The sequence below is a fragment of the Camponotus floridanus genome, unplaced genomic scaffold, assembly GCF_003227725.1.
Source record: "Camponotus floridanus strain SB8 unplaced genomic scaffold, Cflo_v7.5 scaffold14, whole genome shotgun sequence".
NCBI classification, from domain to species: Eukaryota; Metazoa; Arthropoda; class Insecta; order Hymenoptera; family Formicidae; genus Camponotus; species Camponotus floridanus.
In genome coordinates this window covers 1513870-2632724 of record NW_020229259.1, presented here as the reverse complement: position 1 = coordinate 2632724, position 1118855 = coordinate 1513870, and the positions used below count along the sequence as shown (strand labels likewise).

At 35.6% G+C, this 1118855-nt stretch overlaps 41 protein-coding genes across 83 annotated transcripts; 21 read left to right on the top strand and 20 right to left on the bottom strand.

Annotated features, from left to right (window-relative positions):
* Positions 1–39945: 39945 nt before the first annotated feature.
* Positions 39946–55106, bottom strand: LOC105253723. Of its 2 annotated transcripts, XM_011261938.3 has the most exons (4): positions 54049–55106; positions 52727–52801; positions 45641–46791; positions 39946–42577 (listed from the first exon to the last, which is right to left on the bottom strand). In XM_011261938.3, the coding sequence occupies exons 1-3, from the start codon at positions 54154–54156 to the stop codon at positions 46498–46500; spliced, it is 477 nt and encodes a 158-aa protein (XP_011260240.1). In that variant the 5' UTR covers positions 54157–55106; the 3' UTR covers positions 39946–42577; positions 45641–46497. The 2 variants fall into 2 exon arrangements, with proteins under 2 accessions (XP_011260240.1, XP_011260241.1); XM_011261939.3 differs by lacking the exon at positions 52727–52801 and having other exon boundaries at positions 54049–55085.
* Positions 55107–65916: 10810 nt separating this feature from the next.
* On the bottom strand, positions 65917–76979 carry LOC105253725 (mini-chromosome maintenance complex-binding protein). Of its 4 annotated transcripts, none has more exons than XM_011261942.3 (9): positions 76769–76979; positions 76297–76571; positions 75634–75999; positions 75234–75553; positions 74972–75151; positions 74655–74898; positions 74415–74585; positions 74037–74258; positions 65917–66681 (listed from the first exon to the last, which is right to left on the bottom strand). In XM_011261942.3, exons 1-8 carry the CDS (start codon positions 76773–76775, stop codon positions 74064–74066), a joined length of 1758 nt encoding a protein of 585 aa, XP_011260244.1. In that variant the 5' UTR covers positions 76776–76979; the 3' UTR covers positions 65917–66681; positions 74037–74063. The 4 variants fall into 4 exon arrangements, with proteins under 4 accessions (XP_011260244.1, XP_011260242.1, XP_025262104.1 ...); XM_011261940.3 differs by lacking the exon at positions 65917–66681 and adding an exon at positions 73306–73514; XM_025406319.1 differs by lacking the exon at positions 65917–66681 and adding an exon at positions 73306–73514 and having other exon boundaries at positions 74041–74258.
* LOC105253726 (UPF0605 protein GA14893) lies at positions 66901–73013 on the top strand. Its single transcript, XM_011261946.3, has 5 exons — positions 66901–66974; positions 70648–70723; positions 70894–71050; positions 72087–72311; positions 72489–73013. The coding sequence occupies exons 1-5, from the start codon at positions 66901–66903 to the stop codon at positions 72716–72718; spliced, it is 762 nt and encodes a 253-aa protein (XP_011260248.1). The 3' UTR covers positions 72719–73013.
* A 13113-nt stretch (positions 76980–90092) lies between the features above and the next one.
* Positions 90093–92424, top strand: LOC105259407 (2-(3-amino-3-carboxypropyl)histidine synthase subunit 2). The gene is made up of 5 exons (XM_025406350.1): positions 90093–90225; positions 90673–91006; positions 91136–91611; positions 91710–92001; positions 92226–92424. The coding sequence occupies exons 1-5, from the start codon at positions 90106–90108 to the stop codon at positions 92405–92407; spliced, it is 1404 nt and encodes a 467-aa protein (XP_025262135.1). The 5' UTR covers positions 90093–90105; the 3' UTR covers positions 92408–92424.
* Positions 92425–92647: 223 nt separating this feature from the next.
* Positions 92648–96271, top strand: LOC105259404 (sodium/hydrogen exchanger 8). Its single transcript, XM_011271307.3, has 5 exons — positions 92648–94076; positions 94163–94332; positions 94437–94808; positions 94891–95222; positions 96069–96271. Exons 1-5 carry the CDS (start codon positions 92777–92779, stop codon positions 96091–96093), a joined length of 2199 nt encoding a protein of 732 aa, XP_011269609.1. The 5' UTR covers positions 92648–92776; the 3' UTR covers positions 96094–96271.
* A 6966-nt stretch (positions 96272–103237) lies between these two features.
* Positions 103238–107606, bottom strand: LOC105259402 (SRSF protein kinase 3). The gene is made up of 6 exons (XM_011271306.3): positions 106645–107606; positions 105796–106021; positions 105400–105715; positions 104694–105272; positions 104311–104608; positions 103238–104200 (listed from the first exon to the last, which is right to left on the bottom strand). The coding sequence occupies exons 1-6, from the start codon at positions 106863–106865 to the stop codon at positions 103909–103911; spliced, it is 1932 nt and encodes a 643-aa protein (XP_011269608.1). The 5' UTR covers positions 106866–107606; the 3' UTR covers positions 103238–103908.
* A 766-nt stretch (positions 107607–108372) lies between these two features.
* On the top strand, positions 108373–112052 carry LOC105259401 (NIF3-like protein 1). Its single transcript, XM_011271305.3, has 5 exons — positions 108373–108667; positions 110790–111178; positions 111251–111359; positions 111436–111600; positions 111694–112052. The coding sequence occupies exons 2-5, from the start codon at positions 110798–110800 to the stop codon at positions 111960–111962; spliced, it is 924 nt and encodes a 307-aa protein (XP_011269607.1). The 5' UTR covers positions 108373–108667; positions 110790–110797; the 3' UTR covers positions 111963–112052.
* Positions 108839–110368, top strand: LOC105259406 (probable cytosolic iron-sulfur protein assembly protein Ciao1). Its single transcript, XM_011271309.3, has 3 exons — positions 108839–108857; positions 109184–109648; positions 109814–110368. The coding sequence occupies exons 2-3, from the start codon at positions 109190–109192 to the stop codon at positions 110366–110368; spliced, it is 1014 nt and encodes a 337-aa protein (XP_011269611.1). The 5' UTR covers positions 108839–108857; positions 109184–109189.
* A 2376-nt stretch (positions 112053–114428) lies between the features above and the next one.
* Positions 114429–160607, bottom strand: LOC105259397 (neurotrimin). 2 transcript variants are annotated; one of them, XM_011271298.2, is made up of 6 exons: positions 160357–160607; positions 125230–125399; positions 121504–121714; positions 119559–119686; positions 114906–115074; positions 114429–114694 (listed from the first exon to the last, which is right to left on the bottom strand). In XM_011271298.2, coding segments are annotated over exons 1-6 (786 nt in total). In that variant the 5' UTR covers positions 160358–160607; the 3' UTR covers positions 114429–114587. The 2 variants fall into 2 exon arrangements, with proteins under 2 accessions (XP_011269600.1, XP_011269599.1); XM_011271297.3 differs by lacking the exon at positions 160357–160607 and adding an exon at positions 129848–130833.
* On the top strand, positions 133292–134841 carry LOC105259398 (CDK-activating kinase assembly factor MAT1). Its single transcript, XM_011271300.3, has 3 exons — positions 133292–133538; positions 133621–133744; positions 133834–134841. Exons 2-3 carry the CDS (start codon positions 133621–133623, stop codon positions 134661–134663), a joined length of 954 nt encoding a protein of 317 aa, XP_011269602.1. The 5' UTR covers positions 133292–133538; the 3' UTR covers positions 134664–134841.
* LOC105259399 (protein Wnt-1) lies at positions 137604–178483 on the top strand. Its single transcript, XM_011271301.3, has 7 exons — positions 137604–138403; positions 169800–169980; positions 172629–172752; positions 172910–173067; positions 176642–176819; positions 177016–177247; positions 177764–178483. The coding sequence occupies exons 1-7, from the start codon at positions 138333–138335 to the stop codon at positions 177963–177965; spliced, it is 1146 nt and encodes a 381-aa protein (XP_011269603.1). The 5' UTR covers positions 137604–138332; the 3' UTR covers positions 177966–178483.
* Positions 176717–183533, bottom strand: LOC105259400 (UDP-glucuronosyltransferase 2B14). 4 transcript variants are annotated; one of them, XR_003122454.1, is made up of 6 exons: positions 182720–183533; positions 182179–182524; positions 181802–182057; positions 180847–181386; positions 176952–177176; positions 176717–176876 (listed from the first exon to the last, which is right to left on the bottom strand). XR_003122454.1 is itself a non-coding variant. In XM_025406351.1 (5 exons), exons 1-5 carry the CDS (start codon positions 183197–183199, stop codon positions 180878–180880), a joined length of 1467 nt encoding a protein of 488 aa, XP_025262136.1. In that variant the 5' UTR covers positions 183200–183532; the 3' UTR covers positions 180395–180877. The 4 variants fall into 4 exon arrangements, 3 of the variants coding, with proteins under 3 accessions (XP_025262136.1, XP_025262137.1, XP_011269604.1); XM_025406351.1 differs by lacking the exons at positions 176717–176876; positions 176952–177176 and having other exon boundaries at positions 180395–181386; positions 182720–183031; positions 183156–183532; XM_025406352.1 differs by lacking the exons at positions 176717–176876; positions 176952–177176 and having other exon boundaries at positions 180395–181386; positions 182720–183031; positions 183268–183531.
* A 698-nt stretch (positions 183534–184231) lies between these two features.
* On the top strand, positions 184232–188344 carry LOC105259405. Its single transcript, XM_025406322.1, has 6 exons — positions 184232–184478; positions 184588–184720; positions 184787–184907; positions 184985–185102; positions 185283–185389; positions 188080–188344. The coding sequence occupies exons 1-5, from the start codon at positions 184349–184351 to the stop codon at positions 185336–185338; spliced, it is 558 nt and encodes a 185-aa protein (XP_025262107.1). The 5' UTR covers positions 184232–184348; the 3' UTR covers positions 185339–185389; positions 188080–188344.
* On the bottom strand, positions 185389–189276 carry LOC105256044 (trichohyalin). 2 transcript variants are annotated; one of them, XM_025406321.1, is made up of 12 exons: positions 188665–189276; positions 188078–188571; positions 187683–187982; positions 187402–187595; positions 187160–187322; positions 186758–187049; positions 186440–186672; positions 186207–186350; positions 185978–186142; positions 185783–185904; positions 185597–185720; positions 185389–185511 (listed from the first exon to the last, which is right to left on the bottom strand). In XM_025406321.1, exons 1-12 carry the CDS (start codon positions 188771–188773, stop codon positions 185437–185439), a joined length of 2415 nt encoding a protein of 804 aa, XP_025262106.1. In that variant the 5' UTR covers positions 188774–189276; the 3' UTR covers positions 185389–185436. The 2 variants fall into 2 exon arrangements, 1 of the variants encoding a protein (XP_025262106.1); XR_003122452.1 differs by lacking the exon at positions 185389–185511 and having other exon boundaries at positions 185673–185720; positions 185783–185900.
* A 4119-nt stretch (positions 189277–193395) lies between these two features.
* LOC105256018 (band 4.1-like protein 5) lies at positions 193396–200120 on the top strand. 3 transcript variants are annotated; one of them, XM_025406314.1, is made up of 7 exons: positions 193396–193435; positions 195408–195621; positions 195995–196319; positions 196431–197135; positions 197493–197929; positions 198248–198682; positions 199121–200116. In XM_025406314.1, the coding sequence occupies exons 2-7, from the start codon at positions 195469–195471 to the stop codon at positions 199250–199252; spliced, it is 2187 nt and encodes a 728-aa protein (XP_025262099.1). In that variant the 5' UTR covers positions 193396–193435; positions 195408–195468; the 3' UTR covers positions 199253–200116. The 3 variants fall into 3 exon arrangements, with proteins under 3 accessions (XP_025262099.1, XP_011263932.1, XP_011263931.1); XM_011265629.3 differs by lacking the exon at positions 193396–193435 and having other exon boundaries at positions 195154–195621; XM_011265630.3 differs by lacking the exons at positions 193396–193435; positions 198248–198682 and having other exon boundaries at positions 195152–195621; positions 199121–200120.
* Positions 200121–201227: 1107 nt separating this feature from the next.
* On the bottom strand, positions 201228–237184 carry LOC105256024 (kinase D-interacting substrate of 220 kDa). Of its 11 annotated transcripts, XM_011265645.3 has the most exons (23): positions 237010–237184; positions 235615–235685; positions 211915–212052; positions 211459–211557; positions 211287–211385; positions 210714–210911; positions 210534–210632; positions 209947–210243; positions 209207–209582; positions 208844–209008; positions 208335–208542; positions 207832–208254; positions 207541–207763; positions 207284–207463; positions 206737–207196; positions 206489–206654; positions 205969–206416; positions 205703–205876; positions 205480–205624; positions 205281–205405; positions 205082–205087; positions 204827–204947; positions 201228–203150 (listed from the first exon to the last, which is right to left on the bottom strand). In XM_011265645.3, the coding sequence occupies exons 3-23, from the start codon at positions 212023–212025 to the stop codon at positions 202396–202398; spliced, it is 4878 nt and encodes a 1625-aa protein (XP_011263947.1). In that variant the 5' UTR covers positions 212026–212052; positions 235615–235685; positions 237010–237184; the 3' UTR covers positions 201228–202395. The 11 variants fall into 11 exon arrangements, with proteins under 11 accessions (XP_011263947.1, XP_011263944.1, XP_011263942.1 ...); XM_011265642.3 differs by lacking the exons at positions 235615–235685; positions 237010–237184 and adding an exon at positions 234215–234373; XM_011265640.3 differs by lacking the exons at positions 235615–235685; positions 237010–237184 and adding an exon at positions 228569–228880.
* A 340-nt stretch (positions 237185–237524) lies between these two features.
* LOC105256023 (tRNA (guanine-N(7)-)-methyltransferase) lies at positions 237525–238978 on the top strand. The gene is made up of 6 exons (XM_011265635.3): positions 237525–237814; positions 237895–238019; positions 238094–238278; positions 238362–238475; positions 238543–238644; positions 238719–238978. The coding sequence occupies exons 1-6, from the start codon at positions 237729–237731 to the stop codon at positions 238848–238850; spliced, it is 744 nt and encodes a 247-aa protein (XP_011263937.1). The 5' UTR covers positions 237525–237728; the 3' UTR covers positions 238851–238978.
* On the bottom strand, positions 238658–246702 carry LOC105256022. Its single transcript, XM_011265634.3, has 18 exons — positions 246575–246702; positions 245838–245952; positions 245499–245718; positions 243342–244248; positions 243056–243260; positions 242556–242801; positions 242203–242431; positions 241533–241609; positions 241176–241446; positions 240887–241102; positions 240635–240823; positions 240282–240535; positions 239938–240190; positions 239575–239801; positions 239253–239421; positions 239055–239184; positions 238833–238969; positions 238658–238728 (listed from the first exon to the last, which is right to left on the bottom strand). Exons 4-17 carry the CDS (start codon positions 243613–243615, stop codon positions 238893–238895), a joined length of 2817 nt encoding a protein of 938 aa, XP_011263936.2. The 5' UTR covers positions 243616–244248; positions 245499–245718; positions 245838–245952; positions 246575–246702; the 3' UTR covers positions 238658–238728; positions 238833–238892.
* On the top strand, positions 246123–249201 carry LOC105256019. Its single transcript, XM_011265631.3, has 4 exons — positions 246123–246491; positions 246603–246835; positions 247651–247921; positions 247994–249201. Exons 1-4 carry the CDS (start codon positions 246398–246400, stop codon positions 248455–248457), a joined length of 1062 nt encoding a protein of 353 aa, XP_011263933.1. The 5' UTR covers positions 246123–246397; the 3' UTR covers positions 248458–249201.
* A 130-nt stretch (positions 249202–249331) lies between these two features.
* LOC105256026 (acylamino-acid-releasing enzyme) lies at positions 249332–253880 on the bottom strand. Of its 2 annotated transcripts, XM_025406323.1 has the most exons (14): positions 253615–253880; positions 253247–253461; positions 252971–253134; positions 252751–252899; positions 252357–252618; positions 252123–252274; positions 251857–252025; positions 251500–251754; positions 251281–251418; positions 250603–250823; positions 250415–250494; positions 250292–250339; positions 249884–250099; positions 249332–249809 (listed from the first exon to the last, which is right to left on the bottom strand). In XM_025406323.1, exons 1-14 carry the CDS (start codon positions 253627–253629, stop codon positions 249683–249685), a joined length of 2211 nt encoding a protein of 736 aa, XP_025262108.1. In that variant the 5' UTR covers positions 253630–253880; the 3' UTR covers positions 249332–249682. The 2 variants fall into 2 exon arrangements, with proteins under 2 accessions (XP_025262108.1, XP_025262109.1); XM_025406324.1 differs by lacking the exon at positions 250292–250339 and having other exon boundaries at positions 249623–249809; positions 253615–253876.
* Positions 253881–254991: 1111 nt separating this feature from the next.
* Positions 254992–286654, bottom strand: LOC105256027. Of its 2 annotated transcripts, none has more exons than XM_011265653.3 (6): positions 286158–286654; positions 263638–264024; positions 262916–263214; positions 262305–262704; positions 259979–260094; positions 254992–259723 (listed from the first exon to the last, which is right to left on the bottom strand). In XM_011265653.3, exons 1-6 carry the CDS (start codon positions 286210–286212, stop codon positions 257141–257143), a joined length of 3840 nt encoding a protein of 1279 aa, XP_011263955.2. In that variant the 5' UTR covers positions 286213–286654; the 3' UTR covers positions 254992–257140. The 2 variants fall into 2 exon arrangements, with proteins under 2 accessions (XP_011263955.2, XP_011263953.2); XM_011265651.3 differs by lacking the exon at positions 286158–286654 and adding an exon at positions 265473–265987.
* Positions 286655–286791: 137 nt separating this feature from the next.
* LOC105256028 (aladin) lies at positions 286792–290112 on the top strand. Of its 2 annotated transcripts, XM_011265655.3 has the most exons (7): positions 286792–287276; positions 287844–288251; positions 288338–288455; positions 288537–288836; positions 288923–289092; positions 289198–289525; positions 289762–290112. In XM_011265655.3, the coding sequence occupies exons 2-7, from the start codon at positions 287893–287895 to the stop codon at positions 290059–290061; spliced, it is 1575 nt and encodes a 524-aa protein (XP_011263957.1). In that variant the 5' UTR covers positions 286792–287276; positions 287844–287892; the 3' UTR covers positions 290062–290112. The 2 variants fall into 2 exon arrangements, with proteins under 2 accessions (XP_011263957.1, XP_011263956.1); XM_011265654.3 differs by lacking the exon at positions 286792–287276 and having other exon boundaries at positions 287608–288251.
* A 3001-nt stretch (positions 290113–293113) lies between these two features.
* On the top strand, positions 293114–298870 carry LOC105256029 (zinc finger protein with KRAB and SCAN domains 7). Of its 2 annotated transcripts, XM_011265657.3 has the most exons (6): positions 293114–293374; positions 294586–295558; positions 295832–296199; positions 296364–296525; positions 296853–297243; positions 298614–298869. In XM_011265657.3, exons 2-6 carry the CDS (start codon positions 294643–294645, stop codon positions 298724–298726), a joined length of 1950 nt encoding a protein of 649 aa, XP_011263959.1. In that variant the 5' UTR covers positions 293114–293374; positions 294586–294642; the 3' UTR covers positions 298727–298869. The 2 variants fall into 2 exon arrangements, with proteins under 2 accessions (XP_011263959.1, XP_011263958.1); XM_011265656.3 differs by lacking the exon at positions 293114–293374 and having other exon boundaries at positions 294267–295558; positions 298614–298870.
* Positions 298871–299206: 336 nt separating this feature from the next.
* On the bottom strand, positions 299207–305363 carry LOC105256046 (GILT-like protein 1). The gene is given in 11 exon segments (XM_020029019.2): positions 299207–299493; positions 300098–300253; positions 301110–301307; positions 301929–302102; positions 302593–302695; positions 302697–302712; positions 304370–304421; positions 304424–304467; positions 304470–304589; positions 304979–305113; positions 305182–305363. Coding segments are annotated over 11 exon segments (1206 nt in total). The 5' UTR covers positions 305282–305363; the 3' UTR covers positions 299207–299385.
* Positions 305364–307617: 2254 nt separating this feature from the next.
* LOC105256033 (nuclear pore glycoprotein p62) lies at positions 307618–309779 on the top strand. Of its 2 annotated transcripts, none has more exons than XM_011265661.3 (5): positions 307618–307830; positions 307952–308185; positions 308305–308659; positions 308914–309154; positions 309310–309779. In XM_011265661.3, the coding sequence occupies exons 1-5, from the start codon at positions 307776–307778 to the stop codon at positions 309670–309672; spliced, it is 1248 nt and encodes a 415-aa protein (XP_011263963.1). In that variant the 5' UTR covers positions 307618–307775; the 3' UTR covers positions 309673–309779. The 2 variants fall into 2 exon arrangements, with proteins under 2 accessions (XP_011263963.1, XP_011263962.1); XM_011265660.3 differs by having other exon boundaries at positions 307621–307830; positions 307952–308227; positions 309310–309778.
* A 49-nt stretch (positions 309780–309828) lies between these two features.
* LOC105256032 (checkpoint protein HUS1) lies at positions 309829–311044 on the bottom strand. Its single transcript, XM_011265659.3, has 3 exons — positions 310857–311044; positions 310310–310716; positions 309829–310218 (listed from the first exon to the last, which is right to left on the bottom strand). The coding sequence occupies exons 1-3, from the start codon at positions 310906–310908 to the stop codon at positions 309853–309855; spliced, it is 825 nt and encodes a 274-aa protein (XP_011263961.1). The 5' UTR covers positions 310909–311044; the 3' UTR covers positions 309829–309852.
* Positions 311045–311699: 655 nt separating this feature from the next.
* LOC105256035 (myb protein) lies at positions 311700–339616 on the top strand. Of its 4 annotated transcripts, none has more exons than XM_025406308.1 (11): positions 311700–312135; positions 312308–312358; positions 332212–332392; positions 332930–333094; positions 334358–334673; positions 334878–335199; positions 335289–335692; positions 335868–336175; positions 336293–336382; positions 338303–338428; positions 338936–339616. In XM_025406308.1, the coding sequence occupies exons 1-11, from the start codon at positions 312023–312025 to the stop codon at positions 339068–339070; spliced, it is 2211 nt and encodes a 736-aa protein (XP_025262093.1). In that variant the 5' UTR covers positions 311700–312022; the 3' UTR covers positions 339071–339616. The 4 variants fall into 4 exon arrangements, with proteins under 4 accessions (XP_025262093.1, XP_011263966.1, XP_019884581.1 ...); XM_020029022.2 differs by lacking the exons at positions 311700–312135; positions 312308–312358 and adding exons at positions 318311–318669; positions 318902–319164; XM_020029021.2 differs by lacking the exons at positions 311700–312135; positions 312308–312358 and adding exons at positions 318311–318773; positions 318902–319164.
* Positions 339617–342749: 3133 nt separating this feature from the next.
* LOC105256036 (RING finger and CHY zinc finger domain-containing protein 1) lies at positions 342750–345564 on the bottom strand. Of its 2 annotated transcripts, none has more exons than XM_011265667.3 (5): positions 344589–345564; positions 343834–344151; positions 343384–343662; positions 343216–343306; positions 342750–343144 (listed from the first exon to the last, which is right to left on the bottom strand). In XM_011265667.3, exons 1-5 carry the CDS (start codon positions 344931–344933, stop codon positions 343074–343076), a joined length of 1104 nt encoding a protein of 367 aa, XP_011263969.1. In that variant the 5' UTR covers positions 344934–345564; the 3' UTR covers positions 342750–343073. The 2 variants fall into 2 exon arrangements, with proteins under 2 accessions (XP_011263969.1, XP_011263968.1); XM_011265666.3 differs by having other exon boundaries at positions 342751–343153; positions 344589–345563.
* Positions 345565–345836: 272 nt separating this feature from the next.
* Positions 345837–347689, top strand: LOC105256038 (protoporphyrinogen oxidase). Its single transcript, XM_011265669.3, has 2 exons — positions 345837–347054; positions 347241–347689. Exons 1-2 carry the CDS (start codon positions 345942–345944, stop codon positions 347559–347561), a joined length of 1434 nt encoding a protein of 477 aa, XP_011263971.1. The 5' UTR covers positions 345837–345941; the 3' UTR covers positions 347562–347689.
* On the bottom strand, positions 347360–349610 carry LOC105256037 (transcription initiation factor TFIID subunit 13). Of its 2 annotated transcripts, XM_011265668.3 has the most exons (4): positions 349404–349430; positions 348943–349180; positions 348582–348683; positions 347360–347525 (listed from the first exon to the last, which is right to left on the bottom strand). In XM_011265668.3, the coding sequence occupies exons 1-4, from the start codon at positions 349428–349430 to the stop codon at positions 347521–347523; spliced, it is 372 nt and encodes a 123-aa protein (XP_011263970.1). In that variant the 3' UTR covers positions 347360–347520. The 2 variants fall into 2 exon arrangements, with proteins under 2 accessions (XP_011263970.1, XP_019884582.1); XM_020029023.2 differs by lacking the exon at positions 347360–347525 and having other exon boundaries at positions 348565–348683; positions 349404–349610.
* A 3041-nt stretch (positions 349611–352651) lies between these two features.
* On the bottom strand, positions 352652–365832 carry LOC105256039 (mucin-17). 7 transcript variants are annotated; one of them, XM_011265675.3, is made up of 17 exons: positions 365563–365831; positions 364283–364929; positions 363806–363981; positions 363436–363516; positions 362191–363366; positions 361795–361950; positions 360469–360720; positions 360074–360175; positions 359751–359855; positions 359018–359162; positions 356342–358797; positions 355648–356055; positions 355310–355516; positions 354659–355227; positions 354306–354549; positions 353980–354082; positions 352652–353664 (listed from the first exon to the last, which is right to left on the bottom strand). In XM_011265675.3, the coding sequence occupies exons 3-17, from the start codon at positions 363911–363913 to the stop codon at positions 352904–352906; spliced, it is 6873 nt and encodes a 2290-aa protein (XP_011263977.1). In that variant the 5' UTR covers positions 363914–363981; positions 364283–364929; positions 365563–365831; the 3' UTR covers positions 352652–352903. The 7 variants fall into 7 exon arrangements, with proteins under 7 accessions (XP_011263977.1, XP_011263972.1, XP_011263979.1 ...); XM_011265670.3 differs by having other exon boundaries at positions 361795–363366; positions 365563–365832; XM_011265677.3 differs by lacking the exon at positions 361795–361950 and having other exon boundaries at positions 365563–365830.
* Positions 365833–366704: 872 nt separating this feature from the next.
* On the bottom strand, positions 366705–370329 carry LOC105256042 (PP2C-like domain-containing protein CG9801). Of its 2 annotated transcripts, none has more exons than XM_011265681.3 (8): positions 369905–370329; positions 369151–369188; positions 368896–369062; positions 368575–368801; positions 368295–368495; positions 367653–367950; positions 367075–367564; positions 366705–367012 (listed from the first exon to the last, which is right to left on the bottom strand). In XM_011265681.3, exons 2-8 carry the CDS (start codon positions 369151–369153, stop codon positions 366818–366820), a joined length of 1581 nt encoding a protein of 526 aa, XP_011263983.1. In that variant the 5' UTR covers positions 369154–369188; positions 369905–370329; the 3' UTR covers positions 366705–366817. The 2 variants fall into 2 exon arrangements, with proteins under 2 accessions (XP_011263983.1, XP_011263984.1); XM_011265682.3 differs by having other exon boundaries at positions 369952–370329.
* Positions 370330–370460: 131 nt separating this feature from the next.
* LOC105256041 (protein zyg-11 homolog B) lies at positions 370461–375745 on the top strand. Its single transcript, XM_020029017.2, has 10 exons — positions 370461–371019; positions 371110–371332; positions 371399–371636; positions 371698–371892; positions 372000–372391; positions 372517–372662; positions 372785–373173; positions 373941–374310; positions 374381–374720; positions 375583–375745. The coding sequence occupies exons 2-10, from the start codon at positions 371197–371199 to the stop codon at positions 375738–375740; spliced, it is 2364 nt and encodes a 787-aa protein (XP_019884576.1). The 5' UTR covers positions 370461–371019; positions 371110–371196; the 3' UTR covers positions 375741–375745.
* Positions 375746–380460: 4715 nt separating this feature from the next.
* On the bottom strand, positions 380461–383749 carry LOC105256043 (polyadenylate-binding protein 2-B). The gene is made up of 7 exons (XM_011265683.1): positions 383679–383749; positions 382046–382182; positions 381790–381904; positions 381334–381401; positions 380991–381232; positions 380682–380774; positions 380461–380540 (listed from the first exon to the last, which is right to left on the bottom strand). The coding sequence occupies exons 2-7, from the start codon at positions 382178–382180 to the stop codon at positions 380507–380509; spliced, it is 687 nt and encodes a 228-aa protein (XP_011263985.1). The 5' UTR covers positions 382181–382182; positions 383679–383749; the 3' UTR covers positions 380461–380506.
* Positions 383750–385183: 1434 nt separating this feature from the next.
* Positions 385184–386086, top strand: LOC105255633 (magnesium-dependent phosphatase 1). Its single transcript, XM_011265039.3, has 4 exons — positions 385184–385338; positions 385441–385498; positions 385592–385813; positions 385891–386086. Exons 1-4 carry the CDS (start codon positions 385302–385304, stop codon positions 386054–386056), a joined length of 483 nt encoding a protein of 160 aa, XP_011263341.1. The 5' UTR covers positions 385184–385301; the 3' UTR covers positions 386057–386086.
* Positions 386087–386256: 170 nt separating this feature from the next.
* Positions 386257–388050, bottom strand: LOC105255634 (probable DNA primase large subunit). The gene is made up of 4 exons (XM_011265041.3): positions 387767–388050; positions 387287–387549; positions 386653–387218; positions 386257–386499 (listed from the first exon to the last, which is right to left on the bottom strand). Exons 1-4 carry the CDS (start codon positions 387964–387966, stop codon positions 386257–386259), a joined length of 1272 nt encoding a protein of 423 aa, XP_011263343.1. The 5' UTR covers positions 387967–388050.
* Positions 388051–391038: 2988 nt separating this feature from the next.
* On the bottom strand, positions 391039–528127 carry LOC105255635 (epithelial discoidin domain-containing receptor 1). Of its 2 annotated transcripts, none has more exons than XM_011265043.3 (16): positions 527792–528127; positions 461240–461421; positions 455961–456066; positions 447909–448140; positions 435824–435971; positions 434809–435113; positions 427607–427814; positions 415582–415921; positions 414163–414353; positions 413769–413950; positions 409559–409681; positions 407877–407986; positions 403357–403557; positions 401768–401860; positions 394332–394473; positions 391039–394254 (listed from the first exon to the last, which is right to left on the bottom strand). In XM_011265043.3, the coding sequence occupies exons 2-16, from the start codon at positions 461340–461342 to the stop codon at positions 393907–393909; spliced, it is 2832 nt and encodes a 943-aa protein (XP_011263345.2). In that variant the 5' UTR covers positions 461343–461421; positions 527792–528127; the 3' UTR covers positions 391039–393906. The 2 variants fall into 2 exon arrangements, with proteins under 2 accessions (XP_011263345.2, XP_011263344.2); XM_011265042.3 differs by lacking the exon at positions 527792–528127 and adding an exon at positions 484566–484815.
* LOC105255637 (discoidin domain-containing receptor 2) lies at positions 487694–991146 on the top strand. 3 transcript variants are annotated; one of them, XM_025406310.1, is made up of 21 exons: positions 487694–487717; positions 529454–529628; positions 563471–563504; positions 804040–804081; positions 918784–919029; positions 924259–924361; positions 939311–939542; positions 953118–953265; positions 955213–955392; positions 959595–959734; positions 960171–960378; positions 962503–962658; positions 965439–965614; positions 973770–973893; positions 975006–975157; positions 976169–976482; positions 979307–979498; positions 982586–982678; positions 985069–985210; positions 988938–989087; positions 989794–991146. In XM_025406310.1, the coding sequence occupies exons 5-21, from the start codon at positions 918849–918851 to the stop codon at positions 989953–989955; spliced, it is 2853 nt and encodes a 950-aa protein (XP_025262095.1). In that variant the 5' UTR covers positions 487694–487717; positions 529454–529628; positions 563471–563504; positions 804040–804081; positions 918784–918848; the 3' UTR covers positions 989956–991146. The 3 variants fall into 3 exon arrangements, with proteins under 3 accessions (XP_025262095.1, XP_025262094.1, XP_019884469.1); XM_025406309.1 differs by lacking the exon at positions 487694–487717 and adding an exon at positions 528314–528383; XM_020028910.2 differs by lacking the exons at positions 487694–487717; positions 529454–529628; positions 563471–563504; positions 804040–804081 and adding an exon at positions 822331–823304.
* LOC105255636 (discoidin domain-containing receptor 2) lies at positions 633843–722666 on the bottom strand. The gene is made up of 9 exons (XM_011265045.3): positions 722200–722666; positions 658568–658695; positions 649421–649526; positions 645963–646194; positions 640848–641306; positions 637873–638080; positions 636688–637236; positions 636309–636406; positions 633843–636024 (listed from the first exon to the last, which is right to left on the bottom strand). Exons 2-9 carry the CDS (start codon positions 658674–658676, stop codon positions 635857–635859), a joined length of 1929 nt encoding a protein of 642 aa, XP_011263347.1. The 5' UTR covers positions 658677–658695; positions 722200–722666; the 3' UTR covers positions 633843–635856.
* A 44654-nt stretch (positions 991147–1035800) lies between the features above and the next one.
* On the top strand, positions 1035801–1113756 carry LOC105255638 (discoidin domain-containing receptor 2). Of its 2 annotated transcripts, none has more exons than XM_011265049.3 (17): positions 1035801–1036175; positions 1072789–1072922; positions 1090679–1090781; positions 1093316–1093547; positions 1097102–1097249; positions 1101985–1102149; positions 1102589–1102722; positions 1103799–1104006; positions 1104851–1104946; positions 1109267–1109436; positions 1109503–1109677; positions 1109803–1110065; positions 1110338–1110475; positions 1111012–1111316; positions 1111463–1111697; positions 1111979–1112128; positions 1112391–1113756. In XM_011265049.3, exons 2-17 carry the CDS (start codon positions 1072832–1072834, stop codon positions 1112538–1112540), a joined length of 2763 nt encoding a protein of 920 aa, XP_011263351.1. In that variant the 5' UTR covers positions 1035801–1036175; positions 1072789–1072831; the 3' UTR covers positions 1112541–1113756. The 2 variants fall into 2 exon arrangements, with proteins under 2 accessions (XP_011263351.1, XP_011263350.1); XM_011265048.3 differs by having other exon boundaries at positions 1109261–1109436.
* Positions 1113757–1115300: 1544 nt separating this feature from the next.
* LOC105255640 lies at positions 1115301–1117254 on the top strand. The gene is made up of 3 exons (XM_011265050.3): positions 1115301–1115434; positions 1116217–1116342; positions 1117065–1117254. Exons 1-3 carry the CDS (start codon positions 1115380–1115382, stop codon positions 1117187–1117189), a joined length of 306 nt encoding a protein of 101 aa, XP_011263352.1. The 5' UTR covers positions 1115301–1115379; the 3' UTR covers positions 1117190–1117254.
* The last annotated feature ends 1601 nt before the right edge of the window (positions 1117255–1118855 follow it).

The following is a 1118855-nucleotide window of genomic DNA, read 5'->3' as shown; positions in this document are numbered from 1 at the left end:
CGTTGATTCTACATAGTTGTTACTAATATTGACGATATAATTAATTTACAATCTAGAATTGCCCTGTTATAAATATCGCGTATAAGATGACAAAGATTATACATAATTTTTTAAATTTTAAAAATATAAAATTATTAAAAATTTATTATAAAAAGTATATAGTTATATTTAAAAATTACACAATTGAAATTACGTCCATAAATAAACAGCCAGTTGATGGCTCAAATTAATCATCGATAGAAATAAAACTCTTATCAGCACAATTTATACTGCTAAAAAAAATTGATTACTTTATTATAATATCTTTATATTTGTTATATTTTATACAAGTATATCTATAATTGTGTATTATCAACTCAGATTACCTTATTTTGTTACATGCGCTGATGGATTATACAATAGCAAAATTATGAAGTATTATAATTACGTGAAATCTTATAATTCTTTCTTGGCAACTTAAAATAATGTTCTCAATTATAAAGATGCAATAATTCGATTTACCTGTCGTATATTTCTGATCTCATAAAAATTCAGAAAAATAGTTATTATAATAATTATTATAAATGGTTATTATTATTTTACTAATATAAGAAAGACTATACACAATGATAAATATACACTGTATAAAATGTGAAGTATTATACTCACAATTCTTTTCTGACAACTTAAAATAATATTACAAACAATAAAAATGCAATAATTCGAGTTTATAGTAACAACGATTTATCTATCGTATAATATTTCTAATAAAAATTCAGAAAATTTAAATAATTATTATTAATATAAGAAAAACTAATCTGATAATGAAATTGTGAGTACACACACACGTATTAACTTTTTCTAAGTAAATATTTTAGGAATATATTGTTGTATATGCGAATAAGAAAAGATTTAAAATAAGACTTTATAATAATGTTGTATATTATATGTTAATTTCATAATCTTACAATTACAAGAATATGAAATGAATTATTAAAAACTTATGAGAGAGATAAATTATCAGATTAATAGTTGTCTAAGAAATATTATATAAATATAATTAAAATTTAATATAGCCATAAGACTAATCCTTATATTGATACTGATGATTATATATATATTATGTATGTTCGTAATAACACATTTCATAAAAACATTTTCAATAACACTTTACCGAATTTGTATATATTAAATTAAAATATACATTTATTTAATTAAAATGTATAATTTAATAAAATATACTTATCTTAAATTATAAAAATTACTACTTTTAATACTCACGATTTTACGATTGTGCTAAAACTCTATATATATATATATATATATATATATATATATATATATATATATATATAGGTAAGATCAATTATTAAAAATCATTAAAAAATTATCGATCAATATGAAAATAGTAGCATTGCAAGAATAAATGAAATTATTTTAAATTTATGAAATGTGACAAATTAATTAACTTGAAACACACACATATAGAAGAATAGTGGGGTATTTTTTTTAATATTTTAAAATAGTGAACACATATTTTTAAAGTGTAATTTTTTATATTCACGTTTGTATAAAAGATTTCATTAAAATGTCATAAATCATATTATTTTGTAGCAATTGAATAAAAATAAAAATATACATAAAATTAATATTATAGTAAGTTAAAAAATTGATTAAGAAAATATATTGATAATATTTCAAAAAAAGGAGTAAGTAAAAAGTAATAACTAATAAGCATATTAATTAAAATTAATTATTTAAGAAATATAATTTGCATAGAAAAGGGAAAAAAGGAAGAAAAAAACTTTGTTTTCTCCGTTCCAAAGCTATTTAAACAATGGCATAGTAATTTCCGAGAAAATGGCAATCACTTAAACAATCTAACGCTCAAACAAAGTAATTCAACTTAAAATGCCTCGAATGTAATTTATCGGTAAATTCCGAGATTCCGAGCGGCTACAAGTGAAAGCAAATTCAGGACTGTGATGATTGAAAGGAAAACTTCAAGCGGTTTTCTCATTTGTCAAATCGTAGTTGTTCGCATGAATTCGAACATTGCAACGAAATTATCTTAACAAAGAGAAAACATTAGATTGTATTGAGAAATGATAATGCTTCATTCGCATACATTTTATACAATTGCAGAAATATGATAAAGAGATAAGTTTTTTATGCTAAGGAATTATTATTCAATGATAAATTAATTATAATATATTTTCTATCTGTTTGCATATAAATTGTTAAAAATTTTAATTGTTAGATATTATATTATAATTAATTGTTGTGTGATGTATTTTAGATATATGTCATATACAGAACGACCGATAAATTTTAATTACTCGTTAACTTATAATTATATATTATAACACGCAATTACATTGCTAAAGAGTCGTTGGATTCAGATTTATTTGATTCGTGCCAGAGTTTCCAGTTAATTTCGCTAATTAAGGATATATTACGCGTCCATGAAGCGTTAGCGTAATTACAGTCACATGACAATTACATTTTCGACTTAAGCTGCTTCCGTGGTTTCATCAACGCGAGAGGCGCTAAATATGTCAAAGTGTCATGACTGTTTTAATACCACGATATAATATCGCTTTATCTCTATAAAGTCTGTTTGACGAATTTACGAGATAAATCATCGCATGTCATAGTGGTACAAACCGAGGCATCTCGTGAAGCGGAATAATAATCCTCTTCGATTGATGTATAATGAAGCCATTCACAGGATTGAACACGCTCTATCACAGTACACAAAGTGTTTAATAATTGTCGATCAACACCACAAGATGTGATTCATACACAACGTTAATAGTTTCGGACATACTCAATTGAAAACACAAGAATTCATGAGTGTTTACATTATAATTTCAACATTTGCAAATTATTTGCGACACTTGATCCTCTTCTGATTCCGCTGAAGATCAATTACTAAAAACCGAATTTTGATCATATAACATTATATTAATTACCAATTGCGAAAAATCTTAAATTTTAATAATCACATGAAGCTGCAACGATACATTTACTTAACATAAAACCAAATTTTTATTTACAAATAACTGTCAACTTGAATTGCGCGTATTTTAATAATGTTAAATTATTTTATAAATCATAATTATAGATTGTTCACAATTCTTATTTCTTCTTGCCAAATTAATTCGCCTTTGCAACATTCATATTTGATAGCAGCTAATATACACATAATAGCTAATATGTAATAGCTGAGAAATGAGGGTTAAGAATAAATTGATATATGCAATTCTATCGATCCATTAATTAATCTGTTAAATCTATTTATAATTTTTTTCATGGCAAATATAAATGAGCAATTGGTAATTAATGTTATTAATGATTTGCCTGATAAATACATGTCAAAAGAATGACACGTAAAATTACCTTATTTTTTGCGTAATTAATTCGCGAAGAATATAATTTTCAACGGTTCGGCGAAAAGCCATTGTTGCAGAAAATATTAATCGTCGACTCAGTCATCCAATAAGTCTCAGTCGTACTGTGTTCAAATTGTCGAGAGATTTCAGAAAATTAAATTCTCGTTTAAACGCATCCCCAAAGCGACTGACTCGAGAATAGTTTGTCTTTTAGATCTTGTTGATAGCAGTTTTCTCTTGTACTATATATACGCGACTATTTTCTTATTTAAATTAACGACTTTAATTACGTAGCGTCCAATCGCAAGATAACACTATTGTATGTATAAAAGACTTGCAATTGATTTCTATCTCTAACTGTGCTCTATCTTTCTCTCTTTTTCTTCTCTTTTTTCTTTTCTTTTCTTTTCTTTTCTTTTCATACACGTGATATGAATTTATATATTAGTCAACAAAAAAATAATCTGTTGTTTTATAGAACAAACAAAAATTTGAAATTGGAATATGTCGTAGTTATTTTATATAACTACGAAGATGCTACTACGAAAAATTGTTTCTTAAGAATTTCTCATATTATTTTATAACGAAATTTTTATGTTAGTGATTATATATAAATATAATAGAAATATAAATAATAAATCTCTCCTTCTTTGAAAAATGCATAGAAAATGTAAAATAATTAACGAACGATACATACATGCTGCAAAAGAATTCTTTAAAACTTCTATTCTTCTTTCAATATTTTGCGTTATATATATTAAATATATTTTATTTTTTATATGAAAAAGCGCATCTCTCTCTATGCAAAGATACAAGTAAATAATATAAAATATTATTATAACATTAGCATATTAAAAGAGAAATCAAGAGAAGAAATATATCAATTAAATACACACACACATAAATATATTCAAATGAAATATATTCTTACAGAAAATATTTATCTTTTAAATTTCTACCAACAAAAGCACTTACTTTGCTACATTGAAAATAAGGATAATGAATAAAAACGCTTTTCATATACAGCGCCCCATTTTCCAAGTTACGAAACATGCGAAGCAGGTATCTCTATCCTTTTCAATTACACGATAATAATCCCGACTGATCTTTTCAATGTTCCCCTTATTTAAAAACACGGTAAACAAAACGTTTCTTTCATCTATTTACTTAGCCCTATTAAATATTAAACTCAAAATAAGCACTATTTTTATTATAAAAATGAATAATATTTTAATGAAAATAAATTTACAACTTACAAATAATAAATTATTGGTCAATTATCAATAATAAATTTTAGTGTAAGCCAATTCTTATACCACGAAATATTAATACGTGTTTAATATTAAAGCAAAATAAAAATACCAATATCAATAATATTGGCATAAACATTATATTAATCACATCAAATTTAAAAAAACAATTTTATATTGTTAGTGAATATATCGGAATTATAATTGATAAAATATTACAAAAAATTCGTATAAAATTCTTCGTGAAATGACGCAAATATTTTTCTTTCGATCTTAAAAATAATATATATGCAATTATTTTGCATATATACTTTCTATTTACTTTCAATTAACTTTTTATATAATAACTCTTATATACTTTCTAAAAAATACCAAGCAATTTGATAAAACGTTTATTATTGCGAAGGATAAAATCGATGTTAAGTAATAATATAACTTTAAAATGCTTTCTTTAATCTTTTAATTTCATAAAGAATCTGTTAAAATTATTTTAAATCGCTTAGCTAACACTATTAGCCATAGACAGACATTCCGATAAATACGGATAGTCACAATTTGACGGAACAGTGCGAATCACTATTGTCCGATAATAATAGAATCTCAGGTGATTAAATAAATGTCACTTACTTTCATTTCGAGATTTCTCTTTCAGAGCTCCTCCATGACCAAGATTTTCCCTTATCGTAAATTCGCCTATTGCTGGACTCTTTCATCATGCGAGTGATTCACTGAAAAATAAAAATCACAGTCAAATACATTAATTTGATAAATTAAAAAAAATGAGATTTGTAAAAAGAAAGCAAAATTATATATTTTCTAAAAAGAAATAAAAATCTCTTTTAAATTTTAAATTTGACTACTTGTGTTCATTTATTAATTAACAATCTGACGAAAATAAAATTAAATCGCGGAATCTTACAATGTGTTTACATTAACTTATTCTATTATACTTATATTATACTTATATTCATGTAAGATTTTCTTATGTAATTTAAAATCAAAATTTATCTAATTTCTCGAATCATTAACTTTTGAAAATTTAAACATCATTTTCCTCATTTCAAAGATACTTGTTGTTAGACACTTATTTCTTCTAATTAAATTAATTTCTTCGAAATTAAATTTTACTATGCATTTCATCTCCAAAATTAGCTTCAGCAATTGAATCTATTTACTATTAAAAATGGAATATTTTGAATTTTCATAAAATATTGTATATATTTTTTGCGTAAAGGATGCAAGACACACTGAAATATACACAATCTTAAACAATGATAAGTTCAGCAAACAAAGTAATATATCTCGTCGACGAAAGTGGACATAAAAAAACCTTTTTTATTTTTTACTTTTTACGCAAAAGCCTGAAGATACTAAATTGTTGGGCTCTATTAGTACGATGTACAAGTGCGTGCGCGTTTAATTGAAACAGGCTTTAGTACAATGGTGTCTGCGCGCTTGACTTAATTGAAAAGCTATGCGACCCGAGAAGTAGTTTGTGCATTCGAGAGTAATAAACGAATACGTAGATGTGCAACCGTTCGAGTTCTCGCTCTCGATATGAATACACTTATGGTAAAAACTGCTTTGTGTGTGCCCATAAAACAACCCCTTGTCGACGAGTTTAATCCCCCTTCTAGCTCGTTCATTCTAACTGTCCTTTCACACAAGCACGAAATACAATGCATTTGAAAAAGAAAAGTCTTTTCATTTTACAATAAAAATCTTGTATTTTCATCAAAGATAATTCTGATAAAATAATAGGTCATGTTATATTTAAAAATTAAATAAAATTAAATATATTATATTTTTTATATGATTCTATCTCATCGAATCATATAAAAAAACGTTACAAAATTTTAATTAAAAGATATAAATCATATAATTCTCCGAAAAAAATTTTCACGATAGCATAGATTGGATTACTCATAAAGTAACACAAATTATTCTGAAAAATCGAAATAGCTCGAGGGGAAAGCATGAAAGTAGTGTCGTTGGCGAAAGCGAATGTCTGCGCGTGCGAAAGAGTAGTAATGAGCAAAGGTTTTGTGGTGGCAAAGAGCAGCAAACGAGGGATGCAGGAAGAGGAAGCTTGTTAACGCTCGAACCGAAAACCACAGCCGGCGTAACCCGGTACGATATTAACAAGCGTTTCAGCTAATTATCGCGAAGTTACAGAGTAAAATGCGGCCGCATCGAGGGTCGCGATGCGCTTCAATCGATAGTCGCCAATCTCGGAAATGGATTTCATCCGGTTGTTCGAGATGGTTATATCCAATGGATATCGACACTCGTGCATCCTCTCTTTCTCTCTCTCTCGTGCATCTCTCTTTTTCTCTCTCTCGTGCATCTCTCTCTTTCTCTCTCTCGTGCATCTCTCTCTATCCCTCTCTCTTGCATTCTCTCTCTTTCTTTTTTTCTCTCTGTCGCATCTCTATGTGTAATCTCTCCTTTCTCCTTCCTGCCTCTCTTTTGCCAAGTTTTTTATTCTTTTCTATTTGTCCGAAGCCGACGAGCACAAGCCATCTCTCGCCTCTCTGAATGTTCGCCGCTTGGCTGATTATTGGTTTTACATTACGTCGATAATATCTGACTGGCATCGCTACATCTCACCTTTCTCTCTGGGATCTTTCTTCACAGTGTGTTTTTATTCAAGCCTTTTCCTCGGAGTATTCTAATGAGAAAAATTTCCTCTCGGAAATATATGCGTGTGTACCCTTCTCTCATACAATATGTAAGCCAAGTGATCGATCACTTCGTTTTCATTTAGCGTTCTTTAAATAACATCTTTTAGCTTTTCATGTTTCAAAAAATATTTACTTCGCTAAAAAAATTATATAATCTAAAAATTTATTTTCCGCAAAATAATTTTATTTTCAAAAGTTTCGATGTCGATCTTGTTATCAAGTTTATCTCGTAAAGTATTTTACATAAATACATTTAAAAAGAAAAAATATGTTAAAAAAAATATACAATCTCTCTCTCTTTCTTTTTGTCTCATATACATATAAAATTTATCAATCAGTTGAGAGCGAAACGACAACTTGTCTATCTCTCTGGCTACTCTCATGTTTTCCTTATCCTTAAATCTTGACTGTCCAATTTGAATTTTTCGCCAAAAATCAGGCTTTTACTATAATCAAAATTTGTGAAAGACTTATCTCAAAGATTTACGGTCATGCCAATCTCTCGGCGACATAACGAGCATAAAACACGACCGTGCTCATTAGTTTTGATGCGCCGCCCGGTACCTGCCAGCTACGTCGTCCTTCGTCCTTCATTTCCCCAGCGCCGTTCGTCGTTCCTCTTCGTTCTGCTCTGTCTCCATCAGCGACGACACGCCGAAGTGCTTTATTTCCCGTGGGCCGTCCAGAGAATGGAAGCCCAGCCGAGCCCGACAGGAAAGGCAACACAACACGCAGCTATTGTTTCTACAGTACGTATACATGTGTGGGCACGAAATGACAGAGGACATGTGATTCAAGATATCGATTTCGAGTTTCATGTTAGTACGCTAATAGAGAAATAATCAGTTACGTAATTTATTGACAAATTTATTCTAAAAATTTTCTAATCAAATTTTGCAAAATATTTATTTATGCAATTATTTATTTATGCAAATATTTATTAATATTACGTAATTGAAAAAATGATTTTTTATAACATTTTTGTATATACTAAAATAATAAGTAACAGTTTAAATTGGATTATGTATATTTAACATTTAATTGCAAATTTAATATCGTAGAGATACTGAATAAATAATTATAAAAATAAAATATCATATAACTTGTATAAATCATATAGAAAGAAAATTCTAAAAAATTTATGCATATTTATTATATGAAAAAGGTAAACATTTTATAATTAATAATAAATATTTATACTGTACTTCTCACGAACAAAATCAATTTAAATAATATTGTTAGAAATGACTTTAGTAATTATTATTACTAAAAGATTCGAATATCATATTAAAATGTTTTGCGAAATTTCTATTCAATCATGTTTTCTATGAAATTTTATGCTCGCTTGGGAAAGCGGAAAATAAATAAAACGCACAATCGATGAAAGAAACCAATGACCTTATAACGGATAACTAGAATCGTATTTAAAAAACTACTGTATTAAAACTACGCGTTAATATACGAATAAGAAAAATTAAAAATAATTAGACAAAATTTGAAATATATTCTAATAAAAATGTTTTTTTAAGTAAAAAATATAATCATAAAATAGTTAAAAGTAGTAATAATTTTTTATTAATAATCTTATAAAATTATTACAAGAGGATTAATGATTTATAGATTAATAATTTAATTAGACATTGGGCTAATTAGACTTCAATTTTTCAATAAAATATATCGTTAAAAGCTTTTTATTCTAATTTATAATACAACATTTTATTTACAATTCGATAATGCACTTCATAGATTCCCGATTGATGGATTGTCAGACTATAAGCATGAACACGTAGTAATACATAATTTGATGTATACATATGTATAGGTCCGCAATGAGTACTCGATAATCGATATGGATATTTCGACTATAGTATATTTATAAGGCTATTAGTTTCTTTCGAGTACATTAACTCTTCGATTATCTTCGATTATAATTATACTAAAATGTAACTAAAATGTATATTTTGGTTATATTTTAGTATAATTATTTAAAATAATCGAAGAGTTATATTTAATCTCTCATTATTTTTCATTCAGTAATTTTCATTCTTTGACTCATGTTTTCTAAGATTTTCAATTTATAGCAGAAAATAGATATAATATCTATAATTGAAAGATATAACATTCTGGAAGGACATAATAAATAATTAATTATAATAACTGATTAATCTCTCCTAATCTGTCTCTCTTTTTTAATTTCATTCCTAATATTGTTTCTAAATTGTTCCATTCCTAAATTGTTCCATTCATGATATTTGACAAGTTTCATCACGATACGCATCACGTCGAGCTTAGAAGCCATTATCGATGATTTATTCAACCTCAAAGCGCCTGACCGTGCATTAGTCGCTTAATCGTCCATTAATTCATCTGTATGTGAGTCAACCAATCTATAATGAAATTTCTAAACATCCTGCGGTAAACTATATTTTGATCTTAAATAAATTCAGACATAAGCAGATAGTATCCGGTGATCCAATAGGAAAAGGAAGTAGAACGTAGAACGAATATGTACGTGTCCGCGTTTCAAACAGGCGCAGCAAGTCGAAGACGAAAAGGTTTAGGATGAAGTGGCAAGGACACGAGGATGAAGAGTCATGAATATCGGTTTCCAATATAGCTCCCAAGATACCAACGGGCGTTAATTTCAAATATTTTCGATACTCTGTTTCGCTTCGACTTTCTGCTTCCTCTTCAACGAGATTAAAAATTCCGATACGTTTGTGTACTTTAGAGTCGCATCATATAATTAGATAATTTAAATTAAATAATTTCAATTTTCAGTAAATACATATGTATATAGACATCATTCATAGTAATCATACTAATAATTGACAGCTAACAGAGTTAAAGATTATAATACGCTTTGATATTATGGCGACTTCTTTCAAAATCGCATAGTTAATATAATTTTGATAAGATGAAGATATTGCAATCGATATGTAAAGCAAAACAAATCACACAATATATATATGTAAACTAGAACAAATTAAAAAAATATGTATTTAAATTCTAGATTATCATCAGACTTACTCTGTTATTCTTTCTCACCAACTTCAAATTTTGCGTTCTTTCTTAAGAAAAATCTAAATCGAGTCAACGCATTGTAATCAATTCATTCGAAAGACGCTGATATATACATAATAATACTCTTTTATTATATTATTATTATTATATTATTTAGTGATAAATATATCACAATTTCATATTTCTATCTCTATTTAGTAATCTTTAAACAAGGTTGCAACATTAAATTTTCCTAAGAGCGGAAAAACTCTTAAGAAAATATAATAAAGCCATTAATGTTTTCTTGCTTAGGATTTTAAATATTTTATAATTTAAAGCAGCTATTTTTATGTGATTTTATTAAGTATTTAGATATCATATGAAAAAGAAAGAGAGATCAGTATAATACAAAAATTTCTATAATGTATTATAAAAAAAAAAAAAAAAAAATATATATATATATATATATATATATATATATTTATTTATTTATTTAGTTTCTAATATTTTTTATATACACTACTAGTTCTCATATTCCGTCACCAAATCGTACGAAATAAAATCAATTGATTATATAAGCTTTAATATTAAAAGAACAAAACATAAGCTACAAATTTTTTATCTATTGATCTATCTTTTGATCGATATATTAATATTAATTTCGTTCTATTGAACTAATCCAGAATGTCGAAAACATTTATTGTAAGAAACGGTACAAAAATTCTACTATTGACTTATCTTTTTCGCTTATATTCTTTTTTAGAAACATAAATTCACTCGCATTACAACATTTGCAATTGTAAATGTAACATAATTTAGTATATTTATATTTATATCTCATTTTTTCATATTTATTTGTAAAATTGCATTTTAAGAGTGCATTTTCTCACTCCTCGTTATCTACATTCATTTGATCAATCATTTTCTCGAATATTCTTTTTTAACCGAATATTTCTATCATATTGTTCCATGCTCAAAATAAATAATAATATCATTTTTAATAATAAGCATATATATTTATAAAAAAATGAAGCCACTTTTGTATATGTTGAAAATGTATATAAAGTTCACCGTATAAAAATATCATTCTACAGAAGCTCTTATGTAAATCAAAATGGTTGAAGCAAATTTTTTACGTGGCTTAAATTCTTGTAGATTCTCTAACGCCATAATTTTAATTCTTGACATACATATATGAAAATTTTGCAGCAAGGATGCCTGCCATAAAGAGAGTTAGATTATCGCATAATAGAATAAAAAAGATGTAAGTCAAAAGTAAAATATTATTAACAAAAAATCTTTCTATTCTTCTAATTAATATTAATAAAAAATAAATGTACAATTAATAAATTACAATATACATTGAATTGGCCAAGCACTGACAATAAGTAATTTAATTTATCTCTGAATAGTTGCATACGAGTAAAAGAAAGAACTAGATGATTTAAATTGTTTCTATAATCAATATTTGATAAATAAATAAATATATAGAGCAATACAATTAATTCAAGAATAAGTCCATATATAAAAGAGTTTAAAGAATAAATATCTTAACTTATATATAGAGATTCGAAATTTTTAACTAGATCTATACAACATAAAAAATGAACCATTTAAAGAAATAAGATAAATTTTGATAGATAATCAATTTTATAAATAATGTTATAATTTTACAAATAATGTTGATTTTTCACTTAATTGTTTTGCTTTTTCACAAGATACAATTCCACTTGATATCTGTTCATTCCTCAATGTAGCTTTCACTCTTGTATTGCAATCGTGTTTAATTGCATCGTGCGCAACCAGTTTATTCAATGCAGGAGATGTTACTCTTGGAACCCCAAACAAGTCAGAGCAGACAAAGTAATTAGTTAAAGATGGTAATTTGATGGAGAATATTCAGTTCACTGAATTGTTTGGATTATCGACTGATTGTAAATGAATTGCATCTAAAGCCCTGACATATAGACAGGCTTCATGCATGATGCGTAAAGCGTAGTTGAAATATCAGTCGTATTAACCTAATTTACCAATAACGCTAAGTAAACGGTAATCAGTGATGTCAGCATCCAATGTTAATTTTCACGATATCGATGAATTGCAAGACTCAGTTATTTTATAGGTATGTGAAGTACGGTCATGTTATTACAATTTTTGTTAATCAAATAAAAAAAATTTTCAATTTAATAATTACGATTATCAGTCAATATTTTTTTAATCAGTGAATGTCAATAAGTCACTGAAAGTAATTATCTTTCCTATAATTTTCTATTTTCAATAATAAATAATTTAATATACATATTTTAAGATATTAAGATTTTCTTTATTAAAATTTAATCAAACACATAGTAAATTTTATTTGCTAATGCCATTTGCAAAATCATAAATAAAAAAAATTACCAATTGCAAAGCAATTAATTTAATTATTTAAAAAACATTAATCCCAAGATGATTAAAATATCTAAAATAAGAACATAATATAAGTTCTAACATTAACAATTCTATAAAACAATCTATATAATTCATATAATTTAGTCTCTATCTCCTTTTCATTCATGAAACAATAAATTTTATTTCTTATATTTCTTGATTAAACAATAATGAAGATAATATCCTGACTGGAATGGGAATAATTTCAGAGAGGTCACGTGCTCATAGTTGAGATTAATTTCCCATGAGGTTGTATATCCTGCTCCCATGGTAATAGATTAGCTCCCATCTCCAATAAGATGACACTGATCGGATATACAATCACATCACCATAATTTTCGTTAATGATAACTATATTAACGGATTACGCCAATACAATGGGATTCGGCCTATGTAACTGGACATGCTATATACATCTATTTAGATGATCCATTCTATGCGATATGCTACATTGTATACGAGATATAAAATATGAAAAATATGTACAACAAATACGCGATCCACTTGATATTTTTTTCTGTGGCTTAGAACATTTTATCTCTTTTTTATTTTTTTTTTGTATACTGCATTTTTTTAAGATTATTATTTGATATCATGCAATTGTTTTTAATGCAGCATTATATTTTAGAAATTATATTTCATGCAATTCTGCTTTTATGATAGATATTTTTTATGTAACAATAAATATAAAAAAATATTGCACATGTAATATAAATAAAACTGTTCTCTATCTTTTAAATAAAAATGTTTATGAATATGTGCATATAATATTTCATATACACCCACACATACACATATACATTAATAATAACTGCTATCACATAAAATAAAAACTAATTTTTTTAAATGAATTTTTTTACTTTTGAATGAATGAATTATTTTTTTAAATGAAACTATTTTCTTTTCTTATAGGATTCTAATAGTGTATAGAATATATAGAATTATTTTTAATTTTCTATTTTTTCCAATTCTTTTCTCTCTTTCTCACTAATTGTAACAAATGCATGTTATAATTTACGATTTGCGTAAAAATGTTATGCTATATTAGTACATAATGAAATAAAGAGCAAATAATTTTAAAATAATTTACATAAATATATTTTCTGATTTATTTAGACTAATCACTATTGTTGGATTTTATCGAGAATGCCAGTCTGATTTCTATTATCTTTCTTTTGAGGAAAATATTCCGTTCTTGAAATGAAACTTTTATCTTTGTATATCTACAATCTAGAAATTTCAGTGAAGTGTTTGAAATCAATTCACGATTTTCATAACTTTTAGCAAAGCAGAGAAGACGCGCGAGATATCTGCAAACTAAAGCTGAAGAATAAGGCAGTTGAAGGAAGTAAAGAGGTTGAGCGAAAAGAAGGGAATGCGTTCGGGGAGAGCGATATACAATGTGCCTTCAAATCGGAGTTAAGATATGCAAAGGAGAAGTTTTAAAGATGTGCATACGGAAGCAGTCGATAAATAATGTGGTAAAGAAGGTGAATCTCTGCCAACAAGCCAGCACTTACTAAAAATCCAAACGATGAAAAAACTTTCGACGATTTTTTGCAACATAAAAAAACTTTCCCATAGTTGACAAAAAGAATACGAAAAAATATCAGCATATTACAAATTAAATAAAATGTAAAAAAGAGTCTTAACATTTGAAATTCGACATATATATAATGATATTATACTAATCATTTTATTTTTTAAATATAATAAAATGAAATATATACATGAAAATTCCCAATTTCCTAATATTTTTATATTAAAATATTTGTGCATTCTTTTTTAATAATTTCTCCAATTTTAAAAGTTTAAAAAGAATAAGTGATATTATATATATCATTCTATATATTTAAATTCTGAAAAAATTATCCTTTGAAAGAATTAACATGTAAGATCTATGTATAATATATATAGCATTTTATATACGTGTGTGTGATATGTATGTGATTTTTAGAAAATGCACACATAAAAAATAAAAAAAAACACTCTCTTTCTTTTTAAATAAATATTTCTGTTTGTACAATGATCTCCTATATTTCTATTTATATAATGATCTTTTATATGATTATTTATTTTTAAATAAATATTCTTATTTGTACAATGATCTTTTATATTTCTATTTATATAATGATCTTTTATATGATTATTTATTTAAATCTTTTATATGATTTATTTATTTAAATTTCCTTGCACAAATTGTAAAAAATGATTTCTCTTTACACAAATTGCGAATTGTAAAAAAAAAATATGTAACATAGCATTTAATCTTCTTTTAAAGTTTTACACAAATAATCTCTCAAGCTGCACAACTAATTATTTTAAAGCACAATACTGAAGAATTTTCTTCAAGTAATCCAGTAGTTATGGAAGAATAAATTATATTAAATTGATTTGTTTTGCCAACAAACAGAGTTTTATGAAAATATTACATTTTTATCATTTATCAAAAGACAGAATAACAAGGCAACAAGAACGAATAATTGATAGTATCAGTAGAAAGAAAAATTGATTGATATTAATTAATATCAGTACATCTATAAATAGTAATAATTATCATATTTAGTATTTCTTTGCATTATATGTAATTATAATAATGTTTTGTTTTCTTTTTAATATAAAAAAAAATATGTATATATAATTATTTATATTAATTATTTATATAATATAAATATTGAGAGAGAAAAATAATAATAAATGATACATAATTATCAACGAGAGAAGCCGAGTAACCCAAATTTTAAAAGTTTCATTTTAAGCAATTAGATAACAATTGATAATAAAATATCTTTCAACAAAAAATTATTTAGATTTTTCTACCATCTTAAAAAGATAGGCTTTTAGACAAGATGGCTATATTCAATTGACATTGATATTTTGTCTATTCATTTCAATGTTTCGAATGAATATATCGATATATGTATCGATTATTATTACGTTGTTATAAATTGATAGCAAAGAATGCTTGATATTTAATATTCTTACCTTATACTTATTATTATTAGGCCCACACACGGATCACTTTTACTCACTCACTTATCATTGTTCACTTTCACGATCTTTACTATCAAGTTTTCACTTCTTTTTGGTAATAACATTTTATTAAACATATCACCAACAAAAGATACTAGATTCAAAGAATATTCCTATAAAATTCCTTGCAGGATATGAAAAATTCGATTAGTCCCGCAAACGGTAATACAGATTTTCCTCTTATCTATCACCGAGCCCTCCATTTTTATCGACCGGCACGTGCTCAGTTACCAACCACCTCGCGATAGATGACAGATCCAGCGCAAAATCGGCAACGATGGATTCTTCCCGTGTCTACGGAAATGGCGGTCGCAAATTGGCAAGGTGTGATCCATCGCCAAAAACGGCGCGATGGAACCCTTCATCGGCGCATATCGTCGCATATTAACATCAGCATCAAGGTATGCAACGATAATCGATAGCAGAGAGCAACGTGGCAGGAACACGCCTACGATGATCCGATTAGATCGCGACGCGCAGTATATTATGCTCTTTACGTTGTTACGTAAAAGCGAAGGACGGCGCCGGGCTAAAAATAGACAAGGTAAGAGTCGACGAGGCCCGGGGCTACTCGCTCGCTGTCGCGAGCGTGTCCCCTTCGCGTTCTCTCCGTCTGCCACTTGCCATTTACCGCCATCGCGGCCGAAAAAGAAAGCCGCGGGGACAGCCAGGCGCGTATATATATTGCATTCCATCGGTTTTCCTCTCAAGGTCAGATAGCCCGCCGTTCAGATTCAATTCGTGCCGCCTCGTCTTTAATACCTTCTCGGGTACGCGGGGCTCTCGCATACCTGCCAGTGGTTCTCATGGCTCGCAAAGCGACTGCGTCGCTCGAGCGAACAATAAAGAGCCTTGACGACGCGCAAAGGTTCGATCGTTTCGTCATCTTGGACGATGTCTCGATCGTGTTTCAATCGATCGATGATTTATCGCGGAAACGAACATGATGATTTCAATAAATAAGCCAATATGTAATTTGTTCTCATTCATTTTAATGATTCTAATATAATCTTATAAATCTGCTAACGACTGCTAACGTAAATTCTACAATCACTATGTCTTAAGAGTCTCTTTAAATATCTCCAATATATTTTTTAATCTATATAATAATGTGTAAATTAAACGATTTTTGGGACGGCAATTTTTTTATTCAATATCGTCAACAAAGGAAAGACGAGAAATTAATTTGAAACGTTAAAAAAAGAAAAATCAATAATAACGAATGTAATCAAAGCGACGCGATAGCATTATCGGTTTCGTAGCCAGCTGGAATTTCCTATCGGACATTTGTGTATTTCAGAACATTCCAAGAATTCCCTATCGCTGGGCTGACACCCAATGAAACGATGCAGCCGGATCGATAGACTGGGATCATCGAGTTGACTCGTCGAAACGGAATTTTCAAAGACTGCCAACCGCTGCCTAACGGACGCATAAAAAGATCGTCGCCTCAGAGACAGCCTTTACATTCGTCGGCAGACGTTAGGGCGCAGCCATACGCACACATACAGATCATACAAGTCGGAAAGTGTGTGTAGATTGCGGTTACCGTGAGTCTTGGGGTAGGGCAGTGGAAATTTCCACTGTGCCCGCTGGGACGGTCAATACTCTCTCCGTGCTATAACGCGCGCCGCACGACGGTTATCCGGATTACAGGGTGTTTCAGCTACGACCGACAATGCGCACCATTATGGCTTCTTGCCTCCAGAGAATCCCCGCTAAAAGATTTAAATTTTCGATTAGACTGCGGTTCTCTGTAGGGCCTCGTGTCGGAAAGAAAGATAAAACAATAGCTACGATTTATTCGATTACATTGAAATGGCTCGTGAAGCTTTATTCGTTGCAATTGTAAAAGCTGTATCTTTTAAGATACCTCTCAAATTCTACTTGCACCGCTTGGAAATATTTATATTTGAATTGCCAAAATTTTCACATTACAAATGGAATCAAAATGTATCAATGTAAATTTCTTATACAATAATTATTGATTGATTATCCATATAAATGTGTATAAAGAGTAAATTAGAATTTAATGTAAAAGTAACATTATATTATGTAGCGAATAGTCTACTCGTCGATCGATGAAACAACAAACGGGTGTCTTGCATAACAATATTATACAAGTTTAGCGATAATCTCGACTTTACTCAAATATATCGAATCGATTTCAGCACCATCTCGACGTCACCGCCAGGAATCGGTCTCTGGTCGAGATCGGTAAATTTGACGAGCCACCCGCGGTTTTTCATGCTAGGAAGAGACAGATCGAGCACTCACACGAGGCGTGACCGACGAGCACATTATTTTGACGTGATGCAACGTTACCGTACACGGCGAGATCGGCGATGTATTTTTTGGCAGCCGATATGTTAAACCGTCGATCGATGTGCCAAATACTTGCTTTATCGTCCCTCCCCGTGCCGCATAGACCGGCTAGAGAACGTGGAAATAGCTCACAGGGCCTTTCGCGTCTAGCAGCCGAAGGCTGTCCTGAGTAATCTCCGATGAATCTTCTCCTATGATGATTTTCAGATAAGGTTGCGTTGGTGGGCTGTCAGTGCCAACGCGAATTCAATTAAGTCCAGGTTATAGTTGAACAAGAATTTATAAATAATTACTTTTCAAAGGCCTCTGCTTTCCAGGAAGGAAATGAAAAACATATTTCTTGTTTATGATTGAATTAGCTTCTTTCGAGTTGTTCCCAAATAATCGATCATCGTTTTGCTTTCCAAATTACTTATTTTTCAAAAATTATTAGCCAGTTATTCATTTTAGAAAATATTAATTTATATTATATACATTACTAAAAGCTGTAAGAGAAAATTTAATTGTATATTAGACAGAAGCTACAGTATAATTAAAACTAGAAGTATAATTAACCGAAATATATAATTATATTTTTCCTCTCCAATGAATGAGAACGATTGAAATTGGAGCATAACAATTTAGTAGAAATTCCACCAAGTATTAGAGTAAAAGTCAATTAACTTTTTTAAATGTACATAACTTTTGAGAATGTATCATAATGTTACAAATTTAATTTCTATCTATGTACGTGTAATTATATTATCTTTCTACGTAAAAATCAAGCTAGAAAAGTTTGAAAGAGTTTTTTCAGTGTTTGAAATGAATAGTTTTCAAAACGTTCGGTAACATGAGAAACGCTCCTTAGGGTTTCGTTTAACATCATGTCGCATGTTCCAAGATTCACGTGGAAGCGTCGAATTAATTTTAGAATACACCTCGCTATATATTTGCAAACGAATCTCGTCTCTCGTTTCAAGTTGCAGAAGGTGTATATCTACGGATCCATCTATTGATCCTAATACCGTCTTATGCGCATAACTTTTCAAAACGACAGCTAGTAGCTTGTTATTAATTGCAGTATAAAGGTCGAAGGTTAACAAATCGCCTGACAGGCGCCAACGCTATTTACTGTTTATACTAATCAGCAATTGTCGCGCGATACGTATCTACGTCGGTTAAGACGTCAAATAGAGGACCATAGTTTCGTGAACATTTAGGTGAACGAAATGTAGAAAGATCAATAGTGAGAGAGAAATTAGGCTTCGTTCTTTTTAAACTCGCGAAATACTTGGCAGCCGTTGCCGCGGCTGTTTTAGATAGCGCGCAAATACAAGCCGGTGTAATAGAAACGGAGAGAATGACGGTGTCATGTTGCATGCATATCCGCGAATCCGTGAAGTTGAGTGAACATTAAAAATCAATTTATTTATTCATTCATCTGACGAAGAAAATAAAAATCGATTCAAATATAGATCAGTAAGAATTATTTTACACAACTCATTACGTCAAAAAAATCCTTTTACAAATGTAATATAATATAATATATTTTTCATAAAGCTTGGAAGCACATCAATGATATTCATTAACGCGAAATTTATTTTTGCAATCTGAATATCTCGTTATTCTAAAATATGAACAAAAGTTTCTTAAAAAAAAAAGAAGCGAGACAAAAATTCAGACATAGACATCTTTAATTATTGTAAACCTGTAAAGAATTGAGAGGTGAATCGTAAAATGGCAAGAAAAAGATAACGTCATGTTAATGACGGAAATCCATTTGAATGATTCATGCGGCTACTGTAAGAATGCGACGATGTAAAGCTGAGCCATGAGAACATTCTATTCGTACAAGTGAACTTAAGAGGCAAGATTTCTCCGCTTCGATGCGGCACAGCCTTCTGTGTAGGAATACTCATACGATCAGCAAAGGAACGATGACTAACCAACAGAATAAGCAGTCATATGGGACAATCTGCAGAGAGAATCTTTAAATAACTGCTTTTGAAGACATCTCTTCTTTCACTCCATTCCTCGTATTCCTGTAAAATGAGGTGGATATAATCCTATCTAATATCGAGATACATTAAATATTAAGAAATTGACTTATAATAGAGAGATATATATGTAGCATAAATAATTTTTTTAAACAATTTATTCTATAAAATATATTCGCTTATTTACATATCAAAATTTATTCGTATGTAAAAATTATGCAATTGAGTCTGCTTTGAGGAAAAAAAATTTAATTATTATTCCTATGCCATATTATACAAGATATTATATATGCCCGTCAACCTTCAATTATACAAATATGGGACAATTAAAACATAAGTGAGTGGATTGTCTCCACAAAGACGTCATTCTAATATCGCCTTCGTCATTCTCGCAATTATGTACAAAGCATTTAACTTAAAGTGTCCATTACTTATCACAATTATGAACACATACAAAAGACTGATATATACATAGAATTTCTACACATATTAAAAATTATAAATACAAAAGAAAAGTTTAGATGAGAAATAAAAATATAAAATAAAAGTTTATATAAAACAAATCGATACGATACTATTTAACTAATTAAATAAAATGATACGGATACTATTTAACTAATGGAGAGATATATTTGCATAATTATTTCAAACAATTATAATTTTGTTTAAAAAAGATAATGTTCATTTAATATTTTAAAAGAAGATAAAAATTGCGTGAGAAAAGAAGGAGAGAATTTTTAGCTATTTACATTTGATGTGTTTCGTTAATAGAATTTCCGTAACCGCACAATATTGCGAGATGGAAGATGCCATAACACAACATGAATGATATAACATCCGTATAATTTTAAACGGAGATAGCAATTATATCGAGTTTTGCTTGTTACCTAACAAATGTGGCGCCGTTTACAAGTATCATAAGGACATGACGAATGAATTATCAAACACGCAATGAACTTTTTGCGTATGATAAATATTTAATTTTTATTTTAATTTTACATTAAATAGGCAAATTATTAATTCTTATAAATGTGTAAAAGAATTTTACATTTTAAAAATATAATCACGTTAGATATTTCAAAAATCGCATAACTACAAAATTGCGTAATAAGATGTAAAAGTTAAGATGCATCTTTAAGATGCAAAATTATTTTTATAACACACATATAGTAAAATAATTGCAAGTTTAATAAAATAAGTTCTCTATAAAATTACAATTACACAATATTTTTATGATTAAAAAATGAAATTTTAAAATTAAATATCTCGATGTAATTAAATGAAGAATCAAATTATATACGCCTAATCAATATATATCATAAAAAAATAAAACATGAATAGGTTTTCTCTGATAAAAAACTTTGAGATAAAATATCAGAAAAATCGTGACCATATTGCGACAGGAAATATCGCGATATGCAGCAGTCTGGCGCCAATATTCTTATAGCCGCTGGCACACTATTGCATGCGCATGCATATGCATACAAATACATGTGCAAAACGTATATCGGTAACGCAATGCTTATCGACGTTTCCGCGTAAAGACACGTGATATGGCGATCGAATATAAACTTTGTACACCAACAGTTCGATTCACACATCTTAGAAACAGAATTGTTGGGCCATCAGAAAGGGGCTCATCGAACGATTAAAATCCCGCTATTTTTAAGCAGCGACTTTATATCGCGAATTCCTGTGTCGCGAAAAAATGTGATTTTACGCGCTTTTCATATGCGTTGGCACAAAAAACGGCGACTCGACGTTCGTCATGCCTTATTATTCGCGCATTTCTGCAATACTTGACCTCCGTTGGCAAACAAAAAATGGTAATTCATGGACGTGAAATTCTTGAATTTTTTGCGAATCTTTATAGTCTTAATAAATTATACAATCACTAGATCATCTAAAATATATTTCTATATTTCGAGATCGTAATGAGTTTTGTTTGCTATATTTATAGAAAAATTTTATTATTTATTAAAGATAATATTTCATTTATATGATATATTATCAATTATAGGTTTTTTTTTTTCATTTACAGATCATAAAAATTCGGAACATGGGTGTGTTTAAGTTTTCTAAAAAATTCATTAAAAAAATTGGGGAGAGAACTAAATTTGGCGATAAATATTTTGTTGTAAATAATTTATATTAGAGAGAGAGAGAGAGAAATATCATCATATATAATTTAAATTTTTTTGAATAGAGTATTTTAAAAAGTATACAAAAACGCGTCTCACACACACACACATTAAATTATTTTTAATATCTAAATTCAGGGAGATTTTTATTCTTGAATTTGCGTACTTAAAAAGTAAAACAAAATATGTACAAAAGATTATCGATTTTGAAAGCAAATTGTATAAGATACAGAAATAGATTTAATTTCCAACAAAAACGTGATAATTATTTAAATTACTGATATAAAACACGCAGCAGTTTCCCAACATAACGTACATGATATAAAATACATTGAAACAATGTTTTAATTTATACAAATATGCAGCAATATATTTTACGAAGTATAGGTTTTTTAAATGTCAAAATTTATATATCACTGTATGTACATACAAATTTCAATCTCTGTTTGAATATCTTCATATTCATTTAATGGCTCTCCTCATATTATTAAATTATTGGTTCAGTTATAAATGTCATCAGTTTTTTATTGTAAACCTAAACAAATAAACCTTGGGAAATGATTTTCTTTAGGGGCATGTATGTACGTTCGCATATACATAGAAATATATTTCTTTGTTTTCCTTTTAAGATTATGTATGTATAAAAAGAACGAATAACAAGGCATTTTTTATATTTTTTTCTGATACGATACAGGATGCTTTTAAATGAGTCACGTGGTATTTGTTTACATGCGTTCAGGCCCACATGGGCATAGGCGACTACGTCTCTCGTATACGAGCGCAGGCAGAACTCGAAAGCACGGGTCTATACGATAAAACACGGCCCGCGAAAGGGTGTCTTTCCAGAGAGCGAAAGGCGCCGGCCGTTTTATCGTACGAGCTGGCATATTCGTTGGCGTCGGTAACACAGGCCGCCTTTGAAATTGTGTGGAAGAGCTTGAAATCATTCACAGATGTCATCAAGCTAATTGGTATATGCCGGTCGTCATCACCGGACAACCACGTGGCCGATCGGCACCCACGTGGATCTGCGCGAATCAGCTGTAGCCGGTTCTCCAAGCGCGGCGATAATCACGAGATCGGGGTGGATCCTGATGCACTGTGTCCCGTAGCGATTACGTTGTCTACCAGAGCACATTCTGATGCTAGACACATTATTTGCGTGTAATTTATGCGAAATATCTAAAACCAAAAGCAGTAGAATGAAAACTGTTCACTCTTTCTCGAATTTTAACTGTTTTGCATAGAGAAGTTTTATAAATATAAAATCAAACGTTAAACACGAAAAACTTACACTATTAAGTCATTCCATCAACAGAAGAGTTGTTTGAACTATGATGAATAAAATATTTCTTTTGATTTCATAGAGATTATTATTAACTATAATTTAAAAATAATAATTTAATTTTTTCAAGGAAAGAGTTATTACGCTAAAGGTTATTTAAAAAGAATGACTGTTACATTTAAACTTGCTTCAAGCTTTTAACATTTCAATTTGCTGGTTATAAAGCAATTTTGATTCATTTCCATACATAATTTAATTCTTCTTCTGATGTAAAATGATTCTTCTGATGTAATTATTAATTTAAGTATCTTAATTTAAATATAATTTAAATATACTTATATATTTATACTTATTAATTATTAATTAAAATAACGGAGAGATTTATAGTTCCATTAAATTATATAGATTTATTTAAATATATAGTGAAATTTTATTAATATACATAAAAATATATATTTTGAAGTATTATTATGATGTATAAAATATATAAAAAGTATAGAAATGTCATAGTCTTATATCGAAAATTTTACACGGAAAATTTTCTGGAGCGAGAAATAACACTACGATGTGAACACATTAAACTTTCATTGTTAATTGCATAAGATAATTGACTAATAACAAGCCAGTGACATATAGCATCATCGCATAAATTGCTTTGGCATTAACATCGACTAAAATCGCTAAATGCCAAAACCGCTGAAATATAAAAAGTAAATATAAACGCGCTAAAAATATAAAAACATGCGCACATGACAGTTTTGCTTTAATTTAAATATGTAGACTCGACGTTTTATGACACTGTTTATTATTACAATTGCTTACCATCGTATTTAAAGAACGCTTTAAAGTTTATTAATAATTTTTGCTGATGCATACACACGATTTACAATGAAACCTCGGAAATGATTTTTAATAAATTTTTCAGATCAGTTACCGCAGCGAAAATTATATATTAATGTTTAAAAATGCTTATTATAAAAAAAAATATTTAACTTTTTAATTTCTCTTTTTGATTTTTTTATGTTATGACAGTTATTGATTAAACGTGTAGTGCACGGTACAATCGATTAGAATTAAGTGACGCCGCATAAAATGCATCTTTCTGCCAAACCTGCACGAAAATATCGTGCCGGTCGACCTACTTCTCAAAGATATACGAGCTATAATACATAACGAGCATAAGTGTGAAACTTATCCTCTCTCGACTTGCATAAGATAATACTCCAGCTAATCGTATAACATTGCAACGAAATGTTACAAACACTTGGACGATATATTTTCGATGCAATTACCGTGAAGAAATATATTTTTCAGGTCATCGTCGAAAAGGGAGATATTTTTAGCAAGACCTTTACTAGACAATAATTAAACAGTGCGGATGGATAAAGTTGCAATTCCCAGGACACATTGTCACACGAAGAACCTGGCAAGACATGACTCGTTAATCTTGGAAACGTAAAGGAAGTTGACGTTACCTATCACAACCTGGGCGCCGAGACGTCGCGTCGACGTTCCTGCAATTGCGTCGTTTGCGCGCGAACCAACTATTTGAGCGAGATCGATAACGCGGCAAAGGATAATAACCGTTGCATATATACATATATACAATCCTGATATGCGCGCATCATGCGGTCTTCCTTATATCCATTTCCAAGCAGGTAAATACGTACTAAGAACGAGACAATCCGTCGTAAGAAATTGGAATATCGATCTGATGCAGCAAATATGCGCATTATTTTTCTAGTGCAGATTCTTCAGTGTACTAAAAATAACAGAACATTGTATGTATGTATTTGCAAATTTAAAATATATATATTATTTTACGTCAAAAAATATTAAAATGAAATATCCTGGCAATTAATTTTAAAACTTCTGGTCACTTGTCTCCGAAAAAATTATATTTTTTTACAAAAACGAATTTTAAATCCGTCATATTTTTTAAATCAATTATTTCAGGTATACAATGCTAGTTAATAATTAACTCTAAAGATCTATATTTCTTTAAAAATATAGGACGTGTGCATGTGTTGAAACGTTTGCACTTGGCACTCGGTACAATTACGTTCTTTCTTATTGCGCTTTTAATATTTAAATAAGTTCGATACTAATAGAATCACATACACAGCGACGTTCGCATTAGACATGGCACGGCGGCAAAAGGATTTAACTGTAAAGAAGGCCACGGCGTAGTAGGCCAGCGTGGTATTGATTTCGGTTCGCCAGAGTTGCTCTCTGCATCCGCGCTTTCAGTGTCACTCGAGTACGGCGTAGATGCGATAGGAAGAGAAGGACAAGGGTGACGGCGCGGCGCGCGGAAAGGAGACCTGGCTACCGCTCTCATTCACAATAGGTTCATATTTCACGCAGCGCAATTCTACGACGAAAATGATGACGGAAGCTGGCGCCGAGGAGCGCGAATCTCTCGTTACGCATCCGCGGCCCTTCCTTCGCGATTTCCGCCGAGCCACATCCCAGGCTCCTCGAAGTAATTCGCATGGATGGGAAAGATATATCGCGCGAGACCGTAAATGGACAAGCTGCTTTAAACTAGATTTTTGGATTTTCTCCAACATCAAGTAACAGCCTTCCGAAAACGGTTACCATTGCATGTCTTATTCGAATTGCGACTTTTCAGTAAAATTACGCGAATGCTGATGTATTAAAACATCCTTGTCATCGTATAAAATTTTATCTTATCGGGGAAAGACTACTGAAAAAACTTTAAAGAATTCGTTTTTTAAAATAGCGAATTATCTTATACATAGTAGAATTGCAAACGATAAGGAAACGTACAATATCGTTATTTTAGATAGCTTATCTCTTAAGAGATTTTAATTTAAAACACTACATACATTTAATATTGGCATCTTGGATTTATCGATAAGATTTGATTCTAAAACAATTTATTATCGAATAATTGCCGTCTACGCAATAGCAAGCTACTAATGAACATTTCCACCTCGTGATCGGCAACAATCTCAAACATGTGAGGCAACGTAAAGCTTGTCGATAACCGATTATCGCCGAGTATTGGTGCGCACGTGCGAGAGCAGTTTGGAGAACCGGTGCATCGGATCGCAGCTAATACTGGTTTCCCTTGAGCATGCGAATCCACCGCATAGGTGCATCGAATGAGAGCAAAACGAGCCTGTGAAGGAGCTGTGTCGTCCTTGCTGAGAATCTCAGACCTCGTTTACAAGGCCGATTATGCTGCTTCACTGAGCCGCCTCATCTAATCATTATCAGCGAAGTTTACTTCTAGTCGCGACAAAAGCGTCTGATGATAGGATTATTCGCATTTTACGGTTACATGATTAACATGGCGATATGAATTTAATCGACAAAGATGTCAATTGCAGTATTATAATAATAGTGAGATGTGACAGCTGTCAAACTCGGTCTGTCAAGCAACAATAACACAAAGATTAGATATTGATTTTTTATGATCGTATGACTAATTAAATAATTTACCAACACAGTATATTTTGATCATATGATTTTGACAATTACATCTCAAATATTTCCAGCTCTGATTTGAGGCATAGTATATATTATATAAAAGATTCGAAAATAATATAAATGCTGAAGATAATTAAAAAAGAGAATATAAAATAACAGGAAATAATTAACATAAATAGAGATATTTGCATAATTAAATACTCTTTCCGCTTATTCTTAGAAAAATTTATTACTACATTAAAATATTTTTGAATAATTAATATATTCCAGAATAACTTTCATCTATAATTTATTTCATCTATAATTTTCATCTATAATTTGCATCGAAATTAAATTTAAATGATCTGATTACGCTGAAATGCGCTTGTATATATATGCATCTTTAATATGTATTACAATTGAAATTCTTATATCGTGATATTTAAGATATTTGAATTTCAAGTCAGTTTTTTTTATATACAATCTAATACGGACGTGATACGTATTGCTGAGGTAATGCCAGCGTAGCAAAATTTATCTTTATATCAGTGCTGGGAATTAGTAATATAATATTTAATCAATCGCGCTTATACTATGAAGAACCGAAGCTGATTACAACTTATCACAAATAGATTAGTTTGGATAATAATTTCTTCAAGCAATAATTTTTATATTTATATTACATATTTTATGCGATTATATGTATTATAAATATTCATATAACTTTCTCTCTTTTGAATAAAAGTCGTAAAAGTGCAAGCAATCTTTCTTGCAGCAAGTTAAAAGTAGTAAGTAGAAGTTTAAAATGAGATTTCACAGTTAAAATAAGATTTCGGTTTATATATGCCGACATTAAACGAAATGATAGATTTTCCTGGTAGACAGATCTGCTTAGTGCGTCATAATCGGACGAATTGACGATGTTAATTTCTACGTCAGCACATGTGCTAAACTATGATGACGAATTGTTACATATGTATTTCAATTAGCTGCATGTTCGAAACGCATTGGAATGAATAGATATATATAATACTTGATGATTCCGCGTAATAATAATAGCTTCACAAAATCGCAAATTTCTTTCTAATGTAAAGTTTCTTCTTGGTAAGTGACGTACGAAGTAGTAGAAATTACTGGCAAAACGGAATACGCGGTAGATAAATTAATTATTTGATTTAATTAAATATTTAACTGCTAAATTGAATCAGGAGAGCTTCATAAAAATATCTAGATAGAAATTTTTAAAATGATAATTTTAAAATTACAATGATACTGTAATACATAATAAATAAAAAATATATATATGTATATGTATAAATTTAAGTAAGCTCCTTTCTTTGCTTTATGCAGTATTTTAGCTATTTCAGCAAATATGTAATAAATAATATAAATTTTTTATCATATTAATAACATATTTAAAAATATTTTATTTTTTATGATAAATATATATAATTATTCATTCAATGCATCAGATATCCCATCTGTTGAAGATTAAGAATTAAATATATAAGGCAAGATAAAAGTCAGTCTTAATCATGATATATGAAGTAGATTTGCTAGATTTGTCGACAAATCCGAAGGAAACGATTATTTAAGAAACTTATTCCCCTGATAGTCACTATATACACACATCGTTGTCAATGAAATATGACATATTAAACGGTGTGCTCCGATTTATTGTTAGTTGCCGAAGCATATATTCAGGATCACACCAATGGCATTCAGTGACGCACGTAATATGTGAAGACACTCACGTATGTATTGAATGGCCCAGATTTATCGCTTTTTCCTGTGGTCGTTCTCTAACGCGAAAATTCTTTTTTTAACTTTCGAAATTTTATTTCAAATATCGAAATTCTTTTCAATATCAAATATCTTTGTAAATCTCAAATTACATGTCGAAAGTTTACTTGAATTTGATTGAAAGATGACCTTGTTTTTTAACTGTGTATAATAGTTTGAATAAATTTAATTTGTTTATTGCAAAATGTATATGTTGACATTAAGAATATATTGTATAGTAAAAATTTACTGTGCAGTATGCTTTTAATTTTAACAATTAATATCTCAAAAATACGAGTATTTCAAATAATTATTTTATAGTTATAAAATATAAAATTACAAACATATTTCATAATATATATACATATAATAAGAGAAATTTCTCATCATGATAACACGATGCAAGTATAATCTTTTGTTACAAAATTTTATTGTAGTTAGAATATCTTAAACGAAAATGTATTATCTCCTTGTTTTAATAAAAACGCCATATATGTATATAGTCAAATTTTTCTATTTCTACAGTCCTGTCAAATATAAAATAATTGCATTATTTTCACAAGAGAAAATAAAAAGAATTTCATGCAACGAACGTTCATTATTCACATGTAATGTAATTACATATCGCGCTTATAACGTTCTATTTTATGCTTCGTTAATTCGCCGAATATATAATCATATCTAATCATTACGTGACACTTGATCCGAATACACCCCAGTTAATGTGATATTGACATAACAAGGACAATATATGCGTTTTTGATAAATCGCGCGTTGCAATCTCTCCTGTCTTTTAAATTTCATCAAAAATCTCTCTTGAATTAAAATAATAAAAAACCAATACAAAAAATATACACACATACTGTATGTATTATGTACGACATAAATCAGTGCACTATAAAATAAAACAAGATATATATATATATATATATATATATATATATATATTTGTTATATAATTTAATATTGTAAAAATATCTTCTAAAAAATCTTACTTGATAAGCAAATTTCTATATGTTTAACAACTACATTCACACTTAGAAATAAATTATGTCAAGTTAACTTTGAAAAGTGATTTTTATTACGCATAAAAAGACTTAAAAACTCTCCTCTTAGTTTATACATTTTATTTCTATCGCTTATTTGCAACTGCTGTGATAAGATATTAATAGTTGCATTGCGTGAATGAAAACAGCGCAATATCGTGCTACAAAATTACGCATCATATTACAAAACAACTGGTTCACGAAATCTCTTATTTCCATTTATAAAATATCCGAAGGCTATCAAAAGCTCGCAATGAAGGGATAATTCTGGCTGGTTTGTTATGGGTAAAACACAAAGGCGCTCTTGTATTATCTAACAACTTGTCAAAGTCCAGCCACGATGCTCGCCCTTGCAGCTCCAACAATTGCTCCATCCACGCGAACGCATCCGTTATTTCTCGACGAGCGACTCGCCGTGTCGTGCATGTATATCTTCGTAATTTGGCAGCGATCGTGCGTTGCGATACGTTGACGAAAACGCTCGTGAGATTGTCAGCAGAACCGAGACACGGCGTCACGGCGTTAGGCGCCGTTCATCGCAACGCCATCACGCCAAAAATAACGAAGTGGATCTCTGATGGCTTTATTCAGATATGCACGGATATGTCAATCGGACACGTGTTCATGTTGACAGCGTGTTCGTGCGTCGCGACATCGGGCGATTGTCCAAATTGTACGCTATAGCTAGAGAAAAGGAATTTTTGTAACATTACGAATCATATCTTCTGATAATCTTCGTCTACGCAATTTTAACATTTACATTTCGCAGAAATTAGTTTACCTTCTTCAAATATTCACTTGCTCACCATTGCACACTCGTCAAAGTCGCGATAAGCGCATTAAAATCATATGTCATATCAATGCCCTGAAACGACATTCTACATAAAGTTTGTATATGTGTGCGATAATTTTATATCGATCCATTGAAATGCCTTTAAAATATATATACTTATATTGAGATATTTATATGAGATGCATTATTTGATTTTAAATGAAGGAAAATACGTGATCAAGTTTCAAATGATTACATAATTTAAGAAATGATTAAATAATTTAAGAAGTAATGTATTTGATTGAGAAATGAGAATATTAAATAAAAAATAAAAATGAATATTAAATAAAAAAATACTAATTATTAAAATTCTTATTTAAATCTATGTTTAGAAGATTTTACTGCACATGCCATATAAACATATGTTATTTTAAATGCGTGACTTAGGGATAGAATTTATAAGTAATGTAGTTGGGCATGAAATATAATTTCCGACAATACGAATGTATGCACAAATATATATGTATGATACACACATTGTCATTTACACACGACAAGATCTCTCTGCCAAATTGACTTAACGCGCGTGCTAACCCGCAAGTAAATTTTATCTAAAATGGTACATTTAACGTTTCTTAAAATGCGTCATCGAGTATGTTAACAATCTAAAATAAAACTGCTAAAAAGAATCATTAGGTCTTAACATTGCAGTAAAAGGACCATGAATTTTGTTCAGATTTTGATAAAGAATTTATACAAAAGACAATAATACTTTCACCTGTTTTATTTTTTATTATGTAACATTTTATTTTATATTTTATTATTAATTACAGCAATGTTTTTATGAAATCTAAACGGTTTTGACGCTGATAGTTAAATAAATTTGTGATGCATGATACGAATCAAGTTTACTTATTGTTGAAATCACGTAGTAGCACGATGTACGCAAAGCTAAACTCAAGCTTAGTCTTATTGGCTAAATCACTTTTATGGTTAGTCTGTACCAAATGTAATTAGTGACGGAGGCTTCGTGGCGTCTTGTAGACGCGACAGCGAATAGATTAACGCAAACTATTTTTGCATCCATGTTGCGAATTCGCGCAAAACACATTTTGTTTACATTGAATCTTCGTATCCTTGGCACACGATAGTCTCAACCAGTTTTAATCCGGCTTATGTATTGTTAGATCGAGCCTATTCGATAGCGTAGTAATACATTAAAAGAGTATTCTAATAATAGCAAATTAAACGTTAATAAATCAAGCAGTCCTGAAAATTAAAACTTCGTGGAAATATTTTTGAAAAATAGGTCATAAGCAGTTTTTTTCAACAATTTTTCAATATTACTAAAGGAAATTCATCGTCTCTGTAATAATTTAATATTAAAATAAAATTAAAATATATATAATAATGGGAGTAATACAATTTTTTCAAATATAATTATATAAAATATTGTAGTAAAAAAATAATTACATTTTGAATTGAATAATAAAAGAAATTAATTTTGCAATGTTATAATTCAAATGTTAATTAATAATTCTTCCATAAAAAAAGTTGTAGATCAACAGAGAAGAATATTTCTTAATTTTATAACCGTTTTAAATGCATTACAACTTTTTAGCTTTACATCTATTTATTATATTCATGGAAATTAATTCTCGATTGACTGAGGAATAAATTCACAATAAAGATTGTGCCATTTTTTATTTAAGAAATTGTAAAAAAATGATTTGTCATGTTATATATATATAAATTTTGCAAATATATAGAAAATAACAATGACGTAAAATAGCATAGAAATAGCAACAGGAGCATTGCTATGAATCAGAATCTGAACATGGTACATAACATTTCATTTCCTACAACACCAATATCTCTAGCCAACAAGCTAAGCGAGCCCGGGAAAACAGATAGGCGCGATACGATGCAATGCATCGCGTGAGCATTAAGTGCGTACGACCTGAGGAAAAACGTGACGTTTAGCATGGACACAACAGGAAAAGCGATTATTTTCGTAGCAAAGAGAGGAGCTATAAATATATGCAGCGGTAACGCACGCGTTTAGACACATGCTTACCTCAGAGATACCAAAGTATTCCGTACATTGTAAGCGTGCTGTTGAATTTGCAATCTACCTTTCGCATCAGCTAATATGCACCAGTCGTTGCATCGGCATTTATTAAGTACAACAGATACATTGGATGCAATAATACAAATTGATTTGATTTATTAGTTAATAATATAAAGATTAACTACTATAGAGCACAAGATGTACTGAAAAAAGTATTAAAAAATAAAAGTATTAATAATAGCATAATCCTTATTTTAATAACAAATTGTAAAATGTAAGAAATATAGTAATAACATAAAAAATTCTCAAAATGTCCACAAACGAATGGTACTTGTTGCGAACGTGATATTTTGCATTTTAATAGCAGAAGAAAATTAATATGTATTAACAGTAAATAATTTGATTGAACAACTTATATTCACTTATATTCATAATAAAATTTCGACGAATATACTTAGCGAACTTAGCGGACGAATATACGTATCTATCAATATTTGCAGACTTATATTAAGGAACGCATTGACCGAGACTTTAAAAGTTTGGCAACCTTCAAATTCCAAAAGATTCGAAATTTTATATATATTTAAAATCATCGTGTGATAATAAATCTTATACCAATTGAAAAATAGTTTTAAAAAGTAAAAAACAATTCTTTTTAAAAATAAGACAACTTTTAAGAAATTAAGATAGATATTTTCGAAACTATTATATAAATAAGCTATTATGAACTATTATAAATTTAGGCAAAAATTGAAATAAATATGTAAAATGTATCATAACAAATTGTGTTACAATAAAATAGCGATTTTATAATATAATATTATAAATTTTCACATAAATTTTTTGATGCTATCTCCATTTATGTTGCTAATCTATGTTCTCAATAACTCGGCATTTTACATAATAGAAATGGAAGCTGCGTATAGCAGGTACCAGTTTGAATATAACTGACATTTGCAAAGCAGGATGTTATCCTTGTGAAAACAAAACTAACTTCGATATTTCCCAGAAAGATGTATCTGCGATAAATTTAATTTCAAAACTTTCTGGGCGCAAATAGGGAGACACAAAGGGAATATTTATTACGAATATTTATTACGAATATAAATATATTAGTGGGTGTATTATTAAAGCGCAAACTAATGTTTACGTATTAAATTAATCAACAGCTGCAGAAAGCATCATTACAAAACTCGTTTATACCTTCCCACGCAGAATGAAATCACCCTATTGTGTGCAGTCATCTCGATATACATGCATACTGCCCATCCTCTTCGCGCGAGTTAATCAATTTAATGCGCGAATAAACGGTAGTCACTATGAATAACTCTGTAACGAATCAGAAATAGTAACCACGTACAAATGTATTGATCGACGCCCCTATTTCATACCACTCAGAAAGTCCACCGACCTGAGTATCTTTTTTAAATACTGTTGCAGTGAGTGCATCTGATGCATAATTTTAATGTTGGACTACGCGAATGAGGAAATTAAAAACGCGAGTATAAATAAAACTAGAAAACTTTTATTCTTTTCCTTCATCGGAAATGATTTCCGTTGGCAAACTCTATTAATCGAAATAGAGATTCTAAAATTTAATTGAGACTAAATAGTAAAATATAAAATAAAATAAATAATATAAACAATAATATAAAAATAGTATAAATATCAGAATATAAAAATAAAGAAAAAAATCTCATTCTTATTTTATAAAATTTATTAAAACTTTAAGCGCATAATCTTCCAATCATTTCTCTCCTTCAATTTGATAGCATTTAAAACCTGATGTGATCGAGTCACTATTAAATTCTAGTTCTATAAATTATTAATATCATGAATCTAATTTTTTCTATAATTTTAAAAATCTACTTACACTTAATTAGGAAGTTATTTATTTCTTAATAAAAGAATCGTGTCAAAAAATTTGTGATATATTAAAGATAGATAATTATAATTTTGTAAATTAGTTGTGTTTTTTAACTAGTGAACTTTGTTATGTTAACAGTGATTATAAGATAGTTAATTTTAACACTTTCAGGTATATCTATAAAAAGATATACCGCACGAATAAATTTTAATAGTCATGAATCATATAATACCTGTTTTTTAATAATAACTAAAATTATTGATATTTTTGAAAACATATTTATCTGCTATTAAAATTTTAATTGCTACTTTTCGCAGTTCTAAAAGCTTTAAAATTAAATATCTTAGAGTTATGGTTAACGTTTAAAATTAGCTTGAAAATAAAATTTACAATTACAATTATCTATTTTTAATCTATCACGAACAATTTCTCGCGTTATGATATTTTTATTAACAACTAAATAATTTCAATTTTTATAATAAAGAAAATATTATACACACATATAAATACAAATATATATAAATTAATATTAATAATGTATTTTACATAATAAATGAAATGAATTAAACTATGTATATTTGTGATAAAAAATGCAGAGTTCCCAGAGTAATCAGATAATTTTATATTCTCTTCTATCTTTTTTTCACGTCAAATTTAAGAAAAATCTATCATCATATCGTCTGTAATGATTATTCATGATGACAGTCATATAACTGAATATAATCTGCAGTGGCACTCTTTCACCACGACTGATCTTGTTTATTCGGAGACACGCAGTTAAAAACTTAAATCAAAATTATGACAATTATGTTCGACCAAGATTGTTCCCACCATATGTCGTGGTACCATGATTTTCACTAAATATATTATAAAATTGTGCACATAATGTAATTAAAATTATAAAAATTTATAATAATTATAAGGTAAAAATGTTTCTTATTTCTACAAATAAAGTGTAGGAGAAAGTGCTTTTAGAAAATATAGTGAATTAGATAAGACATTTATAATGTGTTTAGTATGCTATGTGTGCAGGAAGGATGCAGAGGATACTCGTGTGATAGGGTATACATCGAGGAATGAGCGGGGCAAGGAGGACGCTACGCAAGTGCAATGAAACTTAATTGTGTAGGTATTAGTTCGCGATATGATATATGTTAGATGTGGGAGCTGTACGCACTGAATGAACCCGCTCGAGAATGAGATTTGATAAACAGATGTAGGCGTCAGCACCTTGATGAATTTCCTGTGAGCTACTCAACGGATGCAGTCTCGGGCAAAAGGCTTACCCGCTCGAGATTACTGAGTAATCAGCGTAGCCATAATAACGATTTCGCAATCATTAATTTTTTCTAAAATAAAAATTTAGATTAACTTTTTTTCTTAACTTAAGTTTTGTTAGCTTTTTTTGTTAAATTAATTATTTTTAATTAAGCAGACAATTAATACACAATTAATTTGTCATTTTTCTATTCAAATGATTACTGATTTTTTTTATACTATTACTATTTTTTTAAATGATATGAAAAAATATTTTCTGAATAAACGTAAGCAACGAATAATAATTCATTAATTAATGTTGTTTCTACTCATTTCATTTACAATTTTATTTGATTAATTTTAAGAACTAGATTTAAGAATTGAATTATTATTAGTAATAGAATACAATATGGTATTGAAAAGTAATGTTTCCATATTTATATAAACATATTAAATAATATAATATAATATAAAATATATATAATACAAAATATATAATTCTTAAACTTAATTGCACACAAAATTTTTTATCAAAAGCTTTATTAAACATAATTTTCTATGCATAACGTTTAATGCATTTATAATTAATAATCTAATTTTATATATTTTATTATTTATTGATTTAAAAATGCAGTCACAAATAATTTAAAAAAATTAGATTTCTATTAATTGGTTTACTATTTTATTCTAAAAAATAATTATCAAATGATGCAATTGATGTTGTAAAGACATAATACGCAAGTGTTAATTCCACCTTTTGTCTTTTCCTTACTCATCGAGAATATATATATATATACGTACAATATCTTTGCAGACGCAGATTTTCCGCTAATAACTCATACAAAACATATTGTAGGCATTAGTCCTCGTGCGATGGAAATTTCCATTCGAAAAAATCTCTAGCACAGAAACCAATTCTATGCATGCAATAACAATGCAATACGTGCATTAACTGTAATAAGTTATAAAACGTGCACTGGCATATTATTATTGTTATTATATGCGCTGATAATTAGATTTTTTCTTCCAATTTTACAAGAAGCAGAATCTACTGAAAAAATATAAGCAAAAATATTCATGAAATTATGTTAATGGTAATGTATGATTGAATATTTTTATTTATACTATAACATAAAATACTATAAAAATATATATTAATAATTATCATTCTAAAAAAACATTTTTTTATAAAAATAAATTTCTGTATACATATGATACATGTCTATAAAATTTCATGAAAAATTTGTGAACTTTTAATGAAAGTTAAAAGTTTCTATTTAACAAAAATAATTCAACATTTTTATAAGATTTCAATTTTTAATGTCAAATATCCTACCATTAATATTAATAATTAAATAATCTTTTTTATACAACTTTAAATAAAAATAAAAATTCAATATTTGGAAATTTTATTACAACACGACATTGCTCGTATAAATTATTCTTATTCTTATTATTATATTATTATAATATAATATTAAATTTAAATTATTGTTAATATATTTAAGTAATTGTTAATTTTTATAATATATAATATTTTATATGATATTAAATTTAAATTACTGTTAATATTTTATATATATATATATATATATATATATATATATAAAAGTAAAATATATATGTGTGTATGTGTATGTATATGTGTCTAAAGTACATGTGTAGAAATGTGATGTAAGTTATTTTTTCGCAATGTGATGTATGTGCACAAGCAATCATGCAATAGTCAATATCTTGCAGCGCGTCGCAAATTAATATTAAATGGTTCCTAGCACTTCTACAAGAAGTTGATGCAAAATAACAATAAATTGCATCATCATTGATAATCAAGCAATCTCGATAAGATATCCACAGATATTTCGATTGCATTGCGCTATATGCTTCATCACCGTAATGCGAAGTTACGAGCTTGGCTACGATAACAGAAACGTTCACGTGTTCGCGCATTGTGTGGTGAAGAATGTGTTGTTTATAATGATAAGAAATTATCGTTACTTGTTCTTGTTTCGCAACATAAAAGCGACGGAAGTTACCTGACGTTTTGCAACGCGACATCTGACGTGTCATTCGTTGCATCGCGCGTATGATGACGGTAGTATTATACATTTTTTACCTTTTTTGTAATCCGACCTGCGCAATGACTTTCTGCTATCTCAAATAGATTTAAGACAATGCAATCATAAATCATGAAAAATCGATGATTACAAAACCAGAACACAATCTAAATCAGATATCTTTTTAATCGCTTTTATTTAAAGAGAATTTTTTAAAATATCAAAAAGATTATAATTTATCGTACTCATTCAATTTTCAATTTTCATTAAATACTTTTTTAGAAATTAAATTAATATTTTATTATAGTTCATTTGGAATTAATTAAAAGATATGATAATCTTCTTTATTAGAATTAAATAGCTGTAGAATTTAATATTCTAGAAATTCTGTATTTTCAGTTCTTAATATTCGAAATTAATATTTGGAAACTGAATAATTATTTTAATTATTTATTTTCTCAGAAAAATCATTTCTAATTTGATTGAAAAATCTCTAATGAGAAGAGCACAATTAATCTGGAAAAAACTTCGCTCTTATTATAATTGTATCATAAAATTATATTATTTTATAATTGCAATTTTATTTCTAAATAATATTTGAAAAAAATGGAATATTTATCTTTTATATTATTGAATAATGCAAAATAGAATGCAACATAAAAATCTAAAAAAAATAATATTTATTAATACATTCAGATATTACATTTATACACGCTTTTACGTTTTTATATATTTATATTTAAATAACATTTATTTTAATATTTTTTTTTATATTGATATTAAAGATTCTTATTTTATATTTTGATAATAAGAATAGATATTCGATCTTTTTCTAATGTAAAATTTTGATTTCATGTTAAAAATTTGCATTTGATGATGCAATCTTTCCATATCTTATATTATATTGTAAAGGAAATGTAAACAACTTGTACTCTCTTTGATCTAGAAACTATAAACGAAAATTGATAACTACCTAGACCGTGAATAATATGTGCACACATGTGCAGACATAGTTTAAAAGCTATATTTTAAAGTAGTCAAAGTAAATGCTAAGTTACTTTTTTAATACCAATAAATTTGTCAGTAATTCCCATTCGTATAATATTTCGCATATCGCAATAATGAAATCTGAGCTTAGATACATGGCGCGAACTTGTTGTTGAAAATCACGCAAGCGAAACTATTAATAAGATATTGTATGCATAATGCAGACTTCGTAGTCGTAAAGTAAATCCATAATTATTTTCATACATTTTAGTTATTTTAGTTATTATTATTACGTTTAGTTTACATATGCATAGTTTATCTGACACAATAAGTTCAAAGCATATATTTTAATTTAATTTTAAGCATATAAGAAAGTATTTAATCTAACTAAAGAAAGTTGTTAAATATCTCAAAAAAAACAAAAAAAATAAATATTTATTTTCTAAGAAAATGCATCGATAATTTTATTTGATATCAATATGTAAAGTACAATTGATATCATAGAAAAGCTATTACACTTCATTTGAACTTTGTTACTTCTGATGTAAAAAATTTTGTTTTAACGATACCATCAAAATGATGATTCATGCCCAATTCAATTATCTCTCGAATGAATTAGTCACGATTAATATCAAGATTAATATACTTCATCGTTATTCAATACTGTTTTACATGCATAGAACGTGCGTCATAATTCATATTCTTTAATATTTAAAAAAATGAATTCAAAACGTTCATTATTACTAAAAATGAATTTTTATACAGAATAAGATCATTTATTTATTACTCGAAGAGGCTCTGACTAACCCTATTCCTTTCTGATTTTCTATATTAAAATTAAAATTTTTTATTAATTTTAAGCTTTTATTTTATATATAAAATTCATATCTTATTTAAAACATATCATTTTATTGTTTCAGAATTAAATTCAGAATTAAAAAATATGTACTATAATATATAAATTTTAATTAAAAATTTTGAAATTTGCTGTCACATTGTAGTTTCGATTTTTATAAGAACATTTCAAAATATCTTGCTTATTTCTTTATTTTCAGCATGATATCATAAATATATTTATGTACATACCTACATATTTCAGTATCTGTATATAATGTACTTAATTGTATTTTATCGCCGCAAATAATTTTAGGAATGAAGGATAGATAAATATAAGCAGTTTAAAACTCATTTATTGAACATGACATAAAAATCACGATACATAATAATGATAAACCGAAGTCTATTATGTAAGCTTCGAAAACTTCATATATATTATTCATTTATCATCTTCCAGTATAATATTTCGCATGCCCGTGTGTACGTGTGTGTTTGTATGAATTTCCTATCAAACTCTAACAGATGATTACTTTATACACGTATGTATAATCGTTACACATGGAATGTGCGCCCACACCGTTTCGCTTTCGCTCGCATCTCTCTTCGACTACGAAATTCTCGGATAATTAGCGATCTCGACGACGATACGATAACTTGCTTTCGTCTTTGCGAAAGTGAGACTAAATCTCAATTTTATGCCGATACTTCCTCTACTGAAGATGAATCATCGCATTAAAAATACAAGTCGTATACATAATTATATTGTTTATTGCGTATGACAAACAGGATAATTATGAGCATCAGCATAATAACACATATAAATACAGGAATAAGTATTCTATAAAATAACTTTCTTGAAATGTTGAAGCGTTAATAATAGAAAAAGAATCAATAAAATAGGATTTATATCAATAGGAAATAATCAAGTTTTGATTTACAATCGGTTTTTGCATAAATATATTTATAAAAGTATATAAGTCAAGCATTACAATGTATCCATCGCTATAAAATTCTGCATTCTATAAGCATTTATAAAATACTTATTGCACGAAGATTCTTTCCTACATTTTTATTTCCTGAAAGAGAAATGTTAGAGCTATGGCTTCCTAAATGTTAATTCATATTTCAAACATTTCGTCTTTGTACTGTTTACCTTATTTTACAATCTTTTTTTATATATCGCAGAGAAAATATAAGTTTTATAAGAGTTTTATAATTAATCACTGGCTAGAATTGGTATCGTCATCGGCGCTAAATTAATGTGAAAAAAAGCGAACGGATTTTTTCAACAACATAAGTGGCTATTCGTCGAAAAATAAATATATTCATATAAACTGGAGAGACAATGTATGCGTGAATAAAGGACAGAACAGATGAGACGGCGCGATCGAGAGCGACCGAAATGCGGGGTCCGATCGAGCTACGCTATTTTTTTTTTTGTTTTATTTTATTATAATCTTGGGCTTTTGGCAGTGATATTCAATCGTCGTGAGTGAGGAGAAAGTACTTGAGCAATCGACGATGATATTGGGTTTCGTCCAACAAGTACAACTTTTGCAAGATAATTTTTTTCACGGAGCCTAGATTAATCTTTTAGTGATGAAATATTTTAGAAATAAAGAAAAATCTGTAACTATCTAAATTTTACTTACATTAACAATGAAATTGATGAAATTAATTGTCTTCTTCTATAGTCATATATATGTTGCACATTATCAAGAATAAGATTTAATTCCATATGTGATTTATGACAATTTGTAACGTTCAATGTCTATCCTGAAAAGATTGACGCACATACTAATTGCTATAAAAAAAGAGACGCAGAAAAATCATTCGCGCTGTGTAAATTCGCAAAAGTCTTGGCGCTTCTCCTCAAACACGCGCTAAAAACCCGCTCAAAATGTCCCGAGTGAGGTATAACAAATAACCGTAAAATTTTAGTAGTAATAGAAAAAATAGTCGAGTCGTCGCGTAATAAATAATATGTACATATTACGCGTATATATGCATACATATATAATTTTACTATATACGTATACATATATATCTGCACGTGTATAGCTTTGCAATCGCGTTGCGACCGTAGAATGAAAGTGGATCGAGAGACTGCGCAATGTTAAAATACTTCTCTTTATCTACGTATTTATATACCTAGAAAAAAGGTAAAGATTAATGCGATAGACATTTAATATGAAATTCGATAATTTTATTGAAGAAAGATCCCAATCCACGTTTACTCCGCGGTCCGAGGCCGCCGTAATAAATAGATTGTATTATATATATCTCGTCAATCTCTAAAATCTAATAACATCATTTTTCTAATCAGTACGAATCAACCGGCGAAATCTTGGGACACACGTATGAATTGGATCGTGAAACCCAGTTCGCGCTAATGGCAGTAAATTCGTGAGAGGAACAAAGTATATGTGAATAAAGAAAAATTAAAAATCCATATCCATTACTTGTATATCGAAAAGATATGCAAGCAATTAATTATCCAATTTAAGACAATAAATCCACATATTAAAAACTTTCAATCTGAAAATATCTTTTAATTTGTGTTATGCGAAAATTTGCATACTATTGAAAGTCCTAGAGAGAGATATTTTATACAAAAAATTATTATGTGTGTATAATATAATATACAATATTATACTGTTGATTTTAAATTTAATATAAGCCCATCGAACATCGTGTGTCCCAATATTCCGTCCAGCACCACGGCGTCCTAAAATCGTCTTATATCGATATTTATACTTTTAGTTTCTGTTTTTTTTTGTTTCACTAAAGCAGTCTTACATAAAGCGGCAACTTTTGGAAATTATCCGGTATGCATCTCAATATACAAAATGATTTCTGTTTTATCACACTAGCCGATGTTCGCAAACACACAATCCCGTCTTTCTTTCTTGCGGTTTATCCATCTCATTCTTTTTCTCCCTTCCTCATCTTCTGCCCCTGCTATCTGCATTCGAAGAGAGAAATGCAGATTGAGCTACGTAAATTTTCAAAATTTTCCGCGCGATACCTATCAACTAAGCTTTCTTTTAAATCTGATGTAAATCCGAAAGCGCAAATCGACGTATATTAAATTACCCTTGAATTGAAAATTTTACTTCTTGTAATAGATATTAAATCGGATATTAGATCGGCTTCTATACCGTATAAGTTACATTTCCAGAAACTATTTCCCATTTTAATCGAAAATAAATAACTTTCGTTGTACTGTTTCTTCCCGAAATAATAATCGATAAACGCTTTCAGAATGTTTTCTTTTTCATACTCTTAATATTATGTATACGTTAAGACGGACGTAAACGACTTCAAATGCTCGTGCGCCAGAATTTCATGATCTGTCTCGAAAATTTCCGAAAGCAGCGTTGTTCTCTTTTAAGAAAAAATAATTGCAGGAGCTCTTTCATACTGAAACTCCCTCGTGTTATTCAGCCCAATCAAGAAGAAATTTGTTATTTCGGTTTCCAAATACGCGGGTTTGCGATTGACGAAGAATCGAAGCGTTCGAATCTCGTCCTAACTATAATATCTCACCATAATCGCCTCTCCTCTAATCCATTAATCGTTGCAGAGTAATTCTACCTTATAGTTTATACGGTATCACAGAATTACATGCGGCATCACTTAATTGCTCCCAGTTCGTAATCTTCGATATACGCAACCGATAGAAAGAAAGCGCGCTAAATATATATTTTAATTCGTAAACTAGAACCAGGACGCGCAGAGTCGAGTGTTAAAGAATGAACAGTTTTTCATCTAATAATTAAAAAAATTGTTACGCGCTTCAATTAAAATTTAATCTAATTAATTTTTACTTATCTGAAAATTATTATTATTCATAATTATTACTAAATATGATCCACTTTAATAATTTTACTCCAGAAAAAATATTATGCGCTCATCACTAACATGCACGTCAATTAACATTTCTCTCCTTTTCATATCATAACGAGTTATATGATTTAGAAAGCACCATCTAATTATTTCTGCAAATTAGAAACTTGGACTGTATATTTAATAAAATGAAATTTATCTATTTAATTAATCCATACAGAAGAGAGAAAATTTTCATGACAGCGTAGCGTTATTTTCTCTTAACATTCGACATCCTTTGCACATGTGCAATCCTCCAAGGGCACGACACGTCCTGCTCCCGCATCTTTTTCTGGCCAACCGACTCAATATTTGTGTAACGAAATAATACACTATATGTATATATATTACATGAAAAAATTAACAAGCGCTTAAGAGCGAAACAACAAATACAAATAACTCGTGCGCGAGGTAAACCTCAGGGGAAACGTTGTTACATCTTCGATGATGTATGACAAAAATGCGATTCATTTAAGAAAATATCTATGCCCGGTTCCGAGTGATCCGAGAAAATCTCCGGAATAATATCGCGCATCTCGCATGCAACGCAACGCGTGTACGTCGCAGAATACTTTAATGATACCGGATGTATCTATCATGCTTCCCTATATAGATTCTGCCACGTACATTAGCATTACTCTTATCGTACTGTAAAGCGAAGAGCACTTAGAAATATTATTTAATAAGACGATACATCAATAATTGCAAATTGTTTAAGTATTTCTTTTCTTATTTCCTCGAAAAAAAATAATTAATGTTATTCTTAAAAAAAATTTATAAAAACTTTATTTTAAGATATCGCTGAATCATTCGATATATAAAGTTATTTTTAGTTTTCACATTTCTAGATTTTCAAATTTTTGCATGCAATAAAAAATTTATATCAAACTAAATAGATTTTTTTTATTAAATAGAAATTAATTCATATGTTATTTGCATTAATTACTCTATACAAAATACGCTGTGCATTGCGTTTCTTGTAATTTCGGCGCGATTTCTGGAGATTTCCTGGTATAGAAGGCGAGCACGAGAAAAATAATGCAAGGCGAATATACTTATGTGAATACTAATTGTAAGTACAACTAATTTTGCGATGAATAGCGCGGGATATACATGCGAAAATAAGCGCTTCTCTTAGGCTTCGTTCGTACGTGATCTGAATCAAAGAATACGCGTATGCATGTTTATTCGCGTCTTTAAACCATCTCGCAGCACACGGCGCTTTTTCCTGCACAGCTCGATATCCTAAAGGTAAAGAAACTGCAGTTTCCGACACGTAAATTCGATCCCAATTCGACAAATTTCACGTAAATTCGATCCCAATTCGAACAACAGGCGAGCCTTACTATTGTTCTCAGTTTGATATATCCGATAAAAACGAGAATATATTCGCGATTCTTTTCACGCTATTTACTCTCTCTCTCTCTCTCTTTCTTTACATTTTAATCCATATTCTCATCGCGTATCTAACACATCGATTATGCCATGAGAAAACATTCCTCATATTAAGCAAATACATAACTCATAATTGGGCAGAGTCATATATTTAACGCGCTGAGAATACGAACTTCTATTCTTAAACTGTTTTACACGACGTACTGATTAGAGAACGTTTTTCAGTCTAGATTGCGAAAAAGTTAATTGGATATTAAGAATAGAGATTTACGTTTTGCTTCCACGAACATGAACTAATTTGGCAAAGAAATAAAAAACGTATCGATTGTTTTCAATAAATATCTAAAAGATACTTGAAAGATATAAAACCGTTTAAAAGAATGTTGAAAAAAAAAACTATTTTTTACAACAGTCTTTATAACATCTCTTAGATATTATTTGCACAAGATAAATGTAATCCCATGACATCGATCAATCTTTTCACGGAAACCGGAAATTCCTTGCGCCCGCTAAATGTCTTTCTTCGATTTCGTTTTAATTAATGTTATATGTTAAGAAGAGAACAACATATATATAGAACGCTATACGCACGATCTCGTGCGCAATCAAGGAACTTAGCTATTAGGTCTGACAACGCAAGTGACTATTTTAATTAACCGACTGACCACGAGCTTGCAACGTTCAATAAAATGTTCGCGACGCGCAATCACGATACATAATCTCGATAGACATGTTTGCTATATACCTTATTTTTTGCGCTGTTGCTGCTCCAACGATTATCCCTTAATTGCTGATGCTCTCCAGTCATCTTCGAAATCTCTGCTACGAGAGATTCGATCGAATAGTTCGATCTGATGTAAACTGCGAATTTTTCAGGATTCCCATCTTATTACTATTTCCTTTTTCTCATCATCTTCTAATCAGATCCTTAGATTTATCTAGGAGATCCGTAGAATGGAATATTCTTCTGTTTATCGATGTTCTTCACTCCTTATATATCGAAATTGTCGCGCTGTTATTCTAAAAGCGTTGCAATCAACATCTCTTTTCATCATCTCAAGTGTTCATTGAGGCTCCTCCTATCGTTCGATCGCTCGATCGAGGTATCTCTTGACCCCTGAGGATCCTTGATCGATTATCCATGATCGACTATCGACATCCAATGGTTCGAAAATAACGACTCCAGGATCATGCCACCCTTCTTTCTTCTTGCTTGTGCTGGGTTAACAATCTTGTACGCGCTCGCTTTCGAACATACTCAAGCTAAACGTGCGACGAGCGAAAGTTGATTTCTTCGCTTCTTCTTCTTCCTTCTTTTCCCTCATTGATTTTCTCATTCTTGTACACACATTCTTCTTCTCTCACTCGATCTCTTCCTTCTAATACACGTATTTTTTGTTGCTGTCGCTATCATCTTTCTCTCACTTTCTCTCTTTCCTTTCTTATGTTCTCTCTTCTCTACCAAGCTGAAGATGGATCCGGACACGAGCGTGCCGCCGCGTTGCTACTCGACTCGGATGTGGTAGCGGGTGCCGAAGTGCGTCGGATCTCGATTGGTTTCGAACCGGATACGGGTGGCCGGCCCAAAACCACTTGACTGTTTCACGATAAGTTTCGCTGATCTTCAGCGCAGTCCTCTGCCTTCTTCAGCGAGCGCTTCAACTTGTCGACCAATCGGTTATGGAACTTGTTGAGGGAGTTCGAACTGCCAGTCTTCGGCGGCGACGTGCTCGTGCTTTTACTTGGACTTTGCAGGGAACTCTGAGATGCCCTCGAGGATGTCCTTGAGAAGTGACGCGAGGTCAACGGTACGGACCGATGCGCCGGCGAGGTCAGGAAATCGGAGCCGGGGGAGGTCGACAACGACGGACCCTCCGACTTGGAACATTCGGACACCTAGGAATAGAAAAAAAATTCCAGGTTAAAAAACACGAAGGAAAATTTCCTTAAATAGAATTTTCCGAGAATTTTCCCATAAAAATACGATCACTAATTGGATCATTTTTACTAATCAGTACAATATGTAACTTAAAAAAGAATAATATAATTGTGTTATTAAAATATTAAATGTAGATATGATATATTCGCTAAATCCCAGAATTATTATATTATTTTACTAATTATATTATTGTTAATTTTCAAGAGGCATTATTTATCAACGTGCAATAGTGAACCACAGTTAACAAATATTTGTTAGAAAAATTTCTATCATTATCGTTCCTTTACTCTTCAATTGCATGATCTGCCTTTCGAATCTGTTAGCTTTCATCCAAATTCCGTTTAATATTCATCACAGAATCGATGGAACGCAATCATTCTTACTATAACGACTTTGCAAAATCGTAGCGTTTTTTTCATTGCTCGATACATGAAAGGCGAAAGTTGCAATGATTCTAATATGGATTACATTTGTAAAATTATTTTAACATGTACGAGTCATAATGCAAAAACGAAATATTTCTAATCTAGCCTTCTATCTTTCGTTTTTTTCTTTTCTCTCGATCAGGATCGTGTAGTAAGCATTTTAAATGTTATACGTTGCAATAATATCTCTTGATCAAAATGTGGCGATTAACTTTACCAGTTTGCCTTTCGTAAACCGGATCTTGAAAGACTGTATTTTGATCTTTCCATATCTTTTCCTATGAATTATTTGCAATTAATTTAATGAAGAATTCATGAAGAATTTAATTATATATTTGTGTAATAATTGTTTTTGCAATTATTTTAAATCGTTTATTAAAATAATAAATTATTGCTGTATTTATTATATCAAATATTCAGAAACTAAAATTAAACGAAAGAATCCCGATCGTAGATCTATAACGGTATTCTAACGACTGCGCAATTAATTTGTGAAAGAACACGTGTACCTCATTTCGTACAGGCCTCCTCAAATTCAATATCCTGATTAATTGATTAATAAATTGCATGCATATGTTCGCATGCATATGTTTTCAACGCGAATTGATTCATTCTGTATTCAGCATCGAATAGAATAAAAATAAAAAAATGTCATCACGTGAATGATGCACGTATTTTTCCTCGCAAGAATACACTGAAACTACAATCACATGCTTGTCAGCACAATAGAAAACGATAGATGACTGATTAGGTTAAATTTGTTTTTATTTGTAACCAATGCTTCTTTCCTTTTATCAATCGTACGATCATCTTACGACATGACACGATGGTTATATAATGGTTCTCAAATCTCAATCAAAATCTATCGTTATTGATTTATTAAATAATTTATATTAAGCGATTTAAAATTTTAATTATAATATATTATAAAAATTACTTAATTTAACCACAATTTTTATTTATTTTATGCATAACTTGTTATATACAAAATATGAGAAAATATCTATTTATATCTTTACATATAAAACTAATTATGTGTTCTAACAAATTCTTCATTTAACTTTATAGTTTAAAATTTTATAACTATACAAAAATTAACTAATTATATGTTATTAATTTTGTGATTTTTTCAAATATTAATAAAATTATATAAATTTTAATTTTTAATTTTAAAATATTTTAAAGTTTTAATAAAGATAAAATATAAACATTATTTAATTAAAATATATATTATATAAATTATCTGAATAAATTATCTAAATAAATTATCTGAAATTTTTAATAAATATATAGCTTTTCTATCTAAATACAATGGACTTTATTTGCCTAATTTGCTTGTATTTCCAACATCAAATAAATTTAATCTCAACTTCGCCATCATATAGTTGTATGATATCTACATATCTCAAATGAATATATGATATGAATTGATATTTGCACAAACAATGTTTATTGCCTATGAATGTTTCTCATTTAATTTCATTTGTCTTCAATAGAAAAGCGTGTTATTATAATTATAAACAGCCTTTTATTGAAGCGTTACACGAGATAATAATAGAAGATTGAAAATAGGAACATCCTCCACGATCGATTATTGATAGTGCTATCGTCGTGCAAGTTCAGGACCAAGTATTCAAAACCTATTTGCTTGTTTATTTATTCAAAGTTCATTGATATATTCAGTTTTGTCATTTGTAATAAATAAATATTCTAATTTTATTTTTATTATTGATAATATTTTGCATCCATAATTCTTTTTAAAAAATAATTAACAATAGATTTTTCAAAATATGTAGAATGCATCGCAAAGTCAATAGTAATTAAGTATAATGCATCGCAAAGTCAAGAGTAATTAAGTATAATTAAATATATTTTAATATATTGTAATTATTAGCTATTATTATTTCGTCACTAATATTATTAGTTTCTGAAATTAATTTGAATGTAATTTTTGAAAAAATATATTGTAGAATTTAAGATACTTTTATCAATATTTACAATAAATAAAATAAATTTATAATAAATTAAAGATATTTTTATCAATTTATTATGATATGTAAAAACGCAGCATTATTAAAACATTTTATTTTTATAAAATATTTTATAAAAATTTCTCTATTACATTTTATAATACTAAAGAAAGCACTTTACAAATATGCACGATATAATTATGTCGTAACAAAGCAAGTGTTGTACAGATTAAAAAGTGCGCACAATACAAGAACTAAGTATTTTATCGTTAAAATTAACATCAAAGAAGATATAAAGAGTTAAAAATATCGCATCCAAATAACAGAAAATAATTATATATTGTAAAATGTACATCACATATATAAAACATGTGCTTTATATATTAATCTACATTCTTTTATATTCATAACGTTAAAAATTCTCTATTATTTTTTTAGATAGTAATATATTTATATAATAAAATTAACTTTTTTATATTCTCTTTTCAGATTAATCAATTTAAATTACAAGTAATTATTTAATATATGATAATAAAGTGCTTTCGAAATCAATTTATTTCTTATCTCACATATTCGTTCATTCATAGGCGTAAACGCGCGCTCATACATATATACACAATGACGGACTTTAATCAAAAATTATCTCAAAATATTTCTAATAACTTATTTGATAATCATAAAGCCAAAAAAGATCAGATTTTTCTCTTGATAAAAATAGGTAAGAAAATAACACCAAAAAATTGAGTATCCTGTCTAAATTGAGTATCATGTCACGAAGAGTATCCGATGATATATGTATGTATGTATGTATGTATATATATATATATATATATATATATATATATAATAGTTTCTTTAAAAAATGATTTATTATATCAAGATAATCAATCATCTAAAAAATTAAATCGTTAGCAAGATTAGAATAATATTTGACATCTAAATTCTAATTGGATTAAGTGTGATTATAGAATGAAATGAAACAACAGATAACGAAGTTTTTACGAAGAAGAATCCATACGAGAGTTCAGCGGACGACATATGTATACATTGTGAAACCGACACTAAGCTTGCGCAATATTACGTCACAGATTTAAAGTACCTTGCGTGCAGAGTGTCCTAGACCTTCAGCGATATCTTTTTTGTTAGAAATAATTTGAAGAAATCTTTTTCCTTTCTGCATAAGAAAACAACTATTGTAATCGTATCATTTTTACAACATTACAAATATATTCCACATTAAATTTATAAGATCAGTTTAAAATTAAAGTATTCATAATAAAATTTCATAAAGTCACAGACTCTCATTATTATATCTTTTCAATTTCTTGTTATATTCAATGAATTTTATTTTATATCTTATGACATTTTTATTTCACAATAAATATATTCGTTAAATGAAATATTCGAATAAAAGTAATAATAAATAACATTTGCATAAAAATTTTTTATATGGAAATATAATGTGAAATAATGTAGTAATATTATTATAACATGCGCCATCATTATTTAGGCCTGAACATGTTATGTATCAATTAGCATATTATGAATATTATAAATATAATAAATATAATTATTTTATTAATTAATATTATAATTGCTGCTTTCTATCATCATTTTATTCCTTTTTTAGTGCAAATGATAAACATGAAACTTGACAATCGTAATGTCATCAATAATATAGATTTACAATAACATTTATGAGTGCGATAAGTACCGCGTATCATTTGCAATTGAACATTATGCGCATAACTGCTTACGTCGCGATAAAAATAAACTCGTGACCAGAGTATATTTATCCGTAAGACACGTGGTTCTCCGATCGTCATCCGTTATTAAATATGCTTATTTAGTCTACAAACACAATTTTATCGAGTATTTAGCGACGTCTAAAGAAAACCGGTTTATGAATATGTCGAAATGATCTTTTACAATAATGATTTCGCGAGAATTTCTTTTAAATTATTTTTCATTTGCGAAAATGAACAACAAATATCGAATTTAAAAAAAATTATCAAATTATTCTGTTACATGTATTAAAAATATCACCAGTTACTTGCCTCCAGTACAAATTCTATATTAACTTTGAAGTTAATTTAATGCAAAATTATCCTTAATGAAAAATTGATAATAATTTAATTTAATATGTGTATATTAAAGCGTATACTCAAGCGCCTATTGCAAGTTAAACTTTACAAGAATATAGATAGGTAACAAAATCTTATTTTTCATTCAAATTTGTATGAATGGTACAAATACAAATTTTAAATAGAATTTCAAATAAATAAAATTTTAATTTAAGATGTTATGCACAATTAGAAATTAATTATTTACATGTTAAATTATACTTTTGTCAGTAATATTATTATGGAAAAGGAATTTTGTTGACATATAAAAAACGGAATTATAAAACAGAGTTATAAGAATTGTTATTAAAAATTCGCGCGAAACATCAACAAAACAATCAAAAATCGCAAAAAAGTAGCAAAAAATATTCAAACAAATTTGAATCCATATTGTAAGAGAAAACTCCATAGATATATAAGGCGTCTATGGAACAAGAGATTCCATAATGTATGTATGTATGTATACACGTACGTATGTATGCCATTAACGATCAATTTCATTTCTTAGTTCACAAAAATTTAAATATACAATAAAATTTCAGTATCGCAAAATTTAAATTTACTTTAATAACAATAAATTTAAATATAATTATAAATTAAAATATAGTTAATATTTTGAAAACTAATCCTTAACTTTGTGAAAAAGAATTCGTATTTAAATAAAATTGTTATCATCGTGTTGATTTTCTTATTTTTATAAGATCGACTTGTATATTCATCAATATATTTAAACGTATATATTGAAATCGTAAAAAAAATTGTCTCTTTGTTATTGTAATAAAGAATTATGTGTGTACACAATTGTATTGGGAAATATACACAACATGACAAAAAAATATTTTCAAAAAGAAGCAGAGTATTCTTATTAGAACAATAAAAAAAGAATAGTAAATTTTAAACCTTTAATCACAGAGAAGTTATATAACTCTCACAACTCCAAAGAAGTTGACTCGTATAAACAGAACAATAACAAGTTTTCACATTTTTTAAGTTATTATTTGTCTTTCTCTCTTTTGCTTTAATATATAAAATATATTTTATAATATATTTTATAATATATATTTAATATATAAAATATATTTTATATTTTTCAAAATTAATAATGTTAATTTTAAAAATTAATAACATGTATATTACAACACGCGTATAATTATAAAAACATTTTAGAAATAATGTAAGCATAGATTTTTTGGAGTTATGAAAGTGATGAGGCATTTATTTCGAAGGAACGAGAAATTTTTTGAAATTCTTATTAAAGTAATTTTCTCGCACATGTCAATTAATAAATTTATTTCCCTAATAATTAATGTGACAAGATTCCGTTTTCAAAATAAACACCTCAAGTTGGAAAATCGCGCAAAGCTGATCGATTACCATAAGAATCGAGACAGAAGGGTGATCAGATGTGTCGCACTTTGCAAGACGGTTGTGCCTGCTAGTTCGCCAGACCTGCGAAAAAATTGCGTATGCAATGCGGCACTTTTCACCTTTATTATCTTTTTGTCAGTTTCACGATTTTGAGCAATGTAATGATTTCGATCGATGATCATTAATCACAAATTTCGCGCACAACACATGTATTCTTTCGCGATTCTTTCAACTCCTCGAACCGTAATTTCGAAACGATACGTAAAATAATGCGTGTTTAGATGCGCAAATACTGATTTTAAATACATAAAAAGTTAGAACGTTATTTTTCACATGCTCGCATAAATTTCAATGTTTTCATGCTAGTAATATGCGCGATACAATGCACGAATGACGCATCAAGACTGACCGACGCCAATATTGTTAAAAGTTACCCATCCTAACAATCGTATTTTAAGACTGACGTAAGACTGACAATCGAAATTTTTAAAGAGAAAAGATTTCTATTATATACTTTGTAAACCGAAAATTTATTTATTATTCTTATTTCTAGCTTGGCAAATACTAGCTTAGTAAATAAGGAAGTATTTACAATAGAGAGAGAAGCGCGAGTAATTACGTCATTGGGAATTTGTCAATATAGCATAGTTTCTATATTTATTCATTCGAATTCATTACGCATATACTATATATATATAATAATTTTTAAATTAAAATTGTTCGAGAAAAGTGTGTTTAAATTGTATCAAAATAATCTCGCGCAAGAATTAATGTATATAAACATTCGATTTTTGATCACTTAATATCGCTATGCAACGGTTCGTGTGATATAAACTCAACTCCTGCAAACGTGACTATCATTATAAAAAAATCGTGCATAGCATGTATAAATTTAGTTCAACCTCTTTCTTTTCCTCTCCCTTCCACCTTATCTTCTTCTTCCTATTAATATAATTCTCGTTTCATTTTCATTATATTATATATCAAAGTTCATATTATCTCATTTTTCTCTCTCGTGTCCTTTTTCAAATTTATTCTCTTCAATATCTATATCATTTATAACACACCGCTAGATTATATATGCGTTCATTTAAAGTTTACAACTTACATGTTCTTTTAAAATAACGTTTTTTTATATTTTTACTTTGTTCCGGACAGAAAAGAAGAATTATTTTAAGAATGTAAAGTAAATAAATATAATACACGTGTTTTTGAACTAGTCCATCGCAACTTGATACCAATCAAGAGAGCATTGTTACTCAGGTTGTAAAAACACTGTTCTAGCGTGCGCGTAATAAACATCATTTTTTTCTGTATCAAGTACTCACCTTTCTGCTACGGCAGGCCTGCGGATTGGAACACTCGGAGGAGCGCCGGCTGCGATTAGTCTTGTAAATATCCCATTCGTTTTTCACCACGGGCATCATAAACGCCATGTCGTCTGCCGGTGTGCGTGCACTCTAACTCTGTCTTTCCTTTCGTCGATTCTTCACGCTCACTATCCCTGTCTCTGTCTCGGTCGTCGCACGTCGTCGGCCCGAGTTGTCCTCTTATCTCTCTTCCTTCGCTTGCTCTCTCTGTCGCTCTCGTAGCAGTTCTAGAAAGTTCAACAGCTCGTTCGACACCTCGTCGCGTTAAAGAGAGTGGATCCTGACTATCTCAACGTCCGTCGATGACTTCGGCCGATAATTTTTTCCGCTGATCTCGTTACGACTCTACCTCGCAAGTTTTAACTCGCAGTCACGTGGCTCCGCCGAAAAAAATCAATATCGTCGATATCGTTTTGCGCGCTGGCGCCTTGATAACGTATCGATCTGTCGATCTTCGTTATCGATTACAATCGCTCGATGACAATTGCTGCGTCCTATCCGCCTGGCTAATGTCGGCTGGAAAACTGCATACACGCTTTCACAAGTGCGTTCCTGCCACCCTGTATATCGCTCGATATATATGTTTCTTTAATTACGTCTTGTCGTCCCTTTGACAGCTACTCGAAATTCACGTCCGTTCGATACGGCAGCTCGCTGCAGAATGAGCACGCCGGTCTGCGCGTGAATAAGCAACGTTCTCGCAAGCGGGTGGAGGGGGTAGGCGCGCGCACTCATTGGCCGTCATTGAGGCGGGACACCTACGTCACGGGTTACCATTGATTTTTCAATGTTGATACACACAGCAGCGTGACGTGTCGATTGAATTTTTGGCGGCGCGCACTATCTCGCGTAGGCGTAATGATGCTGGAGTGCACAGCGCAGGTAGATCCATTAAATATCCGGGATCTGAATCCCTGGAGCCGATATGTGCGAAGTGATGACGATTACCGACCCCCTTCCCCAATACACGCTGATCAGTCATTAATAACGTATTTCTCTTAATTCGAATTCCATTTCGAAATTCAAATTCTTCGATAAAAGAGCTTGTATATCGCATAATATTTATTTCTCGATTTTAAAAAAATTTATTAAGTAGAAAGAGAGAGTTTTTTTTGCGAGAATGCATATCAATTGTCTATTCTAGTTCAAAATTGAATTAAAAACAGTAAATTCGTTTTGCATTACTTTTATATTTTACTTGATAGGAATGATAAAGAAATAAAAATACGATTATGAAAATTATAATTATATAACTATAATTAAAATGTATTATTCGATACTTTTTTATATTAAACGTGACTATAAATTTTTTATGAAGACTTAAAATTTTACTTATTAAAAGAAGAGTTCTAAATGTGTTAGTATCACTCGCATACATGCACAATACACATATGTACAAAATCCTGTATTAGTCATTATTGTAATAGAAAATAGAAAAGCAAAGATAGACAGGTAATAATAATTCGAGAAAAGTAAATAGATAAAGTAAAGTAAATAAATAAAGAAAAAAGAAAATGTTTGTTAAAAATATTTTAAAGTAAATTAGTTAATTATCTACGAAGATAATAAAATAGAAATCAGGGAAAGTGCGCAAGAAATAATAGTAACAATAGCAATTAACATTCTTAAAAATTGGAACTAAAATGACGTAAATTAGTTACAAAGTATATATAAAACCATCAGCATGATTAGCAAAATTATGATATGACGTGTAACATTTTAAAACAAAATGTATATTACACATCAATATTTAAATCAATAATGCAGAAAAGCGATATATTTATTTATAAGACGTGATGAATAAACATGTAAGAATTCGATTAAAACAATACACGAATTACAATTTAATTCTAGTTAACAATTATATAACAAAACACACAAACTTTTTTAAACTTTGTATACATATACATTTGAAATTAGGTTTAAAATTAATAAAATAGCTTACAATATTAAATTTTTAATTAAATCTTCCAGATATAAATATATAGTAGAAATAAAATGCAGAGGAAGCAAATATTGAGATAAATTACAAGTAACTTTTTGCTTATATATAAACAGGAAGAGGATTAATTTTTCTTTTTTGCTGAATACAGCACTAACGAAATAACGTATACAATTTATGTAATAGTATACGTCAATACTATTATTTGGCATAGCCTGTAAAATATCTGGATGTAATCTATCAAGACAAAAAACGTTTAAAAAAATGATTGAAAGAGATTAAATAAACTCTTTTGAAAGGAAATCATTATCAATCATCATAATATGTTCCCGGTCCGATGCTATATACAATAAAAATGTAATTTAGTTAAAGTTAACTCTGGAAAGTAAATTAAAAAAATCAGAAAAATTTTATTATGCTGTAAATATATAACATACTTTATATAACATGAGCGCGCGCACACGTACACACACGAAATAACAATAATTGTTATACCTACACTATTATACATACATTAATTAATGACTTGCAGCTCATTACAAGCCACTGATAAGATTAATTTTTTTCAATTAATCATTGTAAAAACATTCATTCTAAAATATTTATTTCATATGCTGATGATTAATAATAAATCTTTTTATTATAAATTAATATAAATCTAATAATCAAAAATTATTATAAAAAGCATATTTATTGAAATAGCTTTACGAGCTTTACGAGCAATTTACTTCAATATAAAAATAAAAATAAATAACTGTAAAAATGAGTAATTATAAAAGACTAAAAATGTCATTCGAATTTTGCAGTTTTGCACTCATATATATATCTTGTGAAAAAATTATTAAAATTACATCATGATGTATAATGATTCAACATATCTCTATGTATATATATATATATATATATTTTTTTTTTGCTACATATCACAAATGGTTTCAGTCTTTTGAAACTATATAATCTTTTAATATTATATGTATAACAAGAATCGGAAATCAATATTCCATTTTCTTTAATGTTATAGCTAATTTATCGTGTGTATCTACTACACAAACACAATTATATATATGCATATATTGTATGCATTCTTGTAGAAACGAAATAAAGCGACATAATAAATAAAATAATGAATTTCTTTTACTTTCTTTCTCACAATGCTAATATTTACAAAAAAATAAAGATATATATTTTATAACAATATATCTTGATTCATTGATAAAAATAGATAAATTAATAAATAAAATTATATATATATATATATATATATATATATATATATGTCAAAGCATGTGTAAGATTACTATATATAACATATATAGTATAACAATAATATAACAAGTATAGCTATAAGTATAATATAACAATAATATAAATAATAATATAAATCAGTGGAAGAATGGTTATCCACAAAGTATTATCATATAACGAATGCGACTTTATCAATCGTCAATACGATTCACGCTATCAATCGTTGATAAGAACAAATAAGATGCATTAATATATTAATTAATAATATTTTCAATAATTTGCAATCTTTCAAAATATGGTAGAGAAAATTAATTAAATAAGAGCATTTAGTCTTTTATATTAAATATTGGAATTTAAATTATATAGAGTGATTCAAAACAATCCGATACCTTTGTAATATTTCTAAACGAATTTTGGAATGATTTTTCCTTTCACAAAAGTTTGTCCAGAATTAATTTTTAAGTTATAATGGAAAATATAATAGTTATACTATTCACGAATCCGATACAATGGGCAAACCAGAACAACGCATCATAAGTCTATGATTACATGGTCAATATTATTATATAATTTTGTTATATTATAAATAAGTGCAGAAATAATATTAAAGAACCAGAACAAATAAAACCAAAGTATAATAGGAAAATGATAGCAAAGAATGACCTTAATAAATTTAACGCCTTCTCCTAAATAATTAAAATATTTAGGAAAATAAGAGAGATTTTCAAAATGACAATCCACAGCATAATTTAACGCCTTCTCCTAAGTAATTAAAATACTTAGGAAAATAAGAGAGATTTTCAAAATGACAATTCACAGCATAATTTAACGCCTTCTCTTAAGTAATTAAAATACTTAGAAAAATAAGAGAGATTTTCAAAATGACAATCCACAGCAGAAAATTGAGTGCAATTATTATTGTCATAAAAAAGTTTTAGCATGGATTTAATAAAGAAATAAAACCCTTAACTCACTAAAAAGGCATGAATCATACATCGGATCATCAATATACAGATTTCTCGCAAGAAAATAGCCAATAATATTATGTTAATTAGGACAATAACGAACCAACCATGACTTATGACAAAATATTGCGGTAAAAAAATGGGTGTCCCCACGAAAAAAATTACATATTACATACTCTTACAAAAGAGTATTGAAACAGTGAAAGAAAGACTATCAAAGAGAATATCAAAATAAAACTCTTAAAATTAGGAAACAAAGCCCTTGAAATTTAAAATTAAAATCTCGTAACAAGATCACATTCCAGATTATCAGCAATATATAGAACAAGAAAATACTCAACAATATTATGTCAATAAGAACAACGAACCAATCACGACATATAATAAAATATTGCGGTAAAAAAATAAGTGTCTTCACGAAAAAATTACGTGATAAAAAAAGTATTGAAACAGCGAAAGCAAAGCTGCTGCAGTTCATGTTAAGGGGATATCAGAATTCATTTGACAAGGATCAGCATGAAAAAATAAAGTAACAATGAAAAAATAAAGTAACAATGAACAAAAAATTCCAAAAACTTTGCATTTTAAAATCATGCTTTATCAAGAACTCATAGAAAAAAGTTGAACCTAAAAATCTTAAACAAGGATGTTAACCATTAGAAAGTATTCAAAGACTCGGAACCGACAACCAATAAACAACAATCAACCAGCGGGAGGTAAAAAACCCTGGATCATAAATAAACATGAATATTCTAAACATGAAGAATCCTGTCCCATAAATAACTTTGACCAAAAACGACAATTGTATAAATCACATAGAAAACTTTAAAAAAACGTAAAAAATTTATAGAATAGAATAATGAGTCTATAATTTTAATTGCATCAGTAATCACATACCAGATGAAATCCGAGGATTCAAACTGCTGACAGCGACGAAACTTTATCACATTACTCGTTTTAGCGAAGAAGAATTCATGTTTGAAAGCTTCAAATATTCGTTCTCTCAAGTTTTCATATTATCAGGAAACACTAATCAATTTTTTTTCAATAGAGAATAGTTAAGAATGTTCGATCCAGAGTCCATCGCTAAATTTCTCTCGTGTTTCATCGCTGACAATGACGTAAAATCAAATCAAACTGCCTGCGTGATAAAAACTTATAATGGAATCAAGTAGATATCATCTGAAAATAAAAATTATTAATATATACATTTTTATTGAGTCATTCTGACAGAGAATTATAATCACATTAATTTCGGAGTATTATAATTACATGAATTTCATTATTAAAAGTATTTAAAAATAATAAAAGTCAGTGGCGGCGATTAAGCCTTGTAACTAAATTTAAATAAATTAATGATTCAAATAATTTAAAATCTGATTAGTTACCGCTGCTAATAATGTGGCAACAACTTTAATTATCGCTGACATTGGTGTGTGGCTACAGTTAAATACATAGTCAAATTTTAAATTTATAACTTAATTTTAAATTAAATGCCTAAAAAAGGCGTCAAGTCCAAATTAAAAGGACTAATTTCCAAATCAAACAAGCTTAATCGACCAACGTTTCTTTTCTCTCTTCTTAAAATGACCTTACTTAATAAATAAAACTAAAGTCCAAATCATAAACCAGAAATAATAAATAAACCTGAAATAACTTTTGGTAAATTAAAATTAATTGACTTTGAAATTAAATATTCAAATTATAAATTAATAAATAAAACCAATTCTCTTCGGAAAATCTATAAAATTCGTTATTTATTCGGGCCGGAATAATCAAATTTTTATAGGTATAAACGAAGTTTATACTTATTAATCCTGGATATCCTGGATAAATTTCTTAAATATGTAAGTGATTTGACTTAAAAACGAATCAAATTTTTATTCAAAATAATGCTGATATCCAAACTTTTATCTAAAACTACCGCAGAAAAAAACCAATTAAAAAAACTAGTTCGTATAAAAACTTGACAACCCATGACGTTAACAGACAACGTCCTTACTAGATACTCAATCGTATATCAAGCAATATATACGCAATATTACTTATAAAAAAATATGATTTCAATGAATAACCTAAAACATTTGAAGAAATGAAATATTATTAATGTTAAAATACAACATTTTATTTGTAAATGTGGAAAAATATTTGAAACTTTCTAAATAAACTTTGAGAAACAAAGACCCTTTTTGAAAAAGATTCTTGTAAAACTTTAATTGATTAGAGAAGATTTAATTATTTATTAGAAAAGATTTAATTATAATAATATTCAAATGTACGAATACATCGATTTGAATATCAATTGTCGAAATTTATAAGACTGATCTACAATGTACTGTTTGCTTCCTGTTTCTTGCTTTTTATTTATTACTTTCTTCTCTGACAGACGTGTCAAAATCATTTTTTTTTGTCACGTGTTTCTTATCTCTTTCGAAGTTCCTCAATTTTAACCTCGAGCGCTAGGAAACAAAGAAACGTAAAATAGGACACGGAGAGACAAAAAGTAGGCAAATTGCCAGTGAGTCAATCGCTCTTACCTGCAACTTGTATATATATTCGGACCATAATAAATTAAGTATTTTAAAACTAAATTTCAAAGAAAATTTTTCAAGGGAAACACTTGTCTTAACATTGAACCAAGAATCATATATCACTTTAAGGACAATAGATTCTAAATCATCTTATATAGTCCTATATAATTTTATATATCCTATATAGTCAGAAATAACTCGATAGAATCAACAGAATTATAATGAGTTCCGTTTAAATTACTCCAATAACAACATTTAGAAAGTTTCCAGAAAAATCATTTTCAAAAGGTATTGTCAATAATATGTTTTCTACAAAAGACTTAACAGAATTTATAAAGAAGACAGCAGATAATTTTTGAGGATGTTTAGTAAAATTCAAATTTTTATAATTTATAATTTTTAAAATTCAAATATTTTCTCATTTATTATAGAAAAGATATGAATTAAGAACGATCAAATTCATATCGAACGATGATTTGTATCTTTCTCTCACGGTAAACTATTAAATAATAAGAATTACAAATTAATCAGATGTTCAAAATGCAATTACAATGATGATCTGATAATTCGATATATTAAGTTGATTAAAAAAAAAATAACTCAATCACGTTGAGAGATGAATAAAAAATATATTTTATTCGCGTGAATAAAATTGTTTAATAATCAAATTTCTGTCTCTCTCTTCATAAGAATATTACATCTAAGTACACAAATTAATTATTTAATTGTTTTAATTGTTAAACAAAGCAAAATGATATAAAAATATTTATATTTATTGATATATACATTAACTACTTATATATATGTGTGTGTGTGTGTGTGTGTGTGTGTGTGTGTGTGTGTGTGCGCGCGCGCGCGCGTGTGTTTGTGTGTGTGTGTGTGAGAGTGTGTGTGTAATTTTATATATTACATATATATATATATATATATATATATATAATATATTATATATATAATGCTGAATCGATTTTTGTTTTTATAAAATTAAGATAGTGTTTTTTTATAATTATTGCTATGTAAAATAAATCCTTTTTACTTTTCTTTCAGACAAGAGGTAATGTGTGTGACATAATAAAAAATAAAACATAAAACAAGATAAATCAAGATAACAGAATCATTAAACCAATAAAAATAATATAATAATAATATATAATAATCTTAATATATAATATATAATATATAATAATAATATATAATAATCTTAAGATAAGAAAAAATTTCTCTGCTAAGAAAAAACAAATAAAAAAACAATAGAAAAATAAAAATATAAAAATTACAACAGAAAAATAAAAATATAAAAATTACAACAGAGAAATCTGCTAGACTTACCCATTAGAAAAAGTAAAAGTGGTGATATGAGAAACATAGTCTTATATATTTTTTAAAAAGAAGAAAAGCTATCATTGTCTTCAAATCGTCTAGTATTGCGCCGTCACGGTAGGATGTAGATTATCCAATCGAAATCGAACGATCCTTCAGAAAGTGATCTAATAGAACTCCGAAATGTAATAAAATACATTATAGCACTTTATAATAATGAATATTTTCACTGAGTTGGAGCTGTAGTATCACAGAGAAATAATAACTTCAGATTGCTCAACGTTAATATAGCACATTAATATCCGCCATTGTCTAAAGTTCCCTAGGTCAGGTCTGTCCTATTAATCATATATGTAAGAAATTTTTCAATTTAAAAATTTTTAACTATAATATTTCTTATAATTTCTTTCGCAATGTTAAAATTTATAATATATAAAAATATATACATATTAATTATAACAACATAAATATATATTAACTTATATAAGACTTATACATAATCTATCCATTACAAGTCGATCTTTGCACACAGAATATTATTCAAATCATACGTCCCTGTTTTAGTTATTTTGCATGAAGAACCCGGTTCGTCCGACATATGTCAGACCAGTGTGAAAGCCGGATAGCTTACATTGCCAATTGGCCAGTTAAATACTAGAATCCTCTGATTGGTGATCAAATGGAAAGTTTCTAAACACTAGTCAATATATGTGGATGCGTGATAAAGAGATTCTTCTATATGAAAATATTGTAAAATAAATCTCAATGGAATTTTTATGCGCATGTATAAATAATACATTATTTCCATATGAGTGATATCTGCAGACTTATGTTTAGATGCATTATATACAATGCTTCTTATCTATCTAAATATATATAAATTTTCTAAATAATTAAAAAATTACTTAAAAATACATAAACATTAAAAGAAATATTAATTAATTTTTATTTAATTAAAAGTTAAATATAAACTCTGTATTTTTGTATTAATAATCTAGAAAAATTGATAAGTATCTAAAAAAACAATATTAAAATAAATATTTATAAACATTTTTAAACATATTTATAAATATTTCACAATCTCTGTGATTATAAATAAATATTTTATTAAACACCTAAAAGTTTTTAAAATAAAATCCCGAATATATATTTTGTCTACGCATTATAGATATTAAGACTTCATGAAAAAATTTAAGATAAAGAAGTCTATTTATAATTATATCCATTATTAATAATATAAAATTTTATTTAATACACATGTTTTAATGTATTTGTTTCACCTATCTTGATATATATACATATTTTATAATTGTGCGAATTTTTATCACAGAACGATATGTTTAAAATATAATGCAAAATTGATCTGCGTCCATGTCAGTAAACCTGAATTCTTAAATATTATTGAATTAAATATTATTTTCGAGAAGAGATCAGATTCTTCGAGGTCTCGAAAATCTATTATTAACGGCTGTTATCTGTTTCAAACAGAATGTGACAAATATTTTGAGACCGTTATTTATTGTCGTGTTTGTTCAAGATCTTTGAATGTGACTGCTTTTTATAACAGAAATGATAAAGAGCTGATTTGATAAAGATTGAAATTGAATGATAAATTATCAAAATTCATTTTATATTGTTATTAATTGCAAGTGCAAATATTTGTTTTATAAATCATCTCAAGAATTCTTCACAATAATGTCAAGTGTGTATTACTATCGTGAAAATAAAAAACAGGTATTTAATTTTTTTATTAAATAAGTAATACATTGAATCAGTTATAAAAATTGCTCACGTAAAGTTGCTATCGTCGTTATCTAATTTTCCTTATCCAAATCTTTTTCTCTGCTCTTATTCATCTATCATTACTTCTCTTTATTATACTCATGCGATACTTACTCGCGAAAACATTAATTATAATCAGTTATACAAAGCTTTGATATGTTTACGAATCATTAATATCTAATTATAATAAAAGTAGAATATGTGATATTGCGTTATTCCAAGATACTTAAAATTAATCTCAACGATACAAGCACACAATTTTGCCGTTCTAGACTTGCAGCGAACGATAACAGAATAATTGCGTGTGTTCAAGAAAAACATATTATACACCGAAAATATGAAAGTTAAAATTTATCATACTGAATATATCTTATTTCTCTCAAATTAATTTTGATAAGTGATCGCATGCAAAAAAATAAAACATCGCACACACAATCGTTGCATATAAAAAATAAAATTTAATAGAATTATTTATATTCAATAAATTATTTATGTAAATTAATTCAATATTATTTCTTTACATTAAATTTTTATTTTTATTTTGAGAAGAACAGAATTATGTAATATGTTAATGTAAATCTCACAAACTTTTTTTATGTCAATGTGATAAAATTAAATCATTGTGAAAAATTATTCATATATAATTTCAAACATATATTTTATTTTATATAAAATAATAATTTTATCGCATAAAAATTATCCAGCTAAAAATCATTATACGTCGATAATTTCATATAATGACGTCGTATAATGCACAACTCACACTATCAATTATTAAAAATCTAATAAAATTAATTTAATTTATCTAACTAATATATATATTATTTATATATATATATATATATATATATATATATATATATAAATCGATTTATGTATTAAGTATTACATTACATTTATAGCGAATATATTGAATCTATGATATATAAATATGTGAATAACTGAAAAATGATATTTTCAGTTTTAAATGTTGCTCTTTAGATATTATTATTCTTATTATTATTTTAAGATAAACATAATTTAAAGAACATAGAGTAAGAAATTAAATATTTATATACGTCTTAATAAAAATATAAACATATTAGATATTAAGTACATATATATATATATATATATATATATATATATATATTGATTATTAAGAATAGTGTAAGGAATGATAAATCCCAGCACATTTTATTATTTTATTAAAATTAATTATAGTATACAATGTAAAACAATTTACATTGTCCACTATAACAAATTTTGATGAGGAAGAGAAAATCATACACATTATTTATTTCCCATTGTAAAATGTTTCTAAAATTTCAATAAACATATCTCATCTTTATTTTTTAAAAATATATACCTGTAAAAGAAAACTAATGAGATAATTACAGAATCCATCAGTGTACAAATAATTTATTTCTTAATTAATAAAGATTTTTTGTTTCATCATTGAATATAATTTATCATGTCATTAAATTGTGAATCATAAAAATATTATAAAAATTATAAACATTGTATAGTCTATGATACTTATACTCACTGAGAGACGGCTTCCGTGAGAAATGAGTGATGAATTCAACCCCTCTATATCGATTTTTCCCCAAGGCAGAGTTACTCCGGAGACCGTCGCTTGCTACTTAAGTGTTTCCTAGTTACCGATGCAACGCGAAAGAAACGAGAAAGCGTACGCGCCTTTTTAGTAAACTAAACAATAATCATGATTCTGAATTGAGGATATTAAAAGTAGAATAATAAATACTAAAAAGAAGATACAAGATCCACGCGATAGATCTCGATGATCTCAATGAGACTTTCGCTACTTTCATTTTCTTAGTAAGTAAAATTCAGTAATTATTATTTATAAAGTATTGCACATTCAATATCATATATATATATATATATATATATATATATATATATATATATATATTACTGTTTATATATATTTTATATTTATAATCACAAAAATCCTTTCAATCATTCTCTTATCAATTTTTTAGCAGAAGTATACATATAATATGTATATATAATTATTATAAAAATTGCTACCAAAGAGAAATGAATATACAGTCATAAACACAATACATTATGACCATGAACTGACTACATCGATAATGAAGGCTTGACAATTAATGCCAATCAATGTTAATTTGTTTACTACATTTAGTGTTCAAAAACATATTCATTGCATTCAAATTACAATATTGAATGTACAAAAATTCTAAATATAACGCAGCATACTATTCTAAATTACTATATCGTGTTCACACAGAAGACAACAAAGGACTAATGACTGGTAACATGCTTTAAGAGTGAATGTAACTCGCGGGTATCGAAGCCTGAACTATTCCGCACGATTAACCAGTACGGATGCGCTAACACGTCCCCATGTCGAATCCCTTAAGAGAGACTCGCGCGAATGTCGAGCTGGAGGGGATCCTCTACCTTTAGTAGGACAGCTCGGATTATGTATCTTCGGGCCGACTATGTGCAGTCTTGTTTCACTGACGGCAGCCGCGTGCAGTGCACGTTGCACGATCACCGTCGAAATTGACACATCGGATTGTCGATCGATCTTTCTAACTTCTAATGACTCAAACGATAGTCGATCGCTTCCAATCAGCTGATCATCTTTGGCACAATATTCGACAGAGTCTATAATCTTCAGAAGTAAGCCATATGATTGCAATCTTGACGATCTCTTAGAGCTCTTGGAGAGGTAACAATTCTATAGAAGAAAGTGTTATCCGATCGGGATACTAATGACGGAGAGATCTGGTAAGATCGATTTCGTTCAATAGTGATTAATCGTTGCAAACTGCAATATAGAAGATAAAAAATGGATTTTCACTGGATGAATACGACATAAATAAGATATTGTGGACGATAAAAAAATTCTTTTGTAATACTATATTCCGATAAAAATGTATATTTATTAACGGAAAAAAGAAAAGAAGAAGGAAAATATGGAGAAAAGTTCAGAAATGAATATCATCGGATTGTAACTTGTTTATAATAAATATTTATAACGAAGAAAATGGTGTTCGACCCGGTCTGTGAGGAGCAGAGAAAGCAATTCTTTCGACAAAGTTATGGAGCTCATTTACCTGGGTAAGTGCATGTTTTTCATACATACTTTCAGAACAGCATTAATGTTTCTTCTCCTGATTAAATCATATATTTCGTTTACATTGTTTATGGAACTATTAACATTTTGTTGACAATATGCATGTATATCTCGTAAATTTATTTTACACACACACACACACACACACACACACACACACACACATTGAAAATATAAAATTAAAAATATTTTTGAAATATAAAATATAAATATAAAATACTAAAAATTTAATCAACACAACGTAAAATGAAAATAAAATTTAAAAAACATTAAAAGGTTGCGTGCTTATACCATATATATATATATAAAACAAGAAGTTAATAATACAATATTATTCTCTGCTAGAACTGCTATTCTTTGCTAGAACTTTATAAATTCACTGCTAGAATTAGTTCAATGATTATAAGAATTTAATTGAATTTACGGTTTTGTCATCTTAGTATTAAATGTTTCGTCAGCTTATTCAGTGTGTTGCGTAATGCAAATCCATAGCGTTTCAACAAAAAAAACTTGCAATTGCAAATATTATATACGATATAAGTAATAATCTTTAATCGATTATATCTAAAGATTTGTTTATATGAGTAAATATTAACTTCTTTTTATTTTCTTTATTTTTTACTCATTTTGTATATTAGACACTTATAACAAATAAATGTATTATGTATAATGAATGGATAGAGAATATTTAAAAGCTGTATATAGTTATAATACACATTATATTCTAGCATGTATTAATTATAATTATTCATTATAGCTAGATTCTATACTTAATTATATATTTAATTACACTATCTTATAATGCACTCATCTAAGCCAATAAAATTCATAGTCCGAATTTTATTAAATCATAAAGAAAAACAAATTCCTATTTTTATTTATTCTAAGTTCCTATTTTAGTTTATTATGGCAAGAAATAATTAACTGATAAATATTCATAAAAAAACTACAAATTAATATTAAAAAAAACTATAAGTTAATATTGAAACATTTGAAATATGAAATACTGCCAATATTAGAATAACTTGAAAAATTAAAGTAAAAAAATTTTAATTTATATGTTTTTGTTTATGAGAGAGTAAAAGTAATTTAAAAGTATTTTAAAAGTTTATCACAATTTTTTTAAATTGTTTCTAATATTCCTTGAGTGCTTTCAATTTTTTTAATCCTGAAATCCTTCTTTATGTATTAGTATTAAACTAAATTATTTTTAAATAATTAAATTTTTACTAATCTAAATTTCTAAATAAATGATAAAACGTATTTAAATTTTATGAACTTGATAAAAATATGGAAAGCGTGAAATTGATTCTGCAATAAAATTATTATTATTGAAAGTTTTTTAAGGATGCTTGTTCTGCACGAGATTTAATTCGAATTTTTCTTTTCGCAAGCAACGATTTCAAGCGATCTCCGATCTTGAACTGAATAGAAGCTGCAAAAACGGTATCTAAACCACTAATGAATTTCGAAAGTCGTCGGACCGTGACATCAATATATCATGATGTTGTACAATATCAAACAATTATCAAATTTAAATCTTAAAGCAAAAGTTTAAATAAAAATAAATCTCAAAGCAATATATAATGTTTTGCCAAAGTATCTATTAATTAAAATTATTCAAACGAGATACACATACGATCTTTGATATCCTATGTAACAATTAAGATTTTGGGTATATCAACATACTAAAAAGAGTCGCTTTAATACATAATGTATGTGCGCCAAATGCATTATGCATATTTGCAATATTTACCAATTGCACCGACATCGGGCGAGAAAATCGAAGCAGCCGGCATGTTTCGTTTCAGAGATTAGATCGGATTTAAATTAGCCGGACGGAACTCCCGGAAACATGCATTCCCACAATATTGACCTCGAAATCGCACATGGACGAAAGCGTTAGAGCACCGTGCTTGGTACCGTGCCAATTTACACCCTCACATACACGCAAATAATATCACATGTAAAACTACCCTCGTTTATAGTAGATCACTTCTGACTATTTATCGTGATTTATTGTAATTTCAACATATTGATCCGAATGAAAAAATGCACATTAAAGTCGATAAACAGCTCGAAAAAAAATATCTAAAAAAAAAATTTTTAAGTTAAATTTCTACTAGCTTTTTTCTCATGATAAAAATAGATAGAAAGATAATAATTAATAATACGTCAATGAGTTTTGGTTCTCTTTTCCTTTTCGTGAAAAAATTATAATTCTTATATATTTGTATTTCATTAAATATTTAAAAAGTATCAATTTTGATTTATAAATGGATTTTAAACCAATCTTAATTTCTATTTAATTAAAATAACACATACTACTAGCAAATTTTAAATTATAAAAAAGATGAAGATATATTTTTTGTAAATAAAGTATTTTTGTGCGGAGTTGCAATAACAAATAAACTTAGTCACTCTTAAATTCAGAGAAATCTATTACACGATCTCTTTTTCCTGACACTGATCTTGTGATATGCTAAGATGGTGCAACGACCTAGATACGATTTATGTATATCTCATAGCAGAATCGAGACACACATGACAACCGAGTAGGAGTGACTTCGATGATGTATGTCGCTGGTTATTCCACCGTGACCGCTACAAAATGAAGACTCGATTTACTGGGTCACCGGTAGTCCGCTTTTATGGTTCTGCGATTACTTTATTTAGGATTGGCCGCGATGCACCATTTTTTCAGACACATTTAAAGTGATGCTTATAATTAATGAGAGTAAATCAATTAGATAAATGTGGAAAATGCAAATTATTAGATCAATATTAAAATTATCCCGAATTTCGAAGTAATCTATAAATTAATGTATATAATGCATATAATTAATGCATAAATATCAGAAATTTTGTAATATAATAAATAAAATATTAATTGTTTTAATAAATGATGTGTAAATCATTATTTTAATCGTAGATTTACTATTTATTTACTTATTATAATAAAAAAAAATTTCATGCATGCATATATATATGTATACACACAATATTTTAGAAACTGGACATGCTTTATTAGACAGAAAAGCGCCTGTGCATATTAGTAATAGATCAGCAATTGTTAAATAGTGATAGTAATTTTGCATGCTACATTATATTCAATCATGGAAAAGTAGACTAGAAACTGATCAAAAAAATCTTCTAGTATATTAGTTGACCTTTTTTTATAAACGCGAAAATTAAATAATGTGCTGATACATATATCTGTAACACATATATTAATATAATCGCATATTTAAAGAATTATGTAGAAATACACGTTTTATGTGAAAAACAAGAAAACAAGTTTGCATAATGAATTATGTACTATTATCTCAGCATATTTTTGTATATCTTTTTATCATGAAAAATTAAAAACTGCAAATATAAGAAAAAAAATAATCTATCAATTAATCTATTATGCTTTATGTTAGTGTGAAGATTATATTGAATAAAATAATGAAGTAATAAAGAAGAAAGAGAGAATAGTAAATCATAATATAAAACTACTAGATATACATAAATATCATTATTTTAAAAATTGAAGTTGTGTTTTTTATTTTTATTGAAAAAAATGCTTCAACATAAAATATTATTATTTACTAAATTTATGTTTTAAAATTATGCATTCTATATTTATCATAAACTGTATATATGTACTTTTAGGTACACAGGTCATTGTCCTACGCTTAAATTTCGTGTTGGAAAAAGATTTGGAGCGAATACGGAAGAAATAATGAAGGTAAAAATATTTTTAAAGGCATCGAAAAAAATTATAATGGAAACTGTATAATTTCTAACAAATTACATAAACAATAAAAACGTATATGTAAAAAACATAAATAATTACAAAATACCTTGTATAACTAAATGATGCGTTTAAAAATTTAACTTTAATATGCTGTTGCATAGGAATTATTAGAAAAGAAAATCCTCAAGACTGGACCATATAAGCCAAATTCTGGTGGAGAAAATGAATTATCGAGTCCTCAGGTTAAAGAAATTAAAAGAGACTGGAACAACGAAGCTAAATTATATAAGGCACCTCCATACATCCTAGGATACACTGGTAATATAAAAAAATAATAAATATATGTACAGTCCGCAAAAATTATTTTTAAAAATGAATGTTAAAATATTGTATATATCCTCATAATTTTATTTAGTATTAATAAAAGATTCTAAACTAAAAAGATAAAAGAACCAAAAAGATTTTTTAAAATTATTTCCTCTTTCATTTTACATTTTTACTTAACACAAAAATTAATATAAAAATATTGAATTATTAAAATATTGAATTTATAAATTTGCTACATATATTGGTCATTACGAAAAGCCAATGTCAAGTTAATAAAAAAATATGATTGAAAAAAAATAAAGTAGCACACACACATCTATAAATTTTCTTTCATCGCTTCAGAATACCAATGTAGAACGAAATCACTTTGACCTTCAATGAACGCGATTAGTGAGCATTAACCGATCAACTTAAATTGTTTGTAATTAACAGTTTGCAAATTACAACTCATGCATGGCGAGCAAAATTTTAACTATATCATCGACCCACTAAGAGAGACAATACGTAGAATAACATTTTCAATCCTGAATACTTCAATGATATAAAATAACCATTTGATAATTTTTTTTATTAATTAATATTAAACTACCAAATTGCGTAATATATTATTTACTTTACACTATATGTTATTTATCAAGATTTATAAAATTTAATATATAAAAGCAATAGAAACTAAAATAAATTTTGTTTTATAATTATCATTTGACATACTCAATATAATTCATTCAACATATAAATCATGTAAGGAAAAAATCGTAAGCGTAATCACGTAATAAATAAAATAAAAAACATCATAAGCAATTTATTTTCTACTTAAATTTAAAAAATCTATTTAAATTATACATTTTATTTATTATATCTGATTTATTATAATTATCTTAAAAATTTATAACATATTTTTTTGTTTACATGTATAAAAAAATCTAATTTTCTTTATTTATAAATTTTAAAAAGATTTCATACGTATTCTCTCTTTCTTTCTTTCTTGTTTAATGCGAATTATGTTTGATATTGATTTATCACACAGGATATATTCCTGGCTTCAACAACAGATATGGTTTACCCTTTATGAAAGCTGTAGAAGTCGGTGCCAAAGAATGGCATGAGGCACAAATGAAACTGAGAGCACGACGTGATGCAATGAGGGCTCATGCCGAGCGAACAGATCCAAGAAATCTTCTATCTCGAGCAAGAACAGATAACGTGGACATCGAGATCGACCACGGTTATGATAGAGACAGAAAAAGTTTTGGTATTTATGCTTCAGTAGCTTATCGATCATTTCCAACCCAATGCGTAGTGTCAATATATTATTTTTAATTTATTTCATTTTCAAACAATCAAAATAAATAAGTTATAAGTTTGAAGCGAAACATTAATGCCAAAAAACTATTGTCATTATTATTCTTATTGTTACGTCTTATTGTAGATTATCATGTCTCTCCGGAAAGACCGCCAATTGTCGGTTATACCGGTCACATTCCAGGAGCGAAAGGGGAAGTTGCACTTTCTAAGAGATACGCTCAAGCCGCTAAGAAAGGATTGGAACGTGTTCAAAGGGAACGTGAAGAAAGGCTCAACAGGGCTAAAGAAATGCTTGCTGTGCAAAGAGTCCTCGATAATGCATACCTCGACGAAACGGGACATACACGTGCATAAAATAATACAGAAACTTTTTAACTAAAGTATATAAAAAGGAAAAAATATATTTAAAAGAGGAGAGAAAAACAATTGAAAAAAGACAGAGTTTACATTTTTAACATCTATATAAAAATTACGAAATTTTGCAATGCAGACTAAAGTTATGACATTCGAATCTCACGTTTCGATTAATGAACATTTTGTGCCTTCGACAAGATCGCGAGTCAAAATATATAAATGCAAGAAAATAATAATGTCATATTTTATATATTATATTAGCAAATCTCTCTCTAATTGCGAAATTATACCTAAATAAAATTTATACCTTAATAAAACAATTTTTTAAAAATTGTAAGGGTAATTTTTAGTGTTTCAATGTCTCGAGTGAACAGTAATGAAAGATTTTGTTACATTTTCTACTTTTCGGATAAATATTTTTGCAACTAGATTAGATTTGTATAACAAAAATGATAGAATTATCATCAAAATAAATAAAAAATATATCTGTGGGAGATAATAGATTTACCATATTCAAAAACTGTTGCTAATTTTTGGTATATTTTTGACAAAATAGATTATAAAAGTATTTTTTTTACTATATATCTATTATACATATTAAAATGTCCTTACTATAAGACATTAAAGATTTAGGTCGAAAAATCGAATATGTAAGATAAATCTTTAAACCATATAAGAGAAGTTTTCCCTTTGATTACTTTTCAAAGAGAAGTATGACAATCGAGAAAAACCATTCCTTAAATTTATTTATATGGCAACTACATAGATTGTGTACCATTCACTCTAATATATTCGTCTGTAATCGAAGAAATAAATTTATTAATGTATGTATTATACAATACTATATTTCAAATGTTTTGAATTTTTAATATTAAGCTTCTGCATCCCTTGCACATATATACATATACGTGCATTTGAATATATTAATATAAATATATCTACTATAGAAAAAAATAAAATTTTTGGAAATATTTCTACTAGAAATATCTTCAAAGAAGCCAATAAAGATCACTGATATGCTAGTTCCATTTCGGATAAATGTAACTTGACATATATCTAAATTTTAAAATTTGCGAAATGGATTATAGCCAGTATATAAATAATATTCATATAAATCACATAAGAGAGAGATTAGTACAGTTTTATTTACTGAATATGTAATATGTGATTTGCATGTAAATAGCATAAAAGTTAAGTTCTAAACTTCTTCCCTTTTATAGAGTAATTAACAGTAGAAAAGTGTAAAATGTAAAAATATAGCTTTTTCATCAGTATTATATAAAATAATTTCGAAAAACATATGAAACAAAATAAATACTTGCGTTGCTTCTTCTCCTAGAATTTATTATCTTCCACGCTGCGGTAACCTGCTCATTCTTTCCATTTCCAATTGTACAGTTTTCTTCCAGCATTCTATATCTAGTGTTGTCTGTCCATAGGATAAGGACATTAATCTAGCAAAAACCATTAATGAATGCAGATTATCCATACTTATATTCTTATTCACGCTTCGCATCTCGACAAAATCATCTTGGATAATCTAAAATATTAAAAAAAAGTAATATAAAACACATAATAGTACACATCAAGTATAAAAAATAATATCTAAAAGAAAAATCAAATATACGATAAAATTTAGAAAACAAAATAAACATAGATGTTAATGTTAAAAATCAATGAAAATATGATCACATACTTTTGTGATTTCTTCATTGAAAACAAAATCTGTATGTCTAAAGATTTCCAAATATTGGCGAATATTCGTTAATCGAGTTTCATCGTTTAAGTACTGATATGCAGCTTCAATTACTTGACTATATATATTTTCTGATTCTGTATCAATATTTAACTTAACTTGAATAGGGCACTATAAATAAACGTTTCGTAGATTAATTTTTGAATAAGATGCAATTTCTTTTGTGAAACAAATACTTACAGGAATAAATGACTTTACATCAGAAAAAATTAAAATTGGGATATCTGTTTCATATTCCATTGAATAATATTTGAAATCATATGTCAGTTTTTGAAACATAAGCAGATCTGAAAGAGCTTTATAGTTTTCCTTGCCAGTGACATTTAGTTCACCAGTGCTTAAACCAGTCTCATCTAACACAAGATGTGTATTATCGCTTAATTGAAGAATACCACTTGTCAATCTATTGCATTCATAATCCTTTCTAAGAGAAATAATACAAAATTATTCGATAATATGTACAAGTATGTAACACAAGTATAATAAGATAAACTTACTTTGGAATTAAAGCTAATTCATTCAAATTTTCTAAAGTCACTTCCAAAAAGTGACTTTTCTTTACAAGTAATGTTAAAAAGTTATAAAATTCTTTTGGAAATGTCTTGAGTCTACTAGCTGGAAAATTTGTTATATTTAGTGGAAATGCACCAAGACAAAAGAAATCTCTTCTCATATATCTAAAAATATTATGAAAAATAAAATGACACGGAAATTTAATATTAAAAAAAATACTAAATAATAAGAGAATAAAATACATACATCATAGAGAGCAAGTGACATATTAAATAATCTGCTGCTAAATGATCTCCAAATAATAACTGACTCAACATTATATGTAAATCACTTCTGATGAGTTGCGCTTTTGATATGATTTCTGGAGCATTTACAATTTCAGATTTTGTCAGTGCAATCAGCTTTATTGCATGTAACCGAGGTACCAAAGAAGCTGGAGGGTTATGAGTATTGACTTCATTCATCTCATCCTCTGAACAATTAATTGTATTTAACATTGGATCCAATGATATAAAACCTATTATATCAATAACCTGATTCAATTTTAAAATTGTTCCGTCATAAATCTATAAAATAAAAATTTTAAAAATTTAAAGTTTAAAAATATATAAAATATGCAAAACACTGCATAATTTAGATAATTTACCTTCACTATGCAAACTTTTCCTCCATCAATCGGAATAGGAAAGTTTAATATGTGGTCTTCTGATAGTATACTCTGAACTTTTGAACGAGCATTACTTATATTCATATCGCTATCATTTGTCAAAATCTTTTCTTTCTTTGCAACAGACTCTGAACAATCCATTTTCTCAATATCAGTATCATCTAGACTTCTTTTATTCTTCATATTATCATTGTGTGTCATTGAATTAAATTTCTGTACATTTGTTTCTATACATTTACTTTGTTCTTTTGCCCATTTGTTTAAGCCAGGTATAGACATTACAACGTAAGTTTGTCTTTCCGAATGTTCGTTCTTGTTAGACTCAAAAAATACTTCTTCATCCGACTAAATAAAAGTTAATAAATGTTATTGTACAAAAATGTTTTATAAAGTTTAACTTCCTATATATGTGTACAATATTATACATGTATAAAGATAAATGTATGCAATATTATACATGAGATAAGCTATTCTTGTAGCATCCCATACCTGAATTGCATATTACTTTTAATCTAGACTCTAAATTATATCCATTACTCCTCATATAAGAATAAGGACAACACAATGCTATATCTACAGAGTCATATAAAGAAATTCTAATATTCTAAATATATTTAGAGATAAAACGAGAAAATGGATTACCAAACATCGAGCTGCATCTGTGTACATTCCACATCTAATATCACTCTCCCCAGTTTTTGTATTCTTCACTTCATATTGTTTAAAAAAATATTCAGGATCATACATGTCCTGGACCATCCCTCGAAATCTAACCAATTGTTTATCTGTGATATCATGTAATTGAACATTGTTTAATAAAGGTATTTCCTTCAATATATCTGAATTTTCTAACATTTGTTGACAGGATAATTGATTTTTGACATAATATTCTGTTGTCCAATTTCTTACTTCAATTGCTATAAGTTAAAAAAAGTTAGTCACATATAACTTTATATGATATAAAATTACATCCTAGATGCACCCTATATATTCTTCTTTCTTTTATGCCCATAATCTAATATACTTGTTTCAATTAAAATATTAAAGGTGCAAAAAGGATTATTTATTGAAAAAGCATGTTCATTGAATAAATATAAAATGCAAATATACGTACATGTCATTTTAAGAACACGTATTATTCTGATTAATAATTAAACTTAATTGAATATAAATGAAGATTAAAAACCTTAAGACAAAATATAATTTCCACGTATTTTCGATCCTTCGACCGAAATTATGTAGTAAGATTTGGCGGCAAAATATTGACATAAATTATAACATATACTATGAGAGGTAATCTTATGCCTTTTGTCATCAACGACACGAACAAAACTGATGTGAGAGGTGAGAGGTCTAGCGACCTTTTCATTGACGCTACTTTTTAGCAGAGAGAAGACTGAGAGGTGTCATGGTCCGCTTTTAGGTGATCCCTGAAAGCGATACGCCCTCTGTCTAAAAAACGTGGACATGAACTACAAAGCCAAAGTCCACGAAAGTTCTCAGAGAGTAACATATATGTGCACAATTTCTGATTCTGTTCCGTGCTATGTAAAAAATGCCTGTAGTACACGAAATGCCTATGTACACCAAATGCCATCAGTGCTGTATAGCAAAACGCATATGTATATAAATATAAATAAAATTTAATTTTAATTTTTTAAATAAATTTTGTGGTCCTCTCTCCCTCCCTTTCTCTCTCTCTCTACACATACACAAATAAACACACACACATATAATATATATATGTATATATAGTATAACGCTACAACTTTATTCTGAAATATCTGCGTTATGTTTAGAAATATATATATATATATATATTCAATTTAAAACATTACATGAAATACACGCGCTGGAATTACATATATATATTCTATGTGTACATAAATGCAGATATATTATCTCTTTTCGAAAGATGTTAACATTGAAAAATTTAAATATAATATATATTTAATTAATTGATTCATATCTATTTATGTCGTATCATAAAGTAAGAAGTTAAAATTTGACTTCAATCCCGAAAAATACTGTGATCTTCCAGTGTAATGTTCAAAGATAAAATAAATATTTTTCTATACATTTAATGTCATATTTATATATTTTAATTTACAAAAAAACAAAATGTCTGTTGTGGAATAAAAACCTTTTTAACCGTATTTCCATAAATTTTTTTAATTAGCAGTAAAATGATCTTTGATATTTATCAATCATTTTTTTAAATTATTTAAAAATGTAATTATTAATACATGTATAGAATTTGTTAAAGTAATCACTGATTCTTCTGAAGCTTTTATAATTAAGATTCGAAAAATATAGATGTTGCAAAATATTTTAAATATCTCTTCCTTTATATAAAATATAAAGAATTCATATGTTCTATTCGAAAAATATAGATGTTGCAAAATATTTTAAATATCTCTTCCTTTATATAAAATATAAAGAATTCATATGTTCTATTCTAATATAGTCAACATTATTTGTATACTTTTATTATAATTTTCTTACCAGCATAATATTTTTATGCTTAATATTTTATATAATATAATGTACTAAATTATAAAATTTAATATAATTACAAAATAGTATTATTATTAATAAATAGATTGCACATTGTCTTTTAGTTTCTAATTATTTTCAATCATTATGCATTTCTATCCAATATATTCTCTTCTTCGAGTTCTTGGATTATTATGGTTTATTGTATTCCTTTGTATTAAAATTATAAAAATTATCATCATTTGTCATTCCTTCCTATGGAATCCAACGAAATACTTTCTATGGACATTTGTTCTCAGGTATAGATATTCAAATCACTGTAGTTGCCTTTTTCTCGATTATTGTCCCTTTTTCTTTCATTTTATTTAAAAATATTAATATAATTACTATAACAAATATAACAAATATATAATAATTAATATAACAAATATTTATATAATTTTGATATTTCTCTTAGTCTGACACTTCCCCTTCGATTTGTCCGGCATAGATAACTCTATCAATAACTACGATATAGGTATTCATAACTCACTTTTATATTTAAGATCATACTTAAAATTATCTTAAATATAAGAAAAGTCTATACGAATATCGGTGTATGTTACCGCCGGCATAGCTCTCAGACTCATTAAAATACTCAAACCTCCTCAGCCGGCAAATGCCTTCCTTAAGATGGAGATATCATCGAGAAGGCAAAATTTTTCATTTTATTTCAATACAGAATTTAATACAAAAAGTTAATGTAAAATATAATATTATATAATTTGAAATGTAATAAATTAACAATCCTTTTTTTTACGTGGGGAAAACAAACTCTCTTAAAAAACACTCAAAAAATATTGATCCATAAAAAATTCTTAATATTAATAATATAATTATTGAAATATTTATTAATTTGTTTTCCCTAATATTATTTAAACCTACATTTCCTGATTCCTTAAAAGATACATAATATAAAATCAGCTAAATTAATCACATAATAGCCCTAACAATCCTCTACTTTTTGAATGGAAAATTAAAAAATCTTAATGCTCACCTAATAGCCCTAACAAACCTATTTCTCAATTAAGTGAAATTATTCGAGGAAAGCCTATCTCTAATCACGTATATTTTAATTACGTGCCCTAATTACATTCTCTAACCGCATGCCCTAACCGCGTGAATAAATGTCCGACACAGCTTACGTACTATTGTACGTAAAGCTTTTCTTCAGGCCAGTTGAACTTACTTTTCGTTGAGCCTGGCCACTTTCTCGCTCGATCTCTAATCAGAGATCGAAAAAGGAGATAAACACTCCTTCTTTTGCCGATTAATTACCGGCAAATGAGCGTAAATATTTCACGCTCATCGTAACGATCGCTCGATTTTACGATCGTTTGTTAAATATTTGAATATAACTTTATTTTAACTCAAATAAAGCCAAATTACTACAAATTTCTATATACTATATTTTCTAATAAAATATAAAATTCATGTGTGTGTATAACTTTTATGATATTACAAATTATTTAATTAATTAATCGTTTGGCTTTATTTTAAGTTAAAGTAAAATTTAAAAACAATATCTACAAACAAATTCTACAATGGATGAGCTATGATATAAGAAATTAGAATAAAATAAGTGCGCGTTATAAGAATAAAGTAGTATCAAAAATTGATATAATTGTTAAAATTATTAATGCGTGCTCTTGATTTAATAAACTAGTCAAGTCTTTACAAAAAAAATTTTCTTTTCTTGATTCTCTTTTTTAAATTAATACTTCAATATATTTTCGCAATAGATGCAAAGCATTTCGAAAGAATTTATTAAAAGTTACTTAATTTAATCTATCCTAGCTCATCCATTTTAAGGCAACGGACTTACTCTACAATTCACAATCTACAATCTACAATCTACAATCTACAATCTACATCTACAATCTCTACGAATCCGTTACCTTAAAGTTAAATAAAAGTTTTTCTTACTCACCGACACAGATGCGCAACAGCGGAGTTGTTGTTATCGAAGCTAGTTGTCTGTAACATACAAATATAAAATTCATTTATAATAATGTTCACAAAATGCAATCAATATTTCAAAAAATTTTTATCGCGCGGAATTTTATATCCGATGTGTAAAATAATAAGCAGAGATAAACACGTGTGGAAAAATTTTATAAAATTTTAAAACTGTTTTTCAAGAAAGTTTTTTAAAAAGTTTTATATAACTTTTATAAAAATCTTTCTCTCTAATTTTCTCTTTAATTCATTTAAATAATAACATCGAATTATTATGCGTACGATTTATAACAATTGATATACAAATAATAAATATTCACCATCAGGTTGCTCCGCCGATGCAAGATGCCTCTCCCAGGCCTCCTCCTCCTCTCATGTTGTTGACGCGCGATACTTTCAACGGCACTCCCGCACTCACGAGCGATATTTTTATATCGCTATTTTCGTTATTTTACGCGCGATACTAAACGGCACTCCCGCACTACTTCGGTATTCGGATTAAAAATTTGGTCGCGCGATGTATATATTTAATATATATATACTTTCAACGACACTCCCGGTTTCGGTACGAGCGAAAATCTCATTTCATTTACGAGACTTAACTTTGAGCCAACAGGTCGGGAGTGCAACGATACAACGAGCAAAGATTAGGCCCGAACCGGAAAGAAGACGAAACGATTGAGGAATAGAGGAAAATAAAGTTCACCAGCTCTTTTTCGCGCATAATTATCCTATCTCGTATCGAACCTGGACCCGCTAAGCATGATTTCAGGTGCTTCGCCCGGAACACGAAGTTTCCCGCAATGCAGGATATGGCTACACATGGCTGGTAGACGGCAAAAGAAGAGGATACCCACATTTTTTAAATGCTAACATTCAGCAATTTAAAAAATGGGGAGGCAACCCCTTTTACCGAGCGAAAATCATGCTTAGGGGAATCCACTCGACTCCTCGACAGGGTTAACACACGCAGTGCGTGTGGCTGTAGGGTAGACGAGCAAAGAGAAGGGACCCATTGACGACCATTCCGAACAATCGATCGAGTTCTAACTAATTCGGGCCGAATCATTTGACGAAGTACGAAGCACGAAGCGCGAGTGTACGTTGCATAACAACGTGTGCAAACTCGAAACATCCCAGTTAGTTGGCATCGGAAGTAGAGACTCGTGACAATAAATGAAATTGGGATTTTATATGAAAAAATCCAAAATTTCCGCGAAAACGCGACGACGCGAGAATACTACAACGCGAAAACGCGGTGACGAAACGCTTGCCGTCCGCGGCACGTTGACGGCACCGACGACGCGAAAGGGTACTTAGCTTCCCTTTCAAGCACCTTAAGATTTATCATAAATAGAAAAATTTAAGATAAATCTCAAGACACCATCCAAGTACTAAGCCCTCCCACCGCGACAAGGTGTACCCCATGGGAGGGTTATATTATATATAACTTCTTTTATATATAATATAATATATATAATTTAATATATATTTTGTGATATGGTATATAAATTTAAATTTGCATAATAAGACCATAAAACAAAATCATTAAGGCGGTACTGTTTATATCGGATACTATATTGTTGTTAATTCAATGTTGAAATATTTTAACATATTAATGTATTTCATATATCAAACGTATTAATGTATCGTAAGATTAAAATATTAAAATAATTACATGTTGTGATACATAACTTGTTTAATTAATAAGGATTTAATTAACAAGGAGAATTTTTAAAGTATTGGTCGAAATATAGTTAATTTTAATATTGTTAAAGAAATATTATAAGCATCAGTGATGGATATCATAACATAATTAATTCTTTTATCCTGTTTTATGTATTCCCTGTTTCAATTCTTAATCGCAATAATGAATGATTACGATTCGATGAAGATTTATTGTTGCGATACAGTTTTATGTCGTTAATTAATTTTTATTTAATTAATTTTGTTAATATTTATAGCAAAGTATGTTCCGATACTAATTGTAATCGTATTTAGTAAAAAAATTAAAGTATGCGAAACGTTTCTCACCACTACTTTATTACTCCAGAGTCACCGTGCGAATGATGACAAAGCGGTAACGTATAGAGCGCTACTATTTATAATTTATATTGCCAAAGTCGAAAGCCGTGTTTTCGATAATTCGCTGCTGAAATATTTTATATATTATAAAATATACATTAACGTGGAATATTAAATTATACAAATATTTTAATTTATTCATTAAAATTCGTTATTGATTAAACAATTTATCACGGAGCTTTTCGTTATGCTAATTATTTGCATCTATAATTCGATTGTTTCACTTCGTGTTCTCTCAACAATCCAAATTATATTTAGATTGTCAAGAACGATAAAGTGACACGGATGAAATATATTTATGACTCTAAATATTAAAATAATAATTATTGTCTGTAAAGATCGCAATTATCGAAGTGATTATTTAATATCTTGGATTCCTATCATTTAATCCATTCTCGATTAAATTGTATAATGTTTAATTAATAAGGATTGAGAAAATTTAAAGCATTGGTCGAAATATAGTTAATTCTAGTATTGTTAAAGAAATATTATAAGCATCAGTAATGGATATCATAACATAATTAATTCTTTTATCCTGTTTTATGTATTCCCTGTTTCAATTCTTAATCGCAATAATGAATGATTACGATTCGATGAAGATTTATTGTTGCGATACAGTTTTATGTCGTTAATTAATTTTTATTTAATTAATTTTGTTAATATTTATAGCAAAGTATGTTCCGATACTAATCGTAATCGTGTTTAGTAAAAAAATTAAAGTATGCGAAACGTTTCTCACCACTACTTTATTACTCGAGAGTCACCGTGCGAATGATGACAAAGCGGTAACATGTAGAGCGCTACTGTTTATATTTTATATTGTCAAAGTAGAATGTCATATTATCGATAATTCGTTGCTAAAATATTTTATATATTATAAAATATACATTAACGTGGAATATTAAGTTAATGAAGTATTTTAATTGACTGATTAAAATTGATTATATATTAAACAATTTATCACGGAACCTTTCGTTATGCTAATTATTTGCATCTATAATTCGATTGTTTCACTTCGCGTTCTCTCACATCCTAAATTATATTTAGATTATCAAATAGAATGAACAAGTAACACGGATGAAATATATTTGTGATTCTAAATATTAAAATAATAATTATTGTCCGTAAAAATCGCAATTATCGAAGTGATTATTTAATATTTTGGATTCTTATAATTTAATCGATTTTCGATTAAATTGTGTATTTAATTAACAAAGATTGAGAAAATTTAAAGCATTGGTCGAAATATATTTAATTCTAACATTATATTCTAATATTATAAAGAAATATTTTAATAAGTATCGATGATCGAAATATCGCCACATAATCTCTTATCCTCTTTTATGTATAACATGTTTTAATTTTTAATCGCGGTAATGAATGATTGCGATACGATAAAGATTTATCGTTGCAATACAGTTTCATGTCGTTAATTAATTTTTAATTAATTAGTTTTGTTAATATTTATAACAAATTATATTCCGATACTAATCGTAATCGTGTTTAGTAAAAAAATTAAAGAATACGAAACGTTTCTCACCACTACTTTATTACTCGAGAGTCACTGTACGAATGATGACAAAGCGGTAACGTATAGAGCTCTACTGTTTATATTTTATATTGCCAAAGTCGAACGCCGCGTTATCGATAATTTATTTTTGAAATATTTTTATATTTTATATATTATAAAATATACATTAACGCGGAATATTAAATTATGGAAGTATTTTAATTTATTGATTAAAATTCATTATTTATTAAACAATTTATCACGAATCTTTTCGTTATGTTAATTATTTGCATCTATAATTCGATTGTTTTACTTTGTGTTCTCTCACAATCCAAATTCTATTTAGATTGTCAAGATAAAGTGAACGGATGAAATATATTTGTGACTCTAATTATTAAAGTAATAATTATTGTCCGTGAAGATCGCAATCATCAAAGTGATTATTTAATATCTTGGATTCCTATCTTGGAATCATTTAATCGATTCTCGATTAAATTGTATATTATTTAATTAATAAGGATTGAGAAAATTTAAAGCATTGATCAAAATATATTTAATTCTAATATTGTTAAAGAAATATTATAATAAGCATCGATGATCGGAAGATTATATTTAATTCTCTTATCCTCTTTTATATATCCCCTGTTTCAATTTTTAATCGCGGTAGTGAATGATTACGTTTCGATAAATATTTATCGTTGTGATACAGTTTCATGTCGTTAATTAATTTTTAATTAATTAATTTTTGTTAATGTTTATAGCAAATTATTTCGATACTAATCGTAATCATGTTTAGAAAAGAAAATAACAGTATACGAAGCGTTTCTTATCACTACTTTATTACTCGGTAGCCACCGTGCGAATGATGACAAAGCGGTAACGTATAGCGCGCTACTGTTTATATTTTATATTGCCGAAGTCGAACGCCGCGTTATCGATAATTTGTTGTCGAAATATTTTTATATTTTATATATTATAAAATATACATTAACGCGAAATATTAAATTATGGAATTATTTTAATTTCTTGATTAAAATTCGTTATTTATTAAACAATTTATCACGGATCTTTTCGTTATGTTTCGTTATTTGCATCTATAATTCGATTGTTTTACTTCGTGTTTTCTCACTATCCAAATTATATTTAAATTGTCAAGAACGATAAAGTTGACACAGATGAAATATATTTGTGACTCTAAGTATTAAAATAATTATTATATCGTAATCCTATAATGCTATAATTTAATCGAGAATCGATTAAATGATAGGAATTCAAGATATTATTAAATAATCACTTCGATGATTGCGATCTTCACGAACAATAATTATTATTGTAATACTTAGAGTCACAAATATATTTCATCCGTACCACTTTATCGTTCTTGACAATCTAAATATAATTTGGATTGTGAGAGAACACGAAATAAAACAATCGAATTATAGATGCAAATAATTAACATAACGAAAAGATCCATGATAAATTGTTTAATAAATAATGCGCGCTACTGTTTATATTTTATATTGCCAAAGTCGAACGCCGCGTTATCGATAATTACGTGACATTTATTATTAATAATAGATATGCAACAATAAAATTTAATAAGTTTTATATAACTTAAATAATCGTGAAAGAAGAAAAAGAATCATTAATAAAATTATTGATCGTTTGTTCGACTGTAAAAGAAAGTATTTGGATTACTGGCGCATTTTGTGTAAATTATCAAAGGAAATATTCAAAATGAATAGAATATACTTCGAAATCAACAATTAAATTACTAAATAAATTGCGATTTAAAATTCGCGAGAAAACGCGACGAATAAATAAATCGACAATAATCGGAATATTCGATTGCAGATGCGCGAGTTAATAATAAATTTATAAAAAATTAATATGTGTATAACACTTATCATATTACAAGTTATTTCATTATAATAATTAATCATTTGGCTTTACATTAAGTTTGAAAACAATATCTACAATAAATTCTATAATGGACGAGCTATAAGAAATTAGAATAAGATAAGTGAATAAGATAAATACGTGTTATAAGAATAAATTAGCATCAGATATAGTTGATACAATTTTTAATGTTCTTTTAAATAAATTAGATAAAATTACAAGAATGATTTTTTCTCGATCTTCTTTCTTTATGGTTAATATACTGTAATATTTTCGCGATGGCTGCAATACATTTTAAACGAATTTATTAAAAGTTATTTAATCTATCCTAGCTCATCCATTTTAAGGCAACAGATATTGTATATCTACAATCTCTACCGTTACCTTAAAATTAAATAAAAGTTTTTATCACTCACCATGGCATTGATGTGCAGCAGCGGAGTTATCGTTATCCGTTATTATGTTGTCATTAAAACTACGTCTGAAACATACAAATATAAAATTCATTTATAACAAGGCTGTGGAATTTCATGTCCGGTGTGTAAAATAATAAGCAGATATAAACACATATGGGAAGATTTTATAAATTTTAAAATTATTTTTTAAATAGAAATTTTCATATTTATAAAAATCTTTCTCTCTAATTTCCTCTTTAATTCCTTTAAATTATAAGAACGAATTATTATGCGTACGACTTATAACAATTGATATACAAATAATAAATATTCACCATCAGGTTGCTTCGCCGATGCAAGATGCCTCTACCAGGCTTTTTCCTCCTCTTATGTTGTTGGCGCGCGATACTTTGACGACACTCCCGCACTCGCGAGCGATATTTTTATATCTCTATTTTCGTTATTTTACGCGCGATACTGAACGGCACTCCCGCACTATTTCGATGCGATTAAAAATTTTATATTTGATCGCGCGATGTATATACTTAATATGTATATACTTTTAACGGCACTCTCTAATATGTATATACCTAACGCGACGCGTTGACGAAGCGCTTGCCGTCCGCGGCACGTTGACGGCACCGACGACGCGAAAGGGTACTTGGCTTCCCATTCAAGCACCTTAAGATTTATCATAAATTGGAAAATTTAAGATAAACCTCAAGACACCGTCCAGGTACTAAGCCCTCCCACCGCGACAAGGTGTACCCCATGGGAGGGTTATATTATATTATATATAATTTTATATATAATATAATATATAATTAATTTTGTAATATACTATATAAATTTTAATTCGCAAATATAAACAATAAATAAAAATATAAGAGATAAGAGAAAATCTATTATATAAAGCAATGTTCAAAATAATTGTTAGAGAAAGAATTTGATAATATATGGAACGTCTTACATCACTACCTCACTGTTCGAAGGCCACTGAGGAAATGATCGTAGATCAGAAACATTACTGCGGTACTGTATATCACCAAGGTTGACTATGTAGAGAGAGAATTTGATAATATATGAAATGTCACTACTTTATTGTTCAAGGTTACTGTGCGAATGATCGTAAGTCATAAAACGTCGTTGAAATATTCCATGAATGATTATCGATTAAGAAAATTTAAAGCATTGGTCGAAATTTATTTAATTTTAATAAGTATCGTTAGAGAAATTATTATAATAAGCATCAACAATCGAAAGATCATAATCAAATTAATTTCTTTATCCCCTTTTATGTTCCCTTTTTCAATTTTTATTCGCAGTAATTAATGATTACGATTCGAAAAGATATATATCGTTGCGATACATTTTCATGATCTTTATCATAAGTTAATTTATTTTTAATATGTTCGTCATCGAAATATTTTACTTTAACATATATATATATATATATATATATAATATATATAAATATATATATATATATATATATATAATAAGCAATATAGCTATTTTGAAATACATATATAAATACTAATATTACTAGTATAGATAATACATATATAAATAATAATAATAAATAAATAATTTTTATAAGTTACTCACTAATAATAATAATAATAATAAATAATTTTTAGAAATTACTTACCGCATATCTCTCTGACTGCTTCAAGCTTTTTCACTGCTCTCTGAGTGTCCGATACTTTTCCAGATGTCCTTCTTTTTTCTTCTTCATGCTTTGCTGTTTCCTCATAGCACTCATATTCACTCGCGAACAAACAATTTATTATATTTATTCATATACTATAGAAACGATCGCGAGACTTTTGCACGGCACTCCCGATCGCGGAATAATTACGAGAAATGCACATTAATATATCGTATAAGGGATAAAGAAGTACGATTCGCTCTACAATAGTCGTAGCGAATTATATTTCAATACTAATCGCGATCGCGTTTAAGAAAAGAATTCAATAATATGAAGCGTTTTGTATCACTACTTTGCCGTTGGAATGTCGTGTGAATAATACAAGGTCGTCTATGTATTTATAATTTTTGTCTCTTTTGTTTCAATTTTTATTTGAAATAATGAAGGATCGCGTTTCGATGGATGTATCATCGCCATATAGTTTTATGTTATTTATTAAGAGTTAATTAATTGTTACTTGTAATAATCGTAGTGAATTATATTTCGATATTAATCGCGATCACACTGTTAGAAAAAGAATTCAACAATACGATGTGTTCCGTATCACTACTTTACTACTGGAATGTCGCCGTGCGAATGGTACAAGGTCTTCGCATATGAAAACAATACAGCGCTACGTCAAAGTCGAACGTCGTGTTATTGACCTCGCTGCCGAAATATTTTACGCGTACTATGACGTACATATACGAAAATTGAATTTATACATAAGTATATTTTTAAAGTCTTACACACACATGTACACACAGATTAATTATTTATTAAACGATTAATATACATCATGCCTTTCCATTACGATAATTATTCGATTTTGCCATTCGATCGTTTTACTGCGCGTTCTCAGACGAATTATATATATTTAAATCATCACATAATTATATGATAAAGCATTGGACGAAATATTCTTAATTATAAATATTAAAAAAAGAATAATTATTGTTCCTAAGGATTGCGACAAAATGATAATTTATAATTTTGATTCCGGTCACACACATCGATTCTTAATTGCATTCGATTCTTTTATACGTTTAACGTTTTGACGTTACTTATCACCCTTTCTTGAGAGATAAATTTGCGCTGCGGGTGTTTGGTCAATTTCACACATTTTCAAATTTTAACTTGGAGGGGGGTTCATTTGCGGATCCATGTTCATAAGAAAAAAAAGTCTTATTTTGACATCTAGAATACGCTCTTAAAGTTTAGTGCATTTCAGATACATCTTGTATATGTTATATTAATTATATTAATATTTTTGAATAAAAAATGAAAGAAAAAGAAACAGTAATTAAGAAAATAGAAAAAAGGCAACTACAATGATTTGAATATCTGAAACCCTCTCTCCTCCTCCTCCTCCTCCTCCTCCTCTCTCTCTCTCTCTCTCTCTCTCTCCTCTCTCTTTGAGTGATTTGAATATCTATACCCGAGAGAACAAATGTCCATAGAAAATATTTCGATGGACTTCATAGGAAGGAATAAGCATGATAAATAATGATAATCTTTATGATTTTAACACAAAGGAATACAATAAACCATAATAATCCAAGAACTCGAAGAAGAGAATATATTGGATAGAAATGCATAGTGATTGATGATTAGAAACTAAAAGATAGTATGCATACAATCTATTTATTAATAGTAATACTATTTTGTAATTGTATTAAATTTTATAATTTAGCACATTGTATTATATAAAGTATTAAGTATAAAAATATTATGCTGATATAAAAATTATAATAAAAATATATAAATAATGTTGACTATATTAAAATGGAACATATGAATTCTTTATATTTTGTATAAAGGAAGAGACATTTAAAATATTTTACAATATCTACATTTTTCGAATCTTAATTATAAAAATTAATATCAAAGAGAATTAAAAAATTGATAAATCAAAGATCAGTTTACTGCTAATTAAGATTGATAGAAATAAAGTTAAAAATGTTTTTATTCCACAGCAGGCATTTTGTGAATAAAAATATATAAATATGGCAATGAATAGAGAAAAATATTTATTTCTTCTTTGAATATTACATTGGAAGAAGATTACAGTATCTTTCGCGATTGAATAATTTATTTACTATCAATTTATATACATGAGTGTCTTGTTATACTCTGATGTTACCGACATTTCGTGCACATAGCACAGAACGAAACCAGAAATTGTGCACATGATACCCTCTGAGAACATTTATGTATATTGGCTTTGTAGTTCATGTCCACGTTTTTAATGTCCATAGAGGGAATATCGCTTTCAGGGATCACCTAAAAGCAGGCCATGACATCTCTCAGTTTTCTCTCTGCCTGAAGTCTTTTTTCTGAAACTAGACATCTCTGGTGACAGATTTTAATACACTCGTATGGGAAGTGGGAAGACAACTGCACTGAAATTGATCTCACGTTTCAAGATGGATTTTGTTTATTCTGCATATGATGTAGAAAAGTGTATTCAATGGATCCAGACAAATGCATTAAAGCAGGTTTGAAGCACATAGATATTTTTTTAAATAATAAAAACACAGTTAAAGATTTTCCTTAGAAGATTTAGTTTTATATATATATAAAAATCGTCTTTTCCTGAATATAAAAATTGAGGTTATACGTAATGTCATTTGCTAAATAATTTTCCTTTTTTTTTAATAAATATCTAGTTGCTTAATTTATTACAAACATAACACTTATTTTTAGTAGACAATTATATTTGATACGACAATTAATCTTAAAGACAATATATATATTTTGAGATTGCTTATAAGATGACAGATAAGTGACAGATGAAATTAAGTTAGTTCAACTGTTCATTTATACGAGCAGTTATAATTATTAAAAATAGTAAAAGAGTAAACATAAATTACTCTATTATTAAATTATAAATTACTCTATTATTAAATAAATTGTTTATACGAAATTATAATTTGTTTTGACAGGTATGTCTACAATTCCCAGACAGTTTATTACCAGATTCTGTAGAAGTTGCGCTGCATTTAGAAAAAAGTATAGAGCAGAAAGTATACATCTTGGGAGATACAACTTGTGGTAGTTGTTGCGTTGATGAAATAGCAGCTCAACACATTAATGCAGATGGTATAATACATTTTGGACATGCCTGCCTTAATCCTACCATTCGCTTGCCAGTTTTATACATTTTGCCAAAAAAGGAATTTGATACCACGAAACTTAGCAATGAATTTAAACGAGTCTTTTCAGATTGCTCAAAGAAAATTTTATTCTTCTATGATGTGACATACGCACATAAAATTGGTAAATGTTCAAAATATTATAAAAGAAAAAAAGAAAATAACTCTCAAAGTTAATAGAAATATAATATATATTGTATATTGATTTTAGATAATATAATATTAATTTTGCCATTGTATATTAATTTTACAGAGCATGTATATGATATATTAAAACCAATATACAAGCATTTAATCTTGTCTAAATTAAATTGTACATCAAACGTGAAATATACTGATACAAACAGTGCCTCAATTGTCTTAGGCAGAAATTATACACTAGAAAATGGATATAATATAGAGGATTATGAAGGATTTTTTTTGGGAGAAGAAGGAAAAACATTCTCGGTATTAGCAATGAGTATACCTGTCAAAAGATGGTATTCTTTTGCAAATAGTGAAATTCATGAATTTGAAGCATTGAACACACCTTGGTTAAAACGAAGAAGATTTTTGATAGAAAAGTTGAAGGATGCTAAAGTTGTAGGAATTTTGGTGGCTACATTAGGCATTAAAGAATATTTGACAGCTATAAGCACAGTGAAGAGGATTCTCAAACAAAAAAATAAGAAATCTTATATTCTTAGTGTAGGAAAAATTAATCCTGCTAAACTTGCAAATTTCCCAGAGGTATGTATGTATCAAACTGTATAATGCAATAAAAAAAAGATGTTTAATTAGTTTTTTTATATACAATTATATTAATTTAGTTTAAATTTTTATTACAGATTGATGTTTTTGTTGTAATTACTTGTCCAGAGAACGAAGTATTTGATTCGAGAGATTTTTTAAAACCTATGCTTACACCATATGAAGTTGAATTGGCATTTAATAGTGCAAGGGAATTTTGCCTACAATATTTTATGGACTTTCGGCAGATATTACCTGGCGGTTCTCACTATGTCAATTTTAAGCCATCAATTGACTCAGATATTTCCCTTATTAATAGCAGTGTCAGAAACTGTGAGGATGATATTTCATGTACAGATCAAATGAATGCTTTGACAATTCGTTCATCAGGTAGCTATATGTATCCGGTTTATTGAAAAAAATATATTCAAAAGCTGAAAGTACTCTAAGAAAAAATACGATTCTCTAAAATCATCTTGTTTTTTTTACAATTGATTCTTTTTATGCAAATTTAATAGTTTGGACAAAAAATCAATTGTATTTTAATAGTTTAAAAGCTTTAAATAATTTTATAGCTACGTTACAATGATTAGCATAACAATTCTTTTTATCAGGTACTATTGCAATTGGTAAAGCAGGAGCTCAATATCTACAAGAGAGATCCTGGAAGGGTGTTGAACAAAGATTAGGTGAAGATTCTGTGCAACCAGCAGAAATCGGTCGCACGGGACTAGCATGGGAGTATACGAATGAATCTTTAAAAATAGATGAACAGAATATAAATAAAATAGAATAAATATAATATTTCTAAAAATGCGCTAAAAAGAAGTATTTTTATTCAGAGTTTAAAATGATCAATTCTGGGGAATTTTCTTTCGTTCATGTTAGTGCACATGAATCGATGCACTTTTGGGTGCGTTTAGTTCGCCCAATCAAGATGAAGAAACGAAAATTTCTTTATCTTGATTGGTCGAACAAGCATTTTTCGATGTCAAATAAGTGCACTTTCTTGAGAACTGTCAGACATCCTAATCCACTAGTGTTCCATAGTCAAATGTCAAACTCACGACGTCACGCGACCAACTCTAGAATATTCATAAGACGACGAGGAAAAATTGCAAGTTCGACTTCTGCTACCTGCGAAATAATGTTTCGTCGTTGAAAGATGTTGCGAACGTTTCAAACACATTTCTTATTGTTGCACAAGTGGAGCTTTATCGTCGGGATCTTATTACTGTATGATGTATCACGACATGTGTCGCACGGGATCGAGACGATTAACCTCAAAAATGAGAATATTACCGATAACAAGGTCACGTTTGCGGTGACGGACAGTCCAAGTACTTTACATACCACGACAAATGTCAGTATTTCAGCAGAATTGTCTAGCACAGCGCGATTCGCTAACAGTACAAACATTATCGATAGTCACAACGCTAGTTCAACCTCCACTGTAAAACCTGTTACATCTCTAAATACACCTGTACAGACTGATAATATTGTCAACGACCGGACGACAGAGAAAATCGATACGGTATCGCCGAGTTTTATCAACGTTAAGAATGCAACGATCATCTCTATATCATCGCAGAGTCCAGATGTTGTCAACTCAACAAACACCAGCACAACCACCGTTGCTCCAGCGGAACCAGTCCTTCCCGACAAAGGTTCCGCTGAGGAAGAGCATAACAGCTCCATGTCCATATTCTTTGTATTGTGTGTCTTAGCACTAGGCATATTATTAATACATCTGATGCTGCAAACCAATTTCCAGTACCTTCCTGAATCAGTAGTGATTGTCTTCTTGGGAGCTGCGATTGGCATGATTATAAATCTTATGTCGCATCAGAATATAGCCAACTGGAGAAAAGAGGAGGCTTTCTCGCCGACCGCATTTTTCCTGGTTCTGCTTCCGCCCATTATATTCGAATCGGGATATAATTTGCATAAGGGAAATTTCTTCCAAAACATCGGCAGTATTTTGGTATTTGCTATTTTTGGAACAGCTATCTCTGCATTTGTCATCGGCGCCGGGATATATCTGCTAGGTTTGGCGCAAGTAGCGTACAAGCTCAGTTTCGTCGAGAGTTTTGCATTTGGATCATTAATATCAGCAGTAGATCCTGTTGCCACAGTTGCAATTTTTCATGCTCTTGATGTCGATCCAGTCTTGAATATGTTAGTTTTTGGAGAATCAATTTTGAATGATGCTATTTCCATTGTATTGACAACTTCTGTCTTGGAATCCAACAATGCGACAACAACCAGTGAGGCTATAATACTTGGCTTGAATCGATTTTGCCTCATGTTCTTTGCGTCAGCCGGAATTGGCGTTGTTTTTGCTTTAATAAGTGCATTACTGTTAAAGCATGTAGATCTGAGGAAGAATCCATCTTTAGAGTTTGGCATAATGTTAGTGTTCACATATGCCCCATATGTTTTAGCAGAAGGCATACAATTGTCAGGTAAACATTTATTTTAAATATGTAATAAATTTCTTTATTATATAATTATTATTGCTCATTTGTTGTATAATATATTATTATTACAGGAATTATGGCAATTTTATTTAATGGAATAGTCATGTCACACTATACACATTTCAATTTATCAACTGTTACACAGATTACAATGCAGCAAACAATGCGAACTCTAGCCTTTATAGCTGAGACTTGTGTTTTTGCATACTTGGGATTAGCGTTATTTAGTTTTAGACATAGGGTAAATATGTCATACATATATGCTTATAATGAAATTTTTAAATTTGTTGTTTAAATCTCTTGCTGTTGTTTCTGTTGTTTAATCTCTTTCTTGCTTTTTGACAGTTTGAGCCAGCGTTAGTCGTTTGGTCCTTAATCTTGTGTCTGATTGGAAGAGCTGCCAACATCTTTCCACTGGCCTTACTCGTTAATCGTTTCCGCGAGCATCAAATCACGAAGAAAATGATGTTTATCATGTGGTTTAGCGGCTTGCGCGGTGCTATATCATATGCACTATCACTTCATTTAGATTTCAGTGATGAAACACGTCATGTTATTATAACAACGACGCTCATAATCGTATTGTTTACGACGTTAATATTTGGAGGTTCTACTATGCCTCTGTTAAAATTCTTGAGAGCCGAAAAGAAACAGAAGAGTAATAGCAGAAGAAAGAAGAAGGATAAGGAAGTTTCATTGAGTAAAACTAGAGAATGGGTAATTAAAAAAAATTGTACAAATTTAAGCACATTATTTTTTTATATAAATAAACTAACAATAATATTTTTTTCTTTTTTAGGGACAAACTATAGATTCTGAACACTTGTCGGAACTCACAGAGGAGGAAATGGAAGTATCTTTTCTACAATCGCGAATTCGTGGTTTTGCAAGATGGGATCTGAAATTTTTCATTCCGTTCTTTACAAGGCGATTCACACAACAGGAGTTAAAAGACTGTAAATCACAGATGACAGATTTAACGAATCAATGGTACCAAGCTATCAGAATCAGTCCAATAGAATCGGATGAAGAGGCAACCACGGCATCGACCGCCCAATTAAACCTGAACATTAGTAAAACAGCCAAGGAACAATCACATGGAAAAGAGAAGAATGGGCGTCCTAGACACGGGTCTATATTAAGTATTTAATTTATTTTATGTGTGTGATGTGTGTCTTTAAATGTGCTGAATTACAGGATTTTTGCTTTTAAGTAAATTATTTGTAAATGGTGTAGATATATATGTATTTAGAATATCTTTTTTATTTAATTTGCTATTTGTGCCTAAATCCTACTTTAGATGATCTATAATTGATTTACAATATTAAATATTGGCAAATTTTATAATTTTTTGTATTGTGTTACACAGCCACTATTTGAAGAGATACACAAAATACATATCAGGATACACACACACATTTAAATATGTGACACTCAAAACTATAAGTAGATTTCTTGTCTTAATTCTACCACAAATCGTAGATCATCTAAAATAGATTTAATATTAACTTATTCATGTTTTACTAATCTGCTTCATTGATATGTTTCTATATCATGAAATTTTACAATGTAAAATCTCATATATATGTTTTATGTAATTTGCATCATTATTTCTATAATTTGAGGGAAGAGATTAAATGAATAATTGTGGAAAGAGAAAACAGATAAAAGAATTATAGGATATTGTCATTTGCACAACAATTTCTATGCAATTATATTCTTTGCTATGATATTTGAGTGAAATTCTTCTAAAATGTTACTAACTCTCCTTTATTTTTGTGATTTATTTTTTTTACTTCTTCTCTTTGTATACATTTATAATAATAATAATAATCATTATATTGTTGCTTATTATAGCAAACAACAATTTGCAGTATTGTCCAATATGTTTGCTTTATTCAAAGCAGCTTGGTGATGGTGATATGCAAATTGATATCAAGATTTTAAAATATTAACAGAAAAACTATTAATTTGCAGAATTGAGGAGGATTGGTCTGATTAATGTCCAACTTATTCCCACTAATGTTGCGAATTATATTTACTTGCCTGTATTAAATTTTTCATATAATTTTTTATATAATTTTTCATATAATTATATATTTGTTATGAATATATGAATAGAAGAGAATATATTATTTACACAATCTGATATTTTTATCGGTATTAGAGATACATGCAAATAACAGATTACTCTATTTGTTAATCTTGTTATTTATTTGTTAATCTTGTTATGTGAAATATTCAAAATTATTTTTAATCACAATAAAAAAAATTATAATATGAAGTAAAAACACAACGAAAAAAAATCTGTTACAAGAATATTTAACGATAATCTAATGTATTATATATAGTATTATTTGATTTAATAATTTGTAACAATTGTAATTGTGATTTTAATAACTCATAAGTTATTTAAATAACTTTGATAAAAAAATTAAGAATAGTATTTAGCAAATTGATTTAAATAACTGATAACACTTAATTATAATTAGTCTCACAGAATTGTCGAATTGTATATTTGAGTTATAAAGAAAAATATTTTTATTTGTGTATTATTACTATAATTGGGGAAAATTAATTATTTATGTGGCTATATGTAGCCTTGCCAAATACATTTAGATACGAATGGCGTTAAAAATAATTTAAAATTATGGCAATTGGACGAATATATGTATATATATACCTATACATATATATATATATATATATATATATATATATACATATATATATATATATATATATATATATATATATATTATATATATATATGAATAGAATGAATATAATATAAATTTAAATTTTAAAAAATCTGTTTTTCTAGTATGTATAATTTTCTGTTATCTGCGATGGTATTATTGTAAAATAATAAATATTTGTTGTAAACACTTGCGAGCATGATTTGTTATCATATTCGTAGGTGGATATACGGTAAATATCTTATCTTTCTTTCTCGAGGCCGAACATTAACCCAGTGTACAAGTTTCAGTAGTCTGAAAATCAGCTGACGAAAGATATAAACACAAGTACTGCATAGTGTACATTACTCTACTATAAAATGGAATACAATTTATGACTGTACATTCGGCAGATAATACATTTTAATGACAAACGGAGAAATATTGACAACTATGCGCGACGAATTCTATCAAGTATTCTCACTCTTTTTTTTTCTCGTTCGAAACGTGAACACATTATATTCTATAATCTTTATAATATCTTTATAATATGATTGTAATTTTATTCAGGGACAATAAAGTGATATAATTTTGTGATATACGTAATAGCAAAAAAATCTGTAATTCTCCTGATTGATTCCTGTTACTTTTTCTCTTCCTCGGATAATGGATGATGAGTGAAAAGAGAACAATTTCTTTTGTTGCGAATTTATTTCTCATATTATATATATATCAATCTCTCTCGGGACGTGGGTGTACATGGTTGTCTGTGTTAATTTATTTTTTGCGGCAGGGCACATAACGGAGGCAGCGTCTAAACATCAAATCCACTTATTCGTTCAATTCGTTATCGCTATTTTATTATGTTCTAGAGTTCTTAACGCCTCTTATATGATCGTACATCGAGCGACTGGAGCACGAGACAATAGATTAGCGTTCGATGTCCTCTTAACTTCCTTTTCTGTAGTATTTTAATTCGTATAGATATCTCGGGAAATGAGCTTTAAATATTTTTTACAATTAAAAAGAAGGAAAGAGAAATTTTAATTAAATATCTATAATAAGAGAGATATCAAAAAGAATTTGTTGTACATAATTATAAATAGATTAATTTAAAATAGAGACACGGTCTCTTATCACAAAAGTAAATCGAAAGTAGTAAGACTATCTTTTTATTTAATTTTTCAATTTTCAAAATAGAATAATTGATGCAATTAAATACCGAATAATTAAAAAGTCGTTTTAACATGTTTTAATTTCTCTCATTCTGTCAAATCGAATATAATTAAATCGTATAATTAATTCGCCTATTAATTCTAGGAAATTAAGGACACGTGCACGAATGCTTCCTATTCCTTCGTATCTTGCAGACATATATGCAACTCGTGCGACGCAATCAGGCGAATTAATCGATCAATCAAGCGAACTTTTATCTCTCCGGTCCTCGTCTCGCGATTCGATCGCCCAGCCAGCAGTGACAAAGGGCATATTTTTATCGCGCTAATCTGGGATATTATCTAGGAGAGGACTGTGCACACAACAGAACGCCCTGCTTTCTTTGCTTTCCTTGTCCCGATGCTCCAGTCGTTTTTCTCATAACAGCCAGGTGTTTAGTCCGTTATTAACTTGCATGTCCCGTTTCGGCTCGATGGACTTCTAAAGATGATCGTCACATATCACAGGCGCCTACACGCGCCTCTATCGATAGTATTTTACACCCTTATTAAAGTGTCCGTTGTGGGGGAGGGTCCTCGGACTTACCGGCGAGCACAAAATTGGTTAAGCATGCAGAGTTAAATGGCTCTCTATAAACGCTACAGACCAGTATGACTATGTACCAATCAGTGAGATAATAATAATATTATCGTATGCGACTTACAGCGCGTCTCTTTTTCTCTCAACTCACAATACGTCTTTCCGTGATCAATTATATTCCAATGTATATATATGTATATATATATATATATATATATATATATATATATATATATATAATCGCTGTACAGTTTATGTTGTGAGAGATCTACTCGGAAGGGTCTCTGGCATCCCCCCAGCGATCCGATCATCGTAGAATTCTAATTCACGCGAACGCTCTTCTAAAAATGTGCAAAACCCCGCGCCAGGTTTATCTCGCAATATTTACAGTATCTCGCGCGCGCGCTGCGACTTACATATAATAAAACTTGGTGTTTAATAGCAAAGCTTCTCTTTTTTTCTTTTTTTTCTCTCATTGAATATCGAATTTCCGCTCTTGCCTCTCTCTCATTCTCATTCTCTCTCTCACTGCATCCCCAAAACCATTTTCTTAAGATTAAAAGAGGAGATCGCACAATATCCATTTTTCGACAAAGCGTATGTAACTTTTACGTCGACGTAATTTTTGCTCCTCGATCAAGGCCACATTCCTCGCATACTCGATTCGCACTTTAACGTTGTGTGGTACCGAGACTCGTCCACGAATATTGGAACAGAGACGGATTTCCACAACGGTTCAATAATGATTATTAATTAGGAACGACTCACGCAATGGAGTTTCGCTGTGCGTTTAGCGTCATAATATATTTTATCAATCGTTTTTTAAAACAGCAATCGATATCGCATCGAAGCTTGCGATTGCAAAAGAAAATGTTGAGAAATTTATTTTACAAATTTGCACGTATTTGAGTTACTCGACTCTTACGATCCTCGTGCAGGATCTGTGCATTTCTCAGCCAAATAAGAATATTAATCGCTCTAATTCCAAAGTATTATAATTTATCAATATTGGTGTATTGATACTCTCGAAATTTTCACACTGCGATTAATATATCCGATTAAACGGATCTGTTTCGCTCGAAATAATATTTAGAATCTACCGAGGAACACGGAGTCCTTGGTAAATATCAATTTTTTTATTGGGTCCCTATATATTATGTACCATTTCCCCTTTCATCCGATCATCCCTTCATCATCCAAATTCGTGAATTTTACATTTATATATATATAAATATATAAATATATATATATATATATATATATATATATATATTTCTATATATATTTGTATATATTATGCGCGAGAAATCTGTTTATCGCAAAAAAAAAAGAAACGGAGCGCTTCGAGGGGGCTATTTGTCTTTCATTTCTCTCTATCTAATTCGCACAAATAAAATTATGTACTCGAAAAGTCGGAAGAGGAATTAAAGGGAGGGGATCTTGTACATCAAGAACTATACACAGTTTACTTGTTGTTAATTTCCTCCTAACTATATATATCCTAACGCCAAGCAGCGAGTCACACCTACCTACGTAAGTTATCGTTTTTTAATAGATTCATGTTTTTATGTATATATCTATATTTATATATTTATAGAGCACTAGAAATATTAATATATATATGTATGATACATATGATATATTAATATGCGAAACTGTTATCTATGATCAGTGTGAACGATCTTCAAATGCGATGATGCACGGACAACATAGTATTTATTGAGCTTCCATTGATCCTAACGATGGTCGACGCGATTTCGATTCCTAATTCGTCTAATAAAGTCATTAATTCTAGGCAATGAGTTCTGCGTTAATAATTTTTTTGTAGAATATCGACTCACGAAAGAGTGTATTCCTATTAACGTGCTTTACGATCGATTCTTTTCTCTGTAATCTTTTAATCCGATATATATATATATATATATATATATATATATATATATATAAATTTTGCCAAAAAAGTCAATGTTATAAATATGTGAAATATGTGAAAATTAATCCCAATTTTTATTTTTATTTATGTAAAATTTTCTTTTTGATTCTTGATAACAATTTCGTCCGTCTTTTTGAAAAATAATAGTGAAATAATTAAGCAGAATTGAATCTTTTCATGGATGTCTCGATATAAAATATTAGTTTATATAACTGTTCCATTTATATAGTTCTTAATCTTCTTTGTGTAGCATCCAAAATTTAAGTTCGTCAAAATTATATATGAATTTCAGAGACTACCCTCAACGACTATTCGAACGAATCTTTAAATTTTGACAGATTTCTATAGCTTTTTTGGAGGACTAACGTGAAATTTGATGAATGATATTATGAGCTAATGAATGAAGTGGGATCGAGCAAGAGCTCAATATATTGATTTGATTAAAAGCGTTTCTCTATTATGTAACGAGTAATATTAACGAAAAAATTCACTATTACTCGTGATCGCTGCCTTCCTCTTTGTTCCTTCCTTAAAACAACAAATTTCACTGGCCGTATATTTCGAAATATTATCCGCTTAAAATTTTAACTATATACAAATTCGTCACGATTGCCGTCGTTGAAGACCACATGAGATTGACGAACGAATCATGCAATTGCACGAAAACTGCGGGAGGATAATAATAAATAATGTGTTACAAACTAAAATGCAATCAGATTTACATTGCTGGGATAAAATTGCAATATAAACGCACCGTTCTATATTCGATATTAATTGTAACGCGGGTAGAAGAGGCACTTTCTGATATAAAATCTCTCGCGAAATCTCTCGCTACGAATGTACCGTACATTCGTAGATGTACATTGTAAACTTTAAAGTATTGTGGATGCCTGCTTTTTAATTTTTCCCAAAATCGCAAGAAATAATCTTAATAAATTAAGTAATGTTCGAACGGAGAATCTGAGATAATAGAAATCAGTAAACAAAAATTTCATATGTCAATTTTTAATAAATTAAAATTAAAACGCTGCTTCTTTTCTACAAAATTTCATATATCTGCGTAATAAAATAAAGAGACATTGTGTGCTAATAAAAAATAATAAAAAATAAATAAAAAATGCATGTTAAAAATAGATTATGTATTTTCACGGGAGTATTTTCCTCTTTTACCCGGGAAGAGATATATAACTGCATTTAGAGACAAAATATTTATACATCGTGACGATTTCCACATACGCACGCATTTCCATACACAGTTCGAGATTGTTTTTTTTTTTCCTATGATGAAACGATCTTAGACTGGCAGGCGAAGCGAAACAGAACATTCTGCGGGAAGCATGAATTGAATTCGTCGACATAAGAAAGTATGCATAATGTCAAGAGGATCCGGTGGAACGTACTGCTTCGCTTTCTCGTTTATAAAATAGAAGACAATTATTATCGGCAGAGAGCTTCAATAGTCAGTCAGTGTTCACGAAGTAAGGGGGTTCGCACGAAAATCAACGTTACTTACTTTCATTCGTTCATTATGTGTTCACCAAGACCTTATCCGCGATATAGATACTCTCTTTTCGTAGTTGTACATTATGTATATGGTGTTCACATTGGAGTGACATAAACAAATTTATAACAGAAATGTTTATTAGAAATGTGTACGTTTTTGCAGGGCACAATGGAACAAGACAAAATGCATATTTTTTCATGTTTAAATCATACACATAATATATATGTATGTATGATGTGTATGTGTGTATATATACATATACATACACCTATATATATGTATGTGTGTGTATACATACATACATGTATACATATACGTACATCTGTATACATGTATATACATCTGTATATATTATGTACATATATATACATATACATACATGCATACATACATACATATATATCATTTTATTGCCACACATATGTAATCCAAGCTTACAGTATGTTTTTCACATAATTTTTAATCTGTATAATTTCAGAAGCATATATATATATACACATATATATACACATATGTGTATGTGTGTGTGTGATACATTCTCTCCCTCTCTATCGATGCTTATTATTAATAAAATTTAGTTTTTTTTATTCTCACAATGTCGATAAATAAAAGTAATAAGTTGTTCGATATATTAAATTTTAAATACGAATTCTACAAATTAAACGGTTTGAAAATGTGTCATTGAATATGAATGGATTGCATATTGTCTTATTCCAATTAATACCCAAGTTATTTATAATATCCCAAGAATTTAGCGATCAACTCTTAATTATCTATAATATACAAACCAATTTATACATGCATCCAATTCTTCATTGCATGCATATCTATGTGTATGAATATTTCTAATCGGATCACGTATATTTTGAGGTAGATGTAAAATATTAATTAAACAGCCATTTCTATCTTGTTGTGATTTCTCGACAAGTTTTTTGGCAAGAATTTACAACAACCAATGTATACAATATATAAAAGTATATACAGATAACTGAGTCAAGGTAATGAATCCTAATTTTAAACTAAACACGTTACCGAGTCCGCCAATAGCTCACAGTGCATTACGAGTAGATCCCACAACTCTTGGAATATTCAATAGATAAATTAAATGGCGAGTATAAAGAATGCGACACAAGAATACGAAAAGTAATACATACATATATATACATACATATTTATATATGTATACATACATACACATACATACATACATACATACATACATACATACATATATATACATGCATACATATACATACATACATATACATATATAAAGTACTATGAAATTTTTTTAATTTCAGTTTTCTCCTCATTAATTAAAACACGATTTAACAGGTGTACAATTACACATGATCAGCCGATGATGTTGAGAGTGTTGTATTAGGAAGCACGCGCGCGGCCGTTTATATATGGAAATCAGCGGAATGTTGCAAGATCTTCAACGATTTCCGGATTTTGCGACACTTCGCTCGTTACATTCGAAAGGTTTCCTTGAGGCGACTTTCGCGATATTGTCAAATCACCATTTTGTAAAGGATATATAACAATCTTCTTGAAACATTTTCGGTTTCATTCATTTTCGGTAGCATTCCCTACGCGGAGACACACTCGTATGATTAATATAACAACATATGATACAATTCGTTCCCGTAATTCGTATATCAAATAGTTTTTTCTAATGTGTGTATGTATGTATATGTGTGTATGTGTGTGTATGTGCGCTCTTGAAACGATGCACTTCGTACGCAAATTGGCTCGTGGAATTATAATTTTCAGTACGTGAAATAGCACATCCAACGTTGCAGATATTTTCGGCTTCCTAAACACTCTCGATTTATAATCGCGATAATTGGGCGGTAAAACTGGGGTGAAAATTGGAGGGGAGGGGAAAGAGGAAAGTGGGGGCAGGCGAGAAGGATATTACAGGTAAAATAATAAAAAACGCGATCACTTTTTGATTTGCAGCCATGGATGCTTCAGACACTCGGCTGCAGTAGCTCGCATGCTCGGATTGAATTCGAGCATCGGTGTTAGGAACTCTGCGAACTCACGCGCTTCGCTCGGCGTCCAGTCATATTTCTCCGTCAACACTTCATACAGGCCCCACGGTTTTAACCCGGTAATATGCTTCAATTCACCTTTTTTGTTAAAGTATATCTTTGAGTTCTTTCCCGAAAGAGCGATACGTCTCGGTATTTCTCCTAGCAATTCAATTATATGGGCCAAATGATCTTCATCTCTGGAATGTTAACAATCGATTCGATTTAAATAATGTGTGAAAGAATGATTTTTAAAAAGTTTATATATAACTGCATTAATTCTGCTACATATGAATCTTGCAATTGTTACCTGCAGTAATCTTTCCCACTGTGCGGTTCAAAAAGATAATCACCAGTCGCCAATTCGAACGCCATACAAGCGGTAGACCATATATCAGCAGAGGTATCGTATCCGGAGCCTAATAAAACCTCGAGCGACCTATATTGACGAGTTTGAATGTCATCTGTGAATTTCTTATGAACCCAGCACGCGTTTCCGAGATCCGCTATCTTCACATCGACCTCGCACTCCATTATGGCGGGATCCAAGGGCGATACGAATGCCCGTTTCAATTGTTTACTTTCCGGTGGATTAAATGACCTACGACCTACAAAATAAAATGAAGGAAAACAAATGAAATTGTGCAGTAAGAAACAAAGATAAAATATGTCTTCGTTCGACGTAACATCTACCTTCGCTACATTCGTCGGTATCTTCAGCATCGGGTGGTAATACACCTTCGCCGCAATTTTTTTCCACATCGCATAGAGTCATGTTGTCTATTTTCTCGGATTGTTCGGGCGATGTATTCTGTATCTTTTCGCCGCCCGCTAAATCATCTACTCCATTCATATGTAAGGAAGGTGCAGACGGTTCCGAAATGTCGGGTGAACCTTTGCTCTCTGTATTGTCTTCTATACTTTCTGTATTAAGATCCTGATCTAGGCTATTCGTCTCAAGCTCCCCGTTCTCTCTTGTGCTATTCGCAAGTTTACTTTGTTCCTCTAATTCCTCGATCTGCTCCATCTGTTTCTTCAAGAGCTCATTTTGGCGCTTGGCTTTCTTCTTTAATTTTTTCTTCTTATTTTTAGACATTTTGGAATTTGGTATGGGTTCTTGAAACTCCTTTGGCGCAGTGGAAATCAGAGACACTGGCAATTTCGCTCCCATAGAATGCAGTTCTGTCGCTTCACAAGCTAATTTTCGTATATAAGTCTCATCAACGCATACAAGAACATTTTCGGGTTTAATATCTGTATGAATAATCTTACCTGAAAATAAAATTCAACATATTATATATAATGATAAATTTAGCTTATAAATTGTAGCTGCAGCATATTCTTTTCATTTGAGAAAATTAGAAATACATATTTCAATATAATTTAAACATCATCTTACATTTATTATGAAGATAGTCAAGACCTTCGAGAACTTGTCTGATGATGCGTTTTACGTTATTTCTTGGAATTCCTCTGTAGTTTGACTTGATAATCAATTTAAGAAGATTATGTCCAAGCACTTCAAATACCATGCAAACATGCAGACCATTTATGCCGCTAATCTTGAAGTCATTGAGCAACTGGACGGTCTTATTGCGTTTAGGATCAATGGGATCTGTATCGCGCACATCTTTTAACAATTTAATTTCATCCAATGCAGTCTCAGTAAAATGGGATGCAGATTTTACAATTTTAAGCGCAACAAAACGCTTATCCTATAGAATCAATTTTAAGATATCTTATATATTTTATATAAGTGTATAAAAGAAGCTCATTATCAAATTCATTAGTATACCTGTAAATCCCAGCAAAGCCACACAGTGGAGAAGTGACCCCATCCGAGCTTACGAGTGACATGATATCGATTTAAAAAGAGATCTCCTATCTTCACAGGGTGGTATCCGCCTTTACAATAGTCACTGCTGTCCTCTTGTTCCTCATCTTCGCTACTGAACACTTCGTCATCATCTTCTATCGTTTCATTGCTAGAACTATGACACGGTTCAAGTCCACGGTCCAGTCTATGACAAATATATCGATACATCATGAAAGCAAAATGATACGTAACCAATACCAATGTGTTCGTAACAATTAACTCATAACCCGACAAAATTGAGAAGCCAATGAGATAAAGCGAGAAGACTGTTATACGATATATAGTAAAATTTTAATTGATTTGAAAATTAAACTCTTTATATAATCGTCGCAGATTATAATCATTTATATTACCATCAATAATCACTGGAGAAATAATGGTAAAGATAATTTTACATTATATATTACATTAATTATTATTGTTCATAATCTCCACAGCGATTATGAATACATACATAGAAAGTACGAAACATTTACTTATTAAAATCCCTGTAACACATATTTGACGCACTCGACAGCGAGGGGATAAATCGAGACAAAAGTTTGAACGCGACTGTTAGCGAGGCGAGTCAACGACGAACTGTCATCCGCGCGTCCGGATGTGCGACACGTTATATCGCGAACGCCGTAATCGCAACTATAATAAAAAGCGCGTGTGCGTGCGTAGTCGTATCGGCGTACGTTATATCGGCGAACGCGTAACGTAACGCAAGTCCGGGCGCATCCTCGATGCCGGCTGTTCGACGAATCGGATCGCAATCCGGGTTACCTGGTCACGTTGTCACTGACGAAGACGCGCTGCTGCATGCGGGTGTCGGTGCACGGGAAGGCAGCGGCGGCCGCCTCTTGCCCGCTACGCGGTCCCTTGGAGCTCTGCGCGTCCTGATCACTCTGGGAATTGGCCTTGCCCTTGCGCTTGCTGGGCTTGTGCCGCTTCTTCTTCGCCTGGATCGCCAAGACCCGCCTGTTCACGTCCGTCTTGGCGCTCATCTCGCCGACTAACTGGATCCCCGTTCGGGTCTCCCGCTCTGCTACCCCCTTTCCCGACGCTTCTTCGCACGCAGGCAGGCAGGCACGCACGGCCCGCACTTCCGCCCGTTCCGGCCGCTCCTTCGTGCTCTTCTCGCTGCTGTTACTGCTGCTGGCCCGCTGGCTCTCGCCTCTCGCTGCTCTCGCACACCGATATATCGCGGCTCCTACACTCGCGCCGACTCGATTCGACCAAGCTCCTCGGCTCGTGATCTCTCTCTCGTCTCGCCTCGTTCTCCCTCGTAGCTTCGCGCGCGAATAATCTCGCAGAGATCTCCCTTTACTCTCTCGGATTCGACTCTATTATCACTTCATCTCTCGCGCCGCGCACTCCGTTCGGCTGTTGTTTGAGTATGGCCGTCGACGAGTACGTCCATCCGCGTATGTACCCCCGCATATGTATTCCTACGTAGGTGCGTATCCACCGCACCGTCTCCCGTGTCACAGAGGCGAGCAGGTGTCGTCGTGTCCCCCGGGACGAGCGGATCGTCCCCGTCGCCGTCGCCTCCTCGCCACCGACTGCCACTCGCCGCGGACGGTTCGCTCGCCCTTGCGCCGTTACGCCGTATACGCGAATGCGACGACTGACGATCGCTCTCCTCTCCACGCCGCTCGCAGTTGCCCACTTCACCTGCGATTTTTACTTAACAGCCGCCGGCTGCGTCCCGCGTCGATCGCGATTACGCTCGTCTCCGCACCGCGGCAGCAGACGGGCCTCCGAAATTCGAAAGACACGCGATTTATTTATTTTTCTTGTTTATTTTTTTCTGACTCCGGGTGGGTTTATCTTTCGATGTGTGCGGGGGGGAGAAAAAAATATTGTCGCGTATATCCTTTATCCCCGAGTTCTCGTTCCTCTTTTTGGTAAGACGCGATGACGTACGTTGCTCCGCGCCGTCACGGCGATTGCGCGCTTCGATGATTCGAACAGCGCCTTTGAGAGTAATTATTGGATTAATGACATGTATATACAGTTGATACCTGGCGCAGGAAAATTACGAGACGCGTATATCGATATTTTGTAATCGCTAAAAATAATGATATTAAATCGGGATATTTTACGAATAATCGCAAGTTGTTGAATTCATCGCATCCAACTTTAGTTTGTATACATTTGTAGAAAACCGATGTGTGAAAATAGAGTTCGTTCGTTTTACACTCTTCTTTATTTTCTAAATTGATTACCTGCTTTATCTCGATATAAACGGGAAATGAGAAACTAAATATGTATTGTTATCGATCTCAAAACTTTCGAATGTCCTTTTAATAAGATTTTGAATAGATTTCCGGTCCATTTGACGAGATGATATCGAGGCGTCAAAATAGCTTCAAGTGATAAAAAAGAAGATACGTGATCAAGAAAATTGAAAATAATAATCTCTCTCTATTGAGAGAACTCCGATCGATCCAAGAAATTTGCTATTAAAAGAACATTCATAGAATGATATAGATTTTGGAACATCCTATATAAACTTACCTATAGGCAAGTAACTTTCCTGATTTTGTGAAGCGCGGAATCTCAATGATCGTGCATGAATTGACAGACGACAACGCCCTCTCTGACAATCTCTGGTTTTACTTGATAAATTACACATCTATCGATAAGCGGAATCAACACGACAGGAGATTGCGATCGTTATCGTTTCAACGAATTTTTACAAAATATCCTGTATACTTAGGCGACAAGCAATTAAAATTTATGTGCATACAAATATTAATAATTAGTCTATTAAAATATCTTCATTAAAAAATTGCATAAAACGGTGAGTTTACAACGCTTTTCGAATCTACTGTTATATATAATAATATAATTAATATTGCATAGAAAAATATAGTCAATCGATATTGTTAATTAATTTCTATGCATTATGTAACGAACTAATTCTATACTCATATTATTATATATGCTTATATGAATATTACATCAGCAAATTTTACATACTATATGAAGAGGTTAGTTCTCCACAAATAGAAAAACATAAATACATAAATAATTGATGTATTATTCTTGCGATGTGAAAATTATACACTATGTTGTTTAGTTCCAATGTATCCTAACGAGTCAGTTTGTTTCACATTGAATATTATATGTTTAAAACTTATATGTTTAAAACTTTTATTTCAAGTCTCTATATTTTATTTTTGAGTTATAATTTGTATTTGTTAATGCACTAAAATGTATTTTTATTATAAATATTTTTCTATTAATGAAATACACTTAACAATCTATCTTAACAAATATCGTTTTCCATGCGATAATAAATTATTACCTGTTACAGGTAGCGATGGATACATTGGAACTAAAGCAAAGTCTGACTGGACATAGAGGCAGAGTATGGAGTGTTTGCTGGCATCCTAAGAATGCTTATTTAGCATCTTGCGGCGAGGATAAAAAAATTATAATCTGGGGATTAGAAGGGCTTAAATGGGTTACAAAGATGATTCTTACCGAAGGACATTCTAGAACTATTAGAGAATTAGCTTGGTCCCTCTGTGGTCGTTACATTGCATCAGCGAGTTTTGATGCAACTACTGCAATATGGGATAAAAATGAAGGACAATTCGAATGTAATGCAACATTAGAAGGACATGAAAACGAAGTGAAAAGCGTTAGTTGGTCATCCTCTGGTGACCTACTTGCTACATGTAGTCGCGACAAATCAGTGTGGGTATGGGAAGTGAATGGCGTAGATGAATTTGAATGTGCTGCAGTTATTAATGCTCATACTCAAGATGTAAAAAAGGTATGTTTATGTAAATTGATCTATTAAAAAAGAAAAAATATGTTAAAAATGTAGATCTATCATCCATGATTTATCTAGAAAAATATAAATTTTAATCTATTTCACTAATATATAAATGGACTTTATACATTTCTTATATATAACAAGAGTGTACTTTTATTGTAGGTGAGATGGCATCCTAATGAAGAGATTCTGGCTTCTGCGAGTTATGATAATACAGTGAAGATTTTTAAAGAAGATCCGGCCGATAGTGACTGGATGTGTGTCGCAACTTTATCATCTCATACTTCTACAGTGTGGAGTCTTTCATGGGATAAGATTGGTAATCGAATAGCAACCTGCAGTGATGATAAAACGGTAAAGATATGGCGAGAATACAAATGTGGAAATGAAACAGGCATTCCTACACCAAATAATGAGCCTGTCTGGAAATGTATTTGCACACTGTCAGGCTATCATACCAGAACTATTTATGACATTGACTGGTGCAAAACTACAGGTTTATTAGTGACTGCATGTGGCGATGACATTATTAGGATATTTAAGGAAGATAGTGATTGTGATCCACATCAACCAAGTTTTACAATGATCTGTTCAATGGACAATGCACATGCTCAAGATGTTAACTGTGTTCAATGGAATCCTACAGTTCCTGGACAATTTGCCTCTGCAAGTGATGATAGCTTAGTGAAAATATGGTTTTACAATCATAAAGAATAAAATTATATAAATATAGTTTTGTTTTATTTAATATAATATAATTTTATCTTTCTTTATCTTTCTAATTTTATCTTTCTTTATCTTTCTTTGTTTTTAAATTTAAGAAATCTTTATTAAAGAAATTTAAGAAATCTTTATTTTAAAAATCTAAGGCTAATGAATAATAAATTATAAAAATAGGAAATCAATTTTTATTAAAAAGATAAGAAAGATTTTCATTTCCTTCAAAACTCAATATCTTTACATTTTTGTAAAGATTTGTATTCTTTAATATAAGTAATATTAAGTAACAAATATTTTGTAACAAATTCTATAAATAAATAATGAATTAAAATATCTATTATATTTTATTCCTTAACATTCCTTAACATTTTTAAATGTAATAAATCACATATTATTTGTAATCACATCTTCATTTTAGGGCTCCACATGTTAAAGCACTCATACAACATAGGATTATTTTGTAATTTCTATTTACAATATAAATATATTAATAAGTTTAAATATATCAAACGGTATAATACGATACGTACGATGAGTAACATCGCAGAAAATAAAATTGGCATGCCTTTGAAGGAGATTCTGAGTGCAATATGTAAATTTGCGGACACCTCACTCGCAGCTTCCTGGGATAATGTCGGATTACTGATTGAACCTACAGAACCCAAAAATGTATCGTGCATCTTATTGACAAATGATTTAACTGAAGATGTTATGGATGAAGCTATTCAATTACAAACTGATTTAATCATCACATATCATCCATTAATATTTGCTCCATTGAAGTCTATTACAACTCAATCTTGGAAGGTACCGTCAAATATACCGTAAAATTGTTGAAAAAAATTATTGCGATTTTTAATTGTTATTTATATATAATAGGAGCGAATAGTGGCGAGATGTCTAGAAAATAAAATTGCTGTCTTTTCTCCACATACTAGTTTTGATTCCGTAAAAGGCGGTGTAAACGACTGGTTAGCGGAAGCTTTCGGTAAAAAGAAATTATTACAGCATCTATAAATCAATTATTAATACATTAATATTTTATTTTATGAAAATATTTTAAGAGCTTGAAAGCAGCAAACCAATTCAACCGGATACGAATAATCCGACTTACGGATTGGGAAGACTGTGCACCTTAAAGAATCGGGTATCTATTGAAGAAGCAGTGAATTTAATAAAGCAACGTACAAATCTGAAATACGTTAAATTAGCACGTGCACGCACTGCAGGTAAGTGTTGACAAAAATAATTTTTATTGCTCAAAAATAAAATAAATGACGAAAATATACGATCACACTACTTTTATTATTGTTATATTTTAGATGATTATATTAATACCGTTGCACTATGTGCTGGATCAGGTGCCTCGGTATTGAAAGAAGTACCTGCAGATTTATATCTTACGGGTGAAATGTTGCATCATGATATATTAGATGCCGTACATCGCGGGATCCATGTTATATTAACAAATCACTCTGATTCGGAACGTGGTTTTTTGAAAATATTTGCTTCGATACTAGATAGTGCTTTGCAACAATCTGTCAAAGTGTGTCTGTCTAAAGCTGACAGGGATCCATTACAAACTGTTTGAGCCGTTATTAAAAAATGCTCGCCATATATATAATATTCGATATTTAATGTAAAAGTTGATACGAATAAATTACAAATAGTATCACTCATGAAAGGAATTTTTCATTGTTAATATAAATTATTTTGATTTTTGTTTAAATTCAATGAAACATATACTACAACTAAAAGGCACATCTGAAAGTAACATATTGACATTATAAAATGCAGTTAAAAAACAGGATTTTTTTTTACATAAAAATATTTTATAGAATGTTTCAGTTAATGTGCATTTTCGGTTATATATAAAATGAAATAAAAATGATTATCTTTCTTTTTAGTTCTGTTATATTAATGTTGAATAAAAACACTTTAATATTACTTTTATATATATTATATATAAAAGAGAATTTTCATTGGGAAAAATCTTACGTTTAGGCATTATACTTTATCTTGATGAGGAACTTTAATTTTATAACACCATAATTTTTAAAACATTATGCACAAATACAAATAAAATTTTAGCTAAGAAAATATTTTCTCTTGAATTTGTTAACAAGTCTGTAATTTTTATAAAGTGCGTAACTTAAATACTTTGTTATATATATATATATATATATATATATATATATATATATATATATATATATATTTATTTTAGTTCAGAATCTTACTTTTTACATAATCTATTTATTAATTATTTTAAGTTTTAAATTTTAATATCATTAAATCTAGAGAGTCTCTTCTTCCAACCTTTGACTATAATGTTTTATACACTAAAATGAAAAGAAACGGCTATATATACTTTAAATGACACACCATTACGTATGGTTTAATCACAATAGATTTATTTGCACGAAATAACAATTAGTTATTATCTAAACTCGGTCAAATTAAGAAGTAGACAAGACTGTCTCAAATTGTTCGTGTAAATTCCAATAGTTCCGCAGTGAAATGCACGATACACACACAATGATATTCTAATCTTAATTTACATGGCAGCAATGATATACAGGCATATCTTGAGGACAAGATGCTGTAAATCTCAAACCGTTTATTTAATTCGTTATACAAACAATTAAAGTTTTCAAGATAATGTAACATTATATAAAAATCAAGCATGAAAGGGTTTGTATTTTTCTTTAAATGATTATCCAAACTTTATGATTTGTTTTCGCACACACATATTTATATATTCATACATAACGTATTACATAAAGTGTGTGAAGATATATTACATGCTCGTATAATATACGATATCGTACAGCAAACAGGGTCAAACTTTTTTTAATAATTAATAGTTTCAAATATTATAATATTATAATCATGAAATTTAAAAAAATTATATAAAACATATTATAAAAAATTATGATCTCCTATATTACTTATCGCCTTTGCACTAAAGTTTTACAATAATCGTTTGAAGCGACGCAATTGTTGTCAAATTGTTTAATATGAAGTATTATAAGACTGAATAAATACATTGAACGATATTATATCGAATTCAATAGAATTCTGATATGATCGTAGAACAATAATTAAATTTGATAGTCATCATCAAAACGTATTTGTTATAATTTCGCTACAAAATATAACAGAGATTCATCAAAATCTTCTTTTTTATATCGAAGATAATCGTCAAGAAATAATAGTCTTTTAAAAACTTGTATTCAAGCGAATGACCCTATTATTTTAACATGACATGCTCAATCATGCGTTATTTAACGTGTTCTTATTTTAGCGCAGCTTTACATCGTACCTTATATATATTCTCGTACGTGTCCTCGCAACATAATAAATTTTAACATATTTCTATGTTAAAATGTCTAATATGTTTATTAACAGTAACATGTACACGTTCTTTTGGCAAATACAACGTATTGTCTTGTAAACCGTGGTAAAGCAAATTTAATATTACTTGCTGCTCAAAGAGCCTTTCGAATTAAATAATTATTTTTACAAATATATCCGATTTTCGTTACCCTGTCTTCACCCATTCGCATTCAGATCATACACGATGTTTTACTAACAACGAAAATCTATTCCCTTATTTTTACATCTTTTTGTTACGAGATCGTTCTGTTACATTTTTTAACTTATTGTTATCTCCGTTTCATCCTTGTATTTCTTTTAATGGATCCATCTTAAAACTTCTTTTTCCGTCTATATTTATCTATAAACGTTTGCGAGGTACTCTCTTATTGACGTAGATAGTACAGATGACGTTCATAAGTCTCTCTATAAAGAATATATTTAATGTAAAAAACAAAAAAAATTTAATTGAAAAATATATTAGTTACGAAAACTATTTAATTTAAACATATATAATAACAATAAACGAATAAAGAATAATTTAATAATATTTTTAATGTATATATATATATATATATATATATATATATATATATATGTATGTATATATGTATACAAATAATATATTAAGTATGAAAAACATAAGTAATTCATTTTATTGTAAAAAAAATAACTTGCAGTTTATTTTATCGATCAATTATTCATACGAAGTTTAATCCATGGAATATTCAATAGACACTCGTGCTCTTTTCTTGAGAATCAAGTAATAAAGAAGTGAAAAAAGAGAAATTTGAAAGGAATATCTCTAATTAACATTTATAATGGTCCATTTCTACGTCTAGTAAGGATGATTCAAAAAGGTCAGAAGCGTCGTTGAGATCATTACAAAAGGTAAATTGGCTAATCTTAGCTGCCCGCCGTGTTGCATCGCAGCCGGATGTTCCCCTGCAAGAATCGGAAAAAGATTAATATCGTCTTTCCTTTCTTTTTTTTTCAAACAGCAATTTTGCAGGGAAGTGTTTATTTTTTCGCAATATATTCTGAATAATCAGAGCTGAATAACGCATGGAGATAACTATTAGGTATATTAAGCCGTTGTACAAACGTTATAACAATGTAATAGCAGGTGCGTTATAAGATTAAGAAGTATACATACCATTAAGTACATGAACTAAGATTGTTTTTGTGTTGGCGTTACTGGGATGGCAGGTGTATTGTCCGTTATCCGCCGGTTGAGCACGTTGAATTAAAAGGTACGACGTCGTTACTTCGCCCTTCTCCGTGATAACCGATACCCCCCCTCTCGGACTGTCGTAATTGATCGCCTGTCACATGCAGATCCCGGAAAAATGTTATTCTAATTAAATTTCTTCCTACAACGCTTATACACAATAGCGTTCATCGAACCGACGAGGAAATCTATTAATTAAATGATTGATTAATTTTCAGTTGAAAAAGTCGAAAGCGACACTGATTGGCAACATTTACTAAGAAAAACTATTGTAATAGAGTAATTAGCTCGTTCTCATTCTACATATGAATGGAATAGATGCGAAATCAATGTTTAACTAGTTTTATTATTATCGTAAATCATATAATAATAATTACAATTATACTACAATAATTTTTTACATGCGATAAAAATTAGAGAAACCCTCTCGTATATATAATATGAATTTCTTTAATTAAATATACTTTTGCGTGAGGACGTATGCTACTATATTTATATTTCGCGGATATATTTCCTCTGCGAGTTAAAAACTGCGTAAAACTCTCCTTTATTCCGACTCGATCGCATTTCCTGGTTTGTAAACTGGTGGAAATCCAGTCTCGGAAACTTTGGTAAAATCGATAATAGCAGGAATCAGTTTATGTCTGTATTTCGCTGAAACTCATAATGTTTCAGAGCTGAACTTACAACACTTTCAAAATAAACGATTTATATGTCACTGTTGCAAAATGGATTTTGAGAAAACTTTCAAAGCCTTCAAGAAGGTAATAAATTCCAAAGTATAACTACAACTAAATGTTTTATCTTTTTTATACTTAATATGTTTTTTTATATTAAATATCTTTTTTATACATATTATTTTCTTCTTAATACAATTTATATTACGTATCAGTTTCATATTTCGATATCTGATAATATCTTGCAAATTCGTATCTGCTTTTAATTTAGTATTTCTCCATTAATCTCGTTTATTTTCATTTTATTACTTTTCCTCGTTAAATTTTAGCAGTCGTTATATTTTGCAGGCCAGACATTATATTTTATTTCTCTATGTTATCTGTTTAGTAAGACAAGAATAAATTTTTGATCAAATCATCCTGGTTATTATATTTTTGTGCTGATTTGCAATATCTAATTATTATCTCGATATCATATATCTATATATTGCATACTGCATATCTCACATTAATTTATCAAAAATTTTCGTCCGTAGTAACAGCTTGTATCTCTTTAATATCATAACATAGATTGGATTGATTTATATATTTCGAATTCGCGCGGAAAATATGACATGAAGAATATTTCTGAAATATCAAAATCTGAGATATCAAACATTTTGCCTAGTTTTATGTGTACGTGTTTTATGCAAAAATTTGAAAAAATCTGAGTGTGTTCTCTGTATTAAAAAATAATAAATATTTCATACATTTACTTCTAATCAATATGAAAACTAAATATTCATTCACTTTTGTTACAATCAGATATAATTCATTCAAATTTTTTCCAATTGAAACGAAAATCCAATTAAATAGGCTTTTTGCATTTAATTGAATTTTAATAAGCTATATGTAGAGATAATTTTATATAATTCACTGATAATCTATATGAATATATATATGTACATATTTTTTAGTATTAGATGGATGATATCGTTACATTTATATGTACGTTTCGTTTTTCCTTCTTTAATCAGACTGATATTTTTTCTAATAGCGTTCTTTATTTTTACATATCTCAAAAGGACTGACGTTTAATGCTACAAAGCTTTAATGTTTATTAAGGAGTGATTGCAATAGGCTGCGGTTCTTTATTCATTTTCTGTGGAAAACCACAAGTCTGTGAACTGAAACGTCAATGAATAAATCTGTTCCTTTAAAGGGATTTACTGACATTCCATATCATAAATCCATGTCATAAATCTTTAATATTTATTAAAGAATAATTGCAATAGGTTGCGGTTCTTTATTCATTTTCTGAAGACGGCCACAGGTTCGTGAGTCGAAATTTCAATAAATAAATTTGTTTTCTGGCCGAGAGATATGTACTAATTAATTACATAAATACAAAAATATTTCAAAAATAAGAGATAGTTGCATTTAATTTCTATTAAATTTTGGTTTAATTTAAAATGTAATTTTAATAATATAATTTAAAAAAAATTGTAGCTCTCTTGATGGATAATGTTAATATATTCTCATTTTGTGTAAGAGCCGGCGCGAATCATTGTCTACATGTCATTACTACAACTACATACCGTTAGTAAATTCCAATGTAACAATACCGACGACTGAGTGCTGTCGGCGGACCACAAAATGTCAAAAATTTTGAAATTTTGGAAAATTCAAAATATCAAGTCCACAACACGCAGTATAAATATTTGTATCTTCGTATTTGTTGCAATTTTCAAATACTATGTCGCACAAATATTATTTATATGCGAAATTCTCTAAATAAAATGTCATCTTCCTACTTTATTTTATATCATTATTTTATGACATTATTTTCAATTAATATAGGAAATATTTCTAACATATATGTGAAAAATATTGCAAGGATTCAATCCAAACAATATTTGTTTTCAAATTACACAGTCTGTGTTTTATTTTATCCGAGGAAGATTATTTCGGACAAGAGATCATTTCGGGACACGCACTTTGTCTGGATTTTTAAAGTCCGATAAATTTCAATATGATTCTTTCGAGTTAAAATGTTTGTCTAAAGATATTCAGAAGTCAAATAATATAATCTGAAACGAAGTTTTTTTCTCTGCGGTGTAACTTTCTTGAATTAGGTCGATCTTACGTAAGTCTCTTTAATGAGGATATATAAAGCGGATTACACCATGGATAATACTGATTGTTCAGTTGGTGGAAGTGCTGCAAGCACTGGAAATTTACTCGAATACCTCGAATACTGGAATTGTTATTTGTTTTTTTGCCAGAGATAATTTTATTCGCTATTTATTTGTTAAGATCTTAACGCGCGTGATGATACTTTTACATTTTAATTATATATAGTTTATAATTATGATGTATGATGATGATATATTTATGTAATTAGGCACAAAAGAGAAAGTTAATGGAGATTGATGTTTGTGCGAAATCAATTATACCAACAAGACAGTAACGTGATTGCACGTTTACCGATTATTTATGTTACATATGCTGCATATCTCAACAGGCATAATTCTCCGTACAAACGCAGGATTAACTAGGTCATAGGGATGGAAGGAACACGTGTGACAAGACAGACGGAAAATACGGGACTAGCAGAAATACTATGCGTCGAATTTTTCACTCCAAGTTCGAGCGAACGCGCGAGATCAAGATGGGATTGGTTAGTACAGATGCAATAGCATCGGAACGGGATAAAAAGCGAATGATGAGACGGAGCAAGTACGCGAAAGAAAATCTCTGCGTACGCGACACGAAAGCTTACAAGATACGAGAGTTACAGAATAGATAGGGGTTTGGAGAAAGAAAGTTAAATTCTTGAGGAAATAGAGTAAGAAATAACGTGACAGACGGAGGAGAGCAAGATTTGAACCCGCAGGTGAGGATTGCGATAATCGGATTGCAAAAAAAGTCTTCAAATAAGAGAAAGGGAAACGAAAGAGATAAATAACCAGTGAAAAAAAAAGAAAATGAATTTGCTCGTAAAAGAAACGAAAGAAATGGCAAGAAAAAGAAAAAGGAAGAAAAAGATGAATAAAATTCAAAATGATATTAAATTTGTAGACTTGAATAAATCACATAGATTCTTGTGCTATATAATAATAATAATAGATAACAAATGATAAATAAAAAAAAGTTGCACTAGAAAATAATATGTCAGAAACAAAATAAGAGAATTGGTCAACAAATCATGAATAATTAAATTAGATTTTCTAAACACATATCTAGCTTAGAACTCTACAATTTTAAATTGTGTAAGCATTGATGAAATAATAATAAAATGTATAATAAGGAAGAATGAAGATAAGAGCGTAATATTCGCGAAGAAATAGAAGACACCGCGAAAACGGCGAGAGAGTTAATGCGATGAACTGTCGGTGGAGCTCGAAAGTAGGAATATAAGATCTAAGTAGAAGCCCACAAGATACAAAGACAGACACGGTTGGAGAAATAGGTGTTGTATAATGCGACCAGGGTTAGTAAAGCACACACTGGAGAAACTTTACGCGGTAAAGAGAAAGAGAAAGAGAAAGAGAAGGATAAAAGATAGATTTTGAAGTTGAGAAATGAGATGGAGTTACCGCGATGTTCGTACATTTAAAAATTGAACAAGAAGAAACGCTCTCTAGACAGGTAATATTAAAATTAAAAGTTTTCTCTCCTGCAAACTCGGAATCTTAAAAACTTAAAAACTTGTTTAAAACGCGTCACACACCGAACGGATAGAGTGCAATTCGAATAAGACATCGAATAAGAAATTACGGCAAAGTGGAAAGATGCGGATTTAAAAGTTAGTCTTTTATATGACATCTTAGAGATAATGATTGAAAATGTCAGCGTTTCTTTCTCTTCTTAAAATCACTCTCAATTTAGTCAAACAAAATTACACTTAATGGCAACATACCTCATTATTGTGAGTCCATTTAATGGTAAATGGTGGTTCAGGACTATGTCGTACAATGCAGGTCAAATTCATAGTGCTATCCTTGTCTATATACATTTCTGGTTCCCCGATAATTATCGTCACAGGCTCTGCGAATAAAGATAAAAATATACATTAAAGCAAATAAGTATTGTTGCATAATCATTTGTAAGAAGAAATAATTCGATCGATATCTCACGTAAGAATTGTATTAATTCACAGAGTATCATATTATACCGATAAATGGAAATTTTTCCTTTTAAATTCTTGAAATGCGGCGGAAATTTTATCAGCTTCTCAAACTTAGTTTCATTTGAACTTTTCTCTCTTAATTTTAATTACCATAGAATTAAGGAATATCGTATTTAAAACATACTATCAAAATATTCATATAGTGGTAAGAGGTATTAATTTAATGCTCTTTTTTCGATTTTAATATTGTTTGTAAAAGAAACCCTATCTGCCAATTTTGTTTACAAATTTTAATGAACATTTTAAACTTTAAATTTTAAAATTTTACTATATTAGTGGACGTTATAATTTATTTCTGATGAAAATACAAGTTTAATGCAAGCCAGGAAAAAATGAAGCGAATATCCTAGACTCATAAAGAATTTATATTTTCCAATTACATTTATTATTTTATGCAAGTTATTGTTTTCTTTGTAATTCACTCAAATATAAAATTAAACTCCATTGGCATAATAATAAAAAAACAAATAAAAATTAAATAGTATATGAAAAACATAATAAAATTGTACATACCTCCGCGCATTAATTAATTTTCCTCTTTTTAATTAAGATTTTACTCCTTTTCTTGTGTACAATATTTTACAATTTTATATTATTTCGTTTAAAAAATACTCAATTTAGTGAAAGAAATATTATTTTAACAAATATAAATTTATAAATATTAAGACAAATTAGTAAGTCATCATTAATGGATAAATCATAATCGTGTTAAATTATTCGTTACTGGTTTGCTTATGCTCGTCGTTATTTATAATTAAAAACATTAACGATACATATAAACGACATATAATATCAGACATTTTTAATAATACACATGGATATTGATATTAATATATCACTATGATGTAAAAAATGATACTTTATCTCTCTCTCTCTCTCTCACTCTCTCTCTATTTCTATCTATCTATCTATCTATCTATCTATCTATCTATCTATCTATCTATCTATCTATCTATCTATCTATCTATCTATTTATCTATCTATCTTTTTATATACATATAATAATTGCTGTTATGTCAAAATGTTAAAAAGAAATTTATCGCAAAACATTTTTGATAATCAATTTTTATATGATATTGAATATTGGATTAATTTCTATTATAAATCTGTATTTTAGCAGATTGATATTAAATGGTTAATATATCAAGTTAATACTAAGTTCAAAATTATAGAAGCTGATTAAAGTTACTATCCGCAGAACGAGCGAGCATGCATAATGATAGAAATTTATAATTCGCGAAGTTCCCGGAAACTGTGCAATCTGTCTGACGAGCTTCGTACAAACTTCAACGAGCTTCATAAAAATCTTGGGGAAAGGAAGAAGTCCATTTCATAAACCGTATCTCTTCGTGATAATTTAATTCTTCCAATTGAATTCATCGATGCGATATGAAAGATAAGATTGTAAAGACAAGGTAATAGTAAAATATCTAGGAGTCGCATGTCCCATTGAGAAACACTTTCCGCAAATGATTAAGTCATACAATGAATCAACCCCTGCGGTACAGCAAATTCCGTGAGTATCGCGATGCACGTACGGTGCACATTAAGCTACCAACAAACAAACAGATATAGTGTGAATTTCCGCGTTGCGGTGAAATCAGCACGACACTGACGGTCTCGCGCGGTGAAAAACAAGATGAAAAGAGAGAGACAAGAGAGAGGTACAACTCACCGACGACAGAAAGGAGCATGGAATGACCTATGGGCGGCGTTGTGGATACTTGACACTCGTATGTGCCAGAATCTCGTCGTTGAGGGTATTTTACTTGTAGCGCCCAGTCCTCCGTGTGCGGAAAATGTAACGCGACGAATCTCTGGTCCGATGTATATGTCTCGACGCCCACGGTGAGAAGATGGATATCCCTGTGTCTCACCCATGACACCTGGAAAAAGAATAGCCGCGCATCCTTTTCATCAGATCCTTTCGTGTCTTGCTCGTCTGTAATTCGCACAGCTGAGCTCCCAGGATGAAATCCACAAATATCCACAAATCAGTCGATTAAGGGATTGCGATCGGTGTAAATGGATTCGAATTTCAATACGGACGGATAAGAATAATCTTCTGACAATGAAACAAGCGAAAGATCTATTTATCCTCGCATGAAGCGCATAAAGAATCAAATTCGCCAAAAAAATTTACACCAACTACAATGTCTCTGATTTCGTATATTTCATATTTTGTCGATGGCGTTCGACGGATCGTATTCGTCACCGCATAGAGAGAAAGATACACGTGATTGATTTACATAAACGCAGCGTGCGTTCGAGCGTATTATATTAGCGAGAACGCGGTCGATATTGAAATACTGAACACGTAGAATGAAAATGCGTATTCCCCCATAAAAACGGCTTCATTGAGTTTTGCACGCGTGTCTGGCGTACTGAAGTTGAGATGAAAAGGGGCAAAGGTGCAGGCACAAGAACCGCGACGCGGCTTTTGTTCATATGACGTGTAGTTACGTTCGATCCAACTAATGAAAAGCGTATATTCGATTTTAAATTAAAAAAAAAATAACAGCTGTACGATTGTAACTTTGCTTTTGACTCGCAAAAGACTTCCGCGCCGACAAAGTTAATCGTTAAAATAATTTTCAAGATTTAATAATTTTGTTTCGATGCTTATTAAAAAGTAATACGATTTAAAAAATATATTATTAAACGTTATTAAACGAACCAATTAACAGCTTTTAATTAAGAAATATAATTAGCTAGAAAAGTTGTTGCAAAATTTATCAAAATTAAATACAGTAATATTAGATTTAATTTATGAAATAATTTGTAGTTTAGTTTTTTAAAGTAAATAGTTTTTTAAAGTATTTTTTTTAAGTTAAGAAAGATAGTATTTAAAATATTTTATAAAAAATATATATATTAAAAACGAAAAAAGAAAAAAGAGTTCAAAATAAATTTACACTTTTAAATATAGCTATAGAATAAAATCATCAATTTATATTGAGATTGCGATTAAAATATGTAATTTAGCGCTCTTTGTTCATTTCATTTCAGTATTCATGAAGATTTGCTTGCGTGGGTATCGACCTATATTCCCCATATATTCTACAAATGCACTTTCAATATGAAGCACGAAAGAATATTTGTATATATATGTGATTCCCAAGCGGGATATACTAAAGTGAAAAGATCGATTTATCAACTTACGTCAAATTTCTACATTTTCGAATACTTTTGCTAGCCATCATAACATCAGTACTCTTTTCCAGCTTTTTCTTTTCTTTTTCTTTTCGTGATTATGGCATACTACCATCCGTGAAAACGTCACACAAGCAAATAATCTTAAGCTTTCAAAAATCCATTTTGAAAATGTCAATATGTACATTCATTCAAATATGACAGTGTCTGTAAGTGTACAATTCCTTGAAAGCGATGTACTTTTCTGATCAATGTATGATGTATAATAATAATAAGAATCACGCGTATTAATCACATGTATAAAAGCTAATATTGCGTGATATTCATTATTAATAAAATTATATACGATTGCATTTCAATGAATAATAATCAAATGTTGTATTGAATATTGTAATCCAGTGAGAATAATAAAATATATTTTTTTATTTCTAATAATTTCCAAATCATTTTAAATATAAAAACTTTTACATCATATATATTAACTCGATGTAATAAATTTCAAAATTAATGCAATTTTATATATGTATAATAAAACATGGAAACTGTGGAAAATCATTTTATAAAAGGACATTTTAATTATCTACGTATTACTGCAGATTATACCGTTGGAATTAAATATGCATTTTCTTTTCTCATAAATAATTTTATACCAGAATTTTAGTTATGATTTTCGTATTAATTCGTCATTCAAGATAATAAGTTTTCCCTAAAAATTAACGCCGGTGTACATAAGGTTGGGACGTGCAAAATTTACATTGCTCTGTGAAAACGTAATTCAACTACCTACGCATGGACGCAGCAAAGAGACAGATTGTGCCGGTGAAATATAAAAAACGGTGCTAACGAAATAGGGACGAGCAGCGCGAGCAAAAACTCAGACGCGAAAGATGCGAAAGAGTGTGCTTTTTTACTAAAATTTCTCTCAAGCGTACTGGCGCATGCTGGATGTAAAAAAAAATGAAAAAAAGAGATATACAACGCTCTTTTATACAACTCTCTTGACTATCCTCGTCTGCGATGTTCCACTTCTTCATATAAGTGTCTCATGATGAGTTAACTTTATTATACATGTGGTGACACAACACACACACATACACACACACACACACACACACACGCACAAAAATAAACACCGTATATGACAAAGATATAAAACTGCGTGTCGACTTTAAAACTAATCGAGTTTTATAGCTACAAGTTTTACGACATTGATAGTCACACTTTCTTCGTTCTCTTTCTATTATAATCTATTCATAAACTTCTATAAATAACGATATTATGATGTAAATAATGTATTTTCATATTTATCTTTCATGTTCATTCTCATATTTATCTCTTCATATTTATCCTCCTATTTATCACATATAACATTGATATTGTTATTTGTTTTATTTATTCCAAAAGTATAAATATAGTATAAAACGTGTACGTAAGAAAAAAGTTACAAATATTTAATGAACAACATTTTCACTTTAAATAGATTTTTAATAACTAAAATTGAACTACCTATGCTTTGAATTTATTTTTGGCACAAGTTCTTAGCTTATTTCAAAAATATTATTGCTGAGAAATATTTTAGTACTGACAGTCAATTTCGATATATCGGAGATGAAAATGGTACTCACAAACCGCAATGCATATTATGGGACTAAAATTGAACATTTCTCTGATATTACAAGGATTTGAGTGTGCTAAAGAAATATCTCGTTTAAACTTCATCACTCTCTCTCTCTCTCGCAAATTCTTAAAGAAGTTAAAGTAAACTTTAGGAAACGGAGAGAGAGCTCTCTTTATCGATACTTATCTATATGTTCTGTGCGCCAAACTTATAATATTACTAAAATCGTATTATAAAACTTTATTAGTTTTAATATAACGCGTAATATAATGCGTGCGAAAATAATATTATTAGGTTATAAAACTACACTGAATATACGAAACGGTATGAATGAATCGTTATTACGATATTAGCGAGTACTGTTACATGTTACTGCTCTCATCGCTTAATTTTTTTACCGATTTTATCCTGAAAAGGATAATATTAATATTGAGAGATAAATGAGCTGTATTCAAATTTAAATAAATTTCCTCTCAATTATCGCAGTGATACAGAACACACGCGTACCTTATATCAAGAGAAAACACGAGTTACATACATACATACGTACATATACATGCTCTCTATCTCTCTTTCTTTACAGAAATATAAATTACTTTTTATGAAATAAAAAGAGAATATCTTACATACCGTTCGATCGCCTAGATTTCGTACTCGACACTTTAGCATTGCCGTCTGGCCGACGAGGGCTGTCACGTTGCGAGAGACAGAGACATCAAAATACGGTCCTCGATCGAGCGGCTCTGATGCGCGATCCTCGTGTATCCTGCGATCGGCGGTGCAACGGGTAGGTCCTTGCACTTTAAGCAAACACAGTACTATATCTTAGCGAGGCTAACTGTGTCTTTTAATATAGGACGAAACGTAATTTACACCGTTCAAAGAAATATATTATCATCATTCCGTTCTTTCTCGAATGCATTGAAAGTCGCTTTCCAGTCAATTAAACGAATTACTTTTAAATCGAAGTATTGAATTTCTTCTTAATACGATCAAAAAGGAAAGTAATTATCTAAATAAATGCTTAAAGGAAATTCCAATTTTTAAACGTTCTTCATATTTTTTAAACATTTTCTAACCGTTGTGCTGCTTCATATGTATTGTGTGATAAGCAAAAGCGATTTATTAATGCGGTATATAGTATATTTCATGCAGTAGTTTACGTCATAAAAAGCCGTATTATTCTCGGGTTAACGACGTGTCCTTTAATTCTTATTGCTCGCTCCCTGTTGCATGATAACATAAAATTAAACGTGTTTTGTACCCATATATAAACAAATTATTCGTATATTTTATGCAACGCAGGTTTCGCATAATTGAATAATTTTTCATAAATATTTTAGTAGTTACAGACGAATCTAAATCGCCGCAGAATGTAATTAACCTTTAAGATCTCTCAGTTACTTAGAAAGTGTTTTAAGATAAGACAAAACCATAAAATAAGATGGAACATGTTTTATCGAGTATCTCTTCTGCAATTTTTTAGCATTATTATCAGAGTATAACTCTTTGTAAAAACACCTCTTACAACCAAAGAAAAGCTATTAGAATCTGCAAGACGATGGCAATTAAAAAATGAAGACACCTTGCTTAAAAAGGAAACATCTTGCTTGCTAAAAAAAGAATAATATCAGAGATAGAGAATACCTAAAATATCTACTTCTCAGAACCAATATTATTGGAAAATGATACAATAGAATCATACAGCTATTATTTTTATTTTTTTAATTTTACAGTATCTTCCCTAATTAATTAGAAAAAAAGAAATGGATATACACAGAATTATATTTCTTGTGAAATTTACAATCTCTTTTTTAAATGTCAAGCCAAATTATTAGATTTCTCTGTTACATTTTTTAAAACATTAATATTTAGTATTTTTCATTAAAAAATATCAAAAAATTATAATTCTCTTTAGATTAAAGTTTACTTTAAATTGAACGGTTAATGTTTCATTTATCTGGCTAAAGCTTAATTCGTGTAAAATTTCTTTTATTACGTCTCAAGAAGTCTTTATTTCTTTATGATTCTTTTTGTAATATTTTATAATCATTTGTTTTTCATTCATTTTTTTTCCTTGATTTATTTCGGATTTGAAGTTCCAGTAGCTTTTTATCAAACAAAATGTTTTCTCTACCACATGTTTTATATTTCAAAGTTTCTTTTACCTTTCTCCCTTAAAAGTTTCCTTCTTAAATTTCTCTCTTCTACAATTTTAGAAAGTTTAAAAAAGTTCATAAAAGCAACTCATGTATATCTTGAATATTAATAAATGCATATTTGTGTCTCTTTGCTTTTGAAAGTACTCTTGTGCTTTGCACGGAACATCGAATGTTTAACATTTGACTGTAAACACGATTGTATATTCTGATTCAATATACCAAGTAGCATAACATGCTTGTAACCATAAATAGCCGTGAAATAGCAAAATCATAAATTGACAATGTGAACCCTCCATTATTCGTTTATCAAGTTCTCTAATATTGTGAATTGTCCATCGTTTACAGGGAAGTTTGTAACTTTAGTTGAACGTACATACTTCGTATATTATATATATAGACATTTCTATATAAGCGGCAACTTGACGTTGAATATACTCTTTGTAACATTAAAGCGAAAATGTGTAACAACGTGAAAGAGCTTCTTATATACAACAAATGAGATGCATGGGATGTAGAATATATGCTTTTTTCCGAAAGAAAAATTCCGTTCCCGATATCGGTCACACAGTTTTCGAATCCGATAAAACCGTCGTCAGAGAGCCGTGCGTTAAAAATAAATGTAGCTCCAAAAGGGTAACCTTAAAGGGATGCAGGTAGTTTTGCGAGTAAATATTTACCTCACCGCGCTTCCGTGGGATTTGCGCTGTCCCGCATAACCCACGTTAAAATACATATCAGGATTTCCATCCTGCCGACTGTATTTTCTTCGTGTTTTACAGTTACTCTTACAGCAGTGTACAATGAATTTTCTTCGCGTGCTTCTTATGTATTAAATTTGATTCATTTTGCAACTAACTATGAATGCAGTCAGCTTTGCAGTCTTAAGCTTGATCTTAATTTAATTTTGTGCCAAGACTAAAGCCCTTATTAAACATGTCGTAAGAGTACGCTCGTTTATATCATCTCAAGAAATATTCTCGAAATAATTCAAAATTTCATGATTCTGTACCTCAAAAACTTTGAAAAAAATATCCTATCTTTCAATTTTACCTTTGCTTTTTGAAATAATGATGTATGAAAAATATCAATTTACAATTATATTCTAAAAATTCCGTATTTTTTCACATGAAAAAATCTTACATTATCTCAAAAGTTTTATTTATTTGATAACTTTTTTATATATATTTTTTTATATATATTTTTATTCTATAATTCTTCTTTCTATAAATTTTATCTCTTTTGGTCCTCTAAATGGTCCCTTCATCAAACTTGTTAATAAATGCAATAAACATTGATCTATTTGTTAACAGACAGAGTAATTCTATTTGATAACAGAATTTTCATGTAAATTCTCATTTTTAAAACTACAATTCATTTTTTTACAATATTGATCACAATATCAGAAAGTATTATATTTTTGAAGATGCTCGTCAAATTAACGTTTACAGGTCAAAGAAATTTCTAGGCAAAGTACAAAAATTCAATCTAGAGCTTTATAGCATTTTATTGTCGAATGAACAGTAAGGTCAAACTAATTGTAAGTTAAGAGCAAAAATTATTAAAGTTTGAACTAAAAATAATTAAAATTATACAATGTTTTAAACATACATATAATCTTTCTGTGTAAAAAGTATAGATTAGATAAGAATATTCAGAAAACAAGTTAATAAAAGTAACAAGGTTTTTAATTAGTATATAATTAGTTTTTAAATATGTAGTACGCGTATGCATATGAAATGATACAGAACAATATTTTGCGAAAGAGTTGTAATATTGAAAATAAAAGCGGTTAATATTGAAAATAAAATCAAAGAGGAAAACAGGAAAATATAAATATTAATTACATGTAATCATATTATTTTATGTATAATTATTTATTATATGTAAAAATGCACATGCATTATATATTCTTTACACGATATGTTGTATAAAAAAAGCTAAAATTTTACTTGCATTTTGAATTGTATTTTTGTACTTTGTACTAATATCATGCACAATATTAGATCTTGTCTCTTTACGTCATAGCTACATGTGGGAGTTTCGGGTTAATTGCTGTATAAACTCTATATTTTGGACAGAGCTAATGTTAAGACTAAGTTATTACAAAGTTAAGACTAAGTTTGGAAGCTAACTAAATCCATTATAATATACTGTCAGTATTCTCTATTTTGCCGGATATAGAATATTATGTCGCGTGATTTCTCGCGAAAAGGGCAAACATTCAATGCGTATCGCGAAATAAAAAAGTAGTTTACGCGCCGCTCGATCTGTACGTGCTTCGCGTAAAGTCATTAACCTGTTTTGAAAAGAAAAGCACGTTTACGTTGTACGTTCGTTTGTTGGAATCGTAAAACTAATTTTACCGTTGATATTTCGTGTTTTAATCGAGCTAGAAACTTCTCTCGAAACAATTACAAACAATCAAGAATTACTTACCATTTATTAGATTGAATGATTATCAAGAATTACTTACCATTTATTAGATTGAATGATTATCAATATTCATTTTTGCGATTGTACAAAATAATATATTTTTTGAAAGTAGATATTTATACGATTACATTTATCTGATTATTATAAATTTTTTATTACGTAAATTGAAATAATTTTTTAAATAAATTGTTTGCAAACTTATTTAACTTATCAAACTTAACTTTATCAAGTTTGATATTTTTTCTCTGATTTTTAGCAGCACATTTTTGAAATAAAATTAATAATATTTAAGGTTTTAAAAATTTTTTGATATTACTTTTCAGCTTTTTGATTTTTTACGTAAAAAAAATCTAAAACCACTCTACATAAAAGAGAGAAAAATCTCGAAAGAATATTTCGAACTAAAAGAGATATGTAAATATTGTATCAATATATTTGATTGATACTCGAGAGATAACTATCGAATGAAAAATTTTCATTTACCAATAAAATTGAGTCACCCAACATTTATTAGTTCATTCTACGTATAGTTTAGAGATCAGCTGGATATTTACGATCTGGATATTTTTCTAACTCTATTTCTTTCGCTGCAATTGTACGTTAGGGAGAGATTTGGCGTGTTGTTGGTGTCAAGTGCGATTTATTTGACTTACCCGAAACCAGCAGACCGAGGGTTAAGATTAGGCACCTCATTTTTTATCTCTCATAGTCGTTTCGGGATGCTGGTCGATTTCTTCCTCGTGTGTGCCGTTGTGTCCGATCTCGATCCTGAAGAACGTCTTCTGCAGGTCGTAGAAAAAAATCGCCCGCGCGAATTTCGCGTACTTTGCACACGGGAATTGCCGGAAAACGAAATCAAGACGAGTTTATCGGATAAATCGACGATTCCCGGTTTTTCTTGCCTCTACGCTCCATGGCATCGTTACGTCCCTATTTTGTAATTGCGAATTTATAGCAAGACGATTGCTCATCGCGACGGCCGTGCCGGTCGTTATTTCCCTCTTTCTACATCGCGTTCAGCCCGCATAGTCCGTTCTCGAGCCCGCTTAATTTGCTAACAGCCTCGCGATCTAGATTCGCGTAATTGAAAAGCACCGGCGGGGCGTGATATACGTGCATCCTTCCGGATCTTTGTCTCTCCCTCATCCCTTTGCGGCCCTCATCTTATCGAATCCCCGATGAAATCGCCCGTTTGATCGTCGCGCTCATCGTGTCATTCGAAATACGAAATCATATCTTCGGATTTCTCTCCCTCTCTCTCGCGATATAAATACAAGACTCGAATCTCAAAATTCACTGTCTCTTACACGCTCTATTTAATTCTGCTGCAATTTTATTCTCGATGCGAAAATCGACATTAGGGAGACAGAAATCAATCCCGAGGAAAAACGAACGTATCGTAAAAGAAGCACGCATCCTTTTTTCCCATCGGGACGACAGGCGTGTCTCCGGCCGGTCTCGACACGCGGCCGATCCCCTCGATAAGGGAACGATCTCGGACGATTATCGGCAGACGCTCCGACGTCGGATCAGCACGAAGGTCACTCGTTGCACGGATATCCGAGCGAAACTGAAGAGAACTGACAGTGCGTGCAACGCGGCTTTTGCGCGGCCCTGCGCTGCCCGGGAGAGACGCCCTGCCATCTATTCTCGCATACGCCCCGCTCTCTCGTCCCCTCGCGAGGGTGCAACGTGCGAGGAGATGAGGGTGATATGCCTGGCGCAAGCGTGTACTCCTCTCCGTTTTACCGTCGTCGTTGCGCACGCTGCCTCTCCCTCTCCCTCCCTCTCTCTCTCTCTCTCTCTCTCTCTCTCTCTCTCTCGCTCTCCTCCCCCGCGTACAGCATCCCTAGCCGAGAATCCGGGAATCGAATACCGTCCCGAGATACCACGGCGTCGATTAAACTTGGCAGTGGATTCTATATAAGATTCATCTCTGTTTTTTTCCCGCCCATGTACCCGCTGCTTCTTGTCGGATTTAAGATGTTGTTTTTCCGCCAAATTAAAATTTCTTAACAGTTATGAAAGTCGCATGTATTTGCATGCATTTCGTTGATTTGTCGTCGAAAATGTATTTTATTTTTTAAATAGCGAAGAAGCGACTGAATAGGTGCAAGCTTGAACAATATAAATATTATGTGTTACACGATAAAATTTTTTGTAGCTTTTTATATTGATCGGCACAGTGGTGTTTTTATATTTCTAGAACGCATAGTGTTGAAAAATTTTTATCGTATTTTGAAGCTCTATATACGCGCGCTTTTTTCTCTTTTTCTTTGGGTATATTCATTGTGTCAATTAATCTTAAATTTATTTTGTTAACTGATAACTTGTCATTTTTGGCTTTGTAATAAATAACCAAAATAAATATCCATTGTTGCAATTTATAGAAAATGTACAAATATTTCTTCGACTTTAAAGAGATAATAATAATTTCACATACGTCGTATATCGTATACTTGATATACGATATTCGTATTTTCCCTATTCTATATGAAATGTTAACAATATGTCAATAATTTGCTATCATATAGATGTAAGAACATATGAATTAAAACAAAGAGGTATTTATATTTGTTATATTTTCCTTAAATCATACATGAATAAAAAAACGAATGACTGACTGACTTTACTACTTTCGTGACGACAAAAAAAATTCGATGCACTACTTGGCCATACGTTCGTTTTACTTTCATTTTTGTCAAATGGCTTATATTTTTGCTCATTCAAATTTCTCATATTGTTTACGACGCATTTCTTTTACTTCAATCATCATATAATAATATTCCATCCTGATCAATATGTAATTAATATGTAAATATCTGTTTAATTCTTTTCTCGCTGACAATTGATTACATTTATATTATATTTATGATTTTCGCTGCTTTTGTATTGTTGTAAAATTTGAAAATAAACAATAATAAATAATTATTGCACGATAATAAATAACAAATAATTAATATTAATTAATAATTTATAATAATTTATAATTAATAATATTAAACTAATAAATTTAAAAAATTTGTCACAGTTACTTTTAACACATACAAGTTTAATGAAAAAGTTAATAAATCGTGAAAAGTTAATAAATTTAATTGCACTAGAAGTTTATGTGAAATTGTAAGAAAAGAAGAAGCGTAAGAATTTTTTTCGCGTCAGAGAAACTGTGATTGATTGACTAATAATGCATTTACTGCTTTTTTCGCCATTATGCATTTTTTTATAACAGATATAAAGCAACGATGTTTAAGAATTGGAGTGCAGAATGTACAATGAATTTAAAGTAGAGAACAAAGGAATAGATTATAGTTTTACAATTTTTGTTCTAAAACAAACGTGAATGTAAAACGAAGAACAAAGGAATAGATTAGTTATAGTTCTGAAACTTTTGTTCTAAAATAAACGTACACATTTTTTTTTAATTAAAAAACGTGAAACGCGGTGAATTTATATGACTATTTGAAAATGTATACTTTTTTAACTTTTTTTTGTTTATCGGTAACACATTAATATATTACTATAATCGAATCCATGAGTTAAAAAAATTTGTTACAAATCAATCTTTGACATAATTTTTCCAATTGATTGTATATAAAAGATTGGATATTTATAGAATGAGCATAATAAATAGAGTATAACTAATTAATTATATTATTGAAATTTCATCAGTTAATGATAAACTGAAAATTATACATATTACGTATTTCTAAATAATATATAGAAAATTGGGATTATACTAATCTAACATTTAAAATATATTAGCGTCAAATTTTTCTTTAACACAACTTTAAATGTCTTGTAACGTTTGTTATACGAGTTTGACTGAGAACAATCAATAATGTATATTTTTTTTCGTGACAAATAATTATATATACATTGTTCATTAAATTCACACATTTAGTCATTATCAATATTTTACCTGCCATAAATGTTTGAAGAGTAAGGAATGCTTGAACAAGCAACACAAACAAACATATAGAGGAAAATAGAATTCTTCAATAAGAATGAAAATGGATCTCCATGCACTGATTCGTTCGTTTAAACTGAAGCACGCCACTCGAACATATCATCGATACATTATCGATAGGCGGTTTAATAGTATTCGAGATCGATTATTCACTGAAGGCAATAACAGTTTGGAGCTCATAGAGGTTAGGTGTAACTAAAATTCTCTCTCTCTCTTTCTGTAAAGTTTGTTCTAATTATAATGGAATCTAATTATAATGGATATCTAATTATATTGGAACAGAATATCAAGTCGTTTGTGAATAACAGTTAAACATATCAATTAGTTACTTATAGAAGAATTACTTGGGAACAGGAGATAACATCAATCATAACAATGTAAGTTAAGATCTATTTTGAATCAGAAAAATTGGAAAAAAAATACTTTGCTAAATTATATTAGCTTTTGTGTTTTTCGAAGATGGATGATCAAGCGTGTCCACGATGCAAAACCACCAAATATCGAAATCCATCATTAAAAATGATGGTGAATGTTTGTGGTCATACATTATGTGAGAGTTGTGTGGATCTACTCTTTTTAAAAGGTTCTGATTTACTACTTTTATTATTCCCAATGTAATACAAAAAAATATTGCACATTTTTTTCAATAATATTTATAATTATATTATTTAGGTTCCGGAGCTTGTCCAGAATGTAAAATTCCATTGAGAAGAACAAACTTCCGAGTTCAAATGTTTGAAGATTCAATGGTTGAAAAGGAGGTGAATATAAGGAAACGTATTCTGCGAGATTTTAACAAAAGAGAAGAAGACTTTTCTTCATTGAGGGAATATAATGATTACTTAGAGGAAATTGAAACTATAATATACAATTTGGCAAATAATATTGATGTAGCCGAAACAAATAAAAAGATAGAGCTGTATAAAAAGGATAACAAGGAACAAATAGCAAAGAGTAAGTCTAAAATTGCCAGAAGCGAGTATGAATTAGACGAGATGATAGAATTAGAAAAGCAAAAGGAAGAAGAAAAGAGGAAAGAACTTGTGAAAGAAGAGATAGAAGCAAAGAAGAGAAAGATTCGTGACAAAGCAGCTCTGATAGATGAACTATCGTTCTCTGATTCAAATGCTACAAGTATCATTGAGTCTTTCACTTCGGTGATACAAAAGAAAGAGGCAAAAGTTCCCGTTAAAGCTACTCAATTTAGTACAGGAATTAAATTTGGTAATCAAGGAAATCAAAGCTATTTATCAGTGCCAAAGATAGAAGAGGGTCCTCTCTATTCTTATACACCCATTCGACAACAAATAGAAGGTCCATCACCACCTGGTTGGCGAGAAATTCAAGCTCGTGGATATGTTTCACACGTACGTAATGAATGCGATCGAGACAGAGCAGGAGGGTTTAAGGCACATGTTGCATGTCTACGAGCATTGCAGGAAGCAATGGCTGGCTTATACCATAATCCTTCACAACGACAGGCAGAGTTTGCAACTGTATGACTACATAAATTATTTTCAAACATTGAATATGATAATATTTTTGGTTCTGTTTTGATTATTTGATAAACACTAATTTAATAAGACATTAATTTAAGAATTATTTCTGTATGTGACGTGTAATATCAATTCAGAAGTGACTATGTGTGCCTTGAACATAAATTGTTTTGTGCATATGTGTGTGTATATATATATATATATATATATATATATATATATATATATATATATACATATATATAGACGATTATGTAGATTACCAAAGCATTTTTACAATCAGAGGTAAATTTCCATTTATTAAACGTATATCTAAAATAATATTAATTTTACTAGAACATTAAGTTAGAAATGTCACCAAGTATATATTATTAAACTTAAAATAATGTCGGTTCCTTTGTATAACTAAAAGGAGAATGGAAATGTTTCTTAATAACAATGTATTATATTGTTTAGTAGTAATAATATAAGACATAAAATTAACAATAATAATCTCAAAAGATTAGATGAACGTGTATTTATTGAATAAACAAAATAAGGAGATGATTCATGTGCATATGTATGTATGTGTGGGTTGTGTATGTGTATATATATATATATATATATATATATATATATATATATATATATATATATATCTTTAAGTATATATTAAGACAATTTATTTACGATTATTTATTTATCTTTGTTACGATTACTTATATATAAATATAAAATTTATATAAATGTAAAATATACCTTTTTCATTGAATCTAGTGTATTATACATTTTCTTAATTTTTACCAACCGTTGCTTATATAAAAATTGCTCTAGTAGATTTGCAGATGGCAGCGTTGCCTTATTTGTAGTGATTAATGTGTCAAATATCAAATGTAAAGTATTTTTTGTAATAGTCGATTTATACCGAAAAATTTAGCATAATCAATAAATACCGCCTCCACTAAAAAAATAAAATATATAACTGCCATTAATTAACATTACAATTTATATATTATATTATAATTATATACAATTTATATATGTATAATTTATATAATCGATAATACAATACACAAGTGTGCATATTTACATACATGTACAAAATGAAATTTACACGATTAGCATATACACGATTAGCGTAGATGTCCTTTTTTAGATATATAAAGCAAGTTTTAAATTGCATAAAACTTTACGAAATATGATCTTTATTTGCACCGTTTTTAATACTCAAAATATATGCATCTATATATATGTATTTTATTTTTTAATTTATATTCCCTTTTTGCGAAAATGGATTAAATTGCAAACTAGCTGAAGAATCGTTTAGAAGATTATTTGTAGTTTTTTATTAGATAATATTAATTAATAATTAATATGAGATATTTCTATTCTACTGTTCTATTCTACTGTGTAAAATAGAAAATCTTAATGTTTTTAATGTCCTTTGGGAATTTGTGTTCCAGACAAATTAAGAAATGTGTAATTATTGATTAAAAGTAGCTTTTACTGCGTTTCGTAAAAAAATATTGCAGTACAATATTTACAATTTTACCGAAGTAATAAATGTGCTTCAACTACTATTATTTGGTAATATAACATGTACACATGCATATCAAGTTATAAATTGTATTTGATTAAAATTAAATCAACTTAAAAACATTTTTGAAAAATTTGATAAAATTGCAATTCGACGTGATGATTTGATTGTGTTTAATATAATTTTTTAACTGCTTGGACACGAGAAATGTTACTATGTTTACATATTTATATAAAAAAAGCGAAATGCATTGAAAGAAAAACTAGTTTTGGATAAACACACATATCGGTATCGATTAAACAAACTCTTCGTGACTGACAGAACAAAGTAACGAAATAATTGCTCTCTTTCAAAGGAACATGTATTTTCTATTTCCATTATCTTAATGAAAAAATGTAATTTAAATTCTTTAGTGTATTTTTCGGGTACTATTCGAATAACAAAATACACGCAATATATGTTTTCAACGCAATTTTGGATAAAAACTATAATATTAAAAATTAAAAAGAATTACAATATGAAAACTTATATTTTTTTAGTTTTTATGTTTTCAGAAATACTAATTACTTTCTATATTGTTTTATTTAACTTATATGTTTATATATGGAAATTTTTTTAAATCAAATTTTCATTTATAAAGAATTTTTATGGACGATATAGAGAGTTAAATATTTGAGATTATTCGAGCCTTTTCCATCGTTTCAACATATTTACACGGTATATTTGATTTTGATAAATAAATGAAAACTGTAATTGCTATAATATTTTTTTGCCAAGAAATTATATTTTTCCACAGACAAATCAAAAAATAATTAGCTCATGACTAAAATCTCTTTAAATAATTATGACAGGAATTCCTTCAAAAAAAATTACGAATTATTCAACTGTTTGTTATCTCGAAATAAACGTTAATCGCTTAAATTATAAATCTTCATTTGTCAATTATGCAGGAATAAGAATTTCAAAGATATTGACATTATTTCTAATTTTTGCCGATAAATATAATTTCCACGACTACCTCAATAATACCTCATTTTATTAAGATCGACAGTTTTCATTATATTAATATAAATATTTAAAAAAAATACGAGTATGTTCTCTCTCAATGTCTCGTACTTTGAAATCATCTCGGTCCAGCGACAAAGGGTACGTCACGGTGCGGCACGATGGAAAACCGCGACCCCTTACTTTGCGTACAAGTCGCGGAGAGAGACAAGTACGGAGTCGGGGGAACGAATCGCGAGCGAGCGAACGTACGCGCTCGGGACCGGCTACGGGATGCTGCGCCGAGATGCTTAATTAGCGCGAGTGGAGCCTCGGAGGCTCTTGGGCGACGCGACCAATCGGCGAGCCGGGTACGAGCGACGACTCCGCCCATTGCGAGAGCCCCGTTGCCCTTTTCCTCGTGACTGCCGACCACACAGTCCGTACGCGAACGTTCACGGAGCGTCATCTCGTCCGTGCGATCACCGATCTCCGTCATCTCGCGCGAATTTTCCGCGACGCCAAGTTTCGCCCGGGTATCAGATTCCCTGTATCTGCCTCTCATCTCGCTCGAGAGATCGGCCGCGTTCGCGAATCGAAGGAAAAAAGAGAACCCGAGACGAGCGTGAGAACCGGCGAGCGATTTACCGTTGACAGGCCCGTCCGCGTGTCGATTGACTTACGTCCGGGCGCTTCGCATCGCGTGGTTACTGGAAACATGTAAGACGAGACGAAGGGAGAACGGAGTTCGGGAGAACGAATCTTTCGACCGAACGCGGCGAGGACATCGCGAGACGAGGAACCCGAGAAAGGGAGAACGTGAGTCCGCGCTCCGGGCGCGCGCGTTTCAGAGAGATCGCTCGATCCCGCGTCAATCTTGTCATCATCGTTGATCGTCGGCCGACGGCCCGCATCTTGGATTCGGACGCACACCCAAGTCCGATACCCGTCGATTCCGTTCGCGTTCGCGAAGAACGAGATGCGAGACGCGGACCATCGTCGGCGGCGCGTGTAAGAATGCGAGGCTAAAAGGACCGGTACGACCAGAACGACGAGCGCCACGTAGCCTCCTCTCCTTCGCGCTTCCACAAGGAAGATCTCGACCTCGGGGATTCGGCGGTAGTCGGTTATAAGAGAGTCCGCACCGGATTTGCCGCACGCAACGCACGCTCGTCATGTCAACGAGCTACCTGCTCGTGTCTTTGCTGATCGTCGCGTGGCAAAGCGGCGCGCAAGCCAACTGGTGGTGAGTGTTTTTATTTTGTACATCACTTATAATCAATGTCAAACGTTCAAATGTGACTTTGTTATAAAGATATCGAACAATTTCACCTCGCGATGATAACGGCCGTTAAATATATTAATCGTAAAGCACGAAAACTTTCTTAATTATTCTTTAGATCTTTTGTTAGATTTTTAGTGGTTTTTTGGGGATATTTTAAATTGTTATTGATGATGCAATATTTTCATTGTATTAGAATCTAACTAAATTTGCTACCGCCTACTTTCTGTTAAACGTACATTACACATAAATGATAACGGCCGTTAAATATATTAATCGTAAAGCACGAAAACTTTCTTAATTATTCCAGATTTCTTTAGATCTTTTGTTAGATTTTTAGTAGTTTTTTGGGGATATTTTAAATTGTTATTGATGCAATATTTTCATTGTATTAGAATCTATAACTAAATTTGCTACCGCCTACTTTCTATTAAACGTACATTACACATAAATTCCTATATATTCTTACATCTTCAATCCTTTCACTGCCGGAGCGTCTACCGAGGCCTTCGGTTTCTGGGAAAAAGTCGAGGGCACCGATAGAACGCTTTACTCGCGTAGCCACAGTCTTTATAAGCTTGTCTTTATAAGCTTCAAATAATAATATCCAGACACATATTTATTACTCTAAACATGCATTACAATGGAAATAAAAAAAAGTACAATTTTAAAACTTTAATTACTCAGCAGTGCAAGATTTAACACATGTGCGTGAGAAAAAATAATAAAAGCTAAAATTATATTATCAAAAAATCAGCAATTTTAATCATAATCTCCAAAATTTGTCCTGCAATCGTTTCATCTTATATCGATCTGAAAACTGAATTAAGGATAATTAAGGATAAAAATTATCTGTCGCGGTACCGAGCAAAAGCACTATATATAATTAGAAAGACAAGTAAAAAAATTAATACACGTTTTCCACGAGCTCTAAAAGATATCCTTGCCTTCTTGAAATTAAAAAGGAAAGTTTAGTCAGAGAATTATAATATCATTAGCGTGCGCATTCAGGGAATATATTCTCTTACAAGTATCGTCTCTATCTACGGTAATTTCCTCCGGGAGACGAAGGTACTCGTATATATAAACTTGTCTAATTCTCTCTCTTTCTCTCTTTTATACACACGTATACACACATTACCCGAGCACTTTGCTGTTCGCAAGAACTGGCCAAACAAATGCGCGCTTCCCGCTACAGACAAATATCCTACGCGAGCTCTCGACAGTCGATTATTTTTATTGACGCGATGGTCGCTTTGCAGCGCTCGCATAACGGCGTTCGCGTTGCGATACATCGCGGATGCATCTCACGCGAGGAGAGAAACCGTCCACGGGGAATACGATGCTGGCTTTCTTCGCGATTATTCGAGCGAAAGCATCCCTCGAGATACCCGCGCGGAGGATCCAAAGTGGTACATAAGTAGCGAGTTATTACGCGAGTTATGTTAAACGCTCAAACACCGGGTTCAAGGACACGTATCGGACGCTGCAATCGTCTTGTAATCTCGGAATATTTACTTTTACCCCTCAATTGAGGTTCTTTCACGAGGAAAATGAGACGGCGGTTTTGTTCTCTTCTGTTTGGAGAAACAGTTTCAATGAGAAACACAATGTGTAATTATTACACTGATCTCTAGGATCAATATTCATTTAATAGTAAATTAAAATGGATCGCGTAAAATCAATAATAATTTTTTACCTTTCCACAGACACTTGAATCACTTGAGTTCACTCGGACCTCATCGTTTCGCGCCGATAAAAAATTACGTGATCGCAATTTGATTAAAAGTTTTTTTGTCACATCAAGTGTAAGATTTACCTAAACACGTTATTCAATATATCAACGTGAGGTGAGAATTCATTTTTCTACAATAATTGCATCTCTTCGATTTCAATTTCACTCGAGCTGCCACAATAATATCGCCTATTATCGCCCTCGAGAAATCATTCTCGCCGTTCTTTAATAATAAAAAAAATTGAAACGATCAAACATTAATTATCAAGCATTAATTATACGCATTAATTAAGATGACACGGTCGAGATAAGATCGCGGTGAAAAACGGTTACGGTTTCGGCGTAAATTTGAAGAATGTCCATCGACGCGCCGACCGGCTCGTCGATAGTCACGAATCCATAATAGGCGAATAATCCCCTTCGATCGGACGAGCCGCCGCGAGCGAGATCGGAGAGAAGCCCTGGCGTACGTAATGGCTAGGTGAGCGTATATCTCGTCACGATACAGGTAGCGACAATGTTCCCTCGACGATCTTAAACGAGAGGAAGGAGAGCGTCGATCTCTTTTGCGGTCGAGCGTGATGTTTCTCTGTCCCCAGATATTTCATTTCCGACAAACCGAGCCTTCCTCCTCTCCCCCCTCCCCGCCTGGGGGCGATTAATCGACGCGCGTAGCGAATCTTCCGATTAGGTTCGCCGATATTAGAAAGTATCGATTTTTTATTTTCGTCTTCGACATCGAGAAGACTATAGTGATATATTCAAATTTAAAGGGAACAAACGAATATATTATATATATCGATATTTCCTTATTTTGTTTTTACCTTCTTTTATTTTTACATTTATATATATTTTTTATTCCACTCTCTAAAAGTGAATCAGTGTATAATCACCGAAAACTAGTAAATAGTCACTGATTACAGCAGTTATAAGTATAACACTGTAAATCAGTGATATTTTATTGAAAGAATATTTCTTTCGTTATTGTCAGTAATATTAAACTATAATTCATCTCTCTATCTATTTCATATAAAATTAAAAATTTTATTTATATTTACTAAATATTTATTATATTAAAAATTTTATTTTATTTATATTACACACATATTGAACTTATTATTTTAAATAGATAACGAACAAATAATTTTTATTAAGTCGCCAGACATTTATTTTTCCGACTTATAAAGATCGATTTAATATCTGAAGCCTCTCTATTGAGATTGTATCAGAAATTAAATCGAAGTAATACTTTTAATTTTAAATGTCGCTCTTTGCGAACTTCATATAATTCTTATAACTAAAATTAAATACGAGAGAGATAGCGATTGTAAATAAACGAACTAGCGATTACTGATTTTACAGTGAATTTTATTTTAACTGACGATATAATCAGTGAGATATAAGATAAAATAACAAAAAAATAAGCGTTTCCACTGAAGATCAGTAAAATACTCACTGATTCTCAGTGAAATCTTATTTTACTGTTTAAATTAATGATATTTTCACTGATTCACTTTTAAAGAGCATATTTTATTTTCTCTTTTTTATTTTTTATCCCATTCTTTTTTTTTTCAATAAAAAACACGCCACTCTCTTGGCGTGATTGCATGATTAGTTAGCTATCGATGAGCGTTATATGATCTTATCCACCCAAAGAATATCGGGTAACGTCTTATCTATCGACTATCATTAAAGAGTAGCCTATCGACTAAATTGAAGAATACCTCTAGAGAGCCGGTTAATCTTTATCCGATCGTGAGAGCTAATGGCGCGTATGGATATGCCGCGGGATGTACATCGATGAGTTTAATCAATTCAAATTATCGTTATTGATGGCTCAGGCGTCGCGATTACAGTGCTATTATCTATCCATCGCGCAAAATATTATACCGTGGAATGAATAGTATAATATCGGCTGCTTCTTCCCGCGTATTTGCGTTATCGTTTTTTTTTATCGGCGTTTGTCTTCTTTGCTTTCCTCCAAACAGTTATCAAAGCGTACGCTAACGCGGTTGATTTCACGTCATCATTATGAATGTCCATTGTGGACGTGTCTCGAAGCGAGTCATGAATTTTCGAAGCTTTCGATTCTCGCTACGGGAATGCGAGCCCCTCGTCGTACGCCGCATTAATTCAGGGGTGCCTCGAGCACAACTATCCCCGGTTTTAATGAGGTTTAACGAGGGCTTCTTTTCTTATTTTCAGCTTTTGTTTACCATCTGGAGCGACTCTCGATTTATCGATCTCTCGCGCATTTTTGCCTCCGCGTCCATAGAATCTAACGTGCTTCGGAATTAGACGCGCACCCTCGAGTTGCTCACCAAGTTTATCCGAAGGGAGAAATGGGACAATTTATTGGTCCCCCCCCCTCTCTCTCTCTCTTTTTTTCCATGCAAATCTTTTGATAAAAATCTAGGTATGTATTGTTTATGACATTTTGAATCCGAGTGTAATATCTTCCGCTTAAATTTCATGTGATAAATTCTACGTATCGAGTAATTATGCTCAACAAGTTCAATCATAATACAACGTACGCAGTAGAATATAAGAAAATTAAATTTCACGACATCTACAGAAAATGATGCAAAAGTTAAAATATTCAAAAAGTATAAAAATTAATTATAAATATCAGATTATAAATATATTGAAATTTTAATGAGCCGTTTAGTAATTAGCAAAATAATGCTATAAAACTATTAAAGTACTGTACACATATATAATAAAATTGTAAGAGACATACAAAGTCTTGATAAATTACACAGTTAATCGAATAGTACATTTTGCCAAAAGCTAATTGGCAAATGAAGAGATAAAAATTTCCTCGGGCGATATAACTCTAGATGCCGTGACGGTACCTGTCATTAGGTAGTAATTTGATAAAAACGACCTCCTGCCGTTCCTCGACGACGACCGGTCTACGACCTGTTCGGTTCTCGATGCAGCTCGACAAAGACGACGTCGCTGTCTTTTGAGACGTCACGATCTCCATAAAGAAACAGAAAGGACGCAGCCATAAACCAACACGCGGAGAGATACGGAGAGAGAGAGGGTGAAAGAGCCCCGGCTTTCGTCGAGAGAGGCGAGAGACGAAAAAGGGGAGAGGACCGCGCACAGCCGCCGGGGCAGATTTAATAAAAGCATCTTTATTGCCAAACGCGAATCTCCGGTCGATGGTGGTTGTATAGTTGCACACGCGCGCATCGCCTTTACGACGAGCGATTAAAATTGGTATTAACACTCGAACGTTATTCCGCAATAATCCCGATCCCGTCGCTGTCGGCAGGACGCTGCCGGCCATTACCGCTTCTCCTAAAACCACCCGGAATGACAATTTTGTGCTTTATTTCGCGGCACTCTCCCAATACTTTTATCGGACGACGCATATCCGACGAGGATGATGACCAGCTAGGTCATCGTCGCAAGTTATATAAGTTTCCCTTATGTTACAGACAAGTTTCTGCGCTTCGAGGGACGATCGTAACACGATAAGATACGCGGTAATATTTCTGCACGATCGATATCAACGAGATGATTAGGTGAAATGGTAGACTAAATAATGATGATTATTTAAAAAATGATTTTCATATAAATGTGTAAGTCAAGTAAAAATATATAAATACTACTATACGACGATATATAAATATATAAATACTCCGACGTAAAATTAACGCATCATTTTTTTTTCTTTAAAATTTAAATATCAGCGTTTAAAGAAAAAGTGAAAAAAAATTATGCGTTAGTTTTGTCTAGAAGTATATAATTAATTTTCAAGGAGATATTTACATCGAGATAAAAAGAAAAGTTGAAAATGACAAGCAACGAGACTCATTCGACGAATGAAAAACGTGTTTCCGATCAACGAATTTTATTCCGTAATAAAATAATGATTTTTTCCCGCGAGTGTAAATCCCGTGGATATGTATATGATTCAATCTATTCCACATGCGTGTCGAGGGAACGTGCAGCTTTACAAGGTTCACGCCGGCTCGTCCATCGACGTCGTGGGACGCGACGCTATTCGAATCCCGAATCGCGTATCTTGCGAGATTCGATGACGGGATAAAGGCGCGCGATCTCGTCGTTATGTGTTTGCGCGCGACGTGGAAGCGCTTTATAGGGTCGACGGATGCGTCGCGTCGTACTTGGGTTACTACCCCGAGTGCTCGTATCTTCCTTTTTTTATAAGACCCGGTATAAAAAGTACCGTGTAATATATGACCTAGCCGTCTCGTAAAAATAAACGGCATCGCCGCCGATAACATGGTCCCCTTCGGCGCGACGTGTCATCCCCTCGCGAAAACCACCCCGAAGCTCCGGTGGCGCTACGCTGCCACAGTCGAAGGGATAAATTAGGATTACATATCGCGCGTTTTTTTTTCTTTTTCCTTTAATTTGATTGTACAATTCGAATATGGATCGTAACATCGCAAAATCTATTTCGCTAAAATGAATTTCCCGAGGGCGATATGTGTCGCGCAGGATTAATTCCTCCCGCGGAATCCTAGAAATCGGGATATGCTCGGTACGTTAATAATAATTTCGCGGTGGATTGGAAGTCTGGCAAATCATCGGACAGACACGGCAAGGCACACGGAGGCTTCAATGGCGCGCGGCAAAAACCTAATAGCATCCTGTTTTGTTTAGTATTTCTCGTTTTACGTCGAGAACATGTAAGCGAAAGAGAGAAAGAGAGAGAGAGAGAACGAACGAACGGAAGGAAGAAAGAGAGAAGCCACACCTTCTCTGATCCTTTCTCTCGCCGGCGCATCTTCCTCTCGCTCGAAGAATCTCCGACAAAGGAGGCCGCCGCGCGAGCTTTGGTAGCATGCCTTCGGGACTCCTTCGCCAATGTTTCCCTGGAGCCTGAGATATATTGTCATAACGAAGCGAGGACGGGTTAGGGCTACAGGAAACTTCTCTTTTAGTCGTCCGCTTCTCTTTTCCGATTTTTTTTCTCTCTTCCTCTCTTCCTTTATTTCTCCTCCTTTGCCGTCATTTACTTTTCGATCTTCCAAAATCGTTTCGTTCATTATGTGCGAATTTTTTTTCTCAGAAATTGATACCGATCAACGTGGATATTTGACTAATACTGCCTATTATATTCGAATATTACTCGTGAAACTAGATTGTTGAGATTGGTATAGAAAGTGATTTGAAAAGAAATGAAAGTCGAGAGAAGTTAAATATAATTTTTTAGAAAGTATGAAAAGCTTGAAGAAAAAAATGCATGAAAATTACGAGAGTGTGATTAACTCATCGTCAAAAATACTCGCTAGTTAATTTTTTTCTTTCAAAACGAGCATACAGGAGTCGAGCGTATTCGGCGGTTCCTTTGTTTTTATATAATAACGATCTTTTTTTTTCCTGGTTAGTGAATTTTTTTCCTTGAGTTATGTATAAACATGGCTGCTTCGTTATTTGCACTCGCTTTTGCGATCGCGCGTTCATTGTTCCTGTATGCCAGTAGCACTTTTTCACGGTGCGTAATTAACTGCGCAAATGTTCATATTCATCAAGGAACAATAAGCTTGTTAGCTCATGGTCGACTCGCAACTCTATAGAATGTACAATATCCCGAGGGCACGAGTGCGATTGATGTATTGGATTGATAAATATCGGAAACATTGTACGTTTCAATGTACGCAATATGTAATCAATGCAATATGTTTCAATGTCGCAATGTGCAACCTTGCATGCAACCTTGCGTGCGACTATATATTGGCAATTGTTCGATCAAATATACCATAGATTGTCTCATGTCATTTTTAAGACTATGGCATAACCGAAATAATTAAAATCGCGCACCTGACTTATCAAAATATGGAAAAAATGTCAAACGCTCTGTACGCGTATATATCTCGTGCCATGCCCGTAGACTATAGATAGACTATCGGCAACGCACACTTGTTGAACGCGTGGTTTATCTTGGCCTATAGATCATTCAGAGTCTAACGAGTCTTCCCCAGTGACTCTTCCCTCGTTCACCTTATTCGTCTTCCTGCCTATTCCTCGCGAAGATGCAGCTGAGATTAACGCGATGTTATATTACATCCAAACCGTGCAATATGCCACATAACTATTTATGTCACTTAAATTTTGCTAAGAGTTGTTACTCATCGAAAATAATTTCTATTTTTGTGTTTTTACATGATAATATTCACAGTTTAAAATTAATTGACAACACTATCATACCTCCTCTGGATTTCGATGATTAAAAAATTTTGAAAATTGGCAGATCAACGAATTTGTACGTGGAAAATGTAGGAAATTTTGTGAAAAATCTTTATAAACTTATAAAATATTGAAATTATTGTTGTAAGTAAAATATACCTAATTCAATTATTAGTATGAAATTATTTTTGTAAGTAAAATATACCTAATTCAATTATTTTCTATATATAATTTTATCTGTCTTTATTTACTGTGAAAAAAAATACAAAAAAATGATTACGTAAAATCTATAATTTTGGATAGACAATAAATTATTTAAAAGTCTTGTATATTATTATTTAAATATCTATGTTTTTTTTTCTTTTTTTACGTCTTTTCTAAAAATAAATAAACGTTTCTTTTAAACGTATTACACGATGCATCATTTACAATTGCTTCTCCGAATATTCAGATGGAAACTTTGTGAAATATTCGCCAATTATCAGATCGTCATTTCGCAAAACTTCCCGATATCATCGTGGTACAAACTTTCAAAATCCGACGCATCCCCGCATCCCCCGCACAAGCGAGATAACTAGGGTGAATCCCGAATCTTTGATCCATTTTCGGTCTCTATAATTCGGTGGAAAGCGCATCGCGATAATGTGCGTACGAAATTTCGCACAAATAGAAGGAACATGGCGGCGACAATGATTTGACTCCGCAGGCAGCCGTCCCGGCGGACACGGAGCTACTTCTCTCTCGCTCTGTTCCTGTATTATTCAAGTCGCCATTATTGGACCCCTTGGTCCGACTGTGCGACACGCTCTCTCGCCCCCGCGGGACGACGCAATTGCATCTGCTCGGAATGAGAGTGGGCGAGAGGGGTAGGTCCACTACTCGCCGCGTATCGCAATCGTGCCCAAGGAGGAAACCGTGGGCGTTTAACCCCTCGATGTGAACTTCGGATCTAGTTACTTAAGTTTGGTGCTCGTGCAAATAAAAGGAGGAGCGTAATTTATGGCCGGCGAGATATCGGTAGGGCCGCAGAAGGGGTGGAAAAGTAAAAGGAGAAGGGAGAGAAAGAGGACGATGGGGGAGGAAGAGGATTGCCAGAGAACGGAATAAAAATGAAATGCGCACCGAGTCATTGATCCGGATAGGATAGTATAGAAGAGACGGAAGCGAACGAAGACATAGAAAAATGGGACCGAGTATTCTATTTATTCTTTTAAGCATCAAATATTCTATATAATACATACATACGTGTATATTATATATATATATATATATATATATATATATATATATTCATGTTTATAGAAATATAAAAATATTTAAACAAACTTCTCTTTTTGTTTCATCCGAGAAAGAAAGAAAGATGCACGTAAAAAATTGATATTTCTAAAAAAATATGCAGAGTACACAATTTTAAAATAAATAAGAGTGAGTAAATTTAAAGAGCTAGGTAGAAACGTGTACTCTATAACATATAAAATACATATTGAATTCATTTTAACAACCTTTATTCAAAAAATGGTGCATTTAAAAATATACAGTGGATGTATGTACAGATTTTCTATTGTAGTATAAAAAAACTCATTGTTTTATTAATAATTTTTCACAATTATATTCAAGCTTCAATTAATTCTTATAATGATATAAAATGTTAAATTAAAAATAAACGTTATTAATAATAAATATAATACACTAACGTGTTTAATTTCACATTGATTAATTATTATCTAAATTTATTATTGATAATAATTATTAATAATAAATTTAGATAATAATTAATCAATGTGTGAAATTAAACACGTTAGTAAATTATAAAAAGAAAAAAGTGATCTTTCTTTTTTTATAAAATATGGCCACGACGATCGATCAACACGATCTTATCGGAAAACTTTGAAAACTTTATTGAGGATACGAAACTCTTTAAAAATATGACGCAAACTTTACTTCACGCGATTTCTCGGTCAGTACTTCAAGTATGCTCTGTATCGCGTTTTGAGAATTAACATTTATCCGGTGCATTTTGTCTTAACGAGACATGCAAATCACGACAGTTACAATCGAGATAGTGGGAGGGAGGGAAGGAGGGAGAGAAAATCGTTAAGAATCGCAATCCCGTGGCCTGACATAAATTAGTCGTGGCTTAAATCCCGGTCTAATCCATCATAAATAACTCCGTGCAGATGCGTGTACATGCGTGCGCATGGGGATTCCGTCCCCTAAATTATTTCGAAAAGATCGCGGCCCACGTGCTGCATCGTCCGACGCGCATATATACATATATATACGCGTGAATGTATATTCGGATAGTGCTTAACCACCTGCCAAATACACGAGACGTTTTTTAATCTGCACTGACGATTTATTTGCGCGGATCAGGCGCTTGATAAAGTTGAATATTTTGCGAAAAATTGTTTCTCTTATATACTTTTATATTCTTCTTTAATCTAAATATTCCCTCAAAATAAACGAAACAACCGCTTACCGAGTTTTATTTGAATGATAGCAAAATACAAAATAATCGATAATTATATCATATAATTATATCAGCTATAACTAAATAATTAATCGATTTACGTAATTAATATCTTGTAACGCGATACACGAAAAATGAAATATTTATATGAATAATTAAATTCTGTAAATTAAATTCTTTTTGCTGAATATCTAGAATGATGTTGAGAATTAATCTGGAAAATATAATATGAAAAAAATGCATCCAACAATAAGTAAGCGATATACTTGATCGCAAATTCTAATAAATATTAAATGGCCTTATCTGAATTCCGTCTCTCCGAGTCATAGTTGCGTTACATAATACCGCTGCCATCGCGAGAGTCCTGGGATCTTTAATATTAATGGGCAAGTTAGTAGACACCCTCTTTCCCGAGGTATAATGACGTCGATGATGGGCGCCGGTGCCGCCTACGAATACTGCACACGCGCCCCACGTTCGTATATATGTACGTATCGAATCAGCAGGTGAACAGAGACGAATATGTCTCTCTAGGGTCACCCTATAATCCGCCTTGCGTTTTAATGCATTCTTGTTTCAAGTCTGCTCGGAGCCGACAAATCTCGAGATCCTGTTCGGAAGCTAAACGAAGATATTATGCAAAAAATATCTATTCCGAATGAAACTTTCAAGTACCAATTAGTTGACATTCACGAACGACACGGAAAAATTAATGGATAAATATACTACACGAAAGGGGGCATCCGTGCAAAACAAGAGCGCGAGTTTCCGTCATTAACTTTATTAATCTACAAGTGGATTAACTGTTGAAAGATTTCCGTTCCCTTCGCATCCCGTGCTGTTTCATTGCCCTGGCAATTGCTTATCGGACACGCGTAATAATCAGATCGGTAATTACGTGTTACTTAATTACTCGTTTCTGCTGGAGCATTAAGTCGCGGGCTACGAGGACGCGAGATCAATTAATAATACTTGACTCGCGCGTACAGCCGTAGCATTTCTCCGTTCGGTAATAACATCCCGTAACGCCCGTAGCTATTAAAACAAGCGAGGAGGCAATCGCGCAAACTCCATTACCGCGGTCCACCGTGCGTTCTCTCGCTATACATCACTAACACGCAAGCTTTAATCGGCCACAAAATTTATATTAAAACATCCGTCCAATGACCATTCTGTGCCGTAAAAGCTCGTAAACTCCGCTCGCAAAAAGACACGATTACCGAACAAAGTTTTTGCGTCTGCCGGGGCCAATATGTGTTAAATAACTGAAAAGACTCTCACCGCGCAGAATTCTATCTCTATAACGTTAATGAAAAGCAACTTGCTGTTTTAACGTTTAATGGAAAATATTTTACGAGATTGAAGGGAGATTGGCAAGCTTTTGATTAAAGTACACAGTAAAAAATAAAATGTTAATTATAACATTTTCCACATGTTCCAGGAAGTCTACTTTGAATTTTTAATTAAAATAACTCACTCGTCATGTTACTTATTGACAAATTAAAAATGTTCAATAATTGGCACAATGCTTTACATTTATTTTTGTTATTGTGACTTTAAGTGTATTGTAAAAATGACAAATTAATTAAAAATTAAAAAAATAGTTACAATAAGAAGAATAGAAGTTATTGAGTAAGAAATGTTGAAAACTTTAACATATAATAGTAATTATTTTAACTTAAATTATTTGTAATAGAAACATTTTTTATTTTAATAAATTTAATTATTTTTGTATATCAAAGTCCAAGATTATTCAAAGATTCACTTTAACTTTTTTTAGAATGTAAAACTATCTTTGAGACGAGTTGATTGTTTAAAATATTTATGTTAAAAATACTCAAAATAATATTCCTAAGAGACATATACAAAGTATTAAATTATGAAATTGACATAAATGAAAACGTTATAAAAATAATAACATATAGGCATATTAATTTTACATTGAAGTACTAATTAAAACATGATAACACAAAAAAATTTTAACATATGGACGCCCAATTTTTTACTGTGTACTTTTTTAACGATATTTTCTTTTATATATAAGAGTAGATTTAAATACTAAAAAGTATAATTTTTTTCAGATTCGGTTAAGAAATTGCTACTTTTATTGATATTGTTGACGAACGATTATATGCATACGATTATATTCGATACGATATATGAGAATGGAGATTGATCTTTCAGAATTTCAATAATGATATTCCAATAATATCGTTATTGGAATTCCGAAAGATCAATCTCCACATTCTTTTAGGTAAGAAATCGTAATCTATTCCGCGCTCAGAGAATCGTAATCTAATCTGCTAGAGTAATCACAATTTCAAGCTTCGGACGATGGAAAAAACATACAGAGGTGAAGAGAAAAAAGCGGAAACAAAAATAAACAACTCTCGTCCGGTTTTTCTACTTCTCATCCTTCGTGATTCTTTCTGTTCGTCGACAATATTTTTCATAGTATCGATAAAGAAGAGGAAAAATAAGGCAAGGGAACGAATCGCGATAACTAGGGCGTAATGCGCACGAAAAGCTGTGGATAGAGGGGACCGGAATGAAGAGAGCTCTCGATTTGCCGGTAGCTCGATCTTCCCGGTCGACCTTTTGTCAAGAGTAAGTTTCTGGTAAAGGGGCACCACGATGGAGGCGGCGTATATAAGAGGCGGGAGGTACACGAAACGTAAAGAGAAGAGAAGAGCGGTAGCAGCGGCAGTAGGGTAGCCAGCGGGGGTGAGAAAAATGGCGAATCTCGCTAACAAGCTTTCGAGAAAAACTTGTGGGAAACAAGCTCGAGGCTCGGTATCGTAACTCGAGTGTACTTGAGCGGAGAAAGCCGAGCGTGCACACGCGTGTTTTTATTTCTCTCTCTCGCTTTTGTTATTTCTCTCTCTCTCTTTCCACTCCTCTTCCGGAATCGTCCCTTGCCCCCTTTTCAAGCTCTTTGCATTCTTTATCTCTCCTTCTCTTTCTCTCTCTCTCTCTCTCTCTTGCGTAACACGCACGCTACATCGACGCTCGAGCATCCTCGAGTGCTCCACCCTTTACACGGCGATGTTCACTCGAAAATCCAACCCTTTTTTAGCCCGACCGACCAATGGCAGTTCGCTTTCGTTGATCCGTCAACGTGTACAACATCATCTTTTTATGTTCGTTCGTCCAGCTCAAAATTTCATCATTTCCCTTTCTACGTGTGGTCTCGCGAATAATCTCTACGTACCACTTCCGGTACAATCGCGCAGATGTTCTCCAAGATCCGTTCTCTGTTTCGTTCTCTTGGCTTCCTAGCTGCTGTTGCTTTTATGTTCTTCCTTGTCTGGTTTCAGTATTTTTGCTGCTATCACAGCTTTTTCAATTCCGACCGGATGCCAGAGTGCTGCCAGTTCTCGAGCACAATATTACGTTTGTTTCGCTTCTTAGTAATTCATGAATTTATTTTCTATATGCAATATATTTATATTTGAAATTCAAATTTAATTTCTTTCAATTTTTTCACTCATATATGGTCGCCATTTTTTACGCGTAAGCGTGCGATACGATACGATTTAATCAAAAAATAAAAATATGAAAATTTGAACAGAGTAATAATTATCCAAAAAAGATGTGCGTATTATCCAAATGATTAATTCAATAGAAAATATTTCCGTTATAGAGAAATATGTAAACACGCTTAAGCATAACGCAATGTTTTCCATTTTTCAGTCTTTTATTTTCCCCGCTTTCTTCATCGGGCATTTTCAGTTTCCATTTCCAGTGTTGTCTCGCGGATCCCCGTACGCTTTATTACTTATTTGGTCAGATAGAGCCGCACGCACGCGAATGCGAAGACGAGTTTTTCGCCGAGCGAAAAAGCAGCGCGCGCGAATGCGCTCGGTCGGTTTTTGCACGTGTACGTGCGCGATGATGCACGTGCATATAAATGAGAACAGAACTAGGCGTGTAAACAAACGGACAAACAAGCCGCATTCAGCATCCCGCGGATTGTTCCGTGAATTTTGCAGCAGCCATATTCATTTCTGAGATTGGCTTCTTCGCCAACTTAGCATGCGCTCGCTCGATCCCAGAGCTCTCTTTATCGCCGCTGCCAGAAGGAGGGAAACGATTTCATCTATCGGAGATGATGCGGAAGGGTACCGAAATGAAACTTGGAGCGAGAAACGCGGCTCTATCACTGCGGAAAGGACGGCAAAACAACGAGAACCACCGAAAAAGAGAGGAAAAAAAAATGAAAGCGAGTGTCCGCGAATGGATCGATTCATTCTTGGCAAAAAAAAAACAGATAAATCTCGCTATCGATATTTACAATTTCATAAAAGAGTCGTTCCCTGAGAGAATCGATCATGCCAGTGTCTGCGAAATTATTAATGTCTATTTATCGAAAATTGATCGATTCTCATCCGATATTTGAATAGGATTTTATTAAAAAATTTTTTTGAAAGTTTTTTCAAAAAACTTCTCTCGCGCAATTTTTTTCAGTGCGTTTTATTTAACATTTCACAGAAGCTATTCGACAGAAAAAATTTACAATCCCTTACGAGAAATTTTTCTGAGAATTTTAAACGATAATATCATCGAAGCCATGAAAAAAACGAACAAAGTATGTATATTATTACATAAAAACTCACCGCGAGAAAAATTTAGATAAACGTTTTACGACTTTTCTTGGAATCCCGCTCGCCCATTTATCTCCGATATCTTTTGCTGTCTCGAACACTTTTAATGGAGTTTTTAAGATATCTTTATGTAATCTTAATAATTCATCTCTCTTTGCTTGAATTTGTCTGGATTTCTTTGAATATTTTCTTTAATTAGTTAGGCAATATCTCCTACATGTTATTACAGACAAGCTAACGTAATAGACGGCAGTATAAATGCATCAGTTGAATAACCGATTAGGATATATTATTTAGATAATTTAATTTTTATTATGAGAGATGATAACAAAGTTTGCGCTACATTTAATAAGCTTGCTTTATTCAATCAAGACAGTTTCATCGCTAAAAAACTGCTTATACGAATGCAAATTCTAAGAATCTGCCACTCGCATTTGCTCTTACGTTCCTAAACATCCCCAACGCATATCATAATTCAAGATATGACTGATACATTCAAGATGCATGTATCGAATCTCTTAAGAAAATTTATAACTGAAAAGGATTATTATATCAATTGTATTGTATACATATCTCGATTCGGTAACACAGTAACTCTCTAACAGCAGCACAGCACGGTATACATTAAAGGCAATCTTAAATCGCGGTTATTTTCGGAAGATGCGCCCCTTCTCTTTCTTTCTCTCGCCTCTTCGCGAAGAGATGCGCTCTTGGAACTCCGCGACGTTTCAACGCCGAAAGGGATCGCGTAGAAAGGTATCCGCGACATTTCATAAACACGAAATTAATTTTAATTCCCCGACACGCACGGCTATTCGCGCACGTAAATTGTGCTTATTTATAAACTCGATCCGTTTCCTGTACGAAGGTCGAGATGTCGCATCTTGCCCTTTATTCCTTGATATGACGAATTTACTCTTTACTTTGTGAGAAGATGGAAAATCAGAATTATACATATTCCTCTGCGACACATGTATCCTCTCTCTATCTACATTTAAGGGGGGAACCTACTTTAGAAGCCAGAAAAAAGGATGATTTTTAAGAAATTTTTTTCTAAAGGAAAAATAAGAGTTACGTTTTTGAAACTTTTAGTACGTTTTATACAATATTTGAACATTATATACAAATTTTTTCAATAAAAAAAAGTTAAGTTTTCGTTAAATAATTTAATGTTAATTTTCGTGTTTCGTCATCGGAGTTTGCGCCACTGTGTACAGCATAGTGTCTTCAATTCTTGTCTAAAACAAAAAAACCAAGTATATTTTTAATTTTTATACAATTTTATCCTAAATAAACCAAAAAAAATTTTAAATAAGTATAAAAATGACACAGAAATTTAATTTTTAAACTTATTTAAAATTTTTTTTGGTTCATTTAGGATAAAATTGTATAAAAATTAAAAATATACTTGGTTTTTTTGTTTTAGACAAGAATTGAAGACACTATGCTGTACACAGTGACGCAAACTCCGATGACGAAACACGAAAATTAACATTAAATTATTTAACGAAAACTTAACTTTTTTTTATTGAAAAAATTTGTATATAATGTTCAAATATTGTATAAAACGTACTAAAAGTTTCAAAAACGTAACTCTTATTTTTCCTTTAGAAAAAAATTTCTTAAAAATCATCCTTTTTTCTGGCTTCTAAAGTAGATTCCCCCTTAAGAAAATAAATATAAAATTGAATATTCTCTCTTCTCTTATAAATCGAGGGAAGATATAAAGCATATACTTTCCACGCTTTTCCAAGAGTTACCACAAATCTATTTCTTTCCGAAGCCAGTCACTTGCGAGAGCTCCGATCACCTTGGAAAATTTAATTGAACTCACGCGCGCGATTGTAAATTATCGCGCTATCGACAGGGATGTCAGGTAGGAAGCACGCGGGGAGGGACAGACCCGAGGAGTGATGGGTGCGAACGGGCGAGGTAAAGGGAGCGGCAGGGATCGCGCCGGTGGTATAGTAATACATTTCGTGTTGTGGTCGCTGTTAGCACCGTTAAACTAGCCTTTACTGTTCCGCCTCGGCCTTTGAACGTCGCCGACTACTCGGTCGCGGCAGCAGCCGTGAGCAATAAAACGCGTTCACCATAAAATGCCGCGTCTCCACTGAGACCTGGGGCTGCGTGACCTCGGGGACTCGGCACTGTATGCCTACGACACACGTTCGGAGCTCTTACCGAGCCACGCTTAGAAGCGTGCTCCGAGTTTCGTGCGACACGTTTAGTCGCGCGCGTGCAAAACCTACTGATAAAATTATAGCTACGTATACCGTGTTTAGAGAGGACTGCGGCTCAGTCCGATTCCGAGTTTTGTCGGTACGAAACTCGCATGGAATATTCTGTTCAGAAAGAAAACGAGAAAACTTGATATTAAATATTACGTGTACATTCTTAATAAGTTAAATATCGAATTTTTCTGCATTCTATAACATTTTTGTGTATATTAAAACGGTAGATTTTTATAGATATATGTGTATAATTAACATTGAGAGACAAGTGACGTTTTATCGATAATAAAAATATAAGTATAAAATGAATATATATAAATATTATAATAAATATTATATAATCTTAATTCATTTGATTTCGTAGAATAGGCTTGAAAAAGTAAGAAAATTGTTTAACAAAGCCACGTAATTGTTGTCATTACATGATAAACGATTTAGATCTCTTTGTCTGAAAATAAGATGATTAATTTGGATTACATTTCTGAATAGTTCAAATGATAATTTTATACAAGATTTTTTTTGTTTAATAACACTACAACCGAGTTAATATTACACAGGTGAGTATTTTATTGTATTTGATATTTTTTAAAAATAGTTATACATAATAGTTAAAAATAATTATACATAATAGCTATGTATACAAATTGGTACGCGTATATGAGCACATAATTCAAATAGTGATTTTCCGTTACGATATTGAGTCTTGAGAGAGAGCGCGATCGAGCATGACGTTGGGTGATCGACCGATATGATAACTCGTTGAATAGGGTAAAGGGCGATTAAAAAAATATCGATGGACTTTCGAAAGTCTTTCTTTCTATTGTCATTTTAAATATATTCATTTCAAGCCTATTCTACGAAATCAAATGAATTAAGATTATATATAATATTTATTATAATAATATTTATTATGTATTATTTGTATATATTCATTTTATACTTATATTTTTATTATCGATAAAACGTCACTTGTCTCTCAATGTTAATTATACATATATATCTATAAAAATCTACCGTTTTAATATACATAAAAATGTTATAGAATGCAGAAAAAGAATCGATGGTCTGAATTTATTGTATTAAAAGAGTAACTTATTTATAAAGTAGGCCGTTCACCGATGTGATCACAAATTACGATATAAAAATTGCGGATTATAATGTTCGCACACGAAACACAGTGTGGTTAAATAATCTTTTGTAATAAAAATAAGTCGATCCCTTATCTCGCCCTAATTACCGCTGCGTGAAATTAAATAATATTGAATTTTTTGCAAGAGTACTATTTAACGAAACCTTGATGTTATATAATTTTTCTATTTTTCGTTTATCACAAGTCAATGATAAATGATTTAAATTTTTCTGTCTGTAATGAGATAATGAAATAATTTTTCCAATTACCACTGGGCGAACGCGTGAAATTAATGTTGCAAAAAAAAGTTGTAAATAAATGAGCATAAACGTACCGTAATTTAATCCATCGCAATGATAAAGTTTGTACGGAACGAGTAACGTATATTTTTCAGATATGTGAGAATAAAAAAACGAACTCGCGCTGCAAAAAAAACCCCCGTATACATCCGGTCGTTCTCTGCGAAGCTGACCGTCAAAGATAAAGTACGCTTCCGAAAAATCTTGTCTTTGAAGTGACGCCAAAAGCGAGGGCGTTCGTTTAGAAACGTGCACGATGCTGCTGTACATTTACGCATCTTAAGACGGATTTTTATTTCGAGAAACCTATCTCTTTATTGTGTCTTGCGTAGAATACAAGCGACGACATGCACAGAATCATATATACATAAAATATTCTCGTCCCTTAGGTTGTAGTCATCGGTAGATTTAAAGGTTTTTTTTCTGAATAGGAACTTTGTTAAAGAAACTATGAAAAAATGAAGAAAATTTTTATGATCGTATATTTTGACAGTTAATAAAACTTTCTAATCCAGAAGAATTTTTATTTCTTTTATTATAGCCCTTTTTAGTGTAAATATTTTAGTGTATATTTGTTTTCTTAAAAATATTTTAAGAAAACAAATATATAAAAAGATGAATTTAATTATAAATTTAGTAAATAATAAACAAGTTGCTCTTTTTTGTTATTATATTGAACATGATATGATCGAAGTTTCTAATTTTCCTTTCATTCGCTCGCAAAATGGCAAGAAATTACAATGTCACGATTTCTCGATTCCGCGGACTTAGATTGGCCAGATTCTCGGATCAGGGAGACAATGGCTTAATAAGCGGAAAATCCATACGTAAGGAAAGGGCGAACGGCGGTCGGGCGGGCGAGGAGAGAGATCCGGTTTAGAGGGTAAACACTGGGGTAATTGGGAGAAAGCATAAAGAATTTTCTGCTAAATTGAGCCGCTTCCGTTGAGATGGAATTTCTCCCGGTAGCTCCTGCCTCCCCGACGCGACGACGTAGCCGCAATGAAAGTTTTCCAATAAGAAACGAAAGAGCTAATCAGACTTTCTCATGTTGTACCAACTCGGGGAGGCTCAATAGCCCATGTACCTATGTTTACGTCTTTTAGCCGAAGGTCCCTTTCTTCCTTTCTCTCTCGTGCTTTCTTCCATTCAGTGCGCGAGCCGAGCTCTTATTCTCTCTGCTTTTTAGCCTCGGATTCCTTGGTTCGATTTTTGCGCGCGCTCCTTTTGCTATCTTTTTATTACCATATTTCTATCAGTATGAAAACATATCGGAAATGCGCCGATTTCAATCATTCGCTTATAATTTAGTAAGGATCGATGCGAATAATATTCATATAAAATGTTTTTCTTTAATTTTAGGAACAAGTAAATCTCGATCGCATAGAAATAATATTTTATTTTTGACTATCATACATTATTCACGCTAAATATGACTAAATAAAATAAGGAATTAGAAATATGATGATAGATATAGAAAATTGTCCCAACTAACGAGAGCTGTCGCAAAATGTTTATTTTAGAAATCGATTTCGAATTTGTCGCAGGAGTTTAAAATATCCGATAGATTTGGGAATTGTTATAAATGATACTTGCACATACTTGCTTTTATGCGCGATAATCTAATATCAATGACACTTTATGGTTAAATGTACGATAAATTTTGTATGTATCTGATTTTATTAAATGTTATTCGTAGGATCATTCAAAATCGTAAAGTTCTGTCTGCTTGAAATCTCTTTGAACCTCAAGTTGACACAGATTTATGTGATTTGTGATATTATATAATTTTATTTTACGTTTACATTTTATTCGGGTTATATACCGGAGATTTATCGAGCACGGCTGTATGCGCAAAAGTTATTTTCCTATTTGTCGACGATTATTCTCAGCGTTACTTGCATCGCTTTGATCCCTCCCGGCAAGCAAACAAAAAACTGCACATCGAAGATACAGCGTGACTGTGGTTTTGTGCTCGCAAACGCATTGAAATTACCGTAGTAGTATTTAAACAATTCGAATAATTTCGGCCTAATAATGTGAAATTAATTTTTTATGCAATTTGGAATGCACTCTCTGTTAATAACAATAAATTTTTCCATAAAAATCTAGGTTCTAAAAATATTAAGCATTATTTACGAAAATTTATTTCATATTATTTATAAATTTATCAGTAACATTTATATAAAAGAAACCTTTTTATTATTATTTTTTTTGTAAACTAAATAAGACATTTGTAATTAAAATATTTATTAATGCATAATATTTTCAGAATTTAAATGATTAAAATATGAGTGGTAATGTCGATGCGTTTTCGCATAAATTTCCCACGCGAAAAATATACGCCCGAGCTGGGTTTTAGACTATCTTATATGCGGCCCGTGTAAATCCCCACAAGCCAATAATGGGTCCGTATTAACGAAATGGTTTCGAAGATTTGAGGAAGGCGGCGAAAGATCACAAAGCGCACCGCCACTTGCCGAGCTTTGCCTGCGAGATAATTGTCTTCTTAGCCAAGGTATATACATACGTGTATATACGGCGAGAGCAAAGAGAACGGAAAGAAGGTATGAATGGTACTTTCACATACGGCGACACATACGAGACAGAATAAATACTGTGTCAGCGATTGTATACGTTGTGTCTCACATCGGAGTCATATATACACGGCGGTTGAGAGTGCCAAAGCCCTCCACTCTAGTCAATCTTTCACTTTTCATTTCAACAGAGCGGTTGCTATTCAATAAGTAACTTATTTGTGCAAAAAACGACATCTTATTTGCAAGAAAAAAGCGCATGTGCAATAATTTTACATTTTTTTTTATATTGATATCATATCTGAATAATAATAAATGAGATGTAACGTTATTGGGGCTTATTTATAAGATGTATGCACAATAAGTCATAATTTTAACGAAACATTTTTTCATTAATTTATATGCATTGTTTCTTAATTATGATACAAAGCACAAATACTTTTCAAAAATCAAAAATAAATTTACACTCAATTATGCCGGATATGTTTGACTTTTCCTAACAGAAACCAGTCTTAAAAGATTTCGAGGTACGCTATCATTAAACTATTAATATTATTATACAATCATATGATATGCAATTTACGAATAAGTATAATTTATTACGAATGAATTTATTACCGTTTAAATATAATTTGTGATTGATGAGCTCTAAAGTTTTATATTCGTAGAGTGCTTTTACAAGTAAGAAACAATACAATAAATTAATAAATTACTCAATAAAAGTTATCAATTACTCACTTCATGATTGCTCTGATGCCTCCTCCGATGTCTTTTCTATTCTTTTGCGTGTTTATCCTTTGCTGCTTTCACTCGACAGTCACTCGAAAAACATGATTAGTTACAATCACACGCGCACTAATGAATGTGACGATAATATACACTTCACAATACGACGTTAATCGCACGCTATACGAGAAAGTGTGAAAATCACGCACTTCGGAAAGATAATACGACGACACACTGTGAGAAATTTCGTGCTACTACCTCGGGCGTCGCTACGCGAATGATAACAAGGTGACCGCTTGTAAACAGTATAGGTACGCCGCGCGATACTACGAACGCAACAAAAAAACACTATCATTCACGCGGCAAAAGTGACAACACAGCGGTAAGATTCCTCAATGTAAAATTATGTGTCATATTATTTTTCAAAGTACGCGTACACGTAATACATGATTTTCGCATTCTTCCGTGCGTATGTATTTAGGCCGGAATTCATAGTCCGATCTTATATTTAAGATTGTCTTAAGCTCTCATTCCACCAATCAATGACTGCATTGTAGTTATTTGATTGGTTGAATGAATTCTTAAGATGATCTTAAATGTAAGACCGGACTATGAATACCGGCCTTAGTGTTGTATAATAAATGTAATATAAAGTGAGATTCATTGTATTTCCTGTAATTAGTGCGTGCGATCATAATTAACCGTATTTTGGTGAATGAATGACGTGCTACGAAAGAGGCAAGAGAAGATAAACAAGAGAAAGAAGCCCCGGAAAAAACATCAGACAATTAGAGTGAATAATTTATAATTTAATATAATTTAATATAATTTTGTTAATTTATTATTTCTTATCTCTAAAATTACTTATTCTTTTATCATTTTAATGACTTACTTATATCATTATGTTATATAATATGATATATATATAGAATTAATACCGAAATAATCCAAAAATAATGCAAAAAAGATGCTTTATTGCTACTTGAATAAATTATGCAAAATTTTTTTTCCATACAAACAACAAATTTTATTAAAATTTAAATTAGACGTTTCATTACCATACACAGAAAAAAAAGAAGTGTCAAATCAAAACTTATATACTTAAACTAACACGTTCATTGTTTCGTATATACACAACAATTTCTAATCTTCTTAAAAGAATTTAATAATTTTAAATTTCAACAATATTATCGTCTTATTTTAATATTGTAATTGTCACCTCAAGAATATATAATTATTTAATTCTACTTTAAGAAAATTATAATCTTTGATTTAAAAATGTTATTTTCTATTCTAACATTGCTTCTTTTCCATTCAAGAAAATCTTAAATCATAAGAATATATTTTTCTCGATTGAACTATATAAAATGGCTTCATTCATGTAAGCAATTATTCAAGCAATTATATTTTGTTTAAATTAACGCGACATAATCTTATTTCAAGATTTCCATGTTAAAACTAAATATATTTTCAAAACAAGAATGTCCTTTTTTTCTGTGTATTTATCAATCGTACAATATGTATAGATATGTATAGATATATACATATAACACTGAATATTAAATATTAATTTAAAAGAAAATATATTTAAAATAAAATGTTTTTAAATTGCAATAACTAATCTATTCTTCGATAATTGAACATTTAATATTATCGATATTTTTCCTCGTTAGTCTCTCTGTCATTATTTCCTTCTCATTTCGTTTTGCCGATTTTTCTTCTCTCTCTCTCTCTCTCTCTCTTTCTCTCTCTCTCTCTCTCCCATCATGATTTTTTTCTCGTCATTTTTTTCGCGGTGAGTGGGCGGCGAGTGACAATTAGCATACTCGCGTGATCAAAGCGGTAGGACGCGCGCGACAAGAATTAACGATCACCAACAAGACGACGTCTCTTTCCTCCCGCGTACGCGATGAATCGCGCGCTCTCGCTGATACTTGGCCGACACCCACACTTGTACTCAATAATTCGCGCGTGGATGCGGCGAATACCGGATCTATGACCGCTTCTGACGCAACCGGGGAATCGACGTGCCGACGTCGTCGCGTGTGTCAGAAATAGCCGGCGTACGCGCGAGATGAGTGGCAAAATCATACATACGGGCGGAAACGCTCCCGCTGTTCACGATCGTCGCGAGCAACGCAAAATTAAATTTTTCGGAAAGAGAAAAAATCAAGATTTAGAGATAGATAGGGGAGAGAGAGAGAGAGAGAGAGAGAGAGAGAGAGAAAGAGTTAATGATTACTGTTGGAAAAAATTCTCATGAACATGTATGCATGTGTGGCAAGTGAGAAAACACTTAAAATTGTTTTGAAAATCTTATAATTTCAAAAATGCATTTAACTTTTTTATTTATTTAACATTGAATATGTTATCTTCCAGCATAATCAAATATATAATTAATGTGTGCAACATAATTGATATTAATACATAATTAATGTAGAACAAAAATCGGTAAAGAATAATAGCCTAAATTAATTGAATATAATAAATAATTAATAATTAATAAATAATATATGCAGTAAATAGTTTTGCATAAATAGATATGATAAATATGATGCAGAGGAATATAAGTAATTGAGCAATTTTTAATAATATTAATTATATATGGAACCATATGATAAATACATAGTTTTCATCAAATTAATGTTCAAAATAGATACTTATAGAGTTATGAGGGAACTCTCTCGACTATTTTCGGACATAGCTAGAGAGGAGAGGTACGTAGAGGTGGGATATTTATGGAGGATTGCCGACATTTTCTTCCTTTTTGCTTTGAAAATGAAGGCCTCTATGTAAAGCGCTTTAGGAAAATGCCTTGATTTATTTTCAGTCGCCTGCAATGTCTGTCATATAGACACTGCAGATCAGCGTGGCGCCTCATCACGCGTGTTGGTACTCTGATCTCTCAGCGTTAATTACTCTCTTACCGTGCTCGTTACAACGTTTTCCTCGTGTCGTGACTTTTTTTTCCTTTTGAAGCAGCGCAAATTTTGCAAAGTCGTTATTCTTTTTCAGAAAAGAGATCCGCTAGTTGATTTTTCATAAATCATAAAAAATTGCACGCATACAAAAAGAGAAAGAAAAGATCTAAAATTATCCTTTCGCGTTTTTAAATTATGATACTTTTCGAATTATATGAATATCTCTCTGAATGAAAAAGTATTATTGCTGTCTGAAATGACGAATATTTTTGCTATTTTTCATAGATTTTTAATTGTTAAAAATATTGACGTTATGCCATAATTTTCTTTTCATTAATGAATGCGAATTTAACGTTCACCTAAATCGAAATTATATTGCCGTGTGACGTATTTATTTTTGGCAACGTAATTAGAAAATGCAAGTATATCTTACTTCTCCTCCGCCCCCTTCTCCCCTCCAATTTCATGAGCATTCTGAAATGCAAATCGCACGGTGCGCAATATGCTAATGCAACTATCGTGGTATCCGACAACATTTGTCTAACCGAGCGTTAAGATCCTGCCAGGGTACTCACCGGCTCCTTGTTTCACGCGTGAACGACCCTTAACCCGGCGCAACGAAAGCCTGAACCAACATGGGGGAGAGCTGTTTTCGCACTACGGCTATGAAGATATCCGTATTGAGTCGGAGAACGTAAGCCAGATTGATGTATCGCGTGCGAGAGAGATTTATCGAAACGATATTTATCGGCGACGACATTCGACGGATTTTTTAGTAGACGCTGATGTAAAGTGTACTTTATTTTCTTTATTAGATATAAATATTCGCGCATTTCTTGTTCTCCTACATTTTGATTTTCTGAAAAGATTAAGTCCCTCGTATACAAATTTTACGAAAGGCTCAAATTCCGATACGTGTGATCAAAGTCATTAAAATATACGCGAAACATAAAATTTCAGAGATATCTTCTTATGCGTTTTATTTATATGTACAAGGGATTATATATGAAAATATTAGAATCACATGTATCAGAGAGTTAATTCCAAGGATTTCTCTAATCCGTTAAAAGCTCAAATCCTTGATAAGGTACATCTGAAAAAATATGCGTCTCATATTTTAAGCTTCTCTACATGTCCGAAGCTCATCATGAGCAGGGACCGTTGCCAACGTTTCCTTGTCACGAACTTGGAGGCAGTTTGCCTGGCGGAAGCAATCTCTTACTGACACACTGCACGCTCGCACATTTGTTTACGCGATTCAAGACGCGAGAGAAAAGCGGATAAATAACGAGCACTTTTGCAGGATGAATGTTTCGCGTTGCTATACATCTCGTGCTACGCTGATTAATCCGAAAGGATTAGCTGACGTAAAAATTTTAAGTTCCATCACACACGAGCAATCTCGATAAAGAATTAATAATCTTTCTATAATAATACGTGAAATTAAAATACCTACAAAGAAAATAACACATAATCGGAAATGTAAAATTCTTCGTCTTAAACTTAATTTATTCAAAATTAACATATTAATAAATATATGGCTCTAAAAATTTAAACATAAATACAAAGGAACAACGGCAGTAAGAGCCAAATAATATTCAAAATTTACTCAAAATTATTCCATTTAAATATAATTAAAATTTCCGTAGAAAACAAGGTTTAATTTCATTCTAATTTAAATTTGTGTGAACGTGTGAGATAATTTTAAAATGAATTCATAAAAAGCAATTCATAATTCTATATTTCTTCTAAGAAAGAATATTAAAAATACATGTCCAAATTCACTACCAAATGTTCTTTGCTATAAAAAAAAATCTTTGTAGACACACGCACCACGGCATTCCTATCTTAACCGCTCTAATTAGTGCTCTCTTAGCCCGAGGGAGCGATAGGTTTCCTTTCGTTATCCCTTGTACCCCCTCGCATTAGCTGTACCGCAGTCTGCGGAGGTCAAGTCAATCCGTTGACGCGGTCGAAAAATTACCGCGGGCAAATATCCTCGAGCGAATATACACACGTATGCCGCCTGTTCCCCTCGCTCGTTGCTGTTACACAGCGAGGGTGAGATCGAGGAGTGCGTGTACGCACGAGGGACTCTCCTTTCGGTAATCGATACTAATTAGAATGAGGCAAAGTTTCGGATCGTGTACCGGCGCTCGCTTCAATGATTCGCGCTCGCGTTCACCCTGACGCATATCCCTCCGTTCCCGTCGTTCTTCCGCGAGGGGGAAGGGGAGGAAGGGGGTTAATATGACGACGAGACGTACCTACGACGTATTGTAGGCTTTCGTAGAATTTATCCGGCCATTATATCGGCGGCTGTGAGTGAGTGTTCTCGACATAAATGGGCCCTATCACTGTCACACGAACAAAGGACGGCCCCGACGTGGTTATGACGGCAACGCGATACCGCGCTTTCGAGTAATAATATAATAATCGCAGTTGTTTCGTCGTTGTTGAACCGCGGGATCGCCTCGTCCCCCCTTCCGTCTCTAAGCTCGCCTTTCGTTTCGGGCACATGAATAGAGGAGAGGAGAAGACCGCTCGATGGTTCTCTCCTTCGCGGGTGTACCGGATACATCCTGTGCCTGCGAACCTGAATATGGATTTTATTTCTTTCATATCGGCGCTTTGTGCAATTATTTTGCCTCTGCTTGCCCTTTTATCATTCTTGCCTCCCCCTCTCCTTTCAATGCGGGCTTGTCTCTTTTACGATGAGCGCGTTATCCCTTTTCACTCGGAATAGGTTTTTTTTAAATATATTTTATGATGAAAATATTGGCTTTTAAAAACAAGTTTTTTGACAAAATCAAGTGATGAACAAATTATTCGACACGCGTATTTTCAGGAATGATATTCTCTCGATATAATTTTGCAATGAAATATAATATGTTCAAAGTTATACAAGAATTTCTTAAAGCTTGTAAAAATTTTGGATATTTATACAACGAGAGATTATAATATAAAAATTTTAGAATTTATTAGGATAAAAAGGATTTGACAAATAAAGAATATAAATATATTTTTTTGCTGGGTGTATTTTAAAAAATTTGTAAAATGTTGGCTGTATCGAACAAAATTTCCATCTTTTTCAATCAGTGTGTGTGAGTCAATTCTTGTAGGGACAAAAGATTATAAGCAGAAAGCGATGGTCCCTCCCCATCGTTCGTTTCCCGGCTGTTACGTCCTTGACCGCTTTAACCGATCAGCCGATATCGATTTTGTGAGTGCTCGCCGCAAAACTATATCGGTTATCTGAACAATCAGTCGCTTCCGCTTACAATGCTGTCGATTACCATCGTCGATATAGATTGTTTTAAAGCGGGACTTTCTGAGAATTGAAGAATCTAGCGCCTTGAAAGCATCAAAATTTTAAAGCGGTCGCTACAAAACCGAAGATAAGCCTAAAGTATTTGAAGCAAGCCAAGTGGTTAAAAATTGACGACGATAATATATCGCTCCATGATATATTTAAGGCGTTTTAAGAGACACGATATCTATCGTATATAACAATAAACTCTCTGAAAGATACTTTTATTTTTATATTTTTATATTTAACTTTTATATATTTATAACTATTTATAACTTATATTTAATATTTATTATTTTTATATTTAACTTTGATTTTTATATTTTTATATTTAATATTTCGTTTTAAATATAAGTCAGATATGTTCGAGATGGAGATTTGTACCCGGCATTTTTACCAGAACAAGAGTATCGTCGAGTGTCGGATGTCGAGCGCTTCGCGAGCATTATGGGAAATAGCGTCCGCTTCTCTTTATCTTGACGGCAATATCTCGGACGAGACTGTTTCGATCGGAGAGATCGACTGTTTGACGAGAGGCTCATCCTTATCGTAAACACCGTTTCTCGCGATGCAGCCGCAGAAACGCCGCGCGTTCGGGTTACTTCATCGACTCGTCGTGAAGATCGAACGCGTCTGTTAGGAATGTTTCGATCTCTCGCGGAGAGTAATCCCGGTTACGAGGAGTGCCACGACATCTCCGAGTACACAAGATAACATACCGAAACGAAAAGGGGGACGAGGGGAGGCGGAGGAGGATCTCTCGCCGCTGAGTATCCGTAAAACGCGCTCTCGGAAGGGTCGTAAACCGTATCCAAACAAACCTGAAATAGCGGGTCGACTCCGGAGTCTTGACGAGTCTCGCTGACTGCTGATGCCGGCATCAGCCGGCACCGCGTCTGTATTCTCGGCCGCAAATAAATAATAAACGTTACATCGCTAGCGTCGTGGTCCCTAGTCAAAAGCTGCGACTTGGACCAAAACTATCATCGACTCCTTTACGACTGACGGGTGCTTTGGAAAACGGACGCGAACAAAAGTATCCGGTTCGCGAATAAGTGCTTACATGTTTCTTCTAAACACTCGTGCCTTTATCGAAGATATAATTTGGAATTTATGATTGCTATTTTTTTTCTTTAAAATGTCACTTTGAATAATAATAATTTATATCATTTTAAAAAAAATAATAATATTTTAAATAATAATAATTTATATCGTTTTAAATAATAATAATTTACATTTCTTTTTTTAACGTCGAATCTGATTCGAAACACTTTTGAGATAAAAAATTTAATATGTATTTTTCATTCAATTATTATATAATGATAAAAAATATTGAATGATAAATAAATTTGATACATATTTTTCAGTCAATTTCCTGCAGAGATATTCGTAATTAAAGAAAGAAATGATATGATTTTATACTATAATGTCTCGCGAAAAAGTAAAAAAGATTATGATTGGACATGATTAGATTTATAGTTATTGCGAGTATCATTAATGTTAATTATTCAAATAGCGAATGCATTTTAGCCACTTTTCGAACGACCCTCGCTCTCTCATATCGATACACCATGACCACCGTCTGTTTCCCGTTAGTATCCTAAGGGCAGCTGGGAGCGCTTCCGAGCCCTAAAACCACACCCTCGATTCTCATTAAGATTTACCATGTAAACGAGCGTTGTCCGTGTCTGTACGGTGCTACTAATCGAACCCCTCGAGCCGAAAGAATTGAAAACATTGTGAAGCCGACGCTTCGAGGCTTTTAAGAGAACGAGATCGCCTAGCGTTTAAGGGTACCAAGCAAGTCGAGACAGTTGTCGATTTGCATTTCATGAAATTGCTATTAGGTACCGACACAATTATCGGTAAATTAATTTGAGCTCGGGTTAACGATTACGCATTAAACTCACACGTTAAAAATTAAAAGAATCGAATAAATTGTTAAATTATAGAGTCTCAGTCGACAAAATGATTTACATATAAAATAATTCTGGATACAGAGTTAAAATCCTATCAAAATAAAATTCTGCTGAAATTATTAAAGAATACAGTCTTATTATCTTCTCATCTTGTCAAAGTTTACATAATTCACAGAAAATTCTACCATAAGTTTAGAGTAAAAAACTACTCGATTTTAAAAATCAATTTTATATTATATATTTTTATATTTTATTCGTGACATTTCATTAATAAAAATAATATAATTTAATAGATAAATATCTTCTTCTCTTATTTATATTAAAATTGAAAAGCATTATTTATATTAAATATTTATAGGTTTATTTATATTAAATATTTATAGGTAAATATGTGAATTGGGATCTGTCGATTAATCAAAGAAATAAAAATAAAGGATCTTTAAAAGCAGATTAAAATAAAATTACCAATAGTTTGAGAGAGTTTGGTTGAAGAGTCTGACTCACTTGCTTGGCTTTCCTTCCGACTTTGTTCACGACGAGGCTACGGCTTCTCTCGTCCTCCCCGTATCCCGCGTTCCCTCCCGTCCCCTCCTGGCCGCATTTCACCCCCCGTGTCTCATCCTCTCGGACCCTCTCCCCCTCTATAATTTTCACCCGAATACCTGCTCTAATTATAGGTGGTTCGTCACGGAGGAGAGTATCTTCTCGTAGTGTCGGTAGCTCGCGCGCGCGGTTCTCCATTCCGGCGTGTATATATCGTTGTAAGATATTTTATCGTGTCCCGTAAGATGATCCACGGCGCGTCGGCCACCGAGTTCTCTCGATAACGGACGGCGCCGGCTTACCTTGGATCCGGACGGTTGGTCTGGCATCAAAATCAGAGGTGGTAAGCGCCAAAGCGTTCGCGACGAAAGACGCCGTCGTCGTAGATCGCGCGTTTCAACGCACCACGCGCTAAAATTGCCGCGCGTAAATTCCCAGCGAATATAATTGATCGAGTATGACTATCGATTTCTGCTTCTCGATCAATAATTATATAGGTACAGTCATGATTAATAGTTAATAATTATATAACCATGACTAATTGAAAAACTAATAGTATCCGTTTCGAACGAAATATCGTTGGAAAGAGGTACGCATAGCTTCGATACGCCATCCATTCGCGATGACCCACTATTTAGCGGCGCACCTAGCTCGTGTGCGATGAAGCGAAAATTAATTAAATTAATCATTCGATATAGTATATATATATGTATAGTCGAGTCATTATATCATTTCAAGATGCGCGTGTTTTGGCTTTTATAGGTACTTGGGGCTGGAGCCGAGGCTGACATCCGGCTCGAACCAAGGGAGCGGCGTCGACCCGCAGACGCAGATCGCCGGCGCGGGTGTGATCGGTCCAGCGAGTGCCGAAAAGAACTGTAAGAACGCGCACCTGACCGCCAAGCAGCAGGCAATATGCTCCCGCTCGCCACCCGTCCTGCAGGTATTTACCTCGTCGCGGGCCGAAGGGTCTCGCTGCCTTTTTTTTTCTTTCTTTCTTTCTCTCTTTCTCTCTCTCTCTCTCTCTCTTTCTCGGATTAATGCCCGGGGAAGCACGCGGCTAATTCGATTCGCGGGACCTACGACCGACCGCGTGCCGAACGAATGTATCGCCGGCCTTCGTCGACCGATCGAAATTTTTCGAATCGCTTCCGAGAAAGCTTTTGGTAGATAGTTTCACTTCTTCGTAATAAATAGATTAATGTGTGTCATGATTAGCGGGCATTAGTAGGCATTTCTAAGAGAAATCATGAGAAAATTATAGGTTTCCTGCCGCGTGCAGCGATAATTTCCTTTCCGATAATTTATCAAGCTTGAATTTAACTCCTGTGTGTGTAAATTACCGAGTCGCTACTAGGGATTCCGGATTTTCCTGTTAATGATTATTTTTAATTATCACTATTGTAAATGAATTAAGACAGTTGTAAAGATCTGACGAATCGAAAAACAAGATATTTTTTAACATTGTGTACAATTTTTATTTAAACGAATAGGCACGTGTCTTTTTATTGACGAAAAAGATTTTTAAAAGTTTTATTTTTTGCAAAAGTACACAAATCTGAATTTGGGGAAAAAGCTGTGAAAAGAAGTATAAAGATATAAACACATTTTTTATTTTAGATAATGCATTAAGATTAAATCTTGATCATCGTGCACGATTATTTACAGAAATCCGTTATTGTTCTTTTATTTCAATATCTTTTGCAATTTTCTATCTCGTTTTACAATTAAAATAAACGTATCTTATAAAAAAATAGTTGAGATAAAATTTAATATAATGTTAAAAAATATTTTAGTTTTTGACTAGGCTGTTATAAATTTTTTGTTGAAATAACAAAGAACAAAAGAAAACGAAAAGAATTAAACAACGATTAGTAGTGTACTTTCACAAATATATTTTTGTCTACTCAAACAATGCGTTTTTCGAGATTGAATTTCGACCATCGTGCATGGTTATTTAGAAAGCCATTGTTGTTTTTCTATTTCAATATCTTTTGCAATTTTCCATCTCGATTTTACAGTTAAAATAAACATATTTTATAAAAAAATTTTCAATAAAATTTAAGACAATGTACAAAAATAATAAAACTATTTTTTCATTGACTAGACTGTTATAAACTCTTTGTTGAAATTATAAAGAAAAGACTTAAGCAATTAATAAACGATTAGTGTATCTCAAATGTTTTTGCCTACTCAAACAATGCGTTTTTCGAGATTCAACCTCGACCATCGTGCACGGTTATTTAGAAAGCCATTGTTGTTTTTCTATTTCAATATCTTTTGCAATTTTCTCGATTTTACAGTTAAAATAAACATATTTTATAAAATTTGTTTAGATACACTTTAACATGATATTGAAAATACTTTATTTTTTCATTGACGAGGGTTAATATTGTTATACAGATTTCTAAAACCCTTTGTTGAGAAATTACAAAGAACGAAGATAATTAAATAACGATTAGTGTACTTTTAAACATATTTCTGCCTACTTAAACAATGCATTTTGTAAATTTAATTGATTCCGCATAATGCGGATGGAGAGAAAACTACTGGGTCTCGCAACGGGATATATATTATGCGGTTTCCAAGAATACAAAGCATTACCATTTTATTCACGACAGGGATAGCTAGGTACAAACTTCTTAAGCGGAACAAATTTGTCTTTCGATCGGTGGTAATAGTGCGGTTTAGTTTCGGCACTGATCGTGACAAAACGAGCGGACCGAACGAACGTTCACGTAGCCCCGAAATCGCATTTACCTTTCCCTAATGCACAAAACATGTCGGGGGTGAAGGAAGAGAAAAGAGGGGAAGCGGGTCGTCCAGAAATCTATCTAGGTGTACCTAGGTAAACCTGAAGCACGATATATTTCTTTGAACGCTGCCGACAGCGCGGTCCTTTCCGAGTCTAGCTTTGCCGACGAAAGGGCCGAACATGAATATTCATATGTCAATTCGACTGTCGAAGTTTAATTTTTTAACGAGCGATCAAACCCGTTAAGAGGCGGTCAAACTTTACATCGATGTACTTTACGGAATGTTCGTTGATATCGTTAATTATTGTTAGATGATACTGGCCGCGATTTATATGGACATTAAAATCATGTCACGTGTGTTTTTGCAGGTTCTTTAACTAAAACTGCAAGCCAGCAAAGTGTATATTAATTTCATGATATACAGTCAATCATTAAATAGCAATTTTCAGTAATAATATACTTTTTATACTATTAATTATTCTCGCTGTAAAATAAAAAAAAGTATTCAGCTGATAAAAGTTTTATTAATAAAAAGCCAACGGATATATTTCTTTAATGGAGAAATTTAATTAAATAATAAATTAATTTTTTCATATCAATAATTAACTAATTTTTTCATGTACCACTATATTTCTCAATTTTGATGTTGATTTTTAATAAATTTTTTATTTATAAAATTATATGATCGATCAATTTTTTATAGAATTACAGACGTAAGATTGAAAAAAGTTGTTTAAAAATTGGCTTGTTTGATATGGTAAAGTAAACGTTTCTTTTTTAAATATCCGAAAGCGGCGTTTCTTTTGATATTCTTATAGCTTTCACCGTCTTACAGGCAGTCAGTGCGGGCGCTAGGCTCGCTATAGAGGAGTGTCAGCACCAGTTTAGATCAGCGAGATGGAACTGTTCCGTCAGCCCGGAAAATCCCGAGAACGTGTTTGGCGGCGTCACGTTAGTCAGTAAGTACTCACGATGTGGTTCGATGCTTGACGGGCCACCGCGTGTCGAATGTTCGCTTCTTAGAGTTACTTGCGCCAATGCTCGCAACATCAAGTGCCTCCACGAGTGCCTTGGCTTATGTAGCGTGTGATACAAAAAGATGCGTACGTTTCGCAGATAGTCGAGAGGCCGCATTCATATATGCCATATCAGCAGCCGGGGTCGCTTACAGTGTCACGAGAGCTTGTTCCAGAGGCGAGCTCACCGATTGCTCCTGCGACAATCGAGTGCGATCACGACGTCCGAGTAATTGGCAATGGGGAGGATGCAGCGAGGTGAGAGTGCTATATTTTTTCACACATTTATCATGTTTCTTTATCCATGGCTTGTCTAATCATTGATGGATCTTTTTTTTTTCTTCGCCGTATATAATAATAATTGAACTCTTTCGAAGAAAATCTATCGAATTTTATGAGACCGTTTTGCATATTTTGGATTATATTAGAGATCTAATTATTTATTATATTTGTTTATTAGATATATATTTCACTCACATTATTACTTCAAAATTTAGACCCTCTTTTATATAAGAAATTTTGACTTATTTTTTAATATTAAAAATTTATTATTTAAAATTAATATTAAAAAAATTTAATATTAAGTCTTTATCCATGGCTTGTCTAATCATTCATGAATCTTTTTTTTTCTTCACCGTATATAATAATAATTGAACTCTTTTGAAGAAAATCTATTGAATTTTATGAGACTGTTTTGCATATTTTGGATTTATATTAGAGATCTAATTATCTATTATATTTGTTTATTAGATATATATTTCACTCACATTATTACTTCAAAATTTAGACCCTCTTTTATATAAGAAATTTTGACTTATTATTTAATATTATGTACTTATTATTTAATATTATGTTTAATATTATGAATTTAATATTAAGTACTATCATTTTTTACATATTTTGATTTATGATTAATATGGTATATTCGTGTCAAGATTGCGCTACAAATGATTAAGACCGCGCGCATCGATGATTTTCCGACGTTCTCTCTCTCTTTCTTTGTCGTCTTTCACCGGCGTTTCTTTCGACGCGAATTTTAATGCTATTAGCTTGAAGACAAAGCTCGGGCACAGTAAACGGATGCGTTTCATGCGAACGGCTGACCCCTTGTAGACATTGCCGGCTTACAAGGGGATTAAGGGAGCTAAGCTTGTTAAGTTGCAACAACCCACACCGCTCTTTCCCCTTACGATCCGGACACGTAACTTACTTGAGGACGAGTCGCGTACACATACACGTGTGCGACACGTGCAGAGATAATTACATGTATACGTGTATACTATCACATAATCAGAGCACTCACGAATTGGAATATCTTTAAATTGTGTGCATTTTACGTTTCGAATATATAAAAATGAGTCACAGTTATTTTAATTGCGAATTTATAATACTAGTCGCATAAGAAATGTTAGAAGCGTCATTATTAAACTTTATCATTTTTGATTTTGCAAATTAATAATAGTGTTTCCATAAGAAATGTTAGCATAACTTTATGACGCATCAAACTTGAGTGACATGCATTTATATATGAATTTAATATGCGATAATTAACACTTTTTTTATATCTTTATGCCAGTCGTGGAAGTTTTAATTTAATTAATTCGAATTTCGTGTTGCAAGAGAAAAATAATTTCGCGAAAAATAATTATTTTCAACAATTACTTTTTCCATTTTAATTGTCATGTTGCTTCTCCTATTTTAACATCTATTTCAAGGAAACATCACATGATGAGAAGCTTACGTTAAAAAAGTTATCTAATCACGCGCGCGAAAATTAAGGTGTAAGAAAAGGTGAAAGAATTGCGGGGAAATCGGATATATCTTAACAAGGCTAAGTTCGGTGAACAAATGCCAAGGATAACTAATGACAGATTCTCAGAGATAATGATGTTTACACTCTCGCTATACTTGACACAATCAACAGTCATGGTTTCCTTTAACTGGCCTATCGACCGAGATCGGCGAAATTTTTATAATTATCTATTGAGCTCGAGGATAAAAATTTTTTATAATCGATTGTCGGTAACACCGCGAAAATTATTTCAAATATAACGGTTTAGATTTAACGGAGTATGACAAAGATACAAAATACATTTATTAATCGTTAGGATATATCCGATTTCTCTACAATTTCTTTATCTTACACTTTAATTTTCACGCGTGATTAGATAACAATTTTTTTAAATACATTATATTTTAATTTCGAATAATCCTGAGAAATATATAATATCCGACAGTGACGTAAGACATAAAGATTCATATTCTGCTATTTATCAAATCTATAAAATTATTACTGGTACTTCAACAGTATTATTTTTAATCATAAATGATATCGCAATTAATTGGAAAATAAATGCATGTTTTTTAATTAATTAGAAAACGAAATATGTGCATACTTGATACTGTTGCCCTACGACGAGGAAATAACGGCTAAGCAGGCTCATCTTTGGCACCCAGAAGTGGATTGTCGATGTTGAAATTACACAAAATGTCTTGTAACAGCAATCACAAAACTTAATTCCGTCACGACAAAATGTCCTCCGGCATTTGACGAGGCACTCGCGAGAATCTTTCGCACGGAAAATTCATTTAAACACAATTAACAATCGCGATAAATACGGAGCGTGATCGAGTTGGTCGCCGCGCGTTATTACTACTGGTGGTGATTCGAGAATCGCAATTGCTTCTCTCGAGATATCGAAGCAGCAAGCCAATCGTATCGCCTTTATCGCGTGACGTATGCATGAACGACTTGAAGTTTCGACGCCGCGATTTTTAAATCATCAAAACCGTCGCGTAAATTATTTGATATAGAAATACAATTCAGAATATTGTTTTAATAAATATTAGAAATGATTCAGATAATATATAAGCAATAGTTCCTTTCACGTAATTCAAAATTTTTCGATATATACAATAATAAAATATTGAAATATTTTTTGTGCAATCTCGAAATAAAACGCGAATTTAAACGTAGTATTTATTTATAAAAATAAGTATCAGTTAAATCGCTCTTACTCAGTGACTTGACTATAGAAGGCTGTCATCGGTAAGTCGACGTGTGTGGTGCCGTTTGAAAGAGGGAGAGTGACGTTGCTCACGGAAGGGATTACGTTTAGACAGCATCTGACAGCGAAAGTAAAGAGGGCACAGTATAATCTCAGCTTGTTGACATTTATCGGAAAACATCCGAAAGAAACATATAAAGTACACATATACTCGAAATATTAATATATTTAATATGAAATATTAATATATTTAAGATAATATATTTAAGAGTAGTAGTATCTCTTTTTAAAAGAGGACCATATAATTTAAGGATATAATTTAACTAAAATACTATAAAATTTTATATCGTGTAATATAAAGTTTTGAATGATGGTGTACATTTATTTAACTCAATGTTACGAAACTTTTATCACGTATTACACATTTGTTACCATGAATATCATGCTATAAAGCTGTTCCTGAAGTTATAAAGCTGAAGGTCTTTAACTAGTATATTCTATGTGAAATCCTCGCAAGTTTAGACTCTACTCTCTTAATCTCCATGGCTATTGTTGGCTCATTACTAAAGTCGTACAATGAAGGAAACTCAGATAATAGAGACATTTTGGAAGGACGTTTTTAAGAAACGTTTTTCTTTTTCAGCTGTTTGTTAAATGACTTTGACCATATGTTTTGTCAGTATGTTTGTACCGTTAAAGAAATTTTGGAAGGACGTTTTTAAGAAACGTTTTTCCTTTTTAGATATTTGTTAAATAATTTTGTCAATATGTTTTACCGTTAAATTTGTAAATAAAAATTGTTTAGGAAAATATATTATTCGTAGGATATACACTTTGGTGAAAAGTTTTCGCGAGACTGGTCCGATAGTGGAGAAGAACCGGTGAAGGAAGGTGTTCTGCATGGACCGAAGGGGCTGGCTGGTCAGTTGATGAGGAAACACGATAGCGAGGCTGGTAGACGTGCAATTCGCTCTAGGATGCAACGTGTATGCAAATGTCACGGTAGGTAACGAGACATTAATAAGAATGTCTTCTGTGTATATCCTTGGATGATTGTACCTTAACAAACATAATGTATCATAATTTTTTTACATAACAGATATAATTTCAGTGCGCTCCGCGACTTTTTTATACCTTTCTTTCTTCATCTATCGATTAGCTCCATTAATTTTTTTTCCTTTTCTCCTTTTTGTGACAGGTATGTCCGGTTCGTGTAGCGTGCGTGTGTGCTGGAGAAGACTTCCGGCATTCAGGATGGCCGGAGTCGCTCTGGCAGCCTTACACGAGGGTGCCGCTCTGGTACGATTGGCTCAACGCGGTGGAAGAAGAGCACCCAGACTCAGACCAGCGCGTCCTGATCTTAAACGACCAAACAAAACGGATTTAGTTTATCTCGAGGACAGTCCTGATTACTGTGAAAGAAATATTACGTGAGTTGAATTCGTGCTGTGTAAAAACACATTGCCAGTTACAGTTATGTTGAAATTTCTAGTAATATTATTTGCATCAGTAATTATTACATGATTAACTATTATATATTATACGAATTTTACAATTTCAAAAAAACGCAAAAGTTAAATGTATATTTTAGCTGGAAGAAATCGTACAGAGCATATTGTATTAAGCATTTTTTATTAATATATTAGTATATTTATAAACCACAAAAAATATACAATAAAATTTTAGAAGAAAATATATAAAGTAATATATAAGTAGAAAATATAATCATATATTTAAATCTCATTCTATTATATTATTTCATCATATAAAATAATTTAATTATTTCATCAAATGAAATAATTTTGAAAAATGCAAGAGTTCTTTTTGTCTAAGGAATTAATTGAAATTAATTGAAGATTCTTGCTAGAATGGCTACCGCTTTATATTGTTCTTCTATCTTTACAAATTATTATTATGCGATTTATGTCATTTTATTCTCTCTTCAGACTCAGCATTCCCGGTACACGAGGAAGAGTATGCAATCGGACGTCTCTTGGTCTTGACGGATGCCGACTGTTATGCTGCGGCCGAGGCTACCAGACGCGAGTGCGAGATGTCACCGAGAAATGCAAGTGTCGATTCGTCTGGTGCTGTCAAGTGAAGTGCGAGTTGTGTCGACATACACGAGAAGAGCATGTGTGTAACTAGACGATAAATGCATTCCGGAGTTCGTTCGGCCTATTTATAGGAACGCGCTCATGTTTCATTCTTTAAGTTTGACTTAATTAATCGTTGTCACGTTGCTTTACGTTGTATATCCTCGTTAAATAACGCCGAAAGAGGCTAAACAACGATATGTTATGTCGATGCTGTTTCCACCTGATATAATCAAGTAGTAAGTTCGATTCCTTCAGCTATTGATCGCATAAGCAAAGCACAGTGTACGCTCTTATTGAGGCAAATACTTCGAAAGTGAATTCGCTTAAACTTAACGTTAAAGTATTTGCTTCTGTAAGAAACTATAAAAAATATATTTGACAAATTATACGAGTTGTATATTATAATTCGATACATGCGCATCCTTTTATAAAATAGATTTTGATTATACTTTCTACTGAAAATATTTGCTTCATTGTTACCCATATATGTATATGTATGATCTATCGATTTAAAGATCATTTTCAACAGCTACGATACGTTTTTATCTATAAAGAAGTTATAAAGAAGTTCGAGTGAAAGTCCCCCAATGATCAAGATATTCTCAGTATTATTATTATCGTGCGGCTAATGTAACGATATGCTTGCGAAGTTGCTGTTGCGTGGCTTATCATGATGGTTTGACTGTCAGGTGCCACATTACTTACGCGAACGTTAATGCATTGAAAGTCAATGTGTTACTTTAATTTACATTTAATCGCGTAATATTATCTCGACTCGGACGTACCGCAAAGGAGAGATTTATATATTCCAGGAACACATTAACACGCATGTCACGCATGCTCGCTTTGCATCATCGGAGTCGCGTGATCTGACAATTCGAGTTTTGAAATAACAATGCGAACGTATTGTGTGACATCACAAGTTTTTATCATCCCTCTTTTTCAATTACTATAAATATATATACATATATATATATATATATATATATATATATATATACGTATAAATATATATAATAAATAAATAAATAAATATATATGTATGTATGTATAAATATATATATTATATATACATATATATATATTTATACATATAGATATATATTTATTTATTTTACACATCTATATATATATCTCTCTCTCTGTAATTAATATACACGTATTCTTTTTAGCAAGAAACGAATGATAAATGATTTCATCGAAATTTTATCTAGATTTCTCTCCGTGTGACATGTTTACGCATCTCGCAATGCTCCATATCGCACCTTGATGTGCCAATTTTATTGTTTCCGTACACAACGAGGGGAAAGAGAGCGAGAAAAGAAAGAAAAAGAGTAGAAGCATATAAGCAAAAACTATGATTGCGCGAAAACTACTTCTCTCGCGCTCTTGCACATATTAGCGTACGCGATGACGCATAGGATTACGCGAGTGTCCTATTTATATCGAGATACAGATCTTAACGATATGTTTCACAGATATATCCCACATAGCATGCATATCCAAAAGATGTCCAGAAATTATCCAGAAGACATCTTTGGGCGATTGGACATCTTCAGGATGTCCTGTGAATGGCTTTTGAACATAGATGCTATATAGGATATATCAATGCTCTCTAGTGCATAGAATTTTCATTTTGCTCAAATACAGAGCAAGAATCGCTATGCCAGGCACGAGAATGAACGATGCGAATCACGAGGGATACGGAAGCGTCTCCTCGACTTCTTCGAGCGAAGCAAAAATTATCCCCAATTTTTCGCGCCTTGACTCGCACGAATCGGGAACAATTTTGCCAATGAATGTAAATAATGTCTCACCGTTTTTTCTAGACTCTACGAATATAATCATCGTTGTATATATATATATGTAAGCATTATCGGCTTCGTTTAGAAAAATTATTGCGTCTTGCGTTCTTCGCGATTCACATGAAATATATAAGTCATCTTCTTTTGTCTTCTTCCGTTACTGTTTTTATATATTTAATATACATATACATTTATATATAAATGACCGTTTTATCGTATGCCGTGTTAATTTATGTCGGCAGTCTAGTCATTTTACAAATTCTCTAACTCATATTAGTCGACATTGTCACGACATGTTCACAGCAAATTTTCATACATTTTTCTCGGCCAAACAAATCATAATAGCATAACGCATCGCGCAATTATTATTTTAGAAAATATAGATATAAATTATTATATTATTATTTTATATTTATAGCTATTAAAGATTATGCAATAATACACTTACGAATCTACAACGTCTCTAACAATTTGCTGAAATAAGTTTATTATATTATTATAAAAGAATGATATATTCAAATACGGTATCCTTACACGCGACATTGGTGTATTATTTAGTTATGGACAAATACATTTAGAATGTATTAGTAAATTTCTACACATATACATGTAAAATTGCTTAAAAAATCTAATTAATTAATAGATGAAACTTCGATAATAAAAAAATCGCGTAGTGAATATTACATCATGTGAATATGAGCCACTAATATATTATTTATTTCGCGAAGTTACATATATCTGTTATGATTTATTTGTTTAGGATACGACCTTAAGCAATGTGTAGCAGACATCGCGATTCGTCCGTAATATTATAAGAATTTAGCGATAAACGTGAACACGAAGGAACGCTCATGTCAACGACATACAGAAATCAGTATTGAAACTGTGTAATTTATTTTCTTCACGATAATACATCACATCATTATATTCGTAGTTTTCTCAATTGTATTATGAGAAAGTATATTCTCGTAAAAATAATAGTAATAATAAAACAACATCTCTTCGCGCTCTAACTAGTTCGTAAACTAGTTAGGTAAATCCTAGTTCGTAAAATATTTGTATTCGTATGTACCTGTATTCTACGTGCATTTATATAAATATACATATACAGAAATGTCCACAAACCACAACTGTATGCCAAATCTCGACGTCACGTTCATCGTGTATATCGCCCCTTTGATTTTTGCACTTTGTTGGCCGTAATTAGATATCGCATGACCACCGCGCTGCCCGTGGAGACGATCCCGAAGATCACGCCTACCAAAAGACCGACGAAGAACTGGATATCCTCTGTAAGTGTCTTCGCATGGCTCTTTGGTCTGTGAAATTTTCTGCTGTCGTCTTTCGTTCTCGCTATGTAACCCAGCCAATAAACAAGCCTGTCGGAGGCAGGATTGAGTCTATCGCGTATAGCCAAGGAGACTTTTCGCGCGTTCTCGCGATAAGCGGCTGTCTCGTGTATCTCGTGCACCATGTTTGCTATCTCCTCGGCGGAGACATAAGCGTCCTCCGTGGAACGTGCAAAGCCCAACTCGACTGCGCGGGCACTATTGAGAGACTCGTGCGTGTCCCTCGGCAGACATATCACGGGTGTCCCGTGAAAGGCAGCTTCCAAGAATTCCGTATCGGTACAATGACTCAATACTATTCGGGTTCGGCTGTAACCTGGAAACAATGGAGTCAGTATTAAAGGAAGGTGAATGTGCTCGCATGCTATTATCCTCGTGCGATTGTCCAATTCAATGGTGCTTTAGGGAGACCGCGCATTTCGCCAGACACGTATTCTATTAAAGTAAACGTTTGGATTCATTGTTTCCTTTTGCTGTTAAATATGTTGCTGTGGGAGAGAAATAAAGACCGTTTCTGTAAGAGGATTTATTTCATTAAAAAGTATTATAGCATTATGTACATACTATTTCATAACTTGTAATCAAATTTTAATATTAAAATGTTTTATGTCACATAAAGTTAATGTTTCTCTCAAATATAATATATTTTATATATTATCAAATATAATATATAATATATTTTATAAAACAGGATATTTTTCGATTAATATAATTAATTAATTATATTTTACCTATGAGGTCTTGTCGGTCGATATCTCTGTGAATAAAAAGATTCTCTGGCACAGCGACATTTGTATCATCCTTGTCAATTTTCCATACAACAGCTTGACCTTCCCTGCCTTTGGGCAATTTCTTTGCCAATTCTTGTATCAAAGTCTCGTAATTCTCATCTAATAGAGCAACAATAGTGCCCATTCTATGTTCAACCATTGATTTTTGTAAATCCTTTGATAAAGGATGTGCACCTCTACAATGATGACAGCCAACCTGTTTAAAACAATTTTAAACAGATTAAATTAAATCATTATAGTTTCAAAATAGTTTGGAAATATGAGTTGAAATATTTCAAGTAAGATAATAGAAAAAAAACAATGTGCAATTTACAAACCTCTACGAGTAATTGTGTCAAAAATGCAAAATTGGAACGCAACACTGTATCAGCTCCCCAGAGTACTAGACGGACATCAGAATAAAGATGATCCAAGTCGAAATTAACATCTGGTAGGCGTATGGTTGTTAATTTTAAAGCAGGAGTTAGGTAGCCATTTTTAACAGTAGAGAATATGGATCTTCCTGCAAAACTTGTTGAGAGTCTCGACCAGAATCCACCACTATGTATCGGCAGAGCAACTCTGGTACATTCAAAGGCATATAGTTCTTCATCTGGATTTTTTATCCAAATTACTGGAATGGATTCGATATGTTTAGCAAATGGAAGTAAGCAGCCGTCGTGTCTAAAAATAATGAAAAAATAGATATAATCTATGCACAGGCATAAAGATCTATTATAATACAATGTTACATATTAAAATATTAATATTCTATTGATTTAATAATGTTTTTTACACATACATATGCATATATATAGAATAGTGGAGTTATAAAATAAAAATAAAAATTAAATTTGAATATTCTTAAAATCAATATACCTTAATGCTGGAAATATGGTAAACGTAGATTGAAATTCCTGTATCTTTTTTAATATTTCTTCATCTTTGAAGAGACTACTGCAGGCTTCTAACGCACGAGTATCAACAGACATCGATTTATCAAAGTTAACATTCAGTTGCAATACTTCAACATCAATTAGATTATTATAAAGATCATTAGCAGCATAGGACGGTATTATTAACGTCGTGTCGATTCCTTGATCCGACAAAGTATTAGCAAGTAACGATAAATCGTGCACGCTCTCAAACGCAATTATTAGAGCTGACAGAGGAGGTGCTGTCAATGTCGAGCTACTTGCAAATCGAAATAAGTAAAGACATATGCACAAATTAATTAAAGCGAACATAATGATTGTGTACGAATTATACTTATACAAACGACATATATACAACGTTTTTAAATACAATTATTTACACAGCTGACGCAAACTTTGGTTTAAAATTTATCACAATCTTCATAGAATAATTTTCCAAAAAAACTCGTTACATTTCTGATAAAAACGGAGTAAATTTCAGAAATTCAATACTAGAGTCAAAACGCTGGTCCTCGTTATTTCGTTACAATGATAATTTAGCACGAGACGGCGTAAGAATAATTCTCATCTGAACGCAGAACGCCCGGGAAGCGTGCGATGACAGGGCAAGGTTTCATCTCTCTCTCGTGAATGTAGGAGTCTGGCACGCGTGCCGGCTCCCCTGCCGGGAAGCGGGAAGATCTACATTATCATAAACAAACGTCGATTTCGATACATGTATTATATTGATTATTATACATTATACCACGTGATAATCTAGTCAAATATAAATACGTAGACTAGGCAAGTTATAATAGAGAGAAGACTGATAGGTGTCATAAGTTACGCGTAGTAAGGTGAATAAAGCGATAGCGGAATAGAGACAAACCATGGTTCAATTCTCAACGTATCTTTTTTTCCAATTTTTTTTTATTAACTCATTATTTCAAATATTTTAAAATGAATAGAAGTAAGCAAATATTACATGTGACAAAATTGAATTTTAAATTATTTATTATATAAGTAATAAAATATAAAGGAGCCGTGCATTTTATGCCCAAGAAAAGGGATACTATAAGGGATATTATAAAAAGAAAAAAAACAGAGAAAATAATAAATAATTTAAGATTCAATTTTATGTGTCACATGTAATTTTTGCCTGTTAATAAATATATATTTATTATAATAAATATATATTTTGCCGTCTTAGCCACACGCCGCCCCTTCTGTTGGTCAATTTCAACTGCAACCCGTAGAGGCGCGTTCAGAAATCCTACCCGCGTGGTAAAGTAACTTCAAATTGACCAATCACGACAAAAGGAGCAAACATTTCTCGATCCCGATTGGTAGGTTAAATATCACTCTACCTTACGAGTAGGATTTCTGAACGCAGCCTAGTGTGATTGCGGCTTAAAAGCGGGCCATGACCGCCATGACACCTGTCAGTCTTCTCTCTGTTAGTATAATATATAAAATCCCTATGATTTTGACTTTATTTATTCCGCGAAAAACTGGTTGTTATTCAGGCTCCTGTTTGTGATGCATAAGTTTATTTAACAAATTTGTATTTTTTGCTTTCATGTAAATTTGTGAAATGGAAGACATAGAACGTTTTATAAAGATTATGCAGCAAAAAAGACTCGTCAACCAACGCGAATTGGAACGTCTTGATGAACCATCTGACGAACATAAGAAATTAATGAAAGAGTTACAAGACTTGAAAAGTACATACCTTATTATTTTTTATTTTTTATTAGAAGTAATTGTTTCTCTATAAGTATATATACAGAAGTTTGTCACGTCATTACATTGTAAATATTAAATTGTTCACAGGGGAAAGACAACTATCCAAGGAGAATATTATAAAACATCTTGGTATAATTACTGGGCACAAACATTCTATATACAAACTTGTACAATCTTCAAAGAATATTTCAGGCCTACCTGTTCCACATGATTATGCACAGTATGTATGAATCTTCCTTTCTTAAGTATTTTTACATATTGTAAAAACTTGGATACTTTCTTACAGAGACCTGACAGTAATGTTCACCGATGCAATAGAATTCTTGAATAACATAGGAGATACTTATAAAGCATTCACTAATGTTAAGGAAAATAATATGGATATTTTGCAGCTTACTCACAATGTGGTAAATGTCAAACATTATTCATATATAAAATATATAGGAAATATATCTAGACTAATCTTGCATTTTGTATTTTTTAGGAAACATGTGTCAAAAGTGTAGAAGATGAATTATATCAAATAAAACATAATATTGCACAATTAGAAACATTGAAAGAAAATATAGCAGAACTTCAACAATGCATCATAGACACTAACGGTAATATAGTGTCTAATTTTTCAGTACTTTTACACTTAAGTACCATTAAAGTTTTAATGTATATTTCAGTATATAATAATGTATATAGTTTTGTGTTCACATAATAGAAAAAATAATATATTATATTTTAAAAATATTAATAATTCTTGAGATATAGTAACCAAAAATTATTATTTTCAGACAAAAGCATGACTTTAATTAGTGATGAATCAACAGATAGTGGAACAACTATATAATAATATATTAATATTTATTGTCCATTAGAGAACACAAAATATCAAACAAAGGTATGCGATACATATTTATTAAATGTTATATTAAAATTCCATGGCAGTCATATATATTGAATATCATCTAGTTGATCATCTAGATTTAATTTTAACATTACCAATTGAGGATCTACAACCTCCTGAAAAAAATATATATATACTTATAAAATTTATATTATTAAACTATTAATAATTTATTTAAGAGCGTGATTATTTTTCTCTTACTGTAAAATGAGTAGAAACTTGAAATGCATGTTGTTGATTAGACAATGTTCGCCTGTTTGTACTATATGGAATATTATTTTTTTTTAATTTCTGTAATTGAGCAGTTGTCAAAGCCAACTTTTCACTAAAAAATGTAAATATTGAATTATGTATCCTATATTATTATAATTATTTCATTGTCATTACCTTGTTAAATCGAGTTTTTCAAATATACCAGAATTAGAATCAAATTTAGTTTTATATTCATTTTCAATGTTATGAGCTTCTTTTAAGGCTTTGACAGCTTCTTCATTTTTCGTAAATGCTACCTTAAGAAATAATTAATGTTTAACTATAATATGTTATAATTATATATTGTAATTTTTTAGACTATCCATGTACCTGTGTAAACTTTTCAATATCTTTCGCACGTGCTAACAGCCGGTATTCTTTCTCTTGTAATGTTTGCTGCTGCATTTCAAGATATTTGATTTTTTCTTGCCATTTCAATCGTTCTTGATTCGCAAGTATAGTAGCGTCTTGAGCTGTTTTTATAGCAGCAGCTGCCTGAAAAATATTTTATTTACTTAATATAATTGCTTTCTACATATCTGCAACTATATTTCTTTACCTCTATCTTTGTAATATTATCCGAATCAGTTTTTATTGTCTTTAAAACTTCATATTGCCTCTTTTTAGCTGCAATTACTTCTTTTTCCTTTGTTAACAGCTTCAATTGTTTTTCTTGTTCATTAAACCAAGATTCTTTTAAAGCCTTGTAACATTATATACATATATAAAGATAAAATTTTTTTAATAATACAATTTCTATAATTTTATTCTTAAGAATACTAGAGATAATACCTGTAGATGATTATATTCCCATTGTACTTTTTCTTCAAATAATTCTCTTTCATGTGACAGAGATTGTTCTCTTTTTTTTAGAGTTTCCAATGCCTCATTAAGCATAGTACTTTTCTTCTCTAATTCAAGCACCAATTGAGCAACATGCGAATCTAATCTATCTGCTACTTTCATTATTTTGTCACGTTCTTCCATCAATAACTCCTGTTGCTTCTTTATTTCTACATTTTGTACTACAACAATATCATGCAAAATGAATAAAAATTATACTATTTACAACTTAGCTAAATCTTGAACATCTTAAACATTTTAACATACTTTGCATATCTTCTTCCTGACTTTTTAAATAATATTCTCTTAACTTTACACTTTGGTCGTCTCTATGATCAGTCTTTTCTTGTACAGTTTTTATATTTTCTATAATAAAGTTAGCTTTTTGTAATAAATTCTGCATATCAGTCTTGTGAGTTGCTATGGTCGTCATAGCCAAATTCTCTATCTCTCTCATTTTTAATATATTCTCTATTGTATCAAAGTGTTCTTTTTGCAACAATCTTGTATTTTGAGAATGTCGTTCGTAAATTTCTTCTATAAATTGCGCATGCTCCTTCTAAATAAAATAATAATTGAAATTATATTAATATTAACAGCAGTAGATCTTCGATTATAATTCATCAAATAATTTAAAAAAAAAAATAATTTTGTTAAAAAAAATTGTACCTTTAAATTCTGAATTTCTTCCTTATAAAATGTTTCAATTTGCATCTTTTCATTTTTTAATTTTTCAATTTTTGCTTCATAATCCGTCTCTAAACATTCAAGCTCCTGTTGCATTCTCTTTTCCAATGTATCTGTTCTTTCTTGTAGAAATCCTATTTGCCGTCTGAAGAAAAATTATATGAATAAGTTTTTAAAGAAAAGTTTTTTTTTGTATTATTAATTGTTAAGTAAGTTTAACTTACTTGTATGATTCGTCTAGAATCATTATTTCATTTTCATATTTTTCATTTAAACTACGTATTGTTACAGTTAAATGAGACTTTTCTAACTCTAATTTATAAATCATGTTTTCATAATCTGCACCTTTATGAATTAAATTATCAAATATATTCTCCGAATTTTTATCACCATCAGGAGCATTATCTATTGCATTAGACTGCATCAAGTATAAAATTATATATATATATAAATATTATTTAATAAAAATTAACAATCTTTTTTATAAAAAAGGATTTTCTCTTACTTTATGATAATCTTCAGTTTTTCGTTTTTCATATTCATTCATTTCAATTTTTTTATTATCTGATGATGTCAATTCTTTTTTCTCATGTGGCAGTGATTCAGCTACTCTTGTCTCATCTTCTTGAACAATCTTATCAGAACTTCTATGTCTGCTAAATAATTCTTCAGGCATTATTTTATCTTGAATATAATCGCTATTTTTATCTTCTGTTGTCTTTTTAGGTTCCAACCAATCTGGTAAATATTGTTTAGTTTCAATTTTTTGTTTACTTGAGTCTGCAGACACTGTATGTCTTTCTTCCTGTAAAATAAAAAATTAAATATATAGAAAAAGAATTAAACTATATATATACATCATTTTAAACAAACATGTATATATATTAAGCTTATATTTACAGGTTTTTCAATTTGACTTGACATTGTGTTCAAAGAAAATAATCCTAAAGGGTCATTAATAATTTCTGAGGTTCTTTTGCCTCGACGTGGCTCTCTTGTTCCAAAGGCTGTTGGTGCATAAGTTGAGTGCTGTGATTGTATCCTAGGTCCTTCAGTTGCATGCTGTGTAATTCCTTGTTCAATCTGTACAGATTTTTTACTAACATTTGATTCTTTTGATGGTGACATGTGCAATGTATTTCCAAATAAATCTTGCATCAATGACAGTTTTTTAGCTTTTTCATCTATTGCTTTTGACTTATCCATTCCAGTAGTACTTAATACAGATGTCAAGTTATTCTCTTTTTCACTTGGCTTTAAACTTAATGACTCATTGGAAACCTTTTTATTAAACAAATCATCTATTATACTCTTATCTTTTACTGCTACTAGATTCTTTCGGTCTGATGAAAAATCTTTATCAGCTAACAAATCAGCTAATGGATCGTCCTCATCTATAAAATATATTTTATTAAATGTATGCAAATTAAAGATTTTTCTTTTTTATTAGATTTAAATAATATATATTAATTAATATTGAATTAAACCTGCAAATGTAATCCTTTTTTTGGCATCTTCCATAGATGGATTTCTCTTAAATATATTACTAAGTAGTTTATCATCCAAATTATCCATGTCTTCCATCATTTCTATCATATTCACGCAACTGGTTCAGTGAATCATAAAATGTATGGCAACTCACAATTTGTACAACTTTTAAATCATGTAAATTTTAATCGCTTATCGCTTGTATATCGATTTCGTATAACACGCAGCATTACATCGTAGTATTTGAGGAAAAATTAAAAAGATGTAACTATTTATATACATTTAATTAAAATCGATGCTATGTTTATTCATTTATCCTCGCGTAATTAAGTAAGTAAATTACAATTATTGATTTGTATGCTACTGTTTACGTTCATGCCATTGTCTGGGATACACGTTTGTTTATGGATTTATGTAAAATTCATGAATAAACGACAAAGTCTTTCCGAGAGACTAGGCGAGTAAGATATATAAGATATATAAGATTTTTTTATTAAGGGAAATGATAATTTTATTGATTTCGATATAGAATAATGTTTATATTATAGTTTATCAATGAAAGTTGCCAACTTTTTGATTCGTTCTCTTACGTCTAAATTCTAGACCTCCCCTTCCGTCTTTTCCCACCTCATGTTCACTCTAGATATTTATACGTCTATGGTTCTGGTAAAGTCACTAGATTAACAAAGTACCGCAATTTTGATCTCAATAAGATAAGCTGGAGCAAAAATGGCGTCCGATCTAGTGACTTTACCCGCGAGAATGTCAAGGTTCGTTCAAATGTGTGATGCGCGTAAACATAATACACGCATGTATGTGCGCCAACAGCTCTTTTAAGAACATACTCAGGACTGAAACAGTTTCACCAACTGGTCAATTGACGAATTTTTTGTCATCAGTGATTGGTAGAACTGTCTCATATATGAAATAGTTGAATTGAACTTTTTTGAAAAGTTTATTCGTCGTTGTCGCGATATTAACGTCCGGAATAAGTGGAATATATTCGTAAGTTATATACAATTTTATTATTAATAAATAGTTGATTGCTCTCGAAATACGATACTCGATTATACGATAGGAATCAAAATTATAAATTATTACTTTGTTGCAGTCTTTACGAGCAATGATTATTCTTCTATTTCTATTTCGTTTCTATCCTAATATATATGTGTACACACACACACACACATTTAGAATTCTAATATAATAAATAAATATTCTCTCTGATATCATTTGATCTAAATATAATTTGATTCAGAACGCGCAATAAAACGATCGAATAAAAATCGGATAATTAACATAACGGAAATATATATTTTTAAAGTTATATACAAGTGTATTTATATACAAGTATATCTTTAAAGTCACACACACACATACACACACGTACACGTACACACGGATTAATTATTTATTAAACACACATCTTTAAAGTCACACACACACGTACACGTACACACGGATTAATAATTTATTAAACACACATCTTTAAAGTCACACACACACTCACACACACACGTACACGTACACACGGATTAATTATTTATTAAACGATTAATATATTTCGTGAAGTTATTTCCATTTTTATTTGCAATTATGATCTTTAATAAAGATTTCTCATCATAATAAAAAAATTTTATATCGTTTATCAAAAGTTTAAATTAGATTTAAAAGTATATTATTGCCTCTTTTCAATAATAATTGATTATGTCACTGTACCTATTTCGTGAATAGCTATCATTACAGAGATCGCGTAGAGTTTGACAATGCAATAAAATTAATAATAAAATTCCAATAAAATTAAATACAAATTAATTATAATAATTAAATATAAATTTGTTTATAATTAACTTTTTCTACGTTGAGAAAAGTTCTTCGTTTCTTTTGGAATATCTTAAAGATTCTTTTAATTAAATTTTACAAAATATGTAACTATTAAATTTATAGTATTTAATATTTAGAAATAAATAGATAATATTTCATTTTTATATCGATTAAGTATACGATATTATTTATTAAAAGAACTAATATATCTTTTATGGATCTTTTTGTTAAGTTAATTATTTAGATCTACGATTCGATTGTTTTACTGCATTTCAATCCGAATTATATATTTAAATGATCGAAAAATAAAACGATAATAAAATAATAAGCAATATATCTATTTTAAAAATAGTGTATATAAATAATAAATAATAAATAATTTTTATAAATTACTCACCGCATGTCTCTGGCTGCTTCAGGCTCTCTCCCTGCTTTCTGACTGTCCGATACTTTTCCAGATGTCCTTCTCTTTTGTTGTTTCATCCTTTGTTGTTTCCTCGTAGCAGTCACGTATTCACTCGCGAACAAATAATTATATTTCAGTTAATTATATTTCAGTCATATACAGAAACGATCGCGAAACACTTTGCACGGCACTCCTGATCGCAAAATAATCATACGAGATACGTATTTTTATAATATTATTATTATTTTATTATTATTGCAAGAGAGGAACACAAAAATTACAATAATTCGCTCGATTTTTAAACGAAGCCAAAATCATGCACCACTCGATTCTTACACTAATTAACTATTTCTATTTGTTGATGCACAATAACGCGAATCATAAGATTAAAATATTAAAGTAATGTAAATTGATCATACAGCAATCGTTTAATTAATATGATATATATGCATGCAGTTTAGGAAAGTTTAAAACATCGGGCGAAATCGAATTTCATTCTAAGCAATGTTAAAGAAATAATTATTATTCGTAAAGTTCGATAATCGGAGAATATTGCAAGAAAATTTGTAATTTTTGTCCCTTTCGTTTCAATTTTTATTTGCAATAATGAAAGATCGCGTTTCGATGAATTTATCGTCGCCACAATTGCATTTATTATAAGAGTTAATTATTTGTCATTTGTAATAGTCGAATTATTATATTTCGATTTAATCGCGATCGTACCTTTAAGAAAAGAATTCGATAATACGGAGCGGTCCGTATCGCTACTTTCTCCGTTGGAATGTCGCCGTGCGAATGAGGGGAGGTCGCGCGTATGTAAACAATAGCGCGCTACGTCACAAGGCCAAATGACGTCACAAGATCGAATGACGTGTTAGCTCGCTGCCGAAATATTTAACGCGTACTGTGACGTATGTGAGAATTGTATTTATATACAAGTATATTTTTAAAGTCTCACACACACACACACACACACTCACGTACATTGAGAAAAAAAGTTGTTAACTCGACTAAACCGTTTAACTAAATTATTTTTTTTTTAATTGAAATATCGAAATATTTAAGTTAAATAAATGTCATGTTAGATTTATAATAGTTAAATATTCCAATTAAAAAGATAATAATTTAGTTAAATGGTTTAGTTAAGTTAACAACTTAACAGTGTACACAGTTTAATTATTTATTAAACCTCACGAGATGTATTAATCGTTTAATAATATAAGTATATTTATATCCAAGTATATTATTAAAGTCTCACACACACACGTACATTGAGAAAAAAAAGTTGTTAACTCAACTAAACCGTTTAACTAAATTATTATTTTTTTAATTAAAATATTGAAATATTTAAGTTAAATAAATGTCATGTTAGATTTATAATAGTTAAATATTCCAGTTAAAAAGATAATAATTTAGTTAAATGGTTTAGTTAAGTTAACAACTTTTTTTCTTTTACAATTAGTCTTTTCTCTGTCTACTATTTGATTGTTTTATTACGCTTTTAGAAAGTCAAGTTCTATAATGTAACTTTTAATTTTGTATTTCATATGAAATTATTATTTTAAACATAATAATTTTCTTTCTTTGCATTTCTATCATGAATAGACATTTCCAACCTTTACTAAAAAAACTAAAAATATCCCTCAATTTTTTCTCTCTTCGGACAATTTATTTACATTTATATATAATTCTCTTTATTTCTTTAAAAATGAACATCGAGAACAAGGTACACGAGTATTGTAAATGTCAAAAAATGATCGCGCGAATATTATAGTTGTGAATATATAAAAATAAATGCAATATACTATGAATTTTCTACGTTATATATTGAATCGAAATTGCACAAAAGAGGAAAAGAAGAACAAGCCTATGAATAGATATTTCCATTTTTTACTAAAAAAAAAAAAATTAAAAATATCTCTCAATTTTTTCTCTCTTTCTTCAGGCAAGTCTACATATATGACCAATATGATTAATTGATTCCATCTTTATATATTTATCATTATGTGCTATTAATTAAAGCCGTAAACAATATTTCAGAAATCAAAGTTGTGCGAACGTTGCGCGCAGAAACGAATGCGCAGTGGTTCGGCCGCCATGTTAGCGCGTGACTGCTACGTCATACGCGTCATTGCTACGTCATACGCGTCATACGTGACTCGGAGTCATACGCAGTTACACGGATCGTCGAACGTCCGCATTTTTCGCGTCTTTTAACCGTTTTTAAACGAATATCGCGAGTGAAAGAGCGTCGAAAGTGTCCAAGGATGATCGCGCGACTTTCATAATATGTCAGTGAAAGTGCGCGACAGCCGTTTTCGACAATTCAGTGATAGCGCGATCGCGAAGATGGAGCGAAGTCGCGTCGCATTATTTGCGCCCTTGATGATGATTATCGAATGCGAGCGAATATCGGGAGTGCCGAATAAAGTGTCGCGCGTTCGCGTTGATGATATCGTATGAGTTTGTGTGCATCAAGATCGGAATGGGACGTCCTGAGGCGAGCGAGTGGAGCGGCCTGTGGAACAGCCGGTGAACGAGTGAGTAGATTTGATTTATCATATTTGCGTGACAATTCGTACTCAGTCGACGCTTATACAGCATCGCGATGTCTCGAATTACGTTCGAACAAATCGGCGCCGCATCATAATTCGATGCGATGCCGTGCAATTCAAATAAAGTCGATCGCGTGAAGATGATTAGGCTAGAAGCGATTTCAAATTTATTTCGTAGGGCAGCCTATCTCGTAGGGCTGCCAACTGTTAAACGATAAATTTTTTCGATCTAACCTAACCTGTCAGTGCTTTGGATGTCGAATGTAAACATAAGCGTATGCTGTCTGGATTTTATCATGGTTTCAAAAATAATATTTAATTATTTCATTAGTGTATTACATTTTATTACGTAGTATATTAATCGTATTAAATGTGCGACGTACAGTTTTACACATTTTAATGAGAAGCATATAATATAATTGGTTAGATTAAATTAAAACAAGCTGCTGTGATTCATTTAACGTAATAGGATTAATTTGACGAATTTGCAGCTACTGAAGTTACATGATATTTGTGGACACATTTTTAAAGTAATCATAAGTGTCTTATCTCATCTTGATTATATGAAATTAAAATATAAAATATTTATGTATTCCACATTAACGTTATTCATTACAAGTACTATATTACTTTTCTTATATCTCAATCATATTTCATCGATGAAGCTTTTCATATATTGCAGACAATATGATACTGTGTGTGGAATTTTACACAGGTAATACATGGCACAAAAATAATTTGTTCTCAAGTATTGTGCATATTTCTCAAAAATAAATCAAATTTTTGCTTTCTTTCAAGATTTACAAGCAGTTTTTGCTGTTGAATTAATTCTTTTCCTCTAAACACAGGAGTGTTTAGACCAGGAAATTGTATCGGAATTTTTCCCATGCCAATAATTTGCTCCTTATTTAGGAGCTCTCTCTTTTCACTACTCTTCTTGCTCTACCTCTGCGTCTTCCTGTATTACTGATACTTGTCACACCCTTTCATAATTCATCTTCAGGTCCTATAGAACAAAAGCACAGTGAAATACAAATTATTTTCTACTGTAAATATAAACTATTATCAAAATGCTATATCCATAAAAGTTCTACTTATTACTCGCAAAAAATATAGAGTTTCTCACATTATTTAATAAAGTGACTATTTTTAATAAATGTGAATGACTGACAAGCAATAAATTAAACAATATTAAACAATAATATACCTGAAAAAAATTTCATAATTTTATTAGAGTTAAATTGACAAATTAATTTTAAATACACATTATATGTTAATTACATATAATGATTTAGAGACAATGATATATTTCATTTGCGTTACCATTGTTTACAGATTGAACTTTTTTATCAAATTATTTACAAATCTCTAAATATGTAGCATACGACAAGCCATTTTTAAAATCTATAAAACAACAAAGTTGTTCATAGTTTTCACTCTTTTTTGTCATAGTCTGCTTTTAGGCGATCTTAAAGTCACAAAGTGTGCACTATCTACACTATCGGACGCCATTTTTGCTCCATCTTATCTTATTGAGATCAAAATTGCGGTACTTTGTTAATCTAGTGACTTTATTACGTCTAAATTCTAGACCTCCTCTTCCGTCTTTTTCCACCTCATGTTCACTCTAGATATTTATACGTCTATGGTTCTGGATTTTCGGCTCGCCACCTGGCGATTCAGGTGCGAAAACACCCATTATTTCGATTTAAGTGCGATTTGCTCCGATTCATGGCCGATGTATGAACGGATCCCTCTGTTGAAATCACGCAATTCTCGGCTGTCCTGTACATGTCCTGTATAGTCCTGAAGGAGCGGAGAATGTAGCGGACCGCCGCTGCGATCCTACGAGATTGGGACGACAAGCTTTTAGCAATTGCGTTGCGTTTTCGTGCCGTTGTGTTATCACGATATAGCTGAGTGGGTGGATCACGACGTACGCGCGTCTTATTGGCAGGTCGATGGTATTCAACGATCGTGCGTCCCGCTCCCGCGAACTCGAAGGGTGAAGGGCCGCGATGTTGAGATTCCTGTCGCGACGGAGGGCCCGCGGCGTCAGCGGCCAGACCGCCTCGTCGCAGATCAAAAATCAGAGATTGCCCAGTAACAAGAATGTCGTGCAATGTAGGGTGGTGCTACTGGATGGCACAGATTTACCTATAGAGTTATCAGTAAGTTTGTTTTTTTTCTTTCTTCATTAAGAAAAAAATGAAAAAGAAGCAGATAATGATGCAATTATTCATATTACATTTGTAGATGTGATTGATTCGATAAATCTTTTTTAGCAATCTTTTGTAATGCGAAGGAATATATAAAATTTATTTGTCATGATTAGCACTGAGAATATTAATACATGAAGATTATGTTATCTTTTTTATTTTTCTCTTATATTTGATATTAATTATTTTTAACTTGATATTTTTGCATTTATTTTCATTTGAAATAAACTTATTTATTCCAATATTTATGCCAAATTTGTATATATTTTTTTATATACTATACAATACTATGACGCTTTTATAATTCTGTTGATTTTGTTTACAGAAAAAGGCCTTGGCTAGTGACTTATATGAACAAGTATTTTATAGCTTAGATTTAATAGAGAAAGATTATTTTGGACTGCAATACACAGATAGTAATAATGTTCAACATTGGTTGGATCCAACGAAACCTATTAAGAAACAAGTCAAAATTGGACCGCCGTATACACTTAGACTAAAAGTAAAGTTCTATTCTTCGGAACCAAACACACTGCGTGAGGAGTTGACACGGTATCAATTCTTTTTGCAATTAAAGCAAGATATCTTGGAAGGCAAGCTTCAGTGTCCTCACCAAGTTACAGTTCAGTTAGCTGCTCTGGCTCTTCAATGTGAGTACTTAAACAATATCTTCAAAATTGAAATTAAGCTATTATCATTAGAATGATTATCATATGACAAATGATTATTGTATGTATTAAAAGATAAAATTCTTATTCTAGCTGAACTAGGAGATTACGATCCCACTATGCATAGCGCCGCGACTGTCTCGGAGTTTCGTTTTGTGCCAGGTCAAACAGAACAAATGGAATTGGAGATATTGGAGGAGTACACCAAGTGTAGCGGTCTCACTCCAGCTCAAGCGGAATCTACTTATCTAAGCAAAGCCAAATGGCTGGATATGTATGGCGTCGACATGCACACCGTACTTGGAAAGGATGCCTGCGAGTATTCTTTGGGTTTAACTCCAACCGGAATTCTGGTTTTTGAAGGTACGCAGAAGATAGGGCTTTTCTTTTGGCCAAAAATTGGTCGTTTGGACTTCAAAAAGAAGAAACTGACGCTGGTGGTCGTGGAGGAGGACGACGAGGGCAGAGGCGAGCAGGAGCACACTTTCGTATTTAGACTGGTGAATGAGAAAGCCTGCAAGCATCTGTGGAAATGCGCGGTGGAGCATCACGCTTTCTTCCGTTTGCGTGCGCCGGTCAAGGGTGCCAACGGCCGTCAGAACTTCTTCCGCATGGGTTCGCGTTTTCGTTATAGCGGTAAGACGGAGTTTCAGACAACGCAGCTGAATAGAGCGCGCCGCACTGTGCAATTCGAACGAAGACCGAGTCAAAGGTATGCACGACGACAGAGTCACGTTCTTCGCGAGCGACAGCGTCAACAGCAACAAGTAGAACAACCACAGCCATCACCGCCTCCAGGTAAGATATAACAAAATATATTGTATTATTTATGATACATGTAATTCAAAATCGTATTTTAAAATCTTTTTTGCTTAATTGATTAAGAAAAAGAAATTTTGTGATAAGTTGCAGTTTAAAAATACACAATTCGAAATAAAATCTTTAATTAATTTTAAACGAATTTCACATCGGTAAAATTTTGAAAAATATTCTCTTACATTTAGATATTTAAAATATTTTAGAATTCATAAAAAAACATAATATTCAATTAAATTATAATACAAGAAAAATTATTAATATGTTAAGCAATATCTTAGTAGGACACATCATTTTTGGTTCATTTTTTATAAGGATGAATTTTAAAAATATTTTTAGCCGAGGAAGAATCCTTGCAGCGTCAGCCGAGTCGGTCCAGTACAAAATCCAGTACGGACTCGTCGAGCGTTCAAGGCACGTCGTCACCTTTGGTAGATTCTTTGCTGAAATCTCTCGCTAAAGATCAGCAACCTCTGGAAGCTAGGAACCAAACGACGGTGGTCAGCAGCGATAAGGAGTCAGAGCCTATGAAGACCAGTTTGACAGTTGAAACTATCACCAGTCAAGTGCAGCTAGTGCCTAACAACCAAGTGGGTGGAACATTGTCGTTGCCCCCTCGAACACCGATTCCACCGGAATCTCTAAAGTGTAACATATTAAAAGCAACTCTCGAGCAAGGCAAGAATTCGAATTTGGTTTCCATCACGCCCACAGATGGATCAGGGGCGATCGCGAAGAAGAATCAACATTCGGATGCTGCGACTATCGTTTCCGTGGTAAGCCTTGTCAAACTTTCATCGCATTTTTATAGTTATTTTATAGTTATTTTGTCCCGCTTTATTTTCATGTTATACAAATTACATATAATTATCATGTTTTTTTTCATTTTCTTATTTTATTTCTTTTGAAATTGTATATTTTTCTGTATATTTGTATTCAATATCATATAATACAATTTTCAGTGTTAGAACAGCTTATTAAATGATAATTTTGTTATATTGTTGTTTGTGTCTACACATTTATTCTGTTTGCTTTTTGCCAACTAGCTGCCAGCCATAATATGTATTTGCTTTCTTGCTTTTTCCATCAAATAGGGCGGCGATAAATTAACCCTCTCGGTGAGCGGCGCGACGACAGCGGTAAATAATCCTTCTATAGACGATGCTGTAACTGTAACGCATTTTTCGCTGGACAGTTGGGGACAGATCGAACAAAAGACGACACCGTTAAGTCCGAAAGTGTCGAATCAATCGCAAAATCCTTTCAATCCATTCACTAACGATACTAGCAATGACACGTCTAATGCACACGAAGTAACTTCCGAGGAGGAAGTGAAGCCGGAAGACGATAAGAAAAAGAATACCAATCCATTCATAGACTCGAATCCGTTCTTGGGCATACTCAATCCTTTCAAAGATTTACAGCCAGTTACAACGGAGAAGAAAGTTGAAGTGGATACAGAAAAAGCCGGAGCACGTGTCGTTAAAACTGAAGAAATACAGACAACTACTACAACACTCACACACAAGGTCAGTTATATTTCTTACGCTTGCAAGCTGCTATAGCGTCCCATCTATTACAAAAATGTATCTTGGTTTCACCAAAAAGATTTACTTTTAAAACATACTTAGAAAACTTATTATTGAGCGTTAATTGAAAGAAAAACAAAAACATTTTATTCTAAGCATAACAATAAATATATAGATAGGTAGATCTTATTGGTGAAAATGTGTAATGAGAAGTTGTTCTGTCTTTCATGTAAAAATCATCTTTGTGCGTGCAAAGTATTAAACATTGTGAATTTATTATTTGAAACCTACGTTAAAGTTCTGTCATCGGCATCATTGCAACTGCACAAGCACGACATTTTTAAAAATTAATATATTATGTAATTAAATATTGATAATTACAATTTTAATAATAACAATAATGAGAAAAAATTCTGATTATAAACTTTTTTTCTATAGGATGAAAGTCAAGCGGCATCAGACATTAGTCCCTGGTTGGTCGCGGATCCTTCGCAGAGTCCAACACCTGATCAAACACCAACTAAGCACACAGTCGTCACGAGAAAGACGGTAATTACCACACAGTTATAAAATATTTATTAAGTACAAAGAGGAAATATAATGTTGATGTACAACACGCGAGGAAATAGCACCAACGTGTATATTTACTCTAATCTTCCATGGACTGCCAGCATCTCTTTTACGCGAAACATTTATAGAATGCATAATGTTGATGACATGACGATTAAAATTGAGTACAGAAGAATGAACTACTTATTAAAAAAATACTTTTCGATCCGAAAGGATCCTAAGTTGTACTTAAATATGCAAGAGCAGCATACCATTGGGAAGGCATTAAGTCATTATTATAAATTTCTGTGTCGGTTAATAAGAGTCATTTTATGACGACCACACAAGGATTTGCGTGTCGAAGCAAATATCTATATATCGCACTTCCTAAATATTTCTTAATTCTATAATGTTAAATTAACAAACTTACACATTGATAAAATAAGTGTCCTTATCGCCCCTGCCAATATATTTAAACATATAAACAAGAGGTCTATTCGTTTTAACTATACATGTTTTCTTTCTAAAATTTGATATTTTTTTTCTTCCTATTAAACATTTTCGCGTGTTTCGCTTTAAATGCAAATAGAGTATAGCTAAAACGAACAGACTTACATATTCCATGGAACAACATGTATTGTCCATGTTTGAATCCACGCATTTATAAAGTAGCGTTTTTGTACTACTAATCACTGTGCCTTAAAATTTAATATGAGATGAACAAATATGCGATTATTAGGAAATAACAAAAATCCTGTATTCGCCTTGTGACTGATTAAAAGTATATAAATATTATATACTCATTATGTAATGGCATATAAATTATATAAATAATTTTTATATAAGAGTATATAGATCTGACTAACAATAAGACTTTTTAAAAACAGTTTTATCGATTAGGAGTTATAAATTTTTTATAATTAATCAATTGAAGAAAAAAAATAATATTGATTCTACTTTTTTAAGTGATATTTTTGTCGATAATATATTTATATATAATATACACTAATGACAATAAAACCGATAAACGAATAAAGAATAAATATGAATCATTGCCAGTTTTAAATAAAGCACAACTTGTGCCTCAGTTTGGTAGCTATAATGATATAAATATTCTTTTTTTAATATTCCACATTTATGAAAATAAAATCTAATTTTTATGTATATAGTAGAGTATATTATATTCTCCTGAAATATATGTTTTTTATTTGTTCCTTCTTGATTCATATATTTTTCTCTCATGCCATAATTTTGATACGAATTATAATAGATATATCGCAAAAAAATCTATGTTTATTAAATATAAACATATATACGGAATGTTTCAATTCTCTCTGTATAATGATAGCATTCCATTGCTCCAATAGCGATATAATTGTTGCGTCGAAGTGATATGCAATATGCAATATGCAATATTTAAACAATGCATTTAATTATACTTAATAGCATCATATACTTAATTAGCATTTGAATATTTGTTATAAAGAAAGAAAGAGCAACTGTCCTCTTCAATTGATTCTCTTTTATGTTATGTTTCTGTAAAATTAAAAACTACATAAATCTAAACATTATATTTAATATACAATATTTAACATATGTTTATTGCAACATATCATACTTGAATATGTGTTTTATTAAATTTTATTTAATGTCAAGAAATGTGAGCGGAGATATATATATATATATATATATATATATATATATATGTATATATATATATATATATATACAGGATGTCCCAGTTATCTTCCGTCATCTTTCAAAGACAGATTTCCTGGGATCATCTGAAGACGATTTTTCCTCAACGACAATGTCGAGGCACTAATAATTTTCGAATTACAAGTGATTGGAAATAAGGAGTTTTTTGTAAACTAAGCTTTGTAGAAATAAAATATAAACAAAACTACATTCTTTGATTAATTTTAAATAGAGTTTACTTTAGTTGAATTTTAATTGAAGACTTAATTGTAAAGATATATGATGACAAAAATCGGGAACATGCAAAAAATGATGGCTTTCATTGACATTTTCGCTGAGGAAAAATCGTCTTCAAATGATCCCAGGAATCTGTCTTTAAAAGATGACGGAAGATAACCCTGTATGTATATATACAATAATATACAATTTCAAAGCTAATATATCCATATATACATATATATTTATGCAGTATTGTATTGAGTTGTCGATACCCTGATGTATTCCGTCCTAAAGTGTCCTATACTTAATGTTATGTAATTTTCGCTTTTTAATAAAACAAACATATTATTATAATACATTTTCTGTATTTTTCTCTCTTCTGTGATTATTAGTATATCATCAGTCTCGATAAGAAAAAAAAATACTATTAATGAATAAAAGAGTGCTAAAATGAATACATCTTGATTAAATGCCTACTATAATATTTAAATTGCTTACAAAAAAAATTTTTGAAAGTAAATATAAGCGATATAGGTAAATCGTCATAATGTATATGTTATTTTTGAGACATCTTTCTACATCTATTCAATAGAACTGTATTAGAGATGAACTTCCATAAATTGTACTAAATATAAATACAGTTTAATAGATAATTTAATAGATAATGTGTACTTATTGGTCGTTCGGATTATCTCTTTTTTTTTTAATATTCTCTTTCAATGTTTATTATTTAAATTATCTTTTTGCACTGGCATTACGAATTGACGTAAACCGATTATTGGATTCGGGATTGACACTATATATTGAAAAAAGTTCTTTGTCTTCTCTTTTTAGTACATTTCAGTAATACAAAGAAAAATATTGATAAATATTTGCATTCATAAATGCATTAATATTTTGTACGGAATGTCATTTCATCATCGTACGAGTCTTTTCATTAAATTAAAGATTATTGCACAACAATATGCGCAAAAAGGCATTCGTCAGCTTCACTAAGTGGATGAACACGTTTTTATTTTATTTCTAGAAAAAGTTCTCATATGCTGTCTATTTGCTCTATTTACATGTGTGAAACCGGTATCTTATCTCGATACTTATCATTAAGACATAAGTACATATATCGCATTTATAGGCCTTTTCTATAGACGATAGTCGAAGTCATCTCTTCATCTTCAGACTTTGTACCTCAGTCAAACATGTACTGCGAGTTGTTACACATTAGAGCATATCCGAAACTCGGATGGATATCAGACAGGCGTTTCCGGATTATCCCATTTCACATTGGTATCTTGACGAGGTGGCGATTGCGGATCGTTCGAGGACTCCCGTATTACGAGACTTGCAGTGTCAGAGTAATCTATATCTATACAATGTTCCTTATCCCGCGGTAAACTCCTATTGGATGAAGGTGAACTGCTGTTCTCCGCGCTGTGTTTGAAGACGCTATCCGACTGCGAGTGTGTTGGCGTAGACATTTCAGATACCAGAGGCGTGGACTCGTCGTCACTTTCAATAGGTATCGAAGAAGACTCCGTTGGTACGGTGCTGATCAGGCGGTCCTTGAACTTCGACAGTTTCTCTATACTGGAAGTGGACACCGTTATCACTATTTCATCGTTCAATGTTGAGATCGAACGTCTCTTCTTAGTAGGTACCGACGACGTAGTTTTCAGAGGTATATTGTTTCCCATAAATTTCTCGTCAGTCGATTTGGATCTAAACGCGGGTTTCGGCGACGGTGGTGGAGAGACAAATAGCGAGGATGGTCTGGTGATGCTGATGCTGCTGCTAGTTTTTTTCGGGGGCTTGTGCGAATAGGCGGATTTCGTACTGTGTTGGGACGCGATGCTGCGCTGAGAATTGGTACGTTGAAGAAACACGGTGGAGTCATGCGAGCTATCGTCTGAGCTAGCCGGTTCATCGTTAATCGGCGTCCAGCGAAATAGCGGACTAGCTTGAAGCAGTACATAGTCCGTGTCGTGAGTCGAGTTGGTAACGGGTCCTAAAAACAGAAGCTCATGTCATATTTGTTTCGTATTGTTTAATTATCGTACTATATAATCGATTAGATATTCTCTTTTAAATTTGTTTATGAACCTTTTGCATAGTCATCTACTGCGAGATACTCGATGAAGTTATATCTTTTGAAAAATGGATGAATTCTTTGCGAAATATTTCAAGGAATATGTCAAGCTGTTGATGAAAAAAAAAATATTTATTTTAATTCCAACTTAATTCTTTTTAATTTTAATCTTCAATCTTTGAAGTAGCGCTTCGATTACAATTGAGAATGCGATTGAAGGCCTAAATATGAACTGCAAAGAAAATGTCAGATATGGAGAGTTTGCAAAAAGATTTTATTGCCACTTCCTCTTGTAGTAACATAATACTGCTCATATAACATAATGCTAGCAATCTAATACTAATATTCGTAGTGTGTATTCATAGTACAGGAAGTATAACGTGGACCGGAATAATATGGACGCAATATGTATATATATATATACATATAAATATATATATATATATATATTTAATTATCGCCCAAATGAACGGTTATCTTACACATATAATTGTTTTAAAAATATATCATTATAACTCGTACTTCACGATTAGCATAAACATTTTTTACAAGAAATATTTGTTCTGTCAATAGTAAAATAACGCGTAATTTATCACAGTCTTTATGAAGGAATTATTCACTGAAAATACAGAAAACATAATTTTAAAAGTCGACATTTTTGACATTTTTACTTTTTTTTTTATATCATATGCATACAAATGCAATGGCTTTTTCTTAGAATGATCAAATGCATTGGATGCTTAACACTGCACAATTTTAAAGTTTTTCATGTATAATGCAATTCTCCGGTTCTTTTTTTATGTGGCATTGATATACATCAACATTAAATTAAACTTATAAAATGAATATATTATATTACGCTAATCCTACAAGTACGCATACAATAATGATTCTATTTCTATCGTTAAATAGCCTCCACATTTTGGATACCTTTGTCGCACGATATGTATAACTACCTGTTTTTTCATATTGGCACATGAAAATTTTATATTTTTTTCAGAAAGGATAATTTCTTTCATTCATGCTTTAAATGAAAGAGATTATCTGTTGTAAATAAAAATGATAGTCTCTCTTCGCTAACTTACAATTAGGAAATCTTACATTATATTTTTATAATCGTCATCTTTTTATTTGAATTGCCTATATATATATATATATATATATATATAGGTATTTTATCAGTAATACTGTCAGGTAATCTATTTTATCAGAATACATATATATATATATATATATATATATATATATATATATATAATGTACAAATAAGGTTGTAAAATGAGACAAAAAATTATTCTTTTTCTTCTTTTTAACATCATAAATTGGCAAGCACCATTCTCGAATGCAATGATAACGTTGCAACGATAAGTCGTTGTATTTTTCGATGTACAAGTTATACCGAAAAATATTCTTTTCTGCAATATTATACAACGCGAGCGATTTATTAGGCAAATATATACATCGTCACTATGTCCTAATCTCAAACTCAGACTAATAGTTAGCACCATATTCAATAGAGGTGTCACTGTTTTGATCAGATTGCGGTGGTTCTTGCACTATGACGACAGGCAGTGTATGTAGGGAAGTAGGCTCACCTGAAGAAAGTGAGTCTGTCGTTGGTGCCACTGTTGATGGTGGCACATCTAATACATCTTCGCAAGCTTCTTCGTTCAAGGTCTGCAGTGCTCCACATATCATTTGCTCTTCTAACGTTACCTGAAATATGCATACACATTTTAAAACAGATATTTTAAAATATCATATCTTGTATATGTACTAGATGAATATTAAAATAAAATTACTAAAATTTACAAAAATTATCTTTCTTAAAATAATTTAGCAACTCTTACCTGGAACTAATATACCGAAGACGAATGTGAGTAAACAAGAGAATTACGTATTAAATTTTACAAAATATACATATTAATTATAATATAAAAATTATCATTAATTTATTTATAAACCAACGTATATAAATACATATATTATTAATATAATAGTTTGTTATTTTTTTTCTTAATAGACTTTATAACTTTGTTTGAGGCATACCTGTTTTTCCATGATCGATTGTTTATTTTGATCACGGCGGGGCGGTCCGTCTGTTCTTGATGTTCCTTTCTCTTTCTCTATGTGAGCAGGCATACGCATCGAATTATTTTCACGCAAAGCGTGATCTATAATAAGTAAGATTGAATTATTGATTGATTACCAAATAAGAAACAAGTAGAGAAATGAATGTCGAGCACACCTTTCCGTGAAACTTGTTCAGATCCTACAGTAAATCGCACGCTTCGAGGACCCTCCTCGTATGTGAAGGATGAAAGTTCCATTTCTCTTAGTGACACAATTACCATACGAAATAATTCCCAATCCCCAAAAGTCATCTTAAACACCTAGAAAAACATAAGTACATTTGTAAAATTTTCTCTCTTTCTTTGAAGTATAAAGAAATAGTGTTACAAAAAAATTACTTTTTTTAGTTCTTGCAAATCGCAATGTAATAAAACTCGGCCGTTGATGTTATTCTCTTTGACAACTTGTTTATATATTGATGTTTGAGTCGTGTCAAGACTATCGATCTTGTCGATCAACTCACAAATCCCATTCACTGATAAGGATGAGAGTTTTATCTCCAAAATTTCAGGCTATGAATAAAGACAAAGTAATAAAACAATATTTTCTCAATCGTAAGAAATAGGACTATAATTAATAATTGTACAATTAATTAATTGCATACCGGTAATGTAGTTGTTACCGAAAGCGGTTTCGGCGTTGGTTCCATGGGTGGCATTTGTACCCAAGTTGATGGATTCCATTCGAAGCTTGGTTGATAACCCCATGATGGCGTGGGTGGTACAGATCCCTGCACACTCGATTGTTTGACAAGTTTCATATGCCGATTCATCGTCATGCCTTTTTGCGGAACCCATTGCTCAGCTGGAGCACCATGCCAGATACCAGTTTGTTTATAAAGATTCGCGTCTTCCTCGATGCTTTGTTGTTCCTCTTTTATCCTCTTTTTGATATAAGGGTCTAGGTTAATAGTGAACGGCAAGAATATTTTCATATCGCTGATAAGCAAACTGGCTCGATGAAAAGTAAGGAAAACGTCTAGCTTGCGTTCATCCCTATCTATCTCGAGAAGTGGTTGCACTTCTTTTAACACCGGAATTTGCGGTCGCACTCTACAAATAAATAAGACATAGTAATATACAAAAAAAAAGAGAAGAAAAGGAAAAGTATAAATTCATCCATACTTATCGTAAAGACTTTTTAGTGACATATTATCATCTAGGGTCTCCTCGTACATATCATAATGAAGAATAAGCCAAGATGTTCGGAAAGGCCATTGTTCGGTAATATTGATCCAACTAGCTAGATGATACCAGTTGAAATCAATTTGGAATGCTTTAAGTAATCGCCCTAGAAAAGAAAGAAAAGCATAAAGGTAGTATATATACATGAAATAATCACGTAGATGTTGCGCAACTCAATGCAATATTACCAGTAACATAAACGACATTCATCAATCTTCTCATACTACGTGGATTTACGTCGCTGAAGTAATCGTCAGTAAGCAGCATTTTGTTAAGATCCTGTGCACCGCCTAACCGATTTAGATTACTACCGATACTACTAGCAATCGATTCACTCAATCGTAATTTTCTGCTGCCTTTCCTAGTCTGAGGTTTCAATTTTTCGTTGCTATTCATTACCGCGGATTCCGAACTAAGTCTCCTATTGGATACCGAATGATGCATAGTGCTAGTCGCGGTATAATTGACGCTTTCCTCAGCCTCCGACCACACCGTCTTTTTACAGTATTGAGCAGTCTGTTGCGCGACCTTGACCTTACGTAAGCCGCTGTTTTGCAAGTAAAACGGTAAATGCACTATATTTCGCAAATAATCGTGACCACCAATATTCGATTCCGAGAATAATCTTCTGCTATTTACCTCTACTGCCTACATCGAAGAATAATTTTTATTATTATCGAATCATTTTTATTATTATCGAAGTCTTAAAGATAACATAATTTTCTAGCTGCTTACCTTAGCTATAATATGTGGGTCAATCGCTAAGATTACAACAAAGGGATATCCGTTATCGCTAAATAAGGCTTGTATAGCGTCCAAAACTAGTAAAACTTTATCTTGTTCACAACTGTCCAGACCATCCACTATTATAACTAGTCTACTTTGTTGAGCCTTGAAACTATCCAAGCACTTGATCTATTTAAAGATTATGATTAAAGATTACATTGCTAATTCTAATAATTCTAATTATCATCAACAAACAGGTAATTTACCATTTCCGTCATTAAATTGACTTCACTTTTTAATGTTTGAATAAATCCTTCGCTTTTTAGAATCTCTAGTTTTGAGATGCTACGTTGAAGATGTCTCCTCTGTGAGAAAACTAATGCTTTTAACATTCTGCTCCATGTATAGAGATTCGCTATTATACTGACGGCCAAAATCAAGCCAATCGTGATCATGATGATATGAGCAGTGGCTCGATCTATCCTGGACCTAAATGCAATTTAATATGTAAGATTGTGTATATATTCATTTAAAACATTGAATACATGATTACTCACTCGTTGTTCGATATGTCTAATAAATATACCGTGAGCACGGAAAGACCGATGAGCAGGCTGCAAAAACAGAATTCGAATATGATTATATATGGCAAGCAACATAGATGCCTCCATTTCCACTTGGTCGTCGATTTATCCGGTTTCGGCCGAAACGCTCTGTATAACCTGGTTGAAAACGAACCAAAATCGTTCTCAATTGAGTCGTAAAGCGAACTGATCATTTGGACTATTGCGTTCTCGCCGGCGGCAGTTGTTCCTACGCGAGTTTGATCAGTGAAATAAAATTTAATCGGTTGCACGGCTATACTATCATTACTCTGACCGGCTGGTGGATGACAAAAGATGATTTGTAATAGTAGTTTTAGCGCGTTTAGTTTTATGGTGAGTGCCACTGTTAGATTATATGGCCAGTACCAATCGTATCTGTAATTAAAATGTCGTTTCTGATGAGGATATCAAATGAAAAATTATATCTTTTGCTTTTTTTTCCGCATAAATCTTACCTCTTATAAGCATGCCAAACAAGTAGCAGAAATATATAAACGACAACTAATAAACTTATCCCGCACGATAAACCGATGACCCATGATTGTAATGTGAGACCTATGATAAGACCCACTACTAAGGATATGTGGGCTACTACTAGAAAGAGCAAGAAAGAAAACTGGAATACTGGATCTATCCATTGTCGTGCAAAGTTTTTCATTTCCTCTGTAAAGAATAATCGTTATTGTTAATTTTGTAAAAAAGTTTCTCACATAAATTGAATATGTAAACTACAGTCATGTATTCTAATATTCAAACATAGAAATTTAATTTTTATTTGCTACACAAAATATATAAATATAATGTTAAAAAATAGAGATTATGGCCTTTTATTAAATTAATATTTTATTTTATATTAAATTATAATTTTTAAATATTTTTGTAAAAGAAAATTTACTCCAAATTTACATTAAAAATATTAGTTTTAGAACGAATACTTCTGAGATAGAACTTTATTTGACGATACCTTTCAGTTTGTTTAATAGAAATGACTTTCCAGAACCCCATTTTGCATAAAGACCGACAGTCATCGGTGTAGAAAGTGATGGTTCACTGAGAATATCTGCCAGCGCGCTGCTATACAAGTCGTAACCAAGCATATTCTCATTATCCTCGTTAGTATTTAAACGTCCTATAATATATTATTATAAATTATTTTATAAATAACATTATAAATATTATTCTATAATATATTATAAATTGTTTTATAAATAACGTCAGAAAATTAAACATGTCTCCTTCAATGTATGTGTCCTTCAATGTATGTATGTCTCCTTCATTGTTTGTATCAATGGAGAAATAATGGCATGCGATCTAATTTAAAACTTACGAGCGCCAAATATCTGTCCAAGAATCGTCTTGGGATGATTGACGTCGATGTTGTAAGGTGTCTCGCCTTGTCTATTCGGACGGTATAATAATTGGCTATTCTTTGGATTCCTCAGTAGTATTTCGACGATCGCTTTCGATCGTGCTCGCATCGCCACATGTAGTACAGTGTCGCCCTTCTTGTCCGCAGCCGAGACCTTGGCTTTTTTGTCTAAAAGCAATTGCACGATTTCGGCGTTACGCGACCTCACCGCCCTTAATAAAGGTGTGTCGCCATCTTTCGTAGCAATCTCCAGGTCTGGGTTAGCATTTAGTAATAATTTGAGTATCGGTACATTGCCTTTCTCTACTGCTATGTAAGTTGCGGTTTTTTTATCCTAAAATATATACGGACGGGATAGTTAGTTAGATTTTAAACCAAACTTCTTTTTTAGCTAACCACGGGAAAATCACGTGCGAACCTAACTCGAAGTGGCTTACGGGTACCATGAAACTGAATTTGTGTGTAAGATTGTTATTATCTTTTTAAAGCGTCCATTGTACTGTGATTCTTGATATCGATTATTTTATAAAGCTTTGCATTTTCCGTTCGATGTGAGTAATGATCCGCTTTTATTATGTATAAGAATAAGAAATAATTGGGAATCGCAATATTCGATGTGTGTATGGAAAAATATAATGTCTGCTTCTTCAAATCGATCTTCGAGGGAGATACGCGGATTAAAAAGAGTGAAGTCTTACCTTCCCGGCAATATCGACGTCCGCGTATTTCTTTAGCAACGATTCCACTACACTTCGATGACCACCCTTAACGGCATGGATTAAATTCGTATCGCCGGCTCGATCTTGAATATTAACATAAGCGCCGGCATTTAGAAGAGCGCTAGTTATTTCGTGGTGACCTTCTCGGCAAGCTATCGCTAGGGCAGTGCAACCGTCCTTGTCTAGAGCGTTCACATTGGGTTTATGCTCCAATAGTAACAATACTACCTCCACATGGTTTCCGAGAGTTGCTACGAGCAGGGCGGTCCACGAGTACTACGAATAAAATTATTCAAAGAAACATATATCAGTCAGAAAAATATTAAAGCAGAGAGCTTTTGGAAATGTATATTATATCTCATAATCTTATTATGGTATAAGATTCTATTCTGATAAATGTCCTGATCTATATAAATAAAAAAGAAATCTATGAGATAAGAAGATTGTCTTATATATATGTGTGTGTGTGTGTGTGTGTGTGTGTGTGTGTGTGTGTGTGTTAACGTCAAAATATAGAATCAATTGTTCATTGTTTCAAAATTGTAGTATTTTTTTAAATTTCTTACCATGCCTGCTGTATCGACATTGGCCCCAGCCTTGAGAAGCATATCAACTATTTCTACGTTTCCTTTGCGCGAAGCCCATATAAGTGCCGTGGTGCCATACTAAAAAACAATAAAGACAGGTCATTTCTTGAAAGTAAACTCGATAGCCATCGATTTGCGATACGCTTGCCTAACGATTACCTTGTCGCCGACATTGACCTTCGCTCCATGAGCAATGAGATCTCTTATTATATCGGAATAACCCCTGCCAGCGGCCCATAATAATGCGGGAATATGATAATTTCCATGGGCGTTGACGTCAGCTCCACGCGCTAGTAGCATTGTCACCGTCGCCGACTTGTTCTTGTACGTCGCCCACATAAGCGCCGTCCAGCCACCCTATAATAAGATAGACCTTGATCCTTTAAATATTCTCATTTATATGTAGAAATATCACTTATTATGTAAAAACATTTATATGATTATTATTCCATTAAATTTTACTTTTCTTTTATTGAAGAAAAATGCAAATTAATTTCTAAGAGTCGGAAAAGAATATATACATAATCACGTTAAAATTATGTATAATGTTATATAAAAATTTTAATATAAATAAATATGGATAAAAATATAATCTTTTTAATCATAAAATAAAAAGAGACTTGGTTTTAATTTATTTGATGTAAAATAGAACTAGTTCTTGTCGGGTTTTCAATTATAAATCTATATTAATGGCACTAGGCCAGGTTAACAAGATATACAATTTCCTCTGACCATGTCTCGATGTTCCAGGTCGGCGCCATGCTCCAACAACTCGAGGCAGACCTCAGTGTGGCCTTCCTTCGCCGCGCATAGCAATGCCGACCAATCATCCTGAAAGAGTAATGTAGAAAATTTGTATATTAGAATTTTAATCTATTCTGAATTAATTTAAGTTTCTACGAACCGCGTCTTCAGCATTGACGTCCGCTCCATGATTGATGAGTTCTCGAACGAAGTGTAGTTTCCCTTTAGTTGCTGCAAAGATGAGGGCAGTACTACTATTCTGTAATAAAAAAATAATTTGTCAAAAAATTCATAGATTCACGAGAAAGAAAATATGATAAATATGAATAATATAATAAATATGAAAAAAAATTTTTTTCATGATTGTTATTCATTCGCGATTTGATGTATCAAAGGAGTTATCAAATATAAATATATATCGTTTATATTATTCTTTCTTTATAATTTTTTATGTGATAAAAAGATTTTCAACATCTATTTACATTTTATTTAGATTTACGTATATTTTATGTAATTTTTTTTTATATAATTTGATTATTTTGGAATTTCTGGTAAAAAAAAGAATGAAATTAAGTTCTCGATTTTTCTCGAGAATCTTTTTGTTAAAACAATCTACCTCATCTCTGTCGTCGATCTGCACTCGTTTGTTCTCGAGAAAACTCTGCAGTCCGACGAGATTATCATCTTCAATGTAGCTCGTAAGTGATCGATAACAAAGCGATACCATCGATATCGAGTCAGTCCGATGCAATGTCTGTGAAAATAACAAAAAAATTCATTGTTAGATTTTAATTAACCGCATCTTTGATTCTTATCGTTGTTATTAAAAGACAAAACTTTATTGTTGTTATTAAAACAAAACTTTCATGGATAAGATTAGATAAATTGAATTACTATTCGCAAAAGTCACATATGCAAATTACAAATTGCATTATTCTGTTCTAAAACTTAACACAAATAATATTGCACAAGTATTGTTATTTAGATGTAATCTTTTACAGTCATATTGTAGCTAAAAGTTTTATATATGATAATCTGCATTGATAATCTAAATATCTAATTAAAGTAAGTAAAATAATTTTTATAAAAACTTGTTATCTTTTCGATGTGTATTTATAATTAATCTTTTAATCTGGAATTTTTATTCAATTATTTCTCTTTGCAATGCTGAGACTCTTTTAAATTAGACATTTAATATTATTATAATGTAATAATATTACTAAAAATATATGCTGACAATGAATATATAAAATAGCTAATGTTTAATAATAATATTCAAAGAAATTTTTTTAAATTTATTTATTAAATCTCTCTTCTTCGCATTAATTAATCAAAAAGTCTCAATTACACATGCAGAATTACTGTAATCCATATAATGTCTTATCAAATATTCGATGTAAATTGTACAACCATAAATTATAGAGCTTTCGAGATATCAAGATATATGAGTAGCCAAGCAAGCATCAATTACCGTTATAGGGCAATCTTGTGACATTAGTATTAATCTCAAGTGATGAACTGTAAATAAACCAAGAAATCCGCCTCCTAAGATCACTGAAGTTTGAGTTATTACAGATCTTATATTGCACACTTTCTAATTAAAACTTGTGCCTTTAAAGTATTCAGGTTCTCAATTCCAAAATAAAATATAATATTTTTTCGATTAGATTTCAAATAAAACAGAAATCAAACCATCACACAATTGAGTTTCTTCTCTTTTGTCGAAAAATATTAGACTTTTGTAATAATAATAATATTGTATTATATAGAATACGAAATTATAGTAAATTGTAAAGAACATTGACCATAATTGTTTTTATTTAGTTGCAATTTTTGAGCGCTCGTGCTCTGTCAAGAACAAAAATGGAAAACGCTGCTTGCTTCTTGACATTTCAGAATGGAATCTGGGTCAATAATACTAAATACGTAGATGATAAGGGACAATCACGTGTATGGCGAAGAGTTATAGTGTTAATTGTAGACTATAGATGCAAAACCAAGTAAAGGCTGTCACAGTTCAATTTTTAATATTTTTACTATGCAATGTGTAAATAAATATATTTTATTATTTGCTACTTTTTATTAGTAATTATTTTCATGCTTTTTCTATATTTATTTCTAATATGTTTCTCTATCATTTTTTAGCAATTACATAATTTTTTTGTATGCCATTCTATAAGTATGTTAATGATTTAAATAATTTACGCGTTAAGATAGCATTTATGCAGTAAAATTTGATTTTATAATCAACTCTATTATAATGCTTCTCTAAGATTGAACTTTGTTTTACCATTGTATTTACCAGACAATCTAGAACATATAGACGTTAATATCGTACAATCAAAATACATTATTAAGCATCGAATAGCACAGTTAGAAGAGATATAATTTTATAACAAATATCGCATATACTTCTATTAGAAGATGTTGTAAAAGCAGTTAATGACATTTCGCCTTAATGTGAATTATCGATGGTCTAGAACCTAATGCGCGTCTTGACATTTATGATATATATAGGGATAATGCTATGAGATTATACCCTCTTTGACATGTAAATCGTTTTCTATCACTTGCAACAATAGACGATAATAGTAATAATTATTGATCACTTTTTCTCCTACAGCATATTAAAATTCCAAATTCTATTGTGACATTTAATGTAGGAATATTTACAATGATTAGTTAATTTAATTACATATATTTAGTCGTCCGGTATAAACTAATATATGCATTATTCTATTAATACTTGATGTGTTAGATTTAAAAAATAAATAAATATCTAGTTAAAGAAAATAGGACTGATAGTTTGCGATGCACACAAATATATAAATCCGCGTACCCTTTTCTCTTGTGACGTGAAGTAAAGATTCTAAAACGTATTCTCGCATGAATCTTCGTATATCTTTGGATTATTCCGAAGAAAAATCTCTTTTTGATGCTTTGGAGAATCCCTTATGCTTTCGGGAAATACGGCACCATTCTTCGTTTACTACGGTCCAATCTCTACTGAGTAAAAATTCGATGTTGCAGCGTGCAAAATACATCCACACATACATCACACACGGTTAGAAGTGCATTAGATCAGCTCTACTTCATGCGGTCGACTTTGTCACTTTATTGAAATCATTGACGTAGTATGGCTTGTACACATATCATAGAACGATGTGTGCTTTGCATCAGGAAGAGCGTCACTGTATTTAATTCGCAAACATCGGCGGATATAACGCGAGCATCAGCTGTAAAGATCGATGACAGAACCGAGTCAGACAAAATTCCATTATATATGTACGCACGTGCCAATTGGCCTTCGTAAGTGTTTCCAGAATTTTCTAAATATATAGTAAGAACTGGAAATGTGTTTTTTCGAATTAAATTTTCGATGAAATTAATCTACGATACGTAAAAAATTTAGCAAATTATCTACCAATCGAGTTACGAGAAATACGTCATTTAATTAAAGTAATAATAAAAATATAGAATTATAAACACAATTAAAAGAGTTCCTAAAGTATCTAGTCACACAAAATTTCGAATATTTTTAGACTTTTTACAATATTTCTAGAAATTAAAATTTTGTTACTTAAATTTATCTCAATATTTCCTAAACGAAATCGTCCAATCGGTAGTGATAAAATAACAGACAGCTGATATCTAAAATAATTAGCAAATTATTGACCGTGATATGAAATGACTCTTATTCACGGATGAAATTTATTCTCTGGCTATAAATGCTTAAGCAATTCCGATAAGATAAAAGCTCAAGTTACGTCATACAACGCTATTGTCGTCAATCTTCATTGTAATTGCAGTAATTAAAATTAATTATTTTTATCTGCAATAATGTTTACCTGAGAGTATCGTCATCGAATAGTTTTCGATTCGAATAGTGTCGAGCTTAATCAGACATGTCAATTTAAAGCGTGAATTATTTTAAGCGGAATGTATATACGGATTAATTGAATCTATAGTGTTATAAAGACACTCACATCAATGTCTGGCCAACGTGACATGTGATTTCCATTGCTGTGGTGGCTTCACTATATTCAATAAAATCACTATTAACAGTTTTAATTCTTTTGTTTAATGTATTAACACAATCTAGTTATTCTGAACCATTCCTACAAACATTAATAAATTAACTAATCAATTTAACAATTAATTATATAAAGCATCGAGCTATAAAATGAAAGTAAATTCATATAATTTGTGTGTTACTATCATATTTAAAATGAATCTTAAAATTATTAGTATCCATTCTTGCTATTTATTTATTAATAACGTTATGTTATTACTCATTGTTAGCACACCTTTCCAATCTAAGAAACAAGATATTTTATATCAAGCTTATTTGGCTCAAATTTAGCCAGACTCTCACTTCTCAACAGGTTAGCAAAAACGATGATGCCAACAAAAACGACGTGCTCTCCGTAAGTTCACACTAACCCCTTGCGAGTGTCTTCGGATGGCGAAGTTGAACTTGCGGCCAGTGCCATCGGCTGGCGCCGTGAAGGTGATGGTAGGTACATGAATATGCGGGAACACATGATGATGATGGTGATGATGATGATCGTGCTGATAGTGATGATGCAAGTGCTGATGATAGTCCTCGTCGTGCCATCGTATCGTGTCGGGATGCGAGCCGGGTATATGAAGGCGGAGGAATGACTTCAATCCGCGACGCGTTTTACCGATGGAAGTATCGTCGCTGATGGTAGTGGAAGCGGTTGACAAGTTTGATAAAGTAGCACTTCGATGCAAATTACCGTCTCTGTGATCTCCATTCGGTAAGAGGGAGTTCGGCACGCCCGGAATAGCTCCGAGCAAGCTCGGAGCCAGACTGGAGCAAATCGCCGCGTTCGCGATGCTAAACTTCCGGATAGGATTCACGCTAGTCCCGGCTAGGATGTCCTCGAAGGTTGGAAATTGTTGAATGGTCGTGGTGTTCTTCTCGTGGAAGGCGGACTGGCTTAAATCAGCGGTTGTCATCGGTAACGTTGATCTGCGACTATCGTTCTTGCTAGATTTCTCGAGACTATCTTGCGCAGTAGTTGTCACTAAAGGCACTGATTTTATGGCGTGTACTTTTTTGGTATCCGAGTGAGGGTGTTCACCGGTCGACTGCTCTGATGATTTTGGAAAACAAAAGTATTCACTGAATTCTGAAATCTCTGAAGGAATTTCCAACAAATTTGGTGTTAATTGAGAATTTCTTGATTTGTCTATAGTAGCTGAGATCGTGTGAATGTGTGCTTCCTCGATTGAAGGTTCAAATCTTGCCGACGAGTTCTTCGCAATGAAAACCTTGTGCTCGGAGAAGACTTTGTCGGAATCCGCCATCGGTACTGTCAGTTTTTGCGTTTCGATTTTTGAAATCGCTTCGCTATCCTTGTTATAATCTTTTTTTAAAATATGATGCTCTAAAATCGCACATTCATCCGCAGTATTCAAGGTCGACGAAGCTTTCGATCGAAGATCGGAGTTTTCAGACGGCTGTAAGTGTTTAAAAACGCAACTTTGCACACACGATGTAGAAGGCAAAAATTCAGGCTCGGATACAGCTAAGTTTGCGGAAATTTCAGTTTTTGCAATGCTGGACTTTTTGCTAGTTCTTATCGAGCCATCATCAGATGTCTGCGAAAATGTTTTGTTCGATTCTTTTATTAGCGATGCTTCCTTTTCATCTTCCTTCTCGCTGTCTTCTTCATCAAAACTGATGCGGAAGAAAGCTGCCGCGATTTTAATATGCTCATCTTTCTCAGTTTTCCGCATGGCATTCTCTTCTGATTCTCTGTTCAATACGAAAATCGAAAACTGCCTTCATTGGCTGTGAGTGAAAGATATGTATGATCATTGAATTTTTAATAATATTTGACTACACTTTTTATTGTCTAAATACGAATCATTATATGATAACGTATGGATCTAAAATAATCAAAAACCTGCTATTTAAAAAAATATGTGTTAATTTAATGTAGATAAGTAAGTCGATAATCATTTATATCTTTATACAGAATAATTAATTGTTTTTTAATATCAAATTTGTGTAATAAAAGAATGATTGTGTGATAAAAGAATGAAATATGATTTGGTTTAGATTATAAGACATTAAATGTATGTTTCATAACAATTTAGAATAGTCAAATTTTAAAAAATGCAACTTATAATTTTAAAATGTGCATTATGTTAATTCATTAAAAAATAATAAATGTTTAAGTGTATATGTTTCATGGGAATTTTTTAAAACATCTAAAATTATTTTTTCAAAAGGAAAGCTTATTATTTTAATATGCGATAATTTTTTATCTCTTATTAAATTATGTTCGCTATAAACGAGAAAGAAATGGTAATTAACTATAGATCGAAGACTGAAAATAGTAAACAGTTTCGTTCAATTTTTAATACTGCGGGAAAAATTAATCGTTATAATAAAATAAATACTCTCGAGAACAATCTCAATTGATCACATTCAATCCCTGCAATTAACTTGCCCTGAAGAGATCGACCGTAAGATTAATTCTAAGTTATCGATATATATACCGTGAGAAACGGACCCTCGATAGAAGAGGGGTGAGTCGAAGCATCTTTTCCAATTTCGCGTTATTCCTCGTTTGGCGATCCAGCTGATCTGGCTCAGCTGATCCGGCAGCCACTACTTCCCATTGTTCGCGCGACTTTTCTCTTGAGTACAATTGCAAAGAATGTATCGGTCGGTCCAGAACTGCGAGCCACAAGACGCCGACAAATCGTGAACAATATGTGAATACACGCGCGTCATTTATATATCGCGGTGGGATCTCTTTAATGCTCGGGTACATATATACAGTCTGAATCATGTTCGCCGCGGGCTTCGTGCGTAACGGCATATGTTGCGTATCATCACAGTGCCGTACATTCCGAGTTTCCTTGTTCCGTGTTCGGAAATTATTTTTCTTCGTGTGACATATTGCCGATTTCGGTTTAATATCGACATATGCATGTTTAGAACCTTTATTATTATAAAAATAGAATTTATATATATGTAAAATTTAATTTTATATATAATTAAATTGTATGTAATTTAATTAATCTTATATAAAATATAAAAAAAATTAGATTAATATTAGAAAGATAATATAATTAAATTAAAAGCATATAAATTGATTCGATAATATAATTAATTTAAAAGCATATAAATTGATTCGATTATTTCTATTTTTAAATGAAATATTTTTAATAAACCTCATTGTTCAAAAGATTTTATCAAAAATATTTTATCTAAAAAGAGAAATAATCAAATCAATTTATGCTTTTATATATTGTGTTATCTTTTTAATATTATTTCTTAGAATAGCGATGCATAATTGGCGAACACTTATATATCTAATTTTCACAATAGAAACAAAAAGATTTATAGTATTTATTATTTACAGGAAAAATGTTTTACGAATTGAAATAGATCGCCCATTAATTCAATGATGCAAAAGATTGAAAAAAAGTACAAGTTTTTCTTTCCAATACCGTTCATAAATATAATCTATACAGAAGAATAAGTGATGCATGAAATACGTCATTACTTGGAATGCGTATAGAATTGTTCAAGGCAGAGTTCCGGTGGGCGGACCGGATAAAAAAAGAGGTTTTATATAGAATGACATGTATATATATAATGATGTGTTACTGATCTGTAATAATTATGCGGCACAGACATAATTGTAAGCACTTTGTAATCTTCCGCGATTAATCCTACGATTATATATGTTGTGGATTCAGCGCGACGACAGTTTGATTAAACAATTTGTAAACCGTGATAAACTCGCGACGCATTTAAATTGTGATTTTTGTTTAGCTTCGCTTGCAGTAGCGTATCTACTGACCCAATTAAGAGCTCGATTAAGAACACGAATCGATCTTTAATTAATGAGTGCGTGTGTGTGATTAGATTACATGAAATTCTCAGTATCCTACGCATAACCAGATACGTTGCAGATACGTAAATAAATTTCTGTAATTAATGAAGCATTCATTCACTATATTATACAACACGTGTAATCGAAATAGATTCTAGATAAATATAGAAAGTCTGCATCATATGTCACTTATTAGAGAAATATTAAGCAATCAATGAGAGCGTTAAAACGTTAATTGAAAAAAAATATTTGTAAATAATTGATGAATTTTCAATAATATTATAAATCAAAGATATAAGAATAAAATTAAGAAATTTTGTGTTGTATCACAAATACTTAGAATGCGAGCGTACTCTTTTTCTTTCTCTTCCTCTTGAAATAATATATTTCTAATCATAAACAAAATCTTGTTTATTTTATATAATTTTATTTATTTATTTTATTTTTTAAGACTTTTAATATTTCAATGATTTGATATAAATACTATATATTTATAGATTTTTCTAATTATTGTATAATATATTTTTACATATATTATCATATATTATTGCAATTATCCAATTATGTATGTATATATTTTGATATATGTATACTTAATTGTGCTTTTCTTTTGTACTCTAATAATAAATATTGTAAATATTCCATCATAATGATAAGAGAAAAAAAAGATGAAAAGCAAATTGACTACAGAATATTGCTTTACTTTAAACATGGATGTCGCCTTTAACGGCATTCGCCGCGGTTAGTTCTCGCGCTAATCTCAACCAATTAAACTCTCGGTAAACTAATCAATTGTGTGTACGTGGAACCTTTACTAGGCTTCATAAAACGAAACGATACGACGCCATTCGGCAAGACAGTGTCATCATCGCTGCACGGCAAAGAACAATGAGCTACTTACATTCTATTGTTTCTTGTGAAAATTTTCTAATGAAATTTTCTAACAATAAATTACATTTTCTCTAAATACGATAAATTTACGATAAGTTTTAAAATTCCTTCACCTGATTAAACAGATAAACGGCAGAAAAATAATTTTGCTAATGCGGTCGAATTGGTGAATTATGTTTGCGAATGATGATGATATGGAATAGTATTCTAGAAAACAAGTTCACGCACAAGAATCGAGGAAAAATTCGTTATCAAAAAATATTGTCGTAAAAATTTATTTCAGAAACATTAAGAAATTTAGGAGTAATTTTCTAACTCACTTTTTTAAAGAGAATCGAAAAATTTAATTCTATAATTCTAATTTTAACACAAAAATCCTCTTAATAATAATTTTTTCAAGCTTTTAAAAAATTAAATAGATTGTTTAATTATATTGAAAACATAATAACTATTTGGAAATATAATAACTATTGAATTATTATTCTGTGTCATAAGTTTTCAATTCAGATAATCGGTTAATTAAATTGCAAAAGTGCAACATTCGAATATTGAGACATCAACTAAGAAAGCGACGCATCGTCACGCGTATAATAATATAATAGCAATCAATGAATATATGATAGATAACGAAGGACGATCGTAAAATCTGGTAGCAATAATTAATGAAATAGACCGGACAAATCGAATCGTAAAATTTATTATTGCTTGCAGATGCGTCAGTGCAATAGAAATTAATGTGTAAAGATAAATTAAAATTTTCAAAAGAGAATCTTATTATTTTCTTTTAATAATTTTTCTTTAAAATATATAAAAAAATATTTGATATATTTTTATTAATTATCACATCTTCGTAATGTTATCAATTTATTATTATTGCAATCTATTGTGCAGATGCAAATTGATATTATTAGTCTTAATAATCAATAATCCGGAATTTTTATATATGTTTTAAATTACTATATCCATTCATGTGACATTAATAAGATTCCTGTCCCTATCATTGAGACATCGTTGCATATCACGTGTGAAAGATAAATATATCGACAACTAAACGTATATCGGAAACCGATGAAGCATTTATAATTATGTGACAATATATATATATATATGTGTGTGTGTGTGTGTGTGTGTGTGTGTGTGTGTGTGTGTGTGTGTGTGTGTGATGTTCTGTTTTTAACACATGTTATATAATTTAATCCAATGGTATATTATAAATTTGTACAAATAAATTTCTTCATTTCTGGAAATTTTGTCATAAAGAATTTGTATAATATTCTTTTCTTTTACATTTTTACATTAGATTTTAATAAATATAAATTGTAATAAATAAAAAAGTTCATATTCCTCAGAATTAGTCGAATAAATAATTCAGAGGATTTGATATGATGTCACATAATCAATCGTCCTCGATTTGGTACGAGATCAAATTCATTATCGTAAACAGATTATGAACAATTACACCACTTGATTATCAAGTAATGATTATTGCATATTTTATCATGTTTTTAATTAATTGCACGTAATTTATTTGCATTTTATATAAGGGTGTCAATTTTCAAAATTATTTTTCTAGAATCGCATTCAATTAATTATACTAAAATAATTATAATAACTAAAATAATTAAGATTCGACTAAAGATGTTCAAATTATGACAATATTTTTTCCGATAAATAATCATTAATCCAAGACAATATAATTTATTTCAATAAATAAGAGTTACATCTTAGTGTAAAATTATATATATATTATCACATATAAAATGTTTAAAAAGAATTATTTTAAGAAAATACAATTTTAAGTCTCTAAAATATTTTAGATTAAATTTTAAAAAGTTTCTTTTACGTCAAAAAGGAATTTTATTCTATTGGACGGAAGCATTTATTATCGCATATAATTTTGATTCAAAATTTCATCATCCCTCATACAATTTACGTCAAATGCGACAAACATCGTGAACTAAAATATCTAATGTCGTTTATTCTAAGCCGACTAATGCTGTAAACATCGACAAAATAAATACGAAAATAGTATAGTAATTACTATTCGCCAGATGCGTCATGAATTCCACTGATCATTTATGCATGATATTTACTTCAAAAATTTCATAAATTGAAATTTTGCGATGCAATTTACTAATTGTAAGAGACTATGTCTATCACGAATCATTATCAGTTTGCACAAGAAACATCTCTTGAGATCATTAATACTCGTGTCATTTATCTTGAGAAGTATTTCAACCAAATCTTGGCACATTTGTCGTAATAAAGATTGAAAGAGAGGACGGGAGTAATTTCATTCATAAGACTTCGAGTGTTTTCGGAGACTGCGCAATCGAGAAAGTGAATTAATTGAGAAAGTAAATTAATTAGTAAATGAATTAATCAGAGAAAACTGAATTATTCAATAAATTAATTAAGTTTTGTTTTATATGTTGGATACAAAATACTCGCAAAATTTTATTACAAAGATCAAGTAAAAAGAAGTTTTAAATAGTATAATACTATCGAATTTACTATTGAATATATAAATAATATATTATTAAATATTATATTAAAGAATACTTGTCTGATAAAAATATACAAAAATTAATTATATCAAATTATATATGATTTGGATCGATTTACAATAATGGAAAGACATATATATATCAATTGCATGTTTTTGAAATAAACAATAAAGTGATAAAAAGAATCTAATATTTTTTTATAATTTTTATAACTCCTATAGTTTATTTGTAAAAAATTCCTTTAATTTTTTATAAAAGCAATGCATTAAATACTGCAATTGCTCTTCAATTTAAATTTTCGTTGAAAAAATTAAAGATATATCTAAAAATATATCGTGATAAAAATTTTTTCGTGATAAAATTTTATACAAATCTTATATATCGTATAAAAATTTTATACTTTTTTATTTTGTCTTATTATATTATATACTTTTTATGTTATTCTATAGTTTATGTAAAAAGATATATATATATATATATATATATTTAATAAAAATTGTTCTGATAAGAATTCATCATATATATTAAAAGCTAGCTACCTGTATGCTCCTGTTCCAAAATGATTGAATAGCTTGTTGACATGTCGAGGAAAGGGACCCGTAAGTTCTGTTAGATAGCGTCGACAAAGACGAGAAAGATGCATTTCGTCGATTATTCAAAAGACTCATTCTTTCCTTTTTATATTCCATGGAACAAGAATCGGTATGGGATTCACTCATGCTCCAATTAGTCGCGATTATGTATAATTAAGATAATCAGTCTTAAATCAGTTTAAATACGTGCATTTATCCATGTTCTTTCTCAATCATATCTTGTAATATTGGCGTAAGATATAAAGTATAATGAGAGCAATTAAGGGTGAGGGGGGGGGGAAGAGAATATTACATTATATACATGGCTTTAATGTTTCTGGTCATAGATATACGTGGTGTGCAAACAGTTCGTTTTGAGTCCGATCGGACATGCATGTTGAATGTAAAATGATCGTTTTATCCAGGAAAATATCGCACGTTTTGTTATATGAGTTACTTGATTCGTTGTTACGATCATGTTTCGCCGACGTTTCATGCATTCGTCGAATGGAAGCGATTGAAATTAGGTATGGGCAGAGTGTCCAAGGTTGTATAACACGTGTCGTCCACGATTATTCATGCTTATATTGTATGGTAAATTTCCAGGACACATGACTCTGAATAGTTTGTCACACTGCAATTCGCTGACCATGTTATTAGACATACTCATTATGAAATAAAAACTGCACGAACGACACCGAATACAGCACAATCCAAATAATTCCTTCGTGATAACTTATTATTTTTTTTTAGGATGAACTATTATTTTGCAATCACGAGTCCGTTTAGTCACACAAAAAACGCATAAAATAACGTATATGTAGAAAAATGTGTTGAATAAATTGCTTTGTTTTCAAGAACTGCACATCTTTGTCGTATGCCTTATCACACTTCCCAACACACTCCTGCATCATGATGTATAACTTGGTCGGAAAGATAAACTTGATCTACGGTGCAGCTTTCTGTCGTTGCAAAAATTCGTCGAGAGACTCTCTGAAAAGCCTCGAAATGTTCGTTTCGTAGATAACAAAGAAGAACTCGTCTTTGTTTCCGTTTCAGGCTGTATTCTATCTCTGAAGAATGCTGCTAAGGGTCACGAGGGATAAACTCTGGAAAGACTTTCCCGTCTCTCTTACGCAGAAAACTGTGATCTTTCGATACGACGTTTGCGATGTGATGAATCATTAATTATCACGTACAAATAACATTATCACACTTGCATATGCGGATATAAATAAGCGATTTAAAAGTAAATAAATAGCGATTGAGAAAAATCTCTGTTGATTACGATTACAGTGATGATTTTCACGACCTCTCGTAAATCAACGTCCGTGAAAGGAATGAAAGGATGAAATGATACTCTAAATGAGCCACTGTCGACAAGATACAAGAGCTAAAGCGAACATTTGTATAACCAGTTATCAATGCGTCATGACTACGATATGTTTGATAAGATGTGGTCATTTTCAAGATATCTTATCTTGAAATAGATGGCGGCTGTAGAAGGAGAGAATTAAGATATAAATTTATATATAATATCAATAGATATATAATATCTTAAAAATAAGAAAAGTACAATTTGAACAATCTCTTAAAAATATCACATATTATATAATAAATATATTATATATTATATATATAATTTTTTAAATATTTGTATAATTTTTAATATTTTATATATAAATATATTAATATTACAAAATTTTTAGAAAACAAAAGATATTTCCAATTTTTTCCTTTTAAAAATACAATAATAAATTATTTAATATCTTTTTTAATAAAATTTAAATAAAATATTGGAACATTCTCACATAATTAATTAATTTCTATAAATTTATATTTTTCTTTTGTTAAAATTAAATGAAACGTATCTGCATATCTTGAATGCAGTAATAAAAAAAATAAAGATATAGAAATAAAGTTATAGATATGTGTATTTACATATATGTGAACAAAATAATATATGATAATTAATAAATTTTTATATCATAATTCTCATTTCTTTAAAGAATTCTTAATTGTATATTATTAACTTAATTGTATATTATTAACAATGATACGGGTTTTTGAATTATCATGATTCGTCAAGATAACAAAATGCATATTACGTATTCAGATTTCCTATCTTTTAACATTGATGAAGATACTGCTAAAGATATCTCTGGCAATGTATCAATGGCTACCATGAATATGCATCATGATTCATGGCACTATTAGTGAAATTCCACAATTAGTTTCGCTCGCGATTTGAATGACAGATTTATTGTCTTGTCGTGACATGAATGAAACTTCCTAATCGATCAACCGTGAGATATGCTTTTTGTATCATTTCTTATAAAGAAATGTTATCGTTTTTTGAGCATCCTGTCACGTCAAAGATTGACGGATGTATAAAATCGCGAAAAAAGATATCCCGTTATTCGCGAAACAAGATATCCCGTCTTCCATAACTTACATCCAATTCACATTTTTGGCAGCAATTGTGAATAACTAATGCCTATCATGATTTAACACATAAATATTTAAAAAATGCTGGTTTAATTATACAATGATATAATATGCTAGATTGATGACTATTAATATTTGATTAGAATTATCATTAGTCTTATCAATTCTTTTTAATAAAATATTTGACTTTATAATAAAAATTTATGAAAATAAAATCAAAAAGAGAAATTTAAATTGACTATCCCAAAATATTAATTTCGTTTAAAAATTATAGAAAAAAATTTGACTATTTGAAATAGAGATAGAAAAGAAGTGATATTGTAAAAAACGAAAATATTATTCGGTTTAAAAAAGTGTATCTCATTCTCTTAAAATAATAAAAAATTGTTATTTCTATCAGTATTATATATAAATAATCAAAATACCTTATATCTAATAATCAACAAAAAAATTAATCGCTACTTAAGAGACAAAGTTGCATTGCAGTCTCATTTATTTTAGCACTAATCAGAATAATAATTAGCAATAGTAATACTAAAAGACAGAATATTTTTAGACAACCTATGTGATGAGTCGTTTCGATTAGTTGAAAATAATTTTAATTAGAATAACCATTCGCGCAATCATCTAAACCGGATATCCTGAATCATGTGCAAACATAGCCACGACCTATTTTGTCTAACGCCGATAGATGATGATAATGAGAGATTTGGCAAGGCCATCGGTATCTTTGAAAAGAACGGAGACACATTAATCAGCGTCGCACCCAAAATTTGTGGCGTACGCGCGTTGGCACAAAAACCTTGGGGATAACTGAAAATAAACTTGCAGCTGCATAATTGCGAGAAGACTGATGCACTATGCGAGTGCAACTGATGAATGCATGAGAACAATACAACGATGTGCAGTATTGTTTTCATTTGCGTGATAAACTTATTATATAAATAATAAATTATACTTGTGTTTGTTCTATGCTTATAATTAACATCATAAAATTTTCAAGTAAAATAATATACTGATACTATTATATTTGCATTTTTATCACGTCTTTTGTATTTTTAATGTCGAATATAATTTAAAAAATGCAATTATATTCTGATCTTATTATACTCGTATTTAACGTATTAAATTTACGTATTTAACGTACATCTCTTCTCTTCATATAAAATAATATTTAATTCACAATTCATTATCTCTATTATAATAAAAAAAATTATGCATCTCAATTTGTATATACTTGACATAGAGATAAAAAAAAATCATGTAATTTCTAAGATTTTTGGAGAAATGATTTTCTGATTGTTTAGAAAAATAAAGGAATAAAGAAATAAACTTTTAATTAAATTTAATAAAGAATAAATTATTTTAATTTAATAAAAAATAATAATTTTTTTTTATATTGAATAATATAAAACAAAAAAAAATTCGCAAATGGATTAAATTAAAAAATAAAAATATAAAGAATACGTATCTCGTTGCGAAAAAAAATATCAGCCGAAAATATAGCTATAAATAATAAATTGAAAATTTTTAATGACAAGAGAGAGAGAGAGTATGTGTGTTTTTGATTCGTGTGAGAGATTTGAATTTATGAAATTTAATATAAAATTGAATAATAATTTTTAATAATAATTTTACGAGAGAATAAGCATTTTGAACATCGCAAATTTTACAATGAAATAAGCGGTTTTTCATAAATCAGTTAAAATAATGTAAAAATACATTGATCATGTAGAGCGGATTTTGTTAATACAAAATTTGCGCAATTTGCACAATTAATGGCTTCTATCATAAATGCATAAATTTTATGAATTTGATTCTTTTGAATTTAATAATGTAGGGAATGAACTGAAAGATCACTATTATCTGGAAATGATATAATCATATAGGAATATAAAATCAAATATTATTAAAAAGTGACTATTTCTTTACATCATTTGCAATACTTTCTTTTAAATAAATAATTAATAATATATGATCTAATTATTAGTCTAATTAATAGTCACCAAAAATAATAATATACTTTGAAAATATGAATGACACGTTTATATAGCATTTAAATCCTAAAAAATATTAAAATTAAGTATCTATTTTATAATTAATTTTCTACGAGTCACAAAAACTATGAATATGTTCTTCTGTAGTAATCAGGCTAAAATTACAATAAGAAATTAATTTTGACGAGAAATTTAAATATGCGCGTAGCAGAAGAAATTTTTATTACATTATTCTTTGATTTATAACAAAAGCGCGAAATGTAATGCAAGGGTGTCAGTTGCGATGAGAGATACTGCGAGTCGAGTGAGTTTTGAATTGTCGCGTTCTCCCTGTTGAAAATACACTGCCAAACGGAAGAACTCTACGTGACTTTGCACGATAATATGAATGACGTAGTTTTGACCCATTCAGCACCAGACTAGAAAATAGGTCAGTCAGAAAATGCGTGAAATAATATTTGCAGCCATCTCGTCGTCGCCAACGTATTTATCACACGCTACGATTTATTTCAGTGCATAATAATAATTTTAATAAATGCGTGAAAATCGTGATAATAGAAGAAATCATAGTAAAGATTGATTATTTTTTTTTAATCTTTCGTTATTATAAAAGTCTGTTAATAAGATTCACATTCGTGGGAAAATTCTCTGTGTACATATTTTGTGTATGTTCTCCTGTATAAAGAAAAAAGTATTATTTTGCATACAAGTTGCTATAATATTCTATATACTTTGTATCTTTAAAAATGCAAATTCCCAATAACATTTAACAATTTTAATATTTAATAATTTTATTTTTCAGTAACATATTTTAATTTTTGACAGATTTCTCCTTAAAATAGATCTCTATAATATTGTATCCTCAAAAATCCAAATGAATTTGAATATAATTTTTATTTTGTGACAAATATATCTAGTAATAGTACATCGGGAAACAAATAATCACGGAATATTTTCCTACAAAGTTACCTCATGAAACCGATGTTCTAGACGATGCACGATGTTTTGAGGCCGTCCTTTCAACAGGGAAAATTGATTTCTGCGACATTCTGCCGTCCTAGTAACGTGCCTGTAAGTCTTGTCAGACAGCACTTTGGTCTTCGATTGCAGATGTGACATATTTTGTAATTTACAATTTTTCAACAAACTATTCGAGTCTCGTTCAACAAGCGAAAGATTCATTCACCACTTGTAATCGTCTCGAAAATGACTCGACGAATATAGTCCACTTAAATTTGCACTGTTTACGTATTATAAATAAACTTTAATTTTGGTATTTTCGATGAAACGAAAAGAGCTATTCTTGATATATAATTTTATAATGTTTTACGTTGACCGCGCTTTAATAATAATGTTGCATCACGTTACAAACGTTCACCTTAGTTAACTCTCATAATTGTAAATTAATTGCGTATTTGTTGAGGCGGAATTTAGCAACGCTCGCATCATGTCATGTCGAGCCAAGTTGAATCTCAAAATTGTGGTTTTCTTCATAACAACGAACGCAGACTAATCGTTTGTTGTATCCGTTTCCTTGACTTACTCTCTTCTCGGTAATCTCAAGGCTACGGGGATATGCTTTAAAGCGCGGTATGTGCGATATACTGTCTTGTTGTATGCTAACATTTATAATTATCCGATAATTCGTAATCGCACACGAATATCTCAATTGTATAAAATTGCAACTGACAAATTTTTAAAAATCGGAGATATAAAAAATACCAATTTTTATTCATGAAAATCAACTAATCATCATCTAAAAAGCAGATTTCAATCATGATTAATACTGACAGATGATTAATTATATTTAAATATAGTATCACTTATTTTTTTAGTTAACTATTAGCTAATCAAACTTTATTCTTTCTCATGAAATTAATATAAATTTAATTTAATAACAATTTCTTATTATTTACGCTATTATATTGGGGTGAAATATAGATAAAATATATATAAATGATGATATATAAACGATGTATAAATATTTCACTGATGGAATGATAAGCCTAAGTCCGCTCTTAAACTAATATCACATCTGCTTTTAAAATAATAAGAGCAATATGTTTTTTGAAAAATCATATGATAATTATATTATATAACAAAAATTATATAATAAAATTATATTATATTAAATTATGTACATTTTTCATATGTTTATTATTTTCATTTTCAGATATATCGAATTGTTAAAAAATCAAGGCAAGTCATATTGCCATATTTGCGAAAGATCATCGACAGGATTTCTTACAGAGATTACTGTGGGAGATAGCAATAAAGATAGCAATTCTTACCATAGAGTAATAAAAAACAATACTACTTTTTACGACTCACATATATGGTCTTGATAACGAATAACGTTTTCTACATCGCACAATAATCACTTTTAATGATAATAATTACTTCTGATATTATATATGTATAGTCGAAATCTTCGCATTTTAGATATGAAAAAAATTACCAATTATTATTCGAACGATCGATACCGTATACATTTCAATTTCGATAACTCGCACAACGATACTGATGAATTAAGAATCGGCGTAATAATCTTGAAGCAGAATTATCCGGAATAAAAAGCACAAACGATCATGTGAGAGGATTGATAAATCAGCTGATTCACGTACTATAAAAATTTGCGTTCTTTCGCTGCTGCGTTATCACGAGAAAAATGGATATAAATGTGCACGTGTGAGCATGTTTGTTAATATTTTTGTATACATAATATATCTACATTTTTGTCGGTTATTTTATCATTTTAACTCGATACATATATATCGCATATTTTTAAATATCTGATAAGCAATCGCTACATCTGATTCAACAAAATATGCAAAATATTTTTGATCAATCTATAAATTACTGATAAAAGTTAGAATCAAGAACTAAATTGAATGAAATATTAAAAATATCTTAAATTATATATATTATAAAATTTAATAATTAATTTAAGAAGTAACTATTTATAAATATTTCGAGTTATTGTGGATTGTATTCTATAGTAATGCTAACTGTATGAATTAGCGTTGACTAATTTTTTCAAGATCGCGAAAATTAAACGAGACAATGAGCGTCATTTTAACGTAAGCGATATAGTCGTATTAATATGAATTACTTATATAATATCTTAGGAATCAAGAATAATTTTTCTCAAAATTATTTTCTTTATAATTTTCATATTGCATAAGCACTTAATTAAAGAGGAAAGCAAAAAAAATGAAATTTGTTTAAGAAATGGATTTAATTAAGAATGATTTCTTCGAATAATTCAATTTTATTTTAACGTGTGAAATCAAAGAACAAATTTCACATATTAAAGGCATTGACATCTTTGTTGGTTCGCGTGCCGCGAATTATTTTCGCACTATCGAGTGTTTCACGAGAAGTAAATCGGGTGAATTCAGGTCGCGAATATAGGGCAGGAAAACGATCGAACAGTACGAGAAGTCCAAGGTACAAGAAATGTAGAAACTCGCACTGATGATTTGCAAATAATATCCTTGCGATAACGCTAAACGCTTAGACATTTAACATCGTTTTTGTTAAAATTTACGTAACAGTGTTTCCTATTGTCTATTCCATTGAACTATTTCCTCCAAAAAAACTGTTAAAAATCAATTTGAATATAATTTAACTTAAAATTTTTAGCAAAATATCCTAACTAAATCTAATAATTGCATTAAACAAAATTAATAACTTTCAAATTTACAGAATTATACATAACTTTAAGACTTATCTTTCCATCAAAAAAAATATTTGGTGAACATTAATAAAAGTTTATTAATTAAAAAATAACTTATTTACAAAAAACTCAATTAAAAATTTATATTTTTAGAGTGAAAATTTTATAAATAATGATTAAATATCTTTCAATTATCGTAGCAGCAAATAGGAATCAAAATGCAGATTTACCCTCTTTATTTAAAAGCTGTAGAAATTATCATGAAAACTTTCATCGCTAATTAAAAAAAGGGTGCAATAAAATAGTCGTCACGGTAAAGTAGATCGAGGTCAAGGATCGAAGACTTAGGCTTTTGATCACTCATTAAATGCGTGAAATAGTTAAGTCACATCATTACTTTGTCATCATTTACAATCGTCACGACTGTCACGATTCTTGGTATCATTTTGCGAAACATCACGAACTACAAAATCGAAAGACAAAAATCGACGAGAATGTTCTTCTTAAATGATTAGTCATTCACATCCATATGATCATTGGAATTCCCCTGATTTTAAACAAGTCTTACAAATATTTTTTTTTACGATGCACATTATCATAGAGAATTCATTATTATAAATTATTTCATTATTACATATATTTTTATGAATGTGTATGTGAATAAAAAATATGTAGTCTCATTAACAAGAAAAAAAAACATTAAAAATTGTATATATTAAATTTTATTTTTAGAAAAAGTTCACTGAAATGTCATAAGAATATATATTAAATTTTATATATATATATATATATATATATATATATATATATATATATTAAATTTTACTTTTAGAAAAAGTTCACTGAGGATGTCACAAGAATATATATTAAATTTTTTGCTTTTAGAAAAAGTTCACTGATGTCACAAGAATATATTACTGCACACGTTGATAAATATATAATTTTATTAATCTTTCATTAACTTTTATTAATTTTTAATTCTTTAAATTCATTTCTTTTAAAATTAAAAAAAAATAATATTTATTCTCCACTTTTTCTTTTTATAAGTCACCAATTGCAAAAATTCCTCAATAAATAACATGCAAATATTTTTCGCGCACTATATGGCAAGCTATTTCGTCTGCATTTTCGCGTAAAATTCAGATTAGTCATAACGAAAAAGAACGGATTGATGACGATATCTCGATCGTGCGGTTGACCCGCTCGGCTTGGTTTGCACGAGACCGAGTGGCGCACATCCTTCGCGTACTGCGGCCAAGAGAACAATTGACCGAGGCAACAACACCTGACACTCGCGTGTGGGCGATTCATCCACGTGGTCGGCCCATTCGCCAGGTGTTGCGAGAAAAGAGAGGGAAATACCGCGATACTGACAATGAGATATGCCGACGACGTCATCTCATCGTGTAGGAGTGTAAGGAAATATAAAAAAAAAGTGTCGGCTCCTTTTACCTTTGTTTAAATGTCATAAGCACTTTATGTGCTAAAATATGTATTGAGATAAGATTGCATTTAATATCAATAAAATAAGAATCTTTTGTTATTTGTGATAAATTTGCGGTGAGAATACTAATTATATAGCATCTACATTGTATTTAATTTTAAATTTTAAATTTTGATAAATATGGAGATAAAGTTTTTAGTATTAATAAGAGAATAATTTTTTTTAGCTGTATTAAAAATATGGATTGCTACGTGTAAAATCTAAGTTTTATGACTTTTTACTTTAATAAATATCACAAATAACTTAACTGTAATATAATAAAAAAATATATATATAAATACATTAATTGTTAAACATATAAAATGTAATAAATAAAAAATACTATCGATTTGAGAAATTATCTATATAAAATACTGTATATATACTCTATTCTTTCTTTCTCTCAATGTTTTTAGTATCTTATCTTGAAAATAATTTTAAACATATTTACATTCACAAGATTATTTATTATTAGAGAGATTTTATTTCAAAATCAAAGTTTTCGAGCTGTGATTATTTATTCCATAATTCCATCACTAATATCGATAACGAGAATTGCGCGCCCACCAGAAGTACAAACAGCTGATCATTGAATACATCAGCTGTGCTAGACTAAACAAATGTCACATTTAACACATTGTAACATTACCGACTTATATTTACAGGGAGAATGGATAACGATGGATGCCATGAATGTCTGTCAGTCTGTTTATAAGAGTTAATGTCAGAAATAAGTTGTCTGAATAAAGAAAAAAAAGAAAGACTAAATTTTGCCAAAGCGCAGACAGTACTATTGACAATAGTAATTTTTTTTTGTAATATATATATATATATATATATATATATATATATATAACATGCAAGAAAAAATAGAGTTGATCAGCATTATAAGAGTCTAACATTAACTGTTTTCAATTACAAATTTTAAAAAGTATGATCCAGCAGTTTTGAAACATACAAACAATAACAGGCGAGATGTATACATAATTTTTGTCAAGGGTATTATTTGTTATTCACAAGGACGTTATTTTTTTCGCATGATACGGTATAATTTTAAATTAATAATTGCAAATTGCCATACTTAGAAGAATATTAGATAATCTAAGTTTTATAATAATAGTAATAATAGCAAACTCTCTCTGTCTCTCTCTCTTATACATGCGATATGTGAAAAATGCATAGGTCAATGATTCACATTTGATTTATTTATCTTCTAATAACGGAAATACGTGGAAAGATACATACATGAAACGATGTTCTGTAACTGCCGTGGTAAAGTTTAATATCATTTTTTTCCAAGATAACGATCTTAATTAAGAGAATTTGATATGTAACTATTGAGAAACAAACTTAGATGCATTAATTATTCTTGTATCTTAATTATAATAATTTCTATCTTCATCTACCTTGGTTTATAACTATTTTAAATATTATCAATTTCGAAACTATTTACCGTAATAGAACCATGAGAGAACCATGATTTAGGATTCCAAGATTTCCGTTTCGGAGATGTACCATTATCCTGAGATTTGGATCTGGAGAGTGATACGTCTTCGTGCGACATTCTTGACGAATGAATTTATATTATCAATTCGCTAATTTTGACGACCGCTAAAGTCGTACCTTTCGGTTTATATTTACATGTGATCGTTCGACAAATGTTGTCGTATTCGGCTCTTGCGTATATTCGTATAAACCAGCGGTTCTCAAATTATCCTCCGGTAATATAAAAGCCACAAGAAATAATTTATGAACAATCATAGTACGACTAAAAACTAGATAATTCGTCTAAAGATATTTCTTCCTTGCGCTCATAATAATAATTTATAATAATTTAATGTTTAAACATAAAATTTTATAATATATATATAATTTTTGTTATAGTAATATTTTTTCTATGTGTGCGTAATATGTGAAATATGGTTTTAATCGATAATTTCTATTATTTTTTATCTTTAGATATTTATACGATTAATAAATATTATTAAGTGATAATCAAAGCTATTAATTTACACCCGTTAATTCTGCTACCATTTTTAATTATAATGTTTGTGCGAATGTAAAAATTGAATTCGACATTTCGCATTTGATGCACATAGATTAATCGATGCAATACGAATCGAGTAATACTCGTGTAGATACATGCTTATTGGCGATCATTCTCATCGATTTAATACATCACCGATTGAAGAGCACACATCAATTGTGTTATGTAATTTTCTTGGAACTTATCTACATTCAATGTGTATGCAATCGATATATCATGCGGCGCGTGTAACCGTCTCCACGTGGACAAATTGCGATCGTATAAATACAAACACTAATTTCACCTTTGAGACTCATCAATTTAATTGAACCTTTTAATAGCGCGTATTGTCCGGCGATGCAATTATACGATACATGAACATTGATTATGTATCAACAATCACGCAAGTAAAAATCCATTACTCGATTAATTTGATTATATCAAAAAAATGTATGTTCTGTGGTATATTATCTTATAGCAGTATTAAATAGTTATTTAATAGGTATAATAATAGGTTATTTAATAGGTTATTTAATAGGTTATTTAATAGGTATTTATAATATTTATATTAATGATTATTTAATATTTATCATATTAAATCTTATCTGTGTGTAGAAACTATGAAATGAAAAATTCTTTATCGATTCTCAATATCGATTCATAAAAATTCTTTACCGATTCTCAATATCGATTCAGGATGTATGCGATGTTCCGGATGTTATCAAGATAACAAATAGAGCTGATAAAACACAATCGCTTTGCTTTCGCTTTGCGTGATATCGAATTTACATACCGATCAGACGAGTAATGAAAAAATAACGACTTACCAATTAAAATGAAAGATCGTTCTCTTGGGAAATCCGATATCGTCATGAATAAAAGTCACTTTCGCGTGGACCTGAAACATCAAACAAGCGAAAGATAAAATAGTTGTTCAAAAATTTATATTCTATATAATATACGGAAATAATATATACATAGATTGTAATTTTGTCTCCACATTTGTGCAAATAATACGTTCTCTGTCGCGTAGACCATAAACGCCTCATGTTGAATTTTTTGTTCAGATTGTTTCATATTTTTGCTATTAGTATAAAAATGTAACGTTATCATAAAATATTTTAAAATTATTGTATTGTAAAAGTATTGATGTCTAAGTATATAATGTCGTTATCATAGGGAATATATATCTCATGTTGTAGCAATTTATCTAATCTTAAGTATTCTTTCATTTCAAGTTTCATATGTCACGAGGTTATTATTATCACATCGTTCATTGTCGAAATCTAACAAGCATTTGATTACAATCGTATGACATATATTAATATATAATCAGAGTATTATGATAATATTTATTTTGATTAAAAGTGTCAAATATATAGAAAATTATACGAGTACATAAAATATACATTTATAGAATGATCACCATAATTATATATATAACATATATCTAATTCCCACATATATCTAATCTCCTTTTTTCTCAGCTTATGGCAGGTTTTTTTGTTTAATTTGTTTGTCAAACGTTACATTTTCTTTATGGATAATAATTATTTGTGTAAATCTTATAAATATTATAAGATTGCACAAATATTTATTTATAAAAAAAAAATCTTATAAATATTATAAATATTATATATACGTTATAAGCAAAATTATTTCAACAATATATATTCGACTCGAGCGATTTGAACGGAAAGTTCAAAATCGGTCAGCATAGAATGTATCATAAATATTTTATGATATTTGCATATAGAAAAATATTGATTCGTATAATTTTTCTTGTCACTAAAAAATTCAAAAGATTTTGCGCCAAGTTGTTGGAAAAATAATCGACACGAATATGACTTAAATTCCACATCTATTACATTAATCGAATTACACATCAACGAAAGTTTCTACGAATAATAAGATACTTCCTTTTACATACAGGTATCCCATAATCGAAAATGACATGTCACTAACGAAGGCGATGAGACTTTCTGTCATCGCAACGTTAATAATCCGATTATTTATAATGCATTTTTAATCTTAAAGAAGAAAATTAGAAATATGTATAATTAAATATCCACGAACCAAGGTAACCGCGCGTTTCTGGGAAAACATACGTGTAGACGTATATGCGTATGTGTGTGCGTACGTACGCACGCTTGAATCATTACGATTCCCATCATCACAAAGGAATATCGTCGCGGAATGGAGATTCCTAATCCTAACCTCACCTGGGAGGATTCCGCTATTTTCCGAAGTCCTCCGCGCTCGAACCGGCGATAGCGTCAATTTACATATGTTACATAAGCACCGCTCTCACTCGCGATTACATTTTATTAATGTCGCAAGATCGCGGCGAACGAAAAAAAACAACGCGTGCCCATTAAAACAAGGAGAATACAGAACGCGAAGATACTCGCTTCCTTCGTTTCTTTCTCTCCGCTCAACTCCGTTAATACTGCTTTCAGCCGCCAGATGGTGCACGTGCACGCCTCGCTTCGATCAGCTGATCGTTCGCGCACGTGCACCTATGTGTCAAAAAATTGTATTTTTTTTCTCCATTTTAAATATAATATACTATATACAATAAATGTATATTTATTAATATTCAAGTTTTTTCATTATTAAGAAATCATAAAAAGATGTAATCAAATGCAGAAAAAAATGAATATGTCATATTGTTGAGTTCCTTTTTTTTGTGTAGTCTTTTTTTTATTACATATTTCCACGTCTTTCTTTTTCTTAAACAGTCAATATATATTTAATTTAATTAACTATAGTGAAAAGTCTAATTACAAAGTGTAGTAATTAATAAGCACGTTTTGTGTACAGTATTGTATATAACCTCTTAAAATACGCACGCGTGAACACGTGTTATATTTTGACACATTGCATTAGCGAAAGAAAAATTAGCGAAGCATTTAATTAAAAAAACATTAAGCGCGGGATCATGTCTATGACACTGGCATTACCCCAAAAGAAATATTATAGACAACGTGCACATTCGAATCCGATAGCTGATCATTGCATCGAATAGTAAGTAGAATTTTGCCATCATTTTCATTAATTTTTAAAATTTAAAAATTATTTTATATCATTTATTATTTACACATTAGTCCCATAAAACCAGAATTAATGGATTGGAGTGCCTTGTATCCACAATATTTTTCTGGCAATACTGAAGAAACACAGAAATGCGTAGAATTTGCAGATGTTGGTTGCGGCTATGGAGGATTGCTGGGTAATTTATCTTTTGTGAGCTAATACATTTTACTAAAAAATCAAAATGATCATACATAATAAATAAATTTTCAGTTGCCTTATCGCCAATGTTTCCCAATAGTCTAATACTTGGTATGGAAATCAGAGTAAAAGTGTCAGATTATGTTATGGATCGCATTGCTGCCTTGCGTTCGCAAAAGCCTGGTCAATATCAAAACATTGCCTGCCTGAGAACGAATGCCATGAAATACTTACCAAATTATTTCTTTAAAGGACAAGTAAAAATAAAAATCTTGTTTATCTGATATGTAAAAATATTAAATATGTAGTTTGTATTAATTAGGATTTTTAATTTGTATAGTTAAAGAAGATGTTTTTCTTGTATCCAGACCCACATTTCAAAAAATCAAAACATAAGTGGAGAATAATAAACAAATCTTTATTAGCAGAATATGCTTATGTGTTAGCTGAAGGAGTAAGTGTGTTGCTTAATTTTTTATATTAATTTTAAGAGGTCTAATTTTTTTTATTATTATACATAGGCAATTGTATACACTGTAACAGATGTAGAAGATTTGCATGAATGGATAGTTCAACATTTTCAAGAACACCCATTGTTTGAAGAAGTTACTAAACAGGATTTGGTAAGTATTTATAGCTGTTTATAGTTATTTATTTTTATGGTAATATTAAGCAAATTTTTTAATTGTTAATATAGGCGACAGATCCTGTAGTAGAAAAATTATATGAAAGTACTGAAGAAGGTCAAAAAGTAAGCAGAAACAAAGGAAATAAATTTTTAGCTGTATTTAGAAGGATCGCAGATACTTACATTGCAACAAGCAGCTAGCAGCAAAACTGTATATATACATTAATATCTGATATCTGATGATTATATGGCGAAAGATATTCTTGATGATAATCTTGTTGGCACATAAAGATCTTCATCGTCTTTACGTAATTGTGTTTCTAAAACGGATTGCAACAATTATTGAGAAATTAAAATTATTGAGAATTTTTTCTAATACTAAAATTGATATTTGACGATATACACCTTTTTTGATTGTCTTTCTTCTATTCATGCCAGATACTATGTTTAAATAGACTTTATGTCTGATATCTGTATGCTGAATTAGATGCACAGTCTTTAAAGCAAACTCTTCGTGCATTATGAGGAATAACATCTAAAAAGTACAAAGAGTTGATAAAGTGCTCTTTTTTAACAAATATTGAAATAGAAATAAAATATTACTCTTTCCAATATACGATTGATTAATGCTCGTGGTGGTGAAATATACGATCTTTGTACTAATCTTTTTCTTTCATGTAAATTCATTGTGAATTGCGAATAAAATAAACTCAATTCATTCTGCAAAACATCTTGCATAATGTTTTTAAATACTTTACTATTGACTATTTCCCTATAAAATAACAAATAATATAATAATAACTAAATAAATATTAAATAATATACGAAATTAGGACACTCTCTTCTCACACACATGTTATAAATAAATTATAAATCTAAATTTTTCGTTCATTATTATTATATTTGTGAAAATTAAGAATCTTACCATAATAGACCTTCGATAATAAATAAAGATCGACTGACATCCTTTTTCTTGAATTTCAGCATTTGTCTATTATTCTTCTCGATGTATATTCCCTTTGAAGGTGCATTTATTAATTCGTCCATTAGACTAATTTTCAGAAATTTATCTTCTTCACTATATATAGAACATCGAATCGTTATAGTTTTATAAAAGGTTTGAGGTTTTTCCAAAACTTCCATCGATGGTTTCTGAAAACAATGAAAAAAATGAAATAATTTAATCTTAAGAAAAATTTCTTGATTCTTGATTTCTTGATAATTTGAATATATATATATATATATAATATATATATATATATATATATATATATATACACACACTTACTGGAACGCTGATGCCTTTTTCTGTGATAGTAAATTGTCCTTTTAATTCTCGAGACAAATCTTCTAATTTGTATACACTTCTCTGATAAGCTCGTCTTTGACTAGTATTAATAAACTCACACGATATATTAACATCAATCACGCAAGGATATTTTTTAGTATTTATAGTTACGCGAAAACTTTTAACAGACATTGGTTTTATCACGCCTTTTTGTGGATGAACGTCCACGTCAATTACTCCGGAAATCTCATTTCTGAAAGAAAAAAATAAATATTTATTCCTTTTAGATGTATATATGTTACACCAATGAAAAATAATTTATTTCATAATTTAAACCAACAAACCTCTTCCATTCGTAAGCGAGTACGTCTTGTATTAAATTATTATGCATCATAATCATCTTCACTACGTGACTATGTGTAGGTATGTGCAAAACATCTATACAGTCAGTATTAAAATATATAGGAATATCGTCATCTTCAAAGTTACATCCGGACGGTACATATTCTCCAATTACTGCTGACTTATGCGGCAAAGAAGATTCGCCTTCCAATATAAGTTCTTCTTCTTTGTCACCCAGAATCAAACATAATTTGCCCTATTACAAAATGAAGAGAAAACTATATTTTTAGGCTTGGAAAAAGAAATAAATTATTCATTTTTTTCATTCACTCGTTTGTTGTATATGATGACAAACCTTAAATATACCAAATTGTCGTGGTTGAAATTTTAAAAGAATTGGAACGGAAGATTGCGGATTTACGATTGCGTGTGGAGACGCACAGGAAAAAACCTCATAGCAGTACTCTTGATTTATTTCGCGCATCATTCTGGGATTTACAGAAAACGGGATACTGTAATTTGTGCCATTATGTACCCAACATACCTGAAAAATTTTTACAGCATTTGTTATATAAGCGTTACATTATATTTAAATGAAAATAATAACCTGATAAATAGGACTCTTGTCTCCCAAGTAAATATGCTGAAATTTAAAATGCGTGCCGTTTAAAAGATGGAGCTTATTATCAGATCTGGATAATCCTTCAATCGTCATGAGCAAAAAGATATGACGATTATTTCCAAGGTCCAAGTCCCACTTCGATTCAGTTTTTCCTAATAATATGTAATGCAGCTCTAGAGTCATCCAGTTTTCTTCTCCTGGCTGTATTTTATTAAAATATATATAAAATACTAATAACAGATTAATAATTAAATATTAATGTAATGTTATATACTTTAAGATTTCCTGTTTTTGGTTGCACAGAGCACACTTTCCTGTGTGAGCAATCGTACTTTGCATGTTGCAACGATACGCCTTGGATTTTTGCAATGGGTCCGCAAGAACAGAGTTTCATTCTTTTAATATTCCAAGAAACAATTACTGCAGTTACGTTTCTTAAAAGCAATTTTATAACAACGGGATTTTCATGTAAAACCATCGCCGGAAAGTTTACGTACAACGTTTGTGACGTTTCTGCTTGTAAATCTTGAAGTAATGTATTGAATCTAAGTTTAAAAAAATTACAATTTATATTTATATGAGAGCAAAATTATCTCTCGAGATCGTAAATATGATATAAAATTTAGCATACATATTTATTTTCATCAGTTTCCACAGAAAAGCTTTGCTCACATCCGGATAAGGTCCATAACATTGTAAATTTGTTACCTATATTATTCGTTGCAATACAATTACTATATATATAAATTATTATATACATAATATATTAAATTTTATTATTTTTATTAATAAATTGTTGATGCTTCTCTATTTTAAAATAGTATGATTTCAAATTTGAAACAATACTATATATTGTATTTACTTTTAAAGTGGGCAACACGCATAAAGAACGCAATTTGCAGATGTTTCTTGGCATTTGATTCGGAATTAGTGCATCTGAGTGAACATTTAATCTCACAAAATATTGAACGAAAAATTCGTAATATCCCGGTGTGGTGGGTGTAAGAGAAACGGTGATCATTTTATCTCGTCCGGCAAAAACAGTATCTGTAATTGGCTGTATTTTTACATCGCGTTCTATATTTCCGATCGGCCAATTACAATGGCTACACTTTATCTTGTAATGGATGTTTACGGGACTCGAGTTAAATATGTGAAATTTTAATTCTTTTGTAGTTTTGTATGCCTGAATCCCAAAATTTAATTCGTCGAGTGCTGACTAGTGAATGCGTAAAAATATGCGATGTAGAAGTTATTTAATTTGCATACTTAATTTTATCAATAAATTAATTTTAATTTACCATAAGACAGCCAGATTTACAGCTTTCTATTACGTGTAACGTAACGCAAACGCTGGGACCAATGGGAATTTCGTCTTTCAATACAGTTAAAATGCACTTTACATCAAACTCGTAGTCTCCAATTGTAGTAGGGCAAAATATCCATTCATGAATGACGGTATCGTTAGGGCAAATTTTATTATTTTCACTTTGAATTCGGAGTTCAGGTGCCACATTAACAAACTCGTATCTAAAAAATCGATATTAATCAAAGAAAATTGCAATAATAAACTGATAATACATAGAATAATACTTCTAATTAACTTTTTGTAACAGGAGAAATAACAGCACACATTAATACTTTAAAAAGTTACTTTATCGTGTGTCGAGTAATATTTCGCATGTAGAATTGTTGCAATTCCCGACAATTTGGAAATGTTGGCGCAAACTTTACAAGATTTTGATCATTAAAACTAACATTAGCACATTCTGCGAATCCTCGAAAATCTATGAAACACTCCGATTTTGTATTTCCGTTGAAACGTATCGCCCAACGCTCTACGTAAACGCGTTCATTGTCAGTACCGGGTAACATACCGACTACAATGATCTGATAATTTCTAGAAAAGATCATAATATGTCAGGGAAAAAAATATTAAATGTATTAAAAATATCCATCAAATATGGTGTAAAAGTGTCTAAAAATATCTTGTATAAAATCTTGTATTAAAAATGTTTTGTATGCGTAAAAATAAAAATCATGTGATCGTCGTGCTAAATTATACATCTAACTATGCACGATATAAATACAATAATTTCTATTTAAATCCGAATCATTTGGACAATAAATTTTACTAATTGTAAGTGCAAATACTCATGAATTATTCCCATCATTGGTTTCACAACAAAGTGGCTCGATGTTGGCGGCACAAAGTGATACATCAATGGTAAATGCCCAAACTTTTTTATCAGGAATGTGGTGTAAATCGGAAATGACGGTAAGCAAGAAGGCATTTTGACTATATGAGGTATTTCATATTGGGGAATCCAACCATCGGAACAAATAGGAAAGGAATTACCTGCGAAAAAAAGAGCATATGATATTGCCATCAAATTAAGATAATCGCAGCATTATGTAAAAGTAATAAAAACACAGGTACCGATTAATCGCACGGACGTGATTGCAGGAAATGTAAGAGTTTCCTCAGAAAGATCTTCTTGTTCGATAAAAATATATCCAATGAATTCTCGTGCGAATAAATTGCTCCTTTTATTAGGATTAAATGTGATTTCGAACAGAACTGTTTGATATGCTGGTACTTTCGCAATAGCAGGTGTTATGTTAAAATTTTTTTCAATATCTATACAAAATCTGATATTAATTGCTGATAAAAGAGATGGAAAAATAAATCGAGGCATAACCAGAGAGGACATAGCCAGGAGGGGCGTAGCCAGGGGGCACAGTCTGCTCTTGAAAAATCAAGCAACTTAAAAATAATTCTATTAATTTTTGTTCAAATATTTGCAAGTTATTTGTAATATTGTATTATTTACAATAATACTTTTTCATATATATAATCCTCTTTTTTTGTCATCGGGCAGCGAAATTTCTCTGTCAGCTTTTTTGCCTGCTCTAGCATCTCAATGGCTACACCTCTGAATCGATGTATTTATAATTATATTTTGATTTGATAATTTCCGCGATACTTGAAAGGTAAAAAAAAAAGATAGAAAAACATATTAATGATAGCATCGTCATATACATTATGATTCAAGGATGAAACCTTGGTCCCATTTAATTAATACATCAGATCGAGTGTGATTAGTTAGGCATAAAGTTTCCGAAATTTTTTGCGTAGTATCTTCTGTCACCAAATTAGCTTGACCAAAATCGATGTAGTTTTTCGACAAAGAGATCGCAGGTAAATCTTGCGCAGCAACGATAGTATCGCTTGTGTAACCTTCGAAACCATTCTTCAATCTTGTAGGATAATTAAAGCGATTCTGTATGTTGGCTTTATGTAATATCGAACTGTAATAACCGTACACTTCTATAATAATCGGTCTCTGTAATTAAGAAAAATTTTGAATCATTTGAATATTTTGTATAATAAAAATTTTTTTCATAATTTAAAACAATAATTAAGAAAAATTTTATGCGATATATCATTTTAAATATATGCCGGGCTATAGAATAATAAATGAGCATCATCTAAACACACGTATCTAAGAAAAATATGATGTCCTTTTGCATAAAATTAAATTTTTAATTATTGATTGTCAATTTAATTTAAATTTTATTTTCATAACAAGAGATTGGTTTTAAAATTTATAAGAATAATTAAATTTTATAGATAAATTTTTCTATGTTTTTATCAATGATGAGCAATATAAAATAAATTCATATCATCTATAAATAGAAAGTGTTTCCGCATCCTCTAAAAAGGAATATAAAATATTCCTATATTTCAATATGAATTATTTATAAGAATTATTGTATCAATTCAAATGTTAGCCATGACATTATCTTGACGTAAGGCGCGGAAATTTACATTTGTTGATTTTAATTAAATTTTAATTTATTAAAAATCTAAAAATCTAAAATCTTTTTATTACATGATTCAGAATTAAACATGGCAAATGGCATGTGTAAATTCCAGCTTCCTGGGGCGCAAAAGTGATTGTTATGTATTTGCGAGAACGAGGTGTGATGTATCCTTGTTTTGCATCGATTTTGAATGATTTTTGCGTCAGATCAACATCGAACATAAAAATTGCCGTGGCTTTAGAATCGTTAACGAGCTTGATACGTTTCTTGACTTCGTAATTCTTACTCGTGCATATCATAATTAATCTCGTTGTAGACGTGGAAATTATAGGTCCTAGATATGTTATTAGTTACATCATAGATGATAATATTCATTCAACATAAATCTAACGTCATTCCTTATACACACACACATAATCGCAAGACAAGAAGGTACTACTCATGTCAGCATCCAGATAATTAATGATTCATAGCTATTTGCAATTCATTCTACGAAATTAAGTGAGAAATTTTCATACTTATTTAAGAGTCTGAAGATGTTTATCTTATCGTATCTCGGCTTTTAAAATATTATCGTGATTAAATAAATTCTTTTAAAAGGTCTATTAGTGTCAGTTATACTTTGTTTCAAAATTCTATCAATGTCAAGTGATCTAACTTCTTATTGTAAAAGATATATTATTAAGTATCTTTTTTAAAGCCTTTATAAAATCTTTAATAATGAAAGATACTCAGAATCACTGTTGTTCGAAAATAAAAAAATTCATACCAATACACATTCCACGGACTCTAATTTCCGTGCGTTCGCCAACGGAATCCATGATCGTAAAGTAATCTACGTTTACGGAGAGCGGGATGAACGGCCGATAATATATTCTGCACTTGTATACTTGGCCGGGAGACAAAGTCCACGAGTAACTGCATAATTCAAACACGTGATCCAGGGGATTGGTAATAGCATCTCTTCGAGCCTCGTAAGTCTGTTCCATCTGCATTATATATAATTAGCATTAATCATAATCGTGATTCACGATTTTGCGAATCTTACGATTTCTCATGCAACGAAACAGTCAGTTATTAGGTAGATCAAGAAATCAAATATACTAACGCAACTTTGATTGATTATCTCTATCCATTTGACAGCCGCGGCGCCCGCTTCCACTTCGCCAAACTCCACGTGGATTTTCCTACTCGGTTCTTCACATGACATTTTATCCCCGCTCCTATTATCAGACTATCAATTATTATTATTTCCTCAAAAGTGAATGTTGTTGCACTCCGAGAAAACGCGCGGCGACATTTCTTTCGAGGTCTCGATCACGTGATCGATGTCGATCTCGAACTCAATGACGTTTCGGATGACGTCGCGACTTGTTTTGGTTAGCTCCCCCTCCCACCCTCTCTCTCCGCGAGGAGGGAATGACGCATTTCTCGGTAAATACGTTCTCACAGAAGCCGAGTTTCAGAGTTGGGCTTCTCATTCCGCGCGATTCCACGAAAGTAATCCCTCGCAGAATCTATCTGACGCGGCAGTGGAAGAGAATAAACGGCATCTAATCATCCGCGCGTCGACCGTGCGACCGCTTTTAACGTTCTGCATATATGGCTTTGTGACACTTGCGGGCCGCGCGCGAGTCGCCCCGGGAAAAGAGGGAAGGAAAAAAAAAGATGGTCCAGCCACGCGCCTCAACGAGCGTCGTCTGTTTCCTGATCGCGACCGTCCATCTCTGCTCGTGCATGCGTTACGACAATTATAACGAGTGTAAGTTTCCAAGTTTGGTTCACGATTTATCGCGAATGGCATGACACTCGTGTGTGTATTTATACTGTCGTTTCTAACCTCACCTTCCGTGTGTGCTCTTTCTTCCCGTAGATGCCCTCGAGAATGAGAGGTTCTGTCATCCTTTGAACAAGAAGCACTCGCACGATGTACACAATAGTACCGCGACGATCGTCAGGTCGCATCACATGTTCGATAGTTGGATCGTGAAACGCAATCTTACGTGCATGTTCACCTTCAAGATTGCGAGAAACGAAGGCATCTTTGCGGTTATCCAGAGAATGTCTTTTCGACAAAACGGCAATCAGTGTTTGGATTATGTACGGGTGAGTTGACGGATGATGAGCCCGGATGATTTCCGAAGCAAGTCAGATTTCCTCCTTAATTTAACCGAGTCTTTCACGAAATTTTCCATTCTGTGGAATAAAACTGTCTGAAAATTAAAATTTATTTCATCTATTATCGCAAAGATTATATCAGGCAAATTTCAATGTAGGTACATTTAAAATAAGTTTTTTACTTTTTTGCATTTCAAAGTTTTAAAGTATGCGTGTATGTAAATATAAAATATTAGCATTTATGCATAATATTAACATATATGTTTCATTATTATATTTAACAATAAGAAGTAATTGTGGTTATAATCTTTGAAAATATTCTTCTTGAAGATCTACTTGAAGTAGTAATTATTTAGCATTACATAATTACCATTTACGTTCATATCCTATGCGATAATACTATTTCAAGAAAAGAAATTTAAATTAATATAAATATATTATAAATATATTATATAACAAACATGAAAAATATCACATGTAACTAGAGTTTGATTTGTTCAATGATTCTAGAAAATTTGCTATATAATATTTTAACAAATTTTAAACAAATTTTAAATTAATTTTCTCGAATTATTAAAAGATTGTATTAACTTTCAGATTAAATTTAAATAAAGTTTAAATACATATATAAATTTAATATATATAAAGATAATGAATACTGTGCTTCTATATTTTATATTTAACAAATTTATATTAACAAATTATTGTTGATTATAATAAAGCAAAGAATTAATTAAAATTATATTATGATACAAATAAAATTTGCACTTGCAATATTAGACCCTTAATAGACGTTCTATTAGTTTAAGAGAACTGATGGTCATCATACAGAAAAATTATGTGGGAAGATAAATCACCAGACAACGTACTTTCCGATTATTGAATCTGAAGATAATTTACATAATATGAATGACACCTTGCTGCAATCATATGACAAGTATGCCGAGTTTGATCCCATTAGAAAATGGAAATTTCCAATGGATTCAGAATTTGAAACTGAGATATTCATCTCCAAGGAGAGACTGTTGGATGGAGAAAATCTGGATCTTAGTATAGTCTATACTCCATACAGAAGTATGTTTCTCATTCCGATATATCAAATATAATAAATATATACAAATTACAAACAATTTTATTTATTTGCAGATTGCAAAAAGCTGGATCCCGAACGATTCAAACCAGTTGGACGTAACCTTTGTATTCGGAAGGAATACCTGTGCGATATGATTTACAATTGTCCGTTCGGTATCTGTTCGGATGAAATTAATTGCTCATATATAATCACCGATCGGTTTCCCAAAAACGATACTGCCACGAAAGTCACTGTAGGAGCAGTCACCACCATGATCCTCTGCTTCATTATTTTCATTATGTGTTTGTGGATCTGCAAGAAATCTCGCAAGTTGTGCTGGTCATCGGATTGCGCCGGTCCGAACATGTGCTCGCGGCCTAATTCCTTACCGGACACGGACGGAGGTCTGGGATCCAATCGTGCAGTACCCACGGCTCCTATGCTGGAGGTCGCAGTATCTTCCCCTGTTGCGAACAAGGATCTGCCTCCCAGTTATGACTCGTTATTTCCCGAACATAGTAATCCTGCCAGATTGTAAGTTATTGAATCTGATTAGAGTTAAGCATTGAATACATCGTCTAATGTTTTAATTAGACGCCGTGTTGCGTACATCCATGTGACGTAACTAGATCGCCCTTATACATAAATTTGTTCCACAAAGTGTGAGCAAAATTCTATTGAATATAAGAGGAGGGCCTTGACAAACAAAAACTAATATGAATCTAGCATTAATTTTGATATCGTGTACTAACACAAACTGAAAGATATAAGCAGCTTTAGAATATTGATATTACAGACGAATAATAATGGAGAGATTTGTATAATAAATACGTATAATAGAGATTCTTTTAGTAATAAATTTTTTTCTCAGACGAATTCACATTTTCTCTCATATTCCTCTCTTTTTATGTGAATAAGAAAGTCTTTAAAAATCAATTAATTTTTTTATATATGTCAATTTTGATAAATTTGACCAATGTAATTAACTTTTACAATCAAAACGCTTCACTATATAGTTACGTCACTGCACTGCAGTACTATCATACTAACATGTTTGTTTCTTGTACATTGATGAAATTACAAGGAATGCACAATTACTATCTAACTCGGTTAAGTTTTGTTTTTTCTTATATATAGCTTCTTTAAGTTTGAATTTCAATGGTTGATATTATTTTCTAATAAATATTAAAGAAAATGTATATTGCAAGATGTTTGTTCATTAATCAATGAAAGAACAGATTATGAAATCGCTTTTTGATATTTAACAAAATATGATTTTACAGTCTTACATCAAGATATCAATGCAGTATTTCTTTAATATGTTAATTAATTGAAGTTATTTCTTATTGATTAATTTTGCTCATTTAAATTATATATGATATTTGTATTAATATTAGGCAAAAAAAGTAACTTTTAATTATATCAAAGAAAAAAATCTAATGGAATCTATTGTGTTCATAGATACATTCACAAAACAAATAATACGTAAACTTGCTATATTGTAGCATGCTTTTTGATAAATGATATATCTTTAGGTATACACGTGGATATGTATGTAACAACTTTTTTGTATCTATAAAAGTATAAAAATTTTATAACAATATAGACCTTATAGGCGTGTGCGTGTATATTTTTGAGATTGAATGTTATATAAGTCTCTTTATAAAATGTATGCAATAATAATATGTAAATATCCAATTTGTGATAATAAAGACTTATAGATATATATATACACATGTAAAAAAATGTTGCAAGATGAACATTTATTTCTTGTCTTTGAATTCTGTACGTATAGATGTATGCTCGAGTAACCACAGACAATCGTTGATAATATGATCAATCTCAGCTGGTCCAGTTGATAATGGATGATTGTCCTCGTATACGAGCATTCTGTAATGTGTAAATTTTTTCGATAACGCAATATATGATTTTAAGTTCAGTTTGTATTAAGAGTACCAACTTACTTAGTTTTCACTTTATTAGTTTTGAGCCGATGGTACCACATTGTTCCTTGAGAGGATGGTACTCGCAAATCTTTCGTTCCAATACAAATCAAAGTAGGCGCCTTAACTTTATCGATGTGGAAAATTGGCGAGCATTTCTTCATTTTTACGAACATGTCGATGTTATCGGGCCACGAACCGCTAACAACGTAAGAGAAACCTGCTTCTACAGCGCACCTGCAATGAAAATTAAATCGCATTCGTATTAATACATAAAATATTACAAACATTTGTGTGTGTGAATTATCATCATATATAATTCACAATACATTTTATAAAAAAGAGAAAAAAGGAAAACTGTATTTCAGTCAAGCTTAGATTAGTCGCGTTTGATGGATTCGAGACACTTGAAATAACGGTTAAGCTTACACATTATGAAGATACGCTATTTTTTCTTCCTTAGTCAGAGTATTGCGACTGAAATACAAATACGGGATATTGAATAATTTAGACGTTAATATTAACGTTATTAGATGTTAAATATCTGTTTACCAATCTGGAATATCCGATATGCCGAACATGATGGAGATATCGATTACCGGATTTCTCGCGACTACTGCTTTGTACATATCCTGAAGTAAAAATAGATTTTTATACAGAATAAATATATTTGTTTGTGTATAATTTACGCGATATTTAAATTATTAAATTTAGAAATTTATTATATCTGTCTCACTTACCGGAGCTTGTCCACTTAAGTGTGTTACCAAAAATCCACCATGAGATCCACCGCAAAGACCTATGCGTTCAGGATCGAGCCAAGGATATTTTTTGATTGCTTCTTGTGTAGCAGTTATGCAGTCCTTCACATCTACGTCTCCAACTTTTCCTTGAAGGTATTCTACAGTCGCACTACCCATTCCCGTTGAACCACGATAATTTACTTGTATTACCGCAAAACCTGAATTTTTATAATTAATTATGCATAAATTTGAATTTTATATAATTAATTAAACATATATAATCTGTTTGAATGTTACAGATTTAGATATAGCCATTAAATATATGACTCTATTCCATAAGAAAACATTTGGCTTTTATCCATGATGCAGATTTCTCTCTAAATTGTACATTAAGGCCAATAAATACAAGATTATATTTAAAAAATATTTTTTTTCTATTATGGTCGTCATATTCTACCATTTCAATTTTTATTTTACTAAAATATGTGAATTGAATTTATTCTCTCTCTTAAAACAAAGTATAAGTAAATGGAAGAATATCAGTGTATAAGATTTGAAATTTAACAATAAGAACAGCATCATAGAATAGAATAACTTTGACTGATTTGCGATCTATTTCGATGTATTTCTTGCTTATACCTATGCACAGAAATATGATCTAATATGACACAATACCTGCTGATACCAAGAAAGAGTGATCCAACGAAAATACGTTTGTGAAATTGCTATGAGGACCTCCATGTGGTATCACTACAAAAGGAACTGATTTATCTTTACCACTTTTCGGACCAAAGTAAATAAAATTAAATTGCTCTGAAAATAACATATATACAAAGATATAATTTTTTGAGATAATTATAAGAAAAAGTTGCATAAACAGTACAAGGTACTTACTTATGCTGTCATCATTGTTATAAACATATTCATTAGATTCATACATAATTTCTTTAAGCTCATCAATTTTTATTGGAGTTGTAATTGTAATTCTAGGGATATCACCAATATTTGCTGTTTTACTTTTAAAACGACCTACCATAAGACTAGCAGGTTGTGTTAAGGAGGTATTTAAAAATGCAATTATATCCCCTTTTACATCCAGTATACTAAGGCTACTTCCATTGTTTTTTATTTCAGTAACATCCTTTGTTTCTGTAAATAAAATTTATAATTTTTATGGGTGGTATAAATAGCAGGGAAAAATATTATTGTGCTAAATTATAATTCTATTGTCATAAAATTTTAATATCTTACTTATATTAACAATATATGAAACGATATTGTTTCTTTGCGGTGTACTGAAAAATAAGTACTGAGAATCATCACTCCAACAATGATAAGGCAAACGACCATATATCCCATAAAAATGCTTGTTGTGATTAATTGTCTTGCTCATTTGTACTATTTCCACAATTTGATTAATCTAAATTTAAAATATAAAAATTTCATTCTTAAAACAATAAACAAATTTTCTCTTTTAATTTCTGGTTAATGTAATTTTTAATTTAACATGATATTACATGATTTTTCTCTATTCTCAAGTCTCGTAGCATAAGCGCATGTGCATTATGATGCGGGAGAGCACCAGCCTCCCTCTGTAACCAAACAAGATAATTTCCATCAGGGCTAATTCTAGGGCTGTGCACAGCGCATTCATCGTCAGATAATTTCCCTGTATAATAAAAGTTATCATAATATTTTTTTCTGTTTTTAATATATATACTTTCTGTGGCAACTATTTAAATATTTCTTACGATATTCTCCATTTTTCAATAAAAATATCCAGGAATATCTGTTAGTGCATGCAACTAGTCCTAGGTATTGTGGCTCGTGCTTCCAAGCAACACCAACTACATCCTGATCTTTTGTCCAAATCACTTGACCAGGGGAAAGCTCATCTGGTATTCCAGATAAAACCGTAATATTGTCTGTTGTTGTATCAAGAACTACAACAACAGGTCGATGTTTTCCTACCAGCTGCTCTCCCCAATGTGGCTTATAGATATATTCATTACCCTGAATTAACAGACAAAATGCAGTAAATTATATATATATATATATATATATATATATATATATATATATATATATAAAGTATTATGAAATATATTATGAAATATATTTTCGAAAAAATAAAAGACTACCGACCACTGTTGCTTCTTCATCTTCTTTCTTCTCCTTATCTTTCTTATCTAATGGCTTTTGCTTATAAAACGGTTCTGACTTAGGAAGCTTCTTTTCTGCTATATATAATACTTTAGTATTATCAGGAGACCATTCAAACGATCGGAATTCGACTGCAAAAAAAGCAAATATTGTAATACATATTAAAAAATAAATTTTTTGTTTATATGATATTTATTTATACCATCTGTATAAACATCGCCATGAACATCCAAAGCAGATAAATCATAATTCTTCACGATATGTTGCTTATCCCAAATTTCTATAAATTGCTTTGTAGAATTATCAATTGTAGCTTGTCGCAATACAGCTCTATGTTCTTCATTTTTTGTCAAAGTAGACATGAGCCTATTTAACACAGATTTATTCAAATGTAAGCAATATTTGTATGATAATAGTAAGTATTATCTTATCTTTATAAAACATATATTTATTAAACATATATGCAAATTATATGTACTCTGTGGTAACGTCAACTGGAAATCCACTTGAGATTGGAGTTAGGTCTGAATTTAAGTCATATTTCTGTAAGAAACGTTGGTCCGTCTTCCTCTCCAGATTTCTCTGTGTCCATAAGCCCTGTATGGATAATCTATTCGCAACACCCAGGATCCGTGCACTGCTTAAAGATGGATGTGCAGCTAACGATTTGTATAAGTTTACCAGTTCTTTTACCTGTAACGATTTGTATAAGTTTACCTTCTCTTACCCTTTTAAAATACATATTTCTTTTTTAGATAATCACTTCATAGGTTATACATTTTACACAGATTTCTTATTATAAAAAATTATAGAAAAATATCAACAATTTATAAGGGAAATGCATACCTGAGCAGATGCCATCCTGATTTTCCTGTATCGTCTCTTGATGCGTCTTCCAATACGAATGTTGAAAAATACACATACGTTTAAGTAAAAAGCTATTATTTAAACAATGATAACTGATGATAATGAACTGACAAGTAGATATATGGCGCAGTTAATATGCGATATCGCTATATTAATAGATACACTTTTACAATCGTTGTAAATACATAAAATGCAAACCGCGAAAAAATTCCAAAATATTACGTTGATTGTAAACTAACCATATATTTCAGTTGACAGTATTTCAGTGCTTCTAATCATTGATCAATCAAGATAAAGAAATATGTGCTTTTTGTCCAAATTGAATCATCGGGAGCGTCCCGTTTGACCACAGCCAATTATATCGACTTGTGCCTAGGGTAACCAGCAACGATTAACCAATCAGAGAGTCCTATTTTGAATTGGCCAATTGGCGACGTGTCAATCGGGTGCCACCCGAATCATCAAACGAAGTATCGAACATAAAGGTGCCATACATGGCAGCTTCAAGCCTCGTAGTGCGATTGCGGCTTAAAAGCGGGCCATGACATCTCTCAATCTTCTCTCTGCTAGTATAATATATAAAATCCCTATGATTTTGACTTTATTCCGCGAAAAACTGGTCGTTCAGGCTCCTGTCTGTGATACATAAGTTTATTTAACAAATTTGTATTTTTTTGCTTTCATGTAAATTTGTGAAATGAAAGACATAGAACGTTTTATAAAGATTAGGCAGCAAAAAGGACTCGTCAACCAACGCGAATCTACATTACTTAATTATACTTTCTATAAAATATATTTTTCTTTTGAAATAAATTTGTTAAAACAAATTTTTATTTGCTTCACAATTTTAACTTAAATTTATTTTAAAAGAAAAAGAAGATATTTTATAAAGTTATAAAAAAATGCAATTGCAAGAGATCAAACTGATGGCACTTCTTCTGTTACGTTTCATCGCAATTTTAAAATATTGCAGTCATATATACACAATTTGAATAAATCAAGAGCATATAGTTGATTTTAAAAATTGAAACATTTTATTCATATTTTTATAAGCAAAAACACAACAAAATTCAAGTACACTTATACCATACGTGTTAACTTCAACTAAAATATAATTGTACAGTAATATGACTCGATGTAAGATGCAACGCTTTAATGCCTTTATGAATTTATCGCATACCATGATTAGATCAGTCTGATAAATAGAAGTTGATTATTTCGCGAAAAGGAATCAAAGAAATTCTCGTTTGGGGTATGCATGCACTGATAAAGATCATTATCGCAGCCTTGTCTGCGCGCTTTTCTTTATCTTTCTCTCATCAATTTTTTAAACAAATCAACTGTATCACGATCTTGCTACTGACTATTATCAAGGAGAGTGCTTTGAAATAGTTACAAAAACGGCCGCCACAGAATAAGGCACACAATTGATGCAACGCGCATTTCAATTTAACGATATATATTCGTACTTATATTTAATATATTTTGGTGTGAATGAACGTTTGTAGAGCTATACGGATCATCTTGGAAATGATTTATACGTATGCTTAAGGAAACTAGAACTTTGCACAGGAACAATGGTGTATATGTATATATATCGCTGCTATGTGATAATAAATTTTGTTATCGCCTTTTCTTTCATTATCATCTTTACCAGCATTGTTTTATCCTTTATTCGCATCGCGAATAACTAACTTTATCATTTTATTATCTCATCATTGTTTTTATATATTATTGATATTATCATCTTATCATGTTTCTCTAATTGTTTTTGGATTGATCGATATTGTATTTACATATTTCTTTGAGGTATATGTTATGCATATTGTGATATGGGATATATGTATGCAATGAGATTTCATGAACCATGTCTATCAATTGACCTACGTAATATGCAACCTAAAGTACTCTCGATCTATTCTTGACAAATCAATTAAAGCGTGAACTATGTCGTAACAAGTGTTATAGCTTATTATGTGTGGTAAGTACACATATGCATCTCTTTGCGGTGCGTTCATCCGATTCCGATCTGAAACGCATCTATGATAGAAAAAAAATCTTTTTATTTTTTCCTGATTTTTTTCGGTAAATATTTAGAGTGAAGATCATCTTATCTTTTCGAAACTTTGAGATGTGAAAGATAAATTTATGTAATAAAAAGTGCCAGATATGAAAGTACATTAATTTAAAAAAATGTCTTAAAAATGATACATCTTTAAAATTGATAGCGGGAAAAATTTTATGGATTTTGCGACATAAATTACATATCATAGCAGAGTTTCCAAAAAATCTATATAATAATCTTTATTCTAGACATTTACCGATCTCCAATGCAGATTATTATTCTTTAACCATCATAAGCTTTCTATATACATTTCGTTATACTTTTCAACAGGCTAAGGTACATCTACAAGTAGCTCACTGTTTTATCGCTGCTCGTTTTCAACTAGTATCTCCTATGAGAATGTGATATTACATCCTGTATGGTTATTACGTATCGCTATTTTAAAAGCATGTATTATTGGACTATCTATTCTGTCGATTTTCTTCTGTATACAATATATATTTCCCTTCTCGACTAGAAAAAAAAGGTTTAAAACCTTACAGATGAATATGCACAGGATACTCCAATGATGCTAAGTTGAAAATTGTGAGCAGTCAGAACTTCCCTAAGCAAAAGGCCATCCAACGTGATCACGTGCAACAATAACTCTTAGTCTTTTAACATTCATGTCTTTTATGTAGATTGTAAAAATAATGCTTTAGTCATTTCCAGAGGCAGATTGTTATGAGAGATATCGTAGTGAGAATAAAAATAACAGCTTGGCATTCTATGCCTCGACAAATATTCCTTCATATGTGTGTAATTCTCTCTTTCATTTCATTTAAAATAACATTTTTTATATTCGCGAAAAACAACGTATTGCCTCTTGATAAGCTCGGTCCAGATAAAAGCTAACATTGCGAATTTGTTTTTTTTTTTTTATGAAGAATAACATACGGCAATGTTCTCAATGACAATAGTAAAATACTATTGTAGAATGATACTACACGCATGCTTCCACACACATAAAATTTTGAAGATTTTTCACAAAGAATACAATTACAAAGCAAACTCTTACAACTATTTACAAAAATGGATCTGCAATGCTTTCGAAACAACATTTAGTCCTTCTTGAGCGTGTCATTGAATTTTCGAAAGAATATCGATTCGAATATCGAAATCTTTGCTCAATAGGAGGTAAAATATTTGGTTTTGACTTATGAAGAGGTATTTATACACGTACTTATACGTGCCTCCTGATATACCCGAGAAAAGCGCAACATCTTATGGCCTACTTCGACAAGGACGGCCTTTCGACGCGCGCGATTAGAATAATATATTATTATAATATATTCTGTATCACACAATTTCCTTCTTCTATACACATTCTATGTTATAATAATATATTTTCTCATTTGAAGGAAAGTTTGTGATAAAGGGTATATCTGAAATTTTCCAATATTATTGTATGTTACAGCATACTGCTCTGCACGGTACCGGACCTTCACTATTCTGACCATACAGAGGACGTTGCTTGAATATTTTCGAATCGAATGCTAAGAACGGCGATTTTCCGGTATAACAACTCTCATATACTTCGAATGCCTCATCGACGGGTATTTTTTCATCTTCCGAAACAACAGCCTGATTTCTATTCGGTATAAAGATCGGAATCTCTTCGCTGCAGAAATGCTCAATGATTTTTTCAGAATTATTTGGCACAGTTTTCGGTTTTGATGAGATTACTGACGTGCTAAATTCCTCGCTCGACTCTTCCTCTACACTGATAGCGCTATTCTGCTCCAACTTATAATATTTCTGCACATGTTCCACTATAGCTCTTTCGATTTCCAAGTTATCCTCTTCCGCAGCTTCACCCTCGTACAGGACCCCCGGACTTTGCAGCATCCTTCTCGGGGTTATCACAGGTTCTATAGTTTCCGCTTCCCAGCACTCCAATACATCAGGCTCCTCTATGCTTACAGAGGACGCTATCATTATACTATTTTCGTCATTCTCGCTGCTATTTCTGGTCTCCTCTGTATTTTTATTGATCATATCGATACGAGCAGCGGTCTTCATCGCGCTTGAATTATCTTGACCATTAAGAGATGGAACAGCTTCGTACAAGGACATCGGTAATAATTTGCCATCTTTCGAGACAATGATTTCCCCTTTCTCAAACGTCCGTACACTCACCATACCGTATTCCTTCGATTTCTTATCTTTCTCATCATTTAAAACGTCTATACGTCGCATTTTGATATCGATATTTTCAACGTGATTTCTATTGACTTTTCTCGATGTCTTTATTCGTTTTGCATTAACTCTTTTCGAGTTTATCCGAGAACTTAAAGCAACCCTCATACCCGCAACGCTATCCTTCTGAGTAAATTCGCAAACGTCACCAACATTGTTTTTCGGCGTATTTCTTAATCTCACGGCAGCAACGAAGTCCTCCAATCGATTACAGGAAACCAACGAGGAAACCAATTGATTTTGCGTCTTCTCATCAACATTTCTGTTCCGCTTATCGATTATCTTCGCTTTTCCTTTTCTTTTTGTACCTTTCGCATCTCTTTTTCTTCTGCCGATCGATATTAACGTCGAATTATCCTCCATCTGATTGTTTTTGACGTTGTTATTGTTGGTCCTTGCGAATTCGCCGCAGCTAGCCGTGCGTGACAACAATGTAACGTTGTCGACGCCGCTATTAGCAGATAGTGCAGGCATGGGGTTGCCTTGCAAGTTTTTTGGCGGCTTAGCATCCATTTCTTCATCGTCGTCCTCATCCGTCTCGCTTTCCGAGGTTGACGCCGATGTCACGAAAAGATCGGGTGAATTCGCCCGACGTAGCCATTCCTTCACAGCGGCTGTGATGGGATATTCCGATAATCGAGTTTGACTCTCGAATCCGGAATCCTCGTTTAAAACCTCTATCGTATTCTGATTCGTTTTAGTCTTATTATTTTCGTTACTGTGCATCTCTAACGCGATCTTATTGTTTGTCGCTTCTTGATCAGTCTCGTCCAATTTGTTGTTCGCGACTGTGCACGAATCCTCCAACAGCTCGACGGCTTCGAATTGTTGTATAAGTTTTCCGTTCTCCATGTCTAAATCCGGTCCCGGAGTAGGTTCTCTCACAAATTTCGAACCTTTTTTGCTGTATTTTTTGGGCAATACGAACGATGTTGTTCGCATAATTGACGAATTGTTATTATGTTGTAACTGTCGAACTTCCTCTTCCTCTCGTTTTTCGTTAACCTCTATTGTAATTGAATTGGAGAAATTATCCTGAGAACTTGCCAATTTTGACTTTTCCGTTAAATCGATAAAATGTTCGGAGTATCTCTCGCCATTGGTTAAACCTTCTCCAGGATATTCGATGCAGTTATTCATTGCAGTTAACATATCTGTCACATTAAAATCATTGCTACTTTCGAATAGCTCATGCTTCGCGTTGGCACTGGTTAAACCATCATTCTCGATTAATAACTCTTCGTGATCAATCAGAGCATTGCTATTTTCCGCAGTCTCGTTTGTCACATCTGCGACTAGATGATTCTCTTGACTATTAATGCTTTCTGCATTTTTATTCTTTGGCTTGTGTTCAACTATTGCCGAATGAATATATTCCACTGGTGTTTCCACTGGCGTAAAGATGTGCTGTGTATCGCAGATTGTTGCGTCTTTTTGATTCGTTGGACTTTGGACAGTGGAATCACATGTCTTTTCAGTCTGGCGGCTGGAGGGTTCAGTTTCGACGTAGGATGATACATCCGATACATCGTTGGCAGACGATATAACTTCTTCGGCCACAGTAGTGACAACGGGTGTCGAAACAGGACTAGAGAGGATTCGAGTTTGGATGGTCGGCCGTAATTGAAATTCCTGGCACTCGGGATTGAGTGGCCAATTCGCAGCCGTTGTCGTAGTTATACTCGCAGTCGTTGCTGGACATTCTGACCAAGGTAATCGGGAAGACGATATATCATTATCACATTCGGAACTGTACTCCCCTTCCTCTTCATCTTCGGTATTACCCTGAATTTATTAAAAAGATATATTAATGGTTTAACATCAGCGAAATTTTAATCAAATATTTCAAAATAAAAATTGTTTGGAGGAGATTTTTGCATATTTTTAACATTTATACTTATAAGATCAGTAATATATTATCCATATATCCATGTAGTATATGTTTGTATTATTTCATTAATTTATCACTTCTTCTACAATTAATGAAATATATTTTAAGTTTATTTTTGTATACGATAGATTTTTTTTGTCTCGGCTTACCAAAATAGGTCTTCTCTGTTTTCTTTTCTTTCTTTTTTTTCTCCGTTTGGCGTACGCCATTGTCATAGCCGTTACATCCATGGTTCTCACTAATGGCCCGCCCTGGATGGTAACACCTTTGGACAAAAGAGATTATCGCGCGTTATCGGTCTGCCGAGAGACGAAAATTGATCAACGAACAGTATTTCAGTGCGACATTTGATTCAATTCGATGAGCGATCCAATCGTGATCCCAAGAACTGGGTAATGAGTGGCTAAAACGTGCCAGAATTATCGCGAAAAGTGGACTTGGCTTTTCGCTGCTTCTGTGCCTTTCTCGATTCTCATATATCAACACATGAACGATACGTAACTGTTATTTTTAACGAGTTCTATTTGAGATGTGGCAACGCGCTGTCGTTGCCAAACTCTCGTTTCGCATCTCTCATACAACCGAGAGAAAGAGAGAGAGAGAGAGAGAGGAAGAGAGAAAGAGAGAGGAGAGAGAGAGAGACATATTTCTGACATTAAATTGTGCCGGTGTTATTAAGGTACGGAACATATCTTCTCGCGTGATAGTTGCGAGTCAATGGAGATTCTCAGATGAGATGAGATATGCTTTGTTACTTGGTGCAATGTAGAAACAATGAGATGTATGATGTGTTGGAACGGTGAAAAGTACACCGATTGATTTATGCGAGTGACAATTCGTCGTAGCGACAAATAGACATCGAGCGTGTACAGAGTTGGAACTTTAGGAACGATCGTGAACGAATATGAATTACTATTGAGCTAATTGTCAATTATTGTCGATGAAAGCTATCAGGCAATCTCATGATACTGTTTCACGAGATTGCAGAAGCTTGAGATTACCATTTCCACGATCGTGTCTAAAGTGTGATACCTTTTTGCGAATTATTACCTTTTACCTTGAATGTGGTAGAGGCACGGTGGTAATAAAACAGCAATGATGCCGATGGACGGGACAGAAGTCATGAATCGGGGCATATCCCTTTTCCTTGGCCGCGCTTCCGATCGACACTGTTCTCGTTTAACATTAGAAATAGGTACAATCAAGCGTACTACCGCTAGTGTAGCGCAGTACGAGGAAGGAGCGTTTATGTATTGAATTAATATAGATATATAAATAATTCAATTAACTATATATGATATTATTACAACTTCTTTTCATATTCTCTCATTTCAAGCTGCTATATGATTGATTGTATATAAAAGTATCCCACATCATTCTTTCCTATTTTGTTTTGAATTTTTTAATTAATTTTGATCGATTTTTTAGAAAAATAATAAAGATGTTGATAAAAAGTTTTTGAATTAAACAAATAAAAATGTAGATTTTTTTTAAATTAAGCTATGGAACTGCTAAGGAAATGTAAAAGCTTATTCTTTGAATAATTTTTTAAATTTTTACTTTTCAATACGAAATCTTAATTTAAGTTCTAATTCGTAAGAATCTCTCTTTCTCATATAATTTTCGAGATAATATGGATTTAAAATTGATTAAAGAATTAGCATATTAAAAGAAATAAGTTTGATATGGGAAACTTTGTATATTTTTTTTAAATATTTTATTATCTTGCATTTAGATTCCTTGTAAAATTGTACATTTAAAAAATTTTTATGTAAATGAGGATTATCAGCTGTCCTCCCGTTTCTGTAAATATTATGATAAACATTAATATAAGACACCACAAAATATCTTTAAAAATTAGAATATTACTTTAAATAGAGATATCTGTTAATTTTATTCAATTCAAAATAGATTAAAAATGCTAATTTATAAAAAGCTAATTATATAATTATATGTATGTATTAAGTTTGATTCTATTTTATTTTCTTTTTTTTCAATATTCTTATTTTCATTATTAAATAGATAATATAATGCATTGCTGAGAATTGTTATAATTATGAATTAAATGCATAATATATTATTAGGCATATATGTTATATTATGCATTAAATGCATAATATAACATATATACCTAATAATATTCGCAATTATATTGTGCAATTATATTATACAAATTTATATGAATCGTAATAATAATAATAATAATAATAATCATATTTGCACTCCCTCCCCGAAATGCGTCTTCTTCTCTTAAACGCAAACGTGGGCAATCAATTAGTTTATACATTTGTCCGTTGTTCCGTCCATCCGACTGTGAACAGAACGAAGGCTACGAGAGCGAATGTAAGTCTGCTCATGCAAATGGCAGAGAGCAAGTTCAGATTGTTCAATCCATACATAGCACGCGCACATTACTCCTCAAGGGAATGGCTCTTTTACCTATCTATCTATCTATTTATCTATCTAATAACTAACCATTGACGTTGACCAATGGCGGCCCAAACATGTAGTGACCAGGATACATATACGGCTGTGGTACAGCCGGCATTACGTGTGGCACATGTACCGGCTCCTGCATCAATAATGGATCTAGATAAGGATCGATCGTCGTTACGCCATTCTCTAAATGTTGTTGTTCTTCAAGATGCAGCTGTTCTAGAGGCTGTTCCTCTATGAGCTGCTCCTTCATAGTGTATGGCTCCATGGTCGATGCGTCTACTTCTTCGGTTTGTTCTTCAGTTTCTTCGGCTATGCTACCACTACAGCTGGCGCTACCAGTGCCGCTCTCATTCCACATACTGTTGGAAGCTTCCGCTGTCACTGCCATGCCGTTATGCTCTTCCACTATCGTGGCCGGTTCTGTACTTTGGTTAGTCTACAAATAATAAATAATTCATATTCGAAAATCCACATTGTCAATCTAATCAAAAGATAACTGAATGAGCTTAAAAGATATACATAATTTTCATTTCTCTAAAATAAAATATTTATAAATTTATACTAAAATTTTAATCGAATAATCAATAAGAGAAAATATTATGTACTTATATTATATACTTAATGGACAAATATAAGATTCAACTCACTTGATAGTCCATTAAACAATATGGCTGATTGGCAAGTTTAGGCACAAAGGCAGGATTGATCCATTCGATTGGTCTTAGAGGAACCGGGCCACATGGTACAGTCGCTAGAACACTTGGTCCAACAGCAGGTACTGGTGCAGGTCCGACCAACATCACAGGATATTCATAATAGTAACCACTCGCGTGATCGTAAAATGTTCCGTATCCTAGTTGAGTTCCTGGCTCTACCATGGGCGGATATTCTCCCGTTCCGGTATCCCTATCCAATAACTGTTGATCTTCTGTAGTTTCACTGCCGTCTATAAAAATGTTTTCGTTTAGTCGCATACATATTATTGATAAAATAAATATACGACAAAATGATAAATGTAGTAACTTTATTTAAACTAATATCGAGATAGAACAGATGAAAGATGTATTCTTTTTTTAAAAAAATATAAAAATGCTAATGCAAATTTTTGTAAGAAATTACCTTAAGTTACTATATGTTATTATTTCTATTTAAAAAGATATGTTTTAAAATATGTTTATTTTAATTGGATTAATTTTTAATAATTAAGTAATTTATTGTAGAATTTTATATAGTTTTATGAATAGAGTACGATACAATATATGGTAATTTGAATAAAATTGAAACTTTGTTATGACTGGAAAAAGTGAACTTACGTTTTAACTTATGCCTTTTGACTTATTAATATAACAATATATTTATCAACCTCTACCTGCGGTGGAATGTGACGCCGATTGACTTTCCGTGGTCGATGGCGTAGCGCTAGTGCTCGCATTTCCGGTCCAGGGTTTCTTGCGCGAGAGATATCCCTTCTTGAAAAGAACATCCTGCCGTGGCGTCGTGATTCTCGTGTATTCCTCCTCGTTGAAGATGATCTTGGGCTGTAATGGGGAGCCCGCATTCTCATCTCTATGCGATCTTGAGCCGCTGCTGGCGTAACCACTCGTACTGCCACCGCTGGTGCTGGTACCGGCTCGGCGTGGTTTGTAACCACTCTGCTGTCCATTCCGATCGAAGGTGTGCGTGTTCGTGTCCTTTTCCTGATTTTTCACATATTCCTTTCGTAAACCCTCTTCTTCATCTTCCTCACCGGGTGGAGCTGCCAAACGAAAATGACGATAATAATAAACAATAAATATGAATTGAGATATTTTTGTTTTCACATTTAAAATTAATCAAATGCAAAAAACAATAAGTAATACGCGCTGCAAATTTATTTAGAGAACTTCCCTAATCATTTAAGTTTCAACGTTAATAATTTTTTTAATTACGTGATAAATATCTGAAAAATGGAGAAAGATAGTTAAATAAAATATCTTAATATTTTGCATGGAGTATTAAAATATATAAGATATTCAGATGTTCAGCAGAATGTCTACTATGTGTGTGAAATCTTGTAAAAAAATTCTCTGGAAGCTCCTGATATTTCAGATATTTTTATTTAAAATTCAAGAGTAAAAAGGATATTTTAAAATTTTTTAATTAACCTTTTAAAATAAATTTATTGTATATATTTTCTAATATTTTTCATTTACGAATGTACGAAAGAAAAATACAAAGCTATTTAAGTTTCAAGAATTGCTAGATTTGCAAATATATTAAAAAACCTGAATAGCTTTCGATTAACATTTTTCTTGCAATCTTTATATTTTTATTACTAGAAATTACAATAAATAATATTGCATATTCAATATTTTGTTAAGACATTGAATATGTAAACAGAGAAATGAATATATGTATATTTATAATATATTTTAACACATAATTCACACTTAGCTTGTCGACTGCTTACAATATAAAAGCAATATGCATTGATTAAATCATGATAGTACATGATAACATTGAACATATGTTTGTGTCAGTCGCATAATGGTAAAAAAAATGTTAGGTCTTTCATATCATTTGAATAATCATTTTTTGTATTTAAAAGAAAACCTATATTATCTTCTAAATGTCATATGCAATTAATCACACATGGAAGGTTTTGTTCTATAATTTATGGTTGAATCAATATATACAATTATAAGCGTTGCAATCTAAATAAAAATTATAATCATATAATATAAAACATCATATGTATGAATTATTGTATTCGCTTATGATTTATTTCTAGAATTATTTTTACATAAAAAGATTTTTTATAAAACGAATAATTTAATATAAAACGACAATAGAATCAAATGGTGACAAGAAAATTTATAATCTCAAAATTATAGTAAATGTTTCGCATTCATATAGCTTTGATTGTATCACATGAATGTAAAAAATCTAAATTTAATTGATGATGTAATTTCGAGTGAATTATTTAATTTAATTATTTAATTTTGTATAAATTTATGATAGAGAAAATTATTATAATTATGATAGAGAAAATTATTATAATTTATGATAGAGAAAATTATTTGTACGTCTATTTGTTTCACTTTTTTTCTATTTTTCTATTTGAAATTCGACGCTTTTTATATCAATGTAAAATATGCTCGATATAAGACACTCGATGCGACGCGTTTTTCCACGTGTAATTTTGTTAAGATATTGTTTCCGTACCATCTTGGTACCTTGCTAAGAGCAATACATGATTCGAAGAGCCGATCACGTGGGTGACTTTCTTCTGTCGTCGCCACTGCATCGCACCCTTTCTCCACCAGGCGTTATTCTCCTTTCAGGATAGTCCTGACTGATAGAATCTTCGAGGATGTTCCTCAATTTGACCGGTTCAATTTTAGATATTTGACATTTATCACGAGGAGAAACGAACCGATAATCGTAACGATCGATAAAGGACGAAAGAATAGCATAACGAATATAGGATTAATCCACGATACGCGATGCCTCGAGAGCGACTGCGATCGACACGGAGAAGGGGGTGGTGATGTACACGACAGAAGAGATGAAGAGACCACGAGAAGAGGGGTGTAGTTGCGTGTAAGATGAACGGACGCGTTGCCCATTGGCTGCCTTCACCGGTACCAGAATAGCAAACGGAATTAGAATAGAAAACGGTCGAGGAGACTACCGAGCTGTCGACGATCGGTATCTTTGAGCACCGAAGTTTTCATATGAATCATTTATAAAGAGAATGTTTCTCATTTCTTTATCTTGAATCAATCCCGTTCCATTAATGCTCTTTATGATATTAATTTTATTCCTTTAAATTGATTCTAAAATGATAAAATAATATTTTTATGGAAAAATATCCATAAAAAAAGGAAATATGAAAGATATCTGAGAAATTCTTAAGTAGCATATATAATGTTTCAGTAAAATCATCGCCAATAGTGAATAATTCTAAATGCAGTCTTAACAAGTAGATTATCGAATTAAAATTATTGAGAATATTAAATCGATATATTAACATTAATAAAAAATAATAAAACTGAAGGAAATGTATGATTTAGATTATCCAAAATTATACTGGATAAAATACCTGTACATATCAATGTTAATTTTTAATATCTATCTATGATTGTTACAAGATTTATTATATGATTCATAAAATCTAAACTTCAAGTCTATTATCTTAATAAATATAAAACGTTAAATTTATCTGTTTTGAAATTTAATATTCACTGTTCAAAAATCGAAAAATAAATAATAGTGGTTAAATTTGTCAGTCAATTTTCTAGGACGGCTGGTTTTTTTACTCGCGAAAGAAGCACAAACGTTCAGCAAATACAATTATAGTACGATCACTAAATAGTGTGCTAATGACCAGTGATATTTTTGAAACGAAATTACCGTTACTGAAGGTATATTGCAGATATAGTAGTCAAAAATATATCTGGCGATTTAAATTATTTAATTCATTATTTAATAAATTATTAAATTATTTAATATTTTTATTAACTACTGTCATGAAAATTTTATTTTTATATTTCTCATTTTACCTCTTTTTCCATCTAATCTAATTATCCTTTTATGTTTCCTTTTATGTGCGAGAACAGTTTTAATAATCAAATTACAAACATTTTAGTCTAAATAGATAACTTTAGATGCAATTTTTTTAAAAATATTATATTTAATATCAATATAAAATAAGAAAGATACAAGCGCTTTTACAAAGTAACATCAAAATTAAAAATATAACTTTAAATGATCAAATATTTTTGATATATAAAATTTAAAAGTATCAAAACTATTATAATTATATCTTTATTCGCGACATTATATAAAGGTAAATTGTGTTATTAAATATGTATATTTTCAATATTGTTTAATATAATAATTTTCATTATTTTGAATATTTTAAGAAAACGAATATAATTTAATACAATTATAATTTATTATATATATGTGTGTGTGTGTGTGTGTGTGTGTGTGTGTGTGTGTATTATATATATTATATATTATATTTATAATTTGGAATATTTAAAAAACTGTCATATATAGTCTGTAATGTACGTATATATAGCCCTATATAAAGTTTATTTTATAATATAAAATTGGAAAGAATTCATCATAATTTTTACAATATATATATTTCTCTAGGAAATATTGAAAATATGAAAAAATTGACATCTCTCTTACATAATTATTTTATCTTCATTTATAAAAGAATACTTCATACAGAGAGGCATATATATATTTATGTTACATATATATTTAGGAAATACAATTACTTAGTTAATATGTATAAGAAATAGAATATGCATCACAGAAAAATGATGAATAAGAAAAAAAAGAAGATAATTCATATGAGAATTATACTTTATGCATAACTTTTGCGGTGTAAATTTTTTTCAGAGAACATAAGATAAAGTGTCGTCCCATCGTGTATAAATAACGAGATATATCGCACACATGGCATTCTTGTTTCAGATTCTACCTTTGTGCATTTCGAGTGAACCGTGCATTAAAATGTCTAGGTACGCGCGGGCGTACCTAGATGATGCATTCCATTGATCGCGCAAAGCATACGCCGGTGCTGCCGATGTGCACATCCGAATACCCGAGTGTCCGCCGTTCATTAACCCGAGTTCGAGAAAATACTCGCACTATGATATTCGATATATAACGATGCTGATAAGCGCGTGCATTAATATCCTGCAAATATATTCGATAATAATATTATGTATTTATGGCGTATAAGAGCGATATATTGCGAAAAGTTATCCTTGACGTTGAAAATAATTTTTCCTTGAAATCGTTTGGTTACGCGAGCAATGTATGCAGTGTACGTCATATAATGTTGCTCGTATCTATAATATTCATTCAAATGTTGTAGCCTCTCGTATTACTTCTCGTATTTATGTGCATTATATGTACAGAAAACTTTGAGGTAAACGGGAATAACGGAAATTATTTTCTAATAGTTTCATAATTAATAAATCTTTAAAATATATATTATATTTTTAATATTAAATACTTTAAAACTTATCTTTCTACAATTAAATATAAAAAATGTACGAGTAATTATAATATAAATAAATAATATAAATAAATATGACAGATAAAGAAAAAAATAAAAATCAGTATTCAACTGATTAATAATTAATACATATTGTAAATATTTTTTAGATAGTAGATTACTGATAAACGAAAGAAGAAAAGGACATAGAAAGAAATTTACAGTATTTTTAATTAATTGATCTAATGTTTGAGCGATCGGAATTAGAATTGTGTGCTATCCATTCATATATAAATATTACAATAGATTTTATGCAATTCAACTCGTTGCATAGCTATGTATCTGTTACTTATAATTGCAAAGTACGCGACTTAGTCTTAACTGAATATTGATTATAACGACTAATTATAAGTCTACGTTTGTTAAATTTATATTCCATTTTTATTGCTGATTTTAAGCCATCAACCATCAATGAAGTAACGCAATACGTGATTCATGTAATTATGATCAAATGTAATAATTTATTATTACTAGTGATGATTAGTGATATTTAATTACTGATCTTCGAGTGATTTGAGCATTAAAGATTATCTAATTCCTAGACGTTGTTTATATCTTTTATTAAATATTATATAAACTTTGCAGAACAATTCTATTTACATCGCAACTAATGTGTACAAGATATCAAAAAAAGTTTATCGGAAATTCTCTCTTCTTTGATAATTATATGGAATTGATCTTTTTTAACAAAAATGTCAAGGATTATTTATATATCGTGTGTATATATTCTTCTAGTTTTTAACATTTCAAATTAAAATTCTACTAAAATCTTAAAATATTGATTAAATTGTCATATATTATCATATTGTCTTTCTGAGACTTAAATTGTTAAAATTCTTCTGATTCAATAAATTAATCAAAGTTAATTAAAAATTATTAATACCTTAACATTAGAGAAAAAAAGCTTTATATCGTAGACGAACGATTACTTCTCTTATGAATTTTCGGTTAAAGCATATAAATTTAATACGAGACAGTATTAAAAATTAAATTAAAATTAGCATATTTTTTAAACAGGTCAGAGTATTTTACGATATTTGTATGTTATGTTCACATAATTTCATGCAATCATCATAATCTTTCCATATATTAATAAAAAAATTTTCCTAGAAAGATCGAGTTTTACAATATTTTCAATAATGATGAGAAATACTCTATTTAAATAATGTGTTTTTAACATGTTTTTTTATGTGTAATATTTATTCAGAAGGTAATTAAATAAAAAAGTAACATAAAATATGATTGAACAATATTACGTAATTTTATGAGTCACATGGTACTACGACTAACTTCGATTTCTTTGAAAAAAGCCTTGTGCCTTTTAATCGATGAATTAATACAGGGGATTGCATTTCCCATAGACGAGCTTCTACTTTGAAATCATTGAAATTTCCGGCAATTTTTCAAGGAAGAAAACAGAAATCGGTAATCACCACGCCCGCGTATTTTCGGCTAATGCGGGACACGATTAAAACCGGGAACCGGAAGTTCTCGCGAACACAACGAGCCCGGTCGGGCTCTGGAAAATCGCGGTATCGGCGAATTTAGTCTCTTCGCCGGTCGCAGGAATATAATGCATACTGATCGCGCACTGCTCCCATCAGGACGAGAAACCGCGAATCCTCTGGAATCGCCTCGGCGGCACTGCGCGGTCGTCGTCAATGTGCATCACATCATGCGCGTCGCTTCGATTTTCCACGACCGTCTGCGACTGTGCAACGTGAACGATTTTGCACCATTATCCGTGCTTTCCACCACCCACAGAGCTATTCTCGCTGGGAAAGACGCGAGAATTTGTCCTTTTTAATCTTCATAAAATTCTCATATTTAGACTCTGCGATATTATAACTCTTTTTTTTTTTTAAACCACTTTCCTTTTCTAAAACACTTCCTTTTGCTACAGTATGTACTATTTAAGTATCTTATATTTTTATCGTGATGTAATAAGATGAAGATATTATATATAATAGGTAAATATAAATTTGGAACGTATTTCAAAATAACAGTGTCCTTAAAATAATTTAAAGTGAGCCACTACCGTGAAGATATGGGAGCAATTAATTAATTAGTACATTTTAACGAAACTTAATTTAACATAATTAATAACAAATAAATTAACAAAGTTATGCTTATAATTAAATTAAAATTAAATTGCTTACAATTAATTTTAATGAGACATCAAAACTTCCACATATAGTACATAAATATGTGTGTATATTTATTGGCGAAAGAGATAGTAGACGTGTGTGAATTCGACCGTATATATTTTTGTTTTTATTTGATTTTCTCGTAGCATTAAAATTAAATGCAGATTATGTGCAATTAAAGGCTAGAATGCTATGAAAGATATCGTGCGATCTGACATTTAAAATGCGCGTGAAATCTTAATTAATTGTATTAATTACTCGCGAAAAAATATCGTCTGAGAATCATAAAAAAAGTAGTAAAGATCAAATAAGAAAAAAGGAAAAGATCCAAAAAATCATGGAGTAATGGTAGAGCAATTATAAGTGAGAAATTTAATTTTATTAATTTATTTCTTTTATTTTTAAATTTAATTGCTCATTTATTTTTCCAGTAACATATATAACTTATTTTATATAAACGTTTAAAAAATATATAGATAAATAATAAACAATCATCTTTCCGTGAATCGTATGTACATAATATATATTTGTGATTCTGCATTTCAGATTTCCATTAACTCTCATGCCAATTATCACGAGAAATCATATATTAGAAGCATAATTAAATGTTAATATATCTAATTTTGAATTTGTTTACATAATAAGTTCACAAATAATCGAAAACATTATACACGAATCAATTAATATACAATTATTTCTTCGATTTTGAAATTTAAAATGTTTTATGTTAAAGAATATAATATTTTTAAGATGTATTTCCAATATCTTTGAGCAATTAATTCTGATATTGATTGATTTTTACTTTTAATTCGCTGTAAAAAAATGCTTTTCGAAAACGGCAGGAGTATTAATATATAATATTAAATGAATATTCCATCTCTCCTTAATATGAATTTTTTGCTAATTGATAGAAGCAATGTATTCGAGATTAGAATAATAAATTAATCATAAAATGACAGTATTTGATTTTTAGTATAATAATGAAAATATCAAGTTAACAAAGGTAATGAATTTGATATGAGAGACTAACATTCAATTTGCAAGAGGCATATGTCTGTCATTTCGACAGCGGTCATAAACGGAACGGTCGAGGTGAATGATGAAATGACAAACGCACTTTGCTCGTCCTCGTGGCAGGTTGAGATGCCTCACGAATAGTCAAAACATAATGGTTTGGAACATCGGACTGTTATAGAACGGCCTAGGCACATTGTCAAAAACATAGAACAGATGCTCTACGCAATTCCATTTCGATTTTCTATAAATTTAATTTCCGATATCTTCTGTACACGTCTGGATATCGTGCTGAAATGAAGCTATGTACAGCTGTACGGTTTTAAGCGTAGCGCGCAGAAATAATATATGACCTGGTTATTTAACTAGTTATCACACCTCAAAGTGCGATACGTAACGCGAACAAAGTTCTTCGAACTGGTATAGAACTTTGTCTCCAACTTTACGGCTTGTACTGTACTTGTATCTCGGTCTTCAGATTTATTAAAAACATACGCAATCTCAAAAACGTTATCATATTATGCGCGCGGTCTTTCTAAGTGAATAGATAATATTCGATAGATATTGTTACTAATTAATATTTAAGTCTTAATTTATATTTTAAATTATATTAATAATAATATATGATTTTCAATTCAATATATATTAGTATGTTTAATAATCTTCACAAAAAATAGTAAATCTTGTCAAATTTATTTACGCAACTGCAGCATGAATATGATAATACTTAACAAATCTAGTCATTACAATAAGTTTTCTCGAATTTATTATTTATAATGTGTGTAAAATAAAATTATTATTTATGTTATTTATTATTATTCACATATAAATAAAAAAATGTAGTGTAATAAATACATATAAAAAGTCTACGTTTTAAGAAATTCAAAGATATAGCGCAGAAATCTAGGACTGTTTTTTGTAACACCTTGTAACTTGATCTTTTTTTAAATCTCCAGACATGTGGTAAGTCAATCACAAAAAATATATTGTGACAACCTTCGGTAATATGTACCAAACACATTGAAAGTTTCAAATTATGGTTTTTTATCATTTTTTTAAGAGCTATATAAATGATTAGTGAAGGAAATGTATCTTTTAGTGTAAAGAAAACCGCGTTTTTCATTTAAGGAAATTAAAAGAAATATATTGTGAGAAATATATAATCAAAATGAAAAAAATTTTATTAATAAAACTTAATTTTTTACACTATTATTCTAGTTTTAAATAAGTAATTTATATATATATATATTGTTTAAAAAATATTATAATATATAAAATATATTACATAATATAAAATATTATTAATATAAATAAAATATTAATATAAAATATTATAAATATTATAAAAATACATATCAATCATTATTATAATCTACTGATTAATCTATTGATTAAAATCCTTCTAGTGGATTCTTAATATCCGATCGATATCTATCATATCTAAAAAGTTTTTTTTAATAATAAAGTAAACTGATATTGATTATCATTTTAACAATTAAACAATTAAACTTCAAAATCAATAATATAGAATTCTTATCTTTTAAAATATTTTTTTCGATACAACTTCAAATATATAAATAAAAGAATCCTAAAATTAATTTTTGTTAAATATGAATAATTTTGGTTAAATATGAATTATTTACTGTTTGTAAAATGAGAAGCAATAATATAGTCTCGACGAAACGTTAATATTGACAAAGTTAGCTCGGGGATGGTCTGTATTCTCATTATTAAAAATTCAAATTAGATACAGTGTGAGAATATCTATGAGCATGCAGCATTAATAATAAAATATGCTGTCTACACATTTCCATTGATATATACGTACAATATATTATATACTATATACTACATGGTGTATATATTTAAAATTTATTTCAAATAATTTGATCATACACATAAATATTTGCAATTATATATAATAAATATTATTGAATAGTCGTGTATTCAATTTTTATTTAATCTACGAAAAATGCACTTTTTTTTAATACATATTTTGAAAAAACATATAAAAAATAGTGAATTATATAAATTGTTTACGTTTCTTAATTATATAAATTGTTTCTAGCAAAATAATCAAAGTTTATATTATTTTCTTTTGATCAAGCCGCGTACACACTTTGATATCTATAGAATATATATATCTTTGAAGTGCGTAACAGATTAAATATCAAATTTACAAGCTGGTATAACATGGTACGATATTCAACGAATCGTCGCATAACACTGATTATACTTGATGGTATGCGAAACAATGAAAGTATTATGTAACCCTTGAAACGCAAACATCTTATCAGAATTAATCCTTATGTCAACTTGGTTCATACTTGAAAATACTCTTTATCAATACTAAAATACATCTTTTAAGAAACATCATACATAAATTAAAATATAATTTTGGAAGACAATATGTTAAATACATATATGTATATAATCAATAAATCCTGTAAAATATTATAAATCTCCTTCTTTGGCAATTGCACAAAATATCCATTATAAATTGATTTGAAATCTATATTGATTATATAGATTTTACAACAATTAAGACAATATTAATTTGATTTAAAAGTATCACATTACTAAAAATACATTGCGTAATGCAATCAATAGTAGATGAAAAAATTTTCATCGAAGATATTACACGGTTCATCAAAAATTTCAAACAAATTTCAAATTTTTAATTTCTCTTCTGCAATTTTAGCAGTTTAATATTATATATATACATGTCATTAATAGAAATGTTACATTAACAGTGCTAGAATTGGCAAATGGTCCAAAAAGTTCCTTGACCTTTCAAGGTATGACGAAGGAGATAGTAGAAAATATCTACAAAAGAACAAGACTAATAGCTAGTCCAACAGCTAGTCCAACAGCTAGATTTACAGCTAGAAGCACGTTTGCCAGAGCGAGGAGCATTAAATCACTGATATCGTTACGAGTTTGATGCTTAAAGGACCATAAAATAACTATTCTAGAGTAAAACAGTCGACGGACATGACGAACGAAGACCATACGTGTGGCGGATAGTATCGATAGGCAAAAATAGCACGTAAGATCCAAATGTGTTCTGCAGAACACGCCGCGTGCAAACGTGACACGCGCAATTCTCTTATTGCAAATCTATTATTAACATTCCTAGACATTACCGACATTTTCAACACTTTAACGAGTTCATAAATGCTCTTAGATGTCATGGATGTTAATATAGCGAGTACCACAGAATGGCTTACTGGAAATTTTGAACATTATTGTAAAAACCGATGTAAAGAGATTTGGCTATTCATTAAACAAAATATTAAAAGACAAGATTTGTATTCAAATTATAAAAATTGTAAGTAAAATATTTATTAATTTATTAAAATTTTATGCGAGCAATTTCTGAAACAACCTGTATATCTTTTACTATGCTTCTATTTACGATCTTATTGCACACAAGTATTTTTAGAAAACAATAAAAATTCTTGTTGTTTTCGTGTTGTCTTTTCTTAAACCAAGTTAATTTCCTGTTTGATTAATACCTAACTCATGATTTATTGTGTATAAAGATTGTACATTTTCGCGGAAAAAAATGAAAGATTAATTAATATGACAGAGGGCAAAAATATTCTTCGTTCTTCTTTGCATATTCAATAAAAATAAAATTCTGATGAAATAAGAATTCTTTATCATTTTATGTATGATTTTAGATTGCTTCAAATAATTTAATTTAATGATATTTTGTTTAACAAATGTTTTGCAAAATTTTTCTTCGTAATATGACAATTATACGTATATGTATGCAATTTTATAATATCTCTTTATATTTTACTATGTTTTCTTTTTTCTCTCTTTATTAAATTTAAATTTCTTTTAATCTCTTTTGCAGTGCATCATTTATATGTCCGAAGAAAAGAGATTTATAAGTATATATATAACTATATTGATAAAATAAAAATTTCAAAAGAATAATTTTTTGAAGGCAAAAGATTTTCGAATTTTTATTTTATATATAAATATTTTATATATAGATTCTTGGACTAACTGGAAATAGTTTTATCTTTACAAAGATCGAGGAATTAGTGTAATTTCCGAATTATTATACGAATAAAAATCTAAACATCTTGAAAAGTAAATTACAAAATTAAAAATAGAAAATATTATACATTTTCTTTTTTTTTATAATATTAATAGATTTTATTTTTAAAGTTTTAAACAAAATTTTAAGTAATAATTATATCAATTTAAGAATACATAAATCTGAAAGAAAAAGTGTTATATAACTTAGTAAAAAATAAATAAACCAGACCTTTTCTTCTTTTGTATGTACATATATATTATACTGGTAAAATAAATTTTCACAAAAGAAGAAAAATGTATTCTCAAGGTGATCAAAGAATCCAAGAAAACAAGAAAACGTGAGAAATTTGCGATGCAAATATCAATAAGATTACATTTTTTTAATATTCGAAGTTTAAATACGAAAGATGTATTATGTAAGATCAATCCGAAAATGCTGCTGTTGACTCAAAATCATGCGGACGTGCTATTCGTTGACATCCGTCGAACGTCTCGAAAAATTTGCCTGTGCTCATGAGGCGCGAGCATGTGACGAGAACCTCGTGGTCACTCACGTGCTATTCATAACCTGAACTCGCGGCTTTTCGTTTCACGCACTTCTACCAGTCGATGTGTGCGCATATACATATATCGTCAATACGTATGTATTCGTGGTATACGATGACACACATACACGCAACGCGAGCGCTGCTCTCGACGTACGTACGTAAAGCTGCATTTTCTACCGGTAAGCGACGAAGTCGAAGTTACGTAATCCGTACAAACGTCAGGAAGGTCTACGATCTTCAGCACGTGCTACGTGTGGAAACTTTGCCCGCATCCGATGCAATGCACGCAAAGAAGAGAAGAGAGAAAATAACATTATTTTCTTCACATGCTGTTGCTTATTATTAGTTGATTTGTTGATTTTATGTATTTGCGAAATATCACGCTGGGCGAGTGAAAAATAGCGAGTTTTACGCAATGTCTTCGATGATAATATTTTTATTTCAGAAAGAGAAACATTTTCCATCTGTTTAAATTGAATCAATTATATAAGAGGATCAATTATATATCGTCTCTCTCTCTCTCTCTCTCTCTGTCTGTCTCTTTCTTATCTTTCTTGCTCAATTTAATGACTTTGTGGATATGTTTTAATTGGAGCGAAACGATTGATCTCAAAACATGATAAATCAAATGAATGTAGTCATATTACAGAAAGCTATGAAAAGTTTTAGGAATTGCAATTAAATGTAATATCTAATATATAATAGAATGCTTTAACTTTATTCAAGGATATCTTAATAAAGTGTAATTATAAAATTCTACATTGCTTATGTAATAGTGATTATGTGATGTTTAAAAATGCATTTGCTTTATTATAATATGAAGTACTATAAATATTCTTATCGTTCAAAACATTTGCGTCAATTATTTTATCCATTTTGAGAATAAAGCCATTATACTAAATGAATTAGTTACGTAATTATTATAAGTAACATATACTTTTTATTAGCAAAATTAACATAATTACTTCTAATGTTTTTTAAATACTGTAAATATGAATCACTATGATCTATAAAATTCCATTTAAATTTTCCATTTTATTGATTTTCATTAATATATGTATTTATGTAATATATGTAATATATTTTATAATATATTATGTAATATATGTAATATATTTTATATTTGTAATATATATTGAAACAAATAAATAAAACTCAAAATTCGTATTTTCTCTATATATATAGTTTTTACACTAATAAATAAATAAAAATAAATTGTTTAAGATTAACTTAATAAGAGAACTTAATTTTTAAATGTAGCATTTTACTTCTAAAATTATGGGCCTTTCCATAAAAAAAATTAAGAGAGAGATATATTTTCTTGTAAATTTTTTAAGTATTTTATTATAGCTACATAAAAAAAAGAAATAATTTGATTTAGCAAAGAAAAATCACTTGTTTATTTGTTAACAAAATATTATATTTGATATATGATTTTGTTATGTGATCCCCCTTATTAATATATTTCACCTTAATTATAATTTTTTAATTATCAACTTTATAAAAGATTTAAAAATAAATATATTAATTTAACCTAATGTCTTATTTTAATCCATTGTGTTTCGTAATTTGTGTCTCATGTCTTTTCTAAAATAGACTACTCATATTAGGTTCGACGTTCGGTGGAAAATGTGCTGTAGAAGCTTTACGTAATGGATCACGCGACGCAGCTTCTATCCACGGATACACGTGCATACGTACATGCACATCCATATTCTTTATTTTTCTCTTCTGTTAATGTTATATTTAGCTTCTTTCTATTTTTTCAATTTTAGCTTTCTCGCATCAAATCTCTCATGTTAATAAAAACGTTCATTTTACCTGCTAATGTTGAAAAAAAATTTTGTTTAGATATCAATGCTTTTTATTACTTAAATATGAAATATATAAGTTTAATCAATAATGCAATGAAAAAATATAATATATTAGAATTTTGATATTTTTTCAATACAAAAATATTGAGTTATTAACAAATTTATTCGTCTTTTTCTATATTCTTACATTAATAAAAAAAAAAAAACAATAAATTTCGTGTGAATTTTATAAAAAATAAAAAGTGTAAAATAATAAATAAGAGACAAATACTAATATATAAATAATATTAATAAAGCAAATAAAAGTAACTAGATAAATAAATATAAATAAAAGTAATTAATAATAATAATAAGTTAAAGAAAGTTATCAGATTATATAAAATAAATTTTTATATGGGATTGTATTTTGAAAAGATTGTTTTGTATTTATAAAATTTAAATATTAAAATCTAGGTGCAAGAGAAAGATTAAATCTTATTTATTCGATAAATCCTCATCGTTTATTAATATCTAGTTGTACATGTAATAAAAATTCATTAATTATGTATTCATTAAAGATGTATTTGCGTTGCAAGATTAACAAAAGATTTCATTTCACAAAATGAATTCGGTAATTAAATAATACATTTTCGTGCTATTTTAACAAGTTTAACTTAGTTTATTGTTTTATTTTTGCATTAATGTTTTATATATACATTATACATAATTAATTAATTTTTAATATAAACATCGAAGAGAGTAATTTAAAAATGTAATAATAATTTTACAAAAATTTATTGAAAATAAATAAATAAATAAATAAATAAATAAATAAATAAATAAATATATATATATATATATATATATATATTATATATTATATATTTTTAAATTATTCGAAAGCTTATTTATTACTTGTAAATTCCTAATCATAAATGTATATTTATTGAATATTAGATTCACATGCACGGAAAAAAACAATGAGGATTTATACGCGGATATATTTGCATTGCAAGTACAAAGAGATAATCTCACTCTCTCGACAAACTCACATGCCAGCAAGAGACGCGCGCATAGAGAAATGTAGCATATATATTCGCAGTAGTAAGAGTCGATCACTTATGGTACTATAGCAGTCTGCACTGCCACGATGTCCGCTGGCATATAAGAAATTTAAGATCCAGTAGAATCGATTCTCCGACAAGGAAAGAGAGTTTTTTAAGTTTACATGCTTACGCACAGAAATTTTAGATAGACAATTAGTTAATAAAAAGAATATCTTTCAGAACTTTCGAAAAATCCATATTCCTACTACATAATTAAATATATATATTACATAATCGCAGTATAATACAGTCGTAGTATAATACATAATCGAATATTTTATCATAATAAGTATTTTTTATGTAAGCATTTTATCTGTCATATGGACTAAAAATCCTGATAAAATCGAGAAGAATGATATCGACTAAAAAGTATCTTGGATACTGAATATACTAAATAAATATTTTAATATTCAAGAATAATTCGGGAGAATATCTTTAATCTTTCTATATTATATATTAATTATGTGTATAGTAATTTGTGCACCTTTCATTAATTTATTTAAAAAAAGAATTCTTTTATTTCTACAAGAGATATGAAGAAAATGTCGATATTTTTAAAAATTTAAATATTCTTAATTAGAAATGGCGATTATTTATTAGTGAAATATTGATATCTGTGAAAAATATCCGGACATTTCTGAATAAAATATATATCGAGCTAAATTTTCTGTATTTATTTTTTATTATAGACGCCACCAATTTTCTCATAATTATCGCTTGAATTTAGAAATTCCATCCGTCAGAAAATACAAACTGCGAGATTTCTCGATGGAAGAATAAAGCAATAATGATTGCTCTGGCTGAGGTTTGTTTTGTATTTCATCCAAGGACATTAGCCCGACGAGGCATTTCATTTCCTATACACGGTATGACGACGATCGAGAGACACGACGCTTAACTATTGATTTGCTCCGGTATCGAGTCGAACGGGAGTTTCCCTCTCTCGACCATAGAACTTCGCAATGCGATTCCCGCGAAGTTTTTTATCTCATCTTTATAATGCAAACTTTTATGACGCGCAACTATTCTCAGTTGTTATTGCTTTTAACGGAATGATCATTGAACGTATGACAAATTTATAGAATTTGTTAGATATTACTAAAAGATATATAAAATTGAAAGTTTGAAATTAATCAACAATAAAATGTGCGATAAATTTAAACGTATTATATAAATAATAAAAATAGACGTACAATAAAAAGTTATCATTCCAAGTAAATACAAATATTTTATTATTATATAATGTTTTAACATGTATACCATTTTTAGTTTCATGATTAATTTTTGCCATAAATATTATTTATTACACAAGAATAAAATTCTGTTATAAAAACCCCATTATTTATTGAAACGAAAAACTATTATATAATTTGTTATATAATCCGACAATACAAATTTTTATTCAATATTCTACAGTTTATAGTTAATAATGCTTTTATATATTTATAATTTGAAAAAAGAGTGATGATAAAAGATCATTTATTTCGGAAATGATAGTTTTTACTAAAATTATTAAGCTATTTCTCACTCTTTCTGTAAATATCTTTGAAGATTGCAGAACTGCATGAGGCGCCAGAGGTCAATCATTTCATCACACAAGATCATCGGAATAAATTAGTCACCTCCATTATTGTGTATATTATGTAATGATGATATAATCATAATAAGGATCATTAATTTTTTACTTTTACAAAAATTTTTTCAAATAAAATATGTTACGTTTGATAAAGAAAGTAAATCTCAAGGATACAAAGATTTTAGACAATATGTATGTATATCAATTAAAATAAAAATGTTTTAATGAGAAAAAAAATATATATATATATATATATATATTGCATTTATTAAATAAACTGCAAGCAATAGAATAGTTTTATTTAGAACTGTATTCTATTGTTAAGCCATAATTCATCACAAGTTTACTAAATATTCATATAATAAATTGGCGAACTTCCAAATTTTAAGATCATCGAACTTCCTTCTTTGTCTAGTAAATAATCAATTTTCGATTAAATTATTATTTAACACTTTTTGGAGAAGTTCGTCAGTTACAATAATTCTTTTTTTTTTACTCAAAAGAAAATAGCTTAACTAGATTCAATATCATACATATTTTAATCTAATCACGATAACAACTTGAATAAAATTATTGTGCCGATAAAATCCAAATTTTAAGTGCTTAATGCGAGAAATCAGAAGTTACTATTAAATATAAAAAATATCTAATTCTTTGTTTTTTTTATATAATTGAAAATAGAAATAAATTATTAATATTTCTATAATAATAGATAATCTTATTTCTTTATTTACGTATTTAATATATTATATTTAAATATTTTCTTAGATTATTATATTTAAATATTAAATATTCTTTTTTAGAGATAATGAATTTATAGATAAATTCTTAGGAAAAACAGCATTAATTTATTCATAAATAAGTACTTTATATATATGCAAGAATTATGAAATATAATCTTATAATAAATCCATTCTTATAATAAGCATTGTGTTACATTGTGCAAGAATAATAATTAGATTTTATGTTCAATTTTTTTGTGAAATTGCAGTCACACTAACAAATATATTCTTATGTAACTGGAAACGTCAATTTAAAAATTAATTTTAAATTCTCTTGTAGTAATAAAGGCCATTATCATAAAGCCGCAAAATGTTAAAGCAATCGACTATGTCCGCGGTTTGAACATCACTGCTTTGGAGATTATTCACTATAATTACTACATAACACGTGTATATATAGGTATCTCCTCCCCAACGTTATGAAACATGGCATTTGGCAATTGCTCCTACATCGAGATGTGCAGCACATTATTGCTCTGACCTAGTGTGCTCGAATATGTTTGTATTGGTTATCATTGACATGCGTTTGAGTCGAGAAAATTTTCTCTTGTAATAATAATATATAGTAGATGACGAAATTATAATACTTGAGATTTTATGATTTCTCTTTCCTATAAATATATAAAAATAGAAATAGAAATCTTCAAAAATAATTATGAATCAAAAATATACAAATATAGACTATTATAATTACGATATTAATTATACTAATGCATAAATAAATAATAATAAAATTTATAATTGTGAATAATATTAATAACTAGCTGAAAAATATATGCAAACTTTCTTCGGTATGATAATATTTTTGTGAATAAAATAAAACTACAATTATTATTCCTAATGTTTAATTTGATTTTTAAATATAATTCTCAATTATTATGCATTTTCTTAAATAACTGTGTAATTTATTATTAACTATTAAATTTATTATAATTTACTGTATTGCTCAATTTAATTCTTATTCCAAATAAACTTATTAATGATAAAAAATAATGCAAAAATTTGATATCGTTACAAGATATCGTTACAAAAAGGCACGAGATAAAGAAAACACTCAGCATTGTATAACTAACAATGAGTTTACATTCAAGTTATCGGGTCGCTGAATAGACATAGATGACGATATGCATCGATGGAGACATCCGTTATAAAAATAGGAGAAAAAAGAGAAAATTATGCTTCGAGATAATCTCTTCGCGTTTCAAAAACTAAGATAGTAAGATAGAAATAAATATGAAATGAGAAGACATAAGTATCTATATCTTTGATGTTATTCATTTTTTCCTCATTTAACGAAAATTACTACAATCGTGCCAGCCAAAAAGGATAACAAAAATAATATTGTTAAAAGATACTAGAGGACAAGATATTATAGAGGACGAGAAGAACTTTACAAATAGTTTTCAAAAATTTAGTCTTTCTTTCAGTCTTTATTTTCTCTTTCTTTTTCTTTCATCTCTTCTTCTCATTAAAGATATTTTGTTATTGTACAATTTTATATATATAATTTGTTGCAAAATAGGATATATATGTATATACGTTTGAATATTTATCTCGAAATATGATTGGCTTTTAGAGAATTTTGATAGAGACGTATACTTATATCGACACACTTATTGTTAGCTTTTGTTATCTTTAAATACCACAATAAATCATATATCTTGTCTTAAAACACGTGGTGATAAATATTAATTAATTGCAATATTGATATTTTGAAGATATTTGCAAAGTGATTCTATGTTTTAAATACAATTAAAATTTATTTTTCTATATATATATATATATATATATATATAAAATAAAAAAATAAATAAAAAAAAATATATATATATTTTTTTTTAACATATAACTGGAGGAAATTTATGTTTATGAGTTATAACCATATAGGTTTATAAAAAAATTCTTTTATTATTTAAATTTGTTAAAATAAAAGGCAATATAACATAGGTATATAACATAGATATATATATAACATGTATATAACACAGTTACAAGTTATCTAGAAAATAAAAATTGATATTCTAGCAATATTTTATTTTGAAAATTTACATCCTCTGATATACATACATACATACATACATACATATACATATATATATATATCTATGTATGTATATGTATGTATGTATGTATGTATATCAGAGGATGTAAATTTTCAAAATAAAATATTGCTAGAATATCAATTTTTATTTTCTAGATAACTTGTAACTGTGTTATATATATATATATATATATATATATATATATATATATATATATATATATATATACACTGAACCCGCGCAGTGTTTTCTCACTATACAACTCTGCTATAATTATCATATGCGTGTTATAATCTGCACATATTATGTCATAAATAATTTCTATTGCCATAAAAATCATGTATGTTTTCTTCTTATTATTATTCTTAACCTTTGTGTATTTGATATGCGCACAGTCACATCACGTAAAGATCTATGTACCTTATCTGATATGACGAAAATTAGAATAAACACAAAAAAAATTATACACTGTATTATAGAACTGTTATGTTTACATATCGCAATATCCTTGAGTCCATTCACGTGCGTAACACGTACTTAAATTGGAAAAAAAAATAAATAAATAAACCTCTATTTTTCAAAAGAGAAAATTAAATTTACAATATTTTATATATATATATATATATATATATATATATATATATTGTAATAATTATTACAATTGATAATATTACGAATAATTCTACATATTGAGATAAAATATATATATCGAAGATATTTTAAATTTTAAATTTTATTTTATATTTAATATTTTAAATTTTTTCTTGCACCTTTTTTAAACATAAAAGATTAATAGAGCAGAAAATCGAAGCTGTCGAGACATACTTCGATCAAGGATAAGCCGCAGGTAATAAACACCGTTCAAGCTCTCGTCGCGAAGAAAGAAATGTATTATACGAACGAGCCAAGCAACGAGGGAAGGTCGTAACGTGTAAAGCGTGATCTTACGCGCGGTATGTCTAACATAAGCGAGTAAATAGGTACGGTAACGTTACGGAGGAGAAAAGTCAGGTAGGTAGGTAGGGTGGGCGCGGATCGATGCGACATGAGTTGGACTCGAAGGCGAGAATTTGCAAGCGGAAGAACCCTCGGCATGAGAACTCGGATTATCGGTAACGATAAATATAAAAAAAAATTCATAAAATTTGACGAAAAGACCTCGGACTTTCTGCGCAAGATTTTAAGCTGAAGATGCGTTGAATAATTCAAGTTATACGTTGTCATCTTATATTCAAGATTCGTCTTGCGAAATAAAGAAACAAGACTTTCGATCGTGATAATAAGCATGACTGAGCGTCGAGTTTTCTCAAAGGTTTCCCGGTTCTTTGCGCGAGATGTAAGACATCGTTATGATTACAATCTTCAATGCGCTAAAAAACAGCATTTTCGCAAATTGGATAAATTTGACTTCCGGGAACGATAAATAACTCGAGTCGGACTTTTCCGTAAATCTCTCGCGCTTTTCGTGCAAGCTCGGAGGATGAAAACATCTCTCCATTGTTACAGTTGGAACTGTCATGTTGATTAATATCTTTTGACGTTCGACTAATTCTCTATTTTCAGCCAGATGATGATCATTATAATATAGATATTCATAGATATAGCAGTATAGCATATATATATATATATATATATATATATATATATATATATTGCCAATTGATTGGTAGGAGTCATATAAATTAAAATTCTCTTTTTCACCAGAAAGGTCAAAGATAAATATCTATTATTACTCTGTTGATGTATTATTTATTTAAGAGCGTGAAACGTACGTGAAACGAATATAATCTTCGTTCATCGTTCTCGCAAATCAAAAGTTCAGTTTCTTCGATAAGAATAAAAATAATAATTCGTGTTAGATTTTTGAGAAACTTTGTTTCCCTCGAAAGAGTCAAAAGATATCAAGAGCTTTTTTCTTCATCTGGATATAAATTTTCGGTAATAGCGTTAAATAACTCGAACGTCCCGTATCGAGTTTTCCGAAAGCTTATGTCATTCGCGAAAGGCTAATAGACAGACCTCTATTATTACGATCAGGAACATATGTGAGCGAGTTGCGTAGTATAAAATCCTCGTTCCTCGTCCTAGAGACAACGCTTTCGCGTCCTTGTTTGTTATGCTAGAGCCGCGTCATTCTTTTTTTTTTTTACAGAGACAGTAGCGGATAAAAATCGTGACTCGCGAGAACATCCAGCCTGGAAAGAGATCTATCGGACGTTCCGAACGTATTGGAAACACGCTGGAAAAATTGTCGGAAAAGAAGGGGAATACCGTCTCTCTCAGTTGCATCTCTCGCATTTATCTGCGATCGATCGGAAATCTTTTGATTTGATTACAAATCATGGATATATCATGGATTCATAACAAAATATTATAACCGTGCAAGTACGAAATTTTCGCTCGGTTATAATATTTATCTACCTTTCCTCTCTTCGAAGGCTCGGCAACACGACTCGTTTTATCTTCAGTAGAGGAAACGTACGACTGTACAGGCAAAAGGGACAGATTGAAAAAGTCTCAAAGGTCGAAGAGACGGAGGAGCACCTCGCGATAACGCGAAATGTCCTCTCCTCTCCTCTCCTTCTATCTCCCTCTTTTTCGCTCCGACATCTCGCCCGTTGATCGATGACCGGCCGTACACTTTACGTCTCTCACGGAATTGTTCTTCGCTCGCGAGGAAAATGTTACGCGAGACACGAGACGGCGCGATGAGCGAGAAAGAAGGAACGACAGGAGGGGGTAGAGACGGGAAATTACTCACCACCGATGCTCAGAGTTCTCCATCGGGTCTTCCGCTTGGAACCCTTCTTGCCCATCTCTCGCAGTCGCCCGCGCCACTACCGTCCCTCTCTTCCGCCTCTGCGCCCTCGTCCTGCACCGCTACGAGATCAGTCTTTCGGTTGCCCTTTCGGTCGAGCCCGCGCCTCGTTCCTCTTCTAAGACGGGAACGGGAACGCTCGACGGGCCGAGATCGTCATCGCGCGCGGATCCCCTCGATTCGCGGACTACCTCGGCGGTAGCATCGCGATAACCGTGCGAATCCACGCCGGAATCGTCGTCGTCGTCGCTCGCGAGCTCGTTGCTTCGTTCGTTCGTTCGTCGATCGAAACGGCGACAAAGCTCTCGCGATTTCGCGCTCGTTCGTTCGTATATGTGTTATAACGTGACACGGCAAGCTCCTCTCGCGAAAAGGCACAAGCCCTCGATTCGCGAACGCAACGAACGATTCTGATACGCAACCCACCCTGCTCGAACGACGACCGCACACTGCGGTCCCCACCTCGCCCCTCCCGACGACGTCCCCCTCCCGTCCCGCTTCGCGCGCTCTCTCGCGTAAACGCGCACATACCTACTCTCTCTCTCTCTCTTTCTTATCACGCTCCCTCCTCCTTCTCGCTGTCGTCACTACGCCGTGGATTGTACTTTTCGTCTGCGTTTCTCGCACCTACCGCACTCGGAAACGAAACAAGCGTACGTTCGCGACGCAGGCGAGAGAGAGACGCGAGTGAACAGGTGTAGAAAGTGCATCTCTAATCTACGTGCGCGGGCGCCCTCGCGCTAGCCGGCTGTTCCACTTCGCGATTTCTCGAAAGATTCTCGCGCAAGGGTGAATTATCACTTTAACTATAATCACGCGATATTATTCCGCGAACGCATTCGTACGAGACGACACGCGAACCGCAGCGAGCACCGGCTCTCGCATCGCGATCTTACACGGTAAAACAATTCGAATGGACCCCGAAACTGCGCGCGCACGCGCACTGTACATAATCGCGTTGCCTAGCAACGGTTGCCACGAGCGACCAAATAAACAAGTTTTGCGCCATTTTCCTCCGATTGCCGATAAAGGGATACGCGATAAAATTTGTATTGTGTATATGTGAGTTTTTATATTGTACAATTTACAGATTTCCAATTTTGTACAATTTAAATGATGAAATCTTAAATTTATATGGTTTTTTTTAATGTTGTTTTATATATGCGTAATAATTTTGAATTTTTTTCTTCTCTTTAATATTGATGTGCTTAATGTAGGATTTATTGTGTAAATTTCATAGAATATAATACTGAAAATAATAGGTGAAATTGTTTTTAGTGTAATAAATTTTTTACGCTGTCATATATTTTTATTCAGTTTTTTTATGATATATAATATAATAAAATATATTAAAGCAAGATAAGAGAGCGAGAGAGAAAGACAGAGAGACAGAGAGAGACAGAGAAACTCTCGTATGTATCATTGGATTCGATGTTTGATTGTGTCCATTAAACTACACTATTTCTGTTATACATGTGTATGTAAAAATTAAGTTAGAAAACTAGTTTTCGATTTGAAATATGCAAAGATAAAACATCTAAATTGTTTGTGTAATTCGTTGGAAATCACGTTTTTATACGATTTATTCATGAATATTGTGAGTCACGCGGTAACGGATTAAACGTACAGGTTAGATCGTTGCGGTTCTTGATAAAAGAGACAGAAGAGAAGAGCAAAGATGCTGAAAATATTGTCACTTCAAGATTTCGAGTGTCCTGTTTTGGACGATACGGCAGTCGTTGGTTTAATCGACGGTATCGTGCATTATTGCACCTACGACAAGATGCACGATGAGATGCAACCTTTCTCCAAGTATTTGCGTGGGTATCCCGAGATTTCTATCACCCAGGAGATTCTGGCCACCCGCGACTCTGCGCGCACGGTCAGTGCTGGAGAATTATTTCTGCCTATTCATGATAGCATCTTCAAAAAGCTTGCAAATGTATGGAGAGAGAAAGGATTCTCCGAAGCCATTCGTTTTGCTGCAGCTGCAAATCCGGAGGAGATTACAAATGTTGTACATTGGGTGGCAACGAGGTAACGATATAATATTTTCTATTGCTTGCCTTATCAATAGATATAATATTTTGATGTTAATGTGAAGAAATATGTAACGATTCCAGATGGAATTGGATGTTGGATTTAATGGAAAGAGGAATATATCAGAGAGATGTGTTACCAACATCAGGAACTGGATCTGTTGCCGATATTGTTGCTACAAGGGATTGGAATACATCATTGGTAAGATGATTCAATCAGGAATTGATTAGAAATATATAGACAGATTTGAGTATTGAAATATTTGTATAATGTTTGTGATAGATTAGGTGTCTATCTTGGCATCCGCATTGCGCTCGTCTAGCTGTAGCTACAAGAGATGATCGAATACGTATTTATTCACAAGGCATACTAGGTATACCAGTATTGAGACATAGCGCACAAAAGTCAGTTTGCTGTTTAAATTGGAGACCATATGCTGGCCGTGAATTGGCAGCTGCATGTTATTCCGGAGTTTTAATTTGGACGATAGAATTGGGTGCAGCCAGTAATTTACTTAGTCACGTGATACTTTTAAAGCAAAGAAATCATGTACCTGTTACAAGTGTTATGTGGCATTCGCAAGTAAGCTTTATTCATTTTATTTTTATTGATATTTAATAGAAATGTTGTAGGAATTATAATTTATTATATAAAACGGTTTTTTTTAGGGTGGTTTATTGGCATCTTGTTCACCAACAGATTTAAATGTAATAATTTGGGATGTTTCAAGAGAAGATGGAGTCCCTTTAAAACGTGTTGGTGGAGGTGGCATATGTTTCATACATTGGTCATCTTGTGGCTCACGATTATTGTCTGCTTCATGTAGGAATGTTTTTAGGTAATATTTTCAAATTTATATCTACTTTCTTTCTATGTATTCTATGATTTGCTCAGTATTCAAATAATAGCATATATAATTAAAGAAATTGATATTTAATGTTAGAGTTTGGAATACTGGTGTTCCAACGCCATGGCATGCAGAAAGATGGACAGTTCCTCATGGTCGTGTAGCGACTGCATGCTTTGGTCCTAATTTAACATTACTCTTTGCTACTACTGAAGATCCTGCTACAATATTCTCATTGCCATTGCAAGATAATATATTTGATGTTAAAAAAGCAACTGATAATGATGTAAAGATAGCCATGCGTCTAATCGATTTAACGAAAGTAAATTTTTCTTGGGATGATAATGATTATATCACAGTTGGAGGCAGAATAACTTCCATGGAATGGGATTCAACAGGAAAATATCTCGCTATTCTTTTCCAGGTCTGTATAATTAAATAGATCTGTTTGGTTTACTTGCATTTTTTGTGTATAAAAAAATAGATGTATATTTAGAGAGGAAAAAAGAAAAGAAATAAAAGGAAATAAATAAAAAATAAATTAATAAATTAATTAATAAATAAAACAAAAAGTGCAAACTGAAACAAACACATACAAGTTAAATCATGAAATGCTTAGTGCTAATTTGGCATTTGTTTTTTTTTTTTTCTGGAAAATAGGATAGTCCAGTTATTGCTCTAGTGAAAACAAGCTTAAGTAGTTTATCACGAATAGTGGAAGTGCAGCCAAGCTGTCTCATTAAAGGATTTCCCGGTGAAGTACCAAACTGTATTAATTTTTATCAAAAACATTCACCGTGGGTTTGTTTAACAATAGCTTGGAATAGTGGACGTGTGCAACATTTTCCAATTGTTGAAAATGAGGCCAAAGTTGATACAACTACACATTCCACGGTATTGTCTCAATCTATAAGAACAACAAATGACTCATATAACATCAGCAGTTATAGGCAATATTAAATTATTATTTCTATAATATTGATAAAATAATAAGCACAATTTTTCAACTTTGTAAATAATTATATATAACAAAAAAAATTTTTATAAATCTATATGTAAAAAGAAAAACATTATTAATATAATCAACTGTGTCAAATAATCATCTTATTGTAGATTTTTATATATATATATGGACTGTGCGTGAACGCATTTTATATATATATATATATATATGGACAAAGTTTATGTAATTCTCGTTTCGAAGTAAATTATACCCGTTACTGCACTGTAGGCAAAAAAACGAATGGATGATCTGCCATTAGATTCTCTCTAATGGACTATGTTTGTAACGTATGAAACATAAAAAACACAACATATCCTCTCAGTTTGGTACCTAATTATACGAACTCACATGCAGAGCGTCTTTCTATTTTTACGTCGCTTGACCGAACGCTAAACGTTTGCCGTATGTATATACGTGTTATAGTCTATGCTATTTTCAATACTCCATGTATCAGTCGTTTTATTATATCAGAGTTCTGTATATGAATGTGAACATTTAAGTTTCGAGTACTCTCGTCAAAACAGTTTGACTTAAGCAATTTATCGTTTGTAAATACTTTCTTGTCTAAAGAAAGAAAATGCTACTTTCATAATGTTTATTCAATTTTTCTCAATATTTATTAAATTTTCAAATTTGAAAGATCCACGATAGGTAATTGTTATTAACATATATCTCTATAACTCTCCATCAAATGTGAACATTTCAAAATTAATATTTGATAGTCTACAAATGTCTATAAATAATTTAAGCATTTTTCTCTTTTTTTTCTCATTTTTTGATACATATTTTACTTTGTAACATTTACAATGTGTTTTCCCAAGATTAGAATATTTTGATCTCTATAGATATTTTACAATTCTGAAATATTTTGTATTGATTTTCTTTACAAATGAATATACAGGAATAATGTCATGGTCGTTACAATATAATTATCATATATTAATATCAAAGGTCAAAACAATAAGATTTTATAATAATAATAATAATCATGAGTGCAAATATTAATTTATGCAAATATTAATTTGTCGAGATAAAATAATTGAGATATAATTACTTCACAAGGAAGATCATGCGAGGGGAGCGATTAATCGTTTTTATGCGAGGCGCGATTAAACGCGTTCAAAATGGTTTTTTATATGTTTCGCTGTTATTGCATCCGTATGGAGAGAGAATATGATCGGTGTCCTTTTTACAGAGTATATTTATTTTAAGGGCGGTCGGACCGCGCGTACACACATGCGGCGACTATGGTACGAGCGAAGTTGACAGGTGCCCGAGTAAAAAAGCAGGATCGTGAGCGGGCATAGTATGTATATAAAGTAAGCATAGAGGGCTGGCAGACCACATGTGCCACTCTATCACTTATCTACCCGTAATATGATGTACAGTTCGTCCATGGAAGATGCACCAAGACGTATACATGTTCGTGTGTACGCGTAATTTTCCGCGTAAGAAAAGCGCAAGAAGAGTGAGAGCAAGTCATGTAACACATATTATTGTATGTACACTATTTCATGTGTATCATTTTACGTATAGGGAAAATGGAAAGATACGAAATAATATTTTAGCATATCAGCATATACACCAGTGTGAGGTAAGATTTATCCAAAAATATAGGGAGAGAAAAATATATATTTTATATCCAGTTATAAAAAAATCTGCATCTTTTTCACTTAAAAATTTTTAATATATACATTTTTATAGGTAATTCTAAACACTATTTATAATTATGCTGGAAAATTACCTTTCTTCGTGTCATTAGAATGATGAATATGATTTTAAAAAATTTTTTTAAGTATTCAGAAGTAACTAAAATATGAAAAAAGATTATTTTATAATATCCAAGATGGAGAGGATAATAGATAAGAAATCGAATTGTATTGTGAAAAAATTTCACGTTCCATATAGCAAGAATATCAGTTTAAAGATATTCAATAATACATTTTTCTCTTCAAGAAAATAATGCGTTTGTTAGAAGTGTATGAATTGTTGTAAGAATTAAAAGTGCAAAGATTGGGAATATGACACAATGAAACGAGGTGAGAAGATACATGTAATAACGGTAGCTTGTAATAGGAGAACAAGGAGTGAATGACTTGTGTCCTCATGTGTTGCGCGCGTAGAAGCTGTTGTTAATAAGTGACGCGTGTGTGGCAGCTGGTTTTACATTTTTTTGCTCTGTACCCGATTCTTAGGGTTCGAGCGACGAAAGATCATCTTGAGCTCTCTCCTTTCTTTTTCATCCTTTCTTTTTCTCCTATATCTATCGTCTCTCTCGTTTGTACAATGTTTACGCTGTCTTGACTCTATTAAATAAACAACAATACAAGTAGTTTTGAATTATTTTCTGATAAAATATTTCTCAGGCCAAAATTGTATTGAGTGTCAACAGAACTATAAGAAACGATTTTCTTCTTTGAATTTATTGAATTTATTTTATTGAAATAATTATTAAGAAATCATAATCAAAATAAAAATCATAATTAAATCATTATTCTATTTTTTTATAATATACAGTTCTTATATTGATATATTACTTATATATTTTACAATGTTTGATATAGGGAAGTTTTATCAGCAAAATCACTTGTGTATCATCGAGCGTAATCTGTCAAATCATGAATGACCGACTCGCACAATGTGCGACGATTCCGACTTGAAGGAGGCTTGGAAATTACTCCAAGGGAAGAATGCTCCCGCGCGGGGCATCGAACGCGCGCCAACAGATGTTCGATCGTGCCCGCCACCCCCGAGGCTCGAAGGGACCGCAGGACCCCCGGTGTCGCGCAGCGACAAGTGCAGCCGCGGATAGGCAAGCGAGGGGGGACTTGGGGAGGAACGACTTGGCACGATGCAGCCACGCGAGTGGGCGGCGCGATATTCCCTCACGCGCCTTCTCGTATCCTCGCGTGGTTTTTTATAATATTCCCTCCGTATACGTTTTCCAAGGAGAGGAGCGATTTCGAAGAGCTTTGCTGCGGAGGAGGGGAAGATCTTGATCCTCTCTGCTCGGGACTCCTTGGCGGAAGAAAGCGGTCGTCGCGCGGCTGATAGTCTTCGACGAGACGCGTTAACGAGTGGTGCGAAAGCGTCAACCCCCTTATCAGTTTCGCGGCGAGCGTTGTTTTGTTCATTCATTCGGCGTTTACGTTGTCTCTAGTCTGATTAATTGTTTGTCGCGTGCGTACCACGAGAGAGTAAGAGCGGAAAAGACCAATGCGATAAGCGTGTTCGCGATCGACGTGTACATGTTGATACGTTGATATCGAAGTAAGCTACTCTTCTAGCGTTATATTCTTCAATTTTTTACTATCATCGATTCGCAGAGAAAAGTGAGACTATCAAACAATCGGAGATATCTCTTTGTGCTCGCGATAATTTAACAATACGCGGGATTAAGACGTTACTTATGAGAGAAGTCTAGCGTCTTTGGAGCGATTATTATACGTTTCCTGACAAAAGAAAAATCAGATTTCATTATATTGTGCTCCGTGTCTGATTACATCTCATTTTCTCCTAGTGGATTAAATCAAATAAAGGATAGAATTTTGATAAAAAGTTGATTTGATAAAAATTGCAATTGAAAGAACAGAAAAGATTACTATTTTGATTGATCAAAAAACCACACCAACAGTTGCTTCTTCCTTGCTTAAAAATCGAAAGTATTTCTTATAACGATATCATAATCTAATGATTGCAGTGGCTTTTTTCCCTATGTAGAGATATGATATACAGTAAATTATACGTAAGTACTCAAGATTCTATTTTTAGAATCTAGCTATAGATTTAGCCAAAACAATATTCACTCGTTTTTATAGAGGATTGATTCTTATTTTTTTGAGCCCTATATATATTTCTATGCTCATATATGTTCAATAGATGAATCTCATTTACATTATCCAGCAAAAAATTACATTATCGGTTTAATCAACGTGCATTATTTTGCTACAATTTATCTCTCATTGTTCAATCTAAATTACATATATTTTATCTATCAAAAATTATGCACATGCGCTATTAGTTGCGATTCAAATTGTGGCGCGTGGAAAATGCCACGTGACTTCGTCTACTTGGCGGCAGCAAATGAAGCGATAACGTTAGCAAGAAGTAAAAGGATTTTTATAAGAAGAATGCCAAAAAAATAATAAAGAAGTGACGCTCGCGACAATTTGTCAATTCACGTTCATACGACAACTACATAATCGCATAATCGTCGCGAACTCAATCATTCGTATCATTATTATCGTTATCTATCGATATCTTTGCTGGGTTCCGTTATCTCATGCCTAACGAGAGCTCCCGAGAGATGATAGTCGAGCAAAGAGCACATGCGGGGAGTGGGATGACATTAAATGCGCGTCTCGCGCTGACTTTCTCAATCTTGTTGCGCGCATGTTACGTTACAAAATCCTCGCTATAGTTTCGCAATTTAATCGGTCTATTGCAATTAAGTATATACGTATCGCTATGATTGACGACAGGCTGCCGGTCGCGTCGAGCCCGGACCGACGACCACAAAGGAGGAGGAGGGGAAGAAGATGCACCTCGAGGATTATCACGGCGAGAGAAGCGAGGAGGACGCGCGACGTTCCATATCCGGCCTGGACGACTTCGTCGACGACGGTTCGCTGCCCGATATGACGTCCTTGGCATCCATGACCGGTATAGGGATCGACGACGCACAGTCGCATTGCTGGATGACCTCGCAGACGGACAACGGTACCCTCTTCTCCTCGTTGGATCCGCAAGACTATCTCGACTGGGACCAGGTGCCTGTTGTCTTTCAATATCCCTCCCAGTATGCTAATACTGGGGGTGGATCACCTGGGAGCACTTGCAGCGAAGCAACCACGCCAAGCTGGAGCAGTGTACTGACGACGACGGATCATGGCGAGGATAACTCGGATTGTCAGAAATTACCGTCGATGGGCTCGGCGTTTTCCTTCTCGAGGACCTTCTGCAACGCGATCTATCCGGAATACGGAACAGAGTCGCATAGTTGTCATCAGGATTATCAAGAGGATTGCCAGGAGGACGTGGTATCGTTGCTGATGAGCATGCAAAACGATATCGCTCAAAGCTACGATTCTTCTTCCGCACAAATATCCTCCATCGGCGATGAGTTTGATCTGAGTCTAATTAGAGGTGATCCGACGTCTTTGCTGAATGCCGTGGACTCGCCGTCGTCATCGTCAACGTCCTCAACGACCTGTCTCACGGGCGACGATCAGCAAGAATCATTCCAGAACTTGGACCCCCCATATTACGCGGTCGGACACCTCGTTTCCTCGCAACAGCAGCCGTCGATGATCAATTTTGCCGGCGATGTCGTCGGCACGACAGACAGTTTCGGCAATCAAGTGATACTGCCGCGGAATGAGGGTCTGCTGTTCGGCAATCAGCGGGTCGCCGGGTCAAAAGTCGCGGAAAACGAGAAGAGTGATAAGTCATACGGTACGTACGCAGTATATTTGTCTCTTCGTTTCGGAGAGGAATTTATTCTGTTTAATTCATCAGAATTTATCTGGATGTCTTATCAGATAAAAATCCTTGGTATTAAAATAAAATCCGTCTACTTCCAATATTTTTAATAACGAAATAACAATCCAATATATTTCAAATATTTTCTAATAAATCCGGAAATATATTTCCAGCATCATTTGACATTTATGACTATAACGTTCGGTATAAATATGTATTTACAGTCGCATATATATCATGTTGCAGATTGCGCGAAACCAGCGGAAGAGAACTTAGTCTCGTCGGCTTACCAATGTCACTGGATCGACTGCGGTTGTGCGTTTGCAGAACAGGAGGGCCTGGTGCGGCACATCGAGAGGCGGCATGTGGAGTCATCCTCGACGAACGTGCATGGTCACGGTAGACGGATGCAGCGGATGGACCGGGATAAGGAACGCGAAGGCAAAGAGACAGGGGAAGGTTTTCCTGGCGCCGCGATGGCAACGACGACGAATCGCGAGGACGAATTCGCCTGTCTATGGCAAGGATGTCCACGCGCACGACCCTTCAATGCGAGATACAAATTGCTCATTCACATGCGAGTACACACGCAAGAGAAGCCGAACAAATGTCCGGTTAGTGTCATTGTCGTCACTTCATTTGCTTTTCCAAATCTGCGTCAACATGATTTTTACGATATCGGCATGTTTTCTATACAAATTTTCTGTGTATGAAAAAAAAATTGCATGAATTATCTACCAACAAACCAATTTTCCTAAATTGTTAATTTTTTGTTTAGTTTGCCGGTTGTAAGAAAGCCTTTAGTCGTTTGGAAAATTTAAAAATTCATCAGAGGTCGCATACAGGCGAGAGACCTTATGCATGTCAACACAATGGCTGTTCGAAGGCATTTAGCAACAGCAGCGATCGAGCTAAACATCAGAGGACACATTATGATAGAGTATGATGTCATTTTTATCTATCTCATGTGTAAATAGCATTTAAAAATATTTCAAACAGCTTTTTATAAAAACGCAATTTATATATATATATATATATATATATATATATATATATTACATTTTTATTAATTAAATTTTTAATTTTCATTAATTTTAATTTTATTGTAGCTTAATATAATTTTTAACATTTATTTAATAAATTATCATAGCATATATATTTTAAGTTATTTAATCGTAAAATATATCAATTTGAGCATCATCGATTTAATAATCTTTTTTCAACATAATTTTATAAAAAATTAATAATGTTAATTTTTTATTTCCAGAAACCATATGCTTGTCAGGTAAGCGGTTGTGGCAAACGTTACACGGATCCGTCGAGCCTTAGGAAGCACTTGAAAAATCATACGGAGAATTCTAATACGTTGTCGAGTTTATTATCGGATAAAGTATCGACGACAACCAATGCAACAGGATCATTAAATTCGATGAATTCTTGCCGACAACGTCAAAACACATGTATCTTTGACGTGGAAACGAATCATCCATCATATAAGCTGTCTAAAATTTATATTAAAGATGAAGACATAAATAATATACGTCACTCGAATAGAATCTCCATAAACCTTGACAGTAACCAACAGGAGTACGTGCCAATCGAATCGGTTCGACATCTTCTTATCAATGATATCAACAATACACAAAGCGAAAGTACAGGTAACAGATATATATATTCAGTTTCTCGATCCAACCTTTAGTAAATACTATAAATCTTATCAAATTTTTGTCACGAGAGATTTATGACTTACAATATTAATAATATTCGTCCAACGAAATATTTAAAAGAGAATGATTTTTAATAATATTACTTTATATATATACATATATATAAGACAATCCATCTTTTATTATTAATTGTAATATTTTTGTGGTGTTTTTTAAATCCCATATGCTACATGCATTGTGAATTTTAATAATATATCTATCTAATTAATCAATATTAATCACGAGTTTTAAGTATCCTCTCAAATTAGAATCAAAGATATTATGCATGACGATCTTATATGTTTTGAATTCTTAGCATGATTTATCCTATGCATGACAATATTTATAATCAGTATCTTCGATATAAAAAATCTGGTCGAAATACGATAAGAAATATTCTATCTTACTTTTAGTCTGACTACTTACATGTATACACATAACATCATTTGTCATGTGTATGTGTGAAAAACATCGAACAAGATAGCATGATCTTTGACTTTTATTAGTAATAATAAAAATATGTTATTACGTTTACAAGTTCTATTAATTTTTAGCGAAAATATTTGTTAATATTTATTAAATTGATCTCTCTCTTTGTCATGAAATTATTATATATTTAAATTAAAATTAAATCTTACAGCAAATTTATCAAGAGTCTACTTGGAAAAATCTTGATATTATTGAGCTATTTTCAATCTTCTGTATATAATGTTTTGAAAAGAAAGAGAGAGAGGGAGAGAGAGAGAGAGAGCATATGATTAATTATTTTTCAAAATTCTATCTCAAAAAAGATATAGCGGCATTTTCCGCGGACATATTTAATAGAAATGTTATCACATCGTTATAGATTCTTTTGATATCTTTAGGTTGCGCGTAATTTTGATCAGAACGCGTATAAAAAGGCTCGCGCGGGTCATCAGCCATTAGATCGTACATGCGATACCGCTCGTGCGCGTGTTGGCTTTTTCTGTCGTGGCTCGCGCACTGCAATGAGACGCCGATGACAGTGTCACGCTCAGTCATCTATAGTTAATCTCAGAGGAGGTTCGCCGTGCTTTTATGCTTTTACCCCATACCGAGTCTTAAAATAATATTCTTTACTTTTTTGGGGGGGCCGCGCGACGTACGCGCGTATGATGAACGCGCGAACGAGCGAGCAAGCGCATACGCGTGACAAAACAGATGACGCGATGCCACGTGCCACGCATCCGTGCTATTTCCAAAGGACCCTCGCGTAATTTCATAAGGAGTATGTAAAAACGCGCATATAAAATCGAATGCGACAGTCAGAGAAAAAACAGCCGTCATTGCTATTGTTTCAGGATACTGTGCGTCCGCAGAAGATAATATGCCAGATTTCCACGATCTTGGCGCCGATATCGAACAGCAATTTCACGAGCTGAGCGCTCTCGATGACGCTATTTTCATCGACTGATTTCTCTCAGCAGGAGAATCTTCTCACGAAGGCGAAACAGGGTAGATGCTTCGGTGAATGAGCGGTAAGAATACAAGTTTGATTTGTCGAAAGATCACCCTCAGAAAATGTAAATAATATTATTTATACATTAAATATGACCGTTTAGTATGAAATCATGTTTATATAATGATTTTATTTTTATTCAATTCGAAATATATTAATTATATTTTAATCAAAGAGCGCTGAAAGTGTCGCATATCATTATGAATATTATTATTTTAAAGGATGTATAATTTACCATATATAATTCTGTTAATTGATAATTGCTAATATCGTATACTCACTTAAACAAAAATGATTGTTTTACATATTGTTGGAAATAAGAGAGATGGATCATTCACTCTCTCTGATCATTCACTGGCGCATTCATTCTTATCGTCACGATCTCATTATCGACGAATCGCGCTGTCTTTCCAAAGATTCATTTATTTCATTTTTTTTACAATCATTTTTATATGTATTAGTCCGTTATATTTGACAAATCGTATATATTTTTGTATATAGGTACTTATGTATATTATATAAGCGAACAATATATCATTTATTTTAACCGAGCGATTATTTGTCCCCGCACCTTCAATGTGTGACTCGGTTTTATCCTTCCTTTCTAATTTTCTTCAATTCACACTGCTGCAAATACTCGGTTTCTCCTGCTCTGTTAAATGGTGACAAATTAGTTTGGAGAAATTGTTTAGTGCCACGTCCTGATTTTCCTTTGAGTATACCTGTATATATAATTGAGATTATTTTGTGTAATTGTATGAACACACAGGGGACTTTTTAATTTTTATATAATTGTTAGCAAATAATTAGTAGCAAATTTAATAATATTATAATGTAATATAATAATAAAAAAATTTTTTTAATTAAAAAATTTAAATTAATATTAATATTATAAAGAATAAATTTTATAAAAAATTAAGTCACAAAAAATGTGCAGTGAACATATATATAATCTACAACATTTTATTTAATTCTAATTTATTAATAACAGAAATAAAAGAACTGTATAATGAACTATAATCACAATACTGAAAAAAGAAAGAACTGAAGGCTTGAGAAAAATGTGAAAAATGGACTGCATAAAATAAAAAAAATCAAATTTACATAAATATTACATGAATATTACATGAATAAATAACATACACATTAAGAAAAAATAAGATATATATGCTCTACTAAAAATAAATTTATATTGTATGTATTTGTATGTTTTCAAGTTATATACATGAATATTGAAAAAGAGATATATTTAGATGTTGACTGATTAAAAATATGTCGACTTATCTTATTAGTTATACAGATCATACGAAATGAAATGTAGCTTACCCCGTTAATTATTATCGTTGGTACGAATCTAAGCGGTGGTTGTAGATTGTGCGTTTTGTCACCATTCGCTGCGAGCAAATCGTCTCCGAACGAGCTCTCGATGCATTCATTAATCAATTTTTGTGTTCCTTCGGTTAGACCAATGTCTTGAGCGCACTAAAAGTCAGTTATTCAAAAATTTAGTTTTTTTTTATATAAATTTTTATCATTACATATTATCTTAACAGTAAGGGACGTAATTATCACTGAGAAATTTAAATATTTTTATGGCTTGTGACTGCGACGTGACTGAAAACATAATGAAACGTGTGTCATCGAGCTTTGAAATATCAGCAGTATTTGTAAAATTTAAGAGGAACTGCAATACTTTCTATATTTACGGTTTACGTATAGATTATTATCAGATATTTTCAGAAGTATTTATAAAAAGGAATAATATTCAAACAAAATCTTCAACAATAATTAATTTAACACATCTACAAAATTTGAATGTTTTTCAAATATCTTTATGATATTATTTAAATATTTGCACTGTCATATTTATCCGTAAATATTAGAGATATCGCTAGATATTTTATCATTATAGATATTATTTAAAAAAAAACAATTTAATTTAGATTTTTTAAGTTTCTATCTTAATTATATAACTATGGATAAAATATCTAACGATATTTCTGTTATCTCAATTTTTAACTATAATAATCATTCTTTTTTATTAAGTTATAATATGTACGAGATCTCAGGAATATATATAACATTTAAGGATACCAAAGTACATTCTGATAAAGTGTACGTATGTAACATGCTATCTCGCGATTTCGATGAGAAAGTATGCCAAAAGGTCGATGTCATTAGAGTTAAATGTCAGTTGGTTAACTCTTGCCCATCGGAAACACGTCCTACGGAGATTAATTACATATTACTTCAGAGTAAAAGCATATTCGCCGCAGTCTCAATGCCGCTTCAATTAACCACGTATTTTACCAGCTGGAAAATTATAGAAATAAACTACCTGCGGAACAGCGGTCGACGGATTTCTAGCGGACATTGCACAACCGACCAGTTTAACCGTCAGTTGCTGTTGCTTCTGGGCCTCTTCGGAGGTCTGTATGCTGTGAATCGCGCACGCTTGGGCCTTATTCCCGCGGCACTCGGCAGATCCATGTTGACACAAGAACTGCCATGGACCGGTTTCGCTTTCGCGCGCGTGCTATGTATGTATCATTAATTTGCATTAATGTGCTTGCCATGAAAAGGTAGCATTCTCATCGACGTTTATAAGACTGAAGACTATAGCAAGGTCATCGTTTAGCGTTTTCAAGGGTATTCACGTGATTCAAAGCAGATTCATCCTTTGTGTAATAATTTCTTGAAGAGTTTTACACGATTAAATTAGTAGTACAGAATAAAAAAGTATACAAAAGAGAGAGAGAGAAAATAATACAAAGGAAAAAAACAAAAAAATAATAATATAAAAGTAAATTTGAAACTATATTTTTAAATATTTCCAGTAAGAAACTTACTGCAATGTATAATAAATGTGTTGGAAAGTTAGATTATTAATAAATATGTTATGCGTGTTTTATACAAAATTCGATATAAAGAATGTGATAAAACAGATTATAAATGCGAAGATCAAAGGTAACTAAAAACTTTATGAGAGAGCGATAAAAAAGATATGTACAAAGTTTTTTTTTCTACACTTCTACAGATTATAAACGTGTCCACTCGAGATATTATTATCATTAAAGATCATTTCATTACTTTATATATTGCTTCATGATTACATGATAAATGTTTAATGCGAGTTACGATAAAAATTATTACTCACCGTAGCTTTACCATAAGGAATCAACGTGATGTGGAGATGATTTTTCAATTCCGAATACGATGGTATGAGTTGATTTACGATCCATCGCATACTATCGCTGCATAATGATTCATAATAAACATCCACGCTCACGTTGGTCCTCTCCGATTTGTCATCGACCAATTGTGCATTGGACTTAAACAAATTTATAAAATAATCACGTACTGCCTAAAAATCTAAGTATTGACTGTCTTTACACGTTAACTCTTTCTTTGTCTTTTATAAAAAAAATTAACGAATTAAAAAGAATTGATAGACTTTTAATTGGCAGCTCCAATATGCAAATTAAAAAAACTAGTTAATTAAATTAAAATATTCAAATGAAGAGAATGTTAAATAAAAATATATGGAAATATAATATTATGAACGTGTAACATCAACAATGTTGCAGTGAAAAAGTATAAGACTATTATTATATTATTTCCATATGATAAAAATAAATCTTTTCAAGGTCAAAATATAAGAGCCATAATCCGAATGTGCGCAGGTTTCAGGAATTTATGAATTTAGTAAATGTAATGTACGTTTTAATTTTTATTGTTTAGGTCATCATCAATTTGTTTGTTTGCTGGAAATGTTTAATGAAAAAGAATATTTCTCGAAATTCAAAATTAGTTATACTTACCAAACTATGACAGACAAATGTAACAAAGACGGCGGCCACCAGCCAGGCGCGAGAATCGAACAAGTGGTATCGCATGGTTGTGTCGCTAACGAATGAACTCAAGAAGGCGTTTTAAACCTGCTGTGAATTGACGAACAACGGATACAGGAGAGGGAGATACGAAAAGCGTTGTGAGAGATACGGTGGGGGATCAGAAAGAGAGAGTGAAATGCGACAATCAATAACGGTTAATCTCGAGGCTGATTCTCGAGATGTTAATCGAGAATATACAGCAATTATTATTTATTCAGAGACTAGATGATGATTACAGATGCCGGATGTCCATTATTTGATATAAGTGTAGATACAATATAAACAATGTCTCTAGCATTGAAGCAATGTACATACATATATGAGTGATCTTTGATGCAGCGTCATCGCACATGCATTGCTTCATTATCATCTGGATTGCGTGATAAATCGACGCAACATCCGCATGTATTTTTGCCATTTGTATAGTTGACAACATATAAAATTTTTATAACTTTGTAAAACTTGGTTTTTTCTTTCTAGTAAAATAGATTTAAGATAATTTAAAAATAAATTTCTTAATTTAAAATAAAAAACAAGTAAAATTTATTTTAATTACAAAGAATATAAAAATCCACAAATTATATGGCCTTATTTAAATTTTTGCCTTGCAAAATTAAATTTTTTAATTTGCTTAATGTTGATTGGCATTTATTTTAACATTTATTGATTTTTTTATGACTTGCTATGTGTAGATTTATATTTTTTAAAAATAGCAAAAGAGCTTCTTGTATAATTCTATTTTTTATTGTATTTATACGTTTTCAACGAAATAAAATTGCTTTAAATAATATTTTATAAACTTACTTGAACATTTCATTTTAATTCACTCTATGTTAGGCAAACAAATTTTAATTTTTATAAAATATGCACAAAATTTGCACACCTTGGAAAGGAACATTTTCTAAATATTTACAATTGTGTATAGAAACATACACAATTAAATAAATAAAACAGTGATTAAATAAAACAATTGTGAACAAAATTATAAGATATATTTAATATATCTTAATATAATAACAGAATAAGTTAACAATTTGCATTACAGATATTTAATTATTGGAACAATGATATATAGAAAATTACAAAAAATGAATAATTTGCTATAATAAATAATGAACTAAACAATTATCTGAATTTTATATATATATATATATATATATATATATATATATATATATATATTATAATTTAGTAAATTGATCAATGCATATATATATATATATATATATATATATATATGCATTGATCAATTTAATAAATTATAATAAAAAATTATAAAGGAGTCTTATAATTTTTCTATATCAATCTACAATTTTTACATGCATTGTATTAAGAGTTCAACATATTGAAAAGCTTCGTTTTGAGCAAAGAAATTGTTCACATTTTTTTTGTTTTAGAATTATATAAACAAACAAGCTTTTTAATAAATCTAATGTATATCAAAGAGTCATATGTCACGGGTCTATACCTTGATGAAACTTCAATTCTGGTTGTACTTGCTTCAATTCTTGATACAGATCATTGGCACGTTTTTTGAAGGTTTCTGCAAGCTCGGGATTTTTTTGCACGCCTTCTCCTCGCGCATGCATCTGTGACAGGTTCGCACAAGCATATGGATTACCAAACTCACAGCTCTTCAATGATAGCTTGTAAGCCTCTTTATAGTTCTTGTCAATGATGCCCTCAAGACCACCCAAATAAATACCCGATAAATAAAAACAAGCTTTGTCTGAATTGTACATGTCACAGGCCTTTTTTCAATTGTTTTAACACCACACACTGTGGATGTTACCCTATCTTTTCTCCGACATTATTCTTAGATGTTCCCAACACACCAGCATGCAGACATCCATACTCATCATTGAGTTCACAACCTTTTGACATATATTTGTATGCTGTCGGTATATCTCGCTTGCAACCTTTACCTGCATTAAATAAGGAAATATTATACAAAGTGCTTAAAAAGTACTTATAGGTTTCCTCTATTTCAAATATTTAAAGAAATATTTACCAAACATTATTAGTAAATTAATCTTATCAAATATTATTAGCAAATTAATTTCTTCATCAAAGGTATATTATCAGAAAAAGTAAAGTTTCTTGATAACAAGATTAGATGAATTAATATTATTAATTAAAAAATTCAAATATCATTTATTATTATTATAAATTTAATAATATTAATTTCAAATATTATTAGCAAATTAGTCTTTTTTTTACTAAAGATACAAGCAACTCCCATGAGCATATAAGCTCAGGTGTACACTTATTTCCCAAATATTATATAAGATGTATATAATATCCAGTCACTCACCGACTGCTTTGAAATCACCGAATTTCGCACAGCTTCTAGCATAATTATATTGATCGCAGGTTGCCTTGTATATCGCAGCGGCCTTTTCCATCTCTTGCTTTATCGCTTCGTAATAATCACCTAATAAGTGGCAGACTATTCACGGAATAAAATATTGTTTTGACATTTAGGTTAGGCTCAGTTCTCAATATATCTTTACTTACCATTTGCTTTTTTCTCGCTATAACAACCAAATTGATACTCTGTATGAAGATTCTTCAAGAATTCCTTCACATCTTCTTCGTTTTTTAAGTCGTACGCCATCGTTTTGTAAATAATCTTACGAGTCGTAAACCACACGTGTATATACACAGAGGCTGCGTTCGTTTTGACGGTTTTAGCGCTGAAAGCATCGCTCTATCTTTGTTTGATATTCGATGTGCAATAAGGACGAAATGATGCTCACAGCGCATGAGCGTGGAAAGCAAACGCAGTCAGAGAAAAGACTGAGAAGTGTCATGGCTGTTCCGTTCCAACAGTTAAGGCCAGTTAAGGCCCATTCTACAATGAATCGTAAGTCGTAGGCAAATTGACCAATCATGTTTTATTGCATGCATTATTTTTGAAATAATCAACCATGATTGGTCAATTTGCCTACGACTTACGATTTACGACTCAATGTAGAATGGGCCTAAAGGCTATAGCACACACTTTTCATAAGCATAAAGGTGCGGCCTCATTGACGCTAAAAAGTAGCGTCAACCATTGGTTGAACAAAGAGGTAAGTATAGTTGCTTCATTGTTCAACCAATGATTGACGCTACTTTTTAGCGTCAACTATTGGTTGAACAAAGAGGTAAGTATAGTTGCTTCATTGTTCAACCAATGGTTGACGCTACTTTTTAGCGTCAACCATTGGTTGAACAAGGAGGTAAGTATAGTTGCTTCATTGTTCAACCAATGGTTGACGCTACTTTTTAGCGTCAATGAGGCCGCATCTTAAAGCGGCCTTTTCATTGACGCTACTTTTTAGCGTCAATGAAATTGCACCTTAACAGTTGGCAGCCCTACGAGATAGGCTGTGCAGCACTGCGCGTATATAAAATAAATTTGAAATCGCTTCTAGTCTAACCATCTTCACGCGATCGACTTTATTTGAATTGCACGGCATCGCATCGAATTATGATGCGGCGCCGATTTGTTTGAACGTAATTCGGGACATCGCGATGCTGTATAAGCGTCGAATGAGCACGAATTGTCACGCAAATATGATAAATCACATCTACTCACCGTTCACCGGCTGTTCCACAGGCCGCTCCACTCGCTCGCCTCGGGACGTCCCATTCCGATCTTGATGCACACGATATCATCAACGCGAACGCGCGACACTTTATTCGGCACTCCCGATATTCGCTCGCATCCGATAATCATCATCAAGGGCGCAAATAACGCGACGCAACTTCGCTCCATCTTCGCGATCGCGCTATCACTGAACTGTGAAAAATAGCTGTCGCGCACTTTCACCGACATATTATGAAAGTCGCGCGATCATCCTTGGACACTTTCGACGCTCTTTCACTCGCGATATTCGTTTAAAAACGGTTAAAAGACGCGAAAAATGCGGACGTACGACGATCCGTGTAACTGCGTATGACTCCGATTCACGTATGACGCGTATGACGTAGCTATGACGCGTATGACGTAGCAGTCACGCGCCAACATGGCGGCCGAACCAGTGCGCATTCGTTTCTGCACACTGGTTCGGCCGCCATGTTGGCGCGTGACTGCTACGTCATACGCGTCATAGCTACGTCATACGCGTCATACGTGAATCGGAGTCATACGCAGTTACACGGATCGTCGTACGTCCGCATTTTTCGCGTCTTTTAACCGTTTTTAAACGAATATCGCGAGTGAAAGAGCGTCGAAAGTGTCCAAGGATGATCGCGCGACTTTCATAATATGTCGGTGAAAGTGCGCGACAGCTATTTTTCACAGTTCAGTGATAGCGCGATCGCGAAGATGGAGCGAAGTTGCGTCGCGTTATTTGCGCCCTTGATGATGATTATCGGATGCGAGCGAATATCGGGAGTGCCGAATAAAGTGTCGCGCGTTCGCGTTGATGATATCGTGTGCATCAAGATCGGAATGGGACGTCCCGAGGCGAGCGAGTGGAGCGGCCTGTGGAACAGCCGGTGAACGGTGAGTAGATGTGATTTATCATATTTGCGTGACAATTCGTGCTCATTCGACGCTTATACAGCATCGCGATGTCCCGAATTACGTTCAAACAAATCGGCGCCGCATCATAATTCGATGCGATGCCGTGCAATTCAAATAAAGTCGATCGCGTGAAGATGGTTAGACTAGAAGCGATTTCAAATTTATTTTATATACGCGCAGTGCTGCACAGCCTATCTCGTAGGGCTGCCAACTGTTAAGGTGCAATTTCATTGACGCTAAAAAGTAGCGTCAACCATTGGTTGAACAAAGAAGTAAGTAGTTGCTTCTTTGTTCAACCAATTGTTAATGCTACTTTTTAGCGTCAATGAAATTGTACCTTAACAGTAAGTTTTCGACCAATCGCGTTGCTCAATTTGGTTACGGACGGCCAAATTGAGCAACGCGATTGGTCGAAACCTTACTGTTATGGCTCATGGAAAGTGTGTGCTTTAGCTACTAGTTAAGCTAACTGGCCACTGTTGGAACGGACCTCAGTCTTCTCTCTGGTATTGCATCCTACAGGAGAATATCCGTAAAAAAATAACCACTATTTCTCTTATTAGCTGAACCTATCGTAGCGTCAAGAGTATAAATAATGAGTACACCTCAAAACACCGGATTGTCTTTTGGTACCCCAAAATCTACAGCAGGTAGTAATAGCACCAGCTTTCATGAAAAAATAGAGTATTTTTTTTATGTGTTTCTCGGTTTTTCTTGAATTCTATTTGGATAAAAGACAACATTTTGACAGTTAATCTTTGTATTCTTCAGGAATTACTGGTTTGACTTTTGGCACTCCAACTACCATGGTTACTGGTATAGGCTTTGGTCTTGGTGGTAGTGTAACAACAACATCCATATCTACAGTTTCGAGCCTGCCAAATTTTACAAATCTGACGAGCAGTGCGGCACCCATGTCTGTACCATCAGGACTCTCTTTTGACGCTGCAAAAACATCCACAACTGCAGCTCCAGGATTTTCTCTTGCAACGACTACAACAGGAGGTCTCAGTTTTGGAACATCAAAACCTACAGATACTTTTCTTGGTGCAATATAAAGGATCTCCTGATTTCATTTATTTTTGTAAATTGTAAAAAATAATGCATATATATTGTATTTATAGGCCCAACTGGTCTGACTTTTGGCACTCCAAATGCTATGTCTACTGGAACTGGATTCGGTCTTAGTAATACAATTGCAACAACATCTACAGCAGCAAATGTTCCAAGTTTTAGTCTTCCTAGCAGTACAGTTCCATCTATGACACCAGGACTTTCGTTTGATGCCTCAAAGACAGGCTATAATACTACTACAACTGCAACTACAGGATTTCCTCTTGCAACGACAACTGCAGGATTTAATTTTGGAGTTGGAACATCGACAACGAGTTCTACATTTTTGAATAAAACAACTTCGGCTCCTATTTCAACGAGTCTGACAGCACCCTCTACTCATACTTCTTTGGGTACTACCACTACGTAAGTTTCAGTAATAATTATGAAATCTTTATTTATAACAATCAATTTTTGTACACTTAGGTCCATATTCTGAATCCTCTTTTATTGATAAAAGTGCTTTTAAAAGTGGCTTGTAGCCAATCAGAAAGCTTATAAGCCTCTTTTAGAGGCACTTCTATCGATAAAAGAAGATTCAGAATATGGGTCTTAGTAATTAACAAAATAAATTCAATTATTTATTAAGCTTCTAAAATTCTTTATTTTTTTTATTACAGGGTTAGTTCTGTAACTGGTATTCAATCAGGAGCAATTAATTTCTGTCAGCTTGAAGAATCGATTAATAAGTGGACCTTAGATTTAGAAGAGCAAGAAAAAGTATTTGTAAATCAAGCAACGCAGATTAATGCTTGGGATAAATTGTTGATAACAAATGGGGAAAAGATAGTGACATTGAATCAAGAGGTTGAAAGAGTGAAAATTGAACAGCAACAATTGGAACATGAACTGGATTATGTGGTAAGTAACATATATTTGCAGCTTATAATAAATTTATAAAATTAAAAAAATACATATACATTTAATATAATTCTATCTAAAGTTTAAAATAGTAAAAGTCAAAATAAAATTTATTATTAAATTTTAATTAAAAATAATACAATATATTCTCTCAGGTTGGACAACAGAAAGAATTACAAGAATGTTTGATACCATTAGAAAAAGAATTAGCATCTCTTTCTGTTTCTGATTCCGATCGAGAATATACTTATCGTTTATCAGAGAATCTCGATACTCAATTAAAACGTATGTCAGAGGATTTAAAGGAAATAATAGAACACTTAAATGAAGCAAACCGCGCTCAGGATTCTAGCGATCCTATTGTCCAAATTGGAAAAATTTTGAATGCACATATGAATAGTTTACAATGGCTCGATCAGCAGACAGCTTTGCTGACCCAAAAAATACAACATATTGATCAAATGCATCAGAGTTTTAGACAAGAAAGTGAACAGAATTTACATTTAGCATACAATTAGTTAACTTATTTTACATTTCAACTTATAAAAATTATTTTTTAAATTTAGTATATCATGTTATCTCATTTTTTGGAGAGTGTGGAAACATATATGATTTAATTGTATTAAATGTGTAAGAATGAAAAAATAGGAAATATATTTTGTATCTCAATATTATTAATACAAATTTCTTTTTATTACTCAGGAAGCAATGGCTGGTATAAAATAATGAATTTTAACATATTCTCCTACATCTAAAGTCAGTTTTATCATCTTCTCCTGCAATATGTTACACTTAACACTATCTGGATGGAGAATGTCCCAACCAAGAAACATTGCAAGTTTCTTTATGTTCACAGTTGCAGAGATATCATTAGATTCCTGTTCTTCTTTGCTTTTCCAAACTTGCAATCCTTTAAAGTGAGTGGACACAGTAGCATAGTCCACTTCAATTTTTAATATCATTGTACCATTTTTATTAGCAGTTATTATTAGTTGTGAACTCATATTTTTCATTCTATCTATAATACACCGCAAATACTTCAAGTGTGGTATTTCTATCGATATCTAAAACAAAATTTTTTTCTTGTATTAATCAGAGAGAGATACAGTACACGTATATATTTATGGAACTTCACATGGAATTTATTATACTTACATCAAATTCAGGAACATCTGGCATTTTATGTTCTATCCATTCTCTGCGTGGTATAAGCCTCACTGGTACATCATGTATACACTGTCGTGAGTCAATAGCCATGGAAGATAAGTCAATATCAAATGTGAGACAAGGTTGCCGTTTGTTTGTCAATTTAATTTTGACACTTTTTGCCATTATCCTTAAACTATTTAAACTTCTGGCAAACATGGAAACATCAAATTCTAAGTAAATTTCATTTTCTTCCTCTGACACTCCACTCATAATATATTCTGTGAAAAGATATTGCTGAGAAAGTACAGCCCAAAGTACAGGTATTCGTTCGTCGCCGATATTGAAGCATAACTCGTCTGGTGTCAATCTCAGAACACAATATTTCGTTATTCGGGATATGGTGTTGACAATGCCTAAAAAAAGGATGATTATGATTAATAAAGAACAGTTAGTGCGTGCGAAATATAATTGAAGTAAAAATAAAAAATAGCGAGATATATCTATTTTTAATAATATTCTCAGTAAGGTTAGAAATACGAAAATGTGATTTTACTTGTAAAATCTCGCATAATGTTTGGATCCACCATTCTGCATCTGAATTTCATTTTTATTTAAATACTATATTTATTGTTGACACTTGTTGCAAATATTAAACTGTTAAATGAAATATGAAATTGGCACGAAAATTTTATAGATTACGCATATAAGTCAATATAAGTAACGTGAGATTTATTAATTTTATTTTTTATATATTTTTCATTATTCTCCTCCTTTAAGGAATAATACACGCGTAATCTCTTTTATTATAAGTACAAAATTCAAAAAAGTAAAGTCAAGACACTTATTTCTTTATCTTCTAGTTTATTTCGATTTATTTCAATCTCAATTTAATATTTAGGTGAATTTGAATTTCGATATGCATTTATTTTTTAATTTTTTTTAATTTTAACTTATTTATTTATAATATTAAATTCAATATTATTTATAATTATATTCCAATATAAATTGCAGAGCTTCTCTCTGGTTTGACCAATCGGGATAAAAAGAATTTCCTTGTCTTGATTGGTCGAAAGCAATTCCATAGAAATAGATTTCCGAACACACTCAAGTAGCATTTAGTAATTTCTAGTCATTTATTAGCGCAACAAGCCACGAACTTTTAATTTGACAATTTGTGTGCGCAGCTACGTTCGCGCAAGTACGCGCTATTGTTCGTGTAGTAGATATTTCTTAGTTCTAAAAATTTTCGGGCTCTATCAATATCATTTATGATTTACAAAGTTCTACTATTTTGAGCTAAGTAGCATCCCACCAAGAATGGAATAGTCATTTCTTTTTATCGATAATTAATTATATTAGGAGCAAAATATTTTGTATAAAAGTGTAGTGCGATTCTTTGTCGTCGATAACGTAACAGAGTGTCTAATTTCAAGTATCGTCGATAATACAGGAAAACATCGTATATCACAGGAAGTTACCCTGCGCGTCACGTGAAATAAATGGTGTCGCGACATCGCGGGGAGCGAAACATGCCGTAAAACCCCGTCTGTCAAACTCGTCGAGATTTGACGCGATCATCAGCGGGATATGATCGATTGGACGGATCCGCAGTGGATGAGTGAACGCGATCGGCGATTCGTGTTGGTTCGTGACAGCATCATAAGAGACTGACAAGGTCCTCCCGTTTGAGAATCACGAATTCGCGTTGTTCGAGGGTGCATGACCGGCCATATTGTAATTAAATCGCTAAGGGATCATCGTTCTAACGCAAATTACGGCAGTTCACCCAGCAATGATGTAACATTGAACAATATGTATCTTGATGAAAAGAGGTGAGTCTATATGTTGCTTTTCTGTCACCAAAAACTCGCGCCTTTCCAATTTCCTAAGCTCTTTGAGGCTGCTTGTTTTGATACGTCTCTCTCTCCCTCTCTCTGTTTTTTTCCCTCTTTTTCTGCATGCTTTATGCGTTTAAAATTATATAAGTCTAAATTTCAACTTTAGAGAGAAAAAGGAAGAGAAAGGGATGCAGACAACACGGGAAAAGCAGTCGAAGCAAGTATCTTGGCTACGTTTTTATAGTCCTTTCTAAAACGAAATATTTTGGCGGGAAAGAAAAAGAGTGGGAAAGTGCAGTCGGGGATATTTGTCATATGACAGATATTTGTTTTCTAAATATATTGCGCGATGTTTCGATATCGTAAAAGGTTTAAAGACCGAGGCATTCATTGTTTTCAGAATATTATGCTAATTCAATAGTATTTTCTGGACAGAAAGATCTGAGAAATGCATCTTTGCATTCCTATGCATCTAACCTTTTCGCATGCATCACGTAGATACAATGCGCAATTTTATTTTTATTATTTCATTGTTTCTATTTCTTATTAATTCTATAATATAATATGTTATATAGTGTAATGCGAAAAATTGAAAATAGCAATGACATTCCTGTTTCGAGGTGAACTCAGTATCGTTTGTCAATACGTCACAGATCTATTTATTATTGATTTGATGTATTATCATTGTTATGTGTGTCATTTGTCCCCTAGTCAACATTTTTTCATATTATTACGATATTTAATTTCTATAGAATATTTCAGAACATCACATTTGATTTTGACTTGATATTTTCTTTTATAGTTTATATTTATTTCTTGTTTTGTGTTTATACATACACACATGAGTGATGCTAAATAATCTTTTTTTATTCATAGAAAACAAATTTTATTAAAAGTCGCGTATAATAAATCATTCTTTTTTTCCGAGGTAAAATAATCCATGAAAGTAGTTGGAAAGTTCAAAAGATATATAAAATATAGAATGAAAATTTTTAAATTTATTGTCATCAATGTTGTATATCAATGTTGATGAAAATTCTTAAATTTATTTGCATAAATTTCGCTTATTAAGATATTCAAAATATTTCTTTTCATAAGTAACATTTTCTGTGAGAAGTCGAATCATTGTGATTTATTTTGTTGTGAATTATTTCCCCTTGTCTTTCTCTCTCTCTCTTTCGTTCCCTTCATAATTCTTCATCGATCAAACATTACGTATAATTATACTTAAATTGTGCTTATTTTCAGGATTGATTTGCACAAAGATACATATTTTTTTCATTAGTTAGTTTAAGTATAATTATTATACGAAATATTGTATACGCATCTTTTTGCGCTTTTATTTCTATCGCACGCAAATGTGCAGAATCAATCATAGTCAATCATGCGCGTGTACCCCGGCATGCCCGACTAACAAGGCGATTTTTTTTTCGTATCCCGGAACGCTACACGCTTCCACTTATCAATATTAAGTTGCCCGTTGGGAGAGATAGGGTGACGTCAACCCGGGTTCTCCAGTGCCCCGCATGGCAACTGCCAGACGAGGACAAACACTACGCGTGCATCGCCTGCTGGTCTCTTGTCGTAGACGCGAACACGCCCCTACGTGCTTGTCGTCCTGTCGTCGTACCCTCCTGCACCTCCCACGTCTCTCCCCTCCTTCCTCTCCGTTTGCCTTGATCGTCCCCTCGTCTGTTCACGCGTTTCGCGCCATTATTTGCATATTGCTATGATTCGAAGATTGTGCTCTTTAATCCTGCTGTTCTGCTCGTTTATTTCCGGTACATATATACATTCGAGCTCTCCAAATAGCTTACCTTGTGTTTTAGTCTATATATCATTGCGTGATTTTTTAATTGCCTTTATTTACATTATGCAAATATCTATCTGAAAAATTAATTTTTGACATAAAATAAAAAGAAAAACTTAATTAAGACAGTTGATTTAATATTTGAAGATTAAACATTGAATTTAAAAAGTAAGAGAAATTTATTTAGCGTTAAAATCATATCAGTCGTGATAAATTTTTCGCCCAAAAATGGATTAGTTAATAAATCAATTAAAAAATTTCGCACACTTGGGTGTTGTTTATCGGAGATTCGCACAGTGCATACATGTATACACATACACAGAAAGCTCTCGGTTAGGTGACCCCGATGTCGCCGGCGACGCCGGCGGTCATCTCGCGCTCGCGCGCGCGGAAACAAACGGGGGACAGCTGGCCCCCCGTTCATAGGAACAGAGGCGACGACGGACCCTCCCGGTTTGGTCGCGGCCCCATCTCTTTCATCCTTCGTGGATGCGCCGCTATTCAGCGCACGGCGGCGGTAGGGCAGGATCGACACCCGGCGCATGTGGCTCTTTAAGTTTATACGCCGGGACTTATACATAGAAAATTATTATTGCATCATTGTTGAAAATGATCAGTATTGAGCGTATTAAAATTGAAGAGAGTCATATGATTAACATAATTCACGAACATTATTAGCAAAATTCATAAAGTTTCAAACATTAAACTTTCACGCAGACTCATTTCGATACTTTGTATTTTATACTTTGTATTTTATCATCCCAATAATAAATTTTCATACAGAAATATAGGTATATATAGGTTAAATATAAAGAGTAAAAAAAGAAAAAAATAGGTGTATATATTTTTTTTTCTTTTTTAACCTTTGTAGCCTTTCTTTTCGGTATAAAAATTTATTATATATGTATAAAGGGGAATTTTTTTCATGTATATTCTGATATCTTCTTACCAACGAAACAAGAAATTGAAAGAATTAGATAAATTTATGTATACATTTAATTTTAATAACCAAAATAAATATCAAAATAAATCAAAATAAAATAAATATAAAAGAAAAGCATAAAGAAAAGCAATAATATTAGCAAATTATTAGAATATAGCATAACAACATTAGTGCTCTACTATTATTTTATCATTATTTGATATCTAATTATGTTTTGTTATATAACATCAAAATAATGTTAAATAAAATATTTATGTACTTGACTGATGTCAACAATGTTTGAAACAGTTTTCTTCAAAAATTTCACTCTTTTGTACTAGGAAAATACTGTATCGATATTTTGTCTGCACTTTACTACCTGTGTAATAAATTCTCCCATAGAAAAGAAAGGCTATAAAAGTTTTATATATATACATAAAACTTAGGAAACTTTCTAGTGATGATTATCTACAAAAAAGCTATATATATATATATATATATATATATATATATATATATATATATAGCAAAAAATATTAGCACTCTTATTAGATATATGTCTTAGATATTTTTTAATTTTTGATATATTACTCCTTCTCTTTTTACTAATTAAATACAAAATCATAAATTTTCAACAATTGCAACAATCATGCGACCCAATATTTTTTAAAAATACCGAGTGTACAAAATCTGACGCATCAGGCCTTCATACAAAAGAACTCTCAAAAAATAACACGAATAATCGGCAAAACGCAGAGTTTGCCACGCGTGACAATACCAGGCAATTGTCCGTTATTCGCAAAAGTTTTTTTTGGTATATTTTTTCGTCGAGTAAGGGTGGCCGCTGGAGCGATTCTCAGATGATCGTAGTCTGAGCTGGACCGCCTCTCGCCTGGAAGCTTGGCACTCTTCTTTTTATCCGAATTGAGAACCCGGAAGACGCTGCTCTCTCGTGCGCTGCGGCGAGAAAAACCTGTCTGTATCACGACCTGCATCCAATCCACCGACGTATCACCGCGTCCCGCGCGTACCTGCATCGTTCTTCGTCACTCTTTCCCTCTGGCGTCCTCGCGACGTCTCTTTCTTCTTCACGTTTCTTCCTCGAATCGGCTGCGAAGAATGTTAGTCGGTCCGGACGCGCTTCTCTCTCGCAGTTTTTGGTACATCATGCAGGAAGTCCTTTCTTCCAGATTTTGCATATCCTTTCAACTTCAGCATATGCCGCTCTCAATTTCGGAGCAGTCTCCGAGACGAGTGAGACGAGTCACGCAACGTTGCCTCTCTCGCGCGATGTATCTCTGCCTCTTACAGCCTTCAGGTTTCTTCTGACTGTATTAAAAAGAGTGCATAAAAATTTTAGTACATTTAAAGAGGAATTAATGAAGAACGCGATATTTTTCTGGTCGCCTTGCATCTATTTTAATTTATCCTTCGAGATTAAGAAGCTCTGTTATGATTATAATTTCCATTGTTATTGTAGATAAGGAAAAGGGAAAACGTTGTCCTTGATCAAATATAAACACTCTCTTCTTAATCTTCCGTAAATTAAATTTTTAAAAGAGCGGGGGAGGGAAAATTTGGAGCCGCCGAAATTCTGTCATTCGATTATCGGTGTTCTTGGAAGCGTGACACGTAGAAGGATCTACGATGATTTTGCTCTATCGGTTAGCAATTCTTTTGCTGCTGTTCATCGAGTATTCGATCGGTTCCCAGAACACAACGTGATACCGCCGAGACCTTGCGGACTCCCGCAACCCTTCCTCTCATTTCCTCGTCTTTCTCACGTTCCTCTTCCTCGTCAGCCTCGCCGCAGCCTCCTCCTCCGCTTCCTACTCATCTTCTCTTTCTTCTCTCTTTCCTCCTTCTCATCTTCCTTCTCTTCACTTACTTTTCTCGCTGTATCTCTCGATGGGATAAGCGTCCTAAGGTCTCATTCACATTATAGTTAAATTACACATAAAATTTAGAAAACCTTATTTTAAACCTTAGATGCAATCTTTGCTTTTATTGTATGAATTTATATTAATTGACACTAAAACAAATATTAATTTTATATTTACGCGTTAAGCACACAGTTTATATTGTAATTGACGTGATTATTCAGTAACTAAATTTCATATTAATAAATATCAAACTAAATTTCATATTAATAAATATCAAACTAAATTTCATATTAATAAATATCAAACTTCATATTTGATAAATAATAAATATATCAAATTTTATATTTAATAAATATAAAATATCAATATTGTTAAATATGAAACCATACTCTTTTATATATATTTTATATACATATTTGTTTACTCAATGTTTAACATCAGTTACTATTTTAATATATTTATTCGGTTTCACATAATTATAGTTCACATAAATATAGTTCCGTAATTTTTACATTTTCGAGATATTTACGTGAGCAGGTATAGTGTAGGTATAACTTAAACTGAAGGTATACTTTGAGTCTGTGAGAGTCCCGAGGTATGCGTCTATTACATTCTCACAAACAAAGCGTTTCTTCTCTCTTAAATGTACCGTCATTTCAAATTTCACTTTTTTGCTTTTTTAAAGTTAAAAGCAATTTATCAAAAGGAAAAGAATCTATAGAAAAAAAGAAAACCCATAAAGTAGCGTTACAGGGACGAATTAAAAAAATTTGGAAACACTAAATAATGTTAAAAGTAATTTTTCTAAAATTAGATAATTTATGGTGATAGCAATTTTCGAGCAATTTTATATTAGATAAAATTAAAAAGAAACTAATATGAAGAGTAATATAAATAGCACAAATGACGATTAATGACGATACATTCTATCAGAAGTATGCTTTCCGTGAGAATTTTTAAAAATTTACTTAATAATTTATTGAAAGAATAAATTTAAAAAAATATTCAATGATGTTTTAGACCAATAAACTTTACATGTTCAATACATATGTCTTTTCTACCAATAGGAAACATACTAGGCACATAAAATTCAATTTTAAATTTAACTCGTTGATAAAGCGAGCTCAAGCGGACTTTTCTCTCCACATGTGGACCTTCTTTTCCGACTCGTCTCGATTATTATTCCATGCAGGCATGAAATCGTGGCTCGTAGTCTCGTCCACGTATTTTGCCGCCTTTTCCCGGTCGATCGTTTTTAGCTGCGATTCTCTCGTATATACATGCACGTCGTATGTACATACCAGGCATACGCTTGGAAGGTCTCGTAGGGACGACCGGCGCTTCCACCCCACCTCGTCCTTCGTTCCTCTACAAGTCGAGATCCCGGCTCCCCCGTGCGTCCCCTTTTTCTTTCTTTCTTTCTCCCTCCATCTTTGTCATCTCTTTCTCTCTCCCTGGCGACTCTCCCTCTCTCCTTGCCCACCAGGACCCAGCGTTAGAACTTGCACTGTGTCGCTCCGCTGGTGCGAACCCTTCGAATACCATCTACCATCTCGCCAGTCCGAGCTCAACCGCCGTCCGAAGAGGACGCCTTTTCGGTCCACGAGCCGAAAGTCGAGCGTTGCCGCGCGGCGCGGTATACTCGACAGGACGCGGAAATATTTCGTAAACGCGCGCGCGCTAGGACACGTGGTGAACGATTATTTTTCTCCTCGTCAACGCGAGTTCGCGATTTCGGACGCTACTTTATCGTTCATTTTCACGCAATATACGCGAATCGAACAATATTTATCTAGTCTAAAAATTATTTAAAGAAACGAGACACGCGGAGGAAACGAAAGACAATGAACGAAAGAGTGAGGGAAAAGGGAACAGAAAACTAGAGAAGGAATGCGCGTCACGCTTTATCGCTCGTAAGCTTCATAAGTTTCGTGAGAAGACGCACAAGAGAGCTAGAAATAATAAAGAGGAAGAAATAAAAAAGGGAGAGAGATTAAAGAACAAGCGTAAGCGTGAAGTGTGTAGATATATATATATATATCTCTCTCTCTTTCTCTATCTCTCTCTCTCTCTCTCTCTTTCTCTGTTTCTCTTGACGCTATATTTTCTCGGAAAAATTCACACAATGGTCCATACCGCGTTTAGATAATACTTGTGAACAGAGAGAGCTTCGGAGCATCTCTACGGGAGGTTCGCAGGATCTATTTACGTATACTCACCCGATATACTTTGTGCTCTGGCGCTCTCTCGATTCTCCCTCGACCACTCGTCATCGCGTCTTCCCACAAGAATCGTACACTGATTGTATATATGATGGATATGATATCAAATGAATTGCTCGTCGCCAGTGGATTGCCGATTAACGCATCCTATTCTCATTCGTCCATTTACTCACCGCCTACAGAAGCGTAAGTAATTTCTCGAGAGGAAATTCTCGTCAATCGTTATTTATGTATTTTTATTGTTTTTTTTATTTTATAAAGATGGCACGCACATTTGAAGCGCCAATGAATACTCGTGACTTATTTCACAGATCTAAATCGAGATGAACGATGTAGTGACTTATTTTTAATTATTATTATATTATTTTTGCTCATGTAATTGAAATATTTTAAATATTTAATTTTGTCTGCTCGTTTATCTATTTTTCACTTCTCTTTATCAACATGTGAATTTGAGATTAGTTTATAAAAATCAAATATTGGAACAAGAATGATCATGCTTTCTTATTTTTATTTTTTTTTATTTTTTTCTTATTTTTATTTTTCTTAGCACATTAGAAATTATTGCAATATTACAAAATTTTACTACTGTCGTGCGCAACATCTTTGCTCTGAATAAAATCTCTACATGAATTTGCATTTAATGCTTCAATTCACATTTTTATTTTTTGGAAATATACAAAATTCTATTGAGTTTTTTATATAACAACCATGTTTTTTCGAAATTCTCAATCCCATGAAGGGTTAAGCAAAGTAAATACTTCGATATTTTCTCTCTCTCTCTCTCTTTCTCTCTCTCTCAGAGTTGCTTAGGTCAAATATTCAATTAAATGAACTGAGGTCAGTCGTATCAGTAATATCGTATGAAAGTAAGAAAATATATATATACGCCAGTATATATTTCCAACGACGGAAGTTATAAACGGCGTAATATTGATATCAAAGGATGCGGTGTTATCGCGAAGACGAGATTGTGAAAAGTTCTTTACTAGATTCATTATATTTTATATATTGATATAAAATATAATAAATCATTATACATTTTATATATTTTATTATTTTAAAAATTACAATGAAATATTGATTTTTCGAAAAATTATTATTTAAAAAATTTAATTTATAAATAAATTAAATCATGAAAATAAATTTAATTGTCATTTGATTCGTGTGGAATTCACGTTTATGAGAACACGATTAATATTCTCAAATATTCTGTTAGGTAACATAATCGATGTCTTATGAATATTCAACGATATATCATATAATATGGGAACTCTATTCAGATATTCTTCCAAACGAAGATAAATTCTTTGATCCGTTCGGCTAATTTATTTTTTTGCAAATTCTTTCTTGGCGAAACAGTCAGGAGAAGTCATCATTTGCCGTAGCTTCTCAATTTTCAACGTATATTTTAGATTATATCAATTTTATAAGTAAACTTCTCCAATTATAATTCTTTTAAAGTTTATTGTATATTAATTATATAGAGTTTCATTATTTATTTATTTTCCACAAATTTACTAATTTGCTTCCTTAATTTTGCGCGAAAAAATCCTTTATTGTCAGTTATTAATTATTTGAAAACTATTGAAAAATAATTTTGATTAATTTCGAAATATTTTCACTTAAAATCTAAATTTTGACCAAGATATTGAAAAAAAATTTCAAGACAAAATTTTGAGCTTATTCCAAGAATCCGTAGTTTTATCCGGTTGAAGTATTTTGTCCCCAGGTATAAAGAAAGAGAGAGAGAAAGAAAATAAGCGTCCAAACGAATGGATGGACGACAGACAAGAAATCCGGCAACTTCTTCGTAGCCATTCGCAGTATGGTATTTCTCTCATTCAAGTACAGCTATCGCGCGCTTTTCAGTGCTAGTCGCTCAGCAGAGTGCTTAAAGCCAAAAGAAACGACGAGACAACTATTCGTCTTTTTCCGGCCGGTCGTCCTCGCAGGTCTACAGCCTCGACAAGACAAAAAGGAAGGGAGAGTAGACAGGGGGACTAGGTTGACTGAGGAGATTTAAACCCGGTTTCAGGCCAATTCTGTTAAGAATTTTTTGCATCATTTATTTGGTACCTCTACTGAAACTCGTTGTATTCTTTTATTCAGATGCATATTTCTTGCGAAAGATTGGGATTGCTTTTGTTTTGATTAGACGTTATTACGAGATATGCAACTGCATTTATGGCCGGTATTCATAGTCCGTTCTTATATTTAAGATCATCCTAAGTTCATCTTTAGATATTGTATGTATTATTTTATTGGCTACAGATTATCTGAAGATGAATTTAAGATGATCTTAAATATAAGATCAGACTATGAATACTGGCCTATGTCTCGCAGACTTCTCTTATATTCATCTTAAAATTTATCTTGAATACTTGACATCTAACATGAAAATATAAAAAATAAATCTCATTGTCAATGTGATAATCTTTGTTATCCGGATTGGAGCTCTTCGAATTCAATAAAATCTCTAATAAAATAATATTCTTTGCTTAAATTATATAAATTTTAAAGAATAATAAAGATTGCTTTATTTATGTCAAAATTTTCTTTTTTTGTCTTGCATTTTTCTATACAAAAATATTACGTGTATTTCTTTATTATCTATTTTGTATATTTTTGTTTTATATTAGTCTTAAAAATAAATTTAGGAATAAAAAAATTAAACAAAATTTACATAAAAGCGAAAGTTTTAAATATTCACGTTTATTGATATCAAGGTTATTATCATTTGTGTGCGTCTGTTCAATATCCCGCTGTTAAGTACAAAATATAATGTAAAGTAATGTAAAAATTTCCATTGATAACAATATAAGAAATTACAAAGCTACTCTTTATAGTCATTCCGCGATTTCACACTCGGGTGGGTCTTATTGTTAGAAAGATCATTAAGCTTGCGAATACATGGAAGGTCACTTCTATTAGCATATGCTACCTACAATCGAATGGAAAAATATTTCGGCTTATAGATACAAAGTGATATATGAATAGTTGCTCATAATGAAATACTGAGGTGTGTCTTTAGGATTTGTTTTCCCTCGATTCTCTAGCTTTCTTTTTAACATGAATAGCCAGAAAATAGGAATGGTCAATGGTTTTTCGATATTTATGTTAATGATTTTCGAAACTCTTCTTCTTTGAAATAAACTGCTCAATTCGTGATGAACTTGCCTTTATAATCATTAAAATAAATAGTAAAATAAATATTTGTTTAAAATCTTATATTTCTATGAAATTAGTTTTAATATACTATTTTAAATTTATTGTAAAAAGAATTGTTTGTAATATTAAATTTTTTTAAATTTTGATTAGTAATTAATATTACTGCTTCTTAATATGGTAATTATTATTAAAAATAGTAAAATTATGAAATTTTATTTTCCTAAAGTGTTACAAAATTGCATAAAATGAATTATTGTTAATTTTATTAACATCAATTGTGGATGCAAGTATGTTATCTATATAAATAAAACGTCTATTGTATTCTCTCTGTGTAATCTCTCACCGGAGAACTTTTCTCTGGTACATTTTCGGGAATATCAATCTGTGAGATCCGTGAATTATTTAATCGGTTATTAGAATTGAAGTTAATATAAAGAACGTTTCTTTGTATAAAAAAATCCGCGCTCGTCGTGTCGATTTCGAGTATACGCGATTAAATTTTTCGAATTTAAAACTGAATCGAGTCAACGTCTGGACAGCTGCTAGTCGTTACCCTAAAATTCTATCGAATCAGACTATGTAGGGCGAACCAGAAAAAGCCACCCTAAAACGTCAAATAACAAATTTCGAAGGGGGTTACCGACAAGATTCGCGCCCGGGCCCCTTGAAGAGATTTCTTTCAAGATGGGACAGCCGCGGCCCTTGGACTACTCTCGCAGCCCGTTCTTCTTTCCTTTTCATTATGTCTCGATATCGATTTAGCGCACTCGGGGTCGACGCTGATCGGCGGGATGTACATAAGGGCGAACTTGATTTCCAGCATCTGCTTCGAGGATAAGAATACTTCGAAATAATCCTGTCTAATAAGTACTGAAGTATCAATTTCAATGGAGGGAGGGCGAAAATATTAACAAAATCATTTTACATTTGTCGTGTAAAAAATATAAAAAAGGACTAAATGCTATTCAAAAAGATGAAAGAATCAGATGACGTGTTCAGTATTGATATATATTATTTTATATTATGTATATGTTTATATTTTATATCATTTGCGCTAAGTGCATTCGTAAAATCTTTTTTCATTTTTCAATAGATGCAGAATCATTTCTCTATTTTACTCTCTCTCAAATTTTTTTTAGTTTTTATATTATTCTTATACATCTATGATACATCTACATTTTTTATTTTATTTTTGATATGTGTGTGTGTATATTCCTTGCATTTATTTTTTTAAATATTTTAGATAAGAATGAATTTTTTCTGTTCGCACGAGAGATATTTGCTCGACTAAACTCTATAATATCCGCGAGATTTACGCATATTCCTCCCGCTTGGTGTCACAAAGGACCGCGTTGTATATGTAGTTCGTCTATAAAGGATGTAATCTAATCGGATCACGGAACATATCCGCGCTTAGTCGTAATATCGGCGCGGATCTCCGGCCGATGCGATATAGTCTCGATTCCCACGGTGGAATTAAAGATTCACGAGTGAAAATACCCATCGCACTTGTCATGGGAACGAGCACCGGGTGGCTCGTCCGATATACAATCGCTTAGCAATGGGCACGGGGGTAAAAGGCGTGGTACGGCGACGAGGCGCACCTCGGCGAACGAGAGGGATGAAACGCGCGCGCGCCGAAGGGCTTCCCGCCTTTTTTTTACGGCAGAAGGGTGATGGAATTCCCTTCGTCTCTCGCGGACATGTTCGCCTTGTGCGTCGTGCGTATGTATATTTTGTGTGTATACTAATGAAAGAAAGAGAGAGAGAGAAAGAGAGAGCTGGGATAGATGCACCAGAGAATGACCGGTTAATATATGTTGTTGGCTATATATTATCTGAATAATTTAAGGATGAGATAATTGAATTTTTTTATTACAAAAAAGTATTCAATATGCATTTTCTGTATTGATTTAAATTTTTTTAATTCTCTATGGAAAAGTATATCTCTAAATTTAATCATAATAAAAAACGTGTGTTCAAATAGATGAAATAATAATAATTGAGACTTTAGATTTTGATTAAAATTAAAAATATAGTACGTGCGATATGTATCTATTTTTATTACAAAAATATATGGTATTATGATTTTGGCTATGTATGTTACTTCCGGTAGCATTCATTGGCAAATTTTTCGATTAGCATACACTTCAATCATTTCTAGTCAAAATAGATATTGAAAAAAAATACTTTCATTATCTTTATTATATGGGAGATTATTTATACGGATGTGAATGAATATTTAATTCTCGATGCCATATACATGAAATAGGACGCTTGCATATACCGGGTAAACCTGTATTTTTACACAACCCCACGGGAACGAGAGGAGCACGAGCACTCGATTATTGGCGGCGCGTACGCGTACACACATATGCGTAAAACCACACGGTATAAGTCACACGGTCACGATACACACAATACGTACGTACTCTTCACATGTGCACGCGTCATGTGAGAGCGGGTGCGCATGCTCGGGAGCGTTCTATTATGGGGAAGTTTGATGGAGCGAGTGCGAGGGCATCGAGGCAGGTGGTAGCCAGATGTCTTTCGGTAAAGACCTCCACCCCGATGTCGTTGGCTGGCTGCCGGTACGGTCGCGTGTATATAAGTACACGTGTAGGTAGATACACACGTATGCCTCTACCTATCCACTTACCCCGTATTCGCGTACCCCGCGTATACCCCGTGCATGTTTGAACCGGCACAAATAAATTCATCTTGGAGCCTATCCTACCTCTTGGCCTTCGTCGGACGATGATCCTTCATGGATAGCGGCCTCATTAAAATACGCGGAACGTTCCCGGTTTCTACGGAATTCTCTTCTAGCAATCTAGAGTCGATCTCGTGGCGACAATTTTATCGGGCATCGTCCTCTTGCGTGGCTTTATTGTCAGATTACAGATTTGCAGATACATCTGCAAATAATTTCTCAAATTAAAAAAATATCGAGGTAACATTTGTTTAACGTTTACATGAAGATAATTGTGTTTCGCATTTTTTAGTAATGGATGTCAATTTATCAATACCTGAAGTTTAAGAAAATTATTAATGATTCGATATTTTTGTGAAAGAAGATTCTTCCGTGTAATTCAAACAGGTTCCACGTGATGTCAATAACCTTATATTTATTCAATCGAGAGAGAGCCGCCAGACTCGTCTGTCCCTTGGCGAAAGAAATTATTAGAATGGAAGGAAAGTTTGATTCCTAAGGAATTTTTATGGATGAGATCGAAAATGAAAAGATTTCGTTTTAGAATCAGAATATATGTACTTAATTATATATCTTAAAAAAGCTTTAACGAAATTAATTATTAATTATTTTCAATAAAGAAAGATAAATTAATGCACTATCACATTTGCTGATAACGTAATATTAACGATATTTGAATGATCCAATTTATTGCATCACGAATTCGTGTTCTCTTTTTCATTTTATGGCTTTTTAATTTCAATATCTCTGCGACAGGTGTTTTCTTTTATTCTATTATTTATTTTTTACAATTTTTGCTCCCTTGTTAGTAAATGAAGATATGCAATTAAACTATTATAAATAACATAAATATCTAAAGAACAAAATGTCTAAAATATGTTACAGTTTTTATGATATATATAAATTTTACACTATGTAATCGAAATAATTGTTCAAAATGCGAATGAAACAAAATAGTAATATCATCTATTGATTGATTTGATGAATAAATACATAATAATAAGTGAAAACAAATGTATATATACGTTTTTGTTTTTATTATATTTCTTATATAGAAGAAATTAATATTTATGAGATTATTAAAATATATAAAAATCTGTACTAGACTAAAATTTCTGCATAATGATATGATTTCAATAAATATAGTGTATTACTATTTTTTATATTATATAGTATATTATTTTTTTATATTATTATTTCGCGTGTACTGTATTATTAACAGTATCAATAATTAACAAAGACTGTTTAATTATGCGTAAAAATACATTAGATATTCATCTTTATTTAAAAATGACATAAACTTCAAAAGATAAAAGTGCTCATTGGTTTACCACACAGCATTATACATATATATATATATATATATATATAAGACTCGGTGTCATCGGTCGTTCTGAGGCCAAGGTAGTCTGATGATAAGGAGGGAATGAAGCAAGAGGACACGCGTCGTTATAAGAGTCGTCATATCTCGGGTGATCGCGAGAACGAGAGTCGAAGGGTGGGACTTTTACACGGGGCAGCAGCTGACGCCGGCTATGAACGAACATTCCCTGGATCCTATATACACCTGGTCCCAGACACTATAAAATTGACGAAAGGATCAATTGTGTGTTGCGGGTGGCGCACGCGACCAACGCGACGACGGGATCTGTATTTGCGTTGACCTAATATTTTGCTCTGTTATGTACGAATGTAACGGTGCACAAACTTACTAGTCCGTTTGATAAGATGCAAATCCTGATGTCATATCACATTTACGATAAAGAATGTTTTCTCAAGAGGCCATGAAAAAAAATATATAACTAAATCTTTTCTCTTTCTTTCCCTCTTTTTCTCATTTTTTGTGTATGTTGTGTGTTCACCGAAAATTTAACATAGTTTAAACTATTAGAGCAAAAAGCATCCTGAATGCGAAGAAAAATAAGTTTAAATAATCTATCTTGGGGGAAAAATTAACTTCCGCGTGTTAAATTAATTAACGGCAATTCTATAAAAGATTATCTTAATCAATTATCTTAATAAGTATGCCGACAAAGTCCCGAACGCAAAGTTTGTTTTGTTCGAGTCATAATTCTCTCGATCTCGGAGATTTTTATGTCCCTCGAAGGGACTTTGCCTCGCGCGATGACCTTATTGTTGCGTGACGTGCAACAGGCGGAAGTGAGGAAGTAAAGAAAGGAGGAAGAGAAACTGAGGGCTTTCGGTGTCGTAAAGGCGAATTGCACGCGTGAGCGCCGAACGTGAACGGAAGAAGCGCGGATGAGAAAGAGGGGAAAGTTCGGAACTTTGGCAGATGTCCATTACCACGGCACACACGGACACACACACGACTTCCTCTCTCGTTCTCACGAAAAGTCAAATAGCTCGTCCCGCGTGTTGTCGTTTTATTGTCTAATATTTAGCGATATCCGTCCGTCCTATAAGCCATTCCCACATTCGCCTCGCTTCGAAAGTTTCGCTCGAGCATTTCTCGTTTTCAGGAAACAGAAGTGTGAGGAGCAATATTTTATTATGTTCTGTTGCGATTATATCCATCATCTTGAATATTATCATTAATGAAAGAAAAAATAATGAAATTTTTATAACATAAATTTCTTTTTTATTGGTAACTTATAATTCGTTTATAATTACTTATCTTGCGTTAAAGATCAATTTTTATGACTTGTGTCTAAGTAATTTACATAATATATCTGTACGTATATGTATATTGAAGACTATAAAAATGTAAGATGTCATTTTTGCCTGGTGTGACAAAAGATGTGCATAGCGTTTATTTTCCTAGACAAGTAAGCAGCTGTCAGTGGCACCTGCTTCTGTTGTCGCCTCTCAAGTAAAAGCTACGTATTATAAATTTACTTGAATGTTTCTTTTGATTTTTCTAAATTTTATTAAAACGATTGAAGGACGAAACTTCTTTTTCTCTGTTATTATTACTTTAGTATTTGAGTTTATTACCCGATTCTTTAGGGAGGATGTAAAAATGAGCACATAGAACAAAATTTGTTTATAGTTCACCGACCCTAATGTCTTTCAATGCGATTGTATTTAATGTATATATAATTTTTATAAAGTTTATAAGATTGATAGTTTTAGAGAATTTTCTCTATTATTTTGTCTCTTTTGAATCATTTCAAATTTTGTCAACTTTATTTTTCTGCACCTACTTTCTTTATGATTCTTGTCAATTAAAATTCACTAATAGGCGAAAATAGCATTTATTTCTTTTTGTTGTACGTATTCACATGTTATATATAAGTCTATAGATCGTCAATAATTGTCATTGCAATTCATAAAACTCTTTCAAAGTTATTATATTAATTTGCAGTTTAGAAATAACGCCATTTAATTGTGGAAAAATTTTTGTGTTAAGCTTTTAACGCAAATAAAATAGCACTTAATCTATAATTAATAATATCGAGAGATATTGAAATAATTTATTCTTTTATATGAAACTTGTAACGCAATATTTTTGGACATATTTTGTCATATTTTATAGTTATATTATTACATATTACATAGATTTTAAATTATATATATACAGGGTGACCCATTTTAACTTAGGCAGCCAAATAACTCGAAAAATAAGCACACTACGAAAAAATGGTTAGAATCAAAATTTCGTCATTTCGAGGGGGACGTACAATGACGTTAAAATCAGCCCCCCCACCCCTCCCCCTGGGCGGTGAGGGGGGGCAAGTTTGAAATCTTAAATGGAACCCCCTATTTTTCATTGCATATTCTTGTAGCTTATCTCGAGAGCTTTCCAAAACACTATAATTAAGTACCTTTTTATTAAGTACTTTTTGAGTTATAAGGCTTAAAATAATTTCTTAATTTTACATAAACCATAAAATATCTAATAAACCATTCATTTTTCGATTATCTTACCTTCATACTTTTATGTACAAAATAATGAGAGGAATCAATTGGTGTAAAGAAAACATACAGTTGTTTTTAAGAAAAAATATGGAATTGTTAATTGCAAATTACATATTTTTTCTTAGAAACAACTATGTGTTTTCTTTACACCAATTGATGCCTCTCATTATTTTGTACATAAAAGTATGAAGGTAAGATAATCGAAAAATGAATGGTTTACTAGATATTTTATGGTTTATGTAAAATTAAGAAATTATTTCAAGCCTTATAACTCAAAAAGTACTTAATAAAAAGGTACTTAATTATAGTGTTTTGGAAAGCTCTCGAGATAAGCTACAAGAATATGCAATGAAAAATAGGGGGTTCCATTTAAGATTTCAAACTTGCCCCCCCTCACCGCCCAGGGGGAGGGGTGAGGGGGCTGATTTTAACGTCATTGTACGTCCCCCTCGAAATGACGAAATTTTGATTCTAACCATTTTTTCGTAGTGTGCTTATTTTTCGAGTTATTTGGCTGCCTAAGTTAAAATGGGTCACCCTGTATATATATATATATATATATATATATATATATATATATATATAAAACATAATCAGTTATATACAGCTACATAGCTATTTACATACATATAAATTTAAATTTGCGCATATTATTTTATGTATAAAATTATTAATATTTTATTAACTTTTCGAATCGTACAATGTTTTTTTTATTATAAGAATTATATTTTTTATAATATACAATTATTACTTTCTTTCTTAGAATGACTATTCGTTTTAATATTTTAATTACTTCATTCTTTCTACTATCCCACTTTTTAAACAATGATTTTATTCATACATCAAAGTCATTACTATGCCCGATATATGTTTTCACAAATGGCGAGGAGGTCGTGAAAAAAATTCTTTAGCGTGCTCAAAGGATTTAAATTCAAGGATGATCGTTAGAAGTTTTTCGGCGAAAACCTTTACGTAACTTGTCAAAGACCCGCCCCGTTCGTGTGCTAATTCGATACATCTCCAACTTGAACGTCGTTCTCATTAATAGGAATTAGTAATAATTATGTAAAATTTCTACATTCATAGGAAAGATGTTTTAAATGTATATGTTCCTGCATATATATGTGTGTGTAAATTCCAGATAATTTTGTTATATTTATCATTAAAGAATCTTTAATTGAATTATTATTATCTCAAAAGATTGAAACCATTTCTTTCCTTTTGTGTTCCTCTTCGTATCTTGTAAAATTACATTTTATTATTGGAAAGGATTGCAATTAGCACAATTATTAGGATATTTATAATTGCATTGATGCTTTTGTTTTCATTACAGCGATGCTTTTTTTCTTATCATTTTATATTGCACCTTGTACAGGTTTTTAAATATTTTCAAAGTATTGTGTACATAAACGTACACGCACCTGCAGTGGAATTATATATTCATATTAAAAGGTGCAGGGGACATGATATTAACGATATCTGTCACATAAAAGATCGATTATACAATTATCGAATCGAGTTGAGACATATCAATATCTTAATCTATCCTTTATATTATTCATTTTATACACTATCTGTACAATCTATACGTACGGATAGGACTGGATTGATATGTTGTTTTAACTATAGCACTTTTTGTTCTTTATCATAATCAATATACTCAGAAAGCAATGTTTGTCGTAGAGGCGATTGCGACGTTATGAAAGAAGTTCTTTCTTCGGATGTAATTAAACGATATCGTTTTAGCTTGTTTGCATTCCATGGTGTTGAGCTGCTCGTGGTGACGTAATTTCATCTTTCGTATCGCTCACAATGTGTAACAAACATATGTAGTGTCGCGCTTGAAAATGAATCGCTTAGAGAGTCACACATTAAGTATTACATACAATAAATTATTTATATACGCAAAAATTAGTTTTATATGAAGTTATATACGGTATTTAATTTTTTTTATTTTCCTTGTAGCGAATAAAAATCACTTCCACAAGCATACAGCATTTTGATCTTTTTAATGATATATAACACTTTTGTTTAATCGCGTGTAGCATTCATAATAAATTCATGATTGAAATGGGTTCATTAGAGGTGAAGATATTTCCAATCGATGGCACCCGGCAATGCATAAAGCAATAGGAACGATAGGACTCCGGGCCATCTGCAGCACACATATGTTTACAACACGCATACGCCCGTGGTGCTCCGCGAATGCTGTCCTTGCATAAGCTAAGCGTATCCCCAATCGCGTTTACCCTGAACTCTCTCCGCTATATGCAGCTGTTAGAAGCGAGGGAAAGGGGGAAAAAGTGAGGGTGAAGCAGATTGCGCGGTACATAGAGGAGAGACAGCCTTGTTCGTCATTGCCTTTTATTTTCAAAATGCATTATTATGGAGGCAGGCTGAACAGTGCGTAAGCTCACCTCTGCGAAAAATTAGCAGTCTGTTTTCACAATTTAATTAATCTGCTTTTTTCTCAGGATTACACACACATAATAAGATGGAAATTACATTGAAACTCTAAAAAATAGTTATACTAAAATAGTTATAAAAATAAGCAATAATTATAATCAAATTAATTAAAAATTATTATCAAATTATTATCAAATATTATTATTATCAAATTAAATAAAAATTATTAATACGTATATATAACTATGTGCGAAATCTTACATTCTTCTATAGTAAATATGTGAAATTTTGAGACTGTTGGTTGGTGGTTGGGGAAGGATGTGCAAAGGATGTTACAAAGTTAATAAGGAAGCACTTCAATTACCTGCGTACGAAACGTGACAGGAAATCCCAAAACGAGGAAAGATCAAGTCTTACGTGACCACAAAAACCGATGTTTTCGCGGTCAAGATTACTGAATAGCGAGGGTGAAATTAGGAAGGGACGGCGACGATAAAAGTTATGCGACAAAAGAAAGGAAGCATAAAAATCGGGGCAGGATATTCAGCCATCCGTGATTTCCCGTCTCAGCCGTTACTTCTCGCTAGATAAAAGATATACATATATGTTCGTTAAACTTCCGTATTGCTAGAATCTTGATTCAAGCGGATGATTATAAACCCCGCATTGCAGAAAGGAAGACACTCGTTTCTTTACGCCTTATTATTTAGCAATATCTGATAGAAAATTACAGAACATTGACATAACATTTTAATTCTCTCTGTTTTTTTATCGATGTTAATACTAAATTTTAAAATATCGATTTTGAAAATCCTTTTTTTCGACATGTTTACAGACTTACAAAATCCATGACCCGTCCCATGTCATGTTAAAGTCTGTATTTTACGAAGATAATTCACAAATCTTAGTAATTATTTATAAAAAGTTGTTAATTAATAACTATATGATATTTTTAGCTCGTATTATATGATTTGTTCATTAAATATTATTATTCGCGATGTTTATTTCGATCCAAATTATTTTATTGTATGTCTCATTATATCATATTTCATTGCATATTTCAGATCTCGATCTAGGTCAGGTTACGATTCTAGTAGTGGTGGAGATTCTGACAACGAGTATGGCATGATTAGTCAAAGCAATCAAGTACAAAATCAAGTACAAAATCAAGTGCAAAATCAGATATCCATTTCAAGTCACGGACAAGGAAAACACATAAATAAAGGAAGATGGACCAAAGAAGAAGTAAGGCTTCTATTATTTAAGAAAAATCACAATATAAAAGTTTATATTGTAATAAATATAACTTTTAATGGTATTATTTTATCTTTAATATAAAAAAATTTAATATATAAAAAAATTTTTAATTTTACTATAAAGAATTCTTTAGCCTCTCTCAATATAAAATTAAATTTTTGTAACTGTGAGAATTTCTTTTTTGAAGTTATATTGATTCCGAAAATTTTTTTTATTAAGGGATAAGCATGTATATCGTTACATTATATCAATTCTATGTAGCAAATTAAGGGAGGGACAATAAATGTGCAGATCCCAAAAAAAATGTCCACCCTTCGTATTTTCTACAACGAGTTGCACCACCGTGCATGCCGGGAGACAGATGCCTCGGTTACCCCATAGAACATAGGGTGTACTATACGACTTCACGTGGGAAAGCCTACGGAGGTCGATCGATCTCCCATGTGCCGCACATTGCGCTTTCGTTCTTTCTCGTCTTATGAAGCGAAATATTTTCACTATATTTATCATTTTTCCTTTTTACAGGACGCTTTATTGAAGCAACTAGTAAGCAATGCGGAACAACTTGGCACTAGTCTACGATGGGACATTATAGCCAGTCGTTTCCCAGATCGAAGCGATGTTCAATGCCAGCAGAGATGGGCTAAAGTCGTGAATCCGGAATTGGTCAAGGGTCCATGGACGAAAGAGGTGAGAAAATGTTTCTAAAATTCTTCATTCTTTAATAATTTGATATTGAACATACATAAAAAATGTCTGCACAGTATAATTATATGCAAATAATACTCAAATTTATTCAATATGCAAAATATACACAATTTATAAATTGTTTACAAGAACAAGTCAATTTATTTCAGCAAATATTAACAAACTTTACGCTTTTCATCATAGTAATCAATCATAATATCAATGTAGTGAAGTGATTATAAATTATGATTATATATATAAATTTTATCAATGTCGGATAAATTTTATACATGTATCATTAACGACGATAATATGTGTATATATATATATATATATATATATATATATATATATTATCTAACGTATATGTAACCCATGTATATGTATATATATACTAATATATATATATATATAAATATATATATATATTTTTTTAGTACATATATACATATACATATATTATATATGTACATATATATGTACATATATTGTTGGGTAATACATTACCGTCGTACGGCACTGCACATACCGCCTACGCGACGGACTGCATGGATTTCATTGCCGCTCGCCTCGATGGAGTATGCAATAAGAAAAAGCTTGGACCACACGGTGATGCTGCATCGCCGTGCCAATGCACTTCGAAACAGTCAAGGGCATATAATGCGACTTCGTGAATCAAAAAATCATGCGCTTATAAATGAATTATTAAAGCTTTTTTCTATTGTGATATTTTTTTACCGAGATAGCAATTTGATATTCTCATTTTCATACTCATGTAAATATCGTCAATATGCCCTTAATATTTCTATCGATTTTATGTACATAAATACACACGCGCGCGCGCGCATGCACGCATATATATATATATATATATATATATATATATATATATATATATATATGCGTGTGCATGCGCGCGCGTGTGTGTGTGTAATTATATATCATGTTAGATTCACATATAAAGCATACATTTTCTCTCTCTGTGACGTAATATTTTTTTAAGATTAGATTTTTTAATCAAAGAAAAGTTTTTATATATTAGAGTTTTTATATATTATTTTATATATAAGTTTTTATATTTTATATTTCGATTATGTTATTATCTATCTAATAAACATAACTCGAAAAATAGTTCAAAAAGCCATATTTTTCCATAATTTATTAAAATATTGGAAATTGTTGTAATAAAATATTATTACAATAATTCTATAAACATTTTTAAACTCTATTATATTTTATAAAATATAATTTTCTCTTCTGTTTTAGGAGGATGAGAAAGTGGTTGAACTCGTAGAGAAATATGGCCCGAAAAAATGGACATTGATAGCGCGACATCTTAAAGGCCGAATTGGTAAACAATGCCGGGAACGATGGCACAATCACTTGAATCCGGAAATAAAAAAAACCGCGTGGACTGAGATTGAGGATAAAGTAATTGTCGAGGCTCATCGTAAATATGGCAATCAATGGGCGAGGATTGCCAAACTATTGCCGGGCAGGACTGATAATGCGATTAAAAATCATTGGAACAGCACAATGAGAAGAAAGTATGAAACCGAAGAAGGAAGAACTACAATTAAAGGTGCTATTTATAATACATAGCGACACATAAAATTTAAATGATAATATCATGATAATACTTGATAATATTTTTTCAAATTTAATATAATATGAATATATAATTATATAATGTGAATATATAATTATGAATATATATATAATGTTTGTTATATTTTCCATAAAACAAACTTGATAAAATAGTAAAAGAAATCAACAAAACTTACAGGTAGGGGTAAGAGAAAAAATACAGAAAATATCACTACCATGAGAGATCTAGAAGATGGCCTTTGCGACTCAAGTCGGGTAAAAGTTGATCCAATTAATAGCGAAGATGTTTCACCACTAACAGCCAATAGCACTTTGCAAACTATCGATATTGATCTGGATTGGATAAAAACTTTGGAACAACAACATCTTGCAACGCCAGGATATCTAGATACAATGTTACTGTCAAACAGGTGTGCACGTGACAATGAAAAACGCATGCAGTCTCCATCGAAGAAAGCCTCTTCTCGAACGAAAATCGAGACAATATCATCATTCTCTAAGTATGCTTGAAATAATGTAATGATGTAATGTCTACTGTTTTACTCTGCTTGTAAATATTAATTTTTTTCTTTTTCACGCGTATGCGCAGATATTACAACTTATCACAAGAAACGTCGAGGAGTTCGGATATAAAATTAATACCAATGCCTGACTTAGAGGAGATATCCGAACACACAGAGAAGAAGAGCAGTCCACCTCCTATATTACGCAGACGCAAAAATGCAGTGCAGAATCTGCAGAGGATAGAAGATACTCCTGATAGCGGAAATCTATCGGATTACAATATAATAGGCCAACAAACATTAACGGGAAACACGACTCCTTCGACTCCTATGAAGCCCCTTCCATTCAGCCCCTCGCAATTCTTGAACACTTCGCATTTCTTGACTCTGAGTCCGGAAACATCCTGGCCGCGCGCGAGTACTCCTAAAGGAAGCAGTCCTGGTCCACTTACGACTCCGCAACCTACCGGTTTCCGACGAAATCAAAACGGTACATATATTTCGAATTTACTATGTATACATGTATTAAATAAATCCTCTTCTAATTATATACCATAAAAAATCTTTTTATCGAGATAATGTTTTATACGTGGAACATCTGTGTACATAAATTCTATAAGATTTTTTTAGAAATGAAGACTTTATTGTTACCTTTATTTTTACAGACGATAACACACCGAGGACACCAACGCCATTCAAAATTGCTATGGCCGAAGTTGAACGACGAACAGGGGCGGCACAGTTACCTGCTACTCCTAGTCGTTTGGATGCTTTGACCGAGATAATCAAGCAGGAGACCGATCGCGAGAGTCTGGCTAGCACGAGTACAATTCTTCAGGATTCGGGTTATAACACAGTACGAAGACGCGGTAAAGAGAACAGTGCACCAGGAGGAAAACGAGCGCGCAAAGCCCTCTGTCAAGCTTGGGCGTCCCAGGACAATTCCGAGATGAGTTTTCTCGTGGAGACACCAGTATGTTACATGAATAATTCTGCAATTATTGCGTTCGATTGAACGCATTCTCAAAATTTACAAGAAACATATGTAACGGACCAGATAATAATATGTTTATTGCTTTTATTTTCATAGAGTAAAAGTTTGAACGCCTCCATGCTGTTCTCACCCGAATCTATGGCATTGGAAGATAGTTTCTTAACGGCAGGAACTAGTCCAGTAAAGGTAGAACAACAACATATCCAAAATCAGATTCATGATCAACCCGCCCTATCCTGGTATTATTCCCGTACCAATCGTCCTTAGACACGCTAGCCGGCCTCTTAACTTTCTTTTTAACGCTATGTCTATGCTTCAAGTTTTTTTTTTCCATCTTCGTTTTATATTTATATATAATGCTTATTCTCATTCATCGTTTAAGGAAAAAATTCAATTAGCGCAGAAAATATCATTAACTTGCTATTCTTTCTTTCTTTATGGCTATCTACAAACATATATGTTTCCGTTCTCTTAATATTGCCCAATCCAAAGATTATTGTTGGTGTTAATTTTAGGTATGGTATATAATAAAATAATATATAACAAACTAAAACATATATATGTATATATACGGCATTTACCGACGCTCGAACTATTTATATATATTAAGTTATTTCAATATAATGCGTCTTTTGCCCTGTTAATTATTTATACGTAGTATTACTCTATTAGCTTTATTATTCTAGAATGAGAGAGTCTTATTAATTTATATATAATTTATATATTATTATATATACAAAATTAAAGAGAAAGAGAGAGAGAGAGAAAAAGTATTGTGTGTCATTCCATTTTGACTAACAACAAAAATACTTAAATTATTTACGTCAATATTTTTATATTGATATTTATATAGGCATTTTTCAATCTTACGAATTGAGATAATTTATGTTTTTCGATAAAAAAAAATGCTTATAAATTATTAATTATGTTTTAAGTTATACATATTATATTTTAAGCGTGTATATAATCGGCATATGACCGATTTTGTTCCGTTTTTGTTTGCTTCGCTCTTATTAATTTTGCTAAGAATGGATTCTAACGAGTCGATAACAAATAATATAAGTTATACTATATACAGATAAATGCATTAACACATTTGAAACGATGTCATTCCTATATTATTTTGTTATTTCGAATATATATCATTCTAATCCTTTTTTCCTGTAAATTAAGTTCTAAACGTGATCCTGCACGAGCATAATGTTTTTCAAATGTGGTTTTTCTATATATTAATATTAATATATATTGCATTAATATTATATATATATATATATATATATATATATATAATGCATTTATATATATATATATATATATATATATATATATATAATGCATTCTTTTTTTACATAATATATTAAATTGTCGCATGTTAATTGCATACACTAACTAAAAAATCATCCTCTTTATACAGGCCTGGTCTAGCGTACCAAAGTATCTCAACCTCTTCCCGATCCAAAGATATTTATGCGCGGTATCCAGTTGAAAACAATTCGCACGGCGCGTATTTAAAACGTAAAGATTTAGTCTTTTCCATTCTCTGTTTATTTGGATATTTATTTCTATAAAGTTTTTTCCCTCTCTTTTTTGCTCAAGAATTTAAAAATATTTTTCTTCTTCAAAATAACTTAAAATTCAATAGAAAAAAAAGAAATCAAAAAACAGATTCTTAAATTGTAAGTTATTTGACATTATTATTTATTTAGAGATCAAATAACTTGATAAAAACTCACAGATAGCAAAACTTCTTATCTGGGATCAAATCAAACAAAAATCCTTATATTGTCACCCAAGGGTCTCATTTTCACAAATTGTGGGCATTCTTTTTTTTCTTCTTTCTTTTCCTCTCTTTCCTCTGCGAAATGCATCAAATAAGCGAGAAAAATGATACAGATGACACTCAGAACTAATTTTTTGTATATTATTCTATAATCTTTGAAAAATATAAATTAAACTTACAATTTTCGACCTGTTTCTTTTCATCGATTAGTTGTAATTTTGTGAGTCATCTCCCGAATTTTTCAAATATAAAGTCAACTCGTATTCTATTTTCTAAGAATATCTCTTGTTTGCCGGCTGCAGCTAGTGTGTGTCTATCCTTTCCAGACTCCTCACGACTTTTCATCCGTACAACGGAAGCCGAATGCCAAGAGAGCGATCACGTTTGACGCGTTCGACAGTCCTTGTTGTATCTTCAGCCCTCTGCCTCTTAGACCAATAAAACGACCTAAGGTAAGTTCTTGATAAATATATTTTGTTTAGATTTTTATGTTTATAAACAATTTAAAAATCACATATAAGTCAACTGAAATTCGAGTTCACATAGACAATTATTAAAATTAATTTTATCCTACACTAATTATGACTAATTAGATTGAATATCATTATATGTGTATTTATTATTATAGCCAATATTATTAGAAAAAAATCAAAATTTCAATTACGATAAAAGTTAGTTCAATAAATATAGAATTAATTCACTTCATTTAATTATAACTTATGTTTATATATGATTTTTATGGAAATGCACACTATATAATTTATATCTGCATATATATCAACAGCTTGAAAATGATTCTTATTTAAAAAATATGATGTTATATATATAATATACATGTAAAATATTTTTATGATATTAAATCAAATAAATTTTCTACTACAATATCATTAGTATTTATTATAAATATGCTTGCATTAAAATCACAATTCTATTTTTAATCACATTTCTTTTTCTCGCAGTTACAATTGGAACCGCAGTGGACAACGGTGGCATGCGGTCGCACGCGTGACCAGCTTGAGATGACTCGTGCCGCCCGACGTTTTCTAAGCAGTCACGGATTCCTGCCATTACGTCCACGTTCTTTGAATTTTTGATTAAAATAAAAGAAATGAAAAAGCGAAAAAAACCACAAGTTACTCGGCTGCACTTGTGCTATAAAAAAAAGAAACACAAAACTAGTCGTAGAGAAAGAGATGTAAGACGTTTTCATTCAAAGAATCGGCTGTTATCTCGAATAATCCACGTGCTATAAATTCAAGTTTAATTAAGCAACTAATTGAATTGGTTGAACCTGATGTGCGTGAATTATTAACTCTAAAGTGCGCGAGTGAAGTGGTTTTTTTCGTAAAAAAAAACGGCAGAAATAAATGTTTTTATTATTTACTTCATACCCTCTTAGTTGTAAATAAAATTATAAAATTTAAGGATATGGAAGAAAAAATATGTATATTTCTCATTTAGTGATAAATCTTTCATGTCTATGTATCGGACAATGAAAAGTATATATCTCTTTTTTTCTCGCTTGTATTCAAATTTTATAATTTCATTTACAGTTGTGCTAATAGATTTTGTTCCATGAGAAAATAGTCTGTGTTCTGTATTTCATAGTAAAGTATAAGTATTTTAACATGGCATATATATAAATTATATATATATATATATATATATATATATATATTATATATATATTATATATATTTATATATATATATATATATATATATATATATATATATATATATAAAATGCATTTTCGTGATCTGCGGCAATTTCTAAAAAGATCTGTGACAAATCTTTTTAAGAATTGTGAGATTATTCTCTCATGGACAGAATTCGCCTTTAAATAATAACTTTGCAATTTTTATTATGAAATTTATATGCATGCCGGGTAACATCGAATAAATACAGATATTAATAAATTTTATATTATCTTATTATCATATTATCTGTAATATAAGCACTTGATACGCGAGTATTGAATTCTTGTCATCCTCTCATATGGAAAAAGATTGTGGAATAGAATTATAACCAATTTATTTGATATAATAGTATATATTATATGTAATATAAAACGAAAGCGTTGTTGCGGCCGTTATGTACAAAGAGCCATTTGTAACTAGTATTTAATTTACAAATGAATATAAATAAAAACATGATAATCACAACGAAATCTCGTATTTTGTGTCATAAGTTTTCCTAATATAGATAATTGAACAAATTATATGCAAAACATACGTTTAACATAATTTGTTGATAAGTAAACATTTAATATTTAAATTAAATTATTATCAAAATGAATCATGTTAAAAAATATTTTTCTAGCTGTTCAATTTTGAAAGCTTATTAAAAGTACAATATTTACTAAAATTTTATATAAAATTAATGAGCTATTTGGAATGTTATGGAATGATATATATAGAATTTAAAGCTTTTTAATACCGTTTTGCTTTAGAAACAAAACTCAAAATATTACATTTGCGTCACTGTAATTCCACTGTGAAAGTCAAACTTCAAGGAAAAGTTGTCAAGTTTTTTTTAGTCGTTTCTTATAAAGTATATACGAAGGCTATTAATCGGTAACTAGAAAATATTTTGTATCAAATATAATAAGATAACAAAAAATTACGATTATCTGCCATGACTATCGAGTATTTCATATAGCTATTGTATATACGTACAGTTACACTAAAACAGATTACATAAGGATTTATATTAATGAGTGAATATTAATCGCTATACGAATGCCTCTTAAGAGAAATGCAAATTCAAAGTATGCACATTGAAATAATTGGGATACATATATAGAATATTTTTGCATTTTCAACATGAAATATTTTTCTAATCATTTTCACCACTATATCTTATTGTAGAATTAGCATGTGCCACTGGTGCAAATTTACTTATGCTCTTGTGTAAAACATTCACACTTAGGAAAAAACTGCTATAAGAGTACCGATATGCTCAATCTTCCGCGACTAGATTATGATTAAAGAGATCTTTTTCGAAATAAGACCATATTTTTCTAATAAGACCATATTTCTATAAAACGCTTTTAAGCAATTCTTACAAACACAAATTTACCATTTTAACTTTGTTTTTTTTCAAAATGTTAATTAAAGTGCAATTAGATAGTAAGTGTAATTAGGCCATTAATTTATGCATTTTAATATGGCAAAAATGCTATAATATATGTCACTATAACTAATATGAATGGCATTTGTGAAAAAATAAGTTCTACTAATATTGCACATTATATTGATAAAATATAACATTTTTAAGATTATATATCCAAAGTAGAAAGTTTTACTCAAGGTGACACTGTGCTACATTGCCTAAAGTATAATTGGATTTTGGGTTATTTTATATTACTTTTTCCATTAACACAATCACATATACATATGTGCACACATACACAACACATATATCAGTTCACAATTTTTTAATTATTTTTCTAAATATGATTAGTAAATCAGCTACCAATGCAGTTGTCATTTCAAAAGACAAATTTAGATACAGGAAATATGTATATATCATAAATCATACATATATCAGTACATTTAAAAATGCTGCACAAAACTTTCATCTATAAATTTATTGAGCTATTTGAAATTTAATTTTTTTTTGTCAAAGACGGCAAAGTTTTTAAAAAGATGTGAAAGATGCTTATGAAATCTCAATCATCGCGATAGTTAAGTCAAAAATTGAAAATATAACAAAATAAGACATACTAGCATATTTTTGTAAAGAAAAAAGATTCCAAATTCACCAAACATTGTATATGCCTGAAATATTTTATCACATAATAATATATATTGCACAATATATAAGTTTAGAATATTATGTACATTGTCCCAGAAGAATTGATGCATCATCTTTTAACACATTATTAACTGGTAATTTTATACAAAGCTTATATCACTAGCTATTTTCCTAGTAAATGAATATAAAAATAATCCCTTTTTTTATAATAAAGTAAACACGATCGAATACAATCAAAAAAGCTTTTATAAAATTCTATACTACTCTAAGTTTCAAAAATTGCTAAAATTCAAAAATAAGCTAATGCAAGTACAAATACGAGTTAACTTATTACCAGTCAATAACGTTTTAACACTTGACAATGTGTTAATACCAGATTCTTGATATCATGCAAAATTCTGAAAAAAATATCTGAAAAATAAATCGGTATCTAAATAATTTTATTATTATTATGCAATGTCTGAAAATGCAAACTTTGGATTTATTAGCCAATTTTTCCATTAAAAATTTATTTTGATGTTGATTTTTATTTCCAAATGTCTTCAAGAATCTGCTAACAGCTAGTACACGAAGTCTGGAACACCCTGTATATGTGTACACACATACACACACACACACACACACACACACACACACACACACACACATATATAATTATATTATATATGATAAAAATATTAGAAACAAATAACAATCAAGATCCTCAACATAAATAGAAATGTCTTAATATGAGTTTGTATATATTCATATTGGAACATTGGATTTTTCATACATACATACATACATACATATACATATACACACACATATATATATTAATATATATATATATATATATATTTTTTTTTTTTTTTTTTTTTTTTTTTCAATAGTTTAAAATCATTATTAAGACACTTCTGTCCCCACATGTGTACGTATATGAAAAGGAATGTCTATGAAATATTCTCATGTTGATCACTTCATTAACTATTTTTAATTACAATGTGATAAACGACGCAAAAACAAGAAATTTATAATATATATAATTTTTTTAAGATTTATGTTAATGAAATGATCTACATATTGGATCCAAAAAATTGCATTACAATATGCCATCAATGACCACTGAAAATAATTGTGTACTTCTGACATTTGATTATTCAATAATGATATTTCATTTTTATGCTAATTTGCAATTGGCTAACTAATTCTTGATCAAAGAATACTATGAAGGCAACAAAAGCGCAATTTGCTACAAAATGTCAAAGATAAAATTTATCTATAAAATCTCTCCCATCATTACTGGTATGATGTATTCCTTTTGTAATTGATGGATAATTTCGGATAACATTCCGATCTTTATCCTTCCGATTGCTCCTTCTCTTCTTTATTACTACCACCAGCTGCTGCTTCTGATAAGACATCTGGATCTGTACAAACTATTAAAAATTTATGTAATCACTTAAGATTATAAAATAATTAATTAGTAATTAATAATCACCTGGAGAAGGTGAACCTTTTATCCTGCAAGTATTATAGCTACCACAGTTTAAGCACTTCAATCCAACAATATGAAACTTTACCGTCGATTCCTAAAAGCACAAATATCTTGCCATTATTTTTTTTTATCATTTAAATTATATTTGGGAAATATGAAGAAATATTCAACCTCGTGGCAGTCTTTGCATAAAATATCGGCTTTATAATCCTTGTATTCCTCTGGCATTGGCGTTAATGATACTTCTGTATCTAAATATTTCCATAAATCCGTCATATCTAAAAGCGACACTTGACATGTTGGGCAAGCATAATGTCCAGACTGTAACAATTCCTTAAAACATGTACGATGTAGCAAGTGTCCGCAACCAGGAATGTGACATGGTGTACGACTCGTATGAATATCTTCGAGGCACACAGGACAATTGGAATGTGAAACATTTTCTATGCACTGTAAAATAAAATTTATTCAATGTTTATATAGCAACAATTGTAAGTAAATTTTATGGAAAAAAAATATAAATATTTTAAATGAATTATTTGTTATTTTCTTTTGTTGGTTCAATACATTTTTTGTATTATAATATATTCTTACTATTATATATTCTTAATATATTCTTACCGTATGTCCATTTTGTAATTGAACTGGCAAACACATGTTACACTTTGCACAGTGAAAGAATTTTTCACGACCACCAACCCTACATATACCACAACCATCACAATGGTATTGATTTTTGTCTTCGTCATCAAAAAGATTACATTCGAGGCATGTATATTTGCCAAATTGACAATGGCAATTTTGACAAGTGGCTTGAACAGGTTGACGAGTATCACAAAGAACACATATTAATTCTGTCACTTCTTTCCTATTTACCGTATGTGCCTCCTGTTCATCATGACAAAATCGGCACGTGTATACTTTATTGCAGCAAGGAGTCTAAAAAAAAAAACAAGTATATGTTAAAAAACAAAATATTATTGGAAAAATTCATATTAAAAAATAAAGTATATTATTATTATTTTTTGCATTTTTTAAAAATATATATTTTAAGATGTCATGAGATTAAATCTATTAATGAAAACAAATATAAAAAGATATATATTTGTACAATGACAATTACAACATTCAATAGTACAACATTTCTTCCTAAAAAGATGTAATAATATCATTCTTCGATAGAAAAACAACTTTTTAAAGGACATTATATTAATATAATATTAATATAATATTTATAAATTAAATTAATAATTAAATTAATTTAAATTAAAAATCCTACAGATAAACATTCAATTATACCAATGAATTTGAAAATGCTACCTTACAGAATAATGGGCCAATTTTATTTCAACTTTTACACGTTTTTATTTACATACCACAAACTTGGACTTTCGTTTGTAATGCTCGCAGCCATAATCATCCTCCGGAGTGGCGAGCAATTTCTCTCGCGAGGTAGACGCGCGATACATAGGCCAGGCATAGCTTTCATTCTTGGCAACGGGCTTCTTGGTGCCGCAATCGGGATTCTCGTCGTTACCATTCGAAGTAGTTGTCTTCTTGGTGCGACTCAATTCGTCGTCGTCGCAATCCGCGGTGGATAGATTAGTGTTGGGATTGGAAACTTCGTCGTCGCTATTCACGGTGAACTCCTCGTAACTCTGATCCTCGTCATCGCTATCCACGGCGACGTCCTGCGTCTTATTCTCGTCGTTGTTCTGCATGTTGATACTACTGATTTCGCCCTGCTCCTTCCTCTCATCAACTCAAAGTGCGGCCTTCTTGCCGATTAACACTGACAATAGTGCATTCTATAATGGTGCGTCGTCGTCGTCGTTGTGAGCTGAATGGAGAACCGAGGATCGTATCTTGCGATACCTTTGAGTTCTTTCCAGACACGAATAAGACTCAAAAACGTTGATACGTCGATTACCTCGAGTTCGCGAGAAATGCTCGAGAGAAATTCTCAGGAAACAAGGTCGCTTCTGTCATTGACTCGTCGCAAAGGAAACTTATCGCAATCGCATAAGCCTACTTACACTGACTTACACACTGCAGTTGGTTGCAACACTTGGCGAAATGATGTCGATCGTGATCACAAATTGCCACATGCGCACACGTACATACATACGTGCATCATACGTATGATGTGTGTGCGTGCATTAAACCGTATCAGATAGAAATTTGATCAATCGAAACGAAGAAATTTTTTAGCTCCTTTTATTCTCAAGCCAAATTCCAATCTTCAATACATATATCTAATATGAGCTGAAAGAAATCGAATAAAGATCTCATTTTTATGCATCCCATCTATATCTAAATTCTCCCTTGCTCTTACATTGGCAACTAATACCCATCTATGTATTTTATATATCTATGGTTATAATAGATAACCTACAAATTATTTTCTATAGGGCAGTATTTTTAATATCTTTTGAACCTTTGTAAAAAGTAAGAAAAATGCAGTCTAAATAGTATTAAAATATTCAAATTCTATTAGACATTATATGTGTCATATATTTATGTCTTCAAGTCATTATCTTAATTTTAGCAATTTCATTTATATTCATTTTTATTCGTAAACAAAATTCTTTCATTTATATACATGATACTAAAATATCATTTACTTTTAGCACATAAAATAACATATATTTAATCAAGATTGCATTTAACTGCACAATATATTGAGCTGACATTATATAGAGATTTTATATAGAGTGTTTAATATTAAGATGACAATAATATTAGGAGGTGGCATATCAGGTCTATCAGCAGCGTATTATGCTGCTAATAACGCAAGAAATTCGGCTATTACTTTATTGGAAGCGTCCAATCGTGTGGGTGGATGGATACGAAGTAAAAGATCACCATCTGGAGCAATCTTTGAGCAAGGACCGAGAACCATTAGACCTGTTGGATTAGCTGGAAAAAATACTCTTAACTTGGTGGAGGATCTCCAATTGAATAACAAGTTAATTCATATTGGACGAAGTCATCCCGCGACGCAGAATAGATTGATCTACTCAGATGAAGCATTGCATCTGTTACCAACTTCATTGAAGGGTTTCTTCAAGACGCTTTCACTATTAGATCGTCCCCTGATAAACTGTTTATGGACTGACTTGGCAGCTCCCAAGATATCCAAAGAGGACGAGAGTATCTATAATTTTGTCCAAAGAAGATTAGGTCAAGATATTGCGGATAATCTTGTCAGTCCTATAGTTTGTGGAATATGTGCGGGAGATGCGCAGAAAATTAGTGTTAATTTTTTGTTGAAATCTTTATTTGAGGCAGAACAGAAATATGGTTCCATAGTAAAAGGTGTATTGGCAAATCGACTAAAAAAATTTTTTTCAAAATCAAAAGATACAGTGAAAGAAAATAATATAGACTCTGCAAATTTACACTTGACTTTAGCGAATAGAGCTCAAAAGGAATACTGGGCATTGTGGGGCTTGGAAGGAGGACTTGAACAATTACCTCAGGCATTAGCCAATAATGTAAGAAAGCGAGGAGTGAGAATACAAACTGAGGCAAAATGTGAAAAACTTACATTTAAATCAAATCACATAGAACTATTAATTAACGGCAATATTCAAGAAAGTTCGCGCGTTATTTCGAGTTTACCTGCGAAGAATTTGGCTGAAATAGTGCGGGAGCAACATCCCATACTGTCGACAGAATTAGAGGAGATACCTACTGTAACAGTAGGAGTAGTTAATTTTGAATTCCGAGAAGATGTATTGCCATTGCAGGCATTTGGATTTCTCGTACCACCAAAAGAGAATCTTTCTCTGCTAGGTGTAATCTTTGATTCCTGTGTTTTCCCTCAAAAGTCTTCTACAGTATGTATACTTTGAAATAATTTTATTCCCTTCTGAACTTTAAGTCCTTATTTGATTCATGTATAGCAATCTATAAGCAAGTTCTTCTATAATTTTTATTTTTATATGTACAAAACTAAGAGTATTAAATTATACATCATCGTGTCCAATATTTTATATACATAGAATTTTGTGATGATGGTTTAGGTGCTGACAGTCATGATGGGCGGGGCTTGGTTCGAAAAATATTTCGGCCTTAATCCATCGGAGGATCACTTATTAACAACGGCGATTGATCATATAAAACGTATCTTACTTATTGAGGAGGAACCAATCGCACACAATGTTGCCATTCTGAAGGATTGTATCCCGCAGCACGTCGTGGGTCATACTCAACGTATAAAACGCATCCACGATTATATTTCCGCGCACCATATTCCTCTGGCACTGTGTGGTTCCTCTTACCAAGGTGTGGGACTCAATGACGTTATTCTGTCAGCAAAACAGGCCGTTGACATTGTACAATAATTGTGGAAGTATTCAAGAAGTGTAAAACTGCGAGAAAGGGTAGTAGCATCACATAAAAAAAAAAAACAATAAAACTACGTGCAAATACTGTGCATGCTGAATTTTAACAATCATAAACCATGCAAAAATGCATAACTTTCCAGACCTATATAATGCAAACAAGACTAAAAGAGAATATAATGATTAAAATATAATATAAATAAAAATATAATATAATATAAAAATTATAAATTATTATTTAAATTGTAATACAATAATATAAAACTATTAATTTCTTATAATTTAAGCATAATAATTATTACATTGTATTATATAAACATATAAAAGTATGAAAATGGAATGGCAAAATATATTTTGTGTGGAATTATATTAAATGTAAAATATAATTAGCATTTGTGTCAAATGTATAACATATTACTTTATTAAGTTTATTAATACATAAATAAACATATATAACGTATATAAAAATCTACTAATAAGCTAAATATAAAAGCTAATTAGAAAAACTTGTTTGCTTTTAGTTATCATATATATGAAAAAAACATATTTTCTATAAAATATCACATTTTGTGATATTCTTATCAAATAATATATTTTGTAACAATATGTAAGATATTATAATACACTTAATGTTTTATCATATATTTATTGAGAACAAACTTATAAATAGCCTAGGTTGTGCTTCTTTAAAAACATAAAAAAATCTTTGCTGAAATATTCATGACAGAAGAGTAAACAAATTTTTACTCGCAAGCATAATATTATTGCAAAGTAAAGCAACACTTGCTCAACAATAAGTTTAACTAATTAAAAACATTATTTTTATCTTAATCAAGGCATATATTTAAATCAATTATGTATATAAAACAAATTATATTAATACTAGCAAATTGATCATGCTGATTTGAAAAAATTATTTAAATAGTTATATAAATATAACTCAAGTCAATTTATCTAAATTTCAAAGTTTTATATTCAATATAACAGATAATATTACAATTATCTAGTCTTTGACAGTACCTGCATATTTAACCTCGTCAAAAGCTTTTCTTGCTTTCTTAAGTTCTTCGTTCATTGTTAGAAGATCTTTTACTCTGGCATATTTTCTAGGATCTTTTCTCACTGAAAAATAAATCATTATATTATAAAATGGAGAAATATATTACAGTCAATTATCTGTATTAGAAAATTATTAATATCAATATCTTATTGTTAACTTTTTCCTTCAATTCTCATTTTTATTCTAATGCTTAATATTGATTATTCCATCTTGCATTTACTTTTTTATCTTTTTAATAATTAGGTAGAAATATGAATAGTGGGAAGATTAAGGAAGAAAATATCATTTTATCTTAGTCTATATGTATCCTAACAATTATACCTAAAAACACAATATCTTCCACTTGAACTCGTCCAGTACGTCCTATTTCCATGGCCCGATGTGTCATCTCGGTTATAAATTCAATAACTAAATCCTCCAACAAATCCACACTCTCAGTATAAGGATTTTGATCATCGCCAAAGCCATACATCATGCAGCGCAATTCCTTGGAAAAGAGACGTTTTCTTCCCCCAGGTAAAGTCCCGCCGATAGGAATCTCTGTCTCTTCATCTTCAAACTATCAAAATATTAAAATGCTTAGAATATAAAAAACACAATAAATACATACAATAAACAAATAATCTGCAATAATTATTCTCTTATAACATATTATTCAAATATATAACTAGCCTACTATTTTATGAAAGAGATAAAACTATTTTGAGAACTTTTTTTGTTTTAGAGAAACGAATGAAAACATCTAAATTTATAAAGAAGAAAAATATAAAAGTAAATCCAACCTGTTCGAAAGTTTCTTCAGCAGACATTGTCTTAGATTCTAGATGGATCGAATTTTTTCAATCACCTCTATAACAAACTTGATCACATTCATCACACAAGTACTGATTTTAATTGTAATATATATTAAATCATAATTGAACACAATTGTATGTACACTAATTATGTTAAGCACTTATGTTTATTTTTAAAGTGTCTTCAGCCTAATAGAAAAATATATGTTTATTATGAATTTCTATAAATCTGTTCTTTTTAGCTGAACTAGATGTACACTCCGCGACAACGATTCATTCCGCGGTCCTTCTCGCGGGACAAGGGGAGCGTAGCCCCTAACCAATCAGCCACTGCCACGCTGCCAGCTGATTGGCCACTTCTACGCTCCCTTTGCCCCGCGAGAGAGGAACCGAGGAACGAATCGTTGTCGCGCAGTGTACATACTTCCAATATGGAGTAAAAAAGATAACTTCTGAACTAGCAGCTCTTAGAGCATGCGCAGTAGGAAACGCGCATGCCTTACGTTGTTGGATTGGTCAGCATAGGACATAAGAACATATGTATATATACATATTGGGAAAAACAAAAAAGAACAAAAAATATAATTTAAAAAAATAAAAAAATGTAAGTTAAATATAATTTTTTATATAAAATATTTATTTTACTTTTCAGTATTGTAATTGAATATATGTTATTATATAGCAGAGTCTTTCTTTTTTTAAAGTGCGGTAAAATTATACCATTGGCGGTAAAATTATACCATTGGAAATCGTTTCTAATCTTTACTTGATGAAAAGTATTTTACTTATATATACAAATAAAATTTCTATATAATGGTAGATAAATTAAAAAGAAAGAAGATAATGTTGAAATTTTTTAGCTTTTTTTAGATATTTAACAATTTTTTGAACAAATGAAGTGCGCTATTTAACATATATAAAATTCTTTTCATATTTTTATATTGGAAGAAATTAAATTTATCGAAATTATACTTATTTCAATTCCTAACTGCTGATATTCTTCACATTCAGAAACAAGAATACAATAAAAAGTAATCAAAAGAATATCTATAAAAGAATAAAATGGTAACAATTTATATATATTATACATATATGATGCATGGAATTTTTTATCGGCTTTAAAAAGTTGTACACTTTTAAAAATATACAATATCGTTTTTTTTATGCATAATTGTCTTCTCCTGCAAGATATGAAATATGTATAAGAGATTTGATCACTTATTCATATACTATCTTATATATCAAGTTTATCAAATTTCATTATTATTTCATTTGTTCTTTTTTATACAAGACATATGATTCTGCGACACAGAGATATTGTACTATGTTACATAAAAATAACGATACTCTTTTTTGGGTATACTGACAACAATTAAAATAAAATGTCCTTTAAATTATATTTATATATATTATCACTGTACCATTTGTCTTCACTCTCGTCAGCGATTGTATTGTTACATATCGTTGTTAATGCTTAATAATTGCAACTTGCAAAATATGTGATATTCGCTCAAACGCAGCACACAGATAGGGATATAAGATAATCTATATACGTACTCGTGAAATATCGGCAATTTATTAGGCTCAAAAGAATTTTAATATGTCCAAACTTTTAAATCTGTGAAGAATTCTTATTAAGTCACGATTGCCGTCGAGAGTGTAATTGAACATTATATATGTACAAACGATTATTATTTCTTACTGTAATACATTACATAGTTTTGCTTGTTTTTCTCTGTATATACGTCAGTCTTGGATTGCTTTTGCCAGAAAACGCTTCATTTCCACTGTGCATAGAGAGTCGTTCTTGATACATGTAGAAAAAGAATATACGCAAGCGCGCGAGTTCATATAATAAAACTGCATAAATCTGCAAAAACTATTATCGCGTTTTCCAGTATTGTAAAAGTATCTCTTAAAAATCGGAATAAATAATTTCAGGTCTCGATTTCCTCATAATTTTAGGACATGTGTATAAATCACATGTATTACAATAAAATAAAGAATATATTGAAAATATATATTGCTATTGGGAATGTGTATCTGATGCTAATCAATTTCAGAAAAATTACTTTGACTTTGTCAAAGATTCTAATGATCATCATGATTATTCTTTTTCCACACATGCACTCTCCAATATACATCCATCAATTACTCACATATGTATTGCGAGCTTGTGATGCCAAAAAAGAAAAAGAAATACTATGCACTATTTAGAAACACACAATTTGTTTCTTTGATTTTGCTTCATAACATCGAGACTGTATATATATCATAAATAGAAATGAATCCAAAATAATATTCATAAAAGTAGCACATTCCTTTTTCTTCTACATAATTTGTTATTGGTGATACAAACACACAATTTTAGAGACAGGTAAATTATATATATGAAAAAATAAGAAAAATTTATGAATTGAAAATATTTCAATAAAATATTTTATTTTACATTATCACCAAAGCTTTATTTCTGAAAAAATTTAAAATGAATAAATTTTATTCAATATTTTTTATTTTTCATTCTTTTAGAATGTAGTAGAATCATTTTATCCTCCTTTTTTTCCGATTGTATCATCAATAGCATTTTGTTTTAAATACATTTGCATTTCACATTTTTATGATCTTATATATCAGTCTCTTATGCTCTTTTCTTTTTGCTCACCGTCGAGTCCAATGATGATGTATTGTTAATTAATAGTAATAATAATAATAATTCTGAGAATAAATCTCAATAACAATAATACAAATAATAGTCACAATAATATTAATAATATACCTTAAAAACATGTATGTACAATTCACCGACCCATTTTTAAGTATCAATAAGATTCTTTTACAAGTACTACCGATAAAGTGGAATAAGTTGCTTTAAATAATTACTTTTTACAAAATTACATTACAAAGTGGCATATTGTAAAATCTGAGCGAGTCATCTATCTAATCTATTCACATGTACAGCTGCTATAATTAGATTTACGCGGTGGCTTTATTACAGCTAGACTACTGGAAAGTATACATGTTTGTATATTATGAATAATTATTGCCATTGCAAAAAAGAAAATCTTTGATAAATTGAAATGTTTAATACATATATATGTATCATACTGCACCACATGTATATATAATCCAGTTTGTCTCTCTCTTTCTCTGTTGAATAATATATAAATAAAATAATATAAAGTGTATGTCATATGATTTATACAAATAATTTAATAACTATCTGTATACATGTGTGTGTGTGTGTGTGTGTGTGTGTGTGTGTGTGTATTTGCGCGCGCGCGCGCGCTTCAGGATATGCAGTATTGGAAACAATCTTGAAGATTATTGTATCAGTGATTTTAAAACAGTTTTTATGACAGATAGATTCACGATATCGACAAAAAACCATGAAAAATCGACTTAGTTCCTTTAAAATCCTTAAAACGTGTAATTTTAGCTTAATATTCACTACAAACTTTCACTTCTTAACATACTTTACTAAAGGAGGGTCACGAGCCTAAAATGCTGCGGACTGCTTGATCCAGCGCAGTGTCTTTCGATTCACCGGACTGCGATGACGAACTACCGCTACTACTGCCGGATAATGTATTCGCAGGACGTTTTTTAAGATTGAGAATGCTGTCAATGGCAGATTGTACTTGTGCGGTGATTTCGTCGTGCTCATTGCCGGCATTACCACTTTCGTTACTCGTTACATGCACAGTACTACTTGGACATTGCGCTTGCGAATGCAAGGCCAATCCATCCAAGCTGTCAGCATCCTCTAACAAATCTCGCTCGAGATCGGTGGCACTACTCCAACGCCTATCGAAAGACGTTGGAGTTACATCTTGCTCACAATCGTCCTTCATAATTATATTCGAGACACTAGGTACATTCACACGAAGACACTCGCCGTTCGCTCGTGTCCTTTCAATTTTCGATGATCTCGTAACAGCCGTAACAGCACACGCACTATTACCACTATTACTGTTATTACCATTTTTACATCTCAAGGTGTCTGTAGTGGATGGATATACTCCCAGTTCTTTCTGGATTTCCAGCCACTCATCGTAATCACCACTGGTACTGCTCGTCGTTTTAATAACTGGTTTACATTCCATTTCATCACTTGGGAAGTCATCCTCTAGTTCACGTTTTACAGATACATTCACTAAAGATGGCGATGTTGTTAATGCTGATTTGTCCTCTTCTATAAGGCCAGGTTCAACTTTTGGCACCAACGGTTTTTCTTCTTTCTTAAATTCCTCTGCAATTTTAATCGCAATATACATACATATATTATACATACATATATATATAAAATAAAAAATTTTTTAAATAGACATGACAAAAAAATAGAGAAAATTAGCAGCTAGTTTTATTAAGAATATAATATAGATAGTATGGCTTGTTGTGTGTGTGCTATGTAATTTCAAATATATTCAAAGTATGTGAAATAAATAGAAATGTAAATTAAAAAATGTAATCTCAGAAGGAACAAATCCATATATACATACAATATTTATTTTTATAATTATATTGTATTGAGTTAAAGATAATAAAAAATACATATATAATTTACCATTCACTTTTGCCTCCTGTTCTCGTAACCTATTGAGAATATTTTGTTCTTCAGCCACAAAAGTTCTGTCGATCATCATTAATTCCGACGTCCTCACTTCACGCTATAATTTCAAAAATATTAGTGCCATTACTTATTTAAAAAGAAATATTTAGAATATTTTTTAAATATATAGTGAGATGAATAATAATAGTGATATAAAGTATTTTGATTGATATAAAGTATTTTAATTGGAATATTTTCAATGATTAATGTGCAAATATTTGTATCAGAAATTAATTATTTAACATATATAATTATTCAATAAATAAATATTATATTTATACCATGCTTTCCATTAAAAGGAGGTATGTGTATTTATTCATCATTGCGCTAAATTTGCCCAACAAATGTTTCGCCGTCTCCTCAAATCTTTCATCTGCTTTTGCCAAATCCTTGGGACTTAGTACTTGTTCATTTAAACAATGATATCTCACCAAACGTTTACAAGCGTCACGTTTGCCTGAGAATGGTGTATTCATATCTGGATTGGTTGCACCATTTTGATCGATTTTTAACTGTTGTTCCACTCTGTAAGTAATAATATAATTAATATTAAAATTATATATTAACATCATTGAATCTTCAAAGATGATTTATTAAATGTGACAGAGAAAAGAGTTTATATATAAGTACGTACAAATCGCTGCGATTCAACTGTCTACAAATTGGACTAGTTGCACGTCTCTTTACGCCTTGCCTCGGGCTGATTAAAGGACTCGAGTTGCTATTGGGACTGACGAGTTGCTTTGTCATATTTCCACCAGTGTTTACAGGACTCTGAATCCTCTGCGTTCCCTTTCCCATCATTCTAGGCGAAGTTACTTGTCCTACAGGTGAACCACTTTGAGTCTGAACTTGAATAGGAGAAGAGAGTTCCTGTTTCACAGGACTCGGGGTCTGTATATTCGGTTTGATATCCAATGGATCTGTTTGACATTGCGTGGATTGTTGCATGCTTGTCTGCTGTTGCTGTGTTTGCACTTGGGTCAATTGTTGTGCGTTGTTTTGTAATTGTAGAGCTGTTGTTGCGGAGGTAATCGGCGGCGAGAAGATTTGCACATTCGCAGAGGACGGATTCAACATCTGATTTCCATGATTTTGATAAAACTTGTGCTGCTTGATGTGCGTACTCTGGTGCATATTTTGTGTAGTAGTGTTAGATATAGTTGCTTGCCCTTGCACATTCGGTGGAGTACAGGTAATGCTCTGTAATCATGTTATCACATGTGCATACAAAATATATAAAATACGTCCATAAAATAAATATTCCTAATAATATTTTGCTTACTGTGATATTAATGTAATTAATATTAGTGCTACTCGGCATTGTTACAGACGTAGTTGGATTTAGACTTTGAGATGTTACTGGCATAGTAATGGTGGAAGTCTGAGTCTGCGTTTGGGCTGCCGATGTTTGATTCTTGAATGAATTCTGTAGATGTACATTCGATGCAACTGTTGAAACCAGGCTTACATTGAACGTTGATTCAGCAGCCTAAAATAGACCAAATATTAAATACACGAATTCATTAAATTAAAATTTCTTGACATTATCCTTTACGCGCGCGATTGCTAAAAATTATTTTATATTTTTGTATTAGTTATTGTCATTTTTAATATACTTACGCTATTGACAGGATGAGTAGTACTGCTAACAATCTTTCCACTAGCTAATATTTTTGCTTGTTCCTCATATAATTTCCTCAATGTTGGATTATTTGGCGTGACAGGTTTTCGAGATAAAATAGATTGGATTTGTGACTGAATGTTTTTCAGCATTTGTTGCTTTTGAGCTGGAAGCTGAATAGTTTGTATTCTTTGTACCATTTGACCATTTGAAGGAACTGACACATGACTACTGGCAGAGGACGAAACCAAAGGACCATTTGCTATAACTTGAGCTGGTTCGCTTTTAACAGGATTTGTAGTTTGCGACACTAGAGTGTTTGTTTTATTTGGATTATCAACTTTTTGTAAATTAGATGTATTCGCTGCAACCATTGTTGGTCGAGTAACGGTTACTGTCTTTGTCGTCTAAAAAATAAAAATGAATTTGTAATAAAAGTACCAAAATGCAAATGATATGTATAAATTATATTCTACTTATAAATTATATTCTACTTATATATTCTACTTATATAGATACTTTTACTATCCGGATTTTATGTAATTTTAAGATATTTTGCATTTTTAGAAAACTTTAAATCCAAGTAAATAGGAATTATTCATTAAAAATTATTGAAAATAATTTCAAATAATGGGAAATAGATAAAACAGATTCAAAGATATAGAAATAAAAAATACGTTTATTTACACATACCTGTGAATTCACGATGCTTTGTGCAGTGACAGCAACTTTCGTCTTCTTCACGATTTTCGCTTTCTTTGGTTGATTATTACCCAAATTTCTAATTTGCTGTTGATTCAAATTGTCAATAAATTGACTAGGGAAGTTGGAATTTTGAATCTGTATATGTGGCGGCATCTGAGATGGTGCGGCTTGCACAACGATATTTTGAATATTATTTTGAATTGTTGGAGCTCCACCAGAACTATTCACAATTATCTGACTCGTTGGAGTATTAATTTGAACACCTTGCAAGTTCTGATTATTTGCGTCCGGCTCACCGATCACTATTTTCTGCGTCTGATTTTGATTTTGCGTCTGATTCGTCGCATTCAATTGTCCGGCTAGAAATTGTTGCAAGAGTTGTTGACTGATTACCTGCATCTGGCCATTTGCATTGGCGATTAATAGCTGATCGTTAGGATTCAAGTTACTCAATGCATTTAAAATTTCAGGCGTAATTTTGGGTGCATTATTCAATATGTTGTTTGCTGCTGAATTGAGTATATTTGCACCTTGGGACTCTATCTTTTGAGATTCGTTTTGTTGGGTAGAAGTGTTAGAAGCAGGAGTAGTCGTAATCAGTATATTCTGATTCTGATTCTGGTGTGTATTCATTCCTTGTTGTACAACATTGGCCGAATTTTGGGATTCAAAGTGATGTGCGTTAACAGAAGAAAAGGTATTCGCTGTCATTACTTTCTGCTGTTGAACATTCACATTTTGCTGGACACTTGTATTATGTAAAATAGCAGATGTGTTTTGTTGCTGTAGACTTGCCATGACATTCTGTTGCGTATGAGCTATGTCTTTCATAGTTCCCGATTGCAAGTTTTGTTCTACATTCTGAACATTACCAGCAGTATTTTGCTGCAACACATTAATTGTATTTTGTTGAATGCTCGAATGTAAAACATTCATAGTATCGTGTTGTTGCATAGTGTTACAAGAGCTTTGTTGCTGCAATATATTCATGGAATTGTGATGAATATTTGAACTTTGCAAATTTTGTTCAAATATCTGTTGCACATTTTGAGTTTGTACAGTTTGTGCAGTAATCTGCTGATTATGTTGAAATAACGGTGATTCCTGTTGAAGCGCTAGAGTCTCTTGTTGACTCACTTGTTGAAGATTTTGATTAGCTTTAGATACATGGTCATTTTGTACTAATGAACTACCGGGCAATGATTTTTGCATATGAACGCCATGCTGTTGTTGTTGTGCTTGCTTTCCCAAATTTTGCCGTACATTCGTAGTTATACAAGCGTTTGTGAGTCGTACCTGACTAGATTTTTGCAGGGAAATGTTGGAATTCTGTTGATTGGAATTCGTTTGATTCGCATTAGACATTCGAGGACCTTGTATATTAAACATAGGCGATGGTTTTACGGACAAGACGTCCGAAGTGTTTAAAGAAATATTACCACTCTGTGATAGAATAGGATTCGAGGATTTAGATTGCATTAAGTTTTGTACATTTACATTCTTTGACGTTTGTATCTCCAATGATTGTAAGGGTCCAAGGTTGCTTTGAACACAAACGCTCGGTAACGAATTGGTCTCTTGAGAAACAATATTCTTTTGCTGATTCATCGGTTTTGAACATATCTGGCTATGATGCGGACTAGTGGTACAAACGATATTTTGCGAGCATGTAGAGCTTACGGTATTAGTAGAGACCTGATTTCCACTGGTTAAAGGTGATTTGACGAATTTCGGTCTTTGTTGAATTGTACTTTGAGCAGGCTGCGATGTATTTTGCGCCTGACTAAAAAGTTGCGAGATGATCTGCGAATTTTGTCCACTACCTTGAGTTAGAGATCGTATCAGAGCTTGCGCAGTCGCTGAATCTATTTCGGGCTGATTAGGTTCCGGAGTGTGATGTAAAACAACTTTACCATCTTCTCCAACTGCTAATCGCAATTGTCCCGATATTGCATTCTGCACAGGCATCTGGAGTTGGGCAACAAGCTGACTATTAAATGTCTGCGATACTGAAGCTTGCGTGTTCGTTGTATTTGTTGCAGGTACTTGGATTAAATTTTGAGTGGAATTAGTAGGTATTGTTCCTTGCGATGAAAGTTGATTTAACGATTGTCCGGAATTCGTTTCGCTTTGTTGCGAAACTTGACAGGGAACTTCGGTTTCAGTTGTTAGTTCGGTATCAAAAATATCATCATCATCTCCGATACCTGATATTTTCATAATACTGGCAAGATCTAATTTCGGTGGTTCGTCGTCTTTCCGTTTAGCCTTTTTCTTCTTCTTCGCTTTCTTCTTAGGTGGTGGCAACAAATTTTGCTCTGAGACAGTTTGTGTACAGGAAGCATTACCAGTGGTATTGCCAGATGTGACTTGTGCGATTTGTGATTGGGGACTTTGGACCATAGCATTCTGAATTACGATAGAATTGCCAGTTCCTGAATTAGCTGTAGAATTCAAAAGTATAGCAAAAAATCAATAATAAAATTTCCATGATACACTAAAGCAACTGATATTACTAATAAATATTTCTTATCTATGTTAAATAAAATACGAAAAAATATTTTTAACATTTTAAACATACATTTTTAAATAAAATAATGTAAAATCATATTCTATAGTGCTTTTTTCATTCATTTTGCTATAATATTGTTAATATAAACTTACATGGTGCAGGACTAGATGGAGTATGTCTTATTACTGGAGAAGCAGTTGGAGGAAATCCATTGGGTACAGCAAAGAATGCAGGTGTAAGCCCCTGCAGTTGCATACCTTGTGCTGTGACAACCCTTACTAACTGTTGTTGTGTCAACTATAATCATAAATTAAATATATTTAAATTAATTTTTTGCTTTTTGTTGAATACTCTCCCTCCCTCCCTCCCTCCCTCCATCTCTCTCTCTCTCTCTCTCTCTCTCTCTCTCATCTTATCGCATAATTTAAAAAAAAATTCTCATCCAAATCTCAAAATATATTATATATATTCTGCTAGAAATATCTATTTTATATAAAATATAAAACTTAATAACACAGTTAAATTTCACTTTACTTTTTTTAATTGAAATATTATTACAATTTAATTGAACTATGTTATTACAATTATATATTAATGTGAAATTAAATTTATAGAAATTAAAAAAAAAGTTGAATATCATTAGATAGTATCATATATGTTCAAAATTTTTTTTACCAAAAATTTTTTTAACTCAAAAAGTTAGTAAATAAATAAAATCTATAACATGATATATAATATATATATAAGAAATTTATAAGATATTTTGGTTTTAATAAAAAGTGCATGATCCTTTTAATGCATGTATGCATGCATGCGTGCATGCATATTTAATAAGCAATGATCATGAGTATAAAGCATAGATGAATGAATGAATGAAACCATCACCTGTGCAGTATGTGTTTGTTGTTGCGCGCTTGCTGGCGTCCTTAATATGAGTTGAACGCCTCCTGGTTGTTGTTGTACAATTACAGGTCCGGTTGATGGTAATACCTACGTTTGAAATGTGACAAATAAATGAAGCATAAAGCAACTCTTTGTGATAATAGAAATGCATGTAAGCAGTTTTTTATATAATAGATATAAAGTGTATCAAAATATCTCATTAATATGATCTGATGTATATATATATTTTAATAATTTTATAATGAACATGCAGATGAGATATAATCTAGATATAAAAAAGATATAATATGTTGCATAATAATAACCTGATTCAATAGTAAACCTTGCGCCGTTGGTATCATTGTTGCTGTAGTGGGACTTGGTTGTGGTCCAGCAAGAACTAATTGTGGTTGAGTCTGTTGTGTTACCTTTAGAAAAAGAAATACTTCAAATATAAGATCTCATTATATTGTTAAGAAGCAAAGAAATTTGAATAAATTTTTTTATAAATGTGTGACATGATATGCTTATGAATATTTATGAATATTTATGAATTTATGAATATATTTATGAATTATTTTTAAAATTATGATATAAGATATAATGTAATTAAGATATAATGTAATTCATTCGTAATATAATTAATATCCAATTAATTTAATAAAGAAATTTAATAAAAAACGTATAAATATAATGAATTTAATTAGAAAATGGATTGTACTTGATTTGTAATTGTAGTAGTAGCTCGTTGTGGTTTTTGCTGAGAAGTAGTAGCTTGCTGATTTGGTGGTTTTGGTAGAATTTGCGGCGGTTGCTTGGCGGGTTTGGTCGCCGCTATTTGGATTTGTTGATTTCCAAATAATTGGGTCCTAGTCACCAATTGAGTTGGGGTGGATTGATAACCCTGTGGTGTACCATGAATTATTTGTAACACTTGCATCCCTTGTTGTAATATAGGTGTATTAGGCCTAACCTGAAACATAAAAAATACAAAGTTTTAATAAATATATAATACTTATGATTTGCTCTAAGAAAACATTCTTTTTTTGAAATAAATTTAAAAAAATTGAATGAGAAAAAGAGAATACAGACATCTAAAAATAATTACAAGAGATACAAAATAAATTAAAGGAGATAAAAAATATAAATTTAACTTATAAAAAATGTAAAAAATTACTAAAAAAATATTCAATAAAGAAAATACAAGATATATAAGCTATATATAAAATATAGCTATATTATATATGTGTGTGTGTGTGTGTGTGAATATATTTTCTTATATCTGATAATAGTCGCTTCATACATCATGTGCAAAATATAAATACACTTTGCATATACAATTAAATATATGTTGAAAATTAAAATAATTTCTCTCTCAAAGAGAAAAGATTTTCATTACAAATTTTTAACATAGATATGTAAGTCGAAAAGACTTGTTACTTACTAAATTAGCATAATTAAAATCAAGTTTAGTACTACACACAGAAGTAGCAGATTAATAATTAACTAACATTTATTATATAATTCTGAATTTAATTTTTAATGGAGATGCTGTATTAAAGAGATCAATTTATATTGATAATAATGAATTTCAATTAGTAAACATAAATATCATACTGATTATTAAATTATTTGCATTTTGTTTTATGAAATGCAATAATTATATATGAAATGTAACAATAAATAATTATAATCCTTTACTACAATCCAACTGTGTTCGATTTTTATATTAAAAACAAGAAATATGATTTTTTTTCTTGCACTATACATTCAAATAAATTAGTTTTTTCATATATTTTTATTTCGTTCATACTTTTGAATGATAACAAAAATATATTTTCACAACACAATGGAGTTCACATTGTGTTACTTTTTCAAAAACAAAATGAAAATAAAATACATGAAAAAAGATAAAATTAGAAGTATCAATAGAATATCTTGTTAAATTTACTAATGCATTTCATTCTAAACTAAAGGAGAGCCAAACTTAAAATAAGCAATTATAATAAAATTTAATTTCAATATTATGCAGGGTAAGTATCCTTACCACAGGTGGACCAGGACTACCTCCAGGCGCTGGACTTCTATTGTTGAGAGAATTATTTCCGCCTAATAGATGAGGGCTTTTCGCAGGGGGATATGGGCTAAGTACAGGGCTCTGTATCTGGCTAACGCTCATCGGACTCTGCATAGGGCTTTGCATCTGTATATTAAAATTACTGTTCGAGGTCGATGTGCCGACCGGACTCGGACTATTTCGATTGGATTGTATTGAATTTGAAGCTGGACTTCTAAGTAAAAGTCGGTTAGGGCTAGGACTCGGTGTTGGTGGTGCTATATTAGACGCCGGACTCTTCAGAGGTATTGAAAACGGACTACCCGGCGAGCTAATGTTTTGATTTTGAATATTTTGCATAGATTTAACGGTATTCATAGTACTGACCACATTCGATGGTTGTGTCGTGCCCGTTAATGCTACTGACGCACTTAAGCCAGGGTTTAGCCCCTGCGAATACTGTCGCTGTGGTTGAAATCCAGTCGACTGGGAGGAACTTAAAGAAGAAACATGACTCAATGACATAGTTGGCTCATTGGATGCAGATATATGTACATTCGATGTTGATATATTGGATAAATTAGCGTGCATTGTACCAAGGTGCGGTATATTCGTAGTGAGATTCACGTTCGAAGCGTGATTCACATTTGCAGTGGTTGTATGAATCGATTCGCTGGGTGTGCTCGTGAATATGCTGGAACTCGTTAGAGTTCCGGAATTAGAGATTTGCGAGATTGTCGAGATGTTCGAATTAGGATGCTGCGATATAGCAGAGTTTGGTACATGTGCTATGTTTGATGACCCAACAATGTGCGGTGCAATACTTTGAATGCTTTGTATCGTTTGGAATGGAAACTGTGCGCTACTAGAATTCAAGCTAGTCGGCGTCAAACCAGTTGCCAGAGCATTTATAGATCTATTAAGACCTTGATTTACACCAGAATTTATACTGGTAGTAGTCAAATTTGTATTCGGATTAATAGCAGGTAAACCAGATACGCCGGAATTTGTAGCGGTCAAATTTGTATTCAACGTAAGATTCTGATTTACGTTCGACGAATTTAAATTCGTCAAATTTGGATTTACACCAGTCAGTCCCGCGTTTACTCCAGATAGCCCAGAATTAATATTTGTAGAGTTTATCGTATTAAGCCTGTTTATCCCAGTATTTACTCCTGTATTTATGCTATTTAAATCTTGTCCCAGATTGGACAAACTGTTATTAATATTGTTTGAACCAATGTTGGACGTCAGATTGGAATTGATAGCATTTAAATGATTCAGGCTAGGATTTATCGCAGTCAGCCCTGTGTTTATACTCGGCAAGCCCAAATTGAGCAGAGGATTTGACGTGGTGATAACATTGGAAGTGAGAGATGTAAGACTGGTATTTAGAAGTGACAGTGGCAATCCCATATTAAGGCCCACCCCAAAAGTGGGGGTGGCCGGGGGTAGGCCCATACCAGTCCCCGAGGGATTTATGGTACTCTGATTCAACTGATTCAATTGGTTTACGTAGACTATGTGATTTCCAGTTGTCGATCCATTTCCTTGTTCTTGAGTCTGTAAAAACGAGCAATATTGGAATAATAATCTGAATAAAATATTTACTAATTAACAAAAATAACTTACATTACTCGATGTTTGTTGCAAAGCAAATGTTAACGATTGACCACTGGTATTCTGGGCTTGTAGTTGTTGTAACTGCTGCAACTATGTATAAAAAAAAGAAATTGATTAATATTAAATAATGATATTCATGAAGATTATTCAAAGAAGTTTTATAAAGTCTATTTATATAAATTTATAATATATAATATTTATATAAACTAGTAATATTTATATATATTATATATACTATTCTTTTGAATTTTTAATATTTATATTTTAAACCAAAGATATTGAATATTAACAAAATATATGCACAGAAGAAAAATACAACATATTTGGAACTTTGAATTAAAAAATAAAATCTATATATATGTTTTTATAAAAATCTTACTTGTTGTTGGGTCAAAACAGCAACTGGATTATTACGTGGACGTGCATTCGGGGAAGTTGTAGAGGATACTGAGTCCCCAAGGAGAGGGCGTGACTGAGGCTGCTGCATGCCCACGCAGCCCCTCTTTACTATGGGCAGCGTCTAGCCACCTTTTCAGCTTATTTTGTTTTTTTTTCCTATTAATATAAAATTCTAGTTTACTCATTATGCATTTTCACAGAAATTTATAAAAAATAATTTATAAAAAAAAATTTTTAAATATAATTTTATATCCTGAGAGTAAACTTGATTTATCAAGACTGATAGATGATAATAATAATTTACAATAATAAAAAATATAATTAAAATGTTTTGACTTTTCAAGGATATTTTGCATTTAGTGTTCAGATTTATTAAAATTTTATATATATACATATATGCGTGTGCCTATATCTGTGTATATGTTAACTATTATTAACATAGAAACATTGTATTTACCAAAGTTGTTCAATAGTCGCAGCAGGAAGTATTTGCGTTTCGGCGCCACTCAACACGTCTGCGACCTACGTCTCCTGTTCCTGTCATGCATATAATTTCGTATTTTGTCCAAAGCTCGGGCAGCACTGTATTAATTTCTTAAAGTGCTTACGTCCACATATACTGTGAATGTTTCCACGGATCTTGCTGTAGTATTAATCATTCTTGGCCATTAGAGGCATTACTTTGTCGTATATCGAAAGTAGTTCTTCTTTGAACTACTTTATCCATTAAAGAATAACTGCTCAATTGCATTGTGAATATATCCAGACTTATATTTAAAATGCATCTGTCGCAGGATTCCATCCATTTATAAATGCAGCAATGTTACGTTTGCCCATGACAGTACATTCAAGATGCGCACAGAGGACAGTATTAAATGTTGCATAAATAATATTTCTTTTCCATTATATCCTATCCCAGGTCTAAGAAGTAACTCACAGACATTCTTGAATATTTGTCAAATGTTTAAAGCGTAGTATCACAATGTTATACTTTTGCTCATCGAATAATCATTGAAACAATTACGTCTTCTCGATAAAAATGTTTCTGTCGTTGTTACGCACACTACACTTCTGTTTGCACAGATCTTGCCTGCAACTTTTGTCCTGCAAAAACGAACATCAAATTCATGTAACAGATGCATATTAAAGTGTTTATATAAAGATCAATGTGTAATCTAGAGAATATTGTGTCGGATTCTTTCGCGATTAAATTAGCTTGTGCGAGTTAGAAAAAGTTTTCTTCGTAAACGGGGAGAGATGACGAAAACGAGGGATCGAGAAAACGGTGTAGCATATTACACGAACGCTCGAACGTTGCTCATGTCGAAGCGATAAGAATGCCTAGTTCGTACGGTAAGTCGAAGAAACCGGGAGATCTCGGAAAAACAATCACGGCCTCGAATTCGCCAGCTGGAAGCATATTTGGAGGTTATAACTGGCGCGCCTGTGTGCGAGCATACGTGCCACACAAGCCACACTGACGCGCGCACACACGCATACGAGGCGAGTCACATATACAACACCTCACTCTCACTTACGAGGGTACCAGCGGCGCGCGATTGCACACAACAAAAGGCCCGACTGACAAGGCGTAAACAAAAGAAAACGCGAGCATCTGGCGAAAATTTCGCGCTCGGGACAACCGGGGAGGCCGGCGGACGGCGCTGCTACGCGCGTGTTCGGTGACTGACGCGCAAAAATGCGCGTAGCGTCGCGACGAAAAATTGTCAATATTACCTCTCCGCCGCGAACGCGGTTTTGCCACCCCGTGTGTGTTTTCCTCCTGGGAATTTTCGCGAGTCTCGCGGCGATTTCCCTCCGCGCGATCTCGCGTTCTCGGCGCCTTCTCGCAACGCGCCTCCGTCCGAACGAAAACAACGCACACGGAGCACGCGCGACGACGATATTCTACTGAAAATAATAAACTTTTCAGTTACACGACAGTTCCATGTACGCGTTACACTATTCGGTGGCAACGGCCATCATGTATTTATCAAGGCTGCCATTGCGGACTATAAAATCCCAGATCGCCACTATCGCTATTGGTGACACCTCGGATTAACTTTTTGCAACTATGGACATGAAATAACTGAAGGAGCGCGGAATGCGATAAGACGTAATGATTCCTCTACACGGCTGACGCTAGGGAATCATATGCGCGCGATGGCCAATCAACCTCTCGCTTTTTTGGATGTGATACATACGTAATGGTAAATGATTGGCTATTCCGTATCTTCTCGCACTTTTGTATTCATGAGAGTAGAAAATGGGCCATAAGGAGCATATGATATAACCCCGCGTAATTGAAAGATTAAAAAAAGTGTATATATTTACAGAAATAAAATAATTTGTAGTGTATTACATATATCTTCTTTGGCTCAAACAGTAAGTATTTCTCAAAAATGATTTAAAAAGTAACGTTTAGCACATTTAATCCATATATTTCGGTATAAGCACATCTGCGCGCACGCGCACACATACAAACACAATAATTTTAAAATATTTTTTACACAGCAATATCTTTTTTTTATTATAGAAAAATAAATATATATATCAGGTAGAAATTATTTGTTAAATAGTATATTATATAAGAAAATTTTTGCTTTAAAAAAATAAGATTTTACTGAAACTACATAAATATATTTGTTTGAAATTTCTATTATATAAAATAATTTGTTCTTTTAAATTGTCATTAACTTAGGTTTTTTTTTAATAAAATACTTTATAATCTTATCCAGATTAATTTATAAAACATCATCATCTTATCTTTATTTATTTTATCTTCATTTAGATGATTTTGCAATATTATTTAAAAGTGTGGAAATGATAATTTTTGACACATAGGCTCTTGTGTAAAAGATATATTTCCTTTTTATTTAATACTACAAGTAAGACTGTTAGAAAAAAAATATAGAAAATTCAATTAATTTCTAGACAAATATAATCTATGCTCTATTATCGTGAGTGATTACATATTACATTTTGAAGAAATTTAGGGCCCAACTACATACGCTACGACCGTCGCGTGGTCTAGCTTGCCAGGTATCATAGATATTTTCTCTAATGTCTTTTTTCTTCGAGATCTCTGCTCTTGCTTCGAGAGCTGTATCAATTGACCATCTTTATGTTGTGCATAATACAATTCCGTGTCTTCTAGAATCCGTCTTTTTGCAGCAGTTATGCGCACCTGTAGAACAAAGGAAAAATTAGTATATCGCAAGAAATATTGCTTAAAAGTTGCACGCCTACCGCAAAGTCTAAAAGAAGTTCGCACAGATGTTTGGCACTATTACAAGGCGGTCCTTCTCCAGAAACTCCGCGTCTCAATAGATCTTCCATCCTGAGTAGTGTGAGTTCGTGTCTTTGATAAGCTTCAACTACTGGTAGATTGTTGCTATTCACATTATTACTATTACTTGATTCTGTGTGCCGGAGATTTTCTGTAGACTTTCGACGCGTTTTTGATCTTGCATCATAACTCTTTAGCATAGCGTCAGCACCGCTACCATAATTTGGTAGAACTGCGAATTTTCCCACCACAGGATCAAAATTATCTGAAATTCCATCGCTCGTCAGAAATACTATATCTCCTCTTTCAACTTCTGTTATGGCCAATGTTAAGTTATTTAATTCAGGATTAGAGCCATCTACTGGACCTAGAGCTCCTAAGGCATCTCGCATGTCTCGCATGCAGTGAATATCGTGAGATCCTCGTGTTATCTCTCTCACACCAGTTTTTCTGTTTCGTTTTTACATAAGAGAAGATTATCAAAGATCGTAGTATTTGTTGCAAATTATAATTTGGTATATAATAAAAATATATTTACCTCGAGTATATATAAGCTAAACTATCACCAACATTGCAGGTACAAGCAATATATTTTTTCTGGCATATATCAGTACTTGAATTTGGCAGTGGAAGGATTGTGCATACTGTTAAAGTAGTGAGCATTCCTTGTTCCTGAAGAATCAGTGAATGTGCTGCATGGAATGAACGAAGTAATGCTATAAATACATCCTTTGTCGTTGTCGTTTCACTATTTATAGATGAGCAAAACAGAGCCTGATTTAAATACTCTATACTTCCATGAACTGCAGATCTAGCCGCTATACTTGCTTTTGTACCTAAAACTTCCGACTGTAAAGTATCTATCTTATAATATTAATTTAGAATAGATTGAGATTAATAGCGAGTCAAATTTGACTAGTTTTAATTATATATAAAGTACTTTATATATAAAGCATGTAAAAAAAATCAGAGCTAATTTTTCTATGAACCGTTGAATGATTTTTTAATAAGTACCTTAAGAAGCTTGAAGATATCTTTTTTCAAATATAAAATTTTAATCAAATATAATAAAATTATAGATAAATTTATCAAACTAAATTTTTGTATTTTCATACTTGATTTATCTTCCATTTATGTCAGTCTATTCTATATCTTTTTTTAGATATATTATTGCTTTTACCCCAATTGACACCATCTGCAAGAGCTAATATAGCAGAGCTTGGTCTTGCCACAATGCCAAAACAATCAGCTATTGGTTCTCCATTGTTAGTATTATTTGTAGGATTTTTCTCATATAATGTAGTTGCAATTCCATATGCATTTTCATGAGGATTAAACCAATCAGTTACTCCAGCAATTTTAATGTTTGATGTCGTTGATCCTGCAAAGTTTTGCAAATCTTTATTTTAAAAATATATTAAAATAAATATATTTCATTAATGTTACTATTCTAAACTCACCACTTCTATACTGTTCATTTTGATCTAGCATATCAATGTAATCTATATCAGTATCACTAATACTTAAATGTTTCTGTTGAAGATTGACTGCCGTAAGACCACTATCAGGACCAGTATAAGCTGCAAATATTTCTTCATTTTCTTGAAAATTGTCGAGTTGTCTACTTGGTAATTCTTCTGGATTTCGGCCGTGTAAAATTGGTGGTCCTTCTTGTTTCGTTTCTAATCTAAGAATGTCAATATATTATAGTCATTAGAACAAAATGAGAGAATATTAAGGTATATGTTTCAAACAATATATATTTTAATTTTAATATTTACCCATTGAGATAGCGTGTGATGAAACAGCCACCAGGAAATTTTTGAGTTAACGATTGTGGACTTTGAAGTGACTGTTCACCAAGGCCTATACTTTCCACAGCACCAGCCAAGTTGCTGATAGATAGTTGGCGCATGAAACCAGCAACTTTCTTCCGTAAACTTGGCATCTTTCAAAGAAGTCCAAGTAAAGGATATAGAGCAATTAAGAATGTTAATTATTGTCTAACATTACTTCACTTGATGAGAAGCTCATACCATGGTTATAGCTGCCAGCAACAGGTCTCAGATCAAATCTTAAAGTAATTCATAAAGATATGTCTTAAAATTATATGTATATATATATAATACATTAAATTCTTTAATCTATTAGTATTATAACTGATATTAGTTGATTTTTATTTATTCAAATGATGTTAAATAATAATGTATATAATTATATATATTTAAATAAAAAAAAAAAATATATATATATATATATATATATATATATATTATAAAATATGTAGAGAGAAATGCAACAAATTACTGTTTTACAAACTTTTGAAGACATTTTCAACAAATATCGAATTTTTATTTAATCAAATGATGTTAATCAAAGTAATAAAGGTAATAAAAGTATAAGATAATGTATCTAAAATTTGAAGAAATATTCTGAGAAATATTGTGAGTCTATATATTAAAATTATATAAGTAAATTTATTAATAAAAACTTTTGCTTTTACACTCACTCCAATCTGCAGAAACATAAAGTTTAAGCACTTGAATGTGCATCATATCTGTCTTAAGATAAGATAAAGGAGTGTATGTTCAATCAAGCTATTCATGAAATATTTTTGCACATTATTCTTTCTACATAGAGATTCATTATTTCAGAGTTCTCTTATTGACAATTTATTAAGACAATAAATTGTACGCAAATTAGGACAAATATCGACGAAATACATATATATATAAAGTTTAAAGAAACTATAAAGGAAAAATTAAGATATATTAAAGAAAATGTACGAACTGGCGTGTCATCAATTACGTCTCGCATCGTCGCAGCAAGACAGGTACCTGGGAAAATTCTCACTACGCGAGAATGAGATCACGATGCATGCTGCACAAGCCTTTTTCACTTTACCGCCATATTGCCAATATGTCAATAACCAACTGACTATACGAGAGCGACGGGCCTAAACAGCTAAACACACAGAGCTCTCTCCTCTCACGCTACCACAAACAGAGTCGCGTCAGCGACGATCGTGGCCCGTCACTTGCATGTGCATACATGGAAATCGGAACGTCGTACGCGCGAGCGCGATTAATATGGGTAATAAAGCGGCGTCAACGGATGTCACGACGTCGACAACGTTCTCATCGAGGTACATGTGTATGTACGTCACATACGTAACGGAATCGAGAAATTGACGTTTACTCCAATTCTCACGCGGCGGCCAAAATCAGCTGATGGCAATCGGCTGTCAGCCGAGACGAGACGATCCGCTTTATCATGCTACCGTTGCGCGTGTGCGTTACAGTATAATAATATAATATATATACAACACAAATCTCGGTGTGACCGCATCGCACCGATGACGACGACGACAACGACGATAGTTGTGCTCTTTTTTTGGTCTGTTTTGACATTTGTAGAGTCAATATGGCATCCTCATCACAGATGAGAGTCCGCAATTTTTCGCGGTTATTTTAGCGGGCTTTTTTTCACTATTCGCGTTTTGTACTTGGACTCGATATTAAATTCCTCTTGCACGGAAATTTGATAATCGACGTGATCTCGGAATAATGAGGTTATCCTCGATTTTAATGCGCAATCCTCGCGATAAGTATAGCGTTTAGCCAGTGTATTAGTATTTCCCTACTTCCGCATGCGGAATTATTTTTTATTACGTAATCATAATATTTAAAATTCTGCCACATCCGAGCGTTATTGGTAGGAATATGTTTCCTTTTTTCCTGATATTCTATTTCGATTAGGAAAGTGTTCGAGAAAGTGTACAGTTTCTTTTATACAATTAATTCGCAGAATTCACATGATGTTATTTTAATATTCGTTTTAACACGGAAAAACATTTTTTCGTTTTATACTACCCTATTTAGGCACCATATGATTTAATATACACGGTATAATTTATTTGAAATATTAAAAAATGAAAATGTAAAATATATAAAAGCATGTGTTAACACATTTTTCTTAATGTTTGCACTTAAAAGGTACGAGATGGTGAATACACAGATGGCTGATGTTCTGTAGAAATTTAATAGAAAAAAGAAGTTGTTAAATGACAGCAAAAGTATAAAATGTTTGAGTCTCCAAGAAGTCTTCAGGAGGTTTGTATCGATTTCATCTGCGGAAACGTTCTAGGCTTGTGCGAAGTCCATCTCGGTGATACAAGTCTACATTCTTCCAGTATTCCCAATAGTAGCACTGTTTCTAGTAAGTATCCGTGTAAAACTGTATATTGCATATTTTGCAAAATTAAAACTTAAATGTAAATTTTAGATCAACAAGATGTTTGTACATTGAATAGTAATAGCACAGAAGTTGCTTTTGATACTACAATAAGTAGAACAACGTCTAACAATGCTCCCTCCAGCTCTGCAACTCGACTCACTTTTAAGCATCCAGATGCCTTTTTGCCGGCCGAAGTATCGGAACAATTATTATCAAACCTATGTGAAAAGAAAACCTTATCCGACTTGACAATTACACTTTTTGACTCCAAGACCACTAGATTAAGGTAATAAGACTTGAGCTTATTTAGAAGAAAGAATTTATAATAACATTTAATTTTCTTTTAGGCATGTACGACTGAAGGACGCATCGTCATTATCGGTTAAAGGCTTAAGTGTTCTTAAGCAACATAAAGTTATAGATTTAATAGTAAATGGACTTAAAATAACTGTTAATGATTTAATTAGCTGTTTAGGCGATTGGAGTATACAAAACCTTAGATCGCTAAGTGTAGCTAAAGGAAGTTTTATGGATTTTTCAAGGTTATTATTAAGTTTCACACACATTAAGACACATTTTTAAGCGGAGTTATGAGAGATTCTTATGACAGATGATAATCTTATAACTTTACACACATATTTTGTTATAGACAACGCATGGTAGATATTGCAACATTAAACAAATTAAAGGCACTTCACACCTTGAATGTCTCAGGAACAGAATTTAATAAACATGGCTTGGACATAGTAGTCGAAGATCTTCCCCTTTTAGAGAGCTTAGATATATCTTCTACAAGAGTCGATGATATAACACCATTAAAGAAATGTAAAGATCGTTTAAAAACATTAAATATGTACAATTTAAAGATAAATGGAAGTTTAATACCAATATTACTGGAGTTAAATGAATTAAGGCATTTAGACATTTCCGATGAGAAAGATCCACATGGTTTTGAAGTGTTTGCACCAGCTAGGCCAAAAATAACGGATTTCCTAAGAGCTCCTAATTGTATGCCTTATTTGACGACTTTAGATTTGTCGGGTGAGTAGAGTGATATTTATACACTCGACACAATATTTATATATAATATTCTGATAATTATTTAAAAATGAAATTATTAGTTAATGGCACAAGACTTTTTTTATTGAACATAATATTTTATATAGGTAAAGATGATATAAATTCGAAAGATTTAAAAAATTTTATTACGTCACATGTACATTTGAGATTTCTGGGACTGGTGCATTCTGATGCTTGTTATGATGAAAGTTTCATAGATTCGACACATGAAGATTATAGATCCGAATTTGTTGTAAGTTCATACAGTATTGAAATTAATGCAACTATACTGTCTTTATGTATTACTTTCATATATATAAAAAATAAAAGAAATTGGTGTGCAATAATATAAAATATAACTATTTTTTGCTTCAGATTAGTGGTACAGCAACAGAATCACAAATTTTAGAAGCCCTTAGAAGATATACGTACAGACCAATATATCTTCAAAAGTGTTTGTTTAATTTATTTCGTTTAACACCAAATTTTCTCGAACCACGAGTCGATGTGATAAAATTAGTGCTGCCTGGAATGAGAGAGCATCCACTAGAGTTCCGTGTACAAATGGCAGCTACTGCATGTATCTATAATCTTACCAAGGGTGAATTAGCTCTTATGATTCATCCATCGATACTTAAACAGATCGTCGAATTAACATTATTAGCAATGGAATCATATCCAACTAATCATCAACTTCAAAAAAACACACTATTGACTTTATGCAGTGATAGAATCTTACAAGATGTTGCATTTGATAAATATAGGTATACATTTATAATTTAAAATCTATGCTAAAATTTTAATTATGTTACTCAATGAGATAAAGCATAAAATAAAGCATATAAAATTCTCTTTTTCATAATCTTGAATTATTCATTAATATATATAATTTTATAGTTTTTCGTTATATATTTTCAATAATAATAATATAACATAATCTTGTAAATTATTACACAGAAAAGTACTGTCTTTTTTTATAAATTGAAATCGATTATGTAATAAAAGAGATTGTACACATCAAATAATCTTGGATAGCAATATGATTGTTTTTATGTACTTGTTATAATGCATACAAATCGATATTAATCTTTCTATGCTTTATCTCCTTAATTATAAAATATTTATACGTACATGTGTATAATATAAAGTACATCTTTTTATCATAAAATTTATGTGTTGTTACATATATTTTATGATATATGCTGTGTTAATGGCAATGTTTTCTAGTTTTATTTAGATTTATTATATACATTAATTGCAAGTAATTTTATTTCTATATCTACATTCATTTTTATGTTTCAGTAATTAAAAAATTAAGAATGTTTTCTTAAATCATAATATTAGTCTTTATATAAATAAATGAAAATATAATATGTTTATATAATTTTAAATGTTCTTTGATATACACATAAGTAAAAACCAAAATTAAAAATATTACTAGGGCGGACATATTGAAATTTTAGCATAAAAACATAATAAGAATTATATTTTCATTATAAACAAATATAAAAAAAGAATTTTAAATTAACAGATGTGCAAGGTTAGTTATGAATTGCTTATCGACATTTGATGATGCATCTATGAATCGTATGTCTGTGGCCATTTGCTCAATATTAGCAGCAAAGATATCAACTGTGGAAACATCTATGCTTGGCGCACAACCACAATATATGTTGAAATTGCTTGCAATGGTTAGATCTAAAGTAGAGTCTAAACTAGTAGATATTACAATGAAATTTACATTAAGCGCTCTATGGAATTTAACTGATGAAAGTGCTATTACTTGCAAAGTTTTTCTTGATGAAGGTGGAATGGAATTATTTCTTGAGGTATTGGATAGTTTTCAAGGAGAATCTAGTGTAGAAACTAAGGTTCTTGGTCTCTTAAACAATATTGCAGAGGTTTGTATCAGAATTCATACAACATTGTATTAAGATACAATTTATTTATTCTTTGCATTGAAAATTTCAGGTTGACCACTTGAGACCACGACTTATGCAACCTCGATTTATAAAAATGCTTTCTATGTTGCTCGACTCTGAGCACATTGATGTATCCTATTTTGCAGCTGGTATTGCTGCACATTTGCTTAGTGATGGTCCTCGAGCTTGGCATAATATGCCTTCGCATCCGAGTAGAGAGCAATTGTTGGACCAACTAGTTTATGCTGTAACTCATTGGCAAACACCACAAGGAGAAATGGTTGCCTATCGTAGTTTTCAACCATTTTTTCCACTGTTACGTTGTACAGATGCATATCCAGTTCAACTCTGGGCAGTATGGGCAATTCATCACGTATGCACAAAGAATCGTAAGTCTAAAAAAGAATATTATTTTGTAATATATAAATTCTATTAAAATTTAATCAGTTATATATATATATATATATATATATTATATATATATATATATATATATATATATATATATAACTAATAATAAATATAACTATAAATATAAGAACGGACTATGAATATTGGCTTATGACTTAGTATTGAAACTATTGAAATATATATATGTACATATTTCAATAAGTTCCTCGAAATTCTCATCTTTTTTTTAGTATTAATTACGTTAAAAAAATTATTCTTGCTATAATCTAAATAATTTGCAATATAATTATTCTAGTAAGAAGGATATACCCATTGTTAAATTTTTGCCTTTGTATCGTTATATATATATATATATATAATGAACTTATTGAAATATGTACATATATATATTTCAATAGTTTCAATACTAAGTCATAAGCCAATTTTCATAGTCCGTTCTTATATTTAAGATCATCTTAAGTATAATTTTAAGATGTTATAAATTAATCACAAAGTTGTATTACCATTCTAAAATATTACTCTAGACGGTTTCGAAATAAAAATAGATTGTGAATATCGGCTATAATATCAAATCAGGAATTCATATATGTTGCAAATCTAGAAATATGTCTATATTCCTAGTGCTTCTTATCTAAAATATTTAATTAAAAATTATAATTATAATTCTGTGTATAAAATTTGAATTTTAAAACCTTTCTTTTTCGTTCCTGTAAAATTGCAATTTCGGACTTATGCCTTTATGTGATGAAACCACACACACACGTACACACAAGTGTGTGTCTGTGCGTGTGTGTTAATTATCAAAATATATTATAATAATGATATATGTTTATTTTTCAGCAAAACGATACTGTGTAATGTTAATTAGAGAAGGAGGAGTAGAAACATTAAAACAACTCGAAAAGACATATACAGGATATACAAAACAAGAGACTTTAACAACTTTTTTGCAAAGCTTATGTCAATCAATTTTGGAAACTCTTGAATTAAATTCTTAACAATAGTTCTGTTGTTTTTCAAAATCTAGAAATTAATATCATGATATGCTAGTCAATGTCTATTTTAGTGCAATCTTATATCCTGTTCTTTAGACCAAATGAATATAAAAATTATATGGCCATGATACATGGCCATATTTATCAGACAGACAGATTGCAATCAAACTACAAATAAGTCCAAAATATTTTAATTGCAGTTGAATTAATATTTCGAGGTATGTACGTTTGTATGTGTGTATGTGTGTATGTATGTATGTATGTATGTATGTATATGTGGCTAAATTTATTAGATCTGAATTGAAGATCTGAATTTTTGAGAAATAAATATAAATATAAATAAATATATCTCTGTATTATACAGAGTATGTTGTCTCTTATAAAATTAATTCTTTAAATTATTTAGTAATAATTGTATAAAATAAGTTAATTATACATACAGATAGTAACAGATTTATAACATTAAAATAAATTTTAAAATTTGTAATAATACAATTATATGTACAATAGAGCTTGCTTATTGTTCAATTCTGTTTAGCACTTTTCTCTTTTCATGCTGCTTTATCATATGAGATATATATATATATTTCATATTTGCCTTATTATGTGATTGAGTGTAGAGTGAGAAAGTGAATAAAATATAAAAGATGTTCATGCACGCACATAGTCACATAATTGTGTAAATATAAAGTGACATAAAAGAAGAAATAATAAATAATAATCAATTGGAGACTCTATTGCAACTTAAAAAAGGAAATATGTGATTTTAAGAAAAAATAAAAAATCTGTATATCTGCTGGAATTTTTGAACAATTTGTATTATATCAATATTTATTAATATTTATAGTAGATTTTAAAATTTTATTTATAAATTTATTTTTTATATACACACACACACATACACATATATACATATGTGTGAGTGACATATGTACATATGTCTGTGCGTTTGTATATAACTGTTATAAAAAATTGCAGAATAATTGACATAGTAATGTTTATTTCAAGATGTATTTATATTTTTATGATTTATTTAATAAATAATGAACATTGGATTTAGATATGATTTATATTTGAGATTCTAGTCTAATTAACTATTCTCTTAAATTAAACGATTCAAATATTATATATTTATATTTAAATTACAGATATCAATATATATCTGTATGTCAAGAAGAAAAACAATGTAATAATTGTATAAGTTAACTATTTTATGTAGCATTTTCAATTGTAATGAAAATTTTATTAATAGCTAATTGAATAATTGATTTCATACAGACACTTATCTTTCATACAAAAATATATAATTTAAAAATTATTTTTAGATATTAATGTCTGGTTAGAATGTATTTGATATCTGAAATTTTAGACTAGAAGATATTTCTTGTGTGTGTGTATATGTGTGAATTACATATGTACATATAATATACATATAATTAATTGTATATATTTTCTAGAAAATTATGCTAATCTTTGCTTTAATATAATTTAAAAAAATTATGGGACATATATGTGTGTGGTAATGTTAAAATAATTATTATATTTTATTAAATGTATCATACTTTAATACTTTCAAATTCAGATCTTCAATATTTTGTTAATAACTATTATATTTCACGGAGTCTTCATTATTGATAAAAACATTTTAAAAATTAATTATGCATATGCCTTCAGAGATTATACAAAAAAATCAGAGTTTGTAATAAGAAAGAAATATACATATTAATATTTAGATTATATCTGTTATTAAAATATTACAAATTTATATAAACGAAATTTATTCTTCTGATATCATTACATGTTGACATCTAAAATGTAAGGGACGCCAGTTTGAACGGTATTGAATGTTATAAATAAATATGCTACACCATTTCCTATGTGTTGTGTTTTATTCTTTTTAATTGCGTCACTAGGATTGGGAAAGTTATTTCATAAAAGTAATTTGTTGCTAATTTTAAGCTTATTATCAAAGAAATATATCAAAATTAATATAATAAAAAAAAGTATTAAAATTACTTTTTTTGTTATAAATAATAAAATGTTACCTCTCAATATTGTTTATCTTATATCAATATTATCGATTTTAATAAATAATAGATATAAATAAATGAAAAGTATATTTCTCTCTTTCATTTCCTTGTTCTTCCTACATACTTTCCTACATGGAAATACATAGTATTTTAAATAAGCCAAGAAAGTCTTTATTTATCCATTAATTTTACATTTGCATATTACACATATGTTATTATTTTTTTTCCTTAATGAAACGTAAAAATTGTTCATGAAATTTGTATTATCACTGAATTGATGCTGATGCTGCGCTGCACCTGCAAAATACTTAGCGACATGGAAGTAACATTACGAAACATGGCTCGATCATTAATGTGTTGAAAGTTGGCTCTCCTCCTAACACAATGGATCATATTTCAGAAATATTTGACACGCATTTTACAAATTAGTAGCAATATGTTTAAGATAAAATTGAAGATGTATAGTTAGTATTGAATAAATGAAAGTTGCAGATAATGTGAAAAATATATGTAGTGTATAATTATGTAAAAATCATACACATAATTAATAATTTATAATTGAGATGCAACTTTCACTTATCATGCATACAAAATTTACTACAAATTATAATTATATGATATTACTCTAAACATTCACTTTTTGTAGTTCAATCCTTTTTAGTGTTATTCTTTCATGATATTTCTATAAAACTGACAGTGCATTTTATTGAGTAGATTTATTTGTGCTATAATATAGCAATAGTTAATTAAATAATAATCTATTTAATTATCAATACTAATATTTAGATATTATTATTCATATCCAATTTCTTCATTGCTATTCTTCATTGCTACAGTAATCTGATGTATCAGCCTTAATAACATATGGGTATTATATTCTTATACATAGATATTCCTACACAATTATACCTTATATCGTTATATAAAAAATGAAATTACACTAAAATACAAATATACTTTTGCATACAAATTTGTCAATTATTTTATATTTTTAAAGTTATTAAAGTGCTTTTTCATTTTTGTTTTTAAGTGTATACACAAAATTTTTCAAGATTGGTACATATTTTTAAAGAATAATATGCTGTCAACAATTATATTCATAATACGTGATTCACATAAAAAATACATTACTATTTAAAAAAAATATATATGCATACGTATATGTGTGTATATAAAAATGCATCACATATGCATATATGATATATATTTTTGTAGTATATGTGTGTGCAAATGGAGTTAATAAGTAAATATTCCAATATATATATATATATATATATATATATATATAATATGAACAAAAAGATCATTTTAATTATTTAATATTATTTAATTCAACATAATTATATAAAACATTTAACGTAAAGTATATAAACGTTTTTTTTTTGTAAAATATAGTTATATGAAATATATATAAATTAAGTAAAGAGAAAATAAGAAATTCTCTCAAGAAATTTTTTTGAAGGCGGATACAATTTAAATTTAATTCAGTTTATTAAAATTACTAATGTAATAGTATATTGAAGCTTTAACAAAAATTAATTGAACTACAATAGTGAATGATCGCTGTTCTACATCTGTATTTTTATGTGATGATTATTAAATCAAACATATATGATTAATTGTGCCCATCTTTGTCCAATCTTTTTTTTCTTTTGACATGATGTTTTTCTTTCACTCTTTTTTTTCCATCGTATCAGTTTTTTTTTCTGTGGACATATCATAAGAATTTACTTAAATATCTTAGCCACTTTTCAGTGCAATGCATGATGATACATATACATATTTGTAAGTTTTTTGTGTGAATTGTTAGGCAATTTTTCACAAAAACTTACAATTTGCAATATTACATCTCACAAGGCCATATTTTCAACCCACAAAGTATTACGTATGAATAATTTAATAAAAATGTCTAATTGGAAATAATAAAAAAATGTAATAATTTTCTTTTTTTTAGCTAAAAAAATATAGTACATGTACAATGTATAGAGAAATAGTACAAAATAAAATATCACATAAGTGCAAGATTTCACAATTTCGTATGTATTGCAATATTCTTCATTAATATAAATTTTCATCATGGCCAAGTGTCAATATAAGTGTCAATGTACTAATGTATCTAGATATCGATCCAATTATTTTTAATGAATAAAACAAATAGATAATTGTTAACTTTTTCACGATTCTCTTTGTTTTATTGCACATATAAATTATCAAGCTTGATCATATAGATACATCAGATTAGTATAAGAGTCAAGTAATAATCAGTGTTCAATAATAATTTTGCTATCTATATATTTTACTAAGGAGTGACCAGTAATTTATATTTTTCACTTTAATATTTTTATTTATTTACATCTGAATAATATTGATAATTTGTTTATATTATTGTCGAATTATTACAATCCAAGTATATCTGGTCCTTCCTTGAATTATAACAAGATGCACAAAGTATAAATTGTTCAAAGAAATGTTTTTTTAAATATTTTTTTTTGCTTTTATATTCTTTTTGTTTGTCATCTAATTATATTTTTTGGGAAGTTATAAGATATTTAGCTACAATCAATCAGTACAAAGTATGTGATAAGTTATATAAGTTTTTCATTAATTTTTTTATACTGAAACCTTTTCTTTGAACGATAAAAGATTATGATATATGTACATACATATATATGTAGTTTAAAATAAAAACTTACCTTTTGACACACTCTTGTATAACAAGGTTGCCATACCTTAAAATGGTCAATATGGCATATAATAACCACGTCTGTAACTCCTAAAGAAAAAAAGAAACATAAAATAATAGAATTTATAAAAAAGAATAAAATATATTGTTTTGAAAAGAATAAAAATATACTCTAGATATTGCTATATGTATATTCATTAAAAGAAGAAATAAGTTAAAATTAATTATTACCTAGGCCGCCTTGTAGGTCTATATCCAAAATATGCACTACTACGAATAATTCCTCTAGTCATACCTCGATAGCCTCTTGCACCTCTGGGACCCCTAGAAAATATACAGATAATAAAAGATATAAAAGCCTTAAGAAAAAAATTAAATAACTTTTTTATATATATATTATTTGATACTTTTTTATAGTTTATAAAGTTTATATATGATCTTATAATTATATATAATTTCATAAGTTATATAATAATTATTTTAAGATTATATATATATATATATATATATATATATATGTATACATAAAGAAAATATTACCTATTTGTCATAGAGAAACCAGGCTTATTTGTTCTTTTAGGCATTACTTTAATTTGACGACCTCTGAACATAGATTCATCCATGGCCATTGCGGTTTGTACAGAGTCGCGTTCGGCAAATTCAATGTAAGCAAAACCTTTAGGATGACCATCAAATTTATTACATAAAATTGTCACTCTGTTGACACTGCCACAGCCATGAAAATGTTGTTCTAATTCTTCTGCTGTGGCTCCATAATCAACCTGCAAAATATATAAAATATTGATTAAAAATATAAAAATGATATGTATAGTATTATGTTTTGCAATTTTTAAAAGGTATAAATGAATTTTATTTAACTTACATTGCCAACATAAATGGATCGATTATCAACTTCCATTTTATCTTCCAATGACATATTTAATGGGCTTGCTAAAATTAAATAGGTGATAAAAAAACAACATTGTTAAAGATAATTATTATATTTAACTTTATATTATAATTAAAAAATGTATAGTGATGAAAAATTAAATTCAGTTATGTGATAGAGCAATTGTAAATCAAAAAATAAAAATTTAATTTTTGCTACCTCAAAGATTGAGATTAATTTGAGTAATAATATTATGAGTGTATAGAAGAATAAAATTCATAAAAATATGAAATAATATCTCATCTTGTAAGAAAATAAACCAACATATGTTTATTCCATGTTTAAAACTTAAAAAAAAAGGACTTGAATAAGAATTAAAGTGTATAATAATATTCACATATTTTATTCTTAAATATATTTCATAGAAAATATAAATTTAAGTAAACTTACTGATGCCAGGTGGACTACCCATATTCATTTGTTTATCCACCTCAGATTGAAGCTGTTTCAATTTCTCTGCTTCTTCTTCCATTTCTCTCACTCGCGCTTTAATCGCCTCTAATTCCTAAGTGATAAACAATATTTTATAAATTTTATAAATTTTTGTATAAAAACATTGTTATTATGATTATATGTGTTGTCTTCTAGTATGTTGTCTCTAGTAAGATAGTAATTAAATAATCATTATCTTCGTACTATTACTTACAGGATCATCAATATTTGCTTCACTTAATTCACGCTTAACACCATCACATTGCATGATAGCATCTCCATCTTGACCATTTTCAAGACCATCAAGACCATCAATATGGTCACTAGCCAAAAGATCTGATTCGGACATTTCTGAAATATGACAATAAATGAAAATTAATAATATTTTTATTAATAACTTATTCTTTAAATCAATATCTAGAGATTTGTAAGAATAGAGTATTATAATATTTAATTAGATCAAGCACATTTTTATCAATAACATTCTCTAATATTGTCCAGTTTATATATACATTATATAATTATGATGTATAATGTAAAAACAAGTCAAAACCGTTAAAATATTCTTAAATAATAAATAAGAAAGTTAAGAGCATTTATTCATATTATATATTTATTAATCTATCATTAAATCAAATCTATATATATAATCTATTTTTAATCTTATAAAATCTTATTAATTATGGCAATAAATTTGAAAATTATTTATTATTTAAAAGTGAGAAAATTGAATGTTAATAAGGATAAATAATTTTAAAAGGAATAGATTTTTTTTTAATTTTTTACTCCCAAATAAATATGACAAGATTTTTTTTAATAATCATAAGTTGAATATTAAATTAAATTATATATTTCCAAATAGCATAGATTACAAACAGAGATAATAACTATGCCAATAAAATATCAAAAGCAGAAAAAAGAGAAAAATATTCAACAAAAGAGATTTTCAATTGGGAGATACTATTCAGACTATTTATAATAGTAAAATAAATATAAATTCGACTCGCACAGATATTTCAAACACATATTTGTAGAGTTTAAATGATACTTTAATAATTCATTTTATAAAAACAATTTTTCATTAAGCAGACATTTGTTATTATGTATTTATTACACATTTAAGATAATTTATAATTTTCTCTCTCAAAAATTTTTTCTAAGATATCAAGCACAATTTCCTTCTTTTATCACAGATATTTCTAATTTTATATTGTGCGATTCAATTGAACTGTGTATCAAAACAATCTAATCCCTTATTACTTTATCTTATGCTTCACATTAATAAAAATTTTTATCAATAAAGAATATACATTAATGTTCCATAGATAGATGTTGTGATGCTTTAAGATTCAAAATATGCTCGTTATTTTTGTCTTTCAGAAAATTGACGTATTTTTCTCTACATACAAGAATATATAAATTAAGTCAAATAAAAACACATAGATTTGCAAAATAAGGAAGCATTGATATTCATTATTTTCTTTAAAAGTTGCGACAATGGAATAGTTCTTAATCTGATTGTGAGAACTAGATAAATGAAAATTACAGCTGTTTTTAGTCTAATAAGTAAAAGTGATCAAAATAAATTAAAGTCAGCCGAAAGTTTTGTTTTAATTTAATAAGAAAATTTAACAAGAATTACGCGTGCATCGAATAAGCTTGATGTTCTAGCCCCATTCTTCAGAAATTGTCAAGAAATTATCGTTCTATCGATAAACAATTGATATGTATTATTTACTACATTCATAAAGAATGATAAATAACGTACGTATTTAATATTCAATAAACGTTTGTGATATAAATTATCCAAATATCGCTTTAAGGCGACCTGAATATTTATTTCTCACCTGAAAGTCGGTAAACGAGAATAATCAAGAATGATGCGACTATACTATAGTAGCTAGAGAAAGCAAATGGGAAGATTAGGGCTGTGTTCCGATATTCATTGCCAGTACTGAAAATCTATAGTTCACGTCACATATACTATAGATTTTCATTGGCAGTTATATCGAAATGCAGCCTAGTTTGACTTTAAAATGTCTGTCGCGCTAGAAATTCCCTATCCCAACACATTTCTTCATTGCGAATTTATTATACTCGATTAATCAATTTTAAAATGGATTTGCATTGCAAATATATATCTTTAATCTAAAGATATTTCGCGTGTCATTTTCACGATTATATTCAATTTATATTTTGCGTAACAATTTTTTACATACATAATGTTACCAGAAATGTCTCCACTCGCATGATGACCAATAAGAACAAGGGAATCTTTGCCTCTTCGTTCTGATTGGTCGATGGAACGATTTGACTTGCATACAGATGCAAGGGGATCGCATCCTGCGATAAGATCCATAGATCGATAATATATCGATAATATATCGATCACGAAATTGCGATTCTCGAAGTAGAGTCAGTAGCGGAATCCATCACGGTATCGGCGGTACGATGGATTCTCGTCGTTCGGTATTTCTCGCAAATAATCGCTAAAAGTGAATTTCGCGCGCGGAAAATGATCGCGAGACACTTTTCGTAAAGTGTCGCGAAGTATTTTGCAAACATCGCGTACGATCGCGATTCGATATTTTAATATCGGAATCTCTCAGTGTTAATGGTTCGATCTGTTCGTCCGTTCAAAGTTCCGAGAAGTTAGAAATAGTTTTCTCGCGTATTTCGCGTTATTTTCTCGGCGAATTGAGAATACAATCGATGCGCATTTATCAGGTATGTGAAATAATATAATATGCTATCATTCTGCAATTATTTAGCGTCGATTGAACTTGTCTTAATTTTTAAATGTAACAATGGATTTCTAGAAAGAAACAGAAATTTGCCATTTTGTAAACTTTGCAGCGCTTTTACTTACGCATATAATTTTTTAAAATCATTAATAATAATATAAAATATCAAATAGAAAATATTTTCGCTAAAAAACAATTTCAAATTGTCTCTCAAATTAATATCAGAATAGAGATATTTCGAGACTTTCAGAAACATCATTTATAACATTTATACTAAAAATTACTCAGTTTTCATAAGATAATGGTATTGATTTAAAGAAAGCAACATCGAAAATATATTAAAGATTGCTTGTTTTACGAGAGTTATATAGTTTGAAAAATGTGCCATGTTCACTAAAGATGGCATTTCACTTGTCGTATGACGAATTTATCCTACGTGGTAATTGGCTATCGAATAAGGGATTTCTAGAGTCTCCATCAAGATTCTACGAATTTTCTGATGACCAATCAATTCGTTCGACAAATATTTTGTCGTACAAATGTGAACTTAACCCCCTCTCGACAGATATTATTGCAGTAAAAAAGTAACTACATACAAAGATAATAGGAGGTTATCTTATAATTTATATTTTTATTCGTTCTTTAAGGAGGAAATAGTTATATAATATTAGCAATAGTCATTTTGTGTTTATTTGATTCTACACATAAAATTTAATTAGTGAAAAAATGGAGAAGAAACCAAAAGTTATCGTCTTTGATTTAGGTATAGACAAAATTGTGAACTAAATACTTTGATTATACATGCTAAAATTATTTAAAATGATTTCTATATAGATAAGTAGAAAAAAATATTATTAAATTTTAGATTATACTTTGTGGCCATTTTGGGTTGATACTCATGTAACTCCTCCATTTAAGAGAGGGTTTGTATATTTTTTTTTTATGTAAATATGAAAGATATAAATATAGTGTATTATTTCAATAATTTATAGGATTAAAAAAAAATAAAATTTTAGAACGCAGAATAAAATAGTAGATGCACACGGTCGTACAGTAAAATGTTATATTGATGTTCCTGATATATTGAAACTGTTATCAGAGGAAGGATATCAACTTGGCGTAGCATCACGTACATCAGAAATAAAGGGTGCTAAACAATTATTAGATTTATTTGGTTGGAAAAAATATTTCAAATATGTTGAAATATTTCCTGGTAGCAAAGTCGCACATTTTTTGAAGTAAGTTCTATGTAAAACTTCTGAACAATTTGTTGTACATTATAAAACTGCATTATTTAACTGAATATAACTTTCAGCATTCAAAAAAGTTCTCAAATTGATTACAAAGATATGCTTTTTTTTGATGACGAGACCAGAAATATTATAGAGGTTGGTAAACTTGGAGTACATGCCATATTAGTTAGAGATGGTGTAACTCATCATGTTATAAAAGATGCTCTACAGTCATTTAACAAACAATGATTCCTTAAATTCTATAATTTATTAATATTAGTTGTATAATTTGTTAATTTAAAATTAGTAATGTATTAAATTAATTGTTCTTTTTATAATATTTACAAAAAATTTTTTGATAAATCTTTTGATAATTGCAAATATTAGTGAAAAATATTAACAACAATAGATAGTACAAATTTTTGTATAGATTTATCTATAACAAATATTTAATCAGTCATTCTGTAGTAATATTGTACTGGACTATTGATGATAATATTGTTAATATTGTCTTTACGTAAAAGTTTCATAAAAGCGCTGCAAAGAACTTCTGGATTTTTACTAGATATGTTACTTATAAGTCTGTCTGCTTCATCTTCAGTTAATGAAGCATGTAAAAGATTTTTGAGCTTATCTACATTAAAATCTTTAAAGGGACAACCACCTTCATATGTTGCTCCACTGATACCAGCCTGCAATATAGCATTTTAATCTTTAAAAAAAGATAATCTTTTTGCAAGAATAATTCTTTTTTCTATTAAAAACAAACTATTTCTGTTTTAGCACATAATAACATATATAAAGCTTTGATATTAGACAAGATTTTATGAAATTTTTATACTTACACAAATTAAATTACAATCAGGCGTCTTATAGTTTCTTCGAGAACCTTCTAGGCCATACATGTGCCTAATACTATATATGAATTTTTTTTCATTTGATTGCCAATTGTGTAAACATACTGAAGAACAAGTATGTGGCTTGGAATATTCTTGCCTCCAAAATATAATTGAATCTTCTAGTTCCATTCCAACTTCTTTGAGAAAAAGGCTATAGTATAAGCGAGCGTAATGACTAAGACGATGTCTACTTCTTAGTACAGAATGTAAATGTTGCATACATAAAGGAAATTTTTTTGCTTCTGCATCTATGTTATCAATAGTTATGTTTCCATGAGTAGCATTTTTCTTGAAAAGATATGATTGAACTTTTTGATTTAAAATTTGAAACCTAAGATCATGTTTTATAGTTTGTAGTGCTTGTTTCCTCATGACATTCAGTTCATTAGTTACATAATTACTAAATAATGATTGAAGTACTATTTTCCAATTTGAACAATATGTAATAACATTTCCATTCTTAATAATTAATTCCCTTTCTTTCACCAAGTTTGGAACCAATTCAAATCTCACTGAAAAATAAAATAATATTATCACATAAACCATTTCTTAGAAATAGTTTACACATTATAATGCTCACCTTCATATTGAAAATTAGTGCAATCGTGACAATTTGATATCAGATGTTTAAAAATTAAGGGTTGTGAGTAGAATTTGCATAACTCAATCAGAGTTATTTCAGTTGCATTCTTCTCATTTTTAAATATTTGCATCTTCCATATAATTTGCTTCAATAATCTGTGTAGTTGTCTAGGTAATATATTATCTAATCTATGTCTAAATAATAACGATTCTTTGGTTATCCAATATAAATGTAAATCTGATGATGCACATGATAATAATCTAAAACAAAAAAAATATAAATTATTATAAATATGGACTTTATAATTCTTTATCATTTATAATCAATTATTTTAGTATAAAGTCTCTATAAACAATTTATTTTAAATATGTATACTCTTTTCCTTGATTACGTATGTTATTCACAGTTTTTAAAGTCTTTTAACATTGATTTGAAATTTCTTTCTATTAGAAGTTATATTAATTGGTATATACTTACCGTAATACAAAATGTCCAATTTTGTCAAAAGTTGAATTTTCTAATAAATATTCAAAGTTTCCATCAAATTCATTGGTAGAGCCTTCATATAAATGTCGTAAATAATCTAATCTAGTTAGAATACAGTTTTCCAAAATATGAAAAGGTATCTCTCCATTTGGTGGTATAATGTAAAACATATCTATATCTATATCAATCATGTCATATAATTTTTAAAATTGTGTCATACATGGAAGATATATCTGTAAAACTAAAAAAGTACGTGAAAGTCTTAAATACAAATCTAAAAATTATAATAATTATTCATTTAGAAGGAAGAAATATGTATATATAACAAAACAATACTCAACTTTTTCTTTTTTTTCTTTTTGGAGAGATTTAATAATTATTTCGTTTCGTTTTTTATATCAAATTTTTTATGTATATATCATGTATGTACATAAATTTTCATTCAGTTTTCACATCACATGATTTATCTTATATATTCATCTTATATATCTTTTTCATATTTTATGATTTATGTATAATATTCATAAGATTATTATTTTTCTGGTTTATCATAGTAAGTGACTAGATTTTTTCAACATAATTAATAAATATATGTCATAATATTGTATTGGCACGAGACATTCATTCATGAATGTAAACATGACTGGATATTATGAAAGACTTACTATAGTCGCGTACGAGAAGTCTATCGTCGTGCCCTCTTTTAACAAATATTATTACTACTGAAAAAACTATATAATGTGAATCAGCGAGATATATCATGTGAATCAATGTAGAGAATCGATATATCGTGTATAAATAATAAGAAAAATACATGGGAAACAAATGGGAAGAATCTTTTCCTGATTTTTACCTCCTTTTTAAAAGAAAAACTTTATCTTTGCATGCGTATATTTTAATGTACAATTGATTATTATACTTGAAATAGAACTATTGATTATTATACTTGAAATAGAACTATATGCAGTGTAAGGAGTGTTATGAGGCGATAGGATATTTTCACAAAATAAGTAATATAACTTTTCATTTCACTATCCAACACAAATAGATTTTATCATTGTGTTTGATGGATAATGGAACTTACACATGGCATGTTGTTTTTTTTTTTTTTTTTTAAATGAGACACATATAGATGTAACATATAAAAAATGCTGTTTGAATCTGTCTATGCCACAATAGTTTTGTTCACACTATATGTGCGATTGATCAAATTTAATAAATTTGTAGCAAAGCTAATGTGAAATTGATAATTTGTTTTAGAAATTTATATCTTATCTGATTGCATTAATAGACTGTTGTATCTTTTTTTTTTATTTATATTAAAGCGAGAATAATCAAAGAACAGCACACGTTGCATTTCGTGTCAGGGATACACTTTAATCGTTATAAAGTGCCGTACATGACTAGTTAATTTCTAAATGTATAGTGTATGTATGCATACATACATACATATGTATATATGTATGTATATATATGTATACAAACACATATACACACACGACTACTGAGTAACATGTATACTTTTATGATTTGTCCCTTAATTGTCGTCTTTATATTATACAAATAATTCCTAGATCGTTGTACATTGTTACGTTACCGATTACCGCTTACACGCAAAATTTACTTACATCTTTCCGCGATTGCTGCCTTATACGACTAATTAAAATATATAGATATATTATAAATACTTGCATTTATATATATATATTTTCCCCGTTTATATATAGTCTACTTAAATCGAGTTTGTTCAAGCTTTATTACTCATAGACAATCTGCTTGATATTTACAGAGATTAGATACAAAATTATAAACAGTTCTTAGTACAAAATAATTTTATGACTATAACGATCAAGGTTCGATAGCGTAGAATAAGCATGGGCAACTCATCGTGATTAGTTTCGTTGTAATTCTTTTCTCTTAAAATCGAATAATTTTACTGATTTTAATTCAATTTCGATGCTTTCGTTTATCGAATAATTTTTAAGAAGGAAATGTTCATATAAAAAAAAATGTAACGCAAAACATAGCCGAGTTGAGTGATATGACCGTGCGTTGCCCATACCTAGATAGAAGATATAACTAGATGAGCTCTTCCCAGTTTTCCCACAATTACCTGTAGACTCCTCGATATTCCAGCATAGACGTTTTAACAATCAGGTATATCGAAATCATATTTCATTATATTCGCGTGAACGAAATATTCATACAACGATTGCATATTAATTTCGTTGCAATCTTTAGCCGCAGTGATATTATTTTGTACGATGTAGTCATTGTTGTGAAATCATTTTCAAATTAAACATGACGATCGTATACAATATACGAATATGCGTGATACTAATCGTGATATTAATGTACGACATTAATGTGTCATTTATTATAATGGAATTACAATTTATTTTTAGCCTGAAAGTATGATTATCAGATCGTGCAAACTATCTTTCTTTCATGAATTGACATATTATTAAACTGCGTTATATATAAAAAGCATAATATCTTTCTCGTCTTTTTTTTTGTGCGCTATAATAGAATTATATAATTATATTAAAATGATATTCGATTGATGAAAATCAAGATTGTTTTATGAAGAGATTATGCTTATTATGAAAATAATTATGAAATGCCAATTCTATCGATTATAGTCGTGTTTCAAGAAAGTCACGATTAGTGCTAAAAATATTTTCTAAAATTCCGAGGCAAGCGTGATTGTCAATCATACGCGTTTAAAAATATATATCGAAGGAATTAGCAGTGTGTCGTGATAAGGATATAGGAATATCTGCAATTAAAATTGAGCTTATTAAGACGTAAGGCCTTTAAGAGAAATAAAATTCTATCGATCTAGCGTGTTCGTACTTTACAATGCTCGATCCGATTATTACTTGTTTCTGATATTGTACGATTACCTCGGTGATGCCATTGACAGAGCTCGATTTGTTCACAAAGAATATAATTAATTATCATTGGAAAAAGGGCACGCTAGGTAGAAATAAGTTATCTATATTATAATAGCGAATCTTTACATAGAGAAAGGATTAGATACGCTTTGTTTGCATTTTATTTCACATTATTCGCTTCTCTCTCTAACATCTTGCAATAAATAATGGAACAATTATAGTTAAATTTATAGTATAAATATGAAACTGCTAGATGTATAATTTTTATGTTCTTTATCACTTTTCATAATTATTTTGCATTTCAATCTTTTTTTAAAGAAAATTAAATAAATATTATCTGATCTTTTATCTGAATTATGATTTATAATAAAAATAAGATATATTCGAATAATCCTTTCGCTAGCAAGATTTTCGAATTGGTAGGTACAGAGAGATAGGTACGTAGGAATATACTAAATTATCACATGAGTAGACAAGTAAGTTACTCGTTAGCAGTAAGGGGCAACAATATAGCCAAAGGCAGCGTTATGCTTATATTGGCGAATCTAAACGCAACTACAATTCATTCTCTATTATCATTCTAAAAGTAATGGCAGTTTGCTTCGGACTAAAACTGTATCGACAATAGGTATTATTGTTTCAACTCAGTCACAATCGCGCGGTGCGAAAAATCGATTGGCCAAAGTTTCGCGATGGCACGAAATTATACGTCTGTTGATCCGGCACTTTTATACAAAATTTAAATTACGCACTTAGAATGTTACACTTAATGCATAATCGATCGGCTATTACTATTTACCTCTGACAATTGCCTATTTCTATTACCTCGTAATCCATACGTGATTTCGCATTGATTTTCTTTTACTCGTCTTAAGATATCTCGATCTCGGTGATATAGAAGCAATTCCAGTTACGTTTAAATTCAACTCGTGTATTTTAACTACATATGGCTATGCCTCCGTATCATCTACTCCTTATGCAGTAGTACATTTTAATTTATATAAATAGTATTTTTTAATGATATAACGGTAACATCGCGCCTATTCGCTAAATGTCGCATAAGTTATTATAGTATTCATCCGGTATGTAAATACGCGAAACTCAAAAGTCGATTAAGACAAATTATCGAAATCGAGTTTATGATGTACGATGGAGATAATGGTATGGCGAGTTCGCTGTTAACTTGAAAATTCAAATCGCTAATTATGGCTACTTTCTATTTTCTTCGTGTTTTTGTTTATTTTATTAAAAAAAAAAACATTCCGATAGCTCGAACTCGTCAATTTATTATCTCACTACGAACATTTTGTCGGAAGCTAAACAATTTCTTTTTATGTTTATGTTTTTGATAATAATAATATCAAATTGTAAGCGAGTGTATAACGCTCTCAGAGAAGGACAGTCAGATTTTTCTGTGATTTTTCTAATTTCACCCATCGTTTCCAAAAAATGCAATGATAACGTTCCTTACTACGGTACGCCTATCTGTACAATATCCTAATTTCATTGATCCCGCCTATCATATAAAGTTACAATTATGATGTGTCATAGTCACATGATACATAGTCTATAATCATTTTTTAATGCAGAATTAGGTAAAACTTTACTCTTCGTCTACTTGCGTTTACAACTTACGATAATTCGTCTAGTGTTATAATATTAACGAATCCCACTCACATACAAATTGTTAACTGCAAATGCAATTAGTGATATCGTTCGAATAAACATGTAGAGAAATCTTTACAGTCGTCTCTGGCTGTCTTTAAAGTTATTTAAATATTCTCATATGCTATATTTCACACGGATGATGTGTTTACAAACCAAAAATAATATTAGAAAGACGATTAATTTCTTCACGATCGAAGAGAGAGAAGGAGAGAGAGATAACGTTATTAATACTACACGATAATCACTCGTCGTTTCGCGATATGTTTTGTGACGATAAAGAATTTCGCGATGTAAATCACATGTAGATTCATCTCACAAATAGATTCAAAATATCTGGGCGATATAATATATATTTTCAAGGAGAGAGTAAAAGAGGAGGATAAACAGAGAGAGACAGAGAGAGAGAGAGGGAGGGAGGCAGATAGAGAAAGACAGAGAGAGAGAGAGAGAGAGGGAGATAGAAAATGAGAAAATAGGCACCCATACGTTCATAAAACACACTCAGTTATAATGCTTTACGATTAACTTGAACAGTTGTTCTAGCGTCTAATATCGTAATAGCTGCTATATTGCCTTACGTCGATGTGATTCACATTTTTTGCATTAAATCCTTAATCGAAATGATATAATCCCGAAGGAATCCTAGTATTATTCTTCTTAAGTAACGATCCCCCTCCTATTCGCGTAATTGTCGCGCCTAGTATAGGTACCCACCCGTGCAGGAATGTTCACAGCTGTATTACAGTTACATGGTATTGCTCCTAAGTTCTCGACAATTGCGAGACGATCTTCTTCGACCTCGCAAACATCCGTCTCTCTCGATGGCATCGGAGATTCTCCACAGAGCGGCTATCTACGACGGGCAAGTTTTTATTCTGCTCTCGTCCGATTGTCGTATTCACAGATTCGTATCCGTCTCTACGTCTTTCTTTACATTCGAGAAAGAATTCTACGCTTATTTTGCTACATTGATCGTTGCACAGTTTGCTGTCGCGAGTAATTTGCGTCGAGATTCGATGTCATTCTCGCGATCTTCGTGCTCTATAAATCGATAAGATATGCACTTTCGTTAGTAAGAATTTCACGGAGCATCAATTCTATTTACGGCGGCACGCGATAGTTCGAATTATTCGTCTATGATGAATTCCGATGTAGAATCTTCGTCTCTCGCGTTTACTCCTCTTCTATCTATTCTAACTGTATGTTTTTCGTTTATCATTACACACGTTATTATTCCGCGAAAAAATGTGTAAATCGAAATAAAATCGAAGGACGATCAATTTCTCTGTCATAAAACTCCAAATCCCAGTCCCGTTTCGTTGACAGGCAATAAAATTCCATCGTTGTACTTATCTCTTCGATGTCGTGATATATATTTGTCGTCTTTCACGCTCTCACCTTTCTCCTTTTTTTTTTCGCCAATCGTTCTCATTCACTCGTCGTTCGCTCCTTGCAATTCTTCAAATGAGGACATTGCCTGCACGTTCGTCGACCCGTTTCAGAACCGAACTTGTTCTGATTCGCGGGATGATTATTAAAAACGTCGCGCTTGTTCGGGGCTCAATATCAGGATGTTGGAGCGTATCCAAGATTTTTCCGCTGCAGAAAGAGCGATATTTCACGGAAAGTCGGTCTCTCGTTCTCCTCTCGCCGCCAGCATTCGAGCATCAGATCGTAGATGTCCTTGGAGGAGGCAGTGGGTCGCGGTAGATAATCAAAGACATTTCTAGAATCCTCCTTGCAGCCATCTTCGGGATTAACGTTGTTGCAATCGGCGGCGTGATGCAGTTGTCGCAGGCTCTGTACCACTTCTTCGTCGGAGAGATGCTCGTAAGGGACGCGTCTCCCGAGGTTCAAAATCTCCCAGAGAGTAACTGCGAAAGCCCACACATCGCTCTTGGTCGTGTACTTTCCCTGAAAATTAGATGCAATTTACAGTTGTCTCATGATTGAATAAATTGTTATTTATATATATTAGTTGATACACTTACCAGAAATATTGATTCCCAGGCCATCCATCGCACCGGCAAGGGCATAGTTCCATCGACTTTGTAGTAATCGCAAGCATACAGTTCGTTGTCCGTGCCAAAGTCCGAGATTTTGATATGATAAGCCTTACCGACTAAACAATTTCTGCAAGCAAAATTATGACTTGTAGAGGATTAAGAGAGGATTTTACTTCTATTTTATCGTGACAAGAATTTCGCATTTTTTCCACGTTTCTATTTTTATATTATTTGATCATCTCCGCGCGTTAATTTATGCAGAGTACTCGGCGCGGAGGATATAATGCTCGCTTTAAAATAATTTTGGGATATTCCTGGATAGCATAATGTTACGCGAGTTTGCGTGCGTCTGTGTGTTATCGATTAGATTAAATACTTTTTGACTCACGTTTGTGAAACGAAAGAGGTGCAGCCAGATTGATCTCTCGTCGGTACATACGTGGAGCGCATAGTATGCCCGTGTATGCAATCTGCATACACGTACGCATTCTGTACATCGTAGTCAACCGGAAGCGAGAATAATTGTCTACATGCAGCTAGTGAGCTCTACAGTACGTGAGCTCTACCATAGTGAACTTTTCTATAAAATATCGGGATCGGAAATTAAAGAGATATATTTTTTAGTGAATCCTTCTTTTTTTATATTTACTATTTGAACTAAAAACACTTCTTATTCAAATATTTAACAATACAGAAGTGCATATCTTTTAAAAAATATTTTGATATTCGAGATTATATTTAACTATTACAAAAATATTGCTAATTTAAACAATAAGATTGGAAACAGTTGTGAATTATTTATATTTCTTTCAATTCATAAAGCACGTACAAAGTCAATGTGTCTGACTATGATATTATAATATCAATTAATTAGCGAATTTCTGACAAAGATAGCGATCATGTAGCATGTATGTATCCTTTTCTACGAATTGGGTCATTCCCCCACCCTTGAAAGCTCAGTATGTTATAGAGCTCAATGGCATTTGCTCGCAAATGTGGTCGAATTTCCTGTTTAAGCACACGCGAATGAGCAATTGTATACGATGCGTAAATAAATTTTGCCCAGCGGATAATCGAAAAGTATTTAATCGGATTGTCGCTTAATGATTATCGTAAATTATTTGCTATAAAAAGAAAGATGTACAACGATAAGAGTATTTATTCACAACGACAACAGCCGCGCTGAGATAGCAGTATATTTTAATCTTGTTGTTAATATTATAATACACGGATATAGTTACTTAATCTTATCGCGTTTGATATTTCATCCACCCGTCCTTTGAACGGGTTTCACGAGAGATACATTCGAGGATCCCCTGAGGAGAACTTAGAGACGGAAAGCATTCATGCAACTCGGCTCAAAGCTCCAGACATTGACCGGCTCGCTTTAAAGACGAACTAATCTTCGCTATCTGAGAAACGGCCAGTCAAACGTTATCCATGGAACAAGGGTATAGAATAGATAGAATCAATTAATTTTGCCGATAGAACAAAGCTCCAATTTGGCGGCAGAACCTGGTTAATTAGGGGCGCTTTATCGATCATTGCTATTGGCTACTTCGCCATCGGGCTACTGCGTCGATGGGGTTGACCCCGGTCCTCCCTATGTTGCAGAGTACGACAGTAATGCAATAAGCCGCGTTCACGCCTCGCATTGAAGCTGTTGTAGGATAAATCAGACGTGATGATCTCCGCTCTATAATCTAGTAGTTAGAACTTTGATCGCTCACATACATTTCAGAAATAATAATTCTAAAAGCATATAAACAAACATAATAATTCATAAAACATATAACGTAAATTACCGAACAAAAATTTATGTATTCATTTCATGATATATCTGAGCATTATCAATTTATTAGTAATTTATTATTTAATAGTAATTAATAATATATTAAATAATATATTATTATATATTTATTTTATATCAGATATTTATTTTATATTTGTTCCATATTTATATTTTATATTTATATGTTTATATATCTATTTTATATATGTATTAAATTTAAATTACTTTAAATTGTCGATGTGTGTATTTCTACAGATATTATCTTAATAAATATTAATACATTCAGAGAAGAAATATTCTATACTAAAATCTTATCTTTTAATTTCTACTACTCCAATATTAATCGTTAACAGAGATTATTATAAAAATAATTACCACTGTTAGAATATTTTAATTTCTTATTTTAATATTTTTTAATTTCACAATTTACATATTTTATTTATCTTTTATTTTATGTTAGTAGAAGAGAATTTAAATTTAGAATTATTATTGTGTGAGAAACGAGAATATATTGATAATAATATACTAGGTGTAATCGTTACAAAAAAAAAGTAAAGAAGAATCGTGAAATATCGGGTTAAAATTAGGCTATAAGAATATAACGCGAAAGGCCTTTTCACCTTTTATCGAAATCAAAACAAAAGCAGGTTTTCTTGTCAGAGAGTGGGAATCTACATCCGCGATGATTTCTTTGGTGGATGAGGAGAGATTCGCCTCTGTCATTGTGTAAGTTGCACAAGTTGAAGTTAAATTTGGAATCGTTTGACCATTTGACACAAGGACCGGCGCTATTGTCGATAAGAACAAGAACATTAAGTGTACTTGGCCGATTGACACGGCTGTATAATGAAGTCGAGGCGAAGTATCGACATTCAAGTTGAACAGTCGTCGGCCAAGTTAGATTGAAAGTTGAATATTGGACATGCTCGTTGCAAAAGAAACAAATGGTTTCGATCAAAGTGGGAAAAATGGCGAGAGCACGGTGAGAAAACGCGTACGGGAAAAGCCGTTCTTTGAATTTTTAACCGATTATTCCAGAGCGTAAGCTCTCGTCGGCGGAGAATAAAACTCTCGGTTTTCAGTATCTTCGAAAGTGGATAGAAGAAGAATCCCCTCAAAATTGCAGTCTAAATTTAATATTAAGATCAATGAAACAGGATAACTGTTACGAATAAACGTACCAATATCGAAAGCCTGCGAATGTTTAAATCAATATTTGATTATACTTGTTGCAAAAAAGGCATTCTATAAAAATAAAATGGATTTTTAGCAAAATGTTAAACAAAGTTTGTGTAAAAATTGTACATTTTTACATTAATGATTATAGAAAAATCCTACAACGTTAGAGAGATCTTTGCCAAGTAAATATTATTAAAATTAGAATTGTAAATGCGAAAACAAAACCGCATAATATTCTAAATGTAAGAATCAATAGTAGAAGCGAGATAGAAGGTCCCCGATATTAAGTATTATCTACACTTTAAAGAAAACTCGCCCGGCATACATTTGCGATTCAAAATAGGATGAAGGAAATCTCTTTTACCGGAATACGAAATATCCACATACAGGATGCGAGTTTTTTTTTTTTTCGTTTTTGCTCTTTTATTCAGATGCACGTTTATTCGCAATATTTGCCCCGCTATAATCAATCTCCGCCATTAAAAAAAAATAACATTATCAGCGTTTATTGGCGGAACCGTTTTACAGCAAATCATAAGATTTTACTCTCGTTCACGTGTAATATCCTATCTTTATATTTCTCTCGATTGGACAAACGCTCTCGTACGAGAACGAATCCGCTATCCTTTCCATCTTTTAAAGCATTACATACAGCTATCAATTTTCTCATTCGTTCGTATTCCTTTTCCATCCGAGCCAATTGAATTGCATTACCGTTTGATCAGCAATCGATCCTTTCCTTCTTTTACACTTGGCACGGTTCCGACAATGACTCTATAGCTATACGCCGCGGATTGGCGAATGAAATAAGAAGTCGCGATGGATTGGCAGTTTGTCTCGAGCGAGGAACATTCCCGTTTTCTCCGATTCTGTTTAAACTCCGCAGTTTAAAATTCTCCATCGGATTCGATTTAAATGAATAAAAATGTTTCGGCTCGCTCTCTTTTACATTTATCGCGACAGATAAATCGCGCGCAGAGATCGCCCGATAGAAAGGGCAGAAATGCATTTCGAAAGTATCGCGTATGCGCCATTGATATCCGCAATGTCCATTTCTCTTTTGACGCCGCCAGTCACGAAGAATTTATGCCCCATAGTGGAATTCCCATACGGTCGCGTATTTCACTGAATATCGTCGGTTCGTCACGCTGACATGCGCCATCAAAGTGGAAGTTCAGCGGTGCCATTAAATTCTGATTAAATTTTGATTAAATCCCGGAACCTGTACCAAAAGGTATCGATCTATTTGCAATGCGATCGGATCGTATCGCGCATTTTTTCTCACAAAAGCACGGATAGAGATAACGCGCCGCGGTTTCGATGCGAGCGCCACTAAAATTTTATAAAGCCTCATGTGTAGCTTGTTAAAAAATTAACTAAGGGATTATAGCCGCCGCAATCGCACAAGCATGGACATTTCCGTTCTCTTGCGAATGCCGTTGAAAATATTTTGGAATTTATTGCAACGCCATTAGCATTCCGTCGTGAAAATGTAACACAAATTGGATATCTCGTTTCGAACGCTACAGTGAGCGCGTTACTTGTCAATTATCGTGAAAAACTATAAATTTAAAAGAATGACAACGTCAAATTTTATTTTTTATTTATATTGAATATTTTATCTTCTAAATTAATGCTTTATTGATATAATTGTACGTGATGATGGAGCACGTGAGAGGGAGAGAGAAAGAGAAAGACAGAAATGACACCGAACTAGTTTTGTCGATATTTCTGGAGCTATTTCTCCAATCGACGAATCAAACCTGTCCTCAAAAATGCTGACAGTTGATATCCATTATCGAAGCTTCGCGCAAGAAAATGTTTTTCGCTTTACTATTAATATTTACAAGCGCGAGTTTGAGAGACACTGTCCAGCCGGAAACTAGGTCCCGCGTGCTATGAGAACTCGGTGGTTTACGTGGGTGCGCGAAAGGTATACATATATGCACATATGTGCATATAAACGTCCTATCGATTCGGCGAGATGGCCATTGCATTTCAATAACAACCAGAGATGGACTTCGTTCTATATACAGGTTGTACTTCGTCGACTAGCGGTCATCGCGGTATTGCTCTGTACACGTTATATGGTTTGAGGATCATTACAAAGATTTCGCGATATGAACGATATTAAAAATTTGCAGCTTAAATGGAATTTATTTGAGAAAAAGTATACGAAATTTAAAAGAAAATATACACGATTGTCATGAAATTATTATATAACGAATCAACGATGCAATTTTTTAAAAATATAGATTTTGCGTACTGTAATATTTTGATTGGCCAATGCATATTTTTGTATCCTTTGACGCAATATTTTTATACATTTTATAAATGTTTGCGTATTAATCGATGGAAAATTCGAAGATTAATTAATTATTTTTCTCGGCAACTTTCGCGAATATTAACATTTCATTATCGACACAAGGTTCTTAATTTTTTAACGGCCACGCTTTTAGCGAAAAACGTATCTTGATCGAGAGATAGTAAAAATGTGTCCACTTGGAAAAGCGAAAAGGCAGTCTTTTTCGAGTAATCTTGAATTATATGTAATATCGAAATAATGCGTACGAAAGGTAAAAGTTTCTAGTGCCAGAAAGGAAAATCGACCGTGAATATAACAAGTATTAGACCATTATGTTGGATTGTGGAGGAAGGTGCCTATTGTGCGTTCAAAGTCGCGTGTTCCTCCCAGGGAAAACCCGACGGAATCACTTTGCGCGAGTGGTTTGCGAGGGACACAATGCCAAAAGCTGATCCCGATAGTTACGACGATTGAATGCGCGACTGGCTCAAAAAAAAAAAAAAAACGAGTGAAACGCTGACATTTTCCGTCGTCGATACACACATCCAACATTCACTCACGGAAATAACTAGCCGCTTGCTCTTCTCGTTGCATTCCTCGCGACGATTCACTAACAAATCGTTGATTTCCCATGCGGTTCTCGGCTCGGTTTGTTTTGGGGCTTATGGAAATGCACCGCACGGGGAAGGGGAGGGTGTGGTATAATTCAATTTCGTCCTGAGAGTGGGAGAATCGATATCGGTGTCCCGTCGTCCCGTTTTAACGGATGCGTCGCCCGTAGTAAAATCCTCCCTCCTCGTACATACACGTCCCCCGAGTACGATCACACACATTCGCGAGAACATCTCTGCCAGTTATTAGACTGTGCCAATTAAAGCGGACGGCATAGTCTCGAATCGGATTCGAAAGGCACATCCGTCGAAAGATGCTCTTCGATGAATTAAAGCCCGATAGAACGAACGGCGATCTTGTTAATCGATGAAGCGAAAAGCGAGACGGGAAAAAAATACATCCAACGGGTGAGTGAGTTTATCCCGACAAATAAATCAAGAACGAATCCATTTATCCTTTCCGCAATAACGTAAAAAACGTGCCGCAACATTTACGCCGCATCGTGTCTCTTTCGCGAATGGTTTCGCGACCGACTTTTGAAATTACTTTTCAATAAATTGCGCGGCGCGGAATTGCGTTTTTCAACCTATTTCCGCGGCAGGGATCATCTCCGTGAATTATAACTCCCTTCGTGTATTGTTGCTGCCGCGAAAGCTTAATAATTTTCTCCGCGTCGACAGAGAAGATTCCCTTGTTTATGGCCTTACATCTGCTTGACATATGCATTGAAACGAACTTTGCATTCGCTCTTGTATCTAAATCTCTGATGCAGCTTTCATTCTCATCAAAATTATTAAAATTATTTACGATTATGACCGAAATATATACTATTACGTGAGACGAAAAAGTGCATAAAATGTATAAAGTTATTTGGATTTTGAAGATATATATTATTAGAATTATAAAACGTATGTATTCATTTAAACGTGTTCATCTAAATGCGTTCATTGTTTCGTATATACGCAACAATTTATAATCTTCTTAGAAGAATTTAATAATTTTAAATTTCAACAATATTATGTCTTATTTTAATATTGTAATTGTCACCACAAGAATATATAATTATTTAATTCTACTTTAAGAAGATTATAATCTTTGATTTAAAAATGTTATTTTCTATCTAACATCGTTTCTTTTCTATTCAAGAAAATTAAATCTTAAATCAATACAAGAATATATTTTTCCTGATTGAACTATATAAAATGGCTTCATTCAAGTAAGCAATTATTCAAGCAATTATATTTTCCTTTAATTAACGCAATATAATTTCATTTCAAGATTTTCATGTTGAAACTAAATATATTTTCAAAACAAGAATGTCCTTTTTTTCTGTGTAAGCTATGAATTGTTTAATGTATAAATCGCGTACTTCCACGCAAACTTGGAGTGGGAATTACAGAATGTTTAGGTACAGAGTGAATACTGGTCGAGAGTGATAAAGACGCGTTCGTGGAGTGTAAGTTTATTCTCGGGAGATGAAAGCGGGAATCCGCGCGAGGGATATTCGTTTCGACAAAGTCCCATTGTACTCACCTAGTGGCCAAATCCCGATGAACGAAATTCAGGTTCTCCAGATACCGCATGCCCGATGCGATCTGCGCCGCCATGTAGATGAGACAGTTGAAACTGAAACGACGACGAAGCGGCATGAGTTTCCTACGAAGTTAAGGTATTCGCACTTGCGAATCCTCTCTCGACCGCCGCCACCTCGAAGAGATTCCTCCGAGGTGTAGGTCGACGAGAATCCGGGGAGCGTGCGTCGCTCACGATTAATAAACGTGTCAAACTCGCGCCGAAGAAACTTATTGCGTGTTAACTCGAGCGACGGCGGTTCGTCGGAAATGAAACTGAGTCCTGGTTCGTTAAAGACGATTGCGGCACTCGAGAGCCGTGATCCCGAATACTTTAAACCCGGTTAAAGTAATGCATCGCCGGCAATATATTATCTGCATAATGTGACTACTAACATTACCAGGCGATTAATATTCAGACTAATGAAGAGATTTTCTTTTTAAACTAGCAAGATTATAGATGATGCAATTAGCTTTTTCGTAAAGTAATCGCCTATTTATGATGCTATTTGATTTGGAATCGATTTTAATTAAATTTAAAAAAATTATCTCTGAATTGCATTTGTTAATCATTATATTTAACTTCAAATTTTTAATACTTTATATTTTTTATACAAATATCGTGAATATCAATATCAAGACTGAGAGTATCCAGTAGACAATTTTCTTATTATCTAACGAGATTTCAATACATATCTACAGTTTTAAAATTTTTTCGAAATTACAAAGTTGATACCATTATGTGATATGTTAGAAAAACAAAAAAATTATTTATAATGTGCGAAATTTAATGTTATTCATTGATCTTTTTATCTCTATTATGAAAAAATCCGGCACGTAAACTAGTATGTAACTTATAATATCTATTATCGCTCTAGTAATTGTGTAAATGCGAACTTAAGAATTTTTCAAGTGTTTTGACGTGAAATTGCAAACAAATTAATATCATTTGAAAATCTTTTGCATCAGTTTTCTCCCCCAAAGTATATTTTCTTGTTCGGCAAAGCGATATTGCTTTCAAATTGTTTACTAACACGATTTTATGTGCTCGGTGACCTCGCGCCAATTTCGCGAAAGGTATTCCAATTTGATATTTTTTTGAAAATATTGTATTGTTTTTATTTGAGAACATTCAATTTCTACGGCGGCAGTTACGAAACATCCTGCACGCGTGCCATTTTTTCGAAAAATGACAACGGATGTTTTAATAAACACCGCCCTTTTGTTATATCAATGAAATAACAAGTCAGCAGAAAAATAATTGAAAGCTATACACACACATACACGTACACACATACACACATATCGTATTCCAACAGAAAAATAAGAAAAGAAAATTAGTAATTTTAATATTATATCAACAGTAATAAATTAAAAAATGCTTCAAAAATTAAAAAATTAATGAATAAACTAATTTTTCAATTACCAATTAATAATTGTAAAAATTAGCTTCATAATTGAAGAGAAATTGTAGATTTTTCCTAATTCGACGAGTTATAAAGTATACTATTATTAGACGATTAATGTCACATGATGTCACTAGAAAGTTACCTAAGTGTCTTGACGCCAATTGGCATGGAATGTGCGTCTTCGGCAGTGATGTGTGTCTTGAGAAACTGACAAAGATCCCCGTGTTCCAAGTATTCCATCACCACGCAATACGGTTCCTCGCGATAACAAGCACCCAGGACTCGAGCGATATTGCGATCTTCCAGAGCAGCCAGAATCCTCACGTCTCTTTGGAAGTCCAACCTGTTCGGGAACAAGTCAGTTTCTATAAGTTGTAACAATCAATTATCCATTAATTATTACTAATTATTAATTGAGATTGTTTTTTTCTTTGTGAGAATTTTATGAAATGGAAAAAGTTTGATTATATTTTTCATTTGTGCTTTAAATTATCGTATTTATCACTGACGATTACATTGCATTAACATATAGGGTGTCCCAGTTATCTTCCGTCATCTTTCAAAGACAGATTTCTGAGTTCATCTGAAGACGATTTTTCCTCAACGAAAATCGAGGCACTAATAATTTTCGAATTATAAGTGATTGGAAATAAGGGGTTTTTCGTAAACTAAGCTTTGTAGAAATAAAATATTAACAAAACCACATTCTTTGATTAATTTTAAATAGAGTTTACTTTAGTTGAGTTTTAATTTAAGACTTAATTGCAAAGATATATGATGACAAAAATCAGGAACGTGCAAAAAATGATGGCCTTCATTGACATTTTCGCTGAAAAAAAATCGTCTTCAAATGATCCTAGAAATCTGTTTTTGAAAGATGACGGAAGATAACTGGGACACTCTGTATATGCATAATATTTCCAATGCATTAAGTTTCAACTGATTTATGAAAATATACAAGTGCATTTTTTCTTTTCGTAATCTCTGTATGTAATAATGCTGGGAAATGAATTTTTCGTATCGCTCTAAGGCAACGAGAATCACCGACCGTCTCATTGTAATGATTCTCGTATCGCGTGACGCGCTTTCTGCATTGCAAGACGTTCGTACAGCGTTAATGACCGTAGTTTGCCGTCCAATTCGCTGGATCGCGACGTTATTTCCGGATAAGAGAAGCGTTTTCTAGAGCGCGAGCACATATGCACGTCGGCCGAGGCTGCGTTATACCACGCAGCATCGTTACTTCGAGCTTACTTACGATCGACTTGGTAATGGCACTCTCGCGTGATAGCTTAATGCGGCCGTTAACAAAACTGCGGCGCCCTACGCGTATCGATTTACCATAAACTTCGAATCCCCGGCTGGCTGGTGCGCGCGATTGTCGCGCGGCATCTCGCGCCGGACCCGGCGTGGGCGGAAGGTCCCTCCCCGTCGTAGGTTGACCACTATATGCAAAATAGCCCGTTTAACGTTGCCGCGGACCCTAAGCCGAGTTAATGACGTCGCATTAGCCGAAAGTTCGCGGTACAATTTCCTCTCTCTTGCGCCAACATTGGCAGTGTTTCCGCCGCAATGGCTGCGTTTACGCTACCGCGAATGCGTATCCGACATCAATGTGGAATCAACACAGTTTCAGTTAATCAATCTTAACTTTGCGCGATGAGAGATCCATATTACGCGAATTTTTAAATATTTTCGATGATGATTTTTAGCAATAAATATACGATAAATACGAGTAATAATTGAATGTATGAAAAATTATACAGACGTTTCCAGGCGTATATTCGCGTTGTCGATGTTTCCCGTAAGGTGAAATTTTATCATTGCAATTTTGGCGCCATGGGAGTGTGTCTGTCGTCTCGAACGGATGCGTACTGAGCGTTATTTTTAATAGAGTGTCAACGCGGGTCGCGCGCTGCGACACGCGATACCGGGCATGACATAAAACATTTCTTATCTGTCGTCAGCACAACCTTCTCCGATGCGGCCGAACGAGCATACCTTGTACTCTTCTCATTTATAATCGCACAGAGATCCGCCCCGGTCGCGATCTGCTCTGACAAGCAAGCCGTGTAAATAGACAAGATGTGACGCTCAATAAAAAATTGATTGATCTTAAATATGCTGGTACGTATAAGAAAAAGAAACGCAAATTAATTACACAGATTTATATAAAATAAAATAATAAAATTAAAGTAACAAATTTCGACTTGACGCGTCCTTTGTCTTTTGCGCTGAAATATAGACTTGAGATTTTCACAGCTGTTTGCGTTTCGGCGCCAAGGATGAACGTGCAGAGTCGCGAGACACTATAAGTCATCCGCGCGATAGGGAACTTGTTGCGTGAGCGGACGTCGGGAATCCGCGATGCAAGGATCGCTCGTGCGAGATAAAATACGACGACCCTTGGAGACTGTATTTCGTCACGTCGATATATAAAAGATTACAGAGGAAAGATACAAGCTAGAGAATCTTTTTTGTCCGCGCAAATTGTTTGGCCACTTGAAAATTTCGCGCATGATCTCTTTTCATTTAATAAAAATATCAATTATCTGTATCAATTATGTTTTTATAAAGGCTGATTAAGCGAGCGTTCGTAAAGATTCGTCCTTTTGAAAGTAACAGTTATGAAAGATATCTAAATTAATAATAAATTAATTATTTTTTTCATAAAATGCATATATGCAATTTGTACATAACGCGCTGTACTATTAAGGACACTTACGAAACGCAATTCATCCTTGCAGCGCAAAAGCACGTGCGAGTTAAATTGTCAGCCAAATTGTTGGCTATTTTCGACCATGTCTCAAACATTCGATAGATTGCTACACAGAGTCGAAGAAGTTTTTCTTTGGCCGAACAGATTTCGAATTTATTTCGTAAAATATATGCAATTATTTTATGCACAACGCGTTGCATTATTAAAGATACAATTAAATATTAAAGAACAATTAAATATTAAAGAAACATAATCATAGTGCAATTTATCGCGACGCAAATAAATACGTGTATGCTAAATCAGCCAATATTTTATCACATCTCAAATATCCAATAGATTGCTACACAGAGTCGAAGAAGTCTTTCTTTAGCCGATTCTGTCGAACAGATCTCGAATTTATTTCATAAAATATCTGCAATTATTTTATACATAACGCGCTGCAATATCAAGGACACTTACGAAACGTAGTCACATCGCAATTTTTCGTAGCGGAAATAAATACGTGCACAGAAAAAAAGTAAGTGTCAAATCAAAACTTATATGATTAAACTAACGCGTTCATTGTTTCGTATATTCGCAACAATTTATTATTATATATAATCTTCTTGGAAGAATTTAATAATTTTAAATTTCAACAATATTATAATCTTATTTTAATATTATAATTGTCACCTCAAGAATACATAATTATTTGATTCTACTTTAAGAAAATTATAATCTTTGATTTAAAAATGTTATTTTCTATCTAACATTGTTTCTTTTCCATTCGAGAAAATTAAATCTCAAATCATAAGAATATATTTTTCTCGATTGAACTATATAAAATGGCTTCATTCAAGTAAGCAATTATTCAAGCAATTATATTTTTCTTTAATTAACGCGATGTAATCTCATTTCAAGATTTCCATGTCAAAAATATATTTTCAAAACAAGAATGTCCTTTTTTTTCTGTGTACACGCTAAATCCACCAAATCGTTCGCTATTCTCTTCACGTCGCAACGTTCGACGGATTGCTGCACAGAGTCGAAGAAATTTCTCTTTAGCCCGACTGTCGAACGCGAACGGCTCCCAAACGACAGTATCCAAGAGGGTCGTCGATTTTCGTCGTTGCTCGTTGGAAGGAAGCTTTGTCATCTCTACTACGAGGTCTGCCCGTATGTCGGTCCGGAGTGCGCGCCAAAGTCCCCGATACCCTATCTCCCGGTCATTGTATGCAAATCCGTTCCATTCGTGGAATCGGACTGGCCTTTTTCTGATGTCTGACGCGATAATCGCGAGAACGATCGTCCGAGAACGGCGTATCCGGACATTTCGCCGCCGCGGGGTTTCTTCAGCGGATGTCGCTGAAGCGTTGCCAAACGTCGCATGCGTTTGCCCAAAAAATACGATCGTTTCATCCCCCAAATTTGATATATCGTCCCTCACGGGCATAGCCTTTTCCGACCCTGCAATAGAGCTCCTTCCCTTTCGACTGCCCACATTTTTGCGCGCGTATCTTCTGTTACATTTATATTACGCGCGAATTCCATTTTTATGAAAATACTTTCCGTTATTGCTTTCAATTAATGCATATGCAATATCAAGATGATATAAGAAATCTGTCGGATCCGAACATACATCTTGATCTAGCGCTTTGCGATCAATTTGTCTCTCGCGATGCGCTCTAGAAATCGCATCTTATTCTTCTTCGAGTCGATCTATTCGTTTACTAAGGCAAGATAACTAACTCACGACTAACAGCTCTATCGGTCGATAGATAACAACGGACGCTGCATAAAATCGCAACCGGTGAGCGCATCTCTCTACGTGGCTCTAAAAGGTTTATCGTTGTTCACGAGGGGGAGAGAAACGGGTTAGGGAGGAAAGCATGCGCGCTCAATCGAGCATCGCTATAACGAAACGGAATGTAAATTGTGGCTTCCATACAGACGTGTATACTCACTTTTCCTTCTCGCTGGCTTCCGGCAGTAAAAACTTGACGGCGACGAGTCGCTTGCCGAGGGTGGTCGTCGTTCCGTATTCCGGGATCCCTTCAGCTTCCGCCACGTATACCTTTATGTGCATAATTTGTTTGAATTGCGTTATGTATATGCATAGAAGTGACCAGGATAAATTCGGGAACGGCCGAAATTCCGTAATTTACCATGATTTTGACGAACCTCGTCGTACGTGACTTTGCATGAGCCGGCTTTTTACCAACTCCGTTTTCACCGTTAATATTATACATATTATTCGATTATACAAGTGATAATAACAATAATTTTGCCCGGGAGCGCAGTGATACATGTACTTTCATCTAACTTTCCAATTACGCCGAGCACACATTGGGGGAATTTTTTCCAACATTAAAGATAATTACCATACTTTGAAAAAATTGCATATAGATGAACACTTAACAAAAGAGATACTTAGTATTCTCTGCAGCTTCTAAATTCTTCAATATTATTTTTACATACATCGTAGGATTCTTTTGTGATACACAAAATTTAATTTAGTGAATGTAAGCTAAAAAATTGATACTTTACCCTCGCACATTTTTGTAATTTCATTTATGTTTCTCAGATTGATACGGAATAAACAAGCTTTATTGCTTTCATTGAATAAAACGATGCGCGAAGATAGAAACCGTCAGGAAATCCCGTTTGAGTCCTAGCAATGCTAATCCATAGGTTTCGAGCGGCGGCTAAGAATAATCGATCATCGTATGCACATTGCGTAACGCACCACGACTAGTGCATCCTTCCGCGATATTACGCGTAAGAGATTCGACGATTTCCTACCGGACGAAGACGATTGATTTCGCATGTCGATGACCGAGTCGAGATCGACGTGTCCGATCTCCTGCAAAGTCCGCACAACCGCGCGTGCATGCGGATGCATTCTGTCCCGCGGATTTCTGACGCGGCAACTGGCGAACTGCGCGAAACGAAGCGATGATCCTCCTCGTCGCGTCGTCATTAACGATGCGCCGTCCGGTGTCGGGAGGTGGGGCGGGAACAAAGGGGAATTATTAGCCACTGTAACGCATCCTAAACTGATTATTCTCGACGACCCCTGACGCGACGAGGCGTCATTGTGTCGGCGAAGAATAACACGTTCCAGGCACTTCGTTAATCGACGTATTGTTGCGCATCCGGCGCAGCGTTGAATCGCCCGGACGGCCAACAAACGGATTGATTTCGCGATCGTCGTCCCGACGTAGGAGGCAGCGACACGTTGCATCGCGAATTTACACGAAATAGTTGGCCGCATTTGAAATTACTTCTGCTCGCGTAAGCGCGATTGTGCTGATGCTGACGAATTTTTACAACAGCGCAACAAACTTTTGTTATGTTTCATTAGAATAATTTAAAACGAAAGACGGATAAAATGTTGTTTAAAAGCTGATAAATTGCATATTTTATGTTTTCGTCCATCTAAATAATTGTCAAAGCAAATTAAAGAATTAAAGATGATGGACACAGCAATTAATCATTAGATATTTTTGCAAATTTTTGAAGCTCGAATATTAGCAATTAATCAACATACGTAGGCTCGCCAGCTAAACGATTCATCTTATCCTAGAAACTCGTGACCAATTGGAAATATACTTATTATTCGCGGGTGTAATAACAATGTCATTACCGTTCCAAAGGCCCCTTCGGCGAGCTTGGAGAGCATACGAAGGCGATGCCGTGGGAAGAGCGGTACGCTAGTCTGCTCCAGACGTCTCTTCAGGGCTGAGAGTACCTCCTGTTGAGTCGGCGACTGCAACACGAAAGCGCAAATGCATTGTGCGAGCTATCCAGACGATAATCAACGATCTATGATCACGCTAGTCGCGCTGGGGCGCATCGCGGGTATCGTAAGATCTATGGCCGTCATTCGACGAACAGCTTTACCCTCTTCGATCCTCGCCTTTCGCGGATTATCGGGTTTATACGTATAAGAGAGAAAGAGAGCGCACAGAATTGTAGTACGACTTACAAGTGCTCCATTGATCGTAAACTTATTGTCGATCGGAGAAGCAGACGGACTCGTAGAATGTTAGATAACATCTCGCGTTATTTTCAGGAAGAACATTTTTCTAAAGGTGAATGACGCGTAGGAAGATATTAAATTATTACATTACCATATAAAAAATATTATTATGCAAAATATTAAATTGTTTTATTACTTGCGAATTTTTTGAAGGATTAAGATTCACAAAACGTTTTTCATGTTGATAATTCCATATTGTTGTAAATTATCGTACGATGAAAATTAATTATTGGGTTCCTGTGTAGTTAGGAGAATACTAAGTAATCGCAAGAGTCTGGTTTTGGCAAAAGTCGATCGCCATCATAAATGAGAGTGACATGAAAAGAAATAGTGTACCGTGTGTTCACCGAGTAATCGTCGTTTTACGGATAACAGTGAATCCGCCGAGAAGGATGATTGGCGTTGCTACGAAGCGTCAAGGCCAGACGCGACACGCGGGGTGAAATGTTTTGACTGTTTCGAGTGGTCCTGTCGGATGTCAATCATGCGCAGACGTCTCGACGTAGACACGGGCACTTTCGGATCCGGAGCGTCCCGTTTCGAGCATTGTGCTCGGATCAATCTCGATTCACGCCGCGGAAACCGTACACAAACCGCGATACCAGATGTGTCTATCCGCGGGACACACGTGTATCCCGAACGCATAGAAAGGACTCACTCGACGGTGAAGAAGCTGTTTGCATTCATGACTTTGAGGGAATCGATCGTGGAGCAGGACGGCAAATGCTCATATCGAGATTATTTTTTTATATTTCTCAAATAAACGTGCAGAATTTCTCATAGATACCATTACGATAAAAAATATTACACGGTAAAAAGATATAGACATTTCGAATGTGTCCAAATCATCTGTCATATGAGGAACGACTGTCCTCTGCATTCGTGAAAAAGCACGAAATAAAATCGTCGCAAACTTGTAGAGCTCGCTATTTTTCTTCTCGCGCGATATATTTTATCTGTATGCTTGTCCAGGTTCTCCGCGTCGGTGGACAACTATTCGCATAAAATTTGTTTATTCGTACCGCATCTCCGACGCGATGTTATTATACTGCCACTGTAAAACCTGGGGAGGGGGAAAGAGAGTCCATACACATTGTGGTTCTTAAAACCGAAAATTATCAAATGCGCCATGAAATTTTGTATGTACGAGCCGTGTGTTCTCGGCGATACGTGATACTCGACATCGGGACGGTTGATCGTGGAATCAATTCCTATCGCGTAATATTTTTGTGATGTCGAGCGGATGCGTTCCGCTGTTGGAGGCGGGGCGGTCGAAAACGTGATTACACGACGCGCTTTCTCTCCGCAATTAACGGAGCGAACTGGCCCGGAAGCCGCCGGACCGCGTAATGATGATACATTCCACGAGGGTTGCAGCGTATCCGCGAAAGGGTCCTCGTCGACGCGTCCTGTCGACGGGAGTTGGCTCGCTGCTCGACCGGCCGACGACGATCGATCGATCGATTTCATCGCGGACACCGCGTTGACTACGTCGCAGTCCCCGGCTTTATTTCCGGCGCGTGTCGGACGAACCGCGATAGCGATTTATCGTCTAAGCAGAGCGGGGCGTTACACGCCGGCCGTTTTTGCATCGCCGGTATTCGACAGTTCGCTCCAATTATCTTTCTACGAGCTCCCGTGTCGTTCCTGTCACAGAGATGATATCTCGCGGGAACCGATCGCGGAGATCACCGCGTTAATTATTTCCGTTTTGCAACAGAAAAATGTGTAATAAATATATTTTTTTATACATCAAGCATAGATATTAAAGTTAAACCTAACATAAAAATGTTTGTTTCAAAAAGTATTTACTAAGAATTATGGATACTTGTTTAATAGAATCAAAGGAAAGACCAAAATTTTAACATATTTTGAATCTCGAAAATATAAATAGAACATGGAACTTTTGATTCTAGATTAAGTACAGAATTTAAAAAATATAATTTTGTGTGTGGGAAATAAAATTCTGTCTGTAAATAAAATTGGCAAGCATAAATATAGCTTTCGCAAATGTTATTCTGTTGATGAATTTTAATTTCATCGAAACAATCTTGATATACCAACAATGACCGATACGCAGATAATTACACGGAGAAAATTTTACAGTACAAATTACATTTAAAAAATATTCTTTTTCACAACATTTATTATAAAGTTTGAATTATAGCGACATTAGAATATATTTTTATAAAAATGATAAATTATGTTGAAATTATGTTGTGATAATTATTTGTGCACATAATCATATTTAAATAATTATACACAATATACTCTTTCATAAAATATAATATTATTATAATAAAAAATATATTATTAATATATATTATTGAATAAAAATATATATATGATTTTTGAATTATATATTAATATGTTCTACAATTACAAAAATTATATTATAATTTTTACTATAATATTTTCTCTGTGTAGAACCCATAACGATTTGATCACTACGATATCTCTATGATCCATTATTCCCGAACATGAAAGGTGCATAAATGCGAACGAACGTTTTGCAGAGAACTTTTGTTGCACCGATACGATATGTTTGCCGATCTCCAGCTGATCGATATCGCTATGTATCACGGTCGACACGAAAAAAAAGCATCTGTCAGTATCGATCACGCGCTTTTAAATTGACCTTCGGCCGCGCGATCCCGTGATTCTTTTTATACCGATGGAGAACCCGGGGGATCGTCTCGCGTGTTTCATGTCGACCCGGAGGGGTTTCTGCGCTCTTTTCCGCCCTCGTGTAGTGTGCTGGCATTCTGGATACGAGCTACGTTATACTGTACCCACGGGAGGTATATCCGCCCCAAATGTTCCGCGTTCGTTCCACCATATTGATTTAAATTATTAATTGTGAATTTATCTCCGTCCAGGGCGGAGAGTTACGTTTAATGCCGCGACAACGATGCGCATTTTTTTTCACCGCTCTTTATTTATACAGTACACGGCTAAGATCAGACGGGGTCAATCATTAAATTTTAAATTTTAATGCCATTATCCTTCTTTCAATTATTTTTTTAGACCTCTTGTTTTTACGATATCCACGATTGCACACTTCGTATCAACTGAACAAAAATATAAAACGTAATCGATAACAGATTATACTATGTTTAAGAGATATTTTATATGGTTTAAAATCAAAGATAAATTATATCGAACTTGATTGACATTGATAACGGAGATTTCTCGATATAACATATTAACTCTTCTCCCGATTTTTCTCGTTATTATTATAACTTTTTATCTCATGATATTGAGATTTTGAATATAAAGATATCTCGTTTTCTATTGTCCGTTTTTAATAACAAATTTATATTTCTGTATTTTGATTTATATCGAAATCTTTAGAGAGAGATCTATCTTTCTGTTGGGTTTTATCGGCAGATATTCAACGTTAATTACACAGTCCAGGTAGAACATGAAACTCATAATGACATCATTATGACGTCATCATGATTTTATTTATCAGTTATCTAAATAAAAATGCTTAAAAAATGAGTTAAAGATGACAAAAGGAATCATAAATTTTTAAGTTCAATAATCGCATTATATAATTTTAAAGATTACATTGCTTAAATATAATTAAAATATACATGAATAATTAAATAAACAGGTAATTGCGTGATACATATAAAAAATGATATTAATAAGTCACCAAAACATTGCCAAAAGTATATCAAATGAGATCATTATGATTTTTCTAAAATGACTTTTAGGTGACGTCATAATGAGTTGTCATTATGAGTTTCATGTTCTGGGAGATTAAACAACGAAGGAGATGAAAAATAGAAACGTGCGAATGGCTCACCTTCTTGTCCTCGGTCTTCGTGGCCCGCGAGCTCTTGGAGAAGAGGCTGTCCTGATCGCCGGTGGCGCTGGAGACGGTCGCCCCGCGACCGGCGCCCGCGTCCTGATTGAGCAGAGGCACCGTGCCGAGTTCCGGTACCGCATAATCGTACGACGTGTCAACTGCACCGTTCGCGTACACCGCTGCGGATGATATAGCAAAGGAGGAGCGAGCGCAGAAGGGGATGGCGTATTGATTGCGGTCAGGGCGAATGCTTTGTTGCCGGGACGTATGTGGGTGCACCGCCGTTGGCACAGGAGCCGCGGCGAATGAATGTGTGCGTATATGCGTGTGTGCGTAATCGCGAATACGTGCCGTATAGATATTGGTGTAGGCGCGTTCGAGCGCCGCATACCTGAGTGATTGATGTTGGTGCCCTTGTTGTTCAGCATCATGTCTTTCATCTCCATAACGACGGTGCTGTAGCTATAATACGGCGCGTACTTTAGCGCCTGGTACGGCTCTTGGTAGTCGTCCAGCTTCACGATATCCAGGAGACGATTCCCGAGGTCGCGCGGCAAGGTCGGTAGCGAACCACCCGCGTATCTGAAAGAAAAAGGAAAATCGAGGCTGAAGTATCGTTTTGCATTGATTCGATCGCGATGGACTTTCTTCGATTATATCGCTTGGGATTTTTACAATTTAACGATGCGACATACGTTCCTTTTGCTATCGAATACGTCCGTCGTATCGATAGCCAATTGTTTATTCCAATTACTGGGCATTTTATCGATCACTTATCGCGTATCACACGAATCGAATTGCTTTATTTGATGAAACGTAATTTTACATTGATACAACTTTTAATTGAATCACATATATTTAAGGAAAGAGACTTTTGTATGCAAAATTCGCAATATAATTTTGACATTGCGAATTATCTCGCCGAATCTCCGGTTTTTAGGAGTTAATATTTTCTACTGGGAAATTTTAGCGTTACACGTGCGAGGCGCGCGGTCTGTCAAAGACCCGACGTAGCATTCGCACGCCTACTTGAAGTTGCACGTTACACGTTCTCTTTTGATACGAAGCTCGCAACTGCAATATCGGATTGCACAAAGCGAGCAGAGAGGGGAAGGAGGGAAGGATCGATGCCGAAGCTTGTGCGGGATGCTTCCGAGTTACGAGGCGGCTGGAAGATCTTCTCTGGAGACATTCGTGCCGCACAAACTCGATATATTGCCCGAGGATGTCCGTTATTGGACGTTATTGGACATTCGCTAACGAGCACGGTGGATGGAAAGTTTATTGGAAGGCCATTGCCGTCATCCTGTTGAGCATGTCCTGAGCGGACACAAACTTGGAAGAAATGAGGAATACAGCCTTCGTGTAATCGTGTATTATCATTAAGCGCGCTTGACGCAAAAGCGAGTGTCGGATTACTTCTCTCGCAATGATCTTATACCTTTGCCTCTCTAGACATCGATAGTCGCATAATGAACGAGAATGTCGGGAAAAAATAATTATCATCCAAAGCTACTCACTGTCGATAAATTTGATCATTGTAAAGTTATTAATTTTATGTAGCAAGTTATTCTCAAAACGTTTAAAAGGATTATTTTAAAATTATTTAATTTTACATTTTAGCAATTTATATTTTAATGAACCACAATGAGATTCTGTTAATGCGTTTGAAAAGAAATTATATTTTATTAATTTTATATCTAGACTTTTTTTATTAGGATAATAAATGTAAGACCGCGTCGACTTTGATAGCCGATCTTTTCAGTCGTTTATTTTTGCATTAATTATCAAGTGATAGGTAATCTCTCACCTTTCATCGTCCTCCAGGGTATACGCCATCAAAGCCGCGCCTTTCTCGACGGTGGCGCAGGTAGAGCCTAGATGCGAAGGGGCTTTGCCGGTCATCGGGCTGGCGAAACACTTGCGTTGCCTGTGTCGCGAGACAATCAGAAATATCGCTACGGCGAGCGAAAGTATGACGGCGGTCAGCACGCCGATCACGACCGCCATGTACGTAGGGTCGTCGTGTTTCGCCGTTGAAACCGGAAGCTCGCCCTCGGCAGCGCCGTTCTTCTCCACGAAGACGTCGCTCTGAATCGGCGATTCGGTCGTCGGTGCTTCCTCGGGCGTAAAGTTCCCGTGCGCTATGTCTGAAAGGAAAATGACGGAATTTTGCCTTGGATTAATTGTCCCATAATTGTCCGTTTTTAATCTCGAAATTGCATTCAATATATATTTTTTGTTATTTATATATATATATATATTTTTGTTAAATTATTACTACAAATGTCGCGGCAAATCGTCGAATATATTTATACCTCAATTTTCCAATGTACAATTTTTTAAACACAATTGAACTGAATATAAACGTCCAGTGCAGCGTTTAGTGAAATTTAATATACTGTATGCTTTGTAATATTATCCATAATTATCGTGGTTTGCAATTAATAATTATCGTTATTATCATCTCTATTATTATTATGGACGCTATGGTGCTCTGTGTATTATATTAGAGATTTCATCATTATTTCAACTTCCTATATTATCCTACTCTTCGATGTAGATATATATCTCTATAGCTATTATTAGAAAATAGATTGATTCGCTTTTCCCCTGTTTAATTAGACACGGTGTACAGATATTGTTGATGTAAATTTGAACAAACTGTATACGCTTTTCTCACAGAAAGGCGTATCTAATATACGTACACGTATTAACTTAATCGCGCATAAGATACACGTAAAGATCCGCCTTTGAGGACTAAGGATTACAAAACTTATACGTGCGAGATAGACGCGCGGGAGCATATGTGGAGCGTATAATTAACCTATATGTGCTTTGACGTATGACTTTACTAAGGATGCTGCGAGGATATAGAGAAGTTCGTTACGGGGAGGGTCGTTTGGTTCACTTCTCTCGTAAACGCGAGAGATAACGTTCCCCATTTATTATCATCGCGATATCGCATGAAAGAGACCAGCGGGGCTTTCATCGTATAAACATATTATATTACGCTTTTGTCGATGGGCTGTTTTGTGCACAAAAATTGCGTAATTAAACTCCCGCTGTTTGTTCTTTCGGAGCGTAATTATACGCGTCATTCTCGTGGTGTTTAATAATGCGCTTTAACGAAAAACAATATGATACGCTTTACCGTTCTCTCGTCACAACGGCAAGGGGATTACGTTTCATCTTGCTATAAATAATTACGAGATGAGGGAAATGCATCACTGATAAGGATTACTTTTAATGCGACGAATATATTGATATCACATATGCTCGTGTAACAATGTTTTTTTATCCATTAGCCGTGCGTTACCTTCGATTTTTCATTTTGCAAAATTGATGTTTCGAACCTTGTGCAAATGAAAAAAAAAACACTATCTCCCTGCTTGTTTTTCTACTCAAATATAATAGTATTCTGAATTATTGCTTTTCGATGCATAGACGATTTTTAAATTCTATTTTCATCAGGATTGACGTGTTCGTATTTCGGTGTCACCAATTCCTGTCGTTGTACTTTACGCGCCCGGTCAGTAGAACAAGAAATAACATATAGGAAGAAAGGAAAAAGAATAACGCACACGGGAGCAACGTGCACGGATTCAACAGTGCAGCTTCCTAGTTTTACTGAAACCTTTTTGTGTAGCACACTCGCGTATGGAATTCTCCAGCAAGTTCTTGTTTGAATTTTTTTTGCAAAAACGCTATGAAAACTCTATTTCGTCGTTTTACGTGCAGTAAAATAACTTCATTTTGATGCAATTTCTGCAAGATTGGGTCGGATTATCTTTCTAAAACTCTGTTCTTCTATTTCGCAGAATTTTAGCATAATATATGGTCCTCTTGCAAATTGCATATGTTGCGAGAGGAAATTAATTAAAATATTTAATGTTTTAAACGTACTATCATGTAATCACGAATTCTACCAGAATATATTTTATATCGACGTGCTGCATATTAGTAAATCAAATAAACATCCGACCGTGTCATGAACATCGTCAGTTTAGTAGGTCTCTCACACCATTTCAGTTATCAAATGATTTAATGTCTCGTATATGCAGCAGTAACTGGCATATTTTTAATTGCTAACAACTAACAATTCATTAGCAATTCATTAGCAATCAGGGAATAATTTTAAACGACGATACACGATGCTGAATATGAGGAGGGAAATTACATTTTGCTCCTGGGGGCGATGTTTACTCGATCGACTAATGAGACTCATAATTATCGATATTTGATTGGCAGTTTAGATAACTTGGAATTGATTTCTTTCTCTTGAAAGAAGAATTCAATGTGAAGCCCTTATTGCTTCAACACTTATACATTTTTCATATATATATATAATGATTGAAATTAATGAAATTATTGAAATTAAATTTTATTATCTGTTCAAAAATAATTTCGATATAAAAATCACATTGTTTAAAGCAATTTTCGTTAAAATATTATTTTTATCATGATTGCTATGATTCAAGATTGAGAAAGAATCTGAATAAAAATGTTTAATATATATTAGGAATATAGATTTTAGATATCTAGACATTTGTAGACACATCTGTTATAAACTTGATTTTTGATCATTTTCATATTAATAATATTTTTAATTAATTTTGAATAGATAATAAAATTTCACATTATGTAAAGAGTGCGAAATTTGTAACACTAATGGCTTCATATCGAATTCTTATCAAGAGGAAGAAATCAATTTCAAGTTACCTAAACTGTCAATCAAAGAGCATCACTTAAACATTATTTTAAAACGTAGTTTCAACAATCCACAAGTATTCCGCAGGAATGTCCGCTTCACGTCGTGGCGAGAATTCTAATTTAAGAAAAACGCGACGAAACGCGTACTTATTTTCGCGAGAGCGAGATGGAGAGATCTCTCGCGGGAGGAGATCTCGAGGGTCGGTTTCGCGGAGAGGTGACTGCGCTCGCTCGTCTTGAATTTTCCGCGAGAGTCGTTTTGGAATATCCAGCGCTGCGCGCGAGCGAACGAGCAGGAATATAAATTTCTTCGGATGCAATCCCGACGCGCGCTTTGTGCGAATCGTCGAGGGTGAGGTCGTTCCTCCGAAAGTCGATCGAGGTGAGCGTAATGCGCGCGAGAGCGGACCAGCCTAGGAGATAATAGGAGATCCGAAAGGAGAAATCACACCGGCGAGGCTTCGTTGCCGAGCACCTAGACTCGGAACCATCCCGCGTGCCGTCCCGGTATTCCGTCGCGAAATTCCCAGCCAGGGGGTTTACGCCAGGCGGAAACAAAGCTGTCGTCGCGTTTGATATTGGATGGCTCGACGAGCGTCATTCACATCGGTAGGACCGAACCGCCCGTTCTCAACGCGATCCCGCACATGAAATCTGATATTAAACATTCTTTGTGCCGGTGGGTGGTCGCCCGGGATTGAATCGGGAAAGAGCTTTGCCTCGGAGGTTGCACCGTACCTCAGTATCAGGATTACTTTGCCATCTCGATAGAATTGACTACGCGCGATGTCGAGTATATTTGCAATAAATAAATTGGATGATGAATCGTTGTCGGTAAAAAAATAAAAATAAGAATAATCACTACTACGGTTCTCATATGCAAATGAAAATTATTCGATGAATATCGCGCGGTAAAATATTTCCCAAATTTTTTTTTAATAAGAGTAATTTATATAATTCTCGCAAAAATAATTTGAATTATTATCTACATATACACAGTCAATATTATATTTTATCGATTTCATTAATTTTAATTATGAAAGACATGATAATTTTTCGATGTACCTATATTTAACGAATATTATTTTTTGCAGTTTAAAAATATAAAATATTTATTTTCTTACATCTTTATATGAAGATTTTATTATCTTAAATTTTTGAGAAAATATTCTTATTATATTTATTATATTTATAATTTTAGATTTAAAATGCACTGTTAATAAAAATATAATATATTCTCGAATACAAGTTATAAAAAAAATGTGTAATTTTCAGCGCTCAATAAGAAAAGCTTCGCTATCAATTTAATATTCATTCAATTGAAGTCGATAGATGAAATTAGCCATCAAATTATCCAGTAAGCGCATCTCGAATAAATATTTTCCAAAGTCTGCTGGAACCTGCGATATCAACTACCCGTTTAATTATAGCGTCACATTGCGCCCTGCGATTATTTCGCCATCAAAACAATAACAGAGAAAGAGAGGGAGCGAGACAGAAGAGACAGAGGGAGAAAACGCATTCCGACTGCATATATAGACACTGCCTGGCGACGGAATCTAACCAGATTTACGATTGGATCAGGATGTTGGAGGTGACAGGGGTGAGCTCTGAAACTTATGCGAGCTTTACACATATAAATTATCGCCCGGGAATACGCAATAAAACTTTGCGCTTTCTCTTTCTTTGTTTCTTTAACGAAAAGAAGAGACAGCTATAAAATAGGAATAAAAATAAAGAAAGAAAAGAGGGACCGGAGACTTCGTCGTCGTCGTCGTCGTCGTCGTCCTTGTCGTTGCTATTGCACATGTTCCTCGCTCACGTTTCTTTTGCCTCCCAACTTAGTCGGGCGAAGATTCGACGACGACAAGACGTGGACGTCGACACGGTGCATGTGCAAATGTACGCGCGTGGCGCGGATGCAGCTGACGCTCGACGTCAAATGCAACCAATGCGCATCTTGATCTCGCGCCGCTGGCATTTTAGTCGCCGTCTTTCGAGCTGATTTTCGGGATGGGAGTCGCAGCCGCGAGCTTCGCTCCACTCGTGGCCTCGCTCCCGATCTGGGGATCCTAATCGGGGTTTGGCGATCTCGTCGACGTGGGGATAAGCCCGATTGCCCGACGAGAGACCACCGTCGGTGGTCCGATCACGTCAGATGTCATCGGCAATCGGTGCTCTTTGTTTTATTCCCGCGGCACCGGATAACGCTCTGATGGTTTAAAGAGCATTGTTTTCGGACCGCTGTGGAGCGCATGATGCATGCAATGGTTTACACGCTAAATAATCGCGCGTCGAGGCGAGATAATATACGATTGTTAGTAGGTCAATACTTTCGAAACTAGCCCGTGCGTGAGTTAATCCTTGACCTGTGATATATTACTGCCGCGATATTACTGCATCGATCCATATTCCGTGCACACATGTTGAGAATATTCGTAATACTATTAATCAAAACAGGGTATTGTAATTGAAGGCGGATAGATAAGCATTACAGATGCAACGTGCAAGGATAATAAGATAAAAACTGAAAGTATCCGAGTGGAACCGCAGACTCCCCGATATCGTGGATTAAAGGATTCCAAATAAATCTCGAATACCGTTCTCCAACAAATAATGCGATCGATAAGCCGAGCGATTGCAAGCGAGCGTAATGAATTTGAACGGTGTCTGTTTAAAAATAAGCACCCGATTGGCTCCGGTACCTGGTTAGTCGTTATCGGTTATTTCGCGATACTTTGGTTACCACAAAGCCGCGCAAGAACATCGAATAATTACGCGGTAATAATCTCCGTCCGATAAGGATAAATTAACTTCGCCAAGAGCGCCGCGACCCTTTACGCAGAGAGCGGTGTAGTCCATAAGGATAATATTAACGAGCCAAGTTTAAGTACATTTTTCGCGTCGCTCCCGCCTTTGTCAATTAATAATCGACTACCGGAAGAAAGAGAAAGAGAGAGAAAGAGGGAGCGCTTTAAGTTCGGTGAGGGAGTTCCTCCGATAACGCTCGAAGCGCCAAGTTCTGAAGAAAGAACTCGATATATCAAGAAAGGAAAAGCGAGGGAGAAAGAGAAAGAGATAGGCAGACTATATATTTGAAATATTGAAAAAATCGCTAGTGGGAGCGATCGTTGGCAATGAATCATTTTTAACGAATGATTTGGATGAGAGAAGCGGTCGCAGTTTTGTGTACGTATGTGTGCATATATGTATATGTGAGAAACGGTGACTTCGATTTCACGAGAAAATCCATGGCCAGTCTCCTCGTATTTCTTTGTCCAATTATGTCTGTCGACGTTGGGGGCGGATGATGGGATGGGGTTGGAAATCCTTGCAGGACCTATGCGAAAAGGAAGAGGCCGCGAGAGGTGCATCCATTATCTTCTCTCTTCCGACTGCATCCGGAGATGCATCCATTATCCATCCTTCTCAGAGCGGAATCGGACGATCGCTCGCCGGTAAATTGCGAGAAAATATACGAACGACGGTCGATAAACTTTTAACGAGTTTCTTTTGTGCCGGGCGCGTCAGCCGCGCGGATATCTATAAGTCTCGAGGATTGCGGATCTGATTTGAAAGTCCTCGTCGATTCTTTCATAAAGGGGGTCACTCGTCAAACGCTCGGGGGATAAAATATTTGTAAGTTGAAACGAGAAACGAGATTTTTTTTTTCTTTTCACGAATAGTATAATTATGGGGGAAGGGAAGAAGAGTTAACGTAATTTTTATTCATGTAATTAGTAATTTTAGTATAATTTCTCTCCATCTCTATATTAATCCGGATTCTCCGCGCCTTTCGAAAATTTTCAAAAGAAATTTCACTCTTTAAGCGCGTATAAAAATGATTATCTTTTTATTATTATATTACTTATTACATAATCATAAAAAGTATGACGTAATACATTTGTCATATCGTAAAATTTTTCAACGTAAACGAAATTATAAAACGAAAATAAAATTACGAGAAAGCTTTGTTGTGATTTTTGAATGTGAGAAGCAGATGTAATACCACGGTATTGTACATCTACATCTTCATAACGTCATTTCACAGTTGTGCTGCGGGCATTCGTTTGAAATATCATAATGACATGCTACCGGAACCCTTCTCTCTCACTTCGCTACCATGCTCGAGATCCCCGCGAGGAAACTCGAAATCCCATCCAGGAATACGATTTCCTCCCTCGCGGACACGAGAGTTGTAATTTACAAACATCCGTCACAGAGCGGTCATACTCGTGGGATGTATCGTTAGTCCGTATCATTTTTCTTCGTCTTCTGTTGCTTCTGTCCGTACCGAAGCCAGCCCTTTTCGAGCTACGTCCTTTCCGTAAATGAAGGGAGCGTGTTCGGCACACATGATTTTCACGCGATTGTACGTGAAAAAGATCCGCACGAAATTATCTGTCGAGCTGGTCTGACTCTGGGGATGGTCAAAGGCAAAAGGGATTTCGTACGAAGGAACTGTCCAAAGTAAGGACGCGACTAAATTGCTGGAACGAAGATTGAACGAGGCGCAATCACGATGGATCGCTGCATCGAACATGCAGGATTCGCGGTATTCGTCGTCACTTTATAAGATGCATCGATGCAACGGATTTTAAAGTTTAGTTTTCGAAACATTAGAGTTTCTTTTTTATTTCAGAATTATCAATTTTCTAAAAGAAACAATTATACCTGGAATCTTTTCTAATATTATACCATCATCAATAATTTATCATTTTGTAATATTACGTAATTATCATTTTTAATATTTCGAATATTATTTTTAATTATCATTAAGAGAGATTCACAGAATTGAAAAGTTTGAGAATAAAATTTTTTATAATTTTATAAATTCTATAATTTTATAAAATTTTCTCAGCAATTTCACGTATATCATTAGTCACTGTAAAGTTCTCTTTGTACAGTAAATATCTATTCTTTGCTTTTTCGTGCTTTAATCGACGGATCTTTTTGCGCGACATTCTCGTCATATTCACATCTACGCAAAATCCGTCCTAAAAGATATTTCGATGGTACACTGTAATGCACGAGGAAGACGAGCGTTATGAATATACCAGGGACAGAGTTTCAGATTTCCTCGCGCGATTTATATGATCTCGTTGGTAAATCCCCTTGACAAACAACCTTCTATACGCGAATATTTTGAGCGAAAGCAGGATGCTCTCTTATGGGAGCTGACTAGTTGCGCATCATTATCTACACGTAATAGCTCACAGTTATCTATGAGTACGTCTCGCCGGAAGGCATGCGAGTTTCTTCTATAAGACGCTTTTCGGGGTTGTTATCGACGGATATCTTGAACAATTCTCGGCTATTCCTCGACGCCGATTGTTATCGGTATTTTATCAGCTTTCAATTATATAATTTGAGAATTTACGAGTTCTTTCCCGCAAAAAAAATGAGAATGACGATTTCATTTAACGATCACTTTATGTTTATTCTGAGAATATTTATAACTTATTGAATGCTTTTAACGACATTTCGCACGAGTTTATGTAAAGTTACAATTAAATATTAATACACAAATCCCTTTATCTGTGTAATTACCGCACATTGCATTATTTACGTACATGCAATCTGAATATATTCCTTTTTTAAAAGCTTGTGATTTGTATTGTAAACGAACACGATACACAATAATCTAATGTGTCTTAGAATCAAGCGACACGATTAAATTATCTTAATGATTGTTGAGTAACTGTTGAATAGTATTCTGCATTAATTTCATCGTTCTTATTGCGATTTGCAATGTATTTTATGCGCCTGCGAAAGAGCTTGCGTCTGGCTTGCGTTTTTGCATATATCCTTTGACGTAGAAAAAGAGCGGAGAGCAGAAGGAAGCGAGTAAAGAGTTTCGTGCACGTTTTATGATCTCGTCGCTACGTTGCTAAGTCCTCTCGGCAAACGACCCTTTGTACGTAAATACCTTGAATAAGAGCGAGGATGTTCTTATCTCCCATTAGTTCGTCGCGTAATTTCTCATTACAATGCGAAGATTACGGTTTCCCCAGAATTACTGAATTTCAGTCAACGAACCAGAAAATCTGTTCCTTCCTGCTTCAGTTAACGTTACTTCCGCTCGAAATACTGCACGGAATTATTAGTGCGATCTCTTTGAAGATTCATTATTTATACATATTGAAGATTCATTATTTGTATATAAATGCATGTAATACGAGTGTCCCTAATTAACGTGAAAATGTTTCGAAAATTTATGTAAAAATATTTTTTTTTTTTCAATTTGTATCAATTTGTATTTCTTATTAGTCGTAACTCATTTTCTAGAATGAGATTTCTTTCTCGTCAGAATGGAAGGAGTATAAAAGAGATGACAAAAGACTTGAAATGATTCAGATAAAAACTCGCATCGCGTTGTTATATTGCTCAAGGCTACATATTATGCGATACGATTAACAAAGAATGTTTTTCTACGCGTGAATAGAGCGGAAAAAGAAGCAAAGCTATGTCATCAGCGAGGGGTTCATCGTTTGAATCTTTATAATGGAGGTTCTCGAAAGCTACTAAAAGTTATCCTTAACATGGACAATGTATCGAACTTATCGAAAATTTCGTATCGCCTATAACCGTTCGATGACTTGCTCACCTGCTTTTCTATGCGTTTCTATGCGAAAGCCCTTCTTTTGGCAAGGGAGATTGAAGGGTGACTTTAAAGGATGAGGAATGATCGCGATCTTCCAGCTTTGTGTCGCGTGTTCTGTTGCACGTTCGCTATGTATCATAATACGTGACACTTTGAGCCCGTAGAATTACCATATGTCTCTTTATAAATCAGATTAAATACGGGCAGTGCTACGAAAATTTTCTTATCGTGTTTATATCGTTTTATTAAAATATAAACTTACATTTTTGTAATATAAAAATATCTTTGTGCGTTAGAAATTGATTAGCAAATGTGTTTGTTCTTTTCTGCATGTTCTTTTCTTACACTAGAAAAAAAGAAATATTAATAATCCTTTTCTAATCAATACAATTTAATTAATTATGAACATATATTTTATATGAAATTAATGATTTTTAACGAAATGATTACAATCTTTTTCAGAACTTGTTCCATTCTTTAAACCTGAGCGGAAGCTTTCTCTACATTTTCATACAAAGCATCTTGCAATAAGGGACAGAATGACACTTGGAGAGATAAGAGAATGCGCAGTTTTGCAGTATAATTGCACGCTCGACCTAATTATGTGAGTACGTTTTGTTTCTTTAAACTCTCAATTTTTGATGTATATAAAATGTGTGTAATTAGAGCATGTGTAGCCGAGTGCTTCAAAGATAAAAATTCACGATTTGAGACTTCACATTCGAGAACTATTCATGCTATTTTATTGTTCGTGCTCATTTATTGTGCAAAATATTTCAGAAATGTCGTTTTAATTACCAATTTGAATTACGCACAATAACGCACGACAACTTGGGATACAATTTGCATGACGACATATATCTTTATTGTACATGAAAAATCTATGCGATATTCTGTAATATTGTTTTACTGCGTTAATGCACAACTGCAAAATAATTTTGCAATTATATTAGCTGATGAAAAACGCATATGCAAATTTTAGATGTAATATTTAACGATAAAAATTTTACGCAATGTAATATTTATAGTACGTATGATATATCGCTGACGCGTTCTTTCTTAGGCTCTCTCCTGATTATAAATCCTCTTTATTCGATATCAGCGTACTGTAAATGCGGATAAACTCCTCGTAAGATGCGATTTTTATCGAATCCGTGTTAAATCAGACGGAACGATGAGACGAGGCGAAAGTCGCTTTCAGAATCGCGCGCACTCGATATGGAGACGTACGCCCCGCGATTTATATCTTCGTTGATAAAGCGTTTTTCCTCTGTCTAACATTTATGCCGCGTCGCACATCTTCCCCAGGAAACCGATCGTGAAGAAAAGGGAAGTTGATTTCTATCGAGTGAATGTACGTCGAGTCATATCTTACACGCGATGTCAAAACCGGAGAGATGCCGCGTAAGGAGACTGGTGGTATAGATTATTTGTATGTCTCCCCGCGTTTCCAGCACCCTTCCCTCCCCGAGTATCATCCGTTCTAAAATAGCTATCTGGCAGATATACGATAAGCCATTGTCAATTACCGCACGTATCAGTTTAAATCAACTTTGAGATTTATTTTTTCGATGATTGACAGGCGGCAATCGGTGCTACGAGGGAGCAAAGACGGAGGAGGGAGGGAGGATGGTGGTTTTGCGGTGGTTTGCGCCGAATTGGAATGAAATGGCAGAATCGCAAAAAGAAATACATTCTCGTCCTCTTCAGTTACGGTGGAGGCTTGTATCACGAAACGATTTCGCGTCACGAGCAGAAATTTTCGTCCCTAGTACCACCGCGATGCGATGTCCCACGTCTCTTTTTTTCCATGCCAGTCATTGTTTTTGTCCGTTATGGCGCGCGGATCAGCGTAGAAATATATATCCTCTCGTTCGGGGATTTTAATGTATTCCAGAATTTCGGTCAGGCACGTTTTGCTGGACGCTGTCACAGGATAGATGGACGAGAGATGATGGATTCAGTGAAATTAAATGACGTATCGCGTCATCTCTTTTTAGTTACGCGTCGTTCTACCTTCTAACTCCGTCCGTAAAACATCGAACGAATAAATTTTCTGTTGCCCTAGTTGCCTCGATCACGATTATGGAGATTTTGAAATATTGAATTTAAACTGTACGTTCGTATCGAACGCTTGCGCGCGCGCATGAGCCGACTGCACAATAAAGTTTCATAAATTTCTTAAGAGAAAACATTACGTTTTTCTCTCCGACTTCGCGTTCCTCAGGGTAAAAAGATGACGCACAATTTTCTACGACTGATATACGTTTGGTTGTGCTTCCTACATTTTAAAACTTTCATTAGATGTTATTATTTCTTCCTTAACACATTTTAGAAAAGCCATGAGCTATATGGAAAAGTTTCCCATTTATGTATAAAAAAGAATCATTTCTCAATGAAAAATTGAGTTTTGTTGCGATTTATATCATTAATATTAATTAAGAGTTAGTTTAAAAATATAAATTAGCTGTTTTTACGCGATGCAAGTACATGTCTTGGATATGATTAATTGTCTTACCGGAATCGAAGGTTACTTCGCTGACCATGATCCATCGATCCGAGAAGTGAAGTCTCAGCTTAACGAATTTCCCAACTCGATGATGAAGTTTGATCGTAATATTTCGGGAAGTCTCAAAGATCTTGTCCTCCATGTATGTGTACGTAATAGGTTCTCCTGTGTAATATTTTCCGCCAATACTAAAGAGTGTGTCGACTTGAGAAAACACCTGTAATCCAAAAACCAAGAAAACATCTTGAATATCTCGAATACGAAATACCGCATCATGTTATGTAAATGATATAGATAATTAAGCAAACAGAAAGATATAAATTGCGTTATTCGAATAAAATATTTATCAATAAATAACTCTTATACATAAGTCGAGAACGGAAATGGTACGGATTATGCAGCGAATAAGCGCTCGAGTAAAATTTATCGTATGTATTACGCGCATGAGTGTCTCGTCGGCATGAAAGAGGAAACACAGTACATATTTCGCAACAGCAAAATTCCTATTCCGCCTCTCCGAGCTACTTTTTCAGCTTCTGAACAACCGCATCGCGCGGCCGTAAATTTTTGACCGCGGATATCATTTTTCAGGGCTGACTACTTTCGCGCGGTCGTAAATTCATGGACGACGATCTGACAGGAAAGGAATTCCGTCGTCACGGAATGCGGGCCCTTGCTTGCTCTCCTTTCGTGTCGATGGAGGATCGCGCCGAAAAATCGCGCGACCGAGAAATCGATTCCAGTATTGATCGTTGAATTCGAATCGTAAAGTTCATTAACCGGGAACTAGTCCCGTCGCAAGGTCCGCAAGGAAAAAATGATTTTTACTACGTTGTTAAGAGACTAGCTCCAGGTGATATGAAATAAAATGAATTACGTCATAGTGAATATTAAGTAAAATGGATACCAGCGCGCTTCGACGTTGATGGATAGGTTTTCGACTCGAAAATCTCTTCAAAGAAGATTCACCAACAAAGTAGAGTGTGGATCGTTTTCACGCGAGAAGCGAAAAGCTGTGATACTTTTGAGAATGTTATAAAAGTTTAATGTGTCCCTAAAGTTCGATATGATGTAACCATAAATCAAATATTATCCGAGATATTATCCAAAGTCGCGCGGGCTTTTTATTAGTAAAAATGTATCGAGAAAGCATTCGTACGATGTACACTTGCTTGTTCGCTGTGCCTGAATTTACATCCTGTTTTTTTTTCTTTTTTTAAAATCGATACAAAAATATTATATTTTCTTCGAGTAATCGGTGATGGGAGAAGAAGCAGAGGCGCATACAAACGATCTATTTCTTTTCGCGAAGAATGACAATTTGATTATAAATGTGAAATTGGATGGTCCAATTTCATCGCGGAAATACCGATGTAGGGAAGCGCAATGCGAGTGCCTAAATAATTTCGTGTATCCAAATCGCGTGCCGCATGCGCAAAGTGCTTGCTGAATATTCGTAAGTCACGGGCCATTTGAAATTCCGAATATCTGACGACAATGATGACAATGATGACGTTGCGGCGAATAATCTGAAATTCCGTAAGTTTCGATTAATGTTGGATAATTTCCGCGAGGCTTAAGCGAACGCCGGACTCCGTTACTACCGCAAGCATGTTCTTGGATGCCTCCTACCTTGGCTTACATCATCCACGATGGCTAGCGGACCCGAGCAATTTGTCGAGGAATTCTGTGTGTGCCGTATTTCGCTGGAATTGGAGCGTGGAATATCACATCGCATAAAGTTGATTCAAGAAATATAATGTATGACGGAAAGTTGCATATAAGAGCTTTTCTAAAAGTTATCGAATTCATGAGCAATAAATAAGTTTCTTCTACATCAGATTTACGTAAATATATTTAATAAAGAGATGCACGTGAAATCACGTGAAAATTTTGAGAAAATTCAATATTTCCGGAAAATTGCTAGAAAACTCATTATCCATCAAAGATAATTCAATTGCGCACATAAAATATAAGCTCGTTCCAGGAGAAAATTTATTTTAGACAAATGGCAATCGTATTGTATTTAGTTGAAGGAACTTTTATCTAACAACAAAGATCAATAATGCTTTTATCTCAGCGCAGACATGTCAGGTAATAAAGTGTCGCCAAATTCTATCATGATGTCTGCGTCTTCTCGTTCTTGTCTCGTATTTTACTAGGTTCGATGGTACAGTCGTAGGAGAACCTCCGGAATACATTTCCAATGATGCGGTAGACAGGGAGTCGGCCTATCAGATTCGGTTATCCTAATCCGCGTCATGTAAATCCAATTTCCAGAGGTTTATCTCGCGGCAATGGCAGCCGGGAACGATATATACCGTGCGGCGGGAAGACGCGAGATCCGACGGTAACAGCAGTAGTATCGACATGTCGATGCACCTTGCGCGAGACAGGCGCGTGTAGGTGTTGCATGAAGATAGAGTCATCATAAAATTCCTACGATTGTGTACGAGCTTTCCGTTACAACCGAAAGTCATCGGAAAAGAGATGAGATGCATTCCACGTGTGCGCGCGCGTGTAAATTATATGCGCAATTTATGATACAATATTTAGAATAAAAAGCAGTCGACACGAGATACTAGACCTTATTTTAAAGCTTCCGAAAGGAATATGCGTGAGTTGCTAATTATTTTAAAAAACAAGAGCATTTACAATGTTTAATATCATATGTATACCGAAGTCTCTCTTATATCTGTGCATTTAAATAACTGACACTTTCTGATTACTTATGCATAAGAGTATTAAAAGGAATTATCTTATATCTTATCGAGGTACATAAATATATTTGAGCTAGAAGATGTAGAGAGGATCTCGCGATTAAATACATAGAATTTATCGGCGGAGATATGTTATCAGGCTGCAGACGCAGTAGCTCTCAAAAATCGAGATACTATATATTAGAGAGAATTCCCCCCCCTGGAATAATTATGACAGCGCGTATATACATTCCATTTCGTTCCATTAGTCGACCATGAAGTTTTATGCATTACGCTGAATAGGTAATGCGCCTTCGTTCGGCCAAACACGTACCGGAGGGAACGTCCGTCAGCAAAATTGAAACGGATTTCGAGAGAGGAAAGAGCATTCGTAAATAAAATCGGCACGCCGAACGCGCGGAAGACCGTTACGTCAACCGAGGCGCGCAATCACGCGAATTTATGCACTTTGACGAGACGGCATCTCTTACGCCGAATGAGAGAGGTATTTGCCGGAATATCAGATAACGAGAGGATTCGTCGCAGACGAACCTTCCTCCCGCTTCTCTTCGTTCTTCTCTCTACCGGTGAAGCGCCGGTAAATTCATTCTTCTTTATTACATTACGACACGTAGAACGCGCATTCCGGAAAATTACCTTACTCCAGAATGATCCGCGCGTGCGATTCTGCGACGATTTGCAGCTCCAGCGGAGGCTGTTTTGATCGCGGTCCATTATCGCTCGCGACTATTGTATTTCATCGGCTGAAGGAGAAAATGTTAATTGGATGCAAAAAATGCGCCGATATAGATAGCACAGAAAGGGAGAGGTGGTCCTTTGACAGTGATCCATATAAAAGAAATCACCACTCATCTCGTCATCGAATTTTATTGCATTAAAGCAGTAAAAAGGAACTCGTTGAGGAGGACGTTGATCGGGTGTTAGGTGCCGCTACGTCGGGGGCACCGGCCACCAAGAGGTTGCAACGTGGCCGTTTTGGAGGACCGCTGACCGCTGCATCAAAGACCGGGCGCATTTATGGCGGGCCACCACCGTAGTTTGCGTGCCACTGTAGTGGTGAGGGTAGGGTGTGTACGAGGGACTTTGTAATTATTGGGTTTAAGCGAAGGTTCCGTCGGTTTTTCAGCGCGCGTCCCGATTATCCGAATTGGTTATCGAAAACCCATTAGTACGTGCGCTCGCGATGAAGTCCTCGTTTTTATCATTCTATTCCTTTTTTTTTCGCGCGAAGGATACGGAGAGCATCGCTCTCATAAATTCGGTAATAATTCTCCGATGTATCAATGCGCGCGGGCTTTTAGTATTTCTGCAAACGAGCTCCCTCGGCCTCTCAACTGACTGAGATATTGATTTATGAGCGCGCATCATCTTATATCACGCATTATTTCCATATATTTCCCGAGAAATCTATCGCAGTGTTTCGCTCTTCCAATGTATCCCCCCGTGCAATATATTTGTACTCTTATATTTTATACGGTCGCGAATACTTGTCGGCCTAGAGCGATATCTATCCGCCGTATGAATTTATATAATTTTTCGCGATGTACAAACGCTATTTCGATTTATCGTTCCGATATCAGTCTATCGTAAAACGCAGACACTCCATTTATGGCCCATCTCGCACGCACGCATGTTTTTACGTTATTCGCGCCGTGCGATAAGGAATATCGCTCGCGGTATTCGCAGTGAATTTTATCTGTCGCGACTAACATTCTAATTTACGTTTAACAGACTATTAAAGTTTATATACATTCAACGGGAATCTGGGATGAAGTTGAATTGTAATACGAACACTCCGGGGGGTGGAGCATGTTTGGGAAGGGTGATCACTGAACCCAGCATCAAAGAGTATACGTACCCTCCTATCCTGCGCGTTTATACCGCGATCGCCCGCGCGCGGTGGCTGTATTTGCGCTTTGTGCGAGATATTCACTATTCGCGGATCGCGCACACACGCGCACGCATGAGTACGCGCCCGTGGATTTTCGACCGACGCAAAAATTTTTCGATTTTCGCGGCAAGCGTTCTGCGAATACCGCTGCTATACAACCGGATATCGACGGCTCTCCCGAAAAACATCGAGCGGTTTCACCGCGTTTCCAGTAACGCAAAACTATCTGGAGCACGTTCCCATTTCAAGGATTCGTAACGACGTACTCGAAATACTACGAAGTCCGTTCAGATTGCTGGATCAGGGCTTTCGTTAACAGTTCCCATAGGTATAAACGATGCTAAATATTAACTTGCGTTCGCGGTTTTTACTCGTGAAATATTGATTATCATTTTTTTTTTGCGTCCAATTTTTATAACGATTAAAAAAGTTATACTTGCTTATAACACGTAATGATTTTTCAAATTAAAAGAAACTATGTGAAACGGCAAAGTTTATTCCTTTCAACGAAAATTAATAATATTTTCTCAACTATTAATAACTCTGTGCATTTTTAAAAATAAAGAATAATAAATATCTCTTTCTTCTACAAAAATTAGTAATAGCGAAATGTTTGCGTAATACGGTATTACGACGTAATCTCTTTCGTCCTCTACGATTTCAACACGAAAGAATTGTTCGGGACAATTTTATTCGGATCAAAATTCGGGTGCTTCCGTTTCTGGCGCAACATTCAATAATCTCCTATACATATTTCACCGCACGCGTCGTCGAACCTTTAAACGAACTGTAGCATATGACAGAATACGCACGCGTGTTTAAAGCGGATTTGTTTCGGATACGATGAAACATGCAATATGTGCGGCGCGGACTTTGTCATTGGAGATCTCGAGTTTCCATATTTTCAGTATGACGTCACTAGAGAGCCAGTGTAATACATAATTACAAACGACGAACGTTTGAATGTTACATGCATGCTGCCATTTTCTTCTCCCTCTCGTTTTCTCTGCTTCGACTTCGTAATATGTCGCTTAATAATGGATATTATTCCCATTCTCGGGTCTCGCATTGTTGCTCTCTATCTCTTATTACAATCAAAGTATCAGGACGCAAATTGTAATGAGAAAAGTGCATTATAGCTCTGATATAATAAAAGTACACGACTCTGTATGTAAATTGCCGACTATCATAATACTATCGAGTCGTCAAATCTACGTAGGACGGCGCGGCGGGGTCGCGATTTGTGACCAAACGGAAATTACACAATGGATCGAATCATAACTCGGAGTAAGCACGAGGAATCTCTCTTTATAAGCCACCCCCGCGAACTCATTTCCGCGGCTACAACGCGCTGAATCACGGATATGGCGAATGATGCGAAAAGTTTCCTATCTGCCTCTCAAGAAGCATCCGGGAATTGTTTTTCTTCCATCAAGTATCTCTGCTCAAATTTTCCGGTTTGCTCTTAAGTTTCGCGAATAAAAGTTGAAATTACGAAACACAAGAGTATGAAACGTCTCGGATATGAAGAGGGCAAGAGATTCACGAGAGAAATTCCGCATCACGATGCTGATGTTTACAAAATCGGTAAACAACTTATTACGCACCTTATGGGTTTGTACAACGCGATTTATTACGATTATATAATTGCTATTAATCAAAATTATCACCGCAAATATATCGAGATTTTCAGCGCTTAAATTCCAATGCTAAATAACGTATGTCGTAATAACATGTATGAATTCCTCATTAAATTCGCAAGATTCCTCGTGAAATAATGTGGCTAATAGCCGACTCAATGCGCAGAGACCATGGCAGATATCAAACTACCGGAATTGCTGTTCCACGGTGTATTGATATTCAATGGGCGTCTGCCTGATAAAGCGTCGAGTGGAATATTCAATCAAGCGTGGTGGTGAGGACAGGGAGAGCGGGAGAAAAGGCGGGGTGAGGGTGCATCTTGCCGACCAGATGCTGCGCGACTTAGGCGGATGGTGATGGTAAAAGGTGGAGAAGATCACGAAGAACCCGTGGATGGCGAGCGTGTTGATCGACGCTGCTTGCGCATTCCTGACGGGGACTAAGGAATAATGTCGCTAAAGCGAAGGTAAACGATTCCTCGGCGTCAACGAGTTCACGGAGGAATCTCGGCTGAGGAAAGTAATTCGATATAGAAGCGGCGCGTGCTCCGTTCTGATCACCTGGATTCTTTAGGTTCTCCCGGATCGTTATCCGTGCGGAATCACAACGAACGGTTCAATCGATTAGACATGCGTTTATAAAACGGAGTACACTTTGTCTAGGAAAAAGAAGATCTTTTCGCGCTCCTTTTTATCTCAATTTTTACGCGATATATCGCATGCACTCTGTAATCTTTAAACAGAAAGAATTTATGTCGTGTACTTTTAATCGTAGTATTGTTATTAAAAATATTACTATGAATTACGAGTTATATGACTAGTTTTTCTATTCGATATTATTTAATTATATCTTTTTGGATATTTAATTATATCCATTTTAATAATATTCTTAGCGAAAAGTGAAGATAATTATCTTTTTATTGAGATTTAATGAATTTAAATATGCTTAGCTGTACGAACCTGAACGCCCCTGGTGAATTCGTTATTGCAATAGATATGGACGGCGGAAAATTCTCTGACTTTGTCGAACTCAAACTTGATCTCGACCGGCTGGTTACGGCTATCGTTTCTCCAACCTACCCAGCCCTGGGCGCGATCGTTATCGTGGTACATTTTGAAATTATCAGGTCCTGTTCTGCCATCCGTCAGCTGACCCAGACCACGGCGCAACTCGCCGTCCCAGTGTCCGTCGTAGGTCGCATCGAAGAATTCCCATCCGTTGCCCCTTTTATCGCCCTGGGGCATCGAGTAGGACACTACGCCGTCTGTAGAAGGAAAAAGTTAAGATACGATATTGACCTTTTATCGATGGCGATATACTGCCTTTGATTTGTTCGAGAGCGAGTTATGCGAGTCTTATTTTGACCGATATATATGTGAAGAAAATAAATATAAATTTTATATCGATAGATGGCGAATGTATACGTGTGAGTGGCATCTTTAGCATTTGATTGAAAGCAAATGAATGAAAATATAAATTAAAATTGCCATCTTTTTAAGCGAATTAGGAATTACGAAATTAATTATTTGCTGAAAAAAATGTATTTATATATAAATCACAGTCTTTGTGTTTATTATGTATGTATATATGCGTGTTGACTCGAAGCATCGCGAATATGTAAGAAATCAAAACTCGATTTTATTCACACTTGAAACTCGTACTTTAGATGATTTCTAATTCGTATCTCATATATTTGTTTAAGCTACTAGTAAAGCAAACTGCTCATATGAACACGTTTGAATAATGTTAATGGTCTAACATGCGCGCTAATGATTTATCGCATTTCTGGCATTGAGAATATCTATTCGACGCCCGTAGCTAATTCGATTCCCGAGTGAAAACGGAATTATACGAGCAAGATTTTGAAAAGCAAATTTGCTCTGGCCGCAGCCGGTATCAGAGTTAATGGACAGTCCGTCGGGTGTACCGGTCCGGGGCAAGTTTCACGAAAATTGGCGAGTGCAAACAGCTTACCGCTCCAGTAACACCCGTAGAGCTCGACCCGCATGCAAACCGTCCGCCTGTGATAGCTGTAGGGCAGAAAACGGATCTTGCTCGCCCACAGAGGCGGCTGCAGCTCGTGCTTGGACTCCAAATACGTGTTCGTGTTACCCGTTATTACCTGAAAGCACAGAAAGCGCCAGTTCAAGTATAGGACAATTTCAGTTTTCGGTCCGGTATGGCGTTTGAGCTTTACCAGACCACTCGGTACGAGTCTCATTAGCTCTCTTTCAGTGGCGTTACATTAACCTCGGGGGGATATTTAGGCACGTGCGCCATTCCCCGTCGTGCTTTTTGTATTACTATATCGGACGATACCAATACCGATGAAGCATACGAACAGCTTGTGAATATAAAACAGCAAATTTTTATATATAGCATGCAATTTCGAGATAAGATTTTTATCAATTTTCGAAATAGAATTTTTAAAATGCAAAATTTTTTCGAGACAATTTTTAATCGTACGTTCTTTGCAAAACTGATAATTGTAACTTTAAATTCACGTTATCTCATGCATATAGAAGAGAACAAAAAAAACCTTATATTATTGACAAATTATTTTATTATTTATTGCGACCGAACTATTGCCATCATGTCGCAAATTTCGATACGTTTATGAATTTGATATTCTTCTCGAAATCGTATAGCTCGTACATATCAATCAGTCCGCCTGGCAGGTCGGAAAAAGCATCCGATGCGTTACTTTATATCCCGTTTGGAATGTCGCGATTGTCTGACAGTAGTTGTTGACATTTATATCGTTCGAACAATGCCTGCGCTTCAGCAGCGTGAAATACCGTCGGTCCCTTTTCCTCCTCTCTTCCCTCCCACCCGGACTTGGATATGTCCTGTCATAGAATGGACATCGCGTTCCACGGGATCAGACGGGGGCTAAGGACTAATTTCACTCTACATTCCACCGCGTTAGACACGTTCCGACAGAGACGCATAGAGAAAAGGAGAAGGAGAGAGAGAGAGAGAGAGAAATCGAGAGATATATATACATGTATACAGACAAGAGAAGCTAACACGGATCTGCGAATCGACGAAGGGACGAAGGGTTCGCGGCAGACGTAGGAAGGGTGACGGAAAGCGAGAGAGGGTTGAGTTAAACGTCCGCATTCCCTGATCCCCGTCGAGGCAGAGAACGTGTTGCCGTCGTTGACGACGTCTCTCTCTCCTCGAGCGTGCAGGGGCGACGGTGCAATATTGATTCCACGTTGTGGGTTTATGAATAAAATAAGCGGTTTATCCGACGGCGGTGTGTAGGGTGGTGTGTACCGTGTACAGAGGGCGGGGGACGTGCGGGCGGGTGGTACGGTCCCACGGGATCACGCGAAGTGGCGCGTTGCCCATGGTGAGTAGATAGCCAGGTACGCTTATGTACATAGGTATACGTGACGCGAACACATAGCAGACTAGATGGTACATATTATACGGGGTGTATCGGAAGTTGCGCGCTTTCTCTCCTGTAATTACAGGCTCTCCGATGGACTCGAAGATGATGTTTCTTCGGTGCGAGTTTGACGGCAGGATTAATTATCGAGTTATTTAATACTGAAAATTAAGCTATATAAACATACAATAAGATAGTTGCAAATCAAATATGAATCTTAATAGAAATTTAATTCCGAGCCTGATTAATAAAGATATTTAGTGTTACAAAATCAAATATTAGAGAGACGATAATTTAGTTATCTTCTCGCAAAAAAAGAGAAAAAATATAAAAAGATGTGTATGACTTTTGACACATCTTATATTGTATAGATACGTATAATCGCGTGTCTTCTCTTAAAGAAAACGTAAATGGCGTGTATCATTGTTCACTAAACCTGTATAAGTATGTGGAAGTGTGCGGCGGCAACACATAGTCGCGTAACAAAGCATCTTGTGGCAGGCGCAACGCATTCTGCGCACGTCCCGTGGCCTAACATACGTTTTATGCCTTTAGCCATTTTCCTTCCACTTTTCGGTGAACCCATGCGCTGACCTCGACTACTATACTACTGTCGACATGTCTTTTACTCTCTTCGTACGGGACTCTATCTCTCAAATATCAATAATCATGATCCTTCGGGCCGTCCTTACATCGTCCATAACATGCGATACTTGTTCGCCAGCAACTGACCCCTCTTCATCTCGTTTATATTTATTTTCTATTTTGATTCTTCTCACCTCGCAATCTCAAAATTGCGTTGCTACAGCTTCGCAATTTTTTGAGAATACTATTCGAACAAATAGCAAAGTTCAATTACCGCTACCAAGACGTAAAAGTGTTTCACAACTTTCCACTGGCAACCCTTGTTTCCAGCCGCCAGACCCGCGCGCGGCCGTATTTTCCTTCCAGAAACAGACACTTCGAAAGTATTCCCTTAGGCGAGCCCTTACCTCCTTACCAACGGATAGCTTACTGCACCCTGGGTGAAAAACCTTCCTCTCCCTCTATCCGGGGGTCGATTCTTCCTCATTTCATGGCAACCAGGGACCCATTTCAACTGCGCGTTATGTTGCTGCCAGTTCTCACAACGGCGTAGCAACAAGATCTTGCATTTCCGATAGTTAACTGCCTATATATATTTGTATTTACAGAGTGAAATAAACGTCCGTATATATGTACTTGTCTTTACAATAATTTGATAACATATTACAACGACTGCATGGATAAGAATGAATTCAAAATACGAAAAATTGAAGATATCTTTCAGTAAAAGATAAATTATATGGATAAGTATATCTCTAATGATAGAATATTATTTATTCAGGGATATACTTAATAAATATTTTATGTATATATACGTACAAGAATTAAATTCATTAATAGGGAGGAAATTTAATAAAATATTTTGTATTATCAAAATATTTCATCACAGTTTCGGTAACATTTTAAATCGGCAAAATTAACTAGCTCGCTCAAACTCGATTGCAATACTTGTAATGTTAAATACATATACAATATTCATCATTTTCGATTTACGTTGTATTATTAATTTGCATTAGATTGTTGATTCATGAACGTAATTATCATTTTCATGAGCTATTAATCATCTAATCATCATATGTAAATCGTCGAATTAAATGCATTTCATTTGGGTATTACAATTACATAAATGCATAATGTATAGACGAATCATTGTGCATTGTACGGAATGTATACATGCATTATTTAAAACGTTATACGTGTGCGCGCGAGATAGGCAACTATTACTGTTTATTACACTTGCTAGAAAAAGGTTTCAAAGATTAGACAACCTTTTATCATTGCAAGACAATTTTACGTGCCTTTCCAGCGTAATTGTCTGCTTCTCCTATTTTTACTTTTGCGTGTCTACGTGCTTTCTGTTGCGTGCTCGTGAGGGTCAAGTGTTAAGCGACGAACTATTACAGATAATATTGAGACCTGTAGTGATCTTAGATAATGTTCGAGACTCTGGTCTCGCAAAAGATATATACTTATTATTGTTTTGTGTTTTTATCGTAGAATTAGTTTTTATCGTAGACAATAATTTGTAATAATTTGTACAAACTGGTATAGCAACGTGTATTTCCTTCTATAAAGAATATAATTTATTTTATATATATACATAAACAAAATATTCAAAAAATCAAAAAAATCGATATTCGAGGTATATTGATAAGACGGAATATTGCGGAATCGTTGGCAAAATGTGTAGGAAAACATGCAGTTAGGTGGAATGCAAGATTCTTCTATATCAGAATTAAGAAACGCCGACGGAAGAAAATAAAAATAGTGAGCCCCCATTTTGCAAACGAATGACAACCGGACGACGTGACCGAGCACGAAATAGGACATCTGTCGGCTCTTATATGCCTATCGCGTTACTCCAGGGTTGCAAAATTATGCAACTGGCACTTTCTCGAGACAGAAACGAGTGCACGACGGTGGAAAGGGATGTGCACAATGTAAAAGAGTCAAGGAGATGCAGTAGCTCGATGGAACTTTATCGTGACAGCTTCTTCAAATCGTAATAGCTGCATGCGCAGTTTATAGCGGAAGTGTATCTCGTAAATATGCATCTCCGACGACGTCACGATCGAAATGCATCTCAAGAATGCTAGATGCGGTTATAAACTTTCTAAATTCAGATGCCATTTAGAGGATGAGTCGCTTTTGCGAGACTTTATCGCGATTGATATTAAAATGTAAGATTAGCCCCATTTCTCAGTTTTTCGTATTCTTACGCATTCATAAATATTCCTTAGAGCGATTTAAAATTAAAAATGGCGCAGGCATTCGGATAATATACATATATACATACATACATGTATATATACATAATATATATATATATATATATATATATATATATATATATAAAATTTGAAATATTCACTAAAATTCAGTTTTACTATTTTCGCAAAAAATATTCTTCATATGTATTTGAAATTTATTAAATTTTTAATCCGTGTGCTCGCGTTATTAATAACATCCTTTTCTCTCTCTTTCTCTTCTTTTCTGTATCTAATCTGAATAAATTTTAAGTTTTAATTTTCAAGTTTCCTCTCATACTTTTTAATTATTTTTTAAATACCTTTTTCACGACACGCTTTATAACTTTTTACATCAATTTTGCTCTCGCTCTGTTATGATTTTGGAAGACAGAAAGAGGTTGACGAAAAAATTTGGTGAGCCAAGCGAACCGTGATCTTCTTTCTCGTGCGCGATTTTGAAGTGTTCATAACTTATGCCCGTGTTCGTTTTTTGCCTGTCGAAGCGTCGCATAAAACGAATTTATTGCGTTGGCGCATGTATGTCGTGACGGTGGCTGCCTCCGCGAATATTTTCATGCACTTCTCTTGAATGACGCTATTGGAATTTCGCTCGTCGATGGGCCGATATTTTTAGGTCGTCCTCTATCTATTACCGATTATGGTTCTACTATTCCGCTTCCATCGGCCTTTTATCCACAGAAAATATTCGTTTGATCAAAAACGTGTGTTGCTTCAAGGTAACTCAATTCGGTTTCTTCAAACAGAGACAAAAATTTTTCGTTCGGATATTGGAAAGACATTCTCTTGCATTTTCTCTATATTTTTTCTAAATTTTCTATATTTTCTATATTTCGAAATTTTCTACATTTCCATTCTAGAAAATATATTTTTAGAAAAAACAATTTATAAAAGGATACAAATTAATTTTGTCAAAACTATATATGTCTTTTAATTATTTTTTTAATCACGATATTTTTATAAGATACATCCTCTATATCGAAAGTTTATCTTCCATCGAGAGAACGTAATCAAAAAATATATTTCTGATAAATCGTTATAGTTTTATTTCCGTTTGTAATTGCAATTTTCTATCGCGAAATGTTCTGCCATACCATTCTCAAAAATCCGCGTTGACCTTTATCTATTATTACATCTGCCGGTCTCGATGTGCAATAAAAACGTAACGTTAATGCGCGCGTTATCGCGATGCGAGTTATTACGCGATATCGCAGTCGCCATTGATTCGGCGCGTAGGCGTATCTTGTACCGACGACCGGGGCTATCGTTCTCGCACGGGTTACACTTACAATTGCAATTATACACACCGCGGAGTGTCGGGCACGCAGGCGCGTGTCGTGACGTCGGTGCATTATTCCGCGGACGCGTTTCGCTAATGTCCCCAGCTTCCTGTGCGTGCAACATTACAACCGACATTACAGTGACGGCAATATCGCGCTGCGTTGCTTCCTTTACTTTTTTCCCGTCCTCCGCCTCGCCCCTAAGGTAGTCGTCGCGACTACCTGGAAACACTGTGATTTAGGCGGAACCGGCATCGTCGACGCGAGCAAGTCGCTTGCGTGTCCGCTCGCTCCGCACGCACGCATCCGTTTCCTCACGCACCCCTCGCTTGCGCACTTATCCCCCGACAATTATCGGATTTCCGCACGGAATTCTCCTGCTCGAATTTACGCGAGGAACGAGGGATGATGGATCAAGAAGCTAAATCCGTCATCTGTTCACGAGCATTTCCACGTAGCATTACTTTTGCAAAAGTTATTCCAAAGTTGCTTTTTAATTATATGGATTTTACGAACGATTGGGGCGAGGGAAATAAACATATTTATATCATGCGACTATAAGGCGTTAATGTAATCGTTGAATTTTGCATAGATCAGATTTCCAAACTTAATAAATTTTAAATTTATTATATTTAAATGTTTGAAAATTTTATTGGTACAATTATTAATGGGATGCGATACTTTGAAATATAATAGGGAATTGAATAAAATTCTGTGTACATTGTTGCGAGAATCGATACTATCCGCTTCATCGATAGCCAACTAGAAAAGCGTTATTCGTGTCGGTGGTACTCGCGTTTACTGCATGAACTTCCGTGATTAAGTGTCATTTTAAAATGTAACGCATAGAACACTCCGCGTTGTTAAAATCTGTGGAAAAAGAGGGTGACATGTCAGTTGCCACGGGTCATTGTACTCTACCGAGAGCCGTGATTAAGAGCCGTTTCAAAACTGATGGCAAATACCGATATGTCGCTTCTTTGAATGTTAAATGGGACCCCGACTCTGATTAACCGTACCTTTTACGAGCGTTGTTTCGAAGATTTTAATCATTTTATATGAAAGAGAAATTGTACAAATAAAACGATACGATATGCGTCGCTCATGTACTTTTTGCCCGTAATATTGTATTTTATTTTCTCTCCAATCGAGAAACGTAATACATGTCGACATTTTCAGTTAATTCCGCGAATATTTAGTTTTTTATATCCATGCCAAAGTGATTTGTCACCATTATTACATTATTCCGGAATCTCGAATATGCTTTCAACTTTCACTTCTGACACCTATTAAAAGTAATACGTCTCTTCTTAACTGCTTGCGTCGCACTAAACAAGATAACAAGCTAAAAGGTAGAAAAAGGTTCGGAAGCGGACTACGAAGCACAGTGGTGCTCATTAAAAACTATAGCTGCGGCGGACGAAGTAAATGGGACATTTTGATTTTTCCATGTTTCTCGGTGTAAGCACCCTTCGTGAGTTTGCTCATATCTTAAGTACATACAGTACATACCTGCAAATATCTTCGTTGACGTATTTTTGATAAACGCATCATCAAAATTTTTCAACACGAAACGGTCGATTATTTTCAAACAATTTCCCCCGATAATCGACAAGCAAATAGTCCATGTTTTTTGTTTCCAAAACAGGAGATAAGATGTAATATTCATGGACATAAATGCGTTTAACAACGTGAACGGTCAATTTGTAGATGTTCTTTCTTTTTTGTTTCTAGATACACAGCATGTGGCCCATAGGAAATAAAAGATATCCATATATTGTCTTCTTTGTAATGGACAATATCCTCTACTTTTATCTTCTTCTATAGCGTCTTTTTTAAAAAGATTATATTCGTATTTTATTGCTGAGAATAATTGTTTTTTTACAATTATGCTTTCTTGATAATAAAAATATATATAAGTCGCGCAAATACTTTTTAATTATATATTTTTATTTAAACGACTGCTGTGTTTTAAACTGAGCAGTTTGAAAATATGAGAACGCACTATATAATATACAATTCGTAAATAGAATATATTTCACTCGCAATCGAAATCCACAAACTGTTTTTGGGCAATATTTGCTTGCAACTCAAAGGATGGGCTTTGATGTGCTGATTAAAAGTACCTCAATAGCATAAAAGTGTACAATTAAAAAAGTGATTAATATTTTCAAAAAAAGTTTAGCTGTAGTATACCCGGGATAATGTAAGTTTGGAACATTAATTACGGATGTTGTCGGAAAATTAAAGCATTACCTAGGAAATATAAAGAAGCCTCCATATATAAAACAATTATCTTATTAAAGATAATTGTCTTAAGATAATTATCTTATTAAAAAATTGCACACTTTTTCTATATAAGAGAAACGTGTATAATTTTGAAATATCTATCCTATCCTCCTTGTTATTAGATCATGCTGCAACAATTTAGTCATAATTTCTTTCTATAATTTTTCACTTTCCCCACATATTAAGAACTCGCACAATAATATGAAGCTGCTACCATGTATTTGAGATTATTTATTCTAAACTTTGACAATAAAAAATACATAATATTACGATCAAATTTCACAAAATAAATTGTTGTCACAAACATATATCGATTTTTTTATAGAATAGAATTCTCAAACTTTTTCTCAAATAAGTTTTATTTATTTACGGTAATCATAATATTTCGACGACATGAAGGATATATATTATATATTCGTTAAAAAAACTGACAACTTGAATGAGGAAAAAATACCGTCGTTTCGAGAAAACTTCTCTACGCGGAACGTATCGTTTCCTGCAGGCTGCGAACTGCGCAAGCTGCACTTGAGCAAATTTACTACGCCGGAGATTCCAAGAAAATCTATTTAATCTCCCGTCCGTCGATGGAAGCATGCCGTGCCGCGTAGACTAATGAGAAGTGGGGTCGGTTTTTGACGTGGGGTATTTATTATTGAGACGAGCGTTGCAGCCGCGTGGCGGAAGGAGTCGGAAGGTGTTTCTCTCTTCGCGCGAGAGGGGATGAAAGATGGAAAAGAGAGAGAGAAAGATCGCGTCTCGAGTTTTAATTACCTCTGCCGGCCTTTCGAAGCGATACCTGCATCCTTCGTCTCTTTCCCTCGTCACGATTATTATTAGCATTCTTTTTCGCGTCATTTCACGTCGGTGTGCGTGCGCGGCATCTTGCACGCGCACAACCACGTACTTGAGGAAAAAGATTAGAGCTCCTCTTTTGTTCTCGAAATTGTTAAGGACCTCATGGTTTCTTATCGCCAAGCTTAGCGCACAAGTTTTCGTTTTTCTTCTCTCGTCCGGGTATCTTCGCGAGACCCTGGAAAAATTTCCCGCAGCATGGTACGCGGGAAAGAGAATATTTGCTGTCTCAGGTATATTTGCTGCGGAAGCAAAAATTTCGCTTCCTTCTGCGAGCGTCTGCCAAGTTAATCTCATTTCCTCGTACAATAATTAATCGGATTTCTCTACATAACCACTTCACGTTTATCTTCAAAGAGAAGATATTTCTTTTCAATTTTATTAAGAGAAATTAAAGAAATTATTAATAAAGATCTGTTTATATATTTGTACGCGATATTTTAAATTAAAGCAACGTGAAGTATTATGTATAAATTATAATTTATCATGTGTTTTTTTGTTCTCAGAATTGTTGGACTGTAATATTTTACTTACAAAAATTTCTGCAAACATTTGAATCTTTTAGAGTATATCACAGATTAATTTTATTATTTGTTTCAATTTTTTTTACAGTCGAATCTCAAACCATTTATTAATCGCGTTAATAAATCTTGTTCCTAATCAGCAAAAATGTATCAAGATTAGTAATCGAATTATGTTTAGCGGTAAAGCGATGAATAATCATGAGATCGAAGAGACTATACAGCGTTTGCATGAAATTACGCGGTTGAGTACCGATGACGATAGACATCATCTTCAACATGTGCGATGGAGATGCAGAATCCTCCGGTGCATTAGCGCCGATGCAAGCTGGCTATCAATATTAACAAGATAGTAATCGGACGCAAGATATAGAGACACGTTCGATCGATACGAATAGTTTGGTTTCTCGAAAGGGACAAATCGATACGATACTGAAATGTTCCCTCACCGTCATTGTCATTTTTTTTCCCATTGCTAACCGCAGAATTTTACACACGAACAACTCCTTACGTGTGAACGCGTTCCAAAAGGATTACATACGCCAGGTTGATAATAAGGCAATGAATAGTGATGAACCGGGATATGTCACACGCTCGAGGAACTGTATCTCGGGACGGAATTTTAGATCACGTTGTATTAGCACCTGCTCAATTGCATAGCCATTAATCATGCGTTTAAGTCAATGTTTTCGATTATTTTTTCCGTTGTTTGCACATTTTTTCAGAATCATTTTAATTTAGAAAGATATTAATTTTTTGTTTGATAAAAACGGTATTAAAAGAGTTGTAAAAAACGTTTTTTTCTCTTCGATTAAAAGCAAAAAGCGTATTAGATAATGCATTAATCGTTATAATTTATCGCGCACACTAGAGAGCCAGTTCGTTAATTAAAATTAAATAATCATGAAATTTCAAGCAAATTGTTGACCGAACATATTTCCAGAGGGTTGCTTCCGAGGCAGAAAACCGAGCGAAGTAATCATAAAGTACTGAATAATCATGAAGTTAATCGCGCGACACGCGAGGTGCCTTCTCGCCGACGAAGGGGACACGACCAAGTCACGCGGTCCCCCGACGCATTAGCGCCGGCGCGGATGGTCCATCAATATTAATAAGATCGTAACCGGATGGATGGACGTGTAGAGACGGCCGATCGGATGGCCAATTTACCTAGCGGTTAGGCGAGGTTTTTCGTCTCGCCTTTCAGGACGTGTATCGCCTCTTCTTAGCGCCGTAAAGCGAGACCAGGGATCATCGGTGCATTAATGAGCCGGGAGCATGTTGCGCCGCTACGGAATCGCGCCCGAGGGGATGCGCCGGTGAACGAGGCTTAAAGTGTCGTAATGGCGACGGCGACGTGGTCCATAAACATTAGATCGACGATGATGGTAGACGACGTTAAGTTCACCGGGAACGTGTCCCGTCGCCGTTGGCGATGCTCGCGGTGTGCAGCTCCCTCAAAGGTAAACGATATATCGGACCCCATTTCATGTTTACAGTCGTCCTCATGTGGACAGAATCTACTCCGAGCGAATCCGACCGATCGTTTGTACGCGAATGTACGGGATGTTGCTTTGAAACGATCGAGGAAGGAACGATTTCGAATCGGAGGGAAAACATTTCCGTCGTAAAGCATTATTTCGTGGCGAGATATAAATCATTTCCGTTGTATCAAAAAGCTTGCCGGATCACGGGGAACTGTAGTTAAGCTTTAAGGGTCTTTGTATTTGCGAGTGGTCCAATCTGGAAAATGCCCTAAGCGCGGTTAGTAAGCGCATCGATCGCGGTTCGTTGCTACAGATATGAACGGAATATACTGCCGCTAATGCATACTACACGTAATGCGGGGTATCCTAACTTTACGGCGTCCATCACGAACTCGTTCCGCTCACCGCAGCTGCTCCCGCTAATACTTCAACACGGGTTTCGCCGTTAGTTGCCGAGAGACTCGCGCAACGGATTCGCCCTCGCGAGCAGACAAGCCGAAGGCTCCGGGCGTAGTGCCGGGTTTCGACAAAGTGGCGCGCACCGATGCTACGAAATTAGCTCACGGATTCGCGATAAGCGGCTTACATTTCGAACAAAGATAATCCCGCAATCGATTCTTGATCGTCGGTCGAACACTTTGAAGTCGCGCTTGTTTCGCCCAGACGCGCTGCCCTAAAGCTTCCGCGTTTCAACAGAACTCGCTGCTCTGTCCGGATATACCGGAATAACGATCTCGACACCTTAGTCGGGGGAGCGATTATTTCGGGTCAGTGCTCAATCGAGACCGAGCCTATTTCGACAGTTGCAACGCAACTGTGGCAGCTGCGGCATCAATTGGCGTCGGTAAACGCGCAAATCGGCGCCAGCATCGTGACATAAAGCACGATAGCGGCCAGCGGTTTTGTCAAAATGGACTGCGGGCATCGATCTGACGTCCTGTCAGTTTTGAAGAATCGCGTTGCTTTTTCGTATCGCGATATTTTGCCTTTCAATTCCTCGATTTAAGAATATGAGACGTCGGAGAAAAATCTTTGGATTGATACGATCCTTATTCTCTTCCATAAATATCTCTTGTACATATATGTTGCAAAATATTATAAATATTACTGCAAAATATATGCGTGAAAGCTTACATAATTAAGCGATTTATGTTAGAATGTATACAAAGCACACATTTATGATTAAAGAACTATTGATATAATTTCTCTATTTTAATAATTTATTGATTGAAACATGAAGGTAATAAGCAGATAATAGCGGCTCCAAGTACTCGGATTTAACAACTCGGTTCAGAAAATGCCCAACAACTTCGCGGCAACATTTTAGCTACGGTAATCTGGCGCTACGATAGAGAATCTTTAATTAAGTTAAGGCGCTCACCTCTTCTCCTTTGATGTCTCTATATCGAACCCATTTGCCCAGTCGCGGCCTCCAGTATTCTAGGAGATACGCCTCTGCGAATTCAACACCAACGCCGTTCCCGAAACGGCCTTGGGTAGCGGTGGCCGTGATCAAGTGGATCGAATGAAGGTCGATCTCCAGCCATTCTCGAGCTTCCTTGGTGATTTGGTCCTTAGGACACCAGGCGCCACCAAGGTTCTCCGATTTCAATCTATAACATCAATAATCGAGTATCGAATTAATTTTTACATTAATTTCTTTTAATATTTAATTTTAAGAAAATTTCTAAATATATATTTTCTTAAATTTATAAATTTATAAATCTCCTACGTGAATGTCATTTTATTATTTTTATAACGCGTCTTTGAAATTCAAAAGTTGTAGGAGAATTTGATTAAACTTTTAAGCTTGACGCAATTATAAATTGCTATGCAAGCTGAGATGTTTAAAATTATATTCATATTTTTAGCAGCATGCTTTTCATTCGATCACCGATTTAAAATGCCATTAAATTCCGAGTAGCCGTGTATGTTTTCGGTTCGGTCCGCTCATAAAAGTAACGATCTAATTAGATGTGAAAGTATCGGGTTAAATTCCTCGCCAGCACCGTTCATCTTGCGCTATCTGAAGATCAACCGACGCGCGGTCGACCATTGAAGTCCTCGCACCGAATTCCGATATTATCGCGTTTACGTGCGCGAGAATTCGGAGATTTCGTCCTCTCTCTCTCTTTCTCTTTCGAATATTATTTCGCTGACGCCGTACGAGCTGTGCACACAACGCGAATCCGAATTGCATTTTAATGAAGCTTGAAAGATTTAAAATTAAAATAAAAAGATATTTCGCTTTTTTGTGCCCTCTTTTCTCGAGAGACGGTTTGTAATTCAATAATATTTGTAGAAAAATATATATTTCTATTCATGTAAAGATAATGAAAATAGTATTTCTGCGTCAGATATATTATACATAAAATTGTCAAATTATTATCTAAGACATATCTAAGGTTTAAAGAATACACTCTATTCGTTAGTATTGCTGATGAAAGGGAGAGAGAAGGAGAATTGATGAATAGTCGCAAATGCAAACGAAAAGAATGGGCTTTCCAATTCGCCGCTCGTCCTCTCGAGATCATCGAGAATCTGGAAGCTTATCGAGATTTCCAAAGTCCGGCTCGATAGTCGCGAAATTTACATACGGGCGGGAAAATCGTAGATTCGCGAGTGACCACGTATCATCGCGCGGATGATACGGGTCGAACAGGGATACGCGGCCATTTATACGTTCAAGCTGTGCGAGTACCGTGCTTCGGTTTTAATCTTCGAAGGGTCGAAAGCAAGGCAAGGAGAGCTCTGCGCCGGGGCTAGCATGAATAAAACATGAAGCGCGAAGCGCCTTCCCTAATTGCGTGGACCGTTTAAATGCTCGACTAAGAGTGGTGCTCCTTTTCGGCGTTATATACGTCGAGAATGTACGGATAGTTATATACGGGTAGGTGTATTCTTCTCAAATTGCAGATTAGGAATCGCTGTGCAGGAACAGTCTCGCAGACTCGGCGCAAATAGAGCTCTCGAAACGTATTTCAACGTGCGAGGAAGATAACAATTCGCTACATTACACCGACGAAGGGACGATCCTGTACTTTATACGAGTCTTTTTTTTTACTGCTATAAAATGAGATACAAATTATAATGAAACGGTGCGCGCGCGAGATGATTATAATAATCTTTTCCGATAATGAGGAATATAAATAGAGCTGTTTACGGTGTGTCGCGTCGCATCGAGGAATCGAGGCTGAGCCACAAGGTGCTAATAATCGTGCCTTCGTCATTAGTCGAGCGTGATAACGCGACTGCATTCTCAATAACGGCGTCTGCCTGCTCGTATAGTCATAATAGCCGTGGCTGCTTTCGCGAGATTTACAACCTGCGTGGTGGAAGCGTACCTCTTTATCGTTAACAACCGGCCTCGTACCGACTTGTTAGCTGAAGGTGGAGCAATGACAAGTCACAAGTTCTAATTGGAGCTCTCTATCGTTTTGGGAAAATAAGGCTACACGAATATCAGGGTATTTCAATTTATACATTTTTAACAAGCACGTATTCAGAACTATCCTTGACAATACAGCAGGCAAATAGAATAAATTTTTTATTAAAATTTTCGTAGGGAAAAATGGAGAAAGATATACTTGTGATAGACGCAATTTCTGGAAAAATTATATGATGCTTGTGTAAACAACAAGTGTAATTTAAATATGTAAAGAAAAAATTATTTTTCGCGAGTTTCTAATTTTGATCGATATTATTTACACAAAAAGCTGATGAATTTTAATTTTCTAGCATTTTAATTTTCTATATCGACGATATTAGCGATCCGATCGATTGCGAGATCGAACAACGCGAGTTTAACGAGAATAAACATTTAAAACGAAAATGTATATTCAACGATGCTGAATATAACATTATACAATGTCACTTGATAATGATGCATATCATTAAGGATGCATATCATTAAGGAAAATAAACAAATGAGTTTGCATTATAAAATAATGATATACTGCTATTATACATCGATATATTTTGTACAGAAGTGTATAATTTTTCGCAAGATATCGATGCGTTATAATTATAAAAAAGCATTGTCTGAAATTATAATGCAAGAATTTATTTCGAAATAAATATTTTAGCCTTTCGGCACAAAAATATGATTTTTAATAGAAATTTCATGCGTTGAATTACAAAGTTTCGCTATCTAAATTAAATGTAAATGCATGCAAATGCGAATTTGCTTCTACGGAAACACAACATCTCACTTTGCGCGTTTTATATCGTCAAAAATCCACGGTGACGTTCAAAATACCGGCGTTCTCTCGCAAGTTCTATTTATAATAACTTTCCAAGAGTGGTCGCGAGAGCGAGAGGAAGAATCGTGGTGTCGAGGTGTGTGGTCCCCGTGTTTTGGTTCTCCCAAAAAGACGATCCGGTATAATCGTTCCCTCGACGGTGGAACACAACACCGAACCACCGAAGACCTCTGTGTCGTCCATGTCGTCCGTACGACTGACACGGACGGACGGCATTAAATCGAGCGAGGCGAGAGAGGGCGGCGTGGCAAACTTAAATTTTCCATCGCGTCAATCGCCTCGCGGCCGATTCTTCGCGTTTGCCGGAATTAATGGCCACGTGACAGCGGGACCGCTTGCTATCCATGCGTGTTGCCGTCATTATGCAAACCATCGATCGGGGAGATTGACGGACATGTCGTCGTCGCCGGCGGCGAGTGGTAGAGCACGAGGGTCGATCGAAAAAGGTGGAAAATGATTCGCGCGCGATTTCGTACGACAATAGCATCCGTCCCGTCAGCCGCGGTCAGAATTTAATTTCGCAGTGAAAAAAAAAAGATTTCGCCGTTATTACCGTTTTGACGACGACGTTGTCGGTCACGAAAATTGAATCTGTCACGCGGCGGAATTTTTATCGCGCGTTATCGTTGCGGATTGAATGATCGTCAGGCAGAAAAGCCAAGAGTTATTTTCCACCTTAATACATATAGAGCACGGATGAGGGATAATGATCTTCGATATGTATTCGATTATGAAGAAATTCCTCGCTTTACGCACTAGCTAATTATATTAAAATATTTTAATTGGATATCTCGCGTACTGTCGGAACAATTTTATTCGTAATTAAATATTCAGGTCGAGAGGGAATATCGGTTCGCTGGCCGGGGACGAATCCGCTGAACGAAATTATTCCTTAGATGTATGCTGCTTTGCATTTATCTCTTAATCACATTTTCTCGATTTCTGCTCGTTAAATTCGTCTAAAAAAGTCTCCTTTTATAAAGCGATAATTTCGAACTCCGATATATTATGCGCGAATATCTACTTGCGAAGTTTCCAAAGTGATTCTCCACGAACGCGAATAAATAGCGAAATACTTCTGTCGAGATACTCGGCCTCTTTTGTTGATAATATATATATATATATTTTTTTTCCCGAATTAAATTGAGTTAATCGCGACAATAAACTCAACGATTGCCATATTTTCGCCAGTCGATGCAAGATAAGCAAAACACTTTTTCGTACAATAAATGTTACCAAAAAGACAGTCTTGGCATTTACCAATTAAATCTTTACTGATACTTGCCGTTCTACAGTGCAAATATATATTTTTGAATTAGAATGTCAATTTAAATAAATTAAAATAACAAAAAATATATCAATATTTTAATCTTTTTCAATACTTTTAGATATTAATTTGTGTCTATATTACAATTAGTACACTTGTATGATAAAATAATTAATCGTTTTCAATTAAAATTGTTTCAAATATATCAATTGCGCACGTTTTGAAGAGGAAATAAATATTAAACACATCATCTCTGGTACATTTATAAAACATTAAGTTAGATCGAAAGTTATTTTTGGAGAGCTCTTTGCCCGCGATGCTCCAGGCGTCTCTATTCCAATCATTCTCTATAGTTTTGAGTGTTTCTCCATAATTTCGGTGTTAAGAAGAAGATCAAGGATCCACTTTGGTATCGCAAACTTGATGCGCAAAAGTCTGCCACGACTATAAATGGCGCGTCTATCTCTTTTATAACTATCGTCTTAGCTGTGCTTTTCTAAATTATAGTGTATCAAATAATGACTCTCTCTAAGTAAAAGCTATTACGCGAGTCTGTAAAAATTCGCTAACTCGACACGTTCTTGCCGAAGTAAATATCTTGTATCGTGCAGTTTCCTGCCGTTTTTCTATTTACGAAAATGATTCGTATCGTGTTCCATGGCTGAATGTACGCGGTAAAAGCACATGCATGGAAACGGCCATCGATTACCGTACAAAGGTTCGATATTAACGGTATATATTTACAACGCGAATAATAACAATTAAATATTCCACTCTCCCGTTGAAAATAAATTCGCGAGCTTAATGATATGCATCGATGTAATTAGCACGTATAATCCCAGTTTGTCCGGCAGATAAATTAAAACGCGCGGACTAGATTTTCGTACCAAATACAAAATTACGCGGCGAAAGTCGTCCCGTGATTTCTCACAAGCCAACGTCCAATTTCTCCTATTTCGCTCGTTTCTACTTGGCGTCTTAATTGCAGCCATTCTAGAAATGCCGTTGAACGGAAATACGAAGAAAAGGAATGGCGGAAACGTGCGAAAGAACTTGCAGCTGCGCGATTCCTGAAAGGAACGTGTGCGGGTGCAAAATGCAATGCAGTTGCTTTTTCGCGCCGATTGTACGTCAAAAATTTTTCACTCGATAATTGGAAAAGACGCGCTCCATTAGCTCTCGCGATACGCGTTCCGCGAAAACTATTTATTCTTCCATTCACGGGTGATTTATCGCAGCTCTCACGGTGTTGTAAATCAGATTTTCAATTTCGATCGAAATCAACAAAGTCGTATTCGAGAAAAACAAATCTTTCTTCCATATGTCGGAAACTTGGCGCTCTTTCTCGCGAGAGAGATTTTTTTTTTAGGGAGCGTCAAAATGAGCGTCGCGCAATAAATTGCGCGAGTGAAATCTGTCCTCCGACATATATTTATGCGCGAGCTCTACGTCAACCTTAACGTAATATTCAAATTATGAACAACTTGTGCATTTACATTTCGAGTGTTTTTATTCCGAGAGATTTTTCTCATGTAACCGACGCGCATCTCCAAACGCGCGTTGTTTTAATTCGCGACGGCGGACGTTTTCAGTATAACGAGAGTCCGTGAAAGCTCGCAAAACACCCGGCTCCGCGTTTTCTATTTTTTTTTTTTTCTCCTCCATCCTTTCCCCCGAGCGCGCGCCCTCGACGCTCGGTGGTGAACGAGAAAGAAAAATGCGCCGTAACCGCGGTAATTCGTATCGGGGCAAAATGTTGGTCGGCCTATCATCTCGCGGAATACCGAAGAAAATGGTAGGGCAATTGCCGGTTTTTCTCTCTTCTCTTTTCGTCGAGCGATACAAAGAGGGGAGGAGGAAAGAGCAGTTGTAAACGTCCGCGGCACCCAGCGCGCCCGAGGCCGCCCTGTATTAAATTAGACGGTGACGTGCGCGGCCGGAGGAGAATCCCGGGCGTGGAGGCGCAGCAGAGCTCATCAAGACTCGGAGGCCCATTCAGCCGGTCATTGTCTGCGGTAATGGAATGTATTAATATCAGAGAGCCCGCGGGGCCGTCGACTAACGGCTCCATGTATATACCACGATCCGGTGCCTCGTGCGCGCACCCGGTTCGGTTCTCTACAACCGCGGCCCGCCGGACTGGGATTCGCGTCCCGTGGGATGGAATATTCGTACAAACCTGCCGCTGCGCACTGCAAACCGCCGGCGAATACCGGGGCCCCACGCATTAATATCTAAACGCGAGAGGGAGAGAAATTCGAGGGAGCGAGCGAGCGAGCGAGGGAGAAAGAACGGGGGTCGAGGAGCTAGTTTGGAGCACGTACGCCTTGCCAGTTGCATCTCGTATTCATGCGTTGCACCGACGGCTACCAGAGGCGTTGCACGGCCAACCCTTTTACCACTCTAGTCAGGTGTAATACTCTTTTTAGACTAGGTAGGATAGGACGTCAAAGGTCCTTTTGTGATAATTGCATTACAAGACGAGAGGCTCCTGCGAGGCATGTCCGCTGAAGGCGATCTCTGTTTTGCGCTGCAGCTATTTTGCTAATGTTTGCGGGCTGCGGAAGGGGCGAAACGAACGATGCGAAACAGCGAGACAAAATACAGAGGGCGAAATACAGGTGGAAATTAATTTGGAATGGAATTAATTCTAGCATCGTACTTAATCGTATATTAACTCGCCGTAAAGCAAAAAGTTACGTTAAATGTATATACTCGTAATAAAGCTCATGCTGAAATATTAATCTCTTCGAAAATGCGGAATAGCGGTTTTTTTTTTTTTAAGTTTTCGGCAGCTATCAATGTTGCCGCTGTTATAAATAATTGCGAGCGTAAACATAGCACGCGACGGATCCAGTAATGACGTAGAAATTATTAACGCAAAACAGAACGCAACGGGCGGCGAATCCCCGATCGGCCATAAATTCGCGTCGAATAATTTTCGTCAGTGGCGCGATTAAAAATAAATTTGTTTTTAAACCGAAGAACAAACCGGCGCTCAGGGGGGCGGAGGGGGAGGGCGAAAGGGGGGAGGGGGGAATCGACGATCGGTTTAACAGCTCTATAAATATTCATTTCGCGCGAGCAAGTGCCAAACGAGAAACGATAGCCATCGGAAAGGTACGCGGATTACTTAATTATACGTTGTTGCTGCGAGAATTTATATTCCCGCGGGGATAGGCGTTAATTTATATAATTAGATTTCATAAGCTTTCTCTCTCGCGCGGCCACCGTCGGCGTTTAACTTTTTCGTTTTCACGGCGCGACGATAAGAGACGTCGACTAATCTCCGTTAGTTGTTAGTCTTCGCGCGTATAAGCGGGGTTAAATCTACGCCCGTTAGATCAGAAATAATTACGTTCGCGGCCGCGTTGCTCTCTTTGTTCGCGCGTAATAACGTCTTTCGCCATAGACTTATAAACCTGATATTCCGGATTTTACGTATTAACGAGCACAGCCGGGCGTTTCGCGGGAGCTTTTGGTATTCATGCGCGCGCTCGGAGGCGTTACAATTAGCCCTTCCGTGAAGCGATATATTTATCTTGTCGACGGAAAAAAATCACCGCTTTTGCTTTTAAAAACGGGTTAAAACTAAGGGCGGAGAACGGCGCTCGAATTCATTACTTCGCGATAATAAAAACGAAAGCGAAAGTCTTGATTATCTTTATGAATACACGCTGCATTTCGGGTTTGATTTACGCGTTGCCCGCGCAAAAGACGCGGCCGGGATCTATTTTTTTTTTGCACACGTATACACCTGCACACCTCTATATGCAGGTCCTACGATATCGGACGCGTTACGGCAGCCAGATCGCGGGCGCATCGAGCGCAACAGAAGGCGCCGGTAGATACGAGTGATCGATGGCGACCCGGCAGGCTATCCGAATGAAAAACTGTCGCTTACCGTGCCAGGTGGGGACCGACGTTTCCGGTGTCGAAGCTGGAACTGGCGTTGATATCCGCGTCCGGGATCGCCCCGGACTCCATGCCGAGCGGCGCGATGCATTGGGCTGCAACAAACAAACGTGGCGTCGTCGAGGTTAGCCGGTTTGGAATTTATACGCGCCTCCTGTAGGCGCGCATCGGCCTGCATCACGGCCGGATCATAAACGACTAAATAACCAGCTAACCGAGATGGATCCGCGCGATAGCCGGTTTACGCTCGCGTGTACAGTCGCCCGTGTCGTGCGGGTGGAAGTTACGGTCAGATCGGGGGAGGGAAAAACGGGAACGGATGCGGAGAGGAGGACGGTGGGTCGCCTCAACGTTTCCATATCTCCTGGACCGATCTAATAGTTGTTTCATAGATGAACACGGCTGCTTTGCGAGGGCCGACTGACTTCGCCGGCTGATCGAGCACGGGGGTATCTTCCCGGTTGATTTCCCGAGATAGTCCCGCGAAATATTTATCACGTCGTTGTGTAACGCTCCGCGTTTAACGTCGATAATGTGCACAGAAAAAAGGACATTTTCGTTTTGAAAATATATTTAATTTTAACATGGAAATCTTGAAATGAGATTGCATCGCGTTAATTAAAGGAAAATATAATTGCTCGAATAATTGCTTACTTGAATGAAGCCATTTTATATAGTTCAATCGAGAAAAATATATTCTTGTGATTTAAGATTTAATTTTCTCGAATGGAAAAGAAACAATGTTAGATGGAAAATAACATTTTTAAATCAAAGATTATAATTTTCTTAAAGTAGAATTAAATAATTATATATTCTTGGGATGACAATTACAATATTAAAATAAGATTATAATATTGTTGAAATTAAAAATTATTAAATTCTTCCAAGAAGATTATAAATTGTTGCGTATATACGAAACAATGAACGCGTTAGTTTAAGTATATAAGTTTTGATTTGACACTTATGTTTTTTCTGTGTGGAGCAGTGAAACGATACGGGAATCGTAAGAGCGCGATTTTTTTTACGCCGATCGTAATAAATTGACGGCACTTTTCAGGTGAGGTCGTCGTCCGCGCGTTCGACTTTACAGGCTTTTGTGGCTGCTCATTAATGAGGAGCATAAAGCGCTTTATCTTCCAAAGATTTAATACCCGAAAAGAATATTCTCCCCGCGCGGGCGCGATCGGTCAACCCCCTGCCTCGACGTATCTACTTGAACGAGCAGCAAACGCCAATGACAGGGTTAAGGGCCATCGAAGAAACGATACCGTCTACTTTGCATACATTATTCCGGTCTCTCCGACGCGCGCATTTTCGAGAGGCGTTCCCGCGATGCGTCCGCAATAAAGTTCCAACAAAGTATGACGTATGTTCGCATTCATATCGTTCGCGTCACGGCGGTATCATTAGGGACGATGGAAGGTACATCTCGAGTTTTTTTCTCCTTTTTTTTTTTAAGTCGCGATTAACCGCCCACGCGTTATCGGCTCTTTGTCTCGGAAACACAGAGAGTATCGGCCGTTCATTCTAGCGGACCGGATGCTCCGTCGCGCGTATTGTGTCAAAGCTGGCAAATTCACCGACGATTCGTGTGTACGTCGAGGCCTTGTAATTCGACAAAGGAGCGCATATCGAAGCGTAACTAATTCGGGCATTACGACCCGATCGGGGAGCCGTAAACGCCCGGAGCTTGAGCCCCACGTGCATGATACAGCGCGGCATCGATTACGGTTTACACGCCAAGTAACGATACCATTACGGGGCGGCGCGGAAACTGTTAAAATTTCAGGTAGCCCGGGCAGGTCCGACGACGTATGTATGTACGGTACCACCCGGCCGACAACGATAATGCCTAATGCCCGGATATCGAGTGCAGATGTAGCGCTGTAGGCAATGTGGGGGAGGAGGATGCAGCTTTTGTGCCCGGGGAGCATAACGGAAGGAATCCGCGCTAAGCCAACGAAACAGAACACGAACATGTAGGTGGCCATTAATACCGGCGAAAGTTTGCAGTGTTCTTCCGACGATACCGCTCTCCACCCTCTGCCCCCCCCCCTCACTCGTAATTCCGCCCCCGGTCGGCGGCGCCGACCGGAGTGAAATGTGTATTTTGGTCTTACGTTTTAATCCAACGTACTTTATTGCCGAACGGAATCTCTGCAGGAGCGGTGGAAACGTCGCGGGGGAAGGAGGGGGAGGTCGTCGACGCCGCTTAACGGTATAAAGAGCTCGCAATTTACGCGACACGCAACTTGCGCGTGAGTTTGCAACCGGAATCGTCTGGCGGGCCTTTGTCATATTCCCGCATACCCGCGGAGAGATGATCGGAAATGATAACGGAAGCAGATCCGGAGGATTATCTATCGCGAAAAGTACAATGTGCCGCTAATGGCATCTCGCTTCGATTGTAAAGACACGACCTCCTCCCACATACATTCCTATCTTTCTCTAGAGGCCTGCCTCGGCCCTATATTAGGGTCCATCCGCTACTGCTATTTGGTACAGTGGGGATTTTAGTATATACTAAAAGGATCTTGGGGATGTGGTCACTTCATGGCGTTGTCCTCGTCGATGCAGTTTTCATACGGAAGGCCAGCACGCGAATATTTCCACCGGTACTTATTTAGTCAGCGAGCGACCTTTCAGGGATCCTCCATGGCAATCGGTATTACATCCATTGAGCGAGATACCAACATCGCTCTGGAGTCGCATACTGTGTTAAGAAGCAACATTAGGTGTGAGGTCTGAATAGCTCAGTGATCTATAGCAGTTACTCGGAAAGCGAAAGACTCGGATTTGAATCCCGATCCAGGCACTTGCACCTCACATTTATAATAATGTTATAATAATATGAGGTCTCATACATAATTATAATTTATTAAGACGTTGTGAATCGAAGCAAAGGTTCTTGCAGATTTATTTTTTTAGACATACGTATGTGAGATGTGCAATTATCAAACACCATACAATTATAATTTGCAACGCCACTTTCAATCGAAGCACCACAGAGATAAGCAGAAAAATATGGTATTATAATTATTATTCTTATTATTTTTATTATTAATTTTTATTATATAAATATATATATAAATGCTCTAGACCACTGAGCTATTCGGATCTCACACCTAATGTTGCTTCTTAACACAGTGATATGCTCCAAAGCGATGTTGATATCTCGCTCGATAGATGCAATACCGATTGCCATGGAGGATCCCTGAAAGGTCGCTCGCTGACCAAATAAGTGCCGGTAGAGATATTCGCGTGCATCCTGGCTTCCGACTGGCCTTCCGTATGAAAACGGCACCGACGAGTACAACGCTGTGGAGTAACCACATCCCCTAAGATCCCTCTAGTATATATACTAGATTTTAATATACTAAAATCCTCACTGTAAATATCAGTGGCGGATGGACCCTAATACAGGGCCGGGGCAGGCCTCCAGCACACTTGGAACAGCGCGATCTCGATCGTAATCGAACGGACGGAAAATAGCACGCCTACAAATGCGCCGCGCATCGTATCGAAAACCGGTCGAACGGATTAATCGCCGCTATTATTAACGGGAAATCTCTCCTCGTTATATCGCGATTCCGGTGCTCCAATATATGTACGTCCGACTTCCTCGCTGGATTTGCGCGCGCGCGCCGATTAGAATCGACGGCAGGAAAGTCGAGTCGACAAAGGGAGGAAATGCCGATCGCCGGCTGCTTGTTGTTATTAATGAAGGGCTCCTCCCGATATATCGCGATGCTCGCCGCTAATATATGTCTTCAGATTCCATGGTGCGCGATAGAACGGGAAAATCGTGTCCTCGCGCTCCGAGCGAGTTCGAGATCATCGGGACGGGATTGCTGGACCGACGCGACGCACGGGCTCGCTATTATTATTAATGAAGGTCAGCTCGGTACATCGCGATTCCGTCGCTAATATATGTCTTCGAATTCAGCGGGGGGAGAGCGACGCGAGGGGGAGCGATTCGAATCGATGGTAGGAAAGTCGTGCCAACAAAGGGAGGAAGAGATCCGATCGAGATTCGTGGCGGGCCAACATGGCGAGCTATTATTATTAATGAAGGTCCGGCCGATATGTATATACGTATATATCGCGCACCCCCCGCTGGAATTCTCACGACCGTCCCTTGATAAAGTTGGACCGTTTCGCGACGGAATCCATTTCCTTTGTCGTCGCGTCCGGTCTAACGAGTCGCTGTAAGATATCGCGCTCGTAAATCGATCGGGAATAAGGGTTCCTATAAATGCGACACTCACCGCCGATTTTTCCCTCCGTTTAACTCCTCGAGACGTCTGACATCTCATGCGATTCTGCTCTTGGAAGATGTCCGGAAGATAGGACTCGAGAGAAACATCATTGATTATTTCCCAACTAAGATAAATTACGAGGAAAGGGAGGAAATCGCTGAGGATGTTTGGAAGGACGCAATTATTAAGCGTTCCGTTATCGCGGCTACGATGCGATTTTTCTTCTACGTCCGGAAATCTATTTCTATTAAGTTGCTTCTCACGAACAGGGCTTCGCGGAAGGTGATTACTTATTATTAATACGATAAGATGGAGCACACTACACTTCTCGGAAGAGAGAGATTTTCTTTATGTGATAATCTTGTTGATTTATAAGCTTTTCCATTCAAGCATATATATGTATTTAAGCCAATTATGTGTTAATTAAAAATTATAACAACACTGTTCAAATGTATCACGAATCAAATTTCTCGAAAGTAAAAGATAACGGTATTCGAATACGAAATGAAATACGACAATGATACATCAAGCATTAATTCATTATTAATCGTCAAAATTTTGGCATAAAGGATCTATTATTATTATGAGTATTAGATATATTATATATGAAAGTATATTATTCCATATATGTTATATTAAGTACACTTAAGTACGATAGTCATTTCTTATTCGAGATGTTCAAGCTCCGCCTACTCGAAAACCCACGAGACATCGTTGAATGTAGGCGCGCGCGGCTCAAATGATAAGACGCAACGTCTTCAGACACAAGATACCTAATGACCACGGTCAAAGCCGATCCCGGATCGAAAGTTCGTCGACTGCGGCGGCGTAAGTTCTGTAAGGGGGTAGGAGGAGGGTGGTCGCGCAACCTCCGTGCCGTTAATAACTTATAAACGAAACAACTTGTGTGCGCGCGGCACGGGCCAAAGAGCTATAGCCACAAAGTTTCACGACGCGAAGCGACGGGTACTATAAGCGGCATGCGGATTAGAGCTTAGGAGCTACTTACAGAGGTCCACGCCATGGTAAGCGGGGGCGAGCGCGAGCAAAACGATGAAAAGGTGGACGGCAGGTGGCGCCCTTCTGGCGAGGAAATCCAAGCTTTTCACCATAGCTCCCGTTTCCTGCGAGGGCTTCACCCTCGTCCTTTCCTCACCGAGATTCCCGCCGTGCCATTTCTGCCTCGTCAACCTGAAACAAAAAATAAAGAGCGCAATCGCGTTATTTCATGCCTGACAATTGTCGAGCTGGGAAGACGCCCGACAAAGCGGGTCGTTTTGTTGACTGCTCTCGGAAAATGAGTTCGCTGGAGAAATGATGCGCGTAGTTATCGTGGGTGTGAATGCCATTCTGAATGTTGAGGATATTCTCGCGACTTGCGTGTGGCGTATATTCGAAAATTATAATTCGTTTCCCACGAGTGATACGGTTACAATGCAAAGATAGTTCCTTTAAAAATTTTACCGTAAAATTATTCATTGCGTTATGCAATTATTTATTTTTTGTATGAAATATTTCAAATATTTTTACTAGTATCGAATCTCAGACGCATATTTAACTAAATAATTTTTCTATTTAAAGGGGTTTCATCAAGTCAAATAAAAACAGAAAAAAGATTCTGAAAGATAGTGAATAGGGCTAATAAGAAGTTATTGAGCGCAATAAATAAGTGCGCCTATATTGTGTAAAAATTCTTTTTAATAATAAAACATACATAATTAAACATACAGAGTACGTTATTTATCCTCGTATTAAAAGATCAAAAAAGGATCGAAACGTTTATTAAAAAAAATTTTGCACAATATAAGCGCATTCATTTACTATGCTCGGCTTTTATTAGCTTTATTCCTGACTTTTTCATTAAATCAAAATTCTATAGAGAATAATGCGTGAATCATATTATAATGCCACGTAAATCCAACAATAAATGTAAACTTTACTCAGTTATTGTGCATCGTGCATGGAATCGTTTCTTTTTTATAAAAATTGAAGACCGGAGTTAGACTTTCTGCGACGCATGTCATGCACCTTCCAGGAAGGAATGACACGAGAATGCGACGCGTGTTAGCTATACGTAAACATGCTCGACAAGAGGCAGATGATTTTTAACTCGAGAATTTTTCACAGAGCTTGAAAGGCATCTAGGAACGCGTCGATAATAACTCCTTATTGGTTTACGAATCTATCAGCCGATAATGCTCCCACTTTGGGCAACTTCGAGACACGTCAGATGGTGTGTACAACGAGCGTAACTCGCGGCGCTCTCCATCTCTCTGATGGTGAGGAAGGTGTCTCGAGTTTGATGGAGTATTCGCTAGTAATTGCGCCGACGGTGAATAAGTAATAGCGAGAACGGTAGTAAGAAGTCGTTCGGTCGTAGGCCTCGCGTGCTCCGCATTAAAGATACATGCAGCTTATAGTCGCGACGGTGTAAAATCTCTTCTACGGCGCGCGCCCCGCCGCCGTTTCTCTCTCCTTGTCGTAGGGAGAACCGGTAAGAGCATCGAGCGCGCGTCTCTCCACTTGCGAAATCCTTCACAGCTGTTCGATCGTAGGATGCTCTTATTGTATGGGTCTTATTTGACTTCGAAACGAGTGGCATGATGTATTACGCTTGCTGACTTTCGAACCAACATATGAATGACGATCGTATCAGTAGGTTTATTTTCCATAATCGAGTGATTGAATATTTATGAAGTAAACGAATCGTGTTCGTGTATTTTTCGCGCATGGAAATTAACCATTCTGTTATGAAGGTGATAATTAAATCATGTCAGAGGATATAACATTTTTTATCTCGAGCGAATAATTTTTTTTGCTTGTTTTATATAGAAATATTTAAATAATATTATAGTACATAGACAATGAAAATATATTATTGAGATTAAAATACGGTAGGGAAAAATTATTAGGCGAAGCGAACTTATTTAAGAAGAATTGATAAAAAAGAAAAACAATTAAATGAAAGCAAATTTCTCGATGATTGTCGCAACGTTTAATTAAACGTAACGATATACAATAAGGTCCGTTGATTAGCAAAACGTGGTTGCTCCAACGAAATGCTCCGTTTCTCGCGTAAACATTTAATCTGCCTAAGCACCAAGTATTAAATTAAAAATTATCGGAAAAACAATATTGTTTATACGTCGAGCCGCCGTAAAAGCTTTATCTCCTCATTGTATTCATGAGGGACTTAACCGAGATGCGCTTCATCGAAATCAATTCCCCAGGACGCGCGGTAAGCACTCTGGCCACGAAATTATTCATCGATTGTTTTCTTTTCATCTCGCAGACTACAGAGGGGACAGATTATCGCGCGATCGTTTCAGCAGGCAGGTGCCACTTTTCTCGTCGTCGCCGTCCTTTTGGACGGCCGGCCAGCGTCGTCTACGAGGGAAACGAGAGGATTTCGCAATTATTATGCCGTCGACGCGCAGCCAAGGAGATCCCGTTTACGATCGGTATCGTTTACGATACACACGTATACATATCTCTATCTTATATATCTATATCCTATATTTATCTATACTCACACCAGCAGCTTGCGCGGGAAAACGGCATGCGCCTGCACGCGTGTGCGCGTATAGAAGCTCGTTTAAGCCGCGATGTAAGCCACGGAGGCTTCCTGTGATATCCTAGTTCAACGTCGAATCTCTTCGTTTGCATAGGAATGAGTTTATGCAGATTAATACACGCGAGACGTCCGTGTAGGGAACGCCACGTGGGATGTAGCGCGGCACCTACACACAAAGCTGCGACTGTACATGTATATTTTATTGGCGGTATCGCGCTCACGGATTTCCGATCGCGCAGACGCGCCACACGCATCGCGAGCTTCTGTATCTGTCTACTTATCGATTTGATTTCACCTATATAATTTGATCTCACTTCATTTAATTTCAAGTAATAACGATATACCGAAGGACCGTAATAGTCTCGTTACATTACTAAGCGAGTTTTCGATGTACGCAATTTAATAATTAAGAGTTTCCGAGTGCTTGACAATTTCCATTCGTAATTAATTTGATATTATTTGTAAGCTGGTTGTCGGGTGGTTTTCAAAGAGTAATATCATAGGATATTACTCTTCCTATATAATTTAATACGCGTGAAGATGTTACGAATAGTATGTTATTTAATTAAAATGTACGTGCACACAAACCATATCACTTGCACAATGTGTAACAAAGAAGAGTTGCATGCGATATTATTACATTACGAAATAACACATGTTAGTTTTACGAGATATACATTTGCCCGTTTCCTGTGTGCGAGCTCCGAAAGAAATCGCTCTCGACAAATCGTCGAGTTGACCTTAATTGCGCGGAAGCCAAGGAGAAACGATGTCGGCGACGTGGAGGCGAAGTTCTCCGTACAAAACGAAGCCAATGAATTCAGTAATCCGCTCGGACGGTCGAGTTGTTGTTCAGGACGAGACTGGAGGATAGGGGGAACGAGATACACACACGGGGAGCGGAATATCTCGCTGGAAAAGCGATGCTTATCGCTCGTAAAAACACATATGCACCGACTCTCGTGGAGAAATACGAGCTAACCGCGAACGTAACCACGCCCGACGAATGGAACGTTAATGTCAGTTAATTATCTGTAAAACGTTTAGGAGAGGAAAGATTTGTTTTCGAGCGCGACCGTTTGTAAGGCGTGGGCGAGGTAGACACGCTCGTGAAATCACGGGACCGACGTGCATCTCCCTTCGGTTTCCCTTTGGTCGAGGAGAAAAAAAAAATTGCCGCCTGTTTACGGATTCCGGGAGACTGTTTGTGTATCTCGTGGGAGACTTGTCATCGAGTCAGATGAATCGAAAGATTATAACGAGACGATCCTGTTGGGCGATTCTCTGCGAGCCCGATTAAAAACGTCGAATCTTTTTACTTTGTCTAATATACATTAATAATATATGACATATTATGATAATAATAATAAATAGTATTAGTCGGCAAGTTCGATATATATTATTTAATTTCGAAATGATACGTCATCTTTGTGCGACTTTAATATTTTATATATGAATTTATTTATATCTATATATCGATTTATACAAGATCGCACGTTCGCGATATGATATTTTTATCTTGTATTATCAAATATGAAAACTGCAAATCTAGGAAAATAGCGTGCCAAGAAAAAAATTTACGAATTTATTTCAGTCATGATCCTCGTATCGTGTTCCAAGACACGTCTCAATGATTCAGTTCCATTCTGGTTAGGATTTCGCTCCTTAGTTCTATCAACAGGTCAGAAACAATAGAATCTATGCGCAAACACGTTTGGTGTTTTTCTCGTGGATGTATTATATAATCAAATTTTATTTTTAGCTTGTTATCATATATCGAAAGATAAATTCTTTTATACAGATTTACTCACGATAATTTCTTTTACAGCCATTCAATTTCTACAGAAAATATGTCGTTTCGTATACGATATTGAATACGATATTGAAAAATTTATTATTTTTTGAAGATAATGTATTACATTTTTCATTTAATTGACAACAAAAATACCAAAAATTTATGTATTATTTTTTACGAATTTATTTCAGTCATGATCCTCGTATCGTGTTCCAAGACACGTCTCGATGATTCCATTCTGGTTAGGATTTCGCTTCTTAGTTCTATCAATAGGTCAGAAACAATAAAATCTATACGGAAACACGTTTGGTGTTTTTCTCGTGGATTGTTATATAATCAAATTTTATTTTTAGCTTTTTATCATATATCGAAAGATAAATTCTTTTATACAGATTTACCCGATAATTTCTTTTACAGCCACTCAATTTATACAGAAAATATGTCGTTACTTATACAATATTGAATACCAAAAATTTATTATTTTTTGAAGATAATGTATTACATTTTTCATTTAATTGACAACAAATAAGATGCACGTTTGGTGAGCTATAAATTTTTCTCGTGCAAGATATTTAAGTTCTATTTTTTTCCGCTTTGCTCAATTCACAGTTACTCAGTGAGGAAGTAAAGTGCATGAAATCTTTCCCGTGTGTTCATCGTTCCTCATCGATAGACGTCGCAGATAAGATAACCCGGAATTATAGAGGGCTTTATTCGAGGATCGTCTATCACGATGTTTAGATTTATGGCGTTGTATGTAGTGGCCGGTCGACTTTCCATTTATCAGAACAGCAGTACCTGTAGCATTTTCGACGCGATAGCTGTGCGAAACAGCCGCAAACTTCGATCCCGCGAACAAATGGATGAAGTCTCGCGAAAGAAACGGACAGATGGAAAAATCACAATGGGAGGTAGCGTCGGATGCCCCGGCATTCCCTCCCTATTGTCCGTTGACTCGTGAAAAATGCACGCTGATTTTCCGTAACAATACTGACGAAAGGAGGATTTTAGTGATCGCGCAACCAGACTAAGGAGACGGTGAGGTATTTTGGCTACGGTTGAGATGATATCCCAACTTAGATATTACAATATACTTAAATATTCCAAAATAATACTTATTGTTAGATATTACAATAGCTAATTATGCGTGTAACATTACGAGAATATGTTTGCGCTACAAGATAATAACTGCTGTTGTGTTTGTGTGAATGCGAGACTTGTGTCTATGATTATGTCTATGATTGTGTCAATTCTTCTCATCAGTATAAAATATTTTATATAGAGCTACTATTTTTTTTTGCTTTTTACTCTTTCTAAATATCTGACAAAAATTATGAAGTGTTCTCAAGAAGATATCTCGATAATTTAGACAAACATTTCTCGAAAAGAAATGCGATGAAAAGTACAATGGTCAAGCGCCTGCTCGCTATGGTTAAGAGTGGATATTCATGGCAGTGATTTATGTGACAGTTGTTCTAACGTGCGACCACTCAATGTCCCTCGAGTACTCCTAGGAAAGAGCTAGATGTTCGTTGGAGAGATGGTTCGTCATGGTTTTCATCGGGCTATTCCATCGTTCTAGAAACGTTTCTTTTTACCTTTACCGATGCGACCCTCGAGAGATTTTTGTTTATAAAAATTCTGCAGTAAAGTCGTCCAATAAATCTCTTGACTATCTGTGCAGCGCGTTCTTTGTACATTATGTTTCACGGTCACAAACATATATATATATATATATCAAAAGTACTACGAAATTCTTTGCGTATTCTTTTTTTAGGATTATATTTTGATATAGTGTACTATAATTTATATAAAAGTATAGTACGTGCGGTACAAAAAAATTTATATAAAAATAACTCCTATCTAGATTCTGATTTATTTTGACGATAATATTCTTTATAATATTCTTTATTCTTTATAGTAATACAATTATATTATAATTTCGACGAGTTTTCGCGTTTAACAAATACAATATTTCTGCCAAGATAACCGACTTGCACGACAAGGAACGTACTTGTTGAATAACTTTTAAATAACGATTTAGCGTATTCGCGTTGCGTAGTCTAAATTCTTTGAAAAATTCCTTGCTCATCAGACCCGTTCCTGTCACACGCCACTCAGGATCGTGTCCGATCCGCGTAGCGGAGAACAATAGCGTGGGATGATCCAGCACCTTTATAGTTCGAGTCGGATCATAATCAGCACTTAAGCCGAGTACTTTCTTGACGGAATGAAGGAGGCAAGTCCGTTCCCGATTGTGCTCGTAAACGATTTTATTTGACCCTCGGATTACCGGGTTGAAAAGGAAAGGCGCGCGCAAACACTCGAGAGGACTGTTTAGACGTGCTGGGGCTGCCATTAAAGTCCATTATTGTAGGTAGAAGGAAAGGATTGGACGTTGGAGAAGCGTCTTGCCGGGTGATATAGCCGGACTTGTAAAAAATACGCACGCGGAGAGGGTCAATATTTTCTCGGACCGAATAGCGCGCGTTTGTCTCCGTCTAAATACCTCTTGTCGACGCGAGGATATTACACGTTCTTGTTACGCGACGCTTATTCAGGTATTGTCGCGTCAAAGAGGAACATTATACGTAAATTCCACCCTGGATGGCGCGTCTGTCACAAATTTATCAACGGCTTAATCGACCTCGTAATTAAATCGATTCAAGCGCGCGATATGCATTTCTTCTGCTACCGATTGCTGTCACCGGTGATATTTGAATGATCGATCATCGAGAAAATGCATTTGCATAACTATACGATTGCGCCGAGCACGGACGTCGGCATTTGTTCATCTTGGCCCTCTAATCTCGCGCTTAAACGAGTCGTTAGTCTTGCCTATATACACGGCGTGTCGCCCAAGAAACGCAGCGCTGAGTCATTCGACTGACATAGTGAAAAGGCGGGCACAAAAGCGAGGTACAATCGCAGTTGGGACATTTCCAAATGTAATTACCTATACGCCCGCTGAATTACGCGCTCTGGCCCGCATTCCTGGTACGATCTTTACCATCGCATTCGTCGCGCGTTTAATTAAGCTACCCCGATAATTTCCCTCAAATATTTAGAACGCGAGTGTTTAATACACGAACATTAATACGCGAACGCGGAAACGCTCCAATTATTACATCCTGTTACAAAGTTCAATCGTGAAACGCAATATCGTGTAGTTGCGTTATACGTACGTACTATGTTAACAGACTGCGTGCTCGCTTTCATGCACGATTAGTAAACAAATTGACGTTTATTCAAATTAATATAATTCGCTTCCACTCCATAACGCGCGTTAGAGCTACAACACGTATGAGCTTACAATATCGTTTTCATGTTCTGCTTCTACGTCCCTAATCCTAATAATATTAAGAGAGAGCACTTTAATGCATATGTAATTGAATTATATCATGTTTATTCTCAATAATCTTAAATTATGAAAATATAGTTATTATCGAAAATGCGCCTTTACCGCTGTGCAATTGCATTGGCTTGAGAATATAAAAGTATAAAATCCAACATGTTCTTTTGTAACGTAATGTAAGTTGCGTTAATGGATTTCGCGCGCGATCCCACTTTTCCCTTATCGCTACTGTAATATACGATGCAAAAAATATTACTAGAGTTAATAGCCACAACATTTTTCAATGTCAGTGCGTTAAGAGATGTCTAAAAGCCGATTATTCTGTCAATCGATCTATACATTTCTCAATATACGAGTTACGCACATAATCGTGCTTAATTAATCACTTTTGTATGCATCGTAGATATATTAGCCGGCTGAATACTTTATAGAGCGATACTCTCGATTCACGTCTCCCCTTTGTATCTGCAGATACGTACGAGAGTGCTTATTGGTGTTTCGTGTGATTTATCATTGCGAGATGAACGTGCGAGATAATGACGAGCAGGTGGAAAACGATCGTCCAAATGAGGATTATACATGCGAGAATTATACATGTTGTCTATTCTTGAAAAATATGATTGTTATCGAGATGATAACGTTTCATCTACGAAACAATGTAAACTGTTATTCCGCAAAAATAAATAAAATTTTCGTTTCCGTTACCGTAAAAAAAATCCATCTCCAATTATTCTAAAAAAATGCCGTCAAAAATATCTGCCGATGGTTTTTGAGACATCCCGTGTACAGGGAGATAGGAAGAATATTTGCGTACGTGCGCACACACCTATCGATTTCGTTATTATTTACAAAAACGAACGTAATGCAAATAAATGGATTTTCGATGAACGGGGTGAGCCGAAAAGTGCATACACCGCGAATCGATGCGCCGCAGGGGACACAAAGGCGGGTGGGAAACCGAATCGATGCACATATATGGATGCGCCGCTTATGCATCTATGCACATATAGAGTGTCCCAGAACTGTCGCTATATTTTCATCTAGTTGTTTCTGAGAAGTTTAACGCATCGAATGGTGTTCAATAAAAATGTGAAATTTCTCGATGACAAAAAGATTTAAAAGAGATCGAACGTAGAATTATTGCATAAAGAAAGCTTTAAAATGAGAATGTCAATTTATCATTATCATATTATTAATTATTAAAAGTTTTAAAAATAAATTTTTATATCTTAAAATGATATTGAATTAAAATTCATTCGCGAGATTGAAGAATAATATTTTATTATTTATTTATTGACGTTTCAAAAGTTAATTTTTGTACTCGTAATATAATACCTATTGATTTTTTGATACTGCAGAAATCACTATATATATATTACTACAGTTGATTTTCTAGTATCTATTATCGAAAGCAGCAAAGCGATAATTCCGAGACACCCAGTGTACGAATCTATCCAATATACACGTATCGCTACCTTCTGCAATAAAAGAGAGTGAACGCACGTAAAACGCCGATGCGTCCGAGCGTAGCAAAGAACAACAAGCAGCGACTCAGACTGGGCGATTTACATGCATAAACTGGCAGCTCTCGAATCCTATTTCGTCTATTCTATGTGCTGTACCACTTCTATCGATCGTATCGTAATCATTTCTAGATTGCTTTTACTTTTGGCAAGGTTTGTTATTCAATCGTCATGGCTCATTAAAAGCCAATGCTCTATGAATAATCCTTTAACAGAGCTCGTTAAAAAATTTGAACCATTAATCAAAAGGCCAACGAGCGCGTGCGTGCAAGTATTGGCGTTTATTTTATAGACGTCCTTAGCTTTCGTAGTATTTCACCGGAACAGCCTGTTATCTTCAAACGCCTTTTAGAGGAGCCAGTTGAGTGATGTCGGACAAGCGAGAAGCAATAAAATCAAAGCGGTCTCTGACTTCTCCTAGTAAAAGAGTAGCACGGGGAATAAAAAGAAGAACAAGGTAGAGAGGAAGGAAGATAAAGTGCACAAAGCAGAGAAAAGGAGTATTATAAGGGCTTGCTAAGATCGTGCCTTTTGCAGTTTTTGTGCGTTCTTAGAGGTAACTACCTAGGTGCTATTAGAGTATCTTTTTAAGACACCAAGATAATAGCGTATCTTTGCGAGGTAATTGAAATTATATAGAGAAATCTGTCACGACTTTACATCTCTGTTTTTGTGGTGTCTTTTCACTTGTGCACAGACGGCGAGGCTTGAAAAGTGAAAGTGACGCTGAAACGTGGGAGAAATTTTATCAGACGTAATGCGAGAAAAGAGATTAACGCGCGCGATGTCTCATTCGCGCAAAAGTAACAAAGTGAAAGACTGCAGCGCCGGCAAAGTCGAAACGAGAACCGACGTTTCAAAGGGAGAAGAAGCAGCATCGTGGACGGGGGGGAGGGTTAAACTTAAACCGAAGGCGGAGACTCTCGCGGTTCTTAAACTCCGCTTTTCATGTCGCCGTCGCGTCTTAATATTTCCGCGCACCCAGAATCTCTCGCGCGTCCTCGACGTACCCTTGGCTAAAACACTTGTTTAAACGTCACCGTGTACAAGCAAACACACGAACAAAGTACCGTCGAGTGGTTGGAGCGCAGCTCGATGTCTAAAGGATCTCAAACAGTTCATGGAATTAAGTTTATCTTTAGAAAAGCCGGCGCGTTTGTCGGATTATTATCAAAACTTAACATTCATTACTAACAGATCGAATGGGACGAAAGATACAATGAAATAACATATTTTAATTATCAAATTACAGTTATCCATTAGGTTGTTTGACATTATGAGAAGTCGTGTCGCACATATGATTTATACAATTATTTTTAAGCTCAGTATGAATGTAATGAGAAGATATCAAGGATTGAAATAATTTTAAACAAAACTCGTTATAAAACTCATTTTATGATTAATATCGGCAAAATTAAAATATTTTATGTATATACGAGCCGCCTTTAATTAATAACCATTCATTGTCACATATAAAAGTGATGAAAATTTTTTTGATATCTCTTTGAATTGTAACATTAAGGATTCTTTCAAGTTTTTTTTTGACGCGCTGTCGTTGCATCGCAAGCAGCTGCCAATCGCGAGTTATGACAAATGGCGAGAGGTTAATATTTCTGTTGGCACCGGATACAAAATCTGTCGGAATATTCTTTTTGCATCGCCGGGAATGAGAACTCGCGTGGCACAACGATGAAAGCGAATCAAAACTATTAAGGCACCGTTGATGCTTGCCCGCTGGTGTTCTCTCGAAGCAGCTGGTCTAAAAGAAGAAACGTACGTTTGGTAGAGAGAACGGATAAAGCGAGTCGGCCAGAAGGAGGCGAGGCGCCTCCGCGAACACTCCGACTTCTGTGCGCGCCTCCATTTCTCTCCTCGCATTCCATCACTACGCGTTCAGAGTGCCCTAACAAGCCTCTAATGAGGAACGGGTGTTATTCGTGTATCCGCCGCGGTACTTTTCCGCAATTACCATTTATCACATCTGCCCCTCGCCGTTTTGTGTCCTCCCCTCTTTTTCTCTCCCGGTCTCGTCGCTTCTTCCGCTTCTTTCACACATTCGTTTTTCTTTTATTTTCATTCCACACCGATAGGAAAGCTCTAACGGCAAAGATGAGATGACACATCCGCCACGCGCTGACCTCTTGCCTTTATACGCGATGCCGGTGAGAATCGTTTAAAAGGTCGTAAATTGAGTTATGCGAATTTTTCACAGATTTCAATTTACAAGTTTTGAATTTTACATACATGTATAATTATTTTAAATATCGTATTTTTTCTCTATAAATTATTAGTTATTTTTTATCATTCTTATTTATTATTTAATGAACTTCTCGTATAAAGTTTTTCAAATTTATTAAATAATAAATAAAAATAAAAGTGATAATAATTTAATATATAAAAGAAATACAATATTTAGAAAAATTATTAAAATTATTGATGAAACTAAATATTATACATTTTCTTTAATGTAGATAGAGTGCAAAACAATCAGGAAATATTCACCTTGCAACGAGGTAATAAATTTGCATCGTCGCAGAATGTAGAATTGTCGAGTCACTAGTCGCAATTAATTCACGTCTTGAAAGGTTCGGTCGTATCTATCGAGATCAACGATCTGCGAGATAAGCCCGCGGAAACATTATTTATGCATGTAAACGAATAGGATAAGTACGTTAGAGCGTGCGGTATACACATCCATGAGATTTGCGCGCTGGAAATCTAATCGACTCGTATGTTAACGGTATGTTAATTTAAACGGATCCTGTAACTATCTTAAATTCGTTATTCGTTCGGCGGGGGAACCGAACCCGAGCTGCTCCAATTAGTTTTGATTCGAAATCGTTATCGGTTTATGCATCATGCATGCCGCGAGTTTGCGAAGGTAAATTCTGGCAAGGGTATACGTTTCTATACTAGTATTGATTATTACCAACGTTTTCGTGTGTTGTTCGCGTCGAGGTAATTTCCGATCTCCAAGTTTTCTCCGCCCGTGGACGGGAGCGTCGTTTCCCTTTGATCGAAACGAAAACGAAACGCAGAACGATAGCAAAAATAGCAGGGAAACGGTAAAGTAGGTCAGTCGTGGTCGGGAATGAGTTTTGCCGCAGTTTTGTCCAGTATTTCGTTGGCGTTGAACTTAGGAATTTCCGATTCGACGATATCGTCCCGGTCGGTCAGATCGTATCTACGACTCGGCGAAAAGTCGGTCGAACTAGCGAACAATCGGTTACCAAGAAGGGAGGAGGATGGAAAAATAAAAGGGATCCGTCTAGGGTATTGTTTTTCCGACATGGTTATTTCCTCTCAAAATTCCGTAAGATAGAATTCAAGAAATCTCTTCTCGGTTTTATTCTCGGCTCAGCTCTGATTCAGTAGAATCGAACGTCTCTAGAAGCAGGTCGAATGCTTAGGTAGAAATCGAAAATCAGTTTTACGCCCTCGCGATCGGCGTTTTCGACGACTGTCGATCCTGGAGAATTTTCCCGGCATTGTTTTACAGACGGTTCGTAACTCTGACTTTAATTCTGGTAGTTAAAACTCGCTCGGGGAACCGGCAGTCGTTTATTCGAGGAAGAAAAAAGTGACAGAGGTAAAATGCAAATCAGATAAGAGAATAGATTCGATAAAATTTTCTGTCAATAAAGATGAATGTTTATTATTATTCGTTATTACGATCAAAATATTTGAAAATATAAATCTTGAGAAATACAAACATTTATAAATACAAGTATTTATATCCAACAATTTATCATATAATCATCGTGAGAAAGGAATCTGCTGCAAGCGGATCTTTCTTACGAAAAATTAGATTAATTGCTTGCAAAGCATATTTCGAATTCATATTGATATAAGTACGCTTTTTTTTATCGGGCTGAAAAGCTACGATCTTAGCATGCTTTCATGCGCTTCAGTAATATTGTATAATGCTAATTGATCGTCTCATTTATATCGATGACAATCATTTTGATTTGACAATGGTCTTTCACGACCATGATGGATGTTCCATTCTCCGACACGCGCTCGGTTCCCTCATCCGAGGATAATCGCGGGGCAGGAAAGGGTGTGAGAACGTGAAATTGATGAAGTAAGCGGTCGGGATGGTTGGAATCTGAAAATAGGACAGGACCGAATCGAAAATCAAGTTTATACACGGACGCGCGTTCAACATCCGTTTTTAAAGTCCGGGGAGAACGCGAGAATTCTATCCGGCTGTCGCGCTATCGTTCCAGTCGGCTAGAGCGAATCTACGCCGTTGAAAAGTCGACCAGGCAGCTTCCACGGTCATTTCTTCAGAAAGGGTGGGGTGATAAGGGATGCGCTCGGGCGGGAATAGATCCAGGGATTCTCTCTCGAAACGGTTATTTCTCCGTTCATTAACTTTTACGGACTTCCTTCTCCAGCGAGTTCACGATTCTCGCTTAGTGTTTCTGCGACGGCTGCTTCGCGATTTTCAATGGCGTGCGACCTCATTACCGAAATGGCGCTCATTACCGTTGTAAGCGTGGCGGATAGACGATGGCGATGTTACTCTAAGAGAGAGGCAGGGGAAACCGGCTACAAGGGGGTGGCGAGTTTTGTTACAATGTCACACACCGGGGTACTCTTTGTAAAAAGGATCGCCCGCCTAATGACCACGAGTTATTCAGCTGCACATATAATCGTTGGAGCGACGGGGGTGGGAAGGTGAGATATGGTACAAGAGAGGAACCGCTATTGAGACCGAGAACGCCGAGGATCCTACGATGAACGGAGCTTCGCGGATCTGAATAGGGAACGAGATTCTCGAGAAAACTCAACGGGAGCGATCATGCGTCTCGATTTGTACGCGTCGGATTCTCTCGGTGATTTTTTTTTTACACACGAATGTTCGCGCGAGACGCGCACGAAATGACCATCCCGAGAAATAGAAGAAAAGTCTGCCTTATATGAATACGGGAACAGAGACGGATAATTGAGTGGATGTTTAAATCTTTAAGTAGCGCGATATATTCGCTCTTTATGTCGCCTACGCGGTCGTGTTTCTATTTCGGAATGTACGCTGCAGTTACTTCATCTAGCAAAATGCAGGTTTATTGTCAACGGCGTGCACGTAAACAAATTTTCATTTAGCTCGCGGTACTCATCAAGCTCGCGCTGCAATGTGCATCATCTTTCGTAGATGCAAAAATTACATTCCGCACATGGTGCTTGTATTAAATATTGTATAATTCGCACAATGTTTTTCGGAGTATAAAAATAGCAGTTTTTCATAATTAGAATATTTAATTAAGATTCTCTCCAATCGATAGAATATTTCAGTTCATTTAATCGACAAGTTTTGTAAGCTAATGAATCAAATTAATTAAATAATATAAAGCAGTTTGAAAAACGGGAAGCAGATCGCATTTTCCTTCGAATGATGAGAAAACATTGATTCTCGAGAGTCTTCTCCTTCTCTGTGATTTTTTTTTTCGCCATTTCGTGCCAGGCACTTTCAAGAAAAATTCGATCGATCCTCGCATATCCGAGGAGAATGGAAAGAATCTTATCGGTGACATACCGAACGTCTCCCTCTCCTCCTCAATGTAATTCGCGGAGCATATCGATAATCAAGGCCCCAAGAGCTAAGAGAGATTGAACATCAAGTTGGTACGCGTGCACAGATCCAAGAGGGAATGGCATTTGGCGGAACTTCAACAATGCTTTCCCTTCTCGCTCGCTGTTCGCCGAGCGTCAGCGCGTCCGTGTTAAATAACAATGGGATCGCGCAAGTGGGACTACTCGAAAACATTTGCCCGTTTCCTCGTCCCCGTCCCTCCTTTTGTCGCGATTCATTCGGGCTTCCGCATAATGACGCCTCGCGTCTATGGAGCAGCCACAGTCGCATTCACCAAGGGGAAAAGGGCCGCCATGTAGTGTCTCGTCGCGTTGCGTCGCCTCGCCTCGCCTCTCCTCGCCTTCCGTCCTTTCCTTTTCCGGCGGTTTAATTGTTGCGCTAACATTTGCCTCGCGGGTATCGGCTCGACTATGGGACACAGGAACAACGTCGTCATGTAAATAATACGATTACGACCAAGGTAACGCATATTGATCCGGGGTCGTCTCGTCTGGCTAACGATTCTTTCTATTTTCGATCTGTTAATTGATACGCGTACAATTTATTTTTCACCGAGGGTTAAAGATATTACTTGCATCAAGTAAATTACGTTACTTATTTTATAGCGAATGCATACGTCTTCGCCGACGCATTAGATTTTCAAACATTAATTAATTTTTTTTACCATTATGTAGAATTCATCAATTTATTCTATCAACGGTAATGATGCAAATATCAATTTACTATAGACATATATATATATATTTGCCGAAATATCGTGCATATTTGTTAAATTATATAATTAATGATATATAATATAATGTTTATTTAACAATATAATGTATCCTAAATGATGTAGTAATTGTGAAGCCTTTGAATACATTTAACGATTACATTTGCTCGCTATGGCCAAAAATTTATTCATTAGGATCAGGTTGACCCTATCGTACCGTCGTAAGGCTAATTTGCCGTAAGGCTTGTTTACCTAAACCAAATTTGCATTCGCGAATATTATGTCCACACGGTTTATATATGATCGGTATATTGTATAAAATCAAAATACGGGCGCGTAATTACACGCAATTTCATACTGTAAACATATATCGCACTGAAAATACCTAAATTTATCGATAGCTCAGCAATCGCTTTTCGCGAGAAGATAAAAGGCGGGTCTTTGTACGATCGCGTTGCGTCGAACAATATTTTTTCAATTTTGCCCGTAATCAATTGCGAAATTACAAAATGATTGTTTCCGCAAGACTCGAATATTCAACGGTTACGCCCATGGCTCGGTACACACGCCTACGTGTATGCGGTCCGGTACACGGTCGAATAAATCGAGGAAGAGTTTGTGCAAGCCGGTCTCTCATTAGGTTAGAGCAAATTAGCACGCGAACCCAAACACACGCCAGTTAGACCCGGCGCGCGGCCCCGTCGAGCCACCCTCGCGACCTCTCCGGGGAGACGTTCCGTTTCGAGATTGATTATCCCCTATCGGCTCGTGCGCAGCGTTTCCTCCGAAACTTAGCGGTACCGGCATCGATAATGCCGAGAGAGAAACCCCGAACAAGCCCCGAACAAGCGCGAGGACGGTTGTTTCGGGCGAGCAGGAAGTGCGGAGACCGTAAATTTTCCCTCGGTCCGGATCATAGACCGCGCCAAGGATATACAAAGCGAGTATGCCGCGGTCGGATAAGCTTCGCGGCATACGGTCGATCAATCGACGACGACTATCCCTTTCCCTCCTCCCCTTCCCCGTCTCTCGTGTAAGGTGCTTCCTCATTCTTCGGAGAGTTTCAGACAGTTTGTTTAACTTTCCGTCCCACGGTTATCGCGGGGAGCAAGCCAGAGGGAGCTTTAACAGTTATGCGGTAATTACTTTCCGGGATATTGTCATCGGTTTTTCGCGCTTTATTAAATAAACAACTTATTGCGCGAGATGTAAACCTCGACGAGATTTTATTGCGAGGGAACTCGGGGGCTACCTTTCGCTAACCGGTACTCTTTTCCGCCACAACGCGCGTTATTATTCACTCGGAGCCCTCCGCGGTGCAATCAAGTTATTCGCGAGTAAAACAAATCTCCCGACTTCGCGTTTCTGAAGAGATGCGCTGCAAAAAAAGGGAAAGGAGAGAAAAAAGAAACTTTGCATTTATTGCGTACCGACCGGATAGGATAGGAAATAATAAAGAGAGAACGATTACAAAGAGAGAGGGGAAGGGATAGTTGGAGGGATACGCAGGCATTCTTGCCTTCGTGTATGCGAGTGTATGTAATTTCAAGAGAGCCGTGTAAATGTCGGTGGAAAAATTAGTGTCTCTAGACACATATCACGGGAGATGACATTGATAAGTCGTGAAAGAGAAATGTGTTCCGGGAATAGCGAGAGAGGACGGGAAGATTGCGATGAAGGAAAAGAGGGAATGCTCGAGAAGGGGCCGGAGACTATCAAATCGGATTTCCAAAGCTCAGTTAATGTATACGATTTCCACGGGGCGAATTACCGGGCAAAAAGCGAGGGGCGGAACGCGAGGGGGCGGTTTCCTGCGACTGAGATCGACCACATAACTTTGAGATTAATTAAATTTAAGCGCTGTTAAAAGGATTAATTAGTAGTACGTACTTCTGCGAGGACACCGAAGCGCTCGGCGCAGAATTATGCCGAGACGAAAGTTTCGCCCAAGAGGGGTGAGTCGACGGTTGAAGTTAGGGGTTCGTTTGCGCTGCCCGAAGCTTTGGAGACTTGGACAGTTGGTTCCGAGCGAATAGCTCGAGCATCGTATCAATTGCAACTGTAAATGTTTTGCGAAAGATATTTCCAGGAAAATTAATAACGGGGCGCAAGAGAAAGACGGGAGTAACGCGATTATGTCTGAGAAAAATTAGTAATACTTCGAGTTTGCAAATCAAATTTGTGACTTTTACGAGTTATTATTATTAAATTTTATAGCGAAGAAAGTATTACACAAAATTAACACTGGAATTATAAGAAAATATTAAAATACGAAAATGTGTTAAAATACGAAAATATATATTAAATATCTCTCTTGCTCTATGAAAGATAAAACCGACCGTGATCATCGAATCTATAGCCTAAATAATAACAATGAAAATGTACTATATCGCATTGGCTATTGTAGCGCCAATCTATTGTTAATCCGAAGTTCTCAGGTATTATCTTACTAAATATGCTGCCTAGCTGCGCGCGAAAGTGATATGAGCAAGAACCATTCACAAGCCCGAGTACCTTGTACTTATACCTCGCAGGAGTAACGGTTGAAGTACTCTCTAAAGCGGGCGGATCTAATGTCGAACGGCTCAGTGTCGAAACAGCCAATTCCAGTCTGTTAAGTATGCTTCGCGGTTTGAGGACTAATACTTGTGTGCCGGGACGTTACTAGCTGGCCAGAGCATCTCGTCGAGCGCGTTATACGGAGAAGTTCAATTGCGAAAGGATTGCGTTCGTATTCTCAAGTCTGTTTACGACCCGAAGGACTGGGAAAGGTATTTCAATGGTCGCCTGTAAGCCTAAATTATCTAGCCAGTTTCCTCGAGAGACTGCAATTTTTCGCATAAAATTACAAAAGCTAGCGTTTAAAGATAGGGTTTAAAGATGAGCGTTTTATAAGATTTATTTTTATCGAGTTCTCTCGAGGCGAGGCATGCAAGACAAGATAAAATATCATTTCGAAATTATATATATATTTAGGAAAAAGAATTATTTCAATTTTTTCAATTTACTGCACGACGGAAAAAGCTCGAGCCGTGATTAAAGAGAAACTGGATGGGTCAGTTACGTCGAAAGTAAATAAATCTAATGCATTTCGAGATTAATTTGCGCAAAGCTTTTACGTAGCCTTTTAAATTATAAAATTAATAATTTATAATTTAAAGTAAAGATTTATCCTCAAAAATTAAAATTTTTATTTCCATGAATTTTTGTATATTCATTATATCGCCACTGTAAAAAAGTTAATTCGATATAACATAATATATATATTTATAATTTTGAAATTAACTCATACCTTGCAACAGATTTTTACTTTAATTTACAAATTAATTAATTATTAATTTTATATTTTAAAAGGTTAAAAATGCTTGGCGTAAATTCATAAATCTCGAAATTTATTAGATTTGTTAACTTTTGACAGCTAATCTGTTCCTCCTTAATACACGAGTGCGAAAAGGACGTTAATAAAATCGACTTTTTGTCTCTATCTAAACACGAGCGATCAAATCCATGCATGATCCGTAAAAGAGGAAAAAAAAAGATATTACAGCGGATTATATAACAGCGGACGAAGATCGTTTGCTAATCGTTTAAAATATTTAATTCTGTGCACACAAAGAGTGATCTACCGATAATCGACGTTAATGATATTCGATTGCCTTTGGTTATCCATTATTTGACCGGTACGAGCGAGCAAGAGGTCTCCGGCGGATCGCTTTCAAGGCACGTCTCGGAAATTTTCATCCCCGCTGTTTACTTAGCTCGCGCGGAAAGGGAGGGCAACTTCCGATTGTGTAGACTTCGCAGCTCGGCGAAAAGTCGCGGTTCTCATCGTCTTTCCCATCCCGCTGATTCTCGTACGCATTCTTGCTTCCTACCATTCGCCATCGCTGCTGGAATAGTAAATAAGAATGGGCCCACCGCGTCCTTTTCGCCCGTATAACGTTCATTTTACCCGGGGAATGTCGAGAATGGCGCCCGAGGAAGGACGCGGAAACGAAGGCAAAGTGAAAGGGAGCGAAAAGGGAGAAGGGGGATGCGCGCAACGACGGGAAAGAGGACGAAAGAGTGAGCGGCGTGGCCCAAGACAGCGGGGACATTGTTCAAATTGCGGAGAGTGGAGACATCGATCACTGTGGTGCCGCCGCAGCTGAGCCTTCGGGGACAGACACAAGCGATCTAACCGTCTCTCTTCTTCCTCCTCCGTTCCTGTCTCTCGCCCTCGTTCTTTCTCTCTCCGTCTTTCTCTTTACGGGAAGTCTAACGATTTCTTTTTCCGTCAGATGTATTAAAAATTTGTTTTATTAAAATCTTTATATCTTTGGAATTTTAGGCATTAAACGGTTCTAGATATCGATCCTCTTTCGAATTTTATTCTCATGCGAGAATTAATTTAGGTATAATAAATGCCTTCATTGTTTTTCTTTCTTGTCTTTACGAGTTTAACGATTCCTCTCTCTTTTTCCGTTAGATTATCATATATTAAAAATTTGTTTTAATTGTTATATTAAAATTATATTTTTGGAATTTTACGCGTTGAACGGTTCTAAATATTAATTACTTAGATTTGTTTTATTCAGTTACGAGAATTAATTTAGATGTAATGAATAATTTTTTTCTCTTTCCATTCTTTTTGCGTTTTTTTTCTTTTTTCACTCTTCTATCTATAGGAACGATGCATTCGGAAACATCAGATAATAATTCTCTAGGAGCCTCTATTCTTTTCTCGTCACAATCGACGTTAAGCATCATTCCTAAACTTTCATCTGTGCATAGCTTTCATCGAATCGATACGTCTCGCGTTCGAGGATCGGTCAATATTCACGAGAGATCGAGCGGCGAAATTCGTACGGCAGGAAGATCTACCATCTACCGTAGGATGGAAAGCCATGAATCAGAGACCAACTCTTCCGGGATGTGCGAGTTAAACTTTTATTTCCGTCGAGTTTGCATGCGCGACGCGACGTGGCCGCTTCGCCATCGGCCGACTCTGGATTATGCTCGCGTATTTTTTACATGTAAACGTCGCGCGACTGTCAAAAATGGAAATAACTTGGCCCTCCTGTTACATATATTTTTACAGCTTGCGAACTGTATTTGTGCAGATAACGAAATCTAATAACGATTTTGCGAATCAAAATAGATTAAAGTATTGACACGAACATTTCTCGATTTACATTTATCGATAATGGATGTATCGAAGAGAAAATGTTGCAAAATCCTTGGTATTTAGTCCCGTCAACTTAAAAAGCGAAATCGATATCTGGAAACATCGATCGCCTCGACTAATCCGACTTGAGAATACGCGTCACGTTGACCGTTGCCACGAGTCATGTATTCTAAATCCAGATAGGTATAAGTGGCAAAAAAGCTTGACGAATAGAAGCGCAGCGTGAATGCTGATTTGTGCACAAACGGCCTCGCTTTTTCCGTCTGGCGTTTCTGCCAGTCGACGGAAACAAAAAATTCTTGCGCGCATCCGGAAAAAAAAAAAAATAAAAAACCGGGGCATCGACCGACGAGACACTGCTCGCTCTCGCACACGTCGCATCGGATAGCAACACGAGCAAGAGCCAGGGACCGGAGCATCCAATCCTAATAACGTTGAAATTTTTATACTCCGACATGGACGAATAAATTCTTGGATCTCGGCCAGTACAGTGCTCTTCCCCTCCATCTCGTCTTTTCCAACGCGATGCACGCTCTCCTTCCCCTCCCCCCCCCCCGCCCGTTCTCTGATTTATTCGAGATCTATTCCGGTATTTATCTCCCTATCGAATACGACGTCGATTTGCATGAATATTCAAGGGCGCTTTGTACCATCTCCTTGTGTCATTCGGTTATTAGGTGTTCTACTTTTGCTCGAGATTGGCGATAATTGCCGCGACGAATTATTGATCGGTGATTGGTTCTTAGGCCAATTATCGAGAATGATAGTTTTCCGTAAGACGCTCGAGCTGTTCTGATTAATTACGCAAAGCCGCAAAAGACATTTCGCTTTTACAAGCACGCCGCGAGCATGTTCCTTTGCCGTGACGTGAAATAAAACAGACTCCCAGAGTAAATGAATTTTTTCTCTTTTCTCCCTTTTCTCTCTCTTTTCTTTCTGGCATTATTTATTTCATCTCGGCGTCTAGAACTGATCCGATTCTCTGTGCGTGTGCGTGTACGTGTTTGTGTGCATGTGTATTTGCGAGTTCTGTTTATAAAATATCTATTTGCTTTGTTCTGTTTCGCTCAGTTCTTTCGTGTGTATTTTCGTCATGGGAAATCAAATTCGAATATATAACTCTCTTTTTACTTATTTCTTATTTTAATGAACTTATTACTCTGACCAGTTATCAGGAAATTGATATTAATCGATTTTAATTAAACGTTGATTTATTTTACTAGCATATAGTATTTTCTTACCTTCAGAAAACATTTATAACAAGTCGTAAACAGGAACATAAATATATGAGAAATATATTATATACTTAGGTTTCAAAGATATTAAATTTTTATGCATATACATTAATATAAATATATAAATTTCATATCTTTGAATCTAAATCTAAGCAATTGTAATATGAATTGATATAACTGCAGTAAAATATGATTATTAAAAATAAAGAAGTAAAAAGTTAGCGATATCAGTTAGATATATTAACTTTTTTCCTAAATTAATTGTTATCAAAATGAATAATCTTAATTTTGAATTTATTGTTCGTGAAATAAAAAATATTTTAAAAAATAATCGAAATTACTACAACGCTCTTATTGCTGTAAGAACAAATTATGTTACTACGATTAATAATTTTTTAAATTTCTTTAAATATATATTAATAATATGTTTTCCAAATTATTTATTCTTGAAATATGCCAATACTTTATTTTACTGCTGTCATTTATTTTAGAAAAACGAATCGAATATCGATATTAAAGCTTGTTGTATGAAATATGTCAAAAAATTGTTCTTTGCTCTTCAGTAATCAAATTTTAATTATTCTCATTACATTATTCCCGATTTTAATACTTGTGAAATAAGTTTTCAATTGAAAATGTGTTTATTACAATGGAATTATAGACTGCAATGGTTTACAAAATACAAATATATTTAAATTATATAAAGTGACATTCAAAGGAATTAACATATTCAAAACAAATTATGCACAATTAATTTTTTATTTATTTCTCGTTAGAAAGTAATAAAATAATTATATATATAATTCTTTACTTAAATTATAAAAAAATTAAATTCTTATTTATTATATTTCTTGTGTAAATTTATCTTCCAATTTTGTTCAAAAATCCTACAATTATTCCGCAATTATTTTATTACTTTTTAACGAGAAATAAATAAAAAATTAATTGTGTATAATTTGTTTTGAATATGTTAAATTCCTTTAAATGTCACTTTATATAATTTAAATATATTTGTATTTTGTAAATCATTGTATTCTATAATTCCATTGTAATAAACACATTTTCAATTAAACTTATTTCACAAGTATTAAAATCAGGAATAATATATATATATATATATATATATATATATAAAATAATGTTAATAAATTTATATTATTTATATATTATAAATAATTTACCCGTATATATTTTAAAATAAGATTTAGAGAATATTTCATATTTCATATAAAATGATATTAAAGTCATTGCCGTGAAAACTATTAATTTTTTAGAAAAGGAATAATAATAAATTCGATTCTTTTTCTTATGTTCTGGAGAAAATAACTTAAATCGATTTTCATCGAATAATAAATTAACAAAATTGTAACTTGCTCACCTGATAGTTGCTTTATCATCATCTGATGTCTTCCCGGACCTTCCTTTCCCTCTTTTCTCCATGCGGTTTATTCTTTGTAGCTCCTTTATGGCACTCACACTCACTCGCGAAAATACGATTAATCACGATCACGCTCGTATTAATCGACAAAAATACGATCATATGGCACTTTATACAGTTACGACGTTTTTCAATCACATTTTATATTTTATATCACGATAAAAGAACGCGAAAATCATGTACGTCGAAAAATACCACGTACATACACTGAAAAGTCGCGTACTATCACTTTCTTATTCGCTGCGTGACTGATACGGCAAGGTAACCGCTTGTAAACAATACGCGTGATTATGGCGCACGAAAACTTTTCCCCTCTCCAACGCTTCCGCGAGACGAAATACTATTACCAGTAGACGATTTGACGCAATAAAATATTTTTATAACGAGCAACAAATAAGTATATACAGAATATTCCAATTATTTTCAACTTATCTATTCATAAACAATGATGTCAAGATTTTTCATTACTTGAATCGATTATATGATTTATATATTATATTTATATATTTAGATATTATTATAAACTATCAATTCGAAAATGAGAGATGGATAAATTACATTTAAATCGACGAAAATATGTTTCGAATCTAAATATTAAAGAATCAATTATCATCCGCAATGAAACGATAATTTACAATTTCTTTTTTATTGTTTCTTAACGTATGAAACATATACACATCACACGAAATATGTATTTGCTTTGATAAATTCCTCCCTTCGCCTTGGTATGTTTACGAGTTATTAATTACGAGAATTAATTAATCGAATAATTGATCGACTAACTGTAATTTGTAAGCATGCCAAAACAACGAAGAGAAATTTATCAAAGCAGATATTTCATATATAACAATTCAAGTGGGAATCAAAATGATAAGAAATAAGAATTATAAATTATCGTTGCATTGTGGACGATAATTGTTTCTGTAAATTGTTTTGTCTTGGATTATTTTGATTTTTAGATGTATAATTCATCTCTCATTTTTTCCTTGTTAGCGTACAATGATATACGAGAAACAAAATAAATCAAGTAATGAAAAGTGAAATTAACGTCATTTATATGAATAATTATATATATAACTTTAAATTTTGAGAAAGGAGCAGAATACGTTCTGTATCGTAGCGCGTCAAATATTACACTAAACTAAATTGCTATGAAATTCGCTCATCGTGCTATTGTGTTTGACTAGTCGCCTCGTGAAGGTCGCGCGGGAATGAGTGACGCGGTACGTGACGTCAGTATGTGTCGTCATCTCGGGTAGGTCGCGTGCGTAGTACGTGACTCAGTGTGCGTCGTAATGTCTTTCATAGATGATCGCGTTCTGCCGTCGCGATACAAAATAAAGCGCGATGAAATTTAAGAAGGAACAAAATATATTCTGTACATATTCGTGGCTCGTTAAATTACTTATGATGATAAACAAACTATTATAGTATTCTCGATCAGTGATGTCAGATTCCGGTTTTTCGGTAGCGCATGAAAAGAGTAATGGAGACGGAGACGGAGACAAAACATGATTTTCTCGCAGAGAAGAGCGAGAGAGAATCATGTTTTTCCTTCTATTATCCTATTCATGCTATCGCATGTTACCGAAATGCCGGAATCTGGCATCATTGTTCTCGATGTTCGCGCGGCGTCTTATTATTTACAAGCAGTCATTTTATCGGAGCGAAACTTGAACGTAGTAAAGTAGTGACGTGGTATCGTCTCGAAGTTTTGTATGTATTGTAATACATATTAGTGTATCTCGATGTGTCTCGTTATATTTTTCGAATTTTTCTCGTTATGATTTTCACGTTTTCTTGTCGCGATACAAAGTAAAATACGATTAACGTCATAAATGTAATAGGTAAAAAAGTGCCATATGATCATCATATTCTTGCAATATGTGCGCAATCATAATGAACCGCGTTTTTGTGAGTAAGTGAAGTGCCATAAAGGGAGCAGTAAAGGATACATGATAGAGCAGGAGGAGACCCGGGGAGGCATCCGACAACAGCGGAGCAACTCGGGTAATTTATAGTTTTATTATTTTATTATTCTTATATTATTCCTTATTCGTATCTTTGCGGTAGAGATTCAATTTAAAAATCTTTCTCCTCTGTCTCTCTCCCTGTCTCCTTTCCTCTCTCTCCCTCTCTCTCTCTCTCTCTCTATCTGTCTGTCTGTCTCTCTCTGTCTGTCTGTCTGTCTGTCTCTCTCTGTCTGTCTGTCTGTCTGTCTCTCTCTGTCTCTTTCTCTCATTATATAGAATATAAAATATTCTAGATCTTATTTTATGAAATATCAATATATTTTATATAATATAAAATTTTCATTTTATTTTGTTAGATATTTGTATATATAAACATTTCAATCATTATATGTGTGTAAAATATATATATTTTTTAGATATATAAAAATTGAATTCGATTTAACGTTACATGAAAACTTCTGTTTAAAACAAATGTTTTGGAAATTTTATAATTTTTTTTATTATTTTTTGTTTATTTAAAAGGATGAATAAAATAATATGATAGATTTTCATATATATATTTTATATAAAATATTGTACATTTTATTTTGTTAAATGTACATATGTATGTACATTTAACAAAATAAAATGAATTCATTTCAATATTGTACGTGTGTAAGATATATATATTTTCTATGTGTATGTAATTTATTTATGTGTATGTAATTAAATTTCTATTGATCACATCACAAGTTTATATCATAAAAGTTACGTTTAAAATAAATTTTAGATATTCTATAATTTTTTATTACTTTTTATTTATTTAAAAGCATGAATAAAATATATTTTTTTATGTCTGTGTATATATAATATAAAAAATATTCTACATTTTAGTTTGTTACTTATACATATATACATATTCTAAGATTTATAATATTTTTTGGATATTATACATATACATAAGCAATTTTTTCGAAATTTTTTTATTAGTTTTTATTTTTTTGACAAGTTAATTATGCGCAATAATTATTTTTTAAAATTCTATCTTTATAATTTACTATAATTTAGATATATATTTGTATTTTACAGATCGATATATTGTGTTCTACAATTGTGTTCTACAATTCGTTCATCGTATCGGTGAGTGTTAAATTTTTATTTATTATAATCTTGGAATTATCTACTAAATATTATATTACAAAAATTCGTAAAAATTTTAATTTGCAATGATACAGCAGTTAGATTATCTGCATTATTCTTAGAAATTAATTAAATAATTGAACCATATATATATATATATATATATATATATATATATATATATATATACGAATGTTTCGATATTCGCGAAATTTTATATATTATAGTAAAACAACTACCGAAAAATTAAATAATAAAAATATTTGAAAATTTATTATTTTAATCAGTATAATATTTTTGTAATATAAATATTTAGTAAAATCCAATTATAAACTACTTTTGACCATCATCTATTTACGCGTACAATGATATTAATGATTATGTTTCGAGCCTTTTGTTAATTTGGTATTTCCAGCACGAAAAATTACATTTTTATTTATGGTATATATATAAGTTAACAAATTAATATTTTATTAATACATTCGAATTTTATTTTTATTTTTTTGTGGTGCCAAGTGGTTAGGATATTAAGGTTAGATAAAATCATTACAATCTCGAGACGCGAATATGTTCGCTCGGTATTTGTAGCACAATGACGCTCAAAAGCTCCGACAAAGGGTTCATGCATACCTCGAATGAATAGAAACAATGCGACAGAGGCAGTCGATGGCGAGTTGAATTGTGGCGGCAACTTATCTGGGAGTTACGCCAACGCTCGCCATGCTAGTTCGCACTTTGGAAAGTTTAAAAGCGAATCCAAGTCCTCCGTCTAGCAAATTTCTCCACATTATAATTACTTATCTGTGTAGTATTGTTTGGCCTCATATCATCACAAACAAGTACGTGGCGTTAATTCAGAAACATGGCAATAAAGTCTTTCTATGTAGATTTCCTCAGATTTATCGTCTTTCCAATAGAAAAGATGATAAAAGTCGTTTTAGAATTAATATTAATTAATTATAAATAATATCAAATTTTTTTTTATCAAAAGTAATTAAAAATATCAGGAACAAATTTTAACAAATACAATTTTATTTTACAATTAATCGTAAGTGTAATTGTATAGTTTAATAAAAGATAATTTGAATTTTAAATTATTAGAATTTCAAATATAAATATTCAAAAGAAGTTATGAAAATTACGCTTTCGAAAAATTACGTTTTATCACACACACTTCAGTTACTAAGAGTTATTACTAAGAAAAACTCTCGACTTTAAATCCGTCAAAGAATATACGTTGACAATGGAAAGAAATGAAGTTGGACGCGTTCGTAAAAATTCTGCAAATTTTCACATCTCTGTATATTTTATTTCAAATGCGAATAGTCGAGATAACTTTTCGAGACTTTTCCTAGCTACGCGAATCTCTTGCGTCTTAGCCGTAAGATTCAAGAGAAGAAAGACAATTCGCGGATGAAAATCGCGGTGCAATTTTAATTTCATTACTCGCGAAATGCCGGATTAGGACGGCTTAGAAACGGCTGTTGACTGCCTTTGCGCAGCGCGGATATTCGGTGCTTACGTTTCAACGCGATGAATATTTAGCGACGGTGTTTCAAAACGTTAAGACGAGCGACTGTATTCCAAGGTTAACCCTATCTCCACCTACGAGTACCTAGAACATTTCCGCAGAGCGTTGTAATGGGATACATTTCCACATTAACGTTCCACGACAACGCGAATTTGCCGCGTGCCGTCGTACACGGATGACAGTTGCAGGTTTATAGCGCTCACGTTTGCTTTAGTTATGTCACGTTACATTGACTCTGAAGATATTCATTGCGCATTACGGTGAAAATCTCTTTGGCATTCGCGCTCGTCTTTCTCTGCTCTAATCTGATTAGAATATTATACCGAAAGAAACTCTCTCGCATATATGCAGTTATAATCTATTTATGATTGCAAATGTTTAGTTTAAATAAAATTTTACCTTTATCGTTCAATATTTTTTCAGAATTTCTTTCTACTCTAATGATGCATAAAGAGAGAGCACATGTGTGAAATTGTTTAAATATTTCTGAAAATAATAATAATTCGATATTAAAACGAAATATTAGGAATAATATTAAAAAATTTATCGTCTCTTACATTTTCTTACTTTTCACAAGCGAATTTTAAACTTTAAAGACCGCGACGACTTGTCATTTCGTGAAAACAGAATTTAAAAAAAAAATTCGTTGCAAAACATATACTAATACAATTTAGACTCGCGTAAATAATCTAGATTAATCTCGTTTTACAAATCTATTATAATCCCGAGATGACATTTATCTATTTTCTGCATATCATTCGATAATTGACAAATGACTTTTGAAGGCTGCAAAAGTCAATGACTCCAATCGATTTCTTTGGGAACTGTAACGCGAGAGTCGCCGCGGATTTTAATCCGCCGTGTTCAATTAACGAACGCTTACTGAGCCGTGACGCGTCAGCCGTATCATCGCGTGTAACGATTGCTTTCGTTGCGCGACAATGCAGGGCCGTTCGCAAATTGGAAAGCGACGCGCTTCACGCTCATGCGCCGGTGGCCGCGCGGCACGATCAGCGCGTTAATTATACAGATCAAGGGACGCTGCGTTGGGTGTATTTTAGGTAATTGGGAGCTTGCCGGAATCGTCGCGCGCCCCTTACACCTCCGTCATGCCTCCGTAACCTCTGTGTACGCACGTGCGCTTCTCTTGAGTATCGAAGGAGATAATGCCGGTGAGAAAAGCGATGCGAAGCTACAAAAACGAGATGCATTTCTCTTGTCTTTATTTTTCATTGTGTATAATAATTTGAGATGCTAAAATAAAAATATTACACTGAAAAAAAAACCTGATTGAAAAAAGCAAAATTTGTTTTGCCCAACTAAATATATTGTCCGATACGTTCAAATAAATATAACTAAAATATTCTGAAATAATTTGTTGATGTAAAAAAAGCTTATTCAAATCATCAAAACAGAGAATTCAGTACAACGATGTACAGTTATTACAACAGAATATTCTTTTGGCAATATTCAACAAAATTTTTTTTTCAGTGTACATATTTGAGAAAGAGCGAATCACAAATAAATTAAAAATTTCTAAAAGTAAGGTAGAGTCGGGATACAATATTCACAATGTTAGTGCAGGTTTTTAAATATTTTATGCAACGCGCGAGAATATTTAAACGAATATTAATTTTGAAAAGGCACTTGAAATAAATTAGTAACAATATCCATCTATCTAATGCAAGAAAGTGCTTTAATAATTTTCGAGTTACGACAGCCACTTCGTTTATCGATCTCCGGAAGGCCATTTTTACCAGGTTGCAGCGAAGAGGCGCTCATCCGGCTGGATATCATTTATTTAGAATACACTCGCTCGGCTTTTGCGCGGTACGGAGCCTTTATTATTTACGGAACCTCGATACACGCCGTTCGAGGTGGAACGATACGTTAAGTGATTGGAAATTATATGTAGTCGCGCGAAGGTGAGCGAGACGTGTACGAGGATTACCACATCAATGTTATTTTCGTGCAAGGTCGATCAAATCGAACGACATGTCGGGGACGTTGGAAAAGCTCGCGCCATTCGGCGATTCGTTTGTGATTTAGCGCAGCTGCAATCGCGCGATTCTGTCGACTTGGCGCGGTCGGGTGGTGGTTTGCGAAAGGGTGTTGGTACCGCTACCACCTATGGACGCATCCACCTACCGGTTTGTGCCTCGTGGCGGATGACTCTCGTAGACTGGTGTTAGGGATCCATTAGCTAATGGCCGCACCAGCCATCTGCTCGACATAGCTTTTATTCACCCATTGCACCCTTCCTATCTCTCTTCCTCCCTTCCTTCTCTCTCTCTCTCTCTCTCTCTATCGTTCGTGCTTGCACTCTCTTCATCTTTTTTTCTCGTTTACTTCGCTGTCCTGCGGCTTAGCACGGCCCACTATACGAGCCAACGATTCATTTATTCATATTCTCCCTCCTTTTTCCTCTCTCCTCTTGGACGAACAGTGCGGTAACTCGCGGCATGATTTCTTCATGCTTTGGACAGATCGGCGACAGTGTCGGGAGAAGCTCGAGATGTTATATTAATTCGCGTCGACGAGGAAGTCTTGGCAAAGAGACGGAAGAAGTCTACTTTTCGTCCGTCGTGTCTATTTGTATTCGCGTACTTTTACGCTGTCCACTTGTTCCCTCACGAATGTTTTCAAGAACCTCGTGACGATGGTTAGGCGAGTTTCCGCGGGGAGGCTATGGAAAAGTGTTCGGAGTCGACGATCTACTTGGCGTTGCCAGTTTGGTCGTTATGCCTTACTTGGCGAGAAGAGTTTGCGCGATTCCCGGATAACGAGAGTAGGAAACTTCTCGCCACAGAAGTCTCGACGCATGAATGCAACCGGTACGATGCGGCCTTTAAATATCGCCCCAATTCGTTTGTACGATCTCGACGCGTCTGGTTTGCAGTTTCCGCGAGAATTTCCCAGAAGGCAGAAGGTCCTTGTTCCAACCGCTTAACGAGGCTCGTTATCTCGCATCGCGTCGCGATTGGAGCTTCGAGGCTGTCGCGCATTGATATGTAACGCGAACGTCGTCGCAGGATTCGCGAAAATTATGCGATATCGATGTCACATTCTATGCTTTCATGGGATCAATAACTAGAGATACAATTAAAAATAACTAACATTTTCTCATTAATTTAATTTTTACAAAATAATCTCTGTTAAACATAAATTTAACAGATAAAATGATAGGTAAAATTATAACAATTAAAGAACTTATGATTTTAATAGTTTAAATTTTAAAAATTTCTTAAAAGAATAAGTCACAAGCAATTTCTGCGAGTAAAATACAAGGATTAAACTATCTTGCTCCTGGCATGTGTTGCTGCGTGCGCAGGACTCTTGCATTCAGCAGTTTCGGCGTCCATTGTAGACGAGCAATATTTTTGACAATTAAGTGGAGTACATATAAAATGTTATTACAAATTTAGATGAGATGCGCGTGACGACGCATAATTCGCGCTATCGCGGAAAATATAACGTGCGAGCTTTTACACCGTCGTCGTTACCGTCCTTGCTTCCGTCAAGAGTGACAGAAACGTACGAATTCGTAGCGAGTCGAAGGAGGTTGCGCGCAGAATTTAATTTCCGGTCGCTAGTGTCGGTTATCCTAGACCGAGCATCATGGAAACGAATACTTGTATCTTTACGACAAAAGTGTCTCGACTTCCTCCGCAGGATTAATGACATCATTGCCTGGCAATATTTAACGCGCTCGAAGAAATGAATCTTATTCTAATTTAAACTCGGCGATTCATCTCGACGACTTTAACGAGCTTTGAACTTTTGCACGCTAATCAATCTTAATTCCAAAATTCCCTCAATCTAAAGTTAATGATAAAATTCAGGGATATTTTTACTTTACGATAAATCATTTCGTTTCATACAGGGTGTATCTGAAACGATGCATTAAACTTTAGGAGCGTATTCTAGAGGTTAAAATAAGACTTTTTTTCCTGTGAGCATGGGTCCGCAAATGAACCCCCTCCAAGCTAGAGGCTCCTAAAGTTTGAGGAAAAAATTGAAAATTGGCTGTATTTCAGAAAGAAAATTACTTGGTTTTGACGTTACTTATCACTCTCTCTTGAGAGATAAATAAATTTGCGTTGCGGATGTTTGGTCAATTTCACACATTTTCGAATTTTAGCTCGGAGGAGGATGCATCATTTCAGATATACCCTGTATATACAGAAATCGGAGAAGTGACAATCATTTATCGTGCATCGGGGATTAAACTCGTCGCGCTTTTTGCGGAACAGATGTTCGGCAAGTGTCCCCAAATTTCCCCAATATCATAAGCTACGTTTTCCCCAACAAATTGCATGCAGGAGTTTGCGAAAACGATTCCACATAAATTTCGTGATTATCACGTGGACAGTGATTCGCCGTGATTTTATTCACAGCCGATCGGATCTCCCTTAACCGTGCGTCTTTGTTTAATGATCCGTGAGTTCGGTCAAAAGGGCCCTGTGCTGGGTACTTAAACGCGTGATATATGCGATGTATGCTCGGTGCTGCCCACAGGTATTCGCCTGCCTGCTCGCACAGGTACACAGACAGCTCGCTCTTTACGCATGTTCGCCTACTTTACATCCCGATGAGTAATGCGCCGCGGTCCTAGCATTAAAAGCGCCGTAACGTAATGTCGGCTTCGCCCGGAGGCCACGGCGCGGCGACCGTCGTGGAAACCGTACCGACGAGATGATAGACGAGCAGATTTAATGATAATAATACCCCTTTAAAAAGCTGCCGTTAAAAAAATTCCACGGCGTCGACAGGACGATTACGGCGAACGAGCGTTCTCGGCATGTTTTCACGAGTCGCGCGATCATAAAAATTGCCCGTTACCAAATTGATACCTCGGATCGGCAATTATCGACGTGACACATTTGGGATAAACGTTATTTTTATCTAAATATTCCCTGACGAGATTTTGCGACGCGTCGTGTAAATTCGAACTGTCGACTGCACGTTTATTACTTGATAGCGCGATTGACGCGAAATAGTATGAAAAAAAAATAATAATAAAAGTATTTCGGAAATTCTTCGTTTTTAACGTATCAGAATAAAAATGGCACACGTTATGCGATAAGGTTATCCTCGATAAATCAAATTCATCGAGACCCAGATTTTTTTTATAACTGCTTTCGATACAGCGAAAGATGCAAGAAGAGTAAGCTCATATGGGAATTGCGCATACGATACGAATATGTGTCGGATCGGCCGTTTGTCACTTTTATTGACATGTGAGAATTGTGTTAACAAGTGCACATCTCTCGTATATACATCATAAAATAACATGTCCCGTATTTGCAAAAATTGTTATCCGTCATCGTATCTTTCTTAAACAAAAAGAGATCCACAAATCGGGTTATTTCGGTCTATTTTAATAATTAATTAAATCAATTAATTTCGTGTTATAACATTCAACTTACATTTATATTTGAAATATGTATATAAATTCTTCTATAGTTAACATACATTAAAATAGGAAGAGAAGAATTTTCATACATTATTCTGATATTAATCCTATTGATCAGTTCAATCACATTACCCAATGATTCCGCAATATGATACATATTATTCGAATGCAGTGGGATTAATTTTGCTTTGCGGTCTTGCGGTAACATCGAGTACATTGCCACCTAATTTACTAATTGAAGAATACCATAATTGAGCCGCATTCGAGAATTGTTAATAGAGTTAATGATCGCGCTGGTTATCAATCGTGCTTTTTCCGTAACGCGTAATAATATCTTTATGCTTTGCACTCAAAAGTTTTTAACATTCAATGTGCAATCATATACACAAATTGCAATTAGCTTGTATTTTCGAAAACAAATAGCGTTTTCCGATGTAGCATGAATTTCGCCCGACGTTCTATTATATTTTGAAAAATATTACGTTTCCGTTGAATGTTATTATATCGTTAATTGTTAACGTTACGTTGATGAACAGAATTAAATGAAAAACTAATTTTTATCCAGAGCGTGACTTTTAAGTTATCACGACTCTCTTGCTCGACGCGTCGGAGTAAGTACAACGTAGAACTCGACATTGTTGTCTCGAAGTCTCGCATTACACGTCTGTTTTCCTCCAAGAAGTGTACCTACTAATTACTCCCTGTGTCAGTCTCCTCGTTAGCTTTAGACGAGTGCAATGTTATAGCGAGGAGAGGAAATTCCGGATAAAGGCGTATTAACGCGTTTGATCGATACCGTGTGTTAAAATTTCCTAATGATTTTTCTTGCATAAATGATATCTTGTGCTGATGTTATTTTTCGAACGCCGCCAAATTCCCTTAATTATACGAAGATTTATTATCTTGAACATGAATAATATATTGCAATTACATAAATCGAGGATAAATATAAATATCATGATCGTTATCGTCTTTTTAATTTCTCCAGTTGAATTTTCCAAAGACTAGTAATTTCATTAAATATTGTTACAATTCGATGCGAATTTAAAGCTCGCGATTTGTAGACGCATGGGCGATGGTTGTCTTTCGCAAAATTGAATGTCGGATGACGGAAGCAAATAGGTTGTCCACGGGAATACCTTCGGAAAAGCAAATACCGGCAATCACTGGCAATCGAGATAACCAGCGATATAACACGATTCTCTCAGTTTACAATTACTCGCTCATCCGACTCAGTGTTGACTCTCGGCGATTGTTTCCTTCAACAAGTGCCTCTCCTAATTACTCGTCGACCGAGAATCCTCGTTAGAGTTTCTCGTAGACTGCGGAGACGGAGTCAGTAATAAAGGAGCAGTCGAGAAAAAAAAAAAGAAGAGACGGTCGCAGCAAAGCGGGCCGTGAATCAGACCGGAAGACACGACAAAAAAAAATAGAGAAAGGAATGAAAAGCGAGAATGCGCGTGGTCGAGTTTTCGTATTGTCGTAGATTCTTTAAAATTTTTTTTTCGCTCCGCGATCAATTATAATGCGCGAGATAAACAGGCGTGTGTAAAGATAGGAAGAGAATGAATGCAAAAAAAGAGAGGAGCATTTTAATATGATCGTTGAAGAAATTCGAAACGCAGTGGACATTATTTTTTTTAAGTTTTAGTTTTCCCCATTTGAATTAATATTTTAATTGATATTTGAATTGAAAAATAATTGAAAAACAAGTTTCGATAGAATGGATAAGATTAATAATTAAGAATTATGTATTTCTGGAATGATACATCATGTTCTATTACCTATAAGAGCGACAACAGGATATGTAAGACAATATGACGCTTAATCGATCGTACATACATTATGTCGAATCATATATACATATATGCATGTATACGTCTAATGTAGAAACCTAGCACTATTGTCGTTTGTAGAATCTTTGCCGCGAGTCTAAATATAATCGATAAATATTCGTACATGATGGTGGAGCGTATTCAGGTGGAAAGGAAAACGCGAAGAAACGAAAGAAAATCAAGTAAATTATCGGCGGCTGCTTAGTCGTGTTTGTTGTACCGATGGTAATGATCGAAGATGAGAGGCAAGTGTAAAGGAGGATGCTCGTTGAAACGTGTACCGGAAGGAAGAGGGTTGAATGGAAGGACAGAAATGAATACACATCGGTGTCAAAGCGCTCTGGAACAGGCAAGGGGGCCGGCTTTTGTTGTGTCTCTCACTACGTTATTAAAATTGGCCCCGCAGAAACACTTAACGGCGCGAAGAGTGACTCCAGGCGTTCCGAGATGTGTGTCTTCCCATGACAGGCACTTGGTACTTCTCGGTCTGTTTTTTCTCCGCTCGTTCGTATCGGCGTCGTTATAAATCACTAGCGGAATTTCATCGTGGTCATTTCACAAGAGTTCGACTTTATTCATTTTGAATCGTTTAGTGGAGGATAATCGACGAGAGGTTCCAAATATATGTGATTATCGATTGATACTTATTTAAATTTAAGAATCTATTTGCCGTCAAAATAATTTCATGCTAAGAATTTCCGGAGAGAACTCATCGCGAGACTTTTTCCGAAAAAAAAAAAAAAGAAAAAAGAGAAACTATTTATGAATTAAACATTTACGGTAAAAATCGCAAGGTGAAACGCGGGTTGACTTAAACGAGCTTTTATGACGTATATAGAAAGTCTCGCGATATGCAACTCGCGCCAACTATCATACTTGACAGCACGAGTCAGCTGCCCTTTCTTGGAAGCACGAGGCAATCTCGAAGACGCTTCCACTGCTTTATCTGCTCATTCACGGGTACGACTGCAAGACGCGGAACGGCTGTATCGAATGTCCCGACTTGGGCTGATTGCCGCAATACCGGGAAAAGGCTTAACGAACGGATTGTTGCCTCGTCGGAGCGTGTGAGTCGGTCACGCGGGAGGATGAATGTCTGACAAGTAATAAAAGGCTTTTTTTCACCCGACCGTGCGCGGAGATATGCGCAACGGCCATATCTCTGCACACGTTGAAACATGCCACGAGAAAAAAAATAGACTTGGAATTATATTCGGGCAAACTAGATGGACAGTGATTGACGTCATTGGATCCAAATTGTCAGGCTCATCCATCCGCGTGTTGAGTGATTGATATCAAGTAGATTACGGCGATTTTGTAGAAAAATTTGATCAAAAATGAATGGTATAAATAGATATATAAAATCTCGTATATTAATTTATAAAATTACTGGCATTGCTTTTTAATATCGCGATAAAAAAAAAAACATTATCGTAACAGCGCCGATGCTTCTCGTTAATTGCGGGGTAAGATAAATGAGAAAATTATTTCAGTAGCGAAACAATCATATCGGAATATATTAAATGTTATATATATATATATATATATATATATATATATAACATCTTAATATCCCGTTGATATTGATATCGGATCGAGCACCTTTTTATAAAAGCAATTAAGATTTATTCATTAAAGCGTAGCGACGTTTACGAACTCGACGACGTAATCAGTAATTACACTTGGCATAATGCGCGAAGCGATACGCGCAAAGAGCACACATATTTGGTTATTAATTTCTTCTCGTAAACGAGCGCGTTTGTGCTTTGACGTGAGTCGAACCCCAAGTATATCGAGCAAGGAAATACTCGCCGATATTGAATATCCGCTCATCTAACTGCGCATCTCGCGGTATACGAGAAATTGCTTAACGAACAAGCTATAGACTCGCGTAACGAGGTACACTAATTCGCGTTCTCGTCTACGGAGCGCGTGCAACCCTTAAGGAAGCTTGACGGATAATACGCAATATTGCAGGTTGTATTCTGTAGATGGAAATTAGTTCCGTGTTTCGACGGGGGACAGAAGGAGGGGAGAGGGGAATTATACGCGAAACGAAAATCGAATTGCGCGGCTCGTCGGCCGAAAACGTTTTCGTTATTGCGACTTACCGCGCGCGTCGCGTGTACCTTGAATATTCATTCCCCGTGTCGCATCACAATACGCTATTGTTGCATTCCGATAGAACGCTGCTCATTGTTCATAACGCTTGCACGGAGGGAGAGAGGACGCGGACAGCAGCATGGCGCCGCAAAATACTGACGAAAATATGGGAGCTGGGAATGTTTTCGAGCTTTCGGAGCTACTCGATTTTTGCGTCGACATGCAACAGTATTAATTCCTCTAATCCTTTTGCGCCGCTTGACGTCAGTACCTTTGCTTCAACGCTGTTTTCCCGATTCTATCTGAAACGCGGCTAAATGTAAGGCGATGGCGGCGATGCTCGGCAAAGTTTACCGGCGAGGAAGATGTGATTACGCCCGTTAATTATTTCGTTGTCGAGGAAGGGGATGTACGCGCGAAAAACACAAATCCGCTCACGGGAGAGCATTTCCATAAAAAATTCACCGCTTGTTTCGCGGATCAGAGGGAGCGAAATGAGATCATCTTGGAGGGAGAAAGAGAAAGGAAATCCTAAATGCATTCGCCGCCGTAATTCTGCTTCGCTACTGATTACTGCCAACTTCCGTTTGCACCGCGGCAGGCGCGCTAAGTGTAATTGTCCGTTGTGTCAATCAACCATTTCCGCGCGGGATGGTCGCCAAATGGTTTCTTTAGTCGACGCGGGATGCCAATGAGAGCTAAAGCCGACGATATCTCGTCCGTGAAGAAAATTTAATTATATCTTCCATTAAGAATTAATTCACCCTGCGACGTATTTAACCAGATCATAAAAAATGATTTTAATATTTTATATATGTTTATTATTGCTGCACGAAATTTCTCTTTATAAAATCTCGTTATATTCTCTTGGTCTGGAATCGCAAATTCGTTAGATTTGCGTATAAGTTTCTACGTTGTGTTTGCGCTCGCATTGATATTTGGAACGGAAATTTACTCTTGTTTCCGAAATAACGAGGCTCTCCGCGGTAACTCATCGCGTAACGAGTGCACAACATCGGGGATGCGCATCGCGAATATCGCATTCGCGCCGCCCTCCTTCGTCCTCTAGCGCGCTTACAAGCGGAATTGCTTAATGACGATACTCGTTCTCTCGTTCACTTAGTTTAGCATGATGCCAATGGGGAAACCGCGACATAAGTGGATGGTGTCCTGCGTGCTCTCCCAAGCCCTTCTACGGTTAAGTGCACCAGGGTTGGCTGCCGGAGGGTGCAGTCACACCATCCACGAGTGGGCAAACTTGAGGGGGACATTCCGCCCGAGCTACGAAACGTCTGCCACTTTTCGTTTTTCGCGTTTCTTTATTTACGCGGATTTTTAATCTCCTTTATCTTCCAAAGGTTTAATACTTGAAATTTTCCAATTTTTCTCAAATTATATAATGTTTAAAACGATCTGTCATTTATATAAAATTGGATTTAAAAATATCTTTAGACAATTGAAAACAAAATTTTAAATGGGAGATTTAGACTGTATAATAAATTTAACAAGCTTGCAGAAAAGTCAGGTTTTGAAATTTTTATAGTTGGCGGAAGCTTTAAGATGACAAAATGACGAAAGAATAATTTTATTAGATTTTAATATAAAATGTAAATTCTTTGAGCTAGGCACGATTATTGTACAATCTTGAAAATTATATACTTTCGGTTGTTGTCGACGGATAAAGATTGTATCGTGCAAAATTGCCGTCAAAAATCTTGCATAAAGCAGTGCCGACGTAAAACGTATGTAAAGAGTTTTCAAAGTGACGTACGTTTAACATAATTCGTTTCGCATACGATCATCCTTTTACTCCCGTATTCCTGCACCGATCCTATACTTCTCTCTTCATCTTTTCCATTTTTTCTTTCCTCGTTTTATCATTGAAAGTACATGGGCGGAGGTACGTGCGTTGTCAGATCAAAAGCATGAAAATACGGGGGAGCCGCGGCTGCGTCCGGCAGAAACAATGAAAGCAAATACGGGCAATGGAAAACTACCGAGCACAAAAGAACGAAAAAGCGGTCATTGCGAGCTACAAAGGACCGCGTGGAAAAGTACCGTAGATATCTAGTTTGGGCAAACACGAGGAACGAATAAAAAAAAAAAAGAAAAAAAACGAGAACGCGGAACAGACGCGCACGGTCTCCGATATTGCCGAAAACCACCGACTTCGGAACCGATATCGACAGTCGCAGACGTCATATGCCGGGTTTTTCCGGATGTCCGACGAGCGGAATTGGGATGGGAATCGATTGCGGCCAGAAATAATCTCCAGCCTTTTGAGCTTGACGTCTCGGCGTCCCTTTTTCGTGAAAGAGCAGCGCGACACGGTTATCGAGTTTATTTGAGCAGCAAAATTCGTTCATGTGGAACCTGCTCGACTGCGCGACTGTAACGTCGTTTACGTAGTCTTATGAGGAAAATATTTGAGGCTATGCTTTCGCATTATCAATGCGGAATAATAAACTGTATATATCGCATCGTGCATTCTACGAAAGCAAGACATGAACGCGCGATTTCGATATGAATAGATCGCAAATGCGAAACGATTTGCGAAGAGAGAATGATGTCGTACGCGATATCGCCGAGCAAGAGTATTGTATTTCGACGATATTACATATTCCGCGTATATGATCGATCGACATGTCAAGTGTCGCGATAAAGGTGGACGGATATAAACAGCAATATCAATCATTGCAAAGAGAATCGAGAGACGTATCGATAAAACTATAATTACTAATCAACAAATCTCAAATGTAAAGTTGATTCGTTTAATTGATACATAAGATGATTTCATAATCAGCTGTTGCATTACGGAGTCGAATTGTATATTGTCGAAAATTAAATTAATTTTCGACAATAATGTATTAGTTCACTTTTCGATACGTGCTTCTCAATATGTAACTCAACATTTCAGCGTGTACAAAGTTGATGCGCATACGTTCGGTCATGCGTGAATCATCGTGCATGCATGTGTGTGCATTTCAGCGCGCGCCAAAGAAACCGAAGTAATTGCGAAAAAGAGTTATTCTGCCGTTCGGATAGCTTTCACCGAAAGCACTGTTCTTTTCACAGTGAGAAAGAGGAGAGAGAGAGAGAGGAGTCTGTGCGAGAGAGAAAAAGACAATCGTATGCTGGGGCATTAAAGCCTCAAACGTTACTTTTCACCGAGATGCAAATTCACGGTCTTAAAACTAAGCCTTTCTTGAACGCTCACCCTCGCACACATCTATTTCGCGAGCATGCGACGATACTTTAGGCGATTAACTACGTATCGTGGTTCATTAGTCGTGCAATTTTATAAAATAATAGTCCGCGCGCGCGTGCGCATCTTTTCCTTTCTCCTTTTTCTCTCTCTCTCTCTCTCTTTCTTTCTCTTTTTCGATTACGCTCTTTACATTTTCGATATTTATGAGGATCGTTACCGTGGATACGGGCAATATTTCCACAAAATATCGGACCAGAAGAGCTTTATTTTTTCTTTCTATAATAAAAAGCGCGCGGCTGTCTATTGTTCCGCAAAAACTCGCGCAAACCTTTTTGACGTCGTTGAATCGCTGTCTCTATCTCGATCGATGTATTAACCGGTAAAAATTCGGACCGTGATAAATGTGCGAATTTTTGGTAGAGAATTTTTTATCGTACAGAAACAAATATTTTTGCATGTAGAATTAGAGAAATCAATGTGGATAACATAAGTAATGTTTAGCAAAGTGCAAGTAATTACTTGCAATTTGCATTATTTTACCTTTTGTAAGATACCTTAATTTAAGAGACGCAAATGACAGACGGTATTCTCAATTGAAACGCATTTCCCAATTGAAACCTTCGACGAGGGGTGCACTCGTGATATCATGAAACACTGGCACTTACACACGATTGCTTTCGAGTATTGCGCTTTCAAAAAAAATTCGTTTCTCTCGGGTCCATTATATCCGAACCACTCTTGCGTGCTCGCATTACCAATAATAATTCGTACGTCTAGCTATACGAGGGTGAGAAACATGGGGAGTCCCGAGAAACAAACGACAAGTGGGTATGCGTGTAACGATCTCGCATTTGATACACGCATTTGACGCGCGCGCGTTTCTCTCTACATCACATTTTATGGCAATACAAATTTTATTAAACTTTCCGTATTATAAACAGTAATAATGTTTATGTATATAGATATGATAATTCCATGATTTAAAATGATATAAAATTTCCTAGCGTAATTAAATGGAATATTTTAATAAAAATGTTCAACTCTCAAATAATATTTTTAATCACATCGAATCTATGTGTATGTGTGTGAGAGAGAGAGAGAGAGAAATTGTATTACTTTATTTAAAAAATTAATTATTTGAATTTATTATTATTATCTTGATATCTATTAATTTCATAATATACGAGTATATAATTTTTAATTATGACATTTAAATTGCTTGTATCGCGTCAGCGTGGACGAACGCGGTGCGAAACGTGGAGCGTGTAAATTTAATAGAAAATCTGCGCGACACATTTCAATAAATTAACGAGACGTCGCACATGTGTCGGAAATGATTGCATTCGCGAATAACATCCCGGATTTTTAAGCACATCGTGCGCCAGGATTGGAGCCCAGGTGCATACCGTTCATTCAGGAAAATCCCAGCGAGGAGACGAGGCAAGTTTATTGCGCTTGCCGTAGAAAGGAGAGGAAAAGAGTGTAATCGCGCGAATACTGTCGATTCGTTTGGACTCTCATATCTGAAATTGCTGTCGCCTCGAATCTATTATATCCGAGCTGGTGAGGCCCGAGAGCCGGATATCTCTCCGTAATAGAAATCCGTGGCCGAGTTCGTTAATTCGCGCGGGTATATGCGACGAGCTTTCTCGAAAGCGAGAAAGCGATGGAACCCGAAGAGAAAAACAGAGAGAGAGAGAGAGAGAGAGAGAAAGATGAGAGAAAGAGACGAAGGAAAGCGACCTGATAACAGACGCGCGAAAAAGGGAGAGGACGAGAACGGAGGGATGAAACTCGATGAAAAAGGAAGCGGGAGAACGGCAGGGTGAAGCTGAAGAGCGCGAGCTACTCGAGAAGAGAGAAAACCAGGGTACCTACGATTCCATTGAACGGGGGCACATCTGCCGCGTTGCATTGTGCCGCACGCTGCACTCATCCGCGTCATCCGATCTGCTCGACGCAACCTCGAACCCCTCGAGAAGAAAAGAGCGAGCGAAATGACGAGGTAGATCACGAGAGGAAACGAGAAAGAGAGAAAAAGAGAGAGAGGAAGAGAGAGGAGAATCGCTCGTTGTTCCCCTTGCGGCCTCGTGCCAGAGTTATATCGTCATATCGTCCTACCTGCCGAACGATAAATCCGCTCGATCCTTTTCAATGAGGTACCCACTCAGATTTATGAAGGAATTAATAGTAGATTTAACGAAAAAGTATCGACGATATATCGATTGCTTGTGTCGTGAGTAGGGTCGGAAAAAGGCACGCGACTATTGCCTTTAGTTGAATCTCTTAGTTGCCGTATTAATATTTTCAATGGTCGGAAGCATTGAAAATTTTCCGCTTAAAACTTGAAATATATAGTATCGCTGAGAGATGATGAGCCAAGTAATTGAACGCGCGCCGAGCGGAGTTGGGCGTGATATCATGGTTAATTTTGCGATCCATTCGCGTTCTATTTATTCCCGCCGAGTTCCGATCGAAGTTACTGACGCGAATTAGCCGCATTGAAACGGTGTTTAATTCGATTAAAGAATCGTTCATCTCCGTCGATCATCACCGCCGCAAATAAAAATTATTAACTATTTAAACGCTTCGTTCCGCTAGGATAAAGAAGATGATATATTCCTTTTTCATCGTGCGAGCAACGTCGGAAAATTGGACGGAGCAGGATGACGGCGCGATATAAAGAGAAGCGCACCCCGCCCTTATAATCCGGAGTACATTTTTCACGCCGGCACGTTATATTACATATTTATGTCACGCTCGATGTCCGACTCCCTTCGCGTTACGTTGGATATGCAACAACTGCGCTCTTAGGACGCGGCGCCCATTAATGATTCAGCGAGCCGAACAAAGCACGGTGCTTGAATTTGTTCAAGCCTTCAAAGCAGAGACGGATTTCGAGCCGAGCAAAAAAGGCACGACGAATATAGGTACCGAAAATTTCCGACGAGCTCTACTTCGTTTGCATATGATACATGAAAAAAATGCTTACAAAAAGTATATTAAAACGAAAAATTCATAATGATAATTTTAGATGTATCTCTACATTTTTTAAAAATGTTTTGCTCTCCACGAAATGTATAAAATGTTCCGTGAAATATATAAATAAAATGCCAAAAGTAAATAAATTCTCCAAGAGCTCGTTATCATGAAAATTTAAATTAAATTTATCGAAAATTATTTTTATTGTTTTTTTTCATAAATGAATTTTGCATATATCAGTTCTAACGCACGTAAATAATTATTATTTTTGTTACCATATATGCATATTCTATAATAGAATGATATAATTTTTAGTTGCATTTTTAAAAATTATTACTATATAATGTAATTATACCAATGCATCGACTCCAAGATTTGATTAAATTCGTTACTGCATTGCGCAATGTTTTTCTCTCCCTTCGCCACGTATATAGTTTATTTTATCCTTTTGTTATTCTACATTTCGCGTAACTATATCGTGCAGCACCGCGATGTGCAATCTCCAGTATCACGATACATGAATCTTCTTCACCCTCATCGGGTGAGTTTTGATGAACGAGGTTGAGGATCGGGGACTTACACGCGATTACAAACCCTCCAAAGCCCTGCGGCTAGTTGGCCCACTTTCATATTACTTTCGACATGCTGTCCATTAAATCTGGCCATTCGCGCGAAACGTGGATATAAAATCGTCAAGTGTATAAATCATACAATAAGAATGAAATATATCTAAATCACGAACATTTTAAATTTTTCAAGAAATATAAAAAATTTTTTAAATTTATTTAATTTAAAAAATTTTAATTAAACCATTATATTATTGCACTAAAATTCTGACGCTATCAAAATGTATAGATTTATAATATATATTGTATACAATAAATATATTTTTAGCGTTATTTTTATAGATTGTAAATCGCAAGTAACTTTATACTATTCGTAAAAGATGACGATGCATTAATTTTTTTTTATTTATTTTTGCTGATTATCTAATAATTATTATACGTATACACACAAAGTATAAATGGTAGATATTATAATATTATAATATGAGATATGTAATACGCAATAGGATAAACATTTTGATCGAATAATAAGGGTGATGATAACGATTGTCCTCAATTGCATTGTCTGGTCGAGATAATTTATCACATCGATGAATTTATAGCTACTAGTGCGATGAAGGGGTTAATTGCATATCCTAGTGTATGTTGAGTAGTTGATTCTATTATTCGAATAACGATTGCTTCATTTACATGGATAATTAAGTAATGTAATATCTGCGAAGCGTCTATGTTACTGATACATCCATGTTTACAATCATTATGGATAAATATCGTCACTCGATTAATAAAATCATCATTATGGATTGCCGACTTTCTTTTGTTTGCTAATTAAATTAGTTTACGCGATTGGATTATATTCCATACGAATATGTTGAATCCTTCTAATTTATCGGACGGTACGTAATGCACATTAGAGTTTGAATAATTATGCACGTTGCACACGCAAAAGTTATCTAAATAAAATTACAATAAAAACATCGGAAAAAATATAATTATTACAATATAATGAGACTAGTTTCGTGTATCACGCGCAAAAGGAAGGAACGTCGTAAATAATTAATTCGGTCGTGTCGCCTCGTGGGAGCTAGAAAATTTAATTCTCTTATCTGCCATCGGTCTTACGAGAAAAGCGAATGCGATTATGACAGTCATCGAGTTTTTCGGTCACGACGAGCGCGTGAAATCCTACCGAAAGGGCGTTCACGATCACGATCGAGGGTCGTTGTATTCAAACACTCTGATCGCGCGCCTTTCACGTGTCTCGAATTTACATACAGGGTTACGACTCCATCCGCGACCAAAATGAAATAATCTCGTTATGTAAATGGACGCCTGCAGACGCGAGATGCGACGTGACGCCACGGTATCGTTCTCGTAACAGTGTCGAATCTTTTTATTCTCATCTTCTACGCTGTTCCCCTGAAAGCGCATGCAACGTCGATGTAGCGATGTAAAAGTCATTGCCAATTTTACAACCTACATTATCGAGCTGCAATCGGTGTATCAGCTTGGATAATTATTCGGACGCGATACACTGTTATTTATACTCTTGCTTGTATTACAAATATGCATTTTGAACAGTTTTTTAAATAATCGATAACGAGAAGACGTATATATTCGAGCGAGAAAGATGGGGGGAGGGGCAAGCTATCTCATCCGCGTCAAGTGTGAATTATTTAAGCACATTGTTGAATAAACATCAACTCTTAAGACTGGCATCTCGCTTGCCACCGAGTTCCGAGAACGATATCTTGGAAATATGTCTGTTGCCTGTCTAAGAAATACGCAACGCGAAGGAATGAGCATTCAAACGGTCAAGCTGCAACACATACCGCCGGCATACCAAGTTAGGCTCTTGAAATAGAAAATGAAGTAGTAGACACATTCCGTTTTCTTAGGAAGAATACAATTGCCAAAATCATAAAAAATTTAAACATTCGAGAAAGAGAAAACTGCGTCATGTAACAGATGAATATGTTTGAAAAGTGTTCAAAATTTATACAACATATACACTTTTAAAGATCGTTAAATTGTCTTATTAAATGTCACAAAACGTTTTTTTTTTTTTTATAAAATCATAATAAATACTATTTAAGAAACCTTTGGAACACAACTGCATTGCGTAACTTGTTACGAGGGAAGAGATGCGCTTCTAATGTGCTAACGTTGCAAACCGCGGGCGTGAAAAGAAATTAATCGAATGGAGCTCGGAGAGAGTTAGAGTGTCGGGCGATAATTCATTCTTACGCCTTGCGCGCCCGGCTCGGGTTACGAGCACTCGCGTAATCGTCTCTCGTGAATTGGATTCGTCGTGAATTATGCGACAGCATAATATGTGCGAGGAGATGTGACGGCGTCTCGTTATTCTGCGCGCGGCCATTCACGGGCGCGAGACGTCGCGAGTCGTCGTCCAGTCTCATTCGTGGCGTCGGTCGCGTCGCGCGCGCGATTCATCGTAAATTAAATGAACGAAGGGAGCAATCAGCGATCCCGCAATAGATTGTCGAGATAAGACTCGTCGCGTCGTTGACTCTCGTTTAAAGACGAGCAACGACGTTTGAACGAAGGCAATACGAAGACAGAACTGGATCCTCTCGCTTCCTCCTCGTATTATCGTTACTCTCCGTCGTTAAGAAAATCCTCGTCTATTGTCCCGGGTCAGTGACGAGACGACGCATTATCTTTCCATCTCGTTTCGCGAGTTCTTTCCTCGTTCCCGTCCGTCGAAGACGAGAGTTAGAGAGATAAATATGTAGAGTCGTTGGTCTCTCTCTCTTACCGAGAAAAGTCCCTCTCCTGTTACACAAGGAGATGCATATGCATGGGCGTTCGCAGGGGAACGTCATGATTCTTCACGCAAATCAGGCTGTCGCATGTTTCTTTTCCTACCTCTCTTTCTGTTTCTCGTTCTGCGAATCCTTTCAACTTTCCCCGTCTCCCTTTCTCTTTCCTCCTTCAGCCTCTCTCGAACTTCCTTCTCCCGTTCGTGTGATAAAACAGCTCAAGTCGGCTTTCGTGATAAGAAGGAAAAAGCAACGGCGTGTATCTGTGTACTCGAGATTATTTTATCGTGGCGCATTGCGATACACGTGGGATTTGGCTGTTTTCCCCTCTTTTTCCTCCGAGAATAGATAGATGCGTCTTGGTTAAAGTTTTTCCTTCTGAATTCTGTCAGGGCGTCATGACACGCGTATTATTACCTCCGATCGTTTTATCTGATATATTTAATAATAGATGTGCATGGATCGAATAAAATATACGAGATAAAATATATCCTTCAAAACTTGGATCGATATCTTGTAATAATTTGATTTGTTTCGATAAGCTATATTGTATATCAGTTTTATCGACTATAAAATGGATCTTATTAATGAAAGTGGCGTCGTAATTACGATCAATAAAAGTTTATGAATATTGCGTTCGTATAATAGGGATCAACCCGGAAGAGAAATGAGGTCAGTTGAGTAAAGTGTATTATTAATTTGTATAGACATAATTAATGGCGGACGGAATATGGATAAGCGAACATTATTAAGGGGGACAGGCGGATGCGGCTTTGATGATAAACTGAAAGACACGCGATTTATTTTGCCTTATTCGCGGCTCTCGATCTGTAGGCAATTAATAAAGTCGATAAGCGAATACAGAAGGTCTGCAGTTGGCGCCTGTAATTTGCGATAAATGGCTATGATGATACGGGCATTATAAATCCACGCGGACACGTAACACGAACGTGTTATATATTGCATATCGATGTGATTGTAATAATATTACACAATGATATCTTTCGTGTCAGCTGAAATGTAATTCGTGGTTTATTCACAATTTCTCGCTGGATTGCACGCCATAAATTGGATGTACCTTTGACAGAAATAATTTTTGCAGCCATTTTGCCGCTGCAATCGGCTCTTTTTATTAAAATGAAAATAGATTGCACGATTCGTTGTCACGTTACGCGATATGACGTCGAGTAAAATTAATCCTCTTAGCTAATAGCAAGAGCGGAAAAGGCACTTGCGTTATGATAAAAATCTTTTGGTCTCAGCGCGGTCGAGCGAGCGCTCTGCGAAAAGTGTCTTTCGTTCGGGAAATGTAATAATACCATGGTAGCGTCCACGGCCGGTATATATTATGTTCCATTAGCGAAATCTCATCTCGCCAGACATTGATTATCATTAACGACGGCGAAATCGATAACGCCCGCCGCGTTTCGTCAGATTTCATGAAAACCGTCGATAAGCCGTCCGGGTCACGGTATAATTCGTAATAAGAGAGGAAAGAAAGGAAAGGGAGAGAGCGAGAGAGATGAACGAATCGCGAATCGTTCGACCATTCATGAGAGTTCATCCTTTTTCACGGACGGCGCACACATGTAAACGCGCATGTAAATTCCCCGACTTCCTCGCGAAGAACCCCTTCGCGGAAACGAGAAAACGTGGTTGTACAGAAATTGCTTTGCCGTGCTTCGCTCGCGTATGCGATCTCGTCCTTCCCCTTTCTCTCGTACTTTTTCCTCTCCATTATCTTACTTGGGTGACTTACACTATTTTCTGAGCCGCGTATCTCGATGAGATTCATGGTGAAAATGTAATAAGATCGTGTGTTGCGCCCAGCGATATTTCCTACCAAGACGAACTCGTACGTTAGATTCAGCCGCAATCCATACCGAGAGCAACGTATTCCTCGATAACACCGATGCGATCATGAATATATTTCCAGCTTGCGGAGAATGCACCGCGTTCATCTAATTACGTTGCCTGTTTCCTTCGTGCTCAGACTTTCAACGTATCTGCCGATACAACTTTACTTCAGTATCACCGAGTAAACTGCTTTCTGTAGTTGGATCTGCGGAAACTTTGTTTATTATATCGATGAAAATTTCCGCGATATATATCTCCCCAAATAATATTACCTCGACATTTATACGATAAGTTTGATGTAATATAAATTATTTCGCGACTCAAGCTCGAAAAACTGTACATTTCGATGTCATCGAGCGTCAAACGCTTTACATTTCAAGTGCACGCGAAGATTAAGCGATTACGCTTGTCCTTTCGGGAAGTATCCTCGCGGATAAACGGTTTCGAACGGTGGCAATAAGTTAGCGGTTTGATAACTCTTTTCATCCGTTTCGAGAGGGTACTCGGCGGTCTCTCTTTCGGAGATACCGCGGTCCGACCCGCATTTGCCTTTCTCTCAGCCGAGCCTCTCGCTCTTTGTCGCTTTCAAGGAATATTAATTACGACCGTCTCACAAAAGACACCGACCGGAAGTTTTCGTCGGCTATCAAATGCAGAACAGGTTAATTAAATTCTCGCCGCTTGCGCGCGGCTCGCAAAAGGGCCCCGCGACACACGGGCACAATGCCGGGGTCAGAATGCCACGGGGCACTGGTTAATTAGGCACGCGATGAATAGCTTCGCGATATACATCCGGGAACACTTCCAGTCGGCATCACGATGTCTGCCGTTCGTCTGTGCCGTCGAATAATTTCAGACTCGTGCAACTTTAACATTCGCGCCTGCATTATATATACGAAGATACGAAGATATTTGAAAATTATTTATTCTGAGCGAAAAGACGGAAAAATGAAACTCTAGTATAAAACTCTAGTATAAAATCATATTAAAAGGGCAAACTAAAAATCAAAGCAAATTGCACGTGTGTAATTATTTACCGTATTTAATAACATTAAAAGTTGCTCTTAGATATTTTTCTATTTGTTGTAAATTTAAGTACTGAAAAATATAGAACTTTTTAAAGTAAAACGTGATATATTTTAAATTATTAAATTATTAAAAAATCTCTATAAATTGTATTTACCAAAAAATAATAAATGGAAAAAATCTGTGCAAGCGGTAATATATCAATTTTTACTTTAAAAAGTAAAAATTGATATATTACTTTTGATATCTTTATTTCCCTAGCACAAATTTTTTTCATTTATTACTTTCGGTAAATACAATTTATAAAAATTTTTTAATAAAAGACTAAGCTATCATGCATTTAATATGCAAATCTGCTATCAAGCAACGATATTTTCATATAATGGACGTATAATTTGAAAAGGGTGTTGTATATTTTATTCTCTTTTTACGCCACGCTCGTATATATTTTTGAAAGAATTGAAGCGAATAATAGGCGGATTGGGCAAAAGCTCGAAACAGAAGCAGGCATTAGTTACGCGCGTGCAATAGCCGTGTAGAGAGATGTTTTTGCCGTGGGCTACGCGTGGGCGTAGGCAGCCGGCGGCTTCTGAGCTAATTAGGCGATATCGTCGATGCACGGCCAATGAGGATTGATTTTCACGTATACGCGGTCAGATCCGTACGCGCTTAATTGGGTGGAGAATGCCACCGCATGTGCAGTTTATATTGATCGGAATGTTCACATCAACGATGTAATCATATTTGTTCAGGTATGCTTTGGGAGGCAGCCGTCCCATCGTGTTTGCTTAATAATTATGGATCGATTTTGGGTCCGGATAATATTGACCCTCGACACTGCCGTGTATCGCTCCATCGTGGCGCATGATGCACGCGCGCTGTTAGCGTAGCCCGCGCAAATCGCACGTTGACACAGACGTGCCAGTCGCCCGCGAAAATTCGCATTTTCGACACGCTTTCGTTCACAGGAACCGTCAGCGCGTTGCGCGTTTTTATTTTACGTTTTCGGATTAAACCGTCTCGACGATCTCGTAATAAACGCTGCGTTTTCGCTCACTTTTTCTTTTTTTTCCTTTTTTTTTTTTTTCGTTTCAAACGTTTCGCTGTAAATATAGAGGCGAGAGAGGGTGTCGATGCGATAACGTCTCTATCGGCGCGTTGAACCGCGAGAATCGTAAAGCGAGGTTCCGCGATCGAGAGATACATTCCCGTCGTTGACACTGGAAACAGCTACTAAAAATGTGGCGGGTCGTCGGGTCCGGTTCGCGATGGCTTTTAATTAACGACGCGATGCGGCGGCAGGGTCGATCGGGGGAGACCCCCGATACGCGGAACCGGGAATCCACCGTCGGTGATCACCACGGAGATATGTAACGCGGTGTACGCCGCGATGGTGGCCTATAAACCCCGCGGGGATTACACGTGCATACGCGCGTAAACCCGAAGCTGAATGGCCGATGGACACGTAGGTGTTCCGTTGGTTGGAAATGTGCGAATGAACGAACAAGCCCATTTATGTGTACGCGGACTTCCGAAAGCATCGCGTGACACTGTCGAGCTCATCGCTCATTTGTCAAATTCCGCGTAAAAAATTGCAATTTTCGCAATTTCATTCCCGAGATGGCTGATTAGTCGGGCGGCTCGTATGAGATGACGCGGGTTTCAGGGAAAGAGATCCGCGGTGAAATGAAATCTGCGAGCATGGCAACGCCACGAGAGTAAGAAAAGTATATGAATATCTCCTTCTAATAATGCGAAAATAAATAATTTTCGAGCCTTTCGAAAGATTTATCGAACCAATTATACCGAATTGCAATCGGAATATGTCAGGATGAAATTGCATTTCGTGGTACAGCGATAATGGAGTTAGAATATTGCTGATATTAAGCAATGAGCGCGTTTAGGTGTATTATCGCGAATGCATGAAGCTGCTGCAAACGCGTTTATTGATCGACGGTATATTATCTGCATAACATAACTAGCCAATAGCATCTGTATTTAGCAATTATTTCGCAACTAATCAAACGAATGAAAATTACACCGACGAAATAAATACGCAAGTTTGTTGCGTTTTCGATGATTCGCGAAATGTGTGACTTAAATTCGCGTGTTGAATATAATAACGATGCCATTTGCGGTGTCGCGGTGTTATCGCATTATCGAAAAGTGGCTGCTTGGAATTTTCCGAGTCATTATCTCGGTAATTAAGACCGGAAGTTACCGGTTTACCGAGATTCGCCGCGTGTAATTCCAGAAGCGATGTTATCCTATTATCACGAGGGGGCAATGATACTAAAATAACTCGTACAAACATGCACGTGTATACGTATATATATATATATATATATATATATACGCGCTTGTATGTAGCCAGCTGGTGTTAAATGCCGAAAAGTGTTCCGCGCGCACGACAGGGTAGGTGTTATACGTATCCCAAGGGGTGCCCGGTGCATGTCGAGCTAATTGATTCCCAACGACGACGACGACGACGACGGCGGCGGCGTCGGGAGACGACGATGACGACGACGAGGACGCGCACGTGTCACGGGCACACATTAACGCGGCTCATGTGCATATGCATACGGCGATGCTCGTTTATGTATATGAAGGGCGATTTTGCGATTTACGTCGGTGAGAGACAGCTTCGGACGCGGCCGTTGGTGAAATTCAAATGTGATGCGAATGTCGCGGGAATTTTTGCTTTATTTATGCGCGACGCGCCGAAAACACGGGGCGTACATCGAATTTTAATTAATGCGCGGTGTATCGTGTGTTCGAGAGTATCGCGAATGTATCGGTGACGTGCGTAGTAAACCGCCGAGTTAAGAGGCGGAGATATTAAATTTAAATGGCGATTTTAAATTGCGCAATTAGCACGTCGCGCGATGCATCCTATTGAAATGCATCGATACATTACATAATACGTTTCTGTATATTGCGAATTAATAGTTGAAACTATTATTTATGTTCCGTAATGTTTATCGTAAAAATAAATTCATAGCAGCGGAAGTATAAATATGTTTGTATTATTTAATTATCTTTAATGTAGATCGATGTGGATAATTATAACTTTCTGTTGTTTCTATCACGCGCGTATGGAACGGAACAATATTGGTGCTCGACAATTTTATTGTTAAACCTTTCACTGTTCGAAATGCAAATTGTATAATTTTACATAAATACCTTTGCGCGCGGATCTATCTTCTCGTATTCAACGAGAATTAATATCGCGCATCACACCTATATCTACATAATTATTTTAATGATAATTAGCATTACTGATCATATCATTATTACCTTGTTATGATAATTGTTACGACAATCGCGACTGCCCTGCAATGAATGTCTTGCTTAAATTATCATCGAGCAAAACACTTTCTTTAATTCTTCCGCTTTATTTTTACACAAATATTTTTACACGTTTCGCGCTTTGAAGATAATAATCGATCGATACAACTTGTTTACTCGCGTGATATTTTGCTTTCTTACAACTTTTTTCAATTATATGGATGTATAAAAAAAAACGCATACGCGCGTGTACCTTTGACGTGCAACCTGCATTTTATTAGAATAGTTTCATCTTAAGTTTTTTAATAGAACTTGATATACGGGGTGGGCCTTTCTTCTGCCTATTATTACGTACCGCGAGATTAAGTTTTCACAGTAGTGTAACTTGTAAGAAAAGTGGTTGGCGCGCGATCGTCACGTTAAAAATTTCATTTTAAAGTATGTAAGTACGGGTTCCCTCTTGCCCAAAAAACTCAACATTTTTTATTTTTAACTTTTAGTTTTTATCAAATCACTAATTATTAAGCCATTTTGTAAATCTTCAAGAGAGTAAATTAATTTAAATTATAGATCTATAGACCTGGAATCGCAGTTGCTTTTTATATCATTCGGATAGTTTTATCTATAAATCAATAGAAAAAAAAGTATCCTCTTGCAATGCGCGTATATTACAATCTTGATAAGGTGTCATACAGTACCTGTATTATTAACTATAACAAATGTTAGACGCGATAAAGATATATTTGCTTTATCGAGGTGTGTAAAATCCGATACGTCCACCTATCCTCACCGATCACGGTGAAATTTGCACGTTGCCTGCTTTGGCAGTTTAGGTTGGCAGTTTGAATCGTTTCCGCGAACGGCTATCTTTCATTCACGGTGAACGATATTTGGCCTTTTCATTAAGCGACGAATGCCGCTTGATTAATGGAGTTTGGTTACCGCGCTTGTCGTTGGTTTCCATCGCCGCGAGCCGACAAACGCGTCAGTCACTCCACGCTCGGAGTTTGTGGAAACGAGGTAGAAACGAAGGTTTTAGCGGAAATGCCCGACGTGGATTGGTGACGGAACTGGCGAAACGGGTTTTCACGTGGCGGAGAGAGCGGTTTTGCAAGGCGCACGAGAGAATTCAGAGATGGAAGCCCATTTATGGCTTCCCATTTCAGAGATATTAGGCTATTATTAGATACTTTAATAAGATATTTCCACATATCTTTTGAAAATTTCGTATATTTGATAAAAACGTTGATAGAGTACTAAAAAATTTGATAGAGTACGTGAAATCGTGAGAGAAATGCAAATAAAAATCTCTGCATAACGTAAAATAACGACAGTTCTCAAATTAAACTCCAAATTGATGTACAAGTATTTGAAAAATAATATAAAAATCATCACATGATTAAATTTTGCGATTAAATCGGTTATTAAATAATTTTTTCAAACCGTCCTTTGTTAAAGTATTTAAATTCTAGTAAAAAAATGTCGGCTTATTCTATATCTCACGTAAATGAAATGCGGCACACTAGCCTGTGAAAAAGCAATGTACGATAGTCTCGTTGTATGAAACTGCTTTTACTTAGATCACTGCACGTCAAAGGCGATTTAATGGCCGGGAAACGCCGTTTTGCTTGAAAAATTGCCAAGTTATGCACAAGTCTCGTACGCAGAGGCATTTGTTTTTTTTACTTTCACAGAGGAATATAAAAGCGTACGTGCAATTACCGGTACGCGGGGGCGATTTTCTTGGTTAATGAAAAATATTTATGTGAGAGAGAGTATATTATACCGAGAACGGAATTCTCAGCTGGAAGATACATATACATGTGTGTGTATAATATATACTTTTTTTCTCGCGTATGCAAAAAAATATCTCTACCGTAGCGTAGAGAAATAAAGCGGCTAACCGTCACGCGGATCTCGTTTTCGCATAGTTTTCGTATAAAAAGTTTGACGCGAATCCCTCCCGTACGGTAGATAAATACATCCTTTCACCGATCCACGAAACGGTTCCGGCTGCAAAACGAGAATACGAAGTAGTGATCAACGTCGCGCGACCAGCTCGATTCGCGCAAAGGGGATGTATCGCGATACGTTAAACCCGTTTTACGCGAAACGGATACACGTGCGCGTGTGTCTCCGTCGACATTATAAAATACTTTTGCGCCAGTGCGCATCAAAAACGGAATTCGCGTTTGTTTTTTCGCGCAAAGAGAGCACATCGGCGCGCGCGTATATCTCGTTCAAAGGGGCAAGGAAGGTCCATGTATGCGGCACGCACACGCGTATACGCACATGTGTTGTAAAACACTTTTGCGCCGGTGTGTGCGTCGGTGGCCGTATGATCCAAACGGCTGAGAGATTCGCAGTCCCTCTGGCTCCTTTTCACGAGTGCATATAATGCGATCTCATTTTATTCCGCGCCTCTTCCTCTCTTCGCGCCCTCGCCCATCCTTTCTCTTCCCTCCCCCCCCTCCCCCCCAACCCTGCTCCGTTATCGTCTGCGTGCGTATAATGCGGCCGACGCAGCGAGAGAGGAGAAATAAAACTTCTAGCCTTTTCCAACGTTTCTCCTCGTTTCGCAGGTATTCACCCGTATACCCTTGACGTTTCTTCCCCTGCCTTCGAATCTCGTTCACTTCGCGATACTGTGCGTTTTCTGTTACCGAGCGAATCAGTATCACACGTGTAATTAAATGCGAAAACACTTTGATTTATTTAACGCTGTAATCGCGTAGATATATATATGTATAATGATGCCACCAGGAATTTTCTTTCACACATAAAGTTATGTTAATTTATGAAAAATATTTATATTAACGAAGAAAATATATCACTCGGAGATTTATGCATTTTCGAACAGTCTTGGGTTTTATAGTGGAAATTTAATAATAAATATATAATAAAATAGCCATTAGATTAAACGAAAATCTCTCGGTATCTTTCTTTGAAATATTTATCTGAATATTTCTTGCGTAAAAAAGTAGTCGCGCAAATCGAGGGGTAAATATGTATTATCGTAACATAAAATCCCTCGTTATTTTATACATTAGATACGCGTGTAAATAACCAGCCTCTATATAAGCGCATTAATATTTCTATCTCGTTTCTATTTTCCATCGCTTGCTGGAATGTGTGCGCGAAATCGCTTTTCATCACGGCACGCGGACAAGAGCAAGAAGGCAGATAAAACTCTGGCCCCGGGGGATTCGGACATAACTCACTCGGGCCTATAGCGCGGGACATATCCATCGGTTTTTAAACTATTACATCATCGCGGTGAAACACAACGGTACGCTCGCGGTATATAACGGCATTGTCGTTGACGTGGTCCCGCCGAGGGCAGGAGGAATGGGCCGATCGTCGCGGCCGCCGCAACGATAATCGAGAGGTTAACGATCGCGTGCGGCGCGGACGGAGGTAACGTATAGAAAACAACGTGACGCGCCGCTATTGATTGTTACGTCGCTCCACAGCGACGGCGGCGAAGTAACGTCGTGCGTGAACGAGCCGGGAACGAGAAGGGTGAGAAAGGGAGGAGATGGACGGAGCGAATGAATGAGGGAGAGAGAAAGAGAGAGAGAGAAAGAGAGGGGCCCGATGAGAGAATAGGAGACGAAGACGATGGGAGAGAAATGACGAGAGGCAAAGAGAGACGGAGCGTTACACAAGCTTCGACCCTCTCGACGTAACAAATTGTTTATTGCCACATGCTCGACTCTCACACCACACGAAATGGGGTTGCCATCGCCGACGCCGATCTTCGTTTATAGGTATCGCGCGCTCCGCTTCCTCTCCTCCGAGTGGTATCCCGCGGGCGCGTTTTTACGCATCGTCCGTGGACCGTCCACCCTCGCGAAGAGCACTGTTTTTCATTGTTCGTTGGATCACGCGTGGATCAGGTCGTCGCGCGTCCAATAATACGAGAGGCACAATACACGCGCGACGCGTAAACGCGGGGCCCCCTTTTCTTCTTTTGTTCGTTGGCATTAGGAGGTCGGATAGAGCGATCGGGGAATACGCCAAGTATTTTCTCCTTCGCGCTTTGGATATCGGCGTCGAGAGGAGGATCTACTTTCGAGAGGCGGGCTCCATTATGAGACTCGTAAGAAAGCGATATAGGAGCGTTTTCGGGGATCTCGATTCCGAAAGGATCCCGACTAAGAGCGCCATAATCGTCATGGTCTCGACCGACGTCGTTTGAACATTACAGACTCGAATCGTTCGAATCGGAAAAGAGGTAGACTATCTCCCGACGTGTTCGCGATTCATCCGCGGATAACACGTACGTGCGTTCTTCCGACTCGCGAAGCGCTCTTTTGCAAAATTTAAAATCTGTACGCATGATAATAACGCATCAATCTGTTGAAAATAATTATTTATGATCACAGACACTTTGCTCGGATAACTTTAATGGCTCGCGGCTGTTATTTAGCAAAAATTCAACCGCTAACTAGCCGATATAGAAACATTATAAGGTGGATCGCGGAACCCGGGGCGAAGCCCCGAGGATCCTCGATAGAGGAAGTTCGAACGAACGAACGAACGAGCCAAGCTCTTGTAGAAGCTCGGTTGTTTCAGAGAGGAAGAACGGAGTACAAAGAGTATACAGCGAGGTCGGGGGCTGAAGAGGACAAAGAGAACGGGTCACGGGGGTGGGCGGATGAAGCGGGGGGGAGGAGACAGGAACTGAAACAAACGTAGGGAGGGAAGAGACCGGGCGCGCCGGACAGTCGTTATCTTATTACCGATATCGCATCGCCACTCGCGCCTCCGTCGACACCGCTGCCGCTTTTCCACCCCCGTCCTGAACAAATGTTTGCGCCGCGCTGCCGTGGACAGATAGCGGCGCGGACCAACGGTAGACCGGTTCTGCAGGGAACCGCTTCCTGTTTGCCTTTGGGTACGCTACGGGTGCACACAGACGCGCACGGACACACACACACACATCCTGACATTCGTTAAACGCCACACCGATCGCGCCCGATCCCACGCGGATTCCGAAAGAAGCTATCTAGAGTCCGGTGGTTATCACCCGTTCGGAAGTTTGCGTCCGCTCGCGTGCGCTGAGCGCTTTCCACGGCGATGTAAAGGGATGCGCTTTCGTAACGCGCCAGGTGAAACGTATCGTACATCCGGCGTACTCCGACTTCCTCATCTTGTCCGGATGAGCTAATGGGGCTGATAAACGTGCACGTTTTACTGCACCTATTGTGCAAACCTTACATACACGTATGTGTAATATAATAGTGTAAAATAATAGTATATTCCTCTCTACATATTATTTAATTTTGTATACAATGGACACAGTTTTTTATTTTTTTTTTCTACAGTTGCAGAGAGAGCGAGAGAGTTAGTTATTTTTTCGTAGTTACAAATTAATCAAATTTATATATATTAATGATTATATATATTATATATATTAATGATTAGCAACTCTTTCGTACATTTGTTGATTTCGTATCATACTTACAATTAGCCGAAGGATGGAATGAAAATAAAATAAAAATAATTATGTAGCAATTCAATTTATTATAACATACAAGAGAAAATATGCGAAAGATTTTTCCGTACAATACGCTATTAAATTACATGGAGTTATCACGCTTCGGAAGTTTGCGCTCGCAGACTTCCGATGCAGTCTGGATGCAGGATGGATATGCACTTTCATAATCTATCGCTGATATATGTAAGGTGCGCTCAGAGTAAACTTCCTGATTAACTTTATGTGTGAACTGTATCGTAATAATGAAGATGAATATTCATATTTTTCGTCGATATTTTTCATGCATAGTTTACTGCAAGATTCGTGGAAGAATCTTTCTATGATATATTACATCAGTATAGTCTGGGAATATTGAAAAAGAAATTGAAAGTTATTTCATAATTTCAAACTTACTCTTATAAGATTTCTTGTTTTTGAGATTAAAAAAAAAATAATCTAAAATTATCTCCAATTATTTAAAACTATAATAATCAAACGTGTGGACGCATAATTAGAGATGATAAAATGAGAGAAAGAGAGGTGATTTCGATGCTGTATTTGGGAAGAAAGATTTGTATAAGTTAAATCAGATTACGTATTGCGTTTCGAGCAATTTGCAGTTATTTTCGCGATGACGCTGTAGAAGCATTCATAATACGTTTTATCGCTTTAGCTATAAATATATTATTCGCGTTTTAAACGAACTTTTTGATTATGTTTATGACCGAGCTGTCAGGCAGTAATGAAGATAAATATGCGCATGTTTTATCGTCGTATGATTTGTCGACGCTTATGTGGGAAAATGCGTGGTGCGGGAAACTATCGTAGGTAATTACATCAACGAGGGCGACCCGTATAAGAATGGGTGTTAAATTATTTTTATCAAAAGAAGCCTATAAGTTGGATCCAATTTTTATCGCTACTTTTCAAGAAATTGCTTGTTTCGGTAATGAAAAATGGCGGAAAGACACAAGCAAGATGTAAACTATATTTCCTCCTTAGAAGAAAAAGTTTACGAACTTTAGAAAAATAGTTTCTTACAGTTTGTGTTAGGCAAAGAAACAACTATCTGCGAAAATTAATTATCTGCTGTGTGTGCTGTGTGTTTTGTCGGCGATGTTATCCTACAACAGCTTGCCGCGTATTTCTTAATGATACGTAACTCGTACTTTCACATGAGATTAATTGAGACAAATAATAGCAGCGCCGTACGATTACTCCTTACGCCATAAACATGGGTCGGTGAGTCCAGCGTGGAGAGGATGTCGTCCTGAACAGGACTACAAGTTGTCGTCAGGAGTTTACACGTATCCGCGTCCGCCGAACGCTTTCTACGATGACGTAATACTTGTGTACGCACTTTTGTACTATGCTAATCGCACGCACGTGTATCAGCGGCGAATACATATCGAGGACGTGTCGCTCGCATGTATTGTATCCATGCATGGATGTATTTAACGTTGCTAAATGAAAGCGGTCACATGCGTTTCCTACCGGTTTGCGATTTATGTCCCGGAAAAGGATTAGATCTGGTTATATTCTGAACGCAGTATCGCGACTACTAATCAGGCAAAGTTGAAAAAGCTGTATTTCTCGTTTACGAGATATGTGTCGAACGAATTGTACGAAGAAAATGCGCGCGTGTCGAACGGAATTTAACGGGAAGTTAGTCTGTCACGAGTCTCTGTCTCTCAAGTTTTATTCGCGACGATGTTTTCTCATCAAAACCTCGAGTCGATAGCGTGCAACTCCGAAGAGTGACGATGGCAAAGGCACCAGTTTAAGATAACGTAACGCCGCGCCATTACCAGGCTCAGTTGCTTCGTTATATTGGTGGAACGAATTGCTTTACTGGCCGTTACCGAGTTGCATTGCGCTCCTTCGAACTTGAACGACAGCTCGAGACAGCCCCGAGAGACGAGATCAGCGGCGATAAACCGTGACGAACGAATACGCGAGTGCTTGTCAGATTATCCGGAAGGTAGCTTTGCGGATACGGGCAGCCAATGCTAACCGAAGCAAACGGCTTTCATCTAATCACTAACGTGGGCTGCTAATCTCGCGCAACGGACGTGGACGTCCGGATTTGGATTAACCAGTCTTTTCATCTGTTACATGTGCACAGAAAAAAAAATAAGTGTCAAATCGAAACTTATATACTTAAACTAACGCGTACATTGTTTCGTATATACACCACAATTTATAATCTTCTTGGAAGAATTTAATAATTTTAAATTTCAACAATATCATAGTCTTATTTCAATATTGTAAATGTCATCTCAAGAATATATAATTATTTAATTCTACTTTAAGAAAATTATAATCTTTGATTTAAAAATGTTATTTTCTATCTAACATTGTTTCTCTTCTATTCAAGAAAATTAAATCTCAAATCACAAGAATATATTTTTCTCGATTGAACTATATAAAATGGCTTCATTCAAGTAAGCAATTATTCAAATAATTATATTTTTCTTTAATTAACGCAATATAATCTCATTTCAAGATTTCCATGTTAAAACTAAATAAATTTTCAAAACAAGAATCTTTTTTTTCTGTGTGTGGACATGCGAGTATCAATCCATTATAATTACGTAAAAAAAGAGTTTGATAAAATTAATATTATATGCATAAGTTTAGCAAAAAGCAAGTGGATACTCAGATTTTATAGGCGAAGGAATGAAAGTGCAAAAAAATATTATCATAAGCGAGACGCGATAAACACCGCGTAATTGAAATTGTTTATAAGGGTAAATGAAATGATCTCTGATCTCGTTACCCTCGACATAATTTTCCACAGGAAATTGGATCGAGAATATTGTAGGATGTGCATGCACATGAGAATGATGGCTGAGGGATATAATATAATAAATATATTATTACTACGATCATATCTTACTCATATAAAATATAAGCGGCGGATATATGAAATGAGTTAAAAGTCTTCATTATGGATTACAAAAGCTTTGCAAAATGAAGATAGTCGTTGGAATATCTGATTCTAGTCCGTAGAAATCGATATGCACGTTAATCACGATGATATGATCGAATATGAGATAATTTTCTGATTGCAGGCGGAACAAGATATTCATAGATTATTCATTATATGAGTGTTGGAAGCGTTTCAACGTGACACTGTGATACACGTATTGGCACTTTACGATTGAACGCATCGATTGATTATGCGATAAATATTTTCTAGGCTTGATATTAGATTAATTTTCGGTATGACACCGTGATGCGTTTATGACGTTGGTGAAATGCTGCATTGGATTGCGAGTGATTGCGATTACGTGCAACCGATATGATCCAATATCATGCTTGTCGGCCGACTTTATAATTGCCTTCGCACGAGATGCATCTCGCGCAGATACAATCGCTAATAACTGCTATGATAGTTTTTTATCAACAAGTGAATCATGGCATAATACTCCTCTGATTGTACTGACTGTAGATGAATGCCGGCAGTATAATATGGTATTAATTGTTATTACTTTTGAAGAATAGAAAGTTTTATTAATAAATTACATTGTTAGTTGAATAATTTACGAATAGAATGTGTCAAAAATAAGAAAAGAAAATTTAAAGTATAAATAATTATAAGAAAATAATATAATAACTACGATTCAACATAATAGCAGTATATGAATATGAAAATGTTGTACGTTGTAATTAAAATACATGATATAATTATTGAATAAAATGATGTCAGAGGAGAATCATAATATCGTAATAATTTATTGCACGGTAAAAATTATCAGGACAGTTATTATCAATTATACGAACACTTTACCGAAAATTTTTAATATTATCTAAAATTCTACATTTTATGTAATTTTCATATATATACAATGATTTTTATCTTTGCCTTTTAATGGGAGAATTTACATATTCGTATAGCATGTTTCAATATATCGAAAAATGCTACATTAATCCCCATTTACGATGGAACTTATAAAGTATTGAATTATCGAAAATTTTAGCAACCTTTTATCAGAGACTTCGACTTATTCCGCTTGAATTCTTAATCAAAGATCGGCGCGCCCTGGTAACAGCCACCTCAATCCCGCGGTTTGCTGAACATCCACTCGAGTGAGTCGGTTTCCTTTCAACCGAAAAGACTCATCGCAGAATTTTCCGAATTTTCGTTTAGCCAGCTTCTGTTCGACGATAGACTAAAGTAATTTTGTATTATATTAAGTATTATATTTCTCGATATTTCCATAAAATTGTATTAAAAACCCGTCTGGTTTAAATTTAATAACATAAAACGAAGTAGATATTGCATTATTATTTGATTGACGGTTTTTCATCGGAAACGGCTGTCTCTCAGTATTTTATTTAATAATTAAAACGCATCAATTATTAAAATTAATTTTGATCAAGTGATATGCAAGACGAAAAATGTAACATCAACAAACTGGTTTAATAAAAATATATTTGTTTATATTTTTTATACATGTATTGTGTTTGTATTCGTCGAAAATAAACTACCGCCAAAAGAATGTCATTTGTACCGGAAATATACACACTTTAGCTATACATTAAAGGTACGCGCGAATGTGCATGTTGACATTAATTTCATTGTTCTGTTTATTCCCTGTGAATGAAATTAAAATAGCTTCTCGGACACGAGGCTCTTGACGAATGGGCAGGCGAGCAATGGTGATGGTGGTGATGGTGGCGGTGGCGCAAAGTGGGGAAGGTTTAGCCCGAGGAGTGGAAGGACCTTATTGCGACTTCACCTTTTTAATTAAAGTTTGAAACTGAACTAGAGAGCGTATGCGAGATAGCACCATATACTCTCAAGTTGGTAGAGAAGAGAAGCGCGGTGCATAAAATAGTCAAGTGTAGTTTTCCCAGCAGTGAGCACTGTCATCCCGCTTGTTTAACATTCCGGCCATTATAAAATGAGTGGCTGCCAAGTCACCAAGTATCTCGCTGCCGAGATGTAATTTCTGGAAATATGTAAAATTTTCTAGTGCGTCATAATATTTACTCGATATTCCTTATGATGATAGAAAGTGACAGAGAGAAATTGTCGAGAGAAAGAGCGAGTGAGGGAGAAGTTTGAAATGATTTTTACGCATGGTCAAGCGAAATAAATCAAAATAATACTTTTAACGATACTATTTTTTTGTTACCGCTTCATTGAAAGCAGATCACGTAGGACGACATAACGCACGCACGCGACTAGCGCAATCTGCACGGGTGTCTCGTATCTAATTCGCTTTCTTAAGCTTTATAGCGCTATTCTATTGTCTACGGGTACCATTAATTTCGCTAATGGTTAATCGATAGACAGGCGAGTTGTGGGTACTATCCTACGGTCGCAGTTCACGTGTAATTGTACGGATTCGAGCGATCTGCAGGAAGCAAGAAGTACAATAAGGCTACAACAAAGGTACTTGCAGAGCTGTAGGAACGGCAGCCAGTAGTTAGACACCTGTTCGCGGCACATACAGACACGCGAGCGTGTGTGCGCGCGGGAAAAATGAGAAAAAAGGCAGCGACGAGAGACAAGACACGAGAGCGATCGGGAAGAGGAATTATAACCGGCGAGAACGGAAGGTGCTATTTATTATCAACCTCGTGGAGCACAATGGCTCGCGACTGCTGATTGATGTTCTCGCCTTTAGTCACTGTCCGGCGTGTGCTATATTTACAACAATCCGCCTAACCCCGTACATCATCGGAGAAAAGCGCAGCGGAGTCGCGAGGCGAGTGTGCGCGAGTGCGTTTTGCCTCTCCGCGAGATTTAATTATTCTCCATCGCACTGATTTCCGCTATAAACTTCGGTAATTAAAGTGATAGAATTATTCAACGAGGTGCAGCGTAGCCGCGCCCGATATGAATACGTGAACGAGCTCTACGTGCTATTTACACAATTTCGAAATATACGTCCGGTTACACATTCGGCGTACAATTCGCGTTTGTTCACAAAGAGAACCTATTTCGATGGTGTGCGTTAGCGCGCGCGTGTGCGCGCGTTGTATGCGGGCAAACGTAACGCGCCGATCGCGCCAAGTTAATTATTTACGCAGCGAATTTATCGCGAAAACGTTATGACCGACAATTACATGGAGTCAAATAATTCGGCGAAAAATACGCGACGGCCATTATCAGAATCCAATGCCGCGGTAGATCGAAATCAGGGATGGAATATCGCGAAGGAACCAAACGTCAGCGAGTAATCAGCATGGACGTTCGACGCGGAGATGATTCTACCTAGAATGTGACGTAGACTCGTGCACACACATACACACGCATGGACTTACGTGACGAGAATTAGTTACCGCACGGAAGCAACCAGTGGCGTACATCTCCATGCGGTTGTCTCGTAGATTTCCGGTAAACGTTCGCAAAGTGCTTCTCGAAAATCTTAACGCGCTCCTTCGGTATTCTCCCTGTATTTGCATAGTAACGAATGTATATTTCGCTGCAAACCTTTTACTTCCGTTCTCCGAAAGAATGACACTGCCATGAATGGGCGCGGTTGCCACGTGACGCGTCGTGCATCGCCCGTGCATAATACGGGGTGAAATTGCGGATGGCGTAGCGGGATGAGCTTTCCGCATCGTCACTATCGTGATCATTTAACTCTCCGAGGCAGGCCCGATAACGTAAGCGCGCCCGCTTTATCTCGTCCCTATCTCGCGAGGCCGCATTATTAATTGCGTGACAGCGGAGTTGCTCAATTGCCGAGAAATTGTCGGCACAAAGCGCCTCGGAGCGTCGACGACCGCATCGCGCGTTCACCGTTCGAAAGAGACGCGTGACGCGGTTACCGCATTATGGTGACATCGTGAGTGACTCGACAAAAGGACAAGACCTATGTACCATGCACGATTGGCCCGAACATGGAGATAATAGAACGCAGACTGCGCGCAGTTCGCACGTACGATATAATAGCCGGTGGCCGCGCGCGTTCCGAATCAGGCGCGTACACCTCGATCTGTCACGGTGACAGCTGAGCTCTTTGAGGTTGACGGGGGGGCTGCCTGCATTTTTTATATCGCCGAGGAAAATATAATAGAAAGTCGCCTTGAGAAAATATCGTTCATTTTCTCGTCACATTTTCGTTTCAGTAATGTACATATATTTTGGAGTATATATTGCTTCGAAAAATTGTGGAAAGCCTTTGAGAAAAAGAAGGAAATGCTGTTATCTCTTTCTTTTAGAACGTGAATTTTTGAATTATCTATTTTAGATATAAATCTTTTTGTTACAATCCTATCGTGCTTGCAGACATGCAATTATTCCGAAAAGTTGTAAAGAAAAATAAGGTTTAATCGTGTATCGCGTGTTTGTATAACAAGACAGATTAGATTTTCTCCCGTTGATTTCTTTGGGAAATGTCGTTGTATATTCCTATTACGCTATTAAACTGAAGCACGCAAAACGTATATTATATCTTGGAATTGATTATATAAATTTACAAAAGAGTGGTTCTATTACATGACAAAATGATTTCAAATTACATATCTAGACAATGTCTAATCCTTTGCGATCCTCCTAATTTATTATCGAAATCTAACAATTTGAATGCGACGCTCTCTTTGCATTCTATAAATATTTATAACATTTAATATAATTTTTATATTGCATTATAAAAGTGAATCAGTGTATTATCATTGATTTACAGTGCTGTACTTGTAACTGTTTGTAATCAGTGACTATTTACTGTTTTTCAGTAATAATACATTGATTCACTCTACTAAAAATAGTATTCACCGAATCAGTGTATTATCACTGAGAAACAGTAAATAGTCACTGATTACAAGCAGTTATAAGCACTGTAAATCAGTGATAATACATTGATTCACTTTTAGAGAGTATGTATACTTTCTTGTATTAAAGGCTACATGCTGACAAGAGATAAAATTGAATAATAAATATTTAATACTGACTTTTAAATAGCGTGAAAATAAATTCGGAGCGCAAAGGATTTTATCGGCGGCTATTATTTATAAGTGACCCACAAAGAAACGCTCACGTTTAATGAGAGCAGCGTACGTCGCAGGTTCCGTGATCGTGCCGCAGTGCTCAATCTTTCTCTCTCCTTCACCGATGTCCTTTCCTTCCGCCACCCGCACTGTCACTCTCCTCCGTCCCGATTGCCTCTCCGGCCGATTATCGTAATTCACAAGTCGCCGTCATCTCACAACCGTACACACAAAACACTGTATCGTGACGCGCGTATCGTGAGTGAGGGAAATCGCTGTCAGCGGCGACTTACGCGGTCACTTACGCGGCGGCGTGTGCTTTTCGCGCGTCCGTTTTCGAGCCCCCGGTGCACGGGCAATCGACAAGAGTAATGCGTACCCCTCGCGACCCCGTGACGGACTGAGGTTCGCGCCGGCGGCGCAGCGCCGCCGTGACCCGTGGCGACACCTCGAACTAAATCCGCGCCCGCACACACGCGCCGCGATTAGGTTGGTATTCGTCCGCTCCGCGCCACGCGATCTGGTTCCTCCTGCTCTTCTCGCCAATTTTAACCCTTCGGCTACCGGCGGTGCTTGTGTACACCGATGCCGGCTGCGTTTCACTCCCTGCGAATTTTGCCTCTGTGAACGGTAAAGATAGATGTACGTTGGTTTTTATTATTATTATTATTATTATTAATTTCGACAAAATTAATTTTAGAATACGCGCTTTAGAGTATATTCTCTCGTTAATTAAAAAAAACAGTTACTTCGATGAATAAAACGAAGAGGTGGAACAAATATAATGCGCCATTTTTTCCAGTCGCAACGTGGAATGCGAAACGGTGAAGTAATTGAGTTTTTGTAACAGTCAAACCGGCGTAGTTTTTGCATTGTTTCTGTTCTCTGTTACCGAGACCGTAAATATACTACCCATGCGAATATGAATACGACTTCATTACCGTAGTTATGTGTACACTTTGCAAAATGAATAAAATGTTTTAGCAGTAGAGCGATATTACGACAGACCCTGCTGGTAATTAATATATAAAATTTACATGCGCAATAAATAAGCAATGCAACAGCACGCCCATATGAAGTAGCGAGCTAAAATTATTAGAGAGAAAAAACGCAATTTACTAATTTTACAATCCTAATTCGCGTAACAGTGAAATGATCTCTTTTTTTTGTTTCTTTTTTACGTGTGTATCGCATATCAAGTAAAATCAGCATCAACTTTTATACCACAGAAAGTTTGAGCAAGAGAGAAGGAGAAATGTAATGCGTAATATTTCTCAACTAATTTTAACTGCACAGAATTTTAATTTATAAACGCTAGTTAAAAGAAGTTATTTCAAGTTGAATATTAAAAAGCCGCAAGGAAGAGAAGAGATCGCGAATTAATTTTTTCCTAAGAAACAATCGCCTTTAAATTACTCGAGATCTTACCGCGTCTCTCTCCTCTTTCTCCCTAGACAAAAAATGTGAAGAAGAGATATTTTATATTCATATATATTTGCATGTACCCTCCAATTTTTAAACTTGATCGTTGATTGAAACTTGCAGGACGGCCAATGGTGAAATTTAAAAATTTTCGATAGGTTACTATACGATATTGAAAGTTTCGACGTTGGTCATCGTGCAAATTAATCGACGCCAAATTCAAGTCGCTGTCGGAAGCGGCGGTAAACGTTTCGATAGGGTTAAACTATTTTTCATCTTGTGCTTTATAGTTTCCGGGGTGTTGCCGCAAGACAGCGATGTGGTTTCACGTTGCTCTTTCCTACAAGCTTTTACGGGCTGGCTACGGTAGAGCGAAGAAGGTCCGACATGGTTCGTCTCGTTCGACGAGCGGCGAAGGTTGACGCGGGAATCCAAGGGAGGAGCGGGAGGAGGAAGCGTTCGTATGTAAGTAACACCGCTATTTCGAAATATATATCGTTGCGGTAGGTCGCCGCGGGGAGATCGTCTCTTGTAGTATCCCGACAACGAAAGACGCAATTATCGGCCAGCATGGCGCCTCGAAGCTGCTCGGCCCGGCTGCTTACGGCATTTACCGTATCGCTCCTACGTAACCGCTTTTCTTCTCGGGATGCTCTATTTACTTGACGTTAAACCTCGCGCGCCTTTCCATCTCCCCGTACTAATGATAAAGGAAAATTAAGGATTACAAGGAGGAAGTTTCAGAAACGCGATGTATCTTTCACAGAAATGTCATTTATCCAGGATTGTGCGACAGAGATCTCATGTTTCTTTTTCATATCGAGGAGTGTTGTAAGAGAAACATGAATCTTATATTTCTTTCATAATGCTGCAAAAAATTATTCAAAATTTAAAATCTACATAAAATATATATTTATAAGTCTTTCGATTAGCTGAATCTTTTACGAAATTTTAGAAAGGAGAAGAAATTAAAGAAACGCGGTCTGTCGCAAACAGAAATGATGTCATTTATCTCGGAGACATGAATTTTATATTTCTTTTAGTGTGTTATAGAAATTGTTTAACTATAAAACCTTACGATTAGATGAATGTTTCGTGCGAAATTTTTGCCTGGGATGGCTAAAACACAAAATAAAAATGAAGAAATTTATTAACAAAAGTCAGCTAATATCCAGAAATGTTTCGACCATTTTCGGTATTGAGCGGCTTAATTAAAGCTGTTTATTAATTTCGCGATTCGTATTTCCCTCAAAGTGACCCATATTCTCTCGTACCCTCCATCTTGCGTTCCTATTAGCTTTTTCAAACCACAAATCTCCCGTACCCGCGGATGTGGACACATGGTGTAATTTAGCTCTTCGATTTGGGTCGACATCCATTGGGCCGAGGTACTAAGCGCCGACCGGAAACATTGGCGAGCATTGTGGCGACACGATCGAGAACAATATCGCGTGTCCATGAATCAAGCATACCTACCACTCGAGACGTCGGTCCCGCATTGGCTTACGGTACGATAATGTCAGCTGATAGCGCGCGGAATCGGCCTAATCAATCAGCAGATATAGATATCTCGCGATCTACAAGGGTTCTATTCTAGGATGGCATAGATCGCGGATATGTAGGGATAGCCGGGAAGCGCGTTTTGTTTCATATACCATTGTTCGTGTGTACACGGACGGCAGTCTCGTGCGATCTACCGCGACTCGCGTTCGCTCTAAACTGGGCATGCCATGTACGGGACGCTGTCTTCTCTCGAGCGGAGTTACGAGAGGAGCGCGACCCTCTGGAGCGTAATGGTAGCCTCGGACGAGGCCAAATACGAGGCACTTAAGCAAAGGCACAGTCGCCAGGCTGACCTCCGCGTTGGAACTCCGACTCCGTTTGTCTCGACGAGCCATCGCCTTTGACAATTCCCCGAACTTGTTCCGAGAAGCTCCCGCCAAAATTGCTCCCTCGCGACCGTTTGGTGACGCGTTATTACGCAAGTGGTTCTACGATGCTCTTAAACCGATAAATCGGCGACGGCATTGAACTCTCTCTCATAATTCGTTCGCGCGATTCGTCTCGCGTCTAAACGAGATGTTAGTAGCTCTCGTTTTCGCGGCGAATCGAGAGAATCGGATATCCGGATATAGCGCGGATACAATCTTGCGCGACCAAGGGAGGCTTTTTCCGACGAGTAATTCCTTTGTGATTAGTGGCTCGGGGCATCGGCTTATCCAGGCACGAGCAAAAGAAAACGTGGGATTGTTTCCTCGAGCTGTGCTCCGTCGTTTCCGCGCCCCGCTCTCCTAAAGCAAGCTTAGATTTAGTGCTACGTGGAAATAAACGCTTTCGCCGCGGTGAACAACAAGAATCGTTCGTTACGTTAATGACAGGTTCCTTCGGGCGAATGGGGAACTTGGAGCTTGCTTTCTCTCTCTCTTTCTCCCTCTCTGGATATCGGACAAAAACTCGCATTCTTTTTCATCGAAATGAAATATCTTTGTGCGCCGCACCGGCCGAATACTGATGCAATTAATCGTCTTGATGCTGATTAATTCCCCGTAATTCGGTAAACATCGTAGAAACGACGCGCACTTTCTTCGACCCGCCATTAATCGGATAACGTAAAATCGTCCCCCTCATCCGAAAACAATGTTTCCGTAGTGAGCGACCATAAATCTCGGCTGCTTCTTTCACTCGCGCGCCTCGAAAGTTTTCGCGTCTTATATTTGTCGGCTTTCGGCCGCGCGCGTCCATTCGATATTTTGTTATGCCATTAATAACCGCTGTGTCTCGCTTCTCGGTAACAGGCTTTCTCAATTAATCTACGTTACGAGTGTGCCGAATGGCGAGGGAGAATGTAAAAGCTCGAAAATTAATATTAATGCACGGAACGGAGAAATCCGCGCGTTTCGTAGAATTCGCGGCGAATCGATATTTTACGCGGCGATGTCAATGGCTATAATGAAAACGTCGAATAATCCGATAGCGGCGTAGCTATTCCTATTGTTTCGCACGGCGGCGAACCTTTATGCCGCATCCAATGAAATTGTTTCACCGACAATTTGCGTTACACCGGCAAATTGCTTCTCCGGCTGGTTATGGGGCGAAACTCGAACTCGAAAAATGAGCTCATTTGTCGTCTCATTTAAATTCGTCCGCGTCTCGCGATCGTGCTCCTTTCGATTAATTTGTCGTACGTATTGGAGGTTTATTTTTTTTTCCTCGCACGATTTGTTTCTAACGCGACAGTTGGAGAAATCGTTGACATCGTATAAAACTAAAACAAGACTCGAGACCGCAGAAAGTCGCGGCGCGTCGATGAGAAAACGAGAAAATATGTCTTTCCCGAGAATCGAGTTGTGAATAGTCGTGGTCGGTTTCGCTCTTGCATGAGAGAGAGAGAGAGAGAGAGAAAGAGGGAGAAAAGTTGCATCGCAAATTTTAATGTAGTGTCCGCTCGAACGAATGACTTTGTATGAAAACTGTCGGCCGCAGCCTGGTGAAACGGATCGCTTCTTTACGTGTCATTACTGTTCACCTTGAACTCGCACGAGTCGCTTTAGCGAGGTATGCGTGTCCCTTTCATCTTTAATGGAGATCGCGTGAACGAAAACGAATCGTTAACGTGGCGAGCAATCAACGATGATCTCGAGGATAATTCATAAATCACAATTCATTTATTACGATTCTTACACTCGCTTCAATTTGCAAACAATAGACCGCTTCCAAAATTGTAATTCGTGTAAAGCATTTCATATTTATACCCATCCTATCATAATTCGGGTTATTTAACGCTTTGCTGCTCGGCGGAATATTATTGAGGCTTCGTTTGATTTACATAGATTGCATATGGCAGTAGTATTAATTAATGCAATGATTAAAAGACCGCTATGAAATAATTCAGATAATATTAATTGCGGCGCATGTTATTAAAATATTCACGTCGCGCTGATGAGTTTGCAGTCGCGTCGATAATGCTTTTGTACGAATATCGTTTCGATACCGTTGTATATTCTTAATGTCCATTCGGATAAAATACGATGTTTAATTCGACGGTTCAGCTTTCATATCACGCGAATGCCTATTTCGATAACTTGATCGACTGGTTACCTCGCATTACGCATTAAATGCGTCTTTGTCGACTCGGTTGTGTTAGCGAGCGATGCATATCCAGCTTTACATCGCTGGACATTGTCCATTCGACGAGCCGCGATATTTCCATATTAACGCGCATCACTGTCAGTTATCGGTTGAAATTAGTCGAATAATTTGTTCACCGACGTGAAACGGTGCGGATAACACGGGAGGAGGGAAGAAGGGGGAAGAGGAGACGCGTACAGAGACAGCGTGGGAGCGAAAACGTGGGACAAAAGAGCGAGAGACGAGGTAGATTCGCGGTTGTTGGAACTTCATAAAGGTCTATTGAGTTGCAATCGGTACAAACTGCGACCATCGCGGTTCTAATTCTTTTTTCTCCTTCGTTTCGCGTATTTATTCTATTTTAAACATTCTCGAGGATATCTATTTTGGTTGATATTGATTTTATACGTTCGCTTATTGAGTGATTTTTTTTTTTTTCGCTACACGATACGATTCGACGAAGGTACACGCTTACGTATAATATGTTTGGCGCGAACCGCTTTATTGATATCGATTATGGATTTACGTGTCGGCTTAATACGAATACTTTGGTACTATTTGCGATTGGCGATAAGTAACGTGACGACATATATGTATAAGCGCAAAATATCTCGTGGCTGGCTGGTGCCGGGTGAGTGAGTCGCGGTGAGGGTTGACCTGGCAGTCGGATCGATCCACTCTCTACGTAGAAACCTAGCCTCTTCTTTCGCGTTTGTGCCCCTGCGTCGCGCCTGCTTGCGCTCATGCCAGCCGCAAGGTTCCACGATGTTTTGTATCCTCCGTGTTCCGGGGAAGTCGCCAGAAAGGCCTCGCTCCAGATACCGTCGTCGCCAAATATTTCCAATTGACCCAGTCAAGTTCCCCGAATGAAAGGTATATCGGATTCAGACGCTCGAATTCAGAACGTTCAAGAATATCCACACATGCTTTGTCGACTCGCGGAGAGGCTTTTGCGAAAAATGCTTTCACCATCTCGCGTCAACGTTCTCCAAAAATGATCGATCGACATTTCATCGTTATATATAGGTCGTCTCCGCGTCTCTACCGCGCTTTACACCTGTTTGTAGCCAATTTCGGTTATAGGAATATTCCGGCGTTGTATCCGTACTTGGGAACGTTCCATCTATCCGCGGCGACCTGCTCCAGATATTCCAACCGAACATTCCAATTAGCCCGGTCATGCGCCCTCGGACCACATAAAAGGCATGAATTCCGCGTGCGGATTTGGAGGTTCTGGGTCAGGCAAACCATGGAGCGACAAGCTCGTCTATTGTTCGCGTTCGCTCGCTCGGTTTGCTTGCTACGAGAAGGAAAATCAAGAGGTTAGCGTTATCGTAGAATTGGAGTTCAGCGAATCGAATTCTGCAGGCGGATGGCGTCGTGGAGATTCCCGCTAAAGCTCGTCATAGAACGGCGGGGGTAAATTGAATCTCTCTGTACGTCATTCTTATGTTAATTCTCAAACGCGCGCACTTTGTAATGCCGTTACATTGTGCCGGCGTATGTGCATAATGGATGGAGCTTGACGATATTCCCTAACATTGCGGCCAATGAGACTGTCATCTTTCGGCGATGTCATCGGTTGTCGCCTCGTTTTATGCTTATCGATTTTTGCTTATCAAGGTGTTATGGAGCATAAAGTACAGATTAATATAATGGTTCTCTAGGCGAGGAGCTCGTTTATTGCTTACTTTGAGACACGCTCGAGTATCCAATCGCGTCGATCATAAAATCTCTCGATACATACACTCGCGCGGTCGCTCATGGGACACTTTTCAACGGATATTCTATTCGTTCCTTATTTCACGGCAGCGAAATTCTCTTAAATACCGGAAGGATTCGAACTCCTCCCGAATTGCTTAATGTCTGAAAGCAGAAGCCTGACCTATATTCTCACGCTCCCATTAAATATATAGCTCTCGTCCCATAGTCGAAGACGCCGTCCCCGAGTTCAGCGCGATATCGGTGCTAGACTCCGATGTGTATGTATAGCACGTCTATTATACCTCACTTTACGCAGTCACGTGCCTCAGCGGTGAGATTCAACATAACCGGTATCGACAGGTTATTTCTGAAGGGGTAGTCTTGCGTAACTATCCCTCTCTCCCTCTCTCTCTCTCTCATCGATGAAAGGGTTTAGATCCGCATTACTGCCTTAGAACCATGATTACTGTATCCGGGACGGCTATAACGTCTAACGTAATGGTAGGCAATAAATGAATGCGCCTTGTTACTCAATTCGATATATATAGAACATGTGTGCGTGACTCGTTAACCGCATCGTTACTTTCGCGCGCCATTTTTCTCTCTGATTTCCGATGCATCGCCAATAAGCTCGTTATCGATGCGAATGCAGATTTGCGTATTGCAAAATATACCTTGCATTTCCAAGACATTGCACGGTCGCCGATCATTGGAGCTTCCCTCTTTCTCTTTCTTTCGTTGAACTTCTCATAATTCAACGAAATACGAAAGATACTGCCGCGAAGACGGGCCGTTGCAAGGAAACCTCTCCTGGACTTTAGTAGACAATATATATCGAGGGGTTTTCCCCTCCTCGGGATCACGAGACGACAGAGGCGTAACGCGAGCGAGCAATGATCCGTTCATCGCATCGCATGAACGCGGGCGTCGGGAAGGGTCGCGCTGCCGTTTCGCGCTCGGCGCATCCTTTAAAGCCCGTCGTATCCCGCAACGGCACGGCACGAGCGAGGAGAGCACGGCAGGAGCAGGCTGGCTAGATAGCGGGCGGACGGGGTGTTCTCTAAGGTGCCGCGCGGAACGACGAGGTGTTTCTCGTTGTTGCGGGTATACAAACAGGGTGTGGGGTTGAACACAACGAGGGGTCGGAACATTACGCTTGCAACCCGTCTTACCGCTCACCCGGCTCCATCCCCCTTTCTGTCCCGCCGCCCCCGTCCCCGTCCCCGTCCCCGTCCCCGCCCTCGCCCTCGCCGCCACCCCCGGGGGCCCCGTGTGGCGTAAGCGCTGTTTATGGAGACCGCAGGCGGCATCTCCCGTCGAGCTTAGCGCTACCACTGTGTTCAGCCAGCCTCGGTTACGAGCGAAGGGATTTTCTACCGGATGAGGATGCTCGTCTCCGACAGCAGCGACGTGGCTTTCTCCCGGTGGTATACCCCTTTGCGCTCGCGGATCTCAGTTTAATGTATAGAAATAAGCTCGTTCGATGTTCACATTTTATTTCACGCGAGACAGTAGTAGCGCCGATGGTGAATATTCGGACGAATTTGTCACGCCGACGTAGAATTGCGTTTTTTGCCACGGGGCTTTCGTTTACGCTACGATTTAATCGCTATAAAGGCGACGCGGGACGTTCCGAATGCACGGGCTAAATGGTCCGCGATTCTTGTCAAGTTTTTTATAGTCGCTTCTGATTGCGCATTACGCGGGAATATAAACGCGACCGGGACAGTGACGCGAACTTGGCAGCTTTTAATGCCGATTTCACGGAGAATCTGGCGAAATAACCGTTATACAAATTTTCCTCGCGCTTCTTTCGCTCCCGACTCTCTCGCGATCGTGCAACGAGTGTCCCACCGAGCGATCGCGTGCAGGGGACAATGGTATCGCGAGTCTGAATCGTCGTAAGTACATTTGAATACGTTACGATCGCGTAAACGTAAGCCGATGCCGGGCAGTTTTTCGTTGGAGACGTCTCTGTAGTTCACGAACTCTGCTACGGTCGTGTTTGGAAAGGTACGCGAAGCGTTATGGATATTTATGCAAAGCGAGGGGTAAGAGATATTGTTTCCGTTTCGTAGACGGAAATCACACGGCCGTCGCGCCGGAAAACAAAAACATTTCCCAGTTACGTTCCTCGCGAAGCACGCGGCGTTATATCTTCCGACGTGCAGACACGCTCGCGATAGTCGTTGGTGCGTGCGCGCGTTGCACGCATATATGCCCGTTACTCACCGATTTAATACCACAATCTCGAGAAACCCGACGAGACAGCAGAAAACTGGAAGACGGAGAAGAAACAGAGAGAAAAATGATAGGGCGGTAGGTCAACGCGAAACAGCGTGACGAGGAGGGGGCGGAGACGGTGGATTAAAACATTTTTATACATTCTTTTCCTTCCTTCCTTCCTTTTTCTTCCTTCCCTCCCTTCTGCCCCGACCCGTACCGCGCCGTCCTACTATTTAAGAGGCATTGCTTCGCAACCACTACGCGAGACAACCCCCAGTTCCTGAATTTCCTGTCTTGGTTGTTCTTCTCGTTTCCTGTCGCTTCCTTTCTCCGGCTGCTCATCCGCGACTCGGCCAGGGTCGCCATCGTAGGAAAAATTATTTTCCTCTCACTGACAGGTGAAACGCGTAAGGTGAGCGAGATTGGACAGACGTCGGCTTTCGCGAAAAGCGGACAATGAAAAGAGCAAAAATAAAAGAAACGGATGATAGCGTTCGTAAACGAAATAATAATACGTGTATGCATGATATGAGGATTTGCAAGAATTTATTTTAGAAACGGTGAAACCGATGTTCGCTTAGGTAAATCGCCGATATCATCTCTCGCGAATCGAAGATGTCTGTCGCGAATTATTTCGCCTTCCTGTCGTGCGCACGGAAGAGAGTTAAAAAGTTTGTTTGTACGTTTGCACGTCCCGTTATGATCATTGCCATCGGCTTTGCTCCAATTAGTGTTGCTAGTCTGACTTAATACTTTTCGCGTTGCCGAAGCCGCCGAACGGTTTTTCTTAAGCCACGGGAGCGGAGTTCAAAACCTCGACCGGAGGTTTTCAAGCGCGGTGACCCACCGAGGCGGATTAAAAGCTGCGCGAGAGCTTCCCCGGCTCCGTCCCGTTCCTTTCCCTCCCGCGGGACCCCCGGACGCTTTTTTGTTCCGACCGGCACGATATCTAACTGTAGGTAAGAGGCTTTCGCCTTTGAAGTCCCCTCACTTTTGCAACTTGTATTTCTTTCATTAACGTACTTCGCTCCCGAGTATTTTCGCGGTGCGGCAGGGCAAAGCCGGTGGAAATAACTCCTCTTCGTTCTCTCTCTCTTCAACCCCGCCCGCGCTATCCCGCGCCGTACGCGCGGTAGGCGGCATCGTAAAAAAATCTTCAAACCGCATTTCCTGGGTTAGTCTCGCCAGTCTCTGCATCGAAGCCTGTTCCGCTCTTTTATCATTAATTCTATCTGAAAGTCCAAGCCATCGTTAATTCCCTTCCTTAATGCACAGCGTCCGGACAAAATCCTTCATGTTTTACAACCCATTTGGCTCTATAGCGATATATATATGTGTGTGTGTGTGTGTGTGTGTGTGTGTAAAAAGAGGGAGGGTATTAGTATATTTTGGCCTCCTCGTGCAACGCTATCCACCGTACACGCGGAGGATATAGCTGCCAGTAACATTGGTGAGGGGTGATGGCGAGGAAAGAGGAAAAGGGGGAGGGCAGCCGGTGGGCTCAGGTGTTTCCACCGGCACAGCGGTATAGCGGGGCAAAGTAGTGTGGTCGATATGACTGAAACTACCCCTTCCCCGTAAACCCCGTTGATCTTTCTCTGTCGGACCAGCAATGTTTCTCCACCCGCACTGTTCTTTCCCTCTCCTTCTCTCTCTCTCTCTCTCTCTCTCTCTTCGTTCCCGTATCCGGAACTCGTCGACCTCACGACCGTCCTCCTTCATACACCTCTGGATCGTGCGATAGTGGTGGCATTCGCGGAATTTTGCTTTTATAATATTTAATCACGTTGAATATTGGAGAGCTCTCTTTCTCTTCCTCTCTCTTTTTCGAAGTATATATAAACCACGCCATAAATTATTTGGCGCACAGGATTTCTCAGTTTAGGACGCTATTTAAGTGGCGCATCTTTTTGTTTTTTAGCGTGATACATATTACGAAAATTAAAAACAGAATATTTTTGATACAGAAATGCTGCGAGCATGAACAAATAAATATTTTTAAAAATAGTTTCTGTTGATAACTATTGGAAGAAAAACATAGAAAAAATTGCGTTCTTAATATTTATTTTATATATTACAAAGAATTTCATATAAAAATGATAACAATAATCTTTTATAATAATATATGAAATAAATAAAAAAAATGTAATTGATTGAATGTGATAAAAGAGGTTAAAGTGAGAGGCAAAAAGTGCATAAACGATACTGAATTACAAAATTTGATCTTTAATTAATATTCAAAGTTTTTGCGGTTAACAGGCACAGATTTAATTTTACCTGCTGAACCATACCGAATTCTTCCGATTCTATTGGGAGCACGGACGTTTTTTCGACGACCGACGATTCGGAAAAAAGCCGAAATACATGGCGGCGCTGTCATGGGAAATTGAAACATGCTGACTAGCAGACCAATTTCGTCCTAATTAAAGGAGTTTTTTCTTTCTCCCGTGAGATTTGTCTGTTCGGGATACGAATATCTCTCTGGAAAAACGTGGCGCTTGAAAACGCGAAGCCGTTTTACGCGACAACATCGAAATTTAAATATATGCGCAAGTGGGACAGCTTAAATAAACTACGTGTCAGATACGTAGAGTGTTACAAAATATCAAAACTTTTTAACTGTATAGTCTACATCTAAAAATACCAGAAAAGATTATTACGAGAAAAAGCTACTCAAGTTTTTGTTCTTGCGAATAAAACGTTTCCTCTTCTCCGTTGCATTTCACTGAGACTTCCTCTTGATTACCGCACACATATACATGTGTTCTTGTATATGTACTGCGGTTAGTTTGTTGTTATCATTAGAAGGAGTTATGGCGACATAAGCGGTTGCGAAGTAAGGTAAGAGGTGTTTAACTATGCAGAAATAAACATGCAGGTCGGATATTACTTCTTTAAAAAATAAAACATGACTTTACCGGTTCCATAATTCAATATATTTGATTGTTATTATGAACTTTATGGTTTTCGAAATAAAAATAAAGTTTTATAGACATATTATAGACATATATACAGTTCTATTTAATAGAACTATTTTTATAATTATTTTTTTAAAAAATATAGTTTTCTATTTAATATAAAATATTGTAAAATATAAAAGAATTTTTATAATATATAGAAGAAAATTTTATATAATTGCTACATCCGTGTATAATAAAATACTATATACATAGTCATGCAGAATGTGAAAGCAATAAATGTTTTAAATAGTTGGTGTAGCAATAGACTCCGATTGCAATTTGAAAAAAGCAATTAACTTCAGCGATGTACGAATTGCTTTCATTATTTTGAATTAATGCAATGGAGTAGATTAATTTCGTTCATCGATGTAATTTTCACAAAAGAGCATCGATGTTTGACATTTGGTTTACACAAGAGAATTACGAGAATCTAAATTAGTTGTATGATCAATCAATTTTGCTACATTCCACGAGTTTTATATGTCACGAATGATCATTTTTCACAAAAATTTATTCATTGGTAGAAATTTTCAATAATTAATCTGTATCCCCGCGCGAGATGAAATTAGATAATTAAAGACTGAAGTCTTTATGATTGCTTTCTTTCTTTCTTTCTTTCTTCGATAAAGTTTTTGTCGCTTTGGAAAACTAGCTGCAATATTTTAATAATATTTGATACAATTTTAGCAAATAATATTATTACTGACAATGAGACAATCATTCAGTAATTTTTATATCAGTTAATTGAATTTATTCTAGATATTTGATTAACGGTTGTGATATTTCTATTCTGTATGCAAATGTACAATGGAATTAATAATAATTAAATTAAAAAAAAATCTTAAAGTAATTAAAGATACGAGAATATACTTTTATTTTATGTGATAATAAATGAAACAGTGTAATAGACATATTGGTTATTGATATAATTATATGAAGTTTTATAAGATAACTGTGATTATATCATAATGCGAATGAATATGCTCATAAAGCAATCCCATTTAGATAAACTAAAATTATAACTTTTCGACAGGTATTAATTTAATAATCTCAAATAACTCTCTCAATATAATCTGTGGCTGTCTGTCAGTTAACTTTTGCGACGGAACGGACTACAAGGGTGCTAATTAAATGATTCGATTACAGCCGCAGAAATTAAGATTCGCCGCGGAAAACTAAAATTCAAAATAAAGCGTCACAGCTGGTTCCGGAATTTTAATGATTAGAGATCGTTCTTGTTGAGAATTGATATAATTGAAATGTTTTTATTATTAAAATTTTTGCAAATTATATACAATAATAGTAAAAATATATTATTTGCATGAATTCTTTGCATATAAAAATCCGAAATGGTAATTTTTCAATAATATATACTAATATATACTGTTATTTTAATCAAATGAAATTGGTGCAAAATATTTTATATAGTGAAAAATAAATATTGCTGGAAAGAGCATAAAATTTGTTATAACCTGTAATTTGAATTGCTGGAAAGAGCATAAAATTTGTTATAACATAATTTTTAATATAATAATTTAATTTAATAATTTATAATTGTATTGTAGAATAGAAGAGAAAGAAAAAATTCATTCTTGTATGAAATTTATAAATTTTCCATTTATTTTACATTTATTTATTTAAATCAATAGAGCATAATGAATGCACAGCATAATGTAGGCAATACTGTATGTGAAATTAAAATAAATGCACATTATGTCGTTTAAATATAACTAATATAAGCGACGACGCACCCTTTGCACAGTCCATTAAATTCAATCGGCCGTGATGGCGATAAAAAATGCTTATTAGGCGCACGTGCGCGGCTCCTTTAAAATGATCGGTCCTTCTAAAAAAGGGTAGCGACTCACAAGCGGATATTGCAGTGCCGTATAAATAATAGCCTCGCAGTTTTCACGCCAAACAATAATTAGCTTTCGCAAATGGAAAGATGCAATGCCGAGAGCTGACTGCTGACAGAGGGTCCGCCGAACACGTACGATTTTAGTTTTTGCAACGCGTGTCATTTTACGCACATGTGTGACTGCTGACGCTGATGCATTCATAAACGATCCATCAATTTTCCGAGTCGAGTCGCGAAATATCGAGGAGATGAGTTCCGAAGCGTGGGAAATACGGGTGGGCCTCGGTAGACTTTAACGCGCGGTTAAAAAAATTCTGCGGCTAAGCCATTAAGTTTTCTCGAAGCTCTTCGTCGATGATAGATGAGACGCGGAGTGGCGAGTAGCCGGCGGATCAATAAATTAAATCAAGGCACCGACTGGACCGGGCTTGAAAATGATATCGATTGAACGGGGTGGAGGCCGATGGTATAAACCGTGGTAAAACCAGGTGGCTTATGACTGATGATTACGGAGTGAAATGCAGAAATCCGATCGAGATCGTAACAAATTGAAAAAGTCGGACGGGGCGTATCCGAAAATATATCGCGTCCTAATTCGATTTAGACGAGGTTCCCTGCTATGCCACGGATGGGAACTGACACGTACGTTAATATTATTTATAACTAACGCTTTTCTGGAACGCTCGCGTCCGCGGTGACTTAATATGCGGTCTAAACGTCCCATATAACGTTGAGTGAAAAAAGACAGCGATGAGATGAAAGACGTCCCACTTGCGACGTAAAAAGAATGTAAAAAAGAACGAAGAAATAAGATGAATAGGGTTGGAGGTCAAAGTGGACATACATACAAAGAGAAGACTCCAAAGCTCGTCCACTTTGCCACCCCCGATGTTGGCTCTCGTCACGGTGGACAAGTCGACCGACTTTAATATGCACCCCAGAAATTGAATTCTCTCCCTTTTCTCACCGCTTCCCGATCCCTTCCCCGCTTTCTCAGCCTTCGTCAAAGCCCGGCTTCGGCCTGAGAGCGGAACGCAGGTGCGGCGGGATCCGTAATATGGATTTAAGAACACTCGGTGATATTGACGGATATGAGCGTTCCCGTGGAGGCAAAACGCCCCTCCTCGAATGCCGTCGTGTTACGCGACGGGAGTCATGGCTGGGAATGCACACGTTTGTTCATACATTTGCAGCGGTGCAGTGAGTCACGCTACAATCTCACAGTGGGTGTTTTTCTCATTCCGGCTGATCATAAAGTCTTACTCTTGCGGCTTAACACGCGCGTCAAAACGACACGGGGTGCGTAATGACAAGGGATGAGTTTATCCGATGACCGTGTAATCCATTATTACGTCCGCCACTCCCGATGACGCGTACCGTGTGCAGGAATCCAGAATTGATCCCTAGAAACGTCCCGACGCCAAGTACCAAAGGAAAATACACAGAGGGTGTTTGTATTCGATCGATTAACCTTCGAGAGTGCAATTACTATCAAAACTGACATTCACCGAGAATATTCACCAAATGTCCGTGGAAAGAACCTGCTTTATGCGCATATTTTGTTGAAAATACACGATCTCTCTGATGATATATACGAGACTCGTTGATATCGAGACTGATGATGTGTACGAGACTCGCGTAAATTTTTTGCGATATTTCTTTTTATACTAAATCTCTCACTCGGATTGCCCATCAATCAACTATTTCACAGTTATGTAAAAATGTTTGTAAGCGTAGCATTTCACTTGTATTTGCCACTTTCATCATTCAATTCTTTCAATCGACATAAAACGTTATCGCATTATAAGCTGATTTATTTTCCATCCTGTTTCATGGCAAGAGTTTCTACGGAAAGCATCCGCTGGTTTAATCTTTGGATGCGTAAATAATTTCGCGTTTTCGAGTGCACTCGGTGTGAAGATGAAATATTCATCGCGACGTCATGTATTTCAGCGCCGAGTTAAAGTCTGTTGCCGGTGTCAGGAAGGGACTGGTAAAGTTACGATTGTCTTAGCAAGTGCGCGAGAAATAGGGTCAAAGTAATGTAAGGGATTAGGATGCTTCGTAATAACAGGCGCGAAACTTTATTTTAACTTGCTCATATAGCATGAGCGCCAACGATACTGGCGATCCTAAAGTTTGAGTAAATTAGAGTAATCAATATTTATTTGCGAATTTTCCTCTTTTTATATTAATTATATTAAATAAATTATACAGAGAATAGAGAAGTATAATTTTTCATTTATAAACATTTAATTTTATATTAAATATCATAGACTTTTTATTATTTTAATAATAAGATCATGTCATTTCGAGATATTTGATATTTATATAATGTGATAAAAATTAAAAAATTTTCAATTAGCATTGTTATATATACTATTTTTTAAAAAAATTTAGAGATATTAATTCGCAAAGTTTAAAATATAATTTAAAATCTCTTTTTTACGGACTTTTTTTTTTACGGATATTTTGAACTTAGTTTGAAGTATGATTCTTTTCTCGGAAATAATTATCCAAGTTTCGCTCTTTCATATATGTATACATTCCTCTTATTCGACATATACAGTGCATACACATCCTCGAGCGTTGTGATCCGGGAGAGTAAACTTTGCTCCCCCTCGCCATATGCCGTATCTGACCCGTGTCTGATATTCCAGAGATGAATGTGTACCTCGATTACCACTCTTCTCGAAGAGTAAGTTAGACGCTTTAGGATTCATATACGTTCTGTCAGTTTGCTCGGTCATCTAAGGCCCGAATTTCTCGGGCTTCTTGCTACTTACTGCGGCCAAATCCGTTAAAACCGCGTCCAAAACAAGTCCGATAAGAAGCATTTGCGACGAGTTAGAGCATTAGATTTTTTCCTCAAGCTGCTTTCCGGCCTTCATCAAGACGGGATTTTGCAAGAGTGACTAACAGAGAGTAACAGACGTGACATATAGTAACGTTTATTACGACAAAAATATAAAGCTGTTTAATTTAAAGCTGAACTTTTCGGATTTGCGCAATGAAATCTCGAAATAGATGAAAGAATTTTAACGATATGAAATGTTTTTATGTAACTTTCATGTTAATGCGATCTGTCAAAAAGTCATGTCTTTGATTATCGTATCGGGAAATGTATCACACCGCAATACGGAGGTAATAAAATATGCAAATTAGATAGGTATATTTGATGATTTCGCGGTCTTCCGGGACGATGGGATTTATCGGTGCCGAAAACTTTCCATACTTGGACCAAGTTGGCAGACTCGCGAGTACACGAAGACGTACAAGGAGAGTCCGACGGTATTAATACTGAATTGCAACGCGGCATCGGCTCATATTAAATGGAGCATTGTGGGCGTTTCGAGGAATCGATCGTCCACAAAGTGGCAATCACACAGAGAGTGAGACTCGATCACGTGATTTCCCGTGGGTGCCGTCACCGATAAATGATCCAGCTGTTGCAGACGCTGCCACTCCACCTTTGTGGATCATGCCATGCTTACTTCATCCCTGTGGAACAGCATGACGCAAATGTTTTTAAAAATCACAATTTTATGTAACAATGTTATAGTTTTTAAATACACCTCAATATCGCGTATTCGGAAATAGTTATTTCATCATTTTTTTGTCAATATGGGCTTTAGTTAAAATTTTTTAAATAAAAATTTTTTACAGCTCGCGATATTTTTCCGCTTGTATGTAATTTATTAGAATAATAATGAGAACGCTAGCTATGATAGGTGGAAGCTACGGTGTGTGTGTGTGTGTGTGTGTGTTAGACATTAACCGTTAATTAATAAATTAATTAATAAGAAAAAGTCAAAGCATTTTCCGCTAATCAACCATTTGCAAGTTTGCTTCGGGCGGGTTTCCCGCGCGGAGAAACTCGATATTTACCAACTTAAGTATCGCATTATAAGCTGCTCCGAGAGCGGTATCGACGGATAGTTCCGCAAACATTAAATCCAAGATACCAACGTCGGATCCCCGCGTTTTCTCCAAAGCGCGGCGCATCCAAAGTGAATTAATGTAACTCCGGGCTTGCGGATAAAGTAGTCAGATTCCGTCGCGATGCGGGATTCGTCGCTGCGATGCGCCCGCGTTATAGATAGACCGCGTATTCGACGCGCATATACTATGGCGCACAGAGAGAGAGAGACACGCTCGCCGTTTACCTAAAGCATCCGCGAACGTACAGCCCATCTGGGATATTACGCTCATTCCTTTCCGCCCGGTCCTCGTCGTTCTCGGTCGTGGTAACTCCGGAAGATATTGCATAACGCCGGTGTATCGACAGGCGGCCCGAATCGCCGTCGCCATCGCGCCGGTTAGATTTATTTTTCAATGCGTCCCGCAATGGAACGATTCTCTCCGCCAGGGTTACACGCGCGGATATAACTTGCGACCGATTGTACGTACGTGTATCGTACGTGTGTAACACGCGAGCTCGTCTGCGAGGATGCGACGAGGGTGTTTCGGCTCCCGGATTCCTCATCGCGCCCCGAGATCCGCGCTCGAGCGCCGCGAGAGAATGGATCTCGCTTTCGCTAAAAGCTCGATACTTTGTATTAAATTTCCCAGAGCGTGTTGCGCGACGAGACGTACCGGGACGACGCTTCTCGACGACCATCCTTCATCCACGGCGAATGCGCCGCGCTTCTGTCCCGAGAGCGAGTTGCATAACGGAAATTCAGCTGTTCCGCATTGTCCGCGAATGCAGGACTCTCGGCTGACGCGTCTCTGGTGTCTTCTTACTCGTTTGTCAAATTGGAGCCCGCCTGGCTCCGTATTTCATCGTAGCAATTCTGCGGCGGACGCATTGCGCAATTAATCGATCATTCATTGTGCAACATTAATTATTCACTGAGAAAAAAATCTGGTTGTATTAATTAGAATTCTGGTAGATTCAATCGTGTATGTCTATTGGAAAATGGACGAACCAGAATTCTTGTAGGAATTACCAGATGAATCCGATTAATTTCCTCCTGTTAAATTTACTAAATTTTCTGGTTAATAATACTAAACTCCCCGGCACCAAGTCGTCTAAAATTTTTTCCATCTAATCTCAAAAGTCTGTTTAATATTCTGAATTCCAACACGATTATTGCATAAGTTCAATCCAGATTATTGAATAAATTATTTTAAGTTTGTTAGAAATTAAATTGATAAACAGATGCAAGAAGAGGATGCAGCTCAAACACACACAATCAGAGAGCTATACGAGTAAAGTTAAAAGTGGCTCGCCGTCTAGTGGAAAGCAAAGAAGTTAATGCAACAAGAAATTTTATAGATTCAACCAGAAAATACTAACCAAATCCTTAAAGTAAAATCTATTAAACATTCTAGTTATAAAAAATCGAGTATTATCATGATAACTAGAAATTCTTGTTTGATTTAACCAAAAAATGCCTTCAATCATATACGTCTTGTTGGTACAATCAAACGATTTTTCTCAGTGTGTAACATACGGTTTCATGATTTCTCGTAACGTCGGTGTCAATTGTATAGGCGCAACACGATAAAGTTTCTTAAAAAGCTAGTCGTTTTTGACGCCGCTTTAAAGTGTTTCTCGTTTCATGATGCATTTCGCAGAAACGAGATTAAATTTAATGGCGTTCCTTAAAAATACATAGACAGACGGCGCGTTATACTGTGAGAGCCGTTGAAAGTTTTGCGGAAGACTCGCAGAAAGTTTTAATTTACTTTCGAGCCTTGGTTTATGCAGTTCCTTGTCAAGTACATGTGTGTCGCGCATAAACCGAGTTCTCTCTCTTTCCCTCTTGGAATCCTTGGGGAAACTCGTCGACGTCAATGATGAGCGCGACGATGTCGCCGACGAATTCTCCTTCAACAAGTCTCTTCCTCCAGTTGGAACTCTTCGCGATCTAAAAAAACGCTCTATATCCGTCTTTCTCTCTTGGCCCCGTAATCGGAAGATTGTTTGTGTAACGTCGCGACTGATACAAGCTCTGATGATTTATTTTGACAGATCGCATATTTCTGTTCCCGTCCTGAATACTACTTTTTTTAACTTTGTTAATTCGAGCCTCGCGTTTCATATATAACTGCCACAAAAAAATCTTACGAGTTAAACAACTTCAGCTCTTGATGTGCCATTTCAAAAATGTCAAATTACTCGATTCAAATGTTATATTTGTAACTGAATATTTCCCTGATTACAAAATATAAAGATATTCTCGTTATGCGCAAACGTATAATTACATTTAAAAAATGTAATATGCGCTCGTGTATATAAAAGTATCTCATTTCCACCATAATATCGTTTATTGAATTTTTTTGCCAATGATGGACAATTATAAATATCGTTATTTATTTTCCGCGCAAAATCTCTTTCTAATTTTACGCGTATTGTATTTTTTTCAATATTTTAATTCGCCTTGAAAATCGAAAAGGTAATTTCGAGAAATAGTAATTGTCATTTAAATTTTCAAATAAACGGTGACCTTTGTAGCTATTCCGGTATTGTCGCTCGAATATTGCGGACTGCGCTTTCATGCGGTTTTTACGTAACGATATACTTTTGTATTTACAAACGGGCAACAGCCGTAATCAACTTTCTGCCTTCGGGCGATCGTCGGATGCGTAGAATTCGCAAAACGTTGTATTATCTCGCAAATATGATAAACGACCGGTTCACCGTAGCATGATAATATTTAATTGAATCCCTGCTGTGTTGCGGGTCGCGCTTTGTTCAAATTTTAACGACCCGCACCGCAAGTTACCGCACGTGTCATCCGTAATTAATTTTTTACCTTTTAGCAATTGCAATGCGCGCAATTCGCGAATCGTTGTAGAGAATTTTAAATATTATATACATATATATACATATATACATTACCTGTCGCGCGCGTGCGCGCGCGTGCGACTTGTATGCACGGTGCATTGTAGCGGAGTAATGTTTAATTGAATTTTCGACGAGGCCGAATACAGAAGCCATCTAAATTTTAACGACCGATACCGCAAATAGTCGCACGTGTCATACGTAGATCATTGTCGACGGAGCGACAATGATATATAAATGGCAACCGTAGGGTACAAAAGGGGTCAATGGAATCCGCCTCGTCTCATTCGATCGGGATCGGGATCGCTAAAGTACCAGCTGCAACGGCCTCGAGAGTCAGATTTAATCTCGCTTGCGTGCATTGACTTGACAATAGCTCATTGTCAATTGACAATCGCCATCGACACTCGCGCGCGCGCGCGCACTCTCGAAGCTCAAATGATCAAATCGAATTACTCTTTGTACTGGTACGGCGCGATCGGCGCTTAAAGGCTGGCCAGATACGGGAAGTGCTTATATCTCTCGTTATATAATCGCATGCTTGTCGATACTGTCCGGTTGAAGTTATATTACGATGCTATGTCGGAAATGTCAGTGGATATTATGCAAGTGATGTAATTACGTACATATGAACGATATTACACGTTATCTCGAATTATTCATCAGAAATAACTTTAAAATACATGTTTGTCTCTCGTTTTTCATTATTAAAATTAATAACGATAATAACAATAATATTGCGCTGAAAAATAAACGCTCCAAAGATTATTCGATGTAATTTCGACAATACAATTGCTTTTTTACGGGATCGAAGAATGACATTTAATGCGACTATCGTTTCGTTATTCCAAGTCGTAAAAGATAGCAATTCTCAGATAGGAGTATCCGTCCTGCGCCACCTGACTTCGCTACCTGCGGTGTGCGTCCTGACAGGGGGTTCCCGAAAGTAAGTTGTTACTCGTAAATCTCAACGTCGACTAACAAATGTCTTCGGCCCGTCGCACGTTAAACGTTCCAAGCCGGTTTTTACGAGAATACACGACGCGTAACACGAATGAATACACACGAGAAGAACTCCAACTCTAATTCAAATGATATCCGTTCGAAAGATCCCATTAGTAACAATTGATTTTTTAATCGAAACAATATATATATATATATATATATATATATATATATATATATATATAGAGCTGCGTAACTTGGGCGGATTTGTAACATCCTATTATTTCACATCTATGCACATAATTACACCTACATGTACGTGCATGTAACTGTATATCCGTAAATATTACAACTACCGTTGCATACCGCGTACAAATCCGGACTTTCTCCAGGGCAACATTGGAAACGCGCGCTTTCAATTCGGAACGTAATTAATATAACAGCCGCGTGATTTATCGAGGCGCACAACCCCGGGTGTGTCATATATAAATATATTTATATCCATTATATCGACGTATTTCGCGGTGGCGGACGCATCTGTATTCCGGCAGCGCGCTGCAAAAATACGGCCCTAAAATTGTTAATGGACTTTCCGTGTTTACAGTGCGCGATGCCGGTTTCGTCGGTATATATTTGAGAGGTCCTAGCGCTGGTTGCGACGATAGGAGTGGACCTACCTACGTTTTCCTTGGAATTCTCGCGATCGCGCGCGATCGGCACGTTAATCAAAAGCCATATGAGAATCCTCCACGCCGTTCTTGTTCCGCTGTCGGATCGAAAAATATATGCCACGCGATATTTTAATCGATACCCGTGTTTCTTTAATGATCTCCGTAATTCAAAGCGGTTAGAGAGGTTTGTTCGCAGCCCGCGGCTAATCTTGTTATCTTCTCCGAATGAATTGAAAAAATAGTCGAGTTTGTCTCGCGCGTTTATTTTATGTTTCAGGAATGGTAACGTGTGTGAGCAGAGTAATGCGTAAGAGAGACGTAAGGGGTCCGGTCTATAATCGAGTATAAATAACGATAATTACAATCGCAGAAATAATGTTAACGCGTCTCGCATTTATATCGTGACGAAACATTCGTCGGAGTATCAATAATTTTCAATTAATATTTTGCCGGGCATACACACGATGCGTCACGTTTGCTTTAACGCGTATTTATATTTCGCTGCGGCAGCGTAAATGAACGTAAAATAATATCGTGTTATTCGTAAAAAAAACAGTCGGCTTTCATCTGCCTTCCGGATACCGTACCTCGGTATCAGGTATCGGTGAGCTCCAGGAATACCCGATATATTCACGGGGGCTAAAAAATTCCGATACTTTCGTGAAAAATATGAGGTGGAAGTTTGGCTTTATACCAGTTTAATCGGAAGAGATAATTATAAAGCCGTACTAATGTTATAAGCGGGCGCAGTCGCTCGTCCGTGAACATCGCGGTAACGTTACCGGGCTTTCATTACGCGCGTAATTATTTCCATTTTACATCCAATGATATCCGACATGTCTTTTAATCGATACGACTGACCTCTTCGACGCCGTTCGCTTTCCTTTTTCTCGCTTTAAGAACATGTGTTCGAAAAAAAAAAAAACTCGTTTGTCACGATTCAACAGCACGAAATTACGTCGCATTTTTATGCTCGCTGTCCAAATTTTCGGGGAAAACTATAAATGTCGAAATTATAAATTAAATTGTATGCATTTTAATAATATTTGATCCTCGTTATGGAATAATTATCAAACATTTTATTAAAATATTATATTTCGATACATATTTGTAATCGTCTCTTTTACCCCGTTAATTCCACAGACGTAAAATATCAATTTGTTTTCCGTTCATTATGGGCACCATATAGCCGATGTTGTTATTCAATCAATTAGCATTTCTTGTTGGCATCATATTTATTTTGTCGTAGCGGAGAGAGTTGCATTATTTAAAATTTAGCCGCATAGTATACTATATTTTAGGGATTGTCCGCGCTTGTTGTAGTCGGAATAATTAATCCGATTACGTCACGCTTGCGCGAATGATTTACGAATCTGTTTACGCGAGAAATGCCAGTCTTTCGTTTTTTGGGAGTAAACTCGCAAAGACTTTCGACAGTCGTGATGAGCTCGCGTCACCTTTTTCGACACTGAAACCGCGTTTCATGAGGACTGGCGCCGAGGAATTCGCCCGGGTGCGGAAATTTTCAGTTATTCATCGCACCTTGCCGTGAGTCGGAGGGTAGCGAGGTTACCGGATCTCATCCTGCTTCCCCTTTGCGAGTCGCCGACTCGCATCGCATAGCATCGCACCGACGTCCCACGTTCATACCGCAGCCGGATATATAACCGACCGGCCCTCTGTCCGTCAAGCGTCCGCAGCGGAGCCCGCAACGTGGTATTGTCGTAAATAATGAGCAAGCTTCGGTATTTGTTTATTCAGGGGCACTCAACGCGCCGGTCCCCTCGCGGCACCGTCCCTCGGCGAAACTGCGCGACGCAGCAGATCGTCCCCATTATTTACGAGGCCGCAATTAGCCGGGCCGCGAGCATCTATCCTTCGCACCCGAGTAGGCTTAATAATTCAATTAAGTGACGTACAGGTGAACGGACTCGAGCGGTCCGAGAAAGCGGTGTGTCATCGTATCAAATTTAATTTGTTACGGGTCGTTCGAAATTTTATGGAAAAATCGATTAGTCGGGATAGAAAGCCAAGCGCGGTCGTATGAAATATTTAGGATGAAAATCGATGAAGCTGTCTGGCCCGATGTCAGACTGAGCTTTTTATCGACTCTCGGGATGACTTTGTCAGGTTAAATAATATTGGTTCGCATTGCATCGATGGCGACTCTTAGATTGCGCATTCTCATTGAATATTTTTAAAAATTCACAAGCACAGGATGCGAACAAAAAATATCCAGCGTCGACCGTGCGCTTATATTTTATATATTTCAGTCAAGACTTTATATAAACGATAGCGAATAGGTGGAATATAAATGTAAAATTTTATTCCATTTTGCAACAAACGACGTTTTATTTGACGTGTACTCGGTTGAACCAAATAACGCTATTAAATGAAGGGATTTTACATGAAGGGATTCTGATATGATATTTGATATTTCTTTTTTATAACGCTTTTTTCTCTTTTATAATCCTGCATTTTGAGCACGGTAGATATTATGCCACGCACAATATTGGCGGAACAACAACATGTTTCGTAGAATATAATAATTATTCCATATATCAAGTGTGTTATAAAAGAGATGGTTAAAAAATATATTCGTCGATGTAGTCAAGAGTATAAAAACATAATAAAATATAAAAAGAGATTAAGAAATTAATAAACTGTATTCGATTTTAGTCAAACTTAATTAAAGTCAATTAGATGTTATATATTGAAATTGTGCGAATGTGGAATTTCGAATAGAAGCAAAAATATATCAATCGATAGCAAAATATATTACATACTATTTATTTTAATTCTATATAAAATATTTTATTTCTATATAATTTTAATTCTATATAAAATATACATCAAATAAATCAGGGACATTCTCTCTCTCTCTCTCTCTCGCATATGATCCGATGTTAAATCACATGCATTGTTTTTATAATAAAAAAATATCGATGTTTGGTGATTGTTTCAACGAGGGTCATAGATAAAGCGTAGTTTACGGTCGACATGAATTGCGACTAGCATCAATTTGTTTCGCGCTGTCCAAAATTTGCCGAAACGCGGAGAAAACGTCGCAATCGTGCGGGACAGGGAGACGTGTACAAATAACGATCGCTTCCGGCCGCGATCGTTCGTCATCGATGGCGTATGCGGCCGGAGGAATCCGCGAAAGATGGAATCACGGCGAGGCGCTCGCAATAGGCAAGTAGAGGAATTCCGCGAAACTTACGAGGGCGAGTCGTCCGCAGGAGTTTCGGGCCGAAAACTTTCGGTCCTGTCGGATTCGGTCGTCACGTGATGGCGAAACTTTCGGCTGCAACCGGTGCGCCGGTAGAATAATCGGCTCTACCGCGAGCGGGAGTCGGCGGCCCGTGTAATCGTAGATATAAGTTGGCTGAGAATGCGAGTGACTGTGTTTTAACATTGCATCCAATTCAGCTCAATGGAATTGTAGCGCCGTTATCCTTTTCTTTTCTTAATCGTCTTAACGATCGGCTACAACTTGGAACGCAACGTAACGAAGGGAGGACACGTTACCAGCCGTCGCCGTCGCTCGTGTCCCGAGTGTTTCCGTCGTGTCGAGTCGTAACTGCTGCCATAACCCGGTCTCGTAAAACTGTAACCCCATCCACCGGCATCCGCCGTACGTCCATGGAAAATGTGAACGCTGCTGGAAATTGTGAACGTTAAGCGGAATGTGTCTGACGAGAACGAGGGAGCCCCCGGTTTTGTTTCACCGATTGCTCGGATAGAACGAGGGACATGTTCCCGAGTCCCCTGTAGTCGCGTTTGCACAGTCGTGGATAAATTTTTCAGTCGCGGCCTCGGTTTACATAAAACCGTTACCAAGGATCACGTTCTAACGGCATGACACACAACGTGCGTTGTTTTCGTACGAATTTCAGCGGGAAGCCTTGGGACTGCTCCGGCGTTCCTTCGGGGGGGAATGCGCGCGTAGGCCACGGTGGAGAAACATAATTTTACGTAATACCGCTCACATAATTCCTGGCTATCCCGTTTAAGCAGGGGGGCTTTCTTTCCTCCGCGAACAATTTACACCTCGTAGAGGCGCGCCCCAAACCCCGCGGCGTTATAAATCCTCGTCATAACTTTACATTTGCAGCGATTTCAATCCCCCGACGTGGCTTTAGCGCGCCACGTTAATTCGTAATTATTATTAACGATCCGAGGGAGACCTGTCTGTCGTCCCATTTTCCTGGCGCTTTTCGATTCTAATCTTATCTCTTATGTGCGTGCGATGTGCGTTTTCGCGTGTGCACGCATCGTTTCCGCCATGTCATCGATCGATGAGGAATACGCTGGCGAGACGCGAAAAACCAAGGGCTACGAAACGCCATTATCCCGCTGTACCATTGCAATTGCAATATTTATTAGCGAAATGGAGAAAAGACGAAGGGCATTCGAGACGCTTGGAACCTCCGCGGGGACTTTCGGAAAGACAAATAGTTACCCCGAGCAGTTAATAACCGAGCAGGCCGTGCTTCCGACTTTATGGCGCATTCGCTATTTAATTTTCATTTTAACTTCACTTAGGAATTTATATCCTTTCGCGTAACTTGAGATTTTGTGAATGCGAGATATAATGAACGGCCAAAGATTGGCTAAGAGCATTTGACGTCCGAAGTAAATAAAATTTAAATAGTTAAATGGTGACGGTATAAACTGTGTGATTGCGAGCAAATTAAACGAAGACAATTGTCATTATTGATTTTATCTGAAAATATAAATTCCAAATTTACTATTCACAAATTGAGAAGACACATATTGGCATCGTCTCTGTAACGTTACAACGAAGTGAAACCGAAACTTTTACTACGATCGTATCGAGATTCACAACGCAACGTTCAATAAAGTTATTAAATAAACTTCTAGCGCGTTTTCAATACCGATACATATAAAGAGCATCATATCTCGGTAGCCTTCGGGGCGTTTCTTGATACTTTGATTGCCCTGTGTCTGTGTGATTTCATTCGCGTGTCCGCTGGCAACATGGAAAATGGAGAGATCCAACATAGTTTCTCGGTCCGGACAAGTTAATAATCTTTCTCTTTTCACGTCACTCGCAGAAGTTCACCGTGTGTTGCTAGCGAAAACTTTTAACGTTATCTCATTAAAATTATGATTCCATCAGAGAGTTTTAAGAGTAAGATGAAACTTGCGATTTGCGACATTTATATTCTGTTCAAACTTATTCGTTTTTATTTCATCAGCAAGTATGCTTTAATAGTCGCGTCGAATTATTTTGGTGTTGCTCATCATGTACAATTTCTTTTGCGTATCTTTCTTCCTCTGGGTAACGAGCTGTTCCTCTATTAAAGTTTGCGGAAGGAGCGAATTTCACGCATTTGGTGTCTAGTCACTATTATATTTCCACGCAGAAGATTAAACTTGCAAATTTTTTTTTAGTTTTTACAATTCTTCTATAATTACATCCTGCGTTGAAATTTGCGAGAAAACTGGATGCGTTTACAATAGAAACTAACAGCTAATGCGTTTGCTTGTTCGCGCCGAGCTCGAAGAGGGTCATGGCAGTTTGCAATTTGGCACGTGCCGGAAGTGCACCAATCAACTCCGTTTAATGTTACGCCCGGAAAAGCTGCCGGCTAAAGGAAAAGGGATAACATCCGGGGGCGAATAAGATTACGCGGCACGAAATCTGTTCAAAGTGCAAGCGGAGATAAAACGAGATTTTTTTAAATCACGACTTTTTCGACCGATTAATAAACCGCTAACAATAAGTCTGGATGTTTAATCTCGTTAAAGCGCCGTTCGCGAGAGAGCAAAGGTCATCGCAAAGCACGAATCTCTGTCGTTTCCATATTAGAAACAATAGAAAACGCGCCGCGCGCGTTTATCCGCCTTGCGGTCCGTTTCACCGATGTCGGTTAACTTGAATTGCAGTTTAACTCTTATTCCCTTTACCTCTTTCTAATTCGGAGAAGAACGAGCCGCGCGACTCTTTGACCTCGTGAGCACGAAATTAAGTTCCATGTTTTAACAAGTCGCAAGTCACCGATTATACACTCGGTCACCCAGATAATACGACCGACTAACCTCGATCTAAGAATGGTCGTTAAACGAACGAGAGATTTCTGCCAAAATAAAATTGCTCCGTGATAACCAGTTTAATGCCAAACTGGCTTTGTGCATGCACCTGTGATCGCGATAGCTGAGCCGAGGTCGAGCATTTGGGTCATGGCCGTGTCAGTCAACTGTCTCGGCTCATTACGGGCGTTACGCCACCGGAGGCATAACCGGAGGAAAAAGCCGTGAAAAGTGAAGAGGCTATATAGATGTTATCGATATATAAAGGATTATTGAGTGTCAATAGAAATTGGACGACAATTTCCGAGGAATAAATTCTTCTTTTCATAAGAGATTAAAGTATATTTGTATTGATTATTTATTCTACGTTCTTTCTGTGTCATCTGTTTGTTTTAAATTTTTACCGTGCGCTAATAAAACATTACCCGATTTTCAGTTATAATTACAAACTTTATTGTTATTATCTTTTAATTCTGATTTTTATTCTTGTAATTCTATAAAAGAAATGAAAACAATTCGGATAAATAATAAAATAAAAATATATAAGATAGATTGAAAATTTAAAAGAATATAAGCAGTAGAAATTGCTTTACCCCGTCAAGCTAATATAAGTACGTCGCAAAAAATTATTATTGGTCTTATATCAAAGCGTAATGAGGGAAATTTGTTTCTCTTTACTGCAAAGCTTCTTTAGCAGTGATAAGGAACGCTATAAAATTATATATTAAGAATATTAATCTTGTCAGAAAGTAATTTGTTTTTACGACTTTTCGTAAGCCACTTGCAAAAGGAGGCGCGTCGTTCGCGCTCTTGACTTTTTATCAAGCGTATAGCGAAAACTCAGCCTGAAATGCGATTCTTCAGACTTCGTCATACCGTGAAAAAAAACTCGGTCTCTCTTCCGTGTCGCGGGATTCTAGCCGAAATGGGATTACCTTTGGGCCGGTGGTCAGAATGCGGACGCTCTCGAGTGGTCTATCAGAGCCGCTCATGAAAGACAAGCAGGCAGTCCGCGAAGTGGCACGTTAGTCACGGCGGCCATAGTTCTTTCGCGTCACCCTTCTAACTCTTGCTCCCTTTCCCCGACGCGTTTTCTCTCATTTTCCTTCTCCGTTGGACAGCACAATGCCTCGCGGGGGATATCCCGTGTTTATAAAGTAAATCCTTTCATTGTTGCGCAGCAAAGCATGCTCGAGAGAGAAAGATGAATGAAGAAAAAGAGAGAAAAAGAAGAAGAAGAGAGAAGGAGAGAGAGAAAGAGAGGGTTGGCCGGCTAGGCCATAGCTCGATGCATAACGTTTCGGCTGACAGGGCAGAGAAAGAAGAAAATAAAGGACGAGAGTAGAGCAGGGAGCGTGAGAGAGGGAGAGTACGGCGGGGAGACGGAACTTTTGTGAGGACGTCAGCTGCCACAGCGTCGGATGAGGCGCGTAACGTCGGGAAAGGGCGGATTAGAATATTTCTGGGGCCTCGGCTAAATGTTATCTTCCGCCGCGCGGAGAGGCTACCCCTACGGCCAGACAACGATGTGTTTCTGGTATCGTGAAGGAAAAGTATTTCGTATATTACGGTTAATCTGGCGCCCTTTACCGGGATTGCGCCGATTTCATTACATTTACGAACTCGCGTGGACTCGACGAAGAAAGATTTCTGCGCGAGAAATGATTCATCCAAGTTTTCGGGATGCAGGACATTTGCATACAGATCGTGATGTTGACCAAGTTTCTGCGATGCTCATTCTTTAAATTAAATTAAATCTTATTAAATTAAAATAGATTTCTAAGAAAATGCTATTTGCACAGACATCGTAAGCGTCATTAAATTTTGCAAGTTTTGATTTCGTTTGAATAATAAAGTCGCGCTTGAATTTCTCAATAGGAATTTCTTACGTTGCTGGTATAAGTGGAACACTTGCGTCAAACTGAATTACGTAGACATTTCTCGTGTTTTTATTGTAAAGAGAATTAATTTCTTAAAATCATTTCTGTTGTCAAAGAGTAACATTTTATAAAAAACAAGATTAAATAAATTAATTTGTATATAAGGGATGAATACAACCGATTGAAATCGTAGATTTAATTAATGCAGCTTTTTAGCGAGTCGGACGCTCTTTAGGAATTCAGAGTGGCAAAGTTTTGGGCGCGTTGGTCTCTTCGAAGCTTTTAGCAGGATGAAGGTAAAGGTGGAAGTCGCCAAGAGGTCGCGGTACGTGCCGTAGCTCCCTGAGCTCATCAGTAACGATAGCGCGCTGCCATAACTGTTCCCATAATGGAATTCGTTAATACGGAATGTCGTTTGAGACACCTCGTTTCTGTAATCTTACGCGAGCAAGCTCCGCGTTCGATACCAGACGATTCAAAGCGAAGCGAGAAAAAAAAAAGGTACGAAAGGAACTCGCAGTTTTCCTTTGCAGTTCTCGCGGAGACTTGACAAACGGATATTGTAAACAAATGTTATTAGCGACGAAACCTTTCTTCTCCTCCATCGTTGGAAAAAGAATATTTTTGCACGTTACTTACTTAATCTCTGTGAGTAACAATATTAATGCATACATGTACGAGAAAGAATCAAGTGATCTCCCGAGCAGATGGTCGCGTGAGTGTTTCTGCATGTCACGCGAATTATGAAATAGTTGTATACATTTACGCGCCTCTCTCGTGCACTCGTTGAAACGCTTTACTTTTTTATTAAAAGCAGTTTCGCGCCGCTATAGATTGAGAGATTATTTCGCGAATGCACATGCGAACAAAGAATTTCGATAAGCGTGCGTGATCCCGCGTCGACGGGTCGCTTTCGTGCCACGGTATAATAGTAGACGAAGAGAGGTGAATCACGATAGTTTACGATTTTACGTCCGGCGCGTCCGGTGCAGATGTCAATGCGCATTACATCGGCACGCGCTTACTGCCAATCACGGATGGCAGGTTATCGCCACGGTTGATACACAAATGCCGAAGCTTAGGGCGAAGCCGGCGACGCGCACACTCGCGCGATTCGCAACTGCAGCTGGGTGTGCGGCGAAACCCATACGACGTACAGAATTGCTGGCCATAGTGCGCGAGTGGTCAGCCGGAGATTACCGCGGCATAATTACCCCTGCGCTGGTATACCTGCGACCTCGGTTTAATCTGCAATTAATGTTTCAAATTGCCATAAACCCCACCCACAGTAACGGATGTCACTTATCAACGATGATAACCGACTGCACTATGTCAGCGATACAGCCGCGGACTTTCACCGTAGCGTGCAAGTGCGTTTTCGCGCAGAAACGATCGTGTTCCGTGCAAACCGCTCGCATAATTTCGCTAGGCGGCCTATCATTATTACGCTTAGTATTCTTTGCATGCTTGCACGGAATAAGATATTTAAGGTTGAAAAGAAGATACTTGGAAAGATTGAAAACATGGCAATGATGTATCGTAAGTATTAAGAATTCGATCGGATATTTCAACGTTGTACATCGACACTCGACAAGCACGGCAAAATCCCTCGGAAAATCTTTCGACGATTGATGCGTATGCGTGTCTCAAAAGAAATCCAAATGGTACACATATTTTCTCGGTTCAGACCGTGATGGGATCGTGGTTCGATTCGTGGTTATTATTCATTTGCACGGAAGCTGGTAGGGTCGAAAACATTTCAAATGGGTTCCCATCTACTGTATACGAAGGCGTACGACGCTGGGTATGTTATTTCAGCAAACTATCTACTTAGATACTTTTATATTCAACACATCCGCGAACGGCGGCTGGCAGGGACGTCTAGTAATCCCCTAGGACACCCAGGAAGCCCATCTTGGGAGTGGTGGAACATAATGTCGGCTCCTATCGAAGGGTTACTGCCGTCTCTGAGGGACGCATAATGTATCGTACTTATTTTTCAAACAAGCTTAGAAGCATAGTATTCAGTAACGTAACAAATAATGTATAGTCAATTCTATGGTTCAATAATTGACAAAATTATTATTCCGGATAGTAAAAAGAAAATTGTTATCTCTTAATAAAACATTTCAGACAAAAAAGATTTATTGATAATTTAAATACAGATTGACGAAAATAATGGTACAAAAAATAAGAATTTTGAAAGCTTTAGCGTCTTATAATTTTTTAATTTATATTGTAATTAAAAGTAATATGATGCGATATTGTATAAAATATTTTGTGTGTGACTCTCCTTAATATATTTTGTTAATAATAAAAAAAATATAAATGTTTCGACAATATGCTTATGCAATATAGAGAAATAACTTGTACGTGATATAAAGAAATGAAAAGTCCGCATTTTACTCTCTTGAAACACGATACATCATTCTACTATTAATGAGGTACGTATTTACAGATACTTTTATACTTTGTACGCTCGCGAATGGTGCTTGTAAAGGATGTCTGGTGATCCCTCAGGACACACGGGAGAGCCATCTCAGAAGCGAGCGAACTCGCCATAATATCGAGCTTTATCGAAGGGTTAGTATAGCTAGTAAGAGTATCACCCCTATTTTTCAACCAACCACGACTGACATGTCGATCCCCATCGACGCATTCGTCGCCATATACGTGAAGATGAAGCTAAGAGGGTTGGTAAGTAATACAGATCGACATTGAGTCTATTATCGGAATGGTTTTTTATTGCGGCGCAATAAGCGCGAACCCTTGCACGCACCGACGAGCACGAAATTATGATTTAAGTTTAATAGAGTCCCCTCCATACATATGATTCTAGAAAGCAAGTCAACAATAAATGTGATCTGTTGCGAGTGAATGATTCATAGAAAAAAAGGAACGGCCATTATATGGAAAAATGTATAAATAAGCTATCAAATATTACTGGAATAACTTTTAATGATAACGATGTTGTATATGCAAATATTGTATGTGAAATGATAAAATTCTGCATCCAACAACCTGTTCCCGTCGTTAGTGAGCGATGCGTTAAGAAATTCAGTTTTCGCAAGCTTAATTAATGCACTTTTGCATAAATCCAGTCGTCGAATATCACAACTACATCTCGATAATAATTTATTCACTGACGTTCGCGCGGATACTTTACTTCCCTCGGGTGCCGGGATTCGTATTTCATTTTCATCAGACGCTCATTCGTCACAGTATGCTTATTTATATTCTCTGAAAAAGTGACATTTTAATGGGCTCTCCTATCCGATAATTTAATATCGGAAAAATATTATAAACTTTTTACGCTTAATCGCATCTTTGTCGATTGCATTACATTTCATCTAATAATATAATATATCTCTGATAAGTGATATTGTATTTCTTTTGCGATAATATCTTGATGCTCGTACGTGAAAAATAGTTTGTTAAAACGGATACTTTCGCAAATAAATGCTACTGCAACAAATATGCTCCGTGTTATATTCGTAGGAAATTTAATAACTCTCAATTATGTAAAAAAAAATTATAAATATTGCATGTTGGAAACTAAGAGGAATGTATGCGTACAGCATATTTTAGCAAAATATTTTTATTAATTCTTCCACGCTTAAATTTTTCTCAAACTTTAATGAACCAAATACCGCAAAAATTACCAATCTCGCTTCGTTTCCGACTGCTTATAATTGTGCTTTTAAGCCCATTCTCCATAATATGCTTCCGCAAGAATTTCCGTCGACAGTTCGCGGCATTCCTCATTGGCTTCACAACGAGGGGGAGCTTCCGAGTTGCAAACATATTACTTCCGGCAAAAAAGGGCTCGAACATACCTCACGCCGCTGTAGTGTCGACAAACGCGGGCCGGTCTGGAAGCTCGTTAAGTAATTGCTAAGTGACCAAAGCTTGGAAAGTCACTGAGGTAATGCGAGAATCGTGTAGGTACCTCGATACGCGGCGCGACAAGGGTAGTCGAGTGGTAATATAGGGGTGATAGAGAGAAGAAGAGAGAGGAGGCGAAAGGGTGATAGAGGACGTCTGCTTTACGAAGGGGTGACGGTGAGATGTGAGGTTACAATATACATACATGACGATGCCAACATTGCGGCTCCTTCACTCGGACGTATTGTATGCGTGTAACGCGCGTATTAATGCATTACCATGAAGGAAGGGGTGTCAGCGTAAGGGCTGAAGCTAGATAACATTTCCCTTTCCTTTCGATGAAAATAGGAGAAGGAGAATGAGAGGATTGTCGGAGGCGCCGTGCATTTAATAACGGTAACGCTATGCCAAATGCCGACAAGGCAATGTTAGGATGAAATATTGATTCCACTTATTTAATGTAATACTTATAATTTAAAATGATAAAACTACAAAACTTATATTTTTACAAAATATTAACAAAGCATTTAAATGTATTATAAAATTGGATAAACATGTAAAATAACATACGTTAAATTGTTTTATAGTTTTATTATTATAATTATAATATCAAAGAATGTTATTTGTGTAGTATGACATATAATTATGGAGTATGACATAATTATAATATTGTTGATATATAAATTTATTATTGTATACGCATAGCTATAACACACATTAATTTCTATATATAATATTATTAATAATAATATTAATATTTGCGTATCTTTGTTTACAGTTTAACGATGAATGTCGGAACAAAATGTTTTTATATAACGCATATAATTACACATGTAACATTTGCCTTATAATTTATATATATATTATATACAATTTATTACTTTGTATTGCAATTTCGCTGTTGCGCTATTTTAACCCATGATGAATTATTTTTCTCTTTTTATATTTTAATATAATGAATTTAAATCATTGAATATTATATCAGATTACATGAGATATATACAAACGCATATTACAAAAATTTAAAATTTTTTATAGAAAAATTATAATTCTATAAAAGATACTTACATACTAAATATCTGTTTATTATTGCACGTATCAAAAATATATAAAATTTAATGCGTATAATAATAATTTTTTTAATATTGATAATTTGGCAGTTATAATTCAAATCTTTTTATCTGTATGTTACAGACAGAACGTGGTTTTAATGGCAGCGCATCGATTGGTGAGTGATAAACTTTTACTTTATATTTTAAAATAATGGATCTATGATAACATATAATATAGTATCTCAAATGATATTTCTAAATATATGTTATAGTATATATTATAATAATCATATATATATAAAGATATAGAAAAATATTATAGAAAATATATGTCGCAGAGATCCATTATTTTAATTCTCAGATATAAGTTTAATCTACGATAACACATCATATATATATGTCTCCCCGTTAAGAAATATCCAAAAATTTATATTTCTTTGTCCGTAAATTCTTCTTTACGTTTCTCAACGTGACAACAGCATGTAGTTTGAATAAATCCGAGATTTGAAGCAAGAATCCTTATCAAAGTAAGAATAAGCCATATTATTCAATCAAATGTAATAAATGATGAAATCTTGTCACGTAGCAGAAGCCTTATATATTCAAAGAGAGAAATACAACACTATATTTTGGATTTTACATTTCTCGAACATAACTATGATAAATATTTTAGACAGGAAGAAGATATATAGGTATATATACCTTTAAATATATATGGAGAAATATACACTTTTCTCCAAGTTTTCACCATTTTATTAATATTATCGATCACGTTCTGAAACACGTACTACCTTAATATCACGGTAACAAGTAACCGTCGGAAATTCGCTTTCTTTCACCTCCAGTGTGTAGAATCACTGGCCAGGGCCTCGTGACCGTGCGGAAAGCATTTGCACGAGAGTGCGATCGATCGAGGTTGCATCGATGCGTGCATCGGCCGATGCAAACGATAGAATAATACGTTGCGGTCGAGCAGGCGTGCCGTAAGAACGGCCGCGTCATTCCGTCGTAATTATCGGCGATTACGCGACGTGTGAACACGCGAGGTACAAACGAGAGTGCGGTAGAGCGGGAGTCAGCCCCGTTCAAATCCACTGCGGGCGCCTTTTACACATTTCCCGCATTTACGTTCCCGTATCGAAATAATCCCCCGTCGCCGACTCGCCGTCCCTCATCGTCGCTCGACGGGCTTCATCGGCGGAGTGCGCGTCGCATCGAGAGGATCACGTCGGCGAAAGTTGGACCTCCGCGACGGGAAAGCTTTTTACTTACGAAGGGCGAACGCGCGCTTCGGGCGAAGAAACGGCCGACGGTGTCGACCGGATGCATTATGCAGCGGCTGTTTAAAGTTCCTATCCGTCCTTTATCATCGCCCCGTTTCGCTTTACTCTCTCTTCCTCCGCTTTTACGCACTCTTTCGGCGCGCACGACGAATGCGCGCCGGTTACATCGCCGGCGAAATGCCACTCGCGCGTGCACCATCGTCGTAAAGATCTCGAGAGGCGGGTGGTTCGCGGTACAAAGGGGAACGTTTCACGGCGAAGTGGATTGATTATTCGGTTTCGCGGAGCCGAGAGAGAAACGATTGTTAGCGCGCGCGGGGAAACGCGAACAATGCCCGGCCGCTCATTTGCGCTTCTGCCTCGATGAAAGGATGGAAATCGCATTACTTTAATCATCGCTGAGATAATAAAAAAATTGCGGCTATTGTTTTATTACACTCCTCGCTTTCTGCTACTCCGATTCTTCTTTTCTTGTTTTTCTCGCAGCGCGTTTCGCCCGCGTTTGCACTCGCGGCTATATTATAATTGCCGTTGTGTAACTATACGTGAATTTTCATATTTTAGCTCGGAAAGGATTCTAGAAATGTTTCAAATTATATAATACAATGATTTGGCTCGCAGAGTTTTCGATGCATTTAAAAGAGAAATATTTAAATAATCTTTCCTTGTGTTAAAATACCGATTTAATCACGATTACAAGCGTTTCTTGTAAATTAATAGATGGAAGTTAAGAGAACATTTTAAAATTTATGATTCGATTGTTGCGATATTAGATGAGAAAACGTAATAATTACACGATATGCTTTTTTAAAATTTCTACTTTGCGTATCGTTAAAGTATTGATCGTGTGACCAAGTCACAGTGAAATAAAATTATTCGTGCACGATATTTTCACAAAATATGAATGTTGAAGTTTCTTAATCAGTGCGTCGCGTGCTTGTCACTTTTCATTTGTGTCGCCAGTGTCACGTGAAGAATGACAAATTAAAAGCAATGGAATTAATTCGATGTCCGGTAGGACATTATGACACGCTACTAGACGATAAGCCGGCTTTCGGTAGAGTCACGATATCCTTGCTTATCATTAATATAAATCTGCGATTCATGGTACATATAATCGCACTTTTTATGAAAAAGTTTCTATTTTTGCTTTGAAAGTTGCTTTGTTAATAATTTTTTTATAATACTTAATAATTTTAGCTCAAGTTGGTGTGCAGTTTTTATTAGTATTTAATTTAAGAATTTAATGAATATTGTTGGAGATGGAAAATACGAGTATACTGTCAAGTGTATATAATATTGAATTATCATGGTTAGATCCCGTGTCACCGTCTTAATAAACGACCAAAATACTGGAAAGGCAAGCGCGCGAGAACACGTCGATTCAGCATGTTCGAGTGCCACGAAGCAAAATTAAATTCTTTCTACGAAAGGAATTGTGCGAATGGAATCCAAAAATGTTGCAACACTCTGGCCCGACCATAAGGCGACAGCGATATCATTAATCACTTGCCGAAGGAAGGTACGGTGAAAGGTCGTGTACATGCGTGAGATTACGAAACGCGATCCGGGGACCCCGTGTTGAGAAAGAATCACACAAGATAGCCACCAACACGCGGACAAAGTAGACACGTGATGTAGATCCGTGACACGACGATAATTTATCCGTGCCAGTCTAGGGAAAGAGCGCTACACGAACTTCCTATAACTCACAAAATACGAAAATGTTCCTTTCACATCCGATACATAAGTCTGACAACGCAAACGCAATGTTTCGTCGTCCCACGCGATTTTCTTTTCATCAGGCTTGTTTTCGATTGATTGTACATCGACATGATTGACTTTATCGCAGCTATACGCTAAACGCGTCCATCATTTTTATGTTTAATTATCACGAAAGAGAAGAAGCGAAATGTGAAACGTAAGATTTGTCGTGCAAAATAATACGAGCGATAAAATAGTGAAACAGTGAATTCGTCGCGCGTCTACAGAGTACGTTGATCACAAGCATACTTTTCTCTCGACTCGCGAGCATGACGACATTGTGCCGGGCGGCCGCGCTTTACGATGCATACGCCGTAATTACGGCGATAATTTAAGAGAGACAGAAGGGGCGTAGGAATTCTCTCGGGAATCGTAATACCTGACATTACTTTGGGAGTAAAAGGGACAAGGGTTTCCCGACTGCTATTCTGGGCCTCGGTATGAAATGTTTAACATATTAACCAACGACCCTGAAAATATTTGTTTGTTATTAGTGAAAGACTGAAGCCGTGATTACGACCCCTCGAAGAAGGGACGTCACGCGAGAGATTTGTCACCGTGAGTGTGTTTCATGGCGAAAATCCAAGACCTTTTTGCATATCAGTAGCACGTATCGGTAAAATTGTAGCGTCTCATCAGAAACACATCATTATTCACAAATATAATTATGTTTATATAAAAATTACTTTAAAGATAACAAATTCTTTAAAAAATAATTAAATTAGTCTCAATATACGCATAATAAAAGCGGGATAATTTGACACGTTTTCTCGCTTTACAATAATATCTTCTTTTCCTAGATAAATTGCGGTGTTAATCAAAGTGCTTGTAAGTGGTAACGCGTGACTCTTTAATGCGATGATCGGGCAATATCGCTTAAGCCGTTATAGCACGACCGTAATTAATGGATGCGAACGAAGGGACAATTTCGAAATGGTTTCTCGGCAAAACCGCGTGCAATTGCGTCCAGCCAGAAGCCATGCTACGTTCGATTAATACTTGAAAAATGCTAGTGATTTATGATAACGTACTAGATGTGAATTTAACAAAAAAGTGAAAATATGGTAAAAGTATTGGTAGAATATTGAAGGATAATCGTACGTCTTAATGCATTTTTACGTATTATAAAGATTTGAAGAAAAATAAAGCAATCGGTATATGCAATTAAAAGGAGAGAGAAGATAATATCGTCCGTCATATAATTCAATTATTAAATATATTATATTCGGTAAGAATATTATATAACAACAAATTGTTATATATATAGCAAGTGCAATCTTTTTTTTCTTTTTTTTTTGTCTGACTGAATGTATTCGTCATCATTTTAAAAACGCGCATCAGGGATCGCGTGAAAGATATAGAACGAAAGAGAAATGGTGATGAGGATCAAGCGTGCGTGGTTGGAAGCGGAAAATGGAGCGGGAGAGAAAGAGTCGCGTGTCTCGCGTGTCACCATTCGATTTGGCACCGCGGTAGTGTCGGTCGGCAGCTGGGCTTTGTCCATTTGTAATTCCCTGTATGGAGTACGCGACGTATGCACGTGGCTATATTGCATCGGACACGGGAATGCAACACGCACCATTTCGAATTACACGATGGTAGATGGAAAAAGAAACGCGGGGCGCGGGAGAGTTGTCGCCAGAGTTGTCGAAACGTTGACGCGTTTTCTACCCCTCGATGTCCCTTTGCAGGGGGGAGGGGAGCAGCCCGTTGAAAATTCAAGCACCTCGTCCCATGGTTATTCGCCAGCGGACAATATTCCGAGGGTCGCGCAAAATGGAATTTTCATCTAACATAATGCCTCATAAACTTACTGGCTCCATTTTCCGCCTTTTCATGCACAGAACCACGATCATAGCCTCGACATCAAAGGAACATCTACCTATGAAAAGGAGTGTCTGAGAAGTAATCGCGCATTAAATCAGAAGTACTAGAATTCAAGTTTTATGATTTCAAGCGGTTGAAGATTTTGAATTATATTAGTTAGACGTGACAAAATTAATAGATAAAAGTATTGTTTATAATTTTAAGTTTGTTTCGATAACGCATTATTTTTTATTCGAAAGAAAATTTCAAATTTACTTGAATTTTATCAGAGAAGCCTGTAACACGAAGAGAAAGAGTGCGGGTTTTTAGTATCCGTAAACTAATCTCTCGCATTAAGTCTAATCGATAATTAAATTTCTGTCTCAATTAACGAGTCTTTGAGATGATGCCGCGAGCGAGGATCCCTCGCGTCGCTCGAGGAACAATAAATCGGCAAGAAAAATCGCGTCAACGTATTTTTGCGTAATTAAGTGCGGCCGACGTTGGGAGAGGAATTTTTCAAGATATTCTCGGTGCGGTCGGAACGGGGATCCGTAATTACCACTCATTAATTGAGCCACCGGGAACGTATCTCTCCAGACCTGGACTTCGCGAACATCCGCGAAGAAACTCGGCGCAAGAAAACGCAATGCAGAGAACCCGTTAAGTGAATCGAACGGGTGACATTGGCGGCGTATTATTAGCCAGCATTTTTTCGGCCGCATCCTTCGAGCCGCATTTTAATGAGTGTCTGCGCATAATTACGTTATCGAGCGTGTTAGAATTCGGGAAACAAATTGCATCAATTTTGTATAAATACGTTTAATACCCTCTTTCGCGTCGAAGAATAACATTTACCTAGTCTCGATCCATGCAATATTTATGCTCGACGGAACGCACGTGTGCCGCTACTTTACAACTTCTTCAATGGAAGAAGGATAGACGTTGAGCGAGGCGGTTTTCGTACACAGGAGTATATCCTGCGGGATGTTTGGACTCGGCGGAAGCCGATTCTGACTCTCGCGAAACGGCAAAGTAATACCTTTTGCCTTTGCTTTCCAGGGTTCTTTATGATCAAACGGAAATGTATCGCGCGAAGAAATATGTTGCTCGCGACGAAATGCTTTCAACGCGATTAGGAAGATTACTCTGTGATATTAGGAAAGGGATTTTTCAAAATTATAGTCCTCGTAAGAAAGAGAGTACCGGACGAGTAGCGCCTTGTCGATGCTACAGATTTTCTACGACGATATTTTTAACGCAAACCAATCATCCGTCATAATTTCGCTCGCGAGGGCGTTGCGTGGTTATCAGATACGCACAAAATGATTCATGAATTTTTCCTCTACTCCCTGCTCCTTAGCGGAACGCATATATACCAGGCAAGGCATGGACGCGACAGGTAATTTGCATTAAGTTAATTGAACCCGCGGCCGGGTGCCCTTTTTACAAGACAATGCACTTACACCGGTTTCTCGCGGCGGCATACCTTCGGTATGCACGAAACGGCCGCATACGGTAAATGGTGTTCTCTCTTTCTCTCCCTCGCAGAAATGTTAAATGCGTTTTCCTCGAAGAGACAAATGCGGCCCGCGGATTATAAACTCGCCCGGTATAAACGTCGGGTCGCACCGGTAATTAATTCCGGGCGTTCTTTCATATTATCCTTCGTCCTTCGCGCTACGCGTACCGTGGTGCAGATCGGCTCGAGGCCGCAACAGGAATGCGATAAACGTGAAAAATTACCGCTCTACCCTCGTAATGTATCACAAGCCTGTACCGTGAGTTCGTAGGTCGCAAAGCGGCCATTGGCGACATTATCAACTCACGTCTCACGAATTCTCTCTCTGGTTTTCGAGGGTAGCGACGCGATAAGGGTAGGAATACGCCGGGACGTCGAGAGGTTCGCGACGTCAAGTAGTTCGATTCAAGCTGTAAGTGTTTAGCTTCTTACGTCGAGAGACGCCCGACCGAGTACTCGGTAGTGCACTTTGGAATTAATCATCGCGACGCGCGCTGCGCATTCGGGCTAATTTAATCGTCGTATGTTTTGCTCGCTACGTTTTGTTTACTCATTATCGTCGGGCGTCGAGGCTTGCATTAATCGAGGAAGGATAACAGCGGGAATTGGTATGCGCGATATCGTAGCTGGTCACGTTGAAAAACGATACATTCAGCCGAGTCTGATTATCGCTATCGCGAAATTAAGCGACTTTATACGCGTTCTCTCGCATGTCGATTAGAGCCGGAGATGGTAAGAGGGAGCGTGATCATCGACGAGCGCCGTTAATTCATTTCACGAAGCAATTTAGATAATCCCTCGGAGGTTGTGTTACGCTTAATCAAGGGGCGGGATCTCTCCCGACTGTGGAACGGTCAACGGGGGTGCATATGCTTCGTCGTCATGCTGCGCGTGCCGGTCTCATTTTAACGCCCCTTTCCCCTTCGTCTCCCGTGCGATGCGTTTTCTCCTTTTTCGCGGGACGTCGAGTAGACCCTCGTGTATAGAACACGCTTGTTTTTCGTTCCGACCCTTCCGACACGTCGCTCTCGTCTTATCTCGCGTTGCCCGCATCCTTGGGAAATCATACGCAGGATCCGGCAGAGCGATTCTCGGTCCCCCTCTTTTGAGCTCTCGTCTCGCGCAAATTTGCATAAACACAATTAGTTGCTCTTATTGAATTATTCAAAACGCCCGGAACTATCAGCGAGGACAGCGACCATTATCGTGCCCGTAGTCTCGACCCCTTTTCTCGCCGAGTACCGCCTGTATCATGCACGACACGCTGATTTTCAACGAATACGAACCATGGGATTATGGTCTGCTACATCAACAGTACGTCGTCGGCGATGATCCGATATAACGCAACTCGATTCCATTAATATCGATTTAATAATTCGTCATCAAAAATATTATAAAATAACAATGTTTTTTAATCATTTTTAAAATATCTCGAGAATTGTAGACAATTTTGTTTAAAAAACTTGGGAATTTATTTTAATCTCTTTTAAATATGTACAGTGGTTTTAAACATGCAAAAAAATCTGTTTAAAAAGGCAGGATTATCACATATATATTTATTTTAAATTAGAGCTTATTCCATGTTTACGCACATATAATCAATCGCATTACGTGAGAATTTCCGTCACTGCCGAGACTGCCACTGGTGACAGAAATGTGAACAAATATTTGTCTTACAAGCATCTGTCGGTTGATTTTTCCAGCCTGAGATCAGGAGTTACTTATAACAACTTTAAGATTTACCAATTTCCAACGAGTTCCGATCTGTCAGATGATAATATCGTGGCAGGAGTGGAGCCATTCACGAGACACGTCCTCTGGAGATTTACGTCGAATTGATGTGGAAAATGATGCCGCGTCACGGGGTGGAGTCACCCCTTCGAGTAGCTATCCACGATCATCTTGACCAGGATCTATCGAGCAGAGGGGAGGGGAGGAAAGGGAGAGAAAATCGACTACTCGCGCCGCGGAAACTTCTCCGATGAAAGAGGCGTGTTCTCGAAGCCGTCGTGTGAAATTTAATCGCCTCGTCGGTGGCAGTCGACGCCGACAACCAAGAGTAGGAAGGGGCTTTCACCCTCTCTCTTCTGTCCTTCTCTCTGTTGCGATCGTGTATCGTGACCGTGAATAATAGTGACGAATGATGATGCGCGCTCTGCGCAGCTCGTGCGCCGAAGGTTTATTCAGATCGATCGTTCGAAACGCTCGAGGGAGGAATGAAATTTTGGTCTCGAACCAAAGCTTGTCAAATATATCTGCGTATCAAGAGTTTACATTTAATTATGTGCTTTTCGTTTCTCTGTAAATTTTCGTAATCTCTGTAAATTTTCGACACGGAGAGTGATGTTTTAATTTAGCTTTCCATTGTTGTTGAAGAGATAAAATTTCTATATTTCTCGATATTGAAATCGTACGTAATTCTGTTAATGGATCATGCGTAATTCATCCGGGTGCATTAAGCGTTTTGTAACGCCGCTGTATAAATAAATTGGGAAACATGAAAGTCAGGGTTTCGGATGTGTGTATCGAGTGGGTGCAGCCGTCACGTTTACATAGGGTGAGAGACACTTGTTCGGCTTACGCATTTATCCGTAATGAAATTTTCCGTTGGCGCGCACAGGGGCGAACGCTACTACAAGTGCAACCTTAGAAGGATACCGACAGATGGATGTTGCACCTCACGGAATAGAAAAAACACAGAGGGAGAAAGCGTTATCCCGGTTAGGGGAGAAGCGGAGCCGTAACGCGGCGGGTAACTTTAACCGCCCTTCCAAATATTATTCCTCGACAATCAAGAGTTCTTTAAAACTTCTTTTTTCTTTTCCCCCTTTTTTTCTTTCGACCGCCACGCTCGGTCACCGGTGACACTGACGAAACGCCACCTTTGAATATTTTCGTAACCCTTGGCGAATACCGTGAATATGTCCGGTCGTGTTTTGACAGAAAATAAGCGCGAAAATTGAAGCGCGGTCGCGAGAGAAATTCGAGTCGCCTCGCCGCGGAATATTTTTCTAACAATTCATGTTCTACCGCTGGGATATCGGGGATAACGCGCGCAGAAAAACGAGGGAGCAAACTCTTGCGCATTGCTTAGAAAGGCGATATATTATATGTATCATTAGTCGAACAAGAAACATTAATTGAGATACGACGTATATCGGTTGTCGGGAGATCTGAGAGAACGCGAGGGAATATTACGATACACAAGTCGATATAAATCACGCGCGCCATCACGATCGTCGCTACCGGTTTATCAAGATTGTCGCAGGTACACGCTTCGCATGGTATTTTCATGACGATTGAATTATCCGGACGCCGCTCCTAAAAGCGATCTAATTGCCGCCGAGGAGAGTCTCGAAGGACATTGCGCCCGTCCGTCCAAGCGACAGGTAAATCGGAAAGAGAGAAGCGAAGTAGATGGGGATTTAATATTTCACTTATAGTATCTCCTCTTTCCAATCTGGCAGCGACAGCTCTGTAACTCTAAAATGAAAATGCACGCGGTTTGCTGTTCGCTCGGCCCAACCCCTTGACGGACAGCCCTTATAAATATTCAGAACGGCGAAATAACCTGACACGCGAGACCAAAAGGCATTTCTTATCGTCTCGCAGCCGAAACGACGGTATGTACACGTTTTGTTTTATCTCACGCATTCCCGCCTCGTGTGCACGTATACGTATATTGACCCGTCTCGTGCTCTCGCGTTCACGTAATCGCGAGTTTCACTTTCCGGACGCAGCAGCCGGCGCATCCTCCGGTTTCGGATGCGCTCATTAAGTCGGCCGTGACCGCGCGAAGGCCGGATTTCTCGCGAAAAATGAGTCTCCTGTTGCGCGTTAGGAATAATTTCGCGCCGCGAGCGCGTCGAGCTCCGAGAGATACGAAACGCGAGCAACTAGCGCGAATTATCTTCATTTTGTCCGCTACAACGAACGTTTGTCGCATTACGGGATGCTATTGGTTTGCATATGAAAAATGAATCCCCCTTTCCCTCGTGGAAAACAATTTTATTCGGACCTCGCTCTTATAGATTTCGTAAGAATAAACATTGCTCTTAACGTACATTATTCTTAAACGAATGACACTCGTCAAACTATTTTCGATGCGAGTATTTATTTTACTCTGATTTATTCCTATAAATCATCTTTCATACTTTCAACACATATAGAAAAATGTAGAGTAACATTATTTATTTATTATGAAAAATTTTATTTATTATGAAAAAATGAACATGTTTCTGTTAAATGTTGGTTTCGAATTTTCATATTTTCGTTATATGATAACGTTGAGTGAATATTTCATGTAAAGAGTATTGCGATCTTCGAGATAGTAAAACATGCATTTCTCGAGGTTCCCTCATAGAGCAAGCAGCTTGTACTTGAGACGAAATTGCACACGTGCGTCTTTAGAGAGCATCGGTGTGCAAAGAAACTGAAACACTTGGGCGAAAATGTCATGCATTCCATATTCAGTGCCAAAAGTCTAAGCGTAACGATAACGGATGTGTGTACAATATGAAGGATCGCGTACTTCAACAATCGATAATCGGATTGCACTTTAAGAAAACTGGACTCCCAGTAAGAAAACTCGCCGGCAAGGTTTATCGAAATTCTCCCGACGAGAGAACGTCCTTTTTTTCAGCATCGCGCTATTATATATCGCTTCCGTGCTATTTTGTTCTATTTGTTCAGGTCGACACCGTCATCGTGTCGCGGTTGATGCATCGCGTGCCGAGCTGAAAAAACGTCGCGCGCCGCCATCGGTGCTGGCGTTCACGCGATCCGTTGCCTGCCTATCTACATACGTATTTTGCGCAGCAATAATAAACGACGTTGAAATAGCGTGTTGCGGAAGCGCCTCCGGGAAATGCGATTTCTGCAACGCGTCCCGCGGGAGTGGCGTCGGTTACGCGCTTTAAGCCGTTTTACCGCCGTGATCCGTGCCTATGCGATGCAAACATCAGCCGGAGCGGTCTCGCCGAGCCGACCATTTTTCCGATCGCGCGAGATCGATTTGGGCCGGATGCAGAGAAAAGCGCGCGTTTCTATGGCATGCTGGGCGAATTAAAAATTCTTGGCGTTTTCGCGATGTTGCGCGCGCCAGAGGGAATATGAGATAAATAGAATAGAGTAAAGCAGAGTATAGTTTTTATTAATTTTGTTGAAAAAAATATTTTATTGAAACAAACGGCGGATGAAATTTTAAACGGTTTAAGGAACTATCGATTACGGCAAATGGACGAACGGTTAATTTATTTTATCCAGAAATCACATTTTATACATTAAACGTATAATAAATGAAGCTAAAATAATCTCTCGCCAAAATACATATAAAGCTGCGGAACAAAATTCAATCGTATATTCGACATATATATGTACGTGACGTTGTTATATTAATACGAGACTTATCATTAATATTGGAATCACAAATTTACAATGATTATAAAGCAGTGCGTGTATAATGCAGAGAATTATTTCTGTATTCCCTTTGGCAGATGCTCCGGTCGACATGGACGCGCGACCGGACTTTCCTTTTTGAAATAAATATTAATTGGAATTCCTCGAGCGTCATAAATGTAGATACGGGAGCGTACCTTCTGACTTGATAATGATAGGATATGCGTCTGAAATACTAATTTTTTCATCTATTCTCTTTGCGAAGATGCGCTGCCGTAATCAAAGCGTTTATTCTGATTGCGTCTTACGTGCAGTAAAATAATTATCTCGAAGCTCGTTACTTTCCAAAGTTTCTTGTTTGTCCGTTATCGTTCGGTATCGTTGTACGATGATGACAAGGTACTGGTAAGGTTCCTTCTAATTGCTCCGTTAATTTTTCGATTCGAGCACGGTAGTTTGCCCGCGATAGCGGCCAATTTTTCTCTCTCGTAATTATTTAGGGAAATATATGCTTGTAAGTATAGCTGCTTACATTCTGCGATAGCGGTTAACGATACAGCGGTGCCTCACGTGCCGCCAACTATACACGGCGACCGCGTAAATATGGAGCACGTAATAAATACGCGACGATTATTACGAATAATTATACCGCTTCGTATTTTTGTAATCGTTTCATCGTCGTGCGGTAATCGCGGTTTTACGGTCGACATAATTATTGCATTGCGTGCTTAATGGTGAAATTGAGAGAAAAAGCGCGATTCGCAACGTAGATCTTTCGCAAGTTACACGAGTAACGGTGAGACGGTTGGTCATCGAGGTAACGCGAAAGGAGACGCGAGCCGCGCGACGAAATATGTGTCTCGTAGGCTCGTTCGCGAGAGAGGAAATTGAGCGTAATATCCGTATTAAGACGAAAATTAAACGTCTCTCCGATATCGTCGTGCCACTGAGTCCCGGTTAAAGCACCAAGAAATCCGCCGATTGCTTTTCGCCGGGGAGGCAGCAATGTTTCTCCTTCCGGCGACAAGAGCCGGAACAATATCGACAGTCGTAATCGAACGGCCGTAGGTGCTCTCGAAGCTACGGTGATAAAACGTCGCTAGCCGTGGCACGACGCCGCGTCCATTAAAACCAGTGCGGGGCTATTTGTACGGGTTAGTCCCTCAGTGAAATTTATTTTCAATCCCGGCCGGGTATCTTTCTTTCTGCGCGGGGACGGCCCGGTTAACCTGGCATGAATATACTGCACCCGCGGGCTACGACGTCGCGGTACGGCACTGTGCGGATTCGCTCCTGTATACCTTGAGGGGTGGCAAGACAAATGTTGCCCCTACAAACAGAAAAGTATCGCAAGATATACTTCCGGTCGAATGTCTCGCGCCAAATATTCGTTATATTTCGTCAGAATCATTTTATCAATTTTCTACACGTGCCGTTGCATGTGTGTGTCTTGCGTCTGTCATTTGAATTATTTATCATTGATCGCATTTTGATTTATTCGCCGCGTTTGCAATTTTGTCATATTTGGTTGCAACATGATTTATATTATTTTACGTATTTCAATCCTATTTTCATTTTCCGAGTTGAATCGATGTTCTCGAGTCAAGTGTCAAAGTTTTTACTTTTCGGCTGTGATGTAAAGAATACAGATGTTATTACATATAAGAAGATTTGTGTTGCGCGGATAATATTTAAATCGTACGGAAATTAAGCGGCAGGCGGAAATCATTTTTAATCAGGCGCAATTCTCTCGCCGCGCCGCACGTCGCCTGGCGAAACTCCGTGCTGCATAGATCGCGTGAGTTTCCATTTGACGCGGCGGCGACACACACGCAAAGCGCATATATTCTCGGATCTATCAGCGACTAGATGAAGGATCGTTTACATAAATTTCAGATTTTCGCATAAGCGGATATTAGACGGGTGTGCGCGGGACGTGCGCGTCTCGTCGACGACGAGAGACGCGCGACGCATCGCCGTGGCATGGATCTCGTCAGAGATCCCCTCCTGCGCGCGCGCGCGCGCTATCAGGACCGGAATTCGGACATACTTTTTCGTCTCTGGCGCTATCGCGCGATCTATGCAACATCGATAGTCCGGCGGTCGTGAAAAAAATAGATGCAGGAGGTCTCGTACACACAGAGAGAGAGAGAGAGAGAGAGAGAGGGAGGGAAAGCGCCCCCATGCATCATTGTTCATTCCCCGATGGGTAGGAGAGCTATCTACGTTCGGGCGTGCACGCGCGTCTGCGTGTGTACGTACGGCACGAACGTGTTAGCGCATAAATCGAACTTTTGCATTTCCGTCGTCGACATCACCGTCCCCGACCCCTTTGCCGACACCCTCATTGGCGGGCGTCGCGTGCTGCGAACAGGAAACATTTGGTGGCCCACCATGGGAGTTCGTTTTCCTTTTTTTTCCTTTCTCCCTCTTTCTCTCGTTTTTTTTTAGTTTGTCGCGTATAGCAAATTTATGCCATAATACCCAGTTGTGATTGTAATCCGCGCTCGGCTAAATACGACCGCCATAATAATCCCTTCGCGAATAGCGGGCGAATGAAATTGCGCGAACCGGGGCAAAGCGGCTTGCGCTGGATTCAATGATTTATGAAAGTTACTAAAACCGCGCCGTCAAAGATAACGAGATGCTACCGTTTATCGAGTTTTTGTGGTAATTATTTCCGATTGCATCGGATAGCTTCGGGATGATGCGTTCCTTTGAGAATTCACAGGATTTCCTATTACAGCGAGCGCTTTCGAATATAAAATAAATTTTTCGCCGATGTATCATCATCTATAGTCGACGGCGGTAAGCTCGAATTTCCGTAATGGTTAATTAAATACTCACGAGCGTAGAACAAGGTACAATATCTTCTCGTATTTTCAATGCAAACACCTAATTTCCTGTTTGATCGCTCGATGGTACAATACACGCTCCGAAAGTTCTTAGCGTAGAATTCGTTTTTCGTCGGCGCTAGATTATTAATGCGAGTACGCCGGAGTTAATTGAATTTCGAATTCAGACGAAGGCAGCCCGATCAGAATCCAGAGGCAGCACCGGAAGAGTTTGACTCTCTTCGAATCGACGATACCTTTCGGCGGGTCAGAGGAAGCCGGGAGCTTGCGAGCTGCGAGCTTTTCTCAGTCGCTCTGGCGAAATTAATATTTAATTTTCTATCCCTCATCCGCCACGGAAGTTCTCCTACGGCTCTCTTGGCTTATACGCCAACGCGGTCGTGGTTTTATTGCCCTCGTGGCCGGGCTTACACGGTGCTCCATTGTTTCGTGGCTGTATTATATTGCCACTCGAAACACGGTACTTTCTTCCTTACTCCGTCCCGCTTTTCCGTCTCCGTTTTTCCTGGATCTTGTCCGCTGCCGCTCTCTCATTTCCGCCCCCGATCCTTTGATTGCGCCAACGACCCACGTACGTTCGAGCGCCGCATGGTCACTTGCAACTGCTGGGCGTGCCGACATGGCGAATTAACAACCGAGAAACCAATAACCCAGAAACTCGCATAGCAGCTACGTAGCCGGCTCCGGCAATTCCACTGAAACTTTTAGTACGTGAGCCGCGCGCGTGCAACGCGCCATGGCGAATCCGGTGTGCGTTTTAATTATGGAAAATAATTTGCATATTTTGCGCCTAGGCGCGATGGTTCGCGACCGAAGAAATTAATTGTAGCGCGCGAATAACGTCGATGACGATGATAACATCGAATTGCCCGGGCGTCATCGCCATTCAGCGGGATTATCTGGATAAAATCCATGCCGCGAAATTGTCGCGCTGAGTGCTCTCTGTTTTTATTTCGAGCCGACAGTGACTGCGGACTCGCCGAGGAATCCGAAATTGATTCCGAAATTATACGACAGCGTTCGGATAATGACACGTTCCGTGGCGTAAAAACGCGACCGATTTGCCTCAACGTTTCCGGGATTAAACGAGGTGCCGCATCCGCCTGGAACCAGGTGTGCCCTTCTTCCTCTCCTGATATTAGTCTATGTTATCGCGCCCTGTAATCTTTCTCGGTGACGCCACGCAATTTCGGCAATTTGCCATTGGAATACTTGTCTGCTTACGCGTAACGAAAAAAAAGAGAGAGAGAAAACATTGCGCAAATGTGTTGGGCGGCTATGAAATTTTGGACATTGAATAATGATTTATCTCTCGAGACTAGATTTCGACGTTTGCGAAGGCGATTCGGGCGTTGCCAGTTCTTCTCTTTGTTGGTCCCTGTAGCGAGACACAAGTAACCTGACCGTTTCTGCTCATTCCCCGCTTGTGCCGTCTTCACGACCGTCGACCATCGTCACCATCTTTCACCTCCTCTCTGACGTGGAGCCTTGAGGTTACCCACAACTAATACTAGCACTCCAAACCCTCTGCGATGTAACCTCTCATCACCTTTCCATGTCTCGGGTGCCTTGCCCCCTCTCTGATTTGATTAGCATAATTGCACTTACCTTGGCCCCACCGATCTCGGTCCGACTGACCGCGAATTTAACAAAGAAGTAGAAAGGGAGAAGATGAAAAAAAATCTGAAACCGATTTTATAGAAGGATATCATTTGAAAATCATCAAATAAACAAGAATTTATATAATTATTGTCATTATTTTTATATTCGTAACAATAATGTTTATTAATGAATCGTTTGAAGCTTGACAATTTAAAAATGATCAAATAATTAAATTGCCATATGTATATATACATTTTTACAAGTTTTTTTATTCAGATAGTGTTTCCTCGATCGTGATTATATTATGTCATTTTTCTCTCTATTGATTTTTCTTTATTTTTTCAGAATTTATAGATTTCTATAGTTATAGAAATTTTATATAATACTAAATTTAATATTATATAAAATTTTATGTAGTATTTTAATATCATATATATGTTATATGATATTAAAACTGTATCACGGCTGTCACATGAGCCCTATTGTTTTTCAGAAGAATACAAAACGTCGATAAGCGTAGCGAGGAAAATAATGATAATAAAGAGAAATGTCAGCCCGCGCTCTCTGAAATAGTTTGGAATTTTAATCAAGGCCCGGAACGTTTCTGACTAAAGCGGCTTTCCTGGCCGGCCGTATTCATGAAATATTTTCTCTTAGGTCGGCGCAATAAGTGATACTTTTATTATGCATTCGCAGCCAGAATGGCGTCGTCTCGTTTATCGATTCGTTCTCATGGAGTAAATTAATTATTTCCCTTCGCGCGTTTCCCAGTTATAATGCAGTTAATGACATTTAGTACGATAACTAACATATTTTCTGCTGTTACGATACTAAAACGATACCATCTCGATATCATTTAATTCTCATTTTCATTAATTAACATATTTTGCGTTTTGCTTTTCAGCATTATTATTTTAATGGGATGAATATAAAAGAATATATATGATAAAATAAAGAGAGACAAAATGCTGCTACTGAAACAGAGTCATATCGCATCGTGTTACCTTGAGAAATGGAATGACCTTAGGATTACGTTTCATCTTGATGAAATTTCCACTTTAGCATTAAAATTCGAGGGAAAGACGATACTGAACAAATTGAATGTTTGCGGCACTCAAAAGATGTCCCAAGGGGTGCTATTGTCCATTCCTGGAAACGACGCAGCTCGGATGTCGCTTGAATGGAAGCATCCGATGCGACGTCTTCAATTTTTCATTTTTACAAAACACTCCTATTCTCCGTCGTTTTCTATGTTGTTAGCCGTGCAATCGCGCAAATGATCGATCGAGAAGAAACGTGCGTCGCTTCGACGCTGAACATATATAGTTATTCGTCAGTATTATTCGATCCCAGACGAGATGTGAACTTAAGAAATTAAAAGAATGATCGATCGTGGCGTTGGCGAATGACGGTATTAATACTACTCGACGGTTTTACCACGCGAATAATATTGCCGTAAATTTCAGAAAATTTTTCTTTATCCTTCTTCTCTCAGAAAATGAAAAATTCATTATATAACTTAATAGTAAATTTACATAATCGACAATGACAAGTTAAATCCAACATGGATTTTATTTTAAAATAGAAAAGAGGATAATTTCAAGCGGCACTTATATAATGGAGAACTAAAATCGGTATAATTTGTATAAGTAAATTTTTTAACTGCTATAGAAAGATGTACTTTATGTCAATTATTGTGTTGTGATTGTTGAAAATAAAGGGAACAAAGCCATAAGAGATTAATTTCTCGAATCTATGTGTGAGAGATTTTAAATATAATATAATGTTAGATCTATTATATATAATTATCGATCGTTACCGATAATAATATACAATATATTACAATATATTACAATAGATATGATAGATACAATAAATATAAAAAATATTTTTAGAAAATAATAATCTTTAAGTGAAATTTTATAAACGCATAAATATAAAATGTACATCTGTGTTTTGATAAGCAAGTAGCAACCCTTCAGGAACATTGGAGAGTGCTGCCACCCTACGAGTGTCCGATAAACTCCGAGGGTGCTGTATGAGGGTGAAGTTTCCTTTCGCTGGAATTTTGTCGTCGCAAAATGTCGCTTACCGCATTTGATATAATCAGTTTTATCTACTATGCACTCTTCCGATATATATTTTAACACCTCATCTCATTCAAACAAGATGTTTCGAGCAAGCATCGACCCGGTTATTTTATTAAATTATTGTTGATTATAGCTCAATCAGCGACATTAACGCAATTTAATTGCATATAATGAACAAATAGCACAACGTAATGTCCGCGTAAATTCTTTCGCCTCTTTTTTATCTTGTAACGAAATTTCATTTCGTTGAAACTCTGACTCTCCGACTCTCTCTTAATCTCGAAATAATTTAGATTTTTGCGCAGAACAAAAAACTGCGAAATATTTCAGTTCATTCTGTGTATACCTTTTTTATTAAAAACAATATCCTGTCCAGGAGTGCTACACCTAAGGCATTCTCGCCGTGTTTTTTCGGGGGTGCGCGTGCCATTACTCATAATTGAAAATCACTGTAATCCAATATCCTCGCCGCGAGGGTGGCGTGACGTAAAATCGCGCAGATCCCGCTTAAGGTCGTTCCACCCCAACGAGTCGACGAAACCCCGATACCGACCAATAAGGCGGTACCGCGGCGGACTTACAATAACACGGCGGCGACGTGTCCAGGACCCTTCACCCTCTGGGACAAACCGCACCGACACCGAAATCCATCGTTTCCCTATGGGATCCCGGGTAACCGTACATTGCGAAACGCATGTCATGGGTCTTTCCACATCTCTTTATTACGACTGACGAGGACGTTGTCTGCGACGAGGTATTTACGGCTTAGCCACGCGCCGTTTTCGCTATCGCCTTTACGACACGCCAGCGAGAAAACGACGATGATACAGCGCACTAAAAACGAAAGTTATTAGCGGATGCGAAGATGTTAGCGCAGGTTCGGGCTAATATTTTGTTTCGTTTGAAAGAAATATAGCTATGTCCTCGGACGCGTGTCTTTGCGTTGTCCTTCTTTTCCTTCTCGGCTAATATTAAATTTTAATTACGGGATAAATTAGAGAGAATCATATATATTCGCGGAAAAGATAAGGTCTATTTCTCGGGTAATTGAAAAATGTAATAATACGGAGGAGGGAATTTAAATGGAAAAATGTATAAAATAAATATATCATATTTATACATTTTTTTTTTACAAGCAACGCGAGAGAGAAAGCGATAGAGAGGAGCTACGATTTCGAGCGCAAAGGTGAAGTAACTCACGTCACGTTCTTTCAAACAGCGAGCTACGATAAAATATTCTCCGTGTTGCATTTATTTAACCGCGCGACCGAACTTCGCGATTCTATGAAACTGCCAGACTTACGCTCGCCGGAACTCATATCATCCACTTGACTTCTCAAATTCCTCTCACCGGTGACTTGCCTCCTCGGCCACGTTTCGCTACGCTGTTGCTTGGTTACAAATGCGAACCTCTGTATTATTCGTGGCCCGACGGTCCCAAGGGTGACGTGAAGAAAACTTAGTCCGACGCCCAAACAGCCGGTTGTAGATGCAAGGACGCGGGAATGATATTTTGTCTTTAAAGTTTTCGGCATAAATCGTCATTCGCTCATAGACTCGCCGCATAACGGGGAAGGAGAGGAGGGGGAAGGATAACGGAGAGGTCATTTCGTATCCGTATGCTCGCTGTCCCATGTAAGAAGTCCGCGACGTGTGGGGAGTCGCGAAAGCAGACTCCTTTTTCTTTCCACCCCTCTCTGAACTTCTTCCCGACTGGTCCTTCTCCGGGTTTTCAGCGAGCGGAAGTAGCCCTCCGGAGGGAACACACAACATCTATTTTATAGGACTGAGAAATATCGGTGGCATCAATAACGGTTTATCTTGAATACAAATTGCCGCCCTGAGAGGGCCACTGCCTTAAGAAAACACTCGTAATCCATAGGAAGTGAGGCAGGGACGTAGTGACAAGTCGATGGTACCCGTATCTATCGCCTCAGGCTCTCGATCGACCTTATACGTTCACTTTGGCGACGATACTAGAAATTAATCTTGCGGTCCTTCGCACCCCAAATTCGACTTATCACACTCGATTCGTGACTTTTAAATATTCTAGTGATCTTTGCACGACACTGATACATTACACATGGGGTTTTCTCTTTACGATGGTCATGTATTTTTAAAGATGCAGATAAAAGCTGCGCTTCCATTAATTAAATTTTTCTCAAACTAGATTATAAGCTAGATATTATATTTTGATATTCTAAATATCCTTTCTGATAGTGTCTTATATTAAGCTTTGTTTCTTATACAATAGAACCTGTGCTTTAGTTGTATTTTTTCGTAGGCGAAATCCCCATTATCATGTTGCATATATTAACTATTCCGCCTCAAATAAAAAAAGCTTTATAATGGGGTAGGTTTTTTTCTATTTTCCTTTGACGAAACGTTCCGTTCTTCGTCTATTCACATTGTCGGACGAGCAGACCATCATGGACGGACATGGTCTAATGGCGATGCCGTTGACCGCGATGATGAATGACACGACGGGAGACATTCAACGCGATTCGCCGCCGTTTCAAGAGGTTTTTTGTCGCGAAAGCTCGTTACGTTTTGGCACCAGCCTGGACAGCAACTATGTGCTAGACGCAAGCTCGGTTAATCGCTTTCCAAAACTACGCCGAAAAAACATTCGCCGTCATGGCGACGGCCGGTTTTTGGTCGCCACCGCGACTGTTGGTCGTCGTTAGCTTTTTCACGTCTCGATATTCAATGACGAATCACCATCGCGATCGGTGACAATATCATGCAAATATAATCGTGGTCATTACGGTTCGCAAAACGTCCCAATCGAAATCGTAGTTTCGAAATTCGTCAAATCGATAAAATTGAAATGTATACTCGGGGGAAATGTACTCTTAGTACGTGTTATACCCTTGATTATATATTCTCCGATATATATTTCTAACTCGTGTATTTATTTGTTGCGAACGTTGCATCTCGATGAGCAAGACATGCGTATTTTATAGAGTATCGAAGGCAAACGCTGGATAGGTTTCACTGTGTGAATTTCTTTAATAATACATATACACACACACACACATATAAATATATATAGGCTTATTCTATCACGCCGCATGCTTTGCTCGCGTTTACATCAATGTGAATTCCTGTACAAAGCCAACGTGAGATAGCCAGGGCGTACCTCTGGCGCTTGTAAACCGAATTACCGGTATTAGTGCTGGCGCACGTTTACAAGCAGCTCGCGCTTAGCCAAGGATATTACGGTTGTTCGGAATTACTTGTTTGATTGCCGCGTACGGTGCACCGCTGTCGTAGTACGAGCGACAAGATTAACTCGGTTACTCGAAACTACCCTCGTGGTAGACGCTATGGGACCGCGACTTTTCTCCGCGAATCTCTTCTAGATCCACTCGCTCATTCCCTCCCTTGTTTTATTGGCACGTTTAGCAACATTGCTATTATCCTCCGTTAATTTCTGTCCGCTTTCTGCAAAGTTGGACGTACGGTCTGGTTTCACTATTATTGCGCCATTCGCGATAATCGATTTTATATTTTGATACACATACAGTTTAAAAAGAAAATGAGATATTTTTAAAAATATTGTATAATTTAAAAAAAATATTGTATAAAGAGTTTTGTAGAAAGTTAATTAACTTATCGGTTTTTTCGATAGACAGCTCTATTACGAGAGAAACCGCAAAAGTGGTTGGCACTACAACCACTTATGTATATAGTTTAAATCAGTTAAATCGGAACACTCAATAATTCGGATGCAGCGTTATGGACTCACTCGCCACCGCTTCCGTACGCGCTTCCACCGCCAAAATATTATTAACACGACTCCCTCCCTCTCTACAGTGAGTTGGCAGACTCACCGCGCGGCGAGAGAATTCAATGAAATACGGCGAATATATACACGCTTTCACGGACGCGTGAGCGCGCGTATCGGTCGATCTCCCTCGGCGCAACATAAACGTGATTGATATATTATTAAGGGCGTCCATTAAAGAAAAGCACCGTGGTTGGATGAAATATGCCGCTTTTCCAGGGGCGAGGGTTTTCTAGCTCGAGCCACCCCGGAATACGTCTGATGCAATGCGAGGAAAGAGAAGGAGCTCAACGTGGCGGTTCGCCCCCGCGGGGGGTTGAGACGGAATAAGACGGAGAAGAGGGAAATACGCCCGCGTAAATTTAACGGCGGGAGCTGTACGGCGTGACGAGGCCGCCACGTGGCGCCAATCCCACGGTTCGGGCTTGCACAAGTGCAAGCGTCGAGGTCAGAGGGTTAGAGAGGCCACCTTACAGTCTCTCTCTCTCTCTCTCTCTCTCTCTCTCTCTCTCTCTCTCTGCGATGAGTGTCCTCGGTACGTCGAGAACAAAACGAGGAAGCTCGTCTTTCGACGAAACACAATCCGAAGACCGTCATCGGAGACGTTTAAATAAACTTAGAGGCGACTCTGTTTGATTAGGGAGACCTCTTCGCGACGGGAAGTTTCGGAATGGCATGTGCACAGGGAGTTGCGTACGTGACGCGACACAAATTTGCTAAATATAGCGACTGTAAAATATGCTCCGAAGTATAAAAGATGGAGAAAATTCTAATTGATATATGTGATTCCTCTCTTTTTTTTTCTCTATCTAAAAAAGGAGTTTATGGATATGTAAAATGTTGGAGTATCCTGTTTATTTGTTTGTGGAGACGAAATTGTGAAGTATATACCGGGAATGTATTAATATAAATGCAACAGCCGGGCACAAGGACTAAACGTCAATATCAGGGATGCAATGTCAAGGTGAAACCTTTAAAAAACGGAGTCTAGCCTGCAGACGAGTGTACGTAGCGGTAACATTTCGGAAGCGAATTTAATATCTTCGAGGAAGTCGAAGGGAAACGATTGGGGCCATGTTGAACAGTTTAATATCCAAGCGTCCCACCGGGGGCGATTTCCTCCGCGGAGGGTGAAAGTAGTCGGAAGAGTCACTCGCGTCCGTTCGCTCGACGGAGCTTATACCCTTCCTTTTCCTTTCCTCCTGATCTTCACGCAACCGGCGGAAAGTGAATTCGGTAGACAAAATGAACTCCACAGAGATAGGGCTCGAACTCTAGTGCTTGTTTATCAAACGAAAAAGCATCCTCGTATTTCGCGCGATCCACTCTCGCTCCGAAAATTTGTCGATGAAATGCGTAGCAAAACGAAACACCTGTACCGTAATCGATGCGATGAAATACATTTAATCAATTTAGTTTTCGTCTCTCGATCACACTAGAAGACACCGTTTTTCGCAGATAGTCTATCTTTTACCGTGATAAATGGCACTCGATACCGCGTTGCGGATACCGAGGGTACTTCGCCACCAATTTTCACGATACTCCCGGCGTTCCACCGCTTCCGGTGAAACATGCGAGAAACGCGGTGGCCGCGACGGCGTCGGGAGTTTAAATATTCTACACAGTGTTCGCCGACGAGACCGATTCGGAGAAGGTTCAGTTTCGCGGAGGCGGCCGAGTTAGGCGGAAGAATAAGGATGAAGCGAGGAGGCGGGTGGAAGACAGACGACGAAAGAGACGGAACGAAAGGACCCTCGGTTCGTGTCGGCTTAATGGAACGGAATTGAAATCATTTGCCTGGCGACAGGCACGGCACGTCGTCGTCGCCGGTTTCTCGGCTTGGCAGTCCAGTCGCCGACAACGCGCGCGTCTCCTTTTCCCCGTACGTTCGTATAATTGAAATTCTTGAAAGAAAAAAAGGGATACACGGGGGAGCAACGGAAAAAGAGAAGACTCCCGAGACGGATAGCACTACTAATGGAGCCCTGGTTAAGCGTTGGTCCGAGCTACAACGTTCATTACATTTATCTCCCTGGGTCTGTGGTCCTCCCCGAATGCCGGCCGGAGGGTCCTCCCCCAGCTGAACATAAGGCCGTTAAACGATTTAATTCAATTCGCGCGGCCGAGCGCAGAGTAGGGAGCAACGGCGGCTTCATCGAATTTAACGCCTCCGTTGGTTCTGCGCTTTGGAAATCGCCGGCGCGGATTACCTTGCCTCAGCATTTTAACGCATCGCGCGCGTTATTCGCTTTCACTCCCCCTCCGAATTCCACCGAGTTCCATTCTCGATCGCGCTCGATAACGTACGTCCGCGTCGTGACGTACCGACCAATTTACCGTGACAACACGCGTCTCGTAATTTCGCGTGATCGACGCGAAATAAGCTGTCCGAATTTGAGCGCGGCTTGGTTCGAAGAGGGAAGAACTACATATTGACGTGTCGAATAGAAAATAGACTTTCAACTGCATACACACATACGTGTGCATTGCACAAGAACGGTAAATGTTCAGATATTACTTTTTCTTACGCTTTCTGTCAAGTAGATTCATATGTAAAAATTATTATTTTATTATAAAAGAGTACAGCGAGAATAGGATATTTAATTAAAATCATTATTAAATATATCAGAATTATTTTTGAGATTTTTTTAAAATGTTGATATATTATATTAATAACGTGCATAAATATTATATTATATTAATAACGTCTATAAATTTTTTATTATTATTTTGCCATTTAAATAATTCAACATCCAACTGATATTTGTGAATTTCTGGCGTAGCTTAACACGGAAGCATATTTCGAAAGTAGTTGCCAAGTCGCTTTACAATTATTGCCTACCCTAATGCCAACCTTGACGGGTTGGGTGGCGGAGCTAGGTACGTGGCAATGGAGCGTGAGCGCGAGAAGTTAAAAGAGAACGGGTAGGGAAAGCAACGTCTTCACGGCACTCGTCCGAAGAGTGAAGAACAATGCGAACTTTGGGATAACTTCGAGGAGCAGGAATCAACATGAAAGGGGAAGTTTCCATCTCTAATTGGTATTTAGAAGATCCGAAACAGAGCCAAGTTCGAGTCGACCTCGCGTACTCGCGCGTGTATAATCCATGTACACGCTTGGCGTGTACGCGTGGAGATTTAAACGCTTCCTTTCCACCCCCCGCTGTCCCCCTGACTCGCAGCCAGTCAGCTACTTGATGTTTATCATCCGATTCGCGGGTCGGCAAAGGATTAAATTATATACGCGTCGATGTGCCTGAAAAAGCTAATCTGGCCTAACTTTCCCAACGAAGGAGCAGGAGGGCGGAGGGAGATGGAGATAAAGAGAGATAAAGATAGAACTCGAATACAACTTCTATTTCAGATCCGAGGGGATTTCACCGCGAGAGTTAGCGCGAAAAGTACGGGTAGTTTGTGCGAGGAGACGTACGTCTCAAAAGAGAGCTTGTCGGGTCTTCACGCGCGAATAGTGACACGGCAGTTAATGCACATGCACGAGTGTGCGGACGTCAAAGCAGTACGTGTATTTACGGAACGTGTCTGTGAAAGAAGCGATTTTATTATTCACAAAGCTCTCGTAAGAGATCGAGATCTCACGTATGCTTCACTGATCCTTTGCTTGACGAAGGAAGAAACGGGGAACTAGGCCCATTGTGTGTATAAATAATATTATTTAGACAACTCAAAGGAGATTCAAGGGGGATACTGTTGAACTTGAAATCTTGCGATGATGCGATATTATCGATTGTGCTGCATTATTTTTTTTTTATGTTGCATCGCAATCATTTTGTTAATAGTGGAAGTAAAGTGTTACAATAATGGATATAAAGGGGCAGATTATTAATGATTACAGATTTTATCAAACTCTTGATTGCATTTTGAGTGCAAAAAATCAATAATTTTGAATTGTATATTCCTGTATAGATTCTTAAATGTACGCTGCAGGCAATGTATAGTACTTATTATACTTCTTCAAAATTTAAAGATGATAATAGTTTTTGAAAATTATATAATAAAAAGAGGCAAAATTACTTCTCGAAGCAACATTTTTATTAACAAAAGCTAAATTAGTCTCGTAGGTAACAAGAAATGACAAGGTTGTCAGATGGCAGCAGGTACTAAGCAAACCGCAGCTAGTTTTACGTTAATTATCCCTTTTAAACAACCTGCTTCTGGGTTTGCAAGGGTAGGTATTTAAGGGCGACTGGTTTGCTACTGTTCTGCACAGATGGCGTCAGACTGCATTTACCCCTTGCGAAAAACTACCCTCAAAAGCAAGGTGCAATCTAATAGTATTTAAATATATGAAAATTAAATAAATAATTATGAAAATTTTTTTAAATAATTTAAAAGTCGACTTTACGCGCAATCTATTTATATAGAAATGTAAAATTTTTATTGATTTTGCACACAAAATTGATACACTTGACATGGAATTTCATAAAACTTATAATTATTAATGATTTGCTTTTCTTTTGTATCTATTATTATAAAAAAATTATCATTAATGTGTAATATTTTTATATTGCTCAACAATTCATGTTTGATGTATACAATTAGATTATTTCAATGATATGTTGAAAATAGTATGTTAGAATGACACATACTTGTGAAGTATTAATGCAAGTCGTAATGTGGAAAAATTGTCAGGAGCTAAAAGTAATCGATCCACGATCGTGGGTGGTCAATGAATGAGGAGCACTTTCTTTCGGCACGTGCTACCACCCTCGAAATGAGCCACGGCCTCTCACGTATGTTGCAGTGAAAAGAAATAAAGCAGCGAGGCGGTCGTCGATGGAACCCGAAGGGGTCGATCGGCCACCATTAATGGACGAACGGTGAAAGCACGTGGACGAAAGGACTCTAACGGTAAACGTGTAACACAGTCTTTTATGTGGGCACGACGAGGACGGAAATACGAAAAAGAAACGAGTTTTTACGATCGACTTAAGGATTGGACGCAAAACCGGCTCTTTTCCTTTCCTTGCGGTTTCTTTTCTTCCGGATTCGGTTTGTATTCTATAAGACACACGTTTCTCCGATTGAACCGAATAAAAAAAACTCATCGTAAATAAAGCAACTTTTTCGATACATAGTTTATATCGAATTAATGTGATATCTTTTTTTAATTAATTTTTTAAAAATTTTGTTAATCATATTTAATAATTAATTTTGAAATATAAGAGATGAATAAATGAGTTTTCCAAAAAAATTCTAACGCGAATGCATACGAAAATAAATAACTATTGTCTAATGTACAGATATTTACTTGTAGTGAGAAAGTGAAGTGATTGAATCGTAAGTGGCGAAGTGGAAATCGATGAAATAACGGCCTTACGCATCACAGCGATCTCTAAATTTGTGTCAGGATAAGATTGTCCGAAGATAAGATTTAGGATTCGGTCTATTCGTCACCAGTGTCGCTTCCCTGTTCATTTTTCCTTTCGCTCCCCTTTTCTCTTTCTTTCGCTTCCTTCTCATTCCGAGAACCGAAGCTCTATTAGCAGTTTCTTAGAGCGTTCCTAAATGGCATTCCTATTGATGCTCGCGCTATAGGGTGTACCTTAACGCTCGGGGGAGAAAAGAGCGCTATTCTAAGGCAAGAGAGAAGTTTATGGACTGAGCAATGGCAACTGCATTCTGTTCGAGGCGGATACTAGAACTCCGAAACTCCCCTTTTATATCCGCGTCTCTAACTTCCTTCTCGACTCTTATTCCTCCGTGCAATTCCCGGCGATTCCTGTATTGCGACTTTGACATCGTGCGTTGTCGTGTCTTACAGCGATTATCGCTAAGCCGGTGAATTCCGATCTAAGTGGATCGACCGAAGATTTTCTCATTTAGATGGGAGAAGTCTCTTTTTATCGTTGCAAGATTTTATCGTTGCTATAATAATAATAAACGTAAAATACCCGGATATTTTAATGCAAACGATTGACACAAGTTTCCGCAAACTTGTTATTTTTTCACGAAAATATATCGCAACTCATATATTCATGATACACAAAATTACTCATTACCTTTTAGGAAAGAAAGAATTTTTATTGTAATTTAATTTAATTTAATTTATTTATAATTTAATTTAATTTATTTTTTTATTATAATTTTATTATACTTTTTTTAAAATTTATTTAATGAAATAAGAATTTAAAGTTTTACAATATGTTTGAGGATAATAAAACTTTTATTCGTGAAATCAATTTTAATTTTCTCGTAGAAAGTTAATGAGGGATATAAATGAACGTTTCGAACTTATGTGGAAAAGAAAGTAATGTTTACTAATGTATTTGTCATCGAATTTTCGATTGAAATTTCTCCTGGCACAAGCTCTCGCGCGGTATAAAGACATCGGTACACTCCATGTATTCCGATCGTACTCCGATCTTCTAGTAAGAACTCGTTCCAAGAAGAGAAACTTCGTCGACTGGAAGGATCGAACGAGTCTCCTCCCATTCGCCGTGTGTGTCCTGTTCGCTTTCATTCCACCATCCCCGTACGTAACTTTCTCGGATCTTTCCTGGGTGTATCCTCTGTTTGCCGCTGTCATTCGATTAGTTGCAGTCGAGACGGATGCGATAGTTTCAGGCATATCGATGTCTCATTCAGTGCGGGTGCCAAGAGGAGGAAGAAAAAAAAACAATATTGTCGTTTCATCCACCAGTCGACTCACGTCGGCTGTTAGCGACGAGCGCGGCTCCTCGCTCGGAAGGAAGAGCGCAAATTGGATTATCCTCGGGCGAAGTTGCCTCGGGAAAAAGTCAGGAATGGAGGGTGGCCTCCCGATATGCTTCCGAGAGGTGGCGGCTTAACCGAAGCCACTCGACTTCTCTTGGCGGTACCATCTTTCGCCGTTGAGACTTCGTTCTCTCTCGTTTTGTCGCAGGAAAACGCCGGTTGATAGATTGATATTTTTAATGCGCGAGACAGCCGATACGGCTCATGCTGGCAGAGCGATCTTTAACCTCCCCGAAATAAGACGTTCCCTGAGGCGTTATTGCTCCTTCGGGGAAGGGCCGACCGCTGAGCTTCGGGAATCGTCGGTATTATTGCCTAAGATAATGAGTTTTCTTCTCTCTGAGAGAGAAGGCAGTGGGCGGAAGACCGATCGTCTGTTCAAATATTGTGAGCAGCGCAATAACCGAAGTGCTCCCGATGAGAGTCATCCGCGAGAGTAAGAGAAACGCAACCAACGATGCTAAAACGATAGATTAAAAGTCGCGCGGATAAAAATCACCGAGGAATTTAATTTTCCATTGTATCTCATCGATATCCTTTAATTGGTACATATAATCGATCGAATTACGAGAGCGCGAGTAATTCGCTCTTGCTAATATTCATCGGATACATGATGTACAGGAAGTAGCAAAAGTTGAGAACAATGAGCGCATTATTCGCGTCCTCCGAGTAATCCTCGCATTCCTGCGCCTCGGCATTCGCCGCTTGCTATTTCTATGTATAGTCGCGAACGAGCGAATTAATAGCATCTCGTGCCATCAGTGGGATCGATATTCGGCTCGCAAGAACGTCGTGAACCGCGGCCTCCCCCGAGAAAACAATTCCACGACAGCCACGACGACGATGACGACGACGTTTGGTACCATTATTTCCCGAATTTACAGAGACCTCACCACCTTCGCAGAATCCGTTAGAGACCGGACAATGCTTACAACCGAACACTGACGTTCGACTCATTTGAGGTTGGCCTAACGGTGCTCATATCGGTGCTGGCCTAACGCCAAGATACTTAGAAATTAACGGAATAGGGGAAGGTACGCAGGCGATCGTAAGGTATGTAGTTTCGTCCCGTGACCTATGACATCGGTGTGAACGTTTATCGGCATTGTTTCGCGCCGGAACTGATCCGTATAGTCGCGCGATTCCTGAAATGAATATACAGGAGGGGAACATTGCCTGCCTTCGCATAATTATAATCCAAATGCTTTCGAAACGCTCACGGAACATTGCTATGCACTAACTAGCGCATACTTCTACGCTGCGAGTTTCACAGTATCGTATACACGTTTCCACGTTTCAGAAATTATTTCAGGTGTCTAACATTGCTACTTCGACCATAATATATATTACGCAAATTGTCATGAATTTTAAGCACTTGTTTCGAATATATACATATTATTTGCGGATTCGATTAAGAAAGATGTAATAATAAAAATTTATTATTTTGTGCTCGCTTGAAATATTGGATTAAACGTCGTTTTTTTATCACGTTTTCCTCTATTTCACGTTAAATATTTCCGTAATATTGAAATTCTTTGCGCATTGTGCGCATGGAAACCAGTCCAATTTCGCAGATACGATTTGACATAATTATATTCCGTTTCGAGATGAATCGATACACCGGGCCATCGGTCGCATAACCGTGTACTATATAAAGTATAGAACACGACGAAGAGGGCAGACAGAGATCGGAGAAGAAGAGGGCGGACGGGGGAGGCAATTCCGCGGGGGTGGAGAAGGGCGCAAACCGGGCAAGCTGCATCTGCGCGTGACGGCCGGGTGACAGGTCGAACCACCAAGCCAAAACGGAATCATTAGCGTGGCCCGTTAAGGGGGTTACGAATTAACCGGGCTTTTATCCGGCGAAATTCGACAATATGCCGGACTAGGGTATTCCATTAGCGATTTCGCGATGTGTCGTCGCACTGGCGTCGCCTGGACCAGCGTCGCCGACGCCGACGTAATTTAATATGTCGATGTACGCGTCCACGCACGTGTGTATGTGTGTGTGGGTGGGACGTAAACACATTTAACGCGATTCTCCGATTGAGAAGGGTAGAAACGCGCGAAAATGCCCTTCTCTATAAAAACGTCATTGTGACGGATATAGACCGTGGACGGTCGTGAAAACGGAAATGCTGCGCGCAGTTGCTTCCGGAGCGATCCGCGTCGTTGACGATCGAGCGAGGTCCGCGTCTTTTCCAGCTTTCCCGGAGATATTTCGCCGATCGGCCGGGAGGATTGCATTTTTTGCTCGTTAAGGCGCAGAGATGACATGTATAATTTATAAGGTTCTCCGAGGGAGAGTTCGCGGGCGCTTCTTGCGTCTTTCGAGAGTGCATGAATGCTATGTATGCGATTCATGAATTTGCATTGGTTTCACTTGTAATGGTTCTCAAATGTTCGGCCGGTTCTCGCCGACGTAATTGTGAGCAAAAACCGGTAACGGGATGAGATATCTGTGTACGAAGCGTCCGTTCTAATAATTCGTAAGCGGCTTGAGGATAATCAAGTGAACTCGTCCGATCGTTTATTCGCTATATCGAATCGAAATTAAATGTATTATGACAGCGAGCGTCTGTCGGACAAAACAACACAGACTACATTAATGAAAAAATAATTGTGGTAATGGGAAATGCCGATATTTTCGGTGAATGGGACGATTCATTTGGCGAAATAATTAATATGCGCGTGTGCACGTGAAATTGCGTGGGGTTATTGATCGCGAACAGCGGAAAAACAATGCTGCAGCGGTAACACAATATTACACGATCGTATTTTTAAATCAGAAACGTGAATACGTATCGTGTTTACGTCTCGTGTATACATATGCAATCATTTGATGAGTACGTAATAAAAAATTGATTTTTTAAAACCGCATTATTTATTATATTATCGCGGAATGACTCGCTACATTTGACGTTATAAATGGAAATATTTAATTCTGTTTGTGAGCTGAAATTCGACAAAAACAAAATTGATCGAAATCGCTAAATGTAATTAATTGGTTTTGATAATTGTAAAATTCGATTGCATTCATTCCTCCTAAATTTTTACTTACGAATCACGCGAATAAATTCTGCTAAACGCAGAATAAATATATTATTCTCGTAAAATATGCGGGACATGGATTAATTGAAAGAGCTATGTATGCAAAAATGTGAAACGTACGTACATCAAACAGGTTTGTCATTGCGCGTCCCGAATTTTCCAGATAGGGGAATGTATTTTCCGCTAGTTGGACTCACATTTTATCACTGTCGAATTTTAATTTTCCACGCATTTTACATCTCTAAACGATAGCGTTGCACAGATATCAGATACGTTATTATATCCAAAAGTGAACCAAGCGGAAATTATTGTGATGTGAACTATATGAGACAAATTGTCACGCAAAGAGAGAAATAATAATAATATGCAAGATGTAAAAAAATCTATTCTTATCTATCTGCGATGATATTCTGTATCAAATTCGCAGCAAAGTCCTCGCACACTCGATTGTAATTATTTATAAAAATAATAACGTATATATTCTATTAACAATAAGCATTGCAAATAATATTCAATTGTCAAGATCGCACAAGCAATGTAATTTGTTGTAATTGTCGTGAATATCGTTCGTCTTCCGCTTTTCAGTCGAGCGACTCCTCTTTTTCGTTGTAATCTGCAAGAGCTACGGGCGGACGGTATTGTCGTCGCGGGAACGACATGCCGCGCGACCGCCCCCGCAAGTGCGGTTTTGACGTAAGCGCACGAACCCCGGGTTTAATAGCATTTCCATTTGCCTAATGATCACGACAACCGTACCCGCGTATCGTGGCCCTATCCTCGCTCTTATCGCATTTCCTCTCCGGTACACACGAGAGGCGGCCGCCGTTGTCGGGTCGTCGCCGGTTGTTGTTGTTGCTAGTATCGTTTCTGGGTATCTGCAGAGCCTTCGCTTGATTCCGGAGATCTCGTCCCACTTCTCCTCGCACAGACGCGGCCATTGTGTGGAAGCTATTCGGCAAATAAGATTATTACCGCGTATATAAGTCGCCTATGCCGTGCGCGGATTATACTCGGTGGAATCACCCCGACGCTCATTTTATGCCGCCCGCGTGGCATGCTCGGCTGTAGGGAAGGTCCTGTCTACAAGTATCTCGTATACCGCGGGTGTATCCTTACCGCGCTTTACCGATGTACCTACACGTGGGCAAATATGTGCGGAAGCACCCAAACTGGTTCCTACGTTGCCGCAGACGATGTTTGCGGCCAACGACGCGGGATCCGATCGCGATTATGCACGGTGCATTCGAATGTCGAGTATCCGGGACGAATGAGAAAAGATAAGGATCCCTCGATAGTTGCAGACCGTTCACAACGATTAATCGTTCGTTACTTTTATATTTTCTGTTAAATTTTTCATTTTCTCAGAGCTGCATTTTGTTTCACTTTAGAGAAATATTATGAGATATTTTAAAAAGTAGGTTTTTTTTAGAACCATTATTGATCGAATTCTACATAAAAATGACTTTTTTCAATCTTTGTGCATGAAATTGCTGATAACAGTTTTCCGGTTACAGTAGCGAAATAAAGTTAGATATTTTCTCTCCGATGCATGTATCATTCCCTGTACATTCCGGTACATTCATTGGTTCGTCAAAAACTGTCGTTTGGTTGCCCGCTTTTTAATCGTTCCATTGTATTCGCGTCATATACGTCAGTAATTGCGACCGGTATCTTCGTCTAGCTCGGTTAATATCTCGTCTGCTTTCCAGCATATAATCTCTGCCTCATTGAAACTTCGCCACGTAAAAGCGATAGCGGCTTTAATAAGCACGTCTAATCTGTGCTAGCCAACAAGACAAGTTCTCATACTACGCATATGATACACATCTAGTATGATGTACAAAGTAGATTTTCTTTTGAGCGTACCATTATCCTTCACATTTTTAATAATCATCCCGGTAAAAGAGACTCATTTTTGAATAGAGATTATTATAAATAAAAATTTTTAAAAATGCCGGAATCATTTATCAAACTTGATATAATATGTATGTTAGATATAAGATATTAATTTATTAATTTTTTATAATTGTATATTTATGTTATTTCTGACGCAAGATTCTTTTATTTTAAAATTTAAAACAATTTGAAATAACTCAAAATATAAACGCAAGTTGATTGAATTTCTATTTTGGAGAGTTAGAATTCTATCCATTTTGGAATACGATCGTGTCTAAACTTTGTAATCGCGAAGATTCTACGCGGTCCAACGAAACTTGACTAAAATTTGATTTTGTACCGACAGTAACATTAATTATTTGAGACGCTAGGACCGTAATTATTCTAAAGTATCCGCAAGTTATTAATAGAATTTGACATATTCGCGGCTCATTGCCATTATTCGATTATTATTCTATCAAAATTATCTCTACAATTCAAAAAACATAAATCTACAATTTTCAATGCTTTTCAACCGAAATATGACATTGCATATCGATAATAGTTACCAAGCTAGACATTTTTAAAATGATTTTCGTCACATTCAATTTTTTTGTATCAATTAAATAATTAGAATTTTAATAAAATAAACTCTTATGTGTAGAGAAATTTTTTGATGTAAAGACTAATCTCTTCATTTGTTTCGCAAACAGAAACGAGTAAATTGATTTCCGTGATGAGATATATGAAAAAGGATTAGAATATGATGAGAGAGAAAAATACCGTGTGGATCTATCTCTGATTTGCATGAAATTCTTTCGCCGAAATGAAAAACCGGGCTTGAATATGCAGCTTACATCGGCCATAAATTTCTCGCGTACTTTCGCAAGCCAATATACCGGAAATTTGTTTTCGGCAGCGACTCGGCAAGACTTCATCACCTCACATACTGATCGATATTGATCGATAATACATGATTATGATGAAGAAGCAAAAAGTCTCATAAAACTCGGCCGTGGATGTAGCCTAGGATGTTGTCGAACCTCCGCAGAAACTTTAAAAGCTTCGGTGAAGGTGCTTTTACGCTTCGCATAAAAGTTTAAATGTATGCCACCCGTATGGTATTTTCCTTAAAATTATAATTGGTCGAGTGTCATAAGTTTTGGCCACGAGATAGCGGAAACGGCATGCAGGTGTTCGTAACAAGTCTTGTTTCTTGAAAGTATATATGAATTTTTAACTTTCGAATTTTTTTTCCAAAAGGGAAGACAACTCTGAGATTTATATCTTATGATTTTGTAAAAATTAAGGTTGCAAATCGTAAATTTATTTACATTATGATAAGCGTTTGAAAGTGTGATTCCAAAAGTGTGTATGTGATTTGTGGAATGTTATTTACTTTAATATAATGCTACACACACGGATATATAAACAATGAATTATATAATATAAACTTTAAATTTTACCGTATTTAAATTAATTAATTTGCAAAAAATTTTTGCAATTTTTAGTCAAAATTTTTCTTCTACTTTAGATTTCAATGTTTAATCTATTATTATAACATCTACTTCGATACTTGAAGTGATTAGATTTTGAAACTGTTTAATTTATTGTTTTGTTGATTCTCTTATCTGTAAATAATAAATATCACTTTATTTTTTTTATTTTATTAATTATAGTTTTTTTTACAAAGAAAAATTGTTTTATATTTTTTTAATTTAAAATATATAAAGTAGAAGCATTAAAAAATAAAACTAAATTAATTACATAAAATAATCACAATTAAAGCATTAAATTGAGTGAAAAATATTTATTTAAAAAGAATATCTCATATTGAGAGAAGAGGAAATTAATATGAAGTAATGAAAGTGATAAGGTAAAACGTAAAATCGATATAAAAAGTTTAAAAACCTTTTCATTTAGGAAATAATATATCTTATTATTTTCTGCTCTCTCTCTCTCTCTCTCTCTCTCTCTCTCTCTCTCTCTCTCTCTCTTTTTCTCTCTCTTCTAACGGTTATAAGTTTACATTTGCCGTAATCAATCTTTACGCAGAACAATACCGAAGAAGGTGACGCATATATAATACGGAGTACGCGATTAATACGAAATGCTATCGTTACGTATTCAGTGCGTCACGTTGTTCACCTCTACGGATCCGTAGGTGTAACTTGAAGACTGTACGCGCGTGTATTGCGAATACGTGTGTCATGTCACCTTCTATGCTAGGAACGAGACGCGAGCAAGTTAGCAGGCATTGGGGTAGACGCGCTCTACGACATGCAAATCATATCACTGCCGTCTACTGTGTGTCTTTGTCAGAACCGTGAGCGTGATACCATAACGGCGTATACGAATATGTATAAGCTGCGACGTTGATCGAACTTAATTTCATTCATTATCGCGACGTGACGCGGAAGTGGTATTCCGGACAGCTGTAGCGCTCGCGAGAAAAATTGGCGGTTTTATTAATATTTCAACGCGCGAATGAAGAGTTTCACTGTAACGTTATATTATATTTTTGCGACGATATTTTTAATTTATAGATTCCAAGACACATCTCGACGGAGCAGCAAAGGGCAATGTAAAATATTTAACTGTACAAAATCGTGCATATCTTTTTTAAGCGAGAACATTCTTTAGAGCTTTTTAATAAAAGAGAAATGCTAGCTCTTGGAAGAATGCTTAGCTTTTTCATCTGCATTCCTTTCGTCGTGAAAGAACCACTTTATATATACGACGCAACAATCTTTCCTAGTAAAATATTGTGCGCCAGCGAGTTACAATGATTCGTATAGACATTGAAACTCTCTTTTTTCGAAAGCTTTCCTGCGAGCAGACTTGCGTTGTTTAAGGTTCTCGATGAACAGAGATCCCACCATCATTTTTAGCCACGAGGCGAACAGGTATCCCCCTTGTCCGATACTCGTCTGTGCTGATATCAAGGCCATCAGTTTTTCTCGGAAGCGGAGACGAGGAAGATTTTTAAGTAATTGCAGACATCCCCCTATCTTATCTTGGCGTAAATGGACGTTCGTACATTTCTACGAAGACAAACTGTGCAGGAAGGTACGATGCGTATATCGCTATAGGTTACGAGTGTTTGCTCTCAGATACAATATCTCTGATGATGCGAAGTCAGTTATCTTTTTGCCGCTTTAGCGGTACTAGTAGCAATGGATTCATTTGCATATGTCATATCCGTTCAACACAGAGGGAGAGACCTCGCCCCGACTCTCCTCGTTCGATTCGCAATGTCAGACGTTTCGGTCCCTGTATTCGTAAAACGTGGCGTGGCGGGAAGCCGCTGTTCGCCTCGCGGTGCAGCCTGGCGATTATGTAAATGTTGCTCATGGAAGCGCAACAGATGCCTCTCGCCGACCCCTCCGGCATCTCCTTTACAGTCGGGATACGCCTACACCCTAATCCCAATAGCGTCTTCAGCCGCGATGCTTCGCAGGATATTGTTTAGATCCTCCAGCGGAATTCCTTGGAAATTCCGGAGAGCGCGACGCGACCCATCTCTCCTGCCGCGTCGTGAGGAGGGTGCGAATTGAAAGGGAAACGATCGAGGCGTTCTGCCGCGAAACTTGGTGCCGAAACTTCGCGCGTGGCTGTGTACTCGATAGCTAGGTGGTTCGCGACGATAAGCGCGGGTATCACGTACCGAGAACGCGTGATTATCGCGACGGAGAAAGTTTCGAGGATTCTAACCCAAGACTATGCCTATTAGACTACGGTTCCCTCGATTGTCCTCGCGCCTTCCTTACGAGTCATCCGGCTATTAACGTGGAATCTGAGTTTTCCTTCGTAGGAACGCTTCTCGTGAATTTCCCTCAGCCAGGAAGCCGCGTTTTAATCGCTCCTAGACATGACGAATGATTGGCTTGTCCAGCGCGCGCGCGAGAGAAATTGGTACGTCGAGCGTGTATTAAGCCGCATTAATATATCGATTACAAGCACGCCGATGCGCCATTACCGCGCATTAACGTTTCCAATTTACGTTACTCCGCAAGCGCGATTAAGATAAAATATGCATCCGCCGTATTATCTATATTAGCAATAAGGAGGATTCTGCGGTCTCGTGATATGACGTACGTTCCACGATATGATGGCGTTTGGAAGCCACGCCGATTACATACTTGTTCCCTGTTTATCACGAAGGAAAGTGCACTGGCGTATCGTGCGCGAGCGCGAGAACAGAACTACTCGTGTTAGCGCGTGCATACCGGTGCATCCCGAGTAATGGATCCGGCCGAGATAAATAGCGCCAACAGCGTCTCGTAACGCGGACAGGACGAAGGCAGTATCGATATTATCTCCAGTCCGTGGGGATAGGAAGGTGCGAGTTGCGTCGTTAATAACCACCGCTTCCTCCACGAGGAATGCCGGCTCGGTTTAATCATCGTGAGCCACTAAGCGAGAGGCGCACGATGCGCTATTATGTGGATCTTACGCACTATGCGTGCGCGGACCGCTCCAGTTATGCGCGTCAATATTCATGACACTGCACCGTAATGGTATGATAAACAGACTCGGCAAATTTGCATATTAGTATCAATTACTCCGGATTAATGCGCATTTTTTTCACGCGCGCGGGGCTTTCAATCGAGAAGTGCTATTTTAGCGATCGGGAGGTTTCGATCCGATGGTTAAAAGGATTATAGACGACGTGAAACTGTCATCAAGGAGCTCTTAAACATCCGAGTGTGTAAATTGTAGCGTTATACTAATCTTGTGTATATTAAAAGTACCTTTTACGAACGTGATTTACTCGCGTGTGTACTTTGCATACATTTTAAATTCTAAACGATAAGGTAAATATGTCGAACTTCTATTTACGAAGATTCTTGAGCGTTTGCTGGGCACAGTTTTCTCAAACTTTGTGCGTTTCGAAATTGGTATAATTGCTTACTGGACGAGTGAAAAATTGACGTTGTAGAAGGTACAAACGTCAATTTACCGAACGGTGGCGTGTCCGTAATGAAAGAACGCGTCAATATTCATGGCCTCGTGTTCCATAATAATATGGCAAATGAGCCTCATCGCTTATGGCTTTACGAGCCGCGAAGTGCCAGCGCTTTAGAGTGACATGATTACTTTTACGATGGTTGATGACCCATGCATGAACGAAGATGTTAAATTCCATGCGAATTGATCGCATCGTATAGCTGAACTCATCGCGCGTGATTATGCATTTTATCACGTACGCTTTACAAAACGGCCGTCGACACGAGTAATTCTTCTCGATAAATAAATGTCTCAATAAATTCTTTCACACATGATGCCACGCAGATGGGACTGTTGTAATAAAAGATGCGTAAATAAAGAGAGAGAACGAACTTTAATTCAATTTTTTTAATCAAAAATATGGCGCATAAGAGACTCAAGCTTTATATTAATCTATGAAAGAAATTTACATAATGCGAGATTTATTGACTTTTTAAAGTTTAGTTTTTATAATTCGTTATGGAATTATAAACACTAAACTTTAAAAAGGGGATGAAATTATTGCTTGTTATAACTTGTTCAATTAAATTAAACTGTTCTTGAAGAATTCAGATTTTTCTTGCTCCAGATGTATATCTTACTAGTATATCAAATCTGCGTAATACCTTAAGTAAGATTAACTTTTTCGGCTTGACATATATTACTTTTTTCATTCGCGGAGAATTAGATTTGCTTTCTCGTTACTTTGAATTTGAGTACCCTAGTACCTCATGGGGGAGGATATAACGCAACTCGGCAGAGCCACAGCTATTTATTATATGCTGGAAGTCACCGGTGGGGCCCCAGGTTGCTCCCAATGCACTGATGACTCATTCAGAAAGCCTCAGATGGTGCCGAGCCTGCTTCGCCGATCACGCCGCAAATACGGCGGCTATTTCGCTTGGTAACGGTGAAAAAATGGCACGGCAATTATTCAGGAAGCTATTAGTTTGCGTAGTAAATACAGAAATCGTTAAATTATTCTTTTCCTCCGAGACATTTCTCTCCCTTTTTTCTCTCTAAATTCTTTATATTTTTATTTAATATTTATTCAACGTTAATAAGAAATAAATGTTTAATCATTTTATTTACACAATTACGTAACACACATGGGCTGATAATATTCTATATTCTTTCTGTAAAAGAATTTGACTAAAAAAATGCCGTTTTACTTTTGATTAAAAACATTTCATATTTTTTTAATAGATACGAACGATGTAAAATTAATTTACGAAATGACTTTGCAAAAGATTGGGAAGATATCAAAGAAATGATAAAGGATACATGTTAAAGATCAAGAACTGTTGAGTAAAAAGGTGAATTACCTGTCGAGCCATTTTCAGAAAACAATAGAAAGACGGTCTTTCAGTTATAGCGATGTCGGCAACCTTTGTTCTCGCTATTGGATCGATTCTATCAGCTTGTTTTTTTTAACTTCAAGTCCTTTAAGGATATAAAGGCAAAAAGCAATAATTTTCGTAGAACAGCGGATGGTAGCTTGTTCTTCGGCGGTGAAAGAAAAAAAAGCAATAAGTAGAGACGAAGGCGGAAGGTAAAAGGGGAAGGCATCATCGGTACATTCTTTGACAAGCTAGGTGATAATGAATTATTCAATTGGACAATCACGGCCGTGTCGCGATTGCGAATCAGTCGCACGACCGGCTGAATGTATGAGTAGAACGCTTTTATGTACAAGTCATTCATCGAAGCAGCCTGAGAAAGAGAAAGAGAGAATGAAAAGAGAGAAATTGATTCTCCTTTACTCTCATATCATTAGTATTTTATGCATGCGTCTTATGATTTAATGCCGTTTAATGATTATTAATTTACTATTGACCTTGGTTAATTTGAGAATATTATATTCCTGTAAAAGACTAACGTATGAATTTAATGAATCATAAAGAATTGAATATAAATAGCACGATTAAATTTCATGATAAAAATATCATGTTATTAAAATTTTAGTTTACCGATATTATTTGCTAGAAATACGATAGGAAATTATTCATAAACATGTCACTTTTAGCAATGTTATTTGATTAATTATTTTAAGAAAATCTTATTAACAGCTCACACGCAGTTCTGTTTCTACAACATCGTTACATCGTCCACAATTTTATGACATCTTTCGAAACATTACCACGTAATGTCGTAAAGACGCGGCAGGTCTTCGCGCTCGTAAAACGACCAATTGACACGAGGTGGCATAAACAACCTTCGTCACGGACAATTCCATGATAATGGGAAGAATAATTTATTTGCTTGCTTAGAAAAATATGCCTCTTGTTTTCTTCCGGTTTACTTTGTTTCTTTTTTACATTTGACTAAAGTGCAGAAAGAAACACAATTGTCAAGAATAATATAAAATCAATCGCATTATATCTTGAAACAAAGTGGCAATTAAAATTATAGAAAAAATAAGATCAATAATATTTATGGATTTAATATAATTATTTCATTAAAAAAAATATATATGTATATATTTTATATATATATATATATATATATATATATATATTATTTTATATTATAATAAGATATATTATATTATAATAAGATCAATAATATTTATGGATTTAATATAATTATTTCATTAAAAAAAAATATATATATATATATATATATATTTTTTAATGAAATAATTATATTAAATCCATAAATATTATTGATCTTATTATAATATAATATATCTTATTATAATATATCTTATTATATATATATATATATATATATATATATATATATATATATAATTTCGAAGTATTTTTATAAAACATTTAGTTTTACGAGGAAATCAATTTTATACATTGCTATTATGTTTTACTGTATACTTGTTATATTCCTTTCTATTATACTTGAAACACACACTGATAAGACAAATCTCAAAAAGATTAACCGCAAAATCCAGCCTGTGGCTGTTTGTCTGTGCTTTTCAGTGTCCCCTATATAAGCATTAAACGTCTCTTCGTGGTTTTAACGGACCCTCGTAGCATTACCAGGTAATGTCGTAAGCGCGCGGTGTATTTCTGCGACCGTAAAACAGGCGGTTGTGTGGCACGAGATGGGCTACATACGTAGGTACGTACGCGCGCTTTTTCCTGCCTTGTTCTTTCCGCTCGCGCGCGATACTCGCGTTGAGTCCGGACGCTCGTGTTCTCCAACGTTGGCGAACGCGTGGCCTCGGAAGCTGCGACACGGTTTGGCTCTCAGAAGGACAAATAGAAATGGTCCCCGGGGAGGAGGAAGGTCGATTAGTTAGGGGGAGAGGACGTGATAACGACGAGCGGGAGTTTGTTGTTCATCCCTTGCACATCCCCGCGGATACCCGGGCCTCGACTCGTCGTCTCATTTCGACCACCGGCTAGCAATGACGGCGCCCTCTTAATATAGTACACCCTTCGCTCAGCTATTTTACGTCAAATGCAACCTTGCGCGGTTCTACGGTTGAGCGTATCTTGCGACAGCACGAGCAAACTGGTTTTCTACATGCGCGAGTAGATTGTCTATCTGGGATTCAATTTGCGTTCTTTAGTCGCTTTTACTGGCCAATCCCTAATAATATCCCTGCCCATTACATGACGGAAAAGACTCTGAATAGTTGCCAGTAATGAGAATATTCTTTATTTCGAATTCCACTTGCTAATTTGCAAATGCTAAGCGATATCTTTGATCGTTAAATGGAAGAGTAATTTCTATAAGGCAATCGCAAAATGATATTACAAGTATTTTATACGTGATATTTTTTGTTCGTTGAGAGATTAAAGAGAATTATGTTACGATAAAAGCGTAATATGAATAATAATGAGAATGAATAAGCTATTGAATCTGTGCAAGCCCACGTGCATATTCGGGATAGTCGTCTGAGTTTCCATCATATCAGAATCGAACATCGTCCCTCGTATTCTCGTCGTATTCTCTGCTTATGAATCTTCCTCACCACAAACTGTGTATGCACATCCCTGGATACATCTTGTACAACATGAACCCTACGGCGATGTACTCTGATATATACGAAGTAAAGCATACGATCGTGTCTGTGTAAGTTATAAATAAAGCTTGGTTAGAGAGCAGTAGAGTTGTGACATTTATGCTAATGTACGAGCAAATTTATTTAAAATACAAGAAACATTAAGTGTATTAAACGTGTAATTTTGATGGACAAATTAATAATTTAATATCTGATTAAGACTGATTATCAATATTATTATTATTAAATGCTTTAATAAACATCTTTAAATCTTAAATTAAAAATTAAATTTGTGAAAAATCTATAAGTCACTAACAACAAATACAGATCTTATATATAAACCATATAAAATGATTTATATGATAAATTATTTAGAGTAAATTTCTCTCTCTAAATCTTATATCGACTCATAGTGTTGGTTTGATGTAAAAAATAAAAGAAGCACGTATAACCCGCAAAGCGCAGGCGTAAAGATCCTTTTGCGGCATGAAGGAGCATCGTGACTTTAACCCTCATTAGTCACTCGACACCCCCCCCGACCGATCACGATTAGTATCATGCGATAAACACGACCCTACATTTCTGACGATTTAAAATAACCATCTTTTCTTCCTACCTTCTGGCTTTGCTCAGGTAACTTCCCAAACAGCTTTGGTTTTTATTTTCGGGACCAGCTGGTACGCGACGACACTTGGGGAACGTGTTTATGCAAAGAGTTCATCGGTCGAATCACGATGACGGTGCATAATGAATGTCGGGAAAAGAACTTGACGACGCGAGCAAGCAAACGCGGGTCTTGGCGATGATAATAAATCGTCAAGAGGGAACGATGACGCGAATGTTTGAGAAAAGCTTCGGGTCGGAGCATGAGTCGGGTTCTTCAATAATAGGCCGCTGCTACTGCGTCGTGATAAAGGTCTCCGAGTAATAGATCTTAATTGGATCCTTTGAGAAACATATTTCATAGTCAATTACTTTAATAGTCGGTATGCCTGAGCAACTACTAATCTTGCAAAATCCTTGAAAGAATCGCTTTGCAACATTCGTACGCATTTGAATTTGTGTACAGGATTTAATGGTCTTTAGAACCATTTGTTATGTAAACGAAGACGTCTCTACGAATAAATGATCGTGTAATAAATCTACGGTTGCCTCTTCCTTATAATTATTTATTTCTTCTGAAAATTTTTCAGCATATCTCACGTGATATATTATTAGATATGATTCATTCGTAATAATTTTTTGTTTATTCATTCGTAATAATTTTTTAATTTGAATTTCTTATAAAAAATATAATTTTACTAAGTTGTTATCTATATTTATAAAAAAAAAAAAACACAAAATCATTTGCTTTAGAATGCAAGTGTCATTAAAAATGAATATATTTTTCATATCATTTTCTTCTAATACAATAATCCGTGTTGAAAGATGCTGTCAAAGTGTCAATCATACGAGTTTATTCCGTTAGATTTTAGCAAGTTTTTCTATTTACAACAACATGGAAATGTGTTCATGTTGAGCTATTTTAGTGTGTTTATTCAATAAATTATCATTTCCTGGCGCGTTCAAGGCTCGTTTGTGACTTTATAAATATATTAAGATAACTCTATCATTCAAAAGCGAATGTTTATTCAACAAGAAAATATTTCGAAAATTTACAAATGGTTATCTTTATCTAGAAAAAGTATTTTAATCTCGCGATAATTTGAACAACTGTGGCTCTTTTCAACAGATCTTCTGTATCGGACGTAATACATAAATATGAGAATTTTATTTATAAATTAATTGTATGATAAATATCTTAATTGATATCGCATTTAGTTTATGTATTGCGTATATGCAAATGTATACATGTATTAGCCCCGGGAGTTATAATTTGGATTCTCGACCAAAAGGCAAGCATATTGTCGGGATATTGAGTGACGGGATTTGTGGGACGAATATCGCGCTCGCCCTTTCATCGGATATAATCTAATTTCCTTCTTGCTCCCGTGAGATGTTTATATCTCGTGGAATTATGCGCTCGATTTGGATTTATAATAAAGAGCTTCAGGATCGGAGCGTGGCTTATTCGAAGGCGCGAGGGCGCATAAATTATGGTAATCCTCGGTGTGCCCAGCGGCGGCTCCCCGACAATTTAAATTCAGTTAACGTAACGCGTCTGATTTGATGCTGGCGTGGCCACCTGCCGATAAGTGGCCACCGATTTTAAGAATGAAATTCTTAACGAACCCTTGAGGTGCATTCCCTTCGCCCATTTCACAAGAAAGTCCTTCGTGTTTGTGACCCACAAATTAAGTAAAATATATTCCGTGCGTGCGGACGTAGTTTAATGTTTTTGCATTGTCTCGAATCAATGGCGATATGTGTGTTTAATGTGAGAAAAATGTTTAGTTATCATAAATAATTTCTTCCTTAAAATATGCATTTAATAAAGCTAATCAATAATTATTACTTATACTTACAATTAGAATTATTAGATGTTTCGTGATTATGACAGTAATGACATAAAAACGAATATTTGATATCAATTAATAGATATTTGATGTCAAATTAATCAAATGCAATCTTACTTATCATGTATATCATTGTATATGAATATTAAATATAATTATAAAATATTAACTGAAATATCTCAATGAAATAAAAAATGGTATATCTGTTTAAAAGAGTATAAAACATTTTCAAGAGATTATTAAGAGACGTTGCTGTTAATCGGATCACGTTAAATCATCGCGGATATTGGAGAACGAGTTGGTAGAAATCTATTTTGCGAGAGAATCTTTTTCGAATTAACCCGTCGCGATTATATTTATCGCGCGCGACTAATTATGTGAACTTATTTATTTAGTATATTTCCGCGTGAGACGGCGGTGCTCGCTCGTATAATTCCGACGGGAAATTACCCGGTAAGTTCTTTCGTATAATCGGAGCTGAAGTTTAGTGGCACTAACTCGCTGCCGTGGCGTTCCAAGGAGCCAATTAATTTAACGAAGTGCGCCATTACCTCTCTCTCTTTCTCTTTCTCGGTGTCGGATAAGCAAAATCAAAGGCTCGAACTGCTCGAGAGAGCTCCGTTCCCTTTCTTCTCTTTTTTTTCCATCGGACACGAACAGGCGGTATCACGCGCCTCTACGAGAGATGCAGCTGAGCAAGGGATTTCTCAGACGTGGCGAATGCGCGACACAGATTCTCGCGACGATCTTTCCTATCGATCGTTCAAAGCTGCCCTCGGATTCCATCGCGTTCGTGTATTTCAAGCTCAGCAAAGATAGCATTACGCGGCTTATCAGCGCTAACCTGACTCATTCGTTATTGTTTGCCGCCTCTTGCATATCGATTTAGCGGAATTTCGATATAAACTGCGTCAGATAAAAATTTTACGATGCAATATATTGTCCTTATCGAGACCTATAAAGTGCGAGGCTGCAGTAATAAACCGCAATTTAAATTAACAATGTTTTTGATATCGAGTAGGGTATCTTGTGACGCAGCTGCCGAGTCCGAAAGAAAGAGCTAATGGGTCGCATAAGCTGCTTGAAATGAACACTAATGGGGTAAACATTTCCCGAAAAGCATCCCGTTCAGACACACTTCTCTACTTCTAGGAATAATATTTATGCAACGATCTGCTCTCGTGCAGCGAGCTTGCTCCTTAAAGGAGAAAAATATTGTCCGCGGTAAAACATGACGCACACATCTCTTAGGTTACTCCATCTGTGTTATAATTAGTTTACAATAGCTAGTTACAAGTTATTCGTTCACCTCTTTTTAGAGGTTTGAGTGTATGTTCAATGTTTTCATACGCTATTTGAAATTATGAGTAGACTGTGTTGTAAAAACAATCTTAATATCAAAGCAATTCAGATAGTGATACTTTTATAAATGTTGCATGGAATAAAACTTTTTAATAAATGTAGAGCACAAATCTTAATAAGAATTTTATAAATAATACAATTTCAAAAAGAAAAAGATTAATTGTTATTTTGATATCACACAAATATGATACATTTTCTTCTAACAAAATTTATCTACAAGTACAGTACTTGTTAGATTTTTTGCGAATTTCTTTTGCGCGTGCTACATTCTACAAGCATTTTACACCATCTGAAATACTCTATTCGAATGCTGCGGGTGTCATCCTTGCAACTTTTCTGGGAAGTAGTCGGACTTTTTGGTCGTTTGGCGGAAAAACGAAATGGAGGTCTCGTTGGTCCGTAGCGTCGACAGTTACGAGGAACGGAAGAGGAGTGAGAGGAAAACGGAGAGAAGACGCGACACTCTTTGGAGGAGATGGTTTACTGCGGTCGGCAAAACAATAAGGGTCGCCGGGGGAAGTTCTGTATATTTTAAAAATACCTCGGAGCACCGCGGAACTTTGGAAATAAGCACCGACGTAACGGCGGTTTTATTGGAGATTTATACGTGGAAACATGGACGCGCAATGATCCGCGAACCGTAAACAAGAATCACTCTCCGTCGAGGAGGGCACACGTCGAAAAAGATTTGCGATTTTTGTAATTTTATTACACCTAATTATCATCGAGCTGTACAAGCTTTCTTCGCTCTTCATGATTTCGTTTACGGTCGGAATTCTCTTATCGTTTCGATGTCGGTGGTTTTATTCATTCTGTCCAGTAGACGATGATTAATCGACGTGTTGCGCGAAGTAGAGTCGAATAGTTTTCGTGTAAAATTTACATACATATAATGATGTTTAGAAAATTAAATTTTTCACGACTATATTAATTTGTGGTGATTTATATAGATAATTATATTAAAATTACCCCTATAAATTGCAAGTATAAATATAACTGACACGCATCGTGTAGGCCTCTTAATTTTCTTGATGTTTCTTCATATGAAAAGATATTTCAAACTAATACACAAACTAATTTATCTCCTTTGGAAACAAATTTATGCGCGATTTAATGCGTATAAATCGAACATTTCTGTCTCTGTCCTAATCCTACGATACCGCTTCTAGAACATGCATCTTCCAACCTTCATCGAAATGATCGATCGATAATAGCCGCAAGCGGTACAACCGTTTTGTCTCTTTGTACTGTGAATATGGTTTTGTTGCGTATATTAATATGCTGAAATGTATAATGCATGAAAAGGAAAAACGACACTAGATACGATATGATACGTCTCACATATGGCGCGCGTTATAGCGATGCAGTGCTAACGAGCAACTCGATCGTTGGAGCTCATTAGAAATGAATCAATCGCCGATAAAACGTTAATGAGGATGAGACGCCGGCGTAAATTATCGATACTTCGGGCGTTGCATTTGTAATTGAAATGCTTTAGCAACTTTTGATCAGAAGTAGATTTTACTATCCGACTCAAGTTTTTCGCTACAAATAATATATGAGAAATATAAAAACTACTAAAAATAAATACAAATAATAAATTAATTGGATGCAAATGCTTGAAAGAGATCTTATGTAAATACGCGATTGCTCCATATCATTTTCGATATGACAAATTATATAACGTGAAATTGCCATTAGGATTACGCGTTTTAAAACTATTTGTTTTTCCTATAGACAGAATTGATATCTTTTTGATATAGCGAGGAGAAAAAAGAGAATTTTAATGATGAGTGGAATCAAGGAATGATCGACAAGCTCAGATGAATTAACAATCATATCTATCGAATATGTAATCTATTCCGAAGAACTTCTATTCGCTTTTTCTATGAATAAATTATAGGTGAAAGATATCTTTTTCTCTCTTTCGCGCGACATTCGGAGCGAGGGCAGGATAAGAAGGATAACGCGTACACAGATAGGACGACGGCGGAAGTGAAAGAGCAGGACGCGGCGAGAGCAGGAGAGGATAAAGGGATGAAGACGGGGAAATATTCTGGACCGGGGTCTATCGTTATGCCACGGCTCCCGCAATCAATATTGCAGGAAAGGTGGACGAGGGCAGAGTCGGAGGTACGGCTCCTGGCGGAGGTCCTGAGCCTGGCATTTACAACGAAACGAAGAAAGGATACTCCGTCTTCCTCCGGCGCCGTTTCCCCCGCCCCCGTCGTCGCTGGTTTCTTTCTCCCTCGCGATGCACGCCGCTCTTGACTCGGCTGTCGTCGAAGTTCACTTTATACCGACGTTCAACAAAGCCGTCCAGACCCCTCCGAGGCTTTATTAAAAATTGAGGATGCAATTCACCTCGCGGGAGGGCCGGCGGCGGGGCCCTCTAAATAAAGGAAACCGGCTGAATAGGCGAGCTCGGTTTTTTGCCACGTAGGGTTCGTCGGCAACTGTCCGCGGGACGAGCATCCGATGCGAAGAGGCAAGACAGGCGTAAGGCACGAATTTACAATACGTGCGATGGAAACGAATTTGCATCGCGAACGTTCGGTGCATAAAGCACGGGTGAGGTCGCGAATGGGCACGATCGCTTTCCAATCGAGCGATCGCATGCATGGGACCGATACGGGTCTGTAAGATGGACTTGCGTTTAAATCGTTCGACGGTTCGTGAGCTTGTGCATAGAATGTCGATCACTGTTTGTGACCGCGTTAAGATCTGGACGACTTCCGTTGATGCCGCGTAGAATATTTGCGCGACTTGCTTTCGCGATTGTCCACTGAAACAAATCGGAATAAATATCTTTCAATTATTTTAAAATAATTTTGACCATTTTAATAATTCTCACAATCAGCATCATTATCCATGTGATTAATGAGTATGCGAAATTTTCTTTTGTATAAAATATGCACTATGTTTTTAGATGCTGATGATGTCTAATAGTCTAGAGTAATAAAGAGGGACTCTATTTTAATTTTATCGATAATTACATATTTATGGATCCATATGTCTCAATGATAATATGCTTCTTCACTTGTAAATAATAACATGCAATCACAAATATTTTATTTAATGTTTCCGGATATACTACAGTATACTTTAATGCAATAAAATGCTGGCTTAGTTTGTGCAGTAATCTAGCCACAGTACGTAGTAAAATTTATGCCGGCTATAAACGCTTTTTTCGAGAGAGGTTGAATTTCCAAATGAATTATAACCAAAACAATGTGCCTCGTATCGTTCTCGCGAAAAGCGGCTTAATAAAATCCCACCCACGACTTCGCATAGTTAAACACAGTTCCGTAATTAGAGGCTTTTCATGACGTCTCACGCATGCGGTCAAAGTACTGGCGCACTAAAGCAAAGTTAAAGATCGACTCAGAAAAGTTTTAATTATGTCGGTAATTTCTTTTGTTCCACGTTAAGTCAGACTATGCGCGTATTTGCGATTCACAATACGTGATTCGTGAATAATACAAAGAAATCTGATTGATCGAGTTTGATGAATCTTTCATCTACACTATTCATAAATTATAAACGCGAATCGTGAATACGCATAGTCTGACGCAAGCTTTATGTGGAAAATGATACAGTCGGAGATTAGCGGTCCTGCAATTTGGATGAGCTACATTCTTTTTCATTCTCGTGTTGCGCACAAATTTTTTTATTTTATAATCATAAATGTTTCTATAAATATATTTGCAAAGATATAAGTAAGCATAACTTTCTCAAAGAAATATCTAGAAACAATTTCTATTAAAAGTGAAGAAAATATAATTGTTTATTTTCATTATTAAATTATGATAGTTTGATTTAAGGAAGAGAAGAAGAGAAGGAACATTGGCAATAATACACAGATAATTTACATGCTCTCTTATTGTCTAAATAACGGATTATAATAAATTGTTGAACAAATAATTAAGTTGTCTTCGCTCAAGATAAGTTTCTCAATCTGGCAACTGAAACTCGCCATTCTTAGAGCTTTACGCACCGCGACGGCCATCATCGAATTAACGCCGTGGACGTTAATTGTCGTCGTAAAAGCGTAAGTCTGCGGCAAGTCCGCGCGAGCATTTAATTGCCGACGATACATAAATTCCACGGTGCGATCGTCGTCGTCGTCGTCGTCGACGTTGTCCCAGGTTCGCTGGGACCCGCGCGTTGCATTACCTTATCCGCATTGGAATTCCCCGCGGCGCTTCTAATTTACGATAAGTCTGCCACGTCGACGGGGGATCTGGAGGGAGAGAGAGAGAGAGAGAGAGTGGGAAGCCGGTGTCGAGAGCCGGCGCCTGAAAGGGCGTCGAAGTCGCTCCAGGATATCTAGGACGCTTGGGATCCGTAGGGACCTGCGTGCCTCGTGGCGGCTACGGTCTTCTTTCTCTTCTTCTAAGCTCGCTAAGCGACGAGCAGGACCTCCCGCGGATATCGGTTCATAGCTCGAATTGAAAAGGGACGGGGCTTTGTCGGAAGGACCATAGATAAGAATTGCATTAGCATTATTTCGTCGACCGAACAGGCTGTTTATCCATGTTGGTATAAACTATGTTGGCGATTAGTCATTGACTCGATACTCCAGGTCTCTCTCTGATGGTAAATTTAGAACGACCCATTTAACTCGATTATTCTCGTTGACTTTTTTTCACTTGATGCTTGACTGGCAAAGATTATTCGAATGAGCTCCTTTAATTACATCTCGTTAGTGGATTTGAGATATTTGCTCGATAAGCGGAAACAGAAGATGTATAATGATGGGCATTACTTGGGTTCGCGACATCCCTGAGATAAAGGATGGCTGTTTAAGTAGGCGTCATGCATGTTTCACGTCATCCGAGACGCGGATTCACCAGAGTTTTTCTCTGTCGCTTTAAATCTTCTCAGGGAAAGGGATCTCCCGCAGCGACCACCACGTGGCGTAAATCGACCAAGAATCGCTCTCCTCTTCCGTATGGTACCTTCCTACACCCAGATGTTGATGCCGTAGCCACGGGCGAATCCCTAATATCCGTATTCCGGGCAAAATCGCCGACTATTCCGAGTAAAGTATAGTCTGCAACGATACACAGACAGTTATAAAAGCGGAAAGATATTAAGGGTTCGTATAAGCTCTTGAAAACTACGATCTTTCACGTCCCGCATATTTCTTATGAATTTAAATGGCGAGTTCTGTCACAATTCTCGTTTTAAGAATAATCTCTGTTGCCGAGATGCTTGAATGTCAGCGCCAGTCGTCCCTGCGCCGCGGGGAACCTAAGGTGTGGATACCACCATAATTTATGGTTTTCGGCGACATCCACAAGAGCGTATTATCGCTTTTATGCTGGTATGTTAACATTGCCGCTAATCATGTCGCAGGGATAATATTTCTGGAATAAATAAAAAGTTGTGCCACGATAACAAATTATCCGAATGAAACACGTCGGAAGAACATCCCAGAAGATGTAAACGTGCATCACGTGAGATATTACATGTCCCATTAGAGCGTAATGCACCCGCGCGAAAATTCCTTTAAATCCAGGTGAGAGAGCAACGCAATTCAGAGTCTAAATTTTCCATTTGCGAGGTAATTTCGTAGTCATTCGAATTTTATCTATGCACGTAGGGGGAATGTTTGTTTAATGTTACTGCCGGCGCGTCCTATTTTCGGTTATTTCAAGCGGCGGTACTCGAGGCCGAACTCGGGCGAATAAGTATAAAAGTTGCATCCACCGGCGCGCTTCCGTATGCAATGCATTCGGCGTAATGTCCGCCGGTACAAATGGAACTTCCACCAAGTGCACTTTGCGCGCGTCGCAATCGGGATTATCGTCTTCATCTTTTCACGCGAGAGAGAGAGAGAGAGAGGAAATAGCCATCCCATCGGAAACTGTATCCACCGCGCGTCGGACATCTTGGCAACTTCTTGCGTGTTCGCGCGCTGCGAAAGGAAAAAGTTATCCCGCGTATCTTTGTGCGCAGACATCGTTTTCCCGACGATAAAAAAGTCGAAAAGAATCGAGCGCGTTCCCATCGGGGATTCGACCCCGACGGGTCCATATCGCGCGAGGCGTATCGCGAACATTTCCGCGAATCCGTGGAATTTTCCCGACACGTATAACGCCGGGGAGAGATATTTTTTACGAGGGAAACACGGACGCGACGCATAAACGTCGGCCCATCTGTTAGTAATTTGTAAGACGAGTCGGGTAATTAAAAGTTTGATGCGAGCATTAAACTCGTCGGGTTATAAAACGAGGGGGTGTTGCTTCGCGCCGACCGGTCGGGTCGGCGGCTTTTGCCGCGGGAGAGAAAAAGCGAAAGAGCTGCAGCGTAGGGCGGTCGCGGGGGAGGATGCCCGACGGGTGAGGGGAGGCTGCATCCGATGCATGCGTCGGTCGTAGGAGGCACGGGTTGCAACGACCATAAAGTGCTTTAGAGTGCATAATTTTTTAAATATCTTTATTACGGCTGGCGTGTACCTCGCCGGAGACAAGGCACGAGCTCGCGGCGAACGAGCCGCGGTAATTGACCGAACGAAATCTCGTCGGTGAGCGACGATAAAATGCCGCGTTGTGAAACTTTTAATGACACACCTCTCGACATGCGACACAAATCCTTGGCATTGCAAAAAATCTCATAAGTCTATATAGATATATATCTATATAGATATATAGATTTGATGTGTGTATAAAAATTAGAGAGATACACATGTATCGATATCAAGAAAATTATGATTTCATCGCACTTAATATTCTATTTCTCGCGTGAATTTCTGAAGAGATAGGAATTTTGCGCGATGAGAGAAAAATCTGCTTTAAGTAATTCATCGGATCGCTTAAATTGCTCGTCCATATGGGTCTTCATCGGTGCAATTTGTCGGTCGGTCTCACGATGAAAACAATTCTGTACGAACGGCTAGCTGGCATTGCGGTTTTCGGACTGCAGGCCGGAAATAGACGGTAAGATATCGAGAAAATCCAATGAAAGGGAGTTAATTACAGCTCGTCCCCGCTCGAGCTTCTCGCACGGTCGTGACACACCGCAAAGCCTCTCTCCCTCGGTCGACAATTTAGCGCACACAGAATAATATGAGGCGATTCTGAGCTTGACTGTGGGGGAAATGTCGATTCCGTGTAAATGGGACTGCATTAAAAGCCCACTGTGTCATTGAGGGATTTGTAATATGTACGTACATATGTCATTTCCGTTCAAATCCATTTTGAAAAATGGCTGGATTATTACACGGATGTTTTACATCGTACATAAATGTGACACGAATATGACTATTTATTTGAATAATAACACGCAATATCTGATAAAATTTACATGTAATTTTTTTTTTCCTAAAGGTGCAAAGACCGTGCTTTATTATTTCTGTAAAATATAATTATAGATAAAAAAATATTATACATACATGAGGTGATTTATCGAGTAAATAAAATATATGGGGAAATAAAATATATGGGTATTTCATCGACATTTACTTTATAATTCTCTGATCGTCGGTTTGCGAGAGAAATAACGACGGTAGGTATTATTTTATAGCGTACCTAATGTGTTCTTTCGAAGCGAACAGTGTTCGGGTTACGAGACAGATCGTATTTTGCTGAACCCAAATTCCATAAACCGCAGGAACGTAAAATAAAATCATTTAAACGACGACTCGCGTGCATTCGCGTTGTTATTAGTCCTTAATCCAGCTGTTACTGTCGCACGCACCGAATCCTATTCCCGTTAATCAAAACGTTACGGCCTATCTGTATGGGATAGGCTGAACCGTTAAATTCACGTAGACGTTCGCCTGCAGTTTTGCATACGACCAACGGACGTGTGTCGGCACGAATCGGCACACAAGTCATTATTACATTCCGCGTGTTCGACCAGTATCTTTTTTTCTTCACATACTAGTTGCAGATAGCATTTTACTCGCACGTCGGCTCGATCATCGGCTTGTAAATTATAAGATCGACGAACGGTTATTTATTTCTTACGCAAATCCTGTGTTGTAGCGGGTAATCATAGCGCGTTATATGGCATAAAATATGTAGAGATTTCTGCGATAGATATTTAATCATCTTTCATATGTTGCGCGAGAAGCGTGGCTTTCGGATTGATTTTTCATCAGATTATTATCGACGAAAAAATATGTCAGACTTTTAAATTTATTCACATAAAAGACATTTTTTTCTATTTATTTCTTTAATATATTAATATTTTGTATTTAGGACACAATCCATGTAATTGTATAATTAAATCTTATTTAAATTTGATTGATTACATTTTAAATAGACTGTTTTTTAAATAATTATTAATATTTTATTTTAACTTGAGAAGAATGTAAAATTAAATATGAAAATAATGCGTTAGAAGTTATCGCGATCTCGATGAGAACCTTGTTCTCAGTAGTCTGAACATGCAAGATATCAATCTGAGAGATACGATTTATGTATATTCAAGCGTCTACTTTATCTTTATAGCAACCTTTATTTTTCTTGATGCCTAAAGAATATTCCGGCGACATTATAACGACATCGTTAAAATGTAGTGATAGGAATGAGAATGAATGATGTAGGTCCAGTCTTATACTACGGAGGTCCAAAAGAATCATTCTGACTTAGCTATTATACGAATCGATCTTATTCAAATTTAATTATATAATATTATACGATAAATTAGTAATTAAAATTAAAATGACATTTTTATTCCTCGGTAAAAATTAAATGTATTATTTGTTAACAATTTATTTCAACATTATTGATCGTGTAATAAAACGCATGATTAATATACGAAAATTATATATAATTATACATTCATACATGTTATCTGTTATATGTCAACTATAAGCATGTTAACTAAATGCGTGAGAACATCAAGATGTTGGAGAATTCGCGTTGATACCTGTTATTAAATCATTGACGATGTATTTCAAAAGCGCAATTTAAATCCCATCTTTGAGCAACACAACTCATACATATTCATTCCAGTGTTTTAATTTTAGAGCAGATCGTAAGATCTCTGAATGCTATGGCTACGGCTGACATTAAAGTGCCACGAGCCTAAAAAGCCCAGTGACGAGGATTACAAGATGATATTGCTGCAAGGGAAATTGTGCTAGAATTTCTAACGTAGTTCTCTTGCTAAATCGATAAATTGTGTACGTCATATTTTTGAATCATTATCTCTTATTAAAAGAAAATCAAGATTAAAATATTTTGTAACAATTATATAATATGAAATTTGTTGGCTAGTTATAATTTTATCGCACACTTAATGATTATTAAATTTATAGTCTTATATATAGAATTATATAAAGCAATTATAGTATAATATTCGTATATTATATCTTATATAACATCTTTTAAAACTATAATTATATTTTTTACATAATTTCTTTTTATATAATTCTTTATCATTTAAATTGTATTGAATAGCAAAAAAATATATAATATTTTAATAAGTATTTTCCTAAATAATATTTTTATTTAGTTAACAAAATATATTATATGACAATATTCCTGGGCATTCACTGATATTATATTTTAAATTACAAACAATGATAATATGAGTTAAATTTAGATTTATTTAAATTTCAACGCATGAAACATATATCACTTATCGCCTAGCCTTGTTTTTACCGCTACTTAAAATTCCTTCGAATAATGACGTCGTTACGAAGCATTGACGAGAATCACCGCGGGAATCGCGCGTCCAACAGCGCGATTCGTGAATCCAAGACTAACCCTCGCATACCGCTTCCTGGGGTAGTCCGCGGGGTGCTTTGTTTCGTCAACCGCAGGCAATTTGTTCGTTTGTTAACCGTGGAAGTATCTCATCGGTATGAAACTCGTAGACGCCGGTTCTTCTGTTGGTGGCACGACGTGGTACAACGTGCTAGATATTTGTGAGGGCGTATGAAGTGTCGAAGGAAGAAGAGAGGATAGCAGAGGGAGGCTAAAGACAGCGAAAGAGGGAGAGAGAGAGCGGGAAGAAAGACAGAGGGTGGTAGCGCTTAGTTGTCGAAGTACAAATTAGATTATGCGCGACATCGCCGCGGGGGTGTCCCGGCCGCTTGTTCTTAGAAAAGTTACAGCCCCGTCTGGTTCCTGACGCCCGTACTTGTCTAGCCTTCCCTTTCGCGTAGACATCACCGGAGAAGATCCCTTCCGAGTTGAGTTTGATTGTCGAGTCCCTTTCGGAGATCAGCACCACCCGTTGATTTGCTGATCTCGAGAGACAATATTTTATTGTTTACCTAAAAGTATGATGTTAAAATCGCAAGTGATTTTTCAAGCGTCGGGGCGCGAGTCGATTCTTACGAAGAACAAAGAGCAGCGAATCGAAAAGCGCCATGATCTATAAAGAAAGTCTTTAAAATTGTGCGACTGGTGCCAAATCGAGAGTACGTCTCGAGAGCTAAGTTCGAAACAAACTTAGCGCACAGAAATCGGTCTCATTAACGGCAAGAAAGTGAACGGAGGAAAGGAGAGTTGCAGTTGAGTTTAATCGCCTCGTGAGAAATAATTTCTGTAGAAGCGAGACTTCGCGACACCGGTGACCTATAAAGAGTAAAAACTTCGATCGAGTAACAAGCTTGTTAGCTAACTAAGCGATAATAGGTCATTATCACAAAGTTATGTAGGTTAATGAAACAATTTCCTAATCTGTAGTAAACACCGGAATTTACGTCGCATTTAATTAATATATTTTTTATTATAGAAATTATATAAACCTATGTAGGAAAATAAAGTAATTTTTTAATCGAAAATGCAACTTTTTTAAGTGCAAGTTTTAATAAAAATATTTCACTCCAACATATATTATAGTTTTATAACAGATTAATACAGTAATATTTATTAAAGTAATATTTATTCAAGCAATTTTAATTATACTTACTTTTATTATACACACGACAAAATATATTTTCGGAGATTTGTTATAATGAAATATAACACGATAATACTTGACGTAATAGATCTTATTCAGCTTATTTCCTTTAGCCGGGCTATTAACTCATATATTTAGTTCGTGCACAACTTTAAACGAATAATTCACTAAGTTTCAGCTTTACTAGAATGTCCATTACTTAAGTGGAATATTATTAAACGGTCGGTTTCTCAACAAAACATTCCCTTTCGTAAAACTGTAAATGTTATATAACAGTACTGGTTATTATTTCTATAAAATAATATGACGGATAACTAATAAACGCGCGAAGGAATTCCAGAGTAAATCGCTTTTGATAAAGTAGCGTTATTCCTCGCGATTCTGTTTACGTTTTCTGCATCATCAACGTCGATCAATCGAGGGGCGACTACCCTTCTTGGTTGGACTTCAAATAAATGCTAACCACATTATATCCGTCACGTACCATTTTCGTCGTATAAGTTGAAATTGCGTAGGCCCCAATAATATTATTTCAATGCCATCAGTTTGCACCGCGGCACAATAAGAAATTACTAATCAATTTGATGGGGGATGACGTCGTATATCATTTGTCATTCAAATTGAATTACTGAACTCTCACATCGGGGAAGCGATAAAAAATTATACTTCGTATGTATATACATACTATTTGCAAATTGAGTTTTGCGCGCTCACGTGTTATACGATATATTTTATCTCAATAGATTTGTTTCATTTTTTAAAAGCTTGTTCGATCAATATCTAATCCTTAGAGTTACGAAAGGGATTAGAGTCTCTTCTTATCTCTCATCCCAGCTTCTTCCCAGATCATAGGCTAAAGACCATTAACACTTAGCGAGCGAGCCTGCTTTGCATGAAATCGAGATGAGCGCACGTCAGGGAAGAGAAGGAGAGAGAGAGAGAGAGAGATGGATGTCGCGCCGCCGGCGCGAACAGCGACACGTAAGATCGATAACGCTCTCGCGTCGATTTTATAATTCATGAATTCATAATTCAAGCACCGTTTCTCTCTTGCATCGCTACGAAATGGCATCTATGTATTATAGGTACTTCTTGATCGGGGCGAGGCGTCGTAACGTTTCGAGGACTTTAAAACTTTTATTGCTTACAAACGGCAGCAATTCACTCCGCCAGTACTTATGGCATCTTTGTCGATGCAACAGCTGCATTGAAACTGCTGAATGCACTTTATTTTATTAGATTATTAATTGATAATTTCATTTATATTGGTCATTTGTTTGTAACTTTAACCGTTAAAAGTAATAGGGTCGATGGGAAATTCTCAACGCGAGTTATAATTGACGATAATTGCTTCGCTTGTGAGATTCGATCGGTTTTAACAGAGCAATAATATTGAAATTTAATAACGAGTAATGGATGATGGCGATGCGAACGTAATGAGGACTGTTCTTAAACAATGATTCTAGAACGCGATGAGCGAAAATTGTTTGTTAAAATTATGATATCGAGAGATATTCGAGTGGAAAGCATTAGTATTCGAAGCAGTATTCGATGTAGAAAACATCGTGTAACGATCTTAAAATTTTTATTGGTTACAAACAAGAGTTATAATTCGTTTTAGAGTCGTGGATGCGCGGGATCTATCTATTTGCTCCCGAGAAATAGTTCCGATGGCGTTAAATCCACCGCATTTAGATATTCCCACGATTTATTCGCGTCTTCCCATAAAGTTCGATGGTCCGTGAAGCCTAGCAGTCTTCCTTAACTGGTTCCACTTCTCTTTGTCTTTATCTTCGACGAGACGTGGAAAATCTCTGCTGTTGTCTGAAATGGAACGATAATTCAATTTCCTCGGATTTCCTTCGATTAATCCGTAGAAAAAAAAATTAACTTACAAATTCCTGTGTACGTGTGTCGCATTGTCTTATACAATATTGATATTAATCGTCATTTACATATTAGATTGATGAGAGAATGCCTCGAAGCAGCAACTTGGTAAAATGTAAATTCTCCATCGTCATCGTCATCCCCTTTTCTACATCCTATTCTGCATGCATCGTAAATTTTCTATCGATCTTCAGAAAGACATTTCTGTTCCGCGGAACGTCTTGAAATAGTGACGCATTCGCTCAAGAGTGAACACGTATCGCGGCTTGTCACCTGACAAAGTCCGGTGCACCAGCAGCTGGAGGTGACAACTTATTTCCTTCGCGCCTTACCCGCTGTGTTCCAGCTCACCCTTTGTTCGATGAATAATATATGGCGATGGCTGTCTACATTGTTTTGCGTATATTCAGACACGCGCGCGTGCACACAACGCACGTACATACGCACACGCGTGTACACCCTGGGCACCGGATGCTGCGCGTGCCCCCTCCGGCGTCTACGCGATTTCCCGCTACGTGTCCGCGTGCATAGCGACGTATCCGGCATGCGCGAAAGGAACTTTGGCAAGTCTCGACGCTGACGATATCAAAAGCACCGACAACCACCAGGCAGACGCGCTTCGCAGAAAATTCCGTACAAAATTTTCGACGTAACCTTGCTCTACGTGACGGACATACGTCGGAATACTGACATGATACCCGCGTGTTCTTTCGGCCGTAATGCCGAAGTATATACGTTGCATTATACTCTATCTGTATGTTAAAGAAAACTTTGCTTAAGTCTCTCTCCTTTTTACAAATCGATGTAAATCAAAATACGTTCGTGAATAGAAAGGATTTTATGCTAATTGTTTTTAAATTAAATGAAAAATTATTTTTTATCGCGAGTTTAATTGTGGCGTAGTTTGATATCCAAAAAGAAAGAAAAAAGGAAATACGTTTCGATTGGCTCCTATTCGTTTTTCTAAACGATTTTCCAAAAAGTTATATTTTTCAAATTATTTCGTATATATATGACGACAAACACACACACACACACACACACAACTTCGTACATCTTTGTTAGTTTCCAGCCGAGCTACGTGACACGACTTCTCGAATCATTTGAAACACAGAGCTGAATTTGGCACCTACGGTAGCGTTGAATTTTACAACGGCAGCCTCGGATAAACCGAGATAAACTTCGCATTGTTTCTCTTCTCGCCCTTCGCCGCTAGATTGCTTCCATCCTTGCTCTCCCATCGGCATCTAAAGAATTCATAAGATCCAGGGAAGCATTCCTTTCGCGGTAAACAATTGTAAAACACGGCCTATGTTTCTCTTTATTTTTAGTCTGAGAAATATCTCAGCATCCCAATCTGGCACGCGGCGAAAGAATCAAAACGTACTTGTGTAGCGAAATTAAAAATATTTTCTTGCATTTTGTAGAACGTTCACGTTTCTACGGCCATCATAAAGCGAAAAGTTTAAATGAAATTATCTCTGCGGTCACTAATTGAATTACAATAGGTACATTGTCTACATATGCGGATTTATTCGTGTTTGTAAATAATGATAAATTAAATGAAATAAACACTGAATAATAATTATTTTTACAACTTATACTAGTATAAATGGCTTTTTGTAAAATAGAGATGAAGCTAATAAAACAAATTTTTATAAAACCCTGCTATCATTCCGATATATCACGCAGATATATTTTTCAAAAGCATGCTATCTATTTCAGGCTTTTGCATCGTTTTGATGTTTGTTCCATTTTTAATCATTTTATATTTCTACGTGATATGTTGAGCTGATATAACAGAAATTCTAGTTTTAAAATGTATTTTAAATAATGATGCAATTGATAAAATATCATTAATATAATTGTGTATAAAAATTATATGTATATAAAAATTATCTACACATATAATTCCATTGTTTTATTTTAAAAAGGTTTCTGGCATATTTCAAGTATCTTTAATTAAAAAGATATTTTTAAAAGTTTTATTTTAAAAATTTACTAAATATACAATATAGTATAAAATAATTTTCCCTCGGCAATAATATCATATTATCGCAATCGTATATTAACAATTAATAGTGGTAAGATAAATATTGGTTATAGAATTAACAGAATATTCAATGTTACATTGATAATAAACTGTTGAAAGGAAGGGTATAATGCTATTGAGTGTGGATAATCAAATAGCTGCTCATTATTGCGGCAGGGACGCAATTGATCAATTATATAGTCGAGCATACGTGACAAAGTATCCGCAGATACAACACGGTCGTTGCTGCGGTTACTGTATAAATGTTTCTCTCTACACAATTGTGCATTTAGTAATTGTCCCTATTAATAAAACTTTGCGACAACAAAGTAGCATAATTTAATCTGATGCGCTGAATATCATTTCATTTAGTATAACATGTATAACAATACAATCAGGGAACAATACAAGTGTATCGCTTTTATCACATGTATTATCTTTAACAAACATTTCTCGCGAGTATTATTTTGCTCCCTCTGCTTTCTTCTTTTAATACAGATTTTAAGAGTCATTTCAATATTCCGTACACTCTCTGTGTAATAATAAGCCGGATGTGAGTGTAACGGGCGAACAATGCGATGGAGAGACGAAAAGGCTAATGTCTTTGAGTACGCGTAAAATGAAATGAACGCGTCATTATCGCACAGCGGGGGCTCAATTGTTCAATTAGATAATTGAGCCCAGAACAAAGTGCCTGCAGTGTGCGGATGCTCGCGGATCGTTGCGTAAAAGTGCAACGCTGAAACACGATTGTGCATTTGCGCGTTGACCACTTCAGGCTACGCCCGACAAAGAGTCTGACGCGGCCCCACGCGGGGTCATCATGCGCGATTGCCGATTAAAAGGATCGTCATCGACCCTTGTGCATAATTCAGCTGGCCAATTCGATAGCGATAGCTGCGTCGCCGTCATTTTCGAGTGCGGCCCGTCCCGGCGCAGCTCGCGAGAGTGGCTTGGAGAGGATTAGCCCGTCGGTTCGATTTCATCGGATCTCTCCTCGTGGCTGAGCCCTAGATGTCATCGGCAGGAAGGTTGGAACGTCGAAGATCAGGTAGAACGATGAGGGGACGTCGCAGTTCTCTCTTGTTGATGCCTCTATACCATTTGCGTTGTATATTTGTGGAAATATATTCGGGTCTATATACATTTCATTAGCATCTTCGAGACAAGAAGATCGAGTCTATTACGCTTCTCCGTGTACGGATGCATCGATTATACATTCGTTATGTAATAAAGGGGATCATTTACGAGGCAATCATTTTTTTCAACATTTTGATTGTATATTTTGAATTTTTTCTCACCTATATACACACGCACTTAATCTTTCTTTTCATCAAAACAGATAATTCGATGTAAAGAATGAAATGCAAAATCGATTTATATTTTCGCCAAGTTTGTGGAAAATACATTTATAATTTTTACTTACGTGTATACATTACGTGAATCTTTTATGAAGATTTCGAATGTTACGCGAAGTATATTGCATTAGAGAGGAATTTTGAATAATTACATTAAATCTTTCTGTTAGAGTTCCTAAATGCAATTTGCGAAACACTGACAACGTCACAATGTGATATTTTCCTCGTGCGTATTTCGCCGGCTTTATTCCTCTCATTCTGTATTCGAGTTCCGCGGAATAAGACGCGAGGGGGATCAACGTGCGCTCCTTTGGGTTCAACTTCACCCGAGAATAAATCGTCTGCGGGCGGCTGCGCGCTGTCTTCCCAATTATAAAAGCTATTATGAATTTGCCGGGCAATTTGGCGGCTTTGAAAACGTGCCGCGCGTACGCGATACCTCGGCAGCTCGGAGTATCGAAATACCGGGGCTTACGCGGCCTGTGAGAGTGGTGACTTTCAGAAGGAAATGGCAATTGCAAAGCCGGCAAAAATAAGACGCGCGTGTAAAGCACGTAAGCGCGAGGAATTAACGATCCGCTGAAAGAGACAACGATGGGTGCGACGTATCCTCCTCGCAACGACGAGAATATTTGTCTTCAAACTCTCGCCTATCCGACATCCGATACCTCTTGACACCGACACTCTGCGTAAAGAATTACTGGCGCCTTCGCTTGGGCACCGTCTGCTTCGAATTGTCGTCCATTTCTCTCAACGACCTGACAGATAGAGTCTCCTGAGAGACTGGTTGAGCACCTGTTTTAAACACAGGCATCCACCGTTCGATGGGTATTTCCAAAATGGTGCTATTTTTGTGATTATACTTATACGAATATATTTATTAAATAAGTATAAATATAATTTATTAAAAAAAAGTAGATTAAATAATTATTTGTAATATAATAGAGAGAAACACATCATAAGAGATTAATACGCGTCTGTTCAGTCTCATTTTGAGAAATAAATTTTGCAGTATTATTTCTATTATCGTTGCATGTGTAGGCGAGATCAATATTTATTCCCACGATTTTTATACAATCCAGATTTTAATCTCGGAACTTAAAACTTAATAACGATGGATTAAGGAATTGTGTGTGATTCAATTGACGATTATCTTTCGAAGCTCATACGATGTGTGAAGCTAAGCCTCTTAATTCTTTATTCTTTTATATTCTTTTATATTACGAGACGTAATTGATACTTGCCTTTTTTTTTCGCTTACGCTCCAATCGCTCGGGTACTTATCCACTTAATTGCTCGCGGAGCGGCTTCGGTCTGTATTCTAATCGTTCTGACCCGAGAGCCGCCGAGCGATCGATAAAATGTGCGGTGTACGAAATTGACCTCAGAGCGTAGCGCTGCTGTAAAGCTTATCCCTTTCATATTTCAGAGTTGTAAGCGAATTTCACCGGTGGTTCACAAATGGTGCTCGCGTCGTACATTATGTGTCGAATATACCCCGTGATTTCGCAATTCCCCTCGTCCCTCACGCACCACCCACGCATCCAAAATTCCGGGAGCACGCGATTGTTAAACCTACCTACGCTTGGCATCCGGTCCGTAAAGTTCTGCCGTGGCCGACGTCAGGGAAGGATTTACTTCGCCAGTCGACGCATTTACCTACTAGCCTGCGGCTACAACAAACGGTTTATCTCGGCGACAACCGCTAGAATATATCGTCACGGTTGAACTCGCCGTCCAAATTTCTCTCCTAATCGTAACAACTGATCACAAACAATTACCGCAGCGTTGAGCATTGGTGCTAAACCTTCACTTATGAGATATACAATGGAAACAATTATCGCATCGCAAGTGGAAATTGAAAATTGCACACGTACACTATCCGATTCAATATTATATTTAATAAATTATATGTATTTAATAAAATACATATATAATGAAAATAATACTAAAATAATACTAAAATACATTTGTAATAAAAATAATATTACATCTTTCTCGTATATCTGTGTGAAAATGTCAGAAAATTTTAGTATATGAGAGTGTCAATAAAACAAATTTTATTTAAATGCAAACGAATTAACGTCAGTTTTGTCTGATGCCGGTAATCTTTCATACCGATGTTTTTTTCTTTTTGAACGAATGATAATGCATACGCGTCCCTGCACAAAGGTGCGCACACTCCGCCGAGCTCGTAAGTGGTAGGTGAGCGCCTAATCGAGGTTCAAATTAGGGCGGGCGATAACCGCGGCGCCAGTACGGAACACGACATGGCACAAAGAAACGTTCACCCCTTGCGTAGGACTCGGCCGTAATTTCGGGTGTGATGCAGCAATATTTTCGGGGTCGAGATATATTTGCCATCGCAACACTTACGCGGCAACGCCTTGATGGATGAGAAACAATAATGGCAACGATTAGGGACTTTCGCAGGAAGCGCATTAGCGATTCCACCTTGCGCTTTTCTCGTCCAGGTAGAGATACTCAATCATGACTTATTCTTTTTTGCAATAGAAGCTATTTTTGAATAATCATCCGCGTATCTCAAATACGTTGTGTTTCTTGAAACGTCATCGTATTTAGATAAAAAGGGAAATTTATTTATTATAGCAAAATACATAAAGAACAATTTTGAATTTAATAAAGAAAACGACAAAGAATTATAAATTTTGTAAAGTATATATACAATGCTCTATAATTTTAAAATACGTCTACATAGTTACAGTACGCCTACATAGAATCAATAATATCATTCTAATTTATATTATTTGCTATTTTATCAAATTATAAAAATTTACATATGTTTATATATATTTTTTATAATTGTGGATACTTTTGAAATTGATATCCACCCAAGAGAATCAATGAAAATAATGGGATCTGTAAAATAATGAGGCATTGCAATCTTGTAAAACGGTATTATAGACGAAAAAAATACATCAGTAAAGTGATGCTTTTGTACGTCTAAGCTTTAAAACGCGACTGGCTAGACAAAATACGAATTCGCTGAAAAGAGAATATATACATAAAGAGAAAAGAGAAGAAGGACGAGAGTCACGAGCCTCTTTCTTGACTTTACATTACGTTTTCTCGAAAGAAAATGGTTGAATTGGGTGAGGGAAGAGTAGAACGACGAGATAGGTTGGAAGATGAAGCGTAAAGCAGCATGTCGAGGGCAAATTAAAGAGAAGCTTGCGAAAAAAAGGAGAAAGAGGGAAGCCGCTGGAATGGAAAGGAGACAGAGCGTCGCTCCCACCCTCGAGTCATTAAAAACGCGGTCGTCGTTCTGGCCATTAGAATGACAAATGACATCGTTGACGGTGCCAAATTAGTCCGATGAAAGGACGACAGACACTGCGAAAGCCCAGTATGACGTAACTTATGCGTGAGTACGTCGAGATAGTTTGTAAAATCTCTAAAATGAAAATTTACGCATATATTTGCATGTACTTGCTATTAAAAATGACATAGTAAATTTTAAATTGGATATTCTCGATTAAATTATTATTATTAATATTGAAGTAACGTAAAATTTATGTTAATTAATTTAATTATAGTGCCAAAAAAAAATCAAAGGCTGAATCTCTTGCGTGAATTATTATTTAGTGATATATATTAATTTTTAATCTGAAATTTATCATTTCATATCTTATATAATTGAAAATCAAACTTTAAAGAGTTCAATTAATTTATTCGTTAAAATAAAAGAATTTTTAATATAACGTATACGATACTTTTGTAATTTGAAATACATCGATAATATTTTAATCAATATGTGCGTATTTTGCAGAATATTTGATAGAAAGATAAATCATTTCATGGAAAGTTAATCAATAGATTCAGCGGATCCCAGTTGGCTTGAAGCATCCAATGTTTCATACCGTCAATGTATATTCATTTATTAAGATTAAAGAGTATTTATGAAATCTCCAGAGATTTCCAATTAAGCGTACTAGTCATTGGATTATTTCACAATTACCTGGATAATTGGCTCTCGACAAATCCACTGCAGGCTGAGAATTCTTTATTACATTTATATATTGATAATACAATATGTAGAGATTGGTTAAAATAATTATTCTCATAATTAAGGTATGATAATTAACATATGGTGATATATAATTTTTTTTTGAAAAAGCAACAAATCGGATTATAGAAATCATATTTTTAAGAGAAGAGAACATTTTATATGAAATGATAAAAAATTATAAATTGATTACGTGTGCCAAGGTAATGAAAAAAGAACTCACAATCAGTAAAATCATTTTCGCTTCGCTAAAAGTTTTATTCCGTCGATCAGTACGACGTATCTGTGTGTGAGTGTGAGACTTCGTGTATGCATGTGTCATATGTGTATGTATGTATGTTCGTGTTCTGTTTACATTACACCTCGATACTCGTAGTTGCCTACGTCGCGCGCAATTGATACAATATATAATAATATGTATAGTTTTGTTTTTTATCTATCTCGATAGCATACAAAAGGATACAGGCACACAAATATCAAATATGCATCCGGTACTCGTTATGCTATTGATCAATATAATTACACTCACAATTGTACCTCCATTCTCTCTTTCTCTCTCTCTCTCTCTCTTTCGCTCTCTCCCTTTCTCTTTCTCTCTCTTATTGGTTTTACGCTGTATAATACAGATATATACAAATGGTCGCACCCCATGCGCGTCGGCGCGGGTGTATTTATAATACGTTTACACATATGTATGTATAAATTACAGACGCTATATACATCGAGAGATTATGCGGCGCGTTAATACCTTTCGGGATGGCGGAAAGTTTCCTATCATCGCTCGTGCTAAATCTATTGATAAACCATCGTCGCTGTCGTCGTTGTCGTACCTGCCCACACACCGCGCTCTCTTCGACTTTCTACGTTGTACAACACACGTAAAGCCAGCGTAAGCGAGACATTGCACGCGATCGATCTTACGTACAACGGTTTCCGCTCTCGACGAGTTTCTCACACAAAAATCATCAACGAATCCATCATACAATCGCAATTCGTACAAGTGAATTGCATCTTTACCTAAATTGCGATATAAAGTAATAACGCGTTATACGATCTTGTGCGTTAAAAATTATTATTAATATATATATATACACAATTCAAAAGAAATTATCATAAGAAATTATTACTATATCAATTTATTCTTTATAAAATCTGCCGTCTACTTAATCGAGGAGAATCATATAAATAAATATTCTTGTACAAGTTCTCCTCGATATAATTCGATACCATTAACTATACGATGCATTCGGGCATAATGCAATTCTATAAGGTCGATCGATCAAGCGACCTCAGGTCGGTCCTTTTTTTTTACGATCCCTCGTAGAATTGCATGTACGCATCCGCATTTACGTGTCGTCGTATAAAAGATGGGCCAGTTCCCCCCCCTTCCCGTCTGCCGCTCCCTCGTCGGTCCCCGCGTCCAACTAAAGCTTCTTCCCGCATTTCTCATGTCAGATAGAAAAAGGGTTGCATGCGTGATTTATGCCCGAGACTTTTCCCCCGGTCGCACCGGCTGCGCCGTGTTCCTGCACATTGTACGTACGTACGTACCGATGCAGAACCGATCGTGTCGTATCTCGGTTATATCGGCAGACCCTGCCCGCGTATCGTTGTATCGTTCTCGAGACACGGCGCGGCCGGAAGAAAACTTACGACTGTGGAGCGAGGAACCGTGTGTACCGGGGGCAAGAAACTCGTACGATGCCAAGACAGTGCTATCTTGCTCCGATATTGCGAATAAGAATTAGCCGTGTCGCGCGCGCGCGCGCGCGAACCACGAGGGCGAATGCCTTTACGTTTCGAGATTATTAACGTTTCTCTCGCCGCTGACGAGAATAATTCAAAATTACGACCATGTCTAATCTGACTCCTAGGAGGTAGATAATGGCATCCGGTTCTGTTCGAACTAGTTCTAGTTAACGGATCGGCCATTCGCGCGGTACTAGGTGCCATTATTTACGTCTTCAAGGGGTCTTTGTACGTCGGAGGTATACTCGCTCTCGGACGATCTGCACGCATTGTCTTCAGCAGTCGCTATTCTCACCGTTTAGTTGCTTTATTGTTAGATCGGAATAAAGAGAGAGAGAACCGACTAGAGTAGAAATTTATTTTCATCTCGGAGTAATTTATCTAAGAGGAGGAAACCCTTGCGAGGATAAATTTTAAATGTGCGACAACGATACGTATATACATATATATTTGCGTGAGATTAAAAGAAGGAAAAGAAAGGTAGCATATGAAAAAGCATATAAGAATATAACGTGATAACGAGAGAAGCTATAAATACACGGAGTGAAGAAATTTACGGATGATTTCGAAGAACGATCGCGTCACAACGCGAGGATATTAATTGGCGCAGTTGGCGCAACTTGCGGTTTCGCGGTATAAAAGAGACATGTATAAAATATCGCGTTACAAAGTACGATGTGAGCAGGTACGAGAGTGTCTTCCTTCGTAATCTTTATCCCTTGGTCGGGGAGGGAGAATGCTCCTTAACTCGTAACTCTTTTTTTTTTTTCTCTCTCTTTCCGTTTAAACTAACTTTCCGCTATATCTCGCTATCTCTCTCTCGCCCTTACGGATTACTGACTCGCCTCTGACATGTGTCGCGCGCACGTGCGCTCATGCTCGCTTGAGACAAATTGACGATTATTGCCAGGAGCGGCGGACTGTCAACGGCTGAAAGTGCGGTAAGTTCGTGGTGCTCGAATTTTCCGCGTCGCGGTAACGTTAGCTCGGCGAATCGATCACGGTGCCGTTGAGCGGGAAAATGATCGAGAAACGTCAACGAGGAGGAAACTCGGCGAGCACGATCGCGCCGATCTTCGACGTTAGAAGAGACGAAGATCGAGTTCTCTCGAAGGCGACACGGGGTGATTTTCGCCGTCGATCCGTAACGCTCGGTAACGATAACCGCTTGTACGTGATATCTCCCGTCCCTTAAAAACGACGATTATTGCGACGAAATTTTATTTGCTCGGTGCCTCCCAACTTAAGGCGCTTGAAGAAAGTGTGTGTGTACGAGGTCCCTAACGGTTAATATTTACACTCGAAAAGCGTTCGAAAGCTGTCACTCTTAGTTTTCCTCTTTATAATTTTAACATCCTACGTGGCGACGATATCGATTAAACACTAAATATACATAGCAATGTTCCGATCGTTGTAGACGCTACGCGCCGCTCTTCCCGCGAACGGGCGCGACCTGCGCTTGCGGAACGCTCGATTAAATTTCTCCTCGACGAGCCAGACTGTCTCGCGCTTAATCGAAAAACCGATACGCGCGCGAACAGCAGTGCTCGTGCAGTTATCCGGATAAAAATAGCGGAATGTCAATCAGCATCGCGCTCGGTCCCGGGACGTGTGGGATTTTGCGAGAGCGTACCCCCGGAGCGTTGCCGGAGAGACTGGCCCGATGAAATGCGAGAGAAAAATTGAGCTTAATAGATTACGGTCCGTAATCAAGGAAAGTGCAGCGGTCAATAAACGGCCAAATAATCGTATGGGAACGCTATTTAAACGGCTCGCGCCGTACGAGTCTTAAATTTCGTGCCACGTTCCACGTCAGATATTTAAACCGGTAATAAATTTTGTACCACACACACACACAGGTGCACGGCCATCGCGGTTCGTCGACCTAGGAGAAGGGAGTCGCTGCACTTTACGGCTGCTCTTTCAGGGCGAAATTCAAGGGAGAGCTCCACCGCGCAAGACATGCTTAAGCATATAACGTGCCCACACACACACACATACATGCATACATCCATATATATATATATATAGACATATATATGTGTGTGTTACTCGCGAGCCGGGCTCTTTTTTTTTTTTCATTATATCACAATGTGGTCGAGGGTCTCTCATCTTCGCGCACCCGATATCTCGAGTCTCTCTATACGTTTCCTTTAATTACGTACACATGTAGTTATTGTTGTCTCATCCCTGTATTGTCGATTCCTTACGCTGGTAAATTCTCGATTTTCCTCGTTGCATGAAGGCGATGTCGGTAGAGATAGAGAAATAAAGTTGGGCTTATTACAATCTATATTATATGAAAAATTCGTCGTCGTACGAGATAATATGTATATTACCTTTCTGTATATATATCTATATATATATATTCACTTTTTCGTATGTATATATATGTATATATAAATTAAAGATTCGTCACGCGGGACGTTGTAAAGCGACAATAAATAATACGACGTGCGCGCGCGGTCAGGATACTGAATTATTTATGTGACATCAGTCTTGTGTGAGGCGGGATCGAAGCTCGCTACCGTTCGCTCTTTTCAATATCGTCACGTCGATCTCGTCGCGCGGCGTTTTTTCTCCAATGTCAAGCGCCGCTGACGTTGGTTCGAGAATGCGCGAATAATTGAAACGCCCGCTTATTCTCCATCAAGCCAGTAATTAATTATCTTTTCGAGCCGACGTAACGATCGCGCCATCGGATAAATATCTCATCCGAGCCGCTCGTTTTTTCTTCCCCTCCGATAGTTACCGCTGGTCTCACCTGGATCGATAGCGAGCTCGATCTTGTTGCACATGCGCGCCGAACAGACCGAATCATTAACGCGACTCTTCCTGGAAATTCGTTCGGACATGTTCATCCGTATATAATTCTTCGCAGCGATTACGCATCGTTTGTCCGTACCATTCCGAAAGATGAAAGTGGCATTTCGCAACATTACATGTCGTTCGCGAAATTCCACTTCCAATGGAAGAGGAAACCTGGCAGTGAGTGCTGAAAAGAAAGATTGCCGAGACTTGACTTTTAATGTGCGTGTATGACTTGAAAAAATGCGAATAACTGAAAATATCAACGATACTGCGATCTCGTCGGCTTTCGTCGCCAAAATTTCACGAACGAATCTCGGGAAGAGTCTCATATGCGCGTAGTCGCTTTACCATTAAACTGATATGCCAATTTAATTATTAAATCCGTAGGAAGTAGATCCCCCGAGTCTCTTTAAAAGACCTCGAGATCGCACAATATGTCCGAAAATTCATCGATGGCAGTGTTTTGTCGAGAAGAGTTTTCCTCGCGATGAATGCGACCGCGCCGCGAACGCGTCGTTCTTCTCGCGATGCGTTATAAATCCGGGGAAAAAAATATCGTCGTTGTAACAAGCACAGGATTACGACCTCTTCCGCCGCGCGGTCGCTCATAGCGGTTACTCCGAAATGTACAACGTGTTACTTTTACCACCGGGTCTTTACCACCCTTGAGAATTAACAACGCGCGTGTTCTCACGGTATCCTCACGGCACTGGATCTATTTTACTTTGCTCCATGTTTGCGTTCCTTCTCTTGCGTTTGAAAATTGTGAGAAACGCAGATGGAGTAAAGTATGTGCAACACGAATTTACAAAATTCGAGATCGTGAATTTAGTTTGATAAAAATGTTCTTGCTCTCAAGAAAAGCGTAAACGGTAATGCAATTTTGTCAATAGACGTTGGTAAATATTAATAATAGTTACGCGAGTTAATTATTATTAAAAACATGAATGTAAAAACGTGGAGGTTAATTATAAGTGAATTTTTTATCGGCGCGATAATAATAAAAAAGCAAGAATATATTATTAGTCGGGTGAATTTTAAACGCATTAGAGAGTATATGTGTAATACACATGTATATTGAAAAAATTAATAAATTATTAATATATCTGTTGAGCTCGCAAGAAATATTATAAAACAGAAATCTTCATTGGACCAGTGCCAGAAGATTCACTCGATCACGCGATTTCGCTGCTCGCAGTAACGAAGAATCCATCATACCTTCGATTTCCAATCGCTTTCCATGAATATTCCTTACGCGTATCTGTGCAAGGAGTGCTCCCGGCGCTTACTGCCTCTGCGCTCACGCTCGCAAACTGGTTCCGGACTCGGTGGATTCGAGTACGTCAAATTGCTGGAGCCTCGAAGGGGTGGTGCACTCATAGGGGGCGGGGGTGGCGGAAAAAAGCTCTGCAAGCACGCCTAATGCATCGGAAAAATACATGAAACGTTGAACGCTTTTGTGTCCCCGATAAACGTTTCAGTTTGAAATAAAATATTCTTGAATAAAAAAACAATAAAAAATAATGCAATTCTCATATTTTATTATATTCAATTAATTTTTTATCATTACGAGGATAATGTAAACGTCATTGATACTTTTTAGAAAAATTAAAAAAATTGTTTATATGTTAAAGAAATATGCAAAAATCTTAACTTGAAATTAAAAATATTTTTTATTTCCCTGTGAGATAAATGTTTCTTACCTTGGCGCTACCCCTGGAGGAAGATTTCGAGAAAACGCTATCCTGATCACTGCTTACACTAGGCACGGGCATTGGTACTGCGTAATCGTAAGTGGCATCTGTAAAAAAGAATTTTTTTCGTTGTCTTGCATACATATATAATATATCTTTTTATCTCATGCGACACATTTAATATTGTATGACATATATATATATATTTGCTAAACATTAGAATCTTGCGGAATTTATGCGGAATTTGTGTTTGAAAACTAAATACGCATATGCAAAGGGTTATATTAAATTAAATGTAACGTGATTCAATTGGACAATTGTTTGCGTACTTCGCGTTTGTACTCTACCACTACGGATACGCTGAAGAAGTTCAAGGAGTTCGACTCACCAGACTGCTCGACATTGTCGTGGAGATCCTTGTTGTCTACAACAACCGTGCTGTATCCATAGTACGCCGCATGAGGAGATGCCCGATACTTGTTCTCGTGGAAGGGTTCCTGGTACTCGTCGAGTCTGACATCGCCCAAAAGACGATCATTGAGATCTCGCGGTAGAGTCGTGAGCTTCGTGCCGGCGTATCGGTCGTCGAGTTCCTCGACCCTATAGGTCATCAAAGACGGGTCCTTTTCCGTGGTACCGTACGCAGATTCCGGCGACAGATGCTGATGATTGCCCGACGGAATTGCGCTCTTGGGGCCCAGAGGACTGGCAAAGTTCTTGCGCTGTCTGTGACGCGTGACTATCAGGAATATGGCGACCGCCAGCAGCAGGATTACGACGGTCAAGACGCCAATAATCACAGCCATGTAAGTGGGATCGTCCTGCTTAGCTACCGGAACTTCGACTTGCAGCGGATTGCGAGTGTGAGTTACAACCGGCAGTCGCGGTGCCGCGGTCGTGGGTGGTGTTTCTGGGGTAAAGTTACCGTGAGCGATGTCTGAAACACGATAGAAACACGTGTTTCTGAATGCGGCATGTTTTCGTACTAACTTTGATGTTCGAAAATTAATTGAAAGTATAAAATAGGAACGATATGAGTATAATATAAACAATAATGCGATTTAAATTTTGCGAATTTATATTTCTACGAAGATGTGCAGATGCTATCAATTAATATCTTTTTTGAAATTAAATGTTAAGAAATGTAACATCTCTAAAGATATTTAATCTTTAAATTGCAATAGAGTTTCTGCAAATTATTTTTTATATATTTCTGGATATATTAATATTTATTATTATTATTATATTTGAATATATGAATATATTTAAAATATTATATTTAATATATATTTAATTATTATAGTTAACATTATATTTAATGTTTAATATTATTCATTTTCATTACGTATCAGGATATTAATTAAACAGATTCTTTATAACTTTATATTATTTCATATAATCTATAAAACGTTAACTATGTTGGAAAAAAATTTCAACATTACGATCTTTTGAAAGAAATCATTTCTAATTATGTACGATTTGATAGGCGTGTCATCATGATTTCAAACTTTCTATTCACCCTACGAAGGTAAATCGAGAAAAAATCCCCGTGAAGCTATGCGTTACTACTCACCGGAGTCAAAGGTGATCTCGCTGATCATAATCCATCGCGAGGCAAAGCTGAATCTTAGCTTGACAAACTTGCCAATGCGATGATGCAGCTTGATTGTAACATTCCTCGCGTATTCGAAAATTCTGTCCTCTACATAGGTGTATGCGATCGGATCGCCCGTGTAATACCTGCCGCCGATGCTGAACATGATGCTGACTTCGGAAAATACCTGAATCATAAAAAAATATGATTTTCTCTCTCTCTTTCTCTTTCTCTCGAATAAATATTCTATCGACAGGCATTTTGCTACGCCATACGCCATTCTGGGCTATCGAGCGAGCTTGATCACTACAGACAATTCGATCTATCAGATAAAGCGCTACGTATTTAGAATTACCATGCGGAATTAATTTGATCGGAAGCATACCACAGATACTCGATTACGCTCGCGTAATCAGTATTATCGCCGTTATTACCATAGGTAACAGATAACTAGTTAATGGCGTGTCGGGATGTGACATCGACGGTTTTGATAATACGGAATATATCTCACGGACGCGTTTTGAGGACGAGCGAGGACGCGTGGAATGCTAATTTCATCCCTCGAAGGCGCAAGACAATTCAGCGAAGAGAATCCAAGAGCCGTGTGAGGCGGACGAAGGATAGAGAGTGAGAAAGAGAGAGAGAATATGGAACTAAGACAGCATAGGAGTTAGGAACGATGATTACAAAGCCGAGATTATCTAACTCCCTTAGATCCAAAGACGGAAGCGTATGGATTTTCGACGTACTGAAGCCTACCGCCCGCGGATGCGCCGGGAGAATGAGGAAGTCGACGTAGAGGAAGTGGCAGCCGTGAAGCCGAGGAGCGAGAGACGGGAGAGGAGAAGCGGCTGGCGATGCTTTGAGGCACTGTCTTTCGTGGAAGACGTGTCCTATCCGCGCGAGCGCGCGCTTGTTAATAGGAGAGGTCGTTTAGGGGTAGCTTCTGCCACTCCGCAACCCCATTCGCCGAACTGCCGACTTGCCAGACTGTCGGTATTGTATTTGAATACGTGGCGTATCTGCTCTCTCGGTCGTTGCTTGCTGCCATTGTATGCACGGGAGGGAAAGAGGGTGAGAGGGAAAGAGAGCATCGTATCTCGCTCTATTCTCGATATATCCCTCTCTGTTTTACTCCCTCGGGTCTTTATCTCTCTCGGTCCCTGAATCCCTCTGTTGATCTCTCTCTCTCTTTCTCTCTCCTTACGGATCATTGTGGCTGCACCTTCAGCCTTGACTGCTACTCGTTGTCGGTCTGCCCCCGCGGTTCTCCAGTCGGCTCGATCGCGGGCATACAATCGGGCTCGAGCCGGGTAATGAGACGCTCTATTCAGATAAATCTTGATATCGGTAGGAGAATGTTTCGCGGCTCATTATACTGAGATTTCCGCGCGGAATAACGATGAAGTACAAAATTTTCGCGGCCAACTGTCGGGCGTATTAAATTTCATAACTTTCTCGCGTGCGCCGAGAATTATGTGACTGTTGCACCATGCACATTAACTTTCTACACGAGCTTCTACACAATGACGAATAATTTAATTGGGTTGTTGGAAATTTGCTATTACATTTATATATAATTATAAATCAAAATTATTTTTGATAACAAAATTATGTTTCATGATTCTTGGTTGTCAAATGTATAATATTTTAGTTTCTTTTTTAAACAAATATATATTAATATACAATAGCATTTAATTAATATGGTATATTTTAACATACTTGTTTACGAATTTTTTTGATTCGAATAAAATTTTTATACAGTGAAAAGATTGATTTGTAACTAGATGATTTAAAATGTTTTCTTTTCGTATTTGATTCAACGTGTAATCAACTCTAATAATTTATTATCGCTGAATATAATCGAGTGGGTACAATTGCTGAATGGTTTAATTTACAAAACAATTTTCTGCTACGATTTGCAATTTTGTTCAATTTGCTCGTTTAGTTTTGATTGGAGTCCTTTCTTGAAATATTACGTTCTGTTATCTCGAGCGTCTAAGTGTCGAATTATTTTATTAAAGTACATCTCACTGCCGTTAGAGCCGAGTGTTCAGCGAGCCATTATGTAAACACTCAGGCGTAAAAAGATCGTAGGGGCGAAAAATTTTCACGAAAAAAACTGACATCTCCGGCAAAGCCATGGCCACCGCGCAGCCGCTTCAAGTGAAACGCGGATCCAGCAACCCGCGAGTCGTTTCCTTTTTCTTCTTCCGTCCGTTTCAGCCGAACCCAGGGGCTAACCGTTGTTGCGCCTCGTTACCCATCCTACGTCCGACCTTGACTCCGACGTGAAAACTGGATTTCGTGCCGTATACACCGTCTCCTCAGCCTCACGGCTTCTTTTTTTCTTTCCTTTCTTTTTTTATTCTCCGGGTGTGGATTAAAGGCTGGCGAAGGATCTTCGCGCACATTTTGCCGCGACTGTCCGTCTTTCCTTTTTGCGCCTTTTTCTTCGTCTTCGTCCTCCGCCAACCGCCTACTTTATTCAACAGCCGTTTCGTTCTCACCGGCAAGTCACTGCCGCGAGCCATTCCAATTTCCTCTTTATACCGTACGCATATCCATTTATAGTTTTTCTTGCTTATTATCGTACAAATACGTACAAGAAACGGTCGCCATGGTCTTTACTAATCAAAGTTTATAACAAGATATATGATAAATGAACGTATGTGGCTAATGATAGTAGCAGACATCTCGCGAATCTCAAGATCGACCATAAATCAGTCACAATCATAAATCAGTCTCGAACGTGTTTTTCTAACACTTAAACATTTATCGTGAAAAATACCATATATACAAGTAAATAAATAATTCAAAAAATAAGATATGTTTCCACGGAAATATAAATGTAAAAGTATAATTATCCACGTGTTCCGCTTCTATATGTGTCATACATTTATAAATTAAATTTCTTGATTATAATAAAATATGAAACGTTGAATAAATCTTACCTGCACATCCTTGGGGAATTGATTGTTGCAGTAGATGTGAACAGCTGAGAATTCTCTGACTTGGTCAAATTCGAATTTGATTTCGAGCGGATGCCCGGACCTTGTATCGTTCTTCCAGCCGACCCATCCCTGACTTCTGTCATAGTTGTCATAGTAACTCATCTTAAAATCATTCGGCCCGATCTTGCCGTCCGTCAGTTGACCCAAGCCGCGGAGAAGCTGTCCGTCCCAATAACCATCGTAAGTCGCGTCGAAGAATTCCCAGTTGTTGCGCTTGTCACCTTGAGGCATCGAGTACGAGACGATGCCGTCGTTCCAAGGACAGCCGTACAATTCAACGCGCATGCAAACAGTGCGACGATGATAACTGTAGGGTAGGAAACGAATTTTGCTCGCCCATATCGGTGGCTCCAGTTCCTTCTTCGATTCCAGATAGGTATTCTTGTTCCCTTCGATAACCTGAACAAGCAAAATAAAAAAAATGGGAATTAATATCTAGTATATCTAGTATCGAACTTATTTCCTACAAAAAATATTTCGCATCTCATTTAAATTCCCTTTCTGACACGTGTAAAATATTTGAGAGACGCATAAAAATGCTTTGTAGATAGTACCGTTAGACTCGCAAATTGTTCCAACTTGTATGCAAACGACATATATAGATATGTATATCAGATAGCGATTGGCAGAAAGGAATATAATACGATGTGTTCAAATGATAGTATTCATGCTACGCGTCATGTTAAGTTATCAGTGAATAGATAGAACGCGGGTTTCTCCGATGCCTGAGATGAATCAGCGTCCATGTAGCATCTTGACCCTTGCCTCATTTACGGACATTCAGACGGCGAGATAGCGAGATTTTTCGCTAGCCCGTAATATAAATTGCGCCACGACGCACCGTAGTATTTCTGCGCAGCGTGATTTCAGGCTTGGCGCGCTCTCTCACATAGAACAAGGCTCGTTCTATTCGATCGGTCGAGCGCGCGAGCGATGGTCGAAACGTATATATCGCCGGATAGGATCGGGAATTTCTCGGACGACGTCGAGGGAAGAGGCCCTTTGGAACAAAGGACCTCTTATTTTCCACTTATGATCTCGCTAGCGCCTCCTGACTCCCTCGCGCGAGATTCTCACGTATGGTCGGTTACGTGACCGTGTAACCATCACCGTTGTGAACCCGACAGGTGCAAACACTCCTTTATTTTCTATTTCACCCCTTACACGCTCGTTCCTATTATGGTTATGCTCGTCGAGCGTTAAATAATGTTCTTCCATTATATCGTGATATTAATCAGTTTAATATACTTGGTCTATTCTACGTACAATATGCGACCGAATTTAATTATAGACATTCGTCTTGCGATAAAAAAGTACAAGCAAACATTTAATAGATACTGAAACTCTTTGAAGTATTTTCGTGAAATTTCATTATGGGCTCGTAAATAAACTATATTTTAATAAACCTTACCAACCAATAATCTTGTTTTTAATTTAATTGATAATTATATTATTTCTCTATATATTACTTAATATATAAAATTATTGTCGTTGTTTTTCCGTCTATTATTTATCGTAATATCCGGCAATCCGGTTAGTTGCATGTTAAGTTTTATATTTTATTTCTATTTTTTTTTTGCATATTTATATTTTCTCTATTATTAGAAATGAAGTACGATTGCGATGGGAAACACGTTTAAAGATGATTCTCGTGACCGCGCGAACCGGCACGTTCCGCGCCGGGTGGCGCGGTAATTGGGGCCGGTAGCTGACACCGTTTTATTTGCACCGCGACACCGGTACCCGATGTTTAGCACATTGAAACGGACGGTACCAAGGCGTCGGATGGGCAAATACAATGAATCGACACGTGAGAAATTTTCTGCCAGGCGACGGAACCGCATCGTGGGCGTTTCCGGAGGTTGACAGTTACGTGTATAGCTTTACAAAGTGTGCGTAATAGCATCCTGTTTCTTCTCAATGATTGTACTTGGAGCAAAAAGTTATTTTCGTGCGTTCGAAAGCGAGCAGCTTTCACTGATTTATAAGAGCCTTTTAATATCTTGTATCTTCATACATCGCATTAATGAGACTACAATTTTTTTTATTACGAAAATTAATTATACGAACTATGAAATGCTAAAAAAGATGCAGCTTTAAAATTCTATATGAATATAGAATATGTTTTAGATCTCTCACTATGTGCGCGCTAATGTACATTGCAATTTTGCAATGTTTTCGTGATTTATCTGTTATCTTTTTCACTTTATATTCAAAAAGATTTCATGCGTCGATATAAAATATTTTGACTCGGATGGTGAAAAATCCACTGGATATTTCATATCGCCGCTTATATATCGCGCATGATTATTTCATATCCCAAGTTTCGTTGGCTCGCGACACGACCGACCGCGTTATCGAATTTTCTCCTACAAAGATGACTCACACGAAATACGTGTTCGGTTTTGCGTGCGGTGCCTAGGAAGGTGCGGCGAATCTTAATTCCCGAAAAACCCGCGACATCGAGCGAGGAGGCCAAATTACGACGGCATTTACGAGCCGTTGAGACGTGCGCCAGGAAAAATAAGTAATCCTGATATTTATCTTCGCGCCCACGCGCGTTGCATACCGGTCCGCATGCGGCGCGGTCTGTCTGCTTTTATCGCGAAAGACTTTTCTCGAGCACCGCCGAGCGAACCGAGGCGAACGATCGTCTCTCAAATTATTCCTCGACCGTTGCCACGGTTTCTCGTCACTCTTTTCGTCGTAGGCGAATTCCAACGAGCGACACCAAGTGGTGCGAGGACGGGACCAACGCCCATTTTATGTTAATGCCTCGTGTGTGTTGCTCTTGGATCGGCCGCGACGGTAGCCTGCTACCGTCAGCTGAATCGTCTTAGAGGAGGCGTTGATGGTTACGTGTCGTCGCGAAAGGTCGTGAAGGATAAGATATCTTATGACTTAATTTAAGAGAAAACGCCCAATGGGCGGAACAATGCGATTATATGAATTTATGTATGATAAATATCTCCGTCATTTGCGTTGTCCCATGTTAGTCTTATATAGTGTTATTTATTAATATCTTATATTATGATCAGTGATGTTGCCGAGAATATAAAGGCAAGAAATGCGCGTCGTCTATTCTTTTAGCGGGAATATTAAAAAGAATTGTTTTATTTTATGACATTAATTTTAATAATCGTTGGCCGTAAAATATGGGCGATGACAGGACCACATGGTTTCTACCGACGTTGCCTATATCAGATCGGGTTGTTAAGAAAGATTATGCGTCGGATAAGCCGAGTGTCGTTGTGTAATTAAGCGAGGAACATCGCGGAGCTCACAGCGGGAAGAAGAGACACAAATTTCTGCAGGTTTATCCCTACCGCCGCTATTTTCTGGGTGGCCTCTTCCGTTCTTTAACAGGTACATCGCGCTTCCAAGCAAATTATACGAGGCGATGCGAATATCACGAAATAAAGCATATTTTTCAAGCGTTTTATTTTTCTCTTTTACGATATTATTATTTAACTTGTGCTATGCGAAAATTAATAAAAATAAATGCATAATTGTTGACATTACAAATTTTAAATCTTTTTCTTTATAAAAATATAAAAGAAATATTACTAAAATAAAATAATCAAATTTTTAATTAACATTAAATATTTTCATAAATTGTTTTTATTATATTTATCAAAATAAATTACACTAATATTTAATTTAAATTTCACGATATCAGTGTCAAATCCAAGTGTTGATATATCATCAAAAAAACTTAAAAATCGCATAATTTTAACATCTAATACTTGACGATGTGCCTTAAAGTATGTATTCCCTGGTTTTGAGGAATACGTAGATGGAAATGTTAGAGGAGTACGTAGTCTCCGCGCGTGCTAGAGAAATAATATATAATAACGTAAAAGAGCAAATGGCATCGCAGCTGCATGCAAATGCGACTCGAGATCGTTCTTCCTTTCGGGTTCGTCCTTCATCGAATACGTGCGCTAGAATTCGCGTATTCAGACAGGTACGTCTATGTAGGTGAGCTGGAATCGTCTAACCCGCGTGCACGCTACGACCTTCCCTTCCCTCATTTTATTGATCCACCCTGCTATACAAATAAGCTCGTAGCACCACCCCGCCTGCCAACTCCCAAGGAAAGTTACCCTGACACGACCGGACGCTCGTCGCTCCTTTCCTTTTGTCGTTTCGGAAATCGATGACATTCCTCGACGCGAGTCGTCCGCTCGAGGTGTATTTTCGCGAGGTAAAGCGCGTGCAGAGGAATGCGTTAAATAAGTGGTGTACCAGGCGCTGACACGAGTGACTTTACGAGATGCACACGCGGATATTCCCTTAATTTTGGCGCGCGTTACGCCGGTTAGTTTGACGAAGATTCACGGATCGCGCATCAAACTTCACCACTTTCGCCGAAATTCACTTTGCGACTGCGTGACGTTTATTTTCGTCGAACGAGTAAATTGCCGGCAGCGGGTGATTATTACGGGTCGACGCTAATTAAAGACTTAGGTTCCACGATTACCAGTATATCTGTATATAAATGTGTATAAATTACGTCACGTAGAGACTTTGTGCGCGGCGTATTAAAGATTTATGTCTTGTTAATGTCATCCTTTAGATAATGTTCGCGAGTGCCACTGCAAATCATCCTAATAATCCGCGCGCGCTCGCGTTTATTGCCTGCGACTAAATTTAACCGCGGTATTTTGTCTATGCTCCCTCTCGCGGCTTGGATTGTCATATCGAATTAAGTCATTCGGCGAAATGTCTTTCTATAAGGTGTACACGATTGAATCGATCGTGGTAAATTGCGCGACTGGATATATCGAGGACAGCAGATTATCCATAATAAATTTCGCAATCTCAGACTATACGCTTGATAAATCTTTTCATACGTTCCAATTTGCTCCTACAATCTATATAAATATCTACATCGATCATTCTATGTCGCGTTATTTCGGGATATTCCTGACCTCGATTGTACCAGCTATTGTTCTCAAGGATTAGCCTCGATATTCGGATCTTATATTTTTTTATTTGACACGCTATTCATCGATCATTATTCGCATAAAGAAAGATCGAAGGGAGACTCACCTCCTCGCCACGAAAGTTCCTGTAGCGGATCCACTTTCCCAGTTTCGGTCTCCAGTATTCCAGCAGGTACGCCTCTGAAAACTCGACGCCCTGGCCGTTACCGAAACGGCCCTGAGTGCCAGTCGCTGTGATCATGTGCACCGTGTGAAGATCGATTTCGAGCCACTCGCGCGGCTCCGCCGTAATCTGCTGCTTCGGACACCAGGCACCTCCGTGGCTCTCCTGCTTCAGCCTGGAAGAATAAATATTTGCTCTGGGATTACGGATCTTTATTTTCTCTTTCCCGCTTTCTTATCGCGCTACGATCGTCGAGGGGAAAGAGAGCTTCTCCGGGGGAATCCCTCGTGAAAAGGAAAATAGTCGCCAAACGCGCACAGCTCTGAACTTTCCCGTCTCGCGGATGCTTTTACGGATTCATACATTTTTATCTGCATGTAAATTCGAGAGGTTTACCGTATTTCGTTTCGCGATATTCTTCGTTTATAGTTTTGTACCGGAGCGTGTAAAGGAAAATGGCATTTCACAATTACGTAAACATTACCGAATACGAAATGAACGTAGGATATAGACTTTGTAAAGTTGAAGTTTTCTTTTCGTTCAGGATTCATAGGGTGCGAGGGATTCACGCCTGCATCCATTGATTAGATAATTGTTATCACGGTCGTAGGAAAACAGAAGAGTTTAGGGAGCGAGCGGAAACATCGGCATCGTTGCACGAAGGAAATCGTATAAATACGTGATCGGCCGCGTGTCTGACGGATAACCGTCAGCTCGCCAACGCGCGATACGAAGTGAAATTATAATTTATCGATCCAACCGAGTTCCCGGATGACATGAATTAAAGATGAGCTGGCACCGTCGCGGGAACAGCGACGAAGCCACTTAGAGCCGGCTAATAATTGTATTCGCAGATACCTTTCGCGGACTCGCCTGTGGCATTAAAAAGCTCTCCTTCTGTCCACGACCGTGAAATACGCACGTGTACCATAATATGCCATGGATGACTCTACTCGTAAATTAAACCGACGAGAATCTGTTTCGGATTCCTTCACTCGCCGTAAATTATTATTACGCCGCTATTCGCGTTACGATAATCCACAAAGTTGTATTATTTTTCTTAAGCATTTATTAATAAAATTAAATATTTATATACCGAGTAATATTAATTATAATATTAATATTTATTATACCGAGTGAAAGGCATGCAACGTGAATATTTTCATCGCGTTTATTAACCGTGAAAAGTTTACGAAAGCATTTCCTCGAGAATTTCGAACGAAATTCTCCACGAATCTTACACGAAGATATCTTGCGTGCGAAAAACAGGACGAAAATTGTTCGCCAAAGAAAAATTTAAGGAAAGAAATAAAAAAAGAGGAGTGCGGGGAGATCGGAGAGGCGAGTGGCGGAGCCAAATGAATCCGCGGCGAAACTCGTGTACGCGCGTCGAGCAAAAATGTTCTCGCGCAATAAAGAGGTGAGCTACCGCCTTCTGAAGTGTCAGAACTTTAAGTGTTGCTTTGACGTTGAAGGCAGTAAAAGCGGTCGACCAGGGCTCGCTGTGTCTTTAAGGGCACCTTCCGACGTGGTTTGGCAGTGTAAGAGAGAGAGAAGGAAGATACTTTGCAGTAGCGTGAGAAAACAGGAAGAGAGAGAGAGAGAAGGAGAAGCGAAACGTATATAGAGCGAGTAAAAGAAAACGTGTGACGGACGGATGGAAACGCCACGGATGCGGGAAGGAGCGCGAGCGAGAAAGAGAAAGTAATAATATTCTACCACCGCGAAAGATCATAACTCATAGCCCATTAAGAGACCTCGAACTGCCTGGCTGCCACTTTGATACAGTCCGGGGCATCAAAGACATTCCGCGTGCACGGTGCTCTTGGTCCGCGATAAATCTCTGAACGGGCGATTACTCCGACTTGGACTGCGAGCTGCCACGTCGGCGGAATCGGAGCGCGTCCTTAGACAGAGGGACCGATTATCGAGAGGAATGGTTTGTCGGACGAGAAGGATGCGCGTCGCTTCGAGATCGGACTTGGAACTGTCTGAGGAGAAATGATTCCTTTCTAAGGTGAATAGGATAATAGTCTTTTCGGTGCGCCGTTGAATGATCGAGAAAATTTCTTCGGGAGGATAATATTTTTCGACTTGCATGTATTTGTCTGTACATGTGAGATTGATAAGTGAAAAGCGCAAGTTAATTTTTTTCAACGAATTTGTGTGGTCTACAAATTCTATAAAAGAAGGAAAATTATTCGAATTATAAGATTCCGCGTTAAGCCTTTATAGAAAGAACTGCTTTTTCGATTACAATATATCTCCGTATATGCAGATAGAAGTATTTTAGGGTAAGCGGATAGGTAAATAGGGTATTCGCCGGGAAGCCCGCAATATCACGAAGCCATGAAAATACCGTCAAAGAAGTTGTAGTCGACAATGCGGTCTGGAGGAACGATATCGACGTCGTTGCAGCGAAGGGGCACTCGCATGACGTGATCGATTATTATTACCGACTCTAACGTATCTCTATTTTATCTATTAACCGACGATTATTCCACGGCTGACTGCACTCGCGATTAATTTAACGCATTAATTTATTTTATATTCGCGCTGCGATGATTGATTAATAGTGACGAGTTGATTACACTCCGCGGAATATTGAAAATTCACGCACGGCTCGGTTAATGCGGCAGAATTTCAATTACGGGCGAAAGGGCACCGGTGGAGTTAATGTCTTGCGCGAGTGCGAGTTTATTAGCGCGGTAGGTGGTCCCGATGATTCTCCTTGTGTTTGGACATCCGTCCCTCGTCGCGCCGCGCGTTTGTCCCGCCGGAATGGTAATTAGCTGACACGCATAATCAAAGGAGTATGCGACGGGCACGTTAACGACGTCTAAGAGCTTTGGAACGGCCGATACAAATGGCTGCGGCATGCGGGACGCTGCGCGTCATTAATCCTCATTGCGGTTTGAAGGCCGAATTAGACGTTGCAGTTTAGTAGAGCGTGATTAATATACGCTGTGACCGGTCGATCGTCGACTATCCCGAGGACGGACAGGATGACGGACGTGTCGTCCGTGCGATTCGTCGAGTCGTTCGACTTGTGGATGATCTATCGTTGTTCCACGAGGACGATGACTCCCACTGGATCGCGTCTTAAATAGCCACGTCGAGAACCAGTTAGAGCTGGAGGTAGATAGATCGGCAAGTTTTCACGGGTAAGCTTTTAGTTAATGGACAGCGCACTCGACGAGTATAGCGTCCGATGAATGGTCAAGTTGATTCGAATATCGCCGCATGCGACGCGCCGATGTATCTCGCGATGCGGGTGCACGTCGCCATCCGTGAGTTTTTCACGGTCCCCGTAACGGAGTTAATATGATCAAATTTCCGGATTTGTATCGCGTCGGATTTGTGTGCGACGCGCTGCATAAACAAATCAGTAATTCACTCACCGTGCGCGATGCGGCCCGACGTTTCCGCTATCGAAGCTAGAACTCGCAGTGATGTCCGCGTCGGGAATTGCGCCCGACTCCATCCCCAGGGGTGCGATGCATTGTGCTGCAAATAAAGGAAATTGCTTCAATTATATGTTTGCCTCGAGTGGGAACAAATGAACGATATAAACCTTGCGTGTAAAGCCCACTTTAGACGATGTGTTAAAATTAAGCGTTCGTATGTGCAAGGGAACTTTAATAATCTAATAACGCGATACCCTTTGCGATGCGAAATCTGAGACACTTTTTCCTCAACGACGAATATTTGTTGAGTATTAATTTTTATTTTATAACTTTTTTATTCTTATTACATTAATTAAAATTAAACAAAATACAATTTTCTTTATCCTTCTCATTCTCTCTGTAACGATTATACATATTATATATTTTCTTTGTAAACGGAAATTAAAATTTCGTAACGAAAATTATATCTGTCAGAGAAGGAGTCTTAAGAAATTATAATAAATATTGATAAATCAATTTGCTGGAATTAGCGATACGCTCTCGTTAGTCTAAATTTTTCGTTGCTTATTAAAAGCCATTTTCAACAAGTTTTAAACAAGATTTTCTACAAGCGTGCCGCTCATTCGCTGGTATTTTCGACAAGGACTGGAGTTAATCAGACTTTCATTATGCGACGTGGGGCTACTTTTTTCGAGGTCAATGCCGCATACCGCGCGGACGAAAACGATGAAAAAGGCAAATGCAGGCGCCGCTCCGGAGCGCCGTTTTTATCGGTCGACGCATCGTGATAATTACGGCGCTTATAACGCGATACCGAGAACGGATTTCCATTTGGAGAATCGAAGAAAGATAAGTACCGGATGACTCGAAATTACATATTCGCCGGCGATCAAAGCGGCACTCGCGAGCGAGTGGGGCCGTTGTACCTTGTGGAGCGATCAAAGAGGGCAGATCTGTTAGCATAAGATCTGTGGCGTAAGATCGCGCCAGGATTCCTGGGAAACGAGCGAATGATATACAGCTCTTTAGCAAGAAATCGCTTTGGTAAACTCGATAAATCCGAGTGGAAAATTCAATCCCCGAATGACCCTAACGACAGCTGTTTCCTGAGCCATCGTTGGAACCGTCAACGATTATCGAGCTCGTTTATTCGTCCAACGATCTTAAATCCACAAACTTTTCTTCCGACCGCTTCTTTCTTCATCGTCGCGGATGTCTGGCACCGAAAAGATATCTGACGTAAATAAGAGGATTGTAAACATTTCTTACATTCTGCTCAAACATTGTCGAAAATATCAAATTTATCTGCGATAAAAAGGAACTAAAAATTTATCACAGAAGTGTTCAAAATTAAATTTTTTATTTGCTTTCATAGATTTTTAATCTTTATTAATCTGATTAATAATTAATGAAGATTAATAAAGATTAATAAATTTGTTGCACACGAGACAACCTGTAGAATAAGAGAGGGAATCTATAAAGCGTTCTTCGAATATTTGATTTCTAACAATATTTTTAAATAATATTAATATAATTTTCTAATAATATTTCCAACAATATTGTAAGTTTTGGAATATATTATTGATTTCAATGCAAAAAATGGAAGGCATAACTTATATTATATATGCAAAAATATCATATTTCTTAAAAATGATGGGATATTTATTCAAGTTGCAGATAAAAAAATAAAAATTTTACAAAAATGATACTGAGAAAATTGAAGAAGCATTTCTTTCCATTTTATATTTCTGTAAACTATAACCAATTATACTTGGCGTTCTCTTGAGTCACGAACGAAAAATCGAGTCGCCTATTTTTCAAACAGATATATACGACGACAAAAAATTCAAGAAACAACAATTTATAAAGTTTTACTACACTTTCAACGTCTCGAGAGACGAGGAAACAATTACGCGGGAATTTCCGGTAATTATCGTCAAACTCTGCATCGGCTAAAAATACCTCCGAGGAGACCGAACGCCTCGAGTTTCTTTAAAGGGGCAAAAAACGCATTCAGACAAATAAGTCTCTGGTATAATCAGCGCTACTCGGCGCACGATCCCGAAGATTCCCGGAGATCGATCGTTGTCGCGTCGCGCTCCTTCCGGTACGTGCCCGATGCGGCTCGCGACGCGCAGCATCCAAGCGCGGGTAACGAGAGGCCCTCCTCGTCGCTTCTGTACGAGTAGCTGGGGTAAGCAGGCAGGTTCGATTCTCGTATTTATAGACATCCTGGAAAAGAGCGCGCGGGACCGGGGGAAGATGAAGAAGAAGAAGAAGACGAAGAAGTAAGTTATGCGACGTTTGGCCCGCCCCAGCCACTCATTCGGCGACCATAACTCTCGGGGAGTGACAGCTCCGAACGGAAGGGTGTGTGCCGCCCTCCGTCCGCGAGAAGAGGAAAATTGAATGCCTTTGCAACCCCACTTCGGCGCGTCCTACATCGCTCTCTCCGTCTTCTCGCCCGCACATTCCCGCTCTCCTCCCTTAACCGCGTCACTGTCAAACTGATAACCGCTTCTTTCCAGAGACGGCTTCTCCACGAAACCCGAGACAACCACGAAACGGTCGACGAACAAGCCGCGCCTGTACCGGGGAAGAACGTACGCAATACGTTCCTAGGCGACGTAAAGTGTAATGGAAAAATCCGTAATAAATTCCGGGAAAAATTCTTTCGCCGTGTATATCTGGTACCGTTGCTTGTATATTTGTTGTTACGCGATAGTCTGAGACTCTTCCACGAGAGCGTATCCGCCTTTCTTTCGCTATTATTTCGTATGTTCCTCTGTGTATTTCTCTACAAGTCGAGTTGCTAAAGGATTTTTCGCAAATCTTGAAATATCGAAATGGTAATTGAAATGTCTCGACAGTGAAACAGACACTTTCACATTCAAGTCGAGACGACGATGAGGGCTGCGCGCGATCCGCTAGGGAGATCTACGAATTGCGCAATATCGTAAATCTCCTCTCTACAAGCATGGATCTCCTTCTCTGCCGTCATTTGTCCTCTCTGGCGAAGTATTCACATTGCACTTGAACAGCGAACCACTCCTTCAAGCGGCTAACAATGAGAATGGTTCTGAATTAACCTTTAACAGACTCAGGTCTTTATCTATTTTAGACGAGACTGACTTTAATAATTTAACATGTACCGGGTTGTAGCTTAATTATATGGAAATTTTTATGGTTTTGCAAAAAATTATTAACGCTTATCATTTGTATGATCAACTTTATACAAGGCATAAATTTTGTTGTGGATCTGCAAGCATCTCGTATAATTTCCCATATTCCGGATGAAGTCAAAAATACAGTCTTTGGTAGACGAATACGATGAGTAATTAGCTCAGCTTTTGTAATAATAGCAAAGCAAATTGCACAGAAGAATCCCTCGGCAAATTAGGAAAGAAAGATAGAGGAAATGTGGTGAGGGTAGATGCCAACAAAACAGGGCTTTTCTATCTCGGTGAATTTAATAATTCGCATCGCCCTTCCTTTGTTAATTCCAGGATTATTATTAATGACGGCAAAGTCGCGGTCGGCTCTCGGTACGTTCGCTCACACTTCTCTCGTCGAGCGCGAATGTAAATTAATTACACACCGGGGCTCTTTCACGAAAAATATATTAAAATTCCCCATTTCATTGCAGCGCGATATTAGCGCATAAATCATGATTCGCACTTAATTCTCGGGTTAACTCGATCTTTATTTTTTACATCAAAATATCTCGACTAATCATAATATACGAGTTGCCTTTTGTATATCTTTAAATCACCCTGTTACAAAAATTTAAATTATTGTCTAATTTATATAAGATGTTATAATAAAAATAAACCCAGATAATAGATTGAAAAAATTTCTTATAGACATAAACATCATTATATATATTATATATACACCGTATATATATTATATATTATTTTTATTTTAACATTGAAATGTAATTCTGTTCAAGTTTCTTAGGTAACATGTAACTTGGAAACCATCTAATCTTCTGTGTGTGTTGGGGATAATCACCTTTTTAGTGCGGCTCATTGCGACGGCGTTTAGTTCGTAATGTTTGTTCAACGAAATTAGCAGGTGGATAACCTGCCGCAATGTTTTCCTTTTCGACTACGATACCGCACCCATTTTCCGAGCATCGGCGAAATTAGAATGAATGTTTGTAAGAGCATCGACCTCGAAAGTAGTTGCGTTCGGGCTCGTCCCTCAACCAGACAACGCATTGTACTCTTTCGTATGGCCATGAAGACCGAGTGCGGTTTCCTCGGGCCTTCTGGGGAGCCATTTTCGCCTCTTTCAGAGAAAACAAACATTCGTTCTAAGCAGAAGGTAACTTGCCTCGACGAAAATGCGCATGCCCGTCCCCCTGGCGCCGCGACGACTGGCAGAACGGAAGTACTACTTTTACACGACCCTTTCGTCCCTCCTACTTTCCTGAGGTTTCTCTCTCTCCCTTTATCTTGCCCTTTCTATGCTATTCACCGTTTCTGCGCCCTTCTCCACATCGCGGCCGTTTCACCCTTGGAACCCCCTTAGGCGTTATCCATGGTGGACTGAAAATCACCGTCTCGAGTTGCATGCGTTACTTAGACCCCGAGGGTTGAAAGTGCAACCCCTTTGTACGGGGGTTTGTGCCTTTATGGCCTGGATTTATCAAAACTAACTAAGTTTTATTCGCTAATGTGTGACTGATGTTAATAAATGTCAGAAGAGATAGAGACTTTATATATTGAGTTGCTTCTTTATGAAACTATCTGTTAAGTGTCTTTAGTTTTAAAAATTATAAAATAAAAAAATTATGGAAATATTTAAAAAATTAAGAAGAATTATTTAAGTATTGATCTCTTTAAAATTTTGTAAAACGGAAAACGAATAATAATAATCGTATTGTTTTTATAATACATGATTATGCATGCTCGTCTGTTGCATAGTTTTTAGAATTTAAGAGTTCGCAAAGTCTTAGTACTTTTTTTTGAAGATGCGAAGACACGTTTTACGCGCGTCATTTAAGAAAAGAAAGCCTTTCTTCGCCTTTCGCGTCGTCTAATTCTTTCCCAGTTGATGTGCGAAGAGTTTTAGGGACCCGAACCCTTCGTGCTCGTATAACCGGGCACGCGGTGTTTGCTTTCGTGGGTTGGTCTTATGAAAATACAGATCTGCGCGGCGGATTGACGGGCGCCCTTCGAACCCGAAAGTCGGGGATTATTACACTCGACGTCGACGTCTGACAGTTGACGTCCTTTCAACGCGTCAAGCACGAGACGTCCCTCGGATTCGTTGCTCGATACATTCCGCAATGCTGTCGGGGCGCCGTCGCTCTCGAGTCGATCGCAACGAGACGTGAACGGGTTTATCGCGACGCGGCAGAGACTCGCGATAATCGCATTCGCTCGCGTATATTTCGACGCGACGAACGCGATTGCGAGATATATCGCCGAAAAATGGAAGAGTCGCGCGATCGTGGCAGCGCGGAAAGCCGAGGATTATTTCGCTCGACGTCTCCCGCCCAGCTGACGTCCTTTCAATGTGTCAATCCCGCTTGATTCTCCCGATTCATCCTCGTTCGTCGAGAATGAATACCCGAAGGCTGCGCCTTCGACGATGAGACGCGGGGTTAAGTCGATTGCACTCGAGGCGATTTATCCGGAGTCGTTAGGGACGTGGAGATCTCAAGTTTGCGTACGTTTGCAGGCGAGAGCGTAAACTGTCGGGTTCTGGCGCGCGATCAAGCCGAACGACGAGATCGGAGTCTGCGCGAGGGTAAGAAACAGATGTCGGAATACCGGCTTGGGAATGTTTACGTCGCGGGGATTTTATATCCGAGAGACATACGATGTACACGTGCGGAAAGTGTCGGCGGTGTCTTTGTCGTACGAATAATCGCGCCTTTCAAACAAGCCCTGCAGAAGCTGTCAGCCAGTATTAATGCCTGCACCGAGTGTACAAAGGAGTGACAAGTTGTAATGATAACCGGGGTATGTTTTGATAAGTGTATCTACGAAGAGTATACGATTGTGAGAGTATATTTGTGCATTCGCAGATGACTGTAAAAATAATCTATTAATTCTCACATGCCTCCTAATCATGTATCGCTTCAATTACGTAATTACGCTTCGCGAAAATATCGATGGCTCAATCTGAAGACTCTTTGTACGCAAATTTGTAATATATCCGATTCAAATTATGCAAAATAGTTGTACATACATTATTCAATTTCTTAAAAAATGTACAATAATGTAACAATACATTTTAATATATTTTATTATTCATTTTAATATATTTTATAATTTACATTTTTATTATTAATACTCTTAGATATTTAAAGAAAGAAAAATGTCACTTTTATTTGGAGACTAGTTTTTTTAATTCATAATATTTTTTTAATTATATTACGAATTTTTTATATTTGTGCAAGTTGACGATAGAGCGCAGACGAAGGGCAATAATTGCTGCATTGTTATGTTAATATGTTGAAGACTCCTGCAATAATTTCGTCACCATCATGCTAAAGCCTAATGGATCTACAGATAATTGGAAGGAGGATCGAGAGGGTAATAGAGGGATGACAATGTTATAACGCAAGAGAACTCGATTGCGTGACGGTTCTCCCCGGGTGCATTTCTACCGTCTGTTTTCGATGCCGCAACATACACAAATGCGTTATTTCTACACACGTGCACACATGCACAAGCACACATATGCATTATATACGTGTTAATTTATAATTATTAAAATTAATAAATTGCAATGTACTCGCATACTTATGTTCGTCATTTATTTAGAGGTGTAGTCATATTAATACACACGTCCTTGGCTTCATCATTAGCTATGCCATCGCAGTGGCCGTTAACAATGAATCTCGCGCGAAACGCGAAAAAAAATGATCGTCCGCCGCACATGTGTCACGTACGGTAAATTTCGCCACGTCAGATACACACGTCCCTTCTTTCCCGGAGAGAGATGACGCATCTGTATAATTACCTCTCCTATCCTATCGCCCCGCCGTCAGCGCACTCGTCCGCTCGTATAGACGTATGCGTTCGCGTTGGCCTCGCAATTACGCAACACCGAATCGCGGGCGCGTTAATACACACGCAAGCGGCAATGGCCGCTCTAGGCACGCGTCTATGTGCACACCAATCGCCCTCGGTGCACGCGAAACCGTACGCGCCCTTCCGCACACACGCACGTACGCACGCAGGCACGCAGCGCAGGAGCAGCCTAGAGGGTGCAACACGCGCAGACACCGCAATCCGACCGACGTGCAACATGTTTATGTATTGCCGGCAACATTAACATTGCAATTTATGCGCGCTTTAACTGCTCGGCGAGCCCTTCCAGCGTCCCACAACTGTCCTTCGGTCCTGCCACGGCTGACCGGCTCGCTTAACACGACCGCGAATTCACCAACGCGGCTCAATGTGTACAAGTTCAGTCACCGCGGGAGGCCCTCCCCGATCGTCTCCCCTTGGCGGTCTACTTCCAACTTTCCTGGGGGGAGGGGGGCTATTTATATTCACGCCGTTTCGCGCTTTTTCCGTCCAAAGTATGTCCACTTAGGAAAGGATCTTCCGGTCACCGGTGTTCAAAATGCGGTTCTATTGGGTTCCAAGTCGAGAAAATTCAAAGTTTATTTCGTTCCTAGCTCTTACGCACGAATAAAAAAGTATTTGAAATAATATTTTTGTACTTGATGCTTTTCTTAAAAATCTGTTTAATTGATAGACTGTTATTTTGTATGTCATATTTAAATTAATTGTATGCTAAATTTTCTTTTTTTCGTGTATAATCTTGCTGTTTTAATCGGTGTTGCTTTGCTTGTTATCTCAAAGCATTATGTTGAGCTGTTTTGATAACTAGATAGAATTTAATTAGCAAAGTTCGCGCTATATATAGTTGTTTTCATGGATTACATCGAAACGCTCAAGTATAAGTATAAGCGGGATCAAAGCTAACCCAAGTATCGGCTTTGAGGTTGAATAGTAGTATGGCGCATAGATTCCAAGAGTTGGAAGGTAACATCAACTTTCCTGATTTAGTATGTCCTCGTAATAGTCGTTGTACAGATATATTTAGCCTTAAAGCGTTAAGCCGATTACCGTCCACTTATAGACTTTATACTCGGCGATGAAGCTTGTCAAGGACTCCCCCAGTAGCCGATTCACTTTTAGCTTTTATTTAATAATTCAGACGCTAGAACCTTTGTGAGTCTACAATTTAATCTAAAAAAATTGAAAATGATGTGATAGTGATGCATGATAAAACAGTTTCGCGCTTATACATAGAAAGTATCTATTCTGGAAACTTTATGCTTATGCACGTACTCTGTATAACTCGAATCTACTCACTTATCCAGGGAAAAGGATGGTACGCGTTGCAGTGTAACCGAATCGAGACCATCACGATCCATCTTTCGGTACTGCTCGAGAAATTCTTCGGGTGCGAAATACGTCCCGTATACGTAAGTTTCGAGCTCGATTTCACGAACGAGTACCTAAAAGCCTTTCCCAGGGCTGACTTCGGAACTCTTGGTGGATACTTTGCAAGTTTCTCGCCCTGTTTACCTGACACGGGGGTGGCTCGGGCTGCCGGAGTCAATGGGATGGAAACCAAGCCGAGTAGAAACCGAGCCTGAGGTTTAATGTAAGGCAAAGGGCAATGCGGTACGGAGGGAGGCCTTTCTGTTTTTATCGGGTGAAACCGCGGGTGGCCGAGGCACCCATTTAGGGTAGAATTACAGCCTTGGATGTAAACACGTATTTCTACCGCGATTCCGCTACTACCATCTCCTGATTTTCCAGAGAGACTCTTGCTAAACGAAATGTCGCGCATCATTAATGATGTAACGTAATGATGCGCTTATCTTATAATCCTTTAATCCGATTTTTACATAATTATATTATTATTTATCGCGAAATTGTACGATATCATTGCAAAAATTGTTTTATATTTAAAAATAAAATAGTTATTATATCAATCTCTCGTAAGGTTTTTTTTGTAGAAAGTAATTAAATTGAGAATGTAATGTGTTTTAGTGGATCATCGAATTGATTATCAATAATTATTATAAATTAAGAAATATATGCAGTTTGAAAGTGCCTCATTCCTAATCGGATTCCCTTAATTGACATGTTTACTCACATATGTCTATGGAACGTCCGCCGCAGAAGCAGAGGATCAGCAGGTAAAAGATGAGGCACGTCTGCAGGTAGTCCATGGTAGCGTCGATGGTCCGCGGGCCCGTGGTCATCGAACTCTCATAACCGCTTCTGCAAAAATAAAGTTCCAAAATAAAATCACACACACACATACGTACAAATGGCTCGTAGTCCCGACGCTACACAGAACAGAGTGATTAAGCGTAATTCCCGGGAAGGCGTCTTGCCAAGCATAGAGATTGGAGCGTGGAGAGGGGTTGGAAGGGGGATAAGGACGAGGGGGGCCGGAAGGGCGGGGAGGAGGAAGGAGGGGACGCGACGTGGACGTAGAAAAAGAGTCTGCGAAACGGCCGTTTCGGCCTCCCCCGTGCCTTTCGACGGGGTGAAATGGCGCGGTTCTCGTACCGGACAGATATACGACCGGTACAGGAGCCGCGGACAAAGAGCTACATTCACGCCAGCAGCCATTACGCGTCATTATCGAGATTAGGATCGGCCGTTCGACGCGAGAGAAGGAGACGGAAAAAGAGAGGCCCGCGACGAGAGGATGATACGAGCGCGAGAAAGAACTACGGAGAACGCCGTAGGGCTCTCCGGCTGGTTCTTCTCTCGTATGCGAGGGGCGCAAACTCGTGTGCACCGGATAGTCGGGAATACGATGGGTTTCGCGGGGTAGGTGGGGGAGGGGGGAATGTGAGACTGTATTTTATTCACGGCGGTGCCGTCGTGGCGCGTAACGCAGGAAAGAAAAGCGAGGGAGAACCGTACGAGAGAGATCTTTACTTTTTGGACTAATTAACAGGAGGGTTTCTTCGACTGCCGCCGGCCGTTCCCCGATGCTTATCTGCCAAGTTTAGGGAATCCTTCCACTACGACTCGTTATTTCACGACGAAAATATCCGTGGCGGTAGACGCGGCTGCCGACGTTTTTATATCGCGCTACAAGCGATCAAGGATTCGTGGATCTCAGGGATTTATCACAGTGTCTGATCGCAAATCGAAATCCTAAAATAAGTGACAAATATTTTTTCAAGCCGATTCGATTTTCTACTAATGTTTTTTGAGACGAATTTAATGAATTTTATACTCTAGAACTGAAAAACAAAGCGTACGAGAAATAAAATTATATTATCGAAAGAATTAGAGATAGTTTATTGTTGCAGCGTTTTCTATTTTGTCAAGGATTTTATTATAATCGAGACTATGTTATTCAATGAGAAACAAGCTTGTAGTAGTCACGTTTATCTAATTGTCTGAATAGAAATCCATGGATTGTTGTCGCGTCAGATAGCTAATCCAAATTCGAGAATTTGCGAACACGATGGCTCCATGGACGGTCATAATCGATTAAGTGGCTGAATTGGATTATCCAACCAGCAATTAAGACACTATTCAGCGCGAAGTGATTGCGTATGCCGGTACCAGTGTCGAGCATAGTACGATCACAATGCGCGCGATCGATTAGTCGACATAGTAATTAAGGTCACAGAGTGCAGCCAACCTCTAACCGCCCAGCTCGTTCGGCCGATTGTGTCCGAGACGGCATTCGTTTCTGAGCCGATGATTAGATCAATCATGACGTACAATTAATCATTAGGCTTGAGGATAATCTCGTCGTGACTGCACGCTCGCGCTAATGTATTCTCATGACTTTGCCATCGCGAGATACATTCCCTGCAGCGACCGTGTCAGCCCGAATAATAGCATTTCAAAATTGCCCGTCATCTCAAATTACACATTATGCACCGCAAATATAATGTAATTAAAAATAAAAAATATCCGGAGAATAATTGCGCAAACTAATTGCACTATTGATCTGCGCTTCGTGCGAACTTATTGTTAGGAGAACGAAGGAGAACGTTGAGCTCTTGGTACCTGGCGGGCATACTTCAAATAGAGGAGCTTAATCATTTGCTCGTAATTACGGAGAGTTGATTATGTCCACATATCTGAATTTATATGCACTTTCGCTCGAGGCAAGCACATCTTGCATCTTTATTAATATTCCTTTAATTATTTCAGCCCTCCCCGTTCGCGCTTGAAATAATTGTCCTTCTGAAGGCGACGTCGATAGGGTTTTACTGTTTCTCTCGCGAATAAATTTCCTTTCGAAATTCTATCTTTAGCCAAACATTTATGCCGGCACAAATATTCAACGCCGGCGCCAACCCAACGCCCGGCGCAAACCACGCGAACCTCCGCCTGGGAACGGAGAAGAAATCATATGAATTTAGTAGCCCGTTTGTTCCGGCCTTCTACAATACGCACACTGCCATCTTTCATTCGCTCGAACGCCGCATCGCCGCGTTCGGCCACTCGGTTCCACTATGCGCCGCCGGATAAGGTGCCCTTGTCCGCACTTCCAATGCTCGATTTGCATGGCATTCGTCTCTTCATTTTTGCCGAGTGCATCGTGCGCTCGTCGCGTCGTTGAGCTCGCGAGCCAGGTGCATCGGTGCTTAAGTGGAATTAACGTGAATGATGGGGCCTAGATAAAGCTACATCCGCTTGTACGGCTCGCGAGCGTATTTCACGAGTGAATACACATGAATTTGTTCGACGAATCAGCGAATCAATCATGCCGCACCGATTACGTTCGATGCATGTTCGAAGCGTGAACAGCGGATTCTTCCGAGCTTATTAATCTCGGCGAGCTCGTAAATAAATGCGACAATTTCGAGATATTGATGAGATATTGCCGAGGGATTATCTGTCTTTACGGTTGTAGCAAACTGTTTTATTTATACGTCCACGTGCAATTTGTATTCTTTAATGAATAGTTAAACCACGCGCTTTAATCAATAAAAGCTGTTCGTGTTTCGCGCCATTCGGTTAGATAATTATTTTCCTTGAAATTCAAACTTAAATTAAAAGCCACGAGAAGTATTCCCATTTGGAAGTATTCCTATAGCACATTCTAGAGTTGGCTTGGCTCCGTTCCTAACGTGTCATTCCGAAGGGAGTGTGAATGGGAGAAGGAAGGAAAGTACCGTTGCGCACAGATCTGCAGCTACATGTACGAATACACGCTTTAATCTCCACACTTACAACGTTTCCGGATCGTTAAACGCCGTTCGTCGACGAACTCTTGAGTTCGGGCGAAAAATTCGCATCCAAGCTCGATTCTCTCTCCCCTCCTCCCCTTCGTCGCTCGCGAACGGTTTTAACCGCGGCGGAAAACGCGTCATTTTCTCGTCGAGAAGTTTTCGACGATGTAGAAAAAAAGAAAGAGCTCGAGAAACTAGAAAGTAAAAATTTTGCATACACGGGCACCAGAATTTCTTTTCGCGAAACGATTGAGGTGTAAAAAAACAAGAAGCCTCGCGAAGCTTTAAGACACCGAGTTCGCTCAAATTCGTTCACTTGACAATCACTGTCATTTGTATCGTTGACGAACTCGCAAAATGTGTAAGTGTGAAGGCAGAGGGTTTTCGTAAACTGAATGTACAATTTCGATAAACATTTATCGAAAGAGAACGATGAAAACATGCACTTTGTATTCACGGATTTTTGGCTCGTAAAATTGCAGAAATTCCGACGAACGGGCGTAGAGAAATCACGCTCAAAGTCTTTCGCGAGGAAACGCACAATTCTCGGACGACGAGATTTACGGCGAGCGTAGGAGAAGCAGGCATGGCGTTCTTTTGAGCGCTGTTTCCATCGTTCGGGCGCATAAATTTGCGCGTGAATTCGTGGAAAGCGCGCACACGAACACGCGACGGTCTCGAGTGTTCGCGCAGGCAAATTAAAACTCGACGAAGTCGTCCTCGCGTAATTGCTGGAACACGTTGCGACTTATTTTTGTATCCCTTCCTGGGGAGACGCGATCGTCGACGCGAAAAAATCGCCATACGGCGTTTACACTATCGTTCAAATGAGATAATATAAAGATTAATAAGATTAACAAAATTTGTAAAATAATAATAATACATAATTAACAAATTTTTAAGAATTATTATATTTCTAAATAGATCAACTTGCATAAATTTGCATATTTTTTGTATAATTTCGTGTATTTGTAATGATAGTATCTACTGTATTAAAAGTTTCTTGATTGAAACAATTTATAAATTGGATATAGAATCAAGCTCTTTTTCATTAAATTTCCTTCCTGTATTCTCTATCATTCGCGGTGATTTTTATTCGCTTCTTCCTACGACTTTATCATCTTAGCCTCCTTTGCTGGATTTATTAAGGATTCGATTCATCTTTTGATAAACTTTGAACTCTCTGGCCGATACGTAATTTATTACTCAAATCTTATTAATTCACAAAGTTACCGTAATAAGTCTCGCTTCTTTGACATTCCAATATTTTCCGCTCGAAGCGCAAAAGTTAACGGTGAGATCCTCCTTCCGCTTTCCGGTCTCCTATCGCCGGTGTATTTTCGTCTGAAAGCCGCAGGGCAGCTTCTATGAAATAGTTCGGTCATCCGGCGATCTTCAAAGAACTTTGATCGATTCGCGAGCTGTTCATAAACAGATACCATTGCAGTCTTCGAAGCGGTATTTCTAACTCGAGAAAAAGAAGAGACACGCAAGCACGGCTAATTACGAAGGTCCCTCTGGCTACCGTGCTGTTGGTGCTGAAGCTGCGACTGCCGCTGCTGCTGCTGCTGATGTTTATCTTCTGGCGCGAGCGATGGGAACCCAAGATGGTAGAGCATCTCCCATTTATTCAGCGCAAGAACCGGTACGCTTCTCCCCCGGTAGGACGAGAAAACGACTTGCGGCTCCTGGCCGTGCTTCGGGATATCTGCATCTCGTTCCGCCGTCTTCCCTGCGCTTCGAATCGCGGTACGTCCCTACTGTAAAGCCGGTTCCGTATTAATTTCGTGCAGTCTTGTAGCTTCGGGGATGCACTTTGTCTTTCGATTGGTGTACACGCACGGATTGAACGAATCGCGCTCGAAGCGCGAGCTTGCCTTCGGCGACCGGTGCAATGGACTTTAACGACGACATTGCCGCGTTATCTATTCAGTCATGTTCGAGGTGGTTCAAGGATCGTCCAATTTACGCCAACCATTAATAATTGAGATGTAATCAAAAACACGTGTACGATATATGTCTTCATTCTCTAAGAAGAGGCAAAAAGTCACGGGAAATAAAACAATTCAGCGTCATAAGTGTTTAATAAAGAGCAAATTTAAATAAATTCAAAGAGAAGCAGTCGTAAAAATATTGTAAAATCAATAGAAGAGGGAATTGAAACAAAATATACTCGTTTAGAAAAGAAATTAACGAGATATTTAAACATTTTTATGAAAAGTATTTTATAATTATTATTATCTATAAAAAAAGTAAAAGTAATTTTACTTTTCTCGGAAGCGAGAATTAATTTATCGAGCATCTTTAAAAATAGCAGAGTTATTATTCAAGCGTTCTCCCTTTAAAATATATCATTCTATCTAAATGTATGATCCGCATCACTGATACATATATATTCACATGGCAGTAAGCGTTTGAAATTTATATCTCAGTATTTCATTCCGCCACACTATTCCAACTGGTATAGCAATACATATTTTACAAGTCTAACGCGAATTAGAAAAGAAAATTTGCGAGTCACGAGTAGGATGAGAATTAACGTTGTCTCTTGCCTTTGCCATTCGCCTTGTTCTATAATTAAAAGCTCTATAATTACATCAGCGTCTCCGGTTAAAAAGTAATATTTTATCGGTGCAGAAAAGCGTCGGTGCTCGCTGCATGCGACGGAATAACTTGCGGAGATATGGAACTTTCGGAACAATATGAAAGAAAAGGAGCACGGTGCTCACAAAAGTCTATAAGAGAGCAACGATGCGCGCATAAAGCTATCCAAACTGACGGTGTCCTCGTAAAAATCCATTATTCCAATCTTCGAATCTTGTCCCCCGTCAGGTAAGGCATTCGAGGCGATCGAGAACGGTTAAAGCGCCCGTGGCGTTCCTCTCGTTAGGTCCGCGCTACCTCAACGGGGGGTGCTGCTCGTAACTCAGCCGAAATATTTCGCCTACATTCTGCGCGCGGAGCACGAGGGGGAAGGCTTAGGAACGCATGCATATACCTCGTCGTCAGAGCCAACTTTATCCACCGTGGTACACTTTACACGCGCGCGCACACATAGATTCTTTCGTATGCATAGGGTTAAAAGCACGCGCATACAACGGTGACGTACAATGCACGCGACTAAGGCTGACCCCGGCGAGGAAGAAGGAGAAGGTTGAAGCGCGGAGGGAGAGTTCGGTGGTGCAAGAAGGGTTCGGTGACGGCGGCGGCCCTCTGTAAAGAGGGTACGCTGGGGAGGCGGCGGTCGGTGTGTAGTAGGGCCATGAATTATGCAGTTCGCCGCGGGCTAAGGCCTCGTATGCCGCCCGCGAGGAAGGAAGACGGGAAAGGAGTGGCGTACGACGAGAGACGCAGATGGGGATACACTCGCACGGTCCAGAGCCACTTTACTCTCCTCATTCTCTCTCGCGTCGCGTTCCTTCTCCCTCCTCCTGCTCCTCGCCGCCTCCACCTGTGTGCGCCACCACCTGAGCCCTCCGCCACTACGATCCAGTCTTCCACCTTCGCCTCCTCGACGCCGCCTCCTCGACGCGCCCGCGCGCATTACGCCGACACTTTGCTCCGACCGATTGAAATTTTCATACCGGCACGTCTACCGTCCCAGTTTATGCCTCGAACAAGTGAAATGTACTGCTACCGTCGTAGCACCGGCTTCTACCGTGCTATTCTCCACCTTCCGTCGCCATTGCTGCGCCGGGAGAGTGGCAGGGAGACCTCGACGTCCGTTTCTCTTCCCTCGCCCTTTGAAACATTCCAGTTTTCTCAATGGAAGGGAAGCTGCCAACTACGATCCTTTTGCGTGGAAGATAACCGACAAAATAGAGCGAATGTCGATATCGACGAAAACACTTTCTGCCTCTCTACATGTGCGCTGAATTTCACAGACGTGTCGTGCGTCCGATACGACGAGGAGTCACGATTATTTTGCGAGCGTACGGCTATCAATTCCACGACTAGTTTTTTTTTTTTTTCCGCGATACTGGGAAAAAGAGGAGACCGCTTTACGTTTGTTTGACACGCACCAGACGAATGAACAATCGAATCGTTAAATATTTCAGCGTGACTCCCCATGATAGCGGGCGAGAACCATCTCCGCTTATAGCCGAGGTCGATTGAAATTTTTATGTCAGCTTGTCTGCTGTTTGAGTTAAGCGATCGAAAGTTGTATCGCTATTTGAATTTTATCCCTCTTTCTTCATCTCATTTACATTTACGTTTCCTTCGTCGAGTCGAATTTTTTAATTTCTTTTTCCTTTTTGTTTAATTATTTTAATTTTGTTAATGTAACAAGGGAATAAAAGTGATATTCTTCAAGGATATTCTTCTCCATTATATATCTTATTACTCAGATTTTAGTGCTAGCTTCTTATGTAAAGGTACGCCAATAATAACGCGATTGAAAGAGTGGTCCAATTCAGACTTGACTTGCTGGTTAAAGTGAAATCGGGAATATCAGAATTCGATAATACTTTATTTGATAAAAGAGTATGAGAAGCAGTATCTGTCACTGATGGAATGGTTTCGAGAGCAAACGACGTCACGAATCGATAGCCAAACGATGGCGATAATATAGAATATTGGCATGTAAAATCATTTCTGAAATGCTTGGTGAGTTGCTATCCAATGGGAGGATCGTTAAACATTTTTATTCTGTAAGAAACGATCTACGATTAATAACGTTCAAATTGCGCATAGAGCTGTGGAAGTAGCGTCATAACTTAATCTTGCGTCTAAAATAGTATCACTGAAGTATCTTGTTCAAAAATTGATTGCAAATTTCTATTCTTTTCAGCACGTCAAAAATAATAATATATTATTAAACGTAATCATAAAATAGGATATATGTGTCAAGTTTGTAGCTCGATACTTTTTTTGTTTTCTTATTTCACGAAGCAGTTTAATTGTCCTTGTACACTTCTCGTGTACGTTTTTTCTCGACTTTACTACTTAAGAATCTTAATTCGCGGTGTATATTTATTCGGAAATCTTGGAGCGCAAGATCCACGGGATAAAATTAACGACCAGTCACACAATTCACGCCGTTTCGCAAGTATACGAGCAAAACATCGCGCTCGACGACGTCGGACACGTCAAATATACCCGTTTGAACCGTACCACGTGGAAAGGTCGTTACTGGAATTGTGGATTTACGAGCGGACATTATCGCTCCGTTAATGTGCTGATTAGATTACGCGACGAGAGCATAGCGTTAGAGAATCTCCTCGAACCGTGTACATAACTTTTTCAGAAAATCGTAAAAGTGCGCCAAGAACCGCCGGTTTCGTTGTTCCCGACACACGACGAATTTTACGAGCCGCGCGGATTAATTATTCCGCGAGCGATGAAAAGCGGCCGTTACGTGTCCGGGAATGAAAAAAAATACTTGGTATCGCGTTTGGTATCGGCTGTTTTTAACGTCCGCCGTCTGCGGATTAACGCCGCGAGGAACTCAAAATAGTTGCAGAAATACGCAGCTGACGCTCGCAAATTAGCTTGCGGCAATCCGCAGCGGAGCCAACTTTGCGATCGCATGAAATGAGATCGCTTTGAAGCCCCGAAGTTTCCGTTGGAACCCGTTTCGCGAGAAAGAGGCCGCATTCGCGCGCTCAATTGAATCCTTTTATCCCTTCCTCCCTCTCTCTCTCTCTCTCTCTCTCTCGTCGTAACCCTCCGGTTTAATATATATTTTTTTAAAGCGGTGTATTTCCTTTCCTTCGTATTCCGCGGTTCAACTCCAAGAATAACGCATCGGAATGCGATGAAATACGACCTGCGTTTTCTCCTAAGCGGACAGCGGTCTTGAAATAAAAATTCCGTACATCTTCTCACTTTATGTGAGATAATCGCATATCTTCGCGATAGCTTCGTGACTTTGGAGCCGCTAACATATCGTATTATTATGTCATTGTCGATCCGACAGAATGAGAATGAGAAGGTTCTAAGAATGGCTGAAAGAATTAATCTGTTATTCGCATCACGAGGTGAGTGTCCGATTGACACCCGTCAATTGTCGGATTATTATCCGGAGCGGTGACAAAACAGATTCAGATATATACAGGGTGTATCTTAAAAAGCTCTCACTAAGCAAATAGCGTTATTCCTGATTAAAAACCGAGAAAAGTCCCGAACCATTTTTTCCCATAATTCATTAAATAATGAATCAGATTTAAGTATTAAAAAGTTTTCTGAAAAGATGAATTGTTTAAAAATTAACACAAAACAGTTTATTTTTTTTGCTTCATATGTTGATAACGAGGAAGTTTGCCTTTTTATTGGCGCGACTTTACTCATTAATTAACTGCTTTATTAAGCATTATGGAAAAAAATGATTCAGGACTTTTGGACTCGGTTTTTAATCAGGAATGACGCTATTTGCTTAATAGCAGCTTTTTAAGATACACCCTGTATATATATATATATATGGTTATTGAAGACGATTATTAATTATCAAAAGAAAAACAAGGCGGATCGAGGTCACGTACATTGGCGAGATTCTGCGAATGATCTTCGGTCTCGTTTTACTAGACCGTCTTTGCCGCGCTGTCAAGCCTTCGCCAAAACCCGTTACAGCCGTTCTGTTCTCATAAATCGTTTATTCATGTTTAATGCAGCCTGGTATTCAGATCCCCAAAAGTTTTCGAAGCTCTCAGACGGAGAGCACGACTGCGACAGGAATCGGTGGGTGGGAAGGCGCGAGAACTTCGAACAAGGGAATGCTTTTGCATCGAGACGACGTCTGTGAAACCAGTCGAAAAAAACGTCGAGAGAAACTGCGGAATCGGGTTCCTGTATCGGACCAGCCTTTTGCCGTCCGTCTAAAAGACCGATTTCTCGGACACAGAATCTAGAATTCACACGTGAACACGAAAACATCGCATCGAGATACTCGATTTGCAACACTTATCCGATCGATGAGTGCATAGCTTTGTATTCTCGGGCCTCGCGAACCGTGAAAGTTCCTCGCGAGGGTATCGACCGAGTTAGCTAAATTAAATATTTACGACAGGCAATAAAATAACTAGCAATTGTATGAGTCATATAATTTCTGAAGGACGCCGCAGAGTTTTCGTGATTGAAGGTGATAAAAAAGTACTTTGTGACTAAAGTTTGCGATGTTATTTACGCGAAAGTGGCTTGTCGGATCGTCTTAAATCGCAGATAAACTCTCTCGTAATTGAAGAAATTAAGATCTCTTTGAAAAACATTTCACATTCTCTGGAATCAATTTTATAGAAAGAAGTGATAATCATGAATCCGAATAATGCTTGAGAAACGCTATTCGGAGACACAATTCAGACTAGTACAAAATCGAATAACCGCAATTTCCATAAGAACGGCCGACAGTTTTACGTAATACCGATTCATATATAATTCATCGTATTTCAATGCGTACGCAACGTACACGCGCGGAAGATCTCCATTTTCCAATGACAAATCCCGCGTTTTATCATCTTATAATGTATACACTCGAAAGAACTACGCTCGACTTACAGTTCAAAGAATGATCTCCCTCGGCGGGAATTCAGGCAGGGTCTCAGTCGCGAGTCTCAGAGACGCGCGAGGGAAGAGCCGAAGGAGAAATGGAGAGGCGAGAGAAAACGAGATGGAACGAGAAAGAAATGTGCAGGAGAGCCTCTAATCCGTCGTCCTTCAGGAGGCTTAAGCCCGTCTTCGTGTACCCTGGCTCGGAGAATACCGTTTAAGTGTCGTCCGTCTGGGAGTCCTCCACTCGGGTAAATATTTAGGAATTTTTCAAGAGTCCCGAGTGCCTAAGAAAACAGTTTACTTCGAGCAAGAAGGAGGGATCCCTCCCGGGAGTCCGAGCAGCGCCGGGCCTGGAACAGTCATCGCCAGCGCGTCTTTCGTCGGCAATCAAACACGCCAGCATCGCGCGCACGTCGGAAGAAAATATACAAAGGAAAGAGATGTACGGGGGTGCGTTTCCCGTTGAGACGATGTATTACCGCGCCTTTATGCGTGTTCCGGGCACATTTCCTATCGCGCGCATCGACAATCCGGGCCTGTCGTTTCTATTATTTATTTCCGTGACACGCGAGAAATGTACAGCCATTAACTAAATAACGCCTGCCTCATCGTGTCGCGGTAATTACTCTTAATTGGACTCACTGTTTGAGCAATTCGTGCTTCCGCCTGATTCTCGCGTGATTCTCGCAATTGACTTACCTGTAACATAAAAATAATGATGATTACTTTGGATATTCAAAGATTGCCGGTAATTATAATTGCATTATCTGATTAATAGATATGTTATTTGGATATATCGGTTAAAGGAAAATTATCTGGATCTTTTATTTGTGTTCGAATTCCGAGAGATACGAGTTTAATAAACACTTAAAATTGTTATCATTATATAATATCGTTCTTTATTCTTATTATATATTTTGACGTAGCTCTCTTGCATATCTCACGGTAGTCCTACCTACAATAAGAGAGAAGAGACGTCGACCAACGTTTTATTGAGAGGAGGATGGCGCACAGGAGCTCGTTATAACGTCCTATAAAGAACGGTCAAGGGACCGAGGAATGAGCCGTGACGTGTGTATAACCTTTTGGTAGAAACCGTTCATTACCGCGCGCAAACATACCTGGCAAAGAGATCACACACGTGGGCTTGCAAAGCGTATCTCGCAGCACTTTATCTTGTCGTAATATAGACGGTCGGGGGAATAGCTTTAACGAGGATAACGGACGGAAATGATGACTTTACACGTGATCGATAACGTACGAAGGGCGATAGTTGACGCAACACGTGAAATCTCACGTAATAAATATTTAATTTATGGTACGCGAAACACGGTAATAAACGACACATAATGAAACCGCCAATTTCCTACACAATGAAATAATGTTGACAATTCGTCTGGCTTTGATTCGATAGAAATTGCGACTCCAAGTTTCATTACGTGTACCATTGACGGACATAAATGCGCCGTCACGCGTCAACGGGTTGTTTTCATCACGGCCGCTCGTCAGCACGAGTGCAATAAACCGTGCTTAATTACATGCAATAAGTAATTAAAGTGATTAAAGCTTATAATGCGCGGGACGCGCACAATCAGTAACGCGAGCGTAATCAAAATTTCGATTGGACGAGCGTTACGACGAGCGCGTTATAACCATAGGCTTTCCACGACCGTTTCGCGCTTTTAACGAGATGATATCGCGAGTACGGTAATCCAGTCCGCGCGCTTTCGCAACGAATGAAAATTTCGTTTCAACGACGCTCCTATTCATATTCGTCGATATTATCGACGTACATCAGTAATTTTGTTAATTCGAATCAGCATCGATTAACACTTTGTTAGATTACAATGCATTATTCGCAAAAACATGCTGAGAGATAAAGGCGGTAGGGGAAAAAGCTTCGCTCTGAGATTACATATACATGTACACAGAAAAGATTACGCAGATATTTGAAATTATTCGTTCCATCGTTATAAAGAATTGATCACTGAGCTATTTAATGCGTTAAAAAACAAGAATATATGAAAAGAATAACGGATTCAATTTTGTGATTAATAAAGAAATTATAAAATATTTATAAATATATAATAGAAAATGTATCTACTTTAATACAGCAGTGATATTTTTTTAAGCTCATCCGCGCAACCAGCAGCTTCGATAGCGAGACGTTTTTTATTACGAATTTTAACCATCGTCTTCGTCGTCGTCGTCGTCGTCGTTGTCGTCGTCGTCGTCTTCGTCGTTGCTGTCGTCGTTGCTGTCGTAGCAGGTAGTCGGTACGTGCGTGCATCCTCGATGAGAGACGTGCGTCTACTGAATAATGTCGAGAATTCGGGGAAGAAGAAAATGAAGGTCGACGGCGGCAAAGAGTACGGAGACGCGATAGACGGAGTGAAAGAGGAAAGTAAGAGGCGAATAATAAAACGCCGGGCTATAAAAAGGGAGAGAAAGAATGGATGAGGAGTCACGTGGCCGTCCAAGAAGCAGCCGGCGTCTCAATGAATCTCCTCGAGCGGTCTCGTTAAAACGAATCCCGCGACACTGACATCGACACTGCCGTTGCCGACATCGTTCTCTCCCTTTTCGACGTCGTCGTCGTGGTTTACGTGATATCGAGCGGCAGTTATAGAAAGCTGCATCAGCTAGATCAGCTGCAGTCCGATTGACGGAGACTTCCAGAGAGCTGTCGAAAAATCTTTGGTAAAAATCGACCGAGTTACGATACGATTTAGCCGTCTTGCCAAACAATCGCGCCCTCTTCCCTTCCAATATAGCCGAGCTACCTTCGTCTCTCCCTCCCTGCTTCCGTCTTTTTTCTCTACAATCCGCGACTCGAGTCCACCCACCCCCTGCCTCCTATATTTACCGCCGCAATAAATTTCAAGTCAGATTTCAGGCGAGGTCGGTGCGAGGAGGCCGACGTGAAATTCGCGCGCGGATTGCATTGCTCCTTTATCGAGGGCTGGTAAACAAGTTAAACCAGATTAGAAGCGCGCTGCCTCTCGTAACCGGTGTTTTCTGCGTCTGCGAGCTTCAGTTCTTGGCCCTCTCCCCGCGGCCATTCTTCTTTTTCATGGCGAATGACGGAGGAGAAAAGATCGCGACGATAGAGTCAAAGGAGGAGGAGGAAGAGGAGGGCAAACAGAAGTACAGAGAGACAGAGGACATTGCGCTTCATCTTCTCGAGTGGGACTCTTAGTTTCTTTCCTCTCGTTCAGGCGAGTTTTGGTCCTCGTGTAAACAACTCCGTGGACTGAGCGTGTTATCCGGTTTGCGACGATGGATATTGTCTTTACCTATGAATCCCATTTCCGTTCTGGAAGCGTTTAATCAGACTTCTCTCCAAGAAATGTATCTACAAGTGGAATTTCTTCATTTCTCGGGATTGTCTCGTTCGCGGTAACGTGTATTCTAATAATGCGATTGCTCTTGAAACGGTTCATCGTGTCTCGTAAATCTAATAAGAGTTTTACTTAGGATAACAAAGGGGAGCAAGCAGACGTCTGACATCGATTTGTAGCCGGTAATTATCGTAACTACCACGTTTAATTCCAGTTGTACGATATTGCGTGGTCGTAAAATTGCGATGTACAATTCGATAGGAAATTACGCGTTGGCCGAAAGTCACGAAAGCGTCCGTGCCGAGAGGCTAAACAAATTACATAGACGTATAAACGAGAGAGGGTCCCGGTCAAAATTTTCTATCAGCCTTATACGCAAACGATTTTCCGAATAACGTTTCTGCGAAATTGCCCGATGAAACGCGCATTAGGATTAGCGCGGGCCAATTTGCAATACCCTTCAAAATTGGAAGATAAAAGCAGAAACATTCATTGCCGTAACAATGGTCTGCTGACACGCAACAATTTGCGTCGCGAGGGATCAGCATGTGGAATCGTCGCGTCGCGTCGCGTCGCGTCGGCGTGCTTTCGTGTAATCAAATGGTATATATCGAATGCACCTGTACGTGCGTCTACACGAATCGCCCACAAGCTTGTAATTACGCGATACGTTAATAAGATTAATGCCACTGTCGGAACCTTGAAACCCAGCACGTGTTTAAAATGGCAATCCCGCGATGCTGAGATGAAGTGCGACGTGAATATTAACCCCCTGATATTAAATCGCGGTATAATCGGTGGCGGTTAACGCGACTCGGATTAGGAAAATGAGTTGAGAGCCTCGCAAAAGTGGCGATACCTTTTTCGAAGCATCCCGCATGCGTTCACGCTGCGATACATACGCGTGTGTACATAAGCTGCGCATATATACGCCCGTATACGAACAATGCCTCGATTCAGGAACGCATTGCGCCGGTTGTGCCTTACGGCAACGGTATATACGTCGGTGAATGACGGGCATTCGAGCGAATGGTACCAATCAGACTGATTGGCCGGCCGGTATTTACATTTCTGCGAGCGAGTCTGCCGCTCGAGGCCGCTTGCACCATCGTCGGGAGATTCGGGAGAGAATGCGGGGCAGATACGACGTCGGTGCATAACCGTGTAAAATCCCTCCTCCCCCTTTGCTACATCTCTCTGCGATGATGCGGGGACCATTTCGATGTGCAGCCCGAATATTCGTCGTGCGCGTTGTTCGATTCGTGGCTGGGATCGCTGAATTGTTCCACATTTTGTCCCCGTCGGGGTGTTTCTCCTGCATTTCTATGTCGAAATTTGCTGATAATCGATTGACATTGCTTCACGAAAAAGAAATGAATATGCAGCAAATATACATTCAATATTATAATTCAATAAATTTTATTTTGTAATATGTACATTTAATATTTAATTGAATATATTAATTGCTTAATAATTGTTTGCTGCTGCGTCTCTTTAAATTCATTTCAAAGTTTTCATCCGTATTTTTAGATCATTGAAAAATACAATTTAATACTCAAGTACTGTCACATTTGAAACGACTAACAATCCCGAAATTTATCTTCTTTTTGGGTGAAAGAAGATTTCACGGGACAGTCAAACGCCGCCGCGTTACACTGCGAAAGAACGCATTTATCTTCCAATTAAAATCTCCGCGAGAGCGAGAATACTCTCCGACTTTGCGCTCGAGAGAGAAATACAACTGGCAATTATCGCACCCGACTCTCGTCCGGCGCGATGCTCGACAACGCGGACACGTTTTATCTCGTGTCGGTGGACAAGCCGGAGGCGAGACACGCGAGAGGAACGCTTGCGATACTCGAGGCAACCGATGTACTTTCCGTTCTGAGAGTTAATTGCGCCCTCGCCAACTTCACACGCGAGAGGCGTCTGGTACATCGGCTTCTGCAAACCTCAGGGACGTATGCGCGCGCTTCTTCATCGAGATCGCGATGCCGCTGATTCGGTGTCTCCTCGAATAAACGTCGGGTTACATCGATGTTCGCGGGCAACGTAATCACAGTTTCGATGCGACTCGAGCGCTCTTTCACCGGCTCGGGCTAATTAATAACCGCGAGTAACAAGGAGCAGATGGAGCGGTAGAAACTTGGGAACCAGACCCCCGGTCCACGCTTGGTCGACCGGCTTGGCTCGACTCGTCTGGCAGCAATATATACATATGCACGCGCACACATATACACCCACGCGCTACTCATTATTGTGCACGTGTGGTCCGGATGGTCGCGTGCATGCTATTAGCGAAAAGGAGTGTCTCGAACCTTACCAGTCCCCACCGCGAAACAACTGTCCCTTCTTTCACCTCGCGCTCGTTTTCGACCTTTTCCTGAATGAAGGAGATGAATAGGCTTCCGCTGGATTTCGTTAGGGACCCGAAGAAACACTTCCGGCCCGTAGGTGAGACACCAGCAGATGCGTCGGATGACCGTTTAAAGGGAGGTCGTTAGCGGCGAAAAAAGTCGATATTCTAGTGACGCTTTTGTATCGTCATTTGTATCTTCATTATTTGATTAATTACCATCATTATTTCAGCGAGAAAGAGGACGAGTTACTAATGTATAAGAGATATATATTCAAAGGTACAAAGAATAAACGGTCAATATTATTCCTGTCGTAGGCAGACGGAATATTAGCAGTGTCTCTATGCGTGGTCGCGTGCGCAATAATTACTTTTCGGTACGCGTCGACATGGCTCAAAAAGCAACATTTGCACGCGACGCGGCTCGTGATCGCGCGTGCATATACGTTCCGCTTGAAAGTAACAAAAATTACGCCCCTCACACACACACCCGGGAATCGTGTGCGACAATGGCTTCCTGTTCCCCGCGGGGCGTCCAGCTATCTGTCTGGGCTACCATCGCGTGAATGAATCATCCTCCGACCGCATTGTGTCTCCTTTCCAGCTTTCTGTCAGAATTGCTGACATCTTGATCCTCGCATCCTTCGTCGTTTTGCTGCGGTAACTTTACGGCCGACTTTTTGAGAAATGATGCGTCCCGGTCTCGCGAACGTGTTTCGGATACATGCATCTTCGATAATTTTACCAGATATAATTATCGCGACACTCGTTGTCGCATATAACATTTTCGATGACGTTATAGAGGGTGTATCTTAAAAAGCTCCCACTCAGCAAATAGCGTTATTCCTGGTTAAAAACCGAGTCGAAAAGAACCATTCCTGAACCATTCCTGAACCATTTTTTTCTATAATTTGAAACTACTTTTTTGAAACCATTTTTTTTTAAACCATTTTTTTCTTCTAATGCGAAAAACTTTATTTTGTATTAAAAATCATATTTCTTCCGTTAAAAGCGTCTCCTTAAAGAAACTTTCGTCAAGGAGGCTAAAGATCGATGCTTATTAGCGCAACTTTACTCAATAATTACCGCTTTATTAAGCATTATAGAAAAAAATTCAGGATTCTTCGACTCGGTTCTTAATCAGAAATAACGCTATTAGCTTAGTGGGAGCTTTTTAAGATACATCCTGTATATCTGTCAGGCTACGACACGAAAGCGAAAAACTTTGACACTCTGCGGATTCTTACGCGGCTCCGATAATCCAAGAAGAGTAGCGTCAGCAATACTGCCACCATTCCCGGTGTCATTTTTTTTTCTTAAGCCACCCTGCGACTCGGTCGTAGACCGGGATCGCGAGAACGGGGTTCGGCTTGAGCTACGGCAAACGAGGTATTTCAGGTCGCGGAACAACGTGGCGTAGGCCGGTCGTAGTTCGCGGATGTATACGTAATAACCTTACGCTGCGCTTTTTTACGATGCTTATCAAATGCAAATCCTACTTTATTGCGATTGGTATTCTTATTAGGCGCCTTCTTTCTTGCCCGACTTCGACCGAGAATCCTCGGTCCTCCTTCTCCTTCCTCTTCCCGCTCGCTTCTTTACGCGTAGCCTAAGAAGATTTCCGTCCGACCGATCGTATCGTATAACAACGTGTATAAACGCGAACGACCATCTTTTAACTTCTCATTTCGATTAGGAGGTCGTGATTGCGAGCTGCGTTATTTTTCGCGTCCGTTTCCCGCCGGAAAGCACTTTAAAAGATTCTCGAGAGACAAGCGTGGAAGATGTTACAGTGGCACCGAACTTTTTCCATACCGAGACAAATGTTGCCGCGCCATTCGTGTTTCCGACAACTGTTTTTCCCTTTTCGAGTATGATTTATTCCAGGCAAAATGTAACGCGCAGAGTTCGGTCTTGTTCCCACAAAACACGCGCGGTTTTTATTACGCGTGGCTCGAATTTGATCCGGATATTTTGATTACGATGTACTTTATGCAACGCTAGCTACCGCTGTATTTTATCTCAGGCGCTATATCTTCGGTATATCTTATACAATACGGCATCCCGCTGACGCGGAAACTTTTTATTGAAATTTTTCTTCGCAAGTTTGATATTCTTGCGTATTACATGATGCAAACAAGAATGATTTAACGTATCGAATAACGTTAAGATATTTTTCTACGATTAAAAATAGTTATGGATTGATGCGCTACGACAACTCAAATTGATCAATTGCAAAAAAAAAAAAAAAACTATACGCACATCTCAACTCAATTGTAACAAACTGTCGATTCGAATTGATCGATATACGCTTTTGTAATCCGGTTTCGCGAGTGATCGGCGGGCAATAATAACTTATGGCAAAAGAGGGAGGCGCCTCTTTTTTTTCTCCCTCTCTTTCTCTCTCTATTCTAGCGATCGCGCAAACGGATCTGCTTCATAGAAGCAGGCGCTTTTTGGGAGCTGCATCCGGCTGGAATTTCAGCCGGCACCTCCTTCCACCATAGAGGAGGGCGTCGGATCGAGGGACAGAGGGGTGTTTTCGTGCAAAGGCACGACGTATCTGCGGCGTGCGGGCTGTTCGGTATCAAACCCGGCATGCCTAGAATTCTCCCTGTAATTGCATCGCTCGGCGCCCACGCCAAAACGATTGCATTTTCGAACCGCGTCATGGCATAAATAGTAAAAACCTACGCCGCTCCATCCCCTTCCTCCCCCTCCCCCCCCTCCGTCCCTTCAACTTGCATGAGTACATCCATGACGGGAGGGAGGATCACCTCGTGCCTTGTCCGTTTTACGCGCTATCCATCGTCGCGTGACGTTGATTTTCGAAAATCGTTTCGCTCGTTTTCACGTGAAAGCGTCGACGTTTCCACCGGAAAACCCCCGGCTGCATTCGTGCGCGGCATGTTAAACGGAATTGTAAATTTCAGCGCGCTCACTTTCGGCCCGGCGATAATTAACGCATTGTGGTCAGTAAGGGTGCGGTACCGTATTTGCTGCTGCGGCCGTGATTACGTGGACTGTGCAAACTGCAAGGCTCTAATTACGTTTTAAAGCGTAATCTAAACTGAAACGCATCGGTTAGCACGTAGGTGTAAATTAGGAAACCTACCGGCGTCAACTCGAAACTTCACTGTCATTGTCGACTTTAATAATGCACTTCGCACGATTCGTTAAAACTTTGACAAATAATAAAATTCCGCGTAATATTGTTAAAAATTATTTTCACAATTTTAATATTAATTCGCGCGATATATTAGTAGAATGTTACACAATTTAAAAAAAAAAGGTATGCTAAATTGATTGTTTACAATAATTCATGTAATTCATCTAAAGAGAGCAAAATTTTTTACTAATTTATATACGCGTAATAATTTATTAATTTATACATGTAATGATTTATTGACGAGCGTTGTAATTGTTTAGAAAATAAGAGATTATTCAACGTAGATGAATTTAGAACGTAACAGAACGTAGCAATAGTAATGAAGGCACATCTCGCGTTACAAACGTACGAAACAAGTCTGCTCGCATGCTCTGTCGGTGTTTCGTACATTCCTCAAACGGACAAATGTGCACGGACACGTGTTCATCTGAAACGGAACGCAATGTGAGATCCAGGGTGGAATCAAGGGTAGAACGAGGAGTCTCGAATTACTAGACAACTATGGGGGAAGAGGACTGATCGTTGGTAGGGCGATGACTCGAGGTGTTGATATGTTACCGCGATTTCAGCGGACAAAGGCATCGAGCCGCATGAAATTTGACGCCACGGACTAGGAAACTAAGGTTTTCGATCGAACACGATCAGAATTTATGACAAAAAGAGATCGTGATATCGAAAAATTCCCCGCGCGCGTACAAACTATTATTATTTTCATAAACTTTGAGAATATTATGTATTAAATTTTTTATATATTTCGCGGAACTAACCCAAATTCCTTCGCATGGCAGACAAATATTTTGCCGCTTCAGCCACTCGCCATTCCACAGAAGAAATATGCAGATAATAAATATTTTTTGTTCGTAAAATATTTAAAAATTATAGATATAGATGAATAAGATGTTGCTATTTGGCAAATAAAGTTAATCTTCTTGGAAGGATCGTGATTCTGAAAACGCCCTCCATCAAGGCACAAAAGAAGGAAGGGAAAAAATTCGCGCGTGCGATCCGAGGAAACGCGCTGGCCGCCGTCTTTATCTCGAAGCAGGTATCGAGAGACTGAAAACCGACGTCTTAAAAGTCTTTCGTTAGTTTCTCCGCCCACGAGACGAGGATAATCCGAGATCCCCTCTATATATATAGCGGAATATCCTCGTGGCTTCAGAAAACTTTAACGCTCGATGCTCCGACAATTTTCTTCTCAATCGATGACGATGTCTCAGTCAACTTGACAGGCGGTAAGTCGTAGAAGGTATCCTCTCCAATCTTCCTTCTGCCGCGCTTCCTGATAGATTTATATGTCCGAAATACACCAAAGACATGAATAAAATATCTCTTGTCCCAACGATATTTTTATATCGTCAGCTGTCGTAGAAACTTTATTCGACAGCCATCGCGAAAAGAGAATGCGCTTTCAAATATGATATCGATTCCACTGACACATTGAATTATTTTATTCATTGAACTTTTGTTTATTTTAAGAACATTCGTCTATTTATAATAAAAGCTATTACAATACACGAACATTTATGATTCCGAATCAATCTGATAAAATCAGATTTTAAACGTTAGTATTCAAGTCTCTATATTTTAACCGTTGACTTCAATAGGATTTACGGGCAAGTGCTAAAAATAAAAATCAGCGTTAGGCCAACCACGGTAGGCTCTTCTGCACGCAATTGCATCCGCGTTCGACCATGCACGGAAACGAAGGCTCGATTGTAAGGCAAGAAACGGAGATTGCGTCGGCTCGGACTGACGACGTTACGCACGGAAGCTCATACGGCAATATACGGCAATAAAAACGCCGTGCGCAGGGAAAAGAAAAATACAATAGAAACGCAATGGGCACTAGTGAATGACTGGACAAGCGGAAACGGGAGAAAGAAAGAGAGGGAGAAGTGGAGTGCCTTGCTCTCCGGCGTTGCTACAATTGGCAGTGGTGGTGTTCCCAGTCGCCGCGATGCAATCTCATTCGCGCTCTCTCGCATGAGCGAGCAGAAAGCACACTCCAAGCTGGACTCCTCTTGCTTTTCTCTAGCTCCTCTTTTTCCACCACCTTCGACCTCTCTAGCCCCCTCTTTTCCTTCCATCTTCTACATCAGCTGACTCTCTGGTGTCGCGCTGTTGCTACGGGTTTTCAAAGGCTTAAAGTCCGAAATTTCGACGAGAATCTCCAATTCGAAAAGGCTTGTTAGAATTTCAAATTCCTATCCGTCAGCAGTCGATATATTTATGTCTATGTATGACGAAAACAGGATAAATTACAACTCGATTAATTGAGATTAGCGTATGAATAGAATTTTAGAAATATAGGCGTCGATTCTGTTTCCAAAGCCTTCTCGCGATGCATGTAATGCGTTTCGTTTCGCCTCTTTATTATCCTGCTTATGCCGGACGAAGGTGTTTTTCTGCTCGTTGCTCGCTTCCCCTCCAGTTCGATCTTCGCTAAATGTATGCGAACAGGTGGGTGTCGACGAGTACTTTGAGATAAGCCTCGCAAAAAGTCTGAGGGAGAATGATTCGATTGGCGGAGTCAAAAGACCGATAAAGTATCGTCGTCACTTTCATCTCGAACGTGGTATCGCGTTTCTATCTGACAATCTCCTGTATGGGGACTCGTTACAAGCTTCGGCGAACAGGTGGGCGTTGCAAGAGAAGGAGAAAGGCCGAAGATTGGGATAAAATAGCTACGAAGAGGCGATATTTCCTCATGAAATCGATCAAGCGTGCCGTGGCAATAGCGACGATGAATGGAGAGAAATCGGAGCATTGATAAGCAGCCGTCATTTACAGCTCGTTCATGCCACTCGTACGAACAGTCTGGCCGTGAATGTTACGGGTATGTCAAGGGAGCCCCCGTGTCGTTTACACGGTCGGCAGTAAATTTAGATCAGCGGCACTCGACGTTACCCTCAAAGCGTCTCTCTCGGAGGATTCATCCGTTCCGGCGTACTTTTTTCTAAGCATAATTTTAGGCCGGCCAAATAGTTCGCGTCGCTTCCCGCCACCGCTCCGTTAATCATTTCAGGCAAATGGTGCCTCGAAAATACGAAGACGCCGCTTCGTCTGGCGGAGGAGGAGCTGCGCCGAATGGAGGGGTTGGAGGGAGATAATTGGCAAGCGGAACGGGGACGAACTCTCTCTGGAAGCGATATTCGCTAATCCGACAGCGGACAATTATCTGGTCCGTCAGAGCACGACTCACGGACAGCAGACGAGCGTGCAAACTTGTGAGAAACGGCCGACGGGGCGGCTTAAATTTAGCAGCTCCCTTTAGCGACGCGCCGCAGGAGCATCCGAGTGTGCAAACGTTATGGCGTTACGGCGTGGATGCAACGTCACCGATCGTAAAGTGACTCTGTCGGGATATCAGGCAGATTAAAGAGAAGACTTCGTGTTATGCGAGTCGCGTCCGCGGTTATAAAAACTCGCGATAAGCAATCGAAACTAACATGAAACGAATTTCATTTTATTCACTCGTAAAAAATAATGAATCATATTTGATGTATCTTTTGAAAATCGCCGCTTGCTTGTATCCATAAATTGCAAAGATGTCCCTATCAGGCTTAATAAGACTGTCGGAGGGATGAGACTAATAATTTTATTATCGTTTATTTGTATTACACAGGCAAGAGTTAATGAATGTCCTTAACAAATATCTGTTTTACTATCATCGTTAGTGGAAGCGTTGTTTGCAGAACGTAATGAGGCTTAAGAGGCGAGACAGAAAGGGAAGAGAGAGAGAGAGAGAGAGAGAGAGAGAGAGAGACAGAAACCGGCACGAAGTTCAACGAAACGGTGCCACGGACATGTGAGCATTCCGTTCAGACATCGTCGCCTGCGTGTGTTTCTAGAAAATCGCGGATATTTGAGAGATGTGTAGTAGAAACTTCAACACAGACGCGAAACCGCTTCAGACGTAGGCACTACTTGAGAAAGTTTTCTGATTAAGGAATTAATTACGAAGGAATGCCCGGTTGAAATGGCCGGATTAGAACGGCCCGCTCCTCAAGTATATCGACTAAAAGATTGGCTCGATTCGGCCGGAGATGAATCTCTTGATTTTTGATCTTCCTTCCCGCCTCCTCTGAAATCTCGACTGTAATTTTGAACCGAGACCGTCTGCCATGAGCAATCGGAACTTTCCGACTCGAGAATTTCTTCGCACGTTTCTCTTTCCGTTTTTTTTTTTCCTCTCTCTCTCTTCGACGCGGAGACGAGTTTTTTACCAACTGGAACGATGCTGGTAGTAAGACGAAAAGCGGGGAGCAGACGGAGGAAGATGGTACGTCAGTTCAATGTCTTCATGGTAACTAGTCCTTAATGAAGCAAACTTTTATTTTACTTTCGAGTTCTCCTTGCACGGCAAAGCCCCGTCTCGTCCAGCTGCACTCGCGGCGACAAAGTTTTCGCGCGTATATGCAAATGCGTCGGCTACAAATTGTTTGTATTGAACGTCGCCGTGGCAACGTTTCGACATTCCGGCTGAAAACAAACTCGACTAATGGCTTGATATCGAGTTTGAGTTTAATTAATTGCACAAAATGAATTTTGAATCAAATCGCTGGCAAATTATTTTATTGCAGTTAATTGGATTCGCATAAATTGAAAAAAGCTTTAAAAAATATACGATTCTCCATTTATTTATTGTTCAGGAGGAATCGCGTACTGCTTCGAGATTGCATCCTACGCGATCGAGCTATATTAAGTGAATCAAGATGGCGATCCATCGATCTCGTGTCGATCGTTAGAAACAGATAACGGATGAACAGATGATCATGGTTAGACACACGATCAATTAGTCTCGGAAGATGTCCGATAAGCGACGTTAGCTTCGGCATGCGCATCGTGATCGACCGCAACCACAACATAGCAGGTCCCCGCGATCGATGAGCATATGAACAAAGAAGACCGGCCGCATATGCTTTAGTAAAACTGACAAGATCAAGAAGCTAACTCGATATATCACTTTGACCGCGTAAGAATAAAAATGAGGCGCATAGTAAGACGTCACGTGTCAGTTTAAAGGGCATCGCGACGATGACAGTTTCCGATACACCGACGTGAATCCCTCATGAAGCTACTCTGAACACCATCCATCTCTCTCTCTCTCTCTCTCTCTCTCTCTCTCTCTCTCTCTCCACAGGCTGTCTTACTACCTAATTAATCCGTTGGCTCAATTAACTTCTCAACGCGGCTCAACACCGACGGTGATCATCAACTAACGTCCGGCCTTCGTAGTTTACTAAACGTCGCTTTTTCGTGCCTATTAATTAAAACGCGCGTGTGGGGGTCAAGGGTACAGGTGGCATCGTTTTTCCCTTATCGTAACGGAACGAGGGAAATATTTTCTTTCCCTCGTCATTTTCCCGGCGCGAAGATATATATTTAGAATGGACCCATCACTCAGCTTCTCCATCCCCTTTTGCTTCCTTCCTTCTTTCTTCCCGCCGTTTTCCTTCTTTCATTCGCGTCCTCCCCTCGCTTTCGCGTTCTATCTATCAGTACGGCACCTAGAAAGAGTCTACTTTCGCCTTGTTAGTAAAGTAAATAACGTGGTATATGGCTTGGCGTATAGTGCATCTGCTTCTCACGACGCTAACAAAAGCGACGCGTCACGGAAAGAGCGTATGGGAAGGACGAGGGTAAGGATCGAGTCGGCCAATCGTAACGTCAGGTTGCAGGCTGCATCGGTCAGACAATTAGGCGACGATCTAAGCTCGTGCCCGTTCGGATCCTAAACAAATAGGCTTACGATGATCCGTAATGGGATGACGGCGTGTCACGCCGACGTCCTATTCCTATAAATCCGTTTACGATGTATACTCTCTGGTAGAGGGAGAAAGGGTACGAGCGAAGCTCGTCGGTCTCAGAAACGGAGGACGGGGCTAGAACAGTCTTCGCTGCGGGATTCAATGAAATTCTCGTTTCCACGAATCCTGCCACATGGGAAAATAGTGACTCTTATTATCTACTTAATGCATTTCGACCTAAGTGTCTAAATTTATTACTTCTTTGATGCTTCCAGAGTATGGAATAAAAATGTATAAATGTAAAAATATATAATTAATAAATTTGAAATGTCTTATATGAGAGCAATGACTCAAGGGCCTTAAATAATCTGGCATAAATATATCGCGAGAAATTTTAAGAAGCATACATTCATATTTTGGAGAGGCAAGATCTGATTCGTGGAAGAGCGGGTTAACGAATCAAACCTGATTCCCTGGCACCGAGAGAACGGATGAGACAGCCAGGACTGGTAGTGGCAGTTTCCCTCTTCCGGGTATGAAACTAGCTTTCATTTCTCTCGGCTCTCGCTCGCACTACTTCTCGCTCCGTACTCTTCTCTCCCCCTCGCCTCATCCCTATTTACGGCTCTCGCCGTCAGTTGGCTTATGTCACTCGGGATTAGCGTTGTTTGGACAGAGGAAATTAACTACTACACCCCGGTCGTGCCATCTGCGTGGGCGTGCGCGACACTGTGTCGCGGGCATTCCCCTTAAGATTTCGAGGCAATGTAATTCAGTGTCGAAACCGATCCTGCGGGGGGTTCGTCCGTCGGCAGTGACATCGCCATTTCCGTGATTAGATGTCACTCCCGAATCAGTATATTTAATTGCGTTCTTTCGATGCTCTTTCGAGGACTAATGCAATCGATTGCAACGCGAAACTTTGTTCTAAAACTTCTTCTAAAAATAGAGAGTACCGTACGAACAATCGATTTGTAAAAAAAAGCACAAAATAGTTAATTGCTTCCTCGCGTTACTTATCTGCCACATTATCTTTCAGGATCTGATTCTTCTTTTGAACATCTCCCATGTAATTATTCACGCAGCGATCGAAACATGCTATTAAGAGCACTAAATAACGCGTAATCTCCGATCAATTAGCACCGATCTGGGAATTTACGTTCGCTCGCGATAGAATACTGGAAGCCTATCCGGTCGTAAATAATATATATTCGCGTGCACCATGTGCGCGTTGGTTATTTTTGTAAATAAAAAATATTATTGCAGCAAAACGAGACTTTCGCGTGGCAATGAAAAATAGTAGTAATAGAAATAACATTTTTTCAATCGCCTTTTAAAAGAATATACATATATATTACACGTGTAATCTTTATGTTATCTCGGATTATATTAAAAAATATTAATGATAATTTTACGGAGGATAATACGCGCTTATTATATGAAATATGCATTAAGGGAATATGTAGCGCCGAATCTCGCGACTGCATCTATATAGATCAATATGATATAAATGAAAATTGCGTTTATCTCGCCGATCGATTCTGTAAATAAGGATCGTATTGCTTTCGCTGCTGGACTAACGCTGCCGGCGCCAACAGCGGTGATCCTGCTGGCTCGATTATCACTGAGCACGCAGGTAGGTGCCGGAGGAATCTCAGAGAAACAAGAAGGAGCGAAGAAACAAGAGCAAGAAATGACGACCACGACGACGAGGACCACGACGACGGCGGCGGCGACGGAGAAGCCGCAGGTCGAGGCCGCAGTGCCCCAGGTAAGATTTTCGCACCCGGCGGTAAGCTCGTTAGCGAGAGATTGCGATCAATGACCGAAGATGAACGCGTTCGCACGGCGCAACAGGAAAGAAGCGCAGAGCGAGAGAGAAAGAGAGAGACGAGGAAGGATGGAAAATTGGATCGAGAGAGACCGGGACGGAGAGAAAACGGTAGGGTAAGAAACGAGGAAGGAGGTTACTTTGCAAGCGTTACCTGACGGTATTCCGGGTTGCTCGTTAGTGCCAGCCTCTCGCGCGTCGCGACCTCCTCCTCTCTTCCTCTTTCGCTCTTCCAACTTCTTCCCTTTCCTCCTTCCCGCCCTCTCTTAATACGTGTTATTCGATACCACCGTAGGTGGTTACGGAGGTAATTGCGTTCACACTTAACCACCTCGTCGGGCGCGGGATAACGATTGGTCGGACACCGCGTGCATCGAATTTGTCGTCCTTTTTTGCGCACCACATAATGCAGGAGTAAACATACCAATATTGGCGGTGGGAGTTTTTTCTTGAAACTGCCAATTTCGGGATGCAATCGCTCTCGATCGGCTATTCATTTGACTTTTTCGACAGACTTCTTTTATAGATAAATAGAAATAAAATAAATATTCTAAATATAGAATTATAGAAATAAAATAAATATTCTAAATATGACTGATTGTTACTATTTTCCTTTAAATTTATAATAAATAGGGATGCGATTATGTATATATATTAAAAGTTGAAAATGTCATTGGATATCATTCTCGAGCATGATTGCACCGTAATCGCATTTACTATTATAGTAATCATTCAGTGACTGACGGTATTATAGTCGAGAAAGTTTCAAGGTAAGGTGAAACTTACAGTTTGATGTGATGTAACAAACTTTTCAACGTATGTACGAGCAGCGTAATAGTAATTCCCCGGCAGAGGATCAATTCTGTCACATTCCTCATACGATGACGCATCACAAATGCAATTTACAAAGTTTTAACTGGAAAGATGTAACTTTTCACAGTTTTATCTGTGCCTGTACATTTGTATGCGTGTGTCATGAATACCTAATGTAACGAGTACATCGAAAATATTAGGGAAATTTTTAAAATATGCAGCGACAGGGTCTCTCTTTCCATGCGTATTACGCTCTTACAAATGAAATCAACAGTTTAATTTTCCAGATAACCAGAAAATATGTTTAAAACATAGTTAAAAACACATTGAAAATTATAGCTGTAAAAATTTGATTATCATCCGCTTATCAAAAACATTCATACGGCTACGTCTCTCGAAGCGCACACTAGTCCACGAGCACGTACGCTAAACGCTATAAAAGCAATATCGGAAATTTTTTGCGATGCGTTTTAAAATATAACAGTTTTAGCGTTAATTACGCTCAAATGGCCGGCACACAGGGAAAAATTATAAAGTGCATTCGGGCGTATCTCGCGGCGCGGCATTAAAACGCGCGCGTGGAAGTAACGATATCGCTGTGTTCGTGGCGAGCCGCAGAGTGGAAGATAATCGCCGGGCAAGTTTTTTTTTTTTATCACTTTTATTTCCGACGCTTCGAATGTGGAGCAGCGCGCCCATCGCGCCGGTATATCTCTGCGCAACGGAAACTTCGTCGGGTTCCCTTCTCTCCTTCCAATTCTCGTCAGCGGGGTAGCTATTCCACGGGGCCGGCCCACCATGTGCCCGGTTTTCATCGTCCGCTTGTATATCGCGAAACTATAAATAAAATATACATGGACGTGTATATATCCAGTTCGCTCGGGGCAGAGTGGAAGAGGCGTAAAGGTCGTTTTGCCAAACGGCGCCAGAAATTCACGATGGTGATGTGGGGTCGAAGTGAAATAATATTGCAAATTCAATTCGGCCGCATAGGACCCCCTCCGGCCTCTGAAGATCTATGCAAATAGAGCCGCGTGCGCCGACAGGGAAAAACAAGTAGGAGCGGCTTTGCGTTTCCGGAGCTACTAGTCCAATGCAAATACTTTTTCGAAGTGCGCATAACTCGAGGGCGGGACGCTGGCGATTTTATCACATAAACGAAACGGGAAATAGAAACGGTTCAGCTTCTATCTAGAACTTCTCCGAACACTTTGACAGGAAATTTAGCGAAATTCGAAATTTTAATATCTAAAATGTCTACCTAAAATATTTATTCTCTACTGCGATAAAAAATATCTACGTGTTATTTACATTTATTGCTTATAATTATTTATATAATAAAGTTTGAATAAAATGAACCTTTTTCTCTTTATATAGTTTATCGCAAAGGAGAGAGGGAGATAAAAACGTTTATCATGAATCAATAAAGTTGAATTTTGTGTTTCCCTGCATGAACGAGTATTTGGCTTTACGCGTTCTGACTTCATTCAGATTGTCCGGTTCTTTCAAGCCCACTCTGTATACAGCTTATTCCGAGCTACAAGTACCCTTCACGACTTCAGAAGTATCTACATAATCCAATATATGTTGAGCTGGCTGGGGGTCGAAGGTCCACGCGCGCAGTTTGTTAGACATTCTCGGACCTAACTGATCCGAACCCCTATTTTTATTATGTCTATGGGGAAATCTAGCCCCGCGATTTTGCCTACGAGGCAGGCCATCTGGCAAGTAATGCTGGCTGCGCAGGTAATCCGGTAAACATCAGCGGTTGAGCTCCAATTAGCGTCTGTTTACCTTTGCGTCTCCTTTTGTTCGTCGCGAGCGTCTTTCTTTCTTCTTTTACCTTCGTTTTCAATTAAAACTCGCAAAGAACTGTTTGATCGACGGCGTGCAAGTCTGGCCGATGATTGCTTTTACGGGATGCGAGCAATTGAGTCAGGTGGAAATGTAAATCTCCAAAAAATGAAGATCCGCTACGAAGCATTTCTGATAAGAAGCAAACGATTCAAGATGATTTATTGCACGGGGCAGGAAATAATAAACTCGATCTCGTGCGTATCGAGGTTAACGTCGAGATCGCGAAACGTAAACTCTGGAGACATTGAAAATTATTAACTGGGACTGACGCGCCATTACTCCAAACTCCTTTTGTTGCACTTTCTACAAATTTTCTCTTCTCCTCCCCGCGCTCCTTTCTTGCGTTTAATTAAAACTCGCAAAGAATCGTTTGCACCGACAATGAACGTCTATCCTAGGCGCCTCTATTCATCGCGAAACAACAAGTCGGAAAATTTTAAAGAAGAATTCACAGACTGATGAAAGTACGGCGAGCTCGAAGGCGAAGAAATATATTTAATGGTCAGACAGCGAAAGAGAGAAAGAGAGAGATGTTGTTATTCGGAAACGTTACGAATCTCGTTATAGTTTACATCGTCGTGAGAAAATTGTAAAAGTAACGTGGCGTATCAAGGATGTGGCACAATTATTTTCGAATTATCCCAGCGAGCTTTCTATTTCGCTCCGTGCTAGCTGCACTCTCACTTTGTTTCCTCCTTAAACGTTTCTTTCTATTTCCTCAACAACGCACGAGGATCAATTGTTGGCAACGTTTGCATTCTGCCTTGCATGTACCGTGAGTTTCGGGCAAGAAAGGAATTTGAATGTAAATGCTTTGGTCGCCTTGGTTGCATGTTTTCCTAGAGTAAACTGATGGGGCATGCAACGTCGAATGCAAATGACGTCGGCGGTCATTGCAGATTGCCACGGAAATATATACAGCCGGTACAAAGTAAGAATAAAAAAAAAAAAAAGAAGAAAGATGGAAAGTAACGAGTGCGACGATACACGAACACATACATAAACAGAAGCTCATGCACGATTATAATAAATTGCTCTGATCGGCGCGTGGATAAGAGCGCAAGGGGAACGATCGTCAGAATTGTAACCTTTAAGCTCGAGCGAACCTTCCAAGAAGCGTTCTGCCGTGATGTAATACTCGCATGGGCGTAAAATGGCAAACAAAAGGAGGTCGTCTTTTAAGAGTGTCAAGATACGCCACGCTGTGTCTTACCGAAGTCCAATTTACCCTATCGCGATTACTGTCTCTTTGCGCGGTTAAATGAGAAACAAAGATAAATGCCATCTCTAGCTAATGACAAGATTCAAATAAAAACAACAGTCTTTCTCTACAAAAAATTATATAAAAATTAATTTTTAAACTTCAAATTATTATTATATCAATTTTTAGTTTTGCAGAGGAGCGCTCTAATCGTTTAATCATTTCGGAAAGATTCGATATGCTAAGTGTGCATCCGGGAGAAATGTTTTTCCTTCGCAAGGACGATGCGAGTAGCATCGATTCAACGAGATCGGAGCGTGTGGATGGTCGCCCGCGATCGAGTAATTCGAGGAACGAAACCTCGAGGCAATTCCGCGTCATCGGAAAGTCCGGTCGATGTTTCAGGGCAATTCCGTGGCTGGTAACGGCTTATCACCGGGTGGCACGGCAGCCAACAGCTCCCAACACGAGGGCTGGTCTCTTCCTATAGAAGCTTCCAGGAGGGTTCGCCCGCTCCTCTTTCCTCGTCATCGATCTCTTCGCCACCCTCTCTCGTTCCCCATCCCCCCATCTTCGCCCACCTTTCTCGATCTCCCCCCGCGCAGCCCGGCTGCTTGAATTCCTCGCGCCGAGAACGATCGATAATGGATCCGACCATAGCTTTCCAGTCCATTCTATACGCATCATTTGACACCCGGCAGACGTAAGAAAAGCGAGGAACCGCGACGTGGCTGGTGAGAGAGATCGAAGGTAATGCGAGAAAGCGAGAAGTGGAATTCAATAGATAGAAATCACTGCCATTGTCGAGATGGTATATGACGCGTCGGAATTGTGGAAAATGAGACGATCCTGAAGGCGAGAAAGAAAAATTATATCGAGAACCGAATCCCATAAGATCCGCCGCGACTAAAGAAGAGCGTATCGGCGCTCGACGCGTTTCCTCCCTCCCTTCGCGCCTTCTTCTTCGAAGGGTCAAGCTCGTCTCTTTCGTTCTTGAACGGCGGCGATCATGATGCGCCCTGACAGCGGCCAAATCCTCGCGAAAATGCCTTCGTTCATACTCATTTCCTGTTTTCCGTTCGCTCGCCACCGGACTGTAATCCTATCCATACAAGTCCAAGGCGGATGATAGCCTTGCGGCTTCTCCCGCAGGATACTCTCAGCCTTGGCATTGTCGATCGAGCATTTCTGCAACTCCCCGCGGTCCTTCATCACCTTCCACGACCCTAAGATGCTCGATTTATAAGAGATCCTTCCCAAAGCGGGCGCGATTTTTCCAGCCGGCCGGGGATAAATTCCTTGATCTCGCGTTCTCGCTTTTAGATGAAACCACTTTCACGATCGCTCTTTGGTATTGTTCGCGCGTAAGCGACCGCGCTATAATGTGTTCCGTAAGAAATGAGAAATGTGTGTTCTTATATAGTACCACCCCGGACAGAGGAAGAATGATCGTGGCTTTTGAAATTTGTAAACGAAATTTCATATAGAATGCAGTAAGATAATTAATTGTAGTCTTGCGGTTTTTCCGATTTTTCTAATGGAATTAACTTAACTTTTTCTTTTTTTATCATGCATAGAAAAGTGCCACGTCCTCGATAATTTAAACTCAACATTGACTCGATATAGCAGGAGTATTTTAAATTAATTTTAAATTGTAAAATATTTGAGAATATTAACGAAATAATGCGTTGATTTAAACAAATTATTTTGCTTTAGAAAATATACAAATCTCGACACAGCTTAAAAAAACAGCGAGAGGGAGAATTTCCAAAGAATCTCTTTTAAATTTATTTCAACCGCACGCCGTTAGTGCGGGCAGCTATTCTTCGACTTGGTCGTGCCCCAATGAGAGGCCATGTCCTCAGTTATGCTGGTTGGCGGAAGCAATTCCATCCTTCTTCCTTTTTCGCTAACAAGCTCAGAAACGGATGTACACGGTGGATGCGAAACGTGCAGCTCGAGTTTTCGAGACGGCCGAGGCGAGATTATAATTATGCAAATGCCCTGTTGCGGGGAAGAAGAGAGCAAGCAACAGATGTCTGAAACGACTCCTCCTGGAAAGAGCATCTCTAGCGCGCGGTACGTTCATGCGATAGAATATAAGGTGGGGTCTGAAATGAAGCATGGCCCAGGAACGTCTTGTATTTCCAGCCGTGGCTTTCAAGCATCGTATCGCGCCGAAGAGGTTGCTGAATTCTTTCATTCTCTCGCCGCGCCGACAGGTGCCGCAGATTGTGCGTCACAACCGACCGCACACCTGTGTTTCTTTTTATGAAATCCGACGAAAGAGAGACGCCACGAATTGTCCCTCGTAAAGTTTCCTCCCTTATCGCGAAATCGAAATCCTTGCTCGAAAGCAACCGATGTCTTTTCCGGTGTTTTGCTATGATTCAATAAAATCGGTCTACACTATTTTCTCTTTGAAATTTTTCCTCCCGATACAATATTTTATTCTTTAGCCTTCTTGCCGTCTAAACTATATCGATTTTTAGAGATGTTCTAGGATTTATCGCGTCTATTATTTCTAGGGGAAACATTTATATCATATGGGACTAGATTTAATCTCTTCTGTAAGCAGAGGGAGTTATTGCACAAACACGGGGCCTAATTGAAAGTTACGAGCATTGCCACGAGCCTGCATGAAGCCATTCGTGGCATTTCTGGTTGTCTCGCTTATAAATCATTCCATTTCCCTCATGATCCTACGCGTAATATAGAAGAGACAAGCCTCTCCCTCGATGTATCCAGCATCGCATCCTTCTTCTCTCGTCACTACTTCCTCCGCTGTTGCCGATCTCCCTTCTCCCGTTCCGTAGATTCGCGCGAGCGAGCTTTTTACTTCCAGGCAAGCCAAGAGGAAGAGATTCTTATTGTGCACCACGGACTTCGACGAAGAATTCTTATTACAGGGTGACTTTCTCCTCGCGCCCCAAGAAATCTCATTACCTCGTGCGAGGATAGAATTGCGTTGACGAAAAGTTCGAAAGGAGGTGTTAAGGCTCGCGCCCGCGCGCAAAAAGGAAATCGAACGAGACAAAGTCCATCCGAATGGACCATTCGTGCAGGGGAAGAAGAAAAAAAGGCGAAACTCAATTTTCCATGGATGATAAAAAAAATAACGTTGGATGGGAGATGGCGGAGAATTGAGAAGAATCAAGTTTCGGCTCGCTCGAGCAATTCGTCTTTCGCGACTCGTTTGCCTTAATTTAATCTAGCTTTTGTGAAGTCACGAAGAAAAGTTTGTTACTAATTGCTTAAATTGATTCTACTACGAATTGCGCTATAAATTTTCTTTCGCTATTATAATTAATTTTATAGGACGTTAATTACGCAAGAGAGGATCATACAAAATGTACGTGAAAAAGGAAGACCTTAAACTATCTTTACCGCAATAATTTGCAATTATTTTCAGTGATTTATCAAGAGAATGCGAATAGCGATGATGATAACGTACAAAGTAGCGCGGAAAATTGATATTATTCAAAATTAATGATGTTTCTTTCTGTTCGCTCAATAGGAAAACAGATACTACTGTTGTCTTGGTAGTCGTTTATCACTATTCTCATCCCGCTATTCAATCTCGCATCTCGCATCCTGTCATAGCTTCGTTATTTATTACTACGCGTGAGAGGGGATCGCGCATAGAAATAGCTATGAATCTTGTAACATTTTGGGAATTTGAGATATCGAACAAACGGGCCGATGCGCATCAATATTTTACACATATTTTAGTCTTAGACATGTGAACAAGACGCGTCTTTATGATTAAAACAGATTTCGATTTGGTGAATCATTGAAAAAGTTTCTTTCGTTCTCCGGAGAAAAAGAAGAAATCGATGAGATGATTGAGATTAAAAAGGGACGTGGATAAACAGTTCCGACATAATTATCGTGACGAAACACGTTCGGGCATTACCTCGTGGAGTTGAAACGATCCATTAAGCGATAAACGAGTCTTTGATTTACGTTTTCTGCCCGGGTCGCTGTATCTTCTTAATTGTAACGTATAAAGAAAGCGCTGTATCAAATTTGAATAAAAATCCAAATTTATTCATTTTACCATCGAAATTAATAATGCATTATTAAGAATAGAAATTTATATACAAAGCAAATAATAAAAATAAAAGCAGAAAAAAATTCAAATATGAGAACAAATAAAAGAAAGGTAAAGTTGACGAAATAAAAACATTCTTACATAATATTTTTACGATTATAACAGTATATTGAATGTAATAAAAGTATATAAATTTCTATATTCGTATCGGATTCTCTCTCTTTCTCTCTCTCTCCCTCTCTCTGTTTCATTGCATTTCTTATGTGATAAGCGAGGATCAGATCAAGTCATGGTTGTCTTAGCTGACACAAATGCAGCACTTTCGACTGATTAATCCTCTGCGGCTGCTACGGGGAGTTGCACGTCTTCGTGTAGACTCGTAGCTGTAGATAATACCTTACGCGGATATTATCTGTAGAGCCAAGAGATGCACTACTTGCGTCAGGCGGACTACGAGACGACGCGGAGGAAGAGTACGATGAGATACGGAAACGCGGCGAGTCCGATAGAGAAGGCCCGAGAGAGGGAGCGCCGAGCGGATGAGATGCGTGGGATGAACAAGGAGAGAGAACTCAGGCCGAAACTTGGATGTAATTACTCCCGTCTACCGTGTAAACTCTCGTCTTGTCATAGCTATCTACTGTGTCGGGTTCAGCTGCGCTAACGGGCTCGAAATTACTCTTGCTTCCTTCGGCGGGCTAATCAGGCGCGAGTTTCTTCGATAAGAATTCCGCTGGCGATGGTTCCTGCGACGTTCGCAGATAAGTACAGCGACGAGTGTGTACGATGAGAAATCTTAAATCCGCGGAATATATTCTTGCGCGATCATCCGTGCTAAACAAAATATCGATTTAACGTACCGTTCATGCGGAACGCGATCTATGCGCTTAACGGAGTGAAAAAAATATATTGTAGCTCCGAGTTAATCAATTCGCTCAGTTTATGCTTTCTCTCGTCGATAAGATAAACACACGTTAATGACTTTGTCATTTAGCATGCCCGCTACCCACGGTATTCGCCGACAATTTTCCGAGCATCGATATCTCCGTGTTGAAAGGAAGGCACACGTTCGCTATGCAGATTGAATTGCATAGACGTAGGTCTCGGCCGATCGACGCTTACAATGTGATATCATCAATCAAGTCTCGCAGGTAGCGCAGGTGTATAAACGCGCGGCATGGTTCCGGATTGATCGATGGGCCACTGTGCACGAAGATAGAAAAAGAGGTATATACAAAGAGCGAGAGATAGATAGATAGATAGATAGAGAGAGAGAGAGAGACAGACATCATGTATGCATTCGCATCCTCCTATATTTTAACGGAAAATTCGACGGTGCGTTAAAACGACCCGTCAACGCCCCTCTGTAAGAGAGTATTAATTACAAGGCGATGGACATCGATCGCAGGGCGAATAGTACACGCTGGAATACACATATGGATTGTGGCGATATTGCCGCGTTGATGGGATATTATATCGAGGAAATAGCTCGACTAGATGGACGGAAGATCGCATAGATAATGCGACATTTTTTTCTTAATTAATCGCTTGAATGACGATCGATTTTCAATAAAAAATATATGATCCACTAGTTACCATGGAAATTATATAATTTGTTTAATTAATAAAATTTATATAATAAATACTAATATTTATATACTAAGTTTGTATACTAATTTATGTAAATTATGCATATAAATCGATAATTTAATATAAACATTAAATTATACAAATAGTTTATTTTAATAATATCCTTAAAAATATAAAAAAAAAACTTTTTCTTATAAATCGTAATTTTTCACGCATAATAACTTTTAAAATGTCATCGCCTTTAAAGCGAATCATTTCTGGAAAATAATTACGAGCTTAAAAAGAATCGATCTTTAAAAGGTACGGTAGAGAAATAATCGGTTTGAGGAAAATATCCAAAGTAATAAATCAAGGAATGTTGATATTATAAAATTACCAAAATTGCTGGGAAACGATTAATATGAATGAGCACAGTAAACGAAGAAAAGGGTGTAGGTATAATGGTCCTTGAGTTTACAAGGCGGAACTAATACCATCGAGAACCGATAAATTTGAGTTACTAGTCTGGTTAACATGCCAAGGAATTTGCCTCCGACTGTGTGCAAAAATCTATTTCTGTCAACGCACTTTGATATATAGATCAGAATCTTGCACAAGTGCTACGCAAACAAATGTATGTTTAAATATATCTTTATCCACTTAATTTATCAAAATTAGATCTTGTTAGCATGGTAGAATTTTCATTTTAACGACAAACTATTCGATATATTGATTTTTCTTTTTCATCTAATTCATCTTTTATGGTATAATGTATAAAATTCATACTACTTAGAAAAAACTCGGGAGATAATTTTACATACTTAGAATATACATATGATGCATGAAATTGATTCGAGAATTACAAATTCGTATTCTCCGTATGTATCATCCTAAAGCCTCGACTGGAGGGATTCTCGTTCCTTGGTGACGAAAGCTCCGGCTTGCGTGCTGATGTCATTTATTTCCCCGAAGTACGTATTCCACTCTTAACGAGATTATTGTCACTGCGGCGCGAACGTGTCGAGCGATGCGTATCGATATACCCAATCATCGACCCCAAGTACGAATGCGTGTACGCGGTTGCCTGGCGTTCACTCCTTCCATGCGTTTCGACAGACCTAACGAGACATTCTCATGCTGTAGGTACGATAATGATGCGCGGCAACGCATAACGATACTCTCCATGTACAGAGCTAAAATACATCGACTGGTCAACGCCGTTTCCTTATCGATATACTTTCGAGACACCAAGATACTTTGCAGATCAGATAAGTCGGAAACATTGATCAAGAGTAATAAAAAATTAATTATTGTACATATTAAACATTGAAAAGTTGCATAATTCAGAAGAATCTAAACATCTCAAGTTTTATAATCTTCATATCTAATCTGCAACTGTATTAATAAATTCTCTACTGAATAATTCTTATAAATTGCAATTCAATATTGTTCTATACTTTTGAAACATGAAACACGTTGTGCATGACGTTCGAGATTATCAAATGCACCGAAAACTGCACGCTTAATCGTCGGTGCAGCTATCTCGGATTCCGCGATAGCAGGAGAGGAGAAGAGGAAAAAGGGAGAGGCGAAAGAGTCGAGGAAGCGATAGCAAGATAAACACCATGAAATAATCGGTCGCCGTTACACCAGGAAGGCCGGCGCCTCGATCTTCGTGACTGCGTTGTTGGACGGTGCGCAATACTGGCTGGAGATGACTCCGTCAAACAGCCGCGACAATAAAGCCAATTGTGGCCCTAACGTGAGAAACCGGGGCCGTGCGCACTCGTATACGAGAGATTTCAATTACGGCTCGTTATGCCAGCAGATGGACGTAATGGTCCCTCTAGCGTTGCTGCCGACACTTTAGGCGTTCCAGAGAACGAGGCTCGGAGGCGCGAACGCCTACGAGCGCGTCTCGAAGAGAGCCTCGGAGCTACCATGGTGTATCGTCTTTAACGGAGGACGATGGACCGATCACCGTACGCGATACGGCGCGCACTGTCGGACGCGTGAATTATCACGTCCGCCCGATTTCAGACGTGCATAATTGCATTGTTTCGTCGCGGGAGCGGAGAGTCGATGTCATTAACGATTGAACGGTGTATTGACTGGTTGGCGTATAAATCTCGGTATCGGGCAACCCTGACTCTTCGCCGACTCCAATTACGCGGATCTCGAGGCGAGAGTATTACCGGCAATGTTAATGGCCGGGAGAGAGAATGAACGAGTATCGATAGTAGTTTATGATAATTGCCGACCGGTTACCGGTTTACGTTTTGCGTTTCACGCGATCGCGCTTTTCGTCGCGATCGAATTATTCCGAGTCCGCTACCAGGTTCTCGTACGACGGGCATATAATCGATGACGCCGTTCGATAGAAATTGATACGTTACTCGCAGCGGGAAGCGTGACAATATAATCGACTTATTTACCCGGACTGTAAAACCAGTAAGGTGGAAAGTGTATTTATGCGCGACGCATCAAGATTTAACGAGGTACCGGCGTACTATCGATGCACTGATCACGATAATTTATAGACGCGCGCGCGAGACTGTTAATTCAGAGACATTCCGAGGGGATAAATCGACCCTCGAAAGAGGCAACTGTCTCGTAAGGACGGAGGAAAAATCCCTCCGCTAGAAATTTATTGCAATTCGGGAAACGACTTTTCGCGCGGAACAATTGATATTTAGTACAGTTTCTAGCATTCCCGGATACGTACCTTCGATAAGATTAAGAGGGTGGTAAACCGGGGGCCGCCCACAACACGTAAGTTCGCTACCACGTGCCGAGCGTTACAAATATCATGTCCACGTGCTTTTCGTGGCCCGACCGGAACAATGCGTCACGATTTCGGCGACGGACGCGGATCACGCCTTGATCGTTATTAATGGCTCGCGTTATTGTGTTGCACGACCGTAGCCCTTTGTAGTCTCAGCTGTGTACGCATAATCGATTCCTCGCCACGAAGCCGTCCGAGATTCGGCTTCGGCCGTCATATCTCATCTTGCTTATACGATTACTGTCGTCCTGCAAACACCCGATGCATTCATGCAGACGACTCGTTAATTCGCTTCAAGGCAACGCACATCCGGCCTTTTTCCGTGTCTCGGATTTAAATAAAGCCACTTTAAAGTACAGAGAAGAGCGAAACCAATAGGATATATCTGGCGTAGAGAAAAAATTTTATAATTATATAATTATAAAATTGAAAAAAAAAATTATATAATTGAACGAACAATGCGAACAAAAAGGGAAATAATTTTACTTTATCGGATATGAAAAAATATCGAAAAATGTTCACATTATTACGATGTAAAAATTCCAGTTTATAATCAAGTTTTTGTGAAACGAAGAATTTGATTTTAATGAACACTAAACTTTAAAGCCTTCACCGTGTAAAAATTGATTGAAAAAAGTATTTTACTTTAAAATTCGAATATAGATTTCCTTTTTTCGATATCCGAATATAGGATACCGAAAGGAAGAAAGGTTATCGAGGAGCGAAATATCGCGCTGTAATTCAGAGTATTCAAGCGGAGCACTTTACGATAGAACCTATAAAATCGCGTGTGTGTAGCCACTTCGGCGTTTTCCTACTCTAAATAATTCGACGCTCGAACGCAGACAGTGGGGATGGAGTTCTGATATTTTTTTTTTTTTGCACCGAGAAGGAGCGGCTTTGCAGAGACTAGGACGACGGAAGCATTTGTCATCGGAGCATAGCACGAAATATAAATCGCAAACAGAACCGGAGCTACAGGTTGAAGCACCGTGAGAGGAGGCAGGAGCGAAAATAAACTCGACTCTTCCTCGATGCGTTATCACTGTAACTCCGACTGGCAAAGGCGCGTCCCGTTCTCCATTCCTCTCTACGCGTACTCTCTTCCCCATTTTTCCGTCTTTTTACTCGCCGAGCTACCTGCTTTATTGTGCCTCCAGTGGAGCACGTACGTAAAAATGCGCGCGACCGTTGAACTCCACCCTCCGCTTATCGTCACGCGTCTCACCCCGTCGAGCGACACGAAGTCGCCGGTTTTTATATAGGGAGGTAGGAAATTTTATATATATTACGTGCAAAACGATTTTTCCGTCTATAAAAAGGAAGGCCTTTGGAGGTGCGCCGAAATATTTATCAGGAATATGTCGCGACTGACAGTTTCCCACGACGAGAGCTGCATAAGAAATATGTGATTTTTTTCATGACAGTTATTCTCTCTCTTTCTTTTTCTACCGTTGCTGCAGTTTCTTCAAAAATATTTTTACGAAACATCTAAATGTGTATTTATGTGATTTGTCAGGATAATCATGTTAAAATTATTGGCTACATAATTGTCGCAGAAATAAATGGAATACTTTGAAACTATTATGTATCGTAGCGTATGCTAATTTTAACGATATTCGTTCTATTTTAGAGACAACCGATTGCTCGATTTCGGTGTGTACCAATCGACAAATCGAATTCCGCCTGTTTGTTCGACGACGAGAACCGTTTCCACTTCTGCACGCAGCCAAGTTTCTTTCGATACACGCGTTTGCATTACGCGTAACGGTAAACGTATTTCCCATCTTACTACCCTAGTATAGGGAAATGGCTTGGACCGACTCAATTTATAAAACGGAAGAACATACCAAAGTACAAGGACGTTTGTTACCAGGAGGAACATATTTGATCAAGCGAAATCAAATATTTATACGTCAAATTAACTGAATTTAAATTGCACTCTGTATTCAGGATGTCTAGACTCTTCATTTCCTTGAACTTTTTTTATATTATATAATAATTATCTGTATATGTGAAGAAATATCGAGGGATTATTTCAAAAGTATTTACGGATTCGTGTAATTTTAATATTCTTTTGATTATGTTCTTTTTATTATATTGTTTTCATTAATGTTCTTTTTATTTATTTCTTTTCACTTTAAACTACATACTTTTGATTATATTCTTTTTTTGATAAATATAATCAGTATTGTCATTATTTTATTTCGATTAATTTATTTTAAAATTTCATTAGCAACCACACGTAATTGCATGAAACGCACGTATGAATGGATGTTCACATATATGGCTCGGTTGAGTACACACATAAGCACAAACGCGGTTGATATAACCGCAAATGGATTGAGCGATATTGCGCAATAAGATGTTATTACTGCAATACACGTGGCTAACTCGGAGATGAGGTTCAAGATATAGATCCATAGAAACTATCGCGATAAGTTCTTATCACCGGTGATGATGGAAGCAAGCTATTTGATTTTTACGAGGGTTGATATCTCTATCACGTGACTTGTAACATATCTACTGACCTCAATATGTGAAATAAACTGGATTATTGGCGTATCTCGCTGGATATAATAGATATATATATAGTCGCAATCGAATAGCAAGAGACTGCGATGCGCGATAAGCGAAAAAAAATTTTCCATCCTCCTGCGTCGGAGATACGCTGCTCCAGAATAACGATTAAAATTACATTTGTTCCCTTCTGCGCAATCAACGTCAGACCTGACGACCCAATATTTACTCTCGCGAAAGAGCCGAGTGCCCCTTCGCGGCTAGAAATCTCGAAAATCAATATCGAGAGGGTTCAACAGACTCTCGACGTTCTCGATCAAACCGCTTGACGTGTCAAACAACGCATAGCAGATAAGTAGTTCTGTGACATATGAATAATTTCCGATTGAGTGTCTATGTCCCTGATGATTTCAATGGAATGTCCGATATGTCATAGCTTTTGTATTTTCAGAAAGTACACTACCATCGGAGTAGTATCTATTTGTATATCTTTTTCAATAATTTGTGTCCCCTCTTCAATTCCCTCGACAACTTTTACGTCAATGTCTAAATTTTGAAGTATGACGTTACAAACTAATTTTTAGATGCAAAGGTTTAAAAAAAGTTAGAGGAAAGCAAGGACTTTAAAAATTTATATCTGTAGAAAATTTACCATGGTAATAATTAAAATAATTAAAATGGAGTAAAGTGAGTAATAAGACAGTGAGTGACTCAAATCTATGATAAATCTAAACTCGCGAAAACACGATGACAAGAGCAAGAGGTCACGTTGGACCTCCTTCGAAAGCGAAACCGGCAGACACTCTAATTAATATTCGATGCTCGGAACACGTCATGTTCAGGTGTGACCGAGGCGATCGATGACCGGATGTACGACAGATCTCCACACGAGACACCCACAATGCTTTCGCGTCTCGTATCCGACGTATTCTCTTCCAGATCGCGTTCCCCTGCGACTTTTCTTCCCCGTCGTCGCTGTTTTCGGGAACGCCTGTTATGTCACGAAGAAACAGAATCATCCGCGACGAGCTTCACCAATACTCGGACGCGCGTCTCGACTTGGCGCACGTGACGCGCATTTATCCGGCCGCCTTTTTGTCCGGCTCGGGCCAATTTTCCAAAGTCCACCGGGCATTAATGACAGAAAAGACGGGGCTAATAACACCGGGACGGATGTGTATGCGGGACGGGGTGAGGGGAAGCGCTGGTTATTGTCGCCGAGCGGAATACACCGCAGTATATTGCCGGACGGACGTCTCGCGAACGAGACGTCGACGTTTCGAACCTCCTCGGTTTAATCAAAAAGTCTCATAAAGTCTCTGCCAGGCCGTGACATTGCGGCCGGCGCGCGATACATCATAACGATGATCTATCGCGTACTGGCTGCAACCGAGGTATACCCGACGGCAGAGGCCGTCAAAGAAAGATTGAAAACATCTGCGAGCTTAGATATAAACGTTACTCTCGCTAGAAAGTTTCACACAAGTTTAATGTGTAGCGTCGCCCACGCGAGAATGTCATTTCCTCATTATTCCTTATTAGCACGTTCTAGCGCTTTTTATACGTCCGTAATAAATCTCGTTGCATAAAAATAACGATCGTATATACGTGGAATGTAAGGTTTGTTAAAGGAGCATTAAGATACGATGAGCGCGATTACCTCGGTATAAAAGTCGTCGATAGCGCCGTGTCTCGTATGAAGAGCGGATAACTTTACGTCTCCTATTATTGTTACGGGCATAATCGGGAATGTCGATTCACAATGGCCGGATCAATGTGACGGTTCAGATATTCCATTCGCGTTGAGGTCTTACGTTAACTGTCAATATCCGTTGGAGCCAGCGAGGCGAACAAAGATTACGTTACGCCCAAGTGTCAATATAAAGTATTGGATTTCAGCCGTGCCTCGTTCTTCGCGCACGCAAGGAGTTCTTCGATTATGCGAATTGACGCCGATCGACAAGCCGAGACATTAATTAGCGGAAATGTCAAGCGTGACGCAACGAGAGGCAAACGGGTGGATACGCGGATCTGCAAAAATTGCAATTTCGACGCCGAACGGAAATGGAGTTCTCCCCGAAAGCCTTACCGGAAGAATTATGTAGCCGACCAAATATTACGACGTCGCGCAGATTTACAGCCCGTGTCGTTCGCGAAAGCAAGCGTGCTTGGCGTGGCCAGGATACGCATCGGTGCCCCGTGTTCTCGAGATTCATGCGGATGGCCTTAAAGGGATATCTGCATTCTACAGGAATCAATCCGACTGTAAATAACGCCCACTCGTAAAAATCGTCCAACGCTACGGCGTAAAACCCCGACAGCTTTTTAGTATACTTTAGCTTGATAAATGCCCCGGACGCTCGGTGTAAATAAAAAGCAATTAGCAATAAATTGCATTTGGCCGAAGCCGCGTTATAACACGCCCGACGTGTCTCGCATCGCGAAATACGCGTAACGACGTTTACGCCAACAAGGCGAAACGCGAGTCGCCGCTATCTAGAAAGGCAGACACGGTATTCGCCTGCAACGTAATGAATATACGATCTATTCGTAATGAGCGTCGGCAACAGCGCGTATATGAGACGATAAATAAGCGCGCGAGAGTGCTCGTTAAGACATTTTGCCGCGATCAATTCTTTCTCTCGCCTCGCGCCGATACCGCTTATTAATTTCTCAACCGGCGCCCTTTTTTCTCTCCCAAGCACCTGCGCGAGAGTCTGTTACACGGATCAGTGACTTTCGATTAAGCGTAATATTATCGCCTCCTACGAAGCGATATATACCTTCACGCTATTCCGGAAGCCATAGAATAGGAGCGCGAGTATCTCGAGAGAGGCGATTCGATTTTGCAAGGATCGAGCGTCGCTGAAAAATGACGGCGATGTCGTAACGGCGCATGCATGAGATCAATCACGATATAAGCAGACGGGTAGGATATACCGCCATGAATCTTGCGCGCTATTTTTATCCGTATTCGTGTAACAGGAATAGTCGCCGACTTGTTTTTCGCCCGTTAAACAGCAGCGCATATTATTCGACTCTCTCGGCTACTTATCTAAATTAATCGTTATATTTGTAACAAGTCGGCGGTGTCTTTATTGGAGATCCTCGCCGGAGGAGAATCGGAGTAATTCGACCGTTAACTTCCATGTCATATCGACCGATAGCGGCAATCGAGAGACGAGAAGGACGATTTGAAAGGATTCTCCATCAAGCCGCGCGGGACTCTCGTCGGCTAGTATAACCAAGCTCGCGCATCCATCGACTCCCAATATCTCTCTCTACTCTTTCCTCTCGTTTTCCTGCCTCCTTGATTCCCTCCTTTCGCCCCTTTCTCCTTGATTCATTCTCAGTCTTCTTCGGCGATCGCAGTCAGCTCGTTGGCGGTGTTCGGTTTCTGATTATCGGAAATCGATCTCTCGGCAAGCCGTTAAGGGCATGGTCGACTAAGCTAGTAGGCCCTCTCTATCCTTTCTCTCTCTCTGTCTCTATCTTCCATGAGCTACCAAACATATGATTAGTGGATATATGATATTTTGTCGGATCATCGGATCCCGCCACGCGCCAAGACCTCCAAATTTTGACAAAATGCCAATACTCACACATATTCAACATATATTTCGTTCTTACGTTCTAATTTTTATGTCAAAAAATTCTTACGTCAAGTAAATTTTGTAAAAATGTCAAAAAAATTATTACATTTATAAAATACTTGTTTAAAATCTCTCGAAAAATGTAGGAGTTATATTCAAATATAGTAAATTTATCAAATTAACATGTGAAATAACATTGATGACATTTTGTATAAAACTTTGTAGAGATAAAGTTTCCAGAAGACGTCGTCGGTAAAAAACTATATAGCCGATTCAGAATTGCCGCATTTACATTTCGGCTGAACGATTGGCCCCGCCTCGAAATTCGGCAGATTTATAGCATCCTGTAATGTTCGAATTTACCGAATAAACCGGGATGCACTGGACCGTATCGTATGTTCTTTCCCTAGTTTGATTCTTCGAACTTTCCCTTCTCCTTCCCTACAGATCGCTGGCGGCTCGTTGCCGGTATTCGCTCCCTGATTATCGAAAATCGATTCGTAGCAGGCTGTTAAGAGCATGGTCGAACAAACCGGTAGGTATACCAGGAGGAGGGACACACGTTGAATCGATGCAACATCACGCCGCTATCGATACGTGATCGCCGGATGTACGACGTGCGGCGCGGCCGTTCACATTTAAATATCACGGTGTAACGCTGACACAATCTTCGATCCTTGATATTAGACCATTGAAGGTTAGAAGCATTAAAAATCACATGCTTTATAAATAAATATAATGAATAGAGAGTGATTTGCAATACTTTTATGGCGATAAATACGATAAATTTCTCGGAAAAAATTATAATCGTAATTGTTGCATAGCTTACGTGAATTTGATTTTCATTTTAAATTCCGATTCAATTTTATAATTTTGCGACGCAAAATTAATCTCGTTGCAAGAGATATAAACTACTGCATACTAACGAATAGATAATCCACCATCGACACGTGGCCGAGACTTTCCTTACGGCTTTTCTTACGAGTAGACATAAAACAGAAGCATAAAATTAGTTCGTTTATGAACTGTTGCTCGTACGTGTTTATTTATCTCGAGAATCGTAGGCGCGGTACACGGTAGCGAGAGGAGGCTATTTCTCGCGAGTACGAGCCGAAAGGGGAACGAAAATTGAGCACCGCGGGCGGCCGTTGTAAATTAAATTTGGTTGCAAAGGAAGTCATAACGGCCGGCACGTGCCCGTCGCTGTTGCATGGCGTATACGTGCGTCATAGAATTATGGAAAAATCTTACGCGACGAGCCGGGGGAGGCCGACTCCTTTTTTTTTCGTCAGGAAGCGTGGCTCCTACGTGACCCGAATGCGTCAGTCTTTCGTACATTCAGGTAAACCCAATAAAACCTGACAATTATAACTCGATTACAAAGCCCACACGTTTCCGAAGCCCTTTTCGCGTGCTTCTCTTTCGCGAAATAATGCAACACAACTTCCTTTGGAAGGAATATCAAATTGATTTATATTAACAATTCTTCGCGCACGACGACGAGTTAAATTTAAAAATATTCCTGGGAAATGGAAATGGAAGGAAGAAATAATTTTGTATTATATCACTTTTTATTTCTATGATCGTCGCACATTTTCTTTTATAATCTATTCATTAGTATCAACGGACACATTCGTATTTCTTCAATTACTCGCTAATTAAATCCATCTGCACACACCGTGAATACGTTTTAATCATCATCAATTATGCTCACATTTTTTGCGAAAGCTTATAATGCAAGAATAAATAATAAGGGATGTGAGTCTTTCCCTCTCTCGTTCTCTCCCCATTAAAAGTATATTTTCCAGCGAGGGAGCGCCGTGAAAGGGACAGCGTTATGATGCACGATATGTATTTTTTCCCTTTTCACCTGGAACTCTTCATCTTCCGTTGCATTTTAATGACCGCGCGACACTGATGAGTTTGCGATGCAAGGGTCAGTTAAAAATTGAAGAGGAGAAAAAAAGAGAAACGCCGACGATTGACACTTTGAGAGGATGAATAAGTCTGTACTTGCGTAGGGTCGATTGTACGTCGCGCGCTCGAGCCTCGCCCTATCGTTTGCGATTGATTGCAGCTGAACAAACGAAACCTCGAAATTAACGGGCTATTACGAATTTAAACACGATAATAATCCCGGCGCAAATTGCGCGCAAAGTACCATTAGACTTCTCTTTCTCTCTCTCTCTCTCTCTCTCTGTCTCTCTCTCTTTCTCTTTTCCTGTTTTCTCTTTTCTTTCAACAATTACAATAAAACTGTAATAAAACGGTTGATTACATCGGCTCGCGTGAAAATCGCCCACGATGTTTCCCATCCGCATGCACACGTGTAAGAAAATCCGGTACGGTAAGTCTCGCTTATGATTCGAATATCAATTATACTCTACAGAGTGGCACGTGGTCATCTCGTAGGTAGACCGGTTGTATCGATCGGCGGAGATAATCGCGCAATACGCTATTAATAATGTTGTAATAGTGCTCTATCTTGAAAAATATACCATACGACCAGAGCCGTTTGCGAATAGGAAATGAAAGGAAAAAAGAATATGGAAATATCTCATTATTAATCTATAACGCGAGACTGAAGCATGAGACTCCCGAGTGGTTTAAGTACGCGTCTTAACCTGGCTCTGAAAGCAAGAATTTAAATAATTCGGCGATTCCCATCTGCTCTTAGGAATACCAAGACGCGCTCGTAAACGCACGCCGCCGAGAGTTCTCCGTCTGACGTCCACGACTTTTCCCACCGAAATACCATGTCGTCTGGACTATTTGCAAGCGTAATGCATCGAGCTGCTTCCGCCTGCGCGAAAACGCGAGGACACAACTCGCGTAAGGTAGCCCTATCCCTTCCTTCGTTTGCATTTATCGCTCGCCTCGTACGCTTGATCGAGCCCGGGGGTATGTATACGATGTCTCGATCATCGTGGTGGCGCCAGCATGCAAACGAGCCGGTAGTTTACCAACGACGGACCGGTGAATGAGTAAACAAGAAGAAAGGAGAGGCAGGATTCCGCCGCGAGGAGAAATTTCCGCGCTCCGTTGCTCCTCATGCGCGAGAAACTACCGAGCGTTCTCGCTCGATCACGAATGTCGCACGGCCGAGGCGTTCGGTATTTCCGCCACGATCGCAGCACGTGGTGTCATATTTTTAGAACGTGCCGTACGGACTCACCTAATACTCGCCCGACGACAGGTGGATCGTTAAACGGGGGTCTTGCGCGCGCCCGTGCACGTCCGTCTCCCATTCTCCGTCTGTCTCCCTCTCGCCTTTCTCCCCTCATTTTTTTCCTCGCTTTTCCATGCCGTCGACGGTGACGAATGTCACTGCGCGTTGCGTGAAAATGTCAGCACCATGTACGAGGTATTTAGGGAACGCCATAGGGAACCGGTTATACGCGTCTCTGCGCTATTACCGTTTCGCTCTTCTCAAAGCGCGCGCGATGATCCGCGTCGCGGAAAATTTAGGGGACACCCCGGCGAATTTCGACGTTGAGCGAGAACAGCGGCGCGTAACAGAGCGATGAGCGTGCCGCGTGTGACAAGATTAATATACGTTGAATATCTTTACGCGTTTTCTGACTGACGAACCGCGAAACGTACGACACACGCAGTGTTTCTCTTTTTTTTACGAAGAGACCGATACATCTCTCTATATCTTTTTACCTGCGCCAGGCGTTTTTACCCGCACGCGGATCTATGGGAAAAAAAGTATCAAAGTGCGAGCCAATCAAGTAGATCGTTTGAAATCCGTAGCGAAATTCGAAATGTACGTTACGTTGGGTTAGAACCGGGATGATAATAGGAGTCGCATAAATCAAAGCTCCATTCACGTCTTTATTGCTCTATTAAACGGGACAGCTGGTGCCCGTTCGTTGCCGCGTCGGGGTGCCGTTTGGAATTTCGCGGAGGTACATTTGTCTCGCTGCAGATTATCGGGGTGCGAGAGTTGCCGCGCACGGTCTATAAAGTTATATCAATTCGCATCCGTTGTCCCCTGCCCCCTCGTCCCCGCCGTATTGACTTAATATCGTTAATTTCCGTCAACGATTTTGCTAGGGGTAAGCGCCCGTCGCGATGTCGCGCGCCAGCGAATGCAGGACCGCGATCGAAGCTTGTTTACATACAAATATGAGCAGTTAAATTGTTTCTCGACGATCCAATTTCCATCTAATCAGCCGTCAATCGTACGGATGAGCCGATACTATAATTGCGCGACGAGGACTCTTGTCGTCGGGTTTTTCGTCTCGTTAAAAAATTAACAACCTGTAAATATTGTAGATAAAATGAAAGACAAAAGAGGAGGGATAAGAGGTTCTTTGACAGTGCGCATTTATATAATATAAAATGCGAGATTTAAAGCGTGAAAAGTTGACTCTCGCAGATGTTAAGTTGAACGAGGAATATCGAGTAACGCGCCCCGTAACTAGATTTCGATGATGTTCGAAAATCCGAAGTGCGACATAGCCGTCGGAGAAACGCGCTCGGCTCGTAGAATCCATAATCGCAGCTGCAGCATAAGCGCAGTTCGCAAAGTCGTATCAATTCACGTCCGGTTCGGTGGCACATTGAGTTCATAACATTAATTTTCCGTTAACGGCGCAGCCAAACGGCTCTCGAACTCCAATTCCGAGGGCCCGGCTGCTGATGGAGATGGATCGAAGCCTGTTTACATACAAATTCATCCCGTAAAACCGCACCTGCGCGGCGCAATTTCGTATTGGCCCGCAGTTAATTTCGGAGTAACAACGCGCCGGTTCGAGTACCGCGCGCGTCACTTCGCTACGCGAACCTTAATAATGAGCGGCGAATTCCGACGAACTTTGAAGTTGCCACGTTTGGCCCCGCAGTTTACTCCGGAGCCGCGATAATTTCTACGAAAGCGAAACTTTGTTATCCAAGTAGGAAGCGGAAGTAGAAAGGCCATAATGCACCACCGCGTGTCGGATCCTCGTTACGCGTTTTACAGATGTATTCATATATCGTTACAACTTCGATAATTTAGTTTACGACGCTCCCCCTCTCGCATCGGAATATCCGGTATCTCTCGTTCCATTTTATTAATATAACGTGTATGACCACGCGGAATATATGAATAGAGGAGGAGAAATATTTTTCAATTTTATGCGGTATTCTCATATTTCGTAATTCGTAGATATAAACCACATACGCCGTGCATCACGCGAGGAGAAGGGGAAAACTCGGTTATTAAAAATATCCTAGTGTATTACGAGTGGACGTCTCGTGACAATGTTACTTATAGAATCGCCGTCGATATATCAGAGAATGCTGCTCCTCGCAGAAATCCCAAGTATCTGGAATCGGGCCAACCATTTTTATTGTCACGATCCTTTTCATTTGACATTTCTCTTGAGGCGAGTACGTCCGCCGCGCCAATTCATGAATACTCGTCTTCTTGCCAATGAAATTCCCGAAATTCTTCGTGACTGACGGTGCATCTAGGACATCCAGATGGAACATCTTTGATGGTTGGCTCGTATGCTACAGCCAATATGAAGTTTCCACTTAATCTTGTTGTAGCTTGCGATTATTTTTGTTTAATCGCGAGGAGCGAAGCAAAACGCATGTGCAAAAAATATACGTGTAATTATTTTCTTATGAGTTTATATATTGAGAGAATATTTGCGCTATATTTGGAAGATTGATCGTCAGCATCGTGATGCATCCAGGTGATGTGTATCGCTGAGTTAAGTCACGATCAGGGAACGATCCCGTCACGGTAATTTCTACGGGATTTCATAAAAATCGCGGCGCCACGGTGTCGCGGTAATTTCTATGATGCTACCGCAGCCTGAACTCGATGAAAAAAGGGGGCTGGATCGACGAAGGAGGAAGTCCCGAGGTATTTTATCCAGGCAGATGCGATCGTGCACTCGGATCGGTCTCGCTAGTACGTATACAAAGCCCCGAAATCCCCCTTGATTTTGCAGAGCCGGAATCGATGTTAGATACGCTTCAGGGAGCATTAGGAGCCTCGAGGAATCATCGAACGAGCGTTTCTAAGCCAGACAGGGCCTCAGGGCGAAACTTCGTATCCTAACTCCTGTCCTCGTTATACTTTGACGATAACAATCTCCGCTGTATTTTACGTACGTTACGATCTTTTAGTCCCGCTAAATTACCCGCGTCGAATGCGTAACTCTTTCGGTACGATTCGCCGGGAGAAATATAACACGCGTCTCTGTCTGAAACGGATAATATTTCGCCGAGATGATCGTTATTACCTTTAATTTGCCTCTAGATCGATGATTTTATCTCACTTGAGCGCTGAAACTCGAAAAAGTAATTTTGATCGATTTATTCAGGCAACAATTGCATAGTTATTATATTCGAAATGTGAAAACTCGCGTCACACGAGCAAGCGTATCAAAGCTCGCCATTAAGAGGCCACGTTCGTGTGGAGCACGAATCAGGGGTGTACCCGATGCAATCGTGCACGCCGCGTTTCTCGCTATGGGAACAGAACGGAGGCAATCGGCGCGAAATCGATTCGATCACGAGCGCAGCCAGAGGTAGAGGCCCATCGTGATCCGCTCGATCTCACGTAAAGCGAGTCACGGATCCGCGTCTCGTCGTCTGACGTGGCCTCCGCGCGAGTAGGAGCGCTCGTCGGTTAGGAAAAACGAGGACAAAAGGTGCACGCTGCTTAATAAGCCAGCTTTAAACACAGAAGTAGCATATATACCGGCCCCTCTTGTCCTCCCTCGAGATATATCGAATGGGTCGTCGGGCCGTACATAATGCGGCGCAGCTGAAACTGAAGCAGGGGAATCACGTTAAAGGGGGCGTCTCTCTCTCCTCTCTTTCTCTCTCGTTTTCATTGTCGTGGACCCAATTTTTATGCCACCAGGGGGGAATAGCTGACTTTTCGGGCCGGAGGGTCCCAGAAAAGGAGGCTGCTTTATTCCGGTTTATTCTGATCGGTCGATGCGAACTCACGCTCGGTCGGGTATTCGAGGAGGCCTACGGTTTTCGCCTTCGTCGAATCCATCACCGCGGGACGCCCTATTACCGCCCTCGGTCTCCCTGCATTTTCGCGATTCCCTACCTCGTCTAAGTGGATTAGCAGAGATATCCGTTTGATCTCTCGACCGAAAGAGTCGCGCCGGATAAACTTTGGAATGTCTTACGGATTCCTGCAGGTGTAGCGGTTAAGTCCTTCCGTTTTGCACGCCCGACAGCGTCGCGAGAAACGGGACGTGAAAAGCCTGCAGGCTTCATCCCCCGCGCGAGAAAAGCGGAACGAATCCTAATCCCTTCATTGTTGAAAATGATAGAACATAGCGAGGTATTGTTATTATTTCTTACGTTCACGTAGCTATTGTATTTATTCTCATTCTCTCTTTTTCGTGAAAGAATACGCGCGAATATATTTTCTCGAGTAACTTCTCAACTTTAATATCGCTTCGAAGATCGATATTCTACTTTGCATTTTAATTAAAAATTATCATGCAATATTTTTAAAATGATAATAATATGCAATATTGTTCTTATACATGTTCATATATTTTACGCAGTTCAACTTAACGTTAAAGGATTAAAATCTTATTGAAAACGTAGCATCTGGTATCATATAGATTTCCCGCGCGTTAAATTTTCTGTAATGAAACGTCTACGCTCATTACCTCCTTCGCGGGAGCGTCCCTTCTAATTACTTTGCTCCACAGCTTCTGAGCTTGCCTCGACGTTTCAGCGAAATAGCAAAAAGGTGATATCGATTTAACTCTCGTCGCGGTTTCCCCCGACTTATTCGACCCGAAGATATAGACGACAACAATGACACCGAGGCAAAACGACGACGACATAGTCGGAGGAGGAAAAGTTGGACGAGTCGGCCCCGTCGACCGGCAACGATGACTTCCTTCACGGAGGGTTTCGATTCAATGGGGTCACGATGATCCGACAATAGAGCCGAGTTTGGCCGGGGAGAAAGAACTCCAGAAGAGGTTTTCTTGAGGGATCTCTAGGAAATAACGAGTCACGCTTGCGTCCCGTGGCACGAAACGTCCGCTACCGAAACTGGAGGGGTGAAAAATCATACGGTATAGAAGGGGAGAGAAATCTCACGTGCGTGCGCGCGTGCGAACGGGTGCCAAGGGGTGCGAAGCGAGAGAAAAACGAAAACGCATGGCGATCTTATTGTCGTCCGCGCAGAAAAGTCGTTCCTCTCTCCCGGCACAATGAGAGAGTCTACTCCGTATCCTCCCCTTCTTCCACTTTTGTCTCCTCTATTTTTCTAGCTCCTTCTGCTCGCCCGTTCGTCAGGAGTCCCCCGGCGCGCAAAAAGCAGTTAAAGCGATTAAAGTCCCCGAAAGCTTGGCGAGAGGCGAAGCGCGATAGAAAAGCCTTCCGAGAGTTCTTTGCTCGTTCCGCCGCCCCTCCCCCCTTCCTCGCCCTCTTCGGGGCCGGGATATTGCGACTCGCGGTGGAATTGCCCCGGGCAATTGCGCTGGAATCTAACTTCCATTCGGACTTATTATTTGAACAGGGGTAAGCGCTCCGACGAAGGTAGCTTCCGGTTCTCTCTTTTTCTCGTGCTCCTTCCTCGTCACGTGATGAGGCGCGATCGATCGACCGTGAAGCATTTCGCGATTAAAATCTCGAATCTTCGCGGTTGGTTAAAGTGAAATTCGATAGCGTCAAAAGCGATTGAGATCAAGTGGAAATTTCGCTTTTAATAATTCTCATATACGTAATGTGAAAAATAATTGTTTATATTATTACACTAATTCGAAATTTAACGAAATATAGGCATTGCAATTTTTCAGGCTATAACCAACATGTCCAAGGATACATGATTGTTTTTAATCCGATCGAAATGGCAGTCTGCTATTTATCCATGTTTCTTGACATATAAACCTAAGCAAGAAGGGATTAAATCTCAAGGATTAAATCTCGTGTCGCGCCTCTGTATAAAATCTCCGAACCGGAAGAGCAATTACTACTGATTGACCTCCTCGCTTCATCCTTGGTAACCGAACCGTATAACGGGATTAATAAAGGCTCGACCGTCCATCCATAATGCTGGACAGGGGGATCGGGACGGAAGCGGGACCATTGGTGGCACACGCCTCTCCTAAAATCAACGAGATGGGAACTCGTACGGGCATTAATTGCCTCTACGAGCGCGCCACTAAATTAAGAAGCGTGCGTAATCGAGCACCCAGGTCGGCTAACGCTCTTCGTGCACGCTAATTGCGCGTGAGACAATAGTACGCGATCGCGCAATCCGGAATTACGCTCGCTGCGGACGGAAATACGTGAATCGGTGAGTTAGCGTCTAACCGATGGTGTTTCCTGATGAAGTGTTCAAACGAGGAATGCGTGAGAGTTGAACGAAATAAATAAGCAGGTCGAGAAAAAGAATGAGGGGCGACGGTACTAATTATTTGCGCGTTTCGGAAAGAAAACGGGGGTGAGCGGGTTAAGCGCGAGTGAGGAAAAATTGCCATTTTCTTAAGTAGCGTCATAAAATTGTCAGACGCGGAATCACGAGATTACTACCTTTCGCGAGCGAGCGAGCTAGTTAACTGTGACCCAACGCCGATCTATAATCGCCGGACGCCGGACCATTTTTTCTCCATTAATCGTCGCTGCTCCTTACTCGCGGAGACTGTAATTGGACCGGATCGTAGTCACAAAGTCGATAACCCGGCGTAATTGAATCCGTAAGCAGTCTGTCGATCAGAGGCGTTCGAGTAAAATGATTCGCTTCGGCGAAAAGTGCGTCAACGCGCTGCCTGCACACAGAAAAGATTAAAGGGTCCTATGCACGCTCAACAATTTCATATAATCATACGCATCAGTGTCCCGTCGCATATTTTTTTCTATGAAAATGTATAATGACAGGCGAAAGAGGATATGCTCATCTATGCCGCTTTACGTTACATATAATATTATATGGTCCGCGATATAAAAATTTCAGAGTAAATACACTCTGCTATTTCTCTCGATCGATTTAATTGACTGCATCGCTTCATCTATTTTACTTAACTGTGTCGTCAATTAGCCGCAGATTGGTACGCGCGTTTGCTCTGAGAGCCGCTTTTAGTTATGTGCGGCAAGTGAAGTTAAAACGCGATCTCATTGAGGATAATTTCCGCATAATCGTGCGTATACGTCACTCCGGAAATTTCTCTCTGCATAATGTGGGACAAACGTAGATAATAGAACTCGACCAAAATGCGATCTCGTGATGTAAATAAAACTGTCTCGCGACACGACGATTTTTCGTTTTCAATATTCTCGCGAAGAAAAGGGCCTGTCATATTGTCACTTTCGCGCTCGCTGTCTTGCGTCTCGAAAGCAGCGGACGCAAGAGAGGCGGATGAAAATGTTCGCCGGGACAGAATAATTCATTGTCCTATTGAAATCGGTGGTGCTTCACGCTTGTTTGGCGAACAGATTCACCTGATTTTGAGCTCGATCTTCGATGAAGACAGAGCAAAGTGTTCTAGTGATCTCTTCTGAAGATTTTACTTTTAGATTTCTTTCGAATTTTTTGAACACATTCGAAAAGCTTATTGTTCTGACCAAAGAATAAATTTTATTATTCATATGCAACAGCAATTTCAAATTTTAAGAAATTATGGAAATACAATAAATATATATACGTATACAAAAAATATATATATATAAAAAAAAGTATTTTAGATAGAAATAAATAAGAAACAAAATATAATTATATGTAAATATTTTTTTTTATATATAATCTCATCGATATATGTTATCGAATATCTATCTATGGTCAATTTCAGCCGGTCATAATCATGTATGAAGAAGCATTAGACTCTGATCGAGATGGGGGTCAGTTTAAAATAAATTTAAAAAAAAGCCAGAGTATGGGGGACCGGTCATATAGATCTGTGGGAAAAGTTGACAATGGATGATGAGTCTGGCGAAAGGGAATACGGGAATGAAATGGAATACGAAATGAAGGGAGGCTTCTTGCGTCCGCGCGATAGCAACATCCAGCAAAAGGAGAGGTTAGTTACCATCTATCTATTCTACCTACTCCCTATCGCTAACCCGGTCCGTGAAGTTTTCCCTCTCGTTTCACCAAAAACTCTCTCTTTCTCCTCATCTGCGTGTCCAGCCTTTTGCGTCTCCCCTTCTTCTCGGACTTTCGGCGAACCCTACGCGACACGCGTTATATGTCCGGTTCGTCCCTTTGCTCTCGCTTTTTTGTATGCCCGATGAGCGGCACGGAGACAGCTGGCGGCAGGGATACAGAGGGAGAGAGAGAGAGAGAAGTCCTCAAAAGACACAAAGGACGTCCACGCACATTAAAGGGTAATGATGTCTCCGCGGTAGTGGTGGTGGTTTAGGCTGTGGTAGCCGATTCCCCGCACGGTTTGAAAATTCGTCCTGCCACGCGACGACTTTTTCCATGGTATAATGTTTTACCTCGCGGCGGCGTTTAGGAACAGACCGGACAGACTTGCATGCTAATTTCACGCAGACGATAAACCGGAGAGACTTTCCCGTCCCTTCCAGTGTCGCGAACGTGTCGAGGCAAAAGTACGCTTTATCTATTATTCCGTGGATGAGTTTGAGGGACGAGAGCGTACCCGCTTTTCCGTGCTTCTCACGAAAAGGAGGAGGGAGTTTAAGTTTCTTAAGACTTTTAAATTGGATATTCAGTATTCCGAGCTGGCGACCGCCGACGAGATGTAATAGCATTAATCCGGTATATACTGTAAACGATTGTCAACTTAATTTAGATTTAATTAAATCGTCGCCGTTTTTAGCGACATTTTATTTTGGAATATAAATTCGGATCAAATTAAAGACGCTGTCGGATAAGCGGAAACTTATGAGCCGTTAGTCGATACGTGCCTTAAAAGTCTTAAAATGCGTCTGTAGGATCCTAAGAGGTAATTAATTTAGTTTATATTCCATTAAATTATCGTCTTCGTTTAACAGGATGCGATGTGTGATTATAAAATTCCGATTCAATTAAATTGCAAACCTCATTATTGCTGATTAAAGAATTTTAACGTAATCGAGAGGGGAACGGCTTATAAAAAGAGAATTAATGAAACGCGAAATTGTCGGTGCTAATTGGCAATATGATGCGAGAATTTATTCCTTAAGATCGTTCAGATGATTATATTTTTTTTTCATCTGACTAGTAACGTATCGCGTTATTGGAATATGAAAAATGGAATATAAATAAAAAAATTGGAATATGAAAAATGGAATATAAATAGATGCAGTGGCATTAAAGCAATACTTGGCGATCGATTTTATCAAATTATTGCAATTATTAAACGCTGCATTTAAATGCTACATTTTTCGAAATTAATTACAAAATTATTATTTGAAAAAATAATTACTTGGGAAAAAGCAATTCGATATATTTTACATATTTATCTATTAAATATGTTAGATAAGAATGTAATAATAGCGTAGTTAATAATGTAGTTATATTAAAATACAATCTATTCCGTGTAACATAAGAGAAAATTTTCGTATAAACTTAGCATTTAATATCGCGATGTAATAATAAAGTGTTTAAATCAATGAATACTGAAAGTATGCTACATGTATCAAGTACTTGCGATAAAAAGGTTCTCAAGAATGCCGCATAGACGTTAAAAAATTTTACGGCGCCAAGCGAACACGCACGCAGACATAATCATCACGGAATTGATTGTAGCTTATGAGTAACGCTTAGGGATTCGTGGTGACCGGCTCTATAAAGTCGCCACAGCGGAAATTATAATTCGAATACCGCAGCAGACCGCGTAAAACGCTCCCTTTTACGAAATAATTTACCGGCTGAACTCGTTAGTGTAGCATTCAGAGATGCGAAGGAGAGGACCTTGTTAGCCACGCGCGCATTCCCGTTTGGTAGTGTCATCGATTTTTCGGCGAGAAAGAAAGCGTTTAGCCTTCCGCTTACGACATCCGGTTGTTGCTGATTTGCAATTTGCATAAAATGGCGACTAAAATGGTCACACGAATACGAAAAGAATCGATCTAAAAAATGGAATATGTTCTTACGTGAAGTTTCTCGAGAGAGATGCGTGCGTGTGTGCATTTAAATTTTTACAAATATTAAATTTATACTGTCAAGATTAAAAATTTTTTGTAATTTAGAAAACAACTATGATTTGATAAGTGCAATTATGATCGAGTGTAATTCGCTGTGGTATAATTTCTATTGCGAAATATACAGTTCTATATATTTTCAAACGACTTATATAACTCAAAATATATATTTAATTTATCGTACTCGTTTTATATGTATTATTATGTATTGTTTATGTTCCTGATGCATAAGTTAATTTTAAATAAAAGTTACAAGGCAAAACAAATTTCAATTAGATTGCCAAAATTATAAGAAATAATAATAAAATAAAATTTGTAATCATATACGTTTCATTGATGATTTCGAGATATTCCCTCGAAAGAAAATTTCCAAAGTATAACAGATTGGTCCTATCCTTCGGCTCTGAATGTTCTTTATGGTACTGTTATAGGGGTGAGAGGGAGAGATATAAAAGCTCGAAATATATGATCGAAATATACCATAAAGTTTCTTGGAGTGCATCTACTGTTTCAGCAGATGAATCTGCGTCGCCCGTTTTCCGCAGGCCATCCATAGAGAAGGATTTCAATTTCGTTTCTTTGCCGGCTTGACTTTTCATAGCTAGACCAGAAAGAAAATCTTGGCAAAAGACGAAGGAAGGGGGAAGAGAAAAGGGAGTCGCGGTAGACGCGCTGTCGTGGATAAACGATCGAGATAATGGACTTTATAGTCCTTACGGATCTCGCGGCCGTTGCATAAATTCCACCGCCCGTATAATGTAAAGCTAATATGTCGGTTCTTTGAACCACATCTCGCAGTGGCTGGTACGGTTGGTAGCAGCGAATAAAAGCGGGCGCGCAGGTAAGGTAAGGTTGGCGGTTGGAGACAGGCAGAAGAGCGACAGGAATAAAGGAATAAAGAATGGAAAAAGAACGGAGAGGTAACAGAGGGCGAGCGGTAGGAAAGACTACCGGAGAACGCCTGGGAATAGTAAATTTCCGTTGCGCCGTGGCATTGTTATTAGCATACAAGTATTTAGAATGAATTATGGGCCAGGTCGCTTATTCCCGAGGGTGGATATATTCGGTACAGACACTCCGGGCGTTCTTCCTACGTCAGGTGTATCCCTCAGGAGGTAACATTATGTCGTCTTGCATATTTTATCCTTTCACTCTCTCGGTCTCTCTGACACGTTCCATCGCGAAAGGGAGCAAAGAGAGAGAGCAGAAAAGGAAGGAGCGAGTGTGCAAACACGCGTGGGCATTTAAAACCGCGACGTTACCTTACGTTATACGTGCGAAAGGTGCAACGTGAGTGGCTGGTCACGAAGCACGACGTCTTCCCTCTTCTCATCCTTCATCCGCACATTCTATCTGCGTTCTAAGTCGTTTGAAATTTATAATCAGTTTACTCAAAGCGATGGATCCATTCCGTAATTCACGTAGACAACGTTAATTAAAGCATAATAATGTTTGCGTTGCGGCTGTTACAATCTGATCTGATAAATAGTCTACATCTGTTAATCGTTGAGCTGATATTCTGATTAAACTACTTTTGTTTAGAATCGTAACTGACATTTCTTCGATACCGAGGGATCGATAAATTAAAAATAATTAAAATTCGCTCGTGTATATTTTATTCACAAACTGTAATAAATATATCAAGTTGTAAGAAAACAGTTACTCATTCTTTTCTTTTCCTCTTTTTTTGTTCCTTCTCATATATATTTTTTTTTAAGGAAGTGTCTCTTTCGGTACATTTTTTTCAATTTATTTTTCTACTTTCTTTTCTTTTCTTTTTTTTTGTGAAACTGTCCATCCGATAGCGATATACGATCGCATGCGGCAATTAGAAAGCCATTATCTCATGGCCGTGCGCGTGCACGGCTATTGTGCAACAACTGCGCGTAGAGGGTGGAAGAAGAGTGTTAGATTCCCATGGAGTTTCTACACCTCCTGTCCGGGGGTAGATAGATGTCCGGCAATCAGGTGCTGGGACCCCCAACCGTCTTTTGAATCCGTCGGCCGGCAGCTGGCTGATACGTTCTCGTTGACGCGGAGCCATCAACGTATCTACGGCCCTCCCGCTGTTTCGTTTTCATGTTTGGACATCGACGGGGATACGAGCTTAAGAGGAACCGTGTCCGAAACACCGGAAGTACTCTTTAGAACCAAGGGGCCAGGATTTTTTCGAAATTAACCGTGAACGATGTACGTCACGTTTAAAAAAAAAAAAAAAAGAATAGCAAAAATGTAGGAAACGGATCTAACAGTTAGGATCGCAAAATCGAGAAACTTTTATTTAATCCGAAACACTCTTACACCCTCTTTAAGTTTCTTCGGCTATATCACGCAGATATTAAAGAAAATATTTTCTTCCTTGACTCCGTTTTAGCTACTGAAATATACTCTCTCTAAAAGATACTTTTTATTTCATTATATTTTTATGTTTTTTTATATTTTTATATTGAAGCGGGGTTGGCAATAATTTAGATGAATTTCTCTACACACACACGCACACATGGATTCCGCGTGTGAGTGGCGTATATTATAAAATTTACACAGCATTATTACTCGTAACATAATGAACGACGCAAATGCATGACAGTGTAGGAAAGTTTCAATTATATAGATAGCCGTGATGACGATGGAGATTTACGATGATGACGGTGTGTCATCGCGATTCTGCACGACACTCGCAGCAGCAGGCGATTCTGAAAATGATAGCGCTGGAAATTCATAGTGGCGGCTACATACGCGCGGTTCACCCAGCCGCGTTAAATTCAGCCGTAATAATGATTCGACGATCGTGCACGTTCATTTCCGAGGAGTTAATATTCAAAATGAACATTAACAGAGAACGCACGCTACCGTTAATCTCCAATGGCATGTGGGACCGTTTCACGGTGCGCCGGAGGTCGCTTTACTGCATTCGCGTTAATTATGCAAATGAATAATTAGCATTTCGATTATTTCGGTAACGTCACTGTCTACGTCGCGGAAAATTTATCGCGTCGATATTAATTTATCGTTCTACTCTCGCATGCTCGAGCCGACGGAATTTATCATCTCCACGTTTCAATAATGCGAGACGAACAATAAGTATCGATCATCGAGCTGTCGTCTATGCGAGATTAATAAATAACTAGACGATAATTTATGATCGTTGTCCATCGACGTCATCTTCGATCGGTTCATCAATTCCGCGGAAAAATCATCGAAAGAATCGTAAAATTTATAAGATGTCTTGTCTCGTAATGAAGATATTATGAATCGAGGTTAAAGATCGCGAGACTGTCAAGCACGCTGTCGTAGGCTGTCGACTAATCACGGACGAGGGAGCGGGAAGAAGGAAATTAAAAGATTTTTGGATTCGCAATCGGAGAAATTTGTGATCCCCGACGGAGGGACGCGAATCTACGAATATTAATCGTTCGAATTTACCGTCGAAAGGTTCTCGCATGAATCGAAGAGTGATCAATGCGAACCGATTCGAAGTGACTGCAGAAATAAACTGTTAGCCTCTATGAATATATTCATATCCCCTTATCAATATTCAGAACCTACTTTTCCTGACTACGCTTAAATCCACTAAAATCGAACGATGCCGAACACGCTCGGTATTTGACAGAATGAGGCACGATCTTCGATTTCTCATAACGACAGTTTATGCCTTCTCGATTCGTGTTCCCATTCCCGAAGGCGTTGAGATATATGAACGTAACCGTAATGATGATTTTCTCTCTTTCTCCGTGTTTGCTCCTCGTAGCAGGACACGCGCTCTTGACACATGTATTTTCACGGAAAAAAATGACCCACTCGGAATTCGTCCAAATGCATTAACTATTCCAGTAATTGGCAGTAAACACACGTACAATTAATTTACTCGAACTTGGCACTGGTTCGGTAGGAATCGAAATCAGATAGAAATGGAGAATCGGAGGCTTCCTTGGACCATTTCCAATTCCGTTCGACTTGCTTCGCTCTCTTTCATCCGTCATTGCCTGTTGCGTTATTTTGCTACCTCGAAAGTACGTGGATCCGGAAATACGTGAGTCGTATTTTAAAGGCCGTGAAGATTAAAGAACTCTTGGCGAACCAGTCCACGTCTCGATCCAGAGGATTTAAGCCGGCTCCAACAAATAGATTGCCGCGCTAATGGATGGGAGTTCCGATTTGATATTACCTTTTCCTATCCCGGCGCTTCAGGCAGGAAATTAGCAAGTCTTAGGAGATCTCCTGTTAATCGTCGGGGTGATTTCTGCGGCATCGCTTTCGGACAATTTGCCGCGACGAAATTTCATTTGTCCCCTTCCTTCCGCATGCCAACAGTCGTCGACGAACCCTTCGAGGGTCTCTTCTCGCTAATCCACCTTATTCACTCTTTATCTCCTTCCATTCGACTTTTCCTAACACTCGCTTTTCGTCGGAAATGGAGCTTACAGAATTAATCGGCGTTACCCCGAGTCCTTGCCCGAAATCCATGGAACGCTTCACGGTTTCACCACGATTACTTCCAGAATGAAAGACGACGATGAATGACAACGAATGAAAAGGAAAATCAGATTTCAATCGATGCGTCTTGGAATCGGATTAGGAAAGAATGAACTCGTATAAAATTCCGATCACTATGAAACATCTTAGCCGACGTAGAAAAATCTTTTTGAATAATTTTCTCATTTTATGTCAAGCTAAATTGAAGCGTAGAAAGAAATACTTCTTCTTTATCAAAGAATTACTAAAGATATTGTTTGAGATAAATCATGATTGTTCATTTTGTTTGACAGGTGTAGCGATTACAAATAATTTTGTTGGAGTAAATTTATTAATAATAATTTTGAACTACCCAAGTTTGTGAAACTGTTTTGAAATAAATGCGCGATTTTAATGCATAAATTCCAAAGAATGCAACGGAAATCCATTGTTTTCCCGCATCGATGATTTATACTCAGCAATTTCTCAATAATTACAGAGGTATCGCGACAGAATTACACGCTGTTTTGAATCGTATCGATAGCGCCCGCGCGATTCCCTTCGATAATTTTCGCGTCGCAGCTGCGTGCATTTCGCGTTCATTTCCGTTCTCCGTTTCACGTTCGTCACTCGTCAACGAGCGCGCGCATAATTAAGAAGGTGTTACGATATCGGGGAACGTTATAAGAGGAGAAAAAAAAATTGTGCTCACCTTATTACTGTATATCCCGTATCCGCTCGGATGTTCTTAGCGACGATACGCGCACACACCAAGGAGCACCAAAGAAATCATCGATCACAATTAGTCTCTGATAGATCCTCTCTCTCTCTCCTTCTCTTCGTATGTTCCTCCACTTGATATAAATTTATAGAAAAATTTCACTCGTTCACTTTGACGGGGCGCTATATATTTACAAGCCTCTAAGATTACACCAAATCTATTACGTATTAGAGGGCGATGACACGAAAGTATCCATTTAGAAAAATGCAAAACGACCGGCGGCGCGTCTCGATTGCGGCGACGTGTATCACCGGCTATCGGTGGCCCGCGTATCTTTTCACACCAGGTCCCCACGAGGTCCCCATTGAGGAAACAACGCGCGACGCGTCCGTCCCTTCGTGCGAGGCGCACGACCAGCCGGAGAGGAACGACGTACCAACTAACACCGTACCGTCACGGCGCCACGGCACTAACTGACAGGCTGACGAGAAACTCCAGTTGGTCGTCGGCGGGATTGGCGAGGAGAGGGGAAGTAAACCCGCGCGGCTCTAGAGAGAGAGACGGAGGAAGAAAGAGAGAGAGACCTTCTCTCATACGGTCTCGCGTCCTCGTCCGCTCGCGTGCAGCCTCTTCCTCCCTCTTGCGCTCTCGCCCTCCGTCACCATCTAGTGGTGGATCGACGTACCCTGGCGAGCGCGCGCCGGTTCACCACCCCCTGTGGTGGACAGAAGGGAGGGAGCGAAACGAGCACGTGAGACTGGTAAAGAGCGAGGGGCGACGAACGGAGCGTACGAAAGGTAGGGGGAGAGGGAGGTCAGCCAAGGCCGGTATAGGGGGGCGAGGTTGCAAAATATGTTGTAGAAATGGGGTGGCGAATGAATGCGGTCGTCCCGTAGACTAGCGATTTTATTGATCTTTTTTCCACCCTTCGGATACGCGCGCGGCTCGCTTAATTAAGCGACCGAACTATAAGGTCGTATACACCTCTGGCGAAGTATTTCGACGGAGTGGAGGGGTGCCGGGTTGTCGAGATAACTTTTCCGAACAATTTTTAATGTATTTTCAGAGCGATTGATATATATATGTATATGTATATGTATGATATATATATGTATATGTATGATATATACAGTTTGCGTTTTCGATCGATCAAGCTTCTGATGGTATACGTGAAATTGATAAAAATGTATTCGATGCATAGATACAGTTTCTATGGATTCTGAGAGTTATCGCGATAAATTTTTCACGAATCAAGCAAATGCGAGCGATTAATTTTATTTAGTTCGTCCATCGTACGATATCGCGGAAAATATTGATCGCTTGTGTAAACATTAATCATCGCGGTATTAAATCGATATAAATTGACGCAAATGATTAGCGATAGTGTGAGATAATGAAAACGGATAAATCGTTATTCGTTTTTTGATTGACGGAACGTTATCGGTCGATCGTAAATTTTCAGACGTCATCATTCGTAATAATTTATTAGCGTTTCGGACGTGAAAACCCATAAAGATCTCGCGAAATTGTGAGATATTGTGTCTTATCACTTTCCAGTTCCGACTCGTTCGATCCCGAGGGCAAGCCGGTGGGATTCGAATTAGTGTTTATGGCACCCATGGGCGTGCGACAAAATCCCTTTCTGCGGAATGATTGCAACAGTCTCTGACAAGCATTAGATGCCATTAGGTGTCATCATTTTTTCTAATGTCGCTTCGATAAATATCTATTTATTTTCTTTAAAATAATTTTTGATATTTTAGACAAACATACGGTATATTGTACAATGTATATTGTTAAATGCTGCGTAAAATATTATATTTATACAATATTATATCATGAGTTTTTATATACCTGTCATTATGCAACGAGTAATTAACTGTCAAATAGTTAATTATATGCAGTTGATCTTCTCGCTTGGGAAATTTAAATGCATCAGTATGCATTCTGGCTTGGCCGATATTTTCTAGCCTAATCGGGAAATCGGTCACGCCGTAAATCTTTAAATAAACACGATTAATCGCTCTCGACAAGTTTGCTTCCCAAACTTCACAGCGGCGTAGCGGGCTTAAAATGGATTTACTCGATCCGAATGCATTAACGACGGGAGAGAGAAGTAGTTGCTGCGCTCTCAAAGAGTCCGTCGGTTGGGAGCGAGTGCTAATTAACGATTCGATCACGAAGCTTCCGGCGCCGGTAGACAACGTCGTCACCTCCACCGGATTCTCTTTGATCCTCTTCTATCTCCGTTTCATTCTCTTATTCGCGTCTCCCTTTTCCGCCAACCTTTCCACCTACACATCGTCCGCGGATATCACATATAGACGGCGCATACAGATGCTTGGAGGTACCAAAGCCAGCGTACGTCCGCAGCGACGTGTCAAAAAGCACGTTAATTGCAAAAAGCACGCCCCCTTGTTCTTTGAAAGCTTAAGATTTATGCATTGAAACTCGCGGCCGCGTCGCCAGAATGCAGAATTTAATTTTTCATCTGCACGTATATAATTTGCTTTGAAAAGAAATGTTTCCCAAGACTAGGAAGGTCGATCGATGTAAAGTGCATGGAGGATGAAAAATGAAAAAAGTAAAGGATTACGCGACTCGATCATACCGACGTGTTCGTCTCTATCCCCCGTAAGACCGCGTCTCGAATCTCATCGTCTGTCTACTCGCCCTTCCAAGGACCAATCCCCGAGCTCGTACGCAAAAGGGGAGGACATGCGCCCGCAGACAAGAGATCTAATATACCCGTCGGTTACATTAGCCGGATTTAATTTAAGCTCCGACCCTACGACGTAAGCATGCCGCTTATGCTCTCTGCCTACCTACCGCGAGTGAGAACACACGTTGGCGCGGGGAAGAACAAGGCCCTTGGAGATGGCGGAGATCGTCGAAAGGTGAAAGAGAGACAGATGGAAGATGGAGGTATGCGATGGTAACGCGAGAGACGCCGCCGCTTTATTGTAATTGCGCTGTCGCGCGAGCAAAACGCCGCTCTCTCTCCACGACTAACCGAGTATTCGCTAATGTCCGACCATTTCAGAAGAGGGACAGCTTCATTAACGCCAAAAAAACCACCCCTTCTTCATCGTACGTCATTTTTTTGTCCGTTCCACGATCAATCCGGTCGGTCCGGAGCAGCTTTGTTCCGTTTTATCCCGATCGAGGTTCGAAACGTAACGATTATCTACACTGTAACACATTATCGAAAAGCGACCACGAAAACACAGGCGAGTACGATAACTTTCTCGAGACGAAGATAGAGACGTCGTCCCTTTACGTACTGTTCTAGGAATGTCGAGATATTTCCTCTCTCGCGGGTTGCTGTTTGCCTGCTATTCGGTCCCGTTTCTCTTTTTCTTACGTCGACAAATACGATACTCTGAGACGCGGGCTAAGCTCATATTTATTTATGAAAGAGGAAGTGGCGCACGGTTTGTCTGCTTGGCGTAGAAATATATACATTCCCGCGTAGCGCGTAAGCGCGTAGGGCGTAAGAGTGGTACACGAAGTGTTCGCGAAAAGTTGCGCGCCGTAGGTTCCCGGGAAACTTTCGACGCGCTCAAGCGAAATCGCACGTTTCATTGTTACTTTTGTACGTTTTTGAGCGACGATATGGTAGACGCTCAGCCGCCGTCGTCGCCGAATGTATGGCGCAAATAAAACTGCCACGTCGGGCGAAGTTACCGTAACCGTTTTTAGTACTTTATGACATCCGTAAATCTCCGCTGGCGCAGGAAGAGGCTCGAATCATTCCGAGGATACCGGCTATCTTCGCTGAAAATTGACGAGGTCACTGTGTCGAGGAAACCAAGTTCCTGCACCCTATGAATAATCGCGCCGGACAATCGGGGTCACGTGTGAACTTCCTTAGATACGTCACGTGCGCGTAAGAAAAATTTATCGCGAAACTTTCCGCCGTCGTTATCGCATACGCGACATTTTCTGATCGTGTAATATTCGTCTGGAATTTTTATGCGATTTCTTTGTTTTCCGTTAAAACAAACTCTTCTATCATAAAATTCTTAAATATATCGATAATTATTTCTATGTTTGTGTGTAAATTATATTAATCATAAAAGGAGAACTTTCTTCGAGACATTTTTGCGCTACTTATAATGTAATATTTTGTAATATTTTATATCAAGACAATCGTATTCCAAAATTGATTTGATTTATTTGAAAATGTATCTGATATTTACAAATTGTTTGTAAGACAAGAAGTATGATTAAATGAAAATCTGAAGAAATTAAGAAAGAAATTATTTTTGATATGCAAATCATATTTCGATGCAAAATGAGAAAATAATTTTTTCAATAATGTACACAACACACATATTATTATTGTTTCAATTTATAATTTATTCCAGTCGAATAAGTTATAAAGTTAAGAAAAAGTTAAATAGAAAAAAACGCCTATTTTTCGTTTAGCGGTTGCAGAGTTAACATGTGTAATATATTTCGAAAATTTACGACACTTATAAACTCCTGCTGTCGTAAGAATTCGGTTTCCTGCGAAAATATCATCTATCTTTAATAAAAAAAATCTGTGAAAAGAGGTTCTCGTTAAAAATTGAGAAACCTCTTGCATCGATTACACGAAGTTTTTGTACTTTAAACAATTGCATTTCAGTAATATTCTTTCTAAAATCCTTTCTTTCACAATCCACAAAAATTCTTTTAGGAATTGATTAAAGTTTTAGGATTAGGTCCAAGAAAAACGTAGAAATCGATCAATAGGGCGAGCTAACGACTCTCGTTACCTTCTACAGCGTGCACTATAATAGTATATCTTCTAAATTCTATTATTTCATGAGAAATATAAATCTCTTCGCTATTATGTGGTAGCAGACAAAAAAAATTCTTACCACCAACTGATTTTAGGAATAGAAAAAACTCCATCTTTTATGACAAAGTTTTTTTTAAAAGGAAAGATTGCAGTGTGTGACTGCGCATAAAATCAAAGGCAATAAAGGTAAACTGTTTTATTCTTTTGTCGCAGATAAATACGAAATAATCTTTTGGCTCTAACTTCAAAAACTTCAATCCTGCCATTAATTTTTATGAAATAATATCTGCACATTTTGCATTTGGAATTTTGATATTTTTCTTCTCTTTCTCTTCCTCTATGTATATATCTTCCTCTATATATATATTTATTATAGAGAGCGCATATTTTTTTACAGTCATGATATTTAATACGCAAAAAATAACCCCTGATAAAATCCCGAATAAAATTATATTTGTAATATTCTCTCTTGCTAACAAAATAATAAATTTGAAATTTTTTTATTTAAAACTGGAAAGACATTAATTTGTTTTAAAAGACATTTATTATGTATATATCTCTCTGTGACTCATCACAGTGTAATTAAAATATGGAAATAAAAAGATAAGGACAGATAATATATATTATAACTACATATATATTAGAACTATGCTATACCAAGAAAACGCGCGAATATTTCATCAAGAATTTCATCAAAAGGTAACACGCATACGAAGTGCAATTCGTCAATTTTACCGGATACGAAATAAATTCCTTTATCGATCAAAGCTGTGCGTGGGCGGTTGTGCAACGCAATGTGATACTCGACGGAAAACTATTACTGCGAGCTTTGTGATGTTTTCCCCGGCAACATCGAGAATCTGCTTTCGTCCGGAATCTCGGAGCATGCACGCGCTATATGCGTAGCCAGAGACGGTATATGAACGGAGATTTTATTGGAAAACGGAAATCCGCTCTCGCGTGGGTGCCGTCGATCGAGGCTCGAAATAAATTGCGCGCCTTACAGAGGACTCTCGATCGAGCGGAGACCTCTTCTCGAAAGAATTTTTTTATCAACTTTTGCGCTCGCCGGCAATAAACGCGGAGCGTATGCGTGTGACAAAGGGCGCGCTTACCGTTAAATCGCGTTACTCGTTAAGCGGCCGTCTCCCGTGGTGTTTCGCTTTATTTCCTATGCAAACGAGCCTCGCGGCGTCGGACGGGTATAATCGAACCTTGAAATATGGTTAATCTACGAGGCGCGGAAAGCTGCGAGGACAGCCTCCTAATACAAAAGATTTTTTTTAACAAATATGAAATATATATATATATATTTGATTGGAACATAGGATTCATAGTTTAGATACGATATGCAAATCACTTGGAAAGTAGGTGCTTTAAATACAAACTCAATGCATAACTACATTCCAAGCGCGCGTATTCGCGATATTACTCGACTATAGTATTAGGTCACGAGCATAGCTGTAAGTTTTCCGTTTTCCACACAATGGAATGCGACGTAATTCCAACATGGTCTGTTGAAACTTTTGTGGCGTTGGTAAGATCAAGAGGATCGTAATTTTTAAAATCCACATCAAAAGACTCTGACGAGCGTATGATGACAACTGCGATATTTCTTCGCCCGCGATGCAATAAATATTCAAAGATGTGTCCCATAAAGATTTTTAAGAAATAGTCGTTGTACTTTATAAACATTTTTTCTATAATGTAGATTTAATTTAAATATATAAAAAGACTCCAAGAGACTTTTATTTAGATTTATATTTTTCTAAAAAAAAAAAATATATATATATATAAAGGACGCAAAATTTATCGAACACGCGTAGCAGAATATAACTGTGTAGAGATTGGGCAATCGATCTAAGTTATATTGCTTTTAACCAGGTGAATTCCGACGCCAAATCGCCTCGTCCCGCGCCCGTCATCCCATTCAACCCCCGGGGCGCTCTTCGTCATATTGACTTCGTAACCCGTATTCAGCCGACCATAATTTTCGTGAACCCTGACCAAAATCCCGACAGCCTATCATCGTGTTTCACGGGGATCGCAAGCAGCCGGCGGTAACTGATCGAGAGCCGATCGGACATTCCTTTTCGTGGCGGACCTCGCACGGATCTTTCGATCGCGTAACGATACGGCGCCGACCAATAAACATAGGCCTGCGGCCGAGACTTGCACGCATCAACGCACCCCGCGTCAGAAACAGCGGCCCACTTGGAACTTTCCGACGTCCCTCTCGTTCGTACCTCGAACGAGACGAATCGGGGGCTCCAGACAATGCGTTGCACTTTCGACACGAACGCACCGACACCCAACCGAAGTCCTACCACGCCGCACGTGCGTGCCAATCCATTATCCGAATTGGCTTATTGAAATTTCTCGGCACTGACGGGGAACGGATGGATATTCATTCGTTCAGTCCGGCACTCACTCAAGGCGAGAGAACTCGCTCGTTCGATCCCGTTCGGTCCCCACGATATATACCTACACGGGCATATGCTTGCCGTACAGAGGAGCAACCGTTTCGACGGGGGAGTAGAAAGCTCGCCATTTAATTTCGTGACTTACACGCCGGCCCGCTTAATTGTTTCGCCTGTCGAAGGGCGCTTAGACGCTCGATGCGTCTTTGTCCGCACGGGCGTGGAAATGCTTCAAGAGAGAGATTTCTACGACTTCCCTTAGTTGGTCTAGTTATATTAAATCCAATGGTATGTGGTGTGCGTGATACAATATATTCCATCTTCTCAATATATATATATATATATATATATATATATATATATATATATATACTCTGCCATATATTATAATATATTATAATATTAATCTGTATCTATCTATATATTATAATATTAATCTACTATCTACGTTTATTACATAAATGGCATTATAAATTAATAATCATAAAATGACACATTGTAAAAATATCGACATCTAAATCTGTCAAAAATATATCCATTCATAAGTCGACAATATTAAAAGGAAACGTGAGTTATTAATATTCATTGCATTATAAATAATAAATCTATTAATATTTATATTTGAGCGAAGATTAAAAATAGAATAGAAAATTTATATTATCTCTTTTGATAAAATTTATAAAAAAGATTCCTCTTGTTAAAAATTTAGCAAGGAGAAACTTGATACTAAAAAAAATCGCATCTTAAATGTCACTTTCTCTATTTATTTTTTTGGCGTATGTTTTTTAAATTTCTGATGTGTATGAAATTAAGATATTTTTAAAATTTAAAAAGTCTGAATAATCAAGTTAGCAGAAATCGACGAGCTGTCAAACGTTCGATTATTACTAGCATCGATAGCAGCTTGCTCTCTAATTTCGTCGCTGACGTCAGCTATTGACGCGATTAGAATCATTCACGGTTGTCGAAAGGCCTTGCTGCTTCTGCACGAAAATACACTTGTGCATAAATAAACACTGCATAAATATACACATGTTTGTTTGCCCGTCGTTAAGGAGGGAATCCAGGGCGTGTGGAAACCGCTAGACTCATCCTACTCGAACGAGCTTTACGTTCAAAGCATAATTTCGCCAGACAAAATATATATCAGAGATCCTTTAAGTGGTGCGAAGCTTACGATGCAACAACGTCATACATTGGAAACTTTATAAAGGATATAGCACTTAACATAGGACATAGACGTTACATTAGTTAGCACAATCTATAGAAGCCATTAGATAGCGTGCTTTAAAGTTCCACAGGCTATCGAATAAATTCTCAGTTACTTTTGTCAATTATGTAGATCGTCGCGTCTTGCCGGTTTTATTATCATCTCTATTTATTGACTTTCTCTCTCTCTTTCTCCCTCTCGTACAGTGAATCCACAAAGACGACCACAAAATAGGTCCATTACACGACCCTTTGAAATTTCTCGAAACAAATTCCCCCGGAATGTAATATTATCTCTAAATCCGCCCCGGCTTCGCCGCGAAGCGCAACGCGGATTCGATCGCACGTATACAAGAGAGAAAGATTCAAAAGAGGGGGATTACGTCAGACACGTGTTGTTTTGTAGAGAAGAATCTGTGGCGCCCCGTGTATCAAGCGCTCGTAAATAATACCGCTCTGTATATTTGAATGCTCCTGACGGATCCCACATGCCACTTGGGAGAGCTCGGACGGCTCTTACGCACACCCGCGTGCGAATTTTGTATACGCGTGTGTAAATGCACACGCTTACACGAATACGTAATTGATGTTTGCAAGAAAAGGCGACATCCTCAATTTTTTACATCCGCTCGAATTTTCTTTAGCCATCGGAAAGAATGTTTTACGGGAGATTACTGCGTAAAGAGATGCGAGGAAACGAAAGAAAAGGAAAGGGCGGACGGGGAGGCTCGGGAAGTTTGCGAGCGCGGAATTTGAGAATTCTCGTTGCTAGAGAAGCACACGGAGTATAATAATTCACCCGATGCCCCGCCGCGAAGCTTAGTGACGCGCGCCGTACGTGCATTTTATTCCGCAAGAGACCATTCTCGGTAAAGCGTGTAATCCGGTTATTAATGAGGGTGGTAATCGCACGGTGGCTACATCGTGTACGATGGTAAAAAATGATGTACGCGCACGACGTTTGTGTGCTGCTGGCGTTCGCTTCGGTGGAGGCTAATGTGTTTTCGGTAGAGAGCCGAATGATTGATTATCGCGAATAAGAAATGCGCGCCTTCGCTCGTGACGTATTTACGCATTCGGCCCTTTAAAGATTGCTCGCGCAAACGCAATATAAACGGATTCGAAGCAGAGTCATTGAGTATGCTGCCTGGAACAATTCCGCACCACTTAGGGTCTCGTCGCGCAAACTCGGCATGACTCAGGGCAATATTATTTCTTGGAAACGCATCATTGGACAACCTGTTACGCGCTTTATATCGGGGAAACGTTATTTTTCGCATTATAAGACGTGTTTCTTCCCCACACAACGGTATCCACGGGAGGCGTCCCTGCCTCCTCCCCGATCAGGGATCGCGAAGAACGCACGAGGGTGGCTGGGTACCGACCGAAATCATATTTCATGTCGGTCAATGCGAGATTAATAACGGCTAGACACGTTTCGATTTCCCAGAAGTACCTGTCGGCCCGGCCACACACTGTGCTCGTCGAGGAAAAGCGCGTGAACGGGGGCCTCTTAGCTGCCAAGTGCTACGAACAGACATCGACGAAAGGGAGTCGGTGGTTAATTATCGCTTTGACGGCGGCGGTTACCACCGTGACCAGAAGTGGGGATGATTTCTCACGCTGGAGTGAATCTGCCATAAACACTCTAGGTATGGGTGGGTAATAACCACCTGAAAAGAGTGGCCTCATTGTTCCATTCCATTGTTTTGCGCCGTGCGATTGGATTCCCTATTCTCTCGCTTTTAACTTCTCAAATTAACCGACCGCCATCTACTCGCACGCCGCTACCAATTACACTTGCGTTCTTAATTAACGGCAATGGTCGTCAACGATCTCGTCCGCCTTCACGCGAACGTCTCAAAGGCCTCCTTCAACGACACCGCGTTAAATGGGCGAGAAATTGCTCTACGATTCGTGGAAGTGATTTCAAGAAAATTAATTTATCCGATGCGTGATTCACCCGATCACTTCGACAAAAGTACTCTTAACGTCCTATAATTTTCACGCCGAAATTTCAAACAGTTATTGTAACATATTTATTTTTGTAGTAGCATAACTACGGGAGAGGGGTTATTCCAAAATATCTTTTATAGCGCAAGAATTTCATTTCTTGTTTTGTCACGGATAAATTTTTAATTAAGAGCGATAATCGATTCCGATTTATTTTCGATACAAAGCTTGGAAGCGGAACAAACTACAGTCACTTTCGGAAACAAGAGCAACTTGTCTCGATAACGACCGTGAAAGAAAAGTTCTGGGGCCGATGAGAGAGAAATGCTCGGCGGTTCGTGAGCAGTAAATCAAGTTTCCTTTTCCAGTTCGAAGGCCGGTGGAAGTGTCCGATACTGTTTGGCTAAAGCACGACGGGGCGCCAACTGGGTGAAAAGCGGTGCGTATATATAAGACGGCGAGAGAAAGAGGGAGAGAGAGAAAGAGGCGGGTCTCGTTAACCGCTGACAGGAAGGCGCGTATAGCTCATCGCGTCGAATGGCCTTCCGGTTCTGTGAAAACCACCAACGAAACACGTTCTGAATAAGGTCGTGAATGTTTGGGCGTTTGCCGTTTGAACGGCAAAATGGATGAAAGATCGACCGGCGATTCGGCACTGAGATGCCAAGTGACGCTATCCCCCGACATATTTGAACGATTAAGAAAAGAAAATCTTAAATTCGAGATTAATGAAAATATTTGATATTAGCGAAAAATGAAGATATATACGATAAGAGTTTGATTCTTTGAATTTGAATATTTTTATCATATTCTATCTTTATGCAGAAATTATAATATTTAGAATATTAATAAAAAGATATTACTTGGATATTGTTTTCTTCGATATTTAGATTCACCTATTTTATTTAGATCATTGCCTATTTTATCAATTGTGTATTCAAAAAATATTGGAAATACAACATGATACATTCGTAATGTAATAATGTATAAATTAAACATAAATTTCTGAGAGAAACAAAAGAAATGGCGGTTCTCTGATTCCTTGTATTTCTGTCAACTTTTGCTTTCGAGGATCTGCGAATAGCGGAAGTCCAGTTTGGTAAGCCGGTGGCGAAAGGCAGTACGTGGGAGGATGGAAAATCTATTTCACAAACGTTTGTCACGGCCATTATTTTAACAGGCCCACAAGAGGTCTTTTTTCAGCTGCGTGTACGCGATAGCTACCGCTCGCGTTCGTCGTCGTAAAATGGATGACGCTGGATGGTCGATGGACGTCGACGAAAACTACGACAACGCAAAAAGTTATCCCCTTTGCTCCGGATCTGACTTCCCTAACGGAAGCGCCGGGATTGCTGCGAAAGTCGGTAAGAAAACGAACGTGGCTAAGTGCTCGTTTCGTAATTATCTTTGAGAGACGGTGCTTACTAAACGAACTTTTTCAACCGGTACTTCCCTTGATGAACCTTAGTTCAATTATGATATCTAATTATTAAATTGCATGGCAAAAATAAACTAATCTTGTTTCCGCGTAACTTCTCTCACTCGCCCATAGTCTGGAAACTTTCTTTTCCTCGGTCGAATTAATTTTAAATCCACTTGATTCTGCCTATTACATATTCACCAGCAAACTTTAATGCGAATTCTATAACAGAATAGAAGCGCCGATGGTTAGAATTGTTATTGCTGAAGCTTTATATCGCGTACAATGCGTTTCATTGACTCGATATCGAGCATCATGTGTAACGATAATCCTATCAATTTGAATGATTATTGCTGCGCTTTTAATTCTTTTAGTTGCATATTCTCTGCACTTTGTTCTATTTTTCGGCCCTATTTGGCGCGGAAGCAAATATAAAAATGCGAGGTAGAAAGACTCGCGTTTGAAAACATCTTAAAAAGAAAAATACAGAAAACGGCAGGAACTAGACCGGTCGTTTTCTTGTTTTTCTTTCGCCACGTGTAGAAGCCCATAGACTGGGAAGTGGCCAACAACTGACGCGTATCGTTGAAATCGGCGAGACTATTGCACGCTTTTGCACGACTAGTGTAAACGATGCCGGTCATCTTGAACATTCGAGCCGATGGTCGCGCTTCCGCGTCCTGTCCCGAATTAGTCGCAGACGTTTCATTTATAACGCTGCCGGCCATTATGCCACACCCGGACACAATGGCATTGTGCGCGCCGAGTTTCTCACCCTCCGAGCACACGCGCGTATCGTTCGTATATCGGGGAAGAACAATCCGAAACGTCGGTCCTGCATGCGGCACGCCGGAGCTTGAAATCCCTGGGTCCGTGTGTCGGCGATCCCCGTGAAAATTTCAACGTTTAGACCGCTTTTAATCCGACGCGCCCGCTTCGTCCACCATCACCATTAGTCGCCATGAGAAGCGATTTCGATGAATGAATCATCCGTTTTGACTTTCGGACCCGGGCGGCTCCGAGATCGCTCGCGCTTCTACGCTTTACGAATCTCGAAAGGAACGACCGTGAAAACGTGGATTAGTGCGCTGTCGTGTGGGAGAAGATGCGGGGAAGTTCTTCCTGAGAAATGAAGAGTCATCGCGCGTTCGAGGCGTATCCGAGCGATTATACGGGAAGAACGAGCGGCGGAAACTCGGAAAAGAGAACCGTAAACTGCCCCTTTTAATTGCCGCGTAGTAAGCGGATTATTTTATATATTTTTTCAAGCCGCGGCGCGCGTCAACCGTGTACGCGCGACAGAAGCCGCCGCCCGTAAAATTCCAAAAAACTATTTAAATTTCGGCTCTGTCTCGGCGAGCGATAACACGCGCGGGAATTAAAAGTTAACCGGCTAACCACGCGAGTCACATTATCAAAGTCACGCAGCTCTTTCTGACGGAAGGGGGGCAACCCAACGTGATTAAAGTTTAACGCGTGCTTGGGTCAGCGAAAAAGAGGAAAAAAAATGTCAGCTGTCCGGCGCGCTAGCCGGGGAGATACGAGTGCATTCCACGTTATCGCTCGCGTCCCTCGTCATGCCGAGAGCTATATATATATCGGGGGCATAACGTATATCCTTCAGGAATTCCCGGACGGTCCCGGGCGATTTAAGGGCGGGACGGACTTCCGGATTTTTCTGCGGCATTTTTTTTCCACTCGGACGACGCTGTAAATCAAGCGGCGGGCCCCTCGCGACGGCGACGACGACGGCGATGGCGACGGTTACGGGGGTGCGTCTTGGAAAATCCCCTTCCGGACGGTCCTACCGGGCGGCCCAATTAAAACGGCTCGCGTTGCTCCGAAAAATTCTCCGGGAACGAGGCTCGCGCGATCGTTGGCGCGGCCGCTTGAGCGCCAGTGATGCGCGAACTTTGCGAGAGCGTTGATAAATCTCATCCGGTCCGTGACAGATTTCCGCAAAAAATTCACGAGAGCACGTGTGCGTTGGTGCAGCGTTTGCTAAATCTTTCCGCCGCGCGGCTTTCCGAGAATCATTAATGCCGTTGCTGTTCGCATCGTTGAATGTTATTGATCACGAATTTACATGTACGGCAAATGCACTAGTGAACGACCAGTTACGCGATATTGACGGATAATTCAATTTGCTTGCTGAATGAAACTATTATTTTCTTCATAGCCTTTTAAAAGTTAATTAAACTCTTAATTTCCAAGTTTTAGTTTTTCAGAGTTTTTCGCATGAAAAATATCTACAGGACGAAATATATATATGTATATGAATTTTTTTTTAAATATGAAATAAACATATATTTGCGCGTGTGCAAACTCGTTTTGCATATTAATTGCGATCGTTAATTGAGCGTAAACATTTTGCCAGTGTACCCTGCTTGTAATAAACTTTGCAATTTACACAACATTACGGGCATAAAATTCAATAATTAATGCCAATTCCGTATCGTAACCTATATTGTTCTTTCGTAATGAGTTTACATTGTTCTCGCTGACACTCTTGTTACCGGAGCCGGTCATAAAGGTCCGTTAATAGAGTTAATGACACGACGCGACGATAAAGTTTTTAACAAATTTACAACCGCGACACAAGAAAGAAGAGAGAGAGAGAGAGAAAGAGAGAAAGAGAGGAAACGCTCGGCCGATACTTTATTTCCTATTTACGGGGGAAATCCCTTTGTCACTTTTACTATCGTACCGAGCGGCACACAATGGTTACACGCGGGACATCGAGTAATATCGAGCATCACAGAGGACCGGCGAGCGCGTTCCAACGAACGTTTTACAGCCTGCCACCACGTAGAAGCTCTCAAAGCGAAAAGCACAGTGGGAAGAATCGAATTTCACACAATTCGGCTACGCCGCGTGTTGAGGGAGAGATGCAACGAAATTGTTTTTCTACCCTGCCTGCTGGCGTCGCCGCAAAAAACAAATAGAGACGTCGCTCCGAAATATTCTCGTGCCTTCCGAGATTTTACCTTACGTGGTGGATTTAGAAACTGGGCACGAATATGCACTAAACGAGCTATTCGAGAAAAGAAAATTATGACGACAAAAGTGTAAGATTAGAAATGAGGAGGAGAGAGAGAAAGAAACAAAAAGAAAAATAATGAGAGGGGAAAAGATGAGAAATGATAATTGATAGAAAAATATATATGACATTAAATTCAAACATATGCACATGTATTTATAGCAGAGAAATCAACAGAAATAGATGGAGATTGAGCGCGATCTCCAAAAAATTAAAAATACTATCGTACATCAGCGATGAAAATACACAAATTTAATTAGGACTTTAGCCATCAGTCAAGATATTATCGAGACGAGTACAGTTATAATAATTCTATCAAAGTAATAGAATACAAGATAGAAATTTGTATTAGAAATCACTCAACACGATTACATCGTTAAGGTTGAGCGATGAAGACGATCGAGCGCGTGAAAGATCACGTTATCGAGTTTCAGCGAATAAAGTACAAGTGGAATTAAGTAACACGTGGATTTTTTACGGTAAAAAACAACAAGAACAAATTTGCGGCGGTAAATAGCGGCGCGGAAAGAAAGACGTAACGTGGCAGAGAGGCGCGGAATGTAAAGAAAGCACGATAATCCGAGCGAGAAAGAAGGTCGTTTGCACGCGTGAAACAAAAAATAAAGGATAGAAGAGAAAGAGAGAGAGAAGGAGAGAGAGAAAGAAGGAAAAAAATACAAGTGTCGAGCAAACGGGGGAGGCAAGAGCGAAGGAGCCGAAGCGAGCAGCTTTTTCACGACGACCGAGGGCGAGAAACTTGAGGGGGAGAGGATAGGGGGAGAGGGGCGCGTCGCGTTGAGAGTTACGAGGCTCAGGTGCGCGCGGCTACATTATTAAAAAACAAGAAACCTCATCATTTTCGCCGGCTCTCGTAAAGATATTAAACGGAGACTTTATGTTTGCCGGTTGCCGGCTCGTCGCGTGCGCACGTTCGCGCGTGTGCCCGCCGCACGTGGGGATTTCCGCTTCGTGTTCCGCCGCGACGCATGCATACAGACGCACGCGAATAGGTGACGTCGGAGGAAGCGCGTGTATATCGATTCCTCGCGAACTTCCGTTCTTTGTTCATCGCCGGTATCGTTTTGTGCCGCGGCTTATCGCCGTCACTTTATTGCAGCTGACGAGTTACATCTCATCTAGTTACGTCGTCGGTGAAGGGACAGATATGGAGATAATTAGATTTCAAAGTAGTTTACCGTGTGCAGACTCGAGGCTTTAGATAAGTCGCGAATGTCATGTTACATGTTAAAAAGAAATGGAGCTTTGAAGCTTTAGTCGTCTCTCTCTTTTTTCTCTGAAAGTTTCGCTGCGAGAATATCTTGAGTCGCGAAAGAATAAAAAAAAAAAAAAAATACCAAGATAAGTGAATTTTACGGAAATTCGTTATCGTGGTATTTTTTTCTCATTGATTCGCGACTCGACATATTTTCGCAGCTACGCTTTCAGAGGAAAAAAAAGGGAGAGACACATACACGATATTCCTTCCTTAACATTGCTAATAATAACTGAATATTTTTTGACCGCGTTTATGTGGCGTTTATATCATCGAAAACTTCTCTCGCATGTGTATGTGAGGGGAAGAAAGTTTTCGAGCACACGCGCAAAACTTGGTGCAGAATCTTGCGGCCGTTTCTTTCGCCACGTGTACTTTTGCATCGACTGGTGTCAGCAAGTCGAGTTCCCAGCCGATTCCGTTACGGCCGTAGACGGTGCGTATGTGTGTGCGGCGGATGCATACGTATGAATATATGCGCACACGATCCCGCGAGCCGTAGGAGGCATGCAGATTTCACAAAGAGAAACATAGAGGCAGAGAGAGAGAGAGAGAGAGAGAGAGAGAACGTCCGGCTCGCTCGCGGAAAGTTGGCGCGCTGGCGTTAACAAGCAGGTGTTGCAGGTGCCACGAAGCCTCTATCTTACCTATGCCACTGTTGCCGTTGCCTTTCTCACCTCGAAAAGCGCATTGACTCGTGCCGAACGGACTTTCTCCGTCTCCTGGAGTCACACAAAATCCCCGGAAGCTCCCGCCAAAAGGAGGCTTTAATCACCTTTGCCGATCGTACTGTCCGCTTAATATTGCACGCTTCGCAGACGGTATTCGCCGGCGCGCATTATGTCTATCGCATAAATAGCGATGCACGATGCATTCGCGCAGAAAGGCAAGTGTATCTCGTTCTGAGATCTTCAAATACATTAGCGTCGGGAATGGCTTAGGGCGCTGTCATGTTCGATCGGGTTGGACATCGGCACGGTACACTGCTCAATCGTTCAATGCCGTGTTTCGTTTTATTTCTTTCTGCCTCTCTCTCTTCTCTTTCGGGAGACATTTGTCAAATTTTGCTTCAGGAATAATTGCATTTATTATTGCAAAATATCCCACGGGACAAATTCGGGCAAGCTGCTCGCCGGAGATTTAATTTAATTGTGCGAATAATATTAATTAATTAATTACTCATATTGCAAGAAGACTTTTATGCGGATGAGAATGATTGATTCGCGGTAATTAATTCATATATAATTATTTTGATGCGCTCATGAAACTGAAGTCTATGTTTGCTTATGTGTTTTGATCCTCGACGTTTCGACGGGATCTTTTTGCGCTTTCCAATCCAACGTGTGGTCGAATGCGTCAGCGCGAAATGGTGAATGATACAGAGATACTCGTTTTCTTTGCGGGCATCTAAGTTAAGAGAGGAGAGAAAAAAAGAGTGTCTACGGCCGAGTGTACGACCGGCTAGACTGTTGATTTAAGCACAAGCGGAACGTCGCGAGAGATTGGTACGTTTGCATGGTGCGAACGTATTTTCGTTCCTCGGTGAAAGAACCTTCTCGGACTATATTTATACTGCGAACGTGAGTCGTATACAGTTTTATCACGTATACGGTTTTATAGAACCGTTTATCGCGGGACAATAAAGAGCCACTTTAGGTCATAATATGAACTTGTGTAAGATACACGTTTATGCGGCATGTCGAAAGTGCATATCTCTGTAACTATTATATTACTTTTTTCCCCATGCTTAAGCTTCTTATACATCGAGAAATTTATATTAAATCAATATTTTAACAATTTATATTAAATAAATTATATTAAATAATTAATTTCCTCCTTCTTCGTGTCGCATATAAAGAACGAAAGGTTGTAATTTTTGTGGCCACGTGACTATACATTTTTATTGAATCACATTAGATTACATTATATAATATACTCACGTGATAATTAAAAAAGCCCGATTTAATTTTCCTACTTTGCATAAATGTTTTATATGAGATCCTAAACGTTTATTCCCTTCCAACGAAATACGGTGTCCGATCAGAGAATAGAAAAGTTCTTAGTGATGTATATATGTGTGCGCCTTGTTTCCTCTCCTATCAATTTTCCCGATGTAAATCTACGGCTATAATCAAAGTTGGTACCTCGCGACGGAGCTACGACCTCTGCCCTCCGCAAACGGCTAACTTCGGAAACTCGTATAGTCTAGGATAGGTAACGCGGACATACATATTGCACCGTGACTATGATATCGTACTCGTTGAATCATGTTCTTGTCCATTCGTCGGCGAAGAATGTGATACGGGATACGTGAACTTCGCCACTGAACTCTCCTGTTCTCTGCTTTCTTCTTTTCCCACGTGTGTCTCTTCTCAACTTTTAGAGATTTGCACGATGGTCTCTTGTCATCGTCTCGAAACAAACTATCATTCTTATACATTTGAACTTTAAGTAACCACATATATATGTGCATAGGTAAAAGATTATCGATCGTGTGTAACTGTGCATTATAACAACGGAATAAAATACAATGGGAAAGTTTAAGTAAAAATTTAATATTTTTAGTTTATTATTATTTGTAGTTTATTCTCTTTTATCTAGAATATCTTAAAAAATTCATATGATATATAAATATATTATTACCTACACAATACACAGAAACATTTTTATCTACTAATTTATTAAATTCCTCTACATTTAATAATGAATTCTTGTATTATATAAATTAGAAAAGGGATATTATATTATAATATTCATCTAAATGTTTCATAAAATACTATTTCCTTATTACATGCATATTATATGTTTGTAAAAAAATGTTAGAAAATATATCTTTTTTATAAAACTAAAAAATTTTGCAAGACGATTATCTTTAAAATGTTCCAGATAAAATAGTTTCAAATCTGATTGAGTTTTAATACAAATGATTTTGACACGTTCATATTTTATAACAGACAAATTATATTAGCATACTATGCGAGCATACAAGTCCCGCAAGCACGATATTAGTCGGCATGCAAGGAATTTCTCCCGATTTCCGGAGCTATAAGAACAGTCTCTCAGTTTCGAAATGTAATTCCAAATGTAATTTTGCGGAAAAGAGAGATTTATCTTGCAAGAACTCTCTCTTTCTCTGTAATCACTAATTGCGTTGCGTTAATAGCGGTCATCTACGCTTACTGGTTTAAACACTAGCGAAACGACTGTATACTAATTATACACAAGACAGCCAAGATCTCTCTCTATTTAATCCTTTAGTCAACGAAAAAAGTTTGAAATTAGAAAATAGCTACGTATTTTTAATTATATATCCATTTTAATCGCCATTAAATATTTTCTCATCATATTCAAAAGGTTAGATATTACAAAAAAGATACTATTCTTTTCTATATTATAAGAATTATATATTTACGGGGATTTTTTGAAGAAAATATGAATGTGAAAAATGCTGTAATGCGCTCATTTTTGCAATACTTTTTGATATTTTTTCTTGTCATCTTGCAAGATATCTATTTCAATTGAGATTATTTTTGATCGCGTTCCTTGTGCGTAGATATCGATTTTGGCACAAGCGATGATAGACTGTCATATCGTATCTGCTTACGAAATATTATTGAACTGAACTCGCGTATCTTTGGCGTTTCACCGACGATTGGTGGAGTACAATCATCCAAAGTGAAATCCGTACAAATATGTACCGACTGCTCGTCTAATCTTTCGCGCCGCCCGGTAAATACTGACAGGGTGTCAATATTGAAATATCTTATCGTGAAAAGCGCTATGCATACCTAAAATATATTGGGAAACCGTACTTTGCGCGTCGCACGCAATGAGTCAGAATACTAAAAAGATATCGCCGGCTGACTAATTCTATGCTCTCTAAGCAAAGCGATACGAAAGTGTTTCACTCTACGGTAGATAAAAGAAACTATTTTTTGAATAACTTCTCGATTTTTTGAATAACTTCTCGATTTTTATTTAAACATCGAGAAATAAAATATTTTTATATTTCATTCTTATAATCTTATGACATTGGCCAATATAAAAGTGGACGTAACATTTTCGCATATTTGAGATTTTCACTTTTACTGATACCATCATACTTTGCATATATTAAGAATATACAATATATTTTCAGATTACAGTCACGTTTCAGTCTAAAAATGTAAATTGTTTACGAAAATAGGGTAGATGACGCGCGAGCAACACCAAGAAGCGCCAGCGTTCAATAAAGGAAAATCACAGTCGGTGCAAGTTACTGCTGACTCATTGTATTGCGAATCTTCAATTTCAGTTGCGAGGCACGAATATGAGAAATGTAGCTGCTAACCAGAGATTTGGCGAAAGCCTTCCTCGGGGGTGAGGAGAGGCGGCCGAGATAGTCGGCGAGAAGCTTAAACCCGTAAGCTCGTGGGCTTTGCTCCGCGTCGGGAGATCGACGGTCCTGTATTTCCTATATCTCGGATGTTCCTTCGGGAGTATAGTCCAGATCCTGACCATCCCTCGTTAAATCCCGGGGGTATACGCGCGAAGGATCGCCCGGATCGTGCGTACGTTCGTTGGTCTCGATATTTCCGAACGTGTATATAACGTTATCATCTACGACTCGGCTCACATTCCCGACTTTTTCGAAAATGAAATAATATTTGCATGTATAAGGTAAGCAAACTTTTTTTTTAAAACGAATGAATTTTTATGAACAATTTTAACGCATCATTCTTTTTTTCATTCCAATGACAAATTACTATTTTTAATTGCAGTATTTTGTTAAACAAAAATTTCTACAACAAAGAGACCGAGATATTTACTTGTAGTGAGGCAAATAGAAATAGGCTCGAAACAATGTGCCGCCTTTGAAGCAGTAGATAAGAAACTCCAAGTACATCAATGATATCCATTCTTATCTAGCGTAAATGTGCTAAGAGGATTGTAAACAGCGTCATATGAAAACGACACGGTCAATTTTACGAATACGCGTATTCGAATCCGTTCTCGTGAGACTCCCGGCTCGTAACATCCGATTTTACAACTTGGAAAAATCGGAGTATGAAAAAAGGGGTGTAAAAGAAATGTCGAAGAAAGCAAATCCGTTCCTCAGCCACGCTGTTCGCATCTACACATCACAATAGCGATTCTTTACGGCTTCCCGAAAGTATACAGGTGCGCAAATTCATCGTGACGGAGGACTTGGATGTAAAAAAAAGAAGAAAATGAAATAAAGGATGGATAAGTTTTCGAAAGCTCAGGCAAATAGAGCGGCGGACGGAAATCGGCTCTATGTAGGCCCGCTCAACGATCTCGTGGGCTAAATGGCCGGCTTAGATCCTGATCGGTATTAAGCTGTCAAGGGTTGCTTTTTCGAATTCCTCCTGTCGGCTTTAATCCCATCCCAGAATGGAGCCGTCTTCAACCCCCTGTCAGATGCCGCCGGAACCCACGCCATGACGCGCGGCGGGATCGTGTGTTTACGCCATGCGTACCATGACTCCGTTAATCCCCCTGCAAAAGGGGTCGGTCCAGTCTTTTCGAATGCTCTCAGCGTTTAGCATATCCCCCGTACACACGTCGGGACAACACTTTCGCCACCGCACTTTTATCACGACGCGACGGGAGTGACGACATGTGCGGCGAAAATGGAAATTGGCAGAATAAAAGAAGATGAGAATTCTAAAAGAGCAAAATTTCGTTAGGCTTTTTAATAGATTCGTGCGTGCGGCATCGTACGTTTGTTAGGAAAATTGTAACGCGACGTTCATAATTTCTGAAAAATAATGTCGTTGACTTATGAAGGAAGATTTTATTTACTATAATATCTTTTCAAAAAATTAGTCAAAATTAATATATAAAATATAACATAAATAATTATAACTGAAGAAAGAGTATAATTTTTTTATTTTGGAAATTTATTCGAAATTTTTCTGTAATAAAATTTACTTAGATTTATGGAGTCAAACAATAATGAAAATGTAAAAATTTTTTTCATTATAAGAGAAATGGAACTGTCCAGTGGATAATTTCTCTTTCACATCTTGCGATATTTGACTACGTTAATTTGCCCGCATCAAACATCACATTGGATCTTTTATTCGTTTGACATGTAGCACACGTCCCGTATCTGTCTAGACAATGCGCGTCCGCCGGCGCGTTAATGCAAGCGATCGCGATGCAAAAGGGAAAAAAGAAACATCGTCGTTGTCGATTCTTGTTACTAACCGCATGGCGGAAATCGAGACGCGTTGACTCGATTCACGAACAACTACCGCGCTGACTATCTAAGGGTTTGCGGAAGTACTTGACGAACGATCGAGGACTTCGAGGGTGATGTCGGGTCGTGAGTACCAGAGGTACTTGGGTCATAAAATTGCTGATCAGCGGGAAATTCTTAGGTAAGCCTTTTATCCGAACGAAGAGATATATAGACATTTTTATTGGCACATATCACTCACGCAGGGATAGAAGATATTGCTTTAGAAGCTGAATTTTGATTGAGAGAATACTTGTGTCATATCAGTTTTACAGAATACCATATAGGATTAGCTTAAATCTACTAAAAATTCAAAATGAAAAAGATGAAAGATTTTACATAAATCTTTTAAAAGTTAAATAATTTAAACCTGTATATAAAATTGTCTTTATGATATGTTAATTAAGATGCTGCATCTTATATAAAATCAGCGATTCTTTAAGGAGAAAGCCTGATAGATGTATTCGGAAAGTGATATACATTGGAACCTCATTACGAGGCACTGCATGCGGACGGCTTTGGGAACTTTAGATGTACATCTGCGTCCTTCATCGATCTGCATTAAAATACTGTGAGTGGTTTGGAAAAAGGAAAGGTTCTCCGTAAATATTTTGATGAGCTTACAGGCTTACGATTCGCGAAGGGGATGTGCTGCCAACGAAAAATATCTCTTTGGAGAATCCTCTTTAAATTGAATACAAGATTCTTTTCATAAAGTTAGATCGAAATTGGGGACGTTTGAAACAATTCTATATCACCCAATTCATGACCCTGATTACCTTTTATACGAGGGTAGCGATATTTTGTTATTTCTGCACGGTAGAGACAGAGAAATCTTGTGAAATATTCGTATTCTCATTTGCTCGCTTATTCCATACCCGTAATCTTGTTATACGTACCGTAAAAAAATTTTGTGTCGAAAAATACCCTTAAATGTGCGGGGCATCTCATTTCCTCTTCTACCCTGGAGCCTACGTGACATACATTAATCATGTCTTGCTCGTACTTAACCGTAAATTTGATTTTATTCACCCTCCTTCCGTCCACCAAAGTGGAATAGAAACGCCTCTACCACCGACATTATATTTCTTTATTATTCTTTATAATTCTTTTTAACTCTTACAGTGTTTTGCTGTTCAATTAAAAATAGAAATAAAGAGAAATTACTCCGAAAGTAAATATGAAAGAAAGTGTTTGTTCATTCTCTTACATGACCCGACGTATCTGAGATAATATTTAGCCGTGCAATTTTATCGCAGATTACTAAGATCGATAACCGAGAATCGAAAGATTGTCGATTGGAAAGAATACACACTAAGAAAATGAATCACCTGGCTCGCAATAATCCAGGATGAGACTCGTTCGTTTCTTTCAATTATCGAGTTCTTCGCCAAACAATTTTTCAATCCATGTTAACAGAAACGACGCAAATAACTGAAAGTAGAAAGAATATCCGGGAAATTTCGCGACCGACGTTAAGACGAAATTCTCATTCGAGTCAATAAGATTCAAGCGGAAGAAAAAAAGGGAGAAAAAGTAGCGTGGCGTTCGAACGATCGATGGCGAAGGAGTGAGTGAAAGGCGACGCTGAGGAGTAGCGAGTGTACCCGTAATAAGGGCCGGTCGCACCCTAAGTGACCGGAATGGCGCAATAATTCGTGGCTCTCGTGACGTTAAGAGGTCTGCCCTTTGCGCCCATAGGCCCTACGTGTAAGGTACTCGTTCGGCCTCCCATACGGTTTTGCGGGCATCGTCCTAAATATAGACCCCCTTACAACCTGACGTCCAATTATAGCTCTTTGATGCTTCGCGAGCGCCTCTATCGCTCGCGCGTTCCTTCTAACACTCGCTCTTTGGTGATAATTTTATCGCGGAGTACCGGCCATTCGCCGACAGGCAGAATCGCAAGAGAGCGAGAGAGGGAGAGGAGATATGCTAGCGAATCAGAACTAAACTTTGAAAACACAAAATTGTCGGTTTCCCGGCGATGACTAACGATGTTTCGTAAAGGCAGCTCGCCGATCTCCGTCGGTGTATTCTCTGTTCAAAGGCGAACGGATGCGTGCGTGATTTCTTCTCGAGCTCAAGGACAACGCGCGTTTGTGGCTGTTATAACTGTCAGAGTATTTTGAAGCTGTGCGAGTGTACGCGAAATAGCAGCCATTTATTTCGACTCGACGATATTTTTATTTAGGACGTTGCTTCGGACATGATCAATCGAGCCACAAATTTAGAATATTAATGTCGATGGAACATTTCGCTTATATATTTCGACTCTATTGAGGTATTTATATATATTATGGTTATATCGTATTAGATATGTTCGACTGAAATATAGATTGAGGCTTTTATAAAACAACCATCTTGAGTCTACGTCTCAATTGAATATACTTTTAATAAATAAACTTGATTATATAAAAAAAATAGCATACTGTGAACAATTTTAGTAAATTATAATTTAAATATACAATTCAAAACTATTAATAAAGATAGTTTTGAATTTCTCTGAAGTTTTATATTCTTTATATCATTATGTCATTATGTAAATTATGAATTTATATTTATTTTAACTATGAATTTATCGCTCTATTTAACATCTGGATGCTTCAACGGAAACATAGATAAACAATTAAAATGTGTAGGGGCTGCAACGAATTGTATGATCTCATCGACGGATTACGAATCTCACAAGTTTGTTACTTTAGTGAAAAAAGAATCGGCCGCTCTCTTTCCTATTCTTTTTTCCGTACCATCCTTGCATTTCCGGCTCGCAATAAGCGCTCGGCACAGACGGGTTTAAAGCGCTCCCATCTGTGGGAATTAGCATGCTCGGAAACGGAAAGGCCTCAGGTGCATCTATGTCGGGGGGTGTTCGCGAAACTCAACCATTAACCCTCTACTCCTTCATTCGGTGTTACCCCTTCGTTTTGTCTGCCTCCTGCGTAGCGGGAGTGGCATATAGCGCGTTTTTTTAACGATAACAACCCTATTGGAGTGGATAATCTTTGAATATACTTCAATATTGAGAGAGTTTGCAAATATTTGATGTGCGAATACTAATATCGCACATTATTAGTTTAGGCTAATATCTTTCCATTTTCTGTTCATTTCTCACAAAACTAATTGCACGAATAATTTTATAATACCTATACCTAATGAAATTGAGAATCAAAAAAATAAAATATTTGAGAGTTCAAGATAAAAAGCAAGCAATTAAAATACTAATATAAATAATAATATAATCATTTTATAACAAATTAATTTCGCGTGTGAAATAATTTCCCTCTCTAATCATTCTTAAATAAAAGACATTTGACATGCTAATAATAATCTCAAAATTACCTCATAATCCACTAAAAGTAAAAGATCACAAGTGGAAAGGTACATTTAGACGCATGCGAGATCGAACTTATATGCTTGACACGTGAGAGTTACCTGCCGACACGCACTCGTGAGTTATAAGATCAATATAACGCGTGCACGCATATCCTCACGTACGTGCCGCTACCCTCCATCAACTTCGTTTTCCTGCCCTATCGCGTCTATCCAGAGAAAAGTGCACGAGGGAAGGCGTTGATGCATAGACATGTATACGGTGTCGAAAAGTTATGTCCTTTATAAAATTTTATATATATGAGCATCTCTCTGAAATATATTTTCAATACACATAAATATATATATTTCAATATACATAAAAATATATTATGTGTGTTTGTTGTAACGGTAAAACGTGTAATGAATAGATTTCTATTGAAGATAGACGTGGCATTTATTCGCGGGATTTGACAGCTACTGGGTTTCCGCTCGTTCAATTATATTCTCGCGTGATTCATGCATTTCATTGGGATTTTAATTAAGTCGCGGTACATTGCACGATAGGAATATTCGCAACACTTTCAGATTTCAAAGATCGATATTTCCCGACACCCCGTGGATATATGCGTGTGTCAGGCATGCGATCATTCGCGTGTGCGTGAGGGCGTGTACGAACGTAGTCTCGCATGCCGGCACACATTACACCCTCGCAAACCCCCTCTGTCTCCCGTCCCCCCCTCCCCCCGCGCGAGTTAATAATGCACTCATTATTTTATCAATACCTGGAATATCGGGCACGACACGTCTCGCGACGAGGGTTGGAAGGCGCTCGCAACCGCTCCGCTCGTCTGCTAGCTGGTGGTACCCGCTTCTACCCACCGCCCTTCGCGACTGCTATTCCCAGGTTGACTGACTGGAGGGCGAAGAGGAAGAGAGAGAAAGACGCGCAAGAGGGTTGAAACGAATTTATGACCGAGGCGTATAACGCGCGCGCTTGATGGCGAGCTCGTTTCGAAATTGTTCCGACTATGTAACAACTGCGGGCATTAATATTTGATTGGCTATACGTACGGCGGATTCTACGCGAAAGGATGATTTTTTTCAATCTTTTTCCTTCGGCTCTTTTGCGAGATTTTTAAAGCCGCCTCTCGTCGACGGACTCCAACTGCGTACAAAGACGCGCGTCAAAAAAAAGCTCAGCGTGTATTAATTGGTCATTTAACGGGCGGTTAATCGCGATAATTTCCAGCAATCTTCTTTTGCTCATATGTAGAAACACATTTCCGCAATTCATGAAGCTTATTTTATTGCGACAACGCGGAATTATTTGCAACCATGGCATATCCGAATTAAATGGTATACTCTAATTAGAGAGTAATGATTGTAACGTGCCCGTGTATGTTACATACATATATTACGCGCATTAAAACTCTCGCGTTTCGATGTATCGGCAAATTGACTGCGTATCGCGTGCGCGTATGCAATCCGTTCAAGTTCGTGCAAATAATGCCGGTCGCGCATCAATAGCTCGTTTTCTGCCGCAAGGTGCACGCGAGGATATGCGAAGGAACGCTACGCTTCGCACAATATATGACAATAAATTACGAGGAGAAAAAAGGCAAATTGCGCGCGCCGCGATATATAATGATCGCTCTGCGAAAATAATAAACCGCCAGCCGTTTCTTGGCGCTTGTGCTCGCGCGCGCTTGTTCGTTGGAATTACAAAGCGATCGGAATCGATGGCGTGCATAATCGGACTTGCCTGTGTCTTCTACGGTCTAGATCACTTATCGACAACTCTAGCGATAATTATAGCGATACGCACGCTCGGCGTGTTCGTCATTTCAGCGTGAAAGCGTCGCGGCGGATACATAATTAATATAAGCGTTTCGGTAGAATGAGCAAAAAAAAACAGTAAAAAGGAAAAAAGTACGAGGGAAAAGATAACATTGAAAGCATGTTACGTGGCAATTACATCCCACTTTCGCATTGTTATAAAATGTGAAAATATTATCTGCTATCTGTCATCGCGACTTTAATCTTTTCATTTATCACGCCAGTTTGTATGTATAGCCAGGAGGTTTTACAAATGATGAAGCTAATTGTCCTTCGAAGTAAATGTCAAGATTTTTTTCTTATGCTCTGGAGAAAATAATTTAAATCGATTTTCAGCGCTATAAATTTGATCCGTTATTAGCTTATTAAAATCTGAAAGCTAGTTGAGGAAATATTAAATTGCGTGACAAAGTAGTCATTTAGCTAAGACATAAAAGTCCATCGATATACTTCGATGTATATAGACGATCGCCTGTAGTCGATATAAAATACACGATATGAGACTTCAACAAAATGAATCACTGTCGACGATTTATCTGACCAAACTTATCACGACTTGTACGCACGTATGCGCTTGTGACCTCGAAATGTGTGCGTGTGTTTGTGCATGTGAAACGATTTTAAGGCTTAAGGTTGACCAGATAAGCGAGTAACAGGTAGTAAATATCACGTAGGCGATGACCGGTTTGAGAGATTTTGGAAAAACGTCTTTCAGCGATGGCTTTGCCAGAGAACTTTAGAAGGATTAAGCATTATCGATCTGGCTTGATTGTCATCACAAGACTCGAGGGACTAATGTTCGGTTTTGTGTTGTATGCATGATTATCTACTCGTTCAATCAGCTACGACCGACTTTACACAAAGTGGACTGTTCTTGACAAAACGGGAAAATATTTCAGCTATTGTCCTCTTCTCGTGACAGAATAGAATTAAAAGCATGAATATTATTTTGTCACGTTATGTTAATAAATATTTGATTAAATATTCAAATGTTTTAATATTTTTTAAATTCTTTGAAAAGGTAAACTATGCAGTTAATATATACGACAGACTAAAACTTTTTACATTATTATAATAAGAATGTAAGAGTGTAATTAGTTTATGATAAGTATGATAAATATTTAGAGCAATAATTCACTGTTATTATAAAACAGTTACATTCTTCTACTCTCTCGGGTAAGCGGTCCCAGGAAATTTTCAAGAAACTTTTGCAGAGTTAAATAAGGAGCCACAATTAATCACTTACTGTTTTTCAACCGGTACTTGTACATCCGCGTTTAACGCTGTTTCTCATGGCTCAAACTTCTCGTAGACTTTTAACAAGATGGAATCTTGTTAAGCTCTCCTAACTTTGTCGACATCGCCAAAACTAACTTTAAAAATTGTTTTAGTGAAATATTCGAATATTAAAAATATTCGTGGCGTTAAATATGCAAATTTTGCACGTATAATAATAGATATTACAATTAAATTTTTTATCTATTTTGTAAAGTAATTATTATAAGAATTTGGAATATGCAATATTACTGTAGTGAGTATACTGTATTGTGGATATACAGTATAAAAAAAAACTTTGAGCTTACGCCAATCCATCTTTGAATTCTCGAAAATTTTATAGTTATCTTATCCAGTATTTTAATAATGAAATGAGAGGTCCAGACGCCCGACCAGCGTTAGCGGTGGACTCATTAATTTCTTGGGCAGAGTTTCTAATTGGCTGCCTGATCTTTTATTTATGACAGGCATCGATTTTACTGTGAGAGAGAAAAGTTCTGCGTTAATAACGTTAGTTAAATCCTTTCGCGCGGCTCCGAAGCATATATTTATAGTTCTCATTTTCCGCATTTTATTTTAACAAGATGATCGTTTATAAAGGAACACGAAGTGAACACGCGCATAAAGGAACACGCGCTATATTCTTTTCATATCATCTTTATCTGTTATTTATGCTAAAAATATATATCAATATTTTCAATTTTTTATTTATGCCGAAAAACACGATTTATAGAAATCGTAGGTTACCCGAAGAAATAAGAAAAATAGATACAATTTTATGCTTATATATAAAAAAATAATTATATATAATACTTGTATATCAGCCCAATTCTAATTGCATTTGCACACATATAATAGCGTACGAACGTTACATTGCTATGCTAAGAGAGGCTCCGCCGTTTCTTTATTCCCGATCTTCGCAATGGCACTCAGAAGGATACTGGAAACAAGGAAGGGAACCCTTAAATTCATCATCGGAGGCCGACGCTTCTCAAAGATACGGGTCGTTAAGCTGGGAGCTTATGATTCACGATCGGCTTTGTATCCGCGAAGTCCGTCTACTACTCGAGAGAGAACCAAACAGAGAGAAGAAGAAAGGAGCCGATACTAGCGAGGAGAAAGAAAAACCAGGCCTATACGATCCTTCGCGTTGTAGATAATTGAGGGTTCTGTGAATCAATACACCGCGCCGAAACGCACGAAACGATACGCCGGGAGGCTCGCGGGATTTCGTATAGTATAATGCCCAGTATCCGAAATATAATTAAGGCGACTTTTCAATTTAACTCCGATATTTTAAAAGATATAATTAAGGGCCGACCCACCACTCAGCGACGAGGCCACTAATTGCGCGAGGGGGAATCCCCGAGGAATACTTCCCTCAGGGAGGGTAGCGGTAGGTGGAGGTATTTCTATGTCTGGTGTATACCTATGTGTATGTGCGTGTACAACTACGTACTTACACCTACGATACACGCGGCCGTGTCCGTACTATCGGTGCACCGCAGCACGACACGAAACACACCATGGACACGTCCTGCGGCACGCCATAGAACAAGTCTACTACCACGGGCACGATCCCCCGAGAACGATCCATCCACATCTCTGCCGTTGGCTCCTCCGTCGTTCACGGGATCTCGACATTCTCGTTTCTTTCGCTCCTCGACTGTTCTCCTCATTCCTTTTTTTTCGTCTTTTGTGCGTTTGACTCTCTTTCTCTCTTTGGATACTCTTCTCTTCCGCGTCCTCCGTGTTATCGGGTCCAAGGTCAACCGATCGAAGGTAATTTTCTCGTCCCGATCGCTTTCGTCCGTCTCCCGAGAACGATCCGTTTCGTGTCTTTCCCCTTTTTTATTCTAGCGAATCGTGCTTCTTTTTTTCACGTTATACTTTCCCCTTTTTCCTCGCATCCTTTTCCATCTACTTCTCTTTCTCTCTTTTATTCCACGGAGTCTCTCTACAAATTCGAGAAGGACGATGCCAGAACGGTGGAGAAAAGCATCGATGGAAATTGGTCCGCAACGCATTCGACCGTTGACAAGCTGGATAGGACTTGTTGGGGGTGCGAGTTCAAATTAAAAGTACCATTGATCCTAGGGGAAATATTCGTGAACCGATGACGAACATGTTCGACAAAATTATATGTTCTAACTTTTCGGATTAACTACGTATGGCAGAAGTCTATATTATATAATCCCATATATAATATATAACACGAATTGTAATTTAAAACGAGTTTTAAAAAATCAAAACAAAGTTTTGGTTAAAAAATTTTGCATATATGATATGGTAATGCAATAAAATATATATAATCACAGTTTTATAATAATGTCTTATTTTTCTTAGTGAAATTCTACTCTGCACGTGTACGTGTAAATTTCGCACGATTTAGCATTCATGTCATTTAAATCTCCACGAAGAACCATGGAATATCGACGGTGAGAAAATCGAATGGGCCGTGCTAGATTACCGAAATTTCCAATCGGTAAAGTTCTCATTCGCTCGTAGACCTCTGATCGATTTAACTCGATTGGAGAACGAGTCTCGCAATTTCGGCCGGCGTAATTACGTGAAAGTGGAGAGAATGACCTTTTTTCCGCGAGGAAATATCCGGTCGCGCGTGATGTGAATTTCAAGTCTCTGCATTACGCACTTTTACTTGATCAATGATATGAGATTGCGATATAATTCTCTTTTTCAAACTCGATTCATGAATTAATCATACGAATAAAATATTTAATAATAAATAATAAATAATAAAGAATTACGATATTTAAAAATAAGCAGAAATATCTCACGATATATCCGATGATTATCGTGCAACTTAATGCATCTTTTCGTCTCGAAGCAGACCTTCGCGATGCAAATTGCATGGAAATTTCGGAGACAGAAACAAAGCTCTTAAATCGAATAAAATGTCAAATAATCTCATCGCGTTGCTAATGCTTCCGAGTACTACGGAAATCACGATGCAGCGTCAAGAATATGCGCGTCAAGGCAAGATGATTTCACGCGCATATTCGCGTCTGCGAGACATTGTGAATGCGGCTTAAGCAGGCAAAGTCACGGCGTGTCTGAGCCTCTTCCGCACAATGTCGTAATCAAAGCCACCACTGTCTTCTCCGGGTCCGCACAATAGCATCGTTCGAGAGGGATGAATCGTTGTCGTCGTCGTTGGCACTCAAAGCTAAAACGACACTAATCTTCGAGCTACGAAACGGCGAAGAGTAATGGTTTTCATCTTGAAAATATCGTCTGAAGTACCGATATGATTTGTTAATGCTTGGTTGCGGCATCTTCTGATGCTAGAAATATCATTTAAGTAGATTAATATCGCTCTTGTTATGTCATTACATGTTCATTTGAGTACCAATTTGATTAGGATGCGCAATTTGCAGTTGAAGATACAATAATAAACCAACATGAAGCATCATTTTGCCATCGAAAATGGCAAATTATTTGTAATTGCAGTGCGTCATTAATGCACTCGATATTATTAAACATTCGGTATGTATTATTCAGAATATATATTAATTTATTGATAAAAAAATATTATTTTGAATAAATCATATATTTAAATCGATAGAAAAATCATCATCATATATCACGATGTTAATATCCTTTTTTATATCTATAGACGTCAATCATTATAATCATGGTGTAACCATTATATATCTTTAGATGTCAATCATACGAGAAAATTTCTATATTATCCATTTTATTCGAATGAATCAGAAAATTATAATATTGAGCTCAAAAGTCACTAATGATTACGTTCGATGTGCATTGGATGACGTAAGATGTATTATTATCGTGGAGATGCAATCTAATTTAACGAGTAGTTATATGTTATACAATTTTTATTGTCGCTACACTTTATATCGCGAAATAGGCCTTGACAGAAAAGTTTGCTGCAGTAACTTAAAGGTCTTTTACATAAAGAATTCTCTTTGATAAGAACTCACGACACCGCCACATCGATTTCTTGATAGTATTGCCAAGGGCCGACCACAAGGTTAGCGAGTTTCGTCGGAGAGGTTCACCAGGATTGACCCTTCGAAGATCAAAGGAAACCTCAGATCGATGGGGTTGTCCCGATTCAATTTATCCTTACCGATTTTATCGCTACCGGCACGTTCTCTTTTCTTTCTAGGAATAGACGCACCTTTTATTCATTATTAAAAGCGCGCAAGGATCAACGATTTCCGACGATTGGTTGATTCCAAAAAGAGAGAATCGTCTCAGTGGCTCTCTCATTCTCGACATCGAGAAAAGTTACCGATGGTAAAATAAAAGCAATCTCATTTGTTGCATGAATTAAGATACAAAAACTATCGATCTTTATTCGACTATTATTCGCGATATTATTTTATAATATTACGTGAGGTGATGAAAAAAATTGTAAAGTAGCGATTTTAAATCAGCAAAATGTAAATTAAAAAGAAACTTATGGTAATGATCCTGTAAATCCTCGCAAGAAAGACTCCAATATAATCATAGCAGAAAACGAAGGGCTGTATTCGGTAACGACGACGTCGCGCGATTAAATATTTGTAGAATCGTCCCTTTAGAATTTCCGACGAGAGGAGACGCGGGGGCATTTATAAATCCGTGAAGTCGGGGATTAACGACCGCGACAACCGAACTGTGCCATTGTCTTGAGAAAACTTGGAGCCAGATCGACGGAACTTTTCTCAGATGGCAAAAGGGCGTGCCCGTTCGTTCTTAGGACGTCTGTCGGCAGTTAGCAAAGTATGGCACGCTCGGGGGAGCGCCCGATATGATTTCACGCAATTTCAGGGACAGAGGAACATTGTGAACCTTGGTGGAGTGACTGCAAGGGCGGTGAGACGTAGGAGAGAGCGGAGGGATGGGAGAAGGAAAGGAGAGGGGGACAAAGGGGCTCTGAGTAGACCGATTAGCACGGCCCATTGCGCGATGCTGGCATACAACAGCGACCCTGTTCAACTTGGATCGTTTCCAACCATCCAGGACTATCCTTTATACTGACAAGATCGTCCTGAGTACAATCGATGACACACTCGGATAAAAAAATCTTTATGTCAAATGCTGCATCGATTGCACGTGTCTTTTCATTATTTATTATTTCGATAAAATGTGGGAAACTTATACTTGCGTATATTGAAATTTTTAAACGTATAGAATAGTGCAAAAAATCGATATCTAAATTTCTTGTTTCTCTTACAAGTTATATTTTAAAAATTGAATCTGTTGTTTGTATTTTAATGATTAATAGATTCACGCGATGCATACTCAAAATAGAGAAATGAAATGTTATTTATATAAATAAAACATTATTTAAATGTACGTAACATTTTTGGAAAGCTCAAGAAGACACTGAATTTTTCATAGATCTCTTTTGAAAAAAAGAAAAATTTTAGATATAACAATATGAAAGATGATAAGATCTGGGATATTCATGATATTGGAAACCGCAGGGAAGCAGCGAAAAATCGCCTTGGATCGCGTCGGGAGTCGAAATGCGAGAGCTCGGGACTTTTATTTTTTATCGGCAACGCGCGCGAGTCGCTCGCCCGTGGTAGGAATTTTTCATCGAGGGACACCCCAGACGACGCGAGAAGGAAAGAAACGGCGAAGTAGCGGAACAGGGTGACAGAGATGAGATGCACTTAGCAGAAGGAATGGTCGACGGGATGATTTGACGGCTTTAAGAGTGAGGTGTAGAAGAAGGAAGCTCAGAGAATGGAATGGGGTGGAATTGAACGGCGAATACGGGGTAGTTCCAAAACAGTCAGAAATGCACGTGGCTCTTTCCGTGGCACGTTCTAGTTCGCGAGGAGACCTCTCCCCTCGACGTATCTTAACCTTCACCCAAGAATTAATATCGGCTACCTCCTACACAGCGAGAAGCGAGCGTATCGCGTTCGATTACCACGCATTCGACATTGATTTATGACACGGATGCGATATCGCTGTTACCCGCACGCCGGTAATCGATTCGCGAGAATTCTCTAAACCGATGATACAATACCAGAACCGCCGACGAATTTTTTGCACCCGCAGCATCGTGGCGTTTAGTAATTTCTATCAATTCTCTGTATTGGTAAGATTAACTGGTGCGAATAGAATTTACTTACTTTCCGTATATAATAAATCTGTGCACCCGCAGCATCGCGGCGTTTAGTAATTTCTATCAATTCTCTGTATTGGATTAACTGGTGCGAATAGAATTTACTTACTCTCCGTATATAATAAATGTGTTATAAATTTCAATATACATTTATATCACAAAAACCAGAACAAATGTTACAGTTGTATTTACAGTTTCTTACCTAAGAATCTATTTCGAACAAAGTTGATCAGTATTATTGACATGACCGCGCACTGAGTTCATTCAAGTAATTGGAGAAATAGTCGACAGGTCACCGAAATCACACCAAATTAATTAAGGACAGTCGAGAGAGCTATACAATCTGCTAATGGCAGGAAGACGAACTTGATCAACATGAATTCGAATCGGCGACCCTTGCCGTTTATATTTCTCGCTATATTTACAGCTGGGTGAATCGAGTCTTTCAGGGCGTACTCTTCCCTGCAGCCAACGCTTTCCATCTCAAAAGGAGGGACCGGGATCTCAGACGATCATTGTTTCGTGGCCTTGCATTTACGCCCGAAAAGTACTTAACGCTCTTTCCCTCTACGCACTTCTGTAATATATATACATCCCTAAAAGTAATAATTTATATGTAAGAGCCTTTTGTAAAATGACGCGGGGTGTCTTATGATGTCCCGCTGCTGCAAAAATTATCCATTGCCTTTGTCATCATGTATTCTCTTGCGAGCTACATTGATGATGTATGGATGATGTACATTTATATATTATAATAATGATTATACAAAGTGTATAAACGCGCAGGATAGTCTAATCTATCCGTTTAAAAGAGGATAATTATCAATCGATCGCTATCTGCTACACATGGCAAATACCTGTGAGAGCATTATTAGCTTTGATGTACCATATATTACATACGCGCGTATCGATCCATTTGAGTCGTGGAATAATGTAGTAAATTAGACATAATATTATCATGTTTTCGACGGATTCAATATCTATTGTCCATTAACATAATCGCATAACGATTTTTATGAAATATAATTTTGTATTCAAATAAATGACATTTAAACATATGACAATTTACTTTACTGCCACGAATCTTGCAATATATAAAATTTTTTTTTACATATCTAATATAATTTATTATATAATTTTACTTTCTATTACGTATCGCGATTTAATATCACGTTCGTGGTAGTTTATAGATAGATAATTTAAAAATGATAATTTTCATTAGCTTATAATTTTCATGCTGAGAAAAATTGAAGATTTTCTTGTATTCACACCGCTATCGTTTAACAAGTTGACACTTTTTACCCTCCACGAGAATTGATCGAATAACTTCATTGCTATAATTTCCCTCTTAATCGATTACGGTATCTCGACCCTACGATGTTGCGAACTGTCACGAGCGTTTCAGGATACCGAATGATAGATCGCGATCACTATCGAAAACAAGATCGTCACCCTTTTTCTCCTGCCTATCTGTTGGACCCTGCGAAACGCGCAGGCACGCCCTAAAATCTCGCCTATCGCGTCCACTAGCCCTATTATTACAGCACCAACGGCGGAATGTAATTTCCGGCGCATCAACGGGAGGATCCAGATCGGTCCTTGTCGCTTGTCTCTGTTGCTGCTGTCGGCGACTCCTCATAATCGTTGTAATCGATATTGTTCGAGGCATCTCACCATCGTATAAAATTACCGCGAATTTTTATTTGGTCTGCAAATTTCATAATTCTTTTTTTATTTGGTCTGCAAGTTTCATAATACTTTTCCACTATACTTTCCTCTTTATATCTTGACGCTTAATTCATATTATAATAAAAGCTTTTCGAAGATGAATTTTTTATCGTATGTGTATTACTAATTTGCTAGAACACTCATTCAAACATACAATTTAAACTCATTGCCTAATGTGAGAAGATAAAAAAAAGCGGAAATTAAAATTATTTGCTGTAATTTCATTAAATATTTAAATTTACCACATTTTCAGATTTCATTTTTGAGATAAAATATAATACTAACGCTATTAATTATAAATCAATATTTACCAAAGGAAGTTTGCCCGACAATTTATATCGCATAAATGTACGCATTACAGTTCGTCAAAATAATGACGGAACGTGACAAGCAAATTACCACAGCATTTCGCGTCGGATCGCATATTTATGCACTCCGCATATTTATGAACACGATGACTCGATGCGAAGTGGCGACGAAGTAGTGTTTTGTAAACGGCGACAATTTGTCACATGCGCTTTTGGCAAAACAGTCTGGAACGCGTCATAACGTTGAACGCAGTTACCTGGCTATGACGCCTTTGGGGGATGGCTCGCCGGGGACGACGTCGCGTTATCGAGGGCAACGAGAGGCTGCTATTAATCACTCCTTGTTTGTTAAGCGGCGTACACACCTGCTTCCGTAATATCCTGCCTGCAGTGTATAACCAGGCAGCCCGTCTGTAGCGGGGAACGTACGCTTTCAAGGGTGTCCCAGCTCGGTAGTTGGATATTCGCGCGCACGCATGCACGTACACACCCACCATGTGACTGTGTACAGTGCCGAAAGTTTCGACAAAGCCGTATGCAGAGGCAGCACTCGCATGTATCAGGCAACGCGAGGACATTGTCGCTCGTTCGGCGCCCGATCGCTCTACAAGCTGTCGTTCGCCTCGACTACGATGATGACGACGCTAGTTCAGATGCAGCGACGATACCGCCATTATCCTCACGGCAAATTGATTAACGGTCTTGGCGATGGGGCACGTTTTGTACATCTAGCGATATAAAGACACCTGGCAAACTGATCCGGAATGCGAGAGCGGGATTATTACGGAAAATCGTTCTCCGAAACTATCGATTCCCCCCCCACATATCTGTTCGCGATTACAAATTCGCGTCGAGCGGCAACTCGTTGCGTGAAACTTAATTCGCACACGCGTGAAGCTTTGCGTTTGCCTGTCGCAAATAATCTTCCGCGTCCGGGAAAGCAACAATCTCGATTCCGAGCCGTAGAATCGCATGCAAGTTTTAGTATATCAAACTCCCACGAGTATCTATGCAGCGAGTGAACGAACCCTTGAAATGCCAATGTTCTCTCCTTCGGGAAATTTCCTAACATCTTGACGGTCCAATTCGCCTTTGCACCGAGTTTCGACCCTCAGTCTCGGTTCAAATAACGTTACGTTTTTTTACTTAATCGCGTATTCGGCTACAAAGCGAACGATTAGAATGCCATCGCTGGGATAAGAGAAAACGCTTTTCAGCACGCTGCAACATCAAATATCGCAAGGAAAAGAAAAATAATGAAAAGCTACGCTGGATATCCTATTATGCTGCAGTGATTATTTTGTAAAACCATTTCCTTTTATAAAGATTCTCTTTTATAAAGATATGATAATTCAAGTCATCAACGGTCTCATTAAAAGGACTCTTTGAGCGACAGATCGCCGTCACTAGACACATTCGAATAATTGTCCGGTACCGGTTGTAAAAAGTATCCAATTATAATCAAAGAAATGGAAATCTTGCGAATGAGAGGAACAACAAGGCGCATTGGAGAAATTAACGTTAGAAAGGCGGCGGAACATTCGAGCTGAAGCATTGAGCAGATGACAAAAGAAGTTTATACCGACGTTACAGAGTTTTCTTGCTTATCTGGGCTTCACGCAAGAACGCGCTCATCAGGATTTCCAGGGAAACCCGCAAGTTTTGCTCCGATACGCTAATGTTGATTGACGCCTCGGTGACGACTTTTGAAATGTTTGTCGAGCACTTTGTTCGTCATCTTACTCGCGTTTCAAAGTATTATTGTGTGATCTAGATACTCGATCTTATATCTCAGTTAATTTCAAAACGAAAATGTTCTTTCTCTTTATTTCCTTACTATTTATCGTGCGTGTAAAACTGTTTCAAGTCTTCTAAACGGCTTTTTATAAAGACATTATATATTGAACATCATATTCATTATTTCGACGACGATGTTATCGTAATCGCGCAGACTGATACGCGATTGCTCGTGTGTCATTAGCCTCTTATATTTGCCAAAGCTCTTTTTTTTCCGATGCCGATCCGTCGACAACAAGACGATTCAGTCGAAACGATACGCTATCGCTCTACAAGCACCATTATCTCATCACTCTCAACATTCGTTTATCAAACGATGCCGTACTTCATGTATCCAGCCTATGTCTCATTCAGTTCGGAGAATCCCCCGACATTCATTGCACGCACGCACACGCGCCCGTATTAATGCAGATATAAAAATCATACGCGCACTCTTAGCCGGGCACGCTCTTTGAAGGCCTGCATTACGAGCGATTCTCGACAGCGTACGGATGTTCGTGTCAAGGGAGATAAATCGTCGTGAACGCTCGTAATTATGCAGGCGCCTATGGAGAAAGCGCAAAGTATGTATCGTTGCCATGACGTCGGCTCTCATCAACGGGACGTCGATAAATATTAAAAGATCCTAATTGGATTTCACGGGGCTTTATCAGTCACTTAACGCTTTTCCGTCGTAGGGTGAAAGGACACCGCAGGAACATAAAGCTGACAGTTAAAGGCCAAAGTTACATATTTCTCAAATTCTCTGCCCTCGCGTCTTGAGCTATTAAAACTATCCAGACGTAGGGATAATTAGCGGTTGCTACCGCAAAAGCGTTCTACTTAGCGAACCATAGAATTATAATGCTCTTGCGCGCATCAAGTCTATTCTAGTTAATCATTATAGATTTGAACGTTGCCTTCTATTACTAGTTGTCGCAATTGTTTTTGAGAATTATATTATTTATCGTGAAATATATTGAACTAAAGTTTTTATTTCCGGACTCTCTTCACAGATCAAGACAATCGAAGTCTTTCAATGTTGGCCGTTCGAAAGGTTTTGTTGACGGAAACCCGGACCCTAGGATAAGATATCAATGAGCGATCTCGGTGCTTTTGAATCGGAGACAATACATGTCAGGCAGAGAGATCGAAGAAAGAAGAAATCGTGCGCTTTGATCGCCAACGGCTGATGGTTGATTTACTCGCCTTGAAAGAACGTTGATAGCGGCGCTCAAGTTTTTACCATTTGGCGCCTTGTCGATCAAGAGACATCGCTCCATAATTTCGATTAATGAAAGACATAATAATAGCAGGCTTCGTTCTTATTATTCTTTGAAACAATAACGTTTATTGTATAATTTATATAATATAATGCATATCAATAATTATAGTTTGGAAATTATTGTTTGTTTATATACTACTTTTCATAGATTTCACATGTTTCATACGTTATTTATACGCGTTTAATAATTAATTTAAATGATAAATCACGCGTGAAAAGATTGGCAGAAACATTCAACAAATACTCAGGTAAACATATCCCAACTTGACGCGATTGAAAAGGACCTCCTCGTTCTTTTCACTCGAGATTTTCCACCGCAAGATGTATTTTTTTTTATCAAAACGATAGGCATACTTGATGCTCGCAGGCCTCGAATACTCGAAATCGGTGCTCTATAAGGGAGATTATCTCGTTCCCAGTCCTCTATTTGGGCCCAATAGGCACTGAGTGCCTGCGTACGCATGTTGAGAGGCTGGCTTGCATTCAGTTCGATTCTTCAATGGTTCATTGTGCCCGTCTTTGTACAATCGCGATTCCGAATGTCGCTCGTTCTATTTTGATTCACGCAGCGCGCTCGGAGAGGGTCCCCGAGCGTCGTACAAAACGATCGAGAACCGTCGGGACGCGTCGTCGGTTTTGTCAACGGTCGCCTTGCACTTTTTTTCCGCTCTTGTCTTATGCCCCGAGGAGGAGAAAATGAAATTATTATGCTCCGCGGCGTGCAGGTTTGCCGCTGAGCTATTGTTCGCGTTGAATGCATTTTGCAGGTTCCCGAGCACACTTTTCTCTCTGAGAATAGAAGCAATCTCACTGCAAACGAAATCTGAAGAACCATCTCGAGTCGAAGAAACGACTCGTGTAATATTTTCACGATCTAATTTTATGCAAAAATTCAGAATTGTAAAAAATATATGTATGCATAAAAAGTTGCATTATTAATTCAATATCAAATGCATCCTTGCCGTTTCGAGATTGTAAATCGAGAAGAGTATCTCAAAAGTATAGTTTATCTCGACTCATCGATATAAAATTTGTATAAAAAATTTATTTATTATTAATATAATTTAGGTTGAATTAAATTTTGAATTAAACGTGTATTATGCGCGAGAGGGGGAATCGAGGAAACGTGCAAATATCTCCGAAAGCCGCGACGCGGTTTCCGTTGTACGAGACAATTAGCGGTAGAACGACGTCGGAGAGACGTATATTATGGGCAAACGAGTAGGCGGAAGGGCGAAAAGAGGCGCATGAGCAAAGTGCCGTCGATTGAAAGATTAAATAGCATTCTTATTCGCCTCCGGCGGCTTTACACGTGCGCGAGCGCTCGTAAACGTGCACGGCCGCGTATAAATGTATCTGGAGATCACGTTAGGTACGTGAATATGCGCGCGTAAACGATGTACACCCACGCGAAACCGGTAATACATACGTACTCGCCTAGGTCGAGAGCCATGCCGAAGGGGTTGCAAGGCAGCAATAGCGGCACCGGCACGGATGTTGCTGCTGTTTGCAAAGCGGTGTATTATACTGTCAGCCATGTCGGGGATTAGCAAACGCAATACATCGGGGCTTCGCGATCGTGCTGCGCATCTGTTCGCCAATCCAGTTCCCCCCCCTCGCCCTCCGAAGTACGTCTCTCCCTCTCTCTATCTGTCTCTCTTTATCTGTCTCTCGGTCCCTCCTTCTCTTTCTCCGACTTCGCTCGCTATGCACTACCTCGTGCTACCTCTCCTACAAGAGCTGCATCACAATTGACCCACGTTGCACGTTACGGGCATGCACGATTTGCAAATAACGCGAAAATCCCCCAACGCGCCGAAGGCGACACCCCTTAGCGCCATTGCTACAAGCATAGTTTGCGATGATGACGATTTGCGTGCTCGCGATGCATCGATATTGCAATGATGCTTCGCGACTTTTTTTCATTTCGAATCTCCCGATTCTATCCTTTATCTCGTCTTAAAATATTAGCACGAGTGCAAAAATAGATATATAAATGGTTTTGATTTTCAAATTGTGTGTAATTAAACACAAACAATTAACAAAATATTCAAATAACATAAAAATAATATTGACTTTAAATTTATATAAATTTAATTAAATGCAATAATATATCAGTTTCGCGTAACATAAAATATTATGTAATAACTGATTATTTTTTACGCTTTCATCAAGTGCTTTAGTCCTTGTTAAGAAGTTTCACGGTGACAGAGATATTTGATGTTCACGCACGTACTGCAAATACACGAAAATCCTTGTCATATCAATACCGACTGTTTACGAGTAAGTGCGTCGTGCAAATCTGCGTGTCCAAGTAGCCGCTGTTACCCCCTATGATGGATCCTTTTAATCTTATGTATTTATAGATCTCTGGGGAAAATCACGAACGCGCGCGTGAAAAGTGCTACCTCTAGTATATCGATCTGTGTGCCCGCGCGATTCTATTGTCAATTATTTATGGCTAAATAGAGACGTTGCAGCTTTGTTTGGCAGTGGATTAGCGAAGAAATCACTGATAAAAACAAGATGAATAATACGTATTCGTGTCGTGTACTCTTCTGTGTCTTGACAGTTTGCCGATAGCGGATATTATTGACCGGGAAATATTTGGGTGGACTTGGATAGAAAGCGCTTTGCGATATCAAAGCTGATTCGTATACGTCGCACGGATCGCGAAGCGGCGGGCGTCAAGGGAATTTATATAGCGGAAATTCTATCGTAAATAATGCGGAAGTTCGTGACACTTTTACCGTCGTCGACGAGGCATAATGTATATGTATCTATCGCGTGGCAGGCGGCGCGAAAGTTGCAAAGTTTCGAGCGAGTATCGTCGATTAACTTCTTCCGGGTATATAGTTAGTAGTTTCTTAGCTTTCAATGGGGTCGTAAGGCATCGCGGACTGTGCGACAAATGGTTACTCTCTGGCAATATAGTATAACAAGATTTTAATCAAATTTCGAAAATTCAAGCTGCGGAGATATGTTACAATTACATTTTTCTCAATTAAAACACGCTTTTACGCTCTCATCGATTACCAATTTTACTAGTCAATTTTTCTTGGTTCGAGAATCAATGCGCATGTCGTAAATCAATTAATTATTTACCAAAATGATTTTTAATTAAATATACTAGATATATTTGAACTGAATTTAGTCTCTTGCGTTAACATTGTGTTATTACAAAATAGTGAATTTTAATACAAATATGTAATTTAATCATAAATATTAATAAAATATAAAAAAATAAAATATTTGACATCTTACTTATAATTACATCTCTTATTATGAAAAATAATTGCAATAATTTTAAAACCCATTCATATTATCGGCGATTCGCGTACAAGAATATTATATACATTTAATCCCATTTAGCGGATTATTTGATGGAACGAGGTGGTGGGAGCAAAGCGGGCAATGAACTCATAATATCGATATTATTCCTCAAACAAATGCGTAATATTCCGCGAAATAATTGCAACGGTATTACGCGGACGAAGCCAGATTTCGGAAAAATGTCCCGTTGTCAAGAGAGTTACGATAAGTTACGTTTTTTTAAGTTGACGTGTCCCCGTCGGACGAAACAATAACGCGCGTCGCCGTTGAAATGACAGCGAAAACGAGCCATCGCCCGTTCCTAAACCCGCTCTCTTGCCCGCAATGCACGTTGGACCGTTACTATTATCACGAATGACGATGCAGACACACGTCATTTTATCTCCCGACGCGTCCGGTCCGCTTCTGCGTTCGCGCGCGCGTATGTGTACAGATAAAGCAAAAAATAAAAAAGAGAGGAGTTTCTCACCTATACCGGCTGGTACTGCACCGTTCAGAAGTTTATTTAGCCGTCGACTGACACGAAAATCCCGTCGAGGCTTTTATTATGGACGGTGCTGTCGGACTCGAAAAAGGAAAAAAAATATCAATCCATCCGGCAGCTTAACACGACGCGCGCGAAGCAGCAGCTACTCGCCCGACATAGCATTAATTGATTTATTTCGCAGTGTCGCTATAGTCTTCCTTGTTAATCTTCAAGGCTATATCCCGATCCATCGTTCACGAGGACTAGAAAATGCGGAACGGTTCGTTGACGCTGAAGATTCATTACGTTTCTAATACAGTGGACTAAATGACAGATTAGCAAAAGAGAGAATTTAGAAGGCCGCGTATAAAAGGATATATCCGGGGAGATATTTTGTCTTGGCTGACTTGCATGTATTTGTCTTGAGAAGAGAAGAGAAACTTATAGGATTCAGTTACGTGAGCGAAAGTAATATTCTCTAATATTATTGCGACAGACTGCGAGAAGTATTTATTGCGCCGTAAAGTTTTATAGATACGTTAAACAGATCTTTCGAACGATGTCTTGTCGGTAATCATTAAATATCTATCAAACTTTAACGATCTAATATCTCCTTTTAAATGAAGAACAGTCCATTTATCAGCAAAGAAAATATTAATATTAAAGATATAATATCTTTAAAGCCAATGTCACTTTTTGAAAAATTTTTACATGTATCCCAGGGAGAAGTGAGAAAACGTCTATTGGATGATGGCTATTAAACGTTTGTAGACGTCTAACAGCCGTCTTTCCGACTTGTCATTTCTCACTGAGATCAAATCGATTAATGTAAAAGACATTATAGCTGCTTGATAGAACGTATTTGCCTATCTAATCATAAAAATCGAATATTTTTTTAACAATCATCTTCTTCATTTTACGTGCAAATACAGATGACGACAGCCAACGACAAATTTGCTCATGTGCCAATAATTGCCGCTACATTCTTAGACGCCCTTTAAAATTTCAACTATGAGCCGATAAACTAAGACAAACAAGACACACCACACGAACGAAAGTGCTGCGTGCACACGTGGAGAACGCAGGTATTTATCGGCGTTCGATCAACATTCCGCGGAGTGCGTAGATGCGCGTGCGGCGCGCTACGCAATCCAAATCGGCCGCGCTTTATCGGTCGTTAACCGGAAACACGCGTTTACACGGAGCTAAAGACGACCCCACGGCGAGAGGATTCTTACCTCGGCGCGCACACATGCATGTAACCTATCCGGAGCGATCAATAAAATTCCGGAGAATGCCCCGGATAGCATCATCGTGTATTTTAAGCGACTATTATTAATAATTCGGCAGGATTATTAAAATACAAAGTCACACACGTGAATAAATTTGTGCAAAATAATTTTTGCCAATGTCCGCGTAACATAATTTTTCCACACATTTACACATTATTTTTCTAGCGAAATTTTTGTTTGAAACAGACAGAGGCTTTAAAGATATAAAAGGGGATGCATAGATCTCTCGTGAATGGACTCAGTTTGACGACAAGAGGGTACGGCAGAAAATAAGAGGAAAAGTAGAAGAACATTTCAAGAGTAGTTCATAGAAACTCGATACTTTACTTTTCGTTCCGAGTACAGTAAAGTTTGAAGTACGGGTCAATAACAGGCCTTCTCGGACATAGGTCAGAGTGATGGAAAGCGGATAGAGAAGCGAAAACTCGGCATGGAGATAAGTAGGATGGCATATTGATTTCGACCGACTCTCTCTCCCGCGGTGGTTGGGAGTTTGAAAGTGAGGAACTAACCACCACGAGGAAGAAGGGGATAGATACAAACGGCTAGTTGGAATATACGTACGACTATAAGGAGGAAGGACAGGGAGAAAGCTGAAGAAGAAAGGGGATGGAATGGGGCCGAAGGTGGAGGAAACTCGATGGAGAGAGGCACAAAGAGCGAGAGGGAGAGTACCGCGAGAATTACCAGATCGATATTAAGTTGCGATAGTTCCCGTTTCGACTGCAGGGCGCTAGCGTTTGTACCCTTACAGGCCACCCCCCTTACCCCCCCCCTGCCCCACTTGTATTACCTGCTACACCTGGCGACGACCTGACCCCGCGACCTGTGACCTCTAGACCGGCGGATCCGGATTATATCGAGCGATCGAAACCGGCCTCCCTTACCTTCCAATGCTCGCGCAACAGTTCGCGCGCCTCGGTGTGCCAAGACATTTCCGGATTAGGCGGCTAAGATGATAAATTGTCGGCAATAAATATTCATTGCAGACGCATTGATTTATGTACTACTAGATCTTTATACTATTGTGAGGGAAAATTCTACTTTTATTATATTAATGTTAATAATTATTAGGATTAATAAGATGTTAAGAGCGATATTGAAACGACGTTGTTTCACCTTTTTTTAAGTAAAGTTTCATGTTTGATGTAGAATTTAAAAAAATATCAGAGTATACCTTATGATCGATATTCAATCTTAACTTCTTTATCTGATGACAGCTGTACAACGGACGCTCTAAGTTAATCTATCACACTCGACTATGCCACTTTCAAGCTTATTCGTTCGCGTTTCCTTCCGCGGAAAATGCGTTATAACTATACATAAGTGAGCTTTAAACGGTGCGTTGGTATGGGTAATCGATTGGCAGTAACGTACGAATGTGAAAAGTTTTTGAACACCAAGTTTTCTCTGCACAGAATGTTGATTTCTATGCATTTCAACTATACATGGAGATATATATCTTTACAAAGTATATCGAATATACTAATATAAATATATCTTCGTGTATAAAATATAAAACTTTGCCAGAAGATAGGCGTTACGTTCAATAATCGTAAATAAGAGATAGTTAACTGTATCGTAAGAACGGCAGGCAAAATAAATTTTTGTTTTTATGTTTATGCGACTTGCTTCTACGAAAGCATTTTTAAACTTCTATTTCAAGAGTGAAATATTCAACGTAAATTCTCGATGGCAGTTAAGCGTCCGTACGTATTCAGGTGAAACTGCGTGGGAAGTATGAGGTCGTAAGTCAGGGCGCGCTATCGCTGGACTTTTGACCCCGGAATGGTAGATGAATTGATGATTCACACCGAATGATACGTAAATTTCATAAATGGCTACTAAAAAATTAACAACAACTGGCAATGCGTTCATCAAATTGCATTATCTAAAAGTATCCTACTAGATGAAAATTCACAATTTCTTTCCAAGATTCGATATTTTTAATTGCAAATGCCATAATTACTTTTTAGCTCGTTAGTTAATTTTTAACAGGCATTATTCAAGATGAATATAACTTATCAGCTATAGTTGAAAATATCAACTTGTTACTTCTCTTAATTGAGTGCAAAGGAATTTCAAACACGGTATCGAATAGCATTAACAATCTCACGCTCCGCTCGATGTTGTCTTTTAGCAGCCATGTCGGTCGCAATTAGCGCTTGTCTGGCGCTCAATGAACGTCACCAACATCCACTGTGCTTACAGACAAACGGCCGTCACCCCAACCCCCGTTTCTTTTTCGTTTCAATCTCCTCCGCGCCCGGAGATATGTCGAATAAATTCGTAACGCTATATCCGGAGATCCGCAGCCGATCGATGCCGCCCGGCACAGATGTGAATTATCAACGATTCACCGACTTGGACGGTCTCGGATCAACGAAACTGCGTTACGTAGAAGTGGCGACGCGGGAAAAGAATTACGGGGAAAACGATCAGAAGAGGTCACTGCTTCCTGGAGGGCTGCCTCACCGTCGCTTCCTGTGTTTACATTGCGTCGTCCTGACATCTCTTCTCATCAGGACGCTCTCAAACGTGGACGCCGCGCTGACAACTTGTCAGTAGGCTTCTTGTGAATGTTTTCTGACGGGGGACACATGGTGCCCGTACGTCGCAGACTAAACTTATATCTAAGAGTTAAAACAACGGATCTGCGATGTGTCATATATTTGTCTGTAATATCTTTATGTGTTATTGCTATATATTTGGCATATCATGAGATACTATTACAAATCCGTTATTTTGACATATAAAAGATAAGTTTATCACTCACCGATCGATGCGCAGCAGCAGAATTGACGATATTGATCCAATTGATATTAATGTTGTTGATCTGTAACATACAAATATAGATTCCAAATTATAACAGTGCCTAAAATAGTATTTTGAAAAATTATTATCGTATGCATTGAATTTTACATTCGATTCATATAATAATAATAAAAAGATGTTTTATGAAATAATTTTACAATTCTTAAAAGATTCCATTAATAATTCTATGCAAAAGGTATAAGCTTCTAAAATAGAAATTTTTGCTAGATAAAACTTCTAAAAATATAAAAACTCTCTTTGCTAGATTTTATATAAGTTTTTTATTTAATTTTCTCTTGTTTAAATCATCTAAATAAACAAATCAAACTATGTGTAATTTATATTGCCCATACACGATTAATAAATAACTGATATATATATATGATAAATTATTCACCTTATGGTTGCTCTGCCGGCGCCTGATGCCTCTTAAGCCTGTTCCTCTTCTCAACCTCCTCTTCTCTCCTCTCGATCTCTTGTCAGAGTCCGTTGATTCACACACGCGATACTTTGTCCCGCACTTAAACGCGCGACACTTTGTCCGACACTCCCGAATTAATTTTGACGAGGAATTAGACATTATCGAAGACGACATTAATCAAAATCATTAAAAACCGTTTGGTACTTAGTTTCTCCTTCAAGAAACTCCTTTCAGGTACTGAGCTCACCAATGTCAATGTGTATTTGTTGAGAGGATTATATTATATAATTTTATAATATAATATATAATATATTTTTTCTATCTTTTATAATTGAGATATATCTATATCCTATTTTAATGTAAATGAATAAATATACAAGTTAAAATTACAGATAAATATTCGCGGATAATATTTCAATACATATTTAGATTTGCCGATTATTTTAATTACAGATTTTGATCCAATAAATCTCGCGATGAACAATTGTAAAAAAATAAAAGTACCAAACGTAAAATAAATTAATTCATTATTACCGTGACATATATATAATAATATAAAATAAATTTATGGAATATTTTATTTCTTGAATTTTAAATTAATTATTAATTAAATGATTGGTTACTATTAAATAATAGATGTAAATAATTATTACTACTTTTAATATATTTAATTTAATTACTTTAATCGATACTTTATGATTATTTATGTTTTATTACACAAATTTAATTCGAATGACATATTACATTTAAATTGGACATATTACATTAAAATATAAAAGCCGAAATATATATTTGACTCTATATAGATAAGTATCATCTTAGAAAATTAGTTACTGTCTATAAGAATCGTAATGAAAGAGAAACGATAATTTTTGCTCCTCTTTTTTTATCTTTGATTTCTACTGGAAATAATATATGTATAATTACGCAAAATATATACATGTCACATTTCGATAAAGACCATCGCAATACAATTATGTGTTACTTATCGAAAATTAATGAATCGTTAATTGTTATGAACATAGCGAGATTTCTTGATATTTGTCGCAATTACGTTTCGAAAAGAAATTCGATAATGTCTAGAATATCTCTCGTATTATTATCTAACAGCTCGACTCGCGGGCGCGTGAATGATAACATGAAGGACTACAGGTATCAGTGATGCCCGATTCCGACCTTTCGGTAGCATGGAGAGGGTAATAGAAGGGAAACATGTTTTGTCTCCTTCTATTACCCCCTCCATGCTACCGAAAGGCTGGAATCTGACATCACTGTACAGTACTCAATAGCGTAATATATGAACAATATATAGAATACGCGTTTTGTGATGGCATCATCAAGGACGAACTGTACCATGTTGAATTCGTTATCGAAAAATATTTTATATGTTATAAAATATGTTATAAAATATATATATAGAATGATATAAAATATGTTATAAAATATATATAGAATGATATATAAAATATTAAGCATTGTGTTCCCTTTAATTACAGATTAGCTATTAATTAAATTGTATAATGAAATATTATTTTTGAATTGATATATTATCTTTCTTTGCTTTTATCATTCAATTTTGCGATTCGTATTTTACTGTACGTTCTTAATTTGAATGGCAAATTATATATTCGGATAAAAAAATTTATCATTAGAGAAAACTAATTAATAATTATATAAATCACAATGAAACGATAATGTACAATTTTTATCTTTAACACAATGAATAAATCGCTCGATATTTCTGTTTGAATGAATGAATTACCGTCTTTGATATGTTTATGACTCGTTAATAGCGAAAGTTAAGTAAATGCTAATAGCTAATATATTGTTGGAGTAACTTACTTATATTATTTGGCGACACTATTGCATCGTTTGGTGCAACATAAAATTGCAAAATAAATTTATGTAGAATCTCCTATTTCTTGAATATTAAATTATCGTTTAATAATAAATTATTAATAAAAGATTAGATATATATCGCAGAACATTTTACATTTTAATCACTTAATCCAGAATTTATTTATTTGAAAAGAATAATGATGTGTTAATCTCTATTTCTCTATATTTTGAATAATAATTGCAGAAGTTATTTCTTCCTATGATGAAAAAGAAACTCAGTATAAACTGATATTAAAAATTTACACAGTCATCAAGACAAGCCTCCAATGTTATTTACATCCATTACTTTCTATCCTTTTCTGTTTCACGTGCAAAACTCAATAGAAAAATGAAAAAAATTTTAATCGAGAAACTTTTCTGAACAATATGAACCGGGTATTCGCTGGAGGTCGTCCTTCGGGCTTTAGATAATACAATGGCTAGTTTTATTCTTAAAGAGAAGGCATCTTTGACTCTAAATTACTGAGAATTATTCGAACGTAGCAAATTGTTTGGTAGCTTCAAAATGTAAAACTTTATAATGTATGTATGAGAATTTTTATTAAACATGTATTATATATTAATTAATAGAAAGTACTTTCTTAACCATCTTTTGCACATAACATATTAGAAAAATATTTATTGTAAACGTTTCTTATGTAAAAAATAAAAAGGAGGAGATGAAGGAGAGAGTTTGATTTCTTTACTTTTAACTCTAATAATAGCTCATATTTTTTAATTTCTACCGTATTTTAAAAGAATGCGTTAACAAATTTCTTATAACGAAACTAGCCATATATATATGTACGCATTAAAATTAAATATTATTTCCACGAATATTAATGTTGTCATTTTGCATTACAGATGGTAAACATTTTTATCTCTAGAACAATCTTTAGCTGCAATAGGCAAATGATTGTTCTCCATTTAACAGACAAAAGAGATACACCACTTATTTCCACGGTGGACGATAATAAGCCTTTGTATTTCATTTTCACATGTGTTTTACACACGTACATTAGAACTGGTGCGACAGAAGTCGCACACGTAGGCTGACTTTACGCGGCTAATTAGGGTAATTTCCGCGGAACCGATGTAAACGCCACGTCATTATGACGGCCATGACTAAAGACCCCTGACGTATTACGGCGTTCCATGCACAATGGCGGGACCAGAGATTCGCATTGCACAATACCATTCTGGCTCGATCTATGCACTAACGTTCCATCTGCGCGTCTTCCACGTGACGAGCTCACCCACGCATATATAGTTTATTCTGCTTCTGTATTCAGGTGTTCTATTCAAGTCAGAATAGGGTAGTCATGTTTGAAACGTGAACAATGTCACTGTAATGTTTCAAATTAACGTAGATTAATTCTTTATACATAAATTATTAACTTGCTTGTAAAAACAAAGTTTTCGACATTACAAATCTACATGAGCAAATAAAAGTAATTAATGTTTCTGTGCAAAAAAAGATTATTAACAGAAAGTAATACCAGAGTGCTTATATATATATAGATATTTACAATATATGTTATGATGTGTTAAATAATTTTGTTGCAAGAAAATAAAATGTTACTATAATATATTTTTTAATTAAATTTCATATGTGTATGTATGTAGACTAATTAATTTTCTGTAAATTTTCTGCAACTTATAATATATGTGTATTATAAAATATTACTGATATATACGCAGTAATGTGATACCGCAAAAATGTTTTTTATACCATAAGATATTTAATTGTATGATTTCTAGATATACGATCGGTCTGCCGTATTTCAATTTACGCACAATGGTGCAACCGCAAATTCGTATTGTACCAGACCAGCTTGAATCGAACGCGTATATTCCATCTGTGCGTCTTCCACGTGACGAACTACCCACGGTAATTGAGGTTTATGGAAATGGGCTGTTGAAATACTGTTCTGCATCGAATAATGATTATAACAGTCTTTTCCAATTAATATGTTTAGATGAATAAATGACAACTAATTAATTCTTTTTTACACACATTAATTTTTGTGATTTAGAACTATTTTAGAAGAGAAGTAAAAGATCATTATCATACGATATTAATCATTGTACGATATATGACATTACCATTCTATCAATCATTCTCTTTATGTTATAATCATAAAGCATGCGAATAATCTACCATTATTCACAATGAGATTAATAGTCGGCAAAATGAAATATTTAATAACCTCGACATACTTTATGAATCCATGCAGGGATTTGTATGCCACGTTTCGCATAGCGAAATCGATTTCCAGACGATGCACGATGCACATTTAACGGGTGGCACACAATTCATATGATTTAGCATAGCGCTATAAATATACTTGACTACCGAATTAAATATAATAAATAGATAGGTTAGGCTATATTGAGGGGAAGCGAAATTTTGAACTGATGTTAGCACCCTTCGGAAAGTAATCATGTCTATCACGATACCTCTTTCATTAATTACGGTTACGAGGGAGCAATATGCCAGGAATCTCAGATACTTTAGTGCAGTATTCATCGGAGGGGAAAAGCGACTCACACATCTGTCAAAATCCCTTTTGGGAGGATAATAAATCTTTACAAAATCACTATCTATAACAATTCTTCGTAGCATTACAGATTATTCGGAATGATTTAATTTCGAGCGGACAATTTTATATATTATGATATTCTAAAAAAATTTCTTTTATATAACATATAAGCTATAATTTAATTAAACATTTTATTCCGCTACGTCAGAGATGTGGTTTCTCATGTACATCGTAAGCCACAAACCAACACAAAAGATAACAGCATCAAATGTTAAATTACACGAAACATTTCTCATCTTGTTGATACCGTCAAGCAATCCACTGAATGCTCGACGAAACTAGCCAACTCGCGGAGGTTTGCTAAACACTTGCAAGACATTGCTGAAATTCGAGACTTAATTACGAGAAAGCGGCAAGTTTATACGCTCCGGTGTGCTCGAACGGGACCCCGTGCTTTCTGTCCCAGGTGGAAATGCAGACTAGTTCCGCGCCAATGGGCATTATACGGGACCTGACAGTCAGGCCGCGGCGTGTTGCAGTGATTAATGCTAACTGCGAGCTATCCCTCCTCCGGACTATTGCCATCCACCCTCTCGCTCGCCGGTAACAGATGTACCCCCTATTAATCAATCCGGTCCTCCGTTCCTGCCCTCCCAGTATCGTCGGCGGCCGGGTCTAGTCTCTCATATCATCGCTCAACCTTTCTCGCCCTTCGCGTGACGCTCTATAGTCTACTTCGAACGTGTGTTTCATGTCTGATATCTCCAGCTTGATACGCTCCTGAGATGATCACCCATATCTTGATTTCTATGCACTACATTGTCGATTGCGCTCCATTAATATCGACAGACTTCTGTATCAAAATATCGCATATCAAAAGCGAACGATATATATAAAGATATATATATATATAAAGATCTTTACGCTCTTTTAAATTGTGTTTGTGGAGAAGAACGTTAAGAAAAATTTAGCGACATCTCCGATGAAAAACATTTAAATATAATAACTCGCACATATGAAATGTAATGCGATACTATTTTAAAAAATGTGTATTTAGTGGTAATATTACAAATGTATGAATTAATAATATTACTATATAATTTGTCTCCGAGCGGCATGCAACAGTTATAATTCCCTTTGCGTAGCTCCCGCTATATGCGAACTACTCGTGAATATATTATTCGCCTAAGAACGGAAGCAGACTAAAAGCAACGTTTCCAAATTTTCATTTGCATTCTGAGACACATAACTCCGTTTCATTTTGCCGCATCGTTGAGGCAGAACGTTGACTTGGAATACATAGGGCGGTCGAAGGAAGGAACCTCGAAGTGAAAGATACGCATAAAGTGAAATAGTAACGAGTATCCGGAGGAATTTACTAGTCCTGCCTTTCGCGTTTGAAAATTTCATTATATCTCACGCATCGGTTACTTCTCAATTTCAGATTCTCTTCCCATCAAATTAATAAAAAGTATCATTAAAGCATAATTTGATTGGCAACCGTTCAAATTAAAAGAATCCATGTCGAGGTATGATCGATTATACGCTTCGTAAGAAATAGGGGTTGCCTTATACCATCACAATTTTAGGAAATAATAAATAAATGGCTGTCTTTGTGTTTAGTAGTCTTATAACATTATCATCAACAATGCGTGTCTTTTATTCAATTTACGCCTTGATGATAATAGATGTCCGCGATTAATTGAATAATGGAAAGAACGTAATGAGCCGACACGCGAAGGGTCTTGGAGCTTGTGAAACGCTTTTTCGCTTTAGAACCATGCCAAGAACGGCCACAAAGCGGTATACAGCAGCCCTACACGTTCCCCAGCCGCAATATTTTTCGCGTCCATTAAGCGTGATACTCAGGATGGGGTGATACTTTTTAAGTAGAGGGTGAAGAGAAACGGCTTTAAACCTTTTCTCGAGTATCGACTCGTCTTTCGCTGCGACTCGTTCCGTTGCCGCGACTCTACTGTGCTTCTTATTTCAAGCATTATTATTTCAGATAAATTTACAGTAGATTATTATGAATTATTATACCGCAATTGGTATGGTGCGAGTGTGATATTCCGATATCCCGAATAGAAACCATCATTCAGTAAACAAAAGAAGCGGAACGAAAATTCCATTAGGTTGGCTTTCTCCCCGTACATATATCATGGCTCTGTCAATAACATTTCGACAAGTTGGGGAGTACAATTTCGAATTCAATCTCGAAAATCGAGTGATATTTATATACTCGACGAATTTCTTAACGTATGCGCAGCAACGAAAATCTAGATTGAGCAGAATTAATTAATTTCCCTCTAAAAAAATTATGCCGATACTCGAAAATTCGAAGCGTATTGTTGCTTCCTTTCCATGATGCTAATGTGCGCTGCTTGCTTAATTCATGTTATTTGCAACTATAAAATTATACGAATTTTAACAGGTAGTGAAAAAAAATAAAGTTAAAGAAATTTAAGGAAAAAGTTAAAGAAAGAAAAATATTATTGTCACAGTGCTTACTTTGTAAATATCATCGCGAAAATCGTGTATAGCTTACGAATTCAATAATAGTAAAAGAATTAAATTTTTTTCTATGCTTATGTGCAAACGAAAAATATTATAGAATTAACATTTATTAACATTAAAAAGAATATTAAATATATTTGTTTATGTATTTTTGTTAAAATAAATTTTATGGACAATTATTTTTTTGATTCAGCTGGAGGAAATATGCTGATAATTAGTTACTAACAGATATTAAGAGAATATCACATTTATCTTTGTCAATTTTTGCGCAAAAGTTTATCGCCAGTAGAGTGTCCAAGTTTTACGATACTTTAAAAATATAATCACGCGACATTCTTACGATGCGTCAGCGCGGAGATAATTAATTGGAAATTAGCGGAGGGTCGAGAAACGGGATTAATCTGATATAAACCACTCGACGAAACCTCGCAGGAGGTCTTCCGTTCCTCACCCATGGTCGCTCGTCAAGTAGCGCGATTCGTAGGTGCAGAGAGCTCGGGTACAGAGGTACGTAGAGGGGAAAGGTACGGATGGAAAGAGGGAAGCCTTGAAAAGTTTTGAAATTCCGGCCGTGGAGCCGCACGGCGGAGGAATTGATTACGCAGCGACGTGGCCCGCGATAAATGGTAGTTAGCGGGGGTGCTGCTCGGGGTAGATAGCGCGCTAGCATATACCAACGAGCCTAGGTGCACGAATTCTTTACAACTGTTTGCCGGTGGTGGTTGCGCCTTGCATCCCGTCGACGAGATAAAACACGCAGGGTCGTCCCGCTGCGTTACGTGGTCGCACAGCGACCGACCTCTCCCTTCTCGGCGAATCTTTCGCCAGACATCGACATCCTCCTCCACCGTGATTCCATCCTCCCACGATGCAGCGAAACTACCCTACTGATTTTCATTACGTTGTGATCTGCCGACAACCACTGCTTGACATGGTGAAATTTCAGAAGACTTAAAACAGAATTTAAGGAGTACTACTTTTATTTCCTAAATTTTTTGATCTCGTATAAAACATGAAAAGATATATTATATGATACTTGAAATAATAAAATCAAAGTTACAAAATGATGATCAATTGTAAGAAGCTTTGTGAAAATGCGAATTTAGGTAGTATAAGATAATCGATGTCGAAGACAAAGAGATTATCGCTCCCTTGTCTTTAACAGATGGAGACATTGTAAGCGACCGAGATACGCTGCGGTGGATGCACCGGTAATAGCTCTAATCCCAGCGTAATTACTCCCTTAATTACACAAATTCAATTTGTATGAAGCTCCTGATTCGGGTAACCCATATATCTTTAGGATGCGACCATCTAACCACCTAGTCTACAAAGGATTTCCAAATCATAGATTTCTCGTTAGAGAAAGCATAGTGGAAAAGAGGAAAAAGGAAAGAGTAATTGCAGTGGTCGGATGAACATAGAAAATGAGACTGAGGAGGATAGCTAATGGTTGAAAAAGGTAAGAGAGAGAACATTAATGGGCACGGAGAATGCGATTTCAATTATTGTCGGCGGCGGGTTCGAATAGCCGTTTCATTCGCGATACCAGTTTCACCGGAATTATTCGCGCAGTTCGTTGCTTGCATGCTCGATTGCACGGTCCTCAATTTTCAGGGCTTTTCAGACTCGTGTCCATATGTTATGCAAAACCATACATACAATGTAACGATATTTACAAATTTTTTGTAGAAACAGATTAAAATTATGTATCAGTATTTATGATACATAATAAAAAGTTCGGACCGACATTAGATATATTTATGATTTAATTTAAATCATAATTATAATAAAATCGCAATTAATAAGTTTCTCGTATATCAATTCTCTAGGACGTATATACATTAATTTTTACCATCGATTTAAATCACATCACGCGCTTTTTTAACGGAAAAATATTTGTTTGTGACGCGGGAAGAGAGGAAGACATACATACAAAGAGAAATGTCGCGCGGAAAAAATACGCGATGCGCGGAAATTTTTGCTCTCTGTTCCAAGTTTGCCTCTCCGTATTGGCGGTCATCCAAAAATGTCTCCGTGAAAACTACCCAAGACTGGCAGCGTCTTCCGGCACTTAGTTAACCACCCTATCCACTTGGAACAAAATAATTGGTGACTTGGGAAAATTGGTACCCGGTAGAATGAGTAAGCGCAGTCAATTTATTACAGGGCTGATTCGAAGACAATCTATCAACGAACTAATAGTCCGTCGAATGTCTGTTTCAATGTGTCGGAAGTCAAATTTCAAATGGTTTTAGAAGAAATATATAATATGTTCACTTTGCATTATAATTGTTTTTTTATTAAGTAATATATCATTAATATGCTTGTGAATGCTACATAAACACGAATAAACTATAAAACTATAAAAATTATTAACTATAAAAATTATTTTTCAATTGCGTAATATCTGTGTAATATTTGAAAGATAATGCGATTCTATAAAAACTTGTGTATCATCTATGCGTAGCGTGACGTATATGTATTTGTGATAAATTGAGAAGGCGTATCTTCAGAAATGATGAATTATGGCTCTACCGCCTTCCTTATAAACTGTATAATACAATATAAATTTGATAATTAATGACAACGATTAATCTGCGTGGATTAGCAAGCGCATTTATACGATTTCGTGTAAAAATCTCGAAATAATGTTTATCTACTATCTACGCTACAATTTTAATATAAAAAAAACGTTGCGTTCAGGAAATAATTAAGAAAATATTCTACGCTTTCGCTATAATTTCTCTAACACTTCTGTATTTGTGAAGACCACCCCCTGCGTGGACAAGATTATTCATAAATCACATCCGTGACGTGAAAGGCGGTCTCTAGAACATATTGGAGGACTAACGACAATTTATCAATTACCGGATCGATTGGTCGCATGATCAAAACCAGAGCTTTGCGGGATGAAATTGATTCTACGCAAATTGCATCTTTAGTCGAGCGGATATTATCGGCTATCATAAATATTCTTGCCCTCATATTGCTCTCTCACGTATTCGCTTAGCACAAGCACACAAGCTTAAAAAAATTATTCCTTTATCAGATAATATATCCTTCTAATATTAGAAGCTGATCGACTGTAATATACGAAACTTCAAGTTTATAATGAATAAATAATATCGTGTTTGGCATAAAAGAATTGCGAATATTCAATAATCCAGTAATCGTCCTATATCTGATTGTTAAAAAAAAGATTTCAAAATCATTTAAGCGTATTGTAGGGTTTAAATAAAACCCTACCAAACCTACCTAACCAAATTCTAGAACACTTTCACATTCGGCTTCGATCAACCATTATTGTCTCTCGGATCAAGCGATGCTACTATTGTAAGCGCGGAGAAACCAATTCGCGAAGTACAATTCGGAATGTGGGGTTCCATTCTTCACGGACAAATGGGCACGGCGTTTGCGAACGAAGTTCGAGATATCGTTTCGATCGTACTCTCTCTCCCTCTCTCTCTTTCTCCTTTTCCCTAGAAACGCGTCGTACTCGTAGCAATTACGTAATCGACCTTTGGCCCATTCCAATCCATTAAATCACGAAGGGGCGCGCGAATCCAAAGAGTCGGTCCAGGTTCGACCGCCTGCGACCGAGCATATGTCTCGATTTTGTGCCCGAAAGTAGTCAAAGTGGAGCTTTTGTGACATATCGTGTGTGAAGTTGATTAATCACTTGTGTGCGCGATGAGCGAGAAGTTTGCTTTCGCAATAATATTTAATATATACTGAATTGTTTGTCACGTTGTTATTCTGGAAATATTCGTGCAAGCTATTTGATAAAAACGAAATAGAATAAATATCTTACGCGGAAATAAATTGTACATATCCAACTGTCGCGGACTAATCTTCCAACGTAGCTTCGCCGAATGCCGATGTTTTTTTTCTCTAGTCCAAGAGAGAGCACTTCACGCGCGCGCGAATTCAATCTTGAAAATAAATTTATCTTAAGGATCTCCGTAGTACAGCTTCTGTACGAGCCGCCACTTCTGTTGGTACAGCCAACGGATAAGCTTGTGTATGAGATATCTCCAGCTTAGAGACATAAGTACTGGCGCACATGTGCGCGATATTCAGCAACGACCGATCGCGGGATAAAGGCTCATACGCATAATCCTTACGGATCTGCGGATAACAGATAGAGGCAGAACCAAATGACGAATCCAACGACCATCGATTATTCTCCCCTCGCGTAAGCCGTACGTCGGCCGTAATCGATGCAATATTAATAAACCGCGATTAGCATGTGCGAAAAATGGATCGCGCGCCGATCGCCCATGTGATTAATGATACCACGCCGGCGATATACCATTAATACCATCGCGCTGCCTTCCGAACGCAGTGAATCGTCGAATTGTAAAATTAATAAATGATTCCTATCGGCGCGTATACGTTATTACTCACGGCCGACCATCGAGAGCGAATTGATACCGTGTACGTTACGCCAAACGTGCAACGGAACATTGATCGACGTATAATAATCGAGGCATTTACCATTTTCGTACAAATAGCATTCTAATGATATCGATGATATCAGATATCGAGATGTCGAGTAAAATGAAATTTCATATCAATTGATTACGGTCATTTTTTTATTTATCATTTTTACAAATCTCTAATAATATCTAAAGTTCTAAAAAAATTGTATAATATATACGCATTTTTCTCAATATGATTTTAAAACTTGTCTCTCTTTATTTCTCTTTTCCTCTGCTTTATTTAATTAAAAATATGAATAATAAAAATATAAAATAAATAAAACTTTACTCGGGTAAAACTTTTAAGCGGATACTAATTATCTGTTTGTGTATAATAGTATAACGCACATAATTTGTACATAACATGTATCTTCGACGTATGTATAAGTTAAAGAGGAAACAAGCATGTGTACTTTGGAAAAGGCATGCTTCACATTTCCATTGCATTGCGTGCAACTAACTGCACGTGTTTTCGAATATTCAGGAAACAAGTTCGCCGGCCATAGAGCGCGTGAGATACAATAGCGAGCTTAATAGTGGCCCGTGGCACTGAACCATTGGTATACTCGCATAATCCGGCTGGATAACAATTACAGCAGTGGCCCGGCCGCGCGATGCACGGAGAGACGAAGAAACAATGGTACACGACAGTGACAGAGGTCGCGTTAGATGGGAAAGCTGGATATGACGAATCCGCGACAATCAATTATCGCGATACAACCGCGGGGCAACCGAACGGGGGAGACCGCTCGCCTACCTAATCCTGGATTCGGACGGTGCGGATGCAATATTAATAACAGGCGATTAGTACGTTCGCTAAAATATACGCTACTCGTTGGGAATAAACACGGGGTTTCCGTTCCCATGTGTTTCCCCATGGGCTCGCGGCAGATGCATGGGTGGAGCGGTGGATATCGAGCACGCACACGTGTCTCGTCTCCACGGTGTTCCTCGCTAAAAAGGGATTACAAAGAAAGGGGAAACGCGAGGAGCGACGAAAGAAAAGAAATAAAGAACAACTTTCCGAGACGCGCGAGAACTCGTATTTCCCCCTTAATCCTTCTTCCCCCTTTCACCTCTTTCTGTCGCTTCACTTCGATCGAGCAATCTTCTCTCTCCTTTTCGGTTTTAGGCACGTTCGCAATGATCGAAATACGAGCAGTCATAGTGCACGCAGAATCGTCTCAGGCTGGAAATAAATTTTGCATCGAGTCTTTTTCAGTCTCGCTAGGATATGACTTTGATGCTTACATAATTCGTTCGATCTCTTAACATTTCTTTATGCATAACGCGATTGCATTGAAAAAAGAGAAAGCCAGACGATTATTTTATTTGCTCTTTCTGTATTCTCATTATGTTGTTAATTAGAACGTTTTCTTCGAATAAAATAAAGTTCTTTCGTTCACACACTTGTGCAAAAATTGTTTGCTACAGACTCGTCTCTGTTCTAGCTCCTGCAATTTATTTTATTTTATATATTATATTATATGTTCAAGAGTGTATACTGATTTTTTACGTCGCTGATAAACGAGTAATAATTGTTGAAAAGTCATCCCGTTTTTGTTGCCTTCATGGTCAAGCATGATCGTTTATCATCGGTTCAAACCGCGACTGTTTGTAGTAAATTGCACTCCGCGTTGCAGCGTCATGCCAGACGGTGTTATAACGTTTCCCCTCTTTCCTATCGCCAATCAAAGCCGCGGAAATTGACCGTCTAACACCCGCATACCGTATGCGCCTTTTTGCGTGCGCTATGCTTTTTTTTTTTAAATCCAAATACCGTGTATCGGGAGGCGCGATGAAAGTTTAACGTCATCTACACACACCGTGAATCGTCGATAACGTCTGATGCGTTCTCATCCGAATTTAAAGCTTCAGCGCCCGGCGAAAAAAAGTGTAAAAGAGAACGGCCGATTATTAAATACCAGAATATTACCGGTCGTACAAATGGAATTCCATTAAATCTCGGAGAAAAAATCCAGGATTAATGTCACTTCGATCATAGAACAGACGGCGATATATTTTACGTTGCTGTTACAAGGAATATAGTTACTTTACGAGTATTGCTTTTAACGGACTTTATCAATAAGAGGATTATTGCATCTATAAAATCTGTGAAAGTATTATTTGTAAAAAGGAGATTGCTTGGGAAAATAACCAGCACGTAAAAAGTAATATAGAGAGAGAATTGATGTAAAAGCTGCAAAGAAAGGTATTTCGGAAAAAAGGGGGAAAAAAAAACGAGAAAAAAATCGATCGTTCTAAACTCGAATGCCCGATATGACCAACGAGATGCAATGGGTAAATCGATTTATTTGTTGCTCCGACGTTGGAGCAACGAAACAGGCGAGCAGACAGGTTTCGCCGTTTGGCAAACAACCGTCGTCGTCTCTCGTTGCTTCGCGTTACTTGCGACGAAGTGCCTCTTCGGTGCGTCAATAGACAAATAGCTGGCGCGTTGCATTTCAACCTAATGCACTCGACCGTTCCCTGGATAGCTCCGAGCCGGAGCGTTCGGATATCGAATCGCACGCCACGTTCGGTACCGTACAGTTCGCGAAAGAAGCACCGACGTCAAAGAGAAGCGTCTGTTTGAGACGGCTCTATATATACGGGCCGTGCGTTCTCGGCCACATATGTATTAAGCGTACATGTATATATGTATATATATATATAAATAGATATATAGATATTGTACTCATATATAGTGTACGAGCGAGGCACGCCAAACGAGGCACGTCGCGACGTTCAATAAACGTATCGCACGGAGTTATTTCATTTTCGACCGACTCATGTGTAAAATATCAAATAAAATGTGCGGAATGTTTGTTTAAGTGGTCGTTCGTGGTCGCGGACGTTCGTGGAGACGGAGGCGGCAGCGGTGGTAGCGGACGAAAGGGTGGCAGGGCAACGGCAGGAGGCGGTAGGCCGGGGTGGATTTTCGACGCTACGTGTGCGGGGGAAACGTTAATATCGCGCTACCGGGTTTGCAGCGAGTTGGCGGGTTCACAAAGTGAGCGAGTGTTGACACTAGCCGCTCATTCCACCCTCCCCTTGGTGTCCGCCACCCCCGCTTCCCTATTCCGCTCGAGCCACCCTCTTCCAGTCTGCGCCCTGCGCCTTCCGTGCTACCTCTGCCGACGGCGCAAACCACCCCTGCCGCCGACCACATCCGCCTCTGGCGAAAGCTCCGACGAAGTTCCCCCTCTGAGCCGACCTTCCAATTTTTTTCTCTCTCTTTGGCGCCCGAAAGTGTCGTGGCAGTTGCCGGCAATATCGGCTGGACTTAATTACTTTCATGAGATATTTTCTCTTCCTTTTAGCGATGACAATGCGACGATTCAATTTTCAGATAAAGATAGAACCACGGAGATTGATGGTTTCGAGTTTCTTAGATTGAACGTTAAATGTGACTCCGGAATGCGCGCGAATCCAGAATTACCGGAGGGTACAGTTTAAATTAAAAACTCGAGAACCGTTATGCATTTAGAAATCGCGTATTTCTCTCGAGCCATTAACAGCCGAGATTTTAATGAACACTCAGAGAGAAGGGAGTGTTCTAGTTTATACGATACGACTTTCGTATATAGGTATATATGTATATCGACGCGGGAGGCCGCGTCTACAGTCGGCCAACATGGTCAAAGAAGATGAAATTAAATTAATATAATCCGTACACCGGCACACAGCACAGCCGTGCATTCGAGCTTTGCCACGACGGAGGCAACAAATTATAATGCCATAATTGAAAATGTTCTGTACTGCGTGCGAGCGGCGCACGTTGCCCCTCTGTGCCCGGCGTGGCACGAAAATTTCAATTTCCCGGTCCTCGTAAATCTGAGGTGAAGTAATTATTGTATTCCGCCGACGCTTTCTTAGACCCATTCACACCCCCTCTCCTATTCCCCCGCGAGGAAAAGCATTTTGCGCGTCAGCCCGACGACCATGGGCGTAACTATTTCGTTGCTCTTTTCCGACGTGTTATTACAGGATAATGTTCACTGTAGCGTTACGCGGCGGCCTAATAAAGGGGAATGCACTGTGCTTTTAGATAATGAACGACTTTACGTTATGATTTCATTGAAAGAAAATTACTACGTACTAAGTAAAATAATGTATTTAAAAATATCCAGTTATTTAAGCAAGTTAAATATTTTTAATTTGGAAATATATTGTAAATATATTTCCCTTTTCTTCTGAATATCTAATATATTAAATAAACAAATGAATGGAAATCTTAAAAGTAAAATTTAATAATTATGTAAAAATTAATTTAAGTTTAATTTATTTGTTATAATTCTTAGTGAAATTTTATATAATTATATTTTATTATAAATAAAATGGTAATATTTGAGATACTTTACAAACAAGGATTAAAGGTTTAAATATACTTTTTCCCCTTAATTTCACTTCCATTAGACATACTTCTCTAAGAGATAAAAAAAAAGATATTGAAGTGGAATCTTAATGAAATAGAAATTGTTTTATCGACGTTAGATGAAAAGGGAAACGCGCTTTTGTACAATTTTGAGAATCATCGCATACTTGGATCGTTTTTAAGCGCATAAAGCTGCTTTCTCGCTCGATTCATCCTCAGCCGCATTCAAAATTTTCTGTAGAAACGCAGTTTGCTTTAGTCGCTTCTGCTGTCTCGTTTGGTGGGTCATTTGTTAAATGCAGACAGCTTTTACGTGCCTGCCGCATTTAATTTCACAATGCGTTTTAACGATACCGCACCGCAACATTGAAACGCCACACAAACCGAATCAATCCCTTCGCTAGTTTCACTCGTTGCAGAAACAGGCGGTAAAGATACCGATTGCGCCAACGTTTAAAAAGTCGCTATCGGGCCAATGGCGGCTTTGAGAAAAAAGCAGAAACTGCACAGATAAAATTCTAAAAGAGAGAAAAAAGAAAAAAATAGAAAAAGGTGCGTATAAGATAAATTTTGACACTTAACGATACTTTCTCTCTTAGATACTCAGACAAGATATCGCGCAATATTGGCTGCAAAGATCAGCGACTGACTAGCCGAAGAAACCGATGTTACGCCAATGAATTTTCTCCTTTCGAGAATACAACTCTGTTCAAACTTTGTGCCAGCGATTCCCCATTCCGCTGGCCCAACACCGATTAAGCAAATTAAATTTCTTCCGGAAATACCAACGAAGAAATCACAGGCCCTACCTCGGCGTTTTAACGTCATTAGTGCGAGACCCATGCATTGTATCGATCGGCGGAATACCGTTTCAACGCGAGGACGAGGGAGCTGAGGAGAGCGAGGGTAAAGGGATACTGATAGAGGGTGGAAACAGGTGGGAAATGGCCGCGAGTCTTGGCTTTTATTCGTAACTTTCCGCGGCTAAGCTGCTAGCGAACATTTTGCAAGATCTCTCTCTTTTTTTCTTTGAGCTCTCTATCGATCTAACGGAGTTTCAAAGGCTCATTAGAATGCGTTCTATATATATTGTACCTTTAAATTGTCTCAAGATATTTAAATAAAAATTCTCTCTGAAATTAATTTTAAGACATCGCGCTTTATCTTCTTTATCTTTCGCATGCATGAAGTTAGAAATTAAATATTCTATTTCTATTTCAATATGCATATTATCAATATTGATAAAATAACAAATTGTTTCTACGCACGCTATGCTTTCATGTAAAACCATAGTTTGTTAATTTTTTAATTATTCAAGCTACTTATTCGAGCTACTATGATCCACATAAATATGTGTACGTTACATTTTGTATTTTTTTTCTTGTATTACATATAAAAATCAATAATAATAATAATAATAAATAATATTAATAATCATCAATTTATTTGTAAGAGAATAATAAGATTGATATAACTATATGCGATATATAATTATAATAAATTATAAATTTATGTAAATGTTTGAAATATTATTGCGTGACCTATAGCAAAGAAAGATTTCTGCGAAGAGCCTCGATTTACCTATTGCGCTTGCGGGGTCGCGTGCAATTGATTTATCAATCGTTTCACGCGACAGCGATATAGTTTACCGCATGTATAATGTAAATTTTTTTTCATGTATAAATTTTAACGTGAACCGCTGTTTCTTTATAATAAGATTTAAATATCCTTCGATCAAAAAAATATGTTTACAAAGATAGCTATTAAAATAATCTATTAAAAAGATCGTGTAATCGATTTTATTTTTGCGAAAAAATGGAAACGGAGAGTTACGTCCAGCAGCTAGTCATATATTCAAGGGCAGATCCTTGTTAGATTCGACATGGACTGGCCGACAAACGGAGAGCACGTGCCACAGGAAAGGCGACGACAAATTCAATTTCGCGAAATTAGTCAGCGGTACATGCAAATCAGCACGAAATGAACTCTGTTATATTGTATTAGACGTCCACCATGGAATTTCGAAGAGAAAACAGAGTAGCACCCGTCGAGAGAGGAATGAGATAATTGAGAACCGAGACATGCAGATCCGCTAATGAGAGGACCTTGTGTGTCCGAACTGCACCGTCGTACTTTTCGAACTGCATCTTCCTCTTCCTTTTCTTCTTCTTCTTCTTCTTCCTTTTCTTCTTCTTCTTCTTTCTCTCTCTTCATCTTGATTTTCTCCTTTTCTTCGTCGTCTTTCTATCATTTCTTCGTATCTTCGTCGTCCATCGTTCGTGAGCTTCTCTTTTTGCGGTTCCGCTCCTTTCCAGTTGCCCAAACAGTCGACTTGTCCACAACCGAAAGACGTTTCTCGGCATATATTTAAGTTTCATGAGAGCCACATCTTTTCAGTTCATTTGCTTCAAATCCGTGATCCTTCTCGCTCGGCCCCTCGCTTCGCGATCTCCTTCGCTCTCTCTTGAATTCGCAACGATCGTCGAAAGTGAATAAGTAGTCTTGTCCGGAAGAAATTATGGCGATCCTTCATCGTCGGATTCTGCTGGCTCTTCTGGCACAGCCCTCGCCGATTCGCGCGAAGCATTATCAATTGAAATCTGCCTTAAGCACCGCGCCAGTTACAGGTTGTTAAGAAGGTTCTCCGTCATAAATTCTCGAGGGCGTTATATATCTCAGACGCTCACAGTCGCTCAGCTCCGGGGAGTGGTTTTTAGCAACGTTTTAATTAATGTTTTCTTTTGATATTTTAACGGCGCGACTAACTACGTTTGAGAACATTTCTCATGATTCTTAATACCTTCGCGTCATTTAAAGAGTAACGTGTAGAACATTTCAGACACACACGTCACGAGATTTCTCTCACGAGACTTGTGTATTTAGCAGTTACATCTTCGGTGTGAATATCATGAAGCGTAAAATGATAAAAATAATATCATATTTGTTGTAAAAATAAAGGAAAGCTACAAATAAAAAGAGATGAAGTCTAAGAAAATAAAAAAACGACTAGTAATAACAACAATAATTATATCGCTGCAATCTTTGATATTAAAGTCGTTCTGGTTTATCGCACAAAAATAACAAACGCAGAGTGACCAGAAACGAGTTAAAAGACACCGTCGATTTCCGAGATACTGACAAACACGCTTATTATCGATAATATAAACGTTCGTTTGAAAAGTTGCTACGTCGCGATCCTTAACGCGATATCCGCTCTTATCTTGCAAAAATCGTCCCGTGCCTTTCCCGCCTTTTCTATCCGCCTGTCCATGACTCAGAGAGACGGCCACACGGTACCCTGAAATTCCGGATTGGCCACGTCGATCCCGCATTAGTCTCGTGGCTAATTAAAACAGGTAATGCCTGGTGCGTTCACGCACACCGAACAGCTGTTCGTCTGCGTGTTCTTTCGCTGGGCGACACAATATCTTGAGACCTAACGCTCTAACGCATCCGTGAAAGCTCGAGTATAGCTGCACAGCGGCCGTCTCGTGCGTTAATTAGCAACCAGGGCCGCGTGCTTATTTCGACCGTGCTAATGAGTATTTGAGTAATGTCTTGCGCGCCGCCCTTCCCTTTCTCGCGAATTCGACGTTGACGTATTTCTTTACTCGAGGTAAATAAACGATTATTAACAGCCTGCCGTCAAGCGCAAGTATTGCAGGGGAAAAAAGCAAGTTCGCTTATAAAGAAGAGATAAGAAAACATGTTCTATGCGTGTAGATATGCAAGAATTTATGCTCACTGTCGAGACGAATGGAGATCTAATCTTTTATAAAACTGATTTTCTTAAGAAACAACAGAATTAACATGTGTGGAATAATAGGGATTGAAATTTTAAAATCGCAAATCCCTTATATAGTATAGCTAACTAGATTATAATTATTCCTGCCACGTATACATTTCATGAAGTGGAAGGAAGCAAGCAACTCACGAATAGCTAAATCAACATTTCCAGAGCGAATTAAACGAACTAATGCCACGATTGCGGCGTAATCAGATTCGTTTCGTGATATAGGGTATTCTAAATAACTATCCTACGATAATTTTAATAAAGAGTTATTTGGAAATTAATCAAAATCAAAAATTCTAATAGTCGTAATACTTTTTGTATTATAAGTAATCAATTGGCCAATGGTATCAAATAAATTTTGCGAGTTTAAACTAATAACATGTATGTACATTGAATAGGCAGTGTGTGCAGTTGGAATATGTACGAAAAAAAAGGAATCGTTATTCAAACAACTGTGAATGAATCCGTATCAATAAATTAATTTGTATGAAACGAATCCTCTTCGCAGCCAAATATTTCGTAAAAGCTGAATCAAAAATGCTTGGTTATCTTGATGTTTATAAATTGTTTTACAAATATTCCCGATCGTTTTTATATACAATAACTTTTATACATTTAATTAGTTCCTTTCAAGTTAAACTTTTTTTGAAATTGATTTTTATTTCTTTGAATTGGAATAAGATAATTTTAAACCATTGTCGGAAAAAAGAAAACACTGCCATTGATGATGTTATTTTACATGTAATGTAAAGTTCTAATGGACCATTAAAACGTTAACACAGTTTCGTCTCTCAATTTCCTTTGCTAGTTTATTTCTTCCCAATTACCGAACAGCAGTGTGACCTTATAGATCTATTACCAAGGTAGTTAATAAATAACAGAGTAGCTATTCCAGGATCAGAATGAGTTCGAAGTGGCCCTATTTTTCGTCTTCCTTATATTGCTGTTTACCTCTTCTCTTCTTCTTTCTTTCCATACCGCTATTTTCTCTCTTCATGTTCTACCTTTTACGGTGCTTCCATTGATAAATGGAGAGTAGGAGCTTTAGTTTCTCTCGAAGAAGGTTCGCGAAATGGATACAGCCGAGACTCTATCGGACCGTGCCATCTTCGGAGCCTTTCTTCTTCCACTTTGCGGTTGTCCGTTAACGAAGGTACGAAAGCGAGGAAGCGAGTTTAAGTCGGAGAACAGTACAACCATTCTGACGATTGCTCGAATTGAAAACCGTGAATTCATTATTATTCCATATTATTCAACTATTTCACGAAGTCCTAAGTAAAGCCGAGTTTAGACGAACTTTACATAGATACTATCATCTCTTAAAAACAGATATCAAAGCTTCAGCTAACTGTTTAATAATTAAATATATTACTTTCAATCTTTAAATGCAAATATCTAGTTTAAAAAATCGATACAATTTCGTCCATATATAAATCTAGAGCCGCAATAAATCGAGAATGAAAGCAATAAAAAGATTAATAATCGATCTTATAATTAGTCAAGTAGATAGATCGATGAAAGTTTTCGCGAGCGATCGGTCGACAATTGAATAGAATTTATCAGAATGGGAAGGAGAAGGATCAAGCAAGTCGGCTTTCGAACACGAAAACAGAACCTCGTTTGAAACTGGTTTTTCGAGGACATTTTCGCGCACATGGTTAACGAGCCGTCAATGCGAGAATTTAATTTAACGATCGAACGAACCGAGTTGGCTCGCTTATCTACTTGTCCTTCTTGTAAAATATCCCCCGTTACTTTGTCGGCAATTGACACGTTCAAATTTGCACGATGCGTCCGGAGAATACGAGGAGTAGTTTAGCCGATAGTGCGTTTCTTTTGCTTCTGTCGGAATCGAGGAAAGAGTATTTGCGATGACTCAGCCGCGACTCTCGCGAAATCGCAGCACCGGCGGAAGTCCGCGCGGTGTCTTTATTGCTTTCGAAGCGTTTCGGCGGAATAACTCGCGTGCTGAGCGAGACCCTCAACTCTGTGGAATCTATTTGCGTATTTTCCCGCTATTTCTCTAGTCCGTATGCACTATATGCGATTTTGCATATGTAGACGCTACAGTTTCGTTAGCTTTCGTTAGATCTGATTATAATTATCGCTGTGAAAAATGTGACACTCTCGAAAGAATATTTATAAAATAAATGCAAATTTATCATAAATTATTTATAATAAAATATTAATTTTTTAAGTACAAATTTATATAATTTATATAATTTATATTTATAAACGAAAATATATATGTATTATTAAATATAAAAATATGTTATATTTGCCTAACATATTAAAAATAATCATACATCTGTCAGATCGGAATTTATATTTCAAATTGATATTTCCATACAAAATTCACAAGAAAAACTCGATGCTTTTTATTCTCGCGTGCTTCAAACGCGAGAAGCGACAGCTAAAAAAGATTGCGAGAGAAAAAAATTGCAGGACGCATCAGCATGTTACATGATTCTCTGACATGCGCGTGACTAACTTCGGTATCGTCCACCCTTATCGGGCATACGTTTTATCCGTACGCGTCGCGTGAAGTATTGCCCTATCGCGTTGGCGGGGCACGAATTTCTTGGCTTATTGTTGGTCGTTCGACGCTTTAATCCCGCGAGTCGCCGAGCCCTCGAGGGAGCAAATATTCTGTCGATAAGAGACTCGAGATAAGATGGACACGGGCGAGGCATGTGCAAGCACGACTCGGTATTTCTCACACGTGAGTTTACATATACACATAGGCAAGACTACATGTGTGTGCGCACATACAAAGATGTATCCGTGTCGTCCATAAAGAAATTGGTCGCGAGTTACGAGAAGTTGGCGGATTAGTAAGAACAAACCCTTCCGCCTGCATGTGCTTCCGTTATGTAAGTGTATTCGGCAGTGGCATGCATGCTATTTTTTGTATCATAAATACGCACGCACGATTCTATCCATCATTTCATTTAACAATTTTTATTTACATTTATTTTAATTTATTTATCAATGTATATCTATTTAATTCACTATTTTTATTTCTGCAAAACTAAAATTCTGCTAAAACCAGAGTTTTTACCCTGCTTATTCTCGTTATCACATAAAATATATTATTCCTTGCATTTTGGGATAAGAGTTTTCTCTTTGTTGATTAATTTTTAAAAGAGTTGAAGCCCTCGAGAAATTTGCACCGCGATTATTCATTTATGGTTAAATGTAACCGACATATAGGACGATGCTTATACAATGTGTCACGAAGAGCCACGCCGTGTACTGGCGTATGTTGATGACAGTGCAGATTGTGCCTGCTCCGCCCATGTTTTGCATATACTCGCCCGGACTTACGTGTATGAGATACATATGTACCTCCGACCATCCTCCGACGCGCATCGACATCGTTGTGTAAATAATCTAAACTAGCGAACCGAGTTGGCTCATGATTACGTTTACCTGATTATAGACGACGAAAATTCCGCTGTTCTCAGCTCCACCCATTCTTTGAACAGACCCGTTTTATCGATTATGATGCAACTTTTATTACATGGCTTATATCGTTTTGTGAATTATGCGGCCGGTATTCGATGCGGAATACCGGACCAGGTAGAACCAACGAGAGAGGGTTACAAAGAGTGCGTTGTTCGCGGGACAAGCGATATTAATAACGTTGAAGCTTATTCCGCGCTCGTTGATTTGAGATAAAAGAAAATAAAATGACGCGTTATATCGACCGTTATCGGCATTCCGTTCCCCGTGGCTATAAAATTTTATAATTTATATTTTTTTCGACATGTATAATTCTGTCTACCATAATTTAATTTTAAAAATTAATTTTCCCTGTATCGTAAAAAAATTAATTTAACGATAATTTCATAGAAATTTAAATGCTATTTATGAACGTTATCAGTAGTCGAGATATCATATTTAAATGTTATATTTATATTTTGTCCAAAGAATTTGCCCAACCATTTTATATATTTTTTTATTTATGTAATTTTTTTATTAGATCGTTATTATTAACACAGAATTTATTTAATTATTTGTTAACATATATAATTCTATCTACTGTACTTTAATTTAAAAAATCCGGCTTTTTATATCGTTTAAAAAATTAATTAATATTTTCATAGAAATTTTAATGCTATTTATATACGAACTATTTAGTTCTCGACATCATATTCAAATATTTATTATGTTTATATCTTATTTCAAAGGTTGCTTAACCATTTTATATATTTAACTTTTTTTATTAAATCGTTATTATTAATACAAAATTTATTTAATTATGATGCTGAAAAATTCTATTGTTATAATTCTTACGGATAAAATAGTGCTATCAATTGATACTTCAAATTACAAACTGCATAATCAATCTGCATAAGCATTCAAAAGTACATCATGGGATTTCGTTAAATAATAATTAATTTCTCTCAATTTATAAAATCGACTCAGTATCATAGAATTTACTGTAATATTCTAATTAATTGAGAAAAATTATAAATTTCAATTTTTCATTTACTTATAAAAGTATGTTCATCTCTAAAATGTCCACGATTGTTTTCTTGTTTTACCTTTTAGGGAAGTAATGATGCTTTGAAAGTTTGTTTGCCGACACGTAATTTTGGCATGATTTGTACAACGCGAAAACACGCACTTTCGAAGGCAAGGGCAGCACGAAAGAGATGACAGAATGTTTCTGGCGTTCACTCGAAGGGGAATGCCATGAGAGCGATCCTCCTTTACGTGGACGAAACCTTTACACTGTGATGAGCGAGGGCGAATTTCCTACATTGACTGTCTCTTGATGGGTTACCCGTGGGATTGCTTTACGTTGCTTAGAAACTTTTGTAAAAAAAGATAGAAGACTAAAAGAACCAAAAAAGAACCAAAAAGATAGCAGAGAAAATAGCATCTTTTAGCTCTATCTGATTATTTTCATTTACGTTGATGTGTTAAATGTCATCAAAAATAAAAATAGGATCGTCTACAACGCGCTATTAAATAAAATAAAGGAAGCTGCTTTGATCCGCTAGATTTACTTCACAATGATATTCGCGACTCTTTACACTTAAAAGCATGAGCAATTCAATTACACATGTTATATTGTATTTCCAACATTACATATTTCCTTGATACAAATTATTTTACCTACGTACATTTTTTACATCCGACTTTGATTGGACTTTCGATTAGGGACTGCAAGCCAAAATAAATTTGCGCGGATCCGCGACACGGCGGGGACAGATTCGTTCGAATTCATGTTGAAATGAAGCGGATCTTCACCGGGATTTTGCCACAACGCGAACATGAAAGCCAAGCGGATCGTATCCGCCGGTTTTACAAATGACAAGACAAGAACGGCTCGCGCGCTAGCGCGCGCCTATCTCGTTACACTCGGTGAATACATAAATATAAATTACTTAATTTCGTAACTCGGTTTAAGTTCGCGCCTACCGAAGCCTCCAGCAGAAGAGACGTGATCTTGAATTCATTGTCTCATCAGGGCGCACCTCGCGACGATGTAGCAAGTACATAACTGTGTATACGCGCGCGTACACAGAACGGCGACGCCTCCGCATAATCTCATTGTCCTAAACCACCTCTCTCTCTCTCTCTCTCTTTTGATCTCATTTTCTCTCTATCGACGATTCGCCAGCTCTATGAGATGTAAGCCCTCGAGATGATTCTTATATTCGGCGCGCTGCCACGATTTGGTTTGCTAATACCGTTTCACCTCAGAGAATTGTCACGCGGGATTTAAAAAACTCCGTAAGTCAAACATACATTTGTGGCTTGTTTTATTTCTATCTTGATTAAATTTTTGCATTTCTTGATTAAGCAAATACGTACTAATAAAAGAGAATATAGAACGCGATAAAAGAGAACCATTTCATTGGATATTGCCCCATGTGTGCAACGATCATAATAAAAAAAGATACTAACAACTATACAGCTCAGCAACGTTGCAGGTATAAGATTACAGGAACACATCGTTCAAAGGCGCCCGTAATGACGATACGTCACATGTCACGTCTGGCAACAGATGAACAGCAGATTTTGAATATCATGTTGCACGAGAGGGTTGGACTGCCGCATGTAAAATTATAATAACGCGCATTTTATGTGTCATTTTTAAGCTCTCAAACGGTCGTTGAAAATACTCTTGTCATAATGCGGCTAAAAAAAGAAGTCACCATTTGTGTTAAAAGTTGCTTTCTTAAATATCATGAAAATAAAATATTATCGATTATTATACATTTGATTCAATGAATATTCTAATATAATTATATTATTATTATTATTATTATTATTATGTCACTTTTCTCTCTTTATATTAGAGATGTAAAATATCGGAGCGCGATGTATATGACGTCTCCCTCAACTATTTGTACATGATAATTTACATCGATTTTAATGTATAAAGATAACACATATTGATACGTTAATTAACCATCGATTTATATTTCCTCGCAAATAACCACGTGTGCGTATATGATGTTTGCTGATTAAAAATATCAATGAAAACGTTTCTGCATCCGTAAACGCATAAATATTTAGCTACATGATCGAAGCATTGGACTCGATTTATACGTTTTATTACATCGTCCGTCGAAAATGACGTTTTCTATCGATAAGCGATCGCATTAAGATTATCTCGATTCCATCACGTTTCTTCTCGCCCAAGTATTGCTTCTTCAACAAGATTTGCATATATCAATTAATTCATTGACAACCCATCTTAGACCAACGGGTTAATGTATTCCGTTCGAATGCCCGGCATTCGTTAAATCAAGATTTCTCCTGAGATAAGCGTTCCATCGCGCCCTGGCTCCGATTCATTTGGCATACTTTAGAAACCCTTCTCAGTATCCCGTCGTCTCCTCTCTCTCGGCTCTCGGTCAGTTAATATGTTAATTGTTTCGATGATTTAAGGTGCGCATATTCTGGTGCATCGAACTCCCATAAGATATATTTTTAACGCGCTAACGATCTCTTTATTCGATGCTCGTCGTTTGAGTATTATCGATCTCGAATTCTCATTTAAAGATACCTTAAAATACGAAGGGACGTAATCGATGGAAATGGGTCATTTCTGGAGACATAAAGATGAGACCCGGCGAGGTATTCAGATAGAGGCACGTTTTGAAGGAAAAATCTATCGTCTCGCGGCGCAGTGCTCATTCAAGCGAACCTATTTGGAACACGATCATAAAAGGAGACTGCGCTCTCCATATCGGAGGCTGAGCTCTCCATATTATTTGATCAGACACGACGTTACCTAAATTGTTCCAGCCCGTTCGTGGCTGCTACGGAAAATTGGAAAAGCGTCTAGCTTTTGAGGAGAACGAGCGGAGTAGAAGGCGACAGTGGAGGAAGGGACCCGCGAAGATATCGATCGATTTACGAAAGCTTTAGGAGGAAAGGAAAAGAAAGAAAATACGGAAAATTTTGTATACGTTAGTCGTGAATTCTATGCAAGGCGTATATCATTCCATTTTCTAATTTGAATTTAACATCTAAAAGATGGAATATATTTCGTTTAAGCTAATTGTTATATATTCTCTTATTTTTATCAAGTCTCCAATCAGCTCTTCTTACTTGTGAGATATTTTACGTTGATATAAAATTAAAGAGTGTGTACTTCTTACTCATATTTTATTAAAAGATATATTTATAAGCTCAATTTTACTTAACCGCTCATCAACTATTCTTTGACAATTTCTGTCAAATAGTTTCTGTTCAATCTAAAAGTGGAATATAAGTTTTTGAAATACGTAGATGGTATCGTATAGACGCGCGTGTGCGAGAGTAGTATCTTCAATTTTTAAACATAGATTTCCAAGGTATACGGCATACCATGGTGGAGATGGAGAAACGGCATACGTGCAGTAGAAGCTAAGCGTTGTTCGGGGGCTCGTTCCAGAGGCGGATCAAGGCATTTATCCTCCATCCATTCTGCATCCCGGCCGATTCCGTCTCACCTCTCTGTCCGACATATATATATATATATATATATATATATATATATATATATATGCGGGTACGAAAATTTCTCTCTTTATCCCTCCCTTACCCGAATAGCGCGGGGAATTCGAGGCGTTTCCATTGTGCCGTTACAATAGCCACGGTCTTCGCCAGCTGTCGGTGGAAACAAATTTCTAATGTCGTATTAAACAAACCATTACAATGCTCGGATCTATGGCGGAACATTTGACACAGACACGCGCGCGCGCGCGCGCACACACCGAACCGCTATATTGGCTTCTGCCGTCGATTGATGCGAATGGCCGAACAATAGAGGCCTCGCAGACAATATTGCATCGTATGCACACGACGTACACTACCACGTAGCTTACGGCACGAGCCTCTTGACGTATTAGCACCGGATTTGTCAGATTAGAGGAGAGATTTACGAGGCAGTTTCGATTTCTGTTACGCGTCCATTCAGTAGGTCACGTATCGATGTCGATCAACATCGGTAGCACGTATGTATGCTTTTATTAATTTTTCTTCCGAACGTGACTAAAAATGATATCTGAGCTTGTGAATTGGATTGCAATGCTCTAATAATCTTTTTCATACAGTTTACAATATATTTTATTTTTATTTTTCTCTTCAATATGGTGTAAAATAAATGATATTTTGCAAGGGATATTTCACTTCTCTCTTTCCATCTCAATAATTTTTTTATTTTGATATAAAATGTTAAAAATTTGCTGGCAAAACTTAAGAATATTAATCTGCGATTTAGTTTCTTAGCAGACGTATGTTGACTAAAAGTTTCTCAATTTTTTTTATTGAAAATATTGTCTTTAAATTTTTCAAATCTGTGTTGTATGTGTCAATGTTTTATATATATTTATTCATATTATATATTTTATTCATATTAAACATTTTTTTATTCATATTAAATATTTTATCATTATGATTATAAATAAATTCATAAATAAATGTATTAATAGACACTATTCTCGCGAATTATTTGTTTGATCAAATCTTATTTTTAACGTTTAATTAATTTTAATTAGTCATATAATTCTCTCTTTTAACATCTTATTCGATATATAAGGAGGAAATCATGATTACATTTGTGATTTCGATACCACGATGTAGGAATCGGCGATATGATTAAGACGACGCAATAATCCATTGCGAACTACGTGCTCTGACGTGCTTCGTCGACGACGGTAATCCACGAAGGTCGACGTGATTGGCAGTGTCAGTTCGTGGGATGAAGTGCCGTAAGATTAGCAACGGAAGCGCGGAAGAGTAATTTGTATTCAAGTTAGGTGTTGTCCCGGCACCTGGCAGCTGGTATACTCCTCTTTCCGACTCGCATCCACCTTTTCTTCGTCTCTTCCTTTCCTTCTGACATTCTCACCTCCCTCGTGTCTCTCATCTTGTCTCCGCGTCGACGTCCTGTCCGTCCTGCTAGGTTGACGTATGTCCCCATCGATCACATCGTTCGCAGTCCCCTTTTTGGCTCGCGTTTCCACGTCCACCTTGCACTATGCTTGCCATTGAAATTCCAGCCGAGTATAATAAGGTTTTATTGCTCTCGCGGCCCAGCTTGAAAACAAAAGATGGAGGGAATGAAGGTTTCCAGGGATGTTAGAGGCAAGGAAGAGGAGAACGTCGTGAAACTTTCGTCTAGTTTGAGGGTGGTTAGAACCGGCCGTAAAGCAAGAACAATGTCAATGATGGCGAATACCTTGACTGTACTAAAAATCCGTCCCCTAGATCACGACTGAATTCATTTAGCAATTAAATGCTCACGTAATATCAAAGGAGACCGAGAGAGGAATGAGTAGACTGTAATTTCAGGAATGCGATCGTTAATTTATCAAACGCACACACACACACAAACAAAGATGCGATTTAATATATCGAAAATAACGCGTCTAAAAAATGCTTATATTATTTATTTCAACACTTTTGCTAGAAATATATTTTTTAATAATAATTCAATAATAATTCAGGAATATGTCTAATCGAATTGCTATGCGGAAGTTAGCGATAAGTAGATATGTCGGAAGAAATCTTTGCCGGATACAGGACATGCGAACTTGTTAGCTAAAAACAAATAAGATCTGGATAGTCCTAACATGAGCCGTATATATATCTGTTGGGTCTCCGTCAACGCCCATGGGATTATCCATCCTATCTTGTTTCCGCAGCATTCCTGTCAGTCGCCATCTGCTCGTGCCTTTGACGATTTATTCTTATTACTTTGTTCGCGAAAAACTTCAGAAGACTAAACCACAAACCTTCTCGCGGAATTTTGTGCGAGAGTACGAGGGTGAAAACAAGATGAGGCGACGAATAAATTTGCATATCGCAAACGTAGAATACTGAATATTTCTTCCGTGATAAAAAAAGAAAGTATCTTCGTCGTATTAATAAAATTTTTGATACAGTATATACATCTTGAAATAACAAATTAATAATCGAAAATGTAATACACATCTTCTATTTATATTTAATGTTTTAAATTATGTAGTATTTATTTAAAATATAATGCATATTTAATAGAAGAGAAAATAAAATAGTTTGAAACATATTTACAAAACTCGGTTGAGAGTTTTACTCGTATATATATATGTAAATATCTCATGTCTCGACTAAATTTTTTGAATGGCATGTGAGGTTTTTGTTCCCATGAGGATTGACGGAATGTTTTCATAAGTAAAGAGGGTCCAAACTTCTAAGCGTCATTTCCTTGCACATCTTTCCCTTACCGAAACACGAAGAGCACGGAAATAGGTCAGGATATAAACTTCCATTGCACGTACTATTTGCTAACATTCGTACTGACATCACTTGAGCAACGTACTTGTATATGCTTTTAAAAAATAAATTTTAACTGAAAATATATTTACTGTTTTATGCCACTGCTTATGTTATATGAGAAGGGAAAAAGTAAATAAGAAAAACTTTCTTTTTCATCTTCCGACAATTTCGTTGCGCGGAAAAAAACAGTATACTTTTATATTGTTAATTAAAGATAATTAAAGAAAAAGTTAATTAAATATAAAATATTGAGTAGTCTTCGTATAAATACATATGTAGAGTTTATAAAGCAGAATTTTTTCAATTTACTTTCATTAATTTTGGTATCTTTTTCTCCATAGAAAGAACGTGATATCAGTATTCGTGAAAGTACGTATAAAACGAGTATATATATATATATATATGTATAGGGGGGGGGGGGCAATAAAATTGTAACGATATCAAAGGCCTTAGGAAAAGTACGTGTAACATCTTTTTCACTTATGCCACATATTTCAGCTGCAACGTATATGTAAGTAAGAAGTACACGTACGTGGACGACGGAATCCTTTGATCATCTTCACATCTGGTGTAAAAGATTTAGAGCAGCGTGAGTTCGCTCTTTCGTCCCCATATCTGTGAGGCTCGCTTTGCCTCGCTCTTTTAGCGAGCTTCTCGCCGTTACTGCCGTTTGGGAATACAACCATTATCCTCTCGACATACAGATGAAAGTGAAACCTAACCACAGAATGGATTTATCCGGCAAACGCGCCACAAAAGGGATGAAAGTTTTCCGCTAATGCTACCGCAGACGCTGCGCGACCGCCACCGCGTAAAAGACTTTTTTAAGTTTTAATCGTCCTGAAGCAAGATTGCCTATTTATGGTCCACTGTGTATTTTTAAATGGTTTTAACTATAAAGTATGCATTCCGCGCGAGGAAAATTTGTTTATTCTCAAGTCGGACATAATTTAAATTATTCTGGATTAAAAGTCACGCGATTTTTATTTTTCTGATTTGATAGTTTTTTTATTGAATAATTGATATAATTGCGTATAACCGTTTATTTAGAATTATAGTATGAGAATTATAATATATGCATCGTAAGAAAATGCCTTGTTTATTGCTAAATTATGTAATTATATTTTATCGGTGTAAGAACGCTAAATGGAGCATAAAATCCTCTTTGTACGCTGAGATCACTTGACATATATTTTTATTTATATTATGTGTATAACCGCACAATCGATAAAGTATTATTATTATGTATAAAATACAAGTTATAAGATTATGCGTATTTCTTGCTACCATAAAACGAAAGTTTATTGCTTGCAGTAGAGATTTAAAATTTGTCATTCTCTATTTTTCGCAAAAATGTATGTCCGACACAGTCTCAGTTTGTTAAATGTATGCTATTGTGTTATTAAAAAATAGATATTTTATTTTTACAAATTATTAAATACAAAAATCGCTACAACTTAGAAACAAATAGATATTATCAATATATGTGTTATTTTTACAAAATATTTTCATAACTAGTAATAACTCAGGATTATCTTTTTTATGGATATTAATTCACTAGCCAATATACTTCTATCCATTTCATAAATTTGACGATTTTATGTCGCGTCATATTACATGGTACATGTTACGTCATCAGCGTTGCATTCTTTCGCGCGTGTAGCAGCAGTGCAAGCGCGTATATAAATCCGTCGTAACCGCGTTGTAACCTTGCCAATTTAGACGTAAATCGCATTCTCGGCACCACGAAACTTTCGCGAGACGATATTGTTCTGACACTACGCAAACACAACGAAAGCGAAGCGCAATACCGGGACGGATGTAGCCGGGGCTATGAATTATGCAACTCCTATTGGTTGCTAGCACCCCTCGGTAGCATAGCACAATCCTCATACTCCTCTACTCACTTTCGTTGTCTTCCTCTCGCTAGAATTTCTGCGTTAGAACTATTACATCTCTCTATTCATCTCTAGTTTTGTCCATTTCAGTGATGCAATAAGTACATGTATATTACATAAGAATTAATGCTTGATTATCCATTAATCCATAAAAAACGTATATTAATTTATTAATAAATATAATTAAACTAGACAATACGATTCTTTTAATAACGTATTACGTAAACATTATTTTGCTTATCGAATTTACATTTATCAGAAGTTTAGCAGAAAGTTTTTGCAAAAATTATATTTCACATTATTATTAGTGCAATATAATAAAGTATTCATTGCATGTAATTAACATTGGGAATAATAATATCGAATAAAATGCCAAGCAATTATTGTTTCTGATGATTGATGCGTGAAATTGTAACCGGTCATATTTTCGAGAGCGTGTATCGTGTATGTAAGAAATAGCGACGTTGTTAGCGAGAGTCGTTGTTTACATGGTTGGTATGTCAGTGCGCGTAATAGGGAACGTCTTCTGCTCAACAAAAGATTTGAAGAAGGGATTGGGATAAAGACCGGCGCGCAGAGAAGGATAAAAAAATTATTATTAGTATTTATCAATGTTTATATATTAAAGAAGGCGTATCTGTCGCTATCTATTAATAAAGTTCTTCAATTTTACTAGTTTTCTATAATGATTCCATTCAGTTTTTAAAAACTAATTTTCTTTATGCGTATTAATATCGATAAAAGAATAAAGAAGACACACATACACACACACAAGGCTACATAATAATTAATAATTAATAACTAATAAGTGGGATGAGCAATTAATAATTTATTATTTTATTATTTATTACTTGTAAAATTAATTGCTCTCCATAATAACGATTTATTTTACATAATGATTACATATATAATGCATATCAAATATTCTAGATTTATTTAAAAAAAAAAAAAAAAATATATATATATATATATTTATATATATATATATATATATATATATATATATATAAATATAATTTATTCTTTTGAATAGAGAGATGTTTAATAAAAATGATTATAATATTACCAAAAAATAATTCTTTATTCTTTAGGGATTATTTTTTGGTAATATTATAATCTTTTTTATTAAACATCTCTCTATTTAAAAAGATAAATAAAAGTTCAATAAATAATTATTATGAGCTCAATAATTATTTATTAAAATATCAATTATTTTAAATGTATTATGTTTTACAATTTAAATATTATATTTTTGTTACAGATCAACGGATTAAACTACATCTCCGTGTTGCACATCGTATCAGTAAGTGTTAAATTATTTTTTATTTTATTTTCGTTATTGCGTATCTCATTCCTGCGCATTTCGTTATCGCGTATTTTGTTACAAAGAATGAAGAAAGAAGAGTTTAAATTTTGTTATATGTTGTTTCACCTATTTTATTTGTAGAAAGTTTTGAAAATAATCTTGTGAATATCGAAGAGGAAAAACATTAGAAAAAAGACGCACAAGTTTTTTCCTCGCAAATGTCCGTAGCCGTATTTGAAATGCTTAAATAGAACGTGTCGTAAAAAGAATGGTATACTTTGATGGAGACTATACGTTTTATCTTGGTGAAAAAAACGCGATCTCCCCTTTCACCTCTTTCCATTTCTCCCACCAACACTAAAGAGTCGCGTCTGCTATCTTCTTTCCGCAATACCACTGCTAACAGGTACCATTATCAATGGTAGCAGCCTAATGATTTTCAAGCGGACCATCCGTTTCGTTGGCACTTAGCTCCCTTTCTTTAATCTTGAAAACTTGATGCATAATTTATATAATATTATAAATTATGCTTCAAGTTTAGTATTATATATTAATTATATAAAAAATATATTAATAAAAAGATATTTATACATATACCAATTATATAAAAAAAGATATCGCATGCTTATATTTTTCGAGCAAGAGCGACGTTATATTCGTTCAATATATAGAATTTTATAATAATATTATATAAAAAAGTTATGATATTATATATAAAATACTTATATATAACATTAATATTATATTTATCATATATTGTTTCTGATAATGTTATACGACCAACATCTATAATGATGTAATAGAAATGAAATAATTTCATATTTTTCTTAATTTTTTGTCTACTATTATATGTTTATATTATTTAATATTATTTAATAATTATTTAATAATATTTTCTTAAATTTATTATTTAATATTATTTAATAATATTTTTTAATAATATTTAATAATATTTTAATATTTAATAATATTTAATAATATTTATTTAATAATATTTTAATTTTACGAAAAACTTAATTTATATGAGAATATTTAATTTTTTTATAAATTAGAAAAAATAATGTGAACATTTTGCTAAGGATAAATCTGGATGACACTATCAAGGTTGTGAAGCACAAACTCGAGTTTGTTTTGAGGGTGAAGTTAACGCCACCGTAATGATTAATGGATTACCCTTTATAACGATATTGCTCTGGAGAACATCAATCTAAGCATGCAAAAGCTATTCAGAATATGCTGAATATCTAATTCTAAAATCAAATGTATCATGATACTGCAAAATTTTACAAGACAAGTTACTATACAAGCAGAAGTTCTGTTTAATAATTTAATTTATAATCCTAACATTAAAATTTAACATAACACATCTTTAAAAATTTTAGATAATTATTGAAAGCTATTTAAATGATTTGTAGAAGAATAATTGGCTCCGTGTTTTTAAAATGATTATTTAATTTAAAAGCAATATCTCAATTGAATTATGAAAATTAGCCACTGTCTCAATTTATGCTGAAATTAAAGTATTAAATACTTAGATATTTCCGCAAAAATTTATATCAAAAATAATATAACTAGCTCATTTTTATATACAAATGTGTAATTCTTTTTTGCACATTACCAGGAAATAATATATCGATAGATCTCCCATTTCACTACGACAAATCGCACTTCAGCCAAGCTGGATGATTTATATCGTTATTATTTCGCGGTAAGCATTAATAGTCGGGCAAACACAGTGGAAACATGTCAGATACACGCGAAAGAGCGAAATTCCGTGCGAGCGGGCAGACGGGACAGGGACCGTGCACTTTTATATTCGCTTCTTTTCTGTGCCACCGATCGTTAATCATTTGCTATATATAATGCAAGAGAGAGAAGGAGAGAGAGAAAGAGAGAGTGAGTGAGTGAGAAAGAGGAAAGTTAGGAAAAAAGCAAGACAAAAAAAATAAAGAGTGGTAAATGGAAAAAGTAGTGATCCAACGAGAGATTTTTCAGACGTACGCTATGTCATGTCATAGAAAACACGCTGCACGACCTTATGAGACTGTTCATGATGCTATTTAAATGTCTAGATCTCGTACGGTACAAGAAAACGTATATTTATAATAATCATATATTTATAATAATCGTATATTCACAATAATCAACAATGTATTTCATGTAACAATGTATTTCATGTCCGCTACGTGGTGAAAAAATTTGCATTTTATTTTTTAAAGAAACAATAACAATGTAAATTTGGCCAAAAATAATATAATTTTGCTTTTTAATTTGTCTAAAATTTTTAACACAGTTAATACATTTTAACATTTAATTGTTGTTTGTTTCTAATACTAATTGTATTAAAAATTTAGTTTATATCATTCTAATGTGTGAACATCTAATAATTATGGATATAATTAAATACTATCAGAAATTTTTAGATATATTCGTATTTTATTTTATGTCTAGAGATATCTAAAATATTTTTGTAGATAATATTATCTATATTCTTGTGTAAATTTTAGCGAAAAGGCAGAAAGTAAGATACGCAGTGGCGTAGTAACTGCCGCAATATATGTTGTTAGACATGAAATGCACAGTCATCTACGGTGTACTAGCAGTAGCGTACATGTACTTACATCGTCTCCGAAGAGCGAGGATCGATAGCACCGGTCGCAAAGGGGGTGCATTAAGGCTATTTTACGAGTATAGGATATCTGGAAAGCAATACTCCATTCTTGAGAATCCTCCGCGCGGCGCGATTTTTACGACATCGTATACATGCCTGTGACGTCGTCGAGTACATCGAAAAAGAGAGACACTCTTACGGCATACTATGCTTTTTTCAGATTGTACACATGATAAGTATAAGATATAGTTGACTTCACTTTTTCTTGACTAATTGAAAATAGAATTTGATGAGAAAATAATAGATTAATTTTTGATCAATTAATAGATTAAATTTTATTATTTTGATATTTTGAAGAAATAGAATATTGTTTCTGGAAAATAATAATATATTGCACGTCAAAAAATATTCGTTTAGTTAATAATATGATAATAAATTAAATAATTAAATAATGATTATTTATTTCAATTTACAAATATCAACAAATTCATATTAGTTAAAAGGGTTCTAGAAAATATATAAATGCGTAAATCATACACGAAAGATGGCAAAGTTCTAATGCGTCAAACAAGGTTTTCATATATATATATATTAAAGTTCTATTTATCAATTATCATATAATGCATGGAAGTTTTCACGTTACTTAAATATGTACTGCAAATATGCTTTAGCATTTTCAAAATTAATGGGATGATCATAGAATTAAAAATTATTTAATTAATATCTTATTTAATTCTTTTTCGAGGTACGTATTCAAGTTTTATTTTTCTTTCTATCTCTTATATCTTATTGTGTGTACAACAATTTATTTATTAATCATATAAATACTTTTATGTGTAATGATTTACTATTATTTAATTGTCCTAATTTATGTAATCTTTTTGATAAAACATTTATAAAAAAGATCGCATTATTAAAAAATAATTTTATTAGAGAAATATTAATAATCTTATATGTTAAACTTCGAAACGAAGTATTTTGCAAAGTCTCCTAAATCAGTAAAGAGAAGAAACAAGCTCCAAAGAGTGAAAGAAACCCTCAATCAGCTACGTCGATCGGGTATTTGTCTCTTTGGTAATGAAAACGGGCAGCGATATATTCTACTGTCGCGTCTTCCCTCTCACACGAGATCCTCCTCCTAATATTAAAGGACCACCCTGGCTGCGTTAATTAGTAAACTCGCTGGATGGCTCGGCTCTAGCGTTGCTAATGAGAATTTGAGTAATGACGCCGTTCTCACGACCCATCCTCTCCGTTTCTCAGCGAATTGGCCGATGTACTTTTGCAGGTTGTGCCACTGGTGGGATCTGCGGAGATCGATAGTCCTGCCAAACCTCTTTGATACTGACACATACGACATTGCAATCTGCGTAGCAGGAATCAGTAATTAATGTGGATAATCGAAAGCCAATGAGCCTCATCAATTTTTATCGAATTTCAAATTAAACATACACGAGATGGATTAGATAAATCCTTGTATTTAACTTGTTAATTATCCATTATTAATTTCCGTAGAAGTATAAAAAGAAAATTAAAAGGCACAATGTATAAGCAAAAATAAGCAACAATAAATTTTATAATCTACAAATAATTTTTTAGAAGAATCATTTGAATTAATTTTATAATTTTATTCTGTAATGAAGCAGTTGTTAATTTCTGTTATCTTCAAAGATAAATTCCAGGTCAGATTGATACTCTTGAACGATAAAAATAAGATTGATGAGCGATCGATATATACTATATACGGTAATATAATTAGAGGGTGAAATTTACCCCTCGTGATTTGTGGCGCCGCCGTTCGAGAAATTGTTCAACTATCTGGAATTTCCACCCTTGGTCAGAACAGAACGAGCTTTTCCGCAACTGCACCAACAACCTAGCAAAAGGATCTCATGCATTTATCGGTACATTCGTCTAACGCGAGAGGGAGCATGTTATTTTATTTCAAATTCTTAAGTTATAGCTAAATTTTGATTTTATAAATAATATAAAAACAAAATATTTTAATGATTCATATATAAAAATGCTTATAACAAGTTTCAATTTATAAACCAAATTTATAAATCCATTATAAAATTATAAATTAATTACGTTATTAACTAGTGACTTTAGTATTGATTTTATTTTTAAATAGATGTTTTGATTTGTATATGCTAATATAAACACATTTTTATTGTATAATATGATAACAGAAGTTATAGTTGATAACAGAATCAACTTATTTTGGAAAAGAGCCGAAAATAATTAATATCAAGAATTAATTAACTTATTTATTATCTCTTAAAAGTTCGTTACTGCATCAATATCAGATATCAACTCAGATATCAATACCAGATATAACTCTTATCGAGCAATAAAATAGCTTTTGAAAATAGTTTCATAAAAGATTTGTGCGAATCTAAAACTATGGGAGCATTCGTGAGTATTTTCGAGTATTTCTCCGCGCCATGAAGCTTCAGGCTTCATAAGAGAGAAAATCGAATGGAAAATTATTTACGGCTTATTCATACTATGAGCGAAGCTTCAGAAAGGAGGCTCGAATGTTAAAAGTTCTTGCAATATATCGTGCAACCCTTATTGTCTATGCAAATCCTTACTTCAACTCTGTTAAAAATACTTCCTGTATCCGAACGCCCAACCTATTTCCGGCAAACTTAGGCATTGCCCTTCAGTGAAAAAACCAGAGAAAGAGAGAAAAAAGTAAAGAGAAATGTATTTAGGAAAAAGGAAAACGAATAGTTTCTTATTCACCTACACGACGGCTCCAGTCTTATTTTCCACGAGAAGATTCCGCCTCTCTTAATTTATCTGAATTTAAATTTAATGAGAAATATACACCCCAGTATGCTTTGAAAAAATCGATAACAAGTTGCTGCGACTTCAGCAATCGGTAGCATCTGCGCCGAAAAACTCCGACAAAATACCGGAGCCCAAGGTCAGGAAATAGTTACGCTATTTCATGACTTAAGTATCGTCAGGATTTCAGCGTGGAAGGACCAATTTCTTAAGTAGATTATAAGGTATTACTGCACAGGATTTAGTAAAGCCAAACGTGTGCATTTTTATAGAGCGTTGTCGTAAAACCTTAAACGATTGTACCATAATATTTTTTCTCACATTTGTCTCATTTTTTATTGAGTTTATCGCGCATCTATACTGAGAAAAAAATCTGGTTACATGAATTAGAAATTTGGTTCAACCATGTCTGTTGGAAAATTGACGAATTAGAATTCCTTTGGGAATTACCAGATGAGTATGATTAATTTCTTCCTGTAAAATTTACTAAATTTTCTTGGTAATAATACTAAATTTAAAAATATAGCATCACTGTGTCCATGTTTAGTTAATAAAACAAGAAGTTTTATAAATCCAACTAGAAAATAGTAATTAAATCCTTCTAATAAAGTCTATTAAACGTTTTAGTTATAGAAAAATCGGGTCTTGTCATGATAATTAGAAATTCTGCTTAGTTTAACCAAAATGCCTTCTATCATACGTCTTGTTGGTATAATCAAATGATTTCAATGTATTTTCGCGATTAAAAATTTCGAATTTTTTACGGAAGTGAAAAAGCGCTGAATTGGATGAGTTTAACTTTGATCAACTAAGATTTTAATTCTGAATCATAGATAACGACTTAAAGCAATTATGTTAGAACTGTAAAAGTTGGAAAGGCTCAGATGTGATGGCCAGGTTATAGAGAATTTTTTAAGATCGTAAACTTTGGACATATATCTCAGAAATGTTATGCGCATTGCGCATGTTGAGAAAAAGCTCAACTTGCCTTCGAGAACGTGTAAAATATTACGAATACCGATATTAAAAAATTGACAAAATATTGACGACATGCGCTTCCGCATTACCAATTACTTTCGAATTGCCATAAATCATATCTTTCGTATATATGCATGTAATCTGCGTGATGATATACAATGTGTGTAAGCAAATTTATGTAATGATCGTGAGTATTCAAATTTGCGATCGATTACAGGAACTTAATTGTGCTACGAAAGCTCGGCATAAATCGTTATAACTATTGCTATTGCTATTGTTACGATGTTGCATTTGGAGGAAAGGATAAAATTTCGTTACGCTAGAAATTAAATTTGTATGCGCCGATATGCGCACAATACATAATACTAATTAAACACTTTTATAAGCATCATGCGATATTAATAATGTGCAACATACATATAAATGTATACCTTCGTGATCTATAATTTAGCTCTCGAAGAAACTTTGGATATGATCATCACACATATATATACGCGTGCACACATTGACATGTTGAGTACCGACGAAGGTGATGAAGTATATGGTTAAAGGACGAAGGCTCGGTTATTACGTAACTATAAGTCAAGTATTCCATTAATCAAGTTAGACACGACTTCGCAGCCAACTTGTTAGCGAGACGACATCTAAGGAGAACACGCGCCGATGGAAAATGGTGACGAGAGAGAAAGAGAGAGGAGGGGGGGGGAAGAGAAAGACAGAGAGTTATTTGGACTTTATGTAGCAAGGACTAAATTCGTGCGATACACGAAATGGGAAACGGCATTTACGAAGTCACGTATATTTGCACACTTTGTACTTGTATGGCGTTCACTCCATCAACCAAAAATAAATACCGACTTATTCTATTCCGGAGAACTTGGCAAATGAGAACTAAATAAATTAATATAATACAAAAAATTCTAATAACCACATCGAAAAACTAAGCTTATAACTAAACTTACATACTTAACTTTTATGGTTAATAATTGCTAATAATAAAAAAAAAAGTAAGAAAAATTGATTAGATCAGACACTGAAGTTTCCTATAGTTTTTTAGTTCGAGCCATTATCGTGCATTTATTTTTTGTATTTAATCATCCTCTCTTTCTCTTTTTTTTTCTTTTTTTTCCACAGTCGATTTTCTTATAAAAGAACTCGTGTATTTTCGCAAATGTCAAGCATATTTTATAGATACATATATCAATGTTGTATACTGAATTTCATCGTTATGCAGAGACACAACGAATGAGAATCGCTCTTTGTAAACTACAGGGATAGGCAATAGGTACAATAGAGCCAAAGAAAATTCTCGTTAAACGATGTCATTTTTAACGTAAGACAGTATATTTGCGTACTTAAAATATGTTACTGACGCATTTATTCCTGGAGTGTCTATCGTAGCATTGTTATCTCTGTCAAAGGAAAGTATCTCAAAAGAAAATGTGTTAGATAAAAATGATAAAAATAATTTAAATTTATATATAGTGCGCGTAGAGAGGATTATTAATACAGTATAGCTTTGTCATAAACCAAACCCGATTACATCAAATCAGGACACGATAAACGTTCACTTAATTATCACAACGAGCTATACGCCCATATGTCAATATGCTATTCATAATTAACGTATTTAGCGTTAATTTTAATGTACATTTGCCATTTCCGTTAAATATTGGATAAATGCAATGCAATAAGCGCCATCTCGTTATTTTAAATTGACTACATTGACAAAATTAAATTTGCAATGAAGTCAACATAAACATAAAAATATCGAAATATATAAAGAAGCCATGCACGAATAAAATTGTTACATCTAAGTAATATTCTTCGACGAATAAAGTAAGACGCGTATCTAGTGCATGCTATTCCGCATCGTCTCCTCGAATTTCGTCTGACTTTCGATAACGTTAAAGGTACTTCGCTTCAAGAGAAAATCCTTATTTGTTCGGCATTTTACTTAATGGGGGAGGCTCCATTTTTTTCTTTCGAAAGAGATTTTCCGGAGCTGGAGCTTATGGAAAAGTGCGCGACGTGCCAAGGTCTGCAGTGACAAGACCTCTTTGAGGATTAAGTGAACGTTAGGACAAAGAACTCTTACAAATAAAAGATACTTAATAATATTTCAGAAATTTGATTTATATTTCCAGCATAAAATATCTTATTTAAGAAAACAATGACCGATGTCACACTCTTTATATAAATGTCTTTTTAATTTTTTAAAGGATTATTAAATAATTATTTCTTTTTAATTTTTTAAATAATTATTATATCGTTTTAGTGATTACTAAATAATTATTATATATTGTTTTAGTGATTATTAAATAATTATTGTATTGTTTTAGTGAGCAATCAATAATGGAGAAAATTAATGAAAGCATAAATAAAATATTTAACATGCAATAATTATTTGGCATAATTGTCACATGAATAAATATGAATAATATATGAATAAATTTGAAATATTAAAAAAAAAATTATATCTAACAATACATTTCTCTTTCTCTTTTTCTACGTATAAATAATTCAAATATATATTGATAAATGTACATTGTTTTGTGATGTCATTTCCCTTATCTTGAAGCACGTTGGAAAAGACGCAAACAATACGCAGCAATATGAATGCTTTCATATATTTTAAATATCTGTGACGTACAGCGATGTTCAAGACATGCGCCGTCAAGCTAAACGTGTCGATGTTTCCCATAGGGAGCGATATCGAAAAACAATTGCCGGTGATAAATAAGGAAAATTGATTCAGTCGAAAGGGGAGATCTGCCGCCTGTGTTCTCGATCCTCCCTTTTACCGGGAGGTGTATCCTATCGCATCCGAAGGCATCGAGGCCCATACAATATTTACGCTTTCCGCAGCAAACGCATAAATATTTCAAGAAGAACAGCCCTTTGCCCTGGGCGGCTATCGTACGCCCTTCTGTTGTTCAAGTGATCGCAAAAATGCCGCCTATATTCAATAATATTGATCTATACAAGAAATGTGACAACTTTACGTCATTTTCTGTGTTTCGATAAAAAAAAAAGCGGTTGTTTTGTCTTTATTGATAAAGTTATTTGCTTGCTGTCGTTTATGTTCACACTGAATATATTTAATAAAACATATATTTTATTGAATATAAAAAGAAGATAAATCATATAATTAATATATCAGCAAATATAATGTTATATATGTATAATTCTGAAAGTAGTGTACATCGAATTATCTATAATCGCATTGCGTTTGAATATTCATTTAATCTTTGTTATCGCAAAGCAATATTTAATACAAAACGTTTCGAGAAGTATCGAGAAAATGTATTGTGAAAACGCTGAGAGAGCGTTTCTCTGATTTTTATAAATTCGTATGTTCACGCGCGTATTTCTGCTATTCAATATTTCCGTGCACCGATACAAATGTACGTAATCTGTTTATATACGCAAAATCAACATTCGTATAGCAACCGCCGCTTACCAAGTACTTCATGCAAGTTTTTACTGGCAATGTATATTTTTTCAGTTTTATCAAAGAAATATCTCGCGATGAAAATTTAACAAATCGTTAATATATCGTCGATTGATCAGGGAAAAATCTCCCGGTTGGCAATGTACCAAGAGAATTTGTACCGGATTAATTGTCGCCCCGCGATTCTTGCCAATTGAGATAAATTAATGTGTGTTCGATCGACAGAAGCAAATACGTCGCATTCCGGATCCATGTTCCAGATGAGTTGGACTAATGGAAACGGTAATGTCGTGATAATAATTAGCTTAATAGATTTTCGGGCGAGAGAACGATAGAAAAGTAAGGACGATGAACGGCACCCCGGTTGGTCGTACTAATTGATAATTAGACGACGAGCAATTAATCATGCCTCTTGATTCCCTTATTCCCCTTTTCCCCGTGGGAACTACTGAGTATTCTGAGAATCGAGGAGCTAGGATGTTTAGGTCCATTCAACGTGGCCATTCGTTAATGAAGTCGCGTGTCGGGACGCGAAGTTCATTTCCCTCTGAATGCGATGCGTCCGAGAATCATAATTACTGTATTCCTGGCGCATACCCTTCCTAATGCGATACACGCTCGACGACTAACCTTCTAGTCCCTTCCTGTCGTCGCAGAATCCCAATTAACTCGGACCAAACGATATTGAAAACGTGTAATACATCGTTCATGCGACCTATATTTTCTATTTCGAATTTGGAGACTAAAATTTTCGAATTCAAATTTAACAAGTTCTCTTAACCGTCTCGCTGTTTTTAAACAACTTATTAATGCACACATGTATATATATATATCTTAGTATGTGTAAAAATAAAGTATATATTAATGTAAAAATTAGAAAATAATTTATATGTTTCAGATTTTATACATTATATAATTATATATAATCTGAAAAATTATATATATAATTTAAAAAATATAAATTCTTTTCTAATTTCTGTATTAATGTAGATATTATTTAATTTCACTTATATGCTAAGATTTTTATGATCATTACATGTTTTAAAAAAATTTATATATTATCAAAATAAAAAATAAAAGTCTAGAAGGATAAGAAAGAAAACTTATACTAAAGATGAGGAAAAAATGAGGAATTATTTTTGTTTTTCTATTATATTATATCACATTTCTATTAATTGATTCGCGCACACATATTCCTTGTATAAATACGTAACGTAATCCTCGCAAATATACGCAGCGAAATTGATTAGCATGCGGCGTCCTGGTGTCGCATATTTATCAATTTCTGGCCGGGTTACCGAAGCGTCTCGCATAATAACGCATTCGCGGGATCTCCTTTGATCCTTTTGGTGAATCAATTTCGATACGCATGGAATGCCGATACAGCCGGACGAGCTATTCGGATATCCTGATGAGTCTCCATGTGTTCTATGAACTCCCTTTTATCAACCAAAAACGGCGCTGGCCGCCGCATGGAATGGCATGCACCTATGATCGCGCAAGCATCCGTGGCACGATACGCGCCCGCGCGTAGTCACGTATACATCCTATGAGAAGTATATATGTGTTAGTTAATGGAGGCGATCATATAACATGATCTACACTCTCGCGTACGGCTATAACGTTTCGATTATAGGGTGCTGCTATTCGACCCGGTTAAACCATCGCGCATGGATTTAGTCGTGGCTCAGTTCCCACTTCCAAGTGAACCAATCATTGCCGAAGCCCGATATCGAAGTCGCGGTATATACGCCAGGCTAGGCTAACGAATACATTATGCGAGATCGATTAAGACGTAGTTGCCGTTGGGTTAATCGAAACTCCATGATGACGATAATATCATTTAGTTACGATATTACGTATAGATATTGCATTTTATTTAATAAGCATTCCACGTTGGCGTATATTACGTCGATTATATCGATCGATTCTGACGCATCAAATATTTCAGTTTATATAATAAAAGTTCAGTTTATATAATAAAGTTATAATCATAAATCATATGAATAAAATGAGAGAAAATGCTTTCATTCATAATTTTTGGAAGAATATTCCTGATAAATATGGATCTATTTTAAAAATATATTTTAATCTATCTATTTTAAAAAATGGAATCAATATATTATCAGTGATAATATATTGATCCCACTTAATAGTTTTATTGATAAATATTACAAAAGTGAAATCTTATAGAGATGGGAAGAATCAATAAGTAGTGGTCGATTTTTTAATGAAATCTCATTATTATTATTAATGAATCATAAAGGAGAGGACAAACATATATTTTCATTGAAGATTAGTGAAATATTCATTAATCTTCGGTGAAATTTTGTCACTGCTTTAATCAGTAATATTTACACTGATTCAATTTAAAAGAGATTAAATTATTAGAGCACTTTTATCTGAGTTTTTGAAACTAAATTAATTTTTAAGTAAGAAATTATAGTATAAATGAAATGAAAAGATGTAACCGAAAAAGAACATATGTATCCGTGTGTAAAAACATAAAGAAAGCATGTTTAGTTCTTTTTTATTTTTCTGAAAAGTCTATAATATAATTATTTAGTGTCCAATATAAATAAACATATATTATATAGTCCCAAATTTTAAAAGCATCTTTTATGACTTTTTTTAAAAGTCGATCTTTTCGTGACATATCTTCTATTCTTTCCCTTCTCTCTTTTTTTCTTAAAAATTATAAAATATCAAGATTACAAGAATCCCGATTGAATAACGTGTTGAAATTAATGGCGGTTATGAGCAGTATACGATTTGAGCAGTATTGGATTTAGGTAGGGCAAGCAACTGAAAACGACCTACGAGCAGCTAATCAACGAGGCGAACTGCTCATATGTTGACAGTACCGTCGATTTCTACTCGTAAAGCTTTGCGTGTGCATTGGTGTGCATGTAGTATATATGCATGCGTGGATACATGTGTACGTAATTGTATTGACAGTGTTTTATTTCTTATCTATTCGCATCATATCGTTTTTCATATATTTGATTTTTTCCGTATACGAACTTGTATTTATTCATAACAATTAAATGTTTATAAACCGAGCTGATCGTAGATTGACAGTATTTATAATTGACTAAACATCAAGATGTATTAGAAGATTATTTTTAACGCATTAAGCAATTTTCTTGTGTATTTTTAATTTTGGCAAATAAAAAAATAGAATATCATATGATTCAGTTATATATAAATACTCATTTTTTTCTCTTGTCCTCAATTTTATTTAAAACAGTGCAAAATGGAAGTGAAACAAAGCTTACATTTTCATTAAAACAATTTTAATTTTCTCTTTTCCATTTGTAAATCTAATTGTTGAACGCCAAGTCGCAAAGATACGATAAGAAAAGAATGAGTGGTGAAACTATAGTATTTGTAGAGACTTATATCTTCTGCTTTTATACTGAGAGCAACTAGGGTGCATCTCCTAGTTCATTGATGTTGTTGACATCGCTCGCGTTGTTGACGAGCGAATTCAAAATCGATATGTTTAAGCAAATTTTTTTGATGGATTTTGAGACAGATGTACGAACAAACATGTCATATATATGTGAGTTTGGTTTTCTTATATGTATAATCTCAGTAAATCAATCTCAAAAAAATATATCCATCTGTCTGTGTGTACGTGCATATATAAGAATACATATATAGTTGTGTGTATAAAGATTTCTTCGGGAATTTTTCTGCAGGGTGTTTAAAATCCGCGATTTTCTGCACATTACTTCGCGTCTCCATTCTTCTGCGAGACGTAAGTAAATAGGTAAGAACGATATTAGATTTACCCAGGAAGCGGACCCTTTCACGTATCCTACGGCCGGAAAAACTCGCGCGAAAAGCGATAAACGACGCGTCACGGCGTGTTTCGCGATATCAATCCGATCGTCGTGAGCGCGAAATATATTTCTGAAAATAGATTATCGGTTCAGCGATGCGGAAGGTAAAAACGCTGAAGCATGTTGTCACGGATGCGATCCTATATCCCGCGTTCAAATGGAATAAAATACCAAATATACGCGATTCAACAAACTAGATTCGGTGAAATATATATGTTCATAATGCTTTTACTTATCGCGAATAAATCACGCAGTCCTCCATCATGTCGATACAAATATTTATTCCTTGCAAAAATGTAAAAATAAGATAGTGATATCCTTTTCAATCTTTGTACAAGAGAGGCCAATGTTGACGCCGTGAATTATATTGTAGCACGAGAGACTTTCGACAAACTCGTCGGCGAATATTGAAAAAGTGGATATATAAAATGATCACAAAGACTTTCGCAAGGACACATTTTCATATAGCGTCGTATATATCGGGTAAGAAAGATTCTCCGTATATTCCGATAATCCATTCCTTCGTCGTCACGTAGAGAGCGTATACTGACGTTACCATATATACGCGACCGTATCCCTAATAGAAAGTTTTCTTTTTCCGTTGGACTGTATTTTTCGTTGGGCGCATCGAATATCCTCCCTCGAATTTCATCGCGACGTATCTCGTATTTTGCGCGCTTTTCGCATGTACATATACATGAGCGTCCGCGAGAGATCTGTGCCGTGATATCGGTTTCTCTTCGGAATCTAGAAATCCCTGATTCGTTCCGCCTGTGCATTGTCGTTCGTCAGGCTACAGTAAAATCCTTTATCTGGTTTTCCGGCTGCGTTTTAAGGTATCAAAATAGTTTCCGCGGATTGCACATCTCTCGCATGTACGCCGCCCCTACTCTGAAGATTTATACATATATGTAATATAATATGAATATTATATGTGGAAGTTTTACCTGTCTGTATAAAATTGTGACAATGCATTAGTGAGAGTTAAGATTTATATATTTTAGATTTTCGAATTAGATTAGATAAAATTAGAATTCAAGCTTGCATTCATTATTGATGGGTACTAATGATATATTTACACATTTCGCCAAAAGAGTGTCAATCGATTGTAATCGATTGTAATCGATTGACACTCTTTTGGCGAAATGTGTAAATATATCATTAGTACCCATCAATGATTGTATTCAAAGTAACGATTGTATTCAAAGTAATACAGATATGAAACGCTTTTATTTATAAAGTGGACAAACATAAATCCGGTATGAAATTGCACAGATAAGGCGCGGCAGATTTGATTAATGAACGTTCTATTGTGTGCGAAACTAATTCCATCTTTTGACTAATGTACTTTTATGATGGAAAACCATCGAACAAATGTACTTTTGTATATTGTGAGATATGTAACTTTCTTTTATAATTTACGATAAATTCAATAGAAACAGTTCTTTTTCTTGTATGTGAGTGTTAAATTGCAAATTGACACAATTAAAATTTAATAAAAAATATATATATAATAATGAAAAATATATACAATTAATAATATTAAATTATATTGCAAATATTTAGAAACAATAAAACTGAAATTGAATTAAATATTTTATGCTGTTAAATACGCATTTTAATACGCAGAATTTCCATTATATGCAAAATAAATATAAATAAATTGCAGCAACAAAATAGATGTACTAATAAATTAAATAAAAAATAATTGAAAGCATATTTTTACTTTATAATTATACTACGAAACGTTATTTGTTTATCTCACTGATTCAAAATATATCTTGTGAGGGCTTCAAAAAGTTTTACATACGTATACAATTTATTGTTTCGCAAGGTTCCACAACTTCTTTGCATTCGCTAAAGCGAAATTATAATTAAATCATCTGCATGCATCGAATAAATTTACTCACCAGCCGTTGTATCGCCGTTACTGCCGTCAGCTGCTTCATTCTTTGCGCCAATTTCTGCTCGAGACTCTTTCACTTCGACTTCACGCACACGTTGCCTCGCAGGAATACAAATGCTGAAAAATATAGTATATAGTATATAGTACATAGCATATAGTTATGTAATAATGATTTTGTTACGATGCAACATGTTACGACGATATCGTTGTGATATTGCATTCGGTACTCACGTCATCTATTTCCGCGTCCAGGCAAAAACGAGCTAGAAACGCATGTAACGTGGTATGATTCGAATTTTTTCGCGTCACTCTACCAAAAGCGAAGCTAAAATTGTCAAAAATGTTCCCGTGTAGCACACATACGATATAAAAGTCTCTTTTTAATTCGAGCGAATAAAGTTTGAACGTTAATCCTTTCGGACGTGTCTTGTTCATCAGTTATCGAGATATTGTCGATATTCTAAAATTTTGGCTTCTCTTTCAAAATGGCCACTTTATGCGCGCACATGACGTTTATTCAAAACGTACGGCAATGTGCCAACGTGAAATACGATCGCACACCGCAAAACACGTTAAGCGGTTGCACGGTACTTTATTCGACACTCGCGATATCGATTTACACACGCGAGTCATTTTTTAGCCGGCACAAAAGAAAGCGATCGATAGATACGAGCAAATAGCGCGGAGAATCACGGATCAATACTACTTTGATTACGAATTTAAATCCCTGACACACAGTGCGATCTAGCGTGAAACCGCGAATGTACATCGCGCGTATGCATGCGCTGCGGGTTTTACAAAAGTCGAATGACAGCGATAACGGCATATGACATAGTGACATAGTGACATTTGACGTCACGAATGCGTTCACGCTTGAAGATAGTTACTTGCGGGTTTCACGCATCGCATTTACATAAATATTCATGCACCATGATTGTTCGAAGAAATGTCTTTAAGCGTTTGTAACGTCGAGTGAATAATATATTTAAATAATATAACGTCTCAGAAAATAATTACTTTACTCGATAATTATATCAATAACTAAAATCTATAGCGAAATGTATTTCAGTCTTTGAGAAGGATGTGTTATTTTAAACGATTATACAAATTATAAAATTCACTAAATGTACCGCTGTCACTAATCGTATTATTCATCGCGTCTACATAAATATTCGTGCACCATGATTGTTCGAAGTATCGTCTTCAAGCGTTTGTAACGTCGAATGAATAATTTATGTAAATAATATAACGTCTCAGAAAATAATTACTTTACTCGATAATCAGATAATAACTAAAATCTGTAGCGAAATGTATTTCAGTTTTCGAGAAGGATGTGTTATTTTAAACGACTATACAAATTATAAAATTCACTAGATATACCGCTGTCATTAATCGTGTTCTTCATGTTTCTTTACACATTATAAAATTGCAATAATATATTCTTGTTTACCATTAATTCCACAAATGACTCATAAGAATTCCAAAGTAAGAAATAGATGCGCCAAAAATATTATCTCGCACTGAAAACCAGACGATCGATTGGTTAATTTGACGTCACGAATGCCTTCATGTTTGAAGATAGTTACTTGCGGCTTTCAAACGCATCGCGTCTACATAAATATTCGTGCACCGTGATTGTTCGAAGTATCGTCTTCAAACGTTCGTAACGTCGAGTGAATAATATGTGTAAGTAATATAAGAGGAAATAATTACTTTACTCGATAATTATATCAATAACTAAAATCTGTAACGAAATATATTTCAGTTTTTGAGAAGGATGTGATTATGTTACTTTAAACGATTATACAAATTATAAAATTCAATAGATGTACCGCTGTCATTCGTCGTGTCGTTCATATTTCTTTACGCGCTATAAAATTGCAATAATATATTTCTATTTATCATTAATTCCATAAATGACTCGTAAGAATTTCAAAGTAAGAAATCGATGCGCCAAAAATATTGTCTCGCACTGAAAACAAGACGATCGATTGGTTAATTTGACGTCACGAATGCCTTCATGTTTGAAGATAGTTACTTGCGGCTTTCAAACGCATCGCGTCTACATAAATATTCGTGTACCGTGATTGTTCGAAGTATCGTCTTCAAGCGTTCGTAACGTCGAGTGAATAATATGTGTAAGTAATATAATAGGAAATAATTACTTTACTCGATAATCATATCAATAACTAAAATCTGAAACGAAATATATTTCAGTTTTTGAGAAGGATGTGATTATGTTACTTCAAACGATTATACAAATTATAAAATTCAATAGATGTACCGCTGTCATTCGTCGTGTCGTTCATATTTCTTTACGCGTTATAAAATTGCAATAATATTTTCCTATTTATCATTAATTCCATAAATGACTCGTAAGAATTCCAAAATAAGAAATCGATGCGCCAAAAATAGTGTCTCGCACTGAAAACAAGACAAGACGATCGATTGATTAATACGCGAAGCGCTTTTGAACGGAAAGGATGTGCATGAAAGTATGAATATATATAGTCAGTCAATCATTGAGTATCGGAGCTGCCCGCGAGAGCAGCGCTGATTGGTCCGTCGTCGCCGGTCGGCTCGTGGCTTTCGGCCCGCTGAGGCCGCCGCGAGCGCGAGCTCGAGTCGACTCGCTCGCTCAGTCGTACTCGAACCGCGCATCGGAAAGGTCGTGTGGCGCGCTCCCTCGCAAGTCCCCTCGCGGTGCCCCTGGTGCGTGCGCGCATACGTTAAGCTGCCACGCGAGACCTATCACGTTGTACATCTCGTGAAGCGTTGTGTTTCTCGTACGTATACATTAACAGCATATGTATGAAAACTTTAAAGTGCACGCGACGCGCAGCATTTTCAATTATCGTAATCGTCGCCTTTAAACTCGCGGTGATCGCTTTTTAATTGTGACGAAATCGAAGTTGGAACAGATTACAGAGCGCGTTGTTCAATTATAAATTATTAGAACGTATCGATGTGCGGATTCAGATGATTGCGCATCGCTTGTCACGCAAGATCATCAGTTTGTTTAGAGCAACGCTATGAAACTATCGTCGAAACTCGCAGCCATCTTTCGAGATCCTCCGCCTCCGCCTGCGTCACGTTCGAACGAATGAAAAATTCGATAACGGGCGGATTGTTTTCCATCGGGAAGGACAACGAGGACGACGACGCGAAAAGGTTTACCTGATCCCGTCGCGGGATCGGAAGCGCGACGATATTCGCGAGATTCGCACGTGTCTTGTTTCAAAAGGCAATATTTGCGCGATCGAATGTGCGTCGATTGATGCTGAAAAGAGTTTAAACGGAATTGGATCCTCCGAAGTGACGTCAAGACGCGCGTAATTTTTCGCGTGAAAGACGAAGACGATCTCCCCTCTTGTGTGCGCGCCGGGAAAAGATAGATCGTCTTCGACGTAATCTGGCGTTGACGTGACCTAGCCTAACCCAATCTAATGTAACTTTTGCTCAGTGCTGAACTTCACCTGGTCTACCACCCCTCGTTCGTCCTCTGTCGCCCGTCGAGGTTACGCGCGTGTGAGTGTGTGTGTGCGCGAGCGCGCGCGCGCAAAGACATTCTTCCAAACTGTGCTCGTCGGACGAGATGTAACTTCGTGCGCTGTCAGCTGGCTTACTGTGAGTAATTATAATTGCACTATTTAAATCATATTTTGAGGCAACACGCCGAGAATTATTGGCTACTCCTGAAACGTGCACCAGAAACGTACCGTTTTGGGATTTTTAATAATGTGATGAGATTGCCGAATTTACAGTTTCGGGCTATTTTAATTAAATTCTGGCGTGTGTACGCATATCATTTCATTTTATATTTAATAAAATAAAAGAGAAGGAAAGAGAGGAAGGGAGGAAGAGAGGGAGAAAGGACAGTATTAATCAAGTTTAAACCGCGTTTTGCAAACTCTTCTTTTTCTCTTGTTTTTATTTATTTTAAAATTCATTTTATTTCCTTGTAAATTGGATTTTTTAGCAACTTACAAAAAAGGAATATATATGCGAGTAACGTATCGTGTACAACATGGGAACATTTTTTTTTTTAATTTGGCATAAACAGAAACAAAGTCGAAATTAGTTTAACAGAAAAACGTTATATTCGACAGAGTAAACTTAATTGTTTTTATTCTATAATATCATGCTTGAGGAAATACAATAATAGTGTTTATTATAAAATTTTTATTTTTTTAATCTCTTTGAGCGATTTCATATCGTTTATAATACATCAAAAGTTGCAGCATGTTCTCTTTGTCTCTTTTCTTTGTAAAGTTATATCATTGCATATTTATATGTAATAACGCATGCTAAATTAAATATGACTAAAGAGTTTGTTATTTATTTAATAGCTGTGTAATTTTTCAATAAGCTTAAGGCGCATAGAATATTGCGGGATATAAAAATATATATTTTTCAAGCCTTTTATCTCGAACATTTATAAATATTCAATTATGCTCGTCATGGTATAGGTACATGAATATTTAACTATCAGTTATGAAGCAAGGACAGAAGCGTATCAAAGTTACATAGAGCTTTGAAGTAGTAAATACATTTTTAGCTATTACTTATGCTTTTAATCATGAAATTCCTTCGAAGCGAGAGTTGATCTGCATGTAATTTGGTCAACAATCTCATCACGTTTATATCCGAGATGAACATCATATTTGAAATATTCGTCTTTAACCCTTTTGTTATCTTCATCGTTCTCTTTATCTTAATCTAATTAGTATCAAGCCTTTGAGATAAAGTAAAGGAAAAAAAGAATTAAAAAGAATTGAAAGAACGAAGAAAGCAAATTGGATAGAGATTTAAATTTAATTATAAAATTTTAACATATTATATTTTATTAAATAATTACTAGTTTTTTCAAAATGTCTCATAACAATGTTAATAAAAAATAATATGTTTTGTCTACATTTTATAAAATAATGTATTTTAATATTTTTTACTATTTAATAGAATTGTGACTTTTGTTTAAAAAATTAGAATTATATAAAAATTTCACATTTTTGTCTTATTACATTTATTCTAATTTAATTATTCTACATACGTTGTAAAAACTATTTTAAATTACTTCTAATGCCGCATTTTTTAATATTAAAAATACATTAAAATACATTAAAAATATTAATTGAATCATGTATAATATAATTTAGATATTAATTTATAAATGAGAATATATATATATATATATATATATATATATATATATATTCTCATTTATATATAATTTTCGATATAATTTTTCATATATAATTCATATAAAATTTCATATAAAATTTCATATATAATTTTCGATATAATTTTTCATCCCGATGAAACTTGAATTCAAAATCATCTGGAAATGTACAGAATTTTCAAGAGACACAAACTGCTATATTAAAAATATCTAGACACGACGTTAAACTGTCTCGAGATTAATTGCGTTCGTAAAAAACAGCGGTCACGTGCAAAAAGACGCGGGGGAAGATCGCAGAAATAATATCCGCCTCCGCTTTAAAGGTTCATCGAACCGCGAAGGATCCGACACTCGCGCATCACGTTGGCACATGGCGCCGAAAATAGTCGGTCGTTTCGGAGCATCTTTCTGCGAGCCGTTTAGGAGTAGCCTGACGGAGAAAGATGAAGAGGGTGTAGCGTTAGTGCTAATTGGTTAATGTCTGTCACTACTTCGGTACGGAAGGCGTACAGAATTAAAACCAGTTATCAACTGACGAAAAGAAAAAAACCAGTGATCCTTGCCGCGATCTTTTTAGTAAGATTGTGTGTGTTTTGGTCTTAGAGTTTCACGATCATTTAGATGTAAAGGATATATTACAGTGTAGGAAATATTATTTTCTTTATTTATTGAAATAAATGTAAGACAATTATAAAGCAATTATCAAAACTAGAAATTACATTCGTCGTTTTAATACCGATTATATAATCTCATCACACATTTTTTTCATTTTCGTAATACACGTCGGATTTATTTGTCTAGAGATCTTGTTAAGGTCATGCAAGTACGACCTTATCGTGAATATATTTCGCGACCTCGAGGCACGTGATCCCACAATTAACAATAGTCGGACGTTTACTTTGGCGGTGCAAAGGAAACTGTCTTCGTTATTTGAAAAAAAACACATCGGAAAGAAAACCCTCTTCCATCTTCCTCCGATTTTTTTTGCAATTAAGTTTTAATTCTAATATATGCTTGTCAGCATGTTTATCATAGTTTGAAATTTGCATTAATGCCAACAAACTGAAATTACCTCATCGATAGACGCGTGTAGCGCATTATTAAATTTGATTTACAGAACTTATCTATATTGAACTACGTTAATTAATTTCTACAAGCAATTTTGTAATTTACGTAATATGGATAAATCGATGATCAGCTTACCGAGAGTTGCGTTGTTTGGATTGCACGCGTATATTTACTGAATATTACAGTAATTATGCTTTTATATGCTGGGACGGACTTAATACGCATGCATGCAAAATGCATGCGGCGGAATTCAAAATTGCGGTTTTCCGCGAGCTAATTGAAGATTATAAAATAATGAGAGCAGAGAAGCGTGCACATTCTTCTTGAAAAAATGCGGGATTTTAAGACAGGTTACGATTATGGCCTCCCTGTGCGTCGTAAATATCGTCGCGCGTTATACTTATCTTACATATTGTGCGCCTCGAGTGGTATTTGAGATTGTACCGGTAGCGTGTCTGTGTTATTTCTTGATATCCTTTATACGTGACTACAAATATAAAGTACCATTATCGAGTCTGGCTTCGAATTTTGCGTATAAGCGCACGATTCTAAGCGATCGGTAACCGCGATTCGATTCTCGCACGTAGAACGAAAGTATGAGAAATTGAAAGATTCCAGATAGGGCGCCGTGGTGTTCGCCACCGACATGTAAGTCCGTAGTCACGTGAGGCCGAGTGACTAACACCCTCGTCTCTTGGCTACACGGGAATACACTTATGCGCCGAGGCATTCATTTTCCGCTATCGTGAGCCGTACTTCTCGCGCAAGTGGCTCGCGAGATTGAAAAATTCTAGATAAGAAGATGTTAAACTGCATCCTTCCCGCCCCTTCGAACGTCACAAACGGGACCACGTGACTCTTTCTTCTGTATTAATACACTTTTAGACTCGGCTAGAGGGAATTAGAACGATCTGTATCGATATATAACTTCTCCACAAATTTCTGTTGAAATATCCTTTTAGTTTTCCTGGACGTAAATCTAACATCTCATAAATTTCAATATATTTTTCATGTAAATGTAGTATATGGTATAGTATTTTTACAGCGTGCATGCGAATAGTTACTATAACATGGATGGCATTACTTGGAATCGATTAATTATGAAACGCGTAACTATGATTAATTAACAAATATTCTATAAATTGATATTTCGTTTAATATTTATTAATGACAATCGATCGCTTGGAATGTCGCAAACGAAATTTCACGTATCATCGCGTCCGTGCACAACAAATATTGCCGGCGAACAACGTCGCGCTTTGTAAGAACGGCATCGAATCCGTCATATTTATGGAAAATTAATAGCATTCCGGCATCAGAAGGATGGAATGCGAAGTTGTGAATTCCTTTCCCGCGTTTTCCGCTTCCAATGTGAATTTATTCGCCGCGTAGCCATGCTTAATTCGCTGGTAATTACGCCGCGCTCGCGTACATTCTCCGCTTTGAAATTTCATCGTAAGCGCACAGTCATCCACCCAGCCATCCGCGAAACAATTTCATATTTTCAATGTTAAACTCAGAGCGAATACCAATATCGCGAAAATTTCTCGCGACGTATCCCCACCATTGCGACCCATTTGCATAGGACGACCGCTGTTGGCACGGCCGCATTTTCACGCGACGTTTTTATTAGGCCGATGCCGAACCGGCAGGAAATTTCTTTCCCGCCGTTTTGCGAGATTCTAAATTGCGCCCGCTGCATCGCGAATCCGGCATTATTCGCCCCTGCAGGACAAAAGTAAAGACCTTCGTTGCGCGATTGACGCCATTAGCGTGCACCATTGTAGATAGACGGGCGCATTTCAACGGCGAGTGCACTTAAAATTTCCATTTACTTGCTGCACGCAGTCCTTCGTATTGGTGCAAACGCATCCTTTTACGAAGAGGATTGCCGACCGGGTGAAATCTCCCTATCTCCTCGTTGCGGTTATTGTCATTGAATGTGGAGAAAAATACGTGGAAATATTTTGAAGTATACTTCAAGATGGCACTTGACCGAAATATCAATGAAGGAGAAATTTTATCGAAGACACTATTGCGTCTGGCATTTTGTGAAATTGAAAAATTTTGTAAAACGCTTTACATTGTTAATAATTGAAAGTGAATATTATATTCATTTATACAGTTCTGTTTTTTCATTAGCAATGTTTTACTTTAGCATGAATAAGATTTTTCATCTTGGTTCATTTTAATTTAAACAACGCGCAAGTTTAGAAATTTTGGATTACACGAATATTGTTTCAGAATATTCTTACTTGAATTCTGCAGAAAGACAATCAAACTTTGTGCCCTTTCGACACACATAATAGCCATTGCAAAATCGATAAGAATACCGTCTGTTTTTTATATTATTTTGCCCTCACATTAAGTTCCTGATACGCTCTGCCAGATCTCGTTAGCTGGGCTCCCCGTTACGAGGGTGGTGTAATGATCTAGGAAAAGTAGTTGAGTGCTTAATACAGTAATCAAGGATAAAGTCGGCCGTTCGCATGAAAGGTGACGAAAATTGGAAGGACCTTTTTCCAAGGAAATGTTTTTAGTATGCCACACATTCGGGGAATGTAGCGAGATTATATCTCGTACCTTGATAATACTCATTGCGAGAGGAATTAAAAGGGAGAAGAAATTAATTTTTCCAAGGAAAACCTTATTAGTGACGAGGCAGATATATATATGCCGGAACATTATTAAAACTTTAAATGTTAGTTTTTATATCAATGTTCTTAGTTATTCCAAAAACCCGCTGAGTGTAATCCTATTTTAAATAAACATCTCAGACAAATCCATGTGAATAACGCGTACAGTACAAGTTATAATCTACTTGCATAATTTATTCCAAACTTGAAATGTACATATTGCGGTAGAATTCTTATATGTCTAGCGTGTTATACTCTTCCAACGAGTTAAGAAGAACTGATTTACTGTCAATTTAACTTTCGGAATTTGCTAAGTCAACATGTCAGTATGTAATATAAAGTGTAACTTTTGCCAAAGTTTAGCAAGGTATATGGCACGTTACGTTTTGCATAAAACTGTGATTTTCTTCAATAATGCGTCGAATTATTTATCTCACGATTTTTAATATTGAGCGGGAAAATTCCAGAGAAAAAGCACGATAGAATCGGCGCGTACGAACACTTGATCGTTCCCACGCATTTTCTTCTGGAAGGGCGCGTTTTGCTCGCGTGCTTTTCTTTCTAATACCGAGAAGCCAGACAGGCGTTATTGAAAATCCGTATGCGAGACTGCACGGCGACGAGACCGACGACAAGACCAACAACGACGTCGCAACAGCTCGTGTGTTCAATCTCCCTCTCTTTCCCTTCCCGAACGAAGGACGCGCATACTTTAGCCACCCCTTTTAAGTATTCCTGCAATAGCGCCGGGGGCCATGTGGCGTGTAACCCCAAGGTGAGTTCCTAGTCTTGTGACCAGCTAGGAATTGCGCCAATATCTTCGTCGTTGGTCGAAAGCACCAAATAGAAGCCCTTGTGTAAAAGAGAAATCCTTTCTCGAAGAGAACATTGACAGCGTCGATGTAAGAACAAGTTCGACAGTGAAGTTTGTCGTGGAATTCACGGTGGTTTTACGTTATACTGTGAGATCCCTTTTAATGTAAAGTTACGTAGATGATAAAACGGCTTGGTTATTTGTCTATTCATGCTTGCAATCTCGAGCAAGTTTTTCTCTCGTGAAAAATTATTTATGTATTTTAATAAAGAGAAGTGTTCAAATTTTAAAAGAAGTGGAGCAAAAAAAGATAACTTGTGTTTCAAGTAGAAAATGTGTGTAAAAATGGAAGAAGATTTTATAAAGAAAACCATAATTTTATAAATTATAATAAGAACATAAATTATTGATCAAATAACGCATATCGTAAAAAATAATACTATAAAAAGAGAAAAACGCAGTATGTAACATGATATTAATTTGATTTTGAATTCATGAACATAAATCTTTGTAGTTCGTATTTTAATTATAAATAATATATAATATTTTAAAAAATTTTTTATTATTATACAACATACGTATATTTAAAAGTATAATTTGAAACATAATACTATTTTCTCTATCTTTACATAAATATAAATATTACGCTAAAACAAAACGCTATATTTCACAAATTCTTATATTTATTTTAGAAGATTACTCACTTAATAAGTTAAAAAAAAGAGAGTAAAAAAATTACTCCCGAGCAAGCATTTAATTAGCGATGTAGGAAAATCTGGGCACAACAGGGTATATACATACTTAGCTGGTGAATAACGAGCCAATATTGTTCGCAAGGCGCTGCGCGTTTAAAGGCAATAAAATAATCGATACCGCGGCCGTCTAAATCATTATTGACACTTCATAATAAAGCAGATATTGGAAAAATAAGTAAGTTTACACTATAGACAAGCGGGAAAGAGAGAGCGGGGGCATGTCGCAAGAATTGAGATACGTCTTACTGGATCCTGGGGACAAGTTAGCCGGGAGAGCGCTGCACGGAATTTCCGCGTAAACGTTGCGGTACATCGCGCGTTTTCGGAACATCTCGAGAAATTGATGCCCCCGTGGGAAGGGACAGCACTTCCTCCTAAATAAGGGACTCGCGCGGGGTAGTCGCGCGAGTTTGGAAATTGTGACCGCAACGCGACCAACGAGAGTTTCCTTGTCACGTGCGACTAGGATCGCGCTCCCGGGATAAGCGCTTTAATCTTCCGCCTCCTTCTCCGTCCGGTGCCGCGCGCACGCTTCGTTTCAGGAACAAGTCGGTGTACGTTTATTGTCTAGCGTAAACGCGGAATCGCGTCATCGTCCTTGTACAGTATTTATTATTGCCCAGGATTGCGATACGCGCAATCTCTTCCAGTTTAAATTTTGATATATCGTTTTATTTGTCGTTTGACATATATACTAGCATGTATATAATATTGAAATAAAGAGTAATATATTGCATAATAGGTTTTTATTTCAATGCAAAGTTAATTTAATATACTTTTTCATTTATTAAATTAATTTTTTCCAGGTTGAATTATTGAAATTATTCGAATATTTTAAAATTTTTTGAATATTTTAATTTTCAATCATAAATTTTCAATTAAAAATGGAAATTATAAAACTGAAGCTACTATAATAATTAAATTGAATATTTTTATAATTTTTAAAATCATCTAATAATTTCAATTTTTAAAATCATCTAATAATTTGCCTAAAAATAATACGAGAGAATTTTAGAAATAAATCAAAATTTAATTAAATTTATAAAAAATATATAAGAATTCTAACTTTTTTAAGTGTGACTTGACATGACTTTGCTTTAAATTTGCCACATGCTATCGTGTAGAAATTTCGAGAAACCTCAAAGTCACAAATAAAATAGATTCGTGCAATGATTTGAATGCACTGCAATTGAGAAGGAAATTCGTGCCAAAGATCTCTTATTGTTTATGTTTCAAACTAGTTAGCAATAGATATACTCATTCGATGGGGGACGGGAAGGTGGATAAAGTCAGTAAACTAGGTAAGCTAAACTGACAATCATAGCTTTAAAAGTACCGTATAGCCGAAACTTTTGCCCAGGATTCCGATCCGTAGAAATTAGTCGGTTAGACCGAAACTTGTCGAAGTTTCGTATCACGCTGCACTTTCCTGTTCCTTGATTTGGCACGTGAGAAGATTTTAACGGATACTGTAGCAAAGCACAAGGTGCACGTGTATGGCCGTACGAATCGAACGAGAGTAAAAATATAAAAGAGTTTGCCGCTAATAAGCAGAATGAGATCATCATGAGCTATTGTACAATATTTTATTACGCGCGATTTGCAACCAAACATTATAATATCTGCCACGTTTGAAGTTTTATCGCGTTTTAACGTCGCTACATGGGCCAATATTAAACGCGATATAAACGGTATAGTAGCGGCCAATTTGGTACGGAAGCGAAATGGGAGAAAAAAATATCGTAGACCGGTTGAGAGTTTTGGTCGCAGCAAAGTGCGCCGTGGACGCATTTTATTTTACACGGCGGACATGCCGTATCAGCGTGGAAAGTGGAGCACGCTCGCATAGCCATTTCTACAGACATTTTTCCGTGCCTTTGCCTTTGCAGCTCTTTCTCGTTTTTTGCGTTCCTCTTCTCCCTTCCTTTATTCATTTTTTTTTAATTTTTTTGACGTACCCAGAGATGCGCAAATATTTTACGTGAACTGATACCCAGCACACAATATACGCGCGCTAGTGTTATAAATGATAGTGCGAACATATTTTGTTGAGATATCGCTTCTTTTTTACAGTCGAATATATGGAAAAAATAGAGAGCTTGTTTGATGAATTCAAGATAAATTCTCCGATAAATTCTCCTGTCATTTTGATTCAAAGAGCAACAGAGTAAAAATGCTGATAATTTGCTAAGCGAGAAATATATACATATATATATATATATATAGAAATAAATTTGTATATCTGTCTGTCTCTCTCTTTCTCTCTCTCCTCTTTTCTCTGAGAGAGAAAGAAAGACAGATATACGAAATTATTTCATACATATAAATCTATAAATTGAAATGGGTCATTATTATTATAGCACGCAAATCGTTAATTTTCTTCCTGGTAATAACCAAAGTAATATTTTGATTGATTACCTTGCACATGATGTGTCACGCGTGTAACGCTCGATAAACGACGCATAGTTATAATAAATTTCTACGGTTGCATTCAATCAGCAGCGGCGTTCTATTCGATCCTGATCTTTGCTATCGTTTTGTGCATAAATCGCATCGCGAGGCAAATAAAGATTCTGCATGGATAACGATGCACGTTCACGATTTCAGCGGCATGAATGATAGCGCGAAAAACGTTGTGCCAGAGTTTCACCTCAAAACGTTTCGTCTCTTTCTCACGATAGAGCAAATAGATAGCTATAGTTCGTTCGAGTTGAATTTTCACATGTCTCGTTTCTCAGGAAATCACAATGATTACATGAGAGATTTCACGATAGGAATCACGTAATTGTCACATTAAATTAAGTCTAATTGATCTGTAAAAATAGATTGAATTAGCATTGAAAGAATAAAAAGAAAAAGAGAAATGGCACTTTTCTTGCCCACGATTTTAAAGCTTTTTAATGATGAATTAAAGACTCGTTTTATTCGCTAAATAGTCTGATGACACATTTACATCACTCATCTTCGCTTCCCTGCTCATTATACCCGATAATTGACTACAATTTTCAAGCTTGTATGATGACGTTTAATTTGTCACTTGTTCCCTTTTATTTGACAGTAAAACAGTGAGCGAGCAAGTACAGTTAATTGCAGAATTATATTACATCAATTTTATATGATTTAAATTTTTGCAATACAATAATATATTATTAAATTATAGTAACATAGCATATTATAAATTCGGATTACATTAATATTTGTGTATCAAACTATTATTTGTGAAATTAAATTAATACTAAAATTGTTAGTGTAATAAAGTAAATTAACTTATTATAATATAAATTATATATCTTCTACTCAAACAATTTTTCTCCGTAATGCTTGTAAAATTGTTTCTCTGTTACCATAAATTTATATCCCACAATATGCTATTTTTCTTAACAAAGCTGCCCAGATGTAGAGCTTACACGGTTGCTCGTACGCGTGAGAGTTATGGTTAAGCAACCGAGATGGTAAGGCCGGGTCTTGTGGTTCAATGAAGTAAATTTACGCTGATGAAACTTTGTGTATTGAATCGAAATAGGAAAAAAATGAAATGTAATTTTTATAAATTATTTTCGACTAAAATCGATTAGTGTTGTAAATGATTGCTCATCATTGAATTAAGGAGATAAGTGTATAGAGCTTCAATTAGAAGTGGTATAACTTACTCATGTATTTGAGTAGCTATTTGAGATATCCTCGTATTTACATAAAGTAATGTATTAATTAACCTAAATTAATTAATCGAATTTTATATTTGTATGTATATAATGTGCATCATTTTGCATTATTTCGTTATAATAATTATGTAATTAATAATTATCTTATTCTAATATTAATTTATTTAAGTTTGTTAATACAACATAATTCGTGTTATAAATATTTAAATATTTATTTTGATGCTTTGATAAATCGATTAATTTTTATTAAAAGCTACAGTAGCTGTTCCATATTCAGACAGTAATTTATTTCCTAATTTGCGCGCTATAGCGATTGCGTGTTTGCGGAGAACGCGCGATATGGCACGTGATTCACGTATTTTTCCTCGGCGTCATCTGAGTAGATTCACCGAATCATTCAATTTTTTTCTCCAGAGACTAGGTCAGCTATTAAACTAGATATCGATTCGCGGTTGCCCGAGCTAAACGGCCCAATACGATGTTCGTAGCAATGGCTCGGGGCAACGGCCGGATTGGGACGCAAGTGAATAATACAGTACACGAATGCTGCCGATACTTCAATCGCTAACGAACCTTTCCGCGCCAAGGAAGCTCTATTATGGATTGCAATAAATCATGTCGAGCGCAAAGAATGCCATTCGTATTCGTTTGTCGATTCGAACACGGATAGATTTGTATGGGTTTCATATGCAATCATTAATCTCGTAAGTCGCATATCAATTGTTTCACGAACAATTAATACTGGCTATTCAATTAACACAAATGGTGTCCTCTTTCAATAAAAACGAGAACACATATCTCTATTTCTCTGAAAATTTTAAGAGATATCGTACATAATATAATAAATTGTAGTTGGAATTAAAAATGGAATTAGAAAAATTGAAAACTGTTAGTTTTTGCATATGCTCTGAAAATCATAATCCACTCTACGTCAGCTGTTAAAAATGTAACATGTATGAATTGGAATTTAAATTTTTAACTTTGAATGCTTTATTTAAAAAATTATTTTAAAAAAAGCTTTTTTCCAAATTGGTTAAAACAGTGTAACTATATGTAAGCTTTTGTTGTATATATAAAACTGATATTTTTAGTATTAATTCATCATTGAAATCTGTACAGAATTTATAAAAGATCAATATTAGCCGATAATTTTATATTATATTTCTATATTTAAAGTCCATTATTACATATTATATATTATATTATTATATATCATGGTATCGAAACCCTTAATAAACACGGAAAACGATAGATTTATTCAAAAAGTCCGGAAAATTTTTTATGAAATAACAACGAAGCAATTTAATTCATTAATTGCCGAGCGCATTTTGCTATCTCTTAGAATAGAAGTCAGTTTTCCTTGCACGACTTAAACAATGCTAGAATCTCTTTTTAAAGTTAATCCATTACCATGTGGTGGCGCGCGTTGCGCAGTTACGGTACGTTAACTATAAAGGGTGAGCAATGCGTCCTTTTCCCGTCTTCCACCCCTTCCTTTCTGTTTATTTTCCTCCTGCGTCTCCCTTTATTGTGTTATTTATGTGCTTAATACTAGCTTAAGCGAAGTGGCTCAACCTTTCTCGTAATCTGTCGCTTTTTTTCGTCCGTATTTTTCCCTCTCGTAATACGTAGGCGGCTTATTTCGTTCTTGACGGCTTCGTAATCCCGTGATTTTCCTTGCGGAAGAAGCCTGAAGTAAAAACGGAGACGTAGGAATAATTCGCAGAGAGGAGAAAAGGTGAATTAATCGCGCCCGATATAGTCCCTAATTGTCACGCGAAGTACGGGTAAATTCGTGAAAATGACCTTGTTCGACATCGATCGGTATATCGGCGAGTTCTGCGAATGACAGTGCGGCCAGAAAAATCGTGATTTAAACGGCCGAACTATCCCGTATACCCGGCGTCCTCCCTCGACTTTTCTCTCTCCCAATTTTCTCTCATACGCGCGTTTCGCGTTCTCCATTCTTTATTATTCCTCATGACTCGGTCGTGCCCAGGTCCCTCTTTGTTCCTTTTTCTCCCGGGATTGCACACAACACACGTTCTCTCATACTTGCTCCGGACCGTGATTTTCTAAAAGCTTCTCGCAACGTGCCTGAAAATCGTTCGTTGGCAAAGTACCGTAGGTATCCCGGGAAAATGAAAATATATTGTTCATTTTTTTGTTGTCATCTTGGTATCGCCGTCCTGTACGATCTGCACAACGCATGTTGCAAATTGCAGAGACTATGTAAAGGCGATTTTGAGAAGAGAGTCGGAATTTTTGTGACAATGATTTTGTGAAAACTGTTTAATGTTTCCAATTATCACATTGTAAATCTATCGTTTTCTTTCGTCTTCAATATTTTATGTGATATAACTTGATTGTGGATTTTTCACGGAATAAAAACTGACAAATGAAATGGAAGAGAGCACTTTAACTTATTTGGATTATGTTTTTTCAACAAACGTAGAGTTATACGATACATCTTGCAGATTTTAGCTACCACGGAACAACTATTTTTTTGCAGCTCTCATATTTTTGATATTTTTCCTGTATTCTGTAAATATTGTGCAAAATAACATTTACGTACGAAATATGAAACTACATTTTTAGTTAATATTTTATATAATTTACTTCACTCGCCAAACGGAAAAAAGGCAATTAATTTATTACAATATATATATATATATCTTTTGAATATATTAATATTACTTAGGTATTTAATTAATCTTACTCTGAAATGGAACGATGAATCTCGTGCAAATACAAGCAGACGACTCAATTAGGTATATACGACATTGGGGTCCTTTAATAAGAAACCTAGCGTCGCAAAAATGTAAATTAAATGTAAGTTGTCGTTCGCAATCAGTAAAATCTCATCCGAGCGACTCGTATACATGCGACGTACACGTTTTTCTCTTTCTTGACTCTCTTTAAAGGGACCGTCTCACTAGTAGCTCGGATTCTTTCACGAGTGTGTCGGCAGGTTATTTCAACCGGTAATCTTTTAAAAAGCGCCTGCATTATCTCGTCGTCTGCATCAAAACGGTGCCGGTGCTCTTCGCTGAGATTACCCGTGAATGTTTACGCTGCGAATAGATATTGCGCGTTACTTCTCCGTTAATTATAATGAAACTCTTACTAAGTTAGCCTGGGCCTGCTCTAACTGCGCTATAAGCGCTGCCGTGTACTAACGAACTCGAATGGAGCGTTCAATTAAATCCTATTTAGCGCGACCGATTTCTCCCCTTCTCCGGCCGTCCTTTCTTTATGCTCTCTCGCGACGCCCTCAACGTCTTCTGCCACGCTAATCGTTCCCCATACTGTCGTACAGGTACGGTAATATTCCTCAAGCGCACATCCTGTCGAAGGAGATGAAACTATTCATTACGTGACGTATACTGATGCCGAACATTTCACGATTATTCAAGCCTACGTGATCGATTTACTCGCAAATGTAATAAAGCAATAATAAAGCAATACTCTAGTAACTAATCTAATAAAGCAATACTGATTTTGTAATCAAAGATCGAGATCGTTTTTAATATTGATTGTAAAGCATTTTATGTCGATTAAAATTCATCAAAAAATACAAATTCAACGGACGTTGTAATCCCAATATTGCATCCCTATATATTTTAATATCACGTGAGATGAGCGTTATGTTTTGATTTGTATGAAGCTACTTTAAAAGAATTAATGCATTATATATGATACTGGAGTATTGTATCGATGAAGAATGTTTGTGAAATTATAATTTCCATGAATTATACGTCTGAAAAAGTCGTCAGCTGCATGAATACTTTATAATGAATTTAACGATTAATATTTAAACGGGCATTCTTTGTAAAAATGCAACTTGTTTAGTAAAGAAATTTTCCAAGGGGATAATGGATATTCCGAACTCGCAGTAATACTGGCGCTTCATATTTCAATAGGGTAATCAGCATTTCTCAACAATAATTGCCGAACGCTTTCGCTTGGAACGTTTCTTGCATTGTCATTTATTATCTCTCGAATATAGTTTAACTTACGGTATATGCTATTGAAAGAAATTCATTTTGATAATTATTTGTTCGACAAAAATGCGACGACTTTGCTCCGATTCAGCCTCTTCTAATCGTGAGTTCAATATTTGATTTTTTAAATTAATTATTGATCCGTATAAAATATCGATCGCGCAAAATAATTTCTTACCTTCGTTATCGTTTTATTTGAATGACGTGTTAGAGAAAAGATAAAATCTAGAATTATTTCGCGGATAAAGAATCGTGAATTTGGAGCGACAGCTATACGAGCTACGGTTTTTAGTCAAAAATATTTGTGTGATATTGTCACACTGCTACCGCGTACGAAACTTTAATATGATGAAATTCAGTTCGTGGGGTAAACTGAATTTATATCTACCTACCTACCGTAACGGTCTCTCCATCACTATCCATTTTTCCGGAGCTTTTACTGGCATTCGCGGCGGCACTCCGTCAAAATTTTCCGAAGCGAGGCCGTCTCGCTCCGTTGCATCGGTAATCATTGCACTCGAATGCACAGGGTAATACTTCACCAGGACTTTGACACGCGAGCTTGGCCCGCAGGTGCAGAATCGCCGGTTCGTTGCGACAGCTGTGCGACAAACACCCGCACGGTTTACAATCACGTGAAGCGGCTTGTTTAACGATAATTATAACACCGCCAATTCGATGCGGATTGTTCGCGGTTATCATACACAGGCGTTGATACCAATGTTGCAAGCGGATGTATGAATCGTGGATGCTAGATTTAAACTGCAGTGATATGTATTTTTCAACGTCTTAATGAATTAAATGAGTTCGCGATTTATTTTATGCTCCGAGCACAGACTATTTAATCAGCACATTTCTGAATTAGGTACAATTGGAGAAGACTTATTTTAAGAGCCAATATTTTTATATTATTATATTATATTTTTATATTATTTTATATTATTTTATATTATATTTTATATTATACAATGATATACCTCCAGAAAGATTATCTCTTTTTTTATTTATGCACAATCTTTTCAATCAACTTAATATTGAATATGAAACTGCATATAAATAGTAGATAGTATAAATAATAAATAGTGAATAGTAACAACAAACTCTGATACACACATGCGTGCTTCATACATGTTGCATTTTTAATTATACACTTGGATCGAATCCCGAAATTTTGCTGTTATTGGCTCGGCTAGATTGTTCGAGCTCGCATATGGAGAATTGGTCATATCCACGCGTCAGCTGCAACGCACTGACAGATTACAACCGTGCAGGCAGGTCGGTTAACGCAACGTCGTTTTTGACGGTATAAACGAACACGTAACACATGCAAACGATACCGATATATGAATTTTGCTGATAGTTTAGCTTATAATTAGTCAGTTGCACAGCGCTCGAAAATATCTGGTGTTGCGCGGTTAACCAGTTAATCTGCTGAACGAATCGATTAACAAATTTACCAAGTTATTTTGCACATCTCGAAACTTTGAAACAGAACCGATCGTTAATTTATTTTTATTTCACGTTGACTTTACTCTCCTGTCCCGTTCATAGCTGCTCCGATTGATCGAAATATCATTTCATCACCTTCCCTCGTGATATTTCTCCGATTAATATTCTTGCGTTTTCGTTCTGATGCTTTGACACGGGTTACCGTGATAATTTGCAATGCGGAACCTTGTTTCTCCTCCATAGATGATCATTGCACTCAAACACAACTACCAGCTAATATTTTGACGTTGCTTTGACGTGGTATTGTTCCCAAGCCTCGTTGTACAACAGCAACAGCGTTGTTTAGTAATAATTATAGTGACAACGTAGGGCGAATGTGTACGCGTACACAATGCATCCTATCAAAGCAGAAACTTGTAATTACCGCTCCCATGATAATTTCCGTCGATGCGCGAGGCGTTGATTGTGCAATTGAGAATACATCTCTAGAATGTATCACACTTTATATCGCACCGAGTGCTTCCGTTCGTAACTCTTTGAATAGTGGGATAATATAACTCGTTGTAACCTGTTGGCATATCGCATCTAATTATAATTATATAGCAAAGTTGCATTACTTCGTTGTACTGTGGGAAGACAATGTGCATATACTTGTTTTGCTACAAATGTACGTTAAATGTACTGACATTAAAAGGATCAAATTGTAAACAAAATTATAGTAGAAACTTTCGAGCTGACGCTTCTCTGATGAGCATGAATGAAATGTATGAAAAATTTAATTAATTATAGAAAAAGTGCTTAAATATCGAATAAACAGAGTTTTATGCACCGCAAATATCACTTTACCGCGAGCTTTACTGTTAAAAACAATAATAATCGCGATATATCGAAGATGTTGCAATGGCAAAGTTAATTCACACGTTCGTTTCCGCGATTTGAGATCGGTTAAACTTACTAATTACATTCCGATTCGTGAAACGTAATGAGACGCAAGAATAACGTGAGGATTGTAATCAATTATCATTAGTATATTATAAAATACTTGATTTATATTTTGACACGTGTTTTGAAGAAATTTCCTCGGATATTTTTTGTGTCAAAATTTTTATTAAACAATGTATTTTATGGTTACATTATATTTTTAACATTTTGATGAATTATATCAATGGCGTAAAGGAATATTGCATATCTCGTTTAAAATTTCAGAAATCAATAAAATTTCAATAAATGCTAAACTAAATTTAATTTAGTGATCAAGAGTATTGTAATTATTGTATATCACTTAGCGGATATCAAAACTTAAGATATATCGATTAAACGACGGTGTTACATCATGAATTTCAAACGTGGCTGTTTCCGAAACATTGGATGTATAACTTCTCTCTCTCTCTCTCTCTCTCTCTCTCTCTCTAATCATGTTTAATCCCTCATGTATAGTACATCAAATTTTTGATATTAATACTGAAGTTAAAAAATAGTATAGAATTTTAAAGAGAATTATATTTTGAAGAGAATTGATTCACAATAATCGCAATACAATTGATTATACTTTGCAATACATAAATATTTATACTATTACTAATTCACTATCTTGCGAAAGATTGTTTAAATTTTCATTTCATTTGTATGCCAACTTTCTCTTGAAAGTACTTGTGCAGGCTCGATAAGATAAAATTTTGTCGGCGTTTTCCAGTCGACGTGATGATGGCATAGCAAACAATAAGACGAATAACGTTCGCAATCTTGACAAATGCAAGAAACTCCGTTTCTCCACTCGCCTTATACTTGCCGGAAAACGTTTGTCAAGCCAAACTGAAATATAGCAGCGTATCATCTAACAATATTTAATTGCTCCTTTTGCAAGAATGAATTACAGCTCCACCGACAATAGCGTGTGATGTACCAATCGTTATACAGAAGCGAAGAAATTCCATTCCGCCTTAAGTTATTCAGCCTCGTTTCTTCGCATACATTTGTATCGTGTATACGAGATACACCTAGGATAAAAAATTTCCAACGTCCTTCTCGAAATGTGCGGATGGCCCGGAATGAATTTTACGAGCGCGTCAACGCTTTTATCAGGCTTTTATCGCATCCTTTCATCAGGCATTACATTTTAAAATGAGAACAATCGATCGATCGATATCGATCCCCAGCGACGTGCGATTCTTTGGCCGCGTGTCGCGACACGTGCTGTATCTTTAATCAAACAGCGAGTGCATATCGGAAACAATGGCTGCGCTTTAAACCACGTCAAACGTCGATCATTCCCGCTGGTGAGAATAATTCAAACGTCGGTGTTCTCGTACGGCGCTCCCGTCTAGCCGCACCTGTTCGACGATTATCGATTTTCGTAACGTTCCGACGTCGGAATCCCGACGCGCGACGTCGTCGGGGAGACCTCGCACCGACCGCCACCCGTCTACTTGACGTAATATCGATTATCTGTCTCCGACTATGAATAATCGCGTCGAATTCGCGTATTACGTTCGAGACTTTCGGCGGAAGGTGAGGTCAACCGCGGACTTACACCGAACGAAGGAATCGAATCCAACGCGAATTGTCATCGGATCATGCGAAACCAGAAGTAGTATCTGATATGCGAATACGGAATATCCTAGGAGGAAGCTGTCGATAACGCGGATATGGAATTTTGCGGACAAATCGCGGGCATAAATCACTCAAAGAGCACTTGTAGCAGTGACAGTAACTTACATATCTTGGAGATGACATTTTTCAGTTTCGTATGTATCTTTTTTCTTTTGATAAATGATCAAATATAAATCATGATTGTTTCGTCGAATTATATACTTTGACAATTATTCGACACAATCGTCGTGTAAAAATTTAAATCTAGTTTCTCTCTTTCTCTTCCTCTTTCTTTCTCTTTAAATATTTTAATTTATAAATTATTCGTTTATACATAAAGAATCTATTTAATTTATATTCTCAAAATATTCCAAATCACGGTTTATGATATAATTCAATTAAATTGAAGATATATGATTGCACTTTCAATATAATTCGATTAAATGGAATTATATTGGCTTGATTTTCTCAACGAATATTTCACAAGTTTATAAAATTGAATGACTATTATATTAAATATATATCGTGAAATGAAAACGAAGATATAATGGGAAATAATTGCTAACTGCTATGTATCCGTTGTATAGAGAATTTCAGTGATACATGCAGTGCAGATTAAAATGTACTGTTTCAAAACGTTATTGAAAAATAAATATTTACATCATTTTTCAGAGAGAAGAGAAAGATCATTATATTGTGTGGTATTCAACATAATATATCAAAACCCAATATCAAGTTTTAAAACAATAACTTCTAACGAGTTAAAAATTGTAGTCTTGCAACTCAGACAATGAAAAAGAACTTTAGAGGAAACTATATAAAATCAACATCAATATGGCGTAACACATTCAATAAGAATTTTATTTCTCGAATAAACTCAAAATGCTTTCGACAAAAAATAAAAAATGCGGTTGACACTACTAATGGATCTAAAATTATATTATCGTTCCGCTTTTTATTTTCATTATTATAATTTTTGTTTATATATAAGTTTTCATTCTTATTTTGCTTTAATATATTCTAGCAAAATTATTATTATATATGTGTGCGCGCGAGCTACGAAAAAACTGTAGTTTTTAAACAAATGAATATATGAAATAGCTGTAATGCGCATTAAAAAGAAAGAAAGAAAAATAAATAATAGAATGCTTTAAAAGAGGCTATTACATCCTGTTCCAGGTTCCTGTTTCCAGAATAAAAATTTGTTAAAATATGTTAATTGTGCTAAAATATTCTAAAATATTGTTATGAATAAATGTCCACGATATATATATATTAAATTACTTTTTTAGATTATTAATACACATCAGTTTATAAAAAAAAATCTATATTTTTTTATGGAGAATGTAATCTGTTATTTTATATATATATATATATATATATATATATATAATAACATATATATATATAAATATAAAATAATATATATATATATATGTATATGTATATATATATATATATATATATATATATATATTGCGTATTTGCCATTTTTTATTGCGTATTATTCGACCAGAGTTTTATACATGAAATAGAGTTATTATATTTATACACAAAACTGTTTGCATCAAAATATAGGATGCATTCAATCTCATGATGAAAAAAATATTGAAAAAAAGTATATAAAAGTCGCGCTTTTTTCATGTTTTTTTAGGTTCATGTTTCGTTTTGAGATTATTTTTCATGTTATGTTTTCAAGACTGTTTTTGGTTATTTTTAGCCAATGATTATTGAAGTTTTCATTCAGTTTTTATTCGGCTTTATAATTTAGCGGCATTCTATGTCGGTGTAAAATTTTCTGATTGAGAGGAATGTTCAAAAATAGATGTCAAAATATAAAAGTTTGATAGAATTCGATTATCTCCTCTCCGCACGCTCGCGTACGCCACAATTTCTCCACCACTCGCAACCATCGGCTACGAGAGACGATGAATTCGTCGAGATCGGTCGAACATGTCCCGTTCTCGCGCTCGCTTTTCTGAATCGAGATTACAGCTGCTTTTCATGCCATTGGATAAAGACAAAGGAGCGCGGGGCGGTGAAAAAAGACGGGGTAGCCGCGGATCGCGCGGAATCTCGGCACCGAACCTAGCTGGAGACATCGATTCGCGCCGGCTTGATATTCGACAAAAGGTGAGGAATTCCTTGCCGTCGCTTTTAACCGTCGTTTACCGCACACAGTTGGCAGTTGCTCGTTCCACCCCTTTCCTCCGGGAAAAAAGGACCCTCGAACCGTAAAGAATGTCGTGTTCCTGGCAATCGCCCGAATATCTTCGTGTATATAGAAACGCCGAGGTACAAACGTCGGAAAACCGGCATTCGAGTTATTCCAATATTCAGAGATAGATGTATATATAACCGCATCTTGCGCTTCCTTTCCTCCCCTCTTCCCTCGCTCTTTCCAGTGTTTACCTCCTGCCTTTTCTTCGCATTTCACTCTCCCTGTGGTTCTTTTCTCGTTCTACCGGTACTCGAGGTTATCCTTTACATTCAACGACTACGTCTTTATCTGGAGCTGCTACGCAACTTTTCCCATGTCTTTATCTACCCGGAGAGCAGTCTCGTAGACCTCCGGACCTGAAGAGCACCGTGCACTCGGTGCACGTTCTATCGAGATTCATATACGTATGTCTAAGTGGCAGAATAATATTTTCTATCCACGAGCGAAACCTTTATCTCGATACTCGGAGTACGTATCAACTTGATACGTATATTCTATATCTACTTAGATTTTCTCTGCGCTTGGTTGATTCAATTTTTTCCATTCACTGTAGGATTGATTTGAAATATTGCAATTGATTTTATAACATTTCTGATTGCAAAAAATATGAGGAATTTATAAATTTGTAATAAATAATAAATGTTTTTGTCATTAAATTTATAACTTTAATTATATTGGAAGTTACTAGAATATATAATGTAATAAAAATTTAATTGCAAAAGCTACAAAATTATGCATAAAGGTTTCGCACTTATTAGCTGCTTTGTGTACAAATGTAAATCTTCTTCACTATCGACCTTTTGAGAAACTAAGCAAGTATTTGTAGCTTGATTTAACAAACAAGAGATCGTTTCATGTTTCACTTACGGTAAATCATCAGCGAGTTATAGCACGTAAACCTCTCGGTTCTTTATCACCTATAAGCACGCAGATTTGTTTTGACAGTGAAATATTGTTATGACATTGTGACGACGAGTTGTTTCGTAGTCTTTTTCATAAATCAAATTGCAACCTTTGAAGCTTCGAATCATTGATCTGCTACTCTCTCCTCAGCCCGTTTACGGATGATCGAAGGGAAATCTCGATGTCCGGTGAAATGATTGAAAGGAATAAAACACCTTTTGAAGGAAAAGACGAAAAGCTCTTCGGTTATCTTTCACGGTTATTAGAACGATTCGTCATCCAGATGTCCCATGTGCGATCGTTGGTCCGTTTGCAGAGATTTCTATATATATAACTCTTCAGTCATGTCAATATTTTTATATGTACATTTTATATCTTTCGTCGCTCTTTCTTTAGATATGTTTTACTGTATTTGTTTATATTATTTTTCTTGTTTGTAGTAAAAATGAAGATGAAGAAATGACAACGAATTTTATTACATTTCAAATCAGTTTTACGGGGTGAATTTTATTTTATGATTTTTAATTGATGATTAAATAATTAATTTAATGATTTGCAACTAATTTAGAAAAATCAGATAATCAAAAAGAAAACATATTCATAAAATGTAATTCGCGTGTAATTCAAGAGATTATTTAATTATGATGAACATTAAATCAGTTTAATTATTTTTTAAGATTAATCGCGAGACAAATGAATTATAATGTAAATTTATCCGTTGTATTGTGGGAGTCGCGCGTACCTATCATCGCGAAGTCTGGATGATATTTTAATGAAATGTGGTATCTGTGGTCTCATTTTACTGTTCATGTTACTCATTCTTATTCCCTTTCCTCTCCACTTGCCAATTTTGATCCTATGTAGACGCCCCTTCTTCGTAGTGCGACGGAATAATTTAAAAGCTCATTAGCTCTGCCATTTCTTAAGTTCGGAATAAAGTTGGCGGTAGGTCTTGAGAGCGTAGATTCCACCTTCTCGATCCCTTACCCGTACCGACGTACTTTCTCTTGCTTCCTTACGATCGAACTGCCTCAGAATCTAGCCGGGGATCGTGGTGGTCGTGTCGGTGGCGACGCTGATGGTGATGGCGGTAGGAGTGGCTCGCGAAGATCGAATAGTGTAGGAAAGGGAGTGTTGGGGAAGAGGAAGGAGGGGGTTGCGCTTCGGGGGACTTGGTCCTGGTTATATAGCCGTAGCCTGGTCTCCACCACATTGGTTTGTCGAGCCATTAATCGGAACAGCTTTATACCCGGAGATTTATATTGGATTAGGTTGGGGGGTTGTGGTGCTTGGTTTAGTTTGAAGATCCCCTCTTGCTTCTTCTCTCTCACCTTTGGTTAACTGTCGTCTCACCTTAATGAACGTCATTCCGCAGAATTCCTCTCAATTTTTCAGTCCTTTTTTTGTCGTCAAGTTTATTAGCGGCAACATTATGTCAAATAGGGGGAAGATGGATATGCTTTGCACACGGTTATTCTTATTCATGTATATACTTTTTTTAGGTAAATCGCGCTATAATTCATTTTCAATGTTTATTTTTGAACTTTCTCGTTCTTGACAATATCTAAGCGTGCATTTGCCTTCAGGAAATCAATTTTTATTTGATTACACATTTAAAAATATCTCATCTTTATGTGGCATAATAATCTATTAACGGGAGAAAGAAATTCTTAATATACAATTATGTAATTCTAAATATAAAACAGAAAGAAAAAGATTCTGTTAAAGAAAAGAGTATATTATAAATGATACATATAATAATGCGTTTTCTTTCTTGTTGCTCATCTTTTATCTCGCCTTGGTTTGCTACACAATAAAATTTTAATGCATCTCTCGGGAAAAAATCGCGGATTCCTATTGGCATCTTTTGGAAGATAGGATTTAATAAATCCGAAGATGAAAGGGAACTCCTCATATCGAAGAAGCGTCGAAGCTTCTCATGGGATGATGTTTGATGCATTACAGCGGATCAGAGTTCGCTGAACAAACTATTTCGGTTCTTAAAGTCCCTAGAGAAGTTCTCATGATTTATCGATAGGTCAATAACAAACTAATCAATATTTTTTTACGCGGACGGAAAATCATTTTATAAATAATGTGTTAAAAATGAGAGCAAGATACATTATGAAAAAGAAAAAGATTTTTCAAATGTAGCATATATATATATATATATATATATATATATGATATCCATAGAAATATCACTTTATTTTTGTTCCTCGTCTAGATTTATCTTCCCTTTTGCGATTTTATTGGAGATAAAAATAAGGCAACAAAGAATATATGAAAATTATTACAATAATATCTCATGTTATCAAGTGATGGGAGAATATTGTGTTTGTTGAGAAAATCAAGAACTATATCCTGAATATAATAGCTCATATAATACATGACGTACGCGTAATCAGCGCAGTAATGTTGTACATTAAATTATATTATGCATGAAATATTAACGCATATCTGACCAAAGTCAGATCTCATCTTCTCGTGAATTATGGAAGCTGGGTCATGTGCGGGTGCGGAACTTTACGACGGATTAGTTAACCCTTGATGAACGGCTTCGTAAAGGCAGCTCCAGTCGAGAATTCCTATTATTCCACACGTGGGAATCTTATAGCTTCATTTCTCGAATTACTCTCGAGCGACAACCTCAGTATCCATCCTTGTTCAAGCTAATCTCCGTTTGGCGTGTAATAATATTTCAATAAATTTAGATGCTTATACGGATTATGGTAACAGTGCATTACAAGACCGGTGCAAAATTTGACAGAGTCGATAATTGATATAAAAACAATTTCTGAATTCTTTGAAGATTCTGAATTCATATAGATTTGGATAATTTTAATAACTTATTAAATGTTATCTTCAATAAAAAAGAATCGTATTTTTGATGGTGCTTTTAAAAACATTTAATAATATTTAAAAACATTTAAAAACATTTAATAATAGTTATCAACATTATGATCGCAACAAATCATATAAAAAAGAGATATCCAAGCATCAAAATTTGCTTGAAAAGTACTTCGAGGAGAGAACATGCAGCGCGTAGAACTTTATGGCGGACTAGTTAATTCTGTTTCTACTTTTAGCCAACGGACATCGTGACGCACAGTCTGTGTAATCCGCGCAAATTTTGTTCGCAGAAAGTGATATAGCTATGTGTATTTCTTTGCCCTCAATCCTCATTTTACAAGCAGTAGAAAGCAAAAAGTAAAAGAGAAACGAAATGCAATAGAGCCATATTTGCGATCGATTCAATTTCTATTTCGTGGAATTTACACGTAATTTTAATTACAATAATATATAATGCTAAATATTAGCAGCAAATTATTAATGAGAATATAATCTTTTTTTTATTATTAGTATATCAGATAATAAAAAAATTGTTCAATATATTTAATGGCGTAATAAGCAAACGTTGACAAATTACATAACGTCCATAGGGAAAGTATTAAATTTGAATTATTCTGTCCATTGATCACAGTGCAATTTTTGGCGACGACCCATTGATTTTACAATGTTGATTATGCGGCGGTTGAGGTAGGTTTAAATTTCACGCTTCGCTGGTGAACCTCGGGGTACGATAAGGTTACCTCGGCAGGCGCCTTAAGCTACTATTGAGTACACGAGGTTTAGCGGTTTCCTTCCACGCGAGCAAGAAATTCCACTTCCGTGCTTCGGCGAGAATATTAGGTATTTTGTCTTTGACGTTAAACGTGACGCGCGCCTCGGAAATCATGGTCGCCTATCATAGATAGTCAAATGCATCGGTATTTCCCGGCTTCGGAACGCTCCAACGCTCATTCTGAACGAGAAAAAATAGTGACAAGAGAGGAGTGAGAGGGTAAACAAAACGAATGCGCCGTGCCGTGCTATTTGCGAGTTTATTCTCGACGATTCCCACGAGTGACATCGCAATCGATACGTACGAGCTACGATCCGGCGTTTTTCGCTTGTACACGATATCTCCCACGTTCCCGACAAATTACAATCGCATGTGCAGTAGCTGTATTGCTGCGATCATCGATTCCGTATACTATATCTCCGTATTATCTAACGTAACATAAAAGGGATCCGAGTAAAAAAATAACAAATGAGAAAACATAAAATATATAATTGTGAGAAGAAAAGAATCGTGTAAGGATTTAATAAATAACGATGATGTATACATGTCCCTGTGTAATTAAAAAATTTGAATACGAGCATGAGAAGAATGGACAATATTAAGTATTTTTAATATTCGAGCTCATTGCTGAATCTCTTTAATTGTTACTGTAAAATTTCTTTAACTTACAAATGTTTGTTATACAGGGTGTCCCATTTTAATGCCCCACCCCAAATAACTTTCTTATTTTTAATTTTAGAAAAAGATGTTTCAGACAAAAGTTGTATGGTTTCGAGGGGGACATAAGATGGTACCATTAATTTGATCTTGAAGAGTCACATGAAGGTTACGTGAAGATCATTTTCAATTTCTTAAATGGAACACCCTATATATTTTTGCATATTCTTGTAGCTTATCTCGAGAGCTTTCCAAAACACTATAAATAAACATTTTTTCATCAAGTACGTTTCGAGTAATGAGGCTTGAAATCATTTCTTAATTTTACATAAACCATAAAATATCTTGTAAAATATTCATTTTTTGATTATCTTACCTTAATACTTTTATGTACAAAATAATGAGAGAAATCCATTGGTGCAAAGAAAACATACAGTTGTTTTTAAGAAAAAAATATGTAATTTGCAATTAACAATTCCATATTTTTTCTTAAAAACAACTGTATGTTTTCTTTGCACCAATGGATTTCTCTCATTATTTTGTACATAAAAGTATTAAGGTAAGATAATCAAAAAATGAATATTTTACAAGATATTTTATGGTTTATGTAAAATTAAGAAATGATTTCAAGCCTCATTACTCGAAACGTACTTGATGAAAAAATGTTTATTTATAGTGTTTTGGAAAGCTCTCGAGATAAGCTACAAGAATATGCAAAAATATATAGGGTGTTCCATTTAAGAAATTGAAAATGATCTTCACGTAACCTTCATGTGACTCTTCAAGATCAAATTAATGGTACCATCTTATGTCCCCCTCGAAACCATACAACTTTTGTCTGAAACATCTTTTTCTAAAATTAAAAATAAGAAAGTTATTTGGGGTGGGACATTAAAATGGGACACCCTGTATATATATAAACGTCAGGGAAGAATGATGAGACGCAGAAGAGCTTAATGACCGCACAGATCGCGTGAGCGAGTTGCAATACGGTCTCTGATATAATACATCAAAAGTGTAAACGCCAACTTATATAACGATTGTTTACTGAAGGAGGAGGGTGAAAATGGGAGATAACTTCCACAGAAACGGGATGAAACAAACCCTTAAACATTGATGCTGCGACTGTACAAGGAACTTAATGAGTATGTAGATCGCGATAAGTCGAGCTAACTCTATACTTGGCTCTACGATGTTACCCAATTTACACATGCTCGTCCTCGATGTATTCGTGCTTTATTATTAATTGTGCTGAAAAATCTAGCCGAGAAAAATGTTGGACATGTATTATTACTCACATTTTGTGGCTGATTATATATTTAGTATTTAATAATATTCTCTCTGATGATGTTTTTTATTTTCTTTGATGTTCACGTAGCATGAAGAAATCAGAATTACATGCAATGATGCATTAGTTAATTTAAGTGGTAGGTTTTATAATATAAATGTCAAAAGTAAAATTATATAAAGGTAAAGGAATCATAAAATATAAAATAAAATTTTTGGCCATATTCTATAACGTGCATTACACAAATTAAGTTATTTATTGCATCTAAAACTGTATAAATATTTAAAAATATAAAGATTAAAGTACATAAAAATAAATAATTTAAACAAAAATTTACATAGAGTTACTTGTATTATCGTTTAATTAATAATATTACGATTAAAATAAAAAATGTCATTATAGATACAGAATGGAAAATAGTAGTAATTCCGTTATTGATTTTCTTTTTACATGATCTATTATTTTCGAGCGTTTTAGCATTATTCATACTAAACTAACATTTTTATGCTCCAGAATGCACTTTGATAATTTTAATGCATCACTAAATAAATAAATCGCGTTTTTTCCCAGTATGATTTGGAATAAGATATCGCGGAATATGTTTCAATAATAAAAGTAGCATCTGCATGAATTCATAAGACGATGAACCGGACTAAGTACAACCGACGTAATATCCGAAGCTCTTGTCCCTTGAGAGGCAGACGGCAGTCACGGAGCTATTTTGCATTATTACGAACAGTTATTCCTTCGCGAGCCTTTTCCTCGAAGAAGAAGAAGCGCAGCTTCCTCGCGAAACGGGCGTTATGACTCGAGGTAACCGTCTGACAGTTGACTCTTTAGCTTCCCTTGTCGGCTGTCTCTTTCTATCTCGTTGGTCTGAGTGACTTGGTCGGCATTTGCGAGAGCCCAGCCGGGTCTAACCCAGATACAACACAGCTAAGTAGGATGGTGAAGGGCGGATGGCAAGTTTCCGGTTCCTTGGACATATTTCGTTGAGAAAGTTTCAATTTAGCAGATGTTCGTGTACTTTGCCGATCTATTCTTTTCGCCTGTGTTAAAAAAAAAAAGAGAAAAAAGTAACTTCGTGTCTAAAATAATATATCATCTTTTGCTTAATCATCATTAATCGTCGTGGCAACGATATTAAGGCTTTTTTTTTTTAATTTTCGGATTTCCCGTCTGGTACTCTTTACTCGCCCTTTCTGTTTCGGTTCGATAACCCCTTCTACTTCCCTTTCTTCTTTCCGGTTCATCCAACCTTCTATCCTTATCTCGCTAAGTCGTTTTCGGTCGACTTCTGCACGAAATGGACCTGCCCCATTTACCAGTGGCACGGAACCGAAATGAACCTGTTACATTGAACCGCGCTCATACCAGTCCCGCCGGATTCTCGTTATGTTCTCCGTGCACTTTGTAGTGCAGCGGTCTACCGATTATTGGATGAACTTGGTCCGATAATCCGGTCTCTCCCGCGTAGCCTATGCTTTAGAATATAGTTTCTTGATTCGTCGAACGTGGCGATTGTAATCGAGCGAATTGTACTGCAGCGATTATTTCGAAATTACTTGCGTTGAATACACGCGTGGAATTCGGAGCAGACCGCACGCAATTTGGGAAATTTACTCGAGAGTCGATACAAATATCGCGCGAGTTTATAATTCGGCTCCTTTTTAGTTCGAGATAATTAGTGTTAGTTGCACAATAGCACATTTGCGCGGAATATGCAAAATGCGTTGGATCACTTTGATGATCTCGTGCATTTTGCATTTAACGGCCTGGTATCACGTGACAGGTTAATTAAATCTTTGTAGTCAGATCCATAAGTCGGAATTTCATAGAACGGAGGAAATTCTAATTAGTGTTTGTACGAGGGGCGGAACGCCGTGGAAATGTTATGACGCTTTTGCGCGTGCAGAGTGCGGTACACGCTTTAGGCATTGTATTTGTTTGCGCGTCAGACAAAGGTCATTCCCGTGGAGTCTACGTATATTTGTAGCGAGATAGAGAGAAAAGGAAAATACAAGCGCCGCGGGAAGATGCACGGCGGCGCGGAGGCGAGAGGACGAACAGAGAAACACGTGGAAGTGCAACAACATTATCCCCATTCCCCCTCCTCCCCCTCCCCCCCTCATACTTCAGTTAGCTTGCATTATAAGCCAGAAATTTAGTGCTACCTTGGGATCAACTACTCTCGAGAAACGCCGTGCCACTTCCTAGCAACGACCCTAATAACGCCATTAGATACATCGCGAATCCCTAATCTGAGGATAGAAACTTGCATAATTTTCGTTTCGCATCAAGTTCGCTACTTCAAACTCGAGTATCGAAACTCTTGACATTACGGTGTCGTTACGCGCGCATCGTGTACGGGTTAATGCGATCGCTTTTCCGTCGCCGTCATAAATTTCGCTCAAATAAACGCGTATTAATTTCGCCTGTACGCGAGCTGTCACGCGCTTGGGACGCTAGACGCAAGACATTTCATTAGCGCGATGTTGCTCGACTTCGGCTAAAGAGAGCGGCGAGATTTCCTCCAAGGGTTCCGCCACTCGGGCTCGGGTTTCCGCCTGTTCGTCTTTAAATATGAGATATCGATATCCATCGCACCGATATGAAAGCACCGCCCGCGGTAATTACTTTATCGATACGGCTCACCGATACACCCACGATTTTTCTCAATTTCTTCTCTTATACTCCCAAGAGCCATAAAATCTCTCTAGCAAAAGGCACGAAGATTTATTTATAGACTTGCTATTGAAGACATAAGTTTGTCAGACAAGGAAGGATTTAAAGAACGAAAGGCGGGAAGCGTCTGTAGGATCTGCTGGGAACAGATGCGTCTAACATAAGGGAAGAGCCGCGCGAGATGCCGACGTCTACGTGTGCGCCAACTCATACGCGTGTATATATTACTGGTACTATCCGTGCCACGCTTCGGAAAATCACAAGGGACTGAGAACGCTTCCGCGAACTTTGGCACGAGTTCTCCACTCGCTTCCTGCTTACGTCCTTGCTGGCGCTCTCCTCCATCCACATATCCGTGTCCCGTTCTATTGGATTCATATATATTTTCTTTCTCGCGTATTAGAGAGACAGTTCAGTCCCTCTTCATTCTAACATATCATAATATCGTGGAATTTGCACCGCATACATGATGGAGAGAGAGCATCTACCTCTCATTCCTTGTTGGATATTTATAGACGAGATAAATTTTGACGAGAAAATGCGGAAAGATTTATTAAAATTTAATTTATTGTCGATTGCAGAATGATCTGTGCAAGTTTTTACGCGATTTTTAACAGGTATTGTTTCATAAAAGATCTACTCCGTGTTCTGGATATTCAGAATAGTCATTTTATTCGTATGCCACGTTTTACTACCAGTGCAGCTGGTCTCATTGCTTCATTCTTCGTTCCTTCCCAAGTTCGTTTCCTTCCATTTGCCTATCTATCTCCCGTTCTTTCTCATCCAACGGACGTGAATAAGTGGATGCGATTCAGGAAACTTCTTCATTGGACGGCTCATCGTTGATTGAGATTCTTCATCGCGTTAATTTCTGCTTGAGAACGATCGCAGGAAACCGATAATCGTCCACACCATCACATCTGAAATTACGTACTTGTACGTCGAGATTCTAGCGTTCGGGGAAAGAGAAAAGGAGGCTTATAAATTTATTCATTTTTAGCCAAGTTGAATGATCTCAAACTAACGTGCCAAGGTAAATATTTGTAAAAATCAAAGAATAGATTAATTCATTTTAACCTTCTGCATCACTGTCGCTCAATCCAGCGCAATTTAAACAGAAAGTTTTATGCAATAAAAGCGAATAAGGAAGACTATTTTTCTTTGTTTCCATTTTACATTATATTCGCTGGGTATTATAATTGATCGACATATAATTAATCGATTATTCAGCGAACGACAATTAGTTACACATCATTAAATTTATTGAATGAAGATGTGTTAAAAGAAAAAAATAAAAGATGGAATATAAATTTATTGTTATATTTTATATTTATTATGCTGAGATAATTTTAAAATTAATTGTAATATAATTAAGATAAAACAAAATGTCACAAATAATTATTCGCTCGAAAAATACAATTGCATTGAAATACGTATTACACGTGATTCTAATAAATTATTTTTAGGAACGAGAAAATTTTTATTACGAAAAGCTTACAACTAAAATCTCAGCGTTTGCTTTCAATTATGCGTATAATATAGATCAGGAATTATTCGCCATTTATTCTAATACCAATAACGTCATTGCGTCTCACGATGCATCCCTGAATATTCGTCCTTTCACTCTCTAATCTCTTTTCTACCCAAGTTCTGTCTTGCTCCCAGCATGAATAAGTGGACGCGATTCAAGAAACTTTCCCACCAGGCTGCGTCTGATTGAGATTCCTCGTCGTACTAATCTCCTCTTATGAACGACCGTAGGGAAACCGGTAACGACTGCATCTCCTAGCTAGTAGGTATTAATTACGTCATTACAGATCCATTTCACTTTATTTGTTTAATATGAATTTGCAGAAAAATGAAAATTTAATTTGTTTGATGTCCATTGAGGTAAAAGGATCGGAAGCAATATTATTATTAATATATAAAAACATTGAATTGTATTTTTTAAAATTATTTTTGAAAATTGAATTAAAACTATAATGAAAATAAAACATCATCACTTAAATATTGCTCGCGGTAGAAAATTGTATGGCTAACGAAATAGCGTAGTAAGCGTTTATTTAAAACGAAAATTGGATTTTATATGAGAATATCCATGCGAGAACAATTTTCTCTTTCTATCGTTCTTAGTGTTACATAAATTTGAACGTACTTTCCGTAGAAAAAGGCTCAGAAAAAAGCCCTTTCCACGTAAAATCAAATTTCGTCAACATCTCGAATGATATATCGAAGACTCGCAATTAGCGCATAATATATATGATGCCAGCAGCTATCATGGACGAGCTTTCGGGTGTTATTTCGCGTTTCACCGCAAATTGTGCAAAACCGTATAACAACCGGACGCGTACTGGGCGCAAAACGATGGATTTGCGGATATCTAATTGAGCCAAAGGTAACGTCGATCGAGCGGGAATTTATGTGTGCGAAACGCACGTTGCACTGATAGGGTAGCTGCAGGCGGGAATACCTTAATGGGAGTATCGCTCGATGCAGGTAACGCAACGGAATTTTCAAATTTGCCCCCGGGACGCCGCTTTACAGTGAGGTATTGCCATGCGCTTCAGATTGTATCTACATTTCGCGACAAACTACGTTTTGAAAATTAAATGCCGCGATCTACACATTTCGTTACGCTTGAAAAATTTATTCATGAAAGAGCTCGGAAATTTTAAATGCTTGCCAAAAAATATGGAAATGTTAACTTTCGATCGGACCGATATGTATTTTACATTCGACCGTTTTTCAGATTTTTATCACCTTTCGCATGACATACATTTGCCTTCAATTGTACATTGAATTTTATTCTCTGATTTATCCGGCACATTCTAATTCACAATTTGTATTCATGATTTAATTGTCACTAGAGAAATCGGATATTAATAAATCGCAGTTCTCGCGGAAAAGTTCGGCACGAATAGATACATCGCGACATTTCCGATGTGCTCTGACCCAATTAATAGCACACTTTTTTTACATCGAGGAATATCGATAATCTCATCTCTCTTTCTCTCTCTCTCGGAAAAGTACTTACTAATTTTCTTCGAAGTACTCTCCTCTTTCTCCCCCTCTCCTCGACTGTATTGCTTAACTATAGATAAGTGGGTAAAACGCCGGTGGGACCCGATAAGAAGCGAACTGGTGGGAAGAATGCTCGTTAACGATTTTACGAGCCGATACGCGAGGACGGAAAGAGGGCAGCGGCGTTATTGCATAATAATCTGCAGAGTGCACCCCTGTGGCGGGAGAGTATCGGAAGGGGTTGTTTGCGAACCGCCCTTCTCGTCGCGCATTCACACGCACGGACGCCGACAAAGGATACGCGTGATGCGCAGTTTTGTGTGCGGTAGCCGTCGGTCGGTCAGCGTAATAACTTATCAGATCAATTATAGTTATTACTTTATTCCGCCTCGACGCTTCAGAACTTCGTGCCGCGCTGAGCCAGCTCGTTATTCCTGTAATTTTGCGGCCTGAGCGAAAAGCACAGCGTCGTAAAGCCTGGTTAAAGTGTGTACGCGGAAAAACAAATAGCGCAGAAAAAAATCGTGGGAACGTTTTTTTTATCTCGAGCAACATCAAGCCACGAATAGGAGCAATTACGCTATTTGTCTTTTATCCACCGAAACTGTCGTTTAAACGGCCTTCGTGAAATTTTTAGAGAAGAATATGTAATGCATAAAAGTGTGCTATTGAAAATTATAATCTCTAGTTAATTAAATTTTGCTAATTCGACCGTTAAGTTAATAGCGTGAAAATAGAGGAAGATCTAAATTAAGAGGCGCTGGAAAATATATGGAGAGATAACGGATATTGTCTTTTTACCTTTTCTATCTGTGTTCTTTTGTGCCCGAATCAGATGAGAAGTCCTCGTTAATTCAAGATTTCGAGGGCTCCGTGAATGAAGTCCGAGTCTAACGACGACGCGAGAGTGTCAGTTAACGGAAACGATGGTACTCGAATCGTCCGTGTACTCTTCAAGAACTCTACTAGTCCTTTTATAGTCCCGCCGAAGTATTTGACAAACGAGCGACTCCTTGATCCTTCCTCCAACGTAGCCGCCGAGAGTACCAGAGCCGCTTCAGCCATTTTCCTCTCTGTCCCCGAGGAGCGAACGCAGTGATATAAATAGACCATCGACAGACAATACCGATTTAATCCTTAAAAAACACATCGAGAGAAACACATCGTTTTTTTTAGTAATTGTATTATTTAAATTATTATTATTTTATTTATTTTATTTATTTAAATTATCATTATTTCTTGCAAATTGTGATTATAACTACACATTTATGAAAAATGTGTTAACAAGATGATTAAATTAAAAATCTATTAAAATCTATTACAAATTAAAATCTATTAAAATATTAGAGATATAAAATCATGAATATTATAAATATCTCAACAGATGCATCGTAAATATTAAATGTTATCTTTGACAGAAATGTCGGGCAATTAAGATATTAATCCGTCAAAATTAGAAACAAGTTGTGCTTTCAAGACTCATACTCGTACATATGAACACATAAAAGCTCAAAGCGCGCTTATCATCGTAAGTGCACACATACGAGGCTCTTTCATTTGGTGATAGTCGGAAAGCCGTGCCGATGAAACGACGTTGTAACTATTACACGATCCATTCCTCACTCAGCGCCGCAATCGAATCCTCCCGACATTTATTTTCACTCTGTGATTCGTGCACTCACGCACGCCGGTGCACTTCCTCCGTTCGTGCATTTCCGCCTACAATGCAAACGAGTCACTAAGGCCGATTTACATTTCCATTAGCTACCTTTCCCCTCGTTGCGCGCCGATAAATCTGGACACTCTAGTGTGTAGATGCGTTCGGAAAATTCAGGGGGAGCTTATCCTCGAACGTAGTGTTGCCTGAGCCGGCCTGGCTGGCTCTTTTCGTCCACCTCCGAAATTGGTGAAACGTAGAGCGCACAGTTCGATCTACAGTCGTAATCTATCATTCGCGTTGGGAATATTTTCTTCACCAATTTTTCCGTAAATACGTCGGGCTACCTTTGCAATCTCGGGGATTACTTAGGATATCCGCGAGAGAAATCTGTATCTTGTTTTATTTACGTCTTGATCACATTTATACTTAAACTTGCGCGAAAATAATTTTATAAATAATATTGCGACAAATTTCGATTATAGTTTCTATCCAATGATATGATGGACGACTTATTACGTTGTATCACATTTCAGGGAAATTTTCATTTGACAAAACGTTGAAATATAATTAAATTCTAATTATAAGTACAATCGAGCTCGGAATGATCGATTATTGAAAAAAATAATGCGCGATCGTAAAACAATAAGTAAGAAGACAAAACGATCCGAGGCTCCTCAAAGTGTGCGGTGCAACTGTCATGTTTATTAAGACTTATTATTACGGTCGGAGCCAGTTCCAACATCCTTTTCACTGCAAGGATATCGTCCCTGTACCGGCTCGCAGCACCCACGCCAGCCGTGGACTTAATTGTTATAAATTGCCCCATTGGTTCGCGAAATGATTTACCGGCTCCCTTCGCATAAATTGCAACAAAGACTTTCGTTAAGAGAATGATTTACGAGCCCGTAACATCGTGCCGCGGTTTATGCACATCCGCCGTCTTCTTCTTCTCGCGCGCTTCCTGCTTTCCGCGGAATTATCGTTCAATTTTACGCTCTCCGAACGCGACATCATATATTCGTTTCACGCGAATCCGGGTAATGGTCTGTTCGAGTATTCGCATTATTTTCGAAAAGCGCGCGGCTGGAGCTACTAGGTATTATGAAGATTGATCACCGCACTGTACTTCTTTTTGAGTGAGCATCGCCCGTGGGAGCACAAGGCTTTTACCTTATTTCCCAATGCTGCAATTTGGTGGAAATGAAAGCAATACTGCGATATATAGTATGTGCTGCGAGAGAGCCCCGTTTCAAGAGAATGATCTTCAAAGTTTGCGGTAGTTTTTACCACTTCCGTTGTACAAAGGCGCGGACGAAATTGTCGTCGGCTACTGGTACCTGGAAATAAACTCGCGCGTTGCCGAAGAAAAAATATCCTCCAGTGATCAAATCAGGTATCGCTCTTGGAAAAGAGCTGCTACCTTGAAGCGTGGCTTTCACGATATAATGGAAAAATATAAGCAGCTTACACACGCGGAGAGAGAAGCGAACGTTACGCGGTGACCTCAGCTTTTACGATATCCCGATATCGTTTGACCATCTCGCTCGTTGTTCGAGAGTCGATTTAAGGGAATCGCTTGTACTTCTCATCGGAATCCACTGAGCGATAAATCCTGATCGGGACAGTCTAATACACGTGATAACCACGGCAAAGTCGTGGGCGTGCGGATCGCTAAATGAGCTCGAGATTACAAAACTGATCGGACAGCCTTGGCGTTACTGTATAAGGGGTGAAGAAAACTGTCGGGAAAAGTGGGGTGGGCGACGAAGAGGAGGTTAATCTCAAAGATGTCTGGCATGATTCCCGGAATGGAAGTTTATTGCGTCGTAACGTACGGCTAAGGTATATACCGGGAGTGAACCCAACCTTATGGAGTTGCGCTCAGCCCAAGCACAGGATTTCGGCGGTCCTTCCTTGTAGCTTTTTATGTTCCTGTCGGATGTATTGCCGGTACGCACACCACCGCGGAGTAATCTTTCGATCACGAGGATACACGGAATGAAAATTTCTCGAGCCGCGCCGGCGGGAGAAAAATCCCAGCTTTGCACGCGTCACGCGTCTTGCTTAGCGTCTATACCTCTAACCCGGGGCGCTCCGACTTTGAAAAACGGGTCTTCGACGGATCGACTTTTAAAGTATACGACGTACTAGGGAAAAAAATATTCGCTTCGAGAAGAAAAAATCTCGTCAAGGCTGTGTCATAAAATTACTGCAATTTAATATTTTCGCCTTTCGCTAGAAAGACAGTTTATTTTATTATTTAATTTTCAAAGTATACGATTTATTACAGAAATCATAGAAGCAAACGCGTATAATTTATATCGCAATGTATAATTTTGTTTGCCGAGATTAACGAAGAGCTAGCGAGAGAGCAAATCTCGACTTTGCGCGCTCAATGTGCTCCGCATGTTTTTCTCATGAACCGGGAGTTCTTTATTTTAATTTTAACATTCCTGCCACGTTAAGATGTAGACGAGAAATATGACTCATTCGCTGAATCATAAATGGTAGTCTTACTAAAATTCCGGATGTGTCAATTACGAGTAGCATAATGAAAGAGGCAGTTATACGATAAAAAATTTTTTAATTAGAATGTAACTTAAGAAAGATAAAAAAGATGTGCATAAGTAGACTTAAATTATCTTAAATCACGTTTAAATATAATCATTATGATAGTTTTTTTTTTGTATAAAATTATGAATTTTATAAATTGCTTTGTTTTTATTACTAGTTATACCTATAACTGATTCTAATGCATGAATAATTTACATGTTATACAAATGGGAATATTTATATCAATTTCAAATGATCGGATGTAAAGTGATATATATCGGGAGATTATTTACGATTCTCTCGTACGTCTCATCTATTTTATTTACGATGAATCAAGTTGGACAAGATGTAATAACGGCCGTAACGTCGTCCGAATAGCGACGTATTACTAGTTTCGCTTCGGCAGAGACGAGTTTCCGTGAATTATCGCAGCGCGCACGTGATATAATCAACGTAATAAATTAGATCCAGCCAAATCCACGGGCGTTTCTAATATCGTCTACGTTACGTTCCTGCTAAAAGTGAGGATTCTCATCAGCTACTCTGATTGGAATACGTAATCAGGGCCTGAGGAGTGTAGCGAGCACGCTAATTCCGGCTTCGCGTTACATTCACTGTGCTGCGTCGGCAAATAGCGCAGCGAGTTGACTATCTATCGAGCATTCAACTTCTCGTAGTAATCCTTCGTCCTCTTGAGTTTCGCAGACAAAAACCTATACATTAACTTCAAATACAGCAATCACTATCGTGATAACGTTGCACATTGTGCATCTAACAATTAGAACGGTCCAATACTTATAATATAAGCGTTATCGAGCCGCGATATATCGACCTTTGGATGTCAGTCTAATAAAAAAATAATTATAAAAAATGTCACATACTAAAATATCGAGTCACATTATAAGAAAATAATTCGAGGTCTGCTTTCTTATGGCTAGTCAGCGGATTTGTTTATCATTTAGAAATCGTTTTTCAGCATCAAAATTCGAGCACCGTCAGATGATCAGTTAAAGCTCGAAACTTATTCGAGGAATGATAGAGAAATGACTCTCTTATAATAAGTGAAAACATTTTTTCATAATATTGCCGTGTTTTGCATAGCTTACAACTTGCTAAGACATCGATCACGATTCTCGTTCTGTTCTTCTGGTGTGCCATGCTGTTACAGGCGTGGACGATGCGCGTGAAGGGTGAAATAAGTCGACAATATTTGTGTATGCCTTGCACCTCACGCATGTTACTATATCGCAGACAAGTTTCGCGCCATTGTACATTAACTCTGTCCGTCACAATGCTTTGGAAAGCAGTAAAAAGTATGTCCTTTTTTCGCGAGCAAAATTTAGTACGCATACGTTGACATTTTCTTCCCCTGCGTTCGCATTTAAAAATATATAAACCTTCCTTTTTATTTTTACAACACTACAAAATTCACGTGTATGTTTCATTTTCGACCGTAAGCGACGGGAAAATACACGTAAAGATATTTATAAAAGCGTCCAAATGTGTAAATAGAGCATGTACACATTTAAAAATCAAAATAGCCTGGAGCTTGCCAAATTTTCTTCGCAAATGACGTTTTGTTTAATTCGATTATACCGCTCTATATTCGCCAAAATGAACAGCGATGGGTCGATAATGTTTCAAATGAACATCGTACCACCAAGCCGGACGATGGCGATGCGATTGCTCTAGATTATGCCTGCTTGAACGCGGATGAACGTTCTGTCCTAGCAGGCTGTCAGATTTAGCACACAATCGGGCATTATCAAGTACGCTCAGGCAGTAATTAATGGTTCGCTGTATTCAAACAGTAATCAGTAATCAATGGTCACTCATAGTCAGGATCATAGGGCGCTGTGATATCGCTCAAGATCTACATTGTCTCATTATGCGCAGATGCTATCGGATATGTCAAAGTATCTCGATAAGATGGTCTGTATAAGCTCATATGTCCCACGCGTCAAATCTTGTGACATACTCTTATCACATAGATCTCATTATAAATGTATACTTTTGTCATATTATTGTACTGCAAAAAATTTGCATTAATTAGAGATCTGAAAGATTCAACTAGTATGTCCGTTGGAAAATGGACGAATCAGAATTTCTTTAGGATGATGAGTATGATCAATTTCTTCCTATTAAATTTATCAAATTTTCTCGATAATAATACTAAATTTAATCTGTGTCCATGTTTAGTTAATTAAACATTCTAGATATAAAAAAATCGAATCATGATAACTAGAAATTCGGGTTTATTTAAAATGCCTTCTATCATACATCTTGTTGGTACAGTCAAACGATTTTTCTCAGTGTGATATGAGATAGAAAATTTATTTTTATATCGACAATCGAAATCATTTGAAAAATTAGCTTTTAATTATATATATGTTTAAGTATTTTTTAAATATCAATTAACTTTAGTCTCAATTTTTGTAGATCTGTCTCTCTTTCTCTTTTTCTTTAAAACTAAAATTAGTAGGGAAAGTTATTTAAATTAAGATATTTAAAGATCAGTCATCTGTCACACTGAAATAGAGTTGATATAAGTATCGCGACATGCAATTATACATTTCCAGACTCACAAGTTAATAGTCATTTCCATATTTATAGTCTCAAGTATCTTTAGCATCTTTAGCAAATTATCACATTTGACAATTACGAAATTTTATAATTGAATACGCATTAAGACGATATTACCTGCGGTAAACTAAGACACAGGCATGCTTAATCTTAGAGGAAAACAACACAGAAAATAGCCGAGAGGGAAGACGAAAGTTTAGCATGAAGAGAAGCGAACGATAGAACGATAGAGGAGGGAAAGAGCGTTGTGCTCTCCCATCTTTTCTCGATTAAAGTTACACTCTGATCTTTAACCTCCAACCCCCTCGATTCGCCATCGGCGGAACCCGAAGTGCGGAATCTCTTCCGGCAATACCAACCGTATTCCGCTTTCGCGAGATGGGCCCTCTCCTTACCTTACCTCCCCGGTTTTCCACCCCCCCCTTCTCGCGTGTTCGCGTCGCGTGGAGTGCTGCCGCTGTCGGTGGGAACGGCGCAGAAGCTATTACTCAGCGAAAACTTACTTTCCTCGGCGAAATTACTTTCACGAAGTATCTTATTTCGTCGCCGGCAAAAGAGAGGAGAGCCTGCCGACGGTCTTTCCAGCCGCGGGGACGGAGGAGGGGCGGGAGGAGGGGAGGGGAAGGCGCGCTCGCGAAGACGTCGTCGTTCCGTATCGGTCGAGATACGGTATTCCGTTCGTGTTTGTTTGCCGGCGGGCTCCCACCGGGAAGGATGCTGTACGCTTCGCAGATCGGAGCAGAGCGAAATGCTTACGACAGACAGATCGATGCACTCTTTGTGAGAGCAACGAAGAATGCACGGTGTACTTCCTAGTTTGTGGTCGCGCGCGCGCGCGCGCGCGCGTAGCTACAAGACTGACGATAGTTGGGAGAGATTGAACGAGAAGGAGATTGCGCTATCGCTCGTGAGCTAATGCTAATTTGCGACTGGCTACGGTAGACTCGACACGAAGCTTCATGCGATACATAATTTTGAAATACATAAATATAATTAAACGTTCGCATTGGTCGGCATTGTGTTTAGTATTCTAATTGTTATTCACTCTGACGTTAATTATTTTGCTTGACGGCAAGAATACAAAGGCCCCGTTTGTAACGTTTGTTGTCAGCCTCACGTCAAGTTATCGCGCAATAATAGGCTCTCTTAGTTTGCATAATAATAATATGGATGTATGATACCGATAAATATAACGCAATGATTTTTTTATAAATGAACATCAAATGTTGCCGTTTGACGTGTCACTTCCTTTTATATAGAAGCTATTAATATCATTCAATCCAATGAGAATATAAAAATATTTTAGTCAGTCGCAATTTTCAAAGTGAAATCTGGAATTTGATTATTAATAATAAAACGATCTGGGATAAATAAATAAATGGCAGATAATGCTTTTACGCTCGTATCGCGTCCACGTAAAATTGATAGGCATTTATGTTCGTTCCTTTGTTAAAAATCTCCAGGTATTTTATTATTGCATAGATAACGATATTAACTATTTCTATTGTCAAAAAGCGTCAACGCGCATGTGAATGTTACGAAATATAATCAGGCCTGCAATCAAAATCTGAAACTAGGTTAGAGAGAGAGACAGGGAGAGGAAGGAAGGAAGAGTGAGAGAGAGAGAGAGAGAGAGGAAGGGAGAGGGAGGGAGACTGGAAAGGAGGGGAGACTGTAATCAGAATACATTGAATTACACTGTTAGCGTGCTCCGCATAATGTTGCATAATGTAACGTACACGATCAATTATGCGACGATATTTGTGCTTAATTATGCACGTAAGCCGGGAATTCTCACGCTGATATCGACAATCACTTTTCAGCTCGCATACGCGTATGGATTATGGATATGCCGCTGCCGATTGCAAATGCACAGATGGTCGATTTCGTCAATCTATTAATGATAATTAACAAAAGCTTTAGCATATCCGAGGAAGAACACCGCTATAAAATATCGTTCGTCAATGTCGCCTCTCACGAAATGCGACGCGACGATCCGAAATTAATATCGCACGATGCCAAGATAAAAAGATTGAAAAGAGGAGAAGCGTATGGAATGTATTATCGATGAACGTCCTTCGCCAAGTTTGTCGTAATTTGCGAAACAAAGAACATTTCATTAAGGATTCGCGATATGTAATTGTCGTCATTTGCATCCTTCGTTCATCGAGATATCTTCAACTTTCTCTGTCGCTCCTAGCCGAGAAGTATATCCGCGATTTTAATTATTGCGCTTAATATTACAGCGTTTAGCATAGAATTATACTTGCAAACGAAATATCCGCATTGACTCAAAAATTATCAAGCGTAATTCAACCTGACAAGTTTCTTCGATATCACGGGAGCTGAAGAAATTAATTTGCGACTTTTCTTTCGCAACTTCATCGAATCCGCTGATGATAGTCGACGAGTCAAGTTAGTTTCCATCTTTTGAGATTAGTCAAAGGTTCGCGATATCGGGAAAATAAATCGAGTAGAGGGCTGATGACGGGTAACGACAGGAAAAAAAAAAAGTTGGGATGTAGCAAAGGGGAAGGAGACGGAGGGCAAAGGCGCGGACGCTGGGCGTAGACGTGAGGGAAAAGAAGAAGGAAAGAAGAAGGATATCCACTTAGCGAGAGGGCAAGAGGGACACGCGTGCCTTGAGATCGGAATGAGATAGGGGAAGGTATCTTAGAGTCGTGGCACGCGACTTCCTCCTTCCACCTCTCTCCCTCCCTTTGTCGCGTCTCGCGTCTGGTCTACGTTATTTAAACTTCCGCTTCTTCTGTTGCTCTTGCTACTACTTGCTGCTGCTGTTGCTGTTGCTGCTTGCTGCCTTTAACTCCCAGGCGACGAGAGTCACCCGCACGTGCTATTTCGCGTTTCGCGATTTTTCTTGACCGCCCATCTTTGACATCGCCCGCGTTTCATTTCGCTCGTTTCCTTCCGCACCTCGCTGTTTTTACATCGCGTCGCTTTTTTACGATTTTCTCTCGGAAGGCGGTATTAGATCCTCGGTTTTTACGAGACAACGCGAAGGCAAACAGCGTCGTTGTTGCTTCCCAACTATCTGGTGCGTTCGACCGCGCGCGAAGCGAAAAAGGAAAATCGTGAGAGGGATAGAAATGCACCAGCGAAAGAATGCGCCAGTCGACGGAGGAAATAAAGCATTTCGGGCGGTGGTGGGGCATAATTTTCGTTCCTTCCGCGACCGTATTTCGTGGAGACAATGCGTCCTGGGTACCGCAATCCCGGATGCAACCGACCCAGAAAACACGGCTGGGATTACTGTCCCGCGATAGCTTGCTTTCTCTACTCGTCTGTCTGTCTCTACGTTCCTGGATCCGTACTTCCGCCTACTTGCGATTACTTGGAAGGTCCCTTGGAGGGTGTGAAGGAAGAGACTGGGCGTTGCTCGCGAAATTTAAGTTAAGACGGAGATGAAACGTTATAAATCATATAATATGAAAGCTATGTAATATGGATATTGAAAGTTATACTTTTATATTCTCTATCATGACGAAGTTTTCGCGAGGTGTGAAGTTGATTTATGGGTAACTCTTCTTCTTTGGCTTCAGTTTAAAAGCAGCTTGAAAAGCAGCGTTCTTTACTCTAGTCATTGTTTCAATAAGTTCTTTACAGGAGCAATCCTTAGTTTTTATTACTGCAATCGCTGTATTGCAGAAAATTCTATAAAAATCGATAAATTATCGCATGCGTAGAATGTCGTAAAACATGTGGCAAGTAAATCTGACAGTATCCTCGAGATAAAAAATTATTTTAACGACGAAACTCTATTATCTTGAGCCATCAAATTCATTATCGCGTAGTTTAAATAAATTATAAATTATCATTATGTATTAATATCGTGACACCGCGATTATTGAAATATAAGATCTTATTATATACTTCTAATTGACATATAAATGTCAAGATTAATATAATAGTCCGGCGAATGTTGTATCATACATAATTAAATTCATCATTAAAGTATCGTCTTCGATTCCCCGAAGCATCAGGATTATGTTAGTATGTGAATAAATTGTCGACATGGTCGCGAATAAGAAACGAGGAAGAAGGAGAGAACTTTTACATAGATCTCGACTAAAGTTTTTGAGATATCATCTGCGTAATCTAATTTCGCGTCTAATAGTTTTTCTTTTATATTCAAATATCAATATTTTCCTACGGATCTGTGCACATTATCCTCATGTACGCTTGTACATCGTCACAATACGTACAAGTGAGCGTATTGAAAGCGTATTTACCATTTTTCCTTACTTATCAAGTATTTATATGAGTGAAAATATAAAGGCGCGAGTCAGTTCTCTCTCCTCGGCAATATGTGGACCAACTTTGGTACTCTGAAGTATGCCATTATCAAACACATCCACTACAAAGTTAGACAACTTCGATGGGAACCGAAGAAGCGCACGAAGAAGGCGGGCAAAGTTAGCCGATGAATCTGCCGGGAATAGTCTTCCAACGTTTCATCAAGTTTGCAACGCGAGCCGCGATCCGACCCGTTCATCCTCATTTTTTACTCGAATCAGATGTGCCTTTGCACACGCGCATATACCGAAACTTTTTGCCGTCGCAAAATTCCTGAGCGAGATATTATACGCCACGGGAAAACACCGACACGACAGCCGGATATGCGCGCAGGCCTGTGTTTTATTGCTACCACCGGCGAATAAATATGCGGACGTTTCCGCCACGGCCTTCTACTCGGCCGTAAAAATGATAAAGAAGGGTATCGACTGTCCGACCACCTTGAAATGTTGGGAATACATATGGAAAAGCACCACCACCGACGACGTCCGCCTTTTGCCTGGAATCAATGCGAATCCTCCATTCCTTTTTTCTCACGATATAGTCGCGATCGCTTTCCAAGATCTTGCCGTACTCGTACTCGTACCGCAAACTCACTTCCTTTTCGTTTCAAGCGGCTCCCGCAGATAAAACTTTTTACCGCCGGTCATTCTTAGTTGTTCTCAAGCACTTCGTCACACTAAAGTTTCGAAAACTGTGAATGTCCAAACCTTAGTCTTTTGTCCGGATCGCTGATCGTTTCTTAACGAAAAGCAGTCTATAATAATGACGAACAAAAACCAAAAAAAAGTTTATTTAGCATTATTAAAATTTGTTTTAATAAAGAAATTTGCGAATTTAATTTAACACGATAAGTATTTAACTTATTATATTATATTATTGCATACCTAATATTATTACACATTTGCAGAATTGTAACTAGGCGCATATTTAAGATGCTTAGTGCTTTTGACAAAATTATCACATTCAGGATGTATGTATATTTATTGATTTGTAAAAAAACTTTATATTTCTTTTCTTATCTAAAACTTAACAAAAAATAAAAGCAGAAAGCAAACGTAAGCTAAATGATTTGTTTTATCGTGATTTACAAACTATCTCAACTATATGTAAATTTAGATATATTTGAAAGCATTCAATTTTCTATACCGTCGCTCATTCGCAGTTGAGAATTTTATGAGCTGAATCAAAGATCCGAAGTTTATATAAAAATCCATGAAAAGTTTCTTACTCCCTGCGGCGACGATTTTCAAGAAATATTCGTACCAAGCTACTTCGGCCGGTAAGTGCACCAGCGTCCCTCATGAATTTCATAAAGTTTCATCCGTCCTGTACATCGAGAGTTTCATGAGGCCCGTGAAAATTGGTGCCATTCAATGCTCGCGTAAAGCTCCGTCAAAATCGAAATCTAAGCCGTGGCGTCCATATACCGTAGCTGATAGTACTATGAATCTCGGTCGTCTTTCGCGTTCAAAAATAGGGTTACACCACGCGACCGCACGAACCAATCCAATCAGCTCACTTGAAAGACTTATAACGTGAATTTCATAAAGCGAGAACGAAAGTTATCTTTAAAATACGCTAAAAGGGAGGATCGTAATTCAGAATCTGGGCCATATTGTTTTCAACCTGGTGCGCATCTCGTTTACGACGATCTCAAATACGGGAAACGAGAGAGCTGCTTCGCATAATTAATAATTACGCAAGGAGAAAATTATTATTCTTTGCAATTAAAAGAGAGATTGAATTATTAATACAAGTACTTAAGAAAATAATTGCGAAAGTGCATTTATTCTTCGCGTAATCATCACATACACACAAACTTACGTTTAAAAATAAATCCTTTCCATAAATATGCGATCTTGAATTTATAGTGCTACTTAATTTTTTTATTTTTAACGACGAGATACACAAGTTTCTCCATTTTCATATTATGCGTAATGTGTAATAGCTTGATGATATCTAAATTCATTTTTATCGTTTCATGTTTTTTCGTTGTCGTGCGATGAAGCCTATTTCCTCGCGATGAATGTCACGCGTTATTGCGCAGCGTCTACGGTGTTTCGTGTAAAATTCATTCCCCTTTATAACGATAATGACCCTCCGTACTACGTCCGCTCACTGAATCATTCATGACGGCATAGGGTCAGGCTTGTGGAGCCTTCGTCAGCTGCCATGCGATTACCGTGCATTAGTCCGGGCGGGTCTCTCGCGTCCTCAAAGAGAGAGAGAGAGAGAGAGAGAGGAAGAGAGAACAGAGAAGTGCCTTTCTCAGAAAATGACAAAATAGAAAAAAAAAATCTCTGAAACTTGCAGCGCGCTACGAAAAACGCAAATGTCGTCCTCGCACTACGCTTTTTTCCCTAGATTTCTCACGTCGTTACCGCATCTCAAGTTTTATCGATCTTATTGGCGGCATCCCACCGATTCCGAATGTTTTTCCAATATCCGTGACTGGATTTTGCGACATGACAAATGCAAGGCAGATAAATCGTGTTCATTATTTACCTCCCGATTTCAAACATTTTATACATGGCAAGAAATAAGATATATCACGGCGGTCTCGATTATATCACTTTTGGAATAACTGTACCGCCGGTGTAATACAAATTTCCGCTAATGTTCATGTTTTTCTGCGTGCACTCTGCCTGAATAAAAATTATTATTTAATTATCGTGTTAAATCCGTTTTGCGAAAATAAATTTATTCTTAGGTACAAATATATTATATATATTTTGTAAAATCTTATGCGAAAGTGTCGTATTGATTCGGTTCAAATAAAAAAATAAAGACAGACAAAAGAAAAGAGAGAGAGAGAAATGTAATGGAAAATCAGCAGATTGAAACAGAAGAAAGAGCAAAACTAGAACACGTATGTTTCAGTATGATATAAGCGTCAAAAAAGAAACCAATTAAACATCTCCCTCTCGTCTTCTGACCATCTATACTTTTCTTCTCTTCGCTCACTCTTTACGTAATAACTTTTTTCTGAGATTTCTGTCTGATCGGATAAGCCGAGGAAGTGTGCAAAACGGGAGGCAAGGATAAGTCCATTGCGAATGCGTAAGCGAATTACGGAAGTTCTTTGCTGGAGCGAAGAGAGTCGGCTGGAACGATGGAACCGGAGTGAAATCCTTTCAGCGTTTTCCCGTTTTGTAGATATACTTGATGGGCATTGCTAAGCTGAAACACAGTTTCTAGAACTAATGGGAACGCATTAATTTATCGCAATATTATGAATAGAAACTTATTCGCACGCTGCGTCCTTTTAATAGATTATATCAATCTTGTTACGCAAATGGACGAACTCTTAGCCTTTTCGAAATAAGATTGAGGAAAATGCACGCTGAAAAACATAATAATCAATATGATTATTAGATTTTTCGCTTTGAAATCTTTCGAATAAATAATAAGCTTTACACACAACGATTAACATTAATATATTATTCGCAAGTTTGAATGTTTAATGGTATGACCGGAAACAAGTCTGTAATCCTTTTACAGTTGCAAATATTGACATTTGCCGCATATAATCTTCCTCGTCATCATCGATCATATTTTGCATACACGTTACAGTGACGCGCACATTTTTGCCTCTTTTTATAAATTGCAATCAATCTCCAAGTAAATAGATTCAGGCGACAGAACCGTGATTAAAATTGATTCCGCGGATAGCATACTTTATGAGAGAATTTCTTTCGTCGCTATCTATCCGACGAGAACGATCACGCGGATTCAAATAGAAATATATCGAACGACCTGCCGATGCCGGTCCAATCAACTCGCGCGGACCAGCGGATTATGTGTCTACGAGGAAATTCACGTCGGGAATCCCGCGCGAAACGTTCGCCTCGATATATCGGTTGACCTGTTATTATCAGAAATAATAAGCTCACAGCTGACCGGCCGTTCTCTGTGGGAATCACCCTATTGGACACCCGATGACGATTCTCCCTTGCGACCGCAAATACGAACAGCACGAGAGCACTTGACCGACTTTTCCAATTGGCCCTGCTAAACTTATCCGATCGGACAGCAGTCCGGTCTTATGCTCTCTTTTTCTCTTTCTTTTTCTCTCTCGTCTTCTTTTTTTTTTCTCTTTTCTACGCGAACCAATAATATCTCGTGCAATCGTGGTGACCATAGAATCGCCTCGGGGATACAGCGATCCATGGGAAACGCAGGGTTGAGGGAAAACGATCGAATGGAAGAGTGAGAACGTGAAATGCTTCTGCTAATACGAAACGCTTAATTCTCTGCGGACAAAACTCTAATTACATTCGCTGCCGCAGAAATGAGATTGCGACATGTGTGCGTATGCGTTACGTGTATTACGTAGAAGGTTATCGGTTAAGTACGAAAATTATGAGGGTACTTGACACAATTTTCAAGCCATAGCGAGGTTGCATTATCTCTCGCGATGTATCCCTTGCTTTACCTTGTTTACTGATGCGTATACTTGTTGGAACAGTATCACTATATCCTAAAAGGGGCTCCTCGTATCGATTTCACGTGTTCTTGATATATCTAATATATATATAATATCAAGATTACACGAATTTTCGTACGTATAAATTGAAGCTTTCTGCTCGCGGTAATAAGATGCGAACGAAATTCCGAGGAATTTAACATAAATCCAGTCTTGTGACGAATAGACATTCCATCTTGATGGATCGAAGTCCTGCGGTAAAATGCGCTCGCTTCGTTCGCGATATCGCCTTGAAGTTAAAGCGGGAAGAGTAAGGGATAGTGCAAGAGATTTTAACAGCTCTAGCACGTTAAGCTAAGCCGTAATCGTCTTATTTCCGCATTAAATCTTTTCTTCTCCTGTCTTTACGCTCTGTGAATGGAAAGTACCACGAATACAAGCGAATGATGTAACTAGTACCATTGTTCCCATCTTATATTCTCGAATACACAGTCATAAGCCGTCGTTTGAACGACAAGAAACATGCGAATTAAAAGTCGTTTTCTCAAAATGAACTATAATATCACGAGATGATCGGATAAGAAATATTTAATTAAAACGTCATCAACAAAAAGTATATCGAATAACGATTTTCAATTAACGTCAAATTATTTATTACTTATTTTTTTTTACAACCAAAATCACAAGTAGGAGATAATCGCTTGAATCTCTTTAACTAGTATTTATACGTGATATTTATGGTTCACATACATAAGACTTTTAATGAAATTTTTTGTCTTACTCAAAAAAATTCGAAAACATTATCAAGAAAATCTATCAACGCGAATATTTAGTTTTACAAATAAAAATATGCAATTTCTGTATTTCTCGATTGGATTAGAATCTGCTTGTGATAGAGTCTTACCGTTGATTTGATCCGCTTTTGATTTTAAGCGACAAATGCACCATATCAAGTGACACTTTATAAACTAGAATTTCACATGAGATATAGCGCGCTCGTCTCGTTACACTATTAAGACATCTTGGTATTTGCATCGTCGACGTTATAATTTAGGGAAGGAACAGTAGAAGACATAGTTATTAAACTGAAATAAACAAAATATATAACATAAAAATATAACGTTACATATTCCATAAATTGTTTCAAGTAAGCTATAGAAAATAATATACTTATTTATTTCAGTTTAATTGATTTTTAATGTGCAGAAACTATATTATATATATGCATAAGCTTTCATCTTTCCTGTATGTATAATATAATGGAAAAAAATACAATTACATAAATATAAAGAGGGCGTTTCAGGAATCATGGGACAAACATCAAATAGGTAAATCTCCCAAAAAAAATAATTTTTGTCAACAATTGTCAAGAACGGATATTCTTCGACGTATTTCTATTCAAACTGCCTGTGAAGTAGACAACCGGTTGGACGATGTTGTCTGACAATATTAATCTATATCTTCTGCTTTTATTTTTGCTCTTTTTATTATTCGTTTTTAATTTTATATACACATTTTATTCCAGACACTCATCATCAATTGCCAGGCAATTTGAAGACAGATGTATAATTTTTTAAAGAAACGCATTATAGGGGACAAGTTTTTTGACAAAAATTGATTTTTTTTATTAATCCTATTACTCACTAAAGTTTATTTAATGGATCCTAAAGCACTCTGTATGTCAAAATTGTATTTTTCTATTATATTATACATACAATAAAAGGACGTTGACGAAAGTTTATACACATATTACAGTTTTATCATATAATTTGCAAAGATATCGACATATTTTTCATTTAATTATTATCTAAAGGTTCATTAATAATACTCATAAAAAAGTTTCATAATTTACACACGCGCAGAGGGAAGATTAATTTAAAAAAATGACATAGTTTTTTAATATTGATATATATAGCAGAAAAGAAAGTTAAGGAAGCAGGTGCAGCTAAGATAAACGTTAGCATATATATACACGAAGACAATAAAGTTTATTCTTTATTCAGGAAAAGTTTGTAAATACACAACAATCTTTTTTTTTCAACAATTTTTTTATTCGTTAGAGGAAAAGAATAAATCAGGGAATAAATAAAACAAGACAAAGAGGATTTTATTAAAGCATTTTCTTTATATTTATTTATCTATTAAAATATTATATTTATATTTCAAAATATCTACTATAAACTATATATTTATCATAAATTATTGCAGAAAATATTTGCCGAATATACATATGTTGTTCTTGCACCCTGCAATTTTATATCTTTTTGCGAAAATCACATTCGATAAACGTATCTAGGAAAGCGGACCCTCTGACTCGCCATGGGGAAAAATTTTTATTCGAAACACCAAAGGTAAAGAAATCGTCGAAACGGTACCAGGTGCGTCTTATAAAGCAGAAAACAATCACGCTTCGCACCTCTCGGAAGAAATCGGAAACGGTTACGAGATCTCGCGCGCGAGCCGGGAGACTCCCGGAGTTCTCCCGCGATTTCGTCGACCTAGTAGCCTGGCACGACGTCTCAGATCGAAATCGCGCCGATCTCCGAAGGTAATCCCGAAATGATTCTCCGGTAGCATTGTACGTATACGCGCTCGGGCGCGCGTGTACGGGTCGTTCACCGTGATCGTGCTGATTCCTTCCCGGCGATTTCCCTCCGGGGTATAATCCCGACCCACACCGACGTCGGACGACCATCTCGATCGACCTTTCTCCCCGACCATGGATGTCCGCCAGCCGATTATTAGATCGTCTCTCGGAGGCTTGCGAGCAACGAGCGAATCGACGCCGTTGGCTCTCCCTGACCTTTCTCCTCTAACCGCTTTATGCGCGCCGACGTAAAGTTTCGCGCGCGCTTGGCATCGCCGTGGAAACGCAAAGTGCTGCTGGGAATGCCGAGGAGCCTTCGCGTGCCGAATGCGCGGCGGACGGAGATATCAGCTCCATGATTTCCGCCACAATCTCTTTGTAACGCTGGCCCGCATACCTTTACGCATATCTGACGATACACGATGAGAGAAGGCACTATTTTCTGAAAAGTCGCAGGAGCAATTTCACGATAGATACGTAGATATTAAATCGTTTGTATAATTTCAATATAAATAATTTATATAATTTCCGAAATATATTCCAAGGAATTATTTTGTTTCATCAACGCGTTATAATTCTTCATGGTCGAGATATTTGTATTTATTACATATTACCGCTTAGGTAATTTCGTTAAATGGCAGCAAAGTGCCGGGCTACCTACACGGTAAGCCATTACGCGCGACAACTTGCGAGATACGTTTAAGCTTTAAATCCACAAAATATGTCGCACGATAGTGGCGAGCTGCGCGATTCGCTAATAGTGTGGCTTGAAGATTACATAGCTTTTGGCAGTGTGAGCTTTCACCACGAAGCAATCGCCTCACGGATAGCCCCAGATTCTCTCGCCGCTATCTCGTCGTTGGCTGGCTCGCCAGTGAGATAAATTTTGCAAATTGCCGCCGGCACACCTCGTATTTTGCCGCATTATGTACATCAATGCACCGACGACGTAAGCACGATGAGTTTCTCTCCCGTACCGTTTGTAGAGCGTTTTAGCGCGAGGAAATCTCGGAAAAGTTTCTCCAAGTTTCTTCTGTTGCGTAATACGTTAAGGAATCAAATAAATTTGTCCGAAATCTGATTTGCAACGTTCGCATATTTTCAAGCTCACTTTAACCGAATATCAATATAATCGCGTAGCATTGATCTCTGCGCGTAATGGAATGCAAACATACAGGTGTACGATAAAAATGAAAAGTTTACGCAGCGGCGTGATCCATTTTGACTCTGTGTTGATTTATCTGTGTTTGGAGTGAAAGCATTTCCGGCGATAAAATAAAATTTTACAAAGTACACCCAATATCGGGGGCATATGTTGGATGCACGAGCGCGACAATAAATTCCCAATGACAATCATGCGCTAATTCATTACCTAGCGCGAGAGATTCCCGAATATATGCCGTCCTTGAAACAATTTCTCTTCCTTCGAAAAAAACAAATCACGACTTTTGCACCGACGGTACAATTACAATTTTTTTATTTCAGTTGGAGCGAATCGAAGCGTCAAGGGATTCGCGCGATTACCGAGTCTTACTGAATTACTAGTCTGCCTTCGCTCTCAGCTCGATGCTTGTTAGGCTAATTACTTGTAAGTGGAGCTACGGCAGTAACGAAGCAACTGACTGCTCCGAAACTTGCCGACACCAGAATAAGTACACAGACCGACGCGATATTCGGTTGACTCCTCCTTTACTTTTTTTTTTTTTCTTCATCTTTCTTGCCTTTCATCTCCCCCCATCTCCGCGCGGCTTGCGCTTCGACTAGCCCGTACTTTATCGGTCTTGTTGCAATCTTCTTTGCTCAACCGACAATTTTCCCCGTTTCCATTGCGAACGCCTCCTCCCGTCAACTTTTCATAAGAAGCAATTTTGCGCGGTAACTACTGGTCGATGCGAATATCTACGTATTGGCGTTTTACTCGTAATACGATTTTTCGCGGTACAGTTTAATAATTTTTTAATCTCTCCTTTTGTCCTTGGGTATATACTTTTCCGATAGATATCCCCCGAGTAATCTTCGCAAGTATTTTCCTCGGTATGCATGATTGTGCTGTAACCATCGCAACCCGAGACAAATCGTGATCAGATTTACAAGGAGCACCGGGATACTTATTCGAGCATCTCGTTGTAGCGTTCGCTCGGGGCAAACTTGAGCGAATAGACAGGATGCCTCGATGTCGTGGCGGAGAATTATTGTGTGCCCCAAATGGAAGGCGGAAATCCGCTGAAGCGAAAGTTATTTTACCTCAGCGTAGAAATGCGTGACACGTTTTGCCGATGCACTGAATTCGCGTTGAATGCGCTTTACAAGTACGCGCGATATTAATAATTTGGAGGAGCCTCGCTGGTATTATTAGTGAATAATACATACATATAATCATCGATTCGACGAATAATAATTTCTTTTTCTCTCTCTCTCCCGCGTATTGTCGCAATTGCGCGCTCGCATTATCAAAGCCAAGCGTATCGAACGGGGGTGAGGGAAAATTCTCGCCTCGTAATCATTCGCCATGATTAAAAGTCCATATCGGTCGATTCCTATCATTAAATATCGTTCTAACTTTATGCATTTTCACCAGCAATAAGTGTTTTCGACGAAGCAATCAGCGAAATTTCTCTCGGGCTTTTGTCTCGGGCATTACACGGCGAAGGTGCCGGCGCGATGTAAGCCGCGCTTATCGCCGGGGCAAACTTCAAAGTCGTTTAATGGCGAAACTAATTACAGACGTTGTCGCTACACTCACTTGCATGGGCACGGCTCCTGGATTAGCGTGACGTGTACCCCGATGTCTCCCCCTTTTTCTCCCTCCGCGAGCGGCACGCAGCCCCTTTCGGATGATAACGGGTGGCTTTCGAGTTTCGAGGCCTGGAAATTGAAAAACTTCAAAGCCGTCGCGGAGTAACAGTGACCGGCCTTAATGCGCCGGGAAGTAGCTGTCGTGCACGAGTACATTCGTGACATCGATAATTCTGTTCTCCCCCGTGGTACCACGTCAACCTTCCACGGCGGAATCTATTCGAGTTGAGACGGGAAAGTACTTGGAATAAAAACGTGTCAGGAATCCGACCGATCGAAACGTGTCTGGAAAGACTGTCGTGAAAATCGCGAAAGTGTAAGCGACGTAAGTATTTCGGGGGAGCGCATTTGAATATTTTCATATTTTACGCGAGGCGAATCGCGATGTTAGAAACGATCCTCAACGGGATATTCAACAGGATATGTGGACGCGAGGTGGATAAGGGGTGGCTAATTACGCGACGCCCGTCCGCCAGATTGTTCATTCTTTTCTCCTTATTTTGATTCGTGTCCATTGTTCCGGTAGTTTCCGAGGTAATCTTATTTTTTCCGCTCGAACTCGGGGAAAAGTGCTGATAATTTCGGCGTGCCCTCCCCCAATGGCGCCACGCGGGCTTTTAACGGAATTAACCTAATTACTTTCGAACGTGGAAGCCGTTAAACTACGACGGCGCTACGCGAGTAATGCTAATGTTTCGAGAAACGGCGCTGTTAAAATCACTGTCTGGAATGCGTCTGCGTTCTCGTCGTTGAAACGGGCTCCTCTGACCCTTAACGGATATCGCGGGACGTCAGACGCGCCCGAGCTTCGTTAGAATTTATTCCGCACTCGTTCCCCGTAATTAAAAAAAGCTCGATTCATCAGCACCACCGTCTTAGAATTTAATTGCTACGGCGCTGGAATTTGTTCGCTGGAATAGCAATGCCTCGAGCGAGATGGAATTTTCACCGAGGATTGTGTGGGTACCCAGGTAGCGCTTGTAAGCGCGGAGAGATTCTCTCATAGCGGAAGGCAATTGCATTGGGAGCTATACAAAATCCATTAGACGTGATTTATATAACGGCCAAGACAGGTTGTTAATTATTCATAATCCTATTCAGCTCATAAAGCTTTCTATTGGCTTTATCTACGTTTTGCCTCCCCCCCCCCCGTCTTAGAATAAACTGCGTTCGACTATGTAACTCTTCGCATAGTTTATCTTATGATATATTAAGTACTCTTTTCGCTATTGATCCCATTAGCAAGAGACGAGAACGCAAGAATAACATCCTCTCCAGCTGCGCGTTTTCATTTCGAAATAAAAATCGGAGATTCGTAAAGTTATGTATATAATCTGTAACACAATGCAACGCACATTCTATTTGTGTCAACTGTGTACAATCACCAAGACCGCTCGGAGCAAAAAGTTTTCTCGGAGAGTATACGGTAAACATGAGATGTTACCCGCGGCTCATTGTGATTCTTCCGGAAGTCGCGCTCTCGTACACCAAAGAAGGTCACAAGGCTTTCTTGCGCGTCGCTAATTGAGAGAGGCGACATGGTGTCTGCGGAAAGACAAGTAACTTTAATTTATCGATATGATCCGCTGCGTTACGGAATCGAGTTGGGTTAGTTAAGCTGAATTCACAATTCGCAATAGTGAAATAGAAGTGCATCTGTGTTCTAAAGATGCACGCCCACGTAAGCTGCGAGCTCGAGGAGCGTCTCTGTTAATTCGGTCTGAATAGCGTTCTGGAATCTGTTTCAGTAAACGAATGGAATAACCGCGTGCGCTTCATTTAGAGATAAAAAAAATACTTGGTCGTCTGACAAGAAAAATGTAATTTAAAATTTAACGAGAAGCGGAGTGAAAAACAGAAAAGCAGTTCGCGAAGGTAACGTAACGCTAACACAACTGTTCAAAACGGCACTTAAGCGCCAGTGTATCTTTTGCATTATGAAAGAAAAACTTCTGAAGAAATACGGACAAACGCTGCACGGTATAAATCAAAAACTTTCCACGCGTTCCATTTGAAAAAAAAAATAATAAAAGAAACGCTCGAGCGGATAAAGTAGATTCAACTCTAATCGACTCTGGCGTCCCTTTTCCCGGTTTCGAGTTAATTAACTCGAATCGCGACTCCATTATTATCGTAGAGAGAGCGTCGCAACGAGGTGTACATAAATTATGCGTCGTGTTGATGCAACGCACTTTATCGCTGCTATTTTTTCCGCCAATTTTTGACAATTATAGATGACGAATACTCGTGTGTAGGCGTGACAATCACATGGAAAGGGAAAGGGGAGGATTGCTTCGATAAATCGCTTTTCTTCGACTCGTAATAACACATGAAAAAGTTGTTTGCCGATTGTCAAACGCAGTCGGGTCAATAAAGTAGCGTAATGTCTCCGTGGAATAACTGCGTCCGAAATATCCAATCGAATACATTCGTCGAATGCTCATGTTGTCGCGGTGAAATGAGGCACGAACATTCCCCGCTATATTAGACATGGGACGCGGAAAATAGGCATGTGGCGAACGATTTATGCTCCCGCAATATATACTCGCGCCTTTTGCAATATTATAGGAATTTGCGGCACGGTCGAGGTAGCAACGGCGAAAGCAAATACGCGACTTCCAATTATGGTGTATTGTACAATCGTGAAAATTACTGCGAGAAACCTGACCATATTTCTCTTTGCAAAACATTTCTCTCTCTAGCTCTGCGACACACGCATTTCCGAGCTCTCCTTTCACATATTTTCTCGAATGAAAAAATATAATAATCACAAAAATTCAATAGAGTTCCATTCGCTCAGGAAAATATCGATTAATTGTGTCAATCAAAGTTCACTTTGAAAGTTGCAGTTTTAAAGTAGATCGACATGAGATGTCATTAAAAACACATCGACTAGATAGACCTCGGCAGAAATTCGTGTTAAAAAATCTCACGTAGCACTTTGAAACTCGAGTGAGGTTCCTGAATAGTGACGAGGAGATTTTGCACGGGAGACTGAGTAAAACAGGAATTTTTGCTTAAAAGTTTTGGAACCGCAAAAATTTTTCCTTCACGTGCGGTGTTAGTGAATCAAATTCACGAATACATATTTTGCAATATATTAATTTATATAACCTAAATTAAAATAAATCATTTCTAATAGATGTATATCAAGAATGAATTTTATTTTTTTTCTCTGCTCGTTTTACATAAAACTTTTATGGCTGGAATGTGATTCATTTTTATTGCTCCTTCATTCATTTTTAACATCAGGAATCGCATCGCGTATAAAAACAAAAAAGAATTATTCGGAAAAAATTACCCGAAATTATTTTATCTGCAAATGCGTTTCCTGCCACTTGAAATATAACTTATAATATTAGCAATTCTTGTTAAAAGCATTTATATGCGCCAGCGATTTTGCGAATTATGAACATGTAATTTCATTAGATCGTCCTTGTAACTTCATCGGTCCATTAAACGCGCGTATCTTTTAACGCGTTATTATTAAAGCACAATCACATTGTGCCTTCGATGGCCGCCATTGAAAATGTATAGGCGGTAGCTATGCGACAGGGGTAATATTAAAATACAAAACTGGGTTAGCCTTCCTGCAAATGGTCCATTCGCGCGGACAAACCGGGTTATTTTTCCATGCATTATACCCTGCCGCGCGAACGCAACGTTTAACAGTCGATTCGTGTCCGTCGTCGTGCGACGACGAGTTTCAGAACAATGTCTGTCCTGGAAACGGCGAGTTTCATTGCGAGAACACCGACGAAGGTAGCTCTTTAATCATGGCGAGTATTCAAGCGGGGGAAACTTTCCGGTTAAACAATACGAGATGTTGAAACTATCTTCACTCAGGCATTCACGCTTTCTTGACTATAGCTGAATTTTAATACACCGCCGGAATAACAAATTTTCAATGAGGGCCCATTGTCCGTCGATCGTTTTTGTATGAAAATCGTCGGTATCTTTTGATTCCCTGGAATATATCTTAAGGCAACAATGGTTTCATATCAACTCGGTACTGGCGCTTTATCTGATTTAGGAGACTAGCGCGAGTAAACTTCTCTTTAAAGTTTTCAAGTGTTGCGTATTAACGGGAACAATCTTCCAAGAGAATGTTGCTTTATTGAATACTTACATTAATATTTTCCATTAATTTACATAACAACGATACTTGGGCGATACATTTTCTAATCGACGTCGAATGGGATTTTAAGGTAGACACTTTTTCCCGATCGATTTCGGAATTCTCTACCGCAATTTTCCGACTGAAGTTTCGTCTTGGCTCCGAAACGACATATACTTTCCAAGTAATACGCGTTTCGCCCTGAACCGAGACTTCCACTTTTTTAAGCGGTTGTAACCGAAAGGTTAAAAGGAGGGAGAAAGAGGAAGATGGCTCTTTTTCTTTAACTCGAGTTTTTCTAAAGTAGTTCTATCAGTGCGGATCAACGTGACTCAGAGAAGCCGCGATGTTAAAGTTATCGATCACCGCATTCCACCTTGGAACGGCAACTATACTCGGCAAAGTTTCGTTTCCGAGGGTCCGCTCGTTAAAAAACGTTCACGGGGGGATTACTTATCTACTCGCCGCATAATCAACGCACTATCGATCAATGCAAATGATTCGTATTTAATAGGCAACATTTTGGCCTTATAAATAGCTTCAATTCTCCAGATCGTAAAACATTTATTTCGGATAACCAAGAAAACATGATGCAAATGTCAGACTCTCTAAATAGATGCAAATGTCAAATGAATATTTGACGCGTGTCTGAAAATTGGAGCGATCGCTCCAATTTCCCAAGATCCCGCTGCCGAATCGATGAACCCGACGCGTTCTTTGAGACGAGCAGAGAGCATCGACCGTGATGAGATAATCGCGGACGGTATACGCGTGCATACGCGTGCACACGCGTTGGTGACACGACGCCGGCCAACTGAAAAATTCGATCCGAGGGTGATAATCGATTATCGCTAGTTAGTCCGTCACGTTGTGCCGGCGGCCAACTGATGTGCGATAAACACATCACCTAATTACTTGCGGTGAATCGCCCCACGCCCCCGACACGCAATGTAGCGCACACGAATGCGCGCACCAAGACATTCACCTACTCGCCGTACGAAGTAACGACCCCGTGTGCACGATGCTCGAGCTTCGCGCGGGGGTGTTTGCGTACGTTGAACGGCGCGCGCGCGCGCGCGTCTGTCGCCCCCGCACGCATCTCTGACGCTCGCGTGTACATATGCGTGCGAACGACCGGATCTATCCCGGTTTATCGCAACTTCACCGCGCGTACGCTTAGCCAGGCGTATTCGAATTATTGTTGATAGTCGCATATGTATGCCTAGGTATTTCTACATGAGCACATATGTATGTACGTATATATATACATATATGTAGATCGTACGCGGTACCGTGGACCGATGCGTGCAAACATGGAAATTGAATGTCGCACCGGCGCTCGGTGCGGCGGAAAAAAAAAAAAGAGAACGGACCCGTGTCGCTGCGAAAGGTTTCTCCGCTCGCGTTTCCATATCGCCCTTGCTCTTTCGTTGCGCTTCTCCGTATTTTGTTGCCACCCTCGTCCTATCTACCTACCTACGTATCTACCCTACGCTAACGGTGTCGGGTAACTTTCGCTCGGGTGGAAACTCGATTCTCTTGGCGCTCCGTGTAAAAATTCGTTTTGCGCGGATAGGTGGAAGCGGGTAATACGGGGAAACTAGGGTAACAATTCGGCAAAAAGAAATTTGCGCGGCGCGGCATGAATTCACACATAGTCGACAATTTTGCTCCTCCGGCCGAAATTTCGCCACTTTGTCGCGTAACAATGTTAATGCTCTCTGCCCTATCGCGAAGCCCTGATGGCTACTGGCCGATCGATACAATTTTCCCTCGCGTAAACCCGCGATGAATCGACGACAATGACGAGAGGTTAAACATTTTTATTCCGTGCATTTTTTTTTCGAAGGGAAATACATTTTCCACCGATAACGATCTTCAACGATATTACAATAACTGCGAGAGGGATATATATTTGATATATTATATATGAGATTAACGCTGGAAAATTTATAATAAGAAGAGCTTGATCGGCGACGATCATGACGCGTGATCACGCGATCGTGTACTTTTCATAAAATTGCCTAAATATGCCACCCCCCTCGTGCCCCATTAGTCGTGTTCCATCGGTCATTAAGCACGAAAAGCCACCCCGCAAATCCCAGGCGACCTGGGGCATCGGACGAGATAGGAAAGCCATATCGCGGCCGTTTCGATGAAAACGCAACATTGTGCCATCACGCAATCCGGCTAACGCCCGTAGTGATCGCATAATGCGCGAGAACATTGATTTAAAAGCGACGCCCACTCGATTTGCATACATCGCTCGGTCCTCTCCGATTCCTTTCGCGCGCTACATCAGTGCAACTTGTTATCTCCGAACCGGACGAACGGTGTCCCTGCCTCTCGAATGGTCTTCAGCTACTTCGGGCAATTCGAGTTACGACCGATCGTTTCTCTTTGTCGTCCGTTAACAAGAGCGCCGGCTGTTCGCAGTGATATTTTCCATCGAATCGAATCCTGTTCCCTCGGACACAGGATCCGAATATTAACGCCAAATTTGCTCATGCATTTTTCAAGTAAGATGAAGTCGAAAAATCCGACTAAATTATAGCGATAAAAATGAAAGTTCCCTCGCTTTAATAATTCCGATATCGGATGATGATTCGCGAATTCATGAAACCCGCGAGGATATACGCGAGATAAATGATCCCGACAGAGTAGTCATATTTTGTGAAGTCGCGCCGGCAAAAGTTTCCAACGTCCAATTTCTTTTGGCGATGAAATATACGAACGCCGACGCCTGCCACTAAATTCAAGTAGCTTCGCCGCGATTTTCCTCCGCTACTCGCCGAAGACGTCGCGCTAATGACGCGAGCCCAGCGCGTAACAGGCGTCGTACTTTACGATATAATAGAAGCACCGCTTGCCGTTTAGGGCTGACATTAACAAACTGCTGCAAACTGCGGCTATAACGAAAACGCGGGGTAGGGGAGTGTGCATTAATAATCGGGAGCCCGGGAAGGACGGAGTTCATTATTGCGCTGTTAGGGCGGGGTGAGCAGGGCTATTCGAACGGAACCGCCATGGACAATAATTAACGAGTGGCACTTAAAAGTCAGAAAATAATAGCGCGATATGTCACGGGCAATTTCATTTCGATACAATTCATTTAGCATTTCTGCGCGAAGGAAATTTATAGTTTCATTCCCACTATCGCGCAATTGTTATATTTCTAATGAAAAATCTTACGAGAAAAAAAATTGCTATAATGCATGGTGTCTAATTCTCGAAGAAACCTGGAAAACCTGGAATTCTCAGCGATTTTTTTTATCTGAAAAAAATTAAAGAATTCTCGTGGAATTTGATTGAGAAGGAATTTAAGACTTTGGGAATTTAAAAAAAAATTCTCTCCTTTAATTTTGATCTTATTTTTTAAGTAGTCGATAATTCACGCCGTTAAGTCACATTATGAATTATATATGTGTTTAAAATATATTTAAAATAAATATATATCTCTGTTATAATATCTTAAGGTATTATAATATTTTAAAAAATATTAAGTAAACGGTATATATTTAATTTTTAGTGATAAAAAATGAAAATATCATGTACAAATTTTTATCTAAATGAAAGAAAATATTTATTTCAGTTTCTTTGATAATTTGTAAATTTAGCGTTTGAAACTTAAATGGCTTTGTGTTTTTTTTTTCGTATGAGTTATATAAAAGCATTAAAAAACAATACAAAAAATATATTTTAGGAAATTACATCAGAAAAATTTCTTAGAACATTCTCTTTATCTGAAATTTTGAACAAAAATAAGACCAGGAAACTTTCAGGGAATATTTTTACGAGATTTGCCATGCTGTAATGAGAAATGCTCTTGCAAAAGATCTTTCATTGATTGCGCTCATTAAATACTGATACGAAGCACAATGTGCAAGCGACGCGTCCGAAACAGGCAATGCCTACTATACATATGCAACTTCCATTCGATATTCCCATCATAAAATACGCGCATTAAGCGCAGAGATGCACGGCGTAATTTTACCATCTCCCCCTACCTTTCTCCCTCTCTATCTCTCTCTTTCTTGCAAATGAAGTTGGTAATACCCTTCATTAAATTACTTCGAAACGCCGGCATAATTAAATCCCAGCCGACGAAACATTATTCGCCGCGCATTCGCCGAGGCTTTAAGTGACGCCTTTGAATATAATTTATAATTCAATTTCAGGGCGTCCCTTATATGTGTAGATCGCTTCCCTGCAACGCGTCTCCGATATTGCGCCGGACGTCTTCCACGTCTTAGCTCGCCGTGTCAGAGATTAGAACTTCATTATCGTACAAATCGATCCCCGAAAGCGGCGAACGAGCTCGGTCGGATAAGACGGGTACCAAGATTGGAATCGACAACGCGACTCTCTTTGGTTAATCTCGGAATAATTTGCCGGCGAATCGAGACCACCCGACACCACCGGCGGCCTTTTTCCACGCGGTATAAGAAGATTGAAAAGTTCCACTCCCCGCCTCTTCTCTCTCATCCGAACTTGGAGTTGCACAAAAGTCGCTTTATCTTTCGTCGCTTGTGTATACCTATCTATCCACCCACCTACCCATCTACTTTTGTCTAAGGAAAGCGCGGCTCGTCTGTCTCTTTACAATCTGGAAAATGAGATTACTTAATCTGCTTGTTTCACTATCGAAACCAACCGTGGAAATTAAATATCCCGCGTTAGCGGAAGGCAGTCTCGCGGCGACGTAATTTAATCGTCGTGCACCGGTTTCGCGACGCTAATATTTTAGTGTTAAATTAACGTCTGGTTGGGTACTTAGCGTGGCGTGCGTTGGACGCGCGTGTATTGGGCGATACGTAGGTGGCGATACGTATCCCGTATGATTTATTGCCTTGAAACGAGCTGGAAACTGCACACTTTCCCTTCGCATTCTCATTTGGCAAAAACTTTTCCGTCGTACGAATTGTTGCAATGTTATATTTTTAATGAAATGTACGACTGAAGATGAATTTGATTATTTGTTAATTTTTAATAATTAATTTTAATAATTATTTTTAATAATTAATTTGGATAATTAATTACTATTGAGAGGCAAAGGATTTTTCTCAGAACATGCATTTCTCGGAGTTACACGTCTTTGTATTCGATCTATTTGGACGAAAGACAAGAGTGAATGCAAAAGATTAAAATTATTCTCGTGCATCTCGCGTTTTAATGCTGGGTTCCTTCTATCGTGCAGTTGAAATCACTGATTTTACGCTGCTTTCGTCAGTCTTACAGATAGATTTAGGGTGTTTCCTTAAAGGTTAAATCAGTTTTCTCTTTTATTACAACATTGCTGTTTTTAACGTAAGTACTAAATAAATTTATCCTTAATCTGTCTTTACTTCGTTCAAGTTCGTAGAATATCGAAGTGGCAGGAAGAGAGCGTCCGTTCTTGAGGAAGGGTCATTTCCTTCATCGTCCTTCGGAGCTACCTAGTTAAGTAGTTCCTTTCTTTTAAAATCGCGAATTTTCTTCTTCCTCGGGCACATTACTCTGTGAAAAGCAATTACCCGCATACAAAGTTTGAAGAATGGTGCTTGAAATCTTTTTCCAGCTTTATACTAATTTTTGTTTGACACATAGGGAAGATTAAAATTATTTTAAAATACATATTGTTATACACTTGTATACGCAACAGTATAAAATATTCATGTTTCTTGCTCATATAAATTTATACAATTTTAAATAATGTACAGAAAAATAATTGTGTATTGAAAAAATATATTAATCATATTTCTTCTAATTTTAAGATTCATAACTGAAATTTTACAATTCATAATTTATGACAAAATTGAAGCAGAATTATACTTATAATTTTATATGTATTACACAAATTATATTTGAAGTAAAATGCATGCATATATGCAAGGAACATATCAAAAATATACACTTACATTAGAATACGCGGCACATAAAATTAGGAATAGATTTCTATCTTGAATTTTACTGCGAATTACATATTTAATTAAAAGCACATTTTATAATGGATTTATATGAGAATAATTTAGTCATATTCAATATTTCAGAGAAAATTATATTTTACTCCGTTTTCTTATTCTTATACTACATTCAATTATACGTTAATTGAATAAATAATGGTATCAGGGAGAGATACATAAGTATCATTACACAATTCTTCATTAAACCCATTCTTTGCGATTCTTGCGCGTTCGGCAGGAATAAGTCCTGTCACCTGTCGAAACGAGCCGTCCGCGACGTGACACAGAGTAGTTCAACGATGCTCTCTCACGGGAATATTCTCCCCGACTGTGATATACAAAGTTCAGCTTCCCATCCAATGCCGTACCCTCGCTCGTGCCGTTCCATTCGATTGTCCGACGTACTTACATGCCTCCATCGTGTGCCTACACATCCGTAAGTCTTTGTATAACGGTGCATCGCTCGTGGCATGGACCGCATACAACGCGGATAGGTCTCGTATCACCTGTCGCCGAGAAATAACCTGTTCTGATTTCACAGTACGCGCGTCCGCGTGTGTTACCCTTCACGAAGTAAGTTACATAATGTTCTATCTCGTCGTATATACACCGTGACACACGAGAGAAGCACGTACGCTAGGAAAGTAGCCAACTTTCAGGCGTCTCTTTCTCTCCCGAGTGTTTGCGTTCTCTGCCGACACGATATACGTTTTTTCGCTCAAGACGAAAATCGTTACGTAAATACTTGAATAGTCTCTCGAAGCTTCAATCTAAAGCACCCTGATACGGTCCGGTACCATAATGGAGTTATGATAGGGTTATTAATTTTTAGGTCGTACTTTTTGACGCCGTGCATGGTACCGGCCTGAGTCTCGTTAAACTATGCTACAATCATTTATTATTTTCAGGAAAATATAAAGTCCGAAAGCACCCGCGAAGATATGTACATTCGCCGCGATTTATATCCTCGTTAACATTATTGTTCTTGCATGTCTCGCTGGATAAGATTTTACCGCTATTAATATTTTTATATCTTGCGAGATATTCCATTCATTACGAATATATTAATGATTTATAAAATAATATTCGTATTACAATGAAAATCCCCCCATTTAAATAGTTTTCATGTAAAACTACTTGTTGAATGTATACAATGTTTGAAATTTTGTGTGCATTTAATGTGCGATATTTATTACTATCGTTTTTTTTCTCTCATTATAATTATACAATGATAAAAACGAGACGAAAAGGGAACTAAAGATGGCAGTAAAATCCGTGGAATATATTGGACAAAATGGGACAGTCTCTTTATCGATCGGGAATTTCGAGCTTTTGGCGGATATCATCACCATCTGCATCTATCTGGCTGACTGTTTGACGTGGCGGAAATTGGAAAACACTGGTTATCATCGTATCTCTTGACGATTTTACGAGCTCGCATCGTAGGCAACGTACCAATGTACACGTTTTCGCGAGTATAACACTGGCCGATTGGCGTGCAAATCTGTCAATCGCTCTCGGCTATGACCCGCGAAGACAAACATGTTCGCCAAATTCTACTTCGACATGAAAATTTATACGATCAATCCCATATCCATTAAAGTGCAAAATGAAATACAAATTATTCGCCGAACATTCCACGCATAGTTCGCCCCATGTTGCGGTTCACGTATAATTTGCCTCATCCATTGAGATATAAAATAATATATGCATATGTAATCATATATACGTCGATTTCCCTTCATGTGCAGTATAATAATCATGTGATAATTTCTTCAGAGAATTAATGTTCGTCGGAGAATCCGGAGGAAAATGTAATAACGAGTAATGATTCACGTCGTGTATACATTTAATATTTCTCTTTGGCGGGTCGAACTGTACAATAGTATCCGCGATAATTAAATCTGATTGATTTTCCGAATTAATACGGATTTAACGGGTATTAATTGAACTTTAATTAAATTTGTGCCGATATGAGACGAGCGAGGTATTCATCATACAATTTAAAATACGATATAATTCTTCATGGACATGTAATAGCTGTCCCTCGCGTATATAATGTCGAGCCATATTTTTATCGCATCGATTATCAGCCGGAAGTAAAGTAACAGAGGAGGATAATAAATTCGCCGAACAATGATGTAAAATCCGTAAATTGTAGAACTTGAATTCACGTATATATATATTCGCATTAAATCCGCATTAAATCCGCATCGCTAGTTTCAATCAGATGTATCTGCACCGAATGTAACAGACGCGTAGGGTTTTAAAAATCAGATAAATGAGTTCTTTTACATCTCTTTTTTCTGTATATGCATATCCTGCTATTTCTCCGTGATATCGACCGTTCGTGCTCAGAATCTCCTACGAAGCGGCAATGTGGAACAATCCGTGAGATACGGACAAGGAGGAAGGGTGTGAGTTGAAAGCTCGGTTGACCCAGTTCGTTCGCAGCGTTGTTGTCAACGAAGTAAATTTATATATATATATATATATATATATATATATATATATATTGTGTGTGTGTGATAATCCTTTTGCAAAATAATACTTAATATTTTCATTATAATATTAATTACAATAATTACATTATTTGAATACGCATGAGGTTTGAGGCTTGATTATTCCGGTTAGAGCGATCTCGCTGCAATGCATAATATTTATTATACATAACGTTTCTACAAAGCAGTAAACCGCATGTATTCGGTCGTTGATAAGACAATAGTCGGAAGCGTTGAATTTGGCTAAGCTCATTGGCGGGATTGTTCTTAATGAAGGTCTTTGGTCGAAAGTCCGACGATAAGCACGTTTAGATAATCTCCTATCTCCGGTAATTGTAGAGACTTCGCGATACTATATGCTGAGAGAGAAAGCGAAGGTTCAATAAATAATTATTCAATAATTGTTTTGTCTTTACACGATTCTCTACATTATTTATAGTGTTCTGCAATGTTAACTATGAAACAGCGCAGAATACGTTTGTTCAACAATACCTACAATCCTGTAAATGCAGTATATAACAACTGTTAAACAACTAGATTACGCGAACTGATATTTTCAAGTTATTTATTTTTTAACTCTGTAAAACTGAACAGTGATTTTCTGAATATATATTATATTTTGATCAATTTGTTTCGAATACACGGAGGAAATGTTATAATAAAAATTACAATACAATTTTTATAATCGCGGAAATTAATATATAAGAAAAATCACGATATTTTTATTCAATATGTATTATATTGACAAAGAAGTATTGTAATTATTCAAATATTTTGATGCACAAATAATTGAATAATCGTTAACAAATGCATAATTTATAATTTTTATATAGTAATAAGTATCTATATCATTATATATTCCATAAATAAATATTGCAAAAGAGAATATATCTTTCATGTAATTAGTAAAATTTTCTTCGTGATTATATGTATAATGAAAATAATGATATTTTTGTCAAAGACTTTTTTCTAATATTTTTCTTCTTGAAATTCATTGATTATTCATTGGAAATGATTGCTCGTGCATTCATGATATTTTCAATGCCATTGTAGCCAAAAGTAACGATTATCATCTTGTTACTTAAATACGTTGCTGGAAAAAAAATTCAGCAAAGCACAAAAGAACTTATAGTTTGAAGCGATCGCGACGAATTATTAGCATTGTATAACCAACCCTCCGCTTGTGATACAAGCGCACGAAATCCACTTTGACCCCATTACTATGCGTCTGCTGATTGCAGTGAGTAGTGCGAGCCTTATATGTAGTCCTCCTCTACTCTGTTCACTTTTATTTTGGACTATCTGTAAATCTGAAACCCTTTTGCTCTTCTACTACACAATTGCTACGAAGCTATGCGTACAATGGAAAAGTGAAAAAAAAAATAGAGCAAGATATTTTAATTTCATGTATACGCTATTAAAAGAAAATAAAAATTGCGAATGATAAGACAAAGCATGTTTTTAAATCTTAGAATAGAATGTATTATTTTAACTTAGATAACAATACAGAAAGAATAAATCCAATCTATTTGTACGCAGTAACATAAGCAATAGTAAATGCTCTTATATAATCTTTATATTAGAAATAAAAATATAAATGTCAAAAAATAGATTAATATTTATAAAAATATAATAGATAATATAAAATAGATTAAAATTTAAGCATTGCAAAAATATATTATAGCTATCGTTGATTATCAATTATATAGTTGATTATGAATTAAAAATTATTTTTTGCAATCAAATATTTGGTTATTGATTCTTTCTTTCATGATATCGCTCTTTCTATAACTTGCGTAGCACATGTAACATTGTGAGAGAATATGAATTTTCTCGAACTATCGTACAAAATGTAAAATATTCAGATAGATATATGATATACGCGATTTAACCGTTTTCAAAAGTAATTTTCTTTTTTCTCGTTTTCTTGGAAATAATAAAACTTCGAAATCCGAAGAGTCTCTCAGGTAGCGAATATCAGATACTAAAAATTCCTTTCTAACAAAAAGATAAAAAACATATTACATACATACATGAGCGTTACAAATCTATCTAGAAGGATAAACTCGCTTTGCGAATGCTTGGGTGTGTTGCATATCTAAAATTATAAGAAACGAGGAAAAGTTTTCTTCTCGCGAATTTTCAACTTAAGATTTTGAGATTGATTGCATTCATCAATTTTATTCAGAGTCACAATAGAAAGCATGCATCGACATTGTAAAAAAAATAAATAAAAATTCTGCTTGCAAAAGAAGCAAGAAGCGATATCTCGATTTCCAGAAAAATTTAAAGAGAATTTTTATCGCAATTATTGTCAAATTCATGCTAAACATACATCCACTAACTGTGTTAACAACTGTCTGTAAACTTTGAAAGCAAATCCTTGGGGTTTCTAAACAATCGATAAACAGGGAAATAACTACTTGATTTGCTTGATTTTGGAGCGATTCTCTGCTACTGCGAGTGATGTTATCTACGGAATTCGCTACAAAGCATCCAACAATGTACAAACAGCCGAGAGAGCGGCAAGGGACAGAGACCCCGGGTGCTCTCCAAAGTCGACCCAGTTCGTCGTCGCTGTCGCTGTCAACGAGGAGAATCTATGACGGGAATGCACCCGCGTATCACTTAGCTGAATTCTCGCTACTCGGGGCTCAACCGGGAAACTTCCATTCCCGCTTTAACGCCAAAATCCTATGAATTATGCGAACACGGATGCTCCTCGGGTCCTCGGGCACGCGAGGAAGAGGAAGATCGCAGGATCGAAAGATGAAATTTTCGAAGCGAGAATAGAAACAGTAGATGGGATAAGGACACAGTGGAATCGGAGCGAGGAAGAGAATCGCGCAGTCGAATCGCTGACCCACAGATCGACGGCCCAGCCGTCGTTGGTGCCGAGTATGGAGCAATCGATAGAGCCAAGTTTCTTCCTCGGAGGCTCCGCCGTGGGCTCCGTCGACTCCGCATCGATAGGAAGTCAGGCCAATTACGGCCGATCCCATTGCCTTAGGTGTATTATCAGATGGCGTTCCGAAGTTAGCTTTTCATCTCCTCGATTCCGCGGCGGGTACGATCAGCTTTTCGTTGCCGACGCAGTTTTCGAGGGAAAAAGCCGAAGAAAAAGGAAGCGGGAGGATGGGCAGGGAAGGTGCGCGCCAAGTTGCCGTGGGGTTCCCTCCCTTCTTTCTTCAAGCGGGAATGCTCCTCCGTTCGACACGCCGCTGGTCCGCTTCTCGACGGAAGTAAGTTTCGGGAGCTCGCGGAGAAGCGTGCGGTAGGTTGGTTATATGAACGTGGAAGAAGGCGTCGAAGTGGGCCGGGAGAAAGAAAACTTTGGCAACTTTCGACCGATGAGTCTAATCGTCCAAGTCCTCGCGGTTTACTTGAAGCGCATTCACTTCTAATTTATAACGCGAGGATAAGAACGCGTGCCTCAATTTCGAATTTCGGACAATTTCGGACAATTTCGATATATTCGACGAAATATGCATTACTTTTAGTATTAATATTTTCATAAATATATCACAAGTTTTTACCGTAATTATTCAACCGTATACAATTATGTTATTACGCGAATTTTTCGTATAATGAAAAAGCCAGTGGAATTATTTACATTGCATGCGAAAAAGTTTGTTTTACATATACTTTGCGTTTTATTAACGTCGTAATATATTTACAATTTTTCCGTACATTTCTCTGTATAATATAATTTAATTTAACGATTCACGGGAGAATTTTACTGGAAACAATTTAATTTTAACGATACAGCATATGTTAGTACTACACGTGTAAAAATAACTTTAACCGTATATTTCAAATTATCACAAAGACTTGTAACTGAAATCAATGAGAATCATATCTAAATCATAGGTATAAATTGTTGCAAGCAAAGCTTCAATTAACTTTGACATTAATCAGGATGTTAATTCTAGTTACCCCCTGATTGGACTGAAATATAAAGTGTTAGCAAATAAATAAAGCGAACTCTTAATTTTGAATAGGGAAAAAACTAATCTATTATAAAAAAGAATAAAATAGAAAATTGGCATTATAAATTTAAATAGCTAAAGATAAAAATTGTGGAATTTTATGAACTCACATATATATTTGCAACAAGAGATACGTTTTTTTCTGATATTAACTTATTTTTTGTGGTCTAATCAATTTGTTCAATTCAGTCATTATATTTTGTGAAAAAGATAAATCTGAATTGATATTAATATTTTTGAAGTACCTTTGCGAAATGTGTATATATTATAATTATAATATTGTCAGTTAATATAATATTGTAAATATAATATTGCCAGTTAATTAAAGTACAAGAATGCTTCACTGATTAATTTAGTTAAATTTCGAAGGGTCGATACTTGATTTATTGGATCGCTTGTCGAAATCATTACAGAGGATAGAAAGCGGATAGCGGTTTCTGTGCTATCGAAAACAACTTTGTGCTTTCACCGTGATCCGGGTAATCTTACTAACCCGACTAAGGTATCCTTTTGCCCTAAACTGTTACATAGGAGGATAATAGAATGGGTAGAAGGAAATGAAAGAAAAACAAAATAATCCTTTGATGTGCTAAAATATGACACAAAATAGAATCGAAAATTTTAAGATGATTCAGCAATTTATTTGTGATTTTAATTTAACTAAACACACACAGACACTCATATTTAATTCTTTATGATATTTAATTCTTTCTCTTTAATATATTCTTTATTTTAATATTCTTTATCTTTATTTTTTAATAGCATACTACATTATACTAATATTTATTATTCATTATATTTTAATGCCTTATTTATGGTATACAGTTTTATTTTCTGGCACATGGGTAATACTCTATTATTATTTTTAGAAAACAATTAAAGATTAAAGAAGATTACAAATAAAAGCTTTTAACAGATACACACACAGAATTTGTGCTGATGGTTCAATTAATACTTTTAACCTAGTTGTCACATACCTGTTTATAAGTTGACATTAAAACAAGGTATGGCGATATAAATAAAACACGAGCAAAAGCTGAACAAACGAGAATAAGAAAAAAAAATATCTCCGATGAAACATAAAAAAAATCAACGTGTAGAAAAATCATTGTTTCATTTAAAAACATAGAAAATAAAATAGAGTTTTATATTCTTTTTAAAAAGAATAAAAAAAAAAAGAATTTAATAAATCTTCTATACCGTAAAAATATTTGAATATTTTTGTGCGTTATTAAAATGTGTTAAATGTTTGGCTTTTACATATCATATTATGTCACTTGATGACAGCAGTCTATTCTCTAGTGCTCTATTGTGTTATGTCAATAGTCAGTAACGTGTTGATATTAGATTTGTACACATATACATCGATGTACCATGTAGTCTCCATTATTCTATTTGTGATTCCAAATATTGAGACATCTTTATCAAGATTTGTTCAATATGCTTGACGGCAAATTCGTTTATGATGAACCAGAAACCAAAATTCAAAACAGAATTTATTACACTACCTACCAACAGACCATGTGCCGTGCTTCTATGCGATTCGACTAATCTTGCTGACCTGTTTGGGATAGTCGTTTACACCGAACTGCTCGCAGAGAGCGAGCCGAAGCGAGAGGAATATCCGAGACAAAGGAGAAAGAAAGGATGAGATAGTGCACCGCACTCCTCGTTTCCCATATTATCTCTACGGCGCTTTGGTCTACGTCGGATATGATCCCGTAACTCATATCACCATGTGTCACCGGCTTAATCTAATTCACGATCGTTGTCCGCCGTAACTCACATCAGAATAATTGTTCGATCGATATTTCCAGCGATATCGTACGTCATATCGTACGTATTTAACTATCACGTGATACAACTTTGTACAGCTTTGCGCAACTTTTATCCATGAAAATCTCATGAAAAAAATAATGGCTCTCTTCTTTGGAGATAAAGCTGTATTTAATAATCGTGTGCCTTTGAAAATGTAAAATGGACGACACGTACATGATTGTGTTGTGGTGTAATTCGATTAAATTAAATCGAATTACGAATATTTACGTGTACGCGATGAATGGAAGAATATAAACTAGAGTGATCCCTAAATTGATTGGTTTTTCATGGTTAATATATCTGACGGGAGAATTTTTTTCCAAGATCTCTCTCGCATCTCGTAATATTAGCCAAATGGCATGGTTAGAGTTTGCAAAGATATTGGAGTGCTCATTTTTTCTAGCCGGCATTCCTTTCGCGCTGATTGATTGTGACGGATAGCTCGTGTTACCAGGACGTTTTTCCGCACGAGCTCCTGTACACATGTTGCTGCGAGCCCTCGCCGCCAATTTAATCAGCCGTTCTCTGCGCTCCGCTGTCATACCGTCACCCAGTCACACCGCTTTTTTACCTTTAGAGAATAAATCTATATAGTTTATTATTTGTCGATCCATTCTATCTACCTGACAATATTGATCCCGAAATGACGCATGCACGTCGGCTATGGTTTTTTTACGCAGAAATTTATTTTGCGAGTTGTAACGTAATATGCATGATAAAAAGTGTATTATTAATATTTACCGCGAGAATATCGCGTATTACAGCCACACCGGCAGCAGCGATTATATATAAATTTAATGTTATATTGAATTTCTTTGTCTTCTTTTTAATCTCATTTTAAACATATGAAATAATTTTTTATTATATATAAATGAGATTTGTTTTAAATTTTATCAGTCTCCAAAACTGGACAATTATTATATTACTGTCATTAATAATTGATAATGTTTGCAATGTTTATTAATATTGTATAAGATTTACTGATCATGATACATTTATTTGATGCATTTGCATGATACATTTAATAGACTTCTGATCTTTCTATGGATTACCGTTATGTTATCGTCTTCGATAGAAGGTATATAGATGTGAGAATTATCTCTCACGAGAATAAGCGACATGGCTCAGGATGCGATAAATCCCTTTTATTGCGGCATTTCAACAGCGATCTACTGGTTTGAATGACTCATCGTAATCTTTGACGTGTTCCACCCTCTGAATCCATTAAACGGAGACGATCATCCAATTCCTGTTGCCACTGTAATTATCGATTACAAAATTTAAAAAATTACGTACTAGTTAAAAAAAAGTTTTCTTTTATATCACTGATAGCAGAAAGAAATGGCAATGTGCGATAAAATACTCACATTACGCTCGACAAAATATATAATATAGAGATTTAATCTTGATTCTTTAAAATATATTCGAAACCACTTTCGACAGCTTGCAATAGGAAGACATTTAATTAAAATTATACTCACGTGGTGCACTTAAAATTTAAGATGCATTAGGGGGTCATAAAGTAATAGACTTTCTAAGAGCATGCAAATTTATCCCATAATGTTGGCTTAAGTAATGCAGGATTTAATCTTTTCACGACTAAAAATGGATACAAAGTCGATTAAATTATTTTTTATTATGCCATATTTCGCAATTTATTAACTACGAATGACGAGTACCTTTTTATATGTGTTTCTTTTCTCTCTTCACTTCTTTCATAACTTTCTTTGTCTTTTTTGCCTTTCTTCTTAAATGCGAATTTTTTAAAATCTATTTGAAATAAATTTGAAACGATTAAATAGTGAAAAAAATCGCATCCCTCAATGTTTTAGATCTAGATTTCTCACTTAAATGAAAAATGTTCGAGTCAAGCAATTAGAAGAAGATTAAAAAGAACTTTTGATAATAATAGGCACTTAAGAGTATAAATAAAAATATCGAAAAGCGAGGAATGCTTGAACTTGCTCGCAAGTTTCGAGTACTTGGCCACTCGAAAAGTTTTTAGCTGGCTGTATTTCTAGCTGGTGGTAGTTTCTCTCTCCTCCGCGCCGGTCGCGGGTTTCTGCAATTTGCGCTCGCAACATCGCTTCAATTATAGGACAGGCAGATTCACCGCTCATTAAAAGTGGAGGAACACCGGGGCTCCTGACTTCCCTCCAGCTTCCGCTATCCAGACTTTCATCCTCGGCTCCTGCGTTCTGCAAGATTTCTTTACTCTCCACTCCAAGATTGTTCCGAAACCTTATTAATTCCGATCCAGTGGAATAGACTGTTTCTAAATAAAGTTGAATTTATATAAAAGTCATCTCTATGCACGTGCAAATAGAAACCATTTTATGATTTAAACTGCAATCCTTTATTTTTGCCGCGAGCTCTTGTGACTTTTTCTGCTGCTTTAAAAACCCTGCATTCATTACTGTTAAATATATCTAGGAAAATGCAATGCTGGAATTTTAATTTCATCTTTGTGATTATATGTACATAACGTTGATATTTTGATACAAATGTTTCAAAACGCTGTTAGGAAGAATTCATTTTATCTTTGAGTTGGCCCACTGTCATGAAAATGCAAAATGTTATAAATTTATGACATCATATAACATTCGTCCTTTACGCGGTAAAAGCAGTCTTGGCGGATTCAAGATGCACCACGACAAATTCATCTCCGAGTCTCCGTCCGTATCGTACAAAGTCCGAGTTGTTACGTTAAATGCCGAGATGTAGACGTTAATAAATTGCAAGAATTGCCTTCTGGAGGAGGAACATTTTCTGGAGTACAAGGAGCAAGCATCGTGTATATATTGTCGACGCAGGTACATCCGTACGCAAAGAGAAGAAAAGGAGGATTGAAAAGGAACCGAGAAAAGATTAATGAGCGTTTCCTCGCCTCGCCTCTTGTCATTCTTTCATCTTCTTATCTCATATTTTTTTCTACAGGATCTCATGCACAAAAATGCTTTTACCTATGCCAAATTTTTCAAATGCCATTCGATGAAATGGTCGAGACTACACATGAGCGTCAATCTTTCAAATGGACAAAGTACCACGTTAAATACTGTGAGTAATTTAACGCGACAATAGAATCGCTGGAAGCGCTGTTAAAAAATTAACAGACACACATGGCGGTAAAATATGCAAAATGCGTCAAATACTATACATGAATCGATGAAAATAATGGATTATCGATAGATAATCCTTTACGGAAAATGTAGAATTATTATTGTAGCCGGATATATCCATATGTATTAACTAGATCTTTCTGATTTTAAAGATTTACGAATTCAATATATATTTAGTGCAGTTTGTAATATGATTAGACTTTATTTTAGTAATTAAATAATTGACAGGAAACTGTAATTGTTCGGCGACTATCTTTGACTCGGTTCTTACAATAATAAATTTGTGCGATTAAAACGAAAGAAAACAGTAAGGGGGAAAAGGAAATTAAAAGAAATTTATTTTATTGACAAATTTTATATGTTTTTTATTTTTTGAGGTAAAAATATCTTTTTCAAAGCTCCCTCTATTATACATATAGTAGCCTTAAAAGATATCGATATTAACAAATGAATAAAAAATCTGCCATATAATTTTGCTAGAGATATTTTAATTGTTTATAAGTGTTTAGATCGTGAAACGACAAAAGCAAAACGTGGAAAATAACGACCAATATGTATCGTTCGCGAAGAGAAAGAGAGAGGAAGAGAGAGAGAGAGAGAGAGAGAGAGAGAGAGAGAGAGACAGAGACTCTAATTCGCGTATATACGAGTAATACGCTGTGAATAAGCTGAAAAGGATTTTCGCCGGTATAGGAATTATTTATCATCATGGATTATAGTAGCTCTCGTCGGCTATTAAACGGAACGAAAGCGGGCACATTCGAACACGCAGCGCGACGTAAAATCCCATTGGGCGCGCGCAAATATTAAATGCGTTTACGATTTTCGAATGGGACTGATTATTATCCTCCGTGGAAATCGAACAATATGCTGCGGCTGCGAGAAAGCGTTTTTTTTTTCAAACACGACTATATAATACATACGATAAAATGCAAAAGTGAAAAACGAACTTTATCAATTGTTCATTGCAACTGTACACTTTGTGTTTCTTTTTCCAGTGTTTGCAGCGGTTTAGTTTATGGTTGATTTGTATAGCCGCAGGAGACTAGGGAAAATGAGACATTTCTTTTTAATAAATTATTATTCGAAAAAGTAGATTAACATCTTTATTTATATATGATGAGGTCATGTATTATCTGACCAATATATCGCCATATATTTTAATAATCTCTTTATATGGTGTGCGCAAGAGCATTATGATATCTCGCTAATAATAATAATTGGCCAGAGTATATTTATTGCTGCAATAAAGGCACTAAATTTAAACATTAAATTAAAACGCAGAGAGATATAAATCATATTTTAAAGTTTTAAAGAAATGCACGCAGGAAAAAGGGTGGGAAGTTACGTTTTTGCAAAATCAAAGCGCGTGTATTTTGCATCACACAAATCTGTATCAAAAAATAGGTAACGCGAGAACGCGATTGTAAATTGTAACATACATCGAACAACAGGACGAAAAAAAATAGGACGGGTCGCAATGCACAAAGGACCAGTGGCAAACTGCAAATGTTCGATTGGTCATGAACAAAAAATAAAAGCCAGTACCGATGCGAAAGTTCATGAATCTTTGTCACACCGTAATATCGGGCAATCGTACACAAACGTAACGTTTTTAATTTAGTTCCAATCAAACGTTCTACACGTCCATTTTTTTTTTAATATTTACGATAGTGATTCTATAAAATCTTGGAATTAAAAAATAAGATAATGGAGAAACGAAAAGCGATTTGGAGAAATTAAGTGGCGGATCATATGTATGCAATGAGTGATTGCTCACGCTTAAAAAATGCAGCGGAATGAATGAACGATCAATATTGTGCCACCACGACGGCATTTTATATGTACGCTTTAAAAATTCGAACGATATTACGGTAGCTACGTGTTGTGGTTCGATGCGATGCGAAAATCCCAAAGGAACGCTCAAATTCAAGCCACATACACTGCGCTTGATTCTACGCCTGATGTTGTTACGCCGCGTGTCGCTGAATTTCTATATTCTTTTTAAAATAATAGCAGCCTCTGGCTAGCGCTTTTGGAATTACACGTCTCATTGAGTCATTACTGTGTTCATCAACTGCAAATAATCGATATATTGTTCATCTTCTAACATTTATAAATAAAAGCTGTGATGTTAATTTCTATATAAAATGTGAAAATATTGCCGCCAGAGGAAATCTGAGCGAAATATTTTATCGGATACAGATTTGCTCTCGCAAAATTTTCTAGATTTAAAATAATTTCTCCAAGCAGCACGATGAGAGATAAGGTTAATACGAAGAGCATAGGTGTATATGTTGAAAGTATTTATAATACATGTTTAATAAAGTACTTATAGTGCTTATAGTTCTCGTGGTATATCTATTGTTCTTTGTGGAATAGCCAGCTAGTTGACTGCCTTTGACTGAGAATGATCTGAACGAGAGTTGATCAAGTAGTGAAGCCAGTGTTTAATACGGCATCGACCGTCAGAAATGTATGAACTGCAAGTGCTTTATAACACATGCACTAATGCTGAAAGATTTATATTAAACTTATAATTATTCTTTAAATTTATTGACATTACTAATTTTTTTTGCAAAAATGTAGTTGTTAAAATAATTATTTATTTTATTATTTTTGTTGAATCAGCACGCGATTGTATTTCTGTTATTTCTGATATTAATGCATACGGGTATTTATTAGATTATTTTATTTTATTATTTTACATTTTTGATTTATATGTTTATTTTATTCTATACAATAAAATTTAAATCTAAATATTATTCTTAATCGTAAAATGCTTATAAATCTCTCGAACATTATTTTTGCAAATTTTGCAAAAAAGAAAGTATTATAATAACTATTATAGATCTTGCACAGTCATTCTGGTGGTGCTCAGGAATTTTTTTATTTTCATTTTTTCGTCGATAATATGCAGACATTGATATAAAAATGCGCAGATTTAAATTGCGCATTTTTTGCGCGAATTCTGGAACACACACATCGAACATATTCGAGGTAAAATTGAGTATTTAATTAGAACATCTGAAGGGAAAGATAATTGAATTTCAGAGTCGTTCTTGCAGATAGTAAGAGGAAGTTTCATTCATTTTCATCTGGCACACAATCTTTTAATCTTTTACTTCGTCAATATATGAATGCATCCATGTGTGAGTTGCGGACATTGCTTTATAATCTTTTTGATTTGTATCCGACGGTTAATATTTTTCAAATGAAATATTATTATTAAAATCTGTTGAATAATCATAAGCTCGCTATGTATAGAACTTTTATTGATCCATAGTCTTAGCTGAAAATACATGAATATAATATAATATAATAGTTGTCTGTGAAAATAACTATACTGTATCATTGTTTACACAGTGCAGTGCGTTCAAGTTGATACTGCCAGGCTAAAAATTTTCTGCTTTATCGAGCAAAATCTTAAATAAAACTCTGATTCTATTTTTAAAAATGTCGTGCACATTGAATAAAACATATCTTGTCATCGTTTCTTCTATTTATCATTATTCCAAATATTCAAAATCAAGTAGAATAAAATACGAAAGCTTAATCAAATAAATATATGTACAAAAATATAAAAAATATGACGAAAATCTTAATGACATGTATGTACAGACATTTTGTATTGGAAAACTATTTTGAATTCAAGATAAAAACTGATCGGTCGCATCGTCGTCTGCAGATATGGGAAAATGGGATTATATCGAGAAAAAAATATTGTCATTATGTTAAACTGATCAGAATTTTAATAATTATTCCTTAACTTGATATTTTACTACAAAATTTATATTTTTACACAAAAGTTTAATTATTTTACGCATGCGATATAATATTGCATGTAATATTAGTTTAAATTATAATCATCTTTATATCTAATTCGTTATTATTAAATATCAATATTAAATTTCGATATTGTTAAATTCTATAATATTTCAATAAAAATTTCCATGCAAATGCACACATTTTTTATGAAAAAGCATTTTCAAATTTCTACAGTTTTTCTGATAGAGAAGGAATATATATTAATTACTGTAATAATTTTATATTTATTAATATTGAATACAATTTTGTTTACATATATTATATTTAAAAGACTTAACCTGGGATATTTTTAAAAATTTAATATTTTTTTCAATATATAACAGAAAAAACAACATGATTATGGAAATATTAATTCTTTATGCTTAATAAATAGATTTTTTGTTTACATCATTAGCATGATACTTAGCAGCAGTGAATGATTTTTAAAGTTGCACACTATATCTAAAACGATAATTTTTTTGAAATTACTATTGAGTTGACTATCCGGATATTCTACATTAAACCGTTATTCTTTTACGTGACACCGGATTGTTTCGCGTCAAAGAACTTAACGGGCTTTTGGTCTTCAACGCCACGAAATTGTCGAAAGCGGGCAAGCAACGAAATTCGCAATTTGTATACTCTTTGCTTTCTTTTTAATTACGTTTTAGTCGCTTTGAATCGCATGAAAATTAAATGGAGCTATTACTTGCGTTACTGCGCGCTTTGAGCTATCTATCTTTCAAAAAGCAGAACGAAATAGATGAATATTTCTTGAATGTTTCGAGAAAATAAAATATATTTATCATTTATTAATATATCAATATATATTGATTAATATATTTATTATTTTATAGAAATTTTTTTACTTTTAAAAATTATTTATTATGTATTTATGTATTTTATTTCTTTTTTTCTAGTATTATCATGTTTCATTTTTTTTCTTCTCTTATTATTATTATTATCATTATTATTAGGATACAATATATAATGATAAAGAGATTTTACATTTATAATTTCACATGTAAAATAACTGTTTAAAACTAAACGCATTTACATTTTTTCACTTGTGGTTTTTTGCATAATTTTTACATATGAAAAAAAATTCATAAACTTTACATAAAATTTATATTCTTTCTCGTAAATGTGTACAAATTTAAACGAAATGACACTCAGAATATTACATATAACTTCAGTGAAGATCGCGTATTATTTTTGCTTTTGCTAGAAATATTCCATAGAGAGTGGAGATGGCAAAGATCTTATATATCGGCACGAGCTACCTTCTACGCGCCTTTATCCCAAAGTATTTCGCGCGAGTAGATACCCGGCATCCTATATGGGGAATCGTGACTTCGTTTTAAATTCTTCCGATGCGGAGTAACATCGTTTTGGAGAGAAATCGCCCTTTGCCCTGACAATAAGGAACTAAGGGTAGGAAGAAAGCCGCATGAGTACAGCATTTCTCCACGTGGTTTAGCTTCTGTATTTTACGTACATTATATTGATCTCTGGCTCTCTTCGGTCGAATTCGAACGTTTAATCGTTTTTGACTACGAATTTATCATAATAGTTGAGCTCTACGTGTCGTGTCTGTAACCGATCCATAGCTTCGTGGTTAGTATGGTAAATAGCGATGAAATAGATTTTGGTAAATGTTTGCATATGTGTGAAGGAATATATAGCAGAATGACATTATGTGCAAACCACATATTTAATATTATTGAATAGTTTAACTATTTGCGTAAATTGAAAACGCTCTGTATACGCGTACTTGGCAATATCATTGCAAAATAGGTCATAATAATATGCGCGTAAAATATATATTTCTTGTGTGATAATATATAATTGGATGCGCTAAGTTACGGTCTACTTGATTATGTGTATGATCGCAATTCTAGAAATTACTAGCAATTAAATTTATTCCAATTATGTCAAGCTAGTTTGAATTAACATCGTTTTCCCATTCCTATTAACGTAGTATTTCCCTTGTGTTAAATTAATAAACCACAATTAATATACCATTTTACACAAATATAAATTTTAAAAGATATTTGATATTTAATGTAAATGTTGTACTCTCTTTATATATATTGCAAAAATAGTAAGCTTTGTGTAAATTAGCAATTAAATAAAATTTGAATCTAGCTTTTTTTAATCTTCAAAAAAGTGAAGGGATTTTGGCCAGGCTTTAATTTGCAAATAATGGCGCAAGCTTACTTTCTGAATCTATACAATTATCTTGCAATTCATTGTGAAAATATTATGAACAAGGTTCAAGAATTTTGTAAATTAGGAATTCGAGCAATGTCCAAAAGAATACTCATTTATAATAATGTTTTCGATATTCCTGGGCAAAGTTTGACGGTAGTATCAGCCAGTATCCTAAAAACACTAAACGACGTAACGGTATGTCGAGCAGCAATTCTTATACACCGGTTTATGCAAAGTAAATCGGGGTCGGCACCTCCTGAGAACGAACCTGTCGCATCGGATCGCCGTACTGCATATTTATGACGTTTTTGCAACGGCGCATCCACTGGAAACTATAAGGCTTCTGAGCGTTATCATATTTTATAGGTACGATCCATTCTTGCTAGTGTTTATTTTTATTTCTATCACCGTCTCGCGATGAACTGTTTACCGCTGAAATATATCAGTGTATACCCGCGAAATGGAAGTCGGTGGCAAATAGTTTCGTTGAAAATTCACAAATAGGAATTTTTCTGGCCATCGGATATATATATATATATATATATATATATATATATATAATATATATATATATGGTATATATATATATATATAATATATATATATATATATGTATATATATATATATATATATATATATATATATATATAGATATCGCTGAGAGGATACTTCGGAATGGACGATACGATAGTCCGGAATAATTCTTTGTATTTATTTAAGCGTTTGTTTTTATTTAAATTCACTCGAAACGGCAGTGAATATTTTTTTCAAAAATATTAATTTCAATCAGTTGGAATAACAATATGTTTCGCTTGGAAATTGTATAATTGATTGGCTGACGTGGTATATTTACAAACGAGAAATAAGAATATTTCGATGAAAATTATGATGATTTAAACGTGAATTTCAATACTATTACATTAATGTACCGTATTATTAAATACTTATATTATATTTTTATTTTTCTACATATTTCTCACAGATTATTAAATATTCGCGATTCTTCTCTATTTACGGCAGTGTCGCTTCTCTTTAATTCATTCATATACATGATTATCGATGTTAAAAATAATAATAATATTAATAATATTAAATAATAATATTAAATAATATTAAATAATAATATTAAATATCTGTCATGCGAGAAAATTAGCGTTATTCTACAGCAATATTTATTTTTAATATTAAAAATACCGAATCGAATATCAGCATTTGCGTGAACGCGTCGTCACGATCTGCCAGACAGATAGTGCGAAACCATCAGATAATCTCGAAAAATAATTCCGAATTCGTTCCGTCGTGCGGACGTGATCACCGACGAACGTGTAGCCCTGAATTTCAGCGGAAATTCAGGTCGCCTTACGGCCGCGCCGAGGAATCTTATCGAGGTACGTGAAAAGCTGGAGAGGACGAAACGTCATAGGTACATTGCCGGACGAGGAAACCAAGTTGGCGAACGAAGGGGTTGAAGTATAAGCGATCAGTGGCGGTCGCGGGAACTCGCGAGAGGAGAGGGGAGGGTAAATGCGGAGTCGAAAGGAGAACTTAAACGCGGAATAACGTCGAGAATAGGCAGCACTCGTCCGGTGCTTCGAACCGTTCCGCCGATTTAATAACGTAAATTGTGCGCCGCTCGCTTTAGCAGTTCTGTCACGAATTTTTCTAAAGCACACTATCGAGTGTTCGGGTTCCTGCCGCGAATACAGAGATCTCGCCTCTCCCCAGGCCAACACCGTGCACGACGTCTCGTCTAGTTTCTCTCTCTCTCTCTCTCTCTCTGTCTCTCTCTCTCTCCCCTCGTTCTCTTCGTTCACCCCTATCCTTTCTTTCTCTCTCTCTCTCGCTATGTGTCTGCTCTTTTTATTTTCCTGCCACGTCACCGTCTCTCTCTTCCTCTCCTTTTTCCTCTCTCGCTCTTTCTTTCTATTTTTTCTCCACACTTGGCTTCTCTCAACGTTTGTACGTACGAGGTGACAGGGCTGCGTCGACGAAAGCTAAACGACGAATTTCGCTCCCGCTCTTACGTGATTCGCATTTCCGTCTCGATCGGTTAATGCGACCGCCATCGGCGTGGCTGAATTTCCGCTCACAGACTCTCTCTTCACCGCCGAAACCATTCTTTTCTTCGTGGCTGTTGAGGCAACTCGAGAAAAAGGCTATGTGGAAAAGGGATCGGCCATAACGCCGACGGTTATACGATATACCTGAATCTCACAAAGAATGCCCCGACGGGCTTTGGACTTTGCGTAACTCTCGATCTCTACGGAATGGAAGTTCTTCCGCACGAGGAAGCGCTCGCGGTTGATTCTTGGCATCGTTCTCTCCCTCTTTCTCTCTCTCCTTCATTCACTCACTCATTCATTCATTCATTCACCTACTCTCTCTCTCACACACACACACACACTCTCTCTCTCTCTCGCTCTCTCGCGGGTCTTATTTAATTTAATTTAACTTAACTCGGGACCGCGTAACTAGATTTTACAAACCCGCCAACTTCGCGTTCCGGAAACGATTATTGTATTTCCCTCGGAGGTAGTACATGGCGTAGCAGCATCCTTCATAAATATTGGAAATCTAATAACTCTCATTCCCGTTTACCTCGCTAAGAGTCTCGGTTTTTCTTCGATGAGAAAAAAAAAACGAGGGAAGAATAATCGAGAGAAAGGACAGCCGGAGGGAGATGATGCGCTAACGTCAAGAGGAGGATAAGTTTTAAAGGATCGTCGCGGCGATACGTATAAATAGGAATTTCTTAGCCGCGAGGACATCCGTTATTTGCATGTGAGTAATGAACCCGACACGATGGGACTGAAGATGAGACAGGACGGTGGCGCGCTAAGAAGAACGAAGGGGTGGCGAGAGAACGGATGGGATGGTGAAACATCTCTGGTATCAGCGCCCACCAGGCGCGATAACCTTTCATGTATGAAGTGTCGTTTAGCCGTCCTTGCGCGAGATTGTTCCGTCCCTCCGTCTTTCTTACGCTATCTACCCGTATCTCATACTATTTGTCGTTCCTTCTCGCACGCTATTCATCTTCCGCGTCTCAGCTCGTCCCGCTCTAACCGCAAGGCCTTGTCTACCTTGTGTGCCGTTCAAGTTTCGCCGCGAGTTTCCCCGAATAAAAGGAGTGCGGAATGTCGTTCGCGAAAAGTTCCGAAGTCAAATTGAACGGGTGTGTTCGTAACCGGCCGCGATCAACTCGAGATGAAACGAGAGAGAAAGAGGGAACGAGAGAAGAGAGGGAAGAACATCCGGGCGGTATAGAGTTCCTGTTATTTGAGGAAGAAAATTTTAATTCGCGACTTTGCTATCGGCACGTTGATTTCTCGAAACTCATCTCTTAGATTTCCACCCACAATGCTCAAGTTTCAGTAATGGTAATGGCGTTCGTGTTCTCTTCTAAAACGAAATCAATTTTCCGTAGAGATCTACGTTGATAAGTTCCGGATCGAGATTACGCTACGAAGCTTCCGGAATAGACCAAAGTTTCTGTTTAGCAGGAAAATAAAATCGCGATTGTTATTATCGTAAAACATTTTACAAGTCTTTTAAATCTTTATTATTAATCGGCGAAGATCTCTTTTTGAGAGTCAGTTTGCGTTGCCCACTGCGATAAACAAAGTGATTTTTTTTGCAAGCCTTAGAGCTGCCAGGGAACTTTTCCTGGAGAAGAAATGTACCGGTAGAAAAGGTCACTAGTTTTCTCATAAAGTCGACTTTATAGGGTGAATTGTGTAGCTTCGCGGACGTTACCGAAGTTTCCAGACTGTCATCATAAAGCGCCATTTTCACAGCTCGCAGGCGTGTAATAGAATTGCAGCATTACTTCAAGAAACGTTACGATTAAAGTATAAACCTAGTTCTTTGCGAGGGCGCCGAGGAAACGCACGGTCACGATTTGCACATTCTCCTACAGGGGCTACGCCAACATTTTTTCATATCCTGGGACATTGTTAACGCATTTCCCTCGTTAAGCGAACCCTCGCATTTTTCATATCCGGCATTAATGAGCCGCGATGTAAGATATGTCACCGGGTGTACGAAATATAGCGATGACGAGGGAAAAAAGAAAAGCTGAAGCGACTATATATTAGTGAAAATGTTGCAACATTTCAACGAGCTCTTAATACGCCCATCATCCACCAAATTACGCCGGATGACTGCTGCCTTCCCAAGCCCGCCTCTGTGCACAATGTACCGGCTGTACTTTTCACGCAATTAACCCGAAATGAGATCGCCCCCCCCGATAAGAATCCGCGTGTACGCCGTCTATCGTTTTAAAGAGGGCGATTAATAAAACATTTTTCTCCTTGTAACTAATTAGATAATCCATCATAATTAATTCTCGGCTCGTTGCACGGACGCGCCGCCGTTTTGATAACACGTTCTTTACGTCGTTGAAGTAACAAAGTAGGTAAAGAGCGACCATGAGACCCCCGCTGATCGAATCGCGCGCAAAATATAACGTTGTTAATCCTGGAGAAGAAAATTGCTTTACGAGAGACGGTATCGAAACCGTGTATCTATCAGCGATCCGCGAATACGTAAATGAAAATCGTGTCGATCATGCTCGTGGACGCGACGGCCATCGAGAAGAAAGGGGTTGCGGTCGAGTGTAGGAGACTTCCGTTCAAACTGCGCTTCAATACCTGGAGCTCTTAAAGAGATTATTCCGAGACCCCCCCCCGCTCTCCCGACAATCCCCTTCGACTATCCATGGTCTGTTCCTTGAAGAGCCTTCCATTCTCTAAGTTAGCTCCTTACGCTTCCTTGACTTCCATGAGGCGCTGTATCTTGCATTTCCCCAGCGATGAATACGCTCCGGCTAGAATTCCAGGACCTCCGGCTTTATTGATCGTTGCCGTTACATCATGATTCTAGATCATATCGAAACAAATAACATCAAACCGAGCTTAATATTCAATTTCCCGTAATAGCACTTTAACGTTATCGTAATTGTATATTTCCCATTACAAGCACGCTACTGCGCTATACAGATATTCATAATTATCTATTATTGGAATAATATTTCGCTGCGCAGTTATACGTCACTCATTTCTAAATAATGTTAAAATATTGCATTGTTACTTTAACAATAATGGCCTCGATATTTTTATTTATTATATTCGTTAGATAAATTCTCCTGCATTTTTTGCGTGCAGCTGATTCTCTCATCCTGCAGGGAAAACATTTCCTTTTAAATATTATGATGCACGCGACTCGCTCGTATACCTTCGGAATGTATTCTCCTACATCATAGTTTATTTAGCATCGCCAACTATAATTGTCTCAATAATACGTCGATTAAAAAAGTGTCCATGCGAGCGTAATTCAAGCGCGAAATGACGCTGCCGCGTTTCTAAAGAGAGGATAATTGCTCACTTCGTTGGCAGCATGCCCTGTTAAAATATTTCCTCCATCTGGTTGGCGTTTATTGTTCCGCGCGTTGCCATTCTCCTCGAAAGCGGCGAGGAAATCCACGAGCAAATGTCCCGGGGTCGCTTTTCATGGCTGCCATGAATACCTCAATCAAAGTGTGCGTGCTCGCGTGTAGGGGGTATGTATAGACGGACGGACACCGTTTAAATATCAAAACGAGGTATCCTCGGATTGTGCTATTTACGGAAGGACAGGGTTGCGTCAAATGCGCTCTATTGTCGCATTGCGAGGCTTAACGATGGAGGTGCTCGTCCGAGTGTCGGATTTTGGAGTTACCGCGTTTATTGTCTTTCCAACAAGCGACATATCTTGCCACGAAAGCGTGTTTATTCTTTCTGCGAGTCAGCCTACTGTGACAGAAAATTCATGCTTTGCTAAAAGAAAGAGAAATTACTTTTACTTCAAATAATAAATAGCAAGAAAATTAATTTGTTTACGATGGAAGAATTTGTTCTTTAATTTCAAGAATCTATAAAAAAGGAATTAAAGGCAGAGTTTCTTCCTACGGACGGATTTGAGATAACTCTTCTACGTCAGTTAAGTTTATTCGCGCGGCTACCGTTTTTCCAGACAATAGCGGATAACATAAGAGAGTACTGAAATATTTCTTATCTGACACTTTAACGGTCTGCAGCCGTTTGTGTGGTTGTTATCAAGCAACTAGCAATTTAAAATGCCGTGAATTCGCGAGTGCCTTATAGCGTACAATGTACAGATATCGATAGCGTGCAAGGTATACACAAAGGACGGCCGCTAAACCCAGATATTTTGACGCTCTAGGCAAAATACAGAGAAATTTCTCTCTCCTTCTCTCTCTCTCTCTCTCTCTCTCTCTCTCTCTCTCTCTCTTTCCGACTAGTTCTCTGTTTCGTGAGATAACAATAAAGCCCACGGCTCTTGATTCGAATTGGGACATATCGCAGTTTTATTCTTCGCGTGTATTTTTATGCAAATGTTTGCAATATATAGAGTATCTCTACAAATAAAATTGAAACAAATCTTTAAACAGCTGATGCTATTTAAAGATTTGTTTCAATTTTATTTGTAGAGATACTCTATATATAAGCTGATGCTATTAACTGATAAAACATATATCGTTTCTTTCTTTATTTGATTTTGTTCTCCATTAAACAATCATGTTGATTTATCTATTTTGTTTATATGTGCAATTTTTTTTTATTCAGAGTTATGATAGAGCAATCTCAAAAAATTGTTAATTTAAAAAATGTAAATTTCGTAAACTGGCTTACGTAAACATTTTTTTAACCGTGCATGCTATATAATTTTGTTGATATTGCAAAATACTGAACAGATGGGTCACTCGATTACTAGGTAAGCACATTCGATGAATCCTGCTAATTGCTATGTTGACGAAAATCAAATGTGTCTAGCTGAACAGAATGAATACTGATCATTAACGTATTCAAAAGTTTTTTTGAATATTTGTTTTGTCGATATGCATATATATAATTTCCACATAGGTAGGAATCATAAGATTCTGCATAATACATGTTACTTGAGCGATATCGTAATACTTTAAAATGCAGATTCTTTCTTGCTATAATTTCATCAATAGAAATTCAATATAATAATAATGTAATAAATTTTTATTAAAGTTTTCGTTTTTACCTAGTTAAAAAATATTTTTACACGACAATTTATTGTCATCATACTTATGAAATAATTAACTTTTTTAAATTCAAGTAAACTCGGAAACTGTTTCGTTTTCAGGAGAAAAAGATACATTAAACGGTCTTGTGTAAATGTAATTGTAGCAAAGAGCACTTTAAAGAGGAAGAAATATATTACAATTATGATAAATATAAAATAGTCTGTAAAACAGTTACTCTGAAGGGGATAATAATCATTTTATATTGGAAAAGATTGCATAGAAAGTATAACGTGAAACATTGATGTAAACGCGTCTGCATGAAAGAAATATTTGTCTCTTTTATAATACAACAGCTGAAATTTTCTATTTTATCAGAAAGTTTGGCTTTTATTTTAACCAATTAATTTACCATTTAAATATTAAATTACGATTTTCTTCTTACTTTTTGATGTGTAAATTATTATCGTACGTAAATTCTGTCAAAATGTATGCACGAATAATTATAGTAATTATATGTTATCAGAAATATTGTTATATATTTGCAATTTTTAATAAAATAATATTGTAAATACACACACATACATATTCTATTATAATATTACAAAAAATTGCTATTTTCGATGACTGATATGAAATTATATAATATCCGTCACATTATATTCTTGAATTATTACGATGTTTCATAATAGACTTTATGAAAATTTCTAATGCCAACGATATATCATCTCTATAACAAGGAAATGCGAGTTTTACGAGAATGGCACGATATCGGCTGTGTTGCATGCGAAATTCTTCTTCTAGGAGAAAGCCCTCGAAAGCTTCATAGTTTCCAAGAGCCACGACGAGTGGCGATAAGTGGTGTACTTAACTTGACAGTGGAGATAGTTTCAACTTCTTCGGTCGCCTCTCAAACCGACGTTAGAAAACATTAAACTTTGATGCAATAAATTCGAAAAATAATCCGCATATTAATTTTAACTAAAACTACATAAGATATTTAAAATATTTGTAGTTATAGAGTCGTTTTGCGCAAGTTTTTTTACCAATTTTATTACTTGCAAATCTTCTCATTATTTTTGTATTCCATCCTGTGATGGCTTAATGTTCATATGTAAGCAATATTAAATATTATATGTATATTATACAATAAACAGATGTGAATTATATAATAAATAATAACAAATTATATAATAATATGTATTATATAATAAATAATAATAAATTATATAATAATATGTATTATATAATAAATTTTAACACCATTGATATAACGCTACATATTAGTGCGTGGGATTAACGCAGCTGGAATTTTTAAATCGGATTTGTACGTTGTAAGAAGGAATCTCTCTAGTTTTCTCTTTGAGGTGTAAACGTCAGTCTTTAGGTTCCCGTGAGATTTTCTGCCGGTAGCAAAGTGGCGCTGTTCGATCCGATAACCGTGTTTTCCCAAATCCTTCGGTTTCTCCTAAGGAAACGGTTCGATTGTTCGAGTACGTAGGAACTGGATCAGCGGCGGGGTATTGGTTAGAATAGAAGTAGAAGCGGTACCGACACAAGTAGCGGTAGTCGACGAAGGAGAAACGCGGAGGGAAGACGAGATGGGCTCGAAATTGGTACAAACCGAATAATTCCGAGCGAAGCCTTACCTGAATCGTCTCCATCAAGACGAGCAACGATGCTTGCATTATCGACGGAAGTTCTGCGAATCGAGCTGGATCCTGTGGAGCGAAGTAAGCATATCGAGTATACATTTGCTCACCGCATACAATAGAAGGGAAGAAAAAGAAACGGAGGGACAGGAGAGGTTTACCTATATATACACATTTTTATCCTCCCTAAAGAACCGCTAAACCCTTGCTTAACGACGAGCGACTCGGCGGACTTTTAAATTTCATATACTTTTTCTTTTCCGTACGCCTTCTTCTCCCCGGCGAAGAGAGGCGCGTCCGGTGTTCCTTTCCCGCTCTTTTTCTCTCGCGGGTAATCCATACTGGATTAGCTGCGACCCCTAAGAGCAATGAGTTTAATGTCTGGCGTCGTTTCTGCGGTCGTTAACGAGGATTACATTAATTCGTCTTGCTACCTGTTATGATAAACAAAGTCCGCCGCAGGATGAATAATATGACGTTTATGAGAAAAAAAATTGAAGTGGTTTTTTTTTTTTCAAGCATGAACAACATGCTCTATATTAATAAAATGATTTAATTTTTTACGTGCATTTTTTATTTGTCAAAAGAGACATTTGTTGACTTTCTTTCAATTCGTGCGATTACTCAATTTTTAAAGTTACAGATACGCATAAGAATAACAATCGATGTAGGAAGTAAGTGAAGAATATTGCGATCCAGACGCTTTCAGATTAGTTTTCTATCCGAGCAAAAATCGTAGAAGAACGATTCGTCGATTAACACAATAAGTTTTTCGCGAAACGCATGTTGTAAAATTGATGGATTACTAACGATAAATAATTATATAATTGTGAGAAATTGAAGCGTTGCTCTCTTCCTCTAAGGACTGTTTTTTCGCGCTTTCTCGTCAAAGCTTTAATATCGATTTAAAGTGACATTGCCCGTCATTCTTAATTATTTTCATTGAATCGACGATTGTTCAGTTGAAAGCAATGAGCCTCGAGCCGCGTCGAGGATGGTTATTCTTGATCTGGAAAACGAGGAAAGCCTTTCGTCGTCGATGACGAACGCGTGATGGCGTATTGTCGTTTAAAAAGATGGGTGGATAACAGCCTGTCAGAATTAATTAATTCCACCGGCGTTTCTGCATTTCCTGGGTTTTTTTCAGCGCCGTCAGCTCTCAGCGACTCCGACGATCGCATCCGCGACAAGTTCTCGCCGATGTTGGCTATGCTCGAGCTCTTCCTTGTGAAAATCGCGACGAACCGCGAAAAAGCGTGTCCGCCCGAGCGAGGCGATCGCGATAATTTCGTCGGGGTGGTCGACGACAGCCAGAGAGGACTCTCCCCCGAGATGATTTCAAAAAGAGGGGCAAAGGCAGGTCGTAGATAAAGAAAACTAGAAGTAGAAAATAAAAGAACGGAGATAGACGGGGAAAGGGCTGACTAGGAAGGTTGGGCAGGAGCGGTGCCGCAGGGGGAAGAGACCGGAATGAAATTTGCATCGCAAAATCCTACCGTTTACCTCGTCCTATGCCCCTCTGCTCCTTTCTCCCCGTATCTCCCGGTTCCCTCTTTCACTCGGTGAAGGAGGAGCGGCGTGCTATCTGTATATATACGGGGTAATGACGGTGCTCGGTATTCCGTGAAGAAAAGGAGGAACGTCCATTGGACAAACGGGACTCGCTTCTGCATCGTGGATCCTGTTTTGTGTCTCGTAGGCTTGTTTGTTTTGCACGAGCTATCGAATACACACAAAAGGCGCTCCCTCCTACTTGGTCCACTTCGCAGATCCCAACTCTCGCAATCTCTCGCTTGTTCCTTCCTTCAGTCACTGTGGTTCGCCGGTTACAAGAAAAGGAATCAAAGCAGCGACCTATCAAGGAGAGATGTTTAAAGTTTTTAACTGCTTCACGCGCGCCAAAAGTTAAACTCACGCGCTCGTGTTACGTAAACAAGTGATTAAATTATTAATTTATTCGAACAGCTATCTGATACTTATCTGTTATCACACCTGTTAGTATACACTTTACGCAAATCGTGTTCTGCTAAAATACGCGCATATGCTGAAAATGTTTATAATAATATGTATATTATTTACTTTGTCGTAACATAATGGTTTATTAAAATTTTGAAAACAGATAGATAAAATGGAAAAACTTTAATATTTACACAATTTATTCGATGTTTACATAATTTACATGAGATAAAAGCTGCTTTTATGGCTTGTGCTTCAATGTATTATTTGTAATTTAAAGTAGCTGACACAAATATAATAAAGATATTTAAAATTAAAATAAAAAGGATATATATATTTTTGAAAAAAAAAAGACAACGATTTTTACATTAGGTTACACACAAGGAGACACTAAAAATGTAAATATTATCGACGCGCAATGTCGCTATATAGGTCACGTCGTGTATATTACCAGGTATAAACAGAAACGAAACTTTACTACTTCGTATATGTGTACTTCCCCCGCCGTGAATAAATCTCAGTCTCATCATAACATTCGCGGAGAAATGTTGCGCGCAACAATGTTGGGAATTTTCCATTTTATTTAGATACATCATAAACATGATCAGCTCTGAATGCGCCATAGAGTCGCCTGCAAATTTCTCTCTAATTCTCTTCCTTTAGGTAAGTTTTATCAAATTTATACGCAATCTCGGGAGCGCAAGAACAATGTTATTGCTATGTCGACATAATGCAATCCTTTCTCATCGTTCATTAATGATAAATAATTAGTGAGACAGTGTCTGTTCGATAGATGGTCAGCAAAAGTTCAGTGACAGTGCTCTTTATTTTGAAAAAAGGAAAAACATTGTACGCGAGAGACATTATGATGCTCCCTGTCGAGAGAGGCTATTCATTTTTAGACATTGGATAACCCCGCGGTTTAAAACACGTTTCCATTATCTTGCTTGTTATTTGTGTAACCTCAGTCCGAGCTTTATCCGTTTCGTGTAATACGTGTGCTCGCTGAGTTTTGCTTGGTTTCGCTGAAAGGTACAATGTACCCGATAGCTTTCCATTCTCGAGCTCCATCGAGTATTCAAAGCAACCTATCTGGAGTTCCATTATAGGTTTTGGTGCATACGTATTGCCGTATCTTACAACTTCAATACCGAGCGCAACACTTGTTTCTGACGGCTTTAGGGCCTCGTTCGTATTCCGCCCCTATATCTTAGACGCGGCATGAAAGGCATACAGAGTCCTTATGAAAGGAACGTGTCGGTATATTGGTTACGATTCGATATCGTAACAGATATTTTTCCAAGGTAGTAGCTTAATAGCAGTACAATGTACTTATGCTAATTTATTGTTTCGATGTTAGAGAAATATTCTATTATATGTAGTTGTGACTTTGTAAAATATCTAATCAGAATATGCATATATCGAATATACTATAATATATATCTAATCATGATAGTATAAGACTTTATCTTTAAATATAATAATAAAATAAAGTATAACGGTAATAGCAGCACCGGGATTCCGTTAAAGTACTATATAAAGTATCTCACTTATTTCTCATTATCGGAATTTCGTCTTCATTTGAACTATGATACATGCATGCTTCTCTATGTAACCATAATATATACGTCTATTTAATTTTCTACATAACAAAACGCGTTTAAAATAACTCAGTGATGAGAACATAGTTTCTAAAGAGTATGCGCGAATTTATATAGAAAAGAAATGGAACACATATGAGAGGATAAATGACGGAGAGCTGCGTTCGGTAAATAAAAGTAACTTTTTTTTACATCGAAACGAAATGGCCTCGGTGCAAAGATAACGTCTCCGCGTAAAAAAATTACCTCGAAATGCAGATCAATTTAGTTGATTCGCAGGAAAAATGGAGGGACTCGAGTATGTCGCGCAATCACTGTGCGGCCTCGTGAAAAGTGATGCGGTGTCTCTTCGATCGAGAGAAACGCGAACGTTGTGTCACGCGCGGCTGCGTAAACGCACTCAAACGCACCGGACGCCGGTGGCGTTATTTCCCAGTTTGGAGTTTCGCATCGGGCTAACGCCTGAAATTAATAATACTAACACCGGGGGAAAAATAATTTTACCTCCGGCGAGGTGTGAATAATGCATGAGGCGTGACGCGAAATCCGCGTAGCGTTGCAGTTGCAATTGCAGCATATGCAGGAACGCGCGTACTTATATCGTACATATGCGCGGGATGCAATTGCAACGGCAGTAGCAGCAGCGCCCACCATTAGGGCGTAGAAGCTCCCTTGACCTGCTCCTTGAAAACGATCGCGTTCGCTAATAGCATTAGCGCAATGAAAATTTCATGCCCCCATGTGGCATAGTAATTCTCCCACCATTCGAGTCGTGTGGCTGGGGCATAATACGCGACACGAATGACACGGATTATCCATTGACACGGCTAATCTTCGGATATAACAGCCGACTTTTTAACTAAGTGCCACTCCAATCATAAACGATTTTATTTCGCGGGGGAGCGATATTTAGATGGTCGATTTGTCGGACGAAATAGACCTCTTATCGTGCAAACTGTGTGTACGACCCGGAATGAAGACGGACGAGAGGGTGGGTAGAGAGCGCTATTTGCAAAAATGATAACAAATGCCTACGCTACCGTGGTAGCACGATAAGAGTTCCGCTTTACACGACAAATGTAGCTGCTGGCGATGATATTTACATAAATATGACCGTTACACTGTATGTCAGTGGCAATCAGTTTATCCCGAAAAAAAAAACGATTTGAGTTTGTTGACAGAAATATGAATGGCTCGCTTCATTTTATACTTATCGATGGAACATAAATGTCTGCGTTAAAAAAAAGGAATAAACCATTTATATTAAGTTTGTAACTTAGAAAAAATGTGTATCTCTCTCTCTCTCTCTCTCTCTCTCTCTCTCTCTCTCTTTCTCTTATACACTTGATAATAGTACATTTTCTTTAATCAAGTTTTTCCACATTTTCTTTAATCAAGTTTTTCCACATTTTTAAACTTTAATTAAGAAAATATTTGTTTAATTATTGAAAATGTCCAGAGTTATATTAAGAGTACCCTACATCACTTTAGCGGTAAGAGTTGGCTACTTTCTTTTATTCTTTGTCGGTAAATTTACCTTGACAGTTAATTCCATTGTAGCGTCCTACCTGCAATACATTTTCACGATAACAGCCGACACTATTTTTACGGACTCTTCGCTCGAACCAGAAGATAAACTTATCAATGAGACAGGACAAAAAACACTGACACGATTACATTAAACGAGCACAAGAAGGACATAAAGAAGGACATCGTATCGTTTGAGATGGCGCGGTTAAGAATTATTTTCGCCGCAACTCCCCGTAATAATATTATTCTTTATATTACACGAGCACGTTCGTGTTCGGCGACCATCTCAAGATATCTGCGGATGATTAACATATATCATTCTGCGCTTAGGACACCGACGTGAGCCTGTAACCGCCTTGCGACTATCACGATGCCAGGAACGTGCTTGATGACCGATGCGGTCAGGACAGCGGATAGTTAGTGATGAGGAGGAGCAAGTTATCGGCGTGCCGACGGCCCAGGTCACCAGTAACATGCCAGTCCTTGGTCCCAGCGCCGATCCAACTTCACTTCGAGGACTTCTGATCGCCGTCTTCGTCCTATTGTCCCTGCCGCGTTGTCGCTGCACGGATCTAGGTAAGTGGAATCCAAACTCCCGCGAACGCGTCATATCCAAGTTTTATAACTTCCGAAAAGTACCGGCGCCTCTTTGGCCAACTTCCGTCACTCTCTTACAATCTTCTCTATTGTCCCAAGGCGCGCCGTCAAAAGGTCGCATCTACCAATTGAAAATCTTTTACGAGGCGGCCCGTGGAGACAATCACAAGTTTCCTAGGATAAAAATGCTTATAACTCTGGAACAAGAATATAATTCTCGCGTATCCATAATTCTGAATCACACGTAAAAATTAATTTATGAAAGCTGTCGACACTCGTTAGCATATTGCGTGTCTTTTCAATAAACTACTTTTGAAAGATATAAATAACGCCGAAAACGTACGGCAAAATTTAATTATTTAACAATTTTAGAGATGATAATTTTCTTGAAATATTATTTTAATATCAATTTAATTAAAATTATATCACATTTGCACATTGTTATTATGAATGTGCAATATTGTTTTAAACTGTCTAAAAAGGGAGTGAACTGTATAAAGAGATAGTAAGTGGATCAAACCCCATAATAAACTGGCTGCCGCCGGCAATAAATTTATGAGTTAATTACGGCATCATCAACTTTGATTATTGGAAGATTGCTCAATTATCTATCGTCCTCTCGTTCTACCGCTCTTGATTTAATATTACACGCGATCATATTATATTTTAGTGGAGATCTGTTCAAGTTTTTCCTCGCAAATAAAACGCTTTTTTCTTTTCATTGTGTTTTCTTTCGCTGAGGCAATATTGAGGACAGACACCGAAGCCCTTATAGATAATCGCACATTTACGCGAACTGCGGCGATAAAATTATCATTAAAAAAAGTTATGGGCAACATGGGTGATTGCGGGCGAAAATGAGAGGTTTTTTAGCTCGACAAAAATCTAGGAGAGAGGTCTATTTCAGTATATTTTTAAAATTATAAATATATAAATATATTATAACATATAATGATAAATATATTATTTTAAAAAATATTTAACAGTTAATCTTTGTTTATTACAACAATTATTTCGTAAAATTGCAAAGTTTTAATAAAAATTTAAAATACAAGAAAGCTGACAAAGAAAATCGTGGACAAGATGATTCCTTTGTTGTTGCACGAGCGGAACAGGCATGATATCCACCGGGGATGTCGTGCGTACTAATTTTTTTCTTCTTCTCCCGGTACTGAAGCGTGTACGCAATAATGCCGCACCGCCTACACACCTGGCCTCACCGAGGCATTGTACCCTCGTAAATGAAATGTCAGTCGCACAACGAATTAACAATACTATCTAATAGCTGCTCAGATGCAGACGAGCGGGAGCGAGATGTGCATTGTGCCGATTCGTTCTGGCGTGCCGCAGTTTCTGACTCCCGCCGCTCGTTGTTTACCGCTTATCCGCTATATTTTTATGCAAATTAATTGTATGTTGCCTGCAAGAGGATGTTGTGTTAAATGGAGATATCCGTAAAACGAGAATACGTTACAGTTCGCATTCATTCGTCCTGATATTAAATTTTTCTTGCTTTATTACGTTAGGAAATAAATCATTTAGGAAATAAAGGAAACTTGAAGTTACAACATACACATTTAATATGTGAAAAATATTTAAACATTTTGTTTTATAAAATAAAAAAGACTAACAAAGTAAAGGTGGTCGAAAGACAATAATCAAATAACAATATAAACACAGGCTTATTTTAAGGACCAACCAAATAAGAAATCAATTATAGGCAAGAAAAAATTGTATATAACATTAAGCAAATACAAAGATGTTAATAATCGTAACGTAAACAATTACTGATGTTAAAAAATGTAAATTTGAAAATTACAAAATAAAATAAAGACGCAAACGTTTTGATCCGCTTCGGATCATTTTCAATGCTTATAAATAAACGCTATAAAAGTATACAGAGAAATTTTGAAAATGTCATACCCAAGTTGCATACCCTAATTTTTCTGCGTTAACATCTTTTAAAAGAAAGCTTTTTTGTCTGCTATTATGATAGGAAATCTCTTGTTTTTGCGCTTATACCTTGCTGTCGTTTGACATTTTCAAAATTTCTCTGTATACATTTATAGCGTTTATTTATAAGCATTGAAAATGATGCGAAGCGGATCGAAACGTTTGCGTCTTTATTTTATTTTGTAATTTTCAAATTTAATTTTTTTAATATCAGTATTATTAACGTCTTTGTATTTGCTTAATGTTATATACAATTTTTTCTTGCCTATAATCGATTTCTTATTTGGTTGGTCCTTAAAATAAGCCTGTGTTTATATTGTTATTTTGTTTTATATTTTTGATTTTATATTTATCGATAGTTATTAAGTGTTATTACATTATATTTAGTTTCATGGTTTTTTTATACCTGATATCATATTGTTTCCTTAGCATCTGCTATATGTTAATTTTGATAATTGATTGAAATAATTGAATTGAAATAATTGATATTCTAAATCGAAAGAAATAACGTTATAAATATTATACACTGTCACTTGAACACTTTTAAGCTCTCAGCAAATTAAAACTGTCAATTACACATCACAAATCATTGAAATCGTTCACTATCCTGCATGTTGCGCGAAAACACATCGCGTCTAGGATATCCCAATATGTCAGCCTGACTTATTGCTTTGGGACATGACACTAAAGCTCGGGTTCATAGCCCGTTATCGTTGTGTACATTGGATATTCAATGCATACGATACGCCACGCGTTCTTGTACACAAAGTACAAAAACACTTAAGGATTAAAATACAGAGTGTGAATTGCGCTTTAAGTTAGGATATTACATAATAGAGATATTTATTTATTCTGGAAGAATCAAAGTGCATTAGCATAAGATAAAAATTATCATTTCATTTACAGATATATTTAAAAATTTTCCTTACTCATTTATGTTTTTCCCTTTTATCTCTTTATCGAAGAGATACAATGCAATATTTAAACGAATATTTTGTTCGTTGGATAATATTCGGGTGCGAAACATCTGATGCAGCGGTGTGGCTCGCTCCAAATCCAGGTTAGTTCGATAATTACGACACAGTTCATCTCATTCGCACTACGTTGCATTAACGGATGCAACATAAAGGCGAATACTAGCTGCAAATACGATCGAAGTTACTCAGTCTGAATGGAGAGATATTCCAATGGTTATTAGATAATAATTTTGTATACATGTAGCGATTTTCTCGGCTTCATTTTCAATTTATTAGAACATTTGATTTTTATTTCACGCGTGTTTTTCAATTACTATTGTCTCTGTTTGTATAAGCTTACTAATTAATAACTGTACTGATATTGGGATATTAATGATAATTGTATGCACTATGTATATATAATAATTTTTATAATTATTAAATATAATAATTCACGTCACTGAATCAAATAAAAGACTGTATAAAGAAAATGTAATAAAGTCTAATATGTAATAAGGGAATAGCGCGCATTTTTTATGAAAAAAAATGCAAAGAATCCAGTTTGCAGCGCACTAGAAAAGTCATAAAAATTTAATAAAATAGCAAACACGAAGAGAAAATAAGAAGTTATGTTAAATGGACTTCATTAAATGAATTCTACGCCATTACCAACCATTCTGCGATATACTAACTATTCTCAATGAAAAAAACCTGACACAATCTGCGAAATGTAGTTTTCCAATATTTATCTTAATCACCGGCAGCCATTTTATTGTATATGCAAAGTAATAAGTTGTCGCATTTGCTCTCGTTCATGATCGACAATGAAATAAATTTAAATCTTCTGTAATTCTCTTTCAAATGTGAGCATCGCAAGTTTTATGAAATACAAATATAATTATTTACTTGATATCCGCTTTATCAGATTACTCAGTTTTATGATAGATTGCTTTTTTTGTATGTATTTATCAATGTTAATTTATCAATTATTGATACATTTATATTTTATGAAGAGATTTCAGATTTAAAAAATTATGACTATTCAATACTGGGAATTTACGGGATTGCGATATATATGTTGTATAAAATTATAGAAAATTCATAAATGGAAAAACGCAGTAATCCCGCAATTTGACATCTTTTTAGACACATCGAACGCAGATTTTAGTCACGCTACCGCGGTATACCGGATGAAGTTTTGCCATATAATGCACGGTGGGTGAAACGTAGGGGACAGTTACAAACACAAACGAAGTTTTGTTCGCGGTAATACCGGCTCATGGAGACCATAGCCGACCGGTAGTAGCTCCGGAGGCTAGGCTAATCCCACGTCCGCTGCATTCTGCAGTTTTGAAACTTTCCGCTGTAACTGCAGTACCGTAGTTTAAGCATAGTAACGTTGTACGCGCCGCGCACCAAGATATGTATTGGCTGGACTAGCTCCTGCGAATTGGAGGATTTATCGCATCTCGCATATATATGGCGACTGATTGTCATCGGTGATTGCTGGTCAATATTCCTACTATTGATTTTTCTCGACGACATTGCGGAATGACTTTATATATACAACGGCGAAAAAAAAAACGATATCAGAAAGTGTCGTTTTATTATTTTATTTTTCGATATTTTCTTTATTTATAGATATATATTGAAACAGAAATAAAAAGTACATAAATGAGAGAGAGAGAGAGAGGAAGAAAGAAAGGAAAACCTCTGTATACTTTGAATCAAAATGCCACTAAGATGTTTAGAGAAATTTTATTTTTACGTGCTTTTATCGATATTTGTTTTGTAGCAACACAAAGAAGAAAATGCGATAGCATCGAATTTATTATATTAATTAAGAGATGCTTCACATTGGTTCCATCGATATCTTAAATATAATCAAAATAGCGATAACTCATAAAAAAGTTTAAAAAGGAGATACTTGATAGAATTTTAAATTATTTTTTACGTGTAGCCAGTAGACAATATCAAATTACTTCTACCCAGAAAACGAAATTTATATATTTGTAATAGCCAATATTTTTGAGAATTTTATTGGAAAATTTCTACAATAATATCATTAGACAGACAAAAATATGTCAGAATAAAACTGTCGTGAATCTGATTGCAATAAAAATATATAGAAATGTAAATATGTGAGATTAATTGTTTACGAATTCGGTGAATCTTTGTCGAAATAATTATTCCATAATTATTACCATTATCCATTCGAAATTTTCGTTCTAATGCGCGACATTAACGAAATGAAGATTGATATTGAATTTTGTCTAGTGTAATCATGAATTGTTTTCAGGACAATGTACTACGGCTTTGGGTATGGAGAACGGAGAAATCCCCGATGAAGACATCTCAGCGAGTTCTATATACGATCCTAGTCTCGGACCGAAACATGCCAGGTAGGAGAACAATCGTATCGCAAGACTGGCATCAAGCGAGTCGACCATTTTGGTATCTCAGCGAAACGAATATTCCCAGAATATACGCTTTCGCAAACGTTTATAGTTCCGATGTTATTTAGCGCAATAGCACAGATCGTGCTTTTTTTTAAATCACATTTATCTTCTCGCTTGAAAGCTTGTATATTTCACATTTTTTCCAACAACTTAAATTTTGTTATATAAATCTAAAATTTTGTGCATTTATAATCCTTATATCAATCTATATAAGTGACACTAAATTGCTACTTGTTTATTTACATGTGTATTTTTCCTTATTGCTATTACCAAAAATAATATCGGGGAATGTATATATTTAACCCATCTAAAAATATAAGATACATATCGGAATTTGTGCGAATAATCTATCGTAATCTCATTAAGATTTAATTAATTCTAAAAATGCAGTTAGAAAAAAAATGCCTTAAGATAGATTTGGATATAAAATAATATAATACGTGGGGCGCACACACATGTATATCACATCGCTTTTCACATTGTGTTAGAATTAAATTATGTAATTGCCATCTGCATCACATTGTAGTATCGGAATTCTTTTAACCTCGTAATGTAAATCGCGTGACATGAAGAAATGTCCCGCAATAGCATTAGGGAACCTGTGCTACCTGTAGTTCACTTATTCCTTATTACAACGCCGAGATTAAAATCACTCGCTAGTAAGGCGTTTGCGCTCCGCGCCTCTCTTAGATGTATTAAAATTTTAAATAACACGCGGCCTCGAAAGCACGGTTGTAAAAGTCTCTCTTATCGGAAAATGAATTAATGACGATTATGAAAGGATATAGAGGAGAATGAAAATTTTCTTAAACATGTACTCGCACGGTCAATGGCAAATTAATTTTTCGAGAAACAATTTTTTTAAATCATATTTGTTTATTTATTAATAATTATGATTTTACAGCAATTATAAAATCTCTTTTTTTATAATATAGTATAATATAGTTGTATAATATAGTAAAACGAACGTGACGATTATAAATAGTTTGATGCAAAATACGCGCTATAAATATAAAATTAACACGTATATAATAATCTCTGTTTAGAATTAATAATGATACTAAAAAAATTAAGATTGATCGCCTTCATGAAATTGGTAGATTATCATCCGCGATTAGTGGATATATATTATCTTCACACTTTCATCATTAATAACGGGTTTCCTATCTACGTAGACCGCAGAAGCGAGCTGTGTGGATCGATCTCGTCAACGATATACGACAATTTACGGTTAGGCTCTTTGCGCCCACCAAAAACCGTGAAGCGATCTCCGATAATAACCGCTTTCGTATTTTGATACTCTCGTTAGGATGTCAGCCAACAACGTTAATGATATATATGTGTACACACACACACACACACACACACACACATATATATATGTATATTTTATATGTATGTACTTTTTGAAAAATCATCGCGGTGAGATCGTAGGTCGCGTGTTCAGCAATTAAAAAATTTTAATTAAATCATCGTACGCGACCGATCAGCCGTGACATTTTAATTAACTATCTACTTCGTAAATCAAAAAGCAGTCTACACGGCTGCATATTTCGAGGTAGACAACTCTCGTTGGAGAGTTACGTTCTTCGAGCAAGTCGTTACCGGAGAGTTTCGGGATACACGGCCACACACAAGTCCGGTACGATGTAATAGGGGATAGGATAGTAGCGACCGAAAGAAGGTCGGCGGCGAAGGTAGAAGGGGCTGCGCTCGACCCCTACAAATTACCTCCAATTTCGTGTAAATTCCTCGTGCCTGCGTCAGCATAATACCTGTATTAGAACGCCTGGCTCCGGCTCTTAGGTGGCAATAAATCTGTATTAGAGCAAGGCGTCGCACCCTCTCGCAAAAGGGGTACGACAACCCAGAACCGGTTAATTTTTCAGGGCCGCGATTCGTCCGCCATGATGTCTACAAGGTTACTACACGTCTCGATACTCAGCAAATATCTCTCTTTATTTTCTCTTTTTATCTGCAAAATTATCTCGTTTATACTCTTCTTTTTATTACTCTTTTATTATTCTTTTATCTATTTCTTGCATTTATAATGCATAAATTACTGATTTTATAGCGGGAATGAATTTAGATGAAATCATATCTGTAGGATGTCTACGTTTTGGAAAAACCTAGAAAATTCTCAAAAGTTTCTTTTTTACTTTGAAAATTTACGAAATAATCGTGGAATTTTCTTGGGACTCGGGGAATTTTCTTATAAATTATTTTTCTTCGATAATTTTAAATATCGAAAAATCGGAGAATTCTCAGGAAATATTTTTACAAGATTTCACTAGACACCTTGTATATACACAATTATATATAAAAGTTTATGTCATTGAAGTATAAGTCTTTTATTACATCATCTAATGTTATATATTGCTCGAAATTTCACGTAGTGATATAAAAATGTTTAAGGTTGAAGAAAGATTCTAATACAATTAAAGAGAATTGATCGTGAGAAAGCGGCGAACGCCGTGAAACGTATTCGCTCTAAAATGAAATTGTATAATTGTAGGTTCTCGGTTTCTCGTGGGTAATCGCTTTGGAAGTTCTCATTACGATAAAATCTTTCCGATGTCACGAAGCGTGTTGGAGCAAAGACACTCGCTTGATATTCGACGAGTATCTAGCTTCGAATCTGGTTTCCACTACTGGTATAGTTGAATAGTTTACCGACGTTTATCGCGATACACGTGTTATCGCGCCGGGATCCGCGATAACGCGGGATATATCGCATATGTGTGTGCGTATGATTATAATTATAGATGAAAGATAGATTTCCATATGACGAGGTCGGGGAGGACCGGTCCTAGAGGGACAAAGGGACACGAGTAAGATATTGCTCCGCCGTATGCCGAGTATCTACTTCGCGGAATATGACACAGCGTTGCACACATAGCGTTAAAGCACTACATTTCAAAGTACATGTCCTCGGTTTTCCGCCGTAACGAAATTGCATCGTACATTTTGTTAGAGACGGCCGCGACAAGGCAGCGCTGCGACATTTTAAGGTCATTGTTATCCATTCCGCCAGGTGGTTAAGTAGGATATACATAATAAATAGCGAAAACGTAATTTCCGCACGTATCCACGTAATATTTTTAACGAGCCAATTAGTTTCATACGACGTTTCGTTCCTTTGTGCAATACGCTTTGTTAAATAACACATAAAACATCTGGAGCTTATATTTTACAGCTAATTCTCAGTTTACGTTAAGCTGCAGGGCTGAAGCTTATTACAGTTAAAAAAAAAACACGTTCTTTTTAGTTTTTAATATACTCTGTCACGTAGTTGTAATTAGTGTGCGCGGCAACATCGACGTAAATAACGATGCGAGGGCAAACAATAGGGGAGTAGACAGTGGACAAAAATACAAAAGGACCAAGTAGAAGTCGGGACGATGCGAGAAAGCGTGTCCACGCACAAAGAGACACGATCGATAAGGGCCCGGGCAGAAAAGTGGACGGGCATGCTAGTACGTGCAACGAAAAAAGTTTTTCGTTTTCGTGTATGTGGCGCTGGAGCCATTCGTATCGCTTTAGAGTTGGCACGAAAAGGAGACGTCCGAGGTGGTAGCTCGATGTAAGAGGCAGGGGAAAATGTGGAACGAAATAGACGATGGGAGAGAGAAAGAGAGAAAGAGAGAGAGAACGAAAAAGGGAGAGAATACGAGGGCCCAGGCGTGACAAGCCGAAATCTTCGATGTGCGAAAAAGTGGTATGAGAGAAGATCTATTAAGGGATCGCGGGCAAGGGGTGGGTCCTAGAATCACGCGGACATAAACTGTCCTACGCCGTTACGTGTGCTTTCAGCAGCCGAAGCCGAGGAAAAATGGTAGCCATATTCTTCCAGCCTTCGAGTCTGGCTATCTTCCACTTTGTTACGATTCGAAAACTTCGGTGCCTTCGGTAGCTCTCCCTCGTTTCGGTGATTTATGTAACGCCTCCTCCTCCGATACCTTCCTCGTTTTTTCTCGCGCTTGTATCGCTCGAGCAACTGTGCCGCTATCATCGTCGTCGTCGTCGTCGTCTGATGGAACAGGCACTCGAGAGATGCGGCGTATCGCATCACCGAAATGCGCCGCGCATTTCGTAGCTTAAGCCTCGTTCGCGTGACGATGTACTTTCGTATAAATCTCGGGAAGGTTTGGAGGGAGTTCAGAGGGTGCGCGGGATCGTGCAACACCCTGAACAGAGCCCGGCACCGTTTCACCGGCGCTGATATCCAGTTCCGGTCGTCCGTTCTTCTGGGACCTGGGCCAAGAACGGGCGGAATTCTTTTGATAAACGAAACGTGCATTCCACGCGACACCCTATATTTACGTGCAACATGCGCAAAACAGACTCTCTGGCGCGGAGATGCATGTCCCGGATGCATCTTGAGGGACAGTTCAAAAGTCGAGGTGATCGTAAGCGTGTTTAAAGGGGAAGTTATATAGAAAACAGATGTTTACAACAGACTTTTACAAAGTTTTATGAATACATTAATATGACAATAATGTTCTTTTTCAAGTTAACGTGCACATTAAAAGCTGCATCTTTATTTGTATAGTAAAATGAGATAATTAATAATTTATTGTTATTTCTCACTTTATTTATAGATTGTATTTTTTGTCTTTTGAAACGAAACGTTTATTATTAATGTTTTATTTCTCAGTTTCCGAATATCTCGAATTTCATTTCTTATATCGAAAAGTCTCTTTCTCTTCTCGCATCACCTCCGTTAGCGAATCGTTTCATGTAACGTTCGTTCTTAATTACAAGGATTCTTCTCGTATAGGAAAACTCGATTTTTACAACAAATGGAAGAGTAAGAAAAAGGAGAGACAAAATATCATCGTGGTAAATGTGATAAGGGCTTTTCGTGATGAAATTTTACCCTCGTTACATTAACATAGTCGTTAAGATACAACTGGGTCACCAGGAAATTATGTCTTATTAATTCATCTGTTTGCGGAGATGCTATCTATATGAATCTTTTTTTCGGAAATAATATACCGTGCACAATTCGGAAAGTTTGCGCTTTATGCGACCGCGAACACGCCTCTCTGCAAAAAAAAAAAGTTGTTCGTCAACGTAAGAATTTGCGCGCTAACTTCTTTCTAAGATGTTTTCTCTGATGATCGCGCGAAAATATCGTACGTCTCTTTTAAAATATCAGTGCGAGAGGCGTATCGCGCGATATCGAATTTCTATGGAGAAGTTCGGCAGTCGATCTGCCTCAGAGAGATATTATTCTGTCGTATGCGAACCGGGGAGAACGCGGCGATAACGAAAATCTATTTCGCCGCTTCCGCGTTCCGTGTCGAGCGTGTGAACGTTGCTCCCTATATTTAACTGCACATACCAACGCCCAGCACACACACACATACATATATATATATATATATATATATCTCATATATATATGTATGTATATATATGTATTTATGTGCATACGATACCCCCGGTATAGGTGTATGTGTAGGGGTGTGCGATTTTCAGTCCCGATTCATCGAATATCAGCGACGTTGACATATCGGGGCTTCCTATCTCCCTCTATTCCTCATACTGTCAGGAAATCGTGAGCAACCGAAACGAATTCTCCGTTAACGATCACGGAGATTCGTCCATGAAATCATCATTGATGCACGAATGTGTAACTCTCTCCATTCAAACTTTACGAGCGCGCACGATTCGACAAATATATTCAAATTTTCCAATCAACTTTCGATCACGCATTTTCTGATTGCCCATCACGTATCATGTATGTACGCATATTTATTTATTTATTTTACTTTTTTTTCGCGAGAAAGACAGTTGAAACGTTTGGGCGAAATTTCGCCATATTCGACGACGCAATTCCGTATTTCTAGTGCTGTTCGGAAAATTTAAGCAACTACACATGTCGGGGAAACAGATAACTCTCAACAATAATAGAGTGCTAAGAAATCCTCGTGTTGGGTATTCTCTCCGATGGATACAATTCGTACATTTCGCGAAACTTTCTTCCTTGAAACAAGACTTGAGCTTTCCAACCAAGTGCCGCAAACTTAAACTTGTTACACGTTGAAAGTTATCGTACCGTATTGTTTTATAGAGGAAGAATCGCGACATGAAAGACTCAGAAAACATCTCTTCTCAAGATCATTATATTTAATTGATACGATATAATTATGGGAAAACATAATTTTCACTTTCTTTGACAATTTCGCTTCAACGTTGCTGCAAAGGAACGTACTTGTACGATCGTTCTTTAAGTAGTTAATGAACGAATTGATCAGACAAATATGCGTGACGACGTTTGCAGAAACAATATATCGGAGATTATATTTAAAAATACTAAAAATAAATGAAAAGGTACATTTATTCGGCTTTATTGCTCGATTTTTCATTCATGCCTGTACATTGAACGTTGTCGCTGTGATGGACGAACTTTTCAGTTCACGTTGTTCCGAAAAATCACGAAGCGAGTTGAACGAAACTCTCACTAACGACCACCGGGCGGCGGCATTTGGATATCGATACATTCGCTACATGACTCGAAGTTTTAGATTCGTTGACAACACCGAATTCTGTCAGTGTAGCGCGACGAAAAAACGTTGGGCCGCTTAACATGACCCGCGAGACAAATATTCGCCCGAGATAGTTTCCGGTCGAGTCGGTAGCGAATTGTACGGGCTGTCGGCGCTGAAATATGATCGTCCAGACAATTTTCATCGCCATTCTGAACGTTACCGTGCAGCTTTTGCAGAAAAGTTTCTAAATTGTTGTGGATATTAATGTTTCCTTGTCCCCATTACGATAGAATTGTCGGAGAATTGATTGGATTGTTATTTATACAGGACACAAACTTTAATCACTCGTATGCTTTACACGATTGTGAATCATATGATTGATATTTTTTGTTGTACTAAAGATATTAAATAATATTTTAAAAATAATATTTTAAAATAATTAATTTTGATAATAATATTTTACAAATAATTATTATACACACAGCTCTCCGAGTATGTGGAAATATAAAAATATGTACACAGTGCTGTTACAGTTTATGAAATTTCAATCATTCGCATGCTTTATGTGAATTATACGATCGAGATTCTTTATTTACTAAATATATTAAACATTATTTTTAAAGTAATATTAATTATAACATTATAAAAATAATTTTAATAATAATATTTTAAAAATAATTAATAAGTCGCAATTCCCCGATATGTTTAGAAATAATAGAAATATAGGAATGTATGCAGACACAGTGCTATTGCACTAGAGTTCTCTATTCCCTATGATAATCTTTATCTTGTACATGGAGCGCGTATGGCTGCATATTCTCCCCATCAGACGTAGCATTTTAATTATCTCAACAGGAACTAAAGTGCTGATATCATCGTATAACCTGTGCTCCCATACGGCTCATCTTCACGTTTACGAGCCGCGAATAATAATTTAGCCGAAGCGGATATATATGTTATGACGAAATACGCGACAATGAAACACATCATGTTACATCATTCTGATCATAAAGGGAAATGTTACGAGGCACATTACGGGCACCCGGTTTTAGAGGAGAATGATCAAGCGCCGTCGAAGCGTCGAAAATGGGATTGTACCATTTGCAGATTGAGTTTGACTCCTCGAGGGCGTCCCACGGGATCGACCCAACGGGATGTGCCCCGACTTACCCTCCCATTTATTCGCGTTAAGCAAAAGCGACAAGATAAGGTGATGCGATATTATAAATGTATACGCCGGTGTCGCTTTATATCTTGGTTATATCGTTCTTGATACTAGACTATGAAAAAAAATGCTCGATCGCGGCGTTATTGCAGCTAACACATGTAGCTATTGTTGTCATTGCGAAACACTAGAAAGAGAGATCGCAGAGAAAGAGAGACAGAGAGATCTCGAACTAATGGATAATTGAGATCATGAGAGCAGACAGGAGCTACTGTAGTTTATAACATGACAACCGCCATGAAATTTAGATAATAGCTGTCATTAACACACTTGTTCGGACTATTTCTTATTGCAAGTGGCAGATATTTTGTACGAGAGCATTGCAACGGGATAATATAAATTCCCATTACAAATAGAATGCATTTGACACATCTCGTATTTGTGTTTTATAGAAATATACATATATATATTGTTGCAGAATATTAAAAAAGTATTTTCAGAGCGATGCGCAAAACGGCACGTCCGAAGAAAGTAGCAGTTTAAATTATTCTGTATAATGAGAAAATATTTTAATTTAAACCATCTTAATTGAAAAGTTTTAACGAAGCTTATTGTTTAAAGAAATACACAGTAGACTAAAGTAATTAAAATCGGGAAAACTTTTCAAATAATATAATTATGCCGGAATGGTATATTTTCATCTTTTAATTAAATTATATACAATGGAAGAAGTCTATTGATTGATTATTGAATCAATAGATTGATTTATAGAATCAATTATAGGAGTTTTTTTCAAGGGAAATAACGTAAACGAGATGGTAAATTAAATCGCGCAGCAAACTTTTTAAAAGCATTTGAAACTATTTTAGTCGCACGATTGGGCGTTTTTTTTCGCGAAAAATAAATCTCTTCCGTTATACGAAATCGCTGATTCCTTATTATTTTTTAAAAATGTATCTACACTGAGGAAAAAATCTGATTGCATTAATTAGAAATCTGATAGATTCAATCAGTACGTCTGTTGAAAAATGGATGAACCAGAATTCCTAGAATTACCAGATGAATATGAATAATTTCTTCCTGTTAAATTCACTAAATTTTCTGGATAATAATACTAAATTTATAATAAAAATGACATCACTGCGTCCATGCTTAATATAACAAGAAGTTTTATAGATCCAACTAGAAAATACTAGCTAAATCTTTGTAATAAATTCTATTAAACGTTCTAGTTATAAAAAGTCGAGTCTTATCGTGATAACTAGCAATTCTGCATGGTTTAATCAAAATGCCTTTTATCAGATACATCTTGTTGGTACAATTACAACAATTTTTTCCAATGTAGTTAATCAAATAGTTCGTCGAATTGTGTTTTATATTACCGTTCATAAAATCACGATTGGCCGACATAAATAATTCCACGCAAGCACAGGAATATGTGTGTGTGTGTGTGTGTGTGTGTCTGAGCAGAATATCGTCCATAAAATTCTGCATGGCGTTCATTATGAATTTTCGCGTTATATTGAGATCACCGATCTTTCACATCTCGGGATAATAACACCGCCACCCTCGAACGTTACTGTCATTCGCGAACGTTTTAATATCGATGGCTCGACATTCCCGGCTCGTGTGACACTGCCCCTATCCATCCCCGGTTCTTCCCACGATGGTACGCTGTCCGTTCGCTTCGATCGCGTAGCGTAGGGAAAAAGGAGAAAGAAGTCGCGCTCGCGGCGTAAAATCGCACGGGCCAGCCGGAATTTTTACGGATCATTTGGCTGATGGTATATTCGGCGGCAGCATTCCTAGCATATTCGGCAACAATGGCCGTAAGCTGGGAAAAGAGAAGGAAGCGCAGCGTATACGTGTCGTACGCGTCGTTCTTTCTCACATTGGCACGCCATAACTCGCGCTGTTAAAGCTTGTGCATTCGCTGCAGATGCAGTTCATGATAGTTCTACGTGTTATCTGAAAAGCTCGATCAAGCCAATGGACCGTGTGAGGATCGGGTTATCCGTGAACCAGTTCCGGTGACGTCACATGGATTCGTAGTTTCATTAGCGATCGTATTTTTGCTTCGCGATTTTTTTATAAAAGACAGGCAGACTGATCGAATGACGTAAGAGTCGGAAGTTTAGTTCCATAAAATTATTTCATATATGTGAACATTTACATATATTAAAATTTATGTATAATACTAAATTATGTATTATATGCTTCAAAATATAAGTATAAATAAAAAATGTAAACGAGCATTTTTTATTACATGTCTATAGTAATGACGCGCCTGTATTAAATAATAATTGTATACATTAATATTGCACACACTATTCTACGAATGTCATACTCTCTATATCTATAGAGTACATTATTATCACACTTTGCTATTTAAAGCTATTTTAATCAGAAGCAACGTGTAACAAAAAAAGAGGAAATTGTACATTTTTTATTAAAAGATATTTCATACATGCGAGTGATCCTGCACTGAAAAGAAAGTCTGGTTGCATTAATTAAAAAATCTGTAGATTTAACCAGTATGTCTGTTGGAAAATGAACGAATCAGAATTCCTTTAGGAATTAGATGAGTATGATTAATTTCTTCTTGTTAAATTTACCAATTTTTCTTGATAATAATATTAAATTTACAAAAAAATGGCATGACTGTGTCCATGTTTAGTTAATATAACAAGAAGTTTTATGGATCCAACTAGAAAATATTAATCAAATCCTTATAGTAAAGTTTATTAAATGTTCTAGTTATACAAAAATTGAATTTTATCATGATAACTAGAAATTCTGCTTGATTTAACCAAAATATTTTCTATCAGATATGTCTTGTTAGTACAATCAAATGATTTTTCTCAGTGTGATCTTTTGTTTTCGCGTTCATCTTCGCTAACCAGCGACATATTTTCAAACCGAATCTCTGTAGCTTGGAGAAGCATTTGTTTCCAGAATGGCTCGTGTCGCTTGCGCATAGCTGGCGTTTTTGTCTTTCGCCAGGTGAGACGTAATTGTTGCTCATTTCGCGTCTAATTAGCATGGAGATTAGCCTCAAAACGGTCGTAAAATGTCGCGCAATACGTACAAACGCGTTGCCATTTTATTCATTTTGCACTTTTCTACGCCGAGTTTTCTCCCGAAAACATAATAACGGTTATCATCGAAATCGCTATGCGTGGGAAAATTTAATTAGTTTTTATCAGCTATTCGAGGCGGTCGGAGGCCTCTGAGTAAAGCTTGGATACACCGAGAGATAATAGAAGAAAACAAGCAGACTCGTATGCGTGGCCTGAATATAAATATACTTAAAGAAGAGGTCGATTGGCGCTATATTTTGTTGCGCCTGAAAAATTCAAATTTTCCGAGTGAAATTAGACGTGATAAGATATTATATATGTAAGAGAATAATATTTGAGAAAGAACGATCGATTTAATTCCAGCAAAAGAATTATGAATATAAGAGATTTGCAAAGGGATGTATACCTTGCAAAAAGTTTTGTTGACCATAATTTAATTCCGATAATATCTTTTCTGATTCAATATTTACCGCGCTTATATTATATGTATAATATTCGCAAACGTAAACGCGAATATAATTTTTCATTGGTTAATGACTGGAAACGGTTCATTTTATGCAAATTTTCTGTATTTATCGTGATAAAACAATAACCTAAATTGAATGGATTACGGGCCGAACATTTTATAAAATTACAGTGGATATTTCGCAAGGGGCGCTTTAAATCCGCAAACGCGAGGGCGGAACGAGAGAACTTGACGCATCAATTTGTTAATAGCCACGAGAATTTTGCGTAAAGGGCAACAGGAAATTCTGTTCTACGACCAGCTGGTTGAGCCGTACGTGTTGTATCCTGGTGTTTTAACTAAATGAAACAACAGACGCATACCTATGCAAAGTTATCGATGTGCAAAAATTATTGCGGGGTACCAGCCACCTTTTTTTCCCCCCCATCCTAACCCATCCACCTTGGGATCCTGTTTCTCTCTTCCCTTCCTTGACTTTCCGTGGCCCACTTCCGAATAACAAACGTGCTGCGCTCGAAGCAGCGTGGATGGAGTAGCTGTGGTGGTAACGATCGGGGGTCATTAGCAATGCTAATGCACTTTTCGACTGATGAGGCGTCGTAATGCTTCTGGTCGGCCCGTGGGCCGAGCTCTCTTACCCTCGTGTATTTCTCGACGAGACTACTTCGGAGTATTCGCGCCGTGGAACGGCTGGTCGGTTCGTCGGTTGGCTGCCGTAAATTTTACCGAGGAAGACTATCGGCTTCCTATTAGGATCGCGCACTCCGCACCTATTTTCGAGGAAACCAGAGCCGTTCGGTGGTTGCATCTTTTGATCGTTATTATAAATTTCTCGCGAAATTGTAGAAAATTTATAGCGGAGATCTATATTAATATTGAAACTCTATATTACGTATTTCACATCCGGATATAAATTGTAAAGTTGGATAGTATTCATGATATTTTATATTTTGCTTCTGTATATATATTATACATGTTTTATTACATATAGAATTTTTAGCCATCACATAAAACTATCAAATTTTATTATCTTGAATATAACAAGTATTAGATACTGATGTTAATATTATGCATGTGTGTGTGTGTGTGTGTGTGTGTACACTTTAAATTCATTGTTTCTTTAAATATTACAATATATCAATCTATGATTTTTTTCAATGATAAGTCAATAATTAAATTTAAGCAATAATCACGATGAATTGCAACAACAAAATTTTCTTGTACATAAGCTGGTTACGATTGACATAAATCCACAGAAATTTTTGATGAAGTACTTTGCGACTTAAAAAATTCTAAAAGCAATGCGCTTTTGAATTTACGTTTCTTTCTTCGTTTAACAACAGGATAGTTTGGCATTTCTACGTCATGAATTCTTTAGATTGAAAGAAGACACATAAGGAAATTTTTACGGTTCCGAGACGACGCTTTCTTTTATTTTTATATCCAATTTACGGAGCATCTGGAAACATTGATGGCGCAATTAACGGGCAGAAGTGCTGCAACATGGTCAATATTGTATCTACGTTACCAAAAGTCGCTTCTCGAAATAACGAAATAATGAAATCTCTTATTTTAAAATTATAAGGAAATAATTTTTACTTCCAGATTTATAAATAAAACGGGATTCGAGGAAATTTATGATTTCTCGATATGCGTTGTAACATGTTATAATAAAATGTATTAATATCTAAATTATATGGCAGAATTTTCAGCTTGTTTTATCTCAGAAATTGAATTACAGTCGGTTATCATGAATTGAAATAAATTGAAAATAGCGACCGCAAATAAATATGAAAAGAGGAAATAGCATCATTATGGATGTGTAATCGCGCAAATAACGATGAATAGAAATTTCAATAAATCAATTGCGATTCGCAGCAAATGAATGAGTATTGTATTATAAAACAATCCGTTCTATTTAAATGCAAAGTCACACCTATATATGTACAATATTTATGACAATTAACACCGCCATGTCGAGTTTCTATTTTTTCATTATCACGATCGCAATCTTGCTGACGGCTATTTTTTATTTATTAAGATTATTAGCAGCTTCTCAAGCTAAGTCTTAAATTTGTTGCGTGAAAAAGCAACGGTGATTTTACTTAAACGAGATCTCTCCTATGCTTGTCGAGCACCACCTAACTACGGATTGCATTGCAACGCAAGGTTACGGAAGGCTTGCCAGGACATTGTTAACAGCATTGCCGCCTAATTAACTGCAAACGCTTTTAACCGGTTTCGCCTGGTCTATTGTTTACATGCGGGTATGCCGCCTATATGTACGGCAGTCCTCCACGACTGAACCAGCTGAAATATTTCCATGGAGATTCTCTCTCCCTTTGTGACAAAACCGCGCGTATTTCAATGGATTTCCATGCGTGAATTGCGACACGGTATGTCGGAAATAACACTTGATATAACGCGATTATATCTCTTATAAATTTTCTCATCAAGTTTATACAGAGTTTTATTGTGTAGAGATTTAATTAGCAGGCAATTGATACGCGTTCAATTTTCAATAAGATTCTTGACGAGAAAAATGTATTTCTGAGATTTTTAATATGGCAGGTATATTGCTAAAATAATGTGCTATAAAAATTCTAAAAATCGGAATACTTGTTCTGCGCACGCGAACTCTTGTATATTCTCTACATCATCATATAAGCATTTATTCAGTAAGCAAAGTGTGTATGTTTTCAATTATCAATGTACACGAAGAAAAATTATATTACTTATATTATACATGAAATATATTGTGGTAACGTGTACGTGATACGCATGATACAGAAATCTCTCGAGGCAAAAGTCTTAGGATAAATTAATTTCTCATGCTGATTGCAGAAACAATCAGATCGGAAAAATGCTGTTGATTTATGAAATGGCCGCTTTTAGCTCCCTTTGGCAAGAACATCTTGTTGACTCTACCTGAATCAATAATCTTTCTGTACACTCTGCTGTTATCTGATACTCTTAATTTTTGAAATCTCGTTAGCTTTATAAACACATCTTAAAGCAAATATTAAATCACGAACATCTGCTATTGAAGACATAAGTAGTTGTGAGGCAGAGATGGATTATAATTATATTTCTTCTATTATTATATAATTATTTCAATATTCAATTTTTTTTAATTTATACACAAGTCCCTTATAATTATGATTTTTTTTCTTAGAATCTACTAATCACTGTTCTCCCTTTTGCGTGAGAGACTCTCTTCAAGAGTTTTGAAAAAATTACTTCCATTTTCCTCTGTCCACAAGAAGCTGTTATCGCGATAAAAGCTTCGCTGCAAAATAAGTTATTCATAATCAATATCTCGCGAACCCTCGAGGCGGTGTACTCAGATTCAAAGATCGTCCATAAATCGATCGTCGCATCATTAATTTACACATAAGCGGCCGTTGATCTTGAAAGGAAACCAAGCCGGGAACTCATTAATTATATCAGTTGCATAATAAATTCACGATAATCGAGACATGAACATCTTCTGCCTGGGTATTATTTTTATTATACTTTTTTCCTCGATGACGGTTGCCATGACTTGCGCTAGAAAAACTTGACGTGCCTGTGCGTTTGTCACGCGAATGTCGCGTTCGCTACATGCGCATTCGTCGTCCTTCTTCACGCGACATACCTCAAACGCTCGTAATAACTTGTGACATTATTCTTCAATTTTTGTAGGCTACGACAAGACAAGGGCGGTGGTGCATGGTGCCCGAAAGACCTGGTGACGAAAGAGGGCAAGGAATATCTGGAGGTGAATTTGCACACTCCGCGTTTATTGACGTCTACCAGAACGCAAGGCAGATTCGGCAATGGTCACGGGGTCGAGTACACGGAGGAGTACTTTGTCGAGTATTGGCGGCCGGGGTTCAACAAGTGGGTGCGATGGAGGAATCGACGTGGCATAGAGGTAGGTACCATCTGGCTACCTCATCGATCGAATCGCGCCCGAGATTTCTTTCCTGGGAGCCATAAGCCGGAATTGACTGCACATCAGCAGATATTAGGTGATTCCTTCGAATTTCTCTATCGGTGACTGCACACGCGAATACGCAGATCCATTTAAAGTGTGCATTTTACAAAGCCATAATAATAATGGATTTTTACTAATGAAATAAATTATCTTGTATGATACATTTTTTAAATATTTTTTAGAAGCGTCTTGAAAAATTTAAGATTGACATATATCGAATCCAAGTATGCACGTGTGTAAAAATTTAATCATATATCTGTGGTTATATCGATTATTTTCAATATAAAAATCTTCGAAGAAAAAAAGTCCCTGTCTCTCTCTACAGTATATTTTGGCATATATTGTTATATAAAAAATCATCAGATTTTTCAATTGGATTTCAATTTAAGTTCACTGCGCCGAAATTCGATTCTTTTCGACGTGCGAATTTTATGCGAGCATTATGCGGCGAGAATTGAAGATGAAATATTGGAAAATCGCGAAACGAAATTTATTTTCTGCCAATAAATCTCATCATTCCATGTCACATTGTGAAGATGGATTGCTCGATATAGCACTTTAATATAAATGCTACGTTTTGCTAATCTTATCTATATATTACATTAATTCTTCTTCGTTATTACGAATGTATTTCGCTCTTTCAAATATAATAAAACTTTATACCGACTCTTTTATATTTATAATTATTATATAACTAGGTATTATATACATATATATAATGTTCTTATTTTACATTATATATACAGGACATATGTCGAGGGGAAATTAGCAGACTCCATACGAAATGGTTCGATTTCCTGGATTTAACTCAAGTTCCCTCTCCTGGTTTATTCAGCGTAGTTACAAATTGATAAAGCTGGTGCCGTCTGCTTTTAATCCGATATACTAGGATAAAGCGATTTTATCTATATTTCCTCTGCGCAAATGTGTTAGAATCACTTCACCGTGCTTTTGTAAAGTTTTAATATGACTGATTATAAAATGCACACAATTTTACAGTTTTCTTAACTACATAAAATTCATATATTTAAGAATGTTTATTTACTTCTGTAGTTGTACGTCTCGACAGCATAAAATGACGATTTTAAATTCTATGAAATTAGAAAACACAATATATAAACTTTATTTCTGTTCTTCTTAGCGAGTATATTTATTAGAAATGCGATAATTTTGACAAACTTAAAAAATGCTCTATGTAATTTTAAAAATCTGCGAGGATTATTTCAAATAATTTTTTTCTGGAGATATTTTTACTCTCTACGCGTTACTTGATGTAATAATAATTTATCAAATGATAAACATAATTTAAAGATTTACTTGTTTGTTTTTATAATATCTGAGCATTATCTTATTACATTAGTTTCTGCAGTTTCAAAGAATTGGTATAAAAAAATAAATAAATATATATAATAATAAATTTATATATTTTTTATAGAAAACTTCACGCACAATCAATACAAGTATTGTATAGATGAGAACCTCTGTTCTGGTTGAACGGCCATTACTGGATGCGACGTATTAATTAACGTCTCTTTAGCATGATAATCTGTACGCGATATCCATTAGCCCGTCAAAATACATCATGGCAGTTAAGCGATTTGCTCGCGGCAATGAAACTAAGCAGAGATGCTTCTATAGACGTAATCTTAAATTCTTTATATTAAATAAGTGCGGCTCGAGTTGATTATAACTTTGTTGGAAAATAATATGCATTATTAAAATAAAAATTTTGAAGAGACTAATTAATGCTATGAGTTTCAATTTTTTCTCACTACATCCTACGCTCATATGAAAAGATATGAGAAGCATGTAAGAAAAATACTAAAAGAAAATTATAGTGATAATAAATTCTTTTCGAATAACAATGTTAACTGCGAGAAATAATTGCACAATAATAATAATAATAATAATAATTATTATTATATGTAATAATATTATTATATATAATTAATATATATATTATATATAGTATTATATATTATTATATATAATAATAATTATAATATATATTCGAATATTTTTCTAAGATTCGCGCGAATTTTCGTGGTAAAAGGATTCATGAATCGTGCAAAAACACCGAAGAAGCACTAAATCGATCAAACGGCATAACTGAAAACGGTAAATCGCTAGTTAATGCTATTCCATTGGACATCGAGTGCTGCTACAGCTATTATCCTGACGAGCCATAAGCTACTATTGGTAAATGGAATTTTAATGGATGCACAATATAAAGCGAGTGCATTTATTCCGCTCACCGAAACGATGCAGTAAGTCATAATCAATCGTATAACGAGCGCGGTTCATTTTTCAAATATTATCGGTAGATGCACGTGTCCTCTCCTCTCTCTGTGCATACTATTCCATTTTTATTCTATTATGCGCGGAGAATGCACGCGCGCAAACCTATTAATAATAACGTGAGATCAATGAGATTCGTGAGAAAATGCATCGGCGTATCACGTTTTCAGCAGCCTCGAATAAAAAAATTCGGTCTCCTCCCATCGGCGCTTCCTTTCCTTTATTTCTAGTTAATAGAATCGAAAATCTCATTTCCAACCTTGTGTGTTGATTTCCCGATTTTCGTGATTCTTTCATTCATGAACATTCTCTATTTGCTCTCCTTCGGTAATCATCTTCTTGAGTTCTCGCGCGCGCTTCATCATCCGACACTCCATTTTTCCGCGAACATTATTCAACGTCGCGACATGATATTACCGCGTATAAGTGTTAAAATTCACTCGCCCACGCGAATTTATCGCGCCCCGTCGCAAATTGCCGGTCGTAATAGAAAAAAGATTACTTAAAAAGCGCGGCGGGGATTTTTCAGTATTTACCCCGGCATCCGCAATATATTTCCTTCAAGAACTAATTTCGCTCGGGGGAGAGAGGCAACGGCTACACGAGAGACTTATTACCTAGCTACCTTACGGGGTCTCCCGATAAATAGAAAATCAAGAATCTCATCGGTAACGAACTTACTTCGATAGACTATCATAACTCACCCCCGGTTGGCACTCGTCGGAGGGTCGTCGTCTGGCCCCGCAGGAAAAGCTCCGTGACGCGGAAGTAATTTTCAACTCGGAGCCGTGTCCTATCGTGGACGGCGAGGGCCTCGTTATTCGACCCCGCTGTCATCAGAAGGGTTCTGATATTCGCCACGGTTATCTCTCACCACTCTTTCTCTCTCTCTCTCTCTCTTTCTCTGTGTCTATCTATCTATATCTATCTATCTATCTCTCTCACTTAGACTCCCGCACGTCGCGCACATATATGGTTCAACATGCACACTTTTCGCTCCCCCTCCGGCTCGTACCAGACGTTCTTCCCATTTTCACGCAGATTTGCTCAAAGCGCGAGAGCGAGTCGGATGCGGCGGCGCAGGAGAGACAGAACGCCCGGAAGGAAAGAGTACGGGAGGACATGAACGTTTACCCTGCAGCCTCAATCTGGGCGGCAGTGTGATCTTTGTGCACCCGCTCTCTCCTTTTGCTCCTTGCATTTTGAATACATAGGGGAAAGCGGTGGAGGAAGGGAAGAATGAACGACTGAGACTACGAATGAAGAAACGAGGAGAGATGAACGCGAGAAGGGTTGTAAAGGAAAGGGAGAGAGAAAGAAAGAACGACTACGTTATCGCGCCGTTGTACGTGACCCCGAGCTCTCTGCAAGTATTTTTCCACGGGAGACGTGGTCGCTGTTCTTGCGTCTCGGACGAAACGAGCACCGAAAGAGGGTTTTCCGGTATCCGATCAAACACTTGCTCCTTTTGTTGCAGCGCCGATGGGTCCGGGATAATGCGGAAACGTATGTGACAATTAGGATCGTCAACGTGTAGCGGAGGGACTCGCTTTCCTCGGAAGAAAAGTGAATAATCGGGGTATCGCGCGATCGAAAGATCACGCGTGACTCATTTTCCCACCGTCGTAGGATCTCGCGAAAATTTAAAACATTAAAGCGCACCTCCAGATATCGCGTAATTAACCGTATTCGTACGATCGTGCAAATCGTACAACGCGATAAGCACGATGAATGCTACGGAAAGTCCGGCGCGCATAAGGTAGGTAGGATATTTTTGCGCGGCCGACGCCGGGCCAACGAACCGGTTACATTTTTACAGTGGAAAAAACGCGCGACGGTCACCGGCCGCGACGTTACTCCAATAACGAAACAAAAATATAGAACGTGTGTGCGTCGGGGGGCGCGAGAGAGGGGGATTATGACTCGCTTCTTATGAGGTGCACGCGAATTAAGCCGGACAGGCCGGGCTCATCTAAATTCACGAAACGCCGGAGAGTAGCCGGATCCCGGGCTTGCTAGATGCAGCCTGATGGAAACGGAGCGGAATGTAGCCAGAGCCAGCCCAGCTAGCGCCTCTCCCTTTTACGTTCGGATGGCCGTTGTCGTGCCTGCGGCGGGACAATTGCCAACGGTGGACGTGTTTCATTAACGCCGACACACCGGCGCGGATGGGGCTTTGTGAGGCACACCCACGGTAACTCGTATACGTCTTGCCTGTAATACGAGCAGTCCTCGTTCTCTGCGGCTCTTGAACATACCTACCTGTCGCGGCTGAGCTAAATGAATTTGTTTATTCTTTCACGTTAGAATTGTATGTTTTTCGTCGCGTTTTTCGTACCTTTTCGCATCATTTCACTTACTTTTTACGAAAGTCATGTTAAGATTACATGTACCTCGATGTAATTTTTCGTAAAAAGTAAGTCGGATGATAGAAAAGAGCGACAACAAATAACGTATAATCAATCAAGTCGAAAAAAATGTCGTTATATTTGTAAATCTTGATTAGCTTTAGGATCAATTGAGCTTGAAATTTTGCAATTTTTAGATTCTTTCTCGTAATATATACATTTAGAGGTAATGCATGGAGACAATATTAATTTTTTCCGTCGTGGAAGCCGGCCATTTCGAAAACGAAATCTCGTGTGAGAAATTTCTGTGTTGTACACATTTCCTACTTATTTCTACACGAGAGGAATTACTTCTTTTTCCATTGTACCACGAATTACGCCACGCTCTGTATACTCGGTCCTTGCGGATTCCAGCAAATTGATGACGCATACGAGAAACAAGACTCGGTAGCTTCTCTCAACGATAATATTCCCAGAAATGCACTATGATAAATCTTATACACGAGAGTTATTACGGTAGCAGAATTCCACACGTTGTTATACGAAAATACGCCTCTATATTATATATAAAGCCTGGTAGCTTTTAAAAAACACATGCGCCTAAAATTATTAGAAGATTATGCTATTAGTAATAACTTTCACGATATCCTGAATTCTTATGATTACAAGCTTACGCAGTCATATTCCAAAAAATAATTAATTTAATAAGAATCAATGAAAAATTTTTACAAAACGTGACAATAAAACTTAAATAATCTGTCGCATCTTCCGTGAATACATCATCCATCTTTGTGCAATTTCACAGCTAATTCCTCGAGCAATTTAAGAGGCGAGATATTCGAAAGCGAACTAAGGTGCAAACACCAAAAACATTTTTCCATTTCTCTTAGTCGGGCGTATTGGATGAGGGCACACGCTCCGACGTAATCGACAAGTACTCGCTACTGTTTGACTTGGTGACAGTTCGCTTAAGTCCACAAGTATCAACGGTAATTTCCATCGAAATTTCAATCTCGTTTATCCGCAAAGTAACTTCCCTGAACGACCGGTTCGTTGCAGTCGCTGCTAACTCTCCCTTCCTACCCGATCGTGTACGTCGCCCTTCCGGCCCTTCTCGTCCCTCTCAGCCCATCGCACGCTCGGCCAAAGCGGCGGCATCACGACGTATCGAATTTTAATCAATCACCGATAGGGACAGCCAATTCCGGAGCCAATTAACATATTCATTCCACAGCACCCGGCACCCTTTTTTTTTACTAATTTCAGCGAAATTCAAATTGCAATATGGCGAGCATCATTACGAGTTATTCTTCGGCACCCGCGGTGATTACGTAGTGGTCATTAACGCGGTCGTTTGCGCGCGATAATATTGCTCAGGTGTACGGTATTAAAAAAAAATGAAAGTAACAAGGGACATGGCTGAGAGTCGCTCTCATTATGTAGCCACTGGCTAAACCAAGTTGACGCAGCGAATTTTGATATCGCTGCGTTACTACGTTGATTTTTACAGAAAAACAAGCCGAGCGGAGGTTTTACAAACAATATGTTGCACTTGATAAATTTTAAGATGAAAGTTACATAACTCATGGCTGTGCGGTCACATAATCGGGTTTCGAGCTTTTTCGCCGGGTCATAGCGATTGGAAAAAAAAAACAAAAAGAAAGAAAAAACAATCGCGTAATTTATTATTTGATTTTTTACGTTTACGTTTGAAAATCCAAACTTCGGTAACTTTATCTGGAAACGAAAAATTCACATTGTCAGTAACGGTGATCCGTTCCTAGTCAGACAAGTCAAAAGGAAAAGCCAGTTCAATATCAAATGAAACAGGACAGCTATTGTTCTATTTTTCCATTAGATTTACGGCACGTTTGAAAAATCAACTGCATTCCATGAAATGAAAACAAATACTATTTGATTGTTTCAGTCCGATAAAGAATTAAGATAAACAACAAATTTACACATATCAAAATTACGCGTGCGTGTGTATATATATACAGGGTGAGGCATCTAAAACAGGCCACCTGAATAACTCCGTTGGTAAGCCGAATATAAAAAAATTGTTCAGACAAAAGTTGTATGGTTTCAAGGGGGATATATGATGGTGTCATTAGTTTAATCTTGAAGAGCCACCCGAAGGTCACGTGAAGGTCAGCTCTAACTTTTTAAATGGGACACCTTATATGCTTTTGCATATTCTTGTAGCTCATCTCAAGAGCTTTCCAAAACACTACAATTATGTTAGTTTTCATTAAATACTTTCCAAGTTATGAGGCTTGAAATCATTTTTTAATTTTACATAAACCGTAAAATATCTTGTAAAATATTCATTTTTCGATTATTTTACCTTAATACTTTTATGTACAAAATAATGAGAAGAATCAATTGGGGTAAAGAAAACACATAATTGCTTCGAACAAAAAAATGTAATTTGCAATTAACAATTACATTTTTTTGTTCGAAGCAATTATGTGTTTTCTTTACATCAATTGATTCTTCTCATTATTTTGTACATAAAAGTATTAAGGTAAAATAATCGAAAAATGAATATTTTACAAGATATTTTACGGTTTATGTAAAATTAAAAAATGATTTCAAGCCTCATAACTTGGAAAGTATTTAATGAAAACTAACATAATTGTAGTGTTTTGGAAAGCTCTTGAGATGAGCTACAAGAATATGCAAAAGCATATAAGGTGTCCCATTTAAAAAGTTGGAGCTGACCTTCACGTGACCTTCGGGTGGCTCTTCAAGATTAAACTAATGACACCATCATATGTTTCCCTTGAAACCATACAACTTTTGTCTGAACAATTTTTTTATATTCGGCTTACCAACGGAGTTATTCAGATGGCCTGTTTTAGATGCCTCACCCTGTATATACCTATATATATATATATATATATATATATATATATATATATATATATTTTTTTTTTTTCTTTGTTTTTAATGGAACAGCCAGAAATAGTATCTTCTGTCTTCAGTTATATATTTCTTTATTTTTCTCTTCATGGAAATTCAATAATCGATGGAAGCCGTAGATGGAAGATCGTCATAAAATTGTTCATAATCCGCGCAGGTATGACATAAATATGTGCGGATAAAATATCTCTACACTCATGCACGTTCTCATACTATGTGGACATATGCACATTGGTTCTACCGGTATCGATGGATTATGGATTATCGTACGGTACGCGGACATCCTATTAGCGGATTACCGCATGAACCGGTGATTATTCTCGGTGATTATATTCCGCGCTTCTCTTCTTTTTTTTTATGCCGTTGACCCCTTTTCTCCATCCCTCGTTTTACTAGCCTCGTTAGAAATCCGGTCTCGATAGAAGAGCGCTCCAATCCAGGTCCGAGAGTACTCGGACTGGTTCACGAGAAAATGGGAGGGTTAAATTTTCTTCTCCTTGTACTCTTCGGTTTGTTTATCTTGCTTTTATACATATCGAGACATTCGCTTGTACGAGAAAGTCTACGAATAGTTTAATCAGCCTTCGTTTCTTCACGGATAGTTTATGCATGATATCTCTCGAGATTTCTTGAACGTCGATATAAACTACATCTGTGCAAATTTATTTATTTTACATTAATTTTACGTGATGTAATTTTATTAATGATCTCTCGAGGTTTCTTGAACGTCGATATAGACTACATCTATGCAAATTTATTTATTTTACATTAATTTTACGCGGTGTAATTTTTATTAATGATCTTCCGTTAGTCTTGTGCCAAATTATTATTTTTACAATCAAGTCGGAATAATCTATTCTGAGTAAAGAAAGAGAGATTTCGTTTATTAATTATTATTCAGCAAAGAAAAATTCCTTCTTTTTTATGAAAATTAAGGATATTACAATTAAATACTTCATCATTAGCAGAGTATTATAGAAATTGACGTCAATCGCAGAAAAATGGAATATAACAAATGTGATAATTCTGCGGTAAAATAAATAATGCACGAGTTATCAGTATTAATGTGCAAAAAGTTTAATTTATTAATTAAACTATATATTACCTCCCTCATGAAATAATTTAATCAAGATGCAGAAACAAAATCATCAAATTTTCCGGCAATTTGAAACGGATAAATTCTGCGGGATGCAGAAACGATAGCGGTATCTTGAACGAAGCGGTATAAGGCTTTAGTGCGAAATTAAAGACATTAAAATGAAACAGTCTTCATTACGAGAATGCGGTAAGCTTGATTTCGGCCGCAAACAGATTAGAAGCGGTCTCCTTTCCACGAGGGCGCCTCTGGGAAGTAATTGTCTACGCTGGGCGAGCGGAAATGGGACACGCCGCGTAAGCTCGTTCCGCTTTTTCGCCTTCGTAAGACGATCCACCTGTCGAGTGAGCTACCTTCGACCTCTTGACCTCGGCTAATAAAAGCTCTATCAAGTTAACGTCTCAGTCGTTTTAATGTTAATTTTATGTCAATTATCTGTATAATATTAAGTCATATTTCATTTAGATTAAAAATTATCGTCACGATATTATTTTTCCAGATTATTCCAGATAATTAATTCTCGTTTTTGCTACTTTATAAGAACTGTTTACTTAATCGTTAAGAAAAACAATTGCAACGATTTAAAATGGTTATACAAGGCATCTTGGAGAAAACCGCGAAGAGTAGATGCAACGGCTTCTCATTTACGTGGAAAATTATGGTTTTAAGAGATTGTTGGTCGCAAAGTTGTTACGTCTGCAATTGTTTTAAAGCACACGGCAGCGAATGCAGTCGCGCACATACATCGCGTTTAAAACGACGCAATCTTAAGCGATTTGAAGCGAACTGGCTATAAAAGCGCAAGTATATAACATAAACTTTTGCGTTGTCTTGTACTGAAATACGTTCGATCGACCCACTAACCTTCTCAGGTTCTCTCCTGAGGACTTTCTTTGCGCTTACACAGTGGAAAGAGATTTCAGGATAAGGTGCGAGCCTTTTTATTATCGAGGCAAAACGAGGTCGACCGTTTTACGATATAAGTGACATCGACGATGTTAATCGCATGAATTTCAGAAAATATCTAAATGTCCGTTGATATTCGCGTCGCAATATCACGTGAATTTCGCGCTGGGATTTACCGAAATTAAAAAGTTACGCGCGGAATTTAATATACACATACGTATAATTATGAAATTTTCTCCTAAAATCGCGTAAAATTTCCGACAACATTGCCTGATATTTTTATTCAGATATTACTTTTTACGATCGTATATATATATATATATATATATATATATATATATATTATGTATGAGTACTTTGAAGGTTTTAAAAAATAATTGTCATAAAATTTTATTTTCAATTTTATTTAATAATGTATACGTGGAAACCATCATAACGTAGTTATTAAAAATGTATTTTGACATGGTCAGCAATATTTACTCCCTAAAAACATGAAAATTATTTTTCACGATAAATTATAAATAATGAAAGCCAACAGTATAACTTTTAACCCGCTCAATATACACTTATACAATCTAAGGCACATTTCAATTTATTAATCCAAAATTATTAAATTAATAATAGGATAATCAAGTTTCATATATAGAATTTCTAACCACGGACATATAATATTATCTATAGCACATATCACATATTAGTTATCTATGCAAAATAGACATGTTATTAGGAACATTGTTAAGATCTCGTAAGTTTTATAATTATAGGATTGTTCTCAGTTTTATGACGAATTATGAATTCAGGAGGATTCCACTTACCTTCTAGCATAGACATCAATTTTATGTGTCGGTGGGGCGATATCGTAGGACCCCGTTGGCGGTCCTTATATATAGGTGTATTAATTATTCCTATCGCGTAGACCCCGGTCTGGCTTGTATTCCAGCACGTTGCAGTTGCAGTTGTAATGCATCCGCGGTCGGTCGTTTCGAGACAGCCGATATAGCTCCACTCTGTCGCTGTGGCCCGCTTCAAGGGGCACGTTCCATTTGCGTGCAGTTTACAACTTTATGAGCCGTTTACAGCTACAATGGACCTTCTGCATCTTTTACAGTTAAGCTATTTAATTGACACTAATTGTGAGTTATACAATGACATGTAAGAATTTTGCTTGAACAGATTGTTGTACAAGTTTCATCTTCTCCCCTGGTCGATCGCTTCAAATTCATCTTGCTTCGCTCGCTTTTATGCTCTTACTACAAAACTGTTTTTACTCAGAATAAGAGATAAAAAGTCTATGCACTGTCTATCACAATGGAATAGAGTATCAAAATATTCCGCTCGTTTGTTGTATTCGCGAAATTCCTAAACGCTCTTCCAACCGTATCGTTCTCCAGTTTCAACCACCACCTGGACATCAGATACTGCGCTTTATACGATTAACGCGAAATAACAGATTCCTGGTTAGAAATTCTAATCGCGGCACCGCCAGTAACACAAATCAAAGCAAAGGGCAATGTTCGCTGATGTCTAGCTCGGACCATGGTCCGTTTCTGTGTATAGAGCATATTAGCGTTTGTGTCATATCTACTCTCCGTTAGTGCGGTGTTTAGACCGCACTTGGTTTTCGGTGCAGAGAGGGATGAAGGGAGGGAGAGAGTAGCCTGGTATCACGCGAATATTCATATTTCAACGCGGATTCACTGCTCTCGGGGATGACGACAGTCAGCGTGTTTGGACGATCCAACATGTCATGTATCACTCTCTATATGATTCCATAATTTGCGCGGTGATATAGATTACTTCGTTCTAACGCGAATAACAATTAGGCAACGTACTAGAGCAGGACACTGATTGCGAAGTATCAGTAAAGTGAAATTATCATTTAGCATATTATAGTTATAATAATTTTATTAATATTATTTCTCTCAGTCTCTCCATAAAAAATATTTACTAATCAATCATCTTTGATTATTATTTCGAACAAATTAAGGGACACTTATTCCTTTAATAATATTATAAATAATATAATTAATAAATAATATAATAATTATAATAAATAAATACATTCACTCATAGCATAAGATATATACTTATATATCAAGATGTATATATCTCTTAAGAAGAGATTCTTATTAAAAGACAAAGATTCTTAATAAAAACAACTTTATACATAACAAAAATTGCGTAAAATTAAAAGACAAGTGAAGCAAAAAGTGTTAAAATAAAAAATTAAAGCTAAGAATAATAGAGTTGATAAATAGTAGTCTTAAAATATTACAGCGTGTGAAAGAGCACATGAAATTGAATATAAATGATCGTTGCTTGAACTATCAAGCTCAATCTGTTCTCCGTATTTTGCAGGATACGATGGTGAATATGAAAACAGATATATCAACCTGTCCTGTCCAGATCAGTTCTTTTTAAAGAAGAAAGCTGTAATCACATATTAATCTCTTTTTCTAACGCTGATAAAATGAAAGAATTACATTTGAATTTAAAACAACTATTAATGATAAATATTATTTCTATAAATATATTAATTAATTAAATAAATATAGTTTTAATTTATTTTTAACTTAATGTATTATTTAACAACAATGTTATTCATGTTATAATTATATGTAATAACATATATATATATATATATATATATATATATATATATGTGTTGGATATTATCAATGAGAATTAGAATGCTTAGGAAGAAACCTATAATTATAGATAAAGCTCTCTACGATGCGAAATAATAGGGGATACGAGAATCGCAAACTCCAATCCAAATGTCCAGAATGCAAAATAGAACACACGATACAAGCTACTGAAATACATATAACGCCGCAGGCGCAAGCAGCGTAGATGCAATGTTATTATCTTAACATGTCTATCAGCATACACGATAATGTACATGTACATTGAATTTAAAGTTTTCTTGTTCCTCAAACAACCCTATTGATTCTCTGCAAGTGTGATCTTTCTCGAATGCACATGGATATTGGCATTTCATTGTTAATCCTTTATGACGATAAATTACATTTTTACGACGTGATCCGTGATAGATGCGAATTCATATATCGGAGAAAGAGAGAAAGAGGGGAAGAGACAGAAAAGGGAAGAAAGTCTATTTCAATCCAGATTTAGCTTGCTTGCATTTAAATTTAGAGAAAGTGCAAGGCGGACCATTATTTACTAATCGCATCCGGAAAATGACACGTCCTCGATCCTAGATTCGTTCTTAGTGCTATAAATATGTTTCAATAATCGTTGGACAGTTTCCGTCTCTGATAGAGTTTAACGCAATCATTGTATGTATTCTTCATGCTATGAAACAATCGTAATAGCCGATGAATATTTTATAAAATTTAGGATAACCGAGAGACATTTTGACATTTTTTAAACCGTTAACATCATGAAATTTATTATGATATTTTAAAATTAAAAGTGAATGCACATATAAATATATAAACTCTGAAAAAGAAAATCTCAAAACAAAAGCAATATATTTGAAAATGTTGTACATATAGCGCGCATAACAGTAGAATTTCAAGCGTATTTTTTTTCAATACTGTCTTTTTGAAAATTGTATAGTATCAAAAAATTTGTGATACTGAATAATAAAAAATATGCAATCCAAAAAAAACAGGTTTTATATGGACACTATAAAATACGCGCTTGTTTTCCTGCTTTTTGACCAGAACAGAAATATCTGGATGTGACTAAAGTTAACTATTTCACCGTTTATTTCTATTGTGTGTACATGCTGACATAAAAGCCTCTCGTTTCATGAAAAATATATGTAACGATGGTACAAGTTGTTGAATTTAAATTACAACTTTTCTCTCAGTAACATGTTGTCATATTTCTTTATTGTAATCATTTCTCTGGCGATAATATTTACCAGTATTTACACCGAATTAATAATTGTGTTCTCTTTGTGTGTTGCAGCTTTTGGTGGGCAATAACAACGTATATACGGAACAGGAACAGATTTTCGACCCACCTATAGTCGCAACAAAAATCCGCTTTATCCCTTATACCTCTCATGTGCGTATGATGTGTATGCGCGTGGAGCTTTATGGTTGTCCATGGACAGGTGAGTGAAATACATGAGTGTATATTTTTCTTTACACCTTTTACGTATTTATCTGTAAAGCATCTTTTTCGAAGCGGTAAAAGAAAACAGTCAGATCGACATTTTAATATATAATGTATATGAATAAAATACATCAGCTAAATAAATAAATTTAAAAAATTTTATTATTAATGTTATTATTAGTGTTTTACAAAATGATATAATGCGTAAAAAGAGATGTTTGAAGAAGGTAAGAATATAATTAGATATTTTTTTATTAAATTAAAAAGGCATATTATTCCGTTGCATCAAGAGTTATCGTGACTAATAAATTTTACACTACGCACGAATGGGGCTAATTATGTACGATTTCATCAGCAGCCACTGCCATTGTCATTGTCACGAAAACAAAGCTGGAAACAAGCGGTACAAGTCTCTGTGGAATTGCTTGCGTGTTATCATACATTTTACATTTTAACTACATAGTCTTTCTCAGAATTTCTTGATGAAAGACCGCAGCCAGTGTGCAAACTCGACGGCTTAATAACTTAAATTTATATCTTAATTTTTTTTGATTGTGTTAAATTAAAAGCATGACATAACATTTATTTCAGACTAATGTTCGACACAACTTTATATTGTGAATCTTTCTTCACGAAATCTCAGATTTAGCCAATCTCAGATTTAGCCAATGGATAATAAGATTAAAATAATAAGATAATGAGATTTAAAGCGGATAATAAGAAACATTTAATATTAAACATTATTGAAAAATAAAGATTTAAATACAAAGGTGTAACAAGACGCATACATTGAATCACGTTAACAATTGATTAATATTTCGTCGATTAAAGAGAGATTTTAGATTTGAGCTTTGTGAATCGTCGACGTTCGTCGACTGTGTGACGAGACGCCGATGTAACGCGTCAGTCTCTCGAATCTGCGATTAACTTAGATTTACGATCACCGTCGGCCGTGAGCCACAGCTGCGTCTACATTAATCCAACGTCGACGAACTACGCGGCATCCGCTAACTGTGCCATCTGCATAGCCCTGATCGGCGTTATATCGTTTAAACGCGCAATTACAGGGACTGCCAATAATATTGATTTGCAAAATAAATTATGACTTACGAATGGCATTAGCAAACGTTGGGGTCATTAACGAGCAAGGACGCGTAAGCGTGCACGTGGCAAAGGGAAGAGGCATAGGGGAGCGAAAAGATATGGAGGAGAATTACGCGTTCTACGATTATTGTAATGAAATATTTGTCGCATTCCAGATGGCAAGATTTTATCGTTATTGTCGTCGTTAAATATTACATTATTTGTAGGTTGATTGATGTGAAATGACGACTGAATCGACTCTGTCGCGCGGTATAATCAAAAACTTTTTTTTTCATTCAATCATTTCAAGTAAATATTGCAGAACGTGAGAGAGTCATGTTTCTCCGCGCGTATTTCACAGTGAAATCTGCGAAAACAATTTATCGCCATCAAACGGAGAAATAGTTGATTTGATATGAACGAAATGGCGGGACATTTTCCTTTCCAAGTACCGAACCATGTAACTTATTCGGCTTATTGACGCCTGACAGTCTAGAAGCACATTTGTTTCTGACGTTCGTTTCGTCGAAGTCGCATTCGCGCGATTTTTAACGAAAGTGTCGCGCAGCGAGAGAGAGAGAGAGAGAGAGACAGAGAATCGACGTCGGGAATCCTGACGAATTTCGCATCAAAGCACGCTCGAGACTTTGCGTTGCAACGTCTTAGATCGATTCATAGCATCGAGATTAAAAATATTGACTCTCATTACCTTCTCCCGACGACGTGCGCTTTAGCCTGTGTCCACAATCACGTATTGTCGGGAGGAAAACGCTTATGGCGACCACGTAGCAACTCGATGATGCATAGTTCACAGGAGCTTATGTATTCTTTATATTCAGCTTCTTCTTGTTCTCCTCCGCAGAGGGTCTCGTCTCCTATTCCATGCCCCAAGGAATCAAGAGGGGCGCCGAGGTTGACCTCTCCGACAGGACGTACGACGGCCGCGAGGAAGGAGGTTACCTCTCCGGGGGACTTGGTCAACTCGTCGACGGGCAAAAGGGTCCCGACAACTTCAGATTGGACGTCAGCGGCAACGGAAAAGGTATAAGGAAGGCACGGGTGCTTCGTGCTGGAATGAGATTAGCGCCGGCGCTAGATCGTGTCTAGATTAGCGTGATAGAGCCGTCTTGGCGAGCTACCCGCCAACCGTCTAGTCTTCTTATTCCATCGGTATCTCACGCTATCTTACTCGTTAACTTCTTTCTTCGAACTAAGTAGTGATCCGAAAGCCTGCAACTCTTGTTACATTTTGTCTAACGCGAGCCTTCACGCCCCTTCACCAACGATTACGCTCTTGTTTTAAGGCACCCTTTGCACCCTTATCAATGTTGAGAGAGTAGTGTAATAAGCGCACGCAAAGTCTGTATTTTGTATAACATCGAAACGCTACGTCAGCGTTTTTGTATGTTTGCGATGTTATGTACGAAATGCATTCCCTCCCTTCGCGGCACATATAATTTGAAATATGTGAACGTGACGAAAATTCTGTTAAAATATCTCGGATAGCTTCCGCGTTAGAACAAACACATCCGCTTGGTTATTTAATGAATTTTCAATCTACGCGTTTCATTCGCTTGATTTCGTGCATCAAAAGCATATGTTTCTTTGTCGATACGTTCTCTTGGACAAACGGTTACCTTCCGAATTGTGTTTCCCCCGATACATTTAATCAAATCGGAAGGCTTTTCTATTTAATAAAACAATGATTAATGCGCCCGACATCAACCGGAAGTCACGCATTGTTCGATGCCAATATACTGTCCCTCGGTCACCGATCTTATTCACGAAGGCAAATGACCGTTGAAATTTAATTGAAAGGGACATGCTCATGTACGGAAATGGTTTTTCGATCGATTGATCAGGTAGAATATTCGCCGTTACCGACGCGAGATGCGTTCGTTCCCGAGGCATGTATGCCAGAATGAAAATGAAATTTTCCGTCGGTCGACTTCAGGTGTATATGTGTGTAGATGAGAAAGTCAGAGGAGGGTCAGTAGAATCCAGAAAAGCCGTGGGAGGACCAACGGAAGAGCCTGGGCTCCGAAGCCAAACGTGTTCCACAGCGCCCCTCGAATCTGTTCCAATTTACATTTATATTGAACCGCGAGCTAGGCTGCAACCAGTCGCCGCTGTTTACTCGATTTCTGGATACATTTGTGTCTTTCCATTTACTCCATGGGACACTCCCGCATATACTCGGCATACACTTCCGAGTCGCGTATACTTCCACCTTCTTAAACTTTTAAACCCGACAAAACTGCGTACAACCTCTCCCGACTCTCCTTAAACCGGAGAACACCATCGTTCGGCATTCCTGCAATTCCGAAGACTTTCTCGCTTAGCATCGATATTTGCGCAGTGCCTCTATTCGAGAGACATGCTTTCAACAATACTTCAAAAATGCTTCGCAAGAAATTGCACAAGTTGCGAGGTAAAAAAAGAATGACAGATGTGTGCGAAGTTATTTAAAATATATAATCCATGATATTTTTTGGAATACATTTGCACAAATTTGCATTATTATCCGCGCGATAAACAATATTTATTTTCATTTCACCAATTCTTTGCCATCGCAATGAAAGCTTTTTAACGCTGTAAAAACTTTGCAAAATCCTATCATGTAATAACAACGCAGCATAGCTTTCTTACAATAAACTTTGCTTAATAAAATATCGATAAACGTTCATAGCGGTTGACAGCTTGACATGGTCATCCTGATTCTGGTTTACGAGCATTGTACGCTTGAAACTATATAGCTTGAAAATGCTTTAAAGGGGAAAATCATCAAGCGACCGAGATGTAGGTACGGGTATACCCACCTAGGGTGGTTATCTTACGATCCTCGTGAAGGTTCAGAATTGATGGTAGATAGCGACCGAAGGCGGCGACGACAGGAAACTGGAAACTATTTACTCGGGGGACGATATTAAGGGAGGAAGGGGGGTTATATGAAAGCGGATAGGTCAGGGCGATATAACGCGCCATCGCGCGGACCCGGTATATTGTTGAAAACGGAAAGGACGATCCCCGCAGTGGTAGTTGTCGCACAGGAAGTCGCGTGCGGGTACACAACGCAAACTGCGTGATTGAAATTCTCATAAGTTTTAATATACTCTGAGATTTTTACAGACGTTACACAGAGATATGTCGACAATTTCGATACACGACAAATCTGTGATTTTTTTCAGACATTATCGAAATATAAAAGCGATCGAACTCGAAATTGGGAGACTTCCGTTTTTCTTTCTTTCTTTTTTTAGTCGTGCTCCGATTTTTTCAAGGATTTTACCGAGAAGTAGAGATAAAAAATATAAAAGATTTATAAAGAATTCGGATCTTTCTAAGGCACTGAAGCGTAAGATTTGTGTTAATATTTTGCGATATATAAAAAGATATCGAAGGAAGAGAGAAATATAAGTAAGATGAAAAGATATGCGGGATTTATAGTTACAAGGATGTATCGATATTTTTAACTTGCTCACGAAACATTGAAATTCATTAAAGGCCAGAGATTTTTAAGGAATTTTAATCAGACTCGAGAATTAATAAATCTTGCAGCATTTTTAAGAAGCCAAATATTACAAATTTAAGGGTCGAAAAATTCAATGATACACGTTTATTTTTCAATAACGTTTCAAATATGATTATCTTTTATTCTTCATTCTCTTGTTATTTATCAATTCTCCGGGAAATATGTGCGGCGCAGTAAATGATGAGCAGTGGTAATCCGTGTTTGTGTAGACGTTGAAATGGGAAGGCAAGGCAGGAACGACACAGTTAGAGATCCCGAAGCCAATGTTGAAGGTAACAGGAACGTTTCTGAGAAGCGCATAACACGCCACGCCGGCCAAGCTTTAAGGTTATTGCAGTCCATTTTCAATCCGCATATTCCCGCGGGACACGTGTGTTTCCACATGTACTCATATAGCGGGATCTAATGGTGAGACTCGCGCAATAAGCTGCCGCTATAGCTCGAAACTCTTCCGTATCGCGCACCGTGCTTCTCACGTTGCTATATACCACGTGGAACATTTCCGGGAGAAATGAAGCGAGAGAGGAACAGAAAGCAGGAAAACAAACTCGAAACGTAATTAACGTTTCGAGGAAGTATACGAGTCCCATGCGAAAGCTCAACTTGCGTGAATCTGAAACGGGTAATTTAAATTCTATTACGTGTGCGAACACTTTTGCGCCAATTCTGATACAGTTATATAACAGAGAGTATTTTTAAATTTTGAGAAAAAAAAAACACACCGATGAGACACACGCGCTTGCAAATTATTTAAGAAGAGTTATCAAGTTATCCTTATTATATAAGAAAAAAAAAAGTTATCTTCGTTTTAAAAGGACTCCGGTTCCTCGAAGACTTAAGTTATACGAAACTTCTTTTAATATTACCTCATTGAAAATTGGATTTTGTTAGATCTTAGTGGAAAAATAAAATCTCTTTTCCTTCCGCTTTTATATAATCTATTTATCTTCAATTGAAATTTAAATACATTATCAGGTCGTAGTTGCGAAAATATTGTTGCGCTCTTCGTTCTATTACATATTCTCATAGAATGTCAAATATTTACACGTACATTTACGATAGAACGTTAGATATATGTGTATTTCATGCATTTGTTTTCCGTTTACGCTCTATATCCAAATAAATTCTACGTCACGCACGACATTTCTCGCTATTCGCGTTACAGATTTTATTGTTTTGTTTATAAGAATGCATGTGCATACTCATATAAATGGTCTATCACAATCATACAATCGACAACGTAAATCCTCTTTTTAATTCAAACGCGCGGATCAGAATCTTTTTATATGACCCATAAACTATAGATAACAATTTTTATGTGGAATATGTTTTACATGTGTTCATTAAATTGCACATTTAATCAATTATCGCTCAAGAATAACGAAAATCTGACGTGCCGAAATAGCTTAAGCTAAAGCGATTGTGAAAATTTGCTAGTGTACTTTCTTATATCCTTCAATTTAGAATTAATTTTTTATTTATGAAGTACCATCTCGATGAACTTTTTGTTAAATAAAAGTCGACTTCAAATTATTCGAAGACATCGCGTGCTCTTTCGCCATTAATTCAGAAATGTTAGGAAATTTTATTCGCTCAAGATTAACGGGGCGAATGCATTTCGTACAGCACTAGCCGACGGCGACACCCCATACCTTCTCAGCAGGACTCTTTAAAATGAACGATATTGTAACCGGATAATCCGTTTGTTCAAGGATATGAATGGGTCGGCTGGCGAAACGACACGGCCAATATGCTTGGACGTCCGGTGGAAATAACTTTCGAGTTCGACTACTCGAGGAACTTCACTGCCATACACCTACACATGAACAATTACTTCACCAAGGACGTGCAGGTATCGCCATTTGCGCCGTTACTGGTATTATTTCGAAAGTTACGAGCTCCGGGAACTACCGTAAATTTCACGATCACACATTTGGCGACGCCTCCGCGCTTTTAAGCGGTTTTAAAAACATTTCCCCGCGATTTACAGCACGGTGATTCTTGCAGCTCCACCGCCTGCTTTCGGGCTTAATACTTTCAGTAGTACGGCGAAGTTTCAACGCCGGAGCTTCCGCCGAATTATTTCCATTCGCGCGGTTTATCTCTTTAAAATGTAGAACACAGTATTGCATATATAAGAATAATTTATATACCTAACACTCGCGCTCTTAGCATTCACGTTTGTCTCGATATTCGATCACACGCGACTGTTTCCATCCCGTTCGAGTGTCATCCAAATAGCTTCGTTACTAAATAAGGTACACGATTTCTTTCTGTTATTTCCACAGGTTTTCTCGTACGCCAAGGTTTATCTCGGCACAGGTGGCAACCAATTTACTGGCGAACCGGTTCATTTTTCTTACATACCCGATCAGGTGCTCGAACAGGCGCGCGAAGTCACCATTAAGCTTCACTCGCGCGCTGGTCGCTTCCTAAAGCTGCAGCTCTACTTTGCGGCGCGGTGGATCATGCTCAGCGAAGTAATCTTCGAATCAGGTAAGAGAAAGATCGATCTACACCGCTCCGCGCGTTATTTTTCTCGCATGAATCGAGATTTATCTCCCGATGTTGCTCTCGATAACCCTCGCGTCGCATCGGGATGGTCGAGAGTAATGGCGAAGTTAAGAGCCTTCGTTTGTGGCACATTCGCTTTTCCCTTCATCGATTGTCTCGCGTTCGTAGACGTAGACTTTTAGTTAGACGGGAAATCAGCAAGAAATCCAAAAATTGAAATCTAGAAATAGAACGATCTCAAAGTATATATTTTATCTCGGGCGCGCGCATTTCCCGATTTCCTATTTTAAGCGACATATTTTCAACGAAGCGCAACGATACTATAAAATAGTGGAAATTGTTTCCAGAAGAGAAAATTTACTTCGACGACAATATAACTAACGCGCAGATATATATATATATATATATATATATATATATATATATGTATACATGTAAGAATAAAATTATTTTATAAATTTAATGACACACACATTGTGATATTGAATTTTTATAGGAATATGAGAAGTTGATATAAGAAAATAAATCGCTTAAAAAAAGAAGAAACCTGGAGAATATCATAAAATTGATGACATCTATTCGATATACGAATATATTGTTATATACAGTTTTATTATTATACTTAAAATTGGAACATAACAATCTTATTCTCTTTCATCTCATTTTTTTATCATTACTTCACAGTTTCTAATGAAAAAGCAATATTTACAATTTAATGTCGGAATTAATCAATATAACATGACGTAGCCCTTAAAAAGGGTACATCAAAAATATAATTTGATTATTTTGTATCGATGAAAATCTATCATAGAATAAAGACTTTATTACGATGGTCAAATTCACACGTATCTTTCTTTTATACTACAATTTTTATAATAAAAAATTGTAATTAAATTTTAATTTTCAACGTAAATTTAAAAAACGCATCCTTTTTATATAAAATGCAATGTAGCTTAGTAATTGCGTTTCGTAGGATTGATGATAATCTCTCGAGCTTAATAGAGAACAAGATAGCTGAGTCAAGGTGGTTTGACAATGGCAGCAACAAAACGTAACTGTTACGGCAACTTACGCCAATGACTAGTTTATCCGACATCGGTGTAACTGCATATCGATCATCGATATTTCTTTTAATCCGCCTCAAACGATCCGAGACGGAACTCGGCTGCCTGGTAATGTAAGCTTTCGAAAGTTTCACGTCGCTTCGTTGCACCGGTTCAGTCGCGGGAGTAGTGGATACGTCGTTAATCATTCGACGTACACTTTGTGCGTTCCCCGTCCTCGTGCGATAAGTTGGTTTGACCAGAGGCAACCAATGTTCCTCGTCTCTTGTATGCTACATAACTCGTATTCACGTCGTACAAACGCTTCATTGGGCCGCACGTCGTCGATAGAAAAAAAATATCATCCCTCTTCCGGCAATGGCATCGAGTTTTCCAGCCAGCGAGCAGGTCCGCGCGCGACATTTTCCGGCAAAAGCCTCTCTCTCTCGAGAGAGGCAATTTCGCCCCACCACGTTTAATTTTCCTTTTTATGAGTCGCGCGTACAAAATCCGCGTCTAACTGCTCGAAAATTGAAATATTTCCTGGTGTGTCCATTAGAGTCGATAAACTGCCGCGGCACTAATTTTCAGGTTGCCTAACGGGAAATTCCAGCTGCGTGTGACACGAATTAAATTCTGTTCGGCGATATTTGTTCGTTTTCGAACGATCGATATAACAGTAGAAAACTACTCCGAATACAAATGAAATTCTCCGTGTCCACGTCGTGTGGCCACAAAGGCCACATTTGTACAATCGGATGAAGTCGTCAAAGGATACGACATCGATGCAAAATTTAATTCGCTTTCGAGTGTCGCGCGTTTCATCTGATTCCTAATCTGGCGATATCAAAATTCACTTTTATTTCGCCGATTGACTATTCAACGATTGACTTTATAACGTATACAGTTTACAATTGAGTTAGTCAGTCGGCTCGATTATTCCAACAATAATGCTATTCCTGTGACGCGTGTATACATATGTAGAAGGGGATTTTTTTTGCCTCAAGTATTTATTATTGCTTGACAAGCGTGGATTTCATTAGCTATAATCCTGAATGCACAGTTATCTCCGAATGGAACAATACCGAGGACGAGGAGGCGAAGAACAAGAGTGCTATTGTACTGGCGACCGGCAGCCCCTATCAGAATAACGAGGGTCCACTACAGAGGGACGAAGTGAAGGCTACTTTTAATAAGGAGGAGAGTAAAGATAACACCTGTAAGTCTACTGTTCGATCTTTCTATTGTTATTCCAGTAAGCTACGTTCATAATTTTCCGCGTAATTGACGTGCTTTTCTCCGAGCTTTTTCTCTTGTCATTTTTCATAGCAATGAGCTCGATATATCATAGAAGAGAATTGTGCGTCGGCAAAAAGTAACTATTATGCGATGACTACTAATGATCTATTAACATAAAAAGAAATATCTTTTTCATTAATTTAAGTATCTTTTTACAGTGCACGACTGTTTCTTGTAATTGTGCATAAAATGGTAATAATATTGCTTATAGAAATAGTTTGGCAATTGAATTAAGAAACTCAAGATTAAGCTGATGGAGATTTAGGCGATAGGAAAGAAAAATGCACAAATAAATTTGTATTTAAAATCTTTTTTTTTTAATTCCAAAATCGTTATAATCAAACAATTCTAATCGAGACGTTAAATAATCTCGAATGCATTACACGCGATAGACAATTTGCATTTCTTCTTAGATTCGTGTCGAGGCATCAAAATTACGCGAAGTCAAAGAGGCAATAGCTTGCATCTCTAGAGAAATCTTCTTTCTGATACGCGACGTCGTTACACCAGAATTAATGGAAAAATGGCGACGGTGAGACCAGAAAGCTCCCTGAAATCGAAAGAACTGTGCGAAAAAGTACATCGAGCAGTCCCGTGGACGTTCTCGATTACCTGAAAAAGAAGCGTCATGGAAGAAAAAGAACGATCGCTCTCTTGTCCCTTAGCCTCGTCGAGTTTGTAACCAATAGAATGATACTTTTTTTATCTCCACAATGGCAAATAAAAGCCGCGCAATTAACCTGATTAATTCTTTAACTCTCTCCTTGTTTGATTGAAACGTTAAGACGTAACATTGGGATTTCATTGAAAGCAATAGGATCCATTAACGAAACTTTTAATGCTAATTGATTACGCTCAATATTCACTGGATGGTGAACTAATTTGCATTTCTTTCCGTTGATATTTTGCGAGTTATATAGCGCGAAATTTTTCAGTTACACAGTGACAATGTTGGAATTGTTGAAATTTCTTCATAACTGTTGCCAGTTTAAAGCTCACGCGTCTGTTTAATGTGTGTCTGCATTCATATGTACACTATTACTCGAACTACTTGTTCGCGTGTTCGCCGAAGGAAAAGCGCAAGAAAGCGGGGCGAGGCATTTATGTTTTCTCGCTTGAGAAGCACGACGTACCTAACGCTCTTGTTACATATTATACCGCGCGGAAAAGTACAAATGTACGCCAACGCGAGCAATAATCTGGGGAGTCGGTGGAGCAAGCGTTGAACCCGGAAAATTAGAAATAACGTTAACGCTTTTTTTCCTCGTCAACCGGTCTCCTACAGCATTATGCTAAAACTAGCTTGCGAAAGAAATAGAACTGAGACATTAAAAATCCGGAAGACGCGAAACGAAATGAAATTTTTTTATCATACATATATATTCAGGCAGCAAGCTAACTGACATTTTTATCTGGAGAGACAAACATTTTAGAATGCTATCAATTTAAAAAAATTCATCTTTGATTTCTCGGCGTATTAATTTTTTTTTTTTATAAAAAAATAAGAGAAAAATATTTCTTTTTATATTAATAATTATTCCATTTATCTCGATTTGAAGATTTTATATCATTTATTACGAGAAAAATACTTGGCAGTATTAGGAAACAGTATTCAAAATATTAAATAATTATATTATAAATTTATCATCAGGAAAAATAATCTTAATGAGTTATTAGACTGCTATCTCTTTATTGTCTCTTGATTGATTTATAAAATACTCAAGCGATGATCAGGTTGCTACGGTAGACTATGAGAGCCATCAGCGTATATTGTTTTTGTTTAACCGGGCAACTGATCAAACGTGATCTAGTTACGAGCTTCGTGATGAACGCAATCATCATTATCGTTCCATCGTGCATTATGCAAGGTTACCTCGACAGTATTATCTACGGTGATAGGTCATGTTGCTTGATGCATCAAGCATCACGGACGAGTGAATCCGCTATCGCAAACACGCGCGGATCAGCTGTCCGTCATGACATCGAAATATTATTAATGGAAAATTCTTTTCAGCATAACTCTTTCCCTCTTTTTCTGTCTCTTCTCTCTGTCTCTCGTTGCAATTTTCAAGTTTATCAACTATAATAAGAAAGGAAAGTTGATTTTTTCAATTAATGAAAAATTTTGATATCTGGTAACTACCTGCTTGATCAATTAATGGAAAATTTGTTGATTGAATTAAAATTTAAAAATTAATTTTTATAAAAGAGATGTGATGTTGCAGAGTTGAGATGTGCAAAATTGGTATATCAGTTTATGCAAGCAAAATTGTATTTTACAGAGATTAGGATAGAGCAAAAAAAGAGGAAAATATGTTTTAGGAAATTTTAGAGAAGAAAGGATACTAGCTTAATATGATCAGTAAATTACAAATAATTGTTAAAAAAATGGAAAGAAATCTTGAATAATTATTTTATCAATCTTGTTGAAAAATTTACGTTAAGTTCTTAGTAGTAATTAGCCGAGAGATGTCACGATTAATTAATGTTATCTCTAGAGTTCGCAGTATAAGCCAGTGACAATATGGAAGATTACTGAGCTTGCGGTGTAACTGTTAATCGTTAGGCTAATCGATTTCCTCCGTATCCCTGAACATGACGATTGCATCTGTTTACTATAGACACATGTCCAATTACATACGTATTGCCTATGTATATACAGACGCATACTCTCTTCGTGTACATATATCTACGCTTCAGTTTCAGATAAGAGCAAGAAACCGGAATCGAAGCAGTTTGTCGGATTGGTGATCGGTATCCTGACGACCGTAATCGTGATGCTGCTCGCAGCTATCATGTTCATCTTTTATCGAAACCGTAGACTTAAGGCTGCTCTCGTGCCGTCGACTTTTTACGATCAGCAGGGTGATCTCAAGGTAATTATAAAGTTAAAGCTATTACATAATTTGACATTGTCGTATCTTAAATTATTATAAGTCGTTAAACTATTTATATATAGAGAAAAATCTCTAGATTGATTCTAAGAAAATTATTTTTTATCGTGTCAATAAAATACGTTATCATCTAGAATATAAAAAAATTCATAAACTAGAATTATTTTATATAACAAGAAGTGACTTTATGACTTTATTTTCTTACTTATTTATCACATTAAATAAGATTTGATTCATATATTTTATAATAAATAAATATAAAAATGTATGTAACAAATAAAAAATATTTTTTAATTATTGTGTCACAAAGTTGTTTCTATTATTACTTAAGGGTATAAATTTCGGAATGCAAAATATATTATATAATACCCCGTACATAGTAATACAAAACGATCTCGATGATTTTTTAAATCATCGCATTAAATAGGAAGACAAAAGTTGAAAGTAGAACAAAAATCAAACATTGAATGTCACATCGTGCTAGAGTGTAATAATTTCGATATCTTCAATTTGCTAAATGACAAGCAATTCTGTTTTTTGATCGCGATTTTTCTTTACGCGATTCCCGACTTGGTTTAACGTCGGAAATTCCCGCCTCTAGCTCTAATAAACCGAACAGGCACATTTATTTATTTTACGCTTCCAGGTCACTTTACGACGCTTTTGAGCAATCGCGCAAAACAGCTTATATCTATCTTCCTATTACGTACATTGGTTTAGATACGAGCGCGCATAACTAAAAGAGAAAATGCGACGATCAAATATTTTCTTTAAGACGGAGGCGCAAACGAGATCGCACTAGGACGATTAAAGGGCTGCTCCGAGATTGTTCGTTTCACGCTCTTATCCTTGATTTTTTTCTTCTTTTTGCAATTCTCGGGCTTAACACAACCGTGGAATTTACATACTGGATTATACCGGAATTAATTATTTCGCATGGTACTAACAATAATTACGTCCTTATAAAGAAAACTAATACGGTAATAAACAATAAGACGGCTTGACTAATTTTTTTCCGCTGCAAAATAGGACGCGTGGAATGAATAAAAATAAAAAACATATCTTATGCGATGCACAGACGACGATATTTTTCTCTGACATTGCATTCCGCCGTAATGTTCTTCCGCTGAAAACGGTTTTCCGACGAAAGAGATGTTTCAGTCTCGCACCTCGTTCTAACGCGGAATGTCTAACTTTGTCGTAAATTCCACTCCGACTCGTGTCCTACAGAACAACAAGAATTATTAACGTCGCGTTTACCACCCTCGTCGGTGGACAGTTTGTACGACTTTCACGATATACGGTCTATAACATTAAAACCCATCTCTTTATCAATGTATACAATCCTAATTCATTTCCGTAAACAGATTTATATCGTGTATAAGGAAAAATTAATTAGTTAATTAATAACCAACTTTCTTAAACTCAAAATAACGTTCGCAAGAAAGAAATGCTAAAGAGAAAAAACGATGAACGAAGCGTACACGTGTACCTTTCATTATCTAATTAACTCGCTGTTATCTAAGTACAAAATCAGACCAACGGTTTGCGATGGTTGGTGCAAGATAACAGGATAAGAAGCGAAGATTTTATACGAAGTAATGTCTATAGATAAAAGTGCTGTCCGTGGAGGAGGCGGTGAGAAAGTAAGGATGAGGAATAAAACGTTAGGAGAGAATTGAGTGTGTTACGCAAAAAGTTAATACCTGGGCCAAGTCGAGCGAGGAAAGTGAGGCAGACGGAGAAAAGAAAGAAAGTCTTGAGAACTTCGCGTATGTTTACCAAGCCACTGTTGTTCTAACCGGATTAATAGCAAAGTGAAGTTTGTTCGTAGAAATGGACAGCCTCTCATCCTTTTTCGCGGGATATAACGCAAGACAGTAATTAACGACTTGCTGAACGATGAGAAATAATGAGTGCCAGACAGTTGAGCTTGCAAACCCTCGAAGCTTTCCTAACTTAACTGTTTGCACTGGGCGAAGACGACTGCGGAAACGTGCGGAGTGACAGTCGACGATTAATAACAACTCTAACAATCTATCGAAATAAATTGAAGACTCGCAGCGACATTAGCTATCATGCACTAATTAGTTACACGTTTCATTCGACTCATTATTAATGGTAAATAAAGTAAAGGAAAATTCGAAGGAATCGAGAAGTTGTCATCAAACAGATTGTCCTTCATTATTTCTAGGTTTCCATGTGAAATAATAATTTATTTTAATCAAATTGGTGACACATTGGGTACAATAAGAATATATTCGACGAGTGATGCTTGCGCACGGTAGAATTAATTAAGCAGGTGCGACAATTTCTGGCTACTAATAGATATAGAGAAGCGAAGAGCTGAGCACGCTTATAATATTTTTCACCGCCTGGCTCGAACAGACGCGCACGAAATCTCCTTTCTGCCTTACCATACATCACTCCGAGGTATTCTTCGACAACCCAATATCGTCCACGGCAAAGTTTTTACCAACCACCAAGAAAGTGCACGGATAGTCGAGCTGACTCCACTTAATTAAAAGAGCTACCGGGATGGCCGTATTGCGACATCGAGAAGAAGACGTGCGTTATCTTCGTCGTTCATCCGCCACTAAGCGTCATATACACTCCAAAATGCCTTCTTCTTCTTCCTCTCGTCCACTCTTGGCTCTCCTCTTCTCCCTATTTCGTTCCTGGCATTAGCCACCTGCTACTTGTCTCGTCTTGAAGCTGCGCGAGGCATCTCTTTTCCCCTCCTCGACGAAATGACCCTATTGCCCCTCGTGTAACTTGCGACCCACGTCGATTCTCCGGAATGGCAGAGTATGTCTGCCAAGTAGAAACCGCTGTCAATTTATCGAGCAACGTGAGTCACAAAAAAAGAACAACATTTTCGCTTGTCCTCACTTTCCTCGCGTACACCTGACTCAGGTCCGACAAAACGACTGACCACATGGTTCTTTAACTACATTGGAAACGTCGACATTTTTCTCCGAGAGTCGTTTGTTAATGGCTACTTCTGTGATTGCCATTAATTAAATAGTCGGCAATTTATTTAGTATCGCATTAATTAAATATTGTATTATCGTATCAGCACTTAATTAATTAATCTCTCTATGCTTGCAGAATATAACTTATTAATCATTGCAGTGCTATTGTTGGTATCGATCGCGAGCAATTTTGTGCTCGAAAAAAAATACCATTCTTTACACAATATGGCTTTATTTTTCATGGCTCAATTTTCGAATCCCTTTGTCAAAACTAATTTGATCTCTCTTCTTTTCCTTCATTCGAGACCTTTATAGTCGAGGAAAGGGATGCAAGACGCTGACGATTTATCGAGCATCATGGACCGTGAAAACTAAACTTTGTTTAGCGAATGACATTATATCGATCTGTCTGATTCTATTTAGAACGAGTATGACGAGGAAGAACCTCTCTTTTTGACTCGGTAGCTCCATCGGTCTGCTTTAAAACATTGAAGGGAAACTCCGTGGGATAGTATATCGCTTAAAGCTGCACGAAGTGTTGTGCTTTTTTTTTTCCTCTTATCCGAGGATTTACGATACAGCAAATTCTTGTTCCAGATTTCATTGCGTGAGATTATTCAATTTACGTAAGCGTCCATCCGCGCGTTATAGGTCAGGCTATTCTTCGGCGATTAGCGAATTAAATATGGCGAATAAAATTATAATGATAATGAAATTATAATGACATTCATGTGACGTATAACTTTCTCGTAATAATATTTTTGTTGTATATTTTTCTTTCTGTCTATCTATCTCTTTCTCTCTTAAAAGGAAAAATAAATATCTTTATTAAATGTTTATTAAAAATAACAAAACTCATGTATCTAATATGAATTTCTACAAATCCGTGAAAACAATAAGAGTAAAATATCGAATTATCTATGTGTATTAGTGCGTTGTAATATATGTTTATCAATGACACTACTTTAAGAGCATGTATGTGAATCGTATGCATTACGACAATTGTACAGGATAAACAGATACACGCGTAATTTTATCGGATAATTTATTATTATCGAATATATACGATGCATGCTGATTGTGACACAGCTTTGTTAACGCGCATTCATGCATAACTATATTCGCGTGTAGAGAGCACATGACGAAGGGGGATGGGGGAGAGGACTCTGCGCAAAAGTGAATGGTAATGCGATTATATCGGCTTTAGCCCGGGAGAGGCTAAAGGGGAAGTTGGGTGACGATACCAAGACAGTCGAGCGAAAACAGATTATTTTAATTTAAAGCAACAAACTCTCTGATTTTCGTGGCCTATAATCCTGACCGCGAGTTCAATATGCGTGTATATATGCATCGGGACGATTCGATAGTACGAGAACTGTTGGATCTGTTGGGGAAGTGGGACGAAAATCGTCAGGAGAAACAAAGAGCTTTTGCGTAAAAATTTCAGAGAATTATCATATATTTATTTGGAAATATAAAAGGCACCGCTACGAGTTAAAATACTGAAAAATTCTGGATATATTAATTATGTAAAATCTTTCTCCGAGGCGTACAACGTTTCGCAATAACGGAATATGCCAAAGTTAGAAAGAAGACGGGGCAGTGTTAATTAGAGCAGGTCAGTGTCGTGAAAAATTAATAAAAAAATATGAAACAAGTGAAACGCGCAGGAAACACTTCGGACGGAGTTGGGAAACGTACGAACAGCTGGACGGGTCGCGCAACCTTCCCGGGAAAGAGGCAAAGATGTACTCATGGTAATGAAAATGGCAAAAAGCACTCCGGTGCTAATTAATGGAGGATCGTTTTGTGCTCGGAATCTTCTCGCTGGCACTTTAGGGATTTCGATTCTCGTTTCCGTCTCCGTGCCCGTGTCCAGCACGTTTCCTTTCGCATCGCTGTTTATATTTCCGGCGGCTGCATTAACGAGTTTAACATTTTTCTCGAATTACTACAGCAATGGCAAAATGCATGTAGAAAAAAGTGATGCAAGTATCGAGTAGAGCACTCACCGAGCGCGTTACAAATAAATATAAATATCACACGTAAAAATCGCGCATCGCAAAATTTCAACATTCTCGTTTTATGCACATTTCTCTCTCTCTCTTTCTCTCTCTCTACGTAATAAAATTGCGGGCTCTTTAATCGAGTATACGGTATATGTATATCGGACAAATCGTAACTATATGACGAAGAGAGCAAGATACTTCGCTTGCCGAAATCAGATTTCATGTCCTATGTATCCCGCAAATTGACGGGAAGTGGTACGCGTAAATTACCAATAATCCACTCAATTTATAAACGCACCTTTAATTCAGCCCCCTCGTTAAAAGATTACTCGGCGCTATCGTTTGCCGATCTCGTAATCGCGGTTGAATTCGATATGCGATTAGTATGCGGGCAAACACGCAATATCTCTGAACAAATACGCCGCTTCGATAAATCTCGCGGAACGTGTACGCATTAGCTATATCTCTCTCGTTCTCTCTCTCTCTCTTTCTCAATAGATATATGTATCTCTACAGCATCAGTAATTTATTTCGCCAGGTGATATTCTGTGTTCAGAATATCAAACTTAAGGAAAAAAAGATATCAAAGCGATCTCTCTTTTGGCATCAGGCAATACCAAACGACTGGTACGATGATAAAAGCATTCTACGGCCGATCGAACGTGTCCGGATTTGCGAGGAGGGTCACAAATACATGGATTTGCGCATGGGGTCTTTTTACATGGTCGATTGATATACCACACGTGAAAGGAAAAGATGCCGGATTATTTCGCATCTAGCAGTTCTCAATAGTCGACATGAAGGAATATTCGTTCTGCGAGATTACTCTAATGTCAGTCTTCTCAGAAAAATCTTTCTCTTCAAGCTTAATCGTCTTAGTTGTATTTAATCGTCAAACAAATGATGATCTTATTAACGCGTTATTAAATGAACGCGGGGAAAACTTTTCATCAAACGTGCGCGCGTGTTAAATATGCAGCTCATACTTGTAAAAATATTACAGCCATGAACTCCGTAAAACTTATTATCTTAAGGTTGTTTAAAGTTTAAACTAGATAATATGAAAAAGCAATGAATAAGTCCGATAGCGGGGTGTTTATTTTTAAAACTTTATTTTCTATCGTTAAAAATATAATCGAGTTATTTCAGGTTGTTCCATATATCGTCGACTTTGTTAATGTGCTTCCACAACTTCATATATTAATAAATTCTTAATAGTCATCCATCTATCTATCACACATTTCTTCTCCCTGGTCGGGTATGTATGACGTACGTTCTCATAGTCAAGATTTCACGCTCGATTGCCCACATGAAAATAAACTTTAATTAACAACAATAAATGTCAAGAGTCATGCAATATGATGGTATAATCAGAATGCTGATTTATAATCAAGCATCGATTCAAATCGATCGTTCCATTTAACCTCGAGCTTGAAACTTGCTTTATCGCGTCGTGAATCGTCTCGTTTGCGACGATAAGCAAAATCGTTTCGCACAAATTGGATGTCATCTCTCGAGTAACAATAATACTTCCACAAATCGTCGCGAGCAACCGAGATCGTTTCGGCGTCCGATCAACGCGAACGAGATGTCGACATCGCTTTAAATGCCCGAGCATAAGGACGCGGGAAGTCGCGACAGGACTTTAGATAGCCCTAATGGAGAAAGAAATGTTGGATGGGTAAGGCCAATGGGGCGGGAAGCGGACTCTCGTGCTAGAAACGCGAGCGATCGGGAAAGATAGGGGCGACCGGGGGGTGAGAGACGCAGGCAAGTGTGCGCGCGTACGTGTGTTTGTACGTACGTAATGTACGTCGGCGAGACAGTGTAAAAGAGGGCACGAGAGTGGTGAGATTCGCGTAGAATCCCGATGGCTAAGTGGTTATCTTATCTTAACGGCCGCGCCGCGCAGCATCTCACCAGTCTGGCACCCTCTAACGTTCCCTAAACGGAAATTAACACCCAACCCTACGCGAGTCAGCCTCGACACCCACGCCGGCGGCATCGCAAAAATCAATGGCAATATTATATCGCCGCTCACGCACACAAGCATATATGCGATTCTCATCGCGTTCTCTCGCGAGCCTCTTATCGACTGCGAGAAAGTGCCGGGACAAGCCGAATGTCGCCTCCCCCTTGATGTCTGACACCCTGGATTGTTTGTTATAATAAAACTGCTAATTTCCTGAGGTGGCATGTCGGTCTCGACACTCGTCCAGTAGTCCAGGAGCCCTCGTACGGTTTGCGAACCGAGATAAAAATGTCGGGAGGAAGTGACGCGAGATAAGGGTTGAACACCGGTGCGATTTTACGTCGTATCTTAGATGAAAACGCCATGACGAATTCTGTTAATGGAGTAATTCGAAGAGTGCAGTTGACACAATATCAAAAATATCTTGCCGAGGTTTCTGCGACTCTTATTAAATATTTAGACATTCAAAATTGATGTGACAAATTTTCGCCAAGTGTGATTCTTCTTTAATTTCTTATTTGGGACGTTAATTTTTGAATAAACTGAATTTTCTACGTAAAAATAATATATCGACGTGGCAGAAAGAGATTTCATTCGCGAGCTTATCCGTTTCGTGTTATATTAGTGCAGCTATATTCGTGGAATAAAAAAATGTTAATGTTACAAAGTTAAATAATATAACGTGTATTCGCGTAATATTCAAATCTAAATTACTGTGAAACGCTATCGGGGAGAAATTTATGGAAGTTCGCGAATGGCAAGGGAGTTACTTTCTCTGCATCGATGATAAAAATATAAGTTTGTACTACCTTCGCGCCATTTGCCACTCGATCTATTTATTATACGATAGTATGTGCTGCGAGTACCGTAAAATAAAATTCCGCGACGGCAATACGTAACGTAGGCCAACGGATATATCCGCTCCGAGAGAGCTTCGGCAATACCGAATACAACAATAATCAGACGCGCGCAACCTCTTGGGAATCCCTGTATTTTCCCCATTTCGCCAGTTATGAATATTCTGAGGAGAGAGCAAGAGCACGGCGGGAGCGAGAAAGAGGATCTAAAATAGGAGAGGGAGAGGGTATTAACCGACAATATATCGCTTTTGCCACGCGATATACCCGGCGTGTGCATAAATGTCAGGTGCATTAACGATAACGCTCGATATTCGGCCGCAGGTCTCCGTGCCGGAGGAGGGTGAGGACAAGGGACCAATTTGCCCCCCACTTCCAGCGCAATATCAAGCAGCCGCCTACAGCACCACGACGCCGCAATTGCACAAAACCGTCACGGATTACACCGGTTGGTACCAACATTAAAAGACGTACTCACCTTAAGTATTTCTTCGCTCCGCAAATCGGCCGGGTGACGATCGTTAAGGTACACGTGTCTATCTGGAAAGTCTATCGTGCAGACGCGATTGATGCTTAAGAAGTAATCGATGAATCCACTGTTAAACTTCTTTTGGATGTCCAATGCTGGGTTTTAAAAAACCTTTAAAACTCGCCTCGCTAATCTTATCAATAATGCAACCGCTTCTATTTTTATTGTTTCTCTATTGTTGTATTTATTTTCGATTCCTTGAAATATTTAATTTCACTTTTCGGGAGTATTTTCTCGATGATTGGCGATCTGTCATATATATTACTAATTGATTCTAATCGAAATCGATTCATAGTCCTGATTCATCGTCGACCGATAGTATCAGACGTCGATCCGCATATCAATTACGTTCAATTTCACCAAAGACGTTTTCATTTCCGCATCCGTCGACTTCGACACGGATAGTTTCGCATTATCGCGGGAATTCTAACGGGCTGTCTCGAGTGACGGTCAAGCCGAGGTTTCGAATCTCTGTGCTTCTGGTTTCGCCGCGGCTACACGACGTAGTTGGAATAGTCGACAAACTATTCCGTTGCGTCTCGTTGGCACAGCTTGCTGGACAGAACGGCCAGCCACAGTCTGCAGAGAAACTGTTTGCCGCGACCTTGTTTAATCGAATTAGACCGGGATCTTTGATCAATTAATTGAAGCAACAGCGCGCTGTCACTCATTGACGGATTGGTTTCCCTTTTTCAGTTCTGCAAATGTCACACTAACAAGTCTCGTGACGCGGATGAGAAACGATACGACTAACAATAACACTATAATAAATCGGAATAGCGAGACACTCTCTCTCGCTCTTCTCGTTGCCTGCGAGTTTTGCAAAAGTACTTTATTCGCTGCAGTTGGCTCACGAGTTTCGCGGTTACGGCTCGGAGTCTCGTTAAAAAATGATAACGATCTTCCGAGACTTTGAAACTCGATGGGAAAGAATGAAAAGACGTTGCGGACGGCAATTTCTCTCGTTGGCGGCTGGCGCGGTGATTATATTTTTAACTTTGACGAATTTCTCGACTCCTTCTCGGACACAGGGATCGCCGAAGTGCAGCCGATTATTCCGCTCTTGCTTAACTCGACGATCAATCTTGCCAGGCCAATTCCGGCGGTCCAAGAATATCCATCTAACCCACCGCCCATACCACCCCCGCCGGAAAAGTATTACGCCAGTACGGAGATCTGTAAGGTGAGTCGCAAAAATGTACGGTAGACATGCGATCCGGGCCGATTAAGTCTTCCTGTAGCATTAATGCCAGGTACTTCGGACGCGAAACTATGTCAAACGCCGTCTCGTGACCGTCGGATCTCCGTCACGATCGCCAAAAGGGAGGCAACCTTGTAAAAACGGCCACTGGGGCTTATGTAAATCACGAGGTTAATTCGAATATTATACCGCTTGACTTTTCAATTTTCGCTCTCTACACTTTCTGAGTCAGTCCAAACGCACGCGCGATATTTTTCAGGACGATAAAGCTCACAATCAGTGTGAAATTATTACTGGCGTATCGTTGATATTACGCATCGAATAATTTTTTATAAAAGAATTATTTGAAACGTTATTTGTAAATTTTTTTTTAACGTTGGAATATCTATTTACAAAGATCGGGATATATAACGAATTATATTGCATTATATGCCGCGTAAAATAAATTGTATTTCGATGGGGTGTATAGCGTGGTATTGATTCCGACCTAATCTCGTTTTCAATACTTGTTTACTCTGCACAATATGCACGACGCAAAATACTTTATCCTATGAATTATGAGGATTAATGACCGAAAAACGAGGAAACAACGGGGCACTATCAATCATACCTACCGCGAAGAAAACGTCTTTCGCGGGCATACACAAATTATAGAGCGATAATGTAAAGGGAGTGGTTATTGATTATGGTAGTTCCATGAGCCGTACATGTATTTTTGTTTGATTATACTATCAGATCCGATCAGTTCATAGAAACGCAAACTATAGAAACAAATATTATCCCTCTTTAATCCTTTCGAAATATTTTTTGATAAAGAAAAATATTTATTTTTGTTAATTTTTTTCTGACAAGATATTTTTCGAAGGGTTTTACATTCGAATGGATAAAAATAAAAATATTTGCTTTAAACGTCAAACTCGTGATTGACATTATAGTAATCGAGGAAAAATGATCAATCACTTTGAATTCGCATATATATATATATCATTGCAGAGTCCTCTACCACCACTGCCACCCTCGCCCACGCCGAGCACGCCACCCCCGATGAGCGCGAAAGCCTCTAGCAGTGTGACTAGTTATAGTCCGGAAGATATGCTCACAGAAGAAGAAGACGAAATACCCGAGTGTATTCTCGATTTTCCGCGAGAGAAACTCAACATCGTTGAAAATCTCGGCTGCGGATACTTCGGCGATGTTCATCTCTGCGAAGTCGATAGGTTTCCTGGATATGATGAAGTCTTCAGGAATACTTCCAGCGATTTAGTTGTTGTTAAATCTTTGAAACCAGGATCTTCCGATGCTCTCAGGTAAAGATTATTTTCTTAATTAAATTTCTTAAATTTTCTTCGATTTAAAGATGAAAATGTAAAAATTTCCAGCTTCTTATATATACAAGGTTCAATAATTTCACTTACTCTGTACGGAAAATAAATTACTTAAACAGTCGAAAAGAATTCGGTTAAAGAATAATGGATGGTTATTATTTTTAAGAGTTTTTAATGCATGTGTATATGTGTGTGAAATTATCTTTCTAAACAATTTCTCATAATATTAAAAAAAAATATTCTCATAATATTAAAAAAAAATATTTATAATAATTCTTGCGTCACAAATAGTTTAATAATAGTAATAATTAATACATTATATGATAGCATATTTTTATAATATAGTATATAACTCTTTGCATCTATTACATTCTATTGATTACTATCGATATAATAACAGACCATCTATTGACAAATTTTAATCATTTTGCACTTGGATTATATCGCGCTAAGAGCATTGAATTATATTTACTTTTTGATAAACCATGCATTTTGTACGGACCTTTGATCCTTGTAAGATAACCACTGTAGTGAATAAAAGTAAAAAAGATGAAAGCACATACACAGTACGATAATAAAAAATTATTCCAATTACATTACAGAGTGCATTTAACGCCATAATTTAATAAGCGACACAACGTAATTCCGAATGTAATGATATTAAGTGGATGCGGCCGGATAATGCGAAAGAGCTTTAAACGATTGATGATTGGCAATCGATGATTGGTAATCGAAAACCTCCTCTACGCGTATTCACGTCAATGTAATTTTTTCACGAAACATTTTTTGCGAATTCAAGATCTTTAAAAAATTGAAAACAGAAAAATTCTTGTATTCAAATTTTTTTTTCTCTGTAACATGAAATTTACCGATCAATGATATAAAATTTATTCAATACAATTTGTTTACATTGGTTTTACAACCATTTACAAACAGTATTTATACAATTTTCGATATTCTATCCTGGTCAAAATCGACTATTATAATCTACTTAACGAATCACCATATATACGCTGTACGTGCTTCATTTCAGCTTTTTTCAGAGAGATATTTGAAAATCAGCGATACTGATTACAGCAATATTGCGCGCGCAAAATGTTTAATTATTTATCGAATAATATTTATGCGTACGTATGCGAAAAAAAAATAATTTAATAATTGTCATAAATGTCCTGAATACATATGTAAAATGTGTGATAATTATAAAAAAATTACAAATTGTTGTACATTATTTCTGCGTGATAACGATTTGTTTGATTTCGAGGCATTTGTTTTTATAAGATCCATTATTTTCGGAAGAATATATATTGTAAAATTCCGATCCATACGAAACAACTCTCGCAACTCGATCGTACTGCATCAGTTAATAAAAGAATTTTCTTTTATTGCTTTCGCGATACCGCTATAGTAGCGTTTTGTTCTTCGGACGATTGCGATTTTCACATATTCGCGAAATAGGCCGATAGAGATGGAAACAGGCGGCGAAGCGTGTCGTACCGAATTCGCCGGCCCCCGACGACACGTTGTCGTTGCAGTAGCGAAAGGATGATCCCCGCAGACAGGATCACGGATGGTATTGTCTACAAAACACATTTCGCCGACTGGGAAAAGCCCGTGGAACCCGTGTCGTCGCGAAAAGCGGATGCAACTCATGTTAGAGCGCGAATCGTTCCCGGCCTTTATCCTTTTCTACATCCGTCCTTCTGCCGGCTACGACATTCCGGAAAAGTCTGTCAATCCAACCGTCCTGATAGATTTTCGTTTCTTGATTCTATTTCGTTCGCCTGACAATTGAATTTTTCAATGCAACAAAAATGTCTCTTTCTACCTTGTTATCTTCAATTAGATGATTCTTTAAGCGTCACGCGCGTGTATTTTATAAAAATATATATTTTACATAAAAAATAAAAAATATTTTATATGAAATAATATTATAAAATAATATTTTATATAAAAAATATAAAAAATAATGTAAAATTTATAAAGAATATAAATAATTCGGCAGCTTAACATCTTTTTCGATTAATACAATATAAGAGTTGTTTGCTGATTTACTAAATGCGTATTTTATCAATGAATCTTGACGAATGTATGTTTGAAATTAATCAGATATATATGTATTTTTTTACATAAAAGTATGCTTATTTATGCAAATAAAATATAGAGAAATTTTAATAAGAAAATGCAAATTTTTGAATTAATAATTGTTTACAAATATCATGAATTACTTTATGTCCTAATGTTTACTCGTGACTGAACCAAATTGATTATTCGATTACAAAATAAAAAGAATAAGAAAGAAATAGATTAATTTTATTAGCTGCATTGTATATAATATATTCTTTTTGTAATGCTTTGCGATATTAAGATAAGACACTTTAGCATCAAAAATTCAGAAAGATACAAAATCAATTAGATTCCAATTTTAATACAATCTATCCTCAACTCTGATCGATTACATGAAACAGCTAATATTTTATTTCATCTTTGTTTTACATTGTCTGCACTCAACAGAGAATTTATTTGCTATATGCCTAACAAAATAGTCACAGTGCTTTCATCTTTCGCGCTATAATCTTGCTAGTAAGTGTCTTCTTTCCCTTCGCGCTTTCGCTTTTTCACATTCTTTTTTCCTCGCGAGATGGCAAACTCTCGAGAAGCAAATGAGCAATACCAGAAATATCTGCATTACTTTCAACATTACACTTACATACGCACACATATTCAATACTCATGACTCCAATAGAATTGCGCGCGCGCGAACATCTATGAAGATATTACCTACTTTGAATACTTCATCTTCCAGGATAGAATTTCAACAGGAAGCAAAGAGGCTAGTGCGACTCGCCGATCGAAATGTCGCGCGGCTACTTGGTGCCAGCCTCGAGGATGATCCCATGTGTATCGTATTGGAAAACGGCGAGTACGGGGATTTGAATCAATATCTGCAGAGTCACATCGCTGAAACATCGAATTTACACATGGCCAAAACGCTCAGGTACAGAATAAACATGATATTTCTATTTTAATTTTTTATATAATCTTTGCATTAATTAATTAATATTATTATTATTATTATTAATTAATTAATAATAATATTATATAATAATATAATAAATATTATTATTATTAATTTTTAAATGCGAATATATTGGAGACGCAGGATGATGCATCATATTCCATGTGATGTTTCATATAACAATCGCCGATCATGTAACATTGTACTTTAAATGTTATATTTTATCATCGAGAACAACATCTTAATACTCCTCGATTGTTCATAAATACGTGTTATTATGAGTTTTTGAGAGATCGTTTGGGAATTCGATTCGCACGCGACCGGAGATATATAACGAAAAATGCATGTGTATCGCGGGTACAGTCGTTATTCGAGTAATTAACATAATTTAATGTGAGCGCAAATTTGATATTGTGGTACGGAATAATTTGTAACACTGGTATCGTCGCATCATTTTAAAAGCGATACATTATCAATGTCCGCTTTAACGCACACTGCCAATTGGCATTACAATACTCGAAGTAAATATCATCCGAAATAGATATTATATAATTATGCAATCATCATTCTGACACAAAATCAATGAACCATATTTCGATATGTCCTAAATTTTGCTTTGATACCATTCCCGTATTTTCGAATAAGTTGTAGTGCTCGTTATGTAGCGTCATCTTCAATAAATTATTTATAATAAATCCACTTCATTAATTAACAGCGCAATGTTTGCATTAATGGACTAATCTGATTAAGCGAATAAAAATTTATCAAGGAGATTACATATAATAGTAATTAGAGTCTCTTTTTCGGGAATTTTAATGAGAAATTGCTCAAATATATTTTACATCATCGCGAAAACGGAGTACACGCAAGCGAAGAATAATTGCATGATGCAGAATGACTATTTTGTGCGTTACCATAAATGAACGATGAAAGCATTCGAGCAGCACCACAATGGGCGTCCCGGTCGAACGCGATCGTGCGAATTTTTGTTTTATTCTGTCGCCACGAAGAACGTCAGTTCCAATCACGTCCGGAGGGCGCGTGAAAACGCGCGATTGCCAGGACTATGCGGAAAGTACTCGAAATACGAGAAATCGGCTGAAAATGAGAGGTGAGCGACGGAGAGGATCATCGGTGCTCGTGACAGATGTCGGCGGAGCGTGTTTTTCCGCGCGTTTTCAGCTTTCGCGCGAGATGAAGCAGCCGCCGGAGATCTCGCTTTGTTCTCATCGAGTACCGCGGAAAACATCAATGCATGATATTCAATAATTCACGTATATGCAATGCGAATAGGAATATTCCATAATTATACTCGTGAAAGCGATAGATATTATTATATATGTTATATATATTTATATGATATTTAATATATATTATATTTATATTTTATATTTATATTTTATATTTATATTTTATATTTACATTTTATATTTATATTTTATATTTATATTTTTTGTAATATTTTATCATACATTTTTTATTGCGCTACGTGAACGAATTTATCTTTTGGTTTTAATAATCCTTAATGTAAATATCATTACGATTGCGAAACAGCTGCCGTTAATCGAAATAACATGTATACACATTTCCCCATGTATAATTTTTAAGAAGAACCATCGCTCGCGCGAATCACTCATATCCGTGCGATTTAATTGCTCATGGCTCTCAAATGCTGGCACATTTGAATAACATGCATTTAACAGCCATATCTGCGGCAGTATTCCCGAAGTGGTTAATTAAATTATCGATATATATCGCTCTGGATCGTTCATAAACGAAGTCGTTTTCATTTATTTTACGAATCGTCTTTTTAACTAGTGCCAGTTTGTCGCGAAGGAATCTAATAATATTCCAGGATCGACAGAATAGTCGAGCTTTTAATACGCTTTCTACCGAATCGCATTTCGCCGACGTCGCAAATGAGGCTTTGAGATTTGCGACGCTGAATCATCTGGAAAATTTTTGCACGGCGATGTTAGACGCTTCTCATGCTCCATTAATATAATTCGCGTATTCTCGGTAATTTTACTAAATTATAGAATTAAATATAATTCGTGCAATTAATATCTTTTTCAGACATGAGAAAATTATGGATATGTTCCATTTCAATATTTTTGCTAAGAAAAGATTAACTACAAAGTAATAACGTTATTAATATTAACGTTGCGAAGCACATTTATATGATAGTGTTTTTGAATAAATTATTTTCATTTACATATTACAACATATAAGTTGTATGCGACATATAAATGGCTTAATCCTTCAATTTTTCAAATGGACATTTTTATTCAATGCGGTGAACAAGACGAGAATATTTTGACGTATCGATCAATCGAATATAGAGACGTTTCTTATAACTATTTTATATATTATTGCTCGTTTGGTTATATGATGTACACGTTCGTGTCATAACAACGTTCAACATGGAAGAACGATGTTAACATCAATATGACTCCATCGGCGTATCTCTCATAGAAATACCACACAGGATCGTCCCGTAAATGGTTTGCGCCCTATATATGTATCAGGAGTGTAAATAATAAAAACGCTACCTGCCCACTTTTTCAACAAATGCAAACGTTTAATCGTAACTAATGCTTGTTACACTTTGTTCAATTTTTAATTTGCTTACCGAAAAATAGAAATAATACGGTATAAAGTAAATTTTTGAAAGTTTAGAAATTTTTGTAATTTCTCTCTGTAAATTAACAAGTAGAAAACTTAATTAACATAAGCAACATCAGCATAAAAAAAGTAAAAATATTTGTTTGCTATAAAAAAATACTTGCATCATCTCTTATTACGAAAAGCAATATATACTTTCATATATGAAAGGAAAGAGTTTGACAAGTTTAATTTGAATCGTCAAGTTTTTACTTTTTAAAATAGTTCAACAGGAAGAAAAATATTTTATTTTTATTTACATTAAAAATATCTACTACGGTCGTCGAATTAACACGATTGAACATTCGCTACGGCTACAAACGCCATGCCTACGTTTACCAAGAAGTTTCTGCAAGTAAACTTCACGACATACACATAACTGACTCGTTCTTCGTGTTGCAGTTTCGGCACATTGGTTTACATGGCCACGCAAATAGCATCTGGCATGAAGTATCTTGAGGAAATGGACTTCGTGCATCGAGACCTCGCCACGAGGTAAGCTGACGTTGTTTCCCATAAGTTGCTTTGAGCGCTTGCTCATTAATGAGCCAGTTGTTGTTTGCCGTATTATGGGTTTGCTGTTTCGTAAGCAAAACTAAACTCACATACAGCAGAGACCCTGTCAATTTTCCTCGTAATAATATATGAGAGCGCGAATACCGCAAATAAAACGATATTTTCAACAATTTTTCTCTTTTTATGTTGCTGCAATAAATACACTAAAAACAATGTTTATAAAAATTTATATATACACATTTATTTATTTATTTATTCTTTTAATACTTATATATTTTCTTTTATTTAATGTATCTACATTTTTTAAATATATAACTAATTAAAAGAATATAGCAGCTTTTTATTTGTACAACATATTTGTGATTGCACTAATTACTTTTACGAAATAATTATAAAATGAACAAATCGAATAATGTGAAGAATCAAACACATTCGATTGCAACATAGTTCTTCTTGTACAGCTTTTGTATTCGGAAATTTATTAAATTCCGTTATCTTAAATTCCAAAAAGAACGCTTTAATCTCTATTTGCTGCGTTTCTCAATGATCGCCAGACGGAATCGTTTCACGCATCAAACAAACAAACAAACGCATACTCTATTCGATCTTTCTGTAGGCGTATGAAAGCATGCCTTCAGGCCTTACGATGGGATTGCTTTATTACAGTGATCGATTGTTTTATCTCGCTCCCCCTTCCTAGTGTGTCTCTATATACCTAACGATTCCGTTTGCCCCTAAACCGTGCTTTTCCAGCCTGTGCGCGATTTGGAAACTCTTGAACCCGACAGCGCCGGCAGCGCGGCACGACAGCCAATATTGTAGAGCTATTAAAAGCAAGGGAATGGAAGGATAGAAAGAGGCCGGAGGGGTTTAGATCACGTGTTCGAATTATTAACTCTAATCGTGGACCTTAATTATTATGCCCCTTGGCGCGATCGTTGTCGCGACAGTAGCGAGGGTACAAGAACCAGGCAAAAGGGGTGGAATTTATTCGTGACTTATAGAAAAGTGTAGCATATTGCGTTTATAACGCAACTGAAAAGAAGTTATTTATTATTTTTTAACACCTGGATATATTATTCTTTACGTTTGTGTAGCACAATATTCAATATATTAAGACCCTATATATTTGTTAATCATTTTTTCAATGTACGAAGTATATTTAATTTTCATTTAACCGCTCCTACGTAATTTGTACAAATAAATTTTATTGGAATTTTATTTCATCGCAATACATGATAAATATAATTACAATAGCTAGCATAATACATACATTTATGCGATTTACAAAAGAAAATGCGATTGCATTTGGATACTTGAGAAAGCAAAAAAGAAATCGTCAAGCAATGTTTTTACAATGTCAAAAGTAGAAAAACTTGCCGACAAGTCTGACAAAGTTTGCAGATGTTGCTAAAATACACTGGGTCGCGTAAAATAAAAGTGTTGCTATTAAACCATCCTCACGTCAGTGAGCCATTACCTTTTACCATGGAACGCGATAAACGGTAAGGTTTACGCGCAAATCAGCGCGGAACTTTGAACAACCGTCGTTTTCCACATGCTCGCAACCATCCTACTCCATTCATGAGCTGCTTAAACGCGAGCTTACTCGAGCTCGCAAACGAAATTGCAAGATACGATCTCGTCTGTCAACCGCACAGCTGCAATATTCCGTTCTGTTCATTAATCTTTATCCATCGTAATTATTAAAAAAATGTCATTTATGCGAATTTAGTTTTATATCTTTGTCATGTGATATTTCGAAAGAGTTTTTTTTTATTATTTTATAATCGATTTTGTAATTAATTTATTTCAATAGATTGCGTTCAATCAGATTGCATCAAATATATATGTATATATATATATATATATATATATATATATATATATATATATACTTATACCTATATAGAAATAAATTAAAAGAGGCTTTTTTTACGCCAGTATATATAAGAGAAAAATCATAAACTGAAAAATTAGTGTTTAGTTACGCTTATGTGATATATATTTCGATAAACTCTGTTTGTTTTTGATATGACTGTCGCGTGCAGAGTATAAAAAATAAAAAGCGCGCCCAAACACATATTCATTTAGCCATATATATATATATATATATATATATATATATATATATATATATATATACAATATAAACCGATAGAATGCAGCTGCACAGTTAGCAGCGATCTCATGGCTATCGATAATAAAAGAATGGAAGTGTTAATTTGATCAAAAAATAATTCTATTGTTTTTCATCTCTGCAAAATTCGCGAGAGATGGAATATATTTCGCAATATATTACAACAACGAGAGGGGAAAAAGGGCTTTAGAGAAATTACAAGAGAGGAATGTTTTCGAATATTTTTCAGGAATTGTATAGTATGTCGCGGATGTACCATTAAGGTATCCGATTTAGGCAGCGGACGAAGCGCATATGCGGCGGATTACTTCCGTGTCGATGGACGTCCCCCATTACCGATTCGATGGATGGCATGGGAATCAATGCTAATGGTGAGTGGTACACAATGAAATGCTTACTGTATATTTAAGCGTTACATATTTTAATTCTACATCTCTCTCGACATTTTTTTTGCCTTCGGGTTCAGAAAATTTACCGAAAGTTCACGATTTAACATTCGCGCGTTAACGATAATAAAGATCGCCGATGCGAGAAGAGTTGAATAGAATTATAAATGAAAATAGAGGCCATATCAAATTGGCGCAAACAACTTTCTCGCAAACGAGGAAAATAGAAAAGGGGGACAAAACAGGAAAACGCGACAGATCGTTTTGATTTCGCTCCACGCATGAGTTGGACGTATCGTTTTGACGAACTATGGCTACGTATCCACACGATGAAATCCGATTTCGCTCGGATGCGTACTTTTTTTCATTGTTTTTCGCACCCGGAAGTAAAGCCTAGCCTAGTCACTGTTACGCATCGCGCGCTGTCGCAAGTCACGATTAATTTGTCTCTGTCCATCATAAGTACGTGTCACAATCATTGCAGCCAAGATACGTTTTCTATAAACTTACAGGTGCGATAAAAGAAACTGGAAAATTGGATTCCTCTCGATTACGGATCATCAAAGATTTTTGTTTTCATATTGCACAAGTCGATATTAATATTCCGTTCTTATATTGAAAATCATCTTTAAATGAAATTTTTGAGACGAACCAAGTACGAATAGCTTAGCCATGAATTACAGCTATGAATTTTATTTTGTTGACGACGAAATTATGCAGATATTTTAAACGAATTTCTCGGTTACGCGATCGAATCAGAATCAATGCCATCTGTCAAAATTAAATTAAAACTGTAATTGTTTATTATCCTTATTAATTGTTTTCATTACACACAAATTGCATCAAAAATCGCTGTTTGATATATAGCAAAAATAAATTCTTATCAAATATATCTTATTCTTAGCAAATATATTTTATTCTATGATATTCCTTCTTAAATGGAAGTCTAGTATTATATATAAAATTAAGAAAGATATAGAATTTAATTTCTATTATCACAAAATAAAGGTTAAGTTTCACATTTCATTTAATGTATCTTGCGCGCGTTTAATTTCTCATATGTAGCGATCAGTGTAAAACTGGCGATCCGCGAAACCGCTCGATATCAATGTCGATAGAGCTGTCTGCGGTCACGTTGGTATTAGCGAATTGAGCTTGCCCATCACAGCGCACGATACGCGTCATTGAGCTATAAAAGTACCGGACAAAATATGTGATACGCGTTTGAAAATTCATTTTCGATGTTGAGCGGCTTTTTCGGCTTAACCGTTCGACAATCCAAACACAATCGTTCCATTTCTCGTCGAATACGACTAGTTTTCGTTGGTGTTACAACGTAAATGACGACGGAAGATATTCGCGTTTACTCTTTGCGAAAAAATTCGGGAAAATATGTGGCAATTTGAACTGGGCAAAAGGAAAGTCGAATTTTTTCCGTCGACGTTTAAGAGTTTTACGTGAACACGCTAGATCAGTGGAACATGTCGGCGTTATAGCCAGACACTGCAGTGAGCGAATGATAAAAGCGTTTTTATGCAAGCTACAGTTTTCAATAGTCAGGTATAAAATATTTCATCATTAATAAAAAATATTTACATGAAACAGTTACAATTAATGAAATATTAATTTGAAGAATCGAAGATTTTTTGAAAAGATTAAGAAATTATACAGATGATTCAAATACGCAAGATTTCAATTAAACAATTTATGAGTTTTTTCTGGTAAAATTTTAAATATGTATGTGATATTTAATCATTTAAATATGCAAATATAAAATGGCAGGTAAGTACATAAACTCGACTACTTAATATTGCAAAATTTTCAAAATAAATATTTCTACGAGACGATTATGCAAATTTGATAAAGATTTAATGGAAATGTGGATACTTTCTAAAGATTATAAAATTATTATCTTTTTATATATTATTTATATATTATTTTAATTTAAATTTGACGCCCGCTTTGCAATTAAAAGTATTTTTGTTGAATTAATTATATGTTAAAAATATAAATTTAATTTTAGTCTTTGTTAATTAGAAAGATTTATCGATGTGTCGTATTCTTTATCGTCATTTATGGAATTGTAACTGTATAATGGCAAATTAATATCAAAATGGTAATTTCGACAAAACAGAAATGAGGATGGGAAATAGTATCGAATAGCTAGTTGGTATCGTCCTTTCAAACTGACTGCGCCATTAATGTTTCATTATTGTCTATCATTTATCCAGCCTCTCCTCTATTGTACCGCGCTAATGAAATGACCTCGTTCTTCTGCGCAAAATACCACTTCAAGCATTATCTCGGATTAACGTCGATTTAATGGTTTCGCATCGATCATATCAGAATCGACTCGGGATCGCGAAGATCATTCTCTATGAGAAAATGTATTCGGTGTCATACAGATTCTTAAATCAAACATGTATGATTTAAAAAAAGAAAGTCTTACTTATTATTTTTTAAGAATATTTAAATATGGAAATATAATATCACCTTTAGAAAAAAAGGATATACTCTTTTTGCATCGACATTATTAATAACGTTAATTTATTATGTATTATTTCATTGCTTGCACAGATCGTTATTCATCTTTATTTAGCTTCAGTAACTTAAATTAACGCGGAAGTATAATAATGTACATGTATGATTGTGTATCACGCGTTTCATAAATAATCGAATCATGTCTTAAGATTCTCCTGAGAATATGCTCAGACTAAATTCTCTGCACGTATACGCAATTTTCTTAGCATACTACCAGTAATGTAATTTAAATACTAAAGTTTTGAAGTAATTTTGCACCAAGTATATAATAATTTGTTGTAAATCAGTTCAAAATTGCGATGCTACTGCGAGTTATTCCGATCTTATCATTCTTCTTTTATTCTTCAATTTTTCCACGTTCGAGTTAATGAAAAATTTAAAGCACTTTTTTCGCAGTTTTTATTATTATATACAAGTAAATAATTTTATTTATATTTTTTATATAATTAAAGTATAGACTACGAGAAAAGAACTTTATCTGATAGAAAGAAATGATTGTATTGTACATTGATTTTAATTAAAATCTGTAGTTAATTAAAACTTTACCCTTGCCCGACTTATCGTTGATATTTTATCATACGATTATTTTGCTTCACGGATCATACGCATGCCAATGAGAGCGGAAGGTACACAGCCATCAATGTGAGGAAAAGAGTAAAACCGTGTAACTGCTTTACGGCTTTCTGCGAAGCTTGGGCTTAACTGAGTTACGTCAGTTGAACTTTAGGAAACTCGAAGGCGCATACAGTTTCCATAAATTACTCCTTCGCGCTCAAGCATTAGGTTTCTATCCTGAGCAAGTCTCGCTTTTAATCATTTTTGCGCTTTACCAGAATCAGATATTAACTTAAATATGTCACAAAAAGAATTTTATATATATTTATATCGTAATGTCATATATTTTTAAAATAATTAATTTTTGTACAGAGAGAAAGATATATATATATTCACACGTGTATGATATACAGAAAACTAGTATGAAATAATTACAAGCCACTATACGAAATTTCAAATTTTTTTCATGGAATAAAAAATTTATTCAATTATATCAAAACTGTAATAAACTCTAAGTGCTCTTAAACTATGAATAATAAAAGCTACTGTAACAAACATGCAGCACGCGTAACAAACGAGCTTTTGTGAACATTTCTTGGATGTTTACATTGCACAGGGAAGGCACACATGCAAGGGCGACGTCTGGGCGTTTGCCGTCACGCTATGGGAAATTCTGACGTTCGCGCGAGAACAACCTTTTGAGGAGTTTCCGGATCATCGAATAGTGGAAAACGCGACGTATTTTTATCAGGAGGATGAGCGAAGGGTAAGTGAGCGAAGTAATTCTTCGATGTACTTAATCTAATGAGCGTACCGAGATTTTGCGAAGGCCAAGACTCTTCGAATGCATCGCTATTTATTTCGTCTTTCAGAGATTTGATTATCATATTCTATAAATTTTGTAAGTTATTCCATTTTTTTTTACAAAAAAACTCTCAGAAATAATGTCGGTATATTTCGTTTCTAAATGTAGGACAATTAAATTTCTCTGAAAAAAACACTGTTTAGATAAACGCACGCGCGCAGAGTGCTAAATATGTAATTACAAAAGTGAGCCGCGCGAGTGTGTTTCCATGAAAATGGCATAACTACTTGCCTAATAATTCATTTAATGTAATAAATATTGCGTCGCGCTCGAGCCCCGTCGCGTTCATTTTCCCAACGTCGACAATGCTTCAAAATAACACGTACACTGTAAGAATTGTTATTGCGCTCTCTCGGTTTGCGTGAGCTATAAATATTTATGATTAATTACGCAAAATATTCTTTAAATTATGCTATCTGTCTCGTTCATTTTTATCTCGTACTGTATTAAATTATAACGAGTCGCTTGATAATCTGTTTTCTATTTTGATGTAAAATGCAAAAATATTATTTGCGTATTTAAGTACTACTGCAAAATGCAATTCGCGATGTATCATACATGTATACGTGACTGATAATGCTAGAATCGACTCGCTTATTTTGCGCAGATGATATTACCCTTGCCAAAGAACTGCCCTAAAGAGATTTACGACTTGATGCGTGAATGCTGGCAAAGAAACGACGTCGACCGACCAAACTTCCGTGAGATCCATCTGTTTCTACAACGAAAAAATCTCGGATACAAACCCGGTGAGTCGAACGATACCTGATATAGAGAACTGGAAGGCTGGAATCTTATCCGGCTTTCTATGATCGGCGAGTTAAACGGCAATTGGTGGAACTGCCCCTCATCGACCAAGCTAGACCAAGTCAGACCAAGTTAGTATCTAGGGTGACGGTCCATAAATTGTCTGTAACGGACGTGTATCGGTTGTGATTGCCCGTGATCGTATGCGTCCATCGTGTCGATGATCTAGATCATCAATTGTAATATTTATACGCAAGGGAAAGACGTCGAAACTTATGAACTGATCGCGTCCAGAATTTTTCACGATTATCACAGTCATTAAATTCTTTTCGGCCGTCATTACGCATCGCTATCAAGCGTTGTGAATTTAACTAACAATGTGAATCGCACAAATCATTATTGCCGTAGCACCTGCGTGCAATCTGCAAAGAGACGTTATTTGTATAAAAGTTAAAAATGCAAAAGTTGCACTTTTTAATGATTCCTTTGCAACCGAAGCAGCAGATCATAGAATAGAGCTATATATTGCCGATACATGTATTATTTCGCGAATGCGCAAAGCTTGACAATCGTCATAGGATATTAATTTTTTACTTTTTTTTTTAATCTGCTAATTTTCATATGGTGCGGAATATAATTTATTCTACACGTTCGATCTTTCGGCAAATTTATTTTCTCGATTTTTTTCTCTTCTCGCACGATTATATCGGCGGTTATGCCGCTTGCGAAAGTTACGCGTCGTAACCCCTCGATAATGATACCGAGTATCTGCGGCGGCCGTATCCACGCTTGTGCAATCGGAATGGATAGATTATGATTTTGATCCGCGCCATTCGATACGAAATGGAACGTTACTAGTGTCGGCAATACGCGGGGAGCACGTTCGATAAATCGCACATACGCTGTGCTCCGAAATTGATACTGTCAGCAAACAAGCTTATGATATTCCCGCCGTAACGGCACTCGCGTCACGTTCGGGATATATGTGGATCGTACTCGAAAATCGTGCGTTATACGTAACATTTCCGCCGACGAATAACATAGTCCATTCTAAACTCCGACCCTCGAAAAAAAGTGGTTTCTTTATCCGGGATCGGAGTCTTTGCGAGTCTCACGTGGGATTACGTTATCCGTTTTCGAGCCTTTTGTATGTCAGTTCCATGGACATGTTTACGAAGAAAATTTGTTTGCCCAAATATACATAAATCTATATATATATATATATATATATATACGTATTTACATATATATACCGTTTATAATAAAGTTAAGCAAGTTGTTGTTTTTAGCAAAGCGAGATCTATTGCGAGTGTATACGACTGAGTCGATTGTAATATTGATCAATGTATTTTCGGTGACATTTGACGTGGGTAACTTATACCATTTGCTGGGTCGTTTTATTCCCAAAGCTATCGTTCGAGAAGACAAATATAAAGACAAACTAATTATCTTTCATTCTACCGTTTAATTACACGACCAATACCTTTCTTTTCAATTGATACGAACGCGACGATCTTTCTTTTGAACTTTTTAATTGAACATTCACCACAGTGGCGTGCGGAAGGAATTATACAAACGTCGCTTCAAGGAGCTTATAAATGCACAAAGAATTATAAAATGGGTTTAAGAGGAATGTTTTGTAAAATTAATTAGACCGTTGCGCCGTACAAGAAGCATTTTTCGGTAGAGTTCCGGAAAAGGAATAATCTTAAGCCGCGAGTTTGCGTTAAGTTTCCTTAAACTACTATTAAGCTTAAGATGCGCTTAGCCCAAGTGCATAAATGTTTGACAATACCATTAGAGGTTGCAGTATAAATTCATATAGAGTGTGTAAAGAATGTTAAAGGATTAATCGACACAATGTAAATTATTAGAGCATTCTACGACTGACGTTCTATTGTCGGTCGGTATCGCATAATCGTTTTGGGGTCGTTAACTCTATCGATTTGCAAAACTTCGCCTGTGTCCCCGTTGCTCGGCAAACGCCACAAGTTGGATACATCGTGATTTTAGAGAGAAAAAAAAGGAGAAGCACATGTGACCTGACGTTAAGTTTATAGCATGGAATAGAGATGAGCGATTTACCCGGTAAATGTTTTTGTTTGATTTCATATGCATAAAATCCGTTCGGCTTTTTATGTATATACATATAAACAGTCTGCAGGCTATAAATATTTTAATGGAGAAAGCTTAATTATTTCTGCATTTTTCGATGATCGATTTTATGTGATTCTCTGAATTTTTCATCATTGTTTCTCTGAATATTTTATTACTCCAAACAGTTACGTATATTCCAGCAGTAAAATACATTTCCAGGTAAATGGCTATCGTTAGTACGAAATAATGAAAGACTTCTATACTTGTTAGAGTGAGTCTGTATGAGATGTGTAGCGAAAGCAAGAGATAAATAGCTGTGCAAATCGTGACGGATCCCGTGATGTTCAAAAAATTGTATGTCACATAAATCCCGTTGTTTTAGGCATTTAGCCCCGTGCAGGCTAAGAGACTCATGCTCGTGATTTGTAAGATAATTAAAAGTAGAACATATAAGCGATGAATGTGTATGTTATATAATTACGCAAAAAAATTCACATGTTTTTTTTTTATTATTGTGTATTTTTTTAAAAACTTCAGGATTTATCGAAAATGAAAGAAATTTATAAGATTATAATATCAATCTCTGTTGATTTAAAATGAATATATAAGCTCATTGATAAATATTTTTCCATTTTATATTCTCTTTTTTTAATAATCTTTTTATTTTTTCTTTCATTAAAATACAATAACAAAACTGTAATATAAATTCTCTCTTGAATTTCATTATTAATGACTGATTACGTGAAAAAGTTTTTACGTACCTAAATATCAAAATTATTTAGTCACTATAAAATTGTCTCATTTATTATTCAAATTATTTGCCAATTAAAAAATCAGTATTTGAATTAAGGTTAAATCTCTGTAGTTATTGACGACGTGACAAAAATAAACGAGGAGTTCTTGTAATACGATTTCGTTCCATTATCGCATGATTAATTGAAAATGAGAAATCTATAATATGTGTCTATGTGACATGACGTTGATAAAATTTAATATATAAAGTTAATAAGAACAATAACTTAAGGACAACTGCCACTGCGTTAGCGAAACGAGTATGTCAAGTGATATCCATCGCGACCTTAATTTGAGGCCCAGCGATCAGTCTCTATGAATTATCTGAATTCTTTACATATACATGTTCTCAACTTTTTCAAATGTCCACTGTGAATGATCATAAAAAAATCTAAACGTTCGTTTCTGCAGGGATATCGACTCGCGGATGTATCTTCTACAAGGCTGATGTATATATAACCACTCGGAAATATATAATATACAGTGGTAATTTTAAAACGAAGCTTCCTGCATGATCGAACGCAATATGGACTACATTATACATATTTCTTCCTACAAAAAGAATCGTGCAAAATTAGAAACACTTACGTACAACTTTTTGCATCGATTGCTTTATTTAGAAAGAGAATCACGTATAAGTAAGTGAATATTTAATAAAGAATGAACAAAAATATAGCGACTTATTTTATACAACGAGAACATGCTTTAAATATGTAATCACACATATCTTTTGGATTTTTCATAATCATCGGAAAAATTCATATCGTATTTACATATCGTCGTCATTTAATTCTGGGAACGATTAATTTTAACGAGTAGTTCGCAACAGTTCTTTCTGTAGGAAGCACTCTCGCTGAAATATTCGAAGAAAAACCATAAGTGTGAAAAAAATCATCGTAGATTATTACGTAATCGAATCAACTCCGCCGACTATTTATTGTCATCGTAGCGATAATCTATTAAGCTGACGAAAGAAGACACTTTGTACAATTTTTAATAACGAGATTCTAATTGTTGTAAACGCATCGACTCCGAATTTCAAATCGTTTCTTCGAACGAGCGAGAGGCGAGATGATCGAGAGTGAATCAAGCTGCATCTTACCGCAGAGAATTCTCTCATTATAATATATAGAATAAATTAAATCACACACTTTGATATGATTATGGATAATATCAAGCAGTAGCTTGATTGGAGCGAACAATAAACGAAATTTATAGAGTAAAAGTCTTTTAAGAAAAATATTTTACAATATTTGGATAACGAGATTTTTTGAAAAACTACACATTCGACGACAAATTGTCTCTATTAGTCCGCCTAGTGCATAATTCGATGCATCGACACTTTGAAAAAGACAATATTGCAAAATGCGCCTCGACAGTGGCACGAAATACGATTCAATGAGAGGAGAACTTTACCATTTCTCCGGCGAACGAAAAAGATTTACACAATTTATTCGGGCATTGCTCGAACGTATCCGCATTCGCTGCAGTCTGAGAGAGAGATTTTCGTTCAACAACGCATTCTCTCTTTTGCCGGCTCAAACGAGCTCTATTTTTCATGCATGTACGCAACCAATGGTAGCGGCCCGATCGCGCGCTCGCCTCTCGCCGTTAGACGCAAACAAAAGTCGAAACTCGGACGCCCCGAATACACGCGGATTCCGCGTTTGCCGATGGAATTTAATATCTGCTGCCTTCGTTACGAAACACGCGGCCGTGCTTTTTTCGCCCTTTTCCACTCAATCCTGCTCCTCCTCCCTCACTATTCATTCTTTGCGCTCGTTTCTCAATGTGATCGAGGTATCGGCCGAGAGAGACACGATCTTTGCTTAAAATACACGATGGAATCAAACGAATTGAAAAAGCATCAAATCGAATTAAATTCTTCCATCTCGTATGCATTATTGTTACTCGCATGCATCGCTTGCTGATTTCGAGTGTTTTTTTCATCTCTTCTAGCTTATATTCACACATTCGTACGAATCCGAACATTGTGAAAGAAAACTAGTGACAATTTAAATTCTTTCAAGAATTTTTTATAAATACTTTTAATACCAGGAGAAGTCAAAATCTATATCGCGCAAAGTTTATTCAGATAAAAAAACCCGTAATCCGCGAATTTAATATTTTATTAAAATTTCTATTATTTTTTCTTTATAAGATATCTGGATAAAAATATGAAATCACATTGGTTATCTAAAATCTAAAGTTATTTGGATGTATTGCTTTTATATTCGATATGAAGAAAAATCTCAATTGATTTCGCGCGCATGTCATATGTCTCTAGTTCACATCTCGTCTATCATATTACCTGTTGTCTGTCGAATAATTTAAGTAGAGAGCGTGCTCTTTCTCTCTCTCTCGTCCTCTCTCGACACATGTTAGCCTTTAGACAAATAAATATCGTCATTCCAGTCTGCTGGACACGCACGTCGAAACGGCGCACGCCAATCTCTGCGTGCAAATATAAACGGCGAAATGGGTTGTAAATATAAGCAAATTGTGCAGAGCGGCTAGTGCAGGGCCAGTTATCTATTGTTATCGGCGGACATATTGACTATTGTACGCGATCAAACATACCTATCCTATCCTACCCTGTCTTTCTCTTTCTTTCTTCCTCTCTCTCTCTCTCTCTCTCTTTCTCTCTCTTTCCTTGCGACCTTGTATAAATGTCACGCACCTGTATTTAATACATTTGTACATAGCGATTGGTTTTCAATAAATATTCAACGCTTTGATTTTTGTTGGACTTATGGACTCTTGCGACCATCATCCAGCATATCTTATTGATGCTCGAAGCACGACCGTAAAAGCTAAGGTAAGTGCATCATTAGTCATAATACGTTTTCGCTTTCGAGCGTTAAGTTAGCTTCACGGATATGCATGAGAAAATGTGATCCACGTAATCTTCCGTAACGTGCACACGTATCATAAATTTATTCGCGTCCGTAACAAGTAGCGTTATTTTAATATAATGTAATTCCGCGTTTTTTAGTTTATCTTTCAAAATTATATTCACTCTGGAAAAATTCTATGGTAGAAATGTAATATAAATTAGGTATATGTAAGGTATTTACCGGCGCACATGCGCGAATGATATTCCCAGCGATTCTTCCAAAATACGTCGCTACGATGTAAATTATATCTGCAGACGCAACCTTTCCATTATCTCGAGGTATTCGTTCTTATTTTCTCTTATTTCTCTTCTCTTCCCACGCCCCTTTAATTTAAACCGGTTGCATGCTCGAGTTTCTCGATTCGTCGAGGCGGTTTCTTTTTTTTCCGTGAAAACATCCTTTAATTAAGTCGCACAAATTCATTACCGCTACATTGACGGTAAGTAGGTAGACACGAGATGCGCGTAATCATTATTTCGCTAAATTTTCTAGCGAAGATTATCTTGATAATATATTAAATTACGCGTTCGGGACATGTAATATCGCACATGCATTATTCGGAATTAAAATAACTCTCTTTTCCGAGCGGGAGAGACAAGTCATTCCGGATGCAAATTCTTCGCTAGATTGTCTGCGTCATGCGTATTGTCGAAATTTCGTGAAAAATGTTGGTAGTCGCTTCGAACAACCTTAAATCAATCAAATCAGTGCAACGAACATGAAATCCATTGAATTCAACGGGGTGAATGGCGATATCTCGTTTCTTTCTAACTGCTAATCGGTAACTCGATACACGATAAATCATTAGCTTCTCTCGTGCCGCTTCGTCATCGTAAACTTTCTACCGAGCGGTTAATGAAAACGAATTGCGTTTCGAACTATCGGCGTAGCGATTCCTTGCGACGACACGCACCGAGCGAGATCGCCGCAAAGAGCCACGACACAGTGCGTGTATAATTTGAATACCGGTTGCGCCATGTAGTTATTTCTTCGAACAGTCCCTTATCGGGATGGCATCACGATGGATTTGCACGATGTGACTGGGCATCTGATAAGAGACCAACCAAGGCACTTCGATACATGTATCGCGTGTGTACTTTGCGACCCTTGCGTCGCGAGGGAAAGGCTAAAGGGGCAAGAGATGCGAAAAGGCTCGTAATCATTGCCGATGTTAATCCGACGCGAAACACTTCGCCCCTGGTCTTTGAAATTTTCCCGTCCGATCGGATTACGTACGAAAGGATACTCATTTTTTTCACCAGCAAACAATTCGATCGTTTCGAGATTCATAAGTCAAAGAAGCAATTAATTCGAATGAACGTAGGATCAGAAAACTGCTGCATGTGATGAAAATGAATTTATTATATAATTTCTTTCCTAGATGTATACATTTATATTTTTATTTATTATAAATATGCAAGATGTTTTTGAAAGGAGTAATTATATATCCAATATTAAAAAAACACTTTTCAATTATTAGATAATTGGTTTTTCTTAATTAGAAGCATATCGCCAGAAGAAGTTTTTCATAACAAGATTAAATGAGTTAAATCTTGTTTGCATGTGAAGATCATTTTTAATATCTTTCGTCAGAAAAGAACTAATTTACTAATAAGTTTGATAAATATTTTATGAATATTTGAAATTAATGTATAATTTTATATATATACTTTCCGGGCTCGAACATCCTGTATAAAGTAATAAATATCGAAAAAAATCATAACGTGCATTGAAAGCAACACAAACAAAACTTTTAAAAAATTTTAAAATTTCCATAAAGAGGGTAAAGCCTTCTATGTATAATCAGGGTTTAGGATTAAGATGCTGTCGATAGAGAACGAGATAATTATGTCAAAGACAATCTGAAAGTCGCATCGGAGGAACAGATTATTCTCATGGGAATCTTGTTTCCCTTGTTTGAAACCTAATATCTTATGTCGCCTCGTTTCAGCGAAACGGATAAGATCCTCTTGATAATCGTAATACCTTGATGATCGTAATATACCTTTCTTTCACCTTTAATATTAAAGAAACATATTTTGCATAATTAATAAAACGTACATACACAAATATATAAACATTCCAAATAAAAAAAGATACTTTTTGAGTTACATCAGTAGATTTTGTAAAATTGAAATAAATTCAACATCAAATGATATATTTGTTAAAAACATGATTATATGCACATAAGAAATAAAATTTTCATCTATCTCTTATAATGCGCAAAATAAAAATATCTTTTTCAATAATGGGCACATATACAGTTTAAGAACATCCATTACATATTTTTTTAAAACATGAAGTATATATACCTAAAAATTACCAATACCTTTGATTAAAATGAAATAAAAAAAAGATAACGACAAGCGACAAAAATATTAAATCGATTTGTATCAAGATATACGAGTACATAGCGCTAAATATGAAGATGTAGGTTATTTTATTATGGGGTCAATTTGATCGATGATAAAAATTTGATTTATCCTCTACTTTGTCAGTACAAACAAAAATGCATCGTTTCGATATTTTTTATTTTATTACGTTCAACCGACTTTCTATTATATTAATAATATTTTTACAAATTACGCGCTATGATTATAACCCGCTTGAAAAGAGCAAAAGGGCACAATTGATGTTAATCCGCCGTGAAGCATTTCACCCGTCGCCTCCACCAATCCCTCGTTGTCCTACGGGATTACGAACGGCGGGATACTACGTTCCCGACAACGTACGATAACAAGCCGGAAACTCGGCCCCAAGGTAGCGACGAGGGAATGAAGGATTGCTTCGCTCGAGTCAATCCACTACAATCAATATATGTACATCCGTAAATTTCCGCCTCCCCGATTACGGAGATCCAAATATGGCATTACGTAATTGTATGTTCTAGAATCCAATGAACTTAATCAGGGAAATTAGACGCAGATTATCATATATTCTGGAATATTCAAGCATCTATATTATCTGCGATATTACTCCGTTAGTTATAGGGACTACTGTTAATTATAGGGATAGATGTAATCCGAGGATAGATACTGTGTGTATTTTCACCGCTAACGTATATAATAATTAAAAAGATAAACATATTAATATATATTAATATATTAATATATATAAATATATTAATATATATAAATATATTAATAATAATATAATTAAAAAGATAGCAATATTATCTTATTTATATTTTATTATACAAAATTTAATAATAATATGTTTTTAAAATAATAAAATATAATAAAATTTAATAACAATATGTTTTGAAAATAGTAAAAACGTTACCAGCATTTATATTATATAGATATAAATCTCATAACTACATAAATCTCTATACTTCACGCAATTTAATATTTTTAATAATTTAATTTAATTCAAATAATTTAATATTTTAATATTTTATATTGTTTTTCTTTCAAAATAATTTCTTGAATTTTTTTTATCATAATATATGTAAACAGAGTTAAAAATTCTTACGCATTTAAACCGCATAGATAATTATTATTAGTAAACACGATAAAGCAAATACGCGTACACAAAGACAAATTGGCTAACTAAATTGTTACGTTTGTGTAACCATGCCAGTTACTCTTTTATTATTCGCATCTCGTTATTGCTACCAAAAAGCGAATAATTCTCGTTATAAATGGGAATTGTCACTCATGCTGAAAGCGGTATTCGGATAGGAAAAAAATTGCGTCAAATTTGTCGATTCATATTGTAGCTTTCGAACGCTACATGTTCTCGAATATAATATGAACATTTAAAATGTGTGACAATGATATATCGTTTCCAATCCATTATTGAATTCCTCTTATTTTCGGGTATAGTAAAATTGTGTGACGTGTCTTTTTTTAAATCCTCGTATCATTGCATTGTTACGTTGCATCAAAATAATGAAGCAAATAGCAAAATACAACAGATTTCGGAGTGTATATGTGCTTGTACCATTACCGTCTCTTATATTATCCCCGACACCGAATAAAAAATTTCTCCCGTTTTACATCAAATGCAGGATTGTAATCATATTTCCCTGTATATGTAACAAGCGTCACTTTTAAAATACAGATCTGAATATCAAATTAACGATGTGAAAATGTTATATTGCAGAAGCATCAATTTTGGTAAAAATGTCCAGACAATTACTTTATCATTTTATAGAGATATGAGATATCTGTTTCAAAAGTATTATTTTTAAAGGTATACACGGTATCGAATAACGGATTACAGTAGTAGCGAATAATAAGAAAGAGAAATATAATTCTGTACACTGCACAACGTATCTCGAAGTAGACGCGAAAATGTTACTGCCAATATTGACGTTTCTAAAAATTTGCCGTACTTTTCAAAATCCTTTCTATGAAAGGTTGTCTCGCCGAACCACATTCACTGCCGAACTACAATTGCACGGATGTTGCAGTTACGTTGTACCGAAAGATAATCGATCGTTTATAGTGGCTGTAAATTCCTGCGCGTGTACCGTAGGAAATATCGCTCGTGGCAATAACCAATTCGTTGTAACGCTGGAAAATTTCATTTCCACCCGTCGCCAGAAAGCGGGAACACAAAAGGTTACGCTGTTAAATATATCGCTACAATATACAATCGGTTGTTAGAAATGCGCGCAAAAGTCGCCGGCAAAATGCAGCAAATTTATCAAATCTTCAAATAAGCCAAGTCGCGTGACGTCACATTAGTCGCGTTTATAATTTATTTCCATGTTTTCGAATCAACCGAAATTTCCAGGCAAACATGTTTTCGCATATGCTGAATATCCGCTGTTTGAGGAGATTTTGAATTTGCTATTTACTCAATCTTTACGAATGATAAAATATTCAGCGCACTCGCGTCTGTTAAAACAGAAGAGTAACACATTCGCGTAAATATTATTGATGCAAATATTTCATTTTTGCGATTTTCCATATTCATATGTATGATGAAAAGTCGAAGAAGCGGAGGCTGCGTCACCTTTCTTTTCGATGCTTATTGGAAAAGAAAAATTTACAAAAAGATAAAGAAAAAGGTTGTACGATAAATATATTTATATACACCCCCGATAATAAATTATATTAAACGTCGCCGAACTCCAATAATAATCTATAATGACCTTAGCTATAACTCGGTACACAGGCCAACTGCACCCGCGGGTTTTATTATATATTGGAGAATATATACGTAATATGGAGAGAATTTTCGTAGAGGATTTCGTGAAGTATCAGACTCTCACGCATTAATTTTCTTAATTTGAAAGTAACAACTTTAAAAAGCTGCTGTTTCTGCCGTTTGCACCTGCTGCTTCGGTGCAATAGAGAGAAAAAAGGGTACACGTGGGAGACATATTTTATTTTATTTTTTATTTAACTTGAATGCACATGATGTATATCAAAAAATAGAAGCTTAAAAATGTAATTGAAAAATTAATATACTCCACACACGTATGTTCATTATTCTCACATTGGAGTACTAAAAATTTACACGTATATCCATATCATAATTACAATATTTCTCTCATACACACACACACACACACACACATATATATATATTATAATTGATTATTGCGTTATTATTATTATTATTTGTTGCATTTTTGCATACATTATAAACCAAACATATTCTACAAAATATAATAAGTAAATTTCTTCCACACATACCGTTAAAAAGCAATCGAATGTTGGGAATCTGTTCTAACTATGACGTTCCAGTCCTATAGAAAAAAAAAACACAAACGGAATTATTGGATGTTTGCTCGTCGAGGAAGTAGCTTAACGGATGAGAACGTGAGCAGACTTTTGACGCCGCAGAAATAAACGAGGGACACGGAAGTTTCTCTCATTCCGCGCCCCATTCACTTGGCTATATTTCCCGAACTTCAAAAAAGCTGCGGAATTGTCATGAGAACGATCAACGGATCGTATATCGCATTCCTTCGTGCTGCTAAATTGTATTCACGGCCAGCAAACACTCTCGTAAAATTCTTTTCTAAAACATTGAAACCTTACATAGGACGATATGTAAAATTTGAAAATATAATGTGCACGATACTGAAGACAAAAACTAAAAATAGGATACTTTGCATCATCCTATTTTTAGTTTTTGTCTTCAGTATCGTGCACATTAAAAATTTTTAAAAATTCTCGTTGAATAACAATTGATCATAATAAATAAGATGTTAGTTTCCATTTTTAACATGCAGACATTAAAAATTTTTAAAAATTTTTAAAAATTTTCGTTGAATAACAATTGATCATAGTAAATAAGATGTTAGTTTTTATTTTTAACATGCAGATGTAATATTTCACTTGTCTATCTCGTGTTTCATTATTAGGTATTTATCATAATGCTTATCATAATAGCATACTAATGTGACAATGCACAAGACACACTTATTAATATAAAATTTATTATAACTGATACAAAATTAATAAAATGCATTTCTTTGTAAAATAGCATGTAAACATATATAAAATGATAGAAAGATAAAAAATGAAGAGCAGAGCATGACAAGCAATTTTATGATATTCGCGTAATTTTCAACAGTAACATAAAATCCCGTTAATTCGAAAATAGCACGGGCACAACGAGCAGTTTTTTTTTGCTTCGTGTAAATTTCAATTAAAACGATATATAGCGAATAAATATCATACGATCGTTTTATTCTCTCAAAACAACGAGGCGGGTATACGGTATGTGTTTCCGCAACGAGATGTTTTCCGCCCCCTCCCTTCACCTTCCATTCGCGATTACTCAATTAAATTAACCCAATCCGTACACGATACGCGCCGGCCTCTCTTTTATCTCTTGGTAAAACCTGTCGTTCTTCGTTGTCCGATCAACATCATACGTTATTGATTGCGTACGATAAATATTGCAAACCGCGTCACAGTTGCAAAAAAATTATACGACCCAAATATATGCAGATATGGAGACAAGCCATAAAACTATTCTGTGACACAGTTTCAGTTATTTAATAAGAAAATCTTTAAAACACATTTCATGCTGTGTAAAAATATATATATAGAGTGTGTAAACTATAAATAGAAAAATTAGTTATACTTGGAATCAGGCAATATTTCTTGCTGCTAGACATGTACAATTTAAGGAAAAAATAATTTAAAAGACGACTCGTTTCTCCAATTTGAGAACTTACTACTGTTGATCAAGTAGTAAGTAGTACATTCATGAATAAGCAAGATTCTTCCGATTCGCTTCTACGAATCACCTAGAGAACGAAAGCCGTGTGAATATCGTTTATCAGATACATACGTATAACACAAGTCGCGCTATAACGAAATATTCGCTGTCTAGAAGATGTGGATGTTGATACGATACCGAATAACAAAAGGCGAACAAAGACATCTCGATCCGGCGGATCGTGGGAAGATCTTCGCAAAGTTTCTACGGGCCCAATGTACTCGACAATGAAGTCGAATGCATCGAGTATATAGCACAGATGTATACGTACATATTCGTGAATACGAAACACCGTTATAACGTCGTCAATAGCTGCTTCCAACAGAGTTCCAGCCAATACAGCTAAATGAAAGATGAAATCACTTCCAATGGAGGCAGCTTAATGAAATTCATACGCTAGTCTACATGACTATAGAATAGCTTTTTCTTTCTCATGGATTGGCGCACTATATTTCATTAATTCGTGTATGAGGATGCTTCATTAATTTTTAATCAAACGACATTAATCTGCGCAATATTAGCTCCAATATTAATTTACCAAAAACAATTCGCTATATGAATGAGATGAATCATGTATCAGACTGCTAGAAACCATTCATTTTCATAACAAAAGTTTCCAAAATAATAGCCAGTTATTCCGCGCTTATATACATAAATAAATAAATAAATATATATACAGAAAGAAAGAGAGAGACAGAGAGAGAGAGAGAATATATGATTAATTACTTGCATAATATAATATTTTTTTCGTACTTATGGTCAATATTACGTAAACATGTAACGTATATTTTAATCGCAGTTTTATTACAGCTTTTAATACGTTTTTTTCTTTACAGCTGTTTTCAATAATATCTCTAATTTGAAAATATGGCGTAAAAAATACAAGCATGAAAAATATTTCAGTCATCTTGATGCCAACGAGTATATCACAACAGTATTTCTTTCTTGAAACTCCGCTCACGTTAGTGACACACATGCACACAAAACGACCAAGAAAATACTCTATAACGCGTATGAGGACTGTACTCGTATAATTTAAGAGTTAAAGAGAAGTCTCGCGCGCGCGAAGAGAAAAGCTGGGACTAGAGGGAGAGATAGAGTTATGACCTGAAAGCAGAACGACATAAAAGCGACGAACAGAAAGAGACTCTACGCGATAATGAAAGACAAAATTTATCTTAAAATTCAAATTGACCAGAGTTTCCAGAAAACGTCAAGTTATTCGAAAGATAATAAAGAATTCAAAAACTTTTTGTCATTATTATTTCTATTGTTATTAGACAAATTTGCAGTTTTCTTTATCAGTTATTACATTTTCATGAATAATGATTAATGAAATAATATCAGACATTACATTTTCATGAATAATGAAACTGCAAAGTCAAATTGCGTCTATAAGAGTAACTTGAAATAAATTACACAATTGTGTAAAGCAATTTTGGAATGTAAGGAACTATGTTAATGTCACTGAAGCACTATCTTATCTAATCACAAACTGCTGTTGGAAGTCCAAGATGAAAAAACTTGAGCTATATGACAATGTTTAAAGTATCAATCTTTTTTATTTGCAATACGATCGTAAATACACACACACATATATATATACATTTTTTTTTTCTTTTTTTTCGGTTATCACAAGAAGCGAATAAAATCGCTGCAGCCTTTGCAACTGAACGCTACCAATTTTGGGAACCAAAATATCTCGCGTTACATACACGAAATAAGCCAGGTTGGATTACAAAATTAATTTATTGGCCTGAATTGCGTGTTGAATGTCAGCAAAATTAAATGACGATGCGGTAGATATGTGCATGGCTACTACAATTGCCTATTAATAGAAAATCCGAAATTGATTAATTACGATAGAATTGCGATAATTAAAAAATTTATTTCATATTTAGCATTTTATATTTTCACTCTCGAAATAAAAGAGAGAGAGAGAGAGAGAAACAAAGAATTTTGCTCCAAAAATTTACATATATTTGTACCTATAAATATATTTGTACCTATAAATATATTTAATATTATTACATTGCATTGCAATTTTGATTGAGACCGTATTGTATTTTTGTATGAGATAAAAATTTAGCAAATTTTCACTTATCGTATCGAACAGTGAGAAAAATGATTGCGTATTAAAATCTTGCAGTGTTATATAATGAATCAATTCCGATTTGATTAAACTCTCTGGTGCGTTTTTTTTTATGATATCCATCATCAACGCGAGAATTTTGGAAGAAATCGGCTTTAATTTCGAATCTGAACAATACAGCATGATTGCCATATTAAATATGATATAATTACAACACGCGCGCACTTGAATGTAATTTTATGAGATACAACAGTTGAACTAACACAATTACACAGTATGAAATTGAATACTTTAACGATGCGTTTATAATAACGTCTGCATTACATATAACGGCTTTAAAATTGTGCGTAGTAAAAACACGCCGCATATCGAATTTCTGGCGCATCGTGGAGCTCTCTAAAGCCTACAAATATATTTTAATCTTTTTCTCCACTCCGCAGATTAAAATCAAATAAGAGTCGCATGAAAATATTTATATATGTTATATCACTTGCAAAATATATAAAATTTAATTTTATATTAAAAAGCATTGTAAATACATATGATATTGCATATGACACGATTATTTTAATATTCTCATAACTCCTTTGAATCACCACGATTCATAACGCATGATATTAAAATATAAAGCTATTTTAAAATAAAGTTTCAATATGGAAACCGGATTTTTCAGTGTTTCCTACAATAGTAATAATTAATTTGATTTTTATTGATGAGTTTTATTTTTATTGCTAAAATTTATTTGCCAATGGATAAAGGTATAAATTGCAAACAAAAATATATCCATTCTTTCTCTCTCTCTCTCTCTCTCTCTCTCTCTTTGAAAAAGAATATTAGGTATGCATGAAAAGTTGATCTGTACTGTTATACATATATCTTTTTCCGATTCATATAACAATTGGTTCGCGACGTTCGTTATTTAAAATCGGCAATTAAATTTGCAATTACAGCTTTATGAAACAAAACTGAATTATTATTCTCGCAGGTATTGTTCTTGCTAAACGATTATTTATTATTTGTAATATACATATATACTAAGTGCAATATCATGCTGTACGTCGTCTTATTTGAATTATAATCACATGAGATAATATAATATAATCATATGAGATATATGTAAAAGCTTTACCATCTATTTATGTATGTAATATGCATAATATATCTTATTACTCCTTTCTCATAAAATATTATAATCTGTAAAAATTCGAAAGGTTTATACTTTTGTTTACATATTCAATGTTGTCACTCATATTATCATCTCTTTATTCACTATAAATCAAACTAATTTAATCTGCTTATTGCATATTTGATGAATCCAACATAAAATCTATTCACTGAAAACGCATTTAACTCTCGGAAAAATTATTTTGCGTATTTCGCTTTTACTGAAAGTTGTCGGAAAATCGTACAAGTCGACCCATGGTCGACTTTCTAAAATCAAATCCCAATCGCAAAAGTGGCCCTCTACGCGACGAAGCGCAAAGCAACCTGTCGACAAAGGTGAGGAAAATGTAAAAAGATTCTCGTTGAATACCGTGTGACATGCGCTTAGTGGGTGTGTATACGTATGTGTACTGCGATTTCATTTTAAGACGGAAAAATTTCTTGACAACGCAAGCAGAAGGAATAATGCGAATAAGAGCAACAAAAGGCGGACAAATCCTTCGGGAGACTCGCTGTGTTTATACAGAAACTGCTACCCTTTTCTTTCGTCGTAATTTAAGTCTGCTCCAAGAATAACGAGGTCCTGTTTTTCCATCTTGTTTCGTGATAGAAATACATATTGCGCGAAATACACATCGCTACGCAGAACGATTTAAGCTAAAAGCTACCAATGTTTCTTAAAGACATCTCTGAATGTCTTAGGGCGCTGTCAAGCATTGAAAAATAAAAAGATAGGAAATCGCAGCTTTCACCATGAATACAGTCGACAGTCTCGTGGTTCTTGCATGAATTTAATCCTATATATACATATATAGTCGAGAGGAATTTTTTTTAATGTGAGAGAGATACGACAGGACGAGGAATCGACGAAGCGGAATCGAGTCCTCGATACCTCGTGACCGAGAGCCGATCGATGTTCGAGCGAACGTGACTAAACCTTTTTTTTCTCAAACGAAGGGGCGAGAATCGAGAGACGCTCTTAACATCCCCTCGGTTCAGCTCCGTTCTTCTCGAGCAATGGGATGCAGGTGCAAAAATTCCATTTCCTCCCGTACGGTGTCCGGGATTTTTTTCTTTCAACGTGCGTGCACGCTTTTAAATGGTCTCGAGTGAAGAGGATCTTTCGCTGTAAATGTAAGGTAACTTTCCTGCAATCCCTCCAGACCTTCTATTCTTTTACGCGCCTCAGTTAAAGGTCTTATGTGTGCCTGTAATTGCGTGTCAAAAAACGTATTGCACGTGTATATGAGAAACGATGAATTATATGACTTTTGGGTTATACGTGATACGTTTATTTATTATTTGCAAAATTGTGTGACCCCTTTTGTATGTAATATATAAAATTTTCTATTGAACCAACTCTTAGATTCATTTTTAAGAGCGATATGAGATAATTACCACGAAAGGACATTTTCTAAGTAATTTCTTACTTTTGAAATTTACTTCAGTGGTAGTACGACCGTTTTACGCTTTGCCCAATCAAAACTAATGAAAGCATTTACTCTCAAAGCGTCCGACTCGCTGGCACGATTCGCTTTCATATTCTTGAATCTTGAATCTTAATCACGAGAACTTGAAATTCGGGATTCCCATCTTTGTAAAATTCAAATTCATGATATTGATGTTGAGTGAAAAAGTATCCATTAAGAGGGGAGAATTGATATTTCAAGCGTGAAATATACGTCATACAAATATGTTTTTATTTCTCATTAAAGGAAATATATTAAAGAAATAATATCATTTCTCATTAAAGGAAATATATTAAAGAAATAATATTATTTCTCATTAAAGGAAATATATATTTCAAAACAAAAATTAAGATATAGCAAAAGATAATTAACTTAATGACAAATATATACGTATATACAGTAGAATATAATTACAAACGTAACGCTGTAATATTTTTTTTAAATAAACGAAATTAATTACCATAAAAATAAAATATTAAAACAAAAATAATAAAATGATGACACACTCTCTATTTTTATATTTAATAAACATTGTGAAAATATACATATACATATTTTTTTAATAATGTGGTTATTGATTATATCGTTAAAAAATCATTGCAATGTGAATATCTTTATACAGACTATAATAATTTGCAATCATACCCTGAATAAAATTTTATTATTAAAAATATTCGCACAGAATTAAAAACATTAAAATTACTATTTTTGTTTATTATCGCTCATGCCTAAAGGTATACACAGATGAGCAATATTTTTTGAATGATCGTGGAATGATGGCTTTTTAAATCCGAGAACGGAAAAATTTTTCCCTTCGGTGGCGATTGGACACGCGAGCACGAGATCATCAATAATATATTCGACTCCTGCAATATTCGCAAAGGGATCTCAGCTGTAAAAGCTGGAATTGATCAAGGGCTCTATCTTTCTCTTTCTAATAGGTCTTCCCTATTTTTTTGTCCCGGAAACCCTTGTCGCACGTGATACATGGCACTGACTCGCATGCGTTCACGTGTGGAACGCAGGTCGCATTACATCACGAGCTTTTCCGTCGGGGAAAGCTCACGGCGCTCATTGTTGCCTTTTAACGCTCCGCACCGGTTCGCTATCCGCGATAATGCACCGCAAAGTGTGTACTTACCGAGATTATTAAATTTCGGGATGTGGCGCGTCCGCGTTCTTTCCCCTTAATTTCGAAATTGCCACGTAGGTGCAACCTCCGTAACTGCACCATTCGAACCGATGTGTTTGTTTCACGTATCCGCGTACGTATATAATGCGGTAATACCGTGTAACGTGAAACACAAAGCGCACACGTTTAACTACGCAATGTAAATTAAATGTGGTAGTGAAGCAGTTACAAGGAACGTTAGAAATACAGAGAGAGAGAGAGAGAGAGAGAGAGAGAGAGAGAGAGAGAGAAATAATTTTCGTTACATGAAATTGTTCTCTCTTTATATATATTTGTTACAACAAATGATACCGCATCAATGTTCTATTACGCAATTTAAATGTTTATCTAATTAGCTTGTGAATGATAATATGCTATAGCTATTATTAATAATTTTCATAATATTATATGAGAAACATAATGCGATAACTATTATAATATAATAGAATAAAGCGACATTAATTCGGTACTCTTACAATATACGTGCATCTCTTTTAATTTAAAATAAATAAAAACACTTTTTAGCCATTGAAAAATCCATTCATCTAGAGAGTCGACAGTAACATACAAGCGAAAAAGCTGACTCGAATATTTGAGAGATGCGACGTCGTGTCTACGTCGTTTCGTTCCATATTCAAAGAGGTAAAGTAAAAGCAAAGCGTCTTAAGGCATAAGCGACGACATTTAGCGTCCCGGCAAAGTGCGTGTTTTTCTTTAAGGGATAGTGATGCATCGGCTTTGATTCGTTCCATTTCTCCTGCAAAGTATTTCCATTCCGTCGGCTTCCACGCCGCCATTTCAAACGACGGTGTGGAGAACACTCGAAATGTAAAGCTACGCCGGGGGTGAATGTGAATGATTAAGCTCGGAATGGCGCTCAAGGTTTAGGATTATAAATCGACATGCTCTGCTTGGCGTTTGCAAGTGCCTGCGAAGAGTGAATCAAAGCAGCGAAAACGTCTTTTGCGGTAACGCGTGTACTACATATGTAAGCGACCGCGCGCAAGCTGCGCTCGATTAAAGCTCAATGAGTCGTGGTATAGCCCTTTGTCGTAACACTTGTTGAGGATTCGAAGGAGAAAAGGCGAGACTTTTCTGCGAAAAACGTTTTAGTCATATTCTAGCAAACCGCTGGTGCTCGAATATTTATATTTGGATGACTTAAAATAGATTCATGAAATATATGAACCTTCAGAAAATATAAAATGTCGAGTATTTCCATAATAATAGGACAAGCATAATGTAATATTATTAATCTAATATTATTTTTCTCACTGAAATATTTAAATAATCTCTGAGCAAGAAGAGGAACATTATTAAAAATATCAGTTATAACTTTTTCAGATGTTATTCAACCTTAATATCAATTAAGTAATATTACATAATTAAGAGATTAAGTTTCATTCTTATCGTTAGTGTGCTAATTATTTGTGATGTGAAAATATACACGTCTACATGCACAATATTATTGATTCTTATGGTTCATATTAAGAAAAAATAAATTATTTTATTTGGTCTGATGATGAAATATATGATATTGCGTTGCTATAGGAAAAGTCTGGAAAATTGCGTGTCAGTAGTACGGGAAAAGTCGAGTCTTAAAGCGCATACATAACATGAGTATGCTGCATGAAAACTACTACTAGGGGTAGTCTTGAGTCTACCCAGTTACGAAGTAGTAGCATTATACAAACGCTCGCTTCAGCAACAACATGCCGCAACTAAAGCGGCATTATACGATATCGGCTTCAGTCGCGGTAACTAAATTCAATTTGGAATACCTTTTCAGCGAAATTCTTTTTTCACGCATACGTTATTATCACTATATTAACTTTAGATAAGTAGTATTATTTAGTAGCAATATATGTAATCCACATTATAAACTTATTTCAATATATTATATACAATTCCAAAATTACAAACCCGTTTTAATATATTATATGCAATTCCAAAGTTAATTTTTAGATTTTAAAATTAAAATAAATTATATAAAATACGCGTACAATTAACAAATTTTATATCTTGTATAATTTTTAAAATTATTAGTAAATTATCAACGACAAAATAACAAGAAATATAAAATTTTCTAATCAAACTGGATCACTTCTCATAGATATATGTTACATTTTTAAATTATATTTTCCATTTAAACGAAACAAATTGTATCCTAATAAACAAATATATCGATGTATAACATATTATATTTCAATGGTACATTAATTACGATTCTTTCCATAGAGCTTCGGCTATTTATTCATAGCAAATCCAATAACACGAACAGCATGATTCATAATGATAATTAGTGGCCGACTGCCAAAGGGAAGAACGAATGAGAAAAGTCGAGTATTCTTGAGTTTAAATGCGAGATGTGCTTCGACAGTGCGAACGAGAGTCATCGTCCTTTAAAACAGCCTGGCTTAATGACGCTCATTTATTCGCTGTAACCCGAAGGCAGTCGGTAGAGAACCGCCAGCTCATCTACTCCACTAAGCTCATCTGTGTATGTATGTATGTATGTATGCCTTTAGTTCTATCCCGTATTTACAACGAATGGATAGAACCGATGCTCATCTGGCAGCAATCCTCTCGCCAAGCTATACATATTTCCATATTATGCAACATTTTGCGGCATACCGCGTATACTATCTTCGAACTATGGATTTTCTATAGGAACGAACGCGCATTACATGTCGACACGCTTTCGTTCGACATTAAGGGAAGTTTGCTCGACGCAAAGTCGGCAAACAGTGTATTATCTCCGCTATCTATTTCAACAAGAGTTAATGCACGGTTCAATACATCAATAATTCAGCCCGGAAGCTGAAGAGAGTCTTCGATTTATTTTAGAAGATCTTAATTATTTATTTTATGAAAAAATTTTAAATCACCATCACTCAGCTCCACAAGATCCCTCGTCATTTGTACGAAAATACGCTCAAGTGGTATGTTGGAATATTGCGTTACGATAGGATATTCCCCTTAAATACAAGAAGACAGCGCTAAAATACATTGTAATAAGCTTTTTCGCATCGTAAACGAGAGGATCGTGTTATAATGCTCCCCTGGAAAGAAGCCAAAACGCGAGTACTTCGGTCTGCTCTGTCAGTAAAATATGCGATTCTATAAACACTCCTCCCATTTCTTCTATGTTTTCGTGCGGATTTAGAAGGATCCCTCTTGGAATGTTTCGCTCGAGTATCAACAATATCGAAGAGCGTCTTGTAAGAATCAGCGAACCGCGATATAAAGGCGAAATATCGCGGGCCACGTCAGGACGTGTCCCTTTCTTAAGTTACTCAATGCTTTCGTCGTCCTCGGCACGGAAAAATCGCCATGAATACCGCGACAGCGTAACAGGCTTCTACATGCGAAATCGAAATTGAAAGCATGCCGAGGAATCTCATAAAGTTCGCGAGAGCACGTGCGACATACAAAGTAAATTATTATACTATCTTCGTGGCGTAATAGAAGAACGTACAATAAGGTTTTCTGGAGGCCAGCCAACAACCGGGCTATCCAGAAAGCGCGCGCGCGCACACACATGTACAGGCCGCATACGTGCACATGCCCACTCGTGTGTACACATGTACGTACGAGCTGGCCGCATTCCCGCGTCCCGTTACTCATAAAGTCAGATGAGTGTTCGAAAGTGCATCCATGCTTAACCTTTGAAATCGACTTTTCTCGCGCTCTTTCATGCACTCGCCTACGCGATCCGCCGACAAACACACCCTCGCCCATCCCCCCCGGAAACAAATTTTCACGCGAGGCTAACGTTCGCACGTGTGACCCATATTTTCTGGCGGGCTCGTACGAAAATCGATAGTTTCTCGAACTGAGAGAGAGAAGTGAATATTCGATTTACCTCGTTTTACTCGTAAAATCTTCCGCGTCGGGCGGAAACGCAAACGCGAATACGGCCACATCCCTTTCGTCCTTACGTACAGTACTCATTGGTATGCGAAGACACGCTTTCGTTGCGCGACCAACGAACGTATCTCGGCTGGAAGGCTGGAAAGCGACATACATATATACCTGTATACATTTAGATATGTATATATGTGTGTATACCTTTATTCGCATGCTGACAACTCGGCACAGTGGTATAGATCTGTTTGGCTGTTGGATGGGCATGTATCAGATAGTCCACTACTTCTCTATACCAGTAGCTTGCGTTATTCCCAACTTCTACGATAAGGTCACTTCATGTACACACACGTCTTTCTCCCCGTAAAATCGAATATTATTTATCTCTCTCTTCATTTTTGTGATTATATCAATCTTTTAACGTGATACATTGACATTTTGATATTTCACTGTGACATCAACTATGTCTCTGCATTAAATATGCAAAATTGTACAATAATATTATGTTTTATTTTTACACATTCATATTATTTAAGAAGAAAATTTGATAGATTATTATTTCATGATGTAAAATATTATTTTAGAAAAAATATTATTGTCTTTCTAATAATATTATTTTAGAAAAAATATTATTGTCTTTTTAATAATATTATTTTAGAAAAAATATTATTGTCTTTCTATCTAATAATGCGATTTGACATGTAATATTACGTAAAAAGTATCGCGTTTTGCTTTATTTTCATCAAGCTTATATTATTCTATCTTTAACATTTTTTTTCCTTTTTTGACTGATTGTTACATATTAATCAGTGAGATTGAGGACACAGATATATTATATATAGGTATCTTCCAAATTTCAATTTATCAAATAAGTGACAGCTATGTGTATGAAGAAGCGCGCGGTTGTGTCATGCACACATAGGATGGATAACCTTCTATATCATCCCTTAATCCTACTTACTACTCCCGTAGAATAATCGCAGTCCGTAATCAAACAAGTACAGATTATCGTGTCGTACTTATCTCTTAGGAAATTTATCAAAAATACCGCATCAAATTTGTCATCGGAAATTTGATTTAAACAATATAAACGTGACATTATTTGATTCAAGAGATACCGTGATATGGCAAAATAAAAATCCTGCATGCTTTTAATAATTTTTTTGCAGAGCAATAATACAATGAAAATCTATCTATTACATTCGATTTTTAAAAATCTCGCATTTAAAATATCCAATAATTACAGTAAATGAGACAATAACAGCATCGCGAAAAGCGCTGGACACGTCCCTCCTGGCGCAATGTTTCGATCGATGTAATTCAATTAAAACGTCCGCTATTGTCATCCTCTCGCTCATCCCCTCCGAAGATAACTTTGGATATATGCGTGCTATTTTCTATCATCGATAATATTCTATATTCTCGTCTCAGATACCGATAGCAATTCTGTACCTGGCACATTAACTCGTTCCTGCGATATAACCGTCCTGTGAAATTGATCGTGCGAGACGAACGTTACAGCGCGATTCGTTACAGTCTTTTGGATCGCGAGCAATAACATTGTTCCACGCACACAAGCCTCCTCTCGCCCTCTCCTTTCCCTCCCCCTCCTCCCATTTCGTTCAATACAAAAGTATACGAGGACAGATCCCATGAAAAGCACTCGACGCGTTCCCCATCGAGAGGGAACAGACGGCGTGTTTCGCGCTGACGCGTGTTTCCCTACATACATACGTTACGCGTGCTAGCACGCTGCTTACTACTACGACGGGACAATAAAAGCTCGCCCGGACACACACCTTACGTCTCTCCTCGCCCATGCTTCGCGTGTCAGCAGCGGAGACATTTCCATTTTATTGGATGGTAGAAACGAGTATCGCGCGAGGGACGCGAGAGAGGGAGATAGAGAGAGAGAGACTCGGTCCTAGAATATATAGGAATCCGAATTGGGTGACGTGCGGGCACTCAGGATGCTGCTCCAGGACCGCGACGCATCATCTGCATGCCTGTCCTGACCGACAGACATGGCGGTTGTTGCGCTCATCCTCGGAACGTCGCGCTTCCGCACGGTCGTCTGTAAATGCTCCATGCAGTATAGGGTGTGTAGAAAATTCATTTTCGCGAAATGATAAACGGCGAGGTTGCAGAACCGTCAAATCGTAAATATGAAATGTAATCTGCGTACTCGTGAAAAATATTCGTAATAATATATGAAGAATATGAGACAAGCACTTAGAAATGGTTGAAACAATATCTCTTACAAATGAATTTTTACAGAAAGTATTCAGTTGTATGTATCGATTCCAAGAATATCTATAAAAACAAGGAATATAAAGACAAGAAATTCTCACAAGTTGTACCGATTAAATTTGAGTTCAGTGAAACAATGATGATAAGGAAGTTATCATTGCTGAAAATATGCTGTTTAAAAATATATCTTTTTAATCGTCGACATGTAAAATTCCCTCTTTTCTTCTTCTCCTTTTTCTCCCGTAAAGACTCGTAACTAAAGAAAAGATAAACGCTGCGACGAAAAAGAGATCCAGTGTAATGATGGCGCTATGGGGAGGATCGCTTGATGACGTAATTAAGACTCGGTTTAAAATTGCATAAAGTTCCGTAAGGCTACCGTGGTGCATAACATTAAAGAAGGATATTTCCGGCACACCCGATGTTGGCGCACATCTAGGTACCACTCTGAAATGGAATGGCGGGCAATTCCTGGTCGCCCCGCTCCCTGGTCGGCCCTTACGCGTGAATAACTTTAGTCGCCTCGCCCTTGTGCATTTTCCAGACATTTCATTGTCTTCGCGAAACCCTGCCATTTGTTAACTACTGAATAATCCCCATCTTCCACGTGCGCACAATTATATTACATCATTTTATGCAATGCTGCTGCTACCCCTGGATACATTTTTTTTTTAGAAATTCGCGAGGTTGCATAACATATATGCACGCATACATATGTTATTTTCGACGAACGGAACGTCATTTCGCTATAATTCCTTGTCTTCATATCCGACTGAGATTCGCCTCGATTTAAACAGTTTCCTTCGAGTTATTCGATTTTCTCCGCATATCATCGCTTTATTCGAAATTTCTTTATCGCTTCTACAGATCAATACGTCGTTGACAATAGCTCCGATAATTTAAAATACGATATAGCGAAGAAAATCTTGATAATAATAAAGATAGATGCACATATATCGCATATTTTCACATATGTCGCTGGAATAGGATAGAACGACAGATGATTTCTGGCTCGTGCCTTCATTCCTGTACACGCGTGAATAACTTTATTCGATTCATCCTGGCCTCTCTCTAAAACCCCTTCTACGAACTAACGTGGTAATCGGTTTACTCTGAGGCACTCGCCACGAAAGTACGTCATTCGGGATTATTGCATCAGATGAATCTACTGTAGCCCGCTACAATCCTCTGCGATGGTTGCGTGTTTGGTACAGTGGTAGAACATTGCGGTCACAGTGTCACGTATAATATAATCCAATTAAATGATTATTACTGTTCGCGGTGAGACAAGCATGTGTCAAATTGTTCATTTGTTGATAATTCCTAAATTATCTTCCGTCGTGTAGATTCAGATCTGTTTATTTTTATTTTTATGCCAATCGCACATCTTTTTAGCAAATTCAATAAAAAAATGGAATTTTTATAATGTTATACTATATATATTATTATATGTATATAATAATATTAAATATCATAATTATATATAAAACTTTTTCTGATTAATTATATTAGATATGCTTTTACAAAATAAGAAAAAAATTATTAAAATCGAACGAGCTGCGATATTACAAAGGTGTACAATTATGATGGAAGAAAATGACTTGAACGTGAGCGCAGCGACCGTTTCTGTGGAATTTTTGAAAGACTCGCGAATCCAGGTAGCTTATGCGAGCTTTTACATTCCTTCGTGCATTCATGAAGACATGAATGTATGTATAGCTTCACGGGCGCAGCTGGTAGCCACAAATATGAAAGTAATATTTAATTTATCGTCTAGGATTGAAAGAGAACGTTTAAAAAGCCGTCCAAGAGGGAGGACGAGCAAAGGTAGAATGAATTCGTGCGGTGCCCCGTCGTTGAGCTCCCACGAACAGAATCCTGAATAATATATGGCAGCGTCTTCGGGCCCCGTGCATAATTTCTCTCGTACAGAAGGGAGATGCACGGATCCTAACGACCATGGATCGTAGAAACGATCCCGAAAACGGGACGATGTCGAACGTATGTACTTAACGTCAGGCACGACAGACGTTTTCTCTACTCGCGGCGCCGTCCATCTTTCTTTGCATATATCTACTGAATTTAATTGCATCCGTGTTTTTGTGCCTACGCCCAATGCCATCAATTAACGTTTGCTCGCAATATAATTAACTGCAACAACATATTACCCACTAATTATAATCATAATTATTATTTTATGCAAAATACAGAGAATGGTTTCCTATGCGCGGCGCTCAAATTTCTCTCGTACGAATGCTGTTAGTCGAATGATTTAATATTTCATGAATATCCTATTATGCATGAATATTATTCGCAAATAATTTGATATTACATAAATAAGAAAAATCGAAAGGAAATAATTTTATGACATTATAATCGTTCTCTTCTCCTTTTGTACCCAAAACTACAATTTTACAATACGATATTAATATCAGTTTAAATTATGCTTTTATGTTTAATAAACAAAATCTCTAATCAAGCATAATAATCAATCATGCAAATTGTATTTATTATAAACTGTCAATGCGAGATAAATCGGGGATAATTAAGTGAGACTTCAATCATAGGGATGCAGTGGACAATGTTGAGCTATATTATTAATGTTCGTCAGAACAATCGTTTTCTGTATTCCAGCATTGAACCTGGCCCGTCCCTTGCCTTTCGTCCCTCACCCTCTAATACGAGGCAATCGAATTCAGCGGTGTACTGGCTCCGATTTTACGTGATTAACGTTTAATTATAATTACGGATCACTGATGCCGATAAACTGCCATATAGCAGCCCTCGTTACCATCCGTGGTGATTGGAGTCTGATACGTTCAACCTCTCAAATCCGTCGAAAATTGAAAAAAAAATCACAGGGAAATCACAAATTACATTATAATGATAGCGTGAGAGTGACAGATTTTTGTTTATTGGAAAATTGAATTTCAAGATAATTTTATAATTAACGCTATGTTCAATTATTCTTAAATAGTAAGCCATAAATTTAATTACGATCGATCAGTTTATTGCGATTTGGATAATCTCCGTATTACATCCACTGTGCTCCATCATCGAAGAATGACAAGTTATAATAATTATTATTACACAGGATATCATATATTTTATGATAGTATCATGACAAATTATGAAGTACTTTGCGGCATGACGTAGCGTGATCATGCATAAATTTGTGCGATATATTATCTCTCGATAGCGAGGAAAAGGCTATAGACACTTGAGTAAACAAAATCGATTATAAACCATTCACCCTGCGCGATATACACAATATAAATATACAAATTTTCATTTGCAGTACAATCAACATATGGTGAACTATCATAAATCTTTCATTTCTATGAGAGAAAATTTTCGATAAATTATGTATTCGCTATTTTAAATGTAGCAATTCTACGATAATTTTACTATCATTTCAGTTACACCACATTAATAAAAATAAATAAATAAATCAAAAATAAATCACGTTCTAACATCGTAAAAAAATATAATAGATAAATGTAATATCTAATCTCGAAGGAAATATTTCATTAATTAATTGTTATGAGAAACATATAAAAAATAAGATAATTCTTAAAGAAAATACATAACATTCATGCAATAAATGCACTATAAGATATATAGATTTGTCCGGGATATCAAGCATATGGTGAATAATCGTTTAGTCCCGACCTTCGTCAAAAAAGGGTCGACAACGGATTGCAAGGATACATTGCCGGACGAAATCGAACTTTGAGTCATCATCGAGACATCGATAACTGTAAAGATGGGATTATTCTCGAGCTAGATGGAAACGATAACGTGCGAAAGTCATAAATTATGTCTAAACCGAATCGTATATACATATATATATATCGAGCTTGTCTCATCGAAATACCGGCTAACAGATCCATTTGGGAATAAAAATTGAATTGTATACTTGCAACGCGTGGAATATATTCCGTCACGTGACCGATCATTTGTCATGTTCACAAAAGCACATGAATTTATGTAATCGCATAACGATGTACGCGGATTACACATTGAATACGCCACTATAATTTCGAGTGGATTGTGTCATGCGGGGTACATGAAATCCTTCGATCAACCGAAAGCAAGTGTCCAATAGCGTAGTGATACACTCACACACTTTGTTCAAAGCATTAAGTATTCTATAAATATATATTCTACATAAAATTATATATAAATTACTTGATATTAGGAGAAAGTTATTTTTATTATTTCTAGATTACATGATATTTGTATTCACATATGTGTGATTAATCAATTATTATAATATAAGATTAATATAATATAATTTATTATAAGACAGATAATATATGAATTAATATGAGACAGATAATATAAATTAATATAAGATAATCAAAACAAAATATATACATGTGGTGATGAAAATATATTTAAAAAATGCACACTAATTGCATAATGAAGTATCTAAATTCTTGTATGCAAAAAATTAAAAAAAAATAAAAAATTCAGACATTTTTATATATGTATACATTCGTATATAAATGTGTAGCTTATATATTATATCATAAAAAAATTTCACTCATCAATCAATGTGTAAAACTAAAATTGAGATTAATAATTTAAAATATTTTTATAATTAAAAAAAAGTAAAAATATGTCAATAACAAATTAATATTAATACGGCTGAGAGAAGTGTTCGATTTTTGCGACATATAACATGTTAATGTTTACATGCCTTGTCTTTGTTATCATTATGTTAGTATTCGTGTGATCCTCGACCAGAAAGGTAACAGTGTGAAACGCTCCGTTAAATTCCTTTTCTAAATACGATAACGAGTCGAATCAATAAGTCGGGACGCGATACATCGGAAAATAATTTGTTATGATTAATATGATTAATAATTAATTATTTTTTATATATGTATATTAAATAATACGTAATTATAGATCTCGCAACGACAGATCTCGGCGTATTTCCCATGACGATGTTTATTTAATCATTTAATGGAATCAAATAGGAATCATATATATAGTGATAGAAGTTTAAAATAATAAATTATCATTTGATTATCATTTTTGCGGACAATAATTATATCTTTATTGATACTTAAAATCACATATATTTTATTTGTTGTTGTATTGGTTGACTTTTTGATGAACTAAATATAATTCGGATTGAGAACGCGCAGTAGAAACGCTTTAATCACAAAATCGAGTAGTCAACATAACGAATAAACCTGTTATATATATATATATATATATATATATATATATATATATATATATATTGTACGGCCCTGATGTCCGTGTTCATCGGGCGCCGATTTACGAGAAGAAGCGCGTTATCAAGAGGTTGTTGACAGGAGCGCCTGTTATCTGAGTTCGGTTCCAGCTGTCTAGCTGCGCGGACGCGTTTGTGTATCGTGCCGAGCCGAATTACTAATATTGTGTTAAAGCGTATGATTACGTTGTAGTGTTCTGTGTTGTTCTGTGTTGTGCATTAAAGAGTTCCGAGTTCCTTGTAAAAGTGTCTATTCATTTCGCGCGACTCGCGATCTCTCCGCGCGCGTCTTCGATAATAATCGAAGTCCTCGCCGCGGGCGTAACAATATATATATATTATATGTGTCAATCATATATATTATTTAATAGACAATTAATCTACTTTAAAATGTTTGTATAATTTATTATATATATATACATACGTCATAGTACGTAAAATACTTCAGCAACGGATTATCAATAATATGGTACCGGCCTTGGCGGTGTAAACAATAGCGCGCTATGTTTATGTACGTTTCACGGTCTTGTTCATGATCTTGTATCATTCGATGATACTCGAACATTAAAGCAGTGATTCGAAATGCTTCGTCAAATATCGTCAAATTCTTTTTCTAAACGAGATCGCAATTAGTATCAAAATATAATTCGCTATGATTATTGCAATTAACAATTAATTAACTTTTGATAAACGGAACTATATCACAACGATAAATCTTTATCGAAGTGCGAGTATTCATTGTTCTAAATAAAAATAAAAGCACGCGACAAAGATATAAATTATTGTTTTATTATGATCCTTCTACTGCCAATTCTTTTTATAAATGTATTACGGATAATAATTATTTCTCTAACAATGTTTAAAATCATATATTAATAAATCAAATATATTTTATCAGATGCTTTAAATTCTCCTCTAAAATGCAAACATAAATTAATTAATGATTAATTAAACGTGATTGCTGTATCACTTTTTATTATTTTAACTTTTCAATCTTATGATTTATGTTATTGTGCCTGTATACATATATTAACAACAGAGATAACATTGCTGGAGCGAGTGGCATTATTTTAGTCTCATATAAATAAATGTTAAAGAAATTAATAATTTTCGTATTGCTCTCTTAGGATATAATGAAGTATCTCTCGTGTGATTATTGAGCAATTGGAAGTGCTGTAAAATAGTGCATAATTATTGCTGTGTAAAATAGTGTATAATTATATAGTGCATTTGACTAATCATAATTAATGATGTTTTCGCGAGTGAATGTAAATGTGACAAGAAAATAGCAAAAGATGAATAATAGAAGAAAGAGTTCCAGAAAGGCAACCGGTGATGGACAAAGCAACGATGTATACTCAGTAAGTAATTTATAAATTATTTTATTATTTATATATTATTTTTAAAATACGCTTATTTTAAAAATTCTTTGTTTTTTTATCTTTCTAATAGTGATTCATTCTATTATTGTATAATATAACATATTCTCATTGTATATAATATATAAAATAGTCCAGGTTTAAATTTAAAATATAAATTAAATATAAATTAAATTTAAAATATTGAAATATATATAATATTATAATAAAACCTCTATAAAATAAAATATTTTTGTACTAACGTAATATTTTTATCTATAGATTTTTCAATATTTTATCAAATATTTTACAATAATATAATTATTTATATATTTTATATGTATAAATAAGATTCCTTTTTTATACTTTTAAATAGTTTGTATCTAAGAAAAAACTATTTTGAAAAATCAATAAATTGTATGTAGTATTAAATATTTATTAAAAAGACTATTTATTAAAAATTATATTATGTACAATAATTAGTTTTTTAAAATCATAATTTTTTATATCTTATATTATATAGAATAGAAAAATTATTAATAAAACTATTAATTGATTGTGCTTAATTTGTGTTTATGAGTTTGTAATGAATGATGAAAAAATATTAAGTTTGTAATATATTATACAAGCCACTTCTTAGAATAGAAAATTCTGCTTCAATCTTTCATTTAATATTTAAAACATATGAATAGATATTAAAAGTTAGCTGAATAAAAAGTTGTTAATTTGATTAAATCTATTTACTTCGTTGTCATTTTTTAATTTAAATATTTAAGTCAAATATAAAACATATTTTAATATTCGAATTAAAGAAATAATAATAATCTAAATGTATTTAATCAAGTTAATAACTTTTTTCTCAGAGTAGTTGGAATTAGATAGAATTTTAAATCCCTAAAATGGTAATAATAAATAAAATAATAATAATTACTATTATCCACGCAATATATATCATATAATAAATTAAAATATGATAAATAAAAAAGACAAAATCATGTGAGAAATCAATACATAGCAAGAATAATTTTTAGTAAAAATAATATAATCAATGCAGCACAGTTTTCTTCTCTCTCTTCAACTCTCTTGCTCCATATTAAAGTTTAATTTTAACTTTTCATAATTCTAAAATTATTGTAAATTTTAATAATCAAATAATGAGAATCAAAACGGATCTCCGATTTAACCATTACATTTTGATATTTTTCCAGCCTATAATTCTTTGAAGAAGTGTATGAGATTATTAAAGAATCTCAAATTGAGATCTTCTAATTATTGGTATCAATTAAAAAAGAAAAAGTGCGCAAGTGTACACAATACCAAGACAAATTTTAATTAATTTTCTTTAAAAATTTACATTTTCCACCAGGTTGGCTTTTATTTGCCAGGTATCTCTTTAATTACGGTTTATTAAACGAGAAGAGAACATCAAATATATGCAGTAGTACGATAGTAAATATAACGAATAATAATTAAAAAAATAAAAGATATTGATCACTATTACATAAACTTTATTAATACAGATTTCTGGAATTAAATACAGAAATTTTTAAGAAACATTTTACTTAAGCTCGAGATGAAAGAAACATATAAAATAAATAATTATGAAATTATGTATAATATAAAAAATCAATATTATTAATTATATACAAGTTTTAAAATAATTATAATTTTAATACTTAATAACGTATTTAAAAAAAAAATTATTATACTTAAAAAACATTATACTTAAAATTAATCTCAGAAAATTAATATTCTTTATTTTGTTAAAATATAATTATATAACCTTTTTGTTTTATTGAGATAAATTTTTAAGATAAAAGTACACTTTTTATATTCTTATGTTCTTATGTACTTTTTATATTCTTATACACATATGCACACAAACGTATTCAGGTTATAAATAGTTCTATCTCTTCCTTATGTTTTATATAATTAAATATGTGGAGAAAACTGAAATGTAGGATCAAGAAAACTCACGCTTTTAATCTATTTTGTCTCTATAAAAATATGCAAAAATAATTACTTTGATTGCCATTTCCTTTTCGTGTTATTCTCGAACGTATGATATATTCGAGATACAATTTTTTTAATTCTCGAAATGAAATTCAAGTGATTGGGATTTATTTGATGCAGCATTTCGCGGCCGAATAATGACTGAATACGATATTTATAATTTGTAATTAATTTCTCTCATTTTTTCTATTTTTATACTCTTTTTATATGATTTATATCTGCAAATTTAAATTTATATATCATATATAATTAATATTTTCTTGTAATAAAATACTATAAAATGTAAAAAAACAAATTATTATTATTATATATTATAAATAATTTATTAAATATTTTAAAAGTCTTTTTAAATAGAATATAAAGTTTATATATATATATATATATATATATATATTATATAATATAATATTTATAATACTGCAATAAATAAAATGGATTATGATTATCAAATGTAGGAGATAAAAAAATACTGAATAATCTCATAAGTAATGTAGATTATAACTTGCAAAAGGTTTAAATATATAAATTTGCAAAGTTAATAATTAGTTTGCAAAAATTAAAAATTAATTTATAAATCCTATTACAAATTTATTTTATAGCAATATGTGAAAAACGAATTTGTTGGTATTTGATTTTTTTGAGCACATACTTGTATCACTTTTCATTGAAAAAAGAGATGTGATATATAATTGATAAGTATAATCTTTCAATTATAGAATGAAATACATATTGTATATTATAAAATTATACAAAATATAATAAATTATATAAATTATAATAAATTATATAAAATATAACTTCTAATGGATACACCTTGACGTTAGTGGAAGGGCTTACCTAATACCTGGAAGGTTTATTCTGAAGGTTTATCCTGAAGCTAAATATCCAAAATACACACTGCATTGTCGGTTTTCAGTGTGTTTAGATTGCTTGTCACATTTTTTCGTAATATATTCTGTGATTTTGTATTTATAACATATAATTTATGATTTATATATATATATATATATATATATATATATATATATATATATACTTTGATGCCAAATTAGAAATTTCATTAAACATTGTTGAACAATACTCAATGAAAGTTCTGTTGCAATAACTGAAGCCTAAATAAGTTAAAGGTTTAGATGATGGAATATTCTTCTTTTTCATTGCGTCTTTAATATCATAATAAATTTTATCTAAATAAATTCGAATCGCATGAGATTCGAATATGCTCTAAAAAAGATAGGAAGAAGACTTTCCTGAGAACTTTAACAACCCTGATCTGAGAAAAGAAGGAAGTTTATATAGCAAGAGGTATCGCAGACGTTGTCGAAGCAACCTTGGGATGAATATATCATTTTGTTGTATTGTTGAGAGAATTGTTATATAAATCGTACATGCATTAATTTTGTTTCATTTATTTGATAAATATTTTTATCAAACCTTTTTTTATTCTGTAAAAGATCCTATTTAAACAAAATGGACTTACAAAATTTATAAAATTACTCCATTATATATTTATTTATTATTATAAAAATGTAAAATTTAATGCATACATTAGCATTGCATTTTCTAAAGAGTCAATCATTAACAGTATTAAATAATTTCTGTATTAAATTTCTTGGATTTTATTCAATTACATTATTTTGAACACATTCGTAAACGTGGCAAGCAGTTTCTCGATGTATTTTGTTGGCTTTATAGATTTATTCCGAGCAATAAAGTGAAATTATTATTTATCATGTTAATGTTTGCATGACCGTGCAGAAAATTTCATCTTTTTTAAATTTCCCTTTTAAAAAGAAATGCGAGAATGTGCAGAATAGAGAAAGAAAGAAGGAGACAAGAGTCGAGAAAGATGGAAGAAAGAGGAGCGGGATTCTCGTAAATCTTAAACGAAATCTTGATTCGATGAGCTCTTGCTTACAAGTTTGCACCTATAGGCATGGCAAAGTCTGGTGCAGCAACCTGTCCAACACTTTTGTGCCTGGCGTGGAGAAGATGATTCGAAACGAATATTCTTCCAACGGGCACAAAAGATATGTCCTAAGAATGTTGGGCGTTTGATCGATCAGCTGCTCGACGAAACGCGACAAACGCTCACGTGTAAGTACGTAGAAGTAAATTTCGAGGCACTTGAGTTACCGTGCATGATAAGCCACGCGATCGATTGTACGTTAAACGAGAAAAACGAGATTCGTTTTAAGCATGGGAGAGATGATACTTTAAAGAGAATAATCATTACAGTGCGCGATATTAGATATATATATCTACTTCATTTCGTAGCTATCTATGTTAATGATATTACTATTAAAAACCTGTGATAATTGAATTTTTTTTTATAAAACGTGACGATGGAATTATATAATTTCTTGCATAAGTGAAGTTCTTCTTATTCGCAATCAAAGCCTCAAGAGTATGATATTTCAAATATGTCAAGATGTGATTAACAAGAGTTTTTAATAATATAAATTATTTTATCTGCTTTTCAACATACTTTAGTCAGTAAATGAAGGCAGTTGGTTTTGAAAAGGAAAGATCATTAATATGAATCTCTCAAGACTGACTGCACCATTGTGCCTTTAAGAATAAGAGACTAGATTTATAAAAATGAAGCTTTAAGAAAAAAAGAGAAAGAGAAAGAGAGAGAGAAAAATTTGATTGTAAGGATACTGTCTGTAAAAATCGAGGATTTTATCGGAATTACGACATTATTTTTATCCAATAGCTCATGCTTCGATCCAGTATCTTTTGTTCGATATGACGCTCACTTTTGCAATGTTCAACGACTCGTACACCTGTCGCACACAAGTCTCACTTAATATAATGAGGCGAAAGACGCAAAATGTGTAGGTCTTAATGTCAACCTGAAATAGCCAACCAGGAAAAACTCTTTTATCATCGTTTTTGTATCATGGCGAATAAAATCGAACGCTTTTCATATACGCGTGTTTATTTTTTTATTAGAAATCTCAAAGCTTGACGTATATTTAATTGACCTTAATTAAACACACCGTGCAATTTTGGCATGAACGCCTGTCTTTATTGATTATCGTTTAAATCATAAATTAATTTTGTTCGCATTTAGAAATAATTCAGTCATAATTCACGATTCATTTATAATTCAAACAAAATTGAAGGCTAATAAATAGACGCGTCATTACGGTTAATTCGGAGGAGTCGCTACACAATTTAACATCTAAGATTTAAAAAATTAATACTGCGATTAATACTGTCAATTATCAGCTAAATTTTACGTCGTTAGATTATTCTAACCATGAGAAGAGAGCATAGAATAGCGAATGTGCATGCGATTATTTCAAAGTACTCAAAAATTCGATTCGATATCGTTGCCTCGAAATATCACGAAGTAAAAATCGAGAATTTTAGTTGAAACCCTTTTATTGAGTAACACAGCAACTAAAAGTAAAAATCAGAAATTTTTGGAATCCTTTTATTGAATAAGCGACGATCTTTCTGTGGCTGACCCAAATAACTGCCACTGTTTCATCTCGGCGCGCATTTTCCATTTAACCATTAATATCATCGATCGGCCGAGTCGGGATAGCTGCGACGGGCATCGGCACGCCCCGCAAAGCAACATCCTACGCGGATGCATCGTGTTTATTATTAATTCATCGAAGCGTCGATGCTTCACCCGCGCGATCGCGCATCAAACGATAAATTATTATTTCCTCCGGGTGTGACGTTGTGCGGCTGGTGTCTTTGCGATACCGTGCATATAAGGTAACGAGTTTTGATCGATTGCTCGATGTCAATGACACCCCCGCTCTCTGTTATTTTATAAAAACGTCAATTATTAGACGGTCAACGGCGATTCTTCTATTTTAATCAATCAGTATACTTGAACATATATAATCTGCAATCTTATTTTTAACGTTTATTCATAAACATTTATAAATACACAAATTTGCCGCATGAAATTGTCCTTTTTCAAGCTTTAAATATTGTCACATATATATTTTTTAAATTTTATATTTACAGCTTTAGTACAGAAAAAGAATGTAGACAATAGTACAATAAGTAAAAATATGAAAAATAATATATTTATATAATTTAACAGAAAGCTTAATAATTTATATAATTTGAAATAAGCAGAAAGCTTAAAAACAGAAAGAATACTTAGTTATCATTTTCTCTTTGTAATTAGAAGAATTTTATTATGTTGTCGAGAAAACTCGATTTATCGCCGAAAGATTTATATTACAATTTTATATATATATTACTTTTATTAATGAGGGAGAAATCATTCTATTTAACGCTGTCAAACACGCATTGTTTCAACACCTCAGTGATATCGCAGACATGACGTATAAAATAATAAAGCAATCGATTGACCGATGTCAACGCTATACGTCAAATATACGGCCTGTACATCATCGGTGCGGTTCATGGCTACGAAATAGCCGCAAAATTCTTCGCGTGCAACCAACGCGGGACACGCAATCGTCCGTTCGCCGCGAGAATATTTCACTGACAGTAGCCTAACGAAACGCCAACGGCCGCCACACCTAATATTTATATACTTTGACTCTGCGTGTGTACGGGGTAAAAGAATCAGAATAACATGCTGGTTAACGAAACCTGTTATAAACAAAACAATCAACATTTTCCCGAAATTAACGTCGTTTTAATCACTGATTGATCGCAGTTTCTCGTTATGATAAAAATAGATGACGCTAATGCTCATTGATTACGCCGCTCTATATCAATATAATTAACGTTGATCACGTTATTAGCCTTGTCTCAGCGAATATCGTGAATAAATAATCGGGACATTTAAATATACGTCATTACCGCGCAATAATTCTTATGATTGGATTAACACGAAGGCTGCAGAGAATAAGCGTTATCAGCGTTACATTAACAACAACGTACGGTGGGGCGTAATTAAGGTCATCGTTTTAATATTCGCGCGTTTTAATTACCTACGGTAATGAGAAGTTTGCATCGCCGATGACTATTGCCGGGACTCTGGCTTCACCTACGCTCGCACTCAATTATTAACGTATCCTTTCCCTTGGCTTATTACGAGTTAATCATGGTAGCTACCGTTTTCCGGGGATTTGTTCGTAACGGGGTTTGCGCCTGTAGCACCTGCGGTATGTAATGCCGCATCTGCGGCGCGACAAACGACGCTGCGTACACGCATGGTTACGCACAGTTTATCGACTGGCTGAAAAAGTTATGATTTCACATAAAGACGTACGTGGAACAAAAAGGAGAGAAAGAGAGAGACGGAGAAAAGGAGGGGTGGAGGGATCGCGCAGAGAATCACGATGTATTTGCAATTTTGCGGTCGATCGTGCGTACGTATTGTGTTGGCGGCCAACGTGGACGGCGGGATGTAAAATGCGGAAGAATCGCTCGTTGGGAAAGGGAGATCGAACAGAAACGAGGTCGGGGAAAAAATTGAACCCGCGGGATTTCATTGGCGCGCTATCTACTGCCACGGTCAGTTTCTGGCGAGTTATCCCCAGCGTGGATACGAATGGAAATCAAGAATTCTGGAGCGCGGAGGCAACAACAACAGCAACGGAGCACGACCGTTGCTCGGGAACGATAATGAAACATTTATAAGGGCGCGCTAGGATGCTAATGATAAAAACTGATCTATGTAACTCGACACATATAGATGATCGGATGTCCGAAAATGCCGAGCATTACGCTTCTACGGTTGGATGAACGTATCAATTTCGAAAGCACTTCGTGATACAACGATACGCGAATGGAAGCTGCGAGCGTAAATACAACGAGAGGGAGGAGCGCGTTTCGAAATAATGAAACACGATTGTATGATTTAGCGCCGAAACCCTCGCATCTGCTTACGTTAATTTCGATGAAAAAATAATGCGGCGCACATCTGTCATCATGTATGATTGTTTCCTAAATTTTATGAGCTTTCAAAATGATACTTTTTCTCGCAAAACATTTACAAGAGAGATCTTGGTATGTAAAATCCTATTTCGTATCTCAGCAAACGTTCTATTGCACCTCCCAGTTTATTCTCCATAATTGCCTGCGTATAAAATGTTGATACGCAACAGTATTGTTGTCTTGTTAAAGCTTTCGCTGTTACACGAAGAAACTCATAATAAGCAATTTTTATGCAAACTCGGCAATTTTTCCACTTTTTAGTTCGTTCATATTAAACTTGTCATTTTAAACACTAAATTCTCGACGTCATACTTAATATTAACTTTGATTTAAAACACGTGTAGATATAATTTCGGAAAAAGTACTCGCAATTAAATATAATTACTTGTCACTTCGGATGTCAGATTTTTAATATTTTGTCAATTTAATAAATATTTAATTTATCAGATTCGAGACAAATTGTTGAAGTAGATAAATCCAGTTTTCATTACAATGCACTCATGTAGAGATTGCGAGGATTAATTCTAATAATGAGAAAATGTTTCTGATACGTGCAGCTGATCAAAAATTGAATCTCGGATAAAAAAGTGGAAATAGAACGAGTCCAGTCAAGCTGCCAATATCTTTCTACAGATTTGTGAGTGCCGAGGGCCTCCTCTACTTTGCCTCTTCGCCGAGATATCACGGCAACTTTTCACCAACTATACCTGCCGGCGATAAATAACGCGAACGCGCATTATTCGTCGACTTTTTCGGTCATCTAGATCAAGCCTAACGTGCACAAGATCCTGTAAAAACTTACATAAAAACTTACTAGAATTTAATATCAATCTTTTATGATTTATCAAAGCAATAGGACAAAGTATTTTTTTCCAGTAAATAAGATAAAGAAGGATATATTTCCGTGTTTAAGAGTTTTAAGATTATTTTAAAAGAACAACTTAACTTATTGTTCTTAACTATATTATACATTTTTTGATAAATTTAAAACATTTAATTCCATTATTTAACATAAATCATTTGAATGTGATCTTGTAGTATAACAGAATAATAAAAATAAAAAGAATATTAAATGTGAAGAGAATGATACAGAATAATAAAAATAAAAAAGAATATTAAAGAGAATGATACATATGCTGTATTATTTTTAATACAATATATTAATTTTGAATATAAATAAATTTTGACAAAATGAAATTTTGCATTTAAGTTTCTAGATTTTAAACTAGTTACATCTAAATCGATTATCTTCCATTGCGATAAAGTTGCTTTAATAAACAATGGTGAAAATGACAAACTAGGAATTGACCAGGAATTTGGCTAGTCCTTACAAGCTAATCTAAAATCGATGTTAGCCAAAGCCGTTAATTCCGAGGACCATAAACGGCCCAAGGGCCACGAAATGCTTCGGTGACCCTAGTCACATAACCCGGCATTTATTACGAAAGATTTTGGAAATCCATCGAGCACTAAGGGCATCGTATTCATGGCGTAGGCTAACACAGTGGTCGCCCTGGACTGTGCGAGAGGCATCCATTAACTAAGCTCGTAATCCTTTCAGTTAAGTTAGCACATGGTGCGACTGACCATCGTCTATCGTTCTCTCACAAAGATCCTCCTGTCTTGCGTCCAATCTTACTCTCTTTGTCTCTTTCGACGTCTTTGTAGATACGCGCGATACAATCATTGTCAGTAACTCTCTTGTAATTCTATTGTTTTTCATGGGTTAGATTCTGCGAACTGTTCTATTTATTTAAATCAATTCCTTTTCGACTATTCCAAAAATAAATCATAAAAAAAGTGAATTTTGCAAAAATTTGATCTTTACGAGTACTGATAGTCGTCAGCTGCTTCACATCATTCCTTATATCTGACAAGAATGAGAATCCCGGATAAAGGAGAAAATTGTTTAACAGACTCTCAATTTCTCTGTGGATTAGTAAGATAAATTAGATCTGTTTGACAATATAAGATTTAAAAAAAACTGTCGTGTATTGTTTTAATTTAATCTCTCCAAGCAGTAGAAATATATATTTAAATACATATTTTCCACAAAATAACGCATTTATCGTGTTTTTTGTGCAAAATATGTATCACATTTGTCGATCTAATTATAAATAGTTCTTAACACAAATTTGCGCGTCATGTATCTTAATATAATTAATATTTCACTAGTATACTGGCAACGTGATGCTGGAACAAGGCTTAACGACTGCCTGTACTCTTAATGATGAAGTGCAGTGTCACATTCTCGTAGTAAGTAAGTAAGCTCACGATAGGTAAGATGATCCGCTTTACTATCAGATGAGAAATTATTTGCGAGAATATCCCTCATATACGTATGTAGTCAATTTAAAACAGAAAACTGGAAAGCCAATTTCGGAGACGTGAAAATATTTTAATTGTTTATCATGGTAATCTCATTAACAATTCAAAAATGTATTCATCACTTTACATTACAACCGGTATTAAAAGCTTTGACACCGCTTGTCTATATTCATCGCTTGAATTAATCATCGTACAATTTATTAAGAGAAATATGTTGAAGTCACCTGACGTCCTTAATTTTGCACTATCAATTAAAAAATAATTGCCATGAATTACGTAGAGGCATCATTATAACACCACTTTAGATCAAGGGGTAAAGGGCCGAACGCCCCTCATGTCAACTCGGTGCAACAAGAATTTGCATAACATTTTGAAATTAATCGACTTTCCTGCTAATTTTCAATACCGGATCATAAACCAATATCACCTTTTTGTTGCTCACAGTATTATCTAATATCGATAATAATCATCTCATCATTTACGAACAATTTGTTACATCGATAAAATTTCATCATCGTCTTGCCATTATCTACCGCACATACATTACTATAGTTACTAACTACAAACTCCAGCACGGCTGTTAAATCATTATAGTGCGCAATATTCGATAATGAAAGTCGATGAGAACTTAGTCAACAAAGTAAAATTATCTATTTATATACGCGTATTGTTATACTATTTATATACTCTGATCTAACTATTTTGCCTACGTGTGCTTGTCCCATTTATTTAAATCTATTTTATTTCGATCAAACGAAAATATGTTTGCTTTATAACTTTTCACATTTTAGCTCATTCTCATGTTTAATGACGAAAGCCAATTGCGTCATAAAGCATTTAACTGCCAACTTGTACGATCCCTGTGGTATTAGGTACAATTTTCTTCGCATTATACCTAATTGACCGGCTGATGTCAGTGCGTCCCGTCTCTTTCGTCGTGTATCGATCTTGGAATTATAGGGCGATTATACGGTGCACCCATACTGCTAGCACGATTTAGTACTGCTCTTCGTTTGTTGGTTTTGACGGCGGAGCCAAATTGCTGACTACGAGTCAACGAACATCGTTTCAGCTCGATAAATAATGCATGGTAGTCGCGGTCGTTTGACAATTGAATATTTCTCTTATCGGACTAATCGAAATAATCGCCGCGCGCGCTTAAAACTTTCAAGAAAATGATTCTATAAATAATGATTTGGAGAGACATTTATGACAAACGACATAATAACTATACCGCATCGAATACATTTAGAATTTATAGACAAATTTGTCTATTTTTGTTTTTTACTTATCAATTATTGTAAAGGATTCTAAAAGACGCTCTAAATAATTCAATTGATTGATGAATAAAAATCGATGATACATCTGCCTTTTATTTTACACATATACACAACTTCTATCAGTGTCTATTAGTGTTGGAGTCGCGTGCTTATGAACGATTTATCATTAACTCCTGAGACAAGAGAGAAAAAGCACAAAGAATATATTTGAGGGACAAATACCCTTCATATACATAGCTTATATAAACTTAATTAATGAAGTGCGCGTCTATGGTACTATATTAAGTAATAATTTTAATATAAAAGATTGATGCGAAAAACTATAAAAAGTTTATCGGTAATATAATATCATTCTTCGTGACTTTGCCTTTGTGCAATTTCAGAAATCCGAAGGTCTATAAAGTGGAAGGAACTAAAAATAACTTGGATCATATAAAAGCCTAGTCCCCCGCCGCAGTAATAATGCAATCCGGCATGCTATCGCGACGCATTATTGATCGAGGAATGTATCGAAGAAAATCGTGAGTCGCTGTTTTCACTTCTTTTTTAGTGAGGTACGTAATTAAAAGTTACGCTCTACCCATGTTGCGTGCTAAGATTTTGAAAAGAGGTGTGACAAAGTAACTTTATTTTACGCTTATTCATTCATTCCTGATTACATTATGCGTATTTGCATGCGTGCAATATCACTGGTAAAAACCTAATTAATCGGATAAGAATATTCGCGTGAAGCTTGTCCGACATGAAAACTGATCGTAACGCCACGATTGGACGTGCAAGTTGTGTTGAAAGTCGTCGAAAAGTAAAACGTACGGTAAACAAGATCGCAAACCGAAGCATCGCAATTGCAGCATATCCGTGTATATCTACATCTATTTTAATCGGCCTATGCCGCACCGCGAATCAAACATAGGCCACGGATATTGCAAGGCTGTTTCGGCATCTCGCATGGATACGAAATGCTAGCGGACGGCAATCGGCAGATGAAACTGCAGAGTGCGCAATCCGCTATATTCTTGTCGATATATTCTTCATAACGACCGGGAATCAAAAGGATAACATGCTCCATATCGGTACAGATGACCTCGCTAAAAAAAAAATGGATGGACTGCAAAATCAAGGCGCTCAAATTAGACTTTACTTACACACACATATATATAAAATGTGTGTGTGTGTGTGTGTGTGTGTGTGTGTGTGTGCATACTTTAAAAGTATACTTATAGATATATTTACGATTTAAAAATTATTACAAATTTTTATACATATTTTCATAAATTATTTCAATTTCTGAAGAACTGGGTAACTTAAATTCTCGAATAAAAATGCTTTACGTACTTAAAAATTAGATATAAAAGAATTAAATATAGAGAGTAAGAAAATTACGTAGAAAAATGAAATTTGAATAAATATCATAAAGAAAGTTTGAACAAGAGAGAGAGAGAGAGAAATGAAATATTATAACATACTTAATTCATAATTATATATCATGTTCTGTAGCAATATAAATAATTCTATTTATGCTTTACAAGTAACCGACGTTTGTCGTTGACAACCGTGGCAATATTGAATTCGTCCTTGATAAACAATTATCGTCACCATCGTATATTGATTGACAATCGCGACAAACGAACTCTGGCATTAGCGAACCATTCAACACCATGCATATTTGGTCAACCGATTACCGTATTTTTCTGGAGCGCCCTTGAAATAAAATAAAACGGTTGTAAGTAAAAACTTTTTATCACACAATGCAAATATATTTTGTAATCTTAAATGATAAATGTTTTGCAAAAATAACATGTATATAAACTGATATTAATTAGATTGAATCAGTGATGATATTTAACCAATATTACAATATATAATATATACTAAAATATTATATCTCCAATAATTTATAAATAAATGTCGGCGAATAAAATTTAAAACATTTATGTAATAGTGTTGTTTATATATATTTTTATAATAAATATTAATATAAATATATATGAAATATATAAAATTCACAATATACATCAAGATTTCGCACAATTATTTGCATAAATTTTCAAACAGTTTAGTAAACGGAAAAAGGTAATTTACATATATTTTCTTAATACATAAATAAATGTATAATCATATATAAATAAATGCATAAATAAATTTCTTTTCAGTTAGATAACCGCAGGAAAAACAATGGAAAAAGCAATTTACTTCGCAAATATATCCTCGCAATGTTTCGAAAATAGCATGATAATACTGAATAATTGCAAAGCAAAGAAATAATAATTCCGTGAAATAGAGAATACAGGCACGATACAGGCGGGATTATCATTCATCGTTATCTGGATCATTATGAGAGAACAAGTCGGAATCACGATAAAAGAAAACCATGAATATTTTCTCGTATCGAAACGCTTCGAACGAGTGGTTACTGCGCGTATTCGGTCAGCCACGCGGCCGAGCCACTTACGCAGCTGTTACCTTTGTCACTTTTTGTGGCCAGTAGGGCCAGCTCGGTCGGACTTTATCCTAGCGCTTACTACTCGGAGTAGTTACTGGACGTAAGCGTCAGCCCGTTAGCTTTAGCGTGCGATACACACATAGGCTGACTGTTGGTCGCCCTCCTTCTCTCTTTCTTCCCTGTTGATCTTCCCGTTCTTCGATTCACCTGCTCTCACGCGAAGCGTCCGTCCCTACTACGTTCCACAGGGCGCCTCCCCTCTCCTCCCGCCCGTATTCCTTCCCCCTCCACCGAAATCGATGCTACTCGCGGATCGCGAGTTCAGTCTGCGACTGGCAACCGCGCGTATAACATCGTTTCTTCCTTTTCCCTCTCTCTCGTTCTTTTACGCCTCTTTGCTCCTCGCATGTTGATATCGCGCGAGTTTCCAAGAACGCCGAGGGAGAAGAAGCGAGAATCCCAATCGATGACGCGCGTCCGGTGTCGCTTAACTTAACCGATTAGGACGGTTTCGAGAAGAGGAAGAGAAGACAAGGTGGATATAATCGTAAGTTGAGAGCCGACGTGTCGACGATGAATTCCTGCGATCAGATGTTTCGCTGTTGCATCTTTCTGGAGCGATCTTGAGGCGGTGAATGTGCAAGGAATAACAACGCGCTCCGCTTCTACGCCGGCAGAATTGCTGATTCGGTGAGTAAGAATTAATAATGCCTCTTGAAATTTCAATGCGCCTAATGCGTATTCGTTCGATATTTTCAAAACAACGTCGTGAATATTACGCGACTCGATACACAAAAGTAAATAAAATTGCGGTCAAGGACAATTGATACCGACACGAGTGTTTTATCGCGTACAAAGGGTCAGTTCTCTAACAAAATTATACTTCGACTTTGTATTTTGTCCTGTAAACTATCGGAAAACTTTGTTTATGGTACGTACAGATTTATACGTGCTTTGATTCTCATTCTATCTCTTAACCTTTCTCTCTCTCTCTCTCTCTTTTTCTTTCTTTTCAATAAAATAAGTTCCGTTATGTAATCTTAAACAAAAACTCGCCAAATAAATATATTGCACGCTTATATAAATAGAGAGGAAGGTTAAAATAATAATTATTAATGGGAGGAAAAAGATTGGGATATCGTTTGTATGAAGCGAAATCCGTCGCAAGTAGTCGAATATGCGATTGGTCAGCCCCGTTGGCTTTACCGTGGACATCTCAGTGACAGTTTCCATTAGAGCGAACCGTAATACTCCGACAAGTCTGTCCATGGTGGTTTCTCTCGCGCGTTCTATCGCAAGAAATTTCATTCCTCTGCCACCCCCGACATCTCTCTTTCTCTCTTTTCATTTTCTCCCCCTCCCCCTCTCTCTCTCTCTCTCTCTTTCTTCTTAATCGCAATCTCTGCACGACGATGCGTTCTCCACGAATACGGTCATACGTGCACGGACATACGCGACCGGCCGGAACTTTGTTAATTAATTGCTTCGGAAATATAATCCACGTCGAGTGTAACTAATCAGCGAGAAACTCGGTCGGACGTTGACGGGCATGTTTGCTGCACCTATCACGTAGCGGGATGGAAATGTAATTTGCCAGGATAGAGTTAGCCCCGTTGAATGCCGCGGCCAACCTTCAGCCACCCCTCCCCTCCACCTCCTCACCCTCTCCTTCCTCTCTCTCTTCGATACCAGTCCCGCTTCGAGCCAGACCCCTCGTGCCCAGCGTGAGCCGCTCATTGATCGCTATTCTGGATTTCGCATGTAAGGATCCAACGGAGCAATCTGTTGTGGAAATAATGGTTCTGCGATGCACGCATTCGCCTATCAGTCTGTATTTCGATCCGAGGGTTGCGCGTATCGGTTAGCAAAGTTGCGATGCGTTGTATGCTTCGTGCTTCGCGTCGACCTGACAATGTGCGTTTCAAAAATCACAATTTCTTTGCGAGATATTAAACGGCTTACGTAGACAGGTTGTTTTAGACCTGATGAACCGTCTTTCAACTCTGATTCTTCAACTAATTTAAGAACCGATTTTTTCTTAATCGAAATAAACGTCATTATTTATATTATAGACTTCAGCAATTTCAATATATTAAATTATATATTATATAATAATTTATAAAGAATTTATAATAATTATATATTATATAATAATTATAAATTCAATATATTAAATTATATAAATATATTAAATATTTTTCGGCAAATAAAATTAGAAATCTGTCTAAAAAAAGTTTGCTTGAAGTTTAATATCAAGTAAAATTGATACAAAATTTACTTTAAAATAAAGTTTACTTCTCAAAAAAACCTTTATTTTCACACACAATTGCTTCTAACTAAAAACTATCCATCTTTTTCTTAAAAAATAATTTAAATTATTAAAATAAATAAAAGATATATGCAGAGAGTTTTGAATTTTAAGTTATATATTCCATACATATCTATAATATATTATTATGATTCAGGACATAAAATGATATGCTAATTAATAAAAACATAATTAAGATTTGACATATATTTGGTCCAACAGTGTGAATCATGATTATATTATAAATCTCAAAATACTTAATTAAAGTTTATTTATAACATCGAGAATTTAATGATATATCATCATGCAAAGAGATAATTAAAATTGCCAACTGTTGCGGATCTGTTACAATTCTCATAAATGCAACGGATATACGTGTTAATATACATTTAAAATTCAACAGCACGCGTATTAATTACGCACATAATTAGCTCTCTTATGAAGATTCTTTCGCTTCCCAGCGGGATCATTTCCATGTTTCAATCAATATTAATTCAGACCGAGCTTCATCAACTTGGCTAATGAAATCAACCTTTTTAATGTCGCGAAATATAAATTCAGGAAAGTTTTTCAACAAAGCAAATCTTGAGATATCGCAATTTATTTTAAAAAGAGGAAAATACATGTATCTAGACGAATAAATGTAAACAGAAAATAACTAGCATTGAGCGATGAGAAGTAATCGGACGTGCGTATGGAATAACCGATGGAGAGAGACACGGGGGGGAATTCGGAGTTTCGAGGATTACATGGAAACGGTTTCAGTGTCGGATATGTCGACGAATTCGCCGGATGGTTAAGCCAGCAGTTACGATTAAAAGCCGCGGACTTCCATCGTATCATTCACGTGCACATATACATGTATAGCGAGTCCACTCGTATAAATTATTTAACACCAAAATATCACGAAGAAATTACTAACAAAAGTTACGAGAGAGACTACATGTGCAAATTTATTCCATATAATGACAGATAAAAATATCGCACGCACGTATATATACTTATTGTTCTTTAGTTTCGATGGTATCTAGGTGTAAGTAAACCAAGAAGCGTGAACGATCAAGATGTCGCGTTTGCGTCGCGAAGAATAAAAGGCACTTGCGAAACAGGTGGACTTGAACACGATATTAGATTGCGACATTTGTACACTCGTGACTGTACATATGTCTGGCCTCAGTATGCGGTATGCGCTATGGCTGTGCGGTACCGTAATACAAATAGGGGTTGCTCCCGGGTGCGACGCCTGTACGGCGTAGCTTCACGCATCGCTTACTCATTGCTGAACATCCCCGGTCTCGTAGTTGGTGCCGCTCTTGGGACACGCGAAATTTACTTTAGCCGTGAGCGAAACTTTAAAGCGGCGTTTCGAGGACACCGTCGTCTACCGCGGCAAATAGCGTTTCAATCCGTGTCACGGAGTCAGCAACGTAGTCCTAGGTATTTACGTGAACGGCGGTATACATCGATCGTTTAATGCCAATGTCACGAAATGCACAAAGTTTCAAGCTTGTTTCGAATATAATTTAATGTCATGTATAGTCGCGAATTGGTCGACGGTCCATTTTGCGAGTTGGAAAGCAATCTTGTTGAAAGGGTCGTGTGTAATAATGTTAACGACCTACATTTTTTAAAATCTTTCACTTACGTGGAATAAAATGGCATTGTTGTACGATTAAACGATCGATTATTATACGTTAGTTGGTATTTTTTTAAATATATAGATGCATCGCATTTGGGACTGATTGCATAGTTTTATATATCGAGTTTTAAACTGAATTTATTTAACATGTAACTGTCAGAGTTGCGTTATACGAGGATACAACGATAACATAATGCCCCGTACAGCAGAATTGCTTTAAAAAACTGGGTCATGTGTTGCTACACGTTTATTCATATTTTCCTGCATAAATACATCTCGCATATGAGAAAACGTGCAAAATTGTTTTTTTTTTTGGCTATACAACAAACATTTCCGCTTTTTTTTCGCGAATATATCACATAGATATCATTTTGTGAAGAAAATGCAATTCGGCAATTATACAGCATGCTGTATGTTTTATCGCGTATATTACGCATTTTATCGATACAACCGCACTCTGCCAATTATTCGGATATCGTTTGCTATAAACATTAATCGAAAAATTAAAAGAGATGCAATAAGTCGAAAATATAATATTATAATTGTTTCATTATCATGCACAGAGTTTCATCCGCGATATATACTTTTTTCTTTTTTCAATTAATTTGCAATTATGAAAATGTTTGCAAACGTGCATGTTTGCAAGCCAAATAAGATTAGCTTTTGTTGTATTTTCCTTCGAACATCATTGACGGATTGAAAAAGCAAAGTTACCTAGTAATTTCAGGCATTTAAATGTATTGTGATTACGACTCGATATACAGAGTTTATCTCTCTATTATTTAATTATATTTTCGAAGTGTTTGCGCACACATGAAGAAAATTTGCGCACGTGCCAATTCGGTTTTGCAGAAATAACGCCATCTGTTGCGTCCATCGATCGACAATGCCTGGTGATCATTACTGACAAGGCACGTGGAGTTTATTGTCCTCGTAAATAAAATTCAATATCGACAAGATACGGCGACGGCATTTTGTTAGTCGGCTGCAATCGATAGGGCAAATAAATTTTGTCGAATTCCATTCGCCGTCATTTTATTCGCATAATTGCCGAGCGCCTTTATTTTTGCCGAAACAACAATAAACAAGAAAGGTCCGCAAAAGCTCACGATTGTGTAAATAACTGCGTGAATAAATACTGACGGCCGTGACTCGTATACTCTGCCAGTCTGACAAACACGGTCCCTAACTACTGCGATAACTAGCGCAGTTCATTTCGTTTGAGCGTAAATATCCAGGCATTGTGCTTACTAACATAATACGCGGAACACATTGTATCCTATCCCTAATTATTAATATTGCCTTTTAATACATCGACCACCATTAATTATTATTTTCATTACACAGAAGTTCATATAAGTATTATTGACAGATTATATTATTAATAGGGATATACTCTTAATCTCTTAATCTCTTACGACTTAATCTCTTGTTGAATTAATGTCTTAAATCAAGTTAAACATTTAAATTATTAATAAATGTAATAGGAGAATAGGAAAAAAGAAAAGAGAGAGAAAGAGAGAGAAAAACAGTAATCTAAATATTATATTATTTAGAAAAAAATTAGTTTATATTTAATCATGATCGCTAAAAAGTTTCTCCAATTACGAAACAACTAGGAAAAATTTTAATTCCGTTGTTGTTTAAAAAAACATAATTGTTTGAGTTATTACGCCCATTAAAACTGCGATTCTATTTAAGTATAAGGCATGAAAAAGCTAAATATAATACCTATTATACCTAATGCGATTAAAAGATCATTCCTATACGAATTAAGATGATTAAATTTTAAGTAGCTTGTCATCTCTAATGTGGATGATTAATAGGAAATGTTTTGTCCCCATAGTTGATAACGATGTCGATTTTCGATTTCCGTCCATATTACTTCCTTATCCATCGATCAATGAGTCGACGATGATTAGTCCGACTCTCAAGTCATTAGTACGCTTCGAGGCAACAAGCAGACGAGCTTTTCCATTATTCGTGACATATACGGCTATTTCTTGTTGGTTTTTCGGGCTATTCATTGCAATTTTCTTAGTTTTCATCAGAAAGTTTTGTGCGAGAAGATTAGGTCGTTGTAAATTAACAAACTCTTCTTATTGTTTGTTACACTATCAATAAATTCATTATATATCAGTACCTTTTAAATAAAATGTTATACCATGTACGATGTTTAATTTGCATATTTAATAATTTAATTTATATATATTTAATATAATTTAATTATTTAATTCATTTTCACAATTAAATGGTTTCTAAAAAAATCGCAACTTCAACGATGAAAAATTATATAATCTTTTTTTATTTTTATTCATTTAATTACAGTATAAATAAATAAAAAAGTCTTTAAAATTAAATAATTTATAGAATTAATTCCATTTTCGCTTCAATTTTCTAATTTTTTTTACGAGCTTCATTAATTTAATTCTTAAAAATTAAATTTAACATTAAATTTAATTGCTAAAAATTAAAACATAAATATAAATATAATAATAAAAATAAATGTCTCATAAATATAATAATAAAAATAATTTGTTGAGTGGATATAATCTATGGTATGCAAAGGCGAGTCTGGCCAGCAAGATCATGACTAGATAGATGGATCTACATCTAACTTACTCTGCGCCCGACAGATAAAGCCTTTGTTCGAGAGGTCAGACTTTCGAAAACTGTCTTATCGATGTACGTGTACTGTAATAAGGGTTTAAGATCCGCTAGAAGCCCGCGCCGAGGTTGTTAAACTTCCAAGCTTGCGAACTAGAAGTACCCGTCTGCCTTAAAGCCGTTCCACGATACTAGACTATCATTCGACTCTTGTAGATCAGCACGACGTCCCAGTAAAATAACCTGCGAAATTAGTCAAAAGTCTCTCTTATCTGTGTCATTTTCTAAGTAATGTACGCTTGTCGCATTTGTCTTCGACTGGTCGCGATGTGTTGCCTTTATACAAGCGCTTGTTATACAGTCTGAATGTCAGATCGTTTCGATGAACACGATCTTCGCGAGACAATAACCACCGACATAATGCAAACGTAATAATCGTGACAATTCGAACGGACAACTGCCGAGTATTGCAATATACATATGATAAGGCGGGCTTCCATTGCATGGAATCAACTTGTGTTCCACTTTCCGTGTAAGTAGAGTTGGAAGCTCCGTGTAGGACGAATCGAGTAATAGGGGCTTAAGACAGGCTTCGAGCTCGCTCGAGAATGTCGAACTTCCGTACTTCGGACCAGCGATCGTCCGCCTCGTTAAAGTCGTCCGACGTTATCCCCGATATCCACTTATGTTGGAAATCGCAATGGCACCTTGCAACCGCAAAACGATTCGCGAACTCGCACGTCGACGCGCAAAACTCGCGCGAGTCAAGCTCCTGATAAATTCAATATAAATGTTTCACATAACTGCCATGCAGAGTTGCTTGTGTAAGCAGAAAAATATGCGATATCGCTCGCAATTATTTTCAACGGGCAAATTTCATCAAGTGGATATTCTCTACGTGTGTTTATACAAGTTATTTATTTTAAAAGCAATGTAGAGTTGAATTTTCACAAACTCTTGTTAAAATCCATATATCCATTTATATCAACAAGGGTATTCGAAAATTATAACGTTTTAAAATTCCGCACTTATATGCACATGTGTACAATCACTTTCAATATAATTTATTATTTTAGAATATTCGTGAAAAATATCGCATGTTTAATGAAACACTCTTACAATACATTTATACTGTTTTAAATGAACTTTTATTGGTACTACCTTGGCGTAAATCTTTTAGAGTGGTCAAATGATATTCGACCATCGATAATACGCGTTCCTTAATAACGGCTTAAAACTGACTTCGAAGCTCACTCAAGAGTATTAAAGTTCTCTCCTTGTCGACTTACCTCGGTCGTTAGACTGCTCACGATATCCAAGTGTCTATTATACGTTAAGGTTCTTACATTACGTAATAATTAAAAGAGCAATCACTAGATGATTTCCTGATTTTCAAACGCATAGTTAGAATGTAAATCTTTATTTTATATATAAATTTAAACCATTATTTTATAAGATTCAATGAGACAAATCTTTAATACAATATCAAAGAATCGATATGTTTTTTACTTATAATAAGTTTAATCTTTTTAAATTAATCATAAAAAATATAAATAATATAAATAAATAATAATATAAATATAAATAAAAATATAAATAATTTTGTGCATTTATTTCTTGCTGAACAAATTTTATTGACCTTTGAAATTTGAGTAAATTTTTATTAATTCTTTTATATATACACTGTTATAATGTTATTTCAAATATTTTACTTAATATTTACTTAATATTCACTATAATGTTCAATTCTTTGCAAACATTTCACTCACCACATCTAACCGTGTTTGAACAATGTCTGCTTTCAATTAGGCGTAGAATGGTTCAGCTAAATTGCTTTCTAGCACATAGATACAATCATGCGATTATTTTTAAGCAAGACGTTAGATGATATGAAGGATTATTTCCTTCTATTACTCGTACATTGACACTTGTGAATACATGTCAATCTAATCTGACAGACGTCCAACACGTATTTTAACTAATACTTTTGAATACTAGCCGTCATTCTATTAATTAAACCTTAATTCGTAGATATATATAAAGTATATGAGATCACAAAAGAGAGAAAGAGAGACAGAAAATATCTATTCAAAAGCGAGCGTATTGAATACAATGATATGATGGAAAATGACAGTTCCATATTTGTGAGTTTATTATTCGAGGATTATTTTATGAGTAATGATATTGCTTCACGATAAAATTTATATTCATTAAATTTTTAATTTCAACCTTTAAATGTTTTCTTGTAACATTTTATATATTTTAATATTAAAAATTAGGTAAATTATATTTGAATATTAAAGAATTAGATAAATTATATATTAATATTAAACAATTAAATAAAACGATGAAGTTTAAATTTGATGTATTATGTAGCATTACCTCTAACGCATTACCTACATTCTACATAGACTGCACAACATTTAATTCACATACAATTTCTGATTTAATGTGCAAAATCACATACATATAAATACTCGCATTAAATATTTATAATATGCAGTAAAATCCAATATATTATAATATATAGTAGCATTTAATACTTTTTCTTTTTTCATTTTTTCGATTAATATTTTTATTAAAAATATAGAAATAAAGTATTTAAAATTACATTTTTTATTTTTATTAATTTCTCGAAATATATATATATTCGATAGATAGAAAAGAATTTGAAATAAACATAATAATTCCAAAAATCTACGTGTTATGTAATAATAATTTTGTAATGATAATGTTATGATCGATAGCACATATTTATAGGCGGTAATGATATTATATAAATAATTCTCAGCTGCCGGCTAATGTAATAAATTAATTAGTCGGCGCGAGGTGGATGAGCAAAGGATAAAGGCCTTCCTCATAAGTTTAATGGGCAATGACGCGCGATAAGATTATCGGAATAATGTAACGTGAAATTGCATTAAATTTAACTCGATATTCCTCGGGCTGAAAAATGCTTGAATCATATCGGTGAATCGCGCAACGCTAATGCCCCTTTTTCCCATCCCCTCTGGAAACTCGGCGCAAGGAAATATTTCACGGCTGACGCGAAAGTATTGGTCGGCGAAACTTAATTTTATTAGCAATCTAGAATACGCTGCGCCGGCAAAAACGTTCACGCAGCCGCGGAAATCGGCGGACATGAATCTGCATTAACTAAACGCCGAAGCCGATTTAATTTTAGTTACGAGTGTAAAATGATTGTTTTGGTTGGCGTAGAGAGATAAAATCTATACTTGTGAAACAGAATTGTCCCGAAAACGAGAAAAAAGAAAATAAAGAATAAATGTATTACAAATATATATATATATATATATATATATATATATATATATATATATACATTTTCTTCGCAAAACTTTATTTCATTTCCTTTTTTTTCTACATACAGAATATATTAGATAAAAAAATAATACATATAAAACTCGAGAAATATTAATTTTGCTGACACAATTAAATTTTTATAATTGGTTTTTTTTCATGTTAATCGAATTTAATTTGCGGTATAGAAATATTTTATCATCGCCATTAGTGCCATTAACGTAAAGTTCGAGAGACCGTGATTTTCCAGTAAGTGCTTATTTATTAATACTTCGCTTCAGCTTTTTGATTTTCGCCTTAAGAATAGATCTTTAGACTATTAATATAATGCGCTTGTGCAAACAGAAAGTTTCTGCATATCTTATGAATCATTTATACCAACAGTTTTCTCTCTTTCAAGTCAGAATTTTATTAGAAATCTTTCTTAAGTAGCTACAGCGGGGATAAATAATTATCAAAATAGCAAATTAGAAGAAGCAAAATAGAGAAAGCACCATGACAAATAATTTATTTGTTACTCATACAGTTAGTAGTTTATATTGACAAATAAAGCGATAAAATATTTTAAGTAAAGGTATATTTTAGTAGATAATTATTGTTAAGTTAAGGTATATTTTAGGTAATTATTGTTTGCAGAATTAAATAATTATTTGAACTTTTTGTCGTATTATATGTACTCTATTAAATTAAATAATCAGTATATTATCACATTAATAAGTGATTTTAATTATAAATATAATGTTACAAATCTTGAAATCTCATTGAGAAGATTCACTCAATAGTTGATTTTCCACTAAAACTTTACTGTCATAATCAATGAAACGTGCACATAAGACGGAGGAGTAAAGCGTGAGCGCTTTCACTGAAAATCAATGAAATATTCATTGATCTTCGTTGAAATCTTATCACTGCCTTAATTAATGACAATTTCAAAGGGTAGAGATAGTATCCGAGTGTTTGCGGCGAAAACTCAGTAATTAGCTGGAAATTAGCTAATTAGCAACTCGATATAGGTATCATGAATCGAGATAATAACAAGCTGTAATATGTGACGCGATCGTCTGGCTAAAACCGTCTTCGATGTTATATGATCCTCGGAACGTTTCTGGAGCAGATTCTTCGTAAAATCTCGTGCGAAACGTTTCATATATACGAGGCAAAAGCCAGCTCGGTTGCTCCTCCGACTTCTTCACGCCCGAAGAAGATGGATCCGATATCATCCTCGGGCAATCACGCCGCGGCACGAAATCTGCAGCGGCCTTATCGGCACCAATATCCAACGTCGAGAAAAGAATCACGATAGTCAGATACGATCGATCGCGGACTGGCAATCGGAAACAATCTGATAAAAGAGTAAAACGTGAAAGTCGAATGTTGAATGAAATCCTTTGGCCGGACTTTGTGCCTGGATGAGATGCGCTCTAATACAATCCCGATGGCAATCAAGATATAAAAATACTATCAGGTGTCGTATGTCATCTGGACAGTTTTATCTTTTATGTATATGTAGTACGATACAAAAATAGAGGATACATAACGCGTGTATACATAAAAATGTTTATCTGCTCTTGATAGTCAAGTATTATATCCGTATATTTGAAACGTATATAAATTTTTCATATATTTTAACTGTTTATGCAAACGCTTATATTATTTCAATTAAATTAAATTGTCATCAAAAAGAAATTAAATTAAATTAAATTAAATTTGTCATCAAAAAGAAGTGAAATGAGTCATGCAATCATCGCAAACGTAGAAACAAAGGATCTTTCATTATACTTAAGGTGACTGAGATACTTAGAAAAATATCTAACGTAGTTTTTCAATGTAGAAAACTATAAAATATTAATTTAAAAATATTTCTTTAAATCGAATGAATCGAAGAACCGATTTTAAAATGGAGCGTGTTGAAGCCCGTTTTACCTTAACCCACCGCGCAAGGCCAATCGATGTTCAACGAAATCGTACTCGAATATGGAATAGCTTATCGAGCTTGCGGAACAACAATTGTTCCGAGGGAACCATGCCATCGAACAAATATTGCCTTATAGAAAAATATTTACGATTTCACGTTTCAAGAAGCTAGAACAGATTTTTTTCTTCAAAATGAAACCTTCGCTCTAAAAGCGATCTTGCTGTATCAATGAAAAGGAAAGCAAATAATCAGTACATTGAAAATGTCACGTATCTTTTTAAAATGTATGAATGCACATAAAATGGACTGTGTAAAATTCGTACGCTTTTTAAACTTCTTTTTCATTATTGGCGACACTTTATCGGTAAAAACAAAACCCCTCTCTTCACGCAGGATCAATTCGACAACCCCAATAAATTTTGTACAAAATCAGACAGTCTAATTGGTTGGAAAGAAACACAGATTTGATCGCACATTGTGCGTTTTTGACGTGCAAACTGGACGGACAATGGGATGCTAAGCCGCGTCTATACATGCAGGTGAGTGCATTCTTTCTCCGACGTGCACGAGCGTTGTGGATTATCCCTGCTGCGAAAAGTAACACGAAGGTAATTTGATGTCTCGCAACGTCGCTTAATCCGACATGGACGATGACGAGGAGCGTCGCGCCTCTTATAGGAGTTCAAGCGGCACTTTAGGCGAATTTAGCATTTGGAGAAGTTCTCCAAACTTTAAATTCGATGTACCTCTAGTATCCGAGAAAATGTAATAATATGCAATAACGAAATTCCCCCAACCAGCCGCCTGACACGAACTGCCGCCCATAATATTACAGCGATGATATAAATTTCCTCGAATATTCTCAAGAACGAAGTAAAAAAGAAAGGGAAACTTATATCACACACAATTATGCTGCCGTAATGTAATATAGCAAACAATATTATACAAATGCAATATAATAGATAGGAGAAATATTAAATGCAGATTTCTTCATAAAACAATCTTAAAATAAAATCACGTGTGCTTAATCGATTATACAATACGTAAATACACAGTTTTATAAATATTTATTCTTTACATCTTATATTTATTTCTTTTAGTAAAATATACATTTGCATGTTTTGAATAATTTAGAGAGAAAGAAAGAAAGAGGAAACATCTCATCAAGTTTTGATAATTCTGTTAATTTAATATTTATAAGCGATTCAATCTTTATCTGATATTACACGAATAAGAAAAATCTCATTTAAATCATCTATTAAATCTATTTAATAGATATTTTTTATCGATTATACATATATTCAACATATTAAACCTTTTTATGATATTCTTCTTCCATTTTTTATGCTCAATATTTATTTTATGAACGGTATATTCGCTTTTTTTTCTCTATGCTAAATGATATAAATGATGCAAAATGAATAATATATACTATGAGTACAAAAGTAGCTTATTTGAAATTTAGCGATTTAACAGATATTAAATCAAGCTTAAACAGTTAATTATAATTCACGTATTAGCAAACGAATTGATGCGTGAATGTTTCAATAGTTTAATTTATGAACATTAATCAATAATTTAATTTTAATTTTTAATCAGACGTTTAAAAACTGAGATGAGTATGTTTAAATATGTTAATGTTGAGATACTATTTAAAAAATTTCTTATAATATTAAATATTTGCAAATATAATTTTACATTTTACATGTTATATACTTATATACATATGTATATAATATAATATATATGAATACACTTATATTTATATATATCATTGATAAAAAGGGTATCGATATAAAAATACGAAGCCAGAGCTGATTAAAACCTGAATATCAACTACGTGAACATATCAGTGATGCGGTGATGATATCAAAATTTTAAATTTAATCTTTGATTTTAAATTGATATTCATCTATCTCGTCCGATTGTTTTATTTATACCATTGCAAATAAAAATAATTCTACAAATGGGTGTTTGAGCGTATGCAAGATAAGATATCATAGAAATATATCTATATTTCCTATCTATGTAGAATAATAGTACATTTTATATAAAAAAATTTATTTGAAATTAATTGGCAATATTAGCACAACTTTTATTGTTGAAACTTTCACACGATGCACTTATATATTTAATTAATTGAAGCAAAAGCAAAATTATATACCAAGAATATGTAAATATTCAATACTAAGGACATTTTACAGTAATTATTCAGTAAATAATAATATTTAAAATCACATGAACTAAAATATTTAAAAATACATGATTTTTTCTTGTGTAAATTCAATTGAGCAATTTCAAAATTCGATTGAAATTCTTGGCAAATATAATAAACGCGAGTCTCAAAGAATTTATGACAAAAATGGCGACTAGCAAGCTTATATGAAATATTTTATCACATGCTGGGTAGGTAACGCGGAAACTGACGGAGTGCACTAATTCGATGTTTCATAGCAGCTCTAATCTGACGGAAGGAAGAGCCGTCGCGCCTTCCGGGAGTTAAGCGCCAGTTAGACGTACTTAACATCCGTGGGACTACTCGTCGAAACTTTAAACTCGATTTCAACCGCGCTAGTCACCGCGAAATTTGTTCGCCGATCGTCTTTCGACTAACTCGGGCTCCACCAGCGTGATAACGATCGATTGCCGAGGTTTCTCGTTTACATGGATTTCTCGGGAAATGTAAATTTCCCTTGTTTACAGCATTACTTAACAGATTAATATATAATAGATTAATATATAATCATATTATATAACAGATTAATATATAATCATATTATATTTTTACAAATAATCATATTATTAATGTAGGCAGAAATAATGATATATTTTTCAATGTAAATCTGAAACATATTTATAATATTACTTTTATTTTTCACAATAATTTCCATTTATAATTACATAATATAATATAACATTGTACGATAATTACTTTGAAAATACAAAGAAAATATGCGCTTGTGCATTTGCGGCTATAATGCATCAGATTAATTATATGTAAATATAATACGAAATAGCATGTAATCTAGTCTACATACATATACTTACACACATATTCTATCAGATAGAAATTTTTAATTAATGCCTCATCAATATTACATTACTAAATTACATGTTTTATTTTCATATTATTTGACAAGTCATTACTGAATATTTTATTTTTAATCCGTAATTATTTTTAAAAATATCTAGCAATTTTTTATGCATAGTGATAATGGATCATCAATATTATAAATTAATAAAAAAAATTATATATATATATATATATGTATATAATACTTGTAATAATTTATTGGAAGATTTCTGTTTTTGTCTCGATATTGCCCTGATCATTTATCCGACTAAATTTCAAACGATTAAGCCTCTGTAAGTGACGGGCACAAATTGAGATCCATATTTAGAGGCGCATAACTCCCGTGAGATTAATCATCCGCGCACGGACGTGGAAACGCTGGAAAAGTGCGTGGGGAAAAGTAAATAGTCATAACGGGATACTTTGTACGAATTACGCGGCTTCTGACGTGAACTAATGGCACTGGCGAGCGCCGAACCATGCAGACCCTTCCGCCTCAACACCGGCGTATACCGCCTTTTCTTTCTCGGTTTTAATCTCGTAGACCCATAATGACGTCTGCAAAGACGTAATGTTCATTACTACCATGGAGGAAAATACTTTCAAAGTCGGTACTTTTAGAACGATACTGCGAGAAAAATGCGCGAAAATACTTATCTCCTCCGAGAAAACTCCTCGCATTCCTCTCTCAATCGTAATCTCGTAAGACATAAGGTGCCTGGTTCCTGCAAGGCACTTTAATTATCACTCTGAGAGTTCCACTTTTTGATACAGGTGCTGTTAGCGGGATGATAATTATCGATTAATGAGCCTCTCAAAAATCAAACTAATTGTCGATTCTGTTTTTTGTAAATTTTTTCATTCTAAAACAAAATGAATTAGTGTTTTGATATTAAAATTAAGATGGAAAGTGAAATTGTTAGCTTCTGAAAGACTCATATTCGTTTGGTATCAATATAACTTAAATGGAAAAAAAATTTTGATATCATTACCATCTTTTTCCACGAACTTAATATATTTATTGATTTTTCCCAGAATATTTCTATGTAGAATATGCTTATGTAGGGTAATAAAAAGACCGAATAACTAGAAATATCGATTCATATGCAGAAAAATTACAAAATCATATTGCCTCATATTACTTTCTTTTCATCATAATATAATAACACTCTTTTATTAATATATTCTTATAATATTGTACAATTAAAAATATCTTACTAATTATCCACTTTGAAAATTGAAACGAAGGTTTCTACTAGAAGATAAATATTTTCGTTGATTACAGCCATGCCACTGACACGTGCTATTACAGTTTATACTAGCGATTAGCAAAGTAATTCCCGAAATTAATTATACCGGGCTGAAAACGGGGAATCGTGCAGAGAGGAGAAGGGAGAGAAAAACATCGTGGAGGACGGGGAAAAATTAATGGCCTCGTAACGGTATAATCTGCGGTTTTTGCCGTTGAAGTTATAGGTCAGTTTTGTAATACGAACGATGGTCAATTTAAGAAAACGTGCTACATCGAAAATCCTACGCTTAGCACCCGGTAATGTTCAAGGATTACTTCTTACTACCGAGCATACATCTGTTGTTTATATAAAAATGTGGAAAGGAAGAAATTAATTAAGAAACTGCATTATTCATTCAAATATGAAGCAAAACCAAAGAAAATTTTTTCCTCCTATTTAATAATATAGTTTAACCGCTCATGCGAGGATTTTCATGCGATTATGCTTGTGTAACTGACCAAACAGCTCGCGGTTTATATAGTTACTAATATTACTCCTGTAATTAATTACGTTGGAAAAGCAGAGAGTAGAAATGGTGGTTAGAGACGGATAGGAACAATGAATTGTTTCATAGCATTGTAAATAAAGGCAGAAATCAAGGCAGATGAAATCAAGGCAGATTTAATATTAGATAACCTGTGTCTCGTTTTACTCGTTATGTTGATTAATGGAATCTACAATATTTTACATTGAGAAAGAAATCGGAAAAATATAAATATTCTTAAAAAGATAATACATGCAGAGTAAAATTTTTTCTAAAATATTTTTCTGAAATATTTGTTGAATTTTTTACAATAAAAACAATATTTATATATTTTTATATATTTTTCTCAGTGGAATGTACAGCTTTCCGAAATACAGCGAGAAAAGTAATGGATTTCGAACTAATGGATCTCGAGAAATGGGGACAACAACTCTTTTTAAAGTTTGTTAAGCTGAGTTTTATAAAAAGATCAATTTATATGCAGTTTCTCACGGAATGTCAATATATTTAGAATAAAAAGTACGCTAAAAAAATATTTGAAAATACTTGAAATGATTGTAAATGATTGAAATGATGTTATTGACATAAACATCGAGAGACACGAATAAAATATCATTTTAAATATTATTATTATCTTGCTATTTTATATATCTTATATATCTTTATAATATGCCATTTATATATCAATAAATATCCATTAAAATTATACAATTATATGTCTCTTATATTTATAAATTTGACGAAATTGATTAACAGAAAAAATTTTGTTACTTTACATAATTACTTATCCTATCTCTTCCATGGTATATTTTTGTAGAAATCCAAAGATACATAGCTTTGGATTTAATTCTTAATGTAAAACATTATAAATATATGTGCCAGAAACTGCAATAAATGAAATAACGTACGCCATTGTTTAAACGTGGAACGTATTATTTTCTTCGCCACTAGAGCAAATGTATAAATATCTTAAAGATAGTTTAATTATAATAATATGCTTTCTAATTCCGCAAGTGCTTCCTCCTTTCCACTTGTCTTCTCTAACAATTCTCTAACAATCCGAATTTCATTCTCGTAATTAATCATAGTTAGAAATATCTATGCGCCGGAGATTCCCAAATTTCATGCACGTATAACGAGAAAATGACCGCGGAATATTCCGAATAACTGGCCAAATTCCTTGCGGACTTTCGAGTAAGATTAATTATTGTTATAATTGTTCTGACATATTTTTATTTAAATCAACAAGTTTATGTATGTCTGCATAAGACGACGAGAGACAGAGAGAGAGAGAGGGGGGGAGAGAGAGAGAGAGAGAGAGAGAGAGAAATGGAATAAATTATTGAATATTCTAGTTTGTATTCCTTATTTATACAGTCCAACACCTGCTCAGGTCTTTTTGAGCAGTTTAATAATTTTTTTTACATATTTTTGTACATTTTGAATATTTGTATTTAGTCGGATTAGTTGATTCTACAATATTGAACTCCAGTATTTTATCTGAGCGTACCGTTCACATCGAAGGGCATCGTAACACGAATTTCACCTGATGGCCATCGCACTAATTACGCACGCAAAACTCGTGAAGTCGATGAGAATCTGAAAAGAATTGGACGTCGCGATATCAACATACATATTTTGGCCGCATTGCCGGCCATGATCTTTCATCTCGTGTTCTGTTTTTATCGCATCATTCTACTTTTATATTTTTTATAATATAAAGTAGAGCATGAGAGAAATAATATAAAAGAAATAAGTAGAATATGAGGAATAAGTAGAATATGTGAAAAGAGAAAACTTCTGCTATAAATATAAATATATATTTCTTAAAATTATAATGTATAAATAACATGATCGCGCTCATTTGCCTATAATTGGAATGGAACGTGATAATATAAAATTAGTAAAATTTAAGGAAAAGAAGCGCGAAGTGAACTGAAATATGACGTTTTCATTTTCGCGCAATTAAATTTTTAATTATACATAGTTGTAAAAAATTAATTGTATGAGGGCTTATGACGCGGATAGTGCGTAGATGAAAGTGAATTGGATTTGCGATACCATTTGCAGTGCTAAAGCAATGCCTTATAAAGAGGCACAATTCGTGACATTGACAAATGACGCAAGAATAGATATTCCTGCGTTCATATCTCTTTCGCGTAACACTTCGTGCTTTCCTATCATCGAATAAAGTAACGACAACGATAACTGAAATCTTATTAATATTCATGATACGAGAGATGTATATCTACTCTTATATAAATTTAGAAAATATATACATGTCATAAAGCAAATTTTGATTGTGCGGCCTGAAATGAAAGAGAATATACTTTTTATGTTCATAAACACACCTAGGCAACTGGAAAAATATAAAAAATACATTGATTTAAAATGTTATTAATTGTTCTTACGACATTAAGATTTTTATTTCTTGCAGGAAAAAATCCAGTAATTGGATGCGAAAAATCACCGAATAAAAATAAATAAGACTAAATTAAAGGGATCGTTTTAACCATCATTGTGATATTCTGAAAAGAGGCGTAGGTCGTGACATTGACGAATGGAGTAGAAAAGCGCTTCTGTGCCCTTCGTTCTTTCGCTTTCTCCCTCGTTTCCTTTAGCGTCTCCCGCGTTCTCTCTTCGTTTCACCATTATGCTACATAATTTAGTGTTAACGTCGCGGTGATGGTGATGGTGGTGGTGGCATCTACACTACCATTGGCAGTGGCAGACCACTGCCACCCCACCGTCGAGTTTAACCGCTAAGAACTGCGGCCAGGAACGAGTCGGCGTAAGGGAGGAAACTTGAGGTCGACGGAGGAACCTTTGATCCTGTGCAACCCTCACAAACTCGATCACTGTATTTGTATCGTTGTGAGAAGTGGGACAACGAAAAAAAGCTCCTCCTGTTCTATTTCACCCTCCGCCAGTCTTGCGACACCACAATTGTGGGTTTGCTTTCAACGTTTCGACTCCCTTCCCTTGATACGACTTCCAACCAACTTCACATTTTGTTTGTCACGAAAATGGAATGTCTTTTATCTTTCTAGGTTAATATGTTTTCGGTTACCTCAATCGAGTGTAACAAATTTTATCATAATTTAATCAGTCATGGTGAAAAAATATGTACGTCACATTACAATGATTTTCATATTTATTATCTTCTATAAAATATTAAAAGACATAATTAAAAGACAAATCTACAAAGAAAATAAAATTATTAATGAGTAGTACTTTACATAAAAATTTAAAAAAATGCAATAGATCAATCTCTTTTAATATTTTTTAAAATATTGATTAAGTATTATAATCTTTTTACTTGAATTTATATTAATATGCATTGTTATTTTAAGAAAGAAATTTGATATATTTTAATAATATAAAAATTTCTTGCAAAATCGTATAATTAAAGTTAAAATCATAGTTTTATTTAGGTATGCTAGCTATGCCTAACAATCAATATTTACTATTATTGATACATAAATAATCTAAAAATATGCTATGCATTCAGTCTTAAATATTCTAACAAATTATTAAAATTTACAGATTTATTATATTTTAAATTATTAAAATATTACACTGCTGCCAAAGAAAATATTTATTCATATCTAGGAAGATGAAAATTTATATCTATCACGTGCATCATGTTTTAACGGTAAAACTAATCACTTAAAAACGCTATAACAGTATTCTATAAAAACGTAATAAACATTAACATTTGAGTACCTACTTGAATGTGCTGAGCTTGATACAGCTTGATGGACAGATAAACGATTTTCCCTCCCTAAAGGGAATATCTAAAATACTATCATGCACAAGCAGAACTCTAACATTAAAGAATTTAATTACGCATAAGCAAATTTATTCAAACTAATAAAGGCGTGAAAAATGTGTTTAAAATAAGTTAACGCACAGATATATCATCGAACCTTTACGTCTTTAATAAATCACATTTCTCTCTTATCAAATATCTTTCAATAGTGAAAAAATATAATATACACATCTCGTCTGTTTGCCCAGAGCAACAACATTTATAACGCAGTTTATTTACCGATTCCGTAAGAGTTTGTTCATCCGTGTTAATCGTCGAGTATCGCTACAACGATATGACTAAAGGCAGAAAATATTGGGCGATTTTCAGCGGGAATATTTAGTGGTCCTTCGACCGCTTACCGAAGTTTCCTCGCAGTTTGGGGTTGTGGCTGATACTTTATCGTGTAACAAATGGCAGTCCGATCGTACGTAAACATTTCAACCTCCCATGCCGCAGAATTGATAGTGTTACAGAGTATCGCGGTCGCAGCTGCGCTCTTCGCCTCTCGAGATACGGAATTAATAGAGCGGCACGTACAACGAAATATTCATCGAACCATACTAACTCACCATGTTCTCTTCCGCGCTTCTTCCCGCGTGCACCGTCGAAATTTCATTTATACGTGTCAAAAGATCAAGTGACCCCTTTCCCTTCTATCCTAATTTTAAGTCTACGTAATGGGAAATATCTTATTTCTTGTATAGCGAAAATTGGATAACTCGATGGCTTGAGCGCGAACACTGAATACCTCGTAACTTTGTATTTTAATCGTAGAAGGCAACGCGATTTACGTTACTTCTATAACACTTGGTTAACTGCCTTTACGTGACTTTCTGCAGCGTCGGACGACTTAAATCCCGGCTTTCAAATAGGATTTATTAATTATATCGGAGTCGCGATATCTCGGTCGTGCTCAACGAGACGAAGATTTCGCTCGGATATTGCTGCTGTTGCTGTTGCTACGCGATCAACGTGGGGAACATTGACCGAGCGGCGTCGGTCGCTCCTTCACCCTTTTCGTTCATATTCCTTCATGGCGGTGGATAATGTAATATACGGTGTGAGGGACCGCACTTACGCGTTCACGCGTGCAACCGAGAAACAAGAAGCGGCGCCGAACCGATTTGCTCGATCGAATGTAAACAATGTTCAATCGACGTGGCTCGTCGCTTCCTGCCACCGTCGTTGTAGTCGTCCTCGTCATTGTCGTCGACGATTATGCAGCCCCTCATCGATGTGCACTTATCTACCTTTTCCGTGCAGCTCATCTGTGAAAGCAGGAAAAGAGGACGAAACGACGTCCAATAGTCAAAGTCGCATTTGCCAAATAGTCGTCCATTTCACGAAGAAAAGCTCGGAACATTTATCATTATTTGACGTAATAGTAAGACATTTTTCTACGATTAGTTAAATATTTTCTTGCGCGCATATTTTATTCGGTGAATTTTAGATTATAATTTATTAACCTGATATATAATTATTATATTTCAATCGTTTTACTTTGAAACGGAACAATTAAATTATTTTCTTATAATAAGAGGTCATGATCCATAAAGAGTTATTATTTAAGTCTACAGAATAGTGAGATAGTAATCGTCTAGAAAATATAGTCGAGGCAACATTTTTGAAATATATTATTTAAAGCCGCAATACTCATGCATATCTGCTAACAGTTGAATGTGTTCGTGGAACTGCGAGCAATATGTGCGCACAATACGTTAAATTGTTGCGAATAATTTGGAAAAATATATATTTACCTCAGAGTACAGATAGAACAAATAAAGACTTTAGAAAAAGTACACTGTGTATTTTATGCAAAGAATAAGAACAATTTTCCAGGATAAGAAGCATAGATTGGAGTAGATTTATTAATATGAGCGAGAGTTTCAACGAAAAGTTCTTAAGGGCAGAATGTGATGGAACGTTGATGGAAAGGAAGAAGTTCAAGGGAGAGGAAAAAAAGAAAGACAGGGGGGGGGAAAGCGAGAGGGAGAGAGAGAGAGAAAAAGAAAATAAATGAGAGAAAGGGGAGGGGAAACGGAGAGGTAGAGAAAGAGGTATATTGGACTTTTAGCACTGAGTGGTCCTTAAAAAAGAGGCAGAGTCATATACGCGATGCCCACTTGCCGCGATGAAACGTCAGGAGCCGAAACTGCAGCTGCAACTCGCGGGGGAAAAAAAGCGTGCGCGATGTACTCGTAACTACAACGACGATAATGCCACTCTGCGAATGCATCCAAAGAGAACTGACGAAGCGTCAGAATTTCAAAAGCTTCTAACTGAAATACGTTGCGGGGAATCGCGTTCCCGTTTCTTTATATCCCTCTTTTTTATGACGTTTCTCCCTGTCCCATCCCCCTCCTCCTTCCCTCCTTTCTCTCTCTCTCTCTCTCTTTGTCTCTCTCTTTCTCTTTCTCTCTATCCTCTAGTCGTACAGTACGTCCTGCCACCTGCGTCGCACTTTTTTCAAAGTGGAAATGCACTTACACGCGCGCGAACATATTGCATGCTCGACCGAGTGACGAAATGGACAAGAGCGAGGAGAGACTGAGAAGAGGTACACCGAAAAGTGGTATGTTGCTTTTATTTCCGTTCCTGTTAAATTGGAACGGATACCTCTCGTTCATCCAATTGTTTTTTGGGAAAGAATTCCGGGAAGGAAGGGCGGGCGATGGAGATAACCGATACGAAGCGAGACGAAATATTTTGCGCAATAATTTCGTTACTTTAGCTTGAAACGCGATTTCCAGCATGTAGAGCAAGGAACGTTCGTTCGGCAATCAATAGCAATTTGAGAGACAGGATTGTAGAAGTACGATCGGAAGGATTCTCGCTTATTTTTCCTCATTGGCGTTTGTGCGCTTCATTCCCATTTATTCGTGGCGCGGCTCTCTTGAGCACGCAGCGGCAACAGTTTCGTAGACAAAAATAACAACAAGCGCTATTTCACGCTCCTCACTTTTGTAGCGTTGCAACGAGTTTATTCCTTTCGCCGTGAGAATACTTCAAACATCCAGCGGAACTTAATTCTTTTCACCCGAGCACATCCGACCGTCTATAAAGAAAAATCGCGCGGGGATAGTCGACGTTTTTGTGAAAATCTCACTAGATGAAACGTGTGCACAATACGTTCTGTTACGTTAAATTGTTGCGAATAATTTGGAAAAATATATATTTACCCCAGAGTACAGATACATAACAAATAAAGACTTTAGAAAAGGTACACTGTGTATTTTATGCAAAGAATAAGAACAATTTGCCAGGATAAAAAGCATAGATTGGAGTAGATTTATTAATGTGAGAAAGAAGACGAAAATTTCATTTTCTTTTAAATCTTTTATACACATCGCATGCATTCCGTTGCAAGATGCACCGGGAAATTAGTAAGATAAACCATAATGAGCATTCCTCGCAAAATATATTCATATTTAGGATTAGATGTGCGCAAACATTTTACATGAATAATGCTATTTGAGAATCTCCTTATACCTTAATTAATTAACTGTAATCTTATTTGCGAATTTAGATGATGGATTTAATCAACTGCTGTTGAAATCCTTCGATGATATTGTAAGAACGACAGCAGAAAATGTAAAGCACTAATTAAAACGATTAAAGGAAATGTACAGTACTAATTGCAGCGTTGAAATCCATATGCTTTGATCTAAATTTCTAAAGAAATCAGAGATAGCCTAAGAATATTAAAAAACGATTAAATTCCCATATTATATATATGAAACTTGATTATAGCAACATAAAAGAACTGTTCTTTTATTTTACTATTATATAATGAAGATAAAAAAATAATTAAATCTTTTTTGTTAAGATTATGAAGACGTTAATTTAAAGCAAGTTTTAAAAAGAACGATGATCAATTTCATTTCCTCTATTATTTTTTATTATATGATATAAAAATATACATATATAGAAGATAAAGGAAGATGAAAGGAGGAAAGGAAATTGAAGCAACTCAAAGAGAGGCAATAGCGATATTTCATAGATTGAAAGTTTGACCTTCTCTTCCACTATCTCTTCCACGAGAATCTCCGGAGTCACCTATTAAAGTCGTAAATCGAAGATCTCGGTCAGCGTATAAAGCGACAGGGAAATTATTTCGAGATCACGTATAATCGTACGGCATGCAAATTAATCACATCGTTCCCGTGGCAAAGATTTCGAAACTAAAGGGTAATATTTCAAAGACGCCTTGTCGGAACCATAATTTTGAGACGCGAAAGAGCCAAGCGCGGCGATCCTCGGACTCCGCATTCGCGGCGCTGTTGCTTGCATTCGTGATTTACGTTGGCCGATGGATTACGAGAGGAAGGAGCCATAATTTCTCGCGATGGGAAAAAAGATCCGGGATATATAATACGTACGATGAGACGAAGAACAGTGTGTTTTCGTAGAGCGCAAAAATGCGCCGGAGGATCAGGGGGCAGTGGAGGGAGATTATTTAAGTTAAACAGGCGTAAAAAAAGAGACGTGGGCGATGTGATGGAAAAATGTAATAAATAAAATAACGGGGAGGGTACATTTTTCATATCTTATCGTAATGGTTGCTCGTACCGAAGAATATTCCCTCATTCAAGCTGGTCGAATGCCTTGTTTGAATGATAATTTACGCGTCACTTTCGATAACAACGTCAGACGTTAACGACGCGACGAGATACAACGACGTTCATTGATGTTACGAGGCACAAAATAGCTTTCAAGGGCGTCTCATTGTCGGTGATAAAGATTTCTCGCTCGCACTTGACTTGGCTCGAGAGGAACATGCCATTCTCGTCTAATATTATCAAGAAGGATAAAATAAATACAGTAAATAATGTTTAACATTTTATCTGTTTTCTCCTTGCTCTGTTTTATTTTTTAAATTTATTATTTAGTTTATTATTAAATAATTAATTTTTAGTTTATAGTTTATTATTAAATAGTTAATTTTTAGTGTTTATAGTTTATTATTTAATAGCAATCCTTTTCTTGGTGTTTTAAAAGATATTACTAGCTAAACAAGTTTGTAATAAAGTAAACTTGGATATCGTTTCGATAGAAATATTTTATATAAGATAAATAAAAAATGAATTGCATTTGATATCGTTGGCGAGTTAAAAAACGCTATATATCTTCGCGCAACTATTTATACGCATTGACGCTGTTGTGTTATCCGATTCGTACATCTTCACAGCGGCATATATACACTGCATTAATGATTAAATGTTACTGTAGTAAATTACACGTCGCTTCCGGCAGCACTGCCAGTTTAACAGCGCAATGACACGAAACTCAACGCACGAAATATCTCGCGTTATTTTTGAAATTTGTTTCCCATATTTGTATTACACGCATATGCATAACTTTGGATTACATAGATTACTAACAATTGTTCAAATTTTTCACGCCTTGCATGATTAGATACAATGCTTTTTCAGAATCTAATATAGATCTTTGTGATAAAATAATTAATTTAAAAAAGCTGAAAATCACAAAATAATTAAATAACAATAAAGTAATAAAATAATTAAATTAATAAATAATAGATAATTAAATTAAAAATTAAAATAATTAAATTAATAAATAATAAAGAATTAAATGAAAAAAGCTGAAAATGTAAGGAGACTAGATAACGATGCCTTTATCCTCAAGTATGCGATGAATATTATCAATCCAAGGGCGTGGTGCGCCCTTTCGAGATATTCACTCGCTTTACATGTTATGAGAGGCGTCGGTATATCTATTAATGATCAGCTCTAACGCGACCAGGGTCGCCGATGATTGCGATAAAGCACGGCGGTAGGGGAGCAAAGCGGAGCAAGGTGGACAAAACGCAACGGCGACGAAACGTGTCGCACGTGTTTCTCGCACCTTATCGTCACCTGGGATCGAACGGTCGGAGGTGCCGTTGGTACACAAACGATAACGTATGCACGCCGCTTCCGATTATGCCAGTCGGATACGCAGCGGTCAGACGTATCGGCGTCGCTGATAAGCACCGTTCGATTCTGCTTTCCGCTGGAAAAGGCGGCGTACACACAAGTATATATTGCCTCATTTTCTTTCCAACAGCGGCGAGGTTTGATCGCATGGCTTTAATAATTTATGAACCATCGTGAAAAGAAAAAAGATGAATGTTTTATATGCGAAAAAAAAACACGGAGATTAAAAAATATCGAGCGTGCAGGGAAAAACGTTGTGGAAGTTTAAGTAATTCCACAACGTTAAGAATGTATTTTGACGTTCCTAGGTTTTAATAACTTATTAAACATGAAGGAAGAGAAATATTTTAGGGAGAAGCGAAAAAGTTAAGAAGAAAGAAGTAGTCGGGTATACATGGTCGAGGAAAAAATATGAGAAAGAATATTCTCTGGGAAAGGAAACATTTTTTTTTTACAAATAAAATATGTATGATTTTTTTAAAAGTTTACTCCTTGAAATCAAGTATTTTTACTGTATTCTAGTTTACATCTAATTCATATAACAAAGCGGAATAATAAATTCACTCATGAGATAAAAGAAACAATTTTTTTCTCGCTATGATTATTTTTTGGTCAACAATTTGCATCGCTGCGCTGAATTGATTTACATATATTTCAATTTCGTTTCCAATCCCACATGCTTGCTCTTTCCCACACTTGAGCATTCGCGATTCATCATTCTTTATTTGCCGATATCTTGAATATAAACATTCATTATTTTGATACGCGTTAAACTTAAAAAAAAAATGCACATTCGGCTTTAGACGCTCTGATTAAACAAGCAGTTTTTATCAGCGACAACAAAGTGGCATTTCAGAATTCTCGCAGGCGAAAATTTTAAAGTAATACTCACGCGAAATATCCTCGAGAACTCCTCTCGCGTGCCGGTTGCATCTGCGCGACGAGGAACTCTCATCTCTCTGTCAGAGATTTATTAGATACCTTCCGGCTGGAGAATTCGTTGACAGTCGCTGCGGTGCCCATAGCAAGAAAACGAGATCTCGCTGAGAACGCGAGCCGCTCTTTGTGGTCCATAAAGGGATGGCGAATATCTCCGACACCGCGGAAGAACAAAGACGTAGACGACGATGCTGGCAGTCACGGTGGTGGTGAAGACGCGGTGGCGGAGGAGAAAAGCGTATTACGCGCTCTTATCGCAATGACATACTTCGTACGCGTGGGAGGAAAATTGTATCCCTTGAAATGACGCGAGGTTAACCGAACAATGTAACGACGCTGGTGCATCGCCTGGTGCGGTGGTGCATCGTTGCTGTCGGTGGCGGCGATGTTACCGGGGTGAGAAAGCACCGAACATAATCGTAGACACGACAGACGTGAGAGAGTATTATCAGCGAAAGAAGAAGAAGAACAACGTTATCGCGATTTCGTTTCTTTTGCGCGAAAATATTTCCACGCATCGATTAATCCATTAAGTTTCTCACGAGGTCTTTTAAGAGAGAATCGCCATAACTGAAGCGATTAAAAATCGCGGCTTTATTACGGTAGTTAAGGTGGATGTCGCGTATCAAGGACGATTTCAGTTCCTGGTGTCGTAAGGACGCGACGAGAATGGCAAGAAACATCGATGACGTTTATTGGCAGCGCGAAGCGACAGGATACGGGCTTACAATGTTAACGCGCGAATTCCTCCAACTGTCAGGACGAAAGTGGACTGACGCATCGAGGGTATCGTTTAACGATACACTAGGTAGTTATTTAGGACGCGCGTAATCCAACGGTTTGCGTAACAATAAATTGCTTCAACAGGTCTCATGCGTTATGTCACCTTTTTCGATGAAATTCCCCGACTAATTGTAACATCATTCTTCGAGTGTCCTTTACGTAATCGTAGTTCGATACACAGGTAGAGCGGATAAAGCCAAGTTGATTGCGCTTCGGGCGCAAAAAAAAACGTGAGAAACGTGTGAAAAAAATGCAGCCCGATGACACGAGGGCGCCTTGAATATCCGAACGGCCGCTGCAATTTCGTTCGCATACATTCGGATACACGGGAGAATGAAATCGAATTAAATAAATTTCGCGCGATGAATTCACGATGAAGTTCCGCGTCCATTACGCTTCCTTTTTGCAGAAGGTCGTTTTATTCCACGCTTCCGCTTTACGCAGATAACGCTCGAATGCTACGTGCAATATACGATAATGCAATGTACGGGAATGGTTCGATGCGCGCGTGCACCCGGTATGCAAAAACTCCGACTCTGGAAATATTTATAAGCAGTATGTGTTCGTTACCGCGCTCGTACTCTTTCAGAATAATTAATTATCCGATGGCGCGCGATGTATGGCTGCGCAGCGATGATTCATTGGTAGACGCGGGGTCGCATTCTCTCTCGGAAATATGATTTCTTTCCTTCTTCCTTTTTTTCCTCTTTTCCTCTTCCAAGAGAAGAGGGAGAATCCGTTCGCGAACAAACGCGCCGCGCCGGATAATAACGCATACTACACGTTGCTCGACGACAATTGAAGCGGAAACAGCGGAACTTATCGAGGATATCGTTTATCGATACTTTTTAATGCTACGCGCGCGTCAATGGTACGCGATAATACTTCAGCATCGTCGATTAAGGCTGCGATGATGCGAAGGACCGACGTCTGGATCTCGTTTCTCTTCTTTTGTTGTTAATCTATCAGAAAATGGCGATTACCCTCGTCAGTTTACTGAAGAACGCTGCTCGATTCTATACTGGTACACGTTGGAAATTGTATTTTGTGAAGTTTTCTTATATTTTATTCATCGTTCACCTACATCCACGTATGTAATTTAGCTCACATTATAAATAATAATGTTTAATTTCATTGCGAGATAACATCCATGTTGCTTTTAATTTCACGGTTAATTTTGATATTTGTCGGACAAGTAGAAAAATACAAGATATTTTTTATTGTTATTTCATATTTTAGTTTTTTTTAAATTACAAAAGTATCATAAATAAATAATGTATATAATTATAATAAAACCTCAAACCTTTGTTTTTATAAATCTTTATTAACTCTTGCTGCGTATATTTTTAACATACTAAATGAGTCTTTATAAAACCGTAGCATGTTTTAGTATCCTATATACAATTCTAATAAGGTATAGCATAAAAAAAATGCTTTTTATATTATGCAATACATTATAGATGAATACTGTTCTCTTTATACAATCATTAATAATAGATTATTTAAAACAATTTTTAAAACAATCTCGTGCATCACGTAAATTTCCCGTTATAATTATGCCGAAAAATAGCGAAAGTAACGCGGCTCGTGGAAAAGTGCTCGAGCCGTGATTCATATCGCGATATAAATATGCATTACGCCAAGGAATATACAGCGTCGAATATTGCAAAATCGCTGGAGCTTGTATACCATTATTCTTTCGAGACGTAATATCTGGCACCAGCCAAACGAACACTAAATAAAATAGTCTCGGAGATGCCGCGCGTACGTACATTGGGTTTTCTTTCTCGAAAAACTGTAGCCTCAATAAATATAGCGTCAAAATAAGAAGCGACATTTCTCCGATTGTACGTTATTCGCGATGAAGAATAAATGAGCTCGATAGACACAGCTTTGTTCCATATAAACGACGTCTCACTATTAAAAGATATACGTATCGAACGTATCGTTTAACAATATTGTACGATCGCGGTACAACCAACGCCAAATTGTGTCACGTAACACGAAGAACGTGGATATGTGGAGCCGAAAAGACGCCAATACGTGATATGTGGGTCCGAAAAACTGTGTACCACATCGAGCTAAATAATAGCACAATAAAAACACAAATATTTGCTCGAGATCTTTAGAAACGTTACGTTTCCAATAGATATACGACGTTCAAAAAAGGAGTTATTGCAACGATATTGCGATACAAACGCGGCTACGTAATATTTGTATTATTTTTTCCCAAAGAAGATGCCACGTATTAAGTATTATTCAGGCCATTTATCGCATGCCAATATTCTTTATCGACATCGTATAAAATAATGATAGTAACCACAGATTTATTGTCGATAAAATCTACGCAACAAATATCGGTAAATGTCCAATTAATGAATCTTTTCAAAGCTGCTTGTGCAACTTGAAGTCGCTAAATTTGAATCTCGTTAAAAATCATAATATAATACAAAATCACGTTTTAAGATCCTTATTTTGAACGTTCCGTATCCAAATCTTATCAAATATTATCGCAATCGCTCAAATACCTAGCTGCATTAATTTATGTTGAGACACACACAAAAATTAATCTCGCGGTCAAAATACACGGAAGCTCCAAAAACCAGTCCTTTGGAGCGTGTTTGGGTTCTTCGTCGACCTGAATATAGTCCAGATTAAACCGCGAACCGTGAAATATTACGGACACATCGTGTGCTTTGGAATACATCCATGCCATACATACTGATAAATGCCTAACACCTTGTACAAACAGGCCGGCGTTATCTCGGCTTGGACGATGAAAGGCCGCAGGACACGCGGCACGACAGATATAGGAGATTTTGCGACGTCAGTAGATTCGTGGCATATATAGGGACGCAGGAAGAGTAAGCAGGCTGGCAATACCATCAGGGAGGAAGTCCTCTTGGCACTCTTACGTGCCGCGATAGCTTAAAACCGCATGGTACGCGATAATAGCCAGCGATAGGTCCACCGGGATAGGCAGCGTTCCGGCTCTATCCATGACGAAGTCTCCTTTGGGATTACGTCTTATGCGCGGACAACCATGTGAGACCCCAAGCTTCTCCGCCCTGAACATGCAAAAATACATGTACACACATATATCATGCGGAAGATTCCACCAACATTTCGCATCGTACGAGATTTCGCGGTAAATGCGAATTTTCACGAAAGATATAATATCGCAAGAGAAGAAAATATTCTTACGATTTCCACCTGCGATAGAAACGCCGGCTCGCCACGAGAAAAACGCATTCTCTCGATCCGAGTCTGTTTGAGCATCCTCTTGCGGGAGTGAAAGGTCAAGAGTCTGCTTGCACGATGATAGCTTTTACACAAAATGCGATATCCTTTATGGATATTTGTATTTTTATTCAGATCTCTCGGAGATGGGGACATAAAGATAGATTTTAAGTGAATGCGATTTCATCTTTAATTTCCGCGAAAAAATTTATGGTGATTAGGGAATACGTTTGACTTTGTAGGTGGTAATTTCGCAAACGTTTTTATCGATTTTCATTCGCTGGGAATCTGCACGGCAGAATTTCTTAGCTTATTGCGCGAAAGCACAATAAGCTGAGGATCCTGAGTGTACATCGTGGAGCTGAGGCATAGAGGAGAACAGGATGACTCTCTTCCGCACACACCGCGGCGGCATTAGAATAAACGAGCGCTGAAAGTCTAAATGGGGTTCTTATGGGAATTACGGTAGCCTTACGGTGGCTGCTGGCTAACTAAAGTTAAGTAATTTATCCTCCCACAATTTTCTTCTTCTGCGCAAACTCATACTTGCATTAAGTCAAGCGATTCATTATTTTGCGGCCAGCTGAGTTATAACAATGACTTAGTATCACGTTTTACGAAACTTTGTCGGATAAAAGAAGAGAAGCGCATTTATTATTTATTAATAAATAATTGTGTGATCCATAAAGCTTAGAAATTATGCAGAAGGATATATCATTTAAAAACATATGAAATAAAAATATCTATTTGTACTGTATTATTTAGGTTAACTATTTGATGATTGTGATTAATTGCACGTAGCTAAAGTTAAATTGATAACCTTGGATGTTTAGAGCAAACATTCTCCTCTTGTCTTTTAAGATTTCGAACATTTGCCTTGTGCGATCCGTGAGTTCTACCGACTCTAGCTATCGAGGTTCATAAAATCTCGAATGTATTTTGCAACGGCAGCAAGAAGAAATTGCCTCAGAGTTCTTGTCATTACGGAACAGTTCTTGGAAAGTACTTCTGAGTCTTGAAAAATTTCACGAGATCCCCCTTGTCATTTTCTAACGACTAAACTGTTTTGCCACGACATCAGTTTAACAGTCTATAAAACCTAACATTGCTTTATATCTCTCTAATTAATATTGCATCCTTTAATATAATTAATGCTAATAAATTTAATTTAAAAATTAAATTTATTAAAAATTAATTTAAAAATTATCTAAAAATAATGAAAGCTGTATTAAAATTATTTGATTTTAATAACGCATAAATCAAAATCTGTTAATCAGAGTTAGTAGTTAGTTATTATTATAAATCAATTATTACGATAAAATATAATGGATATTTTATTTCTAATTTATTGTCACTTTTGAAAAAAAAATTTATCTTTGATTAAGCAATCTAAAATTTAACGTGATATGTCACGAGCGGATGATACGTGTAATATTTAATCGCGGAATCCGGGACGTCCAATCAGTATAGCTAATGAGGCAAAATGTCTTCAATTAAGTGTATCACAAGGTATCGACATATCATGCACAAGATAACGAAGCACAGCCGTCATATCACACGATCGATATCGCACTGCCAGAGATCCCTTTGAATGTACATACATAGAGACGCGTATAACCGATACAGGACGAATGAGGTGCGTATTAGCAAATATCAAGCGGGGGTTAATTTAAACATCAAGCAGGCTAATTTAAAATTAACTAATCACTCGCAGATAAACGCAGTTATGGCATCACATCGAAATGTAAATTAACATTAGCTTGCTAATTGCTTACGTGCGGATTAGACAATCATTATAGATAATTATCTCACAATAAACTAATTGTAATAGTATACCGAATGTAATATTATTGTCAGATATGAAAATATCATTTTTGCTTGTCAAATTTCTATTTTTCTTAATGAACGTGATAAATAATATAACTTTTAAAGATATAAAAAGTTTTATATATTTTCTTATTATATTGTATATTTTCAATTTTTGTATCATAATTTTATATTTGTATTTTTAATTTCTACATAATTTTAATCTACATAATTTTCTTTCTACTTTCTTCTAATTTTCTTTCTTTTTCTACTTTAATTCTACATAATTTTAATAATCATTCATCATTTTTACATTTTAATATTTTGTACAGTTTAATGTTTTTACATTTTAATATTTCAAGTATTATATTTTAATACTTTATAATATATATATTTTCATTGTATGTCATAAATATCTCTTCCCATTTTATTTACGAGAAGTATGCATTCAATTTTCTTTTAAGGAAATGTTTTGCACCTATTTTCAAAATATTGAGAATTTAATAAAAATTGTACAGAATGTCCTTACATATGTTTATAGAATCTTCAGTACAATTTTTAAATCGATTCACTAAAGCGTTCACAAGTTTTAATAAATTAATATAAGGATTTTAATTTGCACCGAATTAACATGTGTTCTTATGGGAAATGTATAACCACATCGATTTAAATGACAAAAACACATGGAAATAATATTCAGAATTTGTTTAAAATTTGCAAAAGTTTAAATACAGAGGAAATATTTGATCAAATAATATTATACTAACTGGTTAAAAAGATATTAAATATAATTCAATGAAGTTAGCCATGTGTCACAAGGCGAAAAGTTAATCATTTCGATTAACAAAATTCGGAATATTTCAGTAAAAGCGCAATAAATATTAAAAAATACATCTCTGCACTGTAGCTAAGATCAAATAATATTCCACACAATTTCTTATTCAAAAAAAACCCAAAAGTGGATATATTCGTCAATATTGATTTTCAGCTATTTTTTGCTCGGATTATACATACAAAACATCCTTAAAATAATCGTTTCCTCAAATAATTGTTTTTTCGTTGGAAGAAAATCGCAATTGTTATTTATTAGAAAGTAATTAGCGTGATTTTCACGATATGTTAATGGCAAATCACACTTTTCGAGTGATATATCAATTAGTCTGGCGCGCTTCGCGAGCCATTACATGTATAAATTGCCACCAATTTAATTATCAAGTTTCTGCTATTGACAGTTACGTGCGCATTCTCGGCTTTGATCTAAATTCTCTAACAAAGCAACCGCTCCGCTCGTACATCTTAGAGAGTAAGAGAGCAAATACATCCTCCGCGACACAGAGATCGATGTGGATGCACGTGTGTGTACTCGCGTACGTCAATAATCAATTAAATTATCGGCAAACGCGTCTAGATAGACGCCGTCCTAATTTGCGCCTCCAATGTCCAAATCGCTATAGCGGCATACAGTTATATAGGGACCGGCCGTTTGCTAATTATTTGCGGCAGACAGAAAACGCGATCTAAACGGGCGATACCGCGTTATGCTCTCCGTGTGAGGGCCGTTAATGGTATTTCGGTAACATCGGGTCGCAAGTGCGCACTAATTAACGCTGTGTCGATAGCAATGCTACATGTCCTTGTACGCCAAGAAACACACAGGCGTACGGTTGTAACCGTGGCGTCACGTTGCATTTACAATCTATCAAAATGCGATCGCGAAATTATTCGTAACTAGCAAAAGCTTCATACGATAATATTGAATTGCAAACGATCGTTTAATCGTATTCATCACAAATACCCGGTTTATTAAGAATGTTTTGGAAGAAAACAGAATTTGAAATAGACACATTAAATGCTTTAATTACGAGAAAATTTCCAAAAATTATATAATTAATTAATTTTAATATGCATATATTATGTAAAATTATATAATAAAATCATATAATGTAAAATTATATAGCAAGTTATATAATAAAATTTTACATTTAATACTATTATCTTATTTACAGTATTTATTATAACTTAAAATGACACATTAAAGAAAAACATGAATAATAAGATAAAATATGCATTACTGGAGAATAAATAATAATATTTTCGATAATTTATTATTATTGCAATTTTGTAGGAAAATACGGCGCAGAATTGTTACATATCAATATTTATTGCTTCATCGTTCAATTCTCCGTCTCGCGCATTATCATTAATATCCGCTTCTCTAATAGTGGAATACATAAATAAACATCTGTAAATACGGTGACTGCAAGCTGTGATTGCATCGCGGTTTGTTTATGTGTTTACATATACACATGTAAACAAAATCCTTTCGTATCTGCATCAACTCGAGTAAGCGGATTGATTTGAGCCGCAGAAATTTTGTACATATATGTGTATGTGGCATTCTATCTCTGTTTTCATTTTGAAATTTATTTTCATTCTTCCTCTGGATCTGCACTATTCGACGAATTTCCGCTCGTTAAATATAGCACCCATATACACGGTGAGGTCGGCACACATAGATCCGGATAGTGAATGATGGTAACTAACTAGAACACCGTCTATATCGTATATATTTGTATGTGTGCGCGCGTGTGTGTCACGTTTCTTTCTGTGTGCACTAGACCAAAAAATTCGAGGTATTTATTATGAGTAAATTGCCAGTCGAGTTACCCCGCGAGAGATATTAAATCGCGTGACAGCGCGACGTCGCTCCGCGAGCGAAAGCGATTAATTAATGTCGATTGATGTGAATTCCTTTCGCGTGGACATTCGCGACCTAGCTATAGTATAAACGAAGTCAACGCTGTGGAAGCTGCATAGTGTCTAACAAGTTAGTTTCGAACCTTCTATTTGCGATCAATTACTCTTCGGGCAGCTAATTACTCTTCGTCTAGTTTCTAGCAGGATATTGCTCTCCTTATTTCCACAGTGGAGTGATACTTGCATGAGCAAGTTTTAAAGCTTAACTTTGCGACTGCAATAACAATAAAACAAAACAAAAAAAGTTCTGTTATCCTATCTGATTTCGCATTGTTGTGTATATAAAATATTATATTATGATACAAGGATAATGATTCATCCACATTTTTTAATCTTTACTTTCGTATATATCTATAAAAACATCTCCTCTCTAACATAGAAATTTTTATTTAAAATTTTTTTTCTTTAAAATTTTTAAAAAAATTTTTCATCTCTTGAAAATAATTTAGAACCTTAGCATTACTAACAGATACGAGAAAATAATATACCTCTCTTTCCCTTTATAAAAAAATTAAAAACAGACATTAATTTATGAAGACATTACTCGCATCTAAATTATTTTATGTAAAATGATTAGAATCTTTAAAAACGATTACATTTTACAAAAAGCCTAGGAATACATATATTTAAACGTCACAAGTCTATTATTAAAGTATAATTTATTATTTTTATCGTGTATTTTTTATTATTATTAAAATTCCTCTTTAAACTTTTTACACAAATTATTTAATTAATTAATTATTTTACACAATTATAGTTGTTCACTATCTATCCTTCACTCGCACATTCTTCTCAGAGCTATGTTCTCTATCGAGAAATATACGCGAATACAAGGTTCAGCTAATTGAACAGGGACTCGATTTGGTGCTGGTCTCTCCATGTTTTCTCTAGGCAATGCACGTACCACGGAAACCACCGAGGACTGACTGGTCATCCAGGATTGTGCCAAGAAAAAGGAATACATAGACGCGTGTAGTTTTACTCTTAAGTCGATTAAGTTCCTTTTTACTTGAGCCTCCACCTCAGGTGCTCCGGGGCAGAAAATATTTCGAGAGGCGGTTTTAAAATCTCCGGGGTGCTTCGCGTAGAGACGTGACCGAAGGACGATCGAAGGTTTTATCCGACTTGAAAACAATGGCAGCAAATTGGAAGGCAAGGCAATACCACGTGGACTTCCGAAGCACGTTCTCGTACGAGGAGCCGAGTCCGTCTTTTCTGCTTTAAATATTGATTCCGGAGATTGGCGAGATCAAACTAGAATTCTCAAGGGTTTTCGCGGAATTTGTTTTGCCTAGCATTACCTTTTGCAACAACAAATACCGACTATCCGCGACTAAAATAAAAGAAAATAATCTCTAATATATGAATATTTTATATTTATGCTTACAGCTATCGTCGAGTGCTCTCATGAAGTCTTCACTCAACGGAGAACATGAAGGCCGATTATTTATCGATAATCGCTAAATTATGTACGGTGCTGATGCTGTTTGGACTGGTTGCAAATGTCTACTCACTCGATATCCGTAAGTACAAAACTTGCAATAAGATTTATATATTTAATATATAACGAGCATAAGAGACCTAGCATTGCATTCAATAATTGTGTTAAGTATCAATAAAAAAACTGCTTGAGGCAGACAATATTTTAAAATTGTGATAATTTAAACATCTTGATTCAAAAATAAAATATTTAGACAACTACAATTTCTCTCTTTGAATGGAAATTCACTTGTATAATTAAATATATAATTTATCGAGGGAGAGAGATATATTTTTGCTTAGATTATTTTGCTTTAATTTGCGCAATTGCTTCTCTATTATTCATATAACTCGATATTTCGAAAAATACTGTAATAAGCATCGATTAAAAAAGCGTATAAATGACTGTGAAATATTGATAAAATATGCTTTGAGCTAAAACTAGCGCACAATTTTTGCGGGCAAAGTGATAGACCAATAATAAAGAGGACGAGAAAGAGAGAAAGAGAAAAAGAAAGGGAGAGAGAGAGAGAGAAAGAGAGAGAGAAAGAGAATCGCGTGCAGTCAGCTGCACGAAAAGTCAAACGACGTGTTTCCGAGCGAATTCTAGGTTGTTGCAGCTGCGGAAAGCCCATTCTGTAGAGAGGTGCTATCCTTACCCTTACCGCGCCCGGTGGCTTTCTCCCTATCTCCTTAGCTCCTTCTCGGCTGTCAAATTTTTCATCGGGAGCAGGTGATTTCCGAGTTTTTATTTTCCTCCGGCCTGCAATGCGATGGGGGTGCTATCACTCTGAAGTAATGACTCGCTATTCTCCATCCGCCCGGGGGATCAATTATTTTGAATCTAATGCGACAGGATAAATTGTATCCCGCGGAAGGAACCTTCCGCCGCCCCCTTTTCTCCTTCGATTCCTTCATCCCTACTACGGGTCACCGACGAAGGAAGAGTAGCGATTTTGCGCTCGGAGGAGCGCGTCGCCCTCGGAAAACAGCCCTCTCGGTACCTCGAGTGATATAAGCCTTCTATAAGCATCTCGGCAAATTGGTCAAAAAGTTAGCGTATATCGATTTTATTGCTATGTATTTATAAGGAATATAAATTGAAAAATTACATCACGCATATATATACGAAATTATCTATTATATTTCGGCTTGACGAAGATTTTATCGCGTTTTAACAAAAAATAATTATGAAATAATGTTTCAATCTTCTATGTATTTTCCAGCTATATATTTTTACTATGTATTTTTAAATAATATTGAGTATTGCCGTTACTCTTTTATTAATTTATTTTAATCGATCTACTTGCATCTTTTACACTATTAAATACCTCTTTTAAATATCTTTTAAATAACTTTAATTTTAAATATCTTTTAAGTACCTTGAGTAATGTACTAATATACAGTATGCTATTAATAAATTATTTAATATATAAATTCAATTTTTATTTTATACAAAAATTAACAGTAAGAATCATATGATTACTTATAGATAAAAATAGAATCATATGATTACTTATAGATAAAAATATATAAAGATCTTAATTTTAGAATAAATGAAAAATGTTTATTTGAATAAAAATTTTTAAGGAAGCGCAAACAGTAAAACAAATATCAAACACGCTAGAAACATCGAAGAGAACTTTAAATTGAAAAGCTTTGCGCAAAGTATATATCTCTGAGAATTTGTAAACGCTTCCGTGATTTTGATCAAAGACGAGATTCGTTGATTTGCAACGATTCGTTGAAATATTTGAACGGAATGTCTTTTTTGTGGTGCGAAACTTGTTGGAATTTCCAACGAAATTCTTTCTTCCTCAATCGATTATCGGCGTATAAAACGCTATGGTTTTAGAAAGAACGCTCAAGCCGCTTAAGAAGTTCCCGAGATTATTGATGTTTCCACGAGGCTTGCAATAAAGGAGCGGTGTCTCCATCTCCGCTTGGCTATAATACAATCTACGATGATATATGTACCTAAAATATCGTCTCTACAGTACATACAAGTTAATATGAAAACGTTGCATTTGCACTTGAGCATTAAAAAGAAACACCTCTTTCTTCTAGAATTCCCGACTGATTTGAATTCATTTTTGCAAGCCGTCCTACAATATCTTTTAAATGTTTATTAAACGAATATTATAATGCCGATCTTATGTCATATTAAACATAGAAAATATATGTACAGTTGCGTCCTTATCGTTACGTACACGACTATGTCATATTTTGCAAAAGGTCAGCGCCATTACTCTTACACCTTCCTTGTGGTAACGACTTCCTCGAGAGACAACTTAATGGACGAAAGGTCGTGGAAGCAGAGGAAGCGACGAGGAACATCACCTAACGCGTGGAACGCTGTTGACACAAGTGCTCTGATCACGATTTAAGAATGTTTTTCTCTCCGATCTATTAAAACAATTTCATTTAGTTGAAAAATGCGCTCCATAATAATAAATGATATATCTATCGATAAAAAGAGCATGATGATCATTAAAAGTTGTAACATCATTACGAAGCTTTCGCTAAACATCAGAGGGTTAACGGAAATAAAAATCTCAAAAAACAAAAAAAAACGGATGTTAAAAGGCGGATTGCAAGCGGATATAAGAAGGAAGGTTATTCAGGGCTTGTAGAAGGATTGGAGGGCAAAGGGAAGAGCAAGCAGGCGACCATTGTTACAGGCTTTCGCCGGTACCAGGTTCTGCTGGCGTTTCCCTCGTTATGGTAAATGGTCTGTCTACGTGGTTGGGCAAACAGTTACACAACGATAAGTGCTAGCGTCGTCCGTCTCGAGACAGTTTCGAGGATCTCTGCTCTCTGCTCTTCTGTCCTTTGGACGGACGTTAGTTTCACGACTGTCGTAGTGGAGATTCTCTAAAAGGTGTCCGGTGAGCTCTTAGTGACTACTAAAGATGCACAAAGACTTCCATTATCCTCGAGCAAATCATTTCATTCTGCGCTATTGAAAGTATGTATATGAGTTACACATAGACATTCACGCGCATTATTACTTTAGAACCTATTTTAACATAGCAACATACATCGAAGGAGAATATTAGATGTAACATCTAAGCTCATATTGTTAGCAGATTAATTGCGAAATATGCAATGACAATGCTTCTAATGAAAAGTAGTGCAAACGTATAATATTAATGCATCATTAGAGAGCTTAAAGTAACTTAATGATGTAAAATTTCTGCATCTAATTCTGTATCCAGCTCAGGCATTCAGAGCTGATGTTTTTTCGTTCATCTAGGGCAGTAAACTCAATAATAAATTAAGAAACTAATAAATTATTATTAAAACTGATAAATTATTATTAAAATTGATAAATTATTATCGAGACACACATAAATTAAATTGATTAAAAAATCTAAATGAAGATAATTCGATAGTCACAGAATATATATTTCATGAAATTTTAGCTTGTCTTACTGAAAAAATTCGTGCCATTTTAAATATACAAATCACATTGGTATATTTATTATTTCAGCAAAGATATGCAAGAGTGCAATAAAACTTCCTAATGATGAAACTTTTCCTCAGTTTTCTTAGCATTAAAATTTGTCCTATATAAATAATATATCTTTATCAACTGTGAACTTGTAAAATAATCTAAACATTGAAAATATATTCTGCGTGATAAGAAACAAAAGCGATTACGAAAAAAATTACACAATTTTCTCCTTTAATTCACTTTAGATTAGAATTTTCTCCGATTTAATACTTCAAGCGCGATCGTCTAAACTTCGTTCGAAAGTACTTCCGAAAAAAAAAACCCTTTATTATTCCAAACGTCTATTTTCATGCACGAGAATCCGTACGAGAGTGATCTATATATTTTCTTCGGTCGGACCAACTCTCATAAGTCGACCAGGAGCGTTTAACAACGTTATAACTTTAGTAACTAGGGCGAATTTGCCGGCAAGGGAGATTTCTACACGTCGTTCTACTTTCTCACCGATAACAAATTAGCTAAGTTCAATATTTGACTTGGTAATGATTTCGGCATCGCTCGCATTACTTACATGACCTATCTATATAGACATGTAGCACTCGGTGACAATTTGCTTAACTTGCTGGAAAATTCATCTCCAATTATTATTAATATACAAACGAAATTATAAATTAATTTTTCTCAAAGACTCAATGCATTTTAATTTTACGTAATATATTTTAATAATTCTATTACGTAATATATTTTAATAATTCTATATTTAATATTTTATTAAAGTATATTTTTGAAAAATCGTAAAATTTTATTGTAAACATTTTTATTGCAAAATTTTATTACAACATATGCGATCGGTGTTTAATCTCTTACGTCATACTGATAACTTTGAAAATCGCAACATTTTATTTTAAAACTTTTATTGCAAAAGTTTATTACAATATCAAAAACATAGAAACTATAAGAATAATCGGATTTTTTAGTATTCGATATTGTTCGAAAACCATAAAAATTATTCTGGTTCAAAAATTCGCACAGGCAAGAATCAGCATTTTATAATTCGAGAATTTGAATTTAACGAGCATCAAGAATCTTCTCGAGCCTTCGATCTTTCAGAAAAACTTGACCGTTCCTGTTATCTCTCATTTGTTCATCGTTTAAAAATCGCTTGTCATAAACGTTTACAATAACATTGTCAACCGTTGACAAAATCAGCGAAGCGCACGGGCATGCGCGCCCATGCGTTACGATCAGCTGATTGGCAATCAGCTTATCGAAAAATAGTGCGCGCATGACAACTATAGAATTTTCAACCTCAAACCTCATCAGTGGCCAATTGTACGCGATGCTCTGAAGTCACCGCTAAAGTATAAAATTTATTGGTCCACGTCGCAAAGGGCCCAAAATTCCGCTCGCAGTCTCGCACTTTTCGCTAAACTGCACTTTTCGCTAAACTGCTTTTGTCAAACCGCTTCGCTTCGCTAAAAACCACTGTGTTAAAACTGCTAGATTATCTGTAAGAAAGCAGATAAATTCTTCAGCCTTTGTACATTATATATATGTGTATCTTTTTTCTTAAATTACAATTGTAGTGTCTTAAAAATCAAAAACACAAAAAAATTACGTGTCGTGTGGAGTCATTAATTTTAATAAATTGTTTGTGGTTGTCCGTTTGCCGCGCTTTCAAAATTCTTCGCTGTCGCGGCTATCCGCGTTCACCCGCGAACAAATAATTATTAATATTTTATTCAAAATGCTAAAAAACAATTTACATATTCCTCGATTAATAAATGATTTTCTCTTTCAATATTCTATTCAATATTATAACAATTAACTTTATATTATATAAACTAACAAATGCAATATTTGATAAATTAATACTTTCCGTTTGCAACTATTATTGGTTTTTGTAATATTTATGTAATTGATTTTATCATCAGAAATTATTAACAGAGAAATTACATTTGTACAATATCTAGCATGAGCATTAATTTTTTATGCATACATGATCATGTTATATAGATTAATTGGAAAAGGATTTAACCGTCGAATAATCAAACATGATTCAGTAATTACAAAATTAAAATTACAAAAGGAAAAATTATTGATTGTGGCGACAAAAATTGAAATTCTGTACTCTCCCGTGCTTCCTTAGCTTCTATTGAAATCCAATGTTTCTTCGCTCCCTATCACGTTATTGCCGATAGATCAAATTTGCTACAGCTTGGCGATGATTTTGACGCTTCGTATAAAAATTCCTATTCTCCTTCTCACAGCTTTTCTTGCTTCCTCACGTCATCCCGTTTAGCCCGATAGCGCGTTCGACCTTTTTCCCATTTTCCACTAGACGATTCTTCCGCCTAGCCTTTCAATTTGAAATGCAGAAGAGCTTTAAGCATTCCCGGTTAAATCCGGAATCGTGTTGTCGTCGGTTAATTCTGAATTCTCCTATGCTATTTTTCGCACATAACGTCACTTCTCCATTGTCTTTCGTGTCACTGCCAAAATTAGATCAACTATTTGAAAAAAGTCAAATAAGTAATAATGAGATTTTTAATTTAAATTTAACATTTAATTCCTTGTTTTAAATATAAGTTATATTTTAATATAAATAATATTTCAACGCGACAAGGAATATCTATTTGTAAGATTTTCGTGCTTATATCTCTCTCAAGATATAATTTAATAAATTTTAACACGTAAAATTTATTTAGTTAAATTTTTCTTCGGCTAAATTTATTAATACAAAATTTATATTTATATTTATAACACATAAAATGTGTAAAATGTGAAGTGTATTATTCATTTTGCAATAGAATTTACAATAACTACTAAAGTTTAAATACATAATAATTATCAAGCGCGAAATATATCTTATAATGAAATCGATGTAAGAATGTTTCTTCAGTTTGCGTTCGCGTGAGTGTTTTCATTCTCTTTGCCTTCACCGTCGCTTAGCTAGAATCGACCATCTGTAAAGAAGCAACCTGGTTTTCCCCAGATTTGAAATGCAGAACAGTTTTTCTCGAGAATGAAAACCTACAGTGAGGTGGAAATGTCGTCTTGTCCAAGTCTAAGTCGCGTCGCCAGTTAATATCTTAAGGTCTTATCTTTCTGGAAATAAAATAGAACTTGCCCATGATGTGGCTCATTGTCTCCTTAGTCGGCATCTTTATTCGCAGTTATATCCAATTTCTTATATCTAATTTCTCCCTTTTACTCTTAATAAAAAATTAACTTTTTTTTTCAAAGTTATATATTATATTGGAAAGAGAATCTGTAATGCCGTATTTAAAATCCCAATCCGGATTTAAAACAAAAATTTTAGATTTTAAAAATTATTCAAAAATATAGAGATGCACTTATGATTTGCGTAATGAAAAAGATGGAAAATAATGAAGAAAAATATCAAATGTATATTTTAACATTGTAGAAAATTTGTAATTTTATTAACTTTTATTTACACATTTATTATAATATTAAAAATTTAAAGAATTAATTATATAATGCTAGGAAGAAATCAAACATATACTAGTTTTTTAGCGAAAAAAAATATTATTTCTCAACTTTAAAAATCTATTCTTATAAAACTAAACATAAGAATTTTAGATTCTCTTTAATTATCGTACTTTTAGTACGATTTTTTAGTTACTTTAATTATCGTCTTTATTTGACATTATCTGAGTTGTCATATTTTACCTATAGAAATATATATTAAAATATATATAATTAAAATTTTTTACAATATTATATGCATTTTAATAATATGTATTTTAATAAAATTTTATTTATATGCATTTTAATAAACAGCAAAATAAGCAAAAACAGAAAAAGAAATGTTAATTACATTTAAAATATAAAAAATATAATTTTATGAATTATTTTATGCTTAGTTATTTAGAAAATTTTTTAAATTTCTAAAATATGATAAATTATGTAAAAATTCTGAGATAAAAGTTTCTCATACAGTAAGACAGTATAATAATATTTATTATGTTGAAATTATTATAAATGATTTTAAATTGATCGAAATAGATTGAAATTATTATAAATAACTATAAAAGATTTTTTGTTACTTTTTTAATGCAAATTCAACCTTTCTTGTAGAGAAATATTTTATTTCTTTGTGAAAAACGGCATTCTTTATTAGCCGTAGGTCAATCTTCGATTTTCATCTCTTTCTCTACACAGATGAGTAAAAACGTCACGTTTATAGTGGCTCATTGTCTTTTCAACTCATCTTCGTTCATTCTCTTTTCGTCGTACAGTTTTTCTCGTCTAATCTTTGTTCAACGCGCTCGACAGCTCTTTCTTAGGCGAAGCAACTTGGAAAAGGGAATTCAAATGAGCGACACGATGAAAGGCGAGTTACAGTGGCATGCTTGCAAATAAAAAGGAAAAAACAAGAAAAAGGGATGAACTCATGCTTTAAAACGAGGAGATTTGACCGAGTTCGTCTTTGAAATCTGTTGAAATATTAAACATCTTTTTACGTTTTACTCTTATACGAAAGAGTGAGAAGAGACAGACAGACAGAGAGAGAGAGAGAGAGAGAGAAACGGGGGGACAGAGAGAGAGAGAGAGAGAGAGAGAGAGAGAGAGAGAGAGAGAGAGAGAAAGTGAGGTAAACGTGTTCATTGTATTAAGGTAACTCACGTTTTTCATGCATCAAAAAATACCGTTTACATTATCCGACGAAAATACCTGAAAATGAAAATTTCAAGCTAGCAAATTATCCTCGCAACAAGATTCATTTTCCATTAAAAATACAATAGAATAATATAAATAATAAAATAAGAGCGTTTTTGCAAAATTGCAAAACTCTCACAGAGTCAAAAGAAATTTTCTGTAACGCGGGGGAATGTATTTACGTAATTTCTGTCGGAAACACGTTTCAACTTTTTATTAGCTAAAGATTTCGAAGCCAAACGTCGAATGTAGATTCGATCGTCGCGCTGAATTACCTCTTGAATACCAGACACGCGTAACATGCTCGAGCGGAGAGTTCGCCATAGCGAATCCTGATGTAAGTCAGAGCGCGCGGAGAAATGTTGGAGCAAACGGCAAAGTGCAACGGGAGTTTCACGGAATACGTTAGAAAAGCTGTTCCATTTTTGTTGCTTTGGAAAGAGGCATTCGTCCCTTCTCCCTTGCCCTCGAAGCGCTCCTTTATCCGAAAACCATCATTGAATCTTCGACCTCGAAGCCGCGTATATAGGTGGTTAATCTTCAATTTTTATCTCCACGCGCGGATAAAACGAGGAAATGCATGTGTCGGTCCATCGTCTCTTTAGAGTCGCCGTCACCTCCGCCTCCCCTTTCAATCTCGCATGTCCCGCGGTCCCGATTTTCCGAGCGTGCTTCGGAAAAAGGGTTTACACTATAAGGGATGGAATGTAAGGGCGTAAAAGAAGCGTCGGGAAAAGCTGAGGGAAAAGGGACGATGGAAACGAAGGGGTGGCCGCTGAAAACCATCTTCCGGATAATCGTATTACCCGCTGGCATTGTCTACGGCTAGCCAATTCGAAGTAATGAGACAGAGTCGGTTGCGGAGAACAATCGGGCTTCCACGGCGTGCAGACGCCGCGACGTGCCTTCCTACCTTATCCTGTCTTCCTTCTCTCTGCGCGTCATCCTTTCCATCCACCCTCTCGCGGTCGTCTTCCTCCTTCGCTTTCGGCGTCTGATGGTTCCTCCGTTGCGCTATCTTCGCCTCGCCCTTCTGGTTTATAAGGAACACGTCAATCCTACGAACCGTCGTGCACGTTAACTCTCATCCTATTCCATTCTTATTCCCGGCCAACAATCAGGCTTTCGAGCCGCCCGACAGCGCGCATAAACGCCTCCACTTTCTCACTTTACAGAATATTCATGTTCCGTCGTGTGCGCGAAACGTAGATAAGGTACCTTATATTGCGTCAACAATATTGCCTTTAGGAAGATAAATCGTATATGAATACAAAAAGATATTTGATTAAATCTATTGTGATTAATAATTATAATCTCATTTTGTGTGTGTGTGTTAATTAATAAATATTTTGTTAATTTTATTGAAATTTTATTAATTAATAATTAATAAGTAGATTAATAGTTGTTATAAAAGTAATACCAAAAATTTTTTTAAATCATCTAAAAACGATTCCTAATAACGCGCTCTAGAGTTTTCTCTGTAAAGTTGCTACAAGACGTAAAGCAAACATTGGATATTTTCTCAACTTACAGTAAAATAGATGGAAGAATATCTCGTTTATGTTCCTTACTTTTTTTTCGTGTCAATCGATCCCTCCTCGTCGGATTTTTTAATACCAACTCATAAGAGACGCGTCAATTCCGCGACCCATCATATACGTTAAGTCTTTTTACGGGAGCAACCACCTGAAGATAATTCTTATCTTTATCCCATTTTCTTCTTTTCTCTTTCAATTTCTTCTTCTTTCTTATAATGCTTCCACCTATATAAATCTTGTTTTTCTCATTTTAAAACATTTATTTGTAAAGTATTATTAACGTCCTAAAGCTTTACGCGCGATGATTCGGATATGTCGAAAATTTCATTGACTTTGCACTTTCCAGAACCGTTCCTAACAAAGGTATTTATACGCCACGCACATCCGTCTCTCGCTGTTTTGTAATCAGCACGGTGATGCCTGTTAGTTCGCAAACTCTCCCAGCATACTCTCCAACGTCCATTATTTTCCTGGCTACTGATTTCATCCGCTGTCGCTAATTAAAGTGCACGATAGAAATCTGTCACTTTTCGATCGTGACTCTTTTAATGTCAAAATAAACCACGCAAACTCAGATAGTGGCTTCGTTCGCTAGAGAAATCTAATGAAATACGATGAGAAATGAGAAACGTCAGATTTGTTAATAATTTAATAACATTTGAGCAGCGCGAAGCAAAGGAAATATATTCTCTGTAGGACTAAAACTACTAATAAGGGGTGGCATGTACGTAAATATATTTTGAATTAATTAATTAAATACGGAACGGAACGATGCTTGGAGTGTTTGGCCAAATGTAATTATACGATTTGTAAATTTGCTCTTTTACTCACACATACAACGCGCGCATAAGACAGCATTACCTTCTTCCAGACTTTATGTGCTCTAGCTAATAGAACTTTGCCATATAGATCGAAGGAATCTTCTCGCAACGTGTCGGCAATATGGGTTCCTCCCAGCCTTCCGGTGTAAAAAATGTTTGCCGTTTCATTGTGCTATTATATCGAGGATTATTTTTCTTATCGCGCAGAAAGAGGGGAAGATGAAAAATGCGGCATGCGTGCTTAAACAAAATCGCCAGCTCTATAGTAAATCGAGAAAGATTTATTCTAGCACTTTGCAAAGAGAATAGCACCCTAACTTTTGTTATTAACGAAGATTACAAATTTACAAATTTATAATCTTGTTATATAACTGCGCACAGTGTTGTCTCTCCTGTATTATTTGCTGACGCAGACTGCATCTCGTGAATTTTCTTGAAAAGTCATGCGGAGAGCTTCTTCTTTCGCGTTAACTGTAATTCAGATTTGTGGTTGAGCGTTTAAAAATTCGTAGCATCACGCGCATACTTTTCAACGCCGAGCTGCGAAAGCTTTACGGCATTTTCCGAGAGCGAGCTATACGTCCATTTCGTAACTTTACGATTTATGATGTGCGGAACACGTAGCACGTAAATTCGCGCTCGTATACCCTGTGTTCGAGCGATGCGATACGATACGATGTGATGCCGTACGATGGATGCCAGGCTCCGTCGACTGGAAACAGTGCGTGAGATTGGAAAGCATGGAGTAACAAAAAAGTTGATGCGCGCGACAAAATATGCTAATTGCATTATAACATGTCAACGCACGCATGTGGGGTGTATTAAGAGTTAAAAAATACCACTTGTGATATGAAACAGCAAGATATTTTATTCAACAAGAGATTTTACTGTACTAAAGCATCTTATACAACAAATACATGCACATCCACCACTTTATATTTTTATTTATTTGACAGTTCTTTTAGAGAGATAGATGAAAGTTGAAATGTATTAATTAATATTTTTCTATTTTTTATTTTTTCAATTTTTTTAATTTATAAAAAAATTCATGCTCCTTTTTGCTAGATTAAAAAAATATCTTATCTTCATATGTATTATAAATTCGATCTTTCTCAGAGTTAATTTTTAGTAAGATCGCGGAATGGAATTTTACATAATACATAAATGGTAATCCGCTCAATGATTTATATATATTTACAGTGCGAAATAATATTAATAAAATCCCAAATGGCATCTGTTTAAGGATGTTTTGTACCGATTTTTAAAATATTGAGAATTTAATGAAAATTGTATAGAATGTCCTTACATATGTTTAGAATCTTCAGTAACAATTTTTAAATCGATTCACTAAAGCGTTTACAAGTTATAAGGATTTTAATTTGCACCGAATATATTAACATGTGTTCTTATGAGAAACGTATAATCACGTCGATTCAAATGACAAAAACACATGGAAATAATATTCAGAATTTGTTTCAAATTTACAAAAGTTTAGATACAGAGAAAATATTGGGTCAAATAATATTATACAAGTACTAACTGGTTAAAAAGATATTAATATAATTCAATGAAGTTAGCCATGTATCTGTCACAAGACGAAATTCTCTGCCAAAAGTTAATCATTTCGATTAACAAAATTCAGAATATTTCATTAAAAACGCAATAAAGATTAAAAAATACATCTCTGCACTGTAGCTAAGATCAAATTGCAATATTCCACACAATTTCTCATACTCAAAATACACCAAAAGTGGATATATTCGTCAATATTTATTTTCAGCTACTTTTTGCTGGGATTGTGCATACAAAGCATCCTTAAATTTAACTGTTCAGCTGAAAACTGGTTTGAAATTGCTATGCGACCACTTCGCCTGGAATTCTATTGCAGTTTTCTTGTAATACAGAGGCAGGCATTTGGTCTTTAACTTTATGACGTTCTTCCGACTCGCTCGTTACAATAAACACGCCGTTACGATAGATGCCTCAGAAGTCATTATGGCACAGACTCCTAGTCTTAATATTCTGGCAAAGTAGCCGAGAACAATTTTGCGACTAACTCCGTAACATATTAAAATGTGCACTACTACATTTTGGCGACCTAAAAGCTTAACAGAAAATTTACATATACACACACATACACATTAGTCATTAAGAATATGCATATCTTAAAAGATGTTACAAATATTAAACTATTAAACAATTATTCTACAATTATTCTTCTGTAAAATCCACAATTTTTGATAATATAACAGATTTAATGTATTTTTCATATAATTACATACGTTAAATGTATCGCCATTAAAAAAAAAACTCTAATTAACTTATTTTATATTATATGATCCGTGATTATTTATTCGCTTTATTGCATTTCCCGCATTTTAACTCGATTATAATTATTCACCGCGTTGGCATCACTGGCTTCTGAATCGTGTACGTAAATGCAATAATAATCCGACGAAAAATAAACAAAAACGGTAGAATGTAATAAAGGCAAATTCCGCAAAATTGCAGCGGCCACGCTGCTCGTGCGTAACGGGATACATGTGATATTTCATACGTGAAAAACGTAGAGAGCACATATCTACGCGGTATAATAAAAATCCTGACGAACCGGATGCTTACATATCCGCGAGCTGTAACGGATATACGTCGCGCTCGCCCATCCTATTCATCGATATCACCGAGTATCGGCAGTTGATATAAGAAATTCACGTTCGACTAGACACATCCATTTACGAGATAAAATATAGCCTAGTGGCGTGATGGTTTTCCGAATAGCGTAGTCCCGCGACATCGATGAGAGAGCCGGTGTGTATGCACGTGTATAATATACACATACACGTGCGGATGCGCACGTATTATTATATTTACATAGCCACGTATATGCGTTTTCGCCTTCGGAAACCCGGGCCACCCCTCACCTTAGCCACGCAGTGCCACGCAGTACCTGTCTTCTCGCCGAATTGCCGATAGTGGAAAGGTGGGAGGAAGGTGGCTCTCTTGGAAAACGGAAACGCGAACGTGTCTCGTGTTAACGTCGCCGCGAACACACTCGCAGATGACGATCTATGTATCTCACGGCACGTAAATTCACGACGACCAAGGGTTGTTGCGAAGTTCTGTCGTGCATTTCTGATGGCTATCATTTGGTATTGTAATCCTGGACGCACCGGGACGAGAGCGTGTATACGCGATGATAATGGACGAATGATCGTCTAGTCCATCGACGTGCACCGCTAACACGATTTTCGAATTGCGCCTCGGACCACGGGATAACGAGCCGGCGAAGCCTGATTAGCAATTATCTTGTAATAATGCTGAATTCTGCATGCGAATAAAATGATCGCATCGAACGTAGCTATTTTGTCCTCGTCGATCGAAACGATGAAACAATACGGTCTTAAGAAAATCGTCCGGCGAATCCTCGCTTTTCAGCGCGTTGATCTCTGATAATTCGCTGCCTTCAGCCATGACTATAAGCAGGAATCGATAACGCCTAAAAATGGAAGACGGGTCAAGTGCGGTTCGGAAACACATGACCATGCTATTGGTAAAGGATCAACTAGCCCTGCAGTTCCCTTCGTGCTTAGTTCGCAGGATTATAGACGGGACACCTGACGTACTCCCATCGGTCCGAGCGAATCGAGAGCCAGATAGAAACAAGAAAAGATAGAGGGGAAAAAGCTCGGGAGAGAAAAAAGAAGATTTTGCTTCCCCCAGCATAGTTGAGTTCGAGCAGGTGACATCGACTCCCTAATCCGAAATTCTTATTTCAAACGGGACAAACAGGAGGAATCGTCGTGCAAAAACAAAAGCGTCGGTCACCGTACGCTACTCATCCGTGCGGACAAACGTACCCGAGGAACGGAGAAAGCCGGATTGTGCAGAGAGCATCGCGACAGGAAAGTTTTCGAGCCGGATTTTCATTCGGAAGAGCGAAGTGGACCAAGAGAACACCTCACGGCTTTAGCATATTCGCGTGGAATGTCAACACGCGCACACGCGCGAGATTAACTTGACAATAACGTCTGTGGTATTTAAAAAATGCGACTTGTCCAAAATTTAATTTTCCAGAAGTTTATTTCCTATTTCTATAGAAATAATCGATAAAATTGTCTAAATAAATGGTTAAAAACGGCATTACTCTTATAAAAAAATAAAGAAACAGGAGAAAAATATGAGATACAAGGCGCGAAAATGTCACAATAGTTTTTGAGGAAATGATTATAATGCACGTTTAAACGAAACTTGTATTACAACAATTTACATTGTCTCAACACGTCATACGGGGCTAACGTTGCGAGACTATGAAGGTGCCGAGACGCGCATCCGCCAGTCCTGAAGGTGTCTTCGTGCGGCGCTGACTGTGGCCGAGGTGTCCGGATTTCCGGCTGTCGTGCCCCCGGGTTCGCCAAATTGCACGCCACCTGGCAAGACGAATAGTTCGACGTGGAATGCGTCGCAATGAATCCACGAAACGCCTCGTATACCACCGACCCCGCGTCAGGATTCTCCTATCTGGACAATAGTACTAGAGAGCTGTTACTTACCGGGGCCGTAGTCAAGGAAGACGCACAGGCATTCCGACAAGTACAGGTTGAATTATAGAAAACAGAGAATTTCTGAAGGATTATACCTGGGAAATGTAAGCGGTTTAATCAAACTCCGGGGCTGGAATTTTCGCTTTTTCAAACATCCACAGTATCGAGTTACTTAATAAGGGCTATATGTATTCAATATCCTGAATATTTTAAATTCAACACGATACGAGAATTATATTTCAATACTGAACTTAATTCTATTAACAATTTTTTTTTTACTTCTTTAGATCGTAATTTGATTTTTAATTCCTTTGATTGTAGAAGCGTTTAACTCTTCCGGCTCATTTGTCTTTGTCGATTTAGATTCTTTTTTTTTTTCTTTGCGAAATTGTCATCCTCTTCCGATACTTATCCTGTTACATAGCTCGTGCGAATATGATATGGACGATAGATGGAACGCTTCTCCTGGGGTTTGCGTTATTTCATGCCGTTTGTGAGACTAGAGCGTCGGCTTCCAGTAGTTGCCGATCGAACGTTTGACATGTGTTTCTTTTCTCTTATCCGCTTTATTTGTGGATTGGAACAAAGCGCGAGGCGGAAGAATATTTGCGTAAACTGGTGAGAAAGATGGAGCGCGAGAATTCTATGAATACGTTTCCAAGTTCAAATGCCCATGTGATTTCCATGTCGCGGATGTAGGATAAGGGAGGTTACAAAAAACTCCATGTTGGTACCGCAACATGACAATCTAAGCTTAGAAAGTTATATTTAGGAAAGTTATATTAAATTTCCTTGTGTTATCATAAAGATACTTTCTATATAAGTTTGACAATTTTTTAATAATATATGATTTAATATAAATTATTATTTAATAAATCTTTTATTGCTTAAACATATATATAATATCACTAAAACATATATGTAATTAAAATATATAATAAAACAATTAAAATATATAAACGATTAAAATAAAATACATGGGCGCGCGTATGGCACAAAGTACATGAGAAGCAAGTGAGGAAAAAATTGCACACAACGAAATTAACGTTATTAAAAATGCTTTTGCATGGTCCCACAACCTAGTCGAATAAATTCTCGGAAACCTTTTTCGGGATCCTTTGTCACTCTCGGCAGTATTTACTTTTTTAACGGCGCAAAGCTTTCCCTTGCAAATTTTCGATTTTTCGCTGTTGAGAGATCTAGAAGGTTAAAATGGTTTTAATGGATTTCGTTGTAACAACATCTAATACTAGATTTTGATGGACGTATTGTCCACGCTACTTTCGAACGAGCCACGACAATAGCAATAGTTTATTACTGGAATGCAATGTTTATTACTAACTTTACTTCCGTGAGAAGAAATTCCTCTCCGGTCTTTCCCGACCGACTTATTCCGATCGTTTACTTCACGTGTGATTTCTCTAAGAGGGTTGCCGAACCAACATAAACCGGGAGGCTGACAGGCACGCGAAAAGATTTAATCGACCATACGCGTACTCACGTTCAATTGTACGCTGCCTGAGGTCGATAAAAACAGAGGCGAACGATTCTTCCTGCTCGCTGATTTGAGAACCGGAAGATACGTTTCTCTCTGCGAGCGTTTTTCGCCTCTCTCAAATCACTCACACTATTCCCTACAGACGACATCACATCTGAAAATAAACGACGACCTTAAAGTTTCCCGATATTCATTATATAAAAGCATAACAGTAATTATAATTGCTGTAACATTGAGATGAAATGTGTAATCTTCTTTTTCTGCTCGAGAACAGCGGAGGGGTTTACGATCAGGGAAAAAATCTCAGCCGCCAATTTAATCTGGAGTTCCATTCTTTTCTTAATTGTAAATAAAATCGCAGGATAACGGATCGTCGTTCGATCTCGCAGAGCAAATTTATTTAGTCGATTGATCTCCTCGCGCGACAGTATAAAGTTTTCTTATCGCGGACGCGAAGCTTCATTCGCAGCTTTTTGTTGCCTAGCGAAAACTTTAATGGAAAGATTACAACCAAATGACAGTAAACGTAACGCGAATTGAAACGTGAATGAGATCGCTGAAAGACTAATAAGTATAGTGATTGGATAATATCCCGGCGGCGATGCGCCTCGAGGCTTCGAGCCATTTGCCACTTATCCCGACATCGCAAACGACGATTGCAACGACGACGATGTCGTAATTGCTGTTTACGTCCGTGATTCCCGCGAATGCACTTTAACTTTAAAGAGTGCCCCCTGCTGGCACAATAGTGCGCGAATATCACGCGCTATTGTTCCTTTTAATCGATTGTCTTTAAAGAGCTTTGTATCGGGCAATGAATCGCCACTTTTATGGAATATTAGCAAAGTCTCAAAAGATTTGCATTCATAAAAGAACGGTATTTACATTTTAACCAGCTTGTTTACAACAAGCTATTCTTTTTTAATAAACATTGAATTTTCGTACGAACAATCTTGAGCGATAATTTACAAGCTTTTCGATAATGAGAGTTCGAGAAACACAAATAGACGTAATGTATCAAAACTCGATCTATTGATTAAAATCTATTTCAAAATCGTTGTACAAGATTCAATCAATTTGAGAGAATTAATTACATTTAATTGTGTAACGAAAAATAACTTTACATCGATTATTTGAAAAAAGTGCTGTGAAATTAGTGTGTAAAAATATAGACAATTAGGCGAGAATACAGAATGTAATAATAAAGATAATTTGCGACATCAATAGAGCATTTATTAAATTAAAACATCGTTATGTTTCAGGATCATGCAACCAGTCCCTGGGGATGGAGTCGGGTGATATACCGGATTTAGCTATCACTGCGTCCTCATCGTACGTGGCGAACGTCGGACCACGAAATGGCCGGTGAGCATATTACTTTTATGACATATTCCCTTTTTCAATGTTAAAAGTTACGTTATTAACGTATTTTTAATGAACTTGGGGAAGGTAGATAGGCTCAACTTCGTCCATCGAGTTTAACGTACCAACATCATCAACAAATCCATTATTTTTCGTTCTTTCCTCGCATCTATTTATATTTTACGCAACTATAGCGACGCGTTTTGTTTGCAATTCAACTATTCCATTCATCTATCCATCCATCCATCTATTTGTTCCAAAAGTTGGCTTTTCCCGAGCGATAGAGATATTGATTCAACGATTCACCCTGGGAATTTAACTTATTCAAACCTAATTTCCTTCAAGTTACATGCCTAATGCGTCTGCGACTATCAAACGCGCAATCCGGTTACGAAAAGCACTAATCGCGTTTTGTGAAGATGGAGAGTAGCGTAACATTTCTACAAAGCAGAAATCTATTGCCATTTAAACGATGCTTTTTAATTTTATTTTAAGAATAAAATTACGTAACAAAATGTTATTAAAAAAATATACATTTTTACGTATAAAACATACAACTCGTTATATTTAATTAATCGATTCATTTTATTAATATGAAAATATGAGTAAAGCAAAGGAAGTGGAAAAATTGAACTTTTTATTCACTTCACTTCGTAATAAATGTTTCATATCATTTTGCAATCGATTAACTCTTCGTTGGAGCAAAATATAAAAATTTATTGTAAAAAGCATGAATTAAACAGATGGTGTCTAATTAAGCAGAACATATACAAAAATGTAAATTGAGAAACGAATCGTTCCACCAGATTATTACGTTTTAGCGAGGTATAATTAAAACAGTGGTAAAGACGATCATTGATCAGACGTCAGGCTAGTCTGATAAATGAGTACCGGCCGGAGGTTTGGATACCTCAAATTGTCGGTCTGAGGAGAGCTCGTATACATATATAAGGATGGTATATAGGGTACATATATAAAGAGCTTGACCAAAAAAAAACAACTATGTATTCTTTATGTATTGTTAATGAATAGAAAGAGAAAGAAAGAAAGAGAGAGAGAAAAGAGAAAGAGAGACAGGAAAAGATTCAATATAATAAGATTGCGCTATAGATGCGATGTTTATTCATTATTGTTCACGTCCAAAGTTTTGCAACATTGAATCTTTGAATATAAGCTTTAACTGAACGAAAAATAACTCAATATTCTACATAATGGCACAGGAAGATACCACGTTCTCCCCGTTCGCGGCTTTACAATATTAATAGCGAGCTTTGTTTATACTTAGTTGGCACTCTTCACGCGTACAAAGTTTCCGTAACAACGCAATTTACTTAATAATATGAAATTTCTATCAACTGCGAGTACACAAAATTTCTCCGTAACAATGAAATTCTTTTGTACTGAAAACTGTGTTATGTGAAAACTGTGAGCGCAGCAAATACAAATTAATGTGGCACAAGTACTACTTGGAAGTCAATCGTCAGTGAAAGGCGGCAGGAAAAAGCGAAAATTTTCCCGATCTACGGCGAAGTTAACTTTGTTATTAAGTACGGGACGCCACTTGGCCAGAAGTGGTTGAAGGTGGCAAACTTTAATTTGAGCCGTTTAACACAAATGTAAATAATTGACAGAGAAAACGTGAGCGGAACGAAATGGAGGAATAAAAGCGCGAGTGAATCATGAATTTGCTGTTTAAGTATACTTTTCAGAGGGTGGAAATTCTTAAGACCTAAAAAAGTGATCTCGCGATTGTTCTTTTTAATTAAAATGATAGTAACAAAATTGTGTATGATATAATTACGCGAAAAAGCAGACTCGGAAAATGATAATTTCACTACTAAAATGATAATTTTAGTTGGAAAAGGCAGTAAAATGATAATTTTATTTTTCGAAATGGGAAGATCAACAATCCTTTTACGTAGGCCATTGTTTACAAACTGCATATATAATTATAATTTCTTCATTTTTAACTTCTTAACCATAAATTATGGCAACATAATTTATGCAAATATTTTTTGCAATTTAATTTTCTCTCTTCTTTTTATTCAGTTATAAATTTCTAAGTAAAAAATATTGCATAATATACTTATTACTAACTATATTTAATTAATAACATAAGAGCTAAAATCTTGAAACTCAGAGATTTTATCAAAGATACCAAAAAAAATTCAAGAAGATGATTTTCGAGAACAAGATTAAAGTTAAAATGTTTGCATGCTTATAAAAGTCGCTTTCAACATCTCTTACCGGGAAAAACTAATTTACTAATAATGTATGATAAATGTTTTTTTTAATATTTAATATAGGCCATATTATTTTTAATATTTAATATAGGTAAAAATAATTATTTTCCAAACATTCTGTATCTATACATATATATATATATATACTATATATCATAATATAAATATATGAATTTGTTATTGGAAATATTTAAAATAATATTGTGAAAGCGTGCATGTTCTTATAAAATTGAATCATAATGTTAGCCGTGTAGAGAGAAATATTTATAAAAAACATACTATTATTTTACACAGACTCCGGAAAGAAACTGCCGGTGGTGCTTGGTGCCCAAAAAGCCAAATAGAAAAAGGCGTATACGAATGGCTTCAAGTCGATCTACGTGGTGCTCACGTCGTTACTGGTGTGCAGACACAGGGCCGTTACGATCACGGTCGCGGTCAGGAGTATGTTGAGGGTTATACCCTGGAATATCGACGTCCTGGCTTCGCTCAGTGGCGCCGATATAAGCGCTGGGACAACAAAGAGGTAAGGCAAAACTGGTAAATCTGTTGATAGTCTGTAAGGAATAAGCCCAATTGAGCTCAATTTGTCAAGCTTATCGTTCCCTATCGTTGGCCTTCTTTGGTTAATTAATTGGCTGAGAGAATGAAGTCGCTCTCTATATTTTGCTCTAAATAATAAAAAATAAATTAATATAAAAAAATCTGATAACTTAATATTATAATAACTTTTCAAGTATTAATCTTTTTAATAATTTTTTAATTATTTTATTAAACAATTATTTTAATTGCTAATATATATACACATACATATATTGATCTTATATAAATTAGAATATATGCAATATATGTATATGAAGTATGTTTTAAATCGAGTACCGCAGGGAAGAGAATAACTGTAGGATTTAATTACAACAAACGTTCGATTGTAGAAGTGTCGTACGCAGATTATTTGGAGTTTACATCGTGTCTCAATTGGAACAAACTCAAACAAACATACGTAAACGATGTGAGTAGAACAAAACTACAAAATCGATCGAAAAAGCGCTCACGTGCTCTTGCGTCAAATTGAAATTTTATTCCAATTGAAATACAGAAGACTTCGAGTTGCACGAAGTCGCTTGTTCGTAAAGTCATAATTAGAACTCTACTTGGCACTCGCTTAACGATGCTTAATTGGTGGAACTTTTCCTATGCCAATTAATTATCCGTAAGGAAATTTTATCTTAGCGGCTTAATGCTTCTTATATAATAAATGTAAAGAGAAATAAACGAAAAATTATGCACAAAAATAGATAATGAATTTCTTGTTACATTAATATACTATAAATATTGATGATTGCATAAGTTCGTGCCCGATTTAAAGATAAACTTCAATAGGTTATATTTTAAAGAATACACTTTTATTAATTTATAGTCTCCATTTCCTCTACAATGTTTTCCAACGATCTACAAGCTTGTCGATTCCATTTTTGAAGAAAAAACTTGGTTTTTTTTGAAAAAAGTTTGTAAGGTGCTTTTCGACAGCTTCCTCGGAATTGAGATTCTTGCCATTCAAACTATTCTGCAAAGACCGGAACAGATGAAAATCTGAAGGCGCAATGTCTGGAGAGTATGGCGGGTGCTGCAGAATTTCCCATTGCAACTCCTGCAGTTTTCGCAGCGTCTGTTGGGCGACGTGTGGCCTAGCATTGTCGTGATGGAAGATGATGCCTTTTCGATTGGCTAAAACCGGACGTTTTTCTCGAATAGCTGCATCGAGTCTAGTGAGTTGCTCACAGTATTTGTCCGCCGTGATTGTTTCGCCGCGTCGGAGCAGCTCGAAGTGAATAATTCCCCTGCAATCCCACCAAACACACAGCAACACCTTCATCGGATGCAGGCCAGCTTTTGCGACGGGTTCTGCTCCTTCAGCTGCTTTTTTCCATGTCCTCTTCCGCTGTACGTTGTTGTAGAGAATCCACTTCTCATCGCCTGTTACCATTCGATCCAAAAAAGGCTCTTTTTTGTTACGCTCGAGAAGGGAAAGGGCTACAGTCATGCGGTTCAGCTTATTCCTTTCAGTCAGGAGATGCGGCACCCACGTATCGAGCTTGGAAACGTATCCAAGCTTTTTTAAATGGCGAAAAGCGGTTGAATTATCAATGTTCAGCCTCTCAGCAATATCCTCAGTTGTAATCCTTGGGTTTTTTTCCACTAAGGCACACACAATGTCGTCATCAATGCCAGAAGGCCGTCCAGAGCGGGGTTGATCTTCCATGTTAAAATCACCATTTCGAAATCTGCCAAACCACTTTTTGACTGTCCGGAGAGCAGGAGCACGGTCCAAATAAACGCTCTGAATGTTTTTTTGTGCAGTCCCAACACTCACGCCTTTTCGAAATTCATATAGCATTACATGTCGCAAATGCACCTTTTCGTTCTCCATTTTTAATAATTTCTCTTATGCACAAATGGACTTATCTGAACAATGCCTGATGCTAAAGTGACATAAGACACTGTCACCTATCCGGTGCAAGCAATATTACCAAACGAAAACAATAGAACTCCGTCATGCAATAACTTAATGCCATCTATGAAAATCGGGCACGAACTTATGCATTATAATATTAAATGAATATTTTGATGAAGAAAATTTTATGAAGAAAATGTTTAGAAATTATATTGTTAATTAATAATCTAATTAATATAGAACATTTGATTCATCACGTAAGAGATCGATGAGCATTCACCAATTATCTCTTTCAAACAAGTTTAGACAAAATATATATTTTTCTGTAATAATATCGATTTCCTTTTGTTTTACGATCAATCGGATCGCCATATTGCCTCCTTTGAGTTTGATTTTGCGAAGTCTTCCTTCTACCACTCGCTGGATCCAGCCGAGAAACAGGGAAGTGAGAAACGGCAATCGATAAGCGATCTACTCCTGTGCTGGAATTGCACGTAACGTCTTCGTACCGTAACGTATGGTTAAGCGTCGCTAAAAGTGCAACTTCCCCTTTTCGAGAGCTAGACATTTCCAGTCCTGCCTTTTCCCATTTCTGCGCGAGCTTCCTCTCCTTTTCTCGAATATCGCGTTCAAGATTGAATCACGCATCGCTGCCTTCGACATTGCGCGTTTCTATTGTAGAATCATTTCTATCCCTCTCTGTTTGATCAATATTATAACGTTTATATGCTATTATAAGTATTCCATCATATGTAATTTTTTTAAGTATAAATGTATTATGTAATTATTGTATAGATGAGATGGGATAAATGATGAAAACCAGTCTTATGCTTTTTTAATTAAATTATTAATTATAATATAGTTTAATTTAATAACAGATGTAAATTTTGTATTTTCATGTATTTCTCGAGATGAATATTTCATATGGTGCAACATTTATTTTATTATATGAAGCAATAGTTAATAATCTAACTATGCTATCGATATAAAATATGATTGATTGTGACATGTAGAATAAAATTGATTTACTGATATAATCGTTGCATTATATATATGAACAATTTTAATAAATCTACGTCTACAATAATAAAACTAGAATGAAATCAGATAAAATATCACAATTTTATACATGATTGATTAGTACAAGTCGTAATGTTTTGTTGCTGATTTCAATTCAACAGAAGTTTACTCGAAATTTTATCGGAAAATTCAATTATTTAGCGTGATGTGTTAACTATATTATCGTTGAGATAACGTCTAACTGTGATTAATATTTGATTGCATATTTCCGGCCAGAAAATGTTATCGTACATATCCAGATGCTTGTATATATTGGCTAGCATCATATTAACCGACTCCAAAATTGAGATGTCTATAAGTAAAATTTTCAGAATGTCCATTACCGTTTAATCATATCAACGAAATACGATTCTCGCGATAACAGTCATACCATCAAATCTGCAGCTATTCAAAAAGCATCATCCCTCTCAGAATAAAAAATCTTCGTTTCACAAAGTGACATTATTGTCAGTCAAAAATCTATCCTCATGTCAATTGAAGGATAAAAATCGTCAATTTTATTTCTTCGCATTTGCTGTTTGATTAATATACTTAATTCTGATCTACAGGTTTTAGCCGGCAACAGCGACACCTCCACCGTTGTATCGCATAATCTAGTTCCACCTATCTTTGCCAGTCAAATCCGGATCCTACCGCATTCCGAGCATAAACGTACAGTCTGCCTTCGCATCGAGCTCAAAGGATGCCGGGATATGAGTAAGTATTTTATATACGCACGAGAAAATATCCAATTCACCATTAATTCTCCAATTTTCAAGTTCAGTTCTTTTCGAGAAGCAAAATACAAGGAACCTTTTACCTTTTCAACTTATTGTTATAAAGAATAAGAAACCACTTTTAACCATCTATTAATACATAATATATAAGATAATTTTAATCTATATAAATAAACAACTTGGTAAAATAAACAAAATAATGTTAAAAGTGATTATCTGTATTATTAATAAATATGTAATATACTTTTATAATGAGAGCGCAATATAATTGTAGCAATGATCAGCACTAATGATGACAATTGTTGATAATATTATGTTCATCAAAAATACTTTTATGCGAATAAACAAATATTTCCATTATCTATCACACCCCGTCAGACAAATTTTTGCACGCGAAGTGATTGCTATGCATAGCGAATTTCATCATTTGGATATTGCATAACCAAGTTATCATTAAAAATTACGTAATTGAGATAATTCACATCGGATATTATTATATTACTAACACGTGGATATTAAACTCATCTTTGTGTTACTAATTAATTAATAAGCATAACAAACAAGATAAAAACAACATTAATTTGCAAGTATGATTTTCGTTTGAATGTAAGTATTATGATAGGTCACATGTTTCATTCCGAATCCGTCCTTTAAAACAGCATTAAAATCAATTAATTAGAGGTATCGAAATTTCTTTTTCGTGATATTGATTGGTTATATCGATATATTGTACGTTATTTTGTATTGAGATCATTGAACGCAATTGCTGAACTTTTAAAATTGTAAATGGATATTTAAGATATCGGAATATATGCAATTGTGTAGCACATAATTGCATAAGAATATACCATATTATTTCTATTTTTATTTAACAATAATTAAAATATATATTAATAAAACATATCGATTGTATTATCAATAAAATAATTCTTTATTTAATTTCTATATATAATATAGTGTGATAGTAAATTAAAATGAAAGACATACTGAGAAATTTCTTGTAACTTCTTCCAATATTTTCATCTCGTCTGAAATTTTTCTTTAATTTCCTCAGTTTTTACCTCAGACTTCCAACATTTCAAATAACATTTGGAACATGCTAACATTTTAATTTCTTTTCTCCCTGAGCTTTTAGCTTTGATCTAACAAAGTAACGAATGTTAAGTATTCGTGATGCATACGACACTCATTCCCATAATTTATATACAAGTGCGTGTGTTATGTGTAACAAACATGCTGTGCGCTACCACAATGCTATTTACATAAATTTGCATACAGTTTCTTTTCTCGTTCGTGTTACTTTACCTGGCTCCTAAAAAAATTCAAGACATAATTTTATATAAATTCTACAAATTTTACACAATTCTATGAGTGCGCGAAGCTTAAATGAAAGCAATACATATATTATAGATTAATAAACAGTCGTTTCCTTTAATGGAATTATATAATATTATATAATATTTAATAGAAAATTATATAATATTTAATAATAAACATTTACATATTTAATAATAAAAATTTGTTTTTTATATTTAAATGTACATAATATATTCGTAATATTTATTTATTCAATTATTCGCGTATGTGAATATGTATCTTTTTGTTCTACATTTTCCTATTATTTCAAAATGATGATGTAACACAAAGATGCTCGTTGAAAAATCCTCATTATCTGCAGAAGCAGTCTGGTTTCAAGTAAAAAATTAAGTATTATCGGAATATGTTACGTTAAGAAAAGAAACCGTGCAAATCCAACCGGTAATATTATAGAAGGGAAAACAGAAAACGCATAAGAAATCATTAAATTAATAATAAAAGAGCTTCACTTCTTTATTCTGTTTAATGTAAAAGTGGTTATTTTTATTTTTCAAAATTATATAAAGAATGACATGAATAAAAGAACATTCAAGACGAAGTTTAAATCTTTTAAATTAATTAGTAACGATGAAAATATAACGATATGAATATTTAAAAAAAGAGATTATAATCATTTTTAAAAAATGTATAACGGAAAGTTCATCATGTCATATATTTTATAATAAAGATTTTATATATTAAAATTATATTATATATATAAAACTTTATTGGGGATATAGCTCTATTTGTAACATATTTTTTCGTTATCGCTTTCGATTGTATCATTTAAAATGAGTAAATATAACCAGCAAACATCAATATATTGTTATCTCAAGAGCCGAATAATCCCAATAATTTCCACACAATCTTTGCATCTTTATTATCAATATCTATGGCCAGGAGAGGGATATTTGCATAAATCATTTTTCTGGGTCGCCAATATCCAACAACAGCAAGATTGTACACACGTTCGTATGGCATATGTATGCAGCTAGCGCTGTAAAACGGCGACATGAGAGCTTTCGCGCTATAAGAAGTATTCGGAGCGTGTGAGATCGAGTCCGACTGGGCGGGTATGGCGGATTTATGGCGGCCGTGCACGGCATCTGGTTAAAACAACGTTGAAGCCCTACCCGAAGCCAGTGAACACGAACAATTACTCCCGAATCGCGGGCAATAGGGCCTACTCGGTCAACGTAATACAGAATCCATGACAGAATCCTTCTGATATTGACATTCGCCATCTGACAGAATACAAGTGTGCTAAATCTCAGCTCGTAGAGCGCGATTGAAACGGTATTATTTATTACACGTATGATGTTGCTAAGACGATTATTCGAGCAAGTTTTATCCAGTGTATAAAGAATTATATGTCGCGAGCTGACATAGATGTATATAAAACTCACAATGTGCGATTTTAACTTTGACTATAGATTAAAAAAGAAAAGCTTTTCGCGAAATAAGTTACAGAAACGCCAATAAATTACGAAACCACATTCTTTTAAAATTACATTTCCAAATGGATTCTATTTTAATAAAGTTTTATTTCAATGTTTTTATATATATGTTATGTTGAGAAAATATGTTAGAAATTTGTTATAAATGATATCTTTTGCTTGTAAAAAATTTGTTATTAAAATTAAGATTGCAAATAGCATATTTTGTGTATCAACCGTATATTCAAAATATGAAGATAAGTTATTTCAAGTTTATAACCTTCTCATCTCTCTGTCTCTTTGTAGCAGATCAAAGTCAGTCTAGAAATAATAATCTATAAAAATTAGTTAATCGTTGGTATCTCCTTATTGTGCATGCAAAAAATTATATTAACGCGATACTTGTTAGGAATTGCACTTTGCTGGGAAATTGCTCTAACGATCCCAATGAAAATTCACAATAATTTCGCGGACGAGAAGAAGATTGTCAGCGCAGATTAGATTGACTGATTGCCAGATTACAGAGTAGGGCTCCCTGTAAGAGCAATGTTTCTGACGCGCGCTGAAATACGGCGTCCTTTAATTCGTACCTTCAAAAATGGCAGGAATATCAGCGACACATCGATGAAATGTTCACCAGTTTACACGAACGATCCTCGAGCACGTGAAAAGTGCACGCCAAGAGAGGTGACTTTGTTGCTTAAATTGCGGATTAATTTGACTCGCCGTTTACTCCCTTATCGTTAACCTATCAATGTCACTGCTGCAACTGTGCAATTTTCGACGTCTCTATGCTCCTATAATACATTTCATATAACAAATATCATATATTTTTTAACGAATCGTGAACTAAAGCATTATATTACGTCTTTTCTGGCATTTGGCTTATATATGACTCTTGGAAAAATAGATCTTTTCTTAGGAACGCGCAAGAGTATCTTGAAAGGATCGAGCATTATATTCGAGAATGGGGTCGAGCTTTCGTTTTCGTATGATCGTACAATCGTAGAATTCCTAGTATACTTCTTGTACGATATAGATGCCAGTTGCAGAATAGCTGCATGGCGACGAGGCATCACGTTGTTCTAAGTAAAATTATTACCTCGGCGTCATCCACGTGACACGGAATCAGGCGAAGGTACGTTGACCAAAACTGGCTTGACCACATCGCGTGACAACGACGGCCGGCCGCACACCGTATATATACCGTGAAATATTAAGAGTAGTTAAGCGATTTTGAACACGACATGGCAAAGTGGGCGCACCGCGCCATTTTTGCGGTCCGTTATTAATTTCCTCGCTACGAAAATCCAACCGTCCGTTCCCTACGGACGGCCACCAGTCGCCCGCGCCCCCTCTCCCCCTCCCCGCCGACCAAGTCGTTTTAATTAATTTTAATTGATTAATTTTAACTAAGCTCCTTCCGCTACAGCACTTCACGGTACGTTATTAAGCAACGACACTTCATTTTCGAAGTGTGTCCGGAAACTAGAGCAAAGCGCTAAATATGATAAATTTTAATAAAATATGACATGAGAAATAATTTTTCTTTAATTATCATGATAATAATTAATGTAATAATGAATTTACATGAAGAAGGCTATCACATTTTTTTTTATCAAAAACAGAATTTACATAACTGTATCTATCGAGATCTCAGTAAAAACTTCATATTGTAACATGTACTCCCATACATGTATACAGTAGAGTCTTTATGCTTTATATACTTTTATTTGAAAGTTCCAAGACAACGCGCAATCATTTAGCGTAGGAAAGAAAAAGAACATCAACGAGAGACAAAACACAGCTAATAGCACACTACAAAGTCAGGTGTAACGTAAAAGTTTGAGAGACGAGTGTGTTTTAAAAGAAAACTACTGTCGCGTATAGTGATAGTCACGCGAAAAGTTTTCTCTGTTTTAGGTGGCATCGTAAGCTACACCACACCAGATACTTCCATACCGGATCTCATTGATATTTCGTACGATGGTAAGAAGCAGGACAATTTGTTGACCGATGGCTTAGGCTGTTTAGTCGATGGCGAGGTCGGCGCGGATAATTATAAGCAGGACCTGGGAAATGGAAAAGGTAATCGATGGATGGATACACATGTGGAAATGCTAAAAATTGAAGATATCCTTTAATAATTATTTATTACGATCTTGTTTCGGACAAAATTTATTTCCTATCGAAAAAGTCCACGATTTTTGCATTTTATGATTATCTGAAATTATTTAAAAAAATACATTAAAAATAATATTTCGTTCGCATTCAATATGTTTTATTGAAAGCTTTTTTAATGTATTTTAATTACTTTTTGGAACAGTTTATGGCGTGAATTCGAAGTGAGAAGTTTGTCTTTCGTGATAAACTTTCTTACGTTTTGCTGTCAATAAGGATAACTTCAAGAAATTATTGCCACGTATAAAGTTTTGTAACAATTATATTTGTTTACTGTCATAGAGAATTACAGCAAATTTACAGTTTATTGCGTTTTCTATGAACGGTCTTTCTTTATTGACTGCAGGCACGGGTTGGGTTGCTTGGCTTCGTGACGCCTTCGAGAAAAACTACGTGGAACTTATCTTCGAGTTTGAGACAACGTTGATTTTCGAAGCGGTACACATCTATACTAATAATTATTTCTCAATGGATGTGCAGGTAATCTTTAATTTATTTTTTACTTAATGTGTTTTTTACTCATGTACTTTCATAAACTCTTCTTTCAAAGAAGAAGAAATTAAACCATAATTTGTTTAAAAATATTTTTAAAAGATAATTTAATTATATATATAATATTATGTGTATAATATTTTACAAAATAATCATTAATTTTGCAACAATACGCATTTTCACTGCTATTTGAAATTTAAAAATTTGACATCTATTTTTGAAAATATCTGCATCTTTTTAAATTATGTATATAAATTAAACAAAACTGTGATGCAAAATTGATGAGAAAATTAATGAGATGTTTCAAGATAAGATAAGATAAGATTTGACGAATGTATTTTTATTTAAATTTTGATTAATTTCATTGAAAGAATTTATAAATAATGATTGTGGCTTTTTCATGAATGGTAAATGAAGTTATCATTAATTCTGTATCAATGAAAATGTCAATTAAAATGATGTTAATTAGATATTTTCAAAAATAAAATAAAATATTTATGACAAGAGAAATATATTACTTTTCAATATTATAGATGCTATTTATAAATAATAGTTTGCAACGTACATCATAAATGACATGATTAACGATTAATCGATTACATAGCGACAGTTATAATATTTCTTTAACGTCAATGATCTCACACAGCCTGTGATATAAAGGAATTTATCTATACTTGTATCAAAATGCACTGACCACAAACTGTCATTAAAAATGAATATAATTGCACAATAAAAAGAAGCTTCAACATATCTTCATTTTTTAAAAATATGTTAAATATTATAATACATATGTTCTCTTTTTTCTTTATATTTTTTTATTTTTGTCGCGAGAAAGAAGATTTCAAAATAAGACATTTAATATTTTTCATATAGAACAGTTTACTGTCTTTTATAACAGGTCTCACTAACTTGATATATTTTTATTTCTCTAAAATATGATATTTCGTACATACTTTTTTGTAAAATAAAAAATTAAAATCCCTTCTTTATCTCGAGATCTCTCTTTAGCTATTCTTGAAAAACAGTACATATATATTTCAATGTGAGATTGGTTTGCACAACAGGTATTTTCGAAGGCAGCTATATGGTTCAGTACCGATGGTGAGACCTACGAAGACGAGCCCTTGTTGTATTCTTATATACCGGACTTAGTGCTCGAAAATGCCCGAAATGTTTCAATCGGTCTTCACGAACGACAGGGAAGTCTTCTCAAACTGCATCTGTACTTTGCTGCACGGTGGATCATAATCAGCGAAGTGACGTTCGACGCAAGTAAGCTTCCTCTGTCTCTGTAACATTTTACGAAACAGCGACAGACAATAAGATTTTTTAATTTTTATATTACTCTCTTTTCGTGTGCCATTGTAAGAAATAGTATGTCATTCTTCTTCTAGATTTCTCGCGAATTTTCTTGGACACCTTATACATTATTTGACCTGATTTAAATATGATCTGATAATAAAAAAAACTTATATATATAAATGAGCGCATATTGAATTCACAGATCACGATATTTTAGAAAATCTTGTAATGAACGAAGTTATAATGCTCGCTAAATTATCTCGTCCTTCTCTTTTAGTAACCATCAACTTAATCTCGATTTATCGGTTATAATTTTGTCTTGAATGTTCGCGGACGTATTTTTCCAATTTTATCGCACTAATGACCATTTGAATTAACGATGTCGATATGGAACACGCGTACAATAATCCGATTTAAATCTCTAGACGGATGCGCACGAGACGTGAAATATTTTTCGATTAGATACATGTAGATATAGTAAGAAAAAAAATTGTTATTCTTTTTCATTTTTAAAATAATAACAAAGATTACATAAAATTACGTTTATTCCACATGAATATAATAATATTTCGCGTGCTCTATTTGTCCCTTTAAAATAAAATAATCTTTAATTTTTTTTTTATAATTATTATGGTGATATTAATTGAGCTTTCTTTTAACACAAAATTTGAGGCAAAAATTAATATTACTTCTATTATTCTAACAATTTTAATAATCCACATTTAAAAACATTTGTATTTCATATGAATCCCTTTGTAAATCTTATAAAATTTGCCATAAATTTTAATTAGCTACAGCTATTTTCCGCTTTCAGCAAATCCCTATGAAAACACTACGGAAGAAGCGGCGTCCGAGTTCAGCAACCGGGAAATTCCAGTCAACCCCGAAGTGGATCTTAACTTACAAACGAGTAAGTAACTTACCAAGAGTGGCATTTAATTCGTATCAATCTCGTTCTAATTAAGCACCGGGTACTAGAAACTTTTCATTTCTCGTACCGCATGCTTCTAAGTAGACATCTATAAATTTACGAGAGTACTTCATACATTTAATATCTTACGTTTTATTTGTACACCACACAATCTCGAACGTTTCTCACGTGGCTAATAATGCTTTACTTACTAATGCGCGTTTATTTGTGTAATATAATATTAATATTAATATGTACAATCAAATTCTAAGGTTTATTTATTGCCTATTTATAACAAAATTAATTTCATATTTAATTATTGAGTAAATATGTACGCCAATATATGTATTACAAGTAAAATCAATTATTTATCAATTATTAAATTACTACTTACATTAACTATGACATTTCTATCTGTTTTATTATTGATCTTGTATATTATATATTGTACATATAAATATATTGTATTTAACACTTGGAACTTATATATAAGCAGTATTTGAATGTTTAAATCCTAATTAATGCGTAAATAGCATATAGAAGATAAGTTTTGATGTAATAATTTAACAATATTTCACACACTCACTTATGTGTGTGTATGTTTATTTTAAAATGAAAAATATAATTTATTTTTTTTTAATATTATTATTTTCGATAATTATTTTCTTTCACTAACATTCCTGATAATTAAATTTATTAGTACATTTCCTGATAATTTAATTTATTAGTTCATATATTTACGTAAATTTTACCATAATGTAATACATTTTCCTGATAATTTAATTTATTAGTTCAAATATTTACGTAAATTTTACCTTAATGTTCAAGCATTATATATCTCACACATACATAATAGATTTAAATGATTAGGATCATATGTAAAATTAAATAAAAATTTTTTCAAATATGCAACACACGTATTCAGTCCACTTTGAGACTATACAACATTTATTCAGCTAGCTTTGTAGGCTAAACAATGCCGTTGTCAGGAAAAAGATGCGATTAAGTAAGGTCATTGTCCGACGAATAAAAGAGAAAGAAATGCAACTACACTTTATAATTTACGTAGCAACTCCCTCGTAACGTAAACAATTAGTCGGGTTAAGAGGTAGTGTTTGAGAAAAGAAGAGAAAAGTGAGGTTGACTCTGGCATAATTACGTATATCTTATAATTTGTGTCAACAACAATCCTACGCTACATTTTCTAGGCCGTAAAACAAATTAAAAATATGTAATTTCCGCTTAAATCATCGAATGTATTATAATGAGAAAAATTGCGCATCCAGATGAAAAATTAAAAGCCGTCGTATAGAGATCAATAAAAATAGAAGTAGGTATATCGATAAGAATATTATATATGCAAGCGGTAAATTCTGATATATCAAAGTATTTTTAGTTGGAACACATACACGTTTCTCTATACATTCACATACATAGTTTTAATCTAAGCCACAGTTTTCTGATACGGGGAACAAACAATTACATTAGCTTTTTCATCCGCGCAATGTGCTCCAAAACGTGTGATAAAAGTGCACAGAATGCACGTCGAGACTATATTAGAGAGGGAAAAAATAAATAAAACATAATAATTTGTCGCCCGAATAGATGGAGAAGCGTGCATAAATACGGGAAAGGAAATTACGTTACGAAAGGAGGACGAGAAATGAGAATAAAAAAATGGGAAAAATTTATAGTCACGGTGACGGGGGCGACGAAGATGCAGATAACAGAAAGTACAGCGGATAAATAAAGACGTGAGAGGAAGAATACTCGACTCGCGGCATAATTACGGTTCTCTGATATACTCTACCGCCTAACGAATCCTATCCTCCTATAAACCCCAACGAAAAAATAGACCGAGCATTTTCCCGGCTTACCATTATAAATAAAGGAAACGCGAACGGTCCTCAAATAAAACAGCAGCGAAATCGTCCACCGCGCAAATGCAGCATGCATGCTGAAAAAGATGGCACAAGGGAAGGGCGACAAGGAGTAAAAAAAACGAAGTAACTAAAAACAACATGTAAACCGAGCGTCCGCTTTACGGTGGTCTGAATTTAAAAGGATGCGGCAGTGTGGTTGCCGCCCCTGCTAATATATATATGTATATAATTCTTGCATGTAATTTTTCATGTAATTCACGAGTGGAGAAGTTAAAGAAAGAACAACGCTTTCATAATTCAAGCGCCGATATCCGCGCGATCGATTATGCGGATTAGCCAACATCTGATTCGACAGAGCGCAAGGGAGGATTAGAGTCATAAAAAGACGAGGGAAATAAGGCCGCTGAGAAAGAGAGAGAAAGAGAGAAAAAAAAGAAAAAAAAATTGACAGAGCAATGGACTCAATAATTACATATCTCTGGGATGGATTATGCAAACGTCAAACCTTATTCTTTTCATTCTCTCTTGATTATTGATATTTTCTGCAATCGAGTGCAAATAAAAATGTAAATAGAAGTAAAGTAATAATTATTCAGTCGAAGAAATAATAAAGAGAGATATAAATGCATATATTATGAAAGTCTTTTGTTTATTATCGTATTTGAAATATCGACAATACGAGCATTCATATATCACGGATGTTAACAGTAAAATAATAAAATAAATTAACTAAATTGACGGCTCATTTATAAAATATATAAATTTAACTAAATAATTAGGCAATATCGAGCCAATGCAAAAGTAAATGAAGCAATAAAAAACTACTTCCATTATCCACATTTTATTGAAGATCAATCATACGTTTCGGACTCCTTTCGAGCCTTCTTCAGTGAAATAAAGTCAAACAGTTCGACATTACGCGATCATCTCAACCGTCCGACTCTTCTAACGGTACAAGACGCAAGGAAAGATCGGGCACAAAAAACGCGACGGAGACGGGCACGAACATCTCGCTATGTCCAACGACTCTTAACCGACGAAAGTAAAATAATATTAAAAGTGATTATTATAGTAATATTAATTACACATCTTTTAATGTATTTATAAAATTAAATATCAAGAAGATGATTCGGTTTTCTGAATTTTCATTACACAAAAGAAGGAAATATATTTTACAACCAAGTTTTTCCTCTTGTACTTTATTTTAATAACAAACTAAAAAGTTTCGTAAAATGGGTAAGTACTTGCTAAAAGCGTACGCTCCAGATATGGGTTAAACAAGGTAAATACTAGAAAAAGAAGGAAAATAAAATCGATTCACATACAACAACGTTAAAATAATGTTTGAAAATCCTGTCATCCAATACATATGAGCGATACATCCGCTAAATATGTTTCAATGCGCGGACGCAAAGAAAGGAATGATAAGCAACGATAAGCTGCCTTTGCTCGATTGAAAAAATAAGCCATAGATACGTGTAGGTAATCGATGTACTATGTTGAAAAAAAAATGGGGAATCAGAAATTGTATAATAAAAGAGGAAAAAAGTAGGCAAATATCAATAACAACAGGCTCCAATGCTATTCATGTGCATAATCGCGAACACAGTTTTATCCTCTAATACTATTATCCATTGTCCCCTCAAAAACAAAGAACCGTAAAAAGAATGAAAAAAAGGAGAAAAGCGAGAAACGAACGAAGGGGATATGCATGAGCATAAGAATGGGAATTAAAAGCGTTTCCGCGCTTCTCGGGCAATTTTCTTTTTCTGTACAATTACACGATGGAGAGAGGAAACGTTCATTTAAAATCCAGATTTTTCTTGCCCATGTTGGTGCTCGTGTGACGAACCTTTCTCAAATTAAGTAAAATTGGCGTTACAACAATGATTCATCACGGTTTTCCATCTGGCCTATTTTGCGCTTAATCGAGGAAAAGTGCCATTTTAATTATCACGCAAGTGCCCGTTCGAGAAACTTATTTATTTCCACTACAGAAAAAAGCACAATCGTACCGCTTTTAGTGCACGACAAAAGATTTTGTTAGTTTTTGCAATGACAATTGTTAAAAAAAAGTTCAGCTTCATTTATACACTGAAAAAGAGGGTCAACTATAATTGCATAATAAAAAAATTATTAGTTGAGACTTTTATCTATTAGTAATAACTTTATGCGTTATTAATAGTAATAATAATTTTAAATATAGTTGCCGCTAAAATTAATTAAAATTTATGATAATTATAATTCTTTTTTTAATCAGTGCAATTAGTTAAATGTTTCTTTCGGTTGAAATAATTGTTTTCGATTATTGTTGAAAAGAAGTGGGATCTAAAAAAGAGAAGTGTATGATAAAAAAAAATAAAAAATGTATCTTATTATATTATATTCAATTCAACAATGATGTCCCGCGTATCCCTATAAATTCGTATAGTTACAGCACCAGGAGATGGTCAAGAATATTTGGAGGTACTGATAGGTGTTCTCACTGCCATTATATTGTTGCTGTTATTGGTCTTCTTCATTATCCTATTTCTAAATCGACGACAAAAACTGCAGAGTTCCCCGACAGTATTGAAGAATCCATTTGGCTTCGCCATAAATATGAAGGTAAAACAAATTACTCCCGCTTAATATCCCGAGAGACGAGTAATAACTGAAATTTACATTTTACAGGGTCTACTTTTAAACTTAACGCCTGGTGGGATGCTGACCGCGGAAACCGCCAATCATGTCTCACCTGACGTGCCAGAAGACGTGAGCATGCACGAGTCACTTACGATGGAACAATTTAATTCGCCGCTCGTCAGTCCGCAATATAAATCTACATATGCGATCGTAGCGAATTCCGGTGAATATGCATTATTATTATCAGCTTATATATATCGTACATTGAGATAAACGAAAAATAGAAAAATAGCAATGATAAATTGATCACGATAAATGAAAACTGATGAGGTGGTACTTTTTTTTTAGAATCTTCGAAAGATTTCGGAAACATAGAAATACCGGAGGAGAATGTGCGACTGGACGCAAGACCAGAATCTGCGGTCGGTCCATCTAGCTGTTCCTCGTCACCGACTAACTCGCCGGCTCGTCATTCCCAACATTACAGGACCCTACAAAGTTATAGCAGTCCAACTAGGAAACTCAATATCGCGGTTACGCCCAATCACCAAAGGGACGTCGATCACGTTCACTCAAAACGTTGGCACACAGCGCCAAAGGAGAAGCACAAGGTACACATTTAGCTGCGTATTTACCATCATATGCATACAATTTAACAGTGCATTTGACTGATTGCGCGAAGGCAAAAGAAAAATACGTTGCATCCGAAAGTCAAACTGCTACTTGAAACTCTCTTGATTTACCGATGCCAGACTGTAATTTAAGTCGGTTTGTTTATCTTGTCGCAATAAATTTATTTTACGTAGAAATGATGGGGATATGAAGCGGATGTGAGACGACAAAATTATGATGTTCGATAATTAAACATACGTCTCATTTATAGATACCAGCACCAGTCGTCAGTTGGAATATTGCGCCCAGTATGAACAAACCGTATAAGTGCAAGGAAATTGAGCCAACCAATATACCACGTCAGTGCCTACGAACGACAGAGAAACTTGGCTCGAGAAACATAGGAGAGGTATAAAATGATGTGCAAATTGCGTTAAGTAATAAAAGTTATTCGAGATATCATTATTTTCTATTTTCCTATCTATCATGCACTGAGGAATTAAAAATTTTTTTCAATGTACTGTATTATAATCAAAATTAATTTAATTTACGAAAAAACTAAAGAAAAACCTAATGCATTAATCATATATTTGAAATGCAACACGTACAAACGTGCCCGCAGATATTTCTGACAGATATGTTGTGACAGTTTCTGAATTTACTTACACTTAATGGCAATTGCGGGCACGGTGGCGAAATTCAATTTACATATTTATCTAAACAACGTAATTTATCTAAACATACACTCATATAGCATATACTCTACTGCAATGCTACTATATTTGTTTCCTCCTGGTAATTTCAAGCATGTAAGACATGTAAAGTAATTAATAAATTTTTATTTAAATATTTGTTAATGATGTGCAATTTGATTGACATTATTGAGATGAAGAATCACATGTACACGATATTTTTTATATGTCAAACTAAAAATATTGTTTGCAGGCTGTAATATGCGAGGCTGTCGGCCTAGATGAAGTTGTATCTGACGCCCCCAGATTAGTCGTTGCTCGCGTACCCCTGTGCGCCAACGATATTCGAATAAACACGGCCGATCAAATGAGAGAAGTGCGATTTCTGTCGTGTTTAGCCGATCCTAATGTGGCACGTATATTAGGAGTGTGCTCTGTCGAACCAGTGCCGTGGACGATTATCGAATATACGGAACTCGGTGATCTGGCTCATTATCTTCAGTACAGTGTACCACTCACGGGAACGCTCAGGCCAAACTGCAATTTAAAAACCCTTAGGTAAATTTGTGGAATAAAGATTGTTATTTGACTGTCGAAAATTCAAGCCTTTTCGCATTTACTTTTCTCAATTAAAAAATATAAATTATGCATATAAATATAAATATACATACATGAAAATATTGACAAATTGTTATTATTTCTAGTCAAAGCTGTCTGCTGTACATGGGAACACAGATAGCATCAGGCATGAGATTTCTTGAATCGAAGAATCTGGTGCACAAAGATTTGGCGGCTAGGAATTGTTTGGTAGGTCGCTCTTATACTGTCAAAGTGACCGACATTGCCATGTGCAGCGATCTTTATAAGAAAGATTACAGCGATATAGGTGGCAGACCCCCCGCACCAATTAGATGGTTACCTTGGGAAAGCATTCTACTAGTAAGACTTTTATCTTTTATTTATTCATGATTATTCAAATCAAGTTGCAATGTATTTAAATTATAATTTGTCAATTATATAAAAAATACCCCACAATTCGCAATTTTAACTTTAATTACAGATTCTCTAATCAATTTACAATCGATATAGTGGAAATATCAAAAGAGGCGTTGTAAATTTTTAGTTTGTAACTAAATTTTAAATAAACAGTTATTAAAGGAAATTTTTAATTTGAAATAGAGTATTGCGCAAGCAGCGACAATATAATATTTAAATTTCAGGATAGGTATACATGTTCGAGTAGTGTATGGTCTTTTGCGGTGACACTTTGGGAGGTGATGAGTCTTGCTAGGGAGAAGCCCTTTCAGCATCTGTCAAATGATCAAGTTATTCAAAACGCTGAACATATGTATTACGGAGGAGAGCTACAGGTAAATGTCTCGATAATTACTTTAGGACTAACGATTTCTCAGAATTTAATTAATTCTTACTTGAAGATTTAATTTTAGCAAATAACAAATCAGCCAAGTTTTACGCTAACAAATTTCACATATTGCTTTTAGTTGCTAAGAATATCAATATATTATAAAATTTAATATGATACAATTAAAGTTGTTCTTTGCAAGAATCGCGAATAAAAATTTAATGAAATTTTTTCCCCTTCTTGTTTATCTTCAAATATTTGTATTTCAGGTACTTCTACCAAAACCAACAATGTGCCCGGAAGAAGTTTATCGGATGATGTGTTCATGTTGGAGAAGAGACGAAACATCGCGACCAAACTTCAAGGACATCTACACGTTCCTGAAGAACATAATAGCGGACTATCGACCCGGTGCATAAATAATCTCGGTTAACTGTGATACGGAATGAACAAATAATCTCTGTGAATATGAACGACAGCACACATCGTCGGGAATATTTCAAGCAGGACGGATTATACGAGATCATTATACTCGCCGGGCATGACGCCTCGCGAATCAGATTCTCCAGAAATGTACAATCGTTAGTTTTAGACGTACGTATATCGAAGATGTTGGACTTCGTGTCTCTTTTCTCTCGCAGAAAATTTGACAAACGCAGAAAATTTCCGCTCCGAACGCAAAACTCAGCGGTGATAAAGATTACCACTTGAAGATTTTATCGCTCATAATCTGTTATCCAGACGAAAGTAACGATAACAGATATCGTAATATCGAAACGAATGCCAAAGCAGAAAGCACACGAGGAGAAATGTGTAATTATCGTGCAAGTATTAGATTTATTTTCTTCAAATATTCAAAACGAACATTTTTGTGATGTTCTTCGACAGTCGCGTCACTTTTGTCTGGACATCTAATAAATTTCATTTTCTAGTCACTATGAATCTTTAATTCTCACGAAAGTGCTATCGTGTACAGTATTCTAACATTAATAATGTGTAATGTACGCCACTATGCTCAGTACTGATAAAGTCTATCCATTTGTACATATAAAGTTTAAGTCTTAACGCTAGGTAAATGGGAAATTTTTACGGCAGTTAACATATGTCACGACAGCTTTCTTTTCTCTTTTATTTGCCTCATTTTATTTATTCTGTCATTTAATTCCTCCGATAAATTTCACAATACGCAAGAATGGCTCTAATGTAATTATTTTTCGCTTTAAAGTTCGTGAATACGATGAGTTAATGGCTCGAATGTAAAAAATATCCGTAAAAATAGGCACGAGCAATATTTGAAAAAAATTTAGGTGTTTAGTAGATTAAATACAAACGTAAGATACACTGTGGCATGATATAATTTTGTTAGCTTACCATTCTATGCCCTAAAAATTTCAGCTTAGTCGACAATTGTACATTTAATAGTAAGTACTTATTATTCTATTATTCCGTTTAAATTTAATGTACTATGTTAAATGGTGTAGATTTGAAGTATGTTCTTCCTAAGAACGCGTAATATGAATACATATCTTTGCTCGTTTTTATTTAAAAACAAAGAAATGCTAAGGACATTTAGTGACAAGTATCATGCAAAAAATTAATAAAAATTTAAACAAAAAAAATGCCATATATTTGTTGAAATTTCAAATTACAAATACGCTATTTATAACTACGATATGCTTAGGCGTATCAAGGATAGCAATACAAAATAAAAATGTTAGCATAGAGAAAAAATTAGATTTACAATTATTTTTCTTGCTGATGAAGAATTTATTTATTTGATTTTATAATACTTATTACAACTACTTTTGTTATTTTTTATATTATATTTGCGATTAATTTGTATTTTAATTATCATTTGAAAATATGAATGAATCGATAAATAATGAATTGCAGCTTGTTATTTGTATGAATAAAAAAAATTAATTAAAGCGAAATTTAGAAACGTTTACGCACATTCGCAAATTTGCAGGTATAAATATTTATTGCTTTCCGAATGATATTGAGAACTATTCGGGATAATTTTTACCATTATGATTGATTTCGATTTAGTAAGGATTATATAAAGAAACAAAATCAATCTCGATGAATGATAAACTTATAGAATGCTTGTTTTCAATCAGTTTTTTAAATAATAAATTAAGTGAATCCATGAAAGGTTTGGTCCTCTGATTAAAAATTCTATTTGGAAAATGCCAATATATAGTCTCCAATGTCATTACAATAATACCAAACATCGTATGATAACAAAACCAGCCAAAGATAAATAAATTTTGTTAAATTTATAAATCTGAATTAATATTACAAAATAATATTTATCTAGCGCACCGAATTTATTTCTTTATCTTTATCTATTTCCTTATTTAGCGTACCGAAATCTATCTTATAAATCTGGATTAATATTACAGAATAATATTTGTCTAGCGCACTGAAAATAATTAACTTGATTTTAATCTGTTTACATCTTTCAATAAATATATCAAGAGGGAAATATCTGTAAGGCAAAAGTCATTGACGTCATATAAGATCAATAAAAAAGGAAGAGATCATATTTCTATTGGGATACTAACCACGTTTAATACTAAATATAAGACATAAAAAAATAGGTCTACATCTATAAATCTATTACATTTTTATTTCAAAATATATTTAATATAACGCGATTAAAGAGAGAACACATGCATCATCAAAATGTATTGACATAATGATAAGAAGATAAGAGAGGAAAATATAATTTAAAAAGATGAACTATAGAGAGAGAAAAAAAATTTAAAACCTGCTTACACACAATTACATGGGGAATGCTGTCTTGCATTAAAATGAACTCTCTAGACTCTGACATAATCGCTTTTACAGACCTTCGACTGTTATCTGTAGTCGACTTATCAATAGTGCAAAAGAATTGCAATGCTGGTACCATACATTTTACGAATAATCGAGTACAACAACCAATAAATTCGAAAATCCTCTAAAGCAGATTTTTTCAATAATTTGTCTACGAGAATATGATTATCATTCAATGAATCATAGAAGCGTGAATCATGTTATTTGACATCGCAAAGATGAAAAAAAGTAGATTATGTATATCACACACAAGAAGAGATATAATGACCGTGTGTGCGTGCCACGTTCTAGCGTACACGTGTGTGTAACGCCGACTGCTTGTGTTTATATAATGGCGTCCTGGGAAAGTGAGCTTCATTGAATCGTCGGCTGTCAGAATCACACGTTAACGCTCCGACATTTTTACTCGCCGGAAGAATGAGATCTTGCACGCTTATATTTGTCGCTCTTGCGACTATCCTTCTGTGCACTAGTAAGTAAAATACTTTTTTTACGCAAAACGATAAATTACGTCACATAATAAACATTTTCACAGTGCATAAACATACTAATATAAATATGTCAAATTTTTTTACATATTTACATACGATTTAAGAAGCAACTGACTTCAATTTGTTTTTTTCATTTTTTAGAGATTACTATTAATTATAATGTTAATCATTTTTTTATATACACATTAATTCAATTTTATTTTACTATATCAAAATTATAGAAGATTTTGCCAACTAATCTAAAAAGATATACGATTCAAATAAAATGTCTTCATTATTTTTTCTTATTTTTATATCATTTTGTTATAAAATTTTTTCCTCTTGATTATATTTTTTATATTTTATTTTAAAAATTAATCTATTTCTTTCGATATATCATATGGCATTAATTTTTTTGTAAATATTTGTATGTCGAGACAAATCAAAATTGAGGAGGAAATATTTGTTTTGTCTACACATATTATATAGGTATGCATATGCATATATATCATAAACACACGGTTTTATTTTTTTACGTTAGAATTTTTTTTCACGTTTCTAACGAGATCTATTTGATATCAGTTAGTGATAGTAGTAATAAAGGTTGTAACTTTGTAAGACTGTGGCAATACTTGATTATCATTGCATGAATTGCAAAGAAATATTTATTTTTAAAACAATTAATTATTTTTAAACATTAATATAATTTTTGATTCTCAGTGTAACGAGAACAAGCCAGAATTGTCAAAACGTAATCTCAATAAAGATGTAAATTTTTTTTCAGAATATATTAATGCATTTGAAATATGTGCTGAAGAAAATTGTTTTACATCTGATGAAAAGCTGACGAAATGCGAGCAAGAAAGTCCACTTTTATGCAAGCAACAGGGTACCACGTGCTGCAGCGTAGGTAAGTTTTCAAGTTTTTGCAGATATTGTTATAGTTATTGTTAAAGATATTAAGAACCGATTATAAAATAGAAAAATATATTATATCACAAAGAGTTACATATCAATCAAATTGATAAATAATTGAAAAAGTGACGAATATGTTTATTATATTTTAAAACATAGTTTACATATATCTATTTATTATAGGCAAATTTTCAATATAACGAAATATCTGTTAAAATTATATACAAACTGGTAATTCTTTCTCAATAATTTCTTTCGCAATAGAAATATCTATATTACATATTTATTTAAATATTTTTTAGTTATTTAATGTAAATATTATTGAATGTATATATTTTTGCGACATACGAAACGTACACATCCAGAAATTTATTTTCACATATAAGTCTCGTACAACTAGTAAATTAATTTATGCGCCACTTTCACATGTCAACTACGTGCAGTTATCCATTTCTATTTAATGACATCTATGATACTTCATTTATAATATAGATTTATCATATAGATTTATATATTTGAATATAGTTGATTTTTTTAATTTTGGCAAATCTGTAGTAACCAATACTTTAATTAGAGCGAATTATTATTCTACTATAATATGTAAAAAACATTCAAATTTCTTTCTCTTGTAACAATGAAATTTGATTCGAAAAGCATTTTCGATACATCATGTTAGGAACGTTTCTCTTTTACTAGCTAAATTCTTTATCATTACAGTTAAATCAAAATTCAGAACCCATTGCCGTCAACATGGTGGAGCATGTATGGATGAATGCGCTCCGAATCTGCAGCGTACCGTGATCAACTGTCCGAACGGTCAAGTCTGTTGTGTTTTGGTTTAAACAATCTAAATGAAATTTTTATAACTAGCGGTTTATATAGCGGTTTATATATATATATATATATATATATATATATATATATATATTGAATAAATTTATTCATAATAGATCAATATATCTTATTGAATGTAAATATTCATACAGCATTTTATTTAAATTTTTTTGAACTTTTCCATAAATCCTTCTCAATAAAATCAAAAAATTTCATTATAATAAATAATTTACTGAAGCATAGTACTAGTTAAAGAATAATTTCTCCCTTATAAAAAGTATCAATCTTAAGAATGAGAATAGTATTTACATCCAATAAGATATAATGATCTATTATAAATGAATTTATTTATTAATAGCTAAAATATAAACTTTGCTAAAACAAAATAGAAATATGTCTCTACATGAACTACTTGTTAAAAAAAATTAATTAATAAGTTATTTAAACTAAAAATCTTCATTTAAAATATAATTATAAATATTAACAATTACTAATAAAATTTATTAATTATTTTTAAAAATTATACTTTTTATAATTAGAAAGATATTACTCTTGGACAATTATGATGCTTCAATAAGTTGTTTATAATAATGAGACTTTTTGATTTTATTGAGGAAGACTTATTGAAAAGTTCAAAAAAATCTAAAACAATGGATCACGAATAGTATCTACATCTAATATAAAGATATATTGATCTATTATAAATAAATTTATTTGTTATATATATATATATATATATATATATATATATATGGTTAAAATAAACTTTACTAACTTATATATATGGCTAAGATAAACTTTACTAACAAAATATGACTCTATATGTACCGTTTATTATAAAAATATCATTTTTATTGTCAATTTTGGCAAGAATTAAAAAATAGATCGACGCTACGTATCGATTTTGATAAGTTTTTCAACCTATATTCTTTTTAAAATAAACGGTAATATGTTCAACATAAAATTTCATTAAAAATTTAAGCTAATAAATATATGTTTTTCATCTAGAATATATAATTATAAATATTAAGATTTATTATTAAAAATCTCTTAAATTTCTATCTAAAAATGTATCATTCAAATTATTCTGATCTATTTTATGTATCTAATTTTTGATGAATAACATCATAATTATTATCTACATGATAATAGCTGATTCATTAAGAATAATATGTAACCATAATTTAATTAAGGAGTTAAACTATATTATATTTCTTACAAACAATCAATCATGTCAAATAAAGTAATGTTAAATTTGTTATTTGATGTAAACTCTATACATTCTATAGATATTCATCTTTAGATATGATTATTTTCGAAAAGATTTAGACAAACTTTATCTTAATTCGGATTGAACTTTGCTTCGATTGCAAATTAGAGTAGAATTCGATGGAATTAAAGAAAATTAAAAGTTGCCATTCTTAATACGAATCTTCTTATATCCCTCAAATAATGATAATTTGAAGGAGAAGTCAGAAAAGAGGAATAGGATAAGAAAATAAGGGAAAGGAGAAAGCAAGCGGGATATACCGTGAAGTTTTATCTGGAAAGAAAAGTTGCCCGGAGCGGAGACGAGCTGAGACGGTTGACAAGGGGTCGGTCAAGGAACAACGTGTACAAGAGAAACGACCTAAAGAAGAAGGACAGAAACGAGTGAGCGAGGGGAATAAAAGA

Coding starts and splice junctions, on each gene's coding strand:
- LOC105253723 (XM_011261938.3), bottom strand. CDS start 54,156: ATGGCGTTTATGATGCCCGTGGTGAAAAACGAATGGGATATTTACAAG. Junction 52,802..54,048: donor AGGCCTGCCGTAGCAGAAAG/GTGAGTACTTGA, acceptor ATTTTTTCGCAG/GTCTGGCGAACTAGCAGGCA. Junction 46,792..52,726: donor CTTCTGTCTCGATTCTTATG/GTAATCGATCAG, acceptor TTCTATTCCTAG/GTGTCCGAATGTTCCAAGTC.
- LOC105253726 (XM_011261946.3), top strand. CDS start 66,901: ATGGTGTTCGACCCGGTCTGTGAGGAGCAGAGAAAGCAATTCTTTCGA. Junction 66,975..70,647: donor TATGGAGCTCATTTACCTGG/GTAAGTGCATGT, acceptor ATGTACTTTTAG/GTACACAGGTCATTGTCCTA. Junction 71,051..72,086: donor ATACATCCTAGGATACACTG/GTAATATAAAAA, acceptor TTTATCACACAG/GATATATTCCTGGCTTCAAC.
- LOC105253725 (XM_011261942.3), bottom strand. Junction 76,000..76,296: donor CAGATGCAGCTCGATGTTTG/GTAATCCATTTT, acceptor ACTTTTATTTAG/TCGGATGAAGAAGTATTTTT. Junction 74,899..74,971: donor GAATTAGCTTTAATTCCAAA/GTAAGTTTATCT, acceptor TATTTCTCTTAG/AAAGGATTATGAATGCAATA.
- LOC105259407 (XM_025406350.1), top strand. CDS start 90,106: ATGGGAAGTGGGAAGACAACTGCACTGAAATTGATCTCACGTTTCAAG. Junction 90,226..90,672: donor AGACAAATGCATTAAAGCAG/GTTTGAAGCACA, acceptor TTGTTTTGACAG/GTATGTCTACAATTCCCAGA. Junction 91,007..91,135: donor GACATACGCACATAAAATTG/GTAAATGTTCAA, acceptor TTAATTTTACAG/AGCATGTATATGATATATTA.
- LOC105259404 (XM_011271307.3), top strand. CDS start 92,777: ATGTTGCGAACGTTTCAAACACATTTCTTATTGTTGCACAAGTGGAGC. Junction 94,333..94,436: donor TATTTAGTTTTAGACATAGG/GTAAATATGTCA, acceptor GCTTTTTGACAG/TTTGAGCCAGCGTTAGTCGT. Junction 94,809..94,890: donor TGAGTAAAACTAGAGAATGG/GTAATTAAAAAA, acceptor TTTCTTTTTTAG/GGACAAACTATAGATTCTGA.
- LOC105259402 (XM_011271306.3), bottom strand. CDS start 106,865: ATGAGCGCCAAGACGGACGTGAACAGGCGGGTCTTGGCGATCCAGGCG. Junction 106,022..106,644: donor GTCAGTGACAACGTGACCAG/GTAACCCGGATT, acceptor TATTTGTCATAG/ACTGGACCGTGGACTTGAAC. Junction 105,716..105,795: donor GGCTTTGCTGGGATTTACAG/GTATACTAATGA, acceptor TTGATTCTATAG/GATAAGCGTTTTGTTGCGCT.
- LOC105259406 (XM_011271309.3), top strand. CDS start 109,190: ATGGATACATTGGAACTAAAGCAAAGTCTGACTGGACATAGAGGCAGA. Junction 109,649..109,813: donor ATACTCAAGATGTAAAAAAG/GTATGTTTATGT, acceptor CTTTTATTGTAG/GTGAGATGGCATCCTAATGA.
- LOC105259401 (XM_011271305.3), top strand. CDS start 110,798: ATGTTAAAGCACTCATACAACATAGGATTATTTTGTAATTTCTATTTA. Junction 111,179..111,250: donor TTACAACTCAATCTTGGAAG/GTACCGTCAAAT, acceptor TATATATAATAG/GAGCGAATAGTGGCGAGATG. Junction 111,360..111,435: donor CTGGTTAGCGGAAGCTTTCG/GTAAAAAGAAAT, acceptor AAATATTTTAAG/AGCTTGAAAGCAGCAAACCA.
- LOC105259397 (XM_011271297.3), bottom strand. CDS start 129,887: ATGAGGTGCCTAATCTTAACCCTCGGTCTGCTGGTTTCGG. Junction 125,400..129,847: donor CCTCGGTCTGCTGGTTTCGG/GTAAGTCAAATA, acceptor GTTTGCTTAAAG/TGCAAGGACCTACCCGTTGC. Junction 114,695..114,905: donor CTTAGTTCATGTACTTAATG/GTATGTATACTT, acceptor CGATTCTTGCAG/GGGAACATCCGGCTGCGATG.
- LOC105259398 (XM_011271300.3), top strand. CDS start 133,621: ATGGATGATCAAGCGTGTCCACGATGCAAAACCACCAAATATCGAAAT. Junction 133,745..133,833: donor GGATCTACTCTTTTTAAAAG/GTTCTGATTTAC, acceptor TATATTATTTAG/GTTCCGGAGCTTGTCCAGAA.
- LOC105259399 (XM_011271301.3), top strand. CDS start 138,333: ATGTCAACGAGCTACCTGCTCGTGTCTTTGCTGATCGTCGCGTGGCAA. Junction 173,068..176,641: donor AATGGGGAGGATGCAGCGAG/GTGAGAGTGCTA, acceptor TATTATTCGTAG/GATATACACTTTGGTGAAAA. Junction 177,248..177,763: donor TACTGTGAAAGAAATATTAC/GTGAGTTGAATT, acceptor TTCTCTCTTCAG/ACTCAGCATTCCCGGTACAC.
- LOC105259400 (XM_011271302.3), bottom strand. CDS start 183,087: ATGTTCGCTTTAATTAATTTGTGCATATGTCTTTACTTATTTCGATTT. Junction 182,525..182,719: donor ACCATATTTCCAGCATTAAG/GTATATTGATTT, acceptor CATTATTTTTAG/ACACGACGGCTGCTTACTTC. Junction 182,058..182,178: donor TGACACAATTACTCGTAGAG/GTTTGTAAATTG, acceptor TGTTTTAAACAG/GTTGGCTGTCATCATTGTAG.
- LOC105259405 (XM_025406322.1), top strand. CDS start 184,349: ATGGAAGACATAGAACGTTTTATAAAGATTATGCAGCAAAAAAGACTC. Junction 184,479..184,587: donor AGAGTTACAAGACTTGAAAA/GTACATACCTTA, acceptor AATTGTTCACAG/GGGAAAGACAACTATCCAAG. Junction 184,721..184,786: donor GTTCCACATGATTATGCACA/GTATGTATGAAT, acceptor ACTTTCTTACAG/AGACCTGACAGTAATGTTCA.
- LOC105256044 (XM_025406321.1), bottom strand. CDS start 188,773: ATGATAGAAATGATGGAAGACATGGATAATTTGGATGATAAACTACTT. Junction 187,596..187,682: donor AAACTGAAGATTATCATAAA/GTAAGAGAAAAT, acceptor TACTTGATGCAG/TCTAATGCAATAGATAATGC. Junction 185,512..185,596: donor AAGTTTCTACTCATTTTACA/GTAAGAGAAAAA, acceptor TATTTTTTTCAG/GAGGTTGTAGATCCTCAATT.
- LOC105256018 (XM_025406314.1), top strand. CDS start 195,469: ATGTTGAGATTCCTGTCGCGACGGAGGGCCCGCGGCGTCAGCGGCCAG. Junction 195,622..195,994: donor ATTTACCTATAGAGTTATCA/GTAAGTTTGTTT, acceptor TTTTGTTTACAG/AAAAAGGCCTTGGCTAGTGA. Junction 197,930..198,247: donor CTGCGACTATCGTTTCCGTG/GTAAGCCTTGTC, acceptor TCCATCAAATAG/GGCGGCGATAAATTAACCCT.
- LOC105256024 (XM_020029015.2), bottom strand. CDS start 217,067: ATGCGGAAAACTGAGAAAGATGAGCATATTAAAATCGCGGCAGCTTTC. Junction 209,583..209,946: donor ACGTCGATATTGCCGGGAAG/GTAAGACTTCAC, acceptor TATATATTTTAG/GATAAAAAAACCGCAACTTA. Junction 208,255..208,334: donor GTTTGGCATGCTTATAAGAG/GTAAGATTTATG, acceptor TTTTAATTACAG/ATACGATTGGTACTGGCCAT.
- LOC105256023 (XM_011265635.3), top strand. CDS start 237,729: ATGTCTATGACACTGGCATTACCCCAAAAGAAATATTATAGACAACGT. Junction 238,279..238,361: donor ATTATTTCTTTAAAGGACAA/GTAAAAATAAAA, acceptor TAATTTGTATAG/TTAAAGAAGATGTTTTTCTT. Junction 238,645..238,718: donor AAGTTACTAAACAGGATTTG/GTAAGTATTTAT, acceptor TTGTTAATATAG/GCGACAGATCCTGTAGTAGA.
- LOC105256022 (XM_011265634.3), bottom strand. CDS start 243,615: ATGTCCTCTCTGGTTATGCCTCGATTTATTTTTCCATCTCTTTTATCA. Junction 242,802..243,055: donor ATGATGGGAATAATTCATGA/GTATTTGCACTT, acceptor GATCTTTTCTAG/AAATTATCAGATCATTGTAG. Junction 241,610..242,202: donor GTAAATCTGGCTGTCTTATG/GTAAATTAAAAT, acceptor CGAATAATATAG/GTAACAAATTTACAATGTTA.
- LOC105256019 (XM_011265631.3), top strand. CDS start 246,398: ATGGTCCAGCCACGCGCCTCAACGAGCGTCGTCTGTTTCCTGATCGCG. Junction 246,492..246,602: donor TTACGACAATTATAACGAGT/GTAAGTTTCCAA, acceptor TTCTTCCCGTAG/ATGCCCTCGAGAATGAGAGG. Junction 247,922..247,993: donor AGTCTATACTCCATACAGAA/GTATGTTTCTCA, acceptor ATTTATTTGCAG/ATTGCAAAAAGCTGGATCCC.
- LOC105256026 (XM_025406323.1), bottom strand. Junction 253,135..253,246: donor CCAGTTGACGTTACCACAGA/GTACATATAATT, acceptor TGTGTTAAATAG/GCTCATGTCTACTTTGACAA. Junction 250,824..251,280: donor CTCTTTCTTGGTATCAGCAG/GTATTGTGTCAT, acceptor ATAAAAATTCAG/GTTTTGCGGTAATACAAGTA.
- LOC105256027 (XM_011265651.3), bottom strand. CDS start 265,554: ATGCAGTGGCGACGACAGAAGAAAGTCACCCACGTGATCGGCTCTTCG. Junction 264,025..265,472: donor CTTAGCAAGGTACCAAGATG/GTACGGAAACAA, acceptor TTCGTTTGGCAG/CTCCACCCGGTGAGGAAGAT. Junction 262,705..262,915: donor ATTGTTTAATGGACTATCAA/GTGAGTTGAATC, acceptor TATTATTTGTAG/ACTAACCAAAGTACAGAACC.
- LOC105256028 (XM_011265655.3), top strand. CDS start 287,893: ATGCTGAAAATATTGTCACTTCAAGATTTCGAGTGTCCTGTTTTGGAC. Junction 288,456..288,536: donor GGGATTGGAATACATCATTG/GTAAGATGATTC, acceptor TGTTTGTGATAG/ATTAGGTGTCTATCTTGGCA. Junction 289,526..289,761: donor ATCTCGCTATTCTTTTCCAG/GTCTGTATAATT, acceptor TCTGGAAAATAG/GATAGTCCAGTTATTGCTCT.
- LOC105256029 (XM_011265656.3), top strand. CDS start 294,643: ATGCACCTCGAGGATTATCACGGCGAGAGAAGCGAGGAGGACGCGCGA. Junction 296,200..296,363: donor AGAAGCCGAACAAATGTCCG/GTTAGTGTCATT, acceptor TTTTTTGTTTAG/TTTGCCGGTTGTAAGAAAGC. Junction 296,526..296,852: donor AGAGGACACATTATGATAGA/GTATGATGTCAT, acceptor TTTTATTTCCAG/AAACCATATGCTTGTCAGGT.
- LOC105256033 (XM_011265660.3), top strand. CDS start 307,776: ATGAGTACACCTCAAAACACCGGATTGTCTTTTGGTACCCCAAAATCT. Junction 307,831..307,951: donor TACCCCAAAATCTACAGCAG/GTAGTAATAGCA, acceptor TGTATTCTTCAG/GAATTACTGGTTTGACTTTT. Junction 309,155..309,309: donor AACATGAACTGGATTATGTG/GTAAGTAACATA, acceptor ATATTCTCTCAG/GTTGGACAACAGAAAGAATT.
- LOC105256032 (XM_011265659.3), bottom strand. CDS start 310,908: ATGAAATTCAGATGCAGAATGGTGGATCCAAACATTATGCGAGATTTT. Junction 310,717..310,856: donor CATTATGCGAGATTTTACAA/GTAAAATCACAT, acceptor TCCTTTTTTTAG/GCATTGTCAACACCATATCC. Junction 310,219..310,309: donor CAGATGTTCCTGAATTTGAT/GTAAGTATAATA, acceptor ATTTTGTTTTAG/ATATCGATAGAAATACCACA.
- LOC105256035 (XM_025406308.1), top strand. CDS start 312,023: ATGACCGGCCATATTGTAATTAAATCGCTAAGGGATCATCGTTCTAAC. Junction 312,359..332,211: donor ACACGGGAAAAGCAGTCGAA/GCAAGTATCTTG, acceptor TGCATATTTCAG/ATCTCGATCTAGGTCAGGTT. Junction 333,095..334,357: donor AGGGTCCATGGACGAAAGAG/GTGAGAAAATGT, acceptor CTTCTGTTTTAG/GAGGATGAGAAAGTGGTTGA.
- LOC105256036 (XM_011265666.3), bottom strand. CDS start 344,933: ATGCAGAACAACGACGAGAATAAGACGCAGGACGTCGCCGTGGATAGC. Junction 344,152..344,588: donor AACGAAAGTCCAAGTTTGTG/GTATGTAAATAA, acceptor TTTTTTTTTTAG/ACTCCTTGCTGCAATAAAGT. Junction 343,307..343,383: donor TATGCAAAGACTGCCACGAG/GTTGAATATTTC, acceptor TTGTGCTTTTAG/GAATCGACGGTAAAGTTTCA.
- LOC105256038 (XM_011265669.3), top strand. CDS start 345,942: ATGACAATAATATTAGGAGGTGGCATATCAGGTCTATCAGCAGCGTAT. Junction 347,055..347,240: donor TCCCTCAAAAGTCTTCTACA/GTATGTATACTT, acceptor ATGATGGTTTAG/GTGCTGACAGTCATGATGGG.
- LOC105256037 (XM_020029023.2), bottom strand. CDS start 349,430: ATGTCTGCTGAAGAAACTTTCGAACAG. Junction 349,181..349,403: donor CTGAAGAAACTTTCGAACAG/GTTGGATTTACT, acceptor ATATTTTGATAG/TTTGAAGATGAAGAGACAGA. Junction 348,684..348,942: donor GGAAGATATTGTGTTTTTAG/GTATAATTGTTA, acceptor TTTATTTTTCAG/TGAGAAAAGATCCTAGAAAA.
- LOC105256039 (XM_011265670.3), bottom strand. CDS start 363,913: ATGCAGCAGCCTCAGTCACGCCCTCTCCTTGGGGACTCAGTATCCTCT. Junction 356,056..356,341: donor AAAGCATCGTGAATTCACAG/GTATGTGTAAAT, acceptor TTTATTTTTTAG/ACGACAAAGACAGTAACCGT. Junction 354,550..354,658: donor CAGTTGAATCGCAGCGATTT/GTACGTACTTAT, acceptor TATTACTTACAG/AGTGGAACAACAGTTAAAAA.
- LOC105256042 (XM_011265681.3), bottom strand. Junction 368,496..368,574: donor AAATGAACAGTATAGAAGTG/GTGAGTTTAGAA, acceptor AAAACTTTGCAG/GATCAACGACATCAAACATT. Junction 367,951..368,294: donor TGCAGATGGTGTCAATTGGG/GTAAAAGCAATA, acceptor CGGAAGTTTTAG/GTACAAAAGCAAGTATAGCG.
- LOC105256041 (XM_020029017.2), top strand. CDS start 371,197: ATGTTTGAGTCTCCAAGAAGTCTTCAGGAGGTTTGTATCGATTTCATC. Junction 371,893..371,999: donor AGTTTTATGGATTTTTCAAG/GTTATTATTAAG, acceptor ATTTTGTTATAG/ACAACGCATGGTAGATATTG. Junction 374,721..375,582: donor TCACGTATGCACAAAGAATC/GTAAGTCTAAAA, acceptor TTTATTTTTCAG/CAAAACGATACTGTGTAATG.
- LOC105256043 (XM_011265683.1), bottom strand. CDS start 382,180: ATGTCCGAATCAGATCTTTTGGCTAGTGACCATATTGATGGTCTTGAT. Junction 381,402..381,789: donor GGGTAGTCCACCTGGCATCA/GTAAGTTTACTT, acceptor ATTTAATTTTAG/CAAGCCCATTAAATATGTCA. Junction 380,541..380,681: donor AGACCTACAAGGCGGCCTAG/GTAATAATTAAT, acceptor TTTTTTCTTTAG/GAGTTACAGACGTGGTTATT.
- LOC105255633 (XM_011265039.3), top strand. CDS start 385,302: ATGGAGAAGAAACCAAAAGTTATCGTCTTTGATTTAG. Junction 385,339..385,440: donor AGTTATCGTCTTTGATTTAG/GTATAGACAAAA, acceptor ATTAAATTTTAG/ATTATACTTTGTGGCCATTT. Junction 385,499..385,591: donor ACTCCTCCATTTAAGAGAGG/GTTTGTATATTT, acceptor ATAAAATTTTAG/AACGCAGAATAAAATAGTAG.
- LOC105255634 (XM_011265041.3), bottom strand. CDS start 387,966: ATGATTGATATAGATATAGATATGTTTTACATTATACCACCAAATGGA. Junction 387,219..387,286: donor CACTAATTTTCAATATGAAG/GTGAGCATTATA, acceptor TTTATTTTTCAG/TGAGATTTGAATTGGTTCCA. Junction 386,500..386,652: donor CTGATTGTAATTTAATTTGT/GTAAGTATAAAA, acceptor GCTATATTGCAG/GCTGGTATCAGTGGAGCAAC.
- LOC105255635 (XM_011265042.3), bottom strand. CDS start 484,627: ATGGAGAAAAGAGGGAAAGGAAGGTCCGGGAAGACATCAGATGATGAT. Junction 394,474..401,767: donor CATCGGGATTTGGCCACTAG/GTGAGTACAATG, acceptor TTTTGCTTGCAG/AAATTGTTTAGTCGGTAAGG. Junction 394,255..394,331: donor CCTGGGAATCAATATTTCTG/GTAAGTGTATCA, acceptor TCTAATTTTCAG/GGAAAGTACACGACCAAGAG.
- LOC105255636 (XM_011265045.3), bottom strand. CDS start 658,676: ATGACCACGGGCCCGCGGACCATCGACGCTACCATGGACTACCTGCAG. Junction 641,307..645,962: donor GGAACTTTCGTGGCGAGGAG/GTGAGTCTCCCT, acceptor TTGCTTGTTCAG/GTTATCGAAGGGAACAAGAA. Junction 637,237..637,872: donor CGAGATCACCTTTGACTCCG/GTGAGTAGTAAC, acceptor ATCGTGTTTCAG/ACATCGCTCACGGTAACTTT.
- LOC105255637 (XM_025406310.1), top strand. CDS start 918,849: ATGCGGTCAGGACAGCGGATAGTTAGTGATGAGGAGGAGCAAGTTATC. Junction 953,266..955,212: donor TTATGGTTGTCCATGGACAG/GTGAGTGAAATA, acceptor TCTCCTCCGCAG/AGGGTCTCGTCTCCTATTCC. Junction 979,499..982,585: donor CACATGGCCAAAACGCTCAG/GTACAGAATAAA, acceptor TTCGTGTTGCAG/TTTCGGCACATTGGTTTACA.
- LOC105255638 (XM_011265048.3), top strand. CDS start 1,072,832: ATGAAGGCCGATTATTTATCGATAATCGCTAAATTATGTACGGTGCTG. Junction 1,093,548..1,097,101: donor AGCGCTGGGACAACAAAGAG/GTAAGGCAAAAC, acceptor TCTGATCTACAG/GTTTTAGCCGGCAACAGCGA. Junction 1,110,476..1,111,011: donor GCTCGAGAAACATAGGAGAG/GTATAAAATGAT, acceptor TATTGTTTGCAG/GCTGTAATATGCGAGGCTGT.
- LOC105255640 (XM_011265050.3), top strand. CDS start 1,115,380: ATGAGATCTTGCACGCTTATATTTGTCGCTCTTGCGACTATCCTTCTG. Junction 1,115,435..1,116,216: donor GACTATCCTTCTGTGCACTA/GTAAGTAAAATA, acceptor ATTTTTTTTCAG/AATATATTAATGCATTTGAA. Junction 1,116,343..1,117,064: donor TACCACGTGCTGCAGCGTAG/GTAAGTTTTCAA, acceptor TTATCATTACAG/TTAAATCAAAATTCAGAACC.